Source organism: Lissotriton vulgaris, chromosome 1_1 (genome assembly GCF_964263255.1).
Source record: "Lissotriton vulgaris chromosome 1_1, aLisVul1.2, whole genome shotgun sequence".
NCBI classification, from domain to species: Eukaryota; Metazoa; Chordata; class Amphibia; order Caudata; family Salamandridae; genus Lissotriton; species Lissotriton vulgaris.
In genome coordinates, this window is record NC_141685.1 from 665,774,127 (window position 1) to 666,927,559 (window position 1,153,433).

At 43.9% G+C, this 1,153,433-nt stretch overlaps 1 protein-coding gene and 1 pseudogene across 2 annotated transcripts; one reads left to right on the plus strand and one right to left on the minus strand.

Annotated features, from left to right (window-relative positions):
- Positions 1 to 6,757: 6,757 nt before the first annotated feature.
- OLFM3 (olfactomedin 3) lies at positions 6,758 to 682,106 on the plus strand. Of its 2 annotated transcripts, none has more exons than XM_086954320.1 (6): positions 6,758 to 7,201; positions 404,175 to 404,321; positions 471,684 to 471,839; positions 564,173 to 564,392; positions 663,536 to 663,642; positions 680,574 to 682,106. In XM_086954320.1, the coding sequence occupies exons 1-6, from the start codon at positions 7,139 to 7,141 to the stop codon at positions 681,249 to 681,251; spliced, it is 1,371 nt and encodes a 456-aa protein (XP_086810446.1). In that variant the 5' UTR covers positions 6,758 to 7,138; the 3' UTR covers positions 681,252 to 682,106. The 2 variants fall into 2 exon arrangements, with proteins under 2 accessions (XP_086810446.1, XP_086810442.1); XM_086954316.1 differs by lacking the exon at positions 6,758 to 7,201 and adding an exon at positions 353,950 to 354,075.
- LOC147747624 (small ribosomal subunit protein uS5 pseudogene) lies at positions 478,131 to 478,953 on the minus strand (annotated as a pseudogene).
- Positions 682,107 to 1,153,433: the final 471,327 nt, after the last annotated feature.

Sequence of the window (1,153,433 nt, forward strand, 5' to 3'; positions counted from 1 at the left end):
GGTTAAAGTGGAACCAGCAATCTTTGTCGACGTCCCTAAATTTAGGGAGGGTTTCAGCTTTGTCGCGAACAATTGTTCGCGACACTGGATGGTGCTTGGCATTGAAACCGCCAACGAACAAATTGCCGTCCTAACAAAACAAATCTCTGATTTAAAGGCTGAAATAACAAGTGACTCAACCCTAACTAACTCCAAGGAAGCTCTCACCAAACTTGTCTCCACACTACAAGACTTTGAAACAACGACTATAAAGAAAAAGTTGGAGAAACTTGCCGGAGATCTGAAACTATATGACAAGAAAAAGACGTACCCCTACCTCCAAGAAGAGTATTACCGACAGGACTCTCAGGGTAGATTCACCAACCGTGGACGTAGTGCCTACAGGGGAGGGAGAAGAAATTTTACAACCTTCTCAGACTCTTCTTACAGTTCGGGAGAAGACACCGAACAAGCCGGCCCCAGCGGATACCAAGGAACATACGGCCCCCTCTATCAACCTAACTCTTTTTTAGGACAAGGTGGATGGAGACCCCCCCGGGGCAGAGGCAACAACTGGACCAGAGGGTCGGGCAGAGGTCAACAGAACTCGAGAGAAGAATGGGATTCTGGCAGAGGGAGAGGGACGAAACAGGTGAACTTCCCCGGCCAAGAAGAACACGGGGAGAGATCGACCCGCAGAAAGAACTACAGGTGGTGAGGTCTGCACCGTCTCCTGTGATCAACATCTCAAAATACACTTTGAAAAACGAAGAATTGAGAGTGCTTAACCGCGGGCTATCTTTTGTACCTACCGCCTTACCCAATACCTTTACCACTCTGGCGGAACTGCATAATTTTTTCCGAAAAATTTGACTTAGATATTTTTTCAAGGATAGACCCATGCAACGCCCCTCATCTACGACTGGTCTCAGGGTCCCGTCAACTTTTGTTCCCCCGACCCACACTATGACCCAGCGTATCCTTGCCTATGAAAGCCTCGTCACACGGGATGTAAAGAGGATCCTGGATGAAAGGAAATATATCAAGTTCAATACTAGTAGAACTGAGAAACTGGCGCTAATGTCCTTGAAAGACAACAAAACAGTGGTCGTCAAACCCGCAGACAAGGGCGGTGCGATTGTAGTTCAGGATGTGGATGACTACAAGAATGAAATCCTGAGGCAACTAGGAGATGGGATCAGCTACAGGAGACTGCCCGGTGACCCTTCAAAAGACCTGGCCAGGGAAATACTAAGAACCACCCAGGAGGGTTTGGACCAAGGCTTCCTATCGGACCAAGAGTTTGGATTTCTTAATCAAAAAGATCCACGGATACCTACAATCTACACTTTGCCGAAGGTGCACAAAGACTTGAACCAACCACCAGGACGACCAATCGTCTCCGGCTGTGGCTCCATACTGGAACCCCTATGTAAATATATAGACTTTTTTCTAAAACCTCTAGCTGAAGACACCGCAACCTACATCCGGGATACCACACACACAATCAATCTGGTGGACGGATGCCCATTCGATTCTCGACAAGAGCCACTTGCGACATGTGACATTGTGTCACTTTATACTAGCATACCTCAAGAAGAAGCACTTGTTGTGGCCACACTTGCACTCAACAAAAGAGAGGCCCCGGTCCAGGTTCCTACTTCATTCATCGTCCAGCTCCTCAGAATCGCCATGATGAAGAACTTCTTCATGTTTCAGAATCTTTTTTACCTCCAGACCAAAGGGGTGGCTATGGGGGCAGCTTTTGCGCCGGACCTAGCCATAATCTTCATGTCTACATTTGAAGAGACATTCGTGTTGAATGACATCAATCCCTACAGACCAAACATACGCATGTGGATGAGATATATAGACGACATTCTTTTAATCTGGACAGGTACTGAGACAAGAATTCAAGACTTCTTCATTTGGTTGAACAGAAGATCTCAAGACATTCAGTTTACCATTCAATTTGATAAAACATCTGTCAATTTTTTGGATATCTCCATCATCTCTGAAGATGATGTACTACATACCACTTTGTTCCGGAAGCCGACGGAAAGGAATTCGCTACTTCAATACTCCAGCCACCACCCCCGAGGTCTGAGGGACAATCTGCCTTTCGGGCAATTCTTGCGAATACGCCGAAATTGTAGCAAGAAAGAGGACTACATGGAACAATCGGAAGTCCTCAAAGCACGTTTAATAGAGCGTGGCTATCCTAAACGCCTGACCACAAAAGCTAGGAAAAGAGCATGGTTCAATCACCGAGATATCTTGTTACAACCTAAGGAGCACAAAAGCAACATAGAAGAACGCTTGATTTGTGTGACGACTTTCTCCACCCAGAGCAACTCAATAAAGAAAGTCATTAATAAACACTGGAATTTGATTTCGGAGGACCTTGATAGCAAAGATTTACCATTACATTCCTTTAAGAAGGCCAAGAACATTTGTGACCATGTGGTCTGTTCACTCCTTGACACCATTGAAGAACCCACCATCACCGCAATGTGGAATCTCCCACCGATTGTGGGACACTTCAGATGTGGCTCTTGTAAAGCATGCCCTGCGACCATTCAAACCAAAGAATTCATTCACAAACAACTACGAGTAACTCTTAAATCGCACACAAACTGTAACACGACCAATGTGATATACTGCATCATATGTCCATGCGATTTACCCTACATTGGACAGACACAACAACGTGCAAAAGTAAGATTTCTCCAACATTGTAGTAGGATCAAATGTAGGGTACAGGGGGCCCCGATGGTAGAACACTGTACCGCAAACAACCACTTACCGGAAAGCCTGAGATGGGTCATTCTAGAACAGGTCAAACTGGGCCCCAGGGGCGGTAGTATAACCCCGATCCTGAATGTCAGGGAACTGAAATGGATCACTTTCTTCAACTCAGTAAAAAATGGGTTGAATGAATCTGAGAATACTTTTGCCCAACTGGCTAATTTATGATACCCTTATGAACTTTAGATCTGTTCTGTAGCAGGGTAATTGACGTGCATTTAACCACCGTGTTGGCAGGTTCATGCTGATCATTTCAATGCTTCTGTCCACTAGTGCTTTATTTTACCTTCTAAACTATTGGAATGTTTAATGGAGTGACCTATGCACTTGTCATGCATCTGACCACTAATGTTTCATTTTACCTTCTAAAACTATTGTAATGTTTATGGAGTGACCTATGCACTTGTCATGCATTTGACCGCCTTGTTGGCAGGTTCATGCTGACAAGGGACAGTTTAACTGTGTGTCCTCCCTGTTTTAGCAAGTGGATCACTACAACGTATACTTGTACATTTTGAGCAACCAAGGCGTCCTAGATTTACCGTCCACTATCTGATATGGCAACATAATGTTTGTGATTACATGCACTGTTATTTCGAACACACGTATAACTCCATTAATGTCCGGCGCGCTGTTCCGCTCATTGTTTACACCAAGACGGTTGCCAGGTTACCAGTTCTAAGTCCTTTCTTTACCTCGTTGACTCGCGTATATATCGAGTTACCACGCCCCCCGCCAGGACACTTCCTGGTTACGGAGACGCCATCGACCGCGAGGAACCCCGGCTGATGCAGAGAGCACTGCACCTACGGGTAAGCGCTTTAGGTAATCTCGCATTCAGGGAGAGCGCCACTTTCACACTGACCTAACCGTCACCTCGCTCTATCTCTCCAGATACGGACAGCGAAGTCACTCAGCCCGCCCCAACCCCCCCTCCAGGCCCGATTCGAGTACTCTGGAGACGCTCTTTTGAGACACCCGTCTAACTCAGCAGGACCGGTGCTCAAAGGTAAGCCCTTTTTCGAAGAATCGCCTCTTTAACAGTAATCGCGGTGGGGTAGTTTATTTATTTCATTAGTCCCCCGTGTTTTCTTCTTTTTAGATACGGTCCTTTTAGACACGGACTTTGAAATTAGTTGAACCGTTTTTTGGAATAAAAGGTAGCCCCTCTCTGCACGACTTGAAACATTCATCATAACAAGGTATGACTCTCTACCTACGGGTAAGAGTGTACAGCAAATGCTCTGTCTACAGTGGTAACCGATCTAAAATCTCATACAAATCCTTATGTTCCTTTCCAGATATGGATTGTTTTATCAAACTAATATAACTGTACCTAACAACTCTGATACCTACAAAACGGTAACCCACGACCTGTTCATGACCGTCCTGGTCACACTTTGACCTGCAATACACAGCAGGTAATAGTCCTCAAAGACAATATGTATAGTCCTCAGTGTTTTTAACGTTGTTCCCGGGCGGCCACCCCTTTCTCCGCTACAGCCCTAGATGAACTATATTTTTGACCCTAATCTCTCCTTAACCCTAGGAGGTCTGCCCATCGCCCCATCCCCGTATGTCCTGAAGAAGACCCTCACTGTAAGGATCAACTATCCTACAACTATTCCTGGGTCGAAACGTAGACTGTTCTTCTACCCACCCTCAACTCCTATCACCAGCATGATATGTACGGCTTCATAGGAGCTTGAATCTTCTGAATAATTTCCAGACATTTTGGACATTGTATATGACCCTGTTGTGGATAGGGATCATCCAGAATTCATACATGAATTTCAATGTATTTTTGTTCTTATTGAATGTAAAGTGAGTCACAACTTTTTGTTAACTTTACTACCTCCCCTTTTCCTTTTCCTTTCCCTATGGGCACATGAACTAATGACAATCAAGTGTGTATTTTGATCTTTCCTATTGAATTACTTGACTATGACGAATATGGATGCATAGTGAATAAAACACTGCATTTCCAGAACTTTTCTGATTTTGTTTTCTCTTCAATCTTTTGAAATACTTGTTGATTTTCCTTTTCCTTTACCCACTCCATATCAGTTGGGGACCCCTCTGTTTATAACAATTAACTACCCAGGTCCCTTTGACTATTGGGTCTAACCCTGTTTTGTAATACATCCAGTACTGCCAGGCTGCTCTTTGCCACACTACCACGAATGAGCAAAGGATTATTGTTGTTGAACCCAAGGATCATCCCTGTGTATTGTGAGAATATTGAATGGTAAGGCTTCCCAGCCTTACCACTAAGGGTGGGCTAAATTTGCGTAGTCACGTTACGCAAAGTTCTGCGAAACGGTAAAAAAACTCTGCAAGCTTCGCAGATTGCCGCGAGCATGTGAAATTGATTGTTCTGCCTGTGCGTGGTGCGTTTTTCCTTTTCGGGGATGCTGTTTGTGTGTTTGAAGGGAAATATATGGCAAACTTGCCCATCCAGTTGCCAATTGGCGCGGCCATCTTGTTTCACTTTTCCTGCCCGCTCGCGATGCGTGTTTCCTGTTCATGAACGCAGATGTCCAGTGGCGCATCCAAATTACGTGTTTGCGATTGCACACTCTCGCAGTATTGCGCGGCTAGACGCAAACGGATAGGAAAACTCATTAGGGATCCCGGTAAATCGCTCCCGCACGCTGAACACTCATTTTGAAAGTGCAAATTAGGAAAAAATTCCACTACATCACAGTTTGCGGAATTTTCGGCAATTCTGCGTTCTCCGTGGAACGCAGAATTGCCAAAATTCCTCAAATTCCGCAAGCGGAGCAGAATTTACCGCCCAGGGCTACTTACCACCTAATATTCCACCTTGCAACAGATTCCAATCGCCCTGCCTAGAATTTGGGGGTTTATGTATTGATGGCATGAACAGTAGAAGAGCACAGTATTTATTAGAGTACAATACCAGTATGTTTGGCGACTGACAGACCTGGAAGTTCTGGTCTGTAGGAAGGCTAGACGGAATTGCCTGGGTGATGTGACTGACAAAAACGAATCTATTTTGTGCATGTTCGCTCCTGTGTTTTCGCTAATTACAGCTTCCACTCGCTCGCACACCTCCAGATGCATTAAGCACGCTCGATTTAACTATTTCACTGTGTGCCCCTCCCCCCCAGCCCCACCCCCCCCCCCCCCACACACACACATGTGCTTCCTGTAGTAGTGCTTACTAGCTCGCGACGCTCGATACTTCTCTTCTCCCCACCTTCACATCCCCTTTCCCGTCATCAGGCAAATCCTTTGTGGCACCAGCTCCTCCCCAGTAATAGTATCTGTCACTGGCTCTCCAGTGCAAGCCAAGTACCAATTACGCGTGGGCACATCGCCTCCCACAGTCTGCGTACAGGCAGGAAGGGAAAACACCCTCCGTCGTCTCACACGCTCTAGACGGGTAAAGAAACGGCCTGTCCGCCTACCTGTTCCCGTTCTAACAGTGTTAGTAGCCCCACCGGTAGAGAAGCCGCCAAAGGAACACGACATGAGGGGGCCGCGGCAGGCATCTGGTTGCTTCAAAGGGCTTATTTTGGTGTCCATTTGCAAACATGGCAGTCGGCTGAGCTAGATTCGAATCATGACGTCACTGCTTTCCGAAATTATGTGACTGTGGCCAAATGACGTCACGTCTCATTGGATCTGTTCGAATATTCACTTATTGAAGGAAGATTTCAAACAAGTGTTTCAATAATTGGCGTCAACAACGTTTTCGATAAGCATCTAAGTACACAGGACAGAGCACAACCTCTTAACTCACAGATGCGTGCGACAGGAGTACTTATTTATTCTAGCTTACAAGACACGTTTTGTGAAAGTTGAAAGGATATTTTTTGGCGGCGCCCTGTTTGTGAGGCGTTTCAGTCTGCCGCCCTTACTGGGATTCCCCTCATAAAGAGTTAATCGCGCTCTCACACCCACCCACGCTGTCTAGCGCTCCCAGTGTCTCGCAGGGGGAGACCCCACCGCCAGCCCTTGTGTGCTTAACACATCCCCTGGCCCCCCGCATCTGGCGTGTGATGTCACATCCGCTGTCCATCGACGGCTCGTCTCCCACCACAGCCTTCCTCCCAGGTCTCTCTTCTCTCCGCTTCGGTTCTGGGTGAAAACTTTTGCCGAGGTGAGCGGGCAGGCGCGGTTCAGCACCAGGGACAGCGCCCAGCCGCTCCTCCAGCCCTAGGATGCCAGCTCGGACGGGCTGCTGCTGCAGTGCCCAACCTGCCCTTCCTGTCAGTAGCCCCGGAGGCAGCAGAGAGTGAAGTTCCCAGCTCCCCGCGCCGAGGGAGGAGGATGGAGTGAATGAGGATCCGCTGGAGTGTAGTAGTACCAGACCGGCTTCAGTATGCAGGCGACCCCCAGAGCTATCAGCCTCCTGCTGCTGCTGGCTGCCCTGGACCCTTCACAGGTAGGCACGACAGCTCCGCAGCGCAACCATTTTTGTATTGCCTTGTGTGGCACGGAGTTAGCTTGCGGTTTCTATTAACCGTACCGCAATGTAAAATAAAATACATAAAAAGCGCCTCGGTAAAGCGGACAGCCTGCCCCTAGAACACAACAACAGGCTCTGCAGACACTGCGGCGCTCTCTGCTGTCAGTGTGTGGTCTTTTTTTATTAGATTGGCATGCAAATGTGGTTACATTACCGGGCGGACAGTGTGGCGACCGCTCTCTGCACAGCAATCCTAGGCTGGCTTGATTGCACGGACCTGTCAGACTCTGTTGATCGATATCCCGGATGCAGGCTTCCAGCGGTCAGGCTGCAGGTGAGGCGGCCGCCTGCTGCGTACGTGTGGTGTACTTAGCACGGTGCAGGGACTAAAAGGGTGGGCGAATTGTTTCCCCGTTTCAGAATCAATGAACAGCACCAACCTGTCACCGTAGGGGCCCACGGCAATCAATCAGTTAAAGAAAGCGCGCCACCCATGGAACGCACTACACTGCCCAGATAGATGGGTTGGAGAATAACTCTGAATTGTGCCAATTGGTCACTTGGACCGAAACAGCACAAACACACCCTGGTGTGATTTCAAAGTCAGGGGTCTTCTGAGCTCCACCACTAACGTTTCTGGAGCCTGGGTAACACAAATCGAACACATGCTGTCTGTTGTGTGTCACTTTTATCAGGTGAACACTTTAAAAGCACTTACACTCAGTTCTTTGTGAATGTTTCATTGATGAACTACTCTAATTCCAACACTCAGAATCGACAAGTCAGGAGGACGAAAGGCGCATGGCCCGTACATGGAGAGGTTTACAATAACCCTGTCTGCCATACGGGCCTCCTTGTAGTCTTAGCATTCATGATAGAATGTGTTGTTTGACATTATTGCATCATAAATAGGCTGTACTATTCTTGCTGGAAAGGCTGTTGAACGTAAATGTTAAAAACTTGCAGCGCACCACCCCTGTATGCAAGAAATATTTGAATGGGATTATACTCGTTCATCTAGGAGCAGACATAATTTTGACACATATAATATGCATTTAGGTAATACCGTGCTGAACAGCTGAAGTGAAACATGCAAAATCTGTGCTCGTGTTGTTTTACAGAAAGTGTTCAGATGTGCCATTCTGTGAACCATTTTGCTCAATATTTGAATGCAATCCGTTAGAAACAGCCACGTGATTATCATTTGCTAAAACGCATACCTCATCTGTCAGCTATCACACCCCTCTCTCTTATATATGTGTCACCTATGCACAACCACACACACACACGTGATGTATATGCAGGTGCACCTAATTTAATGGAGCATTTTTATTACCATCGTTGAGGGTGGGCATTAACCACGGGGGTCGAAGCAGGAGTGGAGCATGTTGTCTTCCACCCCCAACAATGGTAAGACATAACATATTCATTTCCGCGTATCTGCATACATGGTCTATGTCCTGTTACCTTTCAGTGTGTAGAAGTTATCAAAGGTATTTGAGAGAACCTGGCCACATACGGTTATATCCAAAACTGTGATAATAAATCGTGATTTGATATTTGCACTGGAATTTTGCCCAATTGAATGTGCAATTGTTAGCATTCTGGTTTACCTGTTTCCAATAACATATTTAATTGGGCCCCAATTATTTTATTTGTATGCATACAAATGTAAAAATATGGGACTTTAGATGCAATCGACATATTTTTTTTCACCCTGGTCAGTACTCTTTCCATATCAATGTATATATCTGAGAATTGTCATGGCGTAAGTCTGGCTGGCACGTCTGCTACCCTTCAAGTCCGTTTGTCCCTATTGTGTCTCTTTGGCACAAGCAGTCCATGGGATCTCGCCTTGCTTCATTGCTCTTTGTGAAAAACAGCTCTGGCCCAAGTTAATGCCACAAACTGGCATTGCCAATTGAATGTGTGCCAACCTGCAGCTACACAAGAGTGAGGTGGACATGAGGGTGGTTGCTCTGCAGTGCTTGTGATTTCTGAAAGGACACTCTCTGCTCTCTGATAATGTGCTGTTGTAAGCCCACTTCATAGCATGTTTTTGGTCGTAATAGGAATGTCTACACATAATTGGGTTTATGGTCTGCCAGAATTCCCAAACTGCCTTTCACTCAGGCAGGCAAGAGAGTAATTGAGTAGTTTTGCTGGCGTAGCCGAAGCCACCTCTGCCTCAAAGAGCGATATCGTATTGATGTCTAAAACCGTGTAGTAAAGCCTGTACTCTCCTCTCTAGCTCAACCACCATGAATGTAATAACAACAATCGAATCTAATGTAGGCTCTTAAACGCCCTCACCAGCTGTACCTTTAGCTTCAACTACAAGGATATTGCACACAAAAAAATTCTCCACACAGTTGGTATTCCTTAATCTTTATAATATTTGACCTTTTTTCTTTATGTCTAGTAAGCTTTATTAGCAGCAAGATTGCAAATAATACATACACACATTACCTGTGATATAGCAATTGGTGAGACTAATAACACTACAGCAGAAGGGAAAATTGTTTACAATTGACTTTTTTTTCCTTCTAATTTCTGTATTTAAAATGTTCGGCGTCATTAAAATAACTTCACACCAGTTAACATTCTGCATCTTTTCATAGTAAAACATTAGCGTGTGTAATTGGCAGCTACATTCGGAATATTGTTTCATTGGAGCAAAACCAACGTAAATCTGTATGGCATGCACACATTTCTGTACATAAATCAAGTCTATTTGTCGCCATCCTGTGGTGAAAATGAGGTATAATTTCATTCCACTGTCACCACCTTATTAAACTGGAATTATTAACTTCTATATCTGTTCGATATTCAATACTTTATTGATAATATTAATCCACATTTGTAAAGCGCGAACAATCACCCAAAAGGGTCTCTAGGCGCTGGGGGCCGTCGGAAAGATTGAGCAAGCTATTGTGCAGAGTCACATGGTGCTGGCCTAACCTGCCACCGGCGCCCGGGATCGAACCCCAGATTCCGAAGTCAGTCGCCCTAGCCGCAGCGCCACACCTCTTCTGATGGACCACAGGATAGAAAAGCAGAAACATACGACTGTGTATTTATCTGTTGAATACCTTTTTTTGTTTACAAATCTCAAAAACGTTGAATTTCTGCTTTAAAAAAAAACAACACACAAGTCGGTTGTTTTTGTTTGATTGGTTTTTGTAATAGATTTATTTGACTTTCTAAGTGAATTTTATTGGCACAGGCATGTTTGGCCCTGAACTCGTATATAACTGTATGAATATGCATTTCTCTGAAAGATGAGGTTTAATGAACTTATCATTACAAACTTAAAAAAAGATAAGCAAGACCCGCCAAACGCCTATATCGACCCTCATGTATTCACAGGAGGCTACTTTTTGAACTTCCTGATAGCTGCTGCTAGGTGGCATTGCTGTGCTTTGTAACTAGGGAAACTAGGAATGCTTTCTCGGATCCCGCCAAAAAAAAAACACAGACAGACTGTCTACGCTAATATGTTTTTAATAAGCCAGGTTTGCTCAACTTGATATATTATCGTCACACACTGCAGCCCACATTGAAACCAGGCAAACAAATCAAGAGGCAAACGCACAGCACAGTGAATTTATGAGTTTAACTAATTGAAGAACCTATTACAAACCTATACACATGAAGACAAATATACACAGTGGGTGGGCGATTGAACGTTTTCGGGTCTTTTTGGCTGGGGATATGTACACATTTCAGACATAACAACAAACAAGACTTTTCGTGTGAGGAAAAAGGTAAAAATAAAAACAAAACCAATAACCCACAGAGCCTCCTATTTGATCCATATTTTATTCGAGAAGTATCAGGGTGACTCACCAACAAGGATAAGTTGGAACCCATAAAAACCGAGGGGCATATTACCAACAACTAGCGATAATTATCGCTATGTTGGCTTAGCGGCAATATGTTTATCACCGAGCTGCGGCGATTTTTATCGCTTAGGAACCTTGCTATTATTATGGTTTATCTCCTAAGCGATAAAAATCGGCCGAAATGCATGAATATCGCTGAAAAGTCAGCGATATTCATGCATTACCGAGCTAATGCTCTTAGCCATGTTATCCACCTACCATTGGATAACATGGCTAAGAACTGCTCAGGGGCAGGTGTTAGCTTTTGGAGATATTCACGCTTAGCGCAAATATCTCCAAAAGTTGGTAATAGGAGATCGCGATGTTAGGGACTGTTTCCAGTCGCTAACATCTTGGCACGCCCACTTTGCATGTCAGTAGTGATACATTTCACTGACATGCAAAGCGGGGCCCAAGATGGTCGCTATCTCCTACTAGCTGTCGCTAAATGGTGTTAGCGACAGCTAGGTAATAGGGAGATCATTTTATCTCCGCTTTCTTGGCTTTTAAAGCCAAAAAAGAGGAGATAAACCCCCTTGATAATATGCCCCCGAGTCTTTAGAGGTCAAAGAAAGGTAGACGAGCAATCAGTCCAGAGGTGGAGAATTCACAGGAGTCAGCAAGCCTATCCCCAGGAGAATTGGAAATTTAGCAGGTATGAAACCAAAGAACAATAGTGAAAGGTAGGTAGAAGTAGCAGGTGCAATGCTCAGTTTAATCTGGTTTGTGATATCCTGCAGTAAGTACCCTTTAAATTCTTTGTGCATTTTCGGCCTCTCTGGGCCTCTTCCCGGGCCTCTTCAGCGTAGCTTGAATCTTTAGGTGCAGCTGTAAGAAGATACGTCATTTAGGCAGAATCAACATAGATTAAAGAATGGTGTAAGTGGTTGGGATAATGCTTCCAAACGTCTGGAATACCTCAAAACTATTATCCTTAACACCATGATTCCTCTAGGGTGGTAAAGAAACCCACCTGGCACACCCGAGCACTAATAGTAGTCCAGGACACTATAGATCTTAACAGGAAAGGCATACTCGATTTCCTGAAAAATAGAATGGTGTTCATTTCATGTATTGTCTCAGAAAACAAAATGTACCGTTTGTTGTTCAACACATTTACCCCTGCTCTGTCCAGGTACATTGTAGGTAACTGTAGAAGGGGTGTCATACAAGTTGAAATTTGGAGGTGTATTCTAGACTGACAGAATGGATTATGGATGATGATGGGATGTCTATTACTAAATACCTTGGGCCTTATTTATGAAGGCCTTGCGCCGCCGGTGCGTCACTTTTTCCCATTTTAAAAGGGGCGCACCGGCGGCGCAAGGCCTTCATAAATAAGGCCCCTTGGGTTCCTTATCAGTTATTCTATGGCATGTCTGAAGGGGAGTGACCTCTTCACCATGGCACTCCAGTCCAAAAGGAGCTGTCTGGGTAGAGCTGCTAGCTTACACCCACTTTGCTAATGACTACAGACACCTCCAGATGCGTTTCTGCCTCGTTGGTGAGATTTAACTAAGGCTTTTATGCACAGCAAGCCAGGGCTCGAACACTGAAACATGCCCTCTCCACTTATTGAGAAGCCCTGACAAATAAAACAAGTAATGGCTGAGGACATTTTCTCTGTGTGTGTATATTGGGTGTTGAGCGCATAAACCGTGTCAGACAGCTAAAGCTGTCTGTAGCCAGACATAAAGCATGACACCCAGAAACCGCTGACATTTTTCAACCTTGTTAGTTGTTTTCTTCAAGATTTATATTTTGTCTTTCGGCACGTTTTAAAATATGCTTTTTATTTCTATAGCCTTGGGTTTTCAATAGAGACAGAAGTCTGATTCCTCCCTTACACAAGTGAGTCCCAGCTGTGGAGAGGAAGACAGGCCATTCATTTTCCAAGGCATTTCTAACTCTCCAGAAATGTAATGCAGGCTTTTCAGAAAGTCAATATATCTATGCAACCTCATTTTTGTTCAGTAGAAATTCTGTCACCAGCAGAAAATGGCGCTGTGGTATTTTGTAAATGCTTCTGAATGATTCAGCATCCATGTTTATTTTTTTTTCTATCAAATGTCAGAACCAGTACAGAATGGACTCTGTAGCTTCTTCAGAGGACGTGTTATACTTAAACTAAAACGGCCTTTACTCATAAAATACTTCATTGTGTAGCTCAAAGTTTGGAGGCTTCTAATGTGGTCCCAATAACTAATATATAGATACTCACAACCCACGTTGGTTCTAAGAAGCGAGAAGCTTGCTTCCATTGCAAGAGCCCATCATAGCAGACACATAGGCTTGCACAGCATTAGTTATACAACAATCATAATCTTTCTAAAGGCACAACTTCCATGGTTAAGACTGGTCTTCAGGAATAGCATGCCACTTACAGAATACATCCTGCATGCTGCGTAATTCAAATTATGCATCTCTACTTGGTTTATTAGTAAAGACAAATGCCAACTGTTAATATGTTATGGATATATTTATGAGTGCAGTTTTTAATAGTGTCTGGTGTGGCCTTCACTCAGATAGACTCCCACCTGCTGTATACTCATCCTTTAATCACAATAATGCTGATTATCTAAAATTCAATTTCAAACATAGTTGTTGTTCAGGTCAGGCGTATTTTGGAATAATAACAAAGGATGCGGTGGACTAATGAGAACTGTAAGGGCCTTAAACACCATTGACGGGTAGCCTGGTATTTCTTCGGGTATTTTGAGGGCTGTCCTCTGCTTCCCCAGTAGAGTGCCACCTGCCTCATTTAGAAATCCCCACTAGCCTGGTGAGAAACTCTCTATTGTAAAGGAAGCTGCTGTATGCGACTTTGGCATGTGGCCACCATTTTTAAAATGCCCACTTAGCCAATTCTGTTTGCTTAGATAAATCAAACTCCCAAATGAGGATTCTGTTTTCTCCGAGCATAAAGTAAATGGTCCCATAGCACAGAAGTACTTTCCATGTGGGTGTGCATGTGCTGTCTAACGTTTCCTCTTCGCAGGAACATGAGTGGAAGTAATCTAGGGGTTGTCAATCGTCACTGTGACCCAGCTATACTGTGCAGATGGCAGATGTACTGATGATTTAGGAGTTGCTACTGCCCAAGCCAGTATAGCTCTGCTAATAGGAAGTCTTGTGTAATCATCGAGGCTGCCGTCCTCAAGAGGTTTGCAATACGAGGGCCTGGGTTGGGGATGCATCGTGCAGCGGAGGGTCTGATGAGGCTGTGGGGTGTGCGGTCAATGCAGTGTTCTTGCACTGGAAGAATCATCACAGCTGAGGCGATGCGCTGGTTCTTGCTTGGGTTTGCACTGCACAGCAGAGGTGAAGCATCAATTCTGCTGAATCACAGGTGGGGCTGTCTGAGCACCTTTGGGGCAATTTCCAAGGGTCAAGGACTGGGGTGGCACCACTTGGCAGGATAGGACTCAGAGTTTCAGAGTCCAGGTGCTGGGGATAATAGACTAGCCCTTGGAGTCACAGATGTGGCACTGAGTTCAGGTAACAGGCCCAGTCATTTTCACTCAGGCAGGAGGGCAGCAGGCCAACACAGCAAGTATCAGTCGTTAAAGGCAGCAACCCAGCAGAATGGCATACCTTTCAGCAGCACAGCTATCCCTTTTCTTGGCACACATCCAAAAGTGTAATGAAGAGTTGGAGTCTGAGGTTAAATATTCATACCTGGTGTCATCTTTGAAGTGGAAGAAGATGTTAGAGTTTTCCCCTTGAACTGCACTAATTTCCTGCCTACCCTGACCAGGCTCTAGACTGACTACAGAGAGCAGGCAATCCTTTGTGTGAAGGCATGACACAGCCTATTCAGGTGTGAGTGGGGCTGTGCTTAATTCTGACCTCCCATGCTTCAAGTAATTGCTCATCCAGGCCCACCTAAGCTCTTTATTCTGTTTGGAAAGTGCCTTTAGGTAGTGGGTGCTACTAGGGTTTACACAAAATTAGACAGGACCCAATCATTGGTATGGCATGAACCTATCAGGTGATTTCACCAAGGGACCATCTGGTTTGAGATAATGTGATAGATATGTGCCCAAGGTAAGTGTATAATATCCTAGGGTAATGAAATCCCAAATTCTGGATTGGCATTGTGGATACATGAAGTAGAATTCTGTATTCAGATAGTATTTTCATCTTTATTGAAATGCAAGTGAACACAAAAACAGCTGACACGTGGTTCGCCCAAATGGCCAGCGGACCAAAGGCTTTTTCAAGGTAAGCTATGACAGCTCCTGAATGTACAGTCTAGAGTTGTAACATCATTCATTAGGTATTTGAGACATCCCAGAGCGGGATGCGTAGCGCAGTCTCTGCGATCCAGTCGCGTCTATCCTGTTGGCTGTCTCGGAGGGATGCACATAGACCAACTGCCAACTAAGCCAAGTGATGTGACCCAGAGACAGGCTGCAAGCACTAAATTGTTAAGGCGGGGAAATGCCAACTTTCTAAACGTTTAAAGAAACAAAGGTACCTGGCTGCCATTTTTATCATACTTCTATTTATTTCAGCAGACTAAGGGCAAATACATGTAGTCTTTGGACCTGGCTTAATCATTTCGCCATGATTGACATATTCAGAAAACAAATTTTAAAACATTTAAATTATGTTTGAGACATTCAAAGATACATTATTGAGTACAAAGTAAAAGTGCAAATATACATTGAACAGACACTTGTGAAAAAAGAAGGAAAATGGTGAAACATGAATTTCAATGCATTACAATCATACGCGGAAAATTACACCAGTCTATTTTTAAGGCACTAAATCAAACAATGAGCACTCCCATAAAGCCCTTCAGTTAGCTTCTTCTGGAGAGATGCTCTCCATGGGGAAGAAATGAATGTCTGTGGGGATCAATCACTATGTGAAATCCGTCTCCAGAATCTGTAGTCAATTAAATTAAACACCCTCATGGATGAGAGGAAATGCCGAAGCGTTTCCAATCCCTGTTGCACTTGAGGGATTTTCGTCAGGCCACCAGCATGGTGTAATATGAAATTTGAGAAGCAGTCTTCCTAACTGCTTAGTGAATTTTCTTCAATGTACCATTTAGAAATAGTGTTGTTTTTTTTGCAGGACTGTGAGTCCGTTTAAGTAGAAAAAGGAAAGTGAGTGAGCCTCCTTATTCCACTATGGACTTGGTGAAGCGTGAATTGCCTTCATTCAAGTTTCGGGGTTGTTTAGAAAACTTGCATTTGGTGTCGCGTTTATTCCTGATTACAAGAGCTGATCGGTGCAGCCACAGACACGTACAGCATTTGGGATGTAGTTCCTGCTCTGTGGCGGGCTCCCACTGTTAAAAATGGCAGCTAGGTACCTTTATTTCTTTAAACTTATAGCACGGCCCACCTGGCCACCCATAAGGACGTAACCCCCCATTTGATACTCAACTTTCTAAAAGTGGCATTTTCAAATTTTCAACCAAAATCCAACTTCACCATAAAATACGTTTTTTTTTTAAATTAAGATTCCCAAGACTCCAAACATGAACTGTTTACATGTTTCCATTTGGAAATTACAGCTCATGACATGTAATGAGGTAACTCCAATGCAATCATATGGGAGAGTTAGGCCTTTAGTAGTGAAAAACTTATTTAAGAGTTTTTCACTAGCAGGACATATACAACTTAAAATTACATGTCTTGCTTTTAAAATATATTTCAGCCTGTGGACAGTTTAGGGCCCACCCTAAGTGTGAATTATATTTATTAAAAAGTCAGGTTTTAGCCTGGCAAAAGGTTTGTTTATTCCAGTCGAAATCGTACTTTAAAACTGCCCATGCAGGCTAGGATGGCATGCCTGAGATAGGTTTACAAGCCTACTTCATTGGGTGGCACACCAAGTGTTGCATGCCCACTAGTAGCAGTTAATTTACAAGCTCTGGGTATACATAGTACCAATATACTAGGGACTCATAAGTAAATTAAAAATGCCAATTTGGGATAAGCCAATGGTACCATGGTTTAAGGAGTGACCACACGCACTTTAGTACTGGTTAGCAAGGCCAACAAAAAAGTAGCAATGAGTAAGGCAAAAAGTTTGGAGGAGGACCAGTTCCACTCATTCTCAGTTCTTTGATATTGGCAGAATGCTAGTGCTGCTTACAAAACGCACTTTAAGCAACATTTCAGCCCCTGTAATGTAGTCAATGGCTGAATGTCTTTTTCTAGTCTTGCTAGAGATAGAATGATGTCTTGTCCTTTGCCTCACCCTTTAGGTCGAATGAGTGGTTTGGTGGAGTATTATCACTCTTTTATGAATTTGTATTTCTTAACACTGCAATTTATTACTATTAACAGTTTGGGTAATTGTTCATGGTGTGGATTGAGATGTGGACATGGGGGGACTTTACTTTTTAGATGTGTTGGTCTCACACCAAAGGCTTTCTGTTGGTGAACCTTATAATCCAGAGTACATGGGGGCACATCTAGGGTAGTGCAACTAGGATCGAACATTTGCCTACAATCATCCCATAAAGAGTGGCAGAGGGATTTGAGCACAGCCAATTTTCTGATGCACTTGCCTTCAATAAAACTGGGTTCAGTAAGATGCTATTAAATTCTCTAAAACTCGGTGCTCACCTGGAATTTTTAATTTCGTTTTTTGTACATACATTTCAAGCGTTCAAATAATCCATTGTACTATGATATATATTTATCTGAATTTTGTTCGTGCATGGGAGTTTAAGAAGTATCGCCAGGTCCATACACTATGATGCTGTGTGGCTCTGTGAGTTCAATTCAAATGTATTATTTGTGTGGAAAAACAATTCTCTTAATATACTCTAATAGCAACAATTTAAAAAAAACTAACATGCTGTTAAATAAAATTATGCCAAGCACACGTTTTGCTGTCAGAAATTAAATGCTCTATTCGACTATTTTCCTGCCAAATTAAATGTGAACACGGTCATCTAGAAATTCCCTTTCTTAAGCTTTTGCTTGGATAATAAAATGTTCCTTTAAGATTTACTCTCAAAGGAATAAAAAAAAATACGTTGCGCAGATATTCTAAACTGTTTTTCAACCACGATTTTAAAATCAAGGAGGACTGAGAACTAGTAATACCATTCTTCGGATCGCTATATTGTTACTTTTAAATGGCTGTGCAGCGCTATATTTTATGTTTTTTGCTTCAAGTTATACAGTAGAATGAAATATTTCCCTGAAAGCCCATTTTACTTCAGTCTCCTGAACATTAGCGCAGACAAAGGAATGTCTTGTTAAATAAAAGTATTGTTTTTTTTAAAACGTTATGGAACGCTTTTAGTGTTTGATGAGCGATGCTCCAAAACCCCGGTCCCATATGGTTTGTTTGAGACTAAGTGACATTTTATGTTGTTCAAGCCAAAATATTGTATTCCACGGTATACTGCAATATAGATGGATAGTGCACTATATCAGAACCTTTTTAGAAATACCGGGCACTACTAGCTTGCTTGGGTTGATCCAATAAGTCATCAGAGTTTGTTTTCTTGTTGATTTATTGACTGTCTTTCATGTACTTATAGTGGAAACACGTTTTACAGATTGCACTGAAAATAAAACTCCATGCAGTACGTTCTTTGTGGAACAAATGTCTGTAGTATAACACATTATGTTCTGCGGTAGTACAGAAGGAGAACTGATTTATTTTATCTCGGATCCACCTGCTCTTCTACCTCAGACACATTATGTTGTCTATTCATAATTGTTATCATTTACTTGAAAACGTGTGTAGTTATATCTAATAGGAAAGGGCAATTGTGCAGCATGTTAGTTTTCCAACAACGTGGTTTTCTGGAGCATGCTACTGTAAATACTCATTTAAGAGGCCCCTATCAGCACTTTTGTGCCGCCTGAGCGTCAATTTTGTGACACTCCGTTGGCTAAATGTGTCGCAGCATATCTATGAGGCCACGCAAAGTCACTTTGCATGTCTTTACATGGCTTTGTAAATATTTGTCCTTTGTGTTCCATGGGTGTTGCTGTGGGTGTTCCCACTCAACATCCATGAAATATGAAGCATTCACAGATGTGTGAGGAATTGTTAACCTGGAAATAAATCAGATTGTAACACAACCCCTGGGGTGGTGTTAGCAAGGTATAATGAGGAGGAATATACATATGTCTCCTCTTCTTTTCCTCTTCCTATCTCTGCTTCAATCTGCAGCCACATAGAAAGAGGAAAACACCTCTTGACATCACCAAGGAGGTTTCTTGGCACTGAGCAGGTGTGAGTCCTGGCACACCTAGGGCCTAGTTGAACTACTCAAAAAGCCAGGTTTTCAACTTCTTCTGAAATTTAAAAAGTGAGGAGGAGGCTCCTATGTTTTGCAGTTGGTCGCTTCATGCTTTGGGGGTAATGTCAGAGAAGGTCCTTCTGCCAGATCCAGCTTTCCCCTATGAGTGGGATTTGTGTAAGTAGGAGTCTGGACAAGCGGAAGTGTCTGGAAGTCTTGGGAAAGCACATGTGGTTGTTGAGGTATGCTGGGCCATTTCCAGATAGTGCCTTGAAAGTTCGGGTGATTAGTTTCAATTGTACTTGCTTGTGAATGGGTAGCCAGTGAAGCTAATTTGGGTATGGTGTGATGTACGTGCAGCATGGGAGGTGAGAGTAATTCTGGCCACAGAGTTCTGAATGGTCTGCAGCCTTCTTGTGAGTTTTTTGTTGTTCCTGGCATAGAGGGTGTTGCCATTGTCCAGCTTACTTGCAACCAGGGTTTGTGTGACAGTTTTCCCGGTTCTGATTGGGATCTATTGGCTGGGTTGGGTTGATAGCTTCATTTCGATATGCAGATATCATAAAAGCATTACATGAGTATATAAAACAGCACATCATAAATATAAAAGAATATTTGAAGTTAAAAAACAGGTAAAAAAGGAAGTACATTTGTACATAGAATAGATTAATTAAAAAGGAATTAAATTGAAATGGAAAGTCTTTTTAAGCGAATCAACCATGCCCATTTAAAAAATTTGGAGACACCACAGACTATGGGAGAGGAAGTGTCAGTTAATAAAATGCGTAGCGCCACCATATGCTGGCGAGTTCCCAATTGTCTACAGAGAGGTTTGAGCCAGCGTCTTCTTGGGCGGGAATAATCGGGGCACTCAAAAAGGAGGTGTGCCACAGTTTTGGGCCTGATGGAACATAGGGCACAATGGGGTGATACCTGTGCAGGCATGTTCCATCTTGAGAGTAGGTCTCCTAAGGGTAAGGTACCCACTCTGAATTTGATGTAGAGTGCCCAGTCTACTGGTAATGTAATCAAATCCAGATAGGGCTCAAAGGCAACCACGTCTTTGATTTTCAAATAAGCAGCAGTAGAATTGCAGTGACGTGGATTGCCGATAAGCTGGGCCGAGACCCACTCCCAGTATAGTTTTTTTAGGGTTGCCTTCGGTGGGGCAGATTTTGTAGTCCAACAAGACCCCAAACCCAGTTCCCCCAAGAGGTTTTTGATGTCCCTTAGCCACTTGATCTTATGCCAACCGCCCATTCCCATTACCTCTGACAGCCCATCCACATAGGTTTTCAGTTCAGGGACCCTCCATAGGCGTGCCCATAAAAGGAGGGGCCGGAGGCGAGCCTGGTCCTTGATCGGTTTGCATCCCGCATCCAAAAGCACCGGGACTGTTGGGGTACTCAAGGGAATGGCCAGAAGATCCTTCAGAAATTTGTTCTCTGCCTGATCTATTTAAAAATGTGTTCTCTGCCTGATCTATTTAAAAATCTTCCTCAGCATCCTCAGGGTATGAAAGCATTATGTAGTGATATCATTGCCTTGGGTAGTAATGTTGAGTTTGCTGTTGATGATGATCCCAAGGTTCTTGGCATAGGTTGCTGGAGGTGAGTGTCAGTCTTTGCTCTGTTAGCCATGAGGTGGAATCCCACAGTAATGTGCTCTTTCTAAAGATCAAAATTTTGAGATGCAAGAGTATGAGGGCTTGAACAGCAGTTATTTTCTGGAAGAGTTTGATCTTATTTAGAAGAGCAAGCCGGTACCAGATGGTCTTGTTTTTCTGTTTTTGGCAATGTGTTCCTTGAGGGTGAGGTTATTGTCCAGGGTGACACCAAGTAACTTTGCTTTCAGTGAAAGTTGGGGTTTAAAGTTGTCGAGGCTCATGTCATTGAGCCAGGTTTGTACTATATCTTGTTTGTAAGTATGGGCGAATTTTGTGAATTCGCGGTTCGCAAATTCACGCAAATTCGCAAAAAAATCATTGAATTCGCTGATTTCCCAGCGAAATCGCGGATTTTGTTACAATTGCACACTATACTCAACTGGAGTACTTTCTACTGGCTAATCAGTAAGTGCTACCTCGTTGGGTAAATGTATCATGCTTTTCCTGCACTACAGCTGTGTAAAGGCCCAGAAGAGTTGTCTCCAGTGAGCCCGTGTGTCTGTAACTTTGCCACTCCACCCATAGGCGCCGAGGTCCCTCGAGTGAGCTGTCCATCACAGTGGGGGAAAGGGCGGGAAGAGGTTGCATAGCCTAGTGTGTGTGGGGCCGGGCTTCTGTGCAAGTTCACATGCCTCTTGTTTATAAAGGTCAGAGGCCGATCAGCGCAGCAGATGAGGAGAAAGCAGCCTTCTGGTCACTAGAAGTACAGGGGGATTGCGCTCGAGAAACTCGTGGATGCCTAGACCTCCATCACGGATTACAGCTATCTGGGAAAAAGCACACCTGCCTAGCATCGACCGTGCTCACTAGATTCTTGGGCTGATTATAATGCGTTACTGAATTTGAGCTTGAACTCGGGCACCTGATTTATATCTGCAAGTGCTTCCTGCTGAGGTTTACTTTTTGTGACAGGAGCCTCATTGCCTAATTGTAACTATTCTCTGACCCTGCTTCGAGGGTCAGAGCAGGGTCAGAGAATAGTTGCAAGTAGGCAATGAGGCACCGCTTAGGAAGCACTTACAGGGTTACAGCAGGTGCCCAAGTTGAAGTTAATTTCTTTGTAACCATTTTGTAAATGGTTACAAAGAAATTAGCTTCAACTTGGACACCTGCTGTAACCCTGTAAGTGCTTCCTGAGCAAAATTCGTCCCGCTCGCGGTTTGTGGATTTTGCCGCGATTTTGCACTATTAGCGGATCGCGAAATCACGGAAAATCCTCAAATTCGCGAGCGGAACGAATTTTCTGCCCATACTTAATTGTTTGTGCTCTTCGGAAATAACTGGAAGTCTGGATTGGTTAGCCTGAGCTTGAGATAGGCACTGTAAATCCAGGTCTGTAAGATATGCAAGCAGTGTTTGAGGAATTGGATGTCTGAAGCAGAGGAGACTATTAAGCAGAGTTATGTATCATCTGCATATTGTTAAATCTTGATGCTGTTATCTGTGAGCATAGCACCAAGTCACTCCATGGAAATGTTAAAGATGACAGGATACAGTATGTAACCCGGGAGATTCAACAGGTGATAGGAATCTTTTGTGACTTGGCTGTTTACAAGTGAACACGCTGGTGTTGGTTGGAAAGGTAGGAGGAGACCGAGTGACATACTTTGCCAGAGAATCTCATTCAAGACAGCACAGCTGTTATAGATGTGTAGTTTAAATTACATTTTCTCTACTTCACATGCTAAATGTTGCTGATGGGTTCTAGCAGGATGGAGGTCTGGAAGTGTATTGATAATTGGTAGCACGTATAATCTCCCTCGGCTGAACCTGAACATCCTGCCAATGAACTTTCACTTTTCCATGAGGATTTTCTGGAGATAGTTGCCTGGACTGTAGTTTCTGTCTCCTGTGCTTAGGAGCATCCTAAGGGAGGAACTCGAATTCTCTTTGCCAGGAAATGTTGGTGATCTTGATGCATTGTTTGGCACCTACAGTCTTGCAGAGCCAGATGGTATGCTGAATAACAAGGTAGTTTGAGTTTTTTTGAGTTGTGAATGGAAATACTTCGATTACTTTTTCTTCCCTTATTTCCTAACTTGCAAATATCCTGTGACAAAACCATGCACCAACTGAGCCCATCAACAAACATGCCTCCTGTCAAGTCCCTTCTGGTGAAGAATTGGCTTGGTAGTTTAGTCTGCCCTGTTCCCATGATGCACTGGGCCAGGGACAGACTGATTTGCATATAGCCAGGTTCTGAGCTGGGATGGGGCAGTGAGATAAATAACGGTGATGGATCAAGCCCTGATCTTTGGACTGGGTAAGAGTGGTCTGTTTAACTCAGACACTCTGTTCATCACCACCCCCTTTTCTAAATCCTTTTTGGCCACTATAGGTGTGGCAGGGTATACTCAGACATGAGTCCCTTTCTCACTGCTCCATCAGGATTCAAGCAAGCCGGGCCGAAGAAGGCTGAAATGCCAGAAACCGGTCCCCGGTAGCTTGTCTCCTTTCTGGTGAAGAATTGGCTTGGTAGTTTAGTCTGCCCTGTTCCCATGATGCACTGGGCCAGGGACAGACTGATTTGCATATAGCCAGGTTCTGAGCTGGGATGGGGCAGTGAGATAAATAACGGTGATGGATCAAGCCCTGATCTTTGGACTGGGTAAGAGTGGTCTGTTTAACTCAGACACTCTGTTCATCACCACCCCCTTTTCTAAATCGTTTTTGGCCACTATAGGTGTGGCAGGGTATACTCAGACATGAGTCCCTTTCTCACTGCTCCATCAGGATTCAAGCAAGCCGGGCCGAAGAAGGCTGAAATGCCAGAAACCGGTCCCCGGTAGCTTGTCTCCTTTCTGGTGAAGAATTGGCTTGGTAGTTTAGTCTGCCCTGTTCCCATGATGCACTGGGCCAGGGACAGACTGATTTGCATATAGCCAGGTTCTGAGCTGGGATGGGGCAGTGAGATAAATAACGGTGATGGATCAAGCCCTGATCTTTGGACTGGGTAAGAGTGGTCTGTTTAACTCAGACACTCTGTTCATCATCACCCCCTTTTCTAAATCCTGTCAAGTTCCAGCTGTTGCTGTTGTTGATTCCGGTGTATCTGCTGTTGGGCCAAGAAGGAAAAGAAGCATGCCATCTGTCTCTTGAAAGGCTGAAGTAGGTTCTTGAATTACATTGACAGCTTCAGTAAATCATATAGCCGGTGTTCAAACAAACTAGCACCCATGAATGGGGCGGTAATACAGAAAGACTTCAGGGAGACATCAAATGTCCAAGGAAACATACAAATAAGCCTGTGGCAAAAGGTGAAAGCCTCAGTAGTTGAAACATCTGCACAAAGACCCTTGATGCTTGTCAAGCAGAATATCCATGATCCCCAACATCTCCCTGGAACTCCACAGAGTGATTGGAAGTGTTTACAAAGTGCCTGTCAGACATAAATCACATCTGTATCAGTCTGCAATGAAAAATTGTAGGACGTCTAAGCCTGTTTCTGGGGCCGTCTGTCTATTTGTCCGCTGGGTCAGTCATTAGCTGCTACAGTTGAAGACATGCTGGCAATTAGGGAATTGAACTTGTGGGACAAATTCTCTTCACAAGATATTTGCAAGCCTGATAATGAGGCAAGACAGAATAATCAATATCTTTCCACATCTGGCATGGCAGGACCGTAGATTCCAAAGAACTCTTCTAGGTCACCAGCATTATGTAACTAATAGAATTCCAGTTTCTCCCCAAAGAGGTGCACTAAGTCTTGCATCTGAGCTCCTGAAAAAAGGTATTCCTTGTGAGGCTCTGGCTTCATCTTATCAACATATCATAAGACACCCGTTCCTGGTGAGGTTGCTTAGCATCCTCCCAAACACAGCAGGCAGAATCTACAAGTGAATCAACTCTCTCCTAATAATCCTCATGTAAAAGTTAAAGTTCTTTAGCATGACGTTCAGGTGACACTGATGGTAGATCATACATTCCAATCACAAGGAGATGATGGGCCGAGTGGTGAAACTTTTCAGACACTCACCCCAGTCACAAATCTGTGTTGAATTCATCATTGTTCTTTAGCTCACTTTGCCACCCGGTTCAGACCCAGCAATATGCAAATAAATCTTGACACTGTTCCTCATGGGAACAGTCCAGCCCGTACTGGCAAGCCAGGACTCCCCTGGACAGGAAACAAGCATCATGGGGCCAGTTTCGGAGTAACACCCCTCATAAGCCAGGCTAGCTTGAATCTAGTGACCAAGTAAGCAAGGAACCCACATCTGGACATACCCTGCCAACTTAAGGCAAAATAAGGAGATAATGGATGTAGCGGTGAAACTTTTCATACACTCACCTCCAGTCATAGAACTGAGATGAAACCATTATCGTTCTTTAGCTCACTCTTCACCCCAGTTCAGACCCATCTATATGCAAATCAGCCTTGACCCTGTTCCTCCTGGGAACAGTCCAGCCCGAGCTGCCAAACCAGGTCTTCCCTGGACTGGAAACAAGCATCCTGGGACCGGGTTTGGGGTTACACCCCTTATCAGCCAGGCTAGCTTGAATCCAGTGGCAAACTGAGCAAGGGACCCATGTCTAGGTATACCCCGTCAACTTAAGGCAAACAAAGCAAGCATCATACATTCCACCACTTGTCCTTGCACTTTCAGACCTTAATCTTGCCAGAACCCATTAGTGACATTTGATTCTGCAAAGAAGAGAGAATTGAATTTAAAGTACGTGTCTGCGGCAGCTGCTGTGACCCCGCACCTGTGTGACTGATAAACCACGATCACAGAGCCAGGAAGAACACCCATATACAATCTTTCAAAAGGGTTCACAAGAATCACACCATCAAAGAAGCAGACAGGGGAGGAAAATGTGACTCAGCCATGCCTCACCGTAGCCAGATCCCTTCCCCAGCAAACAGTTCCCCACAATGAGTATCGCAGAAAGACAAGGCTGACTGGATTGACTCTGAAAGCAATGGTTCCCTGCACATGGCCATTATATAATAGGAAAACAACATATGTGGGACAATGCAACCTTAACAATAAATGTAATGTTTCCTAAACAGCTTATACAATCAATATTTATCTGGGATCAAATAATGGGTAATGAGGATACCTGCATCTAGACTGAGGCAGAAAAAATCAAGTTGTTCTGTACTTTGCCACTGGGATTTAGATTCAAAAGGTGCATAAAAGAATAAAGTAGTCTCTGCCCAGGATTGTGAAAGAAGTACAATCTTTAGTTTACTTAGTTTGGGTTTGTGGCAATAGTATTGCCTTCCTCTCAGGTGAGACTGTCCATTTAGCATCTTGAGTATTTTGATGAGAATGACCTAAAGACATACAAACCATGACAAGTTCAACGTGGTACAGATACATTGCAGGGTCCTTTTTAAAGTTATAGAGCACCTGCCATAATCTTAAAGGCCAGCATAAGCTTTGAAGACCTACAATATTGCTAAAGAGGACTACTGTATAGGTGTTGTATTTTATATAACAATGTTACCAGAATTTGACCCAACTCCACAAGCATTAGTAAGTACATTGTCATGCTGAGTACCTGTTGTAGAAGCAGTTGATGAAACCTATTTATGATCTACTCCCTTTCATTTGAAATGCTTAGAAAATGGTTAAAGGTTTTCAATTTATTTATTCAAAAAGGAGCCTTTTTATTGTTGTTTTTCAATATTTTTGTTTTGTATTAGACATATTTGTTGTTAAACATTGTCATGGATTAGTGTGCCTCCAAATATTTTTTTCTCCAATTTTTTCTCCAATTTTCGTTTACTTTTTCCTGTACTTGAAATTTCCTTGGGATTGCAAGCAGGTATATAAGCTATTTTTTATAAGTTTGTCTCATGATCATCAATTCACCAAAGGGCAAGGGGTAGCGGAGTGACATCACTTGCCACTTGACCTTTATGTTCACTCACACACACATTCTTATACATACACACACAATCAACCATACACACCCTCAAACACATAAACACACTCTCACCTGCACTCATGCAAACAGCATATGTTTAAAATCATGTTTCACTTATCTCTGCCGTCATGGAGTTCTATTCCACCTAATTGTAATATTTTGCCATGCAGTGGAGAGACTTCCACTTTTGTTGCTCATAGCACATAACCATTTTCTCTACCTTTGAGGGCAAATCTTTTGCTGCTTTGGCCCGCTTCCAGCTCCTCTGTGTCTCAGCTGGAACAGAAAAAACACACACAGGGGCTCACTTTCCTATTCCTCCTCAGAGTCTCCAGCATAATGTGTTTATCATGAGGCGCATTATTCTTCTTCCCTATATACCTGACTTTCCATATGGTCAATCTTTCTTTGTCCCACACTTGAGTAGCAGAGCGATAATATCACATTGGTGAAGCTATTTTATTACATATCAAATGCTGAGCAGCAATGAATGTGAGTACTGTTTTAATTGTATTTGTATTAGTATTTGAATTGTTGAGTCCTTTTCCCTCTAAGCCTGTTCTCGGCTCTCCCTACACTACTGAAGAGCGAGGCAAGGATACACTCAAGGAGTCTTTTATTTGCCTCTAAATGTACCTGTGGCCTGTTGGCTGTGATTGCTAATATAATCAAACAGAGTGATATTAAAAACCCCAAACAAAGAATATAATTGTTATCAAAAGTTTGTTGTAGGGTTCAGTCCCATATAAAGCTCAAATCAACAGGGAGATTGTGTTGTATTAGCACAAATATGTGTTGTGGCAAGACTGTCCTTACAGTTCAACTGTTGTGGTACATGTTAATGATTTGAATAAATATGAATATAACTGAATTTAATTGGACACTACAGCTCTACCTACACTACTGATGAGTCAGTCAAGGTTGTATGACACAACTTTGCGCGCCTTAACCATGTAGTCTTTACAGCAACTGTGTCTTTACCACACATGCCTTCACCACGCATACCTTTACAACTAATTTTCTTCTAAAGGCATGATTGGTAAAGGTATATATGTGGTAAAGATCCCACCCCAGCCCCCCTTGTCCTGAGCCCTAACATTTCCTGTGTTGCAATCTACTTACCACAGCCCTATTAACTACCCCACCCACTACCCTGAGCCTTAAAACCTGGCCCCTAGCCCCCCAAAAAACTTCCTTGACCCCATTACCCCTGCCCTGGGCCCTAAAAACTGCCCAGCCCTGAAAACTGCCCCCTTCCCTACTGCCTGAGCCCTGAAATTCGCCCCTACCCTAAAAATATCCCTACTCAAGCCCCCACTCTGAGCCAGCCCCCACCACTAAATCCTTCCCCCGGACCAAGCCACACTTACCAAGCTGCTCCGGGTCTTTCTTCCTGGCGCGATCCTCCCGGTTCCTCTCCCCACCCATCTTCTCAGACAGCTAGAGCAGTGACTGCCTTAACCACGCATGTGCGTGGTTAAGACATATGCCTGGATAAGCCAAGTGGCGTTCCACTTGCCGGGAAGCAACACTGTAAAGGCCGTTTCACAGTTGTCAAGGATACTTTCAAGGACTCTTTGGTTTACCTTTTAAAAGTCCTCGTGACTGGGAGATGGGAGCTTATACAGGTGGAACCAATCAAATAATATAAATGGTATCAAAGGTTTTTGTAGAGTTTGGTGCCATATGAAGCAAAAGTCAACATGCTGAATGCTTTGTATTTACCGCAGAAATATGAAGTAAAATAAATATCCTTACATTTCAACTGTTGTGGTACGTATTTATAATTTGTTTAAATAGGAACAGAACTATTTTGCATTAGGGAGTGGAAACAATTTATAGAGGGAGACAAGAGGGTGTTCGTTCAAATCTAAACAACACACACACTTTTGTCATGCAAAATAAAACAGACTTTTCTTAACTTAAGAAGTGCAAAGTTGAGTTTTTGTAACACAACCATAGTTCCTTCAAATAATATGAATACAACCAGTAGTTATCAAACATTTCTGCAAGTGGATTTTAATAATACAATTAGGATGTGTGCGCCCCTTTTAAGTTGTTCAGAGAAAATATAGCTCATCAGCATTGTTTCAGCATTAAAAGTCACAAGGAAATCATTTTAACAATAACGTGTAAAAAATTGCCAAGCCAATTTTTGGCACGTATTCCCAAGACAATATTGGCAAGTTGCAAAGAAAAACTGCACAAGTCCATAAAAATAGAAAAGCACCAAATTCCATGTACGAGGCCAATAACCAGAATCCTAGTGCACCAACAAAAAAGAGTGTAAATATGAGTCTCCCAGTGATCTTGAACAAGAACAGAGCATTACTTTGCCATTACTTATGTTCACAGTGAATGGATACCTTTTTATTCAGATTATATGCACAGCGATACAGCACAGGGGTACAATTTGATTGGATGTGGAAGCTGTGTCGGAAACCATACGTAAGCCCCAACTTATGCAGATACCATTTACTGAGATTTCTTTTGCAGGAGGGAAGAGAGGAAAATGTTGGTTATTGTTAATGTTGATTTTGTTCTCTTCTCTTTCTGGGAATTATTAACAAGCCCCTTGACCCGTTGGTAAGTGACTTTTTCCCATATTAAAAGTGACGTACTTGTGGCGCATGGGCAAGTCTTGCTGGAGAATTTGATACCGCAAGCGCTCGAAACTGTACTTCACCATAACTAGAGTTCTCTTTCATCTTATAAGCCATGTGAAACATGACTTGCTTATGTTTTCACTATCACCAATGTTATTCACAGGTATTTCTATGAAATATACTGTGGAGGGATGATTACTCCGTTTTACATCATAATTTGTCCTGTTCTATTAAGGAGGAATTCATTCAATTGTGTTTTATATTCCATGTTTCTTGCCCCACAAAAGCACTTTCTGCACAATTTTCGCTAATTTGCAGACGCATATGTGTCCAGATGTACAAACAAAGGGGGGTATTTACTAGTTAAGTGCCAAAGCGTGTCAATAAGCCAAGAAGGCTAACGACACGCTCTGTCACTTTAGAGATGCAGGGCTGCTCCATATTTACAAGAATATGGTGCAGCCCTGAGCGGGCAATACATTTAGCTGCATAGCGCCAATGCAGGCACCCTTGCACCAAAGTAATTGCACACAAAAAATACTTGGGTAACTATATCTTTAGTCAAACTAGAGACATCCAAAACACAATTCAAAACCCAAAACCAAAACCAAAATAATGAATAGATATTTATAATTGTATTGTATCAAAAAGGAAAATGATATATAAATATACGTTTCAATCTATGTATAATTCAGTTAAAAATTGTTGATTGTTCAATACTATGAAACAAAATGGCCCCATCTAGCATTCATACTATCTCACTCATCCTTCTATGTTTTTTTTCATTTTTTTAACTTTTTATATATAATATAGTGTTTCAGTATTGCACACATTTTAAAGGTTTAGATTCCACACAGAGAATGATTCTTCTGTTTTTCATCAAATAACAACGTTGTTCACTTCACAAATATGCAATTTCCTTGTTAGCATTTCAAAATTTGTATATAGATTAATTCCTCTTATTCATTATGGCTAATTATTCCCATCTCCTCATCTCCTACGTGTGTTTCGGCTAGGCAGCCTTCATCAGGAAGCCACGTGTAATGAATTGAACCTGAGGATAGAGGATGATTCAAACTGATGGATGTTCTCTTGTGGAGTACAGTTATATTAGCCAGCCTCAACTCCTAAGCAATGAGCAAGCAGATCAGATGGTGGTACAGTATTGTACAATAAAGCTCCGAGTGTGCAAATAAATCTGGACTGTTCTATCTTGATGTATTCTCTAGGTAAGTAAGATGCAGCATCTAAAACTCCACAGTGATGGTGGCTGTGCCGTGGACAAAAATCCCTCAAATGCGAGGAATATACCAACGATTTTTCTCTCTAATTCTTATCACATTTGTCTACATTAAGGTCACAGCGTCATATTAGAGGTCCACCCACTAAAGATGCACATTCGATCGAAATTCACCACTAGTGCAAGGGTGTCTGCATTGCACAGGAAGATTGTTTATGTGCGTAGAAATGGAAATGCCACTTTGCAACTTCTATTTTTTCTTGCCTAATGCAGCACACAAAGAAGTTGCAAAACTTCATTTTTTTGTAAATGAATGTTTAAGTGCAGGAAGGGACATCGTCCTGCACATAAACAATCATTGTTTTTATTCTGTTTCCATGTGTGCAGCACACATGCAAACAGCAAAATCAAGGAGAAATTAGGCATTTCTCCTTGTTTCGTCAGGGTAAGACCAGATTTTCCCTGGTCTTAATTTTGGTGCTGCCCCATATTTTCACCACCCTTGTAAATACGGGGCAGCATCAAAATCAATGGGTGTTACGGTGAAACACCCACAGAAACACTCATTTCCCTCCCCTTTCACTCTAAGTATAGCGTTAAAGGGTGCCTTATTTACAAGGCAGCATTAAGTCATGTTAAGTGGCTTAATGCGGTCTTGTAAATAAGGTGAATCCCCTATCGCCACCACAACGTCCTTAAAAGTGACATTGTGGTGACAATAGGGGCTTTTAAATATGCCCTAAAGTAAGTTTGTGGTTTCTTAATTGCCAATGTTTGCAATTCACAATTAGGAAACTGCAAACTGAGATGTACAACAGTGTCTCAGACACTGTTTGTGATTCTCTATGTGTCGCAAATGAACCTGCCTTATCAATATTCATGAGGCAGGATACAATATGCTCCCTATTGGGAATTGGCTACAGCCACAGTGATGGTGGCCTGCTAGGGCCAGCAGACTACCATGTCTGATTGCTTTTTAAATAAAGCAATATTTTTTTGGGTAATGGAGCACGTATTCCTTAAAGAAAAATGGGCTGAATTACAAAAAGAAAAATAAAACGTTTTTTTCCATGTTTTAAGAGCAGGCAGTGGTCCTTAGGACCACTGCCTGCTCTTAAATTATTTTCCACCCACATTCGCAATCGTGAAGGGGTATCTTAGGGACCCGTTCATGTCTGCGAATGGGTTACTTCCTTCTCTTCTGAGTCGGTAAATTATGAATGGTTTGCAGCCGCATTCTGGCCGCAAAGCATTTATACAAACCAGTGGTTTTAGGAATTAGGAAGGATGCCTTAAACACACCCCTTTCTAGAAATAAATCGCAAAAGCAAACTGAGATTCAGTAACAAGTTACGAGTCACATTTTGCCTTTTGTACATGGCAAAATTAATTTTATCGGTCACAAATCTCAAAAGGTCATTTGCAACCGGTAAAATAATTCATACTCCTGTCCGATAGAGTGGCAAACATGATTTTTTAAATTCTTTTTTGCCTTTTTTAGAAAATGATATAATTGATTGGCTAGGATGTGGGCTAAAGCCCAATCCACAGTTGCAAACTTTCACAAAATTAGTAGCGAAAATTCACCCTCTTGTATTTAAATCTTGACAAGTCACGCTCACCTTTTGATCGTAACTCCCTCTTTTTCCAGAGGAATTACTCTAACATATTGTACTGCCTTGTTCTTCCATTTTATGGCCTAGTAAAATCTGAGCAAACCACATGTTGTGTATTCCGTTGATCTAATTCTATAATAAAATTCAAACCAATTACCTTAGCCATTAAAATGCCCATCAATTATATTTTCTGAGCAACTAAGTATGTTAATCTCTCTTGTACTTTGCTCCAAATCCAAACAATTTCTCTGCTGCCTAAGTAAGGTCAGCTAGTTTGGATATGGGCTACCTCACTGCACTACCGATTTGTGAAATGGGGTCTCTCCTATCCTTAGCAATAACTGTCTAAGTGAAGACTGATTGCTGGTGGTCCTTATCTAGCATGCTTCCATATAATCATCACATAGTACTGATCAGCTCTGTCCCCAAAGCGCTTTAGGAACTTAAATAGCTATTTTAGCTTCATTACCCATTTGTAAATAGACTGAATTAACATTTCTTCCACTATGTTTACTATTCGTTGATGAGTAATTCTTCAACATTTATTTCCAGGGTAAATAATTAGAAAACATAAATGTCAGAGCATCTGTTTCCTTGCCTGTCTTTCACCCAATTTCACACACTAATTCTCGTTTGTTTTCCTGTGCACATGCTTTGATTTCTTTATTGTGATCACCACACGAGTATAATTAGGACAGGTAATTAAGGCAATTGTAGGAAAGACTGGAGGACGCAGGAAGGATGTCAAACGGAGTTTAATGAAAACACGTCCGAAGACAGGTCCAGCCTAACAGTTAATAAAGCATCATTCTAACAGCACAGAAACGTACACATTTGAAAGATGCAATGCCTAGTGCATGTGCATAACAACAAGCAGATGGAGACTCGAGATGTCACGAGAGAAACCTCGTGGCATCTCGTGTCATGAATGATATACAGTATATTATATATACAACACACCTCCTTTCCTGTGAAAGAAAAAAAAAAAAAAAAAAAAAGGAACATAGTAATAGAACTTTAAAGAAAAATCCCATACAATTCTGTCTTAATTCATGACAAAATCCTTGTATTTTGCAGGAAGACGATGAGACCTAAGGCAATTTATTAAGGGTACCACAGGTAGAGTGGTATTGGTATTCTCATTTAAAGGATTCCCAGAAGCGATTACTGCATTACCAGAAACCTCACAATCAGATTCAAAATCAAGAAAAACGTTGCTATCATCATTTAACACAACAACATCCTTGCCTTTAAGTAAAGAACTGCAGCCATCCTCAGACGTAAACAACTCTTTCCCTTTGAAAATGGAAACTCTGTTCAAATTCCAAACACTCCCGTCCTCAACTCTGACAGCATGTTTGAAAACTTCAATAACTTCCTTGGGACGTGACCAAATTTGACCACCCTTCAAAACACCCTCTTTCCTTTTTATGCGAACAAAATCACCAACGTTAATGACATGTCTGCTAACTGATCCTTGCTTTGCTGCCATCCTTTCCTTTATCTTATCCTTATATGCGCTAACCCTGTCTCGAACCAGATCATAATCTACCTTTGAAAAACTGCAATGGTCACTCAGACTTCTTTTTAACCACCACGGAGTTAACCGAGTACTGGGTTTCCGACCCCTTAAAAGTTCAAAAGGACTAACCATAGTGACAGAATTGGGAGATGTTCTATAAGATAGTAACATAGACTGAAGGGCATTACGCCAATTCAATTGGCCTTTAACAGACAGTTGGATAGCCTCCTTCACAACTCTGTTAAATCTTTCAACCTGGCCATTGGCTTCTGGATGGAATACAGCAATCCTATTGTGTGTGATCCCACATTTGGTGATAAAACATTGAAAATCCTTGCTGGTAAATTGCGGACCATTGTCGGTCACTAATTCTTCTGGGATTCCTTCCATACAGAAAACGTCATCCAAAAATTCCACTACACTTCTAGTAGTTATCTCCCTAACCATCTTTACCTCTGGCCATTTTGAGAAATAGTCTATTAAAACCATGCCAAATTTTTCATGTTCAGGTAGAACGGAAAATGGGCCAATGAAATCGAGGCCTAACTTCCGCCAAGGGCCGAAAGGACACTCCACAGGACAAGGTTCAGGGCGTAAAGGGACAGCAGACTTATCACTGTTGGCGCACTCTGAACATTTTTGGACATAGTGTTCGACACAACTGTCCACACCAGGCCACCAAAAAAAAATCTTTAATGCGTCTCCTGGTAAACGAGATTCCTAAATGCCCCTCATGGGCAATGCCAATGATAGTATTCCTCAAGGAAAAAGGTGGAATGAATTTATCACCTCTCATGAGGACCCCATTTTCGATAGCTAACTCATCTTGAACTTTGGCATAACTCATCATCTCGCCTGAAAACTTCCTTTGTTCTGGCCATCCTTGTAAAATGTAATTTTTGACCTGAGTCAATTCAATACTCTTCTCCATTTCTTTTAACCAGGACTCCTTACTCAAATCAAATTTCTCCCCAAACACTAACATAATATCTTGCGAAGTAAAAGCTACCTCACACTCATCGTCATCACAAGGAACATCACAAGAAGTATGCAACCTGGACATACAATCAGCATGGATGTTGGTTTTCCCTTTTACATATACCATTTCAAAATGAAAAGATTGTAGCCTGGACGCCAACCTAGCCAAGCGAGCCGATAAAGTTCGACCTCCACCTGGTGCCATCATGTAAATGAGAGGCTTATGGTCAGTCTTAATAGTAAATTTTGTTCCCCATAAGAATGTTTTAAAGTGTTCAGCTGCCCAGACTGACGCCAATAACTCTCTTTCGATAACTGAGTAGTGTTTTTCAGCATCCCTCAAAGCTCTTGAAGCATAAGCGATTATCCACTCTTTCCCGCAGTCATTCTGCATGAGCACAGCTCCTAACCCAGTACGGCTTGCATCAACCATGATGGTACATTTTTTCCCAATAACAAAAGGTTTTAAACATGGTGCATTCACAACAAATGCTTTAAGGTTCTGAAATGCCTCCGTCATCACGTCAGACCATAAGAACCTTGCATTCTTTTTCAGAAGTGGTCTAAAGGAATCAACTTTTGAAGAAAAATTGGGAATGAATTTGGCATAGAATTCCATTAAACCTAAGAAGGCTACTAATTGTTCTTTAGAAACTGGAACGGGAGCTTTAATGATGCTCTCGATGTGTTTTTGCTTAGGTCTGATCCCAGCACCACTTATGGAATGTCCTAAGTATTCAACTTCTTTTTCTCTAATTTTGCACTTATCAAGGCGAAGAGTAAGACCTTTGGAAAATAATGCAGAGATAACACACCTCAAATTATTATCATGCTCCTCTACATTTTTCCCAAAAACAAGAATATCGTCTTGAAAGGCGATAGCTCCTGTCAAACCTTCAAGTGTCTCCTTCATTAGCCTTTGAAAGACGGAGGCGGCACTAGCCAATCCAAAAGGCATGCGTTTATATCTGAAAAGGCCTTCTGGCGTAATGAAGGCCGTCAGATTTCTGGAATCATCATCTAAAACAACCTGATGATAGGCACTTGCCAAATCTATGCACGAGAAAATCTCAGCACCTCCTAATGTCGAAACCATCTCATGCAGATTTGGCAAGGGATGAGCATCTACCCAAATTGAATTATTTAAGCTGCGAAGATCTACACAGAGCCTCAATTCGCCGTTGGATTTAACCGAAATCACAATCGGGGAAACCCACAGGGAGGACTCGATGGGCTCAATGATGTCCTTGTCACACAAATCTTTGAGCAGAACTTTAAGTTTATCCCTGTAGGTAAGAGGAACGTTCCTGACTCTGTGCCGAACAGGAACAACACCATCATTGAGTTTAATGGTGTGTTTGAAACCCAAAAACTGACCAAGTTTTCCACTAAAAACATCAGGGAACTCAGATTTCAATTTATCAATCATGAGATTACGATCAGGATCACTGGTGTTAGCAACGGAGTAAACAGGGGGATTGGCTCTTGGGTCTATCTTAATCCCCAATTGATCCTGGTGCGGCCATCCTAACAAAGGTTGCCCAGACTTAGCGACATAGATTTTGCCATATGTGGATTCAGCGGCAAAGGTAATTTTCCCCCAAAAGTAACCCACCAAATCAATCCTATGTCCAGTATAACCCCCTGGGGAGATGTCAGATTCAAGTAACATTTTGTTTGGCCAATTCTTCTTTACAATATCTAAACCCAATAATGTATACCATGCACAGGTGTCTACAAAGATATTGATTGTCTTTCCATCTATAATTACATCACAAGATGGAAATTTACTTACACCTTCACTACCACAAATATTAATGACAGTATTGATATAATTTTCATTAGAATCATAGTCATCACAATCTTGAACAATATTAACTTTTTTGGTAGTAGATTTGCAAAACTTTGTTAGATGCCCTTTCTTATTGCATTTCATACACATTTTATCAAGGGCAGGACAAACTTTAGAATTTGCTAAATGATTTGAACTTCCGCATCTGAAGCAGAACCATTGAGTGTTGCTTTTCTTATCACTTTTAGTGTACTTAAATTTTGAATCACTCTTATTATTAGCAAAATCATTTTTAAAAGTAGACGGTTTCCTAAATTTCTCTCCTTCCTTGGAAACGCTAAAGACATCTCCTTTTTCACTCCCTCTTATCTCCTTTACAAACTTCTCGGAATGTTCAATTGACCTTGCAATGTCAATGGCTGCATTTAGAGACATATCCGAAGTTGTCCAAAGTCTTTCCTGGACTTTCTTATTATTTGTTCTCATCAGAATTTGATCCCTTAATACTTGTTCATAGTTTATATGTTCAAAATCACAAGTTACGGCAAGAGATCTGAGAGATGATACAAAATCATCAATTGGTTCATCTGCAGATTGTTTGCGAGAATAGAAAATGAATCTCTCCATGACAATGTTCTTTTTCTTTCCGAATCTAATTTTTAGTTTTTCTGCTGCACATTCATACACATCTTTTTCACCAGGATTGGTTAAAGGTGGAAGAGTAACGAATTCTTTTAGTCCAATCCCCCCAAGGCAATGTTTTAAAAGAGACAGTTTCCTCTCAGGTTCACATTCAATACCTTCCATAACCTCAACATAGGCTAGGAAAACAGGTTCCCATATTTCCCATTCCATAGGGGGATCACCTTTATTTGCCAAAAATGAAGGAGGAGGAACAATTCCACTCATGTTAAAAAAAAGGATATTAGATGTGAAGAATAAATGTTAATAATAAAAAAAATACCTTTAGCAGGAAATAATTGATGAAGGTAACCAAAAGGTGTAGAGTCCTCTGATGAAGTTGAGTTGCAAACAGATCGTATCACAAAGAAAACGGACTTCAAAAGAAAGAAAAACGAACAAATATGCACAACTCGATGAGATTTACCAATTTAAGATGGCCGCCATGGAAAACGCTTTGTTTTTGTAGGAAATAGCCTTGTTTTGAGAGCGTGTACTGATTCACGTAACTTTCTGTAGGCGATTCCCTTGTTCTCAAAGCGTATGACGACAACACGAGGCTCGCGCATGCGCGCGTGCAAACAGGAACTCCGACGAACTAGGACTCGCGCTGATCTAACAAGCTGACTCGCGCTGGTGTAAAACTTCCGAAAAACAAGGTAATTGAGATTTTGTAAAATACCTTGAGAGCGGAGGCGAGTGTTGTTTAAGTCGTTGATCGTAGATGAGATTCGCTTGATGCGCTGAGTTGCTGTGCAGTAGATCGAAGTAAAAAGAGATTCGTTTTTTAAATAATATTCCTTTTTTTTTAAATCAATGAAGGAATCTTCTGGATTTAGGAAAATAAAGACTTTTTTCACCCTCGTCGCCAGTGTAGGAAAGACTGGAGGACGCAGGAAGGATGTCAAACGGAGTTTAATGGAAACACGTCCGAAGACAGGTCCAGCCTAACAGTTAATAAAGCATCATTCTAACAGCACAGAAACGTACACATTTGAAAGATGCAATGCCTAGTGCATGTGCATAACAACAAGCAGATGGAGACACGAGATGTCACAAGAGAAACCTCGTGGCATCTCGTGTCATGAATGATATACAGTATATTATATATACAACAGCAATAGTGCTGGGCCATTCCCTGAGATGCCTGGTTGTTGCTGGGGCATACATGTTTACAGCCCCGGTGACTGAATCACTAAGCAAAATAAATGTTTTTCTTTAATGTAAATAAGATAATCCTGTTTCTCAATAACAGTATATATACATGTAGACTCTGGCCTTACATTGAAGCCCACCTGGAAATCCGTGTCAAGTCGAGGCTGTATTTTCTTTCTTTTTACTATTGAAATGTGCAAGTCAGCTGGACTGAGCTACTGCTCAAATTTTTCAAAATTCAGTCTACCTACAGCCCAAAGTTTTTTTCTTTCTATTGTCTAAATGAAGCGATGCTTGAATTCAACATTGCATTAATCCATAGTCATTCTATAACAGTATTCATCATTAAGCATTTTAAATTCAATAACTGCTTCACAAGGTACCTCACCATTGTCATACATAAAACACTGCTATCCTTGTAGTGAGATATTGGCAGAACTCTTACCAAGCACTTCCATACTGACTTTTATCCTGTATTGACATTTTTCAAGTATTCACAGGGTTCTTGCAATGCACAACAGGACATCTCCTTCTCCATAAGGAAACACACAAAAACACACATGCGCGCATGCACGCACGCATGCATGCACACACACACACACACTCTTTAGCTTTGCATGTCCCAGTTTATTTAATTTTATTTATTTGTGTTGAAAGTTTTTTAGAGCGCGAACAAGATCCTCACGGATATCAGAGCGCTTTACACACATAGGGGTTATAAAGACAACAAGAATCATTAACAAAGCATTTGTGCAAGGATGGGCAAAACAGTGTAAGCCAATGAGTACACATAGAGTCAAGGCAAAGGCAACAAAGGTGCCTATGTGGTCAGGCTGACCATTGTCATAAAGGAAAAATAGTGAGTCTCGAGATTTCCTTAGCCTATATTCATGTGAATTTAGCCAAGAGGATCGATTTTACTTCTTTTTTGAAGGATGCCGTGGATGAGATAAGTCTGGTTTCTGGAGGGAGAGCATTCCAGATCCTGGGCGCCATCCCTGAGAAGGACTGTTAATATGTTTTTTCTTGTGGAATTTTTGTGGTTTCAATAGTAGATTTTCTGCGCTTCTTGTGGTTCTAGAGCCACCCGAGATTGTCAATTTCTGGGCGAGTTGTCAAGTATAGCCTTATGCATCATGCATGCGATTTTCAGGTGTATTCTAGCTTCGTATGGTAGCCAGTTTGAGGATGTTAAGTCTTTAGAGATGTGTGAGCATTTTTATGAGCCAGTGATGAGTCTCGCTGCAGCATTGATAGAGGCTCTTAGGGGTGCGGTTGTCGAAATGATAAGGCCACAGAGGGCGACACTTCCATAATCTACTCGAGGGATAACTAGAGCTTGGACTGCGGTCCTGAAGTCTTTGGCTGGCTGGAAGGGTTTCAGCTTCCTCAGTGTATTGATTTGGAAATTAGTTCCCTTAGTTGCATTACTGATATGATGCTGCATATTGAGATTGCAGTCAAGGGTTTTTCCTAATGATTTCTTTGAGTCCATGATGGTTGGTTGAACGTTGAATGCAGTAAGATGTTTAAGACAATCCTGAATGATGGGGCCTTTGGCGGATGGTGCTATATGGAGGAATTCCGTTTTCAGAGCTTTCAGTTTGAGATGATTCTCTGCCAGCCATGTCTGTGTGTTTCTAAGAGTTGTGTTGAGTAGTTTGATGTTTTTGGGGTTTGCATTTTAAGGTAGAGTTGGGTTTTGTCTGCGTACATCTGAAATTGCACGTTAGATGCTTGCAGCAGTGCGGTGAGTGGTTCCATGAATAGATTGAACAATGTCGGGGATAGGGAGGATCCTTGTGGGTCACCTAATGTTACTGGAACGGGTGAGGACATGGTATTGTTAATCTTTAATTTTTCGAGTCCGGTTATGAAGAAAGGAGGTAAACCACTTGAGCACTGTCCCTGATAGACCCATTCTGTGATTCAACATATCTAGTAGGTTCTCGCGTTTGACCGTATCAAAGGCTGATGAAAGGTCGAGTAGGATGAGGAGGCAAGTACAGTTCTGATCAAGAATTTGAAGCGCGTCATCAATTATGTGTGTCATAGCTGATTCCGTACTGTGGCCTGCTCAGAAGCCTGATTGGTTTGACCTGAGGAGGTCAAAGTGCTCGATGTGTGATATGGAGTTCCTCTTTAATTTGGAGAAGTGTGGACAAAATCTTGTCCTGAGTGATGTTTGGAACTGCTATGGTAGGGGTAGGTGTCAGTGGTATGAGTTGAGGAGTCTTGGCCCAGTTCGATGTGAAATCTGGTGCAAGCATGGAAAGAATAGGAGGGGGTGTTGTGTATGGGGTTGGGAACGTCATTGGTATGAATGTATGCGTAGTCGGAGTGTTTGGAGGTGGGTGAGGGGGTGTGTGAGGTGTGGCCGGGAGTGAAGTATGCTCTGGTGTATGATTTAGGGGAAACATAGGAGAGGGTGTTGCATGTGTGATTAGGAGAGTTGTTGCTGAAGCTATCTGAGTAGTAGGTGCGGTTGGTAGGTGAGGGCTGTGGGAGGAGTGATGGGGGTGGAATATGTTCTGAGGGTGGATTAGAATGGGGTGGGATGTTCATTAAATGGTCGTGGTGGGGAGTCCTTTTATAAGCCACCTGGTGAACACAGGGGTGTTGGCAGGAATGGGGGGGTCCAGTGTTAGAGGTGGACAGGTGGAATAGGGAAGGTGCAGGAAGAGAGAGAATTAAAGTGGGGGTGCTGTTAGAGGGGGAGTGACATCTGTATGAAACCGATGGGGGAACAGCTTCTATAGTAGGTGCGTGAGTTGTTTCAATACTTGGATGGGGGAGGAAGAAAGTGTCGTTATGAGGCAGAGCGGAGGTCGGGGAGGGATGGTGATGGGGAGGGGCTCAAGATGGGGGTCTATGGTCGTTCCGGGGGAGCTTACAGATTGGGTAGGGGGTCAGTTTGTTGTCACAGTCGTGCAAGTTGAAAGTCTGTGAGGGTTAGGTGAAGTGAAGAGATGTGCGTTGGAAGAGCGGGTAGGAAAGTTGGGGGAGGCGTGCGGATCTGAGAGCTGTGATGGCTGGGGAATTGGGGGGGAGGGTGGCATAAGGGGTTGAAGCTGTGGTATCTTGGTTGCTAAGTGTGATCGTTGGTTGGGTAGTAGTAAGTGGATTAGACACATGCTCTTTAATAATGGGGAAGATATTATCTAGTAGATTTAGACTTCGGTCCGTGTACTGAATGAGAATAGTTCCGTTACTGTAAATGGTGATGGTTGCTGTCACTTGGAAGAGTTGCGATGGTGCAATGGAAATCACTAGACCATGGGCGGATTTTCTCGTGGAGGAGATCGAAAGTAAGGCTAGGAAGGCTTTCCTCCATTGGGCTCTACGTTTGGTGTGGAAAATGATGTCAGTGGTCGTGATCCCGTTGTGTAGTGAGAAATAAGGATCTGTAAAGGGAGTTTCTGGGTGAGATTTAAAAAAATTATGTTTGAAGCGTTTGGCAGATTTTTAGAGAGTTTGGGGGATAATTGATATTGTACGTGTGAGTACCTGTGAGTTCCATGTTGTGAGCTGGTGTGTAGGTGAGGGGAGTAGGGTGTGAGAGTGTGTGCTATAGTGTGCTGTAGTATAGGCTAGAGTGTGTGCTATAGTGTGCTGTAGTATAGGCTAGAGTGTCATAGCTGGCTGGAGACAGGGTTGAGTCAGGGCTAATGTAACAAGGTTGTGAAAGTGGTTGGGTCAGTCTAGGAGTGCCGACCTTTTAGTCGAGAGCTTACTAGAGGGTTATGCAGTCCTTTGTATGTGTCCATAGGAGGACAGATGGGGAGGACAGAATAGTCCCATTTCAGTTGTAGTCCTGTTTCAGTTGAAAAAAAAAAGAGAAATAGGCCCATGAGGAAGAGTTGTTGTAAAGGCCCCCTTGGAGGTGAAGAATGGGTGGGTGAGGGGGCCACTTGCCCTGTTTTAAAGGAAGGACATCCATTTTGAAGCAGATACACAATCAGCCATTTTGGGAAAAACTATCTCCCAAAAGCCACTGACCTCCACCAGCAGATAAAGGGTCATGGTGAGAGAGTAAAATGAGCAAAGAAAAGGTTACCTCGGTAGCGTTGTTGTGGCTGTAGTAGAATCAAGAGAGGATTGGTTTAGTGGGTGTTATTGACCGCTCTGTAGTCCATAGGTTCAGCGAAGTAGCTGCGGCTACACAGGCAGGTTTGTCCGCTTGAGGATCTGATATTAGAACATAAAGTCGAGCGTGCAGTCATCGTGCTTGTGTGAGTTATACAGGTGGGGGGGCGGGGCTGCACCTCGAGCTTTCCCGGAGGTCCAGCAAGTCAGGCTCCCTCCTCGATGGGCTCAGTAGGTGCCATGTCCCCGCTACAATCGGGGGTCTTGCCCAGACGCAGAGTACACTCCAAGGGACACTGCCGCTGGGAGACAAGAGGGTTGGTGCTTCGGGACTACAGCAGGCAGGGGGATGAGGAGTTCAAAGAAAACAACGGGAAACAGAGGAGGTCCCGGAGGGACCCCCACCTCAATGTGGGAGCAGCCGCTGCCACCGGCCCCCATGCTGCATCGATCTTGCTGGTCCTGGAGCACGCACAGGGTGTTCATACAGGCTGTCGCAGCGGAGGCCGATGTATCCGCGGGCCTTTTAGAGGATCGTGGTGGATCTCCGGGTGATTAGGAGGCCCCGCTCTATGGAATGACACCACGGGAGCGAGGCATCCACGGGCCTGGCCGCACTGCCTAGAGGACTACCCGGAGGGTAGGGGGCCGAGAGATCGGGCTCGGCCAATGCTGGCACCACAACCAGAAACAGTCTCCTGGTCAATTCACAACAGCTGTCGCGCTCAGCAACAGATCCAAGCCTGGGTCTCCCGGTCACTCCAGAACGGCTGTCGGATCGGTGAGAACCAGAAGACATCAAAGGCGGAGGGCGGCCAGAAGTTCGTCGGACTCCGGTGAGTAAACCAGGAAAGGACTGTAATATGCTTCAGTTAAGGGTATGTAGTTACAAGCATCTGTTGCTGGCTTTAATCCTGTTACTCGTAGGAAAAGGAATCTGTTCGCTGGCTGGTGCTAACAGGGATAATCTCTAAGGAGAGATATGAAGCATAGGAGCTTCTTCGAAGCAGCTTCTACCAGTCGGCCATCTTGCCATTTGTTGGTGCATTTATATATATTTGACAGTTTATGGCCCTAATTGCCTTCCATATTTAGTATTTACCCATTTATAATATATACATTTTAATTTCTCTTAACAAGCTTTACATTTCATACATCACTATGGAAGGCAATCTAGACTAGAGCCACTAACGTGTTTTCCTTTTTACTAAAGAAGGTGCGTACTTGAACAGAATTAACCTGCTATATCTCTGTTCTTTAATAACATCTCCAAGCATGAACTGGTCTTCCTAAACACCTTAATCTTCCTATGATATGCAAGGTGTTGTACTATGCATTTGGTTTCCTCTCTTGTGTTGTGAATAGTATCTGGATCCTGTCTTTCGTTTACATTTTCCAGTTTCACTGACATGGACAGCATCTATTGATGAATTGCTATATTGTATCTTTAGCTGTCTTATCAAAAGATTCCCCTGAGTTGGCTTCTCAAAAGATTCCTCTAGAAGACTATTTTGTTTTGTCATGTGTAGTTCTCCACATGGGATATCTGTAGAAGCGTTTTGGGATAGCTTCTCTAGAAATGCTCTTTGTGGATGTTTTAAAAAAAATAAAATGCCCATCTTCAGTTACCCTGACAGCCTCACTTTTGTCATCCTAGTCACTTGAGAAAAATGTACAAATTTCATGCGTGAATTGAAGGTTGAATCTTGTTCAGTTTATCAATGTTTTCTTTTAATGTTTGCAAACACTTTATCAATAAATTTCAACCATAGGATGTTATTTCTTTGTACTCACTGCCACTTCATTAACACAAACCACAAAAAATTGATACAAACAATTCCTTACTGATTCTTAAAACATGAAAATGTGATCAACCTATATCTATGTAGTTATTTATATGTTATTGCTATAGTGGGAACCTAGCCAAAAGGGGATCACTGACAGAATATTGAAAACACAAATATCGTGTCATAAGTATCGAGGACCAAAATATCGAGAGGGTAATTGCAAATAGCTAACTATAGATTTGCTATTCTTAACTCCACATCCAAATACCTTGAATATATATATATCATTAAGGTACATTTATGAGGAGATATATATAGTAAAACTTTACTTACCTATAGAAACTTACCTTCACAATATTCTTGTCCTCAATATTTTTTACTCGATAATTTTGTCCTGCGATATCTGTGTTATTGATAAGTTGTCTAAATACCGCTAAAAGGCAGTGGAACCTCACACTGCCAAAAGTGTACACCATTGACAGAATCCCGAGCACAAATGTTTCAAAAAAGACTGTAGCTAGTCGAACTAAGCATGGGCGGAAAATCCGTTTCGCTCGCGGATTTTGCGGATTTTCGGTAAATTCGCAATCCGCGAGATTCGCGAATCTCCCGCAAAATCCGCAAATCCGCGAGAAGCGGATTTTGCTCGCACTGTTCGCGTGAGTTCGCGGCTTCCCAGTACAACTTCGCGCCCCGCGAATAAGTGCAAAATTGCAGAAATACGATCTTAGCAAAACTGAAACTACTTACCAGGTTCAAAAGTTCAGGCTCATCATTAGTAGCCATTTCCTGTAGTGCTTCCTGAGGGGCCCCTCCAGAGTTCAGTTGCCAGTTGCAACTATTATGTGACCCTGCTCTGAACCTCAGAATAGTTACACATATGCCACAAAGGTCCTGAATTACAGCTAAGGGAGACAAGCAGGAGCCAGGCTGGAAGTTCAAATCCATTAATCAGCCCCTAATTCATTATTGTCAGTTGGGGCAGGGCAGGTGTTGTAACTAATTTTGCAACAATGAAAGCACTTAGCAAGTGCAAAAGATCACTAATCAGGAAGCACTAAGGAAGCAGGTGCCAGCTAAAAAAATATTCTGTGACACATTAATCAGCCCCAAATTAATTCAGGTCACTTGAGGCAGGGAAGGTGTGCTTGCCTTGCCACAATAATGTACACTGACTGGACAACCAGAGGGTGCTGTGATGAAACAGAGGGTGGCATGGGTGGGCCAGAGGGTGGCATGAGTAGTCAGAGAGTGGCAGTGGTGACAGAGAGTGGCAGTGATGAAGAAGAGTGTCCCAAACAGGCTGGACACGTAGAAACAACAAGTTCGCGAAACTTGCGACCCGACAGGTAAGTTCGCAATTTGCAAAATTGTACAAAACCCTCGCGAACTGGCAGAAACCAGCGCAAACACACAAAAAAAATCTGCAAATTCGCGAAAATTCGCGGATTTTGCGGATTGCGAGTTCGCAAATCCGCAAAATTCGCGAACGCGAGATTCGCAAAATTCGCCCATGCTTAAGTCGAACCCTTTGTGTGTTTTGGTCTGCTTTTAAATGTATCAAAAAGTAGAACTATTTAGTTCACAGTCAGTGGAGAAAGCCCTGAGAACAAGCTATTGCAGGTCTTAGAGGAAGAAAAGACTATGTGCAAAGTAATGCATTGCTGCTCTAAAGAGCTATAAGCAATAAGCTTTGCATGTGACAAAGTACTTTAACATTCGAGAGAAGCATCTTAACCGTACATAAAGCAAACAAAGTATGCTTTTAGACATGTGACCACATTGTACTTAATCATGGCACTCGTAAAACTTTAATATACTTAATGTAGTGAATGTCTCATTCACTTGGAAGTAGAAAAGGATTTTATTTTAGAATGTGTCTGAAACAGTGGGTTTCCACACAAAAAATAGCCACTCATATGTAATATGAAATCGTACACACTTGAAAACAAGGAGGATTGTTGTGATACAATACAGTCATTGAAATTTCTAGAAAAAACATAAATTGTTAGAGGTGTACCTGGTTTACATAAAGATTATTGTCAGATGAAAAAGTGACAGTGTGAGGCTGGAGAAAGTGGATTGAGGGGCAGAATCAGGCTGGGAGTAGTTGTTTGTTTCCTTTTTTATTATCTTAATGAATATATGTGAATTTAAACGAACTGATTTTGATTGACTTAAGCAAAAGTAAATAAGCTGAAATGAACTGAGGTAGAACAAAATCTGAATCAAAAGTACAAAAGAAACAATGTAGGATTGGATGCAAATTGTGCAAACACATAATAATTTGATTGGTATGTCAAATACAAATCTCATCATTTTTATCAGGTGAAAGTGTTTATCAAGAAAATAATTTTCAATTCACTTTACATAATTAACCATATACTCCCAGCTCAATAAAACCTGACATTCTAGGAAATTAGGCGTAATCTAACCTTTCAAGTCTAACGGTGAAGCATATTTAAATTCTACCGCTCCAGGACCGCTAGCCCTGCCCGGATCTAAGGATCCTGTGAAAGCGTGTATTGGAGGCCGAATTACAACGTGCCTTTCCACCAAACATTTCATAACAGTGAGCTTGGCATGAAATGCTTGGCAGAAAAGTAGGGAAAGCGGCCCCCGACACGGCCCACCGGCAAATCTGCCTATGGGGTGGGAAAGGGGGCACCAGATTTGCCCCCATACAAGACCATGCTCCTGCGTGCACTCTGGGGCATGCACGACATGGTGCATGCCACACATTGCAAACAACATGGTAGCAGTCCCACAGAGGTGGCATGACTGCTGGCTGTAATCCTTAGTCAAAGCTTGCTGCTGCTGTGAGACCGTGGTGGCACCACCCGCCGACCCTTGAGTCGACAGGGAATCTGGCAAGGGGGGCACTACAGGCTTGGCAGTCCTCCTGTGAGCGCAATAGTGGCAATTCTACGGGAGGGCCGCCAAATTCGTATTCAGGCCCTACATGTGAGAAAACAAATTTGAAAACACACTCATATACATTTATCACATGATCGCTGTTTAATTATTTAAGATGCTAATATTTTTTACTTGTCCTGTGAACATATATTACTTGTCAGTAACCAGATACTGCAGGTTGTGCAGCGCACATCTGAAATATGGGCCTGATCTAGGGGAACTGAGTGTACTCTGTAAGGGTGGTGGGGGACAATACCTCTACCACCCCAAGTACCTGCACCAACTAAATTTAGTGTTGTCCAACGGCTCCGCAGACAACTCTCCACATCAACAGGAACTTTCTGCTGAGCTTCCCTACGGCAAAAGAAAAGGGCAGAAATGCGCTGTATCTATAAGATACGGCGCATTCCTGTCCTTTTCCCCTCCGCCGGCGCACAATGGGCTGCCTGCGCCAGCGCAGGCACTCTTGCACAATGGTGCAAGGGTGCCTGCGTTGCGGGGAAGATTATTTTTGTACAGGAAGGGAAACCTTTCTGTACAAAAATAATCACAAGAGGCTTTTCCTCTTTCTATGTGTGCTGTAGAATGCAGCACACATAGAAAAAGGAAATACGAGGAGAAATAAAGACATTTCTCCCTGTTGCGCCTCCCTTACGCCTCCCCTGGGGAGGCGTAAGCTTTTGACACTGCTTCAGAGTTACGATTTCTCGTAAATCTAGGGCAGTGTCAAAAGGCCATGGATGTTGCTGGGAACGCCCCCAGCAACACCGATTGCACGCCCCTTTAACGCAGTACACTGCGTTAAAGGGGCTGATATTTATCAGGCAGCAGTACGCCACAAAAACTGGCGTACTGCTGCCTGATAAATACCACGCAGGCTTCTGCGCCACAGAACTTCATGAAAAGTGAAGTTCCGATGGCGCAAGGGGCCTCATAAATGAGGCCCCAAGCACTTTACCACTACTGGGCAATGCTGAAGTGCATGTGCTTCTCCCATAACCATGGTTGCATTCAGTATATCCAAATATTTGAGATATTTAATGTAACCATAAGTTCCTAGTAGAGTGCACTACCTGTGCCCAGGTCCTGTAAATTAAATGCTACTAGTTCGGCCCGCAACACGTATTTTGCCACTCACACAAGTAGCTATTTAAACATGCCTCAGGCCTGCCTTTGCAGAACCTCTGTGTGCTGTTTTACTGCAATTGTGACCTGGCATTTAAAATCAATTGCCAAGCCTTAAACTCTTTTTTAATAATGCATGTAACCCCTAAGGTAGGCACTAGGTAGTCCACAGGGCAGGGAGCTGGGTATGTAAAAGGTAGGACATGTACTTTTAAGTTTTGCATGTCCTGGTAGTGCAACACACAGTAATTCATTTCTGACTACTGTGAGGCCTACTAATCTCATAGGTTAAAATTGGAAATTCCTCATTACCCTTTTAAGCTGTAATTCCTTATTAGAAAGAAGTAGCTCTGTCATGTGCTTTATCTATCGAAGAGTAATGTAAAATCCTCTAAAAGTAAAATTTGAATTGACATTACTATTTTAGAAATGCCGCTTTTAGAGTGTGCTCATTTCTCTGCTCCTAAAGCTCTGTGTGCCTGCACCATTTCTCTAGTACATGTCTGGCGTAAGTGACAGCTTATCTTTATGCACTCCTCTAGACAGCTACATACAAAATAAGTTTAGGTGTGTCCAATTGCCCACATGCATCCTAATGGCTCATGCTGGACAGAATGGGAGAGAGGACTGATGCACCTGAAGAGGCAGTGTCCTGTCCCCTCACAAAGGGTTCATTACCCTACTGTAGTAAGTCTGGAGCTTGGACTGGAAAGAAAGGACCTCTGTGCTCTTCTTTGAAGTCACCCCACTTCAAAGGCTCAGGTGGGTATAAGTACTGTGTCCCAGATCCCACCAATTCACACACTTCTGGACCTGTAAAGAACCTCTGTCAGAAGAACTGCTGTTCTGCTACGAGGACTGTCACTCTGCTGGACTGCTGCCTGGGAAGAATTTATTTTCGACTGTGCTGTCCTGCTGCCTGCTGCTCTCTGACCCTGCTGAGGGAGAGTTGAACTCTGCCTTGAGCCCAGAGTGATGTCTAAGGGCTTATTGGCCTGCCTTCTGTTGCTTGAAACTGTGGGATATCGAAAACTCACCACCTGCTCCTATGCCTGGTCCATTGGAAATGGAACAAGGTGCTTTCTCCAGTGAAATAGACACATCTCCAGTCTATGTGTAGCAGAACCGGTGCATCACCTCTGTTGCAGGAGTAGAATCACTGCATCACTGTTGAAACTAGCACATCGCCTTAAAGAACCGATGCATTGGGCCCTACGCATTGCTGTATCTGCAGTGTGGGAATATAAATGCATCCTCTTGATAAACCTAGTGCATTGTCTACAAAGCCAGTGCCTCTCGACTCGGCATATCGTCTTCAGAACTGATGAGACGCGGCCACTGCGTGAAAAAAATTGGCACAATATCTCAACTGTGGGATTGAAACCAACGCATCGCTGTTGCGAACAGGATCAAGGTACTTTGTTCAGTGGGCCTGCTAGGCTCCGGTATCCAGTCCGCATTCCATTGTGGTCAGCATGAACACAAGCAGATAACCCCCATTGGTGTCTTTTGCTTATAAGCACTATTTTCACTTTTATTCTTTATAAACTCATATCTCAACTTCCACTCATTGGAGTTTTGTTGGTTTGGTCTTCTTGTATCTAAAAAAATCCATAAAAATAATATCTATTTGTCTAGCCAGGTGCAAAGTCTTTTTGGTGTTTTCATTGTGTTGCTGTGTGTTGTTTATGGCAATTACTTTACACATTACTTTCTAAGTTAGGTCTGCCTCCTCAGAGCCAAGCTACCAGAGGGTGAGCACAGGATAATTTATGGTCTGTGACTGACTTACCCTGACTAGGATTGTGGTCCTTACTTGGGCAGGCTGCATACCTCTGCCAACTAGAGAATCAAATTTCTAACACTTAACACCAGTTTTTTCCTGGTGGTGATAGACGGAAAAAAAACAGTTTGCACTGTCCGACAAAATAGGGTGGATGGCTGTAAGTATAATGTAAATTGAGCCTATGGGGCTTATTCTGATGGCGGACCGACTTGAGTCCATCTGCCATCGTCACAGGAATTGTGACTGTCTGCCTATATGGCGGCGGTCCCGACCATGGAATTACAAAGCGACTGCTGCATTGGCGGTTGCATTGGGCATGCTTACCATTGTGGCGGGTGCTGCAGGCTGCAGCACCGGCTGCAATGGTAAACATGACAGTCTTGCATTTCCCTGCACTATGTTGCAGACACCATGCTGTGCCTGCCACTTGGTGCAGGGAAATAAAGGGGATACCCCCCAGTGCACCCATACCTCCCCAATACAACAGGCCCCCAAAGTCAATCTCCACCAGCCTGTGAATGGCGATTGAACCGCCATCCCCCGCTGGTGGAGATGAAGCATCCTAATATGGCAGACGGTGCCTGCTAGGCACCACCACCATTCTGCATATGCTATCCGGGTCTGTGGCGGACCCGTGGCGGACGGAATTGTCATCCACCAGCAAACTGCCTGTCATCATAATATGGCAGGTGGAGAATAACTGCTATTTGGCAGTAAATCTGCCATCAGCAGGCTACGGGTGGCGGATTCACCTCTATTGTAATGAGCCCCAAAAGGAGGAATCTATTAACTGAATACTTACAGGGGCCTCAGACTCGACATGAGGCAGGTGGACTGAAGGTTGGGCAGACAAGTACTGTGTCTGCCAAACTTTAAATTATGCCCTGATTTGGCATACACAAAAGAACTACTTGGACAAGGGATGGTCATTGCTCCATGTCCCCTTACACCTATCGAATTTTGTTATGGGGTAAAAAAGCACCAAACTAACATAAAAAAGAAATGATATTGACTGAAGTCACTGGCTGGAGGAAATATTGTATGGCTAAAATCAAAAGATTTCTCTTACAGATTTCAAAGTGGGAATGTATTTTATTCATGTAAATAAGTGTGGACATTGCTATGTATACAAATCAGTACTATAGCAGATTGTCGAACCGGCTGAGCGACGCATCTTTGATATGGGTCCTCATAATGCTCCACAAACCAGGATTTAAGGTGTACTATTCAGCAGGCCTAACTGGGTCCTTGTAGCTGACCTGCTCTCCATCGCGGTCGGCCTGCCCAGATACCCACAGTTGGAACTTAACGCATTTTGGCACTATTTTTACCAAAATCTGTAAAATGTAATATATTCGGTTGTACTGATTGGATTTTTGTAGTTTTGGCCTTGCTATATTTATAAAAAAATACACTATTCTTCTATAACAGTTGTGTGATCTTTACATTGTGTGTTCACTTTACTGTTTGAGGTGTTGCACAAATACTTTACACATTGCCTCTGAGTTAAGCCTGACTGCTCTGTGCCAAGCCACCCGACAGAAAGCACAGGTGAACCCCTTCCATGCTGATGACGAACCCCAGCCGTCATGCACTACGGTGCTCGTGTGCTGATGACGGCTGGGGTTCGTCACGGCCCGCCCCTGTTCGTGTTGTTTAAGGCACACCAGGGGAATCGCGGCTGCATGGAAAGGGTTAATTTAGGGTTTGCTTGTTACTTCACCCTTTGAAGAACTGTGGTTGCTGCTTGAGAAGAGTTCCACTCCCATCAAACAGTCACCCAATTTCTTACATGCAATAGAAAATTCAATGTTTCTGAGATAGGTTTGTGTGACAGTCTTCAAACCATATTTACACATACTTTTGAGTTTAACAGTTATCACATGTTTGGAATTTTGAGATCTGGGTTTCATGGAATTAATTCAAATGCAGTCAATGTATACTAAAGATATTGCTTGCTATAATTCTGTGATATGAAATAAATTGCTCAATACCGTTGAGCAATTTTAAACTGTTCCATTTGGCCAGAGCATTTTCTATATTTTTATTTGTGCGTGGATTTTTTCTTCAAACCTTACTGTTCCTGACATGTCTTTTTCCCAATCACAGAACACTTTGGAACACAAAAGCTTTTATATATCACAAACAATCTCCTTCAAGATAAATGAGAGGCATCCTAATGGTTCTCTTAATCAAAGTCTTATTTGATAGGGACGTTCTCGCACATGATTTGATTTTCTAATGTGTAAAGAGAAGTGCTCTATTATGATATGCAAAATGAAGTTGTTATCATAATTTAGTATTATATGGCAATAAGAGTATATGGCATTATCCCAGAACCAAAATGTTTTGTAATTATACGGTTCACATCTTTCAGAGCTATAAAGAGGAAATATAAATTAAGCAATCTTAAACATGAAGAAAGAAAGCATCTTTATTTTAAAAAGAAATAAAAGGACATCAGGGAACTATGAGCAATTCTTAACCGAGATGAACCCTAACCAAATTTGAATATTTATTAGCCTGGAGGGAACACTAAAATGTGTTATATTCAAGAGAAAAGCAATGTGCTCGTTTTGGAAGGGTACAGCAGTCTGAAAGATGGATAAAATATTATTTATAGCTGAGCTCCTTCCTAAGCCAAGTTTGGACATTGCTCAATTACTGGTGTACTTATTGAAGGAGGTGCTGAAAATGAAAAGCGAAGTGTGTGATTAATCCCTTCCGATTGACAGAAATTTGTAATAAAGATCTAAAGGTCAGACACAGCTCAGTGCAGCACAACAAAAGGCTGTTGCACTTTTTCTACCGGAAAATAATTGGTGGCCTTCCCCTTAAACCAAGACACAGCAGCCCCAGTTGACTAATGCGGTAAACATAGGCAGTAATATTTGTCTGTTATTTCCGAACAGCTATTTTGGTTGTGTTCAGGAATTTATTTATATTGTATGCACATGTGGATAAAAGATAGGAAATCGTTTTAGAGATGAATGTGATTTTCAGCACTAGTTGCATCAATAGAGCAATAATGTGCTAAGTGAGAAGGAAAGGTGCCTCATACATCAATTAAGAAGTTATTAATAATGCATTAAATGCCCTACAAGGACGTGTGTAACAATGTAGGATCCCAGCTATGGAGTGCGTGATTTGGAGGCACAGGGTGTTGTTAATGAAACCAATTGAAGTGGCTGTCTTAAATCAGCCAGTGTCAGAATTACCACTGTCATACTAAAACAAGGCGGTAGTAAATTCTGCAGGGGTGATGCCACAGATGGCATATTTACTGCTTCTACGGGACATTGGTGGATTGTACAAAGCTATGAATCATTGAATCAAGCCCTAACCCTTCCATTTACATTACGGCACTTTGTGAACATATAGGGCCTCATTTATGAGGCCGTGCGTCATTTTTACGCCGCCGGTGCGTCACTTTTTGTGACAAACCAGCAGAGTAAAAATTATGCCTTGTTGCACCATATTTACAAAGTGACACATCTAGGTAGATGCTTCACTTTGTAAACCCCTGCGCCACATTATACCTGCCCAGGTATAATGTATGCAAGGGGGGCGTATTGACGCAAGAAAGGGTCGTAGAAGTGACGCAGTTAAGCCTATGAGATTTCACTGCGTCACTTCTAGGACGCTGTTGCGTTAAAATCTTGCATCTGCCTCACAGCAGGCGTAAGACTGACGCAGGCCCTTTCACATGGGGCTTGCCCCATGTGAAAGGACACATTGCTGGAGTTGGGTCACTTTTGTGACACACTCCAGTAATGCGTCACTTTTGCACTTACAGATACGTCAGAAATACTGACGTATCTGTAACTCCTTACGCAATGATGCATCATAATGTAAATATGACGCATCACTGGTGTCGCAAGGAGGGCGCAATGAAAAGTGACGCATCACTATTTTCACACAGCGATGCGTCACTTTTCATAAATGAGGCCCATGGAATGTAAGGGGTTAGCTTCACACACACTGGTGTAAGATAAATGGAGTTATTGTGCCCAAACTCCTATGTATGTCAATGGATGGATCTTGACATTCCCAATTGTGAAGCTGGTTCTTTTAAGCTTAAGTTATCTTCGAATTTCACTCTATCTGGTGCTTTAATATATCGAGCCCCGGGCACAGCCAGCACGTGGGCTGTTTCGTTTCCCGAGCTCATTGCACCATATCTACTAGAGGCAACCAACTTTTTGATAGTTGGAGACTTAAACATCCATCTAAATGACATCTCCAGTCACACCAGTACCAACTTTTTAGCAGATCTATCGGCCTTAAATCTCACCCTTCATAATGAAGGTCCAACCCATAAGGCAGGTAATCTCCTTGATCCAATCTTCTTCAATCAAGATAACATCATTTGCAAACCACCGAAGCCTATTCCTTGGTCTGACCACTATTTAGTGGAATTTACAATAGCAATACCACAGCTGACCATCTTTCGTAAAGCTTCATCTGGTCCCAGAGTGTTAAGGAACTGGAAAAAGTTGGATGCTATGAAGCTCAATACCTGTCTTAGGGACACCAGGCCCTTAATCAACACAACAAATATAGGAGATGCTACAACTATCCAAAACTGGCTCAGTTCTGCCATAAATACATGTCTTCCACAGAAAAATATAAACCAAACTCCACTCCATCCTCCTGCTCCCTGGTTTACTGATGCCCTTAGGCTGGAAAAAACAACCTGTAAAAATCTTGAGCGCAGATGGCGTGCACACTATGATCCCGCACAAAAATTATTATATAAAGCAGCCCTGCTGAACTACCATGCAAATTGTGCATTAGCTAGAGCCGAATTTGCTAAAACAACTATTGAAAATGCCCAAAATCGGCCCAAATCACTTTTTAAAATCATCCGGGATTTATCTGGTTCATCCTGCCAACCAAAAGCACCCTCCCTAGACTCTGCACAGTGCAATGCTCTGGCAGAATTCTTTCAAAATAAAATCGACAAAATCTATGAGGAGTTCAAAGACCCAAATAGTCCTCCATCAGTCCCGAACTCCCCGGAAAGCTTGTCCAAATCAGGAAAAGTTATTAATCACCCCGTCTCAGCCACTCACCCCCAGCTTCTAACCAACTGGGTCCCCCTGAACTTGTTTTCATTACACGAAATTATAAAAACTATTAAGTCTGGCTCTCCCCTTGACCCTTTCCCCCCCCAAATCCTTCCTTCACTTGACACCCCTTCCCTCACGCTCATTTTAGAGCTTCTGAACAGTTCTTTGAGAGAGGCTGAAGTCCCTAAAGCTTGGAAACATGCCATGGTCTCACCTCTTCCAAAGAAATCTACCGCAGATCCAAACGACCCCTCTAATTTCCGTCCAATCTCGCTGCTGCCCCTTTTCTCCAAAATTTTGGAGAAACATATTGTCTCCCAACTCACTCACTTCACAGAATCCAATCACCTTCTTCACACATCCCAATCCGGTTTTAGGACAGGTTTTTCAACGGAATCCACCTTACTTGGTGTCTCTGAAACCATACGTCGGCAAGTGGATGAAGGGGAGACCGTGGCACTTATATTACTCGACTTAAGTGCCGCATTTGACACGGTCTCCCACACCATCCTCCTTAACACCTTGCAAACCTATGGTATCACAGGACCAGCACTGGCTTGGCTTAGTAGTTTTCTCTCTGAGAGAACTTTTCAAGTATTTTCGGCCACATCCTCTTCTCAACCCCATAATCAACCTTATGGGGTTCCCCAGGGCTCGATACTCAGCCCTTTATTATTTAATTTATACGTCAGTCCCCTTGCCCGTTTAGCCGAACAATCTGGGTTGACAATTTACTCATACGCTGACGACACCCAGATTGTTTACTCACTCTCGGCAAATGCACATTCCAACCCATCTTCCCTCCATTTGGGCCTCTCCAACATTGCCAATTGGATGTTTGAGAATAAGCTAAAACTCAATGGAGGAAAGACGGAATTACTTTTATTTGGAAAACAAACCTCCTTGTGGGGCCCACAACATTGGCCCTCTCAGATGGGGCCGACACCCACCCCCTCTACCAATGCTCGCAACCTGGGCATCATTTTTGATGAAAACCTATCTATGAAACAGCAAACGGTCAGAGTGGCAGCTACGTGTTTTACCATACTCAAGTGGCTAAGGAAAATCAGGTGGATGCTCCCCCAGAATACACTAAAAACTGTAGTCCATGCTCTAATTACTTCTAGGCTGGACTACGGCAACATCTTATACCTGGGAGTATGCAAGGATGTTACCAAGAAACTCCAAACAGTGCAAAATGAAGCTGTGAGACTGATATGCATGTTACCAAAAAGATCCTCTACGTCATCTGGTCTCCGGAGTCTCCATTGGCTCCGGATTGAACAACGAGCAAAATTTAAAGCTCTATGTTTCATGCATAGAATTAAGGCCGGTAAGGCCCCTGCATATTTGAGCTCCTTGGTTAAACAATACGTCCCTACTAGAACTCTACGCTCCTCGACTCAACATAAGTTCCAGGTACCCAGGATCAATCGAGTTAGACAAGGAGGTCGCTCTTTTTCCTATCTGGCCCCCTTGTTATGGAACTCCCTTCCAATCCAACTCCGCACAAATGAATGCTATTTGCAATTCCGTAAGAACCTGAAGACATGGTTGTTTAACCAATAACTAAACTTCATCTGCTCAACTGTCCCTTTCCCCTTGTTACCTGTTTCAGCCTCTTTCTTAGCGCCGGGAAACCTTAGGGTAGCTGTTGCGCTCTATAAAAATAAATATAATAATAATAATAATAATAATTAATGCTCACTTGATGATCTACGTTTGTACTTACGTATTTTATGATTTTGTTCTGTATGATTCACAGCAGTTTAGTGGTTGTTATAATGAGCAACATATTGACATTATGTAAGACTCTTTGTTGTCTCAAAGATGATAATCGTGCAGACTCTGTATGCACTTACTAAAGCAATTCAAGTATTTTTCGTTAGTCAGATGGGAAAAATGTTAAGGTTTCCCATTGCTACAAAACCTTCTTGGGTCATATTAATTACATGCTACTGTGATTAACAAAATGGGGTGCACACATACTTATTATGAGGTATCATGCCTTTTATGAAAGTAGCCTAACAGCAGATACATTTTTATAGTTTTCATTTTCATTTCAGAGTTATGGAATCTCTGAAAATGATTTGATATCATCTAGAACATTACCAAGGTAAACAGCCATGGAGGTAGCTCCCATTACAACACATAGGAAAGTTATGCTTGTAGAAGTGGTAGAATTTGAATTCCGAATGCACATATATTTTGTGACTACATTAAGTAAGCTGGAACTTAATTTGTACCACTAAGTGCCTCAATATGAGGTTGGGTGCAGGGCATGTGCCAAAATATGATGAGTGCCATATGTGCCAGCCTCGTGGTTCCACTGACACATTTAAAGGTGTGAGACCACAAGGCTTCTGACAAAGAAGACTCAGTTGGCTCTGCGAGGAAACCCTTGACCTGATGGGGGGGAGGGGGGGTGACTGAGATATCAGGACACATGGGTGCTCTCCCCAGGTTAATTTGAATAGCTAGCAATTACTGTGTGTCGGGCCATTGATTTCATTTTATACTTTGGGTTTTTTAAGTGGTTGAAAAAACAGATGGTGGTCATATGCCATTCAGCCCTGCCTACATTGTATCTGTTGTACTGGCAGATGCACATTACAATATGAGAGGTCCACAAAAGGCAGGAAGGGGTCTTCATATGATGAATGGAGTAAGGCCTGCATCTTCGATGACCTGGCAGACTGGTAGGTTGACCACCATTCTATAAGCAATCACATTAAGTGATTGACCTTGAAATACAACTGTAAATAGACACAGAAATGGTATCAATTCAACTAAACCATATCATCTCTAAAATTGATATGTGTGCTTGGAAAATTAACATACATCGGTGTACATTTTTTCCCCTAGATTTATTTACTCTGTGGCTGGGCCATTGTTTTCAAATCTCTTGATTTGCATGCTAATTTGTGTGCTCATGCTACTGCAGATTAAGATCCATCTACTGAAATATGACAAGAGTACCTCTACCAAGTGAAGACAAAGAAGCACTCAAAAGATCTAAATTAGATTGATGACTCTCACTATTTCTAAGCACAGCACATTTCTAAATTATGGACAATTGTGCCACTCTGATGCTACACTACCTAAATATTCCACTTACAGTTAAATCCAAAACACCTCTCAAAGCGAGGCAATTAATCGAACAAGCATGTTGTAGTATTCCCCCAAGCTGCAGTTTACTGACTCCATTACCCACTTTCACCTACACATAAATGAAACTCAACTGCGAGGGCCCCCAGGGCTCCTCTCTCTGCCCAACCCTATTCAACTTGTACATAGCACTCATCACCAGCGTCATAAAAACCCACAGCTTCAACATTGTCTCCTACACCGACAACACTCAACTAACTCATCCACTCCCTCATTGGCCTGAACAACACCACCGGAACCAATTTCACTGACTGCATGTCTAATGTGGCCAACCGGATGCAAGAGAACTTAAACTCAAAACAGACAAAACACAGATCTGCTCTTTGGAAACAAGAGCTCCCCTTGGGACGCCCCTTGTTGGCCACCCAATTAGCATCTCATGCCCAACCCCACAGACCAGGCCAGAAACCTCAGCATCATCCTTTTCTTGCTTAAATGGATAGCGTTCAAGCTGGAACTTCAAATACTTCACTGGTGCTGTTCCATGCTAGGAGTCTCACAGTTCTTAATTTATTACTTGGTGGGTTTGTAAGCTACAGTAATTTACATTTATATATTTATTAACTATTGTGAGTCCTCATTTTTATGAGGATGGGCAAAGTATTGGCTAACAAGCTTGACCAGTTATGGTAACATGATGTGCCTTCTTTGGCGGTAATGTTGCCTTACACATGGTTTTCATGACATACAGTTAGTTCTATTCAAGGGTTGCATGCTGCACATATTGCAATTTCAAGCAGTGGACTCAACAAGAGCGACCTATTAATCTTTTGATTCTGGACTATTTCAGAAGCCATTACTGTCTGTAATGCCAAGGTGTGAATACGTGCACTATACAGCAAACGCATAGGCAAAAGTGCAGGCAGTTTATCTGCTGAAAAACGTTTTCCTGTGAGTAGTTAAGGGTGCATGTTTTTAATCATACTCTGACCTTGTAAGCTAGCTGAGTACTGTGTTCTAGTCTAGACCAATCTCTATTGACGCTTATTTTGTAATATATTACAGACGTGTTGGACAGGTTGGCTAATGCCTGCGAAAAAAAGAGTTTCTAAATTAAATCTTGCCTAGCTTTGGATGTTCTAGGGAACCATCACCACAAATGTTGCATAATTCTCTAAGATTCTGCAGTGGTTACACCTGACAGGGTAAGTGTAAGAACGCATACTTTATTGACTGTTCATCTCCACAGCTTCCACGAAATGACAACCTCCTGGATTGAAACAATGACATTCCATTGCCATGACAGTTACATCATAGGACTAAGAGTTTGGAAGAGCAACATGCTAATGAGAAACTACTACAACATCTCATCTTCTACCATAAACACACAAAAGAAGAGACAGAGAAGGAAAGATAATAAACATACCCAAAGGAACACGAAGAAAAGCAAATCAAATAAACAAAGGAAACATTTATCAATTATAAATGCAAACATAAATAGAGATAAGTAAAAATATGAAAGTTTCAGCAAATATTATTGCAATACATAAATAACATAAACTAAAAATGTAATCATTTTGAACTATCTATGTCACGTATGTTCCCATATGTATTTTTTTTGTCATATATTATTTTTGTCTGCGACACATAATATTATTTATATTGCATTAATGTTTTCCTTGTTTTATCATAACTCTACCTATCCATGCACCTATTTGAACCCAATACTCCTTCCCCCTTTTTCTTTACTCTCTTTTCTCTCACACCTAAACTCTTTCTCTCACCTTTACCTTTTCTCTACCTCAATCCCTTTTGACTCTCCCCAACTTTATCCCTTCTTAGTGCTTCTTGGTCTTGGTCTTCTCTCGGTCTTCCCTTTCTCTCTGTCTGTCAAAACTAAATGTTGTTTGCCTCACCTTGTCTATTATGACACCACATTACACACCATACTCTGTCTCTTCTAAATTCATGTTGGTACAGCCCTGAAGAAGCCCAAGGCCGGCTGGCCATATACGGGGTGAAACACGTGTTGGCTGTCAGTTTTTTGTTTCTCCTAATTCTCTCTCATGGATAGAGTGACATTATTTTCATAAACACGCTACAAAATGAACTTTGGTCAGACTCGAATTTTCTCCTAGACAATAACAACATTTCAATCTTGCCTTTACAAACCTGGTTGCACTTGTAGAACACGTAAGACACATCTCCACATCATTGATTTGACGGTCCATGGAAGGCCACCAGTAAACACTCCGAATCCTTTTCTTAGTGTTTGTCTGTCCAAGATGTCCCTCATGACCAGAGTCAATGATACGACCTCTGAGAGATTTAGGAGGAACAAACTTATCCCCGCGCATGGTTACCTCTCCAACCTCCAAAGTAAGCTCATACGCGACCTTGGCAAAGGCATTTAAATCATTTTCCAGATGCTATTCCTTAGACCAACCAGAAACAATAAAGTCTTTTACCCTCTTAAGCAGAGGACCTGACTTCATTGCACAAAACCAATCACATTCAGTGAAACAACTCACACCACAAAGATCAATCCGCAGCAATCAAGCAGTCTTCATCAGCCTCATTGTCATGTTCAAATTTCCCTTGGGTATGGAAGACCTAGAGAGATAATCAGCTTGTGTCTTTCGACCCACCAGGAATATGTGCCACCACAAAATTGTATTGCAATCATTTTTTGTTTAACCTGGGGATCCTGGGAGTATGGTCTTTGACAATCTTGCCCTCTAAAATAGGAATGAGAGGCTTGTGGTCACTAAGAAGTTTAAAAGTCTTCCCCTACAAAACACACTTGAATCGCTCAACAGCCCAGCAGAATGCAAGTAATTCTTGTACAATGACCGAGTAGTTTTTCTCACTCGGGCGTAATGCTCATGAAGCAAATCCTAAAGTGAACTCCTTTCCATGTATGACCTGAAAGATCATACCACCAAGACCACAAAAGGCTTGTATCTACAGACACTGTACATGAAAAGAGAGAATCAAACGGAGTGAGAATGTCGCATGAAGCTAACTCTTTTTTGATCTGTATAAACTCTTCCTGACAAGAGTCATCCCAGAGAAACACAGATTTTTTCTTGAGGAGATCTCTCATGTGGACAGTCTTTGCAGCAAAATTAGAAATACATTTTGTGTAAAATTCACACAACCCTAAAAATGAAGATACTTGTTCCTTTGAAGTAGCACAAGGAGTATTAGAAATAGCATCAAAAAGACCTTCCCCAAGAGGAGGAGCTACGACGGCAAACAAGATGGCTGCTTAGGTTCCCGGCTCCGCTGACCTCCGTACTCCGCCACAAGATCCTGCACAATATCCTCATCTTACGCCCAGCCTCTGCTTGGATGAAGTGTTCCTCATTCCGTTGGTGAAATCCCCGAATTTTTATCGGCTGATTTCACGAACTTATACCGAGTTGAAGATCGTGGCCTGCTCCAGCGGTGAAGCCGGGGCCTCGAAAATCTGCAAGGCCAGGCTGCAGTGCAACAACATCGGCTGAGAGACCCTGGCAGGGTCCGGTCAACCGTAGTGGAGACTTCGTCTACGCCCGAATTTGGTGGCGATTGTTTTCCTTTCCCAGCGTTGAGAGAGAGGTGACCTGTTGTTGCTGACTGTGGGCGGGGATCCCCGTCCCCCGGACCAGGTATAGATTCCTGCCGGGGTTCGGCGGATCGGGACCCCGGCCTGCGGTGTTGCGCCGGGTTAACGCGGCTGTGTATAACGACGGGTCGCCATCCACGCTTGCCCTTTTGTGATCCTGTCTGTTTCCCCCGAAAATGCCAGATTCACCCGGGGAGTTAATCGTGACTGGTGTCGAGCTTGATACCATGGATCGAACGGCATCTGGGCTAACGCGGAGGTCAATATTGGCAGAACTTTGGGCGTTTCACTCGCAAGTGGATGTGTTATTCACTAAAATGGATGCATGCCTAACTGGGATTCTGCTCGAGGTACCGGACCCTGCCCCACGGTTGAACCAGCAATCTACAGCCATTCAAGCCGTGGCCATTTTGACTTTGTGCGAAGACCCCGTGAGGAAACGAGTATCGAAGCGAATATCGGAACCAACGGATAGCGCTCTAGAAGATGGTGTCCCCGAGGCTGTGAGTGTATCACCATACCTTTTATCACCTTTGAATTTGGAGGTATCGAATGGCGTTTTCCCCCCCGGAGACCGGCGCTGTAGACTCTTCTCCCATTTTGTTGTTGTCTTTCATTTTTTAGGAGAATTTAAGATCCCAGGGCAAGAAATATCGGGACAGTCCAGTTAAGAGAGGGGAACTTTCTGCGCTTGAAGTTCTTTTGGAGCTACTAGCTACAGGTGGTAATGGATTGACTTTCGATGACTTCCCTCTCATCTATGACTCGTTTGTGTGCTCATGGGTCTCACTGGGGAGGGTTCGTGTGCTGGTTCGAAAGGGTCAAGGTTAAATCAATTGAATCAGGATGGTTTGGAACTACTGTTATAGACGCTTGAACTGTATCTGTTTGATTAAAGAGGCTGGGCGGAGTATCACGGTGCCCCCTATTGTCTTCTGAAAGAATAGCTATACATCTGTCTTTTGCGACAGGGGGTGTCTGTTTTTGGCGGGGGGCCAAGGGGCCGGAAACATTGTATGATTATGCCCTCCTCCATTCTTCTTCTTCCTTCCTTTAGGGTTTAGGTAACGGGGTGACAGGCACACTACTAGTGGGGTTAGGCTATATCCATCGGCAGGGGTGCAGGGCGGGGGGTTGGAGTTTTTATTTTTTTATTTTGCCTTTTTATTTTCTATGGCCTTTTTCTTCCTTCCCTTTATTCCTTTAGGATCAGTATGGTTTGTGTTTTATTTTGATTTTATTGTGATCTGGACTTTAGTGCCTATGCTTTTTACGTTAGTCGGACTTTTGGGTGGGCGGGCCCTGAGAACTGGCGTTCACGAAAACGTATATTGTCTTGTTGTTTATTTTGATTCATACGCATCAACGCCAGAGTCCCACGAATGGTTGTTTCTATATGTGTATTCTGTGTCCACTTGTGGGACACCCCCGCGCCGCACGGCCACCAGCTGCTGCGTGTGTCTCCCTCTGCCTGCCTTCTGCCTCGCCGCCGGCCTCGCTGACGCCTGGCCGTTCCCCTCTGGTTTTGCCAGTGTTTTTGCCCAAAATTTGTGCTTGTTTTTTTCCTGTGCCGTCCGATCGCTTTTTTAGCTGTTTTTCCTCTGTTTGCCCGTCTATTGTGCCTGTATTCCCTTGTGCTGTACCATCGTTTTTCCTTCCTGTTTTTGCCTTATTTTTCCCTCCATTTGTGCCTGTTAATGTAATTTTTCCTCTTTGCCGTGTCCAGTTTCCTTCCAGTTTGCCCGCCTACCTCGCCGCCCTCCGCTCTCCCTCCCCGCTTCCCGCCTCCCGCCACTGCCTGTGGCCACGCCCCTTTCTCTTCTGTTCCCTCCCCGCTCCCGCCTCCCAGCTGCTCCGCCCACCCGCGCACTTCGCCTTAAATGGCGACCGTGCGAACGCGCAGCTGTCACGCGCAGCGGGCGCGCCGATTGTGCGCCGAAGGCGCGCCAAAGGTAAGCCCGTCTGCGCCCGTCCGCGACCGGATCGCGCCCAGCGCCAGGACCCCTGGCCAACGAAGACCCCGACCGACCCGCCTGACGTACTCCGCCGCCACCCTCACCGCTCTCAACACCGGCCGACTCCCAGAATGCCATCAAGCCACTCCACGACGTACCCACGGACCTTTCAGCTGCCACGCCTGCAAGTTCACCTGCACCCGGACCTGCCCCGCACCAGCACCCGCCAAGCCGAACACCAGCAGCAACCACCTCAAGTGCATCCTGCTCAACACCCGCTCCGTCCACAGACACGCCATCGAACTCTGGAACCTTCTAGACGCCACAGCCCCTGACGTTGCCTTCCTCACGGAGACCTGGATGAACGCCTCTTCAGCTCCCGACCTCGCCATCGCCATCCCAGAGGGCTACAAGATCGTCCGGAGGGACCGAAACGCCAACCAGATGGGAGGAGGCATCGCCATCATCCACAGGAGCACCATCCGTCTCACGACCAGCACCGACAACACTCTGACCAGCGCCGAACACCTGCATTTCCAGATCCACACCAACCCGAACACCACCCTCAGAGGCACCCTGATCTACCGACCCCCTGGACCACGCACGCAATTCAGCGAGGACATCGCCGACTTCGTCAGCCCGCATGCCCTCCCCTCCGCTGACTACATCCTCCTGGGAGACCTCAACTTCCATCTGGAGAACAACAACGACCGCAACACCAGCACCCTGCTCGACAACCTCGCCAACCTGGGACTCAAGCAACTGGTGTCCACCCCCACCCACCTCGCCGGACACACACTCGACGCAGTCTTCTCTTCTAGCACAGACATCGACTTCAGCCACGCCACAGAGCTTCAATGGACGGACCACAGCTGCGTCCACTTCACCTTCAAGAGAACAACGACCCACCAACACCAGAAACAGGCCGCCCGTAGAAGCTGGAACAAGATCACAGCAGACCAGCTCGCCACCTCCCTGAGCCAGCACCCTCCTGCCAGCTCAGCGAACCCCAGCCAGGCCGCCGACAACCTCACGAAGTGGATCAGCAACTGCGCGGACGAACTCGCCCCACTGAGGACCCTGCCTAGCAGACCCGGCAGCAAGAAGGCCCCATGGTTCACTCAGGAGCTCCAAGAAGAACTGCCGAGCCCTCGAGAAAGTCTGGAGAAGGGAACCGACACCAGACAACAGGACCTCCTTCAAACTTGCCACCCGGAAACACCACCAGCTGATCCGCGCCGCCAAGAAAACAGCATTCAAGGACCGGTTGGACAACAACGCACACAACTGCAAGGAACTCTTCAACATCGTGAAAGAGCTTTCCAACCCCAGCGCAGGAAATAACGACATCACCCCATCGCAAGACCTCTGCAACTCCCTCGCTTCATACTTCCACAACAAGATCGCGGACATACACAACAGCTTCAACAACCAACCAACGCACACCATGACCGAACAACCACCCCCCACCACCACCCTCCACGCCTGGACCCCGATCAGCACCGAAGACACCATCCGCACGATGAACTCCATCCACTCCGGATCACCGACCGACCCCTGCCCTCACCACGTCTTCAACAAGGCCGACGCTGTCATCGCACCCCACCTGCGAGACATCATCAACACATCCTTCGACACCACCATCTTCCCTGAGAGCAGGAAACACGCCGAACTCAGCGCTCTACTCAAGAAACCAACAGCGGACCCCACCGACCTCAAGAATTACCGCCCCATCTCGCTCCTCCCGTTTCCAGCCAAAGTCATCGAGAAGACCGTCAACAAACAGATGGCCGCCTTCCTCGAGACGAACGGATCCCTCGACCCCTCACAGTCCCGCTTCCGAGCCAACCACAGCACCGAGACCGCCCTCATCGCCGCCACCGATGACATCCGAGCCCTGATGGACAATGGAGAAACAGCGGCCCTCATCCTCCTAGACCTCTCCGCGGCATTCGACACGGTCTGCCACCGCACCCTAGTACGGCGCCTCAGCAACATCGGAATCCAGGACAAGGCGCTGGAATGGATCATCTCCTTCCTTGACGGAAGAACACAGAGAGTCCGCCTACCACCGTACAAGTCAGAGGCCTCCGAAGTCATCTGCGGCGTCCCCCAAGGATCATCTCTGAGCCCCACCCTCTTCAACGTCTACATGAGCCCCCTCGCGGCCATCGTACGCAAACACAACCTCAGCATAATCTCCTACGCCGACGATACCCAGCTGATCCTCTCCCTGACCAACGACCCCGCCGCCGCCAGAGCCAACCTGCACGAAGGGATGAAAGAGGTAGCCGAGTGGATGACGACCAGCCGCCTGAAACTGAACTCGGACAAGACGGAGGTCCTCATCCTGGGCTCCTCACCCTCCACCTGGGACGACTCCTGGTGGCCTCCCGCCCTGGGCACCGCACCCGAACCGACAGACCATGCACGCAACCTGGGCTTCATCCTGGACTCCTCCCTCTCCATGACCAGGCAAGTCAACAACGTCTCCTCGGCGTGCTTCAACATCCTACGCATGCTACGGAAGATCTTCTGGTGGATCCCCACCGAGACCAGGAAGACCGTCACCCAGGCGCTCGTCACCAGCCGACTGGACTACGGCAACGCCCTCTACGCCGGGACCACCGCCAAGCTCCAGAAGAGACTCCAGCGGATCCAGAACGCCTCAGCCAGACTCATCCTCGACATCCCACGAACCAGCCACATCTCAGGACATCTGAGAGACCTTCACTGGCTCCCCGTCAACAAAAGAATCACCTTCCGCCTCCTCACCCACGCACACAAAGCCCTACACGACCAAGGCCCGAGCTACCTCAACAGCCGAGTCAACTTCTACGCTCCCAAACGCCACCTCCGATCAGCCAACCACGCCCTCGCCGCCGTCCCCCGCATCCGAAGAGCGACTACAGGAGGAAGGTCCTTCTCCTACCTGGCCGCCAAGACCTGGAACTCCCTCCCTCCCGACCTGCGCCTGACCCAAGACCACCTCTCCTTCAGGAAGAAGCTGAAGACCTGGCTGTTCGAGCAGTAGCGGCACCCCCTACCCCCCCCCCAGCGCCTTGAGACCCTACGGGTATGTAGCGCGCTTTAGAAGTGTCAATGATTGATTGATTGATTGTTTTCTTGGCCTGCCCCCCGTATCCTATTGTTAGATTGTATGGCACCTGATCCGCTCATTTAAATAATATAAAGTGAAACCTTTATTATATCCTGTGATTTATCAAGGTGTTTTAATACAAGATCCATCCTGAATCGCTGCCGGACCTCAGGGTTGTCGGCGGAGGAGCTGTGTTACATCATGATCAATTGGGTTTTACTTCTGTTTAGCGGCCGGCCCCTGCAGTTGTAGGCCCATACTTGTACTTTATGAATGCTGCAATAAAGGTTTAAAATAAAAAAAAAGACCTTCCCCAGAGCACAATACCTTTTCCAGAAATACGATGTCCCAGATATTCAATTGAATCAACACCAAAAACACACTTGGGCTTGTTAGCAACAATACCATTACCATCCAATCTTCCTAAAACATCAGCAAGATTGCTGTCATGTGACTCCTTGTTCTTCCCAGCCACCAAAATATCATCTTGGAAGATAACCATATCAGAAACGCCCTCCAACACCGTCTATATAACACGCTGGAAAACTGAGGCTGCCGAGGCTAGCCCAAAAGGCATCCTTCTAGATTGAAAATACCAACCGGTGATACAAAAACAGTTAAATGCTTGCAAGAAGGGTTGAGCTCCACCTGGTGGTACGCTGATGCTAAATACATTTTTGAAAGTATGTCATCAATACAGATAAGAGGGTGGGAATCCACCCAAATTTCCCTATTCAAGCTGCGCAAGTCAATACAAACCCTAAGAGTCCCATTTTTTGCCCGCTCGACCACCAAAGGGAATAACCAGAGTGAGGCCTCAATGGGTTCAATGACTGCAGACTCACACATTTTCCTAAGTTCTAGTGAGAGATCATCCCTGATGTTAAAAGGCACATTACGTAATTTGTGTTTGATCAGGAGAGCCCCATTCCTTGACCTTATTAAAGTGTTTGAACCCTTTGACACAACCAAGTTTATCTCAAAAACTTTAGGAAACCTCATGGACCAAGAGACTAAACTCTCCCCTTCGGATTGTTCACCCCCTACTGAAACCTGTTTAGAAGTGCCCTGCCTAAGAGTCATTCCGAACAACCCCTGGTGGTACCGACCCTGGATGTTGAGACCCTTTTTGGCCACATAAACCTTCCCTTTAATGTGCCTGTCCATAACAACTTAAAAAGTCACAAAGAAACCTGTCAAATCAATTTTTCTTCCTTCATAAGAGACAAGACTTCTGTCAGGAAGATTGACAGGTCTATTCCCCCAAGTACTTTCAAATATCTCTTCGGTACTCATGGTCAACACATCTACAATAGGATCGACACAATCTTCGGATTCATCTTTAATAACCACTACAAAATCAGTAAGAGAGCTAACAACTTCACATATAGAATCACTCTTAGGTTCCACAACATTTATATTCTTCCGAAAACCACACATTTGGCAAAATTACCTTGTTTCCCACATTTGCGACAAGAAGCATTCTAAGCCGGACACACCTTTGTATTGGGAAAATGCGAAGGGAACCCACACTTATTGCATACGTTCTTTGAGTAAGATTTCTTCTCAACCTTATTAGACACAAATCTGTTAGTTTTTTGTTAAGATTGCAGTTTAGCGAATATATACTCTTGCAATCTTTCTTTACATTTTATTTCTCTACTCATTGGTTTAATATATAATGGAATTTTCTTTTTTCCTTGCTGTGTACGTATCATGTACTATAAGATGATATAATTGCTTTGTCACTACAATGCTTACTTTCCAAAAATAACAATATTTAAAAAATATTTAAATAAATGTAAAAAAACACAGATTGCGGTTTAGCTTTGTCAATCTGATTTTTTTCACTAAAATCTTTTTGATCTTTAGCTGCAGCTACAATATTCTTCTCTATTTTAAGTTCTTTAGATACTCTTTGAGAAAGTTCAATACTCTTGATAGTGGTGATTGTCTCATCAAGAGAAGGATTCTTTAGAGTAAGTAATTTCTCTTGAACTTTCTTCTCCCAACAATGTACAACAATTTGGTCTTGTATTAATTGAGATGTAAAATGTTCAAATTTGTATTCAGAAGAGAGAATACGCAAAGTAGCTACATAGGACACAATGCTCTCTTCACATTCTTGTTTTCTTGTAAAAAACTTGTGTTTGGCAACAACTATGCTACTCTCTACACCAAAATGTTTCTCTAGCACGCCCACAGCTTGATCATCCACATTCAATTCCTCTTCACCCTCAACTACAATTAAAGGTGGAAGATGTACCAAAACCGCTTGACCCTCAAACCCCAGATTATGCTCTAGGATGAAACACTTCCTTTCTGTGCTGAACCTCGAAGCTCCCAATAGCACCTGGATATTTCATAAAGGTTCTGTACCACACTTTCCACTTGACTGGTGGATCACCTGGAAGCTGTAAAGAAGGAGGAGGAGGCTGTACATTTTGCAGGGCAAAAATTTACAAGAAAAAAAACATCAATACGTTTGAAGATTACCTGTGGACAAAAAATATATTAGTTTTGACAACCCCAATAGGTAAATAAATAATCCACCTGTGAAAATAAACAGCAATTGTTACCAATAGCAAATGAAAACAGCAATTCGACTTTGATTGAAAAACTATCAAAAAGATTGTTGCTCTGAAGTTTAAATTAGAAATGGCAAATGTTCACTCCAGATTGACTGAAAAATGCAGTGATCATGTCACACCTGTTGCTCCACTGTTCAAAGCGCATAAAACTGTGAAATACTTGTTACTCCACTGTGTGACACACTTGTTACTATAACGTTAGATAACTCCAAGAGAATTATAAGAATACATATAAAATGTGTTAAAAGAAACAAAAGTACACACACATTTTGCCTTCAGAAAAATGTTTCTTAGTTTCTTGTGCAAAAATGTCACTTCCCAAACAAATTGCTGGAATGTCTGGACCTCCACTTGTTTTCAGCTCTCACACCGCCGTAAATCAGCTTGGATTATACAAGCGTTTAGAATAAAAAAAACAGAAAGAGACGAGCCCTGCTGATCTGCTCCCCTGTAACCACAGGACACGCACCAACCACTCACGTGCTGTTCAGTAAACAAGCACTGCTGACACGCTGCCCCATAACCACAGGACGCGCACTAACCACTGATGCACTGCTCAGTAACCAAGCACTGCTGACGTGCTGCCCCGTAACCACAGGATGCACACCAACCACTGACGCACTGGTCAGTAACCAAGGGAACACGCTGACCACTGACGCACTGGTCAGTAACCAAGGGGACGCCCTGTTCCTCACGGTAACCACGTAAACGAGGAAACTCCTTCGTAACTACACGACGTAGAGTCCTCCACGCTGTATCTAAGGAGACCATAGGATGCTCACCACTAACGCACTACTCTCCAGGGACGCGCTGACCAAATGAACACAGTCTTCACTGAGATGCTTCTCTCCAAGGCACCAGTGACGTATTGCTGTGAGCAGGCTCGTCGTCACCAAAGGAACACCGTCTTCACCAACTCTTCCTAGAAATTCTACTGCGTCATCAGTAGAGGAAAAACTCCGGCGATAGAAGGATCTATCCTCAAACAAACTGAGCGGACACTCCTGGCCAAGGAAAAATCCAAATAGACCATTGTAACCCTTAGAAACAGCCAGACAAGCTCAGAATGCACAGCGCAACAATGAAGAAAAAGCGCATGCCAGAGCAACCACAAAAGTAATTCCCAATGTCACAGGTGTAGTCTACTGACAGCAGCATTGAAGTACTTGAAAACAAAACTCCAAACATGCTCACCAGTAATGTAGAGAGTCAAATTCCAATGCGAAAACGCAAGATGATCACAATGGTCGACTACCATGAATGGACCCCAGGAAAGCTGAAACTTCGCTGCACGGCAAACTGCAGATATGGCTAGGAGACAGAAGAAGCTGGAGACAGTCGTTGCAAACATGGGTGGAGAGAGGAACGGTCCAACTCGTCACCAAATTTGTAGTGATTACACCAGACAAGGTAAGTGTAAGAGCACATACTTTATTGACTGTTCATCTCCACAGCTTCCAGGAACTGACAACCTCCTGGATTCAAACAATGACATTCCATTGCCATGACAGTGACATCATAGGACTAAGAGTATGGAAGAACAACATGTTAATGAGAAACTAGTACAGATTCCTAACTGAATATTGGTTGGCAGCACATACTTTGAGACTACCTAGCATGATAATGTAGCTAGAGTGTACTTTCAGTATAAGGAGGCTGCCCGTTGGATGCTTGCTCTTTGCCAAGCATATTTCCTACTAAACAATATTCTGTGCAAGGGCCCAAGTCTACTGAAGCATTCGACTTAGGCACCTGTGATGACCGCGAAATAGACCAATTTCTTTGCTCTTCAACTCTATGTGCAGGTATTGATTTGCTCCACTGTATAGGAAAACACAAATGTAGATATTCTAAGCTGCATTTGACTGTTAGTGATTTCATCAGACACTCCTTTTATATCAGTTTCCTTATAGAACTGGCCAGTGCAAAACAAACTAAGATTTGCAATATTTAGCTTGAGTTAAATTCTTAAACTCACCTAGCTTTTTTTATTTTTATTGTTACTCACCATGGAGACATGATTTGGTTTCATTCATTTACAAATTCATTCAGGGATTTGCATCATCTATACCTATGAATTACATATAGGTATTCTTTTGAAGAATTAACTTTCCATTAAAACTGCATGTGCTCTAAAGTAACTTGTTTTGAGTTCATGATTTTACAACTGACAAATTTACTATATTAATGAACAGCTTTTTTTGGATTGTAAATCAGTCATTTATGGATTGTTGTCAATATTAAATATAGTTCACTTAAGCAAATAAATCCCTTTAAAAAATTTGTTAAAATAGGCTGCTCAATTACCCCACTGAAAGACATTGCTGCAATGACAATATTAACATCAACCTGAAGCAGGCAATTACAATGTATTTTTTAGCTAAATGTTTTGATTATTCCAGAACACTTTATTGCAGCCAACTGTGTCAGATAAACATGATAATTGTTTTTAAAAGTGATATTTTGTATCCCCTCTTCCGTAACAGGACTTCTTTGGGATTTAACACTCAAAAAAGAACTGGCGCAATAATGTTTTGAAAAATCGCCTGAAATTTAAGGGACTGAAGTTTTCAAACATAACTGCCAATGCTTTTAATTTCTCCTAAGTATATCATGCAATCAGTAACAGACTATAAATGGCTGTTCCTAGGTGGAACAGACCATTAATGAAAGAACACGCTATCACTGGTGCTCCATTTTTGGTAGCCAAATACTCCCACCTATGTAATATAATACACCCACTAGGGAAAAGACAAATCAACTTTTATAATGGGTGGGAACTTAAGTTTTCTAGCTCTTGGCATGCTGGAAAAACTTCTGGAATTTTAAGATGTCATTGTATTGCAATATAACAGACACAGTGAAAATTCAGAGGTACTGCTCTCTCAGTTCTAGCAAACGTTTGCAGTTCTCCTAGCCATGAAAAAAACTGAAAAGTTGAGGTCTATCAGCTCAGTCAAATATTTAGATATCCCCACCTCAGAAAATATTCAGCGATGAAACTCTCACCCCTTGCAAAACATTGTGGTAAATGACTTCTATTCCCTCCAGTGATGCTACAATTGAGTATCGACGATAATGATTTACATAGCACCATGAAACACACCTGAGGCCAATAGATGAAACAATGAGCAGACAGAATTCTGGCTGTTTTGCTGTTTACATAATACAAAGTGGAAGAAAAACATTCTCTAGGTTTCTCAAATATGAAATAAATGTCAGACTTTTTGAAGAAACATACTATTGTTTCTTTATTTCATACGTTGCACAAAGTTGTGCAAAACCAATTACCGGGTATTTGAGGATTTAGATGTATCTGTTAGGATCCCAATAACTCACTTAGGGCAATGTATTCAAGTGCAAATTTGTTGTATGAGGCTTCTCAAATCATTTTCGCTATTTTTGTGATATGGATTCGACCAGATTTGTTTGTATCTGTAAAATAAAAGGAGAAAGATGCTGCACGTGGATTTGCTATTTTTTGCATCAGTGCAAAGTTTATGTGATGGAGCCCAAATAAATTTTGGCTGATTGATGAAAATGATCAATTGAAACCAACAACCAGCTGTGGTCCATAAAGGTAACTGCTGTGGGGCGGGGCATGGTGGAAGTCGACAGACGATGGACTAGGAATTATTTATTCATTTAATTTTCGTATTCCGTCATTTGTCAACTCCCCCCTCCGCCCGCCGCACCATGCATACCTGCATGGACCTCTCCTGCCAACAACTGGTGTGTTAAAACAACTGATGGCATTATAATTGCCTTCCAGGATACACAATGCATCAAATTGAGTTTACAGCAGTTTTTTAAAAAAGCTTTTGACCATGGCAGCATCATGCTGTGGGGATGCCAATCTCTCCCTTTGGATTGCTTGTTTAGCATGGTTGGTGGGAAAAAGTGACTGTATCCATTCCATGGAGTGTTGAGCAATTTATGAGTGTGAACTAATGTAATCTATCCCAAAGCTTTATCATACATTTTTATTTATATGTGCTTATTCTTTTATAAACTTTAGAGATTAAGTGCACATTGCCATTCAAATTTAGATTCTGAACTCATCATTTCATGAAAAAATGTCAGTTTCCAAGATAGGAGACATTTTTTCACTCCACCACGTATCACTTCTTTTGGCAATTACCGCAAGGTGTAATAGTAAAGCCACTAAGTTCATAGTACTTTTACCAATCTCCTCTAGTGACATTTAGTAGTTGGATGACATATGTGGAAAAAGACATTGGAAACACTCTTGTTGCGGGTTACTTACCAGATTTCCTTTCTACATTCTGAATATGGCAGACATATATGGCAAGAATGGATTCCTGTGACATTAATACAGAGGGCACATGGGGCACAGGGTCGAGACTGATTTGCATATGGCTGGGTCCAAACTGGGGTGGCCTAGTGGGCAAAAGAACAATGGATGTAACCCACATTTTTGACTGGGGAGAATATTTGCATTGTCAGCATTCCGTCCATCATTTGTTTGCTGTAACACTTTTTGCCATAAGTGGGATGGGTATGCACAGACGTGGGTCCCATGCTCACTGTGCCACTGGATTCAAGCGAGCCTAGCTGAAGAAGGGTGACATAACCTGAAACTTGCCCCAGGATGCTTCTTTCCGGTTCAGGGAGGACCTGGCCTGGCAGTTCGGTCTGGACTGTTCCCTGGTGCACATGGTCAAGACTGATTTGTATATGGCTGGGTCCAAACTGGGGTGGCCTAGTGGGCAAAAGAACAATGGATTTAATACAGATCTTTTGACTGGGGTAGAATGTCTGAATTGTCAGCATTCCATCCATCATTTGTTTGCTCTAACAATAATACTGAGGAAGCCATGTCTGCTTTATTTATTGGGTAGATTCTGAAATGGAGTTGTGCTCTTTTAAACTGAAAACCGTTATACAGTAGCCTAAATTAGAATGTCAAAGCACCACCCTGTTGTTGACATTACAACATTATAAGAACATTTAAAACATGTGTTTTTTGTTTTCAGTTTGGAAAAGATGTTGAATTATGAAATGGCCATAAATTAACATAGAGACATATTTATGGCCCAATCCCCTTGCTGCACTGCACTGCGTGCCAGGGAAAGGGCAGCGATGCACCATATTTAAATCAATATGGTGTATTCCTGTATTTTCCCTGCACTTGTGCCCTTTTAGCTGCCTAGCACCAATGAGCACACCATTGCACATTGATGCCGGCGTTGTAAGTTGAATTGTTTTTGTGCAGGAAGTGGGGCCTTCCTGCACAAAACAACCCCTTGAGGCTTTTTTTGTCTTTCTATGTGTGCTGCAGAATGAAAGAAGAAAAAACAATGAGAAATAAACATATTTCTTCTCGTTACACCTCACCTCGGAAAGGGTAGGTTTTTGGTGCATTCCCAGGTCTGCCACTTCTAGTACATCTGGGAATGCATCAAAATCCATGTATGTTGCATAGGAGCATCCATGCAACGCCCATGGAAATGCCTTCCTGGTGCGGATCAATGCAACGCATTGATTTGTGCTGTGTTGCATTACGTGAGATTTATGAAGCCATTTAGAGCCACGCGAGGTGGCCTTGCGTGGCTTCATAAATCTCATTTTAAATTTATGTCACTTTTGCACCATGCTGTGTGGTGCAAAAGCGAGGCAAAGGGGCTCTTAAATAGGCCCCTCAGTGTATCCGAGTATCAGAGTTAGTTGTAAATATTTTTTCAAAATTACATTTTTATACATTGATGAGTTTGTTGTACAACTGAATAATATTATTACACAATACAATATTATGTTTATCACTTCAATTTTCATGCTTTAGTGTGCATAATGTGTGCTGTGGAGAACCAGTGTAGATCACAAATCTCCTTACGATTAACTAGTCATAAAGTATACATCAGAGTTGACATTTATATAATGTATATTACATGTTCTTTACTCTGATTATTGCTGTAACATATTTTCAGGTTTGAAAAATCCCTAGCCTGAGAGCCTCATGGTAGCTAAACACAAGTTGCCTGTCCTGAATGTGTAACCGACAAGAAGCTGTGTGAAAAGTACCACCATCCTTAAAAGATAGCCTGCTGAGAGAAAAAGAATAGAGTTGCTTAAGATTTTGTGATTTGCACGAGATGATCAGGATGTTAAAATGCTATAATGCAAGTATTAGCAGTAGTTCATTCGAAACAGAAGGCCCCTACCTATGGGTCATACAATGCACACAGCACCAAGAATGCATGCACCTGAGAAAAAGAAAGTGTGCAAATATATTTTAAATGCATGGTGACCCCAGGTTTTTCACTTTTTCTGGATCATATTTTTACTGGCGTTAGGATTGTGCAGTTTACCACTTCTAAACTGCAGTAAAGTGGTTATGCGTCCACATTAAATCACGCTGTATATTGGCTCTCTCCATTTGTCTGCATTGCCTTTCCCATACATCCTTTGGACATGGTGCCTAAATTCCACCACTTGCATGGAAAGTTAATTATCATGTGTGGGTTGAGGTATATAATTACACCGCCCACATATGTGTCGTAAGTATATGTCAGGAGCACCATTGTTCTCTGGCTTAGCTGCAATTTAAATACCCTGCAGTGATACATGGCAAAGTAAAATGCTTTTGCCATATGCAAAAAGCTTAGCTTTTTACATGCATAAGGCACTACTAAAGTCTGCTTTGCAAGGCCACAGGTCAAAGTGCTAATTTATATCAATATGACTCACTACTTATTTGGACTAGTGTTCACTCACAGTGATATAAAACCCCAAATATATTTCACTTTGTGGCTGGGCATATCCCTTAAAGGCATATGTGTGATTGACCCCTTCTTTTCCGCCCCCTTTAGAAAATGGCTTGAAAAATGCTTAGTTTTTAAAAACTGACAATGACGAAGGTAGAATTTTGATAACTTGAACAGACAATTAACTTTGTAAAATGTACTTTAGGGCTGCCTTAGCTAGAACTGCCTTAAAACTCCTCATCACAGCTCGAGAGTTAGAAAATATGTCCTTGCTTGGGAGAGCAAACAACTCTAGAGGATGATGGCTGGCCTCTGAGCCCAGAAAGAGGCCAAATGGTGTTAACTGCTGTCTACTTAGCAGGGAATAATTATATGGGAGTGAACAGTGGAAAGAAACAATTGGTAGAAACAAAGGCAGCTTTATAACTACCTGTTTTGACTCAGGGATGCCGTTCATCCCCTAAGGCCCTCCACATTAGAAGGTAAAACAGACTGTGTCAAATCGGAAAGTTGCCAAGAATATGAAAACAGTCCTGTCTGGTGGCAGCAGGGTCCTTTCCATATTGAAACAGGGGATCCTGACTAACATTAGAATAAGACAAAGAAGGAGAGCTGCAAAAAAGGTCAGAATGACTACTTGATATATTTAGGATTGGGAGGTAGATTTTTTCAATCACTGCCTAGTGCTATCGGTTTACAAGCATGGCTTAATGTATGACTTAATGTACAGATAGAATTCTGGAACACTGTATAAAGAAAGTACCTCTAAAGAATGTTTTAGGTCTGGGAACAGGGGGGGGGGGGCTATTGAATACAAAACTGACTCCCACGAGACCTGTATTTCCTCTCTGTTGGCCTATGTAAGCTCTATGGGCTAACCACCAATTGATGTAATACATTCAAATCAAATTCATACTTATATTTCACTTATTTCTCTATTTTGAATTGTTTAAAGTGTTTGTTGTATTAAAAACCTTTCTGTATATACAAATTATTTTCAAAAATTCTTATACAATGTAATATATTGACTTTAGATCAAATAAGAACCTTTTAAAACATTGGAATTATACAAATTATATAGAGACCGCTTATGGCACATATCTTAATCTGTCCCCCGACCAACAACCACACATGCCCACTCTCTCCTTACAGACGATAGCACACAATCACATACGCGTCTCATTCATAACCTTCCCAACCACAGATTACATGCACAGGTGAATACAAAATTGAAAAAATTCAAATGTAGCTGTTGTTGTGTTGTAAATTGGGATCTTGTGACATCTGGTCAATGCACATTTTGATCACTTGTTTGAATTGGATCCCAATACTTCAGGACCACCTACGTACATGTGTCAAGACTGGTCGATATTTTGGGGACATCTCTTAGCTCATATATGCCCAGTCGTAAACAGTTCGGGATATAAGAGAAATCCAAATTATCAGTGAGGTTTAAGACGAAGACTTAAGTCATACCACCGGCGTTTACTCAGTCATGTAAACTCCTAACCGGGCGGCCATTTCCACAGAGCGGGGAGTCCATGCTGTGTTGGACCGCTCTTTTTTTGTACCCTGCAATTGACGTAATCCTCGCATACTTCTTGCCACATTACTAGCAGACATGTTTCTGAAAAGATGGGGGCTCGCCATATTACCTCAATTGAGATATGTACCATAAACTGTCTCTGTATGCCATTGACTGTCTCTATATGATTGTATAGTTAATTTTTTTTTTATTATATTCAATCTTAAGTAAATATATTACATTGTATAAGAAATGTGTACTTTGAATTTATAAAAATCATTTGTAAGTACAGAAAGGTTTTTCATTTAACAAACATGCTTAAAATGACCAAAAATTCGAAATAAGCAAAATATAAGTATATTTATGAACCAGATTTGCGTGTACTAAACCAATTTGTGGTTCGCCCATAGAGCTTACATATTCCAATAGAGAAGGAATGCAGGTCTAGTGGGAGTCAGTTTTGGGGTAACAGTAACAGTGTGGAAAGCAGGACAACAGCTGCAGATGCCAAAATATGTTGTTTTGAATTTGAATTTGAATTTGAATTTAAAAGCATTTGTTGAGCGCGCTTATACCCAGCGGTTTCATGGCGCTTTGAGGATTACGACCAGCAGACAGCAGCAGGAAAGGGCATACTAAGTGGAAAAGGCGCTAGAAAAGAGAAAAGTTTTCAGATTTTTCCGGAACTCTAAATAGGAGGATGAAGTACGAAGCGCCATGGGAAGGGAGTTCCAGAACACTGGTGCGAGGGTCGCAAATTTCGCCCCGCCGGCTTTCTTTTTCTTGAAGCGGGTTATGGTCCAGAGTGCCATGTGGGTTGAACAGAGTTCTCTGCCCGGTAAGTAGGGACTGATGGCTGAACTGATGAACTCAAGGGCAGTGCCCATCCTGGCCTGGAAAGTGAGGCAGCCACGTGCCTTTAGCAATGGAGTGGCTCGATGGTATTTGGGCAATCCATGAATCAGGCGGGCAGCCTGATTCTGCACTAGCTGCAAGCGATGTATGGCATAAGCCGGCGCGCCGTTATAGATTATGTTTCCATAATCAAGGCGCGAAAGCACCATAGCCAATACGATGACCTTCAACGCCTGGATGGAAAAAAAGCGAGAGATTTTCCTAATTGTCCTGAGAGAAAAGAAACAGGAGGATACCACCGAACTAACTTGGGAGTGCACAGAGAGTTGTGAGTTGAGCAGAATCCCAAGGGTCTTGACTTTAGGGACCGGGAGTGAGGGAACACCAAGTGAAGGGGTCCAAAATAACAGGGACCATGGACTGCAACCACCTCCAGTCAAGACTAACTCAGTCTTGTCTGGATTGAGCTTGAGGTGGTTGCAGTTCATCCAATCCTGGATGAATAGCATAACGGTTTGAAAATTCTGAGCGGACGAGGGGGAATGGGAAAGATTGAAGATTAGCTGGAGGTCATCGGCGTAGTTGAACACCGTGACCTCCAGCTGGTGCAACATAAAAATGAGGGGGCAAATGTATAGGTTAAACAAAAGGGGGAAAGTGATGAGCCCTGGGGAACGCCACACTCCACCTTACGGGAGGCGGCAGTGAAGCCAGCAAGGTGGACCGCTTGAGCCCTGTCACATAGGAAGGACTCAAGCCATGAGAGGGCTAGGCCCTCTATGCCCGCCGCCTTGACACGGGTGAGGAGGATGGAGTGGTCCACCGTGTCAAAGGCGGCGGACAGGTCCAGGAGGATAAGGGCCTGTGAGAGATTGGTGTCAATACCCTCGTGAAGTCCGTCCATTACCGAAATCACTACCTTCTCCGTGGAGTGTAGCGGTCGGAAGCCCGCCTGGCGGGGGGAGAGACAGTGATTTGCTTCCACGTGAGCGCTCAGGGTGGTGGTGACATGAGTTTGCAAAACCTTTCCCAAATAGGGCAGCAGGGAAATGGGGCGGTAATTGGAAGGGGATGAGGGGTCAACACCAGGTTTTTTCAGGATTGGAATAACGACCGCTGCTTTGTGAAAGTTGGGGACAACTCCATTGCTGAGCGAGTCGTTAAGGATTGTGAGGGGGGGACAGGACAGGTTAGGTAGATCTCTCTAAGGACGTGAGCAGGGCCAAAGTCCAAAGGAGAGCCCGATTTTACCCGTTGGAGCAACGGGGGATGGGAGTCCGTGGTCAGTGGAGGAATGATGGTCAGTTTAGAGGCAGTGGGAGGGGGAAAGGGGTTGACAAATGTGGGTGAGGGAGGGGGAATGTTAATTTTAATTTTTGCAACCTTCTCGATGAAGAAATCATTGAGCGAGTTGCATAGATGTTGGGAAGGGGGGATCGTGGCCGTGGCTCTGTTGGATAAGGCTAATTCGTGTACCGTGGCAAAAATTTCTTTGGACTGGGACTCGGCCGCTAGAATCCTGTTAGAGTTAAAAACTGTCTTGGCCTCGAGAATGGCTTTTTTATAGGTCTGGAGGACAGAGAGGTATGCGATTTTCAGTGTAGGGCAATAAGCTCTCCTCCAGGCTCGCTCGGCTCTCCGCGCATCTAGCTTTTTTGCCTTGTGGTCCGAGTTGAACCATCTGTTAGCTGCGTGAGCCCTTTTAACCGCGATCCGTCTCAGGGGAGGGAATTCATTGCCTGATTGAGTTAACCAGTTGTTGATGGTTGCCAGCTGGGCTGGGGCAGTAAGGCCTGAGAGGTCCGGACAGGTCACGGCCAAGGACGAGCAGAGGGAGGGCATATCAGCTTTGCCCCATTTCCTGACCCAGATATTCTTACGGAGTGGGGGCTTAGCATCAGGGGCTAGGGCAAGGGAGAAGGAGATAAGATAGTGATCTGACCAGGGGCAAGGGGAAACAATAGGAGGTGATGTGGGGACATTTAAAGCCCAGATCTGGTCCAGCATGTGACTGTGGATATGAGTGGGACAGTGGATGTGTGATGTGAAATTGAGACTGTTCATGAGGTCAGTAAAGTCCTTGGAGTGGGGACTTTCAGCTGGGTCATTTGGCCAGAAGTTGAGGTCTCCTAGGACTAAGACTGAAGAGTTGTTTATCGCCAAAGTGGCTAGAAGATCTTGAAAGCTGGAATTAAAGGAAGGGGTGAGTTGGGGGGGGCGATAGATGAGGACACAGGTCAGGGGTGTTTGATAAGAAGTTGAGCGTGCTACCAGGTAGTCCACTTCCGGAATTGGGGGAGAGGGGAGGATCTGAAAGTGGAGGTCAGTGCGAGCTATCAAGGCCACTCCTCCACCCCTCTTGCCCTCCAGCCGATCCGCTCGGATGGCAGAGTATGAGGGGAGCAATGTAGCTAGAATATTGGGTAGGGAGTCTGCCTTGAACCAAGTCTCTGTCAAAAACAAGAGATCGGGAGTGTGGGTGTCGATGCAGTCAAATAGCTCGTGTTGGTGACTGACCGCTGACCTGGTGTTGAGTAGAGTGGCCGAGATGTTAAAAGCCGGAGCTTGGGGAGTGAAGGGATGGTCAAGGGTCAGGGGTGATGAGACGTTCGGGGGTATCATCTGTGACACAATCGCGGGAGGGGAGCGGGGAGGGGAGGTAGACAAGCCAAGGGCGGACACATAGGTTGCTACAGAGGAAGGGATGGTGCCAGGGGTCCAATAAGAGCAAAGTTGGCATGAGGAATAGGTATTCAAACGGGCAGAGTGGGGAGCCCCTAGCCCCTGCCAGCCGCGGACGAGCGCAGACATGCTTAACTCTGGCGCAACTCCGGTGCGCCTTCGTCGCGCCCGCTACACTCGTCCGCTGCGCTGACACATGTGAGCCATTTAAATGGAGGAGTAGTGTGGGGGGAGTGGCGTGGGTGGAGTTCGCTGGTCCTGCCCAACCAAAGATGGTGGCCGCGGCCGCTGTGAGTCCGCCTGGGATGATCAGCCCACAGCCAGCCACGCGCAGCCCCTGGAAAGGAGAATGCAGGTTAGTGACCTGTTGATTTTCAGGGCAAAGTTAAGCACAGTAAAGGTACTGAAGAAATAACATTAAAAATAGCGTGCCACCGCTAGCAATCAGCGGGACAGAGTACAGTTTTAAAATAAAGCAGCAACCATCCAGCTAGCACAAGCAAGCCCACTGCCACCGGGCTGCTCGCAATCACTGGGAAGGTGCAGGAAACACTCCTAAATGGAGGAGTAGCGTGGGGGGAGTGGTGTGGGTGGAGTTCGCCGGTCCTGCCCAACCAAAGATGGCGGCCGCGGCCGCTGTGAGTCCGCCTGGGACGATCAGCCCACAGCCAGCCACGCGCAGCCCCTGGAAAGGAGAATGCAGGTTAGTGACCTGTTGATTTTCAGGGCAAAGTTAAGCACAGTAAAAGTACTGAAGAAATAACATTAAAAATAGCGTGCCACCGCTCGCAATCAGCGGGACAGAGTACAGTTTTAAAATAAAGCAGCAACCATCCAGCTAGCGCAAGCAAGCCCACTGCCACCGGGCTGCTCGCAATCACTGGGAAGGTGCAGGAAACACTCCTAAATGGAGGAGTAGCGTGGGGGGTGTGTCGTGGGTGGAGTTCGCCGGTCCTGCCCAACCAAAGATGGCGGCCGCGGCCGCTGTGAGCCCGCCTGGGACGATCAGCCCACAGCCAGCCACGCGCAGCCCCTGGAAAGGAGAATGCAGGTTAGTGACCTGTTGATTTTCAGGGCAAAGTTAAGCACAGTAAAAGTACTGAAGAAATAACATTAAAAATAGCGTGCCACCGCTCACAATCAGCGGGACAGAGTACAGTTTTAAAATAAAGCAGCAACCATCCAGCTAGCGCAAGCAAGCCCACTGCCACCGGGCTGCTCGCAATCACTGGGAAGGTGCAGGAAACACTCCTAAATGGAGGAGTAGCGTGGGGGGAGTGGCGTGGGTGGAGTTCGCCGGTCCTGCCCAACCAAAGATGGCGGCCGCGGCCGCTGTGAGTCCGCCTGGGACGATCAGCCCACAGCCAGCCACGCGCAGCCCCTGGAAAGGGGAATGCAGGTTAGTGACCTGTTGATTTTCAGGGCAAAGTTAAGCACAGTAAAAGTACTGAAGAAATAACATTAAAAATAGCGTGCCACCGCTCGCAATCAGTGGGACAGAGTACAGTTTTAAAATAAAGCAGCAACCATCCAGCTAGCGCAAGCAAGCCCACTGCCACCGGGCTCCCCTATCTATGAAAAGGAAAAGGTCGAGTAATTACAACTTCTGCGACTTTAGTCATATACATCGTGCGCTGTCGTACCACATACAATTCTGAAAAGAGCAAAATAAAAAAATATTTTTCCTAACCTAAAAAATATTCGCCTCCAGAGTAGGAGGCCTGGGTTTTTACACTATCGATCGATAGACAGTGAATAACACTATAAATATAGAAAGAGGCTTGGAATGTACTGCTAATAATTTAGAAATGGTATTTTATATATAATTTTAGAGATATAATTTCACATTGAACTTTCTTAAATCCATGTATGTGACTGTAAATGCTGGTATATTTTGTAGAACTATAGCATTCAGCAAATGGATCTGTGTACTAACTTGTATACTAAAGTGTGAGACGTGAAGCACAATGTTTCTGTTATGTGGTATAAGATTTACTTTCTTTCATGCAGTGGAACGAAGGGTGAAAAATTGCAGCGCTGCATTGCTGGAAGGATAGAAAATATCACAGCACCGGAATGAAATAAACTCAAGACTAGGCTGATGTTGCCCGCAATATGTAACTGATTTGTGAGGCTTCCCTGCAGCTGTGCAAGGCAGCACAAGCTCTGCTATTTGCCTGCATTGCTGCCAGAGACACAGGCAGTCGGGGGAGGGGCTGATGAGAGGTCTGAATGCAGTGGAAATCGTTTGGCTTCTTGCGATCACGTGGTTGGGTTCTGGGCAGGCTCTCTCATCACCTTCTGTCCTGTGACTGGGATAATCTCTGCTATAGGAAACCATGTCCTTTCTCCTACCTGTGCCGTCAAGAGCGGCCTGTGCCACACCTCCATATGCTGTGGAGAGGGGTGACATCAAGACATCTGCACAGCCATCACTGATATATGAGAGCACTACGCCTTATCTGAGCGCTGCCCAAGCAGACAGCTGCTTTGTACAGATGAGACGTTCCATCACGTGACTCCTGCTGACTGGTGGCACAGCTGCTATGAAGAGTCAAAAAGCGAGAGAAGGCAGCTGGCACAGCCTTCCAGTGCTTAATTTGTGCCAGTGTCCAATCAAGGAGATCACTACAGCTTGCAACACAATTTGCCCCTGACAGCCCTGCCAATGACTGTACCAACACAACTACTGACCATCACACTCCTAGAAGTGTGACATTCCAGACTATTCCAGTCCCCCAACGTTATAAAAATAACTTAGGAGGCAGGTATTAGTCCTTTCTAATGTATATTGAACTAATAAAACATTGTTGTTGTGCTCATCTCTGAATCAGACAAACACTTCCACCATGTGGCAGACTGTCGTAAGTGCCCGTGTTGACAATTAAGTGCCGGTGCCGAGCACCAGAAACTACTGACTCAAATTAAGTACTGCTTAGGCGACAGAGAAAGATCAGCTCATTAAATAACTCACTTCGATTCTTCTCAGTCATTCAGATAGAAGCTTTAAAAGTATTAGTGGCAAGGCAAAGAGCTAACTTTTTCTTGCTAAATACCTCAGAGCAAATACGTAAATTTGAAGAAAATGTCAGTAGCGCTACTCTATATCGGCGCTGGTTGGGATCCAACACAGTGCACCACTTTCCCTCAAGTCCTCATATCGCCTGTCTAGAGCACATAATAATTACAAATAATAATACAAACTGATGTATACAGAACATGGTTCCTTCAGCCGAAGTGTACCCACGCTAACATTTCTCTCAAAGATTCGAAATCTATGCATCACGCTCAAAATGACCTTTAAGTTTGTCTAAATAGCCAGGGTTGAAGCTTCTTTCAAAAGGCTAGTTCAGAACATTTCTTTTTAAGAGCCAGGGGCATGGTGTCCCGTAATTTGGAGGCTAATAGGCTAAAAGAGCATCCTCTCATGCATATTCTTTTCTCCATATGAATCACAGCTATAGTGGCCACTGCGGACCTCAGGCTTATGCCATGTAGAAAAGGCGTCACAAGAGAGTGCAGATACAAAGGCCCTTTCCCATTCAAGATCCTATGACAGAAGCACATAGCTTTTAAACACACTCTCTTGCTCAAAGGCAGCCAGTGTAACTTGGCGAGAGCTGCATCCCCAAATGTGATGTGATGCAGTGCGCACAACAAAATTCGCTTTATTTATATATATGTTTACTTACCTGTAAAGGTCCGTAATCCATAGATTACTACCCCCCACCTTGCCCCTCCCCCTCCCCATGCCACTGCCCGGCGGTTACTCCCACTACCGACCGCAGCTGTTCTGCACCCTCTGAAGCCTCCTCAATCTGAACTGTGAGATTCCGAGATGCAACACATTGCAATAGTTCAGCCTGGATTTGTGGACTACTGACTTTCGGGCGGCATCTGAAAGCAAATACAGGATCTTCTTCAAAGTTTTTTTAATTCCAAAATATTTCCCCGCAAGAATGGAGATCTAACTGTCAAATGACATACTAGAATCCAACCAAATGCTGTGATTTTAAACTTTTGGCTTGGGGTCCAGTAGCAGTCCAAGTTAATCTGGCCACTAAGCAGTGGCCCAGAAAGATGGTTGCTTCCCTAAGACAAGACACAGGAACCCCAGTTTTTCCTGCATTTAGTTTGATTCAACTGCAGTCCATCCACTCAGCTAGTTCAGACAGACAGGATCTTAACCAAACCGCAGTGTTTCCTTCATCCTGGGACAGGGTATTAATAAGTTGCGTGTTATCGGCATACAACACAATGTTAAAGCTGTAGCGCTTGATGGCATCTGCTAGGGGGTGCGTATAGATATTGAATATGGTGGGGATCAATGCGGTGCCCTGTGGCACCCCCCCCCCATTGCAGCCAAAGGACCTCCAATGAACAAGGCTTTTGAAACACCTAAAAACTGTGGTTCTGTAGGAAGGAGGCTAGCCACCACAGAGCTGTGTCACCGATACAGTAGTTCCACAGTTGTTTATTCAGAAGGCCATGGGACAAGGTATCAAAGGCTATGCCAACGTTATTAGTGCAGCGTTGCTGCCACCGTCAACAATCTGCGTATGAGATTTAGAGGCTAATAGCAGCACAGACTCTGTAATTAACTGTGGGTGAAAGCCCGACCGACCTGGTCTCATTAAGCAGCTCTTCTGCCTTGATGAAGCTTGATAGCTGTACATTTACACGTTTCTAATCCAGTTTTGAGAAGAACAGGAGCAGGGAAATATCAATACTATTCTCCAGCTTTGTCAGGTCTAACAGAGGCTTTTTTATGAAGTGCTATTATAGAAACATGTTTCCAATTCATAAGGATCTGACTTTGCTCAAAGGACTTATTGAGCAAATCAAACAGCACAGGCAAAATTATCTCCTTTCCTTTATCCAAGATCATGGTCGAGGCAGGGTCCCTAGGTGAGCCTGATTTGACCTTAGTCAACGGAGGGAGAAATTTGAAAGTCCTGCTTTAGTAGCAGATTGTTTAAATCAGGCATCGAGACAGGGAGCATTTCTCACTGCTTCTGGGAAGGTAGCATAAATATCAGTGACCTTGTCAGAGAAAAATGTTGTGATCAAATTGCAGCCTTCCACTGAGGAAGTAAAAGACGCACAAATGCGATCCGAAGAGCATAGCGATTTCACAACGGAAACCAGCTCCAGAGAGGAGTTTTGAGCTTGCTCAATCTTTCCGGTATAGAAATGGAATCTCACGGACCTAATCATCTTGTGGTATTTCTTCAGGGCCCTATGATATTTATCTCTGTCAATGGTGCTGAAAATTCTGTACCAGACTTATTCTAGGCATTTACTTGTCTTGTTTTTTAGCAGGAATAGTTCCTCCTTGTACATTCTGCCGAGGGTTTATAGCGACTAACCATATGGCCCATCATATGTACGATTTTATGTAACACCCCTGTTATCCAGTCCTCTAGTTGTGCATTCACAGTGTGTATGCAAGCAATTAAAATAGGGCGATCAGTTACTAGCACCTCAGTAAAGGACTTACGGCCACATGCATCAACCTATTTAGGAAGTGCAAACGATGCGAATCGGTAAATTCGGTCGTTTGCGATTCCTAAATAGGTTTTTGGGATGCATCAAGCATTTTTGGCAAAATCGCTATTTTTAGCGAATTCCAAAAATGCGATTGCTTTTAAGGAATCGCAAATTTGCGATTCCTTAAAAGCAATGCATGATTACTTTTAATATTGCAAATTCGCAATTAGGGGGTGCAAATTACCACGAGGGTGAACCTTGTGGTAATTTGCGAAAATGTATTAAAATGCTAAAAATTGCATATTAATACACTGTCATGTTACAGACACACATGTCCTTAGGACATGTGTGTGTGAAACATGCACTTCAAAATACATTTCAGGGGTGCATGGGAGGGTCCTTTGGATGAGACTTGCTAGGCATTTTCTTTTATGAATTATTACTTGTCTTTTTCCTTCAGATGCAATGTTAACAATGTTCCCCTTTGTTGATTCATATTGTTATTGTACTTGCAGAATTCTTTTGTTTCTGTTTAAAAGGGGGAAGGTGATGTAGTAGACTAAACATAGTAGGCCTTGCTGCTCAGCCTGAGTGGAATGAGTGGAATGCTGGTGAGTGGTTAGAATGTCTGAGCATGAGGATCAGTTGTGAACGGGCTGAGCAGCAAGTGAGCTGCTCCTGGTGGGGTCTCCCCTTGATACTTACCATCTAACTTTAATAAAGAGATATGCACTCTCTACATCTCGTCTTCTTCCAATTCATCATAAATCTGATTATTACAATGGGTTATCTTTGTATCCGTCTATCTAACCTATCACATCAGGTGCTGATCTTTCTGTTCTCCATGTCTCAGAAAGAAGCAGGGCATCTGGTTGATGATGAACCAGGAGGTCAAATAGGTCGAATTTATGTTTAGTTAGTGAGCAGCATCTGAGCGAATAACAACGTACTGTAGAAGAAAATGGAAGAAAATTACATCGTTTTACTTCCCCTTGGTTATGTTGTTGTAGGCCAAATACGTAAATCCACACTTACTACAACCCACTGGTTCTTGAGAAACTTCCAGTGAGTGACAGCAATTTCTCCCCGTAGTGAGTGTGAATTGTAATAATTCCCTGGAAGAATAGCGCCCAATGCTTGGCTCCCAATGAACAGGGGTCCTGGACCCTGGCATCGTCTAGGTGCGGAACGGCGCAGATGGGCTGCCTTAGGTGTGCCTTCGTCATTCTCTGACAGCCAGACTTCAACATAGTCTGACTGGTTTGCCTGAGGTCCTGACACCTACCTTGTCCCTTAATTCACTTATTCGAGAGAATGACTCTGCCCTACGCTGACATTCCAAAACTGGTCTCCTCGGCAATAACTTTCGACCACCCACAATCCCTTTTCTCAGCACTTGCCCATTGCACACAGCAAGTCACTTCACGCACTGCAGGTTACAGTGATTATGATGCAGACCAAACGTCTCAGAGGTTGGCTCTTTCTGTGTCTGCACCACACAGCAGTGTTAAACACTGGTACCACCTTGAAGCTTTGGTATGACAAAGAAGTGTTACCTGTCTGTGCCCCTAGAATCATCACGCTTTCACCAGCAGCCACGTTACTGATGTTCTATAAGAAGTTGAGGAGCATTTCAGCTGTTTCAGTGCCTTTTCTAACGCTTTACCTTCTGCAAAAAGGGGTAGTTGCTGATATTTATCGCATCACGCGGGTTGCCCTGCTTGGTTTTACAATGCTTTGAAGTGTCTCACAAATGCAATGGAAGGTCACAGATAAGCCACACGAAACCATGGAAAGGTCACACATAAGCAACCTGGAGACCTGGCAGCTATTAAAAGTGTCCAAGCAGCAAATTGCATCTGGTATCTCAAAGTCTTGCTATAGATCCGTAATGTGGTAGCTTGAGTAAACAAGAAGTGTTATAGAGACCTGTCTGCATCTCGCCAATTACAATTATTATATGTATTTACCCTTGAAAAAGCTTTAGAAGCTCATCAGGATGTCATGAATTGGCTATGAAGGCGCTGGAAATTAATTATCCTCATTAGAGTGTTTTGATTGCGGGTGATTTCGAATCAAGGCTACCAATATTGGATTGTAAGAGCAGCGAATTAGAAGAGATGGATTCTTTGTCGAGTATCAACAAACTCTCTTTTCAAGCTGTCATATCAATTAGAGATGGGTAACATTTGGAAACTTAGCAGATTTGTGCCAATTAAAACATGGTTGGGGTTTTTGATTGCTGCAGGGCCATGCAACAAATACCATATATTCATCAATCAACCTTATGATTGTCAATATTAAATACGTTCATAATCAGAGAAAATGGGCATTATTCATTCTGTGTGTAATTATTATTGACCGCTTCACACTCGTGATAGAATGCAGTTCTTCACAGCTAGTCATGATTAGCAATACTGCCCAAGACAGATCCATTGCCTTAAGGGCAAAGGAAGATATTTGAAATGACATCTAAATTAAATCTCCAGGGTGTGTTGTTTTATATAAATTTAATCTGATTGATTTAGCGATAGTCTCCTCATTAATTAGCATTTTTGCAGAGCACTGTATGTCATGGCAGTGGTGTCATCACTCTTTGCTAACCATGCTGCGGTAAATAGTCCCTAGCTGTCAAATGACCAGTTTCCAGTTTCCAAGCTGTAAAGGAATATATCAGTGGTTTGTGACCGCAATTGCGGTTGCAACAATTGATCAGATACTAACTAAACTAAGACCTTGAATAGGGTGGTATCTGATTCACAAACTGGGTTTTGTTCCCTTTGACACCATACCATTTGTGAATTTTCATAAATTGTTTAGGTACAGTTGGCAAACTGCCAGCTATCAGTGTAACCTCTTAGCAAAACCATTTTTTAAGCAATTCTGTTTAGTTTATGGTAAATGGACTGCATTTAAAAAAAAAATAGGCTTTCTTTATTCAGGACATGGTGGTTTTCTGACCCTTTTAGGCTTGATTTCTGTGAAGCGATTCGAAGAGTGTTGCAAATTGTGACTTGTCCAAGGAATGTTCACTAGGTCGTTGTTCTGCAACTTTTATTTCAGGGACTAAGCTCACAAGTAAAACTATTGGCTGGGATAAACTTGAGCCCTGTGTGCATCCCATGCTCCATCACGGTTGGCCATAACTTTTGACTTTCTCCTGGTCAAGCACAAAAAGACACAATGTTTCTTTTCACCAATCTGATGTGATTCTTTTTAAAAAATGAAAAGGAAGCAGTGCGAAAATGCTTTTTTAAGGTGGCAGGATTTGCAGCAATATCCTGACTGGATTTTCCTAAATAAAAAATGAACAATAAGAACAGACAGTGGGCATGGGGGAATTAGATGATTGGGATGGAGCGTGACTGAGAGATGTGAAAATCAGCACAAGAGGGATAGCAACAAGGAGTGCAGCAGAGGCAAGAGGATTGTCTGGGATGAAGCAAACTAAAGAAGACGAAAGAGATCTTGAAACATGAGGAAGAAAGCAACAAAGTGCAGAGTTGCATGAAGGACAGAGCTTAAAAACATTCACTCTCGTGGTGGTCAATGGAGGAGCAATGCAAGGGCATGGGCATGGGCCAGTCGGGGGAGTTGAAAAGCAGTACATGGGTGGTGAGGAAGAAGCACACAAATAAAAAAGCAACGCAGAGTGTGGCAGAGGGAAGGAGTTTGACAGGGTTGAAGCACCCAAAAGAGAGCATGCAACACGATAGGGTGGATAGCAAAGAAAGTGGGGACAATTACTATTAGATGACAGAGAGTGCCGGAAAAACGTGCATTCTCATCGAGTGCTTAGCAAAAAAGATAAAAAAAATCGTTCCCTCAATGTCACCAGTGGAAGGATAGAAGCCAGCCAGTAAGAGAGATGCAAACAGGCTGTGCTTCATGGGAGGGACTAACACAAGATGAACAAGACGGTGCAAGGAAAGCCATTGAATAAAAAGCAAGCAAATGAGAGTGACTGTCAAGTCAACCAAGGTTAAGTAATGGGCAGGCTGTGTGCCTCTGCAAGTGCTTGGTAAGCCCCCCAAAAGTTGTTTATATCAGATAGCATGCACCAACTGATAGGCTAGGCCTAAAAACAAGTGCCATTCAGAGCCTTCTTTGCTCCTAATCAGTGATTCAGATGCCTTCAAGCACAAGACTATGCAAGATCAAAGGAGTCGGTTTCCCAGGTCTTTGTTGAAGAAATGCTTTAGTCAAGTTTCCACATAATGAAAATAGATTGTACTGAAGGAAACTGTCAGATCAATATTATTTTCAGCATTTTTAGGTCCGGTATAAAAGACAGGAAGTCCCCCTATAGAAATATAAGGATTCCAACTTACACTCCAAAGGGGTCAAGCCAAGAATTGGACAAATTATCTCTTCTTTATTTTATACTGAGTCAAAGGATCACTATAACATAGAGTTTAAAACAGCTTTAGCTGTCTTTCCAGATGTTGTGCAATACATATAAATACTCCATCACATAAAAGGCCAGCACAAAGGCCTTCTCTATTTATGTATTATAAATAGAGAAGGCTTTTGTGCCTGCCTTTTTATGCAATTGCATTGTTAAAGTGTCAAGCACATTGTGGTTGTGACACATTTAGTATACTAAAAGTTGGGCAGTGACTGAGCGTGTTTCCTTCAGCCACTAGCTTTTTGGCAGTATCAGTCATACTTCCGGTCCGCCCACTGGACAGTCCCTGGCTGCTTGGAGTGTCATGCACGGTTTCTGCTGTGATATCAGGCTCAGCCGGCACAGATAACAGCAGTGGGACGGTGGGGCAGGGCAAGGCACGGTGGGGGGAAGTGGACAGTCGACGAGATAGGGAAAGCAAAATAAATAAAAACAGTTACCTTGTGCTCGCTGCATTGCCAACTCCCCCCCACTTCCCCACCCCACTGCCCCACCATAGTTACCTTTGCCGGCTTCGCCAGCATGATATATTGACATCCATCGGGCAAGGGTCAGCAAAGACAGTCAGAATCGTTTGGATCTGCATCATTCAGGTTTCATTATCCCACACTAGCAGTTCAAAATATGATACTGGGTAGCCTGCATGGTCTGTGAAAGTGCAGTGCCTCACCACAAGTGTCCAAGGGGGCAAAACATTATGCTGCCTAAAACTGCACTAGTGTTTATTTTATGCATCAACTGCACACCTTGCACCCTGTTGCTAAGGCACACCCATGGTGCCTTCATTAGTTCTTCTCTACATCCTCTCCCATGTCAGTACCATAGATCGTGGTCCCCTCTGGAATATGCCAAGACATGCTCATACTGACTGCTCAGCAGAAGTTACGGGGTTTGTTGACAATTCCCTTGCACCGCCCATATGTCACTCTTTCCCATGTTAAAAGTGACGTCCTAGTGGTGCAAAGCGCTTGTAAATAAGCCCCTATATGTTTAAACCTTGAGTTTATGGCACACAGACATCAATGATCAATGAATAGCAACATTCCATAGGTGCAGGACCCATCTTATCATTGTTCTGAATGTATTTCACATGCAACTTCACTGACTTGTAATAGTCAAGTGGAAGACAAATTCTACTTGCTACACATATTTGAATTCCTGGATCGACCAAGATCAACTTGTGACACACAATGGGTCTTATTCACAAGCCTCTTGTGCTGCCAGTATGTAATTATTTCCTATATGGAAAGTGCTGCACCAGCAGCACGAGGTGCTTTTAACCCCTTCACTGCGGCGGCTATTCTGCCGCAGTGCTAAGGGGGGAGGGCGGCCGAGTGGCGGGTGTATGCTGGTGACGGAACCGCTCCGTCACCAGCGTCGGTGGCGCTGTGCTCATGACAGAGCGGTTCCGTAACGGCCCCGCCCACTCAATAGAACGTGCGGCGCAGGCGCAAAATCAGCGCCGCGCAGGAACCGCTCCGTCATCAGCACTGCGCCACCGCAGCTGATGACGGAGCGGTTCCGTCATCAGCAGGAGAGAGGTTAAATACGCCTCAAGTTCTCATTCCAAGGCTTAGGCCTAGTTACTTAGCATTACTTGCAAGTAAACAAGCAAATTAAACAAAATGTTAAAACACCTGTTTGGAATAATGAGAGTACAAGTCAAAGACCTTGGTCGTTCCAGGTCCCTGATCTGTTTTTAGCAGAACAATGAGACTGTGTTTTAGAACAAGGTGGATTCTGCTTCTGAACGAGCTATAAAAAAAGTAAAGGTTGGTAGCATCGTAGAGTCATTTTAGCTCTTAGTTTCAACAAAATATTTATATGCAAGAAATTCAGTCCCTCTAGAAAAGACTGCCACTTAATTCACAGATTTTAGGAGCTTTTGACAGTTACATTCTCTAAATTCCTTCTGTGCTGTACGTAGAGTGTCTTCTTAAATTAGTGCTAAGTTATAGTGAGGCTGACTGGAATTATTCATCTGTGGCAGACCAAATTCAGCAGCAGGGTTGAAAAAAATCATGCAGCAAGAAAAAGAAAACTATGCCTATAAATGTGGCCCATTTTGTGGCAACAGTTTACAAAATTTCACCATCGTAACACCTTCCTGTAGCAACTAAAAGTAATTATTTCACCTTTGTAAAAGCTCTGCAACCATGAGTGGAACTTAATTAGTAGTATTTTATCATTTCAGCTGAAAGCAAAAAATCTGTATAATTATGGCGAAAAATGCCACAGCCACAGATTCACTCAATTTCAGTGCCCTTGGCTGTTGTGCTTGATTGTCTTTTTCAATTGAAAAACAATTGTCCATGATAATGTGTGTGTGTGTGTGTGTAATATATAATGAAAAATAATTAGCAATTCCTGTAGCTGATTTATTATTATTATTATTTTTTTTGATTTCAGTAATTTTTTATTGAAAAAAAAGATATATTTACATGGAGCATAACATATACATGGGAGGAAGAGGAGAAAAAGAAGGAGAAAGAAAGGAGAAAAAAAGAAAACGCCCGGGAGGGGTCTAATTCACGTTCCAGCTTGTGTCTTATTTATTCTTTTGGGTGTCCTGGTCCCAACAGGACACCCACCATTTTTATTGAAAAAAATGTAATGTGGGGGGGAATGCAGGGCCCCTTCCAGCTACCCACCTAGCTCCCATTCTTGCTTCCAGCAGGAACCAAACCCTATATTTCAGTGGGTGCCCACCCAGGGCAGCCACAACAGAGAAATCATTCAGAGCCACAAGACGAGCCCCATGGCTCCCACGTCCCCTGCTGGCTTTCTTGCCAGCACACCCATACTGAGTGCCAACAGCAGCTGACTACAATACTTGGCTCCTACCAGGGGAGGAACAGTTTTTTTCTGTGCCCCCTCCCAAACAGGAGCAAAGTTGTGCTCCCTGCCCAGTAGAATGAGGACAGGGCAGGGAACACAGCAGTTTCCCAGGAGATGGGGTCTCCTGGACAATGCTGCCCTCAAACCCCGGGCGATTGGTTCCTCATGACCATACAATGGTTTGCGGTTAGGAGACCCTATAACCCGCTTACGATTTAAAACATTCTATGGCTGTGATGGATGGGATCCCAGGGGCCTTTCAATGTCCTGGGTATGGGGGTCTCATACCTCCCTCCTCATAAAAATAAATGTGGGCCCGGGCACGGGGTTACCGGTGAGTGAAAATGCTTTGGGAGGGGGACCACACCTTCCTTTCCCATTAAAAATAAATTGGCGCCAGAGGAGGGGCTCTTTGGGCCTTATTAAGGCTTGGGAAAACAATATCTTGTGCTGACCTCCAGGCCATAACCACTCTGGGGTACTTTTTTTGAAGTGTTTATTTTTAAACTGGATTACGGACCCAGCGACCCTCCTGTTTCAAAAACAAATTACGATTTTGGCCACCCCCACCAGGCCTGGGGGGCAGGGTAGCCCTACCATGCCCCCTATATTTTGTTTTTACTTTTTTTCTCAAGATGGAGGCGAAAGTCTCTGAGATCTAAAATGTCTGACATAACATCTCTTTTGATGCGGTGGCAGCCAATCAGATCTTGTTAGATCTGTCTGCTCCACTGGTCCTAGGCACCATGATGTATATATATAAATAATTTTGGAAAAGGCTGGGATCAGCCGAAACGCGCCAGGGAACTGAAAGGCTGTCAATAATAAATGAATTTATTCTTGCCTTGCCTGGAGTGCCCATTCTTTCTCTCGTGTCGAGAGATTTGAAATGGATATATACACATGTGTTTGTGTGTATATACTTACACTAAAATTATTCATACAAGCCAGGACCTGACAACCCTTCCCCCAGAAAACGCATAATGGGTGCTCCTGTTACAGTACTTTGACAACCCGTTCCTACTTTGTGAGGTGAGACATTGGTTCCAACACTACCTAGTCAATTGGCCCCCGTTTCCACCATTAAGGGAGACTCTTCAATCTCCCAAAGAAACTCCCAAGCAGAACTAATGAGAACTTACATTGTTTCAAAGACATACACTTGATGCGTTCTGTCAGGCACAGAGAGCGTAGAATCTCATGCTCCCCAAACCTACACCGGTTCCAACACCCTGAAGGAAAGTGTCCCTGTCTGAAGCATTTCCAAATGGTTCTATGAAAATGTTCTTCTGGCAGTGACCAGTGCTTGCTGCTCTCTGTCCTAAAAGGGGTAGAGACCAGACTAAAATGGATTATATAGAGTTGTCGATGTCGGACATGTGCCAAATGTGGAGCGTGTCCAGCTAGTCCAAATTGGAGTATACACCTGACTATGGACTCTAGGGTGAAGAGAATATTTAGCCAGATTTGGACAGCTATCTCGTATTTGTCAAACGTTAAATCTGCCCTATTGTTTTCAATATCTATTCTGACATTTTTTTATCGTGCTCCTGCAAGAAGAAACATATAGAACAGTCTCATAATCTCCTCAAGCAAAACCACTTAACTACTAAAAGGTGTCGCTCAAACTAGCATTGTGCCTCAGCGTCCACACACACAGAGAATGGGGTTAATGCCTCGATTTATTGCATTTGCGGTGCTTGAACGAAATATTTTTGCAAACATCATGATTACCTGCTCAATTGCTGCACAATGGAAAAATAGTTCACTTACACCATAGATTCTGTGCTACAGAAAGAAAATTGTTTGAGCATGGGTTATAGGTGTCTCACAACCAGGGGAACAGTCAGTGCATATTTTATAATATATAATATGTTTGAAGAGTATACGATCCAGCATCAACCTTTATGGATTTTCTCACTTGTAAAATGCATTCACGGTTCCATTATATATAATATTGAGCAAGAAACATCTTGTTAGAAGAAAACTCTATATGTAAACAGGTATTTGCTTGAGTAAGTAGCTATGTTCCTTGGATGCAAAATCAAATACGAACCACACCTGCTTGTCTGATGAGAGTGTTGTTTACTTTTCATCAGAGGCTGGCAATCTGCTGCTGTTGAGGGCAGTGTAAAATATACATGACACTATCATTGTACAAAATTAAAACATCCGCCCCTGATATGAATGACAGTGAATTCAGAGGAGCTAATAACTCAGGGGCATATTACCTACAAACAGCGATATTTATCGCTAAGTAGGGATAGCGGCCAAATTATTATCGCCGCGCTTCACCAATTTTTATCGCTGAGATTACTTGCTATTAGCAAGGTTTACCTCGAAAACGATAAAAATCAGGCGAAATGCGTGAATATCGCTGACAATACAGCGATATTCACACATTAGCATTAAACAGCTCTTAGCCATGTTATCCACCTCCCATTGGATAACATGGCTAAGAACTGATATAGCAGGCGTTAGCTTTTGGAGATATTCGCGCTTAGCGCGAATATTTCCATCGCTTCGCCTTTGTAGGTAATAGGTGATTGCGATGTTAGCGACTGCTTTCAGTCGCTAACATTTTGGCACGCCCACTTTGCATGTCATTAGCGATAATTATCGCTGACATGCAAAGCGGGCACCAAAATGCTCGCTATCGCCTACAAGCTGTCGCTAACTGGTGTTAGCGACAGCTTGGTAATTGGGCGATAAAATTATCGCCGCTTTAGTGGGAAAAAGTCCCGCTAAAGCGGCGATAAGGCCCTTGCTAATGTGCCCCTCAGTATATACCCGCATCGAAGCATTGCTTTAAAGTGAAACGATGGCAAGGTAAACAAGGAGAGCAAAAGTTGTCATCAGAAGTGACGTTTCAGTGTACTGCAAATCCGTACCATCGGGTCCTTCATAGGTTGGAAGGGAATATGTTGGGTTTGACAGAAGTACGGATGTACAGTGAACATGTTTTGCTCTTGCAAAGTTCAGAATCATGAAGCAGTTGTTGCATCTTTGTGTTCTGAGTGCACTGACTGTAGAACGGTAGGGTTGGGGCCCCCACTGTAGTGGGTACAGTTCTTTCTTTGCTAGACGGACATTCAACAGGTGCTGTCCAGTCTTTGGTGCAGCCTCTCTTAGCTGGATTAAGGGAACAATAGGGCAGTCCTTCATCGATCTGTTCTCCAGTTTGGACGTGATCTGAGGTCTGGGTACCAGTTGTACCACTTTTCTGCCCATTTCTTTGCCAGCTTGGCGTGCCTTAAGAAAAGGCTTGAGGAGCACAGGGAGCATGGGTGGCATTTGCCTGGCAATATTCAACCAGGAGACCACCTGGCCTCTGCCTGAGCCTCCATCAACTGTGGTATGGCTAACTGAGCCAGGCAACCCTCGACCGTGGAGGCTTCCACATGTGCAGGGCAGTGTACACCCCAACAAGGTGATCTGATAGTAACTGGGTAATTACCACCTGACCCATAACGACCCAATCATCAGTCTTATGGAGGACAAAAATAAGCGGTGGGGGACATTCTTGTTTAAGCAGCCAGACCAACATGTGGCCTGACTTATCACCTTCTCTTTGAAGGTGCTGCCTATAGTTCCTCAGGACATGGTAGTCTAGTTGGTCCATGTTAGAAATAGAGGTCTCTAATTGGCAATTATTTGCACCATTGTCTAAGTAGGGACCCTGCTTCCTAGTCAGGGCAAGGGGGATACACTTCTAAAATAACCCCTGCTCACCCCCTTGGTAGCTTGTCATGAGCAGACAGGTTTATCTCAGAGGCAGTGTGTAAAGCATGTGTGCATAAATACAGTGACACGGTGAAAACACTACAAATGGAAACCACACCAGTTTAGAAAAATAGGCAAAACTTTATCTAGACCACCAAGACCAAATACGATAAAAATCCAACATACAATACTGTAAAAATAGTTACTTTGCAAGATAGACTTTAAATTGCAGAAATAGCTGAAAATGCAGTTATTCTCAGTCGGTAGCTCAGTCCGGTGCAAACGCAATGCTAAAAACAACAAAGTCTAACAGTTTGTGCCGGCCGTGTCAGTACGGGCCAGCCAAAGCGTTGACAGACTTGTGAACAGTACCTTTCTGGTTGCGGCCGACACATTAGTGCGTGTCGGTCGGGGGCAACTGTTGCGATTGCGTTGCAAAATTGTAGCGGTGCAGGGTGAGGTGCCCTCACGACATGGTGCAGGCAGCGGCTCAGTGACGATCATCCAGATCATCACTGAGACCAAGGCTTAAGGTGGAGGCAATATTTGGTGTTGAACTTGAGCTATCGCTAAAGAACAAGAACGGTCAAGTTATAGACCCCCGGAGTGCGTGTCTTGTTTGACGCTCTGCTCTTATGTGCCCTATGAGCTCCACGACACTGCGCACTGTCATGCTCACACCACGCAAGAGGGGAGATGAACAAGGAAATAGGAAAGAAAAGAGTAGGAGAGGTTTTATTGCAAAAAGACCGATAAGAAAGAGAAGGGGGAGGTCAATACCAGCAGGGTGCATTCAGGGTCTGTGTATAATGCTGCCCTCAAGTACCCCACCATCACTGTCAGCAGTACCCAGCAATGGACCAATGACCCCAAGAACCCCAGCATCCCATTTCGAATATTCAGCTTCGTCGGGTACCCTTGACCCAACACAGTACCTTGTCTGTTATCCACCCCCACACAGAAAGTATCTGCATCCCCTTCAGGAGATTGTGGTCCAAGCACTCTTTCCAAGTATCAGGAACTGCACCACTGTGCACCTCAGGTCAAGGCAGTTTTCTCAAATGAGCAGCCAGGATCATCCAGCAGAACTAAGTCAGTCCAGGAGGATGCAGTTGAGGTGACATTTCGACCAGCACTCTGTCCTTCTCTCACTCCTGATGTTGAGTCTCGAGATTCAGGATGCCATCTAGCCGCAATACCACCCTCCCACCAGACTGTGAATGTCACCGGTACCTGCTTCTCCTCCAGAGTTTTAACCCGAGGCCTCCCCCACGCCGGATCCTATCTCTTATCTGTTCTGCTTGCGTTGCTAGGATTAGGTCACGGCCCGGATCTCCAACCAATCCTATGTCTCTTCAGGGAGTAAAACAAAAAGTGAGAGCGGATGTTTAGGATTACTTTCAACTTGGTGGGATACAGTAACATGTACATTAACTCCATCATTTTCAGTTTGTCTTGATGCCGCTGAAGAATTGTCCCTGCAGTTGGACAGCCCTGGTGTATTATGGGAAGGTGTGTATGATGCAATTCTCAAAGTTCAAATCTTGCAGTTTGCAGACCAACTGTAAGACTTTGTTGCGGTCTCTGTAGTTGAGGAACATAGCCACGACAGTTCTTCAGTTATTGGAGGAGCTACCTGCTGTGGCAGCGGAGCCAAGAATCTATGTGCCCTCGCCACCACATAGAACTTCAACAGGTTTGCATTCAGGAGCATAGTCTTTATCCACTCCTTCAGGAAGACCTCTGGGCTGCCTCCCTCTGCACCCTCGGGGAATCCCACAAGCCTGAGATTATACCCACAGGAGAGCCCCACTGCATCTTGTAGCTGGGTCTCCATTTTACTTCAGCGGGCCTTGAGCAGGGCTACCACAGAATTCAGCTGGGAGACCTCCTCTCACATCTCAGTGACCTGGATCTTCTTTCTACTGATATTTCTGCCACTTTGCACAGGTCAGTCCTGGACAGGTTCATGTCGAGTGCCATGGCCTCAATCTTTGCCTGCACCACTAGGCCCAAAGCTTCAATAGCAACCAGGATCTGAGCCCCTAATGGCTCGTTAGAGTTCCACAGGTAATCACCTTCCACAGACTGCAATCTTCCACTCATACCTGGGACCGTAAATGTGTCCATTTTTGTTTGTTGGGTGCCCCTTGTTGGTCTATCTATGCCCATATTGTGATGGGAGGTGTGCTGGTCATATGCAACACAGCTGCAGCCTACTTCCACTGACCAGCTACCGCCAGCTGCACCACAGCCGCCAGTGTAAGTGGTCATTTGGGCCCCTCTGGCCATACCTACTGGTCCTCCAGTTTCAGCCAGTGATCAAGACTCCATATGTGATGACCTTGACTCAAGTAAGGATTGCTCCCAGCAAGGGACCTCATACTAGCAGCAGTTTTCCACTGCCCGATAAGACAGGGTGGCCGGGGGTCAACAGTAGCCACTGCCAATGACAAGCAGTTCAGGTGAATATTGATTTATGGTGCAATATGCACACTACCCACCTCAGTTAAGTTCACACTCTGTCACAGGGCGGGGTGGTTCATCTTAGTCCCATCTGTCACCACCCCAGGCCATCCAATGCAGCAGCAGAATAATGCATAACAGGAAATGTGCCGAAAGGCAGGCAGAAAACCCACAAAGCTAGCAGTGCAGACATGATCCCAATGTTGGGGGAGAGTTCTCCCCAAAACCAAAGTCAGCTTAAACAACAGCGTGGTAGTCCTCCTGTGTCATCCAGTACCTCTGTTCCCTTATGTAGCCCCTACCATCACATGAGCATTAACTCAAGATGCTCTCTGCTGGGAGGCAGTCAGCCTCTATATCCACATCTAGGGAGGAAGCGCTGTGTGCCTACACCTTATTCCCAGGTTACTGTAACATCCCACTGCCGTCTGCACCAGAGTCAGCCTTACAGCTCTTTGGGTCCTCAAGCAATCAAGCCTCCTCGACGTGGCCTGAATGCTCCTCTGGGCCTCTGGTGACTTCAATGCCACTTTACCCTCCTCATGCTTCGTGGGCAAGCGCCAGTGCAGAGATGGCACCACCTTGGCCCCTACACATCACACTAAATAAACACAAGAATGTCTCCACCCGAAGTAAATCAAGACGGTGCCACTAAGGTCACCAAGAATGCAATCCCCCTCCCTAAAGACAAATGATCAAAAAACAATATTTGTGAGGAGTAAATCCATAAATAGATGCTTTAATCAATATTCATATGTACATTATAAGAGACGTCAAATAAAATATAACAGCAAAATTACATTTGAAACCAATAGATAAATACGGAAAACCACAAATTATATGTATGATTTGTCAGTCAATGTCCAACAGTGACCAAATAGAAACATGTGCTAAACTCCGCCGGGTAGAGTCAGTGACATTGACTGACAACTTGAGCATTATTTAATTATCTCTTCAATTATTATGAATTTGGGAAACAACCTTTTTTTTATCTAATATTGATATGTTTTAACTGTTCATATAATTTGTCGTTTTCCGTCTTTATCTATTGGTTTGTTTTTTCCTGATTGACTGGATTCACTAGGATCAGGAAGCATGTGATTGTGTGAATGTGGAATATATGCTGTATGTTTAAGTGTGAAATTGAATGAACTTTGTGGGGAAATGTAACGTTGCTGTTATAACTTGTTTGATGTCTATTATAATGTACATATGAATATTGATTAAAGCATCTATTTATGGATTTATTCCTCACAAATATTGTTTTTTGATCATTTGTCTTTAGGGAGGGGATTGCATTCTTGGTGACCTTAGTGGCACCGTCTTGATTTACTTCGGGAGGAGACATTCTTGTGTTTATTTATTGCGCTACTCCCCTGCATCTCCAACTCCATCCTTTTTGCAGGGGCCCCCTTGTTGTATTGGAACCCTGCACATCACACACCTAGTGTTGACAGTTCCCAGCTCAGGCACAGGCTGCAATCCATCTCTGCCGAGCCAGCCAAGGGGGAAAGTGGGGTCTTCAGCCAGCAATGTCGCCACTGAGCTCACAGCCTCTTCACATGGAGGAAGGGCGGGTCCACAGGTGCAGGAGACATCATAAGGGGGCCCGCATAATCAGCATTGCCACCTTTGCCCAGCCTCGTGCAGGGGCAGGGGTGAGAATCACCTGTTCCTCTCTCACTGCGGGGGCAGTGGAGCCACAAGGCAAAGAGCCCTCCACTTCAGCACCAGTACCTGCCCTCACTGAACCTGATGTTACTGGCTATCACCCCCACTTCGCTAGCAGAGCCTGCCACAGGAGCAGCTTCACAGAGCTCCTGGCCCTGCCTCTGTCCTCCTCACTTATGCAGGCACCAACTAGGCAAATACGGGCTTTCAGGCCTCTATGCTCATAGTAGACATCACAGCTACAGTGGTACATGGGCGGTCCCTGGTACAACATCACTGCATGCACCCCACTATGTAGGCATGCTTTTGGGCACCGCCGAGGGTCAGGGATAGCAGGATCTCACGTTTTGGGCTGGAGTGTGTGTTTAGTGGTGCCGTTCATTTATTTTGCTGGCCAGCCCCTACATTTTGAAGTTTAATTAAGTTCCTGGCCACAATCCAGAGGGCCATCCTGTTAAGGGAAAGTATCTCCCCAAAAACAATGCCTTTTGTCCATTGTCTGAAAGCAATACACATCTCACCACAAGAGAACCATTACAATCAGATGACAGTGGAAACTGGCAGAAAGGCACATTTGGTTCAGGCAGGAAAATGGCAAATTTCTAAAAGTGGAATTTCCAAAATATCAATTTAAAATCTGATTTGACCATTAGATTGGATTTTAAATTACTATTAATTTGATTCTTAAATCATTGTTCTAGCTATTCCCAAACTGAAGTTATACATTATAAGTGTAACTAGCATTCACCATGCCTAATGGGCATATAGGGCATACCTTAGCGGTGACTTATTAATATTTAAATGAAGGTTTAGGCTTTGTAAAGGTTTTGCTTGCCAGCTTGAATCTGCAGTTTTAAAACTGAAAATTCAGGCTGCAGTGGCAGGTCTCAAGACATGGTTTCCATTGTTACTTTAGTGTTGGTACAATAGTTGCTGCAGTCCACTAGTTTTTTAATTTTTCAATTCTTCAGTTTAAGAGTGTAAATATAATATTTATACAAAAGTGGGCACAGCCTGTGACCCACAAAGGACAAGACAAAACATATGACAAAACAATTATGTAAAAGCGCACAAAAGCGGTCTGTACTATTAATCTGTTTTACAGACTAGAATTAAATCGTAGCAACCCATTGTTTTACACAGTATGTGAATTCCAACAAACATATGGTGCAATAAGGTCGACGGCGTTTCGATGCAATTACTAAATACATGCATCATCATCAGGACAAAAACTGGTGTGTCAAGTTTGTCTTGAGAGTTTTTTCAATATCATTACCCCTATGGCAATTTACATAATGTTAAATTAACATTTAAAGAAAAAAGGGAAGAAAATAGGAGAAAAACATAAACAGAGAGATAATCATTAGAGCTTGACTAGGCATAAGTACATTTTACAGTCCACATAATCTACCAGCAAAATTCTCAGTGCTGTGGCGAAGTGGTAATTACTATAAATTGATCACGTATAGACTGTGTAAGTTCTTGGCACATGCTTGTGACCATTCAGTGAGAAAATAGTGACAAATTTCAGTTTGTTACAGTGTGGCTTCATGAGACCAGACAGTGAGCGAATTGTGTGAGTTTCGACGTATTTGATTTGACACATGCAAAGGGAGAGACATGTGATATTCGACGCATTTAGTTTTGCACATGCTTAGGATCTGGCATAATAGACAAGTGGCGATTTGCAGTGATTGTCCATATTTCATGAAAAAACGGCGCAGTGAAAGGGCTCGTGATTGACTTTCAACGCAATGTGATTCATTTAAAACAGGAAGAACAATACATTGTTGGCACATGCAAAAAGAGGAACATGTGATATTCGGCGCATTTAGTTTTATACATGCTTGTGATCTCTTTAAATCAATTCACTCACTGGCTTAACAACAACAGTGGGGGACTTAAGTACACTATGTCCACCAGCAAAGAATCCTTGCCCTTTCTTGATATTGAAATAAAACACTCTGAAGGACGATTAATAACAAGTCTTCATCGAAAACCAACGGAAAGGAATACTTTACTAAACTATAAAAGTCACCACCCTCGTGCCCTCAAAGACTCTCTACCCTATTCACAGTTCCTCCGTATACGGAGGAATTGCTACTATAAACAGGACTATTTTGCAGATGCAAAAACGTTGAGTCAAAAATTGAGACATAGAGGCTACCCACGGAAACTGGTACGTCAGGCATTGAAAAGAGCATGGTATTGCCCCAGGGACACTCTACTAGAACCCCACCCTAAGAATGTTCATGAGAAAATTACTTGTGTGACCACATTCTCGCCCGCATCTAATGCCATAAAGAAGAGTATCCTAAAGCATTGGCCAGTTCTAAATGCTGGTATACTTAACTTGGACCGACCCATGTTTGCGTTCAAGAGAGCTAAAAACATAAAAGATCATCTGGTTTGTGCTTCACTTCCTCAATCCGACACCAGAAATACTCTAGATGACATGTGGAACTTACCTACTCTGAAAGGCCATGCCAAATGTGGTCAATGCATTTCTTGTGAAACAACCATAGAAGGTAAAATATTCACCTATGGCACAATCAAATATACAAGACATCACTTTACAAACTGCAATTCACAAAATGTAGTGTATGCAATTTTTTGTCCTTGCATGATGATATATATAGGACAGACCAGCCAGAAGATCAAGCTGCGAATGGGACAACATCGAAGTCGAATTCGTTGTCAAACTGCAAATGCACCACTGGTAGAACATTTCAAGGAAAAAGGGCATTCTGAAAACGACTTTACATGGACTGTAATTACACAGGTCAAGGCTCCCCCAAGAGGAGCAGACATTTCGCAAATCTTAAACAAGGAGGAGCTGCACTGGATCCTGAGAACAGACAGCATACGAAAGGGGCTCAACAGAGTTGAGGATTGGACCTCTTTGCTTTAACATAACTTTTGGGTTCCAGCCTTACTGAGTCAGTATTTCTGTAAATATGTCCTTGTCACAAAATGTATATTATGATATAATTTTAGACTGCTCACTGAGCACTTTTCTTCACTTGGGTCACTTCGCCTTCACCACTCTAAGATGGCCGTCATAATCACTAGTCCGTCTTCACTTTCACCATCCGTTTTTAACCTCGATCAATAATGGTCGTATAATTAATACCATTGACCTTGCCGGCTCCACCGAGCCGCTTTCCGCCCCGCATATTATATGCATACTGATTGTATATTGGAATCATGTTCAGCACCGAGCATATTGACCACTCCAAGATGGCCGCCAAAGTCGAGGGACTCTCAGTTTTAGTCCTCCCTTTATTATAACCACTTGGTTCCTCCAGCGGCCAGGAAGCGATCCCCGCCAGAACCCACCTGTCCTGCAATCAAGTAAAGCCCAAACTGTAAGTAATGCTCGCGCTCTCCGTGAAATCGTAGCCGAGATGGCCCCCTTCGCGCCCTAACCCATGCTTTCCCTCTGCCTCCCCAGAAACCCTATTATGGATTAAAGACTCGCCGAGAACACGAGCACTGCTCTATTACTCCAAGTAAGTTCCGCAAATGTTTCCAGGAACTCCGTCGTGTTTGCAATTCCCTCGGCTAATCTTTGTACTTCCTTCCCCTTAGTTCCCAATATAAAATTACTGGCGAAGTCGATGTGAGCAGACATTACCATAATCTCTCACACATGGGCACAAATTGACAGATAGCCCTTGGCTCTCCACAGCTTTTAACCGCTATGACAGTACCCCCAGGATTGCTATTATGCTTACATAAGGTAATACTTAAGAACAACCCTTTTGGCATCGGGTTTGTTTAAATGAATCACATTGCGCTTAAGTTCCCTCACTGCGCCGATTTTGATGAAACATTGACAATTACTGCGAGTCGCCACTAGCCCATTATGCCAGATCACAAGCATGTATAAAACTAAATGCGCCGAATATCACATGTTCCTCTTTTTGCATGTGCCAACAATGTATTGTTCTTCCTGTTTTAAATGAATCACATTGCGTTGAAAGTCAATCACGAGCCCTTTCACTGCGCCGTTTTTTCATGAAATATGGACAATCACTGCAAATCGCCACTTGTCTATTATGCCAGATCCTAAGCATGTGCAAAACTAAATGCGTCGAATATCACATGTCTCTCCCTTTGCATGTGTCAAATCAAATACGTCGAAACTCACACAATTCGCTCACTGTCTGGTCTCATGAAGCCACACTGTAACAAACTGAAATTTGTCACTATTTTCTCACTGAATGGTCACAAGCATGTGCCAAGAACTCACACAGTCTATACGTGATCAATTTATAGTAATTACCACTTCGCCACAGCACTGAGAATTTTGCTGGTAGATTATGTGGACTGTAAAATGTACTTATGCCTAGTCAAGCTCTAATGATTATCTCTCTGTTTATGTTTTTCTCCTATTTTCTTCCCTTTTTTCTTTAAATGTTAATTTAACATTATGTAAATTGCCATAGGGGTAATGATATTGAAAAAACTCTCAAGACAAACTTGACACACCAGTTTTTGTCCTGATGATGATGCATGTATTTAGTAATTGCATCGAAACGCCGTCGACCTTATTGCACCATATGTTTGTTGGAATTCACATACTGTGTAAAACAATGGGTTGCTACGATTTAATTCTAGTCTGTAAAACAGATTAATAGTACAGACCGCTTTTGTGCGCTTTTACATAATTGTTTTGTCATATGTTTTGTCTTGTCCTTTGTGGGTCACAGGCTGTGCCCACTTTTGTATAAATATTATATTTACACTCTTAAACTGAAGAATTGAAAAATTAAAAAACTCTGTCCGGCTGGACAGAAGTCATATATACTATCTAGTATATGTCTATCATTCCGTTGATCCCTAAATTACTAGGGTCCTCTGTTCTGTAAAATATACTACTGCCCAAGGACCCTAGTGTTATTCCTTTTGGGTTTTCCCTTGTTCTGTGAAAATGCAGTCCACTAGTGACCTTTACATTACCATCCCTGGGACCCTGGGTACCATGTGCAAGGGACAAGTTTTTAGGGTGTCAGACCACATGCACATGGACATATTTAGCAGTGCCCCAGCTTACAGAGTTTCAAACCCAAAATTATTAATTAAAAAAAATGGGAGTGATCATGCAAAAAGAGGCATTTTCTTACATTGATGTTCTCATCAATTCTCATTCCTCCTGTTTCTTGCCCCACCTATTTTTTTCAGCAACACTAGAAAGTCTAGGGTTCTAATCTACAAATGAACACATCCTGGGAGATGTAGTTTTGGTTCCATTCAAATAAACCAATTCAATTTCACATCTAAGAAAACAGTGATTTGAAAAAGTAGAAAACAGAACTGGTGAAAATGTGTCCAAGTGACATAAAGTTCTATGGTAACCTAAGCAGCCTTGGACTTGTCATTATATAGCCAGAGAAGAATGCACCTAGAAGACAGGAGGGACGGGCAAGGGAAAGACAATTAAGTAGAAATATTTCAAACTTGCCTTCATGGAATGGTGAAAATCCTCAGAAAAATGCTTTGATTTTCACAATTGCTGGGAGAATTCCAATTATGAAGGAGGATTTTTTTTTGTGATCTTTGGAAACATTCTAATTGCCCTGGTGCCATGTTTACATTTTGGACTAAGCGAAATTCCCAAATATACTAGCACATAGTATAAATATCTTGACAAAAGAAATTTTTTGCTTGAACTTTTTTTTCATCCAAAGTTTGCACCAACTTGAAAAAAGTCAGATAATAGCAAACCTCATTTAACTCCAAAAGGGTAATTTCACTAAATTTCTATTGCATTTGACAGAATGTTGTGAGTAAAATGATATGATTTCACACACTCTTCTTACAAATAATGGCTAAAAGTCGAATTTAGTATTGTTTGTCATCACAAGGGCTCACATAAACCGAAAATCAGCGATAAATTCAAAGTTGTTTCAAACAGTAGTCCCCAAAATATTTCTTGCTAATGACCTAAATTTCCTTATGGGCTACTAAGTCTATTAGAAACATATGTATCATTTGTTACATGAAACTACAAGTGAAGTTATCAAGCTTTTGAGCTATTAAGTAGGTCATATTGCTTATGCACAGGTATGAAAATAGCTCCAGAAGTACGATCAACATAATAGACACCAAGTGAAGTCAAACATCTGAGTTGTGGTATTCTTTCCACAAATTCCTGAAGTTGATAATTAGTGCATGTCATAATAACAACTCTCAGCCATTGCTTTCTTTTCATCCACTGCATTAAGTATGCCTAAGATTAACGCACCTAGATTTTAGGGTTTTAGTCAACCATAGAACATATTCTGTGAGATGTACTCTTGGTTCAATTCAAATGAACTCTGTGTCCTGGCATCCTTGGTGTGGTTTTCCACAAACATTTTCCCTTCCACCTTCCTTTTTGCTGACTTTGCTTTTGCTGGGTTTAAGTTTCTGCGCAGTCTACTATTGCTAACCAATGTTAAAGTGCTTGTGCACTCTCCTTAAAACTGGTTTATGCCAAACTGGCATCATTATTTTACTTGTAATTCCCTAGTAAAGTGGGACTAACTGTGCCCTTGGCCCGTAAATTAAATGCTACTAGTGCGCTGTCACAATGTCAATGGCTTCAATTAATGTAACCACTAACCTCTGAGAGATGTCAGCAGGAGCGATGGACGCACCCACACACAGGGCCAAGTAAACGCCGCTATATGTGTATGCCCCCCAGGGAAAAAGGGAAGTGGAGAAAAAATAAACTGCAGCCAAAAAGAGATGCCTTCTCTCGTCTAGGTTCTGATGTCCTCTGGTATAGACACTCAAGGCAACGCTAGAAGTCGTCTACCTCGGGGTACTGCAGGTAAGGGAATAAATCTATATGTTAGGACCGAACAATATTCAAAAGGCTATCATATATTTCTTATATATCATTCCGCACTTGCGTGGAGTTACCTAAAAAGTATGCAAGATTCCACGAAGTTCCATGAGCAGCGAAATTCGGTACGTCACTTAGCTTGTGCTGATTTTTTCCACCAGGAACTTGACCTATGCTGTAAAATCGGTGCACACAGCATTATTCAGCATACCACAGGGCACTGCTTCTTTGTGACACACAAGTAGATTTTTGACTGGAGCGGCAGCATTCCCAATGTGAGTGGCAGCTTTCTCAACGTCAGCGGTCTTGCCGGCCGGTGGTCAGCGCTTGATTACATTTACGCTACGTTTACAATTCTAGGCAACATATTCTCTACATCACATAGAGACACCAACCAACTGTTAGCGCAGAGAGAATCAGTCTGGATGAAATGCTTCAATATCCTTATACCGCATGGGTTAAATGATAAAATAGAAATGGTTTGTTTTCTTTGAACTCACGAAAGCATTGCTATATTGTGTTTTGAATTGATATTCTGAATAGGGGCCTATTACTGCTTTTGCAAGTATCACCAACTTGGAAATGGAGTCCTTGAGCACTGGGGTAGCATGGCTCCAGTATTATAAATCAACTTTTATGTATTTGTGAACTTTGTTCTCTCATTATAGTTTGATGATTCAGAATAGGGTTGATCAAAATTATTAATGCCAACTGCAAGGGTAGTAGGGTATAAGTTTGTCCGCTCACAGAATATAGGCCATACATTAGGAAAATGTGGGATTATCTAAATATTTCATCTGGATTTTCCTTTTGTTTTTGATCTCTAGGTTATTATGTTACAGGAACCTTCCAGATGTCAAGTTGTACATTTGCACGGAACCCAGTTGAGTCTATTGTCTTTGTTTATGGTGTATCGCATAACTTCAACGCATAGGTACTTACGTAAACACTCAGGATTAGTATTTGAACCTAACAAGAGTTGGAAATACACTGCAGTACAATCACACAGAACCCAGTTGAGCGTGTTATCTTTGTTTATTGTGCATCGCCCAACTGCGACACCAATGTATTCATGTAAACACCTAAGAATCTTATTGAACGGAAGTCGGGCATTTGTTACAACTCACATTGGAGGCAGGGAGAGAAGTGTGGTAATGTTTTAATCCACAGTTTTGTGACAGACTATTGAATGTACGGTCAGTTGAGCTATGGTATTAAATTTGGCATTTGGTTTCCTATTCAGGAACTTGCAGTACCGTGGACACAATTATTCACTGTTAACGCGCATTTGGACGGTTGTAGATTAAGTACGTTTATATTTTATATGATTCACATAAAAGTTTTGCATGTTTAACGGTTACACTGAGGGGTATACTTGGCTTTATTACTGAGGAATTTACATCATTTAAATCAGTAAAGCTGTGTGATGCCTAGGTAGGATTGGAATCTTTTCTTGAACCAGGTGTCTTTACACCAGGTGGCAGCATTTTGGGAGACACTGTTTTCACTTGGGTTATAAGAGGTGCAGATTTTTGGAAACAACTGCATGTTTAACTCAAATAGCACAGCTTGTCTATTCTAGATATAGTAGGACACTTTATTGAGAGTGCACTAACACAGGAAGAGCAAGGTGGCACGGGAAATTGCTTTGAAGACACAGATAATTTTGAACAACTCCATTAGATATCACGCACAAACCAACAGGTGATGGGAAAGTCTGTTATGTTCTTAAAATCTTATTGTTTTTCATTATGTTTGAACAGAGACATTATCTGTTATTTACAGAGTTCCCCTGATGAAGGGACTTCCCAAATTGCATTGGAAACACCATGATGGTCATTTGTTTGTAATATAATGTAATGAGAATACTGTAACATGAGCATGTATGCTACAGATCTTTTATAATGTTGACTAGCTGTTGTTGAAAACACTTTCATTGGAGAAAATGGTTGAGAATCAAAACACCCAATAAATTGTAAAAAAAAGTCATGAAATATTGGTTATGAAAGTTTACTTAATCGTTGAACCTTAGGAAAATGTGTTGTGCACTTTGAAGTGTGTGACAGGTTTCAACACACCATTTCAAAGTTGTGTAAAAGAACTTGCCAGGCCCTAACCTTCCTTTTTATTACATCTAAGTCACCCCTAAGGTAGGACCTGGACAGCCAATGGACAGAGTGCAATGTATTTAAAAATGAGGGTGTGGCCTTTTTACGTTTTATATGTCCTAGAAGTGAAATAATATTACATCTGTTTTTGACTACTGCGAGGCCTGTCTCCCCTATAGATAACATCGGAATTGCCTTTTAATGTTTTCTAGTGTAACTTCTATTTGAGAGGAGATGGAACCCTCACATTAGGTGTCGCTGGAATCACAATTTAAAAATACATCTTAAGAGGAAGTTGGATTTTAAATTGCAATTCTGAAAAGGCCACTTTTAGAAACTTGGCATTTTCTTCCTGGAACCATTTGGTGCCTTCTCCTTGTCTCTGAATACACGTTTGGAGAGGGTGACAGCTGGCTGTGTGCATTTACGCTTGACAGCCACATACAAAGGGAGCTTAGGTGTGACCAATGGACCAACCACATCCTGATAAGCCATCCAGGGTAGGATGGAAGGGATGAGCAGACACTTACACCTGAAAAGGCTGAGTTCTGTTCCCCCATATAAGGCTGCCTAAACACTTGTGGTGAGTCTGTAGCCAGGGCAATAAAGGCAGGGACTTGTGCACTTAAAAGGCATCTCTTTGAAGTCCCCCCCACTTCAAAAACTCAAATGGGTATAAGTACTGGACCTGTGACACCACCAACACAGAGCACTTCTGGGACCGAGGACATTCTTCCAGAAAGAAGGACTGCTGTGCTGCTGAAAGGGCTGCCATTCTGCTGGACTGCTTTGTTGTTCAGGCCTGCTGCTCTCTTGCCTGGGAGTGAAAAGGACTGGCCCTGCATCTCTACATCCAAAACCTAACTGTCCCCAAGATATATCAAAGACATCTCCTCAAACTTGCGTTCTGCCAAGTGGTGCCAACCCAGTCCTGGGCCCTTGGATGTGAGTACAAAGTGTGCACCTGCCAAAACCTACGCATCAACACCATTATGCTGATTAGAACTGCTGCCTCACCGCCATTACAGGAACCAGATTGATGGGTTATATTTGGAACCGCCACACCTCAGAACTGGCATGGAACTGATGCATGACTACCATTGTGTGAAGAAATCCAGCACTTCAACCCAAATGTGTGGGGATCACAGAGGCATCGCATGGCTGTACCCTGCAGCTCGCTGTTTGTGACCAGTATCAAGGTACTCTCTTCCTCAACTCTTGACTTTGCACCAGTCAAGTGTGACCAATTATCGCTTTAAGCTCTTACTGCTTCTGAGTGCTATTTTTACATTTATTCTTTAAAAATTCATATCTCGACTTCTATTTATTGGATTTCTGTGTGTTTTGGTCTTTTTTTATTTCCAAAATTGGTCTCTATTTTGTTGTGGTGTTTTCACTGTGCTGCTGCTTGATGTATTGTAAAATACTTTACACATTACCTCCTGAATTAGCCCTGACTACTCTGTGCCATTCTACCAGAGGGTGAGCAGAGGTTAAGTTATGGTATGATTGCGACCTACCCTGACTAGGATTGTGGTTCCTGCTTGGATAGGGTGCACTTATCTGCAAACTAGGGTCCCAATTTCGAACATGAACAGTCTAGCCTGAACTGCCAAGTCAGGTCCTCCCTGAACCAGCAACCAAGCAACCCAGGACATGTATCCCTCTAGTTACTGGCTCATCAGCAGGGTACAGCTTGCTTCCAGTGACACAGTGAGGATGGGACCCACCTCTGGGCATACCCATCCCACTTAGGACAGTTCATGTAACACACAAAAGGTGATAGGAGGCTGCTTGCAATAAGTCTAACCACTGGCAACAGCTCGGGTAGCATTCCAACCGAATGTTCTTTTGCTCTACATGCCACCTCAGTTCGGACGTAGCCATATGCAATTCAGAGCATGCTTTAGGAACTTATAGTGATATTTTAGTATATCACATTGCTTCAACTTTCAGAAATAAAATAAATTGAGAAACGCTTCAACATTTCCATTTCACTTAAAATTTAGATTTTTCAATATTTTGTTTAAAATATATAGTTCATAATATGTGTATTTCTTGGATGTATATGTGTTTCTTTATTTTTACATACTGCTTTGAAATTCAAATAGCAGAAAGTATTTAGGCTAGGGTCCCCATCTTCCAATATTATTTCAGTGGTGGTCTCCAAAACACAACATTTTAAAAACCACTGGTTTAGAAGTTTACCGCAAATTACTTTTTAATTGCTGAAGTTATTTGAAAACAATGCCTTTTATATTGATGTATAAACACCTTGAAATAATTTTCCTTTCAGATGGTTATGTGAAGTAGATTCCTATATTGAGAAACATGTTTTTGTTATTAAGCCCAGCCATGCCATTTAGTTGCACCTACAAGTGACATCCTCCCAGAGTTACAAATATCTTTGAACTGAACAGAGAACATTGGCAATTTAGGAATCGTCAATTAACAAAGAAATTAAACCTATTCTCTTAGCTCTCATTTTTCCATTTTCCATACTGTCAAATCAACTGGTCTAGTTTTTTTTACATTGGTGGTGATACTAATGGTCTAGGACTGCCCATTATAGATTGGGACCTACAGATCACCAATTGAATATAAACAGTACTCGCAGCTACATTTATCACTGCGTTCCTTCGCACTTGCACCACGCAAGGGGGCACAAGGGCGACTTACTATTAAGTCAGATTTATCAACCCAAGCAAAGGCACCTTGATTGTCCCTGTCTGGTTTGATAAATCTAGAGTAACACAACGCAGTCCAAGTCACTGCGTTGAGTTACTCTGCCCCAAAGAGGTGTTCTATGTGTGGAGCATGGCAGTTCCCACGCATCCACTCATGGTTTTTGACACATTCCTAGATTTGCCATTACTGGTAGACTTGGGAATGCGTCAATATGCTGTGCCTTCCCAGGTGCGGAGCAACAAGGAAAATGTATTTATTTCTCCTAATTTTTTCCTCTTTCTATGTGTTCTGCATTCTGCACATTGTGTGCCAGTACAAGGGAAGGACAGTAATGTGATGTATAATGTTAAATATGGCGAATTCCTGCCTTTAGCCTTTCATGTGGCGCTGCAAAGTTGCTTGCTGCGTTGCATGAAATAATGATAAACCTCCCCTGAGTTGCTGCAGGCGGCTGCTGGTGAGCCCCACCTGCACTTAATTGATGTGACCGGGACTCATTCAGTATCACATTTAAAAAAAAAAGATAGAGACAGGTGCTCTGAATAAATATGAGAGTTGGAGAGGACGTGCTGCTACTAACAGTTTCTGTTACAGTTCATAGATCTTTGTCGCCCTGCTCCGATTATTTCAGCCACAGCTTTTGGAAATACAAAGCAGAGGCTGAAATAAATGGAGCAGAATGACAAAGGTCACTGAAGTGTTCAAAATGTGTCAGTAACAGTACTGTCTCCTTCTAGTCTGATCTGATTTCCCAATTCTTGCTGTGACTATCAAAAGAGGAATCAGTAAAACCATGGTTTCTATAACGCCAAGGAATGAATTGTAGTCATTTTCTGGATTTGTACAGATAACCTATTCTTCCTTGAAGCACTGTCAACAAATAAGGCATAGAAAACAACTGTGCGAATTTAAATAGACACACAACAGGAACAACAGCGGTGCCAGATTACCTAGCACACACAACTCATGATTTAGCTGTCATTAGTTCAGCATGGACAGTGGCACATATATGCAGGGGCATGAGTGTCCCCCTCCCCACTAGTCTTCGAGATAAGGCCCATTTTCCTAAATTAGACCATATTTTCTAAACATGCTCTGATGATCCCTTTTGAGGAAGTTGAGAGAGCGCTCAGCTCATCCTTGAAGGGCATCAGTGGTAAAAATAGGCAGCGCCACTGGTGGAAGGCTGCTGTGTTTTTCTTTTCTTTAAAAAAGAAAATCATTAGATATGACATTACAAAAATATCCGTTCCGCTTTCTCAACTACAACTACACCAAGATAAGTAGGTATGCAATTAGGAATAGTAAATATATACATACCTTTACAATATCGTGGTAAGGTATGATAGCCATGTAGTGGATGCAGTATCTTTGTAGGCGAATATTGTTGACCTTGACGTATACTGCCATACAACTCTACATGTCTCTGCAGAGTTATTATTGCCTAAACATCAGGACTAGGTGACAGGTGCCCTAAAGTCACAGGGACAGGTCACTGCTATGCAATGATGATCCGAAATAGATCGATAACCTAGGGCTTTGTCAGCGATTTTCCACATTTAGGGATAGATTACATATTCTCATGGTATTTTTGGTGCACCAAAGTTGAACTTTTATGAGATTTGTGCCAGTGCTTAATTTATAATAAAAACTGAAAGGCCACAGTCCAGTGTTTTAATTGGGAAGCTGCTGTCGCTATGCGAGCCAGTACTAACTATTGTTAGGATGGGCACTGCGTCTCCCTGTCTGTAAGCCATCTAATTTAGAAGGGATAATGGTCGAGTGAAAGGGGAGATTTTGGGCTGTAATTGTTAGCATAGCTTTGAAACACTTGAAGCAACATGCTCAATGAGTTATGCAGAAGTATGTAGAGGAGATATGCATGGGGTTGGCCTATCACCCAAGGGCATACAGAATAAAAACATCCACCATCACGGAAATCAGCCTTCTCAGAAACTGCCTAATCATGATGTAGAGTTGGATGTTAACACATTATTTTTCTACTAAATACAAATAAGATAGAATTTCTACTCTTCTTTCCATCATGAATAAGCAAATCTAAGTCTAGCCTTTGTGAGTAGCTAAACCTCAATGGCTTTACTCCCACAATCAACGTTCTTGATTCTTCACATTCTCTAAATGGTCAAAAGTGTCACATTCTTTCTCCCCACACTTGTGAATATATTCAAAGTTCAAACGAAAACAGCAGTTCACACCCTTATAATCTTTTATCTGGACCTCTGCAACTCCATCCTAACAGGACTTTCCTAATCTCACCTGACCCCCTAAAAGCCATATTCCACTTCTCAACCAGGCTAGTAACATAATTGAGGAAACTTGGCCACATTTGTTTAATCCTACATGAATTACACTGGCTACCTCTAAGAGCTAGAATAAACTTCAATCTTGGTACGATGCCTTACATGCCAGCAATCCTTATCTTTCTAGTCTACTGTGCATGTCTAGAGGACAGAGGGACCTACTCAATGGAAATAACCTCAGAATTGAAATTCCTAAAGTCAGAACCTCGTTTCCCAGAACAATTGTTTGTCTGGGGCTGCAGTACCGGCCTGGAACCCACTACCTATAAATGGCAGACCCTGAACTATATTCCTCACATTCTACAAACACCTGAAAGAACATCTATTCTGCCTATTTCGTGATTAGTCCCTTAAGCCCATTTGAACTGCCGTTCTCTGGAGATAACGTATATACTGAATTCCTTTATCTCATCTTTCCTGAGCATCCCCAATAAGTAGACTGCAAATTCATGATTTTACCTTCTAAGGTGTTGCTCTGCATTGTAAGAAATTGGGTTAATGGTTAGCTTAGATGGGAGTCCTGGTCAAGCAGCAACCACAATCCTTTTTAGGGTAAAGGCACAAGTAACTCCCAAATTAACCTGTGCTCAACCCCCTGGTAGCTTGTCACAGAACAGTCAGGCTTAGCTTAGAGGCAATGTTTAATGTATTTGTGCAACACTACAAATAGTAATAAAGTGAAAAACACCACAGAAAAAAGGACCCCACACCAAGTTAGAAAAATAGAACTTAGTTTTAATAAACAAAACAAGACCAAAGGGACCTAGATTTGCAGAATAGGAAATATTAAATTTTAAATTGTTTAGAGAAAATAGCTCCAAAAGGCGTAAAGCATCAATTGTGGGAATTTGGCTGTGCCAGACCAGGACAAAGTCAGAAGTTCAGGCCGCCAGCAATGAAGCATGGGCTGGCTTCATGGACCCAGTTAGGTCCACTGAATAAAAGTACCTTCAATCCTGGTTTGCAGAACGTTGATTGGATCCACGTCAACGATGAGGTGAGCAGCTGAAGCGATGTGTCTGTTCTGAGATGCAGCAAGGCTGTGGTGCAAAGGCCTGAGGCATTATCAAGGATTCTGCAGATGGGGCTTCCTAATCGAAGACTGGCTTCAAGGAGGCTGTGAGTGGTTGGAGGGATACGTCAGTTCTGAAGAGCTGCACAGCTGCTATGCAGTAGTCCAGCGCCGTGTTCTAGGCTGCCGTCGATGAGAGATACGAGAGCCTACACCTAGAATGTGTCACCCAGTAGTGGTTCTGAACGCGTTATGGTTTGTAGCAGTGAGGCAGGGTTTTGTGACGGGTCCAAGCCATGCAGCTGCGGAAATGCATTGGCTCTGCTCTGGGTTGCATCACCAGAAGAGAATATGCCTCACTTTTGCTGGATCAAAAGAGGCTGTCAAAGCATCTTAAGCCCACTTCCAAGGATCCAGTACTTTGGTGGCACCACTTGGAAGGTAGACTCACAAATGACAGAGCTCAGGTGCCAGTGCAGGGTTGTTGGAAGTCTGTTATGTCCCTGAGGCTTGAGATCAGAAGGCCAGTCAACTAGCCCTTGGAGCCACTCTGGGTTCCTGGGCTCAAGAGATGCAAGTGCAGTCCTTCACACTCAGGCAAGAGGGCAGCTGGTCAGTACAGAAAAGCAGGAGTGCAGCAGAGTGCAGCCCAGTGAGTGGTAGTCCTTCAGCAGCACAATAGTCCTTTTTCTTGGCAGTGTATCCACAGGTCCAGAAGAGCATGACAGAGTTGGTGTCTGAAGTACAGTACTTATACAAAGTTGTGAATTTCAAGTGTGGGGAAGCTTCTAGATGTTTCCTTTGAAGTCCCCGGCCTCCTACCTTCATTGACCTGGCTCAAGATTAACTACCGTGGGTATACAGCCCTTTGTGTGGAGGCAGGGCACAGACTATTCAGTTGTAAGTGAGGCTGCGACCAGCTCCTCCCTCCCATCCTGCCATTAATGGCCCATTCCAGCACACCAAAGCTCCCTGAAGTGTGTGGTTGTCTACAAACAAATTGACAAAGCTCAACTGTCAGCTACACTCAGTCATGTCACCAGAGTCAGGCTACAGACACTAAATGGCTCAGGCAAGAAAATGCCAACTTTTTCAAAGTGGCATTTTTTGAATTGTAATTTAAAATTTGACTTCACCATAATGAATTTCTGTGCTAACCGTACGATTACGTAAAATCCTTACAGTTTAAAACACATTAGAAACCACCTTCACCTTTCGGGCTTCCCAGCAATCAAATACAAATGCACCATGCCTGCATGTGCTCTTTTACTACTTTGTGGCCTTTTTAGACTGCAGATTTAAAAGTTAATAAACATGTGGGATCCACTCCTTTATAATGGTCGCTTGCACCAGTTTTTGCTCAGTCCTGTTAGGTTCATAGGTTGTCTTTAATAGAAGTTCTTGTTGTGCTTCCTACTGGGCCTCACTCATTCTTTATGATCCGGTTGTCCATGTGAGAGCGCCCCTGGATTGAAAAGTGTCTGTCAAAGCTAGGGCGCCGGCTGGGTTAATTGCTAAATAATTGCAACCCTGGGATCTGCTGCCTGTTGCTGGAAGTCAAGTGTGATTCTGATTTGATTAATAAACTTGCCTGCTCTTGCAAGTAAGCAGGTAGTAGTTTTTGAGAAGCACCTATCTGAAGCTTCCCAGCAGGTTCTAAAGCCCTTCTCCCTTAGGACGGGGCGTAGCAAGTGATGGCGATCACTGGTCAGCATTAGGCCTGGGCCGAAAACTACACTACACTCACGTAGTTTGCATAGTTTGCGCAACTACATGCTACGCGAATTGCACGTAGCACAGTGCAAAAACACATAGCGTAGCGTAGTTGGCATTTTTTGCTCGTTCGCGGTCCTCAATGTTATGTTGTCGAGCGCGAGCAAGCAAAATGACATCCTGGCGAGACTTTTTCTTGGTTTGCGATCAGCATCATCAAGTTGTGATCGCGAGCATGGAAAATAAACCTCCCGGCGAGATTCTCAATGCGGGGAGGTCATTTTTCTCATTGTGAGTGGCCGCATATGCTTGCGACCACTCGCGATGAAAAACTACCAGTCTGCGTTGAGACAGCTGCCTTAAAAATCTACTTGAGCGGCAGAAAACGACCGCTTGCACTGTGCAAGATGCTGTTTGCAATGATTGCAAAGATCGGACAAGTATCCGGCACTGTGCAATCATTTCCCTACCGCACTACACAGTTTGCGTAGTGCAAAGTGCACTTCACGTAGCTACACCTAGCGCTACTGCGCAAACTACGCCCAGGGTTAGTCAGCATGGGGGAGCAGCATAGCAGATGTAGCCAGGATTCGCTATTGTAATTACATAGCCGGCAGGAGATTGCATTGTCTTTTCGCACCCACGTTGAGTTGATCTCCAAGATCTTGAGACCAATGAGGTGCAAAAACATGATTTTCCTTTCTAGCTTGGGCTGAGAATAAGTCTCTCATGTAAGGTTGAGCTTTTCCAGGGATATACTAATTGTCAAGTGCCAGTTTAAAGGAATTGTACCGGAGTGAGGAACGATCCAGTGCAAACGAGATAGTCTGGACTTGGTGCTTCACAGCATTAGCCCTGGCAGTGTATGGAATTTCACGTAAGGACATGCTCTCTGCCTCTTTTTTTCAGTGAGAGTGTTGCTTGATCCAGCTTAGAGTGCCATGGGGAGCCCACTGCCCTGAAAATCATTTACAGAAAGTGTTTGAGAGTAGTTTCAGGGGTTTTAAGCACAGTGATAGCATATTTTTTTAGACCCCCCTGTAGTGTCAAGTCCAGTCTATTTAGTCCTATTTCCAACCTTAAACTGGTGTTCCTTGCTTGTCTGGGCACCTGTAGCATCTTGTAAGCTTTTACCTGGGCTGCAGTGATGGATTATTCTAGTGCACCTTGGAAGGCTAAGTGGCCATAAGTAAATGCCGGTAAATTAATTTTGCCCTGAGAACTGTCAACATGGACTCTGGGGAAGGACTCGCTAGGCGATGGCTCAGATGTCAAAGTGAGAGAATTATTCTATTGATTTTCAGAGTTAGCTCCTTTATGTGTTTAGCTGCAGTTACCCTCTCTGTTAACCATTCCGCCAAATAGTGTTAGGATGTGGCTGTACTGAATCTGTGGTCACCCAGCGAACCGGATGCTTGCTTTTTGTGAGGATATTAGCCAAAGATTATTATCTTTGTCTTATTCTCATTAATTTGCAGGCTGTTTTCCTTATTATACACTGCTAGACTCTTTAGAGCTCTTTGGAGTCCCACCCTGGTTTGATCTAGGATCACTTTGTCATCCGCATACTGAAGGATTGCGAGGGTCATCTTGCCAAATCTCAGAGGAATTAGGCACCTCCCTTACCACTGACCTTTTCATGGCAGGGACCCGGCCAGATAAGGTCGGTGGAAAGGCAGGTCAGGGTCCCCAAACAGGGCCTCGCAGTGTTCTAGCCCAAGGGACTGTGCATGAGGGCACATGTTGTGTCCCTCTGCTTGCACTGTCGTGTGTGCACTGTGTGCCACGCACAACATGGTGCATGGTACACAGTGCACTGACGTGCAAGTTGTGCTGCCATGGTGGCGGCATATGCTTGAGGCTCATATGAGGCAAAGCATGCTACTGCCGTGATACCGATGACGCAACACCGCCAGCCTGGCTCTCTCGACCACCGCAACAGAGGTCTGGCAGTCGGACTGCCAAACTTGGAGTTAGTTTAATGATTAGAGGTTACGCCCAATTTTGATGGCTAGATAGGGTGTAGAGAATGCTTTATGAAAAAGAAGATCTGACCACCCTATTTCAATTCCTGCTATTTATTTAGCAGATTAAGGACCAATGGAAACACTGTCTCGGTCCTGGCTACCTCATGGCGAATTATTAGGCATTTTTAGAAATTGTTTATAACATTTAAATACGTTTGTAAACATAAAACAGTACAGTTCATACTCATAATCAATTACTAAATACAAAGAAAGAATATTTAATTAGAAAAATACAGAAATCACAAAAATTTAAACTGTGCAATAATCACATTACACCACAATTTGTCAAAGTTCATATCTCATAGGAACTGTATACAAAAATAATTTTTTTCATTAATTTACCATGGGACTAAGCTCTAGGACTGTGCAGGAGATATTATCAGGTAAAAATCCCTATCTTGTCTCTAGGGCTATATTACATAAGCTACCCTCACAGTATTTAAAAAAAAAGTGCCAACACGTTTCCAATCCCTGTTTTATCTAGTGATTTTCTTCAGGTCAAATTGACTCAGTGTAATCTGAGCCTTTAATTATGGTTCAAGAGTTTCTTTATTTAGTTTGACCTGTTTTAGTGTTTCATGTGTTTCTAGTGCTTCCTATTGAACATTTTGAGGCTCTCCAGCTGCGTGCCTATTGTGGCATTACAGCTTTTTCCATTTTCGAGTGTATCACTGTGCTAATAGTTCAATAAGCGATGAAGGAGCAGGGCATGAGCCAGCTATTCTGAAATACTGCTTTTGGCTTGCTTTAAATGAATTCACATTTTTTGAAAGACATAAAAGTTGAACTTGCTGTTTAAATTTTTCCTTTATATAGGCTTTGCTTGTGTTGCAGCTCCCAAAAGAAATTGTTTTGAACTCACTTGGTGGATGCAATGTTCAAAAAGTTCATTTTTTGGGGGCAGCTGGATGATGTTTTGAGGTAGTTTGGAACTTCACAGGAGCGTATACTCTTTCTCTTCTGTCCTTTGCTTCTGATCAACTTGGAATTGGGGTCTAAATATATTAACATGTAATGGTAATGTAATGTAAATTAAATATATTTAAATAATATATAAATATATATCAATATATACTTATTCAAACAAACACACACATATATATGTATGACTGTACACATATAATATACATTTTTTAAAATAATGATTTTAATTTATATTATAATTTTCTAATATTTTTGGGTTAGTAATATAACAATATATAATAACAATATATAATAATATAACAAGTGTATATATATAGATATAGCCAAAGACCTCACCACTTCAATCTCCTCTGAGGAGAATAACGATTGCAGACCCAAATTCTGTGCAAATGTTTATTGCTCACACAACCTCGCCATAATCCGATTCAACTGTGACCGGCCTTGATCCCATGATATATCTATATCCACAAAGTTCAGTACGCGTGCTCTCAGGATGCAGCACAATCAACACCAAGCTGTTGCAGGAAACTGTTTAATCACACAACCCGTTTCAGCTGCCCAGCAGCCTTGGCCACATGGTCTATAACCACCTCCAAGGTGTCCTTAGAAAAGCATGGCAAACATAGAGAAGGGGGACATAGGAAAATCTAACGTGTCAGTCATATTGGAATGGTTTAAAATCTAGTCAGAAACTAGGTTCAAATCCAAACGGTCGTGCCTACATAATCTTTACAAAAAACAAACATTTGCGATTGCCACATATGAACATTCTCATAGGCTCCTACGTTGTAGGACGTCCAGGCTAAAATACTACACTGCCTGGATAGAAAGAAAGGGAATACTCAGTGTAGCAACACCAGTTGTGTTGGGCAAGTGCCCACGTGTAGTCTTTCTTTTGTGTTTCTTCTTTACAGGAGGAAAGGAAGGGACCCATCATCACGTCACTCACCAGCACGGGTTCCCTACCCTTTTCTTCATTGTCACTCCTGGGATGTCATCACAGGTAAGACAAACTGTGCATGATTTTGATTATCATTTGAGAACCCTTGCACATCATGCAGTACGCTGAGTCAGACTGCGCCTGGGCACTTGCCCAACACTAGTGTTACGAGTCAGTTACACAGTATTGAATGGGCAATATGCCTTTGCCTTCATGGTTTGCCTGTGTTATGCTGTAATCTTGTCCAGGCACTGACGCTATCACTGCCCTTATCCGCATAACCTCACACCTCATAAGCCCCGCTCTTAACCCACTGCTCGAGCGGGGCTTAAAGCACTCAATTCTACTTCTAGCGCCATCGTGGGTGAGGGAGTTCGAGACCTTTTGCCATTTCCCTGCACCATATTGGGAGGCTCTCTAGGGGTTGGGCTGACTGCAACTGCCTGTATATTTAAGCAAGAAAATGCAAGCGCGCAGCGGGCGCGCCAATGGTGCACCGGAGGCGCGCCAGAGGCAAGCCCGTCTGCTCCCGTCCACAACCCGGACGCGCTCAGCGCCAGCCATGCTGCCCATTTTAACAATGACCCAGGGAGAAAAACCTATTCCAGGGAACAGCTGATGAATATTGGTAAGAAAGAATGTAAAGATATTTACCCTCTGGCTATTAAGGGGACGGTGGAAAAGTCCCTTATCTATGGATTGATTAATAGCCGGTCACTAGTTAAACATTATGCAGAGGCATCGGGTCTGATTGAAGATCTGAAGCTGGATGCACTGTTTTTAACAGAGACATGGACTAGTGTGGAGTCTGTGGTGGAAATAGGCCTGGCCTGTCCCAATGGATATAAAATCATTCACAAACCAAGAGCAACGGCTAGGGGAGGAGGAGTGGGAGTGATTTCCAAGGAGGAGCTGAATTTTATGTCCCTGGCGATAGATGAGGTTGTGGGGATAGAACTTATGGGCTTCTCGCTGCAGGCACCCAGAGGCATCTTACTTTCAGGATTGGTATGCTATAGACCCCCAGGATGTACTACGCAATATCAAACCTTCTTAGACACTATCACTAACCTAACTTTGACACACTCCAGAATGATTATATGGGGAGACTTTAATTTTAGGGAGGATGGGAGTTCAAGTAGCGATCTGAGAGATTAGAGGCACACAAGCGCAAATCTCAACCTAGCACAATTGGTGGAACATCCAACCCATCAGGGGGGACATATTCTTGACTTGTTGTTTGCTAATCAATCTACAACTACAGTGTTAAATATAATATCACAGAACTGGACTGATCATCATCTAATTCATTTTAATATCAGGTTACCTTGTCGAGAGGATAATACCAGTTACGTAGCGACCTCTCAGAGAGGCAGGGAATGGGCAAAATTAGGTAAAACTAGAACCCAGGTGACCCTCTCAAATTCTAATCATTTTGTATCCACTGCAACAGTTGAGGAAAATTATAAAATCTAATATAACTATATAACTGACATGCTGGATCAGGTAGTAGCGGTAAAGAAGCTAAAAATAGGAACAAAACTATGGCCCCCTGGTACAACAGAGAATTGAAACAGCTGCTCATGCTCTGTAAGAAGGCAGGGAGGAAGTGGAGAAAGGGATAACTTGAGGACGATAAGAAAGATCTGAGATTAGCACAGTTGAAATACAAGGAGCTCATCCCCAAGTCTAAGGCGGACTTCTATGCAAAATCTATTATACAAGCGCCTAATTAGACAAAAGCCCTTTTTAAGATCGTCAAGGATCTCTCTTCCCCTATTTGTCTGAGTAATGAAGTGGTGGCATCACAAAAACTATGTGACGAGATTGCCTTTCATTTTCAAGACAAGATTGCCAAAATTGTCGGAGCTCTCCATCCTAATAATACCGATGATCAAGATAATTCTGATCAGATGATGGATGAAGACTTACGACAGTCAATGACTCGGGATACATTTCAGACCCTCACTGAAGCCGCTTTTAACAGTCTGGCGCATAGTGTGTCCTAAGGCTCCCCCCTGGACCCCCTCCCCCATACAATCTGGAAGACTTTTGGCCAAGAGACTCTCCCCTGGCTGCGGCAGATCTGTAATCAGTCCTTAGAGGAGGGAACTTTTCCGGAGGGTTGGAAGCAGGCGGTGGTAACCCCACCGATTAAAAAGCCCTCACTGGACCGACAATCCCTGCAAGCTTTAGACCCATCTCTCTTCTGCCATATCCGGTTAAAATCATGGAAAAGGCAGTTAGCAGGACTCTATCGTGCTTTTTTAGAGGATAATCATCTGCTTGACAGAGATCAATTCGGGTTCCGCCCCGGTCATGGGACTGAGACTAGCGGGGAGACAGCAGGTGGTAACCTTGGTACAGTTTTCCTCCAGCAAATCCCCGGTAGTTCATGGGGTGCCTGTTCTCTTCAATGTCTATCTGCAGTGCTTATTCCCCATCATTAAATCATTCGGAGTTGACCTGGTCAATTATGCCGACAATACACAGCTGGCGTTTTCCTTTGCAGGAGAACATGCAGTCTCCTTGGACATGTTCCAGCAGTATATGCGTCGGACGGCTGGCTGGCTCCGAAGAAATTCCCTACAGTTTAATGGTGGGAAGACAGAGGTGGTGTATTGGTCCTCTGTCAGGATGTCTAAACATCTACCAGTGGAGTTTAGGCTTACCCTGGAGGAGGAACTGCTGACTCCAGTCAGAAAGGTGCACAATTTGGGGGTTCTGCTTGATAACAATCTTCAGATTGAGTCACAGGCAAATAAGGCCGCCAGTATGTACTTCTCCCTAATACAGATGCTACGACAGATACTTCCACTATTACCAAAAGAGTCTCGCTCTCTGGACGTGAGAAGCGCAGTGATAAACAGGCTGGACTATTGCAACTTCCTGTATCTGGGAGCACCACAGTACATCTTTCAGGGGTTGCAGAGGGTTCACTCTGCAGCAGCAAAACTGGTGCTAAATAAGCAGCATCGTTCATCTACCAGCCTGGCCTTGAGAGATATACACTGGCTGCCTATCAGGGAACGGGTCCATTTTAAGTCACTCTCCCTGCTGTTCAAAGCGCTGCACGAGCTGGGTCCAGTCCCACTACAGGGAAAACTTACCTGGTACCAGCCCAAGAGGCAGCTTCGCTCCTCAAGTGCCAGCTTACTGTCGATTCCTAGATTCAAACGTTCTAGGATGGGAGGAAGGGCACTTAATGTAGTTGGTGCCCGTCTATGGAATGAGTTACCCTAGAATGTCAGACAAGCTAATTCCCTGATTGAGTTCCAAAAGAGTCTTAAAACTTGGCTTTTGGGGGCGTGGCAAAGATGGCGGCCTGAGAGGATGTGTATTCCAGAGGCTCCTCGTCCCAAACCCCTATACTGCCTTAAATGCTCTTATGTCACCCACAGAACGCCCTACCTGCTGCCCGCTTTTGGTGAGGTGCCAACGGTGCCCAGCAGAATCCCTCGGCGAATCTGCCAAAACACTCAGGCAGAGCCTGAGACCTCCGGCAAAGGCGTGCGCCATTCCTGGTCCAAAGAGAGAACGCGGCGGTTGAGCCCACCGAGCAGCGCCGACCGGCCGGACTTTTGCAGCATGTCCACCCACAACACTGCACTCCACCCCCGGACGAGGGACAAGGCGGAGTAGTGCAAGGAGAGAAGAGTCCCGACAAGCCTGCAATGCCGGCCCAGCTTAAGGAGAAGGTGCGAGATGAGGGGAGGCTCCTATCACGAAATCCTTCATGGAGTCCCTATTCAACTCCCTTAGAGAAGACTTCCAGACCCTCAAACAGGACATGGCGGGGGAATACAGGGAGTTGCGTCGCGATGTAGATGACCTTGGGGAGCGGGTAGCGGGGATTGAGAACACTGGGCATGCTAGGAGCGAAGAGGTTGAACTACTGCAGCAGGAGATTATCAGACTCCATGAGCAACAGACGGTCTTGCATGCCCACACAGAAGATCTCGAGAACCGCTCCCGACGCAACAACATATTGGGTCAGAGGAGTGTCATCTAAATCGGAAGGAAACAATGTTGCGGCCTACTTGCAATCCTTGTTTCGGGCCATCTTGGATGAACAGGCAGACTTTGAGATCCGTATAGACAGAGCCCACAGAGTGGGCCTAGCACGCCGAGCATCTGCCCCACCACCCGATATCCTTGCTTTTCTGCCCGACTACCCCCTCAAGGAGCGCATCCTGAAAGTAGCGCGCCAAAAGCAACCCCTCCACTTCCAGGGTCACAAGGTACAGCTATTTCAGGACCTGTCTGCGATTACTCTACAAAAGATAAAGGCCTTCAAAGTGGCTACGACCTTCCTGCGCGACAACGGAATCCCATACTCCTGGGGGCATCCTGTTAGACTCATCTTCAAATGGAAGGGGACCCTCTACCAGCTCAGATCCCTCCGGGAAATGTGCGACCTGCTGGGCATTGACGCCGGGGGGGACGCCACAGACGAGAGCCCTGGTACACAGCCCTCCCAACCGAAGTCTCCACGGACGACGAGAGATGGTTGGCAGACGGTGCGATACGGGCGTCCGTCCAAGAAGGGACTTAAACCGGACCCCGAGACAATGGCGATGGAACACGCGGCAGCGATACAAGAAGTATCCAGAGACACAAGTGAGGGGCCCTGAGGGGGCACAGATGGGGTGTTCTTGGACTCCAATTCAGCTCCATGGTGGGGGGACAGGACGGGGGGCCTCAAGGTCGCCACTGCCACTTTTTTCCCTCCTTCGAGACTTTACCACAGGCCTGGACTGTGAATAAAATGGCCCTGGGACAATGTTCACAAGTTGGGGACTCACCGTTGGGGATGGGGGAAGGGGTGGGTGGGGTTGTTGGGATGGTTGGGGGGAGGGGTTGTTGTGGGGGGTTCCCCCTGTTCACCTATTACTAGGGCCTTCTGTTTTTTCCCTTTTGTCCTTGGCACATCACACACAGCTTCAGAAGCCACCTTGAGGCACGATGCCATGTACCACGCTTAAAATTCTCTCCTTGAATGTGAGGGGCCTCAACAATCCCATTAAGCGCTGGGCGGTTTTGTCCCTTTTAGAGCACTCAGCAGCGGACATTTGCCTCCTACAGGAGACACATCTCCTCCCCAAAGACCAACATCACCTTAAATCCCGCGCCTTCCCTGCTCAGCTTTTTTCATCCTCCTCCAAGAAAGTTGCAGGGGTGGTTTTATTGGTGTCTAGGTCGTTCCAGGGCAAGGTCTTACAACGGGATGCTGAACTTAAGGGGAGACTGTTGCTATATCGCTTCCTACTTGCAGGTCAGACGCTGATAAAGGTTTCAATTTATGGCCCCAACGAAGGGAAGGAAGTGTTTCTAAGGACGGCACTAGCAGCAGCCACAGCTAACACGGAGCGCCGGCTCCTACTAGGGGGCAACCTTAATCTAGTTTTTCACAACACAGCGGACCGTTCCTGCCAACGATGGTGCCAGGTCGGGCCCTCTCTAAGGCCGGACAAGCATACCTCCAGGACCTCTGCCTTACTGACCTATGGAGACTTGCCCACCCACACAGTACCGCCTACACCTACCACTCCCGGGCCCCCAAGTCATATGCTAGGCTGGACTACCTATTATGCACCTCCCCATTGGTAGCGCAAGCACTGGATGTGGACATCTTGCCGGCTTCGCTCTCTGACCACTCCCCGGTGGTGGCCAGGTTCCTCTTCCCTGCGACGCCCCCTCAGCGGCGACACTGGCACTTCAGAGAGGCCCTGCTTCATACTCCCTCCACGGTGGAGTGGATCAAAGCCGCTATCACTCAATACTTGACCCACAACAACAACCAGACACCTCGCGGGCCACTCAGTGGGCGAACTTGAAAGCAGTCCTGCGCGGCGAATTTATTTCAGTAGCCGTGGCCGACAATAGGGAAAGAGCGCAGAAGCGGACAGACCTTATGCAACGAGTGTCGAAGCTGGAGCAGTTGCAGCAGCGAACCGTGGCAGCCCGAGCGTGGCAGCAATTGTGCACCGAAAGGAGAATGCTGGCTGCTCTAGATCAGGATGCCGCGGAATATGCTGCCTTACACCTCAAGCAAGCGTATTACACTGGAGGGGACCGCTGTGGGCGGCTCTTGGCAAGCAGACTGCGGGAGCAGCGTCAAAGGCAAGGGGTACCGGCCATACAAACAGAGAGGGGAGACCTTGTCTCCGAGGACGTCGTGATAGCGGAGGTCTTTGGGGAATTCAACACATCCCTTTACACCGGAGACGCCCTTGACCCGCAAACGGGCCAGGCCTACTTGCAAGGGGCAAATCTCCCATTCCTGACTCCAGCTCAAGCTGAGTTCCTCGACAGGCCTATCGGCTTGGAGGAGGTGATATCGGCGATCTCCCGCTTGAAACCTGGAAAATCCCCGGGCCCAGATGGCTACCCGGCCAGCTTCTACAAGACGTTCTGCCACCAACTGGCCCCCCTCCTACGGGACCTTTTCAATTCCTTTGATGAGGATGGCGCTATCCCCGCAGAACTCCTGGAGGCGTCGATCTCTGTCATCCCAAAGCCAGGTAGGGACACAACCTGTTGCGGATCATATCGCCCGATCTCGCTGTTGAATGCCGACTTCAATGCCGACTTCAAACTCTTAACGGGCATATTAGAGAGCAGACTGGCCCCCTACATGCAACAGCTAGTGGGGCCGGATCAAGCCAGGTTCATTCCCCAGCGACAGACCAGTGATAACACCAGACGTGTACTCCACCTCATCGAGGCAGGGTCCCGCGCTCGGCCCGACTGCATGCTACTCACAATCGACGCTGAAAAAGCGTTCGATAGAGTGCACTGGCCCTACCTAGCACAGGCCCTACAGCAATTTGGCTTTGGGGAAGTCCGCTGCACCCGCATTTTGAACTGCTATAAGCAACACCGCAGTACGAGTTAATGGACACACCTGCTTGTGATTCCTGATTTGACAGGGGACCAGGCAGGGATGCCCCATTTCCCCCATTCTGTTCGCCCTCTACATGGAACCGCTGGTGCACCGGATTCGTCAGCATGCCCTTATCGAGGGCATCAAGTTTGGTGGCGATATCCACAGAATTAGTCTCTACGCAGAGAACTTTCTGCTCTCTCTTACCGAACCGGTACAATCTCTACGGGTGCTTTTTATCGAACTGCATCGCTTTGCGCTTGCCTCCGGATTCAAAATCAACGCGGAGAAATCGATCGCCCTTAGCATCTCTTTATCGCCTGACACCCTCTCCGAAGTGCAGGACGAGCATGATGTGCAGTGGTCCAGCTCTACAGTCCCCTACTTGGATGTCCTCCTGGGCCCCACTATTCCAGCTACGGTGGCCGCAAACTATTCCAAACTCCTCACATGGCTCCGGGAGGAACTCTGGAGATAGAAACGATACCCCATCTCCTGGCTAGGGAGGATAGCCGCCACCAAGATGACCCTGCTACCACAGATTCTTTATTTATTCCAAACCCTCCCCCTGCGACCACCGCGGGGTTGTATCCGACAGGTGCAGTTGGAGCTGGCGTGCTACATATGGAACGGTTGCAGACCGGGCTTCAAGCATGACATTGTCGTCCTTCCCCCGGCCACGGTGGTGTAGAGGTCCCAGATCTCCAACTCTATTTCGACGCGGCGCAACTTTGAAGCCTGGAGGAATGGTATCAGCTGGAGTCCAGCAAACACTGGCTTTTCCAAGATCAGGCGGTAGCGGGTAGGCCCTTGCAAGGGATCCCCTTCCTCCCCATACGCCACAGGCCTCCCAACCTCTATGCCTCTTATATCACAGGCACGGTAATGGAGGTGTGGGACCGCGTCGTGACCAAACACAATCTCTCCTCCTTTCCCTCCCCTCTCACGCCACTCTTTGACAACCCCGACTTTACCCCAGGCCTCGACCCGAAAGCATTTACGAACTGGCGCCGCTCTCCCTGCAGGGAGCTCGGACACATGTTCAATCTAGAAGAGCTCCTCTCCTTTCCACAGCTGAAGGAAGACAAATTAGCTTACCTGCAAGTACGGCACTGGGCACTTCACCCCACATCAAACCCGGGGCACAATGGTATCTCACCCCATACGAGAAATGGCTACTCACACGTACCTCCGAGAAGAAATTGATCTCCGACCTGTATCAACACCTCCTCCTCACAAACAGACACACATACAACGCAGGCAGGTGCCGCTGGGAGCGGGAACTTGACAGGACTCTTACTCACAAGGAGTGGAGTGGGATATATCACAGGGCACGACACTCCGCATACCACACCGGGCTGACCGAAACCCTCACCAAGGTAGCCACTTATTGGTACCTTACGCCCAAATGCCTTCATCAAGCCAACCCCAACATCAGCAACCGCTGTTGGAGAGGTTGTGGGGAATTCAGCACTCTGGAACACCTGGTCTGGAGCTGTGACCAGATACAGGGGTACTGGGACGAGATAATAAATGCCATAGACTCCCACTTAGACACCCAACTTCCCAGGTTCCCTGCTTACATCTTGCTAGGGCTGCCCAATACCCTGATGTATCCCCTGAAATCCCGGAGAGGCCGCCTCATAGCAATTGCCCTAGGGGCAGCCACACAAAACATATTATCACACTAGAGAATCCTACAGGCCCCCCACACATTGGCTGGTTACACAGGTTGTTTGGTGCTTGGCATGGAGAAGCTATCCCTGGTGATGGCGGGCAGAGGGAACAAATTCCCAGACTAGTGGCGTCCCTTCTTAACGCTGCTCACAGGAGAGTTTCGTGAATTGAGCTGTCCCAGATACTTGAGCCTCCTCAGGCTAGCGGACACTCCCATCCTGGAACAGACGGCAACCAAGGTCTCACGACACCAAAGGCGCGGATTCTTACCTCATGCTCCCTATTCCCTTTTTGACTCCGAAGGGGTTTTTCATTTTCTTCATTCTTTGGTGGGTTGACAGGGGAGGGGGACAGGAAATGTTAGATTGTTATGACAATATTTGCGGCATGCACAGCTGTCCGACGCCTGCGGGCACTGATAGAATTCATTTTTACCCACATTAACGCTTGCCTGGCTAGGCTTACCTGAAGAAACATGGCCGTATTGTTTGGATGTTGTAAAACCCAATAAAAGATTTAAACCATAAAACTTGGCTTTTCATAGGGTCTGACCTTCTTTTTGTATTACACTGACTAACTACACTGACTGCACCCTACGGGTATCCTGAAGCGCCAGGATACCCGTAGGGTGCAGTCTGCGCTATATAAGAATCACATTCATTCATTCAGATGCCACAGTCACATTACAATTTTGGTGTTACTTAATCATACTATGTTCATATGTGGCAATCGCAAAGGTTTGTTTTTGAATAGTTATGTATGCACTACCGTGTGGATAAATACCTACTTTTTTACTAGATTTTACTCCAATAGGGTCAATAGGTTTGATCCTCTTATGACCCCCTAATCATGAGTTTTTAACAACACCATACTGGTGGTTATAGCACTTGTGACCAAGACTGCTGGACAACCGAAACACATAGTGTAATTAAACAGTTTCCTGCAACAACTTGGTGTTGATTTTGCTGTATCCTGAGAGCGCGCTTACTGAACTTTGTGGATGTTGTAATAGCCGATGTGCTCTGCAGGCATGCACACCAGTTCCCATGGGTCCTTGAGTTCCTGAAGGAACAAAGGGCTAGCGATATATATATATATATATTGACAAAGGCCATTTAGTGGCTGAAACGTGTCTCTCCTTGTGCTCAGGATTGAGAGCAACATCAACGAATTAAGAGATGCCGAATCCTGAACCACTTTGAGTCCGTGCTCCCTTCCATGGTGTCACTTCACTACTGTGGGAGGTGGATTGTTTGGTTCATATATATCTATATATATATATATATATATTCAATGAAAAAACCATAGGTTATAGGCCATATATAGTTAGGAATTAGCATTTACAAAACCTTATTTTACTCGCATAAAACCATTGAAATTCCATATATAGTTAGAAGCGCTAACTATATATCGCGCACCCGCAATCCACTGCTGATGATGTCACATATTACATCATTCATGACATGGTCAGTGACATCACTGATGACATCACTGATGACATCTCAAATGACATCACTGATGACATCACTGATCACAACATCCAGTGATTGTATGTGTCTGTAAAGTTTAAATATGTTTCACATATTGAAGAATGAGTGGATGTATAAGTGTCTGGATGAAGAATTTAGTAGGTGCATGACTGACTGTATGAGTGAGTGATTAAATGTGTCTCACTGAGTACATGGGTTAGTGACTAAACTGTCTTAATTCGTGCATCAGTATGTTTGTTGTTGTGTAAGCTGCTGCATGTGTTGATCAGTAGCTATAAGAGTGGCCATATGGGTTATTGATTGGTTGCCCAAGTATTTGAATGGGAGGCTGAGTGTGTGTGTGGGTGGCTGGGAGGTGCGTGACTCTGTGCATAGATGTGTAAGCAGTTGATTCACTAGGAGTATGAGTTCAAGAGTGCATGTGGAAACAGCTATATGGGCGGTTGACTGTGCATGGGTGTGTTGGTGAGTGAATGGATTTCTCATTGCTACATGTGCAAGTAAGTACGTATGTAAAACACAATACATGTGAGAGTTGAGATATATAAATAACTGAACATAAGAGCCAGTGAATGTGTGAGTGGCTGTATCGATCACTGTGAGCTTGTATCAGGGATTATATAAGAGAGTAAATATGTGTTATTATATGTTTGAATAAGTAAGATGTGTATAACTGTATAGTTGAGGAAATGGAGGTGTGATTGATTCTTTGCATGACTGACTAGGTGTGTGAGTAACTCCATGGATGAGTGACAGTCTGTGAGTGTCTGTTTATACTGAGTGTATGTAAGGTTATATTAGAGTCTGAAGAGGTTCATTGTATTATCACATGAGTGATGTGATCAGTGATGACAAATGAGATGTCATCAGTGATGTCATTTGAGTTGTCATCAGTGATGTCATCAGTATGTTGTTTTCAGTTCCTCGCATTTTTAAAGCCAAAATGGGCGGCCGCTCTTTTTGTTATTTAGCAGCCTCCCATTGGAATAAATTACCTCTTGAATTGCGGATGGAACCCTCCGAGAAGAGATTCCGTTTGAAACTTAAGACACATCTCTTCCCTAAAGACTAGTGGTCTTGTTGGTTAGAGATCCTACTGTTCTGGTTGGTCTGATGGTCTAATGATGGGGTTCGATAGCGTGGGGACACACTGTTCAGTGTAACCAGGCGCTTAATAAATGGTTTTATTATTATTATTATTATTATGTCATCAGTGATGTCATTTGAGATGTCATCATTGATGTCATTTGAGTTGTCATCAGTGATGTCATTTGAGATGTCATCAGTGATGTCATCAGTGATGTCACTGACCATGTCATGAATGATGTAAAATTTGACATCATCAGCAGTGGATTGCGGGTGCGCGATATATAGTTAGCGCTTCTAACTATATATGGAATTTCAATGGCTTTATGCGAGTAAAATAAGGTTTTGTAAATGCTAATTCCTAACTATATATGGCCTATAACCTATGGTTTTTTCATTGAATTTTCAAGGTTTTGTAAATGCAAATTCCTAACTATATATCCACTATAACCTATGGTTTTTTCTGTGAATTTCATTGGTTTTTTAATAGCAAATATGAAAAGCTTTAAAATGTCAAGTACGTGATAGATAAAAACATTTTCGTATTTATGCACGCTGATGTGCTTTGAACGCTGCACCCCCCCCCCTCCCCTCTTTTGCCTTAGTAGTACTCTCTCTTTGCAGATACTGAAGGGTAGTTAACGCAGGCCTTTACCCCCGTTGTAATCCGTCGTGCCTCCTTGTCTCTCCATTTGATTGATTGTTGTCCAAGCATTTACTGTTTTAGAATTGGTTCTCTTTGGATCATTCTCTATTTACAAACACGCACAAAGTCGCAATACTCTGTTTAGTCTTTGCAGATAGTGAAAAATCGTGTAAAAAAATAAAAGTAATCGAGCAAAATCAGTAGGCCACTAATTGGATCTCTTTTTGACCTCGCTAAAATAGAAATATTAGGAACAACCCTTCATGAGAAATACGAAAATAGTGAGATGAACTGAGCTCCACACCATGAGGGCTGCAAGACAGCTCGGCTCCATCACCCATCCCGCACAAAATAACGACAAACCCTATGCAAATATTAAAAATATAGACAACACACCAGCAAAGAAACAGGGTAAAACATTTTATTAAAAAACTATTTACATAACGTTGGTTTATAAGATGATGTCAGTAGTGGACCGATGTGTGAATAGATCGAAAACAGCACAAGGCTCCAAGATCCGGATAGCAAGCTCCTGGATGTTGGGTGCCATAGTTTAGAGTTCTGAATTTCAGCCTTTTTCAATGCCTGTGCTTTGTTGAATCAAAATGGCGGCTTGACACAAAGCTGACTCAAGCGTTGTTACTGATGCTATGCAGACCAAAACTGGTTTTCAGTTTGTACATTTTTCTAGATTTTTCAATCCAAGTTTGGTTGACTTTGTAGAACGATGGCTTCAGATTTTCAACATACGGTGTGGTGGCGCTGACTGGGAGGGGGCGCTTCGCTCCTGCCCCCTCCCCAAGTAAGATTTTCATACGTGAAAGTACGTTAATGGTTTTGGTCCCTGAGATGCTTCGATGTCACTACCATTCTCAAATAGCATAAGTTCTGGATGTTGGGTGCCATAGTTAAGAGTTCTGAGCAGTGCTTGTAACACTGTCTGAAGCTTATTTCCACCTACTGCAGCTTCACTATTCTCAAAGTAAGTGAGTGTCGTTTGTGGACCTGACTGCATTAGAAAACAATGTGATATGTTACCTTCCTAAACAGCTTGACGGAGGCCCCTGAGGGGCGGTGTGATGGCCATGGACTCGGAGAAGACGCTTGGCTCCGACACCCTCCCCAAGTCTTATAGCACTGGTGTAGCCTGAGATCGCCCCCGACATAGGCGGCCGGCTCCCGGGGTCCGGCGGAACTTTTTGCCTTTTGATGACTCTTCAATTCTGGACCTTGTCCCACAATCCGTTTGACCTGAAGACAAGCTGTAGTGGGGCGCCCCTTTATCGTTTTAGTTGCCATTCCGCCCGCTTTTGCTACACTGTGCCTCTTCCGCCATTCAGCTGTTTACCGCCCGCTCTTGCGACTACAGCGTCTCGCTCACCATGTAGTTGAGATGCGCCCGCTCTTGCGGTGCAGCGATAGGCGGCTGCCACAGGACTCTCAAAATGGCGGCCGGCTCTTCGGTTTTGGGCCTGGTCCACTAAAATGGCCCTGGGACACCCTGGAACTCGGACGCTTGTCTGCTAGGGCTTGGGTCCCATTCTCGAAAAGCGTCCCCTCAGCCGTGAAGATTCTACAAAAGTCTTGGGGGCCTCCGACTCCCGCAGGCTTCTGGTGGGGAGCGGCTGCCATGATTGCTCGTGGAATGGCCACGACGGAGCTACGAGATGGTAGTGGTCTCATGCTGACGCCAGCTTTAGTCTGAAACATCCAGAAACACTGTAGACTACCAATTCGATCAGTTCCGGTAGCGCCCCAACATGACCCGGAAGAGAAGAACTTGCCCTCCCCTCTTTGACTGATGGTTCTTGTTGCCTGTCCCCTCTGTTGTCATTTAACAGAACTTTTTGGACTGCTGAAAGGGGTTGTGTTCTGAACGCTGGTTGGTGGAGACATTTAGACTATATTCTTGACCTACGTTGTCGCGTAATGCGTTTTATGACACGCCGCGTTAGCGCACCCGGAAGTGATCCGAGGCGCGGCGCGCAGCGCGTAACGTAAGCATAACAGGTCATGTGACTTGTTAATAAAACTTTTCATTGGTTCATTTTACTTTTGTTAATTTAATGATGAAAAGCTTGGTCATATGACCTAAAAATTACGCTTTTTATTATTTTCGAACAATATTTTTTTTTCAAACATATGTTATAATATTCCAGGCTAATGTACTTTCCCGGAAAATTTACAACTGTCTTGCAAGTAAAATATATTCCTTTTTCGAGAAAAAGGGCGTTTCTTCCTTCCATGACGGAGCCGTTGAGTAAAAGAGATTCGGCCTGCTGTCTTAGTCGCCGATACGCCTGATTATCAGATTCTTATCGATCACTTTATGTTGCAGACATGAAAAACACAACTGCCCTTGACCATTTATCTTTACTGCGTTCCTACATATTATACCTTTTATCCGTCATGTAATTGGACTGCTTTATTTCACTTGCCTTTTACTGATTCGAAAACAGTCACTAAAAGTAAAAACTTTACAAATGTAAATACTACTACCGTGTTTTGTTTTAAAAACCTTTATTGTGAAAATGTCAGTATACAAATACGGGCCTATAACCACGTGGGCCGGCCACGGAGCAAACTGAAATCGTATATGATGAGGAGACATTTACACTGTAGAAGAACGTAACGAGCGGGCCATTAGGTGACAAGAACAAAGGTGTCTAACAGTTGCGGAATCGGTGGACGTACATTTTGTAATTAAAATACGACAGGGCCACTTACAATAACATTTTCTAGATATACATTTGCGGGTAAGGAGTTACGAGTCCCATTTATACCGGCGCCATTTTGGGCGAGGCCGGGCAGGTCCAAGATATAGTCAAAATGTCTCCACCAACCATCGGCCAGACCAGAACCCCTTTCGGCCCTTTATGCTACAAGATGGTGTCTTCCATTCAGAAAATATTGTTGGCAGCATTTTGAAAGGAAAGATAAACAGCCGTTCTCCTAGTGAGTCTCACATTGTTACATTTAGGAAGAATGTTGAAGAGTAGTATGTGGAAAATCTGAAGCCATTTTTCTACAAACTCTCAATCAGACTTGGATGGAAAAAAAAAACCTGAAGAATGTACAAACTGAAAACCAATTTTTGTCTGTATAGCACCAACAGTAACGCTTGAGTCAGCTTTGTGTCAAGCCGCCATTTTCATTCAATCAATAGCGTCCCCCTGCACACATTCAGGGACCTGGTCGTGTCTTCAGATGAAACGCATTGTAGGAAAAGAAGCAGAAAGGAAAAGGAAAAAAGTTCCGCCGGACCTAGTGAAGCTGCAGCAGGTGCAAATAAGCTTCAGACAGTCTTACAAGCACTGCTCAGAACTCTCAACTGAGGCACTCAACATCCAGGACTTGCCATTCGGATCTTGGCGCCTTGTATTTTTGTTTTGTTTTTGATGGAGGGGAAACAACAAAAAACAGGCATTGAAAAAGGCTCAACAGTGCAGGACGCCTTGTGCTGGTTCCGACCTATTCACACATCGGTCCACTACTGACATCACCTCATAAACCAACGGGGCACCCCACGCCGACTTTCGGCGCAGCATTGTAGGATGGCCACACCAGTGCGGCAATTTGCTGGACACCACCTCGGTGCCATCCAGATCTCGGCGCGTTCATTCAATCAATAGCGTCCCCCTGCACACATTCAGGGACCTGGTCGTGTCTTCAGATGAAACGCATTGTAGGAAAAGAAGCAGAAAGGAAAAGGCAAAAAGTTCCGCCGGACCTAGTGAAGCTGCAGCAGGTGCAAATAAGCTTCAGACAGTCTTACAAGCACTGCTCAGAACTCTCAACTGAGGCACTCAACATCCAGGACTTGCCATTCGGATCTTGGTGCCTTGTGCTGGTTCCGACCTATTCACACATCGGTCCACTACTGACATCACCTCATAAGCCAACGGGGCACCCCACGCCGACTTTCGGCGCAGCATTGTAGGATGGCCACACCAGTGCGGCAACTTGCTGGACACAACATCGGGGCCATCCAGATCTCGGCGCGTTCGACTCACTGTACCGCAACAGTGACCGCAACTCAGCTGGACACGCCGTCTTTCGGCGCAGCATTGTAGGATGCCACACCAGTGCGGCAATTTGCTGGACACCACCTCGGTGCCATCCGGATCTCGGCGCGTTCGAGTCACTGTACCGCAACAGTGACCGCAATTCAGCTGGACACGCCGTCTTTCGGCGCAGCATTGTAGGATGGCCACACCAGTGCGGCAATTAGCTGGACACCACCTCGGTGCCATCCGGATCTCGGCGCGTTCGAGTCACTGTACCGCAACAGTGACCGCAACTCAGCTGGACACGCCGTCTTTCGGCGCAGCATTGTAGGATGGCCACACCAGTGCGGCAATTTGCTGGACACCACCTCGGTACCATCCGGATCTCGGCCCGTTGTGCTGCCTTCGGCCTATTCGCACATCGGTCCGCTACTGACGCCGCCTCACGTGCCAACGGATTTTCTACGCTTTTTGTAGCCCTATGCCGCATAACAGGTCATGTGACTTGTTTATAAAACTTTTCATTGGTTCATTTTACTTTTGGTTTCCTAAAGATGGAAGGCTTGGTCATATGACCTAAAAATAACACTTTTCATTGGTTTAGAACATTTTTTTTTCCCAAACGATGAAAGCCCCACCTTGTTTCTGGATCATTCAGACTGAAGCTGGCGTCAGCATGAGAGCACCACCATCTCGTGGCTCCGTCGTGGTCATTCCGCGAGCAATCATGGCAGCCGCTCCCCACCGGAAGCCTGCGGGAGTCGGGGGCCCCCAAGACTTTTATACAATCTTCACGGCTGAGGGGACGCTTTTCGAGAATGGAACCCAAGCCCTAGCAGGCAAGCGTCCGAGTTCCAAAGTGTCCCAGGACCATTTCAGTGGACCAGGCCTAAAACCGAGGAGCTGTCCGCCATTTTAAGAGCCATGTGGCAGCCGCCTATCGCTGCACTGCAAGAGTGGGAGCAACTCAACAACATGGTGAGCGAGACGCTGTGGCCGCAAGAGCGAGCGCAACTCAGCTAGATGGCCGCCACCTGGGGAGGCCCGTTCACGCCGGCTCCCCCACGCCCCCCCCCGGGCCGCCGCACGCCAATTTTCGGAGCAGCATTGTAGGATACCAAAACCAGTGCGGCAGTTTACTGGACATCACCTGGGTGCCTGTCGTACATGTTGTGTCAGCCATGTGACACTGGACACAGACCGCTACTGACGAGGCCTCCCCCCGCACCACCCGGGACGCCCCACGCTGTTTTTCTGTGCTGCATTGTAGGATCCCTAAACCAGTGCGGCACCCAGGCGACATCACCTGGGTGCCGTCCAGAACTCTGCACGTTGTGCTGCCTTGGGACTATTCGCACAACAGACCGCTACTGACGAGGCCTCCCCCCGCCCCACCCGGGACGCCCCACGCCAATTTTCGGAGCAGCATTGTAGGATCCCTAAACCAGTGCGGCACCCAGGCGACATCACCTGGGTGCCGTCCAGAACTCTGCACGTTGTGCTGCCTTGGGACTATTCGCACAAAAGACAGCTTCTAACCATTGTTGCTTTTTGTATTGAGAAATGTTTAAATGTTTTTAGTTTTTGTTCCGTTCGTTAAAGTTAGTAGTTAATAAAGTTTTATAACCTTATTTTGTTGGAGTGTTATCTATTTTTTTTAAAACGGGTGAATGGGGCCTTGAATCGGGTTATTGTCATGTGTGGGCTTTGGAAGTGTGCTGCTGCAGGATCGGACATTTCAAACTCAAATGCACGTTCTTTTTCTTACCTTTCCGAAGCATGGAGCGCAATAGCAGGCAGAGAAAGGGTGATGCACGTGTTGAACACTACCTGACCTGGCAAGTTGCTGGCAGTGCCCCCCCGCCCGCTCCTGAAAGAGGGCACACACACACCGCCGCCCCGAGTACTTCACAAATCTTTAAAAGACCATGCGCTTGTTCATGAGGCTTAAATGGTTTATCACCTCTTCTAGAACCCCTGCATCGACCCTCTGACGTTTCATGGAAAAATTACCATGTAACACAATACCAAGCCCTGTCAGCTGAAACCCCCAAGGAATCGTGGGGCATATTATCAAGGGGGTTTATCTCCGCTTTTTTGGCTTTAAAAACCATGAAAGCGGAGATAAAATTATTTCCCTATTATCAAGCTGTCGCTAACACCAGTTAGTGACAGCTAAAAGGAGATAGCGACCATCTTGGGCCCCGCTTTGCATGTCAGTGATACTTATCACTAATGACATGCAAAGTGGCGTGCCAAGATGTTAGCGACTGGAAACAGTCCCTAACATCGCTACCTTCTATTACCAACTTTTGGAGATATTCGCGCTAAGCGCGAATATCTCCAAAATCTAACACCTGCCCTGAGCAGTTCTTAGCCATGTTATCCAATGGGAGGTGGATAACATGGCTAAGAGCATTAGGTCGATAATACATGAATATCGCTGACTTTTCTGCGATAATAGCAAGGTTTATCTGCGATAAAAATCGCCGATGTGCGGCGATAATTTTTGTCTCTAAACAAGTTAGAGACAAAAATTATCGCTAGTTGTTCGTAATATGCCCCCGGGTTTTTGCTTGCAGAAATCGGGAGGCGGGAGACTAGCACTGAAATCAGTACTCACACGCCTGAATCAGGAGGATTGGCATGTCTGAATTCTCTACAGCTGGGGCCATAAACTACATCCGCAGGGTTAGGTGATAGCCTGGGACCAGCCTGGCATCTAAAATGGCTGCCGTGCACGACAAAATTGTGGCATTCGAAAAAAGGCAAGATGGCGCAGCCGCTGGAAGAGATGTATCAACATATATCAGCCTCCTCAGCCACCCTCAGGAAACATAGGGGATTAGGATACGTCTCCCGCACCCCCTTATACCTAGTACTTTAATTAACGAAGCACAAAATGGCGAATTCCCGTTTCGCTACCAGTTTGCGGCCCAGTTCGCGGCCCGTGAAGCGCTTCTACCGTGAAAAATCATTTTTTTTTTATTTTCCCCACGGGACCCTTTAATAACCCCAACAACATTCCTAGGGGGTCAAGAGGGGGATACCTTGCCCCCTTTCATTAAATTCCCCCTTAGTTTTTCACCTTTTCTTCTCTCTCGATCCTACCGAGAGACAAGATGGCGGCCGCTCCGGACTGTCACGCAGCAAAAAAAAAAAAAAAGCTCACGCACAGCCGCTGGAAGAGATGTATCAACATATATCAGCCTCCTCACCCACCCTCAGGAAACATAGGGGATTAGGATACGTCTCCCGCACCCACTTATAACTAGTAATTTAATTTACGAAGCACAAAATGGCAAATTCCCGTTTCGCTACCAGTTCGCGGCCGCGCTTCTACCGTGAAAAATCATTTTTTTTTTATTTTCCCCACGGGACCCTTTAATAACCCCAACAACATTCCTAGGGGGTCAAGAGGGGGATACCTTGCCCCCTTTCATTAAATTCCCCTTTCGTTTTCCACCTCTTCTTCTCTCTCGATCCTACCGAGAGACAAGATGGCGTCCGCTCCGGACTGTTTAGAATGTTGACAGACACCGGAGAGCCAATCAGCTTTCTGCGCGCAAAGTTCCGATAAGCGAAAAGTAAGCGGACCGGATCGCTGCCCAGAGCGCTGTTACAGATATATATCTTGGTTTGAACGTTAATTTCTCAAAAACTACTGGAGCACATATATTGAGACCTAGCAAAGGCACATCGGGCTAACAGTCCCTACAATTTTGCCAAGTTTTGTGCAAATCCATTCAGCCGTTCGAGCTAAAAGTGAGTCCAACCGCCCTATGGAAAACTCAATGCAAAAAACGCGTTTTGGGACCCCCCTTTTTTCTCAGCCCCCCCTTGACGAAACCCCACCAAATTTTCAGGGGCTGCTCAGAAACAAAATGTGCCATTTTCCTGAAAATTTCAGCCGATTCCGTCCACAAACGCCAAAGTTATTAGACATAGAATTTTCAAAAGTCCCATAGAGAAAAAATTCTAACTATATATATATATATATATATATATATATATATATATATATATATATATATATATATATATATATATATATATATATATATATATATATATATACATATATATATATATATCTATCTATATCTATACATATATATATATATATATATATATATATATATATATATATATATATATATTCAATGAAAAAACCATAGGTTATAGGCCATATATAGTTAGGAATTAGCATTTACAAAACCTTATTTTACTCGCATAAAACCATTGAAATTCCATATATAGTTAGCTAACTATAAGCGCTAACTATATATCGCGCACCCGCAATCCACTGCTGATGATGTCACATATTACATCATTCATGACATGGTCAGTGACATCACTGATGACATCACTGATCACAACATCCAGTGATTGTATGTGTCTGTAAAGTTTAAATATGTTTCACATATTGAAGAATGAGTGGATGTATAAGTGTCTGGATGAAGAATTTAGTAGGTGCATGACTGACTGTATGAGTGAGTGATTAAATGTGTCTCACTGAGTACATGGGTTAGTGACTAAACTGTCTTAATTCGTGCATCAGTATGTTTGATGTTGTGTAAGCTGCTGCATGTGTTGATCAGTAGCTATAAGAGTGGCCATATGGGTTATTGATTGGTTGCCCAAATATTTGAATGGGAGGCTGAGTGTGTGTGTGGGTGGCTGAGAGGTGCGTGACTCTGTGCATAGATGTGTAAGCAGTTGATTCACTAGGAGTATGAGTTCAAGAGTGCATGTGGAAACAGCTATATGGGCGGTTGACTGTGCATGGGTGTGTTGGTGAGTGAATGGATTTCTCATTGCTACATGTGCAAGTAAGTACGTATGTAAAACACAATACATGTGAGAGTTGAGATATATAAATAACTGAACATAAGAGCCAGTGAATGTGTGAGTGGCTGTATCGATCACTGTGAGCTTGTATCAGGGATTATATAAGAGAGTAAATATGTGTTATTATATGTTTGAATAAGTAAGATGTGTATAACTGTATAGTTGAGGAAATGGAGGTGTGATTGATTCTTTGCATGACTGACTAGGTGTGTGAGTAACTCCATGGATGAGTGACAGTCTGTGAGTGTCTGTTTATACTGAGTGTATGTAAGGTTATATTAGAGTCTGAAGAGGTTCATTGTATTATCACATGAGTGATGTGATCAGTGATGACAAATGAGATGTCATCAGTGATGTCATTTGAGTTGTCATCAGTGATGTCATTTGAGATGTCATCATTGATATCATTTGAGTTGTCAACAGTGATGTCATTTGAGATGTCATCAGTGATGTCATCAGTGATGTCACTGACCATGTCATGAATGATGTAATATGTGACATCATCAGCAGTGGATTGCGGGTGCGCGATATATAGTTAGCGCTTATAGTTAGCTAACTATATATGGAATTTCAATGGTTTTATGCGAGTAAAATAAGGTTTTGTAAATGCTAATTCCTAACTATATATGGCCTATAACCTATGGTTTTTTCATTGAATTTTCAAGGTTTTGTAAATGCAAATTCCTAACTATATATCCACTATAACCTATGGTTTTTTCTGTGAATTTCATTGGTTTTTTAATAGCAAATATGAAAAGCTTTAAAATGTCAAGTACGTGATAGATAAAAACATTTTCGTATTTATGCACGCTGATGTGCTTTGAACGCTGCCCCCCCCCTCCCCTCCGTTGTAATCCGTCGTACCTCCTTGTCTCTCCATTTGATTGATTGTTGTCCAAGCATTTACTGTTTTAGAATTGGTTCTCTTTGGATCATTCTCTATTTACAAACAAGCACAAAGTCGCAATACTCTGTTTAGTCTTTGCAGATAGTGAAAAATCGTGTAAAAAAAATAAAAGTAATCGAGCAAAATCAGTAGGCCACTAATTGGATCTCTTTTTGACCTCGCTAAAATAGAAATATTAGGAACAACCCTTCTTGAGAAATACGAAAATAGTGAGATGAACTGAGCTCCACACCATGAGGGCTGCAAGACAGCTCGGCTCCATCACCCATCCCGCACAAAATAATGACAAACCCTATGCAAATATTAAAAATATAGACAACACACCAGCAAAGAAACAGGGTAAAACATTTTATTAAAAAACTATTTACATAACGTTGGTTTATAAGATGATGTCAGTAGTGGACCGATGTGTGAATAGATCGAAAACAGCACAAGGCTCCAAGATCCGGATACCAAGCTCCTGGATGTTGGGTGCCATAGTTTAGAGTTCTGAATTTCAGCCTTTTTCAATGCCTGTGCTTTGTTGAATCAAAATGGCGGCTTGACACAAAGCTGACTCAAGCGTTGCTACTGATGCTATGCAGACCAAAACTGGTTTTCAGTTTGTACATTTTTCTAGATTTTTCAATCCAAGTTTGGTTGACTTTGTAGAACGATGGCTTCAGATTTTCAACATACGGTGTGGTGGCGCTGACTGGGAGGGGGCGCTTCGCTCCTGCCCCCTCCCCAAGTAAGATTTTCATACGTGAAAGTACGTTAATGGTTTTGGTCCCTGAGATGCTTCGATGTCACTACCATTCTCAAATAGCATAAGTTCTAGATGTTGGGTGCCATAGTTAAGAGTTCTGAGCAGCGCTTGTAACACTGTCTGAAGCTTATTTCCACCTACTGCAGCTTCACTATTCTCAAAGTAAGTGAGTGTCGTTTGTGGACCTGACTGCATTAGAAAACAATGTGATATGTTACCTTCCTAAACAGCTTGACGGAGGCCCCTGAGGGACGCTGTGATGGCCATGGACTCGGAGAAGACGCTTGGCTCCGACACCCTCCCCAAGTCTTATAGCACTGGTGTAGCCTGAGATCGCCCCCGACATAGGCGGCCGGCTCCCGGGGTCCGGCGGTACTTTTTGCCTTTTGATGACTCTTCAATTCTGGACCTTGTCCCACAATCCGTTTGACCTGAAGACAAGCTGTAGTGGGGCGCCCCTTTATCGTTTTAGTTGCCATTCCGCCCGCTTTTGCTACACTGTGCCTCTTCCGCCATTCAGCTGTTTTCCGCCCGCTCTTGCGACTACAGCGTCTCGCTCACCATGTAGTTGAGATGCGCCCGCTCTTGCGGTGCAGCGATAGGCGGCTGCCACAGGACTCTCAAAATGGCGGCCGGCTCTTCGGTTTTGGGCCTGGTCCACTAAAATGGCCCTGGGACACCTTGGAACTCGGACGCTTGTCTGCTAGGGCTTGGGTCCCATTCTCGAAAAGCGTCCCCTCAGCCGTGAAGATTCTACAAAAGTCTTGGGGGCCTCCGACTCCCGCAGGCTTCTGGTGGGGAGCGGCTGCCATGATTGCTCGTGGAATGGCCACGACGGAGCTACGAGATGGTAGTGGTCTCATGCTGACGCCAGCTTTAGTCTGAAACATCCAGAAACACTGTAGACTACCAATTCGATCAGTTCCGGTAGCGCCCCAACATGACCCGGAAGAGAAGAACTTGCCCTCCCCTCTTTGACTGATGGTTCTTGTTGCCTGTCCCCTCTGTTGTCATTTAACAGAACTTTTTGGACTGCTGAAAGGGGTTGTGTTCTGAACGCTGGTTGGTGGAGACATTTAGACTATATTCTTGACCTACGTTGTCGCGTAATGCGTTTTATGACACGCCGCGTTAGCGCACCCGGAAGTGATCCGAGGCGCGGCGCGCAGCGCGTAACGTAAGCATAACAGGTCATGTGACTTGTTAATAAAACTTTTCATTGGTTCATTTTACTTTTGTTAATTTAATGATGAAAAGCTTGGTCTTATGACCTAAAAATTACGCTTTTTATTATTTTCGAACAATATTTTTTTTTCAAACATATGTTATAATATTCCAGGCTAATGTACTTTCCCGGAAAATTTACAACTGTCTTGCAAGTAAAATATATTCCTTTTTCGAGAAAAAGGGCGTTTCTTCCTTCCATGACGGAGCCGTTGAGTAAAAGAGATTCGGCCTGCTGTCTTAGTCGCCGATACGCCTGATTATCAGATTCTTATCGATCACTTTATGTTGCAGACATGAAAAACACAACTGCCCTTGACCATTTATCTTTACTGCGTTCCTACATATTATACCTTTTATCCGTCATGTAATTGGACTGCTTTATTTCACTTGCCTTTTACTGATTCGAAAACAGTCACTAAAAGTAAAAACTTTACAAATGAAAATACTACTACCGTGTTTTGTTTTAAAAACCTTTATTGTGAAAATGTCAGTATACAAATACGGGCCTATAACCACGTGGGCCGGCCACGGAGCAAACTCAAATCGTATATGATGAGGAGACATTTACACTGTAGAAGAACGTAACGAGCGGGCCATTAGGTGACAAGAACAAAGGTGTCTAACAGTTGCGGAATCGGTGGACGTACATTTTGTAATTAAAATACGACAGGGCCACTTACAATAACATTTTCTAGATATACATTTGCGGGCAAAGAGTTACGAGTCCCATTTATACCGGCGCCATTTTGGGCGAGGCCGGGCAGGTCCAAGATATAGTCAAAATGTCTCCACCAACCATCGGCCAGACCAGAACCCCTTTCGGCCCTTTATGTTACAAGATGGTGTCTTCTATTCAGAAAATATTGGTGGCAGCATTTTGAAAGGAAACAGAAACAGCCGTTCTCCTAGTGAGTTTCACATTGTTACATTTAGGAAGAATGTTGAAGAGTAGTATGTGGAAAATCTGAAGCCATTTTTCTACAAACTCTCAATCAGACTTGGATGGAAAAAAAAACCTGAAGAATGTACAAACTGAAAACCAATTTTTGTCTGTATAGCACCAACAGTAACGCTTGAGTCAGCTTTGTGTCAAGCCGCCATTTTCATTCAATCAATAGCGTCCCCCTGCACACATTCAGGGACCTGGTCGTGTCTTCAGATGAAACGCATTGTAGGAAAAGAAGCAGAAAGGAAAAGGAAAAAAGTTCCGCCGGACCTAGTGAAGCTGCAGCAGGTGCAAATAAGCTTCAGACAGTCTTACAAGCACTGCTCAGAACTCTCAACTGAGGCACTCAACATCCAGGACTTGCCATTCGGATCTTGGCGCCTTGTATTTTTGTTTTGTTTTTGATGGAGGGGAAAGAACAAAAAACAGACATTGAAAAAGGCTCAACAGTGCAGGGCGCCTTGTGCTGGTTCCGACCTATTCACACATCGGTCCGCTACTGACATCACCTCATAAACCAACGGGGCACCCCACGCCGACTTTCGGCGCAGCATTGTAGGATGGCCACACCAGTGCGGCAATTTGCTGGACACCACCTCGGTGCCATCCAGATCTCGGCGCGTTCATTCATTCAATAGCGTCCCCCTGCACACATTCAGGGACCTGGTCGTGTCTTCAGAAGAAACGCATTGTAGGAAAAGAAGCACAAAGGAAAAGGCAACAAGTTCCGCCGGACCTAGTGAAGCTGCAGCAGGTGCAAATAAGCTTCAGACAGTTCTACAAGCACTTCTCAGAAATCTCAACTGAGGCACTCAACATCCAGGACTTGCCATTCGGATCTTGGCGCCTTGTGCTGGTTCCGACCTATTGACACATCAGTCCACTACTGACATCACCTCATAAGCCAACGGGGCACCCCACGCCGACTTCCGGCGCAGCATTGTAGGATGGCCACACCAGTGCAGCCACTTGCTGGACACCACCTCGGTGCCATCCGGATCTCAGCGCGTTCGAGTCACTGTGCCGGAAGAGTAACCGGAACTCAGCTGAACACGCCGTCTTTCGGCGCAGCATTGTAGGATGGCCACACCAGTACGGCAATTTGCTGGACACCACCTCGGCGCCATCCGGATCTCGGCGCGTTCGAGTCACTGTACCGCAACAGTGACCGCAATTCAGCTGGACACGCCGTCTTTCGGCGCAGCATTGTAGGATGGCCACACCAGTGCGGCAATTTGCTGGACACCACCTCGGTGCCATCCGGATCTCGGCGCGTTGTGCTGCCTTCGGCCTATTCGCACATCGGTCCGCTACTGACGCCGCCTCACGTGCCAACGGATTTTCTACGCTTTTTGTAGCCCTATGTCGCATAACAGGTCATGTGACTTGTTTATAAAACTTTTCATTGGTTCATTTTACTTTTGGTTTCCTAAAGATGGAAGGCTTGGTCATATGACCTAAAAATAACACTTTTCATTGGTTTAGAACATTTTTTTTTCCCAAACGATGAAAGCCCCACCTTGTTTCTGGATCATTCAGACTGAAGCTGGCGTCAGCATGAGAGCACCACCATCTCGTGGCTCCGTCGTGGTCATTCCGCGAGCAATCATGGCAGCCGCTCCCCACCGGAAGCCTGCGGGAGTCGGGGGCCCCCAAGACTTTTATACAATCTTCACGGCTGAGGGGACGCTTTTCGAGAATGGAGCCCAAGCCCTAGCAGGCAAGCGTCCGACTTCCAAGGTGTCCCAGGGCCATTTCAGTGGACCAGGCCCAAAACCGAAGAGCCGTCCGCCATTTTGACAGCCATGTGGCAGCCGCCTATCGCTGCACTGCAAGAGTGGGAGCAACTCCACAACATGGTGAGCGAGACGCTGTGGCCGCAAGAGCGAGCGCAACTCAGCTAGATGGCCGCCACCTGGGGAGACCCGTTCACGCCGCCTTCCCCCCCCCCCCCCCCCGGGCCGCCGCACGCCAATTTTCGGAGCAGCATTGTAGGATACCAAAACCAGTGCGGCAGTTTACTGGACATCACCTGGGTGCCTGTCGTACATGTTGTGTCAGCCATGTGACACTGGACACAGACCGCTACTGACGAGGCCTCCCCCCGCACCACCCGGAACGCCCCACGCTGTTTTTCTGTGCTGCATTGTAGGATCCCTAAACCAGTGCGGCACCCAGGCGACATCACCTGGGTGCCGTCCAGAACTCTGCACGTTGTGCTGCCTTGGGACTATTCGCACAACAGACCGCTACTGACGAGGCCTCCCCCCGCCCCACCCGGGACGCCCCACGCCAATTTTCGGAGCAGCATTGTAGGATCCCTAAACCAGTGCGGCACCCAGGCGACATCACCTGGGTGCCGTCCAGAACTCTGCACGTTGTGCTGCCTTGGGACTATTCGCACAAAAGACAGCTTCTAACCATTGTTGCTTTTTGTGTTAATAAATGTTTAAATGTTTTTAGTTTTTGTTCTGTTCATTATCGTTAAAAGTTAATAAAGTTTTATAACCTTAATTTGTTGGAGTGTTATCTATTTTTTGAAAAACGGGTGAATGGGGCCTTGAATCGGGTTATTGTCATGTGTGGGCTTTGGGAGTGTGCTGCTGCAGGATCGGACATTTCAAACTCAAATGCACGTTCTTTTTCTTACCTTTCCGAAGCATGGAGCGCAATAGCAGGCAGAGAAAGAGTGATGCACGTGTTGAACACTACCTGACCTGGCAAGTTGCTGGCAGTGCCCCCCCGCCCGCTCCTGAAAGAGGGCACACACACACCGCCGCCCCGAGTACTTCACAAATCTTTAAAAGACCATGCGCTTGTTCATGAGGCTTAAATGGTTTATCACCTCTTCTAGAACCCCTACATCGACCCTCTGACGTTTCATGGAAAAATTACCATGTAACACAATACCAAGCCCTGTCAGCTGAAACCCCCAAGGAATCGTGGGGCATATTATCAAGGGGGTTTATCTCCGCTTTTTTGGCTTTAAAAACCATGAAAGCGGAGATAAAATTATTTCCCTATTATCAAGCTGTCGCTAACACCAGTTAGTGACACCTAAAAGGAGATAGCGACCATCTTGGGCCCGGCTTTGCATGTCAGTGATACTTATCACTAATGACATGCAAAGTGGCGTGCCAAGATGTTAGCGACTGGAAACAGTCCCTAACATCGCTACCTTCTATTACCAACTTTTGGAGATATTCGCGCTAAGCGCGAATATCTCCAAAATCTAACACCTGCCCTGAGCAGTTCTTAGCCATGTTATCCAATGGGAGGTGGATAACATGGCTAAGAGCATTAGGTCGATAATACATGAATATCGCTGACTTTTCTGCGATAATAGCAAGGTTTATCTGCGATAAAAATCGCCGATGTGCGGCGATAATTTTTGTCTCTAAACAAGTTATAGACAAAAATTATCGCTAGTTGTTAGTAATATGCCCCCGGGTTTTTGCTTGCAGAAATCGGGAGGCGGGAGACTAGCACTGAAATCAGTACTCACACGCCTGAATCAGGAGGATTGCCATGTCTGAATTCTCTACAGCTGGGGCCATAAACTACATCCGCAGGGGTAGGTGATAGCCTGGGACCAGCCTGGCATCTAAAATGGCTGCCGTGCACGACAAAATTGTGGCATTCGAAAAAAGGCAAGATGGAGCAGCCGCTGGAAGAGATATATCAACATATATCAGCCTCCTCAGCCACCCTCAGGAAACATAGGGGATTAGGATATGTCTCCCGCACCCCCTTATACCTAGTACTTTAATTAACGAAGCACAAAATGGCGAATTCCCGTTTCGCTACCAGTTTGCGGCCCAGTTCGCGGCCCGTGAAGCGCTTCTACCGTGAAAAATCATTTTTTTTTTATTTTCCCCACGGGACCCTTTAATAACCCCAACAACATTCCTAGGGGGTCAAGAGAGGGATACCTTGCCCCCTTTCATTAAATTCCCCCTTAGTTTTTCACCTTTTCTTCTCTCTCGATCCTACCGAGAGACAAGATGGCGGCCGCTCCGGACTGTCACGCAGCAAAAAAAAAAAAAAAGCTCACGCACAGCCGCTGGAAGAGATGTATCAACATATATCAGCCTCCTCACCCACCCTCAGGAAACATAGGGGATTAGGATACGTCTCCCGTACCCACTTATAACTAGTAATTTAATTTACGAAGCACAAAATGGCGAATTCCCGTTTCGCTACCAGTTTGCGGCCCAGTTCGCGGCCCGTGAAGCGCTTCTACCGTGAAAAATCATTTTTTTTTTCTTTTCCCCACGGGTCCCTTTAATAACCCCAACAGCATTCCTAGGGGGTCAAAAGGGGGATACCTTGCCCCCTTTCATTAAATTCACCCTTCGTTTTTCACCTCTTCTTCTCTCTCGATCCTACCGAGAGACAAGATGGCGGCCGCTTCGGACTGTTTAGAATGTTGACAGACACCGGAGAGCCAATCAGCTTTCTGCGCGCAAAGTTCCGATAAGCGAAAAGTAAGCGGACCGGATCGCTGCCCAGAGCGCTGTTACAGATATATATCTTGATTTAAACGTTAATTTCTCAAAAACTACTGGAGCACATATATTGAGACCTAGCAAAGGCACATCGGGCTAACAGTCCCTACAATTTTGCCAAGTTTCGTGCAAATCCATTCAGCCGTTCGAGCTAAAAGTGAGTCCAACCGCCCTATGGAAAACTCAATGCAAAAAACGCGTTTTGGGACCCCCCTTTTTTCTCAGTCCCCCCTTGACGAAACCCCACCAAATTTTCAGGAGCTGCTCAGAAACAAAATGTGCCATTTTCCTGAAAATTTCAGCCGATTCCATCCACAAACGCCAAAGTTATTAGACATAGAATTTTCAAAAGTCCCATAGGGAATTTATCCTAACTATATATACCTACTGGCGAACGCCAGTAGGTAATATATATATATATATATATATATATATATATATATATATATATATATATATATATATATATGAACGCCAGACGCTCACTTCCATCAAAATGAGCCCGACACGCCAGGAAAATTCAAAACTGGATTTATTTCAGAGAGTCTTGGCAGCGCGTGGTTGCAGGTATTTAGAAACGCTGTGGCAGACGCGTTTCAGCATAGGCTTTCTTCAGTGCCTCGTTTCTGTTGCAGTTCTCACACCACGGGCTTTGCATCTTTTAGAATGGTTCCGTAGCCACTCCCACGGCGAGATTGTTATCAGGTGCGCTGCATGGGTTCTCACGCTGGCCTGGGTCCCGTTGCATTCTGGTGAATGTAGTGCGACTTGGCAACCCATACAGTGAAGGGTATTACCTAAACACCCAGTGGCATTGTCACAGCTTTCTTCACCTCGGCTTCGGGTTCCAGGAAAACAGTTTTTAACTTGAAGCAAGTTGTTTTCCCCAGTAGATAAACTACATCGCTCTCTCCCCAAAATAGATGACAATGCACAGTGGCTCTGTCTCTGCTTGAGGGGGTGACATGCTGTACCTTCCAAGTACGTAGTCCACAGAGATGCTGGTTGGCTGTGTCACTCCAGACCGAGAGGGGGTGTCGGTGACCAAGGATCCAGCTACTTGGTCTATACTTGAACGCCAGACTCTCACTTCCATCAAAATGAGCCCGACACGCCAGGAAAATTCAAAACTGGATTTATTTCAGAGAGTCTTGGCAGCGCGTGGTTGCAGGTATTTAGAAACGCTGTGGCAGACGCGTTTCAGCATAGGCTTTCTTCAGTGCCTCGTTTCTGTTGCAGTTCTCACACCACGGGCTTTGCATCTTTTAGAATGGTTCCGTAGCCACTCCCACGGCGAGATTGTTATCAGGTGCGCTGCATGGGTTCTCGCGCTGGCCTGGGTCCCGTTGCATTCTGGTGAATGTAGTGCGACTTGGCAACCCATACAGTGAAGGGTATTACCTAAACACCCAGTGGCATTGTCACAGCTTTCTTCACCTCGGCTTCGGGTTCCAGGAAAACAGTTTTTAACTTGAAGCCAGTTGTTTTCCCCAGTAGATAAACTACATCGCTCTCTCCCCAAAATAGATGACAATGCACAGTGGCTCTGTCTCCGCTTGAGGGGGTGACATGCTGTACCTTCCAAGTACGTAGTCCACAGAGATGCTGGTTGGCTGTGTCACTCCAGACCGAGAGGGGGTGTCGGTGACCAAGGATCCAGCTACTTGGTCTATACTTGAACGCCAGACGCTCACTTCCATCAAAATGAGCCCGACATGCCAGGAAAATTCAAAACTGGATTTATTTCAGAGAGTCTTGGCAGCGCGTGGTTGCAGGTATTTAGAAACGCTGTGGCAGACGCGTTTCAGCATAGGCTTTCTTCAGTGCCTCGTTTCTGTTGCAGTTCTCACACCACGGGCTTTGCATCTTTTAGAATGGTTCCGTAGCCACTCCCACGGCGAGATTGTTATCAGGTGCGCTGCATGGGTTCTCGCGCTGGCCTGGGTCCCGTTGCATTCTGGTGAATGTAGTGCGACTTGGCAATCCATACAGTGAAGGGTATTACCTAAACACCCAGTGGCATTGTCACAGCTTTCTTCACCTCGGCTTCGGGTTCCAGGAAAACAGTTTTTAACTTGAAGCCAGTTGTTTTCCCCAGTAGATAAACTACATCGCTCTCTCCCCAAAATAGATGACAATGCACAGTGGCTCTGTCTCCGCTTGAAGGGGTGACATGCTGTACCTTCCAAGTACGTAGTCCACAGAGATGCTGGTTGGCTGTGTCACTCCAGACCGAGAGGGGGTGTCGGTGACCAAGGATCCAGCTACTTGGTCTATACTTGAACGCCAGACGCTCACTTCCATCAAAATGAGCCCGACACGCCAGGAAAATTCAAAACTGGATTTATTTCAGAGAGTCTTGGCAGCGCGTGGTTGCAGGTATTTAGAAACGCTGTGGCAGACGCGTTTCAGCATAGGCTTTCTTCAGTGCCTCGTTTCTGTTGCAGTTCTCACACCACGGGCTTTGCATCTTTTAGAATGGTTCCGTAGCCACTCCCACGGCGAGATTGTTATCAGGTGCGCTGCATGGGTTCTCGCGCTGGCCTGGGTCCCGTTGCATTCTGGTGAATGTAGTGCGACTTGGCAACCCATACAGTGAAGGGTATTACCTAAACACCCAGTGGCATTGTCACAGCTTTCTTCACCTCGGCTTCGGGTTCCAGGAAAACAGTTTTTAACTTGAAGCAAGTTGTTTTCCCCAGTAGATAAACTACATCGCTCTCTCCCCAAAATAGATGACAATGCACAGTGGCTCTGTCTCTGCTTGAGGGGGTGACATGCTGTACCTTCCAAGTACGTAGTCCACAGAGATGCTGGTTGGCTGTGTCACTCCAGACCGAGAGGGGGTGTCGGTGACCAAGGATACAGCTACTTGGTCTATACTTGAACGCCAGACTCTCACTTCCATCAAAATGAGCCCGACACGCCAGGAAAATTCAAAACTGGATTTATTTCAGAGAGTCTTGGCAGCGCGTGGTTGCAGGTATTTAGAAACGCTGTGGCAGACGCGTTTCAGCATAGGCTTTCTTCAGTGCCTCGTTTCTGTTGCAGTTCTCACACCACGGGCTTTGCATCTTTTAGAATGGTTCCGTAGCCACTCCCACGGCGAGATTGTTATCAGGTGCGCTGCATGGGTTCTCGCGCTGGCCTGGGTCCCGTTGCATTCTGGTGAATGTAGTGCGACTTGGCAACCCATACAGTGAAGGGTATTACCTAAACACCCAGTGGCATTGTCACAGCTTTCTTCACCTCGGCTTCGGGTTCCAGGAAAACAGTTTTTAACTTGAAGCCAGTTGTTTTCCCCAGTAGATAAACTACATCGCTCTCTCCCCAAAATAGATGACAATGCACAGTGGCTCTGTCTCCGCTTGAGGGGGTGACATGCTGTACCTTCCAAGTACGTAGTCCACAGAGATGCTGGTTGGCTGTGTCACTCCAGACCGAGAGGGGGTGTCGGTGACCAAGGATCCAGCTACTTGGTCTATACTTGAACGCCAGACGCTCACTTCCATCAAAATGAGCCCGACATGCCAGGAAAATTCAAAACTGGATTTATTTCAGAGAGTCTTGGCAGCGCGTGGTTGCAGGTATTTAGAAACGCTGTGGCAGACGCGTTTCAGCATAGGCTTTCTTCAGTGCCTCGTTTCTGTTGCAGTTCTCACACCACGGGCTTTGCATCTTTTAGAATGGTTCCGTAGCCACTCCCACGGCGAGATTGTTATCAGGTGCGCTGCATGGGTTCTCGCGCTGGCCTGGGTCCCGTTGCATTCTGGTGAATGTAGTGCGACTTGGCAACCCATACAGTGAAGGGTATTACCTAAACACCCAGTGGCATTGTCACAGCTTTCTTCACCTCGGCTTCGGGTTCCAGGAAAACAGTTTTTAACTTGAAGCCAGTTGTTTTCCCCAGTAGATAAACTACATCGCTCTCTCCCCAAAATAGATGACAATGCACAGTGGCTCTGTCTCCGCTTGAAGGGGTGACATGCTGTACCTTCCAAGTACGTAGTCCACAGAGATGCTGGTTGGCTGTGTCACTCCAGACCGAGAGGGGGTGTCGGTGACCAAGGATCCAGCTACTTGGTCTATACTTGAACGCCAGACGCTCACTTCCATCAAAATGAGCCCGACACGCCAGGAAAATTCAAAACTGGATTTATTTCAGAGAGTCTTGGCAGCGCGTGGTTGCAGGTATTTAGAAACGCTGTGGCAGACGCGTTTCAGCATAGGCTTTCTTCAGTGCCTCGTTTCTGTTGCAGTTCTCACACCACGGGCTTTGCATCTTTTAGAATGGTTCCGTAGCCACTCCCACGGCGAGATTGTTATCAGGTGCGCTGCATGGGTTCTCGCGCTGGCCTGGGTCCCGTTGCATTCTGGTGAATGTAGTGCGACTTGGCAACCCATACAGTGAAGGGTATTACCTAAACACCCAGTGGCATATATATATATATATATTCATTGAAAAAACTATAGGTTTCAGTTCATATATAGTTAGGTATTAGCATTTAAAAAACCTTGCAAATTCACTGGAAAAACCATAGGTTTCAGCTCATATATAGTTAGGAAATAGCATTTAAAAAACCTTGCAAATACATTGAAAAAACCATAGGTTTCAGGTCATATATAGTTAGGAATTAGCATATAAAAAACCTTTGAAATTCACTGAAAAAACCATAGGCTTCAGGCCTTATATAGTTAGGAATTAGCATCAATGAATTTGCAAGGTTTTTTAAATGCTAATACCTAACTATATATGACCTGAAACCTATGGATTTTTCAATGAATTTGCAAGGTTTTTTAAATGCTAATTCCTAACTATATATGACCTGAAACCTATGTTTTTTTTAGTGAATTTGCAAGTTTTTTAATGCTAATTCCTAACTATATATGACCTGAAACCTATGTTTTTTTAGTGAATTTGCAAGTTTTTTTTAATGCTAATATATATATATATATATATATATATTATTTTCAAGTTTGTTTTTTATATGATTACAGGGTCCGCAAACCGGAAACGCTCTGAGCTCTTACCCCGACAAATTTTGTAAGTTTCTAAAACATATTATCTACGTTTTTAACGTAGATTTTAAAGGTAGACAATATCTGCTTTAATGTAGAAAATGTTTTTTTAAACTTTTAACAACAGTATATTACTTTTTAAAGTAGTAACAAATCTCGCGAGGGTAGGTCACACGTGCATGCAATGTAAGAGCTCCGTACGCGCACCATGAAAGCTTCGAGCTCTTACCCCCGAAAGTTTTATGAATCGTTATATTTACGTATTCATTGCACAATATAAAGGTACACATTATCTGGGATAATAAAGAACATGTTAGTTTAAACTTTTAAAGACCATATATAACTTTAGGCAATTATATATCTTGTGAGGGTGCGTAATACGTAAACGAATCGTAAGATGACGTCAGTGCTCCGTAAATAGAGCGTGAACGCACCGTAAGCTTACGTAAGCGCTCCGTAAACGCAACGTAAGCGCTCCGTAAGCTTACGTCCAACCATGTGACCTCAAAAGGCATTTTTTTATTGGTTTATAATACTTCCTACTCCAAATGTTAAAGACCCCTCCCATGTTCATCATTCTTCTTTGGCTTTCAGAGAAGCAACACCTTTTTTCTACAGCTCCTAGCTACAGAAAAATACTTCCAAATGGCTGAACATCCAGAGTCTGACCATTCTTCTAATGATGATTTTATTGAAGAGGACCCTCACCCAAGTAAGAAGAAGGAGTCCATAGTCTGGAAATGTATCAGCATACCAGAACATCAAAAGAAGGTAAATGCACCACTGGTCACCTGCAATATTTGTGACACAGTGTTATCAAGAGGAAATCCAAAGAAAAAATATTCATTTGGAACCCACAGCATGGAATGCCATGTAAAAAATATACACCCCAACAATTGGATTAGAGCTGTGGTGGCAAGATCTCAGGAGGAGGACTCTCCTCCTAGTACATCTTCAGCAGCAACCGGAGTACCACCAATGCCATCTTCAATGGTGGCGAACATTCAGCCAGAACTAAAAAATGTAATAATGTAATGCATACATTGCAGTAAATTAGTATCCTTCGGACAACAGTCCATTGAAGTAATTTTACAGAAGAACAGGAACCACAGATGCAGCAAATAATTTTTTTCTTTCAATTTCATAGTTTGTTCCTGTTGAACAATTATTTTGTGTAAAAAGTTCATTTTTCTTTGTTTTTCCAAGCAAAACCAACCACAAAAAAACAGTTCTTTTTAGAACTACCTCTACTGGTTAACCCCTTCGATGCTCATGACGAGCTCAGCTCGTCATGAGGCACAGTGGAGCTGTGCTTATGATGAGCTGAGCTCGTCATTTACAATGGTGTTCATAGTATGTTAGCACAGGAGGGGAAAAGTCACAGCAGCCAAGGTGTTAAAGAAAGAACTAAATGTCTATGTTTGTATGTAAAAGTTTGTCATAGTGAATGTCAAAGTGCAAAACTATAAGGATGTGGTACAGCATAAACCTATAAGGTGTTTACCTATAGTATACTGTACTACTTCCAAAGCACTGAAATGTAACATATGTATATAAATTTGTTACAACTCAATGGGCCAGATGTACATAATCTCGATTTACCTACTCATAAATAACGAGGGCCCGATGTAGGTAATCCCAGATTACCACTTCTTAAATACCGAATCATATTGATTCGGTATTTAAGAACTGACAATGGGGATATAGGTATTTTTACCAAATTAATTACCGATTCGGTAAAATTCAGTAATTACCGGTTCGATAATTACAGAATCTGTATTTTCCATTGATTCCTATGGGCCTTGAAGCCCATAGGAATCAATGGCAAATACCAATTCGGTAACTACCGAATCAGTAAATACTGAATCCTGCCAGGGGAACAGGGTGTCACTTTGACACCCTGTAGCACCCCTGTTTTTGGCTTGTGTGCAATGTGATACACATACATGCCCTTAGTGCATGTATGTGTGCCACATTGCACAGGTGTACATGCACAGATGTGCATGTACACAGGAATTCCTTATTTACCACCCAATTGTATTGGGTGGTAAATAATGAATTCTTAGACGCCTCTAGCACTGTCAACAGTGCTACCTACATTAGAAATGACAGATTTGATATTTTTACCGAGTCTGTATTTACCGATTTGGTAATTTTACCGATTCGGTAAATACGGAATCGGTAAAAATACCATATCTGCAAATAAATGCCTCCTACATAGGAAAAGGCATTTACTGGTCAGCAACGGCCAAATTCAGCCGTTACCGACCGGTAAATGCCTACCAACATCGCGTCCCAAATCATGCCACTTCAATATTTAAGAGTGAGAAAATGGGATATAGGTAATTTGTCTTTTAAAATTACCGAATCTGTTTAATTCAGTCATTTTACCGAATCGGTATTTACCAATTCAGTAATTGCTATTGATTCCTATGGGCCTTGAGACCAATCGGAATCAATGCAATTACTGAATCAGTAAATACTGATTCGGTAAAATAACCGAATTGTCGAAGGGGACAGGTTATCACTTTGACAGCCTGTTGTTCCCCTGATTCTGACTTGTGTGCCATGTCACACACATACATGGTCTTATGACATATATGTCTGCCACATGGCACAAATGTACATGCACAGATGTGCATGTACACAGCAATTCATTTTTTACACCCGAAAGTTTTATCCTTATATCTCCATATTCATTGTACAATATAAAAGTACACATTATCTGGGATAATAAAGAACATGTTTATTTTAATTTTTAAACAACATATAGAACTATATTTAAGCAACTTTTAAACAACATATATAACTTTTTTAAGCAACTTTTAAAAAACATATATAAATTTATTTAAGCAATTACAAATCTTGTAAGGGTGCGTACCAAACAGTTCTTTTTACAACTACATCTACTGGTTAAAAAAAGAACTACATTTTTATATTTGTATGTAAAAGTTTGTCATACTGAAGGTCAAACTGCAAAACAATTATAAATCTCATGAGGGTGGTAAATCATTATGGGCCATATGTAGGTAAATGGCATTTACCGAATCGTAAATACCGAATTTTACCAATTCGTTATTTACAAATCGGTAAATGCCATGTAGGTAATTTTTCGGTATCAATTACCGATTCATTATGATTCGGTAATTACCGAATCGGTATTTACCGATTCAGTAATTGCCATTGATTCCTATGGTCCTCAGTAATTTCGGTAATTTTCTGGCCCCCCACATCTGAAACTACAAATACCGGTCGGTATCGGCCGAAATCGGCCGTTACCGACCGGTATTTGGCCACCTACATATGGCCCCTAATCTACATATTCATTGTACAATATCAAGGAACATATTAACTGGGATAATAAAGAACATGTTTATTTTAAACTTTTAAACTACATATATAACTTCATAACAAAAGATTGTATTGGTTTATATTACTTCCAACTCTAATTCTTGAAAGACCCCTCCAATGTTGATCATTCTTCTTTGGCTTTCAGAGAAACAACACCTTTTTTCTAGTCTGGAAGTTTTTCAGCTTTCTAGAACATCAGAAGAAAGTAAATGCACCACTGGTCACCTGCAAGATCTGTGACACAGTCTTATCTAGAGGAAATCCTAATAAGAAATATTCATTCAGAACGCTCAGCATTGAACGCCATGTAAAAAATATACACCCCATAAATTGGAGTAGAGCTGTGGTGCAAAGATGTCAGGAGCAGGACTCTTCTACTATTACATCTACAGCAAGAACCAGAGTAGCACCAATGCCATCTTCAATGGTGGTGAACATTCAGCCAGAACTGAAAAATTTAATGATGCAATGCATACATTGCAATAAATTGGTAGTCTTCAGACAGCAGTCCATTGTAATTTTGCAGAAGAACAGAAACCACAGATGCAACAATTATTTTGTGTAAAAAGTTCATTCTTCTACTTCATCTTCAGAAGAGTTTATTCCTGAACCCCTAGAACACAGAGAGAGTCCATAGTACGGAAATTAAAAAAAAAAAAACAGAAAGAGAGAAAAAGGTAAATGCGCCTTTTGTCACATGTAAAATCTGTCAGACAGTTCTTTCAAGAGGGAATCCACAGAAACAGTACAGCTTTGGAACTTATAGCATGGAATGCCATGTCCAGAATATACACCCAAACATTTGGAGTAAAGCTGTAATAAAAAGATCATCTGAGGAGCAGGGCTCTACTCCCAGCACTTCTTCGAAAGCAACAGCAACACCAATGCAAGCATCAATGGTTGCAAATATCCCACCTGAACGTAAAAATTTGATGATGTAATGCATTTGTTGCCAGAAACTAATAACCTTTGCACAAGAGTCCATTCAAGTTATCCTGCAAAAAAACAGGAAGCACAGGTGCATTACCAGGAGCATTTTTTCTTTTCTCTGAAGATTGTCTTCTGGATGAATCTTCTAATTGAGTCCTCTTGATTGATAAAACTTGCTTATTAAGTCTTTGTTTGTGGTTCTTGGTAGGCATAATCTATTATGACTCTGTAGATATTTACAATCTGTTGAAAAGAAAAATATGACATATTATAGACCACTACCAACATAGCACATAGCAATTACATTAACTATACAATATAAACACTAGTTCACATCTCTCTTTGCGTGTCTCATATCACTCTCTGCCTGCATCATCTCTGTCTTTCCATGCTTCATCTCACTCTCTCCTTCCACCATCTCTCTGTTTGTATGTGTGTGTTATCTCATTCTCTGCCTACACCATCTGTCTGTTTGTGTGTGTGTCTCATCTCACTTTCTGTGTCTAAAACGATTTACCATACTAAATGTTTTTTGTTGAAATGTCTGGATTTATGTTTTTTGACAAGGAACACACTGAGTGTATATATGAATTAAGGAATTATATTTTCATCTTTTTCCATAATGTTAGCTATGTGTGCTAACAATTTGTATCTTTTAGCTTACAGGGTAGACTTCCTTTTAAAGTGTTTATCATACTTAAATTCAATGCTGGTACAGAGATAGTACTAATAGTTTAATTTGGCTTGTAAATAGGCTTCTTTTTTTAAAGTGCCTTGTGCAATTTTTTACATGGGTGGAAGCAGTGAATGTATTGAGAGGGATAGGAATAGCAGATAGAAAACCATATGAAATGGTGTGAGAGATGTGTAAAGATTTTTACCAACTATACAAAAGTCACTTCTGCATACCAGGCTCTACAATTTTGCCAAATTTGCAGTAATTCCATTCAGCCATTCGGGCTGTAGCTGTGTCTAAAGGTCCAATGGAAAATTGCATTGGACTCAATTTCACATTCAATTTTCTCATAAACTACTGAAGGGATTTACACCAAACATACAAAAGGCACTGCTCCATACCTATCGCTACCATTTTGCCAAATCTGGTGTAATTCCGTTCAGCTGTTCGAGCTGTAGCCTTGTCAGAATGTCCCTATGGAAATTAACATGGGGAAAACAAGTTTAGGGACCCCCCTTTTTTCTCGGCCCCCACTTGACGAATCCCCCCAAAACTTTCAGGGAAGGAGCGGGGCGCAGCGAGGCAAATTTGAGGAAAATTACTGGCAGATCCCTCAATCGGCGCCAAAGTTATTCTCAATAGAATGTTTGGCATTTCCTATGGTAACTTGGTCCTAACTATATGTACCTACTGGCGACAGACACACAAAATAAATGAAAAAATAGAAAAATAGCTGGGACATTTCTAAAAAAATCACAATTTAATCAGACATATAACCAAAACAATGTAACAAAATACATTTTCCTATGAACTATATTACATATTACAAGAATTACTGTATACAAATATAATTTTAAATACACTAAAACATAATAATAATATAATTTTAAAGAATATTAACAAACTATTACATTCTAGGAACAATACATATACTATTAATACTCCAGTCTGTGCAACAGTAGAGAAAGCATGGAACTCAGGAAGATTAACATTTACTAATCCCACTCCAGTCTGTGCAACAGTAGGGAAAGTGTTGGACTCAGGAGGAATAAAATGTACTAATCCCAGTCCAATCTGTGCCACAGTATGGAAAGTGTTGGACTCAGGAGGGGTAACATTAACTATTTCCACTCCACTTAGTGCAACAGTCGGGAAAGCAGTGGACTAAGGATGGGTAAAATCTACTATTCCCACTCTAGTTTATGCAACAGTAGGGAAAGCGTTGGACTCAGGAGGAATAAAATATACTAATCCCAGTCCAATCTGTCCGACAGTAGTGAAAGTGTGGGACTTTGGAGGGGTAAAAAATACAATTCCCACTCCAGTTGGTGTAACAGCAGGGAAGGCTTTGGACTCAGATGGGGAAAGGTTTTATTCCCACTCAAGTCAGTGCAACAGTAGGGAAAGCATTGGACTCGGGAGGGGTAAAATTAACTATTCCCACTTCATTCTGTGCAACAGTAGGGAAAGTGTTGGACTTAGGAGGGGCAAGCTTTACTACTCCTACTCTAGTCAGCTCAACAGTTGGGAAATTACTTAAATTAAAACACATACGATATTTTACAGCATGTATACGTTTTTTAAAATGATAAAACTATTAACATAAATTAAATAGCTAGAAAAACAATTAAACAATTTAAATAACTATAATCTTTTAAAATAATGAATTTAAAAAAGAATGTTTAAAACTTTTTTCATTATATTCCCACACTATAGTCCCACATCCTAAGCAGCCCACATTTAACATATATTCAAATTGAAAAAACATTACACCATTAACGTATTAACCCTTTCCATGCTCATGACGAGCTCAGCTCGTCATGAGGCACAGTGGAGCTGTGCTGATGACGAGCTGAGCTCGTCATGAAGTGATGTAAATCTGAAGTCTTCAGCACCGGAGGGTAAAATGTGCAGCAGCGATGTGGTTAAGAAATACAAAAATTAATTACTAATAAACTAATAATGATTTTTTATTAATTATCACTTAAATAGCTTTCCATCCTACCCTTCCAAAACAACACACTCCTAAAATAAAACTTAAAGCAATACTGACAACCTCACCCATGCGAACATCACCCAGACTTAAATGCGTACTACTTAATTGCAGATCAGCCAGAAACCACGCCTTCGATATCTTCAACCTCATCCAACACAATGATTAAGACATTATCATCCTCACTGAAACTTGGCTAAATCCCACCTCCACTCCTATCATAGACCTACTAGTACCTCCCACTCATGACAAAATTAGGATAGACAGAGCTTTGAAGTTGGGTGGTGGCCTAGTCTGTATTCACAGGAGCACACTCTTGATTTCTCTTTTAGAGTCCTCATCGCCCTCCTCCTGTGAATAACTCTGCATCAGAATATCAAGTATGAACCTACCAGTTCGCAAACTTCACACCTTTTACCACCCCGGGAGACAATCTTCCTTTCATTGAGCAACTAATGGAAATGATCTCTAGCAATGTCGACTCATCGGTGTCCCAAATCTTCCTTGGTGATTTCAACCTTCACTGGTCTAACCCCAACAACCCCGCTTAGTCTTGCCTTAAATCCTTCTAAAATGATCAAGAACTAACTCAGCACTGTGACCAACTAACTCATATTAAAGGAGAAACTTTAGACCTCATCATTTCTAAAGGGCTCAACCATTGAAATCAAAGATATGGAAAAGGGATCTCAGATCAATAAATTGACGAACTAGCTGCCCACTGTAAATCGCCCTCTCCTCCCAAGTTGACCAGGTCGAGGTGCATTCACTCACCGATGCCTACATTTGGACCATCTCCAACATCATGAATAATACTGCTCCACTCAAAAAACACTTCAACAAAAATATCCAAACTGTGGTATAACGAAAAATTAAACACGGAATGCCACAACCTTAGGGCAGTTGAAAGTTCCTGGTGAGCAAATCCCTCCTCGGACCAACTAAAACTACTTAGAGATGCCAGGAGCCTCTGCAACAAACAGATGAAGAGTGCTCAGGCTGCCTACTTCAGATACCAACTGGATCAAGTGGCAAACCGCCCCAAGAAACTTTTTGAATTGGTCAAAGAACAATCAGTCATTGGTGCTAACTACTCTGATCCTGGTGGCAACCCACCCGAATGCGATGAACTGGTCGCTTTCTTCACTGAGAAATCAAGACTCATCTCCACTGAACTCGCCTCTAAAAAGGCTCTATTACCTTCTTCCAGTGCTGCTTCACCCATTAATTCCTTTGAAAAGCATAAATCGACCTCCACAAACACCAAGCACCACCAAGAACAATGGGTCATGGGGCACCTTTACCCCATTTAGTGAAAATGACATCAACAAGATTCTTCAGAATACCAACCCTTCCAACCCCTCCATCTTCAAATAAATCAAGAATGCACTCATCCCCACCTGGACAAGGATTGTAAATGCTTCCCTATCACAAGGCATAATCCCTGCCTGCCTAAAAGCTGCTCAGGTAACACCTATACTAAAACAAACTCTGACAAATCTGAACTCAATAACTTCCGCCCCATTTCCAACATTTCCGACATCCCCACCTTAGTGAAAATCCTGGAAAAATGTGTGCAATCCCAACTTTGTGCTCACATAGAGAAGTACCTCCTATGCCAGCATCACTCAGGCTTTAGGAAGGGGCACAGCACCGAATCGGCTCTCACTCACGTTATAGATGACATTTTACAAATGCTTGACCAAAACAAATCCTGCCTCCTGATCCTCCTTGACCTTTCCATCGCATTCCACGCAGTTAATCATGACAACCTCCTATCCATTCTGCAAAACAGAATGGGTTTTTCTGATCAGGTATTTCAATAGATTTCATCCTTCACACATCACAGATCACAAAGAGTCAAGGCAAACAACTCTCTCACCCAGCCCTCTCCTGTACATATGGGTGTCCCCCAAGGGTCCGCTCTATCTCCTGTCATCTTCAACAGTTTCTTAGAACCTCTTCCTAACTCACTAAATTCCATGGACATTCTCTTCCACATGTATGCGGACCACACACATCTATATCTGAAAATCTCATCCCCGGAAAACATCATCTCACTCAACACTACCCTATTGTTTACTCTAAAGTGGCTAACGGAGAACCATCTCCTGCTCAACACTTTCAAAACAGAATTCTTGCTCATCTCCTCTCTGAACCACATCCCCAAGCTAGATCCCCTCAGCTGTTCGAGCTGTAGCCTTGTCAGAATGTCCCTATGGAAATTAACATGGGGAAAACAAGTTTAGGGACCCCCCTTTTTTCTCGGCCCCCACTTGACGAATCCCCCCAAAACTTTCAGGGAAGGAGCGGGGCGCAGCGAGGCAAATTTGAAAAAAATTACTGGCAGATCCCTCAATCGGCGCCAAAGTTATTCCCAATAGAATGTTTGGCATTTCCTATGGTAACTTGGTCCTAACTATATGTACCTACTGGCGACAGACACACAAAATAAATTAAAAAATAGAAAAATAGCTGGGACATTTCTAAAAAAATCACAATTTAATCAGACATATAACCAAAACAATATAACAAAATACATTTTCCTATGAAATATATTACATATTACAAGAATTACTGAATACAAATATAATTTTAAATACACTAAAACATAATAATAATATAATTTTAAAGAATATTAACAAACTATTACATTCTAGGAACAATACATATACTATTAATACTCCAGTCTGTGCAACCTTAGGGCAGTTGAAAGTTCCTGGTGAGCAAATCCCTCCTCGGACCAACTAAAACTACTTAGAGATGCCAGGAACCTCTGCAACAAACAGATGAAGAGTGCTAAGGCTGCCTACTTCAGATACCAACTGGATCAAGTGGCAAACCGCCCCAAGAAACTTTTTGAATTGGTCAAAGAACAATCAGTCATTGGTGCTAACTACTCTGATCCTGGTGGCAACCCACCCGAATGCGATGAACTGGTCGCTTTCTTCACTGAGAAATCAAGACTCATCTCCACTGAACTCGCCTCTAAAAAGGCTCTATTACCTTCTTCCAGTGCTGCTTCACCCATTAATTCCTTTGAAAAGCATAAATCGACCTCCACAAACACCAAGCACATCCCCAAGCTAGATCTATGGCTTAGTCACCTCACTGTTTTCAACTGCACTCCTCTCATCATAGACTCAGCCAAGCCTCTTAGAGTCACCATGGACAAGCACCTGAATATGAAAATCCATAACAGCAACTTATGTAGATTATCAAACCACTTGATGAGGTTACTCAGAAATATCAAACCTTTCCTTCCTCTAAATAATTTCAAGCAGGTGGTCCAAGCGCTTGACTTGCCAAGGCTAGACTACGGCAGTGCTACCCTCTGTGTCCTTCCCAAATACGCCCTGGTTCCACTAAGGGCATCACTGAATGCTGCGCCTGGACTGGGTTCAAACTCCAAATGAAACTAACATGTTTACCCAGTCCTAAAATCCCTCAAATGGCTGCCCAATGAAGCATGAATTCACTTAATGATTGCTATTCTGACGCACAAAGCCCTTCACTTCAACACTCCTACGTACCTTGGTACGTACCGGTGTAAGTGCCCCAAGCCTCAAGAAGCGCCTCTTCCCTCCTCTTGAAACCACTCATCATTAACAAAAAGAGAAGTTGTCACAGAGGCTTCTCCAGCGCTGCCCCAAAGTTATGGAACTCTCTTCCACAGGAAGTACGCAGAATTCTTCACCGAAATTGGAAGCCAAAAGATTCCTATTTAACAAATTCTTACCCTAACAGGGATAGGCTCAAGTGCCTGTTGACATTGTTCCTACTACCATTGTACTTCCATCTGATACAGCTCTTCCTTACTGGATACAGTGACCCCCGACGTTGCCTGCTTACACGTGTTTATTGTATTACCCTCCTGGGTGCAATTGAAATGTAATCTGCAACCATTCCTGTGGCTTTTTTGTGTCTCTCCTACTTGATATGGTTATTGCATTTTGTCCTTCCTCCCATCATATTGTCAAGAGCTCTGATATCCCTTGTGATCTTGTTCGCGCTATATAAAACTTTATAGATAAATATAATAAATACACAATTGACATCATTAATTATCAATTAAAAAACAAAATATATATATATATATATATATATATATATATATATATATATATATATATATATATATATATATCAAACAAAGCACAGGGTCCTGCTGGGATTCTTCTCCCGGGCCAGGTGGCGCATGAAGATCGGCGGACCACAAAAGCCGATACCATATAATCCAGGAATTGCTTCACAGCAATAGAAAAATGCGCACTCAGGAATCCACAATTAGCATATAGAGTTTATTTTCAGGTTAACACGCTACGCGTTTCGACACAATTGTGCCTTGATCACACGTGATATATATATTAATACATTATTACTTATTTAAGTTCCCACCCAATGCCCCTACAAACCCAACAACCCACATCTAAAACATAACATTTTTTTTTTAACTATTGCACAATTTACATGATTACCAATTAAATAATAACCAATAAATAAATAATACATTACAAATACATTACCTAATTAACTCCCCCCTATGCCCCTACAAACTCAACAACCTGCTCCTAAAATATAATTTACTAAATATTAATTACACAGTTTGCATAATTAATTATCAAATAAAAACGAACAAGTGAATAATTAATTACAAACAATTATTACTTAATTAACTTCCCACCTTATACCCCTACAAATCCAATGATTCACCATTAAAATGTAAATAGAACAATTATAATTGCACAATTTAAATAATTAATTAACAATTCATAAATTAATAATTGATCATTTATTATTTTATTAACTTCCCGCCCTATACCCCTACAAACCCAACAACCTGCCCCTAAATTATATCTTAAATAAATAATACAAATTACATAATTTTTAAATTTAATTATCATAATTATACTTAATTAACTTTCAACCCTGTACTGTTACAACCCTCACAACCTGCTTCAACACTATAAATTACTATTTTACAACTATATATTTAAAATTATAAATAACCTACAACTATAAACTATATTTAAAAACATTAACAACAATTATACATACAATATAAAATATATACAATTAAAATATTATTTAAAGACTTAAAGAAACTTAAAAGCAACAATTCTTACCTTAGAAATCATTCGTTTTTTCTACTATACTTTTTGCACACAATATTTTTAACTCTATGTTTTGTCCCAATACCATGTCCCCAGGTCTTTGTAAATCAAGGGCATATTAATGAGGCTTTCACGCAGTGCAGCACAGTAAAGCCTAGCATAGCAAACATGTTGCTTCACTGCATCAAAGGGAAAGTGTAGGAATATGTTGTATGTAATATAATACAACACATTCCTGTCCTTCCTTGCACTGGTGCCCTTTCGGCTGCATAGCACCAATGCAGGCACCCTGGCGCTGTGGTGCATGGGTGCCTGTGCTGCAAACAATATTTTGTTTGTGCAGGAAGGAACATCTTCCTACAAAAAAACAATTATCTTTTCCTGCATTCTATAGCACAGCTAGAAAGACACACCATACACATCTGCTTCATCGTTGGCCAAGATCACAGGTAAAACATCTGCGGCAAAGAGCCCACATGCGGGTCCCATTGGGCATGCAGCTCCGGCCCTACAAGGAGCTGCCTTCCCTCGAGGTGAATGAGGGTCTAGCTCCTTATAGGAGCATTCCCAGCGGGAGGCCCCACGGTCAGGACCATACCTCCTCTCCCTCTGAAGTAACAGCATACCTCTTGTTTTCAAACTCATTCCTTTGAGCCAGCCTCTCACAGTGATAACAAATAAGAACATTGGCAAATCGATGAACTAATTGCAAACTCTGAAAAGCAGTACAATTTAAGCATTTCTCAATTTTATTTTAGCGTTTGACAGCAGAGAAGCCCAGAAAAGTGATCTTGAAACAGTTATGCTGAAGAAATATTGATGTTATAGGCATTCTGTTTAGATCGCTCAAGAGCTGGCTAGCATTTCTGTGTTTGTACCCTTTGGGCATCTAAGATGTGATAGTGTTTTGTGATTTAGAGTGACAGTTTTAAGATTATATAAAAAACTATTAATGTTTAATATTCTTCAGGGTGTTGCCTTTCAGCATATAATGTGTAGAGTGGGAGCTATGAGTGATTTCTTATTAAGACTGCTGAAGAAGTACATAGAAGGGATTTCTTATTAACACTGCAGAAGTGGAAAGAAAAGAAGAAATATACAATTGTACTTGCAAACGTCTATTATAAACAAATACTATAATATTATAGCACTATACATGCGACTGCGTCTCAGATCACCAATATTTGAATTCATACTTTTACGATGTAAAATATGAATAATGTTGGAGGATGGTAAACAATGAGTATGCTGGGTAACAAAATAAAAAAAAACCCTGAAGAGAGACTGTCAATGTTAACATTATTAATATTGCACCTTCAATAATTCAGGAATGTCTCTGCAAACATTGTCATATCATTGAGCTAATTAAGAAGTCGTTGATGAATTATCAGTCCAATAAAACACATGTACATTGAAGTTGCAACTCATGCCCTCTAGTGTGGTAAATAATAAAATAAATACATTAGAAATGTAAAAAAAAAATCTATTTACAGACCAAACTAAGCACGGAAATGCAGTGGTTGATCTACTTCATATGAGTGATAACATTCTTAGTAAAATAAACAGTATGAGTAGCTTCAACCTTTCAATAATCACCAAAGCATTGATGGGCAATTACATCTACCAATGAAGTTATAATGTGAATGCCCCTTAGTACCTACAGAGGGTGCGAGAAATGGGATTACTATTTGGAGTGGGCAGTTACCCACCTCAAGGAGTAACAACAGTCAGGGTAAACTGCAAAGCCACTAAATTAACCTGAGATCAACTCCCTTGTAGATATGGCACAGAGACCGCAGGCTTAATTTAGGGCAATGTGTAAAGTATTTAGGTAACATCAAAACAACAATCAATAAAAATATCAATCCAGTTTAGATAAATAGAGTAAAATGTAATAAACAAAATGTTGAACTTGGCCTTCACTCTTGTTTGTTTTTTTAACCCTTTATTTTGGCTTTTTGGACTCTGCACGCTTTACCTCTGCTAACCATGCTAAAGTGCTTGGGCTCTCTCCTTAAAACATGGATAAATCGGTTTACATCCAATTGGCATATTTAATTTACCTGTGCCCAGAGCCTGTAATTTAAAAGCTACTGAGGGCCTGCAGCTCTTTGTTGTTCCAATCATTTAAGTAGCACTTTAAACATGTCTCAGGCCTGCCTTTGCAGCCTGTGAGTGCAGTTTTAAAGTGCCATTTTGACCTGTCTAAACAAACCTTTTGCCAGGCCCAAACATTCCTTTTTAATGAATACTTCACTCCCAGGGTAGGCCCAGGACAGTCCAGAGGAAAGGGTGCAATGTATTTAGATAGTGGGACAGGTAGTGTCAAACTTTTGCATTCTTTTTGTCACTTCTGCCAGGCCTACCTCTCACTTAGGATAACATTGGTGTTACCTTATTACATTGCATAAGCTGTAATGTCCATGTGGAAGCAGGTAAGCAGTACATGCTTGGTCTCTTTAAAAGTGTTATAGAAAATCCTAACGTTTAGAAACAGCCACATGCAACAGGGAGCCTAGGTGTGCCTGGCTGGGTAATCACTGGCAGGTTGGGTTGGAGGAGCTGTCTAAAGCCCCACTTACACTTTGAATTGGCTTTGCCCTGCCTCCACACAAATGGCTATATACCCCCTGTAGTTAGTCTGGAGCCAGGGCCAAGAAGGCAGGCCACCTGCACACATCACAGACCTGCCTCTAGATTCTTCTCCTCATTTCAAAGCTATGCAAACACGATTTAAGGCACTTTGTTCATTCTGGACCTAGGCGCAATTTGAGGCCAACTGCAATGAAGCACAGTTAGGGTGCACCAAGTATCTTTTTTTGTGGAGCTTGAATCCCTCAGTGAGGCAACCCTCGAGCTGTATCCAATCAAATTATCTCAAAATCAGACACCTTTGCTATGGGTTTTCCCTTGACAGCTCCATAGGTTTTGGTAGTCAAACGTTTTACCAAATGTTCAGGTTTTCTGGTGTAGCCGCTCTGGGTCACTGCTCAACCTGACAGCACCGCAGAGACAGCAAATAGGGGCCAGGACTCACTCCAGTAGAGACTACCAGGAAGGTGCAGTCCAGATTGAGATGATACTAGTCAGCCAGTCACCTCTGGAGAAAGGTTTCTTGCAGCTTGTTGAGTCCTAGCAGCCACACAGGAAGTCACCCAACTGGCCCTTAGAGTCCACCCTTTGTCTTGGGTACAAGAGTGAACAGATCCAGCTCTTCAGGGCTCTACAGAGGTCAAGGACAGCAGATGCAATCCTCTTCTGATGTTCGACAATTCCAGAGAGTGTTCAGAGGAGGACGCTGCATTTATGTCGCGCACTAGAAAGTGGGTGAATGAATCCTAACCAATGGGATAAAAAATCCGTTGCTAACCCTTTTCACATTTTTAGCAGTTCTTTTAAGTTCTACTGCAAACAGTCCCATCGTACCCCTCACTTCTGAAATTGAAGAACAGGAAACCCTTTCTATCTTATGTAGAGCTCTTATGTCTACCTAAAGGTGCTGCCAGGAAAATGAGCAGTCCTCTCTCCTGGGCTCATCCCGAACCAGTTCAGCCAGTAGCTTCCCTCCCACTGGGTTAAGATCTAGCCTAGCTAGTGAGGGCCTAGCCCTTTCCTTCTTCAGATATTCCCTTTCACTAAGATATGAATGGGCAGGCCTCACCTCAGTCCCTTTCAAGTTAATGAAGCTCCATGGTCCCCCAGAATTGTTGTTCTTGGGCTGTTAGGGATCACATGACCCACTGCCATTCAATCATGTCACCAGACCTAACCCATTGTTCTGCTCTGGGAGCAGTTTCCAAACCTCATTAAAGCCACACACTTGCTGGGCAGCTGTAGGAAGTATAATAGACATTAGCTTCCAGGAACTTCTGGGAGGCACAATAAAGGTAAAAAACGTTATTTTACTAAATATATTTTAAAGGTGTAACCCCACCAATTAATTGGTCTTTTAATAAACATGAAAAATATTCTTAGAATTAGTTTGTTTTCCATTTCCTGTCAAAGGTGACAGAGTAAAGTTTATTCTCTGCATTTTAACATTTTCTTTGATCCAGCTACAGCCCTACCAGTGAAAATTCTTTTTAAGTTCTAGTCACTGCAGAAACATGGCAACTTTATTTTCTCACATCTTCCACATTTAAATATCAAGCACCCTACCTTGTGGGCAACAAGGTGTAATTAGGGATGACTTACATAGATTAAAAAACAGAGTTTCTTGCCTGTCACTAGGGTTTTTCAAACAGACGCCACAGCTGGTTTTAAGCTTTGTACTCAGGCTATTCACGGTGGGACTTAAGCCATATTTTGCAGGCCAACCCTGTGGTTGTCACCTTAGGAGATGCAGTCCACATGTGGCCTTTAACGTATGGGCCCTGGGTGCATTTCCTACCCTTTATACTATGGACTTATAGGCAAGTTAAATATGTAGGTCAGGGAGTAAGCTAATTAACCGATGTTTAAAGGGTATCTCCTGTTTAGAAGGTGTAAAGTATAGAAAGCTAAAAAACAACAAAATGATCAACAGTGATAGGTGAAAAGAAACGTGGGGACGATTCAGATGAGGAAGATTTCCTACGGAGGAAAAAAAGGTGATATTTTCCTTCATTGAATTGGTTTAAGTGTGAACATAAAATGTTTTGCTGAATTTACATCACCTATAACTTGTCTAGTTTAATGTTGCTTTCTTTCAACTGTAAAATCTTCGTACACAATTAGAACATTTGAATATTGAGCACTCTATTGAAGACAATGGAGTAGCTCAGGATTCTAATGGATGGTAAAAGCCCAGAGCTTCATCATTCCAATGTTTGTCTCTCACAGGAACAGCTGTGAACAAAGGCCTCACTGAGCCAGAGGGGATTTAAACTCCCTCGCGCTCCATGAGGCCCTTGCTTTACTAATTAGAAATGTTTTCCCTGGTGGGGCAGAAGGTTCTGATAGCCTTATATCCCAAGGTAGCTGAGATTACACATGATAAAGGCCCGAGCTAAAAGCGAGGGACTTTATTTGTCAGTATAGTCTGCTACATAGGACCATAAGTCTTTAATATCATTCTTTCCGAAAGTAAAACTCAAGGATACTTCCTCATTCCCTCTTACAAAACCTCCGGGTAATGACCCCTCTTTAAAAGAATCAATGGTCATATACACAGCCCTAGAATCAGCTGCCATTTCAATAGATATGGGCAAGCCCTCTATTTGAATTAAATTAAGGTAAATTCACAGGACTGGCAGTGCAGAGCCATGAACCCTCTATTCACATATTAAGATTGGTAAAAGCTCAAAAATATTGAAAAGTCGTCTAGAGCAGCATTTGTGGAGAGAGGGGCATCACTTCATTAATTTCCCTTACTTCTCACATTCCCAGTAATATTTATCACTCTGCTTCTTCCTTATGATAGACCTTATCTCTTTGATGTGGGTCAATTGGTTGCTCTTGTCTAATAAGAATTCTATCAACATATCCACTTCTGCTGGTTCCTTTGCCATGCAATTATGAGAGCTCAAACCAATATCCACATATCCAAACCTGCAGGGTCACAAGTCTTGTCCTCATTATCCAGGATTGGGTCAGTCCTTTTTCTTTGATGATGTACCCCAGTAGACTTCTGTTGTTCTGATCATTCTGAGCACAGAAAAATATGCCACTGTAATTAAGTGTCAGTTAACATGTCTAGCTTCAAGCACACTTAATTTGCTTAAAGTAAGATATTGTGCCTGGAATAATGAAAAAAGAATATGATACAAAACCTCAAAGAACCTCAGAACATGACTGTCTACAAACATCCAAAAGGGAAGCTCCACCAGCCTTCACTCAATAAGCTTCCATAGGTTTTGTGGATCTACTTTAGGAACTGCCATACAGGACAGCCTTTGCAGCTCCATAAAGCATAGCAAATACTTAGCCCAGCTACTCAAAATGTAGACATATGATGTTTCCTGATCAGGTTTGCCAGATAGATAAACTACATAGATGTTGTTAATAAGTCAGTAGAAACCTGAAATATCCTGATTCCTGGGATGATTTATGGTCTCTAAACAAAGGCTGTACGGTTGATACTACAATCGACAGTAAGGCGGAGAATTGTCTGATCAGCTGGTACGAGTGAGCATAGCTGATCTAGGCTTCCTGTTTTAAAGATGTCTGAAGTGGGTGCAGCAACAGAGTGTTAACCCTGATGAATCTGCCATAATATCTACTGGGCAGGGAAACATGTCGGTTGCAGGTAGTGGTATGCGACAATAAGCTACCAGCCTTTTTAACTCAGCAGTGCATACCTCATTCAGTAATAAAGTGGTTCAGTAGGTTTGACTGTTGATTTTACTTTCACTCTGTATTGTTTTGACACGTATAGGAGCTATGCTCTAAGCTCCTTGCTCTGCACCTTTTTCTTTAAACTTTTTTCTTCATCTGTTCACAAATTCTGGAAAAGGAATGGCCACCTATGATGAGAAAGGGGCTAAGTATTTGGTAAACATCTGACGAATTTCTCTGAGGGTGTTCGCCCGTGAGGTGCCTTCCTCTCTGCCACACATTTGTTTCTGTTTCAATTGTTTATGTGTGGGTGTATGTATGGTCTTATTTAGGGCTGACATCATAGGTTGCGCCGAGTTGAATATATAGTGAACCCCCCCTTTTATTAGCGTTCACAAACAAAGTGTTTGGTTAGGACAGTGGGGCATTAGAGACAATAGATACCTGAACATATAATTAAGAAGAGGTATATACTGAATTTTACAATAGAAGATTCTAGTGGAGAATGTTCTCATGCCCGTTATATAATTGCTAACTTGAGTCCTGGGTACAGGGAATTTTTTTGTTTGAACCTGAAATATCAAAACAGATGTCCATTGCATTAGTCAGAATTAGCAGGTAATTTAGTTTTTCTCCCCGTGAGTCTCGGTGTTTAGAAAATAGATGTCACACTGATCTTGATGCAAACACAAATAGATGATGGACGGAGCACTGAAACATTTTAGACACTCACCACCAGTCACATATCTGGGTTGAATTCATCATTGTTCTTTAGCTCACTTAGCCACCCCAGTTCAGTCACAGCTATGTGCAAATCAGTCTTGACCCTGTGGCTCATGGGAACAGTCCAGCCCGAACTGCCAAGCCATGTATTCCCTGAACCGGAAACAAGCATCCTGGGACCGGTTTAGGGCTAACAGCCCTCATCAGCCAGGCTAGCATGAATCCAGTAGCAAAGTGAGCGTGGGACCCACGTCTAAGCATGCCCTACCAACTTACGGCAAACAAAGCAAATACAAGGAGATGATGGATGGAGCGCTGAAACTTTTCAGACACTCACCCCCAGTCACAGATGTTGGTTAAATCCATCATCGTTCTTTAGCTCACTTTGCCACCCCAGTTCGGGCACAGCTATATGCAAATCATTCTTGAACCTATACATCAAGGAAACAGTCCAGCCCGAACTTCCAAGCCTTCTCATTCCTGGACTGGAAACAAGCATCCTGGAACCGGTCTAAGCCTAACAGCCCTAATCAGCCAGGCTAGCATGAATCCAGTAGCAAAGTGAGCGTGGGACCCATGTCTAAGCATGCCCTGCCAACTTGCGGCAAACAGAGCAAATACAAGGAGATCATGGACGGAGTGCTGAAACTTTTCAGACACTCAGCCCCAGTCACAGATCTGAGTTGAATCCATTATCGTTCTTTAGCTCACTTCGCCACCCCAGTTCAGACACAGCTATATGCAAATCAGTTTTAACCCTGTACCTCATGGGAACAGTCCAGCCTGAGCTACCAAGCCATGTCTTCCCTGGACTGGAAACAAGCATGCTGGGACCGGTTTCAGGCAAATAGCCTTAATCAGCCAGGCTAGCTTAAATCCAGTGGCAAAGTGAGGAAGGGACCCATGCTCGGGCATACCCTGCCAACTTAGGGAAAATAAACAAACACAAGGAGATGATGGACGGAGCGCTGAATCTTTTCAGACACTCACCCCCAGTCACAGATCTGGGTAGAATCATCATCGTTCTTTAGCTCACTTCGCCACCCCACTTCAGACACAGCTATATGCAAATCAGTTTTGACCCTGTGCCTCATCGGAAGAGTCCAGTCCGAACTGCCAAGCCATGTCTATCCTGGACCGAAAAAAAAGCCATCATGGGACTGGTTTTTGGCTAACAGTCCTCATCAGCCAGGTTAGTTTGAATCCAGTGGCAAAGTGAGCAAGGGACCCACGTCTGGGCATACCCTATCAACTTAGGGCAAATAAAGCAAACACAAGGAGATGATGGACGGAGCGCTGAAACTGTTCAGACACTCACCCCCAGTCATAGATCTGGGATGAATCCATCATCGTTCTTTAGCTCACTTCGCCACCCTAGTTCAGACCCGGCTATATGCAAATCAGTCTTGATCCGGTGCCTCATGGGAACAGTTCAGTCTGAACTGTCAAGCCATGTGTTCCCTGAACTGGAAACAAGCCTCCTGGGACCGGTTTTGGGCTAACTGCCTTTACCAACCAGGCTAGCATGAATCCAGTGGCAAAGTCAGCAAGTGACCCACGTCTGGACATACCCTCCTTCTGTTTACTATGATCTTGATGCCAGGCTAAAATTGGATTTGGAAGAATCCCCAGCTTCAGGGAAAGAACTAGGGGCTAGATGTAGGTAAATCAGATTTACTGATTCATAAATACCGAATTTTACCGATTCGGTATTCATGAATCGGTAAATCTGATGTAGGTACTTATTCGGTAACAAATACCGATTTGGTAGGACTCGGTATTTACTGAATCGGTAATTACCGAATTGGTATTTGCCATTCATTTCTATGGGCCTTGAAGCCCATAGGAATCAATGGCAAATACCGATTTGGTAATTACCGATTTGGTAAAAATACCGAATTGCCTAGGGGGACAGGGTGTCACTTTGACACCCTGTTGCACCCCTGTTTCTGGCTTATGTGCCATGTGACACACATACATGCCCTTAGGGCAGGTATGTGTGCCACATGGCACAGGTGTACATGCACAGATGTGCATGTACACAGGAATTCGTTGGTTAATACCACCCAATAGTATTGGGTGGTAAATAACGAATTCTTAAGGGCCTGTGGCACTGTTTACTGTACCACCTACATATTGATTTACAGAATCGGTAAATTTATTGATTCGGTATTTTACCGATTCTGTAAATTTACCGAAGCAGTATATTTACCGATTCTGTAAATCAAAGGCCCCCTACATTACAAAACCCAAATACCGGTCGGTAACGGCTGAAATCGACCGTTACCGACTGGTATTTGGTCTCCTACCTCTGGCCCTAGATGTCTGAGCACAAACGGGGGTAAGGTGACTTGTACTGCAACACTCTCAGAACCCCCAGACAGCAATCTAATGTCATTGTCAAAATTGATGACGCAAGATTTTAGACATCATAATACATGACAAATTTACTGACACGATAAGCAGAAAGTACACTTTGCACAGGTTAGACACAGTAACACATGAAACTAAGACGAGTGTAATAGAAGCACTGTAAAAGTGTGCTTTAAAATGTAAGATGTGAAAAACATACTACTGATACGTATAAATAAGTTACACTAATGAGTTTTTTGTCTGAAAATGTTGACTATTATCATTTACTGATGACAATTGTGCTATTAATCAAGTGGCCTAGTGTTTCTAATGCCTTCTGTTAAAATGCATCATTTAGAAAAGTTGACGCAAAAATGTGTAGAAACTAGGTACGATTTGGAAATTTCACATAATAATACTAAAGATTCCATAGTTTACAAAAAGTGAAAAAATTAATTTTGTAATGTGAGTTTAGAAAATGACATATTTATATGAATATTGAGAAAATCTTTGGTAATAGGGTTTTTCTAACATTTCTTTCTTTCCATGAAACAATGTCCGGTGAAGGTTTTATATATTTACTATTTGAACTGATTTTATTACATTATATTTGATAATGTTTTAGAGCTAAATTCATTTGAACTGTATAATGCAATTTTAAAGGCTTTTCTGAAAATGCTCTTTCTGAAATACTGACTTTTTCCCCTGACACAATACAATGGTCCTTTTTTTCAACTAGTGAAATGTTGCTTTTTTTGTTCAGGACATGTGTAACTTTCGACATTCCTAAATGTTTCTTTAATGTAAACAGTGAAATATTCCTGTGTGAGTGGGTTATCAGCTGTTACTGTAGACTGATACTTTGTATTTCTTTTTCACCGATGTTAGACCTATGTGGACTTTTGAATCTTTTGTGTCTCAGGACCAGCATCGGTTAGAATCTCACTGTTGTGAGTGTCTGAGGTGATATTATGTGAATAGGAGCAAATTACAGTCATTCATTGGTGGTGTAATGATTTGTCACCTGGACTTTGTTAGAGAATTTATAAAAGAGGAAACCCCAAATGAGGGGAAATGCCAATCAGATTTGTTCAACTCTGAGACCTGATTGCTAAGCTGATCAAATTTTGATGATTAATAAGAGCTATCCTCTTACTTTTGACCTGCTTTGCTGATGCTACAGTCCATAGCCTATGGACCAAAATCATTTTGCTTAACCATTTCATTTTCATTTTCCTTTATTTCTTTCGTCCTATGCTAATTGACTCACCCCAATGGGCTTTAATTCTGAACCCTTTCCCTTCTGCATTTGAGCTGTGAGACAAAGTAACTAGTATCAACAATGGAGGAGTACCCCCTGACAGAAAAAAACATAACAATCTCTGTTTCTAGAGCTGAGAGCTCAGGTCAGCACAGTGTGCCCCAACCCGTTACCGGACAAAGCATGTCCCTTAAGAAGACCCTCACTCACCAACCTGGTTGGTGACATGCTTCATCGTCGGGGTCCCACCCTATAGTAACCAAGTATGTTTACCGCCAGACGATCGGAAGCCGCAAGTGACGGACACTTGCCGTCTTGGAAGTTCCAATGCCCATGAAGCGATAGTTACCGCCTCAAGTGTTTTTTTTCTGAATGAGGAAAAGACACACCCTTTTACACCAGATCACAATTTTGTGGTCTTTAAATTGCACGAGGGCTGGGCGCACCTCAGCGTGTGCGTACCACCCCGTCCAATCTTCTCGGTCCTGACGAAAACCTTAGAATCTTATTTATGGTTGAAACATGTAGACCTTATTATGCATTTTTTCTTATAATATTCACATAGCACACTTCGCTATTTTTAAACGTATTACACTTCTTGAGACACCAAAGCCTTCCTAATTAGGCACAGGTGCCACACTGGTTTTATAGGGGGTCATGCCCTCAGGAATAAATTCTTTAAGTGAGTAGTATTGGCCCCATTTTAACACACTTTTCACTGTAATTTTATGCACATATAAAAGAAAAAAGAAACCCGCTCCACTGTAGTCAGGTGTCGCAGCACACCCTATGGGCACTCGGCCTATAGGGTGGGACCCCGATGATGAAGCATGTCACCAACCAGGTTGGTGAGTGAGGGGTCTTCTTAAGGGACATGCTTTGTCCGGTAACGGGTTGGGGCACACTGTGCTGACCTGAGCTCTCAGCTCTAGAAACAGAGATGTTTCTGTTTTTTTCTCTCAGGGGGTACTCCTCCATTATTGTTACAATTAACCCCGGGGACCAGGAGTTCCCACCTCACATAGTCTGTGTAACCTCCCTAACTCTCTCCTTTGTTACATATAGACAAAGTAACTATCCTACTGCCTTTAACAGAAGTGGGACTTTTAACTATGTAAACTAATGTTAATAATAACCATCCAATAAAGCTACGCCAAAATGTTTGATGCTTTAATGCAAGCTGTGATTTTCCTAACTGGAATTATCAAAGATTTCTTATTGTTATGAATTTTGAATCTTTAATACAACAACCACATTATTTAAATACCTGCCTGCGTCTATTATGGAGTCTTGTTGATTTGTTCATTGATACTGTACTATTTTACTGATGACTTAAAAGGATTTGGAAATAAAACAGTTGCAGGGGAAGAACTAGATGTCTGTGAGGATACTGAGGTAAGAGGATTTGTACAGCAACACACTCAGAACCCCCGGACAACTAGCCGATGTCATTGTCAAAGTGAAGAGCACTTAAAGGTTGAGAACCATCACTGAGGCCACTAACAGATGTTTGCAAGGTTGATAAAGTAAGGGATGTCGGCAAACTATACCTAAGGGAAGTGGGGGCCAGCACAGTTAAGAGCGATGGGTTGGGGTGAGGCGGGAGCAGGGAGGGGATGGGGCGTCATGGGGTTCGGGAAATCGTCATATGGCAGGATAAGTTAAATTACATTTTTTTAAATAAAACCACTGCCCTTGCCACATCAATGAGTTGGTGATGCGCTAAGCGCAAGGTAAGTGGTTTTATTTTATTTGTCATTTATTTTAACTTACCCCATTGTATGTTGCATTCCCCGACTCCAACCCTGTCCCATCCCTGCCCCAGCCCCACCCCACTGCTCTTACCTGTGCCGGCCACAACTGCCTAAGGGTCTAAAGATTGATCAGACTTAAGGGAGATCCTTTAGCAAACAACATCTCAGGCTTCCACAACCAAATATTCTTCTATTCTAGTGAAGGTTTTTAGAGGTGAGTTGGTATAGAAGCAAAAACTTCAATTAAGCTTAAAAAATAACTTAATCCAGCATAATGACGTTTTGAGATGCCATGCTAGCTTTTGCTAGACTCCCCCACAGAAATTGTCTTTCATGGGTTGATCATTGTTTAAATTATATTTTTTGTTTGGGCAAGTCAATGTTAAGTATACATAACACACAGAGCAATATATATCAAGGTAAAAGAGACATAAACAAGAATTAATAAGATGACTAGGAAATGGTAACATTTTTCATATGCATCAAAATAAAACGGGCCTCTGCAGGCATAGCTTATCGTGGTATACTTGCTTGATATCATGAACGGTTATTTCTAACAAACATTAATCAATTATCAAAAAAAGGGATACGAAATTGTATGTGGCCAAAAAGTATCATGGGGAAGATTATAACACACTTCAAATTCGCTTGTATAATGGTGAAGTGATTTCTAAATTACAACAAGCATTTACAATGCAATAGGTCTCGCATTAATTAAGTTTGAGTTATTGGCATTGCTAAATATTGCAACACCAATTGCAACAAAAGACTATAAATTGTAGGCCAAAATAATGTGTATTTATTTTCGTAGTAATGGTGGCATGCTGCGCTTTAAATGAATATGTTTAAAAGTAAGGTGTGCCATACAGCTATTGCTACAATAGTTAATTGTGGATGCGTTAACAATTGATGTGTGCACTGATGTCTAGTGGTATGTGTGTCTGTAGAAATTGTGCACTGATGGCTGTTAGTGTGTGTGCCTGGTGGAATTGTGCACTGCCGGCTGGTGGTGCTTGTGCCTGGTGGAAGCGTGCGCTGATGGCTGATGGTGTGAGTGTCTGGTGAAAGCGTGCACTGGTGGCTATTGGTGTGTGTCTGATGAATGCGTGCACTGACGGCTGGTGGTGTGTTTGTGTGCTTGGTGAAAGCATGCACTGGCAGCTGGTTGTGTGTTTGTGCTTAGTGAAAGCGCACACTGACGGCTGGTGGTGTGTGTGTGCTTGGTGAAAACATGCAGTGACGGCTGGTGGTGTGTGTGAGCCTGGTGAAAGCGTGCACTGATGGCTGGTGGTGTGTGTCTGATGAATGCGTGCACTGATGGCTGGTGGTGTGTGTGTGTGCTTGGTGAAAGCGTGCACTGACGGCTGGTGGTGTGTGTGTGCCTGGTGAAAGTGTGCACTGACGGCTGGTGGTGTGTGTGCTTGGTGAAAGCGTGCACTGATGGCTGGTGGTGTGTGTGTGTGCTTGGTGAAAGCGTGCACTGACGGCTGGTGGTGTGTGTGTGCCTGGTGAAAGTGTGCACTGACGGCTGGTGGTGTGTGTGCCTGGTGCAAACACGCACTGACGTCTGGTGGTGTGCGCCTGGTGGGAGCGTGCACTAACGGCTGGGGTTAAACTGGGTTTGCTTGTATTTGCATACATTGTGTTGTAGACTATGTTTTCCATTGTAAACGATGCCGTTGCTAATTGATACTATTGGGAGTGTGCTTTGTGGAGAAGCTTCTAACAGCTGTGTGTTTTGCTTCTCAGTTTAGGAGCTAGGTCCACGTACAAGACACTCCCTCATTGGGGAGGTCCGTGCTGTTCAGAAGTTGTACGTTTGGTGAGAGTCCAACATGAATGACTTGGCAAACAGCACGCCAATACATGAGGTCCCTAGGCCAGTGAAAATAACAAATGATTGGACTGATGTAGTAACATAAGGATGAAGGAGTTAACTTAGTTGTTGTGTTTTTTAATCCTTGAACTTGGAGTGGATGGCTGTTTGTATGTCTTGTTGTATGAAGTTACCATGATTTATGCAGGCTATAAAACATCAATGTACAGTTCACAGTAAGTCATTGTATTTGAAATCGTGGATTATAGTAGCAGGAACACACATACCTTCTCTACTGTGTTAATGTTCATGGTTACATCTTCTGGGAAAGCTGTAGATTCTGCTGGTGAATCTAGAAATGCTCAGAGAACTTTCTCTGACGGTTATATCACCTGATGCTGACGGCCTACCCCTGAATCAAGAGACACAGTGGCAAAGAATGCTTGTTATGCTGTGCTGAGATTTAGGGTATAGATTGCTGCCGGCTCCCTATCTCTTGTGGGCCTGCTTTCTGCATCACAGTGATTGGGGCTCTCCGGTCTAGCCGAGCCATCCACAGACTGAATGAGATTCCGTCTGGTAGCACCACGTCAAGTATATGACATCTATGTCAAGTAGAAGTTTGTCTTAAGTGTCGTCAGGACAATGGGAAGAATATGGCTGGTGGGAAGGATCACTAATGGAAGTGGTGGAAAACCAGGGTGAAAGATTTCTTGCGCCCAAAGACGAAGGTATATTTTTACTCTGACGACATCCCTCCTTGGCCTATTTCTGGTTTCTTTCCTGGAAGAGGGTTTAGGCCTGAGTGTATATACACTTGTTTTGCAACAGGAGAAATGGTGCATCACACAGCGTTCATTGGGAGAAAAGAACCATTTTATGCAGTAGCGTTTACTCACCCTTGCTTAAATGTAGGTGATTTGTAGTTATGATATATTTTTAGTTTCTATAGTGCACACTGCAAACTAAAATGTTACAGCCCTGTGGAGAGCAATACATTATCGAATGAAGCTAGAGCAGAAGAAAACAATGTATATAGTGCTGGTGAAGCAACGCGTGCGGCCAGCGGTTTATTCACAGACTCTGACGATGTGGGTTTAGAGGTGGAAAAGGTGTATCTTGTAGCTAGAACAGTCGTGGATGGGGTAGCGGGTCATATGAGGGGTGTGGCTATAGGCTTGGAAAAGGTTGCAGGAAGTGTGTTGCAGAGCTGTTCGGAATGTTAGAATCTGGGGGGAAGCCCCTTCCTCATCCAAGACGAGGATGAGAAGCCCTTGTCATGTGAATATTTGAGTCTGACTTTCAGATGACGCAGGAGGATATTGTGAGCTAAGCAGAAGACTGTGGCATTAGGAGAGTTCTACAGGATCAAATGCAATCCAATAAAACCGGCTCCTATACCCACCAGCTTGTTTGTAAAATAGAGTCGTAAGTGGTGCACGGTAACATGTTCCACAACTGGGGCCAGGTGTCACTTCACCCACAACAGCAACGGAAGAGATGCCTCCGTAGCAGCGTGCACGTCTTATGCGTGGTAGTAGGCTGGGGATTGTTGCACTGAAGCTCTTTCTTCAGAGGTTGGCCAGGGCCCTTTGAGTTCTGTTCTGGCCTCCCTTGGGAACCATTGAAGAGTTCTGAAGTGTGTGGCACCAAAGTGGGCAAAAAACCGCATCAGAGCATTAAAAAAAAAGTTAATTTTCACCTGGGCCGTCGACAACACCAACTGGAAATTGCATGGACAGTGGCACATTCAATGAAGCCTTCTAATATTAAAATGTGCATTCATTTTAATTTCGGTCGTCTTTCAGTGAAACGTACACGTTTCCCACTGGGACACGCAGTATTTGCTCACGTCAGCTGCCCCAGGGTATTGCGACATAAAATGCTTAGGCTGGAGCCCGCTGGAGGATAAAAAACACCTAAAAACACAGGGAAAGGAGTGGAGCTTTCGCCGGCAGAAACGCTACGCAGAAGAGAAAGAAGGGGTGACTAAAAGAGAACTGGATAGGGTGCGTCCAAACACGGGCAAGGAGCGTGATGGCATACTATATGTCATTCATAATTCCCCCTCTCCTGCTAAACACGCCCCTACTCAGACCTGTGTGTAACCTGAAGGTCCCGCTCTGAAGACTCAGACTTTCACAGGTCTCTTGATAAAAGGCGGACCACTTCAATGGGTGATAACAGGAATTCCATTCAGCACTGAGACACAATATCTCCATTCCGTCAGTTTTCACTGGCAAGAAGGGTAAAGTGCCTGAATGGGGTTCATGTCAATGTGCTCTATTAGAAAAATGCACACTGACATACTCTATTTGTACACTTCCAGACTGCACAGTGCACGTACTAATAGCGCTGCATTGTAAACGATGAACACAAGCACTAGATTTAAAAAAAACGAGCTCCTGAAAAGTGGTGGCCCAGCAGACCGGTGGCGCCATCTTACTCAATATGAAGAGGACGGTATGAGATGGTCTTGTGGGGCCTGAATGACCACAGAAGCTCAGAGATGAAAAGGCGGTGTAGATGATACACTGCAGTGGTGGGGCTTACGGGGGAGAAACGGACGGTGCTTTGATGTGCTTCAGAAGCGTTTCTCCTGAAGAGAGTACAAGCGGTGAAAAGCCTGCCACACATAGACTGCAGCAGCAAGGATGGCAGCGGACCCTAAAAAACTGAAGGAGCAGAGCTGGGTGGCCAGAGACCCTGCAGTTGCAGGGGAGGCATCGATTGAGGGTGAAGAATGCCAGTCTCTCGAGGATGAGATCAGGTTGAGCGAGGGGGTCTGAAAGGTAAACAGCAAACACCCTAGAGAACGGAGCGGGGTCCGCTGAGGGGGGCTTTGTGCCTCGGTGGCCTGTGGTGGCGTGGGAGCACTGTTTCCCAACATAACCGGGGATCCGCTGCAGCGGGCCATGAGGTAGGAGCAGCAAAGGTTTCCCAGATGCCTGGGGCTGCGTCGGGCGGCCAGACAAAAGCTACCGCAATGTGTAATGCTGAAAGCAAATGCTGAAAGCAAAAGAAAAAAAAAAGGCACGAAAGTGGAAGTGATCAGACGGCAGAAGCATGGGGTCCGTGAGCTGGCGTGAGGTGCCGCAATGTGTTATGCTGAAAGCAAATGCTAAAAAGAAAAAAATCAATCATTGGCGTTTATTAGTCAAACAAGCACACGAGAAGAAAAAACTAGAAAGACATATATCACTTTGGAATAAAACAAGCTCTTGGCATTGCTGTGGGGGGGCGGGGCAGGAGCACATTGCAATGAAGTCTGATGGCGGGGGCAGGGAGCATCTTGGGAGGCAGCATTCCATTGCGGTGCCAGGCTGATGGGTTTGTGCACGCGCGTTTCACACGAGTGCATCACATGAACTGCATGTAATCCGTGCTTGTTCAAGAGTTTGTTTCGCCTTCTATACTCTCGCAGAAACAACGCATGTGCCTTGGCTTCAGTGAGACCTAAACATGGTAGTGACATCTAGAATTCTTTTTTTTTTTTTACAATGGGAGGCATGGCAGATTTCCTTATTGAATAGATCTAACCGACATGGTTATAATGAAAGACATTGTTCTTTTTATCAGTATATGAAATTCGAATCCAGAAATGTGTGTTTTATTGCTGAATGCATTCTATATCATTAGGCTGTGTTAAATTTCCATTCTGAGATGGTGGCTGTAACTATACAAAATAATCAATCATTGTTTGGTCAAGAACGGAGTGATTTATAAAATTAACAATATAGAGGTAGGACTAGACAATATAAATGAGGACATTGCTTTTGGCCTTCCGGCAACAATATCATGAGCTGAAGAAGAAGAAGCATGTATCCTATAGAAATCAGGGGCATATTAGCAAGAACCTCGTTAAAGGTATCGCTGTTTTAGCGGCAGGAAACTGCACATGTCCTGCACATCTAACCTGGGCTTCTATTGGAATTCTATAATGCATATTAGCAAGCCCATTATCGCTGTTTTAGCTGAATTTTCCTGCCGCTAAAACGGCGATCATTTTAACGAGGTTCTTGCTATTATGCCCCTTAGTTTACTCTTGTGGCACAATGCATTTAAAACACGCACACTAACATAGTTATTTCTAAGAATAGCTATAAACTCAAACAGGGATGTGTTCATTTAGTTCCAAATTATGAAATGTGAAATCACCCACCATTTTTGAGAGTGATTTGTCTCTTTGTGACTAGTGTGTTGCGAAATATGTCATTTTTACAGAGCAGTACAAATGTCATCAAAATAATGTTTATTGAAAGGATTTGTTTGGATTTTGTGAGGGCCATATTTTTGTAATAGATTTATAGAGGAAATGCTGGAACCTATTGAAACTCACCTGAATTAAGCTCTACGATTTCAAAAATAAAGGGGCATATTATCAAGAACGGCGTTAAAATTATCGCCGGTTTAGCGGCAAAAAACTGCTGCTAAAGCGGCGATAATGGGCTTGATAATAGGCCCTGGAGAATTCCAATAGAAGCCCATTTTCACACCAGAACATAGACTTCTATTGGAATTCTCAAGGGCATATTATCAAGCCCATTATCACCGCATTAGCAGCAGTTTTCTGCCGCTAAACCGGCGATAATTTTTAACGCTATTCTTGATAATATGCCCCAAAGTGTATAACACACAAACTTCATCAAATAGTGAAAGAAACTTAGGGGCATATTAGCAAGAACCTTGTTAAAATTATCGCCGTTTTAGCCGCAGGAAACTGCTGCTAAAATAATGGGCTTGCTAATATGCGCTATAAAATTCCAATCGAAGGCCAGGTTAGATGTTCAGAACATCTAACATGGGCTTCTATTGGAATTCTTATAACGCATATTAGCAAGACCATTATCGCCATTTTAGCAGCAGTTTTGTGCCGCTAAAACTGCGATAATTTTAACGAGGTTCTTGCTAACATGCCGTATACTTTTGAAAAACTTCTGTTACAACAGTACCTTTGTAAACTGTTGATAAAACACGTTATCCTAGTGCCGGAACACTTTGGGTAGCTGTGCGCTTTAAAAGCTTAATAAACATAAACATAAACATAAACATCCTTCTCCGCACCAATAGATGGCGCAGTTCCACTAGAGTTTATTTTGTTTTCCCTTTGTGTGCCAAGCTTCTTTACCAAGTACTAGGTGGAGAAGGATTAATTATTAGTGCAACTCAGTGCAGCAAACAGGCTCCCTAGCACCCTGCACAACCTGGGTGTCAGGGTGCAGAGGTGTGTGTGCGATGTCTAGCATACGATTTTGACTGAAAACATGTCATTCTTGTGCAGAGTTCGCTGTTTACAATACGTTCAACACATTCCACACACTGGTTGTGTGTTGTACAGTGCAGCACACGTGCAACATGTGAAATGTTTGGAGAAATGTACACATTTCTCTAATTTTGCACCCACGTAATTTTTTTTATATAAAGCCCATTCTCCTTATTATAGTAGACTGAGATTTGCGTGAAAAGCTGTAGGTGTGTGCAATAATCTATTCATTTCACACCCATGCAATTCTGTCTTGACACAAAGTGGCACCCAAATGTGCAAATCACTATTTGCACTGAGAGACGGACGCCTCAGCTGAGCAAAATACATTTTCCCCTCTAAAGTAAATGCCCTTCCAAGACTGTGTACAGCACACATACAATGTGCAGAAGTGCACTGGGACTATATACATCCAGTACAAATCCTCTGCCAGTCAGCAGGTTCTCCACGGACAAACAAAAAAAAAGGTAAATAAAACACAGGTTTATCATCCTTATTCTTTTTAAACGTACCTTTGTTTCTTGTAATTGTCACAAATCATTCTCATTCTTTTGAATTTTGGATTTGAAATATTATTGCTGGAAAAATATCCCGTTTTTGCTTTCCTGCCAGAACACACGAAACTTGCTAGGTTTCAGTGCATTCCGTGTTTTTCTAGATGCAATAATTTCATATTTGCAATTTTTAACATTGTCCCTCCTCTGCACTATTATACAAGGGTTCTCTTGAACATGGGAACTGTAGGTAATTTCTTGAGCTTCTTATCTGGGAACCTGATCATGCCTCTGAACCAGACCCAAAAAAAGAGTTTTCTGTGGTTAAATAAAATCAGCAAATGACTGTCAAAATATTTGAATGTTTAATCGAAGTATGGCATATTTTTTCAGGTGTCTGTTTTAGTGTGCATCAAGCTGTATGAGCAGCAGACCACTTTAAAGTCAATATTTTTTAATAGTGGTAAAATAATCTTCACCGTCAAATGTGGTAATAATGTGCTAGGGGAAGGGGCTCTGGTAGTGAAAGGACATATGAAAAATGATGGAGAGGGAAAGTGCCTTTAAAAGGATATCACATTTCTTGCTTTCACGCCACCTTACTATTTCTGGGGCATATTACCAAGGGGGGGGAGGAGGGGGCGATAGGCAATTATTGCCGGTTTAGCAGCCGTTTTTGGCCACTAAGCGGCGATAATTCTATCTCTATAATAGCAAGCTGTCGCTAACTGATGTTAGCGACAGCTTTTTGGCGATAGCGAGCGGTTTGGGGCCCGCTTTGCATGTCAGCGATATTTATCGCTAATGACATGCAAAGTGGGCGTACCCAACCTGTTAGCAACTGAAAGCAGTCGCTAACGTCGCTATCGCCTATTAGCAAGGCTGGCGTAGCGATGGAAATATTCCCGCTATCGCCAAACACTAACGCCGGCTCAGACCAGTTCTTAGCCATGTTATCCAATGGGAGGTGGATAACATGGCTATGAGCATTTCGTCGCTAATGTGTGAATATCGCTGTATTCTCAGCGAAATTCACGCTATCGCAGGAAAAATTATCGCTTTGGAGATAAACGTTGCTAATAGCACGTTATCTCAGCGATAATTTCCGGCGATGCTTAGCGATAAATAAATCGTTGCTAAGCCTAGTTAGCGATAAATATTGCTACTCGTTGGTAATATGCCCCTTTGTTTGCAGGGTGACTAAAATCTTCTGGCAACATAGCAAATGCTTTAGTCTTTGAAAAGTAGATACTTCCTTTGCCCTGCTGTTCTACATTTTTTTGTTTCAATTGACAATTATTCAAGAATATTTTTAGACTGATATTTTCCAAAATATTTAACTATTTCGCATCAAAACTAGCCCAGGGGCCAAGAAATGGGCCTCGAATGTCTACTTTACATACAATGCTGTTTTACTAATACTGCATGCGTGAGGGTTGTTTGTCCCCTCAATTGATTAAATAAAGTTCTAGGTCTCAGTTTCAGAGTGGTAAGCCAAAATGATGGCACTTGATAAATTCAATCAAGGAATTAAGATGTATATCAGAAAATGAAAGGGATTACCCAGTAAGACGTCACTGGAGAAAGTAAATTAAAGAGCAGTATTTTGCTTCGATTCTTTTTTTTTTACAATAGATCTGAAGAGCTGAAGAGTTGTTCCTGGTTCTCCTCTCGCTGAGGAGAGATAATCTAGCAGGGATGTATAAAACACTGATAAATTGATGATAGCTGCATTACGTACCAATTAAGAGTACACGCCAGAAATAAAATTGCTTTCTGATGAAGTTGTAATCCGTGGTCTTTTACAGCAATGGCAAGGGACACAAACACAGCAAGTGAATTAACAATTGTCATTTTCATGTTGTCTTGTGGTACGCTTCTCATCTGAAATGGGTACAAAGACCAGCTGTGGTGCATTCAGAGGACAGACACTGATGTAAAGTTCTTGACCAATGTCTGAAATTCGTTCCACCTATGCAACTGGGTCTGGGTGGTCCCATCTGTCTTTACTTTAGGTATACTAGTGAATATATTTTTCAAAAAACCCTATTTTTGTTCAAATACATTGAGGGCTTGAAATGGGTTTTCTCGACAGGATGAATATCATGCAGTTAAAGTTGTTTCTCTGGGGGGGCGTGGCTGGCCGAGCAGCGAGATGGCCGCTCTGTAAGTGTGCTCCGCCGGCTACGTTCTTTGATCCTGCATTTATCCTTCGTCTGATCCTTGCGGACTCCGCTGCCTCAGGGAATCGGCGACGGACACCCGGCGGATCCTTCAGACGCAGTTTGGTGCACATATCTTACCGGATCACGGAGCTGACGGCATCGGCGGATTTGCCGACCTACGCGCCTGCTGCGGCCCTCGGATGTGGAGCTGGAGCCTGGGAGTTGCGGACTACTACAAGCCGCGGCTTTTGAGGCCGCCGGGGGTGCTGCGGACAGGGGCACGAACTCCTGGAATTTGCGGTGCCGCTGCTTCGGCACACTCCGGTGGGCCCCTGCGGTGCCGGAGAAGAGATCAGGGGTGCAGCGGACCCGGTGAGCGTGGGAGCCAGTCGATCCCCCTCCTTCTTGCTGTGCCTTTGAAGACGGGTCGGTCATCTTCCTAAGGCTCGCGCGTATTGATCGGCGCTGCCGGGACCCGGCTGAGAGGCAGTGTCTGACCTGGGGAGGCGATATCCTGCATCAGAGGAGGTGAGGAGGAGATCTGCGGGGGGGGTGGAAGACTGCCGAACCCCTCATGCATACTCTGGTTTGTTGTGATAGTGATTCTGGCCTCCTATGCTGGGATTGGGCCGATGTCTGCACCTGAGTGACCCGCAGGGACCGAGAGCCTCACATTGAAATCACCTGCCCCTGGCTTCGGCGATTTCTCCGGCGGTACTCGGGGCTGTGAGGAAATACTGCCGAGGTCAGCGCTCCCGCCATTTTGTGGCTTGCGGGTCTTCTGAGCTGCGCATTGCTGGGGACGTGGACCTGGTGAGGCTGCGAACCTGTGGCCTGGGCGACCAATCAGTGGATCTGCACCCCCCAGAATTTGCTCATACTGCTCAGGCGCTGCACCAGAAAATACGCATATAGCCTGCCTGGTGGAGCTCCTTGACCAAGACACTTGCTGCCACATCATAGCCACTACAATGGGGAAAAATGAGGCTAAGCAGTCTAAAATCAGCTTTGACAATAAGCGACCTTCAAAGCACCCGACAGCCGAGACGGGCAGAGGGGAATCATCGTCGCAGGGTATGCCGGCGGACATAGACTTTGGGGCACTTATAATGGAAGTACGATCCAGCCTGAAAAGTATTGACACCAAACTAGATGCCATGTCCTCACAGCTGGAATCAGTGAAGACCAAAGCGGACGCTCATGAGACTAGGCTGGATTGCTTAGAAAACAGGCAAACTGAGTGCTGTGAATTCCAACAGCAGGCCAAGAAGCACATCACGTCCCTGGAAAGGGAACTAGACAGCTTGCGCGCCAAGTCGGACGATTTGGAGGCGCGTTCCCGTAGGTCTAATGTTCGTATTACGGGTATTCCGGAGACGGCAAACACTGGCAAGATGGAGGTGTTTGTGACAGACCTGCTCCGCGAACTCTTCGACCCGGCCCTATCGTCAGTCTTCACGGTCGAAAGGGGGCATAGGTCCCTTGGGAAAAAAATGCCGTTGGGTGAGCCGCCTCGTCCCATCCTCGCCAAACTGCTCAATTACCAAGACAGAGTCCTCATCCTGAGACTGGCTAGGGAGAAGGGTAAAATTACTCATAAAGGAAACAACATCTCATTTTACCCTGATTTCACCCCCCTGGTGCAGGCGGCCTGTAAGGAATTTTTGCCGGCTAAAAAATTGCTGCTGCAGGCTGGTGTACGATATTCCCTGTTGTATCCTGCCAAACTGAAGGTGCTTCACGACAATGCCACGCACTTCTTCACAGATGCGAAGTCCGCGCTCAAGTTTGCTAAACACGTCGGTGGCCCGGGGGCCAGGAGGAAATCGCCCAGACTGGAAGATACTGCTGAGAGACTCAGTGATAATGACTAGGTGAGCTGCCGCAACCAGCTTTGAACACTGTGTTTCTGCTTCATCCATTCTCGCACTGGTGGTTGGAGGCTCCCCGCGCCAGCTACTGTTATACCTGGACTGATGGCGAGGAGGATATGGCGCTGCTGGGTCTCCGAATGCCCATCCGTTGCCGCTTGTGCCCTGGTACATGTGTGAATGTGGCCGGGGTGGGGTTAGTCGACCCTGGGGTGGGGGTGCTGTTGGGACCAAGGGGCTTTGCTCCTGAACGTAGCCACCCCGCTAACACGGGGCTGTCAGCTGGGTACACCACGCCCCCATGGGGTGTCACCCATTGTTTCTGATGTTGGTTTTGTGTCACGCTATGCATGTCGTTCTACGGGGTATGTCACAACCGATTGGGGGGTTGGTGAGGGAGGTGGGAAGAGGGGGGTGTTTGAGGGGTTGTTGTTTTCAGTTCTGAAATGGTGCATTGTGGACTATCATCTATCTTCTTTCTTGCGCAGAGGGTTGCTGTGAATACTGTGTGCGGGACCTGGCGAGGCTGGGGGGGGGGCTGTTAAGGGATTTGCTGCTTCTACAATACTTCCGTTATTGGGGGGGTTAAGCTGTGGACTTGGAACATTAGGGGCCTTGGGGACTATAAGAAAGCCCGATTGATGCATGGTACACTGGCCAGGCATAATGTGGACATTTGTTTTTTTACAAGAAACGCACCTAAATACTATCCCTTCGCCCAGATTGAAGAATTCCAGATGGTCGAATGTGTATTCTGCCATTTATTCTAATTATGCAAGAGGGGTGGCTGTGCTTATACGAAGGGGGCTGGATTGGCGGGAACACGCTTGCGTGCAGGATAAGGAGGGGAGATATGTTCTGTTGCATGGTTCCTTGCAAGGGCGCCCGATCGTGCTGACTGCCATATATGGTCCTAATGTAGATGATCCAGACTTCTTTAGGAATCTCTGGGCGCAAATTGCATTGCTGGATTGTCAAACAGTTGTTATAGGGGGCGATTTTAATGTTGTGCTGAATGATGACATGGATCGGAGAGGTGTGAGTAGACCAACGCATGCTAGAGTGCGTCAGGCTGTCCTTGATGTAATGGAAGAGGGGTTGCTTTCTGATGTGTGGAGAGTTAGGCACCCCGGGGAGAAAGTGGGGACTTGATTCACTGGCCATCAGTCTGCTTGGTCCAGATTGGACTTCTGGCTGGTGTCGCCTGAGGTGGCGACGTGGGTGACGGAAGTCTCCGTCCAGGCTAGATCACTATCGGACCATGCCCCGTGTTTTTTGGAGTTGTGCCTGCCTGAGGCTATTCACAGGGCGTTCACTTGGCGTCTTCCCCCGCACGCTCTCACGGACCCAGTATTTGTTGAGGAAATCAGGGAGGATATCCTCAAATATTTTGCAGAGAATGCTGGCTCCGTTTCATCGGAGGCCATTGTGTGGGATGCATTTAAAGCGGTGATCAGGGGCCAGTGCATAGCGAGGCAGGCGGGAGTGTTAAAGACCATCCGTAGGACACTGGCCCAGTTGGAACAGGATCTGAGGGATCTAGATGTGGCCTTTAGCCGTGACCAGACCTTGGAGATTGCTGGCACTTTCAAAACCAAGCTACTTGCCTTCAATGAGGAGGCGGAACGCGAGGTGCGATTTCTAGGGCGACAGGCCGAGGCCCGCAGATATGGGGAGGGGGACAGGCCCAGCAGGACCCTAGCTAGGTTGATAGCTCCTCGTATACAATCGCATTACATACACACAATTCATGACAGAGAGGGGTCCCTGGTTAATGGCCAAGAAGCAGTTTTACACACTTTCACTGACTTTTACACGTCCCTCTACACTTCCAGGCAACCCGAGGCCCCAGCCTCTCTGGAGAGCTTTCTGGATTCTGTCGCCCTGGTCTTGTTTAATGATAACCACAGACAATACATGGACCTCCCAGTTACCGTTCAGGATATCGTTCAGGTAATCAAGAGCATGCCAGCCAACAAAGCCCCTGGCCCTGACGGCCTGACGACGACCTTTTACAAAGCATATGCTGAGGAACTGGCGCCGAAACTACACTCTGTGTTCGTTGAGGCCCTTGAATTGAACTCCCTTCCAGACTCCATGCGTGAAGCCTTAATTGTTACGCTACTGAAACCTGACAAAGACGAACTGTTCCTGGACTCCTATCGGACCCTCTCCCTGATTAATGTGGACGCTAAGATTTATGCAAAGGTTATAGCGGACAAATTGCAACCGATGTTGCCGATCATCGCACTCCCTGACCAGTCCGGGTTCATTCCTGGCCGCGCCACATCACACAACCTCAGAACCATCTTCTCTGTCCTACATTATTTGCACCCCTCTGTTCAGGCGGCGGTGGTGTTCCTTGACGCCACCAAAGCGTTTGGCTCCTTGGAGTGGCCCCACTTGTTTCGTATATTGGGAAGGATGGGATTCAGTCGTAATTTCATTACTCTAATCAAACTACTGTATAACTAGCCTAGAGCTAGGGTAAGTGTGAATGGCCATGTTTCCAAACCCTTTGCTGTATCAAGAGGAACCAGACAGGGGTGCCCGCTGTCTCCCCTCCTTTTTGCTATTGCAATGGAGCCGCTCGCGGCCCGGATACGACAACACCACACTGCAAGGGGGATTGGGTTCAGCTCCCGGAGTTTGCTTATTTCGCTATATGCAGACGATGTCACCTTGTATATCATCAACCCCAAGGATAATATGAACCCGTTGCTCCGTGAATTTGTGCGGTTTGAGGGCCTGGCAGGAGTGTCCATAAACTGGTCTAAGTCGGTTGCGTTCCCCCTCACTGATGGGACTGATCAGCCGTCATCAGACTACCCCCTACGTTGGGAAACTGACGCTGTTAAATATCTGGGTGTCTGGGTCAGTCGGGATGTGCAAGAGTTATGGTCTCTAAACTTTGGCAGAGCAGTGGACTGGCTGGAGAGGAAAATTGCGGTCTGGAACAAGCTACCCTTGTCGCTGGTTGCGAGGATAGTGCTAGCAAAAATGGTGGTGCTCCCTAAATTCCTGTATCTGTTCGTGAATGTTCCGCTGCCCATGACGGCAAACTTTCACGCACGTGTCCGCTCTCTACTGTTGAATCTAGTGTGGGCCGTGGGACAGGCGCGGGTTTCCTGGGACCTGTTCACGCTCCCGCTACGGCAAGGTGGCCTCAGAGCTCCCGACTTGAAGTTATACTCCCTATGCGCACAGGCGCAATTTTTGCATTTCTTGGCCTTCCCCACCCCTTACCAGCCACATGTGGCGGTGGAACTGGCAGTTGTTGCCCCATTGCCGCTGCGCGTGGCGCTCTATGGTAAAGTCACACGCCCTTCGAAGGATGTTGAGACAGTGGAGATGATTCGCTGGTCTTGGCACGAATTGCAAAATAGAGCGGGACTCTCCTTGCTTTATGCGCCGGCTATCCCCCTGCGGGGAAACCCAATGTTACCTTGCTTGTCTGCCAGAGGTGATATCCTGGCAATCCGCGGAAAGAGACTGCATACCTTCGCGGATATATATCCCGGTGGCACTTTTGGGGAGTTGATCGCTGGTGTGGACGACCAGCCTGAATCCTTTGCGGATGCGCTGCTGCACCACTCCCTTAGGGAATCCTGTAAGAAAATGGGGCCCCAGTTCCCGGAGGAGCCGCCGACACTGGCTGCCCTTCAGAATCTGCTCTCGAGACCCTCCCCCAAAAAACTAGTGTCAAGACTGTATAACTGCATGCAAGAGCAGGCCCCGCTGACTGTGTCTCCGGCCAGACAGGCTTGGGCTGCCGACCTGATCGACCCTCTGACAGATGACATGTGGGAATACTGCTGTAAGCAGCTCACGGCACTGTCTCCGAATTATTGACTGCGGCTAATCCACTTCAAATTTTTACACCGGTACTATCGCACACCTGTGCTGCTGCACCGCATGGACGTCCGCACGGATGCGTCCTGCTGGAAGTGCGGAGGGGCGGATGCGTCCTTTCTTCATGTGGCATGGAGTTGCCCTAAGCTGGATGGGTACTGGTCGGACGTCTTCACTGCCATAAATCAGATCCTACACAGGACTGACGCACCATCACCGCTTCTGGGCTTGCTGGGATATGTCAAGGATACAGAACCTTGTGACAGGAAGCTGCATGCATTACTCCTCCTCTATGCCAAACGACAACTATCACTGCACTGGGGCCGGAAGGTTCTTCCCTCGTTCACAGCGTGGGTTAGGGATGTGACCTACGGGCATGCACAGCTGACTCATTACTGGGAGACGATGCCCACTGCTTCCAGGCCTAACGATATATGGGAACCCTTCCTGCAATAGACTAGGGAGCGTGCGGGCTCGATGCTTCTGGCGGTTCGCCTGACGTAGGTGTCTCGGATGATATGGGATGAGTGGCTGGGGACTGGGGGCTGGCCGTTGCTGCTCTGATGTTCTGTGCAAGGTTACCCTGGGGCTGCGGTATGTCCCGGTCCTGAAGTCATGCTGGTCTCCTGAATGCTGCACTCCCTGACCATCTCCATCTCCCCTAAGGCCACATGACCCTGTGGATCGCCCCGCGGCGGCTTCCCCCCTCCCCCCCCTCCCCCCCCTCATCCCCCGCCCCCCCCTTTCTCCGCGGTGGAGACCTGGCGCCCGCCACGCCGCAACCCTTACCACTGATTGACATTCTTTCACAGCTGCCCAGCGCGAGAGTGCACAGCCCTATGTATGAGTGGGGCACTCTATGATTGGTATTATGCAACTGCACCGATGTTTGTTGTTCTTGATTTTCTTTTGTTGGTTGGGACCAGTTGGGTGAAAACAGTGCTGGTAGACGTATCCTTTCAATCTGCCGTTTCAGCAGGTTGTGTCCTGTTGCTCGCTGCGTGGCAGCCATGTACCTTTAGGTCCATCTGATTGTCTACGGTGCTGAAAAAATGTGAGACCACTTATAATGCTAATGTTGCACTGCTCAAGTACATGAAGTTACTGTATTGTATGCTTTTTCTGGGGACTCCGCGGCCCGATGGGTTGTGCTCCCCCCGACTGTTTTACTTCTGGTCGTGAGCTGTAAACTTCATAGCGGCCTGCCTCCGGGTTGTTGGCGTGACGCAGTGTAACCGATATCTCTCCTTTTGGATAATAAATGTCTTGCACCAAAAAAAAAAAAAAAAAAGTTATTTCTCTGATGCTTCCTTCCAGATTTGCTCCTGCCACTGCCACACCACACTAACACTAGATACCACAAGTTAACCATTGTTTTAAGAATGAGTTTATTTTAGATATTACTCGTTTCGCTTGTGAATACCTGCCACCTCAGTAAGAAAAATAATTGCTGTGCTGCTTTTATTGCAGAATATTGACAAAAAGCATAGTATTTAGGCATTGCCAAAACGAGCTTGTCTTCAGAATGACTTTGACTTTTTTTGATACAAGCTGGTGGTGTGCCATTCCACTTTGTCGGTGGAGGCTGTGGCCCCTGGACAAAGTTCAAAAAATGCCTCTGGTACATGGAGCTCACTGTGCATCAGTGTTGTTGTTTGATTTTAGTGCCCAGGACGGTCATGGTTTTCATAGTTGTTTCCTGCATGGGAGTTTTGTGATGGTTGTCGGACCTTCAGGGTGATGGAACCATCTCCATAACCTGGACGCCTTGCAGCAGATGGCCTTGAAGACCAGTAGTTTCAACTGACCCAAGCATAGGCATCTGAAGCTCTGCCTTGAGAAACTCTGCAAATTCATGCACTATATGACGTAGGCTACTGCAAGTTAGGTCTGGTGGTCGAACCATCACGTTAGCAGAGTTCAGCCACTCTTCCAAATTCTAAATGGGCACCTATGACTTCAGTAGTCTAAAACAAAAAGTTGGTTATTTATGAAAACTATTACATCGCTGCGTGAAAACAGCGATGCAACAGTTTTCACTGCACCCTCCTTATGACATGATGGATGCATCATATTTACTGTATGAGCTATCATGTTGCAAGGAATGTAAGATGGGACAGGCGTAAGATATTGACTTAATGGCGTCCTAGCATTGGCAAACTGGCATCTCATAGAATTTGATGCACCACTTCGAAGAGGCATTAGGCGGGGGAATGCCCACCCTGCATACATTATACCTGGTGCAGGCATATTGTGGCGCATGGGTTTGCAGAGTGACGCATCTGCCTAGATGCGTCACTTTGTAAATAGTGCGCAACATGGCGCATCTTTTAAGCCGTGGGTACGTCACAAAAAGTGACGCAAAGATGGTGCAAAAGTGCTGCAAGGCCTCATAAAGAAGGCCCTCAATATTTTGTCTCGCTGATAAAATGTGTTGAGAATTTGACTTAGCGTGGGATTATTGCTGTGAAACGGTCAAACTTGGATCTGCAAGAGCTCTTTAATCCAAATTTGTAAATGAGCTAGTAAACAACAGATGATATTTTTAATCATGCGATGATACTCCATTTATAAACTGAAGGTTGAACGGATGATCCTGCTGTGCCAGATGCAACTTGTGAACTTTCAGATCTCTTTATATGTAAGTTGCAAGCATTCTCCTCACTGAACAGTGGGGTGTCAATTAGATTACCTTCAGTGCATTTACATAAATAGCTTACTTTACATTACTTTGAGTGTGCGGCGATCCTCTATTTTAAACACACTTGGTCCAATGTCCTCAATAGACTCTCCAGTTTTCATCGGTCATGTTACTAAAGGAAAGAAACTATTAATATCAAAAACGAACACAAATTCCTTTTCAAATTAAACAAACTCACTGCACTTTCAAAAGTTCAACATTATGAGATTACAGTTCTTTCTTCTCAAGCGTTTGATTCAGACGTGCTAGTTTTTACAGCCTGTTTCTCACTTTTTCTGAATAATCCATGCAGGCCACCCGCTGAATAGACTTTTAATTTAAATTAAGTTCATTTATTTATTTATTATTATTTATTTATTTATTAATAATATTTATAGAGCGCGAACAATGGCCCGTAGGCGTGTCGGCGCTTAGATATCTGCAAGATTTAACCAAAGAGGGGAGGGTCTGAATTTATTGGTTAACCACTTGGATGCTAGGCGTTTTCCCCCTCCTGTGCTGGAAAATGCCATTTTAGTGGCACCATGACGAGCTCAGCTCGTCATCAGCACACGACACCCGTGGGTGATGACGAGCTGAGCTCGTCATCAGCATCGAAGGGGTTAAAGAGCCAAGTCTTGAGTTGTTTGCAAAATGACCAAAGTGAAGGGCTTGTTTTTATCGAGTGCGGCAGCGTGTTCCATAGTTTGGAGCTGACACCAGGAATCTTCTGTCTCGCCACGACACCAATTTGGTACGGGGAACCAATAGGTCATTTGACGTGGAGGAACGTAGTGCTCTGGGGGGACAGTAAGGAATCAGATTTTGGGTGAGAAAAGCAGGTCTTAAGTTGTGCAGCGCCTTATACACAATACAGAGGGTTTTGAACTTTATCCTATGTCTTATGGATAACCAATGTAGACCTCTGATGGTTTCAGTAGCAGATAGATGTTTGGGAATTCTACCCAGGAGCATGGCTGTTGAATTTTGGATAACCTGCATTTTATTTATGACCCTTCCTTGCGCATTTATGAACAAGGCATTACAATAGTCCAAAGTAGACAGCACCAGGGAAGTTACCAAGGTTTTGCCTGCTGTATCGGGAAGGAAGGGAAGTATTTTCTTAATGAGTCTCAGTTTGTGAAAGGCGGAGGAGGTGATTTGATTGGCATGTGGGAGAAAGTTAAGGCGGTCATCGAAGATGACTCCCAGGTTCCTCACCTTACTGACCGGTTTAGGAGGAAGTCCAAGGGACACGGGCCACCAGAGAGAGGGCCATTCCGGGGTCAGGTGTCCGAAGATAACCACTTCCGTTTTGTCGGAATTAAGTTTTAGGCAATTGGAGGCCATCCAGTCACCAATTGCCAACATGCCCAGTTTGAAATCCTCAGCTATTTTATGGCCATTATTTTTAATGGCAAGGACCAGCTGCGTGTTGTCTGCATAGGAGGTAAGGCTCATCCCGTGTGCTCGAATGATGTTAGCTAGGTCCGACACATAGATATTAAAAAGTGTGGGACTCAGGGATGAGCCTTGAGGTACCCCACATGGCAGCGACAAATTGGAGGACTGAAAAGATCCCAATGTGACCGCCTGAGTCCTGTCTGCCAAAAAGGAGGCCAAAAGTTTCTTGGCTGTTTGTTGGACCCCCATGTTTTCGACACAGTCGATCAGAATAACATGATCAACCGTGTCGAAAGCAGCTGATAAATCTAGCAATATTAATACTGCTGTTCCACCAACGTCACGGATGGATCTGATGTCATCCGCGGCTTTAATCAAAGCCATCTCCGTCCCATGGTATTGGCGAAAGCCAAACTGGGACTCGTCGAGTAGATGGTGTTCCTCTATGGAAGCAGACCGTTGTAGGTTCATTGCTTTTTCAGCAATTTTTGCCAGGACTGGGAGGCTAGCAATAGGGCAGTAGTTTTTTAGTTCGTCCATGTCGAGATGTGGCTTCTTTAATAACGGTTTGAGGAGGGTTTTTTTTAGGGTGACTGGGTAGAGACCTGTTCTGAACATGGAATTACATATTGAAGTAATGGCAGGAAGAAGCACATCAATAACAGGTAGTGGTACTTTAAAAGGGCAGGGGTCTAGTGCAGAACCTGATATGATCGTGGAAATGATGTCCGCTGCTTGGGTGTTAGAGATATCTAAAAACTGAGTGAGGATTTGATCCTTGGAGGAAATTATTCATTTACTTGTAATGCAGTTTATAACCACTTTGAAGCTTTAGTTACTATTTGCCATATTAACGTCTGAATGGGTGATACTTACAATGTGCCGAGGCTCCCCCTGCTTTCTATCTATTGCTCTTCCTAGTGTCTGATTAGACTATCAGAATATAATTGGGCCCCCCTGCCCAGGATATCCCTACCATCCATTTAACCGCTAATGCTTGCTAAGTGCTTGGCACTTTAAACCCCCTGATTCAATTTAATTGCAATGCTCTTCTAATCTAACTATTGCTGTTTGATTCATATTTTCCTGCTTATTTGAAACTGGCAATCAGACATTTATTCAATGTTATTTCATTTGTACTTAAGTCCTTCAACACTCTTTCCTTCTCTGTATTTCTGTTTTATTGATCTCACTTTTTCCTTTTTCCTTTTTCCTTTTTCCTTTTCTCATGTTGTATTCATATGTATTTCAATGAATGTATTACCTTGCTTGATTTCAATAAAATCTCATTTTTAAATTTAAAAAAGTGTTTGTGCTCTTCACTTTGTTCCCCATCTCCAAGTTCATATTCCCTCTCTTTACAACCCTAGGAGCATATTTACGAGAGAATGGCAGAGCGCGGCGTTAAGCCAAATAGCTAATGCCACGTTTCACCAGTGTGAAAATGCAGGGATGCACCATATTTACAATAATACGGCACACCACTGTATTTTCCCTAGCACTGGCGCAAAATTCAGCTGCCTAGCGCCAAAGCTGGGACACTTGCACCATAGTGTAAGGGTGCCTGTGTTGCAGGGAATGATTGTTTATGTGTAGGAACGTGTCCCTTCCTGCACATAAACAATCACTAATGGCAAATTGTAACTTCCATGTGTGCTGCAGAATGCAGCACATGTAGAAGTTGCAAATTGTCATTTAATAATGATTGTTCATGTAAAGGAAGGGACACCATCCTGCACATGAACAATCACTAATGGTGATTTGCTGTTTCTATGTGTGTTGCATTCAGCAGCACACATAGAAACAGCAAAAGCGAGTTAATCATTTCTCCTTGTTTCACCAGGGTAAGACCAGGTTTTCCCTGATCTTATTTTTGCTGAAGCCCCATATTTATGCCATCCTTGTAAATAGGGTGCAGTGTGCTGCATGAAGGGGGTCTTATTCACAAGGCAGTGTTAAGCAACGTTAAGTCACTCAATGCCGCCTTGTAAATAAGGAGACAGGCTTATCGCCACAGGAACTTTGGGACAAGCCCCTGTAAATATGCCCACTCGTGTCTAATCATATTAAAATATCTGATGTAATGTGATCCTGGCTCAGCAAAATATATGAGACTAAAAGATTTAGGATAATAGAGGCTTACCATTGCTAACTGGGAGGTAGACACCCAGAACTGATTTAGGGAGGGGTCAGGGACCCCTGAGCACATACAAACTTCAAAGACAGTAAGGGGTATAATTATGAGAGCTGAAACATCTGAATGTTGGAATGAAACGGATATGGATTGAGACTGAAAAGGCTTAGACCCATTCTGTGCTCAAGAGAAGTCTCTGCTAAAGAAGGAGCAACTGAAGAGACTGTTGCAGATAGACCAATCTTTGCTTTGTTATCTGGGGGTGGTCTGCAGTTTGCTGTTCCAACTAAGGATGAGGCTGTTGGGACTGTGCTTGGAGGCGCAGTGTCCCCCTGCTTGAAGAAGACCGTGCTTTGTGCTGTGTCTTGTAACCCCAAGGGCCCGAGGTGAGTTGGCTCCTTGTTTTGGAAATAGAGGAATATAAAAGTTTCCAGAGAAGACTCTCAGATACGCTGTGGGTGCGTGTGCTCTGTCTAGCCTGGAACCTTCGCAAGTTGTGCCCTGTGATCTTGGGGACCTGGAGTTTCAAGGGAAACCCGGACCCGGGAGCATGTCGTGGTGCAGCCCGGTTCTTGGTGAGGAGCGCCTGGGCCTCGTGTGCACCAAGGAGAGAGACTCGTACGTGCAGTGTGCGTGTCATGGTGCAGCCACAGCGTTGGTGAAGAGCGCCTGCAGATCGTGTGCACCACCGGAGGAAGTGAGTCTCGGACGTACTGGGTGAATGTCCAGGTGCAGCCTGGGTGTTCGTGAATAGCGCCGGGGCCTTGTAGGCACCAAAAGAAGAAGTGAGTCTTCGACGTGCAGGAGTGGGTGTCGTGGTGCAACCAGGGCATTAGGGAAGAGCGCCAGGATATTGTGTGCACCGGGAGAGGAGGTGAGACTCTGACGTGCAGGAGTGTGTGTCATGGTGCAGCCAGGGCATTGGGGAAGAGTGCCTGGACATCTTGTGCACCGGGAGAAGAGTAGAGAGTGGAGATTTGAGCAGAGCTTGGGTGAAGAGCGCCAAAGAAGAGGGGAGTCTCGGACGTGCGGTGTGCATGCCAAAGTGCAACCTGAAGGTGCTGGTGAGGAGTGCCTGGTTCGGGTGTGTGCAGAATTGAAGTGAAGTTTCCACAGTGCTGAGGGTGGGTCTTGGTGTGGACAGAGACCGCTGGAGTGAGGGCCAAGTCATTGGGGCCCTCGGAGTCAATCAGCAGTGGCCTGGACTAGCAGCCACAGAAGAACTGAGCCACTGGCCTGAGTCTGCCGCAGCCCGTGACAGAGTTCTGGATCAAGACCCAAGTCACTAACGTCAGGGCGGAAAGTGGGATTGTTTCCCCCCAAGGTAATGTGTATCAACACCTGGGGTGGTTTGCGGTCCCGGAGGGACACTCTCTCGGCAACCCGCTTCTGTCAGCTGCGCGAGCCGATGCTTCGGCTCAGATCCCAGCCGGTGAAGACCCAGGACGGGGCAGTACTCGGGCCAGAGTGGGAAGCAGTACTTTTTGTGTGTCAACATTTGATCCATGACGGGTGCACTGTTAACAGAGCATGTAAACTGTCGGATTACATTATGCATAATCGTATGATGCCTGACCACATTTGTGCCTGACGAACTTTGTGTTTGGTGCGCTACGCACTACGTTATTTCTCCCTTACATATTACATGATTGTAACGTGGCATGTTGCATTATTTCTTCAGTGCACAGTATCTGAGTATAACTTGACAAAGTGTATGATTTCTTTATCGCACCACACAGGATTGTAGTGTGACGCATTGCTTTGTTTCTTCCTGGTACAGGGCATGCTGATGGTGTTACGCTACGTATGGCATTGTTCCTCTGTTGCGCAGTATAAGAGAATATTGTTACACATTGCAGTATTGTTTCCTTTTGCAACATGTGTGATTCTAGCAATACGACTTGCCTAACCTTTTGGGAAACGGTTAGAAGTGAGCTTAACTATTGGTTAAGAAGTGATGGTTGGGATTAGAACCTACCAACCCACCGGAAAGAATACTACCCATTCTTATATGTTGATTTTGTATCGTGTGATTGGAGCATATAATTGCTTATATTTATTTTATTTATTTATTTATAAAAACATTTGTAAAGTGCGAAACGAAGGCCCGTGGGCATCTCGGCGCTAAGTAACTGCAATGTTTAACCAACAAGGGGACTGGGAGATTATTGATTAAAAAGCCAGGTTTTAAGGTTTTTGCGGAAAGACCAAAGGGACGTGCTAGTCTTGATCGAATGAGGCAATGTGTTCCATAGTTTTGGAGCGGCCACAAGGAATCTTCTGTCACCCCAGTTGACAGATTTAGTTCGGGGGATCACCAGTTCCAAGGAACTGGAGGAGCGCAGTGTTCTAGGCGGGCAGTAGGGGGTTAGGTTCTGAGTGAAGAACACTGGTCCGGCATTGTGTAAAGCCTTGTATACCAAGCACAGGGATTTGAACTTAATCCTCTTCTTCACCGGGAGCCAATGAAGCTGTCCTATGGTGGGTGAAACCGGTTGGTATTTGGGAATTCGCCCTAGGAGCCTGGCGGCCGCATTCTGTATAGACTGCATTTTCGTTAACACTCTCTCCTGGGCACCTAGAAACAGAGCGTTACAATAGTCTAGGGTGGAGAGCACCAGGGAGCTTACCAACGTTTTCGCAGTGTTTTCAGGTAGAAAAGGCAGAATTTTTTTGATGAGCCTTAGTTTATGAAAGGCTGAGGAGGATATCTGGTTGGCATGTGGTAGGAAGTTCAGACGGTTGTCGAATATGACTCCCAGGTTCCTCACCTTGTCAACCGGGTCTGGGGGCTGGCCCATGGGTGACGGCCACCAAAGGGGGGACCACACCGGGGAGAGATTGCCAAAAATTACAACCTCCGATTTGTCGGAGTTTAGCTTCAGACAATTGTGTGACATCCAGTTCCCTATTGCCGACATGCCCTGGTTGAACAAGTTGGCTTTCTGAAGCCCGTCATTTTTGACGGCAAGGACCAGTTGAGTGTCATCAGCGTATGAAGTGAGGCTCATCCGTGTGCCCTGATGACATTGGCAAGGTCCGACACATAAATGTTAAATAGTGTCGGACTGAGGGATGAGCCTTGGGGAACTCCACATGGTAGTGACAGGGGGGAGGATTCAAAAGGTCCTACAAGTGACAACCTGGGTCCTATTAGCTAGGAAGGAGGCAAGAAGATTTTTAGCATTGCCTTGAATGCCTATGCTCTCGACACGGTCGACCAAGGTGGTATGGTCGACCGTGTCGAAGGCCGCCGATAGATCCAGTAATACCAGGACGGCAGTGCCTCCCGCATCCTGGATGGATCTGATGTCGTCCGCCGCTTTGACCAAGGCCGTCTCAGTTCCGTGGAAGCGACGGAAGCCAAACTGCGATTCATCAAGGCATTTGTTTTCCTCGATAAAGGATGAGAGTTGGGCATTCATGATTTTTTCCACTATTTTCGCTAATAGTGGGAGACTGGCGATGGGGCGGTATCTTTTGAGTTCTTCTTTATCAAGGGTAGGTTTTTTGAGCAGCGGCTTTATTAAAGTTTTCTTTAGTGTCTCGGGATAGATACCAGTGCTAAACATGGAATTGCAGATGTTGGTTATTGTCGGTAGAACTGCATCCATGATTGGTCTTAGGACCTTCAGGGGACAAGGGTCGAGGGCCGAGCCGTATTTAATGGAGGATATAGTTTTTAGCACCTGCGGACACGTAACCTCGCTGAACTGCGAGAGGATTGGTCCTTCAAGTTGAGTTGATGGCCTGTGGGAGAGGGTTACGTTATTGGCGAAGACCCGGTAAATGTCGTCAACTTTACCGAAGAAGAACTTTGATAGAGCGTCACAGAGAGTTTGGGACGGGGGAGGTGTGAGATCCACAGAGAGACCTGCTAATTGTTTAGTGGTAGGAATACAAAAGGGAGGTTGCTGCACTGTTCCTATGGAGAGTGAGGGAAGAGTTAACTGGCATGACCACAGATGTCAGAGTAACATCCTGGGGCATCCATTTTGTTGGATGTAATTGCCTCACACACCCCGAAGGATGTCATGCTTCATCATCGGCGGTTGCTCCTCGTCGGGGAGGCGGTGCCATCCCCGACGGGCTCACCTCAAAGAGGGGCTCTTTGGCAGAGATCTTTTTTCCAACAGCATTATGGTGAGGTGGGGGTGTGTGGGCTGGGCTAGGTGTAATGGTGTGAGGGATATTAAAATGTAGCAAGGGGTACCGGAATTCAGTTTATTCTGGGGGTCCCCTGGCTGCAGTTAAAAAAGTGGGGTTAGCTCACTAGGTGTCAGCAGGTTAGGTCGGGTGACCCTAGATGAGACTAAAGGTGATGCTGGTCGACATTTTTCTCGCTGTGGGTCTAGTCACCCGCGATTCATCAGGACCTTAATACAGTGCAAGGGAAAACATGCTAGTGTCATGTGTGTCAATCGTTACCTCTGTGGGTACTCCTATGCCTAATGGTTAAGGATTGAATGCCACATGAGGGGTCGGCGGGACTGAACATCAGGGAAGAGCCCAGGGTTTTAGCTCCATATTCCTGTGTCCGCGTAGTCAGACCTACCCTTCTCCGCCGAGCTCGAGTAGTTGTTTAGTGGTCTCATATAGGGATTTATTCGAGTTTTGTGCGGTTTCTATTTTGTTGCAATAGTACTTTTTTTTTGCATCCAAGATAAGATGTTTGTATTTTGCTACAGACTCCTTGTATAGGAATTTGGTTTCGGGAGTGTAGTCCTTCCGCCAGTGTCTCTCTCTATTTCGACACTGTTGCTTTTGAGTACGCAGTTCCTGCGTGTACCACGGGCCGAAGGGGTAGATCTATTGCGTGACCGTTGTTTAACTGGGACCAGATCTTTAGCTGCCGAGCTTACCCAGTTGTAAAATTGATTGTTTTTGATTTGGTGGTTCTAGTGTTGTGTATCCTTTAATTCACATACCATGTCTCAGGGGGAGAGCCAAATAGCCGGTGAGGCTGAGATTGCAGAATTAGAGTTTGACATTGACGCACTGTGTACCTACAAGGTTGATCAGTTGAGGAAATTCTGCAGGGCTTGGGATGTCCCATGAAGAGTAGGGCAAAGAAGGAGGAGCTGCAGGTGGCCTTGAGGGCCTGGTGAAAAGTCAAAGAGGCCCAAGAGACAGGTGATGGTGAGGTGGATGAGGATGACCCAGGGAATAGATTTGGTCCATAGGATAGCTTAACGTTGAAGTGAGGGGTCAGGGGCGCACACCTCCAGGACTTGGTGGCGGGGTATTCGACAGGGACCTCTACTTCCAACAGTATTTCTCCTTCCAATAGAGAATAGCTTCTTTATCATTTATTTGGTTGGTCACATGTATTGTTCCACTGCTCACATTCAAAGAAGGACTTCTTTCTTTTGGTTTTGACAGTGTTTTCTTGCACACTCTCCCCTCACATCTCCACCCTTTGCTCTCACCGTTGTCCCCAAGCTAATTCCTCTAACTGCCGCGCCCCTCACTGGCTTGCTACCTTTTCTCTATTTTTTTAATCCTCCCCTCTCACTCCACCCTAGATCCCTGTAGCTTTTGCTGCTATGTATTCTTTAATTCCCTCCCACCTGACTATTGCACACCTCACTGTGCATTTAATTTGTTTGTGTTTTTGAAGGGCGAAGTACCTGCACTTTCCTGCTGTCTAATCCTGGTTTTTTGTTTTTATTTAACTGCTCGGATGTGGGCGTACACTGTCTTGGACAATACCTAAAAAAAGATGACGCTCATATCATGATATATGGATGTGCATGTGTGGAGGTGCATGCACACATATACTTTATCATGCTGGCCTACCACAGCTTCATAATGCATACACGCTTATTAGTGATAATGCATGCGCACTTACACATCATCACATATTTTTTTGCCAGTGCTAATCAGCATCAATAATACCTATATTTTCTTTTTCCTGATGCTGATCATTATTGGCAAAAATGTTTGGTAAATCCAGAGGATCTGAATTAGCCAAGTGAAAAGATGAGAACGTTTGTTTTTACTTTTATTCTATTCTCAAGATATCTTTGTGATTCAAGAAGAGTATCATTTACAAGAGTTCTAGTACATATCTTTAGGAGAGAAGGAGTTGAGCACTAGATTTTCTTTACCAACTATCAAGTTTGACTGGAACATTTTGGGAACATTTGTGATGGTAGATTTGGAATTTTAGCAATCTGATGCAGTTGGTTTGATCAGGTCAGGAGATTGTATTATTTCCTGACACTGACAATGTTGGGCAAGGTAAGTAAGAAGTCATGCATTATGTGAAATAAAAGACATAGGGCCAGATGTAGGTAAATACCATTTACCGATTCTAAAATACCAAATTTTACCTATTAGGTATTTTAGAATGGGTAAATGGTATGTAGGTATTTCTTCGGTAATTTTTACAGAATCAGTAAAATTCGGTAAATACTGATTCCATATTTACCGAACCAGTTTTCCCCATTTATTGGAGGCCCATAGGAATGAATGGGGAATACCGATTCGGTAAATACCGAATCGGTAAAAGGGGGAACACCTACAAGGGTGGTAGGGTGTCACATGGACACCCTGTTGCACCCCTGAATAGTGCATGGGTGCACATGTTGCACACATACATGCCCTAAGCGCATGTATGTCTGCCACATGGCACTGGTAAAAATGCACAATATTGTTTTTTTAACAGTTTTCGTTATTTACCACCAACTTATAGTTGGTGGTAAATAACGAATCCTTACAAGTGAAAAGCACTCACTTGAGTGCTTCCTACATTTCAGATTCGGTAATTTACTGAATCTGTATTTAAGAATTCTGTAATTTACTGATTCCTTAAATTACCGATTCGGTTACCGAAACTGAAATGTAGCCACCTACATCTCAAATGCCTAATTCCGGTCTATAACGGCCGAAATTCGGTAATTTCGGCCATTACCGACCGGTATTACGCTTCCTACATCTGTCCCATAGTGCTGCTGCTCTCTTACCTAACTCTTGCGCAGTTTTGGTTAACATGCACCGTCTGCACTCACACCTTTGCATCTTAGTTTTCTGCTGGAGGATAAATCCCCAAAAAACAGTTTGCATCAGTTTGAGTCACTCTGTAAATATTAATAAATATGGATCTCTACCTCGAAGATGGTGATGATGATGCTTAGGAATCAGAAAAAACAGAGGAAGTAGTGAGTGTTTATGCCTGTCCCTTATATACAATATTTCACAGTCCTCTGATAAGCATGCACTTGCTCATTGGACTATTTATGAGTTTAACCTGATGTTTCTACAAAGAATAATTTACATACAGCTTAGGTATTCTTAGAGTCAATATAACCTCAATTAAACCATCAGTTCAATCAAAAGAGGTAAATATCAACAAACGATTCAATCAAGACGAATTTAATCACTGGAAATCTTAAAACAATAAAGAAAATACAGTTACAAGTCTAGAGATCTTCTGGTTGACAACTGTAGGTTGTGCACCTTGACTAAATGTAACCATGGTAATGAAAGAATATAGCTGGTGCCTTGAATAAGTGTTTTTATATGTGCCAAAGAAAAGAGATGGATGCAAGCAGCATAGAGGAAATGTTTTGACTGTAAAGGAAATGTTTTGACTGTCGTAATGAGTTGTTTCATGAAAGCAGAAATGTGATTGAAGTATAAGTACAATTGCTGTAACATTTTGCACATATTTCATAAATAAATGGCTGTGGTGTGCTGTGTTTATGGACATCGAACAGACCGAAATTGTTGAAAGTGATTTATGCATTACATGCATGGGGCTTTTTAATTTGTATTCCCTGTAATATTATTGTACATTTCGCGAGAATAGACAAAACAGCCATATGGTTTTTATATAAGTGAACTAAATCTAGAAGTAATCATATTGGTTACAGTTTAAATTTGCATAGATATTGTGGCAATGTGGCATTTTTCCAGTAAAAACAGATGGTAATTTCTATCTTCCTTTTCAGCAATATTAATATGTCTGCTCTGTCTCAATACCGTAAGGCAGTTGGTGAATCATTTCATTAATGAGCCCCAGTAGCTGATTATTAATTTATATTTAATTTTTCAAGTTTTTGTTTGTAGAGTATTTTTACTCTCCTTCATTTTAAATGAAAAAGGAAGCGCTCACACATGATTATGTTAATCAGGTTTAGCAGGCACTGCTCACTCAAACATGAATGGGACACAATCAGACCTCGCACAACCATTCATTTTTAGTGCATCTGGAACCTCACTTTCGGCTGCCGAATGCAGGTAAATAAAAATGCGCTCATTTCCACTAATAAATGGGTTAAAATAATAATGAAAAAATATATCGATTCAACTTGAAACGTTAAGAGCACTTCAAAAGTCTAACGTCCCAGAAATAGTATAGACATTTCCAAAATATTCCAGAAAAGTCATTGGTCATAAGAGGGCACACAGTTGTGGCATGCAAATCCTCACAGGGGGTTTAGATTTGATACAGAGGTGGACATCTTGGACTGCCCTAACACATATATATTTCAGATTTGCTTTTGTCGTTTTAGTACTTCATCACTTTTTTATCCTTTTGGTAAAAACTATTAGACTTTTTGTAGACAGTCAGTACAAGTCATGATGACATTTCTACTACATGCCCCAGAGTGGCCAAAGGAGAAGAGAAAGATCCTTCCAAACTGATGAGGTAGAAGAAGGTGGCATAAATATTTCGAAGTATTTTTTCAAAATGTTTTATGGATGAATGAGGACGGTGCAACAGTAGTTTGTGAGATACAACCATTTATACACAAAACGTGAAGTTGCTCTAAATTTGCCTATTTGGGGCCAAATTACGGAAGTGCCCTGGGGGCACAACAAGGTTAGCGCCCGCTTTGCTTACCCCCGGTGCACTTTGGTATTACAGAAGGGGCCACAGATGCTTGTGTGTCCCCTTCTGTAATACTGATTGCGCTCAAGCACATAATGCGCCAGCGCTATCATCAGAGGGCATTACCTGATTTGCATATGGACATGGCCCCATGCAAATGAGGGAATCCCTTTACCTCTGCCCCCATGCCATATTATAGATGTGGGTTTAGAGGCAAAGAGGCTGTCAGGAGGCGCTACTACTACAGACCCTCTTTACCTGTATCAAACCCATGCTAGCCACTGAACCTACATTGAGAAATAAAGTGGATATGAGTTGAAAAGTGGGTACTGCTAACAATGTTTACTCTATGGCTAGAGTTTGCTCTGTACGACAATGTTTGCAAACAGTAAAACTGAGAAATACAGCACAGAGTATTAAAAGTATCCACTAGAAATAGTGTACACTATGCAAACTCCAGACAAAGAGCAACTATTCTATTAAAATAACAATCATCTGAAGGTGCTAAAGATCATACTATCTGCAACCTTCATATGATGGTGAAAATGGTACCGAATACCCATTTTCTGAAGCAAAACAAGCACATATACATAGGTTTGTACCTGGTGCACACAGTTTCTATGTTAAGTAGAAATTGTCATGATGAGACAGTTCTGTCAAGTAACTGTAGTTTATAGTTTGTAGAAACTTTTCACGGCTAGAAACATTTTCTGCAGTGCAAAAAAACTTGTGTAGAACACAATGAACACCATTCAACTCTCACCTGAATGCATAAATACCTTTCAAAACAAAGATTTATAACATATCCACTACCTCTACACATCTATGGTGCATTGGGAGCCCATGTGTTTTGTAAACACATACCTATTAGCTAGATAGTGGCTGCACAAAATTAGGCAAAAAGTAATACAGTAGTTACCCACCACTATGTAAACTATAAAACAAAACTTACACACTCATTGGATGATGTCATCAGTGATGTAATGAATGATGTCATTTGAGATGTCATCAGTAATGTCTTGAATGACATCATAGAACATGTCACGAGTGATGTCGTTTGTGAGGTCATAAGCAGTGCATGGCAGGGGCACAAGTTATAGTAAGCGCTGCTAACTTTAACTAGAGAAGTTTGTTATTGTCTGGGTTTTATATTTTGAATTATAAGTGTTTCCTCTTTGCCAATTTACATCAGCAGTGTAGTGTTTTCTATCCATACAATGGTTGGTGTTGTTGTGCTTTGTGGCGGTCTTGCGATGAGGTGTAACAACTGACATGAAACCACCAAGGTATTGGATGTATCATAATCTTCTCACCGGTGTAACCACAGCCATGGCAGCATCGGAGTCTGTATCGGCACCCTTTCTGACCGTTTTGGTCCATGCAGAGTTAACTCCAACCACCATGGTCTGTGATTCACCTTGCATGCATCATAATATGGTGGGGTGAAACCGCAGCCTCAGTAATCGGAATCCAACCACGGCGGTCAGACAGTTGATCCAATCAGCATCGTAATCCTCCCCACATTGATTCCACTAAACAAAATGCACAAGAAATACCAAACCATGCTTATCTCTGCAGCATGTAGCAGTTCGCAATTCAACATGAGTAACCACAGTGGTATAAATCTAATGCATTTTGAGTTAGGCCCTTCGTCAGTTGATACTAATATATAGAAAAAAGACAGAACCACCAAACACCAACATATCTTCAATGAATAAAAATTGATTAAACACTTTATTATGTTAATTTCACATGCATAATGTGCGACTCCAAAATTTTGGCAGGTAACCCCTCCACCAAAAAATTCATTTGCCATGATACCTACAAATTAATCAAATGCTTGTTTGGTGTCTTTGGATTTGTAATGAAAAAGCCTCTCTTATGGTAATTGATTTTCACATTCCAAGTTTGAAAATGCCATTTTAGCCATTTAGTGCCAGCACCCTGTCTCTGGGTCACATGTTTGCATGTAGCTGACAGTTAGGGCTTTATGTATTCCTCCTAGAGAGCCACACACAATAGAGAGCTTAGGTCTGCCTAAACTGGAAGGATATGGAGTGGGGCTGAGCACAGAACTACTTACACTTTAGTAGGCTGTGTCCTGCCTCCACAAAAAGGGAAGAATACCCCCATAGCTAGTCTGACGTCAGGGCAGGTAAGGCAGGAAGTCTGTGGACTTCAATGGGAAACCACTAGAATCTTCTAAATCCCTCATCAATGGAATCCTTGACAATGATGCATGACCTCGCAGCTCCGCGGAACTGACTCATCGCCAAGTATGAGGGACAATAGAACTATGTATACTTGGTTATATTACGTTAGGAGGGATACAGAGATATGTTTATCAAATGTTATTCATTCCTACATCAAAGTGTTGTTTGAGTTGAGTTTGGATTGTGAATCATCAATGAAGGGGGAATGTAGGCAAGTTAGTGGAGTTACTGCATCATAGTCTTTGGGGTATGACATTGAGCATTGCGTGTATTTATGGCTATGATAATTAGAGAAGTAGAATACAAAAATTAAGAGGTGTGAAATTTTTTATTTATCAGAAAATAATGAGTTGGAGTAAGACATTGACAGTGGGAATGAACTTCCATATAACCTTTTTGCGAATTTGGCGATTGACTTCCTATGTCCCATACAAGATGGTATGAGAGATATTTGTTGCACAGTAATTTTGATGGATTATTCCTTTTAGAGGGAGAGAAGGAACATTTTTCAGAGCATCACATACCAAAGCAGGGATTACATTTCTTAATGATGTGTTTCTCTCTAGAGGGTATCTCTGCAAACATCATTTCAGATAGGGCTGGGAGTAGTTTGCGGAGTAGTGCTACGCGAAGCTACGCAAAGTGCACTTCGCACTACGCGACCTATGCGTAGCACTACGAGAACTGCGTAGTACCCTGTTCGGACTGTGCAAGATGCCATTCTCAATGATTGCACATTGCGGACAAGAATCCAGCACTGTGCAATCATTGAAAACAGCATCTTGCACAGTGCGGGCTGTAGTTTTTTGCCCCTCAAGCAGATTTTTCAACGCAGACTGGTAATTTCTCATCGCGAGCGGTCGCGAGCATACGTGACCACTCGCAATGAGAAACCTTACCTCCCAGCGTTGAGAATCTCGCCGGGAGGTTTATTTCCACGCTCGCAATCGGCAACTTGATGTTGCTGATCGCGAACGAGGAAAAAAGTCTCGCCGGGATGTCATTTTGCTTGCTCGCGGTCGCCAACTTGACGTTGAGGACTGCGAACAAGCAAAAAATGACCACTGCACTACGCTACGCATGTTTGCACTGTGCTACGTGCAGTTTGCGTACTGGGAAGTAGCGCAAACTTCGCAAACTATGTGAGCATAGCGTAGTGCTTTGCCCAGGGTTAATGTCAGACCATTGTAAATCTTGTCTATCAAAATGGATATTTTCTGAACTAATGGGTATAATTTCAAGTCCCAGCTTGTATCATCCCCAGGGAATTCTATGATTGCAAGTGGAGGCAAATCAGTGGGAAGCTGTATATGAGTGGCAGCAGCACTGGTTTGGTATTGAAAGATTCTATAAGGGAGTGGCTGTGGGTGAATCTACACCACATACATTGAGTGGGTGGCACCTCTAAGGCACTGCCAGGCCACAAAGCCCATACAGTGCCGAATCTGAATTAATTGCCCATGACAAATTTGGGAAGAAAGTGCAATGAGTGTCAAAACACAACTGAGAAGAAAGTGTACTAGATGAAAATCAAGTTGAGATAGTGCAAGTTGCACGTGATAAGGAGCTGGATGAAAAGTCTGGTCCAAGTCAAGAGGAAAAGATGTGTGAATACCTGGTGGTATAATGGCCTATAGGAAACAGAGGAGGTTTCCATGCCTACTGTGAAAGCAGGTTCATTAAAATGGTGGAATACTAAAAGGGTTTTGAAGGTCAAAAAACCGAGGGGCGTGGTGAATGGAATGGTATGAGGTAAAACAATTCTAAGGAACAATGTGAATCAGACTGGCAAAAATTTCACATTGGGAGAACAATTTTGTTGAAGCGTTGAGCCCTGTTCCATTTTCCATGTGTCATATTTGGGATTTTGTTTTTTCTTGTTTAACAAAATATGTGTTGTATTTTATATATAGTTGTGACTTCTTACTTTAAATATTATATCATTATCGATAGTTTTCATTTCATTATTATTTTAGTTTTTTGCTTTCCAATTCATTTGGACAGGAATTGCTAGACACTGGGTTACAAATGCTGCCTGCTAGCTGACCTATCATACTTGACGAATTATTATTCACTTCAGTTGTTGGCCATGTTGTGGTTTTAAAGTCAGCTGTAATTTTGAGCCTAGTTGGCTATATTGTGGTTTTACGCCCAGTAGTCACACTAACAGTCTTTACATTTTCAAAAACCTCCAAACTGCAATGAAGGGCACAACGAGGAACCAAAAACAGTTGTGTTGCATTGTAGACGCATTAGTGTGACACTTCCTCATTACTCTACCAAATGAACTTAGGAGAAATGAAGAATGTGCTTATGACATATTTCATATATATCATTATTTGCCTAAACAATTATCATAAAAGCGTCATTCCATCTGTGAGTATTTGCGGGAAATGTTCCCACAAATAACTTCATGCCATATTCAACTTCGCCGGTGCAGCGACACTGTAAAATTATCAAATACGAAGAACTGTCCCATATCGAATACATATAAACCTTAGTGATGGCAAATCCTGCTTCAAAATAACACCTGGAGGTCTCCCATGATGATAAATGCAGTTTATACTCATTATAATAATGAATTCTAAATTATACATACATACATTTCTTGGTCTCAATATTAGCCATAAAATGACAGCCTTTGGCAAGTCAACATTTTGCAACTCTCCCACTGAAGATTAAAAAAGCCTCAAGTGCTGTAAATTATGATAACGTTGTTATAGCAAATGCATTTTGATTGATATGATGTAAGTGGCAAAATGTTCTCATCAGTGTTGGGAAACGTTGGGAAGTGTTGGGAAATGCATGAATACATGAGTTATTTGGGCTCTACTAGGCCACCGTTTGGATAGATCACACCGACCTACAGTAGTTTATCATAAATATATTTTAATGTGTGCAAAGACATCGTTTTTGTTAAAATGCGCATATCTCTCCGATTAAAAGAATACAGGCAATTCTTTCTGTGGACTCCATTTTGTATTTCTAGGCCTTGAATCCCTCTGCTGAGAATATTGTTTGAAATTCAGGCACCAAATACTGGCCTGAACATGTTTGAAGCGGCAGTATCAGAAAACTGATAAGGTGGGAAACCCATTTTTTCCCGAGCAACTAGACTTACTGAATATGGTTTTAAGTTGGGCTCCTGATCTGGTAGTTTCAATAGAATTACGCTCTCTCTTAACTCTTAACAGAATGTCATATTTGCTAAAATTGATGCCTAATACCTTGTAATTTCAATTAGGAAAGTTGGAGAAACAATCAGAAATACTCCAAGGGAGGGACAGCTTTTGCTCTGGTGAATTGTTTGACAAATCATTTGGTTAATCATTCATCAGTCCTATGGACATGGGTCCCAATGGTCACTGCTCCTTCACTACCCCAAATAATTAATTGGGCTCTTTACCCACTACGTTACTGGTGATGTTTGGGGGCTGGTAACAACCCCAAAGTCAATTAGTTGAAAGACTCAAATTTGAAAAACGAGCTTACAAAACCTAGGGGGCATATTACCAAGCAATAGCGATAATTATCGCTATTGCTTGGTCAGAGACAAAAATTTACCGCAGCGCTGCGGCGATTTTTACCGCAAATGGAAAGGGGCGACCACTCGGTCCCCCCGAACGTATGGTGGAGTACCCCGATCCCCCCGGGAGGCCATCTTGGGCGGGAGGCGAGTCTCGGCTGGTATGCCCGAAGCGGCGTAGCCGGGGCGCGCTTTTTCCCGCCCTGGAGTGGGTTGTCCTAGGCACTGAAGCCGCCAGCCACGCCCCCGGAGGCGGGCGGAGGCGGGTTTACGCCCGCCCGAAGACGGATAAAAGGAGCAACAAGCCAAGAAAGCATCCTCTTGTTCCTGTGCTCTGAAGCTGCACCTCCCCGCTGCACGTGAGCTCGAGACGGAACGAAGAGCCAATTTTGAGCGTTGTAATTTTGTTCTTGTTCTTACAGATATCTTCGTTGAAGAATGCCGGGCAAGAAGGTCGGAAAGCGGGTCGGTACCGATCAGATGCTCCGCATGCTCGTAAAGGACATAGCCGAGTTGAAAAAGCAGATGGCGGCAATGAACGGGGCGGGAGGCCCGAAGCGAATCATCGGACCAGCATTGCCGGGAGTAGTCCCTAGCGGGGGAGGCAAGAGGTCCAAGAGGGGGGCACCTGGGGGGAGGCCCCGGTTCCCGATACATCGATAGAGGAGCAAATTCCGGTTCCGAAGGAGGGGCATCCGATCCCCGTGGTAGTCACCCCCGTGAACGGGGAGGATATGCCTCCCGAGTTGGCTGCACAACTGGCAGCGTGGTTGGGAAAAGATAGCGAGGGCACCACGGCGGATGACGCCAGGGCAGTAATGAAGCAATTGCGAGAATCTAGAGAGGCTGCGAAGGCACCATCTTCTGTTCCCCCACAGGTTCCGGTGGGCGAGACCGCAGCGGGCATGAGTTCGGCAGCGATTACAGCTCCTAGTTCAGGTAAGCGGCTACTGCCGATTGCGGGTGAGGGGTCTGTACCCTCACGAAGGGAGAAAGTGGCCCAGCATGTTCCACTCGAAGTTAAGGAAAAGATTTGGGCTGATAAGTATGTGAACATGTTTTCTTTGCTTACCGACCATTACGAGATCGAACATGTGAAGGGCCAAAAAGAGCTTCTGCATCCGAGTGTTTGGCGCGCCAAAATGGCCGCCTTTAAGGTTGAGGAGAACATAGGTACTTGGGGCAGGGCGTCTGGCATATTCACCTCAATTATGGGGGAGCGAAGGCCTGAGTTGTTGCCCGAGTTGCCCATATATCAGACACGTATCATGGAGTATTCTCAATCATACGAGGGCAATCAGTGGTTTTGTTATGACAATGTTTTTAGGAAGGCCAAAGAGCATGACCCAGCTCTGACCTGGGATTGTTATGACTCTATTTCTTGGCAAAAAATGGAGAATTCAGGCATGTTAAAGGTACCATTGTCGGGGGGTAACGGGGGTGAATCTTCCCGCCAATCCTCTGGAACGTCCTTTCGGACGGGGGCAGGTAACGAGCATCACTCGAAGTCGAGTGGCAACACGGGTAAAAAGGGGATTTGTTGGAACTTTAACAGGGGAAAATGTACGAGGCCACAGGGGTCATGCAAGTTTAGACACGACTGTGGGGGGTGTGGACAGTCCTCCCATCCCGAGACCATGTGCAGAGCCAAAACGGGTGATAACGGTGGTAGGGGAAGCGCCAAACAGGTCTGAAATAGTCCGAGGGGCGCCTTTACCTACCCCGGTTGATACCATGGCTATGATTCCTTGGCTCAATGAATACCCGGATCATGTCTCCGCTGGGGTGTTGCGAGACGGGTTTTCGTATGGTTTCCGCATTCCAGTGGGGAATTTTCAGGGTAAAACAAGTTGTAAGAACCAACTGTCGGTACTGCAGCATACGGCGGTGGTACAGGTAAAGATTGGGAAAGAGGTGACTCGAGGGCGGGTTGCCGGTCCATTCGATTTACCACCGGTTGCTAACTTTGTTTGTTCCCCCTTAGGGGTGGTCCCCAAGAAGGACCCGGGTGAGTTTAGGCTAATACATAATTTGTCAGCCCCGCGAGGTCTTTCCGTGAATGATGCGATAGACCCGGAAGTGTGTTCGATGCGGTACGCATCTTTCGATGAGGCCGTCGCCATGTTGAATCGCCTGGGGCCCGGGGCGCTGATGGCAAAATCAGACATCGAGTCAGCGTTCCGGTTGCTCCCGGTACACCCAGACGATCAGCGTCTCCTTGGTTTCATGTTTCAGGGTCGCTATTACATGGACAAATGTATGCCAATGGGATGCTCCATATCTTGTGCTTATTTTGAAAAGTTCAGTTGTTTTCTGCAATGGGTATTCACAAGAAAGACGGGTTTTCAGCATATTATGCATTATCTCGATGACTTTCTGTTTCTGGGGGCAGCCGGGGATCCAGAATGTGGAAAGGCTTTAAGTGAATTTTGTGGCTTAATGAATCATTTTGGTGTGCCATTGGCACCAGGTAAGACTGTGGGTCCCTCGACTTCACTCGAGTTTCTGGGGATAGAGCTCGATTCAGAGGAGGGTTGCTTTCGGTTACCCAAAGAAAAGGTGGTAAAATTCAGGGCCTCCCTTGAAACATGTATTCGAGAGACTAAGGTAAACTTGCATCAATTGCAGCAAATGGTGGGCCAGTTGAATTTTGCCCTTAGAGTAATGCCAATGGCCCGCCCCTTTTCCCGCTCGATTGCACAAGCCATAGTCGGTCTTAAGGAAGGACACCACCGCTCGAGGCTCTCGGCAGAGATTCGCCAGGACATGCGCATTTGGTTGGCATTTCTGGCGGATTTCAATGGTCGAATTGTCTGGAACCAGCCGGCGGTGTCCTCCGAGGAGCTGGGGCTGTGGACAGATTCGGCGGGGAGTGTGGGTTTTGGCGCCATATTAGGTACGCAATGGTCGGCTCAAAAATGGCCGTCATGGTGGCACGAGTGCGGGCTGACGAGTAACATTGCTTTTCTTGAACTCTTCCCTATTTTGGTGGCCCTGAAAACATGGCCTGAGGGGTTTCGGGATCACTCTGTGGTGTTCTGGTCTGATAACATGACCGTGGTTGAGTGTATCAATAGTCAGGCAGCACGTTGCAAATGAATTCTGAGACTGCTCAAAGAAATTGTGTTATTATGTATGCAGTTGAATGTGCTCTTTAGGGCAAGACATGTCCCGGGGGTACTGAACCAAGCGGCTGATGCGCTTTCTCGTTTCCGTATGCAGGCCTTCTGGGGTTTTCTGCCCACAGCGGACCCGGTAGCGGCACCCTTTCCCGAAGCTCTCTGGTCTCTCGGTGCCCCGAACTACAAAACCTCGTGGGAGAGAGTTTAGCACCCAGGACAAGGAAGGCATATGAAGGGGCGTTCCGTTCCTATTGGTCCTTTTTGGGTTCTGCTAGGGGGGAGCTTTGGGGCCAGGAAGAGCTTGTCGTAAAATTCTTGCTGTCTTTACATCAGGCAGGCAAATCCGTAGCTACGGCCCAGAGGCATCGGGCCGCCATTTCCTTTATGGCAAGGGCTCATGGGATCCAGGACCCGACAGCGTCTTTTGTGGTGCAGAAAGCGCTACGTGGGTGGCAACGCCTTGAGGGTCGCAGAGTAGATGAGAGGCACCCGATAGGTCTGGATAGGTTGGCCCTGTTATTATCCGCACTCCCTGCGACATGTTCATCCCAGTATGAAACAGTGTTATTCCGGGCCGCCTTTGCGTTAGCATTCCATGGGGCAATGCGGGTAAGTGAACTGGTGGCGAAGAACAAGCGGGATACGGTGGGGGGACTGTGCCGAGAGCACATTCAGGTAAAGAGGGAGACGATGACTGTCTCGTTTGTCAGGTCCAAGGCCGATCAGGGTGCGATAGGGGATTGTGTAGTCATACATCGGATTCCCGGATCTCCCATGTGCCCTGTTGTTTGCGTAGAGGAATATTTAGCACAGAGGGCGTCATCATGGGGGGGGACCTTGTTGAGGCACGCTGATGCCACCCCACTGACGAGGTTTCAGTTCCAGCGGGTGCTTGCAATGGCAATTTCGGCCGCGGGCTTGAACCCCGGCGAGTTTGGGACCCATTCCTTTCGGATAGGGGCTGCTACTGAGGCTACAGCCAGGGGTCTGAGTGTAGAAAAAGTGAAACGTTTGGGGCGTTGGTCCTCGAATTGTTACAAAAGGTATGTGCGGTTGCACATGTTGTGAAGCTGCTATCATGTACTCACGCTTCTTGTTTTTGTTTGGTTTACAGTTTCGCAAGCTTACGAGGCGGGGCGGACTGTGCAGTCAACCCGACACCTGGGAACAAGCGGTCAAACATCACCGGCTGCGGAAAAAGTGGTGTGGGTCGTGGGCCACTCATACGTGAGGCGTGCCGCGGACGTATTCAAAGCAGGTGACATGATTCACATGGCTGGGGAATACGGGTACAGGGTGACCTTCTACGGAAGGGGCGGGCTCTGTATTGACCAGTTTCAATCCTTTTTCGAGGGCTTGTTAGGGCGGACGAGGTCACCGCCATCTATAATCATAGTCCATCTTGGGGGCAACGATTTGGTGACCACTGGTAGACGACTTCTTCTCGAGGCGATACTTTCCACAGTAAGTTGGTTGGCGAGAAGGGTTCCAGGGTGCACAATTGCATGGTCCCATATGATTCCACGTAGAGTGTGGCGGGGGGCGAATTCGGTTTCTGCTTTAAATCATTCTGTGAAGAAAGTGAATAACAAATTGGGTAGATTGTTTCGTTCAAGTGCACTGCATTGTATTCCTCATGGTTGTATCAAGGAGGACAGTATGTATTTGGGTGATGGGGTCCATTTGTCCCGGGTGGGGAATGAGTTACTCATAGGAGACCTCATAGCTTGGCTAAAGAGTTTAAAGCATGACCTTTAGGCAGGAGTTTTTTGGGGGGTCCGGATAGCCGGTCAACTATCCGGCCTGTGGCGGTAAGGTCATGATCGGTGAGCAGTAATTGGAAGATCCCTATGGGGGGGGCGTCACCCATTACGGATGGGAGCGCCCGGGGGAGGTGGCCATTGGCCCCTCAACGGGGAGGCGGTCCCTTCTAAGGATGGGCCGCCGAAAGGAAAGGGAAGGCGGTCAAGGCCCCTTCCTGGATAGGAGGGGCTACGGGCCCCTCCTGGGAATTTCCCGGGGCCAGGACACCTGCGACGGCAGATGTGGTAAGTTGTGTGGGGTGGGGAGGGGGGTTTACGCTACCTTCTAGACACCTCACACGAGTCCTCGGACGACCATTAAATGGCGTCGAGTTCATTAGGGCCCCCGTCAAGTCAAGGGAAATTGGTAGATGCACATGAGGTACAGCCTCTGTGCGGTCGCCCCTCGCAAGTGGGGGGGGTAATTCTGGTTTAGGGATCTGACACCGGTTACGACCTTGCCGTTGGCCCTTAACGTTAGGATGTACAATTTCAAGTTAAAATGTTTTGTAGGATGTTAGTTCGGCTAGGAGAACCTTTGTATTAGAAATATGTTAAGGTTAGCCAAACATCGTAATGTGGAAATGAAATTGTACATAATATGAAACTGTTATTTTAATGTTTTGATTTTGTTTCATATTTTAATAAATACGGCCGGGAGGGTCACTCCCTCCCGCCTTCCAAAAGTTCAGTACGGTTTCCGGTTTCCCATCCTTGGGGTTTGTGTCGAGAGGGGGTGGCGGGTATCTAAGCCATATAAACCATGGTATTACCAAGGTTTAACGCAAATGCGGTAAAAATCGCCGCAAAGCATGAATATGGCTGAAAAGTCCGCGATATTCATGCATTAGCGAGCTAATGCTCTTAGCCATGTTATCCACCTCCCATTGGATAACATGGCTAAGAACTGCTCAGGGCAGGTGCTAGCTTTTGGAGATATTCCCGCTTAGCGCGAATATCTCCAAAAGTTGGTAATAGGAGATAGCGATGTTAGCGACTGTTTTCAGTCTCTAACATCTTGGCACGCCCACTTTGCATCTCATTAGTGATAAATATCACTGACATGCAAAGTGGGGCCCAAGATGGTCGCTATCTCCTACTAGCTGTCACTAACTGGTGTTAGCGGCAGCTAGGTAATAGGGAGATAATTTTATCTCCGCATTCTTGGCTTTTAAAGCCAAAAAAGCGGAGATAAACCCCCTTGATAATATGCCCCCTAGTCTCTGTAGAAACAAAATGCCTCATTTATGAGGCCCCTTGCGCCACTGGAACTTCACCTTTTGTGACGTTCTGTAGCACAGGAACCTGCTCCATATTTACGTGGCAAGACTAAGCCACTTTTTTGGGCTTAATGCTGCCATGTAAATGTGCCCCCTTTAACACAGTTTTTTGCGTTAAAGGGGCATGCAACGGGTATTGCTGGGGGCGTTCCCAGCAACATCCACAGCTTTTTGACAGTGCCCCAGATTTACGAGAAAACGTAAATCTGAGGCAGCGCCAAAAACGTATGCCTTCCAAGGGAAGGTGAAAAGGAGGCTGAAAGAGGAGAAATTCTTTTATTGCTCCTCATTTTTCCTTTTCCTATGTGTTCTACAGAATAGAAAGAGGAAAAGCCTCTTCTGATTGTTTCTGCGTAAGGTTTCTCTTTTAGCACAGAAATAATCATTCCTGCAACGCAGGCACCATTGCACCATGGTGCAAAGGTGCCTGCGTTGGCGCACAATAGCCCATTGTGCGCCGGGACAAAAGGAAAGGACGGGAATGCGCCGTATCTGATAGATACAGAGCATTCCTGCCCTTTTATTTTACCGTAGGGCAGAGTAGCAGTGATCCTGCTGTGCTGCCCTACGTTAAAACCTCACAGATGAGGCTCCAAGAGTGAGACAGCTACTATTGATATATAGAACTTACACTATCACTGAAGACAATAAAATCCAAGTTTTTTCAAGATGCTATGTAACATTGTTACCCAGAACACTGATTCACAGCTAGAGTTGGTAGAGGACTGGTCTTGACTGTCCAACGGATTAGGTACATAAAATAGTAACAGTCCCCGATGCCCATGAGTTTCAAGTGATTAACCTTCTTTTTAATTTAATGGAATGCAGCAGGAATTAAACAAATATTAGAAGAAAATGACATTAGGAATCTTTTGACCCTGTGACGTGATTCTTCACTCATGGGTTGGCTCAATGTTATGTCTAATGTTCAAGAAAGGGGAGCCTAGTGAGCTGTGAGATCATAGGCTAATTTCACTGATGGAAACAGAGTACCTACAATATGTTGTCTCTGATTGCAGTTAAATCCAGAGACAAAGCACTGTGAAAAACATCCAGTCAAAGAATTGTAATTTTGCGTGTAAGGAAATAGACTTTGTCATTCTCTCTTGTGATTTTTACAAAAGGCTGTGAAATTCTCATTATCGTTTTTGTGAAATATCGCAAAGTGGATGTGCAGGGAAACAGGCTTTATACCTGCTTCCTAAACTATACTGCATAATCTGATTGGGTCCAAAATGCTGAAGTATGAAGGAACCCTCCATGTGTCAGAGTTCTCCTACGTTGTTGAGATCCATACAATTGAAATTTTGGAATGTGTGAGTTAGCAATAAAGTGGTAGATGGCACCTGAAAGGCAGCATATGTTCAAACCTTTTTATTTTGTACCAGGAATTTTCAAGTGTACAAACAGTGATTCATGGAATACTTGAAATAATCCCAGAGGTTAGGGACTCACTTCCAGGGTCAGGCAGAGCACAGACCGCAAAGATCGTTGATGCAAAAGATGTGTGAGAAGCCAGAACTGTTGAGATGTTCCATCTTCCTACATCACCAATGCTGATGTTCTGTCCAGATTCTACTACCTTAGTGATGAGAACTCAAGAGGGTGAGTAGTTCTTCCCACCGTTCAGCTGGAGTAGACAGATGTTAGATTTGGTATCTTTGGCGTGGTTTCCACTGAATTTTGCCTCTACCTCCTGTATTTTTGATGCTGTGCTGGATTTTATTTTTGTTGGCTTAGGTGCTTTGGGCACTTTGTCACTGCTGATCAGTGTCAAAGTGCAAGTGCTGCCTGTGTAAATTGGTATTACAATTGGTTCTCCCTGATTGGCATATTTGATTTACTGGTAAAACCCTAGTAATGTGCACTGAGTGTGCCAGGGCTTGTAAATCAAATGCTACAAGTGGACCTGTAGCACTGATTGTGCCACCCACACAAGTAAGCCTATAAAGGTATCTCAGACCTGCCACTCCAGTGTCTGTGCACAGTTTTAAACTAGCCTGTTGACATGGCATGTGCACTCACTTTCAAGGCCCTAACTTTCCTTTTTCTTACATGTAAGGCACCCCTATGGTAAGCCCAACGTACCCCAATGGGCAGGGTGCAGTGCATGTGAAATGAAGGACATGTACTGGTGTGTGTGACATTTCCTGATGGTGATATGCTGTCAATTTTGTTTTTTTCACTATTGAAAGGCAACCTGCTCCATAGGATAGAATGTGAAATACGTTGTAACATCTTAATCAATCAATCAATCAATCACGGCATTTATAAAGCGCGCTACTCACCCGGGAGGGTATCAAGGCGCTGGGGGAGAGGGGTATGTTACTGCTCAAACAGCCAGGTCTTGAGCTGCTTCCTGAAGGAGAGATCGTCTTGGGTTCATTGAAGGTGGGTGGGGAGGGAGTTCCAAGTCTTGGCTGCCATTTAGGAGAAGGATCTTCCTCCGACGGTGGCTCTGCGGATGCGTGGTACGGTGGCAAGTGCATGGCGGGTCGATCGTAGCTGGCGGGTGGGTGTGTAGAAGGTCATGCGGTCGTTGAGGTACTTGGGGCCCAGGTCGTGGAGAGCCTTGTGTGCGTGGGTGAGGAGTCTGAACGTGATTCTCTTGCTGACGGGGAGCCAGTGCAGGTCTCTCAGGTGTCTGGTGATGTGGCTGTGTCGGGGGATGTCCAGGATGAGTCGTGCGGAGGCGTTCTGAATGCGTTGGAGTCTTCTCTGGAGTTTGGCTGTGGTTCCGGCGTAGAGGGCGTTCCCGTAGTCCAGTCGGCTGGTGACGAGTGCCTGGGTGACGGTCTTCCTGGTTCCGGTGGGGATCCATCTGAAGATCTTGAGGAGCATGCACAGGGTGTTAAAGCACGAGGAAGAGACGGCGTTGCCTTGTCTGGTCATTGACAGGAAGGAGTCCAGGACGAAGCCCAGGTTGCGTGCGTGGTCCGTTGGTTTGGGAGCGGTGCCCAGGGCTGGGGGCCCCCAGGAGTCGTCCCAGGCGGAGGGTGATGATCCCAGGATGAGGACTACTGTCTTGTCTGAGTTCAGTTTAAGGCGGCTGTTCCTCATCCAGTCGGCGACGTCTTTCATCCCTTCGTGTAGGTTGGCTCTGGCGGTGGTGGGTTCGTTGGTGAGGGAGAGGATCAGCTGGGTCTCGTTACAAGTATAACTTCACATTGGGACAGGATAGAGAAATAAAGTTTAGGGTCACTGAACTAAGAATTTAATAACACATCTTGTAGTAAACATGCCTTTTAAATTGTGTGTTTGAAAATGCAGCTTTTAGAAAGTAGCCATTTTCTTGTTTAACCATTTGGTGTACCTCTGTCTGTTTGTGGCTATACTGTCTGGTTTTGGAGTGACAGGGGCTGGGGATGTGCATTCATTGTAGACAGCCACTGGGGGGAGGGATCAGGTGTGCAGGGCTTTCCTGGATGAATCGGAGCTGAGTTGAATGAGTCTTGGCTGCATTCGGAGTAGTGGGAGGAGATTTACTTGCACCTAAATAGGGCCTGTCTCTCTTGCACAATGCTGTCTCTACCCCCTGTGGTTGTACTGCACAATTAAGGACAGAACTGGTTTGGACTGGGCTCAGAGACCCTTATAAAAGAGAATAAAGACAAAATGGGGTGTAAGTAATAGACCTTAAACCCCAGAACTTTAGATAACGTCTGGACTCAAGAGGAACCTTTGCCCAGGAGAAGAGCTAAAGAGCTGTGAGGAGGAGTGCTGCCCCTTTTCTGTGTGCTGTGTGGGGTTGGCCTACAGCTGCTGTTTCTGACAAGCAAAAGACAAAGACTGGAACTTTGCTGTGAACCTGCTTAAAGAAGAATCTCCAAGGGCCTGTGTGTGCTGGCCTCTGGTTCTGAAGTCTCGGGGACACAAAGAATTAACACTCTGCTTCCCCTGGATGCTGCTGCTGAGAGTTCTGACCTGCCAGGAGGTGCCTTTTCCAAATCTGGGCCTCTGGAAGTTGTTCCTGCTATTGGGAGGTGGAAGAAACATAAAGAGCTGAGAAAATTAGCTCATCGCCCTTCTTGCGGCTGTTTTTCCTGATGTAGCACTGCTGTGCAACAAGAATCTCCACATACCACAACTGCAGAGACGATGCAGCCCCTGTTATGACTGCACGAACTGACGCATTGTGTGATCGCGGCTGAAGACACCGACACAGCACTGCTTGCTGCAGCTGCATGTATTGCCGATACATTCCGTACTTCCACACAGCGCACCAGTGCAGCAAGTTTTCCCAAAGTGTCACCTGCAGACCAGCTACTGCACAAATTAAGGGACCCCCTCTATGGGAAATTCTTTGGAGACTAGGGAGAAGAGGGGAAAGAACCAACACACTGCTAAATATACTCCCTCATAGTCTATATATGCTTTACAATCAGAGGTAGTTCGTATTAATCATTAGTATATGGAATCACACACCATTAAAAATTCTTTTACCCATTGTCTTTCTTTTTTTTCCCCATGTCACTTCATTATCCTATTTCTTTTCATTCATTTCTTATTTTTTGTTTTTATCTTTTTTCTATTTTTTCAAAGTCAAAAGTTTAACAAACACCAAAGATAAATATAATCATTTCCATAGAATATTATTTGAACAAACCTATACAAAAAGCACAATCAACATTATTATCCCTGGACTGTGTACAATAAATACATATGCCTCCTACTCAATCATACACATTCACACTCTCAAAGGACCCTTTGCTGAGCCTTGTGCTCTAAACTTTTATAAACTGGGTTATGCATAGGTTGCGCTAGCCACGTACAGATGTAAGGTGTATGAGCTTTTGTGAGAGTGTGAATGTGTATGATTGAGCGACCAGTACATATCCCTGTTACAATACACCTATGACGCTTTGATTTTGGATTCAAATTTGATATGCTTACAAAGAGAGTTGACTGAAGTAAATTAATATAACCAAGTAGGCAATTTAATGATGAATATCAATATAATCAGAATAATAGCCTATGGTCGATCGAATAGTACCTGTAACTGAAACATTGGACGTGAGAAAATAGCTACGATTACCTCCCTATTATCTGGGAGTCTTGCAAGTTTAGCAAGCTATATCCAAAACTCAGTAGAATGTAGTAAAATTAATAGCAACGTACTTGCAATATTCAGTAAGGAAACCTATACTTGAAACCCGCAAAGTCTATATTATTGATACTGAATGCAAAGCTCTTACTTTTAGAATTAGCACTTTGTTTTGAAGACCTGGTGAGCAAAATGTTAGAAAAATCTTTGGAAAGCACCTTAAGTAATTTACTATCCCAATTACCTACCGACCGCCTGAGCTGAGATTGAAGATTAGACTGATAAAAGAAGACCTGCACTTTGGTTCTATCATACCCTATGTCAAATACTAAAATCTTCATGCGCGTACATTTAATGTGCTCCCTCTTTTTAGGGAAATCTCTTAACGCTTATCCCTTTCTGCTATCCCTATCTTAGATGGGAGACTCAGTGCCAGAAAGCCCTGGCGAGGGCAGCATCCTCGTTCTATCAATAAATAAATAATAAACACATACGTGCATTTACAGACTCGCAATGCACCACGAGGTTCCTACACTGGCCAGCAAATATTTGCCCTGAAAGGCATGTGTGATTTCGCTGTTTTGACCTATTTCCGACTTTTGCATTTTCAATGCTTTAGTTCAAATTATGCATAGGCACACATCAAGCTAAACATTTGTGTAGCTACTCAATGTTGTCGCCCAGGCGCAAGGTGCCCATTTCTTTGCCTTTCATCTCATTCTCTCAGAAAATGATTACTTTCATGTGTGTATGAATTGCATCAGAGGCAGAACAGAGCAACTGCAGGGCTCATATTGTTTTATCTTTCTGACAGTATAATATAAGTGTACATTGACTATTTGTGCGATGTCAATAAGTGCAGCTGTGTCTCGAGGACATTATTCTGTTTTATTTTTAGACACATCAGACATTACGATTTAATGCAAGTCACGCGAGACCCACAATTGATAAATTATAAATATATAAAAACGGTTTTAGACTATGCTGGTAAAACTCAGGTAAAATGCTCTCCTGCTCTGTCCTTTTAAATGTTGTCTAGTTATTTATCAAAGCTTTCCATTAATTCTTTCGAATTCATTTAAAAATACTACTCTGCCTCCTGCATACTTCAAAGACTGTCTCTGTTTTACACCCCTGTATTCTCCAGTAAGCTTCCCACATCAGCAAACTTTCACGGACTATTGAAATGTTGCAGCTCTTGTTTTCTTATATTGCCGACATCAGTCCTTTTAATGAATCTTCAAAATCTTGTCATTCTCAATGAATCTCGAAATTTACAATAGCAGTAAAAGGCCCAGTGTTCCTCTGGATCAGTTCACACAGGCCTACACCTAACCACGTAGTCTGTTACTTCTGATGTTTGAATTGTTGTCGAGTATAATAGATTTCCTTCATGCCAGATAGTGTCCCACTGTAGTAGTATAACAACTCGTCCTATAAGCACTTTATTCTTACCACTGCATCCACAAAAGATCTTTAGCAAAAAGCTGGGATAAATATTTAACTCTCTAAAATGTACTCTTCGCTTTCGGAAGAAACCTATGCCCAACACAGATGCAGTCAGCACTATCCCTACATTCTCAATATACAGTTTGCTGGTAGCACACATGATTAACCTGATAATTTCAGTCACTTTGGGGTAGTTACCTTTGCTGTGTAGAATCACAATAATGAAATAATAGTACAAAGAGACCTAGGGATGCTCACTGGATAAGTTGTCACTACTTTGCAAACATAACATTTGTCTGATTACAATAAATCGCACATATTTTATAAGAACATTTTTCCCTGATTTTTCTTTGAGAAGTACTGGTTGAAGTAATGTTTTCCTTTCAATGAGCTTTGATCAACTGTCAATTGTCGACACTCTTCTGAATAGCCAACTGCTGAGAGTTCAAGTGGTGGTACAAAATACGTCATCGACAAGCAAAGATGGGATCAATTATTAAGGTAATTTCAAGCAAGAAGTTTTTTTCTTATGTATTTTTTCAGCACCACAACTTCACTTGATGAGATGAACGGGTCAGCAACACGAATTAAGTAAGAAAAATTACATTCAGTGAAAAAATTGATCAATTTGTCCCGTACGGGAGGCAAAGTAAATGTATTTACAAAACAAAAAATGTTTTGAAACATTCGAACATTTTTGAAAATGATGAACGATTTAAAGGAATTGGTAAAAAAGAAATATTGCCGGAACACCATTGAACATATCACAGCGACCATGGAGAAAACCCACTCAGGAGCCCCAATGGACCCCTGCCCACTGCACATATCCCACTGGGCCGGCGCTGCCATCCTACCCGAACTAGGCAGACCATCAACACCTTCTTCAGTTCTGGCATCTTCCCAGACAACTAAAAGCAGGCGAAGATTAAACCCCTCCTCAAGAAACCAACGACCGACCCAATGGACCTGAAAAACTACCGGACCATCTCTCTCCTCCCCTTTGCTGCCAAAGTCACCAAGAGACTCGTAAACACCCAACTGACCGCCTTCATCGAAGAGAACTCCATCCTTGACGCCTCCCAGTCTGGATTCTGCAGCAATCACAGCACCAGCGACTGCCCTCCTCCCCGCAACTGATGACATATGACTGCTACTCGACCAGGGACACGCCGCGGTCCTCCTTCTTCTGGACCTCCCTGCAGCCTTTGACACCAGCTCACATCGCACACTCACAGCGGGACTTCACGACACAGGGATACAAGGAACCAGCCTTGACTGTATACAATCCTTCCTCTCCGGCCAAACCCAGAGGATCAGACTCCCTCCCTTCCTCTACGAACCCACCGACATCATCTGTGGAGTACCCCAAGGATCATCGCTCAGCCCCTCGCTCTTCAACATCTCCATGGCCCCCCTCGCCGCCATCGACAGCCAGCATGGGCTCAGCATTGTATCCTATGACGACGGCACACTGCTCATCCTCTCACTCACGAAGAAGCCCGAATACACCAGACTCTGTTCCCAGGAAGGAATGAAGAATGTGGCGGTCTGGATGAAAGACAGCTGTTTGAAGCTCAACTCTGAGAAGACCGAAGTCCTCATCCTCGAACCCTGCACCTCCGCCTGGGACAACACATAGTGGCCCCCCACCCTCGGGAGCCCACCCACCCCCACAGACCACAAAAAACACCTCAGCATCATCCTCCTCCATGAACCGCCAGATCAACGATGTCGCTTCCACCAGTTTCAACTGTCTACGCATCCTCTGCAAGATCTTCAAATGGATCCCCCCTAACTGCAGAAGAGTTCAAACCAAAAAGGTGGCAATTACCTGTTTTGGACTTCTACGGGGGCTTCTTTGATGCACCCACGCGTCAGGTTATCATTCAGGCATCTGTATTGTCTAGACTAGTTTATGCCTGCACTTTATATCTGGGGTTCAATAAGGCGGAGGTTCTGAGGCTGCAAAGGGCACAGAACGCGTCAGTAAGGACCCTTTTAAGTTTGCACAGGTCTTGTCCGGTGTCCAAGGCCATCCGTCATCTTCACTGGTTGCCAGTGGCCAGGCGAATTAAATTTAAAGCCCTATGTTTCTCCTTCAAGGTCTTGAAACTGACCACCCCCACTATTCTGGCTAATCTAATTTCGCCATATGTCCCCTCACGACATCGCCGCTAACAGGGTCAGCACCTGGTGGTGGTCCCCCGGACAAGAACAGTTTGTGCTGGAGGTCGCTCTTTTTGCAGTAGAGTGGCCATCCTTTGGAACGCACTTCCTGCGCATATCCGTGGCCTTAGTAATTACTTGGAATTCAGGAAGGTCATCAAGACTCTCCTTTTCCCTGCACCATAGTCCTTTTGTCTGTTCCATCTGCATGTGTAAGTTTTTCTTGGTGTCAGCTCTGGCACGCCCCTTTGTCAGGGCAGCTGTGGCGCTCTATAAGTCACAGTAACATAGCATAACATAACCCATAACCAGCAGACTGGACTACGCAAATGCCCTATACACCGGTATCAACAGAACCGTTCTACACAAACTCCAAACCATGCAGAACGCCGCAGCCAGACTCATTCTCGGGACACCACATTACAAACACATGACCCAACACCTAAGAGACCTCCAATGACTCCCCGTTCGAGAAGAGGGTCACCTGCAAATTCCTAACCCACGCCTACAAATCACTCAACAACATTGGATCCAAATACCTTAAAGAGAGATTATCCTTCCACATACCCAAGAGGAACCTCTGATCTGCTGACCACGCCCTGGCAGAGGTCCCCTGAAATCCACAGAAACAGAACTGGTGGGAGAGACTTCTCCCACAACGCAGCCAAGACCTGGAATGAGCTCCCTGTGAACATAAGATGCTCCTTGACCCTGCACACGTTCAGGAAGGACTTCAAGGCTTGGCTCTTCAACTTATCTGGTGCTCCCCCCCCCCGCCCCAGCCCCTTGAGACCCTTAAGGGTGAGTAGCACACTATGTAAAACCCTGATTGATTAATTGATAAACACAATAGATATAATCTAAGAACATGCTAGTTTGTATGGCTAAAATACTGGTGGCATTAATAGCATTGACCAAGGTACTTCAGCCAATAATTAATTATCCATGTTTAACTGTTCAGATTGTAATTCCTCTATCCACTGACTGGTTTTAAAACATCAGTAACCGATATTATGATACAAGGGACTTCAATTGCAACACATTATGTACGTCTCAGAATGTCCTTGTGGAAATCTATGGAAGCATCACATTGCAAGGCCCATAGTAAAATAATTAATGAACAAAATTGCAATATCCGATTGTGCCAGTATGATGAAAATGTTTTAAATGACTATGATGTCAACAAAATTGTGAGATGAGGTTGGTGAATTAGTTGAATTACCCTTGAGAGTAGAAATCTGTGAATGTTTGCCAAAAGTATAGTGCTGTATTTGTTTTATTATGTATTATTGTCTGCAGAATATTCATCCAGAGGGTCTTAAGGAAACATTTAAATTACCTTGTTTTCCTAAATGGTCCTACATTTAACTTTCACTGTGCTAGATATTAATATTTGACATGCGTCAGAAACAGCCTCATTTCCTGTCAAAGTGGCATATCAGACTCATGTTACTAAAGACAGTATATACTCAGTGCAGGATAGGATGCCATTGAAATTTGCCATATTTGACTATGGCATGACCGTCAGTTAGCACTACACTAGAGGTCAAAAATCTAAGATTTGAAAAGAAAAAACAAGTTACACAGGTGCTCTTTAGGAAGATGCAATTTCTTATAGATACGTTTTGGCTGCCATACAGTTCCATTCTCTGAATGCCTGGGATTTACCTCCATTCTTGTAGGCCTTAGGTTGTGGTTTGGGCTAATACATACCATGCCTGATCAGAAACAATGCTCTCATTGTAAAATGTTTATACGGAACTTCAAATAGTTCAAATATCCATGCACCTTTTTTTGACCTTGTGATTAGCAATGTTTGAGCAAACGTTTAATTATTAATTCAAACAATGGATATGACTATGTATTTCATTTGGAGCTATTCACAAATTTGCTATTAGCTAATGTATGCTGCTTTTGCTCATTGATATGGGAAGAGCACCTATCCTATAGTTCTGAAGTCATGAGGTCCCTTTTAATGCAACTCTCATTAACTGCTCCGGATTTGAGCTTGTTTACATGCATTGAAGAAAACATTGTTAAGAGGTAAATATTAGACCCTTATTCTCTATAACGTGTCTCTTGCGGTACACCGTTAACATATTTACCACAAGGAGTGTAGATATTGGCACTAATATATATTAATAGAACCACCCAAATTGTCATTACAATGCCTGCAATGTGGTCATAGGACAACATACATGGTCTTGTTTTCACTTTTGGTGAAGAGACTATTTTTTAGCATAATTGGTTCCAAATTCCTGCACAAGGTTATGAGTTCAAACCTCCTTTAGGTCCATCTTGTTACTGGTAATGAACCTGGTAAGGAGTTGTGCATTTGCTCCTGAAATACTTCCTCTCTCCTAATCACTTGAGGGCATATTTACAAACCCCTTCATGTAGCTCTTGCACCACGCAACAGGGTGCAAGAGTAAGCCAACTCCAAAATGAGATTTATAAAGCCACGTGATGCCCCCTTGCTTGACCCAGAGTGTCTTCATAAATCTTGAGGAAAGCAATGCAGCACAAATCGCTGTGTTTGCCTTACTCTGTGCCAGGACGTCATTCCATTGGTGTTGCATGAGTGTTCCTACAGAACATTCAAGCATCTTGATGGATTCCTAGATTTACCAGAGGTGGTAGAGCTGGGAATGTGCCAAAAACCTGCAGCACACATAGAAAGAGGAAAGCGCCTCAGGGGATTGAGTTTGTGCAGGAAGGTGCCCCTTCCTGCACAAAAATTATTCATAATACAATGCACACACATTTTTACCATGGTGCAAGGGTATCTGCGTTGCTCCTATGCAGCCAAAATGACACCAGCAGAGGGAAGAAGGCACCGTATTGGAATAAACAATGCACATTCCTGCTCTTTCCCTGTCAAGCAGTGCAGCTCAGCAAGGTGACTTTCTGTTCTGCTCAGAGTGACAATTTTATAAATCTGGCCCTCAGTTTTTATCGAAGGTGTCAAAGGATATGGTGCTAACTTTCCAAGCAGGATTCCTGCTCTGTAGCACTAAGTGAATTAAAATCTCTCATCTTATTTTTGGATAGTCATTATTGGAAAGATCACCTTCTAAAATTATCCACTATATCTTATTTTGTCTCCTTCAATTAAATCTACTGGGAATATAACAACTTGCCATCGAAACCAATGCACTGGGTGGTCAGCTTGTTTTGTTTAATATTTGATACATTCATCTTCATTTATTAAAAAAAATAGACTTCTTGTGTTCCCGGTTCATGTTATGTATAATCTGCCATCGCTAGTCATTGAAAAGTAAGATGCTATGATTTACCAAGCTGAACTCTGCAGCTATTACCTGTCAGCTAGAGGTCACCACAATTGGTCCATTTCAACATTGTCTTTCACAGATAACTGTTGCCATTTTTGTGACTAAGGAGGGAATACGAAACACAAAAAGTATCACTCCCCTCCTGTCGCTTGGGCACTTTTAATAATGCAGCCAGGAGTGTTTTAAATGAGCTCATATTTTTCTAAAAATAATCCTTTTCGTCAAAATGTTATGTATTATAATAGACATATAATACATGTTTCACTGAAATCTTTGCTTCAGGGATACCGGCAAATATTTTATACAACTCTCATCTACTGTGAAATATTCTTAAAACAGACGTTAATGAAAACTGAACTGTAACAAATCACTCAATCTTGTGTGTGTTTTTTATTCACAGTTTTATGCAACTGTAATAAAATGGACTATTAATTGGTCAGGTTCAACACCAAGTTCAGTAAAATAAAACTGGATTCAACCCTTGATAGTTATGGCACAGAGCAAAGAGGCTTAGCTTAAGGAAAAGCGTGTAAAGAATTCAAGAGTACTAAAACAAATACAAAGTCTAAAAACAATCCACATATTTCTAAAAACAGAGAACATTGCGTTTAGAAATTTACACAAAAACAATAAATTCAATAAGGAGTGCAGGAAATATGATTCCCACAATAAAACATAAAAAGTAAAGTGCCAGTGGGAAGACACAGTTCATAGTTGACCAGGGCCCGGGTGCAACAACAGGCTAATCATGGTGGAGTGGATGTCCAATATGCCATGTGGTTCGGGCCAGTCAAGAATTCTACCTTTGGACTTAGTGGCTGGTTTAGAGTTTGGCAGACAGGAATGTATTCCATCAGCGTGACATAGTAAAATACTCTGCCTCCCTGAGAGGCTACCCACTCACTGACTGGCCACCTCTTGCATTTATAGGAACCGCCATCACTATGATTCTGGTAAATGCATTGAAAGTTTTATGAATGGCTCCACCAACACCGTACATCAAACTTTCAACTTTTTTTTATTTTCTAAAAACAAAATCCCAAGGCAGGCTTTTCCCTTTTAAATAAAAAAGAAACAATGACCTGCGCGCCATGGAAAATATCTCCCATGGCATGGGGTCATTTTGCAGCTTTTACTGCCCGGTTTTATCTGGAAGTGGTGAACAGTGAAAACTGGCATGTGTTTGCCCACTCTAAATAGGGTGGCCAAACACATGGCCACAACTCCGGTGGACTTTACTCCTTTGAGCCAAAGAACATGTATGTAGGTATCTACGGAAAGAGTCAGAGTGGACACAGAGTGAACTCTGCTGTCTACATACGGAATTTATGCTTGACTCTAAATGAGACATGAAGAATTTCCCTTTGGAAGAGGAGATCCTCCATCGCAACCCACACCATCAAAGTTTAAATCATGTTATTAGTCATTTTTTGGTGCTCATTTTCCTTCACTGAAGAAAGAATGAAGGTTGTATCCAGTAAAATCCTCTTCAAGTTGCATGGCTATTGGATGAGGTTTCGCTGAGGCTCTGAAAGTCTTGGAAGTACTAAAATGTTCCAAGATGCAACTTTCTAGATTTTCTGGAGCAGTTCCTCTGGGTCTCTTCTAAAGCTCCCAAGACGACAGGGGCGCCATTTAGGGTCAGGACACGCTCTAGCAGAGGTCACAAACTGGTTTAGGTGCTACTTGTCACGTCATGAGAAAGGCCTCGTTCAGCTTGTTGTATCCTTGCAGACACACATGTTGTCAGCAAACAGACCCTTGGAGCCTATTTCTCAGCCTAGGGTAAAAATGGAAGCAGGAACAGCCCTTCAGGTCCCCACACAGGCTAGGGTAATCAGATATAATAATCTTCTGTTTTTCCTGAGTTTCAGTTGTGTTCTGATGAGTTTGGGCTGAGGTGCAGCTTTTGAGGTTTTCACTAGTTACTGTATCAGGGTGACACCTGGTGACGCCCTGATTAATGAAAAAAAAATCCCAATGGCAAAACTTGCCATTTTTTACAGCATACTCTATTTGCCTTACTTCAAACTATTCCACAGTGAACTATTCTGAGTTAAATCTGTGTCAGAACCCTCCTGCCTTTGGAGGTGGTAGGTGTCCCAGCAAGGGGTTGACTATGGAAATGAGCAATCCACTCCTCCTCAACCACACTAAATGGGTTCTGAGATCAGCACCCCTTCCACTAGTCTTGTACCAAGATGGCTACAGATGGCCCTGGAATCAAGGGGCTGCTTTTCCCCATGTCTCCCTTTTCATACAACTATGAATGGGCAGGCCTGGTACCTTTCAGGCTCCTGAACCCTTCCCAACTGTCCTTCCTGAGAGGAGTCAAAAAGCCTGAGCCATTATTTCTGCTCTTGGAGTACATTTCATACATAATTAAGGGGAAAGCTCTGACAGGGGGCACTTGCTTCCAGGCTAATGCTAATTCGCCAATGTGAGCTTCAGGCAGGCAAAGTCTAACTTTTCAAAAATATTTTGCTATGTATTTATTAAAATTCAATTTTACAATTGAATTGGATAGTTAAATACTAAAAGTAGTGTCTGTATCATGTGTGTAGAATATCCCAAATCAAATTTAGCAGAAATAGTATTTTCTTTAAGCTTTAGTTTTTCTCGTAGGTTCAACTACTGCCCTTTGTAATGAAAAAGAGGTTTTGGGGTAGCCACAATAGAACATGCCAATATAAGTTTCTTTCATGTTCCCCTTTTAAATACAAAGCACCCAACCTTGTGGGATATAGGCCTCTTTATTGGTGACTTATTTCATATGTAAATGTAGAGTTCTTACTGTCAAAAAGAGTTATTTTTACAGGTTTGCTTGCAGTTTAAAAATCTTCAGCATTCATCCTACACAGTAGGCTTGAGTCCATGTTTTCTCTGTCAGCTTAGTAGATGGCACAAGATGTTCTGAATTCTACAGATGATATTTAACTTCTCATGCCATTGTTCTATTTTCCTGCACCACATAATATGGCCTTAATGTAAAGCTAAATATGCCAATTGAGGATTAGTCAATTTTATTATAATTTAGGGGTCAGAGTAAATAAAGTGGGAATGGAACAGTAGAGCCCCAGTATGGAAGGTTTGAAACATTTATTATAAGTCCCAGTACAGTCACATAGATGCCAATACATTTTAAAAGCTGAGAGTTGTTGCATTTGCCCCATATTATGAAAGTGTGTATCACAATTATGGACTTTCATTTGGTGACAGGTGCACTCAACTTTCTGAGCTATTTCACATTTTAAAGCTGAAAAATGTATCCATCCATCCTTGAATATCAGAGCAGCTAATTATGATAACTAAGGCTGACTGTTCTATTAATAAAATGGCCTAAGTGATATCTTGTAATGCAATAATGAATGAGTCTTACTTTATCAATCAAAATTATCTAATCTATGGCCTAGAGGGACCTGTCTTTTTTGTACCAGGAACTTATACGAGGTCTGATGCAGTACAATCTTCAGATAATGCAGATTGTTTACATGATTAATATCCCTCTGTATAGATGCATCTAGTCAGAGAATTACTCAATAGTGCCTATGCTACAGATGTATTTTTATTCATAAGTGTTCTTTCTACCACATTGCTGTTAGTTAGTAATGAACAGCAGCTGAAGTATACTAATTCAAAAACAAATATGAATGCTTTTTGCAGCCTGAAATGAAAATTGGAATGTTATTAGCTTATAAAGCCTCCTTTATTTAATTAGACATGCTGTAATCCACTGTAATATTAGTTAGGAAATTCATTTTTTTGTTTTTGTAGCAATTTATATTTCACTGGTGTGGCAACAGAAGCGAAATTTAACATCATAGTGCCCATTCTATACAATACAGACACATTTACTCTCAGGTAGTGTAGAGTTAAGCAAATCACTCATATTTTAGAGCCCCATGATTGGAAAGATAGAAAAAATCATATCCTCATTCAGTGCTGCAATGACAAGACTTTTTAGGATAATTTATGAGAAGTCAGGGTGTGCATTGTGTCACAGATTTCCTTCGAAATAATGACCAACGCTACCCAATACAGATGAGTTGGAATTTATAGTACTGCAATCTCAGGGCGTGACTCACTGTGATTAGTGGAGACTTAGGGCCTCATTGAGATGTCGGCTGGACCGCCACCGACAGGCCATCAGTAGAGGTCCACCGACAAACAGGCCATCGGTCTGACCACAGCATTACAATGCAGATGGTTGGTCCGCAGCATTCAGGGGGAAAGATCATCACCTCCAACAGGTTCAAGGATCCCGTTGAGGCAGCGGTCGGAATCCAATCCCTTCAATGGTGGTGGTGCCTCAGGGATTAGCACGTCCCTTTCTGACTGCCCTTTCATGGCATTCTGACCGCCATGAAAAGGAAGACGGAAACAGACTGTGGGGACACAAGCAGGGTCCGTCACATGTAGGCCGCTAAAAAGTGGCCTGGGGGGCACATGTACTGCCCCCCCCACACATCCATACCACATGGTGCCTGGTGCACAGTGCACAGATGTGCACAAAGTGCTTCTTCTTACTGTGACGTATGCTACAACCCTCTTCCGGGGCCGCAGCACATGCTGCAGTAGGAAAAATCACTTTCTGACTGAAAATTGGTCGGGTGGGATAGCAAACTCATTGTCGGACATTCTACTGCCCGATATGATGGGAGTCACGTTCTGACCGACCACCATCATAATAAGGCCCTTAGTTCTGTATTTAGTAATACCACTGACATAGAGTAAGAGTCAGAGTCCCAACTCATCAGACAATAAATCAGCATTGAACACTTTAATGCCATATGAGCATTTCTGCCCTCTACTCGGGGAGTTAGCAGTAGTTAATTTCAGCTTTCAATGGGTAGTAACAACTGCTAAATGGCCAGCTGCACTACAATGACCCGACAGGAAACCTAGCTGAAGCCTGTATCAGTACCTGGCATCACCGCAGCCATCCCCTGAACTACAAGATCACCAGGCAAGACAGACTTCACAATCCTGGAGGTGAAATCACCATTGTGTAAATAACTCTATCACCTGCACCACCTCCATGGACATGTCGTCCTCCAGCACTGAACTCCTGTTGTGCAAGCTCCAAGTCCCAGCCAACAACTCCCCAAGTGACACTGTCCTCTAAAAACCACTGAGACCGTACATCAACGTCACTGCAATTGATGCTAGCAATTACATCCAAGTGAGAACCTAACTTTCACCTGGAAGATCATGCCAACCCCAACTCAAAAATACTAATTGAAGACCTTTCCTGGGCCTGACCTCCTGGACCCTATTTTCACCATCATCTACAACATCTGAGTTGATGAGCCAAAGCCACTCTCCATGACAGACCATGCCCTCATCAAGTTCAGGATCCACATCGAAGTCTAAATTACTTGCAGCACCACTAGAATAGCACGCAAAACTGGAACAGCATCACTGACAAGAACTAACACACCACTCGGGGCACCCGTTGACCTGAACATAACAACAGCCTCCCCAATGCCATTGAGAATTCTAACAATTGGGTTGCCTCTCTGCCATCCCGCACAAGCACAGCAATGCAACAAGATGTAGACCTAGGGCCAATTGGTACATGGAGGAACTCAAACTGATGAAACACCACTTCAAGCAACTGTAGCACAAATTGAGAACAGAACAGGACAGCGTAGACAGGAGCACAATCAAATCTGCCTAAGAATATACCACCAAATGATACAGCCAACTAATTCTCTGCCAGACAGCATTGATAACAGCACAAACAGAGGCGAAGAAAATGTGTCCATTGGCAAGGATTTCACCTCATCAATGACCTCCTTCAACTCGATTACCCCCTCATAGGACCTCTGCAATAATTTCTCTCAATTCTTCAGCAATAAATTAACTGACATTTCCAGCAGCTTCAAAACTGGTTCAGGCAGACCTTGACAAACTCCTCCCAACCTAATCTCAAATTCCAGTGATAATCACTTGGCCCTTTATTGCCCAAGAAGAATCCGATGCCACCATGAACGCCATTCGCTCAGGGCTCCCTTTGAACCCCTGCACCACCATGCCTACCTAGAGAACTACAACTCACCAGCGCCAAGCTCATACCCATTCTGAATGCCTCCACCTTTTCTGAAACCTTCCCCAATGCTTGGCAACATGCAACTGTCCTCCATTGCTGACGAAATCCTCTGGGTCTTTCAGGGTTCGCCACTACAGACCAATCTCCCTGCTACCTTTCCCATCCAAGATCTTAGAGAAAATCATCATCAGATGCTCACCGAATACCTCAATGACCTCCAACCCCTTGACAGCACTCATGATAGAGAGGCAAAGCATCTCAAAATGGACTCATGAAGACACTGTTTGCCAAAAAGCTCTGAATTGTGCAACACAACAAGTAGCACTGAATTGCTTGGGTAATGTCTGTGATATAAACCTAGAGCCTGCAAGGTACAAGTACCAGACAACCCACCTTCTCCCTTCTCTGACCTTCTTGCACAGACCCCTTTTTTGGAATCTTCCTCCCTTGTTATACCATCTTTCATCATCACACAACCTTCACTCATGCCACTACTTGCAGATATGTTTTCAAGGTTCATGATAAAAATCGTTCCCTTTGAAGACCATTGTCCTCACTACAAACAAATCTGAAATTCAACTATGATGGTGCTCCACCCCTATAGTCTACATACTCATTATCATCATCATCAAAACAAAGACTATAAGATCTAACTTTCCCAACAGTTTCACCATTGCCAGTTGCTAAACAACTGATATTCCATAGTGTCCCATTAACCACATCAGGCAGTGTTTTTCAAAATCTTCTCCATTCTGGATCTCATGCATCCAGGTAATTTGCTGTCTCTCCCTCAGAAATATGTCCACCCACACTATCCGTCCCACTTCTAATTGAAGATTCCAAAATCCACATATCTTGCCATAATATTGTTTGTAAGTGGACTGAGCTTTTTTTATATTCTTCCAAACCACTTCAGGAGACCACTCCCCTTCATTGTTCACTGCTTTTCATAACACATTATCTTTGGTAAATGGTTTGTTATGACACACAATGACAAAAGAACTTTAACCGGTCACTGATGGAATCGTACAGTGGGTCCATAACAACTTCTTCACCTCTAGGATCCAATTTTATGATTTTCCAGGCTAGTATCATGATTCCTTCAATCAAATGATTACATTTTTCCACTTTCCAAATGGTGGCAGCATGATATGCAGAAATGGATTGATGCAGAATATCATTCCTTGTAAACTATTCCTTGACCCTTGTGTAACATTAGCAAAAATTACTGTCTTAGAAAATCATTCCCTCACAAAAACATCATCCACAAATTACAACAATTTATTTGAATCAGGTTTCTTAATCACACACACTTTCACTAGTTTAGAAAAGTAGCAACCAACACAATCGCATTATTACACTAATCAACCCCCCTTAGAGTGGGCACATGATATCAACACCACCAGAATTCCATGGAAAAGTGGGACATTTATCAGGAGAACAGGCAATACATGTAGTATTGTCTGAAATATTGCTTCTAAAACAATCTCTTATTTAAATGACAATTTTGGGATCCCATTCTGGCCATCAATTCAATATTTTGATTCTTCTAGATATCAATCCTAGCATAACTCTACAATTATTTTAATCAAATGTATAGGTGGTCCAACTATACCATTCCCTCATAACAAATGTTCTTCCATAGAAAATTTACACCAACCTTCCCAAAACTTTCAAACCATCCTCCAAGTTCCTTTTCTCAGTCTATCCTTCCATCTGAAAACATTTGACACTCTGGAAAATTAGATCCTCATCATATGTTTTTTTCCCATTCTTCTTTACTAATGGCATCTAAGTGATATTTATCTGTCCATGCAGCTTGGACATCCTGTCACACATCAACTGTTAAATTATTTAGAGATAATAGCAACCTATTCCATTAGCAATGTGATTTTTAATTCCAGGTAGATACTGCACTGTAAAATGTGATCCTGTACTTGAAAGGACACATTTTTAATACAAGGACAAGCTTGTATTAATTGTTCTGTGATTCATACCTTCACTAGGGAATTTCAGTCCATTCTATTAACAAATTCATTTTCCTACAAGAAAAGTCGAAAATGGTCTGCAGCACAGACAAACACACTCACTCCCTAGTGTTGTGCAGTTACTAAAAATACATTGGATCTGAGCATTTGTTGGACAACATAAACTAAATGAATGGTGTCTAAACTGAGTCCAGACTCCCCGCCCCACAGGATATGTCAGCCTATAGACCGGCTAGCTCACAGTGCCACTATAAGCCCCCGAACCATACAAAGGAACGAATAGTGTCTGGCAACCATTGGAAATGAGAAACCTTGACCCTTCATTTATTGTGGAAACAGTACAGTACTTTTGCTCAGTCAATCTTGCTCACTTTGTCTCAGAGAGATACACAGAATAAACCTTGAGGATGTTTTCAATAAGCATTTATTGAACCCGTGCCATTCTAGTATAAAACATGTTTTCTGCAACATTCAGTAGACAGAACCTAACGAAAGAGATTGCAAGCACTAACAGAGTAAATAAAAGGTAGAATTCTAGCATGGTGCTAAAACAGTGAATATGTGCAGGCATATAAACACAACAGTAATCAAGCGTACTCCTATGATGCAAATCCTACCTAATTGTACCTAAGTGTACCTTGCATGTATGTAGGTGTGAAGCCAAGAATCCCATAGGAAGGAGACAACCCAATTGCCTGATGAGAGAGAATGAAGGCCCCTGTCTTGGTACCGAGTTGGGCAGCCCGCAAGGGATGTCTGACCACTGCTTGCTGAAGCTTCAGCATGTAGGGACCTCCTTGTCTTGTGTCAGCATGAAATCATCCCCTCTAGTCACCTAGTGAAGGTGTGATTCTTTTATACAAAAAAGGTAGTCTTGGGGTTCTCCCACAATCGTTATGTTATTAGTACGAATATGTCGATGAGCCTAAATCAATAATTGCAATTATGCAAAGTAGCCCTGTTGCCCTTGGATGAAGATAGGAATGACTTTTGTACAGAGTATGTTAATCCTGGTATGTTATTCAATTGCAGGTGATTTTACTAAGAATCCTCATGCCTAATAAATGAGGCTAGTTTCAAGGAAACCAATTCAGCACATAACTGGCTAACTGGGGTCAGTGCTAGAACCGTTATGCAGAGCAAGGTAGGACAAATGAAGGTAAAAGGTCACTTTGCTACTTTGGCCTAGGTTAGGGAACATAACACCCACTCCTCATCTAAAGGTCAACAAGGTCAACTAATGGTAAAATAAGCCCACTAAAAAGCATAAAAACATTGTCATAAAACCAAAGTATTAAAACATCTAAAAACGCTATGTGTAAAAGGAATGCTATTAAAATTCAAAACAGCTCTACAAGTCCATTAATGATTCAATATATGATTAGACTGACTGAGGGGGGTGTGGTCAAGATGGCCACCACGTCAAACGTGCCTAACTGAGGCTCTGCCTGAGGGCTTTCACCTCGACCCTTTACATGCAGCCCAGCTGGTCGCCGACGATGTCCAGCAGCACCGGAGCACACAGGGCATCCAATGCAGGCAACCCCAAGGGCTGAGGTGTCTTTTGTGGCAGAAATTTGGCCTTGGTGCAGAGGAGCAGCGAGGAGTGCAAGATGGCGATCGTCTTCTCGGATGACCCCCACCCAGGTAATTAAGCTGTAGGGAGCCTGCAGCAATCCCAAGGCACCGCAGAAGAAGTCCTGGCACCATAAAATTGAACCCACTGAGCAGCGGCCACAAGAGGGGGAATTGACCATCCAAAGAGAACGTACTCATGGCGCAAAGGCTGAGGGCCCAGAAGCGACTGCCTCCTGTCACCCGGACCTCACCAATCTCCCACCAAAGACGTGAGTTGGGTTCCCTGATTGCCCGCTGTCACCAAGGAGAAGTGCCACCCAGACCTCACCTACTTCCCACCTGAGTAGTGAGTGGAGATCCCTGCTGCCCATAGTTGCTGAGGGGAAGTGCCTGAATAAAATCGCAGGTGGTCTGGTAGAAGTGGAGGAGTTGCGGACGCCGCTGCCGATCCAACCAGGTCAGGACGTCCCCAGGTGACTGGTCGAGCGGCAGACCAATGCAGCAGCCTTCCTGTAATCCTTGGTTGCCGGCGACGACTAGGTGAGCCTGTTGGACGATGTTGAAGGGCTGGTGGGAGGCCCTGTGCATCTTGAAGACAACGCTGCAGGCCGCGACTGTTAGGCCGCCTGGCTGACTTCAAAATGGCGGCCATATGTGACATGCACTGCCGAGACACACTGAAGCGCTGTGGGCAGTGAGACCCCTGCCAGCGCTCACAGCCAGCGTCCACAGCAGCATTTGCCAGAGCTTAAAGCTTAGTGAGAACTGGTTTTTTCCACAAGCAACATTAGAGAAAACACCAGCCTGACTGCACCAGGGAGGGTTATCCATAGGCTCCCTGGGGGCAGTATGAATTCAAGAGACTACCGGCCTGATTACAGCCCGCTGCTGTGACAAGCAGAGATGGAACTGTTGACAGCTGACGTCACCGGTACTTGCAGAGGCGTACCACGGCAGGTCCCGGGTGACAGAGTCTGTGCCAACGCCCCCAACACCAGGAGGGGCCAACTACCAAGTTGCCGGCCAAGCGAAGGGGCGCTGTGAGTTTCTCCACAGTCAGGGCGGTGGTAGACCCACGACAGGCGCCAAACAGAATCGGTCGCACTGAGCTCGAACATATGCTACTGCCTACCACAGAGGTCCAACCCAGCCACCTGTCAATAGCCCACTCCGGGCATCGGGAGATGCATGGTTGGTAAAGCCAACAATTTGTTCAGGCGCCAACACCAGTCGGGCTTGTGGTCCCAGCTGAAGGAATGGGCAAACCAAGAGCGAAGGGCCAAGGGGCTACCTCATACGCTACCCACAATTCACTTCACAGGGCCTCCCCATGGATGATGCCATAATGACGGATGTATCCCTCTCAGCCAAGCTGGACAGAGTTCTAATGGCAATAGAGCAATCCAGGCTCTCTATGGAGCAGCAACTGGGCACCCTGACAAAAGGACATTAGCCTTCTCCGCGATAACCACCGAAAATTATCCGACAAGGTCTTGGATAATGAAAAAGCAGTCACTTCCATCCAGCCTATGATACAGACTCATCAGGACTCGATACAAACATTGATAGGCCTTGTGTCCACCATGGAAGAACAAATCGACGACTTGGAAGGGCGCTTGAGGCACTGCAACATATGAGTTCTTGGCCTGCCAGAAGGAATTTAAAAGGCAGAAGCAGTGGAGTACATGGAGTCCTGGACCAAGTCAATCACACCAGACACAGAGCGGTAAGCGTTCTTCTCCATCGAGTGGGCTTATTGTTTCCCAGCGTGCCGCCCCCGGCCGGGGGCCCGCCGCACCCAATGCTGGCAAAATTCCTACTCTTCAGGGACCGGGATGTGGTGTTAAGGGCCGCTCGTCAGGCTGGGCAGACAGAACCATCATGATCTTTCCTGACTATTCCCTAGCGGTCCAGCGTCAAAGATCGTTCTTCCTGGAGGTGAAGCGGCGTCTACGAGCAGAGAAGATGGAATACTCCCTGCTACTCCCTGCCTGCCTTAAAGTCATACATGAGGGTACCACTCACTTCTTCGCGACCCCGGAAGAGGTGCATGATTGGATGGAACAGCATGGTGCAACTGGTCCTCGTACAGAATGTACCCACGAACAATACACTGGAACACCAGGACCCAGAAGGCAACGCTTACGACGTCGCAACTGACAGGGCACTTCCAACTCGCTCCAGCGCATCCTGGGGTCTCCAGACCTGGAGCAAATAGTCCAAGAGAGACGGAAAGCCCAGAAGGTGGTGGAGAGCCTACACCTCACCTCCCCTGCAACGGACATTGAGCGGGCCCCCCACATATTCACATCAGAGGAAGAAGGAGATAGCGAAACAACGCAATCAGGAGTGGACTCAGTGGCCTTGCCCTCGGTCACCCCGCGATCACCTGATGACTTGATATAAATGGACATCTAAACCCTTGTAGAATGTATCGGGGGAGGAGATGTCTCTTAGGCACCGGCACAAGCGATCTCACTGCATGCGTGCCCCCATGCCGCCTTAGGCCAGGTCAGCCCTTTATCCACTCCAACAGACCAGAGAGCAGCTATTAACTTGAATGCATAGCCCACAAGCTGAGATACCTCGCAGACACAGGCCACCACCCCCACAATGTCTTGATGCTCTCACGCCAACTGAGAGCTAGTTTGGACGTATCGCCTTTGTTGATGGGTCCCCCGCATTAGGGTTGCGTTTTGCCTCACCCCAGTTTTCCCCCACATTTAGCAGGCCCACACTGCACTGTGTCTCCGCCAATATTCCGATGAGTAGCTGCATGGACGCCATCGCACGGCGGACATTGGAGGGACAGATTAGAACTCAAGTCCTTAAAGAGAGTCCAGGGACCTCCAAAACCCTGAGTATCATACACATACACTGATGGCACAAACCGGCACCATCACCATCCTTACCCTGAATGTGGGTGGAATGCACACTGCGCGTAAACGGTATTCAGTCTATGCTTACATTGAGCGACATCACGCACAGATTGCGTTCTTGCAAGAAACGCACCTTACAGTGGGGGAGGTGAAGCTGCGTAAGTGTTGGAGGGGAATCATATGCGCTACTATGTATTCAGCCTTTGCTCGAGGTACCCTCATATGGGTACGCCCCGGTGTTCCATTCTAGGAACAGTCCCACACCGTTGACCCAGAAGGCCGATACGGTTTCTTACAGGGAAGACTGGACGACCAAGCAGTACTATTTGGAAGTATGTATGGGCCCAATGTTGACCAAAGTAAATTCTGGGACACACTTTCCACCCCACTGAGCACATACACACAAGTCCCCTGGAATTTAGGAGGGGACTACAACTGGGTACCAAACATACCACTGTGATTTGCAACATGGAAACACCATTGGTCTAAGTGGGTGCCTAACGCGCTATGAACACCACCACTAGACTTTACTCATTCCACTCAGTGCCACATGACCTTAGAGTGCACTTGGACAGTTTCCTTTGCTCCTCCTCTATCATGCCTCTCATTTCAGATACGGACTACCTGGGCAGAACCATATCAGACCATGACGCACATACACTCCTGATGTCCTTACATGGCGCCTCCCCAGAGAATGCCTTGATGACCCAGTTTTCAAGCAAACTCAGGCATACTATATTAGCCAGTACTTCCAAGAGAACACTGACACTGTCACCACACTTGTGACAGAATGGGACGCCTTTAAAATAGTTAAACGGGGGGCATGTATTCGACACATCACAGGAGTCCGTTGCGTCTTGGAGCGTGACATAAAATGCACAGAGCAAGCACTGGCCGATCTTACAATAGGCTGACCCAGAAAAAGCCACCCCGGCCCAAATTGCTTCCCCAAAAACAGCATATCAAGAAGCTTTAGTCAGCTGCATAGGTATAACTTCGCGGCACACTCAGCACGTGTTCCCAAAGAAGGTGACAGGGTGGGCACATTACTGGCATGGTTCATTAGGAAAGATTCAACCCTCCCGCCAATCATGGCCATTGGCAATGCTCAAGGTATCCTATTATATTCCCAAGAAGCAATCCTGCATGCCTTTCGTGAGCATTAAACATCCTTATACGCTAGTCCTGCTCAGATGTCTGAGGTGGCCCTCTCCCAATTCCTGGCTGACCACCAGCTGACCCAGATAGACCGCGACACCCGCCGAGACCTTGATGACCCCATCCGAACAACGGAAATCAGACACGCCAGGAAGGCGTTAGCTACCCACAAGGCCCCCGGATGAGACGGTCTTCCACTAGAATTCTACCGCACTTTGGCCTCCTAATTAGTCCTCCAACTAGAGAGGCAATTCTGAGCTGCACTTGACGAGGGCACCTTACCCCAGTCTATGTGTGAATCGGTTATAGTGTCTCTTCTCAAACCGGACAGGGATCCCCATCAACTGGGCTCTTACCGGCACATAGCCCTATTGCCTACGGACTATATAAAATCTATGGGAAAATAGTGGCGGACAGATACGCCACTGTCCTTCCGCAGTTGACCCATCCCCTTCAAAATTGATTTGGGCTGGGCAGGAACACTTCCTACAATATCCCGCGGCTGTTCCACATGCAGGACCAGATCCGTGACCGCTTCCCATGTGCGGCGTGTTTGGTCCTGGATCTGGAAAACTCCTTTTATACCCTCTCATGGGCATACTTATTTCGGGTCTTGCAACATATGGGACTAGGACCTCGTCTGTAGGCATATACTAGGCTCATATACTCCACGCCCACCTCCAGAGTGAGAATAGGCCCCCTCATCTCTGCCCCCTTTTAGGTCTGCCGTGGTACTCGACAGGGCTTTCCGCTCTCCCCCCACTGTTCACCATGGCATTGGAACCCTTCGCAGCCTGCCTCCCTGCCACGGGTGAGGAGTGGGGAAACCCTATTGCCAATTCCACCCATGCGGTGTCACTATATGTCGATGATGTCCTCGTATATGTCTGGGACATTGCAGCGGACCTCACCCCTAGATTGCGAATTTTGCAAGACTTTGAGGAAGTGGCTGGACTCAGAGTTAACTGGTCCAAATTCACCGTCTACCCCTTGGTACAGGCAATGCCCCAGTGGCAGCTGAGGCTAAGTAACGTTGACCTCTCATGGAGCTCCCAGGCAGTGCGGTACCTGGGAGTCCGAATGTATCATACGCCGCAGGACATCTATGAAGGCAACTCTCGAAAGCTGATGGCGGGCATCAGATCATCCATACACTTCTGGAAAGATCTCCCACTAGCAGTCACAGGCAAGATAGTGAATGCCAAAATGATCCTAGTCCCAAGACTCCTACACCTGTTCTCCAACCTCTCAGTGGTTCCCCCCGCTGGTTTTTCAGTGAACTAGATACCCTGCTTGGGACCCTTATCTGGGGATCTGGCTGCAGGGGAATGGCCCTGGCAAAATTGCAGCTGCCTCTTGACCAAGGAGGACTAGCTGCACAATCCGTTGAGGCCTATATCGTGGCCAACCCAACTACAATGGGTGTCCCATGGCTGGACAACTTCAAATTCCCGCCATCCACCGTATGCTACTACCAAGAGCTGCAACCCCCCCAACCAAGCCACTACACCTGATGACGGCACATGACAGTCTCGCACGCATCCACGGTATGCATCATGCGGAGCCTCCATACTCCCCTCTCCTGCTGCTAGCAGGGCTTCCCAAAGGTCGAACACACTACACAGAGAGAATGTTGCAAATATGGATGGAACACGCCTTGACGGGCGTTGGGGTGCTCTATTTTGACGGACAATTTCAGACATTTGAGGCACTTGTGAATGACTTTGAGCTCCCTAGGGGACAGTTCTTGCTGCACAGGCATCTCTTAAATGAATGGCGTCAACTTTGGCACACAATTGATGAAGAACCCCCTCCACGCAATCCTCCAGATGGGCCCAGGGCGACACCTAGTTATCTGGCTCTATAAAGCCATACAATCCCTTAAGCAGCCCACACTAGCATCACTCAGGGAACAATGGGAAACCGACTTTCGCAGGCCTTTACATAATGGGGAATGGGTCAAAGCACTAGCATACACTAAGAAGGTTTCCCGAAACTACCGTTTCAAACACATACAATTGCATATCCTGTATCAGGCATATCTCACTCCTGAAAAACTCCAGAAGTATTTCCCCGATGGCTCCTTCACCTGCCCTAGATGTCAGGTGCCCGCCGCCTCATGTTCCCACATGCTATGGAACTGTCCGTCTCTCCACAGCTACTAGTGTACTGTCCATACTACCCTTAGAATGATAACGGGGCTACGGGACCTTAACACATGGGAGGCGAGTGCCCTAGGTATCTGAAGCGTCACAAGCACATGAAAGTAGAAATGCGCTTTGCTTCCCTAGTGCTCCTCCTGGCCAAACGGTCTATAACTATGCACTGGAAGGCACGAGAGGGCCCTCCTCTGGCGGCCTGGGTGGGTGCGGTCAAGAAATGGGGTGCAGAGGAAGAGGGAATACAACGGGGGAGGAAGTCCAGGGACTCTGAAAACATCCGATCTCTATGCCTTGGGCCATGCCACTTCATTTCTTCGCACAAGAAATGGCGGCAAGGGTGGAAACGTGGGGGTGGTTCTCCAATGGCTCTTACAACTCCTGAGGATGCTTGGGAGGGTGTGCAACGGGCCCAAACACCTGAAGGGCCAGACCCAATGGCTGCCAACGACCCATCACCACACCCCTACTCAGACAGCTCTTAGCTCTGTCCCTCCCCCCTCCGCCTGTCTCCTGATCTGCTGTGGCAACCGGAGGAGGTGATCTACTCCAGTTGCCACAGCAGCCACTGAGGCAGCACTCGACACCTGTGAGTCTTTGTAGAGCCATTGTCCATTCTGCCAGGAGCTGAAGCATTCTGTGGAGGCTCTAAGAATGCCATCATTATCATGGGCGTGTGCTGAGGACACTGATACTCGTGGTCCTTTAAGGAGTCTACTAGTAAGTCTATGTCCGGTGGTGCAACTGATGGAAGGGTCAGACACAGGTCCAACGCACATTTCTTTAGTCAGAATAGGCAGCGGAACACAGGCAAGATGCAATCAAACCAGACTGGTCTGAATGATAGGAAGCAATGCTAGCTTAGCTCCCGAAGCCGAGATGCATCCAGATGGAGCAGCATGCCTTCACGCCAACAGCGCTCTAGCAGTGCTTATTTCATCTTTCAATGAACTGGGACATCCATTGAGAAGCAGGAAAACTAAAACCAGTATACCCACTACAGGTAGTAGGACCAGAGGAAACCCTCCAAAAACAGAGTGTTTGAGTGCTGGAATGATTCCGAAGAGTGTCTGAAAGGTGCTCAACAGTTCAGAACCTATACGTTTAAATAGGTGCACTTCATATCAGACATGTTAAAGATACGATGAAACATTTCCCCAAAATGGAGCTGGATGTTCATGCAGACTAGTGCATGTATCTCAGAGGAAGATCAAATGTCTCTTGGGCTGAGGTTAGGCCACATCTTTCCTAAAAAGCTTGGCTTTCAGTCTGCTCAGTGAATCAAACCGTATAGAGGAAACATTCAATGTAGGCCATAGTGTTGCCCCTCTAACTGTGTGGGCCGGCAGAAACAATACAACAAGTAATCCTGGAACTTACTGTGACCAAATAAGCGTTGCCTAGTAACATCCCACAAAAGCCTTGATCATTCAGCATCAAATAGCTCCCATTCGTGAGCAGCTCGAACACCAAATGAATCATAGCAGCTGGGGAACCCTTCAAGTAACAGGAAAAGTTTGCAACCAAAGAATTACAGGCCCTGTGAAGTGAAATGTCCTTGCAAACTAAGGACCCACTTAAAGCACTTTCACAGTTTGAACTGCTGAGAAAAACTTCAGTGTCCCCATTCCTACATCTAAATCTGTACAGTAATTCCCAGTACTTGTGTATGTACTTTTTGCCTAGCGCTTCATATCTGCCTACCTGATGGTATTTGAGACAGTATTAAAATTGTTGTGACTGGCAGTGTAATATAGCCATGGATTAAATTAATCATTCTATGGAAGGTGACTATGCCATGGTGAAAAGTCCACTTTTTCAATGTGCAACATGGTATATTTTACATCTATGGATGCCATAACCATCTGTCTTTCCACTAGATTGTACAAAGAGAACAGAGTCAGACTGTTGATGTAACACCAGGGCACGTGGCCAGGATACAAAGAAAGTAGCATCTAGCTTATTAATATAATGGTCCGCAATTGCGATTGTCTATGTTGTAGAATAGACAATTCCTGTTCCATTCTTTCTATTGCAGAAGACACAATTTTACCCAGTGAATACATTCTATATGATATTATTGTCATACCATTGTCAACCACAGCCAAGGCCTTTTCAATGTTAACCCTATCTATTTCCCATAGCCTCTCAGCAGCCTTGTGTTAGGAGATTTTCTGTAGCTCTTTGTAAATAGCATACAAGAAGAGCTTTTGATCTGGCCCTGGGGGCCTAACAAAGAATCCCTAAGATCCATGTCATCTGAGAGAAGGTATAAGTGTTGCTTCACTTAGGACAGTGTTGAGGTATTTAGCTACTCTAGGCATAATTTCCCAACACTGTAAGATAACACCACCCGAGTATTCTGATTTTACATAGCACTGATCAGGCCTATGGATACTGAACCCTTCTGGGGTACCCCAGAATCTTGACTGACAACTATTTGTGTCAATAGGCCAAACCAACCATCCCTTTCAATTGAGGTCTGATGAACTGTAAGAACCATTGTGTAGCATAGCATCTAATGTATTCTCACTGCGCAGTGTATAGTTTTGCCAACCCTCAAAGTGTGTAAGTGAGGTACTCCAATGTGTGTTCAATCCTTGATCTTGGCTAGCCCAAGACTGAAAGTCTTTGATGCGGTATGAGGCATGCTATAAAAAGGGCCTCACTTCTCTGAACCTGCCAATCTTTAGTCCCCAAGACAGATTTTGTGTCTACAGTGTCACTCCAAAAGTCGAAACCCTGTAAAGACATTTGGGAAATAAAGGAAGCAGAGTACATTAGCTTAGTGTTAGTAAGCATATTCTACATTGTAGATTTAGGTGCAAGCCTACGATTATACATGGCTGGGTCTGAAGTGTTAAACCAAGAAGAATAGGCAAACGTCTGTGCAAATGTTGTTGAACTACCTTTCAGCAGTGTTGGGCAATGTTCCCATTGATGGTTAGTGAAAACCTTACGTGAGATACTTGCTTTGTGCAAAAAATGGTGACCATAGTCATAATAGAAAGTGTCGCTAAAATTAGATGTACGATCATCGAATTCATCATTTGAAAATGCAGCAGATTGTTCTTAATCAGACAGCATAGTAAGCACAGTTTCAATGACCCAATCATCAGAGAGAGTACTAGAGATGATGATACATCTAATAGAATTTTCTAACAAATTAGGTATTCTTAAAAGTTCAGTAGGACCATACACATCATAGGAAACTCTGTCCCAAGATATTCCTTCAGGAACTGGAACTGATGTAATGTTTACTAAAGACAAGTCCCTCTGTTCACAGTGTGATGATGCATATGGTTTCAGGACCATATTCACATTTTGTACTGCAGAGCATTCCAGGAGGTAATCCTCATTCAGGAGCAAGAAAAAGACAGTCACTTTACCAATCAAAAAGAATAGGAACAGTAGACCTACTGCAATCCAGAGGCATAGTCATGGAAAAGCAAAGCAAGTCTTTTTCAGCAAAATGTAGAAATCACAATTTTGTTGTTTGTGGGGAACAGGCTGTGGAAGTAACTTGGGTCCGATGAACAATGTCAAAATCTTTGTAGTAGCCAGAAGTAGTCCAATCTATCTTAGGTGGTTCAGCTGATTTTGTGGACATATTCACATAGACGTTGGTATTAGGCCGAATTGAGATCTTTGTGCCATTTAGAGTTTGATTTTGCTGAGTTTCAAAAGGTACAAGTCGCATTCCATTGTTGATAGTATAAAGTTGTTAAAATAACATAAAATGAAGATAATAGACGTTGGCAAGAGATAAGGTGGGTTTAATAAACCTCATCCACAAACAGCCAAGAGCAACTGACAAGGACCAGGATTCTTATTAGGAATCCATGTACAGGGTTCTGAAAGCTAAGAACATTGGTGAAGACACACAGGTCTTAAAGGGGAAAGGAAGAGAATATCACACATCTCCCTTCCTTACATTAAAACAAGTGAAAGAAAGAAAGAACATCATAATATCAAATAAATACAATCTAAAGCAATACAAACAGGTCAGAAACACCAAGAACTCCATGAGATATAATTACAAGAATATACTCAAACATAGTCTTTCAAATAACAAGGAGCTCTACGAGTTCTTTGACTCCTTTTGAAAGAAGGCAAGGACCTGTCAAGAGAAGAGTTAGAAGCAAGATGAAAGTTGCTACACGAGTCATCATTGGGGATAGAGTCACCTGAAAGAGACAATTTAGGATTAACAACAACTACACGACTGTTATTCCAAATTCTCCCATCTTCCGTCTTAATAGCATTCCTAAAAATCTTAACAACAACTCTAATGTCAGTATATTTCGACCACGGTTTGCGTCCTACCGGAGTCTTTATTTTTACAAAATCACCCACTTTGACCTCCTGAAATCCCACACTTTTCTTTTTGTCAAAGTATTCCTTACGAGCGGTTTGCTTAAGTAACTCTCTGGTTCTCCATTCTCCAATGTCATTATGAACTAGACCTTTATTCAAACACATCCACCCAGGACACAACAACGTATTAGGAACCCTCCCTTTGAACAACTCAAATGGAGACCTCCCAGTGGAAGAATGAGGGGCAAAACGATAAGTATTAATCCTGTCCTGAAGAGTTGTCTTCCAATTCAAACCAGAAGACCGAGCTAGCTGAATTGACTCTTTTAGAGTCTTGTTGACTCTTTCTACAGCACCATTGGTTTCAGGATGGTATAGGGAACACCTTTTATGAACTACACCACATTTTTTAAAAAAATCAACAAACATAGAGGAACAAAATTGTGGTCCATTGTCAGATAACAAGCTATTAGGAAAACTTTCTTTATGTTATGTTAAAATGTTATGTTAAAATGGGACTTTTATAGCGCAACGGCTACTCCAAGGGAGTGTCCCGGCGCTTTGAGCTCCAATCATAGAGGAGAGCATGAAACATAACAGTAACAGAAAAGGCCTAAAAAGAAAGAAATTATCCAGCAAACAACCAGGTCTTCAGGTCTTTCCTGAAGACAAGCAGGTTAGAGGTGTTTCGTAGGGACAGCGGTAGCGAGTTCCATATCTGGGGGGCGAGGAAGCTAAAAGATCGGCCGCCTAGCCGAGCCTTTTTAATACGTGGTACCCGCGCCAAAGCCAAGGCTTCTGACCTGAGGGATCGTACAGGTCGATAGAAGTCCAGCCTTCTCTGAAGATACTTGGCACCATTGCCATGTAAGGCCTTGTGGGCAAGAGTCATGGCCTTAAACAGTATCCTCTTCCGCACCGGAAGCCAATGGAGGGATGCAAGAAGGTTAGAGGCGCTGGTGCGACGATGAAGGCCAAAGATGGCACGCGCAGGGGCGTTCTGGGTAATCTGCAGACGCTGGAGGAGATATTCAGGCAAGCCAAGATATAAGACATTGGCGTAGTCCAATCTGGACCCTATAAGGGCCTGAACAGTGATCCTCCGATGTTGCTCCGATAGAAGGGGAAAAAACTTGCGCAACATTCTAAGTATCCCAAAACATGTTCCCGTGAGAGTGGAGACCTGGGATTTGAGCGAGAGCTCATTGTCGATTTTAATTCCCAGGTTTTTCGCCCACATAGAGGACTGTGTGGGAGGGAACATGTCAGCAGGCCACCATCCTCGCCAATCTGGTTCTGATGGACATCCGAAGAATAGTATTTCGGACTTGTCCGAGTTGCACTTAAGACTGTTCTGTGAAAACCAGCTAAAAACAGCCCCAAGGCACTCGCGAATCCCTTCACCATCAAACTCTTCACCCTTGCGACAGGTGAAGAGGAGCTGAGTGTCGTCAGCATAAGAGACGATCCGGGCCCCATAGGACTCCGCTAATGTCGCAAAGGGGTCATCAGGATGTTAAAGAGAGTGGGGCTCAAAATGGAGCCCTGAGGCACTCCAACTCCCAATGGCGGCATCTCGGCGGATCCGGGTGGGACCCAGACCGTCTGGCGGCGGTTGGCCAGAAAGGAAGAAAACCAGTTGAGCACCGTCCCCCCTAGCCCGATGTCACGGAGCCTGGTGAGGAGATCCTCATGGGGGACGGTGTCGAACGCCGCCGACAGATCTAACATTACTAACAACACCCTGCCTCCCATGTCCAGCACCTCTTTTACGATCTCCGAGACTTCCAAAAGCGCCGTCTCGGTGCTTAAGTTGGAGCGGAATCCCGATTGGGATTCATGGAGTAGGTCATTAGACTCCAGAAAGTTGGAAAGCGCGCTGTGCACGTGTTTCTCCAAGATCTTGGTGAGTGCTGGAAGGAGCGAGATTGGCCTGTAGTTGGAAGGCACCTCTGGGTCAAGATTGGGCTTCTTAATCAGAGGGATGACCATAGCTTGCTTCCAGGTCTGAGGCAAAAAGCCCTCGCTCAGGGAGAGATTGAGAATGGGGTTGGCAATAGGGTTAATGACATCTGCCATTTTTGCCAGAAATTTTGCCGGGCACGGATCTAGAGGTGAGCCCGACTTGAGGTTCCTCATCAAGGCTAAAGATGTAGCAACCGTGAGAGGAGGAAAGTCAAGCAGAACTGGGCCTGAAGGAGACAGAGTCGTTGTCTCGATCGGCATTGCAGACACATCCTCTGTGGCTCTCAGCGGAAAGGAAACCTGGATTTGCCTGATTTTGGTGGTAAAGAAATTGGCAATAGTGTTAGCCCAGGTCTCTGCTGGAGCGTCCTGAGTAAAGATGGAGCGAGGGCTAGTGAATTCGCGCACGATGGAGAAAATCTCCTTACAGGAGTTAGCAGCATCATCAATCCTTTTGGCAAGATAACGCTTCTTGCTCTGAAGGACAAGTTCGTGGTAAGACTTTAGCGTGGTTTTATACTGTTGTTTAGCCTCAGGTTCATACTGGACTCTCCAGGCCCGCTCCGCCACTTTACATTGCCTACGGGCATTGGCTAATTCCTCCGTGAACCAGGGGGCAGAAACCCGCCGGGCTGCGGACCTGGGTGGCTGTAAGGGAGCGAACTCATTTAGTCTGGCAAGAAGCCAGGATTGCAGGTTCTCCAGGTCTTTCTCCAGGTCACCAGTACAGGCCACAGGGTGATCAATCAGAGCATGTGTGAGCATATCTGCGGTCACCCAATGAAGTGCCCTGTAGCAGCTGCTCTGCTGTCTTGTAGCGCTGGCAGGAGAGGCCAAGGTATAAGGTATTTCAAAATGGGCCAGGAAGTGATCGGACCAGACGATTGGCGCAAGTGTTACATTCATGACAGGTATGGTGGAAAAGACCTGATCGAGTGTGTGGCCTTTATCGTGGGTCGGGCCAAAAAGATAGGGAGAGAGACCAAGGGTGGAGACAATCTCCAGCAGTTTGATGGCATTTTGGTCATTGTGGTCGTCCATATGGAAGTTAAAATCTCCCGCAAGTATGCATTGCTCCGATCTCAGGACAAGGACCGACATGACCTGTTGAAGATCGTCGAGAAAAGAGCCCACATGACCAGGAGCTCTGTAGACAATCAGGCCCTTCAGTGCTTGTTGCGGCGATAGAGAAATGGTAAAAGCTAAAGAGTCAGCCCCTTCAATGGTGTGAGTATGCATGACCGTGCACGGGAAGGTGTTCTTAACAACTAAGGCAACTCCTCCTCCTCTGCCCTTGTCCCTATCCTGCCGATAGATGGTATAATCAGTGGGAATGGCAGCCACAATGTCCGGATGGGAGGAATCATTGGTCCATGTCTCCGTGAGCATCAAACAGGTGGGACTAGTGGTTGATAAGAGATCAAAGATCTCTTGGGTGTGGCGATGCAACAACCTCGTATTAAGGAGTAGGCAGTGATGTTTGAAGCCGCTCTCCTTAACAGGATCAGGGGAATAGAAGGTGCGGACAGGGTGCCAAAGACAAACAGGGCACTTATGCTTACCCTTATGTCGGCTTGGGAAGACTGACAGACACGACTCATTGCGATTGCGTAGCGAAATGAGCTCCTGAGCAGAGTAGGAGAGCATAGTGGCAAGAAGTACCTGCCACGCCAAACGCCTCCGGGACGCTGACGGGCGCAGACGGGCAGGACTCTGGCACGACTCCGGCGCAGATCCGGCGCGGCCTCTAAAAACTTAATGATAGAATCAGAGGTAATTTCCCTGACCGCACAAACTAAAATCCATCTAGAGTAGAGATCAATTAGTACAATAAGGTAAGGAGTATCAGAAACCCCAGACAACGGACCCAAGATGTCAATCGCAACCTCATCCCAGGGATGACTTGGTAAAACCCTCTTGACCATAGGCATTTGTTTTGTCTTTAAAATCTTGTCACTAGAACAGCATTCAGCACAATCCCTGATCATCCTCTCTATTTCTAAGTCCATGCCAGGCCACCAGAATTGCAGACGTAGAATCTCTTTTGTTTTCACAATGCCTAAGTGACCTCAATGTGCATGAGACAACAATATTTTTCTTAGACTACTGGGAGGAACAAGTTTGGTACCACGAGTTAATAAACCTTCGTTCACAGAAAGTTAATCAGAAACTAATAACCAAGGCTTACTCAAACGAGGGTTATTCTTTAAGGAAAGAATGACTTTACAAATCTCTTCATCTTTCTCTAACTCCAACCTCCATTCAGATTCATCTATAGCACCATCTGTCACCTCACACACATTTGTGTATTCATCCGGCTCACATGAATCATCCGTTTCAAAATTTTCAGTGTCAACTAACCTAGATAACCAATCAGCTGACTTATTAGCTATCCCTGGAATATATTGAACATCAAACTCATATTCCTGCAAGGAAACTATCCATTTCCTGATTCTTGAAGATATAGCGTCTAGTCCTTTTTTTGAAAAAACCTCTCTTAAAGGCTTGTGATCAGACAAAATACAAACTTTCGTACCCCAAATCAGATTCTTAAACTTTCTTAAAGCCCAGAAAATTGCAAGAGACTCCTTTTCTATTACAGAGTAATTACACTCCGAACCTCTGAGACAACGAGAAGAACAACAAATCAGAGAATCTTTCCCATTTCTCTTCTGAATAAGAACAGCTCCTAGACCTTTGTCACTTGCATCTGTAAATAAGACAGTAGGAAGGCCAGGAACAAATGCATGAAGAAAAGGAGCTTTATTTAACTCTTTCTTAATACATATAAATTCACTCCTGCATTCAGTTGACCAGTCAAAAACAACATTCTTTGCGGTCAATCTCCTTAGATTATGAGTTTTGTCTGCAAAGTTAGCAATAAATTTACCATAAAACTAAACCATACCTAGAAACGAGAGAAGCTCTTCTTTACAAGTAGGTTCCTTCACTTTGTCAATAGACTCAACCAATTCTTTCTTTGGAAAAACACCATTACCGGTGATACAGTGCCCCAAATAGTTAACTTCTTGTACTCTGAATTTGCATTTAGACTTTTTTAGAGTCATCCCTGCCCCATCTAAAAGTTTCAAAACAGCACACACACGACTATCATGCTCGAGAATGTTATTATCATAAATCAGTAGATCATCCTGATAACACTTAACGCCAATCAACCCTCTTAAAATTTTTGACATGATACGTTGAAATACTGAGGCCGCAGAAACAAGACCAAAGGGAATTCTCTTAAATGTAAAGGTACCCATAAGTGTAATGAATGCAGTCAGTTCCTGCTAGGAATTGTCTAGCTCCACCTGATGATAAGCAGAAGCTAAGTCAAGAGTAGTGAAGTATTTTGCGCCTTCTAAAGTGCCAACCATCTCATCTATGTTGGGAAGAGGAAACCTATCCACCACAACTTCTTTATTTAGTGATCTTAAATCAATGCAAATACGAATTTCCCCTGTTGGTTCTTTTGCAATAACAACTGGGGCAAGCCATTCAGTTGCTTCAACTGGTTCGATAATGTTATTTTTTACAAGTTTATCTAGCTCTTCTTGAACCTTTACCTGCTCCATAAGAGGAATCCTCCTAACTTTTGCCACAACAGGAAGAGCATTTTCTTTCAACTTTATATGATGTTTGTAACCACGCAAACATCCCAAATCTTCTTTAAAAACATTAGGGAACTGTTTTGCCAAACTATTTGACAAGTTATCATCACTCTTGTTAGATACCGAATTAGACACCTCTTGAATCTGAACCTGGGGAGAGGCATTAGGATCAAGTTTAACACCTAGTTGACGTTGATGCAACCATCCTAATAACGCATCACCTTTCTTTGAAACATAAACTTTTCCCACAATAATATGAGAACCCAGTTCTATTTCAGCCATGAAGTATCCTAACATTCTAAATGGTTTCTCACTGTATCCTAATGGGAAGATATCACATTTCAACATTTTCACTTTTTTTTTAAAAGAAATCATTAAACAGTTTTTCATCAATTATCGTTATTTTAGAGCAAGAATCAAATTTAAAATTAATCATGGAATCTTCTACTCTAACCATACAAGAAGGATGATCTGATTTGTCATCATTCACTTCAAAACATATAGATCTTACTTGAGGTTGAGGCCATCTTCTCCTGGAGTTATCACCTTTGTATGTTTTTGTTCTGCAAAATTTAGCATAATGGCCTTTTTTATTGCATAAATTACATGTTACTTTCAAAGCAGGACAAATAGGTGAATTAGCTAAATGACTAAGTGACCACATCTAAAACAACAAAATTTGTTATTCAAAGCAGAATAAGATGAGTTGGATAACATATTCTGCTTTTCTTCAGAATTTGCACCTTCTTGTTTCTTCAATTGATATACAGTCTCGTCCACTTTTACTTCATCTTTTGACTCTGAAGTAGATGGTTTCTCTTTCTCTTTCTTTAATTCTCCAACACATCTGGTCATATGTTCAACTTGCTTTGCTATTACAAGAACTTCTTCGAGAGGAGGTTCATCCTTCAACCAGAGTTCTTTCCTAATATCATCATGTGCACACCTTAAAACAAATTGATCTCGAATTCTTTCATCAAGAGTTTGCCCAAAGTTACAGGAAGATGCCAACTTCCTTAAAGAGGATACGTATTCTTCTACTGTTTCTTCTTTCTTTTGTTTCCTTAATCCAAAATGGTATCTCTCCATAATAGTACTGAGTCTCGGTAAATAGTGCCTATCAAGCTGTAGAATGGCTATCTCATATTCATTTAAGTTTCTTTGCTCGGCAGCCGATAAATCAGGTAACTGTTCAAGAACATCTTGACCTTCTCCTCCAAGACAATGTAGAAGGAGCGAATGTTTTCTTTCTGCACTCAAATTTGTTCCACAAACTCTTGCATAATTTGCAAAAATTGTTTTCCATTTTTTCCATTTTACATTGGGTTCACCTGGACTTGTAAGAAAAAATGCCGGCTGAGTAACATTTTGCATTTTTTTTTAAAAATTAAAGAGAGAAAAAAAAATATTGAGATATATTTCTCAAGGTAAGTCCTTTCTCTTTCTTATTATTCTTATATATTATTATTTTTTTTTATATACTTGAATCCAGCATTAATTTATTTTTAAAGAGTTTATTTCACTTTGGATTATAACTGTTATTTTCCCTTTTTTTTAATTGTGCAGAAATGACATAAGAAAAACGTCATAAAGCCAGTCTCTCAGTAAAAGGAATACTCGTGGTTTAGTAATTGTCCATTGTCTCAGACGCGCACTTGAAACAGCAGTGCAACGTTCGAGAGACAAACAGATGACGAGTACAATAGCAGAGTGAAAGTCGTTCTGCTGGAACGCAACGCAGGCCACGCTGAAGCGCAGCGTAACAAACAGATGACGTGTCAGATTTCAGCGTGTAAGACGTTCTGATGGAACGCAACGCAGGCCAGGTTGAAGCGCAGCGTGTATGACATCCACCGCACGCATGCAAAGTGAGACAGAAGTTCTTCACGCGCTAAGTCTTTTGTACATTCTAACTCGTTCAAAACGTATCTTTATATTTATTTTAATTAGTCCCGGTTTCCTTCACTTTAAATATACCTCCCGCTCTCCTCACCATAATATTAAGCGAATTTCCGCCGCTGTGAAGTCAAAGCTTCGCTTCTTTGTCAAATAAACAGCCGCTGGAGGAGAGACAAGGTCGGTTTTCTTTTCTTTGTAGTTGTGTTGAGGTCGCTTCTGATCGTCGCCAATATAAAGTTGTTAAAATAACATAAAATGAAGATAATAGACTTTGGTAAGAGATAAGGTGGGTTTAATAAACCTCATCCACAAACAGCCAAGAGCAACTGACAAGGACCAGGATTATTATTAGGAATCCATGTACAGGGTTCTGAAAGCTAAGAACATTGGTGAAGACACACAGGTCTTAAAGGGGAAAGGAAGAGAATATCACAGATAGCTCTTTCATTTCGCAGAGTGGAGTCTTCAAAAGTTATTAATCTTTTCATCTGAACTTCCTGTATGGTAGGAAAAGGAGATTGGTGGCTATGCAGGAGCCCACATGGCCTACTGTTGGTATTGGACACATAATGTGGTTTGATAAGATCAATTGAGACAAATGTCTAGTCTTTGCAACTGGGAAGGGGCAGAAGAAGTACTGTTCTTGTTCCTTCGACATTCAGAACAGGTACAGTTACTCTGTAAAATGGCCAAAATTCTTTTTTGTCCACTATCTTTTCTCTGACCAGGTCCCCAATCTTTGGGACCCAGGCAGGTCTTGCCGTAACAGCTTTCACTTCATGCATGAAAGTTTAAGTTTACCTTTCTAAATCAGGCATCTTTTTTCTTGACAGCAACCTACTTAATGCTGGTTCCTGTCAAGGTACAGAAATCACAGCTGGGCCATTGGTGATCTCTAAATTTGGCAGAAATTAATCTATAGGGGAAGTGGATGTATTTCCTTCCATACCCTGACAGCTGGAGTACCGTCTGCCAAACTGTAGATCTGGCCCTAAATCCGAAGTTAAAAATCTTGGGCCGTTAAAGGTGCAAAAAGTATCTGCCCAATGAGAGGACTTTGGTGGCCACAAAATTAGATTTTTCCCACTCAGACATTTTCCAAAACTAACAGCTTCAGAATGACCTCAGCAGGACCTCGTCCACTGGCTTTCCAGCTTCAAGGGGAGTTTGCTGGATACAATTTTCAAAGGTTTCCTCCAATTGCAGCCTTGGACGTTACTGTAAAGGTTTTTGCTAAATGTTTAATAAATAGTTTAACTGCTTGAGCAAATTCATCGGAGCTTTTCCCAGTTGAAAAATCTAGGGGCCAGATGTAGGTAAGTAACATTTACCGAATCTTAATTACCGAAAATTACCGAATTTTACCGATTCGGTAATTAAGATTTGGTAAATGTGAGGGGTTGGTATGTAGGGAATCCAGATGTTCCCTTTTACCGAATCGGTAAAATTCGGTATTTACTGATTCGGTAAATACCGAATCGGTAAAGCCTATTGATTCCTATGGGCTTCAAAGCCCATAGAAATCAATAGGCTTTACCGATTCGGTATTTACCGAATCAGTAAATACCGAATTTCACAAGGGTGCAGGGGGTGTCACTTTGACACCCCCTGGCACCCCCTAATCAGGATTGGGTGCCATGTGGCAGGCATACAAGCCCTAGGGGCAGGTCTGCCTGTCATATGGCACAGGTGTGCATGCACACATGTGCATGCACACCAGAATCGGTATTTTACCATCAAATAGTATTTGATGGTAAAATACCGATTCTGTAATGCTTGTGGGACTCAGAAGAGTCCCACCTACATATCAATTTTACCGAATCGGAAAAAATACTGATTCGGTATTTTACAGAATCGGTAAATTTACCGATCGGTAAATTTACCGATTCTGTAAAATACAGGGCCCTACATCTCAAATTGCATTTACCGGTCGGTAACGGCCGAATTCGGCCGTTACCGACCGGTAAATGCCTACCTACATCTGGCCCTAGATATTGTAAGGCAAGCTCTACAATACATGATTTTATTTGTCTGACTATGGTGATTGAGAAATATGTTCATATGTAGATTTTGGCAGAACCTTCTTTGACTCTGTAGATAGAGCAAGTTTATGGCACAAACTTATAAAATGAAGTATTCTGAGTGAGTTGCTGCATCCGTTGATAAACCTTCACTCTAGAAATAGGCTAAAAGTTCTACTCAGTGCTGGGAATTACTATTCTTTTAAAATTAGAGTTAATAATGGATTAAAGCAAGGCTGTATATTAGCTCTATCATTCTTTTCTATATTTGTGTCTTATTTTCCCACTTTACTAGGAAAAGTCATCACTTATCTGCCAAAATTAGGTATGAAGGAAGTATCAACGCTGTTGTATGTTTCCTTACTCCATTAGGTTTGCAGAAACAGATTGACATTTCAGCCTTATTCGCACTAGCCCATAAACTCTCAGTTAATAAGAGGAAAACTAAAATTATGATAATGGGTGTAAGAGGTCCTAAATTACCATGGTCCTGCTCCTATAATGGAGAAAGATATGAGGTCGTAAAATATTACACATGCCTGGGATTGAATTGTACTAGCAATCTCTCTTGGAATATTCATGGTTTACTTCAGTTCTCTATAATGAGTCTATACATTTTGGTCCACCTTAACTTTACTGTGCACAAGGTAAAAGAGATGTGCCATCTCTTTCAATGGCTTATGTTGCAAAAATACCTTCAATGGCACTACATAATGTCAAGGCCTGGTCAATGTCTTCTCTTAATAATGTACATGTATTATTATTAGGCGAAGAGGTGTGGCTTCATGGCCAGGGCGACTGACGCTGGACGCTGGGGATCACGGTTCGATACCTGGCTCTGGCATCAGGGTTCTGCCCAGCACCATGCGACTCTGGGCAGTAGCTCGCTTAATCTTCCCAATGGCCCCCAGGGCAGAGATACCCCATTGGGGGTGATATGTGCGCTATACAAGCACTGGATTTACATTTACATTTTACCCTATATAGAATCCAAAGTTAGGAAATGCTATCTTGGCATTATAAATTCCAGATTAGTTAAATTGATGCTCCTTTACCTAGAGCTGACTGGGATCATTTTTGGGGGCCTACTATCATATTATCCGTTATGTTTATCAATTGTTCAGTAGTCCTCTAAATTCATTGAGAAAGGTCTCATGGAGAGAAGAACATTCGTGTGACAGGATTGGGATGTTCACAATTGCTTGAATCAGATGGGTTTGAATTGGGAGGAAGTGTTATCTGATAAAAATAGCAAAATACTGAAGCTTCGATAAAAACGGTCTTACAGATAAAAAACAGTCAGCATGATATGCATCATTGTTTATAGATAAACATACTGCAAGTGGACTGCTTGTTTGCAAATTGTGGTTCGATGCAATTTTACATGAATGCACATATATGACCAACTGTCTTCCTGGTAGTCAATATTGTGGTGCTAAGAAACAGGATACGAGTCATGTTTTATTTTTCTCTCTGTAGCTTTTATACTTACAAACAAAATGTATTCGTCCCATTATATTAAACTCACCAGAAAAGCACACAGAATCACTTTACTCATTGATAAACCCACCAAATGTGAATATTTGCTATCATTTAATGACATTTCTGGGGCTCTTTCTTAAATTCTGTTGAACTTTGTAATTAACTCTATACTATTGTTGTGATTATTGTTTAATCCGTGATTAATACAAATGTTATATTCATTTTTATTTGTTCGTGTACTGTATGCATCATATGTGTTTTTGAAGTGTTTTCTGTGTAAGCAATTCTGTAATGAATGAAGTTACAAAATGACTACAGCCTTCAAAATTTCTCTACTGGAGGACTTCAAATTCCAAAAAAATTGGTTAAGTCAGAAGGTCATACTTCTAATTGATATTGTCCACTTAGTCTATTTAACCTCCGGTCCATTTCTATCAGCATGACAGGTTATCTGTGTTTTGGTTCAACTTCAAATGATGATTTCTGATGGCACTTTACTTTAGTTCTCTTTGCCTTAAAACGTATATCATATCTCCAGCCCTCTTCACTAGATTTAGTTCTTTTGGTGTCATTTTTCTTCTTACATTTTTCTTATTTTTAATAATTGAGTGACAGATTTTATTGTGTTGTGCTGTGAATGCATTTTTGACTGTTTTAGTACTGTTAAATTCTTTACAAATGTTTCTAAGTTAAGCCTGTCTGCTGTGTGCCATAGCTTCACAAGGATGAGCCCAGGTTTAAATTATTGAAAATGTATGTTTTATATTACAGGATTTTAGCTGTTAATATTTGGGTAGGACTCACATCCTCTCTGACTAATAATTCATTTTCTTACAGTACTCCTAATTCCAGCTTTGAAAATTCCCTGTGGTTGGCCAAGGCCCTGGAGTGTCAATTCCCTAGGGCATTTCTGTGCACACCCCACTCTCTTGTTTCTGATCAGGTTACCCCAAGTTTACCCCATCTCCCTAGTAATGGATGCTGCAAGGGAGAAGAAAGGAACATGAATTCAATTGTGCTTAAGTACTCAATTGTTCTTGTCGGTCCCCATCTCGATGGGGGCCAAAGAGCACTTTCACACTCATTGTAGATACCAATGCTTATATCTGGAGGGAAGGAGATCACACTGTTCTGCAATACAATGCCCACACTGATGAGTATGGGGAAATGAGTGTGCCAGCACAAAACAGTGTCAGTCAAACTTGCACGATTTAGCTTCCCATAGGGACCAGGGCATCACAGGACCACAATGTTCTACAGAAACTCAAGGGCACCTGGCTCATGTAAAATGTCACTTATCAAAAAACGAGGGTAACACTAGTGAAATGTTAAGACAGTATTTCTCAGACAGTAATACAAAAGTATATGCCATATAAACACATGTATTGCAACAGCAGCAACAGTGTTAAAAGTACTTAAAAACCAAGCCAATAAATTCCCGACCTGCCCTACCACAGCTGTGCTTTTATAGGGCAAGGACCTGGAGCAAGAGGAAAAGCCCACCAGAAATACTAGAGCAAAAACTGCATTCAGGGGCAGCCTAAACAAAATGGCCACTTGAACTGCACCCCTAGAAAAGACCTGGAGCAGAAAATGTTAGCACCACCAGTGAAATGTCAAAAAGTATTCCGCAGAAAGGATTTAAAAAGTATCCGCCAGACAAACAAATACATTCCAACAGCAGCAACAGTGTTAAATGTACTTAAAATAAAGCCAATATTTTACCAACTAGCCCGTGTTACGGCCATGTTTATAGAGCATGGGCAGGAGCAAGAGAAAAAACCCAACAGACTAGAGCAAAAATGGCTCCGAGGAGCGGCATAAAAAAATGGATACTTGAAATGCCTCCATTAAAAAGATGCAGAGCAGAAACCACTAGTAATTGTAGTGACATGGCTGACGATGAAGCCGACGCTGCCACCGTCCATGTAGTCAAAATGCTGAACACCCTCTTGGCTGCACAGCCTGCAGCATCCATGTGCACTGTCAGTGTGCAGGACCAGGCAGTTGCTGCGCTGATCAACACAGGAGCCACCATCAACCTCATGGCTGCCAGCGTATACAGGGCCCTGCCAAACCCTCCGAAGCTTCACCCCACCCGAGTGCAGGTCTACGCCTACGGCACCAGACGCCCACTTCGGCTGTGCGGAGTATTCCACGCGGACCTCTCCCACAATGCGGCCCGCCAAAGATCCAAAGTGTATGTTTCACAGGTGGGCTCTGGATTCTAACTAGGATGCAGAACGGCACAGGACCTCAGCTTGATCCATTTTGCCCTCACAGTCCGGGCCAATGACCTTGATCACCTGCTGCAAGGTTTCACAAACCTATTTGACAGGATCAGATGTCTAAGAGGCCAAGCGGTCCGCCTTTATATCGACAAGTTGGACACACCTGTTGCCCTCCGGCATCGACGGGTTGCCTTCCACCTTCGGCCCAAAGTAGAGGCAGAACTGGAACAAGAGAGGATCATCGAGAGAGGGAGCGGCCCCACCCCATGGGTGTCACCCATTGTCGTGGCGAAGAAACCGAAGCACCCTGATGCCATCCGCATCTGTGTGGACATGCGGATCCCCAACCTTGCCATCAAAAGCGAGCGCCACTTGACCCCGACCGTGGACGTCCATCATCGGAGAATTGTCTGGCTCAAAATGGTTCTCGAAAATGGTCGGGATATCATCAAGTCCCGCTCCACCCGGATTCACGTCCCATCACAAACTTCTCCACACACGCTGGGCTCTGGCGGTACACACGCCTCAATTTTGGAATATCAAGCGCCGCAGAAGTGTTCCAGAACATCATCAAGAATGTCCTTCAAAGGCTGGTAGGTGTCCTAAACGTCAGTGACGATATCCTGGTGCATGTGTCCACGCTAGAAGAGCACCTCAGTCGCCTCCAGGCAGTGTTAACTCGGCTCTAAGACCATGGCCTCACCCTCCATTGTGAGAAAGTGCGAGTTCCTACGCAGGGACATCAGCTTTTTTGGGTACCGTTTCTCTGACCAAGGGATTGGTCCAGACCCAGACAAGGTCAAAGACATTCAAGACCCCCGCTCCAACATCAGTGACCGGTGTCCGCAGCTTTCTGGGCATGGGCACGTACTGCTGGCGTTTCATCAAAAACTTATCGGACCTGACTGGATCCCTCCGTGGCCTCACCAAGTCCACCAGCCACTGAGTGTGGGAGTCAGAACAAGAAGAAGCATTCCGGAAGACGAAAGCCACGCTCTCGGTGGACACGACCCCGGCATGAGTCAAAGCTGGTGGTAGATGCCAGCCCAACAGGCCTCGGCGCTGTTCTAGCTCAACAACAGGCTTGTGGCGAATGGCGAATGGGCCCCCATCGCATACCCAAGCCGAACCCTCATGCCCACAGAGCAACGCTACTCGCAAATCGAAAAGGAGGCCATTGCGATCCTATGGGGATGCTGTAACTTCACTCGAGTGATAGTGATCCCTAGAGTGATGGGGAACACACAGTGTTGTTTAAATGCCCCTCACACACCAACAGGCCCCTTGGTGTCATGCTTCATCATCGGGGCCTTCGCACCCCTCTACGGGATGCGGCGTGCTACGACTCGCGAATACGCAGGAGCACTTGGAGTGAACTATGTGTGGGGGTGTGTGTTTAATACCAAGATGTGAGTGAGGTGAGGTGAAAAAAGTGAGTGATTTAAAAAATACCTGGCACGTGGGAAGAAAAAAAACTTTATTAAATCCCCGGCTGGTATTATTAAAATTAAAGTGCAGGGCGTGGTTTTTAGAAAGATACGTGTTAGGGTATCAAACCACTGTATTCAAAGTCAACATGTTTCGGAGGTCAAAGCCCCCTTCTTCAGGACAAGGGTGAATGCACTTACCCTCCCCTTACTCACATGTAAGATGTAAAAGTGAAAAAATAAAAATTACCACAATGTGTAATGTTCCTCACAATGTTATATGTAAGTGAGTGTAGTTGCGCCCAGTTGGCGTAAGAACCTGTGGAAACAAAATCATAGATAAACATACAGATCTAAGTATCACAGGTTAAGAGGAGAAGAATAATGCTTCTCTGAACAAACATCAGGTAGCACCCAAAAAGTAATTGGAACCTGGAACAGAAATCAAGAGAAAAGGACACTACAAACATACACACACGCAAACCAACACAACTCTCTGCTCTGATGGAATGAGAGCAGAACAGTGAGGACAAAAAGATCTTACTTAAAGTTCCCAAATACAGGACTTCATGAGCCTTTAACGTATATTGGGGAATCCTTCCTTTCTAATCAGAAACCTAGGAGATCAATATCAGGGATTTAGTAGAGGAACTTAATCATCAGAGTGCCACAACTACAATATGGAACTGCTTTTCATGGTGGTCTTATAACTCACGGTTACAGCAAAAGCAAATCGCCTGCCTTCCCTCAACGCGGCTCCGATGAAGTGAGCTGCAAAGGGACTAAGGCCTTTTTATATGCTTGCCTGTGGGTAATTAGTGGGGGTTGATTGAATAATGCAGGCCGGTATATGCCCAAATACGGAGAGAAATCTCCCAGTGTCCGGTAATGCGCTAGCGCCATACGCTGATCCCCCGCGCATGCGCACAACTGTGCCCGACAACCGCATGCGCGGCAGATCCAGCAAACGCGCCTGCGTCAACGGAGACACTTCGTGAGAAACACGAAGTTATCGGTGTCTATCACGAACGCCTGGGAATGAGTGGCGACCGGGATAAAAAATGTCCCGGGACGCGAAAAACACAAACCAAGCAAACATTAATAAGGCAAGGAGGCAATTTGGACCCATGCTCAAATGAAATAGGCACCCTTAACAGCAGTAGTGAATCGGATAATTTATAAAGGTGTACCTATGGTATGAAGAGCTACTCTCACGGATGTATTGAACATACAATAATTCAGAGAGAGGACGTTCAAAACCAGCTCCCGAGGGAGTACAGCATATATCAAAAAATCGATGGTACCACGTTGTGCTGATGTATAGAACCATATAAGTCCAGCAACACGCATTTGTTGTATGTGATCATACGTGTACATCAACCAGAAACCCTTTTACCTGAGAAGGTTCCATGGAATGGAGTCATTCAGTCCAGTGGTGTCGGTTCCCAACCGAAACACCCACCGTTGTTCTTTTTCTAGGAGACCTATCTCTGAGGGTAGTTGTTCAATTATTGTCCACTGTAGCTCATTCACACAGTGTTGACTTTCAATATAATGGGTTGACATTTTGGTAGTTAGTTTCCTGCACCTGATGTTACTCTTATGTTTGTTCAACCTGACCCTCACAGGTCTGGTGGTCATTCCCACATATTCCTTTCCACATGGGCAGGTGATTAAATAAACCACATTTTTACTGTTGCAGTTAGTAAAAGCACGCTGTTCCCATGTAGTCCCATTGGTAAAAGTTAGGTTCTGGGTCTTTTTTGTGAGGTGGCAGTTATTACAGTTACCACATGGGTAATGCCCATGTATGCCTTGCAACCTCGTCTGATCCTTGACAGGAGGGGGTGGTCGAGTGTGAACGAGCATGTCCCTCAAATTTCTACCCCTTCTGTGTGCAAAGAGAGGTTTCTCCAAAGTTAAGCCACCACTCGTTAAAGTGCGCCAATGTTTGTGGACCAATTTTGTCACTTGGTTGCTGACCGGACTGTATGTGGTGACACAAACGGTCCTGTTTGCGGCATCCTCCCTACGTGGATTGTCCTCCAAAAGGGCATCCCGGTTATTGTTTCGTGCTCTGGTAAAGGCTTTACGGATCACAGTTTCCGGGTATTTTCTCTGTCTTAGTTTTGCACTCAGATCCTTGGCTTGAGTTTTGTATCTGGCCACATCGGTACAGTTCCGCCGTAGGCGTAGGAACTGCCCATAAGGAAGGTTCTCTCTCAGATGACGAGGGTGAAAACTGTCAAATCTGAGGAGACAATTCTTAGCCGTGGGTTTGAAGTGTGTTTCCGTTTTTAGCATGCCGGCTTCGTGGTAGATATTTAAATCTAAAAACACCATGTTGGTATTGGATGCCTGGAAAGTGAATTTCAAAAAGGCATTCTGATTGTTGAGCCAGTCAATGAAATAAGTTATCATGGTTGCATCTCCATCCCAGATAACCAGGATATCATCTATATACCTTCGCCAGGTGCGAATCCTCGCCCTGTGGGGATTATTAGGGTGCAAAATTTTTGTGGATTCCAAATGGTGGACATACAGTCCGGCCAGGCTCGGGGCAAAAGTACTGCCCATACTGGTCCCATGCTTCTGCCAGAAAAGAGTGCCCTCATATTCGAAAAAAAATTTCGTGAGTGCCAGCGAAATGCACTCCATCACTACATTCCGTGGGGTGTGATATTCCCAGTTCGTAGAGTGTAGTACCTCTTCAATGATTTGGATGGTCTCATCATGGGGGAGACTCGTATAGAGGCTCTCCACATCCAGGCTTAGCAACATCTGAGAAGTTGGGTCAAAAGGCTGATCATTCAGCAGTTGTAATACTGCTTTTGTGTCTCGTAAATAGGTGTCAGTTGCCTGTACAAGGGGCCTCAAGAAAGCATCCGCAAACTTGGATAAAGGTTCCAGGATAGATGAAATTCCCGAAACAATGGGGCGACCAGGTGGGTTCGCCAGGTTCTTGTGCACCTTAGGGATGGTATAAAAGTAAGGAATGCGAGGGTTCCTCTGGGTCAGGAATTCGGACTCCTTTTTCGTAATCCAGTCATGTGTGAGTGCCTCTTCCACCATACCCCCTATCTGAACTCTTAGAGATTCAGTGGGATCCTCTGTAAGGATCTGGTAGTTCCTGTTGTCAGAAAGAAGCCGCCTACATTCTTGGTCATAGGCTATGGTTGTTTGGATGACCACTGCATCCCCCTTGTCTGCTGGTTTTATAATCAGGTTTTTGTTCATCCTCAGTTCTTTTATGGCCTCATTTTCTGTTCTGCTCATATTCTGAAAGACCTTCTGTCTGGTTTCTAGTCCTTTCAATTCCTGCATCATGGCTTTTTCAAAGGCCAATACTTCCACAGGAAGTTGATTATCAAGTGGAGTGAATGTTGATTTGGGTTTTAGACCAGTATCAGAAGTCTCTGTTGGTAGATCCTTATCTTTGAAGAATGCCCGCAATTTTATAGTTCTTATAAACTCCTGCATTTCCTTATGTAGTAGGAAAATGTCTGGTCTATTGGTGGGGACATAACCCAGGCCTTTATTCAGTACCTCTTTCTGCAGATCTGTCAGGGGCCACGGGGTTATGTTGATGACTAAGTCCCCCTGTGGCTTGTTGACGCCTGATTGGCTGCCATGCTCCTGGTTACGACCCGCGGATCTGCCTCCTCTGTGGGCTGCCAATTCACATTGTTGCCCTTCTTGTTCCGCCCTCTGCGGGATCCCTGGCCCCAAGATAAAAAAGGTTGCTGGTTTTGGGGTGCATTGGTTTGGTCTGGGACCCACTGGGGGTACATTGGTCCCATTTGAGGTGGGACAAACTGATACTGCGGGTATTGAAAAGGAGGTTGATAAGGGTTAAATTGCGGGCCTTGGAAACCACGCCAACCTCTCTGACGTGGGAATTGGGCTCTTTGTTGACGAAAGCCGCCTCTTTGCTTTCTTTGTTGGAAACCTCCCGATTTGTTGCTAGAATTACTGCCATCTGAGTTGACACTGTCTGTATCACTCATATTGTCCTTCATGACATAATCTGCACGAGTATACGGGTAGGCTCTCTCAGGGGTAAAGCGGTCTTTGTCTTTTTTTAGTTTGTTAAATTTGCTTTGTTTTAAGCCCGCCTCAAATTCTTTCATCTGTTGGTTCAGTTCCTCTAAACCCTTCTTAAGATCCGCTGGTGAAATGAAGGCCTTAAGCTGTACTTCAAGTCTTTGGATCTCTACTTTCAGCTCAACTGACTTCCTGGCTGCAGTCTGGACTATGAGTACTAGCCAATCCCTGGTGCAGTGCCAAGAGATAAGTGACCATGCCTTCTTAAAAACAAGGTCGTCCTGGAAGATAAACGGTTCAATTTTGACCAACAGACCTTGTGGGGCCATCTTATTTCTCAGGTACTCCCTCATCAATAAGCCGTGAAGGGCTGTCCTGATTTGAATCTTGCGGGTGTTCATTAGTTCATCCCAGTCAGCTACTGCAGGCCCTGGGTCGCTACTACTAAGGCCTTCAAAAGGTTTATCATCTGCGAGAATGCGATCGATATCATCCTCAGTAAAAGTCAGTCCGTGTTCATCCTCCATGTTGACAGATGAGGAGGGCAGGAAGGTATTTCAAAGATAAAGTGGTTGCGTGTGAAAACTATGCGTGTAGGTCCGAAGGGAAAGAGGGAAGGGGACTCCCACAGCTGCACGCTGTCTATAAACAAATTCTAACAGGAGGGGGGAGAGAGAGAGTCAACCACTTTATCTTTGAAATACCTTCCTGCCCTCCTCATCTGTCAACATGGAGGATGAACACGGACTGACTTTTACTGAGGATGATATCGATCGCATTCTCGCAGATGATAAACCTTTTGAAGGCCTTAGTAGTAGCGACCCAGGGCCTGCAGTAGCTGACTGGGATGAACTAATGAACACCCGCAAGATTCAAATCAGGACAGCCCTTCACGGCTTATTGATGAGGGAGTACCTGAGAAATAAGATGGCCCCACAAGGTCTGTTGGTCAAAATTGAACCGTTTATCTTCCAGGACGACCTTGTTTTTAAGAAGGCATGGTCACTTATCTCTTGGCACTGCACCAGGGATTGGCTAGTACTCATAGTCCAGACTGCAGCCAGGAAGTCAGTTGAGCTGAAAGTAGAGATCCAAAGACTTGAAGTACAGCTTAAGGCCTTCATTTCACCAGCGGATCTTAAGAAGGGTTTAGAGGAACTGAACCAACAGATGAAAGAATTTGAGGCGGGCTTAAAACAAAGCAAATTTAACAAACTAAAAAAAGACAAAGACCGCTTTACCCCTGAGAGAGCCTACCCGTATACTCGTGCAGATTATGTCATGAAGGACAATATGAGTGATACAGACAGTGTCAACTCAGATGGCAGTAATTCTAGCAACAAATCGGGAGGTTTCCAACAAAGAAAGCAAAGAGGCGGCTTTCGTCAACAAAGAGCCCAATTCCCACGTCAGAGAGGTTGGCGTGGTTTCCAAGGCCCGCAATTTAACCCTTATCAACCTCCTTTTCAATACCCGCAGTATCAGTTTGTCCCACCTCAAATGGGACCAATGTACCCCCAGTGGGTCCCAGACCAAACCAATGCACCCCAAAACCAGCAACCTTTTTTATCTTGGGGCCAGGGATCCCGCAGAGGGCGGAACAAGAAGGGCAACAATGTGAATTGGCAGCCCACAGAGGAGGCAGATCCGCGGGTCGTAACCAGGAGCATGGCAGCCAATCAGGCGTCAACAAGCCACAGGGGGACTTAGTCATCAACATAACCCCGTGGCCCCTGACAGATCTGCAGAAAGAGGTACTGAATAAAGGCCTGGGTTATGTCCCCACCAATAGACCAGACATTTTCCTACTACATAAGGAAATGCAGGAGTTTATAAGAACTATAAAATTGCGGGCATTCTTCAAAGATAAGGATCTACCAACAGAGACTTCTGATACTGGTCTAAAACCCAAATCAACATTCACTCCACTTGATAATCAACTTCCTGTGGAAGTATTGGCCTTTGAAAAAGCCATGATGCAGGAATTGAAAGGACTAGAAACCAGACAGAAGGTCTTTCAGAATATGAGCAGAACAGAAAATGAGGCCATAAAAGAACTGAGGATGAACAAAAACCTGATTATAAAACCAGCAGACAAGGGGGGTGCAGTGGTCATCCAAACAACCATAGCCTATGACCAAGAATGTAGGCGGCTTCTTTCTGACAACAGGAACTACCAGATCCTTACAGAGGATCCCACTGAATCTCTAAGAGTTCAGATAGGGGGTATGGTGGAAGAGGCACTCACACATGACTTGATTACGAAAAAGGAGTCCGAATTCCTGACCCAGAGGAACCCTCGCATTCCTTACTTTTATACCATCCCTAAGGTGCACAAGAACCTGGCGAACCCACCTGGTCGCCCCATTGTTTCGGGAATTTCATCTATCCTGGAACCTTTATCCAAGTTTGCGGATGCTTTCTTGAGGCCCCTTGTACAGGCAACTGACACCTATTTACGAGACACAAAAGCAGTATTACAACTGCTGAATGATCAGCCTTTTGACCCAACTTCTCAGATGTTGCTAAGCCTGGATGTGGAGAGCCTCTATACGAGTCTCCCCCATGATGAGACCATCCAAATCATTGAAGAGGTACTACACTCTACGAACTGGGAATATCACACCCCACGGAATGTAGTGATGGAGTGCATTTCGCTGGCACTCACGAAATTTTTTTTCGAATATGAGGGCACTCTTTTCTGGCAGAAGCATGGGACCAGTATGGGCAGTACTTTTGCCCCGAGCCTGGCCGGACTGTATGTCCACCATTTGGAATCCACAAAAATTTTGCACCCTAATAATCCCCACAGGGCGAGGATTCGCACCTGGCGAAGGTATATAGATGATATCCTGGTTATCTGGGATGGAGATGCAACCATGATAACTTATTTCATTGACTGGCTCAACAATCAGAATGCCTTTTTGAAATTCACTTTCCAGGCATCCAATACCAACATGGTGTTTTTAGATTTAAATATCTACCACGAAGCCGGCATGCTAAAAACGGAAACACACTTCAAACCCACGGCTAAGAATTGTCTCCTCAGATTTGACAGTTTTCACCCTCGTCATCTGAGAGAGAACCTTCCTTATGGGCAGTTCCTACGCCTACGGCGGAACTGTACCGATGTGGCCAGATACAAAACTCAAGCCAAGGATCTGAGTGCAAAACTAAGACAGAGAAAATACCCGGAAACTGTGATCCGTAAAGCCTTTACCAGAGCACGAAACAATAACCGGGATGCCCTTTTGGAGGACAATCCACGTAGGGAGGATGCCGCAAACAGGACCGTTTGTGTCACCACATACAGTCCGGTCAGCAACCAAGTGACAAAATTGGTCCACAAACATTGGCGCACTTTAACGAGTGGTGGCTTAACTTTGGAGAAACCTCTCTTTGCACACAGAAGGGGTAGGAATTTGAGGGACATGCTCGTTCACACTCGACCACCCCCTCCTGTCAAGGATCAGACGAGGTTGCAAGGCATACATGGGCATTACCCATGTGGTAACTGTAATAACTGCCACCTCACAAAAAAGACCCAGAACCTAACCTTTACCAATGGGACTACATGGGAACAGCGTGCTTTTACTAACTGCAACAGTAAAAATGTGGTTTATTTAATCACCTGCCCATGTGGAAAGGAATATGTGGGAATGACCACCAGACCTGTGAGGGTCAGGTTGAACGAACATAAGAGTAACATCAGGTGCAGGAAACTAACTACCAAAATGTCAACCCATTATATTGAAAGTCAACACTGTGTGAATGAGCTACAGTGGACAATAATTGAACAACTACCCTCAGAGATAGGTCTCCTAGAAAAAGAACAACGGTGGGTGTTTCGGTTGGGAACCGACACCACTGGACTGAATGACTCCATTCCATGGAACCTTCTCAGGTAAAAGGGTTTCTGGTTGATGTACACGTATGATCACATACAACAAATGCGTGTTGCTGGACTTATATGGTTCTATACATCAGCACAACGTGGTACCATCGATTTTTTGATATATGCTGTACTCCCTCGGGAGCTGGTTTTGAACGTCCTCTCTCTGAATTATTGTATGTTCAATACATCCGTGAGAGTAGCTCTTCATACCATAGGTACACCTTTATAAATTATCCGATTCACTACTGCTGTTAAGGGTGCCTATTTCATTTGAGCATGGGTCCAAATTGCCTCCTTGCCTTATTAATGTTTGCTTGGTTTGTGTTTTTCGCGTCCCGGGACATTTTTTATCCCGGTCGCCACTCATTCCCAGGCGTTCGTGATAGACACCGATAACTTCGTGTTTCTCACGAAGTGTCTCCGTTGACGCAGGCGCGTTTGCTGGATCTGCCGCGCATGCGTTTGTCGGGCACAGTTGTGCGCATGCGCGGGGGATCAGCGTATGGCGCTAGCGCATTACCGGACACTGGGAGATTTCTCTCCGTATTTGGGCATATACCGGCCTGCATTATTCAATCAACCCCCACTAATTACCCACAGGCAAGCATATAAAAAGGCCTTAGTCCCTTTGCAGCTCACTTCATCGGAGCCGCGTTGAGGGAAGGCAGGCGATTTGCTTTTGCTGTAACCGTGAGTTATAAGACCACCATGAAAAGCAGTTCCATATTGTAGTTGTGGCACTCTGATGATTAAGTTCCTCTACTAAATCCCTGATATTGATCTCCTAGGTTTCTGATTAGAAAGGAAGGATTCCCCAATATACGTTAAAGGCTCATGAAGTCCTGTATTTGGGAACTTTAAGTAAGATCTTTTTGTCCTCACTGTTCTGCTCTCATTCCATCAGAGCAGAGAGTTGTGTTGGTTTGCGTGTGTGTATGTTTGTAGTGTCCTTTTCTCTTGATTTCTGTTCCAGGTTCCAATTACTTTTTGGGTGCTACCTGATGTTTGTTCAGAGAAGCATTATTCTTCTCCTCTTAACCTGTGATACTTAGATCTGTATGTTTATCTATGATTTTGTTTCCACAGGTTCTTACGCCAACTGGGCGCAACTACACTCACTTACATATAACATTGTGAGGAACATTACACATTGTGGTAATTTTTATTTTTTCACTTTTACATCTTACATGTGAGTAAGGGGAGGGTAAGTGCATTCACCCTTGTCCTGAAGAAGGGGGCTTTGACCTCCGAAACATGTTGACTTTGAATACAGTGGTTTGATACCCTAACACGTATCTTTCTAAAAACCACGCCCTGCACTTTAATTTTAATAATACCAGCCGGGGATTTAATAAAGTTTTTTTCTTCCCACGTGCCAGGTATTTTTAAATCACTCACTTTTTTCACCTCACCTCACTCACATCTTGGTATTAAACACACACCCCCACACATAGTTCACTCCAAGTGCTCCTGCGTATTCGCGAGTCGTAGCACGCCGCATCCCGTAGAGGGGTGCGAAGGCCCCGATGATGAAGCATGACACCAAGGGGCCTGTTGGTGTGTGAGGGGCATTTAAACAACACTGTGTGTTCCCCATCACTCTAGGGATCACTATCACTCGAGTGGATTCCACTTTGTTTATTTATATGACTCGGGAGACTGAATCCACTGACTCTCTCTCTCCCCCCTCCTGTTAGAATTTGATGCTGTAACTTCCACATCTACCTGCATGGGCACCCATTTGTAGTGATCACGGACCACAAGCCCCTCATCCCTCTGTTCCAAGAGTCCTCACCACGTCCTCCACCTCGGATAGAGAAGTGGGTACTACAACTTCAGGAATTCCAGTTTACCATGGAGTACCGCCCAGGCACCCGCAACCCTGCCGACTTTTTGTCGCAACACGAGCAGCCCATCACATGGCCGGAAGCGGCCGAAGCCACGGCCACAGAAGAATACGTCAGAATGATCTTTGAGAGGTCCCGACCCCTCCCGATTTCCTTGGACGAAGTGGTAAGGACCACTAAAGACGACGACTGTCTAGAGATAGCCATCCAGGCCCTTGCCTCAGGAGACTGGAGGCCCCTTCAAAGCCTGGCGTTGTTCCGCACCCCGGAAGCGCAAACCACACTGAAGGCACTGTATCAAGTGCGAAATGAACTGTCCGTCTCAGCAGAAGGTTGCCTCCTGAGAGGCCCACGTCTTGTGCTGCCTGAATGCCTCACTCAATAAGCGGCCCTCCTAGCACATGGAGCGCATCAAGGCATAGTGAAGTCAAAGAATCGCCTTCGCAGCAAGGTCTGGTTCCCAGGTCTAGACCGACAGGTGGAGTCCATCGTCTAGCGGTGCCTAGTATGCCTAGCATGCAGCCTCCCAAACCAACCAGCCCCCTTTGATCAGGGAAGATGGCCCCTCCTCCCCATGGGAAAGAGCCAGTGCCGACTTTGACAGCCTCCCGGGGGGAAGATACATGTTGGTGGTAGTGGATAATTTCTCATGTTACCCAGAGGTGGAAATTCTGATTTCCACTGCAGCTTCAGAAGTCATACCCAAACTGGAGAAGATAATAGCCACTAATGGCCTCATCTGTGAGCTACGCACGGACAATGGCCCACCCTTTACCAGCACTGAACTGTCTGAATATCTTTTGTGTCACCAGATTAAGCACCGCTCTGTGACCCCCAGGTGGCCTCAAGCAAACGGAGAGGTGGAAGGGCTGATGCGCACAATGAACAAGACAATCCAGATAGCCCTAACCGACAGCCAAGCCCTGGAGCTGGCACTCTAACAGTTCATCTGAGAGTATCGGCTGACTCCCCACTGCACCACAGGCATTCCTCCAAGCCGCCTCTGTTTTGGCCGAACTGTGACGGACACTATCCCACACCACCCAATGTGGGCTGCGTCTCCAAACCCTCCGAATAAGTCGATCGAGCGGAGAACCAAGACCAACCTAGACGCGTCCCAGAGGAGGAGAGCCCAGGACAACCCCCTTGCTATCGGCAACCAGGTGCTAGTAAGGGATCGCCATCCCGGCGGGAAGTTCCGGATGCCTTTTGAAGTAACTCCGTGGACCGTGACCGGAATCAAAGGTACCATGGTCACCACATCTCGGGGAGCAGAGAAAGTCACAAGGAACATCTTATTCTTCAAGAAGATTTCACTGGACAGTTTTGAGGATTTCCCAACACCCGGTGAACTCGACCACGAGGTGCCAAGGGACTCATCAGAAGGAGGAGAAGATTACTGCCCTAGTCCAATCGGGACAGGAGGGAGCATCCTAACCACCCCAGAGCCGGAAGAACCGCCACCGACAGATGTGAGCAACTGCCAAGGGACCCCTGAAGCAGACTGCTCAGAAGACATGTTCCTAACCCCTCAGACTAAAGACAGTCAGAGCTGGTACAGCCTGCGGCCCCATCCGAGGCCGTCTCAGAGGTACAAAGACTTTGTTGTCCGCTGCTGGCTGAGGTGAACTGGTGAGACGCGCACTGGAACACACCAAGTAAGACTGTTCCAAAAGTTTACTTCCACGAGGAGCTGACACTCGGCCGCTGGTGTTTTTATGTGTCATCGCCTCGATTGAGAGAAGGCCAAAAATACCATACTCGGGAGCACAGAACATACAGCGTGGTTCTCATAAAAAGTGCAGCCGTATGAGAGGCGCGCCACGTTACAACCACAACACTGCACTGAAGCGTGTCCAGTGATACGGAGAATATGAAACTAAGTAGCATAGACATAGCAACCATACCGCCTCAACAAAATAAGACGTATGAGGCCATTAACACAGAAGTTTCCCTAGGAGTGTACAGCCACTTAGTGCTTACCAAGAGAGCAGCAGAGGTGGCAATCGTAGCCGACAAGCACAGTAAATTGCAGAGAAAGCTGTTTTTCCTTAAAATAAGCCATTCCGTAGTGGATTAAAGAGCCTTCAACGGCAGAAAGATTATAAAATTGTATCCGGACAGCTAAAAAGTTCTATGTCTTGAAAAAGGTGGTATAAAGTGAAGATAAACCATCGAAACGCGTCGACGTTAAAGGAGTGTACAATCGAAAAAGACAGCCATACAAGGGTGCAAATATAAATTAAGAGTATTGGCCTTTTGGCTCTCAAAATCGATGAACAATAGATTTAGATAATTTGTATGTCTTTTGTAGTCTTTGTCTCGATTATGCAGGCCATAATTGATGTATATTAAATGTGTACATGTTGATTTATGATTTAGAAATGTTTTCATTTTAATATTTGTGATAATTTCTTATGTAATTGTGCTTTGCACACACTTGCACAAAATGTGTTGTTTTTTAAAGGAAGTCTATTGATATTACTAAAGGTATATAAATAAAGTTTTTTTGAAAAAAATTCTGTGTGACAGTATTTGACACTTGCTGATTGTAGTTTAGAATTATTGTGTTACATAGTCATTGGGTGTACTGGACAATATCGTGATCAAGGAACCCTTCTTCTACTCATAAGTTTAAACTACAGAGACTGATTGATGTTATTTTAAAAGTTTGCATACATTTGCTGTTATCATGTTTTCTGTTTTTGGGTAAAGGAGGAATGTAATGTTGCCCGCTGGTCGGGCCCACCCAACACACACACACTGAGGGGGGGTAGCCACCTATGACCCCCAGAACGTAGAGGCAATGAGCTGGCCCAGCGTCCGGTTGGGCCGTAGGTGCAAGTGTCAATAAATAGTCCAGGGCTCTGGCCGTGGTTTCAGTACGTTGCTGGCCACCACTGCAACTTCTGGTGTCTGTGTCTCTCTGTCGGCAGCCCTGCCCCAGGACACCACAGTGGCCTCGAGTTGATACCTGTGAGATCCAGGTGGTATGCACTTAGGTATAATGCTATACATGGTGTAATTGTGGTAATTCTTAAATAGTTTGGAAATCCATAGAATGACAAGGCCCACATTTGGCTAAAGCTGGAGCTGACATAATGGTATGAACTCCTGACTTAGTCTGGACATTCGTTGCATGAGAGGGCACATTGCTGACTAATTGGACCAGAGCATTGTGGTGAAAAGTCTTGCCATATGGTGGATATTCTTGACCTGGTAGTGCTCACCTCTTGAATAAGGTTGATCCCAGCATCCATGGTATTATACTACCCAGGGCTTTAGGTGGGCCCGGTCCTGCCGGTGTCTAAAAATCAGGTGCTGAGACGGGTCCCTATCAGGCTCTACATTTTTTTTTACTCTTTAGCAGTACCACTCTTTACTGCCTTTGAAGTAACTTCCAGGAGACTCTTTATACTTCTTTCAGTCTCATCATTTCAGAATTGAAGCATTTCTCAATATTCTATACAACGAAGCCATAGCTGTTGCTTATTTATCTTATGCATCTAGCAACCACTGGCAAAGTCAATAGACCTGGCTTGTTGTAGGTGTAATGTTACTTGTTGTCATATATATCTGGATGCAATGACAGAAACAGCAAATTACCAGTCAGGCAGCACACTATGCTAAGCACAGATTTTTGTGGTAGGTGTTTTAAGCCTGCACTATTTATATCGGCCACGCCCCTTTGAGAGAACCCCCCCCCCCATTTTTCTCATCTCTCTTAAAGCCCTGTTGCTACCTACCCACATTTGGGCTGATACTGGCACCGGTAATGCTTCTGGTGTTTCTATTTCGTTTACTGTGTCAAACAAAGGTACCTAGAACAAATATTGGGCCAGATGTAGGAGACCAAATACCGGTCGGTAACGGCCGATTTCGGCCGTTACCGACCGGTATTTGGGTATTGAAATGTAGGAGGCCTTTATTTTACAGAATCGGTAAATTTACCGATTTGGTAAATTTACCGATTCGGTAAAATACAGAATTGGTAAATTTACAGATTCTGTAAATCCAGATGTAGGTGGCACTGCAAACAGTGCCATAGGCCCCTAAGAATTTGTTATTTACCATGTAATACTATTGCATGGTAAATAACGAATTCCTGTGTACATGCACATCTGTGCATGCACACCTGTGCCATGTGGCACACATACATGCCCTAAGGGCATGTATGTGTGTCACATGGCACACAAGCCAGAAACAGGGGTGCAACAGGGTGTCAAAGTGACACCCTGTCCCCCTTGGCAATTCGGTATTTTTACCGATTCGGTAATTACCGAATCAGTATTTGTCATTGATTCCTATGGGCTTCAAGGCCCATAGGAATCAATGGCAAATACCGATTCGGTAATTACCGAATCGGTAAATACCGAACCCTCCCGATTCGGTATTTGTTACCGAATAATTACCTACATTAGATTTACCGATTCATGAATACCGAATCGGTAAAATTCGGTATTTATTTATCGGTAAATCTAATTTACCTACATCTGGCCCATTATTTATGAGGCTAATGCCCTTTACCTGAAGATGATTTCTTCCAGAATCAGCAATGTTATTTGCACGTAGGAGTTTTTCACGGAGTGTAATATTCCGCGGCCTAATAATGAAGGGTGTAATTCCACATCGTACATTTTCTAATTAAACAAAAAAATGGTCAGCCATTTCTTGATTTGATTTTGTTCGCTGTGTGGTAAAGTACCATATAATTAAAGTGCTCATCTAGATTCTAGCTTGACTTTAAATGTGAGCTGCGGACATGAAGCTGCGGGAGTTAATTGAAACCGAGGGCTGTATTTCACTCAGTGCAGGTCACTGCAGGCAATCTCTGATGCACCCTTTTGAATTATGTTTCCATTAGCTACAAACTGATTTTTTTCCCATTATATGTGCGGTGCTTTCAAATCACTTCCCTGCTTGCGTCTGTGGTAGGGCAGCATACTTGCTAGGCAAATGTCGAAGTACTCACATCGAGCTTCTGCTTTCATCTCTCTTTATTTATATAACTGTTTTGTATAGTGCTACCTTGTGACTGAAGCTGCTTCGTAGCGCTATCATGGAGGACACTATTTAGGGGCTTGTGAAGTCCCTACAACTAGCAGATTGTGGAAATTCGATTCTTAGCACCTGCCTATTTTGCCAGAAAGTGTGGAAAAAAATAGATTTGGAGTAAAGCTTTGTTAGATATCAGCTGAATAAGGACACCAGAGTCTACCGTAGGAAAGGGTTTAAAGCAGACAGATTAAATAGGTTGCTAGTCGTCAAAATGCAAAAAAGATAGCATCATGGGGAAAAAAGGTAAATAGTGCATCATCAAGAGTTTATTACAAGAATGGTGCGAAGCAGTGTTAGACTGGCCTATCAGGCACCCAGGAACTCTGGCACTGTCAGATGGGCCGTCTAGAAAGGGCCAGTGCGCGGGCATTTATGATTGGCCATGACACGACCAATGAGAACAAACAAAAGGCCAAACATACTAGCGGTGCCAGAGTGACCGGTGGACCTGTCCAAGACCAGTGCAAAGCAATTTAGGCCGGTGCCAGTAGAGCTGAAAGGGGAGGCACAGCCGTTCAAAACCAAGGAATTCATTGAACAGTCCCCAGTCAGAGCATGTTTCAAAACACAGGTCATAGAGAAGAATTAGGAGGAGCTGCTTTAGAAATAATTAGGTGTAGCATTGCATGGATTTGTGAGCATTCCTCTCAAGCCACTAAAAGGGAAACGCACAACTACATTTAGTTTGCGAGTAATGAAAGGACATCATATAGAGCAATAGTTGCCTTGCCACCAGCATGGAAAGAAAAGGCCTTTTTTGTTAAGTGCACTGTAAAGTAGTCATCTACATCTCCTACCTTCTTCACTAACCACTTACGTGTACAGTTGGAGTTTAAGATTTTTCCTTCATAAGGAAATTAATGCAGTCTGAGTAAATTTTGCTTGGATTTAAAGGTCATGTTCATTTCCCTGGATGGGAATATAAATTGATTTAGGCTTATGAGGCTCAATTCATAAAGCTATATATGTCTGTAAACCAGTATTTACAGCCTTAGTGACTCCATTTAAGCTAGACGGCTTTACCCAAAAGGATACCTACCAGCTGTACATGGTTGTACTACTGGGTAATTGACTATTAGACTTATGTAGCAGTAAGTCCCATGCAAGTAGTCAGGAGTGGGGAGAAGAATAATCATTATGTGATCACCCACAAACGGGTCAATTTGTGAGCATTCTCAAATACCTGCAGTGGATGGAGTTTTCCATGGTGAAATTATTTTTTTCCTGGAGAAAAAAAGAAAATACTGTGCCTTTGCACTGTGGAAAAATACACATTAAGCAAAGAGCAGCCTTTAAAAAAATCACATGACAATTTCAGTAGTATCCCTACATACTGTGCCTTTGCACTGAGGAAAAATACACATTAGGAAAAGAGCAGCCTTTAAAAACATCACATGACAATTTCAGTAGTATCCCTAAACACTGTGCCTTTGCACTGAGGAAAAATACACATTAGGAAAAGAGCAGCCTTTAAAAAAATCACATGACAATTTCAGTAGTATCCCTAAACACTGTGCCTTTGCACTGAGGAAAAATACACACTAGGAAAAGAGCAGCCTTTAAAAAAATCACATGACAATTTCAGTAGTATCCCTGGCCTGGAAAGTGAAGCCTGGTGCAGTTTTCAAGAATCATTTCGGCTACGTTTTGTAAATAATGGAAACTCATAAATCTCTCCTGAGGAATGGTATGTCGGCGAGTGCGGATTTACGATTGCCTGTGTGCCCCATGAGAAAACAGCGCTTAGTGCTTCTCATGTTCCATTCTAGAATATCTTTACAAAATAATGCATTGTGGCCATACTCTACTCTCAAAACCGAGCTATTCTGCTTACAGCTCACTGCCCACATTTCACCCTTGTATACTAGCTTTGTTTACATACATTTGTTATAGAGTCTGCACACACACAAACACAGCTTTCAATGGTATATATTTTATGCGCGGGTTTTACTGTGTCATTTATTAGAATTATATAGGGAGGGGCGTCAGAGATCCATTCGAGTTGTTGCCTCTTGTGAATCATGGCTCCTTCCTATTTATATATCTCTATATTTATATATACACAGTTCACCTTTTTTCCTGGATGGATTATTGTCAATAATAGTGGCAACCCTTAGAGGATACTACTGATGATCCATGGGAAGAACAATTACAGTTCAGAGGTTTGAACTCAAAAGACAAATACTTTCAGAGTCAAAGCTGATGATAAATTGGTACATAAATGATCCAATGTTTTAGGATTGATGCCGAATCCACCTTCCAAGGCAGTGTAATCAATGCTCCTGCTACAAAGGAAGCATGTATAGACTTTGTTGCAGAGGCAAGTCAGGCCTGGATTCAAGCACAACAAGGCCACAAAAGGCTGCCTGATGACTTCTAGCTCCAATAGGGGACCCAAATGTGAAAATAGACTTCATCAGAATTCTATTAACTCTAGGCAAGCCCAAATCATTGAGGGTCCGGGGTAGAGTAGCGGTCGGTGGTGGGAGTCCTGTCGGGCGGTGACGTGGGGTGGGGGGTAGTAAACTATGCAATATGGCCAACTACAGGTTAGTAAACATATAAATAAATAAAACTAATTTTGTTGCGCGCACTGCATCGCCAAATTCGATGCATTGCGCGCAACAAAATTAGTTTTATTTATTTATATGTTTACTTACCTGTATTTGGCCATATTCCGTGGTTTACTACCCCCCACCCTCTCCCCCACCCCACATCACTGCCCGGCAGCACTCACACCAGCAATCGCTACTGCCAGGGGAGTTGGGCATGCCTGGTCTCCACCATGCAATTTTGGGCCAGTGGTGCATCCAGGTGACACCCTGCACAATTATTCAGGCAACAAGAGAAGGAGCCCTAGTGACTGTTGGGTGGATTTTCTCTGTGTGAGACAACCTCTTTGGCCATCGTCACACCTAAGGGCAGGGTAGTGGCCTATTGTGATGGGCGGAATAGAGTTTCGTTCTGTGCAGTGGTGGCCAGCACAGAACTGGGGTGGTAGGGTGGGGGGCGAGGGAGTAAGGAGATAAAATTTAAAAGAAAGCAGCAATGGGGGGAACCGCCACTGGTTCTGCAACGACTTTATTTCACTAATTCACAGGGTTCTTTTAGATTCATGGCTAGTGTCACTAAGGTGGTCAAAGCCTTAAAAGTACTTCAATATATGTATATGGATGACCTATTGAAGGTGTGGGCATTGCTTGTTCTCAGTCATGACTCAAATCTGGGAAATGCTGAGCAAAAAGGGAATTCCCCGGTCCAAACAGCGAAGAAAGGCAAGAATTTCCTCCATTGGCAAATTGAAGGGTGTGTGCAATGCAGGGGCCTTACCTCCAATGGTCTACTCCTTTGTTCTGGGCCAATGTGGCACAGCACGTGTTTCCAAAGAGGAGGTCTAGGTTCATTAAAGAAAACATCAGGAAGAAAGGTTGGGGATTAGCCTCACTGCCTTGTGCTCAAGCGAGGTGAAGTGTGATGATCAGAAGAAGGCCGGTGTACTGCCAATAGCTGGGACAGTGCATCATGTATTAAAGGAAGGGCCATTGGCAGGGACCAAACTGTTGCCCCCCCCCTACATGGAATGAGTACCGATTCCTATGTCAGATTCAGAAGGAGAGGTACATGCTAAAGAAGGGGCTGGGGACTTTCATGTGAAATAATTAACCCTCGCATGTGCCTATTCCGTGGAGACCCAAGCATACATACTTACCGGCCCCCGCATTCTGCTGTTGCCAATGGTGGGAAATAATGTCAGCCAACAATAACTGGTATTAGTGGTGGTCGTTGTTGGCCGCAGTTTATTAATAACCAAAGACATATTAATAACACAAACTGGTTTTAAGCAATCTTCCATTTACGAACAGTACTCATCAATCATACATGTCATATTACAAATTATGACACCATCTTGTGATAACAGGTGTCAGTCTTTTTGTGCCCTCCTTAGTTCGAAAATGGGGTTGTACACAAACCAGTTTGTTGCCAGTCTATTGGTGCTCCAGTGGTTGGTTGCCCACGCCTTCTGCGTGTTGCGGAGGGGAGCTTACCTGTCGGGAGTTAGGTCCCCAGCTCGCTACCATTTGCGCCCTGCCGTCCGGCCGGGTCTGGGCCGCGAGTGCCGTCTCCTCCTGTTACTCCCCTCCTTTATGCCGCCACGTCACCCTGCCGTGCGGCATTCAAAAGTGAGTGGCCATCCTCTTACACACCGCCCGCTGGTGTGTTTTCTTAGCCAACCAGTGTAGGATTTCTGCTAACGCCCCTTCCCTTATCCAGCACTGCGACTTTGCTCTTCCTTAGGTGTGGGTGGGTGGGCTTCAGTCGTTGTTGCTGTCGCGCCGTTCTCCCAGCTCCTCGAAGGCGTTGTGCTTCTGCTGGGAGGGCGGCGGCGCTTAAATCCTCTTGAGCCCTCCATGCAGGCCTCAGGTGAGTCCCCCTGATTGGGGGGTTCAAATAACGCCAGGTTGACCATTGGACGCCCTTTGGGGGCGCCCAGGTCAAAAGGTCACTTCCGGTCGGGTGGCTGGTGCGCACCCCGCTTCCGCTGGTTCCTGGGCGCATCATGGCGCCCAGAACCAGTTTACCCCACTGGTGGCACCACGAGGATTATGGCGCCGGCCTTCAAGCCTCCCCCCCCTACTGGAGGGTGCGGCGGCCTCTGCAATAACCCTTGCATGTGCCTATTCCGTGGAGACCCAAGCATACATACTTACCGGCCCCCGCATTCTGCTGTTGCCAATGGTGGGAAATAATGTCAGCCAACAATAACTGGTATTAGTGGTGGTCGTTGTTGGCCGCAGTTTATTAATAACCAAAGACATATTAATAACACAAACTGCTTTTAAGCAATCTTCCATTTACGAACAGTAATCATCAATCATACATGTCATATTACAAATTATGACACCATCTTGTGATAACAGGTGTCAGTCTTTTTGTGCCCTCCTTAGTTCGAAAATGGGGTTTGTACACAAACCAGTTTGTTGCCAGTCTATTGGTGCTCCAGTGGTTGGTTGCCCACGCCTTCTGCATGTTGCGGAGGGGAGCTTACCTGTCGGGAGTTAGGTCCCCAGCTCGCTACCATTTGCGCCCTGCCGTCTCCTCCTGTTACTCCCCTCCTTTATGCCGCCACGTCACCCTGCCGTGCGGCATTCAAAAGTGAGTGGCCATCCTCTTACACACCGCCCGCCGGTGTGTTTTCTTAGCCAACCAGTGTAGGATTTCCGCCACGCCGCAGGGAGGCTCACGTCTTACTGCGGCTCCCCCCCTGCACCTGGTTCGTGGCTCCCACCTTTTTCCACCTTATTTTTTTTTTTTTAATTGCAACCTGCGAGTGTCGTTGCACCCCACAAGTTATCCCAGAACACCTACATCCCCTTTTCGGAGAGGTGCACCCCGTCTTGCCCATAAAGTTCCGGGCAGCCCGGGTGGATGAGGCCATGCCGGATTGATTCCAGGCCAATGGCATAGCAAAACTTGTGCATTGCGATATTTAATTTCCTCCTTGCGTTATCGACAGCCTTGTTGGAATCAGCACCTCTCCAATGTTTCCTGCTGATCATCTCGGACCAGACTACCGTTGTGGGGCCCAGCCACGCTGCTGCTTTGGTGAGATCCTTTTGGATGGCCTGCCCGACTGTTTTTCGCCCTAGCCGGGTCAGGTCGTTGGCCCCAAGGTGGAGGATCAGGACGTCGGGCAGCCAGGCCGAATCTGCCATGAGGCCGTCCAGCGTCGGCAGTAGCTGCTCCCATCTCATACCTGGCTGCCCTATCCAGCGGATGTACGTTGATTTGGGCCTGCTTGTGCTGTGACCCACTTGCCGCCACCAAGACTCCATTCGGGACACAAATGAATGTCCCACCACCCAGACCAGCCGCGGGAGTCCCCCTGTCGAGAGAAAGCATTCCGTTAGGTGGCCTTCTGCGCACCGGGTGTGGTTAAGGAGGGCTATCACCCTGCCATGCGGCATCCCAAAGTGACTACCTCCCCTTCTCCCCCTTGGGTTTTTCCTTTTTTTTCTTTTTTTTTTATACGAGGTGAGGGCGTATGTACGACTTGTACGCCCTGGAGCGCCATCTGCCCACCGCCTGGATCCTGTCCTCTGGCATGCCATGCTGCGCTGCCGAGGTCGCTGCGCCGATCCTGAATGAGTGAGAGGCAAACGATGCCGCGCGATACCCGGCTTTACCAAGGCCTTGGCGCATTATGGCTGTAAACTGGAACTTACTCAGGTTCCTTCCATCCTTATTATGTATAAAGAGGGGGCCCTCGCCAGCTGGGCGAGCCCCCATGTACTTAAATAGCCAGCATACTGCGCAGAGCCCAGCCTCTGGGATGCAATAGAGACGTATCGTCGTCCCCCTCCTTGCCCTGTCTGTCTTGGACTGTCTCAGTGTTAATTCAACAGCCTTCACCATTGGTCTGATGTCCCTCGCCTGCAGGCATTGCTGCGCTGGGCCCGATTTGTTAGGAGCTACTAATTTGATGATTCGGAATGCTCCGAAGAAAGCCGTGGTGAATGCCGCCCTAAATAATAGCAGCTCGTATTTGTCTGATATTATGCCTGCGAGGGTTTCTAGGAGCTGCCCCAGCTTGGCGAAATCGATGGGACGCCTGTTGTCCTTCTTTTTCCCTTCAACCCTTCTCCAGCCTTTTAGGGCTGTCTTAAGATAGGCCGAGGTAGTGGGGTCCTCGCCTGTGTAAAGCCTGGCAAAGTGGGCAATGGCGGACAAGTGCGCCTGGGCCCACGATCTCGTTTTTTTTTTACTTGAATGCCCATTGTACGAATTCCTCGACTGCTGTGCGAGTTTCCGCCCTGTCTTCCAGCGATTTTATGCCCCCAACTCTCATTACCGTGCTCGCGTAGGTCCTGTATCTTCTGTTTGCCTCTGCGGTAAGTGATTGCCCTATTAGCCAGGATAAGTCTACTCCCCGAGGTCCCAAAGCGACGGTGGAAAGGGGGTCATCTCCCTGTCCGCCCCGGGTACCAGTTCTCTGAACCGCTTCATTTGGGACCGGGAAAGTGCATCTGCTGCCGTGTTCTCTGACCCTGGCACGTGGCGTGCCTTCAGCTCCAGATTCCCCTCCAGCTGTAATTTAATTAACTGCCGCATTAGCCTCAACATGTCAGGGCATCTCGCTGCGCCTCTGTTATTGGCCTGCACTACTCCCATGTTATCTGACCAAAGCGTGAGTTTCAGGTTTTTTATATTTTCTTTCCAGATGGTCAGTGCCACAATTATCGGGAACAGCTCGAGAAACGTGATGTTCCTAGTGGGCCCCTGCGCATGCCACTGGCTGGCGCACCAACTGTTTCCCAGGACCGCGCCGAAACCCAGGCTTCCGGCCGCGTCCGTGTAAAGAGCTATCTGTTCGGCCGTCACCCACCCCTCTCTCCAAATCCGCACCCCATTGAAATCCTGTAGGAACTCGTCCCACACCTGCAGGTCCTGTTTCACTCCTGCACTCAGCCGGATGTGGTGGTGTTTGTGGGTGACGCCGGCCGTTAGCCCTGTTAGAAAATACCCTGGCGGGAGGGATTACCCGAGCCGCGAAGTTAAGTCTACCTATCACTCCTTGGATATCCCTCAGGGTGGCTTTCTTCCGACCCTGTAGCTTCGACACCTCTTCGCGAAATTCCTTTACTTTGTCTGGAGGCAGCCTGGCCGTTCCTGCTATAGAATCCAATTCTATGCCCAGGAACGTGAGTCTCGTGGTCGGGCCTGTCGTTTTCTCCTTTGCGAGGGGGACCCCTAGACACCTGGCTAATTCCTCGAAGGCTGCCAGTGTACTAGCGCACACTGAGGATCCTGCCGGGACTGTGAACAGGAAATCGTCTAGGTAGTGCAGTTTTCCACCTTCCTGGTGCCGGTCATGAAGCGCCCATTCTAAGAAAGTGGCGAACTGCTCAAAATAGGCACATGATATCGCGCAGCCCATGGGCATGGCTTTGTCAATAAACACATCTTCCCCCCATTGGAAACCCAGTAGGTGAAAACTGGAGGGGTGGACCGGCAATAGGCGGAAAGCTGATTTAATATCCGATTTCGCCATGAGGGATCCTATGCCTGACGCCTTCACCAGCTCAATTGCGTCGTCGACTGACGCGTAGCCCACTGAGCAAGCTTCGGGGTCAATACCGTAGTTCACGGAGGAACCTTACGGAAATGATAGGTGGTGTATCAGCCTGAATTGCCCTTTTTCTTTCTTGGGGACCACGCCCAGTGGGGAGACGACTATGCCTTCGTGCAACTCCTTTGGGAGGGGGCCCTCGACTCTACCCAGGTTCAATTCTTTCTCTATCTTAGCGCTAACAACCTCGGGGTGTTGCCTTGCTGACTTCAAGTTGCTCGCCCCCGCTAAGGGGAGTGGGCCCTGGAATGGGATAACAAAGCCTTCCTCAAAGCCCTCCACCAGTAACCTGGCATCTGCTCTGTTCGGATATCTGTTCGCCAATCTGCGCAGCTGTTGTGTAATAATGGGGGATCTGGCCAGCTGGCACTTACGAAGGTCCACCAGATCCCCTCCTCTCCCTGCGTTGGGGCTAACGCTTCTTGCTCTTCTCTTTCTTTTCCCCTTTTGACTCGTGCTTGGAACCTTTGCATGCAACGGTAGCGTGCCTGCTCCCGCAGCTGGCGCATGCGTGTTGGAACTTACAAGAAGAGCCCCATGAGCAATCCCCCGCCTTGTATCTCCAACAGATCGCCTTAGTTGCGGTTGGGGAGTAAGATCTCCCGGTAGACCGCCTCTGATATGTACTATTCTTCCCCTTTTGGTATGAGCTCCGAAAGGGCTGGTCGCTTTTGCCCGCCCAGGCCCTAACCTCTTTGGCTGTAAGCATCTTGTGGATGAACCCCGAGACATCCTCCTCATTCCACTCCATTTCGGGGTGCCTCTGCATTTTTAATCTAAACCCTTTATTGTACTCTAACCAGGCATCCCCAGGGAACTGCCTCTGTGCTAGGTGGATGTTGGCCTCGTACAGCCACAAATCAGCAGCGCAATGGGGGAACCTTTCCACTATAATGCATGCCATGACTCTGAATGCATCTAACCAATTGTCGAAGGTGCGCTCCTTTCTGGCCCCGCGCCTTTCTCTCCTGTCCTCATCCTTCCTGTCGCACGTGGTTAGATCGAGCCCCTCTAGCTGTATTTCCAGTAGTGAAAATATGTCTATGAATTCCTTGCGCCATATCCTCTCTTTAACCGCAAGGGGGATGAGACATGCTAAGCCGGTGGCTTTCGTAGTCAGGGACGCCGGACCCAGGGATGGCCTGATGTAAGGATCGTTGACTAGCCCGCCCGGAGGTGGGCTTCCCGAAACGGGGCCGTAACCCCACCCGGGTAGCGGGGAAATTTGTTCACCTTGGGCGGACAGGCCTACCTGCTCTTGCACTCTTGTCTGCCGGGCCCACCCCGGGTCGACCATATGCCAAGTCAGACCTGCCGCTTCTTCTGCGCGCTGCTCCCTAGGCCCTGCTAATACTTGCACTGTGCCATTAAGTAACCCCGGCGCCAGTGATTTCAAGCATTCTTTTACGATGTTGCTAATATGCTCACCCTTTTTCTTTTTGCCGGTCGTCTCATCCTGGTCGCTGCCCTCCGGTCTCGACGGAAGAGGTTTCTGACGCACCTTCCTCGGAGGGTTCCTCTTGGATGTTCTTTTCATCGGCGTGCTTTTGGGCTTCTTGGGTGCGGAAGGCCCTGGTTCTTCGTCTGCCTGGTCTACTGGTCTGTTCTCCTTCCCTTTACCCAAGTGAGGGTGGAGCCAGTCGTCACCGTGGATGGCCGATAATTCGCGGATCTTCTTCAGTACCTCTGCCATCTCGTCTGGCTGGCCTTCCGACATGTCGTGAGCCTCTGCGCACTTTTGGGTGGCTTCTTGGTTTCTCGCGTCTGCGTCAGGCCGTCGGCTGGGGCACAGCTAAATGCGTATGCTCACCCCGGGCTCTGAGCTTGCTGTTGTTTTACCTGATGCGATCTGGCGCCTTCAAAAACCTTAGTGCTAATTTTTGCTTCGGGGGAGCTGGCACGGCGCGCCGTACTCCACGAGGCGTCCTCGGCGACGATGACCTGGATCTCCAACAGGGCCTCGCCTTCTTCAGCTTCGTCCTTCGCCGCGTCGACTCCTTCCCTTCAGTCGTTGTTGCTGTCGCGTCGTTCTCCCAGCTCCTCGAAGGCGTTGTGCTTCTGCTGGGAGGACGGCGGCGCTTAAATCCTCTTGAGCCCTCCATGCAGGCCTCAGGTGAGTCCCCCCTTTGGGGGCGCCCAGGTCAAAAGGTCACTTCCGGTCGGGTGGCTGGTGTGCACCCCGCTTCCGCTGGTTCCTGGGTACATCAAGGCGCCCAGAACCAGTTTACCCCACTGGTGGCACCACGAGGATTATGGCGCCGGCCTTCAAGCCTCCCCCCCCCCCTACGGGAGGGTGCGGCGGCCTCTGCAAGTGAGGAGGTGGGACATTGAGAATAGGGTAAATACTCCTTCTGAGTTTATTGGTCAACTACCAGATAAACAAGAACATTTGACAAGTCACAGCAAAGAACATAGGGCAGGCAAGTGGGTATAGATTGTGGATGACAATAAATATATGGGCACCAATGGCTTTGTGTGGTTGGTGAGGCCAACTGATGTGACATGACACTCGGTCAGGATAGCTGAGTTGAAAGGCATCAGCAATGCGTGCGCCAGAGGTCAGCTGTAGGGTCCTGTCACCAGTCATATCTGGATCAATATGTGGGTACTAGGCTGAAGAGAGTAAGGAGTCGGGAGCTTGCTCTCTGACCAGTAAAGCACATGAAATGTTTCAAATGGACTATATGGACATCATTGATAGGGAAATTGCAAGTACGAGCAAGGGAAGGAGTGACAGTATGGGTGTATGGGTAAAATACTGGACATGGAGTTGGATTTGGAGGATGAAATATCAGTGGAAAAAGTTGAGATCGTGGATGACTGAATGCAGAAGTTTGGAGGTGAAGTCACAGAAAGTTCCAACGGGGAGGCATGGCATTTCATCCAACAAAAGGCAGAGACTTGAGCTTTGTATTTGCAAGAAAATGAGACAAAATCATTTTGTGAGCGTTTTGCGGCAGATTCCCACACAGACCTTGCTGCCAGGTAGGTCTATTTTTAAGGTTATGAAAAGAGAGGGACAGGTGGTGGGGAGAAGAAAATATTGAAGGTAGGATTAGTGGGCGTGGGTAACAGTTTGGACAAGGGAACAAGGGGAAAGAACAAGCTGTTGACACGGCCAAGGTCTCGGATAAGTAGTTGGGAAGTTCCTCAGTTGGTAAAGAGGATGAGCATAGGGCTCAGTCCCAAAAAGATAAGGTAGGAGAGGAGACATAGACAAATGATGCCATAAGTAAGGAAAAGGTAGGGGAGAGCGTAAAGAACAATATGTTCCCATATATGGGGATAGGATGTAGCCTAACGGCTAGAGCGGTCGACCTCAAAGCTGGGGAACCGGGTTCGAGTCTCGCTAACGATGCTCAACATCCTGTGATCCTGGACAAATCGTTTAATCTCCCCGTGCCTAAAAAAAGGAATGTGTCCTCATGTAACGAAACTGGTGCTCATGTAAAGCGCTCTGATGCCCCATGTTTTGGGTCTAGTTCGCTCTAAATAAAACTCTAAAAAAATGGAGATTACAATGACTTTGGGAGCTCATTTGATGCAAGCAACAAAAGGTACAATTTTCTAGGGAGTATTTATAGATGCTTTTACGTTCTTATCCAGGGAAAAACAGGTGAAAGAAGGGTCAAAGGAAGAAGAGTGGGAATTGGCTAGTATGCCTAATATGCCTACCACAATTGAGAATTGGACTTCTGTTTTTCTAATATATGCAAGTGTTTATTGGGAGCGCCATCCAGTAGAACGCATTGTGCTGTTCAAATATATGGATGTTATGCTTAGGGCACAGATGAACTACAGTGGTTGCACAGGGTACTGGTATGATGAGGAGTTCTTGGCAAGGCTGGTGGCAAATTCAAATAATGAATAGGATGAGGTTGAAAATGAGTTATGGATGTAGTGGGTGACGCTGAGTAGACCAGTAGCATTGGTACATATGGCGAATGGGCTCCCAGTACCATATAGACCTTTTCATGGGACTCACACCCAGTTTGGGGTGTGTTTCTCAGGAAGGCAACCATTCCCACAGAATGGAGCATGTTGGTAATTTATTAGAGGACATTTCTCAAGGGAACAAGGGGACAATGTACATTTCGGCTTGACTGTTCCATCAGTGGAGGGGGCACCCTGTCATGCAATGTATGGGGCAGTTGCGGTATGGCTGGCATGGAGCGCAGTGTAGGGCCTGAGGACAGCAGAATGTTGGAGGTAAAGGCAGCTACTCCAGTTAAAGTGGGAGACCTGAGTTATTGATCACGTTTCTACCTCAAGAGTTCAAAAGCTAGGCCCCTTTATTGGGGCTTTCGAGAAGGTTTCAAGGTGTGTTATTATGGTATAGGTTGCATAGAATATAATTTGATTATAATTAGGAATCAGGTGATTCACATGCAGCGGTGGTGCCAGAAAAATAATGAAAGAAGGGACGGAGGGTAGAATACTTGGTCCTTTCACTGAATGATCTGTGAACAATCTCCTCTCCCCACGGGCATAGTTCCTAAAACCAACAAGGAGATTTCTAGTTAATTCATGATGTATCCGGGCCTCAAGAGGAATCCATTAAGGATTTCATAGTAGACTAAGAGTTTGGTAGAAAATATGCTTCAGTATATGATGCCATTGCTTTGGTACAAATGTGTGGAAAAGGAGCGGAATTGACCAAGTCCAATATGAGGTCCGCTCTCCGGATGTTGTCGGTGCACCCAGTAGATTTTCAACTGTTTCAAGCAGGAACTTTGACTACATTGATTTTCCTAGGTATTGAGTTTAGTTCTGGGAAGGTGGAGGTGCTGTTACTGCAGAAGGTAGTGCAGGTGTAGTTACAATTACTGGAGGCAGTGGCTGTCATCAGGAAGCTGGAATTGAGAAAGATAAAATGTCTTTTTGGGCCAATTTAATTTTGTTTGTTAGGTTGTCAGAGCAGGAAGGGCTTCTTGCTGGAGACTGGTTTTTTCATAGTCAGATGCTGTACAACCTCACTATAGAGTGCATTTGAGAGGTAGTGTACGAACAGATTTACGGGTGTGGATTAGCTTTCTGAACGAGTTTAATGGTGTCACCACGATGTCCTTGCAAGACGAGTGACTGGTAGGTACAGATGCTCTCTGATGCAGCAAGTTCCAAGGTTTTGACCTCTTTTGAGATGGGCATTGGGTGGCAGTCATGGCCAGAAGATTAGATGTCACAGAGAAGGAGCGTTTCTTTTTTGATTTTTTTTTCCAATAGTATTCGCAATGTGCTTATGGGGAAAATGCCAGCCAATAGTAAAGTAACATTCAGTGTAAAAAGTCAGACAATTGCATCATTAGTGAATTCTCAAAAGGCCATGAATGACAGGGTTTTGTTTGCATATTTAAAGTTTAGCATTCACTCCAGGTAAGATATTAACCTACTATGGATAATAACTTAACAAATGCATCATCTGATTCACAGTGGCAGAAGTTCCGTTGTTCAACATCGACAGCTGAAAAAGAGAAGACAAAGATGCTGTGGGAGATGGGGAGATAACAATCTTAATGTGATTGAGAAGTCAGTGGCACCATTCCCTAGAAAAACGTATCAACATGTGTGGCAGAAATATTTACTTTCTGAGGTGAGGAAATGAGAGAGGGATGAATACTCAATGGGGTGCAGACAGAGGGATGCAGTCAGGTTTATCTTGGTCCAAATAGAAATGTGGTTGTCTGCGATGAGCATTTTAAGAAAATGTATGGGCATTTCATGTTACCAAAAATGTTTCTGGGGTTATGATCATACGGTAGGGGAAGTGTGCAGGAGGATTTTAACAGAATGGGCTAGGGAAAGGGAGCGTGTGAAGATAGGAGGAGGTCTATTTTCATGAAGTTACTAAGCAATATTCTGATTCGGCCTGAGTGGAGTTTCCATGACTCTGGAGTAACTGGAGTAATTTTGGGAAATGGATTAGTTTTTGACATGGAGTTACTACCAATAATAACTGGATTATGCCCACATGCGTAATCAAGTTTAATATGTGGGCAAAATCCTCCTGCAAAAGCACATTTAGCAAGCACAGTGACTGCTCGCACTCGCTATTTGTGTTCTGCTGCATATAGTGCTATTTCTTGTGCAACATGCATCCTGACATCTGCTTTGAACACAAAGGTACATTTTGCGCTACGAAACTAGCACTTACTGTTGGGAGTAAGTGCACATTGGGCATGTTTTCCTGCTTGGGGTGTGTCAGTGGTGTTGATTTGGGGGAGCTCACACAGTGGAGGAGTAAAGCTCAGTAAGGTCAGGCTATTTTCAGGAGAGGAAGGTGGATCAATTGAGCGAAGGTGATAGTGGAGCGAGTGGTGATGTCACTGTGACATGAGCAGTAGGTCAGGAGTGGGTGTGTGAAGGATGGGAGCTTATAATGAGAGGGCACTTGGAACTTTATTGGGGGGTTCATGAAGAATGAACATTGTATAGTGAGGGATTAGTTTTGTAAGGCATTTTGCTAGAGATTGGGTTATGTTTATTAATCCAAACCTGTGCTATTGAAGCACCATTTTACCTTTACTTCATTGTTGAGTGTCTTCTTTGAACACCGTCTTGCCCGATGTGGAACCAGAGGGAGTTGGGCATACCCAGTCTCCCCTGAGACATTTTGAGTCAGTGGTATGTCTTAGTGACACTCTGCCCTAATTGTCCAGGCAACAGGAGGAAGGAGCCCTAGTGACATTTAGGAGGGTGTTTTTTTCTGTGTGACACCGTCTTTAGCTGTTGCCACAAATAGGGGCTGCTTAGCATCAGACATTTTCTCTCCCCCTTCATTTCTTTTTTCCAAGTTTTTCCATTTTCCCTTTTTCCCCCAATTATAGTTTTTTCCTCATCTGTGTCTATTTATTAGATAATTTGGATGGGACAGATCTGTTGTTTTGTGTCTAAGGGAATTTTCCTTTGCTGCCTTTTAGGAAGGTCTAGATGTTTTAATTTTAGGAGGTGGCAGCAGGATACATTGCTGGTATGAGGGGCTCACACTGTGGAGGAGCACAGACCAGTGAGGTTGGGGCTATCATCAGGGTAGCAAGGTAGATGAATTGGGTGAAGATGACAGTGTAGTGAGTGGTGATGTCAGTGAGGCATGTGCAGTAGGTCTGGGGCTGTATTATGGAAAATGCCTTTGGGGCCTAACCTGCAGATGTGCCCACTTTGAACGCCCCGGGGTCACTTTGGTATCACGCAATGGCCTCATATGATTGTACAGCCCTTTCTGTAATACAGATAGTGCTGGTGCACCGATAGTGCCAGCACTATCATCAGAGGGCGTTCCATCATTTGCATGGGGCCATTGTCCCATGCAAATGAGGGAATCCCTTTGCCTCTGTGCCTAGGCTGTATTATAGATTGTGGTGCAGTGGTAAAGAAGCTGTCAGTAAGCACACTTACAGGGAACACCCTGATGACTGCCCTCAGGAGAGGTAAAATGTGGTCCTATGGGCCCCCAGACTTCTACTTCTCCTTGCAGGCAGATGCATCTCTCTGCACCAGCCTGAATGGGGATCACCTCTCCCCTCTTCAAAGTGCAGGTGGCTTGCACAGTGAAGCATGGAGTGGCTACTTCAAATCCGCTCTGTTTTTTGCTTGAATGCTCTGCCGACAGGGCAGCATGACTTCGCAACTGCCCTATGGGCAGAACATTCAATATAATAGTGTGCAAAATACCACAATGAAGGGAGCGCCGTAGTCAGTAATCAGTTTTTGCAAATACAAATGTGTTCCCAACTGATTCAATCAAAAAGACAGGTTTCCTTGAATCCACAGATCCGCAATTTATTGCACGTCACTTTATGATAGTGTTTCCATAACGATTATGACAGTTCATCATTATCAATTGGGAAGCTTGGAGCAGTTCATCAACAGAAGTTTATAATAAATTCAGCCAACGCATTTCTTCCAAAGTAGGATGTCATCAGAGCTGTAGTGTTGTATAGCTTTTTAGGACCCTAGCTTAATTTACCGATTCCTGCCCTTATATAGGTATAATTCACCTTGCCCTTATATAGGCATAGAAATCATAACCATATTTAGACATAAACCATCCAGTCCAAATACAGGCATGGCTACTTCCACTAGTTCCAAAAAGCCACAACGATTTCTTGGAAAACTCGGCTTCAGCAGTCAGGGACACCCTCTTTCTTGAATATTGATTTGTCATAGAAATCATTACATTTTCAAAGAACTACCATTCTTTGGTGATGGTATTATGTCCTACTGTACGTCAAACCAGGCACCTTCAAGGTATAAATATGCCTACACTTGCCCTAGCAAACAAACAGTGGTTTCGAGCAGTTTGGCTATCTACTTGCCCGATGCAGCTCACTACAGCAAGTGCTGAAGGAAGCCGACCATCCAGCTGACGCACTGACAGAGAGCCTGCCTTTCTCTCGCTGAGAATCCACCTCCAGTGCTTCCAAGCTCCCCTTGCGGGGTGTTGGGAAATCAAGACAGAGATACCAGACCTCCTTCATGCTAAACCAAGGTACGGAACTGATTAGACCCTAAGAGAAATCTTGGATAGATTCTTGGCAAAGAAACTAAACTTATGCTACACCTCAATCCCTTCTTCCCTCGTACTCGACTTAGGTTAGGTACATCGGGGTGGGCGTGTTTTAGAAACACCAGTTGAGTACTATTATTCTTTGTTATTTATGTATGTATTTTATGGCTTAGAAGCCATACCATGCTTTTACAGTATTATTTTATAATACTCTTCTTGCTGTACGCATTATACTTTACAGCCAGTATTATGATTGTAGCAGTTCATTTCTTCTGCATGAGAAAGAAGACTGTTCAATAAATACTTTTATTGAAAACGCCAGTCTTTCTATTTCTCTGCACCTCTGATGAAACGAAGCATGCACGATTGACTGAGTGAAATATCTATCCATTGCTTCCGCGACTCTGAAGATACATTTCTTATTTTTGGGAAACATAGACGACTCTGATAGACCTCTGGAGTGGGTAAAAGGATAAAATACCAGCAGAACTGAGTAGGACTAAAAATTGTATGTATTAGTTTTTGGTTTGTTCAACGTTGCAGGATACAGTGTTCCAAAATATTGTGCACCTTATCTTTGTTTCCTTGAAACTGGCTCTGCAAACTTTCAGTCAACAAAATGAGCGACAACGAGAACGGTGGACACGCAGGCAATAATGCCCGTTACCGGTTTCCAAGAAACCGATGTGGATGCAATAATCATCCCAAAAAAACGTAAGGAAAACCATTGCTATAAAGCTTATACAAAATGGCCTATCATCAAGAGGTGGTAGGGTAATTTTTGTCATTGAGGCACAAGAATATCGGCAGACAGAGGTATTTTACTCACGGATTGTCTTCCCAGAAGCAAATCCATTAACACATGCTTTCCATTTCTACAAAGTAGAGGAACCTCCAACAGAATACGTTCCTCTCGAGGACTTTGAAATTGCACTAACTTACCAAGAGCATCAGCTCTGGTTTAAAGGCGCCCTACAACATCAAAATCAAATTACCAGGCTCGGTCCACTAGGTAGACCAGGAGCAACATGGCCGGTACTAGCCAGCTATACACCACATCCTGCCATTGAAGAAATGTCGGGTCCAGAACTATTAGTTCAACTAAAACAATTCATCAAAATACATAGACAATTGGTTCAATATGTCATGCGGACTCCAACAGTCCAACCTCCTATAAGGATTCCACAGCAAACCCCTTGCCAGGGGAACACAAATAAAATTACACCACAGACTATGCATTCAGTTGTTGGCAAATTGCCTGCAAAATGGGAACAAATTTCATTATGGATAGCTAAAAAAATTACTCAAATAGAGGCAGTGTTTCCGGATAGAACACCTCATGAGAAACACAGAATTGTAACAATCTGTTTACCAATGGGGATCGCACCACACCTGGAGAACTGTGAGACTTGGGGTACAGACTTTGCTGCAATCTACACAAAAACACATGGTGCTTCGTCTATGGTGGTAATACCAGACGTCCTGAAACAGATTCAAAATGAATACGGGGCAGAGCCTTTTTTAAATCTATGTATGAAATTATTTAAAGATTTGAAACCGTTCTTAATATTAAAGGTAAAGCAGCATCCGTGGCGATCCACCAAAAATGAAAAGAACTTGATATAACTGAGCAACCATATGAACTGGCCAGAATAATAGAAAAATCCTATGAAGAACTAGGTAGAGATAGTTTGGGTGGGAAACCAGGTAAGCCTCAAATAACAGAAAGTCCTGAAAAGGTCTTTATTAAAAACACTCTTACTACTCCTAAAAAGAAGTGGAAAAATTCTAGACAGACACTTCCTAAAGAGAAGCGTTCTCAATCCAGAGATAGGTCTCCTCAAAAGGAGCCCTCGGAAAAGAGGTATAACCTCTGGAATAGGGATAATTTGAGAAAACCTGATAGATATCAAGATACTGATACACGTTCCTCTCGTACTTTTCAGACCTCCTCACAGAAAATGGAAAGAAGAGGACGGTCAGTACACAAAGAAGCACGCGTGAAGTCAAAAGACGATTAACACGTTCCAAAAAAGTAAGAAAACTCAATTCACCAAGAAGAAGGTAGCAGGTCTAAATATCTAATAATAATTTATACAGCACAGCCCGCAATTGGGGGTAAACAAGCTTATAGTGCTGCGTGCACGATTGTTAAAGGTCGCTGGCACAATGGTAAACACAGACCCATGGTCACAAAAACTCAATCGCTAGGAGATTTTGCAGCTCAGTGAGCTGAACTACAGTCTTTCAAGATGGCGCTTGAAAATACCAATCACGAATTCCCCACACTCATAGTGTGCGATTCGTATTACCTCGTATTACTTTGTCCAGTCTTACAATGAATACTTGCAGAACTGGGTTCAAAACGGTTTCAAAGATGCAAAAGGTGGCACAATCAAGCATAAGATGCTTTGGGAACAAGTAGTTCAATTACAGAAATAACTACAAAAGATTCACGTGAACCATACTGAGTCATCAACGTCATGGCATTCACGTTGAAGGGAATTCATTGGCTGATGAAGCCACAAAGGCAGCTGTGCAAATGGCTTCCGTAGTTGCAATCACTCGTTCAAAAACAAAAATAGACAGCAAAACTATGCTAGCTGTGAATGCCACAAGCAAAGGCAGCTGTGCAAATGGCTTCCGTAGCTGCAAACACTCGTTCAAAAACAAAAATTGATGGCGAAACTATGCTAGCTGTCGATACCACAAGTAAAAGCAGTGGTGCAGCATTGCCTCTAAAGTATCCACTTGAATATTATACACAATTGGTGCAAACTCCGTTCCTTTTTCTCGAATCCCTGGAGTGGGGGATAGGGTAATTCCAAACATGAGACGGAGTGGTGTTTTGATTCAAGAAGCACATATGGGAGAGGGTCTGATACATCAAGGGATCTCTAAATCTATACTAAAAAATAAAAGAGACACATTCACGAGTTTGCAATTAATTGCCCTCACTGCAACAGAGATCTCAGCAGAGGAAGCCACCAGATACCTGACTACAGTGTAGCCAGCCCAGTACAGACACCATTGTTAGACAGCATTAGGTTTTCTACACGCAGACGTCGCTATGGACGAATGTGGTCCCACAAGTATTAGGACTGATTCATTTGGATGTGGCCTCAGGGCTCGGCTGATGCCAGCATTGTTATAATATATATATATTCAGTCATGGAATGGTCTTGACCTTTCTTCTGTGTTTCAGAGCCATTTCATAAATGTTTTAATGACTCATTCTGATAAGCATTTTTCCAATGTCACACTACATGCTTTGAATGAAACGATTGCTTTTTTAAACACGTACAGAACAAATGCTCATTTTTGTGTACAACCATTTTGAATGCATTTTATGTATTTTGGGTGGCATTGTAAACACATGCTTTAGATATGTTTTTGCTTAGTATTTAGTAATATCGAACATAATAAAGTGGAGTGGGTTTTGTATAGCATTTTAGGACCCTAGTGTAATTTACCGATTCATGCCCTTATATAGGTATAAGTCACCTTACCCTTATATAGGCATATACATCATAATCATATTTAGACATAACCCATCCAGTCCAAATACAGGCATGGCTACTTCCACTAGTTCCAAAAAGCCACAACAATTTCTTGGAAAACTCGGCTTCAGCAGTCAGGGACATCGCCTTTCTTGAATATTGATTTGTCCTAGAAATCATGGCATTTTCAAAGATCTACCGTTCTTTGGCGACGTTATTATGTCCGACTTTACGTCAAACCATGCACCTTCAGGGTATAAATATGCCTACATTTGCCCTAGCAAACACACAGTGGTTTGGAGCAGTTAGAATATCTACTTGCCCGACGCAGCTCGCTACAGCAAGTGCCGAAGGAAGCCAACCTTCCAGCTGACACACTGACAGAGAGCCTGCCTTTCTCTCGCTTAGAATTCAGCTATAGTGTTTCCAAGCTCCCCTTGCGGGGTATTGGGAAATCGAGTCCCAAGACAGAGATACCAGACTTCCTTCATTCTAAACAAAGGTATGGAGCTGATTAGACTCTAAGAGAAATCTTGGATAGATTCTTGGCAAAGAAACTAAACTTATGCTACACCTCAAATACTTTTTCCCTCGTACTAGACTTAGGTTAGGTACATCGGGGTAGGCGTATTTTAGAAGCACCAGTTGAGTACTTTTTTTCTTGGTTATTTATGTATCTATTTTATTGCTTAGAAACCATACCATGCTTTTACAGTATATTATAATACACTTCTTGCTGAACGCATTATACTTTACAGACATTATTACGCTTGTAGCCGTTCTGCATGAGAAAGAAGACTGTTCAATGAATACTTTTATTGAAAAAGCCCGTCTCTCTATTTCTCTGCACCTCTGATGAAACGTAGCATGCACAATTGACTGAGTGAAATATTTATCTATTTTTTCAGCAACTGTAGAGATACATTTCTTATTCTTGGGAAACAAAGTTGTCATGTTTAGGCAGTTATCAGAAACTAATCCTTTCTTGTTTATTCGAGAAAGTTTCTAGTGACCTCTGAGCTACCTGGCACTCACACTTAAGTCTATTATATTCGATATAGACCTAGTCAGCCTAAGTCCTACGTCAAATCTATAGGATAAATTATTCCAATACGCAGAGCCTATTGGGAATATAAGAACTACACTACAGTAGCTCAGTGTTCTTTCTGTAAAACTTCTACCTATCATGGGCCCAATTCAAATCCTTATGTACGGCTTTTAAGTCCCTGACGAGCAGTGGCCCGGAATATCTAAGAAAGCACCTCCAATGGTATGTTCCTGGGAGAATGTTGCGATCCATGGAAGCTAAGAAAATTATTGTTCCAAGGGCTAAGAAAGCCATGTGGGGGGCCATTTCATCCTAGGAACTCCACGGATCTCCTGTCATTAAGAAAGGGTTGAAGACATGCCTGTTCACAGAATAAGCTCTGTTGCAGATAGACGCTAGTGGGACAGTGCTCAGCACCAGGACACCCTTGGCTAATTGTGCTTTTTAAAAGCCTAAATAACATAAAATAACATATCACGCAAAAGGTTCTGATTTTTATTTTTATTTTGAGCATCGTATTTAATTAGGTCATCCGTGCTTACTAAATTCCCCATCAGCAGTTCTTACATATATCCGCATCCAAATTCAGCAACAATTTCCTTATAAACAGCTATTACAGTGGTCTTGTAAAAGCATCTTACTTATTTGCAGTCAAATCTCTTCAATTAAAGCACCATTCAGCTAAGACAACCTCATTCCTCGCAGCCAGCCCGATAAATCCTGCTGTCTGGACACTATTATAGCTGTTTACAGGGATTTCGTTGTTGAATTTGGATGCAGATATATGTAAGAACTGCTGATTGGGAATTTAGTAGGCGCGGATGACCTAATGAAATATGGTGCTCATGACATTTTGGAAACCATTATTTTAGAAAAAAAATCAAAATAAAAATCAGAACCTTTTGTGTGATAGGTAGAAGTTACACAGAAAGAAGACTGAACCATAGCCCTGATGACATCCTACGTTGGACAAAACGCGTTGGCTGAATTTATTAGGATCTTCTGTTGATGAACTGCTACAAGCTTAGCAATTAATATTGATGAACTGTCATAATCGTTGTGGAAACACTATCCTAAAGAGACATTCAATAAACTGTGGATCTGTGGTGTCAAGGAAATTTGTCTTTTTTGATTGAATCAGTTGGGAACAAATTTGCATTTGCAAATACTGATTACTGAATACGGTGCTCCTTTCATTGTGGTATTTTTAATTGGAGGTGGTCCTGCAGCGGTGGGTTACAGAAGGTTGAGTGTGATTGATTGGATTATTAACATTGAATTGATATAGCAATAATCCTACCCTGTGCACACCAGTTGGAAGCCCTTACCGCTAGGGATTATTAATGATTTAATAGGGTGCACTTTCCCTCATTGCATCTGGCCTACCTGTTTTAAGGTGCAAACAGGGAAAATGCACCCTATGTGCAATAGGGTCCCAGGTGTGGGTGTGTAAAGGGTAGGGTGTTATAAGGAGAAAAACACTGCGAAGTCTATTAGGGGGGTGAGGTTCTTGATGAATTAACATTGTTTAGTGGGGTATTAGTTTTGTAAGGCATTTTGCCTAGGGTTTGGGGTATTTTTAAATATTCCAGACCTGTGCTATTAAAGCAACTTTTAACCCTTGCTCAATGGTTGAGTGTCTTCTTTGAGCGCCATCTTGCCCGAGTGTAGTTCCAAATACCAAGGATCTTACACCCACTGAGGCAGTTGGCATTGCAGGTTTTTTAAAGTCATTCCTTATTGTAGTAGAGGTAAAAGAAATGTAAAGTTCATATACTGTTGGAGATGGCGTGTCTTATATATTACTGTATAAATATGTAGCGAGGATAAAAAAATACAGCACGCCTAAAAGGGGTGTTTATATGCTTCAAATATTTTTTTTTTTAAATGAAAACAAATTATTATTGAATATCTTATTTTTTTTAAGTGTGTATAAAGGTTTCCTAGCAGGATTGTGTACTTAATACAGTAATAGAACCCCATTTAAATGTAATGCTCATAACAGGAAAAAAACTGTTCTTAGAAGCACAATAGATGTGCAATGAACTTCGAATTACTGTAACATGGGATGGCAGTTTACATCGCCACAGGCTTCAGATGCTTGGATACTTGTTCCGATGCTGAAGAGGAGCTCCTCACATTATCAATGCAAGGAAATGCCAACCTACTCAAGGGTTTAACAAACTTCTCGACTCGCAGGACTACAACTTCCAAGATTCCAGGTGCCGTAACTGCACCCACTCAGGGCGGACAACGCCTTCTTCCCGAATAAAATGTATTTGTGAAGCGCGAGCTGAGCCTGGTGTCTTCCTTTCCTAAGTTCATGAAGAAGGGGCGGATTTTGGCCCCGAAATACGTCGGACATTCTTTTAATGAAAGAGGGAGTCTTCAATCCTTGCTTGGGAGCCACAAACAAACCGGAGGTTAAGAGGCTGCGGTGAGCCCTCACCAAAGCGCTTGCGCAATTTGCTCTACCACATGTTCGACACCTGCCATGGTCGGGGTGAGGAGCTCCGCTTCAGCATCGGAACAAGTATCCAAGCATCTGAAGCCTGTGGTGATGTAAACTGCCATCGCCTGCCAGCACAGCATCTACAATTTAATCAGCAATGGTTGAAGCCTGCCCTCCCCTCCTACTTATTCATGACATTATCAATGCAAGGAAATGCCAACCTATTCAAGGGTTTAACAAACTACTCGACTCGCAGGACTACAACTTCCAAGATTCCAGGTGCCGTAACACCACCCACTCAGGGCGGAAGACGCCTTCTTCCCAAATAAAATGCATTCGTGAAGCGCAAGCTGAGCCTGGTGTCTTCCTTTCCTAAGTCCATGAACACGGGTGGGTTTTTGGCCCCGAAACGCGTCGGACATTCTTTTAATGAAAGAGGGAGTCTTCAATCCTTGCTTGGGAGCCACAAACAAACCGGAGGTTAAGAGGCTGCGGTGAGCCCTCATAAAAGCGCGGCACAATTTGCTCCACCAGATATATGTGTATATCTATCAAACAAAGAGTTTTCCCATTTAAAAGTGCCTCACACAGGTAGTTTCCTTCACGTTTATTGGCATAAAGCTGCAGCACAGGTACAGGGCATCTCACCATGATAACAGTAAGCCGATGCGTTTCATGCTTCCTCACACTTTGTCACAGGCTTGATTCTTAAACAACGTGAAGCTGGTCAAGCACACAATATATTCATTTCACCCACCCCAGTGGGCGTGGATAGCAACACTGCCTCCTGGTCTCCGTCCGTAGTGCTTGTGCATCCTGCTACAGTGAGCTGCTTACACTGCGCTTCGCCTTGAAACTTTCTACCCGTGCCGCCTGTTAAAAAACTGCTGACTACCGGTTGGTGTCAGCATTGATCCGCTTCCATGCGGCAGGGCTGCTTTCACGACCGGGCTGGCCGTTAAATATCAAACAAAGAGTTTGCCCATTTAAGAGCGCCTCACAGAGGTAGGTTGTCCTTCACGTTTATTGGCAGAAAGCTGCAGCACAGGTACATGGCATCTCACCATGATCACAGTAAGCCAACGTGTTTTGTGCTTCCTCACACTTTGATACTTTAAGAACTTGAAGCCGGCCTGAAGAAAATAGAAACCTTCCCAGGGGTCTCACATATACACCTGGTTCTTTAAACTCAACAAAGAAGAGATTGGCACTGAAGCTGTAATATTAAAGATATCTTTATTAAACTCAGATAAACGAGACTACGTCACACAGTACCCTCAGGAACTGTAGGAGGCATTCTAAGGAGTACAGAAAACAGGGACCTTATATATGCTTAGGTTACATTAGTCAGCATAAAACCAAGGGGAGGTCCATGCAAAATGACTAATATGGGCATACAAGATTTGCTTGCTCAACAACGTTAAAGGAGAGTCTTTTCTCCCTACATCAGCAAGAATATCCTGACAGTTATAACATAAGAGCAGGTGCATTCTACTAGCTAGGCCCCTCTGAGCATGTGCATGGCTCTGGAAGAGGGAAACAGCACATGGCGAGCACCAGGCTAACTAAAATGGCTGCCAAGTACAAACTGGCTTTCTGCTCATCTTAACAGATCCCTGCAATCTTTAACAGGCCGAGCACATAATATATTCATTACACCCGCCTCAGTGGGCGTGGACAGCAACACTGCCTCCTGGTCTCCGTAGTGCTCATGCACTGTGCTACAGTGAGCTGCTTACAACTTGCCAAATTCAAAATATTTAAAACACCCCGGGGGGCTGTGAGAATGTCCCGCTACACTGGGCTCCACCTTAGAACTTTCTCCATGTTCCTCCTGTTCAAAAACTGCTGACTACCACTTAGTATCAGCATTGATCCGCTTCCATGCGGCGGGACTGCTTTCATGACCGTGCAGGCCGTTAAATATCAACCAAAGAGTTCGCCCATTTAAAAGCGCCTCACACTGATAGGTTTTCCTTCATGTTTATTGGCAGAAAGCTGCAGCACAGGTACACATACCTACCTATATAGACACACTCACACAAAGACACACAAAACACATACAAAATCCCAGTTTGTTATAGAAAGAACTGTAAATAGGCAATCTAAAATGTAAAATTCAGGCTATATAGGGTTGTAAATTGTGCATTGACTTCAATTGAATCCATTCTTTTTTTCCAAACCCACCAATGTGCCAATGGATCTGTTTGCAAACACCTGATTTGTAGAGGGTCTGTATTCAATCTACCTCATGAATATTGATGAGGTAGATCCCAAATTGTGTCTCACTGTGAATTGCAGTCATCATAGGGATGGTGGTGTGCTGAAGTCAGCAGACTATCATGCTTTTTCTGTCTAAATGCAACCAATTGTCCTTAAAGGAAAATGGAATGTGTTTAAAAAAGGTTTACAAAACATGTAGATACATTTGTTTTTTAAGAATAGGCAGTGCCTGCACTTAAAAAATATATATCATTAACTTCACAAAGGGGAAGGAGTCCCTTGCAGAACCCTTCCCATTTGCCAATGCCTTACAACTTCCTTTCAGTAGTTGGTATACATGTTTTGCAACTGGGTTTTTACACTATGAAAGGCCTTCTCTGCAAATCGACCCTTTGCGAATGCAAAAAGGCTGTGTACATCTGGCCTTAGTGCTTAGTCAAAACAAGTGCTTTCAAAATATATATTACAAGAATATGCACTCAGACTGTTCTTTGTACATACCTTGTTTATACATTTTCATAGAAGGACACCTTCAGAACTCAATTGTTAACTCCCTTACATCACCTCTCAAAAAGAATAATTGTTTGTCATGATGTAGCCTCAAATTACTACACCATTAAAAGGCCTTCACTAGCTACCCAATAGCCTTTGCAATTGCAGATTAACCTATCACACTATTTTGCATTTCTTTCAGATGCAGGCACCCTGGCAAGAATGCTTTGTTGACAAAAGCTTGTCATTGGAATTGCCCATTACCGAAGGACAATTGTAGCATTAGCATCTCCCTGTCCACCATCGTTCTAAATGTAACCACCACCTGTCACTTCTGAAAAGTACACCACACCATTCTTTTTTTAAAATGAAATGTGAATAGTTGCAAAATTTCTGCAAAAAATGCAGTAATGTGCTGCGAAATTTCCTATTATGTGCCTCAAAATGTCCTTTTTTATGGTGCAATTTCTTGGGGTGTCTGATTATTGATTTTTGCATTTACAGACCAAAATGATGGTGTTTTTTTAACACGCGGTGTACTGCTTTTGTAATATGGTGAACCCTTGATAAATTCAACAGGCCTGATTAAAGTGATAGCCACCTATATTGTGATGTGTTGTCTGGTATAGGTGGGGGTGCAGTAGGGTTTTGGGGTCATGAGTACATTACGGTCAAATGTAATTTCAATGTCATATAAGGTATTTTCAATCTGCCTTATGTATGTGTTTGTAAATTAATTGGTGAAGACGATGAACTGCCCACCGGATCTAAGGATCTCCACCTTCAGGGATCCTAGTGCCTTTAGTGGAGCAACCACAACATTTGCTGCATTAAGGACGCTGCTCCTTTGCCACGTTGGGATTATTTTTGTTGTATCCACTCAACAAGGTATTTTGTTCAGAAAGAATAAACCTAGATGGGAGAGCTTCCTTTGACCAATGAAAAACAATGGGCCAATATGCAGTGAGTTTTATCCATGAGTTTAGATGCTATTGCTACATTTCCTTTCCCAAGCCCTCTAAATCTCGTATTGTGTCCAAGGTACGGGAAATAATTTATGGTCACCATGATCTAAATAGGATGGGTGACCTCTAATATGACCTCTACTATTGCATAGCTGTTGTGTTATGGATAAGGCAAGCCCGTCTGCGCCCGTCCGCGCACGACCGGGCCCAGGGCCAGAACCTATGCCGGTTGGGCACACAGAGAGGGTGAGTTACTCGCGACGTGCCTTACTTAGTCTCAGACCTACAAAAAACATACATTGTAACTATGTTCACGACTCGGGCGGAAATTTCACAAACTGTGCCATCTGCCCCCCGGTCAAACTATAACTGACTCAGGCGCCACTTACACACTCTGGCCTGAAATTAGCTGGACTGAACTGTAGGTCGCTTCCCATGCACGCCCTGCTTATTAACCATCTGCTTGTGGACCATGAGCTAGACATCCTGTTTCTCACAGAAACGTGGCTCACACCGCACTCTGACTCGGATGTGGTCTTGGCTCTCGCCCCGGGCTTCCTTATCCAGTCCCAAGCACGCCCCTGTGGCAGAGGAGGCGGACTGGCCATTTTGCATAGAGACCACTTCTCATGCAGAATTAGCGATGCTCACATCAAGGACTCAGAGAACTGCCACTTTATCATCCATCTAACCCCGACAACCTCGCTGACAGGTATTCTGGTGTACCGCCCCCCCGGCCATTTCGGCCCCTTCGCCAGCGCCCTACTAGATACCATATCAGCTCTTGCCCACTCTACACCCAACTTCACTGTGCTAGGGGACCTCAATATCCACTATGATGATCCCCTAGACACAGGGGCTGCTGACCTGGTATTAGACCTAGCTGTCTATGGTCTTCAACTAGCAAATACCAGAGCCACCCATATCAAGGGCCACTTGCTAGACCCAGTCTTTACAAATGCCCGTACCCTCCAGGCTAGACCCTCTTGCCCCCTCCCCTGGACAGACCATTTTCTGGTCCCCCTATTCTTGCCAGGAGAATTCAGGACGCCCCCCAAGCCTACCACATACACCCGGGACAGAGCATGGTCCAGACTCTCTATCAAGGACTGGGCCAATGCTCTAGAATCAACGACCCCTGCCCCCTCCGGGGACCCTTTTACAGCTGATAGTAACTTCAGGAAGTGGATTTCCGACTCACTTGACTCCATCATTCCTATAAAAACCCGCGAAGACAAGAGCGGAAAGACAGGCTCAGCCCCCTGGTTCAACCTTGAACTCAGAGCCCTCGGCAAGGAATGTAAAAAAGCTGAGCGACTGTGGAGGAAGGACAGGCTTCATTCCAACAAAGACGCATACCGGAGGACTGTGAGAGCATATAAAGCTGCTCTGTAAATCTCTAAAGCCTCCTACTATGACGATAGGATAAAATATGCCACTAATTCCGCAAGAGAATCCTATCTCATCGTCAAAGAACTCCTAAAAATTCCTGAACCCCCATCTCTGACCAGGGCCACTCCAGACAGGAGTAAATAATTTGCAAAATTCTTCGACTCCAAAATCTCCCACATCCTAGACTCACTCCCGCAGCCTAGTCAGCTAACTTCCTGGGACACTGTGGTGCCCGACACCTGCCCAGTAGGTGCCCCACGCCCGCTGTTTACTGCCTTTAGGGCGGTTACATCGGACGAAGTCGAAAAAACTCTGCCCAAAATGAAAAGGGGCTCCCCCCTTGACCCCGCACCCATGAGGTTTCTTAAAGCAGTCGCCCCTGCGATTGTTCCCCCAGTCCTGGAGTTGATCAATGCCTCTCTGTCCCAAGGCACCGTCCCTCCTATCTAGAAGGGAGCGGTAGTCAAAGCCCTGCTAAAAAAAACCCAACTGGACCCCGCCGATTTGGCCAATTATAGACCGATCTCGCTCCTTCCAGGCATCAGCAAAATCGCCGAAAAACTGGTCAACGCTCAGCTGTCCCAGTTTCTGGAATCAAACAATCTGCTGCGACGGTCCCAAACGGGGTTTCGCCCTGGCCAAGGCACGGACCGCCCTCCTCGCCGTCATCGAGGAGGCAAGGTGCATTTTGGATTCGGGAGGATTAGTGGCAGTGATCCTCCTGGACCTCAGTGCAGCCTTTGACACGGTGAACCACCGTGTCCTGCTCCATAGGCTGGCCAGGGCAGGACTCGGGGGCACAGCGCTGGCCTGGTTAGAGTCATTCTTGTCGGGCTGCTCATTTCAGGTCTGGGATGGCAGCTCCCGCTCTGACCCTCTTCCTCTGACAAGTGGGGTCCCCCAGGGTTCCTCACTGAGCCCCACCCTTTTTAATGCCTACATGGCCCCTTTGGAGGATGTAGTTGCCCCCTTCAACATTAAGATGGTGAGCTACACGGACGACACGCAACTGGTTGTCTCGCTCTCACATCTAGACCAATACCCGGATAATCTTCTGCACTGCCTCCAGAAAAAACATCTCTGGATGTGCGAATCCTCACTCAAACTCAACGGGCCCAAAACAGAAGTTATGCTGATGGGTAAGAAATGGGCAACAATTCCACCATCCGTCTGGCCCGACACCATGGGTGAGGTGCCCACCGCCAGAAAAGAATTTAAGAGTCTGGGGGTCTGGCTTGAACCGGACCTATCCATGAAAACCCAGGCTACTAAAACAGCCGGAACCTGCTTTGGACTTATGCGGTCAGTCCGCTAGATCCTCCCCCTACTCCCCTATCTTTCCAGGAAACTGCTGGTCCAAGGACTGGTTCTTGCACGACTGGACTACAGCAATGCTGTCTATTTAGGAGCCCCCGAAGCCACCTTGGGCAAACTGCAATGAACCCAAAATGCAGCTGCTCGGATGCTGATGGGCCTTCCTTCCAGATCCTCCACCAGACAGGCCCTTAAGGCACTCCACTGGTTGCCAGTGCGAGAGAGGATCGAGTTCAAGGCTATGTGCATCGCCCACAAGCTCCTCAATGGACAAGGCCCTTCTATCCTAGGAGACATGGTTACCCCGTACCAAGCCCCGAGATCTCTGCGCTCAGACAATGAGCGACTGGCGAATGTCCCCAAGTTTAGGAGGGCACGTACCGGAGGTCGCCGCTTCTCAGTAAAGGCAGCCTCCCGATGGAACTTGCTCCCCCGCAGTTTGCGATTGGAACCCTGCTACCTGCGCTTTCGCAAGCAGCTCAAAACGCTCCTCTTCCCCAAATAAAAAGGTTTTTCTCCCCCCTCTCCCCTCTCAGCCAACCTTACAGGTCTTATAGCGCGGGGATGCCTCCGGGTCACCAGGCGCTCTACAAATCTTTACATAAATAAATAAATAAATAAATAATAATAGGCTGACCGATCAAGGTTTTCCATCTGCAGAGCAGACAGAGATGCTGCCTTCAGAAACACAGCAGCAGTTCCTCCATCTTTAAACTGTGTAACTGTGTAACTACAAGTAAATTGCTATGTTAGTGCGGATGCATCATTCTGCCAAATCCTAAATGACTCAAATTGTTTGTAAATTTTGAGCCATAAAGATCAGAACAATTTCAGTGTCTAATTCCAGCTAAAAAGTACACGTACAAAATTATATTTACAAAACAGCCTCGAATGAATTTCAGAACATATTATTAAAGCAGGAAGCAAATCGCAATTAAATTAGGCAGAAAAATATTATCTAAAGTGAAATCCGATTAAAAATCATGAATAGGAGGGCTTCATTTTGCAGTCATTCAACAGTTTCAAAGTAAATTTATTAAAATGCTTGCAAGCTGAATATATTTTGCCTACAGTTCCTCTCACAATGAAGACAGTGACTGATTTCGCACATCACTTGGTTGAACAACGATGATTGATACAGGCATTTGTATTTTATGAAAATAGACCTGCCAGCCGTGAGATATTTATAATGCACGTTCTGAGTAACTTTTCTGAGAACTCGCTAAGGCTTTCTCCCCGATGTCCTACTTTTCGTGGTCAACCTGTTTCATAAATGATGTTCCTCCAAAATGCGAAAATACCACAGATGGTTCAAAATAGTAATCGAATATGCATTCGACCAGCTTGCAAAAAGCACCTGTGTGGTGCCAATTTGTGGCATTTTACATATTGCAAGTGCCTGCCAGTTTAGTCTTGTAAATGAACTCTGTGCTGTTTTAGTGCAGCAGCAATATTTGTTCTTATTTTGTCTCTTCAAAAAACTGAAATCGAAAATATTGGTTTAATTTATTGTTGCAGCAAGCTAACATCATCAAAGCAGTGGGTACACTACATTAAATCCACGTAAGGATGTCTGAAATGTAAAAGATGTACAAAAGATGTTGTAGGATGATATCCTCTCACTAGTAATTGGACCTATTCTACTCGCATATTGAACTGTACATCAGATTGTGTTATTAAGCAGGCACCATGCTCGTGAAGGGAAACCTTTAAACCTTGTGAGTAGCCATAAAGCAGTCTTGTATGTTTGTAAAGTGTGCCTCGAGTCAAGAATGCATAAACTAAATCATGCAACTCACTAGGACTGTGCTCCTCTCACCTATATCATTGTAGGGGAACATAGTGAAGTGCTCCTGCATAAATGAGGTTGAAAGCTTTCTTAGCACTGCCATTAGGATTTCATCACCAAGGTGGGGTTAAGGTGTCAACATGGTTTGTTCATCCTTTGTATAGTTCCCTTCGAATGTAGGTTAAGGGAAAAGCAGTGTGTATGTGTGCCAGTGTATAGGACTAGACTGGGACCGAAAATAGGCTCAAACCCAAAATTAAAGTGGCCCTATTAATGAATTAGATAGATAATAAAAAGTGGGCCATGTTTTCAAATTGGAGCAGGTATCAACTTGTAAAGCCATGCTGTGTAAGTGTTTGCAAAGAAGACTGCAAGGATTTGAGCCTTCTGCAGGCAATGTTTGCTTTACTATCAGATAAAGCAACAGGGAGAGCTGACCACAAAACCTGCCCATAAAACAGGGCCACAAACAGCCAAAAAGGCCCTTGCTGGCCTGTCAGACCAGCCCTTCGGGCATTGGTTGATTGCACCATAGACTAGTCTGACGTTGATAATGTGTGAAAAGGCAATGACTGGTTATTTTTCTCAGCAATGATAGGATTTGCTTGGTCCATAAGAGCTTGTAAAGGTCTTTTGTTTGTTTTTGCAGTGATCCAAAGAGCCACAAAGTGCACTGTTAAAGGCAGGTAACATAGGTTTGCTCATTGCTCATACCACTACAGCTAGCTCCCTCAGCAACACACCGCGAAGGGTGCATACTAGGAAGACAGCATAGGCTCTTCCTGTGTCCTTATGGCCAGCAATTGTTGTGGGGGTCATAAGTGGGTACCGGGGCACCCACATCAACATTTTATCAACCTTTACGCCACTACAGCCTTGGGTCCTAGGGCCTTTTGATAGCCAAGGTAGGGGGGCCTGTGGCCTTCTCCCTCTGAATAAAGTAATTGGCTGAGGAAGAAAGGGTCCCAAAGCCTTAGGGTGGTTTGCCTGATTGCCTCTAATTTTTGCTAATTTCTTTTTGTTAGCCTTAGAACTCAGAACACTTTAACATTGCAATCCATTGCTAAAGCTCATGTGGTTTTCGCTTAAACATGGTTTGATAGACCTATGCACAATTGACATATTTAATGTATCTATAAGTCCCTAGTAGAATGCACTAAATGTGCACGGAGCCTGTTAATTAAATGCTACCAGTGGACCTGCAGCACTGATTGTGCCACCCACACAAGTAGCCCTTTACAACATGTCTTAGGCCTGCCACTACAGAGCCTTGTGTGTGCAGTTTACACTGTCATGTCGACTTGGCATTTAAACCCCTTGCAAAGCCTTAAAGTTCCTTTTTATTACATACTAGCTTACCCGTCGTGCGTTGCTGCGATCTCAGAATAAAGGAAATTTAAAGAAACTTGTTATGATAACATTCAATTTACATTGTGTCATTTTTATTGAAACGTATTCATTTTAATATGGAAAACATTTTTAAGTGTTGTTTTATTTCTGTTTATTTATTTGAGTGTCTGTGGATACACGGTATTTTTTGTTTTTCCGTGTGGTGCGTACACGAATAAATCAGAAGGTTTTCGGACGCGGGAGCTGGCCACATACAGTTGTCCATGTGAGAAGCACAGATTCTCCAAATCTAGTCCACACACTTGCAGCAATTGTCCTTGTGCTTTGTTGATGGTCATTGCAAAAGCGAGTTGCACCGTAAACAGTAAACGTTCAGTATTTTAAAGATTATGAGGGCCCTGGGGGGCCGGGGGGCCGATACCTAACACAATTTTTTTTTGCCAGAAACCTTCGCAGGAGTGTACTCAACAACTTCCCACAGTTTCATGACGATCGGATGAATGGTGTGGTAATGCATAAAGGACAAACAGACATACTTTTGTTTTTATATATATATATATATATATACATCACCCCTGGTGTAGTCTCTAGGTAATCCATAGGACAGGGTGCTGTGTAATTAAAAGGTAGGACATATACTTTTATGTTTTGCAATGTCCTGGTGGTGAAAAACGCCCAAATTAATTTTTCACTACTTTGAGGCCTACATCTCTCACATGGTAACATTGGGAATTCTTTATTACATTTATAAGCTGTTTTCCAGATTGAGAAAGAGCCGCTTTGTCATGTTTCATATAATTAAAATGGTAATGATAAATCACTTTTGCTGGAAAAGTTACATTTATCAGTACTATTTTAGAAATGCCTCTTTTAGAAATATGGCATTTCTCTGTTTTGCGCTCTGTGTGTTTGCAGCCTGTCTCCAATACCCATCTGAAGTGGATGGCAGCTTGTCTTTGTGCATTCCTTATAGTAGTAAGCCACACATAAAGGAAGGTTAGGTGTGACGAAAGGTCTGCATATCCCCTTGTAGTTAGTCTGGAGCCACAGCTGGGAGGAAAGGCCTCTGTGCACTTCAAAGCCCCTCTTTGAAGTCACCTCCATCTCAAAATTACATCTGAGTTAAAGTACTGGGTCTCTGACCCCCCACCAAATCAGTCACTATTGCTGTGGCGGCTCCTCAGATAAGGAGGAGGAGCTTCACACAACTGCAAGGAGCACCAAATAAAGGAAAATATAAAATGATAATAACTGCATGTTATTATCATTTTATTTTTTCCTTCTGCTGCCGCAGTGAGTGAGAGGGTTGGGTGGAGCTGCAGGGGAGGAGTGGTAGGACACTCCTGTTCCTGTGCACAATGACTCAAGACAGTCATGGGCACTCCCCTGTTCTACATGCAGGCTGCATTACAGCCTGCATGGAGAACATGCCCACCCTCCAGCCCCTGGCTGACTGCTGTGTTACGGCACTCAGATCAGTCACAACACTCCATTGGAGCATTGTGATTGGCTTATGGGTGGCAGCCTGGCTGCCTGCTTCCTGTTCCAACATTGAGTCAGACACAGGTGAGCAGGAGAGTAGACACGAGACAGGCGGCAAGGTACGTTTTATTTGTATTATTTTTAAAGCAGCCCGTGCCCCCCATTCCTTCCCCTCCCCACCCGTGAACCATGCCAGCCACCTCTGCACTACTGGACCAGTGAAAAAACTCTGCCAGGAGGAAGGACTGTGGTGCTGCTACAAGGACTGCCAATCTGCTGGACTGCAGCTCTGAAAGAACCTTTTGTCTGCTTTGCTGCCCTGCTGTATGATACCATTTGATACAATGAAGAAGAAATGGACTGTTTCTTGAACTCAGAGTGATCTCCAAGGGCATGCTGGCTTGCCTCCTGTTCTAAGACTCAGGGATATCAAAGTCTTACTCCCTGCTCCTGTGCCTGGTCCAGTGGAAGTGGATCCAGGTGCTAGCTTCAGTGGAACCAATGCATCCTCTGCTGCGTGAGGCAGAATTAATGCATCACCACTGTTACAAGAACAGAACTGGTGCATCTCACTTAGAACCAGCGTTTTGCCATCGGGACCATCACATCAGAACTACTGCATCGTACACCACTGCAGTGAGAGACGATAGACAAATCCCCTCGACTTTGTGGAGAAATCCAGCACATCGCACTCAGAACCGGGGCTTATCTTCGAAACCATTGTACCGTCATCATTGTGTGGCGAAAATCGACACTTCACCTCAACTGAGGGATCAACACCAAAGCATCACTAGGCTGCACCACACATCTCGCTGTTGCGACCAGTATCAATGTACTTTTGTTCAGCGAGCATTATGTGGCTCCTATACTAGGTCTGCGCTACTTTGCCGTCAGCCTTTACACTTGACATTGCCCTGGTTCAGCATGACCAGATAACCCCCGTAGGCACTGATTGCTTCTAAGAGCTAGTTTTACTTTTATTCTTTAAAAATTCATATCTTGACTTCTACCTATTGGATTTTTGTTTTTGTGGTCTAAATTTATTTATAAAATCATAATCTATTTTTCGAAACTGGTGTGGAGTCTTTTTGTGGTGTACTCACTGTGTTACTGTTTGAAGTGTTGCATAAATACTTTACATATTGCCTCTTAAGTTAAGCCTGACTGCTCAGTGCCAAGCTACCAGAGGGGTATTTACAACAAGGGGTGGTGAGGGACAGAGTCTCTGAATTAAGCAGAAAGCTCTCACCCAGTCAAGAGATCAGGGCTAGATCCAACACCGTTTTTTAGCTCACTGCACCATCCCAGTTTCAGAACCTGGCTGTATGCAAATTAGTCTGTTCCTGTCCCAGTGCATGATGGGAACAGGGCAAACCAAACTACAAAAGCCAATTCTTACACTGGGAAGGAAACAAGCTCCCGGGGACCGGTTTCTGGCATTACAGCCGTCTTCGGCCCGGTTTGCTTGAATCCTGATGGTGCAATGAGCAAGGGTCTCACATCTGAGAATACCCTTCCACGCTTAGGGTGGACAAAAATATTTACAACAAGGGGTGGTGAGGGACAGAGTCTCTGAATTAAGCAGAAAGCTCTCACCCAGTCAAGAGATCAGGGCTAGATCCAACACCGTTTTTTAGCTCACTGCACCATCCCAGTTTCAGAACCTGGCTGTATGCAAATTAGTCTGTTCCTGTCCCAGTGCATGATGGGAACAGGGCAAACCAAACTACAAAAGCCAATTCTTACACTGGGAAGGAAACAAGCTCCCGGGGACCGGTTTCTGGCATTACAGCCGTCTTCGGCCCGGTTTGCTTGAATCCTGATGGTGCAATGAGCAAGGGTCTCACATCTGAGAATACCCTTCCACGCTTAGGGTGGACAAAAATATTTACAACAAGGGGTGGTGAGGGACAGAGTCTCTGAATTAAGCAGAAAGCTCTCACCCAGTCAAGAGATCAGGGCTAGATCCAACACCGTTTTTTAGCTCACTGCACCATCCCAGTTTCAGAACCTGGCTGTATGCAAATTAGTCTGTTCCTGTCCCAGTGCATGATGGGAACAGGGCAAACCAAACTACAAAAGCCAATTCTTACACTGGGAAGGAAACAAGCTCCCGGGGACCGGTTTCTGGCATTACAGCCGTCTTCGGCCCGGTTTGCTTGAATCCTGATGGTGCAATGAGCAAGGGTCTCACATCTGAGAATACCCTTCCACGCTTAGGGTGGACAAAAATATTTACAACAAGGGGTGGTGAGGGACAGAGTCTCTGAATTAAGCAGAAAGCTCTCACCCAGTCAAGAGATCAGGGCTAGATCCAACACCGTTTTTTAGCTCACTGCACCATCCCAGTTTCAGAACCTGGCTGTATGCAAATTAGTCTGTTCCTGTCCCAGTGCATGATGGGAACAGGGCAAACCAAACTACAAAAGCCAATTCTTACACTGGGAAGGAAACAAGCTCCCGGGGACCGGTTTCTGGCATTACAGCCGTCTTCGGCCCGGTTTGCTTGAATCCTGATGGTGCAATGAGCAAGGGTCTCACATCTGAGAATACCCTTCCACGCTTAGGGTGGACAAAAATATTTACAACAAGGGGTGGTGAGGGACAGAGTCTCTGAATTAAGCAGAAAGCTCTCACCCAGTCAAGAGATCAGGGCTAGATCCAACACCGTTTTTTAGCTCACTGCACCATCCCAGTTTCAGAACCTGGCTGTATGCAAATTAGTCTGTTCCTGTCCCAGTGCATGATGGGAACAGGGCAAACCAAACTACAAAAGCCAATTCTTACACTGGGAAGGAAACAAGCTCCCGGGGACCGGTTTCTGGCATTACAGCCGTCTTCGGCCCGGTTTGCTTGAATCCTGATGGTGCAATGAGCAAGGGTCTCACATCTGAGAATACCCTTCCACGCTTAGGGTGGACAAAAATATTTACAACAAGGGGTGGTGAGGGACAGAGTCTCTGAATTAAGCAGAAAGCTCTCACCCAGTCAAGAGATCAGGGCTAGATCCAACACCGTTTTTTAGCTCACTGCACCATCCCAGTTTCAGAACCTGGCTGTATGCAAATTAGTCTGTTCCTGTCCCAGTGCATGATGGGAACAGGGCAAACCAAACTACAAAAGCCAATTCTTACACTGGGAAGGAAACAAGCTCCCGGGGACCGGTTTCTGGCATTACAGCCGTCTTCGGCCCGGTTTGCTTGAATCCTGATGGTGCAATGAGCAAGGGTCTCACATCTGAGAATACCCTTCCACGCTTAGGGTGGACAAAAATATTTACAACAAGGGGTGGTGAGGGACAGAGTCTCTGAATTAAGCAGAAAGCTCTCACCCAGTCAAGAGATCAGGGCTAGATCCAACACCGTTTTTTAGCTCACTGCACCATCCCAGTTTCAGAACCTGGCTGTATGCAAATTAGTCTGTTCCTGTCCCAGTGCATGATGGGAACAGGGCAAACCAAACTACAAAAGCCAATTCTTACACTGGGAAGGAAACAAGCTCCCGGGGACCGGTTTCTGGCATTACAACCGTCTTCGGCCCGGTTTGCTTGAATCCTGATGGTGCAATGAGCAAGGGTCTCACATCTGAGAATACCCTTCCACGCTTAGGGTGGACAAAAATATTTACAACAAGGGGTGGTGAGGGACAGAGTCTCTGAATTAAGCAGAAAGCTCTCACCCAGTCAAGAGATCAGGGCTAGATCCAACACCGTTTTTTAGCTCACTGCACCATCCCAGTTTCAGAACCTGGCTGTATGCAAATTAGTCTGTTCCTGTCCCAGTGCATGATGGGAACAGGGCAAACCAAACTACAAAAGCCAATTCTTACACTGGGAAGGAAACAAGCTCCCGGGGACCGGTTTCTGGCATTACAGCCGTCTTCGGCCCGGTTTGCTTGAATCCTGATGGTGCAATGAGCAAGGGTCTCACATCTGAGAATACCCTTCCACGCTTAGGGTGGACAAAAATATTTACAACAAGGGGTGGTGAGGGACAGAGTCTCTGAATTAAGCAGAAAGCTCTCACCCAGTCAAGAGATCAGGGCTAGATCCAACACCGTTTTTTAGCTCACTGCACCATCCCAGTTTCAGAACCTGGCTGTATGCAAATTAGTCTGTTCCTGTCCCAGTGCATGATGGGAACAGGGCAAACCAAACTACAAAAGCCAATTCTTACACTGGGAAGGAAACAAGCTCCCGGGGACCGGTTTCTGGCATTACAGCCGTCTTCGGCCCGGTTTGCTTGAATCCTGATGGTGCAATGAGCAAGGGTCTCACATCTGAGAATACCCTTCCACGCTTAGGGTGGACAAAAATATTTACAACAAGGGGTGGTGAGGGACAGAGTCTCTGAATTAAGCAGAAAGCTCTCACCCAGTCAAGAGATCAGGGCTAGATCCAACACCGTTTTTTAGCTCACTGCACCATCCCAGTTTCAGAACCTGGCTGTATGCAAATTAGTCTGTTCCTGTCCCAGTGCATGATGGGAACAGGGCAAACCAAACTACAAAAGCCAATTCTTACACTGGGAAGGAAACAAGCTCCCGGGGACCGGTTTCTGGCATTACAGCCGTCTTCGGCCCGGTTTGCTTTAATCCTGATGGTGCAATGAGCAAGGGTCTCACATCTGAGAATACCCTTCCACGCTTAGGGTGGACAAAAATATTTACAACAAGGGGTGGTGAGGGACAGAGTCTCTGAATTAAGCAGAAAGCTCATCTCACTTAGAACCAGCGTTTTGCCATCGGGACCATCACATCAGAACTACTGCATCGTACACCACTGCAGTGAGAGACGATAGACAAATCCCCTCGACTTTGTGGAGAAATCCAGCACATCGCACTCAGAACCGGGGCTTATCTTCGAAACCATTGTACCGTCATCATTGTGTGGCGAAAATCGACACTTCACGTCAACTGAGGGATCAACACCAAAGCCTCACTAGGCTGCACCACACATCTCGCTGTTGCGACCAGTATCAATGTACTTTTGTTCAGCGAGCATTATGTGGCTCCTATACTAGGTCTGCGCTACTTTGCCGTCAGCCTTTACACTTGACATTGCCCTGGTTCAGCATGACCAGATAACCCCCGTAGGCACTGATTGCTTCTAAGAGCTAGTTTTACTTTTATTCTTTAAAAATTCATATCTTGACTTCTACCTATTGGATTTTTGTTTTTGTGGTCTAAATTTATTTATAAAATCATAATCTATTTTTCGAAACTGGTGTGGAGTCTTTTTGTGGTGTACTCACTGTGTTACTGTTTGAAGTGTTGCATAAATACTTTACATATTGCCTCTTAAGTTAAGCCTGACTGCTCAGTGCCAAGCTACCAGAGGGGAGCACAAGTTATTTTAGGATGTGTAGCTGACTTATCCTGACTAGGATAATAGTTCCTGTTTGCATAGGGTGCAAACCGCTGCCAATCAGAAGCACAATTTCTATCATATGTTGTATTCATTCTAGAAGCTATTAAAACTTAAAACGGTCAAAAGTATCTGCTCAGCTTTAGTCGTCATAGAAAAATTGATCACCCATGGAGCAAAAAGAACTTTAATAGTTTTTGAGTAAAAGGGTGAACACTTATATTATGCTAGTGAGGCAAAATGGGCCATGAACCGATTTTGTATATATCATTGTGATACTTTGCAGTAGGGGTGTTTCATGCTTTTTTTGCCACACAATTGCACACTGTATGATTTTATATGACCGACACACAGCGCGGAGACTTTGGTGGATGTGTGTATGTAATAATGAAAGGATCATACCTACTTGAGGCTGGCATTACAAAGAGAAATATCTTTATTTCCGTTCCCCCTTTCCTCTTTCGATGTGTGCTGCATTCTGCTGAACTCGTACAAAGAAGAAATAGCCTCAAAGTTTGTTATTGTGCAGGAAGGTTTTTGCACAATAACTAGCCTCATCCCAATTCAGACACCCTTGCACTATGGCACAAGAATGCTGTGTTCGTGCTAGGCAGCCCACGCTGTGCCAGCACATGGAGAGAGGAGAGCTACACCATTTCTTTGAAGATATGGTGCAGTTGTTCTCTGTCCACGTAATGCAACACAGTGCACTAACTTTGTTTGCTGCTCTGCATTGTGCCACTTCTTTGTAAATATCCGCCTCGGATGTCTAGTGGTTACATCTTTTAAATTTCTACCTGTGCTTCTTCAAACAGACACTAACCTGATCAAAACCATGCCAAACCTTCTTTTTTTTAAATATCAAAATGTTGTTTTAGATTAAGATCTTCTTTATCCAATTATAGTGCTGCTCCACATTTTGGTACTAGTTTTCTTAGCTTAGCTCATCGTCTCTGCAATGAGCAGTTCCTTGTCGAATACTCACTATTGAGAGGTTGTTAATGTTCCTAAGAATCCCCTGGAAAACGTTTACTGTCTTGCAGAATTTCCACATGTCTAGCTGAATCACAGTACTGTTCATATTGCATGTTACCTGGCCATTGTGTCCTCTGGATTTATCAAAAAAGCAAGACAATTTAGAACAAAGGAACATCCCATATTATGTCCTCTAGGCCTTTCTTATATTTCAACTAGGTAAACTAATAAGCCATTCCAGGGTTCTCCATCTGACAAAATATTATTTTTGTTTACTGCCTTGTTCATGGGTTCTGGGCTTTGTAGGCTCATTAAAAAGAATCTATGGATTGGTGTGGTGGAAACGTGTACGTCTGGGTTAGCTTTTAATTGAGAGGTGTGTCTACTTTGAGAATGTTTTCCATTATGCAGCTTTTTTGAAATCACTGTTAATATGGCCGAAGAGCTGGTTGCCTAGTTACCCTTCAACTCCAATGTGTGTTTTGGTCACGTTTCCTGCAGTATATGGGATTCATCACCTGGTTACTTGCCTTGGAGCCGACTCCTGCTTCAACTGAAGGGGACTGCAAGGATTGCCAAATCGTAGTCACAACTTTGCAGCCCATCTCGTATTTCCACTAGCTTAATTTGTTTGATCTGACAGTCAATGCGACTTTTTGTGGGGTATGTGATTGCGGTTTAGTCTTATGAATTTGTTGTGCTTAGTGCTTATTTTTCTAACGGTTAAAAAATCTTGTGATTTTTTTCATGGACCTATATGGAGTTCATCACATTTCTGATTGGAGACTTTTCCTTCCGCTCTTTAACTATTATTGGAACATGACTACGTTGTTTAGCGGCCTGTTTTTCCTTGGTTATTTTGCACAGTTTGTCTTGTTAACAATTATAATACCATGAATTCCGGTCCATTGTGTTTTTAATGTACATTCTTCTAATGTGTACCTCTGCAGGACTCATGGCATGACCTGGAACATATTCTACAATGTCTGTTCAGTGAGTTCCTTTTTGATGAATTGTATCTTTTTTTCAAAATAAACATTCTCAGATTATGATATGATTCATTATAGTTGTTCTTTTGTTCAGTTCAAATATGATCTAGCTATTACAACAAAAGGGAAAACAATTATGTTATGCATAAAAAAAGTTGGGGAAGAGGCAGATTATTTTCCTACCAGGCATGTTCCCTGTAAACAGCACAACCTAGCTGTGGGGGTAATTAACCCCTATCAAATCAGAAAGGCCGTTTAGAGATCGGATGAAAATCTATCTCTTTCAGATGGGTTCATTGAGATGTGAATTACTGTTATGTAGAGCTGAGATGCCCTTTTGGGTTAATGGTGCTCTATAATCAAATAATAATAATATTCATAACAACAACAACAATAACAATCATGGTGCTTCAAAAATGTGTGCTTTAACCCTTTCGCTGCGGCGGCTATTCCGCCGCAGTGCTAAGGGGTCGGCGGGGCCGTGCGGCGCTCACACGCTGGTGACGTAACGGTTCCGTCACGGCCCCGCCCGATCAATAGAACGCGCCGCGCAGGCGCGAAATCAGCAGGCCATGACAGAACAGTTCCATCACCAGCACAGTCCACCCGAGGGGCGTGATGGAACCGTGAGTGGGGTTAAGTTAGCCAGTCCTGGAAGTCTACATTATTTGGTGTAATTATTGTTCTTTTTTATTGCCAAGTTTTTCCCCCAAAATTGATATGAAAGTGCTATATTCTTTGGATTCAGAAAGCCACTTTTCAAGTCTAGGTTATATTGTAAATGTTTTTATCAGTTTGATCAGATTCTAGGACTTCTATTTCCTTTACAATTAAATTGTATCTTTCATTCAGAGAAGTCCTTTTTAAATTCTGCTCTAGTTGTTTCAAAGTCTGCATGTTTGTTTGCTGTGACAATCTTTGCTTGATCCTATTGCATTTATGGGTCTAGTAATTTATGCTGGTTTTGGGTGCATGGCTCCATTCAACTGAATAACTATATCAAGATCAAGTGGCCAGGACTCCATTTGACTAAACTACGCCAAGTAAAAAAGTCTAATAGCTTGCTCCCAAATGACTCACAGTGTTCCAAATAATAAACTTCCTCACAAAAAAACTGAAAATCATCAGCTCATGCGCTACTGCACTCTGGAATGGACTATGTCAACACCCTGCTTGCATGAGCACTTCAACCAGCCATTGCACTGTGAAAAGCAATACTCAACTAAACAGTTAGATTGGTATTATAAAAAATAAAGTTGCAAATTTAACACCCATTCTATTCTATTCTATTCTATTCTATCCTATTTTATGAAACCTATAAAGTTCTTGGCTACCCGAATCAGGTCTCCCAGTGCTGGAAAAGTTCAGGCACAGAACTCACCAAGTTATACAAATAGCCAGATCTTATGATGCTTCCTATAACTGATCTTATCTTCCACTTTCAGTTGCTTAATAGGCAGGGAGTTCCATATTATGAAACTAGGTAGAAAAAGTGTCGCCCACCCTTTCTGATTTTCTGCATCACCGGAATCACTGCTAGATGGGAAGTAGAGGATCGCAAAGTTCTTGTTAGATTATAGCCTTGTATAAAATGCTGGAAAAGATTGGGGCCGTTTTTATGATAAACTCAATGGGCAATATGATCAGTTCTTTGGATTCAGAAGGATAACGGAAGGATAGAAGAGGGAAAAAGGTTTGCATTTAAATAGCGCTCGTTACCCCTGATGGGGTGTTAAAGCGCTTTTTTGTCGAGTAGCACGCTACTCCAGAACCCATAAAGGATTAGTGGTGAATTAGTAAGTGAAATATGAAAGTAATTTGAGAGGTGGATATTAATCAGTTATTTGGATTGAGAAGGATAGCAGAGGGATAGACGAGGGAAAGAGGTTTGCATTTATATATCGAGAACAATTTTATCAGACAGCTCCTATCACTTCCCTCTAGCACCCCCCTGCTGCCCATTAGACTTGACCTGGCCCTGAGACCTCTTGATGAAGATATGTGCCTACGGCCCCTGTTATTTTGGCGCAGGATTTGGTCAATACCTGAGTTAGAGAATTATAGGTTAGAACTGCAAGAAATTCTTACCCTCCCAAACATCGGGAAATTTCCCTGGCTAAATTTTATTAAGAAAGAATCAGGGAAAATAGGGATACCGACCCTATGGTCTGACCCGCTTTCATCTTGTCCCGGGGTTACACAGAGGCAGCTCATTACCCAGTACCAGGAAAGCAAATGTGCTATCCATATGCAAGGAACTGGCCCAGGCACCCTAACGTCATCATTCTTAATAATCAAGGACAGCTATAGGTTTGAAACTGTCTTAGATATCATATCCACAACATCAATCAGGAGACTGAATCGCCAATGGAGGTATGGTAGTTTACTGTTACGGGCCGATACTAGTAAATGGGCCGAGCCATCCCCGTCTCATTGCCCAGGATGCAAATCCGAACAAGAAACTGATTTACACATATTGTTTTTTTGTAGTGCGTATGTGCAGGCGCTGAGAAAATGGATTGTCCCATTACGTAAAAACTTGGGCTTCTCCCATTGCCTGCAAGCATACAGGTTTCTTAAGACGGATTTATCTGGGCATATTGTCTTTGCTTTAGCCAAATATCTGGGGCCCGTTTGGCATAAGAGGAGACATCTTTTAAATGGGGATCTATGAAAAATCATCAAAATGATAAACCCTGAGTTAGATATTCTGAGCATGTCAAAAGGCGGGTCCTTGCACTTGTACACTGATTTTATATGTTTTAATGTTTGTATATATCCTAACATTTACTGTTTTAGATTTAATGTTATCTGTACCTTTTATGGCACATGATGCCGAAATAAAGATGATGATGATGATGATGATTTATATATCGCTTTTTACCCCTGATGGGTGTGGAAGTGCTTTTTTGGCGAGTAGCACACTACTCCAGAACCCATTAAAGGATTAGTTTTGAATTAGTATAGTGACATATGAAAGTAATTTTAGTGGTGGATGATGTGTCAGGCAGTTATTTGGATTGAGAAGGGTAGCAGAGGGATAGAAGAGTGAAAGAGGTTTGCATATATATATATATAAAGCACTTGTTATCCCTGATGGGGTGTTTCAGCCATTTTTAGGCGAGTAGCACGCTACTCCGGAACCCATTAAAGGATTAGTGGTGAATTAGTATAGTGAAATATGAAAGTAATTTGAGTGTTGGATATTAGTCAGTTATTTGGATTGAGAAGGCTCATGGGGGATAGAAGAGGGAAACAAGGTTTGCATTTATATAGTGCTTGCTACACTTATTGAGGTGTTGAAGTGCTTTTTTCTGGGCGAGTAGCACGCCACTCGGATACCATAAAGAATTAGTGGTGAATTAGTATACTGAAATATGAAATTTGGGAAGTGGATATGTTATTTTTTTATTTTGATTAAAAAGAATAGTGGAGGAATAGAAGAGTGAAGGATTTAGACCTTTTTTGGGGGGCGTCATAGCTGTAGTGGGAGGCTTGGGATGAGGAAAAAGGAATGTGGAGGGGAAGAGTCTGAGGGAAGAGTTTAGAAAGGCTTGATTTGGAGAATCAGTATAGTAAAAGAGGTGTCAGATGGTGCAAGGAGGGGTAGAGTAGGGGAGAGTCTAGAAATGGCTATTTTGGGGGTCATAGTAGTTATATGGGGTTTGAGATGAATGAGAGAGAGTGGATGTAGAGGATTTATTGATAGAGGTATAGGGTGAAAAATAGGGTGGTGCATTGGAAAGAGTAGCAGAAAGAGGTTTGAGACGAGTCAGAGAGCTGAGGTAGAAGATATATTGAGAGATATATTGAGAGAGGTATAGGGTGAGAAATAGGGTAGTGGATTGGATATGCTGAAATAGAAGAAAGTAATAAATATATAGATCCATAAGTACATGGATTGTTTAGAGATGCATAAATAAAGTAAGTATATGTAGATTAAAGATTTTGATAGAGGTATAGGGTGAGAAATAGGGTACTCGCCAGACGTCAGATATGTAAATTTTAGGTAAATTTTGGGTTGACTCAAAGGCGCCAACACATGCCAGCTGGCTATCATCTTTAATTGAAACATAAAATTTAGACCTGGCTAGATCTTGCAGCAGACAAAACCTCTCTTTTTGGAATCGGTTATCTTCTTAGTGTTAGGGTACCGGGGTTTTTTTTTTTTTTCCCCTGGTCCTATGATTATGCCTCCAAACTTCAGAGTCCACTGTGGCGGTTCCGTTAGACAAGAAAAGGACCTCGTGGTAGTCCCTACCTTGATGGAGTCTGTGTCGGGTATGGCTGGTCATCACTCGTCACAAAATACCTCAGTAAACCCAGATTTGGTCTCCCGCCAGAATGTTCCCCAAAGAGGTGGAGATTGTGAGTGCGTTCTATCCCGAGTCGCACGAACAGGTGGTTGGTTATATTTGAATTCGAATTTTAATATATTTATTAAGCGCGCTTATACCGGGACGGTTTCATGGCGCTAGGCGGCGGTGAACCAGTGGAGGCAGAGAGGAAGGCTAGACTGCTAGGGATCTGGAAAACAGGAAGGTCTTGAGATGTTTATGAAATTCCGGATAGGAAGCAGAAGCTCTGAGGGCAAAAGGGAGCGAGTTCCAAAAAGATGGAGCTAGAACCGCAAATCTCGTCCCCCCGGACTTCTGCTTCCTGAAGCGGGGTACTGACAAGAGGGCCTGGTGAGAAGAGCGGAGCTCTCTGGCCGGAAGATAGTCTGCGGGCAAGAGGTACAGGCAAATGAGGACAAAAAAAAAAAAAAGAGAAATAGGATAGTGCATTGAATATGTTTTTTTTGGGGGGGGGATAAAAGTTATAACTACATAGATCCAAGTACATGGAAAGTAGATAGATGCATAAAGGAAGTAAGTACATGTAGATTAAAGATTCATTCGATAATTTCTGATTTTCAAGTGTTGTACTTAAATGTTTATTTATTAATTTTTTTCAACATAATTATTCAGTATGTTTATACAAAGCAACACACATATATAGGTACATATCTATAGTACAAATACATGCTTATATACAGAAGGATATGCGATATATATTTCTGTTTGTGTATGGTGCTTATGTGGGGAAGAGACAATTCTTGAGTAGTTTTCTGAAGATAAGGTGGATGTCTGTGGATCTTATGTTAGGGTAAAGAGTTCAATATTTTGGCTGCTTGAACGGAGAAGAATGTGCCACCCATGTTTTTTTTAGTGTATCTTGGGATTTTGAGGCGAGGTGTTACTCTAGAGTGGAGGTTCCTATGATGAATGTGTTTGGTGATTTTATTCCTGATGAAAAGCTGTCCCATTCCATGTATCACTTTGTGGGTGATACAAAGCAGCTTGAACGTGGATGTTCTGGCAATTGGTAACCAATGCAGGGCTTTCAAGGCAGGGGAGATGTGGTCTTGTGGTTTGATATGCAAGAGTAGTCTGGCAGCCGAGTTCTGAATCCGTTGTAGTCTTTTCATTGTCGTTAAAGGTGAACCGTGGCAGAGGCTATTGGCGTAATCAAGTTTGGACAAAACAAGGGAGATGGTAGATTGGATCTTGTGTGGAAATCCCAAATGGGGGAAGATTTGTTGCAGAGTTTTTATAGTAATAAAGCTTTATCTTGCAAGTTTATCCACTTCGGCATTCATCGATAGCTTGGAGTCCATGGTCATTCCGGCGTTTTTTACTTTCTTCGATACTTTAGGTGGTGATCCCAGTTCATCAGGCCAGGCAGCAAGCGGTTCATGATGTTTTCAATAATTTCCAATTTGCAACTTCCATCAAGCACGATGGAAGTTGAGATGCTTTTGAATGTTTTTCATGAGCTAAAGAGATTACAATCTGAGTGTCAATTGCATTCAGAAACTAATCAAATTGAACTATCTCTGCAAGCCGACGTACATACAGTTTAAACAGCGTGGGGCTCAACGAGGAGTCATGTGACATCCCACACTTAAGAGGAAAAGAGGCTGAATAAAAAGGTTTGTCATAAACCTATAAGCTCCGATCCTCCAAAAACAATGATAACCACTTTAATGCCAAATCAGTTACTCCTGAGCGCCATAATCTCTTCAACAAAATTTCATGAGATACAGTATTGAATGATGCACTCAGAATCAGCAGAATAACAGCTGCTGAACCACTTCGGTCCAAAGTAATTTTGAGGTCATCCACGACTAGCTTGAGAGTGTTCTCAGTGCTGTGACCAGGATGGAACCCAGATTGTGATAGATGAAACATATCATTCGGCTCCAACAATGCTGATAGTTGTTAATTCACATGCCTCGCCAAGATCTTTCCCAGGCTTGAAATCAAGGAAATGGACAGGTAGTTTTCTGCTAACAAGGTATCCAAAAAATGATTTTTGTCAGTAGACGTTTTACAACTAAGTGTTTCCAAGATAAAGGAACTGTGCATCTCGAAAGAGAGAGGTTCAGAACCCCTTGAAGAACAGGGTATCGATCTTATCAAACCCCAGCACTGCCCATTAACCCTAGTGGCAAATAATGCTAATTTTACCATTTTAAAATTCATTGACTGTTCTGCCAATATTCACATCGTGATCCTTAATGGGCAGGGATCTAGCAATTATACATTTTTATAATAATATTTGGTTCAGCAATATGGTGCTAGGGGCTGAAGAAGTTGAAAGGATGGTGAAAGAAACCATCAGCAGCATCGTTAACCATTACAAATTACCAGGATTGGTGATTTCAATATTACAAATTGTCAGATACTAGAAGTCTCAGTTTGTGGGGTCACAGACTGTGTTGGAGAACCTAACACACACTTTACTCACAACGCTTGTGGGAATGTCCTAAATAGACTATTGGTAACCTGAGCTTAGCAATTTGTAACAAAATTAATCCCCAGACATGCGCAATGGATAAAACATTTGAAAGGTCAGGTAGTGGTTCCACTATTGATTTTCTCATCATATGAGAAAACATGAAACATAGTATTAAAAACATGCAAGTACGAACAAAATATTTCAGTGAAGAGGCCCTACTGACCTATGATCTATGTTGGGAAGGGAATACCAAACAGGGGAGGAAGATAATTCCAAAGCCTATTCTAGCCAGGAAAAATATATACAGCCTAAAATGGAATAGAGATGAGAGTGATCTAATAACTACTTCCATTTTGTCTAAAAATACTGAAATCATGTGGTGCTTGGATGACCTTGCTAACCCTTCTCAGGTATTGGAGGCTTTTGTAAAAATTCCAATTGATACTAAGCAGCATCTAACTCCCCAGTATTGGCTAAGGAGCACCGGATAATATCCTGGTTTGATGAAAAATGCACTAATTAATTAGGAAGACTGTGCAAAGCTTTGAAGGAAGCCCCGCGTGATACATGATTGATACAGACCTTACGCCATCCGTATAAAAAAGTCAGAGAAGACAGGCAGAATCAGCTGAAAGATAAAGCATGAGAGGACTTAAAGCAAGCATCTGTCAGAAATGACAGCAAAGAATTTTGCAAAGTGGTTAACGTCCCTTTTCTCAAAGGCACTTGGTACCCTTCCTTAGATGTGCAGACGTTGGCTCATACATTATGGTAATATCTTCCAATCGAACACGGGGGCTTGTCTGCAGGAGACTAGTCAGGCATTGACAGTTCAATCTCACCTGACTTTCGTTATTCTGGCGATAGAACTAGCCCTTAAACAGGCATCCTCCTTGAAGGTCCCTGGGCCAGACAGGGTGTCTGTTGATATTTTCCTATCTAACAATAAATTGTGAGCTCCCCTGCTAACAATCGTCTACAATGCCATAGCCATAGTTGGACCCTCAACTTCTTGGAATCACTCCATAGTTATTCCAGTTTTTAAAAAGGGGGATGGCTCAAATCCAAACAACTATAGACCCACTTCCCTAATTGACTCAACAGCTAAGCTAAGGGGGCTGCCAGGCATTGAATAGGCTTGAAGAGTTGGTAGAAGAAAATAGGACCCTCTCAGATGTACAGTATGGTTTTAGACAGGGCAAAGGAACAATTGACGAATGTCTCAATTTAATGTTAATTGCTGCAAAATATTAACTGGTCAAGAAAGGCGAATTGTGAATGGCATTTATGGATTTATGGGTGGCCTTTGACTGCATGCCCCACAGTGAGCTGTGGGCCATAAAGGAGACGATGGGAGTAGAACTTGGGATAGAAGTTTTAATTGGGCAATTATGCAGGGTGACAATGGCAAGTGTGCAATATAGAATGCAAGGAGAATGTCCTAAGTCTTTTAAAACTGAAAAGGGTGTAAGACAAGATTGCGTGCTCGCCCCTTTTTTATTTGCCCTCTTTACAAACCAATTAGAGAATATATTGACTGAAAATGTAAAAGACACCCTGTATGGTGCAGTCCTATTGGCCAGAACCCCTTTGGCTCTACAGAGTCTGCAGTTGAGAAGTACACGTCTTTCATAGCCAGCTTGAATCTACCTGATAAAGAGCCTAAAACATGTGCAATTATCACTGAGGGAGATAATAAAAATATGAAAAGATATACTACAAAAAAATTAAAGGATAGAAGTAGTGAAGAAATATGTATATCTGGGGCTTATTTTTGACAATAAACTAAACTGGAAGCCAATGGATCTTAACAGAGCCAATCAATTGGAAAAGAACATAACAGCTTTATTTAGATTTGCTAAAAAACTAGGCTCTATACCCATCAAGGAAATGGTGAAGATTTATCTATCCAAGGTCAAATAAATCGCTACATATGGGGCTGCAATTTAGGATTTGGCAGACACCTAGCTGTTAAGGGCTTGTTCTGTAAAAGATTATTAGCAGTACCCCAAGCCTGCTCAAACTTAATTAGTCATGAAGAAATGGAATTACCCTATATTAGTGAATGTATCAAAATGGCTCCCATATTGTTATTACACTCAAACTGAAAGACGGAGACAGTCAAACTGAATCAGTTAATATTGAGTGACATCTTGAAGTTAGACTATGCACCCATAATCCCTTGTTTATTTTATGTAAAGACTACTCTAACATCTCTAAATTAGCTTTATTACAAACCCCAATTGTGTGCCAGATTCTAAAAGGCCAAGCTTAAGGATATTTTTATGGTTGAAGCAAAAAGAGCTAGATGGTTTTTAAACAAAAGATAAAAGTGCAATGGGAGTATACCAGTCCCTACCTCATATGACGCTTCTTATCCGCTTTTTATAGAGAATTAACAGCGCAGGTTTATCTAGTCAAGGTTTCGGTTAAAGTACATCCCACTAATGATGAGTTATCCTGCAAATGTTTACTCAAATAAGCAGTTATCCCCCTGCCCATGTGATGGAAAGTCCACCCAGTCCATATCTTGTTTTTTTGTTCTTTGTACATTAGTCCGAAGAAAATGTTTTTGTTTCCATTACTACAGAAAAATACATTTAGACAGTATGTTATTGCTTTGTCATTTTTCCAGCGACTGGAAAATCCCTTTGTATGCTATACACTTGCATCTTTTCTATGGGCAGCACTGAAAGTCCGTTGCACCACATGAATCAAAAGGGGCGATAGTTTTTAGTAAGAGGAAGGAGAGGATGAAGAGTTATGCCTTATCCCCCTATCATACTTACTAATTTAGATTGTTCATATTTTAATCACCTAAGCACAAGTACATAAACTGTACAGGGACCCAGATTTGGAACACAATTATAGCTGCAAATTGGATTTTAGAGGTTAGATATAGTTATTTTTTTTACATTTTCAAAACTACATATAAATTTAAAGGTTTTAAGATCCCTGGTAATTTTTTAGTTCTAGAGTGGAGTTAGGAAAAATTGTTAAATATGGAGCTCAAGATAGATGAATAAGGTTGGTGGTAGGGGGGCGATGTGAAACTATTTATAGATTTGTACCAAGGATGTGATAAATGATTGATTTTTATAGAAGATCATGTACTTTATTCGTTCTATTGATTATTTTATGTGTACTTTTATGTATTTTAATTAATGCAAAATAAAGTTTGACTCGACTTGACGTCAGTCTTTTTATAATGGTTACTTATCAGTAATAACATTTAAAATTGTGAATACAGATTCAAAATAAGCACTTCCTTGCAATACTTTAATTTCACTCTGGCCATTCAACACCAGAGTTTTGATAATCAATTGAATGTTGTTCACCTACATTGTTTATTTTGTTCTTGTAATTAAACCTGCCTTAGTTAATGCTTTTCCACTTGTGTCAAAGCTTTGATTAAGGACACAGTGTAATATGGTTCCCTGAACATATGATTAATGCATGGCCTAAATGATTTTTACACACAGTAATTGCGTTGTTGTTGTTTATTTTGTGTTAATTGATTGTCAATGAAAACCAATTAAGTATTTAAAAAGACATTACAAGTAGTGATTGATGATAAAGGCTTTGTGAAATGGCCTCAATCTACTCTGTGAAGCAGGGCGGCAGATTGGTGGGCTGGTTGATCAGCTATGGCAATTCTGATGGAGCTCTGATAGCATAACATCCTACTACTCTGATGGTACAGAATCCTACCCTGTTAGCAGAACACCCTCTCCAGTATGGAACACCACAGGTGTGTTGCACACTAACCATGGCTTATAATGCAGTACCATTATCCATTTAGCTCATGTTAAAGTCAATGTGATTGCCTAAACCAATACATATCTGTCTGTGTCACCTTTAGAAGAAATAATTTTCCCAGACCTAATGCTTACTCTATTTAAAAAATAGAACATGACAAATATGTGATAAACCATTTGGCCTGAATTTAATTTTCTCTTGAGAATTCTAATTTAAAACTACTTTTCTATGGCTGTAAAGTGAATACTTTTAAAGCCCATCTTCTCACAGTATGGTATGACATGACATTTAATTCCACTGTTGCTGGCATGGCCAACGATTAGATCTTTGCACACTCCCAGCATATTAAAAAGATGAAAATGTTGGTGTGAACTTTTGTAAACTGTGTATTTGTATGCTTTTCACGTGCCACACTGATCATATCATCTTTGTCTTTTCAGTTTTGTAGGTTTTAGAATTAGTTTGCATTTGAAGGTGGCATGCTTCATCAACGGGCCTCCTCCTCATTGGGCTGGAGTTGCAATGCCCAATGGGCCATTTAAGAGGGCCCTTTGTCAGAGTTATTTTGATTTGCTTATATTTCTGGGGATGCGGATGAGGGCAAGGTGAATCAGCCGTCTGATCACTCTTAGAAAATATACTGAAACCGGCCATCAACGCACGCCAAGGGGCCATTCCTTTATTTAGGAAGCAGGTCCCAGCACTAAAATATCATTCTAAACACAGGAGTTTATTTTAATGAGGCTAGCAATTTTTCTAGTGTTCTTCACAGAGGTGAGGGCACGTTACATCACACAATTAGGATCCCCATACACAGAGAAGATTTGGTATTTTTTGATGGGTCCTTATAAAATGCCACTTGATCATTTAGGAAAGCAGAGGCATGAAGATCATAAACCTGTTGATCATACACCTTTACTGATTTAATCTCACATTTGTATGGTACCACTGACTGGTTATTCATATTAGAATCAGGAAGAATAATTATTTTTAGTTTCTCACACTTTTTAATCTTGGCATAAGACTTGTTATCCTCTAATTACAGACTGCAAAATGTATATAGTTGTTTTTACTCACTTCATTCCATTCTTTCTACATTGGCACTGAGACTCACCTATATACCCAGTTCTTTATAGGTTAATCAAAAGATCTCTGACAAAGTGGCCCCCTGAGGAGCCTGCCTTGCATTGCAGTGCCAGCCCAATAAGGAGCAGGCCCAATTATGAAGCATGCCACCTTTGCCTGGGCGGTGGATTTTTTTCTCTATGAGCAGATGCTCCTAGTGTTATTTGGTGTTCTGGGTTTTTAATATATTATATTACCTTGTAGCCATCATCTGAACAGTATACTCCTTTGGATTTGTTCCATTACATGGGACATTGAATTCTGAACATATTTTTTAAGAACACTGGTCCTTAGTAAAGCAAAGGTAACTTGCCACATTGATTGTTGCGTCACCTTTCATTAAAAAACAGCCACCCGGCTTATTGCAATTTTCCATTCTTACAGTCCTTTCGACCCATTGAGTCCTCAACCACCTTTCTCTGGAGGAATATACAACCCATTCTTCAAGGTCCGGTAGCGTAACTATGGCATGTTTTTTAACCTCTGTAGCATTTTGCAACCGCATTCTTTACGTCATGTGCTAACGAAACCCACACAACCTACCCGGCTCGCTCTCGCACCTAGACCCTCAGCCGTCTCACAATTTCGCCCGCTAACGCAAACACCAGCCCTGATTGATAGCAATATATGACCTCTATTCACACCGCGGTCACAATATTACGCGCTACTTATGCCTCACAATCTCATCGCTATGACCTTGCACTACGGACGCCACTCACATCACTGGTTCCGGCGCCACTCTTGCTTCACAATGTTGTCAGGATTGTCCTAAACAGTAATTACCCTGATGCAGAGGCAAAGCATGTTGAGTCGCTCATCACCTATTTGCCTTACAAACGTCAGATCATTTTGCACCACCCCACCTAAACTTGCATAGTAGTCTCTATTAAGTGGTACTCATGTTGATAACATGCTACAAAATGATTTTCCAATTACGCACCTGACTGGTTTTCTTGTTTCCTTTCTTCCCTGTTTTCACCCAGCCAGGCAATTTGTGGTTAACTACCAGGCAACTTTATTGTTCTTGTCCTGATGATGATCCCTAATAATTGTGAGCTTGGGATCGAAACGTCATCGACACTTTGATTAGTGCCATTAATTTCTATTCTACATTGGAATAAAGTGGACACTATGTGGGATAGCTTGCTTCCCTGTATAACTAGTTCAAGCTCCCAAAGCTCAGATTAATGCCTGTGTTTTTCGCCCTATATGTGGAATGTTTATTTGTTTTCCTCCTGTTTTCTACAAATTCGGGTGCTGGATTGCGCCCCGTTGTACTGTTGTTTGTCTTTATTGTGACCATTTCACTTTTATGACTGAAATTAAAATTCTTTGTCCGACTGGACATTAAAATACTATAGCACCCATTGTGGTTTATAGTGTATCTAATTGCGTTTCATGTTTGCTTTACTAAGGACCAGTGTTCTTAAAAAAATATAGCTCCCGGGGTCCTTAGCTACTCATCGGGTCCCCTTGTTTATTTAAATGATTGAATATTGAACAGTCATAAATCTTTGTGCCCTCCCATTTTTGTGATACAAACTTTTCAGTCTCTCTCAAGGTTGGATGCATTTGGTGACTATCGCACCCACCTCACTCTTGTTGGGACACACTGGTCACCCCCACAGGTGATAGAAGTAAAATCCATACAGAGAAGTAAACCACAAATGTTAGGTGGATGCCCTGTGCTATATTGACTCTGTATATTTTTAAGTGTTTTAATCAAATAAAATAATGTCTTCCCTAGCAAGAAAAAGAGAGGTAACGAGCACTGATAAAAGGAAAATATATAAAATGCTGTTGCCTAGATTTTCTAGAAAAAGTGGCACTTTATCCGGAAAGAAAATATCTGACATGAGACTGAAAGAGGGCTATGTCAGGTGTTGGGGTATTAAAATTAAATAAATGGTTATACTGGGTAGAATTCTAATTCCAGAGATCTATGAGATAAACCCTAAAATCCATGGAACCATCATTGTTTCTGTTTTGGTTGATAAGTCTTTTTAGGGAAGATGTATGAAATTACATGTTTACGATTTCCTAATAGCAAATTTTAGCAATTTGCTATTAGGAAATCTCAAACTGCCATATGCAAAAGTATGTTTGACACTTTGAGGGATTTGCAGTAGGTTACAAATGGACCTGCTTCAGCAATATTCATGAGGCAGGTCGCAATTCGCAACCCATTGTGAATGGCTACAATGAGAGGGATGGTGGCCTGCTGGGATCAGCAGACCACCATGTCTGTGATTGCTTTTTAAATAAAGCAATATTTATTTTGTAAGGCAACCAGTTTTCCAAAAATGGAAACAGGATGCATTTTAAAAATAAAAATGAAAAGCTACCTTTTTATTTTTAAGAGAAGGCAGTTGGCCCACATGGGGACCACTTCCCGTATAAGAGTGGGTTACCACCAACTTGAAGTTGGTGGTAACTGCAAACGTTTTGTGACCACATTCCCAGTCACGAAACAATCATGCACACCAGTGCTATTTGGTATTAGGAAGGAAAGCACCTTCCTAAAACCGAATCACAGAAGCAAAATGTAATTCTGTATCAAGTTACAGAGTCACATTTTGCCTTCTGAACATGGCAAAATGCATTTTATCAGTTGCATGCGGCCCAATGGACTGTTGGCAACTGTTAAAATGCTTCATACATCTTAGCATAAGTAATGATTTCTTCTATTCAGGTTGGTCACTATAGACATTTAGTGACTCGTTGTCCTACAAATTGGCCAGCGTTCATTTCTGACCCTTATTTCAAAGGTAAATGACTAGAGTTACTTCTCAGAGTTTTTAAGAACTTCAGGTAATGAGAAATTATTGTTTAATGAATAATATTGCCAGAAGATGACATTACACAGGAAATTTGGTGTTGGAATGTTAGTATTGTTATATATTGTGAAGTTGATGGACATGAGATTGATGATGTCTAACCTAAAATTGGGTCAGTGCTTACTCAGTGGTTCGGAGTGCTGCCAGCAAGTAAAGCATTAATAAGTGCAAAGTCACCATGGAAATCTCATCTAGTTTTGCATATGCCACAAAGGATCTGTTTTGAAACCCAAATGTGTGCACATAACTATACATTTTCAGGCTTTGTCTGGATCGGAGTGAGTGTTGGTCAAATCAGCTTTAATGAGAGAAAGACTGATTTCCTTGTGGTCTGGTTTCCTCCACCTGCTGGCCAGAAACTGGGTGTCGTTTTAAGAGTAGGTCGCAAACATTTGATCTCATTCTTGTGCTTGCACAGTGGTGATGAGGGAATTCATTCCTTAATATTTCTATTTCTGACTTATTTGGCATTAGAAAAATTAGCCTCTTTCTTGTATCTTTACTTCTATTTTTCTTTATCCCTTTCCCAGGCTGTTAGTTACTCTCTCCTTCTTGCCTGTGCTTTTTATTTACTTTCTGTTTCTTTCTTAGCCCCAATGTGCTTACTTTTTTCTCAATTCATCAATGTTTCTTCATATTGCAACCTCTTTGTTTATTCACTATATGTCATTTGAGATGTCATCGGTGATTTCATAAATGATGTAATTTAGAATGCCATGGATGATGTCAAATTTGAGGCATGGTAGGGGCACACATAATTTCTCAATAAACTTTACCTGGTGAATTGTAATAGTCTGTTTTTTGAACAGTAGTTTTTTATCTCATTTCAAACTTAATTATAACATCCCTTCAACCATTGTGTTTTTCAGTGAATTTCTATGTTTTTTTTTAGATAAGCTAATGTCTTATCACCATACCTAACTATAATGTCACTGTGAAATATTGGATTAATACTTAGTGTGGGCTACTGCCCACTTTAAGGAATGATCACCACCCTTCTCCTGGTGATCCCTCTTAGTCAATAAATTAACCCTAGCTCAACCTCGTGGTAGATATGACACAGAGCAGACAGGATTAATGTAGGGAAATATTTTAAATGTTTTAGACAGTTAGTAATAAAGCAAAAACACCAAGCAAGAAAAATCCCAGTCTAAAGTTGAAAAATCAAGTACAATTTAGAAAATAAAATTTCACCAAAATGACAAATATCTAATAAGGGGAATTCATATCATGTTTTAGAGATTTAAACTACAATAATTCCAAAAATCACATTGTAGCAATGGTAGTCAATGGTTGTGGTGAATCGGGACCTAGGCACAATTTAAGACAGACCGCATGGGAGTCTGGGTTGGGTACACCAACCAGGTTTGACGGTTGGGACTTCAACTTTTTTTGTAGAAGTCAAAATCCATCAGCAGAGTAATGCAGTGTTCAGGAAAAACTCTTAGCAGGAGAAATTCAAATTTTGTGCCCATGGAAGTCCTCCCAATGGTCAGCTAGTTTTTTGTTTAAATCTTTTTATTAGGGCTTTACATTTTAAATCCCCATGTGGGGCAACATAGTCATCACAGATCAGCTTGATCACATAAAATGAGCGCATCATTACTACAAACATAATTCATCGTCAACATGTGCGGTCTGTTTCACTAGAAAGGATAACACATCTTTGCTCATGAATTGCTAATACATTGGCTTAGTACGGGATATACCGGCATACCACTACGTGTTCCTTGGGTTATTTAATGGTGGGGGGTAGTATAGATATCTCCCTTGTGTTTGTATAGGGGACCCCTCATAATGCAGTCGGTTATTAGCCTGCGATGGATGAGTCGGTATCCAAACTCAAACTGCCGACTGGAACTTAAACTAGTAACTATGGGAAGAGGTCTCTTCCAGAACCAGGAGGAGGGGGGTGGGAAGTGCAGTGGGCGGGCGGGGGTATGTGACCATGGTGGGATGGTGGGGCAGCGATTGTGGTCTCGAGGGGGCGAAGACCGCGGGGATTGTCCCAATGGTCAAAAAGTTTAGGTGCTTTTGCACAGTTAAAAGTTTTACTCTGAAATTACTATCTTTTCTGAGTGCGGAAACACTATACCGGGCAAGCCTACAGCTACATCTGATGATGGATTCGGCTAGGCCGTAAACCTTCTTAACTAGGGTTCACTGAAGCTGAAGCAGATTTGCTGTGGCAGAAAAGCTCTGAGCTGGAGAATACTGACTCTTAGCCCAGCAAAGTTGAACCTTGATCAAACAGGATGGGGTAGTTTGTCCAAGTACTCTGGAGGTTTGCAAATCTCAGGTTTTCAGGGGTGGTAGGAGAGTTCATTTAGGGACAACCAAGGGTCCCAATACATCACAAAAAGCACTTGGGATCAAGACTCAATCCAGTAGCTCAGAGCTTCAGGAAAAAGCCTTGTGCAGCTTTTGTAGCAGGTAGCCACAAAGGAAGTCAGCCAAATGATCCTTAGAGTCCACTACTAAGTCCCCAAATCATGTAATGGCTGCCAGCAATAAATGTCTCACATTGCTGGTGGCCAATTAGGATGCTTGCTTCCACTGAACTCTAACTCTCCTGCGAGCAAATTGTCTCAAGCAAAACAAAGCTCCCTCAGCCAATCAGAAAGCTCTATTTTTACAGCTATACAATTATTTTTTAACCTTAATTTCTCAAAACTACTAAATGGATAAAAACTACTAAGCGGATTTAAACCAAATCGCAAAAGGCCCAATCTGCAGGCAACTATCTAGCTTCTTGCCAAATTAAGGGTAATTCCATTCAGCAGTTTTCCAGGAACATTGTCTTTTTCTCGGCCTCTGCTTGACGGATCAATCAAAACTTTCCAGGAAGGCGGTGAGGTGATTTTATTTGTTTGGAAAAGTTTTGTGAAGATTTGTTGAAATGTGCCAAAAAAATTACCAAATGAAAACACTTCCTGTCTATGTAGACGCACTCCTAACTATACCTACCCAGTGGCAACTGCCACTGGGTAATATATATATAGATATATATTCAGTGAAAAAACAAAGGTTAAGATGATGTTATAGTTAAGTATCGAAATAATACAAACAATAGCTTTTGATACCAAAAATCCACTGAAATTCACCCTGTATAATTTACTAAGTTGACTAAAACGTGTGTTGCTGTCTTGCACCGCTTATGACATCACATAATATATCACTCATGATATGTTGCTAAATGGCATCATTGATGACACAGTAAAATCTTAAATGACATCATTGATGGCATCACTGATAACATTACTGACAACACTATAGTCATATACAGTATAGAGTTACTGTATATACACCTGTTGATTGATAGCATGGGACTAGTGTAAGCCCTTGAGACAAGCGTAAATTTCAAATTAAAAAATATATATGGTGCATTATTTACATATCTCTCAACTTTGGTTTGGAACATGTTTCCTGTGTTAATCAAGGTAAAATAGAAGCGCTACTGATGTGGGTTGTAGGGTTTTGTTTGAAACTAGGTTGTGCCTTAAAGCTAAAGTCTGTTCTAACAAATCTGTGAGAAAGGACAACACTGTCCCTAATGATACATTATCCACCAGTGGATATCTATGCATTTGCCCATTTAGATTTAGAGTTGCAATTGAGTGGTGTTTGCAACTTGCATAAACTGCATGTTATTATTCAGAATGTTGGATTTTGATGCATTGCAGACTTGAATATTGTACAATGTAAAGATGTCCCACTGTAAGGTGGTTTATCGTATGCTGCTGTTTTAAGTACAGCTGTAAAGTTGAATGCACTTTTGCCCATCTCAAGAATGTGTTCAGTACATTTTACTAAACAATGGAGCACTGTCCATAGGGCCTGCTTGAAGCTGTATTTGCAATATGCACCCAGTGAAGCTTGCACGGTCCTGTTGTACAATTCCCACGGAAGTACTGCGGTACCTAACAGAAAGGCTGTATTGAATCAATAGTGGAGGCTAAAGTTTTAAGTAATTTAGCAAATGCATTTTATTATTTTATACAGCTATATGTAATACCAGCATGCAACCATACTAAGTGGTATTGGAGATTGGTACAAATCCTGTGGGCAGCACACACTAGTTTCGGTCTGTGTGATGTTTAGATTTAAGCTATTGAAATACCTTAATTTCACTATTTGTTTTGCTTAACAAGACAACAGTACATTTTTAGCTACAGCAACTTTAGCTAAGTAAGCCATTTCTGTATGGAGATGGGGAAGAATATCCTTTACCTCTCTGGAAATCCCCCTCTTCCCTTGCATTGAGGAAGGTTCACCTCCCCCCAACACTTATCAAGTCCCCAGAAACAATAAACGGCCAATCAGGGTCCATGCCCATTATCATAATTGATGTCCATTGACTTGAGTGCATTTTTACTTAGGTATTTTTACCTTACCTTTTAAAGTGAAATAAAAAACGGAATTAATGTACACCAAATGGCCTGAGGCATATGCCAGATCTAATGTCATTATTTCAACACTTGTGTTCCTTAGAGCATCTCAAGATTTCCTACTACTGTTAAAACGGAGAAATCACATGCGGGGTACGGCTCATTACTTTGAACAGAAACTTCTAGGTAGTAATGAAAGTGAAAATATTTTGTGTGATTTTTCATTCAACTTCATCAAGTCGTACCAATATTTTAAGCACAACACAATGTCTTCTATCTATTGACTAACCATTTTTTTTTCAAAAACAATCTTTTCAATTTCACAATTAAGTAAGTTGGTGGTGAATATAAGGGAATGTCTGGTATAGAAAACGCTGTCTGTGTATAGGAATACTTCCATGGCTCCTTGGTGGTAAATGCGAAAATAGACCATTATAAATGTAGACAGCAGGCAATAGGAGCTTCAAGACAGGCTAAAATGGCAGCTGCAATACCGTTGATGACATTTATTTTTGGTAAACATGTTTTAATGAAAGAAATCGAGCGTTATTTAAAGGTTGATGAATTGTGTACAAACCGACACTGACGAAGGCCAGGTGGCCGGAACGCGTGTGTTAGCGCTTTCTGATCCTGGGCGTACGCTGGAATACATTGGTTTCTGAAATATATATAACATATATATAGCCCTGGATGGGGAAAGATTGGCATATTTTGCACAGGTTCTTTGCTTCTAATTGCACATTTGCGATATTTGCACATATTTTAAAGAGCTATTTGCAATATATAGTCATGCACTTGCACTTTATTCTATTCATTTCCCGTATATCCTCATGTTTTTTAATCGTATACAAACTTGTGATTTTAATATGTATTTTACAGTTATTTCTTGTTGCCATGATTAATTTATTTATATCAGTATCCAGTTGTATATATTCATGATGTGGGTTCTGGTTTTGGTATTATACCAATATTGAATGCGTTCTGTATGAGAACTAAAGCTATCACTTAATAGCGGAAAGTATTTTTTCCATGTCCATACTAAGGTAATTCACAGGTGAAACATATTATTTATCATCACTAGCACTTTAAAAGGGCTGTCCAATGATCAAAACGTTGTCATGTGAACAAGGCTCCGTTGAGCCGAAACGTCTTTGACTACACCTCTGTAAATAAAGGAAACAGAAGCCTACCTGGTCCGTGTCCGAGTTTCCTTTTGCTGGCTGGCGAAATCGTTGCAGCGCAAATTGTAAAGCGGGATACGTAATATATATATATATATATATATATATATATATATATATATATATATATATATATATATATATATATATATATATAGAGAGAGAGAGAGAGAGAGAGAGAGAGAGAGAGAGAGAGATTGATTGATTGATGATTATGAATGTGCTAATGTATAAACTATATAAATATATATATTTATATGTATACTTTTGTTATATATATTACCTACTGCCGGTCAATTGTAGGTAGTTATAGATAGGACCATGTTCCCAAAGGGGAAGCGTTTTTTGACTTATGGCTACTCACGCTTAAGTAGCTGTTCCTATAGGCACTGTGAAGAGCATGTGTTGCTATTTTTGTCTGTCTCCTTTCCTGTCGTACAAAACTCTGACACCACTAATTTTTGGTAGCAATATATATATAAAACAATAGAAAATTAAATCATGTCTGTTATCACAGAGTGAGAAAAATCAAATACTGTTGTTCTCTAAAGCACTTTGGAGGCTCCTTGAACCGATGATGAAGGATACAAATCCAGTATAAGAAATAATCTGATTCTCATCTTTCCTATTAAAACTGAATTTCAGCTGTTTAAAGAAGCTTTAGATTGTCACTCACCCTGTCAGACGTAATCTAGCACCTGATATGATAATGAGGATGTAACAAAATGAGAAGGAAACTTAGGGGGTAAAATGTGTATAGAAGATGGGGCATTGGTTGAATGTCTCATTGCAAAAACAAAGTCACACAGCTGGGAGTGGGCTTTTTCATGATTTACTAGCAGCAGCTGTGCAATGTGGTGAGCTCAGAGTACCCAGCTTTCTCGTACACAAACAGTGCACACATGCTTCAAGGCACATTAAACTGTGTGGTGTCACAGGTGATGATGAGCAAGATGAATGGGGATATCACTTCATTCAGTTTAAAACTGTAACTGCTGGCAGATAAATCATGGACGGTACTGAGTTTCAAGAACTTGATTTTGTTTTTTTTGTTTATTTTACTGAATGTTTTTCTTTACTTATGACTCAACTTGGCTAGTAATGGATAGCCATCATTTCCCAGTCCTGATGTCTCTCTGCCTATCTCCCTCTACACTTAAGTATACTGTGTCAAGATACACATGCCTGGTGTTGCTCTAATTCAATTGAATGGAGAACATTGTGATAATACTGTTACCGGCACAGACTTTGATCATGAATATTGTAATTATCACTATATCTAGTGCAACATTTCATTTTTTGTCTAAAAGGCTTCACTTGCACCATAGACATACCCTGGTCAATGCAATGTATGATTGTGCATGCTATTTCTTAAATATGTTGCATGCTTCAATGTGTTGCTATTTACCTTTAGCCCTAACTAGTGACATTATTGTACATGCAGAGAGAGACTTTTTGCATATTTATCATGTTTCAAATGGTTGCTCTCTGCCTATAGCTCTGATAGTGACATTTCATGTGTGCGAAGGAGGTAATGTTCCTGTGCCTTCTATATCCCAATGTTTCCTTTTTTTTTTATTCCTTTCTTTGAATCTTACCTGTATCTTGCACCCCCCACCCTAATGTCCATTTACCAGGAAATTTTATAGTAACTCATCACTTCCATTTACTCAGCTCCTTCCACAAGGAGCGGATGAGCGGTCTAGTCGCATTCACTAGCTCACTCCACGCGACTTGAGACTTGTGCCCTCCTCACTTTCTATGACACCCTGCAGTTTCACTCACTTCCTGTTTCCGCTTAGGATGGCTGCGGTCCAGTGCCTGATACAGGCGCGCTGGGATTCTCCCGCCCCTTTTTTGTAATATACTTGGTGGCTGGTTCTCCACTCCCTACCCAGCACCTAGGGAGACAAGACCCGCCTCGCCGTCGCCGATAGCACAGGTGGGTTCCTTGTCCTTACTGCAGCCCATGACTCCTTGGTCAATGGCGTGCCATTTACTTGGAGCATGACCAAAGCGCTAACCTCGACCCTTGTTATACGTTTTTTATAGGCAGTTCGCTGGTTGGACGGGTGTACCCGCCCATCCCCCTGTGTCTACACTGACATACTCCTGCTGTCACTTTGACTATACCCTCTATGCCGGGTCGGAATTATCACCGGCTACACATTTGAGTCAACCATGTTATTTGCGAACGCGCCTATGGGTCTTGCAAGACTTTTGCCCTTTCATTTCACTCACTTCCCGCCCTTTCCCTTTACGGGACCTTTTACCCATTGAATATTTCGGGTATTTACTCTTACTCCCTAGCCGCACCACCGTGCACTTTTTTTTTCTCTACGGTAGCCTTACCGCTCCTTCTTTCTATGACTCATGGCCAAATATAATTAATCCTTTCCTTCTCATAACACGTTTACAAAATGATCTAGGACGTGTATGTTACTTGATATAGACACTAAACTTTGAATTTGTCGCCCCTTGTAATCTTGAAGCTAATGACTAGCTGATTCTGTGAAATTGTCGCTTTGGTGTTTAGACATTATCAATTGCTGTCTGTTTGAATTTGTTTCTTGGGCGTCTCAATGCTGTTAATTTGCTGACTCACAGCAAAATTCCAGATATGAGACATTGGTGAGTCGTGTTTACCACTCTTCATAATGAGTCCCTCATATGGGATCCTTTGACCAGTGTTTAACTTCTCTTGATTAATTTGGTTGCAATCTGACCGGTCCTTACACAAGATAGTTTGGTATGGGTGCTGATATACGCCATGTGATTAGCATCATGTGTAGCAATATTGGCAACAAGAATCTAGTGAATATGTTTGTATATCCCATTTCTCAATATTTTTCCATCCGTGTCACTTATCATATGTTTCACCCACTCACGCTTCACATCACTTTTTCTACATGTTTTAATACTAGACCATAGGATCATTTCCTACCCAATCGTCCTTGCTTTATCTTAGCCTATCCTATTTGAATCTTCGTTTATTCTCAGCATTACAGAACTGTGTTGCTGCACTGCGGTTTCTACCTATCTTTTGTGTGATATCATGGTATTTTATGTTTTTTTGCTTTCACTTCCATAGGGTTTCCACTCAGGTGAGGTGGTTTTCTGCACTATTCACTTTAGGATAGCTAATGCCTCATGTATTTATATTTTTCCATACTGTACCATGTCTTTTTCTCTACCCCCAGCCCTGAAGAGGCACGGGCGCCTCGCCCGCATGATGAAAAACGTGTCGCTGGTTGTTTTTTTTAATGTTACCCTTCTAGAAAGGAAGTCCAATACAATTTTGAGAAAGAACCATTCATTTTTGTCTACCTTGTTTCATTTTTGCAATTGTTCTTCGCCTTTTTACGACATTGATATATACCTTACATAACAGGACTTTTGTTGTATTCTTTTCCTATCAGACACATTTCTGCCTACTTGTCCCTGAGGGCTGCTGATGCTTGCTGCCCCTGATCACCAAGGGGAGTTTTCTTTGCTTGGACTGCTTCATAGCTTTGCCCATCACCTGCTCTCCCCTGGGACTCTCTTGCCCTCACTGGAATTTTTTGTCTTGCACTGGTGGATTTGCGGGACTGTTGCCTCCACCTGGGGACTGCAGCAGTGGTGTTGGTGGCATCTCCCCTGCCCATAATTTGCAGGGGGATCTGAGTGCACAGCTAGTCCCATCATTGTATCCTCAAGTGTGCGGCTGCTGTGCAAAGAAGCAAAGTAAGTTGAGGCAGTCCTGGGAATCAGGCATGGTGGTTCATCCAGTATTTGGACGATTTTGAGTGGGAGGGTCACGGGCCAAACCTTCTCTTACAGGTTGCAATTTTGTAGTATTCTGCTTTTATCTGCTCAGGCAGTAAGCTCTGGATAATTGCCGAAATCGTTTGAGTTTTTAGGAGGTTTTACCGTATTTCGGTAGCAGGTGGCACTGTGAATCAATTGTAATTGGAAATCAGTGCTTTATTTTTTGATTCACTCAGCTGATCTTGGCACGTTTTGCTGTGGCGCTAGGGCTGATATACCGGTATAATTGTAGAGCTGCACTGCCATTAAGGGACTAAAGACCGCAAATGCTCAGTCTCAAATTAATGATGGGATTGACTATTTTATGTCCTGTTCTTCTTCCCTTCTTTCCCATTTGAGGCTCCTTTTATGGAGTGAGGCTCTAAGAGAATAAGGAGGGGGCATATGCGCCTCCCTCCTTTAAAAAAAAATGCTCCAGGACCTGGCCCACCAGGGGCTTTATTCAAAACAAGCGATGAAGCCTGTGCTTGTTTTTTTTTTAAAGTTTACCATGGATTCATATTTCTGTTGCATTTTAGCTGCAACATTTTGTTTTTAAAGTTATTTTTGGCTCTGTCAGGGTCACAGGGGGACCCAGGACCACCGTTAGGGGACAGGGTATTGCTACCCTGGCCCCTTTCTTTTTTTTTCAATATTTTTTCTGAGACTCCGCTGAAGCTGAATCCTAAGATGGCTGCCACCATTTCCTGGTTAAAGTGTTGGCAACAAATTAGATCTCAGCGTGAGATTGAGAAGGTTCATGGAGACTTTGTGTTCCTATATAGACACATTTGGTTTTCCTTTAATATCTCAAAAACTAATATATCAATTTACACCAAATAACAAAAAGAGTTTGCTCTTGATCAAGAACTACCTTTCTGTCAAATTTGGTGTAATTCAGTCGAGCAGTTCGGGCTGTAGTTGTGTCTAAAATCTATATGGAAGTGAACATTGGATAAACACTTTTTTGACATGCCCTTTTTCTTGGTTCCTGCTTGACGAATTACCCCGAAACTTTCCATGCACAACAAGACTGGCACACATTTTTGGTGAATGTTTTGTGCAGATTCGTCAAATGGCGCCAAAGATATAGGCAGGTCAAAAAATGCTTTTTCTAGGGAAAGATGGTCCTAACTATAACTACCTACTGGCGAAGTAGGTAATATATGTGTGTGTGCATGGGTGTGTGTGCATGTGTGTATTTAGATATATATGGAGGGGATCATTCTCAGAGCTTCGTAGGTGTATGTCTTAATTGTGGTACTAATACATAGCCGTTCTGCTGAGTGCGTTATTTACTAGGTGTGCAATTACCATACCATTCTGAGTTTCACTCCTCGGAATGTGGGAATAACCTGTTAAACGCACGTCTTTTCTTTAGTTCTGAAACATGCAATGAGACTGGGTAGGCCAGGATTCAGAAGTTGTGAACAGTTGAATCTTTACTGTCAAGGTGAGCTAAGCTTCAACTGCTGTTTCAGTTTTTAATCGATTGGCAACAACTTCAGAGCAACCCCACAGGGATGTAGAAGCATCATGGAGCCCACTAGACCAGAGGGAAAGAGCCTCCCTTTTCCACATGCACAGAGGTTATGAAAGTAGCATCCGGAAGTTCCTCTGTAGGTGCTCTGCTGAGAGGTATTATGGTCTATATACGGGTCTACCATCAAAAACAGCTCACCTCAGAAGTGCCCCTTTAGATGTGTCCTGCTCCTTTCATGGAAACAGTAGCATTGCAATGATGCAATGGAACCTAGTGCAAGCAAAGAAAATGTCCTCTTTGACTGCTATTGGGGGTAAAATACAGCATTGTCTGGAGTCAATAGTGTCTCAGGGCTCCTGGCCCCAGTGCCACTGCACCTGTGCACTAATGGTAGCCACAAATCTGCATGGAAAGTCCAGCAGGGTGGCAGGGTTGAGAGACAAAGGGGGTTGGATTAATCCAACCCCCTTTGTCTCTCAACCCTGCCACCCTGCCCCAATCCCTTCCCGGCCACTTCTCATGGTGGCCGGGAATCATTCCTTTGCTTGAGGATACGTTTTCTTGATATTACTTTGTCAAGTAATATGCAAAAAGCAGTGCATATTCTCCAACATGGTAATGAGCAGATAGACAGTAAGTCTGACACACGAGGCAAATTATAAGGTACATCACAAACATTTTACTTTTTATATTTTCCTTTCACTGTTCTTGAAAATTAAATTCAGACCAGCCTTGTGTCACACACTGTTTGAATTTGTGAATGAAGTTGTAATCTTTTAAATGGCCAGCTGTAGATGTTCCCTGAGATAAAATACCTGTATTCAGTAGAAACTGATTTCAACATCAAAAGCAAATCTGAAACCTGTCCGAAATAATTACGTTTCACAACCACTTCATGTCCTATTAAAACATCTGCCTAAAAAGTGTTTCTATGTCATTGTGCATCAATGTACGACTTACTTATTGCCTTTTGTCAAGCAACGTAATTCTGCTAACAAGAAAGATGACGCATTGCATTTGATCTGCAGTGAATTACCTATCCTCAGTGCACAATGTAAGATAATAGTCTTCAATCAATTGTAGCTCATATCCTTCACAAAATGGAGATAGCAGTTATTCCCAATCTTGGTGCCTGTCTTCCTGGGAACTAATCAATGCCCATTCAGTAGCTGGTAAAAATCCAAGAAAATACCAGCCGCTTTACATATTTTATGTCCTGCCCGCTAATCCTATTTCTCATTTACCGAAGGTAATTAGGACATAAAGCCATACACAGACACTCGTATTTATCCCTAACAAATGTGATTTTACATAATAGAAAACACTTGAGTGGAACTATTCTGAGAACCACGGGGAATACATCCGGCGGATGCCAAATTACCCTCCTGTGCAATCCCTGAAACATGTAAAATTTCATTTAGAAAAAAAAAAGTGCTTACAATTACGGAAGTAAAGCGGATCACTTATGCTGCGGCCAGCCTAATGTACTTTATTCCAAGGAGGGTGGGAAGCAGTGAGTCTGTGTATGGATGATTGAATCTGGGGAGGCAGCGCTGCTGCTCGCGTGCTGCAGTCACGCCTCCCGCTGCCAGCGCGCGCCAGGACGATAATCAGTCATGATGAGCCATCAATAGCTGCACAGCAATGAGTCCGCTGCTCAAGCTGGGTGCTGTCCTGAGTACCATGGCCATGATCTCCAACTGGATGTCCCAAACTCTCCCTTCACTGGTGGGACTCAACCGCACCAGGCTGTCTTCCTCCGAGTCTCTTGTAAGTAGATGTCTTTCCTCCTCTCACAGCTTGACCTAGTTTTAGTTGTCGTTCTGTTAATCTGCAGTGCAGGTACATTATCGTCACGCTTGCGCAAACTTTCTAATTGCATGCGTCTGTTTTGTAAAAAAGATGGCAATTCTCTAGAGGAGCACAGCTTTTTGTAAAATATGTCAGGGACGTTTCTCTTAAGAGTCTTGCATTTCCAGTGCCATTTACCCAAAAGCAAGGCAGATGTGCTTCTTCTGAGAACTAGTTTTTGCTAGAAGATGGTATTCTAAACTGGCTTCCCTCGCTGTTGTGCTTATTTTTTTCGAAATTAATTAACATATCATTGTGAAGTTTGAAAATAAAACGTAAAGTTGGAGGAAACGTATCGGCATTTAAGTATGCGAATAAGTAGAGTTTATTCAGCAAGACTGAATAAAGTCGTCGACAATAGTCAGGTGAACGTTATCTTGATTGAACCTATGGAGTCGTCCAGAAATGCGCCACGGGTCACCTGTATTAGTCAATTCTGTTATGGATTTCTGTCACAATTAAAAAAACTGCAAAACCCGAGACTCATCCCAGAGTTTAAAATTTGACGGTTTGAGGCTTTATTATGAACAGGAAAATATTGTTATTTTCTATCGTTCTTTAAGTGCGAACAAACTCCTAAACTTTACTTAACGACCAAGACGGTACTGGCATAACTAAACTATAACTACCTTAGAACGTCACACTTTATCTTGAACGTCACGAAGAGACCCACGCAGGGCTCGAGCAGCAGGCATCAGTCAGGCATGAGCAAGTGATGCCTTTGGTGATGTAGGGTAAGGAGAAGAGGAGCTCAGCCTCAAATTGTTGCTTGCTTTTGACAAAAACTAATAGAGAGGCCCGTGATCAATTGCCTTATATTCAAAGCAGTCCATACAAAGCACGTTTGAAGTGTTTGAGTATCTTCTGTGCTGGCAGTACAATGCTTGTTGCTGTATAGTTTCCAATTATTGTGAATCTATCGTACCTATATCTATGACTGCAACTGATCCATCACTTTTTTTTGTTGCATTTATAGTCATGAACCATTTCCTACTTTCTGCACAGATTGACCAGTTGAATGTAATGCAACAATATCGTTTCTATAGGCGGCGAGCATTCAGGTGCCTCTTGTTCACAATAAAGATGATGTGCATATGCTGCCAGTTGAGTCTATAGAATAGAATTTTAGGGGGCATACAAAGGACCATAGATATAACTGGTGGGGCCGCCTACAAAAGTAAATCATAAAGTGCGTATTTGTGTGCATGTGTATATATGTTTGTTTAACATTTTTGAATCTCACTTGTATATGTGTACTTGTATTTCTAAATATACCTTTACAGAGATATACATGAATACAAAGTCAGATTTAACAATTTTAAGCAAAATAACGCTGCTTTGCAGTTAAAGGCAGCTGGGCATATGAATGTGTGCAGCAAAGTGCAATGTCTGTTTTATTTTCTGGGTCACCCTAGGCATGGGCGAAATTTAAATTACAGCAGAGTAATTAGAGCAATTTTAGTAATTAAGCATTACTCTTGTGATACGAAAGTACGGACATTACGCTTTGCGCATGAGACTTAATTGAGAGTTTGGTTTTATTTAACACATCGGATGCATTTATTAAACTAATATTCATTTAATTTTGAGAGGTCAAACCTGCTGGAATTTAACAAGGGAAAAAATATACAGTATTTACCATATGACACGGTTTTTGGTGTGTTGAATACCGAAATCTGCAAATTATTTCGCATATACTCATATTAGGTGGTATTTATCTCCGCCAATGAGTAACATACCTCATGGTATTGTGATCTATCGGGGGTGATAAATAATGCCTCAACTCATCATCATCCCCTCGGCGCTATTTCTTAGCACAAAATGCCTCTTTATGCCCATTATAGATACGAACAGTGCATTATGCACTAAGAAAATTGTGCTAAATTACTCTTTTCACATACTTAGCCTAATTACGAGTAATTTTGCTGTAATTATGGGTAATTATGCTACAGACAATAACATCATTTCCACCGATCCCCAGTCACCTCCTGGCTGTGGTGTTGGTGCCCATGGGGCAAATAAGACAAATGGAGCGTGGGCACGGGCCCTACCTGGTCCCCCTGTAGAGATACCAGTGTATGCCATTTCGTCTTTCACACGCAGAGTGAGAAAGGAATTAAGAGATTACTAAATTGTGGAATTGTATCAACATTGTGCAGTCAGGCAGCCATGTTGTCTCTGAAGACACTCACTTACGGGTTTCTGCCAGCTCAGTGTCTTTCAGGAGAACCAATACATTATTATTTGATTGTGTTGCTTTCCATGGACTTCAGAATAAAAAACATTCTCTAATTTATTCATGGGTTACCTATGACATGTTTCCAGGTGCTATAGCAAATATCGCAGCCTTTCAAAAGTTTTATTTTGCCACAGTTTCTTTTGTGACCGGTGTGGTCGATATCATATAATTATATTGAACCAGTATTAACTGTTTTGAAAGTGCTGTGTTCTGGAAGGCGGTGCAGATGAGGTTGTGTACAATGAGGATAAGATTACTCGCCTGCTGCCACAGAGTAAAGCCACACACTAAAGTATGTATGTATGTATGCTTGAGTGACGCTTGAGCAGTTAGTTAACAGTTTGACAATGTTGTATTTTTTTCTGAGAAATCAGAAACTTCAGCATTGTGTCTAGACTGTGTTATTTTCTTTCGCAATGAGTACAGAAAGAGGTCTTGAAATTAGTAGGTTGGTTGTTGTGGGCCAGATTGTAACTGACTCCCTCTCTAGAAAATTAGCTCTTGAGTTACCCAGAGTGCTGTACTGGGATGAAACAAGCATGATTTAGTCCTGTAGGAGACCAGTGTTAATGTGTTCTTTGTAGTAACAGGTTTAGATCCTCCAAAAGTTGTTTTCAGTTGAATCCCACTGGTCTCAAAGAGGGTACCTATATGGGTGTTAGCCAACATTCTTAAGTAAACGCAAGGCAAACCTGCGAATTTCGCCTGACACCCATGCGGATAGCAGGTGACTTCCTTCTATATGGACAAAGAGAAACTTGAACATACATGAGTTTCTCCTAGGGAAGAGAGACTCGCTTAAACCATATCTTTGTTAACTTTCCCAACCGTGCTTCCACCTTTCTCCTTAGATAAACAATAAATTGCAAGCAAAGGTTGAAGTTACTTGGACTTGAACAGACACGAAATATTACAATTCTTCTGGGATTTAGAAATACCAATAAGCATGCGCATAGTTCACACTGAAATTCCTTGTATAATATTTGTCCTCAAACATGTTAATAGTAGTTATACCGAAGGCCTGCCTAAACTTTACTATAGAGTTGCTCAATTAACCCAACCCCTGTCAGTAGCATTCTAGTCTATGATTGCTTTGAAGTAGTGATTACTCCTGAGTTAGGCCCTGATTCAGAGTCGTCCACTAAATCAAGCGCTTAATTCTGAATTTGAGGAGCAAGCTGGTATACACTACCAGAGTAATTCATTCCAACCCACAGCAAACTTACACTGAACAGGCCTCTGGTTTCGAGCCACCGGTACATCTACTGGGATTTACACTGTGGTTCCTACCTACAAGCTACATAGCTACATTATCAGAAAGAGACCGTGCACACATCTTTTGCAAAAAGAGTCGGAGCAGCCTAATACCATGCAGGGAAAGCATGGACAAAGTGTTTTGGAAAAGTAAAGTCCATAAAGGCTTTAAATCTTCTCAAATAAAAAACCAAAAAAGATGGCATTTTATGTCTTCTCATTGAATTATTGACTAATGACCTCTTTGCACATTGTAAAGTATCCCTGCTGAAAAATTCCCGTGAACCATAACTAAAATTCATTTGGAAGGTAACGAGGAAAAAAATACGCCACCTGCCTTATATCAGAACATTTGAATTATAGCTTCATTATAAGCCACATTTCTTCTCATAAAATTATCCCCAGATAGCCGTTTTCCAGTAATGGCCAGATGTTATAATTTCATCAGTAGAAACATTCAATGAGGTGGAACTGGATAAGCAATGAGTTCTTGTGTGCGAAGCATGTTCGCGAAAGGAACGCTGCTTTTCATACTGCTATGCCTGGATTACAATATAATTCACCAGATGTACGTTCTGAAACTTCTAAGAATTGTCTGAATCAGAGATTATAAAGCTGCCATAATCTACCCCATCTACTGTGCCCAATGAGGGATACTCGATCTTCTATGAAATGTCCATCAGAGAAGACTGGAAGGCTACCTAGTCTGGCTGCAAATTCTCAAAAATTAGGCAGCCAGAAGGTACCTGACCTTACGAATACATAAACATTTTAAACAGCCTTGAACAAGCTATATTCTTCCCTTGTGGATGCGAGGATAACGTTGTAAGTCCTCTGAATGTTCTGCAAGACGTGCAGAAAAGACCAGGGCAGTAACAAATCCTTTAACAGAATCCTCCACTTTACAAAAAAACTCTCAACATCCGTCATTCAAAAAGCCAAAAACATAGTGGATCATTGGGAATCCGGAGTCCCAGCTGTAGAATTCAATGTACCCAAGAGGGAGGGCAACTCCTGATTACATGTGATTGATAAAAGGCCTGACAACGGTATTGATCCAGAAAGCCTACAATATGACTCTGCAAGGAGGCTCTCAACACTGAATGGATTCATCATCAACACAACACTCAGACTCTTACATAAAGCATACTAAAGTATCCACAAGGTGTAGTACAGCACAGTATAAAACTAGAAATAATATATAATCACATTAATAAATGCATGGTTACTATCCATTAGAGTAAACAAGTCAAAAAGCACCACCATTGGGGACCATTGTCAGTCAGGAAAAGCTTCCTCCTGGCTATAAGCCAGTGTTTAATTTGGGTTTTCTAAATGTGACCAGGGATCATACTGTTCCTTAGTTGTATAGTCTCCCCAGTCTTCCTTCTGGGCAAAAAAACATGTCGGAAGACTTTAGAAGCAAAGAAAACCTGACATTCAGGGCACCGCACCGGGCTGTGTTCATTATTGATATTCAAGAAAGAAATGCTGGCGGGCGGTGGGGAAAACAAGGGGGGATTAATCAAAGTGAAAAAAAAACACTTTCAGTTACAGTGCACTGCTCAATATTTATCTATGTATAGCATGCTTTCTTGTTCTACTAGTTGACACCTTTAGTTCCATTGGCATTTTCAGAATGTTCAGTGCATTGATCGGCAGACTTAATTGGTATACATTATTATTGGTATAAATTCCCACACTGTAAGTCTAAAATTTATTAGCGGCCTGTAACTTGCATCCTTTTTTTCACGTTGTCGTCAAATTATAAGAAAAAACAAGAAATCAGTCAGTGAAGTGTATCATATTTGTTAAAATGTGTACATAATTCAATCATACACGGAAGCAGAAACAAGAATAGAAGTTGAGCTGCTGCACCACGACAGCTAACGCAATATCCTGACCCATAAGAATGACTTGATTTTGAACAGCCAACCAGTAGCAGTGTAAAGAAAGCATTTGTCTTGGTAGGCCACTGCAACCCAGTGGGTTCCTCACTAGATTTTCCCTCTAGATTTTATGCTACTCTGCCCCATGGAGGCATTCCATGGGGAGTATGAGTGTTCCCACTCATCCACCCATACATTTGGAAAGGGGCGACCACTCGGTCCCCCCGAACGTATGGCGGAGTGCCTCGATCCCCCCGGGAAGCCATTTTGGGGCGGGAGGCGCGTCTCGGCTGGTATGCCCGAAGCGGCGTAGCCGGGGCGCGCTTTTTCCCGCCCTAGAGTGGGCTGGCCTAGACACCGACGTAGCCAGCCCCGCCCTAGGGGCAGGCAGGGGCGGGTTTTCGCCCGCCCTGAAGACGGATAAAAGAGACGCAAGACCAGAAGACGTCCTCTTGTTCTTGTGCTCCGAAGCTGCACCTCCTCGCTACACGTGAGCTCGGGACGGAACGAAGAGCCAATTTTGAGCGTTTTGATCTTTTTCTTTGTCTCTAGATACTTCCTCGGAGAGATGCCCAAGAAAGGCGCAAAGAGAATGACGACCGACCAGATGGTGCGGGCCCTTTGCAAAGAAGTGTCCGACATAAAGAAACGGTTGGCGGAGCGAGATGGGGAGGAGGGTTCGGGCCCTGCGCCGGCTGGAGGGAGACCTAAGAGGCCGAGAAAGGTTCCAGCCGGTGGGGACGTCCCGGTTCCCTCTGCCCCGCTCGAGGCGCCGACCCCAGTACCGATGGAGGGGAATCCAATCCCCGTTGTCGTCACCCCGACATCCAAGGAAGACATGCCCCCCGAGCTGGCAGCACAGCTAGCAGCATGGTTGGGGGATAGTAGTGATGGCGCCACGGCTGCCGAGGCACAGGCGCTGATAAAAGGGCTTCGTGAGAAGAAAGAGGCAGCTAGAGTGGCTGCGCCGTTGGCGGGGATAGACAAGCCGCAAGCGGCAGAAGCTGCGTCCGGTTCAGGTAAGCGGCCATTGCCGATTGCAAGGGACGAGTCAGCACCCTCTCGTAGAGAGAGATTGGGACAACATGTGCCTTTAGCTATAAAGGAAAAGATCTGGGCGGGGGAGTACGTGAATATTTTTTCCCTGCTTGTTGATCATTATGATGTGGAGCATGTGAAAAGTCAGAAGGACTTAATGCATCCGAGTGTTTGGCGCGCAAAAATGGCCGCCTTTAAGGTAAATGAGAACATTGGCAACTGGGGCAATGCATGGGGTATTTTCACATCGATTTTGGGGGAACGTAGGCCCGAGTTGCTTCCTGAGTTTCCCGTTTACCAATCACGAATTATGGGTTACTCGACAGCGTATCAAGGTAACCATTGGTTTTGTTATGACAATCTGTTCAGGAAAGAAAAGGAACATAACAAGAGTTTGACTTGGGATTGTTACGATTCTTTAACATGGGATAAAATGAAAGAATCGGGAATGTTAAGAATGCCATTGGTCGGGAGCAATGTTGTTGATTACTCCCGCCAAAATGTGGGGACGCCCTTTCGACCAAGTACGAGCACCGACGACCAGTCGAGGCCCGCAGGCAATACAGGGAGAAAGGGTTTCTGTTTTAATTTCAACAAGGGGAAATGTACCAGGCCTCCGGGATCGTGTAAATTCAAACATGAGTGTAGTACGTGTGGGTCGTCCCATCCTGAGTCATCGTGCAGAGCCAGAACGGGTGAGAATGGGGGTAAGGGAGGCGCCAAACAGGTCTAAGCTAGGCCGAGGGGCGCCTTTACCAACCCCGATTGATACCTTGGCAATGATTCCCTGGCTCAGCGAATACCCGGATCGTACTTCTGCCGGGGTGCTGCGGAACGGTTTTACACATGGTTTCCGCATCCCGGTAGGGGACTTTCAGGGTGTAGGGATGTGCAAAAATCAACTTTCCGTTTTACAACATACATCTGTAGTGCAGGAAAAAATTCAGAAAGAGGTTAGCCGGGGACGGGTCGCCGGCCCGTTTAGTGAACCCCCGGTACCGGATTTCGTTTGTTCTCCGTTAGGGGTGGTCCCCAAGAAGGACCCGGGTGAGTTTCGTTTGATCCATAATCTGTCTGCTCCACATGGTCTTTCGGTGAACGACGCAATTGATCCAGAAGTTTGTTCGGTGCGATACGCATCTTTTGATGAGGCGGTAGCCATCTTGAATCGCCTGGGGCACGGGACGTTGATGGCGAAATCTGATATCGAGTCAGCGTTCCGGTTGCTCCCGGTACACCCAGACGATCAGCGTCTTCTGGGATTCGGGTTCCAGGGGTCATTTTACATGGATAGGTGTATGCCAATGGGATGCTCTATATCATGTGCTTACTTTGAGCAATTCAGTACTTTCCTGCAATGGGTGTTCACTAAGAAAACGGGTTTCCGAAATGTAATGCACTACCTTGACGACTTTCTGTTCCTTGGCCCCGCCGGTAATCCCGAATGTGCCCAGGCCTTAGCTGAATTCTGTGTGTTAATGGGTCATCTTGGCGTGCCATTGGCACCGGGTAAAACTATGGGTCCCACGACTTGCCTCGAGTTTTTGGGGATCGAGTTGGACTCAAGGGAGGGGTGCTTCCGTTTACCAGCTAGCAAAGTGTCGAAATTCAGGGCAGCCCTCCAAGTATGTTTAAATGCATCCAAAGTTACACTGCATCAGTTGCAACAGTTAGTGGGAAAGTTGAACTTTGCCTTGAGGGTGATACCAATGGCTCGCCCCTTTTCCCGCTCAATTGCCCAAGCGATGGTTGGCCTAAAGGAGGGTCATCATCGCACAAGGTTATCGGCAGAGGTCCGCCAGGACATGCGGATTTGGTTAGCATTCTTGGCGGACTTCAATGGCCGAGTCGTCTGGAACAAGCCAGCCGTGTCCTCCGAAGAGCTTGGGCTATGGACAGATTCAGCAGGAAGCGTAGGTTTTGGCGCCATCTTCGGCACAAAATGGTCGGCACAAAAGTGGCCCCTATGGTGGCACGAGAAGGGGCTGACAAGTAACATCGCTTTCCTTGAACTATTTCCCATTCTGGTGGCCCTGAGAACCTGGCCAGAAGGGTTCAGAGATCATTCTGTTGTGTTCTGGTCCGACAATATGACCGTGGTAGAATGCATCAATAGTCAGGCAGCCCGTTGTAAATTGATTTTGAGGCTGCTCAAAGAAATTGTCTTACTGTGTATGCAACTGAACGTGGTATTCAGAGCAAAACATGTCCCAGGGGTGATGAATCAGGCTGCTGATGCACTGTCTCGTTTTCACATGCAGGCTTTCTCGGGTTTCCTTCCTTCAGCGGACCCGGAGCCGGCACCCTTCCCCGAAGCTCTCTGGTCTCTCGGTGCCCCGAACTTCGTCACCTCGTGGGAGAGAGTCTAGCACCCAGGACAAGGAAGGCATATGAAGGGGCGTTCCAGGCCTATTTAGCCTTTTTGGGGGCAGAGAGAGGGGGACTTTGGGGTCAGGAAGAGTTGGTAGTACTTTTTCGGATGTCCTTACGTAGGGCTGGGAAATCGGTGGCTACGGCCCAAAGGCATCGTGCCGCCATTTCCTTTGTTGCCAGGGCCCATGGCATCCTGGACCCAACAGCGTCTTTCACGGTACAGAAAGCGCTGCGTGGGTGGCAACGTCTAGAGGGTCGCAGAGTAGACGTGAGACGACCGATAGGTCTAGACAGGTTGTCCCAGTTACTGACCACACTCCCTAACACATGCTCGTCCCCGTTCGAGACCTGTTTGTTCCGGACTGCATTTACGCTGGCATTTCACGGGGCTATGAGAGTTAGTGAGCTAGTTGCAAGGAACAAACAGGATGTGACGGGGGGCTTGTGCAGGGAACATGTTCAGATCAGGAGTGATGCGATGATTGTCTCCTTTCTCAGGTCCAAGACTGACCAGGATGGGAGAGGGTGTAAATATTTATCAAGGACCCCCTGAGTACATGGAAATGAAGTTCCTAGACCAGGGAAAAGCAAATAATTTGATATGTATCAATCTAGGCAACAGAACGTAATAAGTGGTCGAAATGAACTGAGCTAAAACATAGGTTGTTTGTAAAAAAGGGGTAGTTCAATTTTATTCATAAATTCTTTTAAAAAACACATTAAAATAATAATACATATTCACAAATTGTATGCGACATAATAAATCAACAATACACAGCAACACTTTAAGAGAGAAGGACAAATAATCCAACAAATGAAGGTTATATAAAATGAACACAATTTTTAAGAGAGAAAGGTGTGGCTAAAATGGGAGAGGGGACTGCACGATCATTCGCAGGAACCCCGAGTCATCCATGTGTCCGGTACAGTGCTTAGAAGATTACCTAGCACGAAGGGTGGCATCATGGGGGGGGACATTGTTGAGGCATGCAGACGCCACCCCGCTGACGAGGTTTCAGTTTCAGCGGGTGCTTGCAATGGCCATTGCCGCAGCGGGCTTGGACCCGGGCGAATTTGGGACCCATTCCTTTCGAATAGGGGCTGCCACTGAAGCTACAGCCAGGGGTCTTAATGTAGAACAAGTGAAACGTGTGGGGCGCTGGTCCTCCAATTGTTATAAGAGGTACGTGCGATTGCACATGTTGTGAAGCTGTAATCATGTACTCACGCTTCTTGTCTTTTGTTTGTTTTCAGTTGCGCAAGCCTACGCGGCAGGGCGGACTGTGCAGTCGACCCAACACCAGGCCAGCGGTCGCACGTCACCGGCTGTGAGGAAGGAGGTGTGGGTCGTGGGCCACTCATACGTGAGACGGGCCGCAGACGTATTCAAAGCAGGTGACATGATTCACGTACCTGGGGAATACGGGTACAGAGTGTCCTTCTACGGAAGGGGCGGTCTCTGTATTGACCAGTTTCAGAAGTTTTTTGAGGGTTTGTTAGAGCGGATGAGGTCACCGCCGTCCATAGTCATAGTGCATTTGGGGGGCAATGATTTGGTCACCACCGGTAGACGACTTCTCCTGGAGGCTATGCTTTCCACGGTAAGTTGGTTAGCAAGGAGAGTTCCGGGGTGCATAATTGCGTGGTCTCATATGATCCCACGAAAAGTGTGGCGGGGGGCTATCTCGATCCCTGCTTTGAATCATTCCGTTAGAAAATTGAATAATAAAGTGAGCAGGTTGTTCCGTTCCAAGACATTGCATTCGATCTCGCATAGTTGTATTAATGATGACAGTATGTATTTGGGGGATGGGGTGCATTTGTCGAGGGTGGGGAATGAGTTACTCATAGGAGACTTCCTAGCTTGGTTAAAATCGTTAAAACATGACCTTTAGGTAGGAGTTTTGTGGGGGGTCCGGATAGCCGGTCAACTATCCGGACCTGTGGCGGTAAGGTCATGATCGGTGAGCACTAATTGGTAGATCCCTATGAGTGGGCGTCACCCAACACGGATGGGAGCGCTCGGGAGAGGTGGCCATTGGCCCCTCAGTGGGGAGGCGGTCCCGTCTAAGGGCGGGTCGCCGGAAGTAAAGGAAAGGCGGTCAAGGCCCCTTCCTTTGTAGGAGGGGTTACAGCCCCCTCCTGGGGAATTTCCCGGGGCCAGTGTCATCTGCGACGGCAGATGCGGTAAGTTGTGTGGGGTGGGGGGAGGTCCACGATACCTTCTAGATACCACACACAAGTCTTCGAACGACCTTTAAATGGCGTCGAGTCTTAAGTGCCCCCGTCAAGTCAAGGGAAATTGTTAGTAGTTGCACTTGAGGTAAGCCTCTGTGCTGTCGCCCCTCCCAAGTGGGAGGGGTAAGTCTGGTTAGGGATCTTGACACCGGTTATGACCTTGCCGTTGGCCCTTAAACGTTAGGATGTACAATTTCAGTGTTTCTAGAGAATGTTTTGTAGGATGCTAGTTCGGCTAGGAGAACCTCTGTATTAGAGAATATGTTAAGGTTAGCCAAACATCGCAATGTGATAATGAAATTGTACATAACATGAAACGTTTAATGTTTAATTTTTTGTTTTAATAAATACGGCCGGGATGGTCACTCCATCCCACATCCAAAAACTTTAAGAACTGTTTCCGGTTTTCCTCCTTTCGGGGATTGTGTTGAGAGGGGGTGGCGGGTATCTCAGCCATATGGAAAGGGGCGACCACTCGGTCCCCCCGAACGTATGGCGGAGTGCCTCGATCCCCCCGGGAAGCCATTTTGGGGCGGGAGGCGCGTCTCGGCTGGTATGCCCGAAGCGGCGTAGCCGGGGCGCGCTTTTTCCCGCCCTAGAGTGGGCTGGCCTAGACACCGACGTAGCCAGCCCCGCCCTAGGGGCAGGCAGGGGCGGGTTTTCGCCCGCCCTGAAGACGGATAAAAGAGACGCAAGACCAGAAGACGTCCTCTTGTTCTTGTGCTCCGAAGCTGCACCTCCTCGCTACACGTGAGCTCGGGACGGAACGAAGAGCCAATTTTGACCCACCCACCAGCCCCTGAGGACAGCAAGTTGTTGTGCAATAAAGTGAATTTATAAGTTTGTTCTTTCTATTTCGTTTACAGGCTGTGAGAGTATCAGTTTGTTGTTGATCATAATAAAGTATGGTGAAAATCGTGTAGGTTGTTATGATTAAAATGATTTGAAGTAGTGTTGCATTTTATGCATGTTCTTTCGGTCGTAGCGACCAATGTTTTCATAGGTTTGAGTAAGAATTGTCGTATTTATTTTTTGGTAGGCGGTAAGGTCATGATCGGTGAGCACTAATTGGTAGATCCCTATGAGTGGGCGTCACCCAACACGGATGGGAGCGCTCGGGAGAGGTGGCCATTGGCCCCTCAGTGGGGAGGCGGTCCCGTCTAAGGGCGGGTCGCCGGAAGTAAAGGAAAGGCGGTCAAGGCCCCTTCCTTTGTAGGAGGGGTTACAGCCCCCTCCTGGGGAATTTCCCGGGGCCAGTGTCATCTGCGACGGCAGATGCGGTAAGTTGTGTGGGGTGGGGGGAGGTCCACGATACCTTCTAGATACCACACACAAGTCTTCGAACGACCTTTAAATGGCGTCGAGTCTTAAGTGCCCCCGTCAAGTCAAGGGAAATTGTTAGTAGTTGCACTTGAGGTAAGCCTCTGTGCTGTCGCCCCTCCCAAGTGGGAGGGGTAAGTCTGGTTAGGGATCTTGACACCGGTTATGACCTTGCCGTTGGCCCTTAAACGTTAGGATGTACAATTTCAGTGTTTCTAGAGAATGTTTTGTAGGATGCTAGTTCGGCTAGGAGAACCTCTGTATTAGAGAATATGTTAAGGTTAGCCAAACATCGCAATGTGATAATGAAATTGTACATAACATGAAACGTTTAATGTTTAATTTTTTGTTTTAATAAATACGGCCGGGATGGTCACTCCATCCCACATCCAAAAACTTTAAGAACTGTTTCCGGTTTTCCTCCTTTCGGGGATTGTGTTGAGAGGGGGTGGCGGGTATCTCAGCCATATTGCCAGATTGCCAAATTTACCATGAGTGGTAGACCTTGGAATTTTTCAAAATGCCAAACCTTCCTAGGAAAGGTGTGACAAGTAGAAATATCTTTATTTTACATGTTTTTTCATGTTTCACCTTCACAAAATGGATCACTGCAGAATAATATTCTGCTTCTTTCCCATCGTTTCTCTATTTGTTACATTCTTAGCCCCCAACTTCTTTTAAACTTTTTCTAATGTGAATCAGGGACACATTTTTATTAACGTTTTGACAATTTTGGCTTAAGAAGCTTGGGTTGGAAACTAGTGTAAGAGAGACATGTAGTGATATAAATATTCATTGTTGGCAGGCTGGGTTCGGGAATGGAGAGGTAGTGATGAAATATTCATATTAGTTGGTAGCAGAAATTGTTCTGCAAATATTTGTTTTCATAAAGGTTCATTTGGACAAAAAATGCTTTTAGATATAAAACCGAATGTGAGCGTATCTAATTATAAGTCTATATCTGAAAGACATGTAATCTGTGTTTTATTTGATAGTAGATAGTTTGCAACATCATTTTGATGGAACATGACTAGCAAGGCCGAACACCATCTCTAGATATGAATTAGATGTGCTTGCAGCATTTGTCTTTTCTTTTGGTGTTTGGGGTGAGTGATGTGCAATGTATCTTCAGTAATGTATAGTGTTTGTTATTTGATTACTTTTAACACACACTTTTCAATAGCAGAGGTATGTCTTTAGTTGAAAGTGATATGCCCGTCTCTAAGTACATGTAGCAAGTTTTTTAAATGAGCTTCCTGGACACAATTTACCCTTCCTTGTTGTAGTTCAGTTGGAGGCATGAGAGCGTATACAGGTCTTTCGGCCTGAGGGCCCTGAATATCAATAACACCTACAGAATGCTGACATAGGGGATATCCACTTGAACTTGAATAGAGCAATTTGTGCCATATGTATGGAGACTACATCCAGTTTGATGTGTTGCTTATGTTGGTGGAAGGAGAAACCAGCTAAGCTGTTTTCCTGCAGCTAAGTTGGGGAGAGGACAGAGTCTTCAAACCTGTGTTGCATCTGGCTATTTGTCTGATGGGTCTACCAACGTCACATTGTCAGATTGTGGTATTATGGTTAAGAAGTACACATCTTAGCATGTGAAGTTCAATTAAAGCTATATTTTCCCAGTTTCAGTTATGTTTCAAACAAACATTTACTAAAGCCTCAATAAGGGAAATGTGCCTAGAAAACAGTTATGTACATGAGTGCCTCTTAGAGGCACCAGCAGTGTTTTTGTGTTCAGTGAAAGTTTTGGGGTAGAATAGGAGCACATTCTGTGCATTTGTATGAGTGTGATAACATATAAGTAGATATGGAGGATTGCACATTGCATTTACCTAAAACTTGTATATTTATCTCATCTTTGTAAATATCACAAGATGTTAATGTTTCCTTCTTCTCTTCATGTAATTATGTAGGGTGTGCCAAATGCAGTTAAAATTAGAAAATTTGTTCTGTTATGTTCAGGCTGTTTTTTCATGTAAAATATTGACTTCATTGGGGAGTTTGAACTTAATTTAAATAATTCCATTTGTGACATAAACTTTCAATATTTTATTTAGTGTACATGCAACATTGTGGCAAAGAGATTCTATATGACAGGTATTTACGTTTGATGCTTTGAGTTTCCGATCAACTTATTTTGACACATTGGTCAGCCCAGTCCATGCCACTTGAGCCGCCTCTTACAAAGTGGTGTGTTGTGGCACACCTGGGATATTAAACAAATGTTCTCAGGTCCGGTACCGCTCGAGGCACGCAGGTGCGTAACCATGAGCTCGTCAGCCCCACCGGCTCAAGGGAGCCTGAATATAAACAAAAGTCCACTTGGTCGCACACTGCTCGTCCTACCAGCGTGTTACCCCAAAGCATTGTGGTCCATGAAGTAAGCATCAGCGGGTGCGCCTCTGCCAGAATCTTGAGCAAAAATCACTGTCGCGTTTGTCATCCCTGGACACGTGTTTCGAGGTTGTTACCTCTCATCAGCAGGGTATAGGCATGTATGTAGGGTCGCTGCGTAGGCTGCAGAAAAATATTCTCAGGTTCGGTACCGCTCGTGGCACGCAGGTGCGTAACCATGAGCTCGTCAGCCCCACCGACTCAAGGGAGCCTGAATATAAACAAAAGTCCAATTGGTCGCACTCTGCTCGTCCTACCAGAGTGTTACCCCAAATCATTGTGGTCCATTAAGTAAGCATCAGCGGGTGCGCCTCTGTCAGAGTCTTGAGCAAAAATCACTGTCGTGTTGGCCATCCCTGGACATGTGTTTCGAGGTTGTTATCTCTCATCAGCAGGGAATAGGCATGTATGTAGGGTCGCTGCGTAGGCTGCCGAAAAATATTCTCAGGTTCGGTACCGCTCGTGGCACGCAGGTGCATAACCATGAGCTCGTCAGCCCCAACGGCTCAAGGGAACCTGAATATTAACAAAAGTCCAATTGGTCGCACACTGCTCGTCCTACCAGCGTGTTACCCCAAAGCATTGTGGTCCATGAAATAAGCATCAGCGGGTGCGCCTCTGCCAGAGTCTTGAGCAAAAATCACTGTCGCGATGGGCATCCCTGGACACGTGTTTCGAGGTTGTTACCTCTCATCAGCAGGGAATAGGCATGTATGTAGGGTCGATGCATAGGCTGCCGAAAAATGTTCTCAGGTCCAGTACCGCTCGTGGCACCCAGGTGCGTAACCATGAGCTCGTCAGCCCCACCGGCTCAAGGGAGCCTGAATATTAACAAAAGTCCAATTGGTCGCACACTGCTTGTCCTACCAGCGTGTTACCCCAAAGCATTGTGGTCCATGAAGTAAGCATTGGCGGGTGCGCCTCTGCCAGAGTCTTGGGCAAAAATCACTCTCGCATTGGCCATCCCTGGACACGTGTTTTGAGGTTATTACCTCTAATCAGCAGGGAATAGGCATGTATGTAGGGTCGCTGCGTAGGCTGCCGAAAAATGTTCTCAGGTCCGGTACCGCTCGTGGCACGACCAATTGGACTTTCACCTGGGATATTAGTGTGATAAATGGGAGAGAGGGCAGATCTCTTCTAGAGTCACTCATCAGCAGGTACATCATTGAAGAGTCATCAGAACTTTTAGCATCGAGATATCAGTTATGAGGCTTTTTTCATGATACTTTAGGTTGCAGAAATAATGTCAAAAGTGAGATTGCTATTGTCTCCTTCTAACCAGGACACTAGATACTTGGTTTGCAGGGGGGGGGGGAGTGATGGCCTTCAATTACTCTTCATTTTTCCTGGTACCTTGCTCAAGCAGTGGAAACCTAACTCAAAGAAGGATATGTGAAGCATTAGATTGGATATACCATGACCCAAATATTACGATAAGGAGAAAATATTCAACCTGATTTGTTTTAGCATAAAAGACAAAGAATAATTATACATTTTAAACGTAGGATAAGGATGAGCATTGAACTCAATCTGTATGCAAACAGTATGGCTAGGAAATAGTTGGTAAGGCATACACGTCTATTAATTGGGTTTCAACTCTTCATTTCGTTGACACACCATCATGGTGGCAGTCTTTATGTGAGTGTATCTATTTCTTAGTGGGTCTTTGTGCTATCCCACTCCATTGGTTGAATATTGATTTGTAGATGCATCAATGGCTTTCTTGGATTTTTTTAAGGAGATTATAAAATTCTTTGTCTTGGGACATTTGTTTTTTATTTCTCTTGCTATATTCACCTCTAGTTAGTCTGTTTAGCTTCATATTTTCAGTTTATTCTAGGGTGTGTTGTGGGGCTGCACTCTGGCCTTTCTGGTTATGAGAGTAACAGATTGATTGTTTACAGCAGTGCCGCATGTGTGGGCATGCAAGAGAAACGCCATTAAAAGAATGAGCTAAAACCTAAGTTACTTAGAATGGTGTGGCATGATCTTTAGGTGGTGCAGAAATACTCATTAATAGAAGTGACCATTGAGAGTGAGCTAAGTAATTGAAAATTAAGGTTGTAGTTGAAAATTATGACATCAACTCCATGCTTTTCTATATGTGTGGACACATGCATCAAGTGGATGAACCCCTTATATATTAAAAAGATAGACACATGACTGAAGGTTTGTTGTGTCAACGTTGTTCATCTCCTTGTGTGGTTATCCACGTTTAGGAATCTAAATTGTTGTAGAAAAGCAGGTGTAAAGACTCAGCACTTCCAATAGCTGACTGTGAAGAATCTTAGAAGGTGATTGTATGTAGGATTACATCAGATTAAAGGTAAAAAATCCCTAAATTCCAATCAACCACAAAACATGCTTCCTCAGTGTCATCTTCCTGAAACATAAGCATTATTTTATGACACTAGTTGAAAAGGAAGAACAGATATTGAATGTTATACCTTTCATAGAACTATGTGACAGTTTATGCCTGCAGCATATAATTGTGGCCCTAATCAGGATAAACTTTCAGTATACATCCCAGGGTGCCATAAAGTAGATTATTAATTTGCTCAATAAACACACTCTCGTTAGGTCACAACACTGTTCTATGAGAAAGCCTGCTCCCAGGATGGTAGCTATGGCATGTGTGAATGCAATCCCCAACAGCAATGTGTGCTAAGGTCAAGCAAAATAAAAAAATTAAAGTCAAGAAAAGAACACATTAAAAGTATTCTTTCTTTAATTTTCATATTGGGGCCTAACCAAAAATGACTAGTGGTCAGGATGTACTGATGGTGTCCCCTTAAGTGCCCAGCATCCTCCAATGTTGGCCATAACATAATTTTTTCTTATGCAGCCAGCTACTTTAGAAGCCCTTGTAGCACCTTTTGTAATGCTAATTTCTTAAAAACTACTAAACAGATTAAAGGAAAACCAAGCAAAGCACTACTATGATTAAAGTTCTAGTTTCATGCCAAGTTATCTGTATTTAATTCAACTTTGTTTCTGTGTGCATAACGTATATGACTATATATACACATTTAATATATATATATACACACACACACACACACACACACACAGAAGCAGTAAAAAATTAGGTATTAAGGGGCAACTGGAAAACCACAGATGACTGTAGTGGTGCATAGAGAGAGAGATATTGGTGGTTAGGGGAGAGGGACGAGAGTGGGCAGTTAACAGAGAAAGAGGGAGAGGGAGATAGGAATGAGCAGGGCATACTCTCCAATCGAGTGATAAATCACAACTGCCACTCAAAAAAGCAAAATGAATAACAGTTCCCTCGTTCCATTGACAGTGGAATGATACAGTCAAAAATCTGAGTGAGATCTAAATGCTCCAGGGGCAGAACAAATACAAGAGTAGATTGGAATGCCTTTCAAGCGAAAACCCATTGAAAGTAAAAGTTAACGTATGGTTACGGTGCTGTCTAGGACAGATTGATGCTGTCTGCAGCGAGACTGCAAAATCTTGTTGGTCTTTGCCTAGATTTGCAATATTTGATTGCAGTCACATTTTGCTTATTTTCCCACTGCCAATATGGGCTCAAGCCATGTTGCTGCAATACTCTTGGTTCTAATATATTTATATAATGTTACTATCCCAAATTGCTCCAAGTCAGATCTATTTCTTTATGTAAGATGTGATGCTAATTGGTTAGATGTCAGAACATCTTCTACAGAAATATCGTTTGACATATTATTGTGTCCCAAATAGCATTTATAAAAGTTGCCTGACTGGTTTTAGATTTTACATTATTAACTTCAGCAGAGTAATAATATGTTTGTAATTTACGTTTTATGTGGGGTAAATATTTACTTTGGATAACAATTCATGAATTAAGGTAATTTGTAAGTTGTGGCTGTTAAATTGAAGGTAAAGCTGCTCTCCTTGTTTATAGTCAAAACGATTCTTCATGCTAGTGCCTAAATTAACTTAATTGTCATCCCTAGTTTAATATTGTATCTTTGCGGAGGCTTATTCCAGAATCTATAAGCACATGCATCACATCATACATCAGGAAGGTTTCAATTCGATTTTCATTTCATAGTGTACAATTAGATGCAATTACAATGCTGTTTTTAATTAGAACATAACAGGAGCTGAAAAGATGTCGAAAAATTACAAAAGGGAAAGTGTGAATGAGTTATGAAGCTGCTTTGATAAACGAGGAAAAAGAAAAATATGGATAATCAAAGCACAGTTGAAATTTGGTTGCTAGTTTAGGCTCGAAAGCATAATCAAATTGTATATTATTGTTTAAATGGGCTTGTGTCAGATTGTAAAGGTGAGTTAATCTAACACCTTGGAGATGTAGCTTCTCAACGTTAACAATCCTACTTAGAAATAGATTCTTGCATTTTTTTTATCACTTGCTAAGGAGAATCTGCAGTCAATCATTTTCCACAAGCTATGATCAGCGTGGAATGTAGAAATGAAACATTATTATCCTATCTAAAGGTAGCAATATGCAGAACTCATATCCTTTCCATCCCCTGGTATTCATACAGAAGCAATTTTGCCAGACATTGATAAATGATGTGACTGTTAGCGGTGTTTACCTTCAGGTATTGAATATCTGTTTGAAATTAGGAGATCTTCACTTCAAAAATATTGTGCAAACAAAATAAAACATCTCTAGATGAGTGTTAGATTTGGGAGTCTCTAGTTGGTACAGGTAGGTACTTGTGACAAATAGTGACCCTTTCCTCTAGTTAGGGTAAGGGGGTACACTCCTAAAATAACCCCTGCCCACCCCCCCTTGGCAGCCTGGCACGAGCAGACAGGCTTCTCACAGAGGCAGTGTGTAAAGCATTTGAGAACACATATAGTAATCAAGTGACAGCACTAGAGATGGACACCACACAAGTTTTATATAAAAAATAAGTATTCTTTAAATAGACTTATCACAAGACCAAAAACAACAAAAATCCACAATACTATACTTAAGATGGTAGTTTTAGCTTAGTTCTCTTTAGTTCTTAAAAATGCAACACTTTGAGTCACAGTACCTTACGATGCGACATGCAGGGCAACAAAAGTGTTGCAACGATGGAACCTTGGCAAAGATCCGGTGCAAAGAAATAAATTTGGCGCTTTCTCCTTGATGCAACACGCTTCCCGGTGAGGCAGCGGTGTCTGTGGCGACGTCAATCCTCTCCCCCGGCGATTCGAGATGCTTGACACAATGCGAGCTGCGACAGGCCCTGCAACCCGCTTCCCAGTGATGCGGCGGCGTCTGTGGCGACGTCGATCCTCTCTTGTGGCGATGCGAGTTGCTTCCGCAACAATGCAAGCGCAACAGGCCCTGTGACTCTCTTTCCGTTGATGTTGATTCTCTTCTCTGGCGATGAGCAGCGACAGGCCCTACGACACGCTTCTCAGAGATGCGGCGGCATCTGATTCAACGTCAATCCTCTACTACTGCGACACGCTTCCCGGTGATACGGCGGCGGCGATTCTCTCCTCCGGCAATACAACACGCTTCGTGCTGCGAAGAGGCAGCAGCAGTTCTGCGACACTCTTCTCGATCTTGAGTCACGCTTCCTATTCCTTGCGACACGCAAGTCCCCAAAAAGTCCAGCACAACTGTAGGCACTTCAGGAGATCTCTTGAGGAGCTTGTGGGTGAAGTCTGTTGTCCCTGACACTTCAGCAGGAGGCAAGCTCTGTTCCAAGCCCTTGGAGTTCCTTACACAAGTTGATGAAAGTACACACAAAGTTCTCTCCTTTTTTTGGCAGTCAGAAAACCACTGCAGGCCAATCCCCCAAGCAGCACTTCCGATTAGGGATAGTCTCTCCTCAGTTCTTCAGGTTCCTCTCCTCAGTAATGGTTTCTTCTTGTAGTCCAAAAGTGATCTAAATTCTTGGGATCAGGGTCCCACTATTTATACCCCAAAATCCTTTGTCCTCTGAGGGCAGAGGGGCCTTTGCCTTGTCCAAAACAGTTCTGGAGCACTCTGTTTACATGACTCCTTCTTTCCTTTCACAGTGCAGGGCAGAAACATCAGATGCACCACAGGAGGTGGAGCCAGCTTTGTGGAGGGAAAGCACAGCCCTGGAGCACTTTGTTGACATGATTCCTTCTCTTCTTTCACAGTGCAGGGCAGAGACATCAGCCACACCCCAGGAGGTGGAGCTGGCATTGTGGAGGGAAGGCACAGCCCTGGAGCACTCTGTGGACATGACTCTCAACACAGTGCTGGGTGGAGCCAGCACTGTGGGGGCAGGCAAAGTGCTATTCAGGTCCCAGGCGCAACTTTCCCCACCCATCTAGATGCAGGTCTCTCTATTCACCACTGGGCTGACTCGTTCGGTCTCCTGGAATTCCCCAGCCCTGTCACTCAAACTCCAGACAAGGAATACACAACCTAGCAGAGGCAGACCCGGATAGCTAGACAAGAAAATACCTACTTTCTAAAAGTTGTATTTTCAAACACAGAATGTTAAAATCAACTTCACTAAAAGGTGTATTTTATCATTCTGAGTTCAGGCATACTAAATTCTGAGTTCAGGCATTCTAAACTCGAATTTCTACCATGTTCTCAGAGTCAGTTAGGATTATAAAATGTAATAATCTAACTGCCCATTCAGGCCTATGGAGAACAGGTAGCCATGCAATAGTGAAAAACTAAAATGGCTGTAATTCACTATAAGGACATGCCACACACACCCGGGCATGTCCTACCTTATACTTACAATGCACTCTGCCCTTGGGCCTACCTTAGGGGTGTCTGATATTAAGAAAAGGGAAGGCCTAGGGACTGGCAAGTGGGTTCAGGTGGGTGCAATTTGTGATTCCCTGAAATCATTTGCAATTTAGGTAATCAAAAATAATTGTGATGACCTATTTTGCAAATGCAATGCCTTTGATGCATCTGAAAAGGCATTTTACCAGTAGCCAACGGGACGATTCTGCAAACCGGCCAGTTTGCGACCAATAAAATGCTTGATGCATGTGGCCCATGGTGATTTTCACCTGCAAAGTTAAAATTTCACTCATTCCTAATAAATATGTTGGTATGTAAATAATATAGGATCTTTGCAACATATACATTTCTTAGCCTGCTCTATGTGACAATTCTTATTTAGATTGTGTTAGTTTCAAGGGCTTAATGCACACATTCTGAGGCTTAAAAAGTGCAATATATAGGCGTATACAAGTGGTAATTTAATGTCAATGATACTTAGTCATTTATTTTGTTGGACAAAGCAGTAAAAGAGCAATACATATTAGTAATCCATTATAAGCAGTAGGCAAATTACAATAAATAAGATAGAAAAAGAAGTTTAAATATACCTTCTCTGACCAGGGTTAGCTATACACATCCATCCAAATAAAAAAAAAAAATCACTACCAGTGACATCCCTAATCATGTCCTACCAGTATTTGACCCTGCACACCTAAGAAACTATCATTCTAGGTCCTTTATCATTGTTTTCTGTTTCAATGCTTTGTCCAGTCCATATTTGGCAATACAAAGAGCCTGATTTAGATTTGAGCAGACAGGTTACTCAATCACAATGTGACGGATATCCCGTCTATCAAAATGTAAATCCCATAATATCCTATGGGATTTATATTTCGGCTGATAGGATATCCATCACCTTTGTGACGGAGTAACTTGTCTGCCAAAATCTAAATCAGGCCCTAGGTTTAGTGATTAAAATAGCCATAAGAGCCATTACATATGATTTGGATGTACCTGTTAGTTGAAGACAACATTCGCACTGCTCAGTGAGAGTCATAATGGCTTTGAAAATGCTTTGCTAAAACTGTCCCAGCTGGCTACACGTGGGAAAAGTGCACTATATCAATATTATTAAAAAAAAATTGATTCAATGTTTTGTAAAAACTATGATTCATTTTAGAATTTTGTATCTTGAGGTTTGCAATTTTAAATAATCCCCTTCTAAATATTGCTCTCTATCTCCCCACCAAGCTGCTATGCCTGCTTGTTTGCTGGGAGTATCAGGTTGCAACGTAAGTTAGTAAGAAATAAAACTTACAGATCCCTAATACTAAAAATGGCACATCATTTCAGTTAATGATGTCAGCCTTTGTAATGATAGTAGTGTCATTATATAATGCCTTTAGAACAAATCTCACATCCTACCTGGTCAATTGTTAGCATGTGAGCTGTACAGGAATTCAATAAATAAAGTGCATGTGATGAAAAAATGCATACTTCCCTCTTTATATTTTATACAGAGGCATGGGCAGAAGTAACAATAGGCATGGGTATATACATTCACTATATCACATGCATGATATTCAGTGACGGCTCCTCTGCTAAGGCAGAGGAGCTTCGCCCCACTGCTTTTTAGCAGTGAAATAAAGGGATATTAAAATAAAAATAACTTGCATTATTATCATTTTATGTTGTCCTAATACGGCAACTTTGTGTGGCTGCGCTGCTCACAGAGCAGGCTTAGGAATGAGTAGTGCCACTCTTCTAAGCTCGCAATGACTGTTTGGCCGGCCCTCTCGGGCCGGCCAAGCAGTCATGTGCACGGTGCATGTTCTCCATGCAGGCTGCATTAGTGCCTGAGTGGAGGACATGTCCAGGCTCCAAGTCAGCATCTGTGCACCGATCCACAGTGCTCAGACCAATCACAATGCTGCAAAGGCAGCGTTGTGATTGGCTGACTGGGATCCTAGGGAGGAGAGGCACTGCGAGGAAGCGGGAAGAAGTACTTTTTTTCTTTTTCTTTTGTTTTTTTTATACCTGCTTTTATCCGTGCCGGCTACAGCTGATGATATGGAAGAACGATATATCACATCACCTACATAGTTATACGACTGCATCACAAAGAAAGGATGTGTAAGCATATTAGGGGTTGGTTCTCACAGGAGATGGGTGCAAGACATGGTCACAGGCCAGGCCCTGCTGGTAGCACTCACATTGTGCATGGCTGAAGGCTCTGCATTCTGGTGGTTTGGCTGCTGCTTATGGCTGGGCACAGGGTCTGGACATAGAACAGCCCCTGCGACCAACTCTTACTAAACACTGTCATAAGCAATGCTCAGATGTTGGTTGCATATGATTAAAGAAATCAGAAATTCGCTGGAAAAAATAGTTTAAAAAGAAAGTTTAAGGTGATGTTATAGTTAGGAATGGTAATATTATTTTTCTTTAAGAAGAAACTAGACAGCGACTGAAAAAAAACAACGTTTAAAGTGATGTTAAAGTTGGGGATGGTAAGAATAACTTACATTATGATAAAAAAAACTTCAGAAATTCACTTAAATCCTGAAAGTTTAAAGTGAAATTATAGTTATGAAAGCTACTAAGGTTTCACCTTACATAAAAAAGGCTCTGGAAATTCAATGAAAAATACCAAGGTTAATGTGACGCTATAGTTAGGCCTTATAATAATATAAAAGCAATTGTTTTTAAACAAAAAAACACTGACATTTATCAGTTATGTGTCAGGGTGAAACATGTGAGGTCATACGCAGTGCATGAGGGAGTGGAAGCTATAGTTTGCTCAGTAAATTAAAACATTTGAATTTCAATGTTTTATTTTTACAATAATTTTTATATTGTTACACAGCCTAATTATTATGTCATTTCAATTCTTGTTATTTCTATGATATTCTAGGGTATATTTTAATATGTAAGCTAAACTCTTATTACTTTACCTAACTACCTTATCTAAGTATACAGTCATTTTAGCCTTTGTGGGTTTTATTCAATGAATAAATAAAACTATATTTAACACAATGATGTATTGGAAAGGTGATGCACTGGATGCAATATTATTGTTGATATCATCATCATATATCCCAGCAAGGTCATCCTGGTGATGTCAGCAGATGTCCTTCTCTTACTGTCAATAAACATTATGAGAGAGATATCCTGATCTCTATTTAGATGGATGAGAAGTTGCACCAACTAAAGTGCAAAAAACAGGCGTGACAGGGAACACCCCTGTCTGGCAGCCAAGAAATGCTCAGAACAAAGCCTCATATTAACTAATCATGCAAATGGGTGTTTCTGAAGAACACAAATAGATTCCATGTGGACCAATCACATCTCTGCATAACTGAACCATAGTCAGTATCAGGAGTGTCTGTTGAATGTCTTCTCTATGTGCAAGTACAATTGGCAACTACATCAAAGACATATACATATACAACTTAGCTTCATTGATAAGTACCATGACATTGTAGAGATAGAAGACAGTATATTGTGAATATATATTTAGACATTTTCAGTTACCTGATCACATGTAATGTGTGGTATACTTTAATCAATGCAACATATAACAATTATTCACAGGTATGCCCCTTTCCAAATTACTAGTGCTGTCATGCTCCAACAAAACTCAAAAACTCCAAACAAATAAAAAATGAAAACTTTTAATACAGAGTTATCCTGCACATTACTTTGATTGATACATATGATGACAGACTCACAGCCTCTTGTATAATCTGTATTGCCATAAATGATTACACTTTTTTTTAGACTGAAACCTCTATCATTTAATGCAGTAGTTCCAATCTTCTACACAACTATTAAACTGGAATACATTTAAAATAAAAGAGATATAGAGACCATAAAAACAGTTGCATGATTTATAAGGGTCGTAAGCTTCATCCTTATTTGGTAATTTCTGATACTACAAAAGGCTGCCTGTCTTCCATGTGGCCACTGCCATTTTAAAGAAAGAATGGTGGCTTGTTATCTTTTAGAAAAGCAATTGAGAAGACCTATTTAAGGAAAGAAATTATTCATGTATAAGTGTGATTGTAGGAGAATGGCTTCGTTTTACCCAGTGGCTGAAGCTCAGCTTTACTGTAAAGAAATTAGAAAAGTATAAATTGTAGCATTAATGCTGCATTATGCAAGCAAGATGATGTTTTCCCAGGGTCAAGGATGCAAGTTCAAGTTTGAAAGAGATGCACTCAGTTACTTACCAATTTAAGTGAAAAACATTCAGTTGCCTTTTAAATTAGCGAGTAATGCATTGGGTAATCCAATCTTCAGAGTGTGCTTTTTGAGGGCATCCTGGTTAAAAGAGAGCCCTTTGCTAACACAAACGAATATGTTGGCAAAAGCAGATACATAATCTGAGATGTGATTTGTGGGCTACCCGTATCTTTCAAAACAATTATCTGTGTGACAAAGAACATTGACAGAGCTTTGTGAGACAGCACACACTTAAGAGAGACACATGTTGTGACCTACCCTACTATTTTCTTTTCAACAACCATATCCATTGGTAATAGTGGCAATTGATTCTTTAGTTAACATAAATCTTCAATAAAGTATGTTCTAGACTGAACCATCTATCTTATTTTCTCAGTAAAAAAAGAAAGGTTGTAGAGTTTGTGGGTTTTCTAGTACTGCAACAGATGTGAATTAGGCTCAGGAGTTACCAGAATTGTGTATGATTTTGTGTAGCCTACATCAACATTTAAGATGTAGGACATCAGAGTCTTGTCGTTTTTAAAAATGTTTTTCATCATTTTGTGTAGAGATGTGTATTGGAACTTGCACAATAGTCAAAGTAAGATGTGTTGTCCATGTAGGATAATTTCTCCAAATATGGAGCAGCAGAAGAATGTTCAAAGCATTTGGAGAATAATATATATATGCAAGGCAGACTGGGTCCTGGAAAGTTCCGGTCTTGGCAATAAGCTTAATACGACGTCGTTGAAGTAATAAAAAAGTGCATAGCTGCTTTCTGTTCACAACTAACATGCACTGAAATGAAAACCTAGCAGAAGCAGGCCATACATTATTCCTTTTGACTTGCCATTTGCATTGCATGCTGATGCTCTTGGTCTGGGCTGGGGGCCCACCAAAACACATTACTTTCCATCGATCTAATAGAGCCAGTGCCAAGGAGACTGCAGGTCACAGGAAAGAGAGTAGTAGATAGTACTACAACAACTCGCTATTGATTAATCTGGAAAATATTTACTATTGTGTGTCCTCTTCAACAATTTCTTTGCAGCAAATAAATGTATAAGTCAACTGTCAACTCTTCTTTTACAAGCTCAGCACCTCGTGACTCAACAGCCCCTTTCCTCTGCCACACCTGACCTCCCAATTTATGGGTTACCAGAGTAAATTACCAGTGCCAGTGCTTTTCCACATATGTAAACCGGCATGTTCTTCTTTTTACAGAATCTGCAAATGAAAAAGGGCAGGTTATATCACTTGTCTGCAGCTGCAGTACAAGTTTTAGGCAGAACCCAGTGACACACGTATGGACAGAAGTTCCTATATTTGTGTTTGTAGCGCAAATTGGTCCACTGTAGGACCCCTGGCTCTAGCATCTCCATTCTTGTAGTAACCTTAGATGTAAATCACGCAGTCGAATGATTATCAGACAGGCCTTGTGTGTGAACACTCACAGATATTTTAAATGTGCGCATTCTTCTCAAAGGCCGGACTGTGCCACGTTTCATGTGGCAGTTTCCATCTGCACTGCTTTACAACCAACACAAGGCAACATCAAATGAATACTACACTCTTCAGGCAAGCTGCTTGGAGAACCTCCAGGCTCCATGGCTCATGGCGACTGATGGAGTTAAAATGAGATTGACGTTTTCCAAAAACAAGGGGTAGTTTCACATTGAAAAATTGTTCTTTTGAGTTTGAAACTAATTAAAACAGCAGAATGTAAACAATGCACGCTATATTATTTAAGTTTTGGCACAATAAAAAAATACCACTATCAATCTCGCACACACATTTTTCGCACACACTTTGTGCCCTTTTCACTTAATTTACACTAGCGCACCCAGAGTTAGCTTTTGGCTGCCTGACCACTTCATCGTTCGGCAAAGTAATGAATTAGCACTGTTTCTGTTTGAAGTAATTTGTAGCTGCTTAGCTTGGGAATTTCTCAGGAGGCTGCAAGGGAGAGGGTTGGTTTGCTGTTGCCTTGAACATTCATCACCACTTTTTCTCAAAGTTTACCCGATTTGAAGCTTGGAATGGTTAGAGGAGACTGTAATGTTTTGTTTATGGCCATATGGAGTAATATTATACAAACTGGACATTGCATGGCGATAAACAATTTAGAGGACCTTATCAAGCAGGAAATTAAATATGAGCAGCAATTGCAAAAGAGCTCAACTGCAACTTTTGTCTTTGAAGTATTGGTGTGGCTCACCTTAAAATCATAGATTGTATAAATATCACATATAACATCACAATGAATCACGTCTTGTTCTCTGTGGTAGGGCCAAAACTGCTGCTGTATTAAGGGTGCAGCGGTTTCGAGACATTATGTTATGATCGGATATTGCTACTGCAAACCTGCGTTACTGCTTTCTTGTAAGTACATTGCATTGATTGATGCTTCTGTTTTGGAGGGTCAGGTCTGGTTGCAGCTACGGAGAAGGGGTGGGTTAGTCAGGTGTGAATAAGTGATTTTCCAGAATAAGCATCATCAGAAAGGAACATCAGGGCTTTATTTTCAGAGTTTACCCGGGTCCGCTCGCTGCAGCACTGGACTCCAGACAGAAGCTCTGTCCTTCGCATGGCTCTCTACCCACTGCCGAGCACCTGCAGGAGTTCTGCAAGTCAGATTGTGACAGCCTGTGTATACAGGAGCTAATGGGGCCTTGATCGGATACCTGTGGGCTAGTGATGTGGAGGTGAGATGTCATGGGTGTGTGGTACTCAGTGTCCACCCCTCTGGGTGGATGTGTGGTGTTTTTAGACTTACAACCCTGTGGGTGACAGGCACCACCTCAGTAACTTGCTGTGCCACAGCTTGGCCCATCTGTGCTTCGATGACAAGTGGCTAGTGACTGACGCTCAGCCACAGGTGCACAATACAGGGTATAGACTGTCCTGTAGTGCATCCTTATGCCATGGCCCATTTCCTGACCTTTCAACCTGCAGATTTTGGTCTTACCCTTGTTATGGCACATTCAGCAATACTAGTTCTGGGTGTGGGTGGGTGGAGCCAATAGAGGAAGTGGGTGGAGTCAGTGGAGTAAGTGGGTAGAGCCAGGGGTGTGTGGGTGTGGCCTCCTTAAAAAATGTGATTACCTGCACCTAATATTTTACAAATTAAGCACTGAGTATAAGATCTATGTTAAAGCACTCAACTGAGCTTTCGGACCTTCTAACTTCCCTTTCTCCCAACCTATTCCACTTAACAGAGCCTTGGTTAAATGCAATGGCATTACCATGTATTCCATTAGCCCTTCCAGAGCAGTACCAACTACTCAAACTTGACAGAAATCAGACCAGTAGGAAGTGCAGCCATCACTTTCAGAGACACAGTGAACATTGTAATGAAGACCCTGTTAGCAGAGTGTGTGAAAATGTGTGTTTTTAGAATTGACCTATCGGTTACACACTCTTGAGAGGGTACTTTGATCTAACATCCACCTGGAGCCAAGAAAAACATTAGTCATCTTTTAGCAGAAAGCATTGCTCCTCCCATCCTGGCAACCACCAATTTTCTACTCTTGGGGGATTTTAATTTTTACTGTGAAAATGTTCATAATGCTAAAGTGGCACTTCTCTTGGTTGTCATTGAGATGTTAGGTCTCAAACAGATTGTGGTGGACCCTTCCCATTCGGCAGGCCACACCCTAGACTTAATCTTTACTTATTCCCATGAGCTGAGGAGTTTATGGATTCTCTTGACTGATCATTTTTTGATTAACTTTCAAATTCCCAAGGCAAATAAGTCTGTAAAATCCAACAGAGTGTCTAGACAAGCTACAAGGCAATGAAAAACGGTCTCTTTGGCCTCTTTTGCTAAGGCATACCTTCCATCTGAGCCTCCTAGTAACTCTAACTTGGAGGTTGTACTCGGAATTCTTCACAATTCCTGTTTCTGGGCACAAGATCAAATCGCAATCTCAAACAGACACCTGTCGCCCTCAGTAGAAACAATATCCCTTGGTTTTCTACTGATTTAAAACTGGACAAATCCAAGTGTAAAATGCTAGAAAGGTGATGGCAAAAGAACAAACCCCTCAGAGACAAATGAAGTTTAAATTGATGCTTAAGAGCTATCATAACACCAAAAGGGCCAGAAGAAACTTTGTAATAAATAAGGTTGAACAAACAGAAAATTCTGCAAAAGTTCTCTTCAAGATAACTCAATGAATTTATCAAACCACATACCTGCACGTTTGGCATCCCAAAATCATTAGAGTTGAGTGACTCATTAGTCAATTTCTTTGAAAATAAACACAATCTATGTGAACTTTCCTGTAACTCTGAGCCACTTTGACAACTCTCCTGAATTTAGTCCACCCTCTCCTAGGGCCATTTTTCATATGGAGAGCCAAATCAGGACCACCACTGGACCTGGGCCCTCCCATCATATTGGTAAGACTTTCCAGCTCAATCGCTCCCTCCATTATGACCCTCTTCAATCTCTCCATTAGCTCAGCCTAGGTCCCCATTGCCTGGAAAACTGCCCAAGTCTTCTCCATTTTAAAGAAACCCAACACCGACTCAGATAATTCCCTAATTACTGTCCCATCTTGCTGCTTCCACTCCTTATCAAACTTTTTAACAAAACATCATAAACAAGCAACTCTCTGCATCTTTTGAAGAGCATAGGCTCCTTGATCCCTTTCAGTCAGGCTTTAGACTATTCCACAGCCAGAGACTGCTCTAGTCTCAGTCACTGATACTATTAGATTATCCCTGCATGCAGGCACCCCATCGGTGCTTGTGCTTCTGAATCTAACTGCAGCCTTCGACACAGTCTCCCATGATATCCTAACTCTCAGGTGGCATGGGAAAGTGCTCCAATGATTTATTGACTTTATGAAAGATCCTACTCAAACCATCTCCTTGAAGCCCTTTAAGTCTCTCGCCATGCCTGTCAGTGAAGGGGTCCGACAGGGTTCGATACTAAGCACCATCTTTTTCCACATCTATGTTGTCCCTTTAGCACAAATTGTCAAGGCATGTTGTTTCAAGAGAATCTCCTACGACCATGACACACAATTAGTCATTCCCTTTGGACAGCATTTGGAAGAGGTGAAATCCCACTTCTTTGACTGTTTGAGGAAAATAGCTCTTTGGATTTCCAACAACTGCCTTCAACTAAACAGAGAAAAAAATGGTGAGACTTTCATGCGGTAAAGCTCAGCATGTGTGGAAGTTAGATTGGTGGCCATCCGTACTGGGACCAGCTAGTCCCCCAAAAAAGTGGTGAAAAACATTGCTGTCAAGGTAAATGCTGATTTGTCCATGAACACATTTCGGCTATCTGTGGAACCTGTCTTGCCACTATGCAAATACTGAAAAGTGCATTTTCTCCTCTTCCACTTACTTCTAGAAAAAACCTAGTTCAAGCCAATCAATCAATCAATCAATCAATTGATCTTTATTTCGACGTTTTTCAGTCATAAAAGATTACAATTAAAACATGTATAAAACCAGAAACATAAAGTGAGCATTTCCTAAAATCATTTCCTAAAATCAGATTATCAATCAAGATATACAGTGATAAAACCATTCATAAGATCAAATTATCACACAGGGTTACTATCATAGTGTACAATGATTCCTGGTGCCGCTGTGGTGAGGGAACATCTCTTGGACCACATAGCTAGAAGGAACTTTGAGAGAGCAAAAACTATATGCGGTGATGTATCAGTCTTAAACACTCTCATTGCAACAAAGCATTTATCAAATCCCATGTTCTTACATAAGGGTACCAACCAGTACTTTCTAGCTTTTCTGTAGGCAGGGCAGAAAAAGGGGATGTGTAATTCATCCTCCTTACACGCACCATATCCGGGGCAAAAAATTACTCGTGGGAACAGACAACGTGCTTGTGAATGCCCTTATTGGTAGAGTTCCGTACCTCCATTAAATGTATAACTTTCTAGCACATACCGGATATATGACATTGAAGAACTCCTCAAAAGAATACGAGTGTTTAAGTGTTAGAAAGGTAATTATCAGGGAGCCAGATTTAGAGTCATGTAACCATATGTTTTGTTTATAATCCATGAAGGACTTCGCAAACGTTTTGCTTGTAACCCCCCTACATGCCCGTTCAGAATCGTACCAGAGGTCCGGTTGTCCCATTTTCCCCAGTTCCTTTTTCACAAATACAAGCCAGGGGATTTTAGCTGCATTACCATGGCTCAGCACATCCTTTAATTCGAGCCTATAATTGGATAGTTCTGGAGTCATCCATAGCCTGCACCAAAACCTGAGAGGTTTCAGAGCTAGCTCATCCTGGATAAAACTCAGTCCTAGATCCAATATCAGCGGAAGGAGAGATGTGCCTTGGGGGAGTGCAAGTAGCTGCCTTATGAACTTATTCTCCACTTTAGGGATTTCAGGCCTACAGGAGTACCCCCAAAGTTCCCCACCATAAAGAGCCGATGCCCTCGCCTTGACTTTATAAATCTCCAACGCGGGGCTCACTGGCTTATATGTCGATGAGTTTGACATTTTGAGGATACCACCACTCAAGCCAATCACGAGTCTCCTTGATTACAGAAATGCTTTACTTGTAGCTGCCAATGACACTTTGTTATCTGAACTGCATGTGGTGCAGAAGGATGCAGCCAGATTAGTGTGCAAGGTTCCATCTGGCTGTTTTTCCGCTCCAATGCTAAACTCTGCATTGGCTACCTATCAGGAAATGGCTCATTTTCAAGCTGTGTTGCCTTACCCACGAGTCCCTAAGTGGCAGCGCTCCATCCTCCTTCCAAAAAAGGCTCAGACTCTATCACCCGATCAGACTGTTGACATCCACAGATAAAGCCTTACTTCAGATTATGCAGATCTGTACCTCTAGATGTGGCAGTAGTTTTTTTTCTTATCTTGCCCCCCTCTACTGAAACAAACTTCTTCTACAAATCTGTTTGTGTACAAAGCATGGAAAGATGGTTGTTTTACGTAGTTTTGATAAGTGCCAAGATATTCCGCCGGGTATGATTTGCTGAGCTATATTGAGTGATGCTAGCATAACATAATATGATCCCATTACAGTGCACATTCACTCTTAGAACAGGGCTAACTCCCTAGTCACAGTTGACTTTGTCTTTGACTTGGAACCTGTACAGCACTTTGCTGCCTTTCAGCCAGGTTTGCACTATAAAATTCCCCACATACAAACATCCATACCATCTGCCAACATTCAAATAAAAACATAATGTATATGCGTCTTTAGGAGCTTGCAACATAGATGTTTGGTTTCAGTTGAGCTTTCTAAGCTGTATGACATCTATTTTGAAATGTGGGACTAAATATACTGTACAGGGCAGGTGTAAAAGCAAGATATCCTGCTCTTTTACTGTTTCATTATAATGGGCTAGGTATCAACGTTTCAGTGCTCAGAAATTCAGGCAGAACATCTGAAAGGGAGCCACAGGCAGCCATGCCAGTCCTAGACTAACATGGACAGCAAAGCAGAATAAATGCACATCATTTAAGATCATAATTCCAGAAATCCCAAAACAAAGAGAACATCAGAACTGTAGAATGCAGAAGCCGTATCTTACAGTAGTGAACAATTTCCCTATCATTGTACACATATCCACAAAGTTACGACTTCCCATGATGGGCAAATCACTAGTGCTCGCAAAAGCTTAACATTTTGCGTGCACACAAAAATAAATATTACAACCAACTTCTTTTGTAGAATGTCTTGCACTATTCTGCATGGACGTGCAGTTCACTTAATCTGAATTAAGTTTTAGGCCCTAATTATGAGTAGTTCAGATATTTTTGTGACTGGTGCGCAAAACCTTGTTGGCGCAGGGCTCTGAATTCTAGTGTTGGGCAGTATTACCAACCCTGGTAATTACCTGGTTAGATAAAGCCCAGCGTTACATTTTTACAGGCGAAAGCTTCCACACTTTAAAAGGGGAAACATGGGTGATGTGTACTGTGACATGTGGCTTTTGATGCGGCAATGCCAAAGTCCAAATTATTCCCCAACAAGACAAAATAAGAAATATTATCGCATCAAACAAATTCAGAACACCTGGGAGTCAGACTTTTTATTGGAGGCAAAATCATCCCGCACGGCTAACAGTCAGGTACCTATAGTGAAACAAGTGCACACCATGAGTTTGTTCTGTCTTGTTTTGTTCCGCGTTGATGTAGAAATAAAAGCTTTCCAAATTCAAAACCAATCAGCACATCAGGCTGAAATATTTAGTCAGTAATGCAAAGGCGTCTATCCACTCCTTTACACGCATGCCAATATTTTCCCAGGATATGGGAGAATTTCTTTAAAAACCAGAACTATATGACAAGATCTAGCAGGTAAAAAATAATAGGAAATAGTACCTTGTGAAAAATATTTATTAGTGAACCTTTAGGGAAATATTACCATTTTTACTAGGTTCGCTTTTTCATTTATTGAAACTTGGAGGTCTGCCAAAGTGGGATCTGCTTAACCGCATATATATAACAGGGGCCAGCGCTTGGCATGTCTCCTTTTTATTTGCTACCAGTAGGTCCTCTATGTTGGTCTGCTCTTCAAATAATAGCCCTTAGGACATTTTTTTACATTTTGTGTAAGTGAGATAACTAAACTTAAAATGCAATTCGCGACTACTAGCGAAGATCCTGTATATAATGTTCTCTCAGAGCCCACATTTCATTCTTTTTTTTTCTTCACACAAGTAATAAAAAGTACTGGCACTGCTGGGATGTGGCAATGATAAGCCGGCAAAGGCATGGGATGGAATATCTTACAGAGCGAGTGAGAGAGGGCAGGAGCAGCAAATGAAGGAATACAATTGCAGATATATTCATATACAATGCCATTAGTGACCTTGTAGCCCGCCAGTAATGCCAGACGGGGTAATGGACTGGCAGATATGTAAAGTGTCTGGGCAAGGACGTTTTAAAAAACAACAGTTGATGGACAGAATGCAGACCAATGTCATACATTCACCCCAGTACAGAGATCTGGGCCTAAATCCATCGTTTTTTTGCACTCCACACCACCCCAGTTCAGACATGGCCATATGCAAATCAGCCTTGACCCTGTGCCTCATGGGAACAGTCCAGCCCGAACTGCCAAGCCATGTCTTTCCTGGACCGGAATCAAGCATCCTAGGACCGGTTTCTGGCTATCAGCCGTCTTCAGCCAGGATAGCTTGACTCCAGTGGTGTGGAGAGCATGGGACTCGCGTCTGAGCATACCCATCCCACTCGGGGTGACAAATGCAAAAACAACAGTTGATGTAAAGAATGCAGAACAATGTCATACTTTCACCCCAGTCAGAGATCTGGGCCTAAATCCATCGTTTTTGGCACTCCACACCACCCCAGTTCAGACATGGCCATATGCAAATCAGCCTTGACCCTGTGCCTCATGGGAACAGTCCAGCCCGAAATGCCAAGGCATGTCTTTCCTGGACCGGAATCAAGCATCCTAGGACCGTTTTCTGGCTATCAGCCGTCTTCAGTCAGGATAGCTTGACCCCAGTGGTGTGGAGAGCATGGGACTCACGTCTGAGCATACCCATCCCACTCGGGGCGACAAATGCAAAAACAACAGATGATGGACAGAATGCAGAACAATGTCATAAATTCACCCCAGTACAGAGATCTGGGCCTAAATCAATTGTTTTTTTGCACTCCACCCCACCCAAGTTCAGACATGCCCATATGCAAATCAGCCTTGACCCTGTGCCTCATGGGAACAGTACAGCCTGAACTGCCAAGCCATGTCTTTCCTGGACCGGAATCAAGCATCCTAGGACCGGTTTCTGGCTATCACTTCAGCCAGGATAGCTTGACTCCATTGGTGTCAATCAATCAATCACAGACATTTATAGAGCGCACTACTTACCCGGAGGGTCTCAAGGCGCTTGGGGGGGGGGGGGGGTGCTGCTACTGCTCGAATAGCCAGGTCTTGAGCTTCTTCCTGAAGGAGAGGTGGTCTTGGGTCAGGCGCAGGTCGGTCGGGAGGGAGTTCCAGGTCTTGGCGGCCAGGTAGGAGAAGGACCTTCCTCCTGTTGTCGTTCTTCGGATGCGGGGGACGGCGGCGAGGGCGTGGCTGGCTGATCGGAGATGACGTTTGGGAGCGTAGAAGTTGATGCGGTTGTTGAGGTAGCTCGGGCCTTGATCGTGTAGGGCTTTGTGTGCGTGGGTGAGGAGACGGAAGGTGATTCTTTTGTTGATGGGGAGCCAATGCAGGTCTCTCAGATGTCCGGAGATGTGGCTGTGTCGTGGGATGTCGAGGATGAGTCTGGCTGAGGCGTTCTGGATCCGCTGGAGTCTCTTCTGGAGCTTGGCGGTGGTTCCGGCGTAGAGGGTGTTGCCGTAGTCCAGTCGGCTGGTGACGAGGGCCTGGGTGACCGTCTTCCTGGTCTCGGTGGGGATCTACCGGAAGATCTTCCGTAGCATGCGCAGGATGTTGAAGCATGACGAGGAGACGGCGTTGACTTGTCTGGTCATGGTGAGGGAGGAGTCCAAGATGAAGCCCAGGTTGCGTGCGTGGTCTGTCGGTTTGGGTGCAGTGCCCAGGGCGGGAGGCCACCAGGAGTCGTCCCAGGCGGAGGGCGAGGAACCCAGGATGAGGACTTCCGTCTTGTCTGAGTTCAGTTTCAGGCGGCTGGTCGTCATCCACTCGGCTACGTCTTTCATCCCTTCGTGAAGGTTGGCTCTGGCGGCGGCGGGGTCGTTGGTCAGGTAGAGGATCAGCTGGGTGTCGTCAGCGTAGGAGATGATGTTGAGGTTGTGTTGGCGTGCGATGGCCGCGAGGGGGCTCATGTAGATGTTGAAGAGGGTGGGGCTCAGCGAGGATCCTTGAGGGACGCCGCAGATGACTTCGGTGGCCTCTGACTTGTACGGTGGTAGACGGACTCTCTGTGTTCTTCCGTCGAGGAAGGAGATGATCCATTCCAGTGCCTTCTCCTGGATTCCGACGTAGCTGAGGCACTGCACTAGGGTGCGGTGGCAGACAGTGTCGAATGCCGCGGAGAGGTCTAGGAGGATGAGGGCCGCTGTTTCTCCGTTGTCCATCAGGGCTCGGATGTCATCAGTGGCAGCGATGAGGGCGGTCTCGGTGCTGTGGTTGGCTCGAAGCCAGACTATGAGGGGTCGAGGGATCCATTCGTCTCGAGGAAGGCGGCCAGCTGTTTGTTGACGGTCTTCTCGATGACTTTGGCTGGGAACGGGAGAAGCGAGATGGGGCGGTAATTCTTGAGTTTGGTGGGGTCCGCTGTAGGTTTCTTGAGTAGGGCGCTGAGTTCGGCGTGCTTCCAGCTCTCCGGGAAGGTGGCGGTGTCGAAGGAGGTGTTGATGATGTGTGGAGAGCATGGGACTCACGTCTGAGCATACCCATCCCACTCGGGGTGACACATGCAAAAAGAACAGTTGATGGGCAGAATGCAGAACAATGTCATACATTCACCCCAGTACAGAGATCTGGGCCTAAATCCATCGTTTTTTTTACTCCACACCACCCCAGTTCAGACTGGTTGGCATATGGCTGGGTTCAAACTGGAATAGCATGGTTAGCCAAAAAAACGATAGATTTAGGCCAGATCTCTGTACTGGGGTGAATGTATGACATTGTTCTGCATTCTGTCCATCAATTGTTGTTTTGCATTTGTCACCCCGAGTGGGATGGGTATGCTCAGACGTGAGTCCCATGCTCTCCACACCACTGGAGTCAAGCTATCCTGGCTGAAGACGGCTGATAGCCAGAAACTGGTCTTAGGATGCTTGATTCCGGTCCAGGAAACACATGGCTTGGCAGTTCGGGCTGGACTGTTCCCATGAGGCACAGGGTCAAGGCTGATTTGCAATATGGCCATGTCTGAACTGGGGTGGTGTGGAGTGCAAAAAAACGATGGATTTAGGCCCAGATCTCTGTACTGGGGTGAATGTATGACATTGATCTGCATTCTGTCCATCAATTGTTGTTTTGCAAGGACGTTTTCAGGCATGGTCAGGGGTGCCATTGCCCAGAGCCCCCACCTCCCAAGGGGTCTCCTGGTGAAGTGAATATTATTTTATTTAAAACTCTGTCTATTCTATTTCTGCCACCAAAGCTCTCCCTTTCTGCCTACATGTCCAAAACTATTAGTTGGTGGTAAATTCCGAATACTTTTCAAAAAGCAATTTTTAGCTTTTTATTCAGTGCCATGTGGCAGACATACATGCCCTTAGGGCATGTATGTCTGCCACATGTGCACCCATGCACTATACAAGGGTGCAACAGGGTGTCAATATGACACCCTGCCACCCTTGTAGGTCTACCCTCTATTACCGATTCGGTATTTACTAAATCGGTAATTCTCATTCATTCCTATGGACCTCCAGGCCCATAGGAATGAATGGGAAATACCACTTCGGTAAATACCGAATCGGTATTTACCGAATTTTACTGATTTAGAAAAGTTTACCGAATCAATATCTACATGTCATTTACCGATTCTAAACTACCAAATCGGTAAAATTCTGTATTTTAGAATCGTTAAAATAATGATATTTTTCTGTAGGTAAATATCACCTTATTGTAGGTAAATTACATTTACCGATTCTAAAATACCGAATCAGTAAAATTCGGTATTTTAGAATCGGTAAATGATATTTACCTACAATAAGGTGATATTTACCTGGAGGTAAATATCATTTACCGATTCTAAAATACCGGTATTGGTAAATTACTGAATCCTACAATTTGGCCACCCACATCTGAAAAGCCTAATTACGGTCGGTAACGGCCGAAATTCGGTAATTTTGGCTGTTACCGACCGGAATTATGCTTCCTACATCGGCCCCATGTCTTTTAGTTTCCAGCTGTATATACGTTAGTGTGTATTCGTTCTTGGTTTTATATTTTGCCCGTTAAAAATATAATATCAATGATGGCTATTGGCATCATACACCTGTCCTCTCGACCGGGTGGGTTACGATAATATGGATGTATCTAAGGGCAGTAATGTCCCATGAAGTGGCAGCTGGTGGATTTTGAAAGTGGTGAGGCACCAGCTCTATCTAACAATTTTGCAGTGCAAGCGAACTTAGCGAGTAAGCCAACATTTTGTAGGTGGTTGGGAGTGCTTGTAAAGAATTTCTTTTATTTTTATCAGTTTTTTGGCAGCTGTGTACAACTATTGACCTAATCGTTCTTTTTGATGCGTTACATAAGTGGGTGAAAACATGGGACACTACCCTTGAGTCGCTCCAATCCTTTTTTGAGAACACTAGTTGAAGAATCCGGATCGAAACAGTTCAATACTATGCCTGCGTTGTCTTTCAAACTATTCCATTCTTTTCTCTTGTTCAACATCTGTGTGCACCATCTTGACAGGCCTGCTAAATCATTTCTATTTAGACTTCTAAATGTACACAGACCGTGGACAGAAATCACTTCCAGCAACTTAAATAAGTCTAATAGCATTGCCTCCTCTCTACAGCCCTACCATGTTTCCCAGGACTAGGCGTGATGTGCTGCTGCAGTCCAGTTTTTTGCTAGGACTTTTAATCTTGTTTATTTCATTATAAAACAGGACTGCAAGTCCCAGAATTTAAAGGGAAAAACCTAGCCTGGTGCAGCACATCACGCACGGGCCTGTGAAAGTTGGCAGCCATGACTCAAGAGAACTTTCTGTAGTGAATGAAGGACAGAAGAGATGGATGGAACCATCCATGACTGAGACCCTTTGATGTCAGCCTGTCTCACTAGCCTTTGACAGGCCTTCAGGCCTTTTAAACCCACTCATAAACAACTCTTCAAGCCAGAAACATGGGAATATAGGGAATACAGTATTGCTCCTCCTTGCTGCTGAAAACATTCACCCGGCTACCACCTAAGCTCATGATCAAATGTAAGACCCTATAAATCTACTGGGAAAAAGGTCCAAAATATCAGCACGCTACACACTCTGCTTGTTCGATGGAAAACTAAACCAACAGCGGTTGTGTAAATATATGACTCGAACATGGGGTCTATGGAAGCAAAAGGCTACAGATTCTGGAACACCATCAGTCCATCCTTGGGAGTAGAACCCACCTTCGTATGCGACAGAAAACCACTGAAAATGAAACTATTCCTATTTAGCTAGATTTACTTAATTCCTTGGCACAGTTATATGTGATTGCTGAACTGTAGAAAATAATGTAATCAACATTAGTGGTTCCATATATATGGTTAATACCGAGCATAAAAGGAAAGGCAATTGCTGCTGGTCTTAAGTTCGAGTGCCAGAGGCATAGTGCTGATCAAAATCCATTGTTGAGGTGTTTTGTGTTAGTTTCTCTATGTAGGAGGTTACACATTAACTGGACTAGGCAAAAAATACTGAATTATTGTAACTTCATGAACATAAACTTTCATCTGACTTTAATGAATGCCTTTATCACATAAAATGATGCCAATTTTCTTTGAACCAAAGTGTTTGACATCAAAATGGCGATGCCGGTAATCAGTTCAGTGAAGGCTTCCCTCAAATCCTGTTTGATCCTTATGAACCAATATGATATGATCCAATCTGATTACATTTTCCTTTATATTATATATATTTGGTCTCTTTTTATGATATTGCCTTTTGTAAAAGATTTTAGGTAATCATGCAATAAAGATTTTTTACTTTTACTTGGCAATCTGATAACTGGATCTGGGCCAAAATATTGACATTAAAGTTAATGTCATATAGGGTTATATTACCCATGGAATTCCACATTTCTGACTTGACAAATCCATTAGGCATCCTGCCACCTACCTCATCCTCACTCAGTCCCCCCTTATAAAAGAGAAAATCATACATGATATTCTGACTCAACTGCTTATAAGATATCCTACCCCTCCTGAAGTGAGGGCCATGTTGTCTGATTTCAGTGTAAGAGCAGAGAGCAAATGCACCTGAAGAACTACTGTATGCCATCAGTTGGCAAAGTCATTCCTCCTGGCGCCTTCCACCACCTCCCTCAAGTATCTGGCATTTCTAACAAGTAAAAGGATTATATGGCAGACTGCCATTCGCTGGCACTCGCCTCCTGTGAGTCCACAGAATGATGGTGCGGCAGTTCCTTTAGAGCTTGCCTGATCATTGCATGCTAAAGCAATGGAAAGCAAAGCTCATGTCTGACTGCTGTTACGTTGCAGCAGTGAATAACCAGGCTTCCGAGCCAGCATTCTGTGCCATTGTTACTCCCCACAAAGTGCTGCAACGCCTTGTCAGGGGAAGTTCGTGCTATATAAATACAATTTACAGATACGTTTTTCCCAATGGATGCCTTAAACAATTTTATTACGGTTGCTGTTGTGGAAATTATTATAATTACAATATGTATTGTTAATCTTTTATGGAAATATATGCACGTATTAACTGCCCAAGGACGCCATGGCTTCGATTAATATATAAACACATTAAAGCACAACAGAGTAAGAGATTATATGCATATTGTGCATATTCCTATTATAAACATTACTTATCTTCTTACTTATCCTTTCTGTAATGCCATAAATGCTTAGGAAATTCAGTAATCACGGAGCCTTCTGCGAGTTTTCATAAAACTCTTAAATACATATTTATGACATAATTAGTACTTTCCTTGTCCTGCAAAATCTGAATCACTACAGTGCCGTTCATTAGTTTCTAAGCCTTGGAAGACTAACGGTCAGTGATTATTGTACTAGAAATGACCAAAAGGGTGCTAAGACTCTGATCATTATTAATAGAAACCCATTGTTTATGAACATATATGATGCTATATTTATTTGTAATTTTTCTCTTTACCTCGTTTATTATAAGGCGTATTTGGGTGCCTGGCAAAACATGATATGTTATTAAACTTGTTTAATGCATGCATCATATTTAATAAATCGTACCAGCAAAAGTCACTAATTTGTAGCTTTTTAAAAAAAAGGTTGAGATGCTCTGTACTACGATATTTGACCTTACTAAGGCAATAAAAATGCATTATTTATTTATTCTTATGTAGATTTAAAAATATCTATTAGTTAATTAATATGTTAAGTAAGGACCATGCCATTTCAGATATGCGGGCAATCTATAAGTAGCGTGAAGGTTGTTTTCTACATTACTTTATTGTGCAATACAAATTAAAAATAGCAGTCGGTTTTACATGCATTTTATTTGTATTGTATAGTTTCCAAATAAAAATGTGATTTATTATTACCAGTGCAATGGAAAAATATGCAAAGGCATATGAAAGGCATAGGTCTTGGGAAATAGCCCTACTGAACTTTCATACTAAAGATCAATTTAGCTGAATGGTTTCCCAATTCTTGGCTGACATCATTTGACTGAGTTGCATTAAATTGTGAAATATATACATATTTGTGTCTCCGTAGCAAACAATGATGCAGAAATGGCCTGTAAATGATGGTAAAGGTCTATCTATTTCCAGAGCATTTGCATGTTATTTACATGCACTCCAACATGCACAGGTCTCAGTGCAGCAGTTATTCATTGACAGCATCTATCTGGGACTCAGAGAGGGGTGCCTTAGGGACAGTGGTGTATCTGACACCCACTGATGCTACTCGTTAAAGCAGGAGGCCCTCGGGACAATGGTGTATCTGACAACCACTGGTGCTATTCGTTAAAGAGGGATGCCTTAGGGACAGGGTTGTATCTGACACCCACTGGTGCTATTCATTAAAGAGGGATGCCCTAGGGCCGTTGGTATATCTGGCACCCATTGATGCTATTAGTTAACGAGGGATGTCCTCGGGACAGTGGTAAATTTTACACCCATTGGTGCTGTTAGTTAAAGAAGGATGCCTAGGGATAGTTGTGTATCTGACACCCACTGGTGCTGTGCGTTAAAGAGGGATGCCAGAGGGACAGTGGTGTATTTGACACCCACTGGTGCTATTTGTTAAAGAGGGGTTTTGTCATCTAGTTGATTGCTGTTCTTCATTGTCTCCTTTTAGCTCCGTAGTAGATCCTTCTTTTCATTTCCTTCTCATCCTTCTCTTTTCCTTACCCCCCTGTACCCTTTTCAATCTTCTCCTTTTCTTTTTCTTGCTGTCTTCTTTCTCGTTCTCTTTCCTCTTTTCTTGTTTCTTTTCTCTCTCGCTATTTTTCCTTTTCTTTTATGTTGGTGGTACTTTTGATGGGGATTTTGGTTCATTGGCATATACCTTTTGGTATTTCATATTTTACTAATGTATTGTTTGAGAAACCCTGTTTGTTATTGGACCAAATAATGTACTGTTCCTCTTGATTTTTTCATCGATTGTATCACCTTGTATTGTATTCATCTATTTTTTACACTTCTTAAAAATGGAATAAACTTATTGAACAAAAAAAGAGGGATGTCCTTGGGACAGTGGTGTATCTGACACCCCTTTGGTGCTATTAGGTAGGGAGGGATGTCCTCGGGACAGTGGTGTATCTGACACCCCTTTGGCGCTATTAGTTAAGGAGGGATGTCCTCGGGACAGTGGTGTATCTGACACCCATTGGTACTATTAGTTAAGGAGGGATGTCCTCGGGACAGTGGTGTATCTGACACCCATTGGTACTATTAGTTAGGGAGGGATGTCCTCGGGACAGTGGTGTTTTTGACACTCATTGGTACTATTAGTTAAGGAGGGATGTCCTCCGGACAGTGGTGTATCTGACACCCATTGGTGCTTTTAGTTAAAGAGGGATGTCCAAGGGACGATGGTGTATCTGATCCCCACTGGTGCTGTTTTGTAAAAGAGGGATATCGCAGGGCCAGTAGTGTATCAGACACCCATTGATGCTAATAATTAAAGAGGGATATCCTCGGGATTGTGGTGTATATGACACCCACTGGTGCTGTTCCTTAAAGAGGGATGCCCAAGGGACAGGGGTGTATCAGACACCCACTGGTGCTATTCGTTAAAGAGGGATGCCCAAGGGACAGGGGTGTATCAGACACCCACTACGCTATTCCTTAAAGAGGGATGCACTAGGATCAGTGGTGTATCTGACACCCACTGGTGCTATTTGTTAAAGAGGCATGTCCAAGTGATGATGATGTATCTGACACCCACTGGTGCTGTTTTGTAAAAGAGGGATATCGCAGGGCCAGTAGTGTATCTGACACCCATTGATGCTAATAATTAAAGAGGGATATCCTCGGGATTGTGGTGTATATGACACCCACTGGTGCTGTTCCTTAAAGAGGGATGCCCAAGGGACAGGGGTGTATCAGACACCCACTGGTGCTATTCGTTAAAGAGGGATGCCCAAGGGACAGGGGTGTATCAGACACCCACTACGCTATTCCTTAAAGTGGGATGCACTAGGATCAGTGGTGTATCTGACACCCACTGGTGCTATTTGTTAAAGAGGCATGTCCAAGTGAAGATGATGTATCTGACACCCACTAGTGCTGTTTGTTAAATAGGGATGTCCAAGGGACGATGGTGTATCTGATACCCACTGGTGCTGTTTGTAAAAGAGGGATATCCCTGGGTCAGTGGTGCATCTTACACCTATTGATGCTATTAATTAAAGAGGGATGTCCTCTGGATTGTGGTGTATATGACACCCACTGGTGCTGTTCGTTAAAGAGGGATGCCCAAGGTACAAGGGTGTATCAGACACCTATTGATGCTATTAATTAAAGAGGGATGTCCTCAGGATTGTGTTGTATATGACACCCACTGGTGCTGTTCGTTAAAGAGGGATGCCCAAGGTACAGGGGTGTATCAGACACCCACAGGTGCTATTTGTTAAAGAGGGATGTCCAAGGGACGATGGTTTATTTGATACCCACTTTTGCTATTCATTAAAGAGGGATGCCCTAGGGTCAAAGGTATATCTGACACCTATTGGTGCTAATTGTTAAAGAGAAATGTCCTCGGGACAGTGGTGTATCTGACACCCATTGGTGCTATTAGTTAAAGAGGGATGCCCTAGGGACAGTGGGGTATTTGACACCCACTTGTGCTATTAGATAAAGAAGGATGCCCTAGGTAAAGAAGGAAGCCCTAGGGACAGTGATGTATGTGACACCTAATGGTGCTATTAGTTATTTTCAAGTTGACTTTTCTGCTGTAGTCCCCAGAATCTCTGTCCTGAAGAGAACCGCGTAGTTGCAAACTGTAGTTGCAAAGAAAAAGCACTCTCTTCGGCTGAAGTGAGTGCTGAAAAAGAATTTCTGTTGGGCTGTTTTCTTTCCAGATATGTTTCTCTCTGAAGTCATAAAATAAACAGAGCATAACAATAAACTTATAAGGATTTGAACCTATTGACTGTGTAAAATGCTAACTTTGCTTAAATTGTTGCAAGATATTAGGAACTTGCTATACCCAGTTCGCAGGGACGTATGAGTTGCTCTTTTTTTTGAGGAATTGATTGTGCATGGTGGAGAAAGGCATAATTTATTTTTCTTACAGTGATAGTAGGTAGTCCATGCAGCCAGTAATATTTTGGAAATAATTCCAATTCAGCCTGCATGGGTGATCAGCTCAGGATTCCTAACTCACTTGGTGGGAAATTGTTCTACAATTGTTCCAGATTCACTTATCACTAGTGCTAAAGCAGCACACCAATCCTATCACATTTTTGTTCACTTTAGCACGTTATGGACAGAACACTAACATTTTCAAATAGAAATTCCATATTTGCACTGTATTCTCCAGATGTGTTTTCTTTAGACACACTGTTGTTCTACCTATGATATAGTCCCGGGCGTACTGAATTTGCCTCATCTACTATATGCTTTTCATAAATGTGTTCCTTTTTCAAGACTTTGTTAACATGGGTAAAGATTGGTATTCTGTCAGATAAGTAGCCTATGACCAGCACATGCCAAAATGATAACGAATAGTCCATTATAAATTGGCTGTCATTACAGACCACCCTGCCTGGTTAAATGTGCCGTAGAATTGGTGGGTGTGAAGTAGTAGCATTTTATGCTTTAATCACAAACATCCAAAGGCTTAGAGGTATTCTTGCGTCATTCACTTTGGTATACTATCCAGTAAGTTCCTTCTACATGCCTGGCAAATACAGTAAACCTTGTTTATTGTAAGCGTTTGCTCTTCATTCAGCAGGATATTTAATATCTTCTGTGAAACTGCTTTCCAATGAAAGGCCTAGCACCATCGTCCATGGCTTTGCAATTAATGGGAGTTATGTCCGAAAAATCAGTAGGATTCATACCTTAAATATTTGCATCAAAAATGGCACCAGAAGCCTAAAATAATTTGTGAATAGTCTCTAAGTTGATTTCGATAATAAAATACTTCCCAGGAAGGGGATATCATTTATGCCATAAGTCTTTTATGACAAATTACACAATTACCACCTTAAACAAACACGAAACTACTTCATAGAATAGTTTTGCCTTTTGACTTGATTGTTGCAAAACGATTGGTCTAAATGAAGATCTAATCTAATGTTTAAATCACCTGCCTGTGTGTCTTCACTTCACATGCCTTTACTTCACAGACTTTACTATACAGGTTAGAGGGAATTTAGGGTTGAAAAGTGAGTAGAGATAAAGGTGTCAAAGATTATTTTAGGATTAAGGAGTGAAGGGGTGGGAAGGGGTAAAGGGGCATTTTAGGGTTTATGAGTAGGTAGAGGAAAAGAGTGTAAGGCTACAGGGGGAAGGATTGAGTGGGGTTAAGGGTGGTAGATGGGTAGAGGTTGAGAGATGTAAGGTGTTTTATGTATGGTGCAGCGTAAATCGTGATACAATTATTTATTATATGCTTACACTCCTTTCTACTCTAACCGTACTGGGCCCTTTACGGTTAGGCAATCTGAGGCGTTTCCATTTTCCACACAGGCAATGATCCTTTGATAAATCTTTCTCCACCGATCGGAAGAGTGGAAATTAGGGTGATCAAACTCCATGTTAGCTTTCTGACGGGGACCATTAATTGACAAGCAACTTCACAAATTAGAGATCAGATTTAGTTACACTGCTCTCCAAACTATGCTGTAGAAATAAAGAATAGCGACAGGATAACCCAATCACCTAAAGAAGTCGAGTTAGAATAATGCAGACCACAAGCTCTGCGATGCAAAAGAACTAACACTTGATGTTCTGTCAGTCCTAAATGATACTCCATAGAACAAATTAGGTCAAATAGCTCAGATTGAATAGGAAAATCAACAGTACTCAATTAACTCAGACAGATAATTGATTAATTTGGTTATTGTATTAAACATTCAAAATTAATTGCATAAGTAATTACTTCAGGAGTTCAGTTAACAGTATAACAGCTTGCATCACAATGCCAAACATTAAGCAGGCTTTCTTAGATGGCTAGTATAAGGAAATTATAGCTAGCGAAGATAGCAATGGAACTCATTGATAACAATACCTCCTTCGACAGAAGTTATATATCTACAATTATATAGAGAGCACCCTAATATAAATCATGTCTACATATAGAAAAATTCTTCTGATCAAAATATTTATTTATATTTTGTATATTTCATGAGTTGTTTAAATATGACAGACATTCAATTGTACATAAAGGATTTAAAGATAACCACTTCAAAAAAATTCTAATTAAATTAAGCAGCCAACATAGGTATATACAAGTCCATCAGCTTCCGACTGTAGCTTAAAATGCAAAGGATAGTTAAAAAATCAATCAGCATAGCATCCTCTCACACATGGAAAAGGAAAGTATGGCCTCCAGGTCCTCTCCTTTGAGTTTTCTTCTTTTATAAGATTTTTAATCAGCGGGGTGGCTTCAAACCACTATCGAAAGACTATCATAGGTGCACATGCAATCAAGCAAAATGTCTTCACCTGTAGTGCAGGAGAGACTACGACTGAAGTGGGCTGACCCATTGTCACAAGTTGAAGGTACTGGTGAGAGGAAGCACACTGTAAATGGCAATTTAACATATAGATATAATGGTTCGCCCTAACCCCATATGTAAATATGTTTTTATGCATTTCTAGTTATGAATTTTTAATGTACAAGGGATGCGAGATAGTTAAAACTGTCTGTAGGCCAGACCTAAAATTGATATCCCTAAACAAGAGAGTATCAATTGAAGAGGACAGAAAAAATGGGACAATATTCAAAACACTTATGACAGGAATTAAGAATAATTGGCAAATTGTACCAAAACAAGTAATAGGGATTTAGTGCGCTTCAAACTCTACTAGAACCAAGAACATGGTGTAGAGAGCAGTGTAAGAAATACAGGATAGTTTCAAGAACATATATGGAAGCACCATCAGCCTTCCCACTGCATCCCACTCATAAATTATAACTAGACGAGATGAGGATAGTTAAGACCATGTACTGTTGGTGATTATTTTGAAGTGCCAATGTTGTCCAAATTAAAAGTTCAGGCTGCCATTGTGGTTTATATCTTTTTCTTTTGGAAGTGATTTGGAAAATAGGAATGTCCTATCAAATGTAAGTTCAACCAACATAATCGGGAAACACAGCAAAACATTTTCCACAACAGCCATTATAAAAGAATGTTCTGTACTGCACCGAAATTTTAATTAAGTCGGTAGCATAATCATTATGTTGTCCACTTGTTAGCATAGTGTAATTTGGAAAGTCTGGATTTATATTTGAAAATGTTGGTATGGCCTGGTTATGCAAAGGAAAAAATGGCTTCATTTTTCTATTCTTTTTATATCTGGTCATAAGTGAACTGGCCTCATGTGTGCATAAGGGCAGCACCCCACCCATAAGTGAGTACTCAATCGCAGCCAATCAGCCATGAGTGATAACATAACCCAGAACAGGGCCGCGACAACTGTAAGAAGCCTTTCTCCAATGAAATTCCGCGATTTGTAAGTTGCTCACTATATTCTAAATTATTATTTAGCACAAGTACTTTATTCCTACAATAAACCTCATTAATTCGGTTTCTAAGCGCAGCACCAAAAGATTTCCATAAAGGATCTGTAGCAAACTAATAACACCTGGCATTTTACTCGTTACTTTCATGTTGCTACATTTTTACAGTGCTTCATCAGATAAATTCTGAAGCCTAATTAGGCACTTACCAGTTGTTTCTAAGGAAACTGCTGTGAGGGTGTTGCAGATGGTGCTAATAAAATATGCTGTCAAAAAATTAAATATCTATTAATAGGCCACCAAATGATGAACATAGTGAAAATTCAAAACGTCGACTTTTGGAGAACTTTTATCGTGAATTCTCCAATGTTATGTTGCTTTACGAATTTTACATACAGGTTCCACGCCCTGATTATGTTATATATTCCCCTCCATCAAATAGAGCTGTAGGTGGTTCTGTCTGGTCTTAAATCAAAAGCAGGAATTAATTTCATAATGAAAACTATGGCAGGAAAAATAGGCCTGTCCAGTCCTCTCTTTATGAAATCATCTGCAGATCGACCTAACGTAAACTAGCTAAATGTTGATATGTTTTTTTCTTCATCTGCAGCCCATCTCGAAATACAAAGGGCCATATTTATGGCAAAGTAACTCAACACAGCACAGCAAACCGTACTGCGCTGCATTACAGGCAAAGGGCAGGAATTCAATGTATTTAAAAGAATATGATGTATAGCTGCCCTTGTCCCTGCGCTGGCGCTGTTTGGCTGCCTAGCACCGCATGGTGCAAGGGGGCCTGTGTTGCAATCAGGGATGAATTTGTGCAGGACGGAACCCCTTCCTGCACAAAAGCAATCCTGAGAGGCAAATTCGTCTTTTTATGATTGCTGCATACATAGAAAGAGGAAGTAACAAGGAAAAAAAGATATTTCTCCTTGTTATGCCCCACCTAGGGAGGTGTATCTTTTTGATGCATTCCCAGGTTTGCCAGTTCTGGTCAATTTGGGAATGCATCAAAAACCATGCGAGTTGCATGGAAACTCCCACGCATTGCCCATATAGTGCATCCTTGGCACAGAGTAAGAAAAGGCAGCTATTTGCTCTGCATGGCTTTACATGAAGCCACCCAGGGCCACGCAAGGTGGCCTTGCATGCCTTCATAAATATCTTTTTTGAGTTGGGTCGCGCTTGCACCACATTGAGTAGTGCACTAGCAGCGCTAGTGGGCTCATAGCTATGTCTTAAGTTTTCTGTTTGTACCAGGTAGGGAATGGAGTGAGCCTCATTTGTACCACAGTGAGCATAGTGCTGACAGTGACAGGTAGTGCTGTTTGACCATGGTGGATTTCTTTTGAGGGAACTCTCCCAGATTAACATTCATCATTGTGTAGCCCTAACATGTCCCTAAATGTACTTGGAGTTCCTTATCTGGTTGTATACAAATATGACTTGTGGAATATGGGTAGTAGATTTACAAAATATATATATAAAATGGAAGGAATGCAGAAAATAAATCATTCCATACAAGGTGTGCAGATTTGACACATTTTTGTTTTTCTCAAACAGGCCCAAGTGAGTCCAAAGGAGGGGTGGCAAGTTTACAGTTCTGCACAAGATTCGGATGGGAGATGTATTTGCACCGTGGTTGCACCAGAACAAAATCTATGCTCCAGGGATGCCAAAAGCAAGCAGCTGAAGCAATTATTAGAGAAGGTAATTGTGCTAATCTTGAACTCCAGTTTTGTTATATTTCCACAATTGTATTCATAAATACATAATAGTTATATTGTATGTTCAATCAGCCACAGTGAGGTATTTGTGATTTACATCTCTGCTAAGAGTACATGATACATAGAGACCAATGCACTTGCATGAAAATGTCTTAATTCGAAAGGTTCTAAGAAGTATCAATGCTGAGAAGGTCCCATTTTGTACCAAGTGTAATCTTAAACGTTTTTGTTTAATCTTTGTTTATGCAGTATAGGCATATCCGGAGGTTACATGTATTATTTAATTATTATGGAGCTGATTTTAAAATGCCTCAATTAAAATCCAGTCTCTAGAATGAATGGTATTGCATACTGGAATCTGTGATATTCAATAAATCACCTTAATCACTTTAGCACCAGGATGGCAAATTATCTTGTAAAAGTCATTTGATGTGGATGCATTTATTAGGGAGAAATGTTTTTCTTCAGCCCAGGGAAGTCGCTCCTTGGGCTGATTGGCCTTTAGTGGTTGGTACTAATCCATTGGAAATCTAGAACTTGCAACAACTTCTAAGTTCCAATGTTTCAGATCTGTTGGGTGAAATCCAGTTAAACAAAGCCAAGGGTCCTAGAACCTCAGTAACAGCACTTGGCGATTAATGCTCAATCTGCCAAAGGCCACCAGCAGGGTGTATTTCAATTCCACTTGCTATTGGCCTGCTGGGCACTTCAGGATAAGGCTGTTTGCAGCGTGCTGTGGCCCTTTAGTTTACACAGGAAGTCCAACTGACACTGGAGTCCATTTCTTTGTCCGAGGCACAGGTAGGAACAGGTCCAAGTGAAGCAGTTAAATGTGTCTATTGGCCAGGCCTAAAAATGTTGTCCCAAAACAAGATAGTATCAGTTGAAGAGGAGAGGACAAATGGGACAATATTAAAAATATTAAAGTCATGTACTAATAGCAGTTGACAGACAGGACCAAAAAAAAAGCAATAGAGATATAGTCAGCTGCACACTCTACTAAAGCCACTAAAAGGGTTGTGAAGAGCAGTATGAGAAATAATGTAGAGAGTTCACAACAATATAAACAACCAACAGACTTCCTTCCCACTGCATCCCACTCATGAAATATAACTAGATGCAATGAGGATGATTAAGGCCATGTTGAGCTAGGAAATTGTTTTGTGGAAGGCAGTTTTGTCCCACAAGTCTACTCACAGGTATAATTAGTAGATGCCGCCCATCTTCTGTTCTTCCACAGGTTCAGATAAGTGTTCTGAGAAGGGTCCTCGAGGAGCCACAATTATGGTTGGCACCAGCTAGTGAGTGGGGTTACTCCTGGTTCTTCCCTAAACAATTAGGTAAACTCCACTCACATTTGTAGCAGTTCCCGTTTTCCCTACTGGAGACAATCCCACAGTGCAATCTATTTCCAAAATTCAAAATGGGGGACCCCTTCTTCCTTTCTACAGATCCTGCATACCTACCCAAAGATGTGACCAAGGAAATAGGAAGTCCCTTCCTCTCTGGTAACTTAAATTCAGTTCTCGGGTGGATACCCTCCCTCTGGGCTAGGTGCCTGTCTGGCTGTGGGGGGGAAAAGGATTGCTTCTCCTGGTCTCAACTAACATTTACTAATAAAAAGCAGACCCTTTTACAAGGTAATAAAGTTCCTAGAGCCACCCTAACTGGTTTTCCAGCAAGGTGAAGAAAAACACCTCCCCAAATCAAGGTCATTGTCCCTGATCTGAGAGTAGTGTTCACAACTCAGTGAGGTCAGACACTGACTGACATGCCAGATGCTAGGAGACTAATGCAACGTATTATCAAGGGGTTTCAGGAAGGAAAACATGAACCTTTAGCAAAGTTACCTAAATTAAAATATAGTAAACATATAACGTCAGCTTTGCACTAGACTTTTATTGAACATTACAAAATAGGGGTTGAACTATTTTTCTATCTGTTCCTTCTTACAGTGAAAATAGCATTTGGGACCTTGTCACTATAGGGAAATGGTAACAGCACATTTCTGCATGTCCCACTTTTAAATACCATGTATCCTTACGTGCTACATTGCCTAACTATGGATGACTTATTAATGTTAAAATGGGAGTTTTTACCCCGTGAAATAGGATTATTTTGTCAGGTCACATTGCATGTTTAAATATTAGCTGCAGCTTCAATCAGCACCAGTGAATTATTTGTGGTTTACATCACTGCTAAGAATACATGATACATAGGTGCCAATGTACTTGAATGAATATTTCTTAATTTGGGAAAGATTTTGAGAAGTATTAAGACTGGGAGGACACACTTTTCTATTGCATGTCATACTATTTGGATAGTGTTAAGTAAAAATCTCCCATTTAGTACCAAGTATTTTTCTTTGGACGTGCAGTAAACCCATATCTGGTGGTTTAGAATATTACATTATGCACCTCTGCCAAGGGTACCTTCAACCTTAAGCCTTTTGGTTAATTACCGTAGAACTGATTTTAAAGGTCTCTGTTACAAACTCTTCTCTAGAATAAATGGAAATGTATTCTGGAATCTGTGATATTCAGGAAATCACCTGAAGCACCATGGCCTCTGAATGGCACCAGGATAGCAAATTTCCATGGAAAAACCATTTGATCTGGATGCACTTATTAGAAAGAAATGTGTTTCTAAAGCCCATAGAAGTCACTCCTTCTTCAGTGGTTGGTCCTAATCCCCTGGGAGCAGTCAGGTCATGCACTAGAGTGGCACAAGTAGATGGCACAGTGAAGACCACAAGTGATATTTACATTTGTATACTATTGTGTGCCAACATTTTTAGAACCACAATCCAAGTTTCAGATCAGCAAACTTTTGCTACCATCCTAGCTTTAAAGGACCTAAAGTGAGTGATTTTCTTATGTAACTAAAGCCGTGTGTGGTAGCACACTCATTTACAGATAGCACATTTTCCATTACAATAGCCTCTAAATTTGTAAAGACCTATATTTGTCATTATCGCATCACCAACTAAAGTTCCTTGATTTGTATACATTCTAGTAAAATCTTTGGTTCAATCATACTTTGGAACTGCAAAAACATGTGCTTCATTTTGTCTTCCTAAATTTTTAATGTGTAGAGTTGATTGACGGGCCACATTTTTTTGTGTGTTACAAAATATATCATCCTACAGCCTTTCCTTTCAGACTCTGTGTAAACCAGCATGCTTGTCAACAAATTACCTTTCCTTACTGTGACTACAAAGTGAGAGTAATTTGTAAATGCCAATCCCTGTGTTAAAGAAATAAGAAAAAAATTGTCTGAAAGACATAGCCTTTCACTCTTTGAATAACAGCAAACGTGACAAGATAAACACAGAATATAAAGGCATCCTCATTTATTGCTTGGAAATTCTCGACACCAAAAATAGGCCCGGGACCCACCTGTTGGTTGCTACCCACAGATTGGGAAACACTGTTCTATGCCATAGGCATAGTTATATAGTATGGCCTTACAGTCAAGTTAAGTATGCCAAACAGGGATTAGCCAATTCTTGCATATTTTAGGGCTCAGAGCACATACTTTAGACACTAGACAGGATATGGGATGTAAATGTTTTCCTAGTGTTATTAATGATAGTTAGCAGACCCTTCTTTGTAATTTTTGTAAAAAATGACACAGTGCTCTCCATCACTAGTGTATCACTTTGAGGATTCACTAATAAAACCACAAAGAGTGGTGATCATTCCTGAGCTATCTTTCAAATATTTTTCTGTTCTTTTCAAAATGGTCAAATAAATAAATATAAATATAGATACATTTCCACTAATTGAAAGACCACAGACCATCAGAAGATTTTGTCTGAGAACGAGGTGGTTTTGGTAAAGGCAATTTGACTTTTGTTCTAATTTTTCTGACACAATATTTTCCCTGACCTGATTGTTTAAGAGTTGTATTCATGTTTGCAATTTCTTACTGTGCATTGTTGTAACACCATGTGGTAACTGGGTATGTACAGTTAATATTTGAAGCCTGCCCCATAATCCTCATTTGTAGTGACTATGTACCTGTCACATGGTTAGACTAAAATATGACTATTGAAAGAAAGTTCCTTCAGGATTTGAATTAGAAAAGTGGCAATGTTACAGCAGCTGTAATCCGGTTTATTTTCAATCTTCTCTAAAGCTAACAACATGACATCTTCAAATGTTTGTATTTCCCCAGTTAGATATAAAGAGGAAGTATTACTTTAATGTATTGTGTTTTCCTGTCATGTCTATCACTGTATCATTTTTCTCAGTTTAGTAGACTGATTCATTAGTCAGTCATAAATAACCAACATACAAAATATGTATTACAGTAAATACATATTTTGTATGTTGGTTATTTAAACCATTACAAAACAAAAATGGATTTAAAAGCATAACAAAGCATAACAAAGCACATTGTTTCCAATGCTCAGACTCTGTTAACAAAAGCAAAAAAAATCATTAGTCAACTGGATAATGCAGAGCAATGCAGATAAACGTATTCCTATTACCTTGTTCTCAACCTTGTCCTTGCTATATTCTATTGACACTACATTAGTCATCACATAATACACACCACTTGGTCTTAAGCAGTGTTAATCAGATTCATAGATGTAGACTCATTGTTACCTCCAAAAGTATAATAAACCTTGAGCCTCATTATTGGAGTGCCCTGGGGGTGCAACAGGCATTTGCGCCTACTTTGTGAGCCCCCTGGGCACTTTGGTATTACAGAATGCTATCATCAGAAGGTATTCCCTCATTACATGGGGGCGTGCCCCCATGCAAATGACGGAATTCCTTTGCCTCTGTGCCCACACCATATTACAGACGTGGGCGCTTAAGCAAGGAAGCTGTCAGGAGGTGCACTGGCAGTGCACCACCTGAAAGTTTGTGCACTTTCAATGTGCGCCCTGATAGCAGCCCCCTGGAGGTGGGCAAAGGGGTTCCCATGAACCTCCCCCCCAGACATCCCTTTGCAGGCATGCACAATCACTCACTGCACCAGTCTGGAAGGGGATCTCTAATCCACTTTTTGAAAAGTGAACCCAGCCCTAAACAGGAAAATTAGCCCATACCGTAATACTGCCCTTGATGAGTAAATGTTGGCACTGGATTCCGGTTGGAGCTACTGACCTATATAAATATTAGAGCCTTGTTAATAACTATCACCAAATCATAATTAAAGATATAGAAATAAAGGTATACTATTATTAACTCCATATCTACTTACTTTGGATGACATAGTATATATTTTCAGGTGGCTATTTAGATCATGTAACATAGTGGCACCACAGCCGCTTTAAATAATGCAAAACTGCACTACAACATTTTCACATTCCCCTACTATTAGACTATTAACAGCTTCTTGCCCTTGTTATTCAATAGTTGACAAACACATTCTATGGGGAAATGATTCCAGTGTATACTTAAAGAGACTTCCACTGGTTATTTTCTGCTTTATTGGGGATCATTTTATTTGCTGAAAAATTAGCTTGCCCTATGAAAAAGAACCCAATATATTCTATACATATTTTTTGGGGCACATTCCATGTAATATTCCTTGAATTACACTCTCTCTTCCTCCCTATTCTTGACATTGTCTGTTAATACAAAGAATGAGGACTTGAGTTTCCACTACAACTAAACACAAGATTAAAGAACTATCCTTCCAGGGGGTGTTTGAACGGAATATCGGAAACAAATAACAAGATAAAAATAATATTGTCATAGGAATATCACAATGTCTAAAATAGTGTACTATAAACCTTGGTAACTATATCGTTTTTAGTCTTGTTTTTGAGAATGTTATAATGTATAGTTTCTAAAATATTGTTGTATTAATTGCCATGTTTATTTTTAATTATTTTCTGTGTTACTTGTAAAGTTTATGTTAAGTTTTTAGTTTAAACATTGTTTGATATTATGCATATGCATATTAAAAAGTTATTGCAAGGTTTATTGTTTTTAATTTACCTCTTTACATACAAATATGCTTTAGACATGTGTGGGTTTATAGAGGAAAAGTGTTGGAGATTCTTAGAGTATGAGTGAATAATTTATTTATTGAAGTAATCTTTTTTTAAAGTTGGCTTTAGAAATTTTAAAATTTTGAAAAGTAAAATGTTAAATATACATCTAAAGTTAAAACATGTTTTTCTAGTGTTTGTAGTTACTGCTAATAATTTAATTAATTAAGTTACACATTTTTGTTTTAAAGTACCATATTGCTAACACTTTATAAAAAAGAAATTAATCTTTATTTCATTTTGTGTCTATATTACATTACTGTATGTATATTGTTGGCTATGAATATTAAAAGGGAAATATGTAACACAAAATAGATTTTTTTAATATAAAGTATAGGAGCAAAAGCAGGGGCCCGCCTTCTCCATCTACTGCTTGCAGTACTACGGAAATTAAGAAGAAGGGGTACGAGTTTGAAACAGAAGGTAGAGTGTCATCAAAAGCTGGCTCCCTTACTGCTAATCCGACTGAGTCCTCCAGAGCAACAAAGGAAGTCCGGGCCATCAAGGGCAGACTCACACAGGTCGAGTGGAAACAGGCAGTCATTCCTTCCAATTTCAGTTCCTCCACTTGTTGCCCTGCTCATGCTGAGGAAAATGTTGGAGCTGGAGCAGGAGAAGGTATTCAGGTTACTGCGAGCTGCCTGCCTGTGAGTACTGAGGAAATTGACAGCTCTACGTTGCCGAGGCCCATCCCCAATCCTATTTCTGTGGGAAGGAATTGTAAACAGGCTGGGGGCATATGATAAAAGGGGACCCTGAAGCTGAAGGGGGCTGCTGCCCAAGACTCAAATAACTGTAGATATTGCTACTACCCCCACCCACGTCTGGCCAGGCGGTGTACCCAGTAGACAATTCTGCTTCAGCATTGTCCTTGCCACAAGACAGTCTTTCATTAAGTGAGTTGTCCTCCCCAGACCAGGGGGATAAGCTTTTCTCATTAACGGATGACTTGGATGGCTCAGCTATCAAGGAGGATCTCTCCAAGCATGGGGCTCACTCTGGGGTCTCTAACAGTAGCAGACTTGATGGCCTTTCCTTCCCTAGTATCCAAAAAAGCCTTACAAAAAGGAGGAAGACCAGAATACCCTTCCCAGAGAATGCCCCTCACTTATGGATACTAATTATGTTGCCATGGCAGCTCCTTCTGAATTGACATGGGATTACTGGGCGACCCAACAGTTTTATGAAGACACAGGAGCCCAAGCTACTCCGGGCCCTGCATCCCCTGAAGCTCCCAATATGAGTTTGATTTACTCTACGTTAAAACAGCTACAGGGGAAGCTCGAGCAGAGACTCATAAGGCTCACTTGTCTTTTTAAAAAATATTCAGGGTAATAAATGCTTCTCAGACATGACAGAGAGGCTAGTGGCTTTGGAAAACCGTACAGTGGCGTTCAAGAGACCACTTGCGCACTTGAAACTCAGGTGGAGAGGCAGGACTCACAGTTGGTTGATGTGCTTTGGAAGTTTGAAAACTGCCAGTGGCAGAATAACTTGCGCTTGCTGGGCACTGTGGAAAATGCTGAGGGCCACGATGTCAGGGTATTCATCATCAGGATACTCAAAGGTGCGTTCCCCAATTTGGTTGACTAGAACTGGGAAACTGAGATTTAAAGGGCACACAGATTTCCTCTTACCTTACAGAATGGACAGAGGGGCCAACCGGATAAGCCAAGAGCAATTTTGGTGTTCTTTGGGAATTTTTTGCTGCACCAAGCTATTTTTGAAAAAGCTTGCCCCGACGCAAGACGCTCATTCGAGGGTCACTCCTTTTCTGTGAGGCCTGACTTCTGCCACACAACTGTGGAAAGGAGATGGCGCTACCGGCAGATTTTTACCCCATTGCAGAATCTTGGCTGTCAGATGTTTCTCCTTAATGCAGCCGCCAAGACAAGGGCAGCACGGCAGGCTTTACGAGACCAAGAAGCCGGGGCTAAACGTGGTACTACTCGGGGTGAGCAGTCTGAATGCACTGAGACGATATCCGATAGAACACCCACCCGAAAGACTGTATCAAGTAGAACTCTGGCTGTCCCTTTGTCTACAAAGCCTGCAACAGTGATTACTATGTTGCAACGTGCAGCCAGCCAGAAACAAGTGCCGAAATCACTCCAATTGCAACAAAACACTCAAGCTCAGCTCTCCCCCACAACTACTGAAGATGGGACTAGCTTAGTAGCTGAAAAGGTTGTGGAAGCTAATGGCAAAAGCAATGGCAAGAAAGGCACGGGAAATATAGCTGGAAATAGCCTCGAGGAGACAGACGTGGCAAGCTTAACAACGATCAGCAACGAGCAACAGGCATCAGATTCGGCTGGGCTGCTTGAACATACTGAAGGGCTTACAGCGGACTTATCAACTAACGGAGCTGTACCTGTATTAATGAAGGTAAGCCAGATACCTCATATTATACCTGCCTCTCTTGATGTACCAGCTCTAAATAATCAGGGAACTGGCAATGCTCTTAGTGATTTGGCAGAGATTACTAACTCCCTGGTGAGTCAAATAAGCACGCCCGCTCCAATCCCCGTCACCATGGTTAATACTGTGGACGAAGGGGATGATCAAAATCATATCAATAACTCTGAGACTGCTGGACTATCCAAAGATTCCACATTACCTGACAACGATAATAATGTCAATAACGAAGAAATCATTATCGACCCTCAAGGGAGTGTAGAAGGGACGGTTCACAGGGTGAGAGAGCCTATAGAGGAAGCTGCAGAGGCCACAGAGGCCGCAAAATGTCTAGCAGCCCAAGAAATAACATCAAATAACGATGCGCTGGGAAATGTTGATCATATAGCAGACACTAATGCGGTATTGGAAGCTGATAGAGATATAACTGATTTCTTCTCCTTCTCTGAAGACATTAGTTGGTCTGAGGACACGGATGAACCTGAGGAACTGGATGAAGGTGAAAATGATATAGATACTAACATAAGCTCAGAAACAGACCATAATCCTCCAAAAGAACGACGCGACAGAAGGAGAACCATACTTAAAAAGAAGAAAGCTGCACATCACGGAGCTAATGAGCTGTCTTGGGACTATACTCCAACTGCTTTGGCCCTTAATCACCCTCAGATCCCGGTCACAAAAACAATATTTCCAGCTGCAGAACAGACAGAGTCTACAGAAGCTACTCTGACACAAGTGATGGAAACAGTTCTACAGGCTATAGCTTCGCATCGGGAGGAGACATCCAAAGACAGTCGTAAAGCTCGAGCTGGTTTACAGAAGGTCCAGACCGTGGTTCGCAAGCTCTCAAAGACAATGGGTGCCTTTACTGAAAGGCTAAATGACATTGAAGATCGGATTGTCATAAATGAAACAGAAGCGGCCGCTGCAAATGAGCGTATTGAAGCAAATGAAACACAGCTTCAAGATATCAGGTGGAAGCTTGAAGATTACGAAAATCGTCTCCGTAGAAACAACTTACGCGTTCTGGGGGTACCGGAGAAAATGGAGGGTGAAGACTGTCGCTCCTTCATGATTCAACTATTTCGTGATACTCTACCTGAACTCAGCACATGGGATTGGAGCTACGAAGTGCAGCGAGCTCATAGGATTCCTATGTCTATAAAAGCAACAACCTCCAAAAGCAAATATCCACGAGCAATTCTCGTATATTTTGGGAACTTCTTATTGCGACAAGCCATATCAGAGAAGGCTACACCTGATAAACACCGAATCAAAGATGGCATATCCTATTTTGTACGCCCTGATTTCTGTCATTGGACAGTTGAAAGAAGATGGCGTCTCAGACAGCTTATTAAGCCCTTCCAGGAGAAAAATGCTGTGGTATATTTGAACAATCCAGCTAAACTAAAAATAATTTACAATGGACAAACAAATTTTTTTACAGACGAGATCAAGGCCAAAGAGTATCTCGAGAGCCTATGAATAGATCATAGAAAGCATAACTGGACAATAATATGGTGATATTGTTCAAGTCATGTGCAAAAAATTTTTTTCTTTTTCTTTGACTCAGTTGGCTCTATTATCTTCTTCATAAGATATTTGCTTAAGATATATCTATAATAATTTCTATGGAGTTATATTTACTCATCCATACCACATTTTCACTATTTCTTTCTTTACATTCTCTTATTTCTTTAGCACTTTAGAATAAGTCACTGATTGCATGCCTCGTTAGCTCTGGTGGGAATATGCTAATCCATCATCACAGACTCTTATGGAGTCTTTTTGCTCTTTTTGGGAGGTCAGGGGAGGGGTAGGGGGGGAAGGGCAGTGGGGGGACAGGGAGGGATCCAGGAGTTGCTGGGTGAGAGGGGGGGGAGGGGAGGGAGGGAGAAAACACAAAATGAGCAAGTTCGTAAATACTAAAGGAACCAAGTCAGAAAAGCACCACGTAAAGCATAAAATAAACAAATGGGAAAGCTGAATATTTGTAGTTGGAATGTGGCAGGTCTCAACGACAGAGGAAAGAGAGCTCAACTATCGCAACTAGCCTTCCACAGCTCCTGGGATATTATCTGTTTACAAGAAACTCACATCCCAATAGGAGAGATTAGTCAGCTAAAAATACCAGGCTATAATTTATTAGCTACAACTCAACAAACCACAAAAACTAGAGGGGTTTCAATATTAGCAAAAACAAGATTAGGTCCCCCAATACGGAAAAAAACTGATATTCATGGGAGATGGGTCATTGTTCAGTTAATCCAGGGCATAACCATCTGCTCTGTCTATGGGCCAAATATTGACGACCCTACACTATACATAGAACTTGAATCAGAACTAGCATTGTGGCCAAGAACTTTAATTCTTTGTGGAGATTTTAATTTAACATATAGTCAGTTGCAGTTTCATCAGGGTTGTTATAAGTATTCCGGTCGGAAGCCAAAAATTTATAGAGCAGTAGCAAGCTTAACTCAGAGTCATAATCTTCTGGATATATGGGCTGTAAACAATAGCAGAGACCCAGGATACACCTATTTTTCGCACCCTCACAAAAAGTATGTTCGTATCGATTATATCTTCGCAACTGCTGATATTGCCCAGACCTCTCTTGCTTTTAAAGAGCCCAAGACAATATCTGATCACAATGCTATCTATGCTCTAGTAGAAATACCGGGATTCAAAAGAGAGTACCCACAATGGACATTTGACCGTAAGTTATTGGCTAATCAGGTATATATAGAACAAGAAAAAGTAAAAAAAAAAAAAAAGAAAAAAAAAATCCAGCCAGACTGAAAGTCATCTTTAAGGGCAGGACATGCTCCTTCAGATCCAAAGTAAAATTACAAGAATTCCTGGACGAAATTTGTGCAGACCATGCTCATCCAAGGGATTCTAAAGGGGGACACATTAGTTAAAAAACAAATGAGCTGAAAACAGAGGGCTACCCTTACTATAGCTGTTGCTGTTCTCTCTCTTTCTTTTTCTCATTGTTATTGCCCGTGTTTTCACTCTCATATAGGGAATATACTGGTCAAGAGGCCTTTTTGTTCTTTTTTATCATTCTTCCGGGAGCGGGGGGTTGTTTTATTCTTTTCCTCGCTTTTTTCTTCGCTCCATCATTCCAGGTCTGGTTTCTTTTCTACGGTGCCTGATGGGGTAGGTTGGTCCGTTTTTGTAGGAGCCATCATTGGGGTCCTTGGTGACCTGCTGCTCCAGTTGGGGGATCAGGATTCGGGTGGGGTCTGGGTTTTCATTGAGGGAGGGTGGCCAGGGGGCAATTGGGGGTAGGAGGAATGGAGAACAAAAAATAAGTTGTTGGAAATGTAAAATTAGCAAAAAATGATTGTATTGCAGAATCTAAACTTATAATTTGCAGTTTGCTTTTTTCTGATTTTTCTTGTCCTTTTTAAATGAGTAAAGTCTGCATTGCTCCTGTGAACATTTGTGGGCTTCATGATTATCGGAAGCAGCAAAGGATTGCTATTGATTTAAAAATGTTGAAATCTGATATACTATGCTTACAAGAGACCCATATCGAGAACTCTCGTAAACATGTTTGTGACAGCCTTGGGTAGCAGCTGGTTTGTTCCACAATGCAGGGAACTCGCACCAATGGGATAGCCATTCTGGCCAGAAATGGAATCAGTGATTTTCCTCAGTCCTGCTCAGATAATCTCAGGTGATGGGTCATTGCGGAGTTTAGGCCTAGCTCTAATTGCTTTACTCTCTGTTCAATATATGGCCCCGTGCTGGATGACCCTGCTTTGTTTCAATGGCTATGTAGTGAACTGATCTCTTGGCCCCTACCCTTGAAAATTTGTGGCAATTTTAATATCAATGTACCTTGCACTGCCTCAACACAAGGGTGCAGGAAATACTCTGGGAGGAAACCCAAAGTGTTCAAAGCTCTTGGTGAGCTTTGATATACCCAAGAATTGGTTGACGTCTGGGGGAAATTATAAATACAGACCCTGGCTACACTTTCTTCTTTGCTCCTCAAAAGGTCCATAAGCGATTTGATCATTTTTTAGTCTCCAAGGGTTTGTTAACAGACTCTAGTATCTCTAGATTTCCAAGGGTTATGTGTGACTTCAAACCTCTGGTGTTAGAAATAAGCTTGTCCCACCCCCGAAAATGAATCACTCTTGGTCATTTGAAAGGGCTCTGGTTCTAAATACACAGTATGTGAGCTGGATTCAAGCATGGATTCCTCAGTTCTTGCTTGACAATCTTGGCAGTGCCCCAATCATTATCATGTGGGATACGTTTAAGGCTTGCTTACGGGGTAAACAGCAAAGTATAGCTTAGAGCGGCAAACAAATGAAAAAGTACTGACCGAGCAACTATATGCAGGCCTTTCCAACGCAGAATTAAAATAAGTTGAGGTGATCTCTCTAGGGAACAGCTCTGATGTTGCTCTTCTGGAAGTAGCAACAGCCAGGGCAAGGATCATTGAGATCTCCTCAAGGAAGGCGTTAGAAAAGAACTTGGTATGGTGGGAAAAGGCATATGAATTCAGGGAAAAGATAGGGCAAAAGCTAGTCTTTAGAACTAGACAGACCACTACCTGAGACCAGATAATGGAGATCAGTCAACCTCTCTCTGGCATTAGATCTGATCTGGCTGGGATCAGATTGGCCTTTTTGGCAATTTTTACAACATCTGTACTTTAAGGAGGCTAAAGAGGATTTTGGATACACTTTTCTCTCTGAACTTGGAGAAGAAACCCTCATAGCAGAAGACAGAGAGGCCCTGGATATGCCTCTCTCAATTGACGAGATATGTACAGCTACTGATAGCTTAAAATTTGGGAAGGCTACAGGCTTAGATTTTATTCCAGCAGAATTTTATTAGGTTTTTGCAGGGGCTTTGAAAGGGTTTTTGACCAAACTGTTCCAGGAGATTCAGGATGGGTTTCCCCCGCCTGCTAGCTGGGCATTGGCTAAAAAAGCGGTGTTTCTAAAGAAAAATAAACCCCCTATGGAGCTAGGCTCATACTGTCCTATCACACTTATTAACAGTGATTTAAAGATCTAAAATCTTGGGCACCCGTCTGTCTACAGTTATTAACCGGCTCACGTCTCCGGTGCAGCATGGTTTCATCCCTGACAGGGGTACCATCGACCCCATCTGGTGGGTAATCACTCGCTTTGATGCGACTGGTGTTTCTCAAAAACTCCACTTTTCTTATCCTGGTGAACACCGAAAATGCATTTGATAGGGTCTCCTGGCCATTTCTTTGGCCAATAATGTCCTACAAGGGAATTGCCATGGGGTTTGTTAATGCGGTGAATGCCCTCTACCATCTGCCTAGAGCCAGGATCTGCCTTATGTGAGGTAAATCTGATGAGGTGGTCATTGAATGGGGTATGAAGCAAGGGTGTCCCTGCTCCCCCCCTGCTAATTGCACTCTATAATGCGCCCTTGTTCAGGCAAATCAGTTGAAATCGTGTAATCCAGCTGATTAAGCTACCAGGGGGAGACAAAGATCTTAGCATACGCCGACGATTTGGCTATCACTAAATCTGTACCTAGTGGAGCTCTCATAGAGATTGTAAATGAGGCCAAGAGATTCGGCCAGTTCTCAGGATATCTATAAAATTCATCAAACCCAGGTTATTATCAACAAAGAGGAACTCCTTCAGTATGAGTGGGTTGCTAAATAGGCAACCAACCTCAGAGTAATCATTAGCTCTGATGTAGTAAATATTGTGGAGGCCAACCTTACTCAGAAGGCCAAACTGGATTTTTGAAGATGGAACAATCTAAAGATTTCTCTGATTGGAAGGAGTAATCTAATCAAAATTATCTTTCTCCCCAAAATTCTATATCGCTTTCGAGCCATCCTGCTGGAGATCGGCAACAACTGGTTTAAAATCCTCAATGGGATGCTGACTAGACTCCTGTGGACATATGCAAATTCCCACCGCGCGCTTAGATTGATGATTTTACTCATAGATCATGCAGGATTAGCAGTCCCTAACCTCAAACTGTATTAGTGGGCCGAAGTATTGCAGAAGCTGCCAGCCCTCCTAGGTAAGGGGGGTGTTCCTCCTGGACAAGATGAGTGGGCTCCCTCCATATATGAGCCTCTTTTAGGGGATAAGGTGAGAGTCTGTCTTTTATGGCAAACCAATTTCTGTTGTTATATAAAAGTCTGGTTCAAAGTTCTTACTGCGGTTTTTCACATTTGGGGTAATATTAGTAAAAAAGTTAGCCTCAGGAGATTTAATTACTATAACCCAGTACTGGACAACTCATTGACTCATTGACTATTTCAAATATCTGCAAATCGGGGCTTTTATGGAAGAAAGCGGGTGGGATGGGGGTTCAACAGGGTAGAGATTGTTGAATTGACTTTGGCCAATGAAACCCGGATAAGGGCTGTGTATAGTTTTTTAAACAACACAACGCAGGACAAAATAGTTAAACATTCCCAGAACTGGGTGGATAAGATCAAAGCCCAACTAAGTGACCTGGCAAGGTTACTGACACATGCCCAGATGTTTTTAATTTCTTCCAGTCTACAGGCCCAACATTTCAAGACTAGTTTTAACCTTTATGTATAACACCCAGGAAGATAGTTAGATGAGGGTAACTCTGGAAAGAGCCGCCCTAGATGTAGGGAATATGGTGCGGATCTTGTCCATTTGTAGGCAACATGTCCGGCGTTAGATGGTCTCAAATCCGGTATCAATGATTTTCTTGTCAATATATTAGGGATAAATGTCACTTTGTCCCCTAGGTGGATTCTTTTAGGGGTCCATGACGATTTTGTCTAATCCAGTGTTGAACATTTATGTTTAGAGCTATGGCTGTCTATTGATCTGTTTGACTTCTGCCTGGCTTTAACCTACCCCCCTGTGTTCCATCAACTGTTTGCACATCTAATTTAAATTTATCATCTCGAAATGGCAATCTATTCCCGAAAGAACATGAAGTATCAGGTAAAAATGTGGAGAGCTTGGCATCGGTTTAGCAACTGGGAACTACAAAACATTGCTGGGCTTGGGGAGGATACTTCAGTGAGTTGATGTAGGTGGGGTGGCCTAGGTTGGTATTGTCAACAGTGAAAGATATTTGTTATCTCTCTTCTTTTTTGTTTCCATTTTTTTCTTTAATTAACAACTGTCTGAATTTGCTATTTCAAGGGAAAATGACTGGGGCGAGGGTGCGGGTTTGTTATGTATATTATCTTGGTATAAAATCAAATAAACATTTTTTTAAATTTTAAAAAGGTTATTTTCTGTTCATTATTTGTTTCATTTTGAAGACATTTTAGGGAAAATAATTAATATTACGTTCATGATAATTATTATTTTTATTAGTAGGATGTTGGATTTGCAGGGGTATATGGTGTGTTTTTTAACGTATTTAATATAATATTTCTATGTTTCATCATGTTTTACAATGTTCAATATTTTTGTAATTTTTATGTTTTATATAATGTTACAATAATATTTTAATAAATTGAAATTATTAAACTTTTTAGCTTTAACTATTAAGCTTTCACAATCAAAACGTTTTATGTATGTTTTAATTCATGAGCTGCTTTGTGTATATTTGTTATTGCATCTTTTTAGTACTTTTATTAATAATTTTATTTAAATACTTAAATCATGTATTTTTATTGATCAGTATCATTTAGTCCCTTATTGGTATAGTTTTGTAATAGACTGATTCATAAAAATATTTATTCTAATATATACTTAAGTTTGTTTATATTACAAAGGTGTCAGGTTTTGATAGATTAAGTTGTGCGTATATTGATAGGTAATAGTTTATCAAATTGTTCATTAATAGGTACTCTGCTCCTTTTTTACAAAGAGTCTGACTATGAATTGTAGCTTTTCATACATCTCTCTGGTTTGGTTGGCTATTTTAGGGTTGTATTGGTTTACTGGCTGTTCTTTTCCTTAGTTGCTGGTAGCTTTGTGCTTTTGGAGGTCTTCTATTAATGTGTAAAGTGGTGCTTGGCTTCTTCCCAGTATGGCTTGAAAGGTATTGTGCCATCCTTCTACTGTGTTAAAGTTTTGGGTGGCTGAAGCATGGTGCTGTCATAGGCATTCCACTATGGAATTTGGAAATTGGGTTGGCATCCAATTCCAGAGCTGTCAAGTCTGCCAATCCAAGCCTCTACGAAGTAGTCCATTATGGAACTTAGATTTTATAACATATTTGGTAAAATGGAGATTCTCTTAGCTTGTTGTAGCAGTTGGCTACATCTGTTACAAGCATATATGCCAGTGCTATTGCCTTTTTATTTTCAAAGACAAATTGGCTGATTGTTGTATATTCTATAGTTAGTGCATTGACCTTGGCGGCCGGACCATCGAGCGGTCAGGAGAAAACCGCCAAGCCGGTGGCATCCCGACCACGGCATTATGAGTTCCCACCGGGCCGGCGGTAGTCTTGTGGAGGGGGCATGCAGTAGGTAGTTATAGTTGGAACCTAGTTTCCATAGGAAAAGTGTTTTTTGATTAGCCAATATCTTTGGCACTGTTTGACGAATCTTTGCGAAATTTTCAAAACTAATTGAGTGCTCCGGTCAATTCCTGTCTTAATTGTTTTGAAGGGATTTATCAAGTGGGCTGAGAAAAAAAGGGAGGACCCAAAAAACGTTTCTCCATGTTAATTTCTGTGGGAAACTGTAGCCTCAGCTACAGCCCGAACTGCTGAATTGAACTACGCCAAATTTGGCAAAAAAGTAGCTCCTAGTCCAGAAAGCACTCTTTTTGTTAAATGGTGTGAATCCATTCATTAGTTCCAGAGAAATTAATATATTTAGAAATATTAGTATCTGGTTACCACAGTGGATCCACGAGCCCTCCCGATTATGAGCATCACTCTGATTGGCTGCCAACACTTCAAACCAGGAAGTGTTGGCAGCCATATTGTGACTGAGTTAAACTGTAAAAAAACAAGAAAAGAGGGCAGGGTAGAAGCACCCTGATACCCTAGGCCTACTCAGGGGGTACCACAGGGACCCAGAGGGCCAACCACAATAAAACAACATCGTTGGGGGCTGCAAGGGGAGCTCCAATGCCTCTGTGGTTCCAGTCCGCTCCCTAGCCAGCACTCATTATGGTGGTGACATGAACCATTTCATTGAATTTGCTCCCACCCAGGTGGGTGCAGTGTTTTTTCTGCTCCTACGTAGACGGGAGCAAAATTGTGGTCCATGCCCAAGAAAGTGCAACAGATTTCCGGGAACCTTAAGCTGTATCGGGATGCGATCATTTGCTTAGAGAGGGGGCTGCATATAGCCAAAACATAAATATTTGCCACTGGAATGGGTTTCTGGGGGTCTGTACAAGGCTTGGGGAGAGGGGCCACATGCCCCTCCCTTTAATCTAGATATCAGCCCTGTATATGGAGACTAGTGGACTTTGCAAGGTTTGGGAAGGGGGCTGCATGCTTTCCACACCTTAATGCAAATATTGACCTGATGGGGATGGTATAAGCACGACCATGTGATCACAAAAGTGATGGTAGAAAGAGGAATACTTTCATATTAGAAGTCAGCAGCTGTAAGAAATTGGGTTACTTATTGAGGGGGCTGAAACCATCCTCATGCAGCAACCACAGTCATTGTCAGGGTGAATTCACAAACAAACTCAAAATTAATCTACGTTTAACCCTCCGGATGCCTGCAACAAGGGGCTTGTGCTGTGAAGTCCAGTTATGCACCAGCTAGTTCTGAACAAACAGCAAGTTTTGCAATGCTGAGTCCTGCTTAACCATTGAGGAGACCGTTGACAAGGGGCTTGCGATGTGAAGGCCTATGTCAAGGGCGCATAGCACAGCAGCAGTTCCTGAAATGCTTTGAGCGGCTATGAAAAGTATTGAGCCAGAGATGAACTATGCAGCAGTCCAAATGCAGAATATGGTGAGGCGATGCATCACGCAGTAGCTCCAAAAAAGATTTTCTGGTCAGCGACGCATCGCTCTGCAGCTCCCATGTTTTTATTTTGCTGGGACCACAGTTGAGGCTGTTAGAGCACCTTCAGGCCCACTTCCAAGGGTCCAGGACTGGGGTGGCACCATTTGGGATGGTAGGACACACAACTGGCAGAGTCCAGGTGCTCAGTAGAAGATGGAGAAAGCCTGTCATGTCCCTGAGGCATCTGCTCAGGAGACCAGCCTACTAGCCTTTGGAGTCAGTCAGGTGGTCCTGTTTTCAAGATACAAGTCCAATCCTTCACTCAGGCAGCAGGGCAGCATAGCAGGCCATAGAGTGGCAGTCCTTCATGCTGCTGATCAACACACCAGTCCTTCTGAGTCTTTCACAGGTTCAGATGTGTACTAAAGAGTTTGGAGTCTGAGGTCCAATATTTATATCTCGTGCCAACCAAGGATAAGAAGCTTCAAGAGGTTTCCAACCCATAGGTGCTTTGAATTTTCTGCCTCCCTGCCCTGGCCCTGGATTTGCTGGGGTCACCATAACTAGCGTCAAACCCTTTGTGAAAATGCCCAGTGTGGTGTTCATCAACTAAGAGTGGCCCATCCCATCAACAAGTAGCTGCTTGGGAGCAAAACACAGACTCCAACTGCCAACAATACTAGTCATGTGACCCGGGATACAGGCAGCAGACACCAAATTTTGGGACAAGAAAATGTCAAGTGGCATTTTCAGCTTGTGACCAAAAAATTGACTTTACCATGAAAGAGGGCTTTCAATCGCAATTTTATAGGCTCCAAACATGTCCTCTCTACCTGCTCCCATTTGAAGGTTATCACTTAATAAATGTAATAGGATAACCCAATGTTATCCTACGGAAAAGGTAGGCCTTGAAGCAGTGAGAAATGAATTTAGGAGTTTTTCATTTTCAGGACATTTAAAACTTAAAAGCAGATTTCCAACTTTTTAAATACACTGCACTCTGGACTGTGTAGGACCTACCCTAGGGGTGATTTATATATATGTTACCTACTGGCGGCCGCCAGTAGGTAATTATAGTTAGGACCTACTTTTTCTAGGAAATCCACAACATTCTATTTGGCATAACTTTGGCGCTGGTGGACAAATCTTCATGAATTTCTCCAAGAAAATGGCCTGCTCTGCTCTGCTCCTTCCCTGAAAGTTTGGGGGTGATTTGTCAAGTGGGGGCCCGAGAAAAAGGGGGTTCCCAAAACATGTTTTCCCCATGCAATTTTCCATAGGGACCCTTAGGCAGGGCTACAGCAGAAAGGTAGAGTTCGGTTTGCAGATTGTGCTTTTTGTTTAATGGTGTAAATCCGTTCAGTAGCTCCTGAGAAAATCAAAAGTAAAATCATAGCGATATCTAGAGACGAAGTACAGCACGCGTACCGAAATCCGTACAATTACGAGCACGAGCTGCTTGCTGATTGGATGTCAACTGTCTGTCAACACTCCAAACCAGGAAGTGTTGTCAGCCATCTTGTGGCTCGGTAGAACCGAGTCACAAGAAATCAGTACAACAAACTTGAAAAAAAAGGAAAGGGGGCAGTGTAGAAAGATCCTGATCTTCTAGGCCTGCTCAGGGGGTCCCAGATGGATCTTTAGGCTCCCAATTTGAAAAAATAGATATATATAAGAAATCGCGGGGTACGCGTATAGGTTAAAAAAAACTAGAAATATGTTTTATTCTTAATTAGCCTCGCGGGGGGCCTAATCTCGGGGGCTTGTAAGCCCCCCTGCAGCCCTAGGGACCACCACCCCCTGAGGGTTTAAAAAAAATATATATATGTTTTCAGCTCCCCCTCCCCCTGTACACGCCCAGGGGACCGCTACCTTCCTGGGGCAGTATTATGTAAAATGATCTTTCAGCCCTGAGGAGCTGTACCCCCCAGGGCTTTTTAATGTTGGGAGGGGGTCGCCCGGCCCCCCTCCTGTTGCTCTTGATGGCCATGGGGATAACCGCCTCCCAGGGCCGACTCCTGCAGTGTCTTGGGATGCCTACCCCCTGGACACTGCTGTTTGCTATGTTATGGCGTGAGCGTCGCTGTTCCCACTTTACCACAGCAAACTGCTTTCCTATGTGAAAGAGAGAGCATGTTTATTTGGTCTCTCTTTCAAGTAGGAAAGTAGATTGGTTTTCGATAGCTGCTCTCTCTGACAAAGCAATGCCGGCTCACGAAGGACGCGGCGAGGATCGTGGGGGCATTGGGGTAAAAAAACAGGTCCATATTATCAAGCGTGGGTGATAAAGTTATCGCCGCTTTATCGGCAGGAAACTGCTGATAAAGTGGTGATAATGGGCTTGATAATATGATTTATGGAATTCCATTCGAAGCTCATGTTAGATGTGAAGGACATCTAACATGTCGCTAATATATTAATAATCATATTGTCGAGGCGCCAAACGTTCATTACATACTCCATCCTCCGCCATTTTAGTAGTTTTCCTTTGTTTTTTTATACCTGTTACTTTCATTTTACCCTCCCCCTATCTTGTCTGTGATCGATGACATGTCCTGTGTTTGTTTTTGGCCTCCGATGTTATCAGACTTGGTGACACGTATACGTAAAAAGTTATTTAAGGCACGTAAGCCACAGCCATTACAACGCGTGTCCATCACTAGAACGCCATTATTATGCTTATGCCTTTATCATGAGTGGTAAATGTATGTGGCTAACGCCATTCTCGTGCTCCCATCATTATCATCGCAGGTTGTTAACCCGCTAAGTGCTCTGGGCACCACTAACTGAGTGACCCAAGAGGCCATGCATGTAGTAGTGGGCCCCCTTGTACAGTAGTTTGGGAACAACTCTAAAATGGCGTAAAACACGTGTGCCCGTCTTTTTATACATAGTGTCACGTGTGTAGTGACGGATGTGCTGGATAGGTGTGGTGTGGGTGTATACCAGCCATGAGAGAGTGTGTGTCTGACAACTAGACCTGCAACTAAGAAATCACTACAATGGAAATCTGGGCTTTGAACTGTTGTTGTGTTTTTCTGGTAGCGTGAGCACAGTAGGCTGTACTATCGTATTCTGTCTCGATTAATTTATCACCGCCCCCAAGGGCTTTTAAATGTTGGGAGAGAGGTCAATATTTGTGTTGACTTTTCTTCTTTAGTGTGCAGTGCTATATTGTTTTATAAAATGTATAAGTCTTCAAACTATCTTTACTCTTACGACGTACGTGCGATATTTCTGTAATTGTTTTTAAAAGTAATATACGCTTTTTACAGTTTTAATAAAGTATTTTATGATTATCCCAGATAATGTCTTCTGTTAATATGTACAATAAATACATAAATATATGTTTTTGAACAATTAGAATCTTACGTGGAGTACTTGTACGGGGCGCCATATATGACGTCACTCGGGATATTTTTTTTCATTAAAAAAACGCAGGGAACGCGTATTGGGCGAAAAATAAAATAAAACGTGAAGCCCGTTTAATTGTTAATTAGCCTCCGGGGGGGTCAAATCTCTGGGGCAATTTGTTTTTCATAATGAGGGCCTAGAGGGTCTCCCCTGCAAGGTGATTGCTACCCCCGGATCTTTCACTATATGTATGCGGGGGGCTCATGCCACCCGGAGTTCCAGGGACCGCTTTCTCCTCCACGCAATCCCCCCCCCCCCCCCCCCCCCCCACCTCCGGGGCTTTTTTTTATTAAATGAAATTGTGCAAAGGGGTTGCAAAGGTGGTATTTTGGTTTCGTTTCTGTCTTGTAGAGGATCCAAGGTAAATATAACGTTTTTTTGTACAACCACTACCTTTCTGCCTGTTACCATACTAACAGTTCAGGGATCAGTTGCATGAATACAGAGGTTAGAAGTTCACCACAATATGTTGCTAATTGAAATACTTACTGTGCTGGAGATTTATATATTTTTTTTTCATAGGAACCGTTCGTCGAAGAAGAAGTTTGTGGAAAAGTTTTATTAAGGATCCCTTCCTGTTCAGGGAGTATTAGGGTAATGTGCTCCAAGCGGGACTTTATGAAGTTTAATGTTCATTGGCTGTAAAGTATTAAAAGGAGAAGGCTTAGCAGTGATTCCTTGCTCATCTTTGGAACAAGGTGGACATTTCAATGGGTAAAGTGTTCCAAACACAAGTTTGCTCCTTATTGGGTGGGAACGGTTCACTGTTGTCAGTGATATTGTGATGCATTTTCCAAAGAAGTATGGGAACAGAAAGTAGTAGAGGGCAGGTTAGGAAAACTATTAACTGTGTACAGTGCCCATAAGGTGGTGGATAGGAATTATGAGGTAAACAATTTTTTATATATGTTTCAAGGGCCATTTATATAATTGCCGTGTGGTGTATAAATCACGGCGGAAAAATGACAGTGTTTTGCGCTGTTCTCTTTTATCAAGCTTGTAGGTGACATACTTCTTAGTACTACTATGTACTTACAATGTGGTGTTTACTTTCATGATGGGTAGGTGTGGTTGTGCAGAAAAAATTTCAGTCTAGGTTTGAAACAGTTTTTTTAAAACCTTGGCTGCTGTGGCTTTTCCCCTCCTGTGCTGTCATTTTATGACTACCATTGTTCATGACGAGCTCAGCTCGTCATAAGCACAGCTCCACTGTGCCTCATGACGAGCTGAGCTCGTCATGAGCATCGAAGGGGTTAAGCAAATACAAATAAACTTTCTTCAGAAACTGTTGCAGTATATATGAAAGGGGTGACAATTAAAAATGGAATATCATAAAATATCAGTTAAGCTTAGCTATATAGTTAATTTTTGTGCTACAGTTTGTAAAAGTGTTGCCCCACATTCTAGTTGATGTAAGAGGACATCAGTTACTTTTAGATAAAGTAGAATAAAAGTGCTACAACAAACACTCCCGCACTACATTATCTCAGATCAAGAGAACAAGTAAAACAGTAAAATCTAAATTGTTTCATATTACATAGAAATGCATGCATTATTATTTTCAAAATTTGTATTATTCTGTACAATTCAGACACATGCTGTCGTACTGTTTACAAGTTGCAGACTGTTCCGCTAATAAATCACATACTCACCAAAGAATATATAGAATGTTACTCTTATAATATATAGTACAGGTCCTATATATTCTTTAGGGAGAAGGTGAATAGAAATCGCAAATAAGAAATTAGAAAATAACATTCCGAAATGTAAGGTTTATGAAATATTTAAAGTAACAACGTATGCATAGCTATATTTTAATATACATAAAAATATCTGATCAAGTTTTTATAAATATTTGATAATTATATTACAGATGGCGCTGAAAAATCTCCCATTCCTGTTCTGTACCAATAGGACAATCTATTATAATATAACGATTGATACCATTGTTACAGTAAAAAGAAAAGGAAAATAAAGGAATCTATTTAACAGAACATCCATAACGAAATAGTTAAGTCCTCTTGAACACTGAGGGTCCCTGGGGACCAACTAACCCACCAGGTACATCCACTAAGCACCACACAGCTGGATTGCAGAGAGGTAGTCAAGGCCATGCCCCCTTTTTACCCCACTCTGCAAACACACCTCTCAGCAATCCCAGAGAGCATGTTTGTAGAATGGTGGGCAAAAGGGGTTGCGGCCTGCTCTGAGAACTTAGCAATCCTGCTGTCTGGGTCTTACTGGAGGTAATAGGACGGGCAGTTGGCCCCCTTAAGGATGTCCTTGGGATCCAACTAATCCTCTAGTTACCTCCAGTAAGTGCTACACAATGGGATTGCTAAAACGTCTTTGAAGGCCATGCCCCCCTTTCTCCACCACTCTGCAAATGCACCTCCTGGCAGACTGCAAGATGGGGTATGAAGTCCAATTTACTTCTGAGGGACTTTGGGGCCTTCTGTAAGCCCTCTGCAGTGGAATTTCTGAGCACTGGTTGGAGGCCCAGCACCATTTCTCCACCGCTCAGCAAACGAGACTACTAGTTAAAGAAGTGTTTGCAATGTAATAGGTTTTGCATTTGTGAGAATTAGAGCTATTGGCGTTGTAAATGCAAAAGTTTTTTAATCATGTTTTTTGGAGTGGAGTGGATGTATGTTGTGTGTGGTGGAATTTTGTGGTATATTGTGCAGTGAAATTATGTGGATAGAAAGTATGTGGTATGTAGTGTATAGGAATTATGTAGAATGGGATTACGTGTTATGGAGAGTGATTATGTGGTATGGTAGTCTGTGTTGTGGAGTGGTAACCTCAGGTTTAGTCTTCCTTGTTTCCATAGAAGCTCAACTATGAACTCAGTGAGACAAAAAAAGATGCAATCGCTTAGGAGCACTTGTGGACCTAGTCAGAGGTATGAGCAGGGCCACTGGAATTATGTGACTGTTTGGCTACACCGACTTTCGCACAGTTTTACATTTTCTGCACTAGCCACATAATTCATCATCTTCACCCTAATCTGCAGATTTGAACAAAAAAAGCCTTGTTTCTAGCTCAAACGGCTCAAGCGTTACCAAAAATGCAGCAACAAGTGTTACAGTGTGTTGGTAGGCCCTTTGCAAACCTAGAATGGTCACCTTTTACTTATAGCTAAATTTGGGTGTTAAATTGGTACTAATGGTGTGCAAGCCACTCTTGTTTTCCTCTGTGCCTCTCTTGCCTCTTTCTGCATTTATGTTGCATCTTTCTTCACATTTCTTTCTTTTTCTGCACTTCTCTTGATCTCATTCTGCCAATCTCTTGTATTTTCTGTACCTCTCTTCCCTCTTTCTGCACACCTGTTGCCACATTCTACACCACATTTTCTTCTTTCTGTCTGTACCTCTATTCCTTCTTTCTCCACTTCTTTTGTTTCTTTCTGTACTTGTCTGGCTTCTTTCTACACCCCTCTTGCCTCTCTTACCACCCCTCTTCCCCCTTTCTGCACTTCTGTTGCTTCTTGCTGTACTTACCTTGCATCTTTCTGCACTTATCTTGCTTCTTTTTGCACCTCACTTGCCTCTTTCGGCACCTCTATTACCTCTTTCTGCAGTTCTCTTGCCTCCTTCTGTACTTCACTTGCCTCTTACTGTAACTCTTTTTCCTCATTTTGCACCTCACTTGCTTCTTTCTGTACCCATTTTGCCAGTTTCTGCCCCCTCTTCTCTCTTTGTGCAACTCTCTTGTCTCTTTCTATATCTTTCTTCCCTATTTCTGTACTGCTCTTGCCTATTTGGTAGCTCTGTTCCTTCTTCCTTCACCTGACTTATCTCTTTTTCTCCCCTTCATGCCTCTTTTAGTACCTCTGTTAATTCTTTCTGCAGTTCTCTTCCTCTTCCTGCACTCCTCCTGTCTCTTTATGTACCCCTCTTGCCTCTTTGTGCACCTCTCCTATCCCTTTCTTCACCCCTCTTGCCTCTTTTTCAACCTCTGTAGGTTCTTTATGCACCTCTTTTGCTTTGTTCTGAACTTCACTTACCTCTTTCTGTGCCCCTATTGCCTCTTTATGCACCTCTGTTGGTTCTTTCTGTACTGCTCTGGCTTCTTCCTGTACCTCTTTCCTTTTTCTGCATCCCTCTTCCCTTTTCCTGCACTTCTCTTGCCTCAGTCTGTCGACCTGTTCCCTCTTTCTGTACCTCTTTTGCCTGTATCTGCATCTCTCTTGCCTCTTTCTTAACCCCTTTTACTAGTTTCTTCACCTCTCTTGCCTCTGTCTGCACCTCTGTTTTCTCTTTCTGTACCTCTTTTGCCTGTTTTTGACTGCAACCCTCTTGCCTTTTCAGGATTTCCCTTGCCTCCCTCTGCAACTCCGCTGCTTCTTTCAGCACTTCTCTTGCCATTTATGCACCCCTGTTTCTTCATTCTGCACTTTCCATGCTTCTTTCTGCACCTGTCTTGCTTCTTTCTGGACCCCTGTTGTCTCTTTCTGTACTCGTCTTCCCTCTTTCTGTCCCTTTTTTGCCTGTTTCTGCATCTCAGTTGCCTCTTTCTGCACTTGTCTTGCTTGTTTCTACCTCTATTGATTCTTTCAGCAATTCTCTTGCCTCTTTCTGAAGTTCTCCTACCTGTTTCTGCACCCATCTTTCCTCTTTCTGCACCCGTCTTCCCTCTTTGTACAACTCTCTAGCCTCTTTCTACATCTCTTTCCCCTCTTTCTGTACCACTTTTGCGTCTTTTTGAACCTCGGTTGCTTCTTTCTGCACTTCTCTTGCTGCACCCAACTTTCCTCTTTGTACAACTCTGTAGCCTCTTTCTTCACCTCTCCTCCCTCTTTCTGCACCACTCTCACCTCTTTTTGTACCTCTATTGCTTCTTTCTGCACTCCTCTTCCTTCATTCTGCACCCTTCATGACTCTTTCAGCAACTCTGTTGCATCTTTCAGCACCTCTGTTCGTTCTTTCTGCACTGCTCTAGCTTCTTTCTGCACCCCACTTGCCTCTTTCTGCCCTTCTCTTGCTTCTTTCTAAACCTCTGTTGCTTCTTTCAGCAATCCTCTTGCCTCTTTCTGCACTCTCTTGCTTGGTGCTGTACCTCTGTTGCTTCTTTCTGCACCCCTCCTGCCTCATTCTGCACCCTTCTTCCATATCTGTGCAACTCTCATGCCTCTTTCTACACCTCTCTTTCCTCTTACTGCACCACTCTTGTCTCTTTCTGTACCTCCGTTGCTTCTTTCTGCACCCAGGGTGCCACTTTCAGCACCTCTGTTGCTTCTTTCTGCACTTCTCTTTCGTCTTTCTGCACCACTTGGGCCTCTTTCAACACCTCCGTTGCTTCTTTCTGCACACCTCGTCCTTCTTTCTGCACCCCTATTGCTTCCTTCACCTCTTTTGCCTCTTTTAGCACCTCTGTTGGTTCTTTCTACACTGTTCCTGCTTCTTTCTGCACCTCATTTGCCTCTTTCTGCACTTCTCTTGCTTCTTTCTACATACAAGTTGCATCTTTCAGCAATTCTCTTGCCTCTTTCTGCACTTCTCTTCCTTCTTTTTGCACCCCTCCTGTCTCTTTCTGTACCTCTTTTGCCTTTTTGTGCACCTCTCCTGCCTCTTTCTTTACCCCTCTTGCCTCTTTTTGCACCTCTGTTGGTTCTTTCTGCAATGCTCTTGCTTCTTTCTGCACCTCACTTGCCTCTTTCTATACGTATATTGCTTCTTTTTAAACCTCTGTTGCTTCTTTCAGCATTTCTCTTCGCTTCTTCTGCACTTCTCTTCCTTCTTTCCACAATGCTCCTGTCTCTTTCTGTACCACTCTTGCCTCTTTGTGCACGCCTCCTACTTTTTTCTGCCCCCCTCTTGCCTCTTTTTGAATGTCTGTTGGTTCTTTCTGCACTGCTCTTACTTCTTTCTGTACCTCACGTGCCTCTTCCTGCACCCGCGTTGCCTGTTTCTGCACCTTTCCTGTCTGTTTATGCACTACACTTGCCTCTTTCTCTACCTCTAAGCTAGAGGTAGTTTTAATCTCCCTGCCCTATTATGTACTAGGGCCTTACAAGGGAGGTCATGCCAATCACAAGGGTACACCAACCCATAGTGTACCCTAGTGTATGTAGGTTTTTTCACTGTATTCTAAGTGTCTTTCAACATAGCCCTGACTCCAGGCCTGGTTAGTCAAAGTCAGTTACTACCAGTAGCAGTCAGTAAAAAGTTGGGGGCACAGGATGACTTTGCAACAAGGCTTTTTTCTGCACCTCTGTTGGTACTTTCTGTATATCTCTTGCTTCTTCCTGCACTTTTCTTCGTCTTTCTGGACTTCTGTTGCCTCTTTCTTCATTTCTCTTGCTTCATTCTGTGCCTTACTTCCTCGGTGGGGTATCTTCATGACCGGCCGCAACAAATTCCATAAAAAACAAGGTTTGCCCAAGTGAGGATGCCAACACATGGGGGGCTTTCTCCTTCTTTAAGAGGATCACGGGGAAGTTGGTTGAGCACCACACACCAGTAGTACAAGCCTTATGCATTTCGAACGTCCAGCGTTCTTGTTCATAGGCAAATCAGCAAGCAGTAGCTACACTGTTTTATACATCCACATTGCATATTAAGTCCCACCTCAGTGGGCATAGGCCTGGAATTGCCGCTGGTATGTATAGTTTATTAAAACAGTGAGGGGTGCCAATTCTGGAAAAAAATACAAGTGTTACCCTAGTGGGTTTGGGATGGGGCCAATAACCAGCTGTCTGTCTCTTACTCTGTCCTCAAACAAAGACTCCCCACAAAGTATGAAGTAAACTTTCTTGTTCTATGGCATTTTTACATGGGCAACTTGTTTTTGGTGGATTTATAGCAGCGTGCCTCGCTGCAAAAATGCCCCTCTGCATGAAAGCGGACCGTTGGCTCCTGAAGTTCCGTGACCTGAGAGGACAAGAGAGTCCGCTTAATGTGAGACTTTATATTAGCATCATAATCATGATTTCCCTCCAGAGGTAACCCACGTGGGAATGTATCTTTATTTACAACAAACTGTGACAGTATTTACGGAGGTTTAAAGAGAAACACTACATGGACCATGGATACAGCAATGTGGCATACACCCACTGAGGCGGGTCGATAATTATAAAGTTTTCTTCCCTGCAGCCGTGAATTTTTGTTGTAGCCAGTGACCAAGGGCAGAGTGTTGCCCGAAACGCGTTTGGCTTGTATACAATGGTTTACGTTTATATTTTTTCGAAAGCATTTGTGACATCAACAAAGTTTATTTTATTAAAATAACAGAACTCACCATAGTATTTTCTTTAGGTCTCACTGCATGCTGCGCCGTGCACATCACTATGTCTTCAAATATACATGGAACTGGCAAGAGGTCATGTGACCAGAGATCGAAACTTGTCTTTGCTGCAGAAAATAAACCTGTAATATTTGCAACCTCAAAAGCGGAGTGGCTTTCTTGTTCCTGCCAGGATTGCAGGGATCGCCTTATATATATATATATATATATATATATATATATATATATATATATATATATATATATATATATATATATATATATATATATAATCACCGCCTGTACTGTAGGCTCCCTTGCCACATGGTGGCAGGGTGCCTGCGCTGGGGCTAGTCAGCATTTTCTGCGCCACCGTTAGGGGACACATAGTTCAGGCAGATTGTATTATTATCATAAGGTGTAAACCTGCATTTACTGCAGAGGAAGAGAGGTTGGATTAATGTGTTTTCTGATACAGTAACACCATGTTTTTGTAAATAGAAAATTACCTTAAATGCACGGAAATCCACTTTCCACACATTTTTCACTTTCAAAGAACTTTAGATTAGAGCCAGAGTGAAAAAGTCAGATAAAATGTAAACTAGTACAAATGTATCAATATATAGTGTACCAAACCCTACCACTTTTTTTAATATGTTAGTAATCGGCCAAAATTAAAATGTTATAAATGTTATTTACCAATCACAACACGCAGATCATGAATGCAAGGAGAGTTTCAGTGAGAAAGCTGGCAGGTGTGTATGCATAATACTGAGGCAATTATGTACTCAATAATTGATGTACGACACAGGTCAGCTGAAAACAAATATGACTTTAAATGTAATAGCATTACTTATTAACACGATTTTACTAGCAATGTTTTCCCAGAGCATTAATGCTCTAGTGGTTGCTTTCCGATTATAAGTGATTTAATGTAGCAACTAATGGCAGCGTTGGAGGTAACGTCTCTATGAATAACCCAACCAACGAAAATACTTCATTCCATTTAGGGGCTGTAGGGGAGATTTTTACTCATACATTCTTAATTCCAAATCCCACATGCTGCCGAGCCTTTTTCGCTCAAATCGTTAAAGCTGCCACAATACATCATTGATCTGCAGCTAATGTTACATGATTCTCTCATTCCTTCCTTCCAGATTTCTTCCTTTCCTAAATGTGTACATTGTGCTATCATTTGGATGCAGTCTCCCCTCATTCAAGGACTTTTATATGATGGCTTAACCAATGACTCCAGACTTTAAACCATGCACTACCCTTGCGAGCACTGCGCAGTGAGTGCTGTGTTCTAAAGGCACCTCGCAGAATTTCATGATCTCAATTGGACTCAATGAAAGAGAAAATTAGAACGTGTCTTAAGGAGTATGGGTATTCTTTGTGTATTTCTATTCCAGTAATATCTCATTGGCTTTGACATGCATGCACTACTATTTCTTTATTCCCAGATTTCCACCAAACACAGGCATAATCACTATGTCATTTCCAAAGAGAGAGTTAACAGTGTATGACTGTGTTATTACCCCGTTCAGAGGACCAGAAGGGCATACAAAGGTTACTGGGCCCCGAGGTGGCCTTTTTCTGATCCCGTTTTTTTGGGCATAAGAAATCTGCGAACTTTACCTCTGCTAATCAGTGCTAAAGTGTGAGTGCTCCCGCTAAAAATGGAAAAATTGGCTTCCACGCAATTGGTATATTTCATTTACGTTTACGTTCGTAGTAAAGTAGTGCTACATGTAGCCAGGGCCTGTTAAATAAACACTGATAGTGGGTCAGCTTTTATTGTGCCACCACCTTAAGTAGCCCTTTAAACATGTCTCATGCCATCCATTGCAGCTTGTGTGCAGAGGTAATCTGCCACTTCGACCTGTCAAAATCAACTTTTTGCCAGGTGTAACCCTTTCTTTATAATACAAATAAGTGACAACAAGGGAAGGCCCTAAATTTTAGGGGCAGGTGGAACTCACAGAATTTGACTGTGCGGAATTCTTCGGAGCTGCATAAATACTGTGTTCCGCCAATGGATCTTGCTCTAGCTGTGATTTAGTGCCGGGCGTGCATTTTACTCTGAAAAGTCAGTGTGAACGGTACCACAAGGCACGCCAGAGGGCACAGCTACTTGAGTTGATTTTGTTGCCGCCCGAGTACATCTTTGACTTGAGCGGCAGCCTTCTGAACGCCCACGACATCCTGTGTTACAAAAATCTCCCAAAAAAGTATGCGGGAAGGTCTCATGTAGGCTGACAGGTCTAGCATTGTGCAATTGATAATTTAATATATCTATTAATAGTTACCCTATAATTCGTACATGCATATCTCGAGTAGTAAAGTCACCCACATTCCAGTGGTAATGTACATACTCAAAGCTGCGGTCCATGCAGGTAACAGCTGTGGAGCAGTGGGGCCAAGCAAGGGGAGATTTCGAGGGACGATGCAGAGGGAAAATTAAATAAATAATGAATTTTCCTTCTGCATCGTCACTCGAAATCCCCGATACTCGGCCTCACCGCTCACCGCTGTTACCTGCACGGACCGGGGCTGCATATTCATATCTTTGACCTGAAATCCACTATTCCAGAGCTGTAGGGTCATCAAAGTGTTACAGTTAAATTGAAAATATGTGTTAATGTGAATGAATGACATCAATGGTACATTTTTGATGAAGTGGGTGAGGAAATAACAATCTGTGAAAGAGTATAAGATTCAGGGCACCAGGCAGTGTTTATTATTGATATTCAGAAAGAAATGTGGGGCGGGCAGTGGAGATTGCAAGAGGGGGGATACATCAAAGTGAAAAAAGACCTGTTTCCTTCACAGTACACTGCACATTATTCATCCAAGCGTAGCATGCTTTCTTTATCTACAAGTAAAAACCTTTTGTTCTATTGGTATTTTCAAAATATTCAGTGCATTGATTGGCAGACTTAATTGGCATAAATTATAATTGGCTCAAATTCCAACAGTTTAAGGCTAAAATAAAATAAGTCTTAAAGAAAGTGGCTTTTTGCAACTTGTATCCTTTAATTCATGTCATTGTCAAATGATAATAAAATCAAAGAAAACAGTTGGTCAACTTTATCTTGTGTTTTTAAATGTATACATAATTAAATCATAGCCTCACCCATAACCCTGACATGATTTGGAATAGCGAGCCAGTAACTGTGCAAAGAAAGCATTTGTCTTGGTAGTTCACTGCAAACAAGTGGGTCCCTCTATATTTTCCCTCTAGATTTTGTGTTACTCTGCCCCAGGGAGACATTCCATGGGTGGAGCATGAGTGTTCCCAAACATCGACCCATGGATTTGCCACATTCCCAGATTTACCATGAGCATTAGATTTGGAAATACTTCAAAATGCTACACCTTTCCAGGAGAGGCATAACAAGGAAAAGTATGTATTTTTTTACATTCTGTGGCACAAATATAAAAATGAAAATTCGTCTGAATATTTTTTTCTGTAGGAGGTGTGCCTTACTGCATAAATCTTGCAAAGCAGGCATCCTTGCACCTCTCCCTGTCACGCAACACACCGCAGCAAGGTGTCTTGCTGTGCTGTGTTGTGTGACATTTTGATAAATCTGCCCTCTTAAGTAGAGGTATGATGGGGTTGAGTGCCTCCCTACAAAATTTACTTTGGAACTCCGGGTCAACTGAACTTTTGTTACCTGCTGAGAAGTGTAGAGGGGAGAAATAAATCATCGAAGCGATTCCAAAGTCTATAAGGACATGACTCTAAAGAACTACAGACTCAGAATTCCAATTTGCTGAGGTATTACAAAGCCAAAAACAACTGAATGTACAAGCACCTCAGTACATGGGAACTAATACAAATCTAAACCTACAGGCTAGCTTCATACAATGAATAATAACGAGAATGATGATCTCCAGAAGCAGAACATAGGCAATGATTACCCCCACGTCAAGTTCGGTCTTTATCTGCGGTGAATGAATAAAAAGCATTAGTCTTTCCCTACACTACCACTACTGTGACATACCTACTTTGTATTTCCCAGGCAAGACCAGAAAAAGATGTCAGCACGAGAAGTCTTGTTAAGAAGTGCACTCACGTTGTATGGGTCAAGTAGGCAAAGCTACAGAGCTTGTTCTAAGATGCTCCTTCTCTCTCTCGCTCTCCTCACCCCTTCTCCTGTGTCCACCCCGGGAAACTATCCCTTATACAAAACAAAACAAGCATTTGCAATGCAAAAAGTCTCGCATTTGTTAGAGTTAGAACTATTGGCATTGTAAATGATAATGTTTTTAACCTATGTGTTTTGTTTTGTAGTGTAGTGGATGTATGTGGTGTGCAGTGGAATTATGTGTGTTGTATTGGAATAGTTAGTTGTTTATTTGTGTGGTGTGGAACTGTGTTGTGAGGTGTATTTGTGTAGTAAGATTATGTGGCACGATTAATAGAAAGTGGTGAGAGCTGTAGAGAATAGCTAGAAAGGAAGAATGCAAGGGATAGGTAGTGTGTGAAGGTAGTGGCTATTGACATTGAGATAGGGGTGGCAAAGGAGTGTGTGAGGAAGAGAGAAAGAAGGGGAAAGCAGGCAACAGATGCCTAAAGAGGTATTTTTCTGTATGTAAAAGACACCCTAAGAAGAGGAGAAGAGCATGTATTTGAGAGAGTGAATGTTTGAAAAGGCATGTTTTATGTTTTTATTCTGCATATTTGTCCTGAAGAGCAAAGTCGATTATTTTCTGTTTATGTGCATTGTTTCCTTAAAGAAGGTGATGTGCAAACAGGTGCAGAGCTCTTCCGAGAGAACCAGAGTGTGTACACAGCCATGTTTCCAGTGTTTCCATCCTGTTCAATGTAATGATGCTTTTTTCTAGTAAGACTACAACTCCCATAATGCAAAGGTTGAATGAGTGGATGAGCTTCCATTGTGGGCTCGAGACAACATGTAATATGCACCCAACCTGGTAGGGAGCCGTGAGTCGCGCATTTCTACAGGCTGTTGCACCTCTTTGTAAGGAGATACGTGAAGCGCCTCTTACAATGAAATTCACCCAGTCTGCACCAGTGGGACTGTGCTGATGGCTGCCCACCCTGGATGAGGGTGTTGTGAAGAGCTGAAAGACGATTCATGTTTGTATTCCCCTAAATCTGTCCGAAATAGGAAAGTTGAATGCTTCCTGTTTGTGTGCAGCATTCCTTTAAAGAATCTGATGTGCAAACAGGAGCAAAGCTCTTCTGAGAATGGTTATGGCGGAGAGCTAGTGCGTGTCCGAAAAAGAGGGAGAATGAAAGAAGAGTTGTGAAAAAAGGGAGACAGAGTGTTAAAGTCATTGCAGGAAACATGAGTGGAAAACGCATGAGAGAAAGAAAAGACAGCAGGAAGTGGAAGTGTGAAGGAGAGAGAAAGAGTGCCAGAGAAAGGGAAAAAAGGAAGAGTACAAATGCTGGGAGTGAAGGTTACAGAAAGGAGTAAGTGTGAGATGAGTAGGGATACTGTGAAAAGAGTGCAGAAAAGCTGACGAGTTTAGGAAATGTACTCAAGAGTAATTTAGTGAAAGTTGTATGTTTGTGGAGTAAAGCTGTGAGTATCATGTTTAAAGATAGCGTCTTACAAATAATGACTTTGACATGAACTATAGGTGTTGTAGGTTGGCTGAACTGTTAAATGCTTTATTTAAATTCTGGCCTAGAAATAATTTTACCTGTTTTACTAAGCTGGTATCGTTGTGCCCAACTCCCTGTACTTTTCCTTTAAGAAAATAAAGTCACCCGCTGCGGTTGTCTTTTTACACACAAAAATGGCGAGCCAAATGAAAAACAAATGTTCGCCCACACTCGTTCAAACACATCTCTCTCGTTGGGGAAAAACATTCCGGCCAGAAATACGGTGATAAAAAAAAGTTTTCAGGACCTGGCCACCCATCTGTGGTCACTGCTTCTGTCCATCAAGGTGGTCTGTAGGTAAATAAACTTTAAGTGACTGGTGGCTTGTCCCATGTCTGCAGTGCTGATGCAGTTAAAAGCAGTGGGAGGGAGTGCTGATGAGGTATCTGTGTACTCACTATGCCTCGCTCAGGGAGTGCTGGCTGTGCTGCCTCTGGGGAAGGCTGCTCCATTTTCCCCCTGCAGCTGCTGATCCATAACTTAAAGCTCCCCTTTAATGCCCGGCGTCAATACTGCGCATTTTTCAGTCCTAATCATTTCAGAAAGGTGCTCTACGGTGCGTGGCCGCCAATAATGTCTTTCATTAAAGTGAAAGTCTTAAAAAAAATACTTAGTTAATGTAAATACGGCGAACCGCTATAAAGAAAGGTGCGCGGCTGCCATTAAAGTAACAAGTGTGAAAAGTATTTCATTTTGTTTATTGGTAGGGAAAAGACCCGTTTGAAAAGCAGTAAAGCAGTGAAAGTTTTCAGAGTATTTGGAATATAACACATGGAAGACTGGGGGGTTCACTGGCAAACGAGGCAAGGGTTAAAAGGATTATGGCCTCAGTTCGTCGGGGCGGGGGTAGGGGCAGCGATATAATAATGGTACTGGGGAGATTAGGCGGGGGCACTGAGCATCTCTGGGGAAACACAACTCGGAACTCTGTTGGTACAACTCGCAGTGTGGCCATCTGCTGAGAGCGGAGCAGTGTCACAACCCAAGCTTGCAGCGCCACCAGAGCCCATAAAGTCGTTCTGCCCTGGCCACCCCTCTGCAAGCAGCCCAGCCCCCAGTCACATTTCTGCAAATAACCCTTCTTTCATCCTCTGATAACAGCAATATTTATTTGTTGGTTGTGAAGCGTCTTCCCTAAACAAGGCACCCGGGGCGGCCGGTGCAGCTGTGTCAGTCACTAAGAAGGCCCTGTGCACGCAGGTCTTTCCTTTTGCATTTTTGTGCATTTGGATGCCCTGCGTGTTGGCTGTCACCCCAGCGCGGTCCACTACTGATATAAGCACACCATCTAACACCTGGTGATGCTGTGTCCTGGTCCTGCTCTGGGGCGACGCCAAAGCCCCCGCAGTTACTTTTTAGTGTCAAAGTAGAGCCTGCACACAAATGAGCTGGGGCTGCGGCTCCCACGCACAGAACCTCAGTACAACTAAATGTTGTGTTTTTGTGCACAGGTTCCTTGGTGTGGGTAACAGCTTGTTTTGCCCTTCTTGGCGGCACGGGGAAAAAAACAAACCTCGCGCGCGATAGAGTACATTTATACACAAATAACCCCGACAGGTTACCGCTGGCGTGCACCTTCTGCACGATGTGTCTCTTCTGCAGCCCCCAAGCGGTCCTCTGGTGTGAGATGCGGTCCTGGAGCTGTCTGCAAGCTTCCAATGACACTTCGCAGCCTACATAGAACGCTTTATGCACGTTGATTTCAGTTCATCCTTTGGCCACTATATTAAACAAGTCTGTGTAGAAGATCGCATCACGACCCCTAGCATCGCTGAGCTGAGAACTGCACATTCGGGCGGGGAGGAGACCTGGGAGGGGCGAGGGCTGGCCACGCATGCGCGGTTAATGTTACATTTTGCGTGCGCTGTGGCTTGCGTGTGCGAATGGTGTATGCAGCGCCTGTCAAATTCCGGGGCTCCCGTGATGAAGAGGGAGCTCCGGCACCAAAGAGGAAGAAGATAGCACTGCGGGCTCGTATGCCTAAGGAGGAAGCCCCGCATCGTGCTTCTAGAAATTTGGAGGAGCTGGAGATTGACAGCACCCAGCCACCACACTGGGTGAGTTTCCAAGTTTCCTCTTTGGGGGGGGTGGGGGGGGACTTGGTTGGGCGGGTAATGGTGCAAGGAAAACGCAGTTGTTCTGGTGTGAAAGGAGCACTTCTGTGCACGGTGATGGGCCGTGGAGCTGACGGCGGAGGAGGCAGGGAAAGTGAAAGTAAGCAGCATGCTTTCAGGGGAGACAGGAGATGGGTGTGCACGCGTGTGTTTCAGGCATGCTGTCTGCGCGCAACCTGATCCAATTCCTGAGGCTGCTCGTGCCCATCTCCTGTCTCCTGGGAAGCAGAGCCTCTGACTATAGGTCTTGCTGCGACATCGCTTCGCAATGTGTCGCAGGTGCGAGACCTAAAAAGGAGAACACGGCCACAATCACCTCATCCTGCTGGACACTTCCCATAGGTGATTTTCCACGTGATGTCTGTGCTTCCAGCTCCTGACTCGATGACCTTGATTCCCAGGCCTCCCTGAATGAGAAAGAACACCGTCTCCCAATTATCAGTGATCCGCGCACATTTGTATCACATCCTCCCGAACCTAACTCTCTTAAACAAAAGACGTTATTCTAACTAACAAAAATGACTTGCTCTGCCTGCAACAGAAATGTGAGAACAGATCAAATTCTACGTGCACATGAAGTTTTTAACAACCCTACTCCAGAGCCCCCAGGGAAAATACATTTCAGACCAACAGAAATCAGTCAACATAAGAGTAAAATGCATAGGCCTTTCAAATACACACATGAGTGAACATTTTCACTTAGGCCTTTTTTTAACATTACACAACAAAAACACATCAATGTTTTTCTATTGCAATCAGCTTATGAAATCCTACATGTTAAAAGCAATTAGTCACTGCTATGTGCAACTTGAATATGGTGCATGTTTAAATCATATGCGCTACATCACATATAAACAATTTTGAAGGGGCAAATGATATCAAATACTGTGTATTACAACATTGAACATGAATGCTATGTTGTCTCTTTTACATGGAACAACACTTTTTTCTACCATTTACACTTTCACATGTCAATTTCATGTCACATTCAATTTCACTGAACACTTCTTATGGTCAAATGTCAACACAACAAAGGAATATATATAGAGGTGCAGACTATCAATGATTATGTTGCACCCCTATAAATATCGGAGCATGATTGCACTCCAGGTGATTTACGCAGCTCCTCCACAGTTATGTCCCTTGTGCATAGATTATAAAGGGCTCCTTAATGCACATTTCTTATTTAGGAGCAATTCTTGCAACAAGTTAAATTGAAAAAAAGTTTTTGCTCCTGAAAGTTCATCTACTTTGCCATTTGCATGATAAAGCATCCCTGTTGAAAATGTCGATCTTTTGCGTGGTGTTCCCGAGATTTTTGCCTTGATTATTTTGTTTTCCATAGAACTCTGCATACTTTCCCTTGCTAGTCAGATCAAAGGTACTAAGAAACTTGGCAGGTCATGTTTTTCAAAGATTAGCATTTCATCTCTAAATGCCTACCCTTTGGTCCTGGGGGCCTCAGAAGTGTACTCCTGTGGTGGATGGGGACTTAAAGGACTAAAGTGGTGAGGGGAGTTGGCCTAACGGCTAGGGCTGTCGACCTCCAATCTGGGGAACTGGGTTCGAGTCTCAGCAATGATGCTGAACATCCTGTGATTCTGGGCAAATCGCTTAGTCTCCTGGTGCCTAACAAAAAATGAATGTGTCCTCATGTAATGCAACTGGTGCCAATGTAAAGCTCTCTGATACCCGATTCCTTATAAACCAAAAAGTAAGGAAAAAATTTCACAGTGCTAGAAGCTCTCGGCAACAATATTTTGCATTCAATCCACCTATCACCGGGTTCTTGTTCAGAACTGTCTCTAAAGTAGTGATTAAGCATGGGCGTAAAATCCGTCCCGCTCTCGGATTCCGCGGATTTTCTGTAAATTCGCAACCCGCGAACTCTCGCGAATTTGCCGAAAATCCGCACGCGGCGGATTTTTTTGCTATTGGTGATACAATATTGCTGTGCGTGGCGTTCACTTACTGTCATTCAGCGTTTGCTGAGTTGTTTTTCTCGATTTGCGAGTGCTGCGCCATTTTGGATCTTGCTGCGGGATCCCGCGGGAGTTTGGCGACCGCGATTACGTCATCGGGGCATGCCACCTTGCACAGCGAGAGTTTGTCAACGCGAGTACGCCGTGATCACGTACCGAGGAAGTTCGCAATTGCGAACACGTAGATGCGGCGGGCAGCAACAATCTCGCACTCGCGAAATTACAAAATTCGCAATTCTGCACAAGAAATCCACCAGCAAGCAGCATAAACCTTCTGAAAATGATGATTTTTATCAGAATAACTCCTCAGGTTGCCGTTTGCCTGCACTTTTTTTTTGCAAGGAGTCCATTTTGGGGGGGGGGGGAGGAAGGAAGTGCCCCACAGTCTCCAACTTCCTGCAGCAGGCTCCTCCCAGTGCTTTCTTCATGTGCTGGTCACTTTCATTCAGATCTTGACCTGGAAGGATTACTTTTTGTGGATGCTGCTGGATATTTGGATTTGAGGCCGTTTTAACTTTCTTTGGATCACTTTTGGATTAGAAATTTCACAAGTAAGTTTGTTTGGGGCATTACAGTTGCTGCAACTACAATTTTGGTATTTTCGATGTTTGGGCTGTTGTTGGGGCCTTTTGCCCAGGGGTAGTGAGTGGTGCATGGACTGAGTCTTTCTGTGGGGTCTCTTTAATGTAAACATCATGGAGGGCATGGATGGCATGGGATTGGGCTGATTTTTGTGTGTTTTTCGATTTTTTGGCTGCGGCTGGGGCCTTTTGCCCAGGGGTAGTGAGTGGTGCATGGACTGAGTCTTTCTGTGGGGTCTCTTTAATGTAAACATAATGGAGGGCATGTATGGCATGGGATTGTGCTGATGTTTCTGTGGTTTTCGATTTTTTGGGCTGCTGTTGGGGCCTTTTGCCCAGGGGTACCCAGTGGTGCATGGACTGAGTCTTTCTGGGGGTCTCTTTAATGTAAACATCATGGAGGGCATGGATGGCATGGGATTGTGCTGATTTTTGTGTCTTTTTTTATTTTTTGGGGTGTTCATGGGGACTGGCCATGTGGGTGGGGGCCATTTTGAGTGCTGGTACAGGCAGGCCCTGGCCATGTGCTGGGAGGCAAGGGGCCATTTTGAATGCAGGCAGTGTTCTCAGGCCTGCACCCATTTTGCCTAGCTTTCATCCATTATGCCCAGGGGTAGGGAGCGGTGCATGGTGCATGGGCCTAGTCTTTCTGTGGGGTGTCTTGAATTTAAACATCATGGAGGGCATGGATGGCATGGGATTGTGCTGATTTTGTGTGTTTTTCCATTTTTGGGGTGTTCATGGGGACTGGCCATGTGGGTGGGGGCCATTTTGAGTGCTGGTACAGGCAGGCTCTGGCCATGTGCTGGGAGGCAAGGGGCCATTTTGAATGCAGGCAGTGTTCTCAGGCCTGCACCCATTTTGCCTAGATTTCATCCATTATGCCCAGGGGTAGTGAGTGGTGCATGGGCCTAGTCTTTCTGTGGGGAGTCTTGAATTTAAACATCATGGAGGGCATGGATGGCATAGGATTGTGCTGATTTTTGTGTGTTTTTCGATTTTTTTGGCTGCAGCTGGGGCCTTTTGCCCAGGGGTAGTGAGTGGTGCATGGACTGAGTCTTTCTGTGGGGTGTCTTGAATTTAAACATCATGGAGGGCATGGATGGCATGGGATTGTGCTGATTATTGTGTGTTTTTCGATTTTTTGGGGTGTTCATGGGGACTGGCCATGTGGGTGGGGGCCATTTTGAGTGCTGGTACAGGCAGGCCCTGGCCACGTGCTGGGAGGCAAGGGGCCATTTTGAATGCAGGCAGTGTTCTCAGGCCTGCACCCATTTTGCCTAGCTTTCATCCATTATGCCCAGGGGTAGTGAGTGGTGCATGGGCCTAGTCTTTCTGTGGGGTGTCTTGTATTTAAACATTATGGAGGGCATGGATGGCATGGGATTGTGCTGATTTTTGTGTGTTTTTCGATTTTTTTGGCTGCGGCTGGAACCTTTTGCCCAGGGGTAGTGAGTGGTGCATGGACTGAGTCTTTCTGTGGAGTGTCTTGAATTTAAACATCACGGAGGGCATGGATGGCATGGGATTGTTCTGATTTTTGTGTGTTTTTTGATTTTTTGGGGTGTTCATGGTGACTGGCCATGTGGGTGGGGGCCATTTTGAGTGCTGGTACAGGCAGGCCCTGGCCAAGTGCTGGGAGGCAAGGGGCCATTTTGAATGCAGGCAGTGTTCTCAGGCCTGCACCCATTTTGCCTAGCTTTCATCCATTATGCCCAGGGGTAGTGAGTGGTGCATGGGCCTAGTCTTTCTGTGGGGTGTCTTGAATTTAAACATCATGGAGGGCATGGATGGCTTGAGATTGTGCTGATTTGTGTGTGTTTTTCGATTTTTTGGGGTGTTCATGGGGACTGGCCATGTGTGTGGGGGCCATTTTGAGTGCTGGTACAGGCAGGCTCTGGCCATGTGCTGGGAGGCAAGGGGCCATTTTGAATACAGGCAGTGTTCTCAGGCCTGCACCCATTTTGCCTAGCTTTCATCCATTATGCCCAGGGGTAGTGAGTGGTGCATGGGCCTAGTCTTTCTGTGGGGTGTCTTGAATTTAAACATCATGGAGGGCATGGATGGCATGGGATTGTGCTGATTTTTGTGTGTTTTTCGATTTTTTGGGCTGCGGCTGGGGCCTTTTGCCCAGGGGTAGTGAGTGGTGCATGGACTGAGTCTTTCTGTGGGGTGTCTTTAATTTAAACATCATGGAGGGCATGGATGGCTTGAGATTGTGCTGATTTGTGTGTGTTTTTCGATTTTTTGGGGTGTTCATGGGGACTGGCCATGTGGGTGGGGGCCATTTTGAGTGCTGGTACAGGCAGGCCCTGGCCATGTGCTGGGAGGCAAGGGGCCATTTTGAATGCAGGCAGTGTTCTCAGGCCTGCACCCATTTTGCCTAGCTTTCATCCATTATGCCCAGGGGTAGTGAGTGGTGCATGGGCCTAGTCTTTCTGTGCGGTGTCTTGAATTTAAACATCATGGAGGGCATGGATGGCATGGGATTGTGCTGATTTGTGTATGTTTTTCGATTTTTTGGGGTGTTCATGGGGACTGACCATGTAGGTGGGGGCCATTTTGAGTGCTGGTACAGGCAGGTCCTGGCCATGTGCTCGGAGGCTAGGGGCCATTTTGAATGCTGATTTATGTGTGTTTTTTCGATTTTTTGGGGTGTTCATGGAGACTGGCCATGTGAATGGGGGTCATTTTGAGTGCTGGTATAGGCAGTCCCTGGCCATGTGCTGGGAGGCAAGGGCTCATTTTGAATGCAGGCAGTGTTCCCAGGCATGCACCCATGTTGCCTAGCTTTCATCCATTATGCCCAGGGGTAGTGAGTGGTACATGGGCCTAGTCTTTCTGTGGGGTGTCTTGAATTTAAACATCATGGAGGGCATGGCTGGCATGGGATTGTGCTGATTTTTGTGTGTTTTCGACTTTTTGGGGTATATAACTGAACTGATGTTCCTCTGTCTTCCATTGCTTTAAGGTGCACAAGACTCAAGTGAGCCACACTAAGAGTGTGGGAGAGAGTGAGACACCAATGCGAAAAAGTTTATCATCGAGCGTAACTGGGTCGAAGAAGTCCTCATCATCATCCCCTAAAATGGTCCAGCCCACCATTAGAAGCATGTTGTTTTCAGAAGCGCCATTTGATCGCAACCACCCACTGACGCGTCTGTATAACACTAAGCTGGCTAAAATGCTAGCTCTAGACCTTCTCCCCTTTTCTTTTGAGGAAGGGGTTGGTTTTCTAGAATTAGTGGCAACGCTCATCCCTAAATGGAAGGTTCCTAGCCGGTTCTATTTTGCCAGAGTTGCGGTTACAGCACTACATGAAGATGTGCTGGAGGTGATTGGGGCAGCTTTGCAGAAAAGTGCTGTTCACACTATACATCTGACAACAGACATGTGGACCAGTGGCGCAGGCACTGATTACATGTGCATCACTGCACACTGGGTCTCTTTTTCAGAGGTTAAAGCAAAGCTAAACGCAGGTGTTGACCCGGACAACATTTTTAAAGCTGCTCGGAAACATGCAACACTAGCCATGTTTGGCATGGAGAAAAGTCATACAGGAGAAAACATTTTGAAGGAGTTTAACACAAAAGTCTTTCAATGGCTGTCCCCAAAAAAACGCACGATTGGTTATGTTTCCACAGATAATGGCGCCAATGTAGTTAAGGCCATGGAGCTGGGTAAATATTTCAGAGTGCCGTGTTTGGCCAGATATAATCGTGCTATTGCTGCTGCAACTATGTGATAAATAATAAAGTTTATACAACACTGGTATTCCTGCTTTTCATTCTTTTGTCAGGTTATACCCAAGGTATCTATGGATAAAACACAAGGAACAGGAAATGGGGAATAGGTTCGAGAGAGGAAAAAGGCAAAAACAATAAATCACATGAGAACTTGAGCATTGTGCGTTGTCACTATGTCACAAGTATATTTATGCTTCTTATTAGTCACAGTCAAAAAGGACTTACCGTCAACTGTAGGATAGCCCTGCCTCACCTCTACCTGACAGGCTGCTCTGGAGGGAGGCCCCGCGCTGCGGGAAATAACAGAAAGGTGCCGAAAGTGTCAGAGATTTCTACGCCATCTCCACTTTGAATCTTAATATCTTTGTAAAACAGGAGGCCAATAGGCACATCTAGGTTAGGAAAATACAGAGACCTCAAGTATAACTCCTCTTAATTTATCTTTAATTTAAAAAGAGGAGGATATTTAGGAATTAGCCAAAAATTCTATTGGGAGTAACAGATGATGATATTCTCCTTCAAAGTGCATAATACTTCTTGTTTATGACTAGCAACAGTAAAAAAAAAGGTTACAATCAAAAACAAAGGTTAGCTGTAAAGACGCATGCGCAATAGAATAACAGGCAATGGCAAAGACTGCTAGAATGTAAGGACCCATTTCTTGCACAGCGGCAGGCAATCATGCTGCAAGCATATAAATGTGAGCTCGCCTTTTCGTTCGGTACCTCCCGGGGTGAGCTCTTGTTTGATTTGAGGTCCCAACAGAAAGGAAAGCTATTCGGCGGGGCTAACCTTTGTTTTTGACTGTTGCTAGTCATAAACGAGAGGTATTATGCACTTTGAAGGAGTGAGTGAGGGTTCTTATCCTTAAGGGATGTCTACCCCTTGAAGATCACTTAACTTTAGTTTAGAGAGAGTTAGGGCCACACTGCTAAATTGCTTACATACACATGAATGAGACTATAGGTGTGTCCTTTGGTATTTAGAGTCTTAATGAGGGAACACACACCCACTGGTCTATAAACTTTCCCTTCTGACCCCCAATCTACGGTAGTGTAATAAGAGATTTACAATAGTCAAGAACTTTAGCCCTTTTAACCGGATGATTTAATCCCTTAACATTAAGGGAGACTACATTAAAACCAGACACAGTCAATCACAGAAATAAAATCCGATCAAGAAACATGGTAGAGGGAGCAAGACATCAAACAAAGCACTCACAAAAGACCAACAGCTTTCAACACAACAAAAAAGTACTAACCGAGGATCCAAGAAGAAAAAGAGAAAGAAGGGGAAGGGGAAGGAAGAGAAGAAGAAAAGAAAAAGAGAAAGAGAAGCAAGAAAAAAAAATAGAAAGAGCAAAAGAAAAAGACCCACCAGGGGAGGTCTATATAGGACCAAATTCATACCAGGGGGGACATGGATGGGGCAAGCAAGGAGACCGCCAGGGAACTGACAATAATAAAATTAACAATCCCATAATAGACAAGAGAGTAGATGATAGGCACAAAAGGTAATAAAAGAAGCAGTGTAGCACAGAATTTAGAGCCAGATAGAAGGGAAGAACCTTAAGAAACCTCTGAACTATATAAAAAATGGGAATACACAGGCGCAATACAAATTAAAATACAGACAATATGAATATATATGAACAAGCAATAATAATAAATATAAGTCGATCTAAAGAGCAAGCAGGCAGCTATGTGTAAAGAGTAAGCATATATCCCGTATATGAAACCTATATATTAAATATGAAGAATGAATGCTCAATAAATACTGTAATAAAAACATCATGAATAAATATGAGCCAGAAACTAACGATAGAATTCATCAAAGGAGAAGAAAAACAATGAACTATATACATAGAATATAAACAGAGTGAGTAAACTAATCATACAGAAGAAATAGGCAGAATTAATACACCCTAAAATACTGCAATATGAATAATATGAATACATCTGTAAACTAATCATGCTTATTAACTAGTCAGAAGGAATTCATCATAAATATTGTAAGAAAAACATCATGACTAAATATGAACCAAAGCTAACACAAACTAGAAATTCATCAAGAGAGAAAAATGATATTCAACTATTCGTAAATAGAAAAAATAAGGCCAAAAAACTAATCAACCATAGTAAATAGACAGAATTATTTCTCAATAAATACTGTAATAAAAAACAACATGAATTAATACGAACCAGAAATAACAGTAAGTAGAAGTGTATCAAAAGAGAAAAAATACAATGAAGCATTGGGATAGAGTATACAGGGAACCTGTAAATGAATGAAACATAATAAATAGGTAGAATTAATACTGAAGAAATGCTGTAAAACTAAAGAAACAACATAAATAAGAACAAACAAGAAACAGTACTACAGAACATTCAGTCCAAAGAAAATAAAGCAGTCAGGTATGTGTACAGAGTATAAACAGAACATGTATCCTGAACACAAAACAAATAGATAGAAGTAAATATATGAAGAATATGCACGTAGAAAATGGAACATAAAAAACATCAGATCTGAAGAAAGATAAAAACTGCCAACACATGAAATACATTCAATATATAAACATAGGGAGTACATCAAGTGAACAATGCATATAATATAAAGATAGCAGGAATACAACGAGATATAGAACAACACAAAAGGAGGGATAAACATAAATAATAAAGCATAAGCAAAGCCAAATTATTAGACATAAAAAATATCAAATACAAACAAAAACAACATAAAAGAGGAAAGGATATGAAAAGATACAGAAGAACAATAAGAAAGGCTGGAACCTTGACGTCTAACGGACAACACAGCAAATAGAAGAAAACATCGTAAAAACTGGAAAGAGCAAAAAGAACTAATAGTTATATTTATGAGAAAAACCACAATCTGGGCAGAGGGAAGTACAAATACATGAAAAGAAACACAACAAAGCTCAAGGAACAGAGGGACCAGGAGCAGGGGAGGAATCCATTTGAGATTCAGACTGATTGTCTAGGAAAATAGAAAGCTTGGAAGGTTCATCAAAAATACGAAAGCGACCCTTAAAAGTGATACGAAATTTTGAAGGGCCCGCAAAGGAAGAGGGAATCTTCATGTCAATAAGACGTTTCCGCAAATTGAGAAAGCCTTTCCGTCGAATGACAGTGTCACTAGCAAAATCCTGTGAGATAGCAATCCGGTGACCTTCCCAGTGAATTTCCTTGATCTTCCTCATATGGGCCATTATTTGCTCCGAATGTTGGTGACGTAGCGGCTAAAAAATGACTGCCCTCGGATGTGTTGAGGATTTGGGTTGAAAAGTAGGCACTCTATGAGCTCTTTCAATTTCAAAGTCTTTCTGAAACGAAATTTGCAAGGTAGAGGAAAGACATTGATATAAAAAGTCAATCATCGAGGAGGCTGACTTTTCCACTTCCTCAGGTAGACCAAAAATACGCAGATTGCTCCTACGGTTACGGTCTTCCTGCTCCGTAAGGTCTCACCGAAGGGCCGCCATAGAACGTTCCATTTGTTGAAGAGATTTAGAATGTTGGTGCGTAGTATCTTCCACATTACTAATGCGAGTCTCTGCAGTGGTGACACGAATAGAAAAATCTTTAAAATCATTCCTGAGAGCTGCCACCTCAACTTGCAGTAAGTCCGTATTAGTCTTGGTAGATTGTGCGCTATCATGCACAGTATTAAACTGAGAAAGAATAGTGTCCAATATGGTAGCAGAATCTTTCTGAGATGACTCTGGGGTAGGAGAGTTTTGCTTAGACCTCTTCAGAGCACCTTTAGAGTCTTTGGTAGTGGAAGGAGGACCCATGTTGTCAGCCATAAGGTAGCACCACAAGAAAAGCCCAATAGCACAATTTGTAGAAAAATATAGATGAAGAGAGGGCCAAAAAATAACAAAAAAGCAGGTTAAGGCTCACGAAGACATAAGAGTCATGAGGAAATGTGTGGATAAGGCAACTCACAAGGACTCACTGATACTAGAACCTGTGTGGGCGACAAGCAAGGACCATGGCTGTGGCATTAGAGCGCAAAATGGCGGTCAGAAACAAGTGAGGAAAAATAACGCCATGTTAGTTTCCACAAGAGCGTAGAAAAACAGGACAGCCCAAGTGTCGAGCAACCTCTAAGTCAGGTTAAGCAGTGCAATAACCCAAGTTGGTCAAAATACTGTAGCAAAACAACAGAGGGAGGCCAAAGATGTCAGTCATGAAGCCACATCAAGCAGACAAACTCATAAAAGTGTCTGCAGTCATTGAAACATATCCGTGAGACCAATAGTAGAGAAGTATAAGTAAGTATTACCTCATGTTAGCTTGAAAAGTGAGTTCTGGTATACTGCCACTGCGCTTGAGACAGAAAACGCGAGCGACGCCACCACAAAAACAAAATGGCGGCTGCTCGCGAAATTCAAGGAGCGGAGCTTCCAAACGATGTAAAATTAAGTTCCTGCCTACTTCAACGAGGACAGCGTACTTCAATACGCTCATGACACATTCCGAATCATTATGCCGAATTCAGGGCAAAAAACGCTGTCAATAGGGATCCCAAAATCGTCCCGACAGCCGCTGTTGACCCGGAGCTCAAGCACGATCCGCCATCTTGTAGCGGCGCGCAAGCCACGCCCCCTCCCAATATCTTTTCTTAACTCAGACTTGTTGATGTTTGAAACAAAGCATCCGTTCTATTGTTGTGCTAAAGTAAATCCTCCGGTACAGACACCCTTTTACATGCTGACTAAAGCTACCTTGAAATAGGCCAGAGACAATTTTTGTTGTTGTGTCCTTGAGATCACCACCATCGTTTTAGATGTTTTGATCTTCAATAATGATTTGTAGAAATGTATCACTGAAAAACATTATTGCACAATACAGGTGTCTTCTGCTTTTGAATAAATACCCTTTGAGCTGTTCAATACTTTCGGATGGAACCAAAGGAATCCTATACAAATGTGGGTTACTGGTTCAGGGGGTGGTGAAACCATTCTCAAGCAGCAACTACAGATTTTCTCAGGGTGACGTCACAGGCAAACTTTACATTGACCTGTGCTTAACCCCTTGACACAGAGCAGTCAGACTTAACTCAAAGGTAATGACTAATATATTTGTGCAACGCTTCAAACAGTACCACAGTGACAACACGCCTCAAAAGACGCCCAACACACCGAAATAGTGTGATTTTTAATAAATAAAACAGGGCCAAAATTAATCAGTAGAACCTGAGATATTCAATTTTAAAGATTTTTGTAAAAATAGCTTCAAAAGGCATAAAGGGCCACTGTGGATATCTGGTCGCACCAGAACGGGACAGAGTCGCAAATTCAGGCTGACCACGAAGAAGCACAGGCTAGCTATAAGGACCCAGGTAGGTCCACTGAACAAAGTCCCTTCAATCTTGGTTTCTGGAGCATTGTGTGGATCCACGCCGAAGATGTGGCACGCAGCCAAAGCAGTGCATTAGTACTGAGATGCTGTGAGGCTGTAGTGTGATGTCCTGTTGTGTCATGGTCAAAGATCTTGTTGACAATAGCTTGCAATGTGAAGTCCAAAATTGTGAATGCATCCAGCATTTGATGCAATGCATTGTTTTCGAGGAGCTGCAAGGCTGCTATGAGAAGTCTGAAGTCATTGTGGAGGCTACTGTCGATGAGAGAGATGAGGGCTGAAGTCGATGCTGCGTTGAGCAGTGGTAGTTCCAAATGTGATGTAGACTGTGGAAATGATGCAAGTCTTTGCAAAGGTTCCAATCCATGCAGCAGGAGAGTTGAATTGGTACTGCTCGGTATTGCACCATGTTGCAGAGGAGATGCGTTGTTCCGCTAGATCCACATAGACTAGCAAAGCATCTTAAGCCCCCTTTTAAGGGCGGAGGACTGGGGTGGCACCAATTGGCATGGTAGACTCACAGAGGGCAGAGTCCAAGTTCAGATGCAAGGTTGTTGGGAAAGAACAATGATGGATTCAACCCAGATCTGTGACTGTGGGTGAGAACCTGAAAAGTTTCAGCGCTCCGTCCATCATCTCCTTGCGTTTGCTTTGGAAGGTTCTTGGAAACCTGTTATGTCCCTGAGGTTTCACATCAGGAGGCCAGTCATCCTTCCTTTTGAGTCCCTCTAGGGTCTGGGTTCAAGAGCAGTAGGACTGGTCCTTATCACCCAGGCACGGGGGCAGGCAGCGGGTGAGCACAGCAGGAGAGATGCATTGGTACTGCTCGGTGTTGCACCATGCTGCAGAGGAGATGCGTTGTTCCGCTAGATCCACAGAGATAAGCAAAGCATCTTAAGCCCCCTTTTAAGGGCAGAGGACTGGGGTGGCACCAATAGGCAAGGGGGCAGGCAGCGGGTGAACACAGCATAGCAGCAGCACCACAAGGCAGTAGTCCAGCAGAGTGCAGTTCACCAGAGTGTCAATCCTTCAGCAGCACAGCAGAGTATCCACAGGTCCTGAAGTGTACTGAAGTGGTGGTGCCTGAGGTCCAGTATTCATACCCAGTAGTGTATTTGAAGTGGGGGAGGCGCTTCCCTTTGAAGTCCTCAAGAATCCTGCCTTCCCTGCTCTGACTCTAGACTGCAGCCCTTTGTGTGGAGGCCGGACTTTGCTTATTCAGGTATAAGTGGGGCTGTGCCCAACTCCTCCCTCTCATTATGTCAGTGATGACCATCCAAGCACACCCAAGCCCAACTTTCAGCTGCACCCAGTCATGTTACTAGAGACAGGCTACAGGCACTAAATGGATAATGCAGGAAAATGTCAACATTTTAATTGTTATTTAAAATCCGACTTCACCATAAGTAAGAATTTTTAATTCCAATTCCAGATACACCAAACATGAACTGAACTGGTTACCTGTTCCCAGTTCCCAGTTCCCACTTAAACATTACATTATAAAATGTAACCATTTAACTTCAATGTTATCCTATGAGACAGGTAGGCCTTGCAGAAGTGAAAAATGTGTTTTCACTAACAGAATATGTAAAACTTAAAGTACATGTATTACCTGTTAAATACTGTGCACCCTGCCCTCAGGAATGTCCAGGGCCTTCCCTAGGGATGGCCTATATGTATTTAAAGGGAAAGATTGTGCCTGCAAAAGATGTATTTTGCCACGTCGACATGGCAGTTAGAAATTGCACACACAGGATTCAATGGCAAACCTGATGTTTTAAAGGCTTACTTAAGTGGGTTGTGCTCTCAGTAGTGCAAGTTCACTAGCAGCTTTTCATTTACAGACACTGGGTGAACGTAGTATCAATTTACTATTCACTTAGAAGTAAATTAAATATGCCAATTGGGGTTAAGCTAATATTACCATGGTCAGGAGTGAGAGCACAAGCACTTCAACAGTAGTTAGCAGTGGAAAGAGCACAGAGTCCTAAGGCCAGCAAAAAAGATATCAGAAACAATTAGGGAAGAGGGCAAAAAGTTAGGGGGGAGGTCACCCCAAAGCTGACAAGGCTAACATATCCTCAAGGACCTTGCAGAAGACTTCAGTATAAGACACATACCTTTGCTTTAAATTGTTCTCTATTGGTATCGTTGGTGATTGTAGGCATGTTTCCCTAGTGTAAACTAGACCCACACATCAAATGGGGTAATATCAGTAATACCAATAATGCCAATATTCCAGGGAAGCACAGTCTTAGTCAGGATGACCACACAATTCGCTAAATTAACCATTCCTTAACCCTCTGGTTGCTTGACATAAAGCAGTCAGGCTTAAGCTAGAGGCAATGTGTAAAGTCTTTATGCAGTCTTTATGCAGCACATAAACAGAAATAACTTGAAAACACAACACAAGAAAAATCCACACAAATTGTAAAAAATAGAACAAACTGTAACATATTAAATGGTAGTAAAACAGCAAAACTCCAGTCAGTAAGACTAGAGACATTTTTTGTAGAAATACTACCAATAAGCACAAAGCGCCAACTGTAGTTTTCCGGTCTTGCTGGACAGGGAATAATGTCACAAGTTCGGACTGACAGCGATGAACTGTGAACCGGATGCAGGGACCAGGTTAGTCCCACTCAGAGCTGTATCTTATGTCCTTGATGCAAGGCTTTGCGTCATTCGTCATTGCTATGATATGATATGAAGCCCTGCTTTGAGGTGCGTCACTCTGTGTTGGCTCAGATGAGGCCATCAAGCTGAACTGTACGATATAGTGATGCAAGATCCAGCAATAAGCTGCATCACACTGCACCGGATTTGATTGAGCCCACAGTTAGGCAGGAAGAAGTACACTCCGATTCTAGCCAAGAGTTCAGGACCCGGGGTGTACCTGTTTAGGTGCAGGACTCACTCTAGGCAGAGGCCAGCAGCAGAGCTCAGGGAGGTCCATTTACAGGTCCAGTCAGATCCAGTGGTTGGCTGGGCAGCTGCAGTGAGGCCTGTGAAGCTTGTTGTGTACCTGTGGTTCACACAGGAATTCAGCCAACTGACCCATGGAGTCACTTTGGTTGGCTTGGGATGAAGACAAGCAGGTCTAGTCTTCTTTCTTGGACATTGAGGAAGTCCTTCATATAGCAGGGTAATCCTTTGGATGGGAGGACTCCCACTCCTACCCCTTATCTGATTCTGGAAACAGAAACAAAGGCCCCACAGAAACAAATTTCCACAAGCTTTTTCCACGGCGGATAATCCGCCGCGGAAAACCATGTTTGCACACACATGGTAATTTGGCTGGCGGTGTCTTGCAGACACCGCCATCAAATTGTGTTCAATACCCCGCGGATCAGCGGTGGACGGATCTGACGTCCGCCGCTGATCCCACCGCCATAATGATCTGGCGGGGATGTTTTCAGGGTCCGTGGCGGTGAATCCGCATCGTCCGGGCTGGCAGTGGCTTCCACCGGCCCGGAGGATGCGGATTCACCGCAATCATAATCGACCCCATGGTTAGGAAAAGAAATTCCCAACATTCTAAAAGTGGTATTTTTAGAATTATGACCTACAATCTGACTAAAGAAGATTTTAAATTACAATTTATTTTAGTGTTAACAATATATTTCCATCCGCTCCCAATCCAAAGTTTTTTTGCAAATCTTTTTATTAACTTTTGCATCATACAGCATACACAGTTGGTAGATACACATAGTATTCAGAACAGTTCTAAATGTCATCTGCAAGGTATCAATGAGTTTTCAATTTATCAACATGTTTATTGCTCATTATACCTATCAATACATTACCCTTAGGTGAAGAAACCTCCATGTGGTATACTCACCCACTACCTCCCACTTCAAGTCTGCTCTTTAGAACCCCCAGAAATTCTGCAAAGCCCCCATACCTTCTCCCATTTTTAAGGGCATCCTCTTCCTTGATACACCTGTTCTACTCTCTGACATCCACTCCTCTAAGCTCGTGGGTTCCGTCTTGCCCCATGCTTTGGCTACTTTTTGCTTGGCCTTGATATCTGGGCCTAGGCCCCCCGCCCCAATATATTTAGTATAAGGCCTTTTGCACCCAACATAACAGTGGTGGACATCACTCGGGCCAACACTCCCGCTGTCTGCTTCCAATAGGCTTAGATCTTTATTTTATTTTTTTGTTGAGAGAGTTTTATTTAGCGCTGGCAAGACCCGAGGGTATCAGGGTGCTTTACAACATTGACACAGGCAATAATATCAGACAGCAATAAGTAAAAGAAAATAACAGAGTTGAGCATTGAATCTAGGTTGGTGTAGAGAGAAACACAACATTATAGTCAAAGAGGAGATTACAAATAAGCACTATTCTTTAGTGTCCAGAGGGTTAAGGTGCCAGTTGAGGATGAGATCCTTTAGTAGCCTCTTAAAGATCATGAAGGATGCGTTGGTCCTGAGATCTAATGGGAGGGATTTCCAGATTTTAGGGGCATTGCCTGAGAAGGAGCAAGCCAGGGCTTTTTGTTTATGTTTCTTTTGGAAGATGAAAAGCAGGAGGTTGGCGCTACATACGGCTACTCAAAGCGCCTGACTTGGTGAGTTTAACCACCAGGTAGGCTGGTTTACAAGTGTAAAGAACTTTGTGAGTGAGACAAGCAGTTTTGATGTGACAGCGATCTTCAATTGGGAGACACTTTAGATCTTTCAGGGAGTCGAAGATGTGATTGTGCCTTTTTGTAGGGACGTTAACTGTTCGTGGCCCACCAGACTCACGGGCCACGGACCACCGGTCACACACACACAAGGAGGGGACACTTCACTCAGCTTGGCAGGTACGGACCGGAAGTCACGAGCGACCCCGGTCCCTTTATTTAAAACCTTCTGGCCACGCCTGGCCAGAAGGTGCTACAATGTGTGGATGTGTTTCCGGGTCTCAGCCGAGACCCGCGAAACACTAGAGCGCTACATCCCATTCCAACTTGGTCCCTTGTTTATTCTTGGGACAGGACTGTCAAGAGTCAACACACAAAATCCGCAAGCTTTACACTGGGTCTAGGGTTGGGTCTTAGATGGTAACTCTCACCTCCCCTGGTTGCTTGTGACCCAGGCTGTGTTCCTCTCATCGGTTCAGGTGCTCTCTCGCTGTCCGTTGCGTGGATGTTGCCGTTATCTTGCTCCGACCTCTCCGTTTCCTGTGTCTCACCATCTTGTCGGGTGTCCTGGCTCGCTGGGATGCGCTTGAACCAAGATATATTTCTGGTTACTACTTCGTCATTTCTCTGTGCTGTCACGGCCGTACCCTTTGTCGTCTTGATGACCCACGGGTCAACCTCGTAGGGTGTACGGAACTTGCCTCCCGGTCTTCTGGCTCGCATCAGCGCCGTGTCCCCTGGGCAGAGCTCTTTGTCTTGAGCCCTCCTCCGGTAACTGGCCCTTGCATTGGTCTGTCGCCGTCGTTCTTGGGTGGCCGCCGGTCGGTATGGCGCCACTTTCCAATTGTCCGCCATGGGCAGTCGATCCCTCCTTGGTCCGGCAAACATCAATGACCACGGGGACCTTTGGGTTGTGCTATGTGGGGTGCTCCTATATTCTCGCAGAAACAGTTGCAGTGCTAATTCGGGGTCCTTGCCCTCGACCATGGCGATTCGTAGGGTTTTGTTGACTGTCCTCATAAAACGCTCGGCCTCCCCATTCGCCTGTGGCCATTGCGGAGTGATTCTGTGATGTTTTATTCCCAGTTCCTTTACAAATTCCTTGAACTCAGCTCCTTGGAATGGCGGGCCATTGTCCGTTTTGATTCTTCGGGGAATGCCAAACAGCGCGAAAGTTTTACTAAGCAGCGGGTGGATGTTTGCGAAACTGGTGGATGCAGCCAGCTCCACCACGGGGTACTTGGTGTAACTGTCCACCATCACTACTGGCACTCTCCCATCCGGGAAACTACCAAAGTCTAGGCTGATCCAGCTCCATGGAGATGGTGATGGCTCCTCCGTGATGACCGGGGCTGGCGACTCTGGTGTGCTCGTGAGCTGACACGCTCGGCAGTTTTTTACCACGCTGTCTACCTTTTCGTCCATGTAAGGGAACCATACCTTTTCCCTCATTCTCGCCTTCATTCTTCTGGTCCCTTGGTGTCCCTCATGTGCTAGCAGGGTTGCTTGGTCTTGGAGTGTCACTGGGATGACTATCCGCGACCCTCTTGGGATTAGTCCATTGCTGGCTTTGCTCAGTTCGTTGTGCACTCGCCAAATTTGAGACAGTCGATTTCGGTCAGTTTCACTCCAGTCGCTTACGTTGCGCAGGAAACTCTACCAGGATCCTGAGTCTAGGGCCGCTGCCACTCTCACCATCGTGGCGTCATGCTCATATTGACTCACAATATCTTCGGACACCAGTGCACGGGGACATGCTAGCTGTGATATCATGTCTACAAACTCTTCCGTCTGCGATTCCTGTTCATTCCCATTTTCTTCCTTATCAGAGGGATGTCGCGACAGAAAGTCAGCCGGGTTTTTGGCTCCAGGACGATACACCAGCTCCATTTGGTAATGTTGCGTTTGAATGGCCCATCTCTCAATCCGTGGCGGTGGGTGTGGAGCGGTCCCTCTGAATAACGATAGGAGTGGTTGATGATCGGTGACCATCCTGAAGGGCTGTCCAGCAATGTAGAGATGAAAATGATTGCAGGCCCACTTAACTGCTAACGCCTCTCTCTCTATCTGAGAGTATCTTGCTTCGGTTGCCGTGAGGGCCTTGCTTGCAAAAGCCAACGGGACCCACACCCCCGGTTCTGATTCTTGGGTGAGGAGTGCGCCCAACCCTACGGGGCTGGCGTCCACCAAAATTTCTGTTGCCCTGGCAACTTCGAAGTAGGCCATTGTCGTGCTGTCTAGTAATGCTTTCTTGACTTTCTCGAACGCTTCCGCCTCTACTCTCGACCATCTCCACGCCGTTTCTGTCTTCGTCAGGTTTCTTAGCGGTTCAGCAATTGTGGCTAATTGCGGAATGAACCTGGCACAGTATTGCGCCATCCCCATGAAACTCCTCACCTCTGACGCCGTCATTGGAGCGGGGGCGTTTTTGATTGCTGACGACTTCCTGGGGTCCACCTTGACACCTTCCGCATCGAAGACATAACCAAAAAACTCAATTGACCTTTTGAAGAACTGGCATTTCTCTTTGTTCAAAGTGATTCCATATTCCGCTAACCTTCGGAGTGTCAATTTTAGTCGTTTATGATGCTCCTCACTCGACTTCGCATGTATCAGGATATCATCACTTATGTTCAATACTCCGCTCAACCCAGACAGGATCTCTCTAATGGTGTTCTGAAAGATCTCAGCTGCTGATGTTATTCCAAAGTTGAGTCTTTTGTAACGTCGCAGCCCCAAGTGTGTAGAGAATGTCGTGATGTACCGACTCTCTTCTGCCAGCCGGAGCTGATGATATCCCGCATTAAGATCTAATTTAGAAAACCATTGGGCTCCATTTAAATCGGTCAAAATGTCATCCACTGTAGGCGTGAGATGTCTCTCTCGTTTTATTGCTCTATTCGGCATCCTCATGTCTATGCAGATCCGGATTTTACCAGGTTGTCGGGGCTTCTGTGCAATTACCATAGGTGATACCCACGGGGTTGGCCCCGTTACTTTTTCAATCACGCCTTGTTCTTCAAGGTTTTTCAGCTCCTGCTCCACCGCCGACCGCAGGTGGAATGGAATCCTCCTATGGCGCAGAGCCACCGGTTGTATTGCTTTGTCTATGTGTAGCCTGACAGGCGGTCGTTTGATGGTGCCCAGACCGTTGAATAGCGAGGGGAATCTTTGTAGGAGCTCTTCGGTGTGTAGCGCCTTCACTATGTTTGCAAATGCTATCAATTTGAGGTCTTCGGCGGTATGGCTTCCTATGAGTAGATCCGCTTCTCGATCTATTACGTGAAACGTAGTAGTGATCTCCTGTCCCTCTGCTCTTACTTGCACAGTCATCCTTCCTTTGAGGGGTAAGGGTTTCGTGCTCCCATATGTGAGGATGCGTGCTTTCGATGGCAGTAGTTCCGGTCTTGGTCTCAAAGCGTTGTAGTGCTGACACCCCATCACATTGATCGTTGCCCCGGTGTCTATGACACCTGTTACTGTTGATCCATCGATCTGTATTTCGCACTTGGGTTGTGGTCTCCGTCTTCTCTTCAACTCGCTGACAAATGAGACATAATAACACTCATCGTCTTCATCCGTTGACGATTCATCTGGGTATTGGGGATGTCGGGGCTGTGGTCTGTTGCCCGTTGCAGCCGATTTCTCACGGGTATCATCTAGCGTCAGTTGTCTGACTGCCCTGTTTGGAGTTTTCTTCCCTGCCGATTCCCGACCTCTGAACGTTCCTCTGGCGCCCCCTCTGCAGACGCTTGCGAAATGGTTCATTCCGCCACACTTGGCGCATGCCTTACCACGTGCCGGACAGCCATTTTGACTGTGTTCCTCATATCCGCATGCTCCACACGGGGCTTGTCGCTGCGTTCGGGTAGGCCATCTTCCTCTGCCCCTGTTGTTGCTGCTTTTCATCGCGTCCACTCTTTCTGTCTTCACCGTCACTTCATGGCTGGTGGATGGGTTTATGGCTTCCTCCATCGCGGTGGCACGAGCATCAGACAGTTCGTGCGACCTGGCGAGCATCAGAATTTCCTCCAGCGTAATGCGCGACTGTCGCAAAATTAGTGTCCTCAAATGCTTACTTCTACAGCCCTGGATCAGTTGCGCCGTCACTTCCTTCGTTTGATCGTCGTCCGGGCAGGTGCTTATCATCTCCCTGAGTCTTGCATGGAACGCATCCATGGTCTCACCTTCTCGCTGTTTGGACTGTCTAAATTTGAATCGTTCGTAATGGGGATTTAACTGGGGGTCGAAATGGTCATTCAGCGCTTGTACCGCTGCGTTGTAGTTTGTTTCTGCTCCTGTATTTGGTAGATGCGTGAACAACTTGTGGAGTTCATCTCCTCCAAAATGCAGCAAAAGGGAGCGTTTCACCTCCTCGTCCTTCTCACGCGTCGCCGTGAAGTAATTGTTCAGGCGGCGCAGCCACATCGCCCATCTCGGTGCAGCGGTATTTGGCTCAATGTGGGCACTAAATGGCGGCAAGGGGTTGATTTGTGAGTGTGGGGAATGTTGGACGACTGTCCCCACAGCTTGCTGTGCCACTGTTCCTGCCACTGCTGCCGGTTGCGCAGCCTGTGGTGTTCCCCCTGTCGCTCCCCCTTCTTGTCCTGACATGTTAGTGTTTGACAGGTGACGTACTCCCCTCCTGGTAAGACTGTCTTCTACGTATAGCCTTGCTCCCTGTTTACTACTTGTCCTTTGTTGGCCCTAATGCAGTTGATACTTTTGACAAAATGTTATTTAGTGATATCCGGATTGGATGTGCCAAGGCTTGATGAAAAATATATTTTTCTTTTTTTTTTTCAAAATGTCATTTAATATTTTTCTAGTCGATTGGATGCGCCAAGGCTTGATTTATTGTCCATTCCCTGCTCAGCCGGGCTTCCCCCAGCGATGTAGAACCTCCAGTCCTCTCCGTGAGGACACACGCCGCACTCGCGGCCTTCAGGGACGTTTTCGCGCCACACAGGCGCCGGGCCGCTCCAGCCGTCACTTCTGCGCATGCGCGCCTCGCACGATGCAGACGCAGGCCGTCCTAGGCCCAGTATGCGCACAGGGTGACTCCACTGCGCATGCGCGAACCACACGAGGCCGCCGAAAGCCTTCCCAGGCCCGACTCGTTCCCCACAGACAGCGCCGGTCCCTGATGCAGCTCCTCACACGCTGCTTACCGGCCCAGTTCCGCGCCGCCTTCACTTCCTCTGCCTCCGCAGGTCGTCACGAAGCAGGTAGGCGCGACGCGCTTCCAGACGCGCTGCTCCGCCGCAGGGCTCACGGGCTCACCACACCAGTGCCCGCCCTCGTCGCCAGTGTAGGGACGTTAACTGTTCGTGGCCCACCAGACTCACGGGCCACGGACCACCGGTCACACACACACAAGGAGGGGACACTTCACTCAGCTTGGCAGGTACGGACCGGAAGTCACGAGCGACCCCGGTCCCTTTATTTAAAACCTTCTGGCCACGCCTGGCCAGAAGGTGCTACAATGTGTGGATGTGTTTCCGGGTCTCAGCCGAGACCCGCGAAACACTAGAGCGCTACACCTTTTGACTCCAGTGAAGATCCATGCAGCTGCATTCAGAGTAGTTCTCAGGAGAGCTAAGCGTGATTTCACTGTGCCTGTAAGGGTAGCATTCCCGTAGTCTAGTCTGGACAGAACCAGGGCTTGTGCTGAGTTTTTGAGATCATTCAGAGGAAGGTAGGGCTTGATATTATTAAGGAGTATTAAAATGTAGAAGGCACTCTTCGTGGAATCCTTTATGTATGAGCTAATGCTCAGGCTTGGGTCCAGTGTGATTTCCCAATAATTTGGTGGAACCGGAACCAGCCAAGAAGAAATTGCATGTTAGAGAGTTGATAAGCTTTAGCCACTCTTGGACTTGGTGGGCCTGTCCATTGTTGGAAAGGAGAAGAATTTCCATCTTTTCTTGGTTGAGTTTCAGGTGGTTGTGTCATAGGCAGTTTTGGGTTTTTGTTAACATATCATTTAGTTGGCATATGCCATTTAGAAAGGATACTTCCAGGTAGAGCTGGATGTCATTTGCATAGTGGTGTGAGAATATGTTTTAGAGAGCAGAGCCTTGGAGAACAACTCTGGTTATTGCAGAGGTATCTGACGTTGACTTGTTTATTTTATTTGTTGAGAGTGGTTATGAAAAATTATGTGACCGATTGTAGAACCAGGCTGTTGGCTACAATCTGTTGTTTTATAGGATTTTAGAAGAAGCTTGTGGTCGACCGTGTCGAATGCCGCTGATAGGTCTAGAAGGATGAGCAGGCAATATTGTCCAGAAACCAGAGATTTGTGAAAGTCATCAGCTATATTTAGCGAAGCTGTTTCTGTGCTATATTCTATTGTCTGATGAATGTTAGTCCAGAAGATTGTTGGTTGATCTTTTAACAGTCCCAAAGGATATGAAAAATGTGCCCTCTGGGTGACATCCTCTAACACATATAGGCACTGCTGCTCTCCCAGTCCTACACATAACTGTCCTGGAATAATAACATCTATGCAAGATCAGCAAAGGGACCAGATGAAATCTAGTACTGATAGTAATTTCTCTGGGGATTTATATCACTTCAGTTCTATCATCATCATCTATGTTCCCCAGATCACTTGACAATGTGTCTCTTAATTTCATCAACAAATCTGGGGAGTTATTAAGTAGCTTCCTATATACTAAAGCAAAGCATTTGTTAAGCATTGAATCTGCTAAAAGTTGATCTTCAAGGGGATATGTCGTAGGTAACCTATCTCCTTTCAGTAGATGGCCTCTAATGGCATGGTCAAATTGCATATATGTGTACCGCTCTATTTCAGCCCTCTCTTATTCCAGACATAGCTCAGTAAAGGATATCAATGCCTGTGCCCTCCATACGCCATCCAATTGTTTTATCCCAATTAGCTTCCATCTTGAGAAAACCGTTAGGCCACCACCCTCCCTCAAAAGGTCACTGTGCCACAGTGGGGTCCGATCTGTCTCACTATCCTAAAAAGTGTGTGACCTCCCCCAGGGGTACTGGCAGCCTGTTTGTGAGAGGGCAGACTCCTTGCTCTTCTTCACTGGTAGAGTATAGCTTTGTATTGTCACTCTGTGCTCCGCATCATGTTCAAGTCACAACTGATGGCCCAAACCCTCATCATGTTGTTGATACTCAAATTTAGTCAATGCTACCTGTTGCTCGATGGAGGGCTCTCGTGTGCCTCCTCCTAGTTCTGTTACTTATAATTGGTGCAAAATTATTACAGAAACACATTGAGGCAAAACAACTTTATAAACAAGAACCAGCCCTCTTCACATGTGGCCAAGGGACTTGGAAACTGTGCACAAAAAAACTGGTCTGGTATCTGATTTAAGAATTTGCATCCTGAAAGTTACTTTTACCCATTTGTTTACAGATTGGTTTGTCCATTTTGATCTGGGGCATGCATAAGCTGGACAGGCTAACATAACATGGGGTACAGATTCCGTAAGTGCCTTTCAGCAGGGGAAAATATTTGGTGTTTGTACTTTACTATGCCATTTACCAAGAAGGTCATTCAAGGGGAGAGTACTAAACCCAAACTGTATGTACAGCTTTCTAACATGAATTTGAATTAGATCAAGATAAGGCTCCAGGGAGCTAGCCTGTTTGTGGAGCATGAATTCTGTTGTTAGCTTCCCCCAATTGGTCCTTCAGCAGTCAACATGTGTAACCCAATCTCAATAGTGCTTCTTACCTGTATTTTTATTGGAGCAGGGATCGATTGGAGCTTTCCAAGAGCCTCCCCTCCTGATATTGCTTAACCACCGAATCTAGGCAGTTTACTTCCGTCATGGCTTTGGCATATGGCGCCAGTTCCGGGGTCATCCTGATTTTGGCCTAGATTAAACGTGGGCGGAGTTTTGCTATGTCAGTAATGGATCGTTGTCCCATATATACCATTAGGGTATGAAGTGGAGTGATCTGGGGCAACATGACTAGATTTCTTAAATATGTGTGCTCTGATCTAATGAGCTGTTTTATTTTGTTGAAGCCCCACAATTCGGACCCATACAAGGCACAACTAACTGCTTTTGCATCATAGGCTTGTAATACTTCAGCAACCGGTCTACTGAAGGAGGAACAGTGTTCTTTCCATAAGGCCCCAGTTACTTGCTTGTATTTAAGTGCCATCTTTGTCAAATGACATTTTCAGTACATTTTCTCAGATATTTAACACCTAATTAGTCAAATGTGATTACTTTTTCCAATGGTGCCCCACCCAGAGTAGGCCTACCCCAATATGATTAGTGGGGATGTAGGGTCATAAATGTTGTTTTCGATGTGTTTATCTCTGGGCCAGGATGTCAGAAGTTTTGAAATAAATTTAAGAGTAGTTGTAACCCCACGCCCCGGATTTTTGACAGGTGTGTGTGCTGTTTACTGGCATGTAGCTGGGTTCTGTTGTCTCCAAATATCTGTTAGCCCCAGTGCTTCTTCAAAGGAGGACAGTGGGCCCCCTCATTCCGTAGGTGCAGCCCTGCTAATTTTATCCATCTTTGGATCCATAACATCATTCATGTCCCCATCTAGAACTAGCGTTCTGGTAGGCAAGGCTAGTAGAAGAGTGCTTATGTCTCGAAGGGTCCCAGCATGAAGATGAAGAGGGATGTAAAGGGAGCATAGGTTAAACGTGCAGCCATCCCACATACCAGTAACTGCCACATATCTACCTTGCGGATCAATCCATAAATACTGTTTGGTAAAGTGCACTGAATTCTTGAGCAATATTTCCACCCCTCTTGAATCAGTGGTGTAGCACAAATATGGCATCAATGTGTAACTAAAGTTATCAAGGGCCCAATTTCCCATGGCTTTAAGGTACATTTCCTGGATCAGAACCACATCAGAGGCTTGCTGTAGAAATAATTGTAGGACTAATGTTCGTTAAATCTTGTGTCCCAACCCATTGACATTAAACACCCATATATTCAGATATCTTTGTGAGTGCTGTGCCTTTGCGACATAGATGTTGTATAGGTGAAATCTTTTCTCCCCGAGAGCACCCATAAGCAGTCCTGGTCACAGAGAGCCCTAGAGGGCCATCCCTCCACTTCCATTTCTCCCAAATATATCTTTCTGTATTGATGCATCCTTGTAGCAAAAAACAAACAAAAATGTTCTTAGTAACCCCAATAACACACCCCTCCCTGCTGCCCTACACTGTGAGCCTTAAAATTCCCACCCCTTCAACTTGCAGAGTGCCTTCTGCCCATTAAGTAACAAATGTGCACGTGGGTGGGCTGCTAAAGCCACCACAATGTATGAATGGATGAACAACAAAACTAAATAATTCCCACGTAAAGGGCTTCTCCAGGAGATCTGATAACAGTGCCTATTACATTGTCATTTTTATCAAGGGCAGATCATATCTCTTTCACAATATCTCCAAAGGAACCTGAAATGGTACAGTCACTAAATCGTCTCCAGACTCCCATCAATCAAAGTACATGAATCAATGAAATAAGAGACAAAGGTGTCCGCATGCATGTCCATCAGATGATCTGGAGATTGATGCCCTCCAGGGGAAGTTTGACGTTATGGTGTTGCACCTGACCTCGAATCTTGAGCATCTTTTGTCTTATCCCCTTTCTATTCACCTGTCGCCAACCCTCTAACCAGTTCCATATCTCTTCTGGAGAGGTGAAGCGCCTCGTTTTGCCATCCGCAATAACACGAAGCTTGGCTGAATACATCATGTATTTATACTATAGAGAGCTCTTTATTGACTCAAAACTCAATTTTTGTCTTGGTACCTGTAAGGTGAAATCTGGAAAGAATCTGATGTTTGAGTTATCTATATATAGGTCTCTGTGACTTGTATAGCCTGAGGGATGGAGCTGCAGTCTCTATAATTGAATATCCTGGTGATTATGGTGGGATGGAGGGGTACCCGGCTTCAGTTGAGTCCAATCCAAAGATAGTATATATTAAATGTAATAAGGTAACCCAGTGTTAGTCAATGGGAGAGACAGAGCTAACAATGATGAACCATGACTTTAGGAGTTTTCACTGCCAGGACATGTATAGTTAAGTACACATGTCCTACTCTTTAAATACAATGCACCCTGCCATATGAACCTACCTTAGGGGTAACTTACATATATTAAAGAGGAAGGTTTAGGCCAGGCAAAAGAAATATTTTGCCACATTAAAATTACAGTTTAAAACTGCGCTACAGTCTGCAGTGGCAGACCTGAAACATGTTCAAAAGGCTACTTGATGGGCATATGTAGTGCTATTTACTGGAGACTTAAAAGTAAATTAAGTGCAAGCCAATTTGACCATGCCTAAAGGAGAAAGCACAGTGGTACAAAAGGGGGTGGCGACGGGCGGAGCATCTGAACCAATCAAACACTCACACCCAGTCAACAGATCTGGGTTTAATCCATCACCATTCTTTAGCCCACTCTGCCACCCCAGTTCAGACATGGCCATATGCAAATCAGTCCTACCCTGTACCTCATGGGAACAGTCCAGCCCGAACTGCCAAACCATGCCTTCCCTGGACCGGAAACAAGCTTCCGAGGACCGGTTTCTGGCATTTTAGCCGTCTTCAGCCCGGCTTGCTAGAATCCAGTGGCAAAGTGAGAAAGGGACTCACGTCTGAGCATACCCTGCCAACTTATGGCAAACAAAGTGGTACAAAAGGGGGTGGCGATGGACGGAGCATCTGAACCAATCAAGCACAAGCACTTTATCACTAGTTAGCAGGTGTAAAGTGCACAGAGTCCTATTGTCAACAAAATCAAATAAAAAAAAAACAGGAAGAGTGAAGACAATATGTTTAGGAGAATACCACGCCAAGAGTGTCAGGTCTAACACAGTAGAAACCGCCTTTATGTACATATTGACCATAGAGTACTGGTCTTCCATTTACTGAGAATTCTTTCCAAGCTCAAAGTGAATTTAAATATTGTACTAAGTAAGATAGATAATACTGGGATGCAGCATAAAACAAAATGGCAGAGAGATGGATTGCCAGCTATATGTTGTACTTCCAAAGTGATTGGTAAAGATTAAGATAGTACTTGGTGACTAACCAAAATCCCATTGGCTTCTCTAGAGACTGCTGAAGAGGTCCTGTATGGAATCTCATGCTATATCCCTCCATGTTAAGGGGTTTATTTATGAGCCCTTGCGCTACTTTTTCCCCGCTGGTGCGTCATGTTTTGTGACGCACCAGCAGAGTAAAATATGTGCCTTGTTGCCCCATATTTACAAAGTGGCGCATCTAGGTAGATGCGTCACTTTGGAAACCCCTGCGCCACATTATACCTGCGTCAGGTATATTGAATGGAAGGGGGTCGTTTTGACGCAAGAAGAGTCATAGAAGTGAACATTGAAATCTATAAGATTTCACTGCGCCATTTCTTGGATGCTAATGCGTCAAAATCTTACGCCTGCCTCAGGGCAGGTGTAAGACTGACGCAGGCACTAACAACATGGGACTTGCGTGGGTGAAAGTACACATTTCTGGAGTTGTGTCACTTTTGTGACACACTCCAGCAATGCGTCACTTTTGCGCCTACAGATACGTCAGAAATACTGACATATCTGTAACTCTTTGCGACATGATGCGTCATACTGTAAATATGACGCATTGTTAGTGTCGCAGGGAGAGCGCAGTGAATAGTGACGCAATAGCCCTTCTTAACACATCTATCAGAACTGGAATAGTCCCTGATTCTTTTAAAAATGCAGAAATTCTAGCCATTTTAAAGAAACCCGGGCCGACCCTCAAGTATTGAGCAATTACCGCCCCATATCTCTACTGCCATACTTGAGCAAGATTTTGGAGGCACATGTGGCAGATTGTCTCAGTACCTTTATAGAGGAATCAATGTTCCTCAACCCTCATCAAGCCGGCTTTAGGCCAGCCCACTCAACAGAAACAGTCATCCTGACAGTCATGGATGAACTAAGAAACGGGGCCGATCATGACTCCCCACAGGCTCTGATTCTTCTGGATCTGTCTGCAGCTTTCGACACGGTCGATCACTCCATCTTGATCGACCGTGTCCACAGCGCAGGCATTCAGGGCCCAGCTCTTGGGTGGATACAGTCCTTCTTAAAGGACAAATACCAATCAGTCCGTCTAGGAAACTTTGGCTCAACTAAAGGGAAACTCCAATGCGGAGTCCCTCAGGGATCTTCCTTATCCCACCTTTTATTTAATCTGTATTTGCAGCCCCTAATCCACGCTCTGAAAGAAAAGGAAGTCTTGACGTTCAATTACGCAGACGACCTGCAACTAATATTCAACATCCTACCGACTAGATCGTCTGAGATAAATCTACAATCCATAATGACATTTATCAGCAATTGGATGAATGACAACCAACTAAAGTTACACCCCGATAAAACGGAGCTAGTCCTGACTGGTGGCCCCTCAAACCCATGGAAGACCAATTTTTGGCCCACATTTCTGGGTCCGCCCCCCACCCAGGGTCCACTGTAAAAAGCTTGGAGGTCCTGATTAGCAGCGACTTATCAATGAAAAATCAGATAAACTCCGTGTTCTCGGCTTGTTTCTTCTTCCTACGTAAAATCAAAAAGATTAGAAGATTTCTATCAACACAAGCCCTTACCTTGGTTGTCCTGGCGCTTACAATCTCATGATTAGATTACGCCAACTCCCTCTATGCGGGTATTCCTGCGTATCAAGCCAGACGCTTGCAACTAATTCAGAACCACGCAGCCCGGCTTATCTTTCAACCTCCGGCTAGTCAGCATATCAAACCTCTGCTGAAACAACTCCATTGGCTGCCGGTGGCTCAGCGTAGCTCTTTTAAACTTGGATGCATAATTCACAAGGCGCTACAAAACAAAGGCCCAAAGTTCATTGCTGAAAAAATCCATAAGTACATCCCCCCCGCATCCTTCGTTCTTCCAGCCACAACCTCCTAATTACTCCTAGGTTCAGGCGCGCTAAACACGGGGGACTTAGGTTCTCTACGTTAGCTCCTAAACTCTGGAACTCTATTCCTCCATTAACACCACCACCAACGCTCATCTTCTTTTCAGAAAACTGAAAACCTGGTTATTCCTAAAAGCTTACGATGAATAGCTCACTGACTTAGCTTAGTCCGGCCGTGTTCCTGTAGCGCCAAGAACTCAATCCGGTGAACGTTGCGCTCTATAAGAACTTTTAACATAACATAACATAACATCGCTGTTTTTACGCAGTGATGCATACATTTTCATAAATGAGACCCCAAAGAGTCGTGAGGAGTGCTAGCTTCAAGTAGACTGGAATGATTAGCACTCTTAGTTCTACTCTTACTAGGAACCAACTCGGGGAATCTGCACTTTCCCCTGAGAATGCAAGATGCAATACCACCCTTGAGTTATTGGCTCCCCAGCAGGGAAAGTCAGTGTTCAAAATGAAATGGTATTAGCCATGAACAATATTATTTATGTTATTGAAATAAGGGATATGTAATTGTACGACCGGCTCAACTAGTTTCCTATTGTATAAGGGGCATTAATGTTGTTGCATGCTTTTGAAAAGTTCTCAATATGGAAGTACACGTGTTTGGTTTTGAAAATGTAGATTCAGACTACGCCCATTTTCAGGTACTCACTTTTGGCACAAAACTTTGGGGCATATTATCAAGGACAGGCGATACATTATCGCCGCTTTTATCGGCAGGAAACTGCCGATAAAGCGGCGATAATGGCCTTGATAATATGCTCTATGAATTCCAATCGAAGCCCATGTTCGATGTGAACACATCGAACATGGGCTTCGATTGAAATTCATAGAGCATATTATCAAGGCCATTATCGCCGCTTTATTGGCAGTTTCCTGCCGATAAAAGCGGCGATAATGTATCGCCTGTCCTTGATAATATGCCCCTCTATATTTAACAATTCAGCGTGTTATTGAGCAAATGATGATCGCCATAAAATATTCTGCAATGTTTATATACCTTTTGTTTATGTCACTCGAAGTTCGTCTTCTTAATTATGTGTTAATGTTTTGCTTTAATTCTTAAAATACTAATATGCTGAAAGTATGACATAAACATTGCAAAGTTGATCGGTAAAGCGTTATTACTCTTCCTAAAACGTTTTAAAACGTCTATGAAAGTATTAGTTAACATTTATGGCTTTATCCGAATTTATGACCAGGTTTATGTGTCCGGTGAAAGTTGTCTCGTCGAGCAGTTACGCTTACAAACTCTGCCCTGAAAAGGGGAGGCAAAGTTCAAACTGAGCATTTTCTTGCAGTAAAAAAAGCTAATGAAGACATGTTTCTTCCTTCGCAGGTCCAGAATATGTCTCAGTCCATTGAGGTCTTGAATCTGAGGACACAACGAGATTTCCAGTATGTCTTAAAAATGGAAACACAAATGAAAGGGTTGAAAGCCAAGTTTCGTCAGATTGAGGATGATCGAAAGACTTTAATGACAAAGCACTTTCAGGTAGGATTTTGTTTCACCACTAACAGTGGACAATCGAGAACGTTATGTACTACACTTCTGGTCTCAAAATGTGGTTGCAAATTGCGACTAGTCTTTTGCAACCAGATCCTATTTTTGGAAACCGATATATGTACTAATTGGATGGTTCCCAAAATAAGGGCTGGAACCGAGTTGGAAACATTAGGTAGACCCAAAGTTGTGACTCACTTCATTTCCATTGGTCAGTATCATAGACATAGTGGTATACAAGGGTCATCAGACCATTACGTCTGTGATTAACTTCAAAAAAGTAACTTTTTTTCAGCAGTCCAATTTTCTTAAAGGAAATTGAGTTGCTTTAATCAAAAACGTTTTTTTGAAATATTTTGGCAAGAGTTTGCACTGGTCTTATGGACCACTGCCTCCTCCGCTAAATGTTTTTCCACATTTCACAAACAAAGAAAGAGTCCAATGGGGACCCTGATGCAGAGGTCGGACCCGGGACCAGGGTTCAATTCCCGTCACGGCAGGGTCTTGGGCTCAATGTCCGCGGACCCGATAATTCTCACCACGGTGCCTACTCTAATCATGGGTCCCACTCGGCAACTCTGGGCAATAGCTTGCTTAATCTCCACACCGGCCCTAATCGCTAAGGATGCCTGGCTTCACCTTGGGGTGCCCAGGAGTGGGCGCCTCACAGGAACAGGCCAGGATGGGTTCCTCAGCGGTAAGGTGCGGGGACAGACTGGTAAGTGTAACCAGGCGCTTTATAAGCTCAGGATTATTAAATCCTCATGTTTCAATTTAAAAATAAACAGCACATCATTAAGATTGTTTCATGTAAAGCGTCACGGTCTGTGCGGGTAAGAGGGGGGGCTGGGTGGGGGGGATTTTGACAGATAACCACGAGGGAAACTTAAATAAATAATGAATTTTCCTTTGTGGCCATCTCTTGAAATCCCTTCACACTCGGCCCCACCACATCACCGCTCTTACCTGAATGGATCGCGGCTAGTCACTCGCATAGTTGCCAATGAATAGTGAATTATAAAAACTGAGCAGCATTTTGGGGCTTGCAAGAGGTAAGAAATCGATATACAAATAACAATACTATACAATCACAAAGTATGTTTTTGGATCCTATGACGATCCTTTCTTTTGGAAGACTTGCTGTTCTTTGCACTACTGTGCAGCTGCACACCACTTTAAAACTTAAAATGCTATACATACTGCAATTTGCAGCATGTAAATGGGACTGCCATCTTGGGATGGCAACTGATTAGGTCTGTTCAACAAATGTTCAAGAAAAACTAATAGACATATACATATGTCAATGTTTTCGCAACAATTAAAATCATTTGTGATTGCATCAGTTCCCATTAATATTTAAATAAATGGATACATGAGCTTTATTTATACTTAATTTGAGGAGAATAAGATAGCGTGAGTGGTTTTATTCCAATTCTTATTCGACACTTGAAATACATTTAAGTACCTTCATACTTATCCTTCTTTAATGTCTAGGGCCACAGAGGCTGTACTCAAGAGCTATTTTCAAACAACAAGGGCTTTATCATCTTTAGGCTTGATTGACCATTAAAAAGAGGAGGGGGACATGGAGTTGTTTACAGGGAGCAGATCAAAACCAGATTAGTCGCCTCATCAAATGAAGACTGTGAAGCCCTTTTACTGGCGTGAAGTAACCAGAAATAATTCCCTTAGAGGTCTACTTATTTATCGCCCACCTGGTCTGAGAAATAGATTTCTCAATTCCATTATTGAACTACTTGAAGGTTTAAAGGTTTAATTTGCAGCTCTGAATCGACTATTTTGGGGGACCTACACTTCCATCTTGACCAAAATGAAGAAATAGACTCTAGGGACCTTTTGGAGACTGTGAATACCTTTGGGCTTACCCAGTTGATACAGACTCCTGCCCATATTGCTGGCCACACACTGGATGCCATCTTTAGCAACCATGACCTGGTTGCAATTCCAGATTTTACTTCTCTTGGTCTGACCACTCTGCCATTGTCTTTGAGCTTAGAGACACCAAGGAAATCCCAACTACCAGCCCGCTAGACGGTCATACCCTCTTTCGAGCATGGAAGAGCATGAACTTCAGTCAACTCCAAGCTCAACTCTCGGAGGACTTACCTTCACTTTCACCTGATCCCAAAATGTCTACTCAGGACTATTTGACCTGGCTTAACCAAGCCCTCTCAAAATTCACCCCTTGGAAACTTAACAAACATAAGAGAACTAAGCCCTCTGAGCCCTGGTGCTCAAAAGTGCTCCGACTTGAAAAACAAAAATGCAGACAACAGGAGAGAAGATGGAGGCTTAACTATGAAACTAAGGAGAAGGAAATTTATAAACGCTCTCTGGCCAAATATAAAAGCCTACTGGTCAAAGAAAAAACAAGCTCTTTTAAAGCGCAAATTGAATTGTCCAATAATTAAGTCAGGGAACTCTTTAAAGTTATTAACAAACTCACTAAAGTCTTGTTAGCCAATGGATGTACCAGTAGTCAAACCTCCTGCAACAACATTGCTCATTATTTCAGGAATAAGGTGCAGCATATTTATAATATGTTCTGTGCACTGGGGAATCATTACCTTCTGTCCCAGAAAACTTTAGTTAATAAGGACTCCCACTCTCATATGATCAATTTTAGTTCAGTCTCTCCAACTCAAGTAGAACATCATATTCTGTGTATTAAAACAGGATCCTTGAGCAATCCATGCCCTCCCTCAGAGCTCAAACAAATTTATGAGCCTATAGCAAAGTACCTAGTCAACAGCTTCAACTCCAAGTTTAATCTTGACCCAGACATTCAGTCTCACTACCGACCTATCTCTCAACTTCCTTTCCCACTCAAGATCATTAAAAAAATCACGAATTCCCAACTCACACATTCACAATTCATGAAGGAACATAATTAGGTTAGATCCAACTCAATTTGGCTTTAGATCAGAGCACAGCACTAATTCAGAGCTGATCACAGCCACACACGAACTTAAAACTATTCTTGATGAAGGAGGAAATGCAGCATTGATATTGTGGTTCATTCAACACTATGCCATCGCCTTGAAACTATGGGTTTTAAAGGAGCAGCCTTAGACCTACTTAGATCATTCCTAAACAATAGGAAAAACACGGTGATGCTAAATAAGATCAGATAAAATCTTTCTTACTTCCGTGTGGAGTGCCGCAGGGGTCCATGCTAAACCCCTCTCTATTCAACCTATATGTGGCAAAGCTTGCCCAGCTGATTTAATCATTTGGTCTCTCTCCCATGTCACACACAGATTACACACAAATTGTTGTCTCTGTGGCAAATAAGGCCAATAATACGGGTTTTTGGCTCCACACGTGCATGAAAGAAATCCGCACCTGAATGGGTAGGCATTGCCTTGAGCTAAATTCAGAGAAGACTGAGGTGATGTTCTTTGGAAATAATCCTTGCTTTTGGACTCCCGACTGTTGGCCACCAGAGATGGGCCCACTTCCCACTCCATCTCCCAAGGTTCAAAACCTGGGAGTGATTCTGGAGGACAAACTTAATTTCAGTAAACAAGTTAATTCCATCCTATCCACTTCCTATAATACATTAGGAATCATCAAAAGGTTCTTCCTTATATTCCAGTCAGCGCCTCGAAAATTCCTCCATCATTTTATCTAAAATAGATTATTGTAATGGCCTGTACATCAATCTGCCGAAGCCATACCTCAATAAATTGCAGGTTTTCCAGAACTCAGCCTCCAGGGCACTGCTCAAATTCCAAACATCAGTCTGTATTCCTGGCCGTAAAAGAATTACACTGGCTTACTGTTAGTAATCGCATACAATTTAAAACTCTGTCTTACTTTCAAGGCCCGGTATGGCATAGGTCCAGAATTTCTGAGAAATACCACATCATGGCACACTCCTAACAGGAACCTTAGATCTCTGAATACAGTCACACCATCTAGATTTAAGAAAACTAGATGGGGCGGCAGCAGCTTCCATGCAGGAGTCACCAGACTTTGCAATACTCTGCCTCACCATATCAGATCCACATCTTCACTGCTGGCTTTCAGAAAGCTTCTCAAAACCTGGCTTTTTATCTTGTAATCTATCTCTTACCCCGTGCTCCCATACTATGTCTAGCTATCAGAGCCAAGACTCCCTCAGGTATATGTTGTGCCATATAAATTCATTTAACATAACTTAACATAACATAACATGAATCCCCTGTTCAAGGCATGGTGGTGATATGGGTCTAACTGGGCTCCAGAGTAGATGGACTTCATGGTTTCATCTATGGCGATGGAGGGGGCAAAATATCAGGGTCTGTTCTTTGTCTGAGATGGGGATACTTGCCTCAAGGCCATATAAGGTTGTGATTATGTTGCATAAAAAGTCAGATAGATTGTTACAGAGATCCTGAAATGCAGTGACTGCAGGCACAGTTAACTCTTTGACGATGGTGAATATGTCCTTGTTGTTTCTTGGCCCTGCGTTGATGCAGTCTGTGAGAACTGTGCACTCCATCTTCTAGATTTGCTGGTGGAAGCTTTTCGGGGTTGATTCCAACATAACTTTGTCTACGGAGTCTTGGCTCGTTCTGTACTTGTACTCCGGTGGATTACAGTGCTTTTTCATTAGCTTGAGTTCTTCTTAGGGGTGTGTGAAACTTGTGCAATTTTCTGTAGCATAATTACATGAAATTAGCACTAAATAATGCAAAATTATGCATCAATTATGCAGGCATGCATCTAGCACTGAAACAATAACTTGAATAGACGGTTCTTGTAAAAATACAGCTCGAAAATGTAAATTGGAGTTGACTTCTAGTTGCTCACATTCGGATTTAGAGTGTTGCAGTCAAAAATTACCCAAAAAGGTTCACTCGGGCAAAAAATGTGCCTGAATTGTTTGTTAACCACCCGTTTTAAAGCAACTGCTGCCATCATTTAAAACATTGCTATTTGCTCAAAAATAACTTGAATGCTTCACTTGGATAAAAAATTCTACTTGAAATGCCATTCGAAAATTACCCAAGCGGTATGTCTTGTGTTAAAATGTATTTCCACAACTGCCCAATTTGTTGTAATAGCATTATCTTGGTAATTTAACATACATTTAGTTACATACCAATTACTAACATTATGTCAATTACACCAGCATAATTATAATTTCACCAAGACCTAGTTTCCCTGTGTATCAGCTGACTTGTGTTTGTGTTCTTGTTGTTTTGCCACAATGGAGGGAGGCAGTGGGGTTGGCACACATGGTGATCCAGTTGTTAAAATTGTTAATTTCTTCTGACAGGTTGCTGGTGGGTTTGGGTCAAAGTGAGAGGAGGGCAGAAGCCCAGTCCATCTCTGGGATGATTTTCCAGCGGTGGCAGCCAGGTCCAGAGGTGGTGGGTCTCCTGTGACTTGGGACTGGAATAGCTGACAAGGGTATGGTCCGTCATCTATGATTTTGAAGCAGAAAACTGAGTCCAGGGGGCGTCTGACTGATTGAGTGGGTCCAATAATGTACTGAGTGGGTCCAATTAATGTACTGAGTGAGACTGAGGTTCCTGAGATTTTCCAGTAGGGAGGTCGATTTTGGATCAGCGCAGGTGAGGAAGGTGCTGGAGTCAATGTTGAGGGGTGCAGAAAATCTCTGATGTCTCTGGCGAAGTTGGCACTGGTTCTTGGTGCTCTGTATACAACGGTTCTGCATAAAGTAAATCTGGCTGTGATATGTGGTTTGAAAATTTGCGTAATTTTCACAATTTCACATTATGCTTATTGCACAACATTCATGAAATTACTCCATTGTTCCACTTTGTGTAATTACGTGCCATTTACTGTAAAACCTTTCTGCGAATGCTCCATTTGCAGCATAAATTGACCACAAACACAAAGGAACAAGAGAATACAATCAGCTGTTGTTTTTGCTGCTTTTGTTTTCACATTACCTTTGTTGTGTAAAATGTGTCCTCGTATCAAATATTGACACAGGGATAAGTCTTGAGCTAAAATATACCTCAAAATGATGGATTTGCCTTTTGCATAACTATGCACAGTTCCCCAAAATTTGGCAACATTTTGCATTATTAAGCAAAAGCAAAATGTGCACATTTTTCACACCTCTACTTATGGCCTCACTAGAATAGATGAGGGCATAAGTCTGTCAGAAGAACACCCAAATGAGCAATGTAACATCTATCTGAGTTAATGGGCTAGATAGATATGCCTGAAAGATGCATGCCAACATTTTAGGTTTTCTTTTTCTTTTAACAGTTCCAACCACTGATTTTCCAGCCGAACATTTTATTTGGGGGTTGCGCCAGGAACAGCTGCTGCTTGAGTGTTCTGCACAGACACTCTGATGTGGGTCTTGGCCAAGTGATTGGTGTATTCCTGGTATGGAGACTTGGTAAAGACTGTCTCCTTCCAGAGATCTGGGGTCAAGTAGCTGAAGGTCTTTGAGATAGCATCAAAGGTGGCCTTTGCAAAGTTGTCCAGCGTGGCTGTGCAGCCCCTAGCTGAGGTGTAACATTCATCGATATCAACCATCATCAGCAGCTTCTTGGGGAGCGGCGCAGACACAATGTCAGTACCACGGGGTGCAGGAATCAGACGCACAAGAACAGAACCACAGCGCCCAGTCACCTTACAAGGCACTGTATGGGGTTTGCCAATCTTATTACCCCAGTAACCTCGCCGCACAGGTACAATGGACAACTTGGCGAGAATGATAGCCCCACGAATAGCAGTAGCAACCTCCTCGGAGCACTTCACGCCCAGCCCAACATGGCCATTGTAGCCTCCGATGGCAACAAAAGCCTTGAACCTGGTACGCTGCCCGGCTCTGGTCTGCTTCTGGACAGGCATGATCTTCAGAACCTCATCCTTCAGAGAAGAGGCCAAGAAGAAGTCAATGATATCGGACTCCTTGATTGGAAGAGAAAAAAGATAGATCTCCTCCAGAGACTTGATCTTCATGTCCTTGACCAGCCGACCTAGTTTAGTCATCTGCCTTCCCGCGGGCCCCGCGTCCTCGTCCGTGACCCCGTCCTCTTCCACGGCCGTGGCCCCTGCCACCAAAGCCGCCTCGGAAGCCTCCCCTGTTTTCACCGGCATTGTCTGCCATTTGGTAAAGATTAAACCATATACAATCTCCACTGAAGGTTTTAGGATATACACTCAGACAGTAGGATAAATAGCCAAACCTTGCGCTTTCTTAACGAGAATAAGTATTCATACATAAGATTGCATGTATCTTGCATTTACCCTGGGGCTAGGGGGCATTTTGGTTATTATTACTGGTATAAAGGGGTACAAGCAGGAGTTTCCATGTTATATTCCACGGCGTGGTCATCACCTTATCAGCAGAAAACAGAAAAGGCTTGTTATTGGGGTCCAGCTTCCTAGTTTGAATACCAGATTAGCCTAGATTAGATTGTGGCAATACTGTAGCATATCACTCCAGCTAAGTTTCTGACAAGATTATTAAACAAGACCTGACCAGTAGCTCTGAGCAGCAAGGCCAAAAATACAAACTTTTGCAATAGTCAGTTTTTGGAGAACATTCTACGGTGTATGTTGTGAGTTCAAGCATTCAAATGTTTGTTCACACATGCACATTTGTTTTTTATTCTATAATGATCTATTCTATTTTATTCTATCATGGGGTTTTATGCCAGAGCCATCTTAAAGATGTAATCCCAATAAAAATTGTATGACATTCCATTTAAGTAGAGAAACTCCCTTGAGTATGAGGTTATATCATAACTAGCAGCCTGCCCCAGTGTTGCCCGGGGCAGAAGGGGGCTGGGGGCAGCATTTCAGGCTTGCGTGCACCCATGGCTCCCGCCCGTCCCTCCGCCCATCCCTCGTTGCGCACCCGCGCTCTTAGATGGTTCACTTACCTTACTCGCCGCTCCTCCTCGCGCTGCTGATTTTACCGCTCCACTTCTCGTCCGCTTCTCGCTGGTCATTACCGCTTGTCCGCCGCTCCTCCCCGCCTGTCCGCAGCTCCTTCTCGCGATCATGTCCTCCGCTCTTCCTGTTGTTCCTGAAGCCGCTCCTCCCCGCGCTCTCGATGTCATGACGCAGACGTCGCGGACGGCGCTTCTTTCAGGGGACTACTTTGTTTTTAAAGTACATTTTTTAAATTTACGTTTATTTTTTATTTTATGTAGCCTATGTCCATCTACACACCCTGACAATTTCAAGGATGTATCGGGTGTGTGGATTGGCGCTGTGGTTCCTGAGATTACCTGGATCAAAGGGTTGTGTTTTCTCTTTATAATAGTAGTATAGATGATCAATTTCAGTTTTTACCCCTTGCATGCTCATGACAGCCCCCGGCCGTCATGCGTCACGGTGGGCGTGTGCTGATCACGGACAGGGCCGTCCAAATCCCGCCCTCTTTTAAAATCACCCGCGCAGTGTGAAAATTTGCAGCGCATGCAAGGGGTTATGGTTGCACACATACAATTGTGATTGTTAGTTACGTTTTCCTTTAAGTTATATTTGATTTGGTGCCTGGGGCATGGTCATAATATAATGGCTATAATAATGATGATTATTATTAATATTATTAATATTGTTGTTGTTGTTATCGTTGTCATCATCATCATCATCATTATTAATATTATACCAACATTAATATATTAATTTTGGGTCATTTGTCTTGAAAGGGCTGTTTTGTTCAATTTGCAGCCAGTATTAGGCATGGATTGCAAATACAATAATAACGTTTATCTTTCATGAAGAAATCATTTATGAAAGAAATGACAGCAGTGAGGGCCATGGAATTAATGTGATTCTGTGACAGCAGCATGTATCATATTATTATTATTATCATAATGCATTTGTCACTATTAGAAATGGGATTTCTGGTTGGCTAAGGCTTGTGCCAAAGCCAGGCAGAAACCATCACCAGTCAGGGCAAGGGAGTTACATGCTGAAGATAACCCCCGCTCACCCCCTCGGTAGCTTGGCAAGAGCAGTCAGGCTTATCGCAGAGGCAATGTGTAAAGTGTTTGCGCAACACACACACACAGCACCAGCACACTAGGTAACCCACAAAAGAAACTCCACACAAGGTTATATCAAAAATAGCCTTTGTATTATCATAAACACATTAGAAACATAATCACACATTTACACTGTGACAACTGGCAGTAGGCAATATTCACAGGGGATTATATACAGGACCAGGCCAATCGGGCCGCGGTCAGAACCATCAGAACAGGTAAGTAAATATAAACCACAACCAGTAACTACTGGTACAATAATGACCTAAGCATTATCACAGTCACATTAGACACCATCCTAACATATCATAGCATGACTTTAGGCATAACACATTAGGCATCAAAAATATTAGGCCCAAACCTTATTAGCATAAACACATTACGCAATAGGATTCAGGAGCAAAAACACATTATGCAATATCACCTTAGGCCTAAGTCACATCAGGGCATCATCCTACGGTGAACACCCTAAATATTTATTCCAAAATATCGAATGGACAGAATATCGAATCAAAAATATAGAATAGACGGAATATCGAATTATCAAATATAGACAGGACAGAATATCGAAATTGGAGTAGGAAATATCGAATTCCACAATATCAAATTTTATGATCTAGATTCCCATAATATCGAATTTTATAATATAGATTCCCATAATATCGCATTTTTTTAGTGTTATGTATGGTAGTATATGTGTTGAAATTATGTATTATTTTTCTAATGTATGTTTATTTTTTTTTTAAAGTAATGAATGTTATGTTATTTAATTTGTGTGTAATTTAATTCCGTAGAGGGTTGTGGGTTTATAAGGGAATAGGGTGGGAAGTAATTTAATTATATTCAATATTTTTTTATATGTATTGATAATTAATTTATTAATTGGTAATTTATTTTTATTAATTGACTAATTGATAATTGTGTTCAATGTATTTTTTATTATTAGGATCCGGTTGTGGGTTTATAGGGGAATTGGGTGGGAAGTAATTTAATTGTAATAAAGTCAATATTTATTTTCATTTATATGTATTGATAATTAATTGATAATTAATTATTTATTGGTATTTAATGTATTAATTAGCAATACATTTTTTTAATTGGTAATTAATTGTTATTAATTGGTCATTCTTTTTAATTATTTTTTATGGGTATTGATACTTAATTTAATCTCCTGCTTTGCACTCTCTGGAGTGGGAAAAGTAATCTTTAACACTACGCTATCCACCGCTTTCCCTACTGTTGCACTCTCTGGAGAGGGAATAGTAATTTTTACCCCCGCTATCCAACGCTTTCCTTACTGTCACATTCTCTGGAGTGGGAATAGTAATTTTTACCCCCACGCTATCCAACATTTTCCCTACTCTTGCACTGTTAATCGTTATTAATTGGTCATTATTTTTAATTAATTTTTTATTGGTATTGATACTTAATTTATTCTCTTACTCTTTGGAGAGTGAATAGTAATTTTTACCCCCGCTATCCAATGCTTTCCCTACTGTTGCACTCTCTGGAGTGGGAATAGTAATTTCCCCCCCCCCCCGCTATCCAACTATTTCCCTACTGCTGCATTCACTGGAGTGGGAATGGTAATTTTACCCCAACGCTATCCAACGCTTTCCCTACTGTTGCACTCTCTGCAGTGGGAATAGTAATTTTTACCCCCCCCCCCCCTCCTCACTATCCAACTCTTTCCCTACTGCTGCATTCACTGGAGTGGGAATGGTAATTTTTACCCCAACCCTACCCAACGTTTTCCCTACTGTTGCACTCTCTAGAGTGGGAATAGTAATTTTTACCCCCACGCTATCCAACTTTTCCCTACTGTTGCACTGTTAATTTTTATTAATGGGTCAATATTTTTAATTAATTTTTTATTGGTATTGATACTTAATTTAATCTCCTACTGTTGCACTCCCTGGAGTGGGAATAGTAATTTTTACCCCCACTCTAACCAACGCTTTCCCTACTGTTGCACTCTCGGTAGTGGGACAAGTAATTTTTACCCCTATGCTATCCAAAGTTTTCCCTACTGTTGCACTCTCTGGAGTGGGATTAGTAATCTTTACCCCTACGCTATCCAAAGCTTTCCCTACAGTTGCACTCTCTGGAGTGGGTGTAGTAATTTTTACCACCCGCAATCCAATGCTTTCTCTACTGTTGCACGCTCTGGAGTGGGAATAGTAATTTTTACCCCCACGCTATCCAAAGTTTTCCCTACTGTTAATTGTAATTAATGGGTCATTATTTTTAATCAATTTTTTATTGGTATTGATACTTAATTTAATCTCCTACTGTTGCACTCTCTGGAGTGGGAATAGTAATGTTTACCCCAACGCTATCCAACGCTTTCCCTACTATTGCACTCTCTGAGTGGGAATAGTAATTTTTACACTCCGCTAGCAAACCTTTTTCCTACTGTTGCACTTTCAGGAGTGGGAATAGTAATTTTTACCCATACGCTATCCAACGCTTTCCCTACTGTTGCACTCTCTGCGGTGGGAATAGTAATTTTTACCCCCCCCCGCTATCCAACGCTTTCCCTACTGCTGCATTTACTGGAGAGGGAAAAGTCATTTTTAATCCAACTCTCTCCAATGTTTTCCCTACTGTTGCACTCGCTGGAGTGGGAATAGTAATCCCCCCCCGCTATCCAAAGCTTTCCCTACTGTTGCACTCTCTGGAGTGGGAATAGTATTTTTTACCCCCACGCTATCCAAACTTTTCCCTACTGTTTTACTGTTAATTGTAATTAATGGGTCATTATTTTTAATTAATTTTTTATTGGTATTGATACTTAATTTAATCTCCTACTGTTGCACTCTGTGGAGTGGGAATAGTAATGTTTACCCCCACCGCTATCTACCGCTTCCCCTACTATTGCACTCTCTGAGTGGGAATAGTAATTTTTACCCCCCCCCCCCCCCCCCCCGGCTAACTAACGTTTTTCCTACTGTTGCACTCTCTGGAGTGGGAATAGTAATTTTTACCCATACGCTATCCAACACTTTCCCTACTGTTGCACTCTCTGCAGTGGGAATAGTAATTTTTACCCCCCCCCGCTATCCAACGCTTTCCCTACTGCTGCATTTACAGGAGTGGGAATAGTCATTTTTACCCCCATGCTATCCAAAGTTTTCCCTACTGTTTTACTGTTAATTGTAATTAATGGGTCATTATTTTTAATTAATTTTTTATTGCTATTGATACTTCATTTAATCTCCTACTGTTGCACTCTCTGGAGTGGGAATAGTAGTTTTTACCCCCACGCTATCCAACGCTTTCCCTACTGTTGCACTCTCTGGAGTAGGGATAGTAATGTTTACTCCTACGCTATCCAACACTTTCCCTACTGTTGAAGTCTCTGCAGTGGGAATAGTAATGTTGACCCCCCCCCCCCGCTATGCAACGCTTTTCCTACTGCTGCATTTACTGGAGTGGGAATGGTAATTTCCCCCCCCCCTGCTATCCAACGCTTTCCCTACTGTTGCACTCTATGGAGTGGGAATAGTAATTTCTACCTCCACGCTATCCAACGTTTTCCCTACTGTTTTACTGTTAATAGTAATTAATGGGTCATTATTTTTATTGGTATTGATACTTAATTTAATCTCCTACTGTTGCACTCTCTGGAGTGGGAATAGTAATTTTTACCCCCACGCTATTCAACGCTTTCCCTACTGTTGCACTCTCTGGAGTGGGAATAGTAAATATTACCCCCCCGCTAACCAACGCTTTCCCTACCGTTGCACTCTCTGGAGTGGGAATAGTAATTTTTACCCCCCCCCCACCGCTATCCAAAGCTTTCCCTACAGCTGCATTTACTGGAGTGGGAATAGTAATTTTTACCCCATTGCTATCCAACATTTTCCCTACTGTTGCACTCCCTGGAGTGGGAATAGTAATTTCCACCCCCCCCCCCCCCCTGCTATCCAACTCTTTCCCTACTGTTGCACTCACTGGAGTGGGAATAGTAATTTTTACACCTACGCTATCCAACGTTTTCACTACTGTTACACTCATTATTAATTACCATGAAATATGGTATTTTAATTATTTTAATTATATTTAATTTATTTTTATATTTATATAATATGTTTATTTATATATTTATGTCAATATATTTGTATTAATGTTCTAAATATTTCATCATTAAGATTAATAATTATTTTATAATATTATTAAGTACATTTATATTTGAAAAAAAGTTTTACATTTCATTCATTATTTTTAGATTTGAAGCTTTTTTACATTATTTTAATTATGTTTTATTTAATTATGTTCATTATTTCATTACATTTCTAGTATTTTTAATACATTTACAAAATTCAATATTTTAGTTAACCATATTTAAACATTCTATATTTTGGAATCAATATTTTAGTACTTACCTGTATGTAGATAGGCATTCTATATTCTGTCCCACGATATTTTGGCGTCGATATTTTGATAATTCGATATTTTGTCCCTCGATATTTCAATACTGAACCTCATCCTACAACATCAGTGCCCGCTAGCAAAGCAACTAGTATTTCAAAAATAGTTATACTAAATCTGCGCACACCATTGCGCAGCATTTATTATCACTATTCTGAATATACCAAACTTGACCATGCTGCCCCTCTCATATCAGGACTTACCACTTAAACACTTAATAGGGAAACCCCAATGCTTTCCTATGGGAGGGCAGCCCCACAGTAGTGAGAAACAAAATTGGATGTTTGTCACTACCAGGACCAATCAATCAATCAATCAATCAATCACAGCATTTATATAGCGCACTAATCACCCGGAGGGTCTCAAGGCGCTAGGGGAGGGGGGGTCCGCTACTGCTCGAACAGCCAGGTCTTGAGCTGATTCCTGAAGGCGAGGTGGTCCTGGGTCAGGCGGAGGTGGTTCGGGAGGGAGTTCCAAGTCTTGGCGGCCAGGTAGGAGAAGGACCTTCCTCCTGTGGTGGCTCTTCGGATGCGGGGGACGGCGGCGAGGGCGTGGCCGGTCGATCGAAGTTGGCGTGTGGGAGCATAGAAGTTGAGGAGGCTGTTGAGGTATCCTGGGCCTTGGTTGTGTAGGGCCTTGTGTGCGTGGGTGAGGACACGGAAGGTGATTCTCTTGTTGACCGGGAGCCAGTGCAGATCTCTCATGTGTCCGGAGATGTGGCTGCCATGGGGGATGTCCAGGATGAGTCGTGCTGAGGCGTTCTGGATCCGCCGGAGTCTCTTCTGGAGTTTGGCGGTGGTTCCGGCGTAGAGGGAGTTGCTGTAGTCCAGACGGCTGGTGACGAGGGCCTGGGTGACCGTCTTCCTGGTCTCTGTGGGGATCCACCGGAAGATCTTGCGTAGCATGCACAGGATGTTGAAGCACGACGAGGAGACGGCATTGACTTGTCTGGTCATGGAGAGGGAGGAGTCTAGGATGATGCCCAGGTTGCGTGCGTGGTCTGTTGGTTTGGGTGCGCTGCCCAGGGCAGGGGGCCACCAGGAGTCGTCCCAGGCGGAGGGTAAAGATCCCAGGATGAGGACTTCCGTCTTGTCCGAGTTCAGTTTCAGGCGGCTGCTCATCATCCACTTGGCTACGTCTGTCATCCCTTCGTGTAGGTTGGCTCTGGCGGTGGCGGGGTCGTTGGTGAGGGAGAGGATCAGCTGGGTGTCGTCGGCGTAGGAGATGATGTTGAGGTTGTGTTGGCGTGCGATGGCTGCGAGGGGGCTCATGTAGACGTTGAAGAGGGTTGGGCTGAGCGAGGAGCCTTGAGGAACGCCGCAGATGACTTCGGTGGCTTCTGATCTGAATGGGGGGAGGCGGACTCTCTGTGTCCTTCCGGCGAGGAACGAGGTGATCCATTCCAGTGCCTTCTCCTGGATTCCGACGTTGCTGAGGCGCTGCACTAGGGTACGGTGGCAGACAGTGTCGAAGGCCGCGGAGAGGTCTAGGAGGATGAGGGCCGCTGTTTCTCCGTTGTGGAGCAGGGCTCGGATGTCATCGGTAGCTGCGATCAGGGCGGTCTCGGTGCTGTGGTTGGCCCGGAAGCCAGACAGCGAGAGGTCGAGGGATCTGTTTGTCTCGAGGAAGGCAGCCAGCTGCTTGTTGACGGTCTTCTCGATGACTTTTGCAGGAAACGGGAGCAGCGAAATGGGGCGGTAGTTCTTGAGGTCGGTGGGGTCGGCTGATGGCTTCTTTAGTAGAGCGCTGAGTTCGGCGTGCTTCCAGCTCTCCGGGAAGGTAGCGGTGTCGAAGGAGGTCATGTCACACACTTAAGTTACATGTCCTATCTTTTACCTACAATGCACCCTGCCTATAGGGCTAGCGCAGGCCTACCTTAGGGGTGACTGACATACAGTAAATGGAGGTCACAGACATGGCACACACTTTAGGTGCCAAGTCACAGCGGCAGTAACACTGCACGCACAGGCCCTGCAATGGCAGAGGTCTGGCAATGTTTAAAAGGCTACTTTGGTGGCTGGCACAATCAGCGCTGCAAGCCCACCAGTAGCATTTAATTCACCAGCCTAGGGTATATGAGATACCACTTTACAAGGGACTGACGGGTAAATTAAATAAGCCAAACAGGTGTAGACCAATCTCACCATCTTAAACAAAGAGAGTACACTCACTGTACACTGAACAGCAGTGGTAAAGTGCCCAGGGCCCTAAAGCCACCAACACCATGTCAGAAAAAAAACTAGGAGAAATGCAAAAAGTTTAGGGATGACCCTGCAAAAAGGGCCAAGTCCAACAGTCACATTGATAGTGCCCCAAATTTAAAACTATACAGTTCATTGGGTCTGTTGGCGATTCATTGCCAGCACTGCAGTTGTTAAAGGGAAGTTAGCTGGCATGCTCTCTTAACTTGCTGTGCCATATCACTGGCTATAAATTGTAATGTAAGCACAATCTTGCCTTAAGGGGGATCAATCAATCAATCAGGATGTTTTAGTGAGCACTACTCACCCATGATGGGCTCAGGCACTAAGGGTGAGTGTGAGAAGCTCCGCTGGGGTCATTAAAAAAAACAGGTCTTGAGGTTCTTCCTGAATTGATGCATTGTTGTGCTCCTTAAGAGGTAAAGTGGGAGTTCATTCCAGTCTTGGCTGTGAGGTAGGAGAAGGATCTTCCCCCTGCTCTGGTCCTGTGGAAACATTGGATGTTGACTAGGGAGAGGCTGGCTGAGTAGAAGTTTCTTTTGGGGGCCTGGAAGGAGATTTGGTCATAGAGGTATTGGGGCCCCGTGTTGTGGAGGGCCTTGTAAGTGTGCATAAGCAGCTTGAAAGTTCTCCTTCTTTTAACGGGAAGCCAGTGCAGGTCATAGAGGTAATGGGTTATGTGGTTGTGCAATGGGATATCAAGGATAAGTCTGGCTGTGACTTCTGGATGGTCTGGAGTTTGCTGCTGATTCTGGCATAAAGGACATTGCCTAGTCAAGTCTGCTGGTGATGAGTGCATGAGTGGTGATTTTCTTGGAGTCGGGGCAATCCACTTGAAGGTCTTTCGAAGTATGCAGAGGGTTTTGAACCATGCGGAGGATATGGCGTTGATGTCTCATGGTGAGTGATGAGTAGAGTATGATGCTGAGGTTGCGTGCATGATCCGTAGGGGCCGGTGGGTTTCCAAAGGGTGGGGGGCTACCAGGTGTTGTCCCATGCAGAGGGGGTGGAGCTGGGGATGAGAACTTCTGTTTTCTCTGAGTTGAGCTTCAGGCAGCTGTCCCTCATCCAGGTCATAATGGCTTTCATACCTTATTGGAAGTTGTGCCTGGTGATGTTGGGTTCCTTGGTGAGAGAGAGTATGGGCAGGGAGTCATTGGCATAGGAGATGATGTTAAGCCATGGTTTCTGACGAGTTTTGCGAGGGGGAGATGTAGATGTTGAAGAGTGCGGGGCTGAGGGAGGATCCTGGGGTACTCCGCATCTGATCTCTGTCTGTTCTGGGAGGAAATGCAGGGGTCTTATTCTCTGTGTTCTGTCTGAGAGGAATGCTCATATCCAGTCTAAGGGCTTTCCTTGGGTGCCCACGTCATGGACCCTGGTGGCTAGTGTGCGGTAGGAGATGGTGTTGAAGGCTGCTGAAAGGTCCAGGAGGATGAGGGCTGCCATATGGCCTTGGTCGAGGAGGGCGCAGATGTTGTTGGTGGCAGCTAGGAGGGTGGTCTCATGCTGTGGTTGCTGCAGAATCAGATTGAGAGGTGTCTAGGGTGTTGATGGTTTCTATGAAGTTTGCTTGATGGCTTTTGATGGCCTTTTCAATGACTTTGACTGCAAAAGGAAGCAGTGAAATGGACCTGAAGTTCATGAGGTCTGTTGGGTCTGTAGAGGGCGTCTTTAGGAGGGGTTGACTTCAGAGTACATCCAGTTGTCAGGGAATGTGGCTGTCTCGAGAGAGCAGTTGATAGTTTGCATAGCTCTGGTGTGATGGTAGTGACGGCTCTGTGGAAGATGTGTGGCAGACAGGGGTCAGAAGGTGCTCCAGAGTCGATGTTCTTAATTGCCTTTAAGGTGTCTTCTGTGGTGACAGGGATCAAGGTGAGAAGGGTCTGCTGGGTGACATCACTGGGGTGGGGAAGGGGCGGTACAGTGGTCTTGGTCATTGAAGTTATCTCAGAGCATCTTTTCCTTGAAGTGAAAGAAGGAGCTGAGTTTGTTGCAGAGGTCTTGGGAGGAAGGTATGTCAGTTGCTTTGCTGTTGGGTTTGGCAAAGTCCTGTATGATGGTGAAGAGTTCCTTGGAGTTGTGGACTTTGTTGAAGATTCTGTCTTGGATAAAGACTTTCTTTGTTGATTTGATAAGTTGGTGGTGTGCTGTGATGGTTGTTTTGTAGGGGGAGCATGCTTCCGGGGTTTTGCTTTTTCTCCATGTCTTCTCCTGTCATCGGCAGGAGACCTTGGATTCTCGGAGATCCATGGTGAACCAGTTGGCTCTCATGTTGTGTTGTCTTGTGGTGTTCTGGATAGGGGCAAGAGTGTTGGTGCAGTTGGTGATCCATTGGTGGAGGTTTCTTGCTACTGCGTTGGTGCCTATCATAATTGGGAGTGGAGTGCAGATGAGGGTAGAAGTGAGGTGTTCTTTGGAGACTTTGTTTTAGCTCCTGCATGGAGGTGGTGAGTGTGCTTGTGTGCAGTGGGTTTCATGAAGGAGAAATGGATGCAGTTGTGGTCGGTCCAGAGCAGTTCCGTGGTATGGCTGAAGTGAATGTTGTTTCCTCCTGCAAAGATGGGGTCGAGTGTGTTCTGCTGTGTGAGTGGGGGTGGAGACAAGCTGTTTCAATCAATCAATCAAGTGTATTTGTAAAGCGCGCTACTCACCCGCTAGGGTCTCAAGGCACTGGGGTGGGCTGCTACTGCTCGAAAAGCCAGGTCTTGAGTTGCTTCCTGAAGGAGAGATGGTCCTGGCTGAGTCGTAGGTGGGCGGGGAGGGTGTTCCAGGTCTTGGCTGCCAGGTAGGTGAAGGATCTTCCTCCGGTGGTGGTTCTGCGGATCCGTGGGAAGGTGGCGAGGGCGAGGCTGGCGGAGCGGAGCTGGCGGGTTGGCGTGTAGCGGCTGTGAGGCGGTTGTTGAGGTATTCGGGGGCCAAGTCGTGGAGAGCCTTGTGTGCGTGGGTGAGGAGTCTGAACGTGATCCTTTTGCTGACGGGGAGCCAGTGCAGGTCCCTCAGGTGGGCGGAGATGTGGCTGTGTCAGGGGATGTCCAAGACGAGTCGTGCTGAGGCGTTCTGGATGCGCTGGAGTCTTTTCTGTAGTTTGGCGGTGGTCCCAGCGTAGAGGGCATTCCCGTACTCCAGACGGCTGGTGACGAGGGCCTGGGTGACCGGTTTCCTGGTTCCAGTGGGGATCCAGTGGAAGATCTTACGGAGCGTGTGGAGAGTGTTGAAGCAGGAGGAGGTAACAGTGTTAACTTGCTTGGCCATCGTGAGGGAGGAGTCAAGGATGAAGCCCAGGTTGCGTGCATGGTCCGTCAGCTTGGGTGGGGGGCCCAGAGCAGGGGGCCACCAGGAGTCATCCCAGGCGGAGATGGATGGGCTGAGGATGAGGACTTCCGTCTTGTCTGAGTTCAGTTTCAGGCGGCTGAGCTTCATCCAGTCTGCGATGTCTTTCATTCCGTCCTGGAAGCTGGCTCTGGCGGAGGTGGGGTTGTTGGTGAGGGAGAGGATCAGTTGGGTATCGTCGGCGTAGGAGATGATGTTGAGGTTGTGCTTGCGTGCGATGGCTGCGAGGGGGCTCATGTAGACGTTGAAGAGGGTGGGGCTGAGCGAGGAGCCTTGAGGTACGCCGCAGATGATCTTGGTGGCTTCAGCGAGGAAGGGAGGGAGATAGACTCTTTGGGTTCTGTCTGAGAGGAAGGAGGTGATTCATTCCAGGGCCTTTCCTTGGATCCCGGCATGGCGGAGGTGGGTTGTCAGGGTGCGGTGGCAGACCGTGTCGAACGCAGCCGAAAGGTCGAGCAGGATGAGGGCGGCGGTTTCTCCATTGTCCAGCAGGGTCCGGATGTCGTCGGTGGCCGCGATGAGGGCGGTCTCGGTGCTGTGGTTCGCTCGGAATCCGGACTGCGATGGGTCGAGGGAGCCGTTCGTCTCCAGGAAGGCTGTCAGCTGTTTGTTGATGGTTTTCTCAATGACTTTTGCAGGGAAGGGGAGGAGCGCGAAGGGGCGGTAGTTATTGAGGTCTGAGGGGTCTGCGGTGGGTTTTTTCAGGAGGGCGCTGATCTCTGCGTGCTTCCAGCTCTCCGGGAAGGTGGCAGATATGAAGGAGTTGTTGATGATGTCCCGAAGTTTGGGTGCGATGATGGAGTCGGCTTTGTTGAAGATGTGGTGTGGGCAAGGATCGGCTGGGGAGCCCGAGTGGATGGTGTTCATCGTGTGGGTGGTATCTTCCGTGCTGGCCTGAGTCCAGGCGCACATGGTGGTGGTTGGGGGTGTAGGTTCGGTGGTGGGGTACGTGTTCTGAGCGCCGAACCTGTTGTGTATGTTGACGATCTTACGGTGAAAAAAGGTGGCCAGAGAGTTGCAGAGGTCTTGAGAAGGCGTGATGTCGTTGTTGCTGGCGTTGGGGCTGGAGAGCTCTTTCCTGACGTTGAAGAGTTCCTTGCTGTTGTGGGTGTTGTTGTCCAGTCGTTCTCTGAAGGATGACCTTTTGGTGGTGCGGATCAGCTGGTGGTGTTTGCGGGTGGCGTTCTTGAGGGCTATCATGTTGTCCGTTGACTGGTTGTGGCGCCAGCCTTTCACGAGGTCACGGCAGGATTTCTTGGAGTCTTTGAGATCGTTGGTGAACCACGCGGCTTTCTTGCTGTTGAGGTTGCTGGGAGGGCAGTGGTGTTGGGTCACTGTGGTTGTCTAGGTGGAAGTTCAGGCCTCTCAGTAGTATGTAGTCTGTAGAGGAAAGGGCATGGGTTGTGATGAGGTCAGGGATGACTTTGGTGAAGAGGGTTCGGGGTCCCAGATTTCCACTACATGTCGGTGCAGGGAGCACATGTTGAGGAGGATGCAGCTCAGTGGTTTGTGTGCCGGGACGTCCAGTACTTGGGGGTTGCTGCTGGGGTCTAGAGGAGGGTGAAGGTGTTGTGGTAGTGTCAGCAGGAGATTGGGCCTTTGGTGTTGCTCAGCGTTGAGAGCTGGCAGTTGTTGTTGAGTACAGGCTTAAGTGCGAGGAGAGTGTTCGGGTAATAGAGGCGGCGGGCAGGGGACCAGGGTGAGGTACTTCTGTCAGCCCCAGTGTAGGCATTTTTTGAAGCCCTGGAAGAGGCTGGCCTCCACCCTTTGACAGGTCAAAATGGAAATTTTAAAGTGCACCCTCAGGCTGCAGGGGCAGGCCTAAAGACATGTTTTACCATGTCTCTTTAGTGGCATAATAAGTGCTGCAGTCCACTAGTGGTATTTAACTTACACGCCCTGGCCACACATAGATCCTTATATTAGAGATTTACAAGTAAATTAGTTGTGCAAATTAAGTGCATACCAATTTGTACATGATTTTAGGATTCAGGGCACATACTCCGGCCACTGGACAGCAGTGACCCAGTGTTCAGAGTCCAATAAACAGCAATACATCCTAGCAAAGAGTTGGAATGACCAAGCAAAAAGGAGCTTTGCCAACATGCACTTTAACATTTATCAAGAACATTGTGATACAAAATAAGCTGTTGGGGCAAGATTGTTATGACGTATTATTGCTCTGGTCGGAGCTCATTTGCATTAAGATTAACTATCCATAATTCTCCAGGACCATTGCATTCATTTGAAATGCACCATTGGGCTCATATTTTATATCGGACAAAATACTGTAATTACTGTCAATGGATTTCCAAACGTTATAATATCCCCAAGTTATAGTTTTAAATAGTTAGACCCTAAATGAGGGAAAACTTGTTAAAATGACTTCAATTAAATATTAATGGTCTTCCCTGATGAAATATTACTTCAACTGACAGTTGTGAAATGAATCCGGAGTCATCAAGTATATCCCAAAACACAATCAATCTTAATTTGAGACATTGAAGTCCCTGCTTTAGACCTTTTCATGGGGCTTTTGGTCAACAGCAGCACTTAGCTGTTGTATTCTCAACTTAGCACTACCATTAAAAAGATGTTAAAAACATAGGTACACATTTATTTAGAGGTTATTTGAATCTACAGAACGAATTAACCAGGGTCTTCTGCACCTCTTAACTGTAGGAACACCTTAATTTTCAAAGAAATCTTGCAGCAAACTCGTAAAAATATGATAAAGTTACTTCGAAAGTCAAAAAGTGTATTTCATTAACATGAATAACACTTTCACATTAATAAATCAGATTATGACAGTGCATTAGAAGTAGTATTTTAAAAGTGACAGTTTTCAAACATTAATTTAGAAATGTTCGTGCTCTCCCCCCCCCCATGACAGCAATGCCAAAAATGAACTAAGAGACAAATCAGTTGTTATGTGCACCCTTGGGTGGCCGGGGTTGATATTAAACATGGACAACATTATAGTTTATTAAATTAAACACAGGGAAAGACTTTGTACAGCGTACATCCTGAAACCGCATATTTCGAGGTCCTCTTTTATGTGATAATGAAGAAAAAAGAGGGAAAGTGAAATAAAACAATTGCCTGGGATCACACACTTTAGTCAAGTGGGGAAGCCGGGATTGATTTCAGGTTTTTCTGGTTCCATATTGCTTAATGCAATTCAGCCAGTAGATGTAAATGCTTTGCTTCCCCTACGCTCACCTCCCACTTCTCCACCCCCTGAACCCCCTGCCCCCACCCGTTCACTACCCTCTTGGTCTCAGTGCGGCCCTTAATCAGACCATAGCCCAAACCATTTGGTCCCCGGAAAAACATTGTGTTTCCCTAGAATTACAGTGACCTTTAAGTACTGAGACAAGGATTCACTGTATTTTGGAACACAGTTGATTCAGGTGATATTTCTGAAGTGTATCACTGGAGAGATGATTCAGATGATGTTTCTGAAGTGAATAGCTGCAGAGATGACTCAGGTGGTGTTTCTAAAGTGACTCGTCGCACAAATGTTGAAGACAGATTAATGTCTAACCTCAAATTATGCTGATAGCACTGTAAAGATATATATTTGCGGAACACCTTGAGCAGCAGCACATTTATAAAATAGCTGCAAATTGTTCCACGGTAGGAAAGTATGCTTCTTGTGCAGGCGGATGAAGAGAAGAGATAGTTTTGCACATAGTATAAAATCCTTTGCACATTTGGTCAGTTCTACGGCAACAGGGAATTTACAAAAGTTGATCTTGCATAGATCCATTCATTAACACTAATATTACCCCATGTTCAGTCAATATTAGGCCGTACAAAATCCCACACAATGGTGGGTAATGGGCTGCTCAAAGTATGTTTTGCCCTAAAAGTTTGTGAAAGCCCACAAAACATCTAATTTTAAAAATTCACAAAATCCACTCATACCTATCTACCCCGCCATGAAAATGAATAGGGATTTGTACAAGCCAGGGCTAAAGTAAATTCCTTTCCAATGTGGGAAAGTTAAAGGAACACTCCTAAACTTTAGGCGTGTTGGGAAGAGATGTCTTCACTACAAATTATTTTTCTCATGGATTAAAAAAAGAAAGAAAGAAATGTGCATGTAGCCTCAAACTTTGCCTTTATAAAATATGGGATTGTACTGTGCACGCAACTCAACATCTCGGAATTGTATCGCACAAAGTAGTCAAAATGATTAAACAGTTATGCATGAAAAACTGACTGGTGTAGTTTTCCAAGCCCAGGCTTGTCGTTTTTAAATATCCCAAAAAGCACAACAGTGAGTTCATGTAGAAATTTATAAACAATAGTTAACATTCTTTTAGAATCAGGTCTATAGTGTTTATTATACTCTGCAGTAAGTCTCGGACTTTGTGGTCCTGTGGCTCTGCAAGGAAGGAAAATATGGGCCTCTCGAGAAAGGAAAAAAACGAAAAATGAATGAAAAGTCGTATTAAGTAATTTGTTCTCAGATCTATAGAGGGTATCTTGTAAATTATCTCCAACTGATCATCATTCTGAGTCCAATGCGAGTCAAATCCGAACCCGACTACATTTAGAATGACCGAGGCATGCGGAGCAGAATCGTACATCTCTATCGTCCACGTTTCCGATCGACTGAGTACGGTGCTGGATTGGAACAGCTACTCCGAATTGTGCCATCTGACTCAAATCAGCATTCGGAATCAGACTTTGGGAGCCCATATAGGACTCCCTGCATCTGGAGGCTTCCCAATCAGGCATGTGGAGGTACCCATGGGTCCCTCCTTACCAGCCATTCAGTGTAGCAGGCTCCAGTGGGTGTCTGCAAGAGGATGCCTGAGTTTCCTCAGCCATCCCTTTCTTCCACCTTTTTCTTCAATGGGAGCCTATACATTTGGGGGAACATTGGCTCCCATTGAAGTCAGTGGGAAGCTGACCAAATCGTGTCTAGAAGCATCCGTATGCATCATACTCGGGCGGTCGGACTCTCCTGATCCGAGTTGGTCTGAAACCATTCCCAAACCCATTAATTCAGGAAGATTTCCAAACCGCATCAGAATTGGACCCATAGTGTTTCTGACGGCGCTACATACTCTGCCTTTGGAATTCTAATTTGTACCTATGTACAAGTTGCAGGGTGTTAAAATGAGCACCTTTGGCCTCAAGTGTTTTGTGAGGGTCAGTGATTTTTTCCAGCAGCATAAATCAGTGTGCATAATGTTGATTTTTATTGCAGCAAAACATCAGTGACTACCAAAAGGAGAAATAAAGCACTGTTGTACATCCAGATGAGGTTTACCTGGGTGTTCAAGACTGCTATTTTGTAAATTAGCACAAACTGTCTATTTTATGCTATCTGCAACATGATGATCATTACTGATGTTAATAACTTTTGATGTTTTAGGATTGCTGTTCAGATACAGAAATGGTGTTGGGGATCTAGAGAGATACAGGTATCATATTAAAAATCTGCTTTGATGTTCGAGGAGTGAGCACGTGGCTTTGAAAGGGGCATTAGGCAGGTCCCTGCGGCCCATATGGCGCAGGGGTCCCCAGTCTTTAAGAGTGCCCCTTTATACCCAAGTCCAATCAAAACTTGTGAGAAATGGTAGATTCCAGGGCCCCTATTCATAACCTGCAGGGGGCGCCCTTCACTTTGTCTAACACCACAGCCCGGTGGTTCAATGAATCTACCCAGATGGCATGGCATCTGTTGGTATTACCCACTCTAGTTACCCACCTCCTGTAACTTGTATGAAACCGAGGTTACCACTTACCAAGGGCTGGCGGCTATCTGGAGGCAGGCAGCTTTGACAAAGGATTGTGAGAGTTAAACAGCTGTAATACCACGCATCCATCATGTCAGTGTCGGCGTTCTCTCTGTAATGAGACTCGCTTAAGGCTCAGAGCGGCTGGATGAGTTATAAGCACTCACGGAAGGCCTAAGGACCACAGGAAAGCGCTTGCAAACACTGGGGAGTTGTAATGCGCCATCACTCAGACGCCGGAACATCTTGATGAATCTCAAACGCTTGCACGTGCTTCTTAAGCCACGAAGATGAGCTCGTGCACACACCAGGGTGTGACTGAGAACTCTTCATCGGAGGCATTTTCAGGGTAAGGCGCACCAGGGACTGCAGAGGAGTTGGCATTATAAAGCTATAAAGTTTTAGGGCCGGATGCTGTGTTTCCAGTCCCGAACAATGAATAAGGTAGCAAATGCCTTTTTCCAGTCACTGCTGTCCTAGGAACATTATTTTTTAAGTTTATCGTCTGCCCCTTCACTTTCGTCTGAAATATTTTTTTGTGAGGGGAATCTCAAAGCTGGTAGCCAATGAGAGGATGGCAAAATGACACTTCATTACTGCCATAAAAAGAGTTGCATAAAATTGGACTGGTGCAATTTGTCTTCTGTTTTACAAATACCTGTTGGTGCAAAAATGCAAAATGTTGCTTTTTCGGTGCAAACGTTACTGCAAGACTGCTCTGCCCCAGTGCAATCTTTCAGAATCGATATCCAGGTTTCAATGCTAGAGCTGTATTCCATTTTGAGGGGATAAAGCCCTACATTGGAGCTGACGGCTTTGGAACTGTGGAATAAGGTTCGAGTCTCGGCGTCGGTTTAATATCCTGTGATTCTGGGAAAATTACTTAATCTTCCGTTCCTAAAAATTAACACAGCGGGTGTTTCCTTGTGTAATGCAACTGGTGCACATTTAATGCGCTCCAATATTTTCGGGTCTAGTTTGCACTTCATAAAACGCCCAAAAAAATAAAAACGAACAGAGACTATACGAAATGTTTTCTACACGAGTTTTCTTTCGTGTGCTCTTACATTTAAATATGTTTGTGAATGAGCTCCTTATTCCACGTATTCATTATAGGTCTCAAATCCGTAATAAAAAGTAGATTACCAAAGGAATGTCTAAGTGATGACGATTCAGTTTCTGTCCTTTTTTTAGGTCTCACTACAGACAGATTTGTGACAGATCTTGTCATCAATCGATATAAAAAGAATTATAACGAAGTATATAGAGATCAGGCCTCGGCTCAGAGCCCTTTTCAGTCATTTGCTTTCGTGTTTTTGTCCTGATTAGCTATAGCTTGAATGCAAGATCATGCCATTTTGAGGATGCTTCTATCCTCTCATTTGTAACTTCATTACATTTTGGTAATACGACCAAGTAGACATTTTTCTAAACTACAGATGCACCATTATTTGTAGCTTGAACTTAGGAGACCCAGTTTTTGTTTTTCGATGTATTTATTCTTATGGTACAATGGAATGGCATTTTAAGTGCTGATTTTGTATTTATTCTCATAACTCAAAGAATAAAGTCGATGTAAATTCTCTATTCGTCTTTGCGCAATCACTTGTTAGTTTTAGTGTTTTTATTTGTTGAATAGTATAGGTGTTTGATCAGGATTTCTCAACGAACAACAAAAATACTGGGCCTTGGCTGAAGGATGTTCTATGCAATACTTTGCTGAGTGTGACTTTTTAATATCAGTTTTACAACACAAACTCATATTGTCTTTCCTATTCGTTTTTAGATCCCTCACTCTGTCTATCTCTATGCCCTATAGGTCACCTCCTCCCACATGGCCCCCTTGTTTGCTCAACTAAGGGTATGTGGAGGCAGACCATGTTGTTCTCAGTAGTTAGCCACTACACAATTACCTACATGTGTTACCTCTTCATCAGTGGATTTCGTCTTGGTTTCGTCTCACACCTCCCTGCGACCCCTCCCTCCCACGGATAGTAGAGAGCTGACCCGCCTGAGCCTTCGCTGTGACCAGCCTGACTCGTGCAGCATCGGTCGCCCCCCCAGGCTCCCTGAACACTGGATATCGTAGACTTGAACTGCAATTGCCACCATCAGTGTTTGTGCTCTACATTTTTGTAGCGCTATTTAGCTTAAATCCTAGCCCACATCGCGCAAGTGATTTTTATTCCTGTAGCGCGAGTTAATACTAAATTGCCTGCTGCGCTATTCACAATTGTTGGTTCTGCCTGCTTCTAAGATTATCTGTGCCTCTGCCCACATTTCTGAATTCATTCCCTGCTTGTGCCGATCTCGTCGTGTTTGTGCTTTGAATTTCCGGCCATTTTGTTTGTTGTTGTGCCTGCCAGCCCGCCCCTCCACCCCGATCACACCTCCCTGCGGCCCCTCCCTTGCCCCGCCCCCCTCCTCCATCCATTTATGACTGATGTACCTACGTGCAGCGTCCTCGCGCAGCGGCCGCGCCGAAGGTGCGCCAAAGGTAAGCCCGTCTACGACCGTCCCTGCCTGGACCGCGCCCAGCGCCGGTCCCCCTGGTCCCCGCCGCACCCAACCCACTAGAGTCACGTATGATGCCGTAACTCTCCTCGCCCTCAAACCCGGACGCACACCACAATGCTGCGATGCCACCGCAGGTCGTACCCACGGCCCATTCGCCTGCCTCTCCTGCAAATTCAACTGCTTCAGGACCCTCACCAAACCCACTTCCTCCACACACAGCTCCGAATCTAACCACCTGAAGTGCATCCTGCTTAACACCCGCTCGGTCCACAGACACGCAACAGAACTCTGGGACCTACTCGACACTCCGAAAAGACCACACCAAACAAATAGGACGTGGCATTGCCATCATCCTTAGAAAGATCATCAAAATCACGATCAGCTCCGACGATAATCTTGCAACCGCCGAACATCTCCACTTCCAGATCCACATCGACCCTAGGACCACACTTAGAGGCACCCTAAGCTACAGGCCTCCAGGAACCCGTACACAATTCAGCGAAGACATCACTGACTTCATCAGTCCACATGCCCTCGCCTCCGAGAACTACATTCTACTAGGAGACCTCAACTACCACCTTGAAAACAAACACGACAGCAACACCTCCACCCTTCTGGACAACCTGGCCAACCTCGGACTCAAACAACTTGTTGACACCCCCACCCATATAGCCGGACACACGCTCAACCCTATCTTCACCTCCAGCAAGCACATCTCCTTCGACCGCACCACAGCTCTCCACTGGACGGACCACAGCTGTGTTCACTTCAGCTACAAAACCACCCTGACCCACAACCGCCGACAACCTATTCCTCGGAGAAACTGGAACAAAATCACCTCCGACCAAATCCTCACTTCACTCAACCAAAAACCTCCCACCCTCTCATTGGACCCAAACCAAGCGGCCATCAATCTCAAGCAATGGATCACCCACAGTGCTGACGAATTAGCACCCCTGAAAAAGATCCAGATCAAATCTGCCAGCAAAAAGGCTCCCTGGTTCAATGATGACCTAAAACAATCCAAGAAGCAATGCCGCACCCTGGAGAAAACATGGAGAAAAAACTCAAACACCGACAAAACATGGCCACCCTCAAGGCAGCCACCCGCAAACACCACCAACTGATTCGAGCCACCAAGAAATCAGCATTCAAGGATCGTCTCGACAACAACACTCACAACAGCAAGAAACTCTTCAACATCGTCAAAGAATTCACCAACCCCACCGCAGCATCTAACGACATCACTCCCTTCTAAGACCTCTGCAATGCGTTATCCTCCTTCTTCTACAACAAAATTGCCGATATCCACAACAGCTTCGAGAATACTCCCAGCGATCAGACCTCCCCACCCCCCTCAGATCCTACTCCGCCAACTAACATCCTTAGCACCTGGAACCCAATCACCACTGAAGACACCATCCGCCTAATGAACTCAATTCAGTCTGGCTCGCCAACCGACCCCTGCCCCCACCACATCTTCAACAAAGCCGACTCCATCATCGCACCCCATCTCCGTGATGTCATCAACTGCTCGTTCAACTCTGCCACCTTCCCAGAAAGCTGGAAACATGCCGAACTCAGCGCCCTTTTGAAGAAACCCACAGCAGACCCCTCTGAACTTAAAAACTACCGACCCATATCCCTCCTCCCATTCCCGGCCAAAGTCATTGAGAAAGCCGTTAACAGCCAGCTCGCCGCCTTCCTTGAATCCAACAACTCCCTCGACCCCTCTCAGTCCGGATTTCGAACCAAACACAGCACCGAAACCGCCCTTATTGCAGCAACAGACGACATCCGAACACTACTGGACAACTTAGAAACAGTGGCCCTCATTCTACTCGACCTCTCCGCCGCTTTCGACACAGTCTGCCACAGCACCTTCATACAACGCCTCAGCAACATCGGCATACAAGGAAAAGCCTTGGACTGGATCATCTCGCTCCTAGCTGGAAGAACTCAGAGAGTCCGACTTCCCCCATTCGACTCAGAGGCCACTGAAGTCATCTGTGGAGTTCCACAAGGATCATCACTCAGTCCCACCCTCTTCAACGTTTACATGAGCCCACTCGCATCCATCGCGCGCCAACACAACCTCAACATCATCTCTTACACCGACGACACCCAATTAATCCTTTCCCTCACCAAAGACCCCAACATCGCCAAAACCAATCTTCACGAAGGCATGAAAGAAGTAGCCGAATGGATGAAACATAGCCTCTTAAAACTCAACTCAGACAAAACGGAGGTGCTCATCCTAGGATCTTCCCCCTCTGCCTGGGACGACTCTTGGTGGCCTTCCGCTCTGGGCACAGCACCCCCACCCACAGACCATGCACGTAACCTTGGCTTCATCCTAGACTCCTCTCTCTCGATGTCCAGACAAGTCAACGCAGTCTCATCCTCCTGCTTCAACGTACTTCGCATTCTCAAAAAGATCTTCTGCTGGATCCCCCTCGAGGCAAGAAAGACTGTCACCCACGCACTGGTCACAAGTCGACTGGATTATGGTAACATACTATACGCCGGAATCACAGCAAAATTACAGAAAAAACTCCAACGTATCCAAAACGCATCAGCGCGACTCATATTGGACATCCCTCGCCAAGATCACATCACCGGACACCTAAAAGACCTCCACTGGCTTCCCATCAACAAAAGAATTACATTCCGTCTTCTCACCCACGCACACAAGGCCCTCTACAATCTGGGACCCAAATGCCTCAATACTCGACTGTCCTTCTACAAACCCACCCGCCAACTAAGATCGTCCAATCAAGCCCTCGCCGCAGTCCCGCGCATCCGAAAATCCACCATGGGAGGAAGATCCTTCTCCTTCCTGGCAGCCAAGACCTGGAACTCACTCCCCACTCGCCTCCGCCTTACTCAAAACCACATCTCCTTCAGAAAAGAACTTAAAACCTGGCTATTCGACAAATAATGAACCCCTTCCCAAGCGCCTTGAGACCCTCTGGGTGAGTAGTGCGCGATATAAATGCCCGAACTTGAACTTGAACTCTTGAGTGTGCTGATTAGGTTTGTAATTAGGTACAGGCAGTCCCAAAAAAGTGGCCCACAGTTGCGTATTGGCCACTTTCATGAAACAACATTTAAGTAGTCTCATTGGACTAATTTTAGAAAAATGTGTAATAATTTAGGTATTTTGAAGCCTATAGAATCAGTAGATGCTGAGAACTAAAAAAACACAGCATTTTCGCCATTGGGGCGAGGTGTAAAAAAAAAAAAATCCATGGGCCACAATACCTAATCTGTCTAGGGTTTCCACCTTGCTGTTTTTTATCGACTTGACCTGCATTTTAATATCCTGGCTTTTAAAAAAATGAAAAAAAACCTGAACGTCTGTATTTTTTCTACTGGTCAGTATATATTTTAAGTGGTCAATGTAAGATGAAAGCACTTTAAAATGTGTTCTAAAGCAGCTTTACTCATCCCGGACTAATAGTTCAACTACACAAAGACAGGAAAGTCATGTTCATGTTAAAAACAGAATCGATGTTTTGATATCGAGTGCCCTCAAATGATCATGCGCTAGCCTTTGCAGAGACTTATAACATGTAGAAATTGCCGTTTTCTGCCCATTGTTTTTTTAATAATTTTACATACAGTGAACTTAGCACTAGGGCATTGGAGCGATTTACATGAGCACTAGTTACGCTACACAAGATCAAACTCATTTTACTGTAGTCATTGTGAGATTAAGGGCCTGATTCTGATGCGGTTAGGAAAGCATTCCCACCTAGGGCCTGATTCTGATGTGGTTAAGAAGGTCTCCTAATGGCATTTCTCCTTCCAAATCAGATTGGAAACGTGTCTTACCGACCCAGGGCCCAATTATGATGCGGTTAGGAACATATGCTCCCATTGAAGTCAATGGGAGTCCAGCCAATCGTATCTGGAAGCATCCGGATGCATCGTACACCGTCGGTCTGACTCTCCCGATCCAAGTAGGTTGGAAACCATTTCCAAACCGATTTGGTTGGGAAGCTTCCCAACCCGCATCAGAATCAGGCTCTAAGTGATTTGCATAGAATGACAGGACATTGAGCCGATGCTAGGACTGGAACCTGTATTTCCACTTCCAAAATCTGCAGATTTGGGTGTAACACCACCTTCTTTCTAGTTTAATAAAAGCTTAATAAAGGTTGCCTCACAGTAAGGCCTATGCAAATACACACACCCTCTAGGAAGGCTTCTCTTACTTCACTCCCGCCGCAGAACTTTGTAGCCTCAGGGCAATGGTCTTGCAGGGCAGGGGTCAAGAAAAATGGACACAGCTGCTGCTGCTCCACTGGGGGCTGTGGTGTAGATGGCCCATGGCCAGAAAATCCTGGCTCCCCAGCGAGGCCAATGCATGCTCCCACTCTCCCCCACCCACCATTGCCTGAATATGATGGCATGGAAGGGGAAGGGTCAGGTGCAAGACACTGCTTCTGGGCCAAGCTGACCCCATGGAGGGCCGAGGTAAGACTGACCCAAAAATTAGAGCAACACCTGGCCGTCAGTAAGGCCTTTTGTCACACTTACCGCCATCACCTGCCCACCATTGCTTGAAGTGCGATGGCCTGGGAGGGCAGGAATTAAGCAGAGGCCCTTAAAAGAGGGCCAATATGTCACCCTTAGGCACCGGCCCAACACCCAATACCTGACTGCCTACGCATCCCTTTAAAATCTACTCTTTGCAAAAACAACCCACGTTTCACAGAAAAATGGTACGGAATTTTAAATAAATGTTCGCTTGATTTGATCCTTCTAATAGTAGAAGAATTCTCAAAACTCCTTGAAGAATTGGAAGGTGAAGTTTCGCAGTTAAAACAAGAACTTAGCAGTAAATTTACACCTGAAGAGTTTAACAAAACACTGGAGGACGTCAATTCCCAACTCGAAAAATACACAAAGGAAATCAATGAAAGGAAATTGAGGAAGTTTAAAAGAGACGAGGTCGATTAGAAGCTCAACGAAGTTTATAATTGGACCGAAATATACGCAGCCAGGAGACAACAACAACCGTACACTAACAGATCTACAGATTGGGAAACATCCTCTTCAGATGATTCATCTCAGAAATCTGTACGGAGGTCCACAACGACAGGCTACTTCACAACAGGAGAATCAACCCTTAACTTCCAAATCAGCTGACACCACATCGGCTCCTTTTTTAGGATCAAGTCCCGATCAAATTTGCGACCCGGGAGGTCCCACTACTCAAAATTTCCAACAACCAGTGGCAAAATCGACCAGAAGCCATTGAACTTAGTGATCAACATCTCCAAAACCAACATCACAGCCACACAAACTAAAGTCTTAGAGAAGGGAATTTCGTTTGTCCCCACCTATAATTCTAATGAATTGGAGACACAAAATGATGAGATCTTTAAGACTTAAACACTTCTTTCACAATGTTTGTGACCCCCAGACTCAAGGAGATTCTGGTACTCTTTTGGACCTCAGACCCAAGAGTAATTTTTGTGGCTCCAGTGAGCCATAAAGTTCTGGACACGTTCGAACTATTAGTCCAACAAGATCTTCACACCGTTTATCAAGGATATGCACACCATCGCTCTAATCTATCTCATCAAGAACGCCAAGCTCTTGCCTAATTGGCAGATAACCCGATTATAACCATTTGCAAAGCTGATAAAGGGGGCGCCCTTGTCATCTTAGACACTAGTTTTTACAGGGCAAGTATCATCAACCATTTGAGTGATAGTACATTGTACATGGAGGTGCACTCTGATCCAACACCAGAATTTAAAGCAGTGTTACAGTAGATCATTGACACGGCTGCTACAGTGGGCACCATCACTGAACGTGACAAAAAATTTCTCATGAAGGATCATCCTCAAGTGCCATATTTATATATGGTACCAAAGATTCATAAACATGCTACACGGCCACCATTCCGGCCCATAGTCAGCACAAGCAACTCCATCCACGAGCCGATTGGCATATATATTGACAGACATCTACGACCCAGTGTAAGACGTATGGCAAGCTGCATACAAGACACCACAGACATTCTCACTAAAATCAACAACATTACCATTGAACCCAATGAAACCACCTACCTATGTACTATCGACGTCAGCTCGTTGTACACTTCCATCCCACTCAATTTTGGATTACAAGCAATAGAATCAGCTTTACTAGCTACTGATAAACCTTTGACTCTACACGTGTTCCTCATGGAATTGATGCAGTTTACCCTCCATCACAGTTACTTCAACTGCATGGATACATTCTACATTTAACTATCAGGCGTGGCAATCGGCAACTGTGCCGCGCCATCATACGCAAATCTTTTCATGCACCAATTCGAATCAGATGACATCATGTCAAGCCAAGAATGGCAAGATCATCTAATCAGTTATCACCGTTAAACTGACGACATCTTCCTAATATCTAATAGTCGCAACTTGTTACAGCTATTAATAATCTCAACACAGTTGATACAAGGATTCAATTTACATACACCATCAGCCAAACGCACACATCATTTTTGGATGTCAACATTAGAATCCGTGACAACAAACTCAAGACTTCCATCTATACCAAGCCCACCGATCGCAATAACTACTTACATTTCCGAAGCTTTTATCAGATGAGTCTCAAAAAACACCTGCCATACTCCCAACTTTTGAGAGCTAAATGCATTGCATCTACAGCAGAACTTTTCAAAGCTGACAGTTCAACCATTGTTAATAAATACCCCAGCATCATCACTCAATTGGCAGAGAATTGTGTACAGACAAAAGATCGTTCACAATTGCTTACAGCGGAAGCACCTTCAAAGTCCACAGATACACGTTCAGTTTTTGTTTCCAAATATTCCACAACCAGTGCTAAAATCAATGCTTCTATCAAAAAACACTGGCAACTTCTCCAATTGGAACCAGACTTTATTAACATCTGTCACAGTTTCCCCACTTTGGCCTACCAACGATCTAAAAACATTCAACAGATGCTTAGACCCCGCAAAAATTCCACCGTCACAGTATATAATGGGACAGTACCTTGCCACAACTTTGGCAATTGCAACAGCATAATCAAAGCCACCATCATACAATACCCCACGCAAGGAACACCCATAAACCTCAAGGTCAATGCTACATATGATACCACCAACGTGGTATGCCTTCTCAAATGCCCATGTGGTTTTCCCTATGTGGGCAAGACCGAGAGAAAGATTAAAACTCGACTTACAGAACATCGCAGCAACATCCGCACTAAAAATTTAAAATCTTGTGTAGCCTCTCATTTCATAAACCAATCACACAACGTCAGCCAATTACGGTTCCTGATTTTGGAGGTCGTGAGCAAAGTAGCAGGCAGAGACAACAAAAAGTTTCTACTTCAAAGAGAACTTTACTGGATGCAAAAACTGAACTCCATACACCCGAAAGGGCTCAATGGGAGACTTGAATACAGTTGTTATTTGTGAATGATTCTTTGGTTTGCTACCACCGTTTTGATTTGAGACACCTCTCTGTCTCTCATCATCATTCCTCGCTCACACTCATCCACATCGCACACTCTATTCCCTAATTTTCTACGCTCCTATCTCATCTTCCACAGGACTTATACTCATTATGCTTATACACAATCTACAACTTTGTTACCATTTTCTACCACCATTTTTCTATCACTTTTTTCCACCCTTCTGACTCTGGTTCCGCTAACCAGCTTATATCTTTTAGTTTTCACATTAACTTTTCTTCTTCCAAGCTCCATACTCATGAGCTGTTTTCTTTTTCTTTTTACTTTATTTTTCAATTTTTTGCTCTGTTTCATCTTTTGCTCTGTTCCTTTTTTACACGTTTTTTCATCCTATGGTTTTTTCATCCATCCCTTTTTTACGGTTTCTTAGAAGCTTTTTCGGCACCTTGCTTTTTTTTCCGAATCCCGATTTCGTACTTTGTTTCTTTTCACCAAACTTTATTATTCTCCCGGGTCTGTCCTTGTGAGCTCCTGCCGCCTCTCACCCTGCGTTCGCAGTCCTCTTTTTATGTCTATTCCCAGTGTGTTCTGTTGTGGGGTGAGGCACGGGACCTTCACAGTCGCTTGCGCAGGGGTGGACACGCGCAGCAGCAACCAGTAAGCCTCACACCCAGTGCCGGTCGGAAGTGACGTGCTCGAGCGCGCGCCCTCCATTTATTCAACCCCGCAGGCCACGCCTGGCCTGTGGATGCATGGGTGCGTGCGACGTGCGTACACTAGAGTGCTAACAGCACTACATCACTATCCAACTTCATGAACTTTATGCAAAATGTCTCATTCATAACAGTTCTCAATTAGCAACAGTTTTTAAGGGCATGGCTCTGTACTTGCGTGTCCCTTGGATGATGGCTTCAGGGTCTCAGCTGACAGGCATAGTCTTTTAGTCGCTGGCTTGGAGGTGGATTGGGTCTGAGGTTGTACCGTGGGGTGCTGTCTATCCCTTGTTCTCGGTTGCGGGATGGATTTCTGGCGGGTGTCTGTGTCATTGGTGTTCCACCCACATGCTCCGGCGCCGACTCCCGGTGAACCGTTGTTGAGTCTCCGTCTTCTTCTGATATGGGAGCCCTGGGCCGGGGAGGTTCAGTGGGCCTATCGGCGTCCTCGGTGTCCGTCCGCGACCTCGGTGGGACCACTTTGAACCACGAGGTATTCCTTGAAACTTCTTCTCCTTCTCTCCTGGCGGTCACCATGGTTCCCTTTGTGGCTCTTACCGTCCATGGGCCCCGCTCATAGAATGTCTGGAATTTTCCTCCGGGGCGTCTGTTCCTTATAACCACCCGGTCTCCTTGATGCAGTCGACGTGGCGTCGCTCTACGCCGTTGACTCGCCCGCTGGTTGTTTCGGTGTCGACGTTCCTGGATTTCGCACGTGTTGATTGGGCTTGGGCTTGGCGCCGTCTCCGGGGCCGTTGGAAGGAGGTCTCGGCGTTGTCCCTGGAACATGAGGGACCACGGGCTCTTCTGGGTGGTGCAGTGGGGGGTCCCTCGATATTCTCGTAGGAATTCATGCAACCGTTGTTCCCGGTCGGCTTCTTCCACCACCGCTATCCTGAACATTTTGTTGAGGGTCCGCATAAATCTTTCCGCCTCCCCGTTGGCTTGGGGCCACTGTGGCGTGATGCGTCGGTGGGAGATTCCTCTGACTTTCAGGAATGTTGCGAACTCTGCTCCCTGAAAGGGCGGTCCGTTGTCGCTTTTTACCTCCTGTGGGTAACCGAACATGGCAAACAGTTTTTCTAGCGCCGGTCCCATGTGTGTGAAGGCGGTAGACGGCACTCTCTCCACCAGGGGGTATTTGGAGTATGAATCAATGGCCACCAACGTGTGTCCTTCCCCCGGGAAGCTCCCAAAATCCAGGCTGATCTTTGTCCAGGGGGTTGTGCATGCCTCCTCAGTGATAATTGGAGCTGGCCTCTCAGGATCACTCATGAGTTGGCACAACATGCAGTTTTTTACATAGTCCTCGACCATTGCTTCCAGTTCAGGAAACCACACCTTCTCCCGCATGCGTGCCTTTTTTCTTCGTGGAACCCTGATGCCCGCCATGGGCAAGTTGAGTGGCCCTGTATCTGAGGCGTTGCGGTATCACTAGTCGTGTCCCCCTTAGCAGTACACCTTCCTCCGTGGCGCTGAGGTCGTGGCGGACGTGCCAGAATTTGATGAGTGCTTCCTTGTCTGGGGCCGCCCAGGTGTCAGGAGGATGTAGGTAGTTGGTCCAGGATCCCTCTTGCACCGCCTTCAGCGCTCGCATGTATGGGTTGTCATCCACCGCCGCTTCCATGATCTCTTCGATGGTCATGCATTGGGGGCAGGATGTGAGGGCCACCCACCGGATGTGTTCTTCGCAGTTGTCATCGGTAGGTATTGGTTCGGGAGGTAGCGGGTGTCGCGACAAGTAGTCGGCTGGATTCTTAGCTACCGGTCTATATACTACTTCCATGCCATAGGTTTGCAGCTGTATCACCCACCTCTCGATTCGCAGCGGTAGGTGTGGGGCAGTGCCCTTGAAGAGGGGCACCAATGGCTGGTGGTCCGTCACCATGACGAACGTGTGTCCTTGTAGATACAAGTGGAAATGGCTGCACGCCCACTTGATTGCCAGGGCCTCCCGCTCAATTTGGGCATACCTGGTTTCGGTCGGAGTCAGCGCCTTGCTGGCAAAGGCTAGGGCCGTCCATTGGCCCGGCTCGTTTTCTTGGGTCAGGACTGCCCCCAGGCCTACCGGGCTGGCATCAATGATTACTTCAGTCCTCCTGGCGGGGTCAAAGTATGATAATGTTGCGTGTTCAAGGAGGGCATCCTTTATCCCCTGGAAGGCTTCTTGTTCTTTCGGGCCCCACTGCCACTTGGCGTCGGTCTTCGTTAGCGCTCTTAGAGGTTCGCTGAGTGTTGCTAGGCCTGGTATGAACCGGCCACAGTATGTGGCCATCCCAAGGAAACTCCTCACCTCTGTCGGTGATTTCGGTGCGGGGGCATCTTTTATGGATTTTGATTTCCTTCGGTCAATTTGAACTCCCTCTTGATTAAAAACATAGCCAAAGAATTCAATGGACGATTGAAAGAATTGACACTTGTCCCTGTGTAGGGTTGCTCCATGTGCGCTCAGTCTTTTCAAGACATCCCTCAGGTGTTTGTAGTGGTCCGACGCGGTGGCAGAATGGATTAGAATATCGTCACTTACATTAATCACCCCCGGCAGGCCCGATAGCAGTTCTCGGATAGTATTTTGAAATACCTCCGCCGCTGACGATATTCCAAAGTTGAGGCGCTTGTATCGTCGGAGGCCCAGGTGGGTGCTGAATGTTGTAATGAAACGGCTTTCTTCCGCGAGTGGTAGTTGATGGTAACCCGTGTTAAGATCGATTTTTGAGAACCATCTCGAGCCATTTACGTCAGCTACTATGTCGTCCATAGTGGGCGTCAAGTGTCTTTCTCTCTTGATAGCGGTGTTTGGTAACCGCATATCGATGCATAGGCGAATCTCGCCCGGCTGCTTGGGTTTCTCCACTATGACCATCGGCGAAACCCATGGAGTGGGCCCCGTTACCTTCTCAATAACCCCCAAGTTCTCAAGTTTTTCTAATTCCTTTTCGACCAGCGGCCGCAGGTGGAATGGGATCCGCCGGTGGCGTAGTATCTTGGGGGTGACAGACTTGTCGATATGGAGTCTTATTGGATCGCACTTAATGCAGCCAAGTCCTTTGAATAGTTCAGGGAATCGCTCTAGCAGCTCGTCCACTTGCTGGGTCCTGATGCGGTTGGCGAAGGCGATCAACTTCAGATCTTCAGCAGTGTGACTGCTTAATAAGGTGTCGGCCTCCCGGTCGATGATGTGGATTGTTGCAGCTATTTCAGTTTCATCTGCCCGAATGGGTATGATGATTTTTCCTTTTAGGGGAAGTGGGGTGTCCGCTCCGTAGGCAAATATCCTGGTCTTGGAGTGTAGAACCTCCGGGCGAGGGCGAAGCTTGTTAAACTGTTGCAGCCCCATGACGTTGATGGTCGCGCCTGTGTCGATGATAGCTTTCACCTCATTCTTCCCCATCTTTACCACGCACGTTGGTTGTGGTCGTCGCCTCTGTTTCAGTTCTCTTGCAAACGAGGCCACATACGCTTCCTCGTCTTCAGAGTCGGAGTCATCATAATTTTCGGGTAGGTGTTTCCCCGACCTCTCCGGTGGCGAGTTTTGTAGTGATAGCTGGCGGACGGTCTTGGACGGCGTCCACGACTTTTTGGAGGTTTTGTGTTGGTTTTTCCGCCGGCAGACAGATGCGAAATGGTTCGCGATTCCGCAGTTTCCACACTTTTGCCCCTGAGCCGGGCAGTCTCTGGCCGCATGGGGTTCATGGCCGCAGTATCCGCAACGTGATGGGGGCGGTTCCCTCCGATTTCCTCTGTGCGTCTGGCCACATGCTCGAGGCCATACTGCGTCGGCGCATTCAACTTTGATGGACTCACTTTTGGCGGGAGTTTTGTGCAGGGCCTGCTCCATGACCGTCGCCCTGGCGTCTGAGAGTTCATGGGCTCTGGCTAAGATGAGGATATCTTCCAGGGAGATCCCTGGTTTCCGCAGTATGTGGCCTCTGAGTGTTTTGTCCCGGCAGCCTTGTATCAACTGACGCCGTATGGCCCTCGGCTGGTCCTCATCAGTGGAGCTGGCCAGCTCTCTTACTCTGGTGTGGAATTGATCCATAGATTCGCCCTCACGTTGGCGGGCTTGACCTAATTTGAACACTTCAAAGTCGATATTCAGCTGGGGGTCAAAATGGTTGTTGAGCGCAGTGACCGCCGCAGCATAGGTGGTCACAGCCGTTGGGTTGGGGAGGTGCTTGAAAAGTCTGAAGACCTCGTCCCCAGCATAATGGAGGAGTAGAGACCTCTTCACCGCGTCATCCGTCTCCCTCGTGACCACAAAATAGTTCTCTAGCCTCTCCAGCCAAATTTTCCAGCAAGGTGAGGCCGTCGACGGATCACTCGCTTCACTGAAAGGGGGTAGCACCCCCGCCGCAGCGTGCTGGAAAGGAATATTGATAACCGGTGCCGCGGCATCATCGTCCGCAATGGCAGTAGATTAGCAACCACCGCCAGCACCACGCGCCACGTGGTCAGCAAGCAAGGACGTGCAGGTTCCGACCCAGGCGGCACCAGGCTACACGCGGTAGGCACCGCAAAGGCAAGCAGATGACTTCGGGTGGGTCGAAGTCGTTGGGCGAGGGTCAGGCACCCTCCACTCGTCGCCAATGTTGTGGGGTGAGGCACGGGACTTTCCCGGGCTCCAGTCGCTTGCGCAGGGGTGGACGCGCGCAGCAGCAACCAGTAAGCCTCACACCCAGTGCCGGTCGGAAGTGACGTGCTCGAGCGCGCGCCCTCCATTTATTCAACCCCGCAGGCCACGCCTGGCCTGCGGATGCATGGGTGCGTGCGACGTGCGTACACTAGAGTGCTAACAGCACTACATGTTCATAACGCCGCCTCCTGATTTCGGCGTTTTCATCATGTTTCCGACCCGACGCTTTTTCACTCTGATGCCCGTAACTTGTTTCACTTGCGGTAAGATTAACTGAGAGTCCTTCTCACCCGCTCGTTTTTGTTACAGTTTCCTTTGTTCATTCTGAATCTAGCCCATCGTTTCTGATGGCGTGCACGCCCTGCACTCCTTGGGATTGTTATTATCATCACCTTTCTGCACTCAGAATATAGACGTTTAAGCATGACCTATTCGAATTCAGCGTTTTCACGCTTTTGGTGCCCTATCTTTCTCACAGCACACCTTTGTTTCTCCCTTTAACGTGGTCTCACTGTTCATTTCTGTCCACTCCGTTTTTACCACAGCATCTTGCAGCTACCCTCAGCCTCATCAGTTAACTCAGCTTTTTGTACCCTCCAATTTTTCCACCAGTTGACCTTCCTGCTCCTGTATAGCGATATATACCTTTTTATTTCTGATTTTCTTACAGAAATTTCCCCTTGACGAAGAGCCTCCGCTCAAAATACATTGGGGTCGCATTTGTTACTGAGTTTACGGATATACCTAGTTGGTCACTTGTTACTATCATGGATATTACTTCACATTGGATATTAATGTACAAAATTTGAATGGTGCAGCATATGACGTAATATGACATGAATACCAGTTCATATTAAATTTCTCTTTAATTGGAACATTCCTATTGATGCCATGATGATTATTGACACAGCGATTTCATCGCGTTTGGTGGATTAGAGATTTCAACTTTACACTGTGTAAGGTTCTCTCAGCATGACTGCCCAACTTCCCATTCCAACCCTGGTACCGTGAGCTGGATCCTGGAGGACTGAGCTGCTGTATGGCATCCACAGCCTCATGCAGTACAAGTGTAAGAGGGCAGACCCCAGTGGGTTGACTGCATTTATATGCTTTCAGGGAAAATGTTTGTGACATAAATAAGATTTTTCTCAGGAGATTATTGGTTTTCTTTCTATAAATTCCTAATTTTACATAGCATAGGCAGAAATCTAAACGTTTGCTGTGCAGAACTCCTTCTACATGGATACGAATGACATGTGACTGTAAAGTTACTAGTTGAAACTACTGTTGTAATTTCAGTTGTGTGTGTCTCCACCTCTTCATTTAAGAGGTTGGGGACGCTTACTCTAACTACTGGGGAGAAATGTTCTCACATAATAGCTGAATTGCACCCAGGCAGTGATTTCCACCTGGGCATAAAAAGCTAATTGTTCAGAAATCACAGCACATAGATTTTGCTATGTGATAATGCCCATGTATATCCAATTTAGACTTTGAATTTCTTTAGTTAATAGTTGAACGCGCCAGGCTCTTGACGGGTCTCCCCAGGCGTCAGTCTGCTCGCCCGGCGCTGAGGGCGTTGCACTGGCTCCCTGTTAGGGACAGGGTGAAATTCAAGTCACTCTGTATCGCCCATAAAGTCCTGCAGGGGGTAGGTCCTCCTATTCTGGGGGAGATGGTCCAGCCCTATAAGGCCCCCCGCTCTCTCCGTTCTGACCACCAACATCTTCTTCAGGTTGGGAGGGCGAAAAAGGCAAGAACGGGTGGCAGAAGGTTTTCGATAAAGGTGGCCACCCTGTGGAATTCTCTTCCCCTACAACTACGTTCGGAAGCCAGTCTTCTTCGGTTCCGCAAACTTTTAAAAACTTTTTTGTTCTCTGCTTAACCCCTGCATTATTCTGGTAGTGCTATTCTCTGGTGAGCGCGGGGATGCCTATTGGTAACCAGGCGCTATACAAAACTCAGAATAATAATAATAATAATAATGCTCATGATGACAGGGTTGGTCACTGCACCAGATATAAGCATTGGCAAAGCCAACAGGTCTTCTTCATATTTTGAGAGAATGGAATTTACATTATCACACCCTTCAAAGGCTGCTATAGGCACTTTACTGATAAAGGCTGTAGTATATCATGCCATTATTTGAGGTCAATCAGTTAAGATACAAGTACTTTATGTAGCAGTTTGCAGTACCTAAGCCCCTTACTAGAGATTCTACAGGCATAACTTGTTCATTTTACTCAATATTCTCCACATCAATGCACTGCTGAAGTGAAGGTAGTTTATTTTTGGTAGGTTCTGTGTGTAAAAGTAGGTTTGGTTGGTGCATTGTAAGTCACTTACACACGGTATGTAACATGTATTAGAAGGGCTAAATATGGCTAAATATGATTGGTAGGCATTGACAGGGTAGGTGGGATATAAAAGGTAGAGTTAGTAGGTAGGTATAGTATGGAACTTTAGTTCTAAGAATTATATGAGGTAGGTAAGTATGTTTGCTATGATAGGTAAATATATTTCTTAGGTTGCGTATAGTAGGAAAGTTTAATATTATATGTTAGCTATGGTAGGAATGTATGGAAGGTATGGTAGGCTAGCTATGGTATGTATATTAGGCTAGAAAAATGCAGTTAAATAAGGTTAAGTCTGGTAGTAGATAAGTTTGATAAGTGGATATGGTTAGGTAGGTGGGTGCTGTAGATAGGTATGGAAAGTTAGTATGGCAAGTCAGTGTACAGGTAAGTAGGTATGGAATATAGGTTTGGTAAGTATGGGAGGTAAGTAATCTAGGTTATTTTGGTATGTGGGTGTAATAGGTTACGTATAGTAGGTATCATATCTAGGTTAGGGATGGCAGGTAAGGTGTCTTCTCTAGGTATGTCAGGTATATTAAGTAGGTATTGTAAATTAATTTTAGTAACTATAATAAGTGAAGTAAGAAATTGAGTTACAGGTTGAGGGGGTTAATACCCTACACAAACAGCAACCACAATCCTTGCCAGGGTGAAGTCACATGTAAACCCTAAATTAAACTGTGCTCAACCCTTTGGCAGCTTGGCACAGAGCAGCCAGGTTTAACTCAGAGGCAATGTGTAAAGTATTTGTTCAACACTTCAAATAGTAATAATGTGAAAACACAAGACAATTTAGAAACACAGAGTAGAATTTAATAACTAAAGCGAAAAAAAAACATAGTGAAAATCCAATCAGTAGAACTGGAGCTGTGCAATTTTAAAGGTTTCAGTGAATATAGCTACAATGACACTCAGGGGTCGATTCCGATTTCGTCCGGAAGGCGTTCCAACTGAATCAGTCCGTGCCGGCCGGATTCCTTCCCGACCGAGCCATTCTGATGGGCTTGGTCGGGAAGGAATCCGACTCGGATTTTCAGATTGGGTATGACAGGCTCGGAGAGCCTGTCCAGAGTCCGGAAATCTTCCAGTACTAACCCGTCGCCTCTGTGCGACCGAGGCAGTACGATGGCAGCTTTTCACTGCCTTTTCGTGCCAGTCTGTCCAGCACGAAAAGGCAGTCGGAAGCTGTCTCTGGGGGCCCCTAGCAGGGCCCCCAGGGGTATGAGGCCACCGGATGGCAACCTGGGGGCACCGTTGATCCCTGTACCCAGTGGCAGGCACCTAGGGGTGCCGGTCACAGGGTGCAAGGATGAACTGCACCCCTGCTTTCTACATTGCAAGCATGCTTTCTGGTCGGAAAGCATGCTTGCATTGTAAGGTATACGAATGCGACCGAACCCTGTTTGGTCACATCGTACTAGCAGGGCTGTAACCGATGACAGCAGGTCGGTGGGTTACAGCTCCTGCCCGATGTCGGACGGACTTAGGTATGTCCGACATCGGAATAGGCCCCAAAGTGTCAACTGTGGTTATCTTTTTGTGCCAGACTGGGACATAGTCATAAGTTCAGGCAAACTGCAATGGAGTGTGGGCCGGCTACCAGGGCTCAGTTAGGTCCGCTGAACAAGAGTACCTTAAATCCTGGTTGATAAGTATTGTGAAGTCCCACATCATGGGTGCATTGCGAAGCCAAAGGAATGCAAGGTCCTGGTCATAGATGCATCACATTGCATCGGTTTTGAGGAGCTGCAAGGCTGTGATTCATGGTCTGCCATTGTTGAGTGTTGAGGAGGCTGTAAACCAGGGGACTTGTGATGCAAACTCCTTCTTTGAGGAGTCCCTGCGCTCCGGCGATTTCCAAAAAAGCTGTGAGGCTTGCGATGTGGAATCCTCTCAATCATTGAGGATGCTACCCATGAGGAGCTTGCAGTGCAAGGACCTGCATCGGGGATGTGTTGTGCAGTGGCAGGTACGATGAGGCTGTTTACTGTGAAGGCGATGCATTGTCCTGGTGCTGGGATAGCCCATGCTGCAGAAGCAATGTGTTGGTTCTACTCAGAGTTGCACCACACTGCAGAGGAGATGCATTAGTTCTGCTGTGTGCCAGGCACCTCCAACCCCTTTTCTAAGAGTCCAGGACTGGCATGTCACCACTTGACAGGGTTGGACTCACAGTTACACAGTCCAGGTGCTAGTTACAAGAGACTAGTCATTGGAGTCACTCTGGTGGTGTTGGGACCAGGTTGCATGTCCAGTCCACCTCACCCAGACAGGAGGGCAAGCTTCTAGGGTTTCCTTTGAAGTACATAGGTTTTCTGCCTCCCCTGCCCTGACTCCAGACTATCTACAGGGGATTTGTAGCCCTTTGTGTGAAGGTAGGATACACCTTATTCAGGTGAAAGAGAAGATGTACCAAATTCAGCTTTCCCATCCTGTCAATGTTGGCCCCTCAAGGCACACCTAAGCTCTCTATTGTGTGTGGCTGTCTTGGAGAAATACGCAAAGACAAACTGCCAGTTATGTGACCTAGAGACAGGTACCAGCACTGAATGGCTTGGCAGGAAAATGCCAACTATCTAAAAGAGTCATTTTGAAAATTATAATTTAAAATCTGACTTTACATTAAAAGAGGACTTTCCAATACAAATCCAATGGTACCAAACATGAACTGTTTTCCTCTTTACCTGTTCACAAAAGTTTTCCTTATGAAATGTAATCCCATGGGAAATGTAGGTCTTGCAATAGTGTAAAACAACTTGAAGAGTTTTTCATGATCAGGACACGTAAAACTTAAAAGTACATGTCCTACTTTTTAAATACAATGCACCAAGCTCTGTGGGAAGTATAGGGCCTACCCTAAGGGTGAATTATATGTATTAAAAATTAAGGTTTTGACCAGGCAAAAGCTTGACTTTTCCAGGTTAAAATGGCAGTTTAGAACTTGGCGTGGGTGGAGTTTGCAGAGTCATGCTATGCGGTGCTCTGTGAAGTGACGGAAAATCTATGCCACGCTACCTGGAGTTTCATGAGTGGTGGATTATGGTATGTTGCACTAGTTGTGCTGATTTTTGTCAGCAGGAGCTTTTCCCGCCCTGAAAAATCAGCACGAATTGCAGCACACAGAATGTCAGAGGACGTTGCTTCTTTCTTCAGTGAAGTAGTGTGGCTCACTGGTTAGAGGCGGCAGACCCGAGAGCAGAGGACGGCCCGGGACCAGGGTTCGATTCCCGGCGCGGCAGGTTTCTGGACCAGGGTCAGTGGACTCGATAATTCTCTCGCCTCGGTGCCCACTCTGATCAGCGATCACACTCGGCAACTCTGGGCATTAGCTTGCCTCATCTTCACTAACGGCCCCACCAGACCGCCGGGGATGCCTGGTCTCACCCTGGAGATACCCATTAAGGGACCATCTCTCAGGGAAGCCAGGAAGGGTTTCGCAGCGGTCGAAGCGCCTTGGGACCCTACGGGTAAGTAGTGCGCTATATAAATGCCTACACATTTACATGCTGCTCGAGTACTCAAGCGCCAGCTTCCCCAATGTGAGCGGCACCATTCCCAATGCGAGAGGTAGTGACCTGCCACAACAGCTTGTGTTCAGATTTCTTGCTGGGAGGTGGTCTACTGCACAATTTATTGTGCTCGCCAACTTAACGTTGGCGAGCTGCACAAAAGAAAAAACTCAGCCCGTCATTGATTCAAAGAGTTTTTTTTAACTCCACACAGAGCATGGAGTGGGCAAAACTCTGCAAAGCCTACCAGCGGAGCCGAATTCTTCGCCCACTCCTATTTAAGACTATACACACAGGCTGCACTTGCAGGCCTGAGACAGTTTTGAAAGACTACTGAAGTGGATGGGATAAAAGTACTGCATGCCCACTAGTAATATTTAATTTACAGGGCCTGCATATAGGCAGTTCCTCTTACTAGGGACTTATGAGTAAATTAAATATGCTACATGAGGAGAAACCAATGTAACCATGTTGTAAGGAGTGACCGCATGAACTTTAGCACTGCTTAGCAGTGGTAAAATGCCTAAGGCCAACAAAAACTAGATATAGAAAAATATGGAGGAGTAAGGCCAAACGTTTGAGGGAAGACCACTCTAACAGAGTAATAGAGAAGTGACAGAAGTATGTATGGTAGGTAGCTTTCTGCAGTACATTAGGTAGGATTTACATTGTTGGTAGGCATGGTTGATTAGGTATTGTAGAATATAACATTTTTGTCCAGTATTTAAGGAATTGCACTATTAAAGCATTTTCTAGATGAGAAGTACCAATGCATACTATTATTAATAAAGGAACATTTCTTGCTTATAGATGAGAGGTTTATATAATTTTCCTTATTTATATATTGTTATTATAATGATTATTATGATTAATACATTTCAAGAGAATTATTATTATGATTCTATTATTTCATATCACGTTAATATTATCATTATTATTAGTAATATTATGAATATTACTTCTTTTCCACAGAGGGTGGGTGATTGGTAACTACCACATTTTGTCTCGAGTAATCTGATAATAGGGTGCATCCTTGCCAGGAACATCAAACATCAGTGGTGTACCAAAACCTCTACCCTCCTTTATTGGGACCGCATGCTGCCCCTCTAGGAGAGAACAGTCCACCACAACACCAGGGCCTACAGATGTAATACCTGTAATCCCTTCCTGTTGGCCCAGAACATCAGTGGCCAAGGTTGAGATTGGATGCAGACTAAGCAGTGCTCTCTCATGTAATCCCACCAACTCCCTGTGTTTCACCTTATCAGATTTCAAGCAGGCTTCTGGTGGCTAGTCAAAATGCAATCTTGGGGGGTGTGGAGAGGTGATGGCAGTGGTGATCAAGGACCACCTTGGGGCTCTGGCTAACCTGCATCAATTAGCCAGCATCCTCATAGACATTCAAAGGATCTACATGCAGTCCCAGTGTGAGGTAGGTAAACCTGCTTGCTGGGCACATGTCACTATTATCAACAAGAATCAACTGATGTGAAATAGAGAACTGTCAGAAAATTTAGATTCTGTATGTGCACACCCAGCAAGAGCAGCATACTCATCAGTGAAACAGTACTTGGCATTGTGGACATATTGCTTCATGATGGGGTGAAAGGGGTGCCTGTTGCAGAAATGCTGCTCCCCTCTGGGAGAGTGCCTGCAAATGAAAGGTGGGTTATTGAAGACACCTAGAGACCCAAGAGAAATGTGCAGTGGAACCAAATTCTCCAGCAACTCTGTGACTTTCTACCAGTGACTATGTCATTCTGATATACTGGTGCACTGGCTAGTGATGCATCTTACTATCTGATGCAAGCACCCTATTAAGGAAGATGTAAGCCTTCTAGAATTAGGTGCACTTTCATAGTAGTTGTACCTGATAATGCACAGTCCAACCTACACAAAGATCTTGAAAGCGTATATAGCACACCAACAGTGACAAAGTGGACACATACCATAAGTAAAATTCCACTCCAAATCAGAAAAGCAGAGTAAATTCTAATAAATAAATTCTTACCTGAATGACAAAAATCCACTTAGTAGAAGCAGAGATATTCATTTTTAATGTTTTTAGTGATTGTGCTAGACAGGCGGATAGTCACAAATTCAGGCAGACCACGATGGAGCGTATGCTTGATACAGGGACCAAGTTAGTCCCACTGAAGATTTACCATCTGAGTCTGGCGTGAAGCGTTCTGTTTACAGTGCTGTGAGGAGCAAGTAGGGCATTTCAGATGGTTGCCTCTGTGGCATGAACAGCAGGCTGGGCATCTCGAGTTCTCGGTATGTAGCATCAAGAGCTGGTGTCACTTGCTGTAGCTTTGCTCTGATGGTCACTGTAGGCTTAGGTTGCTGTTGAGCGAAGTTCAGCTCTCGCATTCCATTAATCGCTGGCAGTGCTGTAGTGTGAAGAGAAGGTCTCACCTGAGCTTTGTATTGGCACAGTCTTGGCATGAACAAGCTTGTTTGCGGTTTCAAAAAGTCAAAACCTCAGGATTTTCATCTTCTTTTCAGGAGAGGTAGATCCTGATATCAGCCAAGGGTCTAGAACCTAGAGAAGCACCTCGAGTCGAGTAGCGCTCAGACAGCTCCAGTTGCAGCAGCTCAGTTGAGCAGTTGTAGGGAGGCCTCTTAAGGTTGTTGTGTCCCGGTAGCTCACAAAGGTGGCAGGGCGGTCCTTCTTCTGTAACTTCCACAGGTCCAAGAATGTTCTGAAGAGTGGCTTAGTAAATCCAATATTTATACCAGGTGCTAGCCTTTGTGTGTGAGGACTCCCTGTCCTACTCCCACATCTGGTTCTGGAAGTTTTTCCCCTCCACTTTCAAGGCTCCCAAACTGTCTGGGGTGACAAAAGACATGGTAGGCCTGGTGTCATGCAGCAAGCATAGCCCTTTAAGCATAGTCTGTGCAGCAAGCATAGCCCTTTAATGTGTACAGAGGATGGGAACAGCTCCACCCGAACCATCCTGACAGGATCACTTATCCTTTCCACACCTGATTCCTACTTTGTGTTACTGTCTGGATGCAATAAACAAACCCCAACAACAGAGCCTTTTCACAGTTGGTTGGCTGGGACAAGAAAAAGGCAACTTTTTAAAAAGGGCATTTCTAGAATTCTAACTTAAAATCTGACTTTACAATTAAAAAAGACTTTAAATAACAATTTAGAATGGGCACAGAATATCCTTATCAGCTACAAACCTAAATGTAACACTTACTTAATGTAATGAAGTAACCCAGTGTAAGTCAATGGTAGTGATAGGCACCACACTAGAAATAAATGACTTTAGGAGTTTTTTTACTGCTAGGACATGAAACATTTAAACACGTCCTACTTTTTAAATACAGTGCATCCTGCCCTATGAGCCTTTAGGGCCTAGTGTAGGGGCACCTTATAAGTATTAGAAAGGTAGGTTTAGGCCTGGCAAAAGGTTTGTTCTTCCATTTTGGAATGAAATGGCAGTTTAATACTGCATTACTGGCTGCAGTACCAGGCTTGAGACATGTTTTAAAAAGCTACTTTAGGGGTGGCACAATAAGGGCTTCAGACCCACTATTACCATTTAATTTACAGGCCCTGAGTGCATGATGTACCATATATTAGGAATGCCTTGCTGCTTGAAGAAGAACTAGACTCTCTCCACCTGTGTGAGCTTCAGGGACAGAACAAGCTCCTGAGTCCTTGAACTCTGCTGGGTGTGTCTGCTGGAGTGAGTCCTAACTCTCAAGTGGTGCCCCCCAGGTCCTGGACCTTGGAATTAGTGTTGGTGGTACTGCTCTATCCTAATTCAAAATCCTGGGAATTAGAACATTTTTCAAGAAAAATTAGAAGAGAGAGACCTGACTTCATGGTCGCTCCTTCTATGTTCTTCTTCCCAGCAGCAAATCCTGTTCAGTGGAGACCTCTCAACAAATGTGTCAAGCTCCATGGAACCCTCCTTGGCTACCGTCTGCAACCATGGTCCCGCTGCGTGATTCAAAGCTCCAGAATAACGTCTAAATCCAAAGGTTGAAATCTTCACAGAGATCGACAATGACCACTTCACCATTGACGATGGCCTGGAAGTCCAGCTTTTCCCACCCAGAGTGTTTCCCGCCACTATTGACGACTTCACCAAGACTTTATCTAGCGGCTCACCGGGTGTCGAAACTCATCCTCGAATACAGTCTGCTGCCTTGCCCCACTAAACTTGACCTTATCAAGAACTTTCCCTCAATAATTTTTCCTTCAAGAACTTTCCTTCGAGAAACTTAGGAGGTTATGTTCGAAGGTAAGCAGAGACCAGTCCCAAACCACCTAATGTATCTAACCTGCACTTCATTGCTGTTAGCTTTAACTATCAACTTTTACCTGTTCTCAAATGACCAGATACATATGGTTGATGCTTTGATCTCTTAGGCTCTACATTTTACAAAAAACTTTAAAAATTCATTAGATGTTTTCTACTGATCATTTTAATGTGATTTTCTTAATTAAAATCTTCTCTATTTTTCTAAAATTTGACTTTTTTGTGTTGTATTTTCACTTTATTACTATTTGTGTGCTGCATAAACACTTTACACATTGCCTCTAAGTTACGCATGAGTGGTTTTGTGCAAAGCTATCAGAGGGTTAAGCACAGGTTAATTTAGAAACTCTTTGTGGTTCACCCTGACAAGAAATGTGGTTCTTGCCTGGATGGGTCTTTCATGCCCCTCAACCAATAACCCGATTTCTCAGAGTCACAATCGGGTTGATGCCAATTGCACCGTATTTTAGAGAGATCATTGACAGTGTACTATTGTTTAGCATGGAAAAAGTGCCAAGAGTCCTAATGCCAACAAAAACAGGCACAGCAGCAGTAGGCACAAATTGGGGGGAAGAAATTGCAAAAAGAGCGAGGTCCTACAATCACACAACAATGATTTGAATTAATACCTTACATTAATTATATAGATTTGATACCTGGATGCTATGCATCCTTGCTAGTCACAAATCACAAAATTTACAGATCCGCTTTGCAGACTCAACCTTTTCCTTCCTATATTTTCTCTAAAGATTTGGAGTGGATATATACTTTTGAATAACCACGAGAAAAATATGATTAAAGATATTCAACATTTTCGAACTAATATGTCGGATGAAAAGGTCTGATAGAAACTAAATCTATATGGATCACAAACCTCATTTCTACAGTTTATCCAAAAGAAAATGCTGGAGATGTTGGCCCCAAATTGAGATTAGAAGGATTGGCAATACCTTGCCTGCTGGTACAACTGATTTGACAAGAATACATCATTCTGTGGATGTTTAAAAGTATTTACATACTTTTGAAATGGTACAGAGAAGCCTGAGGGAAGGGTGCTTATTTAGGGCAGTTGAAATTGATCAATGGAAAGGTATAAACAATCTAAAGATTCAGTTGACCAAAGTCATATTGGCTAAATATGATTGCAATATGACTGGGGCAGTTTTTTTCCCAAACTCCACAATGATGTCACAGGAATGATATTATCACACTGATCAAACTGGACGGATGTTAGCAATCACAAAGTCTCCACCAACAAAATTGGAAAGATATGTTTCAAAATAAAACTTTTGCATGACCACATCCACCATGAAAGGTGAGGACTGCAAACAAACAATTACCAAAAATCAAAAACAACAAACACACTCTGTTCATAAATTCTAATCCTCCAAATTCATAAAGACTAAATCTTGTGAATAGTATGTTTTACAAACCCAGCCGCCCAAAAAAACCTCATTGACAATGCAAAAAGGAGAGCAAATTAACAACATGCATTGGCAAAGCCAATAGGTCTAAACTATGCAAGAGCTATTCACTTTGCTAATATGTGTTAGCCATGTTGTACACCAGCATGGCTGCTGTTCAGCACACCGAAAAGTTAGTGGAGTAAAGGAGAGTGGCATGTCATAAAGTGGAGTGGAGTGGAGTGTTATGGAGTGGTATGGAGTAGCTTAGAGGGGTGTAGAGTAGAGTTGAGTGGCGTGGAGTGGAGTGACATAGATTGTTGTGGAATGTCATGGAGGGAGTAGAGTGTCATAGAGCGGTAGGGAGTAGAGAAGAGTGGTGCTGAGTGGCGCAGAGTGGAGTAGAATGTTCTAGAGTGAACAAGCATAGAGTGTCTTGGAGTGTGGTAGAATAGAGTGGCATAGAGCTGAGCAGATTTTCGTAGAGTGGAGTGGCATAGAGTAGAATAGTGTAGGAGAGTGGAATGGCATAGAGAGAAGTAGAGTGTTGTAGTTTCAAGTGGCATTGAGTGGATTAGCATAGAGTAGAGTAGTAGAGTCGAGCAGAGTGTAATACAGTGGAGTGGAGTAAGGTGGCCTGGAGTGGGATAGAAGGAGTTGCGTAGAGCATCGTAGAGTGGGGTAGAGTGTTGTAGAATGGAGTGCCATAGAATGAAGTAGAGTGCCATAGAGTAGTGTAGTGTTTAATGGAGTAGAGTGTCATAGAGTGGAGTACCATAGAGTGTAGTGTCATAGAGTGTAGTGTTGTAGAGTGGCCTATAGTGAAGTGGTATAAAGGTCAGTGGTGCTGAGTAGATTGGCATAGACTGCAGTGGCAAAACGTGCATTGGTTTTCAGCAAACTGGTGTAGAAAGCATTGACGTAGAACGCAGTGATGTAGAGTAGAGTGGTGTAGGATGCTGTGGTCTAGAGTAGATTGAAGTGGCATAGTGTGGATTGGTCCATGGTAGAATGTAGTGGTGAAGGGTAGGGTGTAAGGGTGCAGAGTAGAGTGGCGTAGAGTGCAGTGTGTAGAGTAGAGTGATGTAAAGGGCAGTGGTGCAGATTGGCTTAAAGTGTTGTGGAGCGATGCAGACAGATTGTAGTGCCATAGAGGGAATTTGGTTAGAGTGCAGTAAAGTGACAGAGTTGAGTGCAGCAAATTAGAGTGGGACAGAGATTAGCAGAATAGAGTACAGGGGTGCAGAGTAGAATAGAGCATTGTAGAATGCAGTGACATACAGTGCAATGAAGTTGAGTGTTGTCGCATGCAGTGGCATACAGTGCAGTGGTGCAGAGCTGAGTACCTTTGAGTTCATTGGCAGAGAGTGCATTCTTGCGGCATAGCATGTCCTAAAGTGAAGTGGTGCAGATTAGAGTTGCTCAGAGTAGAGTGCCACAGAGTAAATCAGCCCAGAGTAGAGTGGTGTAGGGAGCACTGGTGAAGAGTGCAGTGATATAGAGTGCAATGGTGTAGATTGGTGTGGCATGCAGTGGCACAGTGTGCAGTGGTGTAGAGTGCAGTGGTGCACAGTAGAGTGGAGTTAAGTTGAGTGGCAGAAAGTACAGTCTTACAGAGTAGAGTTGCATAGAGTGCAGTGGTGCAGAATATAGTGACACACAGTATTGCCGTGTAGTAGAGTGGTGCAGAGAGCAGTGACATAGAGTGCAGTGTTTCAGAGGAAAACAGAGTGGGATAGCATACAGTAGTGTAGTGTGTAGTGGCGTAGAGTGTTGTAAAATAGATATAGTGGCATAGAGTACAGTGGTGCAGAGTAGTTGGCAAAGAGTGCAATGGCATAAAGTGCGTTGGTTCTGAGTAAAGTGCTGTTGAGTACATTGGCTTAGTATACAATGGCTTTCAGTAGAATGGCATAGAGGGTATTGGTTTAGAATACAAAGTTCGTAGAGGGCATTGGCATAGAGTAGAGGGGTGCAGAGACGAGTATAGTGGCATTGGTTGGCACAACATAAAGTGCAGTGGCGTGGATTGCGGCAGATTGGAGTAGAGTGGCGTAGAAAACAGTGGCATAGAGTGCATTAACATAGAGTAGATTGTTTCAAGGTAGAGTGAAATGGCATAGAGTAGAGTGCATTGGCCTACAGTGCAGTGGTATGGAGTACTGTGTTGCAGAGCAGAGTGGCATAGAGTAGATTGGTGTTGAGTGGAGTGGCGCAGAACAAAGTGGAATGGCCTAGACTAGAGTGGTGCAGTGTGTAGTGGAGAAGAATGCAGTGGTGCGTAGTAGAGTGGGGTAAAGTGCACTGGCATATAATAGAATGGTGCAGTATAAAGTAGACAGTTATAGAGTGAAGTGCAATGTCATTGAGTGCAGTGATGCACAGTAGAGTAGCATAGAGTTTAGTGACATAGAGTGTATCAGTGTAGAATGCATTGAATTAGAGTACAGTAGAGTAGCATAGAGTGCAGTGGCATAGAGTGCAGTGATGCCAAGAAGGGTAGGGAAGAATAGAGTGGCAGAAAGTGCAGAGTTGCAGAATAGAGTGATGAACAGTGCAGTGGTGTAGAGTAGAGTGGTGTGGAGTGGATTGGTGTAGAGTAAAGCGACATCGTGCAGAGTGGCATAGACACCAGTGACATAGAGTAGAGCGGTGCAGAGTAGAGTATAGCTGCGTACAGTGCAATGGTTCAGAGTAGATTAGCATCGAGCGCAGTGGCGAACAGTGTATTGGTTTTGAGTAAAGTGGTGTAGAGTGCATTGGTTTTGAGTGCAGTGAAGTAGAGTGCAGTGGTGTAAAATAGAGTGGAGCATCACAGGGTAGATTTCATTTGCATGGAGTTGGGTGGCATAGAGTGGAATGGCAAAGAGTGGAATAGAGTGCTGTAGAGTGCATTGGCGTATAGTAGATTGTTTCAGAGTAGACAGCAGTGTTGTAGAGTGCAATATCATAGAGTGCAGTGGTGTCAAGTAGATTAGAGTGTTGTAGAATGGATCACTGCAGAGTAGAGTGGCAGAGAGTGTAGTGGCATACAGTGCATTGGTAAACAGTGCAGTACAGTGGTGTAGAGTAGAGTGCAGTGGCATAGAGTACAGTGGTGCACAGAAGAGTGGCATAGAGTTAAGTGGCAGAGAATGCAGTGTTGCAGAGCGAATGGTGTGGAGTGAACTGGCAAAGAGTGGAGTGGTGCAGAGTAGAGGGGAGTGATACGGTGTAGAGCTCAGCGGTGCAGAGAGCAGTGGCATAGAGTGCAGTGGCACAGAATAAAGAGATCTAGAGTCAAGTCGAGTCGAGTGAAGTAATGTAGAGTGGAGTGTTGCATGGTAGAGTACAGTGGCGTAGAGTGCAGATTAGACTAAAGTGGCATAGAGTGGATTGGCATAGGGGGCACTGTTGTGGAGAGGTATGGAGTAGAGTGCATTGGTGTAGAGTGAAGTGGCATAGAGTGCAATGTTGCAGAGTAGAGTGGCAAAGAGTAAGGTGGCATAGAGTGGAATATTGCAGAGTGAAGTGTCACAGAATGCAGTAGCGAAGAGTCCTGTGCTGCATAGTAGAATACTTTGTAGTGGAGTACATTGGCATAGAGTTCAGCGGTGTATAGTAGAGATGCATAAAGTGAAGTGGCGCAGAGTGGAGTGGTACATAGTAGAGTGCAGTGATGCGGTGTGGAGAGGTGTGGCGTTAAGTGGTGTAGTGTGGAGTTGTGCCGAGTAAAGTGGAGTGGGGTAAAGTGGACAATGCATGGTGTGGTAGTGCACTGACATTACGGACAGCACATCATCAATTGAAATGACATATGCAGAGACATACAGTCTTACATCAAAGTATACAGTGCACAAAATAATGTGTGTAAATGCCATCACCTAGTGCATTCATTTGTTTTGATTGTATCAAAATTTTGTTTCCACCACACTTGACAATTATCAAAAAATGTGCTTCATTTGTGCTTTCCTTTCAGACATATTCTGAAATATTGGTACAGTTCATTTACAGACCTTCAAATTTGGTGGGTTGCTAGAAAGCAAAATTACATCGTACAGAAATCTTCAAGGACATCCCAGTAGCCAGTATGATTATCACATTAATCCTCTCCTTTTAAACTCTGTAAAAGAAAAGTAAACACCAAGCTCTCTGGAATACAGAGACTGATATTTGATCTCTGTCTTTGAATGCACAGCAATTGTGACAAGATAAGAACAAGATTTAAAGGCCTGTTTTCAGAAATCCAGGGCTGGTGGAAGAATACAGTACATAAGGTTTGTGGAAGGAACAAGAAACTCAAGCTGGACAGCCTAAAACAAATAGAGCCCGGGTATAGAAGGCGGGCAAATATGAGTTACAAACCACAAAGACAATTGTAAGCAGTGCATTCCAGGGAAGCTTTCCGAATGTCCACAAGATGTCTTAGCAAACCAGACAGCTGCACTGTCGGTAGGCTTTAACATTAAAAAGTGCTTATTTTGAACACAGCACACATGAAAATAAATATATATATAGGGGCACATGCATCATTGTTTCATTTTGCACTTCCTAATTTGCGATTTTTAGGGAATCGCAAATTAGGAAATGCAAAATGGGATGCATGTACATTTTCTCAAAATATTTGAGAATCGGTAAAAATCGCAATTTTTACCGATTCTCAAATATTATGCGATTAGCAAAGTGCGAATTCCCAATTTCCATTCATTCCTATGGGCTAAAATGCCCATAGGAATGAATGGGAATTGCGAATTCGCACTTTGCTAATCGCAAATCCTGATTGCATTTCAAGGGTGGAGAGGGGGGTTCAAATGACCCCCCCCTGCACCCATGAAATGTTGTTTTCGCATCATGTTGCACACACACATGTCCTAAGGACATGTGTGTCCGTAACATGAATGTGTAAAAAATGCTTTTGCAGCGTTTTTAACACTTTTTGCAAATTTACCGAGTGGTTCAACCACTCGGTAAATTTGACACCCTAATTGCGAATTCGCAATTATATAAAAGTAATCATGCATTGCTTTTAAGAAATCGCAAATTTGCGATTTCTTAAAAGCAATCGCATTTTTAGAAATCGCAAAAATGTGCGATTTCTAAAAATGCTTGATGCATTCCAAAAAGCATTTTTGGAATCGCAAACGGCCGATTTTAAGGAATCGCACCGTTTGCGACTCCAAAAATGCTTGATGCATGTGCCCCATACTGCCTACATGAACATTGCAACCAACAGAAATGAACGAAGGAAGCAGTGCAGCAATACCTGCATACACCCTCATATCACAACCATTGATAATGAAGAACCAGACTTGTTCACATGTAGACCCCATCTCATTAACATGTTCTTTGTAGGTACAGTCATCAGGTTGTCAGTGTTTGATGAACTGGGGTCGCAAGCGGAGATCATTGTCATAGTCCTGACCACCTCCTGCATCGTGGCAACTGGTGATGTATTGTTGCATTGTATGCAGTGGCGGCTCGCCGAGGGAGTGCTGTGGGGCAGTGGGGCAGGGGGGGAAAGGATGGGGGGATAGTGGAGTCTGACATACGACGGACAGGAGTAAGGCAAGTAATTAAAAAAAGAAAACAATTTACCTTGTGCGCGCAGCAGCGCCGAGTTGGTGATGCAGCGCGCGCAAGGTAGATTGTTTTATTTTTTTAATTACTTATCTTAATCCTGTCCGTCGTATGTCGGACTCCACTGCCTCCCACCCTGCCCTCCCGCGCCCCACCCCACTAGCCCACAACACTCCCTCGGCGAGCCGCCACTGATTGCATGTGAACGTGTTGCCATTCTTCTATCAGAAAATAAGTTACTGAAATGGTATGAGTATTGGGTAGCTTTTGCTTTTACTGCCATTGTTGCGGTGGTCACATTTTAGAGATGTTTACTTTTATTGGAAGGCTTCACTTACTGTCCAAGAAGTGAAAGTACAATAACATATTGAACGTCTCAGATGCTGTCCCGTTTATGGGCCGTGCTACAAGTATCTTTCATGTCTTGATTGGGACAGTTGCAGGTTTGAGCGACATTTATAGGGGCTTACAATGCCATGGAGTTTCCTTTATATTGTCCTGGGGTAAGTGTTTAATGGTTGCATACGTATGCCCTGTTTCTGCAGCACGCCTTTCTGATTAGTTTATGGCTGGTGGCTGTACAGTTTTGTGGGACTAGTAGTGCATGATGGAAGCAAGGTTGTCATACGTAAAGCGAGATTAATGTCAGGAGTATCCACAGTGCACGTGAAAGACCAATGTATGTGGTCTGTGCCTTGATATTGTTTATAGTTAAGTTTAATCTCTTTGCTGTACAACTGGAAACGTATTGTTGCAAGGTTGTCCTTGCAATAGGGATTCGTAGACGTGCTGATCTGTAGTTTGTTCTTTCCTGTACCTCGTTCATCAGTGTGCAGACAAACAACAGCATCTTGGCTCTGTAAGTAGTTTATTACTGTTCCGTGTATTAGAGATATGGGTGAGGTAGTGCACCTGTTTTTTACCGCACTCCTGCATTTTCGGTAACACAATTATACTTACTAAAAGTCCCCATAAAATACTCTCCATCCCTTTTGAAGATGCTGTAGGGTCCTAAAATGTATCCGGCACTACAGAATTAATAAGACAGAATTAGATGAAATGTACGTCATGCGGCCGCTTTACTTTGTTTTGAGAGCTAGGGAAGTGTTTTCTGAAAGCTCTGCGGACCTCGTTTTTGGAAAATTGCCGGAAGAGTAGTTGGAAAGTTTCTTGCAATTTATTTTTATGATGCAGAAGCACTTTGTGTTATATCTGTATTTCTATGGCCGGATGATGTCTGGGAGGGTAAAAGAGCACCTGAAGAAGCTGACTGATGAGGAGAATTTTAGTATTATATGGTGTGGTCCAGCACAAGTACAGAGCAGGAAGCTCTCTAAATCATGTCCAATATCTACACGATTACTACCAAATCCAATTGTCTGCACTGCAAGGCATGTACACGTGTTTTATCGTGAAACACTTACTGCATCTACTCTACAAGCTCTTCCTGGCACTTTCTCTGCTCCTGGGCACGAGGGTCTGCGGGAATGAATAATTGGCTGCCGATCCCCCAGTGAGAGCAACATCAGAGATATTTGCCCCTTTTGTTATAAAAGGGATACTTTTCAAGAAATATGCAGCTGAGGACCAGAAGCCTCTCATCACATCTATTTGATAAAGTCGCCAAAGAAGAGCGACCACAGTGAAATAATTTACAATTTTTAATTGTGGACAGACATTAACCTCCTCGTTGCTGCTCTGATGAGAACTCGGTTAACAGATGCCTTTCCAGAGGCAACCTTTGCTATTGTTGGGGCAGTAGCAAAAACAAGGATGTGCGGTGGGGGGGGGGGGGGGGGGGGATGTGAAGGTTGGGCACAGCTTTGGTGTTTCTGTTTCTCTCCTGTGCGTAGCGTTTTTCTGCTCATGATGAAATGGTAGTTCAGTGTAGACACATTCTTAGCTCTGATGTATCCATGCCGCACTGCCAATCTACGATTCACAGTCCGTAGTCCTCTTTCCACAGTGTTTGTGAGTCTCAACGTGATCCCACCAGAGGAGATGCTATCTATGTGCCACGACTCAGCAGATGATGGGCCCAATCATGTTTCCATTTCATTGTGCACTTTGGTCCACATGTACAAAGCTTTTTTTTTGGTCGCAAGAGGCCCGATTCTCAGAATTGGGCTGTTTGTGACAAAAAAAATGTTTCTTTGTATGTACAAAACGAAAACGGTTCGGTAACCTATTACCGAATCACAAAATGGGTTAGCGATTCTATTTAAGAAGGGGTGTGTTAAGGGCATCCCTTAAGAAGGGGTGTGTTAAGGGCATCCCTTCCTAACAGCGACCTGCAGTTTTATGTATAAATGTTTTGCAAACAAAATGCACTCGCAAAACATCTGGGGCCTCATTTATGAAAAGTGACGCATGGCTGCGTGAAAACAGCAATGCGTCACTTTTCACTGCGCCCTCCTTGCAACACCAATGATGCATCATATTTACAGTATGACGCATCATGGCGCAAGGAGTTACAGATACGTCAGCATTTCTGACGTATCTGTATGGCGCAAAAGTGACGCATTGCTGGAGTGTGTCACAAAAGTGACGCAACTCCAGCAATATGTCCTTTCATATGGGGCTTGCCCCATGTAAAAAGGCCTGCGTCAGTCTTACGCCTGCTGTGAGGCAGGCGTAAGAAATTGACGCATTTGTGTCCTAGAAGTTGCGCTGTGAAATCTTATAGATTTCACAGCGTCATTTCCATGACCCTTTCTTGCGTCAAAACGCCCCCCTTGCATACATTATTCCTGGTGCAGGTATAATGTGGCGCAGGGGTTTACAAAGTGAGGCATCTATCTAGATGCGTTACTTTGTAAATATGGCGCAACAAGGCGCATTTTTTAAGCCACTGGTGCGTCTCAAAAAGTGACGCACCGGCGGCGTAAAAGTGACGCACAGCGAGGCTCTTGCTTTTTAACACCAGTTTCAATTTGGTGCTAAGACATTTGCAAACGGAAAGGGGACCCCGGGGACCCCTTAACCCTTTGTGAATGCATGCAAATATGTTTTTTAAGAGCAGGTAGTTGTCCCACTGACCACTGCCTACTCCTAAAAAATGAAATGAATATTTTTTTTTTGTGAATGTAGGTAAAACGGGCTGAATAAAAAAAAAAGTTGATTATTTAAAAGCAAACACAGAAATGGTTGTCTGCTGACCCGAGCAGGCCACCATCCATGTGTTTTTTTAGCTATTCCCAATGGGTCGCAAATTGCGACCTACCTCATGAATGATAATGAGGTTGGTTATTTGTAACCCGCTGTGAATCGCAAACAGTGTTAAACTGACTGTAGTACATAGCTGTTCGCGATTTCCTAAAAGCAAATCCACAGCTGCCTGCCTGCATGTGGCCCCTAGTCTGTAGGCTTTACCCATCCGAAGGACAATGCATTATAGCCCTCTCCCACCCAAACACACAAACCGCTGCACATCAATCATTTGAAATAACTAAATTAACTAATCAGTCGCTACTGTGGTAAACTCGCTTGTCACATGAAGGAAAAATGTAATTGATTTAAAGAAAAAATACAATACATTTTAATGCTTATGTTAGTAGTTGTGAGATGGGATGCTGGTGTGTTTGTTAATTTCAGCAGCACCAAAACCATCTCTAAGAAGGGCACAGATCAGTGCTTGAGAAGGCACAAAGGGAGGTTTGCAGTTCTTTATAAAAGCAGTCTTTAGTGCCCATCAGATGGCCAACAAGGAGCACTAATTAGCAGCTAATTTAGGCACATATGAATGAAGGCAGATACGTGTCATTGTTACCTCAGGTCTTTCAATTACAGCGGTGCTGGGTGGGTGCCCGCTTCTCTGAATTACAGATTTTGTCATGCCACTCTGAAGGGATTAGGATCCAAGGCAGTGAGCGGGTAAGATGAAGCTGCTCAAAAGAGACGACTAGAGATGACTACGATGCAGACAAATGTGGGACAAAATCAAATTTTTCATTAAAAAAATCCTTGAAGTAGCCACTTATTTTGGTAGGCCTGATGCTGCCCCCACACACATAGTAAGTTGCTGCATATCATGTGGGTGCTTGTGTATGCCATGGCTTTGTTTGGTGGTTGATCTAACGTGGATAACTTTGCAGGGTAACATTTAGTGTGCTGTGCCTGTTTTGTAACTGTGCTGATAGTATATCTGATGTTTGCTTCGTGGAGGGAATAGATTGTGTATACCAAGGGTATGTATGGACTACTTCTTTGTGTCCCTAATGTACAAAGACCTAGCCTGCCATTGTATCAATGATTGCGAATTGTATTGAATTAGTTAGGACATGGCACTCGTCTAGCAGGATAGAAGTGGAGCAATGGCAACCACAAGCCTTCTGTGCCTGCCTACCCGTGCAGTACAATCTTGTGACCGCCCTTACATTTGTTTTAGTTTTGTGCTTAATAGAATTTCAGTGCCTTAAGTACAGTGCTTAATTTGCGAAAAATTAAGCGACTGGGTTCTTGCTGGGATCCCACTGCAGCGTGCATCACCCATTGCCCCTGCCAGCGTTGCCAATGATAGTACGATCACATTACTAATTGTCACGCTCCTCATAGTGTGACAACTCAGACTATTCCAGGCCCCCAATGCTATAAGAAGGGCTTGAAAGGCAGATGTTAGTTATTTTAAGGTATATTGAATTAAAGAATAAGTGTTGTTGTACTGGTCTCTAAATTAGACAAACTGCACCACCATGTGGCAGACTATCATAAGCGCGGGTGCTGACAATTAAGTGGTGGTGCCAAACATTCGAAACCACCAGCTCAAATTAAGCACTGCTTAAGTGTCGACTAGACAGACGTGAGATAGTCTCAGGATGGATAGACTCCCGAGAGATAGGCTCATGGACTGCCTCCCATATCAAGGTCTCCCAGCTTCCTGCCAGAAGCAAGTAGAGTGCTACTGCTTCCACTTGCATTGACCTTTAAGAGCTAGTCAGTGTACCTTGTTTATCTGGGAAAAGGTGTCAGCATTGTGATCTGGCTGGGAAATGCACAGTTATAAGACAAAGATGAAGCTTCGGATTGTTCTGGGGTGCAATGCATGATCATGCACAGGCACATAAGTGGACATGTGGCAAGTTTTTTAAAAAAATACGTTTTTGGCTTGCCTGTGGCGAATGATAGTGATGGATAAATGTACACTGTGAAGTGTTTTATTATCTGGATGATTAAACCCAGGAAAGCACCCTTCTTAATTATGCTGAAGCAGCGCAAAACCGGATTTGCTGTCAGCTGTCAGAAAAATGTTCTCTCCGTTGTATGGAGGCAATAAATGGCAATGGGTTCTCAATGTCGCTGGTCTGCGGAAAATGGCACCGCAGCGCTTTATACTTTGTCCATGACAGGCACAAAAGAGAACAGGGTAGACCCCTGACTTCCAGGAGAAGCTGTCGTGGCAGTGCTGCTCTTGATACTTTTCAAATGTGCACAAAAGATGAAGATATCGAATGCCTTTGTTAAGTTTCAGTGCGGCTTCGAAGAAGTAGGAACATTCTGACTGAAAATAACCCATAAGTTTCTGCTGCTGCATCACGCAGAGTGGGGGACTGAAGATTTTATGCAAAGACTTTCTCAGAGTGATGCTGTGGTGAGGTATAAAAGAGAAGAGTTCATCAGTATTCAGGATGCCGCAGCTACAATGTGCCTGGTGCTGACAAAAGGCTTAAAAATGATAAATTGGCTACAGCTTTCAAGATATTTAACAACAAGGGGTGGTGATGGACAGAGTCTCTGAATTAAGCAGAATACTCTCACCCAGTCAAGAGATCAGGGCTAGATCCAACACCGTTTTTTAGCTCACTGCACCATCCCAGCTCAGAACCTGGCTATATGCAAATTAGTCTGTTCCTGTCCCGGTGCATGATGGGGACAGGGCAAACCAAACTACCAAGCCAATTCTTACACTGGGAAGGAAACAAGCTTCCAAAGACCGGTTTCTGGCATTTCAGACGTCATCGGCCCGGCTTGCTTGAATCCTGATGGTGCAACGAGCAAGGGACTCACATCTGAGTATACCCTTCCACGCTTAGGGTGGACAAAATATTTAACAACAAGGGGTGGTGATGGACAGAGTCTCTGAATTAAGCAGAATACTCTCACCCAGTCAAGAGATCAGGGCTAGCTCCAACACCGTTTTTTAGCTCACTGCACCATCCCAGCTCAGAACCTGGCTGTATGCAAATTAGTCTGTTCCTGTCCCAGTGCATGATGGGAACAGGGCAAACCAAATTACCAAGCCAATTCTTACACTGGGAAGGAAACAAGCTTCCGGGGACCGGTTTCTGGCATTTCAGCCGTCGTCGGCCCGGCTTGCTTGAATCCTGATGGTGCAATGAGCAAGGTACTCACATCTGGGTATACCCTTCCACGCTTAGGGTGGACAAAATATTTAACAACAAGGGGTGGTGATGGACAGAGTCTCTGAATTAAGCAGAATACTCTCACCCAGTCAAGAGATCAGGGCTAGATCCAACCCCGGAAGCTTGTCTCCTTTCCAGTGAAGAATTGGCTTGGTAGTCTGGTCTGCCCTGTTCCCATGATGCACTGGGCCAGGGACAGACTAATTTGCATGTAGCCAGGTTCTGAGCTGGGATGGTGCAGTGAGCTAAAAAATGGTGATGGATGAAGCCCTGATCTTTGGACTGGGTAAGAGTGGTCTGCTTAATTCCGACACTCTGTTCTTCACCACCCCCTTTCTGAATCGTACAGCTTTCAAGATGGCGTTGCTTGGCTACCTTGTGTTCTCTTTTAGTGATTAAAAAACATTCAATATGTGCTCTGTCTTTGCCAGGCTGAAGCTATACTCTGCTTCTAGTTGGTCTGGTGCAAATTGTATGAGTGCTCTTGGTGGCCACATTCTTTAATATTGCTTAGTTTCATGATTAAGCATTAAAAATGGGCTCTGTGGTGCTCAGACGATGACGTTTCTGTCATTATCCTCATGCCACATCTCTTGGGGTTCTGATGGGACAGTCACTCCCTAGAGGTCTGCAGGTACCCTTCCTCCTGACTGTCTGATCAGGTTGTTAGCAGTGCTAGGAATGGTGCCCATGCTGCGCTTGGGCACCCATCTACCAACCCAGCACCCGGGCTCACAGCGATTGGACTTTGGGTGCATAACAGAAAAAACTTTTGCAAGAGCCATTCTGGGCACACATTTTCCAAGGGAGGGACGCACAGCATCAGTTCACCTACTGTAATTGGTATATGTGGCACATAGCTCTGCATTACCACATGTACCTCTGAAGGGGCTGGGATGGCAAGAGGGAAAAGCTGGAGGTCACATCAGCTTCATTTGCTGATCAGATCATGGACACTACTGGTTCTGTGGCTCCTGGCACGCACAATGTTACATGGGGACTTTGATGCTCTTAAAGATGATATAGCTGAATGCTAAGTGCTAAATTACCTACCTTGGTAGGAGGTAGTTGTTGCTGACCATCACCTTTAAGCGGGTGTGCTTGCAGTTATGACAAATTGTAAGTAAGAATAAGTCATGATGATCACAACATCCATGTCCCGAAGTAACCTTCGAGCTTGTGTAATGCTGGAGCTGAATATTTTTGTGAATGATGCATTTTTAACCCCTGACCAACCCGTGATTTGTGCACTCTTATGCCAGACATCTTCTCTAATATTTACATAGAGCCAAACATTGGAGCATCACTTCCCTTGAACTTTGTGTCTTGTCCAGTGATTAATTTGAGCCAGTGGTTGGAGGTGAAGCTCAGCAGCACTGATAATTTGGGACCAGCATATATCTTTCCTCAACAAACATTGTCCAGTGCATTTGAGAGAAAAACACAAAAGATGGAAATCAGGAAGAAGAGAAAGAAACCAATGGCAAAAGCAGGACTGAAATATCCTGCAGGAGTGAGATAAAGAGACAGAGAATGGCTGGTGGTGGATTTAAAGGTATGAGTGAGAATCAAGACTACACAGCTGTGGTATTCAGCACTCCAAACATCGAGAGTGCAAGCTGTGGGATTCTGAGCAAAACTTTGAGTGTAGGGCTGTATTCGTTTTTAAATAAAGCCCTGATTAGAGTTTGGTGGAGCTAGTACTCATTCACAATGATGATGGAGTACCCTCTTTGCCAACCTTTCGGTCCTCTCTACTCATTTATCCCACTGTTCTTCAACGATGCTACTGTGTGAACTCCAACAGGAACGGAGGAGATACTTCCTGTATTAAAAAATAATATAACCTCAATGCGGTGCCTAGGTGTAAGTAGAATTGCACTCCACCCATGTGTGGTGAAAGATAACTAGTACACTGCATGTTTTCCAACATTTATTGTTCCCATCATTCACATCCCGGTTCATACGTGACCTGTATTGACTAATTCTATGATAACTTTAGCGGAACAGAAAATTAAAAGGGTACCGAATAACACTGGAAAACATAATGCTAGACACACCAAAACTGGTTTCTGTTAGTACCTGATATGTGCCATATTTTCAGCAACCAAAACCTCAGCAGTGAAAGAGTTATATATGTGAGTAGAAAAGGGTAACCTAAAACCCAGCCTCAGTTCTGCTCAAACTGAATTGTTTGGCCCTGTTAACATATTAATCTGGCAATACCACACGAATATTCAACTTCCTGTACTGATTGTACAAAGGGTATCTTATTTTCACTTCAATATATGTTGTTTATCATGTGAAGAAATACTAGGGGGATACATTTACAACTTCAAAAACAGTATAATAGGGATACTATAATGTAGTTACATGGGAAAGGAAAATTCCTGTATAAAAGCCCAGCTCTGATTTCTTTATTACTTCTGACGTTCAATCAATCATTTGTAAACCGCACTACATACCTGTGAGGGTCCCAAGGCACTGGGGAGGGCGCTACTGATCGAACAGCCAGGTCTTGAGTATCTACCTGAAGGTCAACAGGTCTTGGGTCTGTCGTAGGCTCAGTGGGAGGGTGTCCCATGTCTTGGCGGCGAGGTGGGAGAAGGATCTCCCACTGATGGTTGTTCTTCGGATGCGTGCAACGGTGGTGAGTGAGAGGTCGACGGAGTGTAGCTGGCGGTTGGGGATGTAGCAGGAGAGTCGTCTGTAGAGGTAAGCTGGGCAGGTCTTGTGGAGTGCCTTGTGTGCGTGGGTGAGGAGCTTGAAGGATATTCTCTTGTTGACGGGGACCCAGTGCAGGTTTCTCAGGTGGGGGATGATGTGGCCGTGGCGTGGTACGTCGAGGATCAGTCATGCCGAGACGTTTTGGATGCGTTGTAGTCGTTTGATGAGCTTGGTCGGGGCTCCCGCGTAGAGGGTGGTTCCGTAGTCGAGTCTGCTGCTGACAAGGGCCTGGGTGACGGTCTTTCTTGTATCCGTCGGGATCCATCTGTAGATCTTGTGGAGCATGCAGAGGGTGTTGAAGCAGGAGGAGGAGATGGCATTGACTTGCTTGGTCATTGAGAGTGTTGAGTCGAGGATGATTCCCAGGTTGCGTGCGTGGTCAGTGGGTGTCGGGGCTGCCCCCAGTGCCGTCGGACACCAGTGGTCATCCCAGGCTGAAGGGTTGGAGCCGAGGAAGAGGACCTCCATCTTGTCTGAGTTCAACTTCAGACGGCTGGTCTTCATCCAGTTGGCGAAGGCCTTCATTCCTTCGTGTAGGTTGGCTTTGGCGGTGATGGGGTCGTTGGTGAGGGAGAGGATCAGCTGAGTGTCTTCGGTGAGGAGATTATGTTGAGGTCGTGCTGTCGGGCTATGTGTGCAAGCGGGGCCATGTAAATGTTGAACAGCATCGGGTTGAGGGAGGATCCCTGGGGTACGCCACAGATGATCTCGGAGGCTTTGGAACGGAATGGGGGAGGAGGACACTGGGTTCCGCCGGAGAGGAAGGAGGTGTTCCTTACCAGAACCTTGTCTTGGATCCCTGCGGCGTGAAGGCATGTGCGTAGTGTGCTGTGGCAGATGGTGTCGAAGGCGACAGAGAGGTCTAGGAGGATGAGTGCTTCTGTCTCGCCGTTGTCCAGCAGGATCCTGATGTCATCTGTGGCGGCGATGAGTGCAGTCTCGGTGCTGTGGTTGCTGTGGAACCCTGACTGGGAAGGGTCCAGGATTCTGTCTTCTTCGAGATATTGGGTTAGTTGTCTGTTGGCAGTTTTCCCGATGACCTTGGCCGGGAAGGGGAGCAGAGAGATGGGCCGGAAGTTCTTGAGGTCTCTTGGGTCTGCCTTAGGTTTTTTGAGTAGGGCATTGATCTCGGCGTGTTTCCAGATCTCTGGGAAGGTTGTGGCCTCGAGGGAGAGATTGATGATGTTGCACAGGCGGGGTGTGATGGAGCTGCTTGCTCTGTTGACGTGGTGCGGTAATGGGTCTGACGGAGAGCTAGAGTGGATTGTGCACATGGTCTTGATGGTGTCATCGATGCTCACGCTGGCCCAGGCTCGCAGGGGGTCGTGGTCGATGGTGTGCGGAGGGTCTGTTGTGATGCTGCCTTTTGGTGCTGTCTGGGTGTTGAAGCTGTCGTGGATGTCTGCTACCTTGCAGTGGAAGATGGTGGCGAGGGAGTCGCACAGGGCTTGCGATGGCGGGATGTTGTTGGTATTGGAGCTGCGGTTGGAGTGTTCCTTCACGATGTTGAAAAGCTCCTTGCTATTGTGTGCATTGTTGTCGAGGTGGTATTTGAAGGAGGTCCTTTTGGCTGCCCTGATGAGGTGGTGGTGGTTGCGGATGGCGTCCTTGTGTGCTGTGTGGCTGTCCGGAGTTTGTTCACTGTGCCATTTCTTCTCTAGTTTCCCGCAGGCTTGCTTGGAGGCTAGGAGTTCTAGGGTGAACCAGCTGGCCCGCTTGCTGGTGTTTCTGTGGGGGGGGTTCTTCAGTGGGGAGTGGGTGTTGGCGCAGTCCTCGATCCAGCGTCGGAGGCTCTGGGCAGCGTCGTCGGTGTTGGAGGGTTCAGTGGGTGGGCTGAGAGCGAGGTTTGCATGTAGTTTGTCTTCAGTGATTTTGCTGCAGTAGCGGTGGGGGACCTGTTGGGTGCGGTGGTGTAGGGTGGGCTTCTGGAAGGTGAAGTGGATGCAGCGGTGGTCGGTCCAGAGGAGTTCGGTGGTGTGGCTGATGGAGACGTGCAGGCTTGAGGAGAAGACGGGGTCGATCGTGTGGCCGGCGGAGTGGGTGGGCATTGTGATGAGTTGCGTCAGTCCGAGGTTGGCGACGTTATCAATCGAGGTTGTGGAGTTTTTGTCGTTGTTGTTCTCAAAGTGAAAGTTCAGGTCCCTGAGGAGGATGTAGTCGGTGGAGGTCAGGGCGTGCGTGCTGATCAAGTTGGCAATGGAGTTGCTGAACTGGGGGAGGGTCCGGGGGGTCAGTAGATGAGGGTGCCTCTGAGGGTGGAGTTAGGGTCTGTGTGGATCTGGAAATGCATGTGTTCGGCGGTGCTGAGCGCGTTGTAGGTGCTAGTCAAGACCCCGTTTCTAATCACCTGTAATAATGAAATGACATAGCTACTCTACTGTAATAAGATATTGAGTTGTGATATCACAATGCTTGCTGTTAGAGCCAGCAGCTAAAGTGAAAGGCAGGCAACAGAGCATACACGCAGCTGCAGTCTAAACAAAAAATGGATTTTAATTTTTATCATCTTTTTCTAAATCAAATCGAGATAAGCTACAAGGAGATATTTATGGCAATGTATAATTTTTGCACACTAAATGTTATTAAAGGAAAAATAAAATAGAACCACTCTGTGTTTTTTGTACACATTGTGATCCTCAAACGTTATTAAACTGATTTGCAGCAAATTACTAACTGTTTTGTGATGCATTTATTGCTGATACTAGATTTCCTTTTATTTTTCATGTCTGCGACCATAGTTTCTCTTTATTATGAAAGACTAGAACACCAAGGATTTAAGTGGTTACCAGACTTTGGAGCTCCATGACCTTATCAAGGATCTTGGCCGCCAAACTTATTCCTCTATATGGTCTTAAAACTCCTCATTGTCTTTCAATATCCTTATAATATACTTAAGAGGGTACTTTTTCCCATATGCAATACCCTGTAAATTATTTTCTTGTTACAAATACATTCTTCAGATGACTATACATGTTGCAGCTGAATTTTTGTTTTTGGGCCTAATTTGTTTTCTCAACTCTCACCATATATTTAAATATTTCGCACACTCATTTGATCCTTCGATGATCTCCTATTGTACCACTGAGGGGTTGAAAATAAGAGATCTAGCATCCTAATATCCAACGAGGATCAGGAATTGGATATGCGACGCACAAATTAACAATTACATTCATGTATATGGCTCTCAATATCTGACTAAATAAAATATAGAATTATAACTGCATGTCTGAATTTTGAAGAAATTTAGCCAGACTAAAATTATTCAAACCAATAGTTTGATTAGGGGAATACAAAAAATTAACATTAGTACCTCATGATTAGAGATCTCCCTATATTGATCTTTCACTGTCATTAATCAATAATTGGAATGCTCAATCAACTTTTAGGAGACGAGTCATGACACAACTCAAAGTCTAAGATTTAGTTGAACGTAAAATTTATCAAAGATATTCTAAAGTAGTACATCATTAATGAACATACGCTCTAAGGAGTGCCAGTAAATTTAATTAGTTAGAGTTGCAATAAGATGATAAAAGTTTAGGAAAGTTCAGCAAGGCCATGAGCCATAACAGCTCATAAGCAGGGTCCCATGGAGAAGGAGTCCACAAATGGCGCACTGAGCGTGTGTGTACGTCTGAAAAGTAAGCACATAAAGTCTGCATAGTTCCCAAAGGCAGTATCTGGTCAGGAAAGTAAGTGAGTTTCTTTCAAAATCCACAAGATCATCTGCCCCACTCACCTTCCAATCAATGCATATTATAACCATCTAGTTCCAGTGGTGACACATCCTTAGTCACCTCTTCTATTGGACCACTCAGTCCATTGGTCAGTTAATGTAGGATGAATATTGCAAGACATAAAGAAGAAACAATTGGTAGAAAGATGGTGAAAGACACAGAGTTATTGTTCTTTGTTGGATTGCAGGGATCACATGTAAGTATGGCATATAACTGCATGTTTAAAGTACTAACATGTAAAATAATTTCAGATCATAAACTATTAATATTGTTTCAAATGATTTACATTACTACATATATAAAGATCATAACTTAAAGGTTTCAGAACAATAACACTAGATATGCGTATGCAGCACCTCTCTCTTGTCACTTTTGGTTCACATTTTCACATATGCAATGATGACATTCAGAATGAAAACCTTTAATATCACACATAAATGTATCTAAATCATGTTAGGCTTCATTAATTCTTCATGACCATCATTTGTTCAATAGGAATGGTTAGGAATCCTATAACACATGATTACAACACATTAACTTTTAAATACACATTTAAATAGCAACTAAAGTTGGTTAAAACTATGAACCATATTATTTCATGTATGTGATTTCATCTGTGCTACAATTTATCTGCAGGCTTTTATAATGCAGTAACTACGTTTTCTCACATTTTAAATTTCATGACTCTTTACTGTGTGATTAATTCAAATCTTTTTATTGAGTTTATATCAATAAAAAAAAGAATAGGGCAGTCACAGCAAGTACATCTTTCAGGCTAAGTGTTACAGTTCTCTACCAGGTACACACAGCTTTTTTTCAAGTGCTCAACCTCATAGTTATCTGTGCTTCTACCTCCCAACACCCACCATTAGTGTCATATAGCGCTGCCTTTAACAAATGACCTTGATGTGGAACCCGTTCTTGGGTGTACTAGTGTGTCCCACCCAGACTGTAAACCCTAAGCTGGGTGTGCCAGAAGAGAAGTCCTATGAACCAACAAGTAACAAAGAAGAAAAGAAAAAGAAATAAGAATATGGAAAGAAAAAGGAAAACTGGGTGTAAACCAAACAGGTGTATCACGGTGAACAAGCTCCAATTCGGGCTCCAAGGTGAGGTGTGCCTACGGACAGGGGCCAGAGCCCACACTTTCTCATAATGTGCATTCCCAAGGCACTTTCTCTTTCAGTTAGATATGGAGCAAGTGGAGTACCAGCAGTCTGTGGCTACAAGCAAATAAGGGCAAACCTTCTGACAAATATGTGGACACCTGATGTATTCAAACCTCTTTCTAGAGTCCTCCGTGATGTCTGTCACGCGCCCAAGCCCTAATAATCGCCACAGCCTGGCATGCCACTGCGTAATAGACAGGGCCTCTGTCTTTTTCCAGGCCACTGCAATAGCCTCTTAACAGCTCCTAGACATAGCCACATGATGGAGTTGTCACCATACATTTGCCTCCTCAGAATTGGGTCCTGAAGTCCCAGGAGGATATGTTCAATGGTATCCAAGATCGGGTATCCTAATATCAGTTTTATCTGTGAGAGTATTTCCTTCCAGAATTACTGGATGGAGGGGCAGTCCCACCAGATGTGTTGGAAGTCTCCTAACAAACCGTAACCCCTCCAACACCTATCTGTCAAGGTGGGAAATATATTATGTGATTTCTGGGGTGCAGGTACCAGTCATACATTATTTTATAATGTGCCACTTGTAGGTGCATAGATTGGTTATGTTTAGAGATATCCTTGTACAAGCGAACCCATTGTATCTCCTCCTCTAGTCTATTGAGAACAGCCTCCAAGAATGCCCTGTGCCTTGTAGTAGACTAAGGATTCATTGTTATAAAAAGAGAGTATAAAAAGGAGATTGGCCCCTTGGAGGCTGCCCCCGATTGAGCGAATATCTCAATTGGGAGCAGGTCCCTGGTTGGGCTGTTTAAGCTGAGTGTAGTGAAAGCTCTTTGCTGGCTGCAGGTTGAAAGCTTTGGTGCATTCCTCAAACGTTAGGAGTTCCCCTTTGTCAAATTGATGTGAAATCATGGGGCAGCCACCCGTCTCCATTGCGAGAAAGGCGCCTCTTGCATTGCTGGGGGGAATTCTGGATTGAATTGTATGGGAGTGTATGGTGAGGGAAAAGTTGACAAAGAGAGTGTTTTTGTGAGTATGTCCCAAACCCTCAGAGTGGTGGCCGTGGGGGTGCTTATGTAAGTGTTTGGGGGCTAGTGTTGCTTCTTTAACCACAAGTGATCCCAAATGGTCCCACCTGTCATTTATCGATCCATGTGAAGCCAGTGTTTATAGTGTGTTATTAGTACATGTTTATTCGTCTGCTACCAAAGATGTCTGAAAATTGGTTTAGATATGTATCAAAGGACCTAGCAGCTTAGTCATCACATAATTATCTAATCTGATGTCACATATTACAGTTCTGTAATTTTTATAATTTTTAATCTAGACTCTTCATTTCATCATATTATCCACTTTGTCAATCTTCTAATTCTATGTCTGCTCTTTTTGTTTTTATTCCTTGTTTCTTTTTTTGTTTTCATATGCTGATAGATCTTAAAGACAATAATAAAAACTACTATACAGTTAGAAATTCACAAGATAGGCTACAAGATTTTTCCCAACAATCCATTTCCTAGATTGGCGAACCATCTACCTATAGAGGAACCTCCTTTCCCTATGGATGTTCAGGCACCCTCAGCCTTTACATTTTTCAAGTCTCTTTCAAAGTGTGTGCTTTTTTTATACCATTTCAGGTCTTTACTTTTGTCTGAAATGTAAGTACAACAATTTTGCACACTCAACATCCGACAAACTCCGGCTTCTTTCGTGAGAAGGACATCTAAAGCAAGATGGTTTTGAAGACCCATAGATCTTATAACAATCATTTCAGTGTCTATTACCAGGAATACAGCAGTAGTGTCAGTAGATAACTTGTATACCACTGCAGATAGCTTACAGATCGTGTGAGAATTTACTATCAATCCAGCAGATGATAATATAAGCTCCAAAAATATTTCCCACTTTTCCACTAATAGTTGCACCTCTCTTAACTATTTTGTGCATCACTTTTTTGTTTGTTTCATCAGATTCATCAGATTGACCCTGAGGTTCCGTGACGATCGTAAGAGGTGTTTTTGACTCGCACGAATATGGTAGAGTCTGTTATCTATGAACCGCAAATGACGAGTTTAGTGGGTGTACGCGTTTTCGCTGTGCTAGCCTAAACCGTTCGTTTGTTTCGTGGGTTTCTACATCCGAGCCCACGGGTTCCATCTTAGATGCGGCATCCATTTTGTCTCTTGCCCTCAAGTAGCCAGCGAACTGACGCTGTCTGCTTCGCGACCCTGGGATTCCCAAACTCTTGCGGAAGACACGTTTCCTTTGAAAGTGTCTTTATGATGAGGGGGATGACACTGTAAGGCAGATGGCCCCGCTCGAGGCTCATCTTGCCATGCTGGTCTATTGTCTTAGTTGTGCATTCATTAAGCACGTCCCCTTTGATGCCTGCAGCTCGTGTTTCCTGATACCATCCTTTTACACCCTTTCCGATCTCCCCACTGTTTCTGTCTTCCTCTGCACCTGTTTCTGTCCCTTCCTCGATTTGTTTACTGCTGATTGGAATGTACTAATGGTGGGAAGATGGGCTTTTACAGTTGGGAACTACCAAATGTTTCTGTACTTATGTTCCGGGCCTTGAATACATGAAAGCAACCCCTTATGGCCTTTACGATGGGAACCGAGTTGTAAACCTTTGTGTACTATGATATCTTATGCATGAAAACTGTATAAAAGGAGCGATCCACAGAGGCAAGTCAAATCAGACTCCTCGAACCTACACGTGTTGTACTTCCTGTGACTTCTGTGTTCCCTGCAGTAATAAACCTCGAATCTTTGACGCCGAAGGAAGAGTCCCGTGTCTCTGTCATTTGTACGCCGGAACAGGTTACCCACAAAGGTTTTAGGTGTTATCCCTGGCACCGCTGGGTCTTAAGAAAACCCAGTCCTTCAGTTGGCGCCCAACATGGGGCTGCATCAGTGGTACCGGTCCAAGCCCGACGATCATGAGGCACTTCGTGTGAAATCTCCGAGGGAAGGTGCACCCCCCTTCATCGATCCTGTTGTCGAAACAAGTGGCCCGACGACTTTTCCCGCGAAGATCCCCGCCTCCTGACGGCTGCGACGGACTGCTGCCCTGACTGTAGACCTGTTTTGGCGCCTGGCGTAGACTTTGGTACAGCGAGACGATTGACGGGCCTTCCGGGTGACGCCATCGATCTTTGAGTTAAGTATTTGTGGGTCGCTCCCAGAGTCCTTAGTTGTGGGTGCTTAGTTGTTGCATGGTTCCATTGCATTTGTGGTTCTTAGTACTTGGTTCTTTGTTGTGGTATTTGACGTCTGCAGTCGCCAAAAACCGAGGGTTTTTGCTCCTTTGCAGGGACATTGTTAATCCTATAACCCTTGACGTTTGTGAAACTCGGTTAGTGTGCAAGATGCCTGGCCGTAGTACTTTGTTCAGTTGTTTTAGACGTTGTGGTGCGGATTCCCGACTGGAGGACTCGTGTCCGATACATCCGGTTGGAACTTCAACTTATGAGCTGTACAGTAAACATGGTTTAGGTCCAATTACATTCAATGAGTGTTGGGTTCGCTATACTAAAAAAGACGGTGTCCTTAGTTGGCCACCTCATGGTAGTTTTGAGACCCCGATTTTAGACAATCTTGAAGCCAAATTGTTTCAGAGGAAAGCAAGGCCGGCCATGTTCGATTCCTTTCGGTTGTGGCGTAAAGAAGCCAAACAGAGAGAAATCAAACAGATTAAACGTAATAAGAGAGAAGGAGTTGTTACCACGGTAAGAAACGCAGAGCAGTTCCAGCGAGATAAGGAGGAAAAGGAAAAGGAAGTTTTCGCTAGATTGCAGCGTATGTCTGTAGATAAGTGTTACCCCGCTTTACTGACGGGTACGGATAAGAAGGAGGAATCGGTAGAGGACCCCTTGTTGTCCTATCTCTTGAAGTCACCACCTCCGTACGCACAGGGTACTGTAACTCCTGTGGTTCCTCCTGCCCCTGTTCCTCCTGCTCCTGTTCCACAACCTGTCCCTGTTCTTCAACCCGTTCCTGCTCCTCTACCTGCTTCCGTCCCTACTGCTCCTCCACTTGTACCTCCTCATACTCCTGCTCCCGCTGCTCCTGCTGTTCTGGTTACTTCTGCTGTCTCTTCTGTTCCTGGTACTTCACTTGTTACCCCGTTGTGTTACTCTTCTTCTCCATCTGTTCGACGTCGTACCCCCTCTGTTGCTGCTAACTTCTTTAATTCTCTTGGACCTATTCTTGAGTCCGCTGGTTCGGACGGCCCTCAAAGACGAAGTCAGCTTCCCGGTAGTCGGGAACATGACACACTGTATAATATGGCGATGGGTTGGATGAAATACCCCCTTAGAAATCCTCCACGTGTGGTGTTAGATGCGTTTTGTCAATTCAACATACCGACACAAAGGTTTGTTTTCGAAGAAATGTGTAAGGTTCTACGTGACCAAATATCGGCTGATGCATCTGACGATGTCATGACTGCTTTGACTGATCTTCAGCTTCAGTTTGCGAGTGGAATGCTGGTGGGCACCAATGCTCGACGTGCTGTCGAGCAGTTGTTGTCTTTTCGTCCTTCTATAATGCCTCGGGCATTGTTTTTAGAAGACATTGAGGGACCATTAGCAGCGCCTGGTCAGTACCCCATGCGAGAAGTTCCACCAGTGTGGATGCCTGGTAATGCACAGGCTAATCCTGTTATTCTGCCACATTTTCCGTGGAAACGGTCAGAAGTGTTGCAGGTAAAGCAATCTTTGCCTGACCCTCGCAAAAATCCTGCAGGGTATTATAAAGAATTATCACAGCTTGTGGATGCTACGATAATGAATCTTGCTGATATTGATATGTTGTTCGGCAATGTTGTGCCGCAACCGGTATGGGCAAAGATTCGTCAGGAAGACCATGCGGCGGAATTAGGCGGTGATTGGAATGCATTGGGGGCTGCTGATGCATTGCAAGTCGGTGGGGCCAAGCCCGAACAGTTGATTGCGGCTTTGCCCCAGAGAATTATCGCTCTGATGAAAACGCTTATGCCAGCTATGAAGGTGAATTGGGACAAACTGTCCGCTTGCAAACAAAAGAAGGATGAGTGTCTCTGATTTCTTTACGAGATTTGAGGAGGCTTTCATTGATCATAGTGGTCAGGATATGGGTACTGAGGGAGGACAGAGATTGTTTGTGGATAAGTTTGTCTCAAATTTGTTGCCTGACTTGAGCAACAAATTGCGAAATTTAGAAAGTGCGTGGGCTGTTTCCACTTCTGCTCAAATATTGGCCTCGACCCAATACTATGAGAATAGAGAGAAAGAGGAGAATGATCGTGCCGATAAAAAGACGAAAGAACTCAAAACTAAAGTGTTGTTGCAGCAGGCGTATCCTCCACGTTCGAATCAGAATGATTCACAACAACGGAATCGATCGCAGTCTCATTCGAATAAGTCACAATCACGAAATGACTCCTCTTCGCAGAGATCTTCGTTAGGGTACAATCAGTGTGCCTATTGTAGGGGAGAGGGTCATTTGAAATTCGATTGCCCAGTTTTGCGTGATCGTAATAGTGGTAATTCATCTAGAGGAGGTCGTGGTGGTCCTCAACAGACATCACGTGGTAGAGGACGCGGTGCTCAAAATGATCGTTCCAACAATTCTTCTGATTCTAATAATTGTTTTGATCAGCGCGGATCGTCGCAAGGGCGATCTGCTCAGTACAATGTGGACGATTATTACGTCGATCAGGATGCTGACGACGGTAATTACTAGGACAGCCATAGACAAGGAGAGGGAGTAGTATCAGTTCCGGTTGATCAGAGAGGGCCTTACGTCGCAGTTGCCACCTCGGGCGTCGTTGAGCCTTTTCTGTTGGACACTGGTGCAGGGAAAAGTTCCATCATACATTCGAAACTCCCTGGCGCACCTTTGTCTGGCTTAACAAATGTTTCCGTTGGATTCTCTAACGCCCCTGTTAGCAATCCGGTTTTGTGCCCTTTGCCTCTTACAATTGGGCCTCGTGAACTAAAAGCTCCGTTGATTTTGACTACTGGTTGTGGTGAAAATCTTTTGGGCCTGGATTTGCTGAAAACGTCTGTATGCGACTTTGTATTGTTCTCCAGCGGGAGTAAAGCTTACGTTGGGTGAGAGAGTTGTCTCTCCTATGTACTTATCCATCGATAAGCTTCCACCGGAATTGAGTTCTCTTCCTGCATCTTTGTGGGCAACAGGTCCCAATGACGTGGGCCTGCTTGACATCTCCCCTTATGTTGTTCACTTGAAATCTAATGTGCGATTGCCACGTATTCCCCAGTATCGTATCTCCCTTGATGGTGAACGAGCGCTGTTAGCCATCATCTACGATTTGATTGAGAAAGATGTTATCGAGGAGACTAGGGGAAACGTGTGCAATAGCCCTGTACTGCCCATTTTGAAGCGCACTGATCCATCAAAACCCCCTGTTTATCGTTTTGTCATCGATTTACGGGAGGTGAATAAAATTGTGTTTCCTCAGTTCCCTGTGGTGCCTGACATCACGGTTCTACTGACTCTGATTCCAGCCTCTGCATCTTGGTTCTCAGTGATCGATCTGAAGAATGCTTTCTTCAGCATTCCGATTGCTGAGGAAAGTAGAGACCTTTTCGGTTTCTCTCTTGGTGGCCGCAGCTTCAGGTTTAAACGCGCTCCTCAGGGCTACTGTGAGAGTCCATCGATATACAGCCAAGCCTTGAAGGGTCAACTTGATGCATTTGTATTGCCGGCCGGTGCGGCCTTAATCCAATATGTCGACGACTTATTGATGGCTGCAGATACTCAGGACATTTGCAAACTTGCTACGGTGTCGTTGTTGCAGCATCTGTGTGACTTACATCACAAGGTGTCACCTTCTAAACTGCAATATTGTTGTCAAGAAGTAACCTATCTAGGTCACTTATTGTCAAAGGAGGGAAGAAGGTTGACCCCAGAGAGAATTGCAGCGATTGCTGAATGACTGTGCCAACGACTCAGAGAGATGTGCGTGCCTTTTTAGGTATCACGTCATACTGCAGGCAGTGGATTCCAAATTTTTCATTGCTAGCGAAACCATTGGTGGCTCTTACGTGCAAGGATGTTCCAACTCCTTTACCATGGACGGAAGAATGTCAGAAAAGTTTTTCTGAACTACGTGATGCGTTGTGTTCGGCTCCTGTGTTAGGGACTCCTGACTACAGTAAGCCGTTCACACTATACGTTCACGAGAGGGAAGGTTGTGCGTTGAGTGTTTTGACGCAACAATTCGGCGGTAAGCAACGTCCATGTGCATATTTTTCCTCGACCTTGGACCCAGTAGCTAGACCATTGCCGAGTTGTTTGAGAGCAACAGCGGCAGCTGCGGTGTCCATCTGACAATCCGCGGGATTGGTCATGGATAATATGCTTACGGTGATGGTTCCGCATGCAGTTGACACTCTTTTGAATCGTACGAAAACTCAACACCTGACGAGTGCAAGGTTGTCTGGATACGAGTTGACGCTTTTGGCAAGTCACATTCAAATAAAATGTTGCAACGTCCTGAACCCGGCGACTTTGTTGCCAATCAGTATGGAATCAGACGAAGTAGCACCTCATGACTGCTACTTACGAACGGAGGAGGAAACAAAAGGTCGTGTGGACCTGAAAAATACTCCATTGGAAGATCCCGATGGGACCTTGTATGTGGATGGGTCGTGTTTTAAGTTGCCGAATGGCGATGTAACGACTGCGTATGCTGTGGTGACATTGAGTACTGTTGTGGAAACTGCGAGATTGAATCAGAATTCTGCTCAGGCGGCAGAGCTGATTGCTTTGACTAGAGCGTGTGTGTTGTCGAAAGGGAAACAGGTGAATGTGTTTACTGACAGCCAATACGCATTTGGCGTGGCCCATAGCTTTGGACGTTTGTGGAGAGAGAGAGGTTTTATGACATCGCATGGTACGAAGATTCAGCACGGACAGCTCGTGAATGATCTTTTGGATGCACTTTCATTGCCCAAGCAGGTGGCGATTTTTAAATGTAGTGCACACCGTAAGGTGACGGATGATGTTGGTCGTGGCAATGCGTTCGCTGATGAAATTGCTAAGGAGACTGCCCGGAATCTCAGTACTAGAATGTATGTGACGAGTTCGGTTAGGTGGCCTACAGAGACTGGTATGTGTGAGGACACCATAGAGAGTGTGAAAGCGATTCAGAACGAGGCCACTGAGTCTGAAAAGACAAAGTGGAAAGAGAGTACGGGAAAGTTGGATGCGAATGGCTGTTGGATTGATTTGTCGGAGAATAAGAGGTGAATGTTGCCGGATGCGTATGTACTAGCTGTTGTGACGATGGCACACGGCTTGGCACATATTAGTGCGAAAGGTATCTGTAAGTTGTTGTCCCCTGTATGGAAGAATGATGGTATTACTAAGTGTGCTGAGAGATTGGTTAAGAATTGTATGATATGTATGATGTACAATCCTGGAAAGGGAACCCCTACACCTCCTGGCCATTTTGCTCCCCCTTCATGTCCCTTTGAGGTGATTCAGCTAGACTTCATCCATATGGAGCGATGCAATAACCTGAAATACGTTTTAGTTGTGGTTTGCGCGTTCTCCCGATGGATCGAAGCCTACCCTCTCAAAGATAACATTGCTCTGTCCACTGCGAAAATCCTACTGAAGGAATACTTTCCTCGGTATGGAATGCCACGAATTGTATGGTCTGATAACGGAAGTGAGTTTGTGGGGAGTGTGATGAAGAGTGTGTGCAAGGGCCTTGGAATCACACAGAAATTCCACAGCGCCAATCATCCCCAGTCAGCAGGTTTGGTTGAAGGGTATAATGGCACCCTTAAATTGAAGTTGGCGAAGATTCAGGCTACGACTGGTCTCTCGTGGCCTGACGCTTTGCCTTTAGCTCTTTTGTCAACAAGGGCGACTGTACACTCCCGAGTAGGGCTTAGCCCCTACGAGATTGTGTTCGGCCGCCCTGCAAATGTTTGGGGGGTCCCTAGACCGAGTGTGTATTCTGATCTTGAGTACCCAATGTTGATCGATAATCTGCATGATCTGACTGCTAAACTGAGGTTAATTCACCAACAGGTCTTTGAAGCACTGCCGACGCAGACGGAGGGTCCAGGCCACCAGCTCCAGCCAGGAGACTGGGTGGTAACGCGAAATTTCGGACGAAAGCGCAACCTTGAGCCCCGCTTCACTGGACCCTATCAAGTGCTTCTTGCCACGAGGACTGCTGTTCGTTTGGAAGGACGGAAAAACTGGGTGCACGCCACCCATACTAAAAAGGTACCTATACCTTTACCGGCAGACTCGTGGGTGAGGAAGGGCATTGCTTCGTCCGAAACGGAAACTGTGCAGACCTTCGTCCCTTTTAGCGACGCTCAGCCTGTTGGAGAGCCCTCAGTGCAGCAGAACGACATTGTTGAACACTTGCCATCGAAAAACTCAAGATCTGAACAATTGACTGATCAGCAGAACTCTGTCCCACCATCGGATCAGTTGTTTGACGAACAGACACGTCCTGGGAGAAGCCGCTATTTTCTGCGATCCAATACCAAAGACTAATAAAAGCTTTGCTTTCTCCTTTGACATCCACGTTACCCCATTGACACCATTCAGTCTGAACACACTCGTATAATTGTGGTTTTTGTAATATTGTGAGTTTGTTTCCATATATGTGTTTTGCTTCCACAGCTAGGAGATTTTGTATATTTGTAAATAAAAAAATACCTTACATCCGGGTGGACCGTAGGGCCGCGCGGGTACTTCCTTCTGGTTAGTAGGTCTTGACACTAGGTCGAAGGCCGTCAGTTCCTGGGAACTCCTGGGGATTGACTACTGCTACACAGAACGAAGTGCGTCAAAAACGTAGCGGACGGTTTTAGAGGATGCCATTCTCTAAGCTGGTGGATTTGGAAAAAGCTCAGGCCCAAAGATTCAAGTTGCAGCAAATTACTCGTACAAAATGCTTCATGTTTCAGGTGTTCCTTCTGTTCTTAACTGTTTCTTCGCTATTGGTGGGTGGGGTGTATTACCTGATACAGACGTTCATGCCTTCTGCCTCACCTACCCCTTCTTCTGAACCTAAACCTACATCCACTGTTTCTCCTCATTCCTTCCACATCCTACCCCAACACGAGCAGGTCAGACGTGCGGAATTTATGAATAATTCCTTCGTTCAGCTCCTTCATCAGCATCAGTTGGTGGTTAACACTACCAATTGTTAGGTGTGTGGGTTAATGCCACATACCACGATAAGGGAATTCCGTACTTGGTCCTTCCTTATAGTTCCCAGGGTTCAGCTCAAGCATTCCAAACAATGTTTCGAAGTGCACTAGATTCCTACCCCAATCGAGAGCCACGTCCTCCACACTTTGGTCCCTGTCCGTACCACAAGCCTTTGGCAATAGCTACTGCTGATTTAGATAGGGATATCTATGAGCCGTCGCTCATCCCAGAGGAAGAGGTGCGAGCCTATAGGGATCTGAGTGAGGCTGAGTATAGTGCGCTCGTGGGTGAAAGACAGCTTAAAAGCTCGTCTCCAATATGGATCGTACCCCACCGTGGTAATTTCTGTCTAAAAGGTCATGGCCGAAGCCCGAGAGCTCATCTTGGAGAGAGTGCTTGCTCCGAGACGTATGTCTTACCAATGCTCTCTTCCCCTGTGTTTCTGACTGCCAAGGGTACGTACTTTGTCTGTTATGATTGTGCATATACATGGTTGCCCCTTGACTTTGCGGGCACATGTTATATTGCAAACTTGTTGCCACCGACTTTTACAGTCGCCTCCGATTACCACAAGACCCGAATTGTGAGGGGCGTGATTAGCGAAGAGGACACTGCCGGTCCAGAGGCAGGAGACTTTTTCAAGGGTTTCTTTCCGTTTTGGGGACCTATGGTCAATAGTAGGAACCTGAGACAGTTGACCCGAGTGGTGGAATCGACAGCTAATATCACTGCCAGTGCCCTTGCTAATATCACAGCAGAGCTTCAGGCGGATAGGCTTATGACGTTCCAAAACCGTATGGTTTTAGACGTTGTCTTAGCAGATCGAGGTGGAGTATGTAAGGTGATCCATTCGAGCTGCTGTATTTTCATTCCAGACAACGCTCCGACTGTCTATCAAGCCATCTCAAAGTTGCATAAGATCTCTGAGTCCATACACGTGGACGTAGGGGATTGGACGCTACTTGGGTGGTTTTGGGGCCTAATGTCGACTTGGGGTTGGAAAATTCTGATGATTATCGGGGCTGTTGTAGCATTCCTGTTCACGTGTTGCCTTTGTGTGCAGTGTGGTCCTGCCTTATGTGGCCTCTGTGCTACAACGTGTATAAGACAGCCGCCTGTTACCAAAGGAACTCTGATGGATAGAATTATGTTACAGCAACATCTAGATGGTCTGATGAATATCGAATATGATTCCGACTAGTGCTTGCCTACATGAGGGCAAAAGGAGCGTCTGAGGTTCCGTGACGATCGTAAGAGGTGTTTTTGACTCACACGAATATGGTCGAGTCTGGTATCTATGAACCGCAAATGACGAGTTTAGTGGGTGTACGCGTTTTCGCTGTGCTAGCCTAAACCGTTCGTTTGTTTCGTGGGTTTCTACATCCGAGCCCACGGGTTCCATCTTAGATGCGGCATCCATTTTGTCTCTTGCCCTCAAGTAGCCAGCGAACGGACGCTGTCCGCTTCGCGACCCTGGGATTCCCAAACTCTTGCGGAAGACATGTTTCCTTTGAAAGTGTCTTTATGATGAGGGGGATGACACTGTAAGGCAGATGGCCCCGCTCGAGGCTCATCTTGCCGTGCCGGTCTATTGTCTTAGTTGTGCATTCATTAAGCACGTCCCTTTTGATGCCTGCAGCTCGTGTTTCCCGATACCACCCTTTTACACCCTTTCCGATCTCCCCACTGTTTCTGTCTTCCTCTGCACCTGTTTCTGTCCCTTCCTCGATTTGTTTACTGCTGATTGGAATGTACTAATGGTGGGAAGATGGGCTTTTACAGTTGGGAACTACCAAATGTTTCTGTACTTATGTTCCGGGCCTTGAATACATGAAAGCAACCCCTTATGGCCTTTACGATGGGAACCAAGTTGTAAACCTTTGTGTACTATGATATCTTATGCATGAAAACTGTATAAAAGGAGCGATCCACAGAGGCAAGTCGAATCAGACTCCTCGAACCTACACGTGTTGTACTTCCTGTGACTTCTGTGTTCCCTGCAGTAATAAACCTCGAATCTTTGACGCCGAAGGAAGTGTCCCGTGTCTCTGTCATTTGTACGCCGGAACAGGTTACCCACGAAGGTTTTAGGTGTTATCCCTGGCACCGCTGGGTCTTAAGAAAACCCAGTCCTTCAACCCACATGATAAATCTGATTCCATGTAACAGGATCCATATACTTTTTTAGGCAGCCTGTAATAGGCATTTTTCCAACAAATGTAATAATTTCCAGGGAACACTGCATCTATACCTCCCAGAAACAAACCACAATTTCTCAAGACTTGAAAATTATGGTCACTAGGCCTAGGCAGTCTTCGCAGAGTTCTGCTTTGCTGAACTCCGCGAAGTGACAAAAAAAACTGCGGAGATTTGCAAGTGGCAGAGTGCAGCACTAACTGACACTCACACTGATCTTCCTGCCACTCGAGTAGAAATTGTAACCGGACGGCAGCTTGCGATCACAAACTTACTGTTGGCAAGCTCGAGTGGGTAAAAAACTCCACCTCATTATGTGGAGTTCAGTTGTCTCCATTCCACGAGCTCCATGAAGCGCGGAGTGCTGAAAACTCTGCAAACTCGACAAACACAGTGGAGTTCACTGCCCACGTCTTATGCTCACATTCGCTGGAACCAACAAATTTAACATTAGCTTCAGTTTTACGTCGCAATATACACAGCTTTCCTTTATGTTACCAGTCTAAAGCTATAGCAGCTTGGTTTCCCATTGCTTTAAACTGCTGGTACTTTAAGCGCCAAGATGGGAGTTTAGAATGGTTTGCAGCTTTGCTCACAATTTCTCTATGTCTATCTTCTACTGATTCTACAAATTCTTTTCCCACTTTGTGTAAAATGCATGTTAAATTATTTCAATGTGCAAAGGCTGTATCTATCGTTCGTGCAACCTTGAAAAGGTCTCTCATCATTTCTGCTGTTGTATTATTAGGCACAGAATTCAAATGTTTTCTCACAGGTACTTCAGAAAAGATTTGGTTATATTTAAAGTAATAATACAGAACTTGTCCTTTGCCATAAAATAAACCAGTTAATACATTACAGGAAATTCCTTAGATCACAGGTAGGTTGTGATAATTTACACCTTCAGATAGTGATGTAAGCAGCTGTATGCACACATAGCAGTTACGAGCATCCATAGTCTTTACGTATAAAAGTTTAGTAAATCACCAGTAGAAAGATATATCTGTAACAGTTTCTCATCTGAAACACTTAGACTGTCTTGGTTGGATGAAGGAATTCTAGGCACAAAAGCAGTCTCAGATTTTATCATGTACAGATGATGCGGTAAATTCAAAACTATAAGAGGTATAACAAGCATTATTGGAAAGAATAGCAAGTATACATAGACATATGCAAAGTTCAAAACACTTCCTTGCAAGGATTTCAATATAGTCTCTTTATGGCATAGTTCATGTTTCTTATAGCCTTGTAAATTAATTTTCTTAACAACTGCACAGTTCTTGTTTGCTGTTGAATCTCTCCAACACAAATTGACTCATGCTGTTTTTATCCGTAGATCAGTCTCAAGTTTCAACAAGAGCATAGCATTTTCTGAAGGCGGCTCATGCAAATTTGAATTGTTGCAGCACAAGGCATGATATGCATTTTCCCCATCATTCATAATACCAAGCAGGTCCATTTAGGTGCAGCATATCTTTGATTTGGTATACTAGCTCTTTTGAACCTTCTTACTGAAGGTCCTTTACCATCATTGTCACTTTGATCAGACTGACTAGAGACCTCCACAATTGTTCGTGGAGACTTTCTCTTCATCAAAATGCATCCCAATTTTTCTGGTCTTTTGGGCCAACGGTCTCCTGGTACTACTCGCAGTGCATGTGCACTAATCCCTTAGACGGGGTCGAATTCTCACCTATTCAGGTCTTTCTCATGTGACCCTTTGGTACCCACAAGAGGTGACTCTCACGGATCCCCCTCGGAACCAGAGCATGGAATCCCAGTAGCATGTATGCCCTCAACAGCGTGGCTGATCTGAGTCAATTGACTATCTACAACCACCAATTGTACATCCAAAACAGGTGCTATATCTTCAAGAGAACATGGGACTCTGCATGTATGTGCAACGTGCACCCAGTTCTGGAGACCATCACACTTAACAGCAGTTGTGGTTACCAGAATCACTTTGACCAGCCAATGAGGCTCCAAGCATGATTTGTGCTCATGTTTCTACACCAAGACCCAGTCACTGGGACTGAGGTCATGGCTTTGCTCCTGTTAAGGTTATGTTGCAGCTTCCCAAATCTGCTGAGACACAGAATGCAACACGTCAGACAGTCCTTTATAGTAATTGAGTACCAAGTCATCTGTGATATCCACTAAGGCATTGGCAGGGACTGCAGGCTGTCTCATAGCCCTCCCCATAATTATTTTGTGTAGGGATAGTCCCGGTCTCCTGTCCGGGGTACTTCTCAAACTCATCAATACAAGGGGCAATGCATCAGGCCATTTCAGAGAATTTGAAGGACTCACTTTCGCCAGCCTGGAATTGAGTGTCCCTTTCATTTCATCCACTATTGCAGAAGCCACTGGGCGGTGAGCACAATGGAGGTTTTGGTCAATTTGTAATGCTGCACCTAACATCATTATTAAAAGGAGTTCCTCAGACTGATTCAAAAGAAGTCATGGATCTGAAACGTGGTATTAGCTCCATCAACAGTAGCTTTATACAGTTAGACTATCATTTCGTCTTGTAGTACAAGTTCCACCCAATGTGATAGTATACAAACAATCACAAGAACATATTTCAGACTTTTACATATGGGCATCTCAATGAAATCAAGCTGCATGCGATTAAAAGCACCTCCTGACCTCCCTGCATGACTCATTGTGACTGGAGTCCTTTTACCTGCATTTTATTGTTGACACACCATACTGACACGGCGTTTCTGCAAATGATCCGAATTTCGGAAGAAACGATGTTTGGCGAAAGACAAGCATCATAGCATCTCTCCCAATATGTGCACAACCATGATAGTATTGCGCGCTAGGTGGCAGAAAACTAACTGGCAACACATGTCTTCAATCAGTATACACCCATACCTCATCCTTCTGTTTCCTAATGCAACCAGCTCTGATCCATCCCTGTGCTCCACCTCTGGTACCTCAGTTTGCAATGCTTTTACCTCCTCTCGTTATCTGCAGTGGATACCAACAGTCTGCAATCTCTGACATCAGATTGCAGACTATTGGATCTCGAGGGAAGATGTAAGAATTTATGGTCAGATTTACAAGAAAGTATTATAGCGTGATAACACAAGTAGTTTGGCTGCGCCACACTGAGGCACATTCAAAGCACAGGAATGAGACATATTTACAATATTATGTTGCATTCCTGTGCTCTCTCTTCCGCTGGGGCACAAACAGCTGCCATGCGCTGGAGCAGGCACTTTTGAATCAGGGTGTAAGGATCCCTGCGTCATCAGGAGATTGCTTTTGTGTAGCAAAGGGCACCTTCCTGCACAAAAACAATCACTACAGGCATTTTCCTCTTTCAATGCATGCTGTAGAATGCAGCAAGCATTGTAAGAGGAAAAATCAAGATTTCTCCTCATTGTGCCTCACTACACCTCCCTTGGCGAGGCCTAGCATTAGCACGCATGTCCATATTTCCATATTTCCATATTTCCATATTTACGATTCCTCATAAATCTGAAAATGTGTCTGGTTCCATGGGTGTTACGTGGGAACACCCACAGCAACACCCATAGAGAGCACCTTTCATGCAAAGTGCTGCATGTAAAGGGGCTGTATTTATGAGGACAGGAAAAGTCCAGCAGGGTGGCTTCTCCTGCCCTTGTAAATATGGAGCAGTAAAATGTGCCACAAAAAGGGACATACCGATGGCAAAGGGGGCTTGTAAATCTGCCCCTTAGAGTGCAATGGCATGCAGTCTCATCCACATAGCAGTTTCCGACTGTGACGCAATGCTTGCGCTGCCAGTGGGCAGCACACTTCACCACATCAATTGGGCCAGGCAATTGCAACAACAGCACGATCATCTGCACACTCTCTCCATTCCAGAAAGGGGAAGCAGATGATGTCATGAACCACCTCTGTGAACCCAATAGCCCAAAGTCATGTACTATGCCAAATCCATATTGACTGTCAGTGAAGATAGTGAGATGCATTTGGTCAGATATGTTACAAGCTTGTCTCAAAGCCACCACCTTGGCCACATGTGCACAAAATACTCCTTATAACCATGACGTTTCAACCACACCTGCACAAATGTCATATGCAGCTTTCAGATCTCCTTTCCCAAATCTCAAACATGATCCATCAACATTCTCAGCTACCAAAATGATTTGTTAATACTTTGTGAGACAGCCGCTAGTAAGATGTTCCGTTTTGTAGTGTAGTTCCTATTTTCCCAATAGGCTCTGTGCATTGGAATAACATAAACAGCAGTGTAGACGTAGGACTGAGGTCATCTAGGTCTCTACTGACTATGTTAAACTTAATTTAGGTTTGTGCCAGCTAGCTCAGAGGTCACTGGAAACTTTCTTAAATGAATAGGGAGGTATGAACTCCTTGGCTCAGACAAGAAGGGATTCAGTTTCCGACAACCGCATAAACATGACAACTTTGCTCCCTCAGAAAAAGAGTGTATCTCTAGAGTTGTGTGAAAACAATAGACAGCTATTTCGCTCAGTCAACTGTGCAGACTTAGTTTCACCAGAGTGCAGAGAAATAGAGAGACGGGCGTTTTCAATAAAAGGTGTTATTTATTGAGAAGTCTTCTTTCTCCTGCAAGAGAAATGAATTGCCACAATTGCAATACTTATAATAAAGTAAAGTGCGTACAGTAAAAGTAGTATTAGGAAATAATACTGTAAAAGCATTGAAATGGTTTCTTAGCCATATGATACTTTAAAATGGATAAAATATATACATACATAAATACATTGACTAACGTACTCAACTGGTGCTTCTAACTAAGCCTACCCCGGTGTACCTGACCTAAGCCTAATACTTGGGAAGAGATTAGTAAGTAGCAGTCTAAGTTAAGTTTTTTAATATCGTTTTGCCAAGAATCTGCATCAAGAATTCTCTTAAGGGTTTAGTCAGCTCCGTACCGTGGTAATAGAATGTGGGAGGTCTGGTATCTCTTTCCTCAGGACTCGATCCCCCAGCAACCCGCAAGGGTAGGCTGGAAACACAGGAGCTGGATTTTCTTGGCTGGAGAAAAAGACAGCGTCTCTCTCAGTGCGTCAAACGGGAGGGGCGGCTTCCGTGGGCTCTCGCATCAGCTGGGCTCTTGGGCAAGTAGATGGCCACTCTGCTCCAAACCACCGTGTGCTTGCTTAAGGCAACTGTTGGTATTTTATACCTGGAAGGTGCCGGGTTTGACGTAAGGTTGGACATAAGACGTCACTATGAACTAACAGTCCTTTCTGGACTTCAGGAGTTCTTGTTCAAATCAAAACAAAAGCAGGGGGAATTTTCCCGGGCTGCTGGAGGCTTGGTTTGTTTAAAGAACGCGTTGTGCTTTCTAGGAGTCGATGGGAGTAGACGTGCTGTGCTTTGGACTGCATGGGCTATTACTGAATATGGATCTGATTCTTATGCCTTTATCAGGATATTATTGATTATAACCTCACAAGGGCATAAATCGGGAATATCGAATTAGGGTCCTAGATATAAACACAACAGTTTGAGTACAAGTAAGCAACACCTCCACTGATTGGGGCACATATACTTTCAATGGATGTTCCATGACATTGCTCTCACTCTGTTCCAAACTCATACATGTTACAACAAAGGCTTTCAAACATCCAGGCAATGCGGCGGCTATAGGATCAAGAATAACTGAAAAATAAGCTACAGGACTGCATGCAGTACTATGCATTTGAGCTAAAAATTACATTGCACAACCTTTGCGCTCACTGCAGAAAAGAGTAAACCTAATGTATTCAGGCATTCCCGAGGCTGGTGCTTGACAAATATTATCTTGAAGTACAGTAAAAGAGTATATGTAATCGCCATCCAAAGGTACAGCTCAGACACATCTTTGTGTGTCAACCACTGAAGAGATTTGGCAGTTAGAGAAACATTTGGAATCCAATGCAAACAATAGCCAACCATTTCCAGAAACAGACACCTCTTAAGCAAAATTGCAATTAATACAGGAACAACTTATGTTCATTCTTAGCCAAATGATTCAGTAAGGCAATGGTATTGCGTGTACAAGCCTCTTGAGAACTTTACGCTACCAACAGCTCATTAATGTACTGGACAAAGACAGAATGATTTGGCCTCACTAAGGACTCCAAAATTTTCTTCAATATCTGATTAAATATCGAGGGGCTTCCCATATACCTTTGTGGGCCTCCGCCCCATGCAAAGACACGACTGCAGAACCAAAAAGCAAAAAGATATAGGCTATCCACGTGCAAAGTAATAGAAAAAAGGCTTAGCACCAATTAATGACAGAAAACTATTCATCCTCACAAGGAATTTCAAACAATATCACAGCTGTATTCTGTACAACAGGACTTCATGAAACCACAATCTGACTAATCGGGCACAAATCCTGAACATAACTCTATTTACCATTTGGTTTCTGTAAATCCGTAATGGGAGAGTTGCATGGACTTTCCACAATTTCCTTCAGGATTCCTTCCTCAAACATCAAATTAATCAAGAAAATAATTCCTGCAATGGTTTCTGGACTCAAATTATATTGTGGAATTTGTGGAAATTAATTATAATGCTTTACAGTGATTTTCAGTGGAGCCACAACTTTTATCAAACCAGTATCTTTTACAGTAAAGTCCAACACTTCTGGTAAAGCAGTATCTCTCAGTTCCAGAGGTAAGTCATCATGTGTTAACAAGTGGAACAGTCCTTCAGGTTCTGTGTTCTGCTTAGCCAATTAAAAAACAACATCCTCATTACTGGTATACTGGAGTACAGTAGATTGAACAGTTGAGTTTGCATAGCAAGTCTCTTCTCAGTAGATTGACTGGACTTGAATCACACAAAACAAATTTGTGTAGATCCTCAAAGAAACCTTTTTTTACATGCACATGTTTTGTAACTGGATTTGACATTTGTTTGTTTGCCTATCCTACAACTTGGATTCTTTCTCAGGAGAGGGGTAGGTTTTGAACTCCTACTGTTCTTACATAAGAACGGGTAGCAGTTTGTCAAAAAGAAATGAGATGGGAGTCCCATTTACTTTGCCATAAAAATAGAGACCACTCCAGTCTAAATCTAAGGATGCGCCAAGCATGCATTCCTCCTCCCCACTCAGGCAGTGTCATTGGTACAAGTCTGAGTTCACATCATCTATCTGAATCAGAGAATATTGGTGAGACACATTTTGATTCACAAGGTTGTCTGTGTTAAACCCTTGACTCAAACTGTACATTTGAACTAGTCCATTCATTTGAGGCATTGAGACTTGTGGCACATTTTGAACTTGATTTCTATCTCTATAACCCTGTTGGGTCTGTGTCATACCATTTCCCTTTGATTGTGCACGTCCAACATTCTGAATTTACCCTTCATTTCCCTGACTAACTGAATTAAATCGAGATTCAAGCTTTCAATGCCATAACTTGCCACAAATGTGACATGGATTTGTCTGTTTCAATGCTTCAATTGATACACCTCGACCTCTACCTTTGTTGCTGCATACCCTTTTGTTGAACTCCACCTACTCCTTGCATCACACGGTTCTGCTTGTAACCTCCCTGCACAGCAGGCATATGAACAATACCTGATACATTCTGATTCTTCTCAACAGCCTTCATTTGTGCAACCGTCAATTTTCCCTCAAGACTCTTATGCTTTATTTCAGTCTCATCTCTCAATATTTTGCATATCAGCCGATTTAATCCACAGGCTTCACTTGCCAACAAATTAAATGCTGCTGAATCATGTTGCTAATCTCAGGTCTCAATCCAAATATAAATTGATAAACAGTATGTCCCCTCCCATATCCTTCTCAGCCACTGTATTGCTTGAATGCCTGCAACAATCTCTCATTGTAGGTGTACACTGTTTCTTTCAATTCTTGGGTTTGTTTGATCGTTTTCCATCCAATCATTTCCCTTTGGGGAAATTTTCCCTTTCAAATAGGTGATGGCTTAATTATATTTCTTCATCACCTCTGTGGATGGTGCACCTGTACGAGAATGTCTAGCTGGTTCTGTTTCGGGCCAATCAACAGCTATTTTACACACTTCCCACTAGTCATTTGGGACTACAATGTCAAATAAAGTGTCAAAATCTGTCAGCAAGACCTTTGAAACCTTCACAAACCATTTTTCCTGCTTGTACCTTTAAAAATGATTTTCCCATAATTTCGGAAATGTATTCGTAAATGACAATATGTCTGGCATAGCCCAGCCACCTCTTTCATAGGGAGCAACCGTATTTCCTCACACCCATCATCTTCGATAGCTAGGTTCATCTGCATCATGACTCTTTTTGAAACCTTTTACTTCATCAGCCTTTCCATTTTTCTAACTCTTCCCATTTCCAAAGGACAGCTAACAATTCCTTAATTTACAATCTCTTTCCTAAAGGTCTCATGTTTTCAATATCTTTAATACTGAAATCTCATCTGTAGGGTGTCTGTAATGTTTTGACTTTTGTACGTCCACTCTGTACTTCTGGGCCGAGTCAGATAATTTTTCATGAGTACTCTGAGCATGTCTGGAAATTTCTTTGCAGATGAACAGTAACTGGACCGCGCCTGGACCGCGCTGAGCACCAGAATCCCTGGCCCTCGCCGATGCAACGGCGGGGGCCAGGGGTTAACGTTTTAGATACATTTATATATCGGTACCAAGTTACCTTACTGTGTGTACCAGTAAAAAGCAAATAAAATATCTCAGCGTGGTGCCAGTCTTTACTGTTAAGACATACACATTTTAAATGAGACCTTACTAGATGGCAGGTTGAACATGAATAAAAAGACATGAAATTGTCTAAAAGCTAGTGACCTCTCGATGATGTATTGTGGAACTTCTTTGCTCTCTGTAGGACCTCAAGGACAAGATGGATGAACTTCTGCCATTGATCCCCGTTCTGGAGCAGTACAAAACCGATGCTAAGATAATAACCGAGTTCAAAGAGGAAATACGAAACCTATCTGCAGTCCTGACTGCCATTCAGGAGGAAATTGGGATCTACGACTACGAGGAACTCCATCAGAGGGTGCTCGGTTTGGAAACCAGATTAAGGGACTGCATGAAAAAGCTAAGTAAGAAAGCTTCCTATTAATACTTCATTGACATTGATGTTTTGTGAGAGGCCTTCCTACTTGCTAATTATTATGCATTTTTATAAACATATGTTGGAAAATATACAGCCACATAACCTACAGAAATTAATACTGATATTCACCCACAATGTAAAACAAACACAGTGATGCACAGAGATCTACTTTGTGCCAAAAACGTTAGCTGTTCAATGTCCAGAAAGTATATATTTGTTGGGTGTCTCTTTAATGTGACGTTCACACGGGGTGCCAGTGCATGACATGGCTTTCAGATCATTCATTTTGATTGTTCAATAAATGTACTGCCCTTTGGCTCTTCCTTTCTTTCCATTCTAATGCATAAGAACACATTTCATAAACAATCAAAATAGATTTGATCATTCCTTGTGATTGATGCGTTACTTTTCTAATCTTTATTAAAAATTGCTTTCTTGTTCAAATCATGACTTTCTACCATTGTCTCAGTTATTAATGACCAGTTTTTTCTCAGCCTCTGTTTGGTTCAGAGCCCAATTCCCAGTCTTATTCAGAATAGGCAAACTGAATTAGTTTTGTCCTCAAATTAATTAATTTCTTTTAAGAATAACACTATGTTGACACAAAAATGTTATTAGTGAGAAACTGTTATTTTTGACAATTCATGTGGTTAAAAATGGAAAATACATTTCTCTCCAATAATTCAGTTATTTACAACAACAAGAGCTCATTATACCCAGGTCCCTCCTGTCCCCGCCCCATTCAAGACAAGTGAGATAATCTAATGCACAGAAATAAGAAATTCTGAACCCTACCTCTCCCCCCTCCCACTGGTAGTACATTAACATACTTACCCAGCATTCCTCCTGTTATTTTTTTATGTCTTCGTCAGAATGGAACGAGTCAGAAGTGGGGCGCTTCTGTTGGGACGTCTCCGCTGCCAGGGGTGGTGGCGTGGCTGCTGTTCGTGTCTCTCTCCATGTTGAGCTTGGAGGGAGACTTTGCAGTTTACCCTCAGGCCACATCGGTGATTCCTGGTTTCTCATACCATGCCTCCTGGGTTGCTGGGTTGCTGGGCTTGTCGGGAGGTTTGCGGCTGTTCAGCAGTTTCCTTGGCCTTCGACTCTGAAGTCCTATGGTAGACATTGGAGGAATTTCCAGCATTGGTGTCAGGCTCTGGGATTGTCTCCTCTGGAGTGTTCCCTGCCAGCGATACAGCAATTTCTTTGGGAGGGGGCCGAGAAGCATTTGGCTGTGCCCACATTGCGGGCTCAGTGGGCGGCCATTCAGGCATTTCATTCCCCTTGGGGGAATTTGCTGGATGGGGATGACTTGGTTTCCCATTGCTGCAGAGATTTTCATTGTCCCGTCCTGTAGTGAAATCCTTATTCTTTTTGTGGGACCTTCCGCTTGTGATTCTTGCATTGGTGGCTGCTCCATTTCAGCCTTTGGCTGAGGTGGATCTTAAGTTTGTCACCTTCAAGTTGTTTTTTTTGGTGGCTTTCAATCCGGCCAGATGCCTTAATGAATTGGGGGCTCTGTTGGCAAGGGAGCCTTCCCTGTTGCATTCTGATGATTGGGTGGTCCTGCATTTGGATTCCTCTTTTGTTCTAAAGGTTTCTTCCCAGTCCTATTATTCTCAGGAATTGGTGGTGTCTGACAGTGATCTTTATTGTTCCTTGTTGGATGTCAGTCGTGCCTTGCGGATCTACCTGAATCAGACTCATCATTTCCGGAAGTTGGACTCCCTGTTTGTTTCCTTTAGGGTTGCCTCTCAAGGCAGGAAGGCTTCTTCTTCGTCTATTGGTCATTGGTTGTGGCAGGTCATTGAGTTGGCTTACTACCTGTCCAGTTCGCTTCCTCCTGTTAGGGTACAAGGTCATTCTACTTGTGAGATGGCGGCCTCCTGGGCTGATCTGAAAGGGGTTTCTCTGTCTGAGATCTGTAGGGCGGCTACTTGGGCATCCACTAACACGTTTGTGAGGCATTATCGAATCCAGAATTTGCTGGGTGATGATGCTAATTTTGGGTTGGGAGTATAGCAGGCTGTGCGCTTCGGACTTCATGTCTCCGTATTCCAATAAATCCCTGACTGTTGCTGTTTCTATGTCTCCTGGTGGTTTGTTGTAGATGAATGCTGGTGTGCTGCTTGGGTTTTCTCACTTATCATGAATGGGACGGGGACAGGAGGGACCTGGGGGTAATGCCCTATTACTTACCCACAATCTTCATTTCTCCTGGTCCCGTTGTCCGCATCCCATTCATGGCCCCCCTCCCTCCCTCCCTGTCAGCCAGCCTTCTTCTCAGGGACTAGGTAGTTCAGGAGGAATGCTGGGTATGTACATTTATGTACTCCTGGTGGGAGGTGGGAAGGGGTATGGTCCAGCATTCCTTTTTTCTTTTGTTCTATACATGAGATAGGATTATCTCACTTGTCATGAATGGAACGGGGACAATGGAACCAGGAGAAATGAAGAGTACCAATAAGTAATACAGCAATTATGTGCTTTATTCAGTTTTAGCTTTAGACTGTTTTCAAGAAATGTGCCAGCATAATATAGAACTTCTATTTATCTCCCTTGGGATTCTGGGTATTTCGGAAATATGAACAAATAGTGTTCCCACTGAGTCCCCTGTTTAAAAGGAATTTCATTGGTTAGGCTAGTGGACGAAAAGATCTTCAATTATATATTTAATAAAGATCTGCATGTTTTGACAGGACTGCATGTGTCATTTTGTACAGAACATATACCCTAACCCCATAACACATGGGGTTAGGGTTTAAAAAAAATGTGTTAAATTATATATTTGACTGTTATAAATGATCTAGTTAGAAATTCAGAATCTGTTTCGCCAACCATAAATTTGAATATAACATGCAGAATGGTAAATTTACAAGTAATCTGTTAAATATAAGTGACAGTAATATAGCCACTTACCTCCAGCAAAGGTTTAGTTTTGAAAAACAGCAAAAACAATTGAAAGGTCCGTCAAAATTCTGATTATTTATGAATAAAATACTATTTTGAGGAAGTAAAATAAAAGTGATGAATCCATTCATGAGGCAGCGGCTCCTTCTGATCAGAACACTTTTCTCCCATTTTTCAAATAGAGAGCCAACACTTAATTGGTAATTTGCTGCCTCAATCAAATTTTCATTTCTCATTAATCTTTGTAGTTCAAAAGATATCAAGCCTTGGTTTGCGCTTAATTCGTTTTGAAGGCAGTTTTTCCCAGTAATCATTGGTTGCGCATAGATGCAAAATAAATTGTCTTTAAACATTTGTAACCTGTATCACCTTATATGTCACTCAAGAAAGTGAATGGAAGTATTACAAAAAGAGTTTTGCCTAACAAATGGATCCAATTAGTGAACAAATACCCACTCATAACAGCAAATTGTTCAACATACTGATTGGACAAACCGTTCATGTTCTATTTAAGTATGGGCGAATTTTGCGAATCAGCGGTTCGTGAATTCGCGGGAAACTGCAAAAAAATCTGTGAATTTCCCCGCAAAATAGCGGATTTTTTTGCGATTTTGCACCATACTTAACTGGAGTACTTTCTACTGGCTAATCAGTAAGTGCTACCTCGTTGGGTAAATGTATAGTTCTTTTCCTGCACTACAACTGCGTAGGGCCAGAAGAGTTGCCTCCAGTGACCATGTGTGTGTAAGTTTGCGATCGCACCGAAGGGCGCCAGGGTCCCTCGAGTGAGCTGTCCATCATAGTGTGCAAAGGGCGGGAAGTTGGTCACACCGCTAGTGTGTTGGGGGGCAAACAGGGGGGGCTTTTTTGAGAGTTCACATGCCTCTTGTGTGTATAAAAGGTCAGGCACCAATCAGAGCAGCAGATGGGGAGAAAGAAGCTACTGGTTACAGGAACTGCACGGGGATTGCACTTGTGAAAATCAAGGATGCAAAGGCCTCCATCAAGCATCATAGCTAATTATCAACTGTAGATATGGGGAGAAAGCACGCCTGTCCAGCCTCGACAAAGCGCACGATTTTTTGGGGCTGATTAACTTTGCCATCGCGCCGAAGGGCGCCGGGGTCCCTCGAGTGAGCTGTCCATCATAGTGGGTAAAGGGCGGGAAGACGGTGCACACCGCTAGTGTGTGTGGGTGGCAAATGGGGGGGGCTTCTTTGCGAGTTCACATGCCTCTTGTGTGTATAAAAGGTCAGGCACCGATCAGAGCAGCAGATGTGGAGAAAGAAGCTACTGGTTACAGGAACTGCACGGGGATTGCACTCGTGAAAGTCAAGGATGCAAAGGCCTCCATCAAGCATCATAGCTAATTTTCGACTGTAGATATGGGGAGAAAGCACACCTGCCCAGACGTGAGTCCCTTCCTCACTTTGCCACTGGATTCAAGCAAGCCTGGCTGAACACGGCTGAAATGTCAGAAACCAGTCCTAGGAAGCTTGATTCCGGTCCAGGGAAGGCATGGCTTGGCAGTTCGGGCTGGACTGTTCCCATGAGGCACCGTGTCAGACGATTTGCATATGGCCATGTCTGAACTGGGGTGGCAGAGTGGGCTAAAGAACGGTGATGGATTTAACCCAGATCTGTTGACTGGGTGTGAGTGTTTAATTGGTTCAGATGCTCCATCCATCACAACCCCCTTTTATACCGCTTTATTTGCCAAAAGTTGGCAGGGTATGCTCAGACGTGAGTCACTTGCTCACTTTGCCACTGGATTCAAGCAAGCCTGGTTGAAGATGGCTGAAATGCAGAAACCGATCCTAGGAAGCTTGATTCTGGTCCAGGGAAGGCATGGCTTGGCAGTTCGGACTGGACTGTTCCCATGAGTCACAGGGCTAAGACTGATTTGCATATTGCCATGTCCGAACTGGGGTGGCAGAGTGGGCTGGGAAACTGGCGCTGAAAAAAAATTCAGTCATCAACTGGAATGATCTGCTTCTTGGTCGGATGTTTGGAACCACAGATCTGCTCTTCAGCAGTCTTATAGTGTCACAGAAGAATCCTACTTTTGTAGTGTAAACCTTGAGCCCAGTGTTTGTACATTTTCCACTGTTCACATGGGTTTGTGTGTTCTCAAAGTCCAACTTTACTTCACCCAGACATGTCAAAGTGTCAGGGCCACTGGAATTATGCAGCAGGGGAAGGACAAATTATGTGGCAGGGTTGTTTAAATTATGCAGGAACACAGTTAACACAGTGTGGCAGGGATTGCACCTCAGTAGCTCCAGTCTAACACCCAGACATAGCAATAAACAACATAAAGGTGATCATTCAACCTTTGCAAAAGTCCATCCACTGTACAGCAACATGCGTTTTATTAACTTTTGAACCGTTTGAGTTAAAACAAAACTTAGGTGGAATCTGCCTGCAGCAGATGATGGATTATGTGGCAGATGCGGTAAATCCATAATTATGCAAAAAGCGCCACAGCCACACAATTGCATAATTCCTGTGGCCCAGATTAATATTTATTCAGTGCACACATGGCCTATTCTTAGGAAATTGCTTATTTATTCATTGTCTCATTTAGGAAAAATCAGTTCATTTTCATTGAGTGTTATCACAAAACCTCCCATATCTCAATCAGAAAATGCTCGGGCTATATATGCTGCCTAGGGCCGTAATTCCATGATAACCATATAAAAGGCTTTTAGGAGTGCATTTAGACTTCTTGATGTAAAAAGACATCTAAACAGGAATTTATCTTACCTAACGTGTTGGCAATATGTTATGATGTCTATTCCAGCATGCTCGCAGGATACAAAGTACAGAGGTTATACATATTGCAAAATTGCGTGAAAAAGATTTCCCCGTACAATATGCAGCCATTAAACTAAACCAACTAAATAATAGTGGCATAATGTTTCTTTGTTCTTGTATACTTTGCTCTATTTAATTGCTTGTTCTCCCTATATGGTCTTGGATACATCATTTGCTACATAACCAATAGCATCAGTAGGAAACCTAGCCAAGCTTTCCATTCAGCTTATTCAGAACACGGGACTTTGCTGGTGAATGACTTTTCTTCTGGGTGGAAAAGTAATGGTGTTCTCCCTAAATCATGCCGCGGCTGTGCAGCCCCTAATGAGTCAGTAGCGCACTTTTTGTTTGCCTGCCCGGCTTATAGGGTTGCTAGGAAAATATGGTTAAAACCTTTATGCATGGGGCTGGGCCTTAGATGTCACAAAATGGCCCTACGGGTCCTTCGTACTGACACATCTTCTACTGCTGTGGTGTGTGGGGTAGCCAAATTTCTGGGTAGTGCATGGCAGACCCGCACTAGGAGGGCCAAGCGTTCCACCCATTTAACCTAACGGACGGACAGTAATATGACATGAATTGTTTTTTATGGTTTTTATGTAACAAGCCTTGAGCTTGATTTTAGATAATTTAAACTGAGTAGTATAGGAGGATGTTTGTATATACATGAGTGTTATGTCCCTACTCTTTTATTTTTTTTATGTATTGTATAAACTGTATACTTTTATGATGAATTTTCCATAGAATAAAGTAAATACAACAACAACAACATATTTACTGCAACCCCCCCAAAAAAACTAAATACTTAGTACATCGCTCCCGTACCAAATAGATAAATTCTACTAAGATTGTTAAATGTAACTAGCACTTTAGAAGTGATCTCACTGGTGACCTCCATTTAAACCAGATTCTCCACCCCCGTAATTTTGTATGGTTAAATTCAAGCCTCAAATTGATGTGATCCAATTCAATCAGCCACCGAGGATGACCGTATAAAGACGAATGGACTAAAAATAGAGTTGCGCTAGTATATAGTGAAGTGTTTCCTTGGGTCAGAGCTGTTCACAACCCAGAAAAAGTTAATGAGGGCACAATACAGGTGCTGCCCATGCAGGTAAGAGCGGTGGGACAGCTGGGGGGGGAATTTGACAGACGACCATGAGGGGAAATTAATTATTTATTTAAATGTCCTTCTTCATCATCTGTCAAATCCCCCCCACCCTGCACCACTGCCCTTACCTGCAAGGGCCGCTCCTGGCACAATGGATCTTTCAATAAATCTGTTAAAAATCCTTTTGTGGCCAAAGTGAGTTTTTATGCCCCAAAAAGTGATTCATTGATGACATAACAATAATACGTTTTTGTGTCAATAAAAAAGAGAGGAGCTCATTAGAGCCCATGAGAGCACTCAAAGGAAAGATTAGGAATTTGTGCAAGAAGGAAGGTTGATCGAAGTGTTACATTTACCAAGAAGATCTTGCTGTAGCACAGAAAGCACAAACAACATTGTTAAATGTGCAGCAACAGCAATATTAAATGTCCACTCAGAATGAAATTATTACATCTTAAAAATGAGGACACTGATGTCTTTGAAATATGTGTAATACATGGTATTAACATATTAATTCCCAAAAAATGTAAATTGCCACCTATTCCTCCTCCATTGCTGTTGTATGGTCACATGCATTACCTGTTTCCCACTGTCCAGAGTTAAAGTTCTCAGAGCAACATTTTTGATCACATGAATTTTGGAAAAAACATTAGGGAAGCATAGAAGGTTCAATGGAGTATGCATCAATACAATACAAATATATACATATGCATTTGTAAAGCGCGCTACTTACCCGTGCTACTGATCGAAGAGCCAGGTCTTAGGGAGTCTTCTAAAGGCCGGCAGGTCCTGGATTTGTTGTAGGATGGTAGGGAGAGTGTTCCAGGTCTTGGCTGCGAGGTAGGAGAAGGATCTGCTGCCCGCTGTGGTTTTTCTGGTGCGAGGTACTGTGGCAAGGGCGAGGTTGGCAGAGCGGAGGCTGCGGTGGGGGTGTGGAAGTTGAGTCGGTGGTTGAGGTATGCTGGTCCGGCGTTGTGGAGGGCCTTGTGTGCATGGATGAGGAGTTTGAAGGTGATCCTTTTGTTGACGGGGAGCCAGTGCAGGTCTCTCAGGTGGGATGTGATGTGGTTGCGTCTTGGGATGTCGAGGGTCAGTCGTGCCGCAGCATTCTGGATGCTTTGCAGCCGCTTCAGAAGCTTGGTTGTTGTCCCCGCGTAGAGGGAGTTCCCGTAGTCCAGTCTGCTGGTGATGAGGGCATGGGTGACAGTATTTCTGGTGTCGGGGGCGGATCCATTTGAACACTCTGCAGAGTATCCGGAGGCTGTTGAAGTAGGATGCGGAAACTGCGTTGACTTGCTTGGTCATGTAGAGGACAGAGTCTAGGATGATCCCCAGGTTGCGTGCATGGTCGGTGGGTTCTGGGGCTGTTCCTAGCGATGTAGGCCACCAGGAGTCGTTCCAGGCTGAGGGGATGGAGTCGAGGATGAGGACCTCTGTCTTGTCTGAGTTCAGCTTCAATCTACTGTGCTTCATCCATTCGGCGACGGCCTTCATTCCTCTGTGGAGGTTGCCTTTGGAGGTGTGGGGTCTACGGTGAGGGATATGATCAGCTGGGTGTCATAGGCGTAGGAGATGATGTTGAGGCTATGTTGTCGTGGGCGAGCGGTGCCATGTAGATGTTGAACAGCGTTGGGCTGAGGGAGGATCCCTGTGGGACACCGCAGATGATCTTGGTGGTCTTGGAGCAGAAGGGTGGGAGGCCGACGCTCTGGGTTCTGCCGGATAGGAAGGATGCGGTCAGGCCAGGGCCTTCTCTTGGATTCCGGCGACATGGAGGCGCACTGCTAGAGTGTGGTGGCGGACCGTGTCGAAGGCTGCTGATAGGTCTAGAAGGATGAGGGCGGCTGTTTCTCCTTTGTCCATCAGGCACCTGATGTCGTCGGTGGCAGTGATGAGGGAGGTCTCGGTGCTGTGGTTGCTGCGGAAGCCTGACTGAGAAGGGTCCAGGATGTTGTTGTCTTCGAGGTAGCGGGTCAGCTGTCTGTTGACAATCTTCTCCGTGACTTTCACCGGGAAGGGGAGCAGGGAGATGGGCCAGAAGATCTTGAGGTCCTTGGGGTCTGCCTTGTGTTTCTTCAGTAGGGCGTTGATCTCGGCATGCTTCCAGCTCTCCGGGTAGGTTGCTGTCTTGGAGGAGGAGTTGATTGTTTTCCAGAGATTGGGGGCGATGGTTGTGCTGGCTTTGTTGAAGACGTGGTGAGGGCATGCGTCAGAAGGGGATCCGGACTGAATGGAGTTCATGGTCTTGATGGTGTATTCGTCGCTGACGTTGGTCCAGGTGGTCAGGCGGCTGGTGCGGTGGGGTCGCAGGGCTGGTTTTCTCGTCGGTGGGTGTGGGGGTGTCGGAGTTGAAGGTGTCGTGGATGTATTTGATCTTGCGGTGAAAGAAGGCGGCCAGTGAGTCGCACAGGTCCTGTGAGGGTGGGATGTCGTTGGTGTTGGATCTGGGGTTGGCGAGTTCTGTCACGATGCTGCAGAGCTCTTTGGAGTTGTGTGCGTTCTTGTCCAGGCGGTCCTCTTGGCGGTCCTGATGAGTTGGTGATGTTTGCGGGTTGCGTTCTTGTGGGCTGTGTAGCTGTCTGGAGTGTGGTCGCGGAGCCATTTCTTCTCCAGCTTCCGACATGTGTGCTTGGAGGTTTGGAGGTCTTTGGTGAACCATGCAGCTTTATTGTTGATGTGATTGGTTGCGGAGGTCTTGAGTGGGGCAAGGGTGTCGGCGCAGTTGTTGATCCACTGTTTCAGATTGGTTGGCGGCGGTGTCGGGGTGGGTGGGGTCGCCGGGTGGACTCAGGGCGAGGGTGGTGGTCAGTTGGTCCTCTGTGACTTTGCCCCAGCAGCGACGTGGCAGCTGTTGGATGCGCTGGTGTGTGGTGGGTTTCCTGAAGGTGAAGTGGATGCATCTGTGGTCGGTCCAGTGGCATTCGGTGGTGTCGTTGAAGGAGACGCTGGGACTTGCGGAGAAGATGGGGTCCAGTGTGTGTCCGGCAGCGTGGGTGGGTGTCCTTACAAGCTGTTTGAGTCTGAGGCTGGCGAGGTTGTCGATCAGGGTGGTGGAGTTGGTGTTGTTGTTGTTCTCGAGGCGGAAGTTCAGGTCCCCGAGGAGGATGTAGTCTGTGGAGGCGATGGCTTGTGTGCTGATGAGGTCGGCGATGGTGTTGCTGAAGTCTGGTCGGGGTCCGGGTGGTATGTAGATGAGTGTTCCTCTGAGGGTGGTGTTGGGGTGGGTGTGGATCTGGAAGTGTATGTGTTCAGCGGTCGTGAGGATGTCTTCAGTGTTGGTCGAGACTCTGAGGGTGTCCTTGTGGATGATGGCGATTCCCCCTCCTTCTTCATTGGTGCGGTCTCTGCGGGAGATCATGTAGCTAGCCCTCCGGGATGGCTATGGCGATGACTGGTGCTGATGTGGTGTTCAGCCAGGTCTCTGTCAGGAAGGCGACGTCCGGGGTGGTTGAGTTTAGGAGGTCCCAGAGTTCGATGGCGTGCTTGCGGGCGGAGCGGGTGTTGAGGAGGATGCAGCGGAGGTGGTTGGGTTCTCTGGTTGAGGGTTTCGCGGGCCGAATGCTGGTGAAGCTGTAGCTCCGGCAGGTGAAAGGCCCTTGGGTGTGCTTCAGGGTAGCCTGGTAGCAGGAGTGGTCATGACCGGTGTTGAGTGCGTGGAGGGTGCTGGAGTCGTAGTGCAGTCTGGTCTTGTGATGGTTGCGGGGTCCAAGGGGTCTGGTGCTGGGCGCGGTCCAGGCGCGGACGGGCGCAGACGGGCTTGCTTTTGGTGCGCCTTTTGCGAACCATCGGCGCGCCAGCTGCGCGCGTCCGCTGCGCTTACGCGCGGCTTCCTCCATAAGAGGCGAAGTGGGAGGGAGGAGCAGCTGGGAGGCGGGAGCGGGGTGGCCATTGGGCGAGGGAAGGGTCACAGAAGGCAAAAGCGGGCAGGGACGCAGGGAAGTAGCAGAGGGAAGCGTGGGGCAGGGGGGTCAAGGGGTGCAAGGAGATGCTAGGGAACAGGGGAAGAATAACAGAGCTCAGCACAATGAACAAAACAAAATAATGCCACAAAAACAATATCCAAGAATACTAGTCCCAGGGGCACACCAGCGGCGGGCTCCAGGCAGCAGGAGGGAGTCACGGACGCACAGGGGGAGCCGAGCGGTGTGTGGGGTGACCAGAGGTCAGGTCACAACCACTGCCGCACGGCTTCCTCCATAAGAGGCGAAGTGGGAGGGAGGAGCAGCTGGGAGGTGGGAGCGGGGCGGCCAATGGGCGAGAAAAGGGTCACAGAAGGCAAAAGCGGGTGGGCCGCAGGGGAGCAGTGGCGGGAGGCGTGGGGCGGGGGGTGTCAAGAGGTGCAAGGAGATGCCAGGGAAACAGGGGAAGAACAACAGAGATCAGCACAATGAACAAAACAAAATATTGCCACAAAAACAATATCCAAGAATACCAGTCCCAGGGGGACACCAGCGGCGGGCTCCAGGCAGCAGGAGGGAGTAACGGACTCACAGGGGGCGGTGTGTGGGGTGACCAGAGGTCAGGTCACAACAATTGCGGCGCGGCTTCCTCCATAAGAGGCCAAGTGGGAGGGAGGAGCAGCTGGGAGGCGGGAGCGGGGCGGCCAATGGGCGAGGGAAGGGTCACAGAAGGCAAAAGTGGGTGGGCCGCAGGGGAGCAGCTGCGGGAAGCATGGGGCGGGGGGGGTCAAGGGGTGCAAGGAGATGCCAGGGAAACAGGGGAAGAACAACAGAGATCAGCACAATGAACAAAACAAAATAATGCCACAAAACAATATCCAAGAATACCAGTCCCAGGGGCACACCAGCGGCGGGCTCCAGGCAGCAGGAGGGAGTCACGGACGCACAGGGGGAGCCGTGTGGGGTGACCAGAGGTCCGGTCAGGTCAATAGATTTTGTAGGAACATGTATTTCAGTCTAAAACAACAAAGGTACATTGTCACTTCTCCCCACTAAACTTTGATCTAGCACTGGAACTTCTGGCAATTGGAATTACAAAATTATGACAGGATCCTAGGAATGACATTTGCCTGTATTCATATGCTGTTATGCAGAAAAAAGGATGCTGACATTATTTGATCCTCAGAACTCTATTCCAGCTCGGTTTGAGCTAAAGTGAACATGAGTTGCTTTATTTAGATATAAAACAAACTGGAGAAAATCATATGTTTCAACTTGATAAGACTTATGTTAAAGAATTAGATTCACTATTATGATATAATGTGAAAGGATGATTTTATAAGATATTTAGGGAACAACATTCGCCAAAATCTACAAGAACTATATTCACTCAATTGTATCCATTTATAGAATTAACCAAATTAGACATTGCAAGATGGTAACAATTGATTCTTGATTACAGGAAAAAAATATTATCTTATTAAAATGAAGATTCTTCCAAAATATTTATATATTTTCCAAAACGTGTTAAATCCTTGACCCAGTTCCCCCTTCCTGCCCCAAGAAGCAGGTCTACTCTAGCCGGGCGCCAACCCCTGCATACGAGCCTTCCTCCCTCTGCCTAATTCTCCCACCTTCGTTGCATTTTTTGCTGCTATTGCTTCTTTTCCACTGCCTCCTGTCTCGTCTCTCCATTGCCTTTACACTGTCCTTTCATCTCCTACTACTGTTTTGACTGCTTTTGCCCTGTTTCTTTTCTCTGTCTCATCATTTGTCTACTGCTTTGATTCTGCTTTGAATCTGAATTTTGGCACTGCCTCTTGACTCTTTCTACTGCTTTCACTGCTTTTGCCTCATGTTGTCTCTCTGTCTGATCGTTTGTACTGGTTTGATTTTGCTTTAATTCCGCCTTTTGCCATGTTTTTTTTCTGGTTGTTAGAGCTTTTCCACTCTATTTTTCTGCTTCTCCTACCCAGTTTGCTGCCTCAATGTGCTCCCACTTCTCACCTCCATCAACCCCGCCCATCAACACCCAACACCCCTCCCTCCTCCCACAACCTACTTAATGGAGGCCGTAGTTCTGCAAAGGCAAGCCTGTACATACCCATCCACACCTGTACCGCGCCCATGAAATTACCCTTGGCTCTCCCGTCCACTGCAGATACATCACTCCTGAGCTATGAGATTAGACTCCACAACAATAACTGCTACCACACCTCTTCCGGATCAATGGTAGGGCCTTTCCGCAGCCTGCACTACCTCTTCTCCTGCAACACCAGAGCACCTGCACGCACAACAACCACCACTATGCCGACCACAACTGTGTCTGAGCAACTCAGATGCCTCCTCCTCCACACACTATCAATATGCAACCACGCCATCAAAATCTTGGACATCATCACCACCTTCAACCCCAATGTTAACTTCCTCACCAACGCCCAGCTCACATATGCATCTACTCTTGACTTTGCAAAAGCAAAACCTGACAGTTACAAGGTAGCACACCAAGACCATGTAAACAAACACAGAGGAGGAATTGCCATCATCTACAAGGTAAATATCCCCTGCACCACCACAGCAGATGACACCACCTCATCAAGAACACGTCAATTTCAAACTCCAAACAGATAGAAAATCCACCATCGTGGCACCCTCACTTCAAACACCCTCGACCTTGACCCAGCTTCTGCAAAACCATTCCTGACTTTATTTTCCCACTCACCACTGACTCCAAGGACTGAATCTTCCTCGATGATCTCAATTACCACCTCTACGACCTCAATGACATCAACACCGCCAACCCTTTCAAAAACATGAACAGAGTTGACCTCTCACAACTAGACATGAGTTCGAACAAAACACAGGACACGCGCTTCACCCCATCTTCACGTTTAGTGACAGAGTGAAGTACAGTCATGTCACTGAACTCACCTAGACAGACCACTCCATTGTCCACTTTGCCATCACTAGCCTGTGCTGGCACCATCCCTTAAGCCACCCAGCGTCCCCCACCTCAGTTGGAAAACAATTTCAGAAAGCCAGTGGACTGACACCCTCAACACTTCCCACCCTGACACCACATCCAACCTAGAAAAAGCAGTCAAGAATGTCTCTGCATAGATCACCAACTGCTCCGACAGGGTCACCGCCATCAAGCCCAGCAATTTCAAAAGATCCACCAAACAGGCCTGATGGTACACCACAGAGCTCAGAATCGCAAAACGCACCTGCAGGTAAGTAGAAAGAAAATGGCGCACCAGCAGGGAATCCTTAGACAGAGCCACCTTCAAGACAACTCACTACTACGAGCACCAGCTCCTGAAGGAGATGAAAAAGAATGCAGTTGCGGACCCCATCAAAGCCAGCTCCAACCACAGCAGGGAACTTTTCAACATCATCAAAGAGTTCTCTAACCCCTCAGTCTTGAAAAACATCATAACCCACTCCCAGAAACTTTGCAACACCCTAGCGGACTTCCTCCACAACAAGATCTCCACTATCTACAAAAAATTGAAGCCAAGCACCCCTCTCTGACCTTTTTAGCCATCTCACTCCCACTGAAGCAAGACCCAACTACGCACTCACCACCTGTAATCAGCTTATCTCAAAGAACACCACAGTGATTAAGAACTCCATCCACTCAGGAGCCCCAACGACCGCTGTCATCACCACATCTTCAACCTATGGAGGATGAAGATAGCTGCAGGCTAACCACCCTCTTCAATGCCTCCATCAACACCGCCAACTTCCCTGAAGAATAGAAATGCACAGAAGTTAAGCCACTTCTCAAGAAACCATCCACCGATCCTATAGTATTCAAAAACTACCAACCCATCTCTCTGCTCCTCTTACCCACCAAAGTACTTGAAAAAGCCATCAACCCCTAACTCACTGAACACCTAGAAAAACAACTGTCTCCTCAACACATCCCAATCCAAATTTCGCACCACCACAGCACTGAAACTACCCTAACTCTGCCACTGATGACTTCGGAACCCACCTTGGCCAGGAGAGGCATCAGCCCTGATCTCTCTGCAGTATTCAACACTGTATCCCACCATACCGTCACAACATTGGAATCCAAGGATAGACCTTCAAGGGGGTTGCCTCCTTCCTCACCTGAAGAACCCAGAGAGTCTGGCTACGTCCATTCACCTTGTGTCCCAAGAACATTATCTGTGGCCTCAAGGCTCATCCCTGAGCTCCACTCTGTTCAACAACCACATGCCCCCTTGGCCAACATCATCAGAGCCCATAGATTAAACATGCCCTATGCAGGCTACACCCAACTCATCCTCTCGCCCTCAAAGGACCCTAGCACCACAAGAGCAAACTCCCACAAGTATATGACGTGCGTCGCCAACTGGATGAAAGACGACTTCATGAAAGTCAGCACAGACAAGACGGAAGTGTTGGTCTTTGGCAACAACACATTCCTGTGGAACAACTAATGGTGGTCCACAGTACTAGGACCCTCTCCCACTCCAACAGACAGTGTGCAGAATCTCTGCAACATCCTGGACAGCAGATTCACCTTGAAAACCCAGATCAACACAGTCTCATCTGCTTCCTCACTCTTCGCATTCTCTTGAAAATCCTGAAATTGCTCCCCTTCAACACCAGTTGTACTGTCACTCAACCCATAGTCACCAGCCACCTGGACTACAGCAACACACTCTAAACAGGAATCCCAACTAACCTCCTGAAGAGACTACAAACCATTCAGAACTCCATGGCCAGACTAATCCACACCTACAAGGCCCTGCACAACCATGGACCAGCCTACTTCAACCCCCGCCTGAACTTCTACCAACCATCCAGACCAGTGTGCTCCGCCTGCTTCTTCCTCACACACACCCCCCATATCCACGGAAGTAACAGTTGAGGACGCTCCTCTTTCCTCCAGGAAAAATCCTTGAATGACCGCCCTGCACCTTTGGACCTCTGTCCAGAGGGTGGAAGCTGGTTCCCCTCTGAAACAAAGCACTGATGGTATGCACGGTAACCCAAGAAGGAAGAAACCCGACAGCTGCCACCAGCCTACCCGGAGAGTTAAACAAAAGAGTTTTATTATTTATTGACGCAGCCCTTCGGATGGGGCAGCAGCAGCAGCCGATGAGTCCCCTCTGACGTCTGTGGAATGTAGAGTTTGGACTCCGGACCGGAGCGGTGTGTCCTGCGAGGGTAGCTGGGTGCAGGTAATGTGACAGGCGTCCTCGGTCCTGGACGCAGCAGCGCCGAGGGGAGGGCCCGGGCCTCCTCTCTGCCCCACCGCACACCTTGTTAAGGAGGTTAGATCCCATGTGCTGACACGCGTCGGATCCGCGGATTGTGAAAATCCAGGAGGAGGCTTTGAGGGTGTCTGGGAGGTAAAGCCCTGCCTGTGTGTGGTGCCGGAGGAGCGTGGTTCACCTTAACCCGTCCTTGTCCAAGGCTGGCAGCAAGGCCCGCCCTGCAGGTGTCACTTTGTGAGGAAGCTGACATTTCACTCACTGCTTGGCTCAGGCAGCCAAGGGGAACTGTGCCGGCGAGGACAGGGGTAGACCAATGGACGGCTAGCACGGGTCAGGGGGTCGACCATCACTGCTGAACCGGATCCCCAGCACTGACCGGGACGACCCGGTAAGTACCACTCACACTGCCCCACCCGCAATGGGACAACTACTTCCTTCTTTGAAAATGATATTGACAGGTGTCTGTCTTTATATATATGTGGAATCTAACAGACTTTGGTTTCTTGTGATATACAACTTCTTTCTTTTGGATAGCGCTTCATACCACTATTACCAGTTTCCTCTCACAATAGGCGTCACTGTTTTTAACCAGTTATGTGATACTTAATTGCCTTGGTGTTAGAGCTTGTCCAGTTTCTTTGCATTCATTGAATTCAATGCAATTTTAGGTTATATCAGATAAAACAAAGGCAACTGTTGTAAATTAACTATTGAAACTGAATGGAATAATTTTAAATAAGATGAGTCATGTATGACGCAAGGAAATTGCACAGAAACAAATAATGTAGGTGACATTAACCTATTGTAAAGCAGTCATTCAATCAAGAGTTTGTATAGCGCTGCTACGCACCCGCGAGAGCCCCAAGGCGCTAAGTCCATTCTTCGCCCTGACTAGACAATTATTGCTTGACTTTACACACCTGTTAGGTGGAGGAATGTGCATTTGCAGAAGCTGGTTACAATTTGTGCACAACCCAAAGCTGGAAATCAGGGGCACACACAGTTTTCAAAGTTGCCCCTCCACTTAGAATGAGAATGTAAATGATATTCGTGTTATTGACCTTGGAAGGGTGAAAGGTCAAGTACACCAAGTAAGATTTTAACCTGTAACCACAAGGTCAAACGCATACATCTGCGGTGAATTTACTAGCCTCATAGAAACAAAACTGCTGTCTTTTTGGTTATATTTGACTACAAATCCCAGAATGCAAAGCACAACGTGGGATTGGGCGAGCTACTCACGCCAGATGTAGGATAAGAGTAGATCATTGGGCATAACAATACCATATCTTTATAGTGATTTGTATTCATGCTCACATATAGATGAGCTAACGCTGTCTGCGCTGTCAGTCATCACACGAGTGTCAGATATCTTGCCTCAAGGAGGTTTCTTTAATGCCTTCTGTGCTTCGAAAGGTGCCTTGAATGCGGCTTTGTCTGGCTTTATCACAAAGAATAGTAAGCAATCACCGACCCTGTGTGTCAGATTCTGGAACAGTGCGCGCTGTCAGACTGTCAGCAATGAGAGGCAAACCTGATCCCTGAATCAGGAAGATGATGCTAGGGTTTGCTTTAAACAAAATGTGGCTGCTCTCATACTTAAAACATTGACATTCAAGGAATGTTGGGACTGGCCAAAGGGTCTGTTTGGGTAATCATTTTTGCAGCTGGGCTGACATGGCGTTATTCCCCGGGGGATCCTTAGAGAAAACACCTGTCACGTGGTCCGGTCAACGCCCAATGAAAACGCAAAGTTTGAGCAGACAAGTGCTCACCATGCCGGCGCGTACCCTGCCCATTCCTAGACCGCCTCCCCGCAAGGGCTTACGGCTTTTGCATGGCTCCGGGAAATAATAATTTGTGTGTAAAGCCTCAGGCTGGCTTGTAAATCAATTAACCCTTAAAAATGTAGAGTGGGTATTTCTGAGAAGACAGGCGGTTACCGTCTGCGTCACTCTGGTGAAAAAAGTAATGTGTTTCGTAGTCATCCAGCCTCTATCTGTGTGGCTCTGTTCCACACACACGCCAAACTGTGTGTTCACCTTTAATCGCTTTTCATTATGCGGCTGTGTGTCTCAGTAATGAATGGGGGACTTCATGCCGTCAGGAGCCGTGTGTTTTGGGACTCTGGTGTGCGAGTTAAGGCCTTGGAATAGGAGCATTAAATCACACGTAGGCACAGTTTGCCAGACAAGAGGCACCCAGCTGTAGCTCTCCAGAGTAAACACCTCACAGACACGGCTTCGTGCAGCTGTTGGGTGCGCTGGCAGGGCCGGCTGTGTGCTGCATCGCCCTGCAGAGGGCGCTGTGCATGCTGGTGTGAAATGTACAGCAACCACCTGCAACTTTGCCCCTTCAGGTTACTCCTTGAGTCACGTGGTCAAGTTTTAGTGGTAGAGCAAAAAGAAAAACAAACAAGAAATATTGCAGGGGACGGTCGAGTGAGGACAGGCTGGGCTGCAGGAAAGTGGCCCGGCAAGCTGGTAGGTCAGTTTTTGTTGTCCACTCCAGTAGTGAAGAAGTATATTCAAATAAAATTTTTTTACTTGTTCGGACAATGGGTATACCCAGGTGAGTGAGGGGGTGAGGGGTGTAAGCCAGGATTCTGCCCGCCCCATCACAGGAAAAAGTACTGTGCCAGGGAAATTGTTCCCCCATGTACCCCCACTTTGAGACATGCCATCTATACAGCTCTCCAATGCTAACTAACTAGTTTTGCGCTTCACAAATGCCAAAACATACTACATGTAAGGGCCGCAGCCTTTGGCCGCCTCCACCACACATGCACAAAGTTGGAGGCCCACTTCTGTGAATGCAGTTCAATACACTTCATCCATTGTATACAGGTTAGTTAGTGGCTGAATGTTGTAGGAGTTGAAAAATATGAAAAGATGGACGTGGATAACATTTATAAGTGGGTATGACCCCTAAAAATACAGTGTGGCATCTGTCTTTTGTACAGTGTGATCTCATTTGCTTTTCTTGCATGACAATAGACTTGCAGTTTTTGTGAGTATATGTGTTTTTTGATGGCTGATGTTTAAAGGCATCTGGTTAGTTATCATTTTAAGGTTGGTGTTCCACCTTAGAATTAAATATTGAGGGATGATTGGTCATGTACAGAGCTGAGCTTTATTTGAAGGAAAGGGTAGTATGGTGTCCTGGCATGGGTCTTCACATTTTTTTTATCACATACAGAGAGACATAGATGAAGGTACACCAGGGAGGGGCAGTGGACCACATGTGGCGCGGGAGTGGGATGCATGGTACAGTCTGCCAAGGAAGTGGAAAGCAGGTATTGTCACAGTGTCCGGTAAATCCTCTGGTAAACAGGTTGATGACCTTCCACCCCTCCTCTGGGCAAGAGTGGGAGAAATGGTAGATTCCTGGACCATCTAGCCAATCATACGTGTTGGTGGGTGGAGCCAGGTTTAAAGGGAGGACACCACATTACCAGACAAGCAATTATCAGCCCATATCTCTTTAAGATGCAAGTGCGAAAAATATGCTGACCACTAGAAGGTGCTTTTCCAATTATAAATTTGGAAAGGGAAATTTCTGCAAGAGCAGGATGTTTGGAGACTCAGATCAAGAAACAGAATTGAGCTGATATTAATGCTGAACACCCTTTGTGGTTATTGGGAACTGATACTGGGAAGAATCTCGCCACCCAGTTCCACAAATGAACTGTATTAACTTGTCCATCACCTTGTGAAACCTGACCTTATCTGAGGGAATGAGGTAGCCTGGACAATGAGTGAGATCAAGGTGCTGGCTGTACTACCTGTAAAGAACTCTCAGAACCAAAAGCCTCTTTGCATCAAGGAAAACACCATGTGTAAGAATAAGCAAAAGAGTAGGCCCCTAGCACCAGTTTATATACTCATAAATGCTTTTGTGAATCCGCCCATTGGTCTCCTGTGCTTGGTCCATCCCCATAGCCTGGAGCATCCACTGGCGAAGATCCAAACGGGTCAAGTAGAGGAAAGTCATTTTCTGTGTTGACCTCTCTCTTCTGCGGGTGTCATCTTATAGAGCGGGTGCTGTATCTCACATGGTTGTACCTCAGATGGATCAGCAACATGACGAGTATTACTTAGAGTGGTGGATAATGAATACACTGCTGTGCGGTGGAATTGTGGGCATTTGTGCACAGAGCAAGTGAGGCGTGAAACAAGTCTGCGCTTGTGAGTAAATCACCGCTATAAGCGTGGTCTGTTCAGTGCTGCTGTAGGAATAAGCGGGTAAAATTGGTTTCATGTAGAAACTTAATGAAGAGCAAATGCATTTGCAGCATCTATAGATTTTACTTTTGGGCTTCTCGTTGAAATTGGTCATTGCAACGACAAGGGAAGCAAGTGTAGAATTTACAACTGAATATCTAATTTCTATGGACTTGCATCACTTTTTGTTAGCCAGTCCATTTTTAGTTTTGTGCTAATTGCTGCATAGCTCCTTAAGAAGCAAATAGTTTCGTAAAGATGCAACATAATTAACAAATTAATTCACTGCTACACCCACAGGTGTAATTATTGCAGTAAATTATTTCCAGAAAAAAAGAGAAACAAATACAAGACAGAAATAATACAAACAAAACGGCAGGAAAAGTTACCATTCTGTAATTTAGAAATCCCACCAAGTTTCCTAGGTGCTTGCTTGCGCTGAATGTTGCACGCCTTGTTGTTAAAAGTTGGGTGCGTTCCTCCATTTTAGCTTTCACAGGTGAAGAGTTCAGTGCTCCAAAGCTGGTGATTCATTACATGGGTGTCCCTCAGGTGTATTGTTGTTTCATCAGCAAACAATGCCTGGTATCTGATTGCAAACATTTAACTAGTGGTTAACTCTAGTTTAGTAGTTGGTAAAACCACAATTTCTCTCCCAAACAAAGGTTTTTAAAGCAGCAAGTCATTGTTATTTTACAAACATGCTGGTCTATAACCGCTGTTAGACCTGGCACCTTGGCGTGAGTTTCCCTTCCACTTTTTGCTGGTGTTCGATGCTCAGGGCACTGCGCCACGGCCAATCCGGGCCGCAGTGCAAGTGCTCCCAATGTAAAGTGTAAGTGTAATTGATTTCCACGATTGGATTATTTGGTTTACTGTCAGTCCCCAGTAAAGTGCACGAGGCGTGCCGGGGCTTGTAGATACAAATGCTGCTAGTGGGCCTGCAGCGCTGGTTGCGCCACCCACAGAAGCGGCCTCGTAAGATATGTCTCGGGTCCGCCATTGCTGACCGCGCGTACAGTCTCGTACTGTCACACTGACTGCGCAAGTGCCCACACTTGCCAGTCCCAGAACCTTCCCTCACCTTCATATCAGTCACCCCTATGATAGGCCTCCGGGCAGGGTGCATTGTAAGCGTAAGGTAGGACAAGCCTAGAGTGTGGCATGTCCTAGTAGTGAATTACCGCCCTTTCTCGTTCTTCACTATTGAAGGGCTACCTGTTCTCTTAGGCCAGATGAGCTGTCGGAGCTATTACACGCTATTGTCCCGGCAGGCTCAGAGAACACGGTAGCGGTCGAGTTTAGTATGCCTGAACTCAAAATAATAAAATTCTTCCTTTAGTAAGGTTTATTTTAATATCCTGGGTTTGCAAATGCTACTTTTAGAAAGTTAGCCTTTGCTTGCCTAACTGTTCAGCCCGCCTCTCCAGGATGTGTATCTGCTGTCTGGGTTTGTGTGGGTGAGCAGGGGTTATTCGAAGGAGTAGTTCCCTTGCCCTGACGTGGAGCTGAGGGTCCTTGCTTGTCACAAGTGCATACCTGTGCCAACCAGAGACCTCCGGTTCCAACATTGGTGCCAGCGATGAGGATTTTCGGATTTGCATTTATGATTCATATACAGTGAATTACTGATCACCACATACTGAGAGCAGACCAATAACGCGACCAGATTACATTCTTGCCGAGAGATCTCCAATCTCCAAAACCATGCCTGGTTCACTTCCCTCAAGAGCACTCTCTGTTATCTCTGGAATCGACGATGTTGACTGGGAAGGGCTGGAAAAGTGCAAAGCCGAGCACTTGAAATGAAATAAAATGAATGAAATGAAATGAAAATGAAATGAAATGAAATGAAATGAATTGAGAGCCCTATGCGAAAAGTTCAGAGTTTCTCAAGCAAACTGCAAAACCCGAACCCAGCGCATCACGGCAATGAGAGCCTGGAAAGAGTCCAGAGAGCACGAAAATCAGGTGGTAGTGGATTCACCCGATAGCCTCATCGAAGTGCAAAGGGGTCCGTCGGCAGAGGAGCTGGCAGACAGGGCCGCAACCAGAGCGCATGAAGTGGAGATGGCCAGATTGAAAGGTCAGATGGCCATGGAGGAGAAAAGGCTCCAGCTGGAGCAGAAGATACGTCTGAAAGAATTGGAGCTGAAAGCAAAGAGCTTGGACGCAGCACCTGGTGGAAGCACAACACCAGCCCAGGTAGAGCCAAGGGTCTACGTACCGAAAGATGTGGTGAAGGAGTATTTTAAGGGAGATGACATAGGGCAGTGGTTCCGAGCCTATGAAGTAGCCATGTCTTCCCACCGGGTCCCTGAGAAAGACTGGGGAGCGGGGTTGTGGGGACGGTTCCTGACCGAGGGGCGGGATCCCCTGCTAGATCTTCCTCCTGAGGAGTCCATCTCCTGCCCACACATGAAAGATGCCCTGATGAATCGATTTGGGTTAACTCCTGAAATGTACCGACAGCGGTTTAGAAAGTGTGTGAAGATTCAAGGGGTTACGTATGTGGAGTATGTGACCTTTTTCTGCAGAGCGCTGGATGGTTGGGTGAAGGGCAGTAAGGTAAATTATTTTCAAGGGCTGCTTGATTTAATGGCATGGGAGCAGTTGTCGGATAATTGTTTTCCTGAGTTACGCCAGCACCTGATCGATAGCAAGCTGTCCAACCTGAGGAAGCTTGCTGAGGAAGCGGACCGGTGGATCAGTACCAGGGTCCACAAGGGTCCAGTGGGAGACTCAGCCAAAGGTGGGCAGGGTCCCCAGCAGAAGAGTGGGGGGGACAAGGGAAAACAGAAAGGATTCGACAAAGGTCCCCAAAGTAATCCCAAAGGGAGCAAGGGAAAGGTTCTCAGCCTCCTCCACCCCCGAAATCAACCGGGGCCCCAACAGGTAAACCTGTTCAAAGAGGGCCCATCACCTTTTTTAGGTGTGGCGACCTGGGTCACCTTGCCTCTGACCCTAAGTGTTGCTTGTTTGCAAAAACCCACACCCACTGGTGCTTCCCCCCCGGCAACTAGCTAATGTTAACTTTGGGGAGGAAGTAGCCGTCCCAATGCATTGGGATCCCGTTCAGATGACCCTAGTCTCGCTAGGAGACAGTGAGATGGTCCCCAAGAACTATCTACCCAGTAACACTAAGAAATATGGGCAGGTAGTAACCATCAACAGTAAGAAGGCGGCGGCTCTTCGAGATACAGGAGCCAGTGTGACTGCAGTGAGGCAGCACCTGGTGTCTCAAGAGCAGGTAGTACTGCACGCCTACTGTAAGGTTGTCAATGCTGACAATTCTGAGAGCCAGTGTCCGATGGCTCAGGTTCCCTTTGAGTGGGGGGGTCTTAGGTACTCTTCAAGTTGTTGTGAGAACCTCCATGCCTGTAAATTGTCTGCTAGAGAACGATTTGGAGAACTTCCCTTGGGAAAAGGTGGAGAAAACGGTTCATCTGCGGATGGTGGGTCTACCCGACTGGGCGTGCGTGACCACGTGGTCCATGGCAGCCAGTAGGGGTGTCGAAGAGGTCCTGGAGCCTGAGGGAGAGGCCCAGGAACCGGCCTTAGAGAGGAGGCACAGGGGGCGTGGACAGCCGGTCCCCGAAGTTCCCACGGCCCAGGAGGAGGCAGACCTCGAGGGGGATGCCCTGGAGCCTACCGGGGAACAGATCGCCGAACTAGGAGACTTGCCTGAGCAGACCCATTGGCAGCAAGAAGGGGGTCCCTCCTGGGAGGAATTCTGTGAGGAGCAGAAAACGTGCCCTTCTCTTGCGGGTATGCGGCAGTAGGCTGCAGACTAGGCCAATGGCGTTCGGCCTGGAAAACACTTGGTCTACTGGGAGAACGATCTCCTGTATTCAGAGCCTAAGGCTGCTGAACCTGGGTCAGCCCGTGTGCTGGTGGTACCTACTGGGTTTGACTCACTATGTGCCTTTAGCAGGACATCTGGGGATGGACAAGACCTATGACAGGCTCTTCACCCACTTTTACTGGCCCCAGATGCACCGGAGCTCAAACGCTCACTGCAGGACTTGCCAGGCTTGCCAGGCAAGTGGTAAGTGTGAAGGGAAGAACAAGGCTCCCCTCCAACCATTCCCATCGTCAGTACCCCATTCCAGCGAGTGGGAATTGACATTGTGGGGCCTCTGGACCCCAAGACAGCCATGGGCAACAGGTTCATCCTGGTCTTGGTGGACCATGCCACCCGGTAACCTGAAGCCATCCCTCTGAGGACAGTGACGGCCCCCGTGGTGGGACGAGCACTGATGGGAATTTTCTCATGAGTAGGATTCCCTCTAGAGGTGGTGTCTGACAGGGGCACCAATTTCATATCGAAATATATGAAGTCCCTTTGGCAAGAGTGTGGTGTGACGTACAAGTTCACCACCCCTTACCACCCCCAAGGAAACGGGTTGGTTGAGAGATTCAACCGAACCCTGAAAGGCATGATTATGGACCTAGAAGGACCAATGAGGGATAAGTGGGACGTCCTCTTACCATGCCTACTGTTTGCGTACCGAGAGGTGCCACAAAAGCCGCTCGGGTTCAGTCCCTTCGAGCTTCTGTACGGTCACCCAGTCCAAGGACCTCTGAGTCTGGTTAGGGAAGGCTGGGAGCAATCTCCCAGGAAACCTCCCCAGAATGTATATAGCTACATGCTGGCCTTCCGAAACCAGACCAGGTGATTCAGGTAACTTGCTGAGGCAAACCTGGAAGCCAGCCAGGAGGAGATGAAGGGGTGGTACGACCAGAATGCCACTCTGGTAGAGCTTCAGCCTGGACAAAAGGTGTGGGTCTTGGCCCCAGTGGAGCCCTGTGCACTTCAGAATAAGGGACAGGTCCACTTGAGGTGGTGGAGCGCAAGAGTCCTGTCACCTACCTGGTTAACTTGCAAACTCCCAGGAACCCTTTGAGGGTCCTACATGTTAACCCCCTTAAGCCCTACTTGGAGAGGTCCGAAGTGGGCATGCTGTTGGCAACCGATGACGGAATGGAGGAGGAGACTGAACCTCTTCCGGACCTCTTGGTGGCCTCCGAGCGAGATGGGTCAGTAGATGGAGTTAACCTCTCACCCTCCCTGACCCCTGAGCAGCAGAGTGATTGCCGTCAGCTGCTGGGGCAATTCTCTGACTTGTTCCCCCTGGTTCCGGGTGTCACAGAGTGGTGCGTCCATGATGTGGACACGGGAGACAGCTTACCGGTGAATCATAAGGCTTACAGCGGGACTGACAGGGTACGAGCCTGCATCATGGAGGAAGACTCAAAGATGTTTGCTCTTGGGGTGATTGAGTCCTCCAGCAGTCCTTGGGCCAGCCCAGTGGACTTGGTCCCGAAGGCTGCGGCGCCGGGAGCCACACCCAAACTCCGGTTCTGTGTGGACTATCGAGGACTCAATTCAGTCACGAAGACTGACGCGCAGCCCATCCCCAGAGCTGATGAGCTCATCGATCGGTTGGGAGCTGCTCGGTACCTTAGTATGTTTGACTTAACGTCTGGGTACTGGCAGATTGCCTTAACTGAAGGGGCCAAAGAGAGGTCAGCGTTTTCAACCCCAGATGGGAACTACCAATTCCGGGTCATGCCCTTCGGGGTAAAAACGCCCCTGACATCTTCCAGAGGTTGGTCAACTAGGTGTTGGTCGGACTGGACGCGTTCAGTGCCGTCTACCTGGACGACATCGCAGTGTTCAGCAAAACGTGGAAGGAACACTTGCGGCACCTTTGGGAAGTGTTGGCGGCTCTGCGCAAGGCAGGCCTCACGATCAAGGCAAGCAAATGCCAGATCGGGCAGGGTTCGGTGATGTATTTGGGACACCAAGTTGGGAGCGGCCAGGTGGCGCCCCTTCAACCCAAAATTCAGACCATCCTGGCTTGGGAAGCCCCCAAGACCCAAACGGAGGTGAGGGCCTTCCTCGGACTCACCGGGTACTACAGGAGGTTCGTCAAGGGATACGGCACCATCGTTGCCCCTTTGACAGAGCTGACTTCGAAGAACCATCCCCAGAAAGTGATCTGGACTGACGCCTGTCAGGTAGCATTCGACACCCTGAAGAAGGCCATGTGCACGGTGCCCGTGCTCCTGACTCCCGATTTCTCCAAAGAGTTCTTAGTGCAGACAGACGCTTCAGAGCATGGGATAGGGGCTGTCCTTTCACAGACGACTGAGGAGGGCTGGGATCACCCTGTGGCCTTCATCAGTCGAAGGTTACTTCCACGGGAACAGAAGTGGAGTGCAATTGAGCGAGAAGCTTTTGCTGTGGTCTGGCCCTGAAGAAGCTAAGACCCTACTTGTTTGGGTCTCACTTCCGAGTGCAGATGGACCACAGGCCCCTCAGATGGTTGATGCAAGTGAGGGGTGAAAACCCGAAACTGTTGAGGTTGTCCATTTCCCTACAGAGTATGGACTTTACGGTGGAACACCGCCCTGGCATAGACCACGCCAATGCTGACGGTCTGCCGAGGTTTTCCTGCCTTAGTGATGAGGAACTCCCTGGGGTAGGGTAGTTCTCCTCACCTTTCAGCTGGAGGGGAAACGTGTTAGACCTGGCACCTTGGCGTGAGTTTCCCTTCCACTTTTTGCTGATGTGCCTCAGATGTTTTGCTGGTGTTCGATGCTCAGGGCACTGCGCCACAGCCAATCTGGGCCGCAGTGCAAGTGCTCCCAATGTAAAGTGTATGTGTAATTGAGTTCCACGATTGGATTATTTGGTTTACTGTCAGTCCCCAGTAAAATGCACGAGGCGTGCTGGGGCTTGTAGATACAAATGCTGCTAGTGGGCCTGCAGCGCTGGTTGCGCCACCCACAGAAGCGGCCTCGTAAGATATGTCTCGGGTCCGCCATTGCTGACCGCGCGTACAGTCTCGTACTGTCACACTGACTGCGCAAGTGCCCACACTTGCCAGTCCCAGAACCTTCCTTCACCTTCATATCAGTCACCCCTATGATAGGCCTCCGGGCAGGGTGCATTGTAAGCGTAAGGTAGGACAAGCCTAGAGTGTGGCATGTCCTAGTAGTGAATTACAGCCCTTTTTCGTTCTTCACTATTGAAGGGCTACCTGTTCCCTTAGGCCAGATGAGCTGTCGGAGCTATTACACGCTATAGTCCCAGCAGGCTCAGAGAACACGGTAGCAGGTCGAGTTTAGTATGCCTGAACTCAGAATAATAAAATACTTCCTTTAGTAAGGTTTATTTTAATATCCTGGATTTGCAAATGCTACTTTTAGAAAGTTAGCCTTTGCTCGCCTAACTGTTCAGCCCGCCTCTGCCAGGATGTGTATCTGCTGTCTGGGTTTGTGTGGGTGAGCAGGGGTTATGCGAAGGAGTAGTTCTCTTGCCCTGACGTGGAGCTGAGGGTCCTTGCTTGTCAAAAGTGCATACCTGTGCCAACCAGAGACCTCCGGTTCCAACAACCGCACACTGAGTTTGAGGCAGAGTGGTTTATTAACCAATCTCCTTAATCTTGAAACTGACCTGATTTCTCTCTGATTTCAATGCATGCACTACAAATCTAAGTGAAATAAATAAAAGCACCTCCCTATCTTCCTAAAGTGGATGCAGGTGCTGCAAGGGAGAGCTTGACATGGGCTTGTTAATAAATTCATTTGTCAAAGAAAAGGCCTGAATTGGAGGATTGCTACTTTGCTGATATGCAACCCATCTATTCCAGTACAGTGTGCAGGAGAGAGAGTCCTTTCATGCCGCACTTGGAAATATAAAAATATATTCATGAAAGCCCGGTTCGTAATCCTGCCCAGAGAATCTCATGCACCACCATGGAAAAAGCTTGAAAATAATATATCATGTCGATTGTGTAATGCAGGACAAGAAAACATCATACACCTATTGTGCCTTTGCCCGGAACTAAAAAATTAAAGATTAACACTTTTAAAAAGGCATTTCAATGAAAGATCAATAAGGACATGTAGACAAGCACTAATCCAAGCCTTTGCTTGGAAGATATACATATTAACTCTGCCCTCTCAAAAATTTTAACAAGTGCATGGAAAAAAATGGATTTTTTATAAAAAAGTTTTTACTATGATACTGTTTATATTTCTGAATTTTTAAGATTATGAAATTATCGCTTATTTTACTTTTACTGTATTACTATAACTGAAATTTTATTTTGTGCATTCTCTTTTGATAAAGATTTTAAATAATCAATCAATAAACATATCTACTACTACTCATGCCGCACCCCAAACTTTATGCCAGTGCACCTCAGAACCCCTGCCCCCTCGGTGTGCTTGCTCTCCTGTGTTTGTATGAGGCTCTGTGTGTGTATGTGGCTCTGTGTGTTTATGTGGCTCTGGTTGTGTATGTGGCTCTGGGTGTGTATGTGGCTCTGGGTGTGTATGTGGCTCTAGGTGTGTGTGGGGCTCTGTGTGTGTAGGGCCCTGTGTGCCTGTGTGGCTCTGTGTGTGTGTGGGGGGGGACTCTGTATGTGTGTGGCTCTGTGTGGCTCTGTGTGTGGGTCTGTGTGGGTGGCTCTGTATGTGTGTGTGGGTGGCTTTGTGTGTGTGGCTCTGTGTGGGAGTAAATGCAATCGGTCATGCATTTGCGAGCGATTAAGCTATTGGCATTGGAAATGACAATGCCATTTATTTAATGATTAAGCTATTGGCAATGTAAATGACAATGCCATTTATGTATGATTTAAAAATAAATATATCATGAGCAATGCCAATAGCTCTACATTGTAAATGCTTGTTCTTCACTGCCTTCCTTCTGTATATGAAATAATTTAATTCTAAGTGAGCACTTAATGTTGCTATTGCTGGGCACTTAACATGCTGCATGTGCTGCAAGTACTACAGCAATGTCTTCTTGGTTTATAGTAGACGGCAATCAAACTTCATTCTTTTAAAATCCTAGTCTTTGGCCTCTAATCAAGTTCCCTCTGTTTGTCATGAATCTTTTCTATTCACACACAAATATATTTTTTTTGTGTCATCAATGAATTTCTTTTTGGGGCATAAAAATTCACTTTGGCCACAACAGGATTTTTAGGAGCTTTATCGAAAGACATGTCCTTTGAAGGCTTTTGGGTTGTGAACAGCTTTGGCCCAAGTAAACACCCAACTTTATATTTGCTTAACTCTATTTTTGTCCACTTTATTGAAAGACATATTAACCGACAGTTTTTGGGTTGTGATAGTGAACAGCTTTGGCCCAAGGAAACACCGCACTATGGGGTCGATTAGGATCGCGGACGGACTTGAGTCCGTCCGCGACCCCAGAGTATGAGGGAACGTCCGCAGGGGCTGCGGCGTTCCCTCATGTGCGATTAGGATGTGACCGCCACCCTGGCGATCACATCCTGGATATTTAACATTGCGGCGGGTGCTGCTTCAAGCAGCACCCGCCGCAATGTTAAAAGTGCATGTTTTACATTTACATGCACAAAGCGGCAGGCACCGCGCGGTGCCTGCCGCATTGTGCATGTAAATGCTGGGGGGTACCATAGGTACCCCCCATGTGCACCCCCCACCCGCCAACACCCTGGGGGCCCGCAACGGGCCCCCAAAAACAAAAGTACACATGCTTTTCCACGGCGGAAAAACCGCCGCGGAAAAGCATGTTTACTAATGCTTCCTAATTTGGCTGGCGGTGTCTGATAGACACTGCCAGCCAAATGAGAGCTTTTCCGCCGCGGTTGTAATCCGACCGCGGCGGAAAAGCAGCGGACAGAAACCAAGACCCACCAGCCATCGTAATGCGGCGGTGGGTCTTTGGTGAGTCCGCAGAGGATTTTCCGCCTCCTCCGGGCCGGAGGTGGCTTCCGCTGGCCCGGAGGAGGCGGAAAATCCTCCATCCTAATCGGCCCCTATATATTGGCTCAACTCTATTTTTGGTCCACTCGTTCTTTATACTCTCATCCTTATCTCTACCATACCAAGGAATCTCATAGTAGCAGTCATCAGCAACACAAACACTAGTCTCCAAAACTCTCTCTGCACATGAAAAGAAAACAATCTTTAGTTTCTTTCCACCTTTTAAAACTAGCTTGAAGTTTTGTAGAGTGTCACTTAACACGTTTTTCACAGCCTAAGGGAATAATGTTGCAAGAACTATTGAATAACTTACTTTTTTGACAACTGAAGGAATTTACCTATGTCTGGAAATATAATTGAAGGTTTGCGCATCAAATATATTTTGACATCAAGTGTCAATCCTTAGAGAGTTATAACAATTTTCAGATGTTGTTCTACTGCAAAATGAAACGACCGCACGAGAATACAAGATTAGTTTTGAAGGATTTTTAAAGCAATCTAAACAGATTTAATGCGTCAATTACTTGTTCAAGTTTATTAGGCAATGCTTCACTGTAGAAATATTTTCAGATATAGGAATACTATAACTACTCGATTAGCTAACACAGCCTTGTACGAACAACTGTGCTCTCCTTGATGTAACAGAAATCAATTCGAAGACAGACTAATACCTCGGAAAATGTAGAAGAGAATGGTCGCCGGGCAACATTGTAATGACCGTCCCTGATTAGGTAGCTTGCCATTTTGCAATTTTGCAAGAGTATGTGGACAGGCTGTTTACAGTGTCAAATGGTGCAGATGTCATTTTTGCTATGTCAGGGGGTTCAGATGTCGGTGCAACTTTCCATGGAAATATTGGTGAAAAATTGTTCCATTTTGAAAGAGCAGGCATTGTTCTACAGTGGCGATGGGGGTTGCCTCTGATCGGTGTCTCACCTTTACTATTGTATTCAGCTATCTCTAACATCCAACTCTAAGGGACGCTCTCAGTCCTTTGCTTGTAGGCAATCTTCTGGCCGTGTGTGCTCTCCGTCTGGTGGAAAACAGGCGCATCATTCCATAAGTGTACAAGGGGACAGAGACTGAAATGCTGGTTCCTTGACAATTAATAATTATATACTTTTTACGGTCTGATTCCATATGCCTTATTGGAAATGACAAAAACAACAGGTGATGGACCGAATGTGGATCAATGTCACACACTCAACCCAGTCCAAGGATCTGGGCCTAAATCCATCGTTTTTTTGCACTCCACACCACCCTGGGTTAGACAATGGCGATATGCAAATCAGCTCTGACCCTGTGCCCCATGGGAACAGTCCAGTCCGAACTACAAAAGCCATGTCCTTCCCAGAACGGAATCAAGCATCCGAGGACCGGACCGGTTTCGAGGTAACACATCTCATCAGCCCGGCTAGCTTGACTCCAGTGGTGTGGAGTGCCTGGGACCCACATCTGGGCATCCCCAGCGCACTTAGGGCGGAATATGCAAAAACAACAGGTGATGGACCGAATGTGGATCAATGTCACACACTCAACCCAGTCCAAGGATCTGGGCCTAAATCCATCGTTTTTTTGCACTCCACACCATCCTGGGTTAGACAATGGCGATATGCAAATCAGCTCTGACCTTGTGCCCCATGGGAACAGTCCAGTCCGAACTACAAAAGCCATGTCCTTCCCAGAACGGAATCAAGCATCCGAGGACCGGACCGGTTTCGAGGTAACACCTCTCATCAGCCCGGCTAGCTTGACTCCAGTGGTGTGGAGTGCCTGGGACCCACGTCTGGGCATCCCCAGCGCACTTAGGGCGGAATATGCAAAAACAACAGGTGATGGACCGAATGTGGATCAATGTCACACACTCAACCCAGTCCAAGGATTGTACTGAGGATTCCCAGACGTGGGTCCCAGGCACTCCACACCACTGGAGTCAAGCTAGCCGGGCTGATGAGAGGTGTTACCTCGAAACCGGTGCGGTCCTCGGATGCTTGAATCTGTTCTGGGAAGGACATGGCTTTTGTAGTTCGGACTGGACTGTTCCCATGGGGCACAGGGTCAGAGCTGATTTGCATATCGCCATTGTCTAACCCGGGGTGGTGTGGAGTGCAAAAAAACGATGGATTATGACCCAGATCTTTTGACTGGGTTGAATGTGTGACATTGATCCACATTCGGTCCATCACCTATTGTTTTTGCAAATACCGCTCTAAGTGTACTGGGGATGCCCAGACGTGGGTCCCAGGCACTCCACACCACTGGAGTCAAGCTAGCCGGGCTGATGAGAGGTGTTACCTCGAAACCGGTCCGGTCCTCGGATGCTTGAATCTGTTCTGGGAAGGACATGGCTTTTGTAGTTCGGACTGGACTGTTCCCATGGGGCAGAGGGTCAGAGCTGATTTGCATATCGCCATTGTCTAACCCGGGGTGGTGTGGAGTGCAAAAAAACGATGGATTATGACCCAGATCTTTTGACTGGGTTAAATGTGTGACATTGATCCACATTCGGTCCATCACCTATTGTTTTTGCAAATACCGCTCTAAGTGTACTGGGGATGCCCAGACGTGGGTCCCAGGCACTCCACACCAATGGAGTCAAGCTAGCCGGGCTGATGAGAGGTGTTACCTCGAAACCGGTCCGGTCCTCGGATGCTTCAATCTGTTCTGGGAAGGACATGGCTTTTGTAGTTCGGACTGGACTGTTCCCATGGGGCACAGGGTCAGAGCTGATTTGCATATTGCCATTGTCTAACCCGGGGTGGTGTGGAGTGCAAAAAAACGATGGATTATGACCCAGATCTTTTGACTGGGTTGAATGTGTGACATTGATCCACATTCGGTCCATCACCTATTGTTTTTGCAAATACCGCTCTAAGTGTACTGGGGATGCCCAGACGTGGGTCCCAGGCACTCCACACCACTGGAGTCAAGTTAGCCGGGCTGATGAGAGGTGTTACCTCGAAACCGGTCCGGTCCTCGGATGCTTGAATCTGTTCTGGGAAGGACATGGCTTTTGTAGTTCGGACTGGACTGTTCCCATGGGGCACAGGGTCAGAGCTGATTTGCATATCGCCATTGTCTAACCCGGGGTGGTGTGGAGTGCAAAAAAACGATGGATTATGACCCAGATCTTTTGACTGGGTTGAATGTGTGACATTGATCCACATTCGGTCCATCACCTATTGTTTTTGCAAATACCGCTCTAAGTGTACTGGGGATGCCCAGACATGGGTCCCAGGCACTCCACACCACTGGAGTCAAGCTAGCCGGGCTGATGAGAGGTGTTACCTCGAAACCGGTCCAGTCCTCGGATGCTTGAATCTGTTCTGGGAAGGACATGGCTTTTGTAGTTCGGACTGGACTGTTCCCATGGGGCACAGGGTCAGAGCTGATTTGCATATCGCCATTGTCTAACCCGGGATGGTGTGGAGTGCAAAAAAACGATGGATTATGACCCAGATCTTTTGACTGGGTTGAATGTGTGACATTGATCCACATTCGGTCCATCACCTATTGTTTTTGCAAATACCGCTCTAAGTGTACTAGGGATGCCCAGACGTGGGTCCCAGGCACTCCACACCACTGGAGTCAAGCTAGCCGGGCTGATGAGAGGTGTTACCTCGAAACCGGTCCGGTCCTCGGATGCTTGAATCTGTTCTGGGAAGGACATGGCTTTTGTAGTTCAGACTGGACTGTTCCCATGGGGCACAGGGTCAGAGCTGATTTGCATATCGCCATTGTCTAACCCGGGGTGGTGTGGAGTGCAAAAAAACGATGGATTATGACCCAGATCTTTTGACTGGGTTGAATGTGTGACATTGATCCACATTCGGTCCATCACCTATTGTTTTTTCAAATACCGCTCTTATTGGAAATGAAGCATAATTCATCCAAAAAAGGATGCCATGATTATTATCCACCGTGGTATTCTTTGATCTAACATAGAAATTCGATGTGAAGAATCAAGAGCTTGTGTTATGGGTTAAAAACAACAGGATGGGTAGGATTACCGACTGGTAATCTTCATTACTCTGACGCCTTATACTTCGTCCCATTACTTACCCCGTGGATTTGTGAGGAGAATCCTCACTTTAGTCACCCCTCAAAAAGCACCTCTCAGAAAACAAACCAAAAAAGAAACTAAACCTCGTCCACTTCATCCAGTCCTCCTGCTCATACCAAGCGTCCACAAACACCCCCAAATCAGAACGTATGGACAGAGGGAATGCAAGTAATGAGATGAGAAATAAGGAATTGAAGAAATCAAGATTACCGACAAGAACTCCAAATATTCCCTCCTCATCCATTCCTTTTCCAATTACTTACTCTATGCAGGAAACCCCAAGCAGGCATAAATGAATTACCTATGACAGAATTCACAACACATATATCTGTTTAATATTCAATAAACAAAAAAGAACTAGCACGCCTCTACCAAAGCAACTGTAGCTGTAGACCTGATTTAAAACTAAGAACTGCTGTACCAAAATCTAATTCCGGGCTAAATTCAACCTACAATTCTCAATAATGTTAGGCCAGGGGGCCCAGATTGCAGCAACAAGAGCCACGCATTTACGAAACCTGGAAAAAACGTAGAGGCACAAGATCAGTTTTGGAATAAGAGATGGATTTACCTCTTTTTTCCAACAGGACAAAGTAGAAAGCAAAGATTTCTTCCCGATATTAGCTTGACCAGCATTAATAAAGAGAAACATAATACAGAATGTAAAGCACATGTCTGAGCAATGTGAAGCATGTACTTGAGGAGTAAACACAAACAAGCATTTGCAATGCAATCTGTCTCGCCTTTGGGACTTTATATTTATTTAGCTACAGCACATTAGCCTGGGTGCTGAAACATCTACTGTTCTTTAACATGGAGGGAAAGTAAGTACCAAACTGTGTGACACGCCAGGTGTGGGAACACAAGGAGAGAAATATTGCCTTTAAGTGGGAAATGGTATAGTCCAAAGTTCTGTCTTCAATATAAAATCAGGTCCTTCGGTGGTCACATCACTGAAAATAGAAGATTTGAAAAAAATATTTTTGACTACGGATGCTCGTCGAAGACAACTTCTATGGACTGGAATCTAGAGAATGCTAAAGTGATTCTGGTATTTTACTGACCTCAGCTGGTCGTTTTATATCAAGACTGTTAAATAGAGGCAGTTGAACAGAAAAAAAGTAGACAAGTCCTAGGGCTGATCTCCAGAGCCCACAAAGTACATACACACATAAGTTTATACTAAAATATATACTAGAGGTCTTGAATGCTCGAGCTAACAAGAATAGGAGGACTGGGTGTATTGCTCCGCTTTAGTAGTTAAAGGGTGTTATCTTTTTTTTTTCCTGAAAGTTGCCTGTCAGGAATGAATCAAGTGAGGAATCTCTTCATAAATACATAAATACAAAGTGTAAATTAGGGGACAGGATGTCAGAGAATCGTCAATTGTTGGGGAGCGCAAGCTAGGGAAAAAACATAGCATTCAATGTTTTTCAGAACTCTGAAGGCGCCGCAGAGCTTTGAGTGCGGAAAACTCGTCGAACGGTGCAGAGTTCACTATTCGGGCTTAGTTAGAAATCCATATGGAAAAAGATCCAATAAGAGCTCCTTCCAATTCTAATGAAATCAGCATCTCTAATTGAATGTAGCGATATTCAGAACTGGATTTGCTACCTGGAAACAATTGCTAAAACGAATGCAGCTCGTTGTTGAGTTATGGGTAACTGAGGAGCCACTCTTACGTTAGGATTGGAAGTACTATCATCACTGGATCCTTTTCCTTATGAGGGATAACTTCTCATGACAAATGTAGTCAAGGTATAACGAAAAAAGAGAGGAGAGGTGTGAGATTCGAGATTCGAGGAAGAGAGTGTTTCTTTCAACTGATTAGAAAATTGAATGAAAAATCCATATTATATTTTTGCCTTTTGATGTTTTTTCTCGAGATTATGTGTTCAAGATGGTAATCCCCATACACAACACAGGCAGACATTTAATGTTTCTTTCTTTCCTTAATGTGATATCTACTTTTCTGCTGATGACAGCCTTTTGAATGTATTAAATATAAACTCGAATGGAATATTAAATATTTGCAATGACGTGCCCAAAATACTGTATCTATTGAATTGCTCAAATTATCCCTGTTCATAATTCTGTACACGATTTCCAAGTGATTATCTTTTTTTAAAGTAATATTACATTTTAAAAAATTAATTCTTTCAATAAAAACGAATAGGTACTATAATAAAATGTGTTCAAATATTCCATTATCAACTCTCACTGCTTTAGTATCTACACCCAACTGGAGTATTTGCCTGTCCTACAGGTGTGATGTACATTACCTCCTCGTCCGTCTTCCTCGCCACAGTAATTAACAGTGAGCATTCTGCTCCTACAGAAACTCTAAATAAAAAGCTACATACTAGTCTCCCTATCCCTCCAATATGGCCCCCAGTGGCAACCACCAGTCAGATAAAAGGACACAAAAGTCCTAACACGACCTGTTTCTTTGTTTCTGCACTACTCCGAGGGCTGTTCATGTTCCTGTTGTTCTGGTAAGTTGGGGGCATCGGTCCTGCTTTAGCGGACTCTCCTGCCCCATTTCATGAAGGGGGGAGTTGTTGTTTGTACATTTATTGTTTGTACATTTGTGTTTGGCGGATGGCCATCCTGACTTGTTTTTCCCCCACTTCTTGGCCACTTTATAGACGTCCTCCTTGTCCTGCTCTAGCAGACTTCGGGAGTTGCCGTGCTTCTATATTTTCTTCCAGGGCAATGTGGTTGCACTCCCGCCGAGTCCTGCTCTAGTGGACATTAATGGTTTTTGATTCCTTCTGGAGGCCCTGTCTCATTCGGTTTTAGCCGAGTCCTGCTTTACCGGACTCTGCTTCACTTACTTTGCTTGGTGGATGTCTGCAGTGGCTCCGGGGCTCCGGCAATGTTCGGAGGAACCCCTCCTTTCTCATGTTGTCCGGTTCATCCTTCATCCTGCTTGGCTGCGAACATGTTGTTCGGACGACATGGGGGCGTGGCCTATTCTGTTACCATATGATTCAACGCGTTGTTTACTACACTTGTTATGGGGAACCATGATGGTGACGTTTTGTTATAGGCGTGCCGATGGCCGCACGGATGCATTTTTTGTGGTTTCCATGGTGATGTAACACTTTTGACGTGCTCTGGAGCCTGGATGTTCATTCTTGTTTGGGCAATTCTGGGTACTGTTGCTGTGTTGGATTCCCCTTCCACTGTGGTTTCTTCTAGCTTGATCGACGCTACACTTCAGCCCACATATGGTTCAGGCTGCTGTGTGTGTGGCTTTGCCTGATGGGGACTCTGTTCCTCCCTCTTAGGTCGGCCAGATGTGTCCCTGGTTCCTCCCGTACCTCTGTTGGGTCGGAAGAGTGGGACTTATGGTCGTTTTTGTGCAGGGATCGGTTCTTGGAGTTGTCCTTCTGCACATTCGCTTTGGCCTATTGTTTCCGGGTTCTGTGGTTGCTGTAGTAGCCACATTTTTCTTTTGCCCATCTCAGTTAAATAGAGGATATGTTCAAAGATGGGCTGAATGTAACCCACACAATGAGTAATTGTTTAGCATAAAGTTTATGATATTAGATGACTTATACTAACTGTAGTACTGTTACTCTATTTTTGTATGTGTCTTTTTTTATCTATGTTGTCAGTGTCTTGATGACTTGCGCACTGGGACATCCCCTGCATACATGGGAGGACTACCAGGATTGAACAGGTGATATCTGTATCAATTTTGTTTTATTTCATTTTCAAGCAGTAGCAAACACACAGGTCCTGAAGAAGCGGTAGATACCTTGTGGATCTTTAAATAACCACAGAAACATGTCGACCAATACATCCGGTCAGTAGCAATTTGCTGAACCTACTGGCCTATTTGCACTGAATTGTTTTTATCAATTTGGAAGTGGACGGCACCAGAATAAAGTATTTTTGCGCTCACGCTCCAATTTTAATAGAGCACATTTCCTTTTTCACATCTTTTTCATGCACTGCTTTCAGTTACTAACACATACCAGCCACCAGTTCTTTGTGTCCCTTACCCTACAGAACTAGCCATTTCCATTCAACACTAAGTGAGGTGGCAACAACAAAGACTCTCCACTTTGGGAAGTGGTCCAAATTATGAAAGGGTGGCAAAGGAAGAGTAACTGATGCATATCTTCTCACACAGTGTGATATCTAACCCTGGGCGAAGAACTACGCTCCGTTCGCGGAGTTTGCGGAGTTTCGGCAACTCCGCGCTCCGCGGAGAACGCGAAGTTGTTGAATACTCCGCAAACTGCTGCGTAGCGTAGTTCTCGCGCGCTCAATAGCATTTTCGCGTGCGCGAGGATGCTTGTCGGTAAGATCGAGTTGCCGAACACGCAGAAACTGCAATCTGGCACAGAATAACTCGCGAACACGTTAGTAGTGACCGGAAATAAGGGGACGCGAGCGGGCGGGACAAACCTCATGGGTAACTTCGCGCGCTACACATCCCGAGCATGCAGGCAATCAATCAATCAATCAGGATATTTGTATAGCGCGCTACTCAACCAGAGGGTCTCAAGGCACTTGGGGGAGGGGGGTCCGCTACTGCTCGAACAGCCATGTCTTGAGTTGCTTCCTGAAGCAGAGGTGGTCTTGGGTCAGGCGGAGGTGGATGGGGAGGGAGTTCCAAGTCTTGGCTGCCAGGTAGGAGAAGGATCTTCCTCCCATGGTGGATCTTCGGATGCGTGGCACGGCGGCGAGGGCGTGGCTGGTCGATCGTAGCTGGCGGGTGGGAGTGTAGAAGGTCAGGCGGTTGTTGAGGTACCTGGGGCCCAGGTCGTGGAGGGCCTTGTGTGCGTGGGTGAGGAGTTGGAACGTGATTCTCTTGCTGACAAGGAGCCAGTGAAGGTCTCTCAGGTGTCCGGAGATGTGGCTGTGTCGGGGGATGTCCAAGATGAGTCGTGCGGAGGCGTTCTGGATGTGTTAGAGTCTTTTCTGGAGTTTGGCTGTGGTTCCGGTATAGAGGGTGTTTCCGTAGTCCATTCGGCTGATGAAGAGTGCCGGTGTGACCGTCTTCCTGGTTTCGGTGGCGAGCCATGGGAAGATCTTTCGGAGCATGCGTAGGATGTTGAAGCATGATGATGAGACGGCGTTGACTTGTCTGGTCATCGAGAGGGAGGAGTCCAGGATGAAGCCCAGGTTGCGTGCGTGGTCCGCTGGTTTGGGTGCGCTGCCCAGGGCAGGGGGCCACCAGGAGTCGTCCCAGGCGGAGGGTGATGATCCAAGGATGAGGACTTCCGTCTTGTCTGAGTTCAGTTTCCGGCGGCTGTTCCTCATCCACTCGACTACGTCTTTCATCCCTTCGTGTAGGTTGGTTCTGGCAGTTCCTGGGTCGTTGGTGAGGGAGAGGATCAGCTGGGTGTCGTCGGAGTAGGAGATGATGTTGAGGTTGTGTTGGCGTACGATGGCTGCGAGGGGGCTCATGTAGACGTTGAAGAGGGTGGGGCTGAGTGATGATCCTTGTGGTACGCCGCATATGACTTCGGTGGCCTTGGATCTGTACGGGGGGAGGCGGACTCTCTGGGTTCTTCCGGTGAGGAACAAGATGATCCACTCCAGTGCCTTCTCTTGGATTCCGATGTTGCTGAGGCGCTGCACTAGGGTGCGGTGGCAGACCATATCGAATGCTGCGGAGAGGTCCAGGAGGATGAGGCCTGCTGTTTCCCAGTTGTCGAGCAGGGCTCGGATGTCGTCAGTGGCTGCGATGAGGGCGGTCTCGGTGCTGTGGTTGGTGCGGAAGCCGGACTGCGAGTGGTTGAGGCTGGTTGGGCGAGCGCAATTGGTGATCCACTGTGTGAGGTTGTTGGCTGCTTGGTTGGGGTCCGTTGAGCTGGCGGGTGGGTTCTGGCTCAGTGAAGTGGTGAGCTGGTCGGTGGTGATCTTGTTCCAGTTCCTGCGGGGAACCTGTTGCGGGTGGTGGTGAGTCGTGGTCTTTCTGAAGCTGAAGTGGACGCGGCTGTGGTCTGTCCAGTGGAGCCCGGTAGAGTGGCTGAAGGAGATGTACTTGCTGGAGGAGAAAACTGGGTCAAGCGTGTGTCCGGCGTAGTGGGTGGTGGTGTTCACCAGTTGCATGAGTCCGAGGTTGGCGAGGTTGTCCAGCAGGGTGGTGGTGGTGTTGGTTGTCGTTGTTGTTCTCCAGGTGGAAGTTGAGGTCCCCTAGGAGGATGTAGTCAGCGGAGGCGAGGGTGTGCGGGCTGATGAAGTCTGCGATGTCTTCGCTGAATTGTGTGCGAGGTCCTGGGGGTCTGTAGATGAAGGTGCCTCTGAGTGTGGTCTTGGGGTCGGTGTGTATCTGGAAGTGAAGATGTTAAGCGGCTGTGAGGGTGTCGTCTGAGTTGGTCGTGATGCGGATGGTGTTCTTGTGGACGATGGCGATGCCTCCTCCTGTCTCGTTGACGCGGTCTCTCCGGGTGATCTTGTATCCGTCCGGGATGGTGACGGCGATGTCGGGCGCTGAGGAGGCGTTCATCCATGTTTCCGTGAGGAAGGCGACGTCTGGAGATGTGGTGTTGAGCAGGTTCCAGAGTTCCACGGCGCTCCCGAAGATGAAAAATGGCTTGCGAACTGGTCAAGCAAGCTACTACGCATGCTCGCGGAGCTATGCGTAGTTCGCGGAGTGCAAGTGCATCTTCGCGTAGCTCGCGGAGTGCGGCTACGCGAACTACGCCCAGGCTTAGTGATATCCTGTTGTGTTCTCCACTACCACACTTAGAGTACACATCAAGTCATCTCGACACACATAGATTTATTGTAGACCCACAGTTATTCTTTTTGTAGTACATATTATGTTTAGGGGGCAGTAACTGTGTGGTCGTTAAATATTCCCTAGGACCCTCAACCCACCCGTTTGTTATCATTGGTCCCGGGTTGGTGGCACCGCCTGTGGTTTCCTCTCTTGTTTGAGTGGCAGTCCGTCCGGGTTGGTTGTTCTTGTTCGATCCACCTCCTTGATTAGTCCTCTGGTTCCTCTTTCGGTGTTCAGATCCATGAGTCTGCAGGGAGTCCCTGTTTCATTGTGGTGGTTTTGTGGAGGTTGCTGGTCTTATTCAACGGTCAAGGCGTCCCTCGACTTTAAAGTCGTACTCTAAACATTGGGTCAACTTTGCTGATTGGTGTCTTCACCATGGTTGGTCTGTTGACTCTTTGGATCCTGCACGTGTGCTGGATTTTTTAAGGAGGGTTTTTTATTTGGGCTTGGCCCTTTCTACCCTCCGTGCACAGTGGGCTGCCATTCGGGCTTTTCATGGGCTCCCTTCTGTGTCTGTGGGGCCCTTGGTGGCTCATCTTTTTCGGTCTCTTGCCCTTCAGTGTCCTCGCCCAATGCTTTCTCCTGTTGGTTTGGGGGCATTGCAGTTGGTTCCTTTTGAGCCTTTGGGGTCGGTGGAGTTGCACAATTTGACTCTCAAAGTGGTGTTTCTGGTAGCCGTTGCTTGTGCCAGGGGTGTTGGGGAGTTGGGTGCCTTCCTACGATCTGCTCCTTTTTTCTAATTCTGGTTGGTAGGTTGGTTTTACGTGCTCATCCTACTTTGGTCCCTAAGGTGGCATCTTTCTTTCATTGTTCTACTGAAGTTGTCCTCCCTGTGTTCTTTCCTATTCCTTCGTCCCAAGAGGAATCTCTCTTACATCTTTTGGATATTAGGCGTGCATTGGTCCTTTGTTTGGCCCGCACCTCTTGCTTTTGTAAGGTGGACAACTTATTTGTGGCTTTTGGTTTGGCTAGACAGGGGCTAGGGCCGTCTCTTTTCACTCTCAGTCGGTGGATTATCAAGACTACTCTTTTGGCGTTTGATTCTCTCTGTGGTTCCCTCACATCCTGTTCAGGGGTGTTCTACTAGATCTAGTGCTGTTTTTTGGGCCGCATTTAAATGTTTTTCCATGGAGGATATCTACAGGGCGGCCACTTGGTCTTCGCCTTGTACCTTTATGTCTCATTACCAGCTTTAGGTTGGGGGTGGGGCTTCCGTGGCCTTTGCTTCATCAGACCCCCGTTCTGTGATTTCGTGAGATGTGTATCTCTTTCCGTTATTGTCATTAAAGTATGTGTTTTTCTAATGCATTACTTGTGTGGGTTGTGTTTCTTACATGAAGCTGTTCTTGCTTTGGTATCGGCTCAGTGTTAATTACTGTGGCGAGGAAGACAGACGAGGAAGTAATGCCCCGGTTACTTACCGGTAATCTTCATTACTCTGAGTCCTAGTCTTCCTCGCCACAGTAAAGTTTCTCTTCCCTTCCGGCCCTCTTAGTGGCTTCATGTCTGCGGCTTTGTTTTTCATTTAGTTTTGGGGTTTTTGTGTCCTTTTATCTGATTGATGGTTGCCACTGTGGCCTTATTGGAGGGGTAGGGAGACTAGTATGTAGCTTTTTCCTTGGAGTTTCTGTAGGAGCAGAATGCTCACTGTTAATTACTGTGGCGAGGAAGACAAGGACTTGGAGTAATGAAGATTACCGGTAAGTAACCGGGGCATTAGCTTTAACCAAGTCTTGGTTGTAGAAATGTCCTAATCACTAAAGGGAATTTCAGTAGTACTTTATCCGATATAGATGACGGCTGTACAATAAGGTGTATGTTTTACATAGCGGTCCACAAATAAGAATTTGTCAGCCACTCACAAGACTTTAAATATGGTAGTCAAATTAATACAGCAAACACAAGGAGATGATGGACGGAATACAGCAACTTTTCAGACACTCACCCCCAGTCACAGATCTGAGTTGAATCCATCATTGTTCTTTAGTTCACTTTGCCATTTCAGTTCAGACCCAGTTATATGCAAATCATTCTTGACCCTGAGCCTCATGGGAACAGTCCAGTCCAAACTGCCAAGCCAGGTCTTCCATGAACCGGAAACAAGCATCCTGGCACCAGTTTCAGAGTAACACCCCTCATCAGCCAGGCTAGCTTTAATCCAGTGGCAAAGTGAGCAAGGGACCCACGTCTGGGCATACCCTGCCAACTTAGGGCGAACAAAGCAAACACAAGGAAATGATAGACGGAGTGCTGAAACTTTTCAGACACTCATCCCCAGTCATAGATCTGGGTTGAAGCCATCGTCGTTCTTTAGCTCACTTTGCCACCTCTGTTCAGACCTAGCTATATGCAAATCAGTCTTGACCCTATGCCTCATTGGAACAGTCCACCCCGACCTGCCAGGCCAAGATGCCTGTTTCCGGTCCAGGAAAGACATGGCTTTTCAGTTCGGGCCCAAATGTATATCCTTGAAAATGTCCTTGAAAATGTGAAATTAAGCTGGAAAATCGGTGCCGCCAGGACGCGCTGCCTCTGCATACTCTAAAAGCGATGGTGAACACACACACGTGTTCAGCACCCACATTACCTTCGTTTGACCGTTTTAAATAATGCTTGGAGAAATCTAATCTCAATTACTAATCAATTTAAAATCGGTTCTTTCCGTTTTCTTACTCGCGGCACCTGTGGATTGAATAAACTTGAAGAGAGATCTTCATAATACATTCGAGTTACACCACTGTTGATGCTCTAGGACTGCCAGGTTGGAATTATCACCGGCTTTCCGAATGCGTGGCACTACTGAACATTTTTTGCAGATGCTTATCCCTTCTTTCCTGGAATTCCACTACATATACTCGTACCCAGCCGGGTTGGAATTATCACCGGACTTGGGACTTTGCTAAGTTCTCACAAATTTGTACAGCCCTGAAGAAGTCGTGGGCCTACTTTTCCATGACAAAAAACGTATTGGCAATTTGCGTTTTCACCACAATAAAAGAATATACAGCATAACTCTATAACTCTGTATATATGTTTATGTCTACTCTGGTATAAACTTGTTTTATCATGTATGTGTGCCCGGGATCTTGCTAAACTGTTTTGCTGTAGGCTTTTCCCTACACACATTGAGGGGTTGCAAGGGTCTCACCTTCCTGGTTAGCACCACATCCACCAGTTCACACATATACACAGTACATAAATGTGCTGAGCGCCAACCCTTCCTATGTACTAAAACCCTTCCTTTTGGCTATCTACACATGTAACTTGAAATAAGCAGTAAACCAATTGCCCTTGCATTAATGAGTGTCAAAAAAGTATAATTTTAGATTGTGTAGGTTATTAATCTTCATTTGTGTCAGAGAGGTATAGTGTTTAAGGGTGTTAAGGATGACTTTCATCAACGTAATACAAATATGTTGTAGTATTGATTTAAAATTTCAGGGAGTAATTCTGCATGGCACCTTACAAATGATCCAAGCTTCAGATAAACAAGTTGAATAATGTGGGAGATAATACACATTCTTGAATGACCAAAGATATAGTCAAGGTGTGTATAGTTATAGGGTCGTCTAACATTGAGCAGACCAAGAACCAATTAGCACTAGTTAGTTTCCCTAAGATGATAATTAGGTTAAGTGGCACATGCACAATCAGAAAATTTCTTGACAGAAGGGAAATACCTCTGAGAAGTCAATGAATACAGTGTGCAGTAACACCATTGTCCTGTTCAAAGATGTACTTACTGGTCAGGTGTACATCTGCTGTCATGCTGTGCATGATGAACATCATCTTCTACAATCCTGTTTCAGTGGGGTGCAAAACATCTCTAGTTTTAATCTAGACAATCTTTAAGTACATTTGTGGGTGGTCAGATCTTCAAGTACATTTTTGGGTAAAAATCAAACAAACACTGGCGAGCCAAGCAGAAGCCTATCTTATCTGTTGCAATGTCACCAGCTCTTCAGTTGCAAGAACATTTTTAGGGATCTTTTCTACCTTGTTGAAATTGATTTTAGTATTAGAGACAGCAAATCTCCTTGCAGAGGACGATTTACTTTTGGCAGTGACAGAGCCTAATTACTCTACCGCAAGTAGCCTTTTATGTTGGTGCAGCTTTAAAATTTAGAGGTTTATATCAGTACGTTTAATTCATTTTTCACAATTCCACCAAGGCAGTCTTCCATAGGTTTTTGTCAAAAGAAGCTGCAAGAAACCAAACCAGCAAATCAAAGCCCACAGCTAGCACAGAACAAAAAAAGTGAGAGATGGAAACTGAAATGATATCACAAAGTGTGGGACATTTTATTATAATGGGTTTGCATACCAGTCTTAAAAATAGCACAGGAAATACAGAGAAACATAAAGTAGAAAAGCTGCTGACTAAAATGTTTGGCAAATATTTTGCCAATTTTGGCCTTAATAAAAATGACACATGATAGGTGAGAAATGTCTACTGTGGATCCAGGAGTGCCACACTGCAGTTTCTTGAACCAAAAATTGCCTTGCCCTTTTTCAACTTTCTACCCCTAACAATCTCCTCTAATTCTAAGCAGGGAAATTAGAAAATTAAATTCCAGTCTAAATGTTTTTTTTAAATTTCCCTCTTGTCAGTTCCCAAATGTTGGAATTAATGAACTTCTCAACCTTTGTCATGTAAAGTATGTACCTTATATCCTCACCACTATTAAAAAAACCTTTCATTAATCATTCGTACTCATTAATTTAAATTATTGGAATTCATATTTTTAAAGCATACTACACTAGAAACTTTGCTAAAGATTTCCGAAAGGTATTGAGGCTAGTAGTAGTAAGTACAATGTATTTAGGCTTATCATTACTGAAATCACTTCAGCAACATATTAAAATAATTTATTAACATAGCCATGCGCACATTTTTGATTATTGACCCCTGGGTCCTATTGATAACTCAAGCTCAAAAGTGAGTAGTCATCATAGCAATAATCTATACTCACAGGGTTGAGTAAACTATGATTTACAGAGTCACACAAGTGGTTTAACTTGCATTATCGTCATTGATTCTATCATACTATAAGTGTTGTAGGAGGGATGCAATTTGTTTCCTCCTTTAAAAAGAAAAATTGGTCTTCGTGGCACATATTTATTGAAATAACTTCTCGAACCAATCTCCCCATGAAATATGACAAGATTATTTTATGTCAGGTGTGTGCTCAAGTAGGAATAGTGATATGCGATAACATCAAACCCCATTTTGCTACAAAACGGAAAATGGAAATCTACTTTTAACGTGGGTCCCAGGCACTCCACACCACTGGAGTCAAGCTAGCCGGGCTGATGAGAGGTGTTACCTCGAAACCGGTGCGGTCCTCGGATGCTTGAATCTGTTCTGGGAAGGACATGGCTTTTGTAGTTCGGACTGGACTGTTCCCATGGGGCACAGGGTCAGAGCTGATTTGCATATCGCCATTGTCTAACCCGGGGTGGTGTGGAGTGCAAAAAAACGATGGATTATGACCCAGATCTTTTGACTGGGTTGAATGTGTGACATTGATCCACATTCGGTCCATCACCTATTGTTTTTGCAAATACCGCTCTAAGTGTACTGGGGATGCCCAGACGTGGGTCCCAGGCACTCCACACCACTGGAGTCAAGCTAGCCGGGCTGATGAGAGGTGTTACCTCGAAACCGGTCCGGTCCTCGGATGCTTGAATCTGTTCTGGGAAGGACATGGCTTTTGTAGTTCGGACTGGACTGTTCCCATGGGGCAGAGGGTCAGAGCTGATTTGCATATCGCCATTGTCTAACCCGGGGTGGTGTGGAGTGCAAAAAAACGATGGATTATGACCCAGATCTTTTGACTGGGTTAAATGTGTGACATTGATCCACATTCGGTCCATCACCTATTGTTTTTGCAAATACCGCTCTAAGTGTACTGGGGATGCCCAGACGTGGGTCCCAGGCACTCCACACCAATGGAGTCAAGCTAGCCGGGCTGATGAGAGGTGTTACCTCGAAACCGGTCCGGTCCTCGGATGCTTCAATCTGTTCTGGGAAGGACATGGCTTTTGTAGTTCGGACTGGACTGTTCCCATGGGGCACAGGGTCAGAGCTGATTTGCATATTGCCATTGTCTAACCCGGGGTGGTGTGGAGTGCAAAAAAACGATGGATTATGACCCAGATCTTTTGACTGGGTTGAATGTGTGACATTGATCCACATTCGGTCCATCACCTATTGTTTTTGCAAATACCGCTCTAAGTGTACTGGGGATGCCCAGACGTGGGTCCCAGGCACTCCACACCACTGGAGTCAAGCTAGCCGGGCTGATGAGAGGTGTTACCTCGAAACCGGTCCGGTCCTCGGATGCTTGAATCTGTTCTGGGAAGGACATGGCTTTTGTAGTTCGGACTGGACTGTTCCCATGGGGCACAGGGTCAGAGCTGATTTGCATATCGCCATTGTCTAACCCGGGGTGGTGTGGAGTGCAAAAAAACGATGGATTATGACCCAGATCTTTTGACTGGGTTGAATGTGTGACATTGATCCACATTCGGTCCATCACCTATTGTTTTTGCAAATACCGCTCTAAGTGTACTGGGGATGCCCAGACATGGGTCCCAGGCACTCCACACCACTGGAGTCAAGCTAGCCGGGCTGATGAGAGGTGTTACCTCGAAACCGGTCCAGTCCTCGGATGCTTGAATCTGTTCTGGGAAGGACATGGCTTTTGTAGTTCGGACTGGACTGTTCCCATGGGGCACAGGGTCAGAGCTGATTTGCATATCGCCATTGTCTAACCCGGGATGGTGTGGAGTGCAAAAAAACGATGGATTATGACCCAGATCTTTTGACTGGGTTGAATGTGTGACATTGATCCACATTCGGTCCATCACCTATTGTTTTTGCAAATACCGCTCTAAGTGTACTAGGGATGCCCAGACGTGGGTCCCAGGCACTCCACACCACTGGAGTCAAGCTAGCCGGGCTGATGAGAGGTGTTACCTCGAAACCGGTCCGGTCCTCGGATGCTTGAATCTGTTCTGGGAAGGACATGGCTTTTGTAGTTCAGACTGGACTGTTCCCATGGGGCACAGGGTCAGAGCTGATTTGCATATCGCCATTGTCTAACCCGGGGTGGTGTGGAGTGCAAAAAAACGATGGATTATGACCCAGATCTTTTGACTGGGTTGAATGTGTGACATTGATCCACATTCGGTCCATCACCTATTGTTTTTTCAAATACCGCTCTTATTGGAAATGAAGCATAATTCATCCAAAAAAGGATGCCATGATTATTATCCACCGTGGTATTCTTTGATCTAACATAGAAATTCGATGTGAAGAATCAAGAGCTTGTGTTATGGGTTAAAAACAACAGGATGGGTAGGATTACCGACTGGTAATCTTCATTACTCTGACGCCTTATACTTCGTCCCATTACTTACCCCGTGGATTTGTGAGGAGAATCCTCACTTTAGTCACCCCTCAAAAAGCACCTCTCAGAAAACAAACCAAAAAAGAAACTAAACCTCGTCCACTTCATCCAGTCCTCCTGCTCATACCAAGCGTCCACAAACACCCCCAAATCAGAACGTATGGACAGAGGGAATGCAAGTAATGAGATGAGAAATAAGGAATTGAAGAAATCAAGATTACCGACAAGAACTCCAAATATTCCCTCCTCATCCATTCCTTTTCCAATTACTTACTCTATGCAGGAAACCCCAAGCAGGCATAAATGAATTACCTATGACAGAATTCACAACACATATATCTGTTTAATATTCAATAAACAAAAAAGAACTAGCACGCCTCTACCAAAGCAACTGTAGCTGTAGACCTGATTTAAAACTAAGAACTGCTGTACCAAAATCTAATTCCGGGCTAAATTCAACCTACAATTCTCAATAATGTTAGGCCAGGGGGCCCAGATTGCAGCAACAAGAGCCACGCATTTACGAAACCTGGAAAAAACGTAGAGGCACAAGATCAGTTTTGGAATAAGAGATGGATTTACCTCTTTTTTCCAACAGGACAAAGTAGAAAGCAAAGATTTCTTCCCGATATTAGCTTGACCAGCATTAATAAAGAGAAACATAATACAGAATGTAAAGCACATGTCTGAGCAATGTGAAGCATGTACTTGAGGAGTAAACACAAACAAGCATTTGCAATGCAATCTGTCTCGCCTTTGGGACTTTATATTTATTTAGCTACAGCACATTAGCCTGGGTGCTGAAACATCTACTGTTCTTTAACATGGAGGGAAAGTAAGTACCAAACTGTGTGACACGCCAGGTGTGGGAACACAAGGAGAGAAATATTGCCTTTAAGTGGGAAATGGTATAGTCCAAAGTTCTGTCTTCAATATAAAATCAGGTCCTTCGGTGGTCACATCACTGAAAATAGAAGATTTGAAAAAAATATTTTTGACTACGGATGCTCGTCGAAGACAACTTCTATGGACTGGAATCTAGAGAATGCTAAAGTGATTCTGGTATTTTACTGACCTCAGCTGGTCGTTTTATATCAAGACTGTTAAATAGAGGCAGTTGAACAGAAAAAAAGTCCCTAAGCGGAAGTAGACAAGTCCTAGGGCTGATCTCCAGAGCCCACAAAGTACATACACACATAAGTTTATACTAAAATATATACTAGAGGTCTTGAATGCTCGAGCTAACAAGAATAGGAGGACTGGGTGTATTGCTCCGCTTTAGTAGTTAAAGGGTGTTATCTTTTTTTTTTCCTGAAAGTTGCCTGTCAGGAATGAATCAAGTGAGGAATCTCTTCATAAATACATAAATACAAAGTGTAAATTAGGGGACAGGATGTCAGAGAATCGTCAATTGTTGGGGAGCGCAAGCTAGGGAAAAAACATAGCATTCAATGTTTTTCAGAACTCTGAAGGCGCCGCAGAGCTTTGAGTGCGGAAAACTCGTCGAACGGTGCAGAGTTCACTATTCGGGCTTAGTTAGAAATCCATATGGAAAAAGATCCAATAAGAGCTCCTTCCAATTCTAATGAAATCAGCATCTCTAATTGAATGTAGCGATATTCAGAACTGGATTTGCTACCTGGAAACAATTGCTAAAACGAATGCAGCTCGTTGTTGAGTTATGGGTAACTGAGGAGCCACTCTTACGTTAGGATTGGAAGTACTATCATCACTGGATCCTTTTCCTTATGAGGGATAACTTCTCATGACAAATGTAGTCAAGGTATAACGAAAAAAGAGAGGAGAGGTGTGAGATTCGAGATTCGAGGAAGAGAGTGTTTCTTTCAACTGATTAGAAAATTGAATGAAAAATCCATATTATATTTTTGCCTTTTGATGTTTTTTCTCGAGATTATGTGTTCAAGATGGTAATCCCCATACACAACACAGGCAGACATTTAATGTTTCTTTCTTTCCTTAATGTGATATCTACTTTTCTGCTGATGACAGCCTTTTGAATGTATTAAATATAAACTCGAATGGAATATTAAATATTTGCAATGACGTGCCCAAAATACTGTATCTATTGAATTGCTCAAATTATCCCTGTTCATAATTCTGTACACGATTTCCAAGTGATTATCTTTTTTTAAAGTAATATTACATTTTAAAAAATTAATTCTTTCAATAAAAACGAATAGGTACTATAATAAAATGTGTTCAAATATTCCATTATCAACTCTCACTGCTTTAGTATCTACACCCAACTGGAGTATTTGCCTGTCCTACAGGTGTGATGTACATTACCTCCTCGTCCGTCTTCCTCGCCACAGTAATTAACAGTGAGCATTCTGCTCCTACAGAAACTCTAAATAAAAAGCTACATACTAGTCTCCCTATCCCTCCAATATGGCCCCCAGTGGCAACCACCAGTCAGATAAAAGGACACAAAAGTCCTAACACGACCTGTTTCTTTGTTTCTGCACTACTCCGAGGGCTGTTCATGTTCCTGTTGTTCTGGTAAGTTGGGGGCATCGGTCCTGCTTTAGCGGACTCTCCTGCCCCATTTCATGAAGGGGGGAGTTGTTGTTTGTACATTTATTGTTTGTACATTTGTGTTTGGCGGATGGCCATCCTGACTTGTTTTTCCCCCACTTCTTGGCCACTTTATAGACGTCCTCCTTGTCCTGCTCTAGCAGACTTCGGGAGTTGCCGTGCTTCTATATTTTCTTCCAGGGCAATGTGGTTGCACTCCCGCCGAGTCCTGCTCTAGTGGACATTAATGGTTTTTGATTCCTTCTGGAGGCCCTGTCTCATTCGGTTTTAGCCGAGTCCTGCTTTACCGGACTCTGCTTCACTTACTTTGCTTGGTGGATGTCTGCAGTGGCTCCGGGGCTCCGGCAATGTTTGGAGGAACCCCTCCTTTCTCATGTTGTCCGGTTCATCCTTCATCCTGCTTGGCTGCGAACATGTTGTTCGGACGACATGGGGGCGTGGCCTATTCTGTTACCATATGATTCAACGCGTTGTTTACTACACTTGTTATGGGGAACCATGATGGTGACGTTTTGTTATAGGCGTGCCGATGGCCGCACGGATGCATTTTTTGTGGTTTCCATGGTGATGTAACACTTTTGACGTGCTCTGGAGCCTGGATGTTCATTCTTGTTTGGGCAATTCTGGGTACTGTTGCTGTGTTGGATTCCCCTTCCACTGTGGTTTCTTCTAGCTTGATCGACGCTACACTTCAGCCCACATATGGTTCAGGCTGCTGTGTGTGTGGCTTTGCCTGATGGGGACTCTGTTCCTCCCTCTTAGGTCGGCCAGATGTGTCCCTGGTTCCTCCCGTACCTCTGTTGGGTCGGAAGAGTGGGACTTATGGTCGTTTTTGTGCAGGGATCGGTTCTTGGAGTTGTCCTTCTGCACATTCGCTTTGGCCTATTGTTTCCGGGTTCTGTGGTTGCTGTAGTAGCCACATTTTTCTTTTGCCCATCTCAGTTAAATAGAGGATATGTTCAAAGATGGGCTGAATGTAACCCACACAATGAGTAATTGTTTAGCATAAAGTTTATGATATTAGATGACTTATACTAACTGTAGTACTGTTACTCTATTTTTGTATGTGTCTTTTTTTATCTATGTTGTCAGTGTCTTGATGACTTGCGCACTGGGACATCCCCTGCATACATGGGAGGACTACCAGGATTGAACAGGTGATATCTGTATCAATTTTGTTTTATTTCATTTTCAAGCAGTAGCAAACACACAGGTCCTGAAGAAGCGGTAGATACCTTGTGGATCTTTAAATAACCACAGAAACATGTCGACCAATACATCCGGTCAGTAGCAATTTGCTGAACCTACTGGCCTATTTGCACTGAATTGTTTTTATCAATTTGGAAGTGGACGGCACCAGAATAAAGTATTTTTGCGCTCACGCTCCAATTTTAATAGAGCACATTTCCTTTTTCACATCTTTTTCATGCACTGCTTTCAGTTACTAACACATACCAGCCACCAGTTCTTTGTGTCCCTTACCCTACAGAACTAGCCATTTCCATTCAACACTAAGTGAGGTGGCAACAACAAAGACTCTCCACTTTGGGAAGTGGTCCAAATTATGAAAGGGTGGCAAAGGAAGAGTAACTGATGCATATCTTCTCACACAGTGTGATATCCTGTTGTGTTCTCCACTACCACACTTAGAGTACACATCAAGTCATCTCGACACACATAGATTTATTGTAGACCCACAGTTATTCTTTTTGTAGTACATATTATGTTTAGGGGGCAGTAACTGTGTGGTCGTTAAATATTCCCTAGGACCCTCAACCCACCCGTTTGTTATCATTGGTCCCGGGTTGGTGGCACCGCCTGTGGTTTCCTCTCTTGTTTGAGTGGCAGTCCGTCCGGGTTGGTTGTTCTTGTTCGATCCACCTCCTTGATTAGTCCTCTGGTTCCTCTTTCGGTGTTCAGATCCATGAGTCTGCAGGGAGTCCCTGTTTCATTGTGGTGGTTTTGTGGAGGTTGCTGGTCTTATTCAACGGTCAAGGCGTCCCTTGACTTTAAAGTCGTACTCTAAACATTGGGTCAACTTTGCTGATTGGTGTCTTCACCATGGTTGGTCTGTTGACTCTTTGGATCCTGCACGTGTGCTGGATTTTTTAAGGAGGGTTTTTTATTTGGGCTTGGCCCTTTCTACCCTCCGTGCACAGTGGGCTGCCATTCGGGCTTTTCATGGGCTCCCTTCTGTGTCTGTGGGGCCCTTGGTGGCTCATCTTTTTCGGTCTCTTGCCCTTCAGTGTCCTCGCCCAATGCTTTCTCCTGTTGGTTTGGGGGCATTGCAGTTGGTTCCTTTTGAGCCTTTGGGGTCGGTGGAGTTGCACAATTTGACTCTCAAAGTGGTGTTTCTGGTAGCCGTTGCTTGTGCCAGGGGTGTTGGGGAGTTGGGTGCCTTCCTACGATCTGCTCCTTTTTTCTAATTCTGGTTGGTAGGTTGGTTTTACGTGCTCATCCTACTTTGGTCCCTAAGGTGGCATCTTTCTTTCATTGTTCTACTGAAGTTGTCCTCCCTGTGTTCTTTCCTATTCCTTCGTCCCAAGAGGAATCTCTCTTACATCTTTTGGATATTAGGCGTGCATTGGTCCTTTGTTTGGCCCGCACCTCTTGCTTTTGTAAGGTGGACAACTTATTTGTGGCTTTTGGTTTGGCTAGACAGGGGCTAGGGCCGTCTCTTTTCACTCTCAGTCGGTGGATTATCAAGACTACTCTTTTGGCGTTTGATTCTCTCTGTGGTTCCCTCACATCCTGTTCAGGGGTGTTCTACTAGATCTAGTGCTGTTTTTTGGGCCGCATTTAAATGTTTTTCCATGGAGGATATCTACAGGGCGGCCACTTGGTCTTCGCCTTGTACCTTTATGTCTCATTACCAGCTTTAGGTTGGGGGTGGGGCTTCCGTGGCCTTTGCTTCATCAGACCCCCGTTCTGTGATTTCGTGAGATGTGTATCTCTTTCCGTTATTGTCATTAAAGTATGTGTTTTTCTAATGCATTACTTGTGTGGGTTGTGTTTCTTACATGAAGCTGTTCTTGCTTTGGTATCGGCTCAGTGTTAATTACTGTGGCGAGGAAGACAGACGAGGAAGTAATGCCCCGGTTACTTACCGGTAATCTTCATTACTCTGAGTCCTAGTCTTCCTCGCCACAGTAAAGTTTCTCTTCCCTTCCGGCCCTCTTAGTGGCTTCATGTCTGCGGCTTTGTTTTTCATTTAGTTTTGGGGTTTTTGTGTCCTTTTATCTGATTGATGGTTGCCACTGTGGCCTTATTGGAGGGGTAGGGAGACTAGTATGTAGCTTTTTCCTTGGAGTTTCTGTAGGAGCAGAATGCTCACTGTTAATTACTGTGGCGAGGAAGACAAGGACTTGGAGTAATGAAGATTACCGGTAAGTAACCGGGGCATTAGCTTTAACCAAGTCTTGGTTGTAGAAATGTCCTAATCACTAAAGGGAATTTCAGTAGTACTTTATCCGATATAGATGACGGCTGTACAATAAGGTGTATGTTTTACATAGCGGTCCACAAATAAGAATTTGTCAGCCACTCACAAGACTTTAAATATGGTAGTCAAATTAATACAGCAAACACAAGGAGATGATGGACGGAATACAGCAACTTTTCAGACACTCACCCCCAGTCACAGATCTGAGTTGAATCCATCATTGTTCTTTAGTTCACTTTGCCATTTCAGTTCAGACCCAGTTATATGCAAATCATTCTTGACCCTGAGCCTCATGGGAACAGTCCAGTCCAAACTGCCAAGCCAGGTCTTCCATGAACCGGAAACAAGCATCCTGGCACCAGTTTCAGAGTAACACCCCTCATCAGCCAGGCTAGCTTTAATCCAGTGGCAAAGTGAGCAAGGGACCCACGTCTGGGCATACCCTGCCAACTTAGGGCGAACAAAGCAAACACAAGGAAATGATAGACGGAGTGCTGAAACTTTTCAGACACTCATCCCCAGTCATAGATCTGGGTTGAAGCCATCGTCGTTCTTTAGCTCACTTTGCCACCTCTGTTCAGACCTAGCTATATGCAAATCAGTCTTGACCCTATGCCTCATTGGAACAGTCCACCCCGACCTGCCAGGCCAAGATGCCTGTTTCCGGTCCAGGAAAGACATGGCTTTTCAGTTCGGGCCCAAATGTATATCCTTGAAAATGTCCTTGAAAATGTGAAATTAAGCTGGAAAATCGGTGCCGCCAGGACGCGCTGCCTCTGCATACTCTAAAAGCGATGGTGAACACACACACGTGTTCAGCACCCACATTACCTTCGTTTGACCGTTTTAAATAATGCTTGGAGAAATCTAATCTCAATTACTAATCAATTTAAAATCGGTTCTTTCCGTTTTCTTACTCGCGGCACCTGTGGATTGAATAAACTTGAAGAGAGATCTTCATAATACATTCGAGTTACACCACTGTTGATGCTCTAGGACTGCCAGGTTGGAATTATCACCGGCTTTCCGAATGCGTGGCACTACTGAACATTTTTTGCAGATGCTTATCCCTTCTTTCCTGGAATTCCACTACATATACTCGTACCCAGCCGGGTTGGAATTATCACCGGACTTGGGACTTTGCTAAGTTCTCACAAATTTGTACAGCCCTGAAGAAGTCGTGGGCCTACTTTTCCATGACAAAAAACGTATTGGCAATTTGCGTTTTCACCACAATAAAAGAATATACAGCATAACTCTAGAACTCTGTATATATGTTTATGTCTACTCTGGTATAAACTTGTTTTATCATGTATGTGTGCCCGGGATCTTGCTAAACTGTTTTGCTGTAGGCTTTTCCCTACACACATTGAGGGGTTGCAAGGGTCTCACCTTCCTGGTTAGCACCACATCCACCAGTTCACACATATACACAGTACATAAATGTGCTGAGCGCCAACCCTTCCTATGTACTAAAACCCTTCCTTTTGGCTATCTACACATGTAACTTGAAATAAGCAGTAAACCAATTGCCCTTGCATTAATGAGTGTCAAAAAAGTATAATTTTAGATTGTGTAGGTTATTAATCTTCATTTGTGTCAGAGAGGTATAGTGTTTAAGGGTGTTAAGGATGACTTTCATCAACGTAATACAAATATGTTGTAGTATTGATTTAAAATTTCAGGGAGTAATTCTGCATGGCACCTTACAAATGATCCAAGCTTCAGATAAACAAGTTGAATAATGTGGGAGATAATACACATTCTTGAATGACCAAAGATATAGTCAAGGTGTGTATAGTTATAGGGTCGTCTCCCATTGAGCAGACCAAGAACCAATTAGCACTAGTTAGTTTCCCTAAGATGATAATTAGGTTAAGTGGCACATGCACAATCAGAAAATTTCTTGACAGAAGGGAAATACCTCTGAGAAGTCAATGAATACAGTGTGCAGTAACACCATTGTCCTGTTCAAAGATGTACTTACTGGTCAGGTGTACATCTGCTGTCATGCTGTGCATGATGAACATCATCTTCTACAATCCTGTTTCAGTGGGGTGCAAAACATCTCTAGTTTTAATCTAGACAATCTTTAAGTACATTTGTGGGTGGTCAGATCTTCAAGTACATTTTTGGGTAAAAATCAAACAAACACTGGCGAGCCAAGCAGAAGCCTATCTTATCTGTTGCAATGTCACCAGCTCTTCAGTTGCAAGAACATTTTTAGGGATCTTTTCTACCTTGTTGAAATTGATTTTAGTATTAGAGACAGCAAATCTCCTTGCAGAGGACGATTTACTTTTGGCAGTGACAGAGCCTAATTACTCTACCGCAAGTAGCCTTTTATGTTGGTGCAGCTTTAAAATTTAGAGGTTTATATCAGTACGTTTAATTCATTTTTCACAATTCCACCAAGGCAGTCTTCCATAGGTTTTTGTCAAAAGAAGCTGCAAGAAACCAAACCAGCAAATCAAAGCCCACAGCTAGCACAGAACAAAAAAAGTGAGAGATGGAAACTGAAATGATATCACAAAGTGTGGGACATTTTATTATAATGGGTTTGCATACCAGTCTTAAAAATAGCACAGGAAATACAGAGAAACATAAAGTAAAAAAGCTGCTGACTAAAATGTTTGGCAAATATTTTGCCAATTTTGGCCTTAATAAAAATGACACATGATAGGTGAGAAATGTCTACTGTGGATCCAGGAGTGCCACACTGCAGTTTCTTGAACCAAAAATTGCCTTGCCCTTTTTCAACTTTCTACCCCTAACAATCTCCTCTAATTCTAAGCAGGGAAATTAGAAAATTAAATTCCAGTCTAAATGTTTTTTTTAAATTTCCCTCTTGTCAGTTCCCAAATGTTGGAATTAATGAACTTCTCAACCTTTGTCATGTAAAGTATGTACCTTATATCCTCACCACTATTAAAAAAACCTTTCATTAATCATTCGTACTCATTAATTTAAATTATTGGAATTCATATTTTTAAAGCATACTACACTAGAAACTTTGCTAAAGATTTCCGAAAGGTATTGAGGCTAGTAGTAGTAAGTACAATGTATTTAGGCTTATCATTACTGAAATCACTTCAGCAACATATTAAAATAATTTATTAACATAGCCATGCGCACATTTTTGATTATTGACCCCTGGGTCCTATTGATAACTCAAGCTCAAAAGTGAGTAGTCATCATAGCAATAATCTATACTCACAGGGTTGAGTAAACTATGATTTACAGAGTCACACAAGTGGTTTAACTTGCATTATCGTCATTGATTCTATCATACTATAAGTGTTGTAGGAGGGATGCAATTTGTTTCCTCCTTTAAAAAGAAAAATTGGTCTTCGTGGCACATATTTATTGAAATAACTTCTCGAACCAATCTCCCCATGAAATATGACAAGATTATTTTATGTCAGGTGTGTGCTCAAGTAGGAATAGTGATATGCGATAACATCAAACCCCATTTTGCTACAAAACGGAAAATGGAAATCTACTTTTAACGAAATTCTGCAAAAAACGCATGCATTCGTACTACTATAATTTGGCACCTCTTTCCTTCATTTTCCTTACTAAATGGACATTGGATCCAGATGTTTGGTATGATACGGTTGGTTCATGGACCACATATCCCTACATAGCCAATTTATATATAAATGCAAGAGAAAATAAGCAAACTGACCATAAACATGAGTCTTTCTAATTTGTTTTTAAAAATATAATATGAAGGAGTGTTTTTTAGTCTTTCTCAACCTTCCTGAGATGCTGCTAAAAGGATGATACTAGCAATTAAACTAGACTGGCGAGCTTAACTTGCACTTAACCCTGTACAAATGCTACTGCCTGCTCCCTCATAAATCTTTTATTTTATTTTTGATTTGGTGAACATTTGAAAAACATTTGCAGTGCGTGACTTACTGTAAAGGACTTTGAGGAATGCAGAGGCAGTGGAATTAGGCAGAGTCTGTATATGCTTTTCCATAGCTCTGAACTCACTCTCTTTTACGAGAGACACTCGCTGTGAGGGCCATAAAATCAGTCACACTAGAGCCTTCCTTTTTCATCCACTTTGATGTTGTGTGTTAAAGACTACCTGCAGTTCAGCAACTTTTGTGAACAAGACAAAAGTACTAGAATTAGGAGTGTGGTGCTGCACCACCCCAAAAAAGAATCATGCTGGAATTCAAAAGGTGAATGAGCAATAACGATGTCTTTAAATGTTATGCTTATCTTGTAACATTTGCTGTTAGTTCAAAGACTGAGGTCACAGGGCATGCTTTGTCTTCAGACAAATTGCTGCTTATTCGGAAACTGGCGTTCACTTTTATTTCTCTGACTTCAAAGTGAGAGGGTTTTGTAAAAGAAACCTAGATGAAAATGTTGTTTGTAACTGGGAGAGAAAGAAAATGCTGTTGTCGTTGTTTTTTAAACACATCTGCGTTTAAATACTTCTAAATAGCTATAAATGAACTATATACATATTTCAAAATATATCAGCAATTAGGAAAGATCAAATGAAGATTTTTTTTGGTAATTCTGTAGTGATGAAAAACAAAGATGTTATTAGGATCAAAATAAATCATGCCACTTGTCATGGTGAAGTGCAATACATAAATATTTACTTATATGGGATTGCCAGACATTATCGTTTGTGCGCTATTTAGTTTTACAAGTAAAACTGCCTTTCTATGCATTTCAACGCAAACCTTGCTGTCTGAAAAGAAAGTGTACTACACTACCAATGCTCCAAAATGCAGCAGAGGCTTCATACTATAACCATACCACATGGATGTCATTTCGGGGTCACCTGGGGCCGCAGCTGCAACCCCTGGCTTGATCTTTGTGTCCCCTGTTATGTTATGTGAATTCGTAGAGCTCAGATAAACACCTGTGAGGGTATCCAAGAGCTGAGTAGGGCAGGCCTGAGGGGGGAGGAATAAATCATGCCTGTTTTGTCTGGAATTCATGTCTTGAGAATCCTTCGCAGTCCATGAGGAAGAGGGAGGTTCTGCGGTAATATGGGAAGTCGTTCCAGGTCTTGGCTGTGAGGTATAAGAAGGAACATCCCCTGCTTCTTGTTTTCTTGACGTGAGGGAGGTGTGCTCTTTCGCTGTACCCAGATCTACAGTGTCTGGTGGGTGGCAGAAGGTGGCAAAAGTTGAGGGGTGGTTGAGGTAAAGTGGACCAAGGTTGTGGAGACCTTTGTAGGCGTAGGTGAGTAGCTTGAACTTACAATTTCCTGGACTGGGAGTCATTGGGGATTGTTGAGGTATGGAGAGATGTGGTTATTTCACAGGATGTTCAGGATGAGACTGGTGGTGGCGTTCTGGGTGGTTTGGCGTAGCGTTAGACTACGATGTAGAGGGCATTTCCGTAATAAAGCCTATTTGTGATTAGAGCCTGAGTGTCTATTCGTCTGATCTTCAGTCTGATCCACTTGAAAATATTGAAAGCAGGCGCAGGATGTGGTAACATGATGAGGAGACAGCGTTGATCTGTCTGCCCATGGAAAGGTTGTATTCCAGGATGATTCTGTGGTTCTTGGCGTGGTCTCCAGGGATGGGAGTGGGGCCAGGATTGAAGGGCCACCAAGAGGTGTTCCTTAGGGAGTGGTTGTTGCAGAAGATTAGGACTTCGGTTCTGTCGGTTTTGAGCTTGAAGCAGTTGTTTTTCTTCCAAGCAGCAACATTTCTCATGCGGTTGGCAAAGTTTGCTTTGGTGGTGCTGGTTGAGTCAGTAAGGGAGGGGACGACCTGTGCATCATTGGCGTAGGATACTACGTGGATGCCATAGAGATTAAAGATGTATGCAAGGGGCATCTTGTAGACATTGAAGAGGGTTTGGGTTCTGAGGTAAAGGGAGGAGTCTAACTTGCTGAGTTATGTCCATGAAGAATGCGGATATCCACTTGAGTGATGGCTCACAGGTACCCACGTGCTGAAGCTTTGTGATGAGTGATTTGTGGAAGACCATATTGAAAGCTGCTGAGAGGTTGAGGAGGATGAGTGGGGCATTTATCATTAGTTGAGGATGCTTCTGATGTGAATGGTTGCCTCAATGAGGGCTGTTTCCATGCTGTAGTTAGTGTGAAAGCCTGGTTGAGATCTGTCTAGCAGTTTTGGAGTTCTAGGTGGTCTGCGAGTTGGGTATTATGTTGTTGGCAGCTGGGGAACTCGAGAACTCCTTAACAATGGTGAAGAGTCCTTTGCCACTGTTGGAGATGGCTTTGGGGCTGAGAGTTAGGGCCTTTTCTTTGCATCAGATAATTGTTGGTGGTAGAGGTTGAGGATGGCTTTGTATGGGGATCTTGTGGCGGTGTTTCTTTCAAGTATCTATTATCTCTCACATGGTTTGGAGTGGCGCTTCAACTCGCTGATGACATTTGTGTACTTGCTGAGTCATTTATTGTTTTTGTAAGTCTTGTTTCTGTCAGGAGTGGTGCAGTTGGCGCAGTCAGTGAGCCTTTTATTGAAGAACTTTGTGTCAACATCGAGGTCCCGGAGTGGTTGAGTGTCTGCTCCTGTAAGGTCTTGGTCCAGTTTTCTTTGGATATTTTGCCTGAGTGTTTTGATAGTGCTCTGAGTTTTTCTGGTGGGATACCTTGGTGGGCAGGCATCTTGAAATTTATGATGTAGTGGTGGGACAATTTGAGCGAGGTCATGTGGGTGGTGCTGATCCTGTTTTTGGAGGAGAAAAAAGGGTTGAGGGCCTGCCTGCTGTGTGGCTGGGGCATGCCGGCTGTGTGGGTTGGTCCTTGGATGAGCTGAGTGAGTTTGAGGTTGCTGAAGCTGTTGAGGAGGGCCGTGAAGTTAGGGTCTGTAGTGTCTTCCAAGATAAACTGAAGTCCCAGAGCAGGATGTAGTTTGTTGAACTGATGAAGAGTTGAACGATGAAGTCTGAGATGTGGTTGCAAAAATCCACCTGGGGACCCATGGGACAGTAGGTGGGAGTTTCCTTAAAGGTGGCACTCTAATATGTTCATAGTTTGGAGTGGAGGTGTTCCTTGAGGTTGGTGTCTAAGTTTGTGGAGCTGTTGCAGTCAATCATGTTTGTGTAGATGGCCACAAGTTCTACACCTGGATTGTGGGATTGGTCCTGGTGTATGAATTTGTAGGGGTAGGGAAGCCTAAGGCAATGTCCGGGTTGGAGGCTGGGTTGGGTCATGTTTCGGCCAGGAAGATGAGGTTGGATGTGTTGCTGTTGAGTAGGTCCCATATTTCAGTTGAGTGTTTGCCAAGGGATCAGATGCTGTGGAGCATGAATGACAATTGGTACGGTGGCATGTGCTTGGTGCCCGAGAAAGGTCCTACCATGCTGCTGGGGGATGTGAGTCAGCAGCATATTTGCTTGTTTGTGTTGTTGAGGTCACGGAGGATGGCTCTGGTGGCAACTGTGGTTGTGGTTTTGCATTGGATGGTCATGGGGCCAGGGCTTCTGGGGCTGGGCACAATCCAGGCATGCACAGTCGGGCCTGTCTTAGGCATGTCTTCGGCACGCCAGTGGCTTACCCGCTGCTCTGCATTGCTGCAGCTTGCATCAAGTAGATCCTGGGGTGGGCGGGGCCTCTGTTGGTGGGAAGAATGGTGAGCATGAAAAACCCATTTGAGACAGCCTGGGCCTTGGCATTGTCATTTGGTCTAGAATTGGCAACTGGATCAGACTGGAGCAAGCAGTAACTGTAGGCTACTGGTAAGTGGCAAGCTAGGTGCCCAGTTGCATATTTATGTGGTTGTGCAGGCCTGCATTAAGTAGGTTCTAGGGTGGGAGTGGTTTCTTTTGGCAGGAAGAATGGTGAGCCAAAAAAAACCTGGGAGGGAACACCAAGGCAGCAGCGGTGTCATTCGGTCAAAAGGCGGCAACTGGATCAGGCTGGAATACGCAGGAACTGGAGGCCACTGACTAGTGGCAAGCGAGGTGGCCCAGGTGCCTACTGATGCGGTCACACTGCTGGCAACCTTGTGCTTGGAGGTGGCAAAATCAGTGCCAGGAACACCCTGGCAGCTTACCTTTATGGACATCAGTAGGGGAACCACCCTCTTTGGTTTCTGTAATGTTTTATTACACTAATAGTGAATAAAGGAATAATATTTACTATTAGTGTACTAAAACATGGAGTACAATTACCTGGAATATGACGCTCCCTAGCAGGTGAGGTAAAAATAATGCTTTTAAATGTATATTGTATGCGTTCTTGCAGGTGAGCGTGTGTTTACATGGGAGAGATTGTGTGTAAGTGTGGATGTATGTGTATATGCAAGCATATGTGTGTGAGTGAAAGTGAAGGTGAAAGGGCATGTGATGTCACTTCTGCTACCACTTAACACTCTCTTGGTGAATGGGGTGACATATTTGCAACACTTGTTTGTTGTATGACACTTGGATTTTTCACAATCCCTATGACTTTAGAACATTGATGGCAACACCACCACTCGAACAGCAGGGTAGTTTCACAGAAGTGGGAACCAGCTTAGGCCATGCATTAAAAATGCAACTTTATTATAATATGGAGTCTACCTAGAACTAATCTTTATTCAAGGCTTCAAATGCTCACAAAGATAATTCACCTGGCAATACCTGAACCTGTTGTTTAACCCTGAGGGAAAAAAGCAAGATGAGATCACAAGTGTAGTCAGGCTGATTAGAGTGGAAAAAGATCTTGTTCTCTGTGTCAAAATGGGACCCTAAAACCTTTATTTCATGTAAATCCTGGCTTTAGTGGCACGCAGTTGCTCTACACATATTTATTTATTTATTTATGTATTTATTTAAAGTTTCTATAGCGCGAACAAGACCCTTAGGTATCAGAGCACTTTACATTACGTGAGGTAGTTATAGACAAGAGTTTGTAAATTCGTTCAATGTAAAGAGGTAGGTACATACAAAAGCAATAGATAGACATTATACATTATACGTTATACAGTAAGTATATACATGGTATGTCATATTCCGATGTTTACATTAATACTTATATATATATATAATATATAATAGATATTATATATGTTTGAATATGGCTAAAATGAATGGTCTAGAATCAATGATTCCCAAATGCTTATTGTTTGTGTAGCTTTTGTTTTCACTCCTTTATCAAGTGTTCTTTTGACCTCGGTCCGACCTATGGAAGGAACTTATTTATTAGGAAGCTTTTCGTTTCCCTCTTGAAGGATGTAGTGTCTGTATTTTTTCTTATGCTTGGCGGAAGTGAATTCCAGATCCTTGGTGCTGCTCCTGAGAATGCTCTGTCGTACGATTTCTTCTTCTTGAAGATGGCTGGTCTCAGTAGCAGCTCCTTTGCACTCCCGGCCGGTCTGCTTCCTCCGGAGATTTTAATTTTCTGAGCCAGGTACTTAGGTGTGTTGTGGTGTAGCGCTTTGTGGGTTATGCATGCCATTTTTAGCTGGATTCTGGCTTCGTAAGGTAGCCAGTTTAATGCTTTCAGGTGTGGTGATATGTGGTCAAATTTTCTCGATCCAGTTATCAGTCTTGCAGCTGCATTGAGACATGCCTTTAGTGGTGCTGTTGAAATTTTTGGGAGCCCTGCTAGCGTTGTACATCCATATTCAATCCTTGAAATGACTAGTGATTGTACTGCCATTTTGAGATCCGTCGTGGATATGAATGGTTTCATTTTTCTGATGTAGTTCAGGTGATAGCGTGCGCTTTTTGCCATAGCTTTGATGTGGCCTTTCATGTTTAGGTTCTCATCAAGGGTGATTCCTAATGATTTTGCAGATCCAACTAGTGTAGGGGTGCAGTTTAACGCTGTGATCATATTGCACCATTCTTTCCCTTCTGTGTGTTTATTTGGTGGTGTGATTAATAGAAATTCAGTTTTTTGTGCATTTAGCTTCAAATGATTATCTGCTAGCCATTGTAACGATATTTTTAAGGCTTCATTCATTCTCTTGACGTCCTCTATGGACGTTATCTTGATGTAAATCTGCGTATCATCCGCATACATGTGCTAGGCTATCTTTAAATTTCGAAGGATTTCTGTGAGAGGTTCAATGTATAGGTTAAATAGTGATGGAGATAGCGTAGAGCCTTGCGGGACTCCAATTGAATTAGGGCTTGATGTTGAGAGTGACTGATTGACCAGGAATCTTTGTGTTCTATTCTGAAGGAAAGATTCAAACCATTTTAGCACATTTCCTGCCAAACCCATCCTGTTATGAAGCCTGTTCAATAATTTTTCATGATTTACCGTATCAATTGCTGATGATAGGTCTAGGAGGATAAGAAGACATGTCTGATTAAGGTCTAACGCCTGTAGTGCATCATCGACAATATGTAGGATCGCTGTCTCTGTGCTATGTCCTGTTCTGAATCCTGACTGACAATCGTCTAGTCGTGAGAAGTTCGTGATGTGTTGGCTTAATTGGTTTTGAACACATTTTTCAATTAGTTTGGCAAGAATAGGGATGTTGGTCACAGGGCGAAAGTTATTTGGATCTGCTGGGTCCGCTGTGGGTTTTTTGATGATGGGAACGACTTGACCCGTTTTTAGGCAATCTGGCAGGGTTCCTTGGGATAGGGAGGCGCTTATTATTTTCGTCCATATGGGAATCACAATATGATTTATTTCTTTGATGCACTTTGATGGGAGTGGATCGTTATAGTGGTTGTTGGGTTTGATGTCCGATAGTGTTTTGGCGATGGTGTTTTGGTCCAGTATCTTGAAGTTATCCCAATGCGCCATGTTTTTTGTGATATGGGTGATTTCCGAGGTGATAATAACTGTTTGCGGTGTACGGTTGTCTGTATTATCAATATTGTCAGCTTCATTTTTCCTAAGCTCTCTTTCCAGAGTATTGGCCTTGTTAGTAAAGAAAGATGCGAACTCTTCACAACTTAGTTGAGTTTTTGTCGTTTCTTGGGCAGTTTTGGCCACTTTATTAGATTGCTGTTTTAAAATCTCGAATAGTTTCTGCGGCCTATTTTTGGCATTATCTAGTTCCGATCTAATAAATTCCTTTTTTGAGTTTAGGACCTTTTTATTGTACCTGCTCCGGATTCTCCTAAGGGTTTTCAGTTTGTGCGTTGATGGGTGTTGTCTCCATTTTCTTTCCGCCTGTCTCAGTTTCCGCCTTTCTTCATTCAGTGTTCCGCTAAAAAATGGATTTTTGATCTTCTCTGTTGTTCTTTTCAGCTTTAGTGGCATTGTGGTATTGACTATGTTCGATACTGTTGTAGTATAATGATTCGTAAGATCCTCTACTTTCAGCATCTTGTTTGGTGGGTTTAGGTTCTTCTCACAGCTTTCTCTTAGTAATTTCATATTCAGCTCTTTGGTATCTCACACCCATTTCTTGTGTCTGGTAGGTTGACTGGTTCTGGTATTCTTCATAGTGTTTATCAGGAAGGTTATGACATGGTGATCTGACCCGTCGCATGGCTCAATTGCTGTAATTGAGGTATTGTTCGTCTTTGAAATTATCCATTCTAACATGACTCCCTTCTTGTGTGTCGGTTGTGTGCATGCTTGGTTAAGGTTTAGCTCCGCTAGAAGATCTTTAAGAGCATTGACCTGTTTGTCATCACTATCGTTCCAGTGTAAATTAAAGTCTCCTAGAACAATGTTGTTAGCTTCAGGATTGAAGTTGGTAGTGATGATTTCCATTAGCTGATCTATGAAGGATGTATTATTGCCTGGAGGGTGGTAGATCGCATGCAGGTTGCATCTTTGATTCTCTGCTGATCTAATTTTGAGATTTAGGTGTTCGCAATATCCGAGTGGTTCTGTTAGTTCTTGGATGACCTCTAGCTCCGATCTATAGATGCATGCAATCCCAACACCTTTCTTTTTTGGTCTATCCAGTCTCACTATATTGTACTGCGGGGGTACAAGTAGGTCCACACAAGGTGATGATGATTCCGTTATCCACGTTTCTGTCAGGATTGTTACATCAATTTCCTTGTTCATGATGAGGTCAGCTATATCTGATGCATGTTTTTTTGCGGACTGGCAATTGAGAAGTAGGCATTTCAAAGGTTTCCCTGATTTCCTTACTTCAGTGTTCTGTGTGTCATCGATTAGTTGGATTTGCTGTAAGTTGTTAAGATTAGTTCTCCTTTCACTTATCTTTGCTGTTCTATTCACATCAATCTGAACTGTTTTAATATCTTCCCCTCTTTTAAGGTCAGAGGTTTCATAGCCCCTTAGTAAGGATATCGTTTCTTCCTCCGATAGGTCTTTAAGGTATCTCTTAGGTCGGTTTTGCCTGTATGGAACTGGCATTGCCCTCATGTTTCCCTTTCTTTGAGAGATGATAATAGCATCTCGGAGTTGATCGATTTTGGTGTGAGAGCTTACCGTGAGTTCCAGCATCTTTTTCATTGCTTGAACTGTGTTTAGAATATTGACTACTTGGATTTGAAGTTCTTTGATTTCTCTCATCGTTCGGGATGAGTTATTAGTCTTGTGTGTTCTCTTCCTTCTTTGACCTTGTTTTGCTTTTCCGAGTTTACCTTTTTTTCTCCTCACATGACCCTTCTTCATGTCAATATCTCTGTTGTCAGCTCTGCACCTGTTCGAATCATCCTCTTTGCTTGGTGTTCTCCCAACCATGTTCTTGGGGTATCTTCTTTGTGCTTTTCTAGAAGATCTTTGTGTAGTGTTGGAGTGTGGTGAGTGAGTCGTGCTGTCTTCCATACCAGTAGTTGCAGTGGTTTCCTTGGCGCCATTTTCCGTGCTGAGGGGTGTCCACTCTTCCTTCTCTGTTTGTTCCTGGCTGTTATTCTTATATTGTTCTCTCAGATCAGCTCTAGCCGACTTTTGTATAGTCGTGGTATGGGGTGAGGGAGTCGTGTTTTCTTCTCCACCCGTAGTTATGTTCATTTCCTTGTTGCCACCTTCCTTATCTAGAATTGTCATTTCTTCCTTCTGCGGTTGTTTCTGGCTGTTGTTCTCCTTTTGTGCTCTCAGTTCATCTCTATCTATATCCTTTCTGATGTTATGTTGCGGCGTTGGATCTTCTATCTGTGCCATTTCCCGGGTTAAGTTTGTATATTGTGTTAGCAATTCTGTTCTTGAAGAGACATTCCCTGACTGTGTTCCTCCTGTTCCCAGTAAAACTCCTGAATGTGTTGGATGTAGTGGGTCCTGATGGTTTATGTTTGTTATGTCGTCAGTGTGGTTAGTATGGTTCTGGACCGTCGCGTCTTCTCGTAGTGTCAAGTTTAGTTTCTGGTGTTGTTTCCAGTTGCCGTTTCCATCTCGAGCTTTCGTTCCACTACTGTCAGAGTCCTTCCTAATATTAGGAGGCAGCAATGGGTCTTCTATCAGACCTTCCTGTGTGATGATTGTATATTGTGTGCTCACCCCGGTTCTTCCTGAGATATTCCCGGATTGAATTCTTCCTGTTCTTGGTATGATTCCTTGGCGTGTTGGTTGTAGTGGATCTTGAAGGTTTATATTTGGGACTATAGTGACTTCTCGTTGGGTTCGAGGTGGCTGGGATCTTGTGTTTTCTACTTCTATTTTTAAGGTTGAGAATACTTTGTCAAATTTTACTAACTCTCTGTCAGCTGCTTGGATGAGTACAATTCCGTTTTTGTATATAGATATGTTTAGATATGTATATAGATATGTTTAGGGCAGCTCTGCACCATGTTGATGGTGCAGAGCTGTCTTATATGTCTTAGATGCCATATATCTAAAAATATGTTTTTCCTTTGTTACGGCAAGGGTGTGTTTAATCCCAATCCACAAAATGAATAGAGGATCAAATTATAGATACATTTTGCACTAAGAAGCAGAAAGAAAGCTGTTTGCAATGGTGGGTCTGTATGAACTGGAAAATATAATTGATTAGCATATCTTAGCAACTTGAATTCAGACTGGTTTTTGAAGAAATGAATTTATTTTAAACGATATAGTGGAATTGACTTTGTTGCCAACGTTCACCTTTTCTAAGAAGAGCCAATGCCTATACTGCTGCTTTGTTCATTATAGTTCAGCTTCACCATGGTGGACAGATCAACAGTGTGGCTCAAACTGACATACTTAGGGGCAGATGTAGGACCATTTTTTGTCCTCACAAACAATGTTCCCTCTAATATTTTTCCTCTGTGTGCGGCAGTGTAAGGTCTATGTGCGCCGCAACCAAGGCTATGTGCGCCAGTAACCAGACCGCGCGTGAGGGTGCAGCGCCAAATATCACTCCAAACTTGCTTAAAAAAGTGAAAAGACGGTTCATTTTCTAACGAACAGATCCAAGTGAATGTTGTTAAGGCAGGTTTGAAACCGTCCCATACGTCAATTTGAAACCTTGGCAGCTATTTTGCTGCATTTCTTTTCTTAATAGAGCTGGGCTGTGGGTTGATTGTATGCATTTGTTCAAGTTTTCATGTTAATTTCAGCTCATGATGGGCACTGCGATTAACATGAAAACTTTAACAAATGCAGTTTCAGGGCTGGGTTAGGGTAGGGCCGCACCAGGCTTTTGACTAACGCATTTTAATGCAGTGTCCACACCACAGCGTTAAAATGCATTAGTCCCGTATTCTAGCGCCCCTCTGACAATACTACAATTTAGGTACACTGCCAATGAGGCAGCACCAGTACGCTAAAATTGTTATGTTATGTTATGTTATGTTATACCGGGGTTTTATATAGCGTGCGGCTACTCGAAAGAGTGTCCCGACGCTTTGAATTGCACACTAATCTCATAACACAACAGGGAAAGGAAATAAAAGACAAAGAGAAAGGAAAACCTAATAGGACCAGAAACTAAGAGGTAAAAAGCCAGGTTTTGAGCCCCTTCCTAAAAGCCAACAGGTTAGGAGTGCTGCGCAGGGACACAGGCAGTTTATTCCACAACTGAGGCGCAAGTAATTTAAAAGAGCGACCACCGGTGCGAGCTCTCTTCACACGAGGAACCGCAGCAAGAAACAAGGATTCTGACCTGAGCGACCTGGTGGGATGGTAAAAGGTCAGCCTTTTCTGAAGGTATTTTGCTCCGGAGGCATGCAAGGCTTTGTATGCCAGAGTACGAGTCTTAAAAATTACCCGCTTCCGGACAGGAAGCCAGTGCAGAGCCTCCAGGAGGCCCGAGGCTCTGGCACGGCGAGATAGTCCAAAGATGGCACGTGCTGCCGAGTTCTGGACAACCTGTAACCGTTGGAGCAGGTATTCTGGCAGGCCGAGATAGAGGACGTTGGAATAGTCAATTCTCGAGCCTATAATCGCCTGCACCGTGATCTTCCTATGTTCCTCCGATAACAGGGGAAGAAACTTGCGTAGCATCCGGAGCAGGCCAAAGCAGGTGCCAGTGAGACCGATTACCTGTGAGCGTAGTGTGAGGCCATTGTCGATCTTGATCCCAAGGTTTTTAGCCACCTGGGACGAACTTGCTGGTGGAAACATGTTCTCAGGCCACCACACTTTCCAGTCCGGGTCCGAACTGCACCCAAAAAAGAGGACCTCGGATTTATCCGAGTTGCACTTGAGGCTGTTATGTTGGAACCACTGAAACACAGCCTCAAGGCAACCCTGGATCCTACCTCCATCGAAGTCCGCACCCCTCTCACAGGTGAAGAGGAGCTGGGTGTCATCGGCGTAGGAAACGATCTGAGCCCCGAAAGACTCCGCCAGTGCCGCCAGAGGGGTCATGAAGATGTTAAATAGAGTTGGGCTCAGTACTGAGCCCTGAGGAACTCCGACACCCAATGGCGACATCTCGGCGGAGCAAGCAGAAGCCCAGACCGTTTGTCGACGGCCTGCCAGAAATGATCGAAACCACTGGAGCACCGTCCCCCGGAGACCAATCTCAGAGAGTCTTGCAAGAAGACCCTCATGGGGGACGGTGTCAAAGGCCGCCGACAGATCTAACATCACCAGCATCGCTCTCCCACCCGAATCCAGCACCTCCTTTATCGCCTCCGAGACTTCCAGGAGCGCTGTTTCGGTGCTAAGATTGGCGCGGAAACCCGACTGGGTGGGGTGCAGTAGGTCGTGGGACTCCAAGTAATCGGCAAGCACCTTATGCACATGCTTTTCAATGACCTTCGCAAAAGCCGGCAGGAGCGAGATAGGTCTATAATTCGCCAACACCTCCACATCCAGACCAGGCTTTTTAAGCAGGGGAATAATCATTGCCTGCTTCCAGGACTGGGGAACCACACCCTGTGCAAGAGAACAGTTCAGCAAGGGGTTCACGAGTGGATTAATGACAGCTGCCATTTTAGCCAGAAATTTTGCGGGGCAGGCATCCCGAGGGGAACCTGATTTAAGCCCAGCCATCAGGTCAAATGAAGCGGTCATCGAGAGAGGAGGAAAGGCTGCCAGGGCCACACCTGCATTAGGCAGGGTAACAGAGGCATTCTCCGCCCGATCGGGCATCTCAGGCTCCAGCACAGGGAAGGAGTCCTGGATCCGTTGTCTAACATATATGAGCATGCAACTGCGTCTTCAAATTTAAAATGCTATGCGCCAGAGATAGAATATTCATGAACAGCGCTAGCCAGGCCTGGCCGCTCCCAATTTTAGGCAACAATAAAAATGTCATGATAACTCCGGTGATTTATGTTCTTCCAAGAGATAGCTGGAGTTTTGTCAAGTGGAAGTTTTGACTCATGGAAAGGTAGCTCAGGGGGTTAATGTGCCTGCTGCAAATAACATGTACCATGCAGATCACAAAGTCCACATAATTTAAATGGGTCAGTGGGTTACTGCTTTTGTCAGTGAGATCCTTTTGATACTTTCCTAGAATAGAACCGTGAGCTATTAACTTTCATGTTTTCCCCAGTCTGATTACCCTATTGTTGCAAAAAGAGTTAATTTGAATAGAAATAAAATCTGGTTATTGGAGAACCCGCAATCATGATATTACATTCTAATTTCAGTGTCCTTCTCCGAACCAATAACTATTAAACTATACTGCCTACTAGTATGGATGTCATGTCACTCCTACACCTTGTAGTCCTTTATCTTATGTAACATTTCCTATACAAAGATTTACACACATATGAATAATTGTCACCGAAGTGTGATGTAAAGTGCTCTGCCACCCTTCACTGGTATGAGAGGCGCTGTAAATCAAGTTAAATTCATCTGAGCGAGAGTATGGTTATGGAGTCTTGAGGGGCACTGTTAAATGGTGGTAGTGAGGGAATCAGTGGCGGAGGGAGTCATTGAGAGGGCACCAACAAACATTGTTGCACAGATCCACCAGCGCTCATTCCGCCATTGCCCTTGAGGCCAGTCCGCCTCACCCATTGGTCCCTCCGTTGGCCTTGTTTCAGCAGTAGTAGCTGTAACTCACCAGGGGTCGACAATGCATGATTTGCAAGCACACCAAACTAAGTTCACAATCTTCACAGTCTCTCTGCTTCATGCTCAAGCACTTTTAACATGTGCTGCCTGCTTTGGGGCCACTGGATTTATGCACCAATGGAGGACAAAATTATGCCACAGTGTTAACTAAATTATGCAGCAAAAAAGAGGCTGGAATGTAATGCAGTATATTTTCTGATACTTTATTATTTTTACCGACACTAACAGTCTCTGGAAAAATGTTGCCTTATTGAGGAGGCGCTAGGGGGCGCACAGCGCGATGGCTGCCTGAACAGCGGCTCCGCCGGGCGATCAACGGATAAGTGAAAGTTTGCCGTTATCGCCCCGGCCATCCGCTCCCCGACCGCATCAAAAGATGTGGGAAGTACTGCTGCATCGGATGCAGAGTAACGGGCGCCCCGCCGAGCGAGGTTTGCGGGATTAATCACCGTGCAGGTCTGAGACGCGCTCGAGTGCCTGACAAGATGGCCGGCGCCGAGGGACAGGCGCGCGTGTAGCGTGGAGTCGGCGGACTACACACATCCCTCTGCAGTGGCAGTGGCGCTTCGGGGGTTAAGACCTGCACACTAGACCCTCCGGTGTCAGCATCTCGCCCCATCCAGCTGCAGGTAACCGGGAACCTCTCAATTAAGCGGTGGTGATACTGCCTGACAAAATGGCGGCGACAAGCACAGGGCTGAGGGGAATATAGCTGCTTCCCAGTATGGCGCGTGTGGGCCCCAGCCCTACCGGGCACCTGGAGTCAATGCGGAGTTGGTTGCTGCCTGAAACGCGGCGGTGCTGGCGCAGCGACATGCATGCTGCGCTGGCTGCGTAGCGGCGATTGGAAGCTGTGTGCAGGCATGTGGCCCACAGTGAGTACACGCCACCCCAGAAGACGACAAGGCCCGGGAGCTAATTAGCGACGTGCGCTGCCACGACCTATCCAACACTTGGCACTGCCGTGTGACTATTTGCAGACCACGTTACACAGCGCTTCTGAGTGGAGGGGCTGCCTGCAATCCACCACATAGACGCACGCCCAGGGGTATACCGACTCTGCTTCCTTCACAGCTCTGTGGGGAAGAATAGCGCACGACTACCATACACATTGTGGAGTTCACCACGGCGACGGCGGCAAGAGTCACGAGGGCATCAGGGCCCGCAAACAAGAAGACTGTGTCCCCGACTGCCGCCATGGGTAAACCGGATAAGCAACAACAGAAACTGTCGTTCGAGACCAAAAAAGCGCAGAAGCACACAGACGATGTGGTAGACGATGGCGATAATGCAGGACCTCTGCCCAATAATAACATAGAAAAAATTCTTTTGGCGATCCAGTCTAATCTGCAGGACATAAATGGAAAGCTGGATAATCTAACTTGTAGAATGGATGGAATGGCGGCACGGCAGGAGAAGCATGGCGAGCGTCTGGATGAGGCCGAAACACGAATCTCCGCGGTCGAGGATGAGGCGCGGGCATCCACATCGAAGTGCGCAGGTATGGAACGACTCCTGGAGGTGATTAAAGCGAAGGAGGAGGATTTGGAGGCGCGCTCGAGGCGCAACAACGTACGAATCACGGGCCTGCCGGAGACCACCAACACAAGGCGAATGGAGACCTATGTAGAAACGCTTTGTAAGGACCTGTTCGGAGCTGAGGCCCTATCCCCCCTTTTCATCGTGGAGCGAGCACATAGGTCACTGGCCCCGAAACCACCTCCTGGCGCCCCGCCGAGACCAATTGTGGCGCGAATCCTCAACTACCGAGACAGGGACACGATCCTTCGACTGGCGAGAGAAAAGGGGAAGATCCAACATCAAGGAAACGCCTTGGAGTTTTATCCAGACCACACAGTCGCGGTCCAGCAGGCCAGGAAGGAATACGCCACCGTGAAGGCCAAACTACGAGACCTGAACATTGTGTACTCAATGCTGTATCCGGCTCGCCTCAGGGTGGTATGGAAGGAGAAAGTGATTGTATTGGCTACACCGAAGGCAGCGCAAGACTTTATTAAGAAGGTGCAACGCGAGATGAGGAACAATTCGCAAAATGAACAACATCATGACTCGGACTGAAGACTTCGGATTGACTCCTGGTCGACCAGCGGTGAGTTTCTTGTACTGTCCGCTTGTATGCGTTCTAACATGGCCGCTGTTGTCTGCACTGGTGAGACCAACATGGCGCTGATCTCCTGAGTAAAGAGCCAAGGGGCCAGTGCAGCAAGGACTGCACGACTGGATGGAGTAGGCCTACTGGGGCGCTGCAGCTGCTGTTTGGCTGTGTGGGGGTAGTACTGACTGTGGGCTATGGATGCCCACGCTGCCCGCTCCCCTCCCTTGTGCTGTACTGACTATGGGTGGCGCGCAACAATGGCGCCATTTGGCGGTTTGATCTGTGAAGCCCGGCTCACGCCTTGCGGGCCGCTGGACCTCGTGAAATGTAAGCTGCCTACTGTGTTCTCGCTCTTGCACACCTCAATTTTACGTTACATTTGCTGTCGCGATCAGCACACGGGGGAGCGGAGGGGTATGATGTTTGCTGTTTGACTAACGTAACTGCGATGAGTCAGTGCTATCCCAGACTTGTTATTGATTCTGCAGTAATGTTGATGTGTTATTGGGGGGCGGTGGGGGTGGCGGCGGATGATCACTTGAATTGCGTGATGTACAGCATGGCTAGCATCGCCCACACCCGTACACCGGGTGGAGAGTTGTGCCCCTGGCGGACCTCCGTGAGGGTATAACCCAATAAGAGTTCCAATCTGGGCACTGTAGTTATGGTTGTAAGTTCAAGGGAATGGTGCACTGGAAGGGTAAGGCTTCGGCAGGTTGGGGTTGCTGGAGTGGGTGGGACTTGGGATAGAGGGGTGTTTGACTGTTTGGATAGACCGTCAGAGTACGATATATCTCTTTTTTTCGGTTCCCCATTGGTTCTAACTGCCGTTGACCAGCTTGGACCTCCTGCAGGGGGGAAGCTGGTAATTCTTACACAGTTTACATGTATGGCACTGTCATGTATTGTATTAATCAAATTTGATGGGTTCGAGGGATGCAGGTAGGGAAAGCTTAAACATTCTTACGTGGAACATCAGAGGGTTCTCACAACCTCGCAAAATCAGACAGATCTTCGCCAGCCTGGCTAGGTGGAATGTGGACATAGCGTTCCTACAAGAATCACATCTGGCACCGCACACACACGCACAATTGGGGTCGAGGTGGGCGGAGTCGGTACACAGGGCCTCATACTCTTCCTACTCCAGGGGGGTGATCATATTGATAAGGCGTGGGGTGGGTTTTGAGACTCAGACTGTGACACAGGATCCATCTGGTAGGTTTGTGTTGGTATCGGGTACACTGAGGGGCCAGAAAGTGACATTGCTGAATGTATACGGCCCAAACACGGACGCCCCGGACTTCTTCCGGGAAGTGTGGGGACACTTGCAAAAACACAATCACACACACATATTGTGCGGTGGGGACTGGAACTTGACCCTCCGAGACGGATTGGACCGTTCCTCAAATTCTGTGGAGCAGCACAAGCAGTCACGCCTACTGGTGGGACACATGATGAAAGACCTGGGTTTGGCGGATCTCTGGAGGCTGAAACACACTGACTCAACTGGGGCCACGCACATTACAGCTTCACATAATAGCTGGTCCAGGCTGGATTATTGGCTGGGCACTAAGGATCTGGCGCTGTGGGTTCGTCACTTGCAGGTGTTGCCCCGCACACTTTCAGACCATAATCCCGTCCTACTGCAGTTGGAAATACCACGATACACACCCCCTCCTTTCCAATGGCGCTTTAATTCGAGAGCTCTCACTGACACGGTATATGCGGACACCATTAAAAAAGCGATAAGTGACTATTTTGAAATAAATGCTCAAACGACTGACGACCCGTGCCTCCTTTGGGAGGCTTTCAAAGCCACGATCAGAGGGGTCTGTATCAGTACCACTATAGGGGTTCTTAAGGATATCAGGGGCCAAATCCGCAGATGCGAGCAGCAGATGAGGGACCTGGAGTCCTTGTACGAGACCACTCAGGATGTCTCCCATCTGTCTAAACTGCGTGAAGTACACACTGAGCACGCGGACTTTCTTGAATCTGAAATGAAGTACCTGAATCGCACACAGGTGGCAAAAGCCTTTGGAGAGGGAGGTAGGCCTGGGGCTGTGTTGGCTCGGAAGATCTGTGAGGGCCGCGGTCCGACCACTATCCTCAGGGTGAAGTCCAAGGGGGGTGAACCGCAAACGCATGCTGCGGACATATTGAAATGTTTTGTGGATTCTTTTGGATCTCTCTATCAGTCCCAACCCACAGCCCCGACAGCTGACACGTATGACTACTTGCACGATGTGGCAATTGGCTGGCTGTCAGATGCGCATAGAGAGTACCTAGCTAGGCCCATCACTGCGGAAGAGGTGACAGAGGTCATAGGTTCTCTGCCGAATGGAAAAGCGCCGGGCCCGGATGGGTATACCTCGAAATTCTATAAACATTATGCAGACATTGTCGCACCGTATCTGGTGGACATGTATGGCACTTCGTTTGAGGGGGCGCTGCTCCCCCCCACGCTACGCAAAGCCATGATCATCGCTCTCCTTAAGCCGTCTAAAGATCTGGAGGAGTGTGACTCGTACCGGCCACTGTCACTGATAAATGTGGACTCGAAAATCCTCGCGAAGCTTATAGCGAAGAGGCTGTCTCCTCTGATGACCAGCCTGGTCCTGCCGGACCAGTCTGGCTTCGTACCCTCCAGATCGACCACGCATAATACCAGATCCCTGTTTGCACTCTCACATTACCTGCAACTCTCGGTCAAAGCGGTGGCGGTCATGCTTGACGCTGCAAAAGCGTTCGACTCCATTGAGTGGCGATATATGATCACCGTCCTGAACAGAATGGGGTTTCCTAAACGGTTTGTGCAGTGGGTCTCCTTGCTTTATACAAAGCCGCGTGCCAGGATCAGAATCAACGGCTACGTTTCGGATCAATTTGCAATTGAGCGAGGGACGAGACAGGGATGCTCGCTCTCGCCTCTATTATTCGCACTAGCACTGGAGCCTCTGGCCTGTCTGATACGGCAGAACTACAAGGACTCGGCGTTAAACTTCATAACAAGGCCGCTTCACATTTCATTGTATGCGGACGATATGTTACTCTGTGTCCGTGACCCTGAGACTCACCTGAACTCACTACTCAGGGAATACATCAGATTCGGAGGGCACTCAGGGCTGGCTATCAATTGGGCCAAATCCTCTATAATACCCCTCACTGACACCACTTCACGCTTTGCTGTGGATTACCCGCTGGAGTGGCAGCAGGACCCGATCAGATACCTGGGGGTCATGTACCATAGAGATCCTGAGGAGGTGCTGCGGGCGAACTACGGCGTGGTGCTCTCGAAGCTGGAGGACAGTATCCAGCGTTGGATACATCTGCCCCTCTCGTTAGCCGACAGGATAGCTATTGTTAAAATGAACGTGTTGCCCAAGTTTTTATACCTGTTTAACAACATCCCAATCACGCCACCACAAGCAATATTCCGTCGCATTAACTCCCTGGTGAGGACCCTGATATGGGCTGGCAAACAGGCACGGGTGGATCTGCAAACTCTTACACTCCCATTTGCACAGGGTGGTTTCAGTGTGCCTGATTTCCTCCTATACTACCTTTGTGCGCAGGCGCAATACGCGGCATATTGGTATCATGCGGTCCCGTACCTCACACATGCGGCTGTAGAGGAAAGTGATGCGCATCCTGTGCCCCTCTCGGCGATAATTTCACATACACGTCCCCCGCTGCATGCTAGGGATATTAACACAGTGGATACCACGGTCAAAGCTTGGCACAAGCTAGGGCAACTGACCCATAAAACCCCACTGTATGCACCAGCCATGTTATTACACCATCATCAGGAGTTGTCAGTCACTGGGGAGAGGGTCGGAATGTCCCTGCTGAGTAGGGCAGGCATTGACAGGATGGGAGATGTGTTTCAAGGGGGCACATTTGTGAGCCTAAACCAGTTGGGTTATATTCAGAACCAAACTCCCATGTTTCGCTTTACATATTACAGACTCACTAGAGCTTTGAGGGAACACTACCCGACATTCCCATCGGAACCAGAATGCCTTGCGCCACTACAATTATTGATAACAACTAACGATTTATCACACTTGGTCTCCAGACTCTATTCAGCTGCACAATCAGAATTAGCGGGTCACACGTTGCAGGCCAAGGGGCGGTGGGATACACTATTGGACACGTCATTGACTGACGAAGAATGGACTAGCGCCTGTGCCCTGACACAAATACTGACACCAAACGGCAATTTGAGAATTATTCATTTTAAATTTCTTCATTAAATTTATTACACACCTACGAAACTGCTTAGATTCGGGTTGCAGAATGAAGACAGGTGCAAAAGGTGTAACGGGGAGGGAGCGGGCTTCGCTCATTTGGCCTGGGACTGCGCCAAGATAGCGAGTTATTGGGTGGAGGTCACTGCCGCGTTATCTCTCATATTGGAGGAAGAGGTGCAATGCACGCCCAAAGTCTGCCTGCTGGGAATAGTGCCACAGTTCAGGGCGTTAAAGCGCAAGTTCTGTGTAATAGCCCTACTGTTAGCAAAGAGGCAGGTGGCGCAATGTTGGCACAGTCGCAAGGTGCCGAAGATGAAAACCTGGTTGCGTGATATGTCCACCTGCCGGGACAAGCTACAAACTTACGAGGAGCTATTACCGGCGAAATCCAGGCCCAAAAGTATTTGGGGTTATTTGGAGGTATACCTCGCTTCCATACAGGGTGATGAGGAGAATCAACCCCTGGATTGAATCGAGTGGGAAACTATGTAGGTAACCACACGTGCATGTGCTGGGTGGCGGCAGATACCTGGGGGAAACCAACACAACCATTACAGCTGAAGTGTAGTATGTGAGGGTTGCACTGTACGGTCTAAGTTGGGGAATGTTGTTCTTTTGTTCTTTGTTATAAAATGTGAAAAAGTAAGACTCATTTCCTTTACCAGCTAGCAACTTGGCGAGAGGCACACGGTTGGACGCCGCCTCGCACTACAGAAATGATTGGTTGAAACGACCTTATCCAATGTTGGTTGCTGATATTAACGTAGCGAGCCGGCCCCAGGGTTGTAGGCTCATGCTGTGTCAACTGCTTTGTGTTAATAAAGGTCTTGCGCAAAAAAACAAAAACAAAAAAAATGTTGCCTTATTAGTAGTAGTACAAGTGTAACATACAAATCCAGCAGTGACAAAGGTGATCAGTCAACCTTTGCAAAGGACCGTCCACTTTGCAGAAACACAATTCACATTTTTCAGCAACATTTGATCCATTTGAGCTACAAACAATTTATTAGTTAAAATCGCCAAATTCTGCAGCAGATGATGCATTATGCTGTACGTATTGCAGAACCAGAATTATATAGAAAACATTTGAAAACCAGGATATTTTGCAATCATGCTTAACTGCTCTTGTGGAAAAAGGGAGAAGAGCTGATGACAGAAACTGCATGGCTCGGAGACAAATGGGTTTAGTCCTGTCAAGTACCACGTATCAGGCGTTAGAATAACGCATTTCAGTGTGGCGCTCCGCATTACCGCACTGAAATGAATTGTCAGGCATATGCATAGTCAGCGTGTCAGCATCTGTCACTGTACTGAAGGCTGCCTAAAAGTGTGGCAGCTCGCAGCGCGCCTACCGTGGTGGGCGCAGGCAGGCTTGGAGCTTGCCTGAAGGCTAGCACTCACTGCTACAATGTAGCAGAAATATTTCATTATACTGTGACTTGGCGCCGCAGGGAGGATGTCACTTCCTGCTGCCAGCAGGAGTTGAGTTTGTTGAAAACTATGCAGGCTGCGCCAAATTCAAGCTTGGCGATCTCAGCATTGCGCTGCCTACTGCAGCTCACACCAGCCCGAGCCACAGACTGTATACTGTCAGCTCCCTGTTGAATTCAATTATTCATTGCCACAGCCAAGGAAGACCGAGAGGAGTGAGAGACACTGGTGCAGTGGCAGCCTCAACAGCCCCACCGCTAAGCAGCCCTTTAGCCCTGCTACGTGCCATGTCTTCAGCAGTGCTCATCTCCCGTCGCCTATACAGTCCTGCATTACATTCAGGAGCAGCACTGGAGATGAATACTGCAGTGCCGCAGGAGAAGGAGCTGTGGAGCCTGCTGTCTGAGGTACATCACACACGATTGTCTGATGTCCCCCTTCATCCCCCTGACATTCCCCCTTTGTTTGTGTGCCCCCCCTTCTTACTTCAGGCGCTTACCAGTCTGCCGGCTTGTATTTTGGTGCTCATTGGGTGCTGGCAGGAGGTGTGTATTCAAGCTTGTGTGCAAATATGGCAAAACAGGCAAGCGGCTACTGCAGGGTGTCCCGCTAATAGCACAGTGTGATATGGCTAATGATTTGGAGATCGCAGCATGGTTATGACTGCCTGTGAGTTGTAGGACTCACTGTCCATCCTCAACGACACTGGAGGCGGGCTTGGGACCGGCGGTATACCTGAATTACTGCAGCTGCAGTGGCTCAGGCCTGAGCCTGCCAGTACCTCCAGACGTGGCAGAGTCTGCATCACTGCCTCCAATGGTGCGGCACCACCACCGCAGTCTGAATTGACTCCCATCTGCAGCCGCGGCCTAATTAAATTAAAGTATCTAGCCTGTAAGTGGCAGAGCATGATCAGGCAGCTGCAGCCTGTGTTGCCTCCTGGTGCTCATAAGGTGACAAAGGTGGCTTAACTGGCACCCTGTAATGTGTGTAACTAACTGAGTGTTTAATGTTGTTGGTGCCTCTCTGACATTGGTTCCCTGTTGGCAGGTAACTCACATAACATCAGAGAGGCCCAGACCCTAAGCTCTACTGATTTTGCTGGGAAGGAGGGACCCACCACTAAGGCTGACAATCTCTGTATGGCAAAGGCTGGAAGCATCAGCCTCAAAACAACACACAACCGAAAACAACATCTCCTGAGCATGTGTGAAATGCCTTGATTTAATATATTGCAAAGGAGCTCTCTGATATTTTTATGATTCTAAGTATATGACTTAGACATGCCTCTGATAAATGGAAGTCAGTAAACAATTATTCCTAACGGTGTCCACCAGTTAATTCAGAGTTTCCCAATCCTTAAATTAATGTAATTTGTCATATTTATATGTTTCTCTCATCTTCATAGCTTGATTTTGCTTGTAGGAAAGTATCACTCATACTCGTGAACATATCACTCATAATTACTCTGAAATTATGAAAATGTCACACATGGCAATCTAAAACCTGGGCAGCTATGTGGTTTGCCCTTCAGCATATGCACCTGGAAGCAAATTTGTATTTATTTTTATTTTTATTTGAAGAGTTTTATATAGCGCTAGCTAGGCCCGGGGGTATCAGAGCGCTTTACATGAGGTTAAACAGTGTTGCAAAGTTAAATGAGTTACAAAAGCTTAGCATAGAATAAGGATAAAACTGTGTTGCACAATTACATCTGTTGCGTTAGCATTAAATAACATAGAAAACATGATCAATGGGGCTTAGAGGGTAATGGGGGAAAAAAGTAAAGGGGATTGAATGCAGGTCGAGTCTCAGCCGACCGGCCAAGGAGGGAAGACTACAGGGGGCACCAGAAAGTCAGAGACAACAAACCAGCAGGGTTATTCGTGTTAAACCACATCCAGAGCTGGAATTCCTCAGTGCCTCAGGTCGCAATTAGAGATGGAACGGGTCCGAGAGAGGGGGTGAAAAAGGTGCTAAACCATGATCAACAACAAGAGAGGGGTGAAAGGTGACTCAAAAAGAGGTTGATTTAGGGTAATGGAAAATGCCGCGTTTGTAGGCTTCCTGCATTTCTTATCTTAAAAGAGTGCAGCTGTGGGGTGCATTTGTTAACGTTTTCATGTTAATGGCAGCGTCCATCAGCTGCATTAACATGAAAACTTAAAAAAAAAAGAATGGCACAGAATCACACCCCACAGCCCAGCTCTATTAAGACAAGAAATGTAGCAAGTCTACAAACACAGCGTTTGCTTTTAGGTGAATCTAAAAGCACACGCTGTGTTTGGTGCTGCATTTCTTTTGTTCTCCAGAGTGTGGCTGCAGGGCATATTGTGTGCTTTTTTTTAAAGCATTCGTGTAAATTGCAGTTCGTGATGGGCTCTGCAAAAGGACACAATGAGAAGGAAGCACTTGCTAAATGCCTCTTCCTCAGCATGTTAGAAATGTCGGTTAATGGTGCTACATCCTCTTCCTTTAATCTCTGCCAGGGTACGAGGCAAGGATGTCCCTTATCCCCTCTCTTGTTTTTGTTATCTATTGATCCTCTCCTTCGGCTGATTGATTTGCATCCTGATATCAAAGGATTTTCTTTTGGTACTCATTGTCTTAAAACCGCTGCCTACGCTGACGATGTTCTCATCTTCTCTGACGATATAGCGTTGGCCATCCCTGCTATCTCTGATACCATTTCTTTGTTCTCTAAAGTATCCGGATACACTCTAAACAGAGATAAGACAGAAATGTTCCCTTTAAATGCCTACTGTTTTCCTGCTCATATGGGTTCGGCTGGCTTTAAGTGGCAATCTACCCATCTCAAATATCTAGGCATCTATTTCTGTTCCACGCTACATACCACGGTTGCCTACAATGAATCTCAAACTCTTACTAAGGTTCGTCGTCTTCTGGATACATGGTCTCCGAAACATATTTCGTGGTGGGGTCGACTACAAACCTTAAAAATGATGATCACGCCGATTATTAATTTTGTCTCATCTATGATTCCGATGAAATTATCCGACTCTTTTTTTCGGGAAATCGATGGTATCACCGCCAAATTTCTTTGGAATGGCAAACGCGCTCGATTAGCATATAAATATTTACGTAGACCCTGTGATATGGGAGGTTGTAATTTCCCAGACTGGGAAAAATACCAGACGGCTTTCTTGGCCTCTCAGGGGGCCTTATGGTTTTCTCCCCCATCCCATCATATTCCTTTATGGCTACTCATAGAACAGGACTTAGTTGCACCTCTACCACTTGCCTCTCTCTGTACTACTTCCACTTTGCACATTCTGTTTTCCCGCTCTATAATTATTGATACAATTACCGCAATTAAGAAAGTGGACAGGAAGCTAGCATTTCCTCTGCACAAAACTAGATGGTCTTCCATTTGGCGTAATTCCAAAATCAAAATTAATATCACTCCCACCCTCATGTCATATTGGGCTACGAAAGGTGTCTCTCTTGTACAACATCTGTATAGTGACTCTGGGGAACCCCTACCTTTTTCTACCCTAGCGCTTAAACACTCTCTAACTAATCTAGACTTCTATACCTTTCTTAAAATCAAGGTTGCCATCTCAAAAACTCGTCTTCACCCCTCCTCCCCTACCATTTCGCTATTTTGTATTTGGCTCAAAGCTGGTCATGTTGCCTCCCACATATATAAGTTTCTATCTTCTACTTCGCTTCCTGACCAGACAGTTGCACAACAAAAATGGATGCGTCATTTCGATCACAATATCACGGATCATTTATCATCTGAAGCTTGGCAATCCATCAGCAAATTTGCGCTTCGTAACAAAATAGCTCCTTCCCTAATACAGTCCAAGTTTTTCTCGATTAACTTACTCCACTGGACACCTGTACGTCTTCATTCTCTCAACCTTAAAGAAGATGATCTCTGTTGGAGTTGTGGCATGGAGGCGGGGGATTTCCCTCATATGTTCTATAATTGTTCCTTACTTAAACCTTTCTGGGCCCTTATTCAGCAACATTTATCTCTTATTTTTGACATTCAGCTCCAGCTCTCTTTCCCTCTAGTCCTATTAGGTCCCTGGGCTGCCCCTACGCCCCTTCCCCTTGATTTGTTACAATTACAGCTGTTAGATCTTCTTTTATCTATTGCGGTCAAGGTTATCCTTATGGATTGGAAATCTTTCTCGTCAGTCTCTTACCATACGTGGTGGGCATGGGTTTCCTTCTTACGTAGTGCTCACACCTCAGTAGATCTAGCACACCTATCGCCCTCCATTTCGAGTGGGGTTTGGGAATCCCTGGATAAATACATGGAACTCTCCTCGCAAGGTGTAGTCCCTCGTTTTCCTGTTGGTTTGTCTACGTAATGTTTGGTCTGCTAATTACGTTGCATTGGGCTATTCATGTGGGATTCCTTCTCTCTTTCTCCCTCTTTCCTGTCCTCTCGTCCCGCCTCTTTCTTTCTACTGCTATTTTTTCCTTTCTTTACTTCCTTCCTCCTTTTGCTCTTGTTTCTTCCCCTGCCCCTACCCTCATCTCAGTGGCTGATATGTTCCATGTTCTACACGATATACCCATTATTGACTTATATTGGTAACTCCGCATTGATTCCCCTCTTTCTAATTTTATTTACATATAATTGAGTTGCTGATCGAATGATATCCATGTTTGTTTTTTCACGTTCTACTCATATTGGAATGTATCACCTCTTTGTATTTTGACTGCTATTATTTGGATCCTTATTTCTTTTAATAAAATCTTGTTGAACTAAAAAAAAAAAAAAAAAAAAAAAAAAAAGAAATGTCGTTTTTTCGCGCTGCTTCAGTAGCGCGAATACTCTCGGAGATGTGTGTGCGCGTCACAGACACAGCAGTGCGCGCTCAGGGGCACTGATAAGCGCAGGCGCCCAGCTGCGCAGCTTCCAGGGAACACTGCTAACAAATGGGAAATCGGCTCATTTGCGACCGCAAAATAGGTCTGCCCTACTTACTAAACCTATTCTGCCAGTCACCCAAACAACCACATAGTCTCCAAAAGAGCCTCCCTCACACTCACTTACTCATCCATACAGGCACTCACCCACCCACTCACTCACCCATAAAGACACTCTGTCACCTGCTCAGTCACCCATTCAGCCACTCATGTACTCCCATTCACCATTTACAGCTACTCACACCCCCACTCACTCACCCATAAGTCACGCATGCATCATCTCATTCTGCATTTACAGTTCCTTACACACACCCTCACTCAACCATGCAGCGGCTCACAAAGCCACTCATTCATGCAGCCAGTGACACACCCATTCACTAGCCCATACAAAATCTCACAAAACCACTCACTCATCATTACTGTCTTTTTACCCATACAGCACCACAAACACCCACTCAGACATGGAGACACACAGTTACACAGACTCTCATGTAATATATGTTGTAAAATAAAATCACTCATTAGTAGTACAAAAATAAACTATTTTAACTTTTGTGATAAATTAATACATATGTTAAACATTTAGAAATCACTCACAATCACAGGATGATATCAGTGATGTTATTAGTAATGTCATCTGCAAAGTCATCAGTGATGTTATCAGTGATATCACTGACCATGTCATGATTGATGTAATATGTGATGTCATAAGCAGTATATTGCGGAGGATTAAGTTGCAGTTAACTCTGGTAACTATAACTGCTGAATTTCTATGGTTTTGTACAAGTGATATTCGACCCTAACTATAACGTACCTGTAACCTTTGCCTCTTTCAGTGAATTTCTAATTGATTCTAACTTCTGCTTCCTTACTGTAACATCCCTGTAACAGTCGTTTTTTATTATATGTATACTATAGAATCAACTCCATATCTAAGTACCTAAAAAAAAATGTATATATATATCCGTTTGTACATGATCTGCCCCCCCCCCCCCCTGCATCACATTCCAGTTCCAATAGGACTCCAAATGGCTTTATTGACCGAACATAATGCCACTAACAAGTTAAAAATGAACACTTAAAAATAATGGTATCTCATAAGGTATCAAACAAAAGTGAAACGTTTTTCGGGATGCGGCTGAGGAGAATATAGCATCAGGTATAATAAATATCTTATACCCTAAATTGAAATCCTTATATAAAAGATCTTCAATTTCTTCAAAAGAATCTGAATTATTCACACATTTTCAGTGCTCAGAAGGCTTGATATTATTTTTTTTTGGTGGAACTTTCAAACCTCTGTTAAAAGTATAAGAGGCCCGAATAGCTTTTACAGTGTTCTTTGATCTCTGGCTTTTTTTTGTTCCTCTGACTGGATTTTGATCAACTCCTGACAAGTGTTCTGTTCTAATTAAGCACAGCTACTTACCACACTCAATTGCGTTTGAAATTAGGTATTCTTGCTGTCTATGAGTGAATGGATTTAACAGCTTTGTGTTACCTCCACCGTATTCTCAGCGGTCCTCGAAATACTTTAGCAGGAATAATTTGGAACATCACAATTTGGTTGCTGGCCAGAGTAATTATAGTTCACTGTGTTCCTTAGAGCAATGTAATTTAGAATCCATCTGGGAAATGGCATTGCAAAATAAATGGAGCTTTGGGGTTCTTGCAAGACTAAAAGCATTTGTAAGTGGGCTATCAGGTGATCACAAAATGACTAGAAAATTTAAATATACGTTTTTACTCTTAGGATATTATAAATCTCTTACACCTGAGAGATATCTAATGTTAGGCCTGAATCCAAGCATTCATCAACCGCTCACACTTTTATGAGTTCAACAGCTTGGCAAATGGGAAGGTAAGTCCATAAAATATTAATCCAGCAGTTAGTTGATCTGTTACCATTTAAAAGATTGTTCTATCCGTGTTTTTGCAAGACATTTTGTGCCATACTGTCTACTGCTGCCAACTCACAACCCTTTTTACCACAAGGTAAAGAAGTTATGTGAAATCATCTAGTGCAAAATTATGAGATATGTGGTGGTTTTTTGGCAACATGAAAATTCAAGAGTTTTACAGCATAATTACTTGGATGCAGTATGTCTAATTGTCATGCACTTATTCAGAGTGTTGACACATGGTTTACACAAAATACAGCAAGAAGTGAAATTGATAACTCAAAAAAGAATCACTGTACATTTGGCACACTTATACTCTCCTATTGCCAATTTGGAAAAATATAGTGTTGGACCTGGCCCTCTTTGCAGCGTGACCCCCAAACTTTTTGCCCTCATCTCTCCTGTTTTGCTGAATTTCTATTTGTTGGGTTTAGAAGTCTGCGGATTTTACACCTGCTAACCAGAACTAAAGTGCTTGTGCTCTCTTCCTTAAACATGGCAGTATTATCTTGCATCCAAATGAAACATTTAACTTAGTTTTCGTCCCAAGTAGAGTGGTACTACTTATACACAGGGCGTGTAAACTGAATGCTTCTATAGGCCTGTAGCACATATTGGACCACCCACTCAGGTATACTTTTTAAACGTGTTTCAGTCCTGACATTGCAGCCCATGCGCAATTTTAAACTGCCATTTCAATCTGCAAAATAAATGTTTTATCAGGCCTAAACGGTCCTTTTTAAGACATATAACACACCCCCAGGGTAGGCCCTCAACAGCCCATAGAGCATGATGTTGATGTAGTGTGCTTAAAACGCTGGACACATAGCTTGAAATTGAACATGTCCTGGTAGTGAAATCTCTTACATTTGATTTTCATTGCTGCAAGGCCTACCTCTGCCATAAGATAACACTGAGTTACCTAATTACAATCATTAAGTGATAACGTTTGATTGGGATCATGTAGGTATTCCAAGTTGGGTCCTAAATGAATTGTGATGTAAAGCCCTCTTTAATGGCAAAGTTGAATTTTCACAATTCTGAAAATGCCTTGTTTAGAAAGTTGGCATTTTCTTGTCAGAAACATGTGGGCCATGTTTATCAAGAAATCATGCAGCACAGCAATCCACCTTTCTGTGCTGCATGATGTGGAATGGGCAGGAATGGGCCATATTTAACAATATTCAGTGCATTCCTATATGTTCCTTGCACTGGTGAACTCATGGCTGCCTGGAGCCAATACATGGACCCTTGCACTATGATGCAAGCGTGTCTGTGTGGTAAGCAGGATTGTTTTGTGCAGGAATCTTCCTGCACAAAAACAATCCTCTGGTCAATTAAAAAAAGTGAAGAGAAATCAAGATATTTCTCCTTGCTACTCCACACTTAGGGAGGCATAGCCTTTTGACGCATTCTCAGGTCTACAAGTGTTGGTAAAACTTGGTATGCTGCACAATCCAGGGGTGGATGTGTGGGAACACCCACACTCCACTAATGGAATGCCTCCCTGAGGCAGAGTAACACAACACAGCATAAAAGTGTTGCATTACTCTAGATTTATCAAGCCACACAGGGCCATGCAAGGTGCCTTGCATGGATCGATAAATCTAACTGAATTGTTGCATCACCCTTGCAACCTGTTGCGGCACGCTAGGACAATGCAACTCTTTGGTGAATATGCCCCTTGGTGTATCCAGCCTGTGTCCTGGTTCGCAAGACTTGATTCAATTGTCAGTTGGCATTTTTGCATTTCTCCCAGACTGCCTAACAAAGGGGGACTGGGTGGTGGCAAGATGGGCCCTTCAGACCTAGTGTGGGGGTGGAGCTGTCACTTACCACACTTGCACCTCAAAAGGGCTGCCTTAGCACACTCACAAAGAACTTGACACTAGTCTATAGTTATAATATTGGACCCCAGATCAACTCTTATTATCACTTCTGGCCCTGTAAGACTCAGAGTAAGGACTCTTCTGCTGCCCTGCTGTTGGAAGGATTGCACTGCTCTTTAACCCAGACCACCACAGTGACTCCAAGGGATAGCTGACTGGTCTTCTGTTCTGAGCTACAGGGACATAACAAGTTCCGGAGTCCTGTCCTGCATCTGCCCAGCTGTCCACGCTCAAGTAGACCTGCCTGTACCCCTGTTGCGCCCCGTGGAGGGAGTTCCAAAGGGCGGAAAGGAGGGGTGGGGGAGAGGCAGGGTGGGGGCTAGTAAACACTGGAAAATGGATGATTGGAGGAAAGTAAACAATTACATAAATAAAACGAATTTCGCTGTGCGCGCTGCATCACAAAATGCAGTGCAGCGGGCGCTATGAAATGCGTTTTATTTATTTAATTGTTTACTCACCTCCAATCATCCATATTCCGGTGTTTACTACCCCCCATCCTGCCCCTCCCCTGCCCAGCCTTTCTGCCCCACGGAACTCCCTCCTCGGGTCGCAACTGCTGTACCCAGAGGCTGGGTTCTGCTTGAGTGAGTCTTGATCCCTAAGAGATTCCTCGCAGTTCCTCGACCCTTGGCTTTCCTCAGAGAGACCTGACGCAGCACAAAGCAATTCAGCGCAGTGCTACTTATGACCGCGCATCACAGCACCTTGCAGCTCCTGAACAGAGGCTTAATCATGACGAATCTTGGTGCAGGACCTTGCAGCACAGCATCTCACAGCCTCAGATCTGCAGCCTCATCGGAACTCTCACAATGCTTTGCAACTCCACGCAGCATCTCACAGCTCCTGACTGCAGGACCAATTAGACCGATGCAACTCGACACAGGGCAACACAAGACCTTGCGTCTCAGTCCAAGTACAAACCTAAGGGCCAAACTCAATCCTGTACCAAGCCTGCCTTCTACCGTGGGCTTTTCAAACACAATAGAGCCACCCAATAATCCCATGAGGACTGGGTATCATCAATAACAGAATTGTAAATTGTCCCCTAAGGAATTGTTTTAAAAATAATTACAATTTTCAAAATGTCACAGCAGTGATCATTATTCCACCAATGCAGGGAAGATTGTACAGATGCCACACAAGTATTTAATTGAAATTGTGTGCTTTTTTTGTTGTTAATACAATTGCAACATGGCAACACACATACTACTAGGATTCCAAACACAATTAGTAGTAGTATATAAAACACCTTTTTCTTCCAGTACGGAGAAATAGAATACCATACATAACATAGATGTCAAACTACAAAGCATCAAATTTCAAAATCACAGATATTATTAAATGAGCAAAACGATGTTGAGCGTCGACGTTATGGTCCCCCGTCGGTCTAAACGATCCTCAGGACCATCATCAGGACGAAATGTTGCAAATATGTATCTACTAGAAAATAGAAAATATATCTAATGTAAAAAGGAAAACCCCTACATCCCTACATAAGGTATTGTCGGCTCACCCCAAAAGAACCACTGAACCACAACCACAGTGTGAGGAAGGGGGGGGGAACTCCACAAAGAAGCCTGCACACCACCACAAACCTGTGTGCCCAAGAAATACAGTTATTAAACTCACGTTTCCAATAACTTCTACCGTGATGGGCTTTAATTTTTGATTTTGGCGCAGTCTGGCATGTACAGATAAACCATTTGGTGATTTTTGCTTTTTGGCGCTACTTTTACCTAAGACTTTGAAATTGCATATCTCCACTTTTACTAAATGGATTTTTGTTGTTCTGGTATAATTTTATTTATTAAAATGTATTTTTCTAGATTGGCGTGCTATTTGTCTTGTGTTTTCACTTTTTACTGATTGAGTGTTCCGTAAATACTTTATACATTGCCCCTTAGTTAACCCTGACTACTTTTGTGCCAAGCTACCAGAGGGTTAAGCATAGGATCGCTTAGTGACCTTTCATGGTTTGACCCTGAAAGGATTGTAGTTGTTGCTGGAGTAGAGTTTCATTCCCCCACAATCAATAAACCAATTCTTCACATAAAGCAACATTTAATAAAGCAAATTACACCAAATGTATAAAACGCAAATCAGGGAACGAACCTGAGATATGAATTTTAGAAGATTTTATGTAAAGGGCGGAAAGGAAAAGTGCTAATGATAGGCAATTGTCGCCATTGACAATAATGGTGCTTGAGTAGTCAACACCAAGCAATTTCATTCCAGACAGAGATTTTACTTTGGGACTTAGGGCCTGATTTAAATGTTGGTGAAGCTGGAGCTCCATCGCAGTGGTGATGGAACTCCCTCCCCATATCATTATGGTTTGCCTACCAATTTAAAATCAAGCCGATGTAGGTTTAATGAGGGCAGAGACTACTTCATCTCTGCCATGGTCCAACCCTTTACTCTATCAGTCCATCAGAGACTGGGCTGCATGTCTTCCCACCTAATTTAGATTGCCAGACATACATCTGATTTTCAGTGCCCATCACCCCCATACAAAACCTGGTAGCAAGGAGCATTAAAACGTGCTCAATGCCCCCCTCCACATTGTCAAAAACTCCCATGGCAAATGGGGCTTGTTTTTTTCTTTTTAAAAAAGAAGTGCCTGATTTTGGTTTTTCTTTTTAGAAATTGAAAAACATTGTAAGTTTGATGTACAACCCATCATGTTGGCAGAGCTGTCAGTCAAACGTACAATGCATTGGCAGGAACTGCTGTGATGATGGTTCCTGTCAATTGTAGAAATTAATCATAACATTTTTATAATAAACTTGACACACATACATATAATACTAGGGGGTTTCCCAATTCCGGTAATGCTGTTTGTAATAAATTGGGTTCCTGGTTGAGGCAGATAAAACCCTACTCAAGTAACAACAACCACAATCCTTGTCAGAGTGAGGCACACGCAAACCTCAAATTAATCTATGCTCACCCCTCTGGTAGCTAGGCACAGAGCGTAACTTAGAGGCAATGAGTAAAGTATTTGTGCAACACTTCAAACAGTAACACAGTGAAAAACACCATGAAAATGATCCCATATTAGAATAGAAAAATAGAGTATTGTTTAATAAATAAAACAAAAACAAAAATTCAAGAAGTAGAACTGGAGACATGCAGGTTTTAAGATTACTGTGAAAATAGCTCCAAAAAGAACATCTGGTTGCGCCAGACCGGGAAAAACTCACAGGTACAGGCTGACCACAATGGAGTGTGAGCCAGCTACAGGGAACCAGTTAGACCTGCTGAGCAAGAGAACCTATGAGTGGCCCACGACCCATACCACTCTTTCTCCAGTCGGTGATCCTCGACCGCTGGTCTCCTGGTGCTGGTCGTGGTGGTGCCGCACCATTGGAGGCAGTGATGCAGACTCTGCCACGTCTGGAGGTACTGGCAGGCTCAGGCCTGAGCCACTGCAGCTGCAGTAATTCAGGTTAGCACTGGCAATCGCTGCCGCGGGCATGGACCCGTGCGATTTTGGGACCCACTCATTTAGAATAGGGGCGGCTACTGAGGCTACAGCCCGGGGTCACAGTGCAGAGGAAGTGAAACAGCTGGGCCGTTGGTCCTCGAATTGCTTCAAAAGGTATGTGCGACTGCACATGTTGTAAAGATCAATTGACTTGCACTCACGCTTCTTGTCTTTTGTTTGCATTACAGTTTCGTGAGCCTGTCACGCGGGGCGGAATTGGAAGTCGACCCAGCAGCGTGACCCCCAAACTTTTTGCCCTCATCTCTCCTGTTTTGCTGAATTTCTATTTGTTGGGTTTAGAAGTCTGCGGATTTTACACCTGCTAACCAGAACTAAAGTGCTTGTGCTCTCTTCCTTAAACATGGCAGTATTATCTTGCATCCAAATGAAACATTTAACTTAGTTTTAGTCCCAAGTAGAGTGGTACTACTTATACACAGGGCGTGTAAACTGAATGCTTCTATAGGCCTGTAGCACATATTGGACCACCCACTCAGGTATACTTTTTAAACGTGTTTCAGTCCTGACATTGCAGCCCATGCGCAATTTTAAACTGCCATTTCAATCTGCAAAATAAATGTTTTATCAGGCCTAAACGGTCCTTTTTAAGACATATAACACACCCCCAGGGTAGGCCCTCAACAGCCCATAGAGCATGATGTTGATGTAGTGTGCTTAAAACGCTGGACACATAGCTTGAAATTGAACATGTCCTGGTAGTGAAATCTCTTACATTTGATTTTCATTGCTGCAAGGCCTACCTCTGCCATAAGATAACACTGAGTTACCTAATTACAATCATTAAGTGATAACGTTTGATTGGGATCATGTAGGTATTCCAAGTTGGGTCCTAAATGAATTGTGATGTAAAGCACTCTTTAATGGCAAAGTTGAATTTTCACAATTCTGAAAATGCCTTGTTTAGAAAGTTGGCATTTTCTTGTCAGAAACATGTGGGCCATGTTTATCAAGAAATCATGCAGCACAGCAAGCCACCTTTCTGTGCTGCATGATGTGGAATGGGCAGGAATGGGCCATATTTAACAATATTCAGTGCATTCCTATATGTTCCTTGCACTGGTGAACTCATGGCTGCCTGGAGCCAATACATGGACCCTTGCACTATGATGCAAGCGTGTCTGTGTGGTAAGCAGGATTGTTTTGTGCAGGAATCTTCCTGCACAAAAACAATCCTCTGGTCAATTAAAAAAAGTGAAGAGAAATCAAGATATTTCTCCTTGCTACTCCACACTTAGGGAGGCATAGCCTTTTGACGCATTCTCAGGTCTACAAGTGTTGGTAAAACTTGGTATGCTGCACAATCCAGGGGTGGATGTGTGGGAACACCCACACTCCACTAATGGAATGCCTCCCTGAGGCAGAGTAACACAACACAGCATAAAAGTGTTGCATTACTCTAGATTTATCAAGCCACACAGGGCCATGCAAGGTGCCTTGCATGGATCGATAAATCTAACTGAATTGTTGCATCACCCTTGCAACCTGTTGCGGCACGCTAGGACAATGCAACTCTTTGGTGAATATGCCCCTTGGTGTATCCAGCCTGTGTCCTGGTTCGCAAGACTTGATTCAATTGTCAGTTGGCATTTTTGCATTTCTCCCAGACTGCCTAACAAAGGGGGACTGGGTGGTGGCAAGATGGGCCCTTCAGACCTAGTGTGGGGGTGGAGCTGTCACTTACCACACTTGCACCTCAAAAGGGCTGCCTTAGCACACTCACAAAGAACTTGACACTAGTCTATAGTTATAATATTGGACCCCAGATCAACTCTTATTATCACTTCTGGCCCTGTAAGACTCAGAGTAAGGACTCTTCTGCTGCCCTGCTGTTGGAAGGATTGCACTGCTCTTTATATTTATTTTTATTTATAAACACACTTGTATGCACAAAGCCTAGCTGCAAGGCTTTTAGTGATTTTTGCACACTACAATAAACCAGTGCAATGTTACATTAAATGCATGGCAGAGTCGGGTACCCACACAACATTTAAATGATTCATATGCTTGTGGGCAACAGTGGTGGAGCCATGAAGAGTCATGATCAGGGGAAAGAGCTTAAATAATACATAGGTGGATTATGTAATAAAATACTGTTGCTAAATAATTGGAGGGGGCAAATTAAGTATTTAATTTAGGCCTTCATATGGCCGGGATGCCCGCCACCCCCTCCCAACACCAATTCCCAATGGGAGTAGACAGACAGAGGTTTGAACTTTTGGAAGGCGGGGGGGAGTTACCCCCCGGCCGTATTTATTAAAATATGAAACAAAATTTAAACATTAAATAAGTGTTTCATAAATAATGTACAATTTTACATTTATTACATTTCGATGAAGACATGTTCTTTGGCTAACCTTAACAAATCTCTAATACAAAGGTTTCCTAGCCGAGTCTAGCATCCTGAAAATGCATACATTCTAAATTAAAATTGTACATCCTAGCATTAAGGGCCAACGGCAAGGTCTTAACCGGTATCAGATCCCTACTACCAAAATCGCGCCCTCACTGTGTGAGTGGCACATGCGCAGAGGACTTTACCCTCATTGCCACCTGTAACTTCCCTTGTCGTAGGGGCCCCCTTTTCACTCGACGCCATCTTAAAGGTCGTCCGAGTTCCTGTGTGAGGTATCTGTAGGAAGGACAGCGTGGACTCCCCCCCATCCCACACTCTCTATCCGCCGTCGCGGATATCCGGCCCCCGGGAAATTCGTCGGAGGGGCATCTAGCCGCCTCCCCCCTGGGAGGGGCCTATGGCCGTCTCCCCCTAGGCGACCCATCCTTAGTGGGTGCCGCCTCCCTGTGGAAGGGGCCAATGGCCACCTCCCCCCGGGCGCTCCCATCCTTTCTGGGTGGCGCCCCCCTCTAGGGACCTTGAAATTACTGCTCACCGATCATGACCTTACCGCCCGACCAAAAAATAAATACGACAGTTGTTTTACCTACTAAGAGAAGAAAAAATTCTAACATAACCTTGATGAGTCATCAACTTCTTTTTCCTGCAACGGGAAACATTATCCTAAAACAGAACCACATCATTATATGGCACATTCCCTTACTTTTCTACAAAGGAAAAAAGGCCTATACATTTCTATCTTAATCAAACTTTTTTTAAACAAGCATTGCCATAAGGGGCCGGTGGGTGGGTCAAAATTGCCGCTTGTTCCGTCGAGGGCTCACGAGCAACGGGTTGGTGCAGCCTTCAGAGCACAGGAACAAGAGGACGCTTCTTCGGATTCCCGCTCTATTTATCCATCTGCGGGAGGGCGGGGACCCTCCTCCGGTACGCCTACTGGGCGTGGTCTTCCGTGCGGGTGTCTAGGACAACACCTCCTGGGCAGGAAAGGGCGCGCCCCGGCTACGCCACTTCGGGCATACCAGCCGAGCCACGCCTCCCACCCAAAATGGTTTCCCGCGGGGATCGAGGCACCCAACCATACGTTCGGGGGGTCTGAGTGGTCGCCCCTTTCCATAATGCCGGGATCCCCGCCACCCTCTCCCAACACCAATTCCCAATGCGACTAGACAGACACAGGTTTGAACTTTTGGAATGCGGGGGGGAGTTACCCCCCCGGCCGTGTTTATTAAAATATGAAACAAAATTTAAACATTAAATAAAAGTTTCATAAATTATGTACAATTTTACATTTCTTACATTTCGATGAAGACATGTTCTTTGGCTAACCTTAACAAATCTCTAATACAAAGGTTTCCTAGCCGAGTCTAGCATCCTGAAAATGCATACATTCTAAATTAAAATTGTACATCCTAGCATTAAGGGCCAACGGCAAGGTCTTAACCGGTGTCAGATCCCTACTACCAAAATCCCGCCCTCACGGTGTGAGTGGCGCATGCGCAGAGGACTTTACCCTCATTGCCACCTGTAACTTCCCTTGTCGTGGGGGCCCCCTTTTCACTTGACGCCATCTTAAAGGTCGTCCGAGTTCCCGTGTGAGGTATCTGTAGGAAGGACAGAGTGGACTCCCCCCCATCCCACACTCTCTATCCGCTGTCGCGGATATCCGGCCCCCGGGAAATTCGTCGGAAGGGCATCTAGCCGCCTCCCCCCTGGGAGGGGCCTATGGCCGTCTCCCCCTAGGCGACCCATCCTTAGTGGGTGCCGCCTCCCTGTGGAAGGGGCCAATGGCCGCCTCCCCCCGGGCGCTCCCATCCTTTCTGGGTGGCGCCCCCCTCTAGGGACCTTGAAATTACTGCTCACCGATCATGACCTTACCGCCACAGGCCGGATAGTTGACCGACTATCCGGCCCCCAATCCTCCTAAAGGTCATGCTTCCTCAAACCCCTTAGCCATGCTATGAAGTCACCTATGAGTAAATCATTTCCCTCCCTGGACAGGTGAACCCCATCATTCAGATACATGTGATCACCCCGAATACACCCGTGAGGAATGCTATGCAACTGAGCTGAGCAAAACAATTTTCCTATTTTGTTGTTAACCCTTTTCACAGAATGGTTCAACGCTGACACTGAAATGCCCCCCCGCCAACTCTTCCTGGGGATCATGTGGGACCAGGCAATCGTGCACCCCGGGAGTTTCTTAGCCAACCTGCTAACTGCCGACAGGATGTGTTCCAATAACACTTGTCTTCCTAGCTTCACTAAGTCGTTGCCACCCAGGTGTACTATGACTACAGATGGCGGTGACCTTTGCCGCCCTAAAAGACCCTCAAAGAATGATTGAAATTGGTCAATGCAGAGTCCGCCCTTCCCATGGAAGGTCACTCTGTACCCGTATTCCCCAGATGCGTGAGTCGCGTCACCTGCTTTGAATACATCCCCGGCGCGCCTCACATATGAGTGGCCCACGACCCATACCACTCTTTCTCCAGTCGGTGATCCTCGACCGCTGGTCTCCTGGTGCTGGGTCGACTTCCAATTCCGCCCCGCGTGACAGGCTCACGAAACTGTAATGCAAACAAAAGACAAGAAGCGTGAGTGCAAGTCAATTGATCTTTACAACATGTGCAGTCGCACATACCTTTTGAAGCAATTCGAGGACCAACGGCCCAGCTGTTTCACTTCCTCTGCACTGTGACCCCGGGCTGTAGCCTCAGTAGCCGCCCCTATTCTAAATGAGTGGGTCCCAAAATCGCACGGGTCCATGCCCGCGGCAGCGATTGCCAGTGCTAACACCCTCTGAAACTGAAATCTCGTCAGTGGGGTGCCATCCTTGTGCCTCAGCAAGCTCCCCCCCCACGTAGCGGTCCTCAATGCCAAGTATTCCTCTACGCATTTTATCGGACAAGTGGGGGACCCTTGTGCGCGCTGCACTATAACACTATCGCCCATGGCTCCCTGGTCAGTCGTGGACCTGGCTATCGAGATTACCATCGAATCACCCCTTATCTGGATGTGATCCCTGCCCAGGCCTCCCTCTATATCCTTCTTGTTTCTTGCGGCCAGTTCGCTCACCCGCATAGCCCCATTTTGATTAAAACCTGCCTGACTGCAATCTTCCATTGGGTGGCCATGCACTAGCTTAAGTGCAATGCTGACAAAACAGACATTTGTTTTATTTGGTAATACTTCTTCAGAAACTTGACAGACTTTATGGCTCGAAGATGTCCCCACCCTCAAGGCCCTCTGGGAGCCATAGTCAAGAACCAAGAACCTAGGGATCAAATGTGGTGGTGGTCTGTCCTTTATGCCACAAATTAGCCTGCGTTGGTATACTGCACTCCCTACAAACGTTCCTACAATGCCTGTCCTTCACTGCCAACTGATACCTTATGGTTGGACTACGGTAATGCCCTCTATTTTGGTCTGCCTGAACACCTGTTGGATAGGCCACAGGTAGTCCAGAATGAGGCAGCTCATTTCCTTCTGAATCTGCCAGTTAGATTGCGTATTCCCCTCATTAGTACACTCTTCACTGGCTTCCTATATGCAAAATATTCTTGTTCAAGGCACTAGTGCTTGTTTACGGGGCACTTTACCAGACCACTGCAGTCTACCTCAGAACAAGGTTCAGTTTCTATGCAACTTCAAGAAACCTGAGGTCTGCCAACTAATTGCTAGCAGTGACTTGCAGAAATCAATATGTTAGAGTGGGAGGTCGGTCACTTGCCCACGTAGGACCAGCAGCTTGGAATAAGCTCCCTCTCGAGGTCTGCTCAATAGACTACGTTGAAATGTTTTAAAAAAGACTGAAAACCTTTTGTGCAGGATTAAAACGTCAGAACCTTCAATCACATCTGACCTGTGTTGGGTACCGGGACACTCCTCGGAGTAGCTGTGCACGATATAAGTCATTTTCATCATCAAATTCATATGTATGGAGTTAAATGTAAACCTCCGACGGACTGTACTCCATCGGGCCACCAGAGGAGTATGTAGCAGAAGAGCTGGAGTAGGCTCCACCAATGCCTGCTTGTAAATTAGGTCGGGGTTTGTTGCGGGTACAATGGAGTACTCCACCAAATTCTAAATCAGTACATTATGATTAAAAAAATACTTAAGCAAACGTGAAGCTAAACTGGAAATCACTTTTAGGAATCAACTAATTAACTTACACATCTTATTTAAGAATCTCAACGTAATTTACTAATGGCATTTAACCCCTTCCATGCTCCCACTGCACCTTAGAGCTAATTCTAACCTCTCAACCTTCCGCAGACAATTAAAGACCCATTTATTTCACTCAATCTAGCTAACCTTTCCCTAATTCTCCTTCCAAGCCTGCTGTAGGTATTCGGTTCTCCTAGCGCTTGGACGCCTCCGGGAAGCAATTTGCGCTATATAAATGTACATCCTATCCTATCCTATCCTATCATGACGAGCTCAGCTCGTCATGCAGTACAGTGCTCCTGTGCTCATGACTAGCTCAGCTTGTCATGAACCATGGGATTCAAAGGCTCTCAGCACAGCAGAGGGATCCTCTGCAGCTTAATAATATATACTTAACTTGATCATACTTATATTAAATAAATGACAACGCAGTTTACTTCAATATGTGCCTTCACTCAGCCTACTAATGCTTACCAGAGTCACAAACTCACATGGCAAAAAAACAACAAAAAACGTTGGGGGTCCTTGATCAGTACAGGGTCTTCAAATGTGAAATCCCCTTTAACTTGTGATTGCAGTTTATGATACACTCAAAGCTTCTAAGGGCTTTGAATACTATTCTAGATGTTCTGGTGATGCCCACATTGGTCCTCTGTTCTGAGTACATTTATTCCTTGATATGTGCAACATAATTTACATCGGTATGAACAAATTGTCAAACACCCTGTGCAATATGTGTCTGACTTACAGACAGTAATACAGATTTTACTGTCCGTTCTGTTATCAATGCGTAAATAGATGGCAGGATGCAAGAGCAGGTTTTTTATATAGTTTTACAAAATATTTGGGCAAAAATGAACTATAAAAGTTCAGAAATCTGTAGCTAGATGTCCTGCTTGAAAGAATTCGCTTTTTATGTTTCTGTCTTCATTATGCTTATTGGTTATATTTTCCAATAAAATGATACATTAATTTGCTTAATTTGGTGCAATTCAAAATTATGCCTCACAGTTAATACATAGCAGATAAAGTTATGACTATTTCAATAACAGTCTGAATAGTACCCTATTTCTTTGAGATCGCGGGAAATTTTCAATAAACTATTTTTTTTCTAATTTCAGCGTGTGGGAAATTGATGAAAATAACAGGCCCTATTACCATCAAGACGTCTGGAACTAGATTCGGAGCCTGGATGACAGATCCTGTAGCATCTGAAAAAAATAACAGAGTATGTTTATTTACTATCTATATTTGTATATAATAACTTCTGTTAGTATGTAATGCTTATAAAAATAGGTTTTGCCAAAAGGGATTTACTCATTTAAGCGGTTAAATCCAAACCTTTCTGGTCCTCTCTTCTTCAAATCATGGGGTAATGTCTCCTACAACACATGGCGGGAATTATTGAGATATATCAGAGGCGCACATTCTATTATCTCCACACATTACCCCTGGATCTCGGCCGACAAGGCCCTATGAGCCAAACTTGACTGCTACCAGGCACACAACACCCATTCGGCTCATGGGGCTTCAACCTCCTCGTCGTGTGTGTCAGCCCGGGCGGAGACAGCTTTGTGGGCTGGTGAGCATCTAATTGCAGCCGCACTTGAGTACTTAACAGGTCTTTAAACGACCATTTACTTGTAAATGAGGCGTTTGTTGTGTGTTCACCCCTTCTTACAGCCACTCTGTCTATGGTTGGGAGAATTACCCCTCCCCCCGAAATATTTTTTAGACCCCCCCCCCCCGAAATTTGCCTCTAGTTGCCCACCTGACTGCTACCTAGAGGTAATCAACCCCACATGAGAAGACTTGTATACAGTGTACTCATTTACAAATCACCACACATGTCCCTATCTGTATATATCTCATCTTACAGCGCTATATCGCCAGCACCATTGCATGCATCTTGACAGGCGCCGTTCCCTTTCCCTGTCTCCAAGCTACCGCTGGGTAATCACCTCTCTAGCCTTTTTTCTTTTCGTCTTCTCTCCCAGTATTTTTCCTATTTTCTAAATATTCTTGCCACTCTTTTTTCTTACAGTTGTGCATCAGAGGCCGTAATTCATTGTTCAGGTCTATGTTATCTCTGTAATATCATCTATACCTACAAACAGGCATCTTTATGTGCACACATTATGTATAGAATACTCTCAGCTCATGGTTATCTTTCAACCGTCTGTTATGTACATTCCTAATAAAGACTTATAAAATCCAAAAAATCCAAACCTTTCTGAATATTTCATGTGCATTTGTTTTCTAAATCACTGTCAGTCAATTATGCTAATGGGCGGATCATTCTAAAATGACTATGCCCTGCTATCATAAGCACAACTTGAGTGATAAAGAAAACATAGTGTAGTGCTCAGTGAACTGATTTGGCCAAGCTCCAAGTCCTAATCACTTTTTCAATTACATTGAACGGAGATTCATTATTTTGTAGAAGTTCGTGTGAAAGTTTCTGACTGCTGCAAGTTGAACTTGTGTCACACATTCATTTTCAGTGAGTCCTAAAAGAAAGAGGACAATCAGGTTAGAGAGGCCTTACTTCGGCTGCTAACAGACAACATCCCATCACACCGCTTTATGTGCATGATATGACAGTCACAGGAAAGAATAGTCTTTACCTCACTGAAATTGTTGGTATTACATAATGAACGTGTTACAATAATATCAAGAGAATGAATTAGTGCAGTCTATAATCTAGTATTATAGCCCACTATCGAGGGCTATATTATATGGAAAAGGACGTGAAACTGAGTAATGGCCTGAGCCACAGGCAAGGGCGAATAACAAGAAACAAACAGCAGTGCCCGAGGCAGCAGTCTTACAATACTGTTTGAACATTCCACCCATTGAGGGTGGAATTTTCTAAATTAGAAAGGTACAAACATAATGAAAAACATCAGAGTATTGGAGCAGAAAGTTCCATACTAGACATTATTTGTCTGTGAAACTCCGTTGTCCTCAATGTAGCTCTCTTCATTTAAATTTTCTACAACAATAGTAAACGCTAAATGTTGTTCGAGACTTGCAAAGATGACCCACTACCATGTCTGAAGAGTAAAGATTCTTCTTAAAATATGTGTGGTGGGAGCAATGAAAAGTGTCTATATGAGGCTTAAGCATCTGCTAATGGAATTGTAAGGCTCAAGGGTAGAATATTTCAGAACTTCCAAATTTTTGATCAAACAGATTTTCACATGAAACAAATATTTAAAGGATTTACGAATCAGATAGTTGTTCAGAAAAACCTTAGAGTTTGGGGGCAGTAAAATAGTTATGTATTATATGGATTAAGTACTTTCTTCTGCAATGATAATGTGTCAAGGTCAATGGTTCAGTCCAAAACATTGGACATGTTCATGATTAATTTAAGAGCATCATATTTAGCGCAAGTTCTGCTTTAATATCGTGAGTGAAATTCATGCATCACTTCATTTTATAAGTCACTTCATCCCCATGAGTCACACAGGCTGTGTAAAGGTGATGATACGAAAAGGTCTTTTAAACGTACAAAGGGTGGGATGTATATGCGTTCCTAATGGATGCCAAATTATTTGCTGAAATGAGCTACACAAAAAAGTTATCAATGAAATGCTTTATTTAATCTGAGCCACTGGGACGCATTCCAGTCCATCGTTGTTTTGCCCACCATGCCATGCTATCTCATATAGGAACCAGCCAGTACACCTATTGCACTTAGGGCTTCCCAATAAAAAGTTTTGAAAAGGGACTGATATGTGTCTGAGGAGGCATCTTGGGCAAAAAAACGATGGACTGGGATGCAGCACTGAGTAAGTAGCAGTGGCGCTGATTACAGTCCAAGTATCAGTGGCTGAGATTAATTCATGTATTCTATCCATCTCTTTTTTTGTATTCTTTAAATTACTTGGTGCAGGCATCCTATCAGGCAAGAATGGGGGTGGAAAGAACAATCTTGTAAAATGTATCATACTGATTTCAAAAGAACATTGTCCATAATCCTTAAAAAATGTCTTCAATTTTGACTGACTAATTACTCACACTTCATAACTGTCTCAAACCTGAACAGCTCAGAGGATAGGGAACAGTGTATTTAAAAAGTATGACAAGAACTTTACGTTTTACATGTCCTGGTAGTGAAAAACCCCTAAAAGCTTGTTTTACTACAGCAGGGCCCACCTCTCCCACAAGACTACTTTGGAGTTACTTTATTACAGTTAATAAACTGTGGGGCATATTATCAAGGGGGTTTATCTCCGCTTTTTTGGCTTTAAAAGCCAAGAAAGCGGAGATAAAATTATCTCCCTATTACCAAGCTGTCGCTAACACCAGTTAGTGACAGCTAAAAGGAGATAGCGACCATCTTAGGCCCCGCTTTGCATGTCAGCAATATTTATCACTAATGACATGCAAAGTGGGCGTGCCAAGATGTTAGCAACTGGAAACAGTCCCTAACATCGCTATCTCCTATTACCAACTTTTGGAGATATTCGCGCTAAGCGCGAATATCTCCAAAAGCTAACACCTGCCCTGAGCAGTTCTTAGCCATGTTATCCAATGGGAGGTGGATAACATGGCTAAGAGCATTAGCTCGGTAATGCATGAATATCGCTGACTTTTCAGCGATATTCATGCATTGCGGCGATTTTTATCGCATTTGCGATAAACCTTGCTAATAGCAAGGTTTATCTGCGATAAAAATCGCCGATGTGCGGCGATAATGTTTGTTTCTAAACAAGTTAGAGACAAAAATTATCGCTAGTTGTTGGTAATATGCCCCTGTAATTTCTATTTTGGAGTAGGTAGACAAGTTGATATTGTTTTTTAAAGAATTGCAATTAAAAGCCTTCTTTAATGGTAAAGTCAGATTTTCTATCACAAATCTGAAAGTGTCACATATAGAAGGTTAAAACTGTCTGGTGCATCATCACGCACCAGCTTCGAGCTGCTGCCATTCTACTTGAGTTTTAAAAAGGTAAAAAAAAATCCAGTGTTCATCCAGGTAATTGATGTTTATTCAGTATTTTTCAATCAATTTTGAAATGCATGCAACGTAATTCAGAGCTTTGAATGCCAGAGAAATGCCTTTCCATGCCTTTATCGCAAAGGAGGACAGATTTAGCTTAACGTCCTGAGTAATCATGCTATTATAAAACCCAATGCATTTCAGGCCTGGGGCCCTTCCTCAGGGGTAACTGTAACGTAATGAAAGTCTATGAGAGTCGTGGAGAATCTAATACATCATAAATGAGCAAGCCTTTAACAACCCTCATGCACTATACCAAAATACACCAGCGTGCTATGTACTTAATATATATAAAGATCCAATCAATCATGAACCCTAATGCTCTGGAAGATGGAAATGAGCAGAGTGAGAGGAAGACTTCTCTCAGCAAAAGTCAAAATAGGGTCTTCTCTACAATTAAAGCATGAAGGAAGTTCCCACAAGGCTTTAACTAATATTCAATCATGTAGGCGACCTTGGAAGTAAAATCAGTTTAGCTCACCTCTACAGATTAGTGTCTCTCACTGCCTTAATCTTTATATCCTGGGCCAAAATTTAATGAAAGAACCCGTAGGCAGCTTGTTTACTTCAAAGAACAATGACCCTATGCGGAGCTAACAAGAACATAGATAAGACACCTGCAAAGTAAGGGAAAACAAGGCTTTTTCAAAACATTTTATAAAACGTAATGTGTGCACTAAGGCCTAGTTACAGATTGCCATGTCTGCACTGGGGTGGCATGGTGAGCAAAATAACGATAGATTAAACCCAGGTCTGTGACTGGGGGTGAATATTTTGCCAATGTGAAACATTCTGTCCATCACCTTGTGTGTTTTGCTGTTCGCCCTATGTGGGAAGGGTATGCCCAGATGTGAGTCCTGTGCTCACTACGCCACTGGAGTCAAGCTATCCTGGCTGATGACGGCTGATAGCCAGAAACCGTTCCTAGGATGCTTGATTCCGGTCCAGGGAAGACATGGCTTGGCAGTTCGGGCTGTACTGTTCCCATGAGGCACAGGGTCAAGACTGATTTGCATATGGCCATGTCTGAACCGGGGTGGCTTGGTGAGCAAAATAACGATGGATTAAACCCAGATCTGTGACTGGAGGGTAATGTTTTGCCAATGTGCAACATTCTGTCCATCACCTTGTGTGTTTTGCTGTTCGCCCTTTGTGAGAAGGGTATGCCCAGACATGGGTCCCGTTCTCACTACGCGACTGGAGTCAAGCTATCCGGGCTGATGACGGCTGATAGCCAGAAACCAGTCCTAGGATGCTTGATTCCGGTCCAGGGAAGACATGGCTTGGCAGTTCGGGTTGGACTGTTCCCATGAGGAACAGGGTCAAGACTGATTTGCATATGGACATGTCAGAACTGGGGTGGCGTGGTGTGCAAAATAACGATGGATTAAACCCAGATCTGTGACTGGGGGGTAATGTTTTGCCAATGTGCAACATTCTGTCCATTACCTTGTGTGTTTTGCTGTTCGCCCTTTGTGGGAAGGGTATGCCCAGACGTGGGTCCCGTTCTCACTATGCCACTGGAGTCAAGCTATCCTGGATGATGACGGCTGATAGCCAGAAACCAGTCCTAGGATGCTTGATTCCGGTCCAGGGAAGACATGGCTTGGCAGTTCGGGTTGGACTGTTCCCATGAGGAACAGGGTCAAGACTGATTTGCATATGGACATGTCAGAACTGGGGTGGCGCGGTGAGCAAAATAACGATGGATTAAACCCAGATCTGTGACTCGGGGGAAATGTTTTGCCAATGTGCAACATTCCGTCCATCACCTTGTGTGTTTTGCTGTTCGCCCTATGTGTGAATGGTATTCCCAGACGTGGGTCCCGTGCTCACTACGCCACTGGAGTCAAGCTCTCCTGGCTGATGCCGGCTGATAGCCAGAAACCAGTCCTAGGATGCTTGATTCCGGCCCAGGGAAGACATGGCTTGGCAGATCGGGCTGGACTGTTCCCATGAGGCACAGGGTCAAGACTGATTTGCATATGGCCATGTCTGAACCGGGGTGGCATGGTGAGCAAAATAACGATGGATTAAACCCAGATCTGTGACTGGGGGGTAATGTTTTGCCAATGTGCAACATTCTGTCCATCACCTTGCGTGTTTTGCTGTTCGCCCTTTGTGGGAAGGGTATGCCCAGACATGGGTCCCGTTCTCACTACGCCACTGGAGTCAAGCTATCCTGGCTGATGACGGCTGATAGCCAGAAACCAGTCCTAGGATGCTTGATTCCGGTCCAGGGAAGACATGGCTTGGCAGTTCGGGTTGGACTGTTCCCATGAGGAACAGGGTCAAGACTGATTTGCATATGGACATGTCAGAACTGGGGGGGCGTGGTGAGCAAAATAACGATGGATTAAACCCAGATCTGTGACTCGGGGGAATGTTTTGCCAATGTGCAACATTCCGTCCATCACCTTGTGTGTTTTGCTGTTCGCCCTATGTGTGAATGGTATTCCCAGACGTGGGTCCCGTGCTCACTGCGCCACTGGAGTCAAGCTCTCCTGGCTGATGCCGGCTGATAGCCAGAAACCAGTCCTAGGATGCTTGATTCCGGTCCAGGGAAGACATGGCTTGGCAGATCAGGCTGGACTGTTCCCATGAGGCACAGGGTCAAGACTGATTTGCATATGGCCATGTCTGAACCGGGGTGGCTTGGTGAGCAAAATAACGATGGATTGAACCCAGATCTGTGACTGGGGGGTAATGTTTTGCCAATGTGAAACATTCCGTCCATCACCTTGTGTGTTTTGCTGTTTGCCTTTGTGGGAAGGGTATGCCCAGACATGGGTCCAGTTCTCACTACGCCACTGGAGTCAAGCTATCCTGGCTGATGACGGCTGATAGCCAGAAACCAGTCCTAGGATGCTTGATTACGGTCCAGGGAAGACATGTCTTGGCAGTTCGGGTTGGACTGTTTCCATGAGGAACAGGGTCAAGACTGATTTGCATATGGACATGTCAGAACTGGGGTGGCGTGGTGAGCAAAATAACGATGGATTAAACCCAGATCTGTGACTCGGGGGGAATGTTTTGCCAATGTGCAACATTCCGTCCATCACCTTGTGTGTTTTGCTGTTCGCCCTATGTGTGAATGGTATTCCCAGACGTGGGTCCCGTGCTCACTACGCCACTGGAGTCAAGCTCTCCTGGCTGATGCCGGCTGATAGCCAGAAACCAGTCCTAGGATGCTTGATTCCGGTCCAGGGAAGACATGGCTTGGCAGTTCGGGTTGGACTGTTCCCATGAGGAACAGGGTCAAGACTGATTTGCATATGGACATGTCAGAACTGGGGTGGCGTGGTGAGCAAAATAAAGATGGATTAAACCCAGATATGTGACTCGGGGGGAATGTTTCGCCAATGTGCAACATTCCGTCCATCACCTTGTGTGTTTTGCTGTTCGCCCTATGTGTGAATGGTATTCCCAGACGTGGGTCCCGTGCTCACTACGCCACTGGAGTCAAGCTCTCCTGGCTGATGCCGGCTGATAGCCAGAAACCAGTCCTAGGATGCTTGATTCCGGTCCAGGGAAGACATGGCTTGGCAGATCGGGCTGTACTGTTCCCATGAGGCACAGGCTCAAGACTGATTTGCATATGGCCATGTCTGAACCGGGGTGGCTTGGTGAGCAAAATAACGATGGATTAAACCCAGATCTGTGACTGGGGGGTAATGTTTTGCCAATGTGCAACATTCTGTCCATCACCTTGCGTGTTTTGCTGTTCGCCCTTTGTGGGAAGGGTATGCCCAGACTTGGGTCCCGTTCTCACTACGCCACTGGAGTCAAGCTATCCTGGCTGATGACGGCTGATAGCCAGAAACCAGTCCTAGGATGCTTGATTCCGGTCCAGGGAAGACATGTCTTGGCAGTTCGTGTTGGACTGTTCCCATGAGGAACAGGGTCAAGACTGATTTGCATATGGACATGTCAGAACAGGGGTGGCGTGGTGAGCAAAATAACGATGGATTAAACCCAGATCTGTGACTCGGGGGGAATGTTTTGCCAATGTGCAACATTCCGTCTATCACCTTGTGTGTTTTGCTGTTCGCCCTATGTGTGAATGGTATTCCCAGACGTGGGTCCCGTGCTCACTGCGCCACTGGAGTCAAGCTCTCCTGGCTGATGCCGGCTGATACCCAGAAACCAGTCCTAGGATGCTTGATTCCGGTCCAGGGAAGACATGGCTTGGCAGATCACGCTGGACTGTTCCCATGAGGCACAGGGTCAAGACTGATTTGCATATGGCCATGTCTGAACCGGGGTGGCTTGGTGAGCAAAATAACGATGGATTAAACCCAGATCTGTGACTGGGGGGTAATGTTTTGCCAATGTGCAACATTCTGTCCATCACCTTGTGTGTTTTGCTGTTCGCCCTTTGTGGGAAGGGTATGCCCAGACATAGGTCCCATTCTCACTACGCCACTGGAGTCAAGCTATCCTGGCTGATGACGGCTGATAGCCAGAAACCAGTCCTAGGATGCTTGATTCCTGTCCAGGGAAGACATGGCTTGGCAGTTCGGGTTGGACTGTTCCCATGAGGAACAGGGTCAAGACTGATTTGCATATGGACATGTCAGAACTGGGGTGGCGTGGTGAGCAAAATAACGATGGATTAAACCCAGATCTGTGACTCGGGGGAATGTTTTGCCAATGTGCAACATTCCGTCCATCACCTTGTGTGTTTTGCTGTTCGCCCTATGTGTGAATGGTATTCCCAGACGTGGGTCCCGTGCTCACTGCGCCACTGGAGTCAAGCTCTCCTGGCTGATGCCGGCTGATAGCCAGAAACCAGTCCTAGGATGCTTGATTCCGGTCCAGGGAAGACATGGCTTGGCAGATCAGGCTGGACTGTTCCCATGAGGCACAGGGTCATGACTGATTCGCATATGGCCATGTCTGAACCGGGGTGGCTTGGTGAGCAAAATAACGATGGATTAAACCCAGATCTGTGACTGGGGGGTAATGTTTTGCCAATGTGCAACATTCTGTCCATCACCTTGTATTTTTTGCTGTTCGCCCTTTGTGGGAAGGGTATGCCCAGACATGGGTCCCATTCTCACTACGCCACTGGAGTCAAGCTATCGTGGCTGATGACGGCTGATAGCCAGAAACCAGTCCTAGGATGCTTGATTCCGGACCAGGGAAGACATGGCTTGGCAGTTCGGGTTGGACTGTTCCCATGAGGAACAGGGTCAAGACTGATTTGCATATGGACATGTCAGAACTGGGGTGGCGTGGTGAGCAAAATAACGATGGATTAAACCCAGATCTGTGACTCGGGGGGAATGTTTTGCCAATGTGCAACATTCCGTCCATCACCTTGTGTGTTTTGCTGTTCGCCCTATGTGTGAATGGTATTCCCAGACGTGGGTCCCGTGCTCACTACGCCACTGGAGTCAAGCTCTCCTGGCTGATGCCGGCTGATAGCCAGAAACCAGTCCTAGGATGCTTGATTCCGGTCCAGGGAACACATGGCTTGGCAGATCGGGCTGGACTGTTCCCATGAGGCATAGGGTCAAGACTGACTGGCATATGGCCATGTCTGAACCGGGGTGGCTTGGTGAGCAAATAACGATGGATTAAACCCAGATCTGTGACTGGGGGGTAATGTTTTGCCAATGTGCAACATTCTGTCCATCACCTTGCGTGTTTTGCTGTTTGCCCTTTGTGAGAAGGGTTTGCCCAGACATGGGTCCCGTTCTCACTACGCCACTGGAGTCAAGCTATCCTGGCTGATGACGGCTGATAGCCAGAAACCAGTCCTAGGATGCTTGATTCCGGTCCAGGGAAGACATGGCTTGGCACTTCGGGTTGGACTGTTCCCATGAGGAACAGGGTCAAGACTGATTTGCATATGGACATGTCAGAACTGGGGTGGCGTGGTGAGCAAAATAACGATGGATTAAACCCAGATCTGTGACTCGGGGGGAATGTTTTGCCAATGTGCAACATTCCGTCCATCACCTTGTGTGTTTTGTTGTTCGGCCTTGTGTGAATGGTATTCCCAGACGTGGGTCCCGTGCTCACTACGCCACTGGAGTCAAGCTCTTCTGGCTGATGCCGGATGATAGCCAGAAACCAGTCCTAGGATGCTTGATTCCGGTCCAGGGAAGACATTGCTTGGCAGATCGGGCTGGACTGTTCCCATGAGGCACAGGGTCAAGACTGATTACATATGGCCATGTCTGAACTGGGATGGCATGGTAAGCAAAATAACGATGGACTAAACCCAGATCTGTGACTGGGTGTGAATTAAGCAAGTGCTAAATGAATACAGTTAGCATAAGTAGTAACATTTATAATTCAGCAAAATAAACGAGTGGCTCTCATTAAAATAACGATACAACGACTTACTATAAATGATTAATAAAATGCACACATTTGATACAGTTAAGCATATGTTGAGTATATATGTTACAGGTGAAAGGGATGGGCACTAAGTTATACTGCTCCAGTGGTAAGCCTAGAGTACTAGGAGAATACGTCATAGAAAAACTTTTGTACATCTGGCTCACAGTATGTTGTCCTTCGCAATATACATACCCTAACAACATTCCTCAGTAAAAGGGTAAAACTAAATGGCGCAGAATAGAATTAAGGAACCACAAGCTATGGCCCTATCTTAAACATCAATGTTCCCCATGTCAACCAAGTCACGATCCTCAAGGAAAATCCTTACAGCACCAAACAGGCAGCTTTACGCAAAAGCTAGGTTTTTATATTTTTATACTAAGCAAATATTTTTCTAAGGTAACTCATGCTCTTCCAACAATATCCAGTACATGTATTTATTAATTAATTTACTTAATTCCATTTGTTAAGTACACAAATCATCTCCGAAGGGATCTCTTGGCACCTTTGCAGTCTAGGAGCAGACTGTAAGTGAGAGATTACTGATATGTTATGTTAATTGGAATTTATTGAGCGAGTGGCTACTCCCAGGCGTACTGAGGGAATAGCCATCTTTTAAAGAGTTTGCTCTAATGGATAAAGGTAGCCGATTCTAGTGATGAAAAGGAACAGCTTCCGAACCTAGTCATTCTATTATATTTGGGGCATAGAAGCAATAGATCACTCGATCTAAGCTGATGTGCCGGGATATATGGCCGCAATTTCTGCCTAAGTGAACCTTTCCCAAGCAGGGTTTTACATACCAGGAAGCGAAGTTTGAAGAGGGCACACTGTTTAATCGGGAGCCAGTAAAAGGACTGGCAAGAGGGCACCAACGAGGAGCGTAGGGAAGATTAAGGATCAGGCGAGCAGCTGAGTTCTACACCAACTGGAATTCTGGCCAGGAGGCCTTCATTGCTACCCACCAGAAGGGTATTGCTGTAGTCCAGGTGGCTCATTATCAGTGCTTGTACCAGAGTCTTCCGGGCAGGGAAAAAGTCCATTGAAAGACCTTTTTAAGGGTTCGCATGGGACCAAAATAGGTTCTAGTGACTGTGTTGACATGCTCACTCATAGTGAGCTTGTGGTCCATCAATATTTGTAGCTTCCTTGCATATTTGTTGGGAATAGGTGGAGGGGCCAGCTCCCATGGCCACCAGTTGGCTGACCAGGCTGCAGGTGCCTTTCCGAACAGAAGGATCTCTGTTTTGGGCATGTTCAGTTGAAGACAGTTGTTGGACATCCATGTGACTACTGTCACTAGGCAAGTTTTAAATCTCGCTTTGGTCAAAATATGGTCATGGTCGATAGTGATGATCAGTTGTGTGTCATCGGCGTAGGAATTGGTTTCAAAGCCATATGATTTTATGAGTTGTGCCGGGAGGGCAAATATACATTAAAAAGAATAGGGTTCAAGATTGAGCCCTGTGGTACCCGCTTACCTAGAATTGAGTGTGCCAATATTTGCTCGCCCAACTGGACCAAGTGTGTACGTTCTGACAAGAAGTTATTCAGTCATTCGAGGGCTTTACCTCTGATACTAAACTCCCAAAGTCCTTGTCCTAAGATATGATGGGAGATTGTATTGAATGTGGCTGAAAGGACTAGAAGTACCATCATGGCTGAAGATCCCTGTTCTAGTGCCAGTTTAATAGTGTCTGTGACTTCCACTAGTGCAGCCTCCATGCTATGTGAGGCACAAAAGCCTGAGTGGAAGGGGTCCAGTAAATGGTTAGATTCCAGGTATGGTACTAGTTAGGCATTTACTGAGGACTCTAGAATTTGGAGACAAAAGAAAGTAGGGAGATAGGTCTGTAGATTTCCAAATTGTGTGGGTCTGTTTTAAGAATGGGCTTAACATACACTGTCTTACATTTACGAGGTATACTGGCCTGCTGTAGGGAGAGGTTACTTTGGTCTGTAATGGGAGTGCACAGAATAGGGGATAAAGTAGGAATCATATGGGGAGGTGCTGGGTCTGCGGGGTACCCAGCTTTTATGGCATTTATTCGGGCTTGAGCTTGATCCTCTGTCATCAGACTAAAGGTTTTCCAATGTGGAGGAGTAAGGTACTTCTTGAGGTTTCTGCGGTTAATTTAGTCTTTGAAGTGGGCCGCAAGGTTGTCGAAGTTAGATTGTGATACCAGTGTTGTGTGAATGCCACTTTTGGGGTTTGTGAATTATTTAAGAATTATAAACAACTCCTTGTAAGAGTTTTTTGCAGAGTTAATTCTCTCTGCTATGTGAGTACTTCTGGCCAAATTGCAGTGTTTGAGATTTGTTCTCAGGGCAACTTTATAAGCAAGTTTGCCCTTATTGGTTTAATCTTTTCTCCATATGTGTTCTAGTCTCCTTACTGTGGGTTTCTCCTTCATTGATGATTCAGAATACCTGGGAGTGGGGGGTTTTCTCCTCATGGTTTAGCTTTTCTTAGCGGCACAATGAAGTCCAAGGAATTTATGAGTGAGGCTTCAAAGGCAGTCAGGGCCAGATTAATATCTTTGTGGCCAGTGATGGAGGGAGGAATAAAGACCGGGAGAAGAGCAGAAGGTACCACCTTCCTCCAATATCTTATGAGCTTGGTTCCATGGCTGCAAATATTGTTATGATACTTGATATTTATGTAAAAGTTAATAGAGAAGCGGTCGGTCCATATCTTCTCAGTGGGAGTATCTACTGCTAAGTTCATGGCATCAGTGAAGATTAGATCTAATGTATGCCCCCCTCTATGGGTAGGGCCGAATTCCCATTGATGGAAACCGAGAGACCACATATATGCTAATAGCTGCGTAGTGTCTGTATCCATTTGGTTGTCTATGTGATAGTTGAAGTCTCCTAACAGCAGAAAGTTATCTGCTGCTAGGATATGGGGTGCTAGATGTTCGATCACCTTGATACTGAAATTGTTTGCCTTCCGAAGGGCGATAAGCAGAGGCTCCCTTCCAGGTTATGCTAGTTGGAGCTTTTAGTTGAAAGATTAACATAGACACTGTAGGTGAAGAACAGGAGGCCAAGGTGTCTCTTTTTAGAGGGGTTTTGTCTGCGCTTAGCCAATAACTGACTATTCAATGTCTGTCCTCAGAGTGAACAACAATAATCTTTTAGCAGTTCCATTTATCTTGCACTTTTCACTGGAAACATGTTATTTCTATCCATATCATAGTAGTTGAGGGTTACAACTGTCATCCTTAGGGTGGGGTAACCCCAAACATTTTGCCTTCCTGTTCCATTTTTGCTGATTTTGTTTTTCCTGGCCTTAGAACTCAGCACACCATACCGTAGCTAACCAGTGCTACAGTGCATGTGCAATGTTCATGTTGCTTGTAATTCAAAGTAAAGTGCCTTTAAATGTTCTCAGGGCCTTCAAATTAAATGCTACCAGTAGGTCTGCAGCACTGATTGTGCCATCCACTTAAGTAGCCTTTAAACATGTCTTAGGCCTGCCATTGCAGCCTGTGTGCACAGTTTTAAATGGCCATGTGAAACTGGAAAACTACACCTTTTGCCAGGCCCAAACCTTGGCTTTTTACACATATAAGTCACCCCTAAGGTAGGCCCTGAAAGGCCTGTGGGCAGGGTGCAGTGTAATTAAAAGGTGGGATATGTGCTTTTAAGTTGCATATGTCTTGATAGCAAAAAAATCTTAAATTCATTGTTTACTATTGCAAAGCCTAGCTCTTCCACAGAATAACATTGGAGTTACCTTATTACATTTGATAAGCTGTCATATCCAAATAGGGTAGGGAACCACTTCATGTTTGTTGTCTTTGAAATTGTAATGAAAAATCCTAACTAAGTTAAGTCAGATTTGTAATTACAATTTTAAAATTTGCAGTTTTAGAAAGTTTTCATTTAGTGCCTGTAGCCTGTACCTAGGTCAAATGGCTGGATGTAATTTCCAGTTGGGCATTATGTATTCCTACTAGACAGTCACTCATAATAGGGTGCTTAGGTCTTCCAGGGTGGGCCTCACTGGCAAGATGGGAGGGAGGAGCTAGGCACAGCTCCACTTACATGTGAATATGTGGTACCCTGCCTCCACACAAAGAGTAGCATACCCCCTATAGTTAGTCTGGAGCCAGGACATGAAGGGCAGAATGCCTGGGGACTTCAAAGGGAAACATCTAGAAGCTTCTCCCCACTTAAAAGGCAGAACTGAGAATAAATACTGCACCTCAGACACCAATAATTCAGTACACTTCTGGACCTGTTGATACTCTGCCAAAAGAAAGGACTGCTGTGCTGCTGAAGGACTTCCACTTTGCTGGACTGCTGCCCTGCTGGACTACTAGCTTGCTGGACTGCTACCTTGATTTGCTGATTTGCTGCCTGCGGCTCTCTTGCTTGGGTGAGAAGTACTGAACCTGCATCCCTTGAACCTAGACCCCACAGTGATCCTAGGTCTATTAGGCTGGCCTCCTGACTTAAGCCTTAGGGACAGAAGGTTCAAACAACCTTGACCAACATCTGTGAATCTACCCTGCCAAGTGATGCCACCCCAGATCCAGCAGAACAAATGAATCTCCTCTGCTGCATGGTGCAATCCCAAACACAACAGATGCAGCGCCACTGCTGTGTGGATCTTGACTGGTGCAGAGACCTGCATTGCATTGCAGCCCATTGCCACATCAGAATCATTACTGCGCAATGCATCTTGGTGCAGGCCCTTGCATCCCTCTTTGATTGAAGCCTTGACAGCAGATTCCGCATCGCCGCCTCATAACTCCTTAAAAACAACGTGTCACCCAGACTGCGCGATGCATCCTCGACTCTTCTTCACAGCCAACACCTCGTTGATGGGATCTTTGATGACAACACATCAGGACCTCGCACCGCAACCCCTCCTCATCTCTTTGAATATTCAATACATCTTCAACGAAGATCCTTACAACACTCTGCAAACAGGGATTTAAGGTACTCTGTACAGCAGGCCTAACTGGGTCCCTCTCACTGGCCTGTGCTCCATCGCTGTCAGCCTGAACTGGTGACTTTGTCCCAGTCTGGCGCTACCAGATACCCTCCGTTGGCAATGTATGCCTTTTGGCACTATTTTTTTTTTTATAAATCTCTGACATTGAATATCTCCGGTTCCACTGATAGGATGTTTGTCCTTTTGGTCTTGTTTTATTTATTAAAAAATACTATATGTTTCTAAATCTGTTGTAGGATCCTTTTTTGGTGCATTTTCAGAATGTTACTGTTTGCTGTGTTGCACAAGTACTTTACACATTGCTTCTGACTTAAGCTTCACAACTCAGTGCCAAGCTACACAACGGGTTAAGCAGAGGCTAGTTTAGGGTTTACTTGTGACTTCACCCTGAAAAGAAATTAATTGCTGCTTGAGAAGAATTTCACCCCCTCAACCAGTAACACAATTTCCTACACTCAGATTGGAAATTGATTTCCTAAAGTGAACATTCTTACTTCATTGGTTTGAGCCTGAAACCATCAGCAGATTAGCAGCTTATTTTTGAACACCAATGAACACCAATGATCCAATAAAAACCCAAGAGTATCCCTGCTTCACTCCAAGAAGTTAGGAGTTAAAGGTATTACTATAATAAGTCACACCTGCCCATAGCAAAAGGTATATAGACCTTCACACTCTTCATGGCCGAACGTTTGCACTATGTACCTTTAGGAATCACATCAATTATAAGGGCCATACTCACAAGAATTATGCTGTGATATACTCTCAAATTACTCCTGGTGTACTCCTGGATTCTTCCTGACTTAATTCTGAAATCCAGGAGTAAGACAGTAATATTTCAGGTGTACTCCTGCATTACTCTTGGAAATTAAGAGTAAGTTAGAGGTGCTACTAGTGTAAGTCTAAACTATTTATAGAAGTATATTGTTGAATTGAGTTAAATTTGTTGACCACATTGGTGTGCCCAAATACTGTGAGAGAAGTGATGGCAGTAAATCGGCTCACTTTTCTTTCAGGCTATTCGACTACTAGAGGTGCCTGTCTGAGACAGGGAGTTGAGCAGTTGGCACACAGAATATGTAAGAACAACAAGGGCCTACAGCAAAAAGGTTTTGCTGTGGGTAGGTGTCATAAGTGGTGGTTTGCTCCTGAGTTTCTGGAATAAGGTATCAGTACTCCTGGCTTACTCCTAGCTCACTCTTGGAGATAGCCACCACACGTGTAAGTCACAGCAACATTTTTGTGAACTGGGGCCAGTTTGTGGGGCATTGCCAAACAACACTTTGGCCTCTCCCCACTCTTGAAAAGGTTGGGTATTTGCTTCTGTCATGTTCAGGATGTAAGAGGAAGGGAACTTAAATTCGCAAAAGAAAATGTATGATTGCACAAAGGTGATGGCATTGCAGCAATCCTAATTGCACATTAGTGTAAATATGGCATTATCAACGCTGATACACAGACTAATGTGTGAATTCACAAACGTTTTTATGAATTACCAATAGGTGTAAATCTGATCCCATGTCAGGGTGTAATTCCTAGGGACACTGATACCTTATTTTACTGTTTGAACCAGGCTACATTGGTACTGTTCTCAAAGTTATAGTGTGATTTACTATTATAACACTACTACTTTCCTGCTGGGGTTCAGTAGTAAGAGAGGAATACTGCAAGACAAAGTAATTTCTACTCACAGCAAAGTATTTTTTTAATAACCTTTTAGCTGTGTTTCATTAGTTTTGTAAAATATGTTTATAATTTAACATATCTGATGTATGCATTCTATAGAGCCCTACTGATCTATATTATGTTGCCTTCTGTTTCCTAGGTATGGTACATGGACAGCTATACCAACAATAAAATTGTTCGTGAATACAAATCTATGGCTGACTTTGTCAGTGGGGCTGAGTCAAGGACATACAATTTGCCTTTCAAGTGGGCTGGGACCAATCACGTTGTCTACAATGGCTCTCTTTATTTCAACAAGTATCAAAGCAACATCATTAGCAAATACAACTTTGAAACGGGGCGCGTGCTAGCTCAGCGTAGTCTTGAGAACGCTGGGTTCCACAATGTGTACCCTTACACGTGGGGTGGGTTCTCAGACATTGATCTAATGGCTGATGAAATTGGCCTCTGGGCCGTCTACGCTACTAACCAGAATGCAGGCAACATCGTCATCAGTCAGTTGAAGCCAGACACCCTGGAAGTAACAAAGAGCTGGACCACAGGCTACCCAAAAAGAAGTGCCGGAGAATCCTTCATGATCTGTGGCACTTTATACGTCACCAATTCACATTTAACGGGAGCCAAGGTATATTACTCGTACTCAACAAAATCTTCAACATATGAATACACAGACATTCCCTTTCATAACCAATATTTCCATATATCCATGCTTGACTACAACGCAAGAGACCGCGCCCTTTATGCCTGGAACAATGGTCATCAAGTCATGTTCAATATTACACTTTTTCACATTATTAAGACTGATGATGACGCATAAGACGCCTTTTCTCGTTCAAGAAAATCAGTTACTCCCAAAAAACTCGATTGCATCTTGTGGTTTTGTTTTATGGCACATTCGGAATTTTTTCTGATCTATTTGTCAGAAATAAGAATTTTTTACAAGGTTTTCCTAATTGAAATGGATCTATCAGCCAGAGCATTTTAGGATCACAACCACATCACTAGTCTTTGACCTCCATGGACTGCCACAATCGTATCAAGAGAAAAATAACTGGCCCGAAAAAGAGACATATGACCTGCCTTATTTTACAATCTGATTTACCAAGTTCTAATGCATGAATGTCTTTTTTAGCCTTTTGTCAGTCTTTTGAAGAATCAGATTGCAGTTATTTAGCCTTTTGTGCTTCATATGTATTCATTTTCTAAAGAAAAAAAGACTTTGACATGTTGAGTTCAATGAGATGTATCTATATCCTACACATTGCATACTTCTAAAGCACTATTATATAAAGGGAAACAGTACAACATGTTTCTAATTCTCTAGCCCACATGTTTATCAATAATATGTATTTCTATCATTGTAATCACCAGTGCTGAATTGTATCGCTTCACTTTTGTGAAAGTAAACCAAGTACTATTTTTTATAAAATATATCAGAGATTAAATATCACTCATGTTTGGGATTGGCTTTTAAAGTGGGTTTATATCATGAGTGGGACAGTACTGTATCACGATTACTTGCAGGATATTCTGAAAAAAATACAGTAAACAGTGAGAAGGTGTAAAAAAATAAAATTAATAGTAACTTTTTTAAGCTAATCACGTCATCTGATTGTTATTATTTATGTGTTTCTTACTTATTATATAATAAATGAATGACTCTTGACCAGTGGATGGCAGTGTACGCTCAGAAGGATGTTCATGGAAAGCCAATCCAAAGACAGGGGCATATTATCAAGCGGCAGCGATAATTATCACTGGCCACCATCAGCATGAAAATGTTTATCGCCGGCTATCGCTGATAATTATCGCCATGCTAGCACTGTATTAACAACGCATAGCGCAATAGCGATAATTATTCCAGCGATAGCAATGTTTTCCATTGAAAACTGTGAAAACCTTGCTGATACAACCCTGTGGTCGTATCAGCATAATCCACCCCCAATGGTAAGTATACCTAAGTCATCATTTTAGCAGACCTTTGTTTTTGGCGAAAACTGCAGCTAAAATGCGTGGGCATCCTTGTAAATATCGTAATGTGCACATCAGCGGTACTTTACAAGCAGTACTGCCCAGTGACACCCACTTTGCCTCTCATTAGAGATGCAAAGCGAAGCGTCAGAAATACGGGTGCTAACATGCGCTAATGCATGTTAGCATCCCCATGTAGATAGGGCGATATTATCTCCACCTTTTTGGCTTTTGGAGCCAAAAAAAGCGGAGACAAGGCCCGTGTTAATATGCCCCAAAGTGTGTTGAGCTTGGACATTGCTTTTGACAAAATTTCATGATAGCAGAAGGGACACTTTGTATTGTATGTTTAACCTCTAATGAAATCATAGGACTGACATCTTGTTCCAGGCTGAGCCTCTCAACAGCTTCCATTTTGTCGTTTACGCTAAGGGGATGGCAGGGAGTAGAAACCACAGAGCATAAACAACACTATTCAAACCTTGAGGATTTCTGGTTTCTGCTCCCAGGACCGTGTTCATCACTAACATCAGGGTCAGCTATGACAGTATGGGAGCTAGTTAACAGAAAGTAAAGTGTAGCAACTGCTGCCTCTGGTTACCCTTCACTGATGTTTGCTGCATTGAAGGATATTCAGTACAGCTCAAAGAAAGCACAGACTAACATTGCTCGATGTTTCTGAGCTGTACTTTCTGATAAGGAATCATTAACCCAGACAAATATCAGGTTAAAAGAGTTCACTCTATTCACTGAGGGGGCACAAAACAGGTGGTCATCCCTGCGCTGCACCAGCAAAGCCCACTGCTATACAATCCCAGGAAGACACACAAAATGTATGGCACCCAGATGGTGGTGCATATATTAACACACCACTTCTGGGACCTCTTTAGAGGGGTGCAAGCAAGGCTGCAGAGACCCTCTAGTAACGACCCTGGAGAGTATCACAGCAGACCATAGGACTGATCATAAAAATATTTCCAAAACCTAAGAAAACCATGGATTCCACATATTTTCCCAATTTACACAACTGACACAGTTTGCGATTCTTTGTAATGGATGTAAGGCACAATCTGGGGGGACTGCAAACATGATTCAGCCACACTCCTATTGATTTAGCTTCCGGACTACTGCAGTTGAGGGAATTTTTGCTTATTCTCCAAATTCAGGCAGGAATACATATATATATATATATATATATATATATATATATATATATATATATATATACTAGCAGCCCGCCCCGGGGCAGAAGGGGGCTGGGGGCAGCATTTTAAGGCTCTGTGCACTCCCGCCCACACCGATATTGCCCAGACCGCATCCCTCCCGCCTGCCGCCTCGCCACCCGCCCCGACATTGCCCAACCCGCCTCCCGCCTCCCGCCCCGACATTGCCCAGCCCACCTCCCCCCTCCAGCCCGCCTCGCACCTCGATCCTCCCGCCCACCGCCCGCCTCCCACCTCCAGCCTGCCTTTGCCTTACCTGAGCCACCCGCAACGGACTTCACCGCCACTCCTCGCCGCTCTTTGCCTTACCTGAGCTGCCCACTCTAGACTCCACCACCACTCCTCGCCGCACGTCACCGCTCCTCCCCCGCATGTCGTCATCACGTCTAGGTCGCGGTCAGCGCTACGGCGCGGCCGGCGCTAGTTTTAGAGAACTACTTTGTTTTGAAATTTAAATTTTTTAATTTACGTTTTTTTTCATTTTATGTCGCCTATGTCCATCTACACACCCTGAGGATTCCAACAATGTTTTGAGTGTGTAGATTGGCGCTGTGGTTTCCGTGTTTACCTTGCCAAAAGGTTTCTGTTCTCTCTTTATACTAGTAGTATAGATATATACAAAGTTGTGTTAAAACAAACATTTTCTATATTTTAACAATGCCCCAGAAATGAGGGTCTAACTTTCATTATGCTGCGGTAATGCACATTGTTTGAACATGATCCAGTAAAGCATTTATTGACCAAGTCGACACATAATGACCCTATAAAACTCATATGTGTCTAATTTCCTCAATGTTATAAAGGTGCACTTCAGCACATATTTGACCAACATATTGAATGCTGCCTCTCTCTGAACTGAGCAGAGGATATAAAGAGTAAGTAGACTGCTACCAGGAGAAAGGAGTACAGGCTTTCTAGGGGCACTGAAAGTGAAAACACACCTGAGTGCTTCCCTGAAAATTAGTACAGTGATCAATATGAGCTAATGTAGTAAAACTGGGACCACTCAGCACAATTAAAATTCCTACTTTTCCAATACCGGTCTTCTCAATTGTATCACATTTCTTAGGTCAACATTGCGTTTTTCCCCCAAAATCTTTCTTTCTTGCAATATTATATTCTCTAACATCTACCTTCCTCCTCTCTTTAAAATCCCCTCAATCTCTCTCCAACAGCTCCATCTTATCTTACTGGATCTCTCTCCTGTTTAAATTGTCTTTCCTTTCCCAAACATCTCGTGCACTCCTTAATTCCGTTAGTGTTCTTTGACCACCTTTCATTGTTCTATTTCTCATTCTCTCAATTGACTCTTTTATCCTTTTGCTTTATTTTTCTGTGGCAGTCCTTAATTTCTGCAATCTCCCACCTCTTTTGACCTAACTGCTATTCCTCAGGTCATATTTCTCTGTCTCCCTAGAGGCAGAATTAAGGAAATAACAAGGCCAAATGTCAGTGATCCCCAAAAGGGGCATGATGAACTTTGGGTGGATCTTATGGTGGTTGGAGTTTAAGGTGGTCCTGTGAGTGACACTTGGACTCTTCGTGTAAATGTTTAAGTGTCTTTTTAAAGTTTCCTTTTAAAGCCTAAAACTCACCTGATGTAGAGGCTCGTAATGTCAGTGCACTGTTGAATGGGATCTATTTCACGAAGATTGAGAAACTTCACACATACATATGGTAAACACAAATTACCTCAGTAGTTGCATCATCCGACTGTTCGATATTGCCATGATTAAAACATGTGAACAACATGTGACACACACATCTGTGTAGTTGACACATTGACTCACTGACCTTCTTTCTGACTGGAATTAGAATCCTTGATCTGCATGGCATGTGTACACTCACAGACACACGCGCGCACACATGCACACACGCACACATACCCAAACCTGTAATAATTGCCTGCCCTCACAGTTCTTTGACTAGGAACAAATCCTGTGACAGATAGATTACAAATACACCTCTGCAGAGAGTATATTAACCCTCTAAGCTATTACAAAAGGACCGGAGGTGGTGACCCACATGCCACATAAAACAATTTAGAGTAGGAATGAATACTAATCCCATGAGCTCTCACTCACATTTTAACCTGCATCATGCAACATGAAGAATGTGTTCATTGTCTCTTAACGTATTTTCTTTCTTTTCCATGTCTTTCGTTCTCTGTGCATTTTTCATTTGGATCTTGAAATGTGTCTCCCTTTTACATTTTTCACCTTTATTGTATTATTGTATTGTATTATTGTTTTGTTCCAATGGTCTAGCTCTACCCCCTTTATATTCCATAATTTGCCTCCTTCCTTTTCTATCTGAATCGTTGCATATTTTTTAACATACTCATTATCATGTTGTTGTCTTATCAATTGCTCTCTGAAGAACTACGATACAATCAGCTTTAGCTCTTATACATACTGTGGAGTATGGGTCACTCATGACTGTATGGCTTTGCTGTCGATTTCAAATGATTTATCTTGAGTCAGTAACTTTTCTCCCTATTCTAATGTTGGTCCCATCAAGGAGATATTCAGCGTTACAATGGTCTGATTAGTTGAGGAAAACAAATGGGTCAATAGCTTAACCCTATCAAATGGCCCAGGGTTTCAGCTCCCGAATGCTGTGGCTCTCTGCATTGCACAGATCCACCTCAATGTTCGGGAAAAGTTTCGGTGGAAAAATTGGAATCAAAATGAGTATGTTAAAACATTTGAAATTACCCAATTTAAGGCCTTATTCCACTGAAAAATAAAATATATATTTCTGCTGTTAAGCGTGTCTAGAAAAATTTAATTTCAACATTTAAAACTGAGTAGCATTTCTAAACACAAGTTCTGGATGTGACCACTAAACACTAATGTAAAAAATGTGGTTGTTAGTTCAGGAGGATGTGAATCCTTCCCATGTAGTAAGTCTAACATCATGTGAGGTCCAACGCTCAAGTTCAATAAATACACCTGCGATTTAGCACAAAGCAGATAGACTTAACTTGAGGAAAAATGTGAAAAGTATTTAGCAACACAAAAACAATTAGGAAAGTCAAAACAAAACAAAATACAAACCCTACAACAGATTTTCAAACATCGACATACATTTTAAAAGGCAAATGACACCAAAATAAATAGAAATTCAATGAGTGGAAATGGTGATATGAATTTGTAATGTTTTAGAGCAAGAAAAACTAAAGAGTCAATTTGAGGTCACTCTTGATGGTTAACCTGGACTTTGGTGAAACTTTGGTCAAGAAACCGTAATGGAGCAGTGCTTGGATACCCAAGCAGATGAAAGTTTTTACCTCCAGACTTAGGTGTATATTCATGAGCCCATTTGCATCAGTCTTACACCATGCAACATGGTGCTTGCAACACGTAACACCATGTTACGTGTGACACAAATGAAAAATTTGATTAATAAAGACCCATGCGGCTACCTAATGTGGTCCTGAGTGGCTTCATAAATCTCAAGTAATGTAACAAAGTGCAAATCACTGCGTTACTCTGCACCAAGGCAGCTTTTTCATGGGTGTTGTGTGTGTCTTGCCATACAACATCAATAGATTTTGATGCATTCCCATATTTCCAATAACTTGTAAATATAGGAATAAGCCAAAAAGATATGCTTCCTCAAAAGAGGAGTAAAAAAGAGAACACATTTTTTTCTCCTGTTTTTTTCTTCTATGTGTGCTGCATTCTTCAGCACACACAGAAAGATGAAATAGCTTTTAGGGATTGTTTTGTGCAGAAATGTGCCCCTTAATGCACAAAAACAATCTTGCCTACAATACAGGCACCCTTGCACTATGGTGCAAGGGTGCTTGCAATAGTGCTAGGCTGCCAAAATGGCCCCAGCACAAGGGAAAAGTGCAGGAATGTGGCACATTTGATAAATACGGTGCATTCCTGTCTTTTCCCAGTGACAAACGGCATTGCAGAAATATTCTAGAAGCTGACAAGCTTGGAGTCATAGTCATTGGATGAGGCACCACAGAAGCTGATGGTTTTGGCGGGAACAGCACCCATCAGGAAAATTTAAATTTTACAGCTTACTAAGTTCTCTCTCTCGAGGTGGTATTTTATGCGTCTTTGCCTGGTTAAGAATTTTAACTTCAGACTTAGGACCTGATTTATATATTGATGGAGAGGGTATTTCATTGCAGTGGTGATAAAGTTCACTCTCAACCAAAGTAGTTGTCTGACCACCAAATTTAATTGCTTGTGGACCTAAAGTTTGGCCACACTTCTCCAATGGCCCTGGGGGTAAAGGTGTCAGAGAAATTGCTAATTGTCTGCCCACCCAATTTAAATGGGTGGACATGTAGTCATTTTCTACTGTTTCTTACCACCGGCTAAAACCTTGAATAGGCAAAAGTAAAATGATTCTATTATTCCACTCACCATGGGGAAAGCCTTCCATGGCGAGCAGAGAATTAATTTTTTTCAGGATTTTCTTTTGAAAAGAAAAAAAGTACACTGTTTGCTGCAGGGCTGTGTCCTTCTGACATAGCCCTGAAACAACAGTAAAATGCATTAACAGGAACCATCATGATGGCTGTTCCAGCCAATGCCTTTATAAATGACCGCCTGCTCGGTGGTCACTTATAAATGAATTAGGTGGGTGGCCTCTCCACCATGGGGATGGAGTCATTTACTCCAACCCCATGTCGAAATGGCAGACATCTACCTAAATATAAATCATACCCATTGTCTCTTTTTTGAAGCTCAAACTGAATGGAGCAAGCCTGAGAGGTCCAGCTAATGATCTTCAGAATCAAAAACATTTGTGACTTTCTGGAGCTGTTTGCCTTTGTTTCTACTAAGGATCTGAGAACTTCAGGGACAGCACTTAGTGATGGGGAGTCAGTCAAGCATAGGTAACCAGAAGGGTCAGTTCCAGGTCCAGCTTCTACTGGTCAGCGGGGAACTCCCAGCCTTTGGCATCCCTGTAGTCATGCAGCAGGTCAGACAACTGACCATTGGAGTCCACTTCTTGGCCATGGGAGCAAGTGGAAGCTGGTCCAGCCAGTCAAGTCCCCACACCAGTCACAGACAACATGCCCAGTCATGTCAAGATATGCTCTGATGAGGAGTGAATGTGGTGCCACGTTTGTAGGATTCACAAGCCAGGGGAGAGTGATGGTTCCTGGACACTCCCTAACCAATAATGAGATGTTCCCAAAGGCAACCCTTCCCACTTTTGAGTGCACCCTATTTGCCTTAGTGCAGCCTACCCCACAGTGCACTATTCTGAGGCAAATCGCAAACGTCCGCATCATTTTATTCTTGGAGGCTTTTGGTGTGCCAGCAAAGAGTATGTTTGGGGAAAAGAGCAGTCCCTTCCTGTGCAACTACACCAAACTGGTTCTGTGACCAGCTCCCCCTCCCACTGGGTTGGTGCTAAGTTGGCTACAGATTACCCAGTCAATAAAGGCGTCCTTTCCCCAGTGTTAGAGCACCTAGACTGTGACCTGGACAGTGGTGCCCTTAGTGTATGAAGGTAGCATCGGTCCACAAAAAATAAAGTGCCCAAGCAAAAAGAGATGCATTCTCACAGTTGACTTGTATTCTTCCATCGCTGCTGTTGCTTGAATTGAGGAGCCTAGTTTATTTCTTGTACTTAAAGCACTCCATGGGTAACCATGTGTCACCTTGACCATTCCCATGTTTTGCTTCACTCTTCACTTTTCTCCCACCCCTAGCTTTCTGTGTTGCTTCACTCAATACTTCTTCCACCAGATTGTCCACAGATTCTTGCAGTGGGCAGCAAGCATGGTTGCAGCATGGATCTAGCCCATGTTCTTAGTATACTTTCTCTCTTCTATCTCCGTTAATCCAATCTACAAACCTAAGCACTTATCAAATCGACTGGTTACCTCATTCTTCTCGGTGTCCTGGAGTTCGGCCTGCGAGGAAGCAGCAGTTCTGCTGTTGCCACCCTCACAACACAGGGCATTATGTGTATGGGGTGTATATGTGCCATCTGGGTACTTTGATTATCAAGCTTTACAATTTTTTCCCCCTTTTCCCCCATTTCCGTTTACCTTCCTTGCTATTTTTATAGCTGAACAATGTTTACTTGTGCAATGATCCTTTGATGAGTCTCCTATGTAATATCTCTGTAGCATTTTTACACTTTTTAATTCACGCACAATGAGTTACTTATATGTTCCAAGAGTGTGGTTGACATTTAGAGCATCCTCATTTACCCATTCCCCCCAACTTTTTCTACTTAGGTGGTGTCACAAATGGAGCTGATACTCTCATAAATATTCCTCGTCTGTAGTACGAGAGAGAAGATGGAACCTAAGCCCTCTTTGGCGAAGTTATGAATTGAGCTTTCCTTTATACCAGTGAATTTTGTTATTTAAGAACTTCCCACTCCAGTGAGTGCAACAGTAGGAAAGTGTTGGTTAGGGGAGGGGTAACAATTTCTATTACCACTCCAATTACTGCAACAGTAAGGAAAGTGTTGGATAGCGGAAAGGTAAAAATTACTATTCCTGGGGGCGTGGCTAGGACGCGAACGGAGTGAGACGCGTCTCTTCAGGTCTTTGCTCTGCCGTGTTCCATAATTGCTGGTGCTCCCTGCCACTATGTCCGCTGACCGGGGCAGGGTGACTGTTGTGTTACAGGGTGTCAGAGGTGATATACTAGCCGGTTCCGAGCGTCTTTGTGGCCCGTGAGTGCTCGAACACTTCGACAGCCTTCGCGAGGATTCCCTTAGCCGCCATTTTGGAAGATGAATTCAGTGGTGGAGAGTCCACTTTCTGCTGTCTGCAGGCTCAGAAGCACAGTGTTGATTGGCTGCGTGGCTGCAACCCCCTAATAGTGCTTGACCCCCGTGGAAGTGACGCTTCTGAAGAGCATGTAGGGGCCACTTGAGTTCCAACATCGCCCGGAAGAGTCGCCTGCTGGCCCGGCCACTCTGCACTGGGAGTGCTGTTGGAGTGAACCAAGTCGACGAAGCACAGCAGCCACAGATGCAGTAGCTCGGTGGAGACTGTGGCGACGAGGAAGACCAGAGTGAGACGCCTTCCCTAGGCACCAGTGTTGACGATTCACTGTGATCCTCCAGCCTGGGGGAGCTCGCCCTGCAGCTCCGGGTCTTCCGGGATCTCGGGTGCTCGCTCGAGGGGCTTCCCTTGTTCCCACTTTGAGGTCGAGATCCTGCCATAGCATCTGCGGACCTGGTGACCGGCCGCGTGGGAGTTGCATATTTGTGCTGAGGCCTGAACCCCGGGGCTTTGTTGACTGCCGGACGAGGCCCGGCCTACACACTCATTGAGACTGCTCCTGGTTTACAGATATGGCCCGCACAACATAGATGCTTGCAGATAATTTGGCCCTGAATCAAGTGCCCAGACACTTCTGCCCAGGTGGCGATGGCTGGCCACGAGGAAGGTGGTGAATGGGAAATAGTGCTTTGCCTACAGGTCCCTGTGGGAAGGAGGAGAGTTCTCTCTCTGCACCAGGGCCCTTCAAAGTGTGGCGGCCTGTTGCCAGTCAGGGGTCCCTCCGGCATGCTGGATGCTATATCGACCTGCAGGAGAGGAGGTGGATTTCCCCCCCAGCTGTTTGGCCCTAATCCCTCCCAGCTGTAGGACACTTTACATATTGCGTGTTGATAAGTGCTGAAAGCCCGAAACCGGTCCTAGGATGCTTGTTTCCAGTCCAGGGAGGACCTGGCTTGGCAGTTCGGGCTGGACTGTTCCCATGGGGCACAGGGTCAAGACTGATTTGCATATGGCTCATATGGCTGGGTTCAAACTGGAATGGCATGGTGAGCAAAAAAACGATGGATTTAGACCCAGATCTCTGTACTGTGGTGAATGTATGACATTGTTCTGCATTCTGTCCATCAATTGTTCTTTTTACATTTGTCACCCCGAGTGGGACAGGTATGCTCAGACGTGAGTCCCGTGCTCCCCATGCCACTGGAATCAAGCTTTCCAGGCTGATGAGGACTGAAAGCCCAAAACCAGCCATAGGATGCTTGTTTCCAGTCCAGGGAGGACCCGACTTGGCAGTACGGGCTGGACTGTTCCGTTGGGGCACAGGGTCAAGACTGGTTTGCACATAGCTGGGTTCACACTGGAATGGCATGGTGAGCAAAACAATGATGGATTTAGGTCAATATCTCTGTACTGGGGTGAATGTATGACATTGTTCTGCATTCTGTCCATCAATTGTTGTTTTTACATTTGTCACCCCGAGTGGGACGGGTATGCTCAGATGTGAGTCCCGTGCTCCCCATGCCACTGCAATCAAGCTTTCCTGGCTGATGAGGACTGAAAGCCTGAAACCAGCAATAGGATGCTTGTTTCCAGTCCAGGGAGGACCCGTCTTGGCAGTTCGGGCTGGTCTGTTCCCCTGGGGCAAAGGGTCAAGACTGATTTGCATATGGCTGGGTTCAAACTGGAATGGTGAGCAAAAAAATTATGGATTTAGACCCAGATCTCTGTACTGGGGTGAATGCATGACATTGTTCTGCATTCTCTCCATCAACTAGTGTTTTTGCATTTGTCACCCTGAGTGGGATAGGTATGCTCAGACGTGAGTCCCGTGCTCTCCATGCCACTGGAATCAAGCTATCCTGGTTGATGAGGGCTGAAAGCCAGAAACCGGTCCTAGGATGCTTGTTTCCTGTCCAGGGAGGACCTGGCTTGGCAGTTCAGGCTGGACTGTTCCCATGGGGCACAGGGTCAAGACTGATTTGCATATGGCTCATATGGCTGGGTTCAAACTGGAATGGGATGGTGAGCAAATAAACGATGGATTTAGGCCCAGATCTCTGTACTGTGGTGAATGTATGACATTGTTCTGCATTCTGTCCATCAATTGTTGTTTTTACATTTGTCAACCTGAGTGGGACGGATATCCTCAGATGTGAGTCCCGTCCTCTCCATGTCACTGGAATTAAGCTATCCTGGCTGATGAGGGCTGAATGTATGACATTGTTCTGCATTCTGTCCATCAACTGTTGTTTTTGCACATGGCGGGTTTGTGGCCCTGGAGAGGGATACCTGCAGAGTGCACATTTGTTCTGACCCTCCCCCTTTGGGCAAAGAGAATAGGAGAAGTCCACTACCTGAAGCGTGCAGAGATGAGGACTGAGTCCGGCCTGCATGCTTGTCCTCTTGACTGTTCCAAATATGTGTGAATGCCCTCCCTTTTACACACCTGCATGGAGGTCTGCGCTGGGGTGATCTCATCGTTCATCTCTTCACTTTGGGGAGCTGTCAAAGACAGACAGTGGCCTGAGAAAGAGCTTCTCTGATGTGGACCACTTGTTCATTGGGAGGCAGCAGGACTCTCCGATTCATATTCTCTCGCTTCTCCGGCTAGGACCCAGATTGCCCTGCACTTTTTCTGGAGTGGATGTTGCACTCCTCCTTTTGGCCTCCACGCTGGCAAACTATTACAAGCTTCTTTGTCAGACCCCACACTGCTTTCGAACCTCTATTAACGGACACTGGACCCTCGCTCCACGCTATCCCGCCGTTTCATCTTCCAAGGCTGACTTCTCTTCATCGCTGGGTCTGCGGTTCTCACTGTATACGCTGTCATGCCTCCTAAAAATAAGGCCAATAAAGATACTGAGCCTGCTACATCCTGTGACAACCCGGTCCCATCTCTCTGATCTAAATCCAACTCTCAGCTTTCGGTGGATTCTAACTCTTCAGCAGCAGCATCTGGGAAGTCCAGCCAGGAAGAGCCAGCCACCCAGGCATTCACGGCTTCTTTTCTGCAAGAAATTAAAGATGAGACCAGATCTCATTGACAAGACTTCAAGGCCGGACTCCAACACATACGTAAAGAGGTCACTGAAATCGGTGCAAGGGTTGACAATCTTGAACGCACTATGGACACCAGGGCAGAAGATCCTGAAAACCTTTGGAAAAGAGTGATGGAAATTGAAGAGCAGAACATCACCCTACAATTCAAACAAGAAGACTTGGAAAATCGCAGTAGGCGAAACAACCACCGTATCAGGGGGGTTTCCTTGGGAGCGGAGGGTAAAGACATTCTGGCTTGCACAGCAGATCTCCTGCAGGTCAATAGGGAGAATGAGGAAGCCTCACAACCCATGCAGGACAAAGCCCACCAGGTCTTCGGGCCGTGCAATTGGCTTGACTCTGTACCAGACATTCTTACTAGACTCCATTACTTTGCAGACAAAGAGGCCATTTTGAAAAAAGTGCAAGGGATCAAGGCTGTTTCATACAATGGCCTCTCGATGCAAGTTTTTCAAGACTTGGTGCCAGCTACACTTCGACAGAAGAAAGATTTCAAGCCTGTCATAGACAAACTGAGTGATCTCAATGTCAAGTATCAGTGGGGCCACCCCTTTGCCCTGATGTTCACCTGGGCGGGCAAGTGGCGGGTCCTTTGTTTGCTGCAGGGCATGAAAAGCTTCTACAGCTCCCTTTGGAGCCTGAACAAGAGGGCCTTCCTCCTTCATAAGAGGGACGTGACATCCTCTCCGCCCACTATGGTCCACTGTTATGCCTCCTATATCTAGATGCCGCACGCAGGATTTTGAATCCTTACAAACGAAACAAGACATTATCAGCCACATTTGCTCTCTAAGTGGCTCTTCTTTTCCAGTGCATTCCACAAATCATGCAGATTAATACTACACTGGATATGTGACCCTTGGTCCTAGTCCTGAATACCACTGCATCTAGTCCAGACTGTGTGCTCGCCCACTTATCTGGTAAGGGACCTGACCTTGGATGTGTACTGTCTATGTGTTGGCCCACCGGTTGCTTCAGAGGATAATTCTAGGTCTCCTGGTCGGAGTGCCTGCGCCTGCGGGGGGGAGTCTCCCTTGGTATCTAAGCAGGTCTCCTTGAGGGACCTCGCAGTCAGAGCGACTGTTACTTTATCCGGTATTGCCACAGGATACAGTTGGTGGAGACCCTGGAATTCTTGTGTGTCTGACGCCCATCCCCCCTCTTCAGAGTCCCTCAGGAGAGTGACTTTTCCGAAATGGCCCGCTTGAGTGACTCCGGGCTGTTCCTGTTAGACTCTGACACTGTTTGGCCAGGTTGGCCACCCGTTCTTACATTTCTTTTTTCTTTTTCCATCTTTCTTATCAGGTTGTTGTTCTCTCACGGATGCGCTGATTTTGGGGGCTGGGGAAATGCAAATAGTCACGGAAGTTTTGCTGCAGGCTGATAAAATATGTTCTGTTAGTTTGGAGTCTTATGAGCCTACCTTGTCCTTCTGATGAGATGGTTGAGTTTAGGGATGGGATGGAAGGCTTGCAACGCTTTGGTGAGGGTTCGGGGGACATGCATTCTTTGAGGTATTATGACTAACACTATTAAGTTTCTTTCCCCTAATGTAAAAGGCTTGAACTCCGCTACCAAGCGACGTCAGGTGTGGCGATATTTGCTTCAACATGACCCTGATGTGATTTTTATTAAGGAGACTCACTTGCATCCTTCTGACAACCGCCGCATGTCACACCCCAGATACCCCACACAATACTGAGCCTGCTCCTCTACTAAAACGGGGGTAGATGCTATCTTTTTCAAACCAGACTGGTGAACTGTGACTCCCAAAATCATTACACACAACGATGGGACATTAATTAAAGCACACATGACCTGGGTTTAGGGGTCCTACACCTTTATTAACAAATTTGCTTCTAATTAAAACCAGGATGTTTTTCTTTGCATACATCTCATGAAACACCTGCAGGCAACCACAACCCCTATTATTCTTGGGGGGGTTTTAATTTAGTCTGGAACCCTGTGGATCTGGCCAATATCCAAAAGGTGACCTAGGACTTCTTCCTTACTAATACCCTCTCTAATACTTCTGAGGGCATTAGAAGGGGCGCCTTCAAACTACTATTCGAGGGGTCATCTCATCTATATCGATCGCCAGAACCTGTGAGGCTCAGCTGGTTGAAGCTAATCTTTTTAGAGATATTAAAACCTTAGAACGTAAGGAATACTTGCGACCATCCCTCAGCAATAAGTGGCTCCTAGCTGAACTACGCGGTCAGTTGAACTTACAGCGCACTAATAAAGGGGTGCAACTTCTACTCACCCTCAAGCAGAAATTCTACATGGGGGGACAAGTTTGGGCATGTCTGGCATGATGACTCAGAGTGCAGACTGCACAAGCCCATATTGCTTAACTCAAGAGCCCGGATGACACCTGGGTCATCTAGGAGGCAGATAAAAAACTTGCAATGGAGAATTTCTACAGGGATCAGGAAGCTGTCTCTGCTTTTCTTAATTCCTGCCCTCGGAACCCGATTGATTCTCATTTTACGAAATTGTTGGATGAACTCATTACTCAAGATGAAATTGCCAAAGCGCAGAATCAACTCCCAATTGGTAAAACCCATGTACCTGGCGGTTTCCCAGTTACTTTTTACTGTGTTTTTTGTCTGCAACTTCACGACCACATGCTCCATCTATTTAATAATTTCTCAAAAAAGTCTTACTGAAAGTAGGGTTGGGTCCGGGGTTGATCTCAATTGAATGCAACTTATTCGAAACCCATGACCTGCATTCGTTTTAATGGTCGTCCCACAGCCCCCATTCTTATTTAATGCTGTACCAGACAGGGGTGCCCATTGTCTCCTCTACTATTCTCCCTAGTGTTGGGACCCCCTGGCCATTGCCATTCATCGGGATCAGGTTATAAGGTACACCTATGCTTGGATATGAACATAAAGCGTTCCTCTTTGCTTATGACCTCCTTCTTTCTCTGTCCTCTCCATCTACTTCCCTCCCACCAGTGGTTACACTCCTAAGATCCTTTAAAGACACTTTGGGTTATCGGATCAGTCTCATTAAATCTCATCCTCTCAATCTTACTCTTCAGGCCTTGGACATTCAGGGATTGCAGTATCTGATCCCTCTACTTCGGACTGACGTGTCGATTTGGTACCTGGGCCTTGACTTGAACCCACACTCTAGACCAGGACGTCATCCAATTGGCCTAGGTATAGGAAAGCCATCCAGGAGGAACTGTGTAGATGGGTGGGCTGCATCAATACCATTAAAATGTCCTTTCTCCCTAAAGTCCTATATTCGTTTTCAAACCCTCCCCACCCCAATTCCACAGGCTGATATTCTCACCCTACAGCGGGACTTTACTAATTTTTTATGGGGGAATGCCCATCCTTGCTTCTCTAACAAGATCCTAATGTTGCTCCTGGCCAAGAGTGGGCTTTCGTGCCCCAACCTTCTGGAATACAATTGGGCTTGTTGCCTTTGGTTTATATCAGAAATGGGTGTTCAGCGAAAGTGAAAGCACTGGTTCCATTTAGACCGGGCTGTATCCTGTATACTCCTGTGGGACCTGGCTTGGTTGCAGCGAGACGCTCGTCCCGTAGTGCTTACATAGCTACCTCTACAAGAACGGTACTAGAGATCTGGGATAAGTTGGCGATTTCACATGGCCTAACAATGTTTCCCTCTCCTAACACTCCTATAGCGTGTAACCTTTTGTTTCCCCCTGCCCTGCAAACTCAGGCATTAGTTGCGTGGACAGAGGGAGAATGGCAGGTTATTCATAATCTTTTTCAGAGCGACGACTTCCGTACGTTTGACCAATGTAAGCAAACATTCCATCTCTCGGCGGGAGCACGTATGCAATACTACTAGCTACAGCACTAGCTTAGTTCTGAGACTTACACTCAGGTAGCCACCCAACAGCTTACTGCCTTTGAATCCCTGGTTTGTAAGTTTGAGGGTTCAAGGGGTCTGATTTCTAAAACCTACTCTGTCTTACAACATTCTCAGCGTCCCGTGCCTCACGGGTACCAGACAGAGGGGGCCATAGACTTGGAAGAGGATATACCTCTGGATGGGTGGGCTCGATCGTGGAGGGATATCCAGAGGGTCTTCCGGAGCACACCGCAATGCAAGTCGGCATACAAAGTGATGACAAGGTGGTACTATACACCAACTCGTCTGCATCAGATGTTCCCAAACTCCACCCGACTTGTTGGAGGTATCAGAGGGATAAAGGGGACTTCATTCACCATTGGTGGGAGTGCCCCAGTCTCCTGATGTTCTGGAAGGAGGTTCTTAACACATCAAAGAGGTGGCTGGTTTCCCTATTCCTTCCTCCACTCTAGTCACGATTTTAGGCATTAAACCTTCAACACTAACAGCCATGACAAATGAATGGCACCTGATCCTCCATTTTTTAGGAGCCTCTAGGCAGTCAATTGACCTATATAGGAAGAAACCACCCCCCACCCCTATAGCCATCTGGTTTCTTCGGTTGTGAGATGTCTTAGTCCTAGAACTGCTTACAGCTCACATTAACCACACAGATGTCCAATTTGACCGCATATAGCAGCTACTTATCCACTATTTTACTATGACAAGACACTCCCAGTTGGACCCCCCAGATTACGGGCTTTACAACTGTCGAAGATTCCCTGGAGTCTTTCTCTAGGGGTCAGAAACCGAACTCTCTGGAATGGCTCACCTGAATCAACAGGCCTATGATCTGTACCCTCGACGTACCTTTAGTCCCCTACCTGGGATATGGGTCCTTACAGCGCAACTGTCCTTTTTCCCTCCCCTTCCTCGAGGGAAGTTCCCTTTCATCTTTCATCTTTTTTGTCTTGTTATTTTAATAAAACTGTTGATAGTTCTCTATTGTTCTAACAGTCTAACAATAACTTTTGTTTGCCAGTTCTCTCTCTATGTACTCCCCTGGAAGTAAATATTCTGTTAAGCTGCTTGTTTTTGAGGGGTGTGATATGCGTTGTTTTCCTCTAATTTTGATATATCACATAATGGAAGACTTGATGATGTTTTGCATTTAGACTAAGCTCTCTGTGACTTCCTATTATGGTAATTCATTGGGAACCATGGAATATGCATTTATTTTTTACATTTCTCTCACAGGGACATGCATCCTCAATTTGTTTGCTTTTGCTTTCTTTTCAATAAACAGACTTTATAATGAAAATTACTGTTCACAGTCCAGTGAGTGCAACAGTAGGGAAAGTGTTGGATAGTAGAGGAGAAAAAATTACTATTCTCACTCCAGTGACAGCAACAGTACGGAAAGTGCTGGATATCAGATGGGTACAAATTACTATTCCCACTCCAGTGAGTGCAACAGTAGGGAAAGTGTTGGATAGTGGAGGGGTAAAAATTACTATTCCCACTCCAGTGAGTGCAACAGTAAGTACAGTTTTTGATAGTAGAGGGGTACAAATTACTATTCCCATTCCAGTGAGTGCAACAGTAGGGAAAGTGTTGGATAGCGGAGGGGTAAAAATTAATATTCCCACTGAAGTCAATTCAAAATTAAAAACAAACAAAATATCAAAGATGTTACAAAACAAAAAAGAAAAAATATATTAAAATATTTAAAATGACAAAAGATAGAAGCATATTGTAATGTTACAATAATACCAACAAACACTACTTTATACAAATTATAATTTATATTTACAAATAACTATATTTAATAGAAATAAATTATAAACCAAAACATTAATTGTTACATAAATTTAATATTTTTGATTTCCTACTCTATAAAACCACACAATTCACAACACACTTCTAAATTACTAAAAAATAGTACCTCCATAATGAACATAATTATTCATCAAATAAACAAATATTCATAAAAGCAAACTAAAACAGATACAAATTCATTTACTCACCAAACGTTACCCCTTAAAAAAAAATCCACACTAAAAAAAGAAATAAAAATTACCATAAATATTTATCAATTAATGTATGAATATTAAATAGCACCTAATTAATAATTAATAAAAACTAAAATACTTTCCACCCTCTACCCTGATAAACACCAAAACACATCTAAAAATCATTACACTAATTTTACATTAATAAATGAATATCCATTAACAACAACGTATTAATTACACAATTGCCATATTTATGTTTTATTAATGAATTGCCATTATTTAACAATAAATTATAAATACATTTCTTCCCACCCTATTCCCCTATAAATCCACAACCTGCTCCTACAAAAATGACACATTTTACATAATTACCAATTAATAATTAATAATTAACAACCAATGAATGAATATTCAATAATAAATTAATTCCCAGGTAACATTGTAAAATATAAATTAAACAAATAATAATACATTACAAATATTAATAATTTGATTATGATTAAATTACGTCCCACCCTATTCCCCTGTAAACCCACAATCGCTCCTAAAAAAACAAATCAACATAATTACCAATGAAATAATTACTAAAAATTAAAAAACAATTAATAATGAACTAATGATAAATGTATTCCCACAATAACACTATAAGATCTAAATTAAATAAGTAATAATATATAAAAATATAAATGTCTTTATTACAGTTAAATTATTTCCCACCCTATTCCCCTATAAACCCACAACCTGCTACAAAACTAAAAAACGCAAAATGTTATTAACATAAAATAAATAACTACTAAAAATGTAACACATATATTTTTTTTAAAAGCAATACTTAAACAAAAAAATAAATCCCAAACTTTTAAACTACAGACTAAAATACATAACATTAACTTAAAAATGTACATTTTAAACAACTAGATTTTTGCAAAAAATATTACTAACTTTGATATTTTCAAAAACGATATTTCTTTACTTAAAGTCCTTATTCTTGACCACAGTATTCTTGCTGTTGATATTTCTGCATCACAATATTTCTAACTCGATATTTGTGTATGTCGATATTTAAAACTCGATATTCTGTTGATACACCAATTTCTAATGGAAGTCTTTTAACTGCTATAATTCCTTCCTACTCCAGTTGCAAGAAGAAAGAACAGTTGTAAGAAAACTTTTACTACACTTATGTGGAGGTGAGCCTTTCAGGAAAGCTGTATTTCGTAGTCTTACAGAATGTAGCAATGACTTCATTCACTTTGGGGCTATTCATGAGCACAAGGCCTTGCCGGCCCTAACAGTGCCATCTTAGGTTGGTGGCACAGACAAGAAATACTTTGCAGCACCTAGTTCAAACCAACTTGGAATTAAATATCAATTTTAAGCCAACCCAAGCCAACCCAAGACGTTAAATGATATCGGATTATATGCTAAACTTTAACCAACACAGGTACGGCAAAAACAGGCAAAAACCCAAACTGTCTCGAATTCTCTAGCCAAACAGCACTTGGAGAAATGATAAACAAGCTTTGAAGAAGCAACTTCCTTTTCCACTTAGATCTAGAAATAATTTTGCCTTGCAACAAAAGTGATTAGTGTGAAATTCTTTGTCTAACCTAACTATATCTCCCATAATAGGAAATCCACAGTAAGGGTGACTTGGTGCATAGTTAATGAACTAATTTATAATAGTAACATAAGACATATACACAGTGAAAAATCTGAATTCTTGTCTGAGAATGTTCACCATTCTATCACATGAAATCAGATATTTTTCTCTTAAATTCTCTTCCCATACAATGTCCACCTCTCTACTACATTTGGAGTTATACAAACTGATATATTGGGAGGGGTGAAGTAGAGTCAGAAAGTAGGCAGAGCTAGAGAATAGGTAGAGAAATAGGTGAGTTTGAGAGAGAGGTGAGGTGAAGAGGAAAGTTGAGGTCACCAGAAAGAAAGACACCACAATGAGCAAAATGGCAGCTAGAGAAAGGGAGAGGGATAGGTAAGGTTTTAGAGTGAGGAAGAGTGATTCATAGTTTGGGTGAAGGCAATGTAGAAACATGGAGATGGGCGAGGTATATTGAAAGGAAAAGGGGAGAGATATAGAGTGGTAGTGTAGAAAGAGAGGTGAGTTAAAAGTAGGTAGAAGTAGAGAGATGAGGCAGTTAGAGAAGTACAGATAGATGCAAGATAGGATTAATGGTTAGGTATAGATAGACAGGTACAATGAGATGAGCCATGGAAAGATATTTCAGGTAAAGAGTAGTGAGACACAGAGAAAGGTAAAGAGGTAAATGGCTGAAGGGTACACAAAAAAAGATTCATGGCATACATACATGACATTAGAATCGCAATTCCCAAGTAGCATTTTTCTACATATCGACATTTTGGTAATTGCTATTCTAAATCAATGGAATTTGAATTTCCTATATGATTCCTAGTGGGTCACAAATCAACCTACCTCATTAATATTAATTAGGTAGGTCACAATTTGTGATCCATTAGGAATGACAACCATAACAGGGATGTGGCCTGCTGCAGACCACCATTACTGAGATTGCTTTTTAAATGGCGTAATCCTTTTTTTTAAAAACTGCAACCTGTTTTCCTTACAGAAACATAGGATGCATTTAAAAAAGAAAAATGTTACTGTTATGTTTTAAGAGTAGGCAGTGGTCCATGGGACCAATACCTACTCTAAAAAATATTTTTTTAATGTTCTTAAAAGGGAAGGGGTCCTTTAGGGACCCCTTACTATTTGCAAATAAGTTACAACCACTTTTCAACTGGTGGTAAAGCATTAATGGTTTGCAACCAGAATTTAGAACCAAAACTTTAAAACATACTATTAGTAATCAGTATTTTTTTAGGGACAATCAAAACACACCCCTTCGAAATACTGAATAGCTGTTGTAAATTGGGATTTGGTAAAGAAGGTTCTGAAATGCCTTTTGCACATTTAAATAAACTTTTTTGGGATCGCAAATGGACCTATTCTGCGAATAGCGACATTCATGACCTTAAAATGCCTATGTACATCTGGCCCACGGAGAGAGAAGATGGGAAGTAGAGGGATAGATGTTATGCAGAGCAAGAGAGGTTGAGTTGATACAGATATAAATAGATAGAGAGAGTGGGGTAGATGTGAGCTAGAGAGAAGGTGAAGTGGAGAGAGTAGATTGAAATTGAGAAGTAGATGGAAGCTTCAGAAAGCAGAGGTAGGAAGTTAGAGGCAGAAAAGGAGATAGTGAGAAAAGAGTAAGATACATAAATGAGGTAGAAATAACAGTGATGTACATTTAGAGCAGAGGAGAGGAGAAGTGGTAGTGAGTGAATGATGAGGTCCATCTTGAGGCTAGGTAATGAGAGAGATAGTAAGCACACAAGAGGTTGCATATGAGATGGAGATATGAATGAGGCTGACCGAGTTGAGCTAGAGAGTCCTGAGGTTTAGATAAGCCAGGACAATAGTAAGGGAGAGGTGAGTTGTAGATAAAGTGAGCTAATGTAAAAAGCAATAAGAGTTTGAGAGGGTGGTAATGTAGACATAGGCGAGATACAAACATAAGATGGAGACAAAGCAATGAGGATGAGAGAAATTTGAGTTAAAAAGACTGAGTACAGAAGTAGAGGAGTATAGGTGCACACAGGAAGTGGGGGAGAGAGTTAATGTCATGAGAGTGTTGGAGAACTGCAGGGTTGTTAGAAGTGTTTCGTGAGAGAGAGGAATGCGGAGGCATAGATGAGGTAGAGAGAATTAAGATAGGGAGTAGAGAGGTAGTGACAGGGTGAGATAGATATAGAGGGGTTAAATCAAAGGTGAAATAAGAGATAGAGAGGTTGTTTTAATGTAATTGTACCAACTACTTTGGAGAGTGATGGTATGGTTAGCAGGCCTGGCAGCCCAGCTGTCAAATTAAAAATTAATTTGTTTCCATGCACACCTTATCACTTTGCCAGGAGTACCTCTGGAAGCTTGGGTCTCTGGGTACTTTACCACATTAGCCATGCCTTAAAATTAGATGTGGGTGGAACTCTCTGAATTCCACCACATGGAATTCCTTGGAGTTACCTAAAAAAACTCAGAGAGCTTCTGCAGAGTTTTGCAAGCGGTGGATTTCAGTATGTCACGCTGCTTGTGCTGATTTTTATTACTGGGGAGTTTGTCTCAAGAACAACATCACTTGGTGCACCAGAGGCCTTACTTCTTTCTGCCGCTCAGGTAGATTTCCTACTTGAACAGTAGTTTTTCTCAATGCCAGCAGCAGCTTTCACAACGTAAATGGTAGTGACCTGCCGCAACCGCCCACACAGAGAAATCTAGCTCGGAGGCATTCTAGCACATGATTTTCTTGCTTGTGCTTGCCAAATTTGGTGATCCGCAAAACGAGAAAAAACTCCATCACATGGTGGTTGTCAGAGTTTTTCTGAACCTGAGCACTCCAAGAGGAGCATGGAGTGGGCAAAACTCAATGAACTCTACTGAAGGAGTGGACTTTACTGACTACCCCTACTTAAAATGTGTCTGATTCCCAAGAAGACACTGCCATGATTTGTGAATTCAAGAAAAATTGTGGAGAGCTGGAAGAGTGCTACCTAGTGTGATGTGAGCCATAGAGCAGTTTAAACTCCTCAATGGAACTAATAGAATATACAAACTTTTTAAAATAAAAGCCCCTCGGAGAGTTATTAAGTTATTCACAGCTGTGGCTAGAGCAATAAGCATAAAGGTGTACTGTATGAAGCTTTGCATAGTGATGCATGCATATCCCGGTACTCTTCATGTTCATGCGGATTTTTATGAAGATACCCTACCCCGTATTAAACCCACATGTAAAAAACTATATAGAGGCAAACTCGACATGTCATCCTTTGAAGGTCAAAACATTGAGGGGTGAGTTAAAAGCATTTTGTAATGTCTTTGCATCAGAAAAGTGACGTAATTCAGCATAACATGTTTTTCTATTATTTACTTCCAGCGCAAAACTTGTTTTGCACTAGGAATCAACTAAAAATGTATTTTCTAAACTTTTTTAACTAAAAGTAACACAACACAGCACAAATATTTCGCTTCAAGGGGGTGTTACATGGACATTCCCATAAAACTACCCACAACTTTTGACAGAAACATCCTATCTACCAAGAATGTGAGACAGGGTTTTGCATAAATAAATAACTGCTTTTGAAACCAGGCGTTCAAAGGAGAAATGTTTTCATTTCTTCCTTCGTTTCTGACTTTCCATGTCTGCTGCACTGAACAGCACACAAACAAAGTGGTAAAAGATGTAAATATCGTCTAGGAATAGTATTTTGTACTGGAAGAGAACCCTCCCAGTTCAAAACCTATGCTAGACTCTTGCACACATCCTTGCCCTATGGTGCAAAGGTGTGTGCATGACAGTAAAATTCTTTGCTGTCACTAGGGAGAGGGGAGAGAGAGCCATATCTCTTTAGAAATGGTGCTTCACTGCTGCCTCCGCGTCATGCAACACAGCTCAGCATTGTTGGCTGCTGCAATGTGTTGGCTGAAAGCAAAAGAACAAATGATGGACATAATGCTGAACAATGCAAACATTCACCCCAGTCACAAGGTTCTGGGTTTAATCTATTGTTCTTTTGCTCACTAAGGCACCTCAGTTTGGTGCCAGCCATATGCAAATCAGTCTGGACCCTGCCTCTGATTGGAACATCTAGTCCAAACTGCAAAGACGTCCTCCATGGGCTAGAAACAAGCAAGCTGGGACTGGTTTTGGGGCATCAAGCATTAGCAATGCCAATTTTAGATCAAGATCTATTGGCTTTACCTATGTTTTTTATCTCCGTTTTTGCTCGGCTCTTTCTTAGCAGTTTTATTTAACATGTTTTGCGCCTTTATTTTATCTTGTGTCAGTATGCTCTTTCATTTGCCTTCCTCTCCAGGGGCCTCATTTATGAAAAGTGACGCATCGCTGCGTGAAAACAGCGATGCGTCACTTTTCACTGCGACCTCCTTGCGACACCAATGATGCATCATATTTACAGTATGACGCATCATGTCGCAAGGAGTTACAGATACGTCAGTATTTCTGACGTATCTGTAAGCGCAAAAGTCACGCATTGCTGGGGTGTGTCACAAAAGTGACGCAACTCCAGCAATGCGTCCTTTCATATGGGGAAAGCCCCATTTGAAAGGGCTTGCGTCAGTCTTACGCCTGCTGTGAGGCAGGCGCAAGATTTTGACGCAACAGCGTCCTAAAAGTGACGCAGTGAAATCTCATAGATTTCACTGCGTCACTATTACGAGGCTTTTTGCGGAGGAACGCCCCCTCTGCATACATTATAACTGACGCAGGTATAATGCAGCGCAGGGGTTTACAAAGTGACGCATCTGCTTAGATGCGTCACTTTGTAAATAGTGCGCAACAGGAGGCATGTTTTACGCCGCCGATGCGTCACAAAAAGTGACGCATCGGAAGCGCAAAACTGTAGCAAGGGCTCATAAATAAGCCCCCAGGATTCTTTACCTCTGTGCACTGAGCACATGTTGTTCTGTTTACTATTTCGCTCTCCTTTTTTGTTTCTCCCTCATCGCTTAATTTGTGTTGAAGTGATGACTGTACTGAACCATTGACATTCATATTTTCAAGATGTGTCTCAAATGCTCATGCCTGCAGTTTTTCAATAGATGCTAAGCGTGAGCAAAGAGCTATGAGCAGGTGAAGGAGGCCAAAAAAATAATTTTCGTGACCACCATTTATAATTGTAACTCTGCCTAAGCTTTCGACCCGAATCACGGACATGGGCTTCCCTTGTGTGTGACTTACCTTGGGCTCTGATGTGTGCCACTTGCCATTATGAACTCTCTCACATGGTGGTTTGACTTTGGCTCCAGCAAACTTAGTCCTGGCCTCCTCATTCGGGATATAGACTGGACAAATGTCTTTAGCACCCATGTGCAACTGAAAAACACCTCAGCTATTCATGTTTTACAATTATCAGCCCAGTGATTGGAAGACTTTAATCAAGAGCACATCCTCTTGCCATGCTCATTGGCACATGGCCACTGAAAACACTAGGAGCCTTAATACTAGTCTGACGTTCTGACCGACAAAGGACCATGTCCACGACCGCTAGTAGACGGGTGCGCCTGTGGCCTTCCGACCGCCGTATTACATGCTTCCCGATGGGCTGATGGTGTGGCTCTGGAGGCGGGCCAGCAGTGGGCAAGGTATTTCTAAATATATTGTTGCCTGTGTGGGTACATTCTGACTGCATATGTGCTGAATGCACACATATGCATGATATATGTGGAAAAATGCCACCTACCAATTGCAAGAGTCCACTCACATGGAGGCAGGCCGGCAGTGGGCAAGGTATTTCCATATATATTGTTGCCTGTGTGTACATTCTGACTGGATATGTGCTGAATGCACACATGATATATGTGGAAAAATGTGAAAAAAGCCACCTACCAATTGCAAGAGTTCGCTCATATATGGGCGGACCCGGTGATGATTACATGGTACCAAAGCACTTACCTGTATTTCACCTAAAACAGGGTTGTGTTCTTTGGGCTGAAGATGCTCGTGTATAGGGGACCTGGAGAAAGAGATCAATGTCGAAACCTGCTGGGAAGAACTGGAAAGGGGTGAGTATGCACCTCATATCCTTTGTTTCCGCTGAACTTTAGGCTGACTTTTAGGTGATGGTCTGACCACTGCAGTCGGGTCGTTGCGAAGTCAACCTGTAATACGAATGATAGTGTGGTGCCTGTTTACTGCCCAAGGGAGCGGGCTTCCCTGACCACGACCCCAGCCAAGGTTTTTGCAAAGCTAATCACAACGGAAAGCCAAACTCGTAATAAGGCCTATGATGAATGAATACTATCTGTTCAGAATGCCATTGTGAGACCACAGGTAGATGCATGGTCAGGTTGCAGAGCCATGCCTCCTCTTTTGCTATAAAAAAATTCAAATGGTGGCAAATTGGAGGCCTGTTCTTTGTGTGCCAAGGAGCTCTGCACCCTGGATCCTGCACATCTGTGTTGCTTTGTAGTCAGTTCATGTTGCACCCAACAATGCTCCTATTGGAGTATGCATGGCAGGAGTTGATGTTATGCTTCTCAACCCTGAGCTCACGTTTTGCTGCCCCAGCGGCATTATTGATAGGTGGGTCCCATGGTATCAAAGCATGCAACATTTTCATTTGTTACTCAATCAAAATTGTTTACAAAATCCATTACTGTTATTGTCAGTAGTATACCAAAAGCCATTTAAAGCTCTTTCTCAGGATAATCAGTTATTTTGTGTAATCAACAATGTGTATCCTTTCTTACCCTCTTTTGTCCAGTAGCAAATTTCATTTAATTGGCATTTGCTCCTGATTCTACCTATAATAATGTGTGATTCTCTTCTTTGCCTTTTCATATGAAGAAGAGCGTGTTTGGACTTTCTACTCAGCACTGGGGTTAATACATTTTTTTAACAGTTTATGAACCTTTAAATCTCTAAAGGTTTCATGTACCTCGTAGTAGGGAATTACTAGATTTCGAGAAGACTTCTAGTTAGGTGAGCAGACTTTTCAAGATCAATAAAGGCTGTATGTAGCGATTCAAATCTGCACCATTTCAGAAATCAACGTTTACTTCAATTCATACTATGTACAATTATTGGCTCAGGTGAGTGGATGGGTTTGGATTTAACCAACGCATATATGCCTCTTCGAAGGATTATGGTTTCTTTCCAATCTCAGATGAACAGCCATCTCTAACTAAGTGTCAGATAGAAGTGTGGATCATGGCACAGTAAATAATCTCCCGGACCCAGGGGAGGAGAGTAGATCAGAGGACGCCTACACAATGAGGCAATCCATTTATACACAGGAGCAGAGCCTTGTGTTTGGCTCCACCGGGCACTGTTGAAGCCTGGGGACTACAAAGAGTGGGTAGATCCAGGCAGGTTAAAAGAAGATTTGGGGTAAAATTTTAACCCTGATATCCTAAACTTTGTTTGCTTTATTTTCATTTATTGTAGATAGCTTATTTCTTAGGTCCTGGAGAATTGCAGGGTTAATATACCAGTAGCGAGAAACATGTTGACCCACACACTTTAACAAGGACACACAGGCACGGAAACTTTCTCGTGCACGTGCCTTGTTACACTGATTTTAATTAGGACAGGAGACCCCCAGAATAAAAGGTTTGTCCTTCTAGGTACTCCAAGTCCTATTTTACTTCACTTCACTGCATCTACACAACAACGGTCCCGCACCCGCACTTCACCATACAGCAGTTGGATAGAAGATCTCCGACAAAGAGCCCCTTTTTAGGGAGCCCGTTGGTAATTGCACCGCCGCCCCAACAAGGAGCAGCCCAGATGATGAAGCATGACACCTGAAAGAGTGTGTGAGGGCATTATGCTCCAACATATGGATCCCCACTAATGCCCTTTCTAGGGAACAGTGAGATCCAGCCACCTAGTGTCTCCAACCAGCATCATTTTAGAGAGGAACAGCATATAACCCTTTTGTATTGTACCTACTGAGGCATCCTTTATGCTGGACCTGCCCACTCCCCTTTGAGCGGGAAATACGCCTCTAGTCACTTCTTTGACTTAACAGTCCATATGGGACCTTCTAGCAAATGAATTTCACAGGATAATCAGAAATGGGAAATTAAACTTCCCAACAGAAGCTTTCGGTGTTTAGATATTTTTGTGAGTTTATTTTGCATTCTCCATTCCAAGGAGTTTGGCTTATACCATCAAACAGCTCAATGCATTGAATTGCAATTCAGTAACACTATACCAAATCGCAACTTAGGTCAGCAAGTACATAATGAATTGGTATTTAGAAGGGGTGGTGGAAATTTATGGATTAATGTCATATGACTGAAACCTGACCACAACACATTAATGTTTTACCAACAAGTCAAAGGTGGTGCTAAACATTTGCAAATGGGATGGGATCTCTTACTCTTTGAGAATTGAGGCATTAACAAATCGGAGCAGGCACCACTGTCTTCTCTAATAACATGGTTGTAAAATGATTCGCTTTAGGAAAATGGGCTGCACTGAAAAAAATAATGCTTTATTTAAAAGCAATTGCAAACATGATCGTCTGCTGACTTCAGCAGGCCACCAAGCTTGTGACTCCTGCCAACTGTGGTCAGTCACAATTTGCAACTAACCTCTATACCTAATACATTGGTTGCTTTGCATAATACTGATGCAGTCCGTGCTCAAATTGTGAACACTTCTACCAAATTCATTATAATGCATTGCAAATAAGAAACGCCGAATTGCAACTCAGTATGTATCGCAATATCTGAATTGTTATTTGGAATATGAGGCCACTATTTTGCCAGGTCTCAATTCAATTCATTCAAATATATACTGAACATTTACTGTTGCATGGTTGTGCTTAGATTTTGATACATTTTTGATTTTGGGGGGGGAAATAGCAGCAAATTTCAGGAGTACTTTTGTGAAGCAGTGAGATCCACAGATGCCCAGTATTGTTTCGGATTTATTTGTTAATTCCTGGTTACTTCAAGGTAGAAAGCTTTCCGCATCTACATTTGACCACATGTAAGAGTGGTTAGAAAGTGTACACATTTATTGTCTCGTTCCTCCACAGGGAAAATGTTTTCCCCAGCCCTGCACACAAATATTTCGGGCATTTCCTATCCTTTCATAACCTTGATAGGATTTACTACACTCCTGACCCGGAATAAATGTCCTAACTTTTCTAAAATTAAAATGTGTCTGCTAAACCTTTGTGAATGCCTCACATTTGTCAGTATAAATTCACATTTTGGGAAAAGCAAGAATGTTTTTATTCTTGTAAATGGGGGTGTATTTGTGCACTGTAGTTCAACTGAGAATAAAATCAAATGAAATCAAAAATCCTTTATTCGGTTTTCGTGTATTAGAAAAACCATAAAAGTACATATGCAAAACAGTAATTTTACCATAAAATCACTAAAAATTTGGTATATACAAATTAAAAAAGTACAGTCTTAAAATTTTAAAAAAATACAATTAAACAATCATGAGTTTCGATAGTCAGAATCTAAAAAGCATGGATAAAAAAGACATGTGTCCAAAATCTGAATATAATATTATATAGTTTAATCTAGATTAGTCCTGTGTCTTATTGTAAACTTCAAAAATCTGACTACCTGTTTCGCAATGTGTTCTTCCTCTAAAAATTGGAGGCGAAGAAATGCTGGTCTGCCTCTTCGTAAATTCATGATTTTTAAAATAGGAATTTTCCAACGCTTTCTATGCTCTATGAAAAACTTGCAAAAAAGGACGGTGTGCATTGTAGTTTGGGCGGAAAGTTCATCGCAAGGGCAGAGGGATAAACGCTTTGCCCAATCATTGGTTCGCGGGAAGGTAACAAACTGATGGAAAGTATTCATCCTGAACCTTGTTAGTAGTAACCTTTCATAAATAGTTAAATTAAAGGTTTAGGTAAGGCTGAATCGACATAGATGTTTGGACCATTAGCGTGTGTTGCACAGTTTTTTTGAAACCTCATTACTCAGTCGCAGCTGCTCTAGGTGTGTAATGCCCATTGTTTTAAACGCTTTCCTCGATAGCTCTGCAATTGCTGCCGGTGTATAAAAATATTCTGACATTCCCAGATCAAATAGGAAATTCTTGATATAAGCAATCCAGCCTATCTTCTGAGTGTTTTCCAGAAAGAGACAATCCTATATAAGATTTTGACAAAAAGTTGTTCTGGTGGATGTCCATATGCGATGCCACAATAGAAGTTGTTGGATTCTAATTATGTCTGTCCAAAAAGACAGTCCCAGTTCTATGTGGCATGAATAAGTTGCAGAGCCCTGCGGTAGTGCAAGGAGAAATCTAAGGAATGAATTTTCCACACTTTGAATGGAGTCCACCTTCCCGTAGCCCCATACTCCAGCCCAATAAATTGCAGTCCTCCTGTATTTTCCTGATAAATATATATTAGTTCCGTTGGGGGTCGTTTCCCTTATCTTGTGAAAAACAAACTAGTGCTGCTGTAGCCCTCGTAAATAACAGTTTTCTGACCTCAACTGCTTGTTTCCACGATTGCTTGTTGTCTATTACAATCCCTAAATAGGTATATTTCTTTGTACTTTCAAGCTTGGTGTTATCTATGAAGATTGCCTTAGGTCTCCGTGTATTAGAGCCTAACGTCATAACATAGTTTTTTTAATGTTTATTTTTAAATCTAATTTGGCCATAAATGAAAGATATCTTACGAGGGCACGCTGCAATTCGAGAGGGGTACGAGCCAGAATCACTGCGTCATCTGCGTAGAGCAGGGCAGGTATTGGGCGGTTTTTAATTTGAGGTAGGTCCTGGCACCCTTTCACCATGTCTTGTTCAAGACCGTTGGTATAAAGTGTGAAAAGAAAGGGTGTCAGGACACAGCCCTGCCTTCCTCCCCGCTGTACGCCGAACGGCGCAGTTAATTGTCCACCAAGACCATACCTCACTTGTGCATTCGCACCGGAATATAATTCCAGTAGGAAATGTACTAAAGGCAAATCAACCTCCATTTCCACTAAAATAGACCATAGCTTACTATGACTAACGCAGTCGAAAGCCGCTGATAAGTCAACGTATGCCATGTGCAAAGCCCCACCCTTACCATGTACGTATTTGCCTATCAGAAGTGTCAAATTAAGGACCTGTTCTGTAGTCCCAAGTCCCTCACGAAACCCAAATTGAAGGTCCAACAGGATCTTACTCTCGTCGGCCCACAACTGGAGGCGATCGAGAATAATTTGTCCGGCCACCTTACCCAGAGAGTCCAACTGCGATATCGGACGATAGCATGAGGGAGACTGTCTGTCTCCCTTTTTGAAGATTGGTGCCAAGATACTATCAGACCATGAATCTAATAACCCTACCGTGCATGATGCCTCCAGAACATGAGTTAAAATAGGGGTCCACAGTTCCCAATTGTACTTGTAAAAATCACCTGAAACCCCATCAGGGCCTGGGGCCTTTCCGTTTTTGCTAGCAAGGAGGGCTAACTCTACTTCCACAATTGTGATGTCAAGATAAATGGGAAGAGAGGGTGTGCTAGTTTGCCCATTTATTCCCATTGTCTTGCCTGTCGCTTGATTCTCTTCTGAAGGCAAACCAAATATCTGTGTAAAGTGATCAATCCATAGTTTTTCATCAATGGCCACATCGATTTTTGGGCTATTGTAATTGTCTGCTAAAAAGGGGATTTAATTGTTGCCCAAAAGGCAATATTATCTTTCATGGCACAACTTTTATGGAGTTGGGGCCATAATTCGATTTTCAAATCCCTTTTTGTTAATTTTATTGCCGTATTATATTCTCTTCCCTGGTTGGCTATTTCCTTTTTGTCCCTGTAAGTTCTATGGAGGGCCATTTTAAGTTTTGCATAGGCTTTTAGTACATGTTTTATTAAACCAGCCTTCGGATTTAAAGGTGGTATTTCTTAGGTTGACACAAAGTACTTCTTTTACAGATTTCGTTATGTCTAAAAAGTTTGTGAGGACCCCCTCGTGTCCAGTAATAGGATCAAGGCATTTTTCAATTGCCCCTAACAAGTTTTTTACGACTTTCATTGTAATCTCTGCTGGATCTACTTTTGCCCACTTTAGAGAAAAACCGTTTACTCTGTCAAGAGACAGAGTTGCTTGTGCAAGAGTCCTTAAAGAGTTACCTCCATCTACTTGATGAGGAAACAGCAACGTGACACTGTTGGGATAGTGATCACTTATTGCAATATCATGAGTTAAGAAATTAAGTATTTGGGAAGAAAAATGACTTGAAATGAATATATAATCATTTATACTAAATTGTCCTCTTCCGTTAAAAGAACTAGTGAGGGGGATGGGAGGGGTAATCAGCTCATTTGCCAAACCCAGCTCCAGTCCGAATAGTGTTTCATTCAGCGAATTCCTAATAGGTGTATGTGGGAAATGCGTGAATGGAATTTCATTTTCATCCACGAGACCGCAGGTTAAACTGGTCCTGTATCGGCATAGGGACTGATTAAAGTCGCCCCCCATATAATCACCATATCCTTTCTTGTGTTGTTCCTTAATTCTTGCAATCATGAATAAATTTCTCTTACTACACTAATTGTTTCATCCTGTTTCAGATTGTCATAGAAGTTGACTAGCGCAAAAAGCTTATTTTTGTTCACCTTCAACATTAGAATTTGATAATTTGCCTGTGTTTTGACTATGATAATTTCCTCCAATTTAACCAGGTTGGAGACAAAGATCGACAGGCCACCCCATGCTCTCCCAGAAGTTGAAGGGAGTGCCATAGAGAGGTAGCTTTTATAACCCTCTATGTGATTGCGGATGTTGCCCATGTCTCTTGCAGGCAAAGGATGTTACATTTTTGGATGAAGTTAGTCCAAATTTTGTTGTTAATTTTGGAACTCAAACCCGCAATGTTCCAGAAAAGTATGCTCAATGAGGATTTGTCTTTATTATCTGTTTTTAGAGGGGCTCTAAGAGAGAACCCAAAGTCTGTGTCTGAAGGACTTAAAGTGAACATTTCAGTGTTTACATTTTGAACTACCTCTGTGGTATGTCCCTGAGCTTCTGGACAATTAGGGCCTGTCTTATCCAGTCAATGTAAATCTACCAGACCCGGAAGCGGGTAAAATCTGTTTGTGGTCGGGATCTCATAATGTGAGTCCTGGCTCTTTATAAAATCGAAGTTGTGAGCATGTTGCATAGGGTTCGGGGGGGGGATAAAAAAAATCCTAATGGAAGTATGTTGATCTCTCCCCTAGCTAGATAGTTATTTCCTGCTTTCCACAAGATTTCTTTGACTACCCTAGGGGATCTGAAGGTAAGTACTATGCAATCTCCTTGAAGTGTTTTTCTGCGAGTTCCCACCCACTGAACCCTTCTAGCCATTTTAAACTCAGTGAATAAAGAATCTTTTAAACCTGTTTTTCGACCTAGCCAGTGTTCCGATTTATTTCTCAGTGTCTCCCACCCTTCTAATTCTAATGGGGGCTTTCTTGGAACATTTGCCAGCACTATAATATAAGGGGTGGCAAGAGGTGGCAGATCGAGATGCTGGCCTGCTCCCAGTTTTGTTCTAAGTTGGCTTTCAGGATAGGAAGAAAGATGTTCGTATGGCAATTGAAGTTGGGAAGTGATGTCTATTGCCATAGGATCCTAAATCTTATTTATTGGCTTGTTTCCACCTCCTGGAGTTGTAGTTGAGATGGATTTTAATATCGGGGTATTGGCCTTGCAACAACTTTTTTCTGAGTATTTGCATTTATGTGTCCTACTGTCGGATTTCCCCCCGCAGTTACCACTTCTTGTTTGCTGGAAAGGGATAGGACATCCTCTCTGACTTGTCTGTTGTTTACGGATAGACTTTGTTCTATGTGGGTCAGTCTGTGCTCCATTTGGTTGAGCCTGAGCCACAAAAACATGTCTAACCTTTCTACCACTGTGATAAGGGTCTTAATATCATTGGTGAAAACCTCAGAATTGCTGTAGGTACCAACTTGAGCTTTTATGGAAGATTTTCTTACACCCCCCTTCCTTTTACCTTGTTTTGTGTATTTCCTTTTTGGATTTACCACATCACACCCGTTGGCTAAATTATTATTTTGTACTGCATTGGTTATACTAATCTCATGTCCTGTATTTTTAACAGAACTCGGGTTTTTATGTTTTTTTTTAGGTGGTTGTAGGGAAGTGTCTGAATCACTTAAACTGATTCTATCTGGAATAAGCTGAACACAACCATTTGAGGTACTTTTTTAGGTGGAATTTGTCTGGGGCTCTCAGGGGGGTTCAGTGGGTTCAGAGTAGTTTGACTCCAAGTTAGATCTTAAGGAGCTAGCTTCAAGTAATTCCACCGCTGAATTTATCTGTTTATCTAGGGTTCCATTGCGCCCGTCAAGTAACTTAGCAGAGTTTGCTGGGAGTCTGTGTTGACCTTCCGTCCAGTTTTAGGTTTGGGACTAAGCAACTTCCTTTTCCCCATCTCTCTCTCTCAATACAATCCTTTACCCTGAATCGTGTAAAAAATTTAGAAAATTGAAAGCTAACCGTATATACACTCTACAGATAAATCAGTCATTTAAGTCCTTCAAAATATTATAACTTCACATTGATTATGATTGCACACTCAATTCTGGATATAAGTTCAATCTTAGAGTGGTTTAGGCATATAAGTCTGAGCAAAAGCTGGGCAAACGCCACAGATGAAGAAAAATAAGTCTTACTTGGCTGATTCACAAATGGTTTTTCCGGGCGAGACCAAGGGAATGGGCCCAGCCCAGCTTATTCTGAGGGGCGCGAGACGGGTCCGCCGTTGGCCCACGCGCCTCCCGCGCCGCGGGGTCTCCCAGGCAGTTTTAAGTGCTAGTGACGCGGGTCCTCTTGTGCCTCTTCACGCGAGACCGCACTGCCTTCTGGGGGATGTAGTTCCCCGGCAGTACGCGGTCTGCGAGGAGAAGTGTGGCTCACTGGTTAGAGCAGGCAGACCCTGAAGCAGAGGTCAGACCCGGGACCAGGGTTCAATTCCCTACGCGACAGGGTCTTGAGCTCAAATGTCCATGGACTCGATAATTCTCGCTTCGGTGCCTGACCTAATCATGGGTTCACACTCTGCAACTCTGGGCATTAAGCTTGCTTAATCTCCACAACGGCCCCCCGCGGCGGGATGCCTGGCTTTCACCTTGGGGATGCCCTGTAGGGGCTATCTCACAGGGAAAAGCCAGGACGGGTTCCCAAGGCAAGTGCGGAGATAACCCTTCGGGGGTCGAATCTGGCGCTATATAAGAACATAATAATAATATTAAAAAGCGCGTTGGTGACTTAATGCAGCCCGCAAACCCCAGGAGAATCTACATGGCAGCAGGAGTCTATTAGGGCAAAGTTCTCAGGAACCAAGTAAAACCAGCATGCAGCGTCCTGCACCACGGGGTCTCCCAGGCAGTTTTAAATACTGGTGATGCGGGTCCTCTCGCGCCTCTTCCCGCGAGACCGCACTGCCTCTGGTGGATGTAGTTCCCCGGCAGTACACGGTCCATGAAGAAAGCGCGTCGGTGACTTAATGCAGCCCGCAAACCCCAGGAGAATCTGGATGGCAGCAGGAGTCTATTAGGGCAAAGTTCTCAGGAACCAAGTAAAACCAGAAAGCAGCGTCTCTTTGAGTATTAGGGCATTAACAAATCGGAGCAGGCAGTGGCCCCTGGGACCACTGTCTTCTCTTATAAAACGGTTGCAAAATGATTCGTTTTAGGAAAATAGGGTGCACTGAAAAAAATAATGCTTTATTTAAAAGCAATTGCAAACATGATCGTCTGCTGACTTCAGCAGGCCACCAAGCTTGTGACTCTTGCCAACTGTGGTCAGTCACAATTTGCAACCAACCTCTATACCTAATACATTGGTTGCTTTGCATAATACTGATGCAGTCCGTGCTCAAATTGTGAACACTTCTACCAAATTCATTATAATGCATTGCAAATAAGAAACGCCGAATTGCAACTCGGTATTTATCGCAATTTCCGATTTGTTATTTGGAATATGAGGCCACTATTTTGCCAGGTCTCAATTCAATTCATTCAATTGTATACTGAACATTTACTGTTGCATGGTTGTGCTTAGATTTTGAGTACATTTTTGATTTTGGGGGGGGGGGAAGCAGCAAATGTCAGGAGTACTTTTGTGAAGCAGTTACTGGTTACTTCAAGGTAGAAAGCTTTCCGCATCTAAATTGGACCCCATGAAAGAGTGGTTAACAAGTGTACACATTTGTTGTCTCGTTCCTCCACAGGGAAAATGTTTTCCCCAGCCCTGCACACAAATATTTCGAGCAATTCCTACCCTTTCATAACCTTGATAGGATTTACTACACTCCTGACCCGGAATCAATTTCATAACTTTTTTTAAATTAAAATGTGTCTGCTAAAACTTTGTGAATACCTCACATTTGTCAGTATACATTCACATTTTGGGAAAAGCAAGAATGTTTTTACTCTCGAGAATGGGGGTGTATTTGTGCACTGTATTTCAACTGAGAATCATAAAATGTCTTTATGAGCCGGTCTGTAGTGAAAGTAGCATGATGCTTGTTAATGCATATGTTTTACTATTTCTAGCTTGTTTTATTGCCATTTTGGAACATTGAAAACCCATAACAATATTCACAACAGAAGCCTAAGAGGCAATAAAAAACATATTAAAAAAAATGGGGACATTGCATCATTCTCAAAGTGAAACAATTCTATGTATTCTCTAAATGCATGGTGTTTATGTATCCTTTATGTCAATTACAGAAGTGCTTTCGGAAACACTTTACATCTAGAAAGCTTTACCCATATTTAAATATTATTTGGAAGTTAACTGATAAAGTCCTACTCTAATCTATAGTACCCTAGATATTAGGGATGAAACTCAAATGTTTTGCTGATATCGATAATAGCGAAACGCCTAAATAACTTTTGAGGCCGACCTAAACAACTTTTTTGACACGGCATAGACCTTTACATTGAATAATTGTTGAATACAAGGCATGTAAAGTTAAGTGTTGCTGTCATCATACTCACGTAATAAAGACAATTCTCAGCACAAAGAGGCGAATGCCCCATTTAACACAACATAACATAAAGTAACGTGGCCTAGCGTAACGTAACGTACAGTAGCGTACCATAAAATAACATAACACAACTGTAAGCCATTGGGGGCCATATTATCAAGAAAGGGCAATACTTTATCGCCGCTTTAATCGGCAGGAAACTGCCGCTAAAGCGGCGATAATGGGCTTGATAATATGCCCTTCTGAATTCTATAGAAGCCCATGTTCTGGTGTTAACCTGGGCTTCTATGAGAATTCACAAGGGTATATTATCAAGTCCATTATCGCCGCTTTAGCGGCTGTTTCCTGTCGTTAAAAGCGGCAATAATGTATCGCGCTTACTTGATAACATGGGCCTCGGTTGTTTGTAAAGAGAGGGGTGGCTACCCACTTTGAGAAATGATCATTCTTAGGTTTTCAGGGAGGATAGGGGAAGTCCAGCCAGACACAGCCAAGGGCTCCAGGACCAAGAGGTACAGAACCTCAGGAACAGCAATTGGGGTCAGGACTCACTCTAGAGGATGCCAACACAGGGTCCAGGGCAGGTCCAAATAGCATTGGTTAGCTGGACAGTTGTGGAAAAGGCCTCCTGTAACTTGTTATATTCCTGTAGCTATAACAGGAGGTCAACTTCGGATCCTTGAAGTACACTTCCTTGTCCTAGGTACAAAATGGAGCAGGTCCAGTCCTTCAGGGCTCCTCTGATAGCAGGCTCAGTCCTTTTTTGATCTTTGGCAGGCCCAAAAAGTTTTCTGAAGAGGGTGCCAGTGGATGACACATTTGTACCTGGCTTTAGCCTGTGGGTAGGAAATCACTCCTGGCACCTCCTTAACTAAGTGGGTAAATTGTCCCTGGGGTAACCCAGCCCACTTTTGCAGCAGTGTCTGTGTGCCCTATTGCAAATAATACCACAGTGTCCCCCTCTCCCTAAATCTAGGTTTGTACAACCTTTCTCCCCAGAAAGATCTGTGTACCCACCCATAGACATGGTTAGGGTAAAGAACAACCTCTCCTCTGTATGGTCACTTCAAATTAGTTCTGATGGAAGCCAGGAGCGTGTCCAGGTATCTCCCTCATCTGCCTATGGAAGGTGAGGGCCCTTTGAAGTAACCTAAGTAAAAAGATCCAAATATGCATAAGTTGATTTTCCAAGAAAAGGGTTTATTGATCATACAGAGTTGAAGCACAGCACATCTAAACAGGTACCAATAGAGATCTAATGAATCGGTTGGTCTGGAATCTGGAACCCAGGATGTAAAATGCAGGCACGCATCATACATTCCAGGCAGCAGATTCAGACAGGGAAAACAAGGCAGAATGAATGTAAAACAAAATGCAACACATCTTACCCCAAAAAAAAACAACATTAATCCAGATACCTGCTGGGAACACACTTTTGCCTATTGGAAACTTTAACCCTGGAGGCAACAGAGGAATCTAGATGAACAGAACTGGGAGAAGGTAAAACGGGAAAAGCATCATGTGTACTTTGGCAAAGGTCCTGAGTAGAAGAAGGAGAATACTGTACATTTTCAGGATTGCAATATCTAGCAACCCTGCGGACATTCCATACTCTACCATCCTGTGTGACAACACTATTTTTGAAGACTTTAACAATTTTGATGGGAGGGTAAAATTTGGAAAGGCCCTTTACCAGAAAACCAGGTTTTCTAATCCGTACCCAATCCCCCACAAGAAAGTCATTATCTTTGGTTTTCATTTTGGAATCAAACAGGGTTTTCATCTGTAGTTGTTTGTTCTCAACCCGTTTGGCCACAGCAGCAAGATCACAAACAGAATTATTTACATCAAGTTTTACATCAAGTTTTTTAATCCACCAGGGACATATATCAGAGGGAGGTTCCCTACCCTTAAGGAGTCTAAAGGGACTAACACCTGTGACAGAGTGAGGGGTTATGCGATATGTCCACAATCTTTTCCTCACAACATCCACCCAACCATCGTCAGAAGTCTGTATAAGATTCAAACATTCCTTAAGAACGCGGTTAAAGCGTTCAACTTGGCCATTTTCCCTAGGCTCGTAGAGAGAGGTGGTGTAATGCTTGATTCCACATGCACCGAGGAATTTCTCAAACTCATCAGACACAAGCTGAACACCATTATCCGTGACGCAGGTTTCAGGAAATCCCTCCCTAGCAAAGACTTCCTTAAGGAAGAGAATAACAGATTGGGAAGAGGCGGAGCTGACGAACTTTACCTCGGGCCACTTGGAGTGGTAGTCTACCAGAACTAAGGCATACCGAGCATTATAAGGTAACTGCTTGAATGGACCAGATATATCAAAACCCACTTTCTGCCAGGGAAAAGTGGGCCAAGCCACAGGCTTGAGGGGAGCAGAGGTCACATGAAGCATTTTGTCACTGTTGACACAATGCGAACAATTTCTTACCAGCCTATCCACCATTTTGTCCACACCCGGCCACCAAAAGCTCTCTCTAATAAGACGTTTCATTGACGACATGCCAATGTGACTCTGGTGAGCGAGAAGAAGAATCTTCTCTTGTAAGGATTGGGGTGGAATTAATTTACCAGCCTTGAAAAGTAAACCAGAAAACTCTTCAATTTCCGATGAAACCTGGGAAAAGGGAGCTATATCCGGAGAAACACCCCTAAGGAGTGGCCAACCATTCCTGACAAAATCAAACAGCTGTTGGCAAATCACATCCTTGCCAAGTTCAAGGAACCATTCCTCCTCCGACAATGAAATGAACTCCTTGGACACACAATCTCCAACAGAAGCGACAACATCAATGTCATTAACCAAGTTTGAAGAGTCCTCACAAGGAAACCTTGAAAGAAAATCAGCAGTCACGTTACATTTACCAGGCACATATACAATATCAAAATCATACTCTTGAAGGCGTGAAGTCAAACGAGCTATACGCGCAGTGGAGTTCCATCCACCACCAGGGGATAAGATACCAACTAAGGGTTTATGGTCGGTGCGTAAAACAAAACGATTTCCCCAAACATAATTCCTGAAGTGCTCCACCGCCCAAATACAAGCCAGAAGTTCCTTTTCAATTACGGAGTACCTTCTCTCCGTGGGAGACAAAGTCCTTGAGGAGAAGGCAACGCACCATTCGTCCTTCCCTGATGACTGACTTAACACACTACCAATACCATAAAGGCTGGCATCAACAGTAATGATGCACTTCTTGTTGACACAAAAGGACTTTAAAGTAGGAGCATTTACTATCTCCTCTTTGATCTGTTTAAAAGCTTGTTCCTGCTTCTCCGACCAAACGAATTTGGCTGAACTTCTTGTAAGTTCTCTGAGAGGCTCCATTTTATTTGCAAAATTTTTAATAAATTTGCTATAATATTCGCAGAGACCTGCAAAAGATAGTAACTTTTCCTTGTTGTCTGGAGAAGGAGCCTTGACAATGGCATCCACGAGACTTTTTTTAGGTACAACTCCATCCCCTGAAAGTGAATGGCCCAAATAATCTACTGTCTTACAAAAAAACTTGCACTTACTAGCTTTGATGGTCAAGCCAAACTCCTCCAACCTGGAACAAACCTCCCTAAGGTGACCATCATGTTCAGAGATGTTTTTTGAAAAGATGAGGATGTCATCTTGAAAGCATTTGACGTAGACACTCAAATCCCTGAATATGTGATACATTGCTCTCTGGAAAACAGAAGCGGCTGACGCTAGGCCAAAAGGCATTCTTTTAAATTGAAACAAACCATGGGGAGTGATGAAAGCGGTGAAGTGTTTTGAGTCTTCTGTGAGCTCAATCTGGTGGTATGCAGACCTAAGGTCTAATGTGGAGAACACACAGGCACCATCAAGCATACACAGCATTTCATTTATGTTAGGTAACGGGTGACAATCTGTAACCAAACATTTATTTAGCGCCCTCAGGTCTACACATAGCCTAATTGTTTTGTCAGGTTTAATCGCCAAAACAATAGGCGAAACCCATTCAGAGGATTCAACCTCCTCTATGACACCATCTTTGACCATGTTATCAAGCATGACTCTGAGCTCCTCTCTGATACTGATGGGAACCCCTCTCAATTTCTGTTTTAGGGGCACCGTATTAGGTTTGACCTTAATTCTGTGCGTAAAACCACTCAATCTCCCTAGTTTCTCAGAAAATACGTTAGGAAAGGAGATGGATAACTCTTTTGACATGGACGCTAGGTCATAGTCGCCATCAGTTATAGCCAGGACACAGACTGGATCTTTCAACCTAGGATTTAACGAGATCCCCAACTTAGCTTGATCCCGCCAACCTAGAACATTCACACCTTTAGACGCAACATACATCTTAATAATGGCTGAATTGTTTTTTACAATAATAGGAACTTCTTTAAAACCTATAAACTTGATCTTGGAAGTATCAAAATTGTATGCATCAATATCAGGTTCACATAAGGAATTCACATCAATTAGATTACCAAATGACTCTGTACAGTAATCACGAGTGATTATAGTCCACGGTGAACAGGAATCCACCATGAGCTCCAGAGTTTTTCCTAATATATTCACTGAACTCTTTGGAGAAGGCAGAGTATCTGCTAGTGTCATGTCGAACGAAGACTGTATAGAAATTACAATGCCAGACTCTCTAACCAGCTGATCATTACCCTCTCTCTCCGCAACATAAGATACATTACTATTTGTTCGTTTGTAAGTACTATAAGAAGGTTTCTTGTAATCATTAACTGGTTTAGTTGAAGTTTTGCAATATTTAGAAAAATGACCAGTGCGATTACACTTATTACATTGTCTATTCAGAGCAGGACATTGTGGAAAGGAAGCTATATGATCCGGGCTTCCACATCTAAAGCAATAAAATTGTTTGCTTTTGCCCTCGTATTTGTTAGAATTTTGGGTTTTAACATTCACAGTGCTAACATCACCAGTGGAAGTAGAGGGAGTAGGTTGAACAGAGACCTTGTCTAAGGATTTGATCCATTTGTCAGACTGTTCTAATGCTTTGGCTGTACTTATGGCAGTCTCCAAACTGGGATCTCCTAAGATCCATAACTGCTCTTGTACTTTTTTGCTTTTAACATGCACCACAATTTGATCTCTAATCATTTCGTCGGTCATCAAACCAAAATTGCAATGAAGAGAAAGTGCACGCAAAGCAGTTAAAAAGTCATCGAAACACTCACTCTCATCTTGTACCCTTGTATAAAATTTAAACCTGTTCAAGGCTACACTGGTTACTGGTTTAAACCTTCCCTCTATTCTGTGTACAGCTTCATCATAGACATTTGAATCACCACCAGATCTCACTGGAGGTAAAGTCCTAAAGACAAGTTGTCCTTCTGAGCCAAGACAATGTAAGAAAATGTTTTTTTTCCTTTCTGCCGACATCCTTTCACCATCCATAGCCTTAAGGTAAGTAAAAAATTCTTCCTTCCACCTAGTCCAAGGGATGGGCGGGTCTCCTTTGGTTTGTAAGAACTTTGAAGGTGGGTCGAATTGCATACTGGCTGTAGCAAGATGCTCTCTCTCTTTTTTTTTAAAAAAAAAAATTGAACAGTTTCTCACAAGTAGCAATGTACATCAAAAATAACAGGTAGTATATTTCAAGTCTTTTGTTTTTTTAAAAAGAACGTAATTCTGGTAAAAGTATATGAAGGATAATGAAATTATGTCTAATTCAGTCTTTCCGCGTATAAATATACTTTGTTTTACCTTCCGGCGTGCAAAACTTGCCTGACATCGGCTTTTCAGCGTCTCCGGTGATCGTGTATCACGTTGTCATGGATACACAAAATGGCGCTTGAGCGCGTAACGTGATGACAACAGGAGCGAGCTAGTGGCGTGATGACGCAGCGCGTGAGCGAGACGCAACGTGTAAGAACACGTCAAGGAAAGTCTCGAGCGCTCAGCAAGATTCCCTCGCGCACAGCAGGAAAAGGAGTAAAAGAGTTTAAAATTGAATTATTGGGGTTTTATACATCACCCAAACGTCGGAGAAGAATCGCTGAAACCGTCAGGATAAGCACAAGACACGAAGGTAGATGCGGTAAGGTGCGGTAAACTTCTTGTCGTTTTCTTTACCGTTGGAAAAGCGGAAAACTTTGAAAATGTGTAGAACAGCGCCGATGGGTCGTATTTCTTCGTAGATACGACGTAGGAGAATAGTTCATATTAGTTTTAAGGATATTTTCCAGGTTGATCCTTTTTTCTTATTTTTAAAACTGGTACAAAAATAGAAATTTTCTGCTCCTGTGCTTCTGGGATGGTGGCAGAAATAGCGGTTTCCCTCGTCGCCAATAAAAAGATCCAAATATGCATAAGTTGATTTTCCAAGAAAAGGGTTTATTGATCATACAGAGTTGAAGCACAGCACATCTAAACAGGTACCAATAGAGATCTAATGAATCGGTTGGTCTGGAATCTGGAACCCAGGATGTAAAATGCAGGCACGCATCATACATTCCAGGCAGCAGATTCAGACAGGGAAAACAAGGCAGAATGAATGTAAAACAAAATGCAACACTAAGTTACTGGGCAAAGCCCACATGATCATCATGCCAGAGGAACAACAACACATCCCCACCTTTGTCAATCCTCTATGAGTAGCTTTCCCACCCCATTCAGGGCTTGAGCACATGGAGGACTGCAGCTGAAGGCTATTGCAATTACCCTCCATAGACTCTGGACATGAAACCAATAGCCTTCTGAAAGTTTTTCCTTCACATTTATCTCATTTTATTAAATTGGGTTTTGATAAATATGAAAAAATAGTTGTTGAATAAAATGTCTAGCTAGTTCCTGCCCTAATATAGCAGAATGAATATTTAATGTTGCTTACCATCAACAGGGCCCGACTGGCTACCAGGCAGTTTGGAATGATGCCGAGCTGGGGGTTGATTTTACTGCGGTGGCTGATTTCGTTCATGGAGACCTGTGTGTACTTTGAAATAATTAAAGCAAAACGAATTTCGTTTAGAACTCGCAGGTCTCCATGAACGAAATAAGCCCCCAGCTCAGCAACATGCCAAACTGCCCGGTAGACAGTCCGGCCCTGAACAGCAAATTGTCCTATAGTGAAATATCTTTTGAGGGTTAGCCACTATAAGTAAATGTTAGTATTGCACTTCTACATGTCCTTCTTGTAAATACTATGCACCCTACTTTATGAGCTACAACATCTATATTGTGACGAATTAGTAATATTTGAAGGCAAGTTTAATCCCATCAAAAGGGTTTATTTTGAGAGGTCAAACTACAGTTAGTTTTATGCTGCAATCAAGCTGCAATGGTAGGTTTCAAGTCATTTTTGTACTGCTATTGCAGTGGATGACAACATAGGTGCTGCAGTTCACTGTTGGCATTTAACTTCCAGGTGTAGGGTTCACTTTGTACCTTTTAATTGGCCAATTGGGAGTGTACTAATTTTGCCTTGACAAAAGGTGGAGCATAGGCACTTTACCTCTGGTTAACAGGGGTAAAGTGTACAGCATTTTAAAACCAGCAAAATTAAATAAGGCCAGGGGGTAAACTACTCATAAGATGGCCATTTAATACATTGTCATTAAGGTATCCTTGGTTACAGCTAAAGGAAGGAAGTTGTTATATGTAACATAGACTGATGTGATGTGAGAGCGTGGTATGTATTATGATAAACAACATATCACTCAATCATAGTATGCAGTGGGCATGTCGGTGCACAGTGTTGATGACAAGATGTGCAGCTGAGAAGAGTGCCACTCTGCTATACTGCTGCTCTAGAAGACTGCTTACATGACTCAATTGCTGGCCTGTTGGTCCTGCTGCTCAGCTACCTTCTACCTGGGGAAAAGCAATCAATCTTTAACTATCCCAGGACCCCCAGAGTAACTCACAAGGGCTAGTTTGCTGACTTCCTGTTCAGAGCCACAAATACCTAAAAGGCTTCCTTCATCAAGATCCTTAATCAGATACTTTTTAAGCAACTGATTTGACTGTGTGAGGTGCCCCCTGGTTTTGTTCCAACTGTAATTTCCTTATATGTGCTAATGTTCCTTATGAGAGGGGATGCTGAAAGACTTGCAACTAGCTCTGCACAGGACTGACCTGCACGGATTTGTAAGCCAGTCCAATTTTTGTTAATTTAGTTCTCTACTTTGCTCCTATTTTTAATGCCAAGCTCTAAAGTGTGGAGAGTCTAGGTGGGATGACTGGGATGGCAATGTGTGATCAGTTCCTTCAGCTTCTGCCAGAGCATGGAGGAAGATTTGGAACTCTCTCTGCTTCAGTTATGATCAAGTGTCTGGGAAGGCAAGGACTTTATTCTTACATAAGTGATGACTACATATAGACCATCTTCTGGAGTGGTAGACTATAGCTGGCAGGACAATTGTACCCTCTAGATGGCACGGGCGCCTAGCTGGTTTGATTACAACCGTTTTACATTGTTCATCCGGGTGCTCAAACAGTTTTTTTTACTTGCTATACATTGATAAGTCAAAGAAATGGGCAAAAAAAGGCTGTGAACGGAGCAGCAGGTGCTTCAAAAGCCAACAATTCTTAATTAAGGCAGGAGATAACTTTGTCATAGAAAGATTATTTCAGAATGTGCAGATATTATCAATTTTATTCCCCATCCCGGCAGTATTAGCACCAATCACACTTTAGTTGAGCTTGCAAAGTGTAATCCTAGAATGTTTGAGAAATGCCAGTCTTGTGTCTGCATTCTCTCTTTGAGGAACATGCCTAAACTCCCCCTCATCACCAGCCCTGATAAATCCTCAACCATTCAGGTCATTGACAACATTGAGTGCTGTAACTGTTATTCTGCTCTTTCTGCAGAAGATGTTCTGACAGAGATGCCCCAAGTTGAAATGTCTAGTCTTTTTATATCAGGGATTAATGCTGCAGAATTTGTTGGCTTGAATTAGAGAGCAGAGGGATGTGGCAGATCAAGGAAATTCTTTATGTAATGAGACATTTCAGGGGGAGCAACAGCAGAGGGCAGGTATCGAGTTGACCTGAGGGGTGGGAGGGGACAGTGTGGGGTCCTCTATTACATATGGGTACACTAATTCACTTTACTCCACAACCCCCCCCCCCCCAAAGCATTCACTATTGGTTAACTCTACTCAAACTACCCATGCTTCACCTGTTTCCTGTCACTGCTCAGGCATCAATGCTGGGCAGGTATGTTTTCAAGGTAGCATCACTAGGGTGGGGTTTTCTGGAGAAGGCTGCAAGCGCAGGTCCAGGAAGGGGAGGGGATAACTGGGTTCATGCAGTCTCCCTAAAGAGAGACCCTGCATGTCATATCCGAGAGGGATAATGCATAATGCCTTCTATATCCCCAGAAAGGGTAGGGAAATCCATGCTATGGTTTACCTCATGCATTTCCCTAAGCTGACCCTGGGAACCAGGGAAGTTAAAGACGCGCTAATCAATAAAGTCATCCCTGGTTTCGAGAGGTCAGGCACTGCTACTCAATCATCAGGAGTGACATTGCAAGTGCAAAAGGGATACCTTGTCAGATAAATCACATGATAGGGGGTGAGTCTCTTTCTTACATTAGGATCTGGTAGACAGCCTTATGGCCATTGACTCCCAAACTATTTCCTTTGAAATACAGGCACACTGTTAAAATATCAGTCCCTGACTATATCACCTGGTCAGAGCAAATGTGGAGCTAGTGAGAAGGTGGAGGAAGATGGGAGCAGAACTAGTAGAGTTTTCCCTTGACAGAATCCCGTGGATCCTCCATGCTATGACAAGGACAAAAGGTTTCTTGGGAAGGGCCTGAAAACTCATGTAACTTCATCTCAAGTGTTGTCTAGTTCCTCGTGCAAGGCATGGGGAAATTATCTAGGGTTTAATGTGAACATTTGCCAGTGCAATGGAGGGGAATCATAATGGTGGCATTGACTCCCAACCCTCTAAAGAAACTAGTTTGCCACATCAGCCATTGATAGAAATTGCATCCTGGAATGTAGCTGGGGTTTCCAAGTTGTTATCTAAGGTGAAATGGGTCCAGTTCATTTATACATTCTTCAATTGCCTGTTTCAGGAGGCATGGTACCTAACCCCTTTTAACAGGAGTGGGTTTACATCTTTTTCTGTGAATGCAGCCTAGTCTGTTAGGGGCAGACCTTTGGGAGGGCTTGGAATCTGAGTCAAAACTGCACTCGGGTGTAAAATCAATATGGTTCCCATTGACTCTCCTAATATAGTAGCAGTTTGGCTGGTGCTCCCTTCTGGTCTTTCGCTAAAATTTAATGTCTTCAATAGAGAGGGAATTTGCAAAGCTGAGTCGAGGGGCCTAACGTGCTAGAGCATGCTCTTTACGAACATTCAGGGAATGGTTTACTGTTGGGGCAGGAGACTTTAACTCACCTTTCGAACCACTAGCTGACACCCCTCTTGAATTAACTGAGGATTGGGACAGACAGTGGGGAATCGCACAAATTGATCTACTGACTGTGAGCTGGACATCCAAAGCTGCCCAGGTATTGGCACTAACATTGAATCATGATCTTAGAGCTACAAACAGTTGAACCCCCTCTGATCATCAGAGCAAGATGACCGACAACAGGCCTGGTTGTATTAATAGAATTGACTTTTTTTTGGCTTCAAGCTCTGGCCTACTATACTGGACATGGAAGTGGAGGATAAAGTAGAAAGGGACCGTAACACCCTTAGGTGACACTTCTGGTAACCCAGACCCAATACCTGTATGCTTGGGAAATAAGGACCTGGGAGACCTTTCCCATATGGAAAACTGGAAATTCATCAGATAGTATTGGCTGGAAAATATCCTGCATCCCTAGAGGTAGTAAAACTGGAGGTCGAATTATTATCTCAGCTACCTCTTGAGTGTAGGACTGAAAGATTTAAAAAGAGTCATGAAATATTATTTAGAAAAGGAACCTGATAGATCAATCTAAATGTAAGGGAATGCCAGTAACCAAACCTGAAGCTGGGTACAATGGAGCATGCAGATTAGCTAAAAGCGATCTCCTAGTGCCAATTAAATAAAATGCTTAATTAGAGATGGCAAGACGTAGGTCTCTTTATCGGCAGGTATTGACTCAAGCAAAAAAGGATTGGGAGAGATCAATGTGGATGTCCCCACATGAAGCACTGACTACCAAATATAGGGCTTGATTAGGATTGCGGTTTTCCCGCATCTTCCGGGCCGGCGAAAGCCACCACCGGCCGGGAGGATGCGGGAAAACCGCTGCGGAGGCACAGAACACCCACCGCCAAATTAGGATGGCTGTGGGTCTCAAAATCCGTCCGCTGCTTTTTCCCGCAGTCGCCTTCCGACCGCGGCGGAAAAGCTCTAACATGGCTGGCGGTGTCTGTCAGACACCTCCAGCCATATAAGGATAGCGGAAAACATATGCTTTTCCACGGCGGCTTCTCCACCGTGGAAAAGCATACGGAGATTGCCTTCGGGGGCCCGTTGCGGGCCCTTTGGTGACGGGGGGTTGGGGGTGCACATGGGGGTACCTATGGTACCCCCTGCATTTGCGTGGACAGAGCGGCGGGCACTGCGCGGTGCCTGCTGCTTTGTGCACGCAAATGCAGTGCATGCTTTTTTAACATTGCGGCGGGTGCAGCTTGAAGCTGCACCCGCCGCAATGTTAAAGATTGAGGATGTGACCGCCACCCTGGTGGTCACATCCTAATCTGCACGGAGGGACCTCCGCATCCCCTGCGGACGGTCCCTCCTACTCTATGGTGGCGGACGGACTCAGGTCCGTCCCCGATCATAATCGGCCCCATAACACGAACTTCTGGAGGAAATCCACGGTTTCTCTAAATGGCCACAAAACTGCACTCGATTTTTGCGTACAAACTCAGGACTGGATGGCCCATTTCAGTAAATTGTACACTAATATGAATGATGCAGATACACGGAAGACAGTGTGCCTTTAGAAAACAGTGCTTCAACAAACCTCTAAAATTCACAGAATAACTTTAAAAGTTAAAGTGACGTTAAAGTTAGGTAAAAATGCAAAATAAAAGGTCACGTTTTAAACTTAAAAAACCACCAAACTTCACCAGTTATATTAAACTGAAGTAACTATAACTCACACCCTCACCATGTACTGCTTATGACCTCACATATTACAACATTCATGGTATGTTCTATAATGTCAATAATTACATCACTGATGAGATATGAAATGACATTGCTGTTGACAACACTGTGCAGCTCAACTTCTATTTGGAAACCTTCAGGATGATCAGTTAAAGGAGACAGAGAAAAAGGAGGAGTCCCAAAACACAATTTCTGCATGCAATTTCCATAGGGAATTTTGAGCACCCCAACAGGCAAAACCACAGACTGAATTATCCCAAATTTGCCAGAAAGCTTGATCTTTACCCAGAAAGTGTTCTTTTTGTGATTATGTGCAAATCCATTCAGCAGTTTTTGAGAAATATAGTTATGTTGACAGTTGGGCTTAAACTAAAAAATGCAAGCGTTATGATTGGAAGACGGAGATTTTTGGAGCAAGTGCTCTGATTGGCTGGCCGTACATGAATAGAAATTTTGCGACTGCCATTACGGGACTCTTGGACTTGGTACCTTTGTCCTGAAAAAGTTTTTTTTAAATGGACATAAGAGGCGGGGTTGGGGCATCTTCATCCCTTTCCCATTGCAGTGAGGTGCCAGAGGGACCCCTGGATCCAAAATGAAAATGATAAACCTGCACTCTATCCTGTGGTAGTACAGCAGAACTGGAGGGGTGGTATTATTTTCTTGGGAAAGTGTTTGAAAAAATACATTAGGAAAGAGGGCATGTACGTAGCCTGAATCCTGAGCAAAGTATTGGCCCTTGGTACTCGATTCCCTGAGACACGCAGGGAGGCAGGCCTATTTCCTCCCTGCTGAACACTGGTTTGCTTCAGCTGTGGCCAAATACACAAAGATAGGCTGCTGCTGCCAGGCAGGACACATTCAAGTGTGGCCGGCTCCCACACCAACTCCCAAGGTAGGGTCATGAATGAGGAATTGGTGGGGCCCTGGGGCTGCGGGCCTCCCCCCAAAACCTTCAAACAGACCCTCAGTTGTGGTCTGGTTGGGACAGGGGCACTAACAAATATATATATATATATAAAACCTGTAGCCAGGTCCCACAACAGTACATGTGGATGGATGCTGGCTGGGGAGCTGGTGGGTCTTAGGGTGCCTTGGTCTTCCTTCCACAAACCAAATTGGGCCTCAGTTTTGGGTGCCCCAGTGGGAGCAGAACATTCAGAAAATGAATTGAAAAAAGGAAAGACAGTGATGCAAAGCTGCAGAGAAAGATAGCAAAGCCTCTCATTAATTAAGCACTACTCCAGAGAGGAACATCCCCTAATGCCCTGTAAGGTCTTGTTTATGTATTGTTTTCTTCCTCGCTGTGCCCCAAAGAGGGGCAGGGGCTCCACCAACCATTAGCCCCCTCAGGAACATTTTAAGAAAATATTCAATAACTCTCCTCTGTCATGGAATGCATGCCTCCAGGAGAGCTTAACATCATTTCTGAAGGATTGCTAGCTGCTAGCTGCAGTTATATTGTTCTTTAGCTGGATTTCTGGGACATCTTGTGGTTGGTTCTATGGCTGTATTATGCGGCCTGAGGAGTGTTAAAGAAAGACCAAAAACATGTTCATATTTATTTTTATTAAGAGGTCTTTATTTGAAATATTTTTTTTAAAAGTACTATTGATAAACATTGCAATATGTCTGTTAATAATAAAGGCATTGGATTATGTATAATGATTAAGACTCCCTGTTTTTTGTTTTTACTTATTTTTATAGATAAATACAGACAGAAGCCATTTTTTGTCTGTATTTATTTTTAAATGTGGATAAAAATGGAAATTGGGGTGTTTTTGGGTAATTCTAAATACTGTCTGCCATGATTGCCGGGGCCAATAGCTGTGTGGATTAATAGGTAAGGGGCCTAAAAAATAAATGAATTTTTGCTGTAATAGCAGTAGATATGCACAAGGTAAATACTGAAATGTGCATATTTTCTTATAAGCACATTGATTTATCTGCTGTGGGCGCTTACAGCATTAAAACCTGGTACGCATTTAAGCATGAGTGCAAATTTACTGGTTAAGTAAATATGGAAATATACTAATTTCAGTTTAATTGTTCCATAAAACCAAAAATACATATGGCTAAATACAAATAAAATTAGTAAAAAATAAATATGGATAAATACAGACTGAAATGTAAAAAAAATACCATTCAACTTGGAGCCCTAATAATGATTCAATTGGTTTTAATGGTAAATTATGACATGTAGCTGATTGATTAATTAATGTTGTGACCCTTTTATGAAGCCAAGAGGTCTGATTTATAAATGGTAATGGTGGAATTACTTGACAAAGTCAATGTTCCTGCTTTTTATATATTGATGCCCTGATCCCTTGACAAAGACATTAGGTCTGGCTTTTTTTTAAATGATACCTTTTATATTGTGATGTTGAGTCTGGTATAGTTGGGGATTTTTTTATTATGGGAGTCATTATCAACTTGACATCTAATGTGATTTGGGGGGGTCACCAAAGGCATTTTCATGTCTTCGAATAGCTAGCCCACACCACCTACCCTGATCAGCCTTGGACTGCTCTGTTTCACTGCCCTAGGAGTCTAAGTGATACAGTAGGTGTTTGGTTCTCACTAAGGAGACAACCGTGGACTTAATATTTGTAATAGGATCTTACTTTACATTTAAAAATACCTTGAAATTCACAAAAAAAGAATGCTCAAAGTGGCAATATAGTAAGGTAATAAAAAAAGACATTGAGCCTGATTCACAAACTGCCTCCCCAGTCACTGCAGAGGCCTCACAGTAGCGGCGGAGGTCTCACACCTGTGGCAGAACCCCTGCAATGAGAAACTGCTGTACAGAGGTCCCACCACAAGTGCATTAAATTACATTAAAAAATAAACATAGAAATTTGCTGAAAAAACTAAGGTTAAAGAGACATTGTAGTTAGGTGCCAATGTCAGTCATAGTGCTGCATTTCAAACCAGAACAAACACTGAAATATGCCAGCTATAGTTCAGTGACCTAACTATAACATGCACCCCCTCCCCTATTGCACTTCTTAGGACCTCACATTTTACATCACTAATAACGTCAATGACATCATTGATGAGCTCCCTGACAATATCTCAAATTAAATGCTTGATGACATAACTAAGGTTGTGGGGTGGATAAAGAAGCAGGGACAGCAAACTGAAAAGGAAGGGTAGGCAGACGTGGCAGTAGAAGCACAATGTGCTGTGGTGACCAGGAGGGAGAGGGCAAGGGCAAATACATGGAGGACAGGATGGAGAGGGACAGCGGAAGCAAGATGAATAGGCAGCTCAGGCATCAGGGGCAATGGCAGTACAAAGGACCACAGAAGGCAATAGGGATAGGACAAGAGCAAGCAGACATGCACAGAGACAACACAGGACATGGGGAATGAGCTGGGGAAGCAAACCAACCAGGCACAGCAGTTAACAGGGGCAGTGGCAGCACAGCATACCATTAAGGGTAGGAGGGAGATGGCAGGGGCACGCACAGAGGCAACGGAAGGGTACGTGGGTAAAAAGCTGACATTGCAGGGCATGGTGCAGTGGGGGCATAACAGACATGGGAGAGGAGGATGGAGGGGGAAGGGCTCACACAAGGACACCAGGGGTTAGGGTGGGGGGCATGGCTGCAAGATGTTCATACAGGGCAGGCTGTAGGCGCAATGTCAGTACAACAGAAATCAGATGGCAGTAAGGAAGAGGCAGGGGCATGTACATGGACAATGCTGCCAATGGAGAGGATGGTAGAAGGCTGCTGGTGCAGCAATCTGGTCACAGAAGGCAGGCCGTCATGGGCACATGTAGCAAGCTGATCGTAAAGGGCAGGCAGAAGAGAACAGGGGCACCCAGGCATAGGAGAGAACACAGTGTGCATGGGGCTGGCTTAGCAAGAGGGCAGGTGGAAGGGGGCAAGGGCACATACATGGACAATAGAGGACAGTGGGGAGGAGAGTAAGGGCAGCATGCCTACCAAGCAGGGCCCATGGATGGGCCAGTGGCAGAACAATAGACCGCAGAGAGCAAGTTGGAAGAAGCAGCGACACATTTACACCAAAGCTAGGGTAGGGAAGGGTGCCGAAGCAGGCCGGCATGGGCACAGTTAGCAAGCTGACCATAAAGGGCAGGCAGAAGGGATCAGGGGAACACAGGCATAGAAGGGAGCACAGGGTGCATGGGGCAGGCTTAGCAAGCTAACCAAGGGGGTCATCCAGAATGGTAAACACCAGCACAATGGAACACGGAGGGCTGAATGGAGGGAACAGAGGCAGGTGCACAGAGAATAGAGGGCAGTAGGAAGGGGCCAGAGTAGCAAGCTGACCATGGAGGGCAGGCTGGCAGGGGCAGTTAGCTGATCACGAAGGGCAGGATAGAAGGTGCAGGGGCATACTGACGGTGAACAGAGGGCAGGCAAGAGCGGGGCAGGGACATTATGCTACAGGACTTCATTGGCAAGGTCAGTAAAATGTACAGTGGAGGGTAGGAGGGAGGGGGCAGGGGCATGCAAAAAGAGAACTGAGGGCAGAAAAGAGGTGAGAAGTTTCAAGCAGACCATAGAGGGCAGGCCGGCATGGGCAGTAGCAGAATATTGGGCCTTTGAACACTAGAGGGAGGGGCATGCATGTCTGCAGGTGAGCGCCCAACTGTGCCGGGACGTTGCCAGGAGCCGGGAAATCTGCTCTCCCTTTTCTCAAAGACGAGTTTATTCATGTGAAGCTTTGGTCGCTCTGCAAGGTGAGGCAGCATGTGGGAAACACGAATCTATGACAGAATTTCGACAGACAGAATTTTGACCTACACAAATATCGGCGTAATTATATCGATTGCAAAAAATATCGACGCCCTATGTACAACATGGTAAGTACCAAAGTATCGAAAAAATAATATCGATGTTAAAAATATCGTTGTCAAATATATCGGGTTTTTTTTGGGTTTAAAGTAACATAAAAAATACTGTAAATAATACTTATAAATTACTTAAATATATTTAAATATATTTAATAATGGTAAAAAAAAAATAATACATATTTAATTAAAAAAAAAATATTTACAAATCATATATAATATATACTTACTTAACAATAATTACTATTCCCACTCCAGTGGGTGCAACAGTAGGGAAAACTGACCCTGAACCTAAAAAATATCCCTTTACCCAAGAACTGAAAACTGACCCTGAACCCTAAAAATACCCCTTTACCCAAAAACCCAAAACTGACCCTGAACACTAAAAATATCCATTTACCCAAGAACTGAAAACTGACCCTGAACCCTAAAAATACCCCTTTACCCAAAAACCCAAAACTGACCCTGAACCCTAAAAATACCCCTTTACCCAAAAACTGAAAACTGACCCTGAACCCAAAAAATACCCCTTTACCCAAGAACTGAAAACTGACCCTGAACCCTAAAAATACCCCTTTACCCAAAAACTGAAAACTGACCCTGAACCCTAAAAATACCCCTTTACCCAAAAACTGAAAACTGACCCTGAACCCAAAAAATACCCCTTTACACAAGAACTGAAAACTGATCCTCAACCCTAAAAATACCCCTTTACCCAAAAACTGAAAACTGACCCTGAACCCTAAAAATACCCCTTTACCCAAAAACTGAAAACTGACCCTGAACCCTAAAAATACCCCATTACCCAAAAAACCAAAACTGACCCTGAACCCTAAAAATACTCCTTTACCCAAAATTAATTAATATTACAATTAAATTACTTCCCACCCTATTCCCCTATAAACCCACAACCCGCTCCAGTAGTTAAACATATAATTTAGTTAAAAATATACATAAATTATCAATTAATTAATCAATTAATCAATTAAAATAATTCATTGCCAATTAATATTTACTTGCAAAATAAATTAATCATTAAAAAATAATTATTTAATTACAAATAAATTACTTCCCACCCTATTCCCCTATAAACCCACAACCCGCTCCAGTAGTAAAACATATAATTTACTTAAAAATATACATAAATTATCAATTAATTAATCAATTAATCAATTAAAATAATTCATTGCCAATTAATATTTAATTTCAAAATAAATTAATCATTAAAAAATAATTATTTAATTACAAATAAATTACTTCCCACCCTATTCCCCTAAAAACCCACAACCCGCTCTGGTAGTAAAACATATTATTTACTTTTATATATTTTTTATTTATAAAAACATATTAAACACATATTATAACAATTAATTTAAATACATCACTAAAATTTCTAACACATATTAGTAAATCGAAATTACTTACATCGATATATATGCTATCGATATAAGTAATGTCGATATTACTTACATCGATATATATGCTATTGATATAAGTAATTTCGATATTACTTACCTTAGGGTCGATATTCTGGCCATCGATATTCTGGACATCGATATTCTGTCCCTTCGATATTAGCAACTCGATATAAGTGTAAGTCGAAATTAAAGATTCGATATTTTGACTGTGTACCGGGAAACACAGGTGGGCCCCGGAGGTTTGCCCTACTCACTGCAGTCAGTGCACCTTTGGGGCAAGTCCTCCACCGTGACGTTGGGCGGCCAGGGGGCGCTTGACTGTGAACAGCCTTTACGACGCGGCTGTTACACTGCTGTGCCATTACAACGCGGTCTTTTCAACGCAAGTCGTCACCACGACTTGCGCGGGAGGGCGCTGCAGGACAAGGAATTATTTAATTTACTATCCAACACCTTCCCTACTGTACGTAGGCTGGTGTTGGAATAGTAAATTAAAAAATTCATAAGTCTGCACCCCCTCCAACGCAAGTCGTGGTAACGACTTGCGTTGAAAAAACCGCGTTGTAATGGCACGCAATGTAAATGTACGCGTTGTAAAGCCGTACATCCCCGCTCGACGCATCATAAAGGTTATGGCTTACCACAAAAAGGGCCGCAAGACTAGAGCAGCACACTACACCAACCTGATCACCACAAGTACTAACCCTATTAAAACCATATTCTCTCTTTTGAGGGACGTGGTAAAGCCCCCCTCTGCTTCGGACAGTCTCATATCCTCTAGTCTGCAGTGCAAAGTACTGACCAAACTCTTTCTGATGAAGGTGGAATGCATCAATAGTAGCTTAGACCCAGGTGATAGCTCCCGTGGCACAGGGAGGAATGCGTCTGTGGGCTCTGAGACCAACTCGCTCACCTAGCTCCCCCCTATCTCCCTAAATGCTATGAAATCACTGTTTGTCAAAGTAAAATCAGGGTCCCCAGATTACCCCATGAAACCCAATGCTTTTAGAAAATTCCAACAGTGTCTCCTGCCTGAATGCTTGGAGTTTATTAATCTATCCCTATCCTTGGTGGTGGTCCCTGAGCCCTGGAAGCATGCCAAGGTAGTTCCCCTACTGAACAAACCAACATTAGATGTGTCCAAGCCAGAAAACTTCCGACCAATCTCACTGCTCCCGTTCCTATCCAAAATCACAGAATAAGATGTTAATTCGATCCTAACTCGTTACCTGGAAGGAAACTCAATACTAGATACATCTCAAAACGGGTTCCGGCCTCGGCATAGTACTGAGTCCACTTAGCTGGTGGTCATAGAACAGCCAAGGTCTTCCTTGAATGCAGGTTGAACTACAGCATTGATTGTGCTGGATCTAAGCCCGGCCTTTGACACAGTCTGCCATGCGATCCTGCTCCAGCATCTGGAGGAGATTGGTGTCAACGACAAAGCCCTCTCCTGGTTTCGTCCTTTCTAAACGGTCAGACCTTTTAAGTAACTGACACTTTTTCTTCTCCAGTACTCACCCATTATGCTGTGGGGTGCCCCAGGGGTCAGCATTAAGCCCTACCTTATTCAATGTTTATGTGAGACTGTCGGCTCCTCCTGGCCAAAGCCAGGGGCATCTCCCTGGTGTCATATGCAGATGACACCCAGCTGGTGATCGCCTCAGCCAAATCCAAGATCCTTCTGGTAGGCAGGGAGTCCCATCTCTGGGGCAATTAGTGGTGGCCTCCTGCTCTTGGAATGCCCTCAATACCCAAACCTGTGGTGAAAAATGTAAGAGGAATGATGGATAAAGATCTCAACTTTAAAGCCCATGCCAATCAGTGGCAGGGAAATGTTTTGGACTGTTGAGTGGCCAAAACCCAATACTAGGTCTCTTTGATTCTCAAACTCAGCAGCTGATCATTCAATCATCCATCCTGGCCAGATTGGACTATTGCAACGTGCTATTTCTGGGTGCCAACAAATCTGTGATCAAAAGGTTGCAGTGCATTCAGAATGCTGCTGCCTGCGCTATCTTCTCTCTTCCTAAACACTGTCATAGCTCCAAACTCCTCTGCCGCTTACATTTGCTACCTCTAGAACAAAGAGTGTACTTCAGAACGCTGTGTATCACTCATAAGATTCTCTTGGGCATCGGCCCAAGAATCTTGAGTGATTTATGTTCTTACAATACACCCAATTGAGCCCTGCGCTCAGTAGATCTGCTCCTGGCCAGAGTCCCTTGGATACGGAGGGCCAGAGCGGGTGGTCGATCATTTAAGCTGTTGGCTCCTACCCTTTTGAACTCCCTCCCTCTCCACATCCGTAGCAACCCTGATCACCTGACCTTCAGAAAGCTAGTGCCTTTCTCCCACTTTTTCCTCTTGGTCTCCTCACTCTGTGTTCAACTTTAGGGCTGGAATGCCCCGGTGCTGGGGCAGCCATGCCCTATACAAGTACTTTAACACAACATGTACAGAATGGAGTCCACAGGGATGGGGAAGGGGCAGCTTACTGACCACAAAGGGCAGTCTGGTATCAGCAGGGACAGCAAGCTTTGGGGGCAGGCAGAAGGGGGATGGGGCATGCAGTTGGAGTTGTAAGGGCAGGCGGGAGGGAAAGAGCAGGGTCAACAGACTGACCAAAGAAGGAAAGCTTGCAAGAACAAGGGCTGCAATCTGACCACAGACAGCAAGACCGAAGTTGGGAGGGGGCAAACAGAGAATGGTGGGCAGGTGAAGGGATACAGGGCAGAAAGGTAAATAGGGAGAGTAGGCCAGCAAAGGCAGCAAAAGCACAATGGATCACAGAGGACAGGAGGTAGGGATTAAGGGCACACACATTGAGAAAGGAGGGTCGGGAGAGGGGCGAAGGATAGGGCTAGCAAGCTGCCTATGGGGGGCAGGCCTGCATGGGAAGGGGCACAAATATAGGCAACATGCCATGGAAGGCACGAGGGAGGGGCAGAGGCACAAAGATAGGAAATGTAGGGCAGGAGGCAACAGCAACAAGCTGACTGCTGAGGTCAAGCAATAATGACCAGAGGCAGAAAAACTCACCACATAGGGTGTAGTAAAGACAGATGTCTAACTGCACACATTGGTATGTTAGCATAAGCACATTAGGAGTTTAAATGCTGAAGTTCCAAAACGAGCTGGGGGCAAGATTCTCAGCTGAAGAAGAGGTCTAAATCAAAATCCAAACTGCCAGTTAGTCCATTGAATATTGATGCTGCCAGGAAACTTCTTTGGGATTACTCAGCCACATCAAAGATATATCAAGAAGATGGCGGCACAAACACGCAGGCGGGGCCGAATAACTCAAGCAGCCCAACGCAAACTCCTTCAATGGATCTCCTGTACACTACCCTGAAACAAATGCAGGGATAAGCAAGGACAGAGAGGCGGAGAGCAAAACAGGCAACAAAGAAGATACAGGGCTCTCTGAGAAAGATGAACAAACAGATAGGGTTGACCACGTGGAGGAAAGAACAGGAAGACTGGAAGGCGATGTTTGTAGGTGTCAGACGTTTAAGGAGGCACAAGAGAAGGCGGTCGATGACGTTCAATGGAAGTTGGAGGATTTTGAGAACCGCCAGAGGCGAAACAACATAACGTTGCTGGGGTGGCTGAAGGGGTTGAAGGTCAGGACGTCTGTTAGATCTGGGATTTCTGGTTGGCTATGGCTTACGCCAAAGTCAGGCACAAACCCCCATTCTAGTCAGGGCAAGGGAGTCACACGCCAAGCTAACCCCTGCTCACCCCCTTGGTAGCTTGGCACAAGCAGACAGGCTTATCCCAGAGGCAATGTGTAAAGCATTTACGCACGCACAAAACAGCAACAACATCCTAGGCACCTGTAAGTACAGCCTAGGCCCCTGACCAGGCGCTCCCTTAGGGAACCCTGCAGGCCCTGAGACAGGGTTTCGGGCCAACGTGTGACACACCGTCCCACACTCACTCCACCTCCACTGAGACAGGACGTGAGCCCCTACACCCCTACCATCCTACTGGGACCTAGCTGGGCTACACATGAACCTCTTCCCCTACACAGGATCATCAGATACACAAGCCACTACTTTTGGAATCACTCCCCAATGCCTCTGCAAGACATCTAGCACACCGGCAGATGTCCACCTTCTTGTCCAGTGCCTCTGCAGGACCTCCTGCACACCACCAGAGATACAACTCCCGAGTAAGCTCCTTTAATTACCAAAAAAACTCACACCAACTCCTCTAGTTCAACACACCACTCATCCACACACTTCCACTCCAGACTGGTGAGACAGTTCCTCACTGCCTCTAACTCTCAACCTGTACTCCTCTTACTGAGCACCAGGCACCATACTCTGGGAACTGGGAATGGGACTTCACGCACTGGATACATTTTAGCTGCCACCACTGGATCCTACCATACTGGGGAATCCAGACACACACACTACACTCAGTGGATAACGACCCTCCCGAACAATCAATTTTTCCTTCACACTCCCTCTCTCCCATCTACCCACACATCTGGGGACAGGAACAGGGATTGGGCACCGGACCCAGCAAGGGATTCCTTATCTATGGGAACCTCCCCCTCTACTGGCGTCCCGCCCTGTCATTTTCTCTCTTCTGCCACTAAACATAAAATTGCAGGAACACCATTTGAAAATGACACTCTTGAGGAAAAACAAAATCATAAACAATAATCCCCAACATGTGACTATCTAGAATGCAGAGTTTTATAATGTAGCCAGTTGTCACTGTGGGACTGCGCAAACACAAGTCCTAATCCTCACCGCTGTCCAACAATGTTAGAACTGGGATTTCTGGTTGGCTAAGGCTTACGCCAAAGTCAGGCAGAAACCACCATTCTAGTCAGGGCAAGGGAGTCACACTCCAAGATGACCCCTGCTCACTCCATTGGTAGCTTGGCACGAGCAGACAGGCTTATCCCGGAGGCAATGTGTAAAGCATTTGCGCACGCACACAACAGCAACAACATCCTAGGCACACCACAAAAGGAACTCCACACAAGGTTATATAAATTAACTTTTGTATTGTCAAAACACATCAGATAGTAATCACACAATATACATTGTGCCAACTGGCACGGGCAATATTCACACAGGATTATTTACACCAGGACAGGGCCACATGGGCCACTGTCAGAATCAACACTTAGCAGAAATAGCACTTCTAGAACTTAAAATAAGTGTAGCACAAAATAACAATTATAGGTCACTACCAGTAACCACCGGTTACAGGTAGGTACACACTACTCAATACTAAAAACCGTAGGCCTAGATCACGCATGGACACATAACCTCTCTAGTATAACATACTAGGAAAAGCAAACTTCTAAGCATGAGCACCTTTAGAAGTCTAACACAAGCATAAAGACAAAGCACATTACGCATAATCACATTTAGGCCTAACCAGTAAAAATACAGTAGACAATCTCCTCACTAGTCTAAACACATTAGACTCTGCCTCCTAAGAATAAATCACATTTAGGGGCGTAACTCACAGTGAAGTAAACTCTCACTAACATAAACCTATATAGGTAAAATAACCTTATAATCATAGTAACATCACATTGCGCAAAAATCACACTAGGCAATTACCATCATAAACATAGTAAAATCACATTGCGCAAAAATCACATACCAGCCCCCTGGCCAACTGGCCATCTCAAGGAGGGGCTCCAATGCCCCGTGTACAGAATATCAGGGCGCGCTGCCATCGCAGTGCCACTCAGGGGTGCACCACCGGTGCACACCTAAACGTTGCAGCTGCCCACTAATTGCTGGGCAGCTGGGAACAACAACAGGGCCTACATTTTGCAGCTGGCACTAAGTGCTGCGCAGCTGTAGCAGGCCTGGCCTCACTGTGCCATCTCTGTCCCTCCTAGGGACTCTCACTCAATTGCACCTAAACGGTGCAGCTGCCCACTAATTGCTGGGCAGCTGGGAATCATTAAAGCTGCGACAGGGCCTTCACTGGCCCTAGGAGCAAATGCGCCAGACTGTTGGAGCCACACAGGCTCTAAAGTGAAAACATGACCCTCGGGCACTCTGGCTCCTTAAACACTGAGCCAAACGTTGGCGCCCTCTGGCTCTGACATCAACTATGCCCCCGGAGCCCTCTTGGGCTCGAACTGAACAAAATGCCCCTTAATTGGTGGAGTCCCACTCGGGGGACTCGAACTCGCAAAAATGCCGCCTGAGCCTCTCGTGGGCTCAAAAAAAAAGCAATGCCCCTGAGCCTCTCGTGCGCTCTCTGCAAACAATTGCCGCCTTGTGGGAGCCTCTATGGCTCTGAATAATGATGTGCCCCCTGAACCTTTCAGGCTCGAACACAAAATGCGGCCGTCGTTGGAGTTCCTCCTTGGGGGACTCGGCTACTGGAAATGCCCCCGGAGCCCTCCGTGGGCTCTACAACACTAATTCAGGGGCGGCCCACTGCCTTGTGGGGCCTCCCGGGGGAACCAACAAGGATAACCCGCACTCACCAGCTCACTCCTCGGGACCTCGCTGGAGGCGGGCGGGCTCCCTGCTTCCTCTCTCAGGGCTGCGGGGCTCTCCTCTTGGCGGGACCACCTTTAGGCAGTGCAGAGCTCTCTTCAGACACCAGAGCCCCGCCTGTACCTGCAGCCGCCTCTCCTTCTGACACGGGAGCCTCGTTCCCTGCAGCACTCCGGGGATCTCTCTCCTCCTGGGAGCCCCGGGGAAGTACGGTGACTTCCGGTTGTCCCTCGGTCCCGCCCGCCCTGCCTGACTTCCTGCTGCGTGCCGGGCGGCGGCGGGGACAATCTTGGGCTAAATCCAAGGTAGGCTCCTGGTGTAAATCAGTAATAAGGCGAGGTGGGCACTCGCTCGGGGTCTAAACAATAAAAACAGCGGCAAGGTCCCTGGCAGTGCAAAAATGCAGGGTGGGCACCTGCCTGGAACACAAAGCGCTCCCAAGTACTTAGGGGCAAAATCAAGTGCTCCCAGGCACTAGTGTAAAATAAAGCGCTCTCCAGCGCTAGGGGCCAAAAGAAAGCGCTCCCATGCGCTAGTGGCCCAAAAGTCCGTAACAAAGTCCTTCAGGAGTCAAGGACAAAAGGTGGAGCACAGCAGCTCCCAGAAAAGGAAAGTCCATCAGGTGTCCAGGAGCTGGGCAGGGCCCAGGGAGGCAAGCCTTCCCCTGGGCCCCAGCAGCAGCACGCCCCTGGTTGATTACAGTCACAAACAAAAACATCTTCAGGGTGTCTCAGCACCCTTTTTATACAGCACAATCCTTTGTCTAAGGGTGGAGGGTGGGGGCAAAACCAGGCACAGCTGGTTTTGGAGCACTGTGATGTGCTCAGCCACCCCTCCCATTCACTAGTCAGGCTAGGGTCATCAGTCGCACCACAGGGGGCGGAGCCAGCATTGTGTGGGGAAAGCCCAGCCCTATTCAGACACAACAGGTGATGGACCGAATGTGGATCAATGTCACACACTCAACCCATTCCAAAGATCTGGGCCCAAATCCATCGTTTTTTTGCACTCCACACCACCCTGGGTTAGACAATGGCGATATGCAAATCAGCTCTGACCCTGTGCCCCATGGGAACAGTCCAGTCCGAACTACAAAAGCCATGTCCTTCCCAGAACGGAATCAAGCATCCGAGGACCGGACCGGTTTCGAGGTAACACCTCTCATCAGCCCGGCTAGCTTGACTCCAAGTGGTGTGGAGTGCCTGGGACCCACGTCTGGGCATCCCCAGCGCACTTAGGGCGGAATATGCAAACACAACAGGTGATGGACCGAATGTGGATCAATGTCACACAGTCAACCCAGTCCAAAGATCTGGGCCCAAATCCATCGTTTTTTTGCACTCCACACCACCCTGGGTTAGACAATGGCGATATGCAAATCAGCTCTGACCCTGTGCCCCATGGGAACAGTCCAGTCCGAACTACAAAAGCCATGTCCTTCCCAGAACGGAATCAAGCATCCGAGGACCGGACCGGTTTCGAGGTAACACCTCTCATCAGCCCGGCTAGCTTGACTCCAAGTGGTGTGGAGTGCCTGGGACCCACGTCTGGGCATCCCCAGCGCACTTAGGGCGGAATATGCAAACACAACAGGTGATGGACCGAATGTGGATCAATGTCACACACTCAACCCAGTCCAAAGATCTGGGCCCAAATCCATCATTTTTTTGCACTCCACACCACCCTGGGTTAGACAATGGCGATATGCAAATCAGCTCTGACCCTGTGCCCCATGGGAACAGTCCAGTCCGAACTACAAAAGCCATGTCCTTCCCAGAACGGAATCAAGCATCCGAGGACCGGACCGGTTTCGAGGTAACACCTCTCATCAGCCCGGCTAGCTTGACTCCAAGTGGTGTGGAGTGCCTGGGACCCACGTCTGGGCATCCCCAGCGCACTTAGGGCGGAATATGCAAACACAACAGGTGATGGACCGAATGTGGATCAATGTCACACACTCAACCCAGTCCTAAGATCTGGGCCCAAATCCATCGTTTTTTTGCACTCCACACCACCCTGGGTTAGACAATGGCGATATGCAAATCAGCTCTGACCCTGTGCCCCATGGGAACAGTCCAGTCCGAACTACAAAAGCCATGTTCTTCCCAGAACGGAATCAAGCATCCGAGCCCCGGACCGGTTTCGAGGTAACACCTCTCATCAGCCCGGCTAGCTTGACTCCAAGTGGTGTGGAGTGCCTGGGACCCACGTCTGGGCATCCCCAGCGCACTTAGGGCGGAATATGCAAACACAACAGGTGATGGACCGAATGTGGATCAATGTCACACACACAATCCAGTCCAAAGATCTGGGCCCAAATCCATCGTTTTTTTGCACTCCACACCACCCTGGGTTAGACAATGGCGATATGCAAATCAGCTCTGACCCTGTGCCCCATGGGAACAGTCCAGTCTGAACTACAAAAGCCATGTCCTTCCCAGAACGGAATCAAGCATCCGAGGACCGGACCGGTTTCGAGGTAACACCTCTCATCAGCCCGGCTAGCTTGACTCCAAGTGGTATGGAGTGCCTGGGACCCACGTCTGGGCATCCCCAGCACACTTAGGGCGGAATATGCAAACACAACAGGTGATGGACCGAATGTGGATCAATGTCACACACTCAACTCAGTCCAAAGATCTGGGCCCAAATCCATCGTTTTTTTGCACTCCACACCACCCTGGGATAGACAATGGCGATATGCAAATCAGCTCTGACCCTGTACCCCATGGGAGCAGTCCAGTCCGAACTAAAAAAGCCATGTCCTTCCCAGAACGGAATCAAGCATCCGAGGACAAAAACGATGGATTTGGGCCCAGATCTTTGGACTGGGGTGAATGTGTGACATTGATCCACATTCTGTCCATCACCTGTTTTGTTTGCAAATTCCGCCATAAGTGCGCTGGGGATGCTCAGACATGGGTCCCAGGCACTCCACACCACTGGAGTCAAGCTAGCCGGGCTGATGAGAGGTGTTACCTCGAAACCGGTCCGGTCCTCGGATGCTTGATTTCGTTCTGGGAAGGACATGGCTTTTGTAGTTCGGACTGGACTGTTCCCATGGGGCACAGGGTCAGAGCTGATTTGCATATCGCCATTGTCTAACCCAGGGTGGTGTGGAGTGCAAAAAAACGATGGATTTAGGCCCAGATCTTTGGACTGGGGTGAATGTGTGACATTGATCCACATTCTGTCCATCACCTGTTTTGTTTGCAAATTCCGCCATAAGTGCTCTGGGGATGCTCAGACGTGGGTCCCAGGCACTCCACACCACTGGAGTCAAGCTAGCCGGGCTGATGAGAGGTGTTACCTCGAAACCGGTCCGGTCCTCGGATGCTTGATTCCGTTCTGGGAAGGACATGGCTTTTGTAGTTCGGACTGGACTGTTCCCATGGGGCACAGGGTCAGAGCTGATTTGCATATCGCCATTGTCGAACCCAGGGTGGTGTGGAGTGCATAAAAACGATGGATTTGGGCCCAGATCTTTGGACTGGGGTGAATGTGTGACATTGATCCACATTCTGTCCATCACCTGTTTTGTTTGCAAATTCCGCCATAAGTGCGCTGGGGATGCTCAGACTTGGGTCCCAGGCACTCCACACCACTGGAGTCAAGCTAGCCGGGCTGATGAGAGGTGTTACCTCGAAACCGGTCCGGTCCTCGGATGCTTGATTCCGTTCTGGGAAGGACATGGCTTTTGTAGTTCGGACTGGACTGTTCCCATGGGGCACAGGGTCAGAGCTGATTTGCATATCGCCATTGTCTAACTCAGGGTGGTGTGGAGTGCATAAAAACGATGGATTTGGGCCCAGATCTTTGGACTGGGGTGAATGTGTGACAATGATCCACATTCTGTCCGTCACCTGTTTTGTTTGCAAATTCCGCCATAAGTGCGCTGGGGATGCTCAGACGTGGGTCCCAGGCACTCCACACCACTGGAGTCAAGCTAGCCGGGCTGATGAGAGGTGTTACCTCGAAACCGGTCCGGTCCTCGGATGCTTGATTCCGTTCTGGGAAGGACATGGCTTTTGTAGTTCAGACTGGACTGTTCCCATGGGGCACAGGGTCAGAGCTGATTTGCATATCGCCATTGTCTAACCCAGGGTGGTGTGGAGTGCAAAAAAACGATGGATTTGGGCCCACATCTTTGGACTGGGGTGAATGTGAGACATTGATCCACATTCTGTCCATCACCTGTTTTGTTTGCCAATTCCGCCATAAGTGCTCTGGGGATGCTCAGACGTGGGTCCCAGGCACTCCACACCACTGGAGTCAAGCTAGCCGGGCTGCTGAGAGGTGTTACCTCGAAACCGGTCTGGTCCTCGGATGCTTGATTCCGTTCTGGGAAGGACATGGCTTTTGTAGTTCGGACTGGACTGTTCCCATGGGGCACAGGGTCAGAGCTGATTTGCATATCGCCATTGTCTAACCCAGGGTGGTGTGGGGTGCAAAAAAACGATGGATTTGGGCCCAGATCTTTGGACTGGGGTGAATGTGTGACATTGATCCACATTCTGTCCATCACCTGTTTTGTTTGCAAATTCCACCATAAGTGCGCTGGGAATGCTCAGACGTGGGTCCCAGGCACTCCACACCACTGGAGTCAAGCTAGCCGGGCTGATGAGAGGTGTTACCTCGAAACCGGTCCGGTCTTCGGATGCTTGATTCCGTTCTGGGAAGGACATGGCTTTTGTAGTTCGGACGGGACTGTTCCCATGGGGCACAGGGTCAGAGCTGATTTGCATATCGCCATTGTCTAACCCAGGGTGGTGTGGAGTGCAAAAAAAGATGGATTTGGGCCCAGATCTTTGGACTGGGGTGAATGTGTGACATTGATCCACATTCTGTCCATCACCTGTTTTGTTTGCAAATTCCGCCATCAGTGCGCTGGGGATGCTCAGACGTGGGTCCCAGGCACTCCACACCACTGGAGTCAAGCTAGCAGGGCTGATGAGAGGTGTTACCTCGAAACCGGTCCAGTCCTCGGATGCTTGATTCCGTTCTGGGAAGGACATGGCTTATGTAGTTCGGACTGGACTGTTTCCATGGGGCACAGGGTCAGAGCTGATTTGCATATCGCCATTGTCTAACCCAGGGTGGTGTGGAGTGCAAAAAAACGATGGATTTGGGCCCAGATCTTTGGACTGGGGTGAATGTGTGACATTGATCCACATTCTGTCCATCACCTGTTTTGTTTGCAAATTCCACCATAAGTGCGCTGGGGATGCTCAGACGTGGGTCCCAGGCACTCCACACCACTGGAGTCAAGCTAGCCGGGCTGATGAGAGGTGTTAACTCGAAACCGGTCCGGTCCTCGGATGCTTGATTCCGTTCTGGGAAGGACATGGCTTTTGTAGTTCGGACTGGACTGTTCCCATGGGGCACAGGGTCAGAGCTGATTTGCATATCGCCATTGTTTAACCCAGGGTGGTGTGGAGTGCATAAAAACAATGGATTTGGGCCCAGATCTTTGGACTGGGGTGAATGTGTGACATTGATCCCCATTCTGTCCATCACCTGTTTTGTTTGCAAATTCCACCATAAGTGCGCTGGGAATGCTCAGACGTGGGTCCCAGGCACTCCACACCACTGGAGTCAAGCTAGCCGGGCTGATGAGAGGTGTTACCTCGAAACCGGTCCGGTCCTCGGATGCTTGATTCCGTTCTGGGAAGGACATGGCTTTTGTAGTTCGGACTGGACTGTTCCCATGGGGCACAGGGTCAGAGCTGATTTGCATATCGTCATTGTCTAACCCAGGGTGGTGTGGAGTGCATAAAAACGATGGATTTGGGCCAAGATCTTTGGACTGGGGTGAATGTGTGACATTGATCCACATTCTGTCCATCACCTGTTTTGTTTGCAAATTCCGCCATAAGTGAGCTGGGGATGCTCAGACGTGGGTCCCAGGCACTCCACACCACTGGAGTCAAGCTAGCCGGGCTGATGAGAGGTGTTACCTCGAAACCGGTCCGGTCCTCGGATGCTTGATTCCGTTCTGGGAAGGACATGGCTTTTGTAGTTCGGACTGGACTGTTCCCATGGGGTACAGGGTCAGAGCTGATTTGCATATCGCCATTGTCTAACCCAGGGTGGTATGGAGTGCATAAAAACGATGGATTTGGGCCCAGATCTTTGGACTGGGGTGAATGTGTGATATTGATCCACATTCTGTCCATCACCTGTTTTGTTTGCAAATTCCACCATGAGTGCGCTGGGGATGCTCAGACGTGGGTCCCAGGCACTCCCCACCACTGGAGTCAAGCTAGCCGGGCTGATGAGAGGTGTTACCTCGAAACCGGTCCGGTCTTCGGATGCTTGATTCCGTTCTGGGAAGGACATGGCTTTTGTAGTTCGGACTGGACTGTTCCCATGGGGCACAGGGTCAGAGCTGATTTGCATATCGCCATTGTCTAACCCAGGGTGGTGTGGAGTGCAAAAAAACGATGGATTTGGGACAAGATCTTTGGACTGGGGTGAATGTGTGACATTGATCCACATTCTGTCCATCACCTGTTTTGTTTGCAAATTCCGCCATAAGTGCGCTGGGGATGCTCAGACGTGGGTCCCAGGCACTCCACACCACTGGAGTCAAGCTAGCCGGGCTGATGAGAGGTGTTACCTCGAAACCAGTCCCGCCCTCGGATGCTTGATTCCGTTCTAGGAAGGACATGGCTTTTGTAATTCGGACTGGACTGTTCCCATGGGGCACAGGGTCAGAGCTGATTTGCATATCGCCATTGTCTAACCCAGGGTGGTGTGGAGTGCAAAAAAACGATGGATTTGGGCCCAGATCTTTGGACTGGGGTGAATGTGTGACATTGATCCACATTCTGTCCATCACCTGTTTTGTTTGCAAATTCCGCCATAAGTGCGCTGGGGATGCTCAGACGTGGGTCCCAGGCACTCCACACCACTGGAGTCAAGCTAGCCGGGCTGATGAGAGGTGTTACTTCGAAACCGGTCCGGTCCTCGGATGCTTGATTCCGTTCTGGGAAGGACATGGCTTTTGTAGTTCGGACTGGACTGTTCCCATGGGGCACAGGGTCAGAGCTGATTTGCATATCGCCATTGTCTAACCCAGGGTGGTGTGGAGTGCAAAAAAACGATGGATTTGGGCCCAGAACTTTGGACTGGGGTGAATGTGTGACATTGATCCACATTCTGTCCATCACCTGTTTTGTTTGCAAATTCCGCCATAAGTGCGCTGGGGATGCTCAGACGTGGGTCCCAGGCACTCCACACCACTGGAGTCAAGCTAGCCGGGCTGATGAGAGGTGTTACCTCGAAACCGGTCCGGTCCTCGGATGCTTGATTCCGTTCTGGGAAGGACATGGCTTTTGTAGTTCGGACTGGACTGTTCCCATGGGGCACAGGGTCAGAGCTGATTTGCATATCGCCATTGTCTAACCCAGGGTGGTGTGGAGTGCAAAAAAACGATGGATTTGGGCCCAGATCTTTGGACTGGGGTGAATGTGTGACATTGATCCACATTCTGTCCATCACCTGTTTTGTTTGCAAATTCCACCATAAGTGCGCTGGGGATGCTCAGACGTGGGTCCCAGGCACTCCACACCACTGGAGTCAAGCTAGCCGGGCTGATGAGAGGTGTTACCTCGAAACCGGTCCGGTCCTCGGATGCTTGATTCCGTTCTGGGAAGGACATGGCTTTTGTAGTTCGGACTGGACTGTTCCCATGGGGCACAGGGTCAGAGCTGATTTGCATATCGCCATTGTCTAACCCAGGGTGGTGTGGAGTGCAAAAAAACGATGGATTTGGGCCCAGATCTTTGGACTGGGGTGAATGTGTGACATTGATCCACATTCTGTCCATTACCTGTTTTGTTTGCAGCCCTATTCAGGTCCCAGGGGCACCCCTCCCTCACATCACTCATGCTAATCTCACCACTCACCACCGGGGCAGACCCATCCAGACTCCTGGAGCCAGGCTCACCAGCCAGCTCCAGCCAATCACATGCCAGCACACTCACTGCACACACACACCCATGTCTAGAAGTGGCACTTCCACACTAGACACATTCATGCCGCACACATTATTGTGCAGCATTTAATCTCACAAGTTCGCACATCCCAAACTCGACCCTGCACTCCCCACACATCAGGAACTACCATGGTCACACATATTCCCCTTGCATTCATATGGGAGGGCAGGTCACTCTCACCACACACACAGAGAGCGCACTCACTTTACACTGGACCACCGTGAAAAAAAGGGCGGAGACCTAAAATCACCAACACCAGGTTACAGAAACAGGCTAGGCAAAAGCAAAAAGATTCGGGGTGAACCTCCCAAAAAATGCCAGGTCCAACAACGTCAGTTTGTTTGTTATCAATTTATTGAAGGTAGCCTTTCCCAAGATGGCTTCCTGGAACTGGGAGACCGAGGTGCTGAGAGCTCACCGATTTCCTCTGAACCAAAGGAAAGTTCATGGGGCGAGTCAAGATGATAGACCTAGGGCAATCCTTGTTTATGTTGGTAATTACCTCCTCAGCAAGAAATGTTGGACAAAGCACAGCCGAAATCTAGGTGTACATCTCACGGTATTACAATCTTTGCCCGCCCTGACTTCTGCCTCGTTACTGTGGAAAGAAGGTGGAGGTTAAGGCAGCTGATTGCTCCTTTTCAGGCCTTGGGTATGAGGCCTGTTTATTGTATCTAGCGTGGCTTAAAGTTATAGCCAAAGGGAAAGTCAGAATGTTTTTACCGAAGTTAAGGCCCATCAATATATGGTAAAGTTGAAGGAGCAGAAGGGGAGATAAGGGAGGGGCCTTGGCTGGAATTATGGATAATCAGGGAGGGTTCTTTTTAGATATTTTTGACATTTAGCTGCTATAAAGGGGCACAAAGGGTGGAAACAATAGGAAGGGGGTGTGACTTGCTACAGGCTAAGCTGTCACACATAGGTCATGAGTGAACTATTTGCCTGTAATGGTGGTGGGGGGAGCCTGAGGGGATGGGTTTTAGACTTGGGCGGGTCGAGGGAGGAATGGGGGTTCATATGGTTTGGCACAGCGCAGTACCTGAGATGGTTGGGTGGACACATGAGGTGTAGCAGGAATTGGGTAAGAAGGAATTCAGAATGGGGAAAGAGAAATGTGCGTATTCATTTACTGGTCATTTGGTTCGGACAGGTATTTCAGGTGTTTTATTGAGTGCACGGATTGCTTCTGTTAATGTGTGTGGGCTGAATGATCACCTTAAAAGGCAACAAATCTCGGCCACTCTGAGATCAATGAGGCTGGATTTTGTTTGCCTACAGGAGACTCATGTAGAGAGGACAAGTGGCTATTTACTGGAGCAGCTGTTTTTTTTTCGCTTGCTCATACGAAACAGGGGGCTTATACTTGAGGGGTTGTTATACTGTCTAAAACAAATGATGTCATAGTCAAAAGAAAGATGGAAGATCAATAGGGTAAAGGGGTCCTGCTCGAATGCATAATAAATGATGAAGTGGTTACTATAGAATCGGTATATGGATCTACTGAAGATGACCTGGATATATTTGAGGTCTTAGACTTAGAGCTAGCTTCATTGCCTGAGACGGTTATCCTATGTGGAGATTTTAATATAAATGGTGTAGGGGGGGCTGGGTACGGAAGTGGGACATCGCTATGTTGGTTGTAAAAAAAAAACATGTTGGGCAATAGCTAATCTGGCTTGGCACAATTCCTTAACAGACGTGTGGGCACGTTTGAAGCCTCTTTATCCAGGTAGTACTTACTATTCTGCCCCACATAAGGTTTGTGTTAGATTGGATTACTTTTTTATATCAAATTGCTTGTTGTCAAGAAGCAAGATTGAGAAATTGCCACGGATTATCTCTGACCATAATCCACTGGTGGTAACTTTAAAACTTACAAGAGCAGCTAGGCGGGAGCGGATATGGACTTTTGAAAGAGGATTACTTAAAGATAAAAGCTACCTTAAACATATGAAGGAGTGGATAGTAACATATTGGGAGATTAATAGAGGTACTACCTATTTTGCGATGCTTTCAAGACGGGTACCCACAGGGAGACGCTGAGTTTTAGTTTACATAAGAAAAAGCAGGAGTAGTTAAGAGCAAGGAAGCTGGCTAAAACTGTTACTGATGCAGAGGAGGAACTGAATTTAGCAATTTTATCCAGGGTCCCCCTTGGTCAGGTGCTCCTTAACGTTATATGCGCAAAGGCGTAAGCAGTGGAGAGCATTGCTAGTTAGGCGGCTGCTACTTTTTTTATAAAAAATGAGCAATGTCACGAGTTGAGTGAACGTGTTGGGCGTACTCTGGCGGTCTGTACAAAGCAGAAAGCGGCCATAGGAGAAGTTAAGGGGATCTCGGATGGTAAGGGGGGTTACACTTGGTGACCCTAATATTTGAGGTTAAATGGTTTTCTGCGTTGGAGCATTTAATCAATAGATTTTTTTTGGCACATGGGAAAACTAGGAGGGCCCTTCGTTTTATGACTTTACCTAGTGCTAGGGGAGGTTGGGCTGTTCCTGATTTTAAGATGTACTACTGGGCAGCAGCCCTTCACTATATGTGTGGGCTGTTAGGACAGGATGCGTCTGATCTGCAGGTCAAACTAGGTTCTACTGATATATATGCTATACTCATCGGCAAGGAGGCAGAGTACTGCTTCCTCAAATACACTGACCCCAGTTATTTTAAAAGAACCAGATTCAAGACATTGATGGCAGCCTATAAAGTCTGGGCATCGTTTTGTAAAAAATATGGGCTTGGTAGGTTTAATGCGTATACTCGATTGATCAGGAATTTATCCCTCCCGGGGGAAATATTTGCAGATTCTGTTATGACTGAATGGGGATGACGGGGAATACGAAAATGGGTGATTTGATGGGGTCTAGTGGAGTTCTCCAATTTTCTGATATACAGGGGGTTTATGGTATTGTAGAAAGAATTTCTTTAAATATTTACAAGTTTGGAGCTTTTTAGTGAACAAACAGGGAGGCAACGCTGGGTTTGGCAAAAATGAGATATCGGATGTTATTGAGGGCGGTGCAGACTACTATTCCAAGGTTCTATTCTGAGCTCTCTGCAACGAAGGATGACGACCTGGGCAAATATGGGAATAAGTGGGCAGATAAGTTTGGGCTGTATCAAGACTTCATTAGAGTTGGGACAGACCATTCTATGTTCTGCAGGGCTACATGCCCAGCAATATAAAACGACTTACTCTCTGTATCATACACCTGCACGGATAGCTCAGTGGGGGGGAACTGCAGGTATTGGGTGTCCCTGGTGTGATAGTTCTGAGGCAGAAATAGTACACATTTTTGCATCTTGCCCTCAGCTACAGTTACTACATAGAGCTATTGAATCCTTTCTTGATAGACCCCTAGGAATCAGGATTTCTCTCACACCAACTTGGATAATACTTGTAAGCGGTGATGATGAGCAATGCCCTTCACATTACTTTTTATTTATAGCCATGTCGGTTTTACGAATATGTATAGCAACAACATGGCTAGATAAAGCATCTCCAACCTTTCAACAGTGGCTTGCTAGGCTACTGCCTGTGTATAATCTTGAGAAGGGGATTTATGCGAGGAAGGGCAAAAAGGGGAGAGTACTTGAGAAACGTATTTGGGAACCTATTTCAAGTTGGAAGGAAAAAGTTGTAATGTTTTAAAGATATATCCTTCATATTGTGCTATTGCTGCAGTTATTTCAATGATTAGCATATACATCTCAGATATGTGTTTGTTCTATGTATAAGGAAGTCAGATTAATACTTGGCTTAAAAAAGATGAAAACCCAATAAAAATATTTAAAAAAAGAATTTTAAATGCCATTTGGCAACTTTTCCACTTTTGCTCACTACACTACATGTATCTGTTGTTGTAAGTTAACCTACTTGATTTTCTTCTTATGAGAATGGTCTGCTTTCCACATCTCTAGACTTACAAGCCAGCCTCGGTCTGCTTTCTACATCCCTAGACTTACAAGCCAGCCTTGGTCTGTACAGTTTATGTTCCCAGCGTCAAGGTCAAATAACAATGTATGCTGTTGATTCAGTTTGATCGGCCCACGCTCTAGACATAACATGCACCCAGCTGCAAGAAGCTGAAATTCGAGTGCCTTTAATATTACACTGCATGCATGTTTGCAGGCACTTGAAGAAAAACCATTCCATCTATGAGAGAGCTTCCTGATCCTTTGATGTGCTTCACCTAAGCTGATCTTTTAGGTATGGGGTTCCCCGTTTAAGCCGAGAGACCTTCTAATATTATAAAACCTAGCATCGAGCAAGGGGAGGGTGGTACACATGCCGCTAAATGCACTGTTTCCCCTATTAGTATAATATGATTTCTCCCTTTGTGTTTTATGGAACTGTAACAATGCTGATTGTGTTATTTCTAATCGTATGACTGTTTATGTTAGGCAAAATACTGCATCTCAGAGCACGTAGTTAAAAATAAACATTTTAAACTTCACTGTGTCTCTGATTACTCACGTTGGGCACTTGTATGAGAATATAAACGAAAGAGTGTTCTTGATTCCCACCTTTCCTGAGAGTTTTTTAAGTTGCGTGTTCTGCTTTGTCTAATCATTGGTAGCATTGTGTTAGGACGGAGAACGAATGAGTCCCTGATGCTAGTCGGATAGGGGTTCTGGGTACTGAGGTGAGTTTCTGATACACCAGAAGTCACTGAGGACCTGGTTTCCCATGCACAGATCTGTGACTACAAAGAATCCACGCAATATGGTGCACCTAATGTTTGGTCTTATATTCGAGACTCTTTAGTCGTGAATGCTTCTCTCAGTCCACAACACCCTGACTTCTGTTTCCGGTAGACAGTTGTGACAGATTAACCTACCTATATGGATAAAATATAGGTTTATTCAAGCTTGAGATTTAGAAAGGTTCATATTTATGTATTACTACCCTTTTTGTGCTACAATTTATATAGATTGTTTTTCCTCTATGTGTCCTTATGGGTGATATTGACATAGCTCTGCATAGTTGTGCACCGCTCCGGCGTTGTCTGATGCAATTTGAATTGCCTGATGATGGTATGGCGGTAATCTTTGTAGTGAGTTCTGATGCAGCGTTCCACTTTGAGCTTTTCTACTCTTGGGTTACATTTCCTGCAGTAAATGGGGATGATAATACATTCCATACATACACTCACACCAAGGTACCAGTGAATTATATTTCATATAAGACACTAGAGATTCCAATTTTGGCATGGCAGCATCGTATTTTGTTTATTGGCGCCCTTCCCCACTCAGTGACTCCGGCTCGGTTGGGTCCCTTGTCAATCCCTGGGGACACATGGCCAGTCTTGGCTGGATTCACGCCACATTCTCAGTATTTACGGGCCACTGTGGACGAATTGTGTTAACTTTATACCTCCGTGGTTGAGGTACATAGGGCTTTAGTACAATTCGTTACTCATAACCTCAAGGTTGGGACACCTGGGGTTCCAGTTGGACCGGCCGGGATGAAGATTAGTCCCGTCATGGTTAATTCGGTTATGGGCAAGCACCCCCAAGATAAGGACGATATGTCTCATTGGCTTGCTGAGAAATTTGACCAACTGGAAGCAGTATTTCCAAATACAACACCTGTAGAGAAACTCAGGATCCTTACAATTAGTTTTCAGAAAGACTTGGTGCCTGAGGTAACCGATTGTGATACTTGGGGTAAAATATTTGCAGCGGTCTATTCGAAGTGCTTCGGCACACCGTCTATGACTGTACTGCCCTCCGTGATTAAGCGTGTTTAGGATAAACACGGACCGGAGACGGCTGTCGAGTTAGGAATGAGGCTTGTCGGAGTGTTTGACACAGTTTCTGATCTGATCCATGCCAATGTCAAGGGGGATGCAGTTAACTTTCAACTGTCTAATGCTTTGCGCCTTGTTCCAGATGCCAAGAAACCCCAAAGGTTACCAAAATAATTGCGGAGGCTTATAAGATCATTGGCCGCAATAGTTTGGGTGTTAAGGCTTTTGCTACGACCGCAGCACAACCGCAAGCGCAGGCGACTAAGTCTATTAAAGACGACAGTCTCAACTTTCCGAAGCAAAATTGGAAAGGCAAAAAACAGGGGAAGCAGCAACAGAAACAAGGGTTGCGTCCTACATCACCAGTTACGGTGTCTACTGAGCGCACAAATGATTTGAGCGACGGCACAAAAATGAGGTCTTCTGATCGATTTCAGGTTCCTGTTCCACGTTCTCCTCGTTCTCCACAGAAAACATCAGGCTCCACATCCGGTAGAGGAGAACATGGCAGAGGTAGGGCGCCCAGCAAGGATGTGAAAAGCCGCACCCGCAAGCACTGCAACTATATCTGAAGGTGACAGCAATTGACATGTTTGTTTCTGTGGAAACAGCTGACACTAGAGTGGCTCCCCTTGACAGACATTATGAAATAGTTCTTTTATTGAAGGTGACATACAATGTATAATTAAAGGGATTTCTGGGGAAAATCTGATTTCTACATATGACATTTTGTTAGCAGAGGCAGACTGGCCCCGCCTTTCATTTTAGCTGCTCCGAGAGGGGAGGAGGTAATCCTACCTAGTTTCACACACACTGTGCCCAAGGAGCAAGCGCAGAACTTTGCAGAAGAGTGGGCTCAGGTGCTTGAACCTGTGTTGTACCGTACACAGGTGGGATGGGACAAATATCTCTCAAAAAGAGACTAGCTTATGCATTAGGACAAGTGTTTTAGGGACTCAAGTATGTTTTGTCATAGGAGGAAAAGGCACATGTTTGGTGTGCTCATGAAGCCCTCACCCACCAACCTAGTTGGTGGCATGCTTCATCATCGGGCCCGCCCAGTGACACCTAGTGTGTCCCGGGTGTGCTTCGACGCCTGGATACAGCGGAGCAGGTATGTCGCTGAGTGTGCGGTGAAGAGTGTTGTGAAGGTGATGTTAAAACGGCTTGGCGATGGTCCCAGTACCCGGAGGTAGATTAGACTTTAATACCTGGGCCACCGTCAGCGGTTAAAAATAAGGCTGTAGGACGTTGGAGGCGAGTTACGACCTCTCACATCCATGGTGAATCAACATGTTTCAGCCAGTGCCTTATGAGTAGGCTGGCTTTCTTCAGGACTAAAATAAAATATGTGAGTGTGATTTAAACTAGTGGGTGTGTAATTCAGACTATGTGTATACACGCCCTAAAGTGTTTATCTATGTGTGAGAGGGGGATTCCCTTCTCAAAACACGCTAGTTCAAGCAGTATTATGCTCCAAGGTTGCAAAGAGGCAGTGGTTTCCAGCTTTTCTGGATAGGACCTGTTCTGGACCTGTAGAGCCTCCTCTGCATACCGGTATGATGAAGCATGCCACCAACTAGGTTGGTGGGTGAGGGCTTCATGAGCACACCAAACATGTGCCTTTTCCTCCTATGACAAAACATACTTGAGTCCCTAAAACCCTTGTCCTAATGCATAAGCTAGGACTGGTATGCAGAGGAGGCTCTACAGGTCCAGAACAGGTCCTATCCAGAAAAGCTGGAAACCCCTGCCTCTTTGCAACCTTGGAGCATAATACTGCTTGAACTAGCGTGTTTTGAGAAGGGAATCCCCCTCTCACACATAGATAAACACTTTAGGGCGTGTATACACATAGTCTGAATTACACACCCACTAGTTTAAATCACACTCACATATTTTATTTTAGTCCTGAAGAAAGCCAGCATACTCATAAGGCACTGGCTGAAACATGTTGACTCACCATGGATGTGAGAGGTCGTAACTCGCCTCCAACGTCCTACAGCCTTATTTTTAACCGCTGACGGTGGCCCAGGTATTAAAGTCTAATCTACCTCCGGGTACTGGGACCATCGCCAAGCCGTTTTAACATCACCTTCACAACACTCTTCACCGCACACTCAGCGACATACCTGCTCCGCTGTATCCAGGCGTCGCAGCACACCCGGGACACGCTAGGTGTCACTGGGTGGGCCCGATGATGAAGCATGCCACCAACTAGGTTGGTGGGTGAGGGCTTCATGAGCACACCAAACATGTGCCTTTTCATCCTATGACAAAACATACTTGAGTCCCTAAAACCCTTGTCCTAATGCATAAGCTAGTCTCTTTTTGATTAAAATACATATAACCCCGGGGATAAGGACTAGCTTTCTGGTCCTCTCTCTCTCTCTCTTGATACATAGTTACAAATATCTCTCAGCCATGAGATTCCATTGCAGTTGATGCCACAGCCGGAACTCCAATATCCCATGCGGCAGAAAGCGAAAGCTCCCATTGCAGAAATCCTTGAACAATTGGAGTATCAAGGTATAATTGAAACATGTGTGTCTCCCATGAATAATCCTCTTTTCACTGTGACCAAGCCTGATGGGTCTTACCACCTAGTTTTGGATTATCGGCATTTCAACTCACATTGTCGTACATGCGCAGTACAGTTCTGCTCTGGTTGATAGTCTTGTGAGAAAATGGTTTAAAACCTCACTTGACATTTCAAATAGTTTTTTAGTCATAACCTGTCCCCTCTCAGTAGACAGTAGACAGTGTTTACTTCCGGCGGTAAACCAAAGCAGTTCAAAAGATTAGCTATGGGCTAGAAAAACAGCCCAAGGATCTTTGCCGCTCATGTCATCTCTTTGTTTGACGGCATTGACCCAGATGCGTACTCATATGTTTATGATACTCTGCTCACATCCCCCTCAACCCGCCTCCGAACTAATTGCACACTTTATTAATGACACCTTTCGGTCTACCTCAACTTCAGCATTTAACTAGACTACCTCAGGACTCTACCACTACCTCTCGAAGACTCAACACTCTTGAACTGCTGAACTTCTTCGGTATACGAAATTTTAGCACTCCAGAAGCCGACCACTGGACTCTATCCTACCTCTAGAAACCTCAGCACTCTTGGGACTACCTAATTTCTTTGCTGAGGACTGTTCTAATATGTTGGTCTACCCTGAAACTATGTTGTAAAGTGCTCCAATACCCACGGGTCTGGTCAGCGCTATACAAAACTCCAAAATAAATAAATGACAAAAATTATCTCACAGACGACAAGTTATGGCTACGCCTGGGCGGTGAATTCTGTTCCTCTTGCAGAATTTTTGGAATTTGGGTAATTTAGCGTTCCACAGAGAACATGAAATTGCCCAAAATTCTGCATTCCACAGCTTCGCAAAATTGTTTGCTTGTTTGCATTCTCAAAATGCATGTTCTTGAGATATTTCCCCCCGAGCACGCAAACAGCGATTGCGATAAAAAAAAGCATCGCGAACAAGCAATTCCTCGTGTTCGCGAAATTTCTGCGTGTTCACAGAGATTTTTTACAGTTTCACTGAGATTTGCGTAATGCGATTACGCAAATTCCACCCACCCCTATTTATGGCTGCATCTGTGTCATGTTGACTGCATCATTGTAATGTTTGCGGACTTCAGTTACAAATTTAACTTTGCAAAATCTCATATTGCAGAGTACACAGTTTTTTTTCTGGGATACGAGCTCCACAATGAAGGTCGAGATTTAGCACTTCACTTCCTGGAGAAATGCGCACATTTGCGCGCTCCAACAACTCTGAAAAAATTACAATATTTGCTGGGTTTTTCAAATTTTGGGCGTACTTACATTCCTGATTATGCCCTGCGTGTCAAGCCAATATATGCCGTGATACAACCTACTTTTACCAAATCATGCTGGCTTCCTGAACATTCAGCTATTCTGCAGTCCTTGCAGTCTGATCTTCTTGAACATAAATACTTACTGACACGTAACAATCAAACAAACCTGGTGATAAGAATCATGCCAGTCATAGTGGGTTTTACATACTTGACGTTTAAAGAAGGAGACACAGTCCCTATTGCTTACAAGTCACAATTTGGCTGAAATGCGCTTTTCTACTGTGGAAAAAGTCTTGACAGCAGTGCAGATGGCGATTCTAAAAGAAAGAGTGCTGTTGCAGGTGAAACGTATGTTGGTTGTTACACCATATCTGCCCTTGAGACAGTGATGAGAACCAGTGTTCCAAATTAAAAAGCTTTGCATCGCATTGGATACACTGGGCCACTTTACTGACATCTCCGGATGTAACATTTATCTTTGAACCCCCATTGCAGACTCAGGAGTTCCTACAGTATGAATTTGTTCATCCTGCTCCTGTGTCCATGCGCCCGCGTGAGGATTACCATTGTATCATTTACACAGACAGTTCGACGCAACGGGAGACAGATTCTAAGCACGCTTATTCAGCAGCCTGCGCAATAGTGGTGCGTACCATGGTAAATGGAGAATTCAAGTCCAATGTCGTGCATACGCAGTCATTAAGGGACTGTACTGCCCCCTTGGCAGAGCTACGCGCTCTTGTGCTTGCACTAGATTTTGCTGAACCTCATTTGACTTCTCTAATTGTAAGGGACTCTTAATACTGTGCTCAGTTTTTTAACGCCAATTTATTTTTTTGGGCTCAAAATTAATATTGTGATTCAAAAGGTAGCACAATCAAACACAAAATTCTTTGGGTTCGAGTGGCAGAACTAAAAGAACGTCTGCCTCTCGTGAATGTAATTCATTCTCTTGGTCACCAGCGTGTAGGAACACATGCTGTTGGTAACAGTCTTGCTGATAAAGCAGCTAAGACAGCAGTGATGATATACTTGGTAGCAGCAGTTACAAGATCCAAAACTAAGATTGATGATGATATGGCAGCTACTGCTGCTACTGAGAAGGGAGATAATTATCTTAGAGGTTTCCCTTCAAAGTACTCTTATCCTTTAAGTCCTGATAAAGTTCCATATGTGAGAATTAATGACGTTGGTGACATATTAATTCCCAATGCGGACCGCAGACAAGGATTGATACCAGCCGCTCATGAGGGCATGGCTTCGGCACATGCTGGCATATCAGCGACTGTCACTATCTTTCAGCAACATTACTGGTGGCTCTGACTGTACAAACAAACGTGCAATTATGTTCTTACTTATGACATTTGCCTGCAGATTAAACCTTTGACTGCTGCGTACCCACCACAAACACAGTTGTACATATCTAATGAACCGCTTGGGTGTGTTTTTTGGGATCACCCCGGTCCTTTCTTTTCTGATACTGCGTATAAGTTCATCTTATTAGCAGTGGATTTTGGGCACACGCTTTCTATGGGTTTGGCCACAACGTAGCACTGAAGCTCGAACTGTTATCAGGGATTTGCATATCTTTGTGGGAAGTTTTGTATGTGGTTCCTTCCATTCTGACCAGAGTCCAGCGTTAGCCTCTAAAACGACAAGGAAGCCAAGGGATCTTTGGGGGTCCAAGTCAAATTTTTGTCTTCATCCCGACCTGAGGAAAATTCTGTTGTGGAGCGAATGAACTGTGACTTAAAACAATCCTTGACAGCTAGAGTTTTAGGCACTGGCAGGAACTGGTTGGCTCATTTGTATAGCCTTCAACGTGAACTTAATAATCTCCTTAGAAGGTCTCTGGGTGGGTGGACCCCATACAAAATGCTGTTTGGCATAAAGATGTTTGTCCCGGACCTTGATGGTCTAGACATGGTAGCAGCGTCTGAACCTTTTGTCGTAGATAATCATTCTGCTGTGTTACTGAACCTACAAAAGACTCATGACAGTCTTGCAAAGTAACATTTGCCCTCCACATCTGATGCTGCACTACAGATCCCGGTAGCTGGCTGGCTACCTCGAGTTGAAGACCTGGTCCGTGAGAAGGTGGAGAACAAGAAAGAGTTTGGCCCCTCTTATCTAGCTCTAGTTCCAGTGCTTGGCGTGCAGGGCACAAGAACAGTCATTTTACCTCCGCTTCCTGTCGCAAGGATTACAGGTACATCTCCATTGACAATGTCAAACTACAGCAAATGGCCAATCTTTCTTAGTATGACTCCGGCGGTCTCTTGTCCAGCAATGCTGAGAAATTCTGTTTAGGCCCTGGCTAATACAAACAGGGCTGACATTGCCATTGAGATGCAAACAATTACTAATCCATTACTGAATCCACCAACTGTTGATCCCAATGAAGATACTGAGTATGCCTATATCACTGATGTGTCATTGCCTGGCTTGGAAACAAGTCCAACTGATCAGTCACTTTTTTATTTGACTCTAGCTCTACAAGATCGAGAGCCCTTATCAAAAATGTACCTTTTTCTGTTTGGTTTAAAAGACATTTTTTGATACCCCCTTGGACTTACATCTGGTTGGTGCTCATCTCTATTTTTTAATTCATGTCAATTGGATTTGTTATTTTTTTTTCGTTTTATTAATGGACATTATCTAACCGAAAGATCTGCAATCAGGTTAATAAATGGAACTTTGGCACCACACTCCTCATCACAAAGAATGAAAAGAGACCATACGTTTGTTATTATAACTGCTTGGCCTGTTTTAGATAGGATTGTGTGGGATGCTGTAAAATTTCAGATTCATGGCCCCACAGAGGTGATAAATGTCCCCAATATACTTTGTGTCTCTATGGGTGACGTTGTAAAACAAAACTTACACTCTGATGATTGGGATGTCCAGGCCGTAGAGGCTCTTTTTTCTGATTTGAAATATTATGCTGCTTTTGATGCTGAAGATTTGTTTTTAGACTTTGCTAATTATGCATACATATTCTGCTATCAGCTCTATGGCAATCATTTCCTGCATAAAGCAAATACATTTAGGAATATAGTTAATTATACACAATAGGAACATTATCCAACCCCCATCGAAGGCAGTTCGAAAACTCTTTTAACCAAATTTACATATTTTACTTATTTTAGTCAACCCAATTAAGATGCTTTTTATTTTAAAGCGACTACAGTATCCTCTTCCAAAGTTAGACTCAATCACTCCAAATTATTGTACTCGAAATCCTTTATGGATCAATTAGCTAGGGCTGGCTATGAGCGGTGGAAAGATACCATTGATCTTAAATCTGTTTGGGGTTCTAAAAATTGGCAGGTACAAGGCACTGAAGCCTTACATCATGCATGATTTATCCCAGCACACATGTTGTTTTTGAATTCCACTATTTTTCAAACCACTTGCTTAGGATTGGCTACTTCTAAAAAACTGAATGCCGCTGCCATTTCTGTTCTGGCTGCTTACCCTATTTGGGATAATCACACTGATATATCAATTGATGATATACAGTCCCTACTTACTAATACCTCAGTTAATAGTTCTAGCAGGAATCCCCAAGTTTGGCTTCTTTGGCAAAAAAGTTGTGATTCATACCAACAACGTTTTCTGGGTCTGGCCCCGGACTATAGTATGAAAGTGGGGACCCCCTCTAAGTTTACTTGAAGCCAGGGAAAAGAGGGGAGAATATAAACACATCAAAAGAAGATTTCCCTAATGGCTTACATATTTTGTACATTGTGTCTCAGTTCACATCACTATTATATGTCCTTCAAAGTATGCTAATAACACATTTTTTTAGATTTGTATTTATCAAATTTTATTTCTTTTTTTAACATGTATATCAAAAAACTTTTTTTTTAGATGCTTTATTTATATAACATTTCTTTCTTATAAATTCATTTAGACAAATATAAAAACATAATTCATCATTTAAACATTTGTTTCAAGTTTTTATCCACAAGAGTTATAAAACTACCCTGATACCCACACCTGAATCACACTCAGCAGTCATTCATACTAACACCTGAGGAAAATTCTGTTGTGGAGCGAATGAACTGTGACTTAAAACAATCCTTGACAGCTAGAGTTTTAGGCACTGGCAGGAACTGGTTGGCTCATTTGTATAGCCTTCAACGTGAACTTAATAATCTCCTTAGAAGGTCTCTGGGTGGGTGGACCCCATACAAAATGCTGTTTGGCATAAAGATGTTTGTCCATGTATCCACTAAACATTCTTTCTGTATATAAGGTTTTTACAGAGAAAAAGCTCTGACTAAGTAACAACCACAGAATGTTATGTGGGAATGAAATCCATAAGGGAAATCTTCTTTTGATCTGGCCCAGACTATACACAGGTTAGGGTGGACCCACGTTTTGATAATTCTCATTTTGTTACTACCTATTCAGTGGGCACATTATGTCAAAATTAGCTTAAACATTCCACCTTAGCGTCAGTTAAGCAACACTTATCACAATTGACTGACAATGTTGATTTGAAATACTTTGTAAAAGGCCCTGTAGGAGGCAGGTCCAAAAGATGGATTTATGCTATTTACAACGAAGTTTGGAAATTGTCTCAAATTGAAGCTTCCTCTAGATTAAGGGCTACTGATCAAGCTAATTTAAAAAACATGCTTGCAGTCATTGATAATAGCATTAATATTCTTTCTTCCAGGATTTACACTTTAGATAATATTGTTTCGTCTGTTGTGGGTATTGTGCAAGATGATGTTTCTGTTTCATTCCATGGTCAAAATCAATTGCACTCTATAATGCAATTTGCTTGGACTTTGCAAATGTTAAAAGCTGGTAAAGTTCCTTGTGACTACATGAATACCTCATCTTTATTTTTACTGTTTAATTTAACTGCAAAACAGCAGTTCATGTCCATGAAAGATGCAACATATTCCCTTTTTCATATAGACCAGTTGGAACCCTTACCGTTTTCTGTCACTAAATATAATTTTGCTGTATGGCTTATTCATGGGTTACCAACACTGCCATTCCCTTTGTTTAAATTTAGTTTATGTATGAAACATTATGCCTTAGGCAGATATGAACCACTGGTAGTGCTCTTCTCCATGAGGGTTGGTCTCTGTCATTAACATACAGGTGCATGCGAGATGGTAAAGAAGTTTATTTGAAAGGAGCGAAGTACGTTTCCACGCTTGATCACTCTCTAGTCTGCACTAAAATACAATTGCATGGCGCGTGTAACACTGAAGCCCCCAATTTAGCCTGCATTTTAAAGGGTACTCCAGTACCGGCAATAATGCCGGCCTTTACATTTATAGCTAATGGTATTTGTTAGAATTTGGGGTCTCTAGTTGGCATAGGTAGGTAATTGTGACGAATAGGGACCCTCTCCTCTATTCAGGATAAGGGGATTACACTCCTAAAATAACCCCTGCTCACCCTCTTGGTAGCTTGGCATGAGCAGAAAAGCCTCATCTCAGAGGTGTTGTAAGTTAAGCATTTGTAACCACATACAGTAACCCAGTGACAATACTGCAAATGGACACCACACAAGGTTTTATATAAAAAATAAGTATATTTTTTATAGAGTTACCACAATACCAATAAACAACACAAATAATCCACAGTGCTATTAGATTTCAAGAGTACTGGTTACAAAAGCTTAGGTCAAGGTTCTGTGCGAGTTGGTAGCCCTGTCTGGCTCAGTCCAGGCCCACTCAAATGTCAACAGACTCAGTCACAGTACCTTTTACGGATGTGCGAGCCGGTTCCGGAATTCATCGCAGTACAGAAAAGAAAGCGTTACAGGGCGCGTTGTCCCTTGATGCGTTGCAGGCAGCGGCCCAATGACAGAGTCGGTGGACCCAAGGCGTGCGTTGCAGGGTGAGGCGGTGCTTCTTTGCGGTGCTTGAAGCTTGTGGTGCAGGGACAGGGTTGGAGTTCGGGAGCTGGCGTCGATCAGTCCGGACAGCGGTGCGAGTCGGGGAGTGTGTTGCGAAGCGTGCGAGGCCGTGCCCAACTCCGGTGCGTTCACGGGACTTTAAGTCAGCAGCAGTGACTGTGTCGGTCAGACCAGTACGAGTCGGTGTAGCGAAGTGTTGCACATTGCGGAGTCCACCAGTCGCTGTGCAGGCAACGGCTCAGTGACGGCGTCAGGACGGAGTTGGTGAGCTCAGAGCTTGCGTTGTTCAAGGCGGACGTTGCTTTATGCTGTGCCTACAGGACACCGGGCTGGTCGTGAGAGTCGGTCACAGCTCTCTGCCTCTGTAGCCACTGAAACAGCGTTTCCAGCAGCAATCCACAAAGGCTGGTGAAGTCCACTGGTCCTGGGACTTCGGGCAGGGTGCAAGCTCTCTTCCACGCCCTTGGAGATCTTTGCACAAGTTGAAAGTAAAGTACACAAAGTTCTTTCTCCTCTCTTTGGCAGTCAGGCAACCACTGCAGGCCAATTCCCCAAGCAGCACTTCAGCTTGGGAATAGTCTCTCCTCAGTTTCTTCAGGTTCCTCTCCTCAGCAGAGGTTTCGTCTTGTAATTCCAGAAGTGATCTAATTTCTTGGGATCAGGGTCCCAATACTTATATCCCAAAATCCTTTGTTCGCTGAGGGGAGAGGGCCCTGCGTCCAGTCAAAACCAGTTCTGAAGCACTTTTCACAGTCCTATTCAGGTCCCAGGTGCAACTCCTCCCTCACATCTAGATACAGATCTCTCTGTTCACCACTGGGCAGACTCATTCTGTCTCCTGGAATCCCCCAGCCCTGTCACTCAAACTCCAGACAAGGAATACACAACTTCACAGAGGCAGGCTGAAATGGTTAGGCAAGCAAATACTTACTTTCTAAAAGTGGTATATGCAAACACAGAATATTAAAATAAACTTTACTAAAAGATGTATTTTCTTATTCTGAGTCCAAGCACTAAACTCGAATTTCTACCATGTTCTCTGAGTCTGCTAAGATTATACACATGTAATAATCTAGCAGCCCATTCTGGCCTATGGAGAACAGGTGCCTTGCAATAGTGAAAAACAAAAATGGCTGTAATTCACTATTAGGACATGCCACACACAACAGGGCTTGTCCCACCTTATACTTACAATGCACCCTGCCCATGGGCCTACCATAGGGGTGACTAATATGAAGAAAAGGGAAGGTTTAGGGACTGGCAAGTGGGAGCACTTGCACAGCCAGCATGACAGTACCAGACTGCATGCAGGCTCTGCAATGGCAGACTTTAGACATGTTTTACAAGGCTGCTTCTGTGGGTGGCACAACCAGTGCTGCAAGCCCACTAGCTGCATTTGGATTTACATGCCCTGGGAACACTCAGTGCACTGTACTACGATCTGACAAGTAAACCAAATAGTCAATCATGAAGTAACTAATTCATACATAAAATTACAATAGGGAGAGCATATGCATTTTAGAACTGATCAGCAGTGGTAAAGTGGCCAGAGTCATAAAATACACAACAACAGGTCAGAAAAAATATAGGAGGAAGGCAAAAAGCTCAGGGATGACCCTGCAAAAAGTGTCAAGTCCAACAGTAGTTATTTACTTTTAAACAATGAAACATGCGATGGGATGCAACCCGGGATTCCGTACACTGTAACTGTCTCCCAACGTGTAGTTTGCTGCAAAAATGTGCTTTTCCCACCACAGCATGAGAGATGTCTAAATCTGGCCTTCCATTCCAACCTTGAAAGCCGAGTTCAAGAAGATGAGCAGAATAATGGTTCTTTTGTCCCGAAAAGAAGTTCTCTTTACTTCATCTCGTGAAACATTTGTCCTTCACGTGGCTAATACCCGTACAGAGGTACATGCCCTTTTAAATACTGATCTCCCACTTAATTTTGGTGCCTTGATTCACACCATATTCAATGCCTCTTCGACATCTGGCTTGGCACAATTTTTTAAAGTTGTAAACTCCGGCCTAGTGACCTTGTTCCAAACAATATTTGGTGTGATACTGGCATTTTTTCATTCTATCTTTTCCGGCGTCTTCAGCGGTTTACCTTTAATTCTCACCTTGGCTGCCGGTGTACTGCTGTTGCTTTGCTTGCTCCTCAATGGCTGTACTATCTGTGTCTAGAGACGGTCTGCCTCAGCTCCTCCAGCTTCGCAACCGGACACTTGAATTCTATGGAAGGGTATCTCTGGCAACTTTGGGAGGAGCATATGGATTATCCTTTCAGTTCTCATACTTTACATGCATTCAGCCTGTGTTTCATTGCCTTGATGGTTAATTTGAATGGTCTTTGGATCTGTGCCTGTTAAATACGGTCTCTCTTGCCCCAGAATATGATCAACTGATGACTCACTTAGTGGCTCACGAGTTGGACTGTTCTGGCATCGTGATTATAGCCTGTGCGGCTGCGCATGGTGTTCTCGGAAATTGGGACATATATGAGGCAGCCTTGACTTACTGACACAAAGTTATCTTGAAGATAAGGTTGGTTGTCCTCTGATGGTGCTAGAGGCTCCAGATATCGAAGAGCATGTGTGTTCATTTCCTTTGATAAATTGGATGGTTGAACTTTTTGCTGATGAGAACAATTACTTAATTTTGGATGCTGTTGCAACATACTGTGCCTATACACTGATGGACTAACGGCAGTTAACCAGCTAAGGGCACATACTGACTTCAGATTTTTTACCATTTTTTATTTTTTTTTATATTGGGCTGTATATACCTTTTTATGATTCTTCTATAGAAAAGTTTCTCTCTTCTCTTCCCACAGTACTTCAAACTTATCGTTTCCAATTTTGCGTTTTGACAAAATTTGAGCTTGGTGTTAGCAAGAGCGCATTCGAAGTTTAAACGCCATTTTGCAACAATGCCGCTTTTGCTCACAGCACTACATGTATGTGTTGTTGTAAGTTAACCTACTTGAATTCCTTCACATGAGAACGGTCTGCTTTCAAAATCTCTAGATTTACAAGCCGGCGTCCGTCTGCTTTCTACATCCCTAGACTTACAATCCAGCCTCGGTCTGTACAGTTTGTGCTCCCAGCGTCAAGGTCAAATAGCAATGTATGCTCTTGATTAAGTGTGATCAGCCCACGCTCCAGACGTAACATGCACCCAGCTTCAAGAAGCTGAAATTTGAGTGCCTTTAATATTACACTGCATGCATGTTTGCAGGGACTTTGAGAAAAACCTTTCCATCCACGAAATCATCCGTATAATAGGGTTTCTCCCTTTGTGTTTTATGGAATTGTAAGAATGCTGATTGTGTTATTTCTAATTGTATGCCTGCTTATGTTAGCCAAAATACTGCATGTTTGAGCATGTAGTTAAAAATAAACATTTTAAACTTTACCGTGTCTCTGATTACTCACATTGTGAACTTGTATGGGAAATTAAAGGAAAGGGTGTTCTTGATTCCCACCATACCTGAGAGTATTCTAAGTTGCTTGTTCTGGTTTGTCTAATCATTGGTAGCTTCGTGTTTGGACGGAAAACAAACGAAACACTAATGCTAGTCAGATAGGGGTTTTGGGTACTGAGGTGAGCTTCTGGTACACCACAAGTCACTGAGGTCCTGGTTTCCTGTGCACAGTTCTGTGCCGAAATGCAAGTAAAAAACAATGGAAAAAGGAGGAAAAGATCTACTGTAACTTATCTAAATAGGAGACAATTAATTCACCTATTTTATGCCATTTAGTGCACTTAGAAAAAATCAAATTTATACCACCCCATCACTCATACAAAGGGACTAGATTACACATTTTTTATTGTTTTTTGTAATCACTAAACTCATATCTCTTTGTTCTTTTTCAGTTCTGTGCCGATACATAATCCCAACAACAAGGATGCGACCGCCACCTTGGCAGTCGCATTCTGCATCTCCAGCATTACGGCGGGTGCTGCTGTTAGCAGCACCTGCCACAATGCCAAAGCCTTTCCATGGCGGCATCGCTGTCATGGAAAGGCCTTTACCACCAGGCATCATAATATGGATGGCGGAGCCTTCCAGGCACTGCCACCATATTATGCCCGAGTTCCGCCCGGCCAGCAATCGTGACGATTGCCGACCGGAGGAAAAGCAGTGAACGGACTTTCCGTCCGCCGCCGTACCCCCTACCATGGCAATATAGCGGGGTGTAAATGGGGCTGTGTTGGCAAATCGCCTGCCATCATAATGTGAATGTAAATGTGGCGTATTTGTATAGCGCAAACAGTGACCCGGAGGCATCCCGGCGCTTGTACTCCTACCACAAGGGAACCCCTCCTGGCTTTTTCTTGTGGGGTGTCCACTCCTGGGCATCCCATGGTGAAACCAGGCATCCCTTGTGTATCAGGGGGCCTTTGTGGAGACTAAGCAAGCTATTGCCCAGAGTTGCAGCGTGGGACCCATGCTTAGAATCGGCACTGAGGCGAGAATATCAGGTCAGAGGATTTTAAGCCCGAAACCTGCCGAGGCCGGAATCGAACCCTGGTCCCTGTCCAGCGTTCTGCATCAAGGTCTGCCGCTCTAAGCATTGAGCCACACTTCTCCACTCCATAATCACCCCCTTAGTTTGGTATGTGATATGATCTTCTGTTTCATAAAAAAAAGAATAAAGTGTCATTACAGTTGGATGTTGAAAGGGTTAAAAACTAATATTTCGAAGCCAAAAAGACACAACCTCACATATTACATAATTATTAAGATTTTAATGACATCACTAATGACATCTAAAATGGCATCCTTGACAACATCACTGATAAAATCATCCAATGAATATGACAGTACACTATATGTTTTTATATTGGAAGGTATTCAGCAAGGTATATTTGGACGCACAAGTCTTTAACCTCTCTAGGGCTACAGAGTGTAAACTTTTGAAATATGCAAAACATGAGGCATATCTGGTAGATCACCCACATTTAGTGGATATTATGCTCTTTTTTACCAGTAATCAGGTGCAAAAGAAATGTAATGTCTATGTAGACCTAAATGTGATCAGCAATTTATAAAGTCGAAGTACATATGTAATGTAAATTACTCACAAGTGTAAGTTACCTTTGTGAATTGCTACAGTAATGTCTCTGTAGACATTAATACAATCAGCAATTTATTAAATCTTGCATATCATTCAAAGGAATGTTTGATTCTTTCCCTTAATAATATGTACTAGTTAAATACCTCAACTGATATAGAATTTCAAGTTAACAGCTTCACATTAGCCACCAAGAAGGCATACACAGGTAGATCCCCTGTACTACTCTCTGTCATTTGTAAAAAATACTGTATACTTATAAGTGAGCAGAATGGTGTACATCATTAGGACAATGCTGACAACCATACTGTGTTTTGAACTGTTTGAACTGTTCATTCTTTAACAGTGTATAATGTATCCGAATTTTCACTGAATTTCAGGTAATATCTGCACCATATAAATCTCCAGTTTAAATAGAAATTGTTTAAAGTACCACATGTTAACTCTTTAAGATAAGCTTGTGCACAGAAATTCACAGGTAAAAAATGTATTGTAAGGATAAGCTTTAGTTTTTTACCAAAAAAACCTTGATTTATTCTCAACCTATTTGTAAAGTACATCTTCAACTCAAACGTCTTCATCTCAAACTTATCCCGCTCATTCTCTACTTTGTTTAAATGAAGTACTGTTTGCACTTAAAAGTTTAAAGGTAGTTAATTGTGCACAATATCACCTTCACCATAGTGAATCAGAATTGTCTCCAGTATTACACTATTTCTATTATGGACATGCACACATGTACTTATAGTCAACGTATGCTGTGTATTACTGTGGGCTCTTGACTACCTAATTCATTTTCTAATATAATTAGGCTTTCCTGTTTTCAGTTTCTATTTTTGGTAAATTCTGGTGGGGATTTTTTCACTCACCTTTTCCTTTATTTGAATCGAATTTAGTTTGTGGTTGCAAAGGTTCTTTTTCAGTGTTTATATGTTTACACTGGTGAGGGCTATTTTCCCTTCTGTGGGGTTTTATCAGTTATTATAGGGTTAAACCTAAAACAGGATAGCCTAACTATAATCATGGGATTTACCTTGGATGATGTTAGCGATGTCATCAAATACGCCACATATCAATTTGAAAAGAAACAAAAATGAATGTGAGGTTATAGTAGGTTGGTGTGGATATAACAGAAAAGTGTTTTAAATACCACTGACACTCACCAGTTACATCTCCCTGAGCTAATTGTATCATGCACCTCTCCCACACACTGTTTATGACCTCACATATTACATCACTCATTATTATTATTATTATTATAATTATTAGTATATAAACACTCCATGGCCCATGACTCACTCCCAGAGGAGCACCTCAGAGCTGGGCACAGTAGTTTGACAAGAGTAGTCACCAGAGATTTAGAGAGAAATATTAAATAGCCAAGTTTTTAACACCTTGCCTGCGTCGAACGTTCAGCTCCAGTGCTGAACGTTCGAAAAACGGGTGAGGCACAGTCGGCAAATGGAAGTTCGCAGCACTACCAAGGTAGTGCACGTGACGACCATTGGCGGCAGCCAAGGGGTTAATAGCTTTCTAACTCAATACATGTCAAATGGCATTATTGATGGTTTCACTGATTATTTCTCAAATGACATCATTGATGACATCGCTGATGACATAACTGATAATATTATGGTCATTACATCATAGGGAAACTGAGTGTACACATGATGGTGGATCTATAGCATGGAATAGAATAAGCTGTGGAGGCAATTGTAATTGTGCATGTTCAAAATGTTCTATGCTGGACCACATACAAATCACTAAAGTTTGTGTAAGGAGTTGTGCTCTAATGTAAGAAAGGTAAAGGCTGAGCACACCTGATGTGGGATTAAGATTTATGATTGAAACTAGGTTGTTAGTAGTTATGTTAGTCCAGCAGGAATGAAGAGTCTGATGGGAGAAAAAGCTCTCTCTGCCATCAGAAACATCTGTTTATTAAAAGAATGGATCCTGGGAGAGTTCTGCGGGCCTTCTTTGGGGCCAACCATCAAGATATTCCTATTTGGTTATTCTTTCAAGCCATACCTGGGCATCTCTTTATACACAAATTTACACCAAATGACAAAAAGCATGTTTTGCGAGTAAAGTTCAAATTTTTTGCCAAAATTGGCGTTATTCTGTCAAGCCGTTTTGTTCTGAATTACGTTTCAATATTTCCTATGGGAATTAATATAGGAGCAATGTTTTGTAACCCCCCTATTTCTCGTCCTCCGCTTAACAGATCACCACAAAAAAAGAGTCAAGGTGAAGGAACTTTTTTCAATAGCAAAACAAAATACTCTGACCTAACCATAACTACACAGTGGCGACCAGTTAAATACAATTTGCTCCTTTGATGGAAATTCAGACTACATTTCTCAAAACTATCCTTGCTGACAGTGTTTTCTGGTCATTTTAACCAATCTTCACATGCCCCAAAAAGGTCTTGTGTTCTTAAAGTGTTTACACGGACCCTCTCTCTGGATCCGCAAGGTCAGAAGTAGCTAACACTGTCTCATATAACATTGGTCTGCCCAGCAGCTCATTTGGGCATTTCGGCTAGTCATTGTCTTCATGAGTTGATTCCTCAAATGTCTCCGAAGTATTTGAGGGGGTACTGAGCCCCACAAACTCCACTACTCATAGGGGGGATACCAAACCCCATATGACATTGCGCCTAGAGGCGGCAACAAAGTAGCTGGACCAAGGAGGTGGGGATTGCTGTTGGGATGTGCTACAAAGTGCCAACAGTAATCCCACTGCGCCGAATGTGTGTGGACCGTGCCTGGGCCAAAGGCAGTCTTGTCCTGTGACCGTCATCGCCCGGAGGAGACTGAGCTGGGACACCTCTCTTATCTGTCAGTGCCCAGTGAGTTCTTTCTTGATGGGTGTGTTCTTTTAACATTTTTCTATTTCTTTATTTGTTATTGACTCTGACACCCCGGCGGAAAAATGGATAAACGCATGTTACCTGGGGACACAGATAATGTCATTGCCAAACAATCTGGAGGCACTATGCTTGATTCTTTCCTAGTCTGCACAATTGGTGTAATTGTCAAAGATATTGATTTAGCTGATAGACACTTATCATTAGATATGGGATAGACCCCAAAATCTCCTTATTGAGTCAGCCGAAGCCTCATTTCGGAGTGATTAGTGACGATCCCCCTGCACTTTGTAGCCCACTGCCTACTGCATCTGATCATTAATATCCAGCTTGCCTAATTCGGACATTATGTATGTCTGTGATAGTGGTCCCTCAGCTAAAAAGAAACGTAACCCCAAGCAAACAGACAGACCCAGAGCATTTAAAGTTCAAGGACTCATTGATAGGTCTTTTGAGCTTACCCAACTATATAATTTGCATTTGACGACAATACTGGACCAGACTGTATTAATGCCAAATATTGACTGGCACTGCATTTAAATCAAAATCTTTGGTGGCAGCAGGTGTTACTCCACTGGTGGACAGGCTACTCAGCCTAGAGGATTCCATATCCCAGTTTGTTACACTATGCACAAATCTGTTGCTTTCAAAGGCCCAATAGACCCTTGCTCAGCCACCTACACGCAGCCAAGTCCAGCCCTTGGCCCTGAGCACAGTCTCTACCTTAAGTATGCCGCCGTCTCATGGACTGACATCTGTCAATATTCCGAGACTCCTTCCTTGTGAGCTGTGGAAGCATTGAGTTCAATGAAGGGAGGAGGCATTAGGGTAGACTTGAGGATGAGCATGGATTGTTGAACCAAGGAACCAATTCACAGGCCCGGACCTTTCCTAATCAGACCTGCTTCAATCTACCCCCCCCACTGTTGCTCCTATGTGGCCATTTGGATGGAGTAATGTATTTAAACTCCCTCAGTGAGGAATTAGTCAATGGCTGTCTCAACATACAGATTTTAACATCATGGAAAACAATAACATTCAGTTTGTTAGGTGGATTGGGTAGGTTGTTCCCTCGACCAATCATTCGAGACAGGACTGTGTTGTTATCAATTGCAAAAAAAACAGACCTGGATTGTCGCATTATACAATGTGGTACCAGGAGGCACTTGCAGGGAGCCAACATTAACATAGTTCCCTTAGACTTCTTTTATGTACATTTGCCATCTAGGTAGGTGGCTGGACAATCGTCTTTGCCATCAAGGCTGTTGAACTAGTTGGACCTAATGTTCCCTCCGTGAATAGATTCTTTCCTTTGTCAAAACTGAATGGCATTGACTGACTCTCAACCACAATTGATGTTATTAGAGAGTCTGTTACTCAAGGGTCCGAGGATTTAGGTGACTCCCTTAACACTTCAGCTTTTACAATGATTGCTGGCCCAGATTCTGTAACCCGTGAACTCCCTAGCATTGCTATCACTAATTATCACATGGTTCCCTCCACTAAGCTTGTGTCTTGGTATCTTGCTGCTTTAGCTTCTAAACGTTCTTGTTTACGTCTGTCTACTTAAGCAGACATGGTCCCCCCCCCAGTTTCATTATGGTCCAGTTAGATTTGCCCCTGCTGCAGTCTTGTCAGGGAATGGTCAACCATCTTGGGGGCTAACAGTCTGTTTTAATACAACCATACACTCTGTTGCCAAAGGGATTGAGCTGGGGTATCCAGACTTTTTTTTGTGTTAGTCTGCAGTTCGCTACTGGCAACTTATACTTTATACATAATGTTGATTGTAGGCCAGGGTGTAAGAAGACTGATCTACAAATTATAGAAAAGTTAGATTCACACATAGCGACTCTTCATGTTGGAGCCTATTAAATAGTGATGGAAGCTTTTAACTTTCATTTTGAGCCACTTAGTACCAATCCTGCACCCCTTGTTGGCTAGGAGGATCAAGTCTGGTCAGTACCTGGGCTTAGGCTTCCTCCTGTAAAGAAATAGACAGCCACTATAAACCTTTGAATAATGGCCTCCAAGCCGGCAACAGGAGATCAATTTCATCTGAAGAGGGGAGGCATACTTTGAATAGCTTCAACCACACCAGTCAAATTGACTACATTCTCCTGGATAATAGACTTTGCTCTATATTAGTCGATATGTTAGTAGATCCCCGGCATCATGGTTACCATAATGCTTTGGTTCTAATGCTGAGAGCATATAGGAACTACTATATATAACAGTTATACTGAACCCTTCGATAGAAGGCGCTTACCGATTAATAATCTCTGTTGCTTAAAATGGAATTCTTTGGGGAGCGCGCAACACGGCGAACCAAGATGGCCGCATCCTGAGGAGCTCCGCGCTGACGAAGGGTCCGTTTCGCGGTAGCGTTTCCGCATTCCAATGGCGGATTCTGCAGTCGGAATCGCCCCCAACACATGGGTATGCTTTCAGAGTTCACCAAGATGCTTTTTTGACAATTCTGGGCTGAAATGTTCTTTACTAGGTCACCGTCGCCATTTTGGTTTTTTTTCCGCCTTTTCTTCGCAGCCTTTATTTTCCTTTTCTGCTGCTACATCACCTCTTGCTTGCATTTTTGACTGATATTTTCATGGATTTAATGCCCCAGCTTGCAGAATATGTTTCATCACTCGAGGAACCTCTTGCAAACCGTCTTTTTTTTAACTTCCTCATTCACTTCAAGCTTTAACTGCATCACAGTCCTTCAACCCTGCTGATATATTGCCCAGATGCCGCTGCACGCTTTTAGGACTATAATAGGGGTATTTTCCATCTTTTTCCTGCTTTTTGATTTCTTAACTCAACGGTTGCTGCCTCATTGGTCTGCTTACTTTCAGTTTGCCTGTTGGTGGTTTCTTCACGACTCTCTGTTGCCCTTACCTTCTGGTCTGGCTGTTGTCTCAAGCCTTTGTGCCGCAATGGAACACCCGCATACCTCTAAGGTCCACGGCAATGCCTCTGCTACAAGCAAGGATGCTGCAGCCACTGCCAAACGCCTTAAAAAAGATCCCCCATCTCCTTCTAAGTCCCCACTTCCTGTTACATTGGAGGACATTATGGAGGAGTTGCTTCTTATACGCCCCTTTATGACTGATACTACTACAACTCTCCAGAGACTTGACGATAAATGGTCTAGTCTGGATTTGAGACTAACTGATGTGGAGCAAAAAGTCAGTGATGCTCAGGATGTCTTATCCGGGGTTGCCAGTCCTACAAAGGAAGTTGACCTGCTCAAAAGGACCTCTGAGGGTTTGGATTGGAAATTGCAATCAGCGTAACAATTTATGCATTCATGGTGTTCTGGAAGGTTCGGAGGGGTCTGATATTATCCAATTCTTGAAGAGTCAAGTCCTTCCCATTACTGGCCATCCTAAGCACCTGGATGTCAATATTCAAAGGGCGCATCATCTTGGACCGAAGAATTCCTCTTCTACTTCAAAACCCAGGAGCATCATTCCTTATTTCCTTCTTTATTCAGACCTCATGGCTATCCTTCACTCTGCTAAACAGCATAAGCAGATGCTTCGGTCTGGACATAAAGTTTTTATGACACAGGATGTTTCTAAACCAACGGCGGCACGACGTAAGGAGTTTTTGGATTTGCGACCTGCTCTTAGATCGATGAATGATCGACATGGCCTCATCCACCCCTGTATTTTCAAAGTGACTTACGAAGAAAGAACTTTCAGCTTTGAAGATCCAGCTGACCTAACTAAATTCATTCACACTCATAAAGAGGAATCCATGGAACTCAGCAAACCTTAAATTTGTTGTTTTCATGTTTGTTAGTTTAATGTTGTTCTACATTTAATTCCCTGTGGTATTGTTGCCTTTATCCCTTTCTTGTTTTCTCTCGTTTTACAGGTTCTTCCTCTGTAGTCCTTGTTGAACGAATCATTTCTGTGCTGCCCCGATATCTGTATTGTTCCTTTCGTTTCGCTGCCCCTCATTCCCATCTGTTTGGTAGGTTCCTTCATTTGTCTTAAATGGTTACTCGTGGTTTTTATGACCTTTCTGTCTTTTTTTTCTTCTATTATTGTTTTATGTAACCATATATTTCTTCTTCTCCTCTGCTCATGTGGTTGTCTTGTTTTCACTGCTCCCCCTCCCACTTCATTGTCCTTCATTTTCTTGTCTTTTATGGCTAAAGTCCTCTGGCTTTTTGTCATCTTCTCTCTCTTATTCCATTTCTCTGGAGTTAATTTCTCCCATTTCTTTCTTTCTTCCCACGTCCCCTGTCCTCTCTTCTTCCTTTTTCCTGCTCTCTCCCTTCCATTGATTCTCTCATTCTCTCTGTTCCTTTTTCTATTTCCCTCCACTTCTCTCTCCCTGGCAATAATTCTTCCTTCTTTCTTTTTTGCTTTTTTCTTGATACTCTCTATTGCGGTAACGCATTGTTTCTCCCCTGTTTATTTGTTCTCATATTTGTGGTGGCTACTTCACGTTTCCACTCATTTTATCAAGCTACAATGTATTTCTTTCTTCTTCAATTTCTATTTCATCTTTTTCTATTTCACTTCCTTCTTTCTTAACTGGTATATGCGTTCTCTCTTATCTTCTCCTCTTTTCCTATCATGAATGGTCTTCAAATTATTTCCTGGAATGTTAAGGGTCTCCGAAACCCTATTCAGAAGCAACGTATTTTATCTCATCTTGCTCGTCTGAAATGTCAAAATGCTTTACTCCAAGAAACGCATCTTTCTTCACAGGATTTATCCTTCTTGCGTAAACAATGGGTTGGAGAAGCTTATTGTTCTCCCGCTGTTAATAACAAAAATGGTGTTATCTTTTTATTTCATAAGTTGTTGTCTGTTCAAGTACAAAATGAAATTTCTGATTCAAATGGTAGATGGTTATTTTTGTATAGTGATGTTAATGATGTTCATCTTTCGTTTTGCAATGTATATGGCCCTAATGGTGTTGACTTATCCTTTTGTAATTAGTTTTCTTCTCTTTTTTCTTCCAATGTGAGTGAGGATCTGATTGTTGGGGGGATTGTAACCAATTAATGGATCCTTTTTTGGGTCGCAAATCTCAAGTACGATATATCCCTAATAAAATGCAAAAGTCATTCCACAAGTCCATGTCCTCTAGAAGTCTCATTGATTCATGGAGAATATCCCATCCCGATTCTTTAGAATGTTCCTTTTTTTCTCCAGTGCATGCTTCACATTCCCCAATTCATTACATTTTTCTTTCACACCATGCTTTTCAATTTATGACTAATTCTGAAATCGGCTCTATTCTCATCTCAGATCACGCACCCGTCATTTTAGATATGGACTATCCCCCTCCCATCCCTGCATCTCGCCGATGGCATTTCAATAACTCATTACTGCTTGACCCCCATTTTACTGCCCATTTTACACAATTTATGGATGAATTTCTTCATAATAATTTAGACACAACTTCTGATTTCCACTTTATCTGGGATGCATTCAAAGCTGCTGCCCGTGGCTGTGTTATAGACTTTGTATCCCGAAAGAAGAAAAAGGCCCTCACTCAAGCATCTCACTTTCTCAAACAAATTAAAGACCTTGAACATCTTTATTTCACTACTAATTCTCCTGATTCATTATCCTCCCTTATCACAGCAAAGATGCAATTTAATAGGCATTCTTGGGATTCTGCTTCTAGCCAGCTTTTCAAATTTAATGCCAAAATGTACGGAGGATGTAACAAGGCTGGTAAATCACTAGCGAATTACCTTAAAATCAAGAAGCAGAGATATAAGATTATTGTTATTAAGGATTCTCAGGGATCTCCCCAATCCTCGGACGCTAAGATTCTTGACTGTTTCGTTCAATATTACTCCTCCCTTTACACACCAGAATCCAATCCTTCTCCTGAGCAAATAGATTCCTTTTTTCATTCTATCCCTAAATCCTTCGACACCCTGGTTGACCTTTCTTCCCTGGATGTCCCTATTTCAGAAACAGACATTCTCGCTGCGCTTTCTCTTCTCCCCAAGGATAAAACCCCCGGTCCGGATGGATTTACAGTGTGATTATTCCTTCATTTTAAGACAGTTTTAATACCACATTTGCTCCATTTGATTAACTACTTTCTTGTAACAGGCAAATCCAGAGGTTCTTTTACACAGGCTATGCTCTGTCTTCTTCCCAAAAAGGACAAAGATCCCTCCCTGTGTAAAAACTATAGACCTATTTCCCTTATAAATACCGACTGCAAAATGTATGCAAAAATCTTGGCTATTCGTCTCAATGCAGTTATTCTGGATCTGGTTAACATCTATCAATCTGGGTTTGTTAAAGTTAGGTCTATAACTGATAATTTGAGAACCCTTCTAAATATCATTCACTTAGCCACCAAAATGGATTTCCCATTTGCTGCGATTACTTTGGATGCTAAGAAAGCTTTTGATCGAGTCAATTGGGAATTTATGTTTAGAGCACTTCGTTGGCACGGTTTCAGCCCCACCGTTCTTAGATACATTCAATTACTTTATTCTGACCCCAAAACTTCTATTTGGGTTAATGGCACTCAATCAGATTACTTTTCTCTTCATAGAGGAACCAAACAGGGCTGCCCTCTCTCCCCTCTCCTTTTCATTTTGGCTTTAGAACCTTTTTCAGAAAAAATTAGACGATCTCCCTCTTATTCAGGTTTTATCTACAAAGACGTTGATATCAAATTTACTGCTTATGCTGACAATATTTTACTTTACATCTCAAACCCCATTGATACCCTCCCTGCATTCTTTTCCTTACTTAGCGATTATTCTTTGGTCTCTGGCTATAAACTAAATATTGATAAATCAGAGGTCCTTCCTCTTAATAAATTTTATCTTCCTCGTATGTTCGAGGGTTCAGGATTGGAATGGAATCCTAGATTTTTCAAGTGTTTGGGCATACTGTATACTAATACCATTAGAGAGACCATCAAAATTAATCATTCTGATATTCTTAAGAAAATTTCTTCTCTCATAGAACGCTGGACCCCCCTCTTTCTTTCATGGTGGGGTTGATTATCAACTATTAAAATGATGTTGCTTCCTATCATTAATTTTTATCTTTCCATGCATCCTGTCTCTCTTCCCCATTATTTTTTTTTAATCCATTAATCGCCTTCTTGTGAATTTCTTATGGATTAATCGTAAAGCTAGGGTTTCGCTTTTCCGTCTTCAACAACCTAAAAACTTAGGCGGTGTCAATTTTCCTAATATTTCACGTTTCCACTCCGCCTTTACTCTTAACCAGATCTGGCCATTTCTTACAGATTAGTCCTCCTCTCCTTTAACGGCTTGGAGCTCTTTAGAATTAGCTAAACGTACTCCCTACTCTTTCCTTACAGCAACCTGCTTATCTCACCCTCCTACAAGATTTATTTCCGCCATTGTCAAGCATTCCATAGCCCTAAATCTTCTACTTTTTTGTTCTTTTTCCTCTCCTTGCAATATCCACTTGTGTACTTCGATTTGGTACAACAAATTCCTTAAGATCAACAATAGAGCGCTTTTCTGGCAGGAGTGGATTGATAAAGGCATTATTACTTACAAACATTTACTCGTCGCTGATACCTTAGGAACCTTCCAAGACGTATGCGATTCCTTTGGTATATCTAGCAAACACTCTGCACACTTTCAACTGCTTACTCCTACCCTGTCTTCCACTATTTTACAGGACATTCCATCTTCCTCTGATACCTCCCCCCTTCTTTCTCCACCGGATTTTACTAGTCCCTTCAGAGCCTCAGCTATTTACAAACTATTATCACCTTCACCTATCGATAGGCTCAAGTACAAATTGGAACTTGTGTGGGAATTGGACCCAGGCCAAGTCTTTTCTCCACAAATCTGGGACTCCATTTGGTCTAAAATACATACAGTCGCTCGCTTAGCTAGCACCACACAGACTTTTTATTTTTTTTATAATAGGCTTTATTACACCCCTCCGACTTGTGTAAATTTAAACTATTAGATTCTAAAAAGTGCTGGTTATGTTCATGCAACAATAGTGATTTGTTACATATGTTTTTTATTGTCCTCGGGTTAAACTACTTTGGTCTCATATTTGGTCTACACTTAACAATATTTTATCTACTGATATTACATTTGAAATTGTTCATATTTTTCAGGGTGGGTTGGCTCCCATATGGAATGTTCAATGTCATGTTCGTAAATTTATTGATATCTTCATAGCAATTTCATTTCAAATAATTACTACAAATTGGAAGGATACCACAAAATTGCTTATAATGCTTGGTGGAATTTGGTATGTCATCACCACGGACTTGATCGTACTTATGCCACATCTGTACCTTTATTAATCAAAAGAGATTTATTATGGTCTCCCTTAACTGATTACCTATCTAGACATGCTTCCTGAATATTCTGTTGTCCTTACTCCTTCTTTAGTGATTATTAGTTACTTTTGATTATGTGACATTGTATTATTTATTGCCTTCTCCCTTCCTTCTTCCCCTCTTTTCCCCCCTCTTTCCTCTCTTTCTCCCCTTTATGAAAACCCATAAAAGCATTGTTCATTGGTATAAGGTTTTCCCTTTTATTGTGGTATGTTTTACATTTGCTCTCTTATTATTGAATGCTTTTTATTTCTTTTGATATTATTTTCAGTTGTAATGATGTCTTACATTGTTTATTTTCATTCAATAAAACTTTTTAAACTAAAAAAAATTGAATTCTTTGATAGAGTCCTAAATAGCTTTGAGGAATGTTTATGAGGTAATATGCACCATCCTTTAAGCTGTGCAGGCCCAGGGTGCCCATTTGGCAAAGTGATCCCTTGATGAGAATTAGTGTAATCCATAATTCTATGTTTATTTAATTAGGGAATCTTTTTTTTGGAGGCTAACTGGCACATGCATTAACAATTAGGTTGGGTAGAAGGTGCACAGCTAATAATTCCTTTGGATGTTGTGTTAAATGGTAAAGGTAATTTTTTCTGGGTGGGTGCTCTCTCAGGTAGCGCCTCCGTCCGGTGGGCGCTTGAGTAATACTGTGGACAAGTGCACGCTAAGAAATCATGTGCATCCCTGTGTTAGAGGCACACCCTTGGGTTTAAAGAATAAATCCTTCATTTTCAGTACTCCTTGACAAAGGGCGAGCATTGCCCGAAATGCATCGGAGTTTGGAGCTCTACCTTTTGGAATTGATTTTGTTCAGTGATTAAAGAAATGAAAATATATGATATGTGATTAATATCATAAACTTATGAAAAAACATTCAAAAAGAATAATAAAAGAACGTATAAGAAACTTTGGATTTATTCTTTAAACCCAAGGGTGTGCCTCTAACACAGGGATGCACATGCATTCTTAGCGTGCACTTGTCCACATGCATTAACAATGCCATTTGCGATTCCTTTTTAGCGAAAAATAAGGATTTGCTAATAAGGAATAGCAAAATGCTATGCCTGAAAAATTTGCTTTAAACATAGCGATTTCTTAAAATTCCTTAATTTCGAGTCGCAATTAAGGAATACCTCCCCGTTCATTTCTATGGGCCTACAGGCCCATAGGAATGAATGGGAAGACAATCTCAATTTGCAATTCTCAATTAGAGAATCGCAAATTGAGATTGCAATTTCAAGCACACCCTGTTGCACCCCTGAAATCTGCATATGGGTACATATTGCACACACACATGCCCTAAGGGCATGTTTGTGTGTAAAATGGAACTTTGAAAAATGCTCTTTAGTGCATTTTTCAAGTTTTTGCAAATTACCATGAAGTTCAACTTCATGGTTAGTTTGCCCCCACTATTAGCGAAATCGCTAGTTTTTTACTTTAATGCATTGCATTTAAAGAATCTCAATTGCGATTCCTTAAATGCAATGGCAATTTAAGGAATCGCAATTTAGAGATTACTTAAATTGCGAGTTTTACATTTGGGATGATGCATCCCAAATGCAAAAATACCGGTCGCAAAGGGGCTGATTCTCAGAATCTGCCTGTTTGCGACCAGTTTTTGCTTTGATGCATGTGGGCCTTTGACACTAATAAAAGGAAAAAGAGGCCACCTGGTACACGAAATCATGTAGAGTTGCCATGTGTACACTATTAAAAGTCATTCAAGATCAGGACATGATTGCGATTCGAGAAGCCAGGCTTACCTATAAAGCTGCAATAACAAGTACTCAAAAAGCCCGGGAGTCCATGTTATGTGCCATTAAAGAAAGGGCCACAGTCTTTTTGCTGCATCCTTGCCAATGGTACTCTTGACGATTACTCTCCAATTTATAACAACATTTCTGCAGCTGATTGGTTTAACCATATCTCACAGCTGTATTAATGTGCCACTGGGTCAGAATCTCTCCAGAGCCTGATCGCTGGGCTAGGGGACCTAACTCTTCACTGTGACTCTGCCAGTATTAGTTCAGTAGTTTCCAAATCTGGGTTTGTATTCATATATGTTAGTCATATTTCTAGCATTAAAATAATTCAAACAATTGACTGCATTACCCAAAACAAAACTCCCAGGTTGGATAAGATCCCAAGGGATCTTTTCAGTGTCAAAATAATATGTGATGTCCTTGTTTTAAATTGCACTTTAATGCTATAATGAGAGGTGCCACCATGCCTCCTACATTGACCAGAGGAGAGATGATTTTTACTTTCTAAAAAGAGTTTAAGGACAGATCCAGTAAGCTATAGGCCAATTAGCTTAATGACAGGTCCCAACAACATTTCAACTGGATCATCTTGGATAGGCTGATTGACTGGATTGCTGACACCAGAATGTTAACATTGTTGCAAGCTGTTTTTTTGGGACTTATTAGTACCATCAACCTGGAATTTTGTCTCTAGCTGCTTCAATGATAATATGTTACTCTGTGGGTGTTCATTTATAAGTAATTTTTGTGGTTCTTTGAAATGATTTTGACTTAGTACCCAAGGAGTCTATGTTGAAGGTCTTGTTGAAAATTGGGATTCCAAAGTACATTCTGGATGTTCTAATCAGGCTGCGCATTTATAACTTTGCCCAGGTCAGGTATGGGACAGAGAGCAAGCTGAGAGACTTGATCCTGGTCAAACGGCGCATGAGTCAAGGGTGTGTGTAGGCTCCAACCGTATTTATCTTATTCATCAATGACTTGGTGACTTGTCTACAGAAGTGTGGGAATTATGCCCCAAACCTAGCCATTGATAAGTTTCCAACCCTTCTGTTTGCAGATGACAAACTTCTGATCTCTAAAACCCCCATGGGGCTACAGAAGCTTTTGGATCAGTCTGTGATCTTCTTCAAATATAGGGGCCTAGAGAATAATATCTTAATGGGGGTTCATTATGTATTTGACTATCTAGGTGTCACACTCACTGAGCACTTTGATTGGTTGCCACATATTTAGAAGTGTAGGCTAAAACTAGAGCAATGTTCAGTGGCAATTGTGAGGTCTCAACAAGGTTTCTTATTTCGTCCAATATCTCCAGCCTTTCAAATATGCAACCTCCAAGCCATTGGGGCCATTCTATTTGGTGGGGAGCTATTGGGGCATAATGATGTACGATCTCTGTAGGGAGTACAACCTCCCTTCATGCAATTGTTAGTTAGCTGACTCCTTTATGGTTGGATCTTGGTCTTTGATCTATTGCTGATAAAGGCTGAGACCCATATTGTATTTGTGCTGGCTTTGGGCTATCCCTGAACTCTCTCCTTACCGACGGGACTGGAGAATGTATTGGGACTGCCTAGGGCGCCTGAGATCCCTTGGCTTAGGTTTATAAAGAAACGCCTACATCAGAACGTATAGACTATCCCAGTGGAAGCTCAGGGGCATCTAAAGCAGTGCTCAATGGTTAATACTGGTTAAAAAGAAAATTGGTTCAGTCGGTGTAACGACCGGATTTTCAGACCAGATATCACCAGCTCACCAAGACGACACCAACCCCGCGGAAACGTAACCATCTCCCTCCCAAGAGCCTACTTACCACAGTACCTAGGTACCTTCCTGGGGATAGGGAATTAGCAATATACAAGCTCATATCATCAAAAACACCACTCAATCTATAGTATTACTAGGGATACTCACTGATTACTAAGGAATTCCATGTCACATCCTATGATCTCACCTTATAGTCTCACAGCAATCTGGCCCAGACTATGCTACTCTCTTCCTCATGGTGGAGAGCAGTTCTAAGGCATCTACCATTACACACCGACCACAATCGGTGCTCACGCAAGCCACAATCCGGTGGGTTTAAACATCGTCTCCGCCCGATGCTCTCACTTCCGTCACAATCTGGTGCAGATACACATTGACCACAATCAATGCTCTCACTAATGCCCCTCTCTCTAGCGGCAATCTCTCACAAGCCGCAATACAGCGGGTATACACATTGACCACAATCAATGCTCTCACTAATGCCACTCTCTCTAGCGGCAATCTCTGTCCTATGAATACCTACATCGCTCTCCCTCTCTGTTGGGAAGTTTCTCTATATGTCTAATATCTACTGAGGGTGTCTCATACACAATATTATCCCTTATGTGGCGAATAGATCCAATCCTCTCACACAAGAATGGCCAAATTGTAGCATTCAGAGGTTATCTCCTGAGCTGATCTACACACAATCTTCCATGCTCAATTATCTGCAGGGAAGGGAATGTCACATCCTTCTCCTGTCAGCATTTGGGTAAAAAGAAGGGTTAGCTCTGTCATCTGGGTTCCTCTCTTGTCTGTGCCTTGGCTCATCTCAGATTCTCCCCTGCACTCTTGGACACACATCTGCGTCGATCACTCTGCACTGGATTCCTCTCTCTCCCACGAACTGTCTTCACTTTCCAACTTCAGTCTAATGATATAGTTTCTGCCGCTCTGATAACCATCTGCTCCACTAGCTTCTTCACTCTGTCTGATTGTTCCAGCTCCAATGTCCAACTCACTCCAGCTGCTCCCACAGACTAATCCACGATATAACTTCAGTCTCTTCCAAAATGTATCACTCCAAACTCCAGATTTTAACTGCCTGCTCCAACTGATCACTCATGATGTAACTTCTAACCGCTCCAAACTCTCCCATCTGCCTTGTAACTGCTCCATAGGTCAGCTCTCCAATCAAAAGTTCCAGCTGGCTAACTGACTTTGTTCATGCTGGCCTACTTCTGTCTCCAAAGCATTTCACTCCAACTGCAAGGCAACTTATTCTGACCTGCTCCTTCTGCCTGCAACTGCTTCTGACAAGTAACTGCTTCTGCCCACAACTGCTTCTGACTTCTACCATTCCAAGATCCATCTGACCACTCTGCCTCTTTGCACTTCGCTAAAATGGAATGCTCTCCCCTAGTGGAAAGTTCTAGCCAGTAGCCTCCTCCCACCAAATCCATGTACCAGGCTCCCTGCTCCAGACGCTCTCACAGTGATCAACTGCTTGTTTCGTCTAGAGACTTGAGCCCCAGGGACATTTCTTGATAAGATTCAGCTCCGGCCGGTTCTCTCTAGTTTGCAAAGAGCGAACAACACCTCATAACTAAAACATCACACTTGACCTGCAAGCATCTCAGTCTGCAGAGGCAGAAAGGAAAATGGAGTCTCTCTGGTTCTAGGACTTGTAGGCCTGAAAAGGATGAAATAGACACATAGCTCTATCAGAGTACATACACAAACCCTACCAATAGGTAATATAAAGTCAGAACCAAAGGATCCACCCTCTACTATAGGTCTTCAGGCCTGAGAATGATGAAGGACACATAATAATGCCAAAGCCAATAGGTAATAGATGGATTAGAGTCAGAAATAAGGGATCTATCATCATATAAAGCGGCTATCCTCTAGTTTATGCTTCTAGGTCTGAAAAGAGGCCTGAAAAGGACCAAAACAAGCTAAGAATAGGGATCTAGGATGGTAGCAAGTTAAGGTTACCATCACTCAGAAATAGAACCAAAAACCCGGTCACGACAGTCGGGTAGTGAAACATCAAATTTGTAAATTCTATCTGCATGTGATATTACCTCCTCCCTCTGACAGGAATTCACAACAGGTTCTTACAGTAAATGAAAAGAAAAGCCTGTATAGAACTATTTATATCTTTATATTTTTCAAGATGCATTCAAAACAATTCATAAATGACTGTCAATATCATAGTAAAAAGTGCAACAAGTGACAATAGTGAATAGTGCTCATGTGACCCATACAATATGTATAATAATAATTTTCAATATAGACAGTTTATACAAATATATACAAGTTTGACTTTCAAAAGAGGCCGTCCAATAATACAGATTTACAGAATCCTATTTGTTGCTTGTCAATTCTATTGGGATTCTGAGATATTGGGGCCAGCTGAAAAATGTCGACGTTTCGACCCTTCGCTTGCCAAGGTGAATGAGGTCGCAGCGGGTCTTTCTCAAGACAGATGTATAGAGCACGACAGTCTGTGAATAAGTCAGAAGGATATTATGTCAGAGGTGGTTGGTTTCAGGGCTCAATAGTTTACCTAGTATTGTGGGCGGTGATTGTACTCACCCTGGGGTTCAAGTGCAGATGAGTCACCTGGACCATATTGAAATTAAATCCTTAAATCTGTAAGATGTAAACTATTGAGCCCTAAAACCAACCTCCTCTGACATAATATCCTTCTGGCTTATTCACAGACTGTCGTGCTCTATCCATCTGTCTTGAGAAAGACCCGTTGCGACCTCATTCACCTTGGCACGCGAAGGGTAGAAACGTCGACATTTTTCAACTGGCCCCAATATCTCAGAATCCCAATAGAATTGACAAGCAACAAATAGGATTCTGTAAATCTGTATTAATGGACGGCCTCTTTTGAAAGTCAAACTTGTATATATTTGTATAAACTGTCTATATTGAAAATTATTATTGTACATATTGAATGTGTCACATGAGTACTATTCACTATTGTCACTTTGTTACACTTTTTACTATGATATTGACAGTCATTTATTAATTGTTTTGAATGCATCTTGAAAAATATAAAGATATAAATAGTTCTATACAGGCTTTTTTTTCATTAACTGTAAGAACCTGTTGTGAATTCCTGTCAGAGGGAGGAGGTAATATCACATGCAGATAGAATTTACAAATTAGTTGTTTCACTACCCGATAGAACCAATTTTCTTTTTAACCATAAATTACCCAGGTTCTGAGGGACACAGGGTCAACCCCAGTTTTTCATGCAATGGTTAATACTGGCAACACATAATTGCTTTGATTCTAGGATATTCTAGGGTAGGTCCTTGTTCAGCTTCCTTTTTTTAGTTTAAAGCTGAATGCAACACTCAAAGCTTCTTGTGTGATATAGAACTCTCCTAAACCCAGGCACATTACTTAAAATTTCAGTTGGGGGGTTCTGCCACTCCATTCTGTTCTGGCAAAATGGATGTGTGCTTCTATGGAGTCCGATGGGTGTTGTCCCTTCAGTACCAAGGTGACCAAAACCATTTGTCCAGTTTATCTTGAGTACAGAAGGAAATGGATTCTCCATTTATGCCAAAACTTGGGAATAAAGCACTACAGAGATGTAATAAGGATCCTGAGGAAAAATGACACACAGATTATTGTGTTTGCTGTTCTTGCTTTTTGTTATATATGTGGCGGCTCAGGCAAAAAAGGATAGCATGTTAAAAGGCCACTCTTGTGGTTGGCTTTTTTCATCTGTAATATTGTACTGTTTTTACACCAGATTTACATCAGGCATAGGCTGAATGATTAGTTCAGGGGAAAATGTATTTCAACTTTTTAATTTAGTCCTTGCTTTTCTAGCCTGGTATTTTTGCACATGGACAACTGTTTGGTATTTGCACACTACACTGTTATTTAATGTTATTTATGGTCTTTTTATGGACTTTTATTCTATTTTACTGTACATACATCAAATGATTTTATGTACGTTTTATATCATGTTGGTTTTATGTGCTTTATATGGCTGCATAGCCGAATAAATATTATAAAGATGATGACTCTTAAAATTGTTTAGGAGATTAGATTTTTTTTTTCTTTTCTCATTTTTTAATCCAAATGAAGACTCTCCAAAGAACCAGCTATCAGGAACAGTAGGACATAGTGTCCTTTTTACATTTTTACTAAGCACAGTTTATTATTCTATTTATTTATTTAGGAGTTCTGTAGGAGCATGCATATCTTTATTCATTACTTCAGAACGTTTATGTTGTGTTGTTTTGTCTAAAACATACAGAAACTTTAGAAAGAGCAAGATTGCTTTTAGAAATGGGATTCCTGGTAGGCTGAGTTATGCTCATAGGCCAGGCAAGGACCAGCACTCGTCAGGGTAAGATAGAAACACACTAAAATATAATCTGCTCTCACCCTCTCGTTGCTTGGCATACACCAGTCAGGCTTATCCAATGAGGCAATGTGTAAAGTATTTGTGCAACACACACACACACACAAACTAACAAAATGAATATATCACAAAAAGATTCCACACAGGTTTAGAACAATATATTATTATCTTCCAAACATAACAAGACCAAAATGACAAAAATCCAATGTATATAACTTGAGATTTTGAATGTTAAACAAATAAATGCAGTAAAGAGCTTAGAAGCGAGTAGTGCTAAAATAGGTTACTTCAGGTCGTGCTGGACAGGGGCAAATTCAAAGTTAAAGCCGACTGCGATGGGGCACTGGCCAGCTACAGGACTCCCCCAGGACCTAGTGAATAAAGTACCTTTTCTGGTAAAAAACAACAAGATACCTTTGTCTTCTCCAGGCAGTGAAGGTAGTACTTAAGTTTCAATGACGGGACCTGAAGTCAAGAGGCGTTGAGCGGTGCACCAGATTCTGCCATGCTGTCGAGGGGATGAATCAATCTCACCAAGCTGCAGCATCAGCGATCCGCTGTTTGGTGAGTCCATCTCTGGATGCAAAGCATTGGTTCTGATGTGATTTTACTCCCACAACTGGGTCAATGCACCGGTTCTATTGCACACGGACAGGAGATGAGTCAAAATCTGTGATGCAAGTATCTGGGCCACTTCTAGTGAGTAAGGCACAGGAGCAGGGGTATAACCTTCGAGATCCCTGAGATGCAAGCAACTGGAGGCAAGCAAAAAAGCTCTAGGAGTGAATTCAGAGTCCATCTGTCATTCAGCAGTCAGAGAGCAGCAGGCAGCAGGGTCACAAACAGAAAGGCAGGCTTTCCAGATCAGCAGTGCAGCTAAGACCTTTAAACACCACAGCAGTTCTTCTTGGAGGGCTTCAGTTACAAGCCTGTAAGTATCAGATTTTAGGGGTCTGAGTCCCAGTCTATGTATTGAACAGTGCCTTTGATGTGGGGGTTGACTTCAAAGCAGCTCTCTGAAGTGCACAGGAATCCCTTTCAATCCAGTTCTGTGGGTGATAATCAGTCCTTTGTGTGAGGACAGGACACAGCCTATTCAAATGAAGTGTTAGCCCATCCCTTCTATCCTGTCCAGGTAAGGCCATCAGAATGCAGATGTATGTAGATGGGTACTCAGACACACCTATTCTTTTCTGTGTTGTGGCTGTCTAGAGGGAATGCACAAAGTGTAGCTGTCACCCACCACAGATATGTATTGGAGACAGGTTGTCAGGTGCACAGAGCAGTAAGTGCAGAGAAATGCCCACTTTCTAAAAGTGGTGCCTCTAAAATAGCAATATGAACCCTACTTCGCCCGTAAGGAGGATTTATCATTACCATTCCAAAGTTATAAAGCATAAAAAGCCTACTCCTCTCTGATTAGGAATTAAAGCTTAAAAGTGTGTTAAGGAATTACCCATGCTAGCCTATGAGAGGAGTAGGCCTTGCAGTAGTGTAAAACAAAATAGACTGTTTGTCACTACCAGGACATGCACAACATAAAGGTACATGTCCTACCTTTTACTTACATAGCTCTGTACCCTTTGAGTTACTTAGAGCTACCGTAGGGGTGGCTTATATCTAATGAAAGGGGAGTTTGTGGCTTTGCAAGTTGTTTTAAATGCCAAGTTGAAATGGCAGTAAACTGCATACACAGACACGGTAATGGCAGGCCTAAGACAGGTTTGAAAGGATAATAATATGGGCGGAACAATTAGTGCTGGAGGCCCACTAGTAGCATTTAAAGTACAGGCCCTGGGTATGTGGAATATAATTTTACAAGGGACGTATCAGTCCAAATCATATGCCAATCAGGAATACACCATTGTCATCATGTTTAGGGGAGAAGAACGTGCACTTTAGCACTGGTTAGCAGGGGTACAGGGCTCAGAGTCCTAAGGCCAACAAAATGAATCAGGAAAAGCAGGAGGGGAAAGGCAACATGTCTGGAGAAAGACCACTGTAAGGATTACAAGTCTAACAGTTGCCCCTCCCTTCTATCCTGCCCAGGTAAGGCCATCAGAATGCAGATGTATGTAGATGGCTACTCATACACACCTATTCTTCCTGTGTAGTGGCTGTCTAGAGGGAATGCACAAAGTGTAGCTGTCACCCATCATAGACATGTATTGGAGACAGGTTGTCAGGAACACAGAGCAGTAAGTGTGGAGAAATGTCCACTTTCTAAAAGTAGTGCTTCTAAAATAGCAATGTTGAATCCTACTTCACCCGTAAGGAGGATTTATCATTACCATTCCAAAGTTATAAAGCATGAAAAACCTACTCCTCTCTGATTAGGAAGTATAACTTAAAAGTGTAGTAAGGAATTATCCATGCTAGCCTTTGAGAGGAGTAGACTTCGCAGTAGTGAAAAACAAAAAAGACTTTGTCACTACTAGGACATGAAAAACATAAAGGTTCATGTCCTACCTTTTACTTACATAGCACTGTGCCCGTTGAGTCACTCAGGGCTACTTTAGGGGTGGCTTATATCTAATGAAAAGGAAGTTTGTGGCCTTGCAAGTTGTTGTAAATACCAAGTTGAAGTGGCAGTAAACTGATATACAAACACTGTAATGGCAGGCCTAAGACAGGTTTGAAAGGATAATAATATGACAGGAATAATTTGTGCTGGAGGCCCACTAGTAGCATTTGAACTACTAGCCTTTGTTATGTGGTACACCACTTTACAAGGGACGTATCAGTCCATATCATATGCCAATCAGGTATACACCAATGCCATCATGTTTAGGGGAAAAGAACATGCACTTTAGCACTGGTTAGCAGGGGTACAGGGCTCAGAGTCCTAAGGCCAACAAAATTAATTAGTAAAAACAGGAGGTGAAAGGCAACATGCTGGAAAAAGACCACTCTAAGAATTACAGGTCTAAAAGTTGCCCCTCGATTCTATCCTGCCAAGGTAAGGCCATCAGAGTGCATATGTATGTAGATGGCTACTCATACACACCTATTCTTCCTGTGTTGTGGCTGTCTAGAGGGAATGCACAAAGTGTAGCTGTCACCCATCACAGACATGTATTGGAGACAGGTTGTCAGGTACACAGAGCAGTAAGTGAAGAGAAATGTCCACTTTCTAAAAGTGGTGCTTCTAAAATAGCGATATTGAATCCTACTTCACACATAAGGAGGATTTATCATTACCATTCCAAAGTTATAAAGCATGAAAAACCTACTCCTCTCTGATTAGGAATTATTGCTTAAAAGTGTAGTAAGGAATTACCCATGCTAGCCTATGAGAGGAGTAGGCCTAGCAGTAGTGAAAAACAAAAAAGACTTTGTCACTACCAGGACATGCAAAACATAAAGGTACATGTCCTACCTTTTACTTACATAGCACTGTGCCCATTGAGTCACTTAGGGCTACTTTAGGGGTGGCTTATATCTAATGAAAAGGGAGTTTTTTGGCATTGCAAGTTGTTGTAAATGCCAAGTTGAAGTGGCAGTAAACTGCATATTTAAACACAGTAATGGCAGGCCTAAGACAGGTTTGAAGGATGATAATATGGGAGGAACAATTAGTGCTGGAGGCCCACTAGTAGCATTTGAAGTACTAGCCCTGGGTATGTGGTATACCACTTTACAAGGGACGTATCAGTCCATATCATATACCAATCAGGTATACACCAATGCCATCATGTTTAGGGGAGAAGAACATGCAATTTATCACTGGTTAGCAGGGGTACAGGGCTCAGAGTCCTACGGCCAACAAAATGAATTAGTAAAAACAGGAGGTGAAAGGCAACATGTCTGGAGAAAGACCACCCTAAGGATTACAGGTCTAACAGTTGCTTAATCGTAATCCTTTAAATGTTGCTACTTACCACACTTTACTCAATTTACTGACCTTGAAATGATACAAGTATAAGTCTGCCTTTCTGGGCTGCGAACGTGGACTTTAAATCATCTAATTTTTATGCAGCAATTGTACATTTATCGTTTATAGTTATGCTGACAATACATGCCGAGACCGTCTTGTACCAGTGTTGGACAACCCTCATATTCACATATCCAAAATTCAAGACGCTTAGAAGATTTTCAACAGGCTGCCAATCAGCAGCCAGAAAACCATCACACACACCCTGATCACAAGCAAGTCAGACTATGGGAACACCCTCTCTGAACAGATCAGCAAAAAACTCACCAAAAGAAGGCAGAATCACTCTCAACATTGCAACTCTCACTCACATCACAGCAAACCTGAAAAAGCTCCACTGGCTCCCCATACACAAATTAGTACAATTCATACTACTTACCCATACTTTCAAGGTACTACATAACATTATCCCAGAATACCTCACCAATCACATCTGCTTTCACAAACTTTCCAGACTCCTCTCCTTTTCCGGACTATTACTTGCAAACATCCTAAGCCTACAGAAAATCAGATCCGGAGGTTGTGCCTTCTCCTACATAGCTCCTACAGTGGAGAATGACTGGCAACTACACAAAAGAGCCTCCTCCTCACTTCTTGATGAATGTATAGATGTATGGATGGCTGTTTCACTCCCAGCAGCCCCCACAATATTACAAAAGTTCTGAGTGGTACCCCTTCTCCTTTTCGAGGTACCACTTTTATCCCAAAATATAAGCGACACCACTCACAGCGCATTATGTTGTGCTCCTTGTCTGGAGCAGTGAATAATAAAAGAATGCCGCATGCCACTCATTTATTACTCTTTTATTTTGTTAATTTTTTTGTTTCTTTTTTCGGGCACCCAGTTGCCCACCCAGGACACTGTCAGCTTTTTATTGGTGGGAGCCCAAAGACTCCCAGAGCCCTGGTCAGATTCCTTGCTACCACAGTGTCGGAAGTCAAACATTTGTTATTATTTCCTTTTAAGTGGGTACCCCAGTGTTCACCCAGGGCACCCACATCTTAGGCAAAACTTTAGGGGATAAGGGGGGAGCTCCAAACCTCCTGTGGCCCGTTCCAGCTCCTCAGCCAGCACTCATTGTGGTGCTGGATATAGCCTGCACCATTCCTTTGCTCCAGACGGGAGCAACTTTATTTTGTGTGCCCTTCTGGGCAAAAGCAAAGTTGTGTTTTCTATCCACGAGAGTGATGGCATTGTATGCATGCACTCCCCAGGGTAGACAATGGCAGTACACTGGGGGACAGAGGCCCAAGGACACTCCTTAGATCGGGTCCTGGGGGATGGGTTCCCTGGAACTGATGTATGATTCAGGGAGTGGGACCCAATGCTCTCCTCCCCAAAGTGTAAGCATTGCCCCCAGGGGATTGCATTACCAGGACCTCTATATGGCTCGGAGAGGGCGCAGCATGCCCCCTCCCCAAATTGTAATTACTGTCTCCCTCGGGCTCCAATACATCTTGAGGAGGGGAGGTCACACGCTCTTATTGCCTGAAATATGCTGGCCCTGAATGGGGTCCCTGAGGCCTTTGCAAGGCTTGAGGAGGAGGGCTGCATGTGCCCATCCCAAAATAAAAAACTCGGCCCTTGGGGATGGGGTTTCCAGGGCCTCAAGAGAGCTAGAAAAGGGGGACTGCTCCCCTCCACAAATGTAATTATCGGCCAGGGGATAAATACAGATATGTCATGTGGTCTTACTCTACACCATGGAAATCAAGCCACACATCACTAGGTGCCCTCGGTGGGTCTATCTTCAAAGGTGGTCGTCAGTGACTCATCGGAGATCAGTATTGTTGATATGGCCTTATGTTATTGCTAGTGTTAATTAAAAGTTAGTTTCCCCTTATTTTAACAACCACAGTATTACCCAACATGTCCTCCAGAATACATCTTTAAAGGGTATCTTAGGTGACGTTTTGAAATTGTTACACATTATAGTTTGATGATTACAACAATTAGAAAATGAGCACTGAACAGCTAGCTCACTCTTCAGCAAGAAATGTTTAGATTGGTGTGATTAGAGGAGAAGGTTACCATGTAGGGTAGCTGCTACAGACCCTGTGATGGCCCCTTATTGATTAATTTGAATACACCTCTATTTTCATCAATAAATATTGCAAGTAAGGGAGTGTCTCCTTGTGAAATGACCAATGACTGTAACTGTGAGACATTCTAACCTGGCGAGCTTTCGATGTTCACCACTAGTGGCACTCATGATTATAAGTTGTTCCCATAACACCTTTGTTTTTGCATAGGTCTTACATAGAATGTAGAGGGAATATTCCTCTCAGGACCAGATTTTTTACTGATTCTGTATATTATTCTTTCACTCCTTTTCACTACACCTTATAAATACACCTCCCAAATAGGTAATTATAGACTATTGTAACAAGGACCGTCATCCTGACAGCAGCACCGACCCGGTCTAGGGAAAAACTGCTGAAAAAGGGTGAAGTAACCACCCAAGAGGAAAGTTTATCTATATGTTTGTCTTAAATCTTCAGTTTAGGTAAACCATAATAACGTAGAGAGAGTCTGTCCAAGAAGCAGTTTTTATATATTCAAATTGGTCACCCATTTCCTTTAATAGAAGGTTCATCAAGATAGTGTAATATTTGTTCTCTAGTGCACGGGCCAGTATTTAAAACAGCAGTCATCTCTCTATAGCCCCAATGTTTCCTTGAGAAGCTCCCGTGTGTGAGACCTTAATAGTCTACTACGGTACTGGACCAAGGAGAGGATCTGCCCTAATAATGAAGCATTTTACTCCAGTGGATGATGGTTCAATGCCCTTTAATGAGCTACTGACATGACTTATTAAAGCCTCAAGGCGTCATAAACTTCTTCTAAACTAAGACCTCCAACAGCGCTTGTTTTTATCAAGGTTTAATAGACACATGTGTAACTGTGTGAAAGTCAAGTGCAATCCAATATTTTTGTTTTTGAATGGCCATCCATTGCTGATTCAGTGAAATTCTCACATGGCAAATTGATTGTTTAAATGAATGCCCCTCATTTTTTCTCTTCTGTGAATAACCCTGAATACACTTGTACTCATATGGTGCTTCCTCATGTCACCAACACCAAATGGAGTGCGCAACTGTGCGTCATTTCGGATCCTTGCCTGTTATGTTAACCTCTATACACTTGGCTGTATGCATGACCAATTCACCCTATATACACAGCAATGGCTGCAATGGAAGAGCTCCCTAGTTGAACCACACTGCTGTTGGCAAATCAAATGCTAAGTTTTGGCTAGAGATTCATTCATCCCCTTCTCTGTACACCCACGTTAGATCTATGTGGGGGACAGTTTAAGCTATGTGCCAGTCTCATGCAATTATAAACAGATATGAAAAATATTACACCATAATACTACATAAAAGAGATTGTGCCAGCCATCCTATTCTACTGATTTGTTGATGTAGCATTCACTGTAGAGATCGGCCCTCAGTTAGTTTACCAAGAGTGGGACATGGGGAAGCCCCATGCAGATATTGGCGTTGTGATGACTGCCATTTAAAATGTTGCTAGCACAATTACCCGGCATTCATTATTTTCACTGTCAAGCATTGTCAGTTACAGTATTTCACATATTTATATGTCTCTCTGTATTGGAAAGGGAACGCACCCCGCAAGAAAAAAGAAGTTCTCCAGGAAAAAAATGGCACAGTGCACACTGCCACTTCAACAAACTGATGTAAATGTTGAAGTGATGAGGCTGAAGAGACAACATCATGCAGCTCACGTGGGCGGTGCTGCAACATTTGCTGAACTATGATCTGAAGCAGCATCTGTGGAACTCTTCCTTACCGAACACCACCCTTGTATTACAGTGTCACATGAGTGTTAGACTTTGGGTTGCTTGTTGACTGGGGTGTGATCTCTGGCGAAGTAGCAACCGCAGTCCTAGTCAGGGTAAGGCACAAGCAAACGCTAAATTAACCTGTGTTCAGACCCCTGGTAGGTTTGCACAAAGCAGTCAGGCTTAAATGAGAGGCAACGTGTAAAGTGTTTGTGCAAAACTTTAAAGAGTAAAACAGTGAGACCACACAAATGTATCTCACACCAGGTTAGGAAACTAGAGCTTAATGTATTAACTAAAAGAAGACCTATACGACAAAAATTCAACCAATAATACTGGAGATACCAACTATTGATATCTGATCATTCTGGACCAGGACAAAGTCAAAAGTTCAAGCCAACTGCATTAGAGTGCAGGCTAGCTACATGGAGCCAATGATTGTTAGACATTGGATTACTGGCTGACTGGGGTGTGATCTCTGGTGAAGTAGCAAGCGCAATATTAGTCAGGGTAAGGTACAAGCAAACGCCAAATTAACCTGTGTTCAGACCCCTGGTAGGTTTGCACAAAGCAGTCAGGCTTAACTGAGAGGCAACGTGTAAAGTGTTAGTGCAAAACTTTAAAGAGTAAAACAGTGAGACCACACAAATGTATCTCACACCAGGTTAGGAAACTAGAGCTTAATTTATTAACTAAGCAAATATATATATGACAAAAATCCAACCAATAGTACTGTAGATATTGAATACAAACTGTTGATATCTGATCATTCCGGACCAGGACCAAGTCAAAAGTTCAAGCCAACTGCAGTAGAGTGCAGGCTAGCTACATGGAGCCAGCTAGGCCAGGTGAACAAAAGTACCTTCAATCTTGAGTTGCAAAGCGTTATGTGGATCCACGTTGAAGATGAGTCAAGCAGCCATAGCAATGCATCGGTCTCAAGATGCGAAGAGTCTGTGGTGCGAGGTCCTGTTGCAACAATGTTGATGACCCCATCGACAAGGTCTTGCGATGCAAAGTCCAGAGTCGGGATGCGTCATGCAGTCGGGGCAATCCGTCCGATCTGACGAGCTATGGGGCTGCGATGCGGAGTCCGTCATCTAGGCTGCTGTCAGAGAAAGATGCCAGGGACTGTGCTGGAGATACGTCATGCAGTGAAAGTTCCAATGTCACATCAGGCTTCTATGTGTTGCACATCTTTTGTGGCAGTTCCCAACCATGCAATGTGGTGATGCTTTGGTTCTGCTCAGGTTTGTGCCACGCAGCAGAGGAGATGTGTCAGTCCTGCTGGATCAACTGAGGCTGGCAGAGCTCCTTAGGCCCTCTTCCAGGGGTCCAGGGCAGGGGTGGTACCACTTGACAGGGAATACTCATGGATAGCAGAGTCCAGGTGCATAAGCAAGATTGTTGTAAGCCTGTTATGTCCCTGAGGCATCAGATCAGTGTCAGGTTCCAGAACGTGAAGCGCCTGCCTAGAACTACAATCCCCATGTTTCTAGGGAGTAGAACTACTGATCCCATGATCCTTAGCGACGCTAGGATAAGGCGGGGCAGAACCAGGAAACAGTGCTTGCGATTTTGTAGGATTCGGAGAGCCTGTGTTTGTTCCGGACGTACCTGCGTTGGATAGTTACCACGCCGGTCCTAGGATGTTCGTTTGGGGAAGACTCACCACCCGGTAACTTGTTCGCGCATCTGCGCTGTTGTTTCATGAAGACTCACAACTCGGTAACTTGTTCGCGCTTCTGCGCTGCTGTTTCATTCTACTCCGCTTCCAATGTTCCTGGCAGTCGGAGTAGTCATCATTCCTTTGCGGCTGCAAGGGGTTCCTTTCTCCGCATGTGTTGGTTAATGCGGTACTGCCGACAAGTGACGGATTGCAGGGGGAGGAGGTTCTCCGCAATACCGGCACGAAGGGTAAAGTTTGTGGCACATTTTGTATTTGACTGTAAATGCCTAAGCGGATGTTGGTAGTGATAAGAACTACAACATACCGTGTTAGGTGGTTTGTTTAGCTCTGATTCTCGTATGGATTACAAGTGCCTAAGCGGATGTTGGTAGTGATAAGAACTACAACATACCGTGTTGGGTGGTTTGATTAGCGCTGATTCCCTATTTGGATTACAATTGCCTAAGCGGATGTTGGTAGTGATCATAACTACAACATACCGTGTTAGGTTCTTCTGGTGACTAATTAATTTATTTCGAACTTGTTTGATTCATCATGCGACAGTGCATGGCCTGTTGAAGGGGTTCTTAGTTCTGTTGCATCTTCCATGCCTCCATAAGGGTTCTTCTTATGACAGCACTGCATTACAGAATACAGGATATTTCTTACAGCTTTAGTTATTCTTTTGAGTGGGTAGGTATCAAGAGTAGTGTATACATTTAGAAGGTTAGGGTACTTGTTCTGTAGGCTGATGTTTATGCTTTTTGTATTATGCAGGTAGGAGGGGCTCATGAAGACAGCGGTGTGAAGAGGCTAGGAAAGAGTGTAACTCAGGTGAACTTAAGAAATGTTTATTTAGTGAGAATTAAATGAGAGTAGCCTTAGAAATATACTAATGCTTGTGTACTTTGTATTTACAGCTTCTTGTCCCCCGCTGACCCTTCCCCTTCTATCTTTTCTTTCGGGTTTTTTCCCCTTTTGGGGTTTTTCCCTCACCGTATCTCCTGAATACTCTGTGATATTATTTCGGGGTGTTTGGGGGGTCCGGAGGTGGAGCATTTCTTCTGCATGCGGATCCTGCGGAGTGTGATCTTGACAGAATCGCAAGCCCACGAATTTCACTCTGCCCGATCCGTGTGTAGGAGTAATGGCGTCCATGGAGGATGTGCTACATGCCTTAGTACTGGTACAACAGGAGCTGGCTGCCTCTAAGGCAGAAACGGCCGCTTTGAGAGAAAAAGTGGATAGGTTGGGGAGTAATCCATTTAATGCTTCTGCCCCAGCTTCCAATGTACAGGTCACCGTACCTCCTCCCATCCCTTTGGCTAATCCTGAAAGGTTTTCTGGGGACCCCCGAAAGGTACAGGTGTTCCTGACACAGGTTCTTATGCATTTTTCATGCAAGCCGTCTGCGTTCCCTACCAATCATTCTAGGGTGGCGTTCACTATTTCTTATTTGGTTGGAGACGCTGCTAACTGGGCAGTGCCTCTAGTAAAAAAAGATGACCCTATACTGTCGGATTGGTCCGCTTTCAGAACTGAATTCGAGAGGGTATTTGATCGGAGGGCTACTTCTTGTAGTCTCGATAGGGAACTTATGGAACTACGACAGGGTAAGGGAGAACTTGTTCCATATTTGACAGCGTTTAACCGGCTAGTGGCGGAAGCTGAATGGCCAGAGGAGAAAAGAATGTCCCTCTTTTATTTAGGGTTGAAAGAGGAATTGAAAGATGTGGTGGCCCAGGTGGATCCACAACCCACCTCTTATGTGGACATGGTGAATTTAGCATTGAGGTTGGATAGCCGTCTCACTGAGAGAGGGGGTGGTAGGAGACGTTGGGATAAAGGAACTTATAGCTACGACAGAACACCTCGCAGAAGTGTAGGCGGAGCGGAATCTGCACCTGAGCCCATGGAGATTGGTGCTGTTAGGGCTCCTTTGTCAAGAGAAGAGAGGGAGAATAGACGAGTACAAGGTTTGTGTATGTACTGCGGAAAGAAGGGACACTACGTTAGGGAGTGTCCCTCCAAACCCAAAACCTCTGGTAGTTTTAACAGGTTTAAGAGGGTGGCTGTTTCATCTAATATGCCAGATTTAACAACAAACGATGACAGCAAAACCAAGAAGGACGGAGGGCAGGAATGGAAACTCACCTCTTTGTCCTCTGCAGGACCAGAGGAAAACGAATCACATCTTGTAGTTGTTATGACTATTGAAAGCAATCATGTACAACATCAGGTGATGGTGATGGTGGATTCTGGAGCCACTGGCAATTTCATTGATGAAGGCTTAGCAACACGTTTAGCGTTAGGTCGTGTCATAAGAGAAAGTCCTGAAGATGTGTTGGCAGTTGATGGTAAACCTTTAACTTCAGGCCAGATAACTGAAAGAACCAGCGAAATAGATTTGTCATTGGTGTTGCATGGTTATGTGCATTCAGAGTTAATATCTTTGAACATCATTGCTGCCCCTCAATATGAGGTTATCCTGGGCATGCCTTGGTTGCATAGACACAATCCTGTGGTGGATTGGAAAACAAAGACATTCAGTTTTTTACCCGAATTTTGTCAGGATCATTTAGTGCCATGTGTTCCTGCTCATGTCGCTGTGTTAACAACTCCGTTTTTAGCGGCCACAGCGGCTGAAAAGGACGTACAATTACCCAATGAATACAGAGAGTATAGCGATGTTTTCTGTGAAAAGAAGGCTGAATCCCTACCCCCACACAGGGAGTATGATTGCCGCATAGACCTGGTAGAGGGAGCCACGATACCAACCTGTAGGGTTTATGCTCTGTCTGTACCTGAAACCACCCATTTGAGGGAGTACATAGATCATTACGAACGTTTGGGGTTTATTAGGCCTTCCCGTTCTCCTGCGGCTTCTCCTCTTTTCTTTATAGCGAAAGCTAATGGGGATTTGAGAGCGTGTGTAGATTACAGAGTACTGAATAAGAACACCATACGCAATCGCTACCCTCTTCCCCTTATCTCGGTATTACTCGACCAGGTGAGAGAGGCCAAAATCTACACCCGCTTGGACCTGCGTGGGGCTTACCACCTGGTTCGAGTAAGAGAGGGGGACGAGTGGAAAACAGCGTTCAAGACAAGATTCGGACTTTACGAATACCTGGTGATGCCGTTCGGGCTTTGTAATGCCCCAGCGGCTTTTCAATACTTTATAAACGATGTGTTGAAGGAGTATGTAGACAAATTTGTAGTCATGTATATTGACGATATTTTGATATACTCTCAGGATGTCTCATGTCATACAGCCCAGGTGTGTAGGGTTTTGGACAAATTGAGAGAACACAGCCTATTCGTCAAGTTGAGCAAATGCGAGTTTGGGGTTCAGGAAGTGGAATTTCTGGGAGTAAACCTTAGCCCGTATGGTCTACAAATGTCCGAGAGAAAAGTTAAGGCAGTCCAGGAATGGCCAGTCCCAAGAAACGTGAGAGAGGTACAGAGCTTCCTAGGTTTTGCGAATTACTATCGCAGATTCATACTGCACTTCTCTCAAACTGCGGTTCCCATCACGAGATTGTTAAGAAAGGGGTCGTCTTTTGTATGGACTCCTGAGGCAAACGAAGCTTTTCGGGTATTGAAAAGAGCCTTTACAACTGCTCCAGTGTTGGCACATCCTGTACTGGAGGCACCTTTCATAGTTGAAGCTGATGCTTCTGATGAAGCCATAGGGGCAATACTATCTCAGAGAGACGCGAACAATGGACAGCTACATCCTGTCGCATTTTTGTCAAGAAAATTAAGCCCTGCGGAGGTTAACTATACTGTTGCCGAGAAGGAACTACTGGCTATTAAGAGAGCATTCCAAGAATGGAGGCCCTACCTCTGGGGGTCTAGTCAAGCGGTGACAGTATACACCGATCACCGGAATCTCCAGTACATGACATCTGCAAGACACCTAACACAGAGACAAATGAGGTGGATGTTGTTCTTTTCCGAATATAACTTTGTGGTGACTTTCCGTCCTGGTGTAGAGAACAGAAAGGCAGATGCTCTGTCTAGGCAGGACATGGGTACGGAACGTTCGGAAGAGGTACAACACTCCATTCTCCCTCATGATAAAGTAGTGTGTGTGGTCCGCGCTGAGAAGTTTCTGGGGGAGATCAAAGGAGCCAGGTCTTTGGGTTCTTGGGAACGTTGGGCGGCGAAGAAGCCAGGAAGGAAGGTGAGACAGGGACTGCCTTTTCAGGGAGAGTGTTTGTTTTTACCGACGGAGGAACTACGGATGAAAGCTTACAGCTGGTGTCATGAAGTGCCATCGGCAGGACATCCAGGGGTTACCAAGACTGTGAGATTGCTTAGAAGGCATTTCTGGTGGGAATCTTTGCAATTGGATGTGACCAGATGGGTAGGGAAGTGTGACAGCTGCGCCAGAGCCAAAGGAGAGAACACCAAAAAGAAAGGTCTGTTAATGCCTATGCCAACACCCGCTCGCCCTTGGCAGAATATAAGTCTAGACTTCATAACAGGGTTACCTTTGGATCAGGGGAAGTCAGCAGTGTTGGTGGTAGTTGACAATTTGACAAAGATGGGACATTTCATCCCTTGTGTTAATCTACCTACTGCAGGTCAGACCGCTCAATTGCTGGCATCACAGGTCATAAGATTACATGGTATTCCGAGAGTAATTGTATCCGACAGAGGACCACAGTTCATAGCTCGCTTTTGGCAAACGTGGTGCAAGGCTTTGGGCATAGAGGCGGCTCTATCCACAAGCTTCCATCCTCAAACCGATGGACAAACTGAGCGCCTAAATCAGACATTGAAGAAATACATGCGCTGTTACTCCGAGGCGGCCCATGACTCCTGGGTGGACCTCCTATGGATGGCTGAGTTGTCGTACAACAACACCTGGCATAGCTCAACGGGCATGTCTCCTTTTAAGGCTAACTTTGGATATGACGCAAACACTTTGCCAGTAAACATCCCCTCAGAATTGAACAATCAACCCACTGTGAGAGAGCGGGTGGTGACACTCAGAAAGGTGCATAGGTGGGTCCAGAAACATCTCTTGAAAGCCAAGGAAGCGTATAAAAGATGGGAGGACACACACCGTTCTCAGGGTCCTGTATTTCAGGTGGGAGACCGGGTGTGGTTGTCCACACGGTACATCCGGTTCAAGATGAGGAGTGTCTTTCATCCACGGTTCATTGGTCCATACCCCATAGTGAGACAAGTGAATCCTGTGGCTTATAAGTTGAAGCTGCCTGCGTCCTTGAGAATACATCCAGTGTTCCATATACAGCTGTTGAAAAAGGCAGTGTCCGCACGCCGGAAGGCACCTCCCCCAGTACTTTGTGACGGTGGTCTGGAGTACGAGGTAAAATCTATCCGTGACTCCGAATACCGTAGAAGGGTGCTCTGGTATCTGGTTTCATGGAAGGGATATACGGCAGAGGATGATTCCTGGGAACCTTGGAACAACGTCCATGCTCCCAGGGCGGTCAAGTCTTTTCATACACGATTTCCTGGCAAACCCGGTCCTAGGAGGCGCTTGTGAGGAGGGCGTACTGTCAGGTTCCAGAACGTGAAGCGCCTGCCTAGAACTACAATCCCCATGTTTCTAGGGAGTAGAACTACTGATCCCATGATCCTTAGCGACGCTAGGATAAGGCGGGGCAGAACCAGGAAACAGTGCTTGCGATTTTGTAGGATTCGGAGAGCCTGTGTTTGTTCCGGACGTACCTGCGTTGGATAGTTACCACGCCGGTCCTAGGATGTTCGTTTGGGGAAGACTCACCACCCGGTAACTTGTTCGCGCATCTGCGCTGTTGTTTCATGAAGACTCACAACTCGGTAACTTGTTCGCGCTTCTGCGCTGCTGTTTCATTCTACTCCGCTTCCAATGTTCCTGGCAGTCGGAGTAGTCATCATTCCTTTGCGGCTGCAAGGGGTTCCTTTCTCCGCATGTGTTGGTTAATGCGGTACTGCCGACAAGTGACGGATTGCAGGGGGAGGAGGTTCTCCGCAATACCGGCACGAAGGGTAAAGTTTGTGGCACATTTTGTATTTGACTGTAAATGCCTAAGCGGATGTTGGTAGTGATAAGAACTACAACATACCGTGTTAGGTGGTTTGTTTAGCTCTGATTCTCGTATGGATTACAAGTGCCTAAGCGGATGTTGGTAGTGATAAGAACTACAACATACCGTGTTGGGTGGTTTGATTAGCGCTGATTCCCTATTTGGATTACAATTGCCTAAGCGGATGTTGGTAGTGATCATAACTACAACATACCGTGTTAGGTTCTTCTGGTGACTAATTAATTTATTTCGAACTTGTTTGATTCATCATGCGACAGTGCATGGCCTGTTGAAGGGGTTCTTAGTTCTGTTGCATCTTCCATGCCTCCATAAGGGTTCTTCTTATGACAGCACTGCATTACAGAATACAGGATATTTCTTACAGCTTTAGTTATTCTTTTGAGTGGGTAGGTATCAAGAGTAGTGTATACATTTAGAAGGTTAGGGTACTTGTTCTGTAGGCTGATGTTTATGCTTTTTGTATTATGCAGGTAGGAGGGGCTCATGAAGACAGCGGTGTGAAGAGGCTAGGAAAGAGTGTAACTCAGGTGAACTTAAGAAATGTTTATTTAGTGAGAATTAAATGAGAGTAGCCTTAGAAATATACTAATGCTTGTGTACTTTGTATTTACAGCTTCTTGTCCCCCGCTGACCCTTCCCCTTCTATCTTTTATTTCGGGTTTTTTCCCCTTTTGGGGTTTTTCCCTCACCGTATCTCCTGAATACCCTGTGATATTATTTCGGGGTGTTTGGGGGGTCCGGAGGTGGAGCATTTCTTCTGCATGCGGATCCTGCGGAGTGTGATCTTGACAATCAGGAGGCCGCCCAACTAGACCTTGGAGTTATTCAGGGTTCTGGGTTCAAGAGATGCAGGTCGAATCCTTCTCCCAAAGGAAAGAGGGCAGCAGGTCAGCACATCGGGGCAGCGGTTCCTCCAGAGCAGCAGTACAGTAGAGTGGCAATACTTGTAGCATCACAGCATTCATTCTACCTGGCAGAGTATCCACAGGTCCGGAAGTATACTGAAGTAATGGTTGGTGTCTGAGGTCCTTCTTTTATACAAAGTTGTGCCTTTGGAATGAGAAGAAAGTTCTAGAGGTATTCCTTTGAAGTGTACAGATGCCCTGTATTAGACCTGTCATCCTTAGGGTGGCCTTCCCCCAACCTTTTGCCTGCTTACCTCCACTTTTCTCTATACCTTTTTGTGGTCCTTAGAGCTTTGAGCACGTTATCACTGCTGACCAGTGCTAAAGTGCATGAGCTTCTCCTCTAAAATATGGCGAAATCGGTATATACCTGATTGGCATATTCAGTTTACCTGTAAGTCTCTGGTAAAGTAGTATACCATATATCCAGGGCCTGTAATCTTAATACTACTGATAGGCCTGGAACACTGATTGTGCCCCCCACAGAAGTAGTCTTTAAAACTTGTCTCACGTCTGCCATTGCAAGGCCTGTGTATGCAGTTTACGGCCACTTTGACTTGAAATTTAAAATCACTTGCCAAGCCTTAAACTTCCCTTTTATTACATATAGGCCACCCCTAAAGTAGGCTTGTGGTAGCCCTATGGGCAAGGTGCTCTATAACTAATAGGTAGGACATATACTTTTAAGTTTTGCAAACAGATACATTTGTTTTTCGCTACTATGAGGCCTACTCCTCTCAAAAGCTAGCATTTGGGATTTCTTTAAAAAACTTTTAAGATGCATTTCCTGATTAGGGAGGAATAGCTAAACCAAGTTTTATATCTTTGGAATGCTGATGTTAAGTGCTGTTAGTGCTAAAGTTGGATTTGACATTAATATTTTAGAAATGCTACTTTTAGAAAGGGGACATTTCTTTGTTTTAAACCTTGCTCTGTATACCTTCAGCATGTCGCCAATAGATGTCTAGGCTAGGTGACAGCTATGCTTTGTGCATTCCCTCTAGACAGCCACATACAGGTAAGGCTCATTTGCATTCTGAGCACTCATCTGCATTCATCTGCATTCTGATGGATCTTCCTGGGAAGGGAGGAATGGGAGGGGCATACACTTACACTTCAACAGGCAGTGTCTTGTCCATTGAAAGCACTGGTTTACTCCCCTCCCCATAGTTAGCCTGGCAGACAGGTCTTGGTTGAAAGGGATCTATGTGCACTTAAGGCAACAACTTTAAAGTCACCCAATACATCAAAGGAACTTTTGGGTATGCGTACTGGGACTCTGACCTTAACAAATCAGTACACTATCGAATCTGGGAATAACTCAGCTGGAGTAAAGACTGCTGTGCTGTAAGGATTGCCACTTTGCCTTGAATGACTGTTCTGAGGAACTGCTTCTCTGCTTTGCTGAGCTGCCCTGCTGTCTGCTGATCTCTGCTCTACTGAGGACAAGGAGTGGACACATCTCACTTGAACCCAGAGTGACTCTAAGGACTAATTGGCATGTTTCCTGTTTTCTGAAGTCTCAGGAACACAAAAGAATTCTGGCAATCTTGCAGGTGCTTCTGGACTCTGCCATCTATGAGTTATTGCCTGGGGGCCTCCCCCAGTCTTGGGCCCCAGAAGTGAGTTCTGAAATTGCTTTCTGCAAAAACTGATAAATTGCTTCGACTGCATGAGAACTTCTGCTGCATTGCCCTTTGACATCGATGCAGCATCTGGTCAATGACACCTGTGTGGCTTGACGTCGATGCTCTGCATTGCTTGATGACAATGCATTGCATTCACTTCAACGGAGGTCGACAATGACAGAGAACCCCCTTTGATGGGGCTCCTTGATGATGTAGTAGGCTCTTGACGTCGACATCTGCTCCAGCCAAGGTATTTCTTCAGTGGGACCTGTCTGGGTCCTGTAGCCTGCCTTACTTCCATTGTGGTTAGCCTGAACGTTATATTTGTACCTGTCCTTTGTGACCTCAAGTAACCTTTTGATGGCTAGTGATTTCTAAACACTATTTTTGGTTTATTCTTAAAAAATCTCAACTTCTACTTTTTGGATGTTTGTCATTTTGGTCTTGTTTTACACAGATAAATGTTATCTATTTTCAAAACCTCTGTGGAGTCTTTTTGAGTTTATTCCTTGTGTTACTATTGCACAAATACTTACACAATACAGTGAGGATAGAAGGTCCAGGGATCCCAGGTACATATCTTTCTTCGTGATTTATTGAGGGAACGGAGGAACCATACTCAAAGCTCTAGACCCTAAGAGCTTCAAAATTCCAAGTCAAGGTTAGGTGTGAGTATACGTTCCTTTCCTTTGAATGAACAAATTGGTCACTTGGTAAGGATAAATCCTTTTTGTCTTTATTTTAACTTAGCAAGAGCCATTGCGATGTCCATTCTAGTCTTAAATAATTCATTTCATTTTCATTAGGGTTATTTAAAAGGTTATTTTATTTGTTGAACAGAGAGCAAAGACAGCTGACACGTCTTTCACCCTATGTGGCGAATAGCGCCAGGGCTTTCTCAAGGCTAAATAAATTTGATCATATCACTGTCTAGATTTTTTTCAGGTTTTCCAATGCACAGTAACACAATGGTTTTGTTCCACATTCAATTTTTCAATAAGGATAAATCTCCAGATGATGCAGGCTACTGTGGGACTCAATTCGCATACCGGATTATCCGGAGGACCCTGCATCATCTGGAGATTTATCCTTATTGAAACATTGAAATATTCCTATAGTACGTATTAAGGCAACTCCAATGTTAATGTATAGGAGAGATAGACCTTGCAGCAGTAAAAAATGAATTTAAGAGTTTTTCATTACAAGGACATGTATACCTCAAAAGCATATGTCCCACTTTTTAAATGAACTGCACCCTGCTCTTAAGTCTCTTCTGGACCTCCTTACGGGTAACCCTGGGTGGTGTACTCTGTTCCACTTGTGGAGTTTGCAGAATTTCCTGCACTCTGTGTTAGGCGGAGCTCGCAGAATTCTAAAAATCTCACCTTCTGGGAGGAGAGTTTTTTTCCTTGCTCACGTTCCCCAACGTCAAGTTGGAGAGCATGATCAAGGAAATTCCACCTCCCGGCGAGATTTTTCCTTGTTCGCCAACATCAAGTTGGCAAGCAAGAGCGTGGAAAATAACCTCCTGGAGAGAATTCTCAACAAGGGGGTTTCTCATTGCGAGTGGTCACGTATGGTTGCGACCGCTCGAGTATGCTCGCGACCACTCACATTCTCAATGCGAGTGGTCGCGTATGCTCACAACCGTTCACGTTGAGAAAGCTGCTGCTTGAGTAAAAATCTACTTGAGTGGCAGAAAAGGTAAGCTTGCGCTGTGCATGGTGCTATTCGCAATGAATGCACAGTGCTGACAAGTGTCTAGCACTGTGCAATCACAGCGAACAGCATTTTTCTACTGTACTCCGCCGCTTGCGGAGCTCCATGTAGTGTGACTTAGTTTTTTTGCACTTTGCGTAGCTTCACGTAGTGCAACTCCCCGAACTCCGCCGGGGGTTACTTACAGGTAACGTATGTATTAAAAATTATGGTTTGGGCCTGGTAAAAGTTTTTTTCTGGTTCGACAAAGCAGGTTGAAACTGCACACACAAGTCATGTAATGGATGGCCTGACACATGTTTAAAGGACTTTTTAAGCAGGTTGCATAATGAGTCCTGCCTGTCCACTAGTAGCATTTAATTTACAAGTCCTGGGCACATGTATTGCACTTTACTAGGGACTTATAAGTAAATTAAATAAGCCAATGTTACTTTGTTTAGAGGAGAGAGCATAAGCCCTTTAGCCTTGGTAAGCAGTGATAAAGTGCACTGAGCCCTAAACCAGCGAAACTAAAGTCAGAAAAAGTAGGAGTATTGAAGGCAAAAAGTTAGGGGGAACCACGCTAAGGATGCTAGGTATAACAAGCGAGATGATGCTTCCTGTGATACCAAGGGTTAGCTTTCTGACAAAAGGCTGTTTCCATGCCCACTGGCCCATGCATTCTCAATGGTTACTCCACTATTTGAGAGCATGAGGGAGACCCTGTCTGTTTATCCCTTCTGCCCAGAAACCTCCCGAAAGTGTGCAATATTGGATGCTTTTATCAATGCATAACAACCACACAACTGCACAGGGTGAAAACTGAGACCAAGCACACACTATAACGCCATTGAAATTTTGTGGTGTTGCCATGCATAGATTCCATTGCATCGTTAATTCTGTAGCTAGTAGCCCTCTATGGAGACCTGTCCTGTAAACATTTCTCCATCATGTATAGTTTTAGTATTAGCATGGGTCCTGACAATGCTGTCTACAGTGTCATCTTAAGAATTGTAGGGACTCTGGGCAAGAAAACTTTAGGGGCCCCTACTGAGAACAACGTATTGATTTCATTAGCCTTTTTTAGCTAGTTCAAATCTCATGATGCCCAACAGTGTGAATGTTAAAGGTTGAGAGGAAGGACATATTATGTGAAATAGAGTGAAAGATCACTTTCCAGGTGCCACTTGGCAGGTGGTTTCAAGGGGCAATTACCCATTTTTCCCGTACCTTAAAACTTCTCTGGCTGTCTATAGGTTGCTGAGTTTAGAAAGCCCATGCTTATTCATTTATTGTAATGAAGGGATGTCTTAGTTGGAAGACATTTCATATTATTAAGGTAATCTGTAAGTTGTCCCACAGCAATATTAAAGAAGCACTGTTAATGCAATATGTCTCGCATTTGCAAGAGTTTAAGCTATTGGCATTGTACATGACAAAGCCTTTTATTTCTTTGTTTTGATAATAAACACATATATAACAGGCATTGTCATATACGAAGTCAATAGCTCAAACTTTTGTAAATGTGAGACCTATTTCACTTCAAAGAAGCAGACGCCATCATCCTGGGCTGCTTGGAATGTGAAAGTGCACATGGCGTGCTCATGGACATACCTTGTAACAATAGAAGTAAAAGTGCCAGTCCTCATAGGAGATTACAAATGAAGACAAGGTGGTACTAAGGAGGGACTATCAAGCCTATTAACAAATCAGAAGTCAGCATTTACAAAGGACAATGATACGGCCAATGAAAAATATGGGCGGACACTAGGCCGAGCTTCAAGTCTATACTCGAATACAGCACGCCACAGAACAGTGCATGCGCTGCCCAGGCCAAAGCTCAAAATGCTACTAATGGTTAACATCTGTGAAACTACAGGGCCCAAATCACCCCACTTTAGAGAATATATCTGGCCTGGCAAAATTCTTGGAAATACTGACAATGTTATTTTTCTCTCTTTTAATGTACCCATGGAAATGCCACTGCATACATTAACAGCAACATAACCCTTTTGGCAAATCAGGGGACCCTTCTCTGCCCATTCTAAATCTTCACAAGACAAGGCTGCTTCAATTGTGGATAGCTTTTCGAAAGTTCAGGGATCCAGGCATTGGAACATGCTTTGCTTCAGTATCCTTGGCGAGGCAAAGAACCTGGCCTTCAGAAATGAACAATCGGGCACCCACCTCCACCTGAGGAAGCTTGATGTGGCTCAGCAGGCTTGTCACCCTTCATACATTAAAAAAACAGTGCTGTTTTTTATTGCTCCATCAACAAGAGAGGGGGAGGTGGGGAACTCCTACGTCAACCTCCTCTAAAGCTACCCGTTCGCACAAAGAGAAGTTGAAGTGGACTAAAAATCACTTAAAGAGTCCTATGGCAAAGTTAATATGTTAGAAAAACTGCCCTCACCCACAAAATTGGTGCATGGTTCATTATTGGGCTGCTAAACAACACCCCTGCACAGACCAATGCATGGGGTGGAGCAATAGGGTGGGGGGAAACAATACAAACACAAAGAAGAGTAGGGATCAAGTAAAGAATAAGTGCACAAAAACAGGTGTTAACATTAGCTCAGGGATATCCATTTCCCTATTTTATTCTGGGTCTCCCTGGCCAGGATTAAAAAAGTATACCGAACCAGCGGAAGGTGGTGTACAGGGTTAATTATAAACCATTCACCCCTCCTCTCTGCAGATGAGTCTACATGTTTCAGCCGGTAGTTGTGTCTTTTCCGGCTGTCCTCAGGACTACTAGATTGTCATATCCTCATTTCCTACTTTGTTATAAGTGAATCGAGGACTAACCCTGTACTTACATATGGGTCATGTATTCACACTCCGGACATAATCTGCAAATAAGAAAATATAATCAAGTGAAGATTTTTTCTTTTGCAAAACTCAACCATGTATGTGCATGACTTAAAAGAAACATACAACTCTGTCTCTCTAGACTAAGTCTGTGTGTACGGCTAACCTCATTGAGACCAATTATTCACTCTCATTCACTCGCCGTATAGCAGGACTGAGCTTATTTAAAAAAAGCAGCGACTCATATGCATCCCGTTCCTGGCAGCCAACCAATTTGTCTGGTGTTGTGGGCTGCTGATCAGCTGCTGCAGGGGAGATGGGGAGGCAGGCAAGTCAGAGCCCGGCTCAGTGAAAGATCACAATAGCCGGAAAAGTCTTTTGCCCAGCCGTTCGTGAATACGTGGGATAAGCGTGAAAGGGGGGACCCAGGGAGAGCCGTGCGCGAGCCGGTCTCTCCCTGGGTGTGTTCGTGCTTGGGAGACTGGGCACAGGGCAGGTGGGGTTGATTAGAGGGGAGGTCATAAATAGGTCCAGGGCAGGCGGGAAAGGAACGCGCTAGTGGGAGGCTGTAGAGGGAGGTTCTTTTGCTTTTCTCCGTTCCGTACCTGTTGCTGTCAGGGGCCATTGACGAGTCTATGGCGGTCCGGCATGCTGTGCAGGTCCTCTGCGAAGCGGGGCGAGTGGATTTAATTCGGTCTGAGTTCCTGGAGAGGCGTGGGTGGGGCTGGCCCGCCTCCCTCGCAGGGCGGCTGCAGGCGTGGCAAGGGCGGTCTCGGCGTGTATTTCTCCGCGACCGGAGGACGAAGAGGACAGCACTGTGGCCATGCCCGCGGATCTGCCGGTGGTGGCTGCAGGTTCCGTGGAGTCCATGGTGCCCTCCCTGGAAGTATCGGGTGCCCACCAGCAGGTATGTTTGGGCCCCACTGGGGCTGCTGGCTTGCGAGGGGCGCCCGGTGGGAGGTGGGGCTGGTGTGTTGGGAGGTTTTTCCAGCGGGCGGGCAGGGCCCCCTCATTGAGATTCAGGAAGTCCTCTGTGGGAGCCAGGGCAAAGCAGGGGAGGAGCCTCGATTTGCAGAGCCTCCCCCAGGTTTCTATTGCTGCTCCAGTGAAGGAGAGATGCCCTGTGCCCCTGCATGTTGTGTCTCAAGGTGCTTCCCCCTACCTAATGTTCAACGGGCAGTATTACCTCCTGTCCCCTGCCACCCCCTTGCTGGGGGATGCCCCCCCTACTTTGTCAAGTGGTGTTATAGAGGGCTGCTCAGGTTTTGGGAATGTTTCCTCTGCTCGGTCTGGGTTTGCATTGGTGGGTGGCGCTTCCTCTGGAGCTGTGTTGCTCTCACGTGACCTGTCAGCGCTGTCCATTCCCTTGGCCCCCGGGCTCCGGATACAGGGCTTGTTGGGCCTCCTTCTGGGTTTCAGCAAGCCCACTGTGCTGGTTTGGAGGGGGCGGGCTCTGAGGGGGGTGCCTTCGCCATCCAGTCTGGATGTTTTCCCAGAATTGCGTGGGGTGCCCAGTGCCTTGCAGGGTGATCTGGCGGGCGGCTTGGGCGGTGGCGAATGGGTTGTGCCTTGTCCTAGTGGGTCTTCTGCAGGTGTTCCCCTTGGTTCCAGTGGGGGTGTCACTCTTGCTATTTCCTCGCAGTCTGGCTCGAGCGGCCCTCGTTTCCCGGTTTCGGCTCCAGCTGGTCGGCCGGTGGCTGGTGTGAGAGGCTTGCGGACTGACCCTACGGCTGTTCCATGTGGGGGGGTTCCGGGAGAGTTATCTGGAGCGGATTTCTCTTCTGCAGCGATGAGCGCAGTGCGCAATGATGACATTAACTGGCAATATTATGATGGCGGAGTTGGTGATGGGGCCCTGCCTAGTCGCAGTACACAGTATTCGTTTTCTGGTGATGTTTTACTGTTGGATATACATGATGATGATTTGGAAGAGGGGGAATTGAGGGAGAAGGACATTGGGCTTTTGGCAGCACAGGCTCAACAGGGTGGGGTGAGGCAATTCCCTGTTCCTCGTATCTTGCAGAGGTCACGTGCGGACCACGCAACAGTACGAGAGTCAGCGAGGAGTCAACCAACTCAAGGGGATCGTGTGGCGTTTCATCAGAAGTTATCCCAGTTGCCAAGAGGTAAGGATGGGTGGTGGTCCATTTGGAAACAAGGGGAGATTCTCCCTGCTAAGCGTACCAGATCTATTGGTACTGGTGATGGGGTTATTGATGAGGAGTCGCTCTAGCACCACTGCTTGTGCAGCATGCTGAGGTGAATGCTCATGTTAAAAGGAACGTTTCCGCCAGTCGGCCTGTGCGGACAGGGGACTCAGCGACACCTAAGGAGCAGGTTGCGGAGGATAGTATCATTCCCAAGAGATTGCTTTATTCTGGAGTTGGGATGCCTTTGGGGTCTCATTTGTCTGAGAAAACTAAATCTAGAATCTGGAATGGCGAATTTGTTGATGTGTTTAGGCTCCTACATTGAGATGTGCAGGCAAAGGCAGGGTCTAAAGAAGAGGAATTAGAGTTGGCTAGGTGGCCTCGAGTTCCGAAGCCTATTGAAAACTGGACGTCGGCTTTCTTGATTTATGCTAGTGTTTATTGCCAATGTCATTCGGAAGGCATATAGTTACTTTGGTGGTTTTGCCTGGCTGTCTTACGACGAGGAGTTTCGTGCTCAGATGAGTGTGTTCCCTGAGCGTTCCTGGGGTGAAGTGGATGCAGAGTTGTGACTCCAGTGGATGGCTTCTGCTCACCCGCCCGCTACTACCCACACGGCTAGCGGCCTGCCGGTGCAGTATCAGCCCTTTCAATTTTGCCCCACTCAATCAGGGGCGGTGTTTTGGGGCAGGGGGCAGTCCTCCACATCTGGGGCGTGTTGGCACTTTAACAGGGGTTCTTGTACCAGGCCAGCATGTTATGTTATGTTATGTTATGTTAAACTCATTTATTACGCGCACAGATGCTCCAGCGAAGGAGCGTCCTGGCGCCCTGTAGATACAAGCATGAGTGTGCCCAATGCGGGGGCAGGCATGCCCTCACCCAATGTTTCCCAGGACAGCGTTTTGGCGACCAAGGGGGAGGTCAAGGGGGCAGAGGGCAGCCTTCGCACTTTGTTTCAAAGGGCTCCTACTCCTATTAAGGTTGAGGTTCTTGACTTGTGGTTGGAGGAATATCCCGATTTGGAGGCAGCCAAGACTTTGTCCTGGGGTTTCAGAGTAGGTTTCTGGATTGGGTACCGGGGTCCTCAGTTGGGTAGGTGGTCTGATAATCTGAAGTCCGGTAAAGAATGCCCCCAGGTTGTACAGAGGAAGTTGGAGGCAGAGCTTGCTGTGGGCAGGATAGCTGGTCCTTCTCTTAGCTGTCCTTTACCAGATTTGATAGTCTCCCCTCTGGGTGTTGTCCCCAAAAAGGCGGCTGGGGAGTTCCGGCTCATACACCATTTGTCTTGGCCGGAGAGTTTCCTCTATCAACAATTTCATCGACCCGGAAGATTCTAGCGTGTCATATGCTTCTGTAGATAACGCCTTGAGGCTGGTTCGCATCGCAGGCCCCGGTGCACTGCTGGTGTCTGGGCTTGTCCCTTTCTGGAGCCAGTCTTCCTCATCATCGGGTGCGCCTAACCACAGCTGTCCGAGCAGATTTGTGTATCTGGTTGAATTTTCTGCAGGACTTTAACGGCGTGTCCTTGTTTTTTGCGGATGAGGACATCGTCTGGCAGATGCAACTCTTCACGGACGCTTCTGGAGCCAACGGCTTCGGCATCTTTTGGGAAGGGCATTGGTGCGCGGCTGGCTGGCCTGTTCATTGGCAGGGTCAGGGTCGCAGCGTTGCTTTTTTAGAATTGTTCCCTTTGCTGGCAGCTCTGTACAGCTGGGGGATGAGTTCCGGAACAGATCTGTGTTGTTCCACGTGGACAATATGGTAGTGGTTGACCTTGTTAACAGGCAAAGTGCAAGGGATTTGTGTGTGTTGAAGCTGTTGCGTGCTTTCATGTTTCGGTGTTTGCAGCTGAATATTGTCTTCAAAGCTAGACATCTTCCCGGGGCCACTAATTGTATTGCTGATGCTTTATCTCGATTTCAGTGGTCGGAATTCCACAGATTGGCTCTTGGGGCGGATCTAGAACCGACAGCGATCCCACAGTATGTATGGGCCTTGGGGGATTGAGGGTCCAACAGTTGGTTGAGAATTCAGTGGCTGCCTCTACCCGTCAGAGTTATTTGCAGGCTTGGCGGGAATTTTTGCAGTTTGGTGAGGATTTTTGCGTCAGGCATCGGTGGGTTTGTCTGACGAGCAATTTTTGTTGCATTTTGTTTTGCATTTGGTGGACAAAGGCCTCTCCCACACGACAATTTCGGGTAAGCTGACGGGGATATCTTTTTATGGGCAGCTTCGGTGGGGGAGGGATCCTGTTGGAGGGGGGCTGGTCAGGAAGGTTTTGAAAGGTTTGGGTAGATTTCAGGCCGGTGCTCAGAAGCTGTGGCAGCCGGTGACTTTTGATTTGCTTCAACTGATGTTATCCCAGTTGGCAGTCTGCTGTTATGATGCCTTTGAGTGTCTGAAATTTAGTTTGTGTTTTGTGTGGTTATTTTATGGGGCATTCCGTGCTTCTGAGCTGTTGGGTTTGTGCAACCGGGCAGGTATGACTAGCGGAGAAGTGGTGGTGGAGCAAGACAGGGTCCGCCTCTGGTTGCGAATGTCTAAAACAGATCAGTTGGGTAGGGGTAAGTGGGTTTTCTTGGGACGGAGCGGTTTTGCTTCTTGTTGTCCTGTGGGGGAATGGGAGGTTTTCTTGGCATCCCCTCATTTTACACCGGGAGTGATCTTTTGTCACGCTGATAGCAGTCCGATTGTTGTTTCGCAGTTGTTGGCTGTTCTACGGAAGGTACTGTTAGGTCTGGGGCAGGATCCATCTCAATTTGGTACTCATTCCTTTCGGATTGGGGCGGCGATGGAGGCTGCCAGGTTGGGGTTGGGCTGGTCCCAGATTCGCAGAATTGGGCGTTGGAGGTCGAGATTTTGAGAAAAGTATGTAAGAAAATAGCTCGCCTTTGTTTTTCCTAACATTTGTTTTTCTCCTAGGTCCTTGGCACGCGGTAGCTGGAGCAAAGCGGAGGGTGTAGATTGTTGGACATTCTTTTGTTAAGTGGGCCGCAGTAGCTGCTGCACATCAGCTTTGTGGAAGATCTTTGGGGCTCAGCAGTTTGACACATGAGGTTTCCTGGCATGGTAAAGGGGGTATGCGTGGGGGGGTATTTTTACAACCTTGTCTGCCCTGGTATCGGGGGGCAGGGGGGCCCGCTTGATTTGCTGGTGCTGCACCTGGGAGAAAACAATTTGGTCTCCTTATCTGGTTTGACATTGATCAAGTTAATGAAAATGGATCTGGACGCCGTCAACGACGCCTCGGTGAGCACCATGGTGATCTGGATGGAGTTTCGTGCCACGCTTACAATGGACTGGGGCACGGAATTATTCAGCCATGGACAAAGCACAGAAAAAAGTGAATCGTGCTATGAGACAGTTTTGTAAAGAATCATGCATCTATAGTTTAGCTCACCCTCATTTGCAAATTTCTGAGAAGCATTTATTTTGCGGGGATAGAGTCCACCTGTCTCAATTGGGTCTTTCGTTTTATCTTTTAGAATTGCGTGATTTAATAGCTAAGGTACTGGAAGTGCAATTGTGGTGTTCCCCGACCCCCCTTTTACTTGCCCTGGGAGGGGCAGGAAAAAGGTTTTCCTGGGTGGCGGTTTTCTAGTGGAGGTGGGCAGCCTGGAGCGGGTTCGTCCATCCTCAAAGGGCAGTTAAAGGAAATGAGGGGGTATTCTTCAAGAGTTAGTTGTTTCTGGTTTTGGTTAGGGTTAACTTGGTGGGGGGGTTACTCCTAGGTAGGGATGCTTAGTCAAGCTGAAAGATTTGGATTTTATTAATTAATAAATAAATGTGTTGAACAGATGTTTGATTTACACACCTGTCTTAAATAAAGTGGCCTTTCTTGCTTTCAAAGAGGTGGTGGACAGTGATTTCTTGCGCGAGGGGTAACCCAGGGAGAGCCGTGTGTGAGCCGGTCTCTCTCTGGGTGTGTTCCCGCTAGGGAGACTGGGCACAGGGCAGGTGGGGTTTATTAGAGGGGAAGTCATAAATAGGTCCAGGGCAGGCGGGAAAGGAACGCGCTAGTGGGAGGCTGTAGAGGGAGGTTATTTTGCCCCACCCACCCTTCCCCCTTTTTTCTCTATATGTTTTTTCCCCTTTTTAGGTTTCGCTGGGGGGCGGAGCCGTTAGGCTCCTCCTCCAGAGAAATCTGTAGTTTCTAGTATGGGTGACTTGAACACGCCTCTCTGCTTCATTGGCTAGCTCCATAAATGGAGGCTAGCCATTGGAACAGAGAGGCGTCCGTCAATGCCGGACCAGACACGGGGGCGTTCCCGAGATTCTTTGGCTTTTGCCGACGTCACGCGACGCCGGGAACGCCCCCGAGTCTGGTCCGGCCGGGCCGTGCTTGCTGCTGTCCTGCCTTGTGTCCCTCCTCCCGCCGTCCCCACGTTTCCCGCCTCCCTCCCGCCGTCAGTTCCTCTCGTGTCCTTTCCCGCCCCCCTCCCGCCCCCTGTGTCCTCTCCCGCCCCCTCCCGCCGTCCGTTCCTCTTGTGTCCTTTCCCGCCCCACTCCCGCCCCCTGTGTCCTCTCCCGCCCCCTCCCGCCGTCCGTTCCTCTCCCGCCCCCCACTGTCCTCGTAGGTGCTTGTTACGTGGAGTGCGTGGAGTGCAGGCCGCCCGACACGGAGCCGCAGGTGACCCTCATTCAATAGCTGAACCCTGGTGCGCGTCTGTTTCCTCCTTCATTGTTCCTATTGCGGGGCGGGTTGTGGGGGGCATTAGGTTGAGGGATTCTTGTGCGCGTCTGTACAATTATTGTGCCTATTGCGGGGCGGGTTGGGGGGAGCTTTCGGTTGCTGTATCATTGTGCGCGTCTGTATAATTAATTGTGCCTATTGCGGGGCGGGTTGGGGGGAGCTTTCCGTTGCTTAATACTTGTGCGAGTCTGTATAATTATTTGTGCCTATTGCGGGGCGGGTTTGTGGGGAACATTAAACGGTGGAACCCTTGCCGCGAGGTCCGGAGGGCCAGGGTACTTCCAGAGCGCTTGGCCCTTCCCGGGCTTGGAATTCCCCCGGAATTTGGGAGCGGGGGGTGTGGGGGCGGCGGGCAGTATGCCTGACCTGACTCTCGGGGTCAGGGAATGTGCCGCTTTTGATGTACCCTCTCTGCGGGTCTTTGGCTGTTGCATGTTGTGTGGGACCCGGTGGCGCGAGTGTTGGCGCGCGGGTTGGTGTCAGAGGTACGGTCGGGTAGGGAGGATACATGCGGTGAGGTTGGTCACTACCACCTCCCGCCCCGCCGTTGTAAATAAGACTGCTCCCTCGATCAGGACATGCGGCCCACCTGAGCGGGGGGCGCCACACTGCTCATTCGGCTTCCCGGTCGCGGGCTATGGGGAGCATCGTTATAGCTCAGTGGGTTGGGACGCTGCCTCCGCTTACGGAGGTACTAGAGGTGATGGTACACGCCGTTAGGCCTGGGGTACTAGATGTGATGGTACACGCCGTTAGGCCTGGCAACTGGCGCCAGGTCCCCACGCGTCGGGCTGTGGCCTTCCTGTGGGGCCGCCATTGTTGATCTGGGGGGTCATTGACCCCTGCGGCCATTTTGGGTGTGGTCTCGGCCTGGGGGAAGGGGGGGGCGGCCATATTGGTAGCCTTCGCTGCGCCTCCTTGTTTGTGCAGTGGCCAGCCGTTTTCAATGCGATTGGCTTGGCAAAACCCAGCACTCCCCCCCGCCCCCCCCCTTGCGGAGCAATAGTGTCCGCATTTGGTGTGTAGTTTTGGTTACACTTGGGCGAAGTGGGATTCACGTTTCAGTTCTGCGGGCACGCCGGGCATGGTGCCCAGCAGATCCCGCCACTGCGCCACATGCTATGTGCGCGCGGATTGCTGCAGCGCAGTTTTTTCCCTCGCCTTTCCTCACTCGTCAAGACTCCGGTGCCTTTTGGCCTGCCGGGGGGCTGGCCCCTGCAGGCGGGTTTCTCCTATGTCCTGCCCGGTTTTCCCCTGCCTCCTTGAAGCACGAACTAGTGCTAAGGGCCCGGGGGGCGCTAGGGGCATGGGGCAGCTGCCTCGGCCATACGGCGGCTGGACCAGCGGGCCGTTTCATGCTCTGGTCCCTCCGGCCTAAATAATCCGCCCCGCCCCGCCCCATCAGTAGTGAGCATACCAGTGGCTCGGGGAGAACACCTCGCGTGTTCCGGAACTCAGGGACGGGACGTGAAAGAATGGCATTTTACGGGAATGGGGTCAGTTGTATACATGCGCGGGTCGCGAGTACTTGCTGGGCATGTAATTCGTTTTGTTTTACTGTGATAGGGGCTGCCGGTCAGGCATGTGCACAGCGGTCAGCAGTCGATGGGGGGGACAGAGTGGGGGCTTCTCTCGTCAGCCTCGGCCTTGGAATCTTTCACTCGGTGCACAGGCTTCCCCCGAATCTCTCAACAATTTAGTACCTATTGGGGGTATGTAGCGTGGCATGGATACAAAGGAAGTTAATGAGAAGGGGAAAAGTGGTAATTAAGGTGGCACTAATATCCATATTTTGCAGGATTGAACGTATGCGGCCAGTGAAGCCTGGAGGCACAGGAACATGAATGCAGCCGCAAGGCGCCTGCAGGCGGAAGGATCACGGCAGACAAAGGGGACATTAAAAGGAATGTGGAGGAACGTTGTAACTGTGTTCTTTGTTTTACAGATTGCTAAAGAAATAACAGCGGCGGACGACCAGTGAGGCGTGCCAGGTTGCCTTTAGGTGTACAGAGACAGGTATACTGGGTGAAGAAACAGCTTGGGGTTGCCCTCGTAGTAGTGCCGGCCTTTTATCACTAGGACGGCTGTTTCTGCGCCGCTTTCTGCTACTTCGCGTCGCTGGCCTCGGGGCTTGGGAATTATGTTGTACATTAGTCAGCGCACGTGATTAATGGCATCGGCCATTTTCATGGTCTGTATGCGTTACTATTTTCGGCACACGTTGGTTATGGCGGCCAGTTGCATGGGAAACGTTTTGCGAGATGTCCGGCGCATGTGGGGATTGGCGCCGGTTTCAGCCATCTGCTTCAGTTCCTAGTTCTTTGGGGGGAATACGCCTGTCGGCATTCTAATTGGTATTTGGGTGCTCCTTTTCAGGCTGCTGACTTGCGGTTTCGCTCCTTGCCACATTTTAGGTATGATATAGGCCAGTTACTTAGCGGGCGGCCCCCCTCGAGGACAATGCACACTGAGCTAGGAGGGCACGGACCCGCTTTGTGTGGGCGTCTGGCTCTGTGTGGGCGTCTGGCTCTGTGTGGGCGTCTGGCTCTGTGTGGGCGTCTGGCTCTGTGTGGGCGTCTGGCTCTGTGTGGGCGTCTGGCTCTGTGTGGGCGTCTGGCTGTGTGTGTGTGTCTGGCTCTGTGTGTGTGTGTCTGGCTCTGTGTGTGTGTGTCTGGCTCTGTGTGTGTGTGCCTGGCTCTGTGTGTGTGTGTCTGGCTCTGTGTGTGTCTGGCTGTGTGTGTGTGTGTCTGGCTGTGTGTGTGTGTGTCTGGCTGTGTGTGTGTGTGTCTGGCTGTGTGTGTGTGTGTCTGGCTCTGTGTGTGTGTGTCTGGCTCTGTGTGTGTGTGTCCGACTGCGTGTGTGTGTGTATTTGTGTGTGGGGCTCTGTGTGTGGGCAATGCCAATAGCTCTAACTTTTCCAAAGGCGAAACCATTGCATTGTAAATGCTTGTTTGCAGTGGGATCGGCGCTGCTATGGCCTTCTGGCCTTGCCACTTTAGGACAGGTGTCTTGTTCTTTGTTGTAAGCGGTTTTCTAGTGGGGGGTGGGCAGCATGGAGCGGGTTGGTCCATCCTCAAAGGGCAGTTAAAGGAAATGAGGGGGTATTCTTCAAGAGTTAGTTGTTTCTGGTTTTGGTTAGGGTTAACCTCAGTGGGGGGGGTTACTCCTAGGTAGGGATGCTTAGTCAAGCTGAAAGATTTGGATTTTATTAATTAATAAATAAATGAGTTGAACAGATGTTTGATTTACACACCTGTCTTAAATAAAGTGGCCTTTCTTGTTCTCAAAGAGGTGGTGGACAGTGATTTATTGCGCGATAAGCTGCCTGTTTTTGGTGGCTGGAGGGGGAGCAGATGCAGCTTTGAAGCTGCAAATAAACTTAAAGCTCAACGATTTGAAGCTGCAAATAAAATTAAATCACAACGCTTGTAAAATCGGCACCACGCTGTTTTAAATTTCAGCATTATTAAAAAATCAAGGTGGGCGAGCAATGGTGAAATGAGCATAGTGCCCGGTATGTGCATGACTGCAAGTGAAGCAGGCATGCTGAAAGACAGTGCAGCCCCCGGTACATGCGTGGCTGCGAGTGAAGCCGGCGCCATGTTAAAAAATAAGTAGTCAGCAAAAAATACATACGGAACTACAGTGTAAGGAAACTGTGGTTGACCAGTGCTCCTGGCCTTAAAATGGAAGTGGTGTACCAGGAGCACCAACCAATAAGGAGCCAGGAAAAAAAGGTGGCACACAAGTGAACCATTAGCAAGCAGCAGGAGGGATTACACTCAGTATGAGTGATCACAGCAGGTCTTGCAGCAGTGCATACGCGCTGATGCTCGACTAAATACATGGTTTATTGTCATTGAAGCCGTAGGGTTCAATTGATAAGAGATTGTAGGGAGCAGCATGAGATGATTTTGAAAACCAAAAAACTTGGATATTTGCCTACAATTTTGCATCAACCAAGGGAGACAGAATGACTGAGCTGGCAGTGCTCAACAACATAGAAAATACAGAAAATGAGGCATTTATTGTATTATATGCAATTTGCACACATTGTATCATATGTGTTAACAAAAATGGCATTATTACGAGGCTGCTAACTATTCCAACATTGGTATGAATGAAAATATGCCTCCCTCTGTGGTCAGTTGACCATCACTCAAAAGCGGGACTTGGTACTAGATTTACTATACTCTGCCGGAAGTTGGTGAAAACACATCTTTCATTGAGAAACCAGAAAAAATTAGGCTTTGAAGAACTTGACTGATGTCTCCAATTTTGATAAATACAGACTTTCATTATGACTTGTGGAATTTCACACAATCTAATGTTGGCAGGCACTAGCAGCTCGGCAGCAAGCAACTAATGTATTTCAGATCAAAAGGCCCAATTTGTACTTTGAAGCATTAATATCGATGTCCTTTCTCATCCTTAAATACGCTGTACACTTATTTGGAATTCGATCCTGATGTGTCCAAACAAATTGCGTGTTGATGGCTCTTAGAATTAGTAAGCCATATCACAGCAGACAAATACAGCTATTGTACGCCTCGGTGTGTACCGCGAAAGGCATGTGAATGAAAAAAAAAGGCGATCTCAGCCTCTCATCTTTCTAGTGTTGATAAAAAAAGACTACCATTGGCACACCACCTTCTTCTCACCAGGGCAGTAGCAATGGGGCCTGTTTTGTGTTTCAAAACCAGCGTATCCACGAAGCAAATGCTGGGGTATATTTACAATGAAACGTCGGAGCGCGGAGCGGTGCCAAATTTTCAAAATGCAGGGATGCAACATATTCACAAGAATACGGCACACCCATGTGTTTCCCATTACCCTAGTGCTGGCACAACAAAAATCTGCCCAGCGCAGTGCAGGCACCCTGCCGCCATGTTGCAAGGGTGCCTGCGCTGCACAAACAATTGATTATGCGCAGGAAGGAACACCTTCCTGCGCATAAACAATCAATATTTGCACATTCTATGTGTGTGGCATGGAAACAACAAACAACGAAGAGAAATGTATACTTTCTCCTCGTATTGCCATTCTTACGGCTGGAATCACACGATGTTAGTTTTTAGCGCTACCACAACCTGGTAAATCTGGGGCAGTGACAAAAAGCAATGGGTGTTGCTGTGGAACACCCACAGCAGACCCCATTGCACGCTCTTTGCTGCATAGAACGGCGGTGGAAAGAGGCATATTTACAAGATGGTGTTAAGCCATGCAAAGTGGCTTAGCGCCACCTTGTAAATATGAAAAGTGGCACTGCGCCATTGGAACAGCAAAGAAAAAGTGATGCACTGGTGGCGGTGAGGGCTTGTAAATATATGCTCTGTTTTCTTTCTATTAACCTGGAATTGAATTGAATTGAATAGAATATTGGACTGGCAGAGCGCAAAGTTAGCCCAAGGGCATCAAGGCGCTGTAAGCGGAGCATAAGGGTGCAGATAGAAAGACATACTTATAACGAGGGCTGTGAGAAAACCCAGGTCTTTAAGGATTTATGGAAAAGAGAATGAGACGCCTGACTCGAGAGCTCTTACGGGAGGGAGTTCCACAGTTTAGCAGCAGTAGTGGAAAAAGCTCTACCTCCCTATTTGACCTTCTTAAATCTTAGTACTGTTAGCAGATTCTTATCTGCAGACCGGAGCCGCCTGCTAGGAATATAGCAATGGACAGTAGCCTTAATCGCCTCAGGGCCTGAACCGTAGTAGGCATTGTGAGTCATGCACAAAGTCTTGAAGAGGATCCTACGGTCAATAGGCAGCCAGTGCAGCAACTTGATGGAGGCTGTGACTGAATGATATTTTGTTAAATTCATCATCAGCCTGGCTCTGGCATTCTGCACCATCTGCAGACGCAGCGCCAAATTAAGTGAACAAAAAAGTCCAATCTGGACGTTACCAAAGCAATGACGGCCTGCTTACGTGCATCGAAGGAGAGAAAATTGAAGATTTTTCTTAGGATCCCTAATGATCCTGAAACAAGTGGAGACTGTCCTGCTAACTTGAAGGCTTAGTGACAGTGAATTGTCCACGATAACCCCAAGGTTTTTCCCATGGGAAACCGGGCATGGACAGACACCAAGCGTGTCCGGCCACCAGTCACTGGACCAGATCTCCCATTTACTCCCAAAAATCAAGACCTCTGTCTTCTCTCCATTTAATTTCAGAACATTTTCCACCATCTAGGAGGAGACTGCCAGCATACAGTTCCTAAAGTTAAGGGCAGAATCGCTTATACTATGCGAAATAGACACCATTAATTGGGTGTCATCCGCATAGGACAGCACCTATAACCCAAAGGATCTCACAATCTTAGCAAGAGGAGTGACATAGATATTGAAAAGAGCTGGGCTCAGAGAGAAGCCTTGAGGAACACCGCACAACAAGGGTTTGGGGGCTGAGTAGAACTGACCAAGCTTCACCGTCTGTGCCCGCTCACTAAGAAAAGAAGCAAGAAGCCCCAAGGCCGAGCCCCTGATACCTATCTCTCTAAGGCGATCAATCAGCCTGTGAGAAGACAGGGGATCAAAGGTTGCGGTGAGGTCAAGTAGAACAAGCAGGGTGGTGTGCCCTGCGTCCACTTGAGTCCGGATATTGTTAAATACAGCTGTCAGTGCTGTTTCCGTACTATGGTGGCTTTTGAACCCATATTGCGAACCATCAAGTAGGTGGTGATCTTTTAGGTAGGTACTAAGATGAGAGTTTAGGTAGGTTTCCAGGATCTTAGCTGGAACAGGGAACAAGGAGATCGGCCGATAATTCTTCAGTTCATCAGGATCCAAAGAAGGTTTCCTCAAAAGTAGGTTAACTACAGCAGTCGTCTACTGAGTGGGATACTGCCCCTCTGAGATGGCAACATTCAGGACATTGGTAAGATGGGGAATGATGATTTCACTCAAAATTTTTAGCACCTTGAGGGGACAAGGATCCAGTGGGGAGCACGATTTGACCTGTTCTAAAAGCCGATCAGTCACCTAAGAGTACATGCAAGAAAAAGTGAGAAGACTGGGAGACACCTCCGTGAGTGAGGCCTCATTAGAATGGAGAGTGAGTCGCAAACAGACCCCGCGATGGAGTTGGATGCTTCAAGCAGGGAATAAATGTCTGAGATCTTTGTATGGATACATTCTGATATAATATGACAGTGCTCCTGGGAAAATTCTGAGGGAGGGGTCAGTGACATGGGGAGAGGTAAGAGAGTTTATTACCTTGAAAAGATTCCTGGAGGATTTCATAGATCAAGTAGTCTTCGAAAAGTATAATATCTTCTCCTCCATGATGGCAGTTTTATTTCCTTTCAGACCCTGTTTATGCAATTCCCTACTCAACGGTTCTGGGTCTATTTGCCAGAGCCTCTCCTGTTTATGACATCCCTGCCTCAACTTTCTGACTCTCTCCGTAAACCAGGGTGCAGAGGTTTTTTTTCTTGCTGAGTAGTGCTTACTAAGAGGTGCAAGGGTGTCCATTGCTGCTGATAATTGTTGTGATAGCTCTGCAGCTACCAAATTTGCATCATGAAGCTTAGTGAGCTCAAGGTTATTATGGAGATCAGAAAGTGACTCCTTACTGATGAGGCTAATATTCCTCCTTTCTTCCAAAGTCCTGCTGCCAGAAGGAGATATCACTGATGCCATGAAGTGTAGATCAACAGGGATGGTGAAATGGTCAGATCAAGCTAGGGGATAGGTTCCCCCAACCTTATACAAGGGTCATTAGAGAAGACACCGTCAAGTATATGCCCTGCTATATGAGTGGGTTTTCTGACCAGCTGTGAGAAACCACAGCAACTCAAGGTTTCGAAAAGACTTTGGGTATCTCCACATTGAATATTATCTAAGTGAAAATTAAAATCCCCCAAAAGAGTAAGATTGGATCTTTCACAGTAGGGTTCTAAGAGCCTACTAAAATCCTGGCTAAAGGAGCCCGGTTGCTTATAAAATAAGATGCCCGAGAAGCTTTCAGTGGGCTGTAGGTTAATTGAGAAATAAAAGGCTTGATAGAGATCAGGAGGAGCGGACAAAGCCTGAGTGCGGCAGATCAAGGTTTCTCTATGAAGAATGACCTCACCCCACCTCGCTGACCTAGCATGCCCATTCTAGCAAGGTTGTACCTAGTAGGGATAGCATCTACAAGGTCAGGACCAGAGGCGTCCGTAGCCCATTTTTCGGTTCTAAAAAGTCAGGTTGGCTTCCTTGCTGAGACAAAGTCTCTAAAAGCAACCTTATTTTTAATCAGGGATCTTGCATTAATGAGATAGCTCTACGCACTCTGTACTTTGGGAGGGGGCCTGATTGCATTTTTGTCAGGGGGGGTGTTATGGACCTTCTTAAAAGAAGTGTTACATCCTGTCGTATTAGGTGCTGCTTCTTATCTAAAATATCCGGGTTTAAGGTGTGATGACAGGGAGCCCGCTCGGACCGAAGGTCTAACAGTACCTTTCTGGAATAGTATACCCGTTCCAACTGGACAGAGATTGACAGGGCAGCATATCCGGCGCGAGGCGCGGTCTTGGAGCGGACGAGCTCAGACGGGCTTGACTTTGGTGCACGCGTTCGCTGCGCGACCAGCCGGCCATGCTTCTTAAGTAGTCTGAAGGACTAGAGCGCTAAAATCCCCTGGCTACGCCCCCTAAACGACCGGAAATAAGCCTGAGTGTATGCCCGCGCCCTCCACATCAAACGGGAAAACAAGCTGTCGAAAGCTAAGGAAGCACTGAAGGGAGGTAAGTCCCCCGGGAGGGAAGAGGAAGCGAGGAACTTAAGGCAAAGTGAACAGTGCAAAGCAGCAACAAACACAGTAAAGATTAAAAGACTTCACAAGTTTTTTTTTGTAAAAAAGAGTTAAAACAGTCAAAACTATTCAAGTACAGATAGCGTCAGCAATTGCATGAAATCTGCACGCGTCCTCTGCGCAATGAGCTGGCCATGCTTCTTAAATAGTCTGAAGGACGTGAGTGCTAAAATCCCCTCGCTCCGCCCTCAAAACAACCGGAAAAGAGCCTGAGTGTATGCCTGCAACCTCCACAGCAAACGGGAAAACCTGCAGTGGAACGGGGTGCTGGCGAAAGCTAAGGAAGCACTGAAAGGGTGGCAAGCCCACCGGGAGGTAAGAGGGAGCGAGGAGCTCAAGGCAAAGTGAACAGTGCAAAGCAGCAAAAAGCACAGTAAAGATTAAAAGACTTCACAAGTTATTTTTTTTTAAATGGGACAGGGATATGAATATGATAATCAATGATTACACTGCAAACTTAAATGCATGCATCACATAACTCTATGACGATCTTTTGACAGCTGCCCCTGTTTTCAATTACCACTTATTGTATTAACACAGACAAATTCTTCTTTAACATGGTTACTCCACAACTTGTCTTTTCAAGGCTCTTCCATCTATTGAGGGTTCACCAATAGCTGCTTGAAATGGCTTAAAAGTGGTGTAAGAGCCACAAGCAAACAATATGAAAGCACCGAGGGGCACAATTACTAACATTTGACACAAAGCAGTACAGCAACCAAAGTTGCTGTGTTGCATGCATCAAAGGGAGAGAGCAGAACCACCATATCTGCTAAGATATTACGCTGCTCTCTCTCTCCCTGTGCTGGCCCACTTTAGCACCACACACAGATCTTAGCACCATAGTGCCTGAGTGTCTAGCATACATTTTGCAGTGTTAAAGTACCCTTTGTGTGCAAAATAATATTCCTATACATATCTTACATTGTTTCCACATGTGTATGTGTGCTCTAAAGTAAAGAACACATGCAGATTTGAAAAATCTTGGAGAAATGAAAACTTTTCTCTAAAGGTGCACCAGTCCTGAGGAAGTGTAATTTTATGGCACCCATCCCGGTCTGTCACTGTTAGTGATTTATGTCAAAACCCATGGGTGGTTGCATGGAAATGTCTGTGTACCACTGATCGTGCACCCCCTTACTCAAAATAGCACATACATTTACACTACATTAAAGCTACTTTTCAGTAGATACAACTATTCAGAGGGACAAGGCAGCAGGCTGTGGCATAAGATGGTTCCACAATGTCAGATAGCCATAGGACACGTTCCCAGAGAAGGCAGTGACTTATGGCAGGAAAGTTGAAAGAGAGACGAAATTTCAATTTCACACCCAGAGAAGCTTACTCGCCAGCCGAATATTTCTGGCACCTTCTTCCCATGTTTGCATTTAGTCACTTTCTTGAAGCTCAGATTTCTTCAGTGGATGAAGGCTGCAGGCTTTAGCCAAACAGGGCTCCAAGAAGCCAGAAACTATCTCCTCGACAATCCTCCAACAAGGATTTGCCCTCACAAAAAAAGCTGCAAGCTGGAGCGACCTGCAGCTTCCGTCCAAAGGTAAGTCTCTTTGTCAGATTGGCTTGGACAGTTTGGCCCGATCCTCAGGAGGTTCTTGAAGTCAAAACGTTTCTAAGTGACTGGTTTTGGGGGGGGATAGGAAGAGTACACTTTGATGCAAGCCAATGGTGTAGGATTTTAGGGACAGCATTTGAGCATCTAGAGTCACTCAAGCAGAAGCCAGAACAATGGTCCAGGGCAGGTCCAGTTGGGAAGGATCGGCTGGGAAGTTGCAAGAATGGCCTCTTGTTGCTTTGTTTGTCTCTGTAGATTGAACAAGAGGCCAAACTAATGACTATTGAACTCCACTTCTTTGTCATGGGTGCAAGAATGAGAGCAGGTTCATTCTTCATGGCTCTTGTCAGGGCACAGACAGTTGGTCTAGTCCTCTTCTGTTCTTCCACTATTCCAGAAAGTATTCTAAGGAGGGCACAGGGAATGTTGAATCTTTGCCTGGCACTACCATGTGGGTGGGGGAATCTCCCTGTAGCTCCCTAATTGAGGTGGTAATAGTGCCCAGGGTTAGCCCTACCCACATTTTGTAGCATTTCTCGTGTTCCCTACTGCAAGCATTCCCATATTACCCCTCTCTATCTAAAAGCAACAGCTTTGTAACCACCTTAGAGGTGTGGTCATGTAAATAAGCAAACCCTCCGTTTTGAGGAGAACTAGACCAGAACTAGACCAGTTCTGACACAGCTCATCTACTGGGACTGGTGTCTGCAGCCACGGTCGCTGCAAGTAAGAGCAGTGGGGCCAGCTGGGGGGGATTTAGAGAGACAACCACGAGGGGAAATGTATTATTTATTTAATTTTCCCTTTTGGTCGTCGCTCAAAATCCATCCCCATCTGGCCCCACCTCTCTTACCTGCAGCGGCCGTGGCTGGGTTTCTGGCTGACTGGGGGAACAAAGGAAGAGGGAAGGTTCGTGGTAGCTAACATTTACTTATGGCTATGGAGGCCTCTTTCATGTTAATCAAGTTCCTAGGCACACCCCATAGGCCATTCTGTAAAGAGGGCATAACACCTTCCTACATCCAAAGACTTTTGTCCCAACCCTGGAAGCAAGTTCACACCGCATCAAAGGGCTAATCACCTGCCAAGTCACGTTTTGAGTTCATGCAAGTTGGCTTCTAGAGGCTTTAGGCAGGGGAGAGATTACTTTCCTGAAAGTAACTTTTCCCAAAAAACTAATACACATTCTACTTCACCAATGATTCAGGCTTTTAATAAATATTTCAAAAAGTCCAAGAATTAAATTTATAGGTATTTCCTAGTCAGAGTGACTTATTAAATATATTATTGTATCCCAATGCATTCCTATACTATGTGCAGCCTTGGTATAGTAAAAATTGCTTTTTGAAAATATTCATTGTAAGGACATGTGTAACATTAACATTTTACATTCTCTACTTTTAAATACCATTAATCCAACCTAAGGCTCTATAGATTGTATCATGTTGATATTTAAAAGGAAGGTTTTGACCTGTCAAGAGGGGGTATTTTGACAAACCGAATTGCATTTTAAAACTGCACAGTCAAACTGCACATAGAAGGCCTGAAGTCATGTTTGCACTGTCAATGCAGCCCGTGGCACAATAGGTGCTGTAGTCCACTAGTGACATTTAACTTACAGGCCCTGAGTACATTATCTACATATGCTAGGAATGAATGGGCAAGTTAAATATACCAATTAGGGATATCAAAATGCCATCATGTTAAATGGGAGTGCACAGAAATGTTACCTCTTCTAAGCAAGGAAAAGTGCACATAGTTCCACAACCAGCAAAAACTGTCATAGCAAAACTTTAACGGCCCACCACACAAAATAAGGTAATTTCCAACACTACTAATAAAATGATTGACCCTATCTGATTGAAAGGTTTATCAGCACAGATGAAAGAGCTTATAATACAATGCTGGTCAAAAGATCGGTTCCTGGACTACATTTCACTTATGCTGTCCATCAACTGCCTGATACAATTAGACCTCTACCCTACTTTTTCTGCAATTGTGAGTTCACAGAATAAATATTTTTAGTTTTAGGTTAGAGATAATGTGATATGATAAAAAGTGCAAATTGTTTAAGAATCCTTGGAGAGAGGGAAGCCTCAAATGAAAAATAAAGTTGTATTTGAATCCTGTCCTCTTTTGACCAATGCTCTTTTCTCAAATTGCACTATGTTATTTTCTTCTTCCCGAAAAAAGAGGGAGAGCTCTATATCATTTCTTATACAGCTATATTCACCTTTCATCCAGCTTTCACCTCAATTAATATTGCTATGAATATTTAAATTTCCTAGAGGAGATTTTAACACACGGATCCCTTGTCCCCAGAATGAAGGTAACTCCAAAAAAAACATGAAGACTTGATGGAAATGCTGTGTCAACTAATGAGGAACTCTATGAGTGATAAAAGAAGAAATAAAATGCGATACATTATTTAAATCCTGTTGTTTGTTTTTAACGAACTGAAGGTATACAAGTGATCAACCGGCAGTTCACTGATAGATTATAAATTAGTATAATTTAATTTTGTACATAGGGGGATACACTTTAACATCTTAGGGTAGTGACCACAGCCCAACGAATATTGATAATTGAGTGTATGCCTCACAAATTTGAAATATTGAAAATGAGGAAATTGTTTTAATTCAGAATGTGGTCTGATAACATGACTGCAGGTAATAAAATATTCTGTGTGGAAAGAGTAATAGAATGTATTTGTCATTTGGGAGAGAAAGATCCAGAATGTATTTTAGGCGCCTATGCTACTTTTGTGCAAAATTTTAAATACTTTTTCATTGGAAGGAGTAAAGATTCAAGCAGCGTCTCTTCGACAAAGATGATGCTAGATCACCAGGAGAAATTGAAAATAAAATTGAATGGACAAATAAGAGAGGATTTGCAGTCAGTAAAAAGTAAAGCACTTCTGTTACTGCTAAATACCATAAGCAACATTGGAAAGATCTAAGGAAAATAAAATTATGATGAGAATGATACATCGTGGATGTCTATAATGAGATCTGTTGAGTTCCGCATCAAAAACTGCACCTGGGCCAAGAATCTTCAGGAAAAACACGTGGGCCATGTTTATGACCCAGTTTGCTTAAATGAACATGAAAGGGAGCTTCCCCAAGGAATGGCGAATCAAATAAATGAAAATCTACTAAAAACACCCACAGAACAGCTAAGTTATTTAATAAAAATGTATTTCAGTTGATTAATTTTGATAAAATCATTTAGTTCAGCATTGAGAAAGGTCAGTTTCTAATTTGAAAGAACATTGGATTATGGAATCATAAGGAAACATCAGCCCAAGAGCAAATGTGACAATAACAACATGACACACCTTTCATTCATTCAATTAATCATGCACACTCTCTCTATCAAGCAAACCAAATATTCACATGCAATAAAGCATCAAAAACAGCATACAGTGGGAGAAAAAGCGCCGATGCGCGTTTCGGAAACTGAAGGTTGCTCAAGAGAATCCTTCATCAGGGCGCATATATTTAATCCATAGATCTGTGCGCTCCGGAGCGATCCAAATTTAATAGCACACCGTAAGAATTAAATCAATTCACAATTTCAATGTTGGGCTGACAGAGCATATCTCTGGGTCCATGGGAACTGACCAAAATTTAGGAGTCGCTACTGGTGAGAAAATTGTTCTGGAGAGTATGTACAGGTGATGGCAGGCTGTCGACAAAGTTGCTATAAACTATGCAGAATATCGTTGGGAGATTCCAGTACTGTCCCAGTGTTCTCCAGTACTGTCCCAGTGTTCTCCTGATCAGAGAAATGGATGTAATGAACTGAGAAAGTCCCAGTGTTCTGTTCCTAATCTGTCGTAAATGAAGATGTGGATTAAAGGGAATCTGGTCCAACCGTCAGATAAGTGTAGCCAGTAAGGGGAGTCTGATAACGTAAATGCAATTGCCTCCTGATCGCGTAAGACAGGGAACACTTGATAGGTAAAAATAATGTTTCGTCCGCGGTTCCTCAAAGCCGGTTATGTACTGTCCTTGTCTGTAAGCGAGCACCCGGGGTACATGGATATCGCAGCTGGCGGCCTCAGCGTTCGTCCATGGTCGGATGTTATCAAAATTAATCAACTGAAAATAAATTTTTCTTAAATAACGTAGCTGTTCTGTGGGTGTTTTTAGTAGATTTCATTTATTTTATTCGTCATTCCTTGGGGAAGCTCCCTTTCATGTTCATTTAAGTACTTCACCCCTGGTGGGTTGCTCCCCGTGCCGATGGTCTTAGGTTTTCAGGGTCCCTCTGCTGTATTTTTGCATATGACCCGGTTTGCCTTACTCTTGCACCTCGCAACCAGGTGCAAGAGCGATGCAACCCGTAAGTCACATTTATGAAGCCTTGCAAAGCCACGTGGCTTTGAATGGTTTAAAAAATCTGGAGTAATGCTGGGACACAGGGCAATCACTGTGTTGCATTACTCTACACAAGTGAAGCATTCCATGGGTAAGCGCTCCCATGGTTTTGACGCATTTCCAGTTTCACCAAACCTAATAAACCTAGGAATGTGCCAGAAAGATCCACACAAGGTGTCACTCCACACGTACACAGAACACAATGCCCAGGCATTCACAGACTGACAGTTGAGAGCTAGATAAATGTAACCTCATGTTGTTAGTCTGACTTTAAGATTATACTCTCACTATCTTGCTGAATTACACGCAGGACAAACCCTTAGGCTCCCTGAGACCTGCCACAAATATAGAGTACCATAAAGAAAGATACGTCTTTTTTTCTTCCAATACGTAATGCCAACACTTCAACATGTGCTGGGTTCGCCCCTTGCCTGAGTCTCCTCATTGCCAATTTCTCCAACATTCTGTTGAAACATTCCAAGTGGCATAGGGAATGTTCCAATAACAAACAACCCAGAACATAAAAACATCACTAAAAGAGAAGAATAACAAAGTACTTGGGAATTTATTAAAAAGGAATCTGGAAAGAATTAAAAAGGTCTCATTATATCATGGCCAACTTGGTGTAATTTCATACCTAACATATACAGCCTATATTAGCTGCTGAACAAATGAGATATGTTTTTTGGATAGGTAACATCATTAGCGTGAGGTGTGATTTCCGATTTGATGCGAGATATAAAGTGCTTGGTAAAATGCAGGAACCCTCCGAGAGAAGTAAATGAGATATATTTAAAGGTATCAAACTGTCAAGGGCACAAGGACCTGATGGAATATCAGCAGATATTATAAAATATCAATAGCTTTAGGCCTTTCAAGGCTAATAATTGAACTGCACAATGGAGTTTAGACACAAGAACGATTAGTGGTCAATGGCGCAATGACAAATGAACTCCCTGAATGGCTTGAGACAAGGCTGTATTGTGGCACCATAATTGTTGTTGTCTGTTTATCAGATGCCCCAAAGTTCCTTCAAACAGGAGGCTATTTTTTCCAAAACTAAAGTAAAAGCATATGTTTTGGATTTTTTATGCTGATAATACAATACTCTTGGATGTAACCCCATAGAAATGAAGAGGCCTCCAAATACCTTTTCTAAATACTGAATGTTGAATTATTTAAAAATGAATACAACAAAGACAACAATTATGGTATTTGGCAAAAGGATATCTCGGTTATCTTTTAAATGGCAATATGAATCTAGAATTTTAGACAAAGTTGCTACATTTGTATACTTGAGGGTAATAGTTTATTGGAATTTGCATTTTAGGCTAAATGTAGAACATTTTTCTGGACAGACACATTCCACAGCAAATGCACTGAGTGAACTAGATGAAAAGTTAGCACAATAAATTAGTAGAAGCGTTGAAACTAGTAAGATACAGATGTAAATAGAACCAGTCCACGAAAGGTTTATTATGGAAAAATTGATTAAACCTTCTGGAGGTTCTCTGGGTTTTGTAGCAAGATTGGAACTGGGACAGGTTAATGTTTTAAAATATATATTTAAAACACACTAAACTATTGTTATTGCTTTAAACTGCTCCAACTGACTCGCCCAGATATATTTTGATAAAATTGTTAAAATTAATCAAGACATAGGATGGAATAAGAATATTTTGAGGGTAAAAAATAGGCCAAACATTTCAGATGTTAAGTTAGACTAACTAAGGAGTAGAAATCGATGGAGGCAACTTTTGATATCATATCTGTAGGTAAGTACGAGTTGTATTAGTAGGATTTATTTTTTCGTAGCAAAACAATTGTTATGGTCTTGGGAAGAATGTACCCCTTTTATTCTTCAGGAAAATCCAATTAAAGTAAAAAAGAAGATGTATAGTAAAACTAAGACTAGCTCCGTTAACCAATCAGATTAGATTAGATTACAGTAAATTATCACAGGTCGAACAACATCATTGCACATAGCTAACATGGACAGGCTGAATACTCGACAAATGTCAGCAATGCTGGATGATAGAAATGGGAAAATCTAGCACTCTAGCACTTTATTATACATTGGGAGAACATTGTTTCTGCTTTATTTGAGACATTGAGCAATATGTGGGAATTAGTTTAGGAAGATGGCGTTTTTAAACTGTGTTTTGCATGTAAAAATAATTTTCGAATTTATAAATGACTGATAGATTTGAAATAAGTTATTCATGTTTTTTTTTTATATTCATGCTTGACCGTACCATACATCTTTTGTCAGGCACTATTTGCTTTGTCCTGAAGATGATCCCAATATTGATCTAAAAGGATGGAAACATCTTCAACCTCTTGTACTTTAAAAACACACATCAATTACTATGCTGTGCCTAAGTACTCTAATGTAAATTACGCTAGCCTAACTGTTGTATTTTCTGGCCACGACTCAAAAACTGCCTGAGTTATTTTCTTTGTTTTTTTAACCAACTGTACCTGTTCCCACTTTTATGTTTTCAGAATTTTTCATATTAAATGATTTGGCCAGTTGGACAGCAATATACAGATGTCATTGTATCTCTTTATGAAGATTTGTTTTGTCAATCTCTTCCTCTATAGGGACCATTGTTTTTGAAAATAACCTTGTACCCAAGGTCCCTCACCATATCATATATTGGGTACCCTTGTTTGTGTAAAATATAAAGGCAACTTTTGGCATTATTCGAACAGTAAATAAATAAACGCTAACCTTTAAACCTATATCACTAGGCTATAAAGTGCTTTAAAACATAGCAATTCGCAAGGCTCCCCTCCCCCCCCCCTCCCCCCCCGGTAATATTCTAGAGCCTTTGATTCATGTTCCTAGAGCAGGGTGCTTAAAATACAAAAAAATCTATTTAATTTAGATGGGACAAAATATTAATTACAAAGTACTAATAAAAAATATTGTGTAAAAGCTGAAAATGGCGCTTTAAGTGGCAAAATCAATTTTTCATTGATTTTATTAGTAGGACCCATGTGCTCCTCAAAACCAATTCTACTGGTGACGGACCTGGTTACCGCACTAAGAGGCTGCCATTACCGGTATGAATTACTACAAAAAAACATATTTGTGTGTTTTATCTGCGATCAAGTCCATTGGACATTTGAGTACACATTTTTAAACGTTGGTACCACTCGAGAATAGCGATCCAAGCATTAATATTTGAAATCTGAAGCAGATAAAATCGATCATTGCTGTTGAAAAAAGGGTGTTTTAATGCGGATAAACTATATGTATAATATTCACAAAAACTGACGACTACATGGGGTTTTCATGCTCAAAACCGCTTGTTTACAATCAAATCTGAATGTTCATGTGTGGGTGGGACTGGATTATGAAATTATAGAAATATTACCGGCGACCTTACATGATCAGCCTTGTCTGCATGCTTGCTGAGCCAGGTCTGCTGAAACCCCCGAGGAACCCAGTCAAGTATTATGCAAATATAAAAGAAAACATTCATGAATCTATTCATGAGTCTCATTAGATTAACAAAACCACTGGCAAGGCAACTTTAAGCATATTACAATTTCACACAGCCCTGGTTTCTTTGGATCTGCACGCATCGTGTTTGGTTCTTCTTAGTACAGCTAGACTCTTATTTGCATGTGCATTCACATATGACCAAATGAAAATAAGGAAAACAGGGTACAACAACTTCAAACGTTTGCACAATATTATGTACTAAATCTAAAACGAAGGATATTTTCACTTAAAATGAGCTGTATATTCCTGATGTTCTTAAAATGTGTCTATTAATATTTGGATCAGTACTCCGCATGATAATAAAAATCAATCTAACTGTTATGTTTAGACCTTGGATTCTCAGATTATGCCCTCTTTGTATCATTGGACGCCTGCATACTTATTTGAGATGCTTTCTTCAAAAGAACAGGGAACATGATGTGCCCAGAGCGAACGAAAGCCTTTCTTTTCAGTTAACATTAGAAAAATGCATTGGCCTAAACCTTTGTTTCAGTAAAAACCGGTCTCATCCAAAAACGGTGGGCATATTAACAAGTGGCAGCGATAATTATCGCTGACCGCTGTTAGCGTGAGGAAATGTATCGCTGGCTATCGCTGGCGATAATCTCCATGTTAGCGTTGTATTACCAGGCTTAACGCTATGGAGATAAAAATCCCAGCAATAGGGGGGATTATTGCCGTTTTCAATGGAATATCGCTGGTTTTCCAGCAAAATTACATTGAAAATGGCGATAACCTTGTTGATAGGGCCTGTGATTATAGCCACATAATCCACCCCCGATTACAGGTATGCCTAAATCAGGAATTTGTAAAAAAGACAGGAGTAAACCCATAGACCACGTCGGGATGGGTGTGGAGTATAAACAATAACAATTCCCAACAGGTTTCAATTTAAGGCAATTAAATAATGTATGCAGTCTGCATTACATAAGCAAAAAACAAGGAGGCATGTGTGATTTAAAAGCTTGTTATTCACAAATTCTGAGGAGGGTTTTTTTCACATGGAAATACAGTTAAACAGCACTGTACAGAGGCAATCATGTGACAACCCGAGGGCACTTGGTGAGTGAAGGATATAAACAATAAGTGAAAAAGTGAAGACGCAAGTGCTGAACGTGAACAGCGTGAACGGCGCAAAGTGACAAGAAAGCAATACAGTAATGGCTCCGCAAGGTTAGGTTGAAATCACTTAAATCATAGAATAAACATTTTCATAGGAGCACAAAACGTAAAAATGCACCCAAGAATAGCGCTATGGCTGATCTTGTTCCCTAATCAGACAATTAACTAAAAAACATAAAAGTGTGCGTTGAACCTCCACTTTTCTTTGTGACATGGCCTCATGAATACTCTCGGGTCCCTCCCCTGTTCTAATGAAATGGTATATTCTGTCTAAATTGTCCTTCATGCCTGGTAATGTGATCAGATAGTCTGCAACGCGTCTTAATCGTAGTGAGAACATGAGCATTGGGCCCACACCTGGTACTGGATCATTTATACAATGTGAAATCGTTACATTTTGTTTATGAGGTGATGCTGTCATTTCTGGCGTTCGTTGCAGTGCTAATTCTTGCAGTGCTCGTGATGGAGGCGGTGTTTGCGGTATGTCTGTGGTGGGCCCCCCTCCCATTGCCCGTTGGCTTGAGTCATCTTTCATGATTGGTGTCAATGAAGACTGCACTTGTGTAAGCTGTTCCTGTGATACGGGCGGAGGGAGAAAAGGATTATTACCAGGAAGAGGAGGGGGAGGAAAACCTGCATTAACATAATCCGGAGCGGCCTCTTCTAAATAGGAAGAAAGAAAAATGTCCGCTGCTGTCTGTTAATGACTACGTACTTTGGTCGGGATCAGTGGTGGCGGCAAATTACTAGGCACTTCCGGGGTCACTTTAGTTAGTCCTTCAGCGAGGACAGGATACATGCCTTTAATAAGGGCATTTCTTTGTCTATCTGCTTGTTCTGCCTTAACCCGTTCACCTTCTTCCTTTAGCTCCTTTTCTCTGGCTTTTTCCGCTGCTTCTTTACCTCTCTCTGCTTTGTGGAATTCTTTCTCTGATCTCCTATGCGCTTCTTTACGCCATAACTCAATGGCATCTTTCTGGGACTGTCTAGCTTTCTTTTTCCATAACGCTTCCTCTACTCTCATAATGCAATCAGCATCTCATGTCCCTGAGGCAGGCCATCTATACTTCTCTTCCAGATCCTTCGTGTAATCTACCCATAAGTCTAAAAACAGTATGGCATCTAACCCGTGTTTTTGGTACATGAAATAGCCAGGAGTGTCTCTGGGCGGAACGGGGACTGCCTCTTCAAGTATCCCTTTCCTTGTCCCTATCTGACGTAATTTCGAAAACAGTGGCATGTTGGAACTAACTTGAACGAAAACACAATACACACAAAAATAGACTGGAAACAACCATTCACACTACAACATTAAAACATTTTAAAAAAACAGATACATCCTAACTAGTACATAAAAAAAACACAATCCTGAAAAACTGTTTACTTTATGCACTGCAAAACAGTACAACCATACCGGCCTCGTAAAGAGACACATCTTTACCGCGTCCACCGAAATGGACACGTCTCTACCGTTCCTGTGTACCCAGATATGTCTTTACTGGGCTCAAATAAATGAACCCGTCTCTATGCATTCCCAATAACGGTACTCACCGGGAAGCAGAACTGAAGGCCTCGGAAACTTGATACCGGACTGGACTGCTACTGCTGCTGCTCATGCTACTACTGCTGCGCATGCGCCTCGGAACAGGTGGGCCTCGGGATACCTCGGACCTTGCTCTCTCGGCTTGGGCTCTGGTCGGGATGGTCCGCGATCCTCACCGCCTCGTGTGGATGCCTGGTCGCAGTCTCTGTCTCCTCCGTGGGCCTGAGGGAGTAGGCAGGAAGTCCCGCTGTCGTGTACACTTGAAGTCCGTCACGGCTGTAGAAGGGGTAGGGGGCTGGACCTACATCGCCGGCGCGTGGGGAAGGGGACTGGTCCCTATTCGGGCGCCAGATTAATGTGGTAAATAATTAATTACCCTGTCATAATTTCTATACATTAATAAGGATCATGCATATAATGAGAGGCAGAGTCCGTGGTGTCCGATTCAGAAGGGCTTTAATACAATAACTCGAGTTAATGGAGAATCGGGTTCCATCACCACTAAGGTTCAGGAAGGATCGTCATCTGAATCTTTATTCACAGAATACATTATATATAGTTAAAACTTACATTGAATTGGATAGAGAAGGCGGAGCGCTTCAGGCGGAGCAAGTGAAAGAGAGAGATAAGAGCACATGGGCGTGAAAGAGGGCGTACACATGGGTGTTCACCTGATGTGTCATAGGTGTGTCATAGGTGGGTGGATGCATAGAGGGGGTCTGGAGGGGGTCTGCATGGTCAGCAGGAACCTTTACCCTACTTGTGCGCGCAAAACTGGTCATGACGTGGAATTGACGTGTAACTGGGGAGAGCTGGGGGAGCTGACTTTCGTGCTAGTAGAGGAGTCTTGGATGTCAGAACGACCTGCACCCCTGGCATTATCTGATATCTTGTGTTTGGTGGATGTATTGTCTGAAGTAAAGGTCGCTCGAGCAAAGGCTGCTCATCACTAAATGCTAGTGTGTGCATATATTCCTTCGTGCATTGCGTGGGGGCCATGGGCCTCCTATGGAAACGGGTTCAGTAAATCACTTGGATGGAGACAGAAAGGCTAGGCCCTATCTTCTGCAGGCTGAATATGTTTACCCCTTTCACTGGACAGGAATGTGTTTCTGTGGAGCTGAGCAGATAACTTGTAGGCAAAATACTGTCTTGGCAGGCCAGGCTGGGCACCCCTCGGCTGAGCAGGAAGTATGTGAGAGGTCAGGGATACATAACTAAACTGCAGCGTTCAGAGTATCAGGAGGCTCGGAGCCTGAATTCGGGTCTTGGCTCGGCTGTGCCACAAAAACGAGTTCATCTCGACATTTAAACGTGTACCATGTAAATGCATTGGCAACATAGGCCTCAGTGCAGAATTAACGTTTCATTCATGGAGGGCCTAATAACTGACATGTTAACATTGGACGGAAATGCAGAGCCATTATTGTTACAGGCAGGAGAAGGGAATTGCATGATGACATGGACATACACGGGGCATAGGTACATACATAGGGTACGTGTAGGGGACACACTGGCCACGTAAAAGTTCTATTTCCTCACATGGCTGACTGCAACACCTTTGCTTTCTTAATTCATCTTACGACCTAATGATAATTTCAGGGTGGGCTAATCCATCACCCACAGGGTCCTAGAAAAAGCTAAATTCACAACATGAGCTTCCTCCTTGAAGTAGTACTAATCACTAATGAGCTTTCTCCGAGGTGTGATGTTAAATTTCACTTAGAAGACTAGGAAGACAGTAACATGGAAGTTCTAACTAAAAAGCTCAAATGTTTTGGATCAACCAAACTGGTGAGGCAATCCACCCATTCGGTAGGACACATGCTGGATAACCTTTTCTCAAACAACCCCATGGTGATCATGAAAGACCCCATTCCTTTAACATGGTATAACCTCCATGCAGTCTTGTTCACAATAGGCTTAAACCACATGACTAACTCTTATGCTTGGAACAAATGGTGAGTTCCTTAATAACACCCTTTTAGACACTTTTCCTTGCATTAAGGTTGACGCCTCAAACTATACTAATTGACTGCAATCCGCCGTAACCATTACAGTTTCTGGTGAAACCTCTACTCTAGGAGAAACAAACCTTCAGTCCTTTAGTTCCCCATGAACCTCTGACTACAAAAAAAGGCCTGTAGAATGCAGGAGAGATTGTGGCGGAATGACAATGACACTGTAGCAATAGAAAAATAAAAAATGTGTTTATCGAATATAAATCTACACACTTTACACAGAAGATCCTGGCAGCTGACAACTATGATAATAACTCTTTCAGGTGGTCACGAACCTGACCTTACCAGCCAAGATTACGATCTTAAATTTTAATCAGAATTTCTGTGACAGTCTGGTCGACTTTTTCCTTGCATAGTGGTGTAAAGTATTAATAAATCTAACAAGTATTCTTCCTCTAACTTTGATTTATTTCTGCAGGAATCTAGGGCTGCAGTTGCACCCATACTTTCAGAATGTTCCTCCTTATTCACACCTTATGTCACTTCTCTCATCATTTCTATTAAGTCGGGGTCACCTAGTGACTCTTGCTCCCCGTCTATTAATATACAGGCGGCAGACACAATAGCATTATGTCTAACAAATACTTTTAACTCCATGGTGACATCAAAACATTTGGAAAGAAATGTCCATACTGTCGTTTACGAAAAAGACACATTTTAATCCTCATGACCCTAATAATTAATGGCCAATCACTTGTCTACATTTTCTTGCAAAAATTATAGAAAAGGCTTTGAATTTTCAATTCACCCAATGTTTGATTGATTATCTCTTACTTGACACTATCCAATTTGGATTCGGAAGTGGTCTTAGTACTGAAAATATTCTGATTAAAGCATCCAAAAAAATCTGATCCATAGTCAATGGAAATGCTGCTCTATTACTCCTCGATCTCTCATCAGCCTTTGACATGGTTGACCAGAATATTTTGATTGAAAGTCTCAAGGCTACCGGGATCGAGGGGTCGGCCCTTAAACTCCTGGAATCCTTTCTATCAGAAAGATCCCAGGTTGGTGCCTTGTGGCCATTTGTGTGCAAATCTTTCTCTTTGCTTTGTAGGGTCCCACAAGGCTCTGCTCTCAGTCCAACATTATTTAACATATATGTTAAACCCCTGGCATCCTTCATCAGATCTTTCGGACTGAACCCTATACCTTATGCAGATTACACCCAAATTGTGGTAGCACTGTATTCTGCACAACTGAGCTGGTTCCAATTCCTGTGACTGCATGACAGCTGTAGGAAACAGATGGAACGTTAACTGTTTAAGGCTCAACTCGGGTAAAGTGGAGGACATCATGTTTGGGAACTCACCTTCACTGTGGTCCCCATCCTGTTGGCCTAAGGAACTTCGCCCTCTATCCTACACCACTCTGCAAGGCTAGAAATCTCTCCGTAATTATGGACAACAAACTCACTTTTGGACTTCTGGGTAATGCGGTCACATTATCGACTTTTCATGTCCTTAGGGTGATTGAAAAGCTCCTCCCTTACATTCCAGGTTTTGTCCAAAAAATGGTCATCACTGCACTTATTCTTTCTGAGATCAACTACTGCAATTCTTTTTATCTCAACATGCAGCAGCAACATCTAAATAAGCTGCAGGTTCTGCAAAATGCTTTTGCCAGAAGGATAAACATCAATCGACCTCTCATGCCATAAAACATCTTCATTGGCTGCCTGTCAGGTAGCGTATCGAATTCAAAGCTCTCTGCTTGATCATAAAGCCCTGCACGAGTCAGTCCGGAGTTTCTCAGGCATGCCTTCCAATGGTATGTTCCAGGAAGATCCTTGAAATGCTCAGGCACTCGAAAACATGTTGTTAACAGATTCAGGAGAAATAAGTAGGGAGTGTTAGATCTGGGGGTCTCTAGTTGGCAATGGTATACACCTTTATCCAAATAGGGACCCTTGCTTCTAAGTCAGGATAAGGGGATTACACTACTGGATAACGCCTGCTCACCCCCTTGGTAGCTTTGCATGAGCAGACAGGCTTATCTCAGAGGCAATGTGTTAAGCATTTGTCAATGTACAAAGTAATACAGTGAAAACACTACAGATGGACACCACACAAGTTTTATAAAAATAAGTATTCTTTATATTGACTTACCACAAGACCACAAATGACAAAAATCCACAATACTGTACTTAGGATTGACTTAAAGATGGTAAAAGTTACTTGGTTCAAGTTGTTGATATATATGACAAACTTCTCAACAAAGTACCTGTGTGCATAACGCAAAATGAACAAAAGGCTCGCAAACTGGGAGATGCGTCGGTTCCGTGATCCCAGGGAGATGATGCGTCACGCCTCAATTCTTGCACAGAGAAGGGGATGCGTTGTGATCCTTACCAGTGCAGGGATGTTGCGTAGGTTCTCGGCTTGCGGTCCGTTATGATGCACAAGATGGCGCCTCAATGCAATGCGACAATCCTGGTGCGATGCAAAAAGATGGCATCCTTGATGCGATGATGCAACGATGATGCGTAGACGCCCTGGCAGCCTTGCGATGACTCTGTACTTTGGAGCCGCGACAGGACCTGTGACATGCTTCTCCGGTGATGCGATGGCTACTTTCTCAATGGTGTCATGCTTCTATGGTGATGCGACAGCAGGCAGCTTCGACGAAGACCCACTTCCTGGGAGATGCGGTGGCGTCACGCTTCTCCGTCAATGCAACAATCTCAGCTGTGGCGGCGCCGTGCTATTTCTTGTTGCAATGCGCTTCCAGATCCCAGCAACACGCAGGCTTCTGCAGTAAGAATTCCCATTGACCCGGTCTGCGAAAGGCCTGTGAGAGGGCTAAGAACTCCGTTGGATTGAGCCGTGCTGAACTGCATCGAAACGCAGGTGAGGGGCGAGGCGAGGGCGAGGTGCTTTAGGCACGGATTCAGGACTTGGGGGCACCAGGAGGCACACATTTCTCAGAAAACCCCCCTGCAAAACTCCGCAAAAATCCTGCAAACTCGGTCAAACCCTGTAAAACCTTGTGAAAACCTCCTACATAACTCAACAAAAGAAAGAAGAAAACAGGCACAGGACTGGTCCAAGGTATTAGCGTGGTGACCACGGCGGCTGGCAGGTGTGAACGCAGCATCAAGCATCAAGCACTGTGATAACAACGCCTCCTAGCAGTGCCTGGCCCCTCACGAAAATCATCAAAATCATCAAAAACATCAAACGTCATTAAACGTCAGAGCCAGAGTGCGGTTGGTAGGCTTGAGCGCTGTGTCTTGCTTTGAGCGCTGCGATAACAACGCCACCACCGATACTGCTCAGTTCACACATCCGGGTCTCACCCTATTGAAATCAGCCTTGAACCATAGGGGAATTGGAGCGTGTGAGGATTACGAGCAGAGGGAGGGCAGCGCATTGGCCCACCTTCGAGATCCTTCTAGTGGAGCACGCTAGCTCGCTCCCTCACCGCCCTACTACCCCGCAGTATCCAACTCAAGCAGTAGAAAAATACACACCTAGCAAGAAATTACAGGAGAAATAATGAGGACCAGAAACTCTTCCTTATTACAGGCACAGACACAGGCAAAACCTCGCCCTCACAGATCGGCCCGAAGACGGAAGGCTAAACTCTTCTACCCCCCAGGAATGGGGGAGCTCCACCCCGGGTCTGTGCTTTTGGAGGGGGCCCTTGCGGATTCATCTGGAGTCACCGGAGCTACACCAACACTCCCAGGCTCATTTGTGGTCCCCCCAGCTTTGTCAGTGTCACCGAGTTCTGTACTACTGCAAATAGGGGAAGAGGGGAAGAGCCATTCCTCAGCTAATTTGAACTCCCGCCCTGGTGCCTTCACAGCCGCCACTGGGCTCTCAGGGAGCAGAGACATAAGATCTTTCTTGCTACCTTCGACAACAGGCTCGGTTGCACCTTTCAGGCCTCTGAGCTGCTCATCAACCACCAAAGCTGCCGTACAGAGCCCGAGATCCACCGCGGGGCAGGCACCAGGGCCCCCCCTATCACCAACAACAATCACTCTCCAGGGCTCAGATTTCCACAAGCAAGTGTCAGCTGACAATGCAGCATTGAGGCTCGAGTATGACAGACCAACATCCCCATCCCAACAAACATTAAAAAACCTTCAACTCAATACGTCATCATATGAGCCTCTGGAGGTGAATGTTGGCAATGAACCCAGTTGCAGTGCATCAGCAAACAGAGAGCATATACTAGATGATCCTGGGAGCCGTATGGTCCTTGACGAAGGAGGAGCAATCATTGCACCACCAGCCGGGCAGTCCCAATCCCCGATTTTGTTGAGCTGGAGCCCGCCAAATCAAGATAAAACGTCTCAGCGTTCACCTCCGACACGTGGAAGGGAGGTCACCCCTCCAGTTTTTGTAGACCATCTAACACTGATAAATGAGACCCTCATTTCCATGACTGGAGCAGCAATGATGCATGCCGACAAGCTTGATGCCCAGATTAATATTTTACAAACAGTGGCAAACTTAATTTCAGGGGTTGATGCTAAACTGGATCACTTGAACTCCCTGATTCGTAGAGCTCAGGAGAGCTCATATCTCATGTCTGAGCCTTGCAGTTGCGCTCCAATTTTAAAAAACCTGGAAAAACTTCTGTATATTATGACTACCTTAATTGAAGATCTTAAAATAGACGCTAGCAGGAACAAGGACTCAAACACAAAGGCATCAGCGTCTGATCCTTCTATAAAAGAAAGCTTAAAAATCTCTTTACTAGATGGCACAGCAACAAATAATGAAAATCAATCTACTGGGGTCGGGCCCATACCAACGAATAACGTAAACACCAGAGATGCTGTTTCAACCACACACCAAAACTTTGAACGGCAGCAGGCTCCTACATCGCCCTGCTTAGACCCTCAAAAGAATCTATCGAGGAAAAATAAGAAAAAATTAAAAAAACTAAACAAGGCGATTAAAAATAAATCTATACGGGAATGGCTGCAGCCCGGCCGCCAGACGCAAGGTCACACAGAGCCAGCGGAAACGATTGAGCCAGAAGCTCCCCCCTTACTAAAAGAATGCTTGCTTCCAAAGCAGGAAGTCCCACATTTGCCCAACCCAATAACAAATCAAGGTTTGGCTGTCTCTTCGGTGGTGCATCGACCAGCCCCATTAATATTGACCACAAACCCAGTAAATGATCTACAAAATACAAACGCTATTGATGCGAACCACCTTCGCATCACTGATCATGGTCACGGTCATCCTTTAGCTGTTATTCCATTAATGCTGACGCAAGGTGTGCCTCAAGTGTCACGGGCAGTTTCGGATACTAAGGGCATTGAAAACACTTGGTTTAACAACGGGTTCCCCAGCTTCCCAAACACGACGGCCTCTGATCAAGTCATGGGGGAATACGGCATATAGATGCCCCTTTATTGGGCCTCCCACAGCCAATAGAATCTGGCACTCAGGCCACGGACTCAGCTGGCAACTTAAATCACTCACAATTGCAGGATCGGGAAATATTGCTATACCCAGAATATGTCTCGCAGGGGAGGTGGGACATCCTCAATCGTAGCAACCTCCTGATCCTTTGTGCAAACATCCCAGGGCTGGAGGGAATAAAAACTGCAGACATCGAAACCATCTCCTTCCTACCGCCAGACGCGGAAGAGATAAATGAAACTACGGAGGTAACCTTCATGAGTTCGGCTATGGCTGAGGCTTTAAAAAACCAGCACAAGCTACTGGAAAGCTGGGGCATTAGGATAAAACCGAAGTGTTCACAAAAATATCCCTTGATCTTAAAAACACACTCTGCACACCCTTTGATGGGAAACATGGCCCAGTCAGCTGGAGAGCTTCCCCGCCTGTACGCGCCCCACAAGGATGCCCCAGATCTGGCGCCTACATTTCAGGGGCTCAAAGGGGTTACAAATTCTGGTCACCCCACCAGAACGCCAATTAAGATCACCAGGGACTTAATCCAGGGGACACGCAAATGCGCAACACTGGGTCCTGTGAATAAAGACTGGTCCTGGCTCTCGCTTGATTTAAACTCCAAGACCTAATGGATCGTGCCTTAATGCCTGGGGTTATTTTCCACGACGCACGAAAAACTTAGACCTGAAACCCACAGAGAAGGAATGGTCCCCGGTGAATCTGAAAGTCATGTCTTGGAATGTTGCCGGCCTTAGGCGGTTGCTTCTTAAACAAAATGCGCTGTCATTCCTGGAGGAAGCCGATATAATTTGTATACAAGAGACTTGGCAAATCCACCCTCTCTCCCTGAGAGGATACGCTGAGTATGGAAAACCGGCAAAAAAGCTCAACATCTTCGGTAGACCCTCGGGAGGGATATGTGTTTACATTAAACATGCCTTAAATTTGGAATTTGCAGAAATCGCTAACCTACCGGACTTCCTCCAGGCAGGCATCCTGAAAGGTTGTCGTCTGGAAAACAGTAATTTCTGTATATTGTTAATAAATCTTTACCACAACCCGCATGGGCCTTCATCTAACTCGGCTATGTTGATACACCATATTGAGTGTTTATTGCTCCAATTCGCGGGCCTTGAATGTATCATTCTTGGTGACTTTAACATTCATAATATAGGGGTTTCAACCACACGCAGCCACCAGGCAGGGGCAACTGACGCCCTAAATGATCTACTAAAATCTTATAACCTGGCGACGGCCCACTCAGTCCTTACAAAGATCAGACCGGGGCAGGCGGTTGGCCCCACATACAATAACCAAACCACAGTCGATTACATAATATTAAGCGGTAAACTCCAACACTTGATGTCAAAATTTTCTGTCCATCCGCGAGATGATAGCGATCATGCTGCATTAACTGTCACTCTGAACCTCATCGTGGAACAACGCCACAAGCTTGAATACATCGGAGTGGCCGATGGAGAAGAATTAATAAAGCTACCCAGAAGGATCAAATGGGAACAAACCACCATTAATAGATTTAATAGCTGGGCAAATCAGTGGACAGGCTGGCCGTGGAGTGGTCAGAAAAATGGCGCAATAGACAGCTGGAATGCCACATCAGAGTCCCTGGCGGTGATTCTTCGTGGGAATCAGACTAGTGTGTCGCATAGGCGTCCCTCCCCTAACTATGGTTTTAACATAGAAATCAAAGCTAGTGCCAAAATACTAAACAAGGCACGCAAACGGTTCCATAAAAGCGGTTCAATACAAAACAAGAATCAATTACAAGAAGCTAAAAAAAGTCATGCTAAAAAGGTATGGGCTGCAAAACGTGCCCATTGTGAAGCACAATGGTTAATCATATTTGATCTGCTGAGCCCGGGAAAATCACAGGAGTTTTGGAACTATATTTGCAACATGGGACGAGGCCAAAATCACAGAGAAAATGCTCTTGAAGCTTCCATTTGGGTCGCCCATGTCAAAGCATTATACACTAACGATGGTCCCGTAAACATGCAAAATGTCACACCTATTGGAGACCACCTTGATCCTACCATCCAGATGACGCCCCCACCGGGAAAATCGTTGGTCTCCAAAATCTTAAAAAACATTCGACAAAACGCCGCACCGGGCCCTAATGGGCTTCCTGGGCATCTATTCAAGGCAAACATTGACTTTTGGACAAAAAACTTGACTCCTCTGTACTCTGAATGTTGGCTTCTGGGGGATGTCCCAGATTCGTGGAGAGGCTCGCTTTTGCAGCCTATTCATAAAAAAGGCCCAAAATCAGATCCCGCCAATTACCGCATGATTGCCTTGTTGGATATTGAGGGTAAAGCTTATGCTAGCGCCATCTTGAGGGACCTCGAGGACTGGTCAAGTGCAGCTGGCATTCTCCCATTCTGCCAAACCGGATTCAGACCTGGGTCAGCGACAGTTGATAACATCATCGCTCTCTCTTTCCTGGCGCATCGTGCACGGTCAGGCAAAAGTCTCCCCCTCTTCGCCTGCTTTATTGATTACTCAGCGGCGTTTGATGGGGTCGACCGGGCGATTCTGTGGCACAAGCTGGCCCAATGGAACATTAACCCGGGGCTGCTAAGAGCGATACAGTCCCTGTATCAAAAAACTTGGGTGCGCATCAAGTTCTCAAGGGACCACGCTTCTGCTAAGATCAACACAGATAGAGGCCTAAAACAAGGGTGTGTGCTAGCCCCATTACTATTCAACCTATACACTGCGGACATGGAGAGGGCCTTGACTGGCGCTGCCCTAGCCACCCCAAAGATTGGCGGCGAAAAATACACTTTATGCAATATGCTGATGACCTGGTCCTATTGGACCATACGAGAATGGGGCTGCAAAAGGTGTTGACGGCACTTTCCGTATACAACGACAAAAACAGGCTTGTAGCTAATCGAACAAAATCAAAGGTAATTATATTCGGGCATTACCCAAGGAAAAAATCTTTAAAATGGAGGCTAGGCAACCTTGTGCTGGAAACTACACAGCGTTACATCTATTTGGGCATCTGTTTTCAGGAATCAGGGCTCCCAAGTGCTCATCTTAAGTCAATCCAGGCCAAAGGTAAATCCATCACCTATGCCATCTGCAAGCTGCAAGCCTCCTTATACAGTCCGTCTACCACGGCCATCAATAGAGTACTTAAAGCTAAGCTCATGCCGGCACTCAACTACGCCCTTCAGGCATTCCTGGGTAAACTGAGCCATGAATTAGAAAAAATTAATTGCAGGGCATACAAGAGACTTTTCCATCTCCCAAGCTGCACTAGAAACATCCTCGTTCGCTTGGAGTTCTCACTCAACCAGCAAAACCTGGAAGAACTGGCCGCCTTAAGCAAATATTACTTTCTAACAACGGCGGCTCAGGAGAACACACTGAAGGCAGTCCTGAAATGCATTTTCAGAGAGCCAGGGAATCCTTGGTCTGCCGCCCTCGAAGTGGCCAAGGCCCATCTCAATCTCGCCACGGACTCCTGGAACCCTGAATATGTTACATACTCTGCCATCAAAAACGCGATAAAAAACAAGTGCGTGCACGGTCACAGGAATTGGACCTGGAATCCCTGAGGAGAAGAAAAGACCTGCATGAGGCCCTGTGTTTCCCGCACATCCTGCATACTCCTAAACAGCATCTGACGCAGGCAGTGGGAAGCCCAGCCCTTCACAAAATCTTGGCTTACAGATTACATCCTTTGCCCCTTAAAGAATTGTACCCGTGTGGCAAGGCCAGCCCAGGTGCACATGAATGCAGGCTCTGCAGCTATAAACGGGAGTCATTGGCACATCTTCTCTTCTGTTGCCCAGCCCTGCGGTTGCCCCGTAGTCTCTATCTTAGGCCGCTACTTAGATTTTCTGGGTTACGCTCTGCAAAGGATGGGATCTTTCATCTTTATTCCCTGTCCACGGTAATGCATATGGCCACCTTTGGGAAATTTATCTTCCAAGCACGGGCAATGCTAATGTCTTCTACTGGTCGGACTAAAGAGTCTTTAGCCGGCTCATGAACCTTTCCCTTGGCATCTTGGCATTCTTGGAGTAACTATACAACTTGATTTGTTTGAAATTTTCTTGATCTTAACTTTCGTAATGTGATGACTTTTGCATTTTTGGTTTTATGTAATGGTTTTCAGTAACCAACAATAAATATCATTCATTCATTCATTCATTCATTCATTCATTCATTCATTCATTCATTCATTCCATTGAGGAAATTCAGGGGGGAGCTGGAGATGAAGTCTTTTGTTCCTGAGACTTCAGAAGGAGGCAATCACAAATTCAAGCCCTTGGAGAATATTCAGTAAGATGATAAAAGTCCTAAAAAAGTTCCTTCTCCTTTTCCTTGGCAATAAAGAAACCACTGCAGGCCAACCGAGCAAACAGCACACTGGCAGAGGGGCAGTCCAAACTCCTGCAGCGTTATTGGTTCTTCTCCTTGGCAAAAGGTTTGTTTTGTTCTAAGAAGTGATCTAAAGTTCTTGGGTCTGAGTCCCAATATTTATACCCCAAAATCCTTTGTTCTCTGAAGGTAGAGAGGCCTCTGACTAGTCCAAACCAGTTCCTGAGCACTCTGTTTACAGGACTTCTTCTTTCCTTTCACAGTGCAGGGCAGAAACATCAGACGCCCCACAGGAGGTGGAACCAGCATTGTGGAGGGAAAGGACAGACCTGGAGCACTTTGTTGACATGATTCCTTCTATTCTTTCACAGTGCAGGGCAGAGACATCTGCCGTACCCCAGGGGGTGGAGCCAGCATTGTGGAGTGAAGGCCCATACCTATTCAGGTCCGAGGTGCAACTCCTACCTCCCATCTAGATGCAGATCTCCCTTTTCACCACTGGGCTGACTCATTCTGTCTCCTGGAATCCCCCAGCCCTGTCACTCAAACTCCAGACAAGGAATACACAACCTAGCAGGGGCAGGCCTGGATAGTTAGACAAGAAAATACCTACTTTCTTAAAGTGGTATTTGCAAACACAGAATGTTAAAACCAACTTTACTAAAAGATTAATTTTTATCATTCTGAGTTCAGGTCTACTAAATTCGAATTTCTACCATGTTCCCTGAGTCAGTTAGGATTATAAGATTTAATAATCTAACTGCCCATTCGGGCCTATGGAGAACAGGTAGCCTTGCAGTAGTGAAAAAGGAAAACGGCTATCATTCACTATTAGATCATGCTACACACATTCGGGCATGACCTATCTTATACTTAAATGCACCCTGCCCTTGGGCCTACCTTAGAGTGTCTGATATGAAGAAAAGGGAAGGTTTAGGCACTGGCAAGTGGGTGCACTGGCCAAGTCGACATGACAGTCACAGACTGCACACAGGCCTTGCAATGGCAGGTTTGAGACACACTTTAAAAGTTGCTTTTGTGGGTGGCACAACCAGTGCTGCAAGCCCATCAGCAGCATTTGATTTATAAGCCCTGGGCACACAAGGTGCACTGTTCTTGGGTCTGACAAGTAAATCAAATAACCCAATCATAGAATCACTAATTAGTACATCAATTAACATGGGGAACACTTGCACTGTGGCACTGAATAGCAGTGGGACAGTGCCCAAAGCATATACCCAGCAAAAACATATCAAAAACAGAGGAGGCAATCCGACAAAATGGAAGGAAGACTCACGCCAATGATGCCAGGTCTAACAGATAGGATGAGGCTTTGTTAGTTCTCTCTCAAAATAATTAAAAAACACTTACTCTTTCCATTAGATCAATCCCAATCCTTCTTCATTTTTATAAAAAATGCAAAAAAAAGGTTGTTCCCTAAGTAAACCTTTTTCTATTGATTTCTCCCTTGTACTAGCTCCTTCATTGTTTGCACTAAATAAATCCCTCTAACATAACCTGACATAATATAGAATAATATAGAGCAAAAATAAACAAGAGTAAAATACAGACCCTCCACATCATAGAATTCCATTACAAGGCCAGAGTCATTAATGTACAAATCAACATGCCATGGGAATAAACCAAAATATTGCTTACAATATAGCTAGGTCGCTGTGAGGTCCAATAATAGGGGACACAAATAGCCATCCCCAAGTACATTAAATAATAAACAAAACAAATAACTTCCCACCCCCTCCCCAGATTGTGGCATCCACTCCCCCCACATGCACCTGCAGGAATCCTGACAACAATATATTAATAAGGCAGCCCTCTCCCAGTATCTCCCAGTGGTCTATGCATGTCCCCAGTTGGCATTATCATTAGCAGGGGATCAGCAACACAACATTGATATTCAAGCAGCACCACATCAGTGACCCAAAAATGTCAGCTAGACCACCCATGGATCCTCTAATCAGAAACATCCACAGTACTTTCACTCTCAGAACCCATGAAGTCAGCCAAGATATTGCTCCATGCTTGTACAATTTCCATAGGTCTCCAACAGGGCGCTCCTCGTGAGGCAAAGGGACCCCCTCCCATGTCACCTATCAGAATACGTCGGATCTCCAGCCCTGGAATCGAGGGCCCTCAGCATTCTTCCAGTGCATCCTAATTCTATGCTTGGCCAGCATTAAAGCTAGGTCAATTGAATCACTGACATAACCTCGACAGACCGAATATCGACTAGACAAAATATTGATGACAAATTATCGACTACAAAAATCAAGACTCCCAATACTTAAACAAGAAATAACAAATATATTGAAACAACAATATAGTTAAAAAAATGTTTTGACTACAACATTATCGACCATCTATATTATCGCATGTAAAAAACATCGACCTGCAATCCTTAACATAAAACACCGTCAAAATATCGACCATCACTATATAGAATACTATATTATCGAAAATTAAATATGATCGACTTTACAAAATACATACAAAATGCGCTTTCTAATTAAAAAAACATATTATACACATCACAAATATACATAATATATTTTTTTAAAAGGATACTATGTACAATAAACATTTCTAAAATAAAAAAAACATTCACATCAGGTATACATTTTATAATACATAGACAACATTTCAAATAATGAAATATTCCTTAATGCACATAATAAATATTCATTATCTTTCAATATAAAAAAACACGATTAAACATTGGAAAAAAATGGCTTTACCCATAAAAAAAACATTAATTGCTGTCCCCCATTTAAGGAAAACAATTACCAAAACAAGTAAAAAAATTAAAATAAACCAATAAGAACAAGGTATCAAAGTGGATAACCAATAAACTTTCAGAAACAATTTAACACACCCTATAAAAAGAAAAATTGCACCTGCTAAAATCGCAATCTAAAACAACAAAAAAAAGGAAGGAGAAACTCTGCCACTTTGCTGAAAGAAAACGGATTTACTTCTACCAAAACACTTATCTAAAGTAAGTACTACCACCTTCATATCTTTATAAAACGTCAATCTCAAACTTCAAACCGGGATTTAGAAAACAAATAACTGAAACATCTCTTTTATTCCTACTCTATTTTCTACAGATCAAAAGAAATGATTGAAAAACTGCACAACATCAACACTTCAAAGAGAAAATATAAAAAGTAGGTATCTAACGTAAAAAATGACTAAAAACCTTAATAAATAAAAAACTAAGGACAAACTAGGTAGCGGAGCAAAACAAAAGAAACATTAACAAATATACATTTTTGTAACACATCTTCTCCATCTTAACAGGTACAGAAAAAATACAGCAAAAAGAAAAATTTGAAGAAAACCAACAACTGAATTCAACAAAGAAATAAACTGGTAAATAATTAACGTGCAAATCAATGTTATTATAATACTAAATACAATATTTAAAAACGTTTCTAATACTGTAATGTTTAATTTCTCCTAGCACCAAAAAGCAAATATGACTGAAGGAGCAAAATTTGTGTATTCTCAAAAAGGCAAAATGCTTCTATGTTACATGGGATATGTATACACTCAAGAGAAACAGAAAGATATGGAAATTCACTAAATACTATTCTAACAAATGTTATGGGCGAGCTATAACTCAGGAAACTACAGTAACTTATACTAAGTAACATAACCACCCCCCAATGATACAGAAATAGAAATTAGAGAAGTGCTTGATTCCCTTAAAGAAGCTAGCACTACTAGTGATATACCAACAACTACTATTCTAAAACAGCAATTAAGTGGTCTACCCCAACATGCCACTAGCCAACTACCAAGTATAGATTCCCTTAAAAGAACCATAGCTAGACAAAAAAGAGCTACAGCAACTACTCCTCCCACACCTAAAAGTTTTGAAGAAGTGCAATTTCCCCCTGAAGTCTGTGTAACTCATAATAATGAACCTTTTATACTATATGGCAACAACTGAAAAGATAAAAGAATAATACTGTTTGCAACTGCAGACAACATGACCAAACCAAACTAAACCAATGCCAAACTTGGATGATGGATGGTACTTTTGCAGTATGTCCTAAACCTTTTACCAATTGTACACTATCCATGGTCATTTCCAAAATGCTAATATTTCATTCCTATATGCCCTCCTACCAAACAAACAACAATCTACCTACCAGGAAATCCTAACCAAATGTCAAACAACTAACTAATGACTTTTTCCCACAAAAAATGATCATTGATTTAGAAAAAGCAATGATAAACAGTATCCTAAAAATATACCCACACACAGCAATATAAGGTTGATATTATCATTTTAATCAATGTATATGGCGACATCTACAGAAATCTACATTAAGGGCTCCATTAGGATATCAGGCGGATTGCCTTCGCCAGGGTGGCGGTGGCCACCGCCACCCAGGCGGAGGCAATTCGCCCGACAACCACTCTCGTTTTCACCTCCGCCTAATTAGGATGGCGGAGGGGACAATGGCGGACGGAAAGACCGTCCGCCGCTTTACCGCTGCGATCGCCTTGCGACCGCGGCGGTAATAGATTAATATGGTGGCGTGTCCAATGGACACTGCCAGCCATATTACGATGGGCGGTGATTGCTGCGGGGGCCCCCTGTGGGCTCCCAGAGTGACGGCCATAGGGGGGGTGCCACACGGGGGGGTACCCCCCGGCATTTGCATATTCGCAGCGGCATGCACCGTGCGGTGCCTGCCGCTTTGATTATGCAAATTCGTGCATTTGTATTTCACATTGTGGCGGGTGGTGCAGTGAACACCGCCACCACAATGTAAACTTGAGGAATGCACCCGCCACTGTGGTGGGCGCATCCTAATGGCAATGTCAGGACTAGGCATGGGCGGATTTTGCGGATTCGCAATCCGCGAATTTGCGGATTTGCGGATTTGCGGATTGCGAAAATCCGCAAAATCCGCGAATCCTCGCAGATTTTGCGGATTTTATTTTTTGGGGTGTTCGCACGGGTTTCTGCAAGTTCGCGAGGGTTTTGTGCAATTTCGCAAATTGCGAACTTACTTGTCCGGTCGCCAGTTTTGCGAACTTGTTGTTTCTACGTGCCCAGCCTGTTTGCAAGCCTTTCCTCATCACTGCCACCCTCTGTCACCACTGGCACTCTCTTTGTTCACCCATGCCACCCTCGGGCTCACCCATGTCACCCTCTGTATCATCACAGCACCCTCTGGTTCACCAGTGTACATTATTGGGGCAAACAAAGCACTGCCATCCTCTGTCAACACTGGCACTCTGGTTTACCCATGCCACCCTCTGGCTGTCACACCCATGCCACCCTCGGTGTCATCACAGCACCCTCTGGTTGACCAGTGAGTGTACATTATTGTGGCAAAGCAAAGCACACCTGCTAAGTGCCTTAAGTTTTGCATAATTAAATTACAACAACACCTGCCCTGCCCCAACTGACATTAATGAAGGCTGGCACCTGCTTGTCTGCTCCCTTTCCTTTCCTTTTCCTGTTTGTTGCAATGTAATTTTTTTTTAACAGGAACCTAACCGAATTCTGGATGGCCCCTTCAGGAAGCACTACAGGGAATGGTTACAAATGATGAGGTTGAACTTTTGCACCTGCTCATAGCTTTTCCTTTTGCAAAACTCGTTTTTCGGTAATTTCGCACTATTCGCGAGGCGCGGCGTCGTGCGAAATCGATCGTGTAAGCCGCGAACTCGTGCGAGTTACCCCAAGGTTTCTGGGCGCCGCCATTTTGTTTGCGTGACGTTTTTCCGTTTCCGCCCGCTATGTGTAGTCTCGCGCGATGAGTGCCTTGCGAATACAAGTTCGCACGAGTTCGCGAGAGAAATCGCGTGAGAACCTACTTACGCTCACGTGATCGGCCGCCATCTTGTTTTTCATTCATTCCTATGTGTCTGGGCATGGTGTTTCTATCCTCTGTATATCTCTGCCATCCTTTGCTTATTTTATTTTGTTTTTGATCTATTAAACTTTTTTTCTATCCCTCTTGTTTTTTAGGTCTATATTTTTGTGTTTTAGGCTACTTTTGTTTACTTTTCAAGTACTTTTTAAACTTTTATTTCCTTCTTCTCTACTCCTATTCTTTTTCATTTTATCTCCTTACCTGCCCAGAACATCAACTTACTTGTGAAATCAAATTTCGAATACACACGTGCACACCACAATATGGAAATATCAAAAATAAGAATTGCTACATTTTTGGGAAACAGGAATTCAACATTGAACCAAGAGAGCCCACAGAGAGGCATGTAGTTAGTTTCATGTACCACTGACTCAACATGGGCACAAGGGGTGAAAGCAAGGAAAAATGGGTGCAGGCCTATGGCACAAAGCTCACTGCCTGCCTTCAAAATGGCCGCTTGACCCCCATCCACATGGCCAGGAGGACCATGCTTCAAAATGGCCCCACCCAACATAGCCAGCCCCCAACCCATACTCCAAAAAGTCAAAAAAGACAACACAAATCACCACAATCCAATGCCATCCATCAAGTTTCAGAAGGTTTATGCTGCCTGCTGGTGGTTTTCTGGTGCAGAATTGCACTTTTTGCAATTTAGCGAGTGCGAGATTGTTGCTTCACGACGCGAACGCGGCAAAATACCCGCTAAATCACCAAAACCACCCCAAAAGTCGGAAAACACACACAAAAATCACCACAAAGAAAATCAACTTATCAACTTATTTGTGAAATCAAATTTCGAATCCAAAAGTTATTACAAATGGCCCACCACCAACATAGCCAGCCCCCAACACCACCCCAAAAGTCGATTAACACACACAAAAATCACCACAAACAACATCAACTTATCAACTTACTTGTGAAATCAAATTTTGAATCCAAAAGGCCTCAAATCCAAATATCCAGCAGCATCCACAAAAAGTAATCCTTCCCAGTCAAGATCGAATCCAAAATGGCCAGGAAAGTAAACAGGAACAGGAAGTTGGAGACCGGGGCACTTCCTTCACCCCTCCCCAATGGGAGGAACTTGCTGGACAGGAACAGGAAGTTGGAGACTGGGCCACTTCCTTCCTTCACTCCTCCGCCATTTTTATTTTTTTTTGTAATTTCGCGAGTGCGAGATTGTTGCTGCCCGCGCCGCGGGCCGCGAGCAGTGCGAACACAAGCAAAAAATCCGCAGCGCGCGGATTTGCGGATTTTGCGGGAAATCCGCGAATCTCGCGGATTGCGGATTTACCGAAAATCCGCAAAATCCGCGAGCGGAACGGATTTTACGCCCATGCCTAGTCAGGACCCCCGTCCTTTCGGTGGGCGGTCCCGATCTCCGTTACGGTGGCGGGCGGACTGAGTCCGCCCGCCATCCTAATGGAGTCCTTATTGTCCAATACGCCACAGATAGCACCTTTGCTTATCAAATAAAAAACCTATCTCTCTAGCATATGTTCCTGTAACAGACGTTGTAGAGCACTATAACCTATTAATAGACAGCCCCAACTATCAAAGAAACGAAGAAAGTTTAAGCCCTTTGCTTGACTACTTCGAAGATACATGGGTAGGAAGGCTACACCGATCAGGTCATAGAAGACGACCTAAATATCAAATAGCCTGGTGGAATGTCTACCTTAGCACCCTAAATAAGGAAGCAAAAACAAACAAAGCAGTTGAGGGATGGCACAACACCTTCCAAGCAACCACAGGCAGTGGAACACCTACTCTTTACAAATTAATTCAATCCCTACAAAAAGAACAGAGTTACCAAGAGCTCTGAATGGAGCATTCAGTAACCCTGATAGGACAAAAATTGACTAAACAAACCAAAAAAATGTATAACACACTCCAAAGCCAAGTTACCCTCTATCCAAGTACCAGAGGACTAGAATATCTCTCAATGATAGCTAAAACGATTCTATAAATATATAACAACTATACAAACATTAGGCATTTATAAATACACATTTTCCTACCAGTACTATATGTAACAAATTGTAATTAAATTATCAAATAAATTACAAACACATTTACTAAATTTATTTTGATAATTTACTTTCAAACTGTTACATATAACAAAGCAATACAACACATTTAAACAGATTTCCCACCCCAAAACATTTCTTTATATACTTACAGTTTTTGTTGCTTCTTCAAAATGTCCATACAATCCAAGGAAGCCCAAAAAAAATGAAAAAATACAAGCAGATCCATAGCGACTCCTCTCCAATGTAATCCACAGAATATACCCTTCAAAACCCAAAAATAGTAATTTAAAAAAATAAACGCTCCTGGAAAACCGAAAATACAAAGTATGTGTGTAAAAATCTGAGTATATAATACTCGTCACACTACTAAAAAAAAAAACGGACCTCCTCCAAAAACTAAAAGGGCGACGACAACCTAAAAATTTAAAAAACACATACCCACCCGCACAAATACACCCATACACATATAAAAATACATTTTTATACTTTGAACATAAGCATTTATTAACATTTAAACATATAAACATTTTTCACACACCTATTACTAAAACGCGATAAGCACTAAATATCGTACACTCGAGCTAACACCTAAAACACAACATACAATATATATTACAATCCTACTCAAGCTAAATACACCACACATACGTTTAAATTATATTTCCTAGCTTATAAAATACAACAAAAAAAAACTTACCCTCTCCAACGCGACGCTGCATCCAACCGCGAACTGTTCCAGTACCAAATCAAACAAAATAACATTACGCGGTTAAAAAATAGTCCCTCTATAACTGAAAAGCCTATTTTGTTTCTATTTTCTTACACTTAAAAACTTTAAAAATATAGGTTTACATTATATAATATTTCTCCTAATAATTTTTTTAAATAATTATAAATATATATTTATTTAAAAAAAATACTTACAACATTAGTTAATGAAGTATGAAAAAGAAAATATTATTTATAAGTACACTTTGTAAATAATTATAATGTTGAAATTACTTTTATCATTCACCTTCTGCTAAACCTTATGCTTATAAATATGTTAATGTGTCTATAAAATTTATATACAGCTTAAAACTAAATTCTCATTATTTACATTTGTAATAATTAATATTATTAATATTTGAATATTAATTTTATTAATTTATGAAACAAATATTATCATTTTGTAACCAACAAAAATATAACTATTCTGACATCTGTAAAACATGTATCTATCATGATTTGTACTATAAAATACTAAAAAAATGTATGTACAACAAATATAACAATTATTTGCAACATGTTTACTATAAAAATATTTCTATTTTGTATGTGATTTAAAATAATTGTTAAGAAATAAATTGTACACTATGTAATTATATTTGTTATAAAAATTGACATTTGAAATATATGTGAATTAACATAAAAATTTCTTCATTGCAATTTATAAATGTTTTTAATATACACATATTTACTTGCAATTTTTTTTAACTATTCACTTGCAAAATTAAACTGCAAATAAAAATGTTCCTCTAATTCCCATTTCTTTTTACATCTTAATAAACAGTTTGTAAAGGTTTTCACTTAAACATGTGTGTGTCTCCTTTTTTAATTTTCTAAATAAAATATAATGCAAAAATATATTTAATTATTTATAAATTATTTGTATTAAATTATAAACATTGTGAGTTGTTAATCAATCTACTACTACTATTAGAATAATTAAAATTACTACTATAATTACTATATTTACTGAGAAATAATAATTGTAATATTCTACCCACCCAAAAACAGAAAAAAAAAAAAAAACCAAAATTGTAATATTCTACCAACCAAAATCTATATCTCTAAAAAGATTTTGCTATTCCCACTCCACCAAGTATAAACTCAGGGAAGGTGCTGGACATTCAACCCATAGAAATTACTATTCCCACTCCACCAAGTATTAACTCAGAGAAGGTGCTGGACAGTAAACCCACATAAATTACTATTCCCACTCCACCAAGTATTAACTTAGAGAAGGTGCTGGACGGTAAACCCATATAAATTACTATTCCCACTCCACCAAGTATAAATTCAGGGAAGGTGCTGGACATTAAACCCATATATATTACTATTCCCACTCCACCAAGTATTAACTCAGGGAAGGTGCTGGACATTCAACCCATATAAATTACTATTCCCACTCCAGCAAGAATAAAGTCAGGGAAGGTGCTGGACTGTAAACCCATATAAATTACTATTCCCACTCCACCAAGTATAAAGTCAGGGAAGGTGCTGGACATTCAACCCAGATAAATTCTATTCCCAGTCCACCAAGTATAAAGTCTGGGAAGGTGGTGGACATTCAACCCTTATAAATTACTATTCCCACTCCACCAAGTATAAACTCAGAGAAGGTGCTGGACAGTAAACCCATATAAATTACTATTCACACTCCACTAAGTATAAACTCAGGGAAGGTGCTGGACATTCAAACCATATCAATTACTATTCCCACTCCAGCAAGTATAAACTCAGGGAAGGTGCTGTACATTCAACCCATATAAATTACTATTCCTACTCCACCAAGTATAAAGTCAGGGAAGGTGCTGGACAGTAAACCCATATAAATTACTATTCCCACTCCACCAAGTATAAAGTCTGGGAAAGTGCTGGACAGCAAACCCATATAAATTACTATTCACACTCCACTAAGTATAAACTCAGGGAAGGTGCTGGACATTCAAACCATATCAATTACTATTCCAACTCCACCAAGTATAAAGTCAGGGAAGGTACTGGACATTCAACCCAGATAAATTACTATTCCCACTCCACCAAGTATAAAGTCTGGAAAGGTGCTGGATATTCAACCCAGATAAATTACTGTTCCCACTCCACCAAGTATAAAGTCTGGGAAGGTGCTGGACATTCAACCCATATAAATTACTATTCCCACTCCACCAGGTATAAACTCAGAGATGGTGCTGGACAGTAAACTCATATACATTACTATTCCCACTCCACCAAGTATAAACTCAGGGAAGGTGCTGGACAGTATACCAATATAAATTACTATTCCCACTCCATCAAGTATTAACTCAGGGAAGGTGCTGGACATTCAACCCATATAAATTACTATTCCCACTACAGCAAGTATAAACTCAGGGAAGGTGCTGGACATTCAACCCATATAAATTACTATTCCCACTCCACCAAGTATAAAGTCTGAGAAAGTGCTGGACAGTAAACTCATATAAATTGCTATTCCCACTCCACCAAGTATAACGCCAGGGAAGGTGCTGGACAGTAAACCCATATAAATTACTATTCCCACTCCACCAAGTATAAAGTCAGGGAAGGTGCTGGAGATTCAATCCATATAAATCACTATTCCCACTCCACCAAGTATAAGTCTGGGAAGGTGCTGGAGAGTAAACCCATATAAATTACTTTCCCCACTCCACCAAGTATAAAGTCAGGGAAGGTGCTGGAGATTCAATCCATATAAATTACTATTCCCACTCCACCAAGTATAAGTCTGGGAAGGTGCTGGACAGTAAACCCATATAAATTACTATTCCCACTCCACCAAGTATAAAGTCAGGGAAGGTGCTGGACAGTAAACCCATATAAATTACTACACTCCACCAACTATAAAGTCATGGAAGGTGCCGGACAGTATACCCATATAAATTACTATTCCCACTCCACCAAGTATTAACTCAGGGAAGGTGGTGGACAGTAAACCCATATAAATTACTATTCCCACTCCACCAAGTATAAACTCTGGGAAGGTGCTGCACATTCAACCCATATAAATTACTATTCCCACTAGACCAAGTATAAAGTCTGAGAAGGTGCTGGACAGTAAACCCATATAAATTACTATTCCCAATCCACCAAATAAAAACTCATTAAAGATACTGGAAACTAAAACCATATAACTGACAAATATTCTACAAAACAATCCCATTAATTTAAATATTTCATACAATATAGCATTTAGCATTTTATTACAAATTTACATTTTATAATTATTAATATTTTCTAAATTAATTTAAATTTATTTCATAAATTTAAATAAAAATTTTCGCATTAATTTTGAAATTAGTATCAAAAAATTATCTAAATTTAAATACAAATTTTATAATTAATTTAGAAATTAATTTCAAATAAATATCCAAATTCAAAATAATAATTTTTAATTATTTTTGATTTTATTTTCCAAACAAAATCGAAATTTAAAGGTAAAATTTAAATTTTAAATCCTAATTATTTTCATATAAATATCTAAATTGTTGATAATAAATATATATATTTTCTAAATTAACATTTTCACATAAATTTAGAAATGATTCTCAAATAATTCTCTAAATTTTAATTATTAATTTTAAAATGATTTCTAAATTAATTTCAAAATAATTTCTAAATTCCCAAAAATAATTTCACAATATTTTCGTAATTAATTTCACAATTTTTTTAAAATTTAAATAAATAATGTAACATTATTTTAGAATTTTAATTTATATATGTTTTAAAACACTTCCCACCCTATTCCCCTAAAAACCCACAACCCACTCCTAAAATGTTTTATTATTTTTTAACTAAATTTTTTTATATTATTTACATATTTTATTAGATTAAATAACAGACATAAATTAAATTTTACTAAAATAAATTAAAATTACATTATTAACATTCTACATTCCACAAATCGATATTCCAACAGTCGATATTTTCTCTTTAGATATTCTGACACTATGGGGTCCATTAGGATGTCAGGCGGATTTCCTCCGCCAGGCTAGTGGAGGAAATCCGCCCGACATCCACAGCCCAATTCCCCCCGCCATATTAGTATGGCGGGGTGGACCGTAGCGGTAAGAAACACTGCCCGCATGTTTTCCGCCCCGGTCGCCTTGTGGCCGGGGCTGAAAACAAGTAACATGGTGGCGGTGTCTGTTAGACACCGCCCGCCATATTACAATGGGCTTTCACCAATGCATTTCCCTGGCGGCAATGCCGCCACGGAAAGACATGCGGTGACTCTCTGCGGGGGCCCGTTGCGGCCCCCTGGGAGTCCCTGGCTTGGGTGGTTGCACATGGGGGGTACCTATGGTACCCCCCCGCATTTGAAAGTGCAACATGGCAGGCACTGCGCAGTGCCTGTCATGTTGCACCTTGAAAAGCAAAACATGCACTTTTCACATGGCGGCGGGCGGAGATTTCTGCTCCGCCCGCCGCAATTGCAACCATACAGGATGCGCCCACCTGTGTGGTGGGCGCATCCTAATGCCCTGATCGGGACCCCCGCCCCTATGGCAGGCGGTCCCGGGTCCCAATATGATGGCGGGTGGACTAAGTCCGCCCGTCATCATAATGGGCCCCTATATATTTTGACATTCGATATTTTTACATATACAAAAACTCGATATTTTCTACACTAGATATTAACTACTCGATATTCTATACTTCGATATTTTTAAAAACACTTAAAAATCGATAAACTTAACATCAATATTACTTACCTCGATATTACTGCCATGTCGATATTCTGTAGTCGATATTCTGTCCAGTCAATAAAAAAAACTCGATATTTAGACTGCACACCAGGTCAATTAACTGAGTTGTGACTTTATGTTAAGCAAGTCAAAGATAGAGACCCAAATAACAGGGGCATGGGAGCTAGGGCATTAGCCATGGACTCCTCCAAAAGGTGTACCACATCAGTCCACTAAAATGCAACCTGAGGGCACTCTCAGAGCATGTGGAGGATATCCTCAATAGCAACAAGGCAGCACGGGCAATCAGGTGGGGTTCAGCAGAAAATAGATTCTAAGCTTCAGGGGTGTGAGGAATGAAGTTAGGAATATGTAATATTGAAGGAGTCTTAAACAGGTGTTCCTGAGAAATACTAGGTGCCACCTCCCCCATTTTAACCCATTCTCTGTCTGTCAAGGGGGCTCCCAGGTCTGTCTCCCAGCAGTCTAGCAGTACTGCAAGAGGGGCACACACATCCTCTCACAGTGTGTTTTACAGACCAAAGACAGGAATTAGAGGTGTCACATTCACATGTAAATGGCAACTATGGAGCGGCCAGGGGCTCTACTCTACATCCTCCTCAAACCGAGTGTACTGCCATAGGGTACCTTATTGCAGGAACTGACCCACTGAGATGTCAAAATCCATGCATAAGTCAGCTAATAGCTGCAAAATACCGTCTGCATATAGTGCGCCCACGGTATCAAGACCCCCCTCTTCCCAGGATAGCTGGCATCCACCCTCCACTCAGCATAATTGCGTAACAAGACCATACCCGTGCATGCCCAAGAACCCTCATCCAACAGGCCCTGAGTAGTATCAGGTCATTGCGACCCATAAGGCTGGCTCGCCGCGGATTAAGTGTAAGGGTCCATAGCTGCTGCAAACTGGGGGGTTCAGGCAACCTCATCATTCCCGGGCCTCCCTCTGTGGAAGCCAGCCCATAAATCACAGCAGTTGCGCTGCCAAATAATAAGAATACAAATCAGGGGCATTCATACCACCATGAGTTGTCACCTGCTATATTTGAGACAAAAGTACACATTGCCAACCCTCACTCCATTTAAGGTCAATAAGAATGGAATTTAGATCTCTGAATGTAGCTTGCGGGACACTTTTGAGTATCTGTGCGCAATATAAATTTAGTTAACATAACAATCACTAGTGTGAGTACTGCAAAAAAATACAAAAGGCAAGGCAGCGCCACCATTTTCATTATTGCAATTCGGCCTGCGAACCTACACTCACACTGATAGCTGTCACCACCATTCCTACAAGGGGTCGGGTGAGTTGGATAAATACGGACCCCAAGATGTTGTGCCATGGTCAACTCCTAATGCATTTCACCCATGTCCCGAAGCTCCTCTCTATCCCCATGGATCGGGAATAGGCTGATCTTCAGCCAATTCACTCAGAGGCCAGACACCTCCCCAAATGTCGCGAGTAAATGAGCAACCTTTTCAGACTGTGTGCAGATCGCTCAGGAAAAGCACCATATGATCCACATAGAGGGATAAAAAATGAGACACCCCGCAGGTCCAAATATCAGCAAATGGCAGGCTACTGCATGCTCTGCATGCCATTGGCTCCACTGTGAGAGCAAAAATCAAAAGGGACAGGGGGCAGTCCTGATGGATGCCACTCCCCACACTACACTGCTGTGAGATTGCATGACCAGTAGAGATTCTGACAACAGGTTCCACATATATTAAAATGACCCATGAAACAAAGCAGTGTCCCAATCTCATACAAAGCATACCAGGGCAAAGGAATCTCCAATGCAGGCTGTTAAATGCCTTCTTGATGTCTAAGAACTTTCAGCCCATTCATGGATAGTGCAATCCCGGGATGCCTCCCTAGCCGCATATATTTGAGAGCAAAAGGTTGCATATATTGGCAGGTACCATCTGGTGATACCAACTCCAAAATTGATGATCCGCATTGAGAGGGAGCAAGCCAACAACGGGCCAGCCAGACCTGTCCCTCTCAGTGTGTGCTCTGACCATGTAAGCTTTTTGATCGAAGCTTCTGTGTCACTCTAAATGATCCGCTACTCTCTCCTTGGTGCCCAACATCTCTTACTGCAGGTCTGGTCTCTCTGGGCCTGCGTGCTCTAGATCTCAAAGGGTACACTAATGAGCAACAATGTAGTTCAAAAGGTTCCTCCAGACCCAAGCAGACACCGACAAACAGTATCCATAATGAGAATGGCAATCCAGAAGACGAGAACAAGCAGAGCAGGAATTCCGATCAAAGTAATGCTGAACATCCTCTCTAACTGCCTCATGAAATGCAGGATCCTCAAGGATCACCACCCTCAAGTGCCAATTAGGAATGCAGGTGTGCGGCACGACCCATCTCCAAGTTAGCAACAGGAGATTATGGTTGAAGATAGTTTGGGATAAGTGTTCAATGGATCTGATAGCCCCTAGGATTTCAAGAGAGCATTAAAAGATGTCCAGGTGCATGTGTAGTGCATCATGATGGAACGGAAGGAGATTGTCCTATCCTGTGGGTGACGATGCCACCAACAGTCAAGAAGAACATTTCCAGGCCAGACAGACAGTGGGGGAGGCTTGGAGTGGGGAGTGAGACCATTTTAGGTCAATGTTGACTGTGCAGTTAATCCCCACCTGTGGCAAAAGGGGGGCAGCACCCAGGACAGACTATCAAAAAACAAAGATTGGTGAACATTAGGGGCATAAACATTATCAAAAGTATCATCTTGACGATTCAATCGGACCACCAAGACAAAGTAGCTCCATTCTTTTTCTAATATGCTACTAGTAAGTCAAAATAGGACACCTGGCTTCACTCATATCAAGGTTCCTCAGGTGAAGGCCAAGTATGTGGTGTACACTCCTTGCTCCCACCACCTCTTGAGGAGGGCAGCCCCCCTCCTTAAAATTTAAATACGTTTCCTGCAGAAGTCCATCATGTATTCTCCTTTGCTTCAGATAGGCTAACACCTTATAACACTTGACCATGCAATGCAGGCCTGGACATTCCAGGAAAGACGTTTGTAATAGCATTTAGTATCCCCCATTGATCAACACCACAATCCAGACACAACCTACAAGGCACAGTCATATCAGAAAAGGGTTGCACATCCATGCCCAGATGGGAGAAAAAAAGCAGCAGCCAGCCACAAAAACCCTAGATGCCCAAACATACAGAAAACAGTCAAAACCCCCCTCCCCAGCAAGTCAACAACCCTCGGATCCAAACTGAAGTAAACAACTAAATGAAACTGTGGGCCAAAAATGCACCCACAACATTGCTTGAGGGATGGTGGAAATGAGACACAGCCCCCAAAAGGGAAAGGGAGTCCCGGCAAGGTACACCTCCCATGAACAATGGACAACAGGAGACAAACCCAAGATGCCTTTGTGAAGGGGTGGAAACCCCACAATAAACAGAGAGGAGAGGGCAGCAGCTCCCCCTCACAGGCACACAAGGAAGGAAGTAAGTGGGCACCAGAAAGGCAAAGTGTCAATGAACAACGTCTTCTGTTTGTGGAGTGACCTAAGGCCGATCTCATCTCCAATTGGTATGTAGGGAAAGTCAGACTCCGAGCCTGAGTCGGGCCACTAAATGCAGCGTACTCTTTAGGGGAATGCCTCTAAGGGCTAGAAGTCCAAAGTTTAGCCATCATGTCAACCGCACACTGACTATCTCGGCACACCTGATCTGATGTGAGTACCCCACTCTATCCCTGTCTGGTTTGGGATTGATTGCAAGGGCGCCTGTAATGCCCCTTAGCCCCAGGGCCAGGACTCAAAATGAGCCACTCCCACAACTTTCTGGACACTAGAAGGACTTTCATGCATTGGTTGGTGATAACCCGCAATCGTGCGGGTAACGCATGATGTATTTGATGTCAAGATCCCAGAGTTTGCACTTGACTGCCAGGAAGAAGATCCTCTGCTGCTGGATCACAAGTATGAAATCTAGGAAAAGCATCACTGTACTGTTATTGGTCAAAAATTCCCCAAGATCTCTGGCACATTTAAAGATGTAGTGCCTACCTCTAAAGTGTAGAAGATGCACCACAATGGGTTGAGATGCCCCCAAGAAGGGGTTGGGCATGCCCACACCCTATGTGCACTTTCCAGTTTGAAGAGGGGGGATAAGCCCTCTGGGGAAACCTTCTCCCTCAGCCATGTTTCAAGGACAGCCACAATATCTGTGCCCTCCGATCTTTCAGACATACCTGAATATTGCTCTTGCAGGCACAACCCTATGCATCCTCCAAACAAGCCTAAAGGACATGCATGCCGGCCACTACCTCACCCATCAGGTTTTCAGTTCTTCTATTGCAGGGACCACATCCTGCGGAGTAAGTTCAGTAAGAGCAATGCGTTCCCCCAGCTTGTGGTGGTCAGTCCTCAGGAGACCGTGGTCCACCACCTTGTACCTATTTTGTGTTCAAGGGTATCCTGTGATTTATTCCTAGCCAGAAGGATAGAGTCCAACTTATCATTTGGGACCATCACCAATTCCATGAGCAAGGTGGGCTCCTCAATAGTCACATTAGATTATTTGAAGCCCAACACTTGAGCCACTTTCCAATCACCAGGGAACGGCATGTTGGCATTGAAAAAGGGGGGAAAGAAAAGAAAACCAGAGCCAGCCGCCAGTCATTAATAGTGTTCAATGTAGTTGCTTATCCGCACTGTGCTCACACTACCAATTACTGTGCCACCCCATACATAATCGTCAAGTAGCAAAAGTTTAAGTGGTATGTCCAAGTAAGAGGGATTTCCAGAGCAGTCTCACAGTGAGTCCCTGTCAACAACTACAACATGGATCATCAGGCAGTGCCCCACAGACCTTAGGGAATTTCAGTATTCAAAGACTACTGTGACAAAGTAGCTGCAGGACAGGAACCCAACAAGGCTCAGTCATGGCCGTCCATGGAGAAAGTCAGCATATGAAACACACCCCTAGTAAGGCAAAAAATTCAGACAGTTCCCTCCAGCTTAAGGGACTGGACACACCTGGCAGTTAATAGGCAGTTTCAAAGGCAGCCGTAGCTCAGCAAAACAACGGCCACACAGGCAACATCACATATTCTCTTAGAGCACAGTTTGAGATATCACAGAACCTCTGGGGGCTCCCTTCCAAAGCACTGGCAAGCTCACTGTTAGGAAGAGGGCCCCTATGAGGTGAAACTCTGCATGACCACCACAGTCCAAGCTATCTCTTATCCAAATAGCTAGCCAGAGGGATCCCTCAGGGCAGAGTAAGAGGGCCCTGGAGAATAGCTGCAGAGTCCAGCAGGTAAGTTCAGGCAATCATTCCCATGGGCCATGTAGTACATTATTCATCAAGTCTTTTCAGCGTGGGGGCTGCAATCATTATGTGTGGCCCGCAGTTCACCCCGCTGGGTCACTAGGGAATGAGTAGGCTCACTGCAGTATGCGAAAGCACTCCCCAGTGCTGCCTGGGCAACCGGGGAGTATGGAAAGCCAATATCACCGGCCTGCAGTCATCTTATTCTCTGGGCCATCATAGGCACAGTTCTGCCTCTTACCATCGAAGCAGGCCCTCCAAACATCTAACTGCGTTGTCCTGCAAAACTCACCAGCAACAGGGTTTACAGGTGGACCACAGTGCCCCTCAGTACTCTTCTGTGCACTGTAGGGGACACCAGCATGTAACAGGTTTTAGTGACAGGGAGCTGCCCTTTTAGTAGTGGTGTAGCTCCCCCCGGTTAGCAACGGAGTGGCCATCTGGCTCTGTGGCCTCCAATCACGCACCACTTAGGCAGGGGGTAGCCCAGTCCCCCAGCAGCAGCAGCCGGGCTCACAGGGTGGTGAGCCGTTTGCAGTTGCCCTTCCTTTGGGGACCACTCAGTGCATGTCTCAGCGATGCAAGGGTTCCAAATATCCAAAGGAGGACCCAGTGACACACAAGATCCAGTCATTGAAGGAGGCTGCAGGCATACCTCAGCGACCTCCAATAGTCTGTGCTGCCAGAGGGAGAAGGCATTTCATATTGGGGTTTAAACATGGGAAGTCGCCATCTTAGTGGTGGCATATTTCGGCCCGTTGAATAAAGGAGCAACCAGCTGGCTGAGGCATCTTCTATTCATGTTCCCCATTGGCAGGGGGGTCCTCAGTGGACAATCAACAATGGAATAAGAGGTCTCTGGTACCCAGCGGCACAAATCACGGACAATATAGGGTTGGTGCAGGGGCGTTGCCGGGAGCTCCCATAGGCAACATCACACTCCATCGACAGTTGGTCATGCCTCCCTAGACGACTGTTGGACCTGGCCTGGTGGCGTGGTTTCCCCCCGTTCCTCAGCTCCCCGTTAGCCCAGCTCCGTACTTAGAAACCCCTGGCTGCCCTGCCCATGTCCGACCAAGCGCCCGCGGCCCGCATCGGCCTGTCCTTGGCCACCTTCCCAGCCGGCGCGCCCCAAACCGGCAGCCATTTTCCCTTCCCGAGATCCCTGACTCCATGGGCTTAGCATGACCTCAGCCCCAGCGCAGCTTAGGCTCCAGACACGCCAGCCCCCGTTGAGTGGGTGAGGGCTACCCTAGTGAGAGAAGACAAAGAGTTTCGATTACACCTCTGGCCCCCCCTGAGAAACTGGTTTCTGTCACACCTCTGGTCTTCCCCTGGGGGCCAGTTTCGATTGCACCTCTGGCCTCCCCCGAGTGCTGGCTCCAGACCAGCTGGGCACCTGGGAATTCTCGGACGCATCCTCAAAGGGATCAACGGACCAACCGCCGGACCTCACCAACGGGCCGCCCCCAAAGCCTCGGACCTCCGCCTGCGAGGGTCCGGACATCAAAGAGCCCCTGGACTATATCAAGGCCAGCCCCTGAACTAGCGGGCAGTTGTATCCTGGACAAAAAAGCCCTGCTGATCTGATCACGGCTGAACTGAACCTCGTAACTCTCGAGCCCTGCTGACGCTGTTGCGGCTCATTCTCGGAACTGGACCCTCGGAGCCCTGCTGACCTCATCCCGGCTCAAGCTTGAACCCTGAAGATCTGCAACGAACATTCTGAGCCCTGCTGACGTGGTCGCTGCTCCTCACGAACTCCAATCCGGATCGAGCACTGCTGACACCATCGCGGCTCGAGGAGTTCTCTAGTCCGGCTGGACTATCCACGTTACCAACACAAGTTGAGTCATCCTCAAGTGAGTAGGATCACCAGTGCGGCTACCATCTTCCGTAACCCCCCGGCTCGAGGATTGAGAGCTGTGTGCAGGGTACGCTACGTACTGGCCTATGAGACTGAGACTGTCCCGCTACCCCTTTCCTGAAGCCTTGAGACTTTGGCGATCCCTCGATCGTGTGAATATAAGAGTGCTATTTCTTTTACCTAATTATAAAGAAACTGATATCGAAAACCCACGGTGTGGTGTCTGTTCATAAGTGTGGTGTAGTCCTTGTGTGTACGATTCAAAACTTGGGGTCTTCCCCGGCGGAGATCTCTCGTTAAGGCTCAGCATTATTGGTGGGAGAGGCGGGTCACGGAGGAGTCGGGTAGACATAACCTGGTCTCTGGGATCGCCCTTCTAACAAGGACTAATGCTGATGACTCACTTTTATTCAATTAACTCTAAATTTCAGTCTTGTGTATTTAATTATCTTTAACATAAGTTCATAGACTGTATATATTGTAAATATGCACTTGTGCACTTTATTCGTGCATGTCACATTGTACTGTGCTATTTGTAGAACACCCACAACATGAGGTTTTCGACTAAGATTTTCTACTAAAATTGTGATAGTTTTGAATTATTACTAACCCTGGGCAAAGCACTACGCTACGCTTGCGTAGTTTGCTCTACTTCGACCAAAGCGAACTGCACGTAGCACAGTGCAAACACGCGTAGCATAGCGTAGTGCTGCGGTCATTTTTTGCTTGCTTGCAAAATGACATTCTGGCGAGACTTTTTCTTCATTCGCTATCAGCAACATCAAGTTGCGAGCATGGAAAATAAACCTCCCGGTCAGGTTTCTCATTGCGAGTGGTCACGTATGATTGCGACCGTTCGCAATGAGAAACTACCAGTCCGTGTTGAGAAAGCTGCCGCTCAAGTAAAAATCTACTCGAGCAGCAGAGAACTACAGCTCGCACTGTGCAAGATGTCATTTTCAATGATTGCACAGTGCCAGATGCTTATCCGCACTGTGCAGTCATTGAAAACAGCATCTTGCACAGTGTGAACAGGGTACTATGCAGTTTGCGTAGTGCTACGCATAGCTCGCGTAATACGACGTGCACTTTGATTTCTTCGCGTAGCGCTACTTCCCAAACTAAGCCCAGCCCTAATTATTACAATATTCATAAATTGTATTGGTATACTATACCGATAATAAGGATTACATGGTTCTCATTGGCCTAAGGAGGGTATCATTGCATTGCATATTTGAAGTATTACCCAGATCCCTAGGATTATCGGGTTGCCCCTTATTTGTGTTATACTTTTAGAAAGTTAGCGTTTTCCTTCTCGTAGCCATTTGGTGCCTGCAGCCTCACTCAGGTAACATGACTAGGTGAAACTGATAGATAGACTTTGTGAATTCCTCCCAGACAGCCACACAATAGAGAGACTAGCTGTGCCTTAATGGGTCATCTGTTGGCAGGATACAGCAGCAGATATGAGGGCAGCCCAACCTTCACATTGTCTCTGCAGCCAGCTGGGAGCCAGGGTAGAAGAGTTAGGAAATTCGAAAAACCTCAATTGCTGCCTGTAGCCTGCCTTGAATCCTCAGAGGCCAACCCTGCTGTTTAAGTCCTGCATCTTCATCTGAACCCAGACTACCAGGGTGACTCCAAGTGATACTTTGCTGGCCTCCTGTTCAGAGCCACATGGATATAAAAGTCTTCCGCCATCTTGAACCTGCACCGAGACCCAGCCCGAGTAAGTCTTGAACTCCCAAGTAGTGTCCCACTAGTCCTGGAACTTTAGTGGTGGTCTTAAAAGTGCCCAAATAAAGACAAAACTAAAACTTGGGACTTAAACATGTTTTGGCTAAATACTGCTACTGCTCTGAGAGAAGACTGGGACCAACCTGCTCATCGATCCGCCCAAGGTGCATCACCGCTCTGACTGGAATCATGGCTGCTCCCCCTACATTCTTCTCTGGAGAAAAAAATCCTGATCAGCATTCCGTCGCCAAAGCAGTAACCGACCTTGTGTAACTGCCTACGGCTACAGCCTCCTGTAGTGCCTCACTGGAGATTTTGGTCTTCCAAATAATTGACTACGTCTCACCATGGAATTCTTCACAGCATCTCATCCAGCAGCTCCCCAATGATGACACCTCCCTCCTCGGTCTGCAGCCTTGCACCACTGAATTATACCTTCTCTATAATTGTTCTTGAAAATTCTTCTAAGTCTGAAGGTAACCGGGCCCAGTTCACTTCTTGTGTCTGATCCACACTCCCTTGCAATGGAATGTATTTTTTACTTTGACCCAGTCACAAGACTGGATGTTTGTGGTTGGGGCTTTGATCTTTTAGGTGCTAGTTTTTACTAAAAACCTTACAAATTCATAACTCCTGTTTTACTGATTGGATTTTTATTTTCAAAAAAATTATTAAAATGTACCCTTTTTCCTATAGTGGTGTGTTTTTTTTATGCATATTTTCATGTTCTTCCTGTTTGTGTGCTGCATAAATACTTTACACATTACCTCTAAGTTAAGCTTGATTGTTTTTGTGCCAATCTACGCAGGGTTAAACACAGGTTATTTTGTGGCTTAATGTAGTTCACTGTGCCTGGGACTGTAAACTAAAAAAACACTTGAGGTCATAAGTTATAGTCAGCTGTAGTAACTATAACTCATGCCCTTGCAATGTACAGTGTTGTAATCAATTATGTAATTTCAGATGGCTTCAGTGATATTATCAATGATGTCAAAGAACATGTCATGAGTGGTGTAATGTGTGAGGTTATTAGCACTGCATGGTTTCTTTTTGTTTAAATTGTTATGTTTAAACTGACTTTTTAACCTAACTATAGCCTTCCTTTAACCTCTGTTCTTTGAGTGAATTTCTAAGGTATTTTTAATGTAATGCAAAATATTATTACCATAACTAATTATAACATCACTTTAGCCTTTGTATGCCTCAGTGAATTTCTACAGCTGTTTTTAACATAAAGTAACATGTTATTACCAAACATAACTATACCAACCCTCTGACAAATTGGATGTCATCCTGTTCAGCCATGTTGGCTGTAGCACTGCTCAAACATCCTTATAGAAAATGCATGGGGAAATTGCATTTTGGGTGACCCCCTTTTTCTCAGCCCCCATTTGACAGATCACCTCAAAGGTTTCCAGGAAGGAGCTGAGATGGATGAATAATTCTTTGGGTACATTTTATGAAGATTTGCCAAACCATAACCCTGAATGTACAGTGTTGTTATCAATGATGCCATTTCAAATGTTACAGCAATGTTATCAGAATTGTCATAGAACATGTCATAAGTGATGTAATAAGGGAAATAATTAGCAGTGCATGGTAAGGGTGTGAGTTATAGTTACTTTACTGCAAATGTTATATGTACTTTAGATAACTATAACTGGGGTATTTCAGTGTATTTTTTGTGGTTCAAATGGTATGTTTTAACTGGCATTTTCACCTCACTAAAACATCCCTTCCATTAACCTTTGTTTTTTTCAGTGAATATCTAGTTTTTTTAAACATAATGTAATATTTTATTATGATTCGTATAGCCAACACCATGCTGTGCACACGGCGGTGCTTGGTGTGGGGACTGCCACAGGGCATGTCCTGCAGCCAGGGTGTGCACCCAGCCCCTATCGGAACTACTCAAGAGGTGGACAGAACAGGATGAGGTTTACGGAAAGAGGAGGTTTTTTCAGCTATTGTCTAAAGATGACATGACTTGGTTGGTTATGGAGTTGCAGAGGGAGGGCATTCCACAGTCTGCCTGTGTTCAGGGAGAACAGTCTACCACCACTCCTGGCTCGGGTGATTCTTGGGGTGGCGAGGAGACAAAGTCCGTTCAAGCGGAGTGTCCTCCTGGCCTTATAGGGGTGGATTATGGCTGAGAGAAGGGGCGGCCCTTTGCCCTGGAGAGATTTATGGACGATACAGAGTGACTTAAAGCTTATTCTCTCTTTCACAGGGAGCCAGTAAATGAAGCGCAGGGCGGATTTGGTCGAAGAGATTTTGGGAGTACCAGTGAGCACTCTGGCTGCGCAGTTCTGGATGATCTGTAGTCGGTTGATGACCGAGGCGGGTGCACCCAGGTAAAGCGCATTACAATAGTCTAGTCTTGAGAGAACGATAGACTGGACCATGAATTTCTTAGCTTGGGAGGGGAGCAGGGGAAGGACTTTCCTTGCTGTTCTGATGAGGCCGTAGCATGTAGCCACAGTTTTGGTGGCTTGTGTTTGTTGCCTAACCAGATGTCCAGGCTTTTTCTTTTGGGCTTGGGGGTGGGGGATGGGCCCATGCATGTTGGCCAGATGGTGCTGAGGGCGATGTTTCAAAATTGCCAAGGGTCATGATCTCGGTCTTCCCACCATTCAATTTCAAGTGGGAGGACCCCATCCAGTTTACAACTTCGGTGAGGCAGGATTTTATGGTGGAGGAGTGAGGGATAAATTGATTCAAGGCCACCACCAGCTAGGTATCGTCAGAGTAGGTGACCATCTGAATACCGTATGGGGCCGTGATAGACACTAGTAGAACCATGTATCCATGGAAAAGGGTGGGACTCACCGACGAGCCCTGTGGGATGCCGCACTGGAGGGGGCGGGGGTTGGAGCTCCTGCCATCTTCGATGACCTGGAACGTGCGGCCTCCCAAGAAGGAGCAAAACCAGTTCTGGGCAGTACCTGCAATGCCCAACCTGCCCAGCAAATGAATCAGGACTTGGTGATTCACTGTGTTGAAGGCTGCGCGTAGGTCCAGGAGGATGATGACCACTGCACCTCCTGCATCTAGAAGTGCCCGGCTTTCCGCCACGACTGCCAACAGGGTGGTCTCCATGCTCTGACCGGGGCGGAAGCCGGTCTGTGAGGGGTGTAAGCGGTTGTCTGTTTCCAGAAGTGAAGAGAGAATATGGTTCACATATTTCTCAGCGAATTTGGAGATTGCCAGTTGGAGTAAGATCAGGCGGTAATTGCCCAGGTCAGTTGGATCGAGGTGGGGTTTCTTGAGGAGGGTCCTGACCATTACTCCCTTCCACAAGTGGGGAACTACTCCCGAGAGGAGGGAGGCGTTGATGGTGTCAGCGATAGCGAGACTGACAGTGGGACCCACTTTGGTTAGGATGTGCATGGGCACAGGGTCACTGGGTGGGCATGTAGAACCCAAGCCATCCTGCGGTCAAGCCCACACTGTGAATGGCCTTCAGACTTGCAAAGCATGGAGTTGTGCTAGTTAGACATGCTTAATAAATATTACATTACATTTAAACACCTGGGAAATTCACCCAAAAAAGTAAAGGTTAAAGAAATGTATAATTCGGTAACAATGTCAGTTAAAATGTTACAATTTTACATAAGAAAACCATTGATATTCACCAGTAATAGTTAACTGAAGTAAGTATAACTCATGCCCTTGCCATGAGCTGCTTATTACCTCACATATTACATCACTTTTGACATGTTCTATAACATCATTGATAACATCAATGTGACATCTGAAATTACGTAATTGATGGCATCTCTGTAGACGGCGGGGGGGAGAGAGTTATGATTCCTATGATGAGGGCAAATGGGGTAGGGGTCTACAATTTTGGGGAAAAAGTAACAAGAAGTATGGGAACTGTTGGTGTCGACTTAAAAAAAATTGTGAATGTCTCCCCATTCAACCACATGATGTCATACTGCAGAGGCATTGCAGCAAGTTCAAAGACGCAAAACTAATCGCTGCTTTAAAAAAGAGACATCTTTGATGCAAGAGAAAAAACACAGAAAAATGCTTTATTAATTAAGGTTTTCTCTTTATTCAGATCAAAAGGCAAATGAAATCATGCATTGTATTTGTAGATGCCCACCTAGTCGAGTTAGTACAGCTGCAGCGCAAGAGGCGTGATAACAGAGCCATATTTGAATAGTGAAAAAAGTAGAGGCTACATGGTTTGTTATAAATAATAAATGCTACCCTAAGCGTTTGTGACATTTTGAAAAGTATTTGTGCCAAAAAGTGTGATTGCCATAGAACACCTCATTTCTGGCCTTATTTAGAGTTTAGTGCAGAGTTACTACGTCGCTAAAATGACTGATATATTGTTCACTTTATTGCAAAAGCCGTGGTTTATAATGTACTGGTAATTGGTCAAATGGTATAGCCTTCACATTGTGACTGTGTAACCTGTCACCTGCAGCCTAATTCATGAAGCTGAATTCGACTCGCAAAGGGGCAGATTCTGAGAATCTGGCCCTTTGCGAGTGAGATTTTTGCATTTGGGATTCATCATCCCAAATGCAAGCCGATCGGACGCTGCCTGGGGGGGTGCCATCTTGGGTGAGGAGCTGGGTCAGGGACACCAGTTGAGCGCTAGGCCCCTCCCACCCTCCCGCCCTCGGAAACTACAAAAAGCCCTCTCTCCCTCACCTCAATTGATTGGAAATTGTTGTGTAGGTGTAAGCTAATTGCGTTCTGAGGCGGAAAGCCGGGACTTTGCTAATAAAAACTGTGCTGATTTTATGTTCGCCGCATTTTAATGATAATTGCACATTTAGCCTGAGTCACAGAATTAATTGCCTCTGACCTGCCTTTACACCGCCGCACCTTTAGCGGTTACATAGCTCCCCAAAATCGGAACTTTGTCAGTGAGTTCAGGGCTGATTGAGTTAACAACCTTTGCCTGACTCTACCTCCAGTAGCCGATCGGACGCTGCCTGGGGGGGTGCCATCTTGGGTGAGGAGCTGGGTCAGGGACACCAGTTGAGCGCTAGGCCCCTCCCACCCTCCCGCCCTCGGAAACTACAAAAAGCCCTCTCTCCCTCACCTCAATTGATTGGAAATTGTTGTGTAGGTGTAAGCTAATTGCGTCCTGAGGCGGAAAGCCGGGACTTTGCTAAAAATTACTGTGCTGATTTTATGTTCGCCGCATTTTAATGATAATTGCACATTTAGCCTGAGTCACAGAATTAATTGCCTCTGACCTGCCTTTACACCGCCGCACCTTTAGCGGTTACATAGCTCCCCAAAATCGGAACTTTGTCAGTGAGTTCAGGGCTGATTGAGTTAACAACCTTTGCCTGACTCTACCTCCAGCAGCCGATCGGACGCTGCCTGGGGGGGCGCCATCTTGGGTGAGGAGCTGGGTCAGGGACACCAGTTGAGCGCTAGGCCCCTCCCACCCTCCCGCCCTCGGAAACTACAAAAAGCCCTCTCTCCCTCACCTCAATTGATTGGAAATTGTTGTGTAGGTGTAAGCTAATTGCGTCCTGAGGCGGAAAGCCGGGACTTTGCTAAAAATTACGGTGCTGATTTTATGTTCGCCGCATTTTAATGATAATTGCACATTTAGCCTGAGTCACAGAATTAATTGCCTCTGACCTGCCTTTACACCGCCGCACCTTTAGCGGTTACATAGCTCCCCAAAATCGGAACTTTGTCAGTGAGTTCAGGGCTGATTGAGTTAACAACCTTTGCCTGACTCTACCTCCAGCAGCCGATCGGACGCTGCCTGGGGGGGCGCCATCTTGGGTGAGGAGCTGGGTCAGGGACACCAGTTGAGCGCTAGGCCCCTCCCACCCTCCCGCCCTCGGAAACTACAAAAAGCCCTCTCTCCCTCACCCCAATTGATTGGAAATTGTTGTGTAGGTGTAAGCTAATTGCGTCCTGAGGCGGAAAGCCGGGACTTTGCTAAAAATTACTGTGCTGATTTTATGTTCGCCGCATTTTAATGATAATTGCACATTTAGCCTGAGTCACAGAATTAATTGCCTCTGACCTGCCTTTACACCGCCGCACCTTTAGCGGTTACATAGCTCCCCAAAATCGGAACTTTGTCAGTGAGTTCAGGGCTGATTGAGTTGACAACCTTTGCCTGACTCTACCTCCAGCAGCCGATCGGACGCTGCCTGGGGGGGCGCCATCTTGGGTGAGGAGCTGGGTCAGGGACACCAGTTGAGCGCTAGGCCCCTCCCACCCTCCCGCCCTCGAACACTACAAAATGGAGCTCATACCCCGGAGGCGCAGCGGACGGGCGCAGCGGGCGCGCCGGCGGCGCGCCGAAGGCAAGCCTGTCTTCGCCCGTCCGCGCCCGCCCGGGCCCAGTGGCCAGGAACCCTGGCCACCTCACCACCTACTCAGCAACAGCCCTTAGGGAACTGCAGTACCCTACCCCTCCGGTACCGCCAGGTGTGTCTGAACGGTCCGCACTTTTAGGCATCTCCAAATATCCACCGAGTCCTCATACCGGACCTGACTACAGTATCAGCCACTCCCACTCTCATGCTCCTCCACAGGCGTCAAGCACTGATACACATCTCCGAGTATTCTATCTTAACACTCGCTCCATGGTGAAACACCAGCTTGATCTATTCCTTCTGCTCACCACGGATAGACCTGACGTATTGCTACTCACCGAGACCTGGCTCACTCCGGACTCTCATCCTGACATCTTAGCTGCCCTTCCCCCTGACTATTACATCCTCAATGTCAATCGCCCTCTGAACCTCCCTGGAGGCGGAGTAGCGGCTATCATTCACAAAAAGTTCAGATTTCTCACCTCCGCTTCACTCACCCTACCCGGGACAGATAATTTAGTCATCAGTCTGGATACCGGAGGTGGTGCCCTTGCAATTGTACTACTTTATCGCCCCCCCTTGTCGATGCCATCTTTCCCTCTATCCTTGAGTGAACAGGTGGCTGACCTGCTTACGCACAACTCGATAATCGCCATATTCGGCGATTTCAATTATTGGTACGACAACGACCTTGCAGGGCCTCATGCCACAGAGCTCTTTGAAACTCTGACCTGCCTGAACCTTACACAACACATCTCCTCACCTACCCACTCCAAAGGCCATATTCTTGATCAAGTCTGGACCCACAATCTCGCCTTGTCCCGCCCTAACCATTTCTCCCTGCCTCTGGTCAGATCATCACCTGATAGAGGTTACTATTACCATTACAGGGAGCATTAAGGCCCCTACCCTTCCTGGCGGACAATGTCGCAAATGGAACTCTTATGATTCCCAGGAGTTTCTCGACTTTGCAGCTAACACCTGTCCCACCATCAACTTAGCATCCGGTATCGACTCTATGGAAGGTGTAATTACCACCTGGCTGCAAGCGGCCAGTGACAAATTTGCCCCTCTCACTAGATTTGCTCACACAAGATGTGGCAATTCCCATCGCTGGTTCTCTGAGGAACTTAAAATACAAAAATTGAAACTACGCCAGCTTGAACGCAAATGGAGACGGGGTTACTCTACGGAGGACCGTGCTGAGTATGTGAAGGCCCGTTATGAATATAAAAGTGCTATCATTAAAGCTAAGACCTCACATATCTCTGAAAGAATCAACTCAGCCTCTAATAAATCCAAAGAAATCTTTAAAATCATGAATGATTTCTCCTCTGATCAAAGAATCCTCCCCTCCCAGGCTCCAACCCAAGACACTTGCAATGCGCTCAATACTTATTTTATTCAGAAAATCGTTGACATCAAGAACGCCATCTCCCCCTCCACTCCCTTTACTTCCTCAGACTCCTCCCCTCTCAACCCCTATACCTTCACTCAGTTCCCAGCTATTACTCCCAGTACCCTTACTGAGCTCACAACCCATATTAAATCAGGTTCTCCCAAGGACTGTTGTCCCCCCCCGGTCCTCAGAGCAGTTTTCTCAGCTCTACCTGACAGCATACTCCCCCTCCTGAACACCTCCCTAAGTACTGGCACGGTCCCCTCTGTGTTTAAACAGGCCATATTGGTTCCCCTCCTAAAAAAAGCCAGAGCCGACCCTGCCAATCCTGCTAATTACAGGCCTATCTCCCTTTTACCCTATTCTTCCAAACTGTTGGAGGCCCATGTGACTACTTGTCTATCGGCATTTATAGAAAGCTCTGACTTCCTGGTACCTAACCAGGCAGGCTTTAGGCCAGCCCATTCTACCGAGGCAGTTATCTTAAAAGTCATCGATACTCTCCGGGGGAATGCTGACAGAGGGTCCCCACAGGCACTTGTCCTTTTGGATCTCTCGGCCGCGTTCGACACGGTGGACCATGACATTCTTCTCCACCGTGTCGGACAAGCAGGCATCCAGGGCCCTGCACAGGATTGGATCAAGTCCTTCCTTTCTGGCAGAGTGCAAACTGTCCATCTAGGCCCCTTCACTGCGACCCAGGTATCCACCACCTGTGGAGTCCCCCAGGGATCCTCCCTTTCACCCCTCCTTTTTAATTTATACCTCCGCCCGCTAATTCATTCACTCAGTAACTGGAACTGCACTGTCCTCAACTACGCAGATGATATGCAGATCATCTTTCCCTTAGACACCCCGGATGCCGCATCTAACTTCCAGGCAGTAATGCTGCACATCCAACAATGGATGATTTCTAACCAGCTTAAATTAAATCCGGAAAAAACGGAACTTATCCTGCCTGGTACCAGCTCAGCACACTGGGGACCTCAATTCTGGCCAGCTGAGCTGGGCACTGCCCCTATTCCGTCGAGTGCAGTAAAAAGCCTAGGTGTCACCATTGACAGGGACCTCACCCTCAAAACCCATGTCGGAGCTATCATCTCTGCTAGCATGTTCCAGCTACGTAAAATCCGAAAGATCTCTCACCTGCTTTCCCACGAGGCCTTGGTTCAAATTGTCATTTCCCTCGTCCTTTCCCGCCTCGACTTCTCCAACTCCCTCTTCTGGGGCCTATCCAGGTCCCTGCTGCACCGCCTCCAGATGGTGCAGAACCAGGCAGCAAGACTCATTTGTAAAGCCCCCAAATGGCAATCGGCTAGACCCCTCCTGGCCAAGCTGCACTGGCTGCCCATCGAACAAAGGGCTGCCTTCAAAATTGGATGCCTAATCTATAAAGCCCCGGTAGCTTGTTTCCTTTCTGGTGAAGAATTGGCTTGGTAGTTTAGTCTGCCCTGTTCCCATGATGCACTGGGCCAGGGACAGACTGATTTGCATATAGCCAGGTTCTGAGCTGGGATGGGGCAGTGAGATAAATAACGGTGATGGATCAAGCCCTGATCTTTGGACTGGGTAAGAGTGGTCTGTTTAACTCAGACACTCTGTTCATCACCACCCCCTTTTCTAAATCGTTTTTGGCCACTATAGGTGTGGCAGGGTATACTCAGACATGAGTCCCTTTCTCACTGCTCCATCTGGATTCAAGCAAGCCGGGCCGAAGAAGGCTGAAATGCCAGAAACCGGTCCCCGGTAGCTTGTCTCCTTTCTGGTGAAGAATTGGCTTGGTAGTTTAGTCTGCCCTGTTCCCATGATGCACTGGGCCAGGGACAGACTGATTTGCATATAGCCAGGTTCTGAGCTGGGATGGGGCAGTGAGATAAATAACGGTGATGGATCAAGCCCTGATCTTTGGACTGGGTAAGAGTGGTCTGTTTAACTCAGACACTCTGTTCATCACCACCCCCTTTTCTAAATCGTTTTTGGCCACTATAGGTGTGGCAGGGTATACTCAGACATGAGTCCCTTTCTCACTGCTCCATCTGGATTCAAGCAAGCCGGGCCGAAGAAGGCTGAAATGCCAGAAACCGGTCCCCGGTAGCTTGTCTCCTTTCTGGTAAAGAATTGGCTTGGTAGTTTAGTCTGCCCTGTTCCCATGATGCACTGGGCCAGGGACAGACTGATTTGCATATAGCCAGGTTCTGAGCTGGGATGGGGCAGTGAGATAAATAACGGTGATGGATCAAGCCCTGATCTTTGGACTGGGTAAGAGTGGTCTGTTTAACTCAGACACTCTGTTCATCACCACCCCCTTTTCTAAATCGTTTTTGGCCACTATAGGTGTGGCAGGGTATACTCAGACATGAGTCCCTTTCTCACTGCTCCATCTGGATTCAAGCAAGCCGGGCCGAAGAAGGCTGAAATGCCAGAAACCGGTCCCCGGTAGCTTGTCTCCTTTCTGGTGAAGAATTGGCTTGGTAGTTTAGTCTGCCCTGTTCCCATGATGCACTGGGCCAGGGACAGACTGATTTGCATATAGCCAGGTTCTGAGCTGGGATGGGGCAGTGAGATAAATAACGGTGATGGATCAAGCCCTGATCTTTGGACTGGGTAAGAGTGGTCTGTTTAACTCAGACACTCTGTTCATCACCACCCCCTTTTCTAAATCGTAATCTATAAAGCCCGGCATACCAAATGCCCGGCCTTTCTGAAATCCCTCATTAACCCACACTGCCCCACTCGCAATCTCCGCTCTGCCCATCTTCACCTTCTCACCGTTCCAGCGATCAAGTTAAAAAAACAGGGTGGACGGAGATTTAGTTTCCTGGCACCCAAGCTGTGGAACTCCATTCCCCTACACATCAAAACCTCTGACACCTTGCTGAGCTTTAGAAAGAGCCTAAAGACCTGGCTCTTCTCGAACTCCCATTAGCTCTCAGTTCTACCTCAATTCCAACCTCAGCGCCAGGAAACCTCCGGTGTCAGTGCGCTCTATAAATTTAGCCTAACATTAACATTAACAAAAATCGGTAATTGCGTTTTTGCAAATTTGCGATGGATTACATTTAAGGAATCTCTATTTGAGATTCCTTAAATGCAATTCATCATCCATTTAAAAATTGCTAAATCGCAATTTCGGGCCGCTATTTACCGCGAGGTCAAACCTCGTGGTAAATAGCGATAACTCAGAAAAATGCTTTTAAAAGCATTTTTCTGAGTTGCATGTTGCACACACAGTGTGCGCAACCCCTGTTCATATTAGCATTTAAGGGGTGCTACAGGGTGTCCTTTGGACACCCCTGGCACCCTTTCAATCGCTATCTTATTTGCGATTAGCTAATTGCTAATCGCAAATAAGGAATACTCCCCATTCATTCCTATGGGCCTTTTGGCCCATAGGAATGAATGGGGAGTTATTCCTTATTTGCGATTAGCAATTTGCTAATCGCAAATAAGGAATTAGTAGGAATCGCATTTTTTTTCCATATTCCTACATGAATCCCGTTTTGCGAGTCCTTAATAGCGATTCGCTATGAATCGCTATTAGGGGCTCGCAAAACGGGAGTATGATGAATCAGGCGGCTAATCTCTAAATCAGGTCCTAGGGGCCAGCATAGGGTCATAGCTAAATGCATGTTAAACCCAGACAACGTGACTTTCTGCACTTAAACTTGAAGTGCACTCCCACAGCGACAGCATACAAAGAGCCGGAACACAGTTATTGCAATACGATACGGTTCCATTCGCCTAATTCATTAAGAACACATTTGTCTGTGGATCCTGAAATCAACTTTGCTTTTTTTCTGTGAAAGATCTGCTCTGCTGTTTCCGCTTAAGTGTAATTGTTCCAACACTGTCCATTTGAATTTTATATAGCCATGATGGGCTGTGTAAAATGATCACTCACATTGATGTATATCTTCTTGCTGCTAAGATAATTGATATGCTCTTGCAAGCATAATTTAACTTCATGCATCATTAAACCAATGTAAAATAAGCCACATGGAGATTCAAATCTGTGAATAATCATGGTCATATTGCTGCTATTAAAGTTAAGTAAAACAATGGCTTTGCTGTGATCAATCATATTACAAACATTGCACCCCCAGATAGGTAATGTCCCGCTGAAGAAGACAAGCCCCACAAAGTACTCACAGCAGGGTCCACAGTGAGTGAGTGTACATATATCAATCTGTTGTTCAGATTTCTACCCCTTTTGAAAGCAAACACTGTTTGTGGAATCCTTTCTTGGTCCATATCTAAGATGCGCCTACACTTCCACATAAAGCTGCGTTGAAAGCAGATACTAGGAAGAGGCAGGTGTAATGTGTTCATTGTCCACGTTAGGAGGATGTTTCAATAATGCTGCACTAGACGTGTTGTATGCTGTCTTCAATGCAGGTCAAATTACTTTCTTGAGATACACTTTTCTTCTTTTTTTTCTCCCACTTAGCTAATGAAGGACATCCAAGGACTCTGAGGGCCACAGAGAATGGATCAAGGTCCTTCTCTCGTCATAGAGAGGATCTGAGAGCTACCATATCTAAGGTTCATCATCGAGGGACTGATGCACCTCAGGAGCAGTCAATAGTCTATAAGAGTCTGCAGATATGGTCTCATTGACTGTGAATGCTGGCAGTGTGTGTGTGTGGGGGGGAGGGTGTGGGGGTGATCCATAAGGGCCAGCTGAAGGTCATCGAGGACAGCAACAGAAAATGTGAACATGACTAAAGTGATGTTTCGGTCTAGTTAAGGGCCTTTTTTGATGAATTAGGTACTCCCTGGTCCTCTAGGGCCAGCAGAGGTTAAAATATAGTGGGCATATAATTGTTGGAGCGTGTCTATAAAAAGTCAAAGAAAAAGTGGAGGGAGTTTGACAGACTCTGAGCACTCGCAAAGTGGGGCTGGTAGTAACTTGAATTTGACTCAGGGCCAGTGATGCAGACTGACAGCTAGGGGTTTCCTATATTCCCTTTTGGTCTCTGAGGATTGTCCAGAAGATAACTTAGGGTGATTCAGGACTGACATCGTGTAGAATCCCAGGTCCGGCTGAAAAAAAGGTGGCTTGCATGCTGCGTTTGGCTGTGATGTGATATGTAATGTTTAGGTGGCAGATTGCGGCCATGCACTACTTGATATCTTGTTAGATTTGCTACTTTTGGAGGTTCTTACCAGCCACGTGACAGTGGCAATAAAAGAAAGGTGTGTGCATGTGCCCTCACTCCAATGACTAAGCATAGTGCCTATGTCATTCTTTTGGCTAAATGCAAGACTTTGCAACACAGACACTTTATGTGAAAGAGGGGATTGAGGGCCATTAGGCTGTGGCGATGACCACTGTGAAGATGTAACCCAGCCACTGTGATGATTGGTTGTAGATGCAAACTCTACTCACCCACCCTGAGATTGTGCTGCATGCAGTCGCCCTGTACTGGTGAGAAAAAGTAAGGCACCAAGAGACCTGTCCTAAGAAAAGGGATACAGTGGTCTGAATGCGGATGTGAGCAAGCCCGGCTCCCACATTGAATGTAGCCATGCTGTTGCCTTGGCCCTCTCCTGGCTGCCAACTGCTCAAAAAACAATCCTGCCTTTCAGGTAAAGAAAGCCAATACATCCCAATAAGAAATGAGCATATGAATCACTCAGAGGCCCATCACTACAGCATGCATCATCTTTCAATTCATATGCACAAAAATTGACAGACACAGGGAGTGGCTATTTCTCCACTGCTGCCTTTGACCAAGCACTAACACCCCTGAAGGAAGGAAGTAAAGAAACCTTCTGCTATGGTGTATCCTACCTGATGCTAAACACAGAAGGATCCACTCCTACCTGCTCGCCCAGAGAAGAGACCATTTTTTATGTAAACAATTGGCATACCTGCAGCTTACCCTGACTGTGGCCTGTACCCCCCATGTCATTGTCCCAGCATGGGACAGAGAAAAGAAGCCACCAGTCGGTGGGGGAGCATCAGGGAGCTTCACTGGCTTCCAGTCAGGCAGCGCATCGAGTTTAGGGCGATATGCCTGGTGCATAACGTACTTTATGGAGGAACGTCTGTGGACCTACAGAATCTTAGATCTGCCAGTAAAGCCTTAGTCTGGGTACTCAAAATCTATACGGCTGGATGGAGAGGTAGAAACCTCTCTTATCGAACATCGAAGCTCTGGAATGAACTACCAATCAATATTAGGATTCAATCTACCAGACCCTTGTTTAGGAAAATGCCTAAACTTGGTTATTCCCTACACAGGACAGATACAGTTCTTGCCGGTCTTTGTGCTCGTTTCCTGTCAATTCCTTGCGCAATAATGCCTCGGAATTTGTGCACTCTCCAAAATCTTCACTTACTTACTAAATATATATATAAAAATGTTGACTTCATACACCTTGGCGCGTAAAATGCAGCGCATTAACACTAAAGCAGAATATCATGATATGAAATAATGTGTAATATCATATATGTACACTGCATGTTAAAAATTGTATTAATATATATTTGTATGGTGGAAACTACTAGTCCCATAATGCACCCTAATTGCCAAATGGGATAAATAGTAAACATAGAAAAAAGCTCACTTACCGTGAACAAGGCCTGTGTAAGACTGAAAAGCGTTGGTCCGAGCTGGAGAAGTAAAATAAACATGTGATGTTAGACCTTAAACCCTGAGTGTCGCATCCTTGTTGAAAAATTATAAAATAATATATATATATATATATATATATATATATATATATATATATATATATATATATATATATATATATATATATATTTATATATATAAACAAGATTTGCCTCAAAATGATAGAGCCACAGCACGGCGAGTTGAATGCCTTTATTTCTGGAATGCAGGACGTCAGGAAAGCTGCTCCCAAGCTCAGTTTGCAGCCAGACGCGTTTCGAGCGTACAATCGCCCTTGTTCACTGGCAATAAAGAGGAAAGCAGTAAGTGCAGCACCTGTGCATATTTCAATGTCACGCCCCAGTGGGCATATGCACCTGTGAATGCTGGGTAATGTAGTGCACTTGATCAAACCACTGTGGGTCGCCGCCGGATTAAGTATTCAAAGTCCCAAGTGGGCTGCTGGGGGGCTCATGATTCCGACGTCATGCCAATACACCATCACAGAAAGCGGCCCCGCCGTCCTTGCAGCGATCACGGTCTCTGCCGCTGCACGGCCCGCTGTGGTAGCAGTGGGGCTCCATCGCGGCCAGGCCCGCCGTGGATATGTAAACAAGATTTGCCTCAAAATGATAGAGCCACAGCACGGCGAGTTGAATGCCTTTATTTCTGGAATGCAGGACGTCAGGAAAGCTGCTCCCAAGCACAGTTTGCAGCCAGACGCGTTTCGAGCGTACAATCGCCCTTGTTCACTGGCAATAAAGAGGAAAGCAGCAAGTGCACCACCTGTGCATATTTCAATGTCACGCCCCAGTGGGCGTATGCACCTGTGAATGCTGGGTAATGTAGTGCACTTGATCAAACCACTGTGGGTCGCCGCCAGATTAAGTATTCAAAGTCCCAAGTGGGCTGCTGGGGGGCTCACGATTCCGACGTCATGCCAATACACCATCACAGAAAGCGGCCCGCCGTCCTTGCAGCGATCACGGTCTCTGCCGCTGCACGGCCCGCTGTGGTAGCAGTGGGGCTCCATCGCGGCCAGGCCCGCCGTGGATATGTAAACAAGATTTGCCTCAAAATGATAGAGCCACAGCACGGCGAGTTGAATGCCTTTATTTCTGGAATGCAGGACATCAGGAAAGCTGCTCCCAAGCACAGTTTGCAGCCAGACGCGTTTCGAGCGTACAATCGCCCTTGTTCACTGGCAATAAAGAGGAAAGCAGCAAGTGCACCACCTGTGCATATTTCAATATCATGTCCCAGTGGGCGTATGCACCTGTGAATGCTGGGTAATGTAGTGCACTTGATCAAACCACTGTGGGTCGCCGCCGGATTAAGTATTCAAAGTCCCAAGTGGGCTGCTGGGGGGCTCACGATTCCGACGTCATGCCAATACACAATCACAGAAAGCGGCCCCGCCGTCCTTGCAGCGATCACAGTCTCTGCCGCTGCACGGCCCGCTGTGGTAGCAGTGGGGCTCCATCGCGGCCAGGCCCGCCGTGGATATGTAAACAAGATTTGCCTCAAAATGATAGAGCCACAGCACGGCGAGTTGAATGCCTTTATTTCTGGAATGCAGGACGTCAGGAAAGCTGCTCCCAAGCACAGTTTGCAGCCAGACGCGTTTCGAGCGTACAATCGCCCTTGTTCACTGGCAATAAAGAGGAAAGCAGCAAGTGCACCACCTGTGCATATTTCAATGTCACGCCCCAGTGGGCGTATGCACCTGTGAATGCTGGGTAATGTAGTGCACTTGATCAAACCACTGTGGGTCGCCGCCGGATTAAGTATTCAAAGTCCCAAGTGGGCTGCTGAGGGGGTCACGATTCCGACGTCATGCCAATACACCATCACAGAAAGCGGCCCCGCCGTCCTTGCAGCGATCACGGTCTCTGCCGCTGCACGGCCCGCTGTGGTAGCAGTGGGGCTCCATCGCGGCCAGGCCCGCCGTGGATATGTAAACAAGATTTGCCTCAAAATGATAGAGCCACAGCACGGCGAGTTGAATGCCTTTATTTCTGGAATGCAGGACGTCAGGAAAGCTGCTCCCAAGCACAGTTTGCAGCCAGACGCGTTTCGAGCGTACAATCGCCCTTGTTCACTGGCAATAAAGAGGAAAGCAGCAAGTGCACCACCTGTGCATATTTCAATGTCACGCCCCAGTGGGCGTATGCACCTGTGAATGCTGGGTAATGTAGTGCACTTGATCAAACCACTGTGGGTCGCCGCCAGATTAAGTATTCAAAGTCCCAAGTGGGCTGCTGGTGGGGCTCACGATTCCGACGTCATGCCAATACACCATCACAGAAAGCGGCCCCGCCGTCCTTGCAGCGATCACGGTCTCTGCCGCTGCACGGCCCGCTGTGGTAGCAGTGGGGCTCCATCGCGGCCAGGCCCGCCGTGGATATGTAAACAAGATTTGCCTTAAAATGATAGAGCCACAGCACGGCGAGTTGAATGCCTTTATTTCTGGAATGCAGGACATCAGGAAAGCTGCTCCCAAGCACAGTTTGCAGCCAGACGCGTTTCGAGCGTACAATCGCCCTTGTTCACTGGCAATAAAGAGGAAAGCAGCAAGTGCACCACCTGTGCATATTTCAATATCATGTCCCAGTGGGCGTATGCACCTGTGAATGCTGGGTAATGTAGTGCACTTGATCAAACCACTGTGGGTCGCCGCCGGATTAAGTATTCAAAGTCCCAAGTGGGCTGCTGGGGGGCTCACGATTCCGACGTCATGCCAATACACCATCACAGAAAGCGGCCCGCCGTCCTTGCAGCGATCACGGTCTCTGCCGCTGCACGGCCCGCTGTGGTAGCAGTGGGGCTCCATCACGGCCAGGCCCGCTGTGGATATGTAAACAAGATTTGCCTCAAAATGATAGAGCCACAGCACGGCGAGTTGAATGCCTTTCTTTCTGGAATGCAGGACGTCAGGAAAGCTGCTCCCAAGCACAGTTTGCAGCCAGACGCGTTTCGAGCGTACAATCGCCTTTGTTCACTGGCAATAAAGAGGAAAGCAGCAAGTGCACCACCTGTGCATATTTCAATGTCACGCTCCAGTGGGCGTATGCACCTGTGAATGCTGGGTAATGTAGTGCACTTGATCAAACCACTGTGGGTCGCCGCCGGATTAAGTATTCAAAGTCCCAAGTGGGCTGCTGGGGGGCTCACGATTCCGACGTCATGCCAATACACAATCACAGAAAGCGGCCCCGCCGTCCTTGCAGCGATCACAGTCTCTGCCGCTGCACGGCCCGCTGTGGTAGCAGTGGGGCTCCATCGCGGCCAGGCCAGCCGTGGATATGTAAACAAGATTTGCCTCAAAATGATAGAGCCACAGCACGGCGAGTTGAATGCCTTTATTTCTGGAATGCAGGACGTCAGGAAAGCTCCTCCCAAGCACAGTTTGCAGCCAGACGCGTTTCGAGCGTACAATCGCCCTTGTTCACTGGCAATAAAGAGGAAAGCAGCAAGTGCACCACCTGTGCATATTTCAATGTCACGCCCCAGTGGGCGTATGCACCTGTGAATGCTGGGTAATGTAGTGCACTTGATCAAACCACTGTGGGTCGCCGCCGGATTAAGTATTCAAAGTCCCAAGTGGGCTGCTGAGGGGGTCACGATTCCGACGTCATGCCAATACACCATCACAGAAAGCGGCCCCGCCGTCCTTGCAGCGATCACGGTCTCTGCCGCTGCACGGCCCGCTGTGGTAGCAGTGGGGCTCCATCGCGGCCAGGCCCGCCGTGGATATGTAAACAAGATTTGCCTCAAAATGATAGAGCCACAGCACGGCGAGTTGAATGCCTTTATTTCTGGAATGCAGGACGTCAGGAAAGCTGCTCCCAAGCACAGTTTGCAGCCAGACGCGTTTCGAGCGTACAATCGCCCTTGTTCACTGGCAATAAAGAGGAAAGCAGCAAGTGCACCACCTGTGCATATTTCAATGTCATGCCCCAGTGGGCGTATGCACCTGTGAATGCTGGGTAATGTAGTGCACTTGATCAAACCACTGTGGGTCGCCGCCGGATTAAGTATTCAAAGTCCCAAGTGGGCTGCTGGGGGGCTCACGATTCCGACGTCATGCCAATACACCATCACAGAAAGCGGCCCCGCCGTCCTTGCAGCGATCACGGTCTCTGCCGCTGCACGGCCCGCTGTGGTAGCAGTGGGGCTCCATCGCGGCCAGGCCCGCCGTGGATATGTAAACAAGATTTGCCTCAAAATGATAGAGCCACAGCACGGCGAGTTGAATGCCTTTCTTTCTGGAATGCAGGACGTCAGGAAAGCTGCTCCCAAGCACAGTTTGCAGCCAGACGCGTTTCGAGCGTACAATCGCCCTTGTTCACTGGCAATAAAGAGGAAAGCAGCAAGTGCACCACCTGTGCATATTTCAATGTCACGCCCCAGTGGGCGTATGCACCTGTGAATGCTGGGTAATGTGGTGCACTTGATCAAACCACTGTGGGTCGCCGCCGGATTAAGTATTCAAAGTCCCAAGTGGGCTGCTGGGGGGCTCACGATTCCGATGTCATGCCAATACACAATCACAGAAAGCGGCCCCGCCGTCCTTGCAGCGATCACAGTCTCTGCCGCTGCACGGCCCGCTGTGGTAGCAGTGGGGCTCCATCGCGGCCAGGCCCACCGTGGATATGTAAACAAGATTTGCCTCAAAATGATAGAGCCACAGCACGGCGAGTTGAATGCCTTTATTTCTGGAATGCAGGACGTCAGGAAAGCTGCTCCCAAGCACAGTTTGCAGCCAGACGCGTTTCGAGCGTACAATCACCCTTGTTCACTGGCAATAAAGAGGAAAGCAGCAAGTGCACCACCTGTGCATATTTCAATGTCACGCCCCAGTGGGCGTATGCACCTGTGAATGCTGGGTAATGTAGTGCACTTGATCAAACCACTGTGGGTCGCCGCCGGATTAAGTATTCAAAGTCCCAAGTGGGCTGCTGGGGGGCTCACGATTCCGACGTCATGCCAATACACCATCACAGAAAGCGGCCCGCCGTCCTTGCAGCGATCACGGTCTCTGCCGCTGCACGGCCCGCTGTGGTAGCAGTGGGGCTCCATCGCGGCCAGGCCCGCCGTGGATATGTAAACAAGATTTGCCTCAAAATGATAGAGCCACAGCACGGCGAGTTGAATGCCTTTATTTCTGGAATGCAGGACGTCAGGAAAGCTGCTCCCAAGCACAGTTTGCAGCCAGACGCGTTTCGAGCGTACAATCGCCCTTGTTCACTGGCAATAAAGAGGAAAGCAGCAAGTGCACCACCTGTGCATATTTCAATGTCACGCCCCAGTGGGCGTATGCACCTGTGAATGCTGGGTAATGTAGTGCACTTGATCAAACCACTGTGGGTCGCTGCCGGATTAAGTATTCAAAGTCCCAAGTGGGCTGCTGGGGGGCTCACGATTCCGACGTCATGCCAATACACCATCACTGAAAGCGGCCCCGCCGTCCGTGCAGCGATCACGGTCTCAGCCGCTGCACGGCCCGCTGTGGTAGCAGTGGGGCTCCATCGGGGCCAGGCCCGCCGTGGATATGTAAACAAGATTTGCCTCAAAATGATAGAGCCACAGCACGGCGAGTTGAATGCCTTTATTTCTGGAATGCAGGACGTCAGGAAAGCTGCTCCCAAGCACAGTTTGCAGCCAGACGCGTTTCGAGCGTACAATCGCCCTTGTTCACTGGCAATAAAGAGGAAACCAGCAAGTGCACCACCTTTGCATATTTCAATGTCACGCCCCAGTGGGCGTATGCACCTGTGAATGCTGGGTAATGTAGTGCACTTGATCAAACCACTGTGGGTCGCCGCCGGATTAAGTATTCAAAGTCCCAAGTGGGCTGCTGGGGGGCTCACAATTCCGACATCATGCCAATACACCATCACAGAAAGCGGCCCCGCCGTCCTTGCAGCGATCACGGTCTCTGCCACTGCACGGCCCACTGTTGCTCTGCCGCAGTTGCTCTTTTTGCTGCGCGCTCTTCCATAGTGAATAACTGATGGTTGCCAATTATTTCGTGTAGTCGGGTATTGTCACACTTGGTTGTGATCTGATGTAGTTTACTTGCGTAGGAACTTCTGTTTTTTGCTCCAATTGCTGGTCTTTGTAAAGGTCCTCCCTCTGCTGGGAAGCCTTATCGTACTGCACTGATGATGACTAACGCGGCCTCAGTAGAAAAAATAAAGTATCGCTACTGCTTCTTTTAATCTCTTTCACTCAGAGTCTTTAGTATTGTGGCCGCACCTCGACATGTGTTCTCTTCCGCGTTGTACTCCCACACACAGGCACACGCTTACCTGGGAGACTCCCGGTTGTGTCCGCGTCCTCCGACTCGGCACTCCGGCGCTCTACCAGTCGGTGTGGGAGGAAACTTTTCGGCTTCTCGGTCTCTCTTCTCCAGACGGAAACCCCTCTCGTTCAGAGCCGCTCTTGTTCGCCACTCCTCACGGGTCACCGGGTTTCCGATTGTTGCAAATGGAAGAAGGGCTGTTTACATGTCGGGCTCTCCTCTGTTGGTAAACACTCAACACTACTTGTCCTGTCGCAGAGGGAGCGCTTAGCTGGCCGGTGCTGGAGTCGGAGCCAGGACAGGGCTCCGTGTTTGCATTCCTCACAATGAAATATTCCAGCACTCCGTTAGTCATAAAGTTTTAGTTTATTCAGTGCAAATATACAAGCCTACGCGTTTCGAACCTCCTGGTTCCTTTTCACGGCGGCATAAACAATTGTCCTACTTCACTTACAATATTTAAGTGATTGTAGTTACTTAGTGCATTGTGGGACATGTAGTTAGTTGTGGAAAGTTCCCACTACCATTCTCAAATTATAATGAAATTTACACTGGATTCAGTGTTAATACGAAATAAAGCATATACATATTCAGCTTTTAAATTACAGTTATGGCTGAGTGCCTTAATTATTGTTAGAGTCCCAAAATTTGCACATTTTGGCAACCTGGCAGTGTTCACATTCTGCAACTGTTGTGGATAAGCATATTCCAATTTACAGGGAATAATTGGTGGTTTTCTGACATTCCCATGTGCAAAATCCTTTTGTTTATATATATATATATATATATATATATATAAATATATATATATATATATATATATATATATATATATATATGTTTTTCTCCCAGCTATGCGAATCTACACATGGGCTGGTGGGAGGAACAAGTACTCATGGCTAAACACCAAACTACTATGTCAAGAAATGTGATAATGTACAAGCGTTACATAGATGACATTTTTATACTGTGGAAAGGTCCTAAAGAAGAAGCAGAATTATTTGCTGCAGAGATAAATGAAAACACACTTAATCTGAGATTCACCTGTACTACTAACCCCACCTCAATTCAGTTCCTAGACATAGAACTATATGTAGAAAAGGGCAAAATTCAAACGAGAACATACCGTAAGCCCACAGCTGGGAACTCGGTGCTACACGCACAAAGTTTCCACCCACAGAACCTGAAGGAGTCAATTCCCTACGCAGAATGCTTAAGAATGACTAGAAATTGCAGTACCAAGACAGGACTAGATGAGGCTAAACAAAACCTGTTTGCAAGACTAGAAAAGAGAGGTTACAGTAAAAAAACATGTAACAGAGCAAACACAAAATGTAGTAAGACCAATAGGAAAGATCTCCTCTTTGCTAAAAAACAAGGAAAGACAGAGACTCCCAAACCTGAGCCACCGAGATTGATCACAGGATTTAATACCTACCATAACCAGGTCAGAAAGATATTGACCAAGCATTGGCCGCTAGTAAGGAGAGACCCCGTAATTGGAGAACTATGTGGCAATAGACCAATGATGGCATTTAGGAAGGCTAAATCCATGAGGGAGCACCTAGTCTGTAATGCGCCGGCCATCAAAAAACAGGATGACTGGCTGTCAAAAATCAAAGGCTTCAGCAAGTGCAGTAAATGTAAAGCCTGCAAACATGGGATAAACACCACTAAAGTGGAAATACCCTTCAGGAAGAGACCGTACAAGATCAGAGGCAAATACAATTGCAAGACGGACCATGCGGTGTATGTCCTAAACTGCATCTGTGGTAAAAGATATGTAGGCAGCACCATCCACCCTGTACATATCAGAGTCCTCCAACACCTCCGCGCTGTAAATAATGACGACCCAGCTTACCCTGTAGCCAGGCACATAAACACAACCCATGCAGGGGACATTGGAGCAATAACATATTTCGTCATTGACAATGTGCCAAAAAATCCCAGAGGTGGTAATCGCCTGCAGAGTTTGAGAAGACTAGAATCACGGTATATTATAATGCTCAATTCTAAGATACCGAATGGTCTCAACTCTGATGAAGCACTCAGTGTCCATCTCTAACTATGACAACATGGTTCTTGATGACAATGCCCCGAAACCTGTCATAGGTAAACTTCCCCCCTCCCGTCCAGTTAACATCTATTGTTCATTTTTTAGAATACTCTATCACTGTATATATGAGCACTATTGTAACCCCAATAGCAGTTTTAGCCTGCATGTGCAGCATTTTAGATAAATCATTCCACACACGTATATGTCAATATAAGGGAAATTACTACTAATGTTGCTAATTGATGACCCAGAAAGTAATGCATATATGCAATAAGGACTGAAACCTTGGTGAGAGGTCATATTGTAGTGCTAGATATGTCGATATCCATCAGTGCAAGGCACTGAATAAATGCCTGTAATTTTGTCCACTAGGTAATAATGTGTAAAAGTTGTACATATGAAATGGTAAATATGTTAGAAAATTTTGGCCTAAGTCCACTGGGAGTTTAGGTAACATACATAAACAGGCGTCATGACATATGGAATCAGCACTCTGTAGCAATAGCAGGCTTCCCTAACTGACCCTGCGCGCCCTAGAATGACACTGCGAGGTGCTTACAAACGCGCGCTTTAGTTACTGAACAAGGATGTAGAATAATGCGCTCTAAAATATCCCTAAAAGCATCCCCCGCGGCACCCACTTTACAAAAGCTCTTCTTAATGCAGATACGAGGCGGCATGACAAACGCGCGCCTTTGAAACCGTAATGAACCGCATGTATTTTTAAAGCGCACACATTATTTCTGCACTTTCCAAAAGCGTTCCTCAATGCAGATACGAGGCGGCATGTTAAACGCGCGCCTCTGAAACCCTAATGAACCGCGTGTATTATTAAAGCACACGCATTTTTCCTGCAACAGTCCCCAACTGTACCAGCTTTTAAGACACGCTGGGTGTACACAGCTTAGCGCCACAGGCCCAACAACTCGAAAACATAAATAAACAGCAGGAATAGCCTATGGTGTCAGTTTACTAACTCACCAGCGCCGAGGAAGTTTTCCAATGGGTATTGACTCGTGGCATTCAGGCCATCTAGGCATAAGCAATGCGCTCACACACAGCGAGTAACAGGCAAGGCAGGAATGAGAAAATCACTAGGCTCATGTGACATAAGGGTTTCTATAGTAACAAAACCAAACATGGGGGAGGATGATGTAACCAATTAGCACCGAAATTGAAAGTAACTTGTTTATGTCAATTGTAAGTGGACGACGCCCCATATTACCATGGAAACTGGGTGTGACTAGTGTGTGGAATGAGGAAAACAAGCTAAATTGTGCGTAGAAACAGGAGTTGAACATGCATGATGTAATGCAATGACTAAGGGGTATAAATACAAGTACAGAATGTCATGATGTTGTGAACAAGGCGGGTGCTTACCGCCGAAACGCGTCAAGCAGCCTATATGCAAGAATAAACTTATTTGGAATCAACCAAATTTCACGGAGTCAGTGCCTTACTTGGATGAGAAAGTTTGGAGTGTTCCAGATATATATATATATATATATATATATATATATATATATATATATATATATATATATATATATATATATATATATATATATATATATATATATATTTTCAACACACTCCACTCCAATCCGGCTAGAAGGAAGACCAGCACGCAGATATCGTATGGTGATTTTCTTTAATTCAAGCCCCTAGCCCCACACCAGAAGCGTTTTGCCAGAAGGCTTCATCAGTGTCAACCTGTGCAGTGTTACACGGCGCCTTTTAAAGCCACTTTTTTTCCTATTTACATCAACAACATAAATGACGGTATATCTTTCAATAGAAAAGCTGATACAGCGGCCATCTTTTAGTGTGCAAATGAGCAAACCAATTCATTATTTCACAATGGCGTTATGTACAATAAAGTGCTCTAAAAAAAATATATATATATATATAAACCACTAACAGCAATAAATTTAGGATGATCACCCCCTACTCTACCGGGGCGAATGACCTGAGAAGAATGTTTAAAAAGAATTGGCATATTCTGCAAATGGACACTGTACTAAAGGATCACCTTCCCCCCAATCCATTAGTAACATTCAGTAAAGCCAGGTCTGTGGGAGACATGCTCGTCAACAGTCATTTGGAACCCCCCCCCCCCCCCCCCCCCAGGATAAATACCTTAAAAGATTCAAAAGGGTTTTTCCCCTGTGGGAGGTGCAAAGCTTGTGCGAGTAGTAAGAGGGTTCTCTCATATACCATACCAGATACAGGTAGGAGCATGCCTATTAGGAAGTTCATTACCTGCAGCACGCAGTATGCGGTTTACTGTCTGCACTGCCCGTGTGGCCTTCGCAGTACAATTAAAGAACTAAAACTAAGGATAATGGAACATTTGAGAACCATCGATAAAGCAGATCCCAGCTTCCTAAGTGGCCCGCCACTTCGCGGAGGTTCATGGACGAGACCGGAAATTATTACAATATTTCGGTCTAGACACCATACCCCCAAACGTGAGGGGCGGAGATCGTCTAAGTCGACTCCGTAGACTGGAATCTAGGTTTATCATAGATCTCTCTACAAAGTATCCCAGGGGCTTAAACGCTGGGGAGGAGATGGCGTTCCATTTGGGTAAATAGGTAAGTAGAGTATCATCAAGGTCACACAGTATCCAAGAAATTCCCCCACTCGTAAGAACTAAAGAGAAGTACTGTAGTAAGAACTTTGGGTGATCAGACAGCCTGTATGTGATCTTTCATAAAGTTGTAATGTGATGTAGAACTTGACGTATGTTGAAGTATTTGTTTCTTTTGGAACCGGTATACATGACTGCTTATCAATTGCACATATTTTCACCTATTATTTCTGCATAATCTGTACGCTCATCAGATTAGGGCCCTATGCTTTGTTCAATGTACTTTGATCAATTCCTTGAGATTTTTTTCTTTGCTTTGAATTAATATATCCTAAGGAATAGAATAATGTTGTGTTCAAGGGACCGTGAAATTCTTGTTTAGAAAACAACGTTGATGAACTGATAACAAGCATTTGGCGTGTATAGTTTTTGCGATTCATTTAGTAATATGATGGGTTGAATGCCTGCAGATATTAGTGGATTATTATTTGATATATTTAGATAGAGGACCTTAGCCGATCCACTGCTTTATTTTGTCTGTTTACAACACAAACATTTGATTTACTGTATATACCCGCTATTAGTATGGATTTGCCCATCTACGGGCTAAATTGCACAATCTGTAATCATCTCGAGGTTGTACATATAACACTCAAAGATGGCGCCTAAAGCGACCTAGGTGGGGTTGTCCTCTATCTATTTCAATGTCAATAGAAAGAGAAAATGTCTTATTTAATCCACTGAAAATTGTGAATTGTTGTTACCCACACTGACGAAGGCAGCACGCCGAAACGTGTCTGTGTAGAGCGCCTGCGAAATTAAAATCTGCATGGTAGAAATTACCCCTCGAGTGCTGTTGTCTTCTTCGGATATGAGGAGGAGTTGGAGCGTTATATATATATATATATATATATATATATATATATATATATATATATTACCTACTGGCGGTCGCCAGTAGGTAGTTATAGTTAGGATTTTTTTCAATGTTAAATCTCAAAATTCTATTTGGAATAACTTTGGCACCGGTTGACGAATCTGCCTGAAAATTTCCTGAAAATGGCCTCGTCGAGTTCCGGTTCTTCCTTGAAAGTTTGGGGGGGATACGTCAAGCGGGGGCCGAGATAAAAGGGGGGTCCCAAAACGCGTTTTCCCCATGTTAATTTCCATAGGGCGGTCGATTTCACTTTTAACCCGAACGGCTGAATGGATTTCCACCAAATTTGGCAAAATTGTAGGGATTGGTAGCCTGATGTGCCTTTGCTATGTCTCAAGATATGTGCTGCAGTGGATTTTGAGTAATTTAGGTTACAAAAAATATATATATCTATAGCTGCGCACCGGTGCGCGCACCGGAGTGCGCTCCAGGCGCGTGACGCGAGGTGCGCATGGAAAGCTGATTGGCTCTCGGGTGTCTGCAAACATTCGAAACAGTCCAGAGCGGCCGCCATCTTGTGTCTCGGTAAAATCGAGACATAAGAGGTGGCTAAAACAAAGGGGGAACTGACCATAAGGCGTGAGGGATAGACCCCTTTGACCCCCTAGGTTTGATGTGGGGGCTATAAAAGGGCCCCGCGGGGCATTTAAAATATTTTTTTTTTTTCGTTTTGCGCGGGGGAAGCGCCCGGTGCGCCCACCAGGTAGCGCACCGGGGAGCGTAAAATGAGGGAAAAAGATGACAGAGTTTTTAAAAAAATTAAGTTTTTATTTAGAAATTGGAGGTAGTTCTAAAAAGAACTTTTTTTTTCTTCTTTTTGTTGTTTTATATTTTTTTGTGTTTTTTGAACTTTTTGAACTTTTTTTGGCTTTTCAAAACAGTTTTATATTTTTTTTGTATTTTTTTAGGGGGAGAAACAAAAAAAGGGAATTGAAACTGGAGCAAAAAAACAAAAAACCCAAAAAATTATTTCTTTTTGGGGGACTTGTGATTATCACCTGCAAGGACGATGAGCTTAACGCTTTTTTCGCCATAGGCGATAAGCTTGCCACATGCAGAACAAGTGATTTTAAAATCAGCAAATCTCGGCTGAATGCAAGGCATCACCTCGGATGTTTCTGGTTCTGATGAGGTGGGTTGGTTTCTTTGGGAGGGGGTCCTTGATGACTGGGGGAGGTTACTGGCCAGTTCCCTGAACTCTGCTCGAGAGTAGTTGTTTGGGTGCTTTCTGGTCATGTGCCGAATCATGGTATAGTTACCAAAAGAATATTTTTTGTTTGGGTTGCCCCGTGAAAGTTCATCATTGCAGATGAGGCAAGTCACCTTGGGCGCATTCACCTTTTTTTGCCCCTCTGGGATTGAAAAAAACTGCCATACAATGTGTGGTTTGGGTTTGTAAGGTGTATTTTCTTCTGGCAGCCATCTTCTTCTCCCCTCCTCCTCTTCCTCTTCCTCCTCCTCCTGTTCTTGACCACCAATATAATTTGGAGCTGGTCCTCTTGGTGGTTGTGGTGGTGGTGGTGGGGCAGATGCACCAGCTGATGCTACTACTGAAGCCATTATTTGGAGCAAAAAAGTAGAGAGAGCAACAAACAGGTCTTCCTCAGTCAAAGGACAAAGTCAGAATAAGGAAAAAAGGTGGGGTCTTTCATCATTTAGAAAAAAAAACTGTCCTGAACCAATGAGAAATGTTATTTTCAGGTCACAAGACCAGGGGCTTCATCATTATGAAACTAAAACTGTTATGAACCAATGAAAAGTGTTATTTTCTGCTCACATGACCCGACGCGCTTACGCTACGCGCACGGGGGCGCGCAGCGTAAGCGCGTCGGAAGTTTACGTTGTGCGATCGTATTCGCTCGAGTACTTCCGGGTGCGCTTACGCCGTGCGTATCACGCGGTCGCGGCTACGCGATACGTCACGATTATGTTTTCGTTTGCGATATTGGCGCTCACGAGACGCTCCCCGGAGCGTGCCCGGGGGCGCTTTTCAGAAATACGCTTTTCGGGGCGCACTCCGGGGCGCGCTCTGGGAGCGCTCCCCCCAAAAATTAAAAAAAAAAAAATGGGATAATTGTAGGGACAGGTAGCCCTATTCTGAAGTGGTTTGTAAAAAAATTAACTTTATAAAAATATGTATTGTGCTACATTGGGCTTAATATATGTTAGAGCCAAAATGTAGCCCAAATGTAGCCCAAAGTAGCCCAATGTAGCCCAAAGATGGCCACCAGAGACTAAAAATTGTAAATGTAGCCCAAATTTCAACTAGATGTAGCCCAACTGTAGCCCAATGACAGAATGTACCAGAGTGTTAAAAAGAACAACTAGAGTGCTAACAGTCTTATTTATAAAGTGAAACTTATAGTTAGGAATTAGCATTAACAAAACCTATGAAATTCACTGAAAAAACCATAGGTTTCACACCAGTTATAGTTAGGAATTAGCATTTAAAAAACCTATGAAATTCACTGAAAAAACCATAGGTTTCACACCGGTTATAGTTAGGAATTAGCATTTAAAAAACCTATTAAATTCACTGAAAAAACCATAGGTTTCATACCAGTTATAGTTAGCTGGAAATTTTACTGATATAAAACCATTGAAATTCCCACGTTATAGTTAGTCGGACTCACTATAACTTGCGCGTGCAATGCACTGCTGATGACATCACATATTACATCACTCATGACATGGTGAGTGATATCACTCATGACATCACTGATGACACCATCCAGTGAATATGTGTCTTTCTGAAAAATAAATATTAGTGAGTTATGTTTAAATATTTAAATACATATATTAGTGTTTCACATTGTGTATAAGTGGCTACATGTGTTGATAAGTAGCTACATGCGTATATATATGGGTTATTTGATATTTTTATTAGTATCAGTTTGAGTGTCTATATGGTTTGGTGGGGGTATTACTTAGCACATAGATGCATGAGTGACTGACTCTTTGTTTGTATGTGTTTTGAAGACAGCATATGTACAGGACTGTATGGGTGGATGAGTGTCTATATGTGTTTGTTAGTGAGTGAATGACTGTCTTACTAGTGTCTTTATCAGTAACTACATATGTTTTAATCTAGTATATATGAATATTGATGTATATAAGTGAGTATATGTGAGAGTAAGAGATTGTAAGAGTTCCTGTTTAAATAAGTATGTGTTTCTATAAGTGATTGTTTAAGAGAATAAATATGTGTAATTTTCAATAGAAGTAAGGTGGAAGTGTGTGTATAACTCTATATTCAAATAAATGGTTGTTCAATAGTTTATTTGCACGTGTGAATATGTGTGTGAATAACTTTTGGATGAATGTCGGTGTGTAACAGGATGTATAGGTGTATCTCTTCATATGATGAGTGAGTATATGTTTGAGTGACTATATAGAACTGTTGGTGAATGAGTGGATGTGTTTATAGATAGTGGAAGTACAGAATTGCTTGTTGTAACTGATATAGGTATGTCCATTTTTTAAAAATTTCAGTTTCTATTTTTGAATATGTGTCTCAAGGGTTACTTTACACTGAGAGGAGGTCTGTCACTGTGTCACAAGGATGGTGTCATCAGTGATGTCATGAGTGATGTCACTCACCATGTCATGAGTGATGTAAAATGTGATGTCATCAGCAGTGCATTGCACGCGCAAGTTATAGTGAGTCCGACTAACTATAACGTGGGAATTTCAATGGTTTTATATCAGTAAAATTTCCAGCTAACTATAACTGGTGTGAAACCTATGGTTTTTTCAGTGAATTTAATAGGTTTTTTAAATGCTAATTCCTAACTATAACCGGTGTGAAACCTATGGTTTTTTCAGTGAATATATATATATATATATATAGGTTATATAGAAAACCGACAGCAGGCAATTCTGTTCTGCATACAGAAAGCTACCGCCCCGAAAGTCCGCAGTTATAATTTTACTATATGTACGTTACCTTCATCAATCGGGTCTCAAGCGAGCTAATATAGGCTATGCAAGCAAGAAAAAATTGAATATGCAGGTGGATTCGCTGTTTAAAATTAGGAATGATTTTAAATATGCATGCTCATGCTCGTGCACCTTGAATCCTTTGCTTTCCCCACAAATATGAATTTAATTACAGCAGCTACAGACAAAACCACATGTGCGTGCCTCGGCCTGTGTGCTATTTAAATTTGTCAGGTGTAAAGAATCATCATGACTAAGTTCCCGTTCAAGTAGATTCCTAGTGATGTGGGCTTGATGTCAATTATTGATAAATACTGGATTGCGTTTTTCTCATCTGTGACATTATACCAATACAGTATGAATAATGCAACGTGGCCTGCATCTGTAGCTGCAAAGGTTTCCTTGCAGACGGGCAAGTAAATTAGGCCCTTCATTATTATTTCAAGCTGAGCTAGTCTCATGCTGTAATCTGTTTCAATAATTGGTCATTGATGCGTGCACGTTATTCCAGTTCAGTAGATTTGTAACAACCTTCTAATTCACATAGGTATTGTTTTTTTCCGATTGATCCAACTAATTATGCTCTACTGTTTTGAAACTCATTAAAAGTTTTCATTTCACTTGCATTCAAAATAACGAGTAATCTATGCAGTGCATGCTAATGGCACTTGTTGCCTGTGTTTGTTCCGGGTGCTAATCTCTCTGCGTTCCTTTTAGTGTGCAATCATGTGGATGGTCTCACCAGCACACAAGTAATTTCAGGTCACACATCCCAACTTCTGGCGGTATAATCGTGCTTCATTATCATGAGAGGCTGTCTGTGCTTATTGCAGGGTATTTGAGATAAATGTCTCATTACCTTTCCTACCGAATCCTAGGTGCCAGAGAGATCATCTCCACATTGGCGAATTATGTTTTGCTCGAACAGAATAATTACAACTGCTTTCAGCATATAATATTGAATCTTTGAAGATTGTGATTTAAAGTGTGTGTATGTTTGCAATTAAAAACATAAATTAGCAAATGATGTATCTCTTCAGACGCATGTGGCTTGATTGCTGTAATTCCCTCTTCTCTTTCTCTGCAACCTATCTAAGGCACTAGTCTCTTGAGTAGTAAGAGAGTAATTAGAGTTTGGCAGAGCTGAGGAACCTTCATAAAATGTTGTTTCTCCCTCCCAGTCAAAGCTCGAAATTCCCTTATCCCACTTAGAGTTAGAGAAGTCACGAGGTTTGTGAAAAAGAACATCTGTTGGCAGGGCCAGTGCAAACCGTTGGTCTTTAACTGACAGTCACAACAGTCCCTAGTCCCCTGCCCTGGACTGCAATGTGAAACGTAACCCTCCGCCTCAAGGAAATCAATTAATTGCCAATTGTGCATCTTGGTCCTTGATTGTTTGGAATCAATAAATAAAAACTGTTTTGGGGGGGGTTTATTGAAAAACACATGGAAATGATGAACTGGGAAAAAAACATCGCAGGAGCTTGGCATTCCCCGCAACCTCCAGTAGAGAGGGCGATGGCTGCATTGCAGGGTTGGGATCCCTTCCAGGCAGTCAAAGAGCTCTAAGTAGCCTGTGTGGCACTTGACCAGCTGAGCAGTGGACATGACCTCCACTAACCTGGCTGGTTAGATGTCCGCCTTCGAAGGGCTAAATGAAGCCTTATGTTTTCCACTTTCCTTAAGTGTCAGTCCTCCTGCTTCTTTGGTGGAAATGATTGTTCAGGATCTTAATATGATTGCTGCAGAAGACTGGTTTTTCTTCTGCAGGTCGCAGAATTTCAACAAAATACAAGACATCAGTGAAAGATTGCACCTGCTGTAGGGATCAGAGGCTCTTTTCTCAGAGATCTGTTTAAACGATTAAAAGTGGCAGCTTTTGACATTTGAAAGTGGTGAGGCGTAAAGTTATTGTGGTAGTGCACTGAGGCGAGCGCGCCTTGGGCGCGAGCCAGAACAACCTATGGGGGATTCAGGGGGGGTTCCCCCCTCTGAGAAAATTTTGAAAAAAGAGTGGATAAAGGGATCTTTTTCAAGCAAATTTGAGGAAGCAGGAAGGTTGATAAAGCACTTGCGAAAGTGTTATGACAGGATCTGTAACAACATCCTCATATCCATCAACTTCACCTCAACACTGCTGCAATGTATGAAAGATTTGAAGACACACTTCTTCAAAGAGTAGTGCAGCACAATACAGCAACAAATCAGTGGAGAAGCGACTGATTCATGATGCAAGCAATAGAGGAGAAAATGTGTCAGAATGATGGCCCACATTTTAATAGACTGAACAAAGTGAATTTTCTTAATCAGCAGAACATGCTAAGCCACAAACGCCTATTTCTAATGCAATCTGTTGCAGCAGCCTTGACACCAAAGCACTTCATGCTCCTTCTACAGATATTAATCAGAAGAGAGGCGCCCTCCGCTGCACTTCATCGAAACAGTGCCCAGGTGCAAACCGCTTTATTACATTTTAGGCAAGACACTCTTTGCAGTCCAGGGAGACTCGACTGTGGCATGTACTCAAGTTGACCATGAGACAGAAATAAAATCTCGAAATGCATCTTTTGGGACATCTTTGTGCACCTACTCCAAGACAGACATAACTTAAGGCAAGCCACTTTTTAAGATGTTGCTAGACAACACTTCATACACAAGCATCACACTTGCATGCTCTTTAGAATGGCCATACAACCGAACCACCCTTTTTTCACCTTTAGAGCCCTGTCAAGGCAGAAATATTTTGCCAGATCACAGTTATTACATGGTGGATGAAATACTTTCCACAGGTGGCTAGATTAGACAAAGAAGCCCATGCTATGCACCCACAGTCCCAAAAATAGCAGGCATTTTGTTTTATTCTTGAGACGGGGGCAAAAACCACAGCAATGTGCAAAACATTGATTGCCAAATGACTGTCGATGTTCTTACTTTATTCCTGGTACCGAGTCCGCTAGCCCCCATCAAAATGTTCTTGCTGCACTGAGCTAGTGACCAGGGACAAGTCACTGTGTAAGGTGTGCTGCATAGGAATAGACATGAGTTCTTGTTACTAGTTCCATTATTTCCATACATGTTTTCCCAAATCACACTGTTTTCCACTATTCTCCCTCTTGCACCCGAGAGATCTGGGAATGGAATTACAAGTATTTGCAACTGAACAAGGCCTTTGAACACCCAAAGATGAATCATTAATGTCGGAAGTGTATTTCACAATGGCATGTAATATTTATCCGTCCCATGTAAAATTCATGCCTGTAACTTGATTTAGTCTATTGGTGATCGGCATAACATTCAATAGCATAATTAGATGCAAGAAATTCCTTCATTTTCGAGCTTACATACATACATACAATCGGCACTCACGCGCTTTGGAACCCCTGAATCTAAAAGGGAGTAAAAACTATTGGTTGTCTAAAAACAACCACCAAAAACACTTCTCCGGAGTTGCTGGTCACCAATTCCCAGAAATATTATGCCCCCATTAAGAACTAGGCAAAACAGAACAACAGACCCTGATGTAATCGGGAAATCACACAAACGTTAAAACCAGCCACAGTCACATTAAGCATAGCTAACCACTTCAGGCATTAACATTAATATTTAATAATCAAGTAATGGCAATCGTCTGTGCAACAGCCCAATCAATTCCGGACTACAGCAGCCTGCTACTTGTTGGAAATTCTATGAAACTGATCACCTAATAAAAAATCCTGATACATCACGTAAACCAAAACAGAGAGCCCATGTGACCCCAGAGCTGAGATGTATTCTCTATGTATAGCTTTGCCAATTTCTTTTGATCACCTGCGAATGTAACACCTCAAAAGTTCCTAAAACTCTGGCAATTAGGAAGGCTGGACAGAAAATGTCAAAATTGGGAGAGGTCAGAAAAGGAAAACATGAGCGCATTGACAGCTGTTCAAAAGCTGAAGAGATGGCTCAGCGAGTTACTGCTTGCCACAGACATATGCTGCGAGCTGCAGGCCATGAATATAAATCCTGGTAAATTCAGTTAACAGTACAGCATTAAGCTGGGTAATATTAAAAGTGGTTTTTGTCAGTCCTAAGGAAAAGCAGATATGAGAAACGCTGAGCAAGCAGCACCTGCACCATGGCAGGTCCTCCTTCCCATCCGATGGTAGAGAACGTGGGTAGGAGTTTCCATGTTGGGTTATGTGGTTTTTAAAGAATCAATATGTTTTGCAATGAAGGCACAAGTTGTACAGTAACACCAAGAGGGCTGCCTAAGATCACACAGTGTGTTGAATGTTCAAAGGAGAATTAGAATACAGGTCTCATAATTCAGGTGTGATTTTATTACAGCAACCAACCACATGCCACCTGTCTAGCCATCCAAAGGTGGACTCACCTTGGGAGAATGTTTCTCGATTTCCTGAAAGATGGGCAGAGTCGGAGGAAATTAAGTCCAATAAACACGAAGAATACTCGAAGCTGAGGCCTCATTTCACTTGAGGCACCTGCTTTGAAGAGGCCGCTTCGCAGTTAATGCTTCCATTTTAATACCCCCTTTACTAAAACTGCTGTGCTGATTAATGCCCACACTGCCCAGTACAGAGTTCTATACTCGTTAACTATAATGCAATGCTCCATGTTTGTACAGGGACAAGAAGACACTGTGCATCGTAAGGGGAATGACTCCTGACGGGGTTAATCATAACAGCTATGATCTAAAGACTGACGTAATTAGCCCGCATTTTCTCTGCACATTAACCGTCGGCGCCTTCTATATGGCTTATTGGTTTGTCCAATTTGCTCAGCTTTTCCCACTCTAGGAGCGCGTGTATTTAAAAGCAGCATACTAATAAGCAATCGGAAGCCCTCCATGCGAACAATACCAGCCACAGCACCAGTTATAATAAGATTATGAACTGCCACAAACCTGAGTGCTAACTTACTTAGGCAATAAAAATGGGGACTGGAGCACTGACTGAGTGAGTAGTAATACACTACTATCTGTACGAAATGCTGAGATCTGACGATCGAGTTGCCGGTGATGATGATGACTCTTGTTGTGTCGTGTCACGGACCCGTGTCTCATAGTTAGCCTGTCTGAGTCTCTTCTGTCTCCTGTCTCACCTAGACTAGACTAGGGTCAAGGGTGCCTTCTGATTGCCCAGCATTAACGGCAGAAATTGCAGAACGACCAGTCACTGCAAGGCTTAACAATAAGCCATTACAGTTATTGGCCGTCCGTTGCTATGTTGGGCCGGCCCTCCCACCCCCATGGTGCCAACTGGCTGTGTAAGTAAACTGCGCTCTACTCGAGCAGCGGCAGCCAATACAGATACTAGAGAGCGCCAGGATTGGCATGTGTGAGCAATCAAACTCGCCGCTCATTTTCTGACTACTGGGGACGGCGATTTCGGCCCAGCCCCCTCACATTTTGGGTACCTGGCTGCCGGCCAAACCCAACATGCGCACTGCTGTCGTCCCACAGCCTCAATCACTCATTCCTGACAGTGCGCACCACTCGGCTCGTGTCACGTGACTTGACTCGACTCCACCATGCGACTCGCGCAAGCAAAATAAATAAATAATGTATGAATCTGACAATATTTTCAGCTTTCAAACTTTTAAAAAAATTCTTTTTTAGAAAGTTTGAAAGTTGAAATGGTACCAATAACAACAGGTGTGGCAATGCCTCACAGCCATAATGGTAAAACCGCCACTGACAATTAAGGCCACAAGTTGCACTCTCAGGGGCAAGATTTACAAGAAACTGACGCATCTATATAGATGCATCAGTTTTCCTGCGCCTGACTGAAAAACCCATGCACTGTAATTACAATATGGTGCACTGTGGCAGATGCATCAGAAATTCTGACGCTTCTGTTGGTGGAAAAGTCACGCATTGTTGGATTCGTGTCGCAAGCACGGCGGAACTCAAGCAATGCGTGTTGTGGCCTATTTACAATACACTGCATCACTCCTTACGCCTGCTTGAAGGAGGCGTAAGGTTTTGACGCAGTGGCATCATACAAGTCACGCAGTGAAATCTTGTAGATTTCACTGCGTGACTTTTACGAGGCTTTCCTACGTGGGAATGCATATCCTGCATACATTATACCTGAGTCAGGTATAATGTCACGCATGGCTTTACAACGTGACGCATCTCCCTAGATGCGTCACGTGAATTTGCTGCATTTTTTACACCACAGTTGAATCCCAAAAGTGACGCAACTGCGGCGTAAAAGTGATGCAAGGGGCTTGTAAATCTCCCCCTGGATCAGTAAGTTTGCTACTGAAATCATAATATAGCTATCAGGTCAATACAATTTCGGTGAAAGCCTTTCTTTCTTATCTCATCAATAAAATAAGAATTTTTGTCTTGAGGCACATTAAAACTTTTTTTTAAAGCCAATGATAATTCAATATGCTGTGTGTGCTATGTAATGTTTGAACTAATGTCATGACGTGGGAGCGAGTGAGGAGTTGCTAAAGCCTGCTGAGAACAAAACAGTACACACCTGACCAATATACTGCATTTTGATAAAACAATTTTGTTGGAGTGCAATATACTTTCAGATACTACTGATATTATTAACACATAGTAATTTGTAAATAGTCACCGTAAAAAGTAAATATTTCCTCTACTATGTTGGCCATTTAAAGGAGTAATTGAAGTGTTATGCTACCTTATAGTTGAACACATAAGATGCGAAGCTCGGTCCAAGGGCAGGCCCATCCTGTGCCCATCAGCGACAGGAGGAGACAGGGCAGGGCTACCACCCTTGGTTTCATTCTTTGTGACACAAAATGAGGAGCCAAAGTGGTTCGAGCTGAACTGGTAATTAAAGTAAGTGTCACCCAGCTGCACCCTTTCAAGTAGAACTATTCAAGACTCATTGGGCCTGTTCTTATTCTTCTTCTGCCACTGACTTTGGGTTTTTATGTCTTTGGTGCATACAAATAATTACTGTTCTACAGTCTAACTCGGTGCCGCTTTTTACTTTGGACATGAGTAAAAGGAAACACCCAAGTGGGGTGCTAAATTCCAGAATAATGCACATTCTCCATCTTCTATCCTGAATTACATCACAGAAGCTATGAGGCCTTTGGAAAACAAATTCTAAGTGTGGAGGAGTCCTTATATTGTTGTTCTAATAATGTTTCAGGCTTAACCCCTTCTGACACAGCTATAATCACTGGTGAACATCCTGCTATTAGCTCTAGTTATGATTGTGTGATAGTTTGCAAGTGACTGGGCAGAGGAAAGGAAGGAGGGATCCTGAAAAATTGCCTAGTACTGTTCCACAAGATATTCAGCCTGCTAACCAACCCCCTAGCAAACGGTTTAAAACCCCGTCCATTGTACCACTAGTACCTCTATCCCAATCTAGTGAAAGAATAGGAAGAGTTGGTGGGAGTAGTCAGCACACCAAGAATACTCACAAGCAACCCCTGGCAAAAAAAAGCACAAGAAAACTGAAGGAGCACAGCAGCATGCAGATTATGCTTCCTTTTTTGCCTTAATTCAATCTCTAACAGAATCAGTAAGATCCGCTTTTAGTTCACTCATGGAGCAATTAAAGGGGATAGAGAAGAACATCCACTCTAAATTAAATTTGTGGCCAATTAACCAGCATATGCCGGCTAACTACCAGCACCTTCCACAAATTAATGGTAATAGCGTCAGTGTGCAACCCTCTTTCTGCATTAAGACTCGACCTATAATTCAACCTTATCATACAGTTGGTGGTGGTTTGGGGATCTGACAAAGACTGACTTAAACATCAATGCGACCCAGGGTGACCCCTCCTTGCCTTCAACCCTCGTCCTCTTGACCTGGGTTGAATAGCGGTCCTCTGATTCCATCTGTTCCCCCACATACTTCAACTCGTACTGATCTAATTACTGTGGCTGACACGCGCAATTATCCGGCAACAAAATGTAACTGTTTAGAGCTTCCACCTGCTGCCACCCCTTACGTAGTAATGCTAGCAAATGTCCCAGTTCTCACTATATCTGCACATGAGTCATGGGAATCCCTCAAGAATAAATCTCTAAACTGGCTTAACGTAAGGGTAGGGTTTGGGGGGCACTTTTCGCCGATCTAAAAATGATTAGGAGAGTAAGTTGGGTGGGTGCAGGTAGTAAAATGTTAAAGGGTGATTGTGTTGTGCTTTCATTTACTTTCCTCAACGTGGTGAGTCTTAGCCTTGAGAGTGCTATTCTCCCCTCTCTTGCACCGAAGCAGATATTGGTCTTACCACTTGGTTTCCTCTATCAACACCTGGCCCACATAGAACAGCTGCCATATGCATCAGATCCACCTTATCAGGGGTTTCGACCAAATTTACCTATATCCAATTGAAACCCGTAACAGGTTTGATTGTCTCGCCACTTTAAATGGTGTGGATTGACTAATGAAACCTGTGGAATCAAATAGGAAGAATCAGTCTGGCTCTGGGATTGTTACATCAGACAAGAGGGGGTCATTGGTAGATCTAGATGAGGACTTGGTGCATTCAGTCAATATGGAGGGTGGCTTTGTGAGACATCCATCACCAATGTTGTTAGCAGAATTTGGGCCCAGTACCTTCGCCACAGCCCTTAAAGTTATTTATTGGAATGTAGCCGGTTTACGCCACAAACACCTCATTAACAAATGGGTTGAATACATTTCCAAATGTAATATTCTTTGTTTTCAGGAGACCAGGGCTGTTGAGCCCATGCATATAAATGGCTTAAAAACCTTCCACAGCCCAGCTATAGAGTCCAATCATGGGCGTTCTAAAGGGGGGTTGTGTATTTATGTTTCGAATATTCTTGCTCCCACAAGCTCTAAAGCGACTGTTACAAGAACCTTTTATCAAATTTTGTCTCTTTTGACTTCTGCCCACGCTACTTTAATTATTGGTAATTTTTATAATAAAGCGCGCTCATGAGACATCACAACAGTCCTTCAATCGTTAGATCAAGACTTAGAGAAGGTTTTTGACAGCTATTGTCACGATCCCATTATTCTATGGGACGATGACTTTAACATACGCACATGTGCTGTGACTACGAATAAGGCATGTGGTATGACAACCCATTTTATTCACTCACAGTATTGGGATACCCTGAATCAGCTAATCTTTAAATACAACTTAGGGTTTTGTAACAATCTAGCTGTTTCACCAACCACAGTGAGGTGTACATACAGTGGTAGGGGGGACAATAGTGTGATAGACTTTTAACTGTTTTCTCAGTGTCTTTCAACATTGGTCCTGGAGTTTATTGTGCATGATATTGCACTTAGTGATCCTTATCCCCAAAGTGCCACGTTGAAGCTTGATTTTACCGGGCAAGTATGCAGTAAATCTAAAGCCCTTGTAGAAGAGGAAACTGTGATCTCCCGCTGCAATGGGCATGCGTTAAAGTGGTCCCTTGTGGATCCTTCCAACTTCCTCGAAAAAAATTGGTTCAAAAAGAGAGGGATGCTTTTGAAGTGTGCCTAGAATAAACCACAGAGGCACATAGCTTCATCCTGGCATTCAACCAAATAAAAAAAGGTGTGGGTGAGGGCCTTTCTGCAAAACAGAAAATACAAAAAGCGGGCGTGTGTGGTTGGTTTGATTCAACATGTACCAAAGCCCATAAAAACTTGAAATTAGCCTTAGCTGAACAACCTAGATCTGTAGGGAAAGTTCAGGAGTGTAGATTGGCGCACAAAGCGGCCATTAAACAACGGAAAAGAGCTTTGAAGGAGGATACCTGGAACAAGGTATTGGAGGCCAGCCTATCTAAAGATAAGACCTCTTTTTGGCATGTGTTATTATTTCACATTCCCATTGCGCTTCAGATTCCCCATGCGCAGAGATTGTAATTTCTGAGGATGCTTGGATAGCTCGCTTTTCTAAGTTATATTGCCCTAAGAAAGATCTGGTTGTTCCCACTGCTAGTGCCTTGCCACATAATGGAGTTCTATCATTTGCTAATGCTTCCAAAAATACTGGCCCTTTAAAAGAGTGCAAATATCCAGACTTTTCCCTGGACGAAGTCAGATTGGCGCTGAAAGAAAGCAAGAGGGGGAAGGCCTCAGGACCCTAAGGGATCCCTATGGACCTCTTTAGATTTAACATCGAGCTCTGGGGCCCTATCCTCACTTTGCTCTTTAAAGCCTGCCGAAGACAGGGTTTTTTACCCACCTGGCCTGAGTCACGCATCGTCCCTATTTTCAAGAAGGGTGATCGTAACAGCCCAGCGCAATACTGGCCAATTTCCCTCTTGGATTACATGGTTAAGGTTGCTGGTCGTATGCTCTTGGGAACCTTACAGGAGTGAGCGTAATCAAACAATATCCTCTCAGACCTACAGGTGCAGGGCAGGCTGTAAACCTAGACTTGTTAATTGGCAAGTATACACACATGAAAGGTAGAAAGCTTTTTTTAGTCTTAATTTATTTGTCTTCAGCTTTTGATTTGGTAGCTCACGATAAGTTATGGACAATAATGAATATTATGGGCGTGGATGTTAAAATTGTGAACTTCTTAAGAGACAAGTACGCCCAAAGCAGAGGCAGAGTACGTTACAGTCTTAATGGTACCTGTACTGAGACATTCTACATAGGAAGAGGGGTGAGGCAGGGACGCATAATGGCCCCCTTCCTATTTAACCTCTATATAAACAGCATAGAAGATATACAGGCAAGTAAATGTGTAGATCTACCTCAGGTGGGGCAAAGGCCTATTCCAGCACTATTTTATGCCCATGATGCTGTGTTAATGGCCCGTACTCACATTGCCCTGCAGCGTCTGGTGGACGAATTTGCTCAGTATATGTCTAATTTGGGGTTAAAAATCAACATAAGTAAAACCTGCGCCATGAAGATTGGGAAGAAGGCTACCTGCTGTCGCGACATTTTTATTAATGGTTCTACCATGCAGTTTACAGATTCCTTTTCATATTTGGGCATTGTTTTTAATCAATCAGGGCATTGGCAAGGGGCTATTAAATCAAGGCGACTCCATTTCATGAAAACAAAAACGGCCCTATTGAGCTTTGCTAGTCAGTGTGGCTTTAAACATCCAAAGGAGATGATGACTATTTATAATGTAAAGTGTAGATAGACAGCCATGTATGGGGCTGAGCTTTGGGGTCTTGAAAAAATAGATACATTACAGCTTGAAGAAAATGCTTTTCTCTGGTCTCTTCTTGCACTCCGGATAAGTAGTTCAACGTTTGTATGTCACTCTGAATTGGGTGCCCCCTACTTAGCAGACTTAATTGGGATCCAACCTGTGCTATTATGGCACAAAATATGGTCATCTGAACACATTATTTTAAACCGAGCTATAATTGCTGACTGCCAAAAATCCCCTACGGTTTTTAAAATTCAATGGCTCAAGTATGTTCATAATTTCTTGGTAAACGTTGGCCATTCTGAATATTTTACTCTCCCTGAGAGTTTGGCCACCATTCATCGGAAAGCCTTGAAGTTGAAATGCATCTCTTTTCTGGAAGAAATCAGATTAGCATCTGAAATCTGTAAACCTACGGTGTTGAGGAACCAACTGATTTTGACCAGTGTTTACATGAAACCATACTTAGTTAACATTTATAATTCTCGCCATCGGTTAGTGCTCACACGTTTTCGGCTGGATATTTTCCATCATTTAATCAGTTTTCTCATTGTTAACAATTTGTCAGCTGACCTGGGGAACTGTACCTGTGATGATATTTCACCTCAGAATACTATGCACACCGTATTCTTTTGTAAACAGTTCTCCTGTTTGAGCCAGAAATTCATAAAACCCTTGTTACTACAGTTGGGTTTCAGATACTGTCATCCGGGGTATACATATTGGCAAATGTTACCAGACATTTTTACGTGCTTTGCAATGTCGCGTTTTTTGTTGACTGTTATAAATCTTAGGAAGCAGCTGTAAATTGTAATTATATTATCGTGTTACAATGTTAGACCTTTTAATATTCTAAGTCTTCAATTTTTAAATAAGGATGAATATTGTATAATTGTTTTTAACTTGTATTCCTGGTCATTTTAAATTATTGTATCAATGTATTTTTTAGCTTTTATGATTCACTGTGTGACTTCGGATAAAGCTTATTTTGACTGACTGACTGTCACATAAGATGCAAGTAACATGAGTTGCTCATCTCCTCAGAAGCTAATGCAAATAATACATTGTTGACAATTGTCTCCAAAAGCTCCATCTCTTAGGTATGCTTGATACTTGATAATAGTTGTAGTTGAATGTGCCAAACACTCTCTCAAAATATCCAGGGCCATGTTTATGTAGAAGTGAAGAAACACAGTGCAGCAAGTCACCTTGCTACAATGCAGAAATGCACAGTATTTAACATAATATGGCGCATTCCTGCATTTTCCTAGCATAGACGCACAATGTGCTGCCTAGCATGAAGGCAGGCGCACATGCACCATGGTGCTAGGGTGCATGTTGCCAGCAGGAATGTTTTTTATGCAGGAAGGGATAATTTTAAGCACAATAAAAGCCCTGGTGCAAATTCCTCAGAATGCACCACACACAGAAAGAGGACAAAACAAGGAAAAAAATACATATGTGTGACCTGAAATAAACATATTTCTCCTCGATGCGCCTCCCCTGGGAAAGCTTTTATATTTCAGCACATTCCTAGATCAATTTTAAATTACAAACTTTATTGTTGTAAATAAGATACTAAAATGTCTCTTTGGACGGTATATCAATTGATGTGTTGCCTATGCCACCTCATATGAACAAAAATAAATAAAAGGTCCAATTTACAAAAACTATTTGAAATTCAAATATTGTTTTAAAGAATAAAACAATTTTTTATAAAGTTATGTGCAACAAGATCATAATCTGAAAAAGCCAAAATGGCAATATCACAAAATATATAGATTCCTTTGATGCCACTTAATTTTTATAATCTACAAAACAACGTCCTAATATGGCGGCACAAATCTTTTAGTAATGTACCCTATATGTGTATGAAGGACAGGTCCATCAAACAAATTAGCCCAAAACGTAACTTATAAAAGGGGGAACTGCATTCAAAACACAGCACAGCATACAGTTGAATCGGAATGGGAATTAAGTCTACCCGAGTGGTGTAATTGGTATTTTTATCAAGACCTCATTTAGTTTGTTAGTATAAAAAGCAAACAAAAAGGGGGCCAAAACACACCTGTATTACTCCTTGTTCAATTTTAAATGATTTTGTGCATTCCATTTGTTTCCCATAGCAAACCATAGCAGATGCATCTGTAAATAGTTGCTTAATAAAATCAATTATCAAGTCCTCCACCCACATATCCTCCATAATAATCCATAATTTGCTGTGTATCAGACAATTAAATGCCGTTGAAAGATCCATAAAGGTCATATATAGTTGTCCTTTCTTTACAATGGAGTACTTTGCCCCTACTAATGTCAGGTTGACGCACTGATCCAGAGTGCCCCTGCCCTTCCTAAAACTGTACTGAACTTCAGCACGAATCTTGTTCTCCGGCACCCAAGTTTCCAGTCTATTTAATAGTAATCGGCCCATATGTTTGGCTCTGCTATCTATTAGAGAGATAGGATGATAGTTAGCTGGATTAGAAGCCTCTATTTTTTTGTAGACGGGTATTTTCCTTGATTGCTTCCAAGAGGGTAACAGCCCAGTTGTAGCTATTGAGTTAAAAACAATTGTCAGTAACTGAGACCATAGTTATTTATTTGCAAGATAAATATCCAGCGGGATCCTGTCTGGCCCTGCAGTCTTCAGAGTAGAAGACTGTAAGAGAGCAAGCTCTATTTCTTCAGGATCAAAGGCAATATATATATATATATATATATTTTGTCCCCAGAATGAAGACAAACAGCAAGTGGCAACAGTTCTTCCAACTGACAAAAAAAGCCTGAAAATGGGTTACTCATGTTTCCTCGTCTATATGGACAACCAAAGATGGTCTACCCTTATCTGTCAGCAAGGGGGAGATATTCACCTTCCAAAGGCTGTGCTATCACTCCTATATGAAGCATGCTTTAGATTTTCCCAAGCCTCAGATTTTAACTGCTTCTATCTCTTTTCTTGGATTGATTTATGGTGGGTCTTCAATGACTGAATAATGTCTTTATCTGTAGGATATGTTTTTAGGGCTTTATGAAGATTCCCTGATGCTTCTGAACAATTCCTATCAAACCGACAGTATTGGGAAGTGTCTTTAACAGACATTGGGTAAGCTAGTTGTAGTCTAATATCAACCAGGATCTTTCCAAACGCTTCAATCAACTATTTATCATTTACCAGGGGGTCTTAGCATAACAAAACTTCATTATAGTTTGAAGTTATGATATTAGAAACAAGGTTAACCTCATTTTCTTTATCTCATTGTAGGATATACGCATATTTCCTTACAAGAATAAGTTTAGGAGGAAGTTTACCACCCCTTTTCCCATAAACTCCCCAAGCCAAAGAACATGAAAGAAAGGCATGAACCCTAAACTCCGTTATTTTAACCTCCATCTTGGTGATACTGAATTTTAGATTGTCACTAGTAACTATATAGTCAAAACTGGACCTACAATCTGTTGTTTGAAAGGTGGGAGTCAATTGTCTAGTATCTAGGTCTATCTCGTTTCGAAATTCTAGCTGAAAGGGCATCAAAAAGTTTTTAATAGCATTTCTGTGTAAAGTATGGATAAAGTGGCTAATTGGATCTTCCTTGTGGTCCACTCTCCTGCAAAGCTTGGATTCTTCTCTTGGACAACTTTTTATATTAAAATCACCAACCCAGATCAGTTGCAAAAGGGTTGTATGGTGGAAATTTAGGTCCTCTATGGCCTTTCCTAAGTTCTCCACCACCAATGCTGGGTTATCAAAATCACTGGTATAATAGTTGATTAATATTAGATCCGAGGCATTGTAACCTTTTACTACCAGGATATGTTAATAGGAAGAAATATTTGGAAAGGTCACAGTTTTGAGTGATGATTGAGTTAGCTAACATTGTTAGTTTACCCCCTTTGTCTGTACCCTCTTTTGACGGAAGTGCTGGTGTTTGAAATGAATTGTAACCATTTATGTGAATGGGTACGATCTCCCATGTTTCTTGGACACATATGATCTGAACATTTAACAATTCTTTGTACCATTCTACATTATTCCTTTTTTTGTTATATCCTGCGATATGCCATTACAGTAGGGTATAATTGAGGCTTTTTCAAAATTTCTTTTGCCTCATCGATGTGTAAGTCACTTATCAAAATTCCAACACTCAGACCCACCCATTTCTCACTATTTTCCCTGTTTTGAACTCTATTTTGCTCACTCCCTCTTCGCTCCACGTGGTTAGTTGGTTGATTCCCCTGAGTTGAATTCTCAAGTCAATCACAGGAATCCAAGTTTTTAAATAAAAACAACCTATTTGAAGTATTAATACCAATACTTTCTTTCAAACTAGGCCAATGTCTAGCTATAAAAGGCTCCATGGCAGTCACTAGAGGTAGGCCTCTTAAAATGCTATGCAGTTTGTAGAAAAAAAGCCCAAAGGGACAGGACATGTCTATGTAACTGCTGAAGGGGCTGAAGGAAGTAATAAATCGCCCACAATCTGAGAATTATTAAAGTGAAGAATAATACAATCCCCATCAGCAGACTTTAATGCTGGGCCTACCCATGTGGTTCTCCTGGCAATAATAAGATGATTATTTATGAGGAACCCTGATCTGGCATGCTTCATGAGCCAATGCCATGCGTTAACCATTCGCCATAAGTTGGCAGAGTATGCACAGACGTGAGTCCCTTGCTCACTTTGCCACTGGATTCAAGCAAGCCTGGCTGAAGACGGCTGGAATGCTACAAACCGGTCATAGGAAGCTTGTTTCCGGTCCAGGGAAGGCATGGCTTGGCAGTTTGAGCTGGACTGTTCTCATGAGGCACAGGGTCAGACTGATTTGCATATGGCCATGTCTGAACTGGGGTGGCAGAGTGGGCTAAAGAACGGTGATGGATTAATCCCAGATCTGTTAACTGGGTGTGAGTGTTTGATTGGTTCAGATGCTCCGTCCATCACCACCCCCTTTTGAACCGCTTTGTTCGCCATAAATTAGAAGGGTATGCTCAGATGTGAGTCCCTTGCTCACTTTGCCACTGGATTGGATGCAAGCCTGACTAAAGACGGCTGGAATGCCAGACACCGGTCCTAGGAAGCTTGTTTCCGGTCCAGGGAAGGCATGGCTTAGCAGTTCGGGCTGGACTGTTCCCAAGAGGCACAGGGTCAGACTGATTTGCATATGGCCATGTCTGAACTGGGGTGGCAGAGTGGGCTAAAGAACGGTGATGGATTAAACCCAGATCTGTTGACTGGGTGTGAGTATTTGATTGGTTCAGATGCTCCGTCCATCACCACCCCCTTTTGTATTTTTTAACCATAAGTTGCTTGGTGGACTCATATTGCATTGATCTTTAGAACAAGGCATTGACCAATATTAAAACAAACGGGCAAGCCCCTTGGGGGGAATGAGGCCCTGGGAGGTGGTCTGTATAGCTCTTAGTGCCACTAGAGGATCCCAAAAGAGCTGGAAATTAGAAACGATTCCCAAGTAGGAGTAGCTTGGAACGTTCTTAACCACCCTGCTCAGTATCTTAAATACTCTGGACTTAGTTCTCTTGGGACCGCACTCCAAAATATCAGACTTTTTATGGTTTACTTTTTGGTGCAGAGAATCCATAAAAACTACAAAGGCATCAAGGGATTTCTGTAAAATGTTTGGTGTCCTAGCTATAAGGACATCATCGCCCACATATAATAGTGTAGGGATAAAGTCACTCCCAACTTTGGGATAGTCATTTTTTTCCTTCAACAAGTGAGGCACTTAACAATTTTTTATGAATTAGAAACAAAAGAGTGGCTAAAACACAGCCCTGTCGGACTCCTTTAATTGATGTTTTGGAGTCTGTTTTCTCACAATTTGGGCTGTACCTAATCCTCACTGTGGTCTCGGAGTGTAATCTACATAATGAAGTGACAAGTGGTTCCATAAACATACTGTTGGAAATTGGGTTTCTGATTGGCTAAGGTATGCTCCTAAGCCAGGCAGAACACACCACTCTAGTCAGGGTAAGGGAGTTCCACACCAAAAATGATCCCTGATAACCCCATTGGAAGCTTGACAGAGCAGCCATGCTTATCCCAGAGGCAATGTGTAAAGTGTTTGCGCAACACACCCATCAGTAGCACACCAGACACCACAAAAATATCACCTGTATTATATATAAAACGCATTTGACCACAATCACATTATTCACTTTGCCCACTGGACAATTGTCATAGGAGCACATAGAGTACATTGTAAATCACATAAATCACATTGTCAATAGGCACTTGTCATAAAAAGATTTATGTAAACCACAATGTGCCACAAATCACTTTGCCAACCAGGGAATTGTCACTGCATTACATAGGTCATAAGCATTGTGCAGTAGTTGTCAGAATTTAGCCCACACTGACATATATCACAATTGAAATTATTACTGATGCTACAGGTGGTTTGCCTGCTAGGCAACTGTCAGAGACATATACCATAAATACCTAGGGAGAAAGTATCCCAGTAATGGCTGCAGAGGGCAATCCTTCTTCTCTGTGGCACCTACTGCACTGCTCTTTGCCCAGATCAGCAGGTGTTATCTCACTCTTTAACCAGAGAAGTATGGTAGCTACCCTCATTAACTATCTGGGTGCAGTGACGTACAAGGCGTGACCACGATCTGTCCTGATGGGAACCCTGTACCATTACGGTGCCCTGTACACAGCACTTATGTGCTCTGCAGCGGCAGAAGGCTGTTGGGCTACTATCCCACATACTGCGGTGGGCCCAAAAGTGCTTGAGCAAAGGGGGCCAAAAGGGACCTCCTTCAAGGGTTAATTCCCCCTGCTTAGCTTACTGGCCTTGATGCTCAAACATTGGGAATGAGTTGGCAGGGTGCATCCTTTTCGGGACCCCCAGCTCACCTGTGAGGCTCCGTCCAGCAATGGGTGAGGCAGGAGTTAGGTTGTGCTGAGGTTGAGGCTGCTCCTCTCTGCGAAGCGTCCATGCTGGTCCTGTGCAGCTGGGGCGGGTGGAGGTCTTGTCTACCTGGAAAGTGCCCTGTGCTGCCCCGCACCGGGATTCGTCTTTGTTTATACTGGTTGGCCTTGGCGGGCAGCCGAAGACAACGCTTTGCCCCTGTCAGCTTCCTGGCAGTTGTCTGGCAATGCCGGGGATTCCTTTGCACAGGCTCACTGACGAGCGGCTGTGCCTTCTTTGTGGAAACCTCTTCCGGCCTTGCTTCACTCCGCTGAGGTTGCCTCATTTGTAAACTGAGCCCACGCCTCGGAACCAGACAGCAGAATAGGATGACACTTGCACAGGCTGCCAACTGGGAGGGGGAGAGCACTTCCTTGATAACAAGCTTTCCCCTCTTGCTTCCTGAAACAAAACGGACACTCCAACAGCACTCACCATGCACTGAGTTTGAGAAAACAAGCACTCATTAGTACTTTTACTAAAAATAAAGGGTTGAAGAACAGTCCACTCCTTCCCTTACAGTTTTACTTTGAGATCCAGCCAGGACCTTTCCAGGAAGTCTTTTGTATCCCTAATCCTTCTAACAGGAGGCCAGCACAAACAAGCCCTTGGAGATTCTTCACAAGCAGGATACCAAAACAGGGCAGAAAGAGTCAGTCTTTTTCCTCCACCACAGACAGAAGCAGCTACTGCAGGCCAACCCACTCCTCACACAGAAACGGCAGCACTTCTCACACAATCCTTCTGCTCTTCTTCTTGGCTGGGTCCTTTTGTTCTTTAAAGTTATCTCAAGTCCTGGGGTTTTAGGTGTAATACTTACACCCCAAAATGTTCTGTTTGTGTCAATGGTCTCTGTACCCAGTCCAAACCAGTCCTGTCCTCCAAGGTACAGCATGATCACAGGTGGCAGAGACAGCATTGTGCAAAAGGAGACACAGCCTATTCAGGTGTAAGCAAAACTCCTCCTACCACTCTAAATGCATAACAGGTCTGTTCAGCCCAACGATGAGTCACCCAGGCAAGGCAGGGCACACCTCAAACCCCCCCCCCCCCCCAGTGACTGTCCAGAGTGAATGCACATCTCAGCTCCTCCTGTCACTAACACCAGATGCTGAATACACAAACAGCCAAAGGCACACAAAATGGGACAGTAAAAACATTTACACATTCTAAAAGTGGACTTTTCAAACACAGAATTTAAAAACCTCCTTCACAAACAGTTGTGATAATAAATTCTAAATTCAGAGAGCCTAAACTCAATGTTCTTACCTTGTTCCTATTGCAAGTTACACATGTAAAAATATTACAGTGCACCCCCAATGATAAGCCAATGGGACAGGTAGCCTTTCAATAGTGAACAATGAATTACACAGTATTTCACTATCAGGATATGTCACCCACACCAGTACATGTTCTTCTTTTAATATACACTGCACCCTGCCCATGGGGTACCGTGGGCCTTCCATAGGGGTGCTTACATGTATGTAAAGGGAAGGTTTGGTGCTGGTAAGTGGGTGCACTTGCCAGGGTAAATTGGCACACATACACTACAGTGGTAGGTCTGAGACACATTTACAGGGCTACTCATGTGGGTGGCACAATCAATGCAGCAAGCGCACGAGTAGCATTTCGTTTACAACCCCTGGTACACACTGTGCACTTTACTAGGGACTTACCAGTAAATCAAATATGCCAATCATAGATAACCAATCATAGTCACAATTTATACAGAGGGCATATGCACTTTAGCACTGGTCATCAGTGGCAGAATGCCAAGAATCCTATAGGTAATGAAAACAGGGTCAGGAAAACAGGAGGCAAAAGGCAAAATGTTTGGGGATAAACCTGTCAAAAAGGGTAGACAGTCAAAATATCGAGTTGTTAATGTCGAAGTACCATAATATCGAGTCCAAAATATCGATGGTACGAAATGTCGAAAACAAAAATATCGTCGTAGAAAATATCGATTTATGTGTGTGTTAAAAATATCGAAGACATGAATGTCGAAATCAATAATATCGATGGTGAAAATATCGATTGTCAAAAATATCGATATGTTAAAGTGATGTTTTAAAGTATGTTAAGTAATGATTTATTTATATGTTGTTTATATATAAGATCATTTTTATATATAATTTTATTATTTTTAGTAAGAAGTCTAGGAGCGGGATGTAGAGTTTATAGGGGATAAGCGTGGGTAGTGTATTAAAAAAGTATAGTGTAAATATGGAATAATAAATTTCGCATTTGAAGTAAATTTATAAATTTGCGAAATTTTATTTAAAATATTTATAAATGCGAAATTTTATATAAAATTATTGAGTATTGTTAAATTATTTGTTCTTTGATTTTGGATATATATTAATAAATTGTGTAAATATATCTAAATATTTATTTTTTTACTAAATAATTGTATATTAATGTTAGGAGCGGGATGTAGAGTTTATAGGGGATAAGGGTGGGTAGTGTTTTAAAAAAGTATAGTGAAATTGTAAAATTTTAAATTTCGCATTTCCTTTAGATTTCAAAATTTCGATATTTATAAAAATTGTTTGGGAGTAGTCGAAATTTGATCGAAATTTAGGGAGTACATTAAACATTATGAATAATTTTTGTGTATGTACAAAAAAGATTTTTAAATAATAAAATATTACATTACATATTTATATTATTTTTACTATAAATTTAGGAGCGGGATGTAGAGTTTATAGGGGATAAGGGTGGGTAGTGTTTTAAAAATATATAGGGTAATTATATAAATTTAATTTTCGCAATTTCATATAAATTTGCGAAATTTCAAAAATTGAAGTTAATATTTCGATATTTGCGAAATGATATCGATTTTATTCGAATATAGTATTTATTTTTTAAGTTTGCTGTTGTTTATGTACTAAAATATATTTGTAATTATACTATTTTCATATATTTTCTGAAAATATTTGACTAATTATGTTATTTTCAAGGGGATAAGAGTGGGTAGTGTATAAACAAAGTATACTCTAATCATAGAAGTAAAAATTTCGCCTTGTATTTCATTTTAGTTTCGAATCGAAATTTTATATAAATATAATTAAAATACGAAAATATGAACACTATTAGGTTGTTGTTCTAATTTGAGGTATTTTGTGTATGTAGTAAAAAGAATCAAAAATATATAATGTAGTAGATATTAAATAAATAAATGTATCATATTTTTAGGAGTGGGATGTAGAGTTTATAGTAGGTCAGGGTGGCTAGTTTTATCAAAGGTACATTTTGTGCGTTTAGGGTCTGGTTTTTGTGTATGTGCGAAGGGGTATTTTAACTGTTCAGGGTCAGTTTTTGGTTTGTGTGTAAAGGGGTATTTTTAGGTTTCAGGCTCAGTTTTTAGTTTGTGGGTAAAGGTGTTTTGTCAGGTTTCAGGGTCAGTTTTTAGTTTGTGGGTAAAGGGGTTTTGTGAGGTTTCAGAGTCAGTTTTCAGTTTGTGGGTAAAGGGGTATTTTTAGGTTTCTGGGTCAGTTTTTAGTTTGTTGGTGAAGGGGTTATGTCAGGTTTCAGGGTCAGTTTATAGTTTGTGGGTAAAGGGGTATTTTTAGGTTTCAGGGTCAGTTTTTAGTTTGTTGGTTAAGGTGTTTTGTCAGGTTTCAGGGTCAGTTTTTAGTTTGTGGGTAAAGGGGTATTTTTAGGTTTCAGGGTCAGTTTTTAGTTTGTGGGTAAAGGTGTTTTGTAAGGTTTCAGGGTCAGTTTTTAGTTTGTGGGTAAAGGGGTTTTGTGAGGTTTCAGGGTCAGTTTTTAGTTTGTGGGTAAAGGTGTTTTGTAAGGTTTCAGGGTCAGTTTTTAGTTTGTGGGTAAAGGGGTATTTTTAGGTTTCAGGGTCAGTTTTTAGTTTGTGGGTAAAGGTGTTTTGTAACGTTTCAGGGTCAGTTTTTAGTTTGTTGGCAAAGGAGTTTTGTGAGGTTTCAGAGTCAGTTTTCAGTTTGTGGGTAAAGGGGTATTTTTAGGTTTCTGGGTCAGTTTTTAGTTTGTGGGTAAAGGAGTTTTGTGAGGTTTCAGAGTCAGTTTTCAGTTTGTGGGTAAAGGGGTATTTTTAGGTTTCTGGGTCAGTTTTTAGTTTGTGGGTAAAGGAGTTTTGTGAGGCTTCAGAGTCAGTTTTCAGTTTGTGGTTAAAGGGGTATTTTTTGGTTTCTGGGTCAGTTTTTAGTTTGTTGGTGAAGGGGTTTTGTCTGGTTTCAGGGTCAGTTTTTAGTTTGTGGGTAAAGGGGTATTTTTAGGTTTCAGGGTCAGTTTTTAGTTTGTTGGTGAAGCGGTTTTGTCAGGTTTCAGGGTCAGTTTTTAGTTTGTGGGTAAAGGGGTATTTTTAGGTTTCAGGGTCAGTTTTTAGTTTGTGGGTAAAGGTGTTTTGTAAGGTTTCAGCGTCAGTTTTTAGTTTGTGGGTAAAGGGGTTTTGTGAGGTTTCAGAGTCAGTTTTCAGTTTGTGGGTAAAGGGGTATTTTTAGGTTTCAGGGTCAGTTTTTAGTTTGTGGGTAAAGGGGTTTTGTGAGGTTTCAGGGTCAGTTTTTAGTTTGTGGGTGAAGGGGTATTTTTAGGTTTCAGGGTCAGTTTTTTATTATAGGGGTACAGGGAAAACATAAATTAAGATTATTTTTAAAATAAAATTATTATATTAAATTAATTTTAATGCGATTACATTATAAATTTTTTTACATTTCATTTTTTATAGTAATTAATTAATATTTAATGTCCTGCAGTTACTTAAATTAATTGTTAATTGGTGTTGGAAGAGTAAATTTAATATGTTCTGTGTTCTGCACTTACTCTAATTAAATGGTGATTGCATTTCTAATTGTAAATTAATTACTGTTTTTGAGAAGCAATTACCGAAAGTAAATGGTTATTGGAGTCGGAATATTTAAACATTTAATTATGTGTATTTCAAAAATTGATATTATATGTATATGGGTGTATGATTAATAATTTTTATAACTTCAGTGTATAGTATGTTATTTATTTACATGTGGTATATAGAAATAGATATAACATTACAGTTATAATACATTTGCAAAAATTCATAAAAATGATTTTGTCATAGGTAATACAAAATAATAACACCAGTTTTCTTTCCAGTAAATTTTTTTATTCAACACTTGAAATATACGAACATATATACATTTTATTAGGCTATCTTTGGTATACATATAAAAAAAATGGAGGACAATGTCTTTTTAATAATCACATTTTATAGTAATTTTCTTGACAAGTACTTTTAATTTGTAGAGAAAAAATGGTTAGTTCACATAATGTAATGTATGATATTATACATACATAATACTATTATTGTTTCTTAATAAAACATCAACATGTGTAATGAAAAACATAAGTCACTAATTTTTAATACATATAGTGATATACTGATGATGATATTAACATATGAACACTTTTAAAATTATAATATAATATAAATATCCTAATTAGAACATGGACATCATCATCAATGATTCTTTTAACATTACAATATTCTTATGTATGATTATTATTATTAATAAATACGTTTTAATAATAACAATTTTCACATATTAGTCATATTGTAAACATTTAAATCTGATAAACAAAAACAATATTACACATTTAGTTATATAATAATTTGAATACATATTACATTAAATATTTTTATTTTTTTATACTTAATGTAATAAATATTAAAAGTATGTAATATATAATTAATATACAGGCAAAAACATTTTCTATTCACAATATACTATACAATTTTTTTAACATTACACATAATTTCGAGCCATATATATAACAATAATCGACATTTATAGTAGTTCTTTTCACAGTTACATATAATTTGGATCGTTTCTTTTGTAATAACTCTTTGTCTTTTTGCGTTATTTTGGTAAATGGAAAGTCGCGGTTGGAAGCAGGTTCACTTTTGAGTAGGTACGAATCTACTTTTATATTGTTAAAGTATTGTAAATTATAATTAAAGGTTATATTTTGGTATTTTGGGGTTGAGAATTAAAGTATGACTATTTACATATAATGGAGTGGAATCAATACGTATTTTCGGTCACAAATTTTTGAGCCATTTAAAATAGTTGGAGTTAATGAGTATGTGGCATAATTTAATGAAATTATAAATAAATAGGAATATTATGTTTAAATATTCTGGGATATTCGTTAGTGTTATGTCGGTGGGATTGTTTAGCTGTTTTTTTTTCTCGTATTTTGAAACAGCTATTTCCGTTTCCGATAAATTTTTTTTAAGGGAAAGGAAGTGTGTTTCAGTTGTTAGAACGGAGATGATTTACATTCTGCCTTTATATTTTGAGTTCTGTGATATATTTATCACACTTTAAGATAACATTCGTTATTGTAAATGGCATTTAAATAGTCGTTTAATTTGGATGATGGATAGTTTTTGCAGAGTTAAAGAAAACATAATTAATGAATCGTTGGATTAAGTGTTTCATATTTACACATTGTATTGTCGGATAAAGGATTATCTTTATGATGTTCTATTTAAAGGTAAGTTATAAATTTATGTTCTTTTATTTGGATGGAAGCAGTTTTTAAAAACAAATATTGTGATATAATAATATATTTATTTAGTCTTTTTAGAATAGTGTTAAAAAATAAATTAGACAAAATAAATATTTTTTTATTATATTAAAATATGTGTTTTTTTAAATTAAGGATATTGTTTGATCTCTATCAATTAATTTAGTTATAGCAATTAGTTCAATGTTTTGGCTATCATTTTTAAATATTCCAGTCCTCTTGTTGTAGGATATAGTTGGACTTGCTGTTGTAGATATAAATACATTTGAGCAGTTTGTCTAGAGAGTTTTGGTTTCAGTTGTATGACTGATTGCTGCATACGTAGTTCCTGAAAGCTTTGCTCTTTTTGTATAGCTGAGACTAGCTTGTGTAATGTGGGTGTTGTACGTCCAGTAGAAGAGAGGAAGGCACTGTGCCAACCTTCAACAGCATTGTTCGTTTTTGCTTCTTGGTTGAGTGTTGGTAGATAGACATTCCACCAGGGAATTGCAAATTTTGGCTGGCGTCTGTGGCCTGACCTATGTAGTCTTCCTACTCAGTTGTCCTCAAAGTAATCTAAAAGTGGGGCGAGTCTTTGCTCATTTTGGGTGTAGAAAGGACTTTCAATTAACAAATTGTAATGTTCGGCCACATCAGTTACTGGTACATATGCCAGAGCAATGAGATGTTTGATCTGGTATGCAAAATTTATATTTGTTGCATACTCAACACTAAGGGCAGATTTTTGTAAATGTCTCCAGAGACATTGATTGAAATGAAAATAACATCCTTGAATGGATGTGTGTGGGTACGTTTTCAAAATAGAATTAATCATAGCTTGCTCGAAGTCTATGATGATTTTCATTGGGAAGTAGTCAGAACTTTGTTCCTTTATTTTTTGTAAGATTTCAGAGTAAGTAGTGGCTTGTTTGTTTGGTAATAAACAATATATGAAGGGGATACAGGTATTATGATATTGCCCATGAATTGTGTATAACTGGTAGAAAGGTTTTGGGCATATAGAAAAAGTACCATCCATCATCCAAGTAGTACTTTCAGTTAATTTTTTTATATTGTTATTAGTTGCAAACATGATTATTCTTTTGTCCTTGCTATGATTATCATAAAATATAAATGGCTCCTCATTATGAGTAATTACAAGCTCTGGCGGAATTATGACTTCTTCAAAAGTTTTTGGAGTTGGTATATTGGGTCTACTTGCTTTTTTGGTTCTTGCTATTGTTCTTTTAATGGTAGCAATAGATGGTAGCTGACCTCTTGCTTCTTTGGGAACTTTAGGTAGTAATTCTTTCAGAATTACGTTGGTAGGTAATTCTGATCTGGTACTTAATTCCTTGATATTTTCAAGAGTGGATCTCACTTCTATTTCGGAGATGTTTGGTGGGTGATTATGTTCAGTGGTATTTATAACACTAGTTTCCCTTGTTGTAGCACGGCCATAGCATTTATTGGAGTAATATTTTGTACACTTCCAATTCACTTTAAGGTCTTTTTGTTTCTCTTGAGTATAAATGTAGCCCATATAGCATAACAAAAATTTCCCTTTCTGAGATGTAATAAATCTTGCATCATCAGTCATTCTTTACTTCTGGTATCTAGAAAAGTTAATATACAAATATTAATACAATATGAAATGTATAAAAGATTTTAAATAAAGCTAGTATTCTTCTAGTAATTTACTTACCAACAGTAATGTTCTATTTATCGAAAGTAGATGCTTGTTCAGTTAGATGTTGTTCTTGTATTGCCACGGTCTGTTGAGAAATAATTAAGTATGTTATAGGAAAAGTTACCATTTTTTGCTTGGTAACTTATTTTTTACGTTATAATGTCTCTAAAAATAGTTTTGTTTATTGAATGTAAAAAGAGAAATTTCCAAGATTATACTAACAGATGCATAAAAAGAGTCATTTTTATTTCTAGTACATTCTATAGAGTTTATAAAGACTAGTTATGTTTTATTTATGAACTTACCAAGAGAATTATAGTAGTAGCAGAATGTTTGTTCTTTGATGTGAATTATCTGTTTTCTGTACCTTTGAGTTCTGTTTAGAGAGAAAGATGATGAAAATTACTAATGCGTTTATATGTAATATAAATAATACACATTTGTTATAAAGCATTGTTACTTAATTGCTAAAATGAACCGGGGATGATACATGTATTATGAGTAAAAGCACAAAAAAACATATTTAAGAACAGGAAGATTATACTAACAGATGCATAACAAGAGGCATTTTATTTCTAGTACATTCCATAGAGTTTATAAAGACTAGTTATGTTTTATTTATGATCTTACCAAGAGAATTATAGTAGTAGCAGAATGTTTGTTCTTTGATGTGAATTATCTGTTTTCTGTACCTTTGTGTTCTGTTTAGAGAGAAAGTTGATGAAAATTACTAATGCGTTTATATGTTATATAAATAATACACATTTGTTATAAAGCATTGTTACTTAATTGCTAAAAAGAACCGAGGATGACACATGTATTATGAGTAAAAGCACATTAAAACATATTTAAGAACAGGAAGAAAATATTTTTTACACAGCATTGTAACTTTTTTTCCTCAAAAAATTCTGCCTGCACAATATGTATTAAGATTTACAGGCTAAGAAACAAAGTATAGAGTTTTAAATTAGGCCAATAATTGGCTAAGAACGCTAAGTAAATGTTAAACATATGTAGATACCTTTTTTAAATGTAAAGTGTCCTGTATCTTGAAGTTGAAGTATAACTTGATTTGTTTGTAGAGTCTGTTTAAAGGTAAAGTACATAAAGAAATAACAAATTAGGTTACAAATCTTGGTCTATAATTAATAGACAAAAAAATTAGAATTTATTAACAGAGCTATATGATTACTTACTTGTAGTTTTAGGACGAATTTTCTTGAAGAGAAGAATATAGATGGTGCTCCCAAAATTGGCAGTATGTGGTCACGAAGAATATTTCCTGCAACTTGTATGGCTGTTTGTGATTGGTTTATATAGTCTATGTGTAATTAAGTTTGCCATCTGATTGGTCAGATATGTAAAGACGAGTTACTATTGGTTAGTTTGAATTTTTTTGAAGTAAAACATTTAAGATATATCTTCTTATATAGTTTATGTTAAGGAATTAAAATGATATATTTATGTAAAATAAAAGTCTTGTTATAAATAAAGTTTATGTAAAATGAGTACTAAGTATTAAATAAGTATGTTTACAAAGAGTTTATATACAAATTGTGTCAGTTAGCGAAAACACAATATTGTACACTAAATGTTACTTAATAATTTGAAAATACATTAGTGAAGTCATTAGAAATGTGTGTATTACTTAGAGAATAGATTTATTGGTGTTATATATAAAAAAAGGAGTATAATTTAGCTATCGATATTTTGATATTGACGAAAATAGTGCTATCGAAATTTTTGTATTCGATATTATTGTAGTGTGGTATATGTAGTATTGAGTGTCGATATTATGGTATTCGAAAATAATGCTAACGATATTTCTGTAGACGATATTTTTGTGCATCGATATAGTTTGCTCGATATTTTTGTAGTTTACATGTTAAGTATAGGGTGTCGATATTAGTGCTATCGATATTAGAGACTCGATGTTATAGTAGGTCGATTTTTTGGAAATCGATAATCTGTCAGTGATTCGTCAAAAAGGCCAGGTCTAACACATACATAAAGTCTATTATAAATAAAAAACAAGGTTTGAGCTTTATTCTCTGTTCTAGAGACTTTAGGAGCTCTAAACCAGATTTTATCCCATAATGCAACATACCAGGAGAGACCCATATCAGCCTCCCAGAGAACATCGGCCTTATAATTAGGCCTTTAGTTATTCACAGAGAAACATAGTTATAGATAATAGAAGCTTTAGGAGGGACAGCCAAAACATGAGACAGATCTGCCGTATTAAAAGATGGGATCAAGGTTGCCTCTGGTGAATGATGGACATCCAAAACAATATTTAACAGAAAGGAGAATCTAGATTGAAATGACTTTGTAATTTTTTATATTTAATTTGTATTAATTTTTTATTAATTTTTAATTTTTTTTTTTTTTTTTTAAAAAGGGAGAAAATAGATTGAAATGACTTTGTACAATTAGAGGACTTCTGAAATTGGGGGAAAGATGTAGGAGCATCACCATGAGTAAATCTGCAACCCAAATAATACCTCGCCCTCTCTATGACTTCCAATAAATTGGTTTAATATTAGTTTGACTAATTTGCTATACCATAACGGCATATCCAAGCAAAGCATCACAATGTATCATATCTGGGAAAAAGCAGGATTTCAGCAACATACAAGTATGCTTAAAAATTGGAAGAGGTACATGGGAATAATGATATGGAAAAGCAACAAGTTCCTCAGTGGAAAAGGGTTTCTCAATATCGAGCCACACTGTTGAAAAAGGGAGCAATTCTTGTTTAGCCATACATTGGCTTGTCACATGCATAAGGTTTATGCACATGTAATTTAGGTGCTGAAATACGACATCTTTTTGGCATAAGGTCTGGAGACAAATCAAAGCAATATTTCAAACTAAAGGCCCTTTTAATATTATCAACCTGATGACAGTAACCCAATGTGTTCTAAAAATAGGTTGTTGAATTGATTGCTTGCTATTGTCTTCAAATACCTATTAATTGGAAATGTTCATACATTTTTTTCATTTGAAGCTTCATGGTTTAATGAGTGTTATCATCATAGGTAGATATGGCTTTTAGATATTTATTTAGGTTGCTGTTAACATATTTTCTTGATGAGAGTAACCAATATGTTTAAGCTGCTACACACTGGACAGATCACTGACAGAATATTATGGAGCAAAATATTGACCTGCCAAAATATCGAGGAAAAAATTTAGAAGGCCAGAATCTCGAATTCCTATCTGTAAACAGGTACAAAGACAAGTACAAAAATATCGAATTCAAAATACTGTTGTAAATAATATAGTTTGTTAAAATATAAAAAAATGAAATGTCTTAAAAGTAATGATAAATTAATGAAATGATGAATATAATTAACTAAAACATACTTAAAAATCCTTATATCACCATAAAATTTATAAATAATTAATGTAAGTAAAAAAATAAACGTGCATTTTTATATTTTAATACATATGAATATATATATATTAACTCAATATTAATAGCAAATATTCAATATTTTTAGCATAGGATAGCAGGAGGGTAAAATTTACTATTCCCACTCCAGTGAGCGCAACAGTAGAGAAAGCGTGGGATAGCGTAGGTGTAAAAAGAACTTTTCCCACGTTAGTGCAACAGTCCGGAAAGCGTTGGATAGCGGAAGATTAAACATTACTATTCCTACTCCAGTGAGTGCAACAGTAGGGAAAGCCTTGGATAGCGGTAGGGTAAGAAATGTACTATTCCCACTCCAGTGAGTGCAACAGTAGGGAAATTGTTGAATAGCGGAAGGGTAAAAATTACTATTCCCACACCAGTGAATGTAACAGTAGGGAAAGCGTTGGATTGCGCTGGGGTAAAAATTACTATTCCAACTCCTTTGAGTGTAACAGTAGGGAATGTTTTGGATAGCGTAGGGGTAAACATTACTATTCTCACTCCAGAGAGTGCAACAGTAGGGAAAGCTTTGGATAGCATATCAGTAAAATTTACTATTTCCACTCCAGTGAGTACAACATTAGGGAAAGTGTTGGATAATGTAGTGTAGTGTAGTTCCTATATTCCCAATAGGCTCTGTGCATTGGAATAATTTATCCTATAGATGTGACGTAGGACTGAGGTCTCTATTGAATATACTAAAATTATTTGTGAGTGCCAGGTAGCTCAGAGATCACTAGAAACTTTCTTGAATAGATAAGAAAGGATTTGTTTTTGACAACCGCATAAACATGACAAACTTATATCCTTAGGACTGGAAAATATCTTCAGAATCGTGGAAACAATAGATAACTATTTTACTCAGTCAATAAATGCATGCTTCGTTTCTACAGAGTTGCAGAGAAATAGTGAGACGGATAAAAGGTTTATTGAACAGTCTTCTTTCTCATGCAAGAGAGGTGAACTGCTACAATAGTTAGACAGAATGCAAAGTATAATGCGTACAGCGAGAATAGTATTATAAAATAATAATGTAATAGCATTGTCTAGTGCTATGACATATAAAAATACATACATAAATAACACAGGCTAAAATACTCAACTGGTGATTCTAAAATACACCTACCCCTATGTACCTAACCTAGGTCTAGTACCAGGGAAGAAGTAGGTGTTTGTCTTTTAGCACATTTTTAGTTTGTGCCAAAAATTGCCAAAGGTTTCTCTAGGTTCTAATTAGCTCCATACCTGAGAATGAAGGAGGTTGGTTTCTCTGTCTCCGACTCGATTTCCCAACACCCGCAAGGGGAGTCAGAAACACTGGAGCTGTATTCTCAGCAGAGGAGGACAGCTTTGTGTCAGTGCGTCAGCTGGAGAGTCGGCTTCCTACGGCACTTGCTGTAGCGAGCTGCGTCGGGCAAGTAGGTAGTCGAACTGCACCGAACCACACTGTGCTTTGCTATAGCAAGTGAAGGTATATTTATATCTTGAAGGTGTTTCGGAATGCCAGCTTTGATGTAAAGTCAGGCATATGAACGTCATGGATGAACCCCTAAGGAATAGTTGTTCAAGCATACTAATGAGTTTCTTGGAGAAATAAATATCCAGGCTCGGGGAAGTCCCTTCTGCTTAAGAGTCTGGTTTTCCAAGAAATCGTTGTGACTTTGATGAAAGGATGGAAGTAGCCATGCCTGTATTTGGGTAGCATGGGCTATGCCTAAATAAGGACTGGATTTCTATGCCTATATAAGGGCAATGTGAATTGTACCTATATAAGGGCATGATTCGGGAAAATGCTTACAGAACCTAAATCGCCACACAACAGTAGGGGTAAAAATTACTAGTCCCACTCCAGAGTGTGCAAGAGTAGGGAAAGCGTTGGATAGCGTAGGGGTAAAAATTATTATTCCCACTCCAGTGAGTCCAACAGTAGGGAAAACGTGGAATAGCATAGGGGTAAAAATTACTATTCCCACGTGTGTGCAACTGTAGGGAAAGCGTGGGATATCAGAAGAGTAAAAATTACTATTCCTACTCCAGTTAGTGCAACAGTAGGGACAGCATTGGATAGCGGGAGGGTAAAAAATACTATTCCCACTGCAGTGAGTGCATCATTGCATAGTGGAAGGGTTACAATTACTATTCCCTCTTCAGTGAGTGCAACAGTAGGGAAAGCGTTGGATAGTGGGAGGGTAACAATTACTATTCCCACTCCAGTGAGTTCAACAGTAGGGAAAGATTTGAATAGCGTATGGGAAAAAATCACTATTCCCACTCCAATGAGTGCAACAGTACGGAAAGTAATAATGTAATATTTAAATTAAAATAAATGAATTATCAATACAAAGAAAAAATTAATAAAACGTAATTACAAATTACAAAATAAGTAATAATTAATGAATACATATATACATAATTATAAATACCAAAACATATTATTTATTAAAAAGTAATTACATATTAATAATTGATTACCAAACAAATACATTTCAATACCAAAAATTATTAAGTATTAAAAAATGTTGCCAACTAATAATTAATTGACAATAAATTAATTATCAATACACATATAATATTTCAATAATACTTAATTAGAATTATATTACTTCCCACCCTATTCCCCTATAAACCCACAACCTGCTACAAATAATAAATAAATACAATTAATATAATGATCAATTAATCAATTAATAAAAATTAATTATCAATTAATAAAAAATAACTACCAAATAATAAAAAATAATTACCAATTAATAATTGTTTAACAGTAAATTAATCATCAATACTAATAAATAAAAATAAATAATTACTTAATGACAATGAAATTACTTCCCATCCTATTTCCCTATAAACCCACAACCCGCTACAGAACTAAAACGTCAAATTAAATAAAAAATAATTAACAATTTCCAAAAATGTATATTTAATTTACTATAATTAAATTACTTCCCACTCTATTCCCCTATAAATACACTGCCCAATTAAATTACGCAAAAATTAAATAACATCAAATTCATTACTTTCAAAAAATTCAAACATACATTACAAAAATATACATACTTTTAACACATATACTAACAATTAAAACACTATAATAAAAATCGATATTTTTAACAACTATATTATGACTGTCACTATTACTAACTTCGATAATATGGAAATCAATATTTCTTACCTGAATTTCCATATTCTGCACGACTAAATTTTTGCAATTCGATATTCTGTCCATTCTATATCAAAAAATGGCTGCAGTAATTTGACACACACGTTATTCTCAGTCTCAATTTTGCTAAACCACTGTGAAGATTCCATGATTTACCCTTTTAATGTATGTATGCAATGGAGAATATTATGTCGACCACATGTCCACATGTCTCTTAGCGTTGATGTTCTGATGATGATTCTTTTTTAATTTGAAAGTTTTCCCTGTGTTAGCCTAACTATGCGTGTTACAGACCATATTGCTTTGCACATGTTACCAAAGATCATACTTGTTTTTGTGCCACATTGTATTTTTATAGATAGTCATCCAATATTTTAGTATTTTGTCCTTTTCCTGGGATTTGGTCTGCACGGTATAGACAAGGTCAAACAACACTGCACTTTGCTATTCCCTGTGGTCGGACAACTGCACCTAGACATAATAGAGACTCTCAGCTGCAATTTTGGAAAACATATGTTTTGTGTGATATAACCCAGTATCTGTTGTTCTAAGCACTTAGGGCTTGATTCACACAACTAACTTACGACAAAATTCTAAACTTACTACCCATTGTATTTCCAGAATGCACTTACGACTGTCCTAGGGTTTACGTCCGCACCTGGGCCGGAATTACCGCACCCGTAGTGTAAGCTCCACACCTGGAGCAGAATTTCCACTATCGGGCAGGAATATCAGCTTCCAGGCCGGAATACCTACAATCTGGTGTTAAGTGACTATATCTGATGCATTGTGGGTATTCCGGCCTGGAAGCGGGAAGTTCCAGCCCGATGGTGGAAATTCCACTCCAGGTGTGGCGCTTTCACTCCGGGTGCAGAGCTTACACTCAGGGTGCAGAAATTCCGGCCCGAGTGAAGACATAAACTTAGGACCGTCGTAAGTGCATTCTATGAATACCATGAGTAGTAAGTTTACGATTTTGTCGTGAGTTAGTTCTGTGAATCAGGCTCATAGAGTGGAGACTTGCAGATATAGTAAAAGTCCTGAGCTGAGAGAACTGTGTCATATGGGATGTAGGTATGGGATCTGCAACTAAATCCTGAGATCTATAATCCATAATCACATAGTTTTTGTAGCAAGGGTGAGTTTAGGCAAATCTGTCCGATAATATGACAGTGATATTTATTGTACATAGTCTCGTAATACTGCTAATGACATTACTGATCTGTATTTGTTTTCTAGTTGTGGCACGAATATTAAATATTAAAGTGGGGCAGTGTAAATAAATATTGTAAACTTTTTTTCTATTTATTGTGGACAAGAACAAGTGAGAGAACAAGGATGTTGGCATGCTACTGTGATCCCTGAGAGGATCGGGAGTGTTGCGTACTGGGGTGCCAAATCACTTGTCTTTCTCGAAATGTTAGGAGGGTAAGTATGCATTAGGAGCTAATCAGATTTGGGTCCATAGATGCTGATGGTCTATGATGACTATGGTCCCAAGCATAGTACTGTTCCAGAGTAGAATCCCTGCAACATGGTGCCTCCAACGTTAGTTCTGGTACTTATTGGCAGGCCTCCTGAGTAGTGCTTGTTCATTTCCAGAATACCATAGCACCTTTTTCCGTAGATGCCCGTGATGTTGGGGATTTAGCCTCAGCAGTGTTTAGAAAGCCCATGACTCTGCTGGTTTTTCAAGCTTGAAACTTAAAAGGTTGTGTTCCACTTTGAATCCATTTCTGTTTTTCTGATTGCTGCGCAGTCAGTAGTGACTCTGGTCAACTGCAGGCTGACAGTTTAAGCACAATTCGTGCAACATGGTATTCCTAATACGAATGGTCCTATTATTTTGGAGTAGAAGTGGATGTAGCATCCAGCTTTAAAGTTTGTTATTATTGGGTCACATTTCCAGCTGTGGATGGTAATACACAAGCATTTTATACAAACACTACAGCTGCAGTGCCTCATCAATATAGACCTTATGTGCGACCTGAGATCCCTCTCTCTTACTGGGAACACCAGACTTGGTTCCTTGACGCCCTCCCCAAAGTAGCTACAATGTCCCCTTGGCCCCCTTTAGCAATGAGGGGGCAATTTGGCCAGAATTAGCTGGATATACACCTTATACCGATAGGGCTATTCTTAATCTTGTACAATCACAAACGTTTTACACAGGTCTAGTTATCTCATAAGGACGCATTGACTCAGTTTGTTTCATGTATGATGGTGGCAGAGCCAGCTAGAGTTGGCCTCTAGGTGCAAGCCCCTCTGCCTGCGGCGACTACTATGAGTCCTGTAATTGTTAGTTCATTGATGGGCAAACAACTCCCTAATTGTTATGAAATTCCATTTTGGATAAACCAAACTTTTGCACATGTAATATGCAGCATTCTTTTTATTAAACATTACAACCAAGGTCTGGGGTTCCAATATTTTCAGGCAATTGCCAGAAGGCTGCTAAAACTGCATGTGTGCTATTTTCTCTCTGTATTAACAGAGCCTATAGACAGCACTCTGACTAGAACTGACAAACATCTTATCTGGGAATACAGGTATTAAGGGTCAGTCTTTGTAGAATCATAGAAAGCAACTCACCTATCCAGTTAATCCTCAAACATTTCTGCAAATAGGTGAATGTAGTACTCCTTTTTGATTTCTTTAATATTGTTAGGTAAAAATCCACATGTAGTTTAGATAAATTATAATGAGTATGAAAACCACAGACAACATGTTGTTCACTCAAGCGCATGTTAAATGGTTCAAGGCAGATACATCAGTCCAGTAGCTAGTAGTCAGGCACAGCATGTAGGTGCTGTCTCAATATTCATGAAAGAGGAGAAGTGTGTGAATACAAGAGTAGTTCGGTCTGGACTGTTCCCAAGGGGCACAGGGTCAAGACTGATTTGCATATGGTGTGTCTAAACTGGGGTGGTGTAGTGGGCAAAAGAACGATGGATGTAACCCACATCTTTTGACTGGGTGTGAATATTTGCATTGTTAGCATTCCATACATCATTTGTTTGCTGTAAAACATTTTGCCCTAAGTGGGATGGGTAGGCCCAGACATGGGTCCCTTGCTCACTGTGCCACTGGATTCAAGCTTGCCTGGCTGAAGAAGGGTGACATACCCTGAAACCGGTCCCAGAATGCTTGTTTCCGGTCCAGTGAGAGCCTGGCCTGGCAGTTTGGTCTGGACTGTTCCCATGGGGCACAGGGTCAAGACGTATTTGCATATGGCTGGGTCCAAACTGGGGTGGCATAGTTGGCAAAAGAACAATGGGTTTAACCCAGATCTTTTTACTGGGGGGGAAAGTTTGCATTGTCAGCATTCCTTCCATCATTTGTTTGCTGTAACACTTTTCTCCCTAAATGGGATGGAGATGCGCCCAGACGTGGGTCCCTTGCTCACTGTGCCACTGGATTCAAGCTAACCTGGCTGAAGAAGGGTGACATACCCTGCAAACGGTCCCAGGATGCTTGTTTCTGGTCCAGGGAGGACTTGGCCTGGCAGTTTGGTCTGGACTGTCCCCATAGGGCACAGGGTCAAGACTTATTTGCATATGGCTGGGTCCAAACTGGGGTGGCATAGTTGGCAAAAGAACAATGGGTTTAACCCAGATCTTTTTACTGGGGGGGAAAGTTTGCATTGTCAGCATTCCTTCCATCATTTGTTTGCTGTAACACTTTTCTCCCTAAATGGGATGGAGATGCGCCCAGACGTGGGTCCCTTGCTCACTGTGCCACTGGATTCAAGCTAACCTGGCTGAAGAAGGGTGACATACCCTGCAAACGGTCCCAGGATGCTTGTTTCTGATCCAGGGAGGACTTGGCCTGGCAGTTTGGTCTGGACTGTCCCCATAGGGCACAGGGTCAAGACTGATTTGCCTGTTTTCCTGTTTGAATATCTTTATTCGGCGAATTGTCACCATAAAAGAATACATATACATAACATTCAAGAATTATCAATAAAAATATAAAATGCAATAAAATCATGGACACCTCACTCATAAAATTGATTACTGTACAGTAAATCGTCCTCAGCTTGTGGCAACACCGAGGTTTATTTTCAGTAAGCGGGAACGTGTCATCCATGCGCTTCCCAAAAATGTAGCCACCCCACAGATCATACTAGCAGATGAAGAATCTGTAGAGAGGACGCGTAGTGCCTGGCTATGGCACCTCAGCCCTAGTTCCCTACAGACGGGTTTCAACCAGAATTTCCGCGCCCCTTTGTAGGCTGGGCAGGCAAAAAACAAGTGAGCCACCGATTCCTTTGGGGCCGCACAGCCAGGGCATGCACGCAAGCGGGCGTCTGCACTCGACCATTTCACCGTGAAGTCATGAACCGGGAGCGTCCCATATCGCAATTTTAGGTACAGTGCTCGATCCAACGGTTTGGTTATTAAGTCGAGAAAGGGTTCCAGTTTTCGCACACACTTAATTGACAAAAATTGGTCAGTAAGTGAGCCCACATTCATAGTCCTCATTACGTTGCTCTGTACCCAGTCCCAATACAGTTTTTTGATGACATCTTTGGGTGGTGGTGATTGCGACTCCCATGCCTCACTTAGACCCAAGCTGAGGGCCAATTCTTTCAGATTATTTATCCATCCTATTTTTTTGCATGTGTCCAGTAATAGTAGTTCGTCCAGCCCTTCTGCATACTTTGCGAGCTCCTCTGTTCTTCTTAGCCGGGACCAGAAGAGCAGCGGGCGTAGCCTCACCAAGTCCTTTACTGTTTTCCTGCCCAGATCTAATCTAAGTGGGATCATTGGGGTGGAAGCGGGAAGAGATACCACTTTCCTAAAAAAACTGTTTTCCGCTATCGTCAAATCTGAAACCCCTTCAAACCCCCAAAGTTCGGAGCCATAAAGTGCTGCAGGAAGAACTTGTCCCTCATAGATGGTCATAGCAGGGGAGACCGGTTTACTAGTTGATTCTCGGAGCTCCTTCAGCGTCACCCCGGATACTCTCCGATGATTTAATAGCATTTTGGAAAGGTGATCCTTCCAAGTCATACGGCTGTTAATCCGGACACCAAGATAATCGAAAGACTCGACCAGCTCAAGAGGGGCGTTGTTGAGCACAAAATTATTTTTAAATCTTTTTGAGGGTGCAAAAGCCATCAATTTGGTTTTCGATGTGTTGATTGTTAAACCTCGAGTGGTGCAGAAGGAGCTGAAACAATTCAAGAGTTTTTGTAAGCCCACCGGGGATTTGGAAATTAATAGGGTGTCATCAGCGAAGAGAAGTGTGGGGATTTTCTCCCCCGCCAGGGTTGGGGCATCCGACTCCACCCCCTTCAGATGGTCAACCACTCCGTTTATAAATAGGGAGAAGAGAGTCGGAGCCATAACACAGCCCTGACGTACTCCTCTCCGCACTGGGATCCTGCCTGTTAGTTGTCCCTGGGATCCCCATCTAACCCTTGCGTAGTTCCCCTCATGCAGCTTTACAATTAGGCTCAGAAGACCACTGGGAAAGCCCATCTCTCCAAGTATTTCCCAAAGTTTTGTACGGGGGACCAGGTCGAATGCAGTTTTGAGGTCTATGAAGGCCATATACAAACTGCCTTTCATGATGGTAACCGCCTTCCAATAGATGGCAAAAAAACGAAAGACCTGGTCCATCGTACCCACCTTCCCTCTGAACCCCGCTTGCAAGTGGGAGAGGATACTAGCCTCCTCTATCCAGTCGCCAACTCTTGAGATGATGACCCTGCCAACCACTTTCTGGACTATGTCTATCAGACTAATCGGTCTGTAGTTCGCAGGGTCATCTCTAGCCCCCTTCTTATACACAGTAACTACCTCGGCCCCTTTCCAGGAGTCTGGTACCTGGTGTCCCCTCATAATCAGATTCATTATTATCGCAATTAATTTGGCCCAGGCCTCTGGCTCCGCCATCAGCAGATCTCCAGGGATCCCATCCTGCCCGGCGGCTTTCTTAGGGGTAAGGTGTCTAATCGCCAACACTACTTCTGCGGCTGAAAATGGAAGGACGTTATCCTCTCTGGGGTCCCCTTCACCCAGGCTATTCACCACGGAACTAGTTGTTTCCTCCGCGTCTCCATATAGGGTTGAAAAATGAGTAAACCATTGCTGGCAAGTTATGTGATCAGCCAATGGTTGGGTTTTTCTCTGCCTTGTTCTATTGACCAAATCCCAGAAAAGGTTCGGGTTCCTACTGCTCACGGCCTTAGAAAGATCCTGCCAGTGCAGTTCCTCCCACTCCCGTTTGGCCAATGATAATGCTTTCAGATAATCCTTCCTGGCCGCTCTAACCAGTAAAGGGTCCCCTGAGAGCAGAGCTTTTGTCAATTTTTTCCTATTGCTCTTACAATGATCATTATACCAAGGTTTACAAAGAGTAGAGGGTATAGCGGGAGCCCTATTACTTTTCCCCTTCGAGATAAAAAATTGGCCAACTTGCTCTATTGTGGCTTTATAGGCAGAGTCAAGGGAGGGGTGTTGGGGATTGGCGCTCCGGTTTTCACCCACCCAGACTTCTAAGTCAGAAGACAACCCCTCAACCAGCGCTTTGATAATTCCTATATCGCCCTCATTAAGGCTAGCCTTATCCCATTTCAGTCTACGGTTATTGTTGAATGGGATAACTTCTTTAGTTGTTTTTAAAGTGACAATCGCTCGCCTGTCATTCAGAACACCCCAATTGAACTTGCAACACAAGGGATTGTGGTCACTATCCTGGCTTGGGATGACCTCCATATCAATGAGGTCCGGCCAGAATCCAACATCCATTAGGATGTAATCGATTCGGGACGGCCCTGTGAGTCTATTAAAGGTCAGTGCCCCTGACTGATCAGATATAGTCCTGCCGTTAAGTGCTCTTAATTTGTGGTCCCTTGTCAGTGCATTAATTTGAATGGCCCTAGATGACCACTTCCTGATGGGGGGCAGGGAGAGAGTTGGAATGGACCATTTTGAATCCTCCTCTTCGATTCCTAAGGGGTCATCTCCGAGAAGGGGTTCAAATGTACAATTAAAATCACCCCCCACAAGGATTTTAGCTGTACTGGAGCAATTGCCTAACGCCAAATCGAGGGCTGTTAAGGTCAAAGAGGGGGAGTCACCCTGTGTCCCTCTCGCATAAACATTAAAGAGGTCCAACTTGACGACATCCTCCTGTCCTCTTGCCGAAAGGTGGAGTATATCATCATTACACTCCCCCATATGGCTAGTGACCACCCAGTTCAGATCTATTTTTATCCAAACTATGAGGCCTCCCGATGGTCTACCCTTTCCCTTGCTTACAGCAGGCACAGAATAAGTAGTGTACCCCAATTTATGTAGAGGAACTAAACTCCATGTTTCCTGAAACAGGCAGACATCAAACTGCTCAATAAGTGAGTGCCACTCTGGGATTTCTAGCTTCCTCTTTAACCCAGCAATATTCCAGGAAAGGAGGTTTATTACCCGCCGTCCACTGGGCATATTCTCGATATCCACCCTAGTCGTGGGACTCCCACCCTCCTGGGCCAATGAAATGGGGGTTGCAAGGCAACCAGCCACACTCAACAATGGTCCAGCTATCCTAGAGTCCTCAGTGATGTCATTGGCGGTCGCCATTTGGGCTGTTGATAGACTAATATCTTCAGTATCTAAGCTACCACAGGGAGGATGAGGAACCTCATCCCCGGGGGGTTCCTTATCGATGTTATTTCCCCCCCCCCATGCCCCCAACTTCAATCACAGTCTTCCAACCCTGACAGTTGGGAAAACCGATTATAAGTATCCAACGGTGTAAAGGGTCTCAGGTGGTTCATACTAGGGGCCTGGTTCAACATATGTCTATGAGGGACCATGGACCAGGTGGAGTGTGGATCAGGCACCCTGGTGAACTGTTGCCCGTACTGGGGCTGATTATTAATATAGGGTAGTGTGAAGGGCGGCCTATAAAGCTGTGGTCTGTTTGAATATTTAGATTTAGTGACCTCTGACCTGGGGTAAAAGTATGTTAATGCCCGTGGGGTAATACAGGTTTCCCCATTCCCAGGTGGCCAGTTTAGGATGTAGTCAACTGCCCGAGGGTCTCTAAAATTGACCACCACTAGGTCCCCTTCTATATCTTTAGTTCTACTCCCCAGCCAGTTGATCCGTCTTACATAAACTATGTCCCCGTCTATGTTAGGTGCTATCGGCCTGTGCAACCTCAACCAGTGGTTAATTTTGTTCTTGAGATCGGTAAACCCCTCCTTCTTATTTTATGTTAACTGCGGGACCCCCGTTAAAATCACCACATAGGGCACAGCTTCTGGGGGGATCTCCACTTGTGGCACCCTTTTATGAGGTATTCTGCTATTTCCACCATCCCCCTGAACGTTCTGATTATTACTCGTCGGGGCTTTTAAGGATGAAGATTTGATGGGGCCCGCGCCCAGTTCAGTGGCTGGTGCTTTTAGTTGTTTAGGCAGCGGTGTGTTGTGAGTTGGGGGCACTGCTCCGCCTGAAGGCTGGCAATTTTGCTTAGTAAGAGCAGGGGCAGAAGAATTTTTAGGTTTCCTTTGTGGTGTGGTAGGAGGGGGCCCTGTCAAGCGCGTTGGATTCTCCGCCACACTTCCTTTATTTTTGGTAAGGGTAGACATACTTGTTATAGCGGCTTCCAGTATGGTTAATCTAATTTCCACCTTTTTAATAGACTCATTGATAGGTAGGAGTAGGGATCTCAACAAAAATTCCAAGTTCCCTGTCACTGTGGGGGGAAGTGGAGATGTAGTAATGATTGGGGTTCCTCTATCAATGTTATCAGGAGCCTCATCTTGTGTGGTTGCTAAAGATGGACAGTGAACCGGTGGAACAGCTACCTGTGGTGTGTGTTCCTGCTCTGCTATAGTAGGAGTCACAGTTGTAATTGTAGTTTTTGTCCCTTTACCGAAATCAGTGTGCGATGTTTTGGCTTTACCTGGTACCACCCTTTGTTTCTTCCTTTTTTTACTAGGGGGCGGGCGATGAGTCTGGGCTACAGGAAAAAACTTGACTTTCTGCTTCCTAGCTTTAGATGTGTCAGCCTCTCGACTACAGCTAGGAGTGGGTGAAACAATTATGATATTATCCGCTGGCAAACAAGGGGTGGCTACAAAGTCACGAAACAGAAGGGGGACTCCATCTTGACTTACGTTATCCTCACTTAGGACATTCGAGTCACCCTCCCGGTTCAATTCAAGTAAACTATCAGTGAGGGGTCTATGTTTCATATTCTCAACGGAGCGATGCCGTTCTGCCCTGCGCTCAGCTAGGATAGAATCCTTTTCTCCCTCACTTCTCTTGGGAAAGTAATTCTCCAGAGAACCGTTACGTAATCTGGATTTTTTACCCGGGGTTTCTTCTTCTGTTGCCATGTCCATGTTATTGTGAACAATGTCCTCCAGGCTACAAGAAAGAGGTCAGGCCCAGCCCGGCCTCCTCCGGCCCCGGACGGCCACAGACGGTCCCGCCCTTGTCCCGGGCTTCTCCCGGCGCCCTCCCGCGCGCTCCCGCGAAGCGGGGATACTAGTCTCCTTAAGGCTCTGCAGCTGCGTGATAGGCGGGGGGCGTGGCCAGCGGGGAGAGCAGCCCAGGTGATGGTGATTGGGCGCGCAGGGGCTCCTGGACGCTGGAGTCCCCTGCCTATGCTCGCAGCCCCGCTGGTTACTCGCCTGTCCCCGCGCTCCTCCTGTGGTCACTGAATCAGCCTCCTGGCAAGCGACGCGCTGCGGGACCCGCGAAGCGGGTCCGGCGAGTCGTGAAGAAATCCACTGAGGGTCAACAAAAGGGAAAGTCCGCCGTGTTCCTCTGGCGTCCTGGCAGTCCGTTTTACAAGGGGTCCCACAGGCACAGGGTGAGATTGAGTTTTAATCACTGTTGGCGGGGGGGCGTGGCCAGCGGGGAGAGCAGCCCAGGTGATGGTGATTGGGCGCGCAGGGGCTCCTGGACGCTGGAGTCCCCTGCCTATGCTCGCAGCCCCGCTGGTTACTCGCCTGTCCCCGCGCTCCTCCTGTGGTCACTGAATCAGCCTCCTGGCAAGCGACGCGCTGCGGGACCCGCGAAGCGGGTCCGGCGAGTCGTGAAGAAATCCACTGAGGGTCAACAAAAGGGAAAGTCCGCCGTGTTCCTCTGGCGTCCTGGCAGTCCGTTTTACAAGGGATCCCACAGGCACAGGGTGAGATTGAGTTTTAATCACTGTTGGCGGGGGGCGTGGCCAGCGGGGAGAGCAGCCCAGGTGATGGTGATTGGGCGCGCAGGGGCTCCTGGACGCTGGAGTCCCCTGCCTATGCTCGCAGCCCCGCTGGTTACTCGCCTGTCCCCGCGCTCCTCCTGTGGTCACTGAATCAGCCTCCTGGCAAGCGACGCGCTGGAGTCCCCTGCCTATGCTCGCAGCCCCGCTGGTTACTCGCCTGTCCCCGCGCTCCTCCTGTGGTCACTGAATCAGCCTCCTGGCAAGCGACGCGCTGCGGGACCCGCGAAGCGGGTCCGGCGAGTCGTGAAGAAATCCACTGAGGGTCAACAAAAGGGAAAGTCCGCCGTGTTCCTCTGGCGTCCTGGCAGTTCGTTTTACAAGGGGTCCCACAGGCACAGGGTGAGATCGAGTTTTAATCACTGTTGGCGGGGGGCGTGGCCAGCGGGGAGAGCAGCCCAGGTGATGGTGATTGGGCGCGCAGGGGCTCCTGGACGCTGGAGTCCCCTGCCTATGCTCGCAGCCCCGCTGGTTACTCGCCTGTCCCCGCGCTCCTCCTGTGGTCACTGAATCAGCCTCCTGGCAAGCGACGCGCTGCGGGACCCGCGAAGCGGGTCCGGCGAGTCGTGAAGAAATCCACTGAGGGTCAACAAAAGGGAAAGTCCGCCGTGTTCCTCTGGCGTCTTGGCAGTCCGTTTTACAAGGGGTCCCACAGGCACAGGGTGAGATCGAGTTTTAATCACTGTTGGCGGGGGGGCGTGGCCAGCGGGGAGAGCAGCCCAGGTGATGGTGATTGGGCGCGCAGGGGCTCCTGGACGCTGGAGTCCCCTGCCTATGCTCGCAGCCCCGCTGGTTACTCGCCTGTCCCCGCGCTCCTCCTGTGGTCACTGAATCAGCCTCCTGGCAAGCGACGCGCTGCGGGACCCGCGAAGCGGGTCCGGCGAGTCGTGAAGAAATCCACTGAGGGTCAACAAAAGGGAAAGTCCGCCGTGTTCCTCTGGCGTCCTGGCAGTCCGTTTTACAAGGGGTCCCACAGGCACAGGGTGAGATCGAGTTTTAATCACTGTTGGCGGGGGGGCGTGGCCAGTGGGGAGAGCAGCCCAGGTGATGGTGATTGGGCGCGCAGGGGCTCCTGGACGCTGGAGTCCCCTGCCTATGCTCGCAGCCCCGCTGGTTACTCGCCAGTCCCCGCGCTCCTCCTGTGGTCACTGAATCAGCCTCCTGGCAAGCGACGCGCTGCGGGACCCGCGAAGCGGGTCCGGCGAGTCGTGAAGAAATCCACTGAGGGTCAACAAAAGGGAAAGTCCGCTGTGTTCCTCTGGCGTCCTGGCAGTCCGTTTTACAAGGGGACTGATTTGCATATGGCTGGGTCCAAACTGGGGTGGCGTAGTGAACAAAAGAATGATGGATTTATACCAGATCTTTTGACTGGGGTTGAATGTTTGCATTGTCAGCACTCCGTCCATCATTTGTTTGCTGTAACACTTTTCAACCTCAGTGGGATGGGTATGCCAAGACGTGGGTCCCTTGCTCACTGTGCCACTGGATTCATGCTAGCCAGGCTGATGAAGGGTGACATACCCTGAAACTGGTCCCAGGATGCTTTTTTCTGGTCCAGGGAGGGCCTGGGCTGGCAGTTTGGTCTGGACTGTTCCCATGAAGCACAGGGTCAAGACTGATTTGCATATGTGTGGGTCCAAACTGGGTTGGCGTAGTGGGTAAAAGAACAATGGATTTAACCCAGATCTTTTGATGGGGTGAGAATGTTTGCATTGTCAGCATTCCTTCCATCATTTGTTTTCTGTAACACCTTTCGCCCTAAGTGGGATGGGTATGCCCAGACGTGTGTCCCTTCCTCACTCTGCCACTGGATTCAAGCTAGCCTTGCTGAAGAAGGATGACATACCCTGAAACCGGTCCCAGGATGCACTCCGTCCATCATTTGTTTGCTGTAATACAAGAGCATCTCAGCACAAAGTCCTACAGCCCTGGTATAATATAGTGTTTTGGAGGTGGAGTGGGAGTGCAATGCAAATTATCATGTCTAGTGTATGCACTCATTCGCATTTGAGGCACAAACCAGAGAGGTTATGTCAGGATGCCACCCTCCTGCTTTCTGTGGTGCTGATGATATCTACACTGGTGTGCCCACTGTACACACAAACTCAGCAAACATATGCAAGATAAATAACATTATTAAAAGTAGAAAAATGAGAACATGGGTTGGATAAGGGAGGAGCATATGATTGCATTCAAATGAAAAATAAAAATAGACTTTGCTAGCCAAATGATAGTGGTATATCACAGGTTGCATAATTGTTTCAATAGCTCCAACTTTTAGAAGCAGCATGTTGGTGGCCATGGATGGGCAAATCAATTAACCTAGATGGATATCTTTCCAACATGCCTGCCTAGTTTATTAATGCTGGGTGGACATGATGTGACTATTGCCGGTTAAAGGTGTACCCAGTAACACTGTCTGGGAGGCTGCACAAAAAAAAGATAAAGAAACATTGAAAGAGGACCTTTCAAGGGTAAAATGAAATGCTAGAGTAGTGGTCAAAGCAGTCTTTTTTTAGACTTTTATATTGATTTTTGCCCATATTGTACTGTATCACAAATATGTTATGCATAATGTTACGAATTTCTGTAATGTACATGTACGTGTCAAAGAAAAATTGTCTCCAACGTTATCCTTTGTCTCGTTTCTGGAGAAAGAAGGCACAGCACACTCCCTCCCTTCCCTTTCATTAGCAAGGAAATGTGTCTTTGCAAACTGCTGCTGAAAGATGAGCCTCTCCGGTGTTTGGATGGGCCATCTTCACTTCTTTCTCTTTATTTTCACATATTCTGGAGGAACGTTATCTGCGGTGTTGTGTGGGGTAGCTTTTTCCTTACTGTTCTCCTGGACTGCTTTACCCTTACTGTTCTTCCCTTAGGCCCTTCTGGATCTCCTCCACACAAATAGTACCGGAGTGAATGCCAGTGAAATGCCTTTATTTCAACCTCAGGATATTGGTTTTATGGAAAAACACAGTGTATGCACAAGTGCCATCATTTTTTCTCTTCAATCTGATGTATAAAAGGGGAAACATCTATTAAAAGACAGGCATTGCATCATAGATCCTTTCCAACGCAGTCAGTACCACAACTGTGACGTTACCACGAGTTCCTTAACAACGCAAGTCATTACAACAACTTGCTTTAGGGAATGTGGGGTTGGACTGGTTTTGTATTTTGAATCCAACACCTTTGATATCTGATAGACCGACTGGAGTTGGAATATTAAGTTAAACTATTCCAAAGTCCAGCCCTTCCCTAAAGCAAGTCATTGTAATGACGTGCGTTGTAATGGAACTCATGGTAACTGCACAGGCGTAGTATTAACTGCGTGGTTAAGTCACGCATTCGTTTTGGTATGCGTAGTAACAGATGCCATTAGTATAAAATACACACCTTCAAGCTTTGTAGCTCACAACAAAATGGATCGAATTTCCAATGTTGTGTTATATATTATATATTGATTGCTATTAAATATCCTCTCTCTTGTCAGCTTCCAGTCTTTGCATTTGTGGTATATTGCACTCTGACTATCCACAAACCATTCACTCAGAAGGAGGAATTCACAGCACAGTGTCAGGAATTGGAGATTCTTGGCGCCACCATTTTTCAAGAGAAGGGTTTGGTAGAGACATTTTCCTCGAGGAGGAAGGGGTGTCTCGTGTGACCTCTAAGGGGCGTGTGAGCAACAGTCCCCCTTAGAGTTGGCATTGCTTATTCTCAGGTGAAGGCTCACAGTGCCTGTGCGAGACGGGGGCAATAGATCCCACTGTTCTGACCGCCCACCAGCCCTGCTACTAAACCACACACATGAATAGTTTGATTCGTACGTTTACCCTTACATTTTTGTTATTCTCATTGCAAGAGACAGATGGCTTAAGTGGACTGACCCATTGCTTTTTACTGTATGCTTTCATGAATTGAAGCAAAGTGTGAATAATACTCAGTCCGACCAAAAGCAACATAGGGCTGATCCATCTATTGGGAACGTTTGAACCCGGCAGATAACTAAATTACGGTGTATGGCAGCATAATTTGGCGTTTTTAGGCATTTGGGGTAACAATATGTAAGCATAATACCTGAGATTACGCCGCATCATGTACAGAAAATTCTGTTCAGGGAACATTGAAATAATAATATGAACGGTTCCAGCACGAACATGAGCTGCATTTTCCAAATGTGAGCAGCAGTTCTTTAACAGTGGCACGAACAGCAACTTTACCATACATTTCAAATTGATTTTTTTTACCTGAACAGAGTAATTGGGTGATTTTTTGAACGTGAAACTGAAGTTCCTAAAGTAAAAATCAGTTCTTTAATGTGAGCGCTTGAAAATCAACACAAACATACATTTTCAAGATTAATCTTTACACGAGTGGCTTGTTAGGAATTTTATTTTAGCGTAAAACGCATTTATTTTATTTAATAGGAGGAAAGTACCATGGAGACAGGGAGGCTATGGAAACAGTAGCCACCTCCTCTTTCTGTCCTGAAGCCTCCTCCCTCTGCTTTGTTCAACTCTTCATCATTTGAATTTGGATTTTGGAGGGAAACCATCATTCTCTTTTTGGTGGTAAAATCTGCTCCAGCCACACCCTTAGAGACACCACTTTTTTTTATTTTGTTTCCTACTGGATGGTCACTAATTTGGAGTGAGGGCACACCTGGCATTATGGTTTTGAAGGTACACTGTTTATACATTTTAGTACAGGGGAGGTCTGGGATTATATTATATATATTTTTTTCAATTTCCTTGTGTTTAGTCATACATTTTGTATAGATGTGTTAATTATGTTACTGAACTTTTTCATTGCTTCGGGCTAGACTGCCCTGCAGTAGACACAGGTTGTATTTTTAATGTGTTTTTCACATTCTCACTATTGCTGTGGTAAAGGTTTGTTTTCTAAATAATTTTAGGGGCCCGTAAATGGCCTTGTATTAATTCAAAATGTAAGTTATTTCTATCTGCATGTGCCTGTTGGTTGATTGGGCCAATGTGGTTTCTGGAGGGCAGGCCATTTTCGTCAGACATTTTTGCGCAATCCATTCTCTGCAATGCTGCAAGATGTTTTTGAGGGAGAAAGGTGCTACGGGAAGAATAGTGAAACAATAGTCTGTGTTCCCCATGTATCTTTCCTTTCTAGCCATTTGTGTGTGACCAACATGTTGTGCAGCCAGGGAGTGTGTGGTTTTGGTGGCCATTTTGTCTTTGTTCTCCATGCCCTCTGCTTTGCTGACCATGTGGTTGTGAATATCCACCATTATTTCATGGAGCGAGTATGTGTTTTTATCTTTTTTTATCACTTTTTCTGGGAACATTGATAGAAGCTCATCTCATTTGTATTCAGTTTTTGTTTTTTCCTGATATTTTTATTTGTGATTGTGGCTGACTGTATTAATCTGTAATACGCAGTTGTTAGTTTGATTAACTCATTCAATTTCTTTAATCTCCCATGTGCCCCGGAAGGCTATCAGGTATTATTTTGAATTACATTATTTAGTTTTCCAGCCTCTCATCATGGTCCTATGAGTCCTAGAGGGACATCAGACATTTGTATGTTAATATATCCATTTACTGCTTGCCCCTGCCTCCCATAAGGATCCATACTCCCTGGAGTATTACCTTATCCAGTTTTGCCTTCCTTCCTATCTGCTTCCCAAAGGGGTCCTATCATGGGACCTTAGGGAAAGCAGCTATTATTTAATTACATTATTTATTTTGTCTGCTTTCCCATGCCTCCCATGGATTCCCAGAACTCCTGGATGGATGCTAGAAAATATTATTTTTATTTATTTGAGTTTGCCTGCCTCCCATTGGTCTCCCATGTGCTCTGGGTTGAGACCAGCTGTTATGTAATTATTAGTTTGATCACCAGATAATATCTAATGTATGTATTTACTTGTTATCTACCTCCCTGAAGGGTCACATCACCTTTGTACAGACACAACGTTAGCTTTCTTGTGTGTAATGTCTATAAAATAGTTTGTGGTACATTTGCTTAGGTGACAATGATAACTTGTATTACATTGACTGAAATCACCCTTTGGATGAAGACCAACTGCATAAAGCTGAACACTGAAGAGACCAAAATCATGATCTACGGGAAAAACACTTCACTGCTGAACTCCACATGGTAGCCAAATGAGGTAGGACCGACTCCCATTCCCACTACCCATGTCAAGAACCTCGCTATTGTCATTGACAGTAAACTCAACATGACCGCCAAATTCAATGCTGCCACCATCTCATACTTCCATACCCTGGAGATGCAGTGGAAGGCTTTTAAGTGGCTTCCAATCAGCACCCGAAAATTGTCATGCACGCCCCAGGCACAAGCAGGCTGGACCACGAGAACACCTTTCATGCTATGATCAACAAAAAACTAAACAGAAGGCTGCAGACCATTCAGAACTTGACAAGCAGAATCCCTCTCAACCTCCTACACAACACGCACATCACACCACACCTGAAGGAGCTGTATTGGCTCCCTATACACAAATTAGCACAATTCAGAACCCTCACCAACGCTTTCAAGGTGCTACATAACACTGTCCCAGCATACCTCAACAATCGCATCTGCTTTCACAAAACTTCCAGACACTTCTGCTCATCCAAACTCATACTTTCACAAATCCCACTAATCCAATACACCAAATCCAGTGATCAAGTAGTTTATGAGCCCTCTTTTCACTTCTTGGATTCCTCAAGAATCTGAAGATCTGGCTTTTGAGTAGTCCCACCAGAATCTAGGTTTGGCTAGTCTCACACCTGCTCTGCTCCAGGATACCCTCCCAGGTGATATAGCGCTGTACACATCTGCATAACAAAACATAACATACAATTTATTAGATTGTCTAAGTCACAGTGACTTTCAGCGTATTCCTTTTTTTGCCTGCAGTTGGAAAAGATGCAGTGCACAATACTGAGATGAAGAGAAGTCATCAAATTAGCTGACTGTGACACAAGAGTACTCTGTTAAGTACTTCTAATTATAATGAGTGCTAACCTAAAAAAGAAGTAAATAAATGGCTGCAAAGAAGGAAGTTCCAAACCTAAGAAAGTGGCCAGTGTGGAGAAGAAGTCTGTTATTAGAGCCACCACTGGCATAAAGCCCTAACCCTTTTTCCGGAAACTGGATCAACAGTGCCATCCCTATAACCATAGCCCAATGTCGCTCATCACTTTAGAGATGGAAGTTATAGAGAACACTGAGATAGGCATTGATTTGCCCAAGAAGCAAAATGAAACTTCAAAAGAAAGTCAACCACAGTTTGCAACACCTGATATCTTCCAGAAGTAAGTACAAACCACAAAGTTTAGCTTGCTGAAGTTATGAAGTTATTGTGACTGATTTTCCATTGGACAAATCGGCTTCACAATCTTTGACAAAGAGAAGAAAAAGCATTATGTCATCATCTCAAAACCATTCTTCCAATGATCTTGACATGGATTGGATCCTTGCTGAAACAGTGATTGTTATTGTGGAGAGTGGCACGGAGGAAGTACAGATTACCTATATTAAATAAACTCTGAATCATGTAGTTCCACCAACACTGCCTGCTTTCATTTTTTCAAGACCCCAAAACCTGTAGCAATCACCACCTCTACCACAATTGCAGCCTACCCTAGAGAAAGACAATACTCCTTAGCTCCACCTCAGAAAGAGGCTCATTATGATGTTGTGACATTCGCTACCGCCGATCCGGCAGTGGCGACTACCACAACATCGTAACAAGTGAATCCCCCGCCATATTACAATGCAGAGGGTTTTGCGGTGGAAGCAAAGTGCGTCCGCCGCTTTTCCCGCTGGTTGGCAATCGTTCCGAATGCCGGCCGGGCAGAATTGGCCCCTATTATGGTGGGAGTGCCTAGCAGGCAATGCCATCCATATTAGGATGGTGTGTTGTGAAAGCTGGGGGGATGTTCTTTGGGGGCCGATGCGGGCCCCAGGGGGTGGAGGGGTGGGGGATGCACAAGGTGGCAGGCATGCAAATGCACAACATCCATTTTGGCATTGTGGCGGATGCTGCTATAAGCAGCACCCACCGTAATGTCAAATATGCAGGATGCGACCGCCAGGGTGGCGGTCACATCCTAATCAGGGCTGCGGGACCGCTGCATGTCTGGCAGCCAGTCCCGTTTCCACTGGGATGGCGGGCGGACTAAAGACCGCCCGCCATCCTAATCAGCCCCTAAGTTCTTCAGAGTTTGACACAATAAGAAAACTCTCCTCTCCAGTTTGAGACTTCTTCACACTCAGGCCTCATGAGCAGCACATCACAGAATGCTCAATTTTCCACAACACTTTTGTCATGGTAAGCCAGGTTGGCATTACTCTACCAGAGTCCAACTGCCCCATCTGAAAATTCAGCACACATTTCTGTGGGAACAGTACCTCTAAAAGAAGCTGGAGTTGATCTAAAAGAAGTTAATATTAGTGATAAAGAAGATGATATTAGTGTCACAAAAAGCAGCCCTGTGACAGTCGCTCATACAGTAAAATCATACCAAGCAACATCCTTGGAATGATACCTGAGAGAGAGTGATACAGTATCCCTAACCATTCCCCAGCAGCTTACCTACTACATTTAGGTAATTAGTGGAAGATATTACAAAGAAGACAGTCACAATAACGAACTATCAAGGGTATGTTCAGTAAGTAGTCACTGTAAGATCGAACTTATGAGAATATCCATTTATGAGAAGCTGGCAAAATATTAGCTCTTTCCACCTGCATTTTACCTTCATAGGAGAGGAGTGTCTGTCCATGTGGAAGGTTCCATGCCAGATTTATTTTTCCGCATTTGCTGCGTCAGAACAGAGGCATAAAGTGTTGCAATTGTTTGGCAAAGCAATGAAGGTGAGCACTGTTCAGTCCATCCACCTGACAGGCAACATGTGCAGCATTAGTCTAGCAACCCATTACATGTGCATTACTGCACACTGGATCTGCTTCAAGGAAATTAAGCTAAGGCTTGCCGCTGGTGGTCTTACTGCTGATGATGATATTTGAGGAATTTGGCGACATGTAACAGTTGTAAGGTTTGCCATGAAGAAAACACATACAGTTGCCAACCTCTTGGTTGTATTTACCACTAATTTCTGAAAATGGCTTAGATCAAGAGGACCCGGCATTGGATTTGTTGCTGTTAGCAATAGCAGTAATATAGCCTTGGCAATGGCTGATGGCAGATACTTTAGAGTCCTCTGTTTAGCGCATTGCATCAACTAAATTATGTACTACTTCGTAAAAAAAAAGTAGTAGTCAACAACATACTGGTCAACTGTCTTAGATTTTGCGCTCATTTCAGTAAATAGTTTAAAGTCCAGAAGCAGCTATGGTTCATTCATCCTGCTAATACCATCACTGTATATCCCAGCAACAGAGCTTCAACACTTTGACTCCAGGGAAGTAACTGAGAAACCCTCAGTCCCCGCAGTACTGGTGGGCCCCAGGGCTCTTTGTTTTGGAGGGGGCCCCCTCACCTCACAAAGCCATGCACTTGTATGCCTTAGAATGTGTGCAAAGCAGGCCACCTGCAGCAAAGGGGACCCCAACCCTTCAGTGGAACCCCATTCAGCACAAGAAAAATTAATATCTGTGTGATCTGGGAGACTTCAGGGCCCCTCTTCACATTTTGAAGAGGGGCCCTCATCATTTTGTGTTACACCACTGGTGGAATCTCCACAGGCTGCCACACCTGTTTGAGCAATAAAGGCCTATCAATGATTACATAGTAAAAAGAGAGAAGATGCCACTGTCAAAGCTCTGCAGAGGCAGATGGACAAATGGGGGCTAGTGGAGCACTTGCTACACATGCTACTGCCTTTTGAGATTTTGATACAGGAAGTCAGCAAGGTGGACGGCACAATGAGCTAAGCAATCACATTATTGCACATCTTGCAAGAACATTTATAAAGGTGGAGGAATCATTTAGCAATGTTAAAGAAGAAGCAGATGTTCTGGTCAATAGCTTAAACATTTGCTTGATAGCAAACCAAAGGATACAAAAAGAGACTGTATCCTCAAAAGAGTATATTTGCGCCACAGTTATGGATTCACCTTACAGAAATGCGCTGGCCATTTTTTTTTGTTTCCCAGTACTGGATGTCAAAATTGACAAGAATTGGATTGTCAGGACTGCAAAAAGGAGAACACAAGAGGGCCAATAGGTCATCTTCCCAAGATTTGGGTGCCTTAAGAGGCACAGCACTCTGACAGTGCATCCCATAGAAGCTTCCAGAAAGTGGCCACTCCTCTCACTTCTAGGAAAATCCCCAGAATGTCCCTGGGAACTTCCATCTTATCTCCATAGGGGAATTGTGGGCATGTTACATGTCTATCAACTCCTAAGTACTGTGCTGTAATAGGTTTCAGATGTGATAAATGGTTGGAGACTGGAGGAATATCTGAGTTTATGTAGATTTATTGGTGTGATTGATAGCTGATCTACAGGAGATTAAATATTATTAGTATGTGACTTTCGATGAAGGTGGTTGTGGTCCTTCAGATGATGTGCGGACAATTTGCAGAAATACACTATCAGTGATTAAAACAAACATACAAGAGACTAAGAGTACACTATGCTCAGAGAGAGCAGTTATGCAGAGGATAGAAAGGAAGGAGATGGTAATTGGAAAGAACCAGAGAGGCAACAGTTGGATATTTGAAGTCAAAGAGGCTTTTGGAGCTAGCATGCAATCTAATAATGTAAAACCGTAGAAAGAAGAATTATTTGTATCTGATACAGTGCTATATTAGCTTCTTTTGAGAGGAATGAGAATCCGGCAAACAGTCTGACCCCCGCGAGCCTACCGTGGAGAAATTCAGTGTAGCCGCTTCAAACCTACAAGTGCTCTGTAATGGGAATGATCAGAAGGACAAAGTGGAGCTCATCATTTCCCTGGGTAGATATCACAATACAAACAGGGGGGACACTGTACTTTGAATGCAAAGCTGCTGGTGCAGTGGCACCTTTCAAGGTACAGAAGTGTGGTCTCAGTAGGTTAAATACCCATTTGTGAAAGGGCCACCGTTTTCATTGCGGTTGTCTACCCTAAGTCCTGGAGGGCTCAATTCTTATAAAATGTTCAGAATAACTCATCTCTATATAAATATGTTCTATGTAGGTGTATTGAATACAACACTGTTGTATGTAGATGTGCTGAATAATAGGCTTGCATTTTGTCTTTCTAAGACAAAAATTTACATCCCTTGTTTGAAAAGTACACTCCAGTGTATTTAGAGAGCCTGCAAAAGACCGAATTCATTCTCATGACGACTGAAATAACATGTTGATACCTGAGTATATTCTTAGTAAATGGTATACATATATTTCTGCCAGAAGGACGGGTGGGGCTAAGGTACTCACTGGACCCACAGAGCGAAGTTCTTACCAGGTGCAGTAATTAACTCTCACTATTTCCCTAAATCCGTGTTTGTCAGAATCCATATGCTTTTTATTGCACCTGATAAATAATGATAGCTGGAGAACGTTATTTATCGTGTCTGCTAAAGAGCCTCCATAACGAGTTTCTGGAGTATAATATAGATGTTGTTGCTTAATGCATCAAAGTCCATACGGCACTGTAAAAACAAGGGGACAAAATATTTTTCCTCTGCTAAATGGCAACAGTTTTGACATGCCCAAAATTGGAGAAGTGTGAAGTTTTTAACACATCGGTAATTACCAGATGCAGTAAACACCACCCAACTCATTTCATCAAACTTTATTCGGCTTCAAGATGAAAACCATAAAAATTACATTTACACAAATAAACATGAAGGTTTAAAAATGGACATCGCAAATAAGGTTACATAAATTCAGGAAGGGTCACTACACATTAAAAAGAATATAAAACCGTTTTCTAAAAACAATTCATAATAATACAATTTTGTCCAAGTCAATCAAAGTCCATACTTTTTCTGTATCTTAGAGAGCAACTCGTAATTTCACTCTCTGAGCAAACAGGAGTCAGAAATCACCAATCGACTTGTAATCTCTCTGAAGAGGAGGCTCAGCAGCATTAGTTTACTACACTGCGTTCGGGATGCACTGGTATTTACTGGATGCAGTAAATACCACCTTATAATGTCGATCTCTCAACAAACAGAAGTCAGAAAGCACCAATTTACTTCAGTGGCTGCTGTCAAAAAAAGGGTGGAGGGACGGGTGGGGTCGTACAGGAAGCTTTGCGCGGGGGTTACATATTAAATAAATAAATAAATAAACTTAACTTTTGCCATCAGCCACCTCCAGCATTGTGTCTTGTTGCACTGCCTCTCTTCTTCTTAATGAGTCCCAGCAGCCCCTGGGACAGGCTCCCTGTCCAATCCCTGAGCTGCAGAGCAGCGAACGGATTGGTCTGTGCAGGCAGGAAAGACGCCCTTCTCAGCAAGGGCTTAACACAGGCCCCCGCATCCCCACAGTGCGGGGAGCCCCGAGCTGCAGGGGGCCCTCTCAGCACTGTACTCCCTCTGGAGCGCTCCAGATTAAATCCGGAGTGACAGCCCTTCAGTGTACCTTGCAGGGTAGGGTGACCAACCGTCCGTAAATTTCACGGACCATCCGTAATTGGGACCTCACGTCCGTTGTCCGTGAGGATCCCTTTTATGGACGCCTTTTGTCCATAATTTTGGCCATCACAGGGAGCAGCACTGCTCCCCTGTGAGAGGCATCACCCCCCCCCCCTTGATGGGTACGCCTCGCTCTCCTCCTGGAGCACAAGAGCAGCCTCACCCGTCCATTGTCATTCTGTATGCCGGCTGATTGCCACATACAGAATGACAATGTGGCAGTCTGGGGGTGCTAAAGCATATGGCGGCCTCCTCCTACCTTAGTGAACAGCAGGGCAATCTGTTAGAAAAAAGGTAAAACGCCCTTGCTGCAACGTAAAAAACTGTTTATTTAAAGAAGCCTCAAAAACAAGTTAAAAAGAAGGGTTTATCGTTCTTTTACTGTCCCATCATTTTAGAGTGAGGTATTTGCAATACTATATTCAACAAAGCCCTGGTTACTGCTTTTTTATTTTAAGTAACTAACACCCATTGACAAAGCCAATAGTCCTGGCTTCTTGTTGGTGTACTGATGCTTGCTGTATTATACATCTGGATGCAATGACAGAAACAACATAATACCAGTCGGGCAGAAGACTATGCTAAGCGCAGATTTTGCCCAGGTGTTTTAAACCACACCCATAATTACATTGAGCACACACTTTGAAGACACCCCCAAGTTTTTTTACACCACTTAAAGCCGCGGAAACAACACCATGTCGCAGTCACCTCACATCCTGGCACTGTGCATCATGCAGGACTCATTACTTATACATTTTTAAATTGCCTATGTGCATGGGCATAGTGAGCCCCTCCCCACCCCTTGGTTTAGGAACTACAGCAAGGTGAAGTTCTTGATGGGCTTCTTCTGCCTGTGATTCAGCAGACAAAGGCTCAGCTCATAATGTGAAAAGGTGGGAAAGTAAATAAGTAAAGGAATGTGTGAATGGCTAGATGGATTACTGGAAGGATGAATGGATGACTGAAAGGGTGAATGGATAGATAATGAAAGAAAGGATGAATGGATGGATGAGTGAATGAGTGGAAGTATGGATGAGAGAAAAGGTAAATGTATGTATGTATGGTGGAAGGGTAGATGATGGGCAAGTGAATGAGTGTATGGATGAGTAAGTGAATGGATGGCTTGATGGGTGAAAGGGTAAATGGCTGGATGGGTAAGTGAATAGATGGATGGGTGGAAGAGTGGATAGATGACTGTACGGATGGATAGGGTGAAAGGGTGGGTAGATGAATGATAGAAGAGTGAACGGCTGGATGAAAGGATGGATGAGTAAAACGATGGATGGAAGGATATATGGTGGATAGGTTTGCAAATGGTTGAATATGTTTGGATATAGATGGGTACACAGATGGAAGGACAGAATGAATGGTGAAAGACTGAATGATGGATGAAAGACCGATTACACCTTGTAGCACCCATTATCTTAAGTAACATTTCCTATACAATGACTTTCACGTTAATATGAGTCATTGTCTCTATATAATGTGTGTGTAATGTAAAGTACTCCGACACCCTGCCCTACATACTTGGGATGAGTAACACTATAAAAGAAATGAAATACACTTGAGAGACGGTCTAAGTGAAGATGAGGGGCACCAATGGAGGGTGGTAGCAAGGCCAGACTGGCCAGACCGGGCATTGGGTGTTTCACTAGGAGGCGGAAAGGGGGGAAGATCGCTTTTGTTACTGGGGCTGGCACTGCAAAGCTCCTTGTATATCCAGTAGTTTCCAATCAACAATAAAAGCGGCCTCACTTATATTCAGGTGTGGTTCATCATTGTCTGGTGACTAATGTACCTGCTGGAGCGAGATGCAAATTTTGAATCGTCTAAGGTAGCAAGCTGTGGCCATACTGAAAAACCGTGACGTGCAAGTTTGTCTCAACCTAATTTAAACTTATTTTGGCTTATACTTAGGTGGTTGTCTATTTACTTACTTATATACTATTGCGCGACCACCTCTGACGTGTCTGTAAAATGTAACTTTTGTCCCGAAATTTTGTCCTGAATTTTGACCCTTTGTCCTGAATTTTTGTCCTGAATTTTTTACCTATGTCCTGAATTTTTACACTCACCGTCCTGAATTTGCATCTATGCCAGTTGGTCACCCTATTGCAGGGGGGCCTTCAACTTTCGTTACGCCACTGCTTCTCAGACCAGGGAGTCTGTGGGGGTTCTCCAGCCAGGCTGCTCAATGCAGCTGGGCTGGAGAAGACCAAAGTGTGCATGTGTGTTTTAGTCCGCCTGGGACGGCTGGCTACACCCACAGGAGCACTGAGGAAGTGGAGAGCACGTAGCACTCCTCCTCCCCTGTCCCATGCCTCAGCCCCACCCCTCCCAACACCGCTGACTAAGAGCCGGCAAATGTAAAATAAAATGATGCAAGAACATCGTTTTACTTGACATCTGCTGGCTATGAGCTGGGCAGCGGGGTGACGCTCCTCCGCCATTGTGGAGGAGCCGCCACTGATTCACTTGTAATCACGGCCTCTGTATTTTTCCCTCTCTTAAAATTAGGCATAACAGGATTCGTTTATTACACTGAATTCCAAATGTGATGGTATTTGGTGAGCATTTTCCACCGTAAATTTTTGCAAAATTGACCTGCAGAAATGTATTAACAAAAAAATTACAATTTGCAATCGGAACAACAGGATGTTATGATGTTCAAAAGAATAATATAATCCTTCATTAAACATATATTATTCTTCATCAGACAGATGCTTTTGTGCTGTTCTCTAAAGGACCCTGGCTTGAACTAACGTTGTCAAGCCCATGATAATTCGCACTGCCATGTGCAAATACTTAAATTGCAGCGGCATGCGCTAATTGGAAGAAGGGACGCAGTCACCTCTGGCTTTAAACTACCAATTTCCAATGTTCCCTTATCTGTGCGCGCACAAGAGCCAGCAATGCATGACCCATAATAATAAGGCATTTACGGCTCGCCTAGATTATTTTGTCCATATGCAGGGTGAGAGCTAAGCTTGTACATCTTTGCACTTGCTGCTAGATTTGCATATTTATGTCAGTTAATGGCTTTACTCTTGCGGCAAGAAAGAATTTCCATTTAAGCAAAATCCTGATTTCTGAAACAAGAAAGAGGATGACGGGAATTGAAAGCGCCGCCATGAGTCTAATACTGCCAGCATTTATCACTGTGGGAAGGTAACATTTTGTTTCCTCGTCTTTTATTGCATTTGGGAAACTATTACTTTGATTTTATCGTTATGACGGGTGCCATTGCAAGGGGTTTGGCTGCAAATAGAAGTGATAGCAAGCCTTTCTTTGACAAGAGGCCCACATAAGGTACCTGTAGGAGCATATTGGCGTCAGCCAGCTTGTGCCCGTTAGGCAGGCTAACCAGAATTTGAGAAGCAAAAACCGGTATAGGCTAGACATAGAAGTAGGACAAAGGGCTGACAATGATCACGGTATACATCTGGGCCTGCCCTGGTTTTGGTGTGCCTCCTAAATATACATATATAGATATTCATTCTGCAAAGCTGCAAATGAGAATTAAAAGGTATGCTCTGTGCAGTCTTAAGTAACTTACATAATGTATCTTTTTTCTTTCAGGCAGCGCACGAGGAGATCAGATGTAAATATCGTAGCCTTCTAAATGTGCGTATATATATATATATATATATACATATATATATATATATATATATGGACTCTTGACTAAGGGGAGGAGCCCCGAAACGCGTCGAGTGACTGATGTTTTGCTGCTCAAAACGCTAATAAATGAACTTTTGAGAAAAACGCCGATTGCGTCCGTTCTTCATACTGTCCTTTGGAGTTTAGGACTTGTGTGTGGATACCTTGGATACTTTGGGCTCGCTGCCCAGTACGGACCGCTGTTGCCAGAGGAGGGGCCCTAGCGAGGTGCGGCGACTGCTTGCACCGTGAGGGATATATATATATATACATATATATATATTACAGGGAAATCCAATGTAGACGCTGCAGAGAAGTCAAACAGCAAACACGGACCCAAAAGTAAGTGCAAGGATATTTTATTCCACGGTGTTCAAAGTCATCATGGCGCGTTTCGCACTTCCACGAGCGCTTGATCACATGACACTGCTCTAACAGGGCATTGGTTTAAATACTTTAAATCTAAGAGTCACATGTATACGCTTTCAATGGAAACAGAAGAGTTTTTGTAGATTTAAAGGAAATAAATAAACGCTACACATACATTATCTAGATGTTTCCAGAATACATAAATAGACATATTGTATTAATTGCATAGCTAAAAACATGTGCAAAATAGTAGTTCTGATAAATGTTAATAAAAACCAAGTCCTGATAAAAAACGGTGAATAGTGCAATCAGTGTGTAAACATATACCAAATAAAGTGCATAATTTATAAATATAGCAGCGCTACAGCTTTTACTGTTGTGGGCAGTACATACCCCTTACTTACTTAGGCAATGGAGCCCCATTGCTCTAAAGACATTTTTTGTAAATAACAGTGTAAGTACAGGGGTGTTTGATGTTCTTAGAGCCTATGTGCAAAGACCAAGCAACTTAAGATGGAAATAGTAGCAGCAAAATCGAAATAGCGGTATAAATACCAGAAAATGGCCAACTCTGTTTTCAGAATCTCCCCTTTTCCCCCTAATAGTGAGAGTATGTGTTTAAAAGTCACGGTATGAATACCATACACAGAGGGACGTAGATAAGGGCAAGAGTAGCTCACCCATGATACACTCTTGTAACACTTTTTTTCAAAGGTGAATATATACGACAGTCCATATTAAGGTTTTGACTATTGTATTCTTATATCAACACAGTACAATCTAAAAATAGTGCATATCAGGATAAAATTGAGCCAACAGGACCTCAAAGAATCGCCAATTAATAAGAACCTTTAAAATTGGTTATATAAAGGCTAAAATGATGAAATCCATTGTTGAAATAAATATGCATAGTATAAATAGAAAATTTAAATAAATATACATCAAATGTTAGTTAATAAATATTTATCTAAAATGCACCACTAAAAAAAGTATTACATTCAAAGTGTTTTTCCCTGTTGGTATTGTTGTTATAACCATTTTCCCATTTTGTAGTCTATTACAGTCAAGTGTACTTTTGAGGGAGGAGACCCATTATAAGCATGTGTATAAATCCTCCGTTATATTTAATCCAGAGGGGTGCTTAGTGTTAAGATCAAGTATGTAACGGGTCTCTAGGCGACGCAATTTTTCCTCCCTATTTCCCCCACGTTGACTCACCGGGACACATTCTATCACAAAATATTTTAGCTCTTGACTCTTGGAGTTGTGTTTCGTCTTGAAATGTCTTGCCACAGGATAGGTATTGTCTTGATTACAAATTGCTCGCAGATGTTGGAGAACCCTTTTGTGTACGGGGAGTTTTGTACTTCCCACGTAGAGCAAATTGCAGGAACAAGACAAGACGTATATGGCAAACTCCGTTTGGCACGTGAGTACTTTGTCTATTTTGTGTTCCTTTAGGTCGAATGGTGAGGTGTAACTGGTCTTATTCACTGCTTGCTGGCAGGCCTTACATACTTTGCAATTAAAGAAGCCAGCATGGGTATGGAACCAGTTAGTAGATTCTAGGACTTCAGGACTGGTTTTGACCAATTCATCCTTCATAGATTGCCCTCTACAGAATGTAAATGAAGGCCTTTTGGGAAGACTTTTCCCTATTACAGGGTCACTTAAAACTAGAGGCCAGTTTTTGTTGTTAATTGACTCTATCTTCTTATGCTGGGTGTTGTACTGCATAATGATTCTGAATTTTGTTTTAGGTTCTGGGCTGTTACCTGTGGGTGTTATTGCATCTGACGCCCCATTCAAAAGAGCCATTCTGTCTTTCTGACCCGATTTGTCTATAGCTGCATTCACCACATTCTCTGAGTAGCCTCTCTCCATGAATCTCATTTTGCTTTCTTGTTGGGCCTCCCTCAGGTCCTCCTCCCTACTGTGTATGCGCTTGAGTCTTAACATCTCCCCATAAGGGATACTATTAATGAGATGTTTCACATGTGCACTACTAGCATGTAGGGTGGAGTTACCCGCAGTTGACTAGCGGTGGAGCTTAGTTTCTATTCTGTCGTGGTCAATGAAGAATTCTGTGTCCAGAAAGGTAATAGAGGTTTTACTGATAGTGGCTGTAAATTGTAAATTTAAATTGTTAGTATTTATTGCTGCCACAAACTCCTCAGCTGAATCTTGATTACCCTTCCCCAAAATTGCTCCTTGTTCCGTCGAGGGCTCACGTGCAACGAGTGGGTGCAGCTTCCAAGCACAGGAACAAGAGGACGCTTCTTCGGATTCCCGCTCTCTTTATTCCTCATCGGGAGGGCGTGAACCCTCCACTGGTACCCCTACTGGGCGGGGCCATTGGTGTAGGTGTCTAGGACAACCCTTCTTGGGCGGGAAAAAAAGGCGCGCCCCGGCTACGCCGCTTTGGGCATACCAGCCGTGATACGCCCCCCGCCCAAAATGGTTTCCCGGGAGAATCCGGGCCCCCAACCATACGTTCGGGGGGACCGAGTGGTCGCCCCTTTCCATATGGCCGGGATGCCCGTCACCCCCTCCCAACACAATCCCCAAGGATGGGAAGTCAGACACAGTTCTGAACTTTTGGAAGGCGGGAGGGAGCTACCCTCCCGGCCGTATTTATTAAAATATTAAACAAAATTAAACATTAAAATAAAAGTTTCATATCATGTACAATTTTCATTTATTACATTTCGATGAAGACATGTTCATTGGCTAACCTTAACAAATCTCTAATACAAAGGTTTACCTAGCCGAGTCTAACATCCTGCAAATGCATACTTTCTAAATTAAAATTGTACATCCTAGCATTACGGGCTAACGGCAAGGTCGCAACCGGTGTCAGATCCCTACTACCAAAACTCTCGCCCTCACGATGTGAGTGGCGTCCGCGCAGAGGACTGTACCCTCTGTGCCAACTCCAATTTCCCTTGTCTTGTTGGGGGCCCCCCATTACAACTCGACGCCATCTTAGAGGTCGTCCGAGGACCCGTGTGAAATGTCTGTAAGAAGGCAGCGTGGACTCCCCCCACCCCACACTGTCTATCACTTCCGCCGTCGCGGATATCCGGGCCCCGGGAAATTCGTAGGCGGGGCATATAGCCGCCACCTCCCCTGGAAGGGGCCTATGGCCGTCTTCCCCCAGGCGACCCATCCTTAGTGGGTGCTGCCTCCCTGTGGGAGGGGCCAATGGCCGCCTCCCCCCGGGCGCTCCCATCCATAGTGGATGGCGCCCCCTCTAGGGACCTTGAAATTACTGCTCACCGATCATGACCTTACCGCCACAGGCCGGATAGTTGACCGGCTATCCGGCCCCCCCACAAACTCCTCCTAAAGGTCATGCTCCATTAAACCCTTTAACCAAGCTAAGAAGTCTCCTATGAGTAAGACATTCCCTTCCCGGGACAAGTGAACCCCATCATCGAGATACATGTGATCACCCCGAATACATCCATGCGGAATACTGTGCAAATGCGCCGAGCGAAACAACCTACCAATTTTGTTGTTGACATTCTTCACTGAATGGTTCAGTGCTGCCACCGAGATGCCCCCTCGCCATACCTTCCTGGGAATCATGTGGGACCATGCAATCATGCACCCCGGGATTCTTTTCGCCAGCCAGCTAATGGTAGACAAAACTCGCTCGAGTAATACTCGCCTACCGAGTGTCACCAAGAGTCCCTCGACAAAAGATTCAAACTGGTCAATACAGAGCCCGCCCCTTCCGTGGAAGGTCACTCTGCACCCGTATTCCCCAGCTGCGTGAGTCGCGTCACCTGCTTTGAATACGTCCCCGGCCCGCCTCACGTATGAGTGGCCCACGACCCACACCACTCTCTCCTCAGCCAGTGATCTCTGACCGCTGGTCCCCTGGTGCCGGATCGACTCCAAGTTCCGCCCCGCATAACATGCTCGCGAAACTGTAAATCAAACAGAAGACAAGAAGCGTGAGTGCATGTAACTTGACTTCACAACATGTGCAATCGCACATACCTTTTAAAACAATTCGAGGACCATCGTCCTAACAGTTTCACCTCTTCAGCACTCTGAACCCTGGCTGTAGCCTCAGTAGCAGCCCCTATCCTGAAGGAGTGGGTCCCAAAATCGCACGGGTCCAAGCCCGCCGCTGCGATTGCCTCTGAAACTGGAACCTTGTCAGTGGGGTGGCATCGATGTGTCTCAGCAAACTCCTACCCCATGTATCCGCCCTCAGTGCCAAATATTCCTCAATGCTCTTTATCGGGCACATGGGGGACCCTCGCATGCGCTGGACAACCACACTGTCTCCCATAGCTCTCTAGTCAGTCTTGGACTTAGCTATTGTGACTACCATTGAATCACCCCTAATAAGGATGTGATCCCGACACAGACCTCCCTCAACATCCTTCTTATTCTTTGCGACCAGTTCGCTTACCCGCATAGCCCCATGGAAAGCTAATGCGAAAGCGGCCCGGAACAGAACTGCTTCAAATTGGGAGGAACATGTCGTGGGTAGTATCGCCATAAGCAGGGACAACCTTTCTAACCCAATCGGGCGCCTCTCGTCTACTCTACGACCCTCAAGGAGCTGCCAGCACGAAGGGCTTTCCTTGCCAAAAAGGAAGATGTTGGGTCCTTGATGCCATGCACCTGCGCCATGAATGAAAAGGCCGCCCGGTGCCTATTGGCCGTTGCCACTGATCGGCCCTCCCTTTGCAATGCTACCAGAAACCTTAGGAAGGAATCCTCCTGACCCCATTTCTGATCCCCTGCCGGACCCAAAAAATGCACAATAGGAACGAAACGCTCCTTCGTATGCCTTCCTCGTCCTGGGGGCTAATCTTGCTGCCATGAGGTCTTGTAATCCGGGGCACCGATTAGCCAGAGTGCTTCGGGGAATGGTGCCGCCGCTAGGTCCGCAGTAGGTAGATAACCCCTGAACGCCTGCATATGTGAACGAGAGAGTGCATCAGCAGCATGATTCAGTACACCCGGCACATGTTTCGCCCTGAACTGTACATTCAGTCTCATGCAAAGTAGTACAATTTCCTTCAACAATCTCAATATCCACTTGCAGCGTGCTGCCTGATTATTTATACATTCAACAACAGTCATATTGTCGGACCAAAATACCACAGAGCGATCTCTGAACTCGTCCGGCCATGCCATCAGAGCCACAAAAATAGGGAATAGCTTGAGGAACCCAATGTTACTTGTGAGACCGCTGGTGTGCCACCATGTCGGCCATGCTTGCGCCGACCATCTGTTACCAAAAATGGCTCCGAATCCCACGCTCCCCGCTGAGTCAGTCCACAAACCTAGCTCGTCCGAAGACGCTGGTGGCTTGTTCCACACTACTCGACCGTTGAAGTCCGCCAGAAATGCCAACCAGATGCGCATGTCCTGGCGAACCTCTGCAGACAGTCTCGTGCGGTGGTGTCCTTCCTTGAGACCAACCATAGCTTGTGCAATAGAGCGTGAAAAGGGGCGGGCCATTGGTATCACCCTCAGGGCGAAGTTAAGCTGACCCACTGCTTGTTGTAACTGATGCAGGGTCACTTTCTCCCTACTAAGGCACAGTTCCAGGGAAGCCCTAAATTTCGCTACTTTCCCTACCGGCAAACGGAAACATCCCTCCACAGAATCGAGTTCAATTCCCAGAAATTCCAGTGAAGTAGATGGTCCTACCGTCTTACCTGGTGCCAATGGCACTCCGAATTCCCTCATGAGGATGCAAAAATCCTGTAGCGCCTGCGCACATTTTGTGTCGCCGGCTGCCCCCAAGAACAGAAAATCATCTAAGTAATGCATAACATGGCTATGCCTAGTGGCCTCGGTGAATGCCCATTCCAAAAAACAGCTGAATTTCTCAAAATAAGCACAAGAGATGGAGCAACCCATTGGCATACATCTATCCATGTAGTAACGTCCTTGGAACACAAAGCCCAACAGATGCTGATCCTGTGGGTGTACCGGGAGCAACCAAACGCCGACTCGATATCTGACTTCGCCATCAGCGCTCCAGGCCCCAGGCGATTCAACATGGTGACGGCATCATCGAAGGATGCGTACCGCACCGAACAAACTCCCGGGTCGATCGCATCGTTCACCGAGAGACCCTTCGGAGCCGACAAGTTATGGATCAGCCTAAATTCCCCTGGGTCCTTTTTGGGGACTACTCCTAACGGGGAACAGATGAAATTTGTAACTGGTGGGCGCCGATATGGGCCCGCAACCCGGCCTAGGGTAACCTCTTTTGCAATCTTTTTCTCCACCACAGTTGGGTTATGCTGAGCCGAAAGCTGGTTTCTACAAAGTGGTTCCCCACGAAAATCCCCCGACGGGATGTGGAAACCATATAAGAATCCGTTCCTCAACACCCCAGCGGAGACATGATCAGGGTATTTGTTTAGCCAGGGGATCATTGCCATGATATCAACGGGGGTAGGTAACGGTACACAGTGGTCCCCCTCAGTCCTGTTTGGACCCTCCTCTACCTCCCGACCCGCCATTTTTGGATCTGCACGAACTCTCCGGGTGCGAGGAATTCCCACAACCCGCACACGCATGTCTGAACTCACATGTCCCTTGTGGTCTGGTGCAGTTGCCCCTGTTAAAGCTCCAACAGACCCCCCTCTTTCCCCCATTCCCACCGGTCCTTGCTTGGTGGTCACCACCGGCGCACGCTCGAAAGGGCACCGTGGGCTGTTGGCGGGAAAACCCCGACCCATTCCCGCCTGGCGAGGACGCCTTCGTCGCGCCCGGCAGGAGCTGCTTCTGCCAAGAAATCGAGTCGAGACAATCCCACGTCAGAGATGAATCGTACTCTTTGGCCTTACGGAACTTCATGTCGTAACCCATTCATTCATTCCCCTCATATGTTTCATAAAAATCCATTATACGTGCCTGATAGCAAGACAATTCAGGCAAAACCTCGGGCTTACGTTCCCCAATAATTGCAGTAAACATCGCAAAGGCCTTGGCCCAATTTGTTATTGTCTCATCCACCCTGAAACCCGCCATCTTGGCTCGCCTGACACTCGGGTGCCACAAATCCTTCTGCGTCTTGGCATACTCCATCTTGCGATGGTCGGTCAACAAAGAAAACATATTAACATACTTGTCAGCCCATATCAATTCTTTCGTGGCCAACGGGATATGTTGAACCACTCTCTCCTGTCTTGAGGGCAATGAGCCCTCCCCCGCAATTGGCAATGCCTGCTTACCCGTTTCAGTTGTTGTTCCCGCCGTTTTTCCGATGCCAGCCGCCGGTCCTTCCGGGGTCACCTGTGTGGAGACAAGAGGGAGATTCGCCTTTGCGGCATCTCGCGACTGCCGCAACTGCTGAATTAGTAACCTGGCCTCTTCGGCCGTGTCTCCAGGTGCCGTAGCACCCCCTGTCTTTCTGCCGAGCCATGCGGCCAACTGGGCGGCCAATTCAGGTGGCATGTCCTCCTCGTTGGCGGGCGTAATCACAACCGGAATCGGTTGACCCGCATCCGGGATCGGTACTGGGGCCTCAACTGGAATGGCAGGGATCACCGGGGGTACCTCGGGGACCGGAACCTCCCCCCCTGCCGCCCTATTCCTGACCCATTTCCCCCTACCCTCAGGGGCGACTCCCGGCAATGCCGGGCCTATTACCTTCTTCGGTTTACCCTGCTTGTTCATCGCAGCCATCTGCTTCTTCATGTTCGCCATATCACGGCCAAGCGCTGGGACCTGACCAACGTTCCGTTCGATCTTCGCCATTCTGCTTACCAACATGCGAAGCACCTGGTCAGTCTCAGACCTCTTTCCTGCCTTCTTGCCAGACATTGCTTTCGAATATTCGCTCCAAGTAGATCAGCACGGTCCTGGATCCTTAGCCTCGAAGTCGCTGAAAGAGAAACACAAGAATTACAAGTTCTCAAAATTGCTCCTTGTTCCGTCGAGGGCTCACGTGCAACGAGTGGGTGCAGCTTCCAAGCACAGGAACAAGAGGACGCTTCTTCGGATTCCCGCTCTCTTTATTCCTCATCGGGAGGGCGTGAACCCTCCGCTGGTACGTCTACTGGGCGGGGCCATTGGTGTGGGTGTCTTGGACAACCCTTCTTGGGCGGGAAAAAGGCGTGCCCCAGCTACGCCGCTTTGGGCATACCAGCCGTGACACCCCCCCGCCCAAAATGGTTTACCTGGAGGATCCGGGCCCCCAACCATACGTTCGGGGGGACCGAGTGGTCGCCCCTTTCCATTCCCCTTCCAGATCACAAACAAATCATCTATGTATCGTAACCAAGTTACCACATGTGTTTCCATAGCTTCTGCGTGTTAAACCCTGAGGACCAGCTCCTCCCACCAGCCCATGTGAAGACATGCATAAGTGGCCCCCAAGGCAACACCTTGCATCTGTCTGTACGTTAGATTTTTTAAATATAAAGACATTATTATTAAGACAGAAGTCAACCATATTAACCAACATACATCTGTGTTTGGTCATATTAGACAGAGATTTCTGAAGATAAAAATCAAGGGCTCTTACAATACAATACTCGTATAAAGTGAGCAGACATGCAGTGCTATTAACAGAAAATCTTCTTGCCATACAATGTCTTTTATCTTATACAGAAAATCACTAGTGTCACTTACGTAGGAAGGTAGTTCTTTTACTAATCCTTGAAGGAAAAAGTCCACGTATTGTGACATGTGTTCCAAACAGCCATTCCTGGCTGTAATTATTGGACGTCCGGGGGGATTTTTTCTGTCTTTATGCAGTTTTGGCAAAAAATATATGGTTGGCACCACAGAATAATCGTTTTTCAAAAACGTATATTCCTCTTTGGAGATTAGACTGTCTGATTTCCATTTCAAGAGTTTTCTTTCACAGGTGGCATAAATTAGTTCCAGTTCAGTTCCAGTGAACTTAGTGAACTTAGTATAGCATTGTTTGTCATTCAGTTGTGCAAAGGCTTCCTTTAAGTACATATCCCTGTCCATTAGAACAATGTTGCCTCCTTTGTCTGAGGCCCAGATGAATATTTTTTTGTTCTTTTGCAGTTTTATCATCAGGGCTCTAAAGTCAGCCGACTCTTTGTTGTACTTTCTTTTGCCTCTATGCACCTTGATATTGAGATCTTTCAGTTGACATGTTACCTGATCATGGAATAAATCAATGGCATATTTAAGCATGACTGGATTGAATTTCGATTTTTCATGGAATGGAGTAAGAGATGCTTTAGTTTGGGAGGTTTGTGCCAGATTTTTAGATTGATTGGATGTCAATGCAGCAAAATTGTCAGTAATTATGTCCTCATTTGTAGAGTCTGTTGTCCAAAGCTCATTTATTTCTTCCATTAATTGTTCGGTCGCTTGAGAGCATTCAATGGGTCTAACATTGGTACTAGACCCCCCTTGTGTTGTATTTTTATCATATTTATTCAGGATGAAATATTTCTTAAGTTAGAGCTTGCGTGTGCTTTTGAAGATATCAAATCTGGTGGTTGCATAGTTGAAATCTTTCCTTGGGCAATAAGTTAAACCTAGACTTAGTATTTCTTTTTCTTTTTTGTCCAGGTTAATGTCTGATAGGTTCACAATAGTTTTCTCCACATCCGTAATTATCATTGTTTTCCCCGTCCCCATCCTCCTTTCTTTTTGCGTGTTGGTCCTTCGTTTCCTTGCTTTCCTGCGTTCTCGCCGCTTCCAGTTTTTGTTGGGTTGTAGTTTTGTTTCTTTGTCTGAGGATGCAATGTTAATCTTCTGTCCTCGCAAAAAAGGGCAAGTTCTTCGTCAAGGGTATTCTTTGGGCCTGCCGCCCTGACTTGTTCATTCATTTCCGACTCGCTACCTGGATTTGAGCTTTCACCTGAAATGGATGACCCAGATGACACAGGTTCCAAACGTACCGTCTTGGACTTTGTGGCCGGTTGTTTGTTGGATTGTCTACTTTTTCTCAGCACCTCATATTTCTTTGAAAAAGTAAAAATTTGCCCGGTCTCATATCCGTTTTATCGCGGAAGAATTTGAAGGTTTTTCTAGTTTTTATTTTATCCTCTTCTTTTTTGAGTCTAACACACATCTCCTTACGCAGCTTGTTTGCTTCCTCTTCATCATTTAGTGCCTCTCTTTCCTCGTTGATTTTATTGATTTCCTCGAGGAGTTCCGTTCTATCAGATTCTGCGTATTTCACTAGGATGTGCATAAGTTTTTTAGAGGAATCTAAGTTACAATCTTCCCATTCACGCATCATGGTGGGGTTTGGCTTTTCATAACTCGGTGCGAGTAGAATACGAAGCCCCCGGGGGACTCTGTCCACATCCAAATACATTTTGAGGGACCTAGCTTCCCACCATTTGCTTTGCTCTGCACGGCTCTTTTTTTCTAATAATTAAAATTTTTCTTTTATAGTGCTCATAGTTGTTGTAATTTTGTCCCTCCCACTGTTGTCAGTGACGGGACCTGCCCGGGTCTCTTTAAACATTAATAGCGCTGCTGATTCCAGTTCCTGAACCGTGTCCGACGACATTGTTTCCCACCGGGTCATAGGAATAAGTGTTGTTGCCTTGGAAACACGCTCGGCTGCAATCAGCTTACGTTTTAACTCCTCAGCTATCGCACACCTCTCACCCCTTTGTCAAGATTCACCGACTGTACACGTACCTCAAGTGTTCAACAGAAGACGCCGATTCCTCCGAAGCGGCAGTATTCAGGTCAACTTTCCGGTTTGTGTATCTATCTATGTATTTATATTTGTAGTTCTATTTATATTTAAATTGATGTATAAAGATAGATAGATAGATAGATAGATAGATAGATAGATAGATAGATAGATAGATAGATAGATAGATATATGCACACATACATATATATATCACAGAAAAAACCATAGGTTATAGTGGATATATAGTTAGGAATTTGCATTTACAAAACCTTGAAAATTCAATGAAAAAACCATAGGTTATAGGCCATATATAGTTAGGAATTAGCATTTACAAAACCTTATTTTACTCGCATAAAACCATTGAAATTCCATATATAGTTAGCTAACTATAAGCGCTAACTATATATCGCGCACCCGCAATCCACTGCTGATGATGTCACATATTACATCATTCATGACATGGTCAGTGACATCACTGATGACATCACTGATCACAACATCCAGTGATTGTATGTGTCTGTAAAGTTTAAATATGTTTCACATATTGAAGAATGAGTGGATGTATAAGTGTCTGGATGAAGAATTTAGTAGGTGCATGACTGACTGTATGAGTGAGTGATTAAATGTGTCTCACTGAGTACATGGGTTAGTGACTAAACTGTCTTAATTTGTGCATCAGTATGTTTTTTGTTGTGTAAGCTGCTGCATGTGTTGATCAGTAGCTATAAGAGTGGCCATATGGGTTATTGATTGGTTGCCCAAATATTTGAATGGGAGGCTGAGTGTGTGTGTGGGTGGCTGGGAGGTGCGTGACTCTGTGCATAGATGTGTAAGCAGTTGATTCACTAGGAGTATGAGTTCAAGAGTGCATGTGGAAACAGCTATATGGGCGGTTGACTGTGCATGGGTGTGTTGGTGAGTGAATGGATTTCTCATTGCTACATGTGCAAGTAAGTACGTATGTAAAACACAATACATGTGAGAGTTGAGATATATAAATAACTGAACATAAGAGCCAGTGAATGTGTGAGTGGCTGTATCGATCACTGTGAGCTTGTATCAGGGATTATATAAGAGAGTAAATATGTGTTATTATATGTTTGAATAAGTAAGATGTGTATAACTGTATAGTTGAGGAAATGGAGGTGTGATTGATTCTTTGCATGACTGACTAGGTGTGTGAGTAACTCCATGGATGAGTGACAGTCTGTGAGTGTCTGTTTATACTGAGTGTATGTAAGGTTATATTAGAGTCTGAAGAGGTTCATTGTATTATCACATGAGTGATGTGATCAGTGATGACAAATGAGATGTCATCAGTGATGTCATTTGAGTTGTCATCAGTGATGTCATCAGTGATGTCATTTGAGATGTCATCATTGATATCATTTGAGTTGTCATCAGTGATGTCATTTGAGATGTCATCAGTGATGTCATCAGTGATGTCACTGACCATGTCATGAATGATGTAATATGTGACATCATCAGCAGTGGATTGCGGGTGCGCGATATATAGTTAGCGCTTATAGTTAGCTAACTATATATGGAATTTCAATGGTTTTATGCGAGTAAAATAAGGTTTTGTAAATGCTAATTCCTAACTATATATGGCCTATAACCTATGGTTTTTTCATTGAATTTTCAAGGTTTTGTAAATGCAAATTCCTAACTATATATCCACTATAACCTATGGTTTTTTCTGTGAATTTCATTGGTTTTTTAATAGCAAATATGAAAAGCTTTAAAATGGCAAGTACGTGATAGATAAAAACATTTTCGTATTTATGCACGCTGATGTGCTTTGAACGCTGCCCCCCCCCCCTCCCCTCTTTTGCCTTAGTAGTACTCTCTCTTTGCAGATACTGAAGGGTAGTTAACGCAGGCCTTTACCCCCGTTGTAATCCGTCGTGCCTCCTTGTCTCTCCATTTGATTGATTGTTGTCCAAGCATTTACTGTTTTAGAATTGGTTCTCTTTGGATCATTCTCTATTTACAAACAAGCACAAAGTCGCAATACTCTGTTTAGTCTTTGCAGATAGTGAAAAATCGTGTAAAAAAATAAAAGTAATCGAGCAAAATCAGTAGGCCACTAATTGGATCTCTTTTTGACCTCGCTAAAATAGAAATATTAGGAACAACCCTTCTTGAGAAATACGAAAATAGTGAGATGAACTGAGCTCCACACCATGAGGGCTGCAAGACAGCTCGGCTCCATCACCCATCCCGCACAAAATAACGACAAACCCTATGCAAATATTAAAAATATAGACAACACACCAGCAAAGAAACAGGGTAAAACATTTTATTAAAAAACTATTTACATAACGTTGGTTTATAAGATGATGTCAGTAGTGGCCCGATGTGTGAATAGATCGAAAACAGCACAAGGCTCCAAGATCCGGATAGCAAGCTCCTGGATGTTGGGTGCCATAGTTTAGAGTTCTGAATTTCAGCCTTTTTCAATGCCTGTGCTTTGTTGAATCAAAATGGCGGCTTGACACAAAGCTGACTCAAGCGTTGTTACTGATGCTATGCAGACCAAAACTGGTTTTCAGTTTGTACATTTTTCTAGATTTTTCAATCCAAGTTTGGTTGACTTTGTAGAACGATGGCTTCAGATTTTCAACATACGGTGTGGTGGCGCTGACTGGGAGGGGGCGCTTCGCTCCTGCCCCCTCCCCAAGTAAAATTTTCATACGTGAAAGTACGTTAATGGTTTTGGTCCCTGAGATGCTTCGATGTCACTACCATTCTCAAATAGCATAAGTTCTGGATGTTGGGTGCCATAGTTAAGAGTTCTGAGCAGCGCTTGTAACACTGTCTGAAGCTTATTTCCACCTACTGCAGCTTCACTATTCTCAAAGTAAGTGAGTGTCGTTTGTGGACCTGACTGCATTAGAAAACAATGTGATATGTTACCTTCCTAAACAGCTTGACGGAGGCCCCTGAGGGGCGGTGTGATGGCCATGGACTCGGAGAAGACGCTTGGCTCCGACACCCTCCCCAAGTCTTATAGCACTGGTGTAGCCTGAGATTGCCCCCGACATAGGCGGCCGGCTCCCGGGGTCCGGCGGAACTTTTTGCCTTTTGATGACTCTTCAATTCTGGACCTTGTCCCACAATCCGTTTGACCTGAAGACAAGCTGTAGTGGGGCGCCCCTTTATCGTTTTAGTTGCCATTCCGCCCGCTTTTGCTACACTGTGCCTCTTCCGCCATTCAGCTGTTTTCCGCCCGCTCTTGCGACTACAGCGTCTCGCTCACCATGTAGTTGAGATGCGCCCGCTCTTGCGGTGCAGCGATAGGCGGCTGCCACAGGACTCTCAAGATGGCGGCCGGCTCTTCGGTTTTGGGCCTGGTCCACTAAAATGGCCCTGGGACACCTTGGAACTCGGACGCTTGTCTGCTAGGGCTTGGGTCCCATTCTCGAAAAGCGTCCCCTCAGCCGTGAAGATTCTACAAAAGTCTTGGGGGCCTCCGACTCCCGCAGGCTTCTGGTGGGGAGCGGCTGCCATGATTGCTCGTGGAATGGCCACGACGGAGCTACGAGATGGTAGTGGTCTCATGCTGACGCCAGCTTTAGTCTGAAACATCCAGAAACACTGTAGACTACCAATTCGATCAGTTCCGGTAGCGCCCCAACATGACCCGGAAGAGAAGAACTTGCCCTCCCCTCTTTGACTGATGGTTCTTGTTGCCTGTCCCCTCTGTTGTCATTTAACAGAACTTTTTGGACTGCTGAAAGGGGTTGTGTTCTGAACGCTGGTTGGTGGAGACATTTAGACTATATTCTTGACCTACGTTGTCGCGTAATGCGTTTTATGACACGCCGCGTTAGCGCACCCGGAAGTGATCCGAGGCGCGGCGCGCAGCGCGTAACGTAAGCATAACAGGTCATGTGACTTGTTAATAAAACTTTTCATTGGTTCATTTTACTTTTGTTAATTTAATGATGAAAAGCTTGGTCATATGACCTAAAAATTACGCTTTTTATTATTTTCGAACAATATTTTTTTTTCAAACATATGTTATAATATTCCAGGCTAATGTACTTTCCCGGAAAATTTACAACTGTCTTGCAAGTAAAATATATTCCTTTTTCGAGAAAAAGGGCGTTTCTTCCTTCCATGACGGAGCCGTTGAGTAAAAGAGATTCGGCCTGCTGTCTTAGTCGCCGATACGCCTGATTATCAGATTCTTATCGATCACTTTATGTTGCAGACATGAAAAACACAACTGCCCTTGACCATTTATCTTTACTGCGTTCCTACATATTATACCTTTTATCCGTCATGTAATTGGACTGCTTTATTTCACTTGCCTTTTACTGATTCGAAAACAGTCACTAAAAGTAAAAACTTTACAAATGAAAATACTACTACCGTGTTTTGTTTTAAAAACCTTTATTGTGAAAATGTCAGTATACAAATACGGGCCTATAACCACGTGGGCCGGCCACGGAGCAAACTGAAATCGTATATGATGAGGAGACATTTACACTGTAGAAGAACGTAACGAGCGGGCCATTAGGTGACAAGAACAAAGGTGTCTAACAGTTGCGGAATCGGTGGACGTACATTTTGTAATTAAAATACGATAGGGCCACTTACAATAACATTTTCTAGATATACATTTGCGGGCAAAGAGTTACGAGTCCCATTTATACCGGCGCCATTTTGGGCGAGGCCGGGCAGGTCCAAGATATAGTCAAAATGTCTCCACCAACCATCGGCCAGATCAGAACCCCTTTCGGCCCTTTATGCTACAAGATGGTGTCTTCCATTCAGAAAATATTGGTGGCAGCATTTTGAAAGGAAACAGAAACAGCCGTTCTCCTAGTGAGTTTCACATTGTTACATTTAGGAAGAATGTTGAAGAGTAGTATGTGGAAAATCTGAAGCCATTTTTCTACAAACTCTCAATCAGACTTGGATGGAAAAAAAAAACCTGAAGAATGTACAAACTGAAAACCAATTTTTGTCTGTATAGCACCAACAGTAACGCTTGAGTCAGCTTTGTGTCAAGCCGCCATTTTCATTCAATCAATAGCGTCCCCCTGCACACATTCAGGGACCTGGTCGTGTCTTCAGATGAAACGCATTGTAGGAAAAGAAGCAGAAAGGAAAAGGAAAAAAGTTCCGCCGGACCTAGTGAAGCTGCAGCAGGTGCAAATAAGCTTCAGACAGTCTTACAAGCACTGCTCAGAACTCTCAACTGAGGCACTCAACATCCAGGACTTGCAATTCGGATCTTGGCGCCTTGTATTTTTGTTTTGTTTTTGATGGAGGGGAAACAACAAAAAACAGACATTGAAAAAGGCTCAACAGTGCAGGGCGCCTTGTGCTGGTTCCGACCTATTCACACATCGGTCCGCTACTGACATCACCTCATAAACCAACGGGGCACCCCACGCCGACTTTCGGCGCAGCATTGTAGGATGGCCACACCAGTGCGGCAATTTGCTGGACACCACCTCGGTGCCATCCAGATCTCGGCGCGTTCATTCAATCAATAGCGTCCCCCTGCACACATTCAGGGACCTGGTCGTGTCTTCAGAAGAAACGCATTGTAGGAAAAGAAGCAGAAAGGAAAAGGCAAAAAGTTCCGCCGGACCTAGTGAAGCTGCAGCAGGTGCAAATAAGCTTCAGACAGTCCTACAAGCACTGCTCAGAAATCTCAACTGAGGCACTCAACATCCAGGACTTGCCATTCGGATCTTGGCGCCTTGTGCTGGTTCCGACCTATTCACACATCAGTCCACTACTGACATCACCTCATAAGCCAACGGGGCACCCCACGCCGACTTCCGGCGCAGCATTGTAGGATGGCCACACCAGTGCAGCCACTTGCTGGACACCACCTCGGTGCCATCCGGATCTCAGCGCGTTCGAGTCACTGTGCCGGAAGAGTGACCGGAACTCAGCTGAACACGCCGTCTTTCGGCGCAGCATTGTAGGATGGCCACACCAGTACGGCAATTTGCTGGACACCACCTCGGCGCCATCCGGATCTCGGCGCGTTCGAGTCACTGTACCGCAACAGTGACCGCAACTCAGCTGGACACGCCGTCTTTCGGCGCAGCGTTGTAGGATGGCCACACCAGTGCGGCAATTTGCTGGACACCACCTCGGTGCCATCCGGATCTCGGCGCGTTGTGCTGCCTTCGGCCTATTCGCACATCGGTCCGCTACTGACGCCGCCTCACGTGCCAACGGATTTTCTACGCTTTTTGTAGCCCTATGTCGCATAACAGGTCATGTGACTTGTTTATAAAACTTTTCATTGGTTCATTTTACTTTTGGTTTCCTAAAGATGGAAGGCTTGGTCATATGACCTAAAAATAACACTTTTCATTGGTTTAGAACATTTTTTTTTCCCAAACGATGAAAGCCCCACCTTGTTTCTGGATCATTCAGACTGAAGCTGGCGTCAGCATGAGAGCACCACCATCTCGTGGCTCCGTCGTGGTCATTCCGCGAGCAATCATGGCAGCCGCTCCCCACCGGAAGCCTGCGGGAGTCGGGCGCCCCCAAGACTTTTATACAATCTTCACGGCTGAGGGGACGCTTTTCGAGAATGGAGCCCAAGCCCTAGCAGGCAAGCGTCCGAGTTCCAAAGTGTCCCAGGGCCATTTCAGTGGACCAGGCCCAAAACCGAGGAGCCGTCCGCCATTTTAAGAGCCATGTGGCAGCCGCCTATCGCTGCACTGCAAGAGTGGGAGCAACTCAACAACATGGTGAGCGAGACGCTGTGGCCGCAAGAGCGAGCGCAACTCAGCTAGATGGCCGCCACCTGGGGAGGCCCGTTCACGCCGGCTCCCCCACTCCCCCCCCCGGGCCGCCGCACGCCAATTTTCGGAGCAGCATTGTAGGATACCAAAACCAGTGCAGCAGTTTACTGGACATCACCTGGGTGCCTGTCGTACATGTTGTGTCAGCCATGTGACACTGGACACAGACCGCTACTGACGAGGTCTCCCCCCGCACCACCCGGGACGCCCCACGCTGTTTTTCTGTGCTGCATTGTAGGATCCCTAAACCAGTGCGGCACCCAGGCGACATCACCTGGGTGCCGTCCAGAACTCTGCACGTTGTGCTGCCTTGGGACTATTCGCACAACAGACCGCTACTGACGAGGCCTCCTCCCGCCCCACCCGGGACGCCCCACGCCAATTTTCGGAGCAGCATTGTAGGATCCCTAAACCAGTGCGGCACCCAGGCGACATCACCTGGGTGCCGTCCAGAACTCTGCACGTTGTGCTGCCTTGGGACTATTCGCACAAAAGACAGCTTCTAACCATTGTTGCTTTTTGTGTTGAGAAATGTTTAAATGTTTTTAGTTTTTGTTCCGTTTGTTAAAGTTAGTAGTTAATAAAGTTTTATAACCTTACTTTGTTGGAGTGTTATCTATTTTTTTTAAAACGGGTGAATGGGGCCTTGATTCGGGTTATTGTCATGTGTGGGCTTTGGAAGTGTGCTGCTGCAGGATCGGACATTTCAAACTCAAATGCACGTTCTTTTTCTTACCTTTCCGAAGCATGGAGCGCAATAGCAGGCAGAGAAAGGGTGATGCACGTGTTGAACACTACCTGACCTGGCAAGTTGCTGGCAGTGCCCCCCCGCCCGCTCCTGAAAGAGGGCACACACACACCGCCGCCCCGAGTACTTCACAAATCTTTAAAAGACCATGCGCTTGTTCATGAGGCTTAAATGGTTTATCACCTCTTCTAGAACCCCTACATCGACCCTCTGACGTTTCATGGAAAAATTACCATGTAACACAATACCAAGCCCTGTCAGCTGAAACCCCCAAGGAATCGTGGGGCATATTATCAAGGGGGTTTATCTCCGCTTTTTTGGCTTTAAAAACCATGAAAGCGGAGATAAAATTATTTCCCTATTATCAAGCTGTCGCTAACACCAGTTAGTGACAGCTAAAAGGAGATAGCGACCATCTTGGGCCCCGCTTTGCATGTCAGTGATACTTATCACTAATGTCATGCAAAGTGGCGTGCCAAGATGTTAGCGACTGGAAACAGTCCCTAACATCGCTACCTTCTATTACCAACTTTTGGAGATATTCGCGCTAAGCGCGAATATCTCCAAAATCTAACACCTGCCCTGAGCAGTTCTTAGCCATGTTATCCAATGGGAGGTGGATAACATGGCTAAGAGCATTAGGTCGATAATACATGAATATCGCTGACTTTTCTGCGATAATAGCAAGGTTTATCTGCGATAAAAATCGCCGATGTGCGGCGATAATTTTTGTCTCTAAACAAGTTATAGACAAAAATTATCGCTAGTTGTTCGTAATATGCCCCCGGGTTTTTGCTTGCAGAAATCGGGAGGCGGGAGACTAGCACTGAAATCAGTACTCACACGTCTGAATCAGGAGGATTGGCATGTCTGAATTCTCTACAGCTGGGGCCATAAACTACATCCGCAGGGTTAGGTGATAGCCTGGAACCAGCCTGGCATCTAAAATGGCTGCCGTGCAGGACAAAATTGTGGCATTCGAAAAAAGGCAAGATGGCGCAGCCGCTGGAAGAGATATATCAACATATATCAGCCTCCTCAGCCACCCTCAGGAAACATAGGGGATTAGGATATGTCTCCCGCACCCCCTTATACCTAGTACTTTAATTAACGAAGCACAAAATGGCGAATTCCCGTTTCGCTACCAGTTTGCGGCCCAGTTCGCGGCCCGTGAAGCGCTTCTACCGTGAAAAATCATTTTTTTTTTATTTTCCCCACGGGACCCTTTAATAACCCCAACAACATTCCTAGGGGGTCAAGAGGGGGATACCTTGCCCCCTTTCATTAAATTCCCCCTTAGTTTTTCACCTTTTCTTCTCTCTCGATCCTACCGAGAGACAAGATGGCGGCCGCTCCGGACTGTCACGCAGCAAAAAAAAAAAAAAAAGCTCACGCACAGCCGCTGGAAGAGATGTATCAACATATATCAGCCTCCTCACCCACCCTCAGGAAACATAGGGGATTAGGATACGTCTCCCGCACCCACTTATAACTAGTAATTTAATTTACGAAGCACAAAATGGCGAATTCCCGTTTCGCTACCAGTTCGCGGCCGCACTTCTACCGTGAAAAATCATTTTTTTTTATTTTCCCCACGGGACCCTTTAATAACCCCAACAACATTCCTAGGGGGTCAAGAGGGGGATACCTTGCCCCCTTTCATTAAATTCCCCCTTCGTTTTCCACCTCTTCTTCTCTCTCGATCCTACCGAGAGACAAGATGGCGTCCGCTCCGGACTGTTTAGAATGTTGACAGACACCGGAGAGCCAATCAGCTTTCTGCGCGCAAAGTTCCGATAAGCGAAAAGTAAGCGGACCGGATCGCTGCCCAGAGCGCTGTTACAGATATATATCTTGGTTTGAACGTTAATTTCTCAAAAACTACTGGAGCACATATATTGAGACCTAGCAAAGGCACATCGGGCTAACAGTCCCTACAATTTTGCCAAGTTTCGTGCAAATCCATTCAGCCGTTCGAGCTAAAAGTGAGTCCAACCGCCCTATGGAAAACTCAATGCAAAAAACGCGTTTTCGGACCCCCCTTTTTTCTCGGCCCCCCCTTGACGAAACCCCACCAAATTTTCAGGGGCTGCTCAGAAACAAAATGTGCCATTTTCCTGAAAATTTCAGCCAATTCCGTCCACAAACGCCAAAGTTATTAGACATAGAATTTTCAAAAGTCCCATAGGGAAAAAATTCTAACTATATATACCTACTGGCGATAGCCAGTAGGTAATATATATATATATATATATATATATATATATATATATATATATATATATATATATATATATATATATATATATATATATATATATATATATATATATATATATTCACAGAAAAAACCATAGGTTATAGACCATATATAGTTAGGAATTTGCATTTACAAAACCTTGAAAATTCACTGAAAAAACCATAGGTTATAGACCATATATAGTTAGGGATTAGCATTTAAAAAACCTTATTTTATTTGCACAAAACCATTGAAATTCCATATATAGTTAGTTGCACTAACTATATATCGCGGACCCGCAATCCACTGCTAATGATGTCACATATTACATCATTCATGACATGGTCAGTGACATCACTGATGACATCACTGATGACATCTCAAATGACATCACTGATGACATCACTGATGACATCATTGATGACAACACCCAGTGACTGTATGTTTCTGTAAAGTTAAAATATGTCTTACATATTGAAGAATGAGTGGATGTATAAGTGTCTGGATGAAGGATTTAGTAGGTGCATGACTGACTGTATGGGAGAATGATTAAATGTGTCTCACTGAGTGTATGGGTTAGTGATTAAAGTGTCTTAATTTGGCAATCATTATTTATGTTCTGTAAACTGCTGCATGTTTAAATCAGTAGCTATATCAGTAACTATATGGGTTATTGAATGGTTGCCCAAGTATTTGTATGGGAGACTGAGTATGTGTGTGGGTGGCTGGGAGGTGCATAGATGTGTGAGCAGTTGATTCCCTAGGTGTATGGGTTCAAAAGTGCATGTAGAAACAGCTGTATGGACAGTTGACTGTGTGCATGAGTATATTGGTGAGTGAATGGATATCTCAGTGCTACATGTCAAAGTAAGTACATATGTAAAACACACTCCATGTGAGAGTTGACATATATAAATAACTGAACATAAGAGCCAGTGAATGTGTGAGTGGCTGTATGAATCATTGTGAACTTGTATCAAGGATTGTATAAGAGAGTAAATATGTGTTACTATATGTTTGAATAAGTAAGGTGTGTATAACTGTATAGTTGAGGAAATGGAGATGTGATTGATTCTTTGCATGACTGACTAGGTGTGTGAGTAACTCCATGGATGTGTGACAGTCTGTGAGTGCCTGTTTACACTGAGTGTATCTAAGGTTATATTAGAGTCTGAAGATGTATTATCACATAAATGATATCATCAGTGATGTAATCAGTAATGTCAAATGAGATGTCAGTGATGTCATCAGTGATGTCATTTGAGATGTCATCAGTGATGTCATCAGTGATGTCATTTGAGATGTCATCAGTGATGTCATCAGTGATGTCACTGATCATGTCATGAATGATGTAATATGTGACATCATTAGCAGTGGATTGCGGGTCCGCGATATATAGTTAGTGCAACTAACTATATATGGAATTTCAATGGTTTTGTGCAAATAAAATAAGGTTTTTTAAATGCTAATCCCTAACTATATATGGTCTATAACCTATGGTTTTTTCAGTGAATTTTCAAGGTTTTGTAAATGCAAATTCCTAACTATATATGGTCTATAACCTCTGGTTTTTTCTGTGAATTTCATTGGTTTTTTAAAAGCTAATATCTATAGCTGTAAAATATATTCTTTATTAAGTGACGTATCACGTAGCCCGTGAGACGCCTCATGATGCATCGCATAACCGTGACGTATCGTCTCTGCAGCGCAAACCAAACCCAAAACGTAAGCGCGCCAGAACACGCTTAAAGATATATATATATATTTTTTAACCTTAATTAGACAAAATCCACACGTGCACATATCACAAACGTTCAAAAAACACAATATGTCGGACTCCCGTTACGCTGCCGGTTAGCTGCCCGGTTAACGTACCAGGAAGCACCTTTACCGCGAAAAATCGCAATTTTTTTTTCTTATGCCCCGCAGGGAACTTTAATAGCCCCCTCATCAATCCTAGGGGTTCAGGAGGGGTCTGCCTTACCCCTTTCATTCATTTACACCTTTTTTTTTCCACCTCTTGTCTCTCGATCCTACCGAGAGACAAGATGGCGGCCGCTCCGGACTGTTTACAATGTTGACAGCCAATCAGCTACTCCTCAGACTCCCGTTACACTGCCGGTTAGCTTCCCGGTTAGCTGCCCGGTTCGCGTACCAAGACGCGTCTCTACGGCGAAAAAAATCGGATTTTTTTTTTTTTTTTTTGGGCCCCGCGTGGCTTTATAATATCCCCCTCATCAATCCTAGGGGTCAGAAGGGGTCTACCTCGCCCTCTTTCCTTCATTTCCCCCTTTGTTTTGGCCTCCTCTTGTCTCTCGATCCTACCGAGAGACAAGATGGCGGCCGCTCCGGACTGTTTAGAATGTTGACAGACACCGGAGAGCCAATCAGCTTCGCTTCGCAAAGTTCCGATACGCGAAAAGTACGCGAACCGGAGCGCAGCCCGGAGCGCTGTTACAGATATATATCTTGTTTTAAACGTTAATTTCTCAAAATCCACTGAAGCACATATATTGAGACCTAGCAAAGGCACATCGGGCTAACAGTCCCTACAATTTTGCCAAGTTTCGTGGAAATCCATTCAGCCGTTCGGGCTAAAAGTGAGGCCAACCGCCCTATGGAAATTAACATGGGAAAAACGCGTTTTGGGACCCCCCTTTTTTCTCGGCCCCCCCTTGACGAACCCCCCCAAATTTCCAGGAGCTGCTCAGAAACAAAATGTGCCATTTTCCTGAAAATTTCAGCCAATTCCGTCCACAAACGCCAAAGTTATTAGGCATAGAATTTTCAAAAGTTCCATAGAGAAAAAATCCTAACTATATATACCTACTGGCTATTGCCAGTAGGTAATATATATTTAGAAGGCTACGTTTCCCCAACATTACCTATGGCAAGACCTTCACCCTTAACACCCTTCTTGGAGCTAATCTCCTACTGAGCTGCCTGAAGCAAAAAGATACATTGAAAAAGTTATTTCACACTTTAATACCGCTGAGCATACCTTTGAATTCTTCTTTCCAGAATGAGTTGATGTCTGTCCCAAAAAGTGGGACATGTATTCAAAATGAAAAACAGCGTAGGGACACCAGTACAGTCCTCTGAAAGCCAGGACTGTAACCTTAGGCAGTCACCTATCATTGCTTTGACACTGAACTGAGCTTGGTTATAGGACAAGCCACTGGAATTATGCAATTTTGTGGCTTAAGCCTTCAGACCTGACAGTCATAGAGGGGTTTCCCACCAACATTTTGCCTGCCTACCTACATTTTTCCAACTTCGTTTTTGTTACAACCTTACCACTGTAATCCAGATCTAAAGTGCTTATGATCTCTCTCCTAAACATGGTAACATTGGCTCATAATGACTTCACATATTTAATTTACCTATAAGTCCCTTGTAAGTGTAGTACATGTCCCCAGGGCTTATACTTTAAATGCTACTAGTAGCCCAGCAGGGCTCCTTGTGCCACTTTAGTAGCCTTTAACCACCGCTCAGGCCTGCCATTGCCAAGCCTGTATGTGTAGTTTAAACTGCCACTTCGACTTGGCAAGACAAACCTTTTGCCAGGCTTTAACTTTTCCTTTTTATATGTATAAATCACCCATATAGTAGGCCATGTATGACCCTTTCAGGAGGGTGCAATGTACTTAAAAGGCAGAACATGTACTTTTACGTTTTACATGTCTTGGTAATGAAAAACTCCCAATTTAATTGTTCACTTCTGTAAGACCTATCTCTTCCATAGGATAACATTGGGATTAACGTATGACATCTTTTAAGTGTAATTCTTAATTGTGAAAAGATTGACATTTCAACTTTGGTGTCGCTGAACTTTTAGAAAGTTGGCATTTACTTGCAATGGCTATTTGGTGCCTGCAGCCTGCTCTGTTAAGTCTGGGTAGGATGACACTGGGCTTTGTGTATTCCCTCCCACACACAAAAGTAGCTGAGGTATTTCTTGATGGGCTTTCCTAGGAGATAAGAGGGAGGAGCTGGGCACAGCCTCACACTTACACCTGAATAGGATGTGTCCTGGCCACACACAAAGGGCTGAATACCCCACTGTATTGAGCCTGGAGTCAAGGGAGAAGATCTCTGCACTTCAAAGCTTTCTTTGAAGTCTCCCACCACTTCAAAGCCACAACTGGGTATACGTACTGGGCATTTGACACTATGACTTCAGCACAATTCTGGACCTGTGACCACTGTCCCAGGACAAACTGCTGTGCTGCTGAAAGGACTGCCACTCTGCTGGATGGCAGCTTAACTCAACTCTTGCTGAGCTGCCCTGCTGCCTGTTGTTCTCTTCCCTGAGTGAAAAGAACTGGACCTGCATCATTTGAGCCTAGAGTGACTCCAAGGGCTTGCTGCCTTGCGTTTGTTCTAAGTTTCAGGGATATGAAATATTTAAACTACCTGCATCTGCCTCTGGACTCTGCAAGATGTGAATCTGCCCGGCCAAGTTGTGCCAGCCCAATCCTGGACCTGTGGAAGTGCGACCTAAGGTGTTTCTCCCCTAACAGTGGATTCTAGCGCTGTCACAGGCTCCGTGTAAGATTGCCGCCATTGCCGAGCATACTGGGACACGCCCACTACCGTGAGGCCACGCCCCCGCCAGCAGTATAAATAAGAGTGCGCTGAATACAAGCGCGACTATGAAAATCTACACCATCTCCTGAGGCGGAAGCCGGGAGACCACTCGCCACACTTTTTTTAAAAATTGTATATTCACTGTGTTTTTATTTTGGCACGTTCTCCCCTGAGCATTTCAGTTTGGAAAGCAGACTCACTCGAGCTCCCCTAACAGCGGATTCTAGCACTGTCACGGGCTCCTTGTAAGATTGCCGCCATTGCCGATCATACTGGGACACGCCCACTACCGTGAGGCCACGCCCCCCACCAGCAGTATAAATAAGAGTGCGCTGAATACAAGCGCGACTCTGAAAATCTACACCATCTCCTGAGGCGGAAGCCGGGAGACCACTCGCCACACTCTTTTTAAAATTGTAAATTCACTGTGTTTTTATTTGGCACGTTCTCCCCATAGCATTTAAGTTTGGAAAGCAGACTCACTCGAGCTCCCCTAACAGCGGATTCTAGTGCTGTCACGGGCTCCGTGTAAGATTGCCGCCATTGCCGAGCATACTGGGACACGCCCACTACCGTGAGGCCACGCCCCCCCGCCAGCAGTTCACTCCTACAAAACATGTGCTTTCCTAGGACGTGCAGCGGACGAGCGCAGCGGGCGCGATGATGGCGCGCCGAAGGCGCGCCTAAGGCAAGCCCGTCTGCGCCCATCCGGGCCAGTACAAGCCAGGAGCCAGGCACGGGGGCTGAGATGAGGACACTATACTCAAGGGATGCCTTATTCCACCTTAACGGGCTTGTTCCACCGCCATGTTCCCAGGTATTGAGAGGAGATTCTTGTTTCACCCATTGCCCCCACTGTTCTTTCAAATGCACCCCCTCTATTAACAAGGACCCTACTCAGACAATTGTTAATATGGCCCTGATCAATTGTAGGTCTCTGCCCAAACATGCCCTTGAAATACACTTACTTATCAAGGAACACCATCTAGAAATCTTGTTTCTTAGAGAAACATGGCTTGCGCCTGATTCAGACGCCGACATAGTACAGGCCCTTCCCCACGGATTCCTTATTCAACATCTGAACCGTACCAAGGGCAGGGGAGGAGGAATTGCCGTCCTTTTTAAAGAATCGTTCCCGTGTAGATTCCTTGACAGCCCCCTGTCGGACTGTGAAAATGTTCATTTCACTATTCGAATGTCCCCTTGCATCTCCCTTTCAGGAGTCCTTTTTTACCGTCCACCAGGAGCCATGGGGCAATTCCATAACTCCCTTCTGGAATGCTCCTTGGCCATGGCCAGTACACGGCCTAATCTCCTTATCTTAGGGGACCTCAATGTCCATATGGAAAATAGTAAAGACAAACTAGCTACAGAACTGATTCTAGACCTGGCAGCCCATCAACTGCACTTACAGAACACCCTCCCCACACACAATCGTGGACATTTGCTTGATCCTATCTTTTGCAACTTTCCTGACCTTGTGGTGGGAACGCTAATCCCTGTGCCATGGTCTGACCATCTGCTCATCCCCTTTAGTTGGCGTATTCAGTCCACCTCTCCTCCCACCCAAGCATCTGGTAGACCATCCCATCCTTGGGCGAAACTAGATTATGACAAATGGAACAAGCTCTTGAGGACACCAGACAACATCTCAGTTCGAACCCTAATCTGGCAGACGTGGAGTTTTCATCCTGGGTCACTAAATCTTTAGATACAGTTCTCCCCAAAAAAAACCTCATTGGAAACCGAGGAAAAAAGCCACATCCCCATGGTTCACCCATGAGGTACGCCTCTTTAAAAAAATGTGTAAGAGAGCGGAAAGAGGGGGAGGCGCTAGGGGGCGCACAGCGAGATGGCTGCCTGAGCTGCGCTCCGCCGGGCGATCTCGCCGGTTTCGCCCCGGCCGCCGACTCCCCGAGCACCTCAGCGGATGGGGGAAGTGCTGTAGCACTAAATGCAGTTGAGAAAGGCCCCCGGCGGACATGGATTGCTCCTTAATTCGACGGTGAAAACAGCGGAATGTCCGAGTGCCTGACAAGATGGCCGCCGCTGGGGGACATAGGCACAGCGACGATGGAGCAGGCAGTCATCGATCGACCATCCATGCTCACCGCAGCATTTCGAGGGTAGGGTCTTGAAGTCTGGCCCTTCCGCTGCCGCTGCACTATCCTTTGTCGCGCTGCAGAGCACCAGGGACCCCCGTAATAGCGCCGAAGCGAATGCCTGACAAGATGGCGGCCGCCTCTCAGAAAACGCGGGCATAGCCGACCCCTCTCCGGACCCAGGGAATGTGCCAAGACCTTGATGGCGGTCGGTGCAACAGAGGAGGTGACTGCAATCTGCAAAGTACCCAGCGTGGAGGGCAGAACTGACCACAGGCACAGGAGGTGGCATGTACACACGCCTGCCGGATGAATAGCGATGGCTGGTGGCAACGAGCGTTGAGGGTGGCGGACAGTCTGCGCTCGTCTGTGCTGCCTGCTGCACTACGGGAGCTCGCCCTTGCTCCAGGAACCTGTCGACATCGCTGCCCTGCCCCTTCAGCCCACGAGAGCACGGTGCTTTTCTTCTGTGGCGCCCAGGTCAGTGGCTGACAGAGTAGCGAGGGCTGACTAGCGACCACGTGCGTGGCTGCCCCTCTCGGCTCGGCGCACACAGACCCCGGCATTGCTAGTCCACCAAGGCGGGAGCGGAGGGTTGCAGCCTGTCATGCATTTGTGCCTGCGGGGAAGGCATACCTACTGCGATGGCTGCCTAGAGGTACCCCATGCGGAGGGAGAGTGAAGTGCCTACTGCGACCACACGCCACCTGGGGGGTCGGTAAGGCCCGAGAACTCATCTACACAGCGAGCTACCACACCGGATCGCACATTCTGCACGGCTGAGTGGCCACTGGCCGACTGCGTTGAGGGGGTTTGCTGGACAGCGGAGCAATCAGCGATCAGCCGGCGTTCGGCCAAATCACCTCACACCCAGGAGAGTGTCACCTTCACCCTTTACGTAAAGCGCTGGGACGATCTTTTCGGCGGCGAGCATCCCACGGGTGGGGATCACCACGGCGTCAGCGACCAGAATTACGAGGGCATCGGGGCCCGCGTGCAGGAAGACAGTTTCCCCGCCCGCCATCATGGGCAAGCCGGACAAACACCAACAGAAGCTGTCCTTTGAGGCCAAAAAAACACAGAAGTCCACTGACGAGGTGGTGGAGGATGAGGCAAGGCCTGCGCCCAATAACAACATAGAAAAGATCCTACTGGCGATTCAATCGAACCTGCAGGACATTAATGGCAAGCTGGATAACTTAACTTGCAGAATGGACAGCATGGCGGCACGGCAGGAAAAGCATGGCGAGCGACTGGATGAGGCTGAAACACTCATCTCCGCGGTCGAAGATGAGGCGCGAGCCTCCACCTCAAAATGCGCGGATATGGAACGGCTCCTGGAGGTGATCAGGGCGAAGGAGGAGGATTTGGAGGCGCGCTCGAGGCGCAACAACGTACGGATCGCGGGCCTGCCGGAGTCCACCAACACAGGACGAATGGAGACCTACCTGGAAACGCTATGCAAAGACCTGTTCGGGGCTGAGGCCCTATCGCCCCTCTTCATCGTGGAGCGTGCACATAGATCACTGGCCCCGAAACCACCACCCGGCGCCACGCCAAGACCGATTGTAGCGCGAATCCTCATCTACTGCGACAGGGACACGATCCTTCGGCTAGCGAGAGAAAAAGGGAAGATCCAGCATCAAGGGAACTCCTTGGAATTTTATCCTGACCACACAGTTGCGGTCCAGCAGGCCCGGAAAGAATACACCGCAGTGAAGGCCAAATTGCGTGATTTGAACATTGTGTATTCCATGATGTATCCGGCGCGCCTAAGGGTGGTATGGAAAGAGAAAGCGACTGTACTGACGTCACCGAAGGCAGCACAAGAATTTGTCAAGAAGGTGCAACGGGAGATGAGAGACAACTCGCAAAATGAACAACGCCGTGACTCGGACTAAAGGCATGGGGTTGATTCTTGGTCTGCCACTGGTGAGTTTATTGTTCTGTCCAAAAGCATGCGTTTTAGCATGGACACTGTTGTCCACACTTGGCTGGCCTGCATGATCCTGTTCTCCTGTGTGAACGATTGTGGTGTTGGTACAACGTAAACTGCGTGTTTGGATGGAAAGGGCCCACTGGAGCTCGGAGACTGCTGTTCGATAATGCGGAATACTGCTAACTTTGGCTTGTGAATGCCCCGCGATCCATGCACTCTTGATGGCACAGTATTGGCCAACACTGACAAGCGATACTGGTACCATATGGCGTTTACTCTATGCAGGCTAGTTCACGTATAGCGGACAACTGCCCCTTGTGTGATGTACTCTGCTCACTATGCGCTAACTTTGGGACGCCTCAATCACTGACTGCCAGCGGTCTCCGATGCAATATGTGTGGCGATCAGTACAAGTGGGAGGCGAAGGGTTCTGCTCTTTGCTGTTTAAATGATGTAACTGCATTGGGGTCGCACTGTTCCAGGCATGTTGCTCAACCAGTGGCTCTGTTGATGGTTCTTCGGGGGGTGGGGGGGGGGGGCGAGTATTCACCTAAACTGCGTTTCATACAGCTTCTTTAGCATCGCCCACACCTGTACACCGGGTGGAGAGTTGTTCCCCTGGCGGACCTCTATAAGGGTATAACCCAGTAAGAGTTTGGTTCTGGTCGCTGTATTTATGGTTGTGAAAGTTACAGATTGGTGTACTGGATGGGAATGGCTTCGGCAGGTTGGGGTTGCTGGAGTGGGTGGGTTCAGGGGGGGCGGGTTGTTTGGATGTACTGTTAGACCGACAGAGTATGAAGTGTCTTTTCGTGCTGGTTCCCCGTTAGTCCTGGCTACTGCTGTGCCAAATGAGACTCCTAAAGGTGAGGAGCTGGCAATACCTATGCAATTGATTGGAAGTATGCGGTCATGCCTTATGTCACTCAAATTTGATGGGGACCAGGGAGGCGGGTAGACGCAGCTTAAACGTTCTCACATGGAACATTAGAGGTTTCTCACAGCCACGTAAAATACGGCAGATATTTGCCAGCCTGACAAGGTGGAATGTGGACATAGCATTCCTACAGGAATCTCACCTGGCCCCGCACTCACACGCACAGCTGGGGTCAAGGTGGGCGGAAGAGGTTTACAGGGCCTCGTACTCTTCTTACTCTAGAGGGGTGATCATTTTGGTAAAACGGGGGGTGGGATTCGAGACTCGCACTGTAACACAGGACCCATCAGGTAGATTTTTGCTGGTATCAGGTACATTGAGAGGACAGAAAGTGACGTTGTTGAATGTGTATGGTCCTAACACAGACGCCCCGGACTTCTTCCGGGAGGTGTGGGGACACTTGCAGAAGCACAATAGCACGCATATATTATGTGGGGGTGATTGGAACGTGACCCTACGTGACGGTTTGGACCGATCAGCTAACTCAGTAGAACAACACAAACAGTCACGCATACTGGTGGGACACATGATGAAAGACTTGGGTTTGGAGGATCTTTGGAGGTTGAGGAACACTGACGCAGCTGGGGCCACGCACATTACGGCTTCCCACAACAGCTGGTCCAGGCTGGATTACTGTCTGGGCACCAAAGACCTGGCGCTATGGGTGCGGCACCTGCAGGTACTCCCTCGCACACTTTCAGACCACAATCCCGTCCTCTTGCAATTAGACATTCCAAGATACACACCCCCTCCCTTCCAATGGCGCTTTAACTCGCGTGCTCTAAATGACGCGGTTTACGCAGACACGATCAAAAAGGCGATTAAGGATTACTTTGACCTTAATGCCCCATCGACTGATGACCCTTGCGTCCTTTGGGAGGCATTCAAGGCCACGCTAAGAGGGGTCTGTATTAGCACCACAGCGGGGGTTCTGAAGGATATTAGAGCCCAGATACGCAGATGCAAGCAGCAGATGAGAGACCTGGAATCCCAATATGAGTCCACTCAGGATGTCCTACACCTAGCTAAACTCCGGGAAGTACACACAGAGCACGCAGACTTTCTCGACTCCGAAATGAAATATTTGAACCGTACGCATGTGGCTAGAGCCTTTGGGGAAGGAGGTAGACCGGGGGCTTTTTTAGCTCGGAAAATATGTACAGGTCGCGGTCCTACTGCGATACTTAGGGTGAAGAACGGGGAGGGAGACACACAGACCCATGCTGCAGACATATTGAAATGCTTTGTTAATTCTTTTGGGTCCCTCTACAAGTCCCAGCCCACTGCTCTGGCTGCTGACACCTATGAATACCTGCACGATGTGGCGATCGGATGGCTGTCAGATGCGCATAGGGAATACTTAGCAAGGCCTATCACGGCGGATGAGGTAACTGAGATCATAGGCTCACTTCCGAATGGCAAGGCGCCTGGCCCGGATGGGTTTACCTCGGAATTTTACAAACAATATGCAGACGTCCTAGCGCCACACTTAGTGGATATGTATGGCACCTCCTTTGAGAAAGCGGTGCTCCCCCCCCACACTACGCGAAGCTATGATTATCGCTCTCCTGAAACCATCTAAAAATCCGGAGGAGTGCGACTCGTACCGGCCGCTGTCATTAATAAACGTGGATTCGAAAATTCTTGCGAAGCTTATAGCCAAGCGGCTGTCACCACTGATGACCAGTCTGGTCCTGCCGGACCAATCTGGCTTTGTGCCCTCAAGATCAACAGCACATAACACCAGGACTCTATTTGCACTCTCGCACTACCTGCAACCTTCGGTCAAAGCAGTAGCGGTCATGCTAGACGCGGCAAAAGCATTTGACTTCATTGAATGGCGGTATATGATCACTGTCCTCAATAGAATGGGGTTTCCTAAGCGATTTGTGCAATGGGACTCCCTGCTTTACACGCAACCACGTGCCAGGGTCAGAATCAATGGATACGTTTCGGATCAATTTGCAATTGAGCGAGGGACGAGGCAAGGCTGCCCGCTCTCGCCTCTATTATTCGCGTTAGCACTGGAACCCCTGGCATGTCTGATACGGCAGAACTACAAGGATTCGGCACTGCACTTCATAGCCAGGCCGCTTCACATATCATTGTATGCGGACGACATGTTACTGTATGTCCGGGACCCTGAGACTCACTTGAACGCCCTACTCCGGGAATACATCAGATTCGGGGGGCACTCGGGTCTGGCCATAAATTGGTCCAAATCCTCTATAATACCCCTCACTGAACCCACTTCCCCCTTTGTAGTGGATTTTCCGCTAGAGTGGCAACAGGACCCGATCAGATACCTAGGGGTCATGTACCATAGAGATCCGGATGAGGTGCTTAGGGCGAACTACGGTGTGGTACTCTCGAAGCTGGAGGACAGTATAAAACATTGGATACATCTGCCCTTTCGCTAGCCGACAGGATAGCGGTTGTTAAAATGAACATACTGCCCAAGCTACTATACCTGTTTAATAACATTCCAATCACACCACCGCAGGCTATATTCCGTCAAATAAACTCCCTGGTGAGGACCTTGATTTGGGTGGGTAAACAGGCCCGTGTGGATCTGCGGACTCTTACACTTCCACTTGCACGGGGCGGCTTCGGGGTACCTGATTTCCTCCTATACTACCTATGCGCGCAGGCTCAATACGCGGCGTATTGGTACCATGCAGTTCCGTACCTCACTCACACCGCTATAGAGGAGAGCGACGCACACCCTATTCCCCTCACAGCAATAATCTCTAACACCCGCCCCCCGCTACATGCTAGGGATATCAACACAGTGGACGCTACGGTCAAAGCCTGGCATAGACTGGGGCACCTAGCACACAAGACCCCACTATATGCACCGGCCATGATGCTACACCACCATCAGGAGCTCTCAGTAACTGGGGAAAGCGTCGGAATGTCCCTACTGACCAGAGCCGGTATTGATAGGATGGGGGACGTGTTTCAGGGAGGCGAATTCGTAGGCCTCGACAAACTGGGTTATGTTCACAACCAAACATCCATGTTTCGCTTCACATATTTCAGACTCACTAGAGCCCTGAGGGAGCACTACCCTACGTTCCCTTCGGATCCGGAATGCCTTGCACCACTGCAACTATTGATCACAACTAACGATTTATCACACCTGGTGTCTAGGCTTTATTCAGCTACACAATCGGAACTAGATGGGCATGAATTGAAGGCAAAGGGGCGGTGGGATGCACTACTCGACACACCATTGTCTGATGAAGAATGGGCTAGCGCCTGCGCCCTGACACAGATACTTACACCCAACGGTAATCTGAGGATAATTCACTTTAAATTCCTTCACCAAATTTATTACACACCAGCGAAACTGCTAAAATTCGGGTTTCAGGAGGAGGACAGATGTAAAAGGTGTAACCAGGAGGGTGCGGGCTTTGCACATCTGGCATGGGACTGCGCCAAGGTAGAGAGTTACTGGGTGGAGGTAACTACCACTTTGTCTGTTATGCTGGAGGAGGAGGTACACTGTACACCCAAAGTCTGCTTGCTGGGGATAGTACCACAGTTCAGGGCTTTGAAGCGGAAGTTCTGTGCGGTAGCATTATTATTAGCTAAGAGACAAGTGGCGCAATGCTGGCACAGTCGTAAAGTGCCGAAGTTAATAACATGGTTGCATGATATGTCCACCTGTCGCGACAAGCTACAAACTTATGAAGAGTTGTTACCAGCAAAGACGAGACCAAAAAATATGTGGGTTTATTTAGAGGATTATCTTGCTTCCCTACAGGATGATGAGGAACTTCAACCCCTGGACTGAATGGGTTGAACGACTGAATGGGTAATCACGGGGCAGGTGCAGGATGACGGCGGGAAGAGGGGGGACCTATGAATGCCACCACAACTGCCATGTAGCACGATGAGGGTACACTGTACGGTCTGAGTTGGGGTATGTTGTTATATTGTTCTTGTTATCAAAAGAGAAAATGTGAGACTCAGTTCTATTACCAGCTATTAGCCATACATACGATAAACTACAGTATTCTGCGTCATATGTAACATTCACTCACAATGTTGGTTAATGGTATTAACGTAGCGAGCCGGCCCCAGGGTTGTAGGCTCATGCTGTGTTAACTGCTTTGTTTTCAATAAAGGTCTTACGCAAAAAAAAAAAAAAAAAAAAAAAGAGAGCGGGAAGAGTATGGAGGAAAGACTTCGATCTTAACAGCAAAAATGATTACAGGCGGACTATCCTCAATTATAAAAAGGCTCTAAAAAACACGCAAATATCCTTTTTTAATGAAAAAATTAGCGAGGCAGCCTGTTCGTCCAGAGAAACGTTTTTAATTGCGAAAAAACTTTTAAAGACTCCAGTACCTTCAGTTACGCACAATCTCTCGGACGATCATTGTAACAAGCTAGCTACATTTTTCGATCTGAAAATACAAAACATTCTTCAACACCTCCCCCCTCTTCTCCCTGTGGACCCCTCTCCATCTTATTCTCTGCAGTGCCAGAACAGGGATATAGAATTAATCAGGTTTTCCTCAATCAGTGAGGAAACTCTAGGGCCCATTCTTCAATCTCTCAAAAGCGGATCTCCGCATGACCCAGCACCAGTCAGACATCTAAAACAGGTCGCCCCTACTATCCTAGCTCCAATGGTGAACCTAATAAATGCCTCCATTGAAAATGGAACGGTTCCCACTAGCTGGAAGAAGGCGGTGGTGAAAGCCCTAATCAAAAAACCCAACCTTGACCCTGGCAATCTGGCTAACTTCAGGCCGATCTCCCTCCTCCCTGGCATCAGCAAGATGGCTGAAAAATACATCAATTCGCAGCTATCAAATTATTTGGAATCCAATGATCTGCTCAAAACATCACAGATCGGTTTCCACCCGGGCCAGGGCACAGAAACAGTGATGGTGGCGGTTGTCGAAGAGGCTAGGAAGATCATTGATGCAGGAGGATCAGTGGCAGTGATCCTCCTGGATCTTAGCGCGGCATTCGACACCGTCAACCATAACATCCTGGCGCAGCGGCTTGAAAATCTTGGTATTTCAGGATCTGCCCTCTCTTGGCTCAAATCCTATCTCCACAACCGCTCTTTCCAGGTGGCGGAGGGTGATTTCATCTCCAGGGAGACCCCAGTACGTTGCGGAGTGCCTCAGGGCTCGTCGTTGAGCCCAACGCTCTTCAACGTGTATATGTCGCCCCTGGAAAACATTTTCGTCCCGTATGGTATTAAACTTCTGACCTACGCTGGTTGTTTCCCTCAGACAGCCAGATAACCCCACCATTGATCTGCACTCCTGCCTGAGGGACATAGTCAGTTGGATGAACGCCTCCCATTTAAAACTCAATGGGGATAAAACGGAGATAATGGTAATGGGTAATCAGTCCCATTATCGTCCGGAGTCTCTATGGCCCCTGAGTATGAGCTCCCCCCCAATCCCCAAAACTGACATCAAAAACTTGGGGATCTGGTTGGATCATAACCTAACCCTTAACACCCAGGCCAGAAAAACAGCTGGAACATGCTTTAGCCTACTACGTACCACCCGCAAGATCCTCCCCCTGCTTCCTTTCCAGTCAAAAAAACTACTCCTACAGGGCCTCATCCTGTCTAGACTTGATTACGGCAACGCCCTATATCTCGGTTCACCTAAAAAAGTTATAGCCAGGCTGCAGGTGGTGCAAAATGCGGCCGCCCGGATTCTCACGGGCACAAAAAATCGTTGCTCTGCCAAACCGGCGATCAGAGCACTCCACTGGCTTCCTGTGGAGCAAAGGGTTCAGTTTAAGGCCATGTGCCTAACTCATAAAATCCTCCATGGAAACGCCCCGCCTATCCTTAAAGATCTTGTGATTCCTTATATCACGTCCAGAACCCTCCGATCCTCTAATGTCCACTTCACTCAAATACCCAGGATTAAGAAAGCACGTTCCGGAGGCCGGCGGTTTTCCTATCAGGCGTCCAAGATGTGGAATGTTCTCCCACTGGACCTAACCTTCTGTCCTTCCGTAAATCCTTGAAGACGTGGCTGTTCCCTTGACCTTCTTCTCGCTTCCGCCTGACCTGACTTCCTGGATTTTCTGTCAGAGCTGGGATGCTCTTGGACAGCCATGCGCTTTAAAAATCTCATTCCATTCCTTTAAAAATCTCATTCCATTCCTTTAAAAAAGTCTCATTCCATTCCATTCTATATCTAGAACCCCCACATCCTTATCAGAAATGGTGCATCTTCGTCTGTGCATTAGTTGGAATCAGCGCATCCTCGTAACTGAGTGGAGGGAACCTGGTGCATCACCTTCGTAAGCAATGCATTGCCTTCTAAATCAATGCATCACCTACTGTGGGAGCAGCAGCCGCACATTGCATTCGATAACAGCACCTCACACTCTGAACCAATGCATTCTTGCAGTTGCCTGGAGAAAAAAGATGCGTCTCGTCCACTGTGTACTTGACACCGACGTACTGCTACGACGAAGCATCCTGGATAAAAGGTACTTTGTTTTACCAGGCTCAAGTGGGTCCTTGTATCCAGCCCTTGCTCCATTGAGGTCAGCCTGAACCTTTCACCATGCCCCAGTCTAGTGGGATCAGATAATCCATTTAAACTGCTATAGCTTCTTAGAGCTATTTTACATTTATTCTTTGAAAATTCATATCTTGACATCTACTTGTTGGATTCTTGTCATTTTCATCGAGTTTAATTAAAAAAATTAAGTCATATTTTTCTAACCTGGTGTGGGGTCTTTTTGTGGTGTTTTCACTCTATTACTGTTTGAAGTGTTGCACAGATAGTTTACACATTTCCTCTTAAATTAAGCCTGATGTCTCTGTGCCACGCTACCAGAGGGTGAGCACAGGATAATTTAGGGGTTGTGTTGACTTACCCTGACTAGGATTGTTGTTCCTGCTTGGACAGGGTGCATATCTCTGCCAACCAGAAACCCAATATCTAACTTTGCATAATTATGGGTTTGCCGTATTTGTCATGTTATCCGTCATCTGCTGCATGTTCTGCAGATTTTATCAGATCAAACAGATCAAACTTTAGCAAGCAGTAGAAGGCCCTTCTCAAATGTTGACCGGTCACCAGTCCATTGCTTATTGTTAAATTCTAGAATGAAACTGGTACAAATGAGGTGAAATTGTTGTGTGTTTCCGGCATGGCCCATTGTAGTTTTCCCTTCGTTAGCCTCACTGTGCACATTATAGGCCTTATTTTTCCTTTGCACACGTTGCTATAGAAACACGCTTGATTTTGTGCCACATTGCACTTTCACACGGAACCTGCATGTGTTTTTGTATTCTGTTCTTTTCCTTGGATTTAGTTTGAACACCACGAACAAGATCAAACAAAAATGTCCATTGTTATTCTTTCTGGCCAGACAGTAGCACATAGACATAACACAAGAATGCAGCTGCTGTTTATGTGCATACATGTCTTGTCATATAGATGAGCATATGAGCCTAAAAAAGATGCATGGAGCAGGAGTTGGGGAACAAGAACACTGCTTCTGCTGAGATGTAGAATGCCATCTGTGTATGAGAAGGTACGGGGTTTCCCATAAATCCTAGATATCTTTCATATATAATCATTTAGCTTCAGTAGAAGGGGAGCGGCGTATAGGCTACTCTGTCCTATGAAATGACAGGGCTTTTCAAGGTATACAATTTGGTAACCATGTTAACAGTATTTTTAGTATTAATTTGTTTTCTAATTGTGGCACGCATACTCTATTTCAGAGCACAACATTTTAAATAAATATTCTAAATTTTCGTTGTGCCTCCTGGTTATCTTATTGTGAACAAGTATGAGTGATAGAGCGAATGGGTGTGTCCTATTACCGCGATCTCGAAGAGGATTGAGAATGTTGTGTTCAAGGGTGCTTATTCACTTATTACTCTGGTAAGGTTAGGAGAGCAAATGAAGCACTATAGCTTGTCGAACTCAGACTCATAGATACAGAGATGATAAGGTGCTGAGTCCCTACATACTGATGTTTTATGGTTCCAAACATAGTTCTCTTCCAGAGCACAATCCCTGCAACAAAATCTGTGCACAGACATTGGTAAGAGTGACAAAATAATAAAGTATTACTATAATATAATTTGCCGCATTACAGCAAATAATCTGCCTTCCCGGCTGCTTAATTTAGTCAACCTTGCCGCATAATTTGGCCCTCCATTGTCGCATAATTCCAGTGACCCTGGGAATAGTTAGACTACTTGGTATATGAAACAAAAAATGAGCATGTTTCTTGAGATACCTATTCACAGTACTCCCTTGTACTTTCGTCCATCAATATGCTTCCCACACTTTGGTGAGCCTTTATAATGCTGACATACAGACCAAAGACAGTAATTTCGTACCTCTGCTCTGTACAGGAAATATGAAAATGAATGAACAAAAAATACATCATGATAGCCTTTCTACAGTTGTTGTTAATGTCTAATACATTCCATTAACAAAGCAAATACAACTTTAATAAGTGGGGGGATCATTACTAGGGACATATTTTAATTACTATGATGCCGGTAAGAGAAGTTACGAGACCCACGGGGATTATGAGAGCAGTGCAGAATTACTACGGATCCTTGTTGAGTCATCAGTCGAAATATTTGGGATCAAACACAGAGTGATATGTTCAAACTGCCATTGACAACAAGAGAAGTATTCTGGATTTATCCTGTAATTCCTCATTACCGAGGGTCAGGGGCGGCTCCTCCACGTTGGATGAGGAGCGTCGCCTCACTGCTTTCTCGCGATGCGAGAAGCATAAACATAAAATGGTATTTCAAATCCCATTTTATGTTTTTGCTTCTCGCACTGTGAGAAAGCAGAAGGAAGGGTTTGGTGGGAGCAGGCGGGTTGGCGTTCCTGCTCCAGGAAGTGAAGGAGTGGCTTGCACACTGTGGTCAGCTCTAACTGTTTGTTCGGCACCAGGGTGGACAAAACCAGTCATGCACTCTCTGCATTTTTTCTCTGTAGACTGCATGCAGCCTACATAGAGAAAATATCCTCCCCATAGACGCCTGTGGGGTCGGCGTCCAAATCAAACACAAAGCTGCCATTGCAGCATTGTGATTGGCTTAGGGGAGGAGAGGGAGTCTGCGTGCTTCCTGTAAGGCAGAGAGAGAGGAGATGCGACGTCGGACCGTAGGCCAAGGTAAGTTTATATATTCATTTTTTAAAATTACCTCCCTCCCACGCAACCCCTTCCATGTGTCACCCTCCTTCCCCCACCCGCGAGTCATGCCGCCCTCGACTGCTGAGGGTAAAGTCAGGCCCCAAATAATGCCCCCAGAGAATTACCCACTGCCATATTGGTGACTGAGACGTCGTAAATACCCGGTTGGTTATGGGACGAGTCTCATGTTGATGTAAATAGTATAGAAGGAATCAGAGGAACCCCCCACGCATTTTAGTGGGGATTTGGGCAAGAGGGAATAATTTTGTTTCCCTATAATTGGTCAATAGGAGGGACGCAGGGAAATGTGAGAAGGCAGGGAGGTGCACTGGCAATCCCTCCCCAAAGTTAATAAAAGTACTGGACTCGAGGGAGTAGCCATCTTTGTCCTCTCGCTTCCGGAGTTTCCAGAGGGTCATAGCTGGAGCAATTTGTGTGGAGTGGACTGGCTGGCCTGCTGTGCTTGTGGTGATTCACCCAGGTGAGGGGGCTCGTGGGGTAGCGGTGTGGCAAGGAATACTTAGTGGCATTCAGTAGTTGTGGAACATGGTAGATAGTCTGGGGATCGACGCTTGTTTACTAGGAAAAGAATTGTGTGAGGTGCGAATTAATTGTTTGCAGCCTCAGGGCCTCAGAGCCTACCACAGGAGGGGGAGTGGTGTGAAGTGTGTTCGCAGGTAATTGCGGTGGATACACTGAGCAACAGGAGCGGATACGCGTTATACCATTCCCCCTTGTGGCTGGTAAACACACGTTGGCAGCAGGAGTCTTTAGAAGTGGTGGGGGCGAGCTGTAAGAACGTGTAGTGCATACCCTAGATTAAATGCTGACTGCAGAGGCGCGATGTACCGGTCCCTCTTGTGGCTGGTAAACACGCCTTGGCAGCAGGAGTCTTTAGAAGGGGTGAGGGCGAGCGTTAAAAACGCAATGCGTATACCCTTGATTAAATGCTGAATGAGCCGAGGAGAGGGTGTTTTGCATATCGCAAGGGGATGGTGGGGGAAGCAAAAGTACAAAGGGGTGATATAAGGATGTTATAAGCCTTGCGGGTGCATACCGGCAACGCATGTACATGCCATGGTGCAGGAAAATAATTAAAAAAATAAATAAATAAATAATAATAATAATAATAATAATAATAATAATAATAATAATAATAATAATAATAATAAAACATTTTTTAAAAGGAGTTGAAGTTTTGTATGTTTCTCGTTCAGGGGAGGGCTTGGTTGTTAAGTGATGATGGTGCATGACGCATGCAAGCATGGCACCTGGGGGTGCTGGGTTAGTGAGTAGGCCGAGCGCTCCCCAGGAAAGGGGTGTGATGTGATGCATGGCAGGGAAAAACAATGACTTGGGGAGGAGCATGATAACCCGGGGTATTCAGCTAGTGAGTTTGCTGAGTATCCTGAGGTGGGGTGTTTCTCCATCATTATGCCTGAGGGGCATCGCTCTGGGGGACACTGGGGTTCTAAGTATCCCTAGTGCTTGCCCATGGGGGCGTGACATACATGTAGGAATGGGCGTGTGCAGACTCAAGGTCTCTAAAAAGGGTGAAAGGAAGGGGCTTGGTCAGTGTTTAACCCTTTCTATTTCTTAGAGGGCACGATGCCACCAAAGCCGAAATGGAGGCAAGGAGGCCCCGGGGAAAGCAGAGGATTGTTGATCCTTGTCTGCATTGTGGGAGGTCACGAAGAAAGGCTGCATCAATTGGGCACTGAAGACACTGGCTTACAATGCAGGAAAGAGCTTGCAGCAGGAGCACCCTTTACCAAAACACATATGGCGGACACCAAAATGTTTTAAGGACGCGCATCAGGAGAAGGTCAAACAGGTCGCGGAATCGCAGATGAACATTGCAGGTGAGGTGGTGGCAGTGGGCCAGCCTCTGATATGCACGGACAATAGGCAGGGTTCTGGCGTTGCTGCTCAGAAGGGGCCGACGGAGGGTGTGGTGCTTCCAGCAGGGGGGGGGGGGGTCTTACACAGAGTGTGTTGTCATCCTCAATGCCACTGCCAGTCGCAGCTAATAGCCAACAAACTTCAGCAGCACAAGGGGGGGTGGTGGCTGTGCCAGCAGCAACTGCACAGGTTCCAACGACTACCGCACAGGTTCCAGTGCCAGTAGCCAGGCAGCAAAGGTGGTGGGGTGGCACAGGTGTGGGTCCAGTCAGGAAGAGTACTACAATCAGCTGTGGTAGCCGTTACGATGGCACAAGGACCAGTGAATAACACTGGGGCATCAGGGGTTAACGCGGTTGCAGTGGCACTGTCAGTACCTCCGGCAACAATGGTATTGGCGCAGACCCCCCTTTCACAGAGTCCAAGTGCTGTGCGCTTCCGCATCACTTGCAGTGACACCATTAGCAAGTATTACTTGGCACGTGCCGGCATAAACCAAGGAAAAGATTTTCAGGGGCGAATATGTGGACGTTTTTGATCTGACCAATGTGGTTGTGGTCCCAGGGAAGAGCAGAGCAGTCAAAGAAGGGGAATTTAAACATAAGAAAGTTTGGGTGGAATGGTCGTTAAAGAACTGTGTGACCGCTTTTGCTATTTATGCAGCAATCCTGGTAGAGCGATTCCCAGCGCAGGCGGCACATTGATTCATGGGGCAGCTTCAGAATTTCAGGGCACGGCCTGGCTGCAATAAGACACTAAATTCAGGCAGATGAAGGCAGTGAGGCCTGAAGCGCGTGGGATCAGCGGGAGATCAATATATGGCAGGGGGAATTTTACTCAGCTGTGCCAGTCAGCAAGCCCATGCATTCCTTTCGGGGAGACAGGGGAGAGGGGATAAGAAGAAAGCGTGCTGGCAGTTCAACAAGAACAAATGTAACAGGGGAGCAGCATGTAAGTTCTGGCACATATGTTCTTTCTGTGGAATGCTCGGGCACCCAGAAACAAGTGTTACAAAAAAGTGGGGAAACCGAAGGAACACCACACCCCTGCCAATGCACAAATCAAGGGCCGCCCTGCCCAGCCATCATAAGAGCTTGTCTAATCCCATAAACCTGCATGTGCTGGCCCACCTGCTCACCAGATACGAGAGATGGGCAGAAGCTAATTTTTTGAATCAAAGTTTAAAATTTGGCCTCCATATGCTATCTATTGCCCCTCCCACCACAGTTACCCCGCGCAATCAGCTCTCAGTTCTAAGAAATCCATGGGTGGCCAGAGAGAATTTTTTTTAATTAAATTTGTACTTTATTGCATTTTCAATGTACACACAGCACACATCGCCTACAACCCGGAGGCCGGTGGCAACAGAAGGTTGCATCTGCTCTAGGTCACAAAACAGTATACACAGCCTCAGTGCCAGCATCCCGGGGGCCTGGCGGCGTAAAAGAAACCGTATCATGCATGCATAGCACGGCCAACAAGCAAATATGGAAAATAGTGTGCCGTGTAGTACAACCCAGGACTGCATTACTGTGTGTAGCTTTGGTTCAGATAGTGCGTCTGTGCACAACAAGTCCTCACGCTAAAATCAGCGTTCTCCATGTAACAGTATAGTGATTCCTACCGCTAACCTAACCCCCCCACCCCCCCAACAACCAGCCCACTCGAACATGTGCCTGCCGAACCACTTGTGTTATCCATGAACGTCTAATGACTAACACTGTGCCCATGGCTACAGATCCTACATACCCACGTGTATAAAGGTGTCCCCAATGTCCATGACCACCAACTGCCGGTCTCGTGTGTCACACTCCCTGATTTTGGCCACTCCGCCCAATGCCAGCGGCAGCCCTAGAGGACCAGAACTCCACCTCCCCACCATGCCATAGCTAGATGTGCAGAGCGTCCCTCCCCAGAGACTCGACCTCCTCCTCCAGTACCTCACCCATCTCCTCCCTCTCCGGGTCCGGGTCAGTCTCCCCACTATCCTTGGTGCACAAATAGGCCCTATATAGCCCCCAGAACTTCTTGGGCCGATTTTTCGGAGGCAGCAGCTCGCTATATGTCTCCGACTGCATGCAGCAGTATAGTAAGTCCACCGCCCACCTTTTCTTGGTCGGTATCGGCCCTCTCATCCAACATATAGCAACCAGTCGTTTAGCGGTCAGCAAGGCTATATCCGCCAGGCGACACAAAGCCACTGCAGTGTCTTGGAGTAGCCCAGGGCCGGACATGGTGGGATGTCTACGCCCAACATCAGACCCAGTTCAAAGAAAACCCCCTTCCAAAATGTATAAATTCCAGGGCAAGACCAAGCCATATGAAGAAAGTCCGCAGACGGGAGGTGGCAACGCTCGCATTCCGCCGAGCCCCTCAGTCCGTACCTGTGCAACCTCTCTGGCGTGTAATAGACACGCTGTAGGTATTTGAAATGTACCAGTCTATGCCGGCTATTGAGTGACACCTTCCTGGTATTTGTGCGGCAAATTGCCACATCTCATCCGTAATCGTCAGCTGTAAATCACTCTGCCAAGCTAGCCTGGCTTTGGAGATCGGGCGTTGCATGTGCCGGTCCCCCAGTTTCTTGAGGTTTGTGATCAGTTTGCTGGACGATGGAGTTTTGATCACATAAGTGAGTTCCAGCACTTCCGGGGGTTCCGCCAATTGCGGACCAAGCAACTCCTGAAGTGCACTACGGACCCTATGGTATTGAAAACTGTGCAGCAGCGTCTTCCCGGTCTGGGACTGTAGCACCTGTTGGAGAGTCTTCACTGTCCCATTCAAGAAGAGATCCCCCATCTTATCTATGCATAGTTCATGTAGTGCCTTAAGTACCCCCTTCTCCGTCAACGGGGCAAGCCATACCGCCCATTCCACATGCATGCGGGGTGAGTACAGTAGTTCACTTTCCCGCGTGTGAACCAGCTCATGCCAGGCGTGATTCGTAGACGCTATAGAGTCCAAGATCCCAGTTCTGCGATCAACTGGGTGGCATATCGTAGCTGGGAGTGGAATGGGGTCCGCAAACAGATGTTCTAGTTTCATGTGCGGAATGTCGGGGTTCCTATGGATCCAGGTGTGAAGGTGTGCCGCCTGTGCTATTCTGTAGTACTGCTCCAGGTCAGGAGCCCCCAGTCCCCCCCGGTCATAGGGGAGAATTAAAGTCTGCCATTGGACCCTGTGCTGTTTGCCTCCCCACGATAGTCTGATAAGTGTCTGCGTGAGCTGCCGGAAAAAGGCCCTAGACAGCACCACCGGGATGTTTGTGAAGAGGAAGAGGAACCTGGGGAGGACCACCATCTTCATTATCTCAATTCTTCCCATCAGGGACAACGGAAGTCTGCACCACACCTCCACGTCATCCACAAGTTTAGTGTATGCCACCCCATAGTTCTCACGCACAAGTATCTCGTGGTCAGTATGCAAGCGAATCCCGAGATAGCGTATGGAGTCCGTGGTCCACTGTAGTGGGTACTCCGAGTCAAACGGGTGAGTCACCGGAGTCAGGGGAAGCGCCACTGATTTGTCCCAGTTGACTCGTAGGCCAGACAGTGCACCGAATCTCATCACCTCCCTCAATACAGACGCCAGGTTCCCCTCCGGCTCCCTAACGTACAATAGTGCATCATCGGCATACATAGATATGCCAATATTGTAGGTGGGGAAGTTGATCCCCTCGAACCCATGATATTCTCTGATCGCGCACGCCAGTGGTTCCGCTACCAGAGCATACAAAAGAGGGGAAAGGGGGCAACCTTGCCTAGTACCCCTACTGATCGCTATCGGGGCGGTGACCATATTCCCTAGTTTCAGTCTAGCCGACGGTTTGTAGTATAGGGCCCCCAACATCTGCAAGAAAGGTTCACCCAGTCCATATTTCCTCAGAACCCTGAGCATGAACGGCCATTCAACCGAATCAAATGCTTTTTCCATGTCTAAGAATATAGCGACTGCCTTATTTTCTTGCCGTACGTGTTGTATGGTGCCTAACACCGTGCGAATATTATACGTCAAATTCCTAGCGGGGACAAATCCGGCCTGCGAGCTCGGGGACCAGTATGGAAAGTCGCGCAGCCAAAACCTTTGCATTTAATTTAGCATCGACGTTTATCAGGGAGAGCGGTCTATAAGAACCACATTCATTGGGGGGTTTCCCTGGTTTCGGTATTGCGATAAGGAGCGCCTCCTTCATAGACTTTGGCATGCTGCCCTGCTGGCAAATATCGTCAAAAAGAGACATCAAGTGTGGAATAAATTTATCTTGGAAAGCCTTATAGAAGGCCACTGTAATCCCATCGGCACCTGGAGCACTGCCTGATCTCATTCCCTCCAGTGCCTCCAAGATCTCTTCCTTCTGAATTGGCATCATAAGAAATTCCCTCTGAAAATTGGCGAGGAAGGGCATATTGATATAACTAAGATAGTCATCGATTTCCTCCTCGAGCTGGCCAGACCGTGATTGATAGAGCTTAGTATAGTAATTTTGGAATTCTGCAAGTATGTCGCTCTCCTCAGTGACCACCTCCCCACTGGATGTAATTAATTCCTCAACCACCAACTGCGGCCTGCTGTTGCGCATGAGTTTTGCCAGCAGTGAACCAGGGCGATCCCTCTCCCCGTAGGTGCGTGCCGTGGCATACATCCCCATGTGCTGTACTTCTCTATCAGCTTCTTCGTTAAATTCTTTTATCAGGGTCTTAATCCGTTCCTCAGTGTCAGTGTTCCCTGCATGTCTGGATTGTCGTTCTAGCTCAGATATTTGCGTCTCTAGGTGTTTCAGCCTCTGGCTAATAGCTCTGAACACCCCAGAGTGTTTAGCCATCGTCATACCTCGAATGTACACTTTGAATGCATCCCAGAGTGTTTGAACACTATCCACTGACCCCACATTGGTCTCAAAGTATGTGTCTATGTCCTCAGCCAACTCCCCTCTAAAGAACTCGTCTAGGAGTGAATATGGGGGAAACCTCCATGTGAACGGGGGAATTCTCCTAGCCGGAGCATCTAACACTAGCAGTAGTGGCGAGTGGTCCGATAATGTACCGGGCAGTATCACACACCCCTTCACTGAGTTGAGAAGGGAGTGAGACGCAAACCAATAGTAAATCCTCGTATGTATAATATGATAGTCCGAATAATGTGTGTATCCTCCCCTCCCTGGGTGTCTATGGCGCCATACATCCACCAGATCGAGCTTTATCATTTCGGTCTGCATAAGCAACGCCGAAGCCGCCGGACAGCGAGCCGTGCCAGCCGACCTATCCAGTTCCGGACGAAACACAAAATTGAAATCACCCCCCCATAACAATCTGGAACCCACATACTGTCTGCACAAGTCTGCTAGGGAGGAGTAAAAGGCAGGGGTGTCATAGTTGGGACCATAGACATTCACAACAATTAAATAATTACCTTTTCCCACACAGCGTGCAATTAGATAACGACCCTCCGGATCCACGACCATCTGCAGCAACTTCAGCTGTGCTTTGGGGTTAGCCCACGTGATCACCCCCCTGGCATGCGTGGTGAAGCCCGCTGCTGCACAATTACCTCCCAGGCCTCTGGCTGTCAGCATAGGGCTGGTAAGAGGGAGGTGCGTCTCCTGCAGGAGTGCAAGGTCAACTCGGTGTCTCTGTAAATAGCTCAGCACTTTCCGGAGTTTACGGTAGTCGTTCAACCCCCTCACATTCCAGGTTAGCACTCTAAGAGAGTTGGGGCCGCCCTCCAACTCTAAGACCTCAGTGCCTGCCATTCCAATAGAATCTGTTTAGTGAACTCGAACACCTCGGATCGCCGACACACTCTCGTAGTAGGCATTAAAAGATCCCAACTGCTCCAGCTGAACATACCTAACCTGTTAAGAGAAAAAGACCCACCCCCCCACCCACAGCTGACCACCCCCAACCAGGTCAGACAGACCCCGCTACCACCCATCCTCCCCCCACACAACAAGACAACCCAACAAACCCTTTGGTGGCTCTTGTCAGAGCCAAAGGCCGAAAGCGCAGGGGCAGAGGTTCCCAGCCAGACAACAGTTCAACTCTAGTCCGTTACTGCCATGCCTAGATACTCCTCCACCCTGCCCCCTCATAGCAATCGGCACCCTTGATAGGTTATGTCATACAGTCAATTAAGTAAACTCCCTTTTGTGGGAGGAAACAATCTGCATAAACGAGTGTTTAGCAGACCCAACGTCTTTCAATCTCCCTTAAACAGGCAAAGCAGTGCGAATATTAACCAGAAAGTTCTCACCCAGTAATTGTCTCATAGTGGGCCTGCACACGCCCTTCGTGTTCCAATGTCCGTCGTGCAACACGTGTCCTGCAAAGGTTCCTTACAAGTAGTCCAAGTCCCCTTTCGTCCCTGCGATACATCATGGGGCGATCCAGCTCGCCTTCCGTATTCACTCCTGCTCTTCCATGTGAGAGGTGGCATCGGCGTCATCTCTTTGTCTCCTCGGTCTGTTCCGCCGTTCTTTAGCCCACTCCTTCAGCGACTTTTTCAGCTCCGTAGGATCAGTGAAGAAATGCAAGTGCCCCTGCCTATTGATTCGGAGTTTTGCGGGGTACATCATGGCGCCCAAGGTCTCTCAGTTGTTTTTTGTACGGAGCAAAGCGCTTTCTCTCCTCCTGCACTTTTGCCGTGAAGTCCAGGTATAGGGAAATGTTCATGCCCTCATATTGTAGATCTCCTTTTTCTCTGGCTAATTCGAAGCGCTAGATCCCTGTCACGGTAGTTCAATAGTTTCGCTATAATCGGCCGCGGAGGCGCCCACGGTTGAGGCTTCGGCCCCAATGTGCGATGAGCTCTTTCCACGATGAACATAGGGGAGAAGACGTCGTCCCCCAGCAGTGCCCGCAATAATTTTTCGACAAACAGCTCCATTTTGCCAGTTTGGGTAGTCTCCGCCAACCCAGTTATGCGAACGTTGGAGCGCCGAGAACGCGCCTCCAAGTCCTTAGTCTTGTCTTGAATGACCTGAAGGAGTCTGCCAAACTGTTTGCGATCTTTATCCCAGTCTGACTGTGCCTCCTCCGCCTCCGTCAGTCGTCTCTCCGCCATGTCGAGCCGTTCTGCATGCTTGTCGACTCTTTCAGACATGCGATCCATGCAATATGTCAGGGCATCGAGCTTAGTACCAATCGACGCCATGCTGTCCTGGAGGCCTTTTTCCATCAATACTAGCATTTCCCGGATATCCGCACACAATGAGCTGTCCGGGGCAGAGCTGCACGGCGAAGTCTCGGGGGCCGTCACCTCAGGCCCTTTCGCCTTACGTTGGTCAAATGATAGTTTGGCTTGTGTCCTGTCGCCTTTTCCCATGGCGTTCCTAGTAGACATCAAGGAGAGCCGCACAGCTGACTGCCGTGTACAGCAAGGGGGAGCCAGTGGCAGCAACTGGAGCTGCTCGGTCAGTTAGCGCCAAATAGCAGTGTGTTGCGCAGCAAGAAAATGCGCCCAAAATGGCAGCCATGGGCAGGACCGTAGGAGTAGGCCCAACCGCCAGACCGTGAAAGCACTCCCTTTCCACCACGCCGTCCAAGGGCCGGACAGAGGGCCACCGCCGTCCTGGGCCACACCACACTCTCGACACGGCGCCCGTCTGTAGGCAGCGGGGCAATAGGATATCTCCCCCAGGGAGGGCAATCAGCCGATCACCGTCCCGGGCAGCTAGCGCCGCTGCAAACACCACCACGCGAGACACCTCGTTCTCCGCCCAGACGATCGCCAACCTGCTCCACTTCCACCGGAGGGCAGTTCGTATCCGCACTGCACAGCCACCCGTCCCGGCCGCAGGTCTGTCGTACTGGTCCCTCCTCAGTGCGCCACGCCGCACGTAGCGTGACGTAGCCCGGGCAGCACCGCAGGAAAGTCCGTGGATGGCGGCCTGGTCCGCCCCAGCGAGGTCTACGCACCAGCAACGCTCCACTGCACCATTTTTCAGCAGGACAAAGCGCTCCAACTGGACTAGAGCGTAGTCTGGAAGTTCACACCAACTTTTAGAGCTAGTTGGGCGCCAAAAGGATAAGTTTGACGGATTTTAACGGGGCTCAGGCGAGGAGCTCAACGCTCACACGTCTTTCATGGACGCCGGTAAGCTCCGCCCCGGCCAGAGAGAAAATTAGGAAAGAAATAGCGCTGGGGAGGGTTGCTGGGCCTTTTCAGCAATTGCCAAGGCAGGACTTAGTGTGTTCATCACTGGGCCTGGTACCAAAGAAGGAGGTGGGGAAATATTACCTCATTCCTAATCTACCCAGTCCACATGGGCTGTCAGTCAATGAGGGGTTCGCTCCAGAATTGTGTGCAGTGCGTTACACCTCTTTTGACACAGCTATTTGGAAATTACAGAGGCTAGGGGAGGGCGCGGTGATAGCCAAGTTGGATATTGAGTCAGCTTTTTCCCTCCTCTCAGTGCACCCAGAGGACACTAGGTTGCTTGGTTTCACGTTTGAGGAGAATTTCTTTAAGGACCTGCCTATGGGGTGTTCCTTTGCGTGTGCGGTGTTTGACAATTTAGTAGTTTTCTGGAATGGGCAGTGCGTGATGAGGTGGCAATGCAATATGTGGTGCATAACTTGGATGACTTCCTGTGTCTGGGTCCACCTAGCACACCAGCTTGTCGAAGGTCTTGCTGGGCTTCCAGCTTGTAGCAGAGGGATTGGGGGTACCCTTGGCAGAGGGAAAACGGAGGGCCCAGCGATCCGCATAACTTTCCTGGGCATTGAAATAGACACTGTGGACGGGGTATGCAGACTCCCCCAAGATAAATTAAGGGCTTTTTTAATTGTCAGTGGACAAGTTTTTAGGGGCAAGCAAGGTTACCTTGCACCAATTGCAGGTTTCAGTGGGGCAGCTCACTTTTGCACTATGGGTGATAGCCATGAGCAGAGTCTTTTCAAGGAATATTGCCTGGGCAATGTCAGGTTTAAGGGCAAAACACCAATACAATAGGCTATCGGCAGAGGTGAAGGACAACATGGGCGCATGGAGAGATTTCTTGGTACGTTTCAATGTATCAGTGATTTGGTAACAACCAGCAGATGCAGCTGGCAGTTTCAGTTTTGGGGCAGTGCTAGGATAAAGGTGGTGTATGCAGCATTGGCCAGCGGAGTGGGTCAGAATGGGGTTGACCCGCAACATCACATTCTTAGAGTTATTTCCCATTATTGTGGCATTTCACGTGTGGGGCACTTGCCAAAAAACAAGCGCATTGTGTTTTGGTCGGACAGTATGTTGGTTGTGAAGGCAGTGAACAGTCAATGGGCAAAATGTCAGTGGGTGCTCCGTTTGCTAAAAGAATTGGTGCTGGCTGCCTCAGGCGCAAAGTGTATTTTACTGCCAAAAAGTGACCAGGTGTGGATAACACAGTAGTTGACGCCCTGTCTCGTTTTGAGTTGACAGAATTCAGAGCTCGATGGCCGCAAGCGGACGTTCAGATGACGGTCTTCCCCCGAAAGTCTGTGGAAGCTTGGTGCCCCATTGCTCCTGACCTGATAGCGGCTTCTGTTGCGCCCAAGTACAAGTGTATGTATGAGAAGGCTTGGCAGGTTTACTTAGCAGTCCTAAAGGGAGCAGGGTGTACGGAGGAATTTACACATCAGGGGGTGCTTCTTTTCATAGTTTGTCAGGGAGAGAATGGAATGTCACTGTCTCTGGTTAGGAGGCAGTTGTCGGCAATTGCCTACATTGCAGGATTGACAGGGGTGACGGACCCCACTAAAGATACCAGATCCAGACGGGCTTTGAAAGGTTGGGAATGGATGGCACCAATAGTGAAGGATAACAGGAAACCCATAGATGCCAGGAGGCTGGTAAATATCTTGGAAGTATTGCAGCAGGTGTGCGTGTCATCATAAGAGGTGCACCTGCAGAGGTTAGCGTATTCATTAGCATTTTTCAGGGCATTGCAGATATCGGAGCTTATACCAAGCTCTAAGGTGGACAGGGAAGGGGGAATTAGCATGGGTGATGTGGTGGTGCTTGCTGACTTACTTCAGGTTAGGGTGAGAAGGTCAAAAACAGATCCCCTAAGGAAAGGTGTTTGGGTCCAGCTAAGAGCAGTACAGGGAGCGGGTTATTGCCCGGTAGTGTGAATAGATAAGTTCCTGCAGATGAGGCCTAGTTGCTGAGATGATAGGCTTCTTCTGCATGCTGACAGAACACCGCTGGCAAGATTTCCGTTCCATGACTATGTGAGCGCGCTCTGGGTTTGTTGGGCAAGGAGACTGCTCATTTCAAATCACGTTCATTCCTCATTTGGGCTGCAACGACAGCAGCTAATTTAGGCCTCCCATCGAAAACAATCAAAAGGGTGGGCAGATGGAGTTCATCTTGCTTTGAGCAGTACGTTAAACCACAGCTAGTATAGGCGGAGGTCTATGTTTGGCGGCTTTGTAACTATGCCCCTCTTTTTCTTTCTATTCCTTCTCGGACTCTTGGACCTGTGGCGCAAATGTATACTGCGCAACCTTATGTTCAGCAATGAGTGTTAGTCTGGTTTGGTAAAAATTGGTCAAATGTTGACGGTTCATGATTAAATAAAGATGGTGTTATTTGATAAGTAATAAAAGCTTTGCAGTGAAGACCAACCGCTTGTAAAGTGTTTTGTGGTTGGAAAGGGGGGCAAAGGGGGGTAATTTAGCGTAAAAGTGTTGAGGATGATATGCACGTGATATGCCCACTATGAGAGGCGCCCCGCACGCCTAGGGTTGGGGTGCTTTTAATGGGATTTCGGGAAGGAGGGAAAAGTTTTGTTTCCTGATAATAGGTCAAGGGGAGGGTCGCAGGGAAATGTGAGACGGCAGGAAGGTGCGGTGGCGATCCCTCCCTAAAGGTAATACAAGTACTGAACTCGAGGGAGTAGCCCTCTTTGTCCTCTCGCCTCAAGGTTGCTGGATGGTCGCAGCTGGAGCAATTTGCCCACCCACCCATCCCTAATTTTAATGGTAGAATTGGCGGGGACACGGGCAAGAGGAAAAGGGCGGGGACACCTTTTGGTGGAGACTGTCTGACCCTGCAACATGGAGGCAGTCATTGGGGCTCAGGGCAGGTGGGAGAGGGGGCCGTCCTGCTGGTGGTCCTGGACTCTCCGGCCCTACCCTAGTAGCCGGTGCTTGGAGGAAGCAAGATGGGTAGAGCGGGTGTGCCAGGAAGGCTATAAGCAGTGCTCTGAGGGTCACGTCTAAGGGGTAGACAACGGATAGTTACCTTAAGTGGAAGTAGTGGAGAGGGGTTGAGTTGTGGCCTGCTGGTACAACACGCCTCAAGAGTGGATAAGGAGATGCCGAATTGTATATAAATGGTAACCTGTTGCGCAATGTATTCTGCGCAACCTTATGTTCAGCAATGTGTGTTGGTTTGGTTTAATAAAAGTTGGACAAATGTTGACGGTTCATCAACAAATAAAGATGGCGTTATTTGATAAGTAATAAAAGCTACGCAGTGAAGACCAACCCCATTTAAAGTGTTTTGTGGTGGGAAAGGGAGGCAAAGGGTTGTAATTTACAAGTAAAAGTGTTCAGGACGAATTGCATGTGATATGCCCACTATGGTATAGCTCTAGAAAATGCCCATTCATAATATAGTTTATCAGTCATTTGGTGCTGACTAACTGTCAGAAAAACCCATTAAAAAGTGTATATCTTGCCGAATAGTCTGGCATACAAAACATGCCTGGTTTGGCTTTCACAGGCCACTGTTTCACTTTCTCTGAAAACGTGCCAATTATGGGTTAGATAAATGAGAAGGAATTCTGAACATATCAAAAAATCACACTAAAAAGTAAAAAATCTCCAGGTGCACTGAATGACAAGTGGACTGGGTTTGCACTGAAACATAACTCCTAGAGATGAACGAAACAAAATAAACATTGGAAAATCAAGAGTATGTCTGCGTTCACACTATTCATTAAAAAAAAATAAAGCATACCTTCGCCATGGTTGTCAATTTCTCAATATTAAGGGAATACATTGCAATGTCAGATGCCTTCCTGTGAACCTTCAGATGCCTACATCTATTGCATTATGACAAGCAGTGCAGGTGCAAGTATTTCCCTCGATTCTAATGAATATACGTATGAGAGAACAGAATAGAGATCATCTGTAATATGGTGCATTTAGCTGCAAAGGAGAGAGAAAATGAAATGTAAAATCAATAGGAAGTCCTAGCAATAGCTGAAGTTGAACATGTTATTCGTTTTCAAGCTACCTATTAAAGCGAAATACACAGCGGGGTCGTGCTTCGGCCAGATAAATAAAACAGGAATAAGAATATGTTGTATGCAAGTTATTGTAGATGCACGAAATTAGTGGACAATGATGTGCAATTGCGAAAAATGCAAATTCATCTTGTATGGCTATATTTAGTTAATGAAATCCGCCCCTGCAAAAAACACATTTGCCGTGAACAGCAGGTGCTAGTGTTCTGGGTTTTCATGTTGTTATTGAGCTCCCGCGCTATAATTCTGCCGCAAAAGGCAACAGAAGTGCGCAATGTAGCATAATGTTGTGGTTTTGGGGAATTTCACAAAGCAAGCGTAACAAAAAATTCCTGAAACTACTCGAACTACTCTGGGGTAAATTTTATTTCATCCAGACCTAATGCTGATCTGTAGCTACATTATGAATGACCTTAAATTGGTTGCACGACATGCCACCAAACGTTTAAAAATAGTTAACGCAAAAGAGGGCACACAAAGTCATGCGAGAGCTTTGTCATGGTGTGCCAACCTCTTTGATGCTTGTGATGGTCCTCAAACCCTTTAATGTTAGCGCACAATCCCAGACCAACATGTGCGGTGAGGCTGTGTACAAGAGCCACAGTTCATAGCAAATAAATGTATCTACCATCAACAGGGACCCGTACGAATTTAAAGGGTGGTCACCCAGGAGTAGAGGTTTCCACCTATTTCAATGATATAATATCACTGTAGTTTCAGCAGGTGGCTATGTTCCTTTCAACAGATAGCACACTCCTTCCAACCGAGCCTCCCCCTTCGTTCCACACCCCGTACAGTGGATGTTCAACCTGATGCATCAAATATATTGGGAGACCATGTAGCCAATGATGTTCTTGTAGGGTTGCTCCATGATGTCTCTGTGCAAATAATGTGATGTAAAATACATTTTATCACTCACTCACTACTTCCATCAAAGTCACAATTTTATTTTGAGTCTGCATCCCACCACAAAGTTTTTATCTGGTGGGTTTCTGCCTCCCTCCATGATACCACTATTTGTGGAACGTGTGCAACACATACCAAGTAGGAATCTTTTTGGGAGTCCATGTAGTGCCTGCTAATATGCCCATTTTGTGCAATCTTTTCTAAAAATTCAAATACAAAACAACATCTATGTTTCCCCTGACATTGTCAGAGGTTCACTGAAGTCACCATGCTTCTGGATACTCAGACTGACCACCAGAACACACTTTTCTCTCCTCCACGCAAGGATTTGCCCCAAAACAAAATAATCTAAGGGTACCTTTGGAAAGTGTCCAGCCATGTAGGGTACAATCTGGCACTCGCTCATGATCTAGGGATGCTGGGTGTGACACCTAAAAGGCACTGTTACATCTTCCCCAGCCTGGGTACCCTCCAATGACTATGCCACACACGGAGTTTAGTATTACACGTTTTTATTCTTCTGAGTGTAACTGCAAACTCTATATTCTAAATCATGCTTCAGTGTATTCTGCTCTAACACCTATGTCATAGCTCTAGAGGATCACCTTCAAGTTCCTCACCCATGCACACAAAGCACTCCACAACGCCGGACCAGCCTACCTGAACAGCAGACTCAGCTTTCACACCCCCACCCGCCAGCTCGCTCCGCCAGCCTCGCCCTCCCTGCTGTCCCCCGCATCCAACGAAAGACCTCAGGTGGCAGATCCGTCTCCTACCTCGCCGCCAAGACCTGGAACACCCTCCCTAACCACATACAGCAGACCCAAGACCTACTCACCTTCAGAAGACTCCTCAAGACCTAGCTCTTCGAGCAGTAGCAGCACCTCCCCCCCCCCTCTCCTCAGCGCCTTGGGACCCTCACGGGTAAGTAGCGCGTTCTGCAAGTACTCTGATTTATTGATTGAATGAAAAGGGTTCCAGCATTGATAACTCACAAGTCACTACATCTCCCACTCTGATAAATGAAAAATTTACATTTTGTTTTCAAATATATATAAATATCCACGATTAAATCTCTTCAATACATTTTTTGGTTGCTTTGATTTTTCGACCTGATCTTGTAACTGAAAACTGGGAACTGTCACCATCAATGCCCAGAATCTGCATTGATGGTGGAGAAGCAACAGCAGTCACTGGTGCACCAGACCCAGTCTCTCCTTCAACATGTTGATCTGATGAACGAGGAGGCAAATGCTGAAAGTGAGAAGAGTCGATGGCAACAGACTTCCTAGGGCAAGGGTCAGCTTTTCTTTCCCGCATCTGACGTGCAGGCACTTGATCTCCTTTCCTAAAGACTATGTTCTACACTTGTCTTCTTTTGTCAGCATAAGCTTTCATCTTTTGTTTCTGAACCAAGTCCTTCTCATGAATTGTGTTCTTGTTTTCCTCTCTATGATTGGTCCACTAGGGAGTATTGGTTGTCCTTGCTCTCCCAAACGTCAATGTTGCAGGATTTTCACCTGCGATCAAGTGGGTTGTTGAACAATACCCTCTCAACGTAGAATTTTGCAGTCTTTAAATCAAGCTTTTCAGGAGCAGCGCGCTGTATTGCATTCTTTACTGTACTCATAAAATGTTCAACAAGTCAATTGGCCTCTAGCCACAAAGTTGTGCTCTTCTGATGCTTTATACTCAGATGATCTAAGAAATCTTGAAACTCTTGACTTAAATTGCAGGCCATTGTCCTATTTCAACACAGTTGGAACACTTTCTTTGTTGATTCCCAGCATGTTCCTTATGACGTCTTTTACACCATCACCAGCAACATTTTTGAGATATTTGATGATCTTTTTGTTAACAGTTTCTTCAAGTGCATCAATGAAATCATCAAATGTCTCTATCCACCCAATCCATCTATCACCAATATTTTACTTTTTGGCGGTATTGAAAGGTGGTGGTGGTTTCAGGCAGGCAGCAGCAATGTAGCTATGCATGGGAGTGGCTGACATTAAAGGTGGAGCTCTGTCAGAGTTTGTTGACTGTCCACTAGGAACTGTGTCATATACATCTCTGAGGAAGGGGCGTCTTAGGGATTCTTGGGGCCCTGGGCCAAACGTATTGTGGTGCCCCCTGTTTCTGATCAGTTTTGAATTTGTGATCCAGTTTCAGCTCTTTTTGACCATCTCACTGACAGTTGATATGGTACGCTCGTACAAAGTCTTAATGTGTTTAATCTAATATTAAGGAATGGTAATGTGTGCTTTCAATATTGTAACACAGCAGCAACTCACTAATATAACTGCAATTAATCTCTGTAACACCCTCCCATGTCTCATATGTGAGATCCTGTTTGAATCTAAAAAAACTTTTTTTTAAATAAATGTAACTTGAAATATAAACACAGCAAACACAAGGAGATGATGGACGGAGCGCTGAAACTTTTCAGACACTCACCCCCAGTCACAGATCTGGGTTGAATCCATCATCATTCTTTAACTCACTTTGCCAGCTGAATTCAGACCCAGCTATATGCAAATCAGTCTTGACCCTGTGCCGCATGGGAACAGTTCAGCCCGAGCTGCCAAGCTCGGTCTTCCCTGAACTGGAATCAAGCATCCTGGGAGCAGTTTCTGTGTAACACCACTGATCAGCCAGGCTAGCTTGAATCCATTAGGAAAGTAAGTAAGGGACCCACCTCTGGGTGTACCCTGCCAACTTAGGGCGAACAGAGCATACACAAGGAGATGATGGACAGAGCGCTGAAACTTTTCAGACACTCACTCCCAGTTCCAGATCTGGGTTGAATCGATCATCATTCTATAGCTCACTTCGCCACCTCAGTTCAGACCCAGCTATATGCAAATCAGAATTGACCATATGCCTCATGGGAACAGTCCAGCCTAAACTGCCAAGCCAGGTCTTCCCTGAAGCGGAAACAAGAATCCTGGGACTGGTTTCTGGGTAACACCCTTCAACTGCCAGACTAGCTTAAATCCAGTGTAAAAGTGAGCAAGGGACCCATGTCTGGGAATACCCTAACAACTTAGGGCGAACAAAGCAAACATAAATATATAAATTTAAAATAAATATAAACACAGCAAACACAAGGAGATGATGGATGGAGCGCTGAAACTTTTCAGACACTCATTCCCAGTCGCAGATTTGGGTTGAATCCATCATCATTCTTTACCTCCCTTTGCCACGTTTGGGTTCAAACTGGAATGGCATGGTGAACAAAAAAACGATGGGTTTAGGCCCAGATCTCCGTACTGGGGTGAGTGTATGACATTGTTCTGCATTCTGTCCATCACTTGTTGTTTTTGCATTTGTCACCCAGAGTAGGACGGGTATGCCCAGACTTGGGTCCTGTGCTCTCCATGCCACTGGAGTCAAGCTATCCTGGCTGATGAGGAGTGAAGCTCTGAAACCGGTCCTAGGATGCTTGTTTCCAGTCCAAGAAGGACCTGGCCTGGTAGTTTGGGCTGGACTTTCCCATTGGGCACAGAGACAAGGCTGATTTGCATACAGTGGGTTTAAACTGGAATGGCATGGTAAGCAAAAAAAACAATGGATTTAGGCCCAGATCTCTGTACTGCAGTGGATGTATAACATTGTTCTGCATTTTGTCCATCAATTATTGTTTTTGCATTTGAAATATAAACACAACATTTATCGGACACATGTTTGTAATAGACTCTCACACCATACTCTGATTAAAAATAAAAGGTAAATAAAAGGTAAATGCAATTTAAGGTCACCAGGGCAAGACTCTGCAGAATAAAGCTGGCTAAATAATGTGACCCCCTGAAAGGCTCCGGCCCTGGGCCAGAGCCCACTTTGCCCATGACTTAAAACATCTCTGCTCTATGGCCCTGCAATGGATCAGCCTCTGGAACATCCTGGACAAACCGTGGTACAGTGACCTCCTTCTTAGTCTCCATCAGGGCCCTTACTTTCTGGAGACCTTTGTCTCTGATCCTCCACCTGGGAGATTTGGAGTGCACTATGCGTACTTTTTCGAGGATCATCACAGCTTTAGTGGTGTGCCATTTCAGAGATTGGAGAGCTCAGTAGGCATAACCCTTGTGTTTTTCTTAGATCTCTTTGCCAGGTGCGGAGGTTGTAGAGCTCCACTTATTGAGGCTCTGGTATGTGCAATGACAATATGCTTTCTTGTCAATTGTTTCATTAGCCAGTACTTTATGTCTTGGACTACTGCAGTCATAAGCACATCTTTTCTTTAGCTGTACATATCCGTCTTTGACACATACTGTATGACTATAGCTTATTTTAGTGGGTTTGTCGTGGAATAGAGTGGGTAGTTAAATTCAATTACACATTTTATTTCAATACAATTCTGTGTAATGTTTGTAATGTTTTATTTATTTTTAATATATTTTACTTTTTATATGTTTATTAAACATGTATTTTTTGGTAGACCTCCAAATAGCAGATAATGTGTATTCAAGACATTTGCTCTCTGTACCTCAATTTGTGGACTCCTATTTTGCCCATCGGGAACTGGGTGTGGGATATCTTTCTGAACTGGTGGCATTAGATCAATCACTGCACTGGATCAGGATAAGGATCAACCCTGAAGTAGAATTGAATCAGAACATGATTGCTTGAGCTTGGAAAAGGAGAATAGAATTCCTTGGCTCTGCAATTTAGAGATACTAGCAGGGAAATTGAGAGACCCTGATATGTTTGTGTGCCAAAAAGGGCTCACCATAAGAGATGTAATCTAGGCCAAATAGCAATATTTGTCTATTGTGTGTTTAGAGAGAGAAGAAAGTGAGCTCTGTAAACCTACTGTACTGGATTATATATTACTAAAAATGTGTCCTTCAATAGAGCCTTATCTTATCATAACTACAATATCCTGTCATTGCTTCCTCCAAACAAGGTTTAGATTAAGTCTCGAACATTGCTTGCTTGCAGAACCAAAAAGATGGCATAAGGTGGAGGAATTGGGACCTTCTTCATGCAATACTTTTCTACTCAGCAAACAATGCACTGCATGCTGTTGTGTAATCATTATTGTTCCCTCCATCAAGATTTTATAGTACCAGTACTAAAAAATAAAGGTTTTTGCAAGTAAGACTGGCACCAATTTATCTCCAGATGTTAACTAGCCCCCTGGAATGTTTCAGTGTTGCTAACTTTTTAGTTGCTGCCCTCACAAATTTTATTTTTATTTTTTGTATTTTTTTAATGGTTTAATTTAATTGGATAAAGTATTCCGATGATGATGATTGTATTGTGCTGGCGGCCTGTGGTGGAGCTTGAGTCCTAGCGCTTGCCCTGATGTCGGAGGAGCCTTAGAAATGATCAAGAGGAACTGCTCCCAAAAGAATAAAAAACTGGAACATGGAAATGTTTTCAATCTCTAGAGGACTGGGACTAGCCATCTAAGGCTATCCACACAAAGTGTTCCTTTCATGGGCAAGAATAGTCATGTTGATCATGCTCTGAGCATTTTTGCTAAGAAACCTTCAGCAGACCCTTGTGGTTGAGATATCTGGTTTCAGTGAAACCTGTCTGGCTCCAGCTTCCAGGCATGTCCAGCTGGAGACGTTTAAGTTCCAAAAGAGAGATTATTTCCCAACTGATAAATCTTCATTATTGCCAAGGTATGGTAAGTATCCCGACGAGGAGAGGACTTTGACAGGAATTTAAAGTTTGTTTTCTGCTTTGAGCTTTTTCTGGAACAACTAGTAGAATCAGTGGAACATCGGCCAACAGATATCTGAATTTAAGAGGTCTTCATCAGATACATCACTCAACTTTGACCATCTTCAGGATATCAATTTCTGTGATGATGGTTCCTGTAAATGATTGATAAATGACTGCCAACTTAGTCCTTTTTAAATTCAGCAGGCGCCCCCCCCCCTATCAGGGGGACAGAGTAATCTACTCTCTCCCCCTGGCAAAACAATGGACCATTGATCAACACATGCATTGGGCCCTGTGGCCTTATTTAAAATTTGGCAGATGGAATACTCCAACAAAATGTGATGGGTATTCCGTCCGCAATATTACAAGTGCCATAGACTCTAATGCACTTGTAATAAAATGGACAGGACATCTGCCACAGTTAGATGGGGTAACCTATAAACACATAAGTAAATAGGGGCCTACATACAAAGGTGTCTTTTTTGATCTGTTCTTTGTACTACGTCTAGCCAATCTGGGATGCATCACAGAGCCTAAACTTGTGTGTTGGTCCCGGTCTACCACATGCATAGACACTATTCTGTTTCTTGGTGCTTTTTAATCTGGATAGTTTTTTAATCCATATCTACTGTCCCTTCTGATTGCATTTGAATAATTTTTGTGTAATTGTTCTTATAATATTTTGGGGATTTTTAGAAATTAGGTGTGAGATTTTTTGTGTGTAGCATTTTGACAATCATTTTGACTTATTAATTGTTCGATTGCTGCTTAAGGTAAGCCTTTTTCTCCATGTCATAGGTATCAGGGGTTAAGCCCAGAATCAAATGGTCACAATCTTTAACTACAGGCCCTAGAATGGAACTCAAATTCTTCCAAAGGGTGCAGTCCAAAGCTGTGGTCAGCAGGGGTCCTACAATGTTGAATATATTATTGTCAAACTCTATTGCTTTTGAAAGAGCTTAAGCTTCAAGAGAGACATCACTTAATTTCTTTGTTGATGACAATGCTTTGCTGATTACGTAGGTTTGATACCCAGAGCTGTCCACATTGTTACCTTCACAATGAATTACTTCTTTGGATGTCAGAATTTCCAAGGGGTGAGGCTGGAAGCCATAATCAGGTAGGAATCGATGAGGCTGGATACCATTATCGTGAGGGCCAGTGAAAGCTCTTCCCAGCATGGCACCAGGTCTCTCTAAAGCCAGTTCTCCTGCTGGGGCCAGTACTGTGTGGCCAGCTGGGCCCTGTTGAAGTCAGACATCCTTTTGCTCTTTATGTTCCCTGATGCAGGCAAATAAGCGGCCAAGTACTTGACTCTTGGAGAGCAGTTGCAGTCCCTGTTTGCCAGAAGGAGTCTGGAGTCCTTGAGGGGGTCCTCTTCTTCCAGCAGGAGTTTGGAATCAGGAGTCAAAAATGTTCTTCCAGCAAGGCTTTATTCTTTAGGTGGAGTCTTACCAGGGTAAGGGATATTATAAGGAAGTGATGGTTGAGGTGCCAGATTCACCCATGCATTAGCCGGTCCCTGGAAAAATTCTGCCACCCTATCCTAACAATTTTCCTTGCCTCTCATCACCTCCTTTAGCAAAATTCCCATTTTGCCTGGCTGTAAAATGTCCCAGGAGTGCTGGCTCAAGATGGCAGAACCCATTTGCGCATCAGGAAGGGCTGTCATCAGCTCCTTAGACACTCACCTATTTGGATTAGCTTGTCTTCTATCTGAAAGGGACGCACCTGGTTATTTAACTTACTATGAATGAAGCCTAACTGTCTGACAGTGTCCTGGGAAAGAATAGGCAAAACCCTCAAGTCAAAATAGATAGTGCTGAATCTGCCCTTTGTGCTGCAAACCGTCCCCCTCCACTGCCAGATAGCAAATAGTTGCTAAGTGGTCAGCAGTCAACAGCCATCTGCTCTTCCTGGGCTCAGAGACAGTCTATTGTCCTCTGAGCCAATGTTGGTTAATTCTCCCTACAAGGGAAGTGCATTGTAAGTCTTTGAAGGCTAAGTGGCAAAATTAGTTGTAAGTATTTTGGCTAAGCAGCACAGAGTACATGTTTACAGTTATTATTTATATAAGACAGAAGGGATGAACAGTAAAAGGAAGACGGCAGATTAACTCCATGAGGAACATGCTCAGAGAGTTCCTCTGTTTTTAATGCCGGCAAAATCTCTATCTACCGCCTACTCCATGCATGCTGACTAGCCGGAGTATAGTCAATGTCTTTGCCCATCCAGATACGCTATTAAAAACTATTACCTGCACAGATTGTTCAATGATATGGTGGGATGCCCAACTTCTCCATTTTCTTGGGAGCAAACGGAATTACAACCTTTGACGAACTGGCTCGGGATGTTCTACCCTGCATTGGCCTAGTCTGCTGACATTGCATGCTATGGCACTACCTAAGGTCAATTCACCGAGGAGCGGGCGTCCAGCTCGGAACTCGGCTAGTGCTCATAATGTTTTGCCAAAAGGGAGAAATGCTGAGGACAACGTGATCACGGATGCACACACGTAGGAGCATGCGGAGGGTGTGGGTATGAAGCACACCCTGCATGGGGATACCAATTCTCAAACTGCTCCACTCAGGGAAAGTGGCTAATATCCTTTCTGCTGCCCCTGAAGGGGCCATGGCTGAGATCATATTGGGGGCAGTACAGCTCAGGCATGGGGGAAGGTTGACAGAGGATATGGAGATGCCAGCTGTGATGTATTCTCTGCCCATACAAGCATGGATACTGCGCACTTGGAGGTGCGCATTTCCGGGATACCCCAGACCCAACGCTACATCTAAATATTACAGCAACAATCACTTCTTTGCTGGACTGCCAAACAGAGGTGTGTCTTAGCACTTCTGCTATGTGTTTGAATACTTCTGGCTCGCTACCGCCCCTGCAATCATCCCAGTCTCCTGTTTGGGATGGTACAGTGGGTAACAAGGCAGCCTGCTTACTGCTGGGGGAAGAGCTGGGATGAGAAGAATTAACTAGAGCTGCCACTGCTTTCCCAAATAACTGATATAACATGTCCAGGGGTTAATACAAATTATAATCATCTTATCACTGAGCAGCTTGTCGAGGCTGATATCATGCCCCCCTCATCTCTATCTTTGCAGTGCATGAATGCCCTATGAACAGATCTCTTAGAGGACTCGGTTAGCCTCCCCTCTGTCAAAAGAAAAGCACAATCTTAAGCTCGCTAAGGCTACCAGATGCCCTAAAAAGACTTCCGAACTTTACAGTAAGACTCAATCACAAGGTACCGCTAAAGAGCATACGAAAGCCAGGATGGAGGGAAGTCCCCTGCGTAAATGTGTCACTTCAAAAGGAGAGGTAAAGACTATCATCTCAAGACTTTCTAACACTGGATTGGCTAGCAGACTTAGTATCAGTCAGAACCATTCCAACCCTCTAAGAGTACATAACAATACCGGGTACCCACTAAAAGAGGATTTGCTAACATCTGGTTTACCTCTACTATCTGACAACTCCATGCCAACAACAAAGGAGTTTCTTACATCCAAACTTGCGGCACCAGAGACATCTGAAGCAATAACAGCACCAGTGATGCTAGAATCACCAGAACCATCACTCCGCTCAATCCTGCAACCTCTACAGACGCAAAGAACTGAGGCGCAGAAGCATTTTGTGCAGTTCAGGGCAGACAATGCCATGATCCAGCAATCACTGTCAGCAGTAACCAGCAAGGTAGCTATACTTACTAATGACATGATGGAACTATAAGAACATCTAGCAGACACCGAAGAAGCAGTAAAACACTCCACCAGTCTTTTCCGGAATCATGACAATCACCTTGTGGCCCAGCAGGGGAAAATTGAGGACATGGAAAACCGGCAATGCCGGAATAACTTAAGCCTGTTTGGGGTCCCGTAAGTCAAGGGGGGGGTTCTGATCCTTGGGCTTTTATTGTATAGCTTTTCTCAAAGGCCTTGCCTGATTTGGCTGATTGGAATTGGGATTCCCAAATGCAAAGGGCTCACATTCTGCCAATCATTTGAAATCAAGCAGACCAGACCAACTTATGACGGCCCTGCCCAATTCTTATATATGTTGGTGACTTCCTCTTACGACAGGCTATCATTATCAAGGCCCAACCTACTACACCAGTGGTCGTGGAATCAGTCTCTCTCTCTGTAAGATCAGATCTTTGCAAAATGATGATGGAATAGAGGTGGAGGATGCAGCAGCTCATCGATCTTTGGAAAGCAATAGGGGCCCTGGTGTTTCTGCAGGAACCGGCTTGCCTGAAGGTTATCAAAGATGGTCACTTGCAGATCCTTCACTCGGATCAGGAGGCAAAGCTAGCACTTTCTAGATGGCAGCAGCGTCCTAAATAATGATAGGAGTGGAAAGAACACAATCTTTTCAAAGATGATCAGCAGACATTTATCATTACTCTCTGCTATCTCTGTCAAATAAAAAGACATAATGTACTTGCTAAATACAGCAGAAACTTCTAACTTTTCTTCTTCTCTTCTTTCCCTCTTCTGACGCAAAGTTGCTTCTTTCCTTCTCACCTTTTGGACTTTCACTCTGCACCAGTTCTTATATAGCGAATACTTAGTCAGGGGATCTCTCAAGGGGCATGTTCCTATATGGCTGTCAGCAATCGACAGCCGGGTCTGGGGTGATTCCTTTTCTAGAATACTGGGAGGGTGGGTGGAGGGGGCACTTGGGATAAGGGGGGAGGCTCTCAGGGGGCCTTACAGGGAAGTTCTGGTGTTAATAAACAAGGGGTACTAAAAGTTTCAGGTGAAATTCTGTTGCTTCACAAATGCTTATTTTCTTTGGGTATTTCTTTACTTTTTCTCAAAGTTCTTTTTTTCTAAAACTTTCTTGGGGTGAATACGGAGGGGGATTACAAAAAAGCACTGTAATTTGTTTTCCCTTTTTTAAATTACTTATGCTCTTTTATCGGGACAATTAGATGTATAGGATGGAATGTAGCTGGGTTGAATGTGGCAACTAAGCACCAGCTGGTCAGAGAGGAGCTCAAACTTTATAAGCCTCATGTAGTACTCCTCACAGAAGCACATCTGGCCTAAAAGGATAGAGGCTTGCTAAAACAATTAGGTTTTGAAACAGTAGCCATTAGAGCAGTAGCGATACTCAAGGATAAACGGCTAATCTGCAAAATTCTTAAAACCTCCTCTGACCAACGAGGTAGGAAGGTCTTTGCACAAATGGAAATTTTTGAGAAAAAGTATGTATTCTGTGCAGTATATGGGCCAAATACGGACAATCCCACTCTTTTCAAAACTTTAATGCTGGACCTGCTGCATTGGCACAGGGAACTGATTATTATGGAGGACTTCAATTGTAAATTACGACATTGATTCTACTAATAGGTTGTCCTATGTGGAGGGTCGAGAATGCGGAGGGTTCAAAATTCAATCAATGAAATGGCTCGGCTACATTGCTTATTTGACATATGGCGGACGCTTCACCCCATGTCACCGGGATACACACAATACTCTGCCCCTCACCAGCAATATTTTAGAATAGATCTGGCCATGGTCAACAATAGTATACTAACAACAGCCAAAATGGAGGTGTGTCCCAGGACAACCTCTGACCATAATCCCATTGTGCTTAGTTTTCAACTAGAAGCTGCAGATAAGACTAAGCAGCCTTTCTCATTCCCTAGGCATTTGGTGATGGACCCGGAATTTATTTCATTTACTCAAGTAGCTCTAACCAAATTTTTACAGTCCAATGTGGGTACCGCCTCTCCTACTACAATCTGGAATACAATGAACGCTTACATACGTGGCACCACTCAACAATATGTTTACCGCTTAAACAAAACCAACAAGAATAACATAAGGTCATCTTGTAATGCATTAATGCAATTAGAAATCCTTCATGCGGAGGAGATTAGGCTAGGGGGGGTTAACTCAAGACCAGCTATATGCCTCCTTAATAGATATGTGCTTACTTATTGGCAGGACATTAAAAAAAAGAACGCGGCAAGACCCGCTCTCTGCAATATGAATACGGCGACCTGGTTGGGAGGATACTGGCGTAGCAGGTGGTGGATAGGAAATGTAAAGGACAGATAGATGCAATAAGGGGCAAAGGTGGTAGGTTGCACACTTCCCCCACTTTGATATTAGAGCAATTTACCCAATTTTACAAGAGACTTTATTCTCCATCTTGTAACTTGGACAATATGACACTCGAAGTTTACTTAAAACTTTGAGACCTCCCACTTCTGAATAAAGATGCAACTGACCTTCTCCATCAAGATATTACTAATGAAGAGATCACAACAGGTCTAGCCTTATTGCCATCTGGACAGGCCCCTGGGGATGATACTCTGTCAATTGAATTTTTTAACATTTTCAAAAGTTTTATCCTGCTGTTATTGAATGATGTTATACATCAGATAGGCGCCCGAATGGAAGTGCCCAAATCGTGGGATATGATTAAAATCGTTTTTTTTCTTAAAATTGGAAAACCAGCTGACAACTGCGAGTCCTACCATCCAATATCTCTTATTAACTCGGATGCTAAAATCTTTACCAAGGTACTGGCTAAGCGTTTAGCGGCTCTTTTGCCAGATTTAGTTTGAGACCAACAGCACGGATTCATTATAGGCAAAGACACCACGGCTCATGTTAATACAGCCATAGTAGAGCTCGCTATTGCTAATAGGATATCTTGCAATATGGGGATGGTCCTATTAGACGCTGAAAAAGCATTTGAACGAGTAGTATGGGATGCACTATGGGCAACACTAACTGCAAATGGACTACAAGGTCGATATACTAAAAGGGTCCGTGAACTATACACTAATCCGCAGGCTCAACTTATATACACTAATCTACACTCTGCCCCATTTCAGATACATCGTCGCACTCGGCAGAGGTGCCCACTTTCCCCAATGCTGTTCGCATTATACATCAAGCAATTCATAAAAGCACTTAATCGGAACCCCCATATTGTTCCATTCAACCTTGGGACACGCAAATTTAAAGTTATCGCCTATGCCAACGACATTGCAGTTTTCTCTTCTGATCCAGCGACTGCACTAGTCTCAATACAGGAGGAGACTGAAAATGTTAGCCGCTTCTCAGGGTATAAATTGACCCCTCATAAAACTCAAGTTCTCCATAATTTAGATCGGGCTACACCTATAATGGGTGGTTGTACTACCTCAACTTATTTAGGGGTACAGAACTCTCCTCTTGTCGAATAGGTATGTTAACTTAACTATAAGCCACTGCTGCATTCGGTCATCCAAAGCTTAAAGAAATGGAACAAACTCCCAATAACTATATATGACAGATGTGACATAATTAAAATGCCTATTTTTCCTACGCTTCTATCCCTGTTTTGAGCTATCCCTCTCCGCGTCCCCAACTTCTACTGCAAAAAACTGGAGGGTGCAATAAATAGCTTTAAATGGGGATATAAGCAAGCACACTGCGCGATTCGACTTCTCAAGTTCCCCTTCAAGCAAGGAGGACTCCAACTCCCCGATTTTAAACTAAACGTTTGGGTAGCATTCACGTGGTGTCTCCAAAGTCTTGTTACTGACAAGAAACCATACTTTAGTTTTTTCCTCGCACTAGGTGCGGAGAGCAATGTGTTTCTCTATAGGATCAATATTCTAAACTATTACAAAACAGTCTGATTTAAGACTGTAAGGGACATGGCACGTATATGGCATGACATTCTTCATTACTGCTCACTGTCCTTTGAAGATCTAGCACAACACTCTTATTTCCAGGTTTGGAATAACACTACCCTCTCGGAAGTGTTTCATGACTCTAATGCTCGGCGTTGGGCAAATCATGGGATGGAACGGCTATGTCAGCTCCACGATTCTGATGGCTTTTGTACTTTTGCGTCCTTACAATTTGCTCACAACCTCCCACAACAATCCTTTTTCAAATACTTACAACAAAGGGACCACTTTTTAAGATGACAACTGATACACATACCACACTCTCACAATGTACTGACATGTTTGCTAAATCTTAAGCCGAAATCGCAAATTAGTACAATGTATTCATGACTCTGTCGTTACAGGAGTGATGATAGCCAACGTATAGCCATCAAATGGAGTCAAGTTTTAGGCATAACTTCTACTGCTACATTAATTGTCTCTGCTTTAGATATTTTAGACAGCTCTATCCATTCTATCAGCTTAAAGCTACAACAATCTCGAACTATTTGCATGCTTTATTACACTCCTGAAAGGATTGGGAAATGGGCACAAAGGGCACCTGTCCCATGCTTGATACTTTCTTGGGGAAAGTAATACAATGTATTAGTCATTGCCTAGGCCAGGATTTTTTCCCTACTAACAAGGAGATTGTGTGAGGTCTTAAAGAGAATGATGATTGAGGGTTCAGATTGTTCTTTTCTATCGCTTTAGTTAACAGTTAGCAAGAGCATGGATCTCGGCAAATTCCCCAGCTTTCCCTGAGTGGTGGGTCGTCATGAAAGATATATATGAAAGGACTTGGCTAAAGTCAGATGCACACAGTCCTTACAAAAATCAGATGGCTTATGGGACCACTTTGTCTGCTCTCTCGTATGTGTATTTTTTTACATGAGTACAACTTAAGACAAATCTTTCTACTGTTTTTGGCCTTTTATCTTTCTGTTTGTACTTTTGCATATGCTTCTTCTCTCCTCTTTCTTTTCTTTCTTTTTCTTTCTCTCTTTTTTTTATTTTCCCTCTTCTCATTTAAATTGGGATTGCAATTCATATGAATGAATTTAAGGTTTTATGTTTCTTTGTAGCCTTTGTGAAAACCAATTAAACATTTTAAACGATTAAAACAAGACAGAAATGTAGAATTCCTATCACTCGATGTTTGCCGTCAAAGAAAACAATTCTTTAAGTTTATTTGGGCCACAGGACAAGTAGGCTCAATCCCCTCCCCAGCATAGATACTTTGGTTGCCACATGACACTGCCATGATATTGTCATCTTCAAAAGCAAGATAACATTCATATGTATAAAATGTTCAAAATGGCATGTATATGGTTCATTAACTCAAAAACCTTTAGGGTTAGCACTCAACGAAAATACAGTTATCTGTAAGCTCAACTTGCTTCACTAATTTCACAATTTGTAGCTATTCATAATACTCAAAGAATGCTCTTTTATTATATGCAGTGTTTTGCAGAAGAATGGAAGCATGATTAGCAATTGAATGCTTTCAATATTTAATGAACGGAAAAAATATTCTCTATATGAAAAGAATGGAAGAAGGTTGCAAACAGTTGTGTTAAACATTCATGCAATTTGCTTTCAAATTAACATCTTCCCAGAAATATACACAATAAGCGAAAAACAGACAAAAGCAGTTTTGATAAACTAGGCTACTATTTTGAAGGTCAAGTTTAAATACCAAAGGCATCATTTAACAAAATGTGTTTTATGAATGCTAATACTTAAAAGAATTATAATGGGTAAAAGTTGTGTGAAGTTGGTTTGACCAATAAGTAAAAATTAATCAGGGGCACCATTCATTAAGAAAGAAAAAAACTGTATCTCTGGGGCATATTTTCAAGGACCGGTGTTAAAATTATTGCAGTTTTATCGGCAGGAAACTGCAGATAAAACAGCGATAATAGGCTTGATAATGCGCCCTTGGTAATTCCCATAGAAGCCCATGTTAACATCAGAACATGCGCTTCTATGAGAATTCACAAGGGAGTATTATCAAGCCCATTATCGCCGTTTTATCGGCAGTTTCCTGCCGATAAAACGGCGATAATTTTAACACCGGTCCTTGATAATATGCACCCCAATGTCTTTGCAGATGTACTTTCAGGAATACACAAATGCCTGAAAAACTGCAACAGTTGCAATTTTCCTTGATAACATTTGTGAATTCCATGTATGCCTATGTAAATCGATAACCTTTTATTTGCTCAATGTAAAATACACTGAGCAAGTTTAATGTCACTGTTCTTTTTCCTCATGGGGGCGTAGGGATATGTTCCCTCACAAGAATCTCGTTTCTGCACAAATGTTTTAGTTCTGTATCGACGAGGAATACATTTCTAACCTTTTCCAGAGTTGGACGATGTTGGAAAGTAATTGGTGAATACCTTTAAATAATTATTTTTCGGTGTGCCCTCAAATTCACCGGTCATTCCAGCCTTGAAACTATCACCTGCTTCTTCTTCAGTCCATAGGAAGATTTTTTCACACGAAAATCCTCATGTGAGTAAATATTATTAACATTGCAAAACCAACTTTTGCTCATGTAAGCCAGAACTCCACCTAAATAGCTTTAAGAAATGTCCCAATAACATTTGACTCTAACAAGATCTTGCTGAGTTCAACTAGTTGTAAAATGTCCAGTTATTGATAATTTCATGTTAAATATTGGCACTGAGGCACTATCGAATAATATTTGCTGACAACATGCTTTACATAATGTGATCCAGAAGCCAAGTTTGAATGTCTGTGAGCAGTCTTGCTGATCTGCAGCTGGCAATCTAGGCATTGGACCACACATTTAGGGGCACATTATGATGGCGGACGGACCTGAGTCCGCCCGCCACCATAGAGTAGGAGGGAACCTCCGCATGGGCTGCGGAGTTCCCTCCTGTGCAATTAGGATGTGACCGCCACCCTGGCGGTCACATCCTCTATTTTTAACATTGCGGAGGGTGCGGCTTCAAGCAGCACCCGCAGCAATGTTAAAAAAGCACGCATTGCATTTGTATGTAGAAAGTGGCAGGCACCGCGCGGTGCCTTCCGCTTTCTGCATACAAATGCAGGGGGGTACCATAGGTACCCCCCATGTGCACCCCTCAGCCCCCCTTCACCTAGGGGGCCCGCAACGGGCCCCCGCAGTGAAGTTACACATGCTTTTCCACGGCGGAAAAGCCGCCGCGGAAAAGCATGTTTCAGAGCCCATCCTAATCTGGCTGACGGTGTCTGAGAGACACCGTCACCATATTAGTGCTTTTCCGCCGCGGTTGTAATCCAACCACGGCGGAAAAGCTGTGGACGGAAACCAGGACCCACCAGCCATCCTAATGTGGCGGTGGGTCTTTGGTGGGTCCGCAGAGGATTTTCGCATCCTCCGGGCCGGCGGTGGCTTCCGCCGGCCCGGAGGATGCGGAAAATCCTCCATCCTAATGAGGCCCATAATCTGGGTATATTTGCAATAACTTTTGGTAAGAAATAATTCTGAAGCATTTTTCTTGCATTTTTCCAAGCAAAGACATAAAATAAAGATTTTAAATGTCTAGCAAAGTCAATAGTTTTTATTTAACTGTGAGAACAGATTATCCTCAGTGTGTCCTATTTTTTATATTTGCACACTGCATTGTGGGCATACAAAGGACACTTTAGGGGTGACATACACAAATAAAATTAGGCTTTTCCTGTAAAGGCATTTTTCCTTGCCATATGTTACTACAGTGCATGCAAACTGCAGTCCAGCAAAAGTCGAACAGTGATGTACCTGGCAGACTTGTGAGCAGTGTAATTCACACTGAAGACCACATATGACCTTTTTGTTAGGCATTTATTTTAGATCTTACAGGACAGCTAAAATGACCAATTAAGTCAATCAAATGTTACCAATTGCATTTTAGAGCAAGAGCACAAATACTATGGCACTGAAGCGCAGAGACACCATGCACAGTCCTAATACTAGGCCTGGGTGGAGTTCACATAATTCTGCTATGCAGAACTCCATGAAGTGACCAAAATACTAAGGAAATATTTATTTATATATGTAGAGTGAGTACCCTCTTGAGCAAGGGCCACTCCTTCTTTTGAAATGGGCATGTACCTTTTTTTCTGCCCACTCTGAGGGAAGATTAGCCCTTTTTTGTATGTCAATCTGTCACCAGGAGGGGTGGAACACCACTAGACACCAGGCAATTTTCAGCTATATATGTCGATGATGTGGCCCATTTGGCAATGATTGTTCTCCATTTTGAAATTGACATCTCCTTTGTTTTCCACCTTTCCGGGGCATATCAAACTTTTTTTAGGCCAACATTCCACTGGGGAGGGTGGAAAACCACTAAACACCAAGGTGTATGTTTCAGTGTGTGTGAACTGGCGTATGGCTGACAGTGTAAGTGGGCTAGAGTGTGGATGGCATTTGGCAGTCAGTGTGTGTGAGTTGGTGTTTGGCTGGTGGTAAATGTGGTATGGCATCTGGCTGACAGAGGGCGTGGCTAACGCTTGGCTGATGGTGGGTGTGGACTGGCATTTAGCTGATACTGTGTGTGGACTAGTGTCTGGATGGAGGTGTGTGAACTGGTGTTTGGCTGGCAGGCTGGTGTAAGGGTCACTTACCTCTAGGGTGGCAATATTTTTCTCTGTTCTGTGCCCCCCCCCCCTTGGGTCAGATTTTGTAGTTTGTGATGCTGATCCTTCCCTAGGGGCATACTCCATTGTGTTTTGTGATGTTAACTGTTTTATTTCTTGTCATCCTTTGCATTTGGGAACTTAACATTTTATTTCTCCTTCTTACTGTAGTGGCAAGGTTGCGATTTCCTTGGTGTTGACTACTGTTTGCGGATTCGTCATTAGTAGATCTACAGTCTATGGAGTGGAAAGATTTTTGTAATGTTTATTTCAAAAGTGTATCATTGCCCTGCTTGAATGATTTTTTTAACAGTTGTATGAAGTTTGGTATATTTAGTTTAGGTTTTATTGTGTTTTAAATTCACATTTAGATTTCATTTTTTGCAAAATCTGTATTGTGTAATCTTTGGTGTATTTGTTTTGTTTTTATTTTCCAGTGGGATATCTGTGGTGCATACTGTGTCTGTATGAAGATAGGTGCAGTTGGGCCTCAGTTTAGATGTCAAATTAAGTCAGAGATTTCTTTTTGGATTATAAAGTTAGTTGTGTGGATTGTATTAATAGTTTTTTCCTGATCCTTATATGTCAATAGTTATCTTTACTGTTTGATACAGCACAGTGTGTTGAGGTATAATTTGATGCAACATTGTTTATTGTTGTCTTGTTTGTTGTGTTAGTTTCATTTGTAAGCATTATTGCTGCCCTCAGGCTGAGCGCCCAGCAGGCTGTAGGTTTGCTTTTTGAACCTGCCTCTGAACATGGTTCTGAGGCTGACTCTGCATCTGAGGCAGAAGACCAGGTTTAAGACTCTTGCAGTGAATTTCTTGTCGGAGAGGAATCATCTCATGATAAATACTCTGTTAGTGCTGATGAAGTACCAGTTTTAGAGGAGCACACTGATCCGCTAGTAGTGCTGCGTCACCAGATGCTGGAAGACTTTCCATTGGAAGTGCTGAACCTTGGGTTGTCCCTAACTTGTTGCAGCCTGTTATGCCTGCCGATATGGGGTGTTTCAGGGTGTAGAGTCAATACAGATAACGTTTTGCCTATCAATTTCTTCCAGCTGCTTATTGATGATGTGTTTTTAGATTATATTGTTGAGCAGACGAATTTGTATGGAGCACAGTTTCTGTTGGACAACAGTGCCACGATTAAGACTTATTCTACAGCGGCCTGGTGGACTCCCACAACTGTTAGTTTATCTTTGCTAATTGGATTGGTAAGGAAGCTATCCCAGACTTTAAATTGGTCTACTTGTCACTTGATAGCAACTGCTATATTTAAAGAATGCCTGAGTCGAGATCAGTATTCACTTATGCAGGGAATGCTGCATTTTGTGATTGATACTACAGCATTGCCAAGAGATCACCATGCATGTGACCGTCTCTTCAAGATTCAACATGTCTTTGACCATTTAGTAGATCATTTCTCAGAGATCTATGTTCCAGAGAAAAATATTTGTACAGATAGGTGCTGGATCTGGTCAAGAGTCATTAGTTTTCAGATAATACATTCTCAGCAAGAGGGCACATATGGCTGAGATACCCGCCACCCCCTCTCAACACAATCCCCAAGGATGGGAAACCGGAAACAGTTCTGAAGTTTTTGGAAGACGGGAGGGAGTGATTTATTAAAATATGAAACAAAATTAAAACATTAAATAAACAGTTTCATATTATGTACAATTTCATTACCACATTGCGATGTTTGGCTAACCTTAACAGATTCTCTAATACAAAGGTTCTCCTAGCCGAACTAACATCCTACAAAACATTTACTTGAAATTTTGAAATTGTACATCCTAACGTTTAAGGGCCAACGGCAAGGTCGTAACCGGTGTCAAGATCCCTAACCCAGAAATATCGCCCTCACTTGTGAGGGGCGGCCCAGAGGCGTACCTCAAGTGCAATTACCAATTTCCCTTGACTTGACGGGGGCCCCAATAAAACTCGACGCCACTTAGAGGTCGTACGAGGACTCGTGTGAGGTATCTAGAAGGTAGCGTAGACCCCCCCCAAACCCCACACAACTTACCACATCTGCCGTCGCAGACGTCCTGGCCCCGGGAAATTCCCCAGGAGGGGGCTGTAACCCCTCCTACCCAGGAAGGGGCCTTGACCGCCTTTCCTTTTCTTTCGGCGACCCATCCTTAGAAGGGACCGCCTCCCCGTTGAGGGGCCAATGGCCACCTCCCCCGAGCGCTCCCATCCGTGCTGGGTGACGCCCACTCATAGGGATCTTCCAATTAGTGCTCACCGATCATGACCTTACCGCCACAGGCCGGATAGTTGACCGGCTATCCGGACCCCCCACAACAATCCTACCTAAAGGTCATGGTATAACGTTTTTAGCCATGCTAAGAAGTCTCCTATGAGTAACTCATTCCCCACCCGAGACAAATGCACTCCATCCCCCAAATACATACTGTCATCATTAATACACCCATGCGAAATAGAATGCAGTGTCTTGGAACGGAACAACCTACTCACTTTGTTATTAAGCTTTCTAACAGAATGATTTAAAGCAGGAACCGAAATAGCCCCCCGCCACACTTTTCGTGGGATCATATGGGACCACGCAATTGTGCACCCTGGAACTCTCCTCGCTAACCAACTTACAGTGGAAAGCATCGCCTCAAGAAGAAGTCGTCTACCAGTGGTGACCAAATCATTACCCCCAAGATGTACTATGACTACAGACGGCGGTGACCTCGTCCGCCCTAGCAAACCCTCAAAAAATGATTGAAACTGGTCAATACAGAGACCGCCTCTTCCGTAGAAGGACACACTGTACCCGTATTCCCCAGCTACGTGAATCATGTCACCTGCCTTGAATACGTCTGCGGCACGTCTCACGTATGAGTGGCCCACGACCCACACCTCCTTTTTCACAGCCGGTGATGTCTGACCGCTGGCCCGGTGTTGGGTCGACTGCAAAGTCCGCCCCGCCTCGTAGGCTTGCGTAACTGAAAACCAAACAAAAACAAGAAGCGTGAGTACATCGTTACAGCTTCACAACATGTGCAACCGCACATACCTTTTATAACAATTGGAGGACCAACGCCCCACCCGTTTAACTTGTTCCACATTCAGACCCCTGGCTGTAGCTTCTGTAGCAGCCCCTATCCGAAAGGAATGGGTCCCAAACTCGCCCGGGTTCAAGCCCGCAGCGGCAATCGACATACCAAGCACCCGCTGAAACTGAAACTTTGTCAGTGGGGTGGCGTCAGCGTGTCTCAACAAGGTCCCCCCCCATGATGCCACCCTTCGTGCTAAATAATCTTCTAAACACTTTACCGGGCACATGGAGGACCCGGGAATCCTGCGTATGATTACGCAGTCACCCATCCCACTTTGATCGGTCTTGGACCTGACAAATGAGACCGTCATTGTCTCCCCTCTGATCTGGACGTGCTCCTGGCACAATCCTCCTGTCACATCCTGCTTGTTCCTCGCCACTAGTTCGCTTACCCGCATAGCCCCATGGAATGCCAGCGTAAAAGCGGCTCGGAATAACACTGTCTCAAACTGAGATGAACACGTAGCAGGGAGTCTGGATAATAACTGGGCCAGCCTATCCAAACCTATCGGGCGCCTCTCGTCTACTCTGCGACCCTCAAGGCGTTGCCACCCCCGTAGCGCTTTCTGTACAACGAAAGACGCTGTCGGGTCATGGATCCCATGAGCCCTAGCAACTAAGGAAATGGCAGCCCGATGCCTCTGAGCCGTGGCCACCGATTTCCCGACCAGATGTAAGGACATCAGAAAATTTACCACCCACTCCTCCTGGCCCCAAAGCTCCTCTCTATCAGTCCCCAAAAAGGCTAAATAGGACCGGAACGCCCCTTCATATGCCTTCCTCGTCCTGGGTGCTAAACTCTCTCCCACGAGGTTACGAAGTTCGGGGCACCGAGAGACCAGAGAGCTTCGGGAAAGGGTGCCGGCTCCGGGTCCGCTGTGGGAAGAAAACCCCAGAAAGCCTGCATACGAAAACGAGACAGTGCATCAGCCGCCTGGTTCATTACCCCTGGGACATGTCTTGCTCTGAATAGCACATTCAATTGCATACACAGTAAAACAATTTCCTTGAGCAGTCTCAAAATCCATTTGCATCGTGCTGCCTGGCTATTGATACACTCGACCACGGTCATATTGTCAGACCAAAATACCACAGAGTGATCTTTGAACCCTTCGGGCCAAGTTCTCAGGGCCACTAAAATGGGGAAAAGTTCCAGGAAAGCAATGTCACTTGTCAGTCCACTGTCATGCCACCATGTCGGCCACTTTTGTGCAGACCATCTTGTGCCGAAGATGGCACCAAAACCTATGCTCCCTGCCGAATCTGTCCACAGCCCCAGCTCCTCAGAGGACACGGCCGGTTTGTTCCAGACGACTCGACCATTGAAATCCGCCAGAAATGCCAACCAAATGCGCATGTCCTGGCGGACCTCTGCCGAGAGCCTTGTGCGATGATGGCCCTCCTTCAGGCCGACCATGGCTTGAGCAATCGAACGGGAAAAGGGGCGGGCCATTGGTATAACCCTCAGGGCAAAATTCAACTGGCCAACTAACTGCTGTAATTGATGCAGCTTAACCTTAGGTCCACTTATACACATTTGCAGGGATGTCCTGAACTTTGACACTTTGTCAGCTGGTAAACAAAAACAACCTTCTCCGGAGTCTAACTCGATCCCCAGAAACTCGAGGCAAGTGGAAGACCCCACAGTCTTACCTGGTGCCGATGGCACGCCAAACTGATTCATCAAGACACAAAATTGCGCCAAAGCCTGCCCACATTCCGGATCCCCGGCTGCCCCCAGGAACAAAAAATCATCAAGGTAATGCATCACACGTTGGAAACCCGTCTTCCTTGTGAAGACCCATTGTAGAAAACTACTGAATTTTTCGAAATAGGCACAAGATATAGAGCACCCCATCGGCATACACCTATCCATGTAATAATGACCCTGAAACATGAAACCTAGGAGACGCTGATCGTCTGGATGTACCGGGAGCAACCGGAACGCTGACTCGATATCAGATTTTGCCATCAGCGCCCCGGGCCCCAGGCGATTCAAAATGGCTACGGCCTCATCGAAGGATGCGTACCGCACCGAACACACTTCCGGGTCTATCGCTTCGTTTACGGAAAGACCACGTGGGGCTGATAAATTATGTATCAGCCGAAACTCACCCGGGTCCTTCTTTGGGACCACACCTAAAGGGGAACAAACAAAGTTAAGAACCGGTGGTACACTAAACGGACCGGCGACTCGACCTCGAGTAACCTCCTTCCTGATCTTATCCTGTACCACGGTCGTATGCTGGAAGACCGATAGCTGATTTTTACATTTCTCTACACCTTGAAAGTCCCCCACTGGGATGCGGAAACCATAAGAAAACCCGTTCCGCAACACCCCAGCAGAAGTACGATCCGGGTATTCACTGAGCCAGGGAATCATTGCCAAGGTATCAATCGGGGTAGGTAAAGGCGCCCCTCGGACTATGTTAGACCTGTTTGGCGCCTCCTCTACCCCCGTTATCACCCGTTTTGGCTCTGCACGTGGACTCAGGATGGGATGATTGCCCACACCCACTACATTCGTGTCTAAATTTGCACGATCCCTGGGGCCTAGTACATTTACCCCTGTTGAAGTTCCAACAAACCCCCCTTTTTCCTGTATTGCCGGCAGGCCTCGAGTAATTGTCGGTACCCGCACCTGATCGAAAGGGCGTCCCCGCATACTGGCGGGAGGATTCGCCAACGTTACTCCCTACTAATGGCAATTTTAACATACCAGTATCCTCCATTTTGGACCATGACACAGAATCATAACAATCCCACGTTAAGTTTTTATCATGTTCTTTAGCCTTTCTAAACAGATTATCATAGCAGAACCAATGATTACCCTCGTGTGATACCGAGTACCCCATGATTCGTGACTGATAAATCGGCAATTCGGGTAACAGATCGGGCCTTCGTTCCCCCAAGATCGATGTAAAAACCCCCCACGCTTTGCCCCAATTGCCAATGTTTTCATTTACCTTAAAGGCGGCCATTTTTGCGCGCCAAACACTCGGATGCATGAGATCCTTCTGGCCCTTAACATGCTCCATCTCATAGTGATCAGTAAGCAACGAGAAGATGTTTACGTACTCCCCTGCCCATATCTTCTCTTTAATAGCCAAAGGAACATGCTGACCCAACTTTTCCCTACGAGAGGGTGCTGACTCATCCCTCGCAATCGGCAATGGCCGCTTACCTGAACCGGACGCTGCCTCTGCTACTGAACCCGTCCCCTGTGGCTTCTCTACTGCTGCAGCCGGCGTGGACACCTTCGCTGCTTCCCGTGACTCACGCAGTTGCTTCATCAGCACCTGTGCGTCGACAGCCGTGGCGCCCTCGCTACCTTTACCCAACCACGCTGCTAATTGTGCTGCCAGCTCGGGCGGCATATCTTCCCCGGACACGGGGGTGACCACAACGGGAATCGGATTCCCTTCCTCCGGCACGGGAGTGTGTGCCTCGAGCGGGGTACTGGGACCCGGGATGTCTTCCCCAGCTGCTCCCCTCCTGGGCCTCTTGTTTTTCCCTCCCGGGGCTGCTCCCGCCAAAGGACGTTTCGGTCCCCCTTCCTCGTCTTTATCCATTCGCCTCTTTAGTTCGGTCACCTCTTTCATGAGAACGCGCAGCATCTGGTCAGTAGTCATGCGCTTTCCCGCCTTCTTCGGCATTCTCCAACAGAGTATCTGAAAAACAAACAAGAACGATTACAACGCTCAAAATTGGCTCTTCGTTCCGTCTCGAGCTCACGTGCAGCGAGGAGGTGCAGCTTCAGAGCACAGGAACAAGAGGATGCCTTCTGATCTTGCTTCTCCTTTTATCCGTCTTCAGGGCGGGCGTAAACCCGCCCCTGCCTGCCCCAAGGGCGTGGCCAGCCGCGTCAGTGTCTAGGCCAACCCACTCTAGGGCGGGAAAAGGCGCGCCCCGGCTACGCCGCTTCGGGCATACCAGCCGAGACTCGCCTCCCGCCCAAGATGGCTTCCCGGGGGGATCGTGGTACTCCGCCATACGTTCGGGGGGACCGAGTGGTCGCCCCTTTCCATTATTGTATTAAGCTGAAAATGATGGGTGAACGTGCCACTGGATATGCATATAATTTCAAGGTGTACTCTGGTAGGGATTCTTCAATTGACCTCCCTGGTTGCTCTTTAGGAGTCAGTGAAACCATTGTGTGGGAACTGCCATAGGACATTTTAATAAAAGTCACCATTTATACATGGACAATTTCTACAAAGCTGTGCAATTAATTAAGGAATTGTTCAAAGTGAGCACTGTGGCACTTGGCAAGATCCACTAGAATCATAAAGGTTACCCTAAAGATCTTGAGCATAAAAAACCTGAAAGGAAACAGAGCAGTGCCCTGAGTAGTAATGAACTTTTTACTTTGAAACTTTCTGCACAGTGTCCTTATTTTGTATCAGAAACAGAATTTTCGGATCCTACCTGGATTGGGTTTGTTCATTATATGACAACCCGCTAGCCAAGATTAGCTATGGGGGGAAAAGTCTCAGCTAATTTCAAGATAGGAAGAGGAACAAGGCAAGGCTGCCCTCTTTCCCCATTACTCTTTGCTCTATCTCTGGAACCTTTTTTGAATGCGCTAACGGAACAGGTTAATATTACCCCAATCTACCATGGCGAAAAGAGCTTAAAACTAACAGCTTTTGCAGACGACATTGCGATATATACAACAGACATAGTCAAAGCAATACCTGAGATAATTGAAGAAGCTACAAAATTTGGCAATGTATCAGGCTACAAATTAAATGTGAGCAAAACACAAGTTATTGCTAACTACAATCCAGAAGAACCTATCCACGCTATATGCCAAAACGCTACTTATCTAGGAATCAAGTTAGCAGCAAACGTCGAGAAAATATTAAATATGAATTATGAATCGTTATTAAAAGAAACTGCTCTAACTCTCAAAAAGTGGCACAAGATACCACTTAGCTTAATAGGGCGACTTAACCTGATAAAAATGAAGATACTACCTAAAATACTATATTTATTTAGGGCTATACCTTTACAACCTAACAAACTTTTTTTCAAAAACTAGATGGCATATTTAGTAGCTTCTTATGGGGGTTTAAGAAAGCTCGTAGGGCTATAAAGCTTTTGGAAATACCGATTGCAAAAGGTGGTCTTACATTTCCTGATTTTAATTTATACTTTTTAGCAACCTTTTTCCGTCGCATAAGAAGTTTAATGAAAAACGAAAGTCCTCTATTTTTCCATCAATACATGCTAGGGCCAGACAGTAACCAATTCTTGTTTCGCGTACATGATCCCAACTATTTCAAACGTGTTAAATTCAAGACGGCTAAACATATTAAAAAAATTTGGGATCAAATCATGTTTATTGACAAAAGCTAATTTTTCAATGCTGAACTTAGACTTTGGAACAATCCAGGTCTTCCTGGCATCTTTTCAGATGGGACAGGAAACCGCTGGATCCGATATGGTATGATACCTTGGGAGACCTTTACGGCTCGAATGGAATTTTAGATTTCGAAAGATTGAAAATAACAAATGGTCTGACAATGATATGTACTTTAAATATATGCAAATAAGAGACTATTTCTTCCGCAAAATGAAACTAACTGAAATAACCCAATCGGATCTATTAGCCTGTTTATATTCAGAAAAAACAAAATCATTAATAAGTTTGGGATACCAATATCTAGCTAGTGGTAAATGTGATGATACTACTAAAATTGCAACCAAATGGTCTGGTAGACTTAACATGGATATCAATCCTGTACAGATTGCAGCTGCACTAACCCATATAAACACCATAGTACACTCTTCTAATTTAAGACTACAACTTTATAGAACAATTACACAACTTTACTATACCCCACAAAGAATATCTAGCTGGACACAGGGTAACTCAGTAACTGACAAAACAAAATGTCCGAAATGTGATTTGTATGCAGCTGGATTAGAACACATGTTGTTTTCTTGTTCAAAATTATCTATATATTGGAAAGGAATAATGGAGGTCTTAAAACGCAAACAAATTACAACTCCGGTGCTCTCTGCACACTTTGTTCTTTTAGACATCCAAGAAACTAACTTTCCGAACAAGGACCTCATAACTATACTTTTTGCATGTGCTAGGTTAGTGATAGCAAGAACATGGATCTCTAAAGATCCTCCTAATGTTTCGGAATGGTGTGCTTTGGTCAGCGAAATAAGAATTATGGAACTTACATTAGCAAAACATAGAGGTCCAAAAGCTTATAAAAAAAAGGAAAAGATTTGGAAATACTTTTTCGAATCTTGAAAAATTGAATATTATAAAAAGGGCAAACTTATTTGTGACTATCTACTATCTGTTTAGTATAATATATATTTATATATTATGTATTGTATAGTTTTCTCTCCTTCACTTTTTTATGATTTGTCGTTCTTTTGATAGTTAAAGATTTACTATATTACTATATTCTGTTAATCCATCGATATGTGAATTCATTTGTCTTTTCTTGCAATAATAAACATACTTTAAAAAAAAAAAAACAGAATACAAGGATAACCATTAATATGACATTTCTCAGGAATTTCAGATCCACGGAGGCACCCAGCAGGGTTATCCTCTTTGACTATTACTTTTAAGCATTTATTTGGAGCCTTTTCTATCCTGTATTCTTATACATGAATTGCTGTCACTCTTTGTCGTTAATGATGTTATGTTACATGTCTCTGCCTACGTAGATGTTGTCACTCTATATACAGTTAACGTCATCTCGGCTGTCATCATAATTTAACAGGAGGCATCTGAACTTGACAAGTTGCCTGAATACAAGATGAACAAGACACACATTATATTGAATCATCCCAACATTACTAATAATTTTCATGTTAATCTTTTCTGCAACTTATCTAGGTATTGAAGTATCAGCTAACATGTAAGAAGTTCTTAACGTCAATTATGAGTCTCTTCTTGCAATAACTATAGCTTCTTTAAGACTTTGGCATCAGTTTCTATAGTTGAACAGTGCAATATTATCAAAATGAATGTACTGCCAAAGTTTTAATACATGTTTCGTTATATACCTCTTTGGGTCCACAATTCCTTCTTTGAGCGGTTGGATTCTTCTATTAGTAGCTGACTTTGGGGCTACCAACAAGCCAGATGTTCCCTAAAGTGGCTGAAAAGTCACATGAAGAGGAAGGTTGGTCCCTACCGGACTTTCAACAATGTTTCTGGGCAGCATTTGGAGAACATAATCGATGTCTTTTCTCCGATGCAGTCAATCGTAATATTCTACTTATATATGAAATTGGCTTAGGAATTGAAGATTGTGCTTATTTCTCTAGATTTGATCCCAACTACTTTAAGAGGGTTCGATTTAAGATAATCTAGGATGTCTTGTCTATTTAGAAAAATTAAATTGGGGCCAAAATTGTAAGTTTGGTCAAATTCATTCGGCTCACTGGTTAGAGGGGGCAGACCCGGGAGCAGAGGACGGCCCGGGACCAGGGTTCGATTCCCGGCGCGGCAGGTTTCTGGACCAGGGTCAGCGGACTCAATAATTCTCTCGCCTCGGTGCCCACTCTGATCAGCGATCACACTCGGCATTAGCTTGCCTCATCTTCACTAACGGCCCCACCAGACCGCCGGGGATGCCTGGTCTCACCCTGGAGATACCCATCAAGGGACCATCTCTCAGGGAAGCCAGGAAGGGTTTCGCAGCGGTCGAAGCGCCTTGGGACCCTCCGGGTAAGTAGTGTGCTATATAAATGTCTATGCATAAATACATACATACATACATATGTACAGGTATACTAAACAATGCTTTTCTACCCATTTTTCATTATTCTGTTTATCAGCAATGGGACTCATTGGGTCTTAAAACCGTTGGTCAGTTTATTTCAACCAGTTCAATTTGCTCTTTTGCTGATTTACCAAAAAACTTTTTTAACCATATTCATATACAGGATTTTCTTCATGGGACGGCTGTATGTATCTCAGGGAAAAGTAAATGATTGGATTTAATCTACAAAGGGGCAGATCTGATTAGTTGCCAGAGATGTTATACTTGCTTCAACCAGTCCAATGAGCATAACCTGCAGGTATTGGTTACAAAATGGTCTGGTTTGCTGGGACAAGTGATCGATGGTCCCGTGAAAGCTCAGGCCTTTGAAATATCCTCCATTCATTTAATATTGGCCAGGCATAAGTTATAGCAATACAACACAAATGCACTTCTTTATTACACAACTGAGTGATTGGAGAGTGGACAGGCATGCGAGGGGGTGGTTTCAGCTACCCTAGGTGCGGAAATCCAGTGGCAAGTATTGTTTATATGTTTGCAAGCTGCTGTCGAATTCAAGTATACTGGACAGAAGTTTGCTGATGCCACTCTCATAACCTCGAGTGTTGGGTATAATTTGATATTTCAAAATGTATGCTCTCTATAGACTTGAAGATATCCCAGCATAATAAGCTAGCCCTTTTTTCTCTTTCATTGGCTCTGGAATTAGCTTGCCACTTGAATGGAGAAATAAGCTTCCACTGACCTTTGATAATTGGTTAATTGCAATGAGGTATTACTATGAACTTGAATTGGCTGTACTGAATGAAATGGAATAGGGGTTATTTAAGGTTGCGCAATACCTGGGGACTGATTTTTCTCAGTGACTACAGAAGAAGTTTATATTGGCTATATTTGCGGGAGGACTAGTGATAGTTGTGGGCTTTGCATTGTTATTAAACTTTTTTTTGGTTATGTATATTTAATGCTGTTCCTCTCAATCAGCTTGAAGTACTGTATTGTAATGATGTTTCATTTCACGGTATACCCAGATACTTGTACTCCGTTGGATGTGTATGTTGATCTTACTGTTATTTTAATAATCAAATATATTTTTTAAATAAAAAAGCTATTCACGATGAAGCACTTCACCTTCGACAGTTAAGGTCAGGTAGCAGAAGTACGCAAAGCTGCTTGCTTTTAGACTTCAATAAGTGCATGGGAGCTGTAGATAGAGTAGATTAAACATTGGGGCCTTACAATGCTGCTCGAAAGTCATACATTTGTTACACGAAGTTGGCTGTTATTTGTTTTATTTGACATCCATCAACACTTTTACTGTTTTCAAACATTGTTCTCTAGATTCCAAGATGAGTTTTGCATAGTTTCAGCAGCCTGTAATAGACAGTCTTGTTGTAGTTGAGCAGGCATGTGTTCCTAGAATCAGCTTGGTGGAGGATGTGGCTACATTGAAACGTCACCACTTTCCTGAATCCAGTTCTCTAATGCCCAAAAAAGACTATCCTTGTCAGAGATGTAGAGTCTGTGTCCAAAGAGGAGTACAAAAGGAGAGTTGTATGTACTACCCAGATTGTCTTTCTAATCGTGGCATACGTGTGTTCACGTTTTTAATTGTTTCATATGAAATTCAAGAATTTGGAGCAACCATGAGAGTAAAAGGGAACTGCCTGTGGTCTGTATTGCCAGATACCTGGCTGGCAGTATTTTCCGGTATCTAGAAACAACTATTGTGTATGCAGTCATAGTTGGTATGTCTTCTTCTACCAATACGCTTTTTTCTATTTGAAACAGAATTAGCTGTTTTAGTTGGATATTTGTTTCATGTCTGTACTCTGTGGGTGTAATGTCTTCATTGTTGGAGTGTTAAAGACATAAAAGATGTGCGGAGCTTCACGTTAATGCCCGAGTAGCATTTGGTTGCCCCTGTTTGTGAACTTTTGTTTGGCTGGGGGTGTGTGTAGACTAGCACCCGTCTGGCTGTGTGTTTTGCTGGGATTTGGCTGGTGGTGTGTGGACTGGCATATGGCTGGTAGTGTGTATGCCTTGAATTTGGTGGTGTGTGTGAATTGACAGTGGCTGAGTCTGTGCATGGGCTGGCACATCACTGGCAGTGAGTGTGAACTGGAGTTTAGCTGGTGGTGAGTGTGGACTAGCATCTTTCAGAAAGTGTGGGTGATTGGCATTTGGCTGTAGGTGTGGGTGAATTGGCGTTTGGCTGGCAGTGTGTGTCTAAACTGGCGGTTGACTGACAATGTGTGTAATAGCAGCTGGTTGGCAGTATTTTAGTGACTTGCTGCTGGTCACTATACAAACACTGCCAGAGATACTCCTGTCTAGGCACACCCCCAGCAAAATGCCAGTCCACTAACTCTGCCAGCCATCAGGTATGAATGGAGCTGTTTGTTGATATGAGTGTTGTAATATGTTGGGCCTGTAGATAGGGATGTTCCTGATTTTGTGTGTAATGCATGAAAGGTGAATGATTGGCCTGTAAAGCAGTTGGTGCCTTGTCGTGGATATACAGCTCAAGAGCTGTGAGTCACTGGTTCAGTAATCTGACTTTCCATTATCTTATTGTCAGTGGTCTATTTTTTCATTTTTGTGTGAAATCTTTTGTTAAAAAAATTTAGATTTTAAACTTTTCACTCAAGATTGTGATAAATCCAACCACAATGCAAGTGTACTTAAGTAGTAGATGGTTATGCAGTAATATTTGTCATTTCTGACTTTTACTGCCAGCATGTACATTGCCTCTAAGGCAAGCCTACCAACCCCAGGTATTTTAGTAAACTAGACAAAAGGGCCATATGGTCAAATTTAAACGATTGGGCATTTCCTAATTGCGATTCTTTACTAATCACAATTGGTAAATTACAAGTCCTAATGTGTGAAACCCCTTAAGTTTCATTTAGCGATTCATAATCAGGTCTCAGTAGACCTAACTCATGAATTTTAATGAGGTAGACTGTAATGTGTGATCCAGTAGGAATCACAGCCATCAAAGAGATGCTGCCCTGCTGAAGTCAATAGACCATTCTATTGTGCCTGCTTTTTAATAAAGCAGATTTTTTTTCTCAAATGCAGCCTATTTTCCTTACAGGAAAACGGGATGTGCTTAAAAAGATAAAATTAATATTTTAAGTTTAATTTTTGAAGGGTTACCAGTGGTATAATCATCCACCATGGGGAACAGGTCACCTGGGGACCCCTTCCCCATTGCAAATGTTTACCTCCATCCTTGAGGTGTCGGTAAAAAATGAATGTTTTGTGACTGTAATATGGTTGCAAAACATTACTACATTTCAGTGAAGATCGATATTAGGTGGGGACAAGCTAAACACACTCCTTCCAAATACTGAATCGCAAATCTAAATTGCGATGCAGTAACAGTTTACAAAATTTCAATTTGGCTTTTGTACAATGTAAAAATCTTTTTGCTGTGGAAAACAACCCAATTCTATAAATCGTGTCATGTGCTAAGACAAAATAGGTTATGTACATTTGGCCCTAAAAAGTCTCCATGGTGGTATGTCTTGTGTGTCTCATACAATGTTGTCTTACCCAGAAGCCCTGGCAAACATCAAACATTGGCTAAAAGCACACATTTTTCATAATTCTTTGAGTGAAAGTTCTAGACTTTTCAAGAGCTACATATGTCCTACTATCCAGCATTCCCAAATGTTGATCGTTCAAAATGGTACTTGGCCTCTGTGGGTAGGCATAGCACCCTCAACAAGAAAGGGTCCAAGACGCAATGTGACAACGGTACACAGACAAAATATTGAGTTTTAAATTTCGATATACAATTATATCGAAGTTTAAATATCGATGGGACAAAATATCGAAGGTAAGTAATATCGACGGTCTTAATATCGATATTAGTATGATATAAGTAATATCGAAGTTTTAAATATCGATGTCAATAATATCGAAATAAATAACTTCGATGTTACTAATATCAATTTTTAAATAAATTTAGTGTATATTATATTGTATTTATTATGTTTTATTATTTATTTTTAATGTAATTTAATTAAATATTGTCTTTTACTACTGAAGCGGGTTGTGGGTTTATAGGGGAATAGGGTGGGAAGTAATTTAATTATGTTACATTAATTATTAATTAGTAGGAATTATTAATTAATTAATTGAGAATTAATTTAAATTAATTGATTATTTGATAAATATGTTCTGTAGCGGGTTGTGGGTTTATAGGGGAATAGGGTGGGAAGTAATTTAATAATAATTAATTAATTAATATTTGTTTGTAAATATTTTAATTAATAATTAATTGGTAAATAATTTATATTAATTAGTTAATTAATTAATACAATTTTGTACATATTTTTTATTATTAATTATTTGGTAATTAATTAATATTAATTAGTTAATTACATTAATTAGAGTAATTTTTTTATATATAATTTTTTGTTATTCTTAATTAATTAATTGGGAAAAAATAATATTAATTATTAAATTAAATTAATTACAGCTAATGTGCTAATATATTTACTTTATTGTTATTGTTAATTAATAATTAATTGGTAATTAAATAATATTAATTCATTTTGGGTAAAGGAGTATTTTTAGGGTTCAGGGTCAGTTTTCAGTTTTTGGGTAAAGGGGTATTTTTAGGGTTCAGGGTCAGTTTTCAGTTCTTGGGTAAAGGGGTATTTTTAGGGTTCAGGGTCAGTTTTCAGTTTTTGGGTAAAGGGGTATTTTTAGGGTTCTGGGTCAGTTTTCAGTTTGTGGGTAAAGGGGTATTTTTAGGGTTCAGGGTCAGTTTTCAGTTCTTGGGTAAAGGGGTATTTTTAGGGTTCAGGGTCAGTTTTCAGTTTTTGGGTAAAGGGGTATTTTTAGGGTTCAGGGTCAGTTTTCAGTTTTTGGGTAAAGGGGTATTTTTAGGGTTCAAGGTCAGTTTTCAGTTCTTGGGTAAAGGGGTATTTTTAGGGTTCAGGGTCAGTTTTCAGTTTTTGGGTAAAGGGGTATGTTTAGGGTTCAGGGACAGTTTTTAGTTTTTGGGTAAAGGGGTATTTTTAGGGTTCACGGTCAGTTTTGGGTTTTTGGGGTACAGGGATATTTTTAGGGTTCAGGGTCAGTTTGGGGTTTTTGGGGTACAGGGATATTTTTAGGGTTCAGGGTCAGTTTTTGATTTTTGGGGTACAGGCGTACAGGGTAAAAATATAAATAATTTACATTAAATCAATTAAATGAAATTAAAAAAAAGAAAATTACATTAAATTATTAAGTGTTTTATTTATTTTAAATGTATATGTATAAGTTTTAATTTTGTTTTAATATTTTTATTTAATATTTGTAAAATTATATGTATTTTAAAATTATTTTTACATTATTATTAATACATTTAAAAAAACGATATTTTTAATTTCGATATTTTTGTACTACGATATTATTTTTTCGATATTTTTGTACTTACCTTTATGAAGATATGACTCCGATATTTTTGATGTCGATATTTTTGTGCCGATATTTTTGTATTTCGATATTCTGTCTGTCGATATTATGTCAGACATTCGTGACAACATTAACAAAAGGGGTAGCTGTGGGTTTTGTGCATGGGCTTTGCAGAAACCTAGGCAAATCTACTATACCCACACATTTCTGAAAACTATACACCCAGGGCAGTCCAGGGTGATGCTACTAGCATGGGTCAAATGAAGTTATCTTACCCGCAATGCTCTTCAAACCTCAAATGTTGCCTAGAATCGCACATTCTCCTTGCATTTCTGTGTTGTAGACATATGGAATCAGAAGGAATGCGCACAATTCCTACCACCCTGTATTCTCCATTTTTCTTAATAGAAAGGCTGGCCCACTTGTGTGGCTGAGCCTAGTGTCCACAATTTGATCAAAACAGGGTCTATGGTAAGCATGGGCAAATTTTGCGAATTCGCGATCTGGGAATTTGCGGATTTGCGAATTCACAATCCGCAAAATTCGCGAATTCACGCAAATTTGCGGATTTTTTATTTTTGCGTGTTCGCTGGTGTTCGCGGGGAACTTTGCATATTCGCGGGGTGCTTTGCGTGTTCGCGGGTTTTTTTTGCCTGGTTAATCACTGCCACCCTCTCCTTTTTTATGCTCTTCTGCCCTCTGTACCACTTGTTTTTGTGCCTTTCTGCCCTCTGCCCCACTCTTGTTTGTGCCCTTTTGCCCTCTGCCCCACTGGTTTCTGTGCCCTTCTGCCCTCTGCCTAACTCATGCCCTCTGTCCCACTTTGTGCCCTTCTGCCCTCAGCCATAAGTCAGCTTCAACAGGAAGCAATAATAGATAAAGTAAAGCAGGTGCTTGAGTTGCAGGTCAAATTAAGTTACACGGTCATTAATCACCCCAAGTTTGGGGTGATTAATGATTGTGTAACTGAATTTGAGATTCAACTCTAGCACCTGCTTTACTTTATCTATTAGTGCTTCCTGTTATAGCTGACTTTTGTAACTATTTTAGAGGCTCTGGCAGCTTGCCGGCTCCATTCTAAAATAGTTACAAAAAGTCAGCTTAAACTTTTGACCCAATCCGTTCCGCTAGCGGATTTTGCGGGAAATTCGCGAATCTCGCGGATTGTGAATTTGCCAAAAATCCTCAAAATCCGCGAGCGTAACGGATTTTCCGCCCATGATTAGTCTATGGGAGTACTTGCAAGGGTACATCCATTGACCTTCGTTTAATCTGTGCCTCTCACTGGCACTAAGCCTACCCACACAAGCGAGGTACCATGTTTATCTGGAGACTTGGGTGAATGCTGGTTGGCAGGAAATGTGTGGCTCCCCACAGATTCCAGAAGTTTTCCTCACAGAAATATAAGGAAGATGTATGGTTTAGTCAAAGTTTGAAAACTCTTCTGGGTAAAAGAACCTGGTGAGCACCCCACCCTGTATTCCTATAGGTGTAAAGTTTATATGTTTATTTACAGGTTTGCTATGTTTCCCTTGGTGCCATATGAGCTAGGGTCCAACATCCACGGCGACACACTTTTCAAAAAAAGGGTCTGTTTACAGTGGAAAAATGTGATGCATTCATGTTGTGGTTTTGGGCCCTTTCCTGTGATGGGCACTGGGCCTACCCAGGCATGAGAGATATAATTTTTATCTGGAGACTTGGGGAAATGCTGGGTGGTGGGGACTTTGTGAATTCCCACGGATTCCAGAAGCTTTTGTCATAGAATTGTGAGGAATATGTGTGTTTTTAATCAAAGTTTGAGGTTTGCAAAGGTTTTAGGGCATGTAAACATGGTGAGAACCATGCAAGTCATCCTAAACTAGATTCTCTGAGGTATCTATTTTCAAAAATGTTTAAGTTTGCTAGGTTTCCCAAGGTGTTGGCTTCACTTGGGCCCAACATCTACTGCTACCCATTTTGCAAAAAAGGGTTCCTTTTCAGTGGAAAAACATGATGTGTCTATGTTGTGTTTTAGGCCTTTATTGTGGGCACATGACATACCCACACAAGTGAGGTACCATTTTAATCAGGAGACATCTAGGAATGCTAGGTGGTAGGGACTTTGTGGCTCCCCACAGTTTCCAGAAATTTTCCTCACAGAATTATGAGGAAGATGTGTCTTTGAGGTTAATGTTTGAGGTTTGCAAAGGCTTCCGGGTAAGAAAACCTGGTGAGAGCCATGCAAGTCACCCCACTGTGAAATTCCCTGGGTGTCTAGTTCTCAAAATTGTAAAGGTTAGCTAGGTTTCTATAGGTGCAGGTTGAGCAAGGACCCAAAATCCACAGCTCCCAACATTACTAAAAACAGTTCTGTTTTGAGTGAAAAATGTGATCTGTTTGTGACCCTTTCCTGTCATGGGACCAAGACCTACTCAGACAATTTTAAGTGCCATTTTCTATTTAAAGACATAGAGGAATGCTTGGTAGTAGGGAATTTGTGCTTCCCCACAGATTCCAGAAGCTTTCCTCCCAGACATTTGTGGAAGATGTGTGCTTTTAGTCAAAGTTTGAGGTTTGCACATGCTTATGGGTATGACAACCTGGTGCGAACCACACATGTAACCCCAACCTGGATTCCACTTGGTGGCCAGTTTTAGAAAATGTACAGGTTTGTTAGATTTACCTAAGTGCCCACTCCGCTTGTGTCCAATATCCACAGCTACCCATGCTGCAAAAAAGGATCAGTTTTCAGAAGAAAATGTGATGTATCCATGTTGTGTTTTGGACCCTTTCCTGTCACAGGTACTAGGCCTATGAACAAGTTCCTTTTTTGCGAGTTTCAGGGTGATGATGGGTAGTAGGAAATATGGGGCTCCCCACAGATTCCAGAAGTTTTCCTCATAGCAATGTGGGGACAATATAGGTGTTTAGTCACGATTTGATGTTTAGAAAGACTTCTGGGTAATAAAACCTGGTGAGAGTCAAGCAGGTCACTCCACCCTGGATTTCTCCAGGTGACTATGTTTCAAAAAGGTGCAGGTTTGCTAGGTTACCCTATTTGCCTGCTGAGCTGGGAACCAAAATCCACAGCTACCCACATTGAAAAAATTCTCTGTTTCAGTAGAGAAATGTGATGTGTCCATGCTGTGTTTTAGACCCTTTCCTGTCTCGGGGACTAGCCTTACCCATACAAGTGGGGCACCATTTCTATCACACGTCTTTCGATGCTTTCCTCTCAGAAATGTGAAATCTGTATATGTTACTGAGACAACATTTGAGGTTTGCAAAGGTTTCGGGATACAAAAACTTTGAGAGAACCACGCAAGCACCCCACTCTGGATTTCCTCATTTGTCTAGATTTTATAAATGTACAGGTTTGATAGGTTTCCTTAGGTGCTGTTTGAGTTATGGCTCAAAATCTACAGCTACCTGCTTTGTAAGTAAAGAGTCAGTTTTCAGTAGAAAAATATGATGGATCTGTGTTGCACTCCGAGCCCTTTCCTGTTGAAAGCTCTTTGCCTACCCACACAAGAGAGGTACCATTTTTATCTGGGGACGTTTCAGAACACAGACTTGTAGAACATTTGTTATTACCATTTGTATTTCTCTGCATTTGTACCTTCCTAATGTAATCCAGTGTGTAAGAGAGAAGACGTTTTGAAAAATGCCCCTGAATCACATGCTAGTATGGGATCTACAATATCTAAGAAGTACAAGGAGCCACTTTCTCTTAATGATATATCTTTTGTCCATTTCAGAAATACATGAGGCATTTGCTGCCAGCAGCACCCGCTGCAATGCAAATGATAGGTATTTGCGACCACAGTGATGGTAGTCACATCGTAATACCTCTGTCGATAGAATAGCGTTTCACCCACCATCCTAATAAGGCCCATTGTGTTGCATGGCCAGCCATGATGGCTGTGTGGATGTTATCTACTATGGCTCCACTACTACCAACAGCTACCAAAGGGAAATGGAGAGCTGACACCTGCCTATGGAAGAATTCTAGAACAGCGAGGGCCCCGGGTGCCCTCACAATGATGGAGCCCACTGGAGACGTTTTAGTGTCAACTGACGCAGCACAGGAGGTGAAGCTGGCCCTTCAGCTACATGACTGGATCCCTAGCAGCCTGGTAGAGAAAGATTGAGACTACTAGGCTGGACACAATTAAGGGCCCGATTTTAATGTCGTGCGGAGTTCCTTTTTCCCAACACTGACTCTGTCCTGGGACCGACGACACCCAGGCGGTGGTCCCAAAAACATCATTAGGATGCAACTAAACACTGGAGGTCGGGTACCAAAGGGGGCCCTGCTAGAGGCTCTCAAACACGCTTTCCAACATGGTTTCCATGTTGGGCAGGCCATCATGGAAACCATGTCGGAAAGCGTGCATTGTAATCTCAAGGGCGGAAAGGCCTGCCCTTGAATTTATTTGCTGAATTTCGACTAGCAGACGGCTCTTTGAGCCCGTCAGCAGCCTGCCATTATGACCAGCTGGATTCCTTTCCAACCGCCTCCATCATAATGAGGTGGTCGGAAAGGAAACAGAGCTGCCTATTATGATGCAGCCCTGGAGGCTCCGACCATAGTTCAGAGCCTTTACGGGCCGCATCGTAAACGGACCCTAAGTGTGTAGCCATCAAGAAGAGGACTTATTGCCAGCAAAGATGAGACAGTGACCAGGGGAGCAGGCGGGCTCTGGAACATTGACTGGGCAGCTCCAGGTCCCGGAGCCCTTGAGCGTGCCCTTCTGCCTCGGGACTTTACTGATTGTGTGAAATGGCTGCATCAGTACAGTTGGGCCCCAACTACTAACAGTTCTCCACGATGCAACTGAGGGAGGCAAAGACATTGAGATGGCGGCACAGATAAACTTGTGCTGCAGTTCGTCTGACCCCAAAATGGTGTCCTGAAGACCCGTCACCAGGACCAACAGGGAAAACATTCTTTATTCCATCAGCAAGCAGGTACGAGGACAGGGTTAAAAGCACACAGATATCCTCTGGGGGCCCAGAAGTCATTGGGAAACGCTGTGGAGGAGTAGCTCTGACAGTGGAGACACAGTCTCAGATGCTTCAGATGCCTGGCCCCAATATGACAAGGAAGTAGAGATCCATGAGGCTGCCTGCACCTGCAGATAGGTAGGACTAGGAATCCACCAGAGAATGTAGCATTGCAGAGGGAGCACGGAGGAGCAAATCTTGACAGGAATGAGTTGTGCATCATTTTATCTCTGCAGCAGGGACCGGTTTGGAGAGTGGTGAGGGATGACACTAGGCTGGGAATATTACAACCCTCCTGCTAGCATAGCAAAACATCAAAACAACCCTTTTGGGAGACTTTGACCCCTGTAGGAGGTACCACAGGCTCGGGAATGTTGTGCTAGCTTGGGGTGCTGTGTGCTTCGCCGAAGCGGCCCCAGTAGGTGTTCCTGCACCTTCACCAGCTCTTAGTAAGGTTCCCTGAAATTGAGGCAGCCCCACTGCATACACTGTCTTTGAGACACTGTTCATGCCACCAAAGAAACACCAAAGCAATAGGGGACCTGATTCCCAAAGATATACTTAGACCTAAAGTCTAACTTTACTACTAGTAAAGTTTGACTTTTGATCTGACCTTAGACCAAAAGTCCAACTTAGATCCGTAGGATTCAGGACTCTTTCGATCGGGTGGAGTCCCTGGAAGTGGACGCAGCTGTGGAAAGTGATCTGAAGGTCCTTCCATCCGCTGCAGCCGAGCAGGTGCCCACTCTTTCGACGTTCCCCCCGTTATCCTGCGAGTCCTCTCTGGAGCTGCTTTCCCGGTTGAAATCTGGATCCCCCTTGGATGCGTGTCCGGCCAAATGCCTGAGCTCGGTGGCACCAGCTATCAACAACTTGCTGAACCCCTTGCTCAACATGTCTCTGAGTTCTGGAGTGGTCCCTAAAGAATGGAAGCATGCTCTTATTCTCCCGCTCATTAAGAAGCCTCTGCTCGACCCTTTACAGTGGGCCAACTATAGACCAATCTCCCTCCTCCCTGCTCTGGCGAAGGTGGCGGAGAAACATGTTCAGCACACTCTTACCACCTTTATAGAGAATAACAATCTGCTGCATGACTCCCAATCTGGTTTCCGTGCTAACTATAGTACGGAGACAGCTCTTGTGGAGGTGACCGACGCCATCAGGGAGACGCTTGATCTTGGGGGAAAGGCCATGTTGGTCTTGCTGGACCTGTCGGCGGCATTCGACACCGTCCCACACGCCGGCCTCCTCCGAAGACTCTGGGAGGTCGGTCTGCGGGGGACGGTGTTGGACTGGTTTCAATCCTTCTTAACCGACCGTCGGCAGGTGATCTGGGCTCCTCCGTTCTCCGCGGAAATGCCTTCGCTAGAGGTGGGGGTGCCTCAAGGATCCATCCTGAGCCCCACCATTTTCAACATTTATGTGGCCCCTTTGGCGAAGGTCGCGGAGGCATTTGGAGCCCGGGTCATTTCATACGCTGACGACACCCAGCTCCTGTTCACCTGTAGGAAGGGAGAGGTTTTTAATGGCGACAGAATCAGAGACTGCCTAAGTGCTGTTTTTGCATGGTTTCAGCACCAGAACCTGAAGTGTAACTCGGATAAGTCCGAGTTGCTCTTTTTTGGCTGTGCTGAAGACCCTGGCTGGAAATCGTGGTGGCCTTCCGACATGTTCCCCCCTGAGAAACCAGTTGCCCAAGTAAAAAATCTGGGTGTGGTATTCGACGACAGTCTTTCCTTTCGTCCCCACATCACGGGCCTGGCGGGAAAATGTTTTGGTATCCTGAGGATGGTGAGGAAATTTCTCCCACTGCTTTCCCTTCAATATCGCAAGAACATTGTGCAAGCACTCGTGGGTTCGCGTCTAGATTACGCTAACGCACTCTTCGCTGGTCTGCCTAAATATCTGGTATCCAGATTGCAAGTGGTCCAAAACTCGGCGGCCAGAGCCATCTTTGGCCTTCCACGGAGAGCCAGTGCCTCTCTACTGCGTGGAAAACTGCATTGGCTGTCTATTCCCAGCAGAATTAGTTTCAAAGTCCTTACGTTGGCGTTTAAAGCCCTCCACTGCATCGGCCCAGCGTACCTCAGGAAGCGGATTGTTCGCTACGTTCCTCGGAGGAGTTTAAGATCTGCTGACCTGGCTAAAGTGGAGATACCAGTGATCAAACGCGTGCGGATGGGAGGCCGGTCTTTCCAGTTTATGGCGGCCAGGTTGTGGAATGAGCTCCCTCTATCACTCCGCAAGGCTAATAATCTTCTGGCCTTTAGAAAGGAGCTCAAGACGCTCCTATTCTCCACCTAACCAGTGGGCCTACAGTGTTTCTGCCGCTGGGTTTTTTCTTGGTTGTGTTCAGGACTCTCTGCCAAAGCGCCGGGACACCCGTTCCGGGTAGCCGTGCGCTCAAGAAATACAGTTCTAACATAACATAACATAACATAACTTAGATCAAAAGTCTAACTTAGACATCTTTAGTAGTAGCAAAGTTAGACTTTTGGTCTAAGTTAGACTTTTGGTCTAAACTTAGACCAAAAGTCTAACTTTAGTAGTAGTAAATGTAGACTTTAGGTCTACTTTAGAATTCTAAAAGACTAGGTTTAGTTGTAGCAAAGTTGGACTTTATGACTAAACTTAGACTTTTGCTCTAAGTTTACCTTTGTTAACCAGGCCCAGGTATTCAGCAACTTTACCCCTACAGAGCATCGAAATGGCCATAAATCTGTAGAACAGAGCGCCACCATGGCGCTTATGAAAGAAGATCTCCTTTCCTCCCAACATGACTTCAAGAAAGAGCAACGGGGAAACTCAAAGCAGGCATGACCACCTCGCTGGAAGTACTGAGAGCTGACCTGAATGACAAACTGGCCTCACTACAGTAAGACATAGACTCCGTGGGAAGTAGAGTGCTGGACATGGAGGCAAAAACACTCGATCTAAATCTAGATCATAGCCCTGAACAGAACTCTTCAAGTGCAATTACAAGCAGCCCTACTCAAGAGTGATGATTTGGAAAACAGATCCTGGAGAGAGAATATTAGAACCAGGAACTTGCAGGATGGTGCAGAGGAGCCGTACCTGGAGGCCTTCATGGTGGGCCTCCTCTTGGAGGTCATGGGAACAGGCAGCCAGGAGACAAGACGTGCTAGCTTCCAAGGGATCGAGTGCACACTCTATCAAAACATAGCCTCAGAAACCCTGGACCATCGTCAACAGTTCAGGCCAGTCATGGACAAGCTCAGACTAAAGAACATTAAATACTGTTGGACCTACCCATTTTGTCTTGCTTTGAGTCGCAAAACAAAGCCCACCATGTCACAGATGCAGCAGAGGCCATGACACTTCTAAAGATACCCATGTCGGGGGAGCAACCAGCAGTAAATGATCTGGGCAATGCGAGGGCTGGGGTGCCCGAAGCGCAGAACAAGACTCTCTCTCTCAACATTCTCAAAGACAGCCACAAAAATGTTGAAGGGGTTGAGGTAAATGTGCCCCCCTGGGGAATCTGAATGCGGTCAGACAACAGTTTGGGGAGAACTCTCAAAAAGAAGAGAAGAGAGGACCTGAATTCTTAGACAAATTATGTAATCGGCTATGAATGGTCTACGCTTTACCTTCCTTTGCATCCTTTTAATATAGCCTGCTCCACTTTCTTGTCTGGCTCTTTATACATCCCACTTCAGCTCTGTTTCTCTGAAGCAATGGTAGTGATTTCGGTCTGATTCGCCACCAATAAGTTTCATACACCGAAGGGTATTGAAGGTAATTAATGTTTATGTTTTATAAATAATATTTATTTAAAGAACAAATCATTAAGAATTTTTTTAATTGTGTAATTATTTTTTAATTGTTGATTAATATTATTGATTTGATTGGCAATAGTTACTATTTTAATATTGTAGATAATGTGTTTTTTAATTCAATTTTTATATGAGGTTTGTTGATGTTATAATGGTGAGAGGGTGTGAAGTAATTTAAGTTAACTTTAACTAACTATTAATGACTTGTTAATTAGTGTTAAATATTTAGTTGATCCTTTATTTAGTTATTTTATTTTATTTTGAAGGTTTTATATAGCGCGAACAAGACCCTTGCGGGTATCAGAGCGCTTTACATGTCAGAAGTAGGAAACAAAAGTAGACATAGCAAACACAGTTATAAGTGATTTGGATGTACAATACTCAGAAAGGTAAAAACTAGCAATTAAAATATGGAGCTCAGAACAGAAATAGTAATTAAAATGCAGTAATAAGACAGTAAATTCACGTGAATTTCGCCACCAGAGGAGGATCGGTTACAGGTTTTTTCTTGGCAAATCGTTGTGGTTTCAGTAGAAGAGTCTTGGCACTCCTTGAGGCTCTATTCCCCTTGGAGATCCCCAGTTTCTAAGCTAGGTAGTGCAGAGAATTGTGGTGTAGGGCCTTGTGCGTCATACAAGCGATTTTCAGATGAATTCTGGCTTCAAACAGTAACCAGTTGAGGGCTCTAAGGACTGGAGCAATGTGAGAGGTTCTCTTTGAGCCTGTGATGAGTCTCGCAGCTGAGTTGATAGCGGCTCTTTGCGGGGCTGTCGACGACCTAGGGAGGCCGCATGACGTTACAGCCCCATATTCCACTCTTGGGATTACTAGGGCTTGAACTGCTTGTTTGAAATCGTAAGATGGCAGGAAAGGTTTTAGTTTTTGCAGGGTCTTCATGTGGAAGTTGGCTCCTTTTGTGGAAACGCTGATATGCTTCTGCATCTTTAGGTTACTTTCCAGATCACACCTACCGATTTTGCTGATTAGAAAATGAGAAGTTGTCCATTGATAGCTGTTAGGTGCTTCATCCAGTCAGGATAGTGGATGCTTTGTTAGGGGGCGCTATTAAGAGGAACTCCATCTTGAGGAAGTTTAGTTTCAAATGGTTTTCGGCCAGCCATGTTTGAGTTTTTTGCAGTGTTGTGTTGAGCGATTTGATGTCTTCAAGTGAGCGGATCTTGATGTAGATTTGGGTGTCGTCTGCATACATATGGAAGTGAATATTGGAGAGGCTGACAATTTTAGTGAGTGGTTCTATAAAAAGGTTGAAAAGAGTGGGTGAGAGGGATTAGCCTTGCGGAACTCTTAACGTGACTGGCATGGGGTTGGACAGGGATTGATTGACCTTGAAGCTTTGAGATCTATTTTGGAGGAAAGAGGCGAACCAGTTAAATACAGCTCCATACAATCCCATTCTGTGTTTCAGGAGCTCTAGCAAGTTGGCGTGTTTGACGGTGTCAAATGCTGATGACAGGTCAAGTAAGATTAGTAAACAGGCTTCGTTTTGGTCCAGGAATTTTGGAGCATCGTCAATTATATGTGTCATGGCTGATTCAGTACTGTGACCTGCTCAGAAGCCTGATTGAAATGGGTTAAGCAGGTTGTATTGTTTGATGTGTCTGTTAAGCTGCAGGTTAACACATTTTTCCAAGAGTTTGGCTAGCATAGGTATGTTGGATATTGGATGATAGTTATTGAGATCCGAAGGGTCAGCTGTTGGTTTCTTTAGGACAGGGGATACCTGACCTGTTTTCAGGATGTCTGGAATGGATCCTTAATTATGTTAATAGTGTAAGTAAAAATATTTCTATTTTTATAAGTGGGCTGAGGGATTTATGGGTGTACATGGTAAGTAGTTATTTAATTGAAATTAATTTTTGTTAAATAATATTAATTATGTAATTGATAATTAAGTTAAATGTGGTAGTAATCATTTTTATTTTAGGTGAGGGTTGAGGGTTTATAAGGGTGTATGGTAGGAGGAAATTATAACTAAACTTATTTTATTAAATGCATTTATTCATAAATAGTTTTTAAGAGAAATGTTTTATTTGTAAAATAATATTGCAATTCATTTTTTATATTGTTTGTAATATTTCTAAAGGTTTTTATTTTTATAAAATATTTTCATTTTCATTATTTGTATAACATTAAAATATTTTAAATGGTAAATATATATTTTTCAAATGTTTATTTTGTTTTGTAAATTAATTTTTGTATTTGTAGATATTTTCTTTGTTTGTAATGTAGTACTGTCTGTAATGGGAATAAAAAAAAATGTTTTTCAATTCCAACTCTTTTTCTGCTGTTGCACTGACTGGAGTGGGAATAATATATTTTACCCTTCCGCAATCCAAACCTTACCCTACTGTTGCATTTATTGGAGCGGGATTATACATTTTTACCCCTCCGCAATCCAACACTTTACAGCATGTTGCACTGAGTAGAGTAGAATAGTAAATGTTTAGCCACTCCCCCCCCCTGCAATCCAACACTTGCCCTGCTGTTGCACTGACTGGAGTGGGAATAGTAAATTTTCCCCTTCCTCAATTCAACACTTTCCTTACTGTTTTACTAACCGGAGTGGGAAAAGTAAATGTTACCTCTCCACAATCCAACACTTTTCGTACCATAGCACTGAATCGGATGTGAATTTTATAATTTACTTAATTATAATTTGTATTGTGTTAAGTGTAGTAGGAATAGTAAATTGTAGTATTTTGCAATGTTATATTTTATGTAATCTTACATTTACTGTGGTTAGGGTAGTATATTTTGTTTTTGTGTGATGTAAACAAATGTTTTTACAGTTGTGTTGTGTTAGGGGGGAGTACATATATATTTATTTAGTATAACACGTTTTTTTATCTAGTGTTAAATGTATCTATTTTAGTTTTTAATAATTTAATTTTTATTATAAATATGTAATTTATTATAAAAATGTTTTGTTTGATCTGTTTATTAAAGATGTTATATTTTGTATACATGAATACAGATTAACACAACATCAGTGGTAGCACCGTACGTACAGAGCCAGTAGGTAGTCAAAAAGTCCAAGCAAGAAATCAGCGACAGAGGCATCATTACATCAATGTGCATAGACAAATTCAGTAACAGTTTTTAGCCTATTCCATAAGCCGCAATATATCCCCATCAGACAACTGTATGATCACGTTATGGTGCATCATATTTGCAACTGTGCAACATGCAAAGAAGTACAAAATCATATTTCGTATGGCTTCACAAACACCATAGAACATAAATCTGAGTATAGAGTCAAACATTTTTATGAAAACACCAAACCTTTATCCGGGGAGAGATAAGCCCTGTGAACAATACAAAATTGAATTAGTCTAAAATGGGTGTTCCTGGGAACCTACTTGGGGCTTTCTAGGATCAATGACCATTTTGTCTCTGAGTAGGGCCGCCCTCGATCTGCCTCCCCCTAACCATGGAACAGCGTTAAATCTGCTCGGATATGTTCCCTGATCGAATCCACAAACCACTTCACCAAGTTGCGACCTGTGCCCATAACATTCACGTATTGCACTAAAAGATGCATTGGAGGTTCCTGTGTTACATCTCCCCGCCAATATCTCAACACAGCCATCCAGGAGGCTTGGTTAAAAAATTGGCCAGGAGGCACAACATCTTTGTTTGAGATGTCAAGAAACTGTTGCAGAGTTCCTTCTCCATATAAGTCTCCTAGGGTGGTTACCCCATCTTCCATCCAATGAGCAAGATCCGCACTCTGAACACGTCCCCGCACGATCGTCATACCTAATAGAGGCAAGTCAGGTGCGTATGGTATGACTCATCTAGTAAGGCGAAGTGCCCTGCGGAAACACTTCAGTACCATCAAAATCAGTAAGGGGAGAGAATCATTCAGTTTGCTATGGGGATGGAATAGACAGAGAATATTGTCCAAAGTAAACGGGGGGTCATCTTCTGTCGAGTCCGACAAGTGTAATTCCTCTACCCATTTTGCCACCCAGAGGACTTGAGATGCCAGGTAATACTGTACAAAGTTGGGCAAGGCCAGCCCCCCTTTTGAGCAAGGGAGGTATAATATCAACAATGCCACCCAGCATTGAGAGTTGTTCCAGGTAAATTCTCGAACAATCCTTTCCAGAGATCGAAAAAAGGACCTGGGCAGGTAGCGTGGTAATGTAGCAAAATAGTAAAGGAGATGTGGCAGCTTAATCATTTTGATTAACTCCACCCTACCAATGACCGATAGGTTCAGCGTCTTCCAGAATTCAATTTGAGATTTGAGTGCTGTAACCGCCCTCCTGATATTGCCATCCATAAGATCTTGTGTGTTAAGGTAGATACGGGCATCTAGATTTCTAAACGCCTCCAGTTGCCACTGCACTGCCGTCCTGTTCACCTTCCAGCTTGGATCCCCTGCATTAGGATTGAAGGGGTATAAACAAGATTTACCCCAATGCACCCCAAGTCTAGAAAATGAAGGAATATGTTTCAACATATCACAGATGACTTGCAGGATCGATATCCTGCACATACAGCAAGATGTCATCTGCATAAAGTGAAATGGGATGTATGCTATCACCAAGGTGTATTCTCCAATCCAATGTAGAGACACGTAGAGCCATTGCCAATGGTTCAATCACCAAAGTGAAGATCAAGGGAGAAAGGGGACACTCCTGGCGAGTCCCCATTCTATAAAAATTGGTTCAGAAAAAACAGACACCAACCGCAACTGAATCGTAGGAGCCTCTTACAGTAGCCTAAAAAGGCTTAAAATATAAGGTCCAAATCTGTATCGGTAGAGCACAGCAAACATGAAAGGCTACTCAACCATATCAAAGGCCTTCTCCAGGTCCAGCATGACACAGCCAGCCATCGGCCTATCCATGGTGGTGCAGCTCATGACTGTGAACAGTCACTGTATGTTAAGCAATGTGTTACAATCCGGCACAAATCCATTCTGGTATTGGTGGACCAGGTGTGGTACTAGAGGTGACAGTCTATTAGCTAGGATCCCTGCCAATATGTTATAGTCCCCATTTAGGAGCACCAAAGGCAATACACCCCCACGGAAGAAGGATCTCTACTCGGATTGGGAATTGTAATCAACATGGCCTCTGTCATCAAGGCAGGAAGGGCCAGAGATTTCAGCACCTCTATGTAGACTTTGAGAAGCTGGGAGCTCAGGGGGTCTGCATATATTTTATAAAATTCTTGAGGAAGGCCATCGGGGTCAAGAACCTAGTCAGAAGGTGGAGCCCTCATTGTACCTCGCACCTCATTAAGTGTTATCAGGGCATCTAGATCATTCGCTGTTCTGGAGACAGGACTGGGAACATGTGTCCCCCTAAGAATTGCTGAATCGCCTCATCCGAGGCCTCTGGGCTAGCTTCATATAACATCGTAGAGTGTGTTAATTACCAGCTCACTATGAATTTCTGGCTGGGTGAACAAAGCTCTCTGCTTGAAGAACAAGGAGCTGTGATCAGCCTACCCAACTGTTCCTGTTTGATTAACCAAGCAAGAAGGGGTCCAGAGCTATCTGCTTTGGCATATACAGATGCTGAGCGTGCTGCAAAGTTAAGGTAGAGCTGTCTTCAAAGAAGCTCTCCCTGCTTCTTCCGCACTTCTGTGAGATCGACCAGTCTCCCAGCATCTACCAGGGCCTTGGATTACAATGGCAAAAGCACCTTTCCATCTCAAGCAGGTCTGAGGTTACCTGTTGTTGCAACCCACAGTTGAGTCCCAGGCACTTCTCTCTGAGAGTGACTTTCATAGCTAACTATTACACCAGCGCATAGGAGGCAGTTTCCGCATTAAGTTCTAAATATTCCCCTATCACCTGACCGATCGCATCCCTAAACACTGGGTCTTCTAACATAGCTGGTTGCAGCTCCCATGTAGGAATACTCAGGACCCCGCCCTCCCAAGCCAGGACAACACAGTGGGGATTTTGAACAGAATCCGTGTGCCTCCAATACTCCAATCTCAAGACACAAGGGAGTAAGCAGGGGGACCCGAAGAACCTATCCAGCCGAACATGTAAGTTGTGAGGTATTGAGAAAAAGGAATACACCCTCTCCCATGGGTGATGTTGTCTCCAAACATCAACTAGACCCCAACCCCGTTCCTAGCCATTTTACACCACAGAATTGGTTGTGTCAGCCATGGACCTAAGTGGGGGAAAGGATCTATCAACCCCTACATCTATTGAAATCTCCACCTAACAACCATGGGTTCTCACACCACCTTCCTAAAACTTAGAGATAGCTGCTCAAGAAACTGGCCCTGGTCCACATTTGGTGCATACACATTTCCCAAAAGTACAGGACGTCCATCCAATGTACCTTTCACCAGCACATATTTGCCCTCTTTATCTATAAGATCCTCAAATACAGCAAATGGTGTCCCAGGGCGTATCCAAATAAGGGTTCCCCTAGCAAACAAGGAGTAATCTGTTGCATATATTTGACCTCTCCACCTACGTTGCAAGCGGGTGACCTCCAATGCATTTAGGTGTGTCTCTTGTGGTTTAGCTATATGTAAATTGTGATGTTTTAGATAAGAATACACTGCATATCTATGGGAAAGCGTGCAGAGACCCCAGACTTCCAGGTAAGTGTCACATACCCCATGGCTGAACCAAAAAGCAGAGCGTCAACAATGTACATTGATCCCTCTGCCTCAAACTTCACTGTGTAACAATCTGATATACACAACAGCATTTTCATCATCCCTCCATTGGACTCTTGCAGCAAAAAGGAAATGGGGAATCATCCAAACTCAGCAGACAGCAACCTAGCCACCTACCCTACTGACTCCGACAGGTTAGGAAGTGCAGGGGGTTGTGAACCCGTGCAGGGTATATTCTCGAAGCCCCCACCCAAAAACAATGAATAGGGATTACCCAAGAGACATTAAAGAGTATCAACACCCCCAGGAACCAGCTGACCAACTCCCTACCACCACATGCCAACACATATATCCCAGGAACATCAGGTGCCCCACCAACACGAGAAACAAACAACAGTACCCAGCAAGGTATTTTGAGAACCAGTTTCATACAATACCATCTGCTGTTTGGGGTGTAAAATCCGGCATTCTCATGGACACCGTATCAGATCAGTCCCCCACTCAGGAGACCCTTCCACTGAAGAGTGACAGGAAGTTTCTACTCTATCTTCTGGTGGCACTACTTCCGCCATCTTCTCCTCAATGCAAACCACCTCCTGCCACTCCTTACGGATCTGATCTGGGCCCGGCACCACCACTGAACCATTGAACTGCTGTCTAGACCACCGTCTCGGAGCTTTTTTACCACCAGCTTTCCCAGTCCTTGCCGTAGCAGCCAGTGTATTCACCTGTCGTTTCCAGCCAGCCCAAATATCCTGAGGTGTATCAAAAAATCTGGTCTTCTCGTCTGAAAAAACACTAAGCCTGGCCGGGAACATCAACGTATAGGAGAGATTGAGCTGCTGGAGTTCACGTTTCACAGGTAAGAAAGATCCCCCTGGCGCTGTACCTTCATAGTATAGTCCGGAAATGTCAACACTTTAGCGTTTTCATATTTAATCTAATTTCCTAGTTTCCCAGAGGATCACAATCCTATCTCTGAAATGCAGGGGCCTGAAAATAGGAGGACGTGCTCTTTCATCGAGGGGCGGTGAATGCTCGATGGTGAAGAATGGAGAAAATTCAGTGGTTGGCAGGATGGTTTTAAGCCAGGCCTCCAGGAAGGCAATCACGTTGCATCCCTCTGCACCTTCCATCATTCCAATCAACCGTACGTTTTTCTGTCAAGAGCGGCCCTCTGCATCCTCAACATGATCCTCAAAATACTGGAGCCGGACTTCATGGGCGTTCTGCTGCTTATCTTGAAATTCCGTAGCAGGTTTCAGTGCAGCAGTCTCCTGCTCCACAGAAACAACCCAATCCTTCAGGTTCCGGTGGTCCGCATGCAGTATACTAAGGTCCAGGGCCACCTTATCTAGTTTTGCTTCCATGGAAGCGTTGATGCACTCAATGGCTTGCAGTATGGCATCCAGGCGATCATCCGGGGCCTGCCGCTTTCCCGTTCACCAGACTTCTTAACAGCTTCCATGGATCCCCGGGGGTGTTACGAGAGCGTCTCTCGCTATTAGTAGTAGCAACTCTTAACAGGGAAGGAGAAATGTAGCAAATTACGGGGACATCCGACTAAGCGCCACTAAGACGCGTCCACCATGCTGCCCCGATGGCCACGCCCACCATATGTTTAATTTATTATAATAATATTTATCATTTTTATTATTTTTTGTTTGAAAATAATTTTTTACTAAATCTTTTAAAACATGTGTGTTGTTCAATTTTTATTTTAAATGAAATTGGTTGGCTTTTTGAAAATATGTTATCTTGTTGGTATATTTAAATATGTATACATATAATTTTGATGATATATTAATTACAATTTTTTAAAATTATATTATTATTTAAAATGTTAGTTTATTTCTTTTTATACATGTATGTCATGTTATATATGTATTTGTGTTTACATTTTTAAAAGTAAGTTTCTTTGTTATATTTGTAAAAATATACATTTAAATAAATTGCATTGTTTGTAAATGAATGTTAGTATTTAATATATGTTACTTTTAATATTTAAATTTGTATATATATATTTAAAAAACGATATTTAATACTATATAATTGTAAACTATACTTTGTCTGATATTTTTGTGCTAACCTTTTTAAGATTAGGAGGTTGATATCTTTGTATTCTATATATTTGCCTCGATATTTTTTCATGAATATTTTTGTGGTCGATATTCTGTCATTGAACCCTCTCAGAGATTGGCCCAGCACCTAGCCACCCAGGAGTGCCTTTTCTTGAGTGCTGTCAGCCTGCCTGAATCAACGGATTTGCCCTTACCAAAGTTTATATATTAACACCTACAATAAATTATAGAAAAAACACAGGGCTAGATAGATGAAGCTCAGGAATGTTACCAATAACGGAGTGGGACACCTGGCTACTATGAGTGGAAGTGTTCTGTGTGCTTAAGAGATTTTAAATACAAAGGTCAGTGTGGGATGAAGGGGCTGTGTTAGTCCATGAATGCAGTGCCTTTCCTCTGATGATATAATTTCAAATCCTGATACACCTGGCTTGTAGCCTCAATCCACAGGCTTTGCGGGGATGCACAAACTCTGATTGATTCAATTTGGTTCTAAAGTTTCTGTCACTTCTTTCTGGGAAAGATGCTCTGAGTGAAACAAAATGGTTTGGAAAAGTAAATTTAACGGGCAAGGGCACTTTCCAAGCAGCTTATGTTTTTTTTTTCTGGACTACTCCCTGAGGCCTCCTAATTTTGAAATGAGGTATAACGGTGTCCATGCTGTGGGAAATATCCTTTACAACGCAACTTTTACCACGCAGTGCTTTTACATCGCAACTTTTATAACGCAAACCATTACAACGCATTGTGCTGGGGGGCGCTCTAGGATAGGGAATAGATTTAATTTACTATCCAACACCTTCCCTACTATCCACGGGGACTGGACTTGGAATAGTAAATTTAACTATTCACTATCCAGCACCCCTCAACACTATGCGTTGTAAAGGCATGTGTTGTAAAACTTGCGATGTAAAAGCATGCGTTGTGATGTCATACATTCCCATGCTGTGAATACTGGTCTGCAGAGTGTAAAACCTAAAACACCAATTAACTGGGATTTGTTCAAAAAAATTAACAGGTTTTTATACATCAGGCCCATCTCATCATCAAAGCATATCAAAGTCAGATTCAGCAACTACCAAACTTTCAGCATACTCTGCTAATATTCTTCTTGGTCAGTCCAAGAAGTTGTTTTGATATCCTAAAACACCTGTGTGGATGGTGAGGATGCACACAAATGTATTCCGGAATGTTTGACCAGCTCGTATACTCCTTGCTAAAGCAAGAACCATCCATTTTTGCCTTGAAACTGCTTTTGTCTCGCTTTTGTGTCTTGCTATAGCCTCGTTTTCCTAACTGATTTTCTCTTGCTTTTATTCCTTTTTGCCTTGCTATTGTCTCCTTTATTAACTGCTGCCTTGTTTTTGCCTTGACTTCTTAACTGCTTCTCTTTTGATTTTGCCCCATTTTTTCCTCATTGCGACACCCCTCGGCCACTCACTCCCATCTGCCACCAATTTTCCCACCTACTGCCTATCCCTGCTCACTGCCTCCCAACACCCCTCCCTGCACCCAGGAGGTACTTAATGGAAGCCACAAAGCGACCCCATTAAGCAGGTCCCCGGCCCATTTCTGCCTCTCATCCTGCATCGTCCTGCTCAGCATCCTCTGTTGTCTCTCTTGTTGTGTTATTGTTCAATCTTTACCACTGCTTCTCTCTTGTTCCTGTGTATTTGCCTCGTAACTGCTTTACTCTCACTTTTTTGTCTTTTTGCATTGCTATTGCCTCATTTTCTTAATGGTTTTTGTTTTTACCTTTCACTATTTTGCCTTGCTATTGCCTCGATTCCAACCTATTTTCATCTTGCTTTTTACCATTTTGCCTTGCTATTGTCTCTTTTCCCTTGCTTTTTTCCTTGTTATTACCTTGTTTTTTAACTGATTTTATCCTGCTTTTTGCCTTGCTATTGCTCCATCCCTTAGTTGTTTTTCTCTTGCTTTTGCCTCAGTGCCTTAACTGCTTCTCTCTTGTTTTTAACTTTTTTTTCCACACTATGCTGCCCCTTGGCCACTCACTCCAGCTAATTTGCCCACCTAGCCCCGCCCACTGCCTCCAAACACCCCTCCATACTCCCAGGACCTACTTAATAGACGCCACAGCTCGACACCATAAGGCAGGTCCAAGGCCCAGATCTCCCACTGCTGCTGCATCGCCCTGCTCTGCATCCCCTGTAGTATTTCTTGTTGCATTAACGTTCACTTCTTCAGTACTGATTCTCTCTTCGTTCCAACATTTTTGGCTCCTAACTGCTTTTCTCTCACTTTTTTGCCTTTTTACCTTGATATTGCCTTGTTTTCCTAACTATTTAACCTCGTGTCCTAACTGCATTTGTTTTGCATTTCATCTTTTTGCTTTGCTATTGCCTCATTTTCTAACTGCTTTTTTCTTGCTTTTTGCCTATTTACCTTGTTGTTGCCTTGTTTCCTAACTGCTTTTTCCCAGCTCACTCTAGTCCTTCCACCCAGCTCAGCCACAGAACTCCGAACCTCGTTCCCAGGCTCATCAACAACAACTGCTTCCGCATATCTCCACGCACCACCAGAAGACCATTGCTCCGGCCAGCACTGCAGCATCACTGTAACATTGAAGAAACCAACAGTGCCGGAGACACATGACCAAGACCGCTAAGACACAACTCCATTCCATTCTACTGAATGCACCATCATTCAGAAAATTCTTGACGGAGATCTGGGACATTATCTCAACCCTCCCACTGGATTTCATCTCCCTCTCAGAGACCTGGTGGTACCCAACTATGTGCCGGACATTGCCGTAGCCACTGCTGATGTCTACAAGATAACACACAGTGACTAAAACCAAGAAACATGGAGGAGGAACTGCCATCATCTACAAGGAAACCATTCACTGCATGACCTCCTCTCAATCTACACATATATACATGTAAATAACAAATCAAATTGCTTCCCACATTAATTCAAAAGCAAACACACATTGCTATTGGTTTAACATATAAACACTTTCCAACGGACATAACTTTGAACCCTACCACCAATTTGCTTTCTGCTGTTACCATAGTAACAGATCATGCAAAACTCAACTGACCACAGAGGTCAAACGTTCAGCACACTGTAAAACTCTTCTCCTCAACAACTTTAGACTCTGCATAGGTACTTACTTATAGGTATCAAAAAACACAGAGCCTCTTTTTACAACCAACCGACATCTAAAAACATAAGCTTGAAAGATATCTGAAAAATATATATTTTTTTAATTTTTTTACTTGCTTGGATACGCATTACGGATGCCTTACAAATCTTGCAGCATACGTGGTTTGATACGCGTACCCAACACGTACACACACTGCTTTTTACCTTGGTTTACAGTGTGCTGAACTTTTGACCTCTGTGGCGAGTTGAGTTTTGGCAGGCCTATGGAGCCAGGAAGTCATATGGCAAATAGAAAACTTTCCCTCTCAATCTACACATTCAATCAACACAAATATACAGGTAAATAACAAATCGTATTTCTTCCCACATTAATTCAAAAGCAAACACACATTTCTATTGCTTGAATTTTTGAACCCTTTCCAACTGACAAATCTTTCAACCCTACCCCCATTCTGCCTACTGCCTGTTACCATAGAAACACCTCATGAAACACTTAACTGAGCACACAGGTCTAAATTTCATCACATAATGTTCCTAATCAAAACAACAAGTGTGCTAGACTTTTTAACATATCAGCTTATCTTATGTAACGTTCCTTTCTATCAGTTTTCCTTAACCAATAAGAATCATGCTTTTAAAAAAGTGAAATATGCACCCTATTATTCATTGCAGAATGTTGTCAAACAACCAATCATTTATTTTCTTTTTTCAAAACTGCATCTTATCCACCATTTTAGAAACTTTTTAGTTTTCAAACTACCATTTCATTTACAGAGACCATCTGAGTGTATCCAGACCTTTCTTCTGCTTAGAGTGTGGATTGTGGGACTCAGCTATATTTTCCGGAGCCAAAGGTACGCAGAACAGAAAGGAATTCACAAAGACCTAGGTTTACCAAATGTAGACATTAAATGGATTGGACAGAGAGGGTTAAAGTGGCACAGTATGGGAGAATACATTTTTTGTGTGAGTAGCTGTATGGGTGAGTGACAGGCTGTATCAGTAGCTATACGACTGAGTGAGTGGCTGTATGCATGACTGGGTGAGTGAATGGGTATATGAGTGACTTTAAGGGTATGTGAGTAGGAGTGTGGGTGGTTATATAGGTCTGTGAGTAGTTTTGATTGTATGGACGTGTGACTGTGTGTGTGAATGGTTGTATGAAATGCACTGCTAATGGCCTCACATATTACATTACTCTTGACATTGCCAGTGAAATTGTTGATGACATTAGTGATGACATCTCAAATGACATCTCTGATGATTTCATCTGCAGAACCACTCACACCCCCACTCACATACCCATACAACCACTCACAATCTACTCACACACAATCACTAAACACCCACTCACAGATCTATGTAACCACCCACCCAACCACTCACACACTCCTCCTCCTCATCCCCTGCAACAGTCTAGCTCTGCCTTCTTGGCACTTTCCACATCTCCTGGCAGTACCCTTTGAGTTAGACCAATTTTATTCTTCAATGTCTCTAGGCCAGAGACATTGAAGAATAAAATTGGACTAGGGTCAAAAGACTTTAGAAAAATCAAACATTTCAAATTAGAGAGTATTGAAAAAGCTGAAATTGGTAAGAGTTTCTGTGTACAATAGTTACTCAATAGCGGCCGGTGGTGGGAGTAGCTTCCGGGTGGTGATATGGGGGGGGGGCAGGGTGGGGGATAGTAATCTATGGATTACGGAGGATTACAGGTAAGTAAACATATAAATAAATAAAATGAATTTTGTTGCGCACACTGCATCGCAGCGATGCAGTGCACGTAACGAAATTCATTTAATTTATTTATATGTTTACTTACCTGTAATCCTCCGTAATCCATAGAGTACTACCGCCCTCCCTGCCCCTCCCTACATCACAGCCTGGCAGCTACTCCCACCACCGACCGCTACTGAAGTTACTATATGGTATTGCACAAGTACAAGTCCTACCCTCAGTTGTCTATCACCAATGTTAGAACTGGGAATCCTACTTGGCTGAGGTATGGTAAGAACCATAATACAGTGAGGGTAAGTTAAGTGCTCACTCAAATGTACCCTCAGCTCATCCTCTGGTAGCTTGGCACTGAGCAGTCTGGCTTATCTAAAGAGGCTATGCTTAAAGTATTTGTACAACACAATGACCTAACCACAAAGACTCCACACAGGTTTAGACAAATAGAATATTATATTCAGAACAAAACAAGACCAAACCAAACAAGAATCTGATTTATAAACATTGAGATATTGAATAAAAAAAGGGAGAATTGGGACTTAGAAGCAAATAGAACTTTAGGAGTTACTAGGGGTCATGCTGGACTGGGGAAAGTCAAAGCTCAGGCCAAACATGATGGAGCACTGGCCAGCACTGACCAGCTCCAGGAATGATGCAGGGCCCAGTGAACAAAGTGCCTTTCCTGGTTGTAACTGTGAGATGCGTTGGGCGAAGTGCCGATGACGATTCCACAGGTCGAAGATGCATCGATTTTTCCCACCACAGTGATGGAGCTGCGTCGGTTCAGAAGGTGGGAAACCTGGCAGAGATGCATTTGTTCTGTAGAGTGATGCACCGGCTTTCTGGATGCAGTCGGGGGATGCACCAATATCTGCAAGCTGCTGCGACAGCTCTGCTTTGGCTCAGAAAGCGATGCTCCGAGTTTATTCCCGCAACCGGGTTGATGCACCGGTTCTGCTACATGCGGACAGGAAATGCATCAATATCCGCCCTTGCAAGTATCTTGGTCCGCTTCCAGTAAACTAGGCACTGGAACAGAGGTAGAGCCTTTGATATCCCTGAGTCTCAAGCAACTGGAGGTAAACCATCACGCCCTTGGAGCACACTTAGAGAAAAGACAGAGTCCACCTCATCTTCAGCAAAGTCAGAGAGTAGCAGGGCAACAAAAAGAAAAACAGGTCTTCCAGATCAGTAGTCCAGTTGAGTCCTTTAAGCAGCACAGCAGCTCTTCTGGCAGAGTTTCTGCTGCATGCCCAGTAGTGTATTATTTTAGTGTGTTAGGGACTCAGTACTTATACTCAAAAATGTCTTAGAAATGGGTATGACTTTAAAGAGTGGTCCTTGAGGTGCACAAGTATCCTTTAAATCAAGCCTTGTCTGCCAGGCTGTCTCTAGGGAGTAAATCAGCCCTTTGTGGGGACAGGACACTACCCAGTCACTGAAGTTTTACCCCTCCCTTCCATCCTACCAAGGGAGGGCCATCAGAATGCAGATTTATGTAGCTGGGTACTATGACACACCAAGCCTTCCTGTGTTTGTGACTATCTAGAGGAACCACCACAGACATGTATTGTTGACAGGCTGCACGGCACACAGAACAGTGATTATAGATAACTGTCCACTCTGTAAAAGTGGCATTTCTAAAATAGTATTGTTGAATCCAACTCCACTAGCAAGGAGGATTTATCATTACCATTTCAAATATCGAAAACTGGCTCCTCCTCTCTGCTCAGAAATTACAGCTTAAAAGTGTATTAAGGAATTCCCAATATTAGCCCCTGAGCAGACTCACAGTCATGAAAAATAAATGTCGCTGTTTGTCACTACCAGGCCATTCAAAACATAATTGTACATGTTCTACCTTTTTACTTACACAGCCCTCTGCCCTTAGAGCTATATTGGGCCTACCTTAGGGGTGACCTACGTGTAATATAAGGAACGTTTAAGACTTGGCAAGTAGTTTTAAATACCAAGTTAAAGTGGGAGTAAATTGCACACGCAGGCACTGAAGTGGCAGTCCTGAGGCAGGTTTGAAACCCTACTTCTGTGGGTGGCTGTGGGTGGCACAATCAGTGCTGAAAGCCCAGTAGAAGCATTTTACTTATAGTCTCTTGGTATATGGTATACTGCTTTACAAGGGGAGGTACAGGTACATTAAATATGGCAGTTATGTATACACCAATTACACACATGTTTAGGGAAGAAGCATATGCATTTTGGCCCTGGTCAACATTGGTAAAGTGCTCAGAGTCCTAAGGCCAAGATAAAGATACAGCAAAATGTGGAGGATGACAGGTCTGTCAGTGTGCAATCAATATGTTAATACGTTTATTTTACTCCAAATATTGTTCTAGATTATATTTAATACGGTTCATACTACAAAGTGAACCGGTGCATACCGTACAAGTTAATACATGAAAAAAACTGTTTTTACTAAAGATTAATCTGCATTCCTTGCATGAAATGAAATATTTTTAAAATGATGATGAAAGCAAATCAGTTCCCATCTGAGTGTGAACTGCACATTCTAACAAAAAAGGGTCATACAATGTTCGAAATCAGAGAGAATGCATAAAATGTTCACATCCAATGCAGTGAGTTCCACAGAGCAAGAATCTATAGAAGGATAAAATTGGCCTGGTGCCTGGCGTTGCATCTATAAAGAATGATATTAAACTGCAATTGGATATGTCAGTCAAGTAAGGAAGACCATGAGTGCCATGAACATATTCATGAAAGATATATAAGTATTTAAAAATCAGCTGTACTTTATTCATTTAAGAAGCCAATCTAGAAGGTTCAGTTTTAAAATGCTCAATAGTATTTTTTGTTAAACGTATTTTTATTGGCATTTTGCATAATACTGCAATCTAATATAACAAGTCTTGCATCAGGATGAGGTCTTACAATAGTGCAGTAATAAAAGGTCTGGACTGAGGTGCAGTACTAGATACATGTCCACGCCATCTACCCATATAGTGGCTCAAATGAAAAGTAAAGTTTCTTAACATAACAGAGGCTCAAACATGTCTTGATGAAAAGTGAAAAATGGCCATCGTAGGTTCAATCCATCTTTCTTTTACAACGGTGTTATGCCAACCCTTCCAACTGGAAAAGAACATCCAAAACCATCACGTATTGTGTCGATGGTAAGCTCTCCACAAGGGGTCAGAAGGCCCCATGGGCACACTGTCGGGAACGGTAGACCATGGTCCCCGTCCACGTGGTCCTGTGTTGTTTGTAAAGCAGCTTGCTATTAGGACACAGATGCCCACCGTCGAGGTGAGAACACGATGACCAGGCCAAGCTAGCATCCATCCAGGTCCCGGTCGCACTAGATCATTGCCTCATGTCGTATCAAGTCTTGGGGTACAGTTTTTCCAGATTATGATCCACGGTGGGGTTGGAGTCCTCGTTGACTGCCACCCAATGGCTCTTCCGTAGAGTGATGACCAGGTGGGCCTCTGTGCTGATTGTAAGAACAATTTCATAGGTAAGCTAGAAGTTGATGTCAAATTCCTCCATCGTAGCTTCAACGACCTTGACTTGTTGACTCTGTGCGCTTTCACTTGTGGGTGCCCCGGCAGCTAGTGGTACATTGAGATCCAAGGGGCCCACTTCTCGTTTTCCCTCATGGTTGGCTGGTAGTAGGGTCATGATCATTGGAAGAAAGGCCCATGTGAGCCATCCCGTCCTTTCGGTCTGTGTGTTATTGTTGTTTGTTATTGTATTCGAAGGTCAGACCAAACGAATATGTCCATCGATATCTGATTTCGTCATCGCACTGTTTCGATGTAATGGGACAAAACAACTGTCTCCTAGTCAGGGTGGCCGGTGCTAGGTCTTGATAGATGGTGCAGGAATGATCCTGGAAAGAGACCATCTGGACTGCAAAAAGGACTGCTTCCTTAACTTTATAGGAGTGGAATTTGGCGAGCACATCTCGCGGCCAAGTCTTCTCTCCAGTCACCAGTCCTCAGTGTGCTCTTTCTAATTTGATCTTGAGTGTCAGTGGGCTGACGATCTCCGTGAACAGACTTTCAAGAAAGGCTTTCAGATCCAGTCCCTCTGCCCCCTCTTCCAGGTCTCACATTCGTAGGTTCTGCCTCCTTGCCCTATTTTCAAGGTCCTCTGCCTTTAATTGCGTTTGGTACAGTTGTTCCTTGAGGGCATGCATGTCATTACCCAGTTTGGTGGTACACTTGTCTATGTCTTGAGTTTGGTCCTCTAGATCCACCACCCTAGTGCCCACCGAGTCGACATCTTGTTGAAGGGTGACCAACTGTTCAGTGCGATCAGATTTTAGTTGGGCAATGGAGGCCTTTAGGCCCTGACCTAGTTCTTTCTTTAGCCCCGTTTTAAAGTCTTGGAAGGTAGCCATGAGGTCTTCTTTTGTGAGGGCCTTGGTGTCCACTCTTGCTCCTTGGTCTGAAAACAAGTGCCCGTCAGCCGGTTGGAAGAAATCAGAGACGTTGCTCATAGTTTTGCTTGACAACTACTTTGGCAACATAGGGACAGGCCCCGGGGGGGCCCCCAGGCAGTACGCCAAGGAGACTTTACAAGTGTAGCGCTGAAAGGAGTGGGATGGCCTCCGTGGTGGTGGGAGGTAGGGGCCCTGGAAAGTTTTGGTCACTATTTTTGTACTCGGCATAAGGGAATGGCGTTGCACTCAATTAGAATCTGCCCGAGTTTCACACTGTGAGAGATTATCGTCAGGCAAGTGCAGACCTGCTGTGGCTTGTGTACGCTAGTTCCGGGTAGAGGCGAACTTGAAGGTAGTGGGTGTCAATGCATATTCTGTGCCAGACCTCCAGATTGCCAGTCAAGATATCGTTGGGCCCTTAAGGGAAGCAGGCAATCAATCCCTCTGCTACCACAGATCTTCCATCCCTTTAATCTGAATGCCTCCCCCTCCCGGTGGGATGTGTCAAGTTTAATGTGCTTGTAGTCTTTAGTGGAGGGGATTGCTTTGTTGTGCTCTAGCTCTTAGCGGGTGTAGAGGCCCCCTACCTTCCATCTGCCTCTGCATTCAAGGGAGCGGCGGCCTGGTGTTCATGTGAAGCCGCCCGCGTTGGAATTTGGGCATTGCCGAGACACCATGTTAGGGTCAGGCAAATGGCGAGTCCCGGGCGATGGCACAGTGGTCTCCCAGCTGCACAGAAAGGTAAGACTTTTTACACAGGGTGCTGCTCAGGCAGGGAATGTCACGCAGCCAGACCCCCACGTAGATCCACCGCACCTGAGTTATCCCATGTTGTGGCCGGTCACTGCGGTTTCGTGCTATGCCACTGAGAAGATCTCCGTCGTCACAGGACCTCCGGCTTTCCCAAGATTAGGGGCAACCACCAGATGTCGTCGAGGGTAGGTGCACCCTGCGAGAGTGGACTCATGTTCTTTCCGCTGTCAGCTGGAATGTACCTCTACTGGAGAGGTGGCGGGCGCCATTTTGGTGTGCGCCGGGGACGCTCCAGCGAGGCTCCGCTTCTGCGGTCAGGGGCAAACGAACAGCAATTCCAGGCTCTCAATGCATGCCTCAGTTGTTTAGAATGCGGGTGTGTGATTTGGGACAGGGGAACCATCGTAGAACCGCAGCTTGAGGTCCAGGGCAGCAGCGTAGACCGGGAGCCGATAAGAGCTGCGTCAGTTCAGCTATCTTGCTCGGCCACCTCCAATAGTATTTTTTCAGACACTTAAATGTTTAGCAATTCCCATGAATGTGGAACTTTCATAATCTTGAACAAGAATCCTAAACAATATATAATTGGTCTTAGATTAATGGGATTGTAGACCATGGAAGAATGACAGGCACAGGCATGGAAAATCAGAAATTACACCAAGGGCCAGATGTAGGTAAATGAGATTTACCGATTTTTAATTACCGAATTTTACCGAATCGGTAATTAAAAATCGGTAAATCTGAGGGGTGGATATGTAGGAACATCCAGATGTTCCTTTTACCGAATCGGTAAATATCTGTATTTACCGATTCGGTAAATACCGACCGGTAATGCCCCATTCATTCCTATGGGCTTTGAAGCCCATAGGAATGAATGGGGCATTACCGGTCGGTATTTACCGAATCGGTAAATACCGATTCTGACAAGGGTGCAGGGGGTATCACTTTGACACCCTCTAGCACCCCCAAAAAAGGTTCGGGGGCCATGTGGCAGGCATACCTGCCCTAAGGGCAGGTCTGCCTGTCATATGGCACAGGTGTGCATGCACACATGTGCATGCACACCAGAATCGGTATTTTACCATCAAATAGTATTTGATGGTAAAATACCGATTCTGTAATGCTTGTGGGACTCAGAAGAGTCCCACCTACATATCAATTTTACCGAATCGGAAAAAATACCGATTCGGTATTTTACAGATTCGGTAAATTTACCGATCGGTAAATTTACCGATCCTGTAAAATACAGGGCCCTACATCTCAAATTGCATTTACCGGTCGGTAACGGCCGAATTCGGCCGTTACCGACCGGTAAATGCCTACCTACATCTGGCCCCTAATGCTGAAAAAACACCAAGATGAAGTAATATTATATTTTACCTATTAAACATTCCTATGCTTTTATGCTTGAATGACATTTGTATTGTACTTCAAATGTCTAAAACATTAAACCTATAATGAAAACATTTCGATTTTTGACATTTAGAGCTGACATTTAGAGCGGATTATGAATAGGAAATTCCATGCAGAGTTCTGGGTGGCTAGAATTTCCATTACTGATTGTAATCTCGGCATGGCATTCCAGCAATTACAAGTTAGACCACACATGTGGGAGAAACTGTGCAGACAATATATTTTCCATCCAGTATTTCACTTGAAATTCCCAGTTCTAAGGGGTTTATTATAAACATTTACCACATTCTCTGATCAAATGGTATATGATTGTGAGGGCTTCTGTAGGGGTGCGGGTGAGGTTGAGGTATTGGAGGGGCAAGGGAAGAATGAGGAGAGAAAGGGAAGATGTCACCTGGCGGAAAGAGCATTACAAGCTTTCCCACATGCCTTGGCTCGGGGTTCGGTGGGGACCAGGAAACAGGTCTGGACTGAAATGTAACCCTTTCTCAAAGTTATTTTACTGTCCGGAATTTCAATTGTTTTTCATACGAAGACAATCTACTAACAATGGTAGAGGGATTTGTGCCAAAAAAGTATGCTTGCTCAAGTCATACACAACGAAGGAGAATTGTTTTTATTTCTCTGTGCTGTACACATTTTGCATTTGTGCTACTCTGTACAGCTCAAATAAAGAGAGAAAGTTTTAAAGTTAGGCTTCGTGTGAGAAAAGCGATACGATCCAATTCATATCCTCGTATGGACAGTAATGTTCCTCGAATGTTGGAGTGACAAACTTGAATTGGCAGGATATCTGTGATGTCGTCAAAGACGCATGTTGCACGAGATCTTTCGCAGGTGCGCAAAAATCCCAATCCGCCACAATACCTTTTTGCGTTGCATCCGCCAAATATCCACTGCCTGAACCATCAAGTTCATGGTTTTCAAGATACTCCATTACCTGCTGGATATCGGGAGCGATTGTTGGGATGTTGGCAAGGCATACATCCATTCGCCAGTTGAATGGGCACGTTTTGCAATAAAAAGATGGTTGCACGCAGATTGCATATGTGTAAATAAATGTCATGTTGTAGCTGGCTCCGATAAAAGATAGTGGCAGGCAGCCGATAAGTTGTTCCATTTTTTCACGGTATTGATGTAGCTTCACGTTGAGGCATATTCTGTTGGACATGGTTGTTACCACAGGCAGCGCAGCCCTTTTTTACAAGCAAAAGTACTAGTGGGATGGCCTCAAAGAGAGCGAGAATTATGGCCACTGTTCCTTTTATTCCAGAGATGATCGAATGAATGAAGTCAGGTATTTTTCCAAAAACATTTTGAAAGCCTGTGACAAGGCCGAAGGAGACCGTGTTAAAAAAGTGTGCCAGACCTTGAGTGTGATATGTGTTGAAAATTGTGTATCAATTCACAAAGTGTAATGGGAGGTTCGTATTTAAAAAGAACTGTATTTTACTTGAAGTTTGTGCTATCTGCAGTAAATAATTTTTTTTGCAGAACTGAGGGACACTTCTGTTCTGAACAAAAGCACTTTTAGTTTGGTTAATTTTATAAAATCTGTTTTCAAAATAGGGATTACAAGCCAAATTGAAGTTTAAGAGTTACTTTGTGTGGGTGGGAATAGACATTGCCACAGGAAGTTACTTGGTTTGAAACAGTAAGGACATATGGTATGCCAGCTCACATTTCGAAGGAGTGCATGTTATTGAGAAGCAGATAACTGCTGTTAAAAAGCTGTGTGAATATTGATCTGTTTGTGGGAGTTGATGTGCTTTTAGGAAATACACAAGATTGGGGGCTGTAAGCTTAGAAGCGTTGTGCATTTGGTCATTCTTGGGTAGTAATGAATGACTGCCATTGTGGAGGCAGTTTTCACCTGTGAGAAAAAATTCTGAATGCTCTTTAAGACAGCGATATGTAACTGGGAGAACCCACTGCTCGTGAATATACGTGTTACCTTGTACAATCACATACAACATGACAAACAACATGTACACCGAGCAGACAAAACAACACTACATACTCTGGGTACTGTGGCTAGCCATGTACACAAACCAAACATGGCATGGCACCTCTGTTACACAATGCAGAATGCGGGCGAGATGGGAGCAAAGTACGTGCGAAGGTGTCAAGTGATTTTCAACTATAAAAGTATACAATGCAAAGTGTTTAGGGGATGTGCCGGACAGACTTGAGTATGCAGAGCAGAGACATGTACATGTCAACATACACTGATGGTCTATTGAGTGAAGTAGACAGTGGACGCAACCATGATAGTACAGTCAGTAGGGAAGATTACGGAAACATAGGGTGTACGTGCCCCCTCCCCCCAAATCTTTAGTGTAGTGGGCTGGCTTGGTGTACACAAAGCTAGCATAGGGGTATGAAAAAAAGGCACAATTCTCTGGGTGTGGTTTTGTTCCGGAATGGCGAACGTGTCTTCCAGGTCTGCGTATCTTACACCACTAAAAGGTTGACCCAGTGAGCGAAGGTGGCTGCATGAATAATGCTCTCAGCGTGCTAGTACTCAGAAACCGTCATGGCCGCTGCAACACACATGCCGCACAGTTCACCTTTCGACAGTGCCATATGTGAAAGAGGGCCCACATCGTGCCGGCGGAAGCTTCTGGGCCGAGGTCTGTAAGCTCGGAAGGCTCCTGAGATCAACGCTGGCTACCGCGACACAGCACCCAGCCTTAGGCCCAGCAGCGTGGAGTGCTCTGTATACTACTAACACATTAGTGAAACAGGTATCAACAGTGGAACTGTGTCTTGATCCCACAATGGACGATGTTAGAACAAAATCTGATAGTGGAGATGAAGGTACTCCCTTTGACCAGGTGCAACCAACTCTAGGTCCCAACAGTAGAACGGTGTCTAGATCCCACAATAGACGATGTCCGATATTACCTGGTGCTTGGTTTTCACACAACTCCCTCCATTGAGGCGCATCACACTCTGTGCTTCAGTAGCTAACTGCTGCACATGAATATTGGGCTTGGTTGACTGTAGTCCCTGGACTACACCGCGGTACAGCAGGTCTGACCATTGAAACGGGGTCTTGGTTCTATGATTGAGAATGTCAGAAGTTACAGTCTGTGATTATTTCTGTGTACCCCCTCCGACCAGATGCAACCAACTCTAGGTCCCAGCAGTGGATGGTGTCTTGATCCCACAATGGACAATTTTAGAACTGTATCTGAGAGTTGAGGTGAAGGTACTCCCTTCGACCAGGGGCAACCTACTCTAGGTCCCAACAGTGGAATGGTGTCTTGAACCCACAATGGACGATGTCCGATATAACTTGCTGCTTGCTTTTACACAACTCCCTTCATTGAGGTGCATCAGACTCTGTGCTTCCAAAGCTAACTGCTGCACATGATTATTGTGCTTGGTTGACACCAGTCGGTGGAGTACACCCCGGTACCGCAGGTCCGAACAGTGAAACGGGGTCTTGATTCTATGATTTAGGATGTCAGAAGTTAAAGTCTGTGATTATTTCTGTGTACCCCCTCCAATCAGGTGCAGCCAACTCCGTGCTTTTGAATACAACAGTACGTGTTTGGAGGCGTTAATGACCACTGCCTCTGGCATACACTGAGTTCAGCAGGGCTCACAATTCAGATCGAGTGGAGATTGCTTCATAACAGAATCCAGTAGTCAAGTAACTACAACGTCTATGGAAATATAAACAATATCCTTTTAGTATACTTGCTTGAACAACTTTTTTTAGATGAGTTATAGGTTTAGCACAATGACTAAATTCTTCTTGGTAGTGGAAAAGAACACTGAATAACAATCTACACTGTGGACAGCAGAGATCGCAATTCGAATTGTTTTAATATATTTCTGTAATTTATGTTGTTGTATTTTGTGAAGAGAAAGTGAGAAAAAGTATTCATGGATGTCTCTGTGACTACTGCCTTCAATTTACACTGCAGACAGCAGTGTTCACAATTCAGATCAAGTTGCTATTGTAGATGACGCAGTCCTGTAGGAAAAGACATTGCTCCAGAGCGCCCTGTCCGCATGATGCATACGCATCATTGTAGGCTCCGCACATGCTCTTTGTTGCTTCTTGTATGACAAACTGGGCAGCTCAAGTCCACGTTACGTAGCTGTAGGCACTTGCTGACTGCTCTCTCTGCCCTACACTGCAGACAGAAGTGTTCACAATTCAGATCAAATCGCTATTGCAGATGATGCGGTGTTGATGGCAACAGACATTGCTCCTAGTACGGCCCTCCCGCAGCACGCATCATTGCTTGCTGTGCACATGCTGAATGCTTTTGATGTAGCTATCTGAGTGCACTAGAACTGATGGACCCTTTATGATACAATCTTTTTGTATATTGTTTCAGATCTATTGCTTGTGTCTCAGTATACCACAAGTTGTGGTTCTTTTATGATATACTTTATTCTGTATTAATTCACATCTACTGTCCCTATCTTACTGCAGCACAAACTATTGACTCTTTTATTATTGAATCTCTGTGTGTGATCCAATGATTGCTGTTGTAGTTGGTGCTAGAAGCAACCATTCCCCGAGGGCTGGTTCACCCCACAGTCATCCAGCACAGACGTCACTGGATATGTGACCCTGGTAATTAAATAATGTGTTGGGCGCACGTGCCCGTACCCACTTCCACTATCTATCTGTGTCCATGGGTTCATTATCTATGCATGATACTGCCTCTGGACTGTACCACATTACATTGTGCTGTGAACAGGGTATGTAACCAAGTTACCTCTGGTAGTGGGGAAAACTTTTGTTATGTAACTTTTAGGTGTATGGCTATCACAGGTCGAAGGCTACCTTACAGACCATGAATATGGATGAAGATGATGGTCACATGTTGTGTGTAGTGTAAGATATGCGTACATAGCAAAAAGTTTTCAAAAAAGCTCCCTAAGCAGAAGAGGTATATCTCATCAAATGCTGTAGAGAGAATGACTAAAATGGGTGGTGTTTTCTAACTGCTACAATGGGAAAGGTTTTGAACTAATCAAATGCTTTTTTTAAGGTCACATGTCAATCGCGCACCCAGCGCGCAAGGAGACCGCACCCAACGTGATTTCGCGAAAATATATTTACTACAATATATGTTTATTACAGTTAGAAATATATAAATGTTTAAAATATTTTAGATTATCGCTTGCTCTCATATACGCTTTAAAGTTATTTAGATATAGTTTTGAGACATAAAAAAAATGAAGGAATGACATACCCAGCGCAACACCATACGTCTATGACGTAACACAGGGCCTGGAAGCATGCATTTGTCGCATACGCAACGTGCAGCGGGTGAAACCCCATATGTACATGAAGTAATGCGCGGCTTGGTACTGCGTACCCATCGCATACCAAAGTAGCAACTGATGCGACTTCACACATATATGTTGTTACGCGGGACGCAGTGCGACAAACCCACCAGATACGAAATGTGCATCATTTCCAATATGGCGTATAGGATTCACTTGCTGATGGAGCTTGGTAGACTACCGGTAAGGTACTCTAGTTTTCTCCCCCAAAAAATGATATGCATACTTTTTTTGAAGATATAATTAAAGTATAATAGAGGACCAAAATATTATTAAAAACATGAAAAAGGGTTTTATAAATATTACAATATGAAATTAGCATTAAAAAACCTTCGAAATTCACTGAAAAAACTATAGGTTTTACAGACATAGTTAGGAATGGCATTTAAAAAACCTTAGAAATTCATTGAAAAAAACATAGGTTTCAGGAACGTTACAGTTAGTTGGACATTTCACTCATACAAAACGATAGAAATTCCCCTGTCATAGTTAGTTGAGCAATGCACTGCTGATGACGTCACATATTACATCATTCATGACATGGTCAGTGACATCACTGATGACATCTCAAATGACATCACTGATGACATCCCAGAGTGCGGCCTTCACCCTGCCACGAGGCCACCGCCGTGAATGCCGGCCTCCGCGACGTAGGCCCCTTGCAAACCCAGAAGCACAGCACCGCAGAGTTATGTCTGTACAGACTATTGCCTTTGATGTACACTGCGGAAAGCAGGGCTGACAATTCAGATCGGGCCAGGATTGGAGATGACCCAGTCCAGTAGTGAACAGACATTGATCCCAGTGCGGATTGCCTGGAGCATGCATAATCGCAGGCTGTGCAAACGTTGAATGCTTCTGGTGCTACTAACTGTGCAGCTCAACTCAATGCCATGTGGCTTTGGGCCCTTGCTGACCGCTGACTACTGCCTACACTGCGGACAGCAGGGCTGACTCCCATTTGACTTTAAAGGAGAGCACTTGATTGGTTCATAAAGTTTCCCATTCTAACACTTGAAGGATCGCACCCATTTTAGTCATTCTCTCTGCAGCTCCACAGGAGGGACACCTGTTGCATTTTTGCAGGTAGTCTGTAACTGTAAATTCTTTGGAGTGATTTTTGGAAAGATTTGGAAAAGGCTTCCAATCCTCAGCAAGAACGTACTTCGGATGAAGAAGAGATAGAAGAACCACCTCCCAAAAACAGACCAGAATCCATCATGTGGAAATGTTTCACCATCCCAGATGGTGAAAAGAGAGTCAACACAGGGAAGGTCAGTTGTAGTCTCTGTCCACGGATTTTGTCTAGAGGTACTGACAAAAAAACTCTTCTGGCACATAGCGCATGTGCAAGCACCTCCAGACAATTCACCCCAGAAATTTTGCATGGGAGCAGATGCAACGTGCACAACAAAATATGCAACAAGGTGACCGGGGAGCTAGTCCCTGCACTTCAGGAGCATCAAGTACATCATCTCGAGGGCTAGACATACGCTGTTGGCCCTTGCTGACCGCTGCCTCCAGCTTACACTGCAGTCAGCGAGCTGACAATTCAGATGGAGTCCTAATTGCAGATTACGCAGTCCAGTAGGCAACAGATATTGCCCCTAGTTCTACCCTCCCGGACCACGAATCATCGCAGGCTGCGCACATGCTGAGTACTTCAGGTGCCACTAACTCTGTGCAGTTCAAATCAAAGCTATGCGCCTGTGGGCTAAGTATGGGCAAATTTTGCGAATCAGCGGTTCGTAAATTCGCGCGAAATCGCAAAAACATCCACGAATGTGCAGATTTCCCCGCAAAATCGTGGATTTCTTTGCGATTTTGCACCACCGCTAGTGTGTGTGGGGGGGCAAACGGGGGGGCTTCTATGCGAGTTCACATGCCTCTTGTGTGTATAAAAGGACAGGCACCGATCAGAGCAGCAGATGAGGAGAAAGAAGCTTGTGGTCACAGGAACTGCACAGGGATAGAGCTTGTGAAAGTCAAGAATGCAAAGGCCTCCATCAAGCATCATAGCTAATTTTCGACGGTAGATATGGGGAGAACACACACCTGCCCAGCCTCGACAAAGCGCAATTTTTTTTTGGGCTGATTAACTTCGCCATCGCGCTGAAGGGCGCCCGGGTCCCTCGAGTGAGCTGTCCATCATAGTGGCTAAAGGGCGGGAAGACGGCGCACACCACTAGTGTGTGTGGGGGGGCAAACAGGCAGGCTTCTATGCGAGTTCACATGCCTCTTCTGTGTATAAAAGGACAGGCACTGATCAGAGCAGCAGATCCGGGGAGAAAGAAGCTTGTGGTCACAGGAACTGCACGGGGATAGAGCTCGTGAAAATCAAGGATGCAAAGGCCTCCATCAAGCATCATAGCTAATTTTTGACTGTAGATATGAGGAGAACACCCACCTGCCCAGCCTGGACAAAACACACATTTTTTGGGGGCTGCTTAACTTTCCCATTGCGCTGAAGGGTGCCAAGGTCCCTCAAGTGAGCTGTCCATCATAGTGGCTAAAGGGCGGGAAGACGGTGCACAACACTAGTGTGTGTGGGGGGGGCAAACGGGCGGGCTTCTACGTGAGTTCAAATGCCTCTTCTGTGAATAAAAGGACAGGCACCGATCAGAGCAGCAGATCCCGGGAGAAAGAAGCTCATGGTCAAGGGAACTGCACGGGGATAGAGCTCGTGAAAGTCAAGGATGCAAAGGCCTCCATCAAGCATCTTAGCTAATTTTCGCCAGTAGATATGGGGAGAACACACACCTGCCCAGCCTCGACAAAGTGCACATTTTTTTTGGGCTGAGAAACTTTGCAATCGCGCTGAAGGGCGCCGGGGTCCCTCGAGTGAACTGTCCATCATAGTGGCTAAAGGGCGGGAAGACGGTGCACACCACTAGTGTGTGTGGGGGGGTGGTAAACGGGCGGGCTTCTATGCGAGTTCACATGCCTCTTCTGTGTATAAAGGAGAGGCACCGATCAGAGCAGCAGATCCAGGGAGAAAGAAGCTTGTGGTCACAGGAACCGCACGGGGATTGCACTCGTGAAAGTCAAGGATGCAAAGGCCTGCGTCAAGCATCATAGCTAATTTTCGGCGGTAGATATGGGAATAACACACACCTACCCAGCCTGGACAAAACGCACATTTTTGGGGGGCTGCTTAAGGAGTTACTGAATTTGACCTTCAACTCAGGCACCTGCTTTATCTATATCTGTAAGTGCTTCCTGCAAGAGCCTCGTTGTCTACTTGTAACTATTCTCTGACCCTGCTTCGAGGGTCAGAGCAGGGTCAGAGAATAGTTGCAAGTAGGCAAGGAGGCGCTGCTCAGGAAGCACTTACAGGGTTACAGCAGGTGCCCAAGTTGAAGTTAATTTCTTTGTAACCATTTTGTAAATGGTTACAAAGAAATTAACTTCAACTTGGGTACCTGCTGTAACCCTGCAAGGGCTTCCTGAGCAAAATTCGTACTGCTCGCGAATTCGCGGATTTTGCCGCAATTTTGCGTGATTCGCGGCTCGCGAAATCTCAGAAAATCCCCACATTGGCGAGCCGAACGAATTTTCCGCCTATACTTGCTATGGGCCCTAGCTGAACATTGCCTCTGGCCTACACTGCGGTCAGCAGGGCTCACAATTCAAATTCCGGCTTGATTTATTATGTGCAGAGTCCAGTAGGCAACAGGCATTGCATCCACTATGGAGGTGAACACCCTAAATATCAATTCCACAATATCGAATGGACAGAATATTGAATCAAAAATATAGAATGGACAGAATATCGAATTATCAAAATATAGATAGGACAGAATATCGAAATTGGGGTAGGAAATATCGAATTCCACAATATCTAATTTTATAAAACAGATTCCCACAATATTGAATTGTATGATATAGATTCCCAAAATATCCATATTTTATAGTGTTATGTGTGGTAGTATATGTGTTAAAAATAAGTATTATTTTTCTAATGTATGTTTAATTTTTTTTAAGTAATGAATGTTATGTAATTTAATTTCTGGGTAATTTAATTCCGTAGTGGGTTGTGGGTTTATAGGGGAATAGGGTGGGAAGTAATTTAATTATATTAAATTAAATATTAATTTTAATGTATATGTATTGATAATTAATCGATTGATAAGTAATTATTAATTGGAAATTGAAATCTATAAATTGGTAATTATTTTTTATTATTTGATCAATTGATATTTCTGTTAATTGTATTTTTTATTAATAGGAGCTGGTTGTGGGTTTATAGGGAATAAGGTGGGAAGTAATGTAATTATAGTCAATTAAATATTATATTTTATTGATATGTATTGATAATTAATTAAGTGATAATTAATTATTATTTGGTAATTAGTGTTTATTAATTGGTAATTATTTTTTATAAATTGGTAAATAATTTTTATTAATTGATTAGTTGATAATTATGTTAATTGTATTTTTTATTATTAGGAGTGGGTTGTGAGTTAATAGGGGAATTGGGTGGGAAGTAATTTAATTGTAATAAAGTTAATATTTATTTTTATTTATATGTTTTGAAAATTAATTGATAATTAATTATTTATTGGTAATTAATTGATTAATTGGGAATTTTTTTAATTAATAATTAATTGTTATTAATTGGTCATCATATTTAATTATTTTTGATTGGTATTGATAATTAATGTAATCTTATTTTAATATTAAATAATTTCTTTCCCTACTGTTGCACTCTCTGGAGTGGAAATAGTAGTTTTTGCCCCTACGCTGTCCAACGCTTTCCCTACTGTTGCACTCACTGGAGTGGGAATAGTAATTTTTACCCCTAAGCTATCCAACGCTTTCCCTACTGTTGCACTCACTGGAGTGGGAATAGTAATTTTTACCCCTATGGTATCCAACGCTTTCCCTACTGTTACACTCTCTGGAGTGGGAATAGTCATTTTTACCCCTACGCTATTCAACGCTTTCTCTACTGTTGCACTCTCTGGAGTGGGAATAGTAATTTTTGCTCCAACACTATCCAACGCTTTCCCTACTGTTACACTCACTGGAGTGAGAATAGTAATTTTTATCCCTACTCTATCCAACGCTTTCCCTACTGTTGCACTCACTGGAGGGTAAATAGTAGTTTTTGCCCCTACGCTGTCCAACGCTTTCCCTACTGTTGCACTCACTGGAGTGGGAATAGTAATTTTTACCCCTAAGCTATCCAACGCTTTCCCTACTGTTGCACTCACTGGAGTGGGAATAGTAATTTTTACCCCTACGCTATTCAACGCTTTCTCTACTGTTGCACTCTCTGGAGTGGGAATAGTAATTTTTGCTCCAACACTATCCAACGCTTTCCCTACTGTTACACTCACTGGAGTGAGAATAGTAATTTTTATCCCTACTCTATCCAACGCTTTCCCTACTGTTGCACTCACTGGAGGGGAAATAGTAATTTTTACCCCTACGGTATCCAACGTTTTCCCTACTGTTGCACTCTCTGAAGTGTGAATAGTAATTTTTCACCCTCCCGCTATGCAACGCTTTCCCTACTGTTGCACTCTCTGGAGTGGGAATAGTGATTTTTACCCCTACGCAATCCAACGTTTTCCCTACTGCTGCACTCTTTGGAGTCCGAAAAGTAATTTTTACCCGCCCGCTATCCAATGCTTTCCCTACTGTTGCACTCTTTGGAGTGGGAATAGTAATTTTTACGCCTACTCTATCCAATGTTTTCCCTACTGTTGCACTCTCTGGAGTGGGAATAGTAATGTTTACCCCTACGCTATCCAACGTTTTCACTACTGTTGCACTAATTATTATTACCATACATTTTTTTATTTTAGTTAATGTAATTATTATATTTTATTTATTTGTATATTCATAGAATATGTTTATTTATATATTTATGTCAATATATTTGTATTAGTGTTCTAAATATTTTATAATTAAGATTAATAAATATTTTATAATATCATTAAGTAAATGTATATTAAAAAATAGTTTTACATGTCATTCATTATTTTTAGAATTTAAGCTTTTTTACATTATTTTAATTATGTTTTGTTTAACTATGTTCATTATTTTATTACATTTCGAGTATTACATTTAAAAAAGTTCGATATTTTAATTAACTTTATTTTAACATTCTATATTTTGGAATCGATATTTTAGTACTTACCTGTTTGTAAATAGGCATTCTATATTCTGTCCCTTGATATTTTGGCGTCGATATTTTTATAATTCAATATTTTGTCCCTCGATATTTTGATACTGATCGACTGTGCCTGTCCGCACGATGCTTCATCACTGGCTTCAGGAGCAACTAACTCTGTGCAGCTTAAGTCAACACCACAATGTTGTGGGCCCTTGCTGACCGCTGCCTTCAGTCTACACTGTGGTCAGCAGGGCTCACAATTTGAATTGAGTCTGTATTCATTAAATGCAGAGTCCACTAGGCAACAGACAGTGCATCCAGTGCGGCCCGCCTGGACGATGCATCAACACTGGCTGCAAACACACTGAGCTCTTCAGGTGCTACTAACTCTGTGCATCAGAACTCATTGCCCCTTTATGATTGACTTTCGTGCTTTAGACACCGGACGCAACAATGTCACCTCAGGCAGCAGGAATATCCCGAAGGACATTAAAAATGTCTTAACATGAGCATGCTCATCTCTGGTGCCTCTACCTCAGTGTACCACAAGTCATGAACCCTTTATGATACAATCTTTTGTGTGTAATTTAAGATCTGCTGCCCCTACCTTAGTGCACCACAAGTCATGGACCCTTTATGATTAAATCTATGTGTGTGATCCTATGATCACTGTTGTAGTTGTTGCCAGCACCAACTATTCCCTGAAGGCTGGCTTACACTCATCGCATACGCATCCAGCACAGGCGTCACTGGACATGTGACCCTGGTAATGAAAAGGGGCCGGGCACACGTGCCATAGCCATATTCTCTATCTATCTAACTGTGTCCTTGTGTTCTTTATGTATGCATGATGGCCCTGGGCTCGACCACATTACATTGTGCTGTTGACTGCACACGCAACCCTGTTACCTCTGGCAGTGGGAAGATCTTGGTTATGTAACTTTGTCTGGGTCATTCTATGAGTACATAGGTAGAGATTCGGTGATTTATAAGTGTTTGGGGATTGGCTGAGTGATTAGATAAGTACATATCGTGGTGGAGCCTAACCTCCGAGCACGAGTTGGCTCTAATTGGCTGCCAACCAGTGGCAACCCTGGTGGAGCAACAGGATTGCAAGCCAAGCCTCGGAAGAGCCGCCGCTACGCACAGAGCATGAGTAGGCACTGCGCTGGTTCCTGAGGCACCCACCTTCCTTGCAACAGGAACCTCACAGATTGGCTCTAGTACCCTGGGTTCCTGCCCACTAAAATCTGGGCCACCGGTTATTGAGAATACCACACAGATGCATGGAAAACTGAGTCCAAGAGCTTGGAATTCTCATTGTGGCATATTGCATTCTCATTCAGTGGATACCCTCCCAGGTTGATGATCTTTGGATCAAGGAATTCTGACTGTTGGCTCCCTGTAGTGCCTTCCACTGGATCCCCTAAAGCAAGCTGATGGATCCATGGAGCACTGGTAATAAAAGGCCCAGAATCATGTCTGCAAGATATTCCCAGCTCAACTGCTGGATCATTGACATACAGCAGATAGAATCTACAGAATTCTGTAAGTGGAGTCGGCAGAGCCAGCGTAGGCCAGTCAGGGGCGCAACTACAGCCACATTTTGGGGGAGGCTGTAAAAAATGTCGGGGTTAACTCTTCCAGTCATAGGCAGAGTGGAGATGCAGGGGCTCTAAGAAGGTGCGAAAAGACAACAAAGCCTCATTAAAATGTAAATGGTCTTTTAAAGACCTGTGAAGTACTCGGTGCTGCGATGAGAGCCACGCACCAGGCTTATTCACACTAGGGTGCCGCGCTCTGAGCCATGCACCCATCATGTTCACACTAGGGAGACACGCTGAAAGCCGCGCACCCAGCGAGTTAACACTAGGGGGCCGTGCTGAGCGCCACGTTAGGATCCCCACTCCAAACTTTTCTGAAAAAAAAGAGTCCACTTCCATTTATTAATATTTGCCCCGAGGACCCCACTCACCAGGGCGTGCCCAATTCTTGAAAGTTTTTATTAATCATTAGGAAGGGGAGCCACGTGATCCCTTTCCCTTATCCACTTCTGGCCGAAGGGACCCCAGCCCTCGGGGCCTTGCCTCTTCATTGGGGACTGTGGGGGGAGCCCCAATCCCCCCACAGTCCCACCAGCTCCCCGCGTTCTGCGGGAACCAGCATTGATTTTGGGCAAGGGGAACGGCTAACATTCTGCTCCCACCCTGCCATAGCAAACAGCAATGTCCTGTAGCTGGGTACCCCGTGACATTGCATGAGCCCTCCCTCGGTATGGCGGTCCCCAGGGCCATCAAGTTCTCCAGGAGTCGGGCCACATGGCCCCCTCAATCTTTTTTCAAAGCCCAGGGGAGTTTAGTTAATTAAAGCCCAGGGTGGTGACCCCTTGGGCTTGGGAGGCCTCAGAGGCCCTCAATAATTACACAACAAGCCCCAGGCACGTGGCAGTCCCGGGGGCTGCTGAAGGGCTATGTGCCCTCCAGCACCTAATTTACATAGCCCTGCGGAGGCAGCATCCCCAGGGCTTCAGAGACCCTAAAGACCCCTGCAATATAATTATATGATTACTGCCGGAACCTGATCCAACCTGACTCATTTAAATGAAGTGGGGGAGCCCCCGTTTCATTTTGGAAAAAATAATTTGGCCGTATTTGTGCACCCAGCGTGATTTCGCACTTTTAAATAAACAAATGTTTGCGCCTTGGGTCCTTGTGGGACCCTCTCAGCAGGCCTAGAGGGTCAGTGTTTTTCTACCCTTCCCCCTTTTTTTCTTTTTTAATCCAGGAACATGTAGCTCTGAAAGCGAGGGACTAGTACTAAACTTCAGTGCAGGTAAATTAGAATTTACCCAACAAGAAACAATTATGGCCATCAACTCAGTTAAAGCTAGTAAAGCTCCTGGATTAAATAGGATCCCGGGAGATTTATATAAACACGATACTAGCGTATAGGGACCTTACATCAACCTCCTATGTAACTTTGTAGCCGCAGGAGCAGAAATCCCCGAAACTTGGAGGGGTGCTGAAATCATATGTATTTTTAAAAAGGGCGATAGGAGCGATCCAGGGAACTACCGCCCGATAAGTTTAATTGACATTTTACAAAAATATACGCAAGGCACATTTTAAATCTCATCAATCTTTGGACTGATGATGAGCCGATTTTAACTAAATTCCAGGCAGGATTTAGAGCCAAAATCAGTACCATAGATCAGGTGTTCAGATTCGCTTGCATGTGTTGGTAATACTTTAACCTAAGGAAGGGCCACTTATATGTGGCATTTGTTGACCTAAGAGCAGCTTTCAACCTTATCTCGAGACACTTATTATGGGAAGCACTCAACAGCCAGGGACTACCGGCCAACCTGCTGGAGCTATTAATTAGATTACATCACAATAATTATGCAAATGTGAGGTGGGGACCGGAAGGTGAAAAGGCTGGAGCAATACCAATAAAAAGGGGCGTCCGTCAAGGATGTTTTTTAGCACCAACTTTGTTTTCCCTATTTGTAAATGATATCCCCAGCTTTTTAAAAAGCTGTAGTAATGATGCCCCAAAACTGGGAGGTGAGACAGTACCCGCTCTTTTATTTGCAGATGATACCATCTTAGTTTCACAAACACCGAAGGGTTTGCAAAGTTTGCTCAATATTTTACAAATCTACTGTAGCAAGAAAGGCCTAGAGATCAACACAAACAAAACCAAGTATGTGGCGATAAATCCTCATAGGTCTTTTAATGGTCTCATGGTTTAAATAGACAAAGAATAGAATACGTCTCTAACTTTACGTATTTGGGTGTCTCAATTGATTCAAAAATGTCCTGGAAAACCCAGATTGAAAAGAGCAAGCTCTTGCTCACACAGAATACACTACCAATCCTAAAAAAACATGGTAATAGTCACAATAAAGCAGTTCTTCCTGCGCTTAAGGTCTTTAGGTTTATAGGGCAATCTGCTGCCATATATGGCGCAGAATTGTGGGGACCAGCATGTAAAAGGGAGTTCGAGTTGAATGAAAATAAATTCTATAGAGCATTGCTTAAATTACCAACTCGTACCCCGTTAACGCCACTGATTCTGGACCTCAATGTGAAGCGAACAGACTACCATTTAATTACCAGACCTCTAATGTTTTGGGTCAGGATTTGGACAATGCCTGTGCTAATGAATCATAGGGCAGCTTTAATTGAGGTAATGGATCTGGACACCTATAGTTGTCCCACATGGCTTAATCATGTTAGGACATGGCTTACAATGATCGGCCTTGCACACTTTTGGAATAATCCACTCCTAATGACAACAAATTCAAGGAAGATTCTAAAAACATCTTTTTGGGCTTATATGGAAGAAAATAGACTGAATGATAGAGCAAATGGATCACTGGTTAGTGAATTTCAGTTGTTCAAAGATAGCCCAAGTTTTGAATCTTTTTTAAATGAGGTAAATCCCCCTTGCCAAATCACTATACCTGAAGTATAGATAAGGTATATTAATGTTAAAATCATGTGTGGCAAGATGGACAAAGGATATCAATGATTCATGTACTTTGTGCTCTGGGGTACAAGGGAAGATATTACTCATGTTCTTTTCTTTTGCCCAGCCTATGAGATGGCAAGGAAAAGATGGATAAAACCATTGTGTAGAAATATAGGTGTGAGATCGTACCGAGAGGCGCAAAGACTTCTAAAAACAGACACCAGCCAAGTATTTGTTTTTGCTGTAAGTAGATTCTTTTCAGCTGTGAACTTCATTAGGATAAAGGCAGGCGAGAAGTTAATGACATCAATGATGACATCACTGATGACATCTCATTTGACATCACTGATGACATTACTGATGACATCATCCAGTGACTGTGTGTTTCTGTAAAGTTTAAATATGTTTTACATATTGAAGAATGAGTGGATGTGTAAGTGTCTGGATGAAGGATTTAGTAGGTGCGTGACTGACTGTATGAGTGAGTGATTAAATGTGTATTACTAAATGAATGGGTTAGTGACTAAACTGTCTGAATGTGTGCATCAGTATGTCTGGCAGTATGCCATCTTGTTTTTCAGGAGAAGTGAGGCACAATAGAGCACAAAAAAAGAGTGGAAAACGCGAAAAAGGGGCAGGGTTGAGATCCACTGACCCCCTAGCCCTTCTCAGGGGGTCCCAGAAGGACCACCAAGTGCAAAAAATATATATATATATATTTTTAAATCGCGGGGTACACGCACGGTACACGTACCGTACATGTACGGTGCGCGTACCCCACGATTTATTTATTTATTTATTTATTTATTGCCCTTGGGGGTGCTTTTGGGACCCCCTGAGAAGGGCTAGAGGGTTGGGGGGTCTCTACCCTGCCCCCTTTTCGTGTTGTCCACTCTTGTTTTGGGCTCTCTTGTGCCTCAGTTCTCCTGAAAAACAAGATGGTGGCCAACACTTCCTGGTTTGGACAGTTTGGAATGTTGACAGTCGACTGCCAGCCAATCAGAAACTCGCTCGCGCACGTAAGGGTACGCGCACATACGCGTACGGTAAGCGTACCGTACGCGTACGGTGCGTGTACGGTGAACGCATATAGATATATAATTTGCTCAAATTCAATTTTCTCAACAACTACTGGAGGGATTTTCACTGAATATAGAAAAGGCACTACTGCATACCTGTTCCTACCATTTTGCCAAGTTTGGTGTAATTCCGTTCAGGCTGTAGCTGTGTCTAAAGGTCCCATAGAAAATGCCATTTGAAAATTTTCAAATTCAATTTTCTCAAGAACTACTGTGGGGATTTTCACCAAACATAGCAAAGGCACATCTGCATACCAGGCCCTACCATTTTGCCAAGTTTGGTGTAATTCCATTCAGCCGTTCGGGCTGTAGCCGTGTCTAAAGGTCCCTATGGAAATTAACATGGGGAAAACACGTTTTGGGACCCCCCTTTTGTTCTCGGCCCCCGCTTGACGAATCCCCCCGAAACTTTCAGGGAAGGAGCGGAGCAGAGCGAAGTTTTAAGGGAAATTACACGCAGATTCCACAATCGGCGCCAAAGTTATTCCAAATAGAATGTTGGGGATTTCCTATGGTAACTAGGTCCTAACTATATATACCTATGTGTGAGTGTGTGTGTGTATATAGTACTGGAGACTGGGTTGGACTACAGATACCAGAAGGCTCAGTAACGAAATTGAATGTTACACCCACTGGAGGGTAACTGTGAACAATTAAAAAGAGCGAAGCTGGCGCTGTTAGTGCAATTAGCCGTGCGATGTTTCAACCGTGCTCCTCCTCTGACGAAGGCCCAAGGTGGGCTGAAATGCATTAGGATAAAAGGAGCTTTTTATTTAATATGTAACATCATCAGCAGTGCATTGCGGGCCCGCGAGTTCTAGTTAGCTGAAGTAACTATAACGGGGGAATTTCATTGGTTTTATATGAGTAAAATGTCCAGTTAACTATAACATGTGTCAAACCTATGGTTTTTTCAGTGAATTTCATAGGTTTTGTAAATGCTACTTCCTAACTATAACGTGTGTAAAACCTATGGTTTTTTCAGTGAATTTCATAGGTTTTTTGAATGCTACTTCCTAATTTTGAACTATATCGTGAATGCAACCTATAGTTTTGTCAATGAATTTCTGCAAATATTTTTTCGGAAAGAAACAGTTTTCTTGACTGTCAGAGTTGTATAGAGACTCCTTGTAAAGAGCTAGTGGATTAGAAAGTCTCTACCTTGCCTTATTTTGAACGTATTGAAATTTGTCAGTAAATGGAGATCGCCTTTGTAAACTTTCGTGCGCGAACCGGAGCGCGCAACCTCTGCACCTTGCCTTATTTTGAACGTATTGAAATTTGTCAGTAAATGGAGAACGCCTTTCTAAACTTTCGTGCGCGACCGGGTGCGCGCACCCTCCTATATATTTCGAGAAAACATTGCAATTCCAACTCATTGAGTTTCTTCATAGACCCCTCAAAGAAGTTATAGTACGTCAAAGAGACTGTACCTAGCCTTCTTTTTTATTGTTATGAAACTTTTCAGTAAATGGAGCCGAACGTCTTTTTAAACTTTCGTGCGTGACCGGATGCACACACCCCGGTATTTTTTCAAAAACATAAAAGGTTTTATACTTTAACAATTGTGTGCTTGAATTCCCCTCAGAAGATGTACAAAATCAGGATGTGTTTAGGTTTACCCCTTTTCACGTTTTGAAACTTCAGTGAATTAGACCGCTACTTCCAAATGACGTACGTGACCAGATACTGTCACCGCGTACACGTCCTGATATGCGCATGTGAAGTCATGTGACTTGAAAACAACATTTCCAATTGCTTCTTAGTAGTTTCTGTTCTGGAATTTTCACAGATCCCATCCACCTCCCTCCCTCAGCACGTACACGTCCTAATGTGCGTATGTGAAGTCATGTGACTCGAAAACAACACTTCCAATTGGTTCTTAGTAGTTTCTATTCTGGAATTTTCACGGACCACTCCGCCCACTTCCCTCACTATCTTTTGTACTCTCAAGGGAGACCAATGTTTTACATCTTTCTGAAGACTTTGGTGAAATGGCTGCCGCACCAAATTCATCTTCCGAATCTGAAGAAAATGATCGACTACCTTTAAGAAAAAAGAAGGAATCTTTCATCTGGCAATTTTTCACTTATCCTAAGGATCAAAAAAAAGTGAATGCGCCAAAAGTAACTTGCACAATATGTGACGCAGTTCTTTCAAGAGGAAATCCGTTGAAAAAGTATTCCTTTTCCATACATACCATGATGAGGCATGTGAGACAAGTGCATCCTAAGAAATTTGCACAGGCATCGACAAGAGCCCTGGCCACGCAACTACCATCAGAGGTGGCCAGCACATCTTCTGGTTAAGGACCTGTATCTCCATCCAGTGCAAAGATGGACTTGAGACCATATTTGGCAAAGGTGCATATGAAATGCAACGAGTGTGGAGAAATTCTTCTGTACGGAGAGCAGAGCCTCACTCTTATTAAAATAAAAATTGAGACTCATCAATGCTCCGACAAAAGATAATTTTTTTCATTTCAATTTGATCCTGTGTCACAGTTTTACAGTTCGAAATGTCGGTGCAAGTTTTAAAAATCAAAAACAATATAACACTTGTTAAAAAAAAAAAAAAAGTTATTTTCAGAACTAACTCATTGTACCAAAAAGAGCTCTATTCACAAGCTGAAGTATTGACGCTTTTTTTCAGGACAATTATGCAAAAAGCGACGATACTTGGGACATATTATAAAGGAGACGTAATACATTATCGTCGGTTTCATCGACAGGACACTGCCGATAAAACGACGATAATAGCCTTCATAATATGATCTATGAATTGCAACCGAAACCTACGTTAGTTGTCTTTACATCTAACATTAGATTCGATTGCAATTCATAGAGCATATTATCAACGCCGTTATCGCCACTATATCTGCAGTTTTCTGCTGATAAAAGCGGCGTTAATGTTTTACCTATCCTTGAAAATATTCTGCTGCACCTTCTTGAAAACGGCATTACATCGCCTGCCGTAAGACCACTTTGCATATGTTGCGTATAGTAAGTTACTGACATGCAAAGTGGGCGTAGGTCAAAGCACATGCAAAATGTGGTTGGAGGGCAAAACACCCTATCACAAAAAGAGGCGTTGCGAGAAAAAGAGGTGGAATAAACTAATTTATCGCAGAACTGTTAAAGCCTGCTCTAATCAAACATTCGACATTGTTAACATAAGAGTGTAGAAAATAAAAATAAATCCACCCCGTCCCCTAATTACAAGGCACACATTACTGTGTGAAAACAACGTTTGTTTTCACGCGATAATGTTAAGTACCGCGGCTGTTACAGCATTTACTATCACATATGTGTTCCCATTGATATTAAAGCACTAACACCGTGGAAAATTCCGCCCATACCGTCGATATTTACAACACCGAGCAGCAGCGATTTTTATCGCTTAGGAGCCTTGCTATTAGGAAGGTTTATCTCCTAAGTCTCTGATTCTCAAACTGTGCACCGCGGCTCCCCTGTGCGCCGCAATAAGATGCCAGGGGCGCCGCGCACACTGTAGACTGACTAACCGTCCATAAATTCCACGGACGTCCATACCCTGTTATCTGCAATTGTGACCATCAAAAGGAGCTGCGCTGCTCCCCTCTGAGAGGCCTCACTCCCACTGCTGCAGCGGCCTCGCAGTCCTCCAGGAGCACAGGAGCAGCCCCTCCCGCCCATTGAAGTTCTGTGTCGGTCTCATTACCACTTAGTAAATGAAAATAAGCACTGAAGGATATTCAAGTATGTAGTACTCCTCCTGCTACAGCGTACAGAATGGATTGTGTTAGGTATAAAAAAGTGAAACACCCACGCTACAATCATATAGAACACTTACTTTCAAGAAGCCTGTGAATAAGTTTAAAAGATCAGGTTAACCTTCTTTTACTCTCTCATCATTCTTGAACATAAGTATTTACAATACTATATTGAACAATGCCATGTGGTTGGGATACCCGCACCCCCTCCCAACACAATCCCCAAGAATGGGAAGACGGAAACGGTTCTTGAACTTTTGGAAGGCGGGAGGGAGTTACCCTCCCGGCCGTATTTATTAAAATATGAAACAAAATTAAAACATTAAAATAACAGTTTCATATCATGTACAATTTCATTTACACATTACGATGTTTCTTGGCTAACCTTAACACATCTCTAATACAAAGGTTCTCCTAGCCGATTCTAAAACATCCTGTAAATGCATTTCTCAAAAATCCAAATTGTACATCCTAATATTACGGGCCAACGGCAAGGTCGTAACCGGTGTCAGATCCCTAATACCAGAACTCCCCCCTCACTTGTGAGGGGCGGGTGCACAGAGGACTGTCCCTCTGTGCCAACTTCCAATTTCCCTTGTCTTAACGGGGGCCCTCTATTTACTCGACGCCATCTTAGTGGTCGTCCGAGGACTCGTGTGAGGTGTCTAAAAGGTAGCGTAGACCCCCCTCCCACCCCACACTGCTTACCACATCCGCCGTCGCAGATGTCCTGGCCCCGGGAAATTCCCAGGAGGGGCCCATAGCCCCTCCTCCCCAGGGAGGGGCCTATGACCGCCTTCCCTTTCAGCGGCCCCATCCTTAGAGGGGACTGCCTCCTCGTTTGAGGGGCCAATGGCCGCCTCCCCCCGGGCGCTCCCATCCATAATGGGTGACGCCCCACCTCTAGGGATCTTCCAATTACTGCTCACCGATCATGACCTTACCGCCAAAGGCCGGATAGTTGACCGGCTATCCGGACCCCACAACAAAAAACTCCTACTTAAAGGTCATGGCTGCACAAACTCTTTAACCAAGCTACGAAGTCTCCTATGAGTAAGGTATTCCCCTCCCAGGACAAATGGACCCCATCCTCCAGATACATATGGTCCCCCCGGATACATCCATGTGGAATACAATGCAATTTACCTGTACGAAACAACCTACCAAGTTTGTTATTAACTTTCTTTACCGACTGATTTAAGGCTGACACAGAAATAGCCCCCCGCCACACCTTCCGCGGAATCATGTGTGACCATGCAATCGTGCACCCCGGAACCCTTCTCGCCAACCAACTTACAGTGGATAGAATCAATTCGAGAAGTACCCGTCGACCAGTGGTCACCAAATCATTGCCCCCAAGGTGTACTATGATTACAGATGGCGGTGACCTCGTCCGCCCTAACAATCCCTCCATAAAACTTTGCAACTGGTCAATACAGAGCCCGCCCCTTCCGTAGAAGGTCACCCTGTACCCGTATTCCCTAGCCATGTGAATCATGTCACCTGCTTTGAATACGTCTGCGGCGCGCCTCACGTATGAGTGGCAGACGACCCACACCACTCTTCCCTCAGCCGGTGATCTTTGACCGCTGGTCCCCAGGTGTCGGGTCAACTGCACAGTCCGCCCCGCAAAGCCTGCTCGCGAAACTGAAAACCAAACAAAAAACAAGAAGCGTGAATGCATGACATTAGCTTCACAACATGTGCAACCGCACATACCTCTTATAACAATTCGAGGACCAACGCCCCTACTGTTTCACTTTATCCACACTCAACCCCCTGGCTGTAGCCTCTGTAGCAGCACCTATCCGGAATGAGTGGGTCCCAAAATCGCCCGGGTTCAAGCCCGCTGCCGCGATTGCCATTGTTAACACCCGCTGAAACTGAAACCTGGTCAGTGGGGTGGCGTCGGTATGTCTCAGCAAGCTCCCCCCCCACGATGCCGCCCTTTGCGCTAAGTAATCCTCTACGCATTTCACTGGGCACATGTGGGACCCTAGCATGCGCTGAACAACCACACTGTCTCTGATCGCTCCCTGATCGGTTTTGGACTGGGCTATAGTGACTACCATCGCGTCACCTTTGATCTGAATGTGTTCTCGACACAGACCTCCCCCCGTATCCTGCTTGTTCCTTGCTACCAGTTCGCTTATCCGCATAGCCCCATGGAATGCTAATGCAAAGGCGGCCCGGAACAGCACTGTCTCTGACTGATATGAACAAGTCGCAGGGAGTACGGACATTAACTGGGACAACCTTGCTAGCCCTATCGGGCGCCTCTCGTCCTCTCTACGACCCTCAAGGCGCTGCCACCCCCGCAGCGCCTTCTTGACTAAAAAGGACGCTGTGGGGTCCTGAATGCCATGAGCCTGCGCCATGAACGCAATGGCGGCTCGGTGTCTATTGGCTGTTGCCACTGATCGGCCTGCCTGATGCAATGATACTAGGAATTTCAGAACATACTCTTCCTGCCCCCAATGCTCCCCCCTAGCTGGACCCAAAAATGCCCAATAGGAACGGAACGCCCCTTCATATGCCTTCCTTGTCCTGGGGGCTAGACTCTCTCCCACGAGGTTTTGTAATCCGGGGCACCGAGAGACCAGAGAACTTCGGGAAATGGTGCCGCCACCAAGTCCGCAGAGGGCAGATGGCCCCGGAAGGCCTGCATGTGGGAACGAGAGAGTGCATCAGCCGCCTGGTTCAGTACCCCAGGCACGTGTTTTGCTCTAAAGTGGACGTTTAATTTCATACACAGCAGGACAATTTCTTTCATTAATCTCAAGATCAATTTGCAGCGTGCTGCCTGATTATTGACACATTCTACCACGGTCATATTATCCGACCAGAACACCACAGTGCGATCACGAAACCCCTCCGGCCATGTCTTTAAGGCCACTAGAATAGGGAACAGTTCAAGAAACCCAATGTTACCTGTGAGCCCACTCTTGTGCCACCATGCCGGCCATGTTTGTGCCGACCAATGATTACCAAAGATGGCGCCAAAACCCACACTCCCTGCCGAGTCGGTCCACAATCCCAGCTCCTCGGAGGAAACCGCTGGTTTGTTCCACAGGACACGACCGTTGAAATCCGCCAGAAATGCCAACCATATGCGCATGTCCTGGCGAACCTCTGCCGAGAGTCTTGTGCGGTGATGCCCTTCCTTAAGGCCGATTTAGAAAAGGGGGTGGTGATGAACAGAGTGTCTGAGTTAAACAGACCACTCTTACCCAGTCCAAAGATCAGGGCTTGATCCATCACCGTTATTTATCTCACTGCGACATCCCAGCTCAGAACCTGGCTATATGCAAATCAGTCTGTCCCTGGCCCAGTGCATCATGGGAACAGGGCAGACTAAACTACCAAGCCAATTCTTCACCAGAAAGGAGACAAGCTACCGGGGACCGGTTTCTGGCATTTCAGCCTTCTTCGGCCCGGCTTGCTTGAATCCTGATGGAGCAGTGAGAAAGGGACTCATGTCTGAGTATACCCTGCCACACCTATAGTGGCCAAAAACGATTTAGAAAAGTGGGTGGTGATGAACAGAGTGTCTGAGTTAAACAGACCACTCTTACCCAGTCCAAAGATCAGGGCTTGATCCATCACCGTTATTTATCTCACTGCCCCATCCCAGCTCAGAACCTGGCTATATGCAAATCAGTCTGTCCCTGGCCCAGTGCATCATGGGAACAGGGCAGACTAAACTACCAAGCCAATTCTTCACCAGAAAGGAGACAAGCTACCGGGGACCGGTTTCTGGCATTTCAGCCTTCTTCGGCCCGGCTTGCTTGAATCCTGATGGAGCAGTGAGAAAGGGACTCATGTCTGAGTATACCCTGCCACACCTATAGTGGCCAAAAACGATTTAGAAAAGGGGGTGGTGATGAACAGAGTGTCTGAGTTAAACAGACCACTCTTACCCAGTCCAAAGATCAGGGCTTGATCCATCACCGTTATTTATCTCACTGCCCCATCCCAGCTCAGAACCTGGCTATATGCAAATCAGTCTGTCCCTGGCCCAGTGCATCATGGGAACAGGGCAGACTAAACTACCAAGCCAATTCTTCACCAGAAAGGAGACAAGCTACCGGGGACCGGTTTCTGGCATTTCAGCCTTCTTCGGCCCGGCTTGCTTGAATCCTTATGGAGCAGTGAGAAAGGGACTCATGTCTGAGTATACCCTGCCACACGTATAGTGGCCAAAAACGATTTAGAAAAGGGGGTGGTGATGAACAGAGTGTCTGAGTTAAACAGACCACTCTTACCCAGTCCAAAGATCAGGGCTTGATCCATCACCGTTATTTATCTCACTGCCCCATCCCAGCTCAGAACCTGGCTATATGCAAATCAGTCTGTCCCTGGCCCAGTGCATCACGGGAACAGGGCAGACTAAACTACCAAGCCAATTCTTCACCTTAAGGCCAACCATGGCTTGAGCAATAGAGCGAGAAAAGGGGCGAGGCATTGGTATCACTCTAAGGGCAAAATTAAGCTGACCCACAGCCTGCTGCAACTGATGCAATGTTACCTTCATCTCGCCAATACATGTCTCGAGCGAGGCCTTAAATTTTAATACCTTCCCCTTAGGCAAACGGAAGCACCCTTCTTCAGAATCGAGCTCAATTCCCAGAAACTCGAGTGAAGTAGACGGCCCCACTGTCTTGCCCGGTGCCAATGGCACGCCAAATCTTCTCATGAGATCACAAAATTTACTCAAAGCCTGCGCACATTCTGTGTCCCCGGCTGCCCCAGAAACATAAAATCATCAAGGTATTGCATAACCTGCGTAATGCCTGTGGCTCTGGTGAACACCCATTGTAAAAAACTACTGAATTTTTCAAAATACGCACACGAGATGGAGCAACCCATTGGCATACATTTATCCATGTAATAGCGTCCTTGGAACACAAAACCTAACAGACGCTGATCTTGTGGGTGTACCGGGAGTAACCGGAACGCTGACTCGATATCCGATTTAGCCATCAGCGCTCCGGGCCCCAGGCGATTCAACATGGCGACGGCCTCATCAAAGGATGCATACCGCACCGAACAAACTCCCGGGTCAATCGCATCATTCAAGGAAAGACCCTTCGGAGCGGACAAATTATGTATTAACCTAAACTCACCTGGGTCCTTCTTGGGGACTACTCCCAACGGTGAACAAACAAAATTAGGAACAGGCGGGTTCGCATATGTACGCACAACCCGACCTCGGGCCACCTCCTTTGCAATCTTAGCCTGTACTACAACCGTATTCTGTTGAACCGACAGTTGGTTTTTACACAGTGCTTCCCCCCGAAAATCCCCCGCCGGGATGCGGAAACCACATGAGAAACCGTCCCTCAACACCCCGGCGGAGACATGATCAGGGTATTCGTTCAGCCATGGGATCATTGCCATGATGTCGATGGGAGTAGGTAGCAGCGCCCCTCGGCCGTCATTAGACCTGTTTGGCGCCGCCTCTGCCCCCTGTATCGCCATTCTTGGCTCTGCATGAACTCTCAGGTGTGAAGACTGTCCGCACCCTGCACACTCATGCCTGAACTTGCACGTCCCCTGTGGTCTAGTGCACTTGCCCCTGTTGAAGCTCCAACAGACCCCTCTCTTGCCCGAGTTCCCATTACTCTTTGCGTGCTGATCACTACCGGCGCCCGCTCGAAAGGGCACCGACTGGGAATGGCGGGAAGGCTCTGCCCCATTCCCACCAAACGAAGACGGCTTTGTCGGGTTTGACCTGACCTGTTTCTGCCAGGAAATGGAGTCGAAACAATCCCACATCAGGGATGAGTCGTGCTCCTTGGCCTTACGAAATTTGTTATCATAACCCAACCATTGATCACCATCGTACGACTCATAAAACTCCATTATTCGTGTCTGGTAACAAGCCAATTCCTGTAACACCTCGGGCCTACGTTCCCCCATGATTGCAGTGAACATCCCAAAAGCCCTGGCCCAATTAGCGATTGTCTCATCAACTCTGAAACCCGCCATCTTTGCTCGCCATACACTTGGATGCAACAATTCTTTCTGATTTCTAACATGTTCTATCTCATAATGATCAGTCAATAGCGAAAACATGTTCACGTATTTATCAGCCCATATCATTTCCTTTGTGGCCATCGGGATATGTTGCACCACTTTTTCCCTCCTTGAGGGTAACGACCTCTCCCCAGCCATTGGCAACGGCTTCTTACCCGAATCAGTAGCCGAACTCGCTGCTGCTGCTGTTCCAACGCCTGAAGACGGTTGTTCTGCGGGAACCTGAGGGGGAACAAAAGGACAAGGTGCCTTCGCAGCATCTCGCGATTGCCGCAACTGCTTCATTATTAGTTTGGCCTCTTCGGCCGTATCCCCTGGAGCTATGGCACCCTCATTGCTCTTGCCCAACCATGCCGCCAACTGGGCGGCCAACTCGGGCGGCATATCCCCCTCGTTCACAGGTGTAACTACGACAGGGATCGGCTGTCCTGCGTCCGGAATCGGAACTGGGGGCTCTACTGGCCTGACCGGGCTCGCCGGAGGTGACTCGGGAACCGGAGCCTCACCCCCTGCCGCCCTATTCCTGGCCCTTTTACCTCTCCCGGCAGGGACTACTCCCGGCAATGCTGGTCCGATGACTTTCTTAGGCCGGCCCGTACCGTTCATGGGCGCCATCTGCTTCTTCATGTTCGCCATGTCCTTCACCAGCATACGAAGCATTTGGTCGGTGCTAACCTTCTTACAGACCCTTTTGCCCGGCATTTTCTCACGATAGTCGACCGGAAGGTCCTGGAACCAAAGTTCGAAGCACTAAAAAAGGGAAACACAAAAATTACTAATTCTCAAAATTGGCTCCTTGTTCCGTCTCGAGCTCACGTGCAACGGGGATGTGCAGCTTCTGAGCACAGGAACAAGAGGATGCTTCCTTGGATTGTTGCTCCTTTTATCCTTCTTCGGGCGGGCGTGGACCCTCCTCCAATCCGCCTACGGGGCGTGGCCAACGGTGTAGGTGTCTAGGACAACCCCTCTTGGGCGGGAAAAGGCGCGCCCCGGCTATGCCGCTTCGGGCATACCAGCCGAGACTTGCCTCCCGCCCAAAATGGTTTCCCGGGGGGATCGGGGTACTCCACCATACGTTCGGGGGGACCGAGCGGTCGCCCCTTTCCATGGTTGCTGCTTTTTTATTTTAAGAATCTTGCAATCATTCGCAAAGCCAATATTCATAGCTTCTTTTTCCTGACCAAAAACTTGTAATATTACATATCTACATAGAATGACAGAAAAAACATAACACTACAGAAGCCCAACACTCTGCTAAGCGCAGATTTTTAATCTATGGGGCAGATTTATGTTAACTGGCTCCTCCCCAGGGATGCACCAGTTAATGTGTGCCACAGTACGCCACTGCTCCGCCACCCATGGTGCTCCACATTTATAATGTGGCGCACCATGGTGCAAAAACAGCACAGATGCATAACGCATCTGTGCCGGAAATGTGGTACATTGCTAGAGTTGCGTCGCAAGACCTACGCCTGCTTGAAGCACATTCAGGGTTTTGAAGCAGCATTGGCCTGAAAAAGTAGATTTCACTCAGCCACTTTCAGGAGGCGTTCCTGCACAGGAACGCCCCCCCCGCACAGGAACACTTCCTTATGGTGCAGGGCTTTACAACGTGACGTATCTCCTAGATGCATCACGTTGTAAATTTGGCGCATTGTTTGTACCATCATTGCATCAAATAAAGTGACGGAATTGTGGCGCAAAGAGACGCAAGGGCATCATAAATCTGCCCCTATGTGTTTTAAAGTGCCCTCTAAATTACAACCAACACTCTCTTTGAAGAGACCCCCCAGTTTTTTTAACACCTCTTAACTCCTCACATGCTCATGACAGAGCCGCACCGTCATAAGCATCGCCTGAGCTGTCCTCATGACGGAGCGGTTCTGTCATGGCCCTGCCGCTGCGCTTGCGCAGCACTGATTTCGCGCCTGCACGGCACGTTGTATTGACTGAGCGGAGCCATGACGGAACGCTCTGTCATAAGCACACCTCAACCGCGGCTCGTGAAGGAGTGCCTCCATCATGAGCATGCGAGCGCCACTCAGCCCCCCGCCCCCCTAAGGCTGAGGCGGAATTGCCACCGCAGCAAAGGAGTTAAAGTCCTGGAAAGAACACCATTTAACATTTAATATCATTTACCACCAATGTTTTCATATATCAGTGTTGCTGAACTCACTCAGTGAAATGTCACTGATTTCATTAAATCACTTTTGAGGCACTCCTTATGACAATGCACCCAATCCTGTGTGGAAGTGCTTATATTAAACATTACACTTACCTAAGAAATAGTAACAAAGTAAAAGTAAATTTCTTTTAAAAACATAGTATCTGTGGAAGAAAAGTAAAAATAAGATTATAATGTACATTTCATAAAACAAAAAAAAGTAGGAGTGAATGAAACAGAAAGTAAAAGAATAAAGACCAAGGGAGAAAGAAAGAGTCAGAAACAGAATGTCTAGTATATAAATCAATAAGTAACATTATTAATTGAAAGAGATAATAGCACTGAAGGGATACGTGTCTAAACGAAAGTAAAGTAAGAGAGAAAATAAAAGTATGATCAGTAATAGTACACAAAGTAAACAGTCTCTTAAAGAAACACAGTAAGAGTACAGGAATATCTTAAGGAGATAAATAAAATAAAGGAAAAACAGTAAGAGAAACAGAGTGAAAAAGGGTGAGTAACAGAAAGTAAACGGAGTACAAATAGACAAGCACTGCAAGACACATCTAAATAGAAATAAAGTAGGGTAAGAGAAGTAAAGTATGGGCCTTATTTATGAAGGCCTTGCGCCGCTCATGTGTCACTTTTAACATGGCAAAAATTGGTGCATCGGTGGCGCAAGGCTTTCATAAATGAGACCCTTTACATTTAAGTGTAAGAATTGAGCATAGTTAATGAAAGCAAAGTAAGGGAACAAATATTAGATACAGTAAATGTAAATGTAAATGTGCTTCGATTTATATAGCGCGCTTTAACCCAGGGGTCTCAAGGCGCTTGCTTAGGGAACCCGTCCTGGTATTCCCCTGTGAGATACCCCGGCCGGGTATCCACAAGGTGAAAGCCAGGCATCCCGCCGTGAGGGGCCATAGTGGAGATTAAGCAAGCTATTGCCCTGAGTCGCAGAGTGGGACCCCGTGAGTCGAGTAGGCACCGGAGCAAGAATTGTCGTCTCCGTGGAATTTTGAGCACGAGACCCGCCGAGGCAGGTAACAGTAACACAAACAAATTAAGATTCTAGAAACAAAGGTGATGCAAGGTCAATAAAGGTGAGTCACCATGACACAACAGTAGAAACACACTGGAGAGATAGATAGACTGAATAAGATAGTGACAGAAAAGATGTTACAGAAATAGGAAAAAAATTAATCAACACAAAATGTGAATGAGTTAAACTGAATAAGTGTGACTAAACAGTACTGAGAAAGGAAGGAGATCAAAACAATAAGGATAAGAGAGAGGCACACAAAACTCTTGGATGTTATTAGTTGTACTTACCTTATAAATGTAATATCTGTGGAAGACAGTAAAAAAATCTGTTATAATACATATTTCTAAATCCAATGTAACAAAATAACTTAAACAACATATTACATGGTTTATTTTTGCTGTCCTCAGAATACATTGATTTTCACTATAAACAGTGATTTCAATATTAATCATCATGTAACAGCGGGGAAAAAAAACACAATCAAAATGATTGTGTTTAAAAAACCCATTAGAGATCTCTATACATAATATAAATACCTGAAAAAAACATGTCTTAAATGTTTTTCTCTAATTCGCAATTTCTTGAGTAAGCACAGTACATCTTCCACAGTCACAAACTAATTAAACTATACCACCTATTTTTAAATATATCTCAACAAAGCCCCGCACAAGTATCTTCTTTAAAAATCTATCTTAAGTACACATTTTTTTCTCTCATACCTTTCCGCGTGGCCAAATAGTATAAATTAACTCGTTATCTTTTAAATACCTCTTAAAAAACTTGGGTCCATATATGTTCTAAAATAATTATCTGAAGTACTCATTTTCTTGTCTCATATTTTTCCGCATGGCCAAATACTATGAGTTAAGTAGTTATTTTCTGAAATTTCTTAATCTTAGTCTTATCTATTCTTTTCTGAATCTTTCCAGTTAAAAATTGTAACGTGTTCTGTACCATCAAACATTAAGTAAACTTGTACCTGATGCTATCACTATGCCAAATACAAATGTCATTTCTAGATTTGCACACCCTCAGTCACATGATATTTCTAAACAACAGAGTTTCATATCTTTACAGTATTAATCTTCCTACACCAAGTCATTTTACTGAAATTTGGGTTGCAAAAATAGCAGATAAGAGTTAGTTAAGTCAAAAGGCAAATGTTTCTTAAGAGTCAATTGACTATCATTGAAAAGCGTCCAGCCTGTTGCACACTTCAAATAAGCTGTGTAATGTCCTGATGATGTTGAAGGCCCTTCATGAAAGATAATGGCTACAGTTACAAATGTTCTTCTAGAAATAGATACTTGAGAAGCCTCAACATTTTTGATTAAAGTTGTCAATTTACTCCCATCAGCTCTGCATCGTTGAAACATTAAAATTACATATTGTCAATTTCTGTAGATAAATAAAGTTGATAACATTTCAGACTTACATTGAGAACAGACCATGTTCTGATGCGCATCTTTAACTAGTTCATTAAAAGACACTTCTTTACAGTCTGGTAATGTTAAATGTATAAATCTTTTACTGTGTATATCAGTAATACGTGAAAATGAGCAATTATCACACTTATGTTCCCATTTATAAGAAAGGCCAAAAATTGATTTAGTCCTGCACATATGTCTAAAACATTCCTTAGTTCTGAAACGCTTGCTACTTCACTATCACCACTGCTACATTTTTCAAATACAGAATTTAATGAACAACAAAATGTTTGCTCCCGATTTTGTACAATCTGTTGCTTAACATTTTTTAGAAAAAAACAACATTAACTACTACATTTGCATAGCAGTTGACAACAGACCTGTTTTCAAACTTGAATCCAACAATCTCTTCAATACTAACCTTTGTCTTACGCCTACCAACAACAGCTACATCTTTTTTTCTTCGTTTCTCGACTACTTCGGTACATTTTTCCTAATTTCTTCTTTTCTTTTCTGACCAACCATACGCCTTTCAATTAAAGGATATTGAGGTAAACTTGGAGCATATTCTCTTCTTAACCTATTATACTCCTTCACACAATTTAAATTTGCACTAATCTTTGTCTCATCAAAATCAATTAGATAAAGTCCACATAAAGTTCTAACTCGAGATAAAGCAACATACACCATACCCTCTTTGAATACAGTGCTTCCAATATTTACCAAAGCACAATCTACACTTAAACCTTGAGATTTGTGAATAGTCACTGCATATGCCAAACAAATTGGAAATTGCTTCCGACGGACATATAAGTCTTTCACAAGCAAAAAACGAGTTGAACAGCGACTAATTTGTTGAACTTAATCAATTCAATCAAATTGTATTCTTAAAAATTCAATCTCATCTCCATTTGAGTAATTGACAAAACCAACAACATTACCCATTGCTCCATTTACCAATCCACTTTCTACATGTAAATTTCTCCGTAAAATTATCTGACAATTTAAACATACATACAGATTTTTCTCTAAGCCAGCAGTTTTAGATATAGATTTCTGAAGAGAATCCAATTTTAACTTCAACTTTTCAGACAAAACAATAGTACTACCTTCATGCTCTATTCTATCTTTAGCTTCCAGTTTCTTAATTTCTTGATTTTCTAAATTCAACATTTTCTCATTAAAAACTGAACATTCTTTGAGAGTTGGCATCAAGCATATGACTAACTTATCTGCTACCTCTTTACTATATATTTTCTAAGGTACATTATCTTCATTAGGAAACAGCTTGGAAAGTAATCATGTTCGTAGAGTGTCTTTCGCATCTTCAGTTAGTTTTCCAATCCTTATATCTTGAAGAATATTTCCATATTTAGTATCCTTTGCCTGTCGCATATTTTGAATCAGTTCTGTATATTTGAAATGTGACCATATATTAACATTTCAAATACTGCCCAGGCACCTTCTGGTCTGCTCATACATAACAGTTTCAAATACAGGTTGTCCTTTCACAGGAGTTAGCTGCAGTAGATTTCCAAAAACTATGACATGTTTACCTCCAAATAACACATCATACTCTGTCTTAAGTATCTGTTGCATTCTTATATGCACAAAAGCAAGCATTAAATTGGATACCATGCTTACCTCATCAATAATAGGAAGTTTCATTTTTTTAAGGACTCTAGAAACTTCAAAACAAGCTTCTCCAGATAGCTTGTGATATTGTAATTTATTTTCATGTTCAACTGACAGCATCAGTAAACGATGTAAAGTAAAACCTTTAATATTATGTGCTGCCAATCCAGTTGGAGCAGTAACAACACACGACAGTGTTGACTGAGTTCTTTGCTGTAGATATGTAGTAATCCCTTTAATTAGGAAACTTTTACCAGTTCCAGCTTCTCCACTTACATATAGTTGAATAGGTTCAAATGACATATATGAGCAATCTTTTTTCTCATGACGAAAGCCATGCTCAATGGGCTCTGTCACTTCATCATATATCTGTCTTTGCTCAAGATTAAATAGCTTCTTTAATTCTTCTAAGTTTATTACTTCCTCTTGACCTTGCTGCATTGCTCTTTCCACCTCATCCATGGCAGTGGCTGCTTCATTTTGGAAAATTGGTTGTCCCAGTGGATCTTGACTTAATGAAGCCGAACTTTGATTACCTTGTGAACTATCTCCAGCAATCTCCGCTGCAATTGTTGCTTCTTGCTCTGTTTCATCATTCAACATTTGGAGATAATTACTAAAAACAGGGCATTCGATACTACTTTTAGATGCGTTGAATGAATCTTCATAACTATCAAAGTCACCAAGTAGTTCCTCTTCTGTACGCCATGGTTTAAAGAGTTGCAAAAGAGCAAAATAGTAAAATTCTCTTTTGTCAGGTGTATTGCAACTCAGTTTTCAATGATTAATCAAGTGTCCTTTTCTTTGTTTCACCAGACATCCTTCATGTCCAATTACAGCGTGTACACCTTTATCAATATTCTCTGTAATATTCCTTTTAAAAGTGTAGTTTTGAAGTATTTCATACAGACAAATGTTTTCAAGCAGAGTACTTTTATTTGGATAGTATGTATCCAACATATTTGTTTTCAGAATGTCTGTACTGTTTGGTTCTTTCTGGGCTAAATATTCAATTTCTTGCGCAGGTTTCAGAACACGGTTTCGTGTTTCTGCAAGACCCAAACTCACCCAGAGAATAGTCCTTGATTTTGCATAAAGACTTGCTGATGATAACCGATCACAACATTCATATGCTCCAATTTCTCGATGAGACAACATCTTCAAACTGTACGTATACAATTTCTTGCTTAGGCTCTTTTCCTGAGAAATGTCTTCTCACATCTCCTTCAGTTCCGTCTTTTCAGATTTCTTGATATAAGACGTTACATATCGAGCCACAGCAATAGAGTTGTCTGCAACATATTGTTGTCCATGTTAGTATCCCACATGGACAAAATGAAAGGGTTATAGTCATTTATAAATTTGGATTCTTCACCTCTTCTTAAATTGTACGTATTTTTAGGTGACCTTCTTTTGATGTTATGTCGCAAAGATGACATCAAATTGTTGACTCTTCCTTTTGAAAGTACCGGTCGTGCAAATCCAAAATGACATTTGGTGTAGAATTTACTCTTTGATTTGAATTTTCGCCGACAATATTTTCCACAACGATGACTTCGAAAGCGTAACACTTTTCCTCTTAAGTCCTTATCAGTTGTACTATTAGGTATGTCACAAGTGGCATACTGTTCAATAAAAGACAGTACAGCCTCATCCGAGTCTGTTCCAAATTTAGGAGCATCCTTGATCCATACAGCATATGAATATGAGGAGCACCTCTTGCTTGATATTCTTTTCTCCAAAATAAATCCAGTACTTCACCAAGATGCGGATTTTTCTTGTTTGTAATAAAAGACATCATAGCTTCAAATTTATGATTACAATATCTTCAAACATTAACCGGATCTAACGAACACAGCTCTCCAGGTGTCTTGTAGTTTATATTTTCTATGTTTGCATTCGCCTCCCGAAGAAATTCAAGTAAATCTTCCCAAGCATACTCTGCACAGCTTAGAGTTAAAAACCATGTAGGTGCTCCTAAGTTTCTAAGCATGCACTTCAAATCTCCATGACGATGGTACCAATACTCATTAGTACCACGCTGACAAGCCTTTAAATTAATTAGGTGTGAATCCAAAACACTATCTTTCTGTGGCACTTTATCCATAAATTCCTTTGCTGAAATATTTTGCAGATGAACTCCACTTTTTAAGATATGGTTTACTGCATAAGACAGACCAGATAAGTCACTCTCAAACAGAAGATGAAACAAATATGAAATGCATTGGCGAAACCTCGGATCTTCTGCATATAATCTTGTTGTCCGGTACTCAGATGCAGGAATTTGCATAGGTCGATCATCATATCGTGTACCTTCACCTGTGGGGAATAACTGTGGAAAACAACGACCTTCCAAACTTTCTTCCCATACACTAACAGGATTTCCTTTTGCTTTTTTCATCTGAAATAATTCAATAGCATTACCTATTGCTTCTTTGGAATGCAATGGATGAACACTGTAATGCTCATAAACTTCTTCACTTCTCGAAAAGTCAACTTTTTCAATTTGTCCAATAGACAAATCATTGTCCTCTTCTTCACTTACTTCTTCTTCTTCTACGTATACATCTTTATAGTACTTATTATTTTGGACTAAATACAACGTTGCCTTTTTGACTTTTCTAACATCCACTAAATCTTGCCAGATTTTCTTACTCTTTGTAGGTACACCATTAACTAGAATAACTAGAGGTTCCTCTTCTACATTTTCAACACCAATTGTTTCCATATTTTTTTTAAATCAAGTGGCAAATATACAACTCTACCCTTTAATCCTCTTTGTAAATCTGAAGGATTTAATTTGCCAGTCTTAGGCTCCATACGAACAATAGCCTGAAAAGGATGTACACATTGAATCAGAATAGTATTTAAATCCATCAGTTCCGATGGAATATTTATCAACTCAAGATTATTATGGACAGCTCTAGCAGGCATTCTATTTTCATTTAATTTATTATAACAATATTTACAAATGCGTTGCTCAAAACCCAAATCAAAATAGTTTTCCACCAACAAATAAGTTGCAAAATCTTTCCATTGACTATTACTTTCATCTTCACTTTTTATATATAAATCAACTAACCTAGTTTGACTTTTGTAATGAATGCGTCGACAACATACACAAGGACAATTTGGTTTCTCACCTGCAATGACTTTAAACTTTGTTATTTCCTGTTAAAAAATTTCAATATTAAAATTTCCAACATTTTCTAACACATTTACTTCTATAATTATATCAGTTTCTGCATTATCTTCCTCTGGACCAAAATAACTTACCTCAATTTCTGCACAAATCTTCTAAACATCTAATTCACATCCAGGCAAAAGAGCACTATTTAACTGTTTAAGTTTAAGTGCTGTTTTTTTGCATAATACAACTTTCTCACTAATTTTCTCATTTTGGTATGATGTACTGCTAACATCCTGAAGTGATGAAACACACTCTGGCATATTTTTTGAGAAAGACAAGCCAGAGAATGGCCTTGCATACCTATTTTTTCTCGCACTCTGCAATGATCTAATTCTTGCAACATTACACTTTTTTTTAAAGACTTTCCTTTGTGTACTTACATAAGAAATTGTGAAAGAAATCATTTGAATCCTGTCGTACACTACAAATGCTACTACAATTCCAACTGTAAACAGGAACATTAGGACGTCCCTCTAAAACTTCTCCAGCCATCACCTCTTCTGCATTTCTAACCACACTTTTCTCTTTCTCAATTGCACAACCATCCTTCACCTCATATGCTCGACCACTGGTGTCAACTGCTTGCAACAAATCGGTACTTTGAAAGTAACTCTCTTCATTAAAAAAATGGCTCAGAAGTTGAAGTATGCATCCACTTCCCAGACAACACTTTACAAAAATTACTTCTATTTATGTGTCTCTACCATTTACTTTTAGCTTTTAAAACTCGGATTGCCTTATTTAGTGTATTTATTCTATTAAGTACTAAAATAAATAATTTTCTTTTTTTCTCAAACGCGCACTGAACAACACCCTCTATATGTTTTTCTTCTTATAAAAAGCAGATCTTCTTTTACAAACTTTTTACTTTTTTACTAAATTCGAAACTACTCTGTTATAAAACATACGTTTCCTGATTTCCGTAAACTGATTCGTCTGAGTTTTACTATAAAGATTTTCCTCTCTGCTGATTCCAGAAACATTTTTATGTTTTGTTCCATTTCTCCTTCTCGATACTGATAACTCTTTTTCCTTTTGAACGTTATCGATAACACTTTTCCTTTGACATAATCTTCTTAAAAAAGCTTTGGTTTTGTTACCAGGAGCACTCTTCTTTTTATCTGTCCTTTGTTGTTTTGATAATTCTTGAATTTCTTTCTTCTTCAAATTGTATGTCCGTTTATAGAGCTTTCTTTTTTCACTTCTGGTCGGCATACTAATTTACGTTTCTGATGAAAATGACAATCTGTAAAACACAAAGATAACAAATATTATAGTTGGCTACTAGCATATAACATACAAATTAAAACCACAGATTCATTTTCTAAGGAGAATAAAGACAAAGAAACAGTCTCTGAACAGAGTAGGAAATCCTGTAGTGAATGTTGGTTCTAAATTTATGACAGTCCATAGCTGTGTAAACATTATAGACGTATTTTCTAATTCTATTTTTTAAAGAATACAAACAGTACACTTTTTTCAAGAACTATCGGTCATCCTAGTGCTTTAATCTTTTTTACTATAATCTCTTCTACACTTCATGAGAACATGTCTTGTCACTCTCATAAAGCAGATGAACGACGAATAGGACAGGAAAACTGTCTTCAAGAATGCTTTACTATCAAAAATAATTTTATTCATTTAAAAGTTCATAATTTAAAAGAACTTCAAGCATAACGTCATCAGGTACTTCTTGTAATTCATAGTTCTCATCTTCAAAACACTCCTCATCCCCTTCCACCATCTCTAAGTAAGCAGAGTCCAATGAAATGTCCATAAAGTCATAATTTTTATTTGTTATTTCCTCCTGAAACACTGCTTCTAATAACTTGTCCATCAGTTCATTAATAATTTCAAAATGAATTTATTTTTCTTGAGAACAATTCTCCATCTCTATTTACTGTTCGATCTTCTGTATCCTTTTAAAAAAATATAAAGACTAAATTATATCTTTTTCATAAATATATAACTTAAAAATACCTTTACTAATTTTTTAACTACATATATTTTTTATAATTTCGAACTTATTAACTACATATATTAAGATAGCACCTTCCTCTTGTTTTGAAAACAAATTGGCAGTATAACCCTAAACATTAACACTGTTCCTTTTTTCTTGCAATAAATATTTACTGCTGTAAAAAGACATTTTACTGTAAAATTTGTTTTTAGATTTTCTAGATATCAGAAATATTGATAAACTTTATAATTAATTTTTAGAGATCCATTTTCTGAGTTCACCACTACAAAGTGCTATTCAAACTATATACACTCTGAAGGGAAAGCTCACATTGTACAAACCATAACATTCACTTAACAGATTACTACTTCCCACAGAGACATTTGCTTTTATGTTTGAACAGCATATTCAGCATGTGAATTTCAAAGCATATACAAAATGTCCTACTAACCATGAAGAACCACATCATAATAAAGCTCTGCAAATATATGTAAAACAGTGCCTATAGATAGTACAGTTAGAGATATACAGGAAAGATACCCATCACACCAAGAGCCATATCATAATACCCCTCTGTAAATGAAGAAAAAAGACTGCCAAAGATAATACAGCATGATTTCAAAAATAATGAACACTTCGCAAGAATTATTCCATGGAAATCGGAAAGAATTATACTCAAATGATACGTAAACCAGAACTCCATCAAAAAGAACACATGCACCAGGCCCATAAAAAGTTAATTGCAACTGTCAGTGGAAAAATATCTCAAAATACATATCTAGTACAAGCAGATACAGACATGGCAAAAATAGAAGATAAAATCATGGTCCAAACCGAAACTTTACAAATATTTTAAAAAATCTTCTTTATTATTTTAATGTGCACCCAAAAAAATTGCCTTTCAAAAATACCAACTCACCTGAAAAAAAGAATATAGTTTCTGAAATTCAGCGAAGTGGAAGGCAGGTTATGCTGTTCAGCACCAAACACTATAAAAAAGAGAATAATGAAATTTAATTAACATATTACAGACATATTTATTACACAACATAGAGCCATTGCAGCAAAGAACAAGCATAACAGATACATTCCCTAAGATTCTCTACCATTAGATATCCTAATGCCTAACTAAATTCAATAATTGTTTATTCAACACATGACATAACTAAATATCAAATAAAATATCAAATATAGAGTAAAAAATAGATACAGGACAGGAGAGATACAGACTACAGGAAAGAGAGAGACAGTAGACTCTCTAGATACGTTCCGAGTAGATGTCTCCGATCCAGTGAGCTTAATCAACTGGTAATTCCCAGAGCCAAGAAGGCTAGATGGGGGAGCAAAGCTTTTTCCATACTGGCTCCTCTGATGTGGAATTCACTCCCCCTGGAAATCAAAACACTGCCCTCCCTTGACCTCTTTAGGAAGTCATTGAAAACCTGGCTCTTTATCAATGCTTACCAGTAGGTTCTGTTTCTTTTCGCTCACAGTCATTATTTGGATTAGGCTCCTTGACGCCCATTGGGCATAGCTGCGCAATATAAATAATGTTTCATTCATTCATTCAGTAGCAGGAGGAGGAACATAAAGAGACAAACTAGCATTCAAAGCACAAACAGATAGGCAGAAAAATAACACCACCACTGAAAAGTCAAGAAACAAAGGGAAGGTACAATAAAGAAAAAGATGACCATACAGACGGAGTCACAAAGTAGAAATAACAGACAAAGAACAAAGAAGACAAAAGACAGGAGGTACAGAGACAGAGAGGACAGCAGGCAAACACTACAATAGGGTGAGAGAGAGCAGAAGGAACACAGAGATGGACAAACAAAGCAGAAGAGAGAGAAAGATGGAGAGAAGAAGAGTGAATAAGAGGAAAAGAGATATACACCACCATACAGACAATCTAGGAGGAAGACTAAGAACAGGAAACAGAGAAGCATACAAAAAGAGCACAAGAAGGAGAAAGATATCACAAGGGACAGTGAAGGTAAGAGTGCTTTCAGGCCAAAAATAAAACAATCACAGAAATGAATAAATATAGTGAAAACCACAACCAACACAAAGAGACCAAGAGAAACAAAAAGAATAGGATACAAACGTCTCATTTATGAAAGCCTAGCGCCACAGATACGTCACTTTTTCCCATGTTAAAAGTGATGCACCGGCGGCGCAAGGCCATCATAATTAGAGGCCCATGTGAGGGAGAACAACAACTGCATAGAGAGAAAATGTATGAGAGACAGCAACGGTAAAAATCAAAGAATAGGCAACATGCAGAAAAACTGCACAGTAGACATAGATACAGAGGGCGAGCGAGACACACTAAAATACATAAAGTAAACAGCACAAAAACAGTATGTTGAGAAAACGAAAACAGCAACACAGATATATGTATACTGACTCCACTAACTTAGTGCAAGAACGTATCTGTTACAAGAACTTCTGCATAATCTTAACTCACAACTCTTTTTTTCCCTTTACCCCCACCACTTTCCCCTCTGAACTCTCACCCACCATTGCAGCTCTCGGCCACAAACCACACTGTAAATTTTGCCCTCTAATTTTTTTAATATAGGTATGGTACAACACTTAACATCATACCTACAGCAACTAAGTACTAATACCTTTGACACAGATTAATAGCTGCACAACTTAACTAAAAAGTCTGCCTACGCCAGGCCTCAAAAGTGCAGCCCAATACACAGCAAGCCTACCTTTAAGAAACTGCCTGTGCTGAAACTCAAACAGACCCGGCCAACTTAAAGCCCTGAAACTATCTTAATTTTCTCCTCTCTCTTTAAACCAGGAGTCTCCAAACCGGTCCTGAAGGGCAGGATCCATGCCATATTTTTTGGATAACCCCATTGTAATACATATAGTAATTTTTAAAATCTGGCATGCATCTGGCCCTCCAGGACCGCTTTGGAGACCCCTGCTTTTAACCTTTACATTTCATTTTCAAACCATGTTTGCTTTCCATAACACACATTTTTTTTTCAATGTTCCACATTCAACGCCTAAACACTTTTCCCTTTTTAGTATCCAAAGCCACAACTGCAACATGGCTAATGTACAAATTAATTAGTCTACCTTTCCCGTTTTTTCACTCTTTAAATTCTATAAATTTCTTCACATAAATAGATACCAGCGGCTCAGTACCTCCTACAGTCATAAAACTAAGTCGCTCCCTTTCACTTACAAATGCCTTTGAGACAGCAAAAAAATGTCGGACAGATTTACAATCCCCTTATGCCACTTTATCATCACTTTTAACATGTGACAAGTGAAGCAAAACTTCCGCACGGAGCATGTTAATCTGCCCCTAAATCTTTATAGAAATGACTGTACTCAAACATGTAATTAGTCGTTCACATGCAGGCACTTTCAATCACAAGACTTATTTAACTAGAAGCGCTGTAATGTTGCATGTCTTTTCAAAGATACACCAGTGCCTGCTATAATGTCGACTTTTTCTTTATTCTTCAACAGTGGTTATTTTTTTTTCATGTAATGAAAATTACTATGACTTTTTAAACGGCAAAGCTTACGCGGTAATAATCACTCTGCATATGCTTCCCTGTAAGAATTTAGTTTATCTACCCCCGCATGGGAACCTGGATGTTTCCATCTGGCCGCGAATTCCAGCCTCGAATCACAAGACATGAACAACAGCCTTATTGTCACAAAAACAATTTACCCTACCATCTGTTCGCAAACATATCTTTCACTTAGCTAATATTCACAGAAAAGTGCATTCCTTATAAAATAGTGACCTTCCTTTACAATTTGCTGAGGTGACTCCCTTAATTTTAACGCATCCTCCACTTCAAGACAGCCCTATTTTTTTTATAACTACTAAGCAATGGTTTAGTGACTTGTCTGCCAGAAATTATTTGAAGTCATTCTGCTACTCTTCACTCAATAGTCGGCGACCTATTTTTCAGGACTTCCTGTTGCACTACCAGTGACTGCGATTTTTGTGTTCCTATTTTGTTTATTACAAAATGGATGTCCCTCCTGTCTTCACAAACGAGCCGGAGCACTTTGAACTATTTTGCCAGAGGATGCTTGAGTACTACGGCATCTTACCACTCTCGACTTTCAGTGCATCATATCGATTATCATTTCGATTTTCCTATTTCACCTGTGTGCAGCCTGTATTTCATTGCCTGAGCTGTGATTTCATGTGGGCCCTGGACTTATGTCTCTCCAACTTGGTATCTCCAGAAGTGAATGACAATCATCTCATGAATCCGTTAATTGATCATGAACAGTTTTGTTCCAACGGAGGGATTATGGCCTTTGCAGCGAAACAAGGAGTTCTGGGTCATTGGAATATATTCGCAGCGGCGCAAGATTTCCTGGCACACAGCTACATAGAAAAGACACCGAGTTGCCCTCTGATGGTACTAGAGGCTCCGTTAATTAAAGACCATGTATGTTCTTTTCCTCTTTTCAATTGGATGGCTGACATGTTTTCGGATCATAACAGTGACTTCCTTTTAGAAGCGGTAGCTGCTTATTTTGCCTACACAATTGTAGGATGACTCTTATGCAAGCCATTGACGTCCACATTTTGTTTTGCCTCCCTATCTTTTTCACGTTTTCTTGGATTTTTTTTTTACATCAACAGACCTATTGGCTTTACTAACAGTGGACATTATAATTTCCTGCTGGTCAGATTTTTGTGTTTTATGTGGACTAAATTTTTTTTCCTCAGCTACTCGATTTCGAACTTAACTTTTTATTAAACTCTAATGTCAACAATTCAGTTGCACATCTTATCTTATCTTATTTCAAACGTACTCGGAGCAAAACTGGGTAATATATGCTACATGTGCCCTGATTAATGTGTAAAGATAGCATGAGTTTTTTATAAGTGTAAACGCCATTTCTCCTTTGAACTGCTTATTTCCGCCTCACACACTTCTGCTGCTTTAGTTTTTCATGAACTGACATATTTTTAATGCATACGAGAAAAATATGTTCTTTCACTAATATTTCCATTACTTTTCGTGCTGTATTTCAGATGGAGCACTGAAACCTTCAAAAGATATGTCAATACAGTAGTTCTTCTCAACGCTAATTTGCAAATGTTCCAACAGATTACATACATGCACCTCCAGCCAACTTCTCGCTTTTGGCGCCTTTTTTTTTTCTTACACAACAGCATAACACAAACTTGATAGTGCTTCGCATGCAGAGAGCTGATTGTTAATGAGCTGATGTCTAACCACTAGCATTTTCATGTATCGTTCCTAAACTGAAAGGCAAGACACCTTCTTAGATTTAATAAAATATAATGTACTTCCTCATAACAGTGTACAATTAATTTTGCTAAACCATATTCATTTTACATCAACTATACCGTTTGTATTCTATGTTCTAGTGACTATACCGATTACTTTGTTTCTTACAATGTCTGTACTCGTATTAGATAAGAGACTTGCCTTGAAAACAGTGCATTTCTGAATAAACATTTCAAATATACACGTTCTCTCTTTTAATCCATAATCTCAACTGAAATACTTGTATACTAAAAGAATATTCATGTGTTCCACGTAACTTCAGCTGTACTAACTTCATGTTTTCTTTTGTCGACCTGACTTACTCATACTAGAACCCGCAGGCCTATGTCGGCCCATCAACCCTTTCTTAGTGGGTCGCGTACCATGCAAACAGTTGTACCTCTGTAAAAAAAATAATTTATTACTGTTACCAAGCACCGCCGCAGTTCCGCTTCACTCAGTGTTAATCACTGCTCCCCCGCTTCTACAGACCAGGCGCTATGTCGTATTTCACTACTTATCACGCTTTCATCTCCACAATCACAAATACTTCTCCGCCAGCCACCAGAGAACAGAGTGCAGATGCAGAGGCACTAAGTAGTCAAATATGACATACCCTCTGCTCTGTGGAGCCAACCGAGCAGTAATTGTGAAAGTAGACATTCACTAGCGCTTCAAAAAAGCATCTCAATTATATAAATAGTTTTTTGAAAACCTTCCAAGTACTTTGATGCGACTATCTGTGTGAGCCTGCAGAGCAAACTTCCTCAGCCCGGACTGAAGGCAGACACAGACAGACACACACACAATAGGATAACACAGGGCAATGGAGACGGAAAGCAGGAGGGAGATTAAGATGGAGTCAAACGGCAGGAGGGAGAGAGATATTTGTATACTCGGTCTGCTACCTCAATGTATGAAGGCATGTACTGCACGAACCTGTGTACAACCTCATGGTCACAACTTTTCATTTTATTTTACTCGACCACCTCCCCCTCTCACCCCACCCCCACCAGTGCAGGCCGCGGCCACAAACCACACTGTAATTTTATCATCTGACAGAAAGTTTATGAATACCTTAATCATTACCACTTTTTGACGACGGTTTCACATTTGTACTACACGAACCTGTGTACAACCTCATGGTCACAACTTTTCATTTTATTTTACTCGACCATCTCCCCCTCTCACCCCACCCCCACCAGTACAGGCTGTGGCCACAAACCACACTGTAATTTTGTCGTCTGACAGAAAGTTTATGCATACCTTAATCATTACCGCTTTTTGATGACGGTTTCACATTTGTACTACACGAACCTGTGTACAACCTCATGGTCACAACTTTTCATTTTATTTTACTTGACCACCTCCCCCTCCCACCCCACCCCCACCAGTGCAGGCCGCGGCCACAAACCACACTGTAATTTTGTCGTCTGACAGAAAGTTTATGAATACCTTAATCATTACCACTTTTTGACGACGGTTTCACATTTGTACTACACGAACCTGTGTACAACCTCATGGTCACAACTTTTCATTTTATTTTACTCGACCACCTCCCCCTCTCACCCCAACCCCACCAGTGCAGGCCGCGGCCACAAACCACACTGTAATTTTGTTGTCTGACAGAAAGTTTATGTATACCTTAATCATTACCACTTTTTTGACGACGGTTTCACATTTGTACTACACGAACCTGTGTACAACCTCATGGTCGAAATTTTTCATTTTATTTTACTCAACTACCTCCCCCTCTCACCCCACCCCCACCAGTGCAGGCCGCGGCCACAAACCACACTGTAATTTTGTCGTCTGACAGAAAGTTTATGAATACCTTAATCATTACCACTTTTTTGACGACGGTTTCACATTTGTACTACACGAACCTGTGTACAACCTCATGGTCACAATTTTTCAATTTATTTTACTCGACTACCTCCCCTTCTCACCCCACCCCCACCAGTGCAGGCCGTGCCCACAAACCACACTGTAATTTTGTCGTCTGATAGAAAGTTTGGGAATACATTAAGCATTAGCACTTTTTGACGACGGTATCACATGTAATGTACCATTTCTCTCTCTATCTGCATTATCTGTGTCTCTGCTAATACCATTTTTTCATTTCAAAATCAACTTCTCTCATTATATGTAAACACTTCAAAATCAAACAAATAATTACTGTCTATATTAAACATATTTTATATTCCATTTTTTGCTTTTCACCAAAATTATATACAAAACTATAATTTACATTGGAAAGAATATGAAAAAAAGGCTCGCAACTCCCATTAAATTCACAGGACTTCAGGCCCACACCCCCCTCCCGTCTGGTGTAGCAGCCTAAGGTAACATATATATTCTAGGTACACACATCGCCGCACCTGAACGTTTCACATCTCTATAAACATCCATTTGAATGTTTAGTAGGCCTTGCAGTTATTTTACCCCTCCTAAAAGCCTCTGCACCTTTACTCTGCCAACTAATTAAACATTCAAGTTCGCCTAACAATTTTTTTTTAATTTGCCCCCCTCAAATTTCGTTCCAGTTTCGTCTCTGACTCACAGTGAATTTAAAAAACTAACAGTAAAAGATTACATAAGAACATGACTGAACACCATTTAGCTTATTGACATTTATTATGCAAAATGTAAAACTAATAATTGCAAACAAATAATGTCGATAAAGAATGATGAAACGAAATGGAAAAATAGTTTTAAAAATACAAGACATTATGACAGCCAAAAATGAGGTTACTCAAAGACTGTGAGGAAAATGAACCAATTTTAGTGACTAAACCACATTTTACAGTACATGACAAAGCAAACAGTTACAGACTTACCTTTACCAATGCTTTGTACAATGTAGAACAGTGACAGTCACAAAACAGATATTCATTTGCGGAACTCTGAATAATGCTTCTATCACTGCAACCAAAATTCAATGGCACAGATATCCTGTCAATACAGACTCATATATGTTTCTTGAACCAATCATATTTCTCCTGCAAAATTTTTAAATCAAATTAACATTTCAGTTGGTTGTCCCTCACAATATTTTCAATGTCACATAAAAGTCTCCCATCACCCACTGCCTTCTCTGGCTGTTTCCATGGTAACACCTCATTCTGCACCTGGCTGAAGGCACAGGTCAAAAGTTCATATCTCAACGTTCTACATCAAACTAAGAAGACTGTTTTCCCTCCAAAAACACCTGCCTATCCACAGCTCTGTTACATGTCATTTTTTTGACACCCAATAGTACTTTTCGTTTTACATAAACATTAACATGCAACGAAGTCTTCAATCTTGAGGTATTACAATCAACCAATCATTTTTATTTTTTCAACCACACCAAGCCTCATCCATTTTTTTATCCTGACTTTTAGCTTCTAACTACCATTCCACTTCCAGAACCCATCGGAGTACGAGTGCATCTGCCTTGAAAATGAAGGTTTGGCTTTTAGGACACAGCTATATTCACTGGAGTGGAAAATATGCAGCAAACACACGAATTTCCAACCTTGATTTACCAAATGTGCAGATAACGTGGATTGGCCAGAGAGGATTGAGATGTCACCAATTGATACCTTTGGTGAAAACTTTTATGCATCTCCCAGAACCAGACCTTATAATTGTGCACTGTGGTGGGAACGATCTAGGCACATTGACTGGGGTAGGTCTGGAAATGCTTCTAAAAGACACCTTTCGACAATTGATGACACTTTTTCCTCGAACTGCCTTGGTATATTCCAATATATGCCAAAGACAGAAATGGAATTGGTCCAATCAACATTGTGCACAAATTGAGAAAGCAAGGAAACATGTAAATAAATCTGTTTCTGCTTTCCTCAGAGATTATAGCATGGGTTCTATTTACCACAACAACTTGCGTTACATCATGCAAGGCATCTATAGGAGAGATGATGTTCATTTCACGGATGAGGGAAACAGAATCTTCCTCTGTAACATGAGACTCTGCATCGGTACTTCCTTATAAATGCAGAAAAAACTCAACACAAGGGCTCTTTTCAGAGCCACCTTATATCTAAGCACTCAAACTTCTAATTTATCTCGATTTTCACACTCTTGTAAATAGGTGTGCGTGACCGGGTGCGTGCACCCCGCAACTTTAAAAAATAAATTCAAAATTATTTTCGCGTTCAAGAGTCTTATTGCACCCCCTGAGAAAACCTACGCGGCCAGACAATCTCTACCTTGTCCCCTTTCCATGTTCCAACGCTTTGAAATGTACAATATATTCACTCGCACTAACAAAATGGCGGTCAACACTTCCTGATTTCCTCCGAATCGAACGTTCACAGACGTCACACAGCAAAATAAAAATTCCGCTCGCGCACAGCCACACGAGTTCACGCACCCGTGCGTGCTTATAGATATATAATTGACTTCAACTTTAATTTTGTCAGCAACTACTGAACGGATTTACACCATTCAAAAAAAAGCGTAATCTGCGAGCCAAATTTCCTATAAATCAATTCACCCGTTCGAGCTGTAGCCGTGTCTAAACGTCCTATGGAAAATAACATGGAGAAAACACGTTTTGGGGCCCCCTTTTATCTCAGCCCCCACTTGACAAATCCCCCCCAAACTTTCAGGGAAGGACCGCAGCGGACCGAGCCATCTTCTTTGGGAAATTCGCGAAGATTAATCCACCGGGGCCAAAGTTAATCCAAATAGAATGTTGAGGATTTCCAATGGAAACTAGGTCCTAACTATAACTACCTACTGGCGACCGCCAGTAGGTAATATATATATATATATATATATATATATATATATTCACTGAAAAAACCATAGGTTTCATACCAGTTATAGTTAGGAATTAGCATTTAAAAAACCTAAGAAATTCACTGAAAAAACCATAGGTTTGACACCAGTTATAGTTAGCTGGAAATTTTACTGACATAAAACCAATGAAATTCCCACGTTATAGTTAGTTGGACTCACTATAACTTGCGCGTGTAATGCACTGCTGATGACATCACATATTACATCACTCATGACATGGTCAGTGACATCACTCATGACATCACTGATGACACCATCCAGTGAATGTATGTCTTTCTTTAAAATTAATTTTGTTTTATAGATGTATATGTAAAAGTTGATGGAAGAATAAATGTTTAAATAAGTGTCTAAATGGATGTTTTTTTTCATAAAAATTGATTGGTTAACTGGCTTATTAAGTGTTTCTTAGTGAAAACATATATTAGTGAGTACTGTTTAAATATTTATATATATGTATTAGTGTCTGTATGGTTTGGTGGGGGTGTTACTTAGCATATAGATGCATCAATGACTGACTCACTGTTTGTATGTTTTTTTAAGACAGCATATGTGCAGGACTGTATGGGTGGATGAGTGTGTATATGTGTGTGTTAGTGAGTGAATGCCTGCCTCACTAGTGTCTTTCTCAGTAACTACATATGTTTTAATCTAGTATATGTGAGTATTGATGTATATAAGTGAGTATATGTGAGAGTGAGAGATTGAAAGAGTTCCTGTTTAATTAAGTATGTGTTTCTATAAATGATTGTTTAAGAGAGTAAGTATGTGTAAGATTCCTTAAAAGTAAGGTGGTAGTGTGTGTATATCTGTATATGTAAATAAATGGATGTTTATTAGTTTATTTGCATGTGTGAATATGTGTGTGGGTTACTTTTGGATGTCTGTCGGTGTATAACAGGATGTATAGGTGTATTACTACATATGATGAGTGAGTATATGTACGAGTGACTATATAAACTGTTGGTGAATGAGTGGGTGTGTATATAGATGGTGGAATTACAGAATTGGTTGTTGTAACTGGTATGGGTATATCCACTTTTTTGAAAATGTTAGTTTCTATTTTTGAATATGTGTTTCAAGTGTTACTTTACAGTGAAAGGAGGTCAGTCTCTCTGTCACAAGGATGGTGTCATCAGTGATGTCATGAGTGATGTCACTGACCATGTCATGAGTGATGTAATATGTGATGTCATCAGCAGTGCATTACACGCGCAAGTTATAGTGAGTCCAACTAACTATAACGTGGGAATTTCATTGGTTTTATGTCAGTAAAATTTCCAGCTAACTATAACTGGTGTCAAACCTATGGTTTTTTCAGTGAATTTCTTAGGTTTTTTAAATGCTAATTCCTAACTATAACTGGTATGAAACCTATGGTTTTTTCAGTGAATTTCAAAGGTTTTTTAAATGCTAATTCCTAACTATAACTGGTATGAAACCTATGGTTTTTTCAGTGAATTTCATAGGTTTTTTAAATGCTAATTCCTAACTTTAACTGGTGTGCAACCTATGGTTTTTCCTGTGAATTTCATAGGTTTATTTTAACTGCTAATTCGTATCTTTTTATAGGGCTTCTTGTGTTTTTTACTGAATTTCTAAGGTTATTTTTTCGCAAATATCTATAGCTTAGAAAGGTATGTTTTTCTAAAAATGAATCCTATATTGTATATTAAGATAATATTTTTGTTTTAAAAAAAGTATACTCTTTTTTTTAATATTTCACTCTGGTGCGCTCCCGGTGCGCGTACCGGTGAGCGCACCGGTGCGCGTACCGGTGAGCGCCCCGGTGCGCTCCCCGGTGCGCGTACCGGGCGCTCCCCCCGCGAAAATCGAAAAAAAAATTATTTTTTTTGCCCCGCGGGGCCCTTTTTTTAGCCCCTACAACAAACCTAGGGGGTCAGGGGGGTCTACCCTGCCCCCTTATGGTCATTTCCCCCTTTGTTTTTGCCACCTCTTGTGTCTCGATTTTACCGAGACACAAGATGGCGGCCACTCCGGACTGTTTAGAATGTTTACAGACACCCGAGAGCCAATCAGCTTTCCTCACGCAAGTCGCGTGGCGCGCACGGTACGCGCACCGGTGCGCTGCTATAGATATATATATTTTTTTGAACCTAAATTACTCAAAATCCAGTGGAGCACATATCTTGAGACATAGCAAAGGCACATCGGGCTACCAGTCCCTACAATTTTGCCAAGTTTGGTGGAAATCCATTCAGCCGTTCGGGCTAAAAGTGAAATCGACCGCCCTATGGAAATTAACATGGGGAAAACGCGTTTTGGGACCCCCCTTTTATCTTGGCCCCCGCTTGACGAATCCCCCCCAAACTTTCAGGGAAGGACCGGGGCGCCGCGAGGCCATTTTCAGGAACTTTTCAGGCAGATTCGTCAACCGGTGCCAAAGTTATTCCAAATAGAATTTTGAGATTTAACATTGAAAAAAATCCTAACTATAACTACCTACTGGCGACCGCCAGTAGGTAATATATATATATATATATATATGATTCACAGTCCTGCTCCGTTCTCTGCACAAGGAAAAGCTTTCCATAAACAACCAACGGAAACCACAGGTACAGACCACTCCACAGCGCTGAGTTAGAAATTCAAAGGTGGTTTATTCTCTCACAGTTGCCAGCATGACGCGTTTCGGCCACGACACGGTGACCTTGATCACATGCCAGACAGAACCAATAACAGTGCATATATAGGGCGCACAATTAACACACAGAGGGGGCGTGTACATTCATAGAAACTGAAAATATATGTAGTTTGCAACTCATCCCGGTTAGAAAACAGACCCGTTTTAACAAAAGTATAATATAATACATCGTAAATGTTAGTTGAATATGCATGATAAATACCATTTATGTATAAAATACATTACTATAGGCTGAAGGTTTATAAATTCATAAAACCATTTATATACAGCGTAATATTTAATTCTATGCAGATATCCTAATCAAGGGTCTACAAGCTAAAGATGCAAATCAATATGAGGTAGATATGTACATATAATGTTTTTAGCCCTTCAGTGGTATTAAAGTGCTAGTGCTAAAAATATTGGACCCTTTAGTGCAAACACACGTGCAAAGTGTAAAGTGCAAAGTGAAAATTCAGCCATGACTAAGAGACAGATCCCTGCCTCATATGCAACTCATTTGTCAAAGGCTGATCATTTGAAACGAAAAAAAAGGGCTGGGGGGAGGACAGGAGCGCTCAAAAACCATGTTGCGCCTATTAGGAGGTTTACATGTAATGAAACCAACATTTCAAACAACACTACCTGTACCCCATTTCATGAAGTAGAAAATTACAGACTCAAGGAATGATGTCCAACTAATTGATTAGAAACGCCTTGTGGGAAACCCAGACTTATGGCATAGTGCCCTTATTATCCCCACATTGCGGACCAATACAGTACAAATTGTTTAATTATGCCCAGGATAGCAAGATCACGAACACATCATTAATCCATCTATGATGAGACTGTGATTAGATCTAAGATCAATTTCAGAGCGGGGGGGATTTGTGAAAAAACAGCTGTACAATACAAACAGTTCATAAAATGCATGAATGAAGGGAGAATACTATTACAACCTGTTCACAGGGACTACTTCATATGCCTGAGAGTGGAAACACTGGGCTGTTAAGTATGGAGGGAGTATAACCCTTCAGCACCAATATAAAATTGCCACTCTTCAATATACAACCTGGTCTATTGACCAGATTTATAAAAAACAATGCAGGTCCTCTCCTGTATTTAACCCATTCGGGATTCTAGTATCTAATAGCAAGATTTACTTGCTCTCCAGCTGCCTGAGAGATTTCTCTCTATTACCACCCCTGATATTTTTGGGAACTCAGTCAATGATGAAATAACTTAAATCATTTACATTTTTCTGATGGACCAGACCAAAATGGCGTGCGACCGGATAATTCTCATCAGAGTTGACAATGGCCCTGAGATGTTGGAGGATGCGGTTGAAGGCCTGTAGTTTAGTGCTTCCAATATACTTGAGCCCGCAAGTACATTGGAGCACATAAACTACGAAATCAGTCCGGCAAGTGTAATGCCCCTTTATTGAGATGGGTGATGAGTCAAATGCAGAACAATACTCCTTGGTTGAAACACCAAATTTGCAAGCTCTGCAAGAGATGCATTTATAAAATCCTGATTTCTCGGATAACCAATTTTTCTTTGTGATAACCTCTGGACTGGATCTAACTAAGGCATCCCGCATAGAGGGTGCCCTTCTGAAGGTTACTATCGGTTCCTCTGGTAATAAGGGAGCCACACTTATTTCTGTTTTTAACAGAGGCCAATGTTTTCTTAGAATGCCCCTTACTTTCCTTTCCTCACTGTTGAAGGTTGTGATCATACTGATTCTGTCAGGGGTTTCAGACTTGGGCTCTTGTCTGATGCTGATGGCTCTGGTGGAATTGAGATATTCATCCCGGTTCAAATCATTTGCTCTATTTAAAGCATCTCTAAGGGCAGTTATATGATATCCCCTAGCAACAAATCTAAGAAACGCCTCATTCTGACATTTCTTCAAGTCGACCTCGGAACTACATATCCTACGTATACGTAGAAATTCCCCATAAGGAATACTTTTCACAAGGTGTCCTGGATGTGCACTACCGGCGTGCAAGATAGAATTGCCCGCCGTAGGCTTTCTATGGAGTCTAGTATGTAGTTTCTCATCTTGGACATAGATCTCGACGTCCAAGAATTGAATCATGCTTTTACTGATCTGTGATGTAAACTTAAGGTTAAGTTGGTTATCATTAATTACTCTAACAAATTCAGCTGCTGATTCTTCTGATCCCCTCCATATCATACAAATATCATCTATGAAACGCCAAAAATGGGCAATCTTGTTGGGAAACATAGTAGCAAGTGACCCCATGAGGACATGTTCCTCCCACCACCCCACATGTAAACATGCGTAGGTGGGGGAAAAACATGCCCCCATGGCCACCCCTCTCAATTGCTGATAAACTTCTTTATCAAACAGAAAATATTTGTTGTTTAAACATACATCCAACATTCTTAGAAGCATGTTACTATGTTGACTGAAAGCAATATCACGTTTGTCCAAGAAATGCTTAACAGCGTTTAGTCCATCATGATGTGCTATACTAGTATATAGAGAATCTACATCTAGAGCTATCAAAACTAGTTCATTATCCCACACAATGTCATTAATTTTAGACAAAAAATGTCCAGTATCTTTGATGAAAGAAGGCAATGACTCCACAAATTCATGTAGGAAATGATCAACGTATCGTGAGATAGACTCTAACAAGCTGCCCTGGGCCGAGATGATGGGCCGGCCAGGGACTGGGATGGTCTGCTTGTGAATCTTCGGTATCAGATAGAAAAAAGGGGTCACTGGAAAATCATTTTTCAGGAAAGCATGTTCTTGCTTGCTTAACAAACCTTCACGCCTCCATTGGCTGAGATCTTTATGCACTTTATCCTTGAGACGCAGGATATCAATGAAGCTGCCTTTCCTGTAACAAGTTAGATTACTCAAATGTTTTTCAGCTTCAGCCATATACTGAGTACGAGGCCAAATAACGGTGTTGCCTCCTTTGTCCGCTTTATTTATGATGAGATTAGAGTCACTTCTCAATTTCTTCATGAGTTTGTTGTATTGTTTCTCTACGTATTTCATACGTTTAATCTTTCTGGACACGGTGTGTTGTAGTTTTTTCAATTCTTCCACAACTATATCCCCAAAAGCATCTATATTATCTTTAGGCATTATCGGGTAAAATGTGGAAGGAGGTTTAAATTTTGTGGCACAAGGAAGATTAGTCATAATGCCTGCATTTCTTAGATTTTGTTGAGTTGCCCCAGCAGCAAAATCCTCTTCCTGCGCTAACTCATGTGCAACTTTCAAGGCATTCGTGTCAGAAATCGACGTCACACAGCAAAATAAAAATTCCGCTTGCGCGCAGCCACACGAGTGCATGCACCCGTGCGTGCTTATAAATATATAATTGACTTCAACTTTAATTTTGTCAGCAACTACTGAATGGATTTACACCATTAAAAAAAAAGCGTAATTTGCGAGCCAAATTTCCTATAAATCCATTCACCCGTTCGAGCTGTAGCCGTGTCTAAACGTCCTACGGAAAATAACATGGAGAAAACACGTTTTGGGGCCCCCTTTTATCTCAGCCCCCACTTGACAAATCCTCCCCCAAACTTTCAGGGAAGGACCGCAGCGGACCGAGCCATCTTCTTTGGGAAATTCGTGAAGATTCATCCACCGGGGCCAAAGTTAATCCAAATAGAATGTTGAGGATTTCCAATGGAAACTAGGTCCTAACTATAACTACCTACTGGCGACCGCCAGTAGGTAATATATATATATATATATATATATATATATATATTTGGCATGTGAACAAGGGCTTCTCCAGCCCGAAACGCGTAGTGCCCTCTGGCTTACCGGCTTCTCTGCAAATAAAAGATCCTGTGCAGCGCATTCTGGGGTTCGTCTCCTATGTTCCCTCGCCGGTCTAACGTTGGTTGACCTGGAAGTGAAGTTTGGAGTTTTTTCGGATATATAAATATATATCACACAAAGATTCCCCGAATCTGGAGCCCCCGACCCTTCAAGGCGGCCTCATGAAAATGGGCTCGGAGTAACCCATCGAAAGACACCAACAGTGTAACAGAGAGTGAGGCCAAATGCTGGAAAAACGAGGTTTTTAATCAGGCAGTAGCAGCGCAGCAAACTTCCATATACTAACGTTTCGGCGGAAGCCTTGTTCACAGCAGGAAGTAATGAACTCGTGATTGGCAAGTGCGTATTGCGTGCTTTTAAAAAATCTATCACCTGACAGTACGTAAAAAACTACAAGTCCCACAATGCATGCACACTTGTAGTAAGCAGATTATACTGAAAGTTCAAATCTTTCTTTCACCAGCATTCTGGATGCAATGTTCTTACGTGCAATGCATTGTTCTGGTGTGGGGTTAATCCATCAGGGATGTCAGGCGAATTAGCAGTCTCTGCGATTAATTTCCGATTTTTACTTTTGCTTGAAAAACAAACATCATTGTCCAGCAAGATCGTGAATGGATATAATCCCTCACGAATCCTTTCCACCACGCAGACATTTTTCGCTCCTTTAGCTTTCCTTTGTAGGCTTGGTGCGTGGGTGGGTCATGCTCCTCATTTCAAATCACACAAAGATTCCCCGAATCTGGAGCCCCCGACCCTTCAAGGCGGCCTCATGAAAATGGGCTCGGAGTAACCCATCGAAAGACGCCAACAGTGTAACAGAGAGTGAGGCCCAATGCTGGAAAAACGAGGTTTTTAATCAGGCAGTAGCAGTGCAGCAAACTTCCATATACTAACGTTTCGGCGGAAGCCTTGTTCACAGCAGGAAGTAATGAACTCGTGATTGGCAAGTGCGTATTGCGTGCTTTTAAAATATCAATCACCTGACAGTACGTAAAAAATACAAGTCCCACAATGCATGCACACTTGTAGTAAGCAGATTATATATATATATATATATGTATATATATATATATATATATATATATATATATATATATATATATATATATATATATATATATATATATATATATATATATATAATCTTCACTCCCTCCACCACTGCGGCGAAATGAAGAGACAGACCCCACGGCTTCAGGGAAGTTAAGATTTTATTTGACCTTTCAAGGGCGACGCGTTTCGAGCAACCACGTGCTCTTGTTCACACACCTTGCACCGTGTCATCTCAGATTTTAAATACTTTTTTTGCTTAGGTGTTCCACCTCTTTAGTGAGTCACTTGATCCGCCGTGAACATAGAAAAAATACTTTCATTGGTTTCACTCACTTAACAGCTAAGTCATCACATTTGTAACTAAGTAATTTTATAAAATGTAACTGGTTAACATCGCCTATATTTAGATTTAGTTATGTGATTGATCTAATGGAGATCATCTACAAAGTAATTATCACTGCATGAATACAATTATAGCTAAACAATTTGCACAGATTGCAGATTTACTGAACCTATGCAACGGCTTGACTTCGTAATCAATAATTATAATAAAGTATGTTACAAGAAATACAAATCTCTAAAATATTAGTATATTACAAGTTATTGTCATTTTATATTTATATCTGCTTGAATGCATAATATTCTAACAAGCCTTGCATCTGATTACTCTAAAATTTCTATACAATCGCCAGATTAATTGACCATGCATCTAGTACATAGCAATATCACATTACTAAGGGTCAGCACCATATATCGTAAATAGATTTCTAACTGAGATAATGATTACTCAATTTAATAAATTCAAACTATGGACCTGGACAGCGGTCCATTGAGATATACCGTGAAATAGTACTATTTCACTCACTCAACTAGCCAGATCAATGTGTACTTATTCTGAAAAATGATAATGAAAAAACAAAGTTTCAAATGTTGTGTAAATACACTTATTTACACGTGTAACGAATTGAAAAAGAAACAAAAAAAAGAAAACATATTGTTATGATACATATATACAAAAGGTCTGTTATGTTTCGGGACAAATAGCTCAGCTTCGTATCTTAAGATAATAATGATGTGATCATTTAATATCTTATACAAGAATAAACACTGGGTCACACTGCTGCTATTGTGCTCAACCTACTGAAACTCATCATATTCAGGACCTTAGTGTTCAGCTTGTTTTGTTTTTATCGGAGACTGGACTGGGGAGCTATGATGATATTTACACTACCCTGTCTATTTATAGGAAGTTATGCAGATCTTCAGTTGTATTGAGCCCATTGGGATATTTGGTATCTAACTCCACTATGTAGTGAGTTTCCCTTCTTCAGGAGTATTTTTTCTCTGTCCCCTCCCCTTCGCAGGGGGGCCACTGCATTTATCACAAAATATGTAAGGCACTCCAAGTCATTGTTGTGGGTGGATCTAAAATGGCGTGGTACAGGGTAGGTACTGTCGTTATTTACTATTGCCCCAAGATGCTGCAGTGTCCTGACGTGTACCTGCAGCTTCGTGCTGCCCACATACCGCAAGCCGCAGGTACACGCCAGGACGTATATGGCATATTCGCTTCGACAATTATAGTTACCCTTAATAGCAATGCTGACAATGGAAAAAAGGGGGTCGTAATGAGTGGTGTTGGTACCAAATTTACACGCTCGACACGTTGAGCATTTGTAAAATCCATCTTTAAGCCAGGTACTGCCACTACCTCGCTCTGGACTAGTTTTAACAATCCTGTTGTGCATACTGTTGGCTCTCCTATATGTGATCGTGGGGGTATCTGGTAATCTCTCACTTAATACACCATCAGTCATAAGAATTGGCCAGTGTTGTCTGACTATGGACTTAACTTTCCTCTCCTGTTTGTTAAAAGACAGAACAAGACACGGTGCTTCATTGCCATCTGTTCCCTCTGTGGGCTTGGGTGTTAATAGGGATTCCCTAGATCTTTCACAACTTTTAGACAGAGCCCTCTGTAGAGTTGCCTCATTATATCCTCTAGTTCTTAGGCGTGACACCATCTGAGTGGCTCCCAACTCAAATTTCTCAGGGGTACTGCATATTCTTTTCAGCCGCAATAGCTCCCCAAATGGGATACTCTCTGTGATATGTTTGGGATGTCCACTGCTGGCATGTAAAATACTGTTGCCAGCAGGGGGTTTATGGTAAAGTGAAGTGACAATTTTACAATTTTCGACATTGATGTGTACATCCAAAAATTCTGACATGTCCTTGCTGATATTGGAGGTAAAAAACAAATTACATCGATTTTTGTTTAATGAATCGATGAAATCCTGAGCACTGGATCGTCACCCTCCCAAACACAGAACACGTCGTCGATAAAGCGCATCCAATACTTTACATGTGGCGATTATGTCCAGCTCCTCCCACCAGCCTACGATTAAACACGCATAGCTGGGGGAGAAGCAGGATCCCATCGCCACACCTCTCACTTGTTTCCAGATTTCTTTACCAAACATGAAGAAATGATATGGAGACACCAGTCCACCAACTCACATAACATTTTGTTGTGGGCATAGTACTCACAGGATCTGCGTCCAAGATAATACTTGATTGCTTCAACTCCTTTTAAATGATCGATGCATGTGTATAACGACTCGATGTCTAAAGTCATAATGCACCAATACTCCTGCATATATATATATTCACTGAAAAAACCATAGGTTTCACTCATGTTATAGTTATCTGGACATTTCACTCATACAAAACCATTGAAATTCCACTGTTATAGTTAATTCAGCTAACTATAACTCGCGCGCCTGCAATGCACTGCTGATGACGTCACATATTACATCACTCATGTTATGTTCAGTGACATCACTCATGACATCACTGATGACATCTCAAATGACATCACTGATGACATCACTAATGACATCATCCAGTGAATGTGTGTCTTTCTGAAAATTAAATCTTTTTTATATATGTATAAAATAAGTGTCTAAATGGATGTTTTTTTTGTAAAATTGATTGTATAACTGACTTATTAAGTGTATCTTAGTGAATTTATGTATTAGCATGCACATTTTAAATATTTAAATATCTGTATCAGTGTCTCACTCACTTTGTGTATAGGTGGCTGCATGGGTTGGTGAGTAACTACATGAGTGTGTATATAGGTTATTAGTTGGTTTTTTGAGTATCAGTATGTGTGTCTGATTGGAATATTACATAACACAAAGATGCATGAATGAGTGACTCACTGTTTGTATCTGTTTTGAAGACAGCATGTGTGCAGGACTATATGAGTGGATGAATGTGTGTATGGGTGTGTTAATGAGTGAATGACTGTCTCAATAGTGTCTTTATGAGTAACTACATATGTTTTAAACTAGTATATGTGAGTATTGATGTATATAAGTGAGTATATGTGAGAGTGAGAGATTGGAAGAGTTCCTGTATGAATAAGTATATGTTTATTTAAGTGATTGTTTAAGAGAGTAAGTATGTGTACGTTTCTGTATAAGTAAGTGTAGTGGAGTGTGTATAGCTGTATATGCAAGTAAATGGATGTTTATTTGCATGTGTGAGTATATGTGGAAGTAACTATATGGATGACTATTAGTGTGTAACAGGATGTATAAGTATATGAGTACATATAATGAGTGAGTACATGTATGAGTGACTATATCGATCTCTTGGTGAATGAGTGAATGTCTATGTAGATGTTTTAATTACAGAATAGGTTTTGGTATCTCCATTGTTTTGAAAATTTTAGTTTCTATTTTTCAATGTGTTCATCAAAGGTTATTTTAGGGTGAGAGGAGGTCAGCCACTCTTTCACAAGGATGATGCCATCAGTAATGTCAATTGAGATGTCATCAGTGATGTCATGAGTGATGTCACTGACCATGCTATGAGTAATGTAATATGTGAATCAGTGGTGCATTGCGGGCGCGCGAGTTAAAGTTAGCTGAACTAACTATACCGGGGAGTTTCAATGGTTTTGTATGAGTGAAATTTCCAGCTAACTATAACATGTGTGAAACCTATGTTTTTCCAGTGAATTTCTAAGGTTTTTTAAATGCTAATTTCTAACTATAGCATGGCTCAAATCTATGGTTTTTTCAGAGAATTTCAAAGGCTTTGTAAATGATAATTTTTAAATGTACTAATTATTATATTTCTTTCTTTTTATACTAATTTCCTACATTGCTATTACAAATATTTATATTTATTTTATTTTTTTAAGTTACATGTAATATTTTTAATGTAAAATAATAACAAAAGTAAATTCAAAAAGTTTTTTTATTAATGATTTTTTTCAATATATTAAAATTAAATTCTATATAATTCCTTTTTCATAGTTAATTTTTTTGGTTAATCGTACAGTACATGTACAGTGATCACACTATAATTTGTACGGCAAATCGTACTCTGCGCGTTCCCGTGCATACATTACGAATGCGCTTTGACGTTACGTGTCGCATCCACGTTTCCGTGTGACGTCGTATACTGCGCCCCGTACACATACGGCACGAAAGTTTCTAATTGTTCAAAAACATATATTTATGTATTTAATGTACATATTAAGGAAAGACATTATCTGACATTGTAAAGCCCTGCACCAGAAGGAGGCTTTCCTGCGCAGGGGGGGGGGGGTGTTCTGGCGCTTGAACGCCTCCTAAAAGTGACTGAATGAAGTCTATAATATTTAATTCAGTCACTTTTCGGCTTATGCTGCATCAAAACCTTGCACCTGCTTGAAGCAGGTGTCAGGATTGGCACAGCATTGTGAGCATAGGGCCCCAAGAGCTTTGCTGGAGCTGTGTTACGCTTGCAACACAAGTCAAACAATGCACCGCCTTCACAACACAAATACATCACATATCTGTGTTGTTTTTTACCCATAGTGCACCACATTGTAAATACGGTGCATCCATAGTGCTGATGTCACAGTGCACAATAACTGGCATATGTACTACTTATTCTACAACTGCTGATTAGTGTACTGAATGGATTACTATACATTGATCAATTAGTCACTACAAAACTATAACAGGAGTGACAGAGTGTTTAATGGAACTGTACGGATAGGGACTGGGAATTGAACATATAAAAGGAAAATTTGCAGGTGCATCGAACAGTGCATGCATAGTTTATAGGGGTTTAAAGCAGTCCATGCCCTAAGGCCCACTTTGCACCATGAGTACTTGAGTACTAGCTGAATGATTACAATTCACCAAGGAGAATATCTGCCTGAATGTATAGTAGCTTCTCTTTTAGAACAATGTATACATAAGCAGATATTGCTCTATGATTCATTACAATACTGAAACAGTAGTGTGAGAGTGTTTGATTAAACTGTAACAATACAGACTAGGGAATTGAAGGTATAAAAGGCAGTTTGCCGGTGTATAGAACAGTGGATGCATAGTCTATAGGGATTTGAAGCAGTGTATGCCCTAAGGCCTACTTTGGTGTATGAGTACTTGGGGACCAACTGAATGCTTACAGTTCTACAAGAAGACTGTCGGGCTGAAGATATAGCACATTCACTTTTAGAACAGTGCATACATAAGAACAAACTGCTGCATGACTCACTAAAATACTAAAATAGCACTGGCAGAATATTTGGAGGGAGTGAAAGGATACAGACTGGGTAATTGAAGGTTTAAAAGACAAGTTTGCAGGTGCATAGAAGACTGCAAGCATAATCTATAGGGGTTTAAAGAAGTCCATGCCCTAAGGCCTACTTTGCTACATGACTAGTTGGGTACTGACTAGATTATTACAGTTCTGCAAAGAGAGTGACTAACTAGATTTATAAGAGTTTCAGTTTTACCACAGTACATAGATAAGCAAATACTGCTTAATGCCTCACTACAATATTGAAACACTAGTGTGAGAGTGTTTGATGAAAGTCTTATGATACAGACTGGGAAATTGAAGGTATAGAAAACAAATTTGCAGGTACAAAGAAGACTGCATGCATAGTCTATAGGGGTTTAAAGCAATCCATGGCCTAAGGCCTAATTTACTCCATGATTATTTGGGTACTGACTAGACAATTACAGTTCTGCAAGGAGAGTATGTAGCTGAATGTATAGCAGATTAACTTTTACAACACTGTATAGATAACCACATAATGCTGTATGGTTCACTGCAATACTGAAACGGTAGTGCAAGAGTGGTGAACGTCTAACGATACAGACTGGAGAAATTGAAGGTATAAAAGGGAAGTTTTCAGGTGCATAGAAGACTGCAAGCATAGTGTATACGGGTTTACACATTGCATGGCCTAAGAACAACTTTGTTCCATAATTACTTGGGTACTGACAGCATGATTACAGTTTTGCAAGGAGAGTGCATGAGTGAATCTATAAGAGCTTTATTTTTTGCACAGTACATATAGATAAGGACATTCTACTGAATAGCTCAGTACAAAAATGAAGCCGGTGGAAAGAACTGTACAGGCACAGTCTATAGGCGTTTGAAGCAGTCCATGCCCCAAGGCTCACTTTGCACAATGACAAATTAGGTACTGGCTGAATTATTATAATTCTGCAAGGAGAGTGTTTCGTTGAATTTATACAAGGTTAATTTTTAGAACAATGTATAGATAAGAACATACTGCGGAATGGCTCACTACAACATTGAAACAGTAGTGTGAGAGTGTTTGGTGAAAGTCTAATGATACAGACTGGGGAATAGAAGCTATAAAAGACACGTTTGCCGGTGCATAGAAAAATACATACGTAATCTATAAGGGTTTGAAGCAGTCCATGCCCTAATGCCCACTTTGCACCATGAGTACTTGGGTAGTAGCTGAATGATTACAATTCTACAAACAGAGTGTCTCAAACCATTATTATTTTATAATAATAAATGTACATGGTCAGTGACGGCTACCGCCTCTCTCCCTGTGTACCCACATCAACCCTGAACACATTGACATGGAACATGATATGTCTTTGGAAGGCGTTGAATCGCAAGACCCCCGGCCGTATTTATTAAGATAAAAAATAATAAAATTGTTAAACAAAATATACAATTTTTTATGCAAAAATATTCAGGTAAATTAGATACAATCATATCGACAAGTGTGATCGGCTAACCTTAACAAGATTCTAATACAGCCTGTTTCCTAACCGAATCTAACATCCTCATCTGAAAATTTTTGCATACTAACATTTATGGCCATATGGCAAGGTCGCTAGCCAGTGTCAGATCTTACAAGCTGCGCCCTTACCGCAGGTGCGCATGTGCAGCCGGGCCCGTTAATTACCCGGTCCACCCGTGCAGCCGAGCCCGTTAATTACTCGGTCCACCCATGCAGCCGAGCCTATTAATTACTCGGTCCACCCATGCAGCCGAGCCCGTTAATTACTCGGTCCACCCCGTAAACTCCATTTAACCACTGAAGGAGGGCCCTAACTCGCGTCACCAGCTTCCCCTGAAGTTCTAGGAGGGGCCAGTGACCCCTCCTCCCCCTGGGCGGACACCTCCAAAGGATGATGCCGCCTCCTCAGACATTAAAAAAGCTGCTCAGCGGTCATGACCTTACCACATTTCCAATACCCTAATAAATGCGACGACCTGTGGAAAAAGGAACTAAAGGACAACTACACTATCTAAATCAACATGTCATGACATACCATCATCAGGCTACTAGGGGAAAAAAGGCCTAAACCAAAATTGCAAACATTATTTACACTTTAACACTACTCCCCAAACGGAAAGCCAATACTTAATACACGAGAGATATACACAATAAACAGTATACACCAAACATTGTAACCGACATTTATGCTTCAATTATACATTCCTAAAAGAGAAACTTGATTTATTTTGATGAGACAAAGGTAAGTGCAGATGCAAATTGTGTGAAAGAGTATAATAAGTTAAGAAGAGAATATGCACCCAATTTAGGTCAATATCCAGTATTTGAAAAGCGTGTGGTAGGTAGAAAAAGAAGATTTGAGAATATCTGTATTGAAACTGTAGCGAAAGAAAAAAAACAAGATGAAGTTGTGATTGCAAGCAAAAAGAAAAAGGACAATGTTGAAGAGAATTTTGGTTATCAGTTTGAAAATAGTTCGGGTGTCAACTGCTATGCTAATGTAGTTGTTAATGTTGTTTTTTTTCTTGCAAGTTTGCAACAGCAAATTGTTGAAAATCTGGTGAAAGATTCTGTTTGTTGTTGTATTCTGTTTATGAGAAATGTAGTAGTGATAAAAGTAAAATACAAAGTGTTTCTGATATTCGAAATGTTTTGGACAGTAAACAACGTTTACCACGAAGTTTTTAGCACGCAGTACCTTTACCACGCGACCGTTACAACGCAAGTCGTTACCACGACTTGCGCTGGAGGGCGCTGTGGGATAAGGTATTTTATAAATTTATATTCCAACACCTTCCCTACTGTTCGGGGACTGGTGTTGGAATATAAAATTATAAAAACCCTAAATCCGCGCCCTCCAACGCAAGTCGTGGTAACGACTTGCGTTGTAGCAGCCGCGTGGTAAAGGTACGCGTTGTTACAACCTGCGTTGTAACAACGTACATCCGTTTTGGACATATGTTCTGGTTCTACTCAATTTACACAGAATATTCAGCAAGATTGTGAGGAATGTTTAATGTTTATGCTTGTTGTATTGGAAGATGAAGGTATAGATATGTTGGCCTTTTTTATAAATGGCAACATGACTGTGAAAATTGTTTGTTTACATGTAGCACTAACATAGAAACTGAAAGATTCATATATTTGACTTTACCTGACTGTGAATCAGTGTCTTTTAACAATCTAGTTAGAGGAGCAAGTCAGAACATGGAGTGTAGACAATGTATATCAGAAATGTTATCAACATTATTTATATAAAGATATGGACAGTATGTAATTTTAATGTTGCAACGTTGTAGAGCTAATGGAAGAAAATTGGAAAATTAAAAATCTAGCTACTCAAGTATCAATATCAGGAAGAACTTTGTAGCTGTTGCAATTATTTTTCATGATGGACGTTCTACAACATCCGGATATTACACTGTTTATTTAAAATGTCTGAAAGGTTGGATACATTGTAATGATAGTCAATTGGTTTTTAAACAACGTTTGCCTAAAGAGTTACCAAATTCTTACCTTATATTTTTAAAGCCAAAATGTTAGGAACAAAATTTGGCCCTTCAGGATTACTGCTGTTAAGGTAGGTTGGTCTGGTGTTGTAGAGTAGTTTGTAAGTTAGGGTGGGGAGCTTGAAGGTGATCCTCTTGTTGACATAAAGCCAGTGTAGATCTGTCAGGTGGTGGGTGATGTGGCTGCGGCAGGGGACATTAATTATTAGTCAGGCGAAAGTGTTTTGGACTCGTAGTCGTTGTAGGTGTTTGTCCAAGTTGATATTTAGAGAGTTTATCTTTATGCAGTTCGTAATGTCTTTCGGTGGTATTAGCAGATAATGTTTAGGTTGTGATGGCGGGCCACTTGTGTGAGGGTGCCATGTAGATGTTGAATAGCGTCAAGTTGAGGGATGAGCCCTGGTGGACGTTGCAAATGATGTCGGTGGTTTTGGATCAGAAAGGTGGGAGACAGATGCTGAGGCTTAGTATTGAAGAACTTCTGAAGTAATATTTGAAATATACTATTTGGCCATGAGGAAAAGTATATAAAACCATTTAGGACTATTTGTTGTATATTTTGTCAGTATATATTTGTCAGTAACTTTATTTGCAGTGCATGAAAGTTAATGATAGTGTTTTGTTATTTTAAGATTGTTTGAGATATCTCATAGTTATGTAAGAAATTGCTGTTAGAAAAAAATATTTAATATATGTTTCATTTCTATTTTTTAGATTGTTATTCAGAATGTTGAATAGGTTTTTTAAGATAATCTTATTGACTGTCTTTTTTTGCCCGCTGTTATGTGATGAGTACTATTGAACTCACTGTTTCTAGTAAAATTCAATATATTCTGAGAACAGCAAAAAAGGCAAATGAATTGCTTTTCAAAATATTTTGTGTTGTAAAAGATATATTGTAACTGTATTTGTTTTTGTCTTCCACAGATGCAAATTTTATACTATATACTTTTTTTTATTATTTTGAAGGTAAGTATAAGTAACTGTTAAAAATGATCAATGGGATGTGCTTCTACAGGGCTGAAGTAACAAAACATGGATGGAGTACATATGTGTGTAAAGATGGTTTGTATCTTTTAAAGAAATTTGAAAAAAATAAAATATATATACTGAGTGTACCAGTAATCTTTGCATTTTACTACAACACATCTACTAGTTTGGAACAGGTAAGGTGAATAGACATATTGTAATTTTTTTAGTACTACATTTTATTATAAAAGCCTTAGTTTTTTCCTTTAGTGATAAGGAGCAACTGGTTTGAAAATGTAAGAAAATGTTATAACTGAACATTCATATAAATAATTATGTTTATATAATCTTATAAAGTAGTTGAGAATGGTATTTGTATAATATTTTTTAAAGGGCAACATAGTTTATGAAGCTAGTTTTGTGTTATGTAATAGGAAAAATGATAAAATGAAGTGTTTTTGTTTTTGTATAAGGACCTGCAACATAAGAAATTCACTATGGAAAAACAACCTAACAATATGGAAGATGGTTTCTTAATTAGTAACACTCTCATAGAAGAGCTAAACATAGCTTTCATTGGCAGCGAGAATGAAGAGGAAAAAATTAGTGCTGCAGATATCAGCTGTGATTTCCTAGACGAAACCTTGGATGCTGATTTTGTGGAAGCATTAGATGACATCGAGTTTGATCACATGACTTTAAAATTGATAGCCAGGAAAATGAAATACCTGATGAAATTATTTTAGAAGCTCTAATAAATTATTAGATGTTACACAAATAAATGTATTATTATATAATAATAATGGTTTGAGACCCTCTTCTTGCAGAATTGTAATCATTCAGCTAGTACCCAAGGTGCAAAGTGGGCCTTAGGGCATGGACTGCTTCAAATCCCTATAGACTATGCATGCACTCTTCTATGCACAGGCAAACTTGTCTTTTATAGCTTCTACTTCGCGGTCTATATCCTTACACTTCCAGCAAACTCTCTGTGATTGCTGATTCAGAATTGTACTGAGCTATTCAGCAGAATGTCCTTATCTATGCACTGTGCTAAAAATGAAGCTCTTTTAAATTCATTCAGTTACTCTCCTTGCAGAACTGTAATTATCCAGTCAGTACCCAAGTAATCGTGGAGCAAAGTAGGCCTTAGGCCATGGACTGCTTTAAACCCGTATAGACTATGCATGCAGTCTTCTATGTACCTGCAAACTTGTTTTTTATACCTTCAATTCTCCGGTCTGTTTCATTAGACTTTCACCAATCACTCTCACTCTACGGTTTCAATATTATAGTGAGCCATTTAGCAGTATTTCCTTCTGTATGTACTGTGGTAAAACGTAAGCTGTTATAAATTCAGTCAGGCACTTTCTTTGCAGAACTGTAATCATCCACTCAGTACCTAAGTACTCATGTATTAAAATAGGCCTTAGGTCATAGACTGCTTCAAACTCTGATAGACTTTGCATGCAGTCTTTTATGTACCGGTAAACTTGTGTTTTATACTTCAGTCCCCCAGGCTGTAACCTTAAATTTCCAGCAAACACTATCACACTACTGTTTCAGTATTATATTGAGCCATACTGCACTATGTGCTTATCTACACACTGTACAAAAAGTGTGGCAGTTATCCATTCAGCTCTACACTCTCCTTGGAGAAGAGTAATCATTCTGCTACTACCCAAGTAGTCGTGCAGCAAAGTAGGTCTAAGGGCATGGACTGCTTCAAACACCTATAGGTAATAAATGCACTTTTCTAAACATCTACAAACTTGGATTTCAAACTATGAATTGCACAGTCTGAATCCAGACACTTCCTCCAAACATTTTACAACTGCTATTTTAGTAGTGTAGTGAGTTATACATTAGTATGTTCTTATATATGCACTGTAGTAAAAGTGAAGGCACTATATATTCAGCTAGAGAATCTCTTTGTAGAAGTGTAATCATTCAGTCGGTTTCCAAGTAGTCATGCACCAAAGTAGGCCTTAGGGAATGGACTGCTTCAAATGCCTATAGACTATGCATTCACTGTTCTATACACCAGCAAACTTGCCTTCTATACCTTCAATTGCCCAGTCTGTATCAGTACACCTACACCAAACACTCTCACACTACTGTTTTAGTATTGTAGTGAACCCTACAGCAGTATGTGCTTATCTATACACAGTTGTAAAAGTAAAGCTGCTATACATTCAGCCACACACTCTCCTTGCAGAATTGTAATCATTCAGCCACTACCCAAGTACTCATGGTGCAAAGTGGGCCTTAGGGCATGAACTGCTTCAAACTCCTATAGACAATGCATGCACTGTTCTATGCACCTGAAAATTTACCTTTTATATGTTCAATTCCCCAGTCTCTATCCTTACATTTACACCAAACACTCTGTCACTCCTGTTATAGTTTTGTAGTGACTCATTGATCAGTGTGTAGTAATTCATTCACTACATTCAAACACTAATTAGCAGATGTACAATAAGTGGTTTATGCCCAGAGATATGCCAGTTATTGTGCACTGTGACATCACCACCTTGGATGCACCGTATTACAATGTGGTGTATTATGGGGCAAAAACGGCACAGATATGTGATGTATTTGTGTTGTGAAGGCGGTGCATTGTTTGACTTGTGTTGCAAGCACAACACAGCTCCAGCAATGCTCTTGGCGCCCTATGCTTACAATGCTGTGTCAATATTTACACTGTTTCAAGCAGGTGCAGGGTTTTGACGAAGCATGAGCCCAAAAGAGTCTGAATTAAATCTTATAGATTTCAATCAGTCACTTTTAGGAGGCGTTCCTGCGCCACAACCCCCCCCCCCCCCCCCCCCCCCCCCGGCGCAGGAAAGCCTCCTTCTGCTTTGTGACAAGTACAGTTTTGTACATGGTATTTATTTTTCCATGTGTATAACAAAAGTTGCCTTATACTACTAAGAATTTTGCCTGTCAATATCGTACTATTTCTGTTGCCATATTCTAGTTTTGTATATGAAAAAAGTATAAAGAAAGAAAAAAGAATATTCCGAATAATGAAAACAGTTTAAATCTGTTTTCCTTGCTTTTTGCAAAATAATCGACCGCTTTTTGTGGCTATATGGAAATTAATTGAATATTGTTTAAACAATTCCTATAGGGACATTTGTGCATATTGTTATTGATAATACCCAGTCCCTCTGGGAATATTGGGTGGCTCTGTCTTGTGTAAACATTATAAGCGCAGTCAACTGTCTGCAAGGGCCCTTTTCAACGAAAGTGGTTTATTTTGTATATAGGTATCTGTCCACCCTTTGTGTATATATATTTGTTAATTGTATCTACCTGCGTATATTTATTTGTGTATTGTTTGTATGTAAATCTGTACAGTATTTGTGACAGAAAAACATCTCCCTATGTCTGAACAAGAAACCCTCACCTACACTGATGATTATATAACCAAAATAGCTGGTGGTCCCTCATTGTTAGGGTCACAAAATATTGGCAATAACTTGAATATCCAACAGCCCGCGGCCCGTAATACTCTAGAAAGACTGCATAAAAAACTCATAAGAACTGAGTTACATGCCAAATTCCTGACAGATTGTCTGAGCAATAATATTATACCTATTGGATTTTACAAGTCTGTAATATACCAGCAATCTTTGTGGAGGATGAGGACTATAAGGTGGGTTTTAGCTTTGTGGGAAATAAATGCTCGAGGAGTTGGATGGTCTGAGCATAGAGACGGCGCTTAAACACATTGACAAATTGAGGTAGGAGATTGCAGAATTAGAGAAACAGATCCGTGAAGATACTGTAGCCACGGATACTGAGGAGTTTTCAAAAAAGCTTGACACCATAATCACTGATTTCCAAAGAAATAACATCATAAAAAAGACTGAGAAACTACAAAAAGATCTAAAAAACTATAACAAAGAATGGACTTATCCATATTTAAAAAAAGTTTTTTTTCAGTCCACTAACAACCAGACAAACTGGGTTCCCAAACACACTACTTTCTCTGAGACCGGTTCCTCAAGCACTGATGAAAATTTGAATCGGGCAGTAGTTCAAACTATAGAGGAGGAAGAGGACATAATTCCCCTTCTTTTTTAGGGAGGGGTGCACAACAACAGAGGGGTCGTGCCCGGAACACCAGGAGGGGCTGGTACAGGAACGAGTACACTCCGGGGTTCTGCCAAGCACGGAACAGTTATTACGAGTGGTAACTCCAGAAGAAGATAAAGAGATGCAAAGTAACCAGAATTTGGCCATTGTTCCTATCTTTAATTTTTCTTCACATGAGTTAAGTTCGAAAGAAGTGGAGATACTGAGCCATGGGTTGTCTTTCGTCCCCAGCAACAGAAATGATGCCTTTATGACATTCATAGAGCTTTATAAGTTCTTTTGTACGATACGTCTGAAGTATTACTTCTTTGCAAATCCCCAAACCGCATATGTGCCTAACATCAGTGGTCTGAAGTGTCCTTCGACCTTCTTTCCGCCAACTAACATGATGCCAAAAGATCTCATCACCTTTGAGAATGTAGTGCTCAATGAAATCCAACAAATGTTTCAGAACAGTAAATATGTCAAATATAATTTTTCTAAAGAAGCTAAACTGGTGCTCCAAACCCTTTCTAATTTGAATGATCTTATAGTGAAACCAGCGGACAAAGGGGGTGGGATCATTCTGCAAAATAAAACAGATTATGATGAGGAGGCCCTACGCCAACTTAGTAACCCAACATACTACAAAAAACTTAGAGGTGATCCTACCATGAGAATACAGAAAGAGATTTTATCACTCACGACGGTAGGCCTTGAGGGTCTTTGGCTAAGTACTAAAGAATTTGATTATATGAATAAAAAGGACTTCATAATACCAGCGTTTTATACGCTTCCTAAAATCCATAAAGACAGTAGTTCCCCCCCCCTGGAAGACCCATTGTGGCAGGTTGCCAGTCCATACTCCAACCATTAGCAGAATATGTTGATTATTTTTTGAAACCTTTTGTTCCTTTGACCAGAGCATACACACAAGACAGCAGAGATGTTATCACAAAACTTGAAGGCCAACCATTCGATCCAACCAGTGACATTTTGGTGACTATGGATATTAATAGCCTGTATACTAAAATCCCTCAAGAAGATGCACTCTCTATAATCATTGATATTTTGGAAACACAAACACAACCCCACCAGGTTCCCACTGATTTTATAGTTCAATGTGCCAGAATTGCTCTTAAGGAGAATCATTTCATCTTTGGGCCTGATTTTTATGGCCAACTTAAAGGCGTGGCAATGGGCATGATTTTCGCGCCTGACATAGCAAATCTTTATGTGGCAACCTTTGAGGAGAGGGTAATATATAACAACAATCCCTATATTGACAATTTACGCCATTACTTATGTTACATTGACGGCGTTTGTTTAGTTTGGAATGGCACAGAGACTGCATTGAAAGAGTTCCATGAATGGTTAAATATACAGGACAGTAATTTACAATTCACACTGGAGAGTGACAGATTGTCGATTAATTTTCTTGACCTATCCATCTATAGCGATAATAAAATCT

Coding starts and splice junctions, on each gene's coding strand:
- OLFM3 (XM_086954316.1), top strand. CDS start 353,950: ATGAGTCCGCTGCTCAAGCTGGGTGCTGTCCTGAGTACCATGGCCATG. Junction 471,840..564,172: donor TAATGACAAAGCACTTTCAG/GTAGGATTTTGT, acceptor TGCTCTCTGTAG/GACCTCAAGGACAAGATGGA. Junction 564,393..663,535: donor GGACTGCATGAAAAAGCTAA/GTAAGAAAGCTT, acceptor TTCTAATTTCAG/CGTGTGGGAAATTGATGAAA.